Below are 1,153,433 nucleotides of genomic sequence, written 5' to 3' on the forward strand. Positions count from 1 at the left end.
CCACATCCCCGCTCATGCCCCGTGTCTCCCTTCTTTCCCCCCACTCATGCCCCATGTCTCCCTTCTTCCCCCACCCCCTGCTCATGCCCCGTGTCTCCCTTCTTCCCCCCCACCCCCCGCTCATGCCCCATGTCTCCCTTCTTACCCCCCACCCCCTGCTCATGCCCCGTGTCTCCCTTCTTTCCACCCCCACCCCCTGCCCCGTGTCTTCCTTCTTCCCCCCCACCCCCCACTCATGCCCCGTGTCTCCCTTCTTCCCCCACCACCTGCTCATGCCCCGTGTCTCCCTTCTTACCCCCCAACCCCCTGCTCATGCCCCGTGTCTTCCTTCTTCCCCCCACCCCCGCTCATGCCCCATGGCTCCCTTCTTCCCCCCACACCCGCTCATGCCCCGTGTCTCCCTTCTTCCCCTCCCACCCCCCGCGCATGCCCTGTGTCTCCTTTCTCCCCCCCACCCCCTGCTCATGCCCCGTGTCTCCCTTCTTCCCCCCCACCGCCGCTCATGCCCCGTGTCTTCCTTCTTTCCCCCCACCCCCGCTCATACCCATGTCTCCCTTCTTCCCCCCCACCTCCCCGCTCATGCCCCGTGTCTCCCTTCTTTCCCCCCCGCTCATGCCCCGTGTCTCCCTTCTTCCCCCCACCCCCCGCTCATGCCCCGTGTCTCCCTTCTTCCCCTCCCCCTGCTCATGCCCCGTGTCTCCCTTCTTCCCCCACACCCCCCGCTCATGCCCTGTGTCTCCCTTCTTGCCCCCCACCCCCTGCTCATGCCCCATGTCTCCCTTCTTTCCACCCCCACCCCCTGCCCCGTGTCTTCCTTCTTCCCCCCACCCCCCACTCATGCCCCATGTCTCCCTTCTTCCCCCCCACCCCTGCTCATGCCCCGTATCTCCCTTCTTCCCCCACCCCGCTCATGCCCCATGTCTTCCTTCTTCCCCCCACCCCCCGCTCATGTCCCGTGTCTCCCTTCTTCCCCCCACCCCCCGCTCATGCCCCGTGTCGCCCTTCTTCCCCCCACACCCCGCTCATGCCCCTTGTCTTCCTTCTTTCCCCCCACCCCCCGCTCATGCACGTGTCTCCCTTGTTCCCCCCCACCCCCCGCTCATGCCCTGTGTCTCCCTTCTTTCCCCCCGCTCATGGCCCGTGTCTCACTTCTTTCCCCCCACCCCCCACTCATGCCCCGTGTCTCCCTTCTTCCCCCCACCACCTGCTCATGCCCCGTGTCTCCCTTCTTACCCCCCGACCCCCTGCTCATGCCCCGTGTCTCCTTTCTTACCCCCCGACCCCCTGCTCATGCCCCGTGTCTCCCTTCTTTCCACCCCACCGCCCGCTCATGCCCCATGTCTCCCTTCTTCCCCCCCACCCCCGCTCATGCCCTGTGTCTCCCTTCTTCCCCTCCCACCCCCCGCTCATGCCCCTTGTCTTCCTTCTTTCCCCCCACCCCCCGCTCATGCACGTGTCTCCCTTGTTCCCCCCCACCCCCCGCTCATGCCCTGTGTCTCCCTTCTTTCCCCCCCGCTCATGGCCCGTGTCTCACTTCTTTCCCCCCACCCCCCACTCATGCCCCGTGTCTCACTTCTTTCCCCCCACCCCCCACTCATGCCCCGTGTCTCCCTTCTTCCCCCACCACCTGCTCATGCCCCGTGTCTCCCTTCTTACCCCCCGACCCCCTGCTCATGCCCCGTGTCTCCCTTCTTTCCACCCCACCGCCCGCTCATGCCCCATGTCTCCCTTCTTCCCCCCCACCCCCGCTCATGCCCCGTGTCTCCCTTCTTCCCCTCCCACCCCCCGCTCATGACCCGTGTCTCCCTTCTTCCCCCCACCCCCTGCTCATGCCCCGTGTCTCCCTCCTTCCCCCCCACCCCCGCTCATGCTCCGTGTCTTACTTCTTTCCCCCACCCCCGATCATGCCCATGTCTCCCTTCTTCCCCCCCACCCCCCGCTCATGCCCCGTGTCTCCCTTCTTTCCCCTGATCATGCCCCGTGTCTCCCTTCTTCCCCCCCACCCCCCGCTCATGCCCCGTGTCCCCCTTCTTTCCCCCAACCCCCCGCTCATGCCCGTGTCTTCCCCCCCACCCCCCGCTGATGCCCCGTGTCTCCCTTCTTCCCCCCCACCCCCGCTCATGCCCCGTGTCTCCCTTCTTTCCACCCCCTGCTCATGCCCCGTGTCTCACTTCTTCCCCTCCAACCCCCTGCTCATGCCCCGTGTCTCCCTTCTTCCCCCCACCACCTGCTCATGCCCCGTGTCTCCCTTCTTACCCCCAACCCCCTGCTCATGCCCCGTGTCTCCCTTCTTTCCAACCCACCCCCTGCTCATGCCCCGTGTCTTCCTTCTTCCCCTCCACCCCCCGCTCATGCCCCATGTCTCCCTTCTTCCCCCCCACCCCCGCTCATGCCCTGTGTCTCCCTTCTTCCCCCCCACCCCCCGCTCATGCCCCATGTCTCCCTTCTTCCCCCGCACCCCCGCTCATGCCCCGTGTCTCCCTTCTTCCCCCCCACCCCCTGCTCATGCCCCGTGTCTCCCTTCTTCCCCCCCACCCCCGCTCATGCCCCGTGTCTTCCTTCTTTCCCCCCACCCCCGATCATGCCCATGTCTCCCTTCTTCCCCCCCACCTCCCCGCTCATGCCCCGTGTCTCCCTTATTTCCCCCCTGATCATGCCCCGTGTCTCCCTTCTACCCCCCCACCCTCCGCTCATGCCCCGTGTCTCCCTTCTTTCCCCCCACCCCCCGCTCATGCCCGTGTCTTCCCCCCCACCCCCCGCTGATGCCCCGTGTCTCCCTTCTTCCCCCCACCCCCCGCTCATGCCCCGTGTCTCCCTTCTTTCCACCCCCTGCTCATGCCCCGTGTCTCACTTCTTCCCCCCCACCCCCCGCTCATGCCCCGTGTCTCCCTTCTTTCCCCCCACCCTCCGCTCAAGCCTTGTGTCTTTCTTTTCACCACACTCGCTCATGCCTCGTGTCTTCCTTCTTTCCCTCCCACCCCCGCTCATGCCCCGTGTATCCCTTCTTACCCCACCCGCGCTCATGCCCCGTGTCTCCCTTTTTTCACCCTTACCCCCGCTCATGACCCGTGTCTCCCTTCTTCCCCCCCACCCCCCGCTCATGCCCCGTGTCTCCCTCCTGTACCCCCCAACCCCCGCTCATGCCCTGTGTTTCCCTGTCTCCCTTCTTTCCCCCCCACCCCCCGCTCATCCCCAGTGTCTTCCTTCTTTCACCCCCACCCCTCGCTCATGCCCCGTGTCTCCCTTGTTCCCCCCCACCCCTGTTCATGCCTCGTGTCTCCCTTCTTCCTCCCCCACCCCCAGCTCATGCCCCGTGTCTGCCCTGTTCCCCCATCCCCAGCTCATGCCCCGTGTCTCCCTCCTGTACCCCCCGACCCCCGCTCATGCCCTGTGTCTCCCTTTTTCCCCCACCCCCCGCTCATGCCCCGTGTCTCCCTTCTTCCCTCCCCCACCCCCCGCTCATGCCCCGTGTCTTCCTTCTTTCCCTGCTCATGCCCTGTGTCTCCCTTCTTCCCCCCACCCCTGCTCATTCCCTGTGTCTCCCTTCTTCCCCCCACCCCCGCTCATGCCCCGTGTCTCCCTTCTTCTCCCCCACCCCCCGCTCATGCCCCGTGTCTCCCTTCTTCCCCCCCGCCCCCCGCTCATGCCCCGTGTCTCCCTTCTTCCCCCCACACCCCGCTCATGCCCCGTGTCTCCCTTCTTCCCCCACCCCCCGCTCATGCCCCGTGTCTCCCTTCTTCCCCCCACCCCCTGCTCATGCCCCGTGTCTCCCTTCCCCCCCCACCCCCCTCTCATGCCCCGTGTCTCCCTTCTTACCCCCCACCCCCTGCTCATGCCCCGTGTCTCCCTTCTTTCCACCCCCACCCCCTGCCCCATGTCTTCCTTCTTCCCCCCACCCCCCACTCATGCCCCATGTCTCCCTTCTTCCCCCCACCCCCGCTCATGCCCTGTATCTCCCTTCTTCCCCCCCACCCCGCTCATGCCCCATATCTTCCTTCTTCCCCCCACCCCCCGCTCATGTCCCATGTCTCCCTTCTTCCCCCCACCCCCGCTCATGCCCCGTGTCTCACTTCTTCCCCCCACACCCCGCTCATGCCCCTTGTCTTCCTTCTTTCCCACCACCCCCCGCTCATGCACGTGTCTCCCTTGTTCCCCCCCACCCCCTGCTCATGCGCTGTGTCTCCCTTCTTTCCCCCCCGCTCATGCCCCGTGTCTCCCTTCTTACCCCCCGACCCCCTGCTCATGCCCCGTGTCTCCCTTCTTTCCACACCACCCCCTGCTCATGCCCCGTGTCTTCCTTCTTCCCCCCCACCCCCCGCTCATGCCCCATGTCTCCCTTCGTCCCCCCCACCCCCGCTCATGCCCTGTGTCTCCCTTCTTCCCCTCCCACCCCCCGCTCATGCCCCGTGTCTCCCTTCTTCCCCCCACCCCCTGCTCATGCCCCGTGTCTCCCTTCTTCCCCTCCCACCCCCCGCTCATGCCCCGTGTCTCCCTTCTTCCCCCCACCCCCTGCTCATGCCCCGTGTCTCCCTTCTTCCCCCCCACCTCCGCTCATGCCCCGTGTCTTTCTTCTTTCCCCCCACCCCCAATCATGCCCATGTCTCCCTTCTTCCCCCACCTCCCTGCTCATGCCCCGTGTCTCCCTTCTTTCCCCCTGATCATGCCCCGTGTCTCCCTTCTTCCCCCCCACCCCCCGCTCATGCCCCGTGTCTCCCTTCTTTCCCCCCCACCCCTCGCTCATGCCCGTGTCTTCCCCCCACCCCCCGCTGATGCCCCGTGTCTCCCTTCTTCCCCCCCAACCCCCGCTCATGCCCCGTGTCTCCCTTCTTTCCACCCCCTGCTCATGCCTCGTGTCTCACTTCTCCCCCCCACCCCCCGCTTATGCCCCGTGTCTCCCTTCTTTCCCCCCCACCCCCCGCTCAAGCCCTGTGTCTTTATTTTCGCCACCCCCGCTCATGCCCCGTGTCTTCCTTCTTTCCCCCCACCCCCCGCTCATGCCCCGTGTCTCCCTTCTTCCCCCCACCCCCCGCTCATGCCCCGTGTCTCCCTTCTTTCCCCCCCTACCCCCCGCTCATGACTCGTGTCTCCCTTCTTCCCCCCCACCCCCGCTCATGCCCCGTGTCTCCCTCCTGTACCCCCCACCCCCCGCTCATGCCCCGTGTCTCCCTTCTTTCCCCCCCACCCCCTCGCTCATCCCCAGTGTCTTCCTTCTTTCACCCCCACCCCTCGCTCATGCCCCATGTCTCCCTTGTTCCCCCCCACCCCCGCTCATGCCTCGTGTCTCCCTTCTTCCTCCCCCACCCCCCGCTCATGCCCCGTGTCTGCACTGTTCCCCCCACCCCCCACTCATGCCCCGTGTCTCTCTCCTGTACCCCCCACCCCCCGCTCATGCCCCGTGTCTCCCTCCTGTACCCCCCACCCCCGCTCATGCCCCATGTCTCCCTTCTTCCCCCCACCCCCCACTCATGCCCCGTGTCTCCCTTCTCCCGCTCATGCCCCATGTCTCCCTTCTCCCCCCGCTCATGCCCCGTGTCTTCCTTCTCCCCCCCCACCCCCCGCTCATGTCTCGTGTCTTCCTTCTTTCCCCCACCCCCCCTGCTCATGCCCCGTGTCTCCCTCGTGTTACCCCCCACCCCCGCTCATGCCCCGTGTCTCCCTCGTGTTACCCCAACTCATGCCCCGTGTCTCTCTCCTGGTCTTCCCGACCCCCACCGATGCCCTGTTGTGTTCTCTTTATACACCCCGCCTTCCCTTTCCCTGGTGTCCATCTTGGTAAAAGATTTTCCTTCCTACACCGGGACTCCTGCCTGTGACGTCCCGGTTTGGGAAGAACAATCTTTTTTTTACCACCCCGGGTTCCCACTTTGAGAACCTAGGATGCTACTGGTCTTCCTCCATTGAAAAGGACGTTATGGTTAAGTTGCACTAATAAAAACCTATGAAATTCAGTAAAAAAACTTTGTTAAAGGGACGTTATGGTTAAGTTGCGCTACTAAAAACCTATGAAATTCAGTAAAAAAACGTTGTTAAAGGGACGTTATGGTTAAGTTGCGCTATTAAAAACCTATGAAATTCAGTGAAAAAACATTGTTAAAGGGACGTTATGGTTAATTGCGCTACTAAAAACCTATGAAATTCAGTGAAAAAACTTTGTTAAAGGGACGTTATGGTTAAGTTGAGCTACTAAAAACCTATGAAATCCAGTAAAAAAAACTTTGTTAAACTGACGTTATGGTTAAGTTGCGCTACTAAAAACCTATGAAATTCAGTAAAAAACTTTGTTAAAGGGACGTTATGGTTAAGTTGCGCTATTAAAAACCTATTAAATTCAGTGAAAAAATTTTGTTAAAGGGACGTTATGGTTAAGTTGCGCTACTAAAAACCTATGAAATTCAGTGAAAAAACTTTGTTAAAGGGACGTTATGGTTAAGTTGCACTATTTGTGATGTCATCTTTGATGTCCTGGGTGTTAGGCTTAGCAGTGCACGGTGGTGGCGTGAGTTATGGTTGCTTAGCTTACCATAACTCACGAATTTCAAGGGTTTTTCGGTTTTACTTGGAACCATAACGTCCCTTTAAGAAAGTTTTTTCACTGAATTTCATAGGTTTTTAGTAACGCAACTTAACCATAACGTCCCTTTAACAAAGTTTTTTTACTGGATTTCATAGGTTTTTAGTAGCGCAACTTAACCATAACGTCCCTTTAACAAAGTTTTTTCACTGATATATATATATATATATATATTACATGGCCACGGTAGTGGCCATGTAGTTATGGTTAAATTGCTGTTTCCATAGGAAGAGCACTTTTTGGGTGGCTTATAACTTCGCTCTCCCTGAACGGATACTCACCAAACTTTGCAAAAATAAGTATTTGGGTCACTCTGAATTTTTTTGCAAAGTTTGGTGAGGATTCGTCCGGGGGGGCAAAGTTATAGGGGGGTCCCAAAACTTTTTTTTTTCCCATAGACTGAATGGGTAAAATGTTTTGCTCGCGTCTACAGCCCAAACCGCTGGACGGATTTTCACCAATTTGGACCAGGAGCAGCGGCTTGGTCCCGAAAGCGTGATTTTGCAAATTTGGTGAAAATCCGTCCAGTAGATTTTTTTAAAATGACCAAAAAGTAGGTAAAAAAAAAAGAGTGATATCTGTGTTCGGTCCGCGGACACACTTCCCTGTTCGCTCCGCGGACAGTGTCCTGATTGGCCAATCGGCTTGCGTGATGTTCGCGGACATGCAACGTGTTCGCTGATTGGACGGCGTGGAGCGTGAAGCGCGTCAGATTTTCATCTTGGATTCTCGGTCATCCGCGGACAGCGCGGTGAAACCTTGTTCAAAATTTGCATTTAGTAGAGTGTGTTGGTGTGTACGAGTGTTCGGGGAGGGTGGGAGTGTATGAGATCGGATGAAAGTTGTGTTTTTTTATGTTTTAGACGTTCTTTTTGTGTTTGATTTGTCTGCGGACATCACGGGTGTTCTGAAATGTTCTAAATAAACTGAATGAGGGGAGTTCTGAGGACTCAATATGTGTCCGTTTTGTTCGCAAGCAAACTGAAACTGTTCTAAGAACACTCGCAGTGTCCTGAAATGTTCGCAAATAAACAAAATGGGGGTGTCCTGAGGACGCTGTCCGTATTGTTCGTTGTCAAGTTGAATATGTTCTAAGAACACTCGCGGTGTCCTGAAATGTTCGCAAATACACAAAATGGGGGTGTTCTGAAGACATTGTTGAACACTCGCTGTGTCCTGAAATGTTCGCAAATATGAATGGGGGTTGTGGCTGACAAGTTGAATGTGTTCTAAGAACACTCGCGGTGTCCTGAAATGTTTGCAAATAAACAAAATGGGGTGTCCTGAGGACGCTGTCCGTATTGTTTGTTGTCAAGTTGAATATGTTCTAAGAACACTCGCGTTGTCCTGAAATGTTCGCAAATACACAAAATGGGGGTGTTCTGAAGACGTTGTCGAACATTCGGTGTGTCCTGAAATGTTCGCAAATATGAATGGGGGTTGTTGCTGACAAGTTGAATGTGTTCTAAGAACACTTGCGGTGTCCTGAAATGTTCGCAAATAAACAAAATGTGGGTGTCCTGAGGACGCTGTCCGTATTGTTCTCTGTCAAGTTGAATGTGTTCTAAGAACACTCGCGGTGTCCTGAAATGTTCGCAAATAAACAAGATGGTGGTGTTCTGAAGACGCTTCTAAGAACACTCGCGGTGTCTGGGGAATGTTTGTAGGGGGTGTCCTGAGGACGCTGTCCGTATTGTTCTCTGTCAAGTTGAATGTGTTCTAAGAACACTCGCAGTGTCCTGAAATGTTCGCAAATAAACAAAATGGGGGTGTTCTGAAGACATTTCTAAGAACACTTGCGGTGTCCTGGAATGTTTGTAGGGGGTGTCCTGAAGGCGTAGTCCGTATTGTTTGCTGGCAAGTTGAATGTGTTCTAAGAACACTCGCAGTGTCCTGAAATGTTCGCAAATAAACAAAATGGGGGTGTCCTGAGGACACTGTCCGTATTGTTCGTTGTCAAGTTGAAAGTGTTCTAAGAACACTCATAATGTCCGCGGACATTAAAAGTTTCCATAGACAATAGTTGAAATGTTTGACTCTATGGATGTGATATGCTGCGGTGGTTGTTGCCAGGGCATAGAGTCTTGGGTGCATGGCCTCTATGCCCTGGCAACAACCACCGCAGCATATCACATTCATATTTGCTTATAACTTTGGGTGAAAAACAAATGTATAAGGAACAAAGGTATTAGATACTATGGATGTGATATGCTGCTATGCTTCTCCTTATTATTGTATACTTACTGTTTGGTCTAGTAACCGGAGTACATGTATTTCTTGTTAATTTCTGTGATAAAAGAAAATAGCATGTTAGTATTAGTATTTTGTAATGACTTATTACATTGTATAATCAATATACTTTTTTTTTGGACCCTCATATTTAGTAGATTACAAATCAGACTACTGTGCAATTTGCTCAGTTTCTGTATTTGTTGCTAAAATCATTGGGTCTGTGGGAGAAAATAAAATCCATGTTGGATTAAAAAAAAACCTTTTTCTGTTATGCTACAGTTTATTTGTTTGTTTGTTTTCAGTGTTCACTTGTTGTTTCTGGCTAATGCTTTATACTTTGGCTTGTTGTATTTTTTTGGAGCAGTAACATATTATTTATTTGTTTTGATATTATAAAATCTTGGAGCAGTTAGATACCAATTGGCTTATTCTAACTGTCTATTTTTTAATATATTTTAGTGGTATTCATTTATCTATTTGTATATTGTTAAATTTTGGGACAGTTAGATACCAATTGGCGTATTCTTACTGTGTATTTTTTGGTCTAATTTAGTGGTATTCATTTATCTGATTAGTTGTTGTAGAATCTTTGAGCAGTTAGATAGCTTTTGGAGTATTCTAACAGTTTATATTTTTTTAACACAAGTTTACTTAGGGTTTAAATACAGTTTAGTAATCAAATTTTGGTTTTAAGAACATCAAATAAGCGTTTGTAAGATTTCCTGGTAATCTCTGCTTTAGAGTAATGGTACTATCATTACATTCAAACCATCCACATTTCTTTTTTATATATGCAGTGTAGTGCCCTGAATTGGTTGTGGCTCCTGCGTGGTAGATTATACCTATTGTTGTGAAGGTTTTCTTACCAAGTGATGTTTGACCATGTGTGAATCCAGTCAGCTTGCAGTTGTTTTTGGTATCATCTGCATTGTAACGTAGAAGCATTAGTATTATGTATTTACTATGTGTTTGTATTACTAACGTGGGGCGATTATCTTAATTGCAGGTAGAGCATAATCTACCATGGTTTGCATTTTGTACAAGTCGTTGAAATGGAATGGATTCACAATTTGGTATTGATATATATATGAAGCGTTCATTGGGGATTTCTTTTTGTGTCACATTGTTGCAGAGAGTACATGTATGTTTCCACATGTATGAAATTTGAAATATTTCATTTATAGGTATGTTTTTGTTTTATAGTACTTGTAGTAAGTACATAAGAAATTCTTGTGGATCTTCCTGTGAGTTTATGGTGAATTTCATCATTCCAGCACAGCAGTCCAATTGTTGTCTTATTCCATAAACACTATACATGTTGTCAGGATTGTTTGCTGCATTTCTGTGAAGTACTAAAATTTGCAAACACAATGGGTCTGTACTGTGTAAGTACATGTTGTCAACAATTGGTGGTAATTGAAATAGAATATTCATTGCTACATTTGCGTAGCAACTTACACCAACTATATTTGAGAATTTAAATGGTCCGGGTAGTTCTGTATCTAACTGCTTTTTTTGGAGTTTGTCTTCCTTCTTTAAAGAAGTACCTGATTTACTTTCCCTAATTGATTCTTTTTTGCTTGTGGTACTTGATGAAGTATTAGTTTCTTTTATTCTCTTTGGAGGATTTGCAGTGACATCCTGTTTCATTTCTGTTTGATTTATTTTTTCTTTTATAACGTTTTACTTTTTGTGGAACAGAATATGTGTTTAGGTGGGGGTGTATAGTGAGCGAAGTCTATTGTATTCTAAAATGCAAGGAATATCAGCGTTTATTTTACTTGCATCAAAGTTGATTAGAAATAGACTGTCAAGTGTACGTAAGCGTGATAGTGCTACATAGCTCATGCCTTCTTTAAAGACTGTGTTACCAATATCTATCATTGCTTTGTCTAGGGTAAGACCTTGTGATTTATGAATCGTGACTGCGTATGCAAGAGTTAGAGAAAATTGTTCTCTGCGTACATACATATCTTTGAAGAGAAGGAATCTAGCTGTTGAGCGTCCTATCCTTTTTACTTCTGAAAGTTTGTCAAAGAGTATATTGACAAACTGAATGCTGTTGTCGCGTGGGTATGTTTGAAAGCCAACAACTGTACCCAGTGCTCCATTAACTAGTCCTTGGTCCACATCAAGGTTACGTTTAAGCATTACTCTGCAATTTAAGGATAATTTTTATATCTTTTCTAAGCCTGCTGTGTTTGAGATTGATTTTTCTAAACTATTTAGTCTTGTTGTGGCTTGGTCACACATGGGTAGTGTCATACCATGTACATCTAGTTTGTCTGTGGCGCTAATTTCCATGATTGGTTGCATTTCATTACTTAGCATGATTTCATTGAATTTGAAACAGCTTGCAAGAGTTGGCATTAAGGCCATACAATTGACAATTTTGTGGGCTAATTGTTCCATAACATCTGTAGTACATGCATTATCACCATAAAGTGCATTAATGTGCCGGGTTTTCAATATTGCTTCTGCTTCTTTAGAAAGTATACCAACTCTGATACTTTTTAAAATGTTGGCATAAGTAAGATCTGCAGATTGCCGCATGTTTTCTGTTAATTCTTTGTATTGGAAATGTTGCCAAAGGTTGACATTTCCAATGCTGCCAACAGTTTTACGGCAGAGTTTGTGTCCTAATGTTTTAAAAATAGGCTCACCTTTTACTGGTGTTAATTGAAGCAGATCTCCAAAAACAATAATGTGTTTTCCTGCAAAGAGCTCTTCATAGTCTGTTTTGAGTACTTCTTGTAATCTGAGGTGAATCAAAGCTAACATCAGGTTGGAGACCATGCTCACTTCATCTATTAGTAGCATTTTCATTTGTTTCAATACTCTGCGTAATTCCATTGCAGCTTTTGCAGAAAGTTTGTAATAGTCTAATTTGTTCTGGTGTTCTACTGGTAATAGTAGTAATCAGTGTAATGTAACACCACCTATGCTGTAGGCAGCTAAACCTGTGGGGGCAGTGACAATAGCAGACAGTTTGTTGTTTGACAATTGTTGAAGGAACTTACTAATGATTTTGATTAGGAATGTTTTGCCAGAACCAGCTTCACCACTGACGTACAGTAGTATAGGTTTATAATTATGGCAGGAACATTCTTTAATTTCATGTTTTACACCAATTTGTTTTGTTACTTCTTGAAAAATGCTACTTTACTCATTGTTTAGTTTTGATTGTAGTATAGTTAAGTCTTCTTTATCTTCATCATAGTGACACATGGTGTTTTCTACTTCTATCATAGCTAATTCTGCCTCATTTATTATTAGTGGTTCTCCCAGTGGTTCTTGGCTTCCTGTTACAGAAGGTTGACTACTGTCAGGAGTATCCTTATCTAGTTGGGCTTGGAGTTCTTCTTCGTGTTGCTGTTCATTGTGCAACATTGTTTTGTACTGTGTAAAGTTTACATCAGTTATAGTGCTTTCATTTGCTTTGAAAGCATCCTCATATGAGTCATAGTTATCTAGTAATTGTTCTTCTTTTCTCCATGGTTTGAAGAGTTGTAGCAGGGACATGTAATATACTTCTTTATGTTGAGGAGTCTTTAATGACAATTTGATATGATTAATTAAATTTGGTTTAGTGAGTTTAACTAAGCTGCCTTCATAGTTTGTCACTCTATATTTACCTTTTTTTTCATCAGGTTTCATATTATTTTTGTATGTGTAGTTTTGGGCTATGTGGTATAGACACATGTTTTCCAAAGTGTTACTTCTGTTTGGGTAGTATGTGTCCAATAAATTGTTTTTTAAAATGTCTTGGCTGTTGGGATCATGTTTGGCTATTGTTTCTATATCTTCATATGATTTTAGAACTCTTTTTCTAGATTTAGCTGGACCAAGACTTAGCCATACTATATTTTCATATTTACCATACAATGCAGTACCAGTTAAATGATCAGCTGCTTCATTTGATCCACATTCTCTATGGGTGAGCATTTTTATGCCCAAGCTGTCTAATTTCTGAGATACTGTTTTATCTGATGACAGGTCATTCCAGAGGTCTTGGAGCTCTGTCTTTTCTGCTTTAGTTAAGTATGCTGAGACATATCGTGCAACTGCAGTAGAATTGTCTGCAATGTATTGCACATCTATGTTTGCATTCCATAAGTGGGCAATGATTGCATTATAATCATTGATATATTTTTCTGCTTCTTTTCTTTTTATGTAATATGTATTTTTAGGTGACTTACCTTTAACACTATGTCTAACTGAAGACATGAGGTTGTTCACTTGTCCTGTATTTGTAACTGGTCTAGGGAAACCAAATCGGCATTTGGTGTAGTATTTCCCTTTGTTTTTGTATTTGTGACGACAATATTCTCCACATTTGTGTCTTTGAAATTGTAAAATTTGTGCATGAAGATCACTATTTGTGGCTTCTGATGGAATTTCACAATTATTATTATTCATTATTCTCTTTAAGATATTGGAAGGCTTGTCTAACTTTATATAAATCTACCAGCTAATGCCATATTTTTTTGTCTTTTGTAGGTACTCCATTTACTAAGATAATTAAAGATTGCTGCATTGGACGTTGCACTCCTAGAGTATGCACATTTTCTTTTAGATCTAATGGTAAATAAACTACTTTTCCACAAATGCCTTTTACCAATTCAGAGGGAGGTAATTTTGCTGTTTTTGGTTGAAGGCGTATTATTCCTTGAAATTGGTGTACTGTTTGAATTATGATGCTCTCATATAAATTAAGTTGTTGTAGGGGTTTTGGTACTGGGTATAATTCCAAATTATTTGTGATAGCACGTGAAGGAGTTTGGTTGTTGTCAAGTTTTGTAGTGCAGTAACTGCAAAGTATTAAGGGCTCAGTTATTTCGTATTTGTTTTCTGCTACAAGGTAGAGAGCTAATTCAAACCATTTAGAATCTTCATTGTCTTCTATTTTGTATGATAGGTCTACAGTTTTTGTGTTACTTTTATAAAAAGTTCTATGGCAACATACACATACATGGTTTGGTACTTCAGCTGATGTACTTTTAAATGTTAGTATTTCTTTTTTGTATGTGTTTAGCAAAAGGTTTCCATGTGTAGAATTGTTGCTTAATTGGTTTAAAGCTATTTCATTCTGTAAATGGGTTTCACTTCCAAAATATTTTTTCTGGATATAGTGAATTTCTTCAAGTAGGTCTTTTGCTGTACCATGAAGAAGGATGTTATTTAACTTTGGTAGTGCTAAAGCAGGACTTTTAGCATAGTACAGTTTATAGACTAGATTTCTTATAGTTGAATGATGTGTTGATATCCTTTTGATATCATGGAAAGTGCTTTTACAAGTAGGTCCTGTAATGCAGGCCAATGAATGTCCTTGTAGTCCTGTGTACTTGCGCACTGGACAGGTATCCATGTTTTGCAGTAATTTAATTTTGATTTTGTCTTTGCTTTTAACATATTTATTGAGGAATTGGCTTAAAGATTTGAAACATTGTTTGGGAATGTTACACATTGACGTGCATGGCCATTTGTACACTAGACGTTCTGATTCAGTTGAATGGAGGGGTAATTCTAAGTTTTCAGGGCATATTTTTGTAAGGAGTACTTCTTGTTCCATTATGGTATTATTCACTTTTCACAACCTCGACCACTGCTATGTATGGCAATTGTATTTGTTTGCTTTTGTTTGTACGCTTCTTCATTAAAATATGGTTCTGTGCTCGTAGTGTGATTCCATTTACCTCCGCAGATACTGAAGAAGTTCTTTCTGTTGACATTTCGCTTATTGAGAAGTCTTTTTTGTAATTTAGTTATTAGTTTTGTTAGTGGTTTCATTTTGTTTAACAGAAAAATAAATAACTTTCTTTTGAGAAGAATTGCACTGTCCATCAACGCTTCTAAGATTAATTTCCTACCATAGGTTTTAAGCATTGAACCTGATTTCTCTCCTGTTTTTATAAGATTTTGAAGGACTTTGTGACGGTACATTTTGGCTAAAATACTTTTCTTGGTATGCTTACTTTGCACTATATTACAATTTGAAGAAGTAGTTTTATCTGTAGTGATAGCTGATTTTCTGTTAATTGTTTTTTGGTTTGTTTTACATTTTGATAGAGGAGGCAAAGTTTTTGTACTTGAAACTTCTTGTGTTTCACTAAATGACTGTATTAGCTGTTTTGTTTCAACTTTTTTTACAAATTCTGCTAGAGATGGATGCTTATGTTGGACACTTTTATTTTCATTTGCTCTACTTTTGCGTTGCTTTCTACGGACTTGACTTTTGGTAGGCATTATTTAGGGTCTGTTGAAATAAATAAAGAAGATCTGGGTTGGAGTGTTCTGGAATGTATGTGTGCTGTGTGCATGAGTGTTTGAGTAAGATGATAAAGATGTATGTAATGGTGTGTGATTGTGCATTGGGTACTACAACTAGTAGGGATAGGTATTCTTGAATTTATGTGTTACTAAACTTGGGTTCAGATGACAAAAAAAAAGTAAGCTAGTGGTGTGGAAAATTACAAATAGTAAATCTAATGTATACAATTAAAACAGTTGTTTGTTCTATAATATGAAAATTGTAGCGGTTCAGTTGGGTAATTTGTGTGTCCAAAAATAGGAATTTGTGGGCCATTCTGGCTGTAAATCGCTGTTTAAAACATGGATATTTTTCAACAAAATGGTACACAATCTCTATTTTTAGGCACAGAAATAGCTTGTATTAACGTTATAGTATGTTTGATTAATAATACAAATATTATGGTAATATTCTACTTACTTTTTTTCTTAAATTAACAGGTAACTTCTTAGTTCTTCTTTGTTCTTTGAATTCGGCTGCTTCTTTTCAGGAGACTGGTCTTCACTGCAATTGTAAAAGCTTCAAATTAGTAACTTTGTCTATAGCGCTGTTTTTAATTTAGATATTGATTTTCTTAATTGAAATCCTCAGTCCCTTCTTTAAAACCATTAAACTAATTTATTTACATAAGATACATTGCATCAGTTCAGTACATATGATATGTTCTTAATGAACAAATAGTATTGAATGACTAACTGTAGCAAAAAAAATATCTTTACTATGTCTTGTGAAATTTATAATATACCAGTGAATACCACTATTTCTGTAACTAAGCTGTTCTAGTGAATAGCGCCTCAATGTCATGTCTAAATTAAAGTAATTAAGTAAATAAATAAACAAAAACAAAAAAATCTGAAATTGTATAAGTATTTTTTTTAAAGATTTAAACATAGATTGTGCTTGCATGCAGTTTTGTTTGAATATATGTAGTCTATATATTTCATTTAAAAAATGTTAGTTTAACATGATTTGAGTGTGTGTGTATAAAGAAAGTAAATAGTATAAAGGTTAATAAGTGATAGTTGATTTTAGGAAATTGAAAAAAAATACAGTAAATTAATTTTACAGATTACACAAGCTAAAAGTCTGTTTGAAAATGTGTTCATCTACTGTACAGAAAATATGCATACCTGAAGTTTGTGTTCATGCATATGAATTTGCATGGAGATGCAAGTAGAAATCCTGGAGACTTGTACAGTATTTCTGGTAGATGGTGCTTGCCAATGATATGACACTTGTACTCAGAGAGATTCACAGTACATTTGCAGTGCTGATCTATGATGATGCAGTTAGATGTAGAGGTCTTGAATGTGATTGGTGCATGGTCATGTGATTTCTTAGCTACATCCAATGAGGGAATGGCAGAGAGAGTGAAGTGGAAATGGTAGAAGGGCTGTTCATGTTACGATATGTCTGCTGACATGGCGGTAGTTCGCGGACTTCGGGAGTTACATCCGGGGATTTTTGGGTTCAGAAGTCATGCAAATGAGAGTGAGTACTAAAAGGGATTGGTCAGGAAAGTTTAGTGGGTGTGTTGTGCCAGAAGAGAGTTTCTCATATACTGTTTTTACTGAGTGAACAACACATAGCTATGTCTGTGTATTTTAGGAAAAAGATTGTATGGATTTTGGGAGATTCATGGATATATTGGTTGAAGGTGCATGCAGAAAGCTGTGGAGTAGCTGTAGATCTTGGATTCCCATATGTGGAAGTACACTGGCAAGGAGTAGGTGGAATGAAGTGGTTGGACTTGCTACCTCTCTGTGCTACTTTGGAGAAAGTGCAACATCCAGACATAATTGTAATTCATTGTGGAGGGAACAGTTTAGGACATGTGACTGGAATGTTTTTGCAATTTGCTATGAAAGAAGGACTTGGGAAGGGTATGGACATGTTTCCTAATTCTCAAGTGATATTTTCACGGATTGCGCAGAGACAAATGTGGCTTCGTTCTTCTTCATTTGGTCCACAAATGGAAAAAGCAAGGCGCAATGTTAATAAAGCTGTTTGTGCCTTTCTAAAAGATTTTGGCATGTCTTCTTTTCACAATGAAAATATTCTGTTTCGTAGTACAAACATTTTTCGCAAAGATGGAGTCCACCTTACTTATGGTGGCAATCAGATTTTTCTGAGAAATGTACAAAATGCATTACGATCTTTTTTGGAATTACAACATCCATTTTGAAGTAGGTGTTAAGCATTTATAATTTTTGACTTACAAACACCTCCCAAAGGCTCTTTTCAGAGCCACCACTTCCTCCCAGAGAAAATTGCAATGTCTGTGATGGGGTAGCAACCCAATTTTTTTAAATGTTTGCGAACTGTCCGCAGACTTCTAAAAAATACAAAGGGCCATGCTTCATTTATTTTCACTTCTATTTTTTATCTGTGAAAGGCGGCTCTGAAAAGAGCCTTATTTTTTTTTTGATTTTTGATATTTTGTATTTTTTTTGTTTTGATTTTTTATACACAACACACTAGGAGAGAGAGGAAAGGAAGGTAAAGGGGGGACACCAACCACAGAGATAACAAAGGGCGAGCTGAGAGAGGAAGATGTAGAGTGGGTTTTATTTGGGTAGTGAGCAGATCTTCTCGTGCTCTGAGACGATAGTCTCAAAAGCACTACGAAGTCGCTCTCCCCTGCAGAGTACTGTGTCACAGTACATACATACAACTGTGACCCTCGAAAGGTAAGGGTCATCAGCATTCTGTATGGCCTGTGAGGCAGCTTGAGGAAGATGCTGTCCCACAGAGGTGGTCCTTGTGGTAACAGGATCAGGAACAGAGGATGAAGTAGAGGAAATCAACCTGCTACGTTCTTCGCAAGGTACAACCCTGCGAATAGCCCCAGAGTGAAATGACCTCAGGTGTCGCTTCATAATAGTGGTCCCAAAGCTGTACTTACCGTGCTTCCCGTGACTGAGTATCATTTTGCACTCATTGCAGGTAACACGGTTCGCACGAGCCTTAGGAACATTCCCATGAATGGTAAATAACCGCTACACCCAAGACTCACACCTAGTGAGGGTAGTAGGGTTTTTTTCTACCTCATTCTCATCATCCTCTTCTTCCTCCTCTGCATCCTCACTCCTGTACCCCTCTTCAGGCCCTTGGGGAGGTGGTGGAGGGGGTGGGGGTGGTGCTGAAGCAGGTGCAGCACCAGGTGGCAGTTCAGCAGCCAGGGTTGCCATCAAAGATGCAATGGAAATCTGCAGTTGGCAGCAAAATTCGCTGTGCTCTGTAGAAAAGCCAGAAACACAATAAGAATAAGCTCTAGGGCGGTCTTTTATAGGGGTGCATGTGCGTGGTCCATGGACATGCGCGCTGTCCGCGGACAGATCGAACACAAAAAAAAATTGAAAAGTTTCAAAAGGTATGTAGAAACTCAGGATTACTCTGTGGGACTTGTGCCATGGTGAGATTTTATTAAAAAATATTATGGATTCATTGAAAATGTAGTTTTAATTTGTTCGGGGACCCGAACAGTGTCCGCATTCAGAACACGCGATCAACGTGGGCGCGGTCATATGATCCGTTCGCAAACAAGTCCGCAAAGGAAGCGCATGTCCGCAGGACACCAAATGCACGGAGATTGGCTAGCGCATGCGCGTTGATGTTCTACGGACACTGTTCGGGTCCTGAACTAATTAAAATTGCGTCACACGTGAAACGAACATTTCAGGACACTGCGTGTGTTCTTAGAACAGTTTAAACTTGCTAGCGAACAGTAAGGACAGATATAGTATTCTTCAGGACACGTTCAATTTTGTTTATGTACGAACATTTCAGGACACCAATTGTGTTCTTAGAACATTTTCAACTTGCTAACGAACAGTACGGACAGGTATAGTGTTCTTTAAGACACCTCCATTTTCGTTTAATTACGAACAATTCAGGACACCGCGTGTGTTCTTAGAACAGTTTGAACTTGCTAGAGAACACTACGAACAGGTATAGTGTTCTTCAGGACACCTCCATTTTCGTTCTTTGATGTCGTGGGTGTTAGTCTTCGCAGTGCACGGTGGTGGCGCGAGTTATGGTTGCTTAGCTTACCATAACTGGCGAATTTCAAGGGTTTTTCGGTTTTACTTGGAACCATAACGTCCCTTTAACAACGTTTTTGTGTATTTGCGAACATTTCAGGACACCGCGAGTGTTCTTAGAACATATTCAACTTGACAACGAACAATACGGACAGCGTCCTCAGGACACCCCCATTTTGTTTATTTGCGAACATTTCAGGACACTGCGAGTGTTCTTAGAACAGTTTCAGTTTGCTTGAGAACAAAACGGACACATATTGAGTCCTCAGAACTCCCCTCATTCAGTTTATTTAGAACATTTCAGAACACCCGTGATGTCCGCAGACAAATCAAACACAAAAAGAACGTCTAAAACATAAAAAAACACAACTTTCATCCGATCTCATACACTCCCACCCTCCCCGAACACTCGTACACACCAACACACTCTACTAAATGCAAATTTTGAACAAGGTTTCACCGCGCTGTCCGCGGATGACCGAGAATCCAAGATGAAAATCTGACGCGCTTCACGCTCCACGCCGTCCAATCAGCGAACACGTTGCATGTCCGCGAACATCACGCAAGCCGATTGGCCAATCAGGACACTGTCCGGGGAGCGAACAGGGAAGTGTGTCCGCGGACCGAACACAGATATCACTCTTTTTTTTTTACCTACTTTTTGGTCATTTTAAAAAAATCTACTGGACGGATTTTCACCAAATTTGCAAAATCACGCTTTCGGGACCAAGCCGCTGCTCCTGGTCCAAATTGGTGAAAATCCGTCCAGCGGTTTGGGCTGTAGACGCGAGCAAAACATTTTTCCCATTCAGTCTATGGGAAAAAAAAAAGTTTTGGGACCCCCCTATAACTTTGCCCCCCCGGACGAATCCTCACCAAACTTTGCAAAAAAATTCAGAGTGACCCAAATACTTATTTTTGCAAAGTTTGGTGAGTATCCGTTCAGGGAGAGCGAAGTTATAAGCCACCCAAAAAGTGCTCTTCCTATGGAAACAGCAATTTAACCATAACTACATGGCCACTACCGTGGCCATGTAATATATATATATATATATATATATCAGTGAAAAAACTTTGTTAAAGGGACGTTATGGTTAAGTTGCGCTACTAAAAACCTATGAAATCCAGTAAAAAAACTTTGTTAAAGGGACGTTATGGTTAAGTTGCGTTACTAAAAACCTATGAAATTCAGTGAAAAAACTTTCTTAAAGGGACGTTATGGTTCCAAGTAAAACCGAAAAACCCTTGAAATTCGTGAGTTATGGTAAGCTAAGCAACCATAACTCACGCCACCACCGTGCACTGCTAAGCCTAACACCCAGGACATCAAAGATGACATCACAAATAGTGCAACTTAACCATAACGTCCCTTTAACAAAGTTTTTTCACTGAATTTCATAGGTTTTTAGTAGCGCAACTTAACCATAACGTCCCTTTAACAAAGTTTTGTTCACTGCATTTCATAATATATATATATATATATATATATATATATATATATATATATATATTCAGTGAAAAAACTTTGTTAAAGGGATTTTATGATTAAGTTGCACTAATAAAAACCTATTAAGTAAAATTGAAAACCCCCAGACATTTGCCAGCAACACCCAGGACATCAAAGATGACATAACAAATATAATTGATGACATGATGACATCACACATCTGGGCCAATTCTTTTTGTTCACTGATGATGTAAGCCAGGTGGTTTTGTTCACTGACAGTCAGAAACCTAACATTCAAAAGGGACTATATATCTAGACATTACCCTTCTCATATTTTCTTACAGGACTTTCCTTAAGGTCTGACCTTAGCTCATGGCGCACATACATGGGCCAATAAGCAGGCCTCAGACACAACAATCGTGTATATACATGAAGATGAACGTTCATGTTATTAGCAGTTTCTGATGATCCTGCTTTCTTTTTGCTTACTTTAATTTCCCTGGATGTACCTCTGATTTGTATGCATTTTGTATCTGGTTAGTACATGTTTAACAGAACTCAAAACTCTGATCCGGTACCATTTATTATTTTACTATCCAACATTGCAAGAATACACATTTTGTACCTCTATGGTGCATGCTGCAGCCATTGCCTATATTTATTTCTGATTACGTTCCTGTACTAAGAACCACACTGCAATAGAATGTTGTTTAGAGCAGTGCATTCTTTACTAGATTAATTAGTTCATGATAGTTCTCCCGAACACCCCTGACATCTTTTTGCCAACATTATAATCACAATCCCTTGTAGGGACTTTTTATCAAAATTAATTTCACAATTGATGTCATCAGTGATGTTATCAATGACATTTGTGATGTCATCTTTGATGTCCTGGGTGTTAGTCTTAGTAGTGCACGGTGGTGGCGCATGTTATGGTTGCTTAGCTTTTACCTGTAAACATAATATCCCTTTAGCATAGTTTTTGCACCCAACTTGATAGGCTTTTATTAGTGCAACTTAACCATAACGTCCCTTTAACAACTTTTTGTTCACTGAATTTGATAGGTTTTTATTAGTACAACTTAACCTTAACGTCCGTTTAACAATGTGTTTTCACTGAATTGCACAGGTTTTTACCAGGATAGCCTTAATCTGTCTACATATCCCTTACATCATACTGACCACCATCCCCTGCCCCAACATGAGACCCACAGAGTCCGCGGACAGCGTGACTGTCCGACGACAGCGCGACTTTCCACGGACTCCGGACTGCATTTGCACTGCCCAAAAGCACCGGGGTTACCTTACATTGTTATAGCATGCAGCAAACAAACAGAAGATGTTTAAAGAGCAACGCAAATATGTAGGACAATCAAAAATCATACATGCCTACAAACTCTGTACTTATGAAATCAGCAGTACAATTACATAGGTGACACAACATAATGGAATTCACCAAGCACAAAAGTGAGCTGTGCATATTACAATATTACCTCAGTACAGCTTGCTCACACAGTCAGAAACAAATCTCACATGCAAGTCCAACCTACTAAGAAGAAACCCATACAAAAAGTGGTAAATGCACTATATTTCTGCCTGTAATATTGGAGTTTGTTGTTTGTACATGAGTTGTAAAAAGTAGTGTTTTCTTTACACAGAAATGGCAAGCACCCTTTGGCTAGAGGAACATTTCCCCCACGATGAAACGGTACACAATACAATTTTTAAAGTAAGAAAAGTAATGTAAATTGCTTCACTGAATGTCACTGAAACATGTTGGTTTTTTTTAACAGTACATAGTGCAAATGGAGAAAGTGGCCCGAATTACCACCAAACCTGCAAGAAGATGGGCACAGACAGACCCAAAATGCAAAGGTTGCAAATTAACTAACAAGTCTCTCTGCAAAAATGGATTAGCTCAACACCAATCTTGCACAGATGATATTTGTGGAAAGTCAAATTACAGACAATATTGAATACCACTGCACCACTTGTACTTGTACCACTTGCCCCTGTCCCAGCCAGTCATCCCCACCAAATCCCTTTAATCAACGACGCTATGATGAGACCCCAATCCCTTCCTCCCCTGATGAACAGCGTGTGGAAACCCCAATTCCCCCATAGCCCCAATATGTTTCCCATTCTGCTACCACTTCCCTTTCCTAATTAAGTGTATTTGTGTGTGTTAATACATTTCTATATGTTTACTGTTGCTGTGTGTGTGTGCTCTAAAAAGCCCTGTTAGGTGTCCGCATACAGCAGCAATTTTGGGCCTGTCTGTAATCAAAATGGAGGTACCCCCGAACAGCGTGCCTTATCGGACTTGTCTGCAAGATCATGACGCACCTTTATATGATTCGGGGACCAAGACCCTGTCCTGCGGACACCTGGGCGCATGCGCATCTGATTCCCTGTGCCCTCGGAACATTGTTCTTATCCACAGATGTCTGTAGTTGTAGCATACATTTAATTATTTCAGGAGACCCTGTAACGCTCACCTGATTCTCGCAGAGGCGCCGGTCTTGACTGGGTGACTACCGTGTCTTCAAAGGTGATGTGTAGCACCCGGTTGGCTCTTTGGGCTGGACCTCTGTGCACTGTATGCCTGACGTGTAGAGTAAGATGTCTTAGGTAAGTGAATGCCAAGCTCTCCATCTGCCTCGGGGCAGGGTGCTGTAGCCAGTTTCTTCACTGGATAGGTAGCACAGGCCTCTTGACTTCAGAGGACTGCTGTCCGTCGTTTACTGCACGAACGGTAAGTTTCGAGTCATTCAAATGTCTTTTTAAAGTCTTTAGTAATGATGTCTCTTGTTTTGCAGGGTTGCGGCGATGGCGGATGACGGGCTGAAGTGAGTTGAAGATGGAGCCCGTGTGATGAATAGAAGCGCCTGGAAGCACGTGAGTAAGCGCTTGTTGCCTGTTTCACGATTCTAACTGTCTTTTTATTTTGCAGGTACGAGTTCGGAGCGGCTGCAGGGTGCCAGAATACCCACTGGATTAGATGTGGAAAGGAGTAGAGGCACGTGAGTATTAAAGTTCCCCAATGTCTTTAAACGCACCTTGTTTTGTCTTTCAGATGCGGATGCAGCGCCAAAGGCCTCCGGAGCGTGCGAAGAGTTGGTAAGCTTTTGTCTTTCAGATGCCGGAATGCAGTATGAAGACCTCCGGAGCGCACGAAGAGTAGGTAAGCCTTTGCCTTTCAGATGCCCGAATGCTAACCTGTTCTTTCTTGTCTTTATAGGTGTTGCTGAAGACTGGATTCAGGATGGTAAGCCTTTTTCCTTAGGCCCAGGACTGGATGCAGAAGACACGATGAGCGTCCTGCTGCAGAGGGTGCAGAATAACGCAAAGCAAGATTCATCCACCGGGTGTGGTTTAAATAGCCTCCTGTAGTGCTTAGGTGTCTCCTTCCACAGCCACGCCTAAGTAAGAAAAGAGTTCCTGGTAAGAAAAGAGTTCCTGCCTTCCAGAAGAGTTCCAGTGTTCTAAATCTAGGGAGTGGCTCCAGCCCCACCCAACAGGAAAAGTAGTTCCAAACAGAAGAGGATCAGAGGCTCAACTGGCAGGCAAGTAAGCAGCATGGTCTGCTGCAGGTAAGTCCACCCAAGCATTATGAGCCCGGCGCTTCCAGCCCTGGGACTGGGCATATTTATGAGCCTGGTGCCACTGGCGCCAGGACTGGGTCCAAAAGGTCCCAATTGGGACTGGTTGGCACTCGGAACCTGGGTTATGGATCTGCTTCCAAGGGAGTTGGGAAAACCCTGACCTTTTGGAAGCAGAGATCATGACAGTACCCCCCTCAAGGCCCCTCCCAAACCGGGCTTCTCCGGGGGTTTTGGCTTGTCAGGAAATGTTCGGTGAAATCTTTTGATTAGGCGAGGAGCGTGGACATATTCAGCAGGTTCCCAGGATCTCTCTTGGGGGCCGTAGCCTTTCCAGTCAATTAGGTAGAATAGTTTAGATTTGGAGATCTTGGAGTCCAGAATGCTTTTGACTTGAAACTCGAGTTCTCCATCCACTAGGATAGGTTTTGGAGATTTGGTTAGTCGGGTTTGAGGTTGCACAGGTTTTAATAGAGAGACGTGGAAGACCGGATGTATCTTCATGTGCGGGGGCAAGTCCAACTTGACCGCTACTGGGTTTACTATGGTAGTGATGGAATAGGGACCAAGGTATCTTGGGTTAAATGTGCGTGGCCCTTTTAGAGATAGATATTTGGTGGATAACCAGACTTGATCCCCTACTTGATAGTGAGGGGCTTCCTTCCGATGTTGATCTGCTCCTTTCTTGTATTGTTCTTTAGCCCTTTGAAGGTGAGAAACAGCTTCCTTAAAGGCTTGGGTGATTGTAGAATGCAGGTAGTCTACTGCTGGTGTTTCAAGATCTTGGAGGGGATCCAACTCCGAGGTTCGAGGGTGACTGCCGTACAAAAGAAAAAACGGGGTTTTCCCAGTTCCCGAATGGACAGAGTTATTGTAGGCATACTCGGCTATCCAAAGGATATCTTTCCAAGTTTTTTCAGTTTGTTGCAGCATGCAGCGTAAATACTGTTCCAGAGTTTGATTGGTCCTCTCGGTTTGTCCGTCGGTCTGAGGGTGGTAACTGGTCGATAGTCTCACATCAATTTGAGCCGACCGACAGCAACTTCGCCAAAAATGAGAAATAAATTGACTACCTCGATCCGAAATTAGAACCGAAGGAAAACCGTGCAGTCGGACGATGTTTTCGAGAAATTCTCGGGCCAGAGTTGCTGCTGTTGGCAAGCCTTTGAGCGGAATGAAATGCGCCATCTTGGAGAATAAGTCCACGATTACTAGAATCGTATTGTATCCGGAGCATGGAGGTAGATCGGTGATGAAGTCCATAGAAAGCGTATGCCAAGGGCGAGGTGGGATGTCAATAGGGCGTAAGAGGCCTGCTGGTCTTTCCTTTTGACTCTTGTTTTGGGCGCATACTCCACAGGACATTATAAAGTCTCTGATATCTTTTTTCCAAGACGGCCACCAGAAGTAGCGCTTGATCTTTTCTGAGGTCTTGGCTATACCGGGATGACCTTCCATTAAAGAGTCGTGATAACAAGAGATTACTTTTTTCTGTAAATCTGTGCTGGGTAGGTATAATCGTTCTTGGAAATACAATAAGTTGTCCTTTACTGCAAAGTCCTTTCCCTGCAGATGCCAATTCTGTATATCTGCTGGAGTTACAAGTTGCCTGGCTTTATCCTTAACTTCCTCTATGGATTCTGTGGCGATTACACCCAGAATTCTTTGTTCGGGAATGATTGGTACAGGTTTAGGGTTGATCAAGTGTTCTTCCACTCCCATCCGAGAAAGGGCATCGGCTTTACCGTTCTTTGTACCAGGTCGATAGGTAATTATGAAGTCAAACTCGGCAAAGAATAATGCCCAACGGCGTTGTCTAGAGGATTGGGCTTTTGCGGTTTTCAAATATTGCAGGTTTCGGTGATCCGTAATCACAGTAACGGTGTGTCGGGCCCCCAGCAGATAATGCCGCCAAGCCTTAAAGGCAGACTTGATAGCCAGAAGTTCCTTGTCAGTAATCGTGTAATTGACTTCAGGAGGCGAGAATTTGCGGGACCAAAATGCCACGGGATGCAACTGATTGGTTACCGGGTCCTTTTGTGATAGAACTGCCCCCATGGCAAGGCTTGAAGCATCAGTTTCCACGATGTAGGGGAGTTTGGGGCGAGGGTGTTTTAAGATTGGTGCAGAGATAAATTTAGTCTTCAAATCCTGGAAAGCTAGTTCCGCCTCGGTAGACCATTCAAAATGTTTGTTTTTCTTTAACAAGGCAGTGATGGGCTGGACTATTCGAGAGAACTCAGGGATAAACCTGCGGTAAAAGTTAGCGAAGCCTAACATGCTTTGCACACCTTTTACGGAGGATGGTGATGGCCATTTGAGAACTGCATCGACCTTCTTTGAATCCATACGCACTCCGCCAGGTGATAATATGAATCCCAAGAATTCAACTTCAGTCACGTTGAAAACACATTTTTCCAATTTAGCGAAAAGTTTGTGTTGACGCAATCTTTCGAGGACCATTTTCACGTGTTTCCGATGTTCAGATTCCCATGAAGAATAAACGAGGATGTCGTCAATGTAAACAACAACACATACATCTATGAGCTCTCTGAGGACATTGTTCATAAAATATTGAAAGGCGGCGGGGCATTGCAAAGTCCGAAGGGCATGACCTGATATTCAAATAGCCCATACTTGGTGTGGAAGGCCGTCTTCCATTCATCGCCCTCTTTTACTTGTACCAAGTGGTAAGCTCCTCTAAGATCCAGCTTTGTATATATGCATGCTTTTCTGACTTGGTCCAGGAGTTCAGGGATCAAAGGTAACGGATATCTATTCTTAACGGTGATCTGGTTCAGGGAGCGATAATCGATACAAGTTCTAAGGTCTCCTTCCTTTTTTGGAACGAAGAACAAAGCTGAAGAAGCAGGGGACTTGGAAGGACGAATAAACCCATTTGCCAGGTATTGATCCAGGTATTGTCGAAGGTGAAGGTTCTCAGGCTCGGTGAGGGCATAAATTCTACTACAAGGAGGAGTAGATCCAGGTATCAGGTCTATCTGGCAGTCATAAGACCTATGAGGAGGTAGAGAGTTAGCCTGATCCTTCCGGAAAACATCTTGGTATTCTAGGTATTCGGGAGGTAACTGGGGAGTCTCTGAAGAAATTGCGGCCAGTGCAACACCAGGTGGAGGGTGACAAGTAGAGACACATTCTGGAAACTGGACCGTTCTTGCTCGCCAATCGATCAGAGGATTGTGTTTCTCTAACCAAGGTATTCCTAGAATAATCTGAAACTGAGGGGCCTTGATCATATCGAACACGATCTTCTCATGGTGTCCATCTTGACTTACTAGCGTCACTTCTTGAGTGGTATGCGTTACTGACCCGGAGGCTATCTCCGTACCATCCACCGTAGTAATGACGTCCTTTACAGCCTTGGGACAAAGAGTTAGATTCATCCTCAAAACCATTTCATGATCCACATAATTGCCGATGGCACCGCTGTCGACGTAAGCTTCAATTGCATGTAATCGATCTGGATTATCAGGGCTAATGAGGACCATAGGTATCACGAAATGCGAGGTCACGGAACTGGTTTTTACGCTCGGCAAGAGGACCTCTATTCTTGTCGGGCGAGGTCGTTTCCCTGCTCAGAGTTTGTAACTTTGGTAACTGCAGCTCCTACTGCCTTCTTGGCAGGTTTCTCCGGACAGTCTCGAAGAAAGTGCCCTGAGTTTCCGCAATATAGGCATAATTGCAACTGTTTCCTCCTTTCCCGCTCCCGTTGTGTTAGAGGACCTTTCAGACCCCCTATTTGCATGGGTTCCCCGGAGTCTACTCCTTTGGAAGGAGTTGTCGGTTTGGAAAATACTCGAGCATCAAACTTGGAACGATCGGCCTTCCTGTTCTGCAGCCTGTGATCTATTTGAACGACCAAGTCTATGTAATCCGAACAGTCTTGTGGGGGATTCACTACTTGGGCTAAAACGTCTTTGAGCTCTCCACGTAGACCTCTATAAAACAGCGTAATCTTTTTGTCCTCAGGCCATTGAGTTTCCACTATTAGTCTATTGAAAGATGCAATATAAGCCAAAAGGTCTTGATTACCCTGTCGCAACGAAAGAAGCTCATTGTCCAAGGCCTGCCCCTGTGAATGTCTTGCGAACAGTTTTTCCATACTAAGCTGAAAGGCTTGAAAATCATGGAGAACTGGATCATCTTGATGAACTAGAGGGATCGACCAGTCTGCCGCATTGCCACTAAGGTACGAAAGTACAAAAGCTACTTTAGCTTGATCAGTTGGAAAGGCTGCTGGCCGGCATAAGAAGTGCAACCGGCACTGATTGATAAATACTGCAAACCTCTTTGGGTCACCAGAAAATCGCTCAGGCGGGGCCAGAGGTACATTCCCAGGTAGGTTGATCTGCACTGGATTCATAGAGGATGTTGAAGGAAGATTTGCCCCTGATGCGGGTAACGGGGTCTGTCCAGCTTGTGACTGTAGCACTTGTCTAGCAAGATTGTCTGTTCTCTCCTTGGAAATAATTAGTTCCCTTCTTAGAGCATTTGTTTCCTGACGAGTTGCATGCACTTCTGCCCTTAGTTCCCCAAGTAACCGGGCTAGGGGGTCAGTATCCGAGGTTTCCATAGCGCCTGGGCAAGAGTTTTGCGGTAGGCTTTGCGTTCTGTAACGCTCACCTGATTCTCGCAGAGGCGCCGGTCTTGACTGGGCGACTACCGTATCTTCAAAGGTGATGTGTAGCACCCGGTTGGCTCTTTGGGCTGGACCTCTGTGCACTGTATGCCTGACGTGTAGAGTAAGATGTCTTAGGTAAGTGAATGCCAAGCTCTCCATCTGCCTTGGGGCAGGGTGCTGTAGCCAGTTTCTTCACTGGATAGGTAGCACAGGCCTCTTGACTTCAAAGGACTGCTGTCCGTCGTTTACTGCACGAACGGTAAGTTTCGAGTCATTCAAATGTCTTTTTAAAGTCTTTAGTAATGATGTCTCTTGTTTTGCAGGGTTCCGGCGATGGCGGATGACGGGCTGAAGTGAGTTGAAGATGGAGCCTGTGTGATGAATAGAAGCGCCTGGAAGCACGTGAGTAAGCGCTTGTTGCCTGTTTCACGATGCGCTCTAACTGTCTTTTTATTTTGCAGGTACGAGTTCGGAGCGGCTGCAGGGTGCCAGAATACCCACTGGATTAGATGTGGAAAGGAGTAATGGCACGTGAGTATTAAAGTTCCCCAATGTCTTTAAACGCACCTTGTTTTGTCTTTCAGATGCGGATGCAGCGCCGAAGTCCTCCGGAGCGTGCGAAGAGTTGGTAAGTTTTTGTCTTTCAGATGCCGGAATGCAGTATGAAGACCTCCGGAGCGCACGAAGAGTAGGTAAGCCTTTGCCTTTCAGATGCCGGAATGCTAACCTGTTCTTTCTTGTCTTTATAGGTGTTGCTGAAGACTGGATTCAGGATGGTAAGCCTTTTTCCTTAGGCCCAGGACTGGATGCAGAAGACACGATGAGCGTCCTGCTGCAGAGGGTGCAGAATAACGCAAAGCAAGATTCATCCATCGGGTGTGGTTTAAATAGCCTCCTGTAGTGCTTAGGTGTCTCCTTCCACAGCCACGCCTAAGTAAGAAAAGAGTTCCTGGTAAGAAAAGAGTTCCTGCCTTCCAGAAGAGTTCCAGTGTTCTAAATCTAGGGAGTGGCTCCAGCCCCACCCAACAGGAAAAGTAGTTCCAAACAGAAGAGGATCAGAGGCTCAACTGGCAGGCAAGTAAGCAGCATGGTCTGCTGCAGGTAAGTCCACCCAAGCATTATGAGCCCGGCGCTTCCAGCGCTGGGACTGGGCATATTTATGAGCCTGGTGCCACTGGTGCCAGGACTGGGTCCAAAAGGTCCCAATTGGGACTGGTTGGCACTCGGAACCTGGGTTATGGATCTGCTTCCAAGGGAGTTGGGAAAACCCTGACCTTTTGGAAGCAGAGATCATGACAGTCCCGCCCTTGTCCTACGGACACCTGGGCACATGCATATCTGATCCCTTGTGCCCTCCGAACACCACGCCTTTCCAAAGATGTCTGTAAAATTGTGAATACTTTTAATTTGTTTGGGGGTCCCGCCCCTGTTGTAAGGACACCTGGGCACATGCACATCTGATTCCCTGTGCCCTGCAAACCCTACACCTGTCTGGAACTGTCCACTGCATGTGTTGCACTTTTATTTACTTTGGGGATCCCGCCCTTGCCCTATAGACACATAGGCGCATGCGCACATCGCATCCAGCACAATAGGTGCTCCACGGACAGCTGTCCTATCCATGGATGTCTGGGGACGTCACCATGTGACCACACCTGCGCTGAGCGTCAGGCCTATCCGCAGACACTGTGCTTACCACTGGTCACTTAAAAAGTGCATTTTTGGTCAATGCATGGTGTTTTAAGATAAACCTTCACCCTTGCAGAGGTCCTAGACCATGCCCTGATCAATCTAGAGACTTTTTGCAACTGTTGGAGCCCAACCTGAGATAAGAAGTGTCCTCAGAGCATACAACTGTCAGCACAGCGCAACACTATCAAAGGCCACACCACACTGCTGCTCCACATTGTGTTTTTGGCTGATCAGGACAGAGCACTTGCTTAGATTGGTGTTGCTGGATTCCTGCTATTCCATACAATGGCATCCGTGGCTGCTGCAGCTGCCTCCTCACCACCACCCCCATCACCACCACCACCACCTGCTGGAGGGCCTGAAGAAGTGAACAGGTGTGCTGATGCAGAGGGGGATCAAGAAGATGAAGAGGATGAGGTACTGGAAGTCCCTACTACCAGCTGCCTGCATAGGTCTTGGGTGTGGAGGCTGTTTACCACCATTGGGGGTACCCAATGAAGTCAAGGTTTGCTGCTCTGGTACTCAGTCGCAGAAAGCCTCTACTATATAGCTATGCAGTGACACTTGAGGTCTAACTACAAGGCAGCAGTTCAGAGGGTTGTCCCTTTCAAAGGTAGCAGGTTGACTTCCTCTATCGCATCCTCTACATCTGCTCCTGTCACCACAAAAGACACTCCTGTGGGCCAGTGGATCCTTGAACATGCCTCACAGGTGTACATAATGGAGTGAACCCTTGCTTTTCGAGGGTCACTGTACTTTGTATGTACTGTTATATGGTACTCTGCGGGGGAATGGTTTCAAAGTGCTTTTTAGGCTACGGTCTGGGAGCATGAGAAACAGTGCCCTCTACCTAAATGAGATCCACCCAACAGCTTCCTCTCTCCCCCAGCCCCTTCGTCCCTGTGGTGGTACCCCTTCCCTACCCTCCCTTCAGTTCCCTTCCTTGTGTGTCCTGTATAAAAAAATCATAAAACAACAAAAATAAAAAAATAAACAGTACTTTTCAGAGCCACCATTCACAGTTCAAAAATAAAAGTACCAAAAAAATGGTGCAGGCCCCTATGCTGCCTGCGAAGTCTGCGGATAGCACTATAGTCCGCAGATATCTAAAAAATGTGAGTGGTGGCAGAATCTAAACCATTGCACTCTTTCGCTGGAGAAAATGGTGACTCTAAAAAGAGCATTTTATGTTGTTTTTTTCAGGTTTAGAGTAAAGTAGGAAAGATCTGCTATACAATGCTTGCTACATTTGCAAAAAGAGCTGCAAAGCATTTAGGGTATTTTGCAAAAAAAAGCCAATTACAGCATCAGTAAGATGTACTCATTCTCTGTGAAAAATATTGGTGCTGTGAAATGTAATGTTTTCATTATGGGAAGATGTCATGCCAACATCTCTCAAAAATGCATAAACAGCATTTCTGACATTGCGCCTCGCTTTCTACATTTGCGGACCAAATTAACTGGAGTGCAGCCACATCTGTCTCTGGGCAATACGAGAACAAATTACTCAGGAGTTTGGAAACATGTCCATCATTTTCCCAAATGTATCCTTCATTGCAAACTGCAGTGAAATTCCCATTACATGGCCTAAACTGTTCCCGGCAGAATGAACAATAAGAATGGCCGGATGATGGCACATCACCAAAGTGGCACAAAGTGGGAACAAGTACATCCACTTCAAGCCACACACTCCATGCCACTGCGCATGAACATGCTCAAATCCAAGATGTGCAGCCACTCCATACTTCTATGCATACACCTGCAACCAATGGATCCATGAGTCCCCCAGAATCCACACACTCTGCCTCCTGAAAGACATAGCCATAGCCATAGCCATCTGCTCTCCTCTCAACAAACATACCTTCTGCTACACTCTCTTCTTGCATACCACACCCAGGAAAAATTATTGGTCAATCCCCTGGGCGCCGCAGTCCCATTTCCATGCCTGCCATTCTCAACTGCCCTGGATGTGGCATGTGCTGTCCGCTGACTACTGCGGTGTCCGCGGACAGATTGTCTAATTCGAGGCGGTGGGTTGAGAAATGTAACTCACATCACACTGATTTACAGTATATACTATGGAACATTGACCCACCCACATGGTTGGTCACTTTGAGATCTGCAGAATATGCATGGGAGGACTTGCACAACTTCCGACTCATAGCAAACCAAAACAAAGAAGGGATGGACATAAAAACTCCAGGAGAACTCTGGTCTCTTCACACCGTAAATGTATCAAGAAACAATCACCACTGCTTTATTTCTATTCTGCAATTCATCTGTAGTAAAACAATTGCTCCCTTCGGAGAAGTACAACACTACTTTTGGAGAAAAGAATATCAATTCAAAGGAGCACCACACATCCACATGCTAAATAATGCTCCTAAATTTGGTCAGGACAGTGATGCCACTGTTTTGTAGTTCATTCACAAATATGTAAACTGCAACATCCCTTCAGAAAGCACACATAGTGAGCTACGCACAGAAATGTTACGCTTCCAAAGACATAAATGCAGCAAATATTGTCAACGCAGATATAAAAACGAATACAAATACTACACCAAATGCTGCTGTCATTTACCTACACCTGTTTCAGCAAAAGGGCAAGTACACACCTTCATGTCTTCTGTTAGACACAGTGTGAAGAACACATTGCCTAAAAATGCATACTGATTTACAGGAAACAAAATTTTGAACTACATCAATGATTAAAATGCATTAATTGCCCTCTTGTGGAATTCAAACATAGATATACAGTACATTGCAGATAATTCCACTGCTGTTACATGATGGGTCACAGCCTACCTCGGTAATGCTGAGAAAACAGAGCTAAAAGACCTCTGGGATGACATTTCATCTGATATAACACTGTTGCAAATATTGTACAGCTTTGGCATCAACATGCTCTCCCATAGTGAATGTGGATGCTACGTAGCCGCAGACCGTTTAACAGGCTCAGCTTTATATGGCAAATCGGAAAACATAGCGTGGCTAAGCCTTTGTCCAGATGCATCCAGAAAAAGAGTGCTGAAATTGTACCAGGACATAGAAACAATAGCCAAAAATGATCCCAATGGCCAGGACATTTTGAAAAACAATGTATTCGACACATACTACCGAAACAGAATTAGTGCTTTGAAAAACATGTGCCTATTCCACATAGCCCAACATTTCTTGTACAAGAATAATATTAAACCAGATGAAAAAAAAACGCAAACACATAATCGAAACTTGTGAAGGTAGCCTTGTTAAACTTGCCAAACCCAGCCTAATTAATCATATAAAGCCATCATTTAATACTCCTCTACATAGAGAATTTTACAACATGTCCCTACTCCAACTTTTTAAACCATGGCAAAAAGTAGAAGATTTATTAGGCACCCATGACTCCTTTGAAGATGTTTTCACTGCAATTGCAAGCAGTATTACAAATATCAATTTCAAGCTGTACAAGAACATGTTGGACAATGAACACCAATAAGAGGAAACTCCTGAGGGCAGTCAACCTTCTCTTACAGTAAACCAAGAACCACTTGGAGAGCCACTCAAAGTAAATGATGCAGGAATCAGAAGAAACCTTTTCTCTGCTGAAATCACAACTCATTGATGAACATAGCATTTTCCTAGAAGTAACTAAAAAAAAATTAACATGGTTTGCAGCATGAAAGTAACACTTCTAGCTGTCAAAATGATAAACCTATACTCCTCTGTGTAAGTGGTGAAGCTGGTTCAGGCAGAAATTCTTACTAAAGATCATCAGAAAAATCCTCTAAAAATTTACAAACAACAAGCTTTTAGCTGTTGTAACAGCTCCCACATGTTTAGCTGCCTACAACACCCGGGTTGTTATTTAACACTGACTGCTGCTTGTTCCAGTTGAACACCAAGACACGTTAGAGTACTACAAACTGTCAAAAGAAGATGCTATGGAGCTATGCAGAATTCTGAAACAAAATCAAAATAAAAAAATTCCTCTAATAGATGAGATGAGCATGGTGTCCAAGCTAATGTTGGCTTTGATCTACCTTAGATTCCAAGAGGTCCTTAAAATGAACTACAAAGAACTTGTTATTCTTTTTATTCTGGGTTTTCAAAGTGAAAGGTGAACCTATTTTTAAAATCTTAGGACATAAACGGTGCTGTAACTCACTTGGCAGCATAGGAAATGTAAATCTATGGCAACATTTTCAATACAGAGAATTAACACAAAACATGTGTCTGTCTGCAGACCTCACCTATGCTAACATTTCAAAAAGCATTCAGATGGGTCTTCTTTCTAAAGATGCACACTCTATCTTATCGAAAAATGGATGATGCTAAACAACTTGGCACTTAAACGTACTAAAACTGAACTTATGATGGTGGGATCAGAGGGCATCCTAGCTAAAGTTGACCTAGCCTATAAGTTCTTCCAGCTGGGGGAAACTCAAATCGCTACCCTCTCTAAAGTAAAGATCTTGGGAGTGGTCCTGGATCAGTCACTTAGTATGAAGTCCTACATAGCCAGTACAGTCACATCTGCTACTCATTATATTAAACTACTGGCCATCTGAGACCACTCATCTCCAAACAGAATGCTGAGTCTATTGCCAGAGCCATTATAGGAGCTAAGCTTGATTATTGTTGCAGTCTGCTGGCTGGCTCTAGCGAAGCTACTATTAATCGTTTTCAGGTAGTTCAGAATGAGACGGTTAGAGTCGTAGTTGGCCTCTCTTATAGGGCCCGTGTTTCGGAAGCACGTCGAGCCCTGCATTGGCTCCCAGTGGAGGCTTGGATTACCTTCAGACTTTCGGTCATCATCTTCAAATGCCTCATGGGCACTATGCCACCTTACTTACAAAGGTACATAGAAAAAAAAAACATGCCTTAGAAATTTGAGCTCTAATAACCAAAGCCAAGATTCAAAACAGAAAAAGCGCAACTGGGTGCCTTTGTGTTCATGGCACCGGCACTCTGGAATGCCCTACCCAGCCACTTGAGAAGCTCCTCAGTTTTGAGTATCTTCAAAAAGGGTCTTAAAACCTTCCTCATTAGGTAGCTCTCCATCTGATCGCCCCCCTTAGGCAACCTTTTTGCCCCAGGACAGCTTCTGCTCATTTTGTCATGTTTGTCCTTTTGTCCACGCCCTCACACCCATAGTTCTATGGATGCGCACTATACATGTAATAAAGTAAAGTAAAGCAAAGAAACAACAACTGTGCAAAACATGCACACACATTGTTTCACCCACAGTACTTACATTGCAATGATTATGAGGAGGATCTACAAACTGTAGTCACTAACCTGTGAAACTATGAACTCTTATGCCAACTGCTGTCTAACTGGGCCCATACCACTGCAATGAATATACCAACTGGTATCTACCTGCACCCATAATGCAGCAATATCACTTTCCAATAGTGAAAGACTTGAAATCCACCAACAGGAATGAAAGTACTTCAAAATATACCCGGCAAAACTGTGAACAGTTAGAATACGCCAACTGGTATCTAACTGCAGCCTTAGCACTGCAATACTACTTTCCAATGCTGGGACCCTTAAAATCCACCAGCAAGAAGGAAAATGCTTCAGTACATACCCTTCAAGACTCTTAAACTATCAACAGTCAGAATACGCCAACTGGTATTTGGCTACACCCATAGTACTGCAATTTTACTTCCCATAGGGAAACTGCTAAAATCCACCTTCAGGAATGAAAGTGCTTCAAGCATACCCTTGAAAATGATATAACTGGCAACAGTTAGAATATGCCAACTGGTACCTAACTGGACCCACAGTATACTACAATATTAGTGTTCAATAGTAAAGTACTTATAATGCACCAACAGTAATCAAAGTGCATCAAAGGATATTCCTAAACATTGCAAAACGATAAACAGAATATGCCAACTGGTATCTTATTACAACCATACCACCACCATGTGTAATAAGCAAAACACAAACACCATTTCAATTCCTCCTACTGAAACAGTGCTTGTAAAAGCAAAAGCATCTATGTGTGCACCTTAAACATTCCTGTAACTACTGCACACTTCAAACAAACAAATCAAATAAATGTCCTTGTTTTTTTTTAATCCTACATGGATTTTTTTCCCACAGACCCAATGATTATGCAACCAAACACAGCAACTGTGCAAAATGCATAGTAATGTTGTTTGAAGCATAGTACTTGCAATGTACTAATTATGAGGGTCTAGAAAGTACATGAATTTATTTCCAATGGCCAACTTGCATTTCTGTACATATATTAGTGCAATGCTTGTGGCCAGTGGCCAGATTATTGGGTGCATGGCCATATTATGCTATAGTGTTTGTGTCCAGCCACTAGACTCTTGGGTACATGGCTTACCCCCTACAGCCTCTGTCCATGCACCCAAGAGTCTAGGGCAACAACCCACACACAACAATTTGCCCTTAACTTCCCAATTTAAACACCATCTGCAGATATTAAAGTAGACCTCCAACCCTATTTATCACCAATGGCAATATCACCATATCATCCATACTGCACTCCCCTATTGTAAGAAACCCTATTGCAGTCACAAATAAGCCTAAACAACTACCAACAAAACACTACCTACTGCAACAGTTGTGGGTAAGTTATTGGTTCCATGGCTGTTTGATACTGCAGTAGTTGTGCCAGTGCCTATATTCTTGAGTGTGTGTCCTATTTATAACCTATGCAACCATCCTCCTATCATCTACATTTCATTTCCCTACCCTAATAAAGCCTGCCTGCAGTCACCACATAAGCCGGCCTCCCAGAGCCCTGTCTGCAGACAACTATACACAAATTATTGTAATTGTTCTTTACAATGGGCAAATTCCATTACAGTACACTACACACATTATTACAATGCTTGCAGTCAGTGGCCCGATTGTTGGGAGCATGACCGCATGACTCCGGCCATGCACCCAAGAGTTTAGGGTCTGGCCACAATCAATACAACATAATATGGCCATGCACCCAACAGAGTGGCCACTGTACACAACCAAAACACATCAATGTTCGCTTATCGTCCCAATTTAAACACCATCTGCAGATATCAAAATAGACTGCCAACCCTATTTTTCACAAATGGCAATATTACCATTTCACCTAGATTGCACTCCCCTACTCTAACAAGCTGTCATGCAGTCACCAAATAATCCCAAACATGTTTCTCCAACTACCCACCAAACACTACCCACTGTAATAGTTGTGGAAACATTCTTGGTTGCATGACCGTATGATACAGCAATAGTTGTGCCAGTGCCTACATTTGTGGATGTGTGGCCTATGTTTAACCTATGCAAACATCCTCATATCATTTACATTCCACTCCCCAACCCTAAAGAAGTCTACCTTCATTAACCAAATAAGCCGTTCGCCGATGGCCTTGTCCGCGGACTACTGCAGTGTGTGGAGACTTCTGCGCACCGCACGCTCCTCTTCCACCTAAACAAATACAGCATGTCAACTGTCTTTCACTCCCCCACCCTTCCCAGCCCCTCTTCCAAACACCAGATGCCCCAAAGCATGTTTCCCAGCCCTGTTCCCCAACGCAATATCCCCGGACAACAGCAGCTATCAGTGGATAGAACATAGCGGGTGTTTCAGGAAAATATGATGCACATCACGCTTTTCGCCAGTCAATCAGTGGGCACCTCATTTGTCCACGGACATCACGCGGCCCTTCGGACCAATCAGATTCCTGTCCGCGGAGTGAACAGGGAAGTAGGTCCACAGAGCGGACCTAAATATCATTCATTGTTTGGGACCTACATTTTGCCTGTTTTAAAGAAAACTACTGGAAGGATTTACACCAAATTTACAAATGTACACTTTTGGGACCAAGCTGTTGCTCCTGCCGCAAATTTGGTGAACATCCGACCAGCGGTTTGGGCTGTAGGCATGAGCAAACATTTGTTTCCATTGCAGCTATGGAAAAAAAACAATTGGGAACTGCTATAACTTTGACCCCCCCTTGACAAAACCTCACCAAACTTGTCAAAAATATTCAGAGCGGGCCATCTACCTATTCTGCAAAGGTTGGTAAGGATTCTTCCAGGGGGAGCAAAGTTATAAGCCACCCAAAAAGTGCTCTTCCTATGAGTTGAGCAACTTAAACATAACTACACGGCCGCTACCGCAGCGCCCGTGTGGTATAAATATATATATATATATATATATATATATATATATATATATATATATATATATATATATATATATATATATATATATCTGCCTATATTATAATACTATTACAGTACACCCATCATGCACTGGATTGGATGGCAGGGACTATAATGAAAATGGCATAGACACTAACCTTTTGCCCAACACAATATCTTATTCTTAACAGCATATTACATCCAGGAGTGTACACTATCAATTGGCCAAGAAAACAGTAAAAGAACAAGAACGCACTGGAGGTAAGCAAATGAATTCCAAGTACGATTCACTGGGGTTCATCAGATAAGAAAGGCCACTTATACTGAGGCATTTTACAATCTATTTGACCCACAGCCTTCTTTATATGTATAATAAGAAAACACAATGAAAAGGAGAATTCAAGCGTATATTGGCCCCTAGTGCACCAGCAAAATAAATGCATGAGTAAGTGACCCTACACTCATACTCCCAGTCAACTCCTACAATAAATTAAGGAATATATTGTTATTTCTAACCATGAACATTCTATCATACTCTTAGGTCCCGCAATCAAGACCAATTGGTAAGACTCACTATACATAATCTATGTGACACAAGCACCAGGTTGCAGCAAATGGGTGGCATTCCACAAGTGCATGCCACTTAACTTGAATTATCCGTGAAATTATTAGTGATCAGGTTACCACACTCACTCCTGATTTTGGTTTGTAATCTGCGCTTCCACTTACCTGGCACGGGCGATAGGGTGCCACACACAGCCATAATAAAAGCAGAGTAACAGAAAACACCAACTAGATTGATGATGATGATGATATTAGGGCTGAGCAACAAGATCAACCCATTCTGGTCAATGTTAATGATAGAATGAACACCAGTATTTACTGTGGTTTTTAAATGGTATCATGTTTGTTTATTTACTTCTATGTGTCAACCACCTGCCCCTATTGGTATGTAACATTACCTATATTATTTTTGATTTGACGTTTTCTGATAATTACTTTTTTGAAATCACATGCTATAATATCTTTTGAATACTGATAAAAATGTACAGCTTTGAGAACGGCCTGGTGTTCAATCACTTGTCGGCTGAAAATTAAAAAATAAAAATGTGCAAGCACAACCAAATGAATATTGGAGATCATTGTAAGATAATAGAGCGAACATGTATATATTTATGTACATTTCTGGCCAAAGCGTAAATCACCAACACTATATCTTTAGCTTAATTCTTTCTGTGAGAGGTTAGGGTTATACCTCTCAATGCAAGGAATGTAGATAGCCAACAGAATAAACAGAACAGCCATATCGCATCAATAAACGGTTATATTTGATGCAACTTAAACCTATGTAAAGAACTAGACAGACCTGAGATGGCTAGACACATTTTGACCCAGTGCAGAACGATGAGCACAAGATACATGTGCTTATTGGGCAACTTCGTTAGCCGATACAACACCATAAAAACAGAGGCATCTTGGTGCTACTGCTAGAATACTGAGTCAGAGTTGGTACAGATTGCATTATATTACCTTTGGTGTGAAATAAAATGTAAATGGGGAATATGAAGGGACCAAATAAGTACGCCCCAACCCACTGGTAATAATGATGCCAGTTGTAGCATTGAATAGTGACAGAGCCTCGGAAGGTATTAGAGCGCTACTAAGGGCTAACAGAAAAGATAACTGAAAGTGGACACAAGTACAATACCGAGGGCAACACATACATTTGTATAATTATGACAATACCTTTTAAGACTCCTTTTTAAAAAATGATACTTTTTCAAAAGTGTTTTTTTTAAATGTAATGCAAACTATTTTTTGTAAAAGTTCATTATGAGAACTAAATACAAATAAACTATAGTATATTCTGTTTGTTTGTGGGTTTTTATGTGGTGTTCTTTGGGACGTTACTCCTCATGAACGGTGAGGTCTGGCGTCATGAATATTGCATGGAATATTCTATACTTCATTGCCAAATGAATGCAATTATTTCTGGCTCGATAGGTCATCCTGTTCCTAAGATAATTCATCTTTTTGTAGTTTTTTTGGCTTTGTTTTTCTGCATTACGTTTTGGGGTGTTACACCGCCTTCTACAGCTCATTTGTAGAAAGTGCTCGTCATCACACATCACAATTGAAACATGATCAACATTCTGAAGAAGGAAGATCTCAAGACCATAAAGCTGATTCAACATGCCTTTAGACAGATTAATGAAAGTGCTGAAGAACCTGAAGCAAGACTAAGTAATCAGAGAATGTGTGCTGCTAAAAAAAAACAAAGCAACTTAACTGCTGAAGAAACTGAAACACAAATTGCTGTGAAGAAAATTAGTGCCTCTGAACAACGAAGGAATTAAACTGCTGAAGAAACTCAAGCAACACTTACTGATCTGAGAAAGCGTGCTGCTAAAAAATGCAGCAACGAAACTGCTGAAGACACTGAAGTGAGACTTAACGATCAGAGATTTAAAAATCTGAGAATTGAAATCCTGGGCGAAGCTATGTAATTAAGCTAGTTAAATTATAAATATTTGTAAATTATCCTTTACTGGGCATTCCTGGGCATTCTTTTATTATTGGGTCTTTGTACAATCACTGTTGGGCTGCTATTGTTCTCACATTGAAATTCCTCTTAAAAGTATAGCCTTCCCTTGGCCCACATTACCACACATGGTGAAGCATGTACATTTCAACAACAACAAAAGACTCTGCCTTACTGTTGAAAAGGGGAACCTTGCTCAACATGCAGCATCCTCCATTCAACATTTGATGTCACAACGTCTTCTCTTAAACAGGCATCCATAGATAATCATGAAAGCAGAGGGCAAGGGACATTATGCTACATGGATTCTATATTCTGCACTGCTACATTTAGCCATTATTTCAAGAAAATAGTTTCCTGGCTTTCAGACAAGTAGCCATTGAATGTGCTCACCCTTTAAAAGTTAATTTACTTGAAGACATTCATATTTAAGGCTCCATCTCTACCAAATTCTCTATCTAGTAAAACCCCTCAATGAACACTATTTGGCCCACCTTTTCTTTATAAGAATAGTATTCTTGTCTCATCAGTTAGTGCATCTTTTGGTTTGCTTAATCACTTCCGTGCTAACGATACTATACCTAAATCTAATTCTCTTCAGCATTTAATTTTTTTAATATTACAAATAAACCTAAGCATCCCTCACCAACTCGGTCGGTAATCTCCTGTCACATACGTTAGTGCTATCCTACCGCATTCACTTTGCTACTGTTTATGTTGGCTTGAAAACAAATACATGTCTCCATTACAATCTCTTGTGTACTCAGGGCTTATTTTAAATGGTCTTTCCTACTCAGTTTATATGTCTCTTCATTTGGCTCTTTTTGATTGACTTCCATCCATTATCAATTTCAATTTCACTTCATGTGCACTGCCTTCTGTAGAGGAAAAACCTCCATTCTCTGGACACTCTAAAACTAGACTATTCCATTGCCTGATCCTTTGTAGATCATTATTTTTCTTTATTGTGTAAGGCTGATGGTGGCTCAACTCAGTATGTTAGTTTGCTTGAACCACACAGAAGATATGGAAAACCTTAGTAAATAAAACAACAACAGATATGCACATTTCCTTTTATAAAAGTGTCTTAATTCTCGCACCAATATTGTGAGTCACTGTTGTCTGTTGCAACCATAAGTTGCAATACAGGAAAAGGCTGAAACAGGACACAGTACTATGTGTTGTATCCCTTAGATTACAAATCTAAAGAGTTAGATTTTCCCCCCAAATGGCAGGCAAGTAAGTTAATCACAAACTTAGGGAACCAACATGAATGGTGAATAACGTTATGACCCAACACAGAGAAACAGAGAAATAGATTGTCCAACATGAGCTTCACACTTACACAGGCATCCAATACAGTATATTTAGTTTGTGTTCTTAAGGGCCTGACACTAAGTTCCAATAATACATGACTTACAATGACAACTAAGTCTGTCTGCTCTAATTGAAGAACAACACACAAAATCAAGTTGTTGACAAAAGAGTAAGTGTTTAAGAGAAGAGAAAAAATAAAAGAGAAAAAAAGATAACATCAAGAAAATCGTAAAAGTCCAATTCACATTCAATAAACTAAATAAATAACTGTAACAAACTAAATAGCTGTTTTCATAACAGCCTATTGCTAGACAGTCCAAATAAATAACTCCATCAAGCTAATGTAACACTCTAAAATAAATATAAAAAAATAAAAAAAGAAGAAATGGAATAGGGGAAAATGAATTCATAAATGGCTATACACTTGAAACACTTGTGTATAGGCACGCTAGACATGCGAAATCATCTCATACACTGGTGAGACACTATTTAAAGCAACCCATCTCAGTCTTTACAGCAAACCTCCCATTAATAAACTTCCAAAGTCCCTAAAGGCTATGACAGTCAGGAGCCTGCTGGTGTGTAGGAGAAGGCTGCTATGTTTTTAAGGTACTGTTCCTACATCTAAGCAAACATCTTTTAGTGCAGTAACGTACTTGCACCACCACCACCACAACAAGAGGGCTGGGCTGTGGTGTGTTATTTCCATCTAAGAATGGACAACAGATGTATTTAGTATTTAAGATATAGAGTAGTATAGTTTAGAGTTCAGAGTGCTGAAAATTAGTTCATATTTTCAGTTAGATTAGAGTGTTTAGAGTTTTGAGTGGTTAAGGGTTAGAGCGCTGAGAATTTAGTTAGAGATTGGAGTTTACAGTTCATGTTTTAGACTTTAGAGTCAGAGTTTTTTGTTGTCAGCGCAATCAGGCTCATGAGCAGCTCTGGATCACATAATGCCTTTCCTAAAGGAAAGGGATACGCCGTCCCATCCCACTGAGTAGAATAAGTTTTGCATGCCACCTCAACCTACCATTTGCCAACCACAGTGACTCAGTGACAGACAAAAAGCAAAAGCAGTTTCCAGGCTGATCCTAAAGTTCCATATGCTGTATGAAGTACATGGATTTCCACCTATGTCATCATCACTATGCATGAATAAATGTCTGAAAATATAACAATGAATCTTTTGTTGAACACTAATTGAAAAATAGTCCAATACAACTGTGGTTATTTTTGTTTACTATACTATGCTATGCTGAATGTGAATCTTTTCAACATCAGTAGCCATTTTAGCAGGTATCGTAAAGTAGTCAAGGCCACCTGCCATCCATCTCTTCCTTTGACAGGTCCCTTTCTCAACTGCTCCCATGGAACACTCATCCAGTCAGCACATAGATGTTTGAAATGTCATCAACGGGCTTACTCATGCAAGGAACTGTAGGATACAGCATATCCTTCCCCTTTATATCATTTAGGGAAGCACAAGACACAATGATACCCCAATACTACACATCCTTCACCCTCATAGCACTGTGACCTGACTTGGACTCCTATGACATAGTGGAAATGTCATCCTAGATGGTAAAACAGCAGTCCTTCCTGCCTTTCCCAGATAGAGCAGGAGGAATGGCTGTAAGGGAGCTGGACAGACTGCATGTAAGTTCTGCACTCACCTACACATTGGAAATCTTAGCTGCCCTGTTCCTGCTGCTCACTTTGATTATTAATCATGATATATAGGTATATGTTGGTAAACATCCTTTATTTTTATTTTTGATCAGTGTGTTATACAGCCTGGTAATCAATATCATTACTTCCTATCTGCTATTATCCTACCACCTTTCCTTAACCACTCGACAGAGCATAAGACACCATGGAAATAGCCGCAAAGGAAGGCTGCAGAGACTGACCACATACCTAGACCCACACGAAAGCCCAATTGACACTTCCGCTCTTACATACCGGACAAACACATCCAGACCGGCAGAGAAATCTAGATAGACGCTGGCCTGCGTCGCCTCTCGATAGGATCGATTGAAGGATAACATGCCCGCACCTAGAAAAACGTGAATGCTAACATGTGCCACACCTAGAGTTGTGAACACCAGCCTGCGTGGCGCTCAGATGGAGTTGTGAATGTTAGCATGCCCACACCTGGACGGGTCTCTACACACTGGCCTGCGCCGCATCTGGGTGGGAGTGTGAGTGTTGGCGTGGCCACACCTGGATGGAGTCCTTGGAGTTGGCCTGCGCTGCGTCTAGATGGGAATGTGAGGGCCAACAAGTGCCACACTCAGACAGAACTGTGAATGTTAGCATGTTAAAGGTCAGGTAACCCACTAACCAATATAAGCTCAAACTCTGCATACTGATCTCACTCAAAAAACTCACACAACCATCTCTCGCACAACAAGCTGCACGCACTTCACAACACTGCAACAACACATAAGCCGGAACAACAGCACATGCGGACTGACTCCGATCCGATACCCGCACCAAAGCTCAGCACCCGGTGTATACTGAGTTGAAGCTGCCAACCGAACACCACTCCTCTCACTATCCTACTCCCTCTTCACCTTACTAACCCATCCCACCTTTATCGTTTACAGATCCGCCTGAGCGCCTAGGGACCAATTCCATTGGTGACGGTGCGCGGTACAAATACCTTTAACATTTAACATTTAACATGGATGTGCAGGTAAGCTTGGGATGAATCTATTTGATTCAAATCACAGTGAATTTATCTGCATGGTTGTGCCCCATGTACCACCCTTTTTTACTGTATCCGTGGTGCATACTCCTGGGATGCATGTTAGTTCTCCCAAGTAGTGCATCTAACTGTACTTAAATGCTACCCCACACGTCTTGCATCTTACTGTATGTAGACCCTACTGTAGGTGTCTTACATCTTAACATATGCAGACATTACCTATTGTGCCTTAAATATGGGTATGTTCCTAGTGCAACGATGTGCACCAGGCACCTGGTTTATTAACATAATATATGTGCTCGGCAGTCATCTTAAAATCCTCATTGGAGTGTGCACTTAATCTCTCCACATACTTGAACACACATTGACACTTGCATGACACTTAATTCAAGATTATATTTTTTTTCTGAGCACTCCAATAACCATGTCCCTATTTGGCACCTTACTGTGATTCATTATATTGTGATTAGAACTCTTCCACATTGTTCCAGGCCTTAACATTACATCCATATATTTCAACAATTTTACAGAATAACCAACAAATAACTAACACAAGCATTCATGTAATATCAGAGTTACAATTCCTTTCTGACCAATCAATGAATAAACTAACACAGTGGGATTAAAGATCCTATGATACAGACCTGTACTATAATAACTGTAATATGGCACAATCCCCACTAACATGCATTGTTCTTGGACATAATATCCACAGAACACATTGAACCGCGACACAACATCGAAAAAAAGAAAGCGAAAAGAAAAATAATATAAAATAAACGAAAAGAAAGACATGTACACATACCCTTCCCCCAACCAGAATTCCTCCACTGAACTACTTCACACACAAGTGCTTAATTCCCTACCCAACATAGAGGCTGTTGATCTTCTCAATGTCAGATAACACTTGCACATCACTCACCATCAACTCTTCATTCACATTTTTTTTCTTGTTTTCCACAATTTTAATATTTGGTTTGCAGCCACTACTAGCACTTTGTCAATCTACTGACTATACTGCCAAGCAAGCTTACACCGTACTCTATTGGCTAGTAAAAGTGCTTGCAAAGGCACCCATATTTTTTATAAATATATATAATACATTTTGCCCTGGGCATATCCTTCAGCTGTCCATCACTATGCTTCATTGTCTCATCTTGAAGTTATGTTTGTGTGCCGTTCGCGCTCCCTTCCCCTTTCATTCTTCCGGGTATGCCATTACATGAAGGTGCTTTTGTTTAAAGCAGGTGAGCCGTGGCTTTTTTAAATCGTGGGGTGGTGCTTTATTTGCATGTCGAAAAATTCAGCTTGGTAGCCCTGTGATTCAGCACATATACCAAGACTCTGCTCGTAACTCTGCATGAGTATGCACTTTTCTGTTAAACACAGTCCAGTGCTGGTGTTAGTGTTTGTGCTGATTCAAGAACCATTTTTGAAAGTAAATACCAGTTACTGTCTCGCCTAATGCTCGCTCTCTTTTATTTCATTTTTTTTGTTTTTTTAAGCTAGTCATCACAATTCATCACAGTAGAAAGGGACCCTTACATTAGTCTCCTCCCAGCATGTGATTGCACCTTTAAAGTCCCAGCTAATTAGTTGGACCTTCTGTTGTCATTCATTTATGAACCTTTTAAATACAGTACATTTATAATGAGGACTTGATCCCCCTTGCATTTATCACTTCTTGGAAACGTTAACACTGGATGCATCCTTATTTGGTATCTGCTTTGCAGCACTTTACTTTCAGAACATTACTTTTGACTTAAGATTGCTAATTTGGATGACTGTTCTAGTTCCTGCAATACACTGTGGTGCAGCACTCCTTGCACTGTGATGCAGCCTGGCAGGGAAAGCTTTCCTATATTAGTTGTTTTGTTCGATGTATGCTTTCTTTGGCACATATTTCCAGCTTGCTGCTACCCTTGGCAATTGTATTCAATGAACCTCGTCTTTTGTTGGTTTTGTGTTTTCATTGACCCGCTTCTACTCTCTAGATATGCTCTCTGTGCTCTCTGGCACTTCTGCTATCTGGTATATGTGTACTGTGTTCACTGGCACTACAGTTGTCTCTGGGCCACTCTGGTGGCTTGGGTTCTTCACCTTTTAGGTTGACCTGCGCACCCCGGCAGTTGTTGGGATCCTTTTTTAGCCATACATTTCCCACTCCAGGGGCAATGTATGATCTTCTGAGGGCAGTGGTTTTAGGTTTGGCTGCCACTCGCCTCCGCAAGAGCTCAAGTTTACCCTTGCGCCATAACATTTTGTCTTCAATGATACATACAGTGATGACTCTCAGTCAGCATCTTCGTTGTAGTGCTCTTTATTGGTCACAGCAAACATCAGTAGCCATTTTAGCAGATATAATATGTAGTCACGGCCAGCATTCATCCATGTCTTCCCTTGTCAGCACCCTCTCTCAATTGATCCTGTGAGACACACACTCAGTCAGCACATGGAAATTCTGTGATGTAATCAGCCTGCTAACTTAGACATGGAAGTGTAGGATACAACATTACTACTTCATTCACACATACATGTATGGTTGTATTGATTTTTTGATACAAACAGAATTTGCAGGGCATGTAATATGCTAAGTGACTGCTCTGGGCAAAACAATCAAACACTTTGTGACAAGCGTAGGCAGAACAAAGCCAGCATACTTTTAAACTTTGTGTAGTGTCAAATACAGGAACCTTGCACAGTGGTGCACTAGTTCACTGACTTTTTCCTAAAAGAAGAGGTGTCTAAAATGCGTTCGTACATGAAAGATACCACAGCAATCCTGGTATATTTGAACAATCTTGTTCTGGAGAGTCAAGACGTGTATATTGTGACCATGGACATAGAGTCATTATACTCTAAGATCCCCCAGGGAGAAACCTTGAGAGTCATTGAGAGTGTGTTACAAACAAAAACATTAGATATGCCCATCTCACTGATAATGCAACTAGCAGAAATAGCCCTGACCAAGAATTATTTCTTGAATGGAGAATGCTACTATGAACAGATAGCCGGAACAGCTTTGACCGCAACGTTTGCACCCATCCTAGCGAACCTTTACATCGCACATTTTGAGGAAACCCACATATACCCTGAGACCAACCCTTTTGCCATCAACATTGTGAGTTGGCGCCGCTACATCGACGACATATTTTTGCTGTTCGATGGAGACAACGCCACCCTGAATAACTTTATGAGATGGATCAATGGATTAAATCCCTTTTTGAAATGTACTCATGAGGCAAGTAAAACAGCAGCCACATTTCTCGATTTGAAAATAATGAGGACAGGCCAGACATTTGAAACCACAGTCTTTCAAAAACCTACGGACAGAAACTCCTTATTGGACTACACCAGCTATCATCAAAGGTCACTAAAAGAAAATCTACCCTTTGGCCAGTTTCTCCATTTTAGGAGGAACTGTACAACAAGAAACAAATACGATCAACAAGCGGAAAGACTTTCAGACAATCTAAAGGAGCGAAATTATCTACATCGAATAATCAAACAAGCCAAAAAGAGGGCGAGAAATATACCTAGAGAAATAACCCTCAACCAACATGGCAAAAGAAAGAGAGATGACAATACAATCACAGCAGTATTCAGCCACTCTCCAGTAATTAACCGCTTGAGAAAGAAATTCGGAAAGCCTGGCACATATTGAACATTGAAGAAAATCAATTACCTGAACCACTGTTTGCTTTGAAAAGGAGAACAAATCTGAGGGATTCATTGGTACATACTTACAAAGAAACAACCTCTACCACTAATCTAACAACACTTTGGAATACACCCTGGCCCCAGGGCCACACACCATGTGGGAATTGTACTGTGTGCAAATTCACCCAACGCACTACATCTATAGACACTACAGCTATAGCTGGAAATATCCCTGGGAACAGAGGAATTTGACTAATTGTAACACTACTAACGTAGTGTACTTAATCCAGTGTCCGTTTAACAAGAAGTATATGGGCATGACGACAAGAGCCATAAAGATACGTATTGGGGAGCATAGATCGAACATTAGGAATCAAAAAAGAACTGCCCCATTGGTAGAACATTTAATTTAAATGCAACATACTGAAAATGATCTAACATGGACTATTTTGGAAAAAGTCAGAATACCAAAGAGAAGTGGCAACATAGCAGCCCTACTACTGAGAAGAGAACAACACTGGATATACAGGACTCGCAGCCACCTGACAGGCCTTAATAAAGAGATTTGCTGGCAAGCTTTGGCAGTCCTATAACTAGACTGCTAGCTATTAGTGAACGTACAGTGTAGAAAAATACCGTTACCTATATTCAGAAGAATATAGCTCTGGTCCCCTCTCTTCCCTTCCCCCTCCTTCCCTTCTCTCTCAATGAGAATATTGGACAAGAAAGGAATCGCTGATATATGCTACGGCAAAATGAATATCCCCCTCTTTGGACAATAACCACGTTCTCTTTCCCTGTTTGGAGAATAACCAGTATTCAATTTCTTAGATACAGCCACTAGATATCGATTATGATATTGCCAAGGTTTACTTGCTAGACATGGGCTAAATCGCGAGACAAAACAGGAAACAAGTGGGCTATTTGCACTATAAATCCCGGCACTACTGGTGATTGAAGTAAAGTTGACATGGGACCACAAAATGGACACGTGGGCACTGGTATCTCAACAAGAGAATGGCCAACTAAAAGGAGCTAGGAGGATAGCTTCCAAAAGAGACTGGAATTGAAGTACACATACCGTGATAAGCGAATAGATCTAACAATATAGTCACCAACTACATTTCCCAGGTCAGCCTGGGTGAAATTTGTAGTCCACTCGCGGCGTCACGATCACGTGAGTACGACGTGATTATAAAAATAGACACTAACTAAGATGGCGCCGCACCGGATCGCGTTACGAGAGGCGGCTATAATAGTAAAAAAGAGGTAAGCGTTATTTATTGCGGTTCCATTGACACAGTTACGATTTCAGACTGTGACCCGTATGAGATGATTTGACCATAGTTGGGAAAATTGCCGGAATAACAATAGGAATATAGAATTAGCATCTGGCGAAAACAGGAGGGGTTCTGAAGCGAACCTAGTCACGAAAAATGCCGAGACACTGACTAAGGTTGATTTCTGACCGTAATGATTGTATAATATGATTTTGGAAGGCATGACACAAAAGCAAGGCAAATGCACAACAATTGAGCCTTCAGCACAACAATGTACCGATAAGAACCTACATCATAGCCTTAATACTCCTGTTTCTATTACAGGAAGAACACTCCAGGAGAGAAGAAGGGACAGTGCACCTTCCTCCCTCTTACAGGACTGAATGTCAAAGACAGGTAAATTAATAAATTGAGCACTGTGTGAATACAGTTGTTATTTGGATCATTTTAGTAAGCGAGTGGGATCCTAGCATTGATTTCCCATCTCTTACAGAATCCTGCAAACAACACATGCAGCTTAGGTCAAGACACTTGCAGCACATAGCAGGCATGAGCAAGACATTTGATATATAGAGGTAAGAAGCACTCTACCTCAAAGGAGATGGAAGGACCATTTATAACACAATTGGAATTAGGTTTTAGTAGCACTTTGAGACTTATGACAGCTCCACTTGTCTCTTGTGTCTTTTTATCCCTTAGGATCAGGGACTGTTCCATTAAGCCCATTTGGACCCCGAAAGATATCCTCAAAAACCTCATAGAATTGAAGATACTCATAGAATACTAAATCCAAAAGTATTCGTCCTGAAGAAAGCGGCTACCCAAGAATCCCGGTGAAACCGGTTGACTGTTTCTATAGTAGTACTGGCTGATAACCAAGACTCTGATACCCTTCACCTACAGAGAAAAGGGCTTGTAAAAAGAAATGTGACCAGTTATCACCACTCATTTTCTCCCCAAAACATTACAGTGGTGAGAGAATTAGGTTTTTTTAAACTGCTCTACTGACCATTGGTCATAGAGTTTCTTTCTTTTTGTTTTTAATGATAAGACAGACGCTTTGGGGGCGGAAACATTAAACATAGACACCGACCTCCACTTTATGTGCACCTACTTGTAGACACTAGGAAAGTGGTTTAGAGAGGATAGGGTCAGGATCTCGACATTCCCTTGTAGTCGGCTCAGCAGCGCTAACTAGGGCCGTAAACATATGGATATGAGATTTTTTACAGATAGGGTCATTTAACTTGTGCTAGGGACTCAGCTTTAGGAATAACTTTGTAAATAAATTAGCCTTCTGTTACTAATGTGTTACAACATGCAATCATGACGGGCAGCATTTAACTGTAATTGTACATGCTACCAGCCATGCAAGCATGGGAGGCTGCTTGTACAATTGATCCCTATGGAGTTCACCTTCTGTATGCTGATAAGAATGCTGTGCAAAAGAGATACAAATGACATGTTTCTGTAAAGCTAGGGATGTCAGTAAAGAGTTTGAAATGGGAAAATGGGATTTTAGCATACATATATAGTTTGCTGTGTGTCTTTAATCAAACTATTAATATTTCAAAATGTTATGATAATTCAATAAAAAACAATGATACCAGTTCACAAAAAAACATAATAATTTAAGAAGCATCACCTTGTTCTACAGCTAGGCTTTTGAAAGAGTTTTTCCCGCCTCAGCGGGGAAGCCTTTACTGCTGACATTTTGCCACTGCTGTCTCAGTCTTCTATTGATGTCATCTGCACTCTTCACACGTCTGATGCATTTTCTATGAAAGTCACACTGCCTGCATGGTGGGGAGACCATTTCAAAGTGGGCACTTCAGCTGTACATGTTGCTTATAAAAGAATCAAAGCAGAACAGAATGTCTCTCGAGATCGCGCCCACCTCTGCTCGAGCAGACATCTGGAAATACTGAAGATTATCTTCGCATCCTTGATGACATTACGTAGCTCGGAGACTATGTTTTCAGATCCACTGGCTTTTGCAACCTTTTCATGGAAAGAGTTTCTCAGTCCTGCACACTGATTTGCATGTTTCTCATTGAATGTCAATTGAAGTGATTTAACCATTTAAATGCATACATTCATAGAATAAATGAACAACAGATTTAAATTGGGATGAACAGATTTATCCATTTATATAAACTAGACGACAAAAACATTGTTGTACAGATGAATTGGAATGAATAGCCCTGAGTATGCTAGGTTGTTGCTTTCATGAAATGCCTTTCTCAGTTCCTCAGTAGAAGCTGACACCATGAATGCTTCCATGAAATCTCTACTCCTTTATTATGCCACAATGTTCTGCTGATCAGGTTTTTGGTTCTCTGAGGCAGGCAACATTTGGTTCCTGGGAGTGGGGTTGTTGCCTGAGACCTGAAAATGTGTGAGCCATGTGGGCAAGCTTTCAAGAAGGTTTTTGAGGAGCAGAAGCTGGTGGATGGATGTTAGGCAGAATTATATGCAGTACCCTTTGGGAACACCACACACAATTAACACTACAAATGACAGTACAAATTCACCTTTGGTAGAAGCTCGTACTACACAGTAAAGTGGTAGCGATGGCTGAGCAGCCAGACTTATCTCAAGAGTAAAGTGAGCAGTATCAATAGTTACACAAAGCACAGCAATTGCTATAATTCAAACATACCCTGACTCAAGGTTTCGGAGTAAAAGAAAATACATTTATTTACACATCAGTTATTAAACATTTCACTATTATAAAGTAGTTGAAAAATCACATTTCTAATACATTACACCACACTCAATAGATTCTGGACAAGTTAGGCTCAAAATGAAGTGTGAGCAAAATGGCACTCCAGTAATAAAAAGGGAGGGAAAGACAAAGTTAGACAGAAGTTAAGTAAGCAGGGCAATCTAGAAACAGTAACTACATTGAGGAAATCAAATCAAGAGGCCAGGGCCAAAGTCAATGGACCAAAGTCTTTGCAAAGGATCATACTGTTCAGGGTAGTTTGTGGCTAAGTCTTTGCCAAGAGTTCAGAACGAAGTTGATCGGACGAAAAGTTACTTTAAAGAATAGAGAAGGACAAGCCATTGGATTGGTGAAAGATTTCCCACATTTTCACCGCGGCTGGACGAAACCAAGAACCGGGTTAGCACAGTACCTTTAGAGCAGAAGAATGCTGTAGCTGAGGCAGACATTCCTGGAAGGTCCTGCAGGCTAACGGTTCCTGAAGTGACTGTCGGATTGAGAAGAAGGAGGAAGACTGGAGGGTCCTGCACTGCCCAGGGAAGAAACCAGCAGCGGAGCAAAGCGACAAATAAAAGGTGCATTCCTTAAAACACAAGCAGGATCCGTTCCTCCTGGCTCTCCGGTTCACTGTAGCTGTGCACAGCAAATTCGAACAGAGGAGGGATGCCTGGCTAGCAGTTTGGTGAACTGGTTGTTCCCACCAGCTCAAGGGGAGAATATTTCTTGCAGATCTTCACTGTCGTAGAAGTTTGGAGATTCGGTCCCACAGCAGGGCTTCACCGGGAAGTTCAGTCGTGGTAGAGGTCCTCTACTGTTAGCTTATCTTCAGTTTTCTCGATCCAGTGCCGACTCTGCCTTCTCAGTCCCAGAGACCTGAATTTTATGCAGTTTTCCCCATTCACACAGCCTGGCTGTGTTAGGAAAGATTTCGTATTGTATGTAATTTTCCTTCCATGTGGCAACCCCCAAACTTTTTGCTGCTCTTTTACACCCTGATCTAGACTCCGCCGCACTCCTCTGGGCTTTCGCTCAATTCTTATGGGGAAACTGACATGCCCTTTAGACAGTCAGTACTGGGAGACTTTGTTTCCCTTAGTCCTTTCCTCATGTTGCAGCTTTTGTGCAACATGAAACGAGTGCACTGTAACTTACTTTACCACAGTCTTGGGTCTCTAGTCATTCCAAAGTCCCTAGCAACCTCTCGCTGGACTAATTATGAACTGTGCCAGGGTGTCATGGACAGGACTGGTGGAAGCTATTGTTTCTCTTGTGTTTTGAACCCTTTTTTGCCATGTTATCCGCGCTTCCCGCGTTTGGCACGAATAGGTGGCCTGGCTCCCAAAATGCCACGAGGTTCTTTGTCCTGTCCGCTGACCGTCTTGCCCCTTCACCTTCCCCCAGGTCGAGCCGACCCGGGTGAGTCCTTATTTGGTCATGCACTTTCCCGCAAAACCGCAAAGCTTTCACAGGCTTTCGCCTGCATTGTGTGTGCCTCCAGGATGTGGGCTGGGATGTCTGTTCCCAAAACACATTCTGGCTGCCAGAGAGTCTAGAATGTCTGGAATGCCTGGGATCACCGTGGTCTGTGATAGGTCCACGTATGGTGTGAGTGTTTGTGAGCAGATCTCCCATTGGGTCCTCTCCCTTTTGGCGCAAAGGGAACTTTGGATAAGAGGAGGCTGAAAACACCACTACCATGTCGATCTCCTGAGTTCACACCGAACAAGGGATAAGGAGCCAAGTATCCTGCAACAAGAAGCTGAGTCGAGGAACCGCTGTTGGCCCGCTAGAAGGTCTGCGAAGGCGCTTCATACCATTGGAATAGTGGGATCAACTATTCCCGGCACCTTCATCAAAGCCTGCAAGTAAGCCTCCCTCTTCGGAAGTATCCCTGGGCCAACCAGTGGGCTGACCAGCTTACGCAGGACGCTTTACTCTGTCACCGCCGTCGTTTGGGAGAAGCCCTCGAAACTTGGTCTACTGCTTGCTCTGCGTCCAGGGCACCCTCACACTGAATTTCGTACACTTGGCATTCCCAGGTCTGAAGTGAGACGAGTGCACCCGGAATAGAGTAAACATGGTTGCCGTGTTGCCCTGCTGTGGTAACAACCTGTGCACGTCTGCTGCATTTGGGACACCCTCGACCCTGCATCCTACTAACACAGAATCTACACGGTGTCGAGACGTCCTGATCATCGCAGCTGAACCTGCCAGCAACGTGAACTGAACTGGAGAAGTCTGGGTCTGCCTGCGTCGGGGACCGGTGAGTAGTCCATACCCCAACCGGTGGCCCCTCGCACAGGAGCCCGTTTCTATTCTACTGCTTTTGCAAAATAGCAACTCTATCCCGCACTCTCAACCTGCCTCTGCCCACAAGTGGATGCCTTGCTTGAGTAGTGGGGACTTGTTCTGCATCGCTTCATTCACCTTCCTGAACTGCCTGAGACCCTTGAAGAGACCCTACTTTATCCATTGGCATCAGCGTGTGCAGGTACTTTTGAGGATAAGGCTCCTCTCTTCGTAGGGCTCGGACTTCCTCCTAGTTAGGTGTATTTCTGATGTCGAACTGGGTCTAATGATTACTTGCACTGCCGGTTTTCCATCCCATCTAGGTGGTCTACATATTACGTGCTCCTATCTCCTTAGACCCCTCGGTCTTGTATATATATTGTATTTATTGTGATGTGTTGGTTTACTTTAGTATTATTGTGATTCTTTGCTATGGTCAATGTTACAAAGGCCTTGTAATAAATGTGTCTATATTTTTAATATAACACCTGTCTGGAGTAATTTGTAAGTGTCCTTGCTTTGTGTGCTCATTGAGGTCTTTCAGTCACCCTCACCCCTCTTGAGACTTAGTCTTGATCGCCGCCATCGCTACCCTGATTGGTCTGGCTTCTCCAAAGGTTACCCTGTTCCAAGAAACTAGGATGCCCCTCCAGGTCAGAGTTAAAAAAAATCATCTTAACAGGCTGTCAATCACACAGCAGGGTGGCTGTCCTGGCGGGATGGTCTCCTAGCCAATCAAACAGGAGTGCGACTTGGGTTACCAAGCGAACCCATAGCAGGCGTCCTAAAACCCCTCCCTTAAATCCTGCCTAAGGAGGGTTTCTGTGTAGAAGCCTGCCAAAGAGCGACGAACAAAGGAACCAAACCTGGTTTGGCACGCAGAGTAAAACACAAGAAAGACCTTTGCAAAAAGAAATGGCGAATAAACCCAGACGGAACCATATAAAAACAAATATGGTCTAACGGGTTTAAGTTCGAGGCTACCAAGATAGCCTTATACAATACCAAGGCTATATAAAATAACTCCGGTAGACAAAATATGGTAGATACCACTGCCACCAGCCAAGTCCTAATGAAAAGGGAACGAAACAATGTTCCATGAGAGAAAGACAAAAAGGGATAACTATTAACCCTTTCTAGTACTCTATGTAAGATAGTGTGCACTGGGTCTGTGGTTTTAAAAATACTAATACAGTCAATGGCAACTTTACATGTTCAGGGAGACAGTAGTCAGTCCCAGAAAATTGAGTATTAGTTAGGAAGTCTAAAAAGACAACCCTGTGTCACTGCACTGAAGGTGCTGTGTAACACATAGTAAAAAGATGATGCCTAGGGAGTAGGTGAGGCTCCACAGTCTATGCACACAAACATGTTAAACACAGAAAGCAAAACACATGTAAGAGTGGGAAAAAAGGCTCACACTCTTACCAGGTGAAAAAGATAAATCCTAGAAATCCAGCAAAGCTGCTGAGGGACTCAGTGGGTAAAGGAAATTAGCCATTCTGGAGAATTCTCCCTAACAATGGAGAACATTGATGCTTTCTGTAGCTATTCATGTTCATCCTGACTTTACAAGATATTGTTCTCTGATGCCCTCTGTCCTTCTGAAGTATTGCCATCTGTCAAGGGAGTAGACGTCCTGGTGTTTTTGATTTATACTAATGAAAACATTTTTTGGTATTTTTGACTCAGAAAGAAAGGCCTACTAACCAGGCCCCCTTTTCAGCAAACTTCATGGCAAAAACATAGTGTGCATGTGTACCCTGCAAAACAGTATCCTGATCAGGAGTGCCTGCTCTCCAGTGGCACTGAGATGGTACAGAGGACACAGGGGGCCACTTGACAGCTGCAATGACATCCAATTCACCACAGTCAAGGGGCTACATTTAAGATATGCACAGCAGTTCCCAAATCACATAACTATGAGAGTTCATATCCTGGCAGCAATCGTCAACTTTAAATATAGGCCGTACCTTAGTTCAAGGTATGGTGGCTAGTATCTCTCATAGTTATTAAAGCCACATCAAATTGGTATCATATATGTGTCAGTTGTGGAATTGATTTGTGTATTCTCCTCAAACAGCCTGGCTCTGCCAGCTTGCAGGTCAAGAGACTCAATGGCTGGACCTCTCCTTTGAATCTTTGTGAGGTCTGGTATAAAATCTCTCCAGCAGGAATGCCTCTCAAGAGGAGCTGTTATGGGAAACAGACATCATAGGGCATCCCATCCCAAAAGGGATAGCCACACACCAGGGTGCTGCATATCAAAAAGTTCCTTTGATGCTACTGACTAAGGAATGGGGCAGAGCTAGTGTAGACAGAGGGAGATCAGCATAGATGAAGGAAGATTCCACCATCTTATTCCTCTCTATAGCTCTCTTACTCTATTTCCCCACCACTTTCTTTAACACAAAACACTATGGGTGTTATGTCAAAGCTCTCATCTATTGAGGTAAACAATGTGCCTTCCAGAGCAAAGGCAGGCTCTGCTCCCTAAACACTCCCAGGGCACATTGGGGGTGACTCTTGCTGAGGTCCAGGACCTGTCACGCTTCACCAAACCTCCCTGGCTGGTAGAACACACACTGAACAGGCTCATCCTGCCCAAGAGCCCCTGAATTGGATATCACAGTACCTGGATGACCAGGTCAGCCCAAGCTCCCTGTTCTGCTGCCTCAAACTGGTCAACCTGCAGTTGAACTGTGCTAAATGCACTCAAACCAGAGGGAATCGCCAGTACTGCTTTTGGATCTCGATCAAAATTGAACTGCAACTGCATTGCACTTGTCGCACCTGCTCGCTGCTGCATTGTAACAAGTGGAGAACTTCATCTGTTCGGTCAAACAACCTGCTTGCCACTGTGATCCAAACTCGAACTGCATCGTCTTCAAACCCTACAATGGAGTATCGAGATCACTGCATCAAAGCAATGTATCTCAAATAACAGAGAATAACAGAGAAGTGGCTGTTGGCGGTATTTCCATGGCAGAACTCTACACATAAACATTGTGGTGCACTACCTTTTCCACATCAAGCCCCTACACACTAGAGAAGTGAGGCAGAAGCGCGGGCACACCATCTCTCTCCGCCCTTGTGCAATCTCACAATATGATGTTGCCACATGCCCTTGCTGCTTACACTCTCACATTGGAGTACTGTAAGGTGTGGTGTTCTAACCATGTATGCTTTGTTTTGAAATGGCCCAGAACTGTGACTCATAGTCCACTGATTATGTTCCAAGTTAATGGTGTCCCTAAAAATGAGGTCTGAGGATGCAAAGCACAGCAGAGTGGACAACATGATGACACTTGGAGCACTCTCTCACAATATGAGGTTGGTACATGAACTTGATATTGTAAGTGTTATAGATTGTTTGTCTTGTTCTCCCGCTGTCTTGCCTCCCTTGTCTTTTCACGCCTAGAAATATTTGTGTATAGGCACGTTATAAATGATTTATCATATCATAATACCTGAACGATCAATTTATAAGTGTTCCATGTTATATCAATTACATAGTGGTACTACTTAATAAACAGTAACATATAAATTCATTGGCCCTCATTACGACCCTGGCGGAGATCCATGGTGCAATTTGCACCATGGTCCATGGCGCTAAGCTGCCAACTCGGCCATGGAGGTTGGCGGACTTACCGCCCCATTCCGACCTTGGCAGGGCGGTAAGTCCCCAATCCCCATTTACCCTTCCCCATTCCCATTTTTGCCCCATAGGGTATAATGGGAGTGGGGAAGGCGTTAATTACGCCACCGTAAATTACGGTGGCGTAATTAACAAGTCCCGTAGCGCCATGGATTTTTCCGCTTGCAAAAAGCAGGCGTAAAAATCACCATGGCGCTACGGGAACTCGTAGTCGGGCGGAAAGGTACGCCATGCATTACGCCGGCGTAAACCCCTTTCCGCCAGGGTCCTAATGAGGGCCATTGTGATTAGTCAGTCATAAACTATATTCACAAATGTCATAGCAGCAATAAAAAGTCTTTGTCCTATGTTGAGAGCAGAGAATACCACAACCATTGCCAAAGGGGCAACACATTTTAGCCATGTCATTCCCAAATAAATGTGCATGGATCACACACACCACACATAAGTGCTGTAGTGTCTGTGTTTCCGTTTCCTGGTTGCAAAAGTAACCTTGCATTTCCTGCTTTGGGAGTTTTTCTCTAGCACCAAGAACATCCTTCATTGGGAGCAAATTAAACTTTATTCTGAATATTGCATCCTACATTTTCTAGAAGAATGCCCACGTAAATAAAATGGCATTGTTTTAAATGCATGACCATCTAATCTGACATGATCACTCATCTTAAAGGTACACAGCTTCTCCCAATTCTGGATCCAATCAATTTCCTTATATCTTTACTTTATGTAGGGAGAAAATCAGTTCATCCTTTGAGGAAGATATCAGTGTTAACATCGTAATACATAATTCTCCCAACAAATGTAGTATCTTACAAGAGCCAGGCTTCCAAACACCTCTCAATTTTTGAAATCTGGTGCCACTAGGGGGTAAAAGCAGGCCTTTAGACAATTGAAGGTGTCTCCAATCTATATGTGTCTGCAACAATATCAGACCCAACTCATGTCTGATTGCAGGCAATGGAGTACCCTGAGATAATAACAGTACTTTCTTCCAAAAATTGTCATCAAACCTTTCCCAATCAACCACAGCTTCCAAAGGATCTGTTAGTGGTTTTATAAACATCCTTAACAATATGTTTCATACCCTTGCCCCAGCTTACCAGCCCAAAGCTCCCAAATATGTAAAACTATATACAATCTCCAATATTTAATTCTTGAATACCAATTAAAAAACTGTCTTCATTATAATCGTCTTGGGATGGTTCATGATTAAAATGTTTAATTTCAAGATGTTCAATTTCAAATCCAAGTTGTTTAACTATTCGTGAACTTCTGTCAGTGTCCTCTGTAGCCAAATTTGCATACAATCAAACAATACTATGTCATCAGCATATAATAAGTAATAGATTGACACAGAACACCAATTCACTTAATATACATGCTCAGATCGGATACATACATGTTAAGCGGGAAGTGGGCCAACACGCAACCCTAATGAATGCCCCTATTACTGTTAATCCAATCTGAGCATGTGCTGTGCTAGTCGAGCCTAATCCCCTTTCTAGTATCCGTATAGAATAAGTCTTATTATATATTATTATTATATAAGGCTTCTGAGCATCCCTGCTTCCTCATTTTACCCCAAAGTCTGCTTTAATTATGCAGTCAAATGCCATACTGATATGGAGAAACGTCAAGTAAAGTTGCCTTTTTGCTATCACAAATTGTTTCCCTACTAAACTAATTACCAGACAAATGAGTGAGGTGCTTGTACCACTCTTAAGCCCTGATTGATATGTATCCATGCAATAAGTGGCCATAAGTGAAGTTTCCTTAAAACAAAGGATGGGTATATTTGATATGCAGCATTCAATAATGAAATTGTGGGATATTTAGTAGGATTTAACCCGTCACCACTTTTAGAAATCAATATTACTATAGCATCTCTCCATGAAGGTGGTATTGCACGTTGATCAATTATATTTAAAAATAATTACAAAAAGACTGTTGACCAAATCTGCGAGACAGATTTTAATGTAAGATTAGACAGCCAATGAGAGCCGACAGCATTCAAAATGTTTTCCTTGTTAATTGCACATTCAATGTTTTCCAATTCAGTACTCAAAATATCCCAACGGAAGAAACACTGAGTTTGTCAATTTTCAACTTTGGCCTAACTAATTTTCCAGTGGCTTCAGAATATAAATTCCCTATATATGATTCCCAAGTTTCACCTGAGATGGGTTGCACTTTCATATAGTTCTGCTGGGCCATTGCCTTCATCAAAGACCAGAACTGGGAGCCATCTCTATTATATAAGCAGCTCAACATGGCTTCTGCATTTTTCTGAAACTTTAAATATCTGAACACCTTTGACCAATTTACATAATACTTATTTTTTTTATCAGCAAAGCACCAGTGGCACTGGCCTTCCAAGCACATCTTATTTGCCTCCTAAGGGCCTTTTTTTGGCAATTCACCTCATCAGACTTTTGGTTAAGAGGTTGTCTATTTATCGACCCATTTAAACAATTATTCGATTGCAGGCCTTTCAAAAGCCATTGCATTAGGTGTCCAAATTCTGCAGGGGTTACCTGTGAGAACCATCCTTCCTGGCAGCAGCTATGTACGCCATATTACAGCATGACCTCTCTGCCTTGTCTCAACTTCTAGTGGCTGGGTAATCCATAATATGGTGAGATTCACTTGGCCATGGCATTCGTGTTTTATTATTTCCAAGCTTCTGCAGGCACTGGTCATATCACTGGAAACAAAAATGTAATCTAAGGTGGAGTGTACATCCGTATTAGACCATGCATGTTGTGTAGGAATGTCACCTGAAAGATTACCATTTTGTATACACAGTTCCCAATCATCACATTCTGATCTAATTATTTGACCTCTAAGTCTAGAACTCTCCTGAGATTTTCATACACCTTCACTCTTGTAATATCTCTCACCAAGCCATTTACTATTTAGGTCACCAACCACTACACAGCTCATCCCTTCCTCTGGGGCATAGCTTTCCAAAAGAAGTGAAATAGCATGTACAAAGTCAATGATGTTCATTGCGCTGGGATTGTAGTACCCATTAAGTAATACACATAGGGCCTCATTACAGGTCGGACGGTCCGGAATTAACAGTGGCGGTAAACCGGCCGCCACTGTTAATTCCGGACCGCCCGATCCCGACTCCTGCAGGCGGGAGGTGATGTTTCCACCAGGTGTGACCTGGCGGGTTTAACACCGCCCGCCTGCGGGCGGACGTGGAAACACCGGCACCATCACGAGATGGTGCCGGTGTTTCCACTTCCCCATTCCCATTGAGTCCTATTGGACTCAATGGGAATGACGATTTACCGAATTCCGCCTTCGGAAGTCCCAGTACACCAGGGTCGTAATGCCCTGGTATTTCCGGAGTCACAGAGGCGGAATGGTAATAGGAGTCTGGCGGTAACCAGGCGGTTTTACCACCTCGGTTACCACCGGACTCGTAATGAGGCCCATGCTCTTTGCACCAATTGCACGACATCCTACCGGTCAATTTAACCCCTACTATATCATTTCTACCAATTTGTAACTTTTACATTATGAGTCCTGAATCACAGTTCCAAACGGCTGCCCTCTATCACCCCTTCTAGCTGTCGCAAAACAGAGACCAAAGCCATCAAGCAACAGCATATCAAGAAACCATGTTTCTTGCATGCACATTACATCCCCCATTAATCATAAGTCATAGTCTACATCTAAATGTTTAATACCTTGCGTATTCCACATCACCAGCTTATGTTTGGCTTCAAGACTCATGATTTTTGTTGGAACCTGCATCATGCAAAGAATTTAAAATGTGGGCCCAATCAGATACAACTGATCTTTCCACACCTGTTTTATTACCAGCGTTGAGGTCCCTGTTCGCTGTTTTCTTAATATTAATCACTAATGAACCTCGAGGTATCGGGACACGTTTACTTACTAATGTGTCCGGAGGAACCACTTGCCTACCCAGATTAGTAGAGTCCACAATTTCATAACGTAGATGGTTCATGGATGATGTCTCAGCCAAGATTTTTTTTTCCAACATTGGGAGATTATCTATGAATTTCACTTGTGCAAAGTCTTTTGCTGTTTTTAGTTGTAAACTTGGAATTTCTCCAAAGAATGTCAGGAGATATTGTCTGTTTAAGAGAAAATAGTTCAAGTCTCCTCCTTTTTGAAAACCTTCAGCTTGATGATTAGGTGCCCCTGCATCAAGCTCAGCAGTTGCTCTTTTTGGATACATAAAAGGCTCCTAAGCTCTTGCATATGACAGGCGTTCCACTGCAGAATGAGCAGGCTTAGATAATTGGCCTTTATCCAGGGACTTGTTCTATTTTTCTTCAAGAGATAAGACTACCGGATAGACATTATCGACTGAAGTTGGCTTTTGCTGAATCGGAATGAATGGAGGTGCAGTAGGTGTCATTCTTGAGTGCAGAGCAGCTATATGACTGAGCACTTCTACAATCGTAGTTGGGGGGGCTAAATCTACTTCTGCATCTATGTTTAAATGCTGCATAAGAAAGTTCAGTTCTTCATCCAATTCCGCAGAAAGGATAGTTGATAGAAATAGTTCCCTCAAACTATTTGATGCAAAACTTTTCTTGACTTTTAAGAAGTTTGTGATTGCTCATTTGCCTTTAATTGGAAAATTGGTATTTTTGAATTTCTTTTCTGCTTTGATTTTAAGCCATTAGATGGTAAACCAGCCTCTGCTGCAAAGACCAGCTCTTTGTCCTTGCCTATGTTATTAGATATCACATCCTTGTCTTCATCCAAAGGTGCAAATACGATCACTTCTCCCTTCTCCATAGTCACTGAATTAGTTGGCGAATTCAGGGTGTGCAAAAACATTATTGAAATCTTATTACATTGTCGAGGTAGGTTTTTGAGTTTTTTCACCTTGTTTTTTCTTGTGGTTTTATGGTTCAATGCCTCTTTCGGATTGACTTCGTCTGAACAGCTGTATCATCTCCTAATGTCAACACACCCAGTGATAGATCCTCGTCCTACCCTCCAGTTTTCTAACCTATGCATAGTTCTTGAGTAGATTATTTGGTGGAACTCTCAAACATACTCACATCAGTAAAAGCAATCTGGAGGCATGGTCTGAGAGAAATTATCCTGACAAGAGACCCCTTTCAGATAATTGGATTCAGCTGGTACAGCTCCTGGACAATGTGATTTTCCTCCTCAGAAATAATGAATGGTCTACCGCAGGCCATGAAAATAATTCCACAAAGTGTATTTTGGTGCATCATTCTTTTAGCATTGTGAGCACATGCCGTTATTCATATTGCATTACATCATGCCCTTTTTCCATAGAATTTAAGATCTGAGATAGGACTGGAATTGAGAAAGCATCAATCAGGCGATCCCCCTGATTCATATCCATAAATAAACGTGACCCGTTCCTATTCCCCATCTCTATATGGGGTGTGTTGTCAAATTTACCAGATATGTGTATAGAATCCTCATGATCCTTAATAGATTCCAAACCGGCCTCGTGTCGCTATTGGTCCTCCGTTTGCAGGGCATGATTATACAGAATGAGAGAGGATTCCACTTTAGGTGTCATCCTATGCAGAGCAAACTCCTCCCTAACATCCCATGAAGGAGAACAGGATGGCTGTCAATCCATCGAAAGCCGCACTTGCCTAGAAATTTCATGTGAAATAACCGGGCTAATACTGAGACATCCGAAAGTAAGTCTCTGTTCTGACAATTAATCAGATCTTCAGGATTTATGCACTCAAGGGAGCCCATTGCTCTGTATTGCAGGTCGCGTCACCTCGGTGTCAGGCACAGAAGTATTGAACACATTTAAGGGGGTGTTCAGTCTTGTTGCATGTGTCCTTTCCCCCCCACCACTACATGGGCCATTGGTATTGAACACATTTAAGGGGGTGTTCAGTCTTGTTGCATGTGTCCTTTCCCCCCCACCACTACATGGGCCATTGTTAGGACCGTTGATTGAATTTTAGTTGTAATGCTCTTTGAGATCTTAGCACTACGAGATATAATCCCATCCTTGTGGGACATTAAGTTCAGTTGGACAGTAGCCCCCTTGCTGGCGGAAAGGAGGTCATGATCCTTGTGTTTCATTTAGCTCTATAGTCCGTATGCCATTTGTGTACACTAAACAAGGCTTGTACTGGTAGAGACAAACTTATACATAAATGCCCAGTCACACCTTCACTGAGCACAATACCTTGTTGCACTTGAAACAATCCTAAATAATAGTAGTCGGACCACCAGTCACCTACAGCCTGCCAGACTGCACAACTGCAAACGTGAGCTCACTTCTGCTCACTGCCTGCACGCGCTCAATTCTGCAGACTGTTCTTTGTAGAATTCAGGTGCAATGAGTTGAATACCAAACTCCAGACACTACTAGTGAAACCATGAACAGCAAGCCAAGTACCACTGCCCCCACTTCAGCTCACATCAGCGTTCCTCCCTGTGTGCATTCTGCACTGCAGATTGAGCATTGTAGTATTCAGGTGTGATGAATTGAATACCAAACGCCAGTCACTGCTAGTGGAAAAGCGAACAGCATACCAGGCACAACTGCACAATTGAGCTCACTTCTGCTCACTGCCCAACCCAAGAGACCCCTTCTTTGAAAGGCACAGTTCTACAGGTGATTAGACTAAAGTAGCCTTGCTTTGGTGATAAAATCCTTATGTGCTTTTCCTTCAGACATAATACCAAAAGTGCTTTGTGTTAAAAGAAGTGTAGAGGACAGAAAAGAAGAGCGATTTAGAGAAAAAGCAATATGATTTAATCTTCCTCCAGCTGGTCTGAGGTCCCCTGTCTGCATGTCATGACCACAGTCCCAACAGTTGTCCCAGGTCCTCCATCAACCGATACTTGTGTGACCTTGATGCACATTTGGCTTACAGTACTTACAGGCTTACAGTACTCTCTTCCATGATGGCTGCTGGCCCTAAGGCAAGATAATGTAAGCCTAAATTGTAGTGAGAAGTCCCACATCAAGGCAGCCATATTTCCCCACAAGCTTATAAAACCCCACCCGAACTAGCACATGTGCTGAGCATTCCTTAGCTTAATGCTAGCATTCTTCATCAAGGAATTCTTCACTAAGAACGTACCTGCTTCCCTACTGCCAAATCAGATCTGTTCTCCTGTTCCCTGCAGTTGCTGCATTCCCCTCAAAACCTATGTAGAGGAGCAGCTGAATGCCTCTGCAGGAAGTCCCGCCCCTATTCTGCCTATATGGAAAATCAGAAATTGCGACATGCGCAACGCCAGTGATGATGCCTATTCCACAAAGAGCCTTTGAGACAAGGTATCCACAGAGAAAAGGTATACACAGAGAAAACCCTACATGACATATCCCTGACTAGATGATGGTCTCCTGAGGGAGATCCCTGAAGAGGTGTGAAGATGTGAAAAGGAGAGGCTGGTGACATCACAAGAAATGAGCGTGACGCACTGAGAAGGCTGACTGAAGAAGAAAATGCATAGACCTTATATAATCTGATGATGAAGTAAAGAATGAAGAAGACTTTCATGTGCGGAATGAAGATCCTCCATCCCATCCATTGCACAATGTATTGCCTCAATTAAAAGGACCATAAGGGTTCACCTTGAAGACACAAGACACCGGTGAGACCGCAGCCTTGTTTGTAACAGAGTCATGAGCATAAGCCTTGCTTACCTGCCGCAGATAAAAACTCCAATGCATGCCACCCAGAAACCTACGGAGGAAGAGGAGATCATCATAACTGCCAAAAGACATTAACTACAAGAGACATCTTAAGTGCATCGAAAACTACATTAGCAAAACAGGCGGCTAAGCAATGCTTACTGCACAGCAGAAGACTACAACAGTTGCGCAAGACTAAGAGAGATTTAACTGCACAGAAAGCCACACTGGTGGCTCAGAGACATTTTGACAACACAGAAGGCCACTAAAAATGTACAAGGGCGCTTTGAAACACAATTTACTTTTATTTATAACTGCCAAACAAATGCACAATAAATAAATAAACAAATAATCCAGAAGAGGACTGCAAGAATTATCCTTAACCTGAAGCCCAGGGACTGCATCTCTCCCACCCTGGTATCTCTCCATTGGCTCCTGGTTTCAGCAAGTATCAAGTTCAAGACCCTCTGCATCATCCACAATGCCTTCTGGGGCCAGGGTCCTCACTATATGCAACTGGTTCTGCGTAAATATCCTCCTTTAGAGCCCTTAATTCATCTACGTCTAACTTTCTGAGGGCCAGATGCTTCTCCAAGCAGAGAATTGGGGGTGGTACTCTCTCCTCTGCATGTGCCTCCCTCTGGAACAGGCTCCCTGCCCCTCTCAGACTTGAGCCGGAGCATCTGAAGTTCCGGATGTTGCTCAAGATCTTCCTTTTTCTCCACTGATTTCTCACTCTCGCTTCCTTGCTAAACTACCAGTCTGCTGCCCAGAGTGGTTGCATGGTATCCTCAGAACCTCACAGGGTACCAGGCTTACACTGCCTCCTGGCCTACTGTGCACTTAGGGGCTGTAACAGTCGCTCGTACAACCCTCTTGTCTCCATGCGCTTCGCTGGCTGCACTTACTCAGAACCATGTTTCCCTGATAGCATTTCCCCTACCCAGTCCCCTGCAATTCCCCCCTTTCCCTTCCCCATGCACTTCTCGTTGTCGCACTTGCATTATCCGAATAACTTAGGGCCTAGTAGGATTGTTTGTATTGTTTTCCCACTGTGTACCCTCACTTGCTTTGTGGCGTCCAGAAACAGTTGTATTCAGGTGCATTATAAATAACATATCATAGAATATAATAACTAGCCCACACAAGCACGTGTTACACCAAGAAGATGAGTCTTACACCTTCAGCATGCCATTCGGGATCAGGGTAGGAAATGGTGGGAGACTATTCAAAAGGTGTTCCAGGGTGTCCATACAGGACTGACAGGGGAGCATTACACAAAGTCTCAGTCTTTCCTGGGTGTCATGGAAACCTCTGAAGTTGAACTGTTGTCCAAACTGTTAGGGGAGCTCAGAGCAGAGGTCCATGCAGCTATGTCGGAAACCGATGCCAGTGGGAGCTAGTTTTCAATGGGAAACATACTGATGATCTAGCTATAGGCCCACGTTTTCCTGAAAAACATATCCAACTCCCTTCTTTTTTTATTTTTATTAATCATATGGTTTTGATTACTCAAACCTTTGCTACATCAAGGAATTCCCATTTTACAAAATGTTCAGTTTACACTCCCAATATTAAAAAAGAAGAAACAGAAGACAAGATTATTTTTTTTAACAAAATACTAGGGAGCTCCCTTATAACTTTAAATACATTCTCTGCACATCCTTCTCAAATCAAGATAAATAGACCAGTTCAGGTATACGTAGTAGCTCAAAGTCAATGTTAGGGTGCTCCTATAACATTAACCCCCAAAGACACTGTTGATTTTACTTGCATCGCCAGCAGTTCAAAAAGGGCCTTCACAAAGGCTAGTAGGGCCAGGGACAACGATGTTCATTCACTCGACATCAGGTATCCCCACATCTCTTTCAGTGTTGAAGTCGAAGCTTCAACTAGATATTTACCCAACCATTTACTGCCTAGATCAGCACAAACCGGGCATATCAAAGTAAGTTGCATCAATGTCTCTCGTCAGAAGCACAGAGACGACATTGATAAACACATAGATTTAGTGGTTTCCTTTTGTTGATGACCTCTTTTGTTGGGTAGATGTTCATTCTCACTCTAAGGAAGTTACCTCGCTTACATTTACACAGGAATTTAGTTATATAGGTTGGGGCTGAACCTCTTATTCCTACTCCCATAAAGTTATCACCATATAATTTATAGATTACTCTACCCTCTAAGGAGTATAGTTTTCTTTTAATCCTCGCTGGATTTACTTAGAGCAATTCTGTTGATTCACCCAGATACAGTAATATGTCCAGACATAGTGACTGTCAAGATTCCAAGAGGTGGTCAGTTGAGCTTGTTAAAGCCAAACCTATAGCCGCCAAGCCCCCCTCTCTTATTTCTGCTGTACATTTCTTGAAAAGTGACAGACTTTTCCAAAGTGTGAGCGAGTACAGGGATGTGAGTCCAAGTTCCACCCTAATCATCTGAATTGGGACAGAATTCGGGAGCTGATAGGGAGAACAAGGTTTCTGCGCCATAAGTCAGGATTGCAGCCACCTTGAGGCAGAAAAGGGGTAGTTTGCAGCACACTATGGCTGAATTGCAGACAGACAGTCAGATATAAGAAAGGTATAAGAGGTTGCTCAGGGTAGCCTGAAGGAGAGTTGCATGTCATCAGCGTAACACTGGAAGTTAGAGATGAAAGTGACAATCACACATACCAGCGCAGCCATGTAGACCTTGAAGAACCAGGTGGCTAAGTTAGAACCCTGGGAAACACTGCAGGTTGAAAGAGTGAGAGTAGAAAGAAAAGACCCAAGTTCCACCTGGGATGGACGGCCGGAAAAGAATGAGGTTACCCACGCCAGAGCCTGACCTGTGATTCCCAGGGTGTCACGGTGACGTGCAATCAGGATGGTGTGGTTTACCGTGTCAAAGGCAGAGAAGAGGTCAAGAGGAATGAGGACAGAGGGGTGTTAGTGTCGAGATTTAAGAGCAGGTCTTCACAGGTATTCAGAAGAGCATTTTCCGTTCCTCTGGATGCTCTCTAGCCAGACTGATGGTTGTGGAGGCAACCAGCAGATTCAGTGTTGAGGGTGAGCTGAGAGATAGCCAGCTTCTCTAAGAGTTTGTCCAGGAAGGGGGTGATAGAGATAGGGCGGTAGTTTTCTGGAATGGAGGGGTCGGCAGAGGGTTTCTTAAGCAGAGGGTGCACAATGGAGTGCTTAAGAGAAGATGGGAAAACTCTAGTTGCAAAAGAGAGATTGCAGTGATCAGCCAAGGCTGGAGAAAGAGAGTCAATGTTGTACTTAATGGTTTTGGAGGGGCAGGGGTCCACCTGTTTGGATGAGGCCTTCATAGATCAGACTTTTCTGGCGATCTCATCAGGTGTAATGGGATTGAGAGAAGAGAGGAGAAGTGGTAGAGTGGCAAAGGGAGGCTCCAGAAGTGTTGGTGTATGATGTGGTGTGGAAGTGAGAGAGAAAAGGATGTCTTGCGTTTTTTCAGTGAAGTGTGCAGCCAGGGCCGAGCAAAGGTCCTGGGTGGGTTTGACAGAGGAGCAGGAGGGGGAATATTCAAGATTACCAGTAAGTAATCTGAGTATTACCTCCACGTCCCTCTTTCTCGTCCAGGTACTTACCTTTGAGTTGTACCAAAGCAGAAACAGGAAGGACGCCCATGCCCACCACAAAAGACACAGACACCAAAGGTAATGCGAAACCCACCCAACACCAATTTATTCAAGATACAGCAAAAAGCCAAAGGCATGCTGACCATGACTCCTATCACCGCCTCAACCAGACACAGCCTCCAGACACCCACACCAAAGGACCTAGACTGGTGCCCCTCCGTTTTGAGTTGGTAATGCAGAATGAATGTATTAGGTGTAGCTCATGTGGCAGCTCGGCAAATATCCAACAAAGGTAGCCCCCGCAGGCCTGCCCATGAGACGGTCACCCCTCTTGTAGACCGACCCTGGACCCAAGCTGCAGTACAGGGGCCCAGGGACTCATAGAATCAAAGATTAGTCCACCGGCTAATCGTTGGAATGGAAGCCTGGCAACCACAGTCCCCTGCCCCCTGATCAGTGAGACAAAAGGACTCTCTCTGGGACAGATAATGTAAAACCGCCAGCTTGGCATCCAGACAATGCCAAGCCTCCCCCCTAGGAGAGGATGGAGCAAGAAAGAAAGCTGAGATAACCACTTCCTGAGACCGATGGAACCAAACGGCGACCTTGGGCACAAACGAGGGGTCACAGCCCAGCACCAAAGGCTCCTCCTCGACCACTAGAAACAGTGGCCTACGCAAGAGGGCCCTGATTTCCCCCAAATGCTGAGCCAAAGTAATGGCAATCAGGATGTTAGTCTTCAGCAACAACTATTTCATCTCCACCTCCTCCTGTGGCTAAAATGGAGGCTTCTGCAATATGGACATGACCAAAGGAACGTCCCACGGGGAACCCCAACTGGGCCCAAAGGATGAGTACCTGCTACCCCTTTCAAGAGCGTTGAGACCTGAGCCTCACCCCCTACCAGAGAGGACCAGGAAATCTGGAAAGCCCGAATGGCAGACCACTGAGAACAGAAAGTAGAGACCACCAACCCCTTCTCCGCCCCTTCATTAAGAAATTGCAAAATGTCTGGGATGCCACACTCCAGTGCCAGGACACACTTCAGGTGACACCAAGCCAGGAAATCATCCCAATGACGGTCAGAACTTAAGTGTAGAGGACTGACGCACCCTCTGAACCATCCCAGCCACCGCAGCTGAAAGGCCTAATGCCAGGAGATCCCTCCTCTCCGTTTCCAGAACCCACAACGGATGAGAGAGGAGAAGGGGGACATTGACCACCTGCAATGCAGACGGCCACCTGAGCAACACCCAAGGAGAAGCTAACTGCATCTCCAGAAGGCCCGGGAACCACCCCCTCTGAGGCCAGTAAGGTACCACCAGGATAAACACAAGTGGAGATGATCTGATTGTGCTGATGACCTGCAGAATCAGGGGATTTGGAGGAAAGGCATAAAGAAGCTCTGAGGGGCCAAGTCAAGGGAACAGCGTCCACCCTCCCCACAACCCCTAGGGGGGCAGAGTCCTCAAGCAAAACCAGGAAAGTTGAGAGTTGCAGGGGGAGGCAAAGAGGTCCATCCAGGGATGCCAAACCACCGACACACATCCTGAAAAACCTTGGGACAAAGAGACATCTCTTCTGAGACCGGAAACACCCTGCTGAGCCGGTCCACAGTCACATTGTCCACCCCCCGGATATGGACCGCTCTCAAGGAGACCAGGTGTGCCGTGCCCCAGGTCCAAATGGACAAAGCCAGATCCTCCAGGGAGCGGGACCCCGTAGTCTCCTGATGGTTGATGGAAGCAAGAGCCAAGGTGTTGTCTTTCCGAACCATAACATCATTCCACTAGATCGAAGACCTGAAGACCACCAAAGCCCTAGAACACCTGATAACTCCTTCCAATTGGAGGAGGGCAGCTTGAAAAGAAAAGAGTTCCAGTGAGCACGGAACGTACTCAAAGGTAAGTGCTGGGAAGAGGAATGGGGACATGGAGGTAATGACTTATTCATTCAAATGGATGTTAAATTAATTTTAATACATATTACATTCACTTCAATGTGTGCAATATTAATTTCAATGGGTTTCATATTCATTCCATTCTATGTCCTATTCACTTCAACATGTGTCATATTCATTTCAATGGGTGTCATATTTATTTCAATGCATGTCCTATTCACTTCAAAGTGTCTCATATTCATTTCAATAGATGTCATAATTATCTCAATGCATGTGCTATTAATTTCAATGTGTGTTTTATTGATGCCAATACATGTTATATTCACTTCAATGTGTGTCATATTCATTTCAATGGGTGTCATATTCATTTCAATGAATGTTATATTCACTTCAACCTGTTTCATATTCATTTCAATGGGTGTCATATGCATTCCAATTAATGTTATATTCACTTCAACGTGTGTCATATTCATTGCAATGGGTGTCATATTCATTCCATTGCATGTTCTATTCACTTCAAAGTGTCTCATATTCATTTCAATAGATGTCATAATTATCTCAATGCATGTGCTATTAATTTCAATGTGTGTTTTATTGATGCCAATACATGTTATATTCACTTCAATGTGTGTCATATTCATTTCAATGGGTGTCATATTCATTTCAATGAATGTTATATTCACTTCAACCTGTTTCATATTCATTTCAATGGGTGCCATATTCATTCCAATTAATGTTATATTCACTTCAACCTGTTTCATATTCATTTCAATGGGTGTTATGTTCATTCCATTACATGTCCTATTCACTTCAACGTGTGTTATATTCATTTCAATGGGTGTCATATTCATTCCATTACATGTCCTATTCAATTCAACATGCGTCATATTCATTTCAATGGGTGTCATATTTATTTCAATGCATGTTCTATTCATTTTAACGCATGTCTTATTCATTCCAATGCATGGTATATTCATTCAAATGCATGTTATGTTCACTTCAACGTGTGTCATATTAATTTCAATGGGTGTCATATTCATTCCAATGAATGTTATATTCACTTCAACCTGTTTCATATTCATTTCAATGGGTGTTATGTTTATTTCAACGTGTGTCATATTTATTTCAACGTGAGTCATATTTATTTCAATGGGTGTCATATTCATTCCATTGCATGTCATATTCACTTTAACATGTGTCATATTCACTTGAATAGGTGTCATATTCATTCCATTGCATGTCATATTCACTTCAACGTGTGTCATATTCACTTGAATAGGTGTCATATTCATTTCAATGTGTGTCCTATTCATTTCAATGCATGTCTTATTCATTGAATTTCAGTGTATGTCATACTCATTTCAATACATGTCATACTCATTTCAATAAATGTTATACTCATTTCGATACGTATTATAGTCATCTCAGTGTATGCCTTACTCATTTCACTGCATGTTGTATTCACTTCAATATGTCACATTCACAAAGGTGTAATTTTGACTTGAACGGCCCCCCATAGAGGTGGAGCTCCCTGTTACTCACACAGTGTCCCCAGGCACGCCTCAGCCAGGCCACTGCCTCTTCCTCTGCTTTTTTCTTAAAGGAACAATTACAATGTCTTTGCTGAGTCTCATGAGCACAACCGGACTTGCTCAATACCGGCAACAATATAAAAGCAAACCAGCTTCTTGCCAACAGATTGACACTTGGCGACACTTTCGGCCCTATTAGTATGCATTCAAGTTCCGTACCCACCGGTCTAGTCGCTGGCCGTAGGGTTCGGAGCATGGGGTGGGGGCAGGAGTTTTTGTAGAATGATAATAAGCAGCGCTCGGCTTTTCATGGATTCCCATCTGAATTAATCTCCGACGGTGGGAGCCAATTTTCATCTCAGTTCTGGGATCGTTGTGCCCAAGTTGATGTATATCTGTCTACCAGCCATCACCCACAAAAAGACGGGCACACCAAGAGAATGGCAGAATATGTTCATAACAGCATCATACATAGCTCAGCGGGCATTTCTCTTTCTATATGGAACACACCCACAAACATCATCTACCAGACACCCTTGAAATGCCTGCTGTCAAAGATCAGCACACAACAATACAACACACTTTGTACCAAACCAGGCAGAAACTCCAACATACTTACGAGACTTATGAATGGCTTACAGACCAGAAAAGAAGACCAACTCCGAACTATCAGGTGGGCATTCAGATATGGCTGGCTATCACACATATCCACATAAAGGGGCCTCGGAAATGTCGCCCTCTGTATATCGGCCTCTATCCTATTAAGGTTATAGTGGGCCAAACACTTGCAGCTCTGTACGTGTGTCAACTCCCATACCAGTAGACAGTGACCTTGAATATGAGGTACATAGTATCTTATATTCAAAGAAACCAAAACAAATTCTATACTACCTAGTGGATTGGGAAGGATATAACACACTGGATAGGTACTGGGAGCCTGCCTCACATGTTCACGCTCCACACCTGGTAACCTGCTTCCACCATGACAACCCTGACACACCAGGGCCGGGAACAGGAGCTTTGAAGGGGCCTGGGAGGGGGTGCTGTCATGACTACAGCCCTGACATTTTTCCAGGGCCTCCGTCAACCCATAAATGGGCAACCTTGAAGCACACTTGGCTTTGTAAGAGGATTCAATTCAACACTACAGCTAAGTCAATGCCTAGTCTGGGATACTGAATGGAAACCCTTATTGATAGATCTTTATGTCCAGTTCATGCGTTCTGGATGACTACCCCTATATAACACCCCTCTCTTGGAATACCCCTGACCCCACTGAGCCAAGAAGTAGTTCTGTTTTGCAAGTTAAAAGGTTTATTTGAGAATTTAAACAATATATATATATATCACACTTTATAATTAATTAATAATTGAATATCACACTTAATCTGAGCAGTAATCAATAATGGATAGTCTGGCACTGGCACACTTGTGAATAGGAACAGAAGAATAAGGTGTTAGAGAATGCTTTATATAAGTTCAGATGGATGTAATGTTGAATGAAAGGCAGTACAGAAAATACTCAAAATGATTTCACCAAAACAATGTAATCACTTTTCTCTGGCAATCCACTCCCCCCCTTTATGCAATGCAAGGAAATGGAAGGAAAGCACACAGTTCTCAGAAATGCAATCAAATGTAATTCAGTTCACCCCAGCAAGCTTAGACCACAGAAGTTGGAAACACAGGCCCAAAATGCTTTAAAATGTGATAGCAATATATTGGAAAATGTGCTAAAATGATTTTAATTCCCTCTGGAGGTAAAGGTTGAGGATTAGTTGGTTTAAATTAGTTCAGGCTTACTTTAGCAATGTTCTAGGAATGATTGGCAGGTTAAACGAATTTTTGGCAAATGAAAGCAAGGAAGCTGCTGTTTTCACACGTGGAGAAATTTGCAAATCGCGAGTGCGTTTTTCGCGATTGCGGCAAAAGTATAGGGAGTAGGAATGCGATTCTAGGTTCGTTGAAAAGCCAAGATTCCCAGCTTTCAGAGGAAAGTTACTGCAAGTCTCTAAGAAAGACGGTCACGGAGATATGAGCAATATGGTAAAGGTCGTTTTTCAGATTTGAAATTTTAAAAGTTCAAAGTGACAAGTTACAGCTAGCAACTAGAAATGACAGGTGACAGCTTTGCAAATGACAGGTGACAGTTAGGAGACAGTTCTGGTTAGATTAAAATAGATTGAATTATATTATTTTAACTAAGAGATTGGTTCTGCACAGTTCTGCTAGGTACTCACAATATATTTAGAAATAGAATGGGCCTCGCCACGGATCTGGTCAGGTTTTCTTCACTCGCCACGGACGGTCTCTGCGCACAGCGTCTGGGTCAGCTCTGCTCTGCCTCTTGTTCTGGATATTGCTCTGCTTTCTCTGGGTACAACACTGCTTCTGGATCTTTCTGCACAGCTTTCTCTGGACCCAGCGCTGATCTGCACGGCTCCTGGATGCTGCTATCACTGTTAGGTTTGCTAGATGCTGAGGCCCACTGAGAAGAGTTCTCAGTTTGTGGGTTTAGGCCCTTGCTTTGAGTTCTGAATCAAGTTCTTTGGAGTTTTAAAGTCTAAGTGTTGAATCTGGTATCTTCTGGATGTTGTGAGGTCTGGCAGAGCGCGTTGCAGCAAATGGAATTGAATGTCCCTATCTGTCCTGGCTGTCTGCTTTTATGTGTTTTGAAAGTGGGTGTGTGTGCAGCATCACTAGCCAGCCCCTCTCTCAACTGACCATTGGCCCAATTCTCCCCTCTCCCATGATTGGGGAAGGAACTGTGAGTCAGAGTGATGCTGTAGGTTTTATGGCTCAGAGGATCCTCCCCTGGTCAGTTTGCCCACAAAATCTATATTTGATCAAAATGCACACTTCATAGATACACAGTGGTTTGAAATTACATGCACCCATCATGCATTTACTGATGGTAGCCCCTGTTCAAACTCTGCTCTTCCTGGGGGCTTGCATTCAGAAATGGCAATATTTTGTGCTTTTTAGTGGTTTTGCAACATCAGATTTTTCTCCAGATTTGTACACATGTACACGGCCTGTCCATACATACTCCAGTAAATTAACATGTCTCTAGCTTAAACACAGAGTCTGTAGTATACATAAATAGCAGGGTTTTGCCCCAGAACATCACACAAATTGGAGTTTGGGCTTGAATTGAAGGTACATTTTTTAAATTAAGGCTCTCAAAGTTATACATTTCTGTCATTTGATTACAAAGAGTTATCAGTGTTTCTGTAACATATATATTTTGCTTTCAATTCAGTTCTCAGAGTGTTGGAGTCCGCCTCCAAGACTTGGGTGGGTCAGTCACCTGTGTCTTCTGGCAGGCAGGCCTTTGTTGACAGGAAACAGTCAAAATCAACATATCCTATTCAATTGCAAGAGCCTATTGTGTGGTCTCCAGGAGGCTCCCAGCCAGTCTGCCTTCTATCAATCAAGAGGTCATGTGAGATTCTAACTCCTGGTGTGAATCTCTGGAGGTGAGAGTGTTTCCCAGGCTTCAGGCCTCTGGAAACAGCAGGTGGCTAATTTTTAATTAAAATGCAGCCTTTGAAGTCAGCTGAGTCAAATCCCTTTGTCAGCAACTGCACTCAGTTCTCCTGTCAGAGTTTAGACCGCTAGCGCCGCCTTGAGGATTTTGTTGGTACTGCATGCAATTTTGGGATCTTTCTTGGATTAATGCATTCCAAACAGGAATGGTTCTTACATGGTAGTAAATAATCCTTGCTTAACATTGTTTTGATGGGGCTCCTTACAGTAAGATGGTTATGTGGAACCCCACAAAAGGGTTGAATCTTTAAAGTGGTCCAATGAGTCACGATTTCAGCAACTTTTTGACATCAGTAACAGTAGATTTTGTTAACAAAGATCTTTCTTTACACTGGTGGGTGGCAAGTTAGGTAACCATTTTGGTGTGCGCACAAACTGTGTGGTTCTCCTGGATTCTGGCGCACTTGTGGGCTTTTTGGCCATCTTGGATTTTCTAAGCCCACAGCACCAAATGTTGCAGCATGATAGCTCAAACGTGGGTCAGGACACCCAACAGCTTAGAGTACTCCCTTCCAAGATGGCCACTGTTCATGCAGCAAGATACTGTAAATCTGAATTCTCTATAGAAATCCCCACATCACGTGAGCCATCTTGCCCCAGAATCCTATAAATACCCCGCCCTACCTAGGATGTGTGCTCAGCGTTCCTTAGCTTAATACTAGCATGCTGCATCAAGGAAATCTTTGCTGAGAAATTCCCTGCTTCCCTGACACCATATCGGATCTGTTGTCCTATGCACTGCAGTTGCTGCATTCATTCCAAAATGTGAAAGACACAAGACACCAGTGAGACTTTAGACTTGTTTGTAACAAAGTCGCACAGCATAAGACTTGCTTACCTGCCGCGGTCCAATGCTCCCGAGTACGCCACCCAGAAACCTGCGGAGGAAGAGGAAATCAGGATTACACGCAAGAGACATTAACTGCAAGAAACATCCTAACTGCATAAAAGACTACAAAAGCCACGCAGGCACCTAATCAATATTTACTGCACAGCAGAAGGCTAAAACAGTTGCGCAAGACTAAGAGACTTTTTACTGCACAGCAAGCGCACTGGTGGTGGCTAAGAGATATTTTACCCACACAGAAGGCCAGCAAAACTGTACAAGGGATAACTGGCCCACAGAAGTACAGCAAGTGTTACGCCAAGAAAGAGCTATGCCAACCATAGCAGGGATGAGCTGTTTAATCAATGAAGTAACTGCTTAATGGAGCATCACTACAGCATTTGTGCATCACGTTGATTTTACGGCCCAGAGGAAGAAAGCTTTACACGAAGGGAGGTGAGGAACGTTTTGCCTAAGGTCCATTCCAGGTTGAGATAGGAAATGGTGAGGGACTATTCATGAGGCTTTCCAGGGCATCCCTGCAAGACCCATTGGTGGGTGTCACACTGCGCTAAATCCACCCCTTCCCTTGTCAATAGCATCAAAGGCGATTTCTTTAGGCAGCACCCTAGTTTGAGAGTTGCCCTTTTGAGATCAACGTGCCCTATAATTCGTGTTTTCCAGCCCAGCTCTGGCTGGAACGCTGGAGAGGGGTGTTACCCAACTTCAGAAAGGATCGGAGGGGAGGCATAGCTATCCATCATCCTGCCCTGTAACTCGGCATGCCCATCCTGTCAGACCAGAATACTCATAACCCGACCACAGCGGAGCTGACCTCACAGTGCCACCATACCCCAACTCAGTGGCTTAGATGTCATGTTTACAACTGCCACCATGATAGAAATTCACATATTTATGTGGTTTTTGGAATAGGGATACATCTCTTAAATGCAGCACCTGCCCTACAAATACCTGGCTGCCAGTGCTGTTGTCAGAGGGTGCCTACGCTCACCGAACCTGCTCTGTGCCATAGAAGAGTGGGTGCTGCAGAGCAGGATACTGATCCAGCAGGGCACAGGTGTACATTATGCTCTTGGCATGGAGTTTGTGGAGAGGGTTTTCTAGTCAGCACACCACACTCTCTGAGATAGAATTAACATTTGTTTATTTTATTTAATTTTACAACAATAATTAGCACAAGGCAAACACATATAATGCATCGTGATTATGCCTCTGCTTACATTTTCTTTTTAAAAAGAAAAAAAAGGATTGTTACTATTTTATTTGAGCAATAAATAAGGTATATGTATCGCAACCAGCCAATACCCTAACAGTTACACATCTTAATTAACTTCAGTTCTTGATAACCCAGTCAAAAAAAGCCATGTCTTCTGCACCCTAGCATGATGGCATTCCTTCATAGCATACCCCAGGACAATAGTTTGCAGGTGCAAACAAGAGTTGTTCAGTGATAAAGATGGAACAAAATACAGAAATGAGATAAAACAATTCTCCTCTGTTTTACATTCATTACCAGTGAACCAACATTAGAGCCTGCCCTGTGGTGTGGATGATGTGGACTGTATATGAAGCACGAATATGGGCAGATATTGCATGGTGTGCAACAATAGTGTTATATAGCACGTATGTGAAGACGTGAAGGATGTGGTGCTGGCGGTCAGTAGTGCAGGTGGTGATCAGGAGCATGAGGGAAACAGTCAGTGAGTGGAGCTGATTAGGAAAGGCAGACGAGTTGTGATGAGAATTGTGTCAGGTTCTATACACACACTTCCTAGAGGCCATGTATACAACTGTAGATTTACAAGATATAGATACTAACTCACTGGACAACCTGTGTGGTGTTCAAGGTACCATGCTGACAAAATGGTAATGGCATATCAGTAAGGGAAAGAAAATAAGGGAGGGGAGGGATGTCTTCAGGAGAGGCATAGTACACATTCACGAGTACAGCCACAGGATTTGTCTAAAAGATGAGGCAGTGACCCAACGTAGAAGGCCCAATGACAACAAGGTATGAAGTCAACAAAGTTGAGTGTCATGGAATGAAATCATTCAAAAGAAAGAATGGAATTTTGCGCAATGTGCCCCCTCACTGGACGTTATACATCTGTAATCAGGCAAACCAACACTGTGTGCTGGATTAAGGGCACTTAATAGGTATGTAGTACCTGGTAGGCTCCTATTACTTAAAACTGAAGAGATGATATGATTGGTTATTTATAACGCGCTTAATACCCAGAGGTTTCTAAGCGCAGACCTGGGGATCGAACCTGTGGTGCTCCATGTCGTCTTGCTTCCGAGGCGAGCACGTTGCCTCTGAGCTATCCTCCCGGGACGCTGCATTTGCTAGAGACCGCTAAGGTGTTCTCAAATCTCGATTTAGCAGCCGCCTATAATCAAACTGGCATCACTGTCTGGCATTGATCCTGACTGGCATTGACAGGGTTTATGACGCGTAATGCTGTGCCAAACATAAGCGTATTTTGGATGTGTCAAAGTGCCAGTGTTCTAGAGGGTAATATAACATATCTATAAAGGGGAAGTTGGCATACTTTTCATACCAGCAAAGGGTTTATTAATTGCAAGGGATTTTGCAGAGCATGATACCTAGGTAAACAGGGGCCTGATGGTTTTTCAGCAACCACTATCAAGCAAAAGTAGGAATCAGATTGAGTACATTGGTATGGGATATCAGAATGGGGAGTGCAACCCATCAATGACTTTGTAGGAATATTTAGTGTCACACCTAGGTCAAAGAATAAGGAGGACATGTTGTCATTCACATAGGTTTGGCTGTGTATTATGCCAGATTTTTGCAATTGTACCATGAATATGTGTCTTCTCATTGAGAAAGAGAGTCAATTCAATAGAAATGAACAATGTGAAAAATAATATAGCTATAGGAAAACGTGTTCTCAAATTCTTGCCGTTCCAGACCTAAAATTGTCATGGGAGAAAGCCATTATCTCCACTGACACAAATACTATGCATCAAGGAGCCATATTTAATTAGGACGAAAGAGGTATTAAGCTATTGTGAGGATGTCGTGAAGGCCCATACAGAAACTGGAGGTCAGTGTTTTGACACACCCCTTCAAGTGGGCATCATCACTGTGTCCATATCCTTCTCACCTCCCACTTTATCCATGTATCCATATGTCAACCCTCAATACCCAACATCTCCCACTTTTACACATAAAACGGATCCTGCATGGTTCAGATCATACTAAATGTTGGCCACAGAAAAAAAAAATCATAACCACTGTCAGTCTTCAGGGATTAATTCCACAGCACCACGGATTAGTCTGTCTGAGTCATTACAAAAAATGTACCAGCCACATGCAAATCAGTCAGACACTTCCACAAATACGAGCATTCAAGCTCAAATTGCTAAGCCATTTCCAATTTGCATAGAAACACATGCTATCCCAGTATTGATTCAGGATTGTTATGCCTTATCTCTGAGGTTCAGCTTGGTTCCCTATGGCACAGCAAGCAAAGTAACTACTTTTGGGAAACCACTCCACCACACAATGTGGAAATCCTGGGAACATTGCGTACAATTGTGTTTAGTCAATATGGGGCCTTTTGGAAAGTGTTCCTCCCAAATGCAAGTCAACCAGGGCCAGTGCTACCACTAGGCAAGGGTAGGTGCTTGCCTATAGTGTGAAAATGTTAGAGCATCAAATGCTGCCAAAGGCAATAACCAATTATACATGTTTTCTATAATTATATTTATTGTCTCTCTCTCTCGTCGTGATGTGGGTGGCACTCTCAGCACTGTCTGCAGCACCAGGCAGAGCAGCAGGCAGGTCGGGACGTGGGTGTGGGGCGCTGTGCCACACCTAAGCAGTAGCACAACCCATGCCCTCATGACTGAAGCACCTGCAAATGTTCTTCTTCTCTTCTGTACAGTCATTTGGTCCCGACCATCTGTGGCCTGCCCTGCACACTAGCTGAAGCCTGCTGGGTGGCAGCCATACCTTCTGAGAGAGACTCAGACACACACACAGTACAGGCAGGTGAGGAGTGGCCCATTGTTGTAATTGTTCTTCCTCTCAGTATCGGGGGTGGCAATAGCCGAACAGGGTGGGATAGAGAGTAGATGAATGGAAGCAGAAGGGAGAATGAGTGTATACATGTATGTGTGTGGTATTGTGAATTAGCTGGGGTCCACTGGACCCTTTCCCAGGTCTCTGGCCAGGGCTCAGGGCAAGGGCCAATGCTGGTGTTAAAATTGCCTGCATTGCATAAAGCTGCCAATACTGCTTTCCTATTTAAAAACAGCCTAGCAAAGCAGAAACTGACTGACACAGACACTATGACTGTAACAATTCCATCTCTTTCCTTTCTATGCTCATTGCCCATGGGCTCCTTATCTTTCATTTTTACAATGCTTTTGAAACCTCTAGTCTGTGGCTCTGGATGATATACAAACATAAGTAGAGTCTTGCCTGCGTTTTCTGGCACCAAGGGGGTTGTGCGTGTGTGTGTGCATGCGCTTGCTTTTGCGTGTATGTCCCCTTCAGAAAACTGTGCATTTCAAAGCTAGGCGTGGAAAATAGACACATAACTCAAGTTAACTCTGGTCTGTTATGCGCAGCCCATACATCTGTCACTCTTATATGCTTTCCTTTAGTTTATTGTAGTTTACCAAATATTTTAGATCACACTCCAGTTGTAACCATACATCAAAAACCAGGCCTGTACTGTACACAAATGTTATTTAATCTTTTACTGTACATGGGGGGGTGGAATATGAGGCATTCTGTGTTTTCTTGCGCCACCCACGTCTTCCGTAATGTTGTGGTCTCATCTTGTTTGTCCTCTGCAAGGGCCTTTCTGTCTTTCATCACGTAGACGTTATACATTAAATAACACTCCCATTTAGATAAAGATTTTCACAAGGAGTTCACTCCTCTGCCCCAAACTAGGATTTAAAGGCACAGCAAGTGGGCTTTGGTGGGAATACAGTGGAAACGAAAAAACTACGAGACAGGTCTTGCCATGAAGTATTCAACTAAGGGGGAGTGGGCTTGAAAGGAGGCAGAGGTGCAGAGGAGCATCCTGCCTTAAATCTCCAAGTTATCATGTCTGCAGAAGCAATTCCTTTCTATGCTTCTACTCAAGTGCTTGAAGATGTGTATTTTATTACGTAATATAAAGCCCTTTTTCAAGATTTGTGGCAGGAATTATGATCAAATGAGCAAAAGTAACTTTTCCCTTCTAATGAGCGTGTCACTGTTCCGAATTGCTGTATTTGCAGACCGTTCTTCCATTTGTCACTAGCTATAACGGAACCTAAAACTCACATTTTCTGTGTGTTTCTTCAGAACAACCCAATAACTGGGGCCAGGCACTGCCGGCATGTTGCAAGGCATTTGAAAAACACAGGCGGCATGTTGCAAGGCACATCACAAGCATTGTTTGAATGTGTGATTTTTGAAATGAGATGAGACGTAGGCAGATGGAATGTATTTTTGCGCAACACAGTTTATAATATGCCAGTTTTATGCATTAGAGTCCTGGAGCTGCACCACATTGAGCGATTTAAGAATATATTTGTAGGATGAGAAGTTCTCTCTGTATCACGTATGGTCCCTTATTGGACATTGATTCTGAGCCAATGAGACATGTGACTCTGTCTGAGTAGTGTGCACAGTCATCCTCACTGATCTGCAGCATGGTCTGTCAATGGGGGGCGCAGTAATAAGGTGTCAAGCCTCTTGCTATGTGGCATTATATTGAGTGAATTTCCTTATCATTGCTGTGATAAGTGGTAAGTGTGGGAGTGACTTTATCTTTAGGTTTGTTTGTTTTATTATTTGTAATGCGCACCTAACCTAGGGGTAGCAGGGTGCAAGAACAGCAAGAGGATTGTATAGCTTAGGTTACATATGGCGAAATGCATGGATTCCAGCTATGGTTGCAGTACTGGACACATCCGCATCATTGAGAACAGATACAATAAAACATTTACAGAAAGTATAATATTCAGAATGTACAAGTTCTAGCTAAGCATATAGGGTAGGTGATAAGAGCAAGTACGTTAGTTGTCGTGTTCCTTGATCCAGTGGATAAGATTGGATCTAAATTGTATGTAAAGAATGTCTTCCCTTAGGGGTGGTGGTAGAGAGTTCCAATGTTGTGCTGCTTTGACGGGAAAGCTACTCCCCACGGTCGTAGTGCGTTTGAATCTCAGCACCAATAGAAGGTTAGAGTTGACCTTTCTGGAGAGGCGGCAGGATACTTGTCTGGTAAATCTCTTTGTCAGGTAAAGAGGGGCAGAATGGTGAGACATTTGTGGATCAAAGAGACAGATTTAAGGAAGATCTTGTCTGTCGTGGAGAGCCAGTTGACAGATCTTCTAATATCTGAAATGTGGGCTTTCTTCGGAAGACTGAAGGCTGCTCTTGAGGCATTATTTTGCAAGATTTGAATCTTGTTTGTGATGTATCTTTTACTGCCTACGTATAGGGCATTACAATAGTCCAACTTGGACAGGAACGAAGTTCTGGCTAGGGTAATGCAATTATTGGAGGAGAGGAAAGGTTTGGCAGCTCTGATGAGTTTGCAAGTATAGGATGTGGCAGAAGTGTGGAGTCTAGATGGAAGACAAGGGCTTTAACTCCTTAGCCACGGCAATGGTATTATTGTCAATTTCAAATGAAGAGTAGTTTTGGCCAGGTTTGTTAAGGTTAACTGTTATGCCCAAGATGAGGAGTTCCATGCCTGGAAGATGAGGTACACTCTATTGACAAAGGCCAAATCCTTGTCATAATCTCCCGTCAACGGGATGAGGATCTGGGTATCATCGGCATCGTTCGTGTAGGTGATACCCAGACCATCAAGATCATCGAAAAGGGGCTTTGTAAAGAAATTGTACAAAGTGGGCGAGACGCAGGAGTCCTGTGGAACACCGCCGGTTCTAAATATTGGGTCCGCAGCTGCTAATGGGTAGAAGACTTGCATTGTTCTGTTGTTGAGAGAGGACTGAATCCAGTCGATTGTCTCTTGGGAGAAATGGGCTGCCGTCTCTAAGTGCTTGCAGAGGATCTCATGGTCGACCAAATCGAATGCTGCTGAGAGATCAAGGAGCAGGAGTAGTACCTTCTTGCCCTCGTCTCTCAACCTGTCAATTTGTGCTCTAAGGTCTACAAGCACGGTCTCAGTTCCATGTTGGGGTCTGAAACCTGACTGTCGGACTCCTAGGAGGTTGTTGTGTTCAAGGTAGTGTTGGATTTGTAGGTATGCTATTTTATCAAGGATTTTAAGTAGGAATGGCACAGTGGTAATGTGACGGCAGTTGGTGGGGATGGAGGGATCTAAACTTTTTGGGAGGACCCAAGATTGTTTCAGGTTATTGGGTATGATACCTGAGGTGAAGGATGCATTTATAAGTTTGGTAATGAAAGGGGAGAGTTCACGAGCTGCATCTTTTATGAGTTGCGCTGGACATAAGTCAACATGGCAGTTTGAAGGTTTTAGAGTAAGGATGACTTTTTCAACCTCTATGGTGGATACTTTGCGAAAGTTAAAGTGGGGGATGGCTGCATAGGGTGGAGTCAAGATTGGTAACGGTACTGTTGTATTAGTGTTGCTGGATTTCGAGGTGGTAAGAAGAATGTCTTTTTTGTTATTGATCTTAGTTTGTAAGGTTGTAATTTTATTGGCCAGAGCATTTTGTATGCCCGTGCACCAGTTTTTGTCCTTGAGGCAGGAGTTTGGAGTTTGGATAGGGGATTCTACCTCTTTCAGAATAGCAAAAAGCTCTTTGTTATTGGACTTGGCTTGGGAGATGCGGAGGTTGTAGGAAGTTTGTTTAGCAAGGATGATTTATTTTTGTAGAGGGAAGCTTGTTTGCTCAAGTTATTCTTATTGGTCTCAGATGGATTTAGTCTCCATATTTTTCCGCAACAATGTTTCTCTTGTCTAATTCCTTTTAGGTGTGGAGTGAACCAGGTATTCACGTGTTTGCAAGGTTTGCTCTTTCTCATTTTTAATGGTGCTATGACATCAAGGGATGATAACATCACTTTGTTGTACATATCTACCATAGTGAAGGGATCAGTGTGTTCTGAGATAGAGTTGAGAGTGGGTAATATCAAAGGGAAGAGGTTTTCTGGAGTAATATTTCTTTTGTTTCTGTGGGGACCGCTGGTGCTACACTGTCGATAAGCAATGGGGCTGATGCCTCTAGTGAGAACATAATCAGATGATGGTCAGACCAGGACTGGGGCATTATGGATGGGACCGTAATCCGGCAGTTGTACTCGGCAATCCAGTCAAGGGTTCTGCCTTGATGCTTTGAGAGGAGTTTTTAAGGTTGTTGGAAAGGATGTTAGTTAGGTCCTCTTCGAAGGACCTGGAGGGCCTGGAGGTCGGTATATAAGGTGGATGGATACTGACTGCGTGTTGGATATGGCTAACTTGGCTGCTAGAAATTCACAAGAGTCAGTGTTGTGGGGTGGACAGAGTCTCAGTGAAAGGTTAGTTTTAGCTATTATGGCGAGGCCGCCAGCTCGCGAGGTGGTACGATCTAGTCTTAGCAAGGTGTAGTCAGCTGGGATGGCTAACATAATTGCTGGACCAGCTGCGGGGTGGAGCCAGGATTCAGATTTCGCTAGGAAGTCCATATTTTCTTTTTGTAATAGATCGGCTATATCTGTTGCATGGTCAACCATAGAGCGGGCATTTATAAGAGCACTCTTAATCCCAGACTGTGCTGGTTGGGGCAATGAAGGCTGTACTTTGAGATTGCATTTTGGGGCAGAAATGGGCTCTCAGAAAAGTCTGTTGTTCAGTTGGAAGGGGTGCTGTGAATGGGTAGTTTTGCACAGGCTAGTAGTAGCATTACTTGACGCTTTTTTAGGTAGAGGGTCGTACAGTCTTGGGAGTCTTGCGCGCAGTTTGAGGTTCCTCTGTAATAGGGTACAAGGTCTAGATATCATGTCAATCTGCTTAGGGGAGTTGTGCGCGGCCGCCAGTGGAGGTTGTAGTGTAACATAGTGAAGTCTTGCAGGGTGATTATGTGGAAGAGTGTCCTTAGTAGGACTGTGTAGAATGGTGGGAGGTACATATTGTGTGCGTAGGGCTGGTTGCGGGGTGGACCCGGGATAGATGTGCTGTGTGGGTAGCTATGAAGGCAAGGTTCATAAATGGGACCACAGGTCTATAATTTAGCAGCTGAGCATGTGACACAAATAATCGGTTGAACAATGTAAAGCTACTGTCTATTTGCAAGTAAGGCAGAGTAGGTCTAACAGGACTAGCATAGTGCATTTGCATAGGACATAAGGCTGAGCAATGGGTTGGATGCGCATGTGGCGTAATTAAGCTGGTATGAGGCTAGTATGCTAGGGAACACAATGGGAGGCATACGATCTTAGGCATTATTACTTGAATAGAGCTGGGTTAAATACAGTATGGCATGCTGGTGACTAAAGAACTATTGGCAGTCATGGGTGAAATAATAGATTGAACAGAGTAGGGCTGCTGTCTAATAGCAAGAGGGCAGCGTAGGTCTAGCAGGACTAGCAAAGTACATATGCAAAGGACCTCTGGCTGAATAGTAGGTTAGAGGGGCATATGGCGTAAATAAACTGCTATGATGCTAGTATGCTAGTTAACCAATGGGAGGCATACAATCATAGGCATTGTTACTTGAATAGTGCTGGGTTAAATACAGCATAGCCTGCTACTAGCTGTAGAATTATTGGCAAACACAGTGCACAGTGCATTGGTTGTTCACCTAGAATTGATGGCAGTTCAGATGGCAATGCACTAACAGGCTGAATACAGCTATCAAATTACGATGTAGTGACAGGCTAAATGCAGCTATCAGGTGGCAATTCAGCTATCAAATAACAGCGTAGTAACAGGCTAAATGCAGCTAACAACTGGCAGCATTATGCATGTGCAACTGTAAGGCAATACAATAGGTATAACTGACAGAAGGTGATGCAGCAGGTGGCTGGGTATAGATAACACGTGGCATAACTCGGGAGCAATTAACAAATGGTACTACAGGTGGGGGACAAGTGGTAGCGCAGTTACAGGCAGACAGTGTTCACATATGCAGGATTGTTTAGCTGGGTAGGCCTGGGCAGAATAAGTATGTGTAAGCAGAGTGCCTTATGAGTTGGTTTGGGACTAGAAACAATTGCACAAGTGGGCTGAGGCAGTGTGTAACTGACCCCTGGCAGCTGCGACACTTGGGATAGATTTAATGTAGCCGATCCAGCGCTAAATAGTGCTTATGGGGCTAAAGCAACATTCAGGTGGAGAGGTGGATAATGCTAAACAATCACAACTAGCAGTAAATCAGATCTAGGTAAAGCTGAGTTCACAGTCATATGTAAAGATGTATGCTACATATAGGGCTCAATGTTGGTGTAATGGCAATAATGACAATCACGTAATAACAAATATATAGGTAAGTCACGAGTAGGGGCTTACGGGCCGCCAGGTCATGAGATGACTTCACACTTTAGACAAGGTTGCAGCTGGCCATCCATAGGCTCAACAATAGCAATAAGGGCTGTAATAACAAGAAGGGCGTGGGGCCAACACGGCAATTTAGAGTCTGGCGCGTAGATGAAAGTTGTGTAAGCCGGGAGGCGCATGGGTTTGGGTCACAGCACCTTATGAAAGCGACATCAAGATTTGAGGGTGCAAAGTTTCTGGCAGGAGGCAGGGTCAGGCATGGACAGGCTGGGACAGGGTTTAGCCTTTGCTCATGGCCTTTGAGAAATGGCCGGCTTGCACCTCTCGGCGGACGATGGCCTGCCTTCTAGGCAGTATGGGCCAATAGCAGTGCTTGGTGGACCAGGGTAGGGGAGAGGCATGGAATGGAGCCTATTCCGACTGGGCATCCATCTTGGAGGGGTACACACGTGCAACCCAGTATGGGAGCACAATCGTGGAACAGCGAGCGGAGCGCGCAGGGTGCCTGGGGGTTAGATCAGCAGCAGGCAGTAGATAAGGTGAACGTCGGTGCGCAATTGCAACGCACTTTTTGCAGACTGGTCGGCGGGGCCGCGATTTAATCAGCTGGGCCGTAGGCTTACCTTGATGGGAGGGAAGCTCCTGATTCTCCTCCTCCAGGGAGTCACTGCTCCAGCAGTGGTGATGGGAGCTCCTGCTCCTTTGTTGTAGTCAAGTGGAATTCACTTATTTATTAGGCACACGTTTCAATAGGCACTGTGGCTAAGAAGCAAAACTTCTATGTGCCCTTTGTGTCGCAAGGCCATGTTAATTATGCCATAACACCAACACTGAGATTTCTTTTTCCAGGGCATCCTAGTCTAGCAACTGTCACCTGTTTCTCAATACCTTCCATTAGTGAGAGGAGAGCATACATTTCACAATGACTGGTTAGCTTGTTGCAGGTACTCATTGAGCCTGTGTCAGGGTGGTGCTGGTAGTCACATGTCTGGGCAGGATGCTTCAAGAAGTCACAGCATTATTAGGGCAAGTTGGTAGACTGGCTTGGTGCAGCCAGCCTATACATGCTTTCTTACAGTGACATGGCCAAAGCCTGCAAGAGTACATTGTTATATGCCAATACTGGCATCTGCCTGCAAATAGCCGTAATGTAATGTATGGGCGCAGCCTGCATGAACATGTTTTTTTATTCTGGCATATATGTTTTCCCCACTTGAAATTTAGGAACACTACCCGTTCCAGAATTCCAAGCAACATCAGGACTGGATGGCTTTCGCAAATGGCCCTGGGAAACTTTAGAGCTCTGCTCTGTAAGGCAGTATTATATAGGTCTTAGGTACATTTCAATATTTTTACCAAGGGCAGCATGGAAGGCATGTGTTCAAGTGCCTCAGTGGGGGCACCAATCTGACACTTTGCCTAGGGTGGCAAAATTCCTGCCTTTGGCACCAGGCTCATGATAAAATGAGCTCTGCACACATTTGTTCTGGTGCACGTGTTACTTCCTCCCTTGCAGGGCCCCCACGTGCATCCTGGTCGGGAGTGGCCATAGGAATACATTGGGCTGCACGTGCAGCATCTTCTAGGAGTGTCAGGGTGGGGCCACACGGCAGAGCAAAGGGGCGTGGCTGGGACCAGGCTATTTAAGCCCACCCCACCCACCTGCAAGCGATTCGCGTTATTCTGCTCATTGCAGCGTAACTCTCACTGCCGCCTGAAGCCCTTCTTACCTGATTCCAGTGATACCATCGCCTGAAGCGCATCCTGCCTGATTCCAGCAATACCATCGCCTGAAGTGCATCTTACCTGATTTCAGCAATACCATCGCCTGAAGCACACCTTACCTGATTCCAGCAATACCATCGCCTGAAGTGAGTCTAACCTGATTCCAGCAATAATCGTCGCCTGCAGCGCATCTTACCTGATCCTAGCAGCCACCGCGGTCGGAAAGCATTATTACCTGTTCCGGGCTTCCACCAATTACTCTGGAGCTCATCTCGGACAGCATCCTTGCGGATCTAGCCATCCATCACCCGCCGGCAGGTCTTTGGATAGCTGTTCCCCGTCTTACTTCGCCAGGCCATCCCTGCAGGAGAAAAGGACAAATAAGGTTAGAAACAACATAAAGACATTACGCTAAGGTTGCGCGCAATGCAGGCCTCACGCTGGACATGAGAACCAAATTTACCATCTATTTGGGACATCGTACACTCCTCAGGCCTCCATTGGGGCTTGCTTCCAGCACTGCGACTCCTTTAGGCCTCACATCACCTATTGGAGAGAAGGAAAGACATTGCAAGGGATACGGACAATAATAACGGAAAAAAGGACAGTGCAAAAGAATACGAACAATGATGATGTTGAAGAACACTTACCTTTGAAGTGGTTCAGTCACAGCCAGTATGGGCTGCCACACACATGGACAAGTGAAGAAACTAGGTCTATCTAAGATGCCCCTGCACTTGAGAAGCAGGATGGAGAGCTTGCCATTATAAATAAACAGGTGAGACTTTATGCTCACAACATTCTGGGAAGAAGAGTTTGAGGGAAACCAGAGCCATATGACAGCATTCTCACGGCCTCTCGTATTCTCACAGGAGCAGTATCAACAACCAGCACAGTCAACAACACAGGAGCAGGGGAAGAAGCCTGACCCGGGGGAGCCAGTTCCAGGGAGGGCTGCAACCGTGCCCCAACGTCCCCACAGAGACCTGCTGAGCGTAACAGCCAATGATATTTGGTGAACTTGTTAACTCACATCTAGACTACACTAACTCTCTCTATGTAGGTCTCATCAACTGCCAAAATGGTTGCTACAAAAGTGTCATAAAGCTATGGATCACCTAATGTTCCAGTTAATAAACTCGTGTGTCAGTGTCATTCAGAATCAAAATCAGGATACATGTCTTGCATTCAAGAAGGTCCATGGTTTGGCACCCTGCCCTCATCACGACAAAATCCAACACTAAAAACAAAATTCAACACTACCAACCACCATGCATATATGTTTGTTTATTCTTCACTGGCAGTTTGTGAATTGTCTTATACAACCAGGTATTCACGTGTTTGCAAGGTTTGCTCTTTCTCATTTTTAATGGTGCTATGACATCAAGGGATGATAACATCACTTTGTTGTACATATCTACCATAGTGAAGGGATCAGTGTGTTCTGAGATAGAGTTGAGAGTGGGTAATATCAAAGGGAAGAGGTTTTCTGGAGTAATATTTCTTTTGTTTCTGTGGGGACCGCTGGTGCTACACTGTCGATAAGCAATGGGGCTGATGCCTCTAGTGAGAACATAATCAGATGATGGTCAGACCAGGACTGGGGCACTATGGATGGGACCGTAATCTGGCAGTTGTGCTCGGCAATCCAGTCAAGGGTTCTGCCTTGATGCTTTGAGAGGAGTTTTTAAGGTTGTTGGAAAGGATGTTAGTTAGGTCCTCTTCGAAGGACCTGGAGGGCTGGAGGTCGGTATATAAGGTGGATGGATACTGACTGCGTGTTGGATATGGCTAACTTGGCTGTTAGAAATTCACAAGAGTCAGTGCTGTGGGGTGGCCAGAGTCTCAGTGTAAGGTTAGTTTTAGCTATTATGGCGAGGCCGCCACCTCGCGAGGTGGGACGATCTAGTCTTAGCAAGGTGTAGTCAGCTGGGATGGCTAACATAATTGCTGGACCAGCTGCAGGGTGGAGCCAGGATTCAGATTTCGCTAGCAAGTCCATATTTTCTTTTTGTAATAGATCGGCTATATCTGTTGCATGGGCAACCATAGAGCGGGCATTTATAAGAGCACCCCTAATCCCAGACTGTGCTGGTTGGGGCAGTGAAGGCTGTACTTTGAGATTGCATTTTGGGGCAGACATGGGCCCTCAGAAAAGTCTGTTGTTCAGTTGGAAGGGGTGCTGTGAATGGCTGTTTTCCACAGGCTAGTAGTAGCATTACTTGACGCTTTTTTAGGTAGAGGGTCGTACAGTCTTGGGAGTCTTGCGCGCAGTTTGAGGTTCCTCTGTAATAGGGTACAAGGTCTAGATATCATGTCAATCTGCTTAGGGGAGTTGTGCGCGGCCGCCAGTGGAGGTTGTAGTGTAACATAGTGAAGTCTTGCAGGGTGATTATGTGGAAGAGTGTCCTTAGTAGGACTGTGTAGAATGGTGGGAGGTACATATTGTGTGCGTAGGGCTGGTTGCGGGGTGGACCCGGGATAGATGTGCTGTGTGGGTAGCTATGAAGGCAAGGTTCATAAATGGGACCACAGGTCTATAATTTAGCAGCTGAGCATGTGACACAAATAATCGGTTGAACAATGTAAAGCTACTGTCTATTTGCAAGTAAGGCAGAGTAGGTCTAACAGGACTAGCATAGTGCATTTGCATAGGACATAAGGCTGAGCAATGGGTTGGATGCGCATGTGGCGTAATTAAGCTGGTATGAGGCTAGTATGCTAGGGAACACAATGGGAGGCATACGATCGTAGGCATTATTACTTGAATAGAGCTGGGTTAAATACAGTATGGCATGCTGGTGACTAAAGAACTATTGGCAGTCATGGGTGAAATAATAGATTGAACAGAGTAGGGCTGCTGTCTAATAGCAAGAGGGCAGCGTAGGTCTAGCAGGACTAGCAAAGTACATATGCAAAGGACCTCTGGCTAAATAGTAGGTTAGAGGGGCATATGGCGTAAATAAACTGCTATGATGCTAGTATGCTAGTTAACACAATGGGAGGCATACAATCATAGGCATTGGTACTTGAATAGTGCTGGGTTAAATACAGCATAGCGTGCTACTAGCTGTAGAATTATTGGCAAACACAGTGCACAGTGCATTGGTTGTTCACCTAGAATTGATGGCAGTTCAGATGGCAATGCACTAACAGGCTGAATACAGCTATCAAATTACGATGTAGTGACAGGCTAAATGCAGCTATCAGGTGGCAATTCAGCTATCAAATAACAGCGTAGTAACAGGCTAAATGCAGCTAACAACTGGCAGCATTATGCATGTGCAACTGTAAGGCAATACAATAGGTATAACTGACAGAAGGTGATGCAGCAGGTGGCTGGGTATAGATAACACGTGGCATAACTCGGGAGCAATTAACAAATGGTACTACAGGTGGGGGACAAGTGGTAGCGCAGTTACAGGCAGACAGTGTTCACATATACAGGATTGTTTAGCTGGGTAGGCCTGGGCAGAATAAGTATGTGTAAGCAGAGTGCCTTATGAGTTGGTTTGGGACTAGAAACAATTGCACAAGTGGGCTGAGGCAGTGTGTAACTGACCCCTGGCAGCTGCGACACTTGGGATAGATTTAATGTAGCCGATGCAGCGCTAAATAGTGCTTATGGGGCTAAAGCAACATTCAGGTGGAGAGGTGGATAATGCTAAACAATCACAACTAGCAGTAAATCAGATCTAGGTAAAGCTGAGTTCACAGTCATATGTAAAGATGTATGCTACATATAGGGCTCAATGTTGGTGTAATGGCAATAATGACAATCACGTAATAACAAATATATAGGTAAGTCACGAGTAGGGGCTTACGGGCCGCCAGGTCATGAGATGACTTCACACTTTAGACAAGGTTGCAGCTGGCCATCCATAGGCTCAACAATAGCAATAAGGGCTGTAATAACAAGAAGGGCGTGGGGCCAACACGGCAATTTAGAGTCTGGCGCGTAGATGAAAGTTGTGTAAGCCGGGAGGCGCATGGGTTTGGGTCACAGCACCTTATGAAAGCGACATCAAGATTTGAGGGTGCAAAGTTTCTGGCAGGAGGCAGGGTCAGGCATGGACAGGCTGGGACAGGGTTTAGCCTTTGCTCATGGCCTTTGATAAATGGCCGGCTTGCACCTCTCGGCGGACGATGGGCTGCCTTCTAGGCAGTATGGGCCAATAGCAGTGCTTGGTGGACCAGGGTAGGGGAGAGGCATGGAATGGAGCCTATTCTGACTGGGCATCCATCTTGGAGGGGTACACACGTGCAACCCAGTATGGGAGCACAATCGTGGAACAGCGAGCGGAGCGCGCAGGCTGCCTGGGGGTTAATCAGCAGCAGGCAGTAGATAAGGTGAACGTCGGTGCGCAATTGCAACGCACTTTTTGCAGACTGGTCGGCGGGGCCGCGATTTAATCAGCTGGGCCGTAGGCTTACCTTGATGGGAGGGAAGCTCCTGATTCTCCTCCTCCAGGGAGTCACTGCTCCAGCAGTGGTGATGGGAGCTCCTGCTCCTTTGTTGTAGTCAAGTGGAATTCACTTATTTATTAGGCACACGTTTCAATAGGCACTGTGGCTAAAAAGCAAAACTTCTATGTGCCCTTTGTGTCGCAAGGCCATGTTAATTATGCCATAACACCAACACTGAGATTTCTTTTTCCAGGGCATCCTAGTCTAGCAACTGTCACCTGTTTCTCAATACCTTCCATTAGTGAGAGGAGAGCATACATTTCACAATGACTGGTTAGCTTGTTGCAGGTACTCATTGAGCCTGCGTCAGGGTGGTGCTGGTAGTCACATGTCTGGGCAGGATGCTTCAAGAAGTCACAGCATTATTAGGGCAAGTTGGTAAGCCAGCCTATACATGCTTTCTTACAGTGACATGGCCAAAGCCTGCAAGAGTACATTGTTATATGCCAATACTGGCATCTGCCTGCAAATAGCCGTAATGTAATGTATGGGCGCAGCCTGCATGAACATGTTTTTTTATTCTGGCATATATGTTTTCCCCACTTGAAATTTAGGAACACTACCCGTTCCAGAATTCCAAGCAACATCAGGACTGGATGGCTTTCGCAAATGGCCCTGGGAAACTTTAGAGCTCTGCTCTGTAAGGCAGTATTATATAGGTCTTAAGTACATTTCAATATTTTTACCAAGGGCAGCATGGAAGGCATGTGTTCAAGTGCCTAAGTGGGGGCACCAATCTGACACTTTGCCTAGGGTGGCAAAATTCCTGCCTTTGGCACCAGGCTCATGATAAAATGAGCTCTGCACACATTTGTTCTGGTGCACGTGTTACTTCCTCCCTTGCAGGGCCCCCACGTGCATCCTGGTCGGGAGTGGCCATAGGAATACATTGGGCTGCACGTGCAGCATCTTCTAGGAGTGTCAGGGTGGGGCCAAACGGCAGAGCAAAGGGGCGTGGCTGGGACCAGGCTATTTAAGCCCACCCCACCCACCTGCAAGGAATTTGCGTTATTCTGCTCATTGCAGCGTAACTCTCACTGCCGCCTGAAGTCCTTCTTACCTGATTCCTGTGATACCATCGCCTGAAGCGCATCTTGCCTGATTCCAGCAATACCATCGCCTGAAGTGCATCTTACCTGATTTCAGCAATACCATCGCCTGAAGCACACCTTACCTGATTCCAGCAATACCATCGCCTGAAGTGAGTCTAACCTGATTCCAGCAATAATCGTCGCCTGCAGCGCATCTTACCTGATCCTAGCAGCCACCGCGGTCGGAAAGCATTCTTACCTGTTCCCGGCTTCCACCAATTACTCTGGAGCTCATCTCAGACAGCATCCTTGCGGATCTAGCCATCCATCACCCGCCGGCAGGTCTTCGAATAGCTGTTCCCCGTCTTACTTCGCCAGGCCATCCCTGCAGGAGAAAAGGACAAATAAGGTTAGAAACAACATAAAGACATTACGCTAAGGTTGCGCGCAATGCAGGCCTCACGCTGGACCTGAGAACCAAACTTACCATCTATTTGGGACATCGTACACTCCTCAGGCCTCCATTGGGGCTTGCTTCCAGCACTGCGACTCCTTTAGGCCTCTCATCACCTATTGGGGAGAAGGAAAGACATTGCAAGGGATACGGACAATAATAACGGAAAAAAGGACAGTGCAAAAGAATACGAACAATACTCATGTTGAAGAACACTTACCTTTGAAGTGTTTCAGTCACAGCCAGTATGGGCTGCCACACACATGGACAAATGAAGAAACTAGGTCTATCTAAGGTGCCCCTGCACTTGAGAAGCAGGATGGAGATCTTGCCATTATAAATAAACAGGTGAGACTTTATGCTCACAACATTCTGGGAAGAAGAGTTTGAGGGAAACCAGAGCCATATGACAGCATTCCCACAGCCTCTCGTATTCTCACAGGAGCAGTATCAACAACCAGCACCGTCAACAACACAGGAGCAGGGGAAGAAGCCTGACCCGGGGGAGCCAGTTCCAGGGAGGGCTGCAACCGTGCCCCAACGTCCCCACAGAGACCTGCTGAGCGTAACAGCCAATGATATTTGGTGAACTTGTTAACTCACATCTAGACTACACTAACTCTCTCTATGTAGGTCTCCTCAACTGCCAAAATGGTTGCTACAAAAGTGTCATAAAGCTATGGATCACCTAATGTTCCAGTTAATAAACTCGTGTGTCAGTGTCATTCAGAATCAAAATCAGGATACATGTCTTGCATTCAAGAAGGTCCATGGTTTGGCACCCTGCCCTCATCACGACAAAATCCAACACTAACAACAAAATTCAACACTACCAACCACCATGCATATATGTTTGTTTATTCTTCACTGGCAGTTTGTGAATTGTCTTATACATATAGAACTATTGATTGATTGTTTTCTGACTTAAATTGAATGTAATTTTGCAAAATAAAGTTCTTATTCAATGATCTCTGTCATTAGTTTCATTTTGTTTCATTTATCTTCATCACATCGAAATTACATCAACGATAAAAACACAAGAATAAAATCACATAATTCATACATACTGCAATTGTTCATAAATAACACGTCAATCCTGGTAAAACCATACAAACTGCACCTTGCTAATCCTTGTCATAGGCATAACTTCAAAAATGTGAAACTTCTTCTCCATGCTCTAAAAAAAATGCAGCTACTAGGTAGACAAATCATTTGTCTGAGCACAACAAAGCATAGCTTGCTCAGTCGCTCTAATGCCATATATAAGAAACTTTTTTCAAATATAGTCTACTGAGATCAAGGTAGAGAGCACAAATTAGAAAAAATGGTGTTTCAATTTTCCTTTGCGTATTGCAATAAAAACATCTATCGGAATTGCTATATTGGTGTAAGCCTGCTGCTATGGGAAGGGTTTAAAATCTACATTTCATAGAAAGGAGTCTGAAAAATGAGCAGTTCAAAATGTCCAGATATTTCTCATATCCCAGAGTAGATTTTGAATCCAATAGAGCCTTAACGTTTATGAACTTTGAATTTTAGCAAGCAGCATCTCACCCTCATAATGTTGGTATTTAACTTTTATTAAAGCTCTGGTTGTTGTATTGATATACTCTGGGTTTGACCACAATTCTAGATAACCCAAATTGGCCGTAGGTTTCCTGATATGGAAGAATCACTGGGAGGTTGTCCCTCCCTCTTGTGAAAGGACATCTTTAATTGCATTCCTATATTTGTTTAATGTAGGTGTGCTCCAAAACCTAGCCCAATAGAGCAGCCGTTTGATTACTACTAAGCAGTTTATACTGTGTGGAGTAAGCTCATTTAACAGTGGAATTGTAGGGGTGGGAGTAAATAGGGTTGGTTTCAAAGCACAATCATCATCCAATACTATTGTTGCATGAAGGCCAGATGAACCATTGGTGCTGATGATACATCTACAATCCTGTATAATAATAATTTATTCATGCAGTCGATTAATCAAACACCCTATCAGCCCCCTTTCCTCATCCGTTGGCATACTAGGGGGGTACTTCCCTGGTTACTTTAATTTGACGACTTTGCATAGAATGAAACTTAAAAGTATTTGCATGTTTGGATAATAGAATAGGGTTGTCAAAATTGGGCTTGCACAATGCATGTGTTGTGTAAGAGTCCACGGTGCAAAATTAAATCAGCCGTAATTGTAAAAGTACATATTGTGAGAAATTAATTAGTGGCAACACCAGTTTGACAATACACCCTACATGTATTTCTTCTCTGACATTTTTGCTAATTAAAATTGTGTCATTTATTTTTCAATTACAAAAATAAGCACCTGTAAATTTATGAAACGAAGCTTAGCAGAAATAAACACTCAGATGTTGTTTTTATAATTATTAATAATCACCATATGTTCTGTTTTAATTACATTTGCAGTGATATGGTATAACCTTTTTTCATTCTGTATTAATCACTAGCGAAGGATATAATTGTAGCTTGTTGCATGTACTTAAAATAACTTTGTAAATAAATAAAATTAAGAAAATAAAAAAGCCAACAGAAATCAACCTCATATTCCTATGTCCCATAGTCAAGTTAGATCAAGGTTTCAATGAAAATCCTGTAAATGTTGAACACTTTGAGAATTTGTGGACTTCAAAGGGGACCTGTGACCATAGCGACTACACTCGAGGGTGCATTTTTGTAATGGCCTCTTGAAAAGGCTTTGCTCAGTCCTTCAATATAGTGTCTTTTCCTGCGGTATAAAGGTATACATTTGCCGTGAACGTATCGTGATGACACTGCTCGTGTGTGGGGAGCAGGGGGGATTTGGCAGCTGATTAAAGCTCTTAATTTATTCGGTATGGCCCATGATGCGCTGAAGGTGCAGAGATGGACTAACATTAGATGCAGTGGAAGTTTGTCTGAGGCAGATCTTTAAGGGAAATGTACAATTCTCAAAATACTTCTATCTTCTCTAAAGAAGACAGTGTTCGTGTTATCATATTTATATAAACTTAATGTGGAGAGCGTAACATTAAAGAGCTTTAAGAACGTATGTATACCATGAATAACTGATGAGGCATGCCGTTTGTTGTATTCAGTAATGTAAATTAATTACTGTGTTGTCTGTTTTGGGTGACTGATAATGTGTGAGGTAACGACACAGATAAAACGTTGGTTTTAACGATAGTATTACAAATATGTATTTGAAAGGCTGGAAAGGACAGTCTATGATTAGGCCAAGCTCTTTGGATGAGATAAGAGTCCCAAATGAACATCACCCTTTTTGTCAATTTATTGACACTGCTGTAAATATGAGTTCACGCTCGAGTTGTGGTCCATGCTAAATCATGAATTTGATGTTTATTACATAGCATAGGAACATGTACAGCTCCCGATATAGGGCATTTGATCTGATTAGCTGTAAACATCTTGGTTTTTGGCATGATATAAATTACATGATATGATAGTTAAATACAATTGGAAGGGATCAAACGATGTGCCAGCAGTGATTTTACACACAACGATCACGTAATAACAATGAATTATGATACCCCAATAGGAAGGTCCGCGATATTAGGTTGTTGGTACAGTAACAGTAAAAAAACAAAAAAAACAACTTGCAGTGATTCCATTATCACTACCTTTATTTTTAGCAGTGATGGAATCATCACTGCATTTACCATACCACCAAATTACGAGTTTTGGCTTGAAGAGGTGAGTTAACTTCCATCATGGTTTTGGAGGTAAATCCCCAACTTCATGCCATGCCTCGGAATCCCATGGTAAGTCCACGGCACCAACGGGTGGTATCAGTAACTGATTTTGGCAGCAACTCAGCAGATTTACGCCCAAATTACTGCCATACTCAGATTGGGATCCAGAATATTTATTGCCCATGGGCCTAGAGGATCTTTCATTCAACAAACTTGAATCAACTGAATTGTGAATGATTTGTCTAGGAAAGACCTCATATGGAATTTTTGAAGCATGTGTCTGATGTTTGTCTTCATGAGGGGGACACATGGCTGCAACTAAACTATTATACAGTATCATCAGTTTTCATTTCACGAAGGGTTAGGAGATGAGGTGAGTGGCTTGGACCCAGTCAGAAAGTGACATTAAGAGTTGGGTGTGCTTACGCTGTACTGTGTGATACCTTCACTCAATTGAAGTGGGTGAACAAGACAAATGCCATCTCGAGAGAAGTGGGCGTTGGGTGACACTCAATTCAGTTTACATCTCATTATGTAATTTTAAAAGATGAGTGTCATTTGTTGAACTGTGGGAGGAGGAGTACATGTTGGCAGGTATCGCTGAGGGCAGCTGGTGTGAGTGTCATGAGCATTTGATGATGCTGGGAGGAGGAGTATAGATTCAGGGAGGTGGGTATTATAGCAGTCAGTGTCCATAACTTGAATTGAATGGATCAGGAACATGCTATTGGGAGATACAAGGAAGGAGGATTGAAAGGATCTTGGAAACCCTGGGAGCCATTTGAGGGAGAGACACAATCACAATGGTTTTGTTGGAAGGTATCAGAAGACAGGTCAAATACCATTCAGTATACGTCTCTTGAAATGGGTGAATGAGACTATTGCCATAATGAGACACCTGGGAGGAGGAGCAGGAGGAGCCAGGAATCCATGAGGGCAGAACTGTGAAAAGGCTTGTTCATCATTGGATTACACTGGGAAGGTGCATCAGACATTCGAGAGACTGAGAAGAGGAGTGGGGGTAGATGGATATCCCTGATGGCAACTTGATTGAGTGTTACACCAACCAACTTGTTCTGTGAGTGTGCAGAGTGTGCAGCAGAGAATCAGGGATGTGGGAGGCAGTGTCCATCTATTAAAGTGAATCAACAAGACACATGCAATCAGGAGAAACTTGGGAGGAGGATTTAGGAAAACTGGGAATGATCCTGAAGACAAGTAATGGTACAGTTGCAAGCACTGAATTTTGATGGGAGAGAAGAGCAGAGCTTTACAGTGGTGAGACAAACACCAGTCAATATCTGTTTCGTGATGCAATTAGATGAGAAACTTGCCATTGGGTGGCACAAGTGAGAAGGGGAAAGGAAAACCCGAGGACAGATTGTGGTACAATCACCTCATCTGATTTTGCTGGGAAGGTTTGTCAGACATTCAAGGAGGTGTGTGGCACATCTGTAGGTAAGCATCACTCGATGCAGGTCAACTGGACACCTGCCCTTCGAAGACATATGGGAAGAAGAGTGGAAGGAGATGGGAATGTCTGAGATCAGCTCATGGGTATGCCATTCTCACTAGATTTTTCTGAGAGTGAGCAGCAGAGATTCTGGCAGATGGATGACAGGCATGCCAGTGTCTTTTCTGAAACACGTCTATGAGACAAATGAAATTAGTGAAGACGGAGGGGAGGGAGGTGCAAGCCATTCCTCAGTGCAGCTTGTGGAAGCATCATGCGCTTGGAGAAAGGAGGAAACATGTAAGAGGTGGATGACACACAGTTGGACACTCATGAAACAAAATGTGAGAATCCAAACAAGTGAGAGGATGGAGAAGATGTTCTGATTATGGCCATTTCACTCCTTCAGCAGCCTGTGCTGTGTGCACAAAGGGGACCAGAATTTCCTGTGCTCATCTGATGGTATAAGCCAAAATAACGTTCTTACCCCTTGTCACAAGTCACTCATGGGTACATGTGGCAGCACAAGAAAATGTTGCAAGCCTGGTGGCACAGGTTGCAATTCCAGTTCCTCCCAAAAGCTCACGAGAAGGAACCTGCGTGAGCCGTGGTGCAGAAAATAATTGGACGCTCTGCGTATTCATGGATTCAAAGACGCATTACAAGCTGTCGCGCAAGTAAAAAGAAGCTGAATGAGGAGGGCCCACAACACACCACCACGCACACCAAAAAGCAAGCTAAAGGCCAAACCAGGCACAAGCTTCTGCGTCCAACCCTGAAACCCAGCAAGTACCCTTGTGATAAGGCGCGCCCTCTCCCGTAAGCCCAGGCTGCACCCCAGCAAAATTGCACACCTCAACTCGCAAGCCCCGGCTGCACCGAAGCAAAAATGCAGGCCCACCCTCGCAACTCCAGACTGCATGCCTGCAAAAACGTGGGCCGTCCCTCACAGAGCCAGACTGTACCCCATTGAAATCACGTGCCTCCCCGTGTAAGCTCAGGCTGCACCCCAGAAAACTGAGGGCCCTCCCACACAAAGCCAGACTGCACCCCAGCCAAAATGCGGACACTCCCTCGAATGCCCAGGCTGGACCCCAGCGAAATTGCGTGCCTCACCTCACAAGCCCAGGCATCACCCCAGCGAAAATGCGGGCCCTCCCTCGCAAGCCCAGGCTGCACCCCTGTGAAAATGCAGGCTGTCCCTTGCAAGCCCAGGCTGCACCCTCCAGACCGGACACCACCCCCTGGCCCCCTCCAGTCTGGACACCACCCCCAGCCCCATCACCTGTGACACCCCCAAACAGCCCCCTCCAGACTGGACACCACCCCTCAGTCCCATTCAGTCTGGACACCACCCCCAAGCCCCCTTCACCTGTGACACTCCCAGGTAGCCCCCTCTAGACTGGACACCACCCTCAGCTCCCTTCAGTCTGGACACCACCCCCAGTCCCCTTCACCTTGACACCCCCCCAAGAATCCCCCTCCAGACTGGACATCACCCCCATCCCCCTACACCTGTGTAACCCGCCAGGCACCCTCCTTCAGTCTGAACACCACCCCCAGCCCTCTCACCTGTGACACCATCTAGGCAGCCCCTTCCAGACTGGACACCACCCCCTAGCCCCCCACAACTGTGACACCCCCCATGCAGCCCCCTCCAGACTGTATACCACCCCCAGGCTCCTCACATGCGACACCCCCCAGACAGCCCCCTCCAGACTGGACACCACCTCCCAACCCCCTCCAGTCTGAAAACACACCTCTAACCCCCCCCACCTGTGACCCCCCCAGGCAGCACCCTAAAGTGAAGCAGCTGCCCCAGTCCAAAAGGGTACTGGACAAACTGTGGAAGCAGCTGTCCCATCCCCAGGGGGTAATGCCATGCCCCAGGCCACTTGTCGTCCAGCAGCTTGACCCCAAAGTGGTCTCAGCCACACAGGGGTGGCATCAACACCTCATGGCAAGAAGGCAAAGCCTGCACAGCAGGAACATGCTCAACCCCATGACACGGCACAGGAAACTGCCACGTTGAGGAATAAGAACTACCATGATGACAAACTCAAGATCCTCATGGACTACGTGAACATTCATCACCGTGACATGTGCCAGCATCTGGGGAGCACACATACAACTGCTCAGCGTATGGTGCATTGGCATCATGTCACGGATGAGATCAATTTCTTAGGGTTTGAGAAGCGCACTGCTGCACAGGTAGTGAAGCGCTAGAATAATATCACCCGCCACACCAAGTCCAAGCTGGGTGCCAACCTGGCCTCTGCTCTGACAACTGGAGGGGGGCTCACCAGAGGAGGAGGAGCTGACCGAGCATGAAGAGGCTATGAGCCAATGAATTCTACTGGAGCAGTTGCAAGGTGTGGGAGGCCTGGTAAATTGGGAGGACATGTCTGGTGAGCAACCAACATTGTGCATCCTGAGTACTTGAAGCAATGCATTACCGAGATGTATAACTGTACCTTAGCTCACCTCCCTATTACTTGTCACAATATCCCATTAGTAACTCTTTACATTACCCGTGCCTGCCTATTAGGGACAATTCTCCAGAATGGCTAATTTCCCTTACCTACTGAGTCCTCAGCAGCTTTGCTGGATTTCTAGGATTTATTTATTTCACCTGGTAGTATGAGCCTTTTTTCCGACTCTTACACGTGTTTTGCTGTGTGGGTTTTAACATTCTTGTGTTCATAGATTGTGGAGCCTCAACTACTCCATAGGCATCATCTTTTTACTGTGTGTTATCCAGCACCTTCAGTGCAGTGACACAGGGATGTCTTTTAGACTTCCCAATTCAGACTGCATTTTCTGGGACTGACTACTGTCTCCCAGAACATGTAAAGTTGCCATTGACTTTATTAGCTCTTTAAAAAAAAAAACACAGACCCAGTGCCAACTATCTTACATAGAGTACTGGAAAGGGTTAATACTTTTTCCCTTTTTCATTGTTTTGCTGCCTTTCCATCAAGACTTGGCTGGTGGCAGTGGTAAATACCATATTTTTCCTACCGCGGTTATCTTAAATAACGTTGGTATTGTTTTAGGCTATCTTGGTAGCCTCAAACTTAAACCCGCTCGACCATATACATTTTTAGATGGTTTTGGATGGGTTTATTCGCCATTCCTTATTGAAAATGTCTTTCTCGTGTTTTACTCATCACGCCAAACCAGGTTTGGTTCCTTTGTTCACTGTCTTTTTGCAGGCTTCTCTGCAGAAGCCCTTCTTAGGCACCTGAAAGTCTGGGTAGGCAGGATGAGAGGGAGGGGTTTTAGGACCCCTGCCATGTGTTACCTTGGTAACCCAAGTCACACTCCAGTTTGATTGGCTAGGTGACTATCCCGTCAGGACAGACAGCCTGCTGTGTGATTGACAGCCAGGCTGTGTGAATGGGGGAAAACTGCATAAAAAGCAGGTCTCTGGGATTGGAAAGGCAGAGTCGCCACTGGAACGAAAGAACCAACGAGGAGTTGGCAGAAGAGGACATCTACAACGACTAAACCGCCCGGTGAAGCCCTGCTGCAGGTCCAAATCTTCAGACTCCAATGACAGAGAAGATCTACCAGGAATTTTCTTTCCCTGAGCTGGTGGGACCAACCAGTTTGCCCAAACTGCAAGCCAGGACTCCCTCCTATGGTCAAATTTGCTGTACAGAGCTACAGTGAACCGGATAGCCAAGAAGGTCAGACCCTGCTTGGGTTTTAAGGAGCGCAACTTTTATTTGTTGCTTTGCTCTGCTGCTGGTTTCTTCCCTTGGCAGTGCAGGACCCTCCAGTCTTCCTACTTCATGTCAGTCCAAGAGTCGCCTCAGGAACTTTGAGCCTGCAGGTCCTGCCAGGAACGTCCGTTTCAGCTACAGCTTCTTCTCCATTTAAAGGTACTGTGCAAATCCAGTTGTTCGTTTTGTCCTGCCGCAGTGAAGTTGTGTGAAACCTTTTGCCAATCTGAGGGCTTGTCTTACTCTACTCTTTAAAGTAACGTTTCTGGCGACCAACTTTGTCCGGATCTCTTGGCAAAGACTTAACTGCGAACTACCCTGAACTGTGTGATCTTGAGCAAAATACTTTTGTCCTAAGCCTTTTTGATTTGATTCCATCATTCTAGTTCCTCTTTCTAGATTGCCATGCTTACTTAATTGTTGGTACTGCTCAATTTGTATCTAACTTTGTCTTTCCCTCCCTTTTTCAAATTGTTGGAGTGCCATTTTGCTCACACTTCATTTTTTAGCTTAACTTGCCCAGAATCTATTGGGAGTGGTGTGGTGTATTAAGAGTGTGATTTTTCAACTGCTTTACTTTAGTGAGATGTTATACAACTGATGTGTAAATAAATGTATATTCTTTTACTAAGAAACCTAGAGTCAGTATTTGTTTGAATCATAGTAATTGCTGTCATTTGTGTAACTATTGATACTGCTCACTTGCTCTTGAGATAAGTCTAGCTGCTCAGCCATCGCTACCACTTTACTGTGTAGTACAGGCTGGTACCAAAGGTGAATTTGTACTGTCACTTGTAGTGTTAATTGTGTGTGGTGTTCCCAAAGGGTACGCATGTAATTCTGCCTAACTCTGCCTTTTCCTTGTCCCACTACTCTATTATTAATTAATAACACTACCCATACCTCCCTCTTCCTTGTTCTTTTTCAACATTAGTAATCCATTACATTATATCTATCTCTCCAGTATTCTGCAACATTTACCCTGCCTCCCTCTTGGCCGCCACTTTATGCCATTAGCAATTCTTTAGTTGACCTCCTCTCCCCTCATACTAGTCCTGGTACCCCATTAGTATTCATTTTCATTACCCCTGCTGGCCTCTTCTTTGTCCCTGTACCCCATTAATAATCCAGTAAATTAATCCCAGCTATCTGTTCCTCGTCATGGTTCCACATTAGTAATCCATCACATTACTTCCGCCTTCTGCATCCGCATTCCATCAACCAAGTATTACTCCATTTCCCTGCCTCAAAAACATTTCGTCACAGTCTTGAGAACACATACTCACCACAGTCATGCATGTGCATCCTCCTCACATTCCCTCGTGCACATTTTCATCACTATACCTCACATGCATCATCTTCATGGTCCATCACATACATCCTCATCATAGTTCCTTGCAAGAATCCTGGTCGCAGTTTCTTTAGCACATCCTCATTACAGAACCTCATGTACTTCCTCATCACAGTTCCAAACATGCATCCCTATTTCAGTCCCTTTTGTGCATTCCTCATCTATCCCAATCCATGCATCCTTTGGCATGTTACAAACTGGCCATTAGCCAAAGTATATATGTTAAAGTTCACAGACTGGGACACAGCCATGATGTAACACCCTTATGACTTTGTTTATGACATCCGTTAAGATGCCAAAATGAATAGCTTTAATACTGTAAGTAATATTGTAAGTGGTGTATAATATAGCATATAAACATTGAAAAACCATTGAAATTCAGTGGCAAAAAGATGACACTCGTTAATGCTACAATACACTTGACATTCAGAATGTGTAGGAAGCTATGCCTCCAACAAGCAGCCAGGTATGTTGCACAAGGACATCAAATCACATATTAATCACTTCTATCATCAGTGGCTTCATTGGAAACTACAGGACACTGATGACATCATAATGTACATCATTTATGATATAACTGTAAAGTAAATGACAGAATAACATTTGTAATTTCCTTATTTTTTTTTAGATATTTTTGAAAAATTCTATAACTAGATGACATTTAATGTATGTTACCAAACGGGAAATATTCACTTTCAATAAATCAAGCCTTGCAAAATGTATGTGAGGATCCAGAAAACCCCAGTTTCCTACACAAGTAGAAAGACTGCATGTTTTAGTGCACAACTGCATTATCTTCATCTTTCCTAATAAACTGATATACACCCAACATATAACTATAATTCCTCCAATTGACCTTTACCTGTCACCTTACAGGAGCATTAACATTTTGCTGGGTGCATGGCTGTATTTTCCTTGGAATGTAGTCAATTGTGTTATAAAATGGGCACGTATAACAAGGCGATTGAGATGCATTCATATTTACAGGGAAGAAGGAAGAGAAGAACCAACAGCATTCATATTTTTTCTGACTATTAACCATATACCATCAGATTTGCCAGTTCCATTAAATAAATACCTTTAAAATTAAGTTTACTCAATTCAGACACAAAAGTGCAGTCTTTTCATTATTGAATGTGTATGATTTGATGAACAACAAATACTAAAATGTGATCATATTGAAAGGGAGGAAGGGTTGTTTCGACCCTCCTATACATTCTGTATGGAATAAATCTTATGCTCATCCAATCGCGGGAGACATCCCGATGTTCTGTCCCCTGAAGACAGAGGGCAGGAGCCATGGAATGACACATAAAGACTCTATTTTATACTTCCCCAAACTCCATCTTTTTACTAGGCCGCACAATGATTTCCAAAAGCCATCTCTCCCACTGTCCAGCGCCGCGCACAGCCAGCCCAGCCGCCCCACCACCTCCTCCTATGTCTGCATCACACAATCTCCTTTCTCACGGAAGTCCAGGCGCGGATAGCTGCAAATGGATACCATATTCTTTCTCTTCCTCTGAGCGCATTGCCCTGTGTGTGATCGAAGCAGAAACACCGCCTGTGTGCCCATACATTTCTACAAACCTGTCTATGGCCCCTCAACCTCTACCTCGAGAAGCCACAGTCCCTCATCCTCTCTTGATGCAGATACACATCTTGTATGTGTACCATTTTATGAACAGGCCAACCACTCCCCCAGGTCTATTCCCCCACTGTTGTATTTCACTAGTAAACCTAATACATGTCGGCTTATATCATGAGGCACCAAGCAGAGCAAAACGTCCAAGGTGGGCACCTGAGCCCGGGCATCAGAGTTTAACAGTACTTAAGGTTCAAAAAGCAAAATCAATCAGATATCAAACAAAATGAACTCTACAGCATCCCCATGATGGTCCACTTTTTCCAATTGTTATTTGTTACATGCCTTCAGTTCCTGTTTTTGAACAGATAGATTAGTTAGCTATGTTTCATTGTATGTGTCTGACCTACACCCCACGGAGATGAGCCCAGCTGAACAACATGCTGCTCGATGATCACCCAATCCTCCACCAGGCCCCCACCCATGTCTCCCACCACCCCCTAACCCCCAGCAGTCAGGGGCAGCCTCCACCAGGCCCCCACTCATGTCTCCCACCACCCCCACCCCCCAGCCACCAGGGGCAGCCTCCACCAAGCCCCCACTCATGTCCCCTATTACCCCCACCCCCCGGCTGTGCAGGGGCACCCTCCACCAGGCCCCCACTCATGTCTCCCACCACCCCCTACCCCCCAGCAGCCAGGGGCACCCTCCACCAGGCCCCCACCCATGTCTCCCACCACCCCCACCCCCCAGCAGTCAGGGGCAGCCTCCACCAGGCCCCCACTCATGTCCCCCTGCACCCCCACCCCCCAGCAGTGCAGGGGCAGCCTCCACCAGGCCCCCACTCATGTCTCCCACCACCCCCATCCCACAGCCACCAGGGGCACCCTCCACCAGGCCCCCACTCATGTCTCCCACCACCCCCTACCCCCCAGCAGTCAGGGGCAGCCTCCACCAGGCCCCCACTCATGTCCCCTATTACCCCCACCCCCCGCAGTGCAGGGGCAGCCTCCACCAGGCCCCCACCATGTCTCCCACCACCCCCCAGACACCAGGGGCACCCTCCACCAGGCCCCCACACATGTCCCCCTACACCCCCACCCCCCCCAGCCACCAGGGGCAGCCTCCACCAAGCCTCCACTCATGTCTCCCACCACCCCCTACCCCCCAGCAGTCAGAGGCTCCCTCCACCAGGCCCCCACCAATGTCTCCCACCACCCCCACCCCCCAGCAGTCAGGGGCAGCCTCCACCAGGCCCCCACTCATGTCCCCCTGCACCCCCACCCCCCAGCAGTGCAGGGGCACCCTCCACCAGGCCCCCACTCATGTCTCCCACCACCCCCTACCCCCCAGCAGTCAGGGGCAGCCTCCACCAGGCCCCCACCGTGTCTCCCACCACCCCCAGACACCAGGGGCACCCTCCACCAGGCCCCCACCCATGTCCCCCTTCACCCATACCCCTCCAGCCACCAGGGGAGGCCTTCACCAAGCCCCCACTCATGTCCCCTATTACCCCCACCCCCCGCAGTGCAGGGGCAGCCTCCACCAGGCCCCCACCGTGTCTCCCACCACCCCCAGACACCAGGGGCACCCTCCACCAGGCCCCCACCCATGTCCCCCTTCACCCATACCCCTCCAGCCACCAGGGGAGGCCTCCACCAAGCCCCCACTCATGTCTCCTATCACCCCCATCCCCCGCAGTGCAGGGGCAGCCTCCAACAGGCCCCCACCATGTCTCCCACCACCCCCAGCCACCAGGGGCACCCTCCACCAGGCCCCCACCCATGTCTCCCACCACCCCCTACCCCCCAGCAGTCAGGGGCAGCCTCCACCAGGCCCCCACTCATGTCTCCCACCACCCCCACCCCCCAGCCACAAGGGGCAGCCTCCACCAAGCCCCCACTCATGTCCCCTATTACCCCCACCCGCCCGTAGTGCAGGGGCACCCTCCACCAGGCCCCCACTCATGTCTCCCACCACCCCTACCCCCCAGCAGTCAGGGGCACCCTCCACCAGACCCCCACCCATGTCTCCCACCACCCCCACCCCCCAGCAGTCAGGGGCAGCCTCCACCATGCCCCCACTCATGTCCCTTGCACCCCCACCCCCCAGCCACCAGGGGCACCCTCCACCAGGCCCCCACCCATGTCTCCCACCACCCCCTACCCCCCAGCAGTCAGGGGCGGCCTCCACCAGGCCCCCACCTATGTCTCCCACCACCCCCTACCCCCCAGCAGTCAGGGGCAGCCTCCACCAGGCCCCCACTCATGTCCCCCTGCACCCCCACCCCCCAGCAGTGCAGGGGCAGCCTCCACCAGGCCCCCAATCATGTCTCCCACCACCCCCATCCCACAGCCACCAGAGGCACCCTCCACCAGGCCCCCACCCATGTCTCCCCCCACCCCCTACCACCCAGCAGTCAGGGGCGCCCTCCACCAGTCCCCCACCCATGTCTCCCACCACCCCCACCCCCAGCAGTCAGGGGCAGCCTCCACCAGGCCCCACTCATGTCCCCCTGCACCCCCACTCCACAGCAGTGCAGGGGCAGCCTCCACCAGGCCCCCACTCATGTCTCCCACCACCCTCATCCCACAGCCACCAGGGGCACCCTCCACCAGGCCCCCACTCATGTCTCCCACCACAACCTACCCCCCAGCAGTCAGGGGCAGACTCCACCAGGCCCCCACTCATGTCCCCTATTACCCCCACCCCCCAGCCACCAGGGGCAGCCTCCACCAAGCCCCCACTCATGTCCCCTATCACCCCCACCCCCCGCAGTGCAGGAGCAGCCTCCACCAGGCCCCCACCATGTCTCCCACCACCCCCACCCCCCAGCCACCAGGGGCACCCTCCACCAGGCCCACACCCATGTCTCCCACCACCCCCTACCCCGCAGCAGTCAGGGGCAGCCTCCACCAGGCCCACACTCATGTCTCCCACCACTCCCAGCCACCAGGGGAAGCCTCCACCAAGCCCCCACTCATGTTCCCTATTACCCCCACCCCGTCCGCAGTGCAGGGGGAGCCTCCACCAGGCCCCCACTCATGTCTCCCACCACCCCCTACCCGCCAGCAGTCAGGGGCTCCCTCCACCAGGCCCCCACCCATGTCTCCCACCACCCCCACCCCCCAGCAGTCATGGGCTGCCTCCACCAGGCCCCCACTCATGTCCCCCTGCACCCCCACCCCCCAGCAGTGCAGGGGCCGCCTCCACCAGGCCTCCACTCATGTCTCCCATCACCCCCATCCCACAGCCACCAGGGGCACCCTCCACCAGGCCCCCACTCATGTCTCCCACCACCCCCTACCCCCCAGCAGTCAGGGGCAGCCTCCGCCAGGCCCCACTCATGTCCCCTATTAACCCCACCCCCTCAGTGCAGGGGCACCCTCCACCAGGCCCCCACCATGTCTCCCACCACCCCCCAGACACCAGGGGCACCCTCCACCATGCCCCCACCCATGTCCCCCTGCACCCATACCCCATCAGCCACCAGGGGCAGCCTCCACCAAGCCCCCACTCATGTCCCCTATCACCCCCACCCCCCGCAGTGCAGGGGCAGCCTCCACCAGGCCCCCACCATGTCTCCCACCACCCCCATCCCCCAGCAGTCAGGGGCAGCCTCCACCAGGCGCCCACTCATGTCTCCCACCACCCCCACCCCCCAGCCACCACGGGCAGCCTCCACTGCCCAGAATCTATTGGGAGTGGTGTGGTGTATTAAGAGTGTGATTTTTCAACTGCTTTACTTTAGTGAGATGTTATACAACTGATGTGTAAATAAATTTATATTCTTTTACTAAGAAAACTAGAGTCAGTATTTGTTTGAATCATAGTAATTGCTGTCATTTGTGTAACTATTGATACTGCTCACTTGCTCTTGAGATAAGTCTAGCTGCTCAGCCATCGCTACCACTTTACTGTGTAGTACAGGCTGGTACCAAAGGTGAATTTGTACTGTCACTTGTAGTGTTAATTGTGTGTGGTGTTCCCAAAGGGTACTGCATGTAATTCTGCCTAACTCTGCCTTTTCCTTGTCCCACTACTCTATTATTAATTAATAACACTACCCATACCTCCCTCTTCCTTGTTCTTTTTCAACATTAGTAATCCATTACATTATATCTATCTCTCCAGTATTCTGCAACATTTACCCTGCCTCCCTCTTGGCCGCCACTTTACGCCATTAGCAATTCTTTAGTTGACCTCCTCTCCCCTCATACTAGTCCTGGTACCCCATTAGTATTCATTTTCATTACCCCTGCTGGCCTCTTCTTTGTCCCTGTACCCCATTAATAATCCAGTAAATTAATCCCAGCTATCTGTTCCTCGTCCTGGTTCCACATTAATAATCCATCACATTACTTCCGCCTTCTGCATCAGCATTCCATCAACCAAGTATTACTCCATTTCCCTGCCTCAAAAACATTTCGTCACAGTCTTGAGAACACATACTCACCACAGTCATGCATGTGCATCCTCCTCACATTCCCTCGTGCACATTTTCATCACTATACCTCACATGCATCATCTTCATGGTCCATCACATACATCCTCATCATAGTTCCTTGCAAGAATCCTGATCGCAGTTTCTTTAGCACATCCTCATTACAGAACCTCATGTACTTCCTCATCACAGTTCCAAACATGCATCCCTATTTCAGTCCCTTTTGTGCATTCCTCATCTATCCCAATCCATGCATCCTTTGGCATGTTACAAACTGGCCATTAGCCAAAGTATATATGTTAAAGTTCACAGACTGGGACACAGCCATGATGTAACACCCTTATGACTTTGTTTATGACATCCGTTAAGATGCAAAAATGAATAGCTTTAATACTGTAAGTAATATTGTAAGTGGTGTATGATATAGCATATAAACATTGAAAAACCATTGAAATTCAGTGGCAAAAAGATGACACTCGTTAATGCTACAATACACTTGACATTCAGAATGTGTAGGAAGCTATGCCTCCAACAAGCAGCCAGGTATGTTGCACAAGGTCATCAAATCACATATTAATCACTTCTATCATCAGTGGCTTCATTGGAAACTACAGGACACTGATGACATCACAATGTACATCATTTACGATATAACTGTAAAGTAAATGACAGAATAACATTTGTAATTTCCTTATTTTTTTTTAGATATTTTTGAAAAATTCTATAACTAGATGACATTTAATGTATGTTACCAAACGGGAAATATTCACTTTCAATAAATCAAGCCTTGCAAAATGTATGTGAGGATCCAGAAAACCCCAGTTTCGTACACAAGTAGAAAGACTGCATGTTTTAGTGCACAACTGCATTATCTTCATCTTTCCTAATAAACTGATATACACCCAACATATAACTATAATTCCCCCAATTGACCTTTACCTGTCACCTTACAGGAGCATTAACATTTTGCTGGGTGCATGGCTGTATTTTCCTTGGAATGTAGTCAATTGTGTTATAAAATGGACACGTATAACAAGGTGATTGAGATGCATTCATATTTACAGGGAAGAAGGAAGAGAAGAACCAACAGCATTCAAATTTTTTCTGACTATTAACCATATACCATCAGATTTGCCAGTTCCATTAAATAAATACCTTTAAAATTAAGTTTACTCAATTCAGACACAAAAGTGCAGTCTTTTCATTATTGAATGTGTATGATTTGATGAACAACAAATACTAAAATGTGATCATATTGAAAGGGAGGAAGGGTTGTTTCGACCCTACTATACATTCTGTATGGAATAAATCTTATGCTCATCCAATCGCGGGAGACATCCCGATGTTCTGTCCCCTGAAGACAGAGGGCAGGAGCCATGGAATGACACATAAAGACTCTATTTTATACTTCCCCAAACTCCATCTTTTTACTAGGCCGCACAATGATTTCCAAAAGCCATCTCTCCCACTGTCCAGCGCCGCGCGTCAGCCAGCCCAGCCGCCCCACCACCTCCTCCTATGTCTGCATCACACAATCTCCTTTCTCACGGAAGTCCAGGCGCGGATAGCTGCAAATGGATACCATATTCTTTCTGTTCCTCTGAGCGCATTGCCCTGTGTGTGATCGGAGCAGAAACACCGCCTGTGTGCCCATACATTTCTACAAACCTGTCTATGGCCCCTCAACCTCTACCTCGAGAAGCCACAGTCCCTCATCCTCTCTTGATGCAGATACACATCTTGTATGTGTAGCATTTTATGAACAGGCCAACCACTCCCCCCAGGTCTATTCCCCCACTGTTGTATTTCACTAGTAAACCTAATACATGTCGGCTTATATCATGAGGCACCAAGCAGAGCAAAACCTCCAAGGTGGGCACCTGAGCCCGGGCATCAGAGTTTAACAGTACTTAAGGTTCAAAAAGCAAAATCAATCAGATATCAAACAAAATGAACTCTACAGCATCCCCATGATGGTCCACTTTTTCCAACTGTTATTTGTTACATGCCTTCAGTTCCTGTTTTTAGATAGATAGATTAGTTAGCTTTGTTTCATTGTATGTGTCTGACCTACACCCCACGGAGATGAGCCCAGCTGAACAACGTGCTGCTCGATGATCACCCAATCCTCGAGCCAATCTGATGCAACTGTCCCCTATGTTTCTGTAATGTATCTATATGCACAGCCTATGACATTCAAGTATTGTGTACCTATAACGAAGCATCAGCAGTCATGCATTTCAATCTCATAATGTGCTGCTCGTGTAATGTTTGGCAGAGCACTCTCAGAGCAGCAGAGTTCTCTGCGTGCATCTTTTATCTGTTATAAATCTTTGCTCAACTTACAATCTATCTCCTGGTCTCAGTCCCTTCTGGGGTGTGTCCATTTATTCCAATTTTGGGACCTATGTTGGGGGATGAGGCCATTCAATATACAAAATATCCATGTGTGTCCATTGTACTCAAGTGCAGATACAGTATCTTAGTAGAAATCATACAATTTTGTATAGGGCTCTCGTTACATTGAAGCCACCCAATTGATAACAGTCTATCATGGATGCTCATATACTATTTTTTTTTTTTTTTTTTTCTTTGATTTAATTGTATAGAACAATTTTTACAAAATTGAAGAGGTGTAAAACGAAGAAAAGAGAAGTTTCCACGTTAACTGTTCCAGGTTCCCCACCGTCATTCTTTGTCCTGCGCCCCAAACATCACGCCCGCGAGGCTCCGTCAGATCAATTCTTTTTCAATTCGGGTTCAGGTTCGGAGTCAGGGTCAAATTTAACTTTCCCCCTAGGAGGAGATGAAATAGGGACGCCCGGCTGGCAAACCAGCCCCCTCTTAACTGCCATCAGGTGAGCAGTTTTAACTCTCGGAAGAAGCCCACCACCGCAATCACCCAAGTAGTCTTTTCCCCACTTAGAAGCCGACACCACCATTCCTCTTCATCATAGATATATAGATTTTTGAACAAGTGTCCCAAATGTCTCTGGCGGGGGCCCGTGACTCCTAAGCAGTTTAGCAGTAGGTGTTTTATGGTTTCTGCCATCTCTAACTTTCTACAGAATCTGCAGGTTTTGTCCGAAGCCAGTTTTCTTCGGAATAGAACTTCTCTTGTGTGAAGAATGTTCAGGCGGATTCTTAAGAAGTTCGCCCTAAGATTCGAATCTGGCACTTTCACCAAGTAAGACTTAAGTTCGTTCACTTAAGTCAGTTGTAGAGGCAGATCAGTGAACAAATTCGAAGCGGCTGCTTTTTCCAGTGTATCAATCCAATCTTGGTGTAGTAGACGCAATTTGACCTTAGAAGGGTTGTAAATTAATTCGTCTTTAGAACTTCCAACACCCTTCAGAATTGCGTCGATCTTTGCCGCCCATTTTGTTAGCATTTTGCATGATCCCGACTGAATTTCTTGATGGATTTCTTGCATAATCAAAGGGGCGCTTGGGAGTAAAGACTTTTGGAATAGCATGGCTTCGTTACGGGTCACAATGGAGGTCAGCGATTGTAGAGAAAGTTCCCTTCTTATTAACACCATTGGAAGCGAGTCAGGGAGATTAAGGACCTTTCTCCAACAGAATCCTTCCAGTTTTAACCAAAAGGATGTTGGGAGGTTTGGTAGAGCTTCTGCCCCGTAGGTGAGTGTTGGGATCACTTTAGACTTATAGAACGTCACCACTGGCGCCATCGTGAATTTTCCATATTTTTTCAGTACTGCTCGGGATTGTGAAATGAGTAGTCTCGCTTTGGACATGATGCTCTCCTGCATCATTGTTTCCTTACTGTTCTTGTTGATAATAACGCCCAGGTATTTGAAGCAATCCACCAGTTCAAGTTTGGTGTTATTTACCGCCCATGTGAATTTCTCCAACTTCCTTTCGTTTCCGCCCAGAGTCATGATCTTAGTCTTTTCCAAGTTCATCAAGAGGTTGTTTTCCTTCAGATAGGAGTCAAGGTTGTTTATCTGCCTCTGGAGGCCGATCGGAGTAACATCGAAGAGGATTATATCGTCCGCATATAATAGGCGTGAGATTTTGCTGGATCCCAGTGTTGGGGGGAACATCCGGACTCTTGTTTCGTGCTCTTTAAAATCGGCCGTGTATGCGTTGTACAGGGCGGGAGCTAAGGGACATCCCTGCTTTACCCCTCTTTCCGTCTTCATCCAGGAAGATAGCAGGCCTTGATTGTTTAACCGAACACATATTGTAGTTTCCGTGTACAAGGCCTTTATGGGCTCCAGGATCCTTGGGGGACAGGCATGAAGTTGTAATTTTTCCCAAAGACGTTGCCTGTCTACCCGATCGAAGCCTGTACCAGATCAATGAATGCCATGTAGATCTTCGGGCTGCCCTCGAACACTTTAGCTTTAAGTGTGCTCACCGCCAAGATGTTAACCGTTGTTCCGACATTTTTCACGAAACCCGCTTGGAAAGGGTCCGACAGGCCAGTCACGGAGATCCAATTACTGAAATTATCCAGGATTAGGGCACCAAAGAGCTTTCCTATGGAATCAAGTAGAGCGATAGGGCGGTAATGTGAAGGGTTATCTTTAGCTCCCTTTTTGAAAATGGGGACCAGGATCGCTTTTTTCCATGACGAAGGAATGGTCGAGAATCTGACGCAATTTGAGAAGACCTCCTTGATGAAAAGTGCCCAGAATTCCAATTTGTTTTTTATATCAAAATTGGTTATTCCGTCGGGGCCTGCCGCTCTGGATCCATTGAGATGTATTATTTTCCCTTTGATTGTGTTCAGGTCCAGAGGGATTTCCCACCGGTCCCCAGAGCTGGAGGCCTTGCTCTCTTTTTTTGTCTCTTTGACTCCGAACAGTTTTTCAAAGTGGGATAGCCATGTTTTTTCACCAATTGAATTTTGCAGTGCCTGGTTCACTACTTTAGAATTACCCTTAATCAGTGACCAGAAGTCACGTGCCTTATGGCCACTGATAGCTCGCAGCATATTCTCCGCGTCAGCTTGGAACCTGTTTGCTTTTGTTAACTTCAACCAGGTTTTATAGGTTTTTGCTGCCTTAATAGCTTCAACCTTCTTACTTAAGGATGTTGTTTTTGCGGCCTCCCGTTGCAATTTTCTGACCCCCTTTCTTCGTGCAACTAGCTGTTCATTGTAAGTATGGAGTGGGACCTTGTTTTCTTGCTTCAACGCTCCTTTTTTCCGATGGTACACTGTCAGAAGGGGCGAGTATTCGATCCGTCTTTCCGGGCATAAATTGGCAACCAGCGATCGTGCCTTGTATTGGGTGGTTATGTTGGCAATGGCTACTTCTGGCAGTCTCAGCCTTATCCCGCTCTGATTTACTTCCAGGTTCTGAGCGTCGTAAACCGCCTCTCTTTTCCGTGAATACCACGAGAAGGTGAGCAAGTTATGGTCGCTATGTTGCGTCCTGGTAATTGTAAAGGTTATGAGCAATGGCAATAGGCTTCTCGAAACCTGTATGTAGTCTATAGTTGCCGCTTGATCCTCTCTCTCCCAAGTTGGGATGGCTTTGAGCTTCTTCACGTCCTTTTGCTTGAGGATGTACATCTCTCTTGCATTTAGAAGGTTATGCCACATGTTATTTCTACTTTGGAGCACTTTGGAGTGGAAGGTTAGATCAGTATTCAGGTCTCCGGTGATGATCACGTCGCTGGAAGTAGATGTTATCAGAAAGTCGTCTATTAGAGTCTCGATTTGAGCGAGGAAATAGTCGTTGGTCACTCGCTTTGGGTTCCAGTAGACGTTGATCAATAGAATCTCTGCATTTTGATTCAGCTCCGAAGAACCTTCCTTCTTTTCCCACTCCAAGAGCGTCGCCAGAATGAATTCTGAGGCCAGAAGTATCTTTGACATTGATAAGCCAGAGCCCACTCTTATGGCAGTAATAAGGCCAGATCTCGGTCTGCCCCTCTCGCTTCTTTGAGCCGGCAAATGTGCCATTTGGAAACCGTCTAAAGTGGGTGGCTCAATTAGCCAAGTTTCCTGCAGACATACGGCGTCGAAACTCCCAAAGTTAACGTCTGATGTGACAGTTAAGTGAGCAAAGCCTCTAGTATTCCACGATCCTAGTTTCAACGATGCTTCCGGGGGTTCCATAGGAGCCCGTGCCTTCCTGAGGGAATCGCCGGAAGGCCCCTCTGGTGGCTACTGCCTTCTGATTTGGGATTTCTGGGAGTGCCTGCTATAAATTGTTCCCTCTGCAACTGGGTCAATTTTTCCCGATAAACTTCTGCCGTGCTTCATTGTCTCATCTGTTTTATCAATGCGTTGGAAGATTCTATGAGTTACATTACAAGTCGGGTGTGATGCCGGTGAGAGATCCCTCTCCGAACTCACTCTCCTATTCGCATCCCGTCGAGTGTTCAGAATATTAGATTTGCGCCGGATCCGGTTTTCGACATATTTACTGGGAGCTTGTTCCCCGGTAGGAATCTTGTACAGCAGAGAGCCTCGATCAGGTTCCTGCTGTCTAGATCGGTGATAAGACCACTCCTGCGGGGGCACAGACGGTGTTTTGCCCTCCCTCGCATTTGACAGATCGAAGCCAAGATTGTACAATTTGTCTCTTGCTTTCCAGATTTGTTCTTGAATATGATTCGATCCTATGTGTAGGAACGAACTATCTTTTCTTCCGTTAGGATTCGGTTCCAGGATTTTTATGTCTTTTGTGACATCGATATGAGACAACCGGCTCTCCTGAAACAGTTTGAATAGAGCTTTGCGGTTCAGTGTCCAACTATCCTGTCTATCATGTATTCTTTGCAAATTAAAAGTTCTTGTCGTCGTATTCCTTTGTCTAGGCGGAGGAGAGTGGTTAGAACGGGTGGCTACGTCAACCCGCCGGCCTGGTGATCCCGACGGAGCATGAGCCCTGGTTCTATACTGGCGTTTGAGTTTGTCCATTGATGGGCTCCTATCCTTTTTTCTGTCATGTTGGACCCAAGGGTTCTTCTCCCCTGGAGAGCGCGATCTTTGCTGAGGGTCTCGGGGGTGGACTTCGCCTTGATTTCTCCCCTGAAGCCCCTTACCCCGCAATTGTCCCAAGTTCCTACTTGCTCTTTTTTGTGGCAAAGTATTTTTTTCCAACACTCGCGGCGAGGTCGAGGGAGAATCAAGAAGCAGAGCCTTTGATTTTGGTTCCTCTGCTTCTCTGTTTTCGCGACTTTCCGGTTTTTTTCTTTTTTGATTCAGCGCTTGCGGAATTTCTGATTCTGAGTCCTCGACCGTGTAGGTACTCATGTTCATTAGGTCAAGTGAGTTCCAAGAATCATCTTGCGACCTCTCTGGACTCCGTAAGGCCTTCTGCGTCTTATCCGAGGGTTTTAGTTTGAAGACTGGCGATTTTGTATTGGTGGGGTAGGTTTCTCTTGGTTACTTTGACCTCTGCTCTCTGTTTTGTCTTTTTGTGCGGGCTGTTGAGGGGGCTTATGTTTCGAAGCCTTCTTGCCCTTACAGACCGGTTCACTTTGGCCTTTGTGTTGGAATATTTCAAAGGTAGACGGGACTTTCATTTTGGAGAAGTCTATTGGTTTCGCGACTGATTGGATCGCTGCACTTTCTGGGAGGGCAAATGCAACTGATCCATTTTTCCTTCCTGGTTTACCAGTCGATTCATTCAAAGACTGGCCCCCCTTTGAGCGGAGTTCCGTCTGTGTTGCACTTTTCGCCAAAGGTAATGGTCTGTCAGTGGGCCAAGTGCCCACCTCTATCTCCCGGCCGGGCTCGAGACCTTGATTCGTCTCGGGGGATTCTCTCGAGCAAGGCCGATCGATCAGTTGTGTCCCCTGCGCGTTTTCTGTCCTGTTTCCAGAGCACGAGTGGTCGGTTGGTAGCTGGTCCACTACCAGGGATTTGCTCCCCCCACTCGAACTTTCCATGTCGTCGCCTTTGTGCTGTCGAGAGGCTGTAATGAACCCCTCTAGGAAATTCAGTTTGGTGTGCATATGTGCGATCAGAGTGGTTTGGTCTTTTAAAGTATCGCTGATGGCTTCATATAATTTCCCAAATGGTGCCAGCGCGATAGTGACTGTAGCTAGAATAGACATAAGATCCTCTTTTTGCGAGGGAGTTTCAGACACTTGGCTAGGAGGAGGTTCGCCTTGATAACTGAGGGGCGTCGGAGAGCCCCGTTCTTTGGGGTGGCTCGGGTTTACCTCGTACGGAGGGCCCACCCCTCTAATGTGCGGTTCCAAGCTGCACTCCAAAGATCGGGGAAAAAAGGGGACGGACCTTTTGGGCAGCGCAGGGGGGCCATTAACCGGAGCCAGGGGCGGGTGTGGCTCTCCCACTAGGGTTCCTGACAGCCCCAATCCCTCTGCTTGTTTGTTAATGGAGCGCGGGGTGCCAGTAACCAAAGTGGCACTTCCCAAGGTCCCCCTTCCAGCGTCTAACTCGGTATGCGGCTGAGTTGACACAGTCGTCTTGTCCAACAGATCACAAGTTCCAGCACCATTAACCGGTTGTGGTATGTCCCTCCCCGTTACAGCTTCTGATCCCGTGTGTATTAAATTTGGACTCTGACTCGCTTGAGCGGTTAAGTGTGAAGCACTATTAGCCGCTTTCTCTAAGGATGCGGTCATCTTAACAGGGAAGTTCAGGGTTGAGGGGAGTATGGCTCTATCTTCAACTATGGCCAAAAGCTCTGCATCTGATACATCTTGGTATCCTTCACCCTCCGTTTGTGTCTTTTTCCCAAAAAACTCTTTCAGCGTTGACATGCAATGAGGGATAAGATGTTTTTTACCCCTTCCCTGTCCTCTTTTATACGGGGGTTTGGCCCTCACCGTTCTACGAGAGGACATCTTTTGTGAGCCTCCCGAAAGTTTGGGCAGGTTGCCCGGAATCTCATTGGCATTTGCTGTTGCCTCGACCACACCGAGTAGGGGTGGGGGGGATGTACTGGGTAGAAATTGATGTTTTTTCGCTGGGCTGGAGCTGGGCTTCGGAATTCCCGACTGAGAGCGGGGAGCAGGGGGTTGGGTACCCCCCTCTTCCAGGGCAGTCCCCACAATCTCCGACCCCCGATGTTCGTCCCTTCCCTCCTCGCCAGCAAGTTCAAACAGCAATTGGGGGGAGGAAGATGGGGCGACTAGTCCCGGAGGTGTTCTTAAATCCTCCACTGCCGCCGCTCCCTCTGTGTTGTGTATCATGATCACTACTGACTCCCCCGGGAGTGAGGGCGGGATTGAGTCTGACCGGGATATTTTCCTGCCGCCCTTGTGCGTTGCTTGCTCCGTGAGGGAGTCCAAAAAGCAGGACGGAGACTGGCTCCCCCCCCCCCTCCACGTTCCGTATAGGGGTCGTGGGCTGCTCGGACGTGGCCTCTTGCGCTTCCTCCCCAAACAATGGGAACAGCTCCGGGTTTGACGGGCTTCCCCTCCCTGTTTCTGGACCTTGGGCCTCCGTATTGGGTAGAGGGGAGGGGAGTGTGTAGGTAGACGCGGGGCTCGTCGTTATTAAGATGGTTTCTTGAGGGATAGTTTGATCGTGTTCTGTAGTCGGCACTATCAGAGATGGTGTGCCCTCCAAGCCCAAGGATTCAATCGGGGGAAACATGAAGTCACTTACTTCGTTAAGCTCCGCTGGGCGATTTGTATTTGCCTGAATCATTTTGCTCGCGTGTTTAATGCGGGAAATCCGTTGAAGCCTCTGAGTAGCCAACTGCTCCACGCTTTCCGGCGAGGTTACATGGTCCTTGTTATGGGACGGCGGCTGGCGAGGTTTGCCGTTTCTTAGCAAGCGCTTGTCCAGGTCTTCCAAGCCAGGTTTCCGCTTTACGGAATCGTCCAGGGCCGCCATCCGCTTTATGAAAAAAGTCTCAGAGTTGGATCAGCACGCGGTCACGCGGGCCCGCGGACTGCTGACTGCCCTTGTCAGTCCCTTCGCGGTCCGCTTCGCGGAGGACTGAGGGTATGTAGAATGGAGGGCTCGGGACACGCCTCTGAGCACACGCCTCCACTGATGAAGCTGAAAAAAATACTCGAACTCCAGCACAGCGTGCTGGTACTGCTGACTGCCCTTGTCAGTCCCTTCGCGGTCCGCTTCGCGGAGGACTGAGGGTATGTAGAATGGAGGGCTCGGGACACGCCTCTGAGCACACGCCTCCACTGATGAAGCTGAAAAAAATACTCGAACTCCAGCACAGCGTGCTGGTACTGCTGACTGCCCTTGTCAGTCCCTTCGCGGTCCGCTTCGCGAAGGACTGAGGGTATGTAGAATGGAGGGCTCGGGACACGCCTCTGAGCACACGCCTCCACTGATGAAGCTGAAAAAAATACTCGAACTCCAGCACAGCGTGCTGGTACTGCTGACTGCCCTTGTCAGTCCCTTTGTTTATTTAAGAAATAATAGCTTTGGGCTACTAAATGACATATGACTTAAACTGATATAATCTATGAATTTACATTTGAGTAAAGAATACATGTGTCCATTCTCCATAATTCAGTTGCTGAAACCTCATAAATTAAATAGTTCACTTTAATGAAGTGTTGCTATGCTCATAGACCTGGATAATATGGGGATTTAGCATAACTTGTCATTACAAAGTGCACACCTATTGTATGATCACTCTTAATTAACATTATTTGTTGATCTTCCAAATTCATATATCCATGATTTTCTCATTCAGCAATATGTTCACAGAATAAAATGCAATATTTTGGAGGGCCCGAAACATGTTCCAAGATGGACAATAAATATGCTACACTAGAAGTCTTTTTTTGTTGAAATCGCATACTGTAGATGGTCTGTTTGAATTAAGTGTTGTTAAGTTCTGTGCTGGATGAATTTGGGGTCATCAGTATAGCCTTATAGACCAAGGGAGGGTCATTATTGTGGGGTAATGATCCATCAACAAATTATTTCCTGAGGCGAAGCATAAGTTGGGTAGGGTCACTGTCCTAAGTGATAATGACCCCTCCTGAGGTGTATAATAATATTACCACATAGTGGTAGTAGCAATACATGTTTTGGAGTTTTGATGGTGAAGTGAAAACGTTACTTTAATAGTGAGTAAAGGAAATAGATAAATTCACAGGGTAATTCATAGAAAATCGCACAAAAGTGGCGCACGCGACTGGCACACAGAATGCCCGTGCGAATGTCTGCGCCAGCCGCGTGCGCTAAAATCGATTTCCGCGCACAGCGTATTCATGGATTTTCGCATCCAAAACCAGCCGTGGCGCAGCGTGGCGCAGCGACCCTGCAGCAGCGCCAGTTACGCCCCCAAGAACGCCCTCGTGCAAGGAAAAGCCCTCAAAATCCCCAAATAATCGCAAAGGGCTGCGCTAACCCTGGACCAGTTCACAGGGTTGGCAAACAGCAAACGCCAAGCGGGGACTGTGTATTTCAGTGGTTCGTGGGAATTTCCACACGCGATTGTCCTGTGTACGTGTGCATCAGGGGTGCGCGGGAAGTATCACACGCAAATTCAGCTGGGCACTTGTATTTCAGGGGTGCGCAGGAAGTTCCACACGCGATTGCCCCCGTGCGAGCAGGGTACGTGTATTCCAGGGGTGCGCGGGAAGTTCCACACGCGATTCCATCAGGGTACATGTATTTCAGGGGTGCGCGGGAAGTTCCACACGCGATTGGCCCAGTGCGAGCAGGGTACGTGTATTCCAGGGGTGTGCGGGAAGTTCCACACGCGATTTCAGCAGGGTACGTGTATTGCAGGGGTGCGCGGGAAGTTTCACAAGCGATTTCAGCAAGGTACGTGTATTGCAGGGGTGCGCGGGAAGTTCCACACGCGATTTCAGCAGGGTACGTGTATTTCAGGGGTTCTGGGGAGTACTACACGTGAATTGGCCGTGTGGGTCCTCCCAGGTGTACGCTCTACAACCTCCACGGCCCCTGCAGGCAGCCCACACCACGGGGGACTACCCTGCACCCCTGCCCATGTCCCGCAGGCAGCCAATCCACCATGGGCATGCCCCCCAGCCAACCCACATGTCACCTTGCACCACTGATCAACAATGCATGTCTCCCACCACCCCCACCCCCCAGCAGTGCAGGGGCAGCCTCCACCAGGCCCCCACTCATGTCTCCCACCACCCCCACCCCCCAGCCACCAGGGGCAGCTTCCACCGAGCCCCACTCATGTCCCCTATCACCCCCACCCCCCGCAGTGCAAGGGCAGCCTCCACCAAGCCCCCACCATGTCTCCCACCACCCCCACCCCCCAGCCATCAGGGGCACCCTCCACCAGGCCCCCACTCATGTCTCCCACCACCCCCACCCCCCAGCCAGCAGGGGCAGCCTCCACCAAGCCCCAACGCATGTCCCCTATTACCCCCACCCCCCCGCAGTGCAGGGGCACCCTCCACCAGGCCCCCACTCATGTCTCCCACCACCCCCTACCCCCCAGCAGCCAGGAGCACCCTCCACCAGGCCCCCACCCATGTCTCCCACCACCCCCACCCCCCAGCAGTCAGGGGCAGCCTCCACGAGGCCCCCACTCATGTCCCCCTGCACCCCCACCCCCCAGCAGTGCAGGGGCAGCCTCCACCAGGCCCCCACTCATGTCTCCCACCACCCCCATCCCACAGCCACCAGGGGCACCCTCCACCAGGCCCCCACTCATGTCTCCAATCACCCCCTACCCCCCAGCAGTCAGGGACAACCTCCACAAGGCCCCCCCTCATGTCCCCTATTACCCCCACCCCCCCGCAGTGCAGGGGCAGCCTCCACCAGGCCCCCACCATGTCTCCCACCACCCCCCAGACACCAGGGGCACCCTCCACCAGGCCCCCACCCATGTCCCCCTGCACCCATACCCCCCCAGCCACCAGGAGCAGCCTCCACCAAGCCCCCACTCATGTCCCCTATCACCCCCACCCCCCGCAGTGCAGGGGCAGCCTCCACCAGGCCCCCACCATGTCTCCCACCACCCCCACCCCCCAGCCACCAGGGGCACCCTCCACCAGGCCCCCACCCATTACTCCCACCCCCCCCACCCCCCAGCCACCAGGGGCAGCCTCCACCAAGCCCCCACTCATGTCCCCTATTACCCCCACCCTCCCGCAGCGCAGGGGCACCCTCCACCAGGCCCCCACTCATGTCTCCCACCACCCCCTACCCCCCAGCAGTCAGGGGCACCCTCCACCAGACCCCCACCCATGTCTCCCACCACCCCCGCCCCCCAGCAGTCAGGGGCAGCCTCCACCAGGCCCCCACTCATGTCCCTTGCACCCCCACCCCCCAGCCACCAGGGGCACCCTCCACCAGGCCCCCACCCATGTCTCCCACCACCCCCTACCCCCCAGCAGTCAGGGGCAGCCTCCACCAGGCCCCCACTCATGTCTCCCACCACCCCCAGCCACCAGGGGCAGCCTCCACCAGGCTCCCACCCATGTCTCCCACCACCCCCTACCCCCCAGCAGTCAGGGGCAGCCTCCACCAGGCCCCCACTCATGTCCCCCTGCACCCCCATCCCACAGCCACCAGGGGCACCCTCCACCAGGCCCCCACTCATGTCTCCCCCCACCCCCTACCCCCCAGCAGTCAGGGGCAGCCTCCACCAGGCCCCCACTCATGTCCCCCTGCACCCCCATCCCACAGCCACCAGGGGCACCCTCCACCAGGCCCCCACTCATGTCTCCCCCCACCCTCTACCACCCAGCAGTCAGGGGCAGCCTCCACCAGTCCCCCACCCATGTCTCCCACCACCCCCACCCCCCAGCAGTCAGGGGCAGCCTCCACCAGGCCCCCACTCATGTCCCCCTGCACCCCCACCCCCCAGCAGTGCAGGGGCAGCCTCCACCAGGCCCCCACTCATGTCTCCCACCACCCTCATCCCACAGCCAACAGGGGCACCCTCCACCAGGCCCCCACTCATGTCTCCCACCACAACCTACCCCCCAGCAGTCAGGGGCAGCCTCCACCAGGCCCCCACTCATGTCCCCTATTACACCCACCCCCCAGCCACCAGGGGCAGCCTCCACCAGGCCCCCACCCATGTCTCCCACCACCCCCTACCCCCCAGCAGTCAGGGGCAGCCTCCACCAGGCCCCCACTCAGGTCCCCCTGCACCCCCATCCCACAGCCACCAGAGGCACCCTCCACCAGGCCCCCACTCATGTCTCCCCCCACCCCCTACCCCCCAGCAGTCAGGGGCAGCCTCCACCAGGCCCCCACTCATGGCCCCCTGCACCCCAATCCCACAGCCACCAGGGGCACCCTCCACCAGGCCCCCACTCATGTCTCCCCCCACCCTCTACCACCCAGCAGTCAGGGGCAGCCTCCACCAGTCCCCCACCCATGTCTCCCACCACCCCCACCCCCCAGCAGTCAGGGGCAGCCTCCACCAGGCCCCCACTCATGTCCCCCTGCACCCCCACCCCCCAGCAGTGCAGGGGCAGCCTCCACCAGGCCCCCAATCATGTCTCCCACCACCCTCATCCCACAGCCAACAGGGGCACCCTCCACCAGGCCCCCACTCATGTCTCCCACCACAACCTACCCCCCAGCAGTCAGGGGCAGCCTCCACCAGGCCCCCACTCATGTCCCCTATTACCCCCACCCCCCAGCCACCAGGGGCAGCCTCCACCAAGCCCCCACTCATGTCCCCTATTACCCTCACCCCCCCGCAGTGCAGGGGCACCCTCCACCAGGCCCCCACTCATGTCTCCCACCACCCCCTACCCCCCAGCAGTCAGGGGCACCCTCCAACAGGCCCCCACCCATGTCTCCCACCACCCCCACCCCCCAGCAGTCAGGGGCAGCCTCCACCAGGCCCCCACTCATGTCCCCTTGCACCCCCACCCGCCAGCCACCAGGGGCACCCTCCACCAGGCCCCCACCCATGTCTCCCATCACCCCCAACCCCCCAGCAGTCAGGGGTAGCCTCCACCAGGCCCCCACTCATGTCTCCCACCACCCCCACCCCCCAGCCACCAGGGGCAGCCTCCACCAAGCCCCCACTCATGTCCCCTATTACCCCCCCCGCAGTGCAGGGGCACCCTCCACCAGGCCCCCACTCATGTCTCCCACCACCCCCTACCCCCCAGCAGTCAGGGGCACCCTCCACCAGGCCCCCACTCATGTCTCCCACCACCCCCTACCCCCCAGCAGTCAGGGGCAGCCTCCACCAGGCCCCCACTCATGTACCCCTGCACCCCCACCCCCCAGCAGTGCAGGGGCAGCCTCCACCAGGCCCCCACTCATGTCTCCCACCACCCCCATCCCAGAGCCACCAGGGGCACCCTCCACCAGGCCCCCACTCATGTCTCCCACAACCCCCTACCCCCCAGCAGTCAGGGGCAGCCTCCACCAGGGCCCCCACTCATGTCCCCTATTACCCCCACCCCCCAGCCACCAGGGGCAGCCTCCACCAAGCCCCCACTCATGTCCCCTCTTACCCCCACCCCCCCGCAGTGCAGGGGCATCCTCCACCAGGCCCCCATTCATGTCTCCCACCACGCCCTAACCCCAAGCAGTCAGGGGCACCCTCCACCAGGCCCCCACCCATGTCTCCCACCACCCCCAGCAGTCAGGGGCAGCCTCCACCAGGCCCCCACTCATGTCCCCTATTACCCCCACCCCCCAGCCACCAGGGGCAGCCTCCACCAAGCCCCCACTCATGTCCCCTATTACCCCCACCCCCCAGCAGTTCAGGGGCACCCTCCACCAGGCCCCCACTCATGTCTCCCACCACCCCCGACCCCCCAGCAGTCAGGGGCACCCTCCACCAGGCCCCCACCCATGTCTCCCACCACCCCCACCCCCCAGCCACCAGGGGCACCCTCCACCAGGCCCCCACCCATGTCTCCCACCACCCCCTACCCTCCAGCAGTCAGGGGCAGCCTCCACCAGGCCCCCACTCATGTCTCCCACCACCCCCACCCCCCAGCCAAAAGGGGCAGCCTCCACCAAGCCCCCACTCATGTCCCCTATTACCCCCACTCCCCCGCAGTGCAGGGGCACCCTCCACCAGGCCCCCACTCATGTCTCCCACCACCCCTACCCCCCTGCAGTCAGGGGCACCCTCCACCAGGCCCCCACCCATGTCTCCCACCACCCCCACCCCCCAGCAGTCAGGGGCAGCCTCCACCAGGCCCTCACTCATGTCCCCTATCACCCCCACCCCCCGCAGTGCAGGGGCAGCCTCCACCAGGCCCCCACCCATGTCCCCCTGCACCCCCACCCCCCCAGCCACCAGGGACAGCCTCCACCAAGCCCCCACTCATGTCCCCTATCACCCCACTCCCCTGCAGTGCAGGGGCACCCTCCACCAGGCCCCCACTCATGTCTCCCACCACCCCCATCCCACAGCCACCAGGGGCACCCTCCGCCAGGACCCCACTCATGTCCCCTATCACCCCCACCCCCTGCAGTGCAGGGGCAGCCTCCACCAGGCCCCCACCCATGTCCCCCTGCACCCCCACCCCCCCAGCCACCAGGGACAGCCTCCACCAAGCCCCCACTCATGTCCCCTATCACCCCCACCCCCCGCAGTGCAGGGGCAGCCGCCACTAGGCCCCCACCATGTCTCCCACCACCCCCACCCCCCAGCCACCAGGGGCACCCTCCACCAGGCCCCCACCCATGTCTCCCACCACCCCCTACCCCCCAGCAGTCAGGGGCAGCCTCCACCAGGCCCCCACTCATGTCTCCCACCACCCCCACCCCCCAGCCACCAGGGGCAGCCTCCACCAAGCCCCCACTCATGTCCCCTATCACCCCCACCCCCCGCAGTGCAGGGGCACCCTCCACCAGGCCCCCACTCAGGTCTCCCACCACCCCCTACCCCCCAGCAGTCAGGGGCACCCTCCACCAGGCCCCCACCCATGTCTCCCACCACCCCCACCCCCCAGCAGTCAGGGGCAGCCTCCACCAGGCCCCCACTCATGTACCCCTGCACCCCCACCCCCCAGCACTGTGGGGCACCTGCCAGCAGGCCCCCACTCATGTCCAACTCATGTACCCCTGCACCCCCACCCCCCAGCACTGTGGGGCACCTGCCAGCAGGCCCCCACTCATGTCCAACTCATGTCCCCCTGCACCCCCACCCCCCAGCACTGTGGGGCACCTGCCAGCAGGCCCCCACCATGTCCAACTCATGTACCCCTGCACCCCCACCCCACAGCACTGTGGGGCACCTGCCAGCAGGCCCCCACTCATGTCCAACTCATGTACCCCTGCACCCCCACCCCCCAGCACTGTGGGGCACCTGCCAGCAGGCCCCCACTCATGTCCAACTCATGTTCCCCAGCCAACATGTCATCACAATCTAGATCCCTGGTCCCTATGGTCAGCCTCCAAATGCAAAACACCCACCCGAGTATTGTATCCACCCACTCATAATTGGCAATTACATGACAGAACACCAATTGCAAGTTCCGAAACAAACACATTTCCCTCACATACACCCAATGGGTGTCAGTGAATCTCAAAAGCCATATCATGATATGCATTAAACCAATGAGATGATACTACACATTGAAGTGTGATAAAAAAAATATGTATTGAAGGAAACATAAATAGAATCAAAAATAAAGAAACAGAAATGTGAATGTACAAAAATGAAAAGAAGCATGTCCGTGAAAAAAAGCAAAACCAAAAATAAAAATCCAAAGTAATGGTGTCCAAAGTCACTGTCCAGAAAACAAAATCCAATGGGAAAAAAAATAGAAAGCCATTGCTCCATGGTGAAAATGCGAAAGAAAAATACAATCCAACAGTGAACTATGTGCATACGAACAAGCCAGGGTCCATTATCCCAACAAAAGAAAGGAAAGTTATCTAACTACACTGACTAATAAAATAAACTATATACAAAAATGTGGCCAATGTCCGAAAGGTCCAAAATAAATCCAAAAAAAATGAAACCTAACACTACCTACATAACTATGTACAAGGGCAGCGGGCTAGTTCGACGGCTCACTTGTGGATGTCCCGGGCCAGGGCATCATCGAACTCCTGCTCAATGTCCCAGAGGCGGTCCTCCTCCATGGCCCCGAGGGTCCGCAGCGCCGTCGACGTGTCCACCTCCAAACCCCTGCGGATTGCCTCGAGGCACTCGGCCCGCCTCAGGGCCCTCTGCATGGAGTTCTCCGCCCTGACCATTGTGAGCCGTGCCTCTTCCGCCCGCTGCCGCTCCGCATCTATGGCGTGGCCCAACCGCTGCCACACGGAAGACACTCTCTGTCCTGGGTCCTCCTGCCCTCCGGCCGATGCCTGCCCCTCCGATGTTGAAGGCCCCGAGCATTCATGGCTCCCACCACGTTGCTGCTGCTGCTGTGCCTCTGCCCGTGCACTGCCTCCTGCTGCCTGCACATCCTCCGCCGGCTGGGGTGCAGTCGTTGACGTGGCCACCCCTGCTGGACGTCCGACTCCCGACTGTGGCAGGGATGCCTCCTCCACCAGCCTGGTCGCACCGTCAGAGGCAGCTCCACAGGGCACCCAGGTGACTGATGGGTGGGAAGATGGCACGGAGGACGACTGGCGCGTAGGGGGTTCAGTTGAGGAGGTGGTCGTAGCAAGCCCCATCATACGGAGGAATCCGGCCTGGGTGACCTGTCCCAGCAGGCTGACGTGGTCAACGAGCCATTCGAGATGACGTGCAGTCTCCTCATGAAAAGACTGCAGGTCACCTCGCATGGCCCGTTGACGCAACGCCACACCACTCAGAACAGGCTCAACCCGGATCCGGATAGCCACGTCCGCAGGCAGAGGAAGGCCAGTTGTCGTGAGCTCATCCCCTGCCTGAAAACGGGTCTGAACGTAGGCATCCCTGCTGGTGCAAGATGATGCATGGACAGGATCAGGGACAGGATTGCACACAGGCACCTCCGCGGCGGCCTGTGCTGCCTCCTGTCCCTGGTCCTGCACTGCACCACTAGCACCAGTGGGATCCCCACCTCCAGACCCCGTCTCTGTTGCTTGCACGGCCTCCTCCTCCACCAAACCCCCCATCAACCTGGATGACTCCGTGCCATCTTCCCCCGTTGGGCCCTGTGGGGTCCCAGCTGCCCCTTCTGCTGCCGAGGAGTCCAACTCCAACCTCCGCCTCTTGGACCTCCCCCCGGCAGCTGCGGCCTGGGACGCGGCACCGGACTCCTCACTCCCCGACGAGATGACAACATGGGAGGGGAGCCGGGCCTTGCGTCTCCGGCTGGCGGTGGGATCCCCGCCGCTGTGCTCCACAGCACCTTCTCCGCCCTCTTCATCAGTTGACGCTGCAGACAGAGAGAAATAAAACACAGGCATCAGGGCACTGTACAATGGACACATACACACATGACAGTTGTACATGAGTGGCATTGTCAAACCTCAGACATGTCATCACAATCCCCAACACACATGTCATTTCAACTCGCACACATGAGCCATACCACAGCCATATCGCAACTGCCAGCACCATCCATACACATACAACAGCATGAGCAGGCAAAGGTGAGCAGACATCACATGCAACACAGGAAGTGCACCACACATGTACACACACCACCACACTTGCATGCATGTGTACACCTCTGCCAAGTGTCGCAGTGTTCAGATGGGCATCCATGTCACATCTGCCCATCAGGCTTCCACATACCGCTGTCACATGCATCCATGTTGCATCACTCTTGCACCCTTGTCAAATACACACACATGCACATGTACACAGTGCTGATACATGCAGCTGAAAACAACATACATGCGTGACATCACGGACATGTCTACTTACATACACATTCATCCAAACATGTGTGCCCACACAACTGCATTTGGCATGCAAGCCTACACACACAAGCACCATCCATGTCTCACACATTCCAGCCCTCGCATGTGTTAGCCCCACGGCCCTGTACACCCCCACCCATACTCGACCCCATACAAACAGATGTGCAACCTGCACACTACTGAATAATCACCACACGCACAGCTCACAATCAGGATGCATGTACACTTACCGCTCGACTCCAGACGGGTCAGCCTCTCAAGGACCTGGACATGGAGCGCTGGGGATATGCGTTCCAGGACCCTCATCTGTTCTTCCGACAAGTGGCCCCGGCGCCCCTTGGCATCCGCTGCCTTCAAGAGGCGCTGGGCCTTGTTCAGGGTCCTGGACCTGAAGTCCTCCCAGCGCTTCTTGACATGTTGGAAGTCGCGGACTGCCACCCCCTCCGCGTTGATGGCAGTCACGATGTCAGTCCAGATCCGAGTCCGTCCTTCCTTGTCGGCGCGGGAACTTCCAAAGAGGGCATCATACTGCCCCAGGACTTGCTCCACCAGGACACCAACTTCGGTGGCACTGAAGCTGGTGCCCCTCTGCCTCTCTGGATGGGGGTTGTCAGTGGTCTCAGATGGTGTTTGCCCCGACATGACAACCCCATAGGCAGGAGTGGGTGGGCAACTGGGTCCTGGGGCTGGGCTGTGGAGTGATGTAATCCAAGTCGGGAGTCTTCGGTTCCAGCAGGGGTGGTCACAGCAACAGCACCCCTGGCTGATGTGCAGGCAGTAAATGGCAGGGCACGTGGGCAGCAGGCAGTCAGGCAGCAGCAGATGGCAGGTGGGAGCGTGCTTGGGGCTCTGGGGGGCAGTAGTTCGGCCTTCTGGGCAGGAGCGTGGTCTTCCGTGTGCTTACGCGTGGCCAGCTTGATACGGAGTGATTTGGCACGTGAAAATCCTGTACGTCTGCGTGTAAATCGAGGAAAGGCCCTAAGCGCGTATGCACGTCAGCACGCATATGCGATTTCATTGGACCAAAGGCCCTTAGCGCGTGAGTGCGTCTGTGACGTGAGGCGCGCAGGTGTTTCCCTCATTACACGTGATGAGAGAGCAAACGTGGATTTCCACCAATCGCGTGTGGAACTTCCTGCGCACCCCCAGTAATACACGTACCGAGGCCAATCGCGTGTACGCTCACTTCCCTCCGATTACACGCGATGACACTCGGACATGCAGTTTTACCACGTGTGCTCACATTTGCGATTTCATTGGCCCAAAGGCCACCATGCGCAGCTGTGACGTCACACGCATGGCCGTAGAGAATGGCGCGTGTAAAAATGAAGAGATACACGTCCGAGTGTCAAAGCGCGTAATTGGTGGAAATGGCCTCATTGCGTATGCGCGTCTGTGACGTGTGTTTAAAAGGTACGTGTAGGACGCCATTTCCTTGTACGTGCTTTTCGTGGAGAGCGAGTGGGTGAAATCTGTACTTCTTGTCGGTTCACACGCGATTTACTTCACAGCGTTTCCAGTTCGTACTCCCTGTTACCTCTGACAGTTTTTTTTCTTTTCCTCTTTTTCCTGGGCCTGTTTCCTCAAACAGCTTCCCTACTACTGTTGTCCTGTCTCCTCAGACAGCGTAAATTCTTCTTTTGGCGGGGTGTTGCCAACGCGCACACGCGCATATTTTTCACGCTTTTGTTCCTGGCAGACGGTGAGTCGCGCACGTATCTAACATCTGTGCTTGCCCCGTGTGTCGCGTACCCCTTCAGAGGTCATTCGAGGCTGCGTGTGACACGCATACGTTCATTCTTGTGTTCCTGGGTGCCACAGCGTAGTGCAGGTTTTTTTTCCACGCACGTGGTCTAGGAGGGGTTGCGTGCACCTTACTTCCCTTTTTTGGGGTGCCTGTGCGTTGCGTGACCCGTCATCTTTCCCCAGGGGTGACATACAGCCTTGCTAGAGCACTAGGGTACGATTACCATCTGGTACCCAAGCCCTTTAACCCCCATTTGCCCAGGACAATAGTTCACATCAACTCCCATACGCACAATAACATCAGTGCCATGGCTGGGAGGCGAACAAGCCGTAAGGGTGGCAAAGGTGGCCGAGCCCCAAGTGGTGGCCGTGGTGGATCCGGTAGGGGACGTGGCCGTGACTTGCAGGGTGCCCCTCGCCCCCCATGTGTGGAGGAGCAGTCAGGGACACCCATGCCCCCCCCGGTTGAGGTTACTGTGGCAGACACCATCCATGCTCAGCCCTTGTTGGACCAGCCCACTGTGGAACCAGACCTGGCACAGGGTGACTCCATGGCTGACTTCCAGGTCAGCAGGTCTAGGCCACGTGCGCCGGTGAACGTTGGTGTCATCAGGCCACGTGGATCAGGGGCAGCTAGGTCATCTGCTGCCCCGCGTAGGCAGGCTGGGGAGGCTGCAGGGGCAGCTGTGGCTCCATCCACCCCACCTCTCACACACCCAGCCAGGACAGTGTCGGTCCAAGTCCATCATGCTGACATTCCCCCTGACACCATCACACTTGAGATAATGCCTGCACCAACTCCCATGCTGAGTGTGCAATCCCACGCTCCTGCCCCTAGTGTCCAGAGCGGCGCAGGACACTCCGGATCCCCACCACCTTCCAAGCGGAAGAGGAAGAGTGCTCGTCCAGTAGAGGCTGATGCCCAGACACGGCTACACAGTCAGGCCCGTCAAGGAAGCCCAGCTTCAATGAGGCCGAACTGAATGCACTTGTAGAGTATGTGTCCGCACATGACCGCGAAATGGTGATTGTTGCAGGATCCAAGACCACACCTGCACAACATCAGGCACACTGGCAGACCATTGCGGACATCATAAGTGCCCTTGGAATCGTGACGCGCACAGCTAATGATTGCTACAAGCGCCGGAATTACCTGAAGCGCAGGGCAAAGAATAAGCTGGCCTCAAGTCATGCCGCAACTCTAGTGACTGGAGGTGGGTCTCCATCAGACGACATAGAACTCACTCCACATGAGCAGGTTGCTGGGACCTACGTCACGGAGGAACAGATCCAAGGCGTGGGAGTAGTGGCAGATTACGAGGCATTGTCCGGTGAGTGCACATGCATGTGTGTGTCATCCATGTGCATGTTGTGTGTGGGAGGGCTTCTGTTTGTGTGCCAGGGGAGGGTGTGTGCCTGAGTGGTTCGGCTCACCCATGTGCCTCTTCCTAAACATTCTTGGCACCAGCATTTGGGTATAGCAGCATCCCTTCGGCCAACATTAGACATCCAGCCCAACACCACGCCACTTGCCCTTGGAGTGTCATCTTGCCACTACACTGTTGCTTATTTACCTCTGTTTATTCAGGCAGATTGTTTGCATACCACCACTTTTACTCGGGATTTCTCAGTCCTATTGTCACATGTCTGACATGGCTATGGTACAGTGGACTGGCTCAGTTTCGTGGACATGATTAGTTCGGACATGTCCCTGTGCTATAGGACCATTTTTGACTGGCAGCTGCATGTTAAACATTAGAACCATTACAATGAAAATAATCAATCATATGAACAAACTGGACTGAATGAACAATTGGTGACCTCCTCTCCCTCTTCACTTCATGGCTAGGGTACATGCCATCTGTGTGATGGCATGTGTATTTGACCTGCCAATCACTGGCCAATGTGTGATGGCACTGCTAGGCAGCATGCAGCAAATGTGTTCATCTTCCATCTTGGTGTCATCAATGTGTGGCATCTGCCTCCCCATCACACGCAGTGACGGTGCATGCATGGGAGTGTTTTAGTCATGTGGGACATGTGTCAATCAAGTACTGTTTCTGTAGCCTCTCGGCCCTCATTGTGTGCCATAGTGCTAATGCCTGTTTCCATTTGTTTTCTTTTATGTCTTTGCAGGGGAAGACGCACCTGATACTGCTGGGGTTGTGGAGATGGTGCAGACCCAGGAGGGTTCTGAGGGCCGACCGACCACCAGTGAGGGACGTGGTGTGGTGGTGGGTGAGAACCCACAACTGCTGCAGGTCGTGCTCTCAAGGGGTGTCTCTGGCTGTTCCTCCTCCGAGCTGTACTCAGCTGATGATTCGGATGATGAGACCTACGTGCCGTCGCAGGTGAGTTTTCCTGGGAGGGATTCTGTTCTGTCCGACCCACCTGCACCAGGGTTAGAACCCTAAATGGGGATGTCAGTGTTGGCAGGTACGCCTTTGGTGGTTACGGATGCAGGGTCACACTCCGCGACATCTGATCCTGTTCCTGGGCCAGCAGATCAGAGGGGGAATGCAGTCCTGCAGCCTCAGGCAGTGCCGGCACAGCAAGGCACAGTTCGCCTTGCCCCAGACAGGTGTGGTGCCCGCCGACGTGGTGGCCGTACGCCACCTGGCAATACCGCATGGGAGCAATCCATTTACGGTATGGCAACCCAACAGGCAGCATCATCAGAGATGATGGCTCAGGCCATGTATAGGGTGGCCACTTCCATTGTCTCCCCCGAAAGGCTGATGGAGCGACTACAGCAGGCAACCGACTCCATCTGCCAGTCACACAGGGAGGACATGTTGGCGTCTGACAGGGACAGGTGGGCGGCACTGGCGACTCTGCAGGAAGCCATCTCCATAGAGTCCCAGGGCCACAGGGAAGCCCTGAGGCTGGAACTCCTTCACCTCAGGACGACTCTTGTTGAGCTTGAGGCTTCAACAAACCGAAGGACAGACAGCAGCTGGAGCGTCTGACCCGTACGCTCTCAGCTGAGATGCAGGCAACTAGGGCGGAGGTCCGGGCATCCCGTGAGTTGTTGCATGGGGACCTCCGCACACTCATCCTCCAGAACGAGACCTACCACACCCGCATGCTTGCAGCCATGGAGGAACAGACTAGGGCCTTGCGTGGGCTGCCTCCCATAGTGCCACCACCTCCGGATGCAGCTGCACAGGGTGAGAATAGCGACAGCAGTGATACTCCCACAATAGGGTAGCCGTGTGGGCCATGAGCCCATGGAGGTGTTTTTTTTTCGCAAGATCCACACAGGTGGGTTTTGGTGTGCACCCTGTCCTCGGACCTCCTGGGTGGCCTCCCCAACACCCCCGGACCCATTAATGGCCATTTTTGATTTTTTTTTTTTTTTTTTTTTTGGGACAGTGTGTTGCCTTGTGTGGCTCCCGTGGGCATACGCTGCATTGTGGCTGGGCACATGCAGGCTTGTCATGGATTTGGTTCAGATGCTTGGGTTTTTGTCACACACACCCCTCCTGCTTCCCGTTTCCATGGGCTTGCAAAGGGTGTGCCCAAGTGACATTGACGTACATGGTGACATTGGACTCCCATGAGCTGTGGGGCAGTCTGTAGTCAATACTGTGTATACATTCATGGTGCATATTGTTGTTGGTGGTGTATTGATATGTGCCTCTGCGTGGTGTATTGATATGTGCCTCTGCATCCATCTCATCCTCCATATTTGCAGGTCCATTCCTCATGTCTTCACAATGCGGTCCACCTTGGAACTGGAGTCCATGTTGTAAGCAGTGCACCTACACTCTTGCGTGGCACTAACACTGTATACTTGCAAGTGTTCGGAGGGCTGTCATCATCAGGTGGTGAGGCAAGCAAATTTTTAAGTCTGTAATGTCATGTTTAAGGTAGGTTGGAGGTTGTGTAGGTGATTGGTATTCTTGGTAAGTATTTGGTAATGTGGGCTGTAGGTCCTGCATTACTGTGAGCATTTCATGTGTGGACAGGTTTCCATTAGGGACACTGTAGCTGCTGATACTTGGGGCATGTTGTGAGGATTCATTTCTTTCCTCTCACATTGCATGACATGCCATGGTGTGTTGTGTGGCCGTGCCGGGGAGGGGGTGGGTGACATGGCACTGTTTTCATGTAGTATTTTGCAAGTGGGTATTCATTTCTGCAGCATGGAAGTGTCTTTCATGACACTGCATTGGTGGTGTTTGTGTAGGTAGGGATGCACACATTGTGACACTTCCACATGAACAATCTCAGGCTGCTATGGTTCTGACAGTTGACAGTCCCTTTGTTCGTCTTAATTGTCAGGTTGAGTCATCATTGCTTATCAGATGATATGTGCCAGGCCTGTGTGCACTCCACTGGGGTGTGATTTCTATGTGAAGTAATTAGCCACCAGCTGCGTACGGGCTGCCTCACCCCGCGCCCTCTCCCCTCCCATGCGCAGCGGGCGTGCATGTGGTTGGGGATGTGGGGGCACCCCCATGTCCACGGCCAGGCCCCGGCGTGTTGCAACATTGTGCAGGACACATGCTGCCACTATGATCCTGCACACTACTGGGGGCACATATAACATCTGCCCGCCAGACCGGTCAAGGGAGCGAAAGCGTGACTTGAGCACTCCGAATGTGCGCTCCACTATGCCCCGGGTTGCAATATGGGCTGTGTTGTATCTTACCTCTGGAGGCGTGATGGGGTTCCGAATTGGCGTCATCATGTGGGTGTTCAGAGGGTAGGCACTGTCCCCTGGTGAGGAGGTGATGGGTATCATTAGTGGGGTAGTGACATAACTCTGCATCTGGCATGCATGCATGTGCAGTGGCATTCATACTCACCAAGCAGCCATGTATCACCATGCCGGCCAGCTTCTAGGTTCTGGCTTAGGGTAGACATTCGGTAAATGAAGCTGTCGTGGGTGGACCCTGGATAGTTGGCATATACTGAGATGATGATTCCCTTAGCATTACATACTACCTGCACGTTGATGGAATGCCAGTGCTTGCGGTTCCTATAGATGTGCTCAGATGCCCTGGGGGGACGTAGTGCCACATGGGTGCAGTCAATGGCACCTAGCACTTTTGGAAATTGTGCCACACCGTAGAAGTCGAGGGTGGCAGCCTGCCTTTCTGCTGGTGTCCTGGGCAGGTATATGTGCCTACGGACTGATGGGCGTGCAGTGATGATGTTCAAGACCTGGTGTAGGCAGCGTGACTGCGTGGCCTGTGACACCCCACCCACTATGGCACTTGTCCGCTGAAATGAACCAGTGGCCAAGAAGTGCAGTACATTGAGGACCTTCTCCAGGGGGCTGAGTGCTTGGGAGCACAGGGTGGGTGATGTGAGGTCATCCTCCCACTCACTGACCAGGTCCAGTATTATGTGTGGGGGAAACCTGTACCTCCCATACACCTGGTCATCAGGCATCCCAAAAAGGCTGGTTCTGGGAGTGAAAATTCGGGCCCTCACTATCCTCCTCCTCCTCCTTTGGTAACCCACGGCCACTGCTGCTAGGAATGGTATATTCATCCTGGCGTATGAGCCTGTTTGTGGTTTGCGCGCACTTTTATGCTGCGCGGGTCGACATACGCCTGCTTCATGCTGGCGTACGTGTGTCAGGATTGGACCCTTTTTCGGCACGTCGTAGGCGAACGTGTGAATCTTCCCGCCGACACCAGGAATACACGTAGCACGCTCTCACAGGCATAGTCGCGGGTAAATATTCCCGCCCACCCCTGGAATACATGTGACCCACTCTCACAGGCCTAATCGCGTATGGAAGTTCACGCGCACCCCGAAGTACACGTACCTAGGCAAATCGCGTGTGGAAGTTCACCGAAGTACACGTACCCAGGCAAATGGCGTGTGGAAGTTCACACGTACCCTGAAGTACACGTACAATCGCGTGTGGAACTTCACGCGCACCCCGAAGTACACGTACCCAGGCAAATTGCACGGCTATGGGGTGGGGGTGGTGGTAGACATGGGTGGGGGCCTGGTGGAGGGTGTCCCTGCACTGCTGGGGGCTAGGGGGTGGTGGGAGATATGGGTGGGGGCCTGGTGGAGGGTGCCCCGGCACTGCTGGGGGGTGGGGGTAATAGGGGACATGAGTGGGGGCCTGGTGGAGGCTGCCCCTGGCTGCTGGGGGGTGGGGGTGGTGGGAGACATGGGTGGGGGCCTGGTGGAGGCTGCCCCTGGTGGCGGGGGGTGGGGGTGAAGGGGTACATGAGTTGGACATGAGTGGGGGCCTGCTGGCAGGTGCCCCACAGTGCTGGGGGGTGGGGGTGGTGGGAGACATGAGTGGGGGCCTGGTGGAGGCTGCCCCTGACTGCTGGGGGGTGGGAGACATGGGTGGGGGCCTGGTGGAGGCTGTCCCTGGTGGCGGGGGGGTGGGGGTGCAGGGGTACATGAGTTGGACATGAGTGGGGGCCTGCTGGCAGGTGCCCCACAGTGCTGGGGGGTGGGGGTGGTGGGAGACCTGAGTGGGGGCCTGGTGTAGGCTGCCCCTGGTATCTGGGGGGTGGGGGTGGTGGGAGACATGGGTGGGGGCCTGGTGGAGGCTGCCCCTGGTGGCTGGGGGGGGTGGGAGACATGAGTGGGGGCCTGGTGGAGGCTGCAACTGACTGCTGGGGGGTAGGGGGTGGTGGGAGACATGGGTGGGGGCCTGGTGGAGGGTGCCCCTGCACAGCTGGGGGGTGGGGGTAATAGGGGACATAAGTGGGGGCCTGGTGGAGGCTGCCCCTGACTGCTGGGGGGTAGGGGGTGGTGGGTGACATGGGTGGGGGGCTGGTGGAGGGTGCCCCTGCACTGCTGGGGGGTGGGGCTAATAGGGGACATGAGTGGTGGCCTGGTGGAGGCTGCCCCTGGTGGCTGGGGGGTGGGGGTGGTGTGAGACATGAGTGGGGGCCTGGTGGAGGCTGCCCCTGACTGCTGGGGGGTAGGGGGTGGTGGGAGAAATGGGTGGGGGCCTGGTGGAGGGTGCCCCTGCACTGCTGGGGGGTGGGGGTAATAGGGGACATGAGTGGGGGCCTGGTGGAGGCTGCCCCTGACTGCTGCGGGGTAGGGGGTGGTGGGAGACATGGGTGGGGGCCTGGTGGAGGGTGCCCCTGCACTGCTGGGGGGTGGGGGTAATAGGGGACATGAGTGGGGGCCTGGTGGAGGCTGCCCCTGGTGGCTGGGGGGTGGGGGTGGTGGGAGACATGAGTGGGGGCCTGGTGGAGGCTGCCCCTGACTGCTGGGGGGTAGGGGGTGGTGGGATACATGGGTGGGGGCCTGGTGGAGGCTGCCCCTGGTGGCTGGGGGGTGGGGGTGGTGGGAGACATGAGTGGGGGCCTGGTGGAGGCTGCCCCTGGTGGCTGGGGGGTGGGGGTGGTGGGAGACATGAGTGGGGGCCTGGTGGAGGGTGCCCCTGCACTGCTGAGGGATGGGGGTAATAGGGGACATGAGTGGGGGCCTGGTGGAGGCTGCCCCTGGTGGCTGGGGGGTGGGGGTGGTGGGAGACATGAGTGGGGGCCTGGTGGAGGCTGCCACTGACTGCTGGGGGGTAGGGGGTGGTGGGAGACATGGGTGGGGGCCTGGGGGAGGGTGCCCCTGGTGACTGGGGGGTGGGGGTGGTGGGAGACATGAGTGGGGGCCTGGTGGAGGCTGCCCCTGACTGCTGGGGGGTAGGGGGTGGTGGGAGACATGGGTGGGGGCCTGGTGGAGGCTGCCCCTGGTGGCTGGGGGGTAGGGGGTGGTGGGAGACATGAGTGGGGGCCTGGTGGAGGCTGCCTCTGGTGGCTGGGGGGAGGGGGTGATGGGAAACATGAGTGGGGGCCTGGTGGAGGCTGCCCCTGACTACTGGGGGCTAGGGGGTGGTGGGAGACATGGGTGGGGGCCTGGTGGAGGCTGCCCCTGGTGGCTGGGGGGTGGGGGTGGTGGGAGACATGAGTGGGGGCCTGGTGGAGGCTGCCCCTGACTGCTAGGGGGTAGGGGGTGGTGGGAGACATGGGTGGGGGGCTGGTGGAGGGTGCCCCTGGTGTTTGGGGGTGCAGGGGGACATGAGTGGGGGCCTGGTGGAGGCTGCCCCTGACTGCTGGGGGGTGGGGGTGGTGGGAGACATGGGTGGGGGCCTGGTGGAGGCTGCCCCTGGTGGCTGGGGGGTGGGGGTGCAGGGGTACATGAGTTGGACATGAGTGGGGGCCTGCTGGCAGGTGCCCCACAGTGCTGGGGGGTGGGGGTGGTGGGAGACATGAGTGGGGGCCTGGTGGAGGATGCCCCTGACTGCTGGGGGATAGGGGGTTGTGGGAGACATGGGTGGGGGCCTGGTGGAGGGTGCCCCTGCACTGCTGGGGGGTGGGGGTAATAGGGGACATGAGTGGGGGCCTGGTGGAGGCTGCCCCTGACTGCTGGGGGTTAGGGGGTGGTGGGAGACATGGGTGGGGGCCTGGTGGAGGGTGCCCCTGCACTGCTGGGGGGTGGGGGTAATAGGGGACATGAGCAGGGGCCTGGTGGAGGCTGCCCCTGGTGGCTGGGTGGTGGGGGTGGTGGGAGACATGAGTGGGGGCCTGGTGGAAGCTGCCCCTGACTGCTGGGGGGTAGGGGGTGGTGGGAGACATGGGTGGGGGCCTGGTGGAGGCTGCCCCTGGTGGCTGGGGGGTGGTGGGAGACATGAGTGGGGGCCTGGTGGAGGCTGCCCCTGGTGGCTGGGGGGTGGGGGTGGTGGGAGACATGAGTGGGGGCCTGGTGGAGGGTGTCCCTGCACTGCTGGGGGGTGGGGGTGGTGGGAGACATGAGTGGGGGCCTGGTGGAGGGTGCCCCTGCACTGCGGGGGGGTGGGGGTAATAGGGGACATGAGTGGGGGCCTGGTGGAGGCTGCCCCTGGTGGCTGGGGGGTGGGGGTGGTGGGAGACATGAGTGGGGGCCTGGTGGAGGGTGTCCCTGCACTGCTGGGGGGTGGGGGTGGTGGGAGACATGAGTGGGGGCCTGGTGGAGGGTGCCCCTGCACTGCGGGGGGGTGGGGGTAATAGGGGACATGAGTGGGGGCCTGGTGGAGGCTGCCCCTGGTGGCTGGGGGGTGGGGGTGGTGGGAGATATGAGTGGGGGCCTGGTGGAGGCTGCCCCTGGTGGCTGGGGGGTAGGGGGTGGTGGGAGACATGAGTGGGGGCCTGGTGGAGGCTGCCCCTGGTGGCTGGGGGGTGGGGGTGGTGGGAGACATGAGTGGGGGCCTGGTGGAGGCTGCCCCTGGTGGCTGGGGGGTGGGGGTGTTGGGAGACATGAGTGGGGGCCTGGTGGAGGCTGCCCCTGACTGCTGGGGGGTAGGGGGTGGTGGGAGACATGGGTGGGGGCCTGGGGAAGGTGCCCCTGGTGGCTGGGGGGTGGGGGTGGTGGGAGACATGAGTGGGGCCTGGTGGAGGCTGCCCCTGACTGCTGGGGGGTAGGGGGTGGTGGGAGACATGGGTGGGGGCCTGGTGGAGGCTGCCCCTGGTGGCTGGGGGATAGGGGGTGGTGGGAGACATGAGTGGGGGCCTGGTGAAGGCTGCCCCTGGTGGCTGGGGGGTGTTGGGAGACATGAGTGGGGGCCTGGTGGAGGCTGCCCCTGACTGCTGGGGGGTAGGGGGTGGTAGGAGACATGGGTGGGGGCCTGGTGGAGGCTGCCCCTGGTGGCTGGGGGCTGGGGGTGGTGGGAGACATGAGTGGGGGCCTGGTGGAGGCTGCCCCTGACTGCTGGGGGTAGGGGGTGGTGGGAGACATGGGTGGGGGCCTGGTGGAGGGTGCCCCTGGTGGCTGGGGGGTGGGGGTGCAAGGGGACATGAGTGGGGGCCCGGTGTAGGCTGCCCCTGACTGCTGGGGGGTGGCGGTGGTGGGAGACATGGGTGGGGGCCTGGTGGAGGCTGCCCCTGGTGGCTGGGGGTGGGGGTGCAAGGATACATGAGTTGGACATGAGTGGGGGCCTGCTGGCAGGTGCCCCACAGTGCTGGGGGGTGGGGTGGTGGGAGACATGAGTGGGGGCCTGGTGGAGGCTACCCCTGGTGCCTGGGGGGTGGGAGTGGTGGGAGACATGGGTGGGGGCCTGGTGGAGGCTGCCCCTGGTGTCTGGGGGGTGGGGGTGGTGGTTTGACATGGGTGGGGGCCTGGTGGAGGCTGCCCCTGGTGGCTGGGGGGTGGGGGTGGTGGGAGACATGAGTGGGGTCCTGGTGGAGGCTGCCCCTGACTGCTGGGGGGTAGGGGGTGGTGGGAGACATGGGTGGGGGCCTGGTGGAGGGTGCCCCTGCACTGCTGGGGGGTGGGGGTAATAGGGGACATGAGTGGGGGCCTGGTGGAGGCTGCCCTTGACTGCTGGGGGGTAGGGGGTGGTGGGAGACATGGGTGGGGGCCTGGTGGAGGGTGCCCCTGCACTGTTGGGGGGTGGGGGTAATAGGGGACATGAGTGGGGGCCTGGTGGAGGCTGCCCCTGGTGGCTGGGGGGTGGGGGTGGTGGGAGACATGAGTGGGGGCCTGGTGGAGGCTGCCCCTGACTGCTGGGGGGTAGGGGAGGTGGGGGCCTGGTGGAGGCTGCCCCTGGTGGCTGGGGGGTGGGGGTGGTGGGAGACATGAGTGGGGGCCTGGTGGAGGCTGCCCCTGACTGCTGGGGGGTAGGGGGTGGTGGGAGACATGAGTGGGGGCCTGGTGGAGGCTGCCTCTGACTGCTTGGGGGTAGGGGTTGGTGGGAGACGTGGGTGGGGGCCTGGTGGAGGCTGCCCCTGGTGACTGGGGGGTGGGGGTGGTGGGAGACATGAGTGGGGGCCTGATGGAGGCTGCCCCTGACTGCTGGGGGTAGGGGGTGGTGGGAGACATGGGTGGGGGCCTGGTGGAGGGTGCCCCTGGTGGCTGGGGGGTGGGGGTGCAAGGGTACATGAGTGGGGGCCTGGTGGAGGCTGCCCCTGACTGCTGGGGGGTGGGGGTGGTGGGAGACATGGGTGGGGGCCTGGTGGAGGCAGCCCCTGGTGGCTGGGGGGTGGGGGTGCAGGGATACATGAGTTGGACATGAGTGGGGGCCTGCTGGCAGGTGGCCCACAGTGCTGGGTGGTGGGGTGGTGGGAGACATGAGTGGGGGCCTGGTGGAGGCTGCCCCTGGTGTCTGGGGGGTGGGGGTGGTGGGAGACATGGGTGGGGGCCTGGTGGAGGCTGCCCCTGGTGGCTGGGGGTGGGGGTGGTGGGAGACATGAGTGGGGGCCTGGTGGAGGCTGCCCCTGACTGCTGGGGGGTAGGGGGTGGTGGGAGACATGGGTGGGGGCCTGGTGGAGGGTGCCCCTGCACTGCTGGGGGGTGGGGTAATAGGGGACATGATTGGGGGCCTGGTGGAGGCTGCCCTTGACTGCTGGGGGGTAGGGGGTGGTGGGAGACATGGGTGGGGGCCTGGTGGAGGGTGCCCCTGCACTGCTGGGGGGTGGGGGTAATAGGGGACATGAGTGGGGGCCTGGTGGAGGCTGCCCCTGGTGGCTGGGGGATGGGGGTGGTGGGAGACATGAGTGGGGGCCTGGTGGAGGCAGCCCCTGACTGCTGGGGGCTAGGGGGTGGTGGTAGACATGGGTGAAGGCCTGGTGGAGGGTGCCCCTGCACTGCTGTGGGGTAGGGGGTGGTGGTAGACATGGGTGAAGGCCTGGTGGAGGGTGCCCCTGCACTGCCGGGGGGTAGGGGTGGTGGGAGACATGGGTGGGGGCCTCGTGGAGGCTGCCCCTGGTGGCTGGGGGTTGGGGGTGGTGGGAGACATGAGTGGGGGCCTGGTGGAGGCTGCCCCTGACTTCTGGGGGGTAGGGGGTGGTGGGAGACATGGGTGGGGGCCTGGTGGAGGCTGCCCCTGGTGGCTGGGGGGTGGGGGTGTTGGGAGACATGAGTGGGGGCCTGGTGGAGGCTGCCCCTGACTGCTGGGGGGTAGGGGGTGGTGGGAGACATGGGTGGGGGCCTGGGGAAGGTGCCCCTGGTGGCTGGGGGGTGGGGGTGGTGGGAGACATGAGTGGGGCCTGGTGGAGGCTGCCCCTGACTGCTGGGGGGTAGGGGGTGGTGGGAGACATGGGTGGGGGCCTGGTGGAGGCTGCCCCTGGTGGCTGGGGGATAGGGGGTGGTGGGAGACATGAGTGGGGGCCTGGTGGAGGCTGCCCCTGGTGGCTGGGGGGTGTTGGGAGACATGAGTGGGGGCCTGGTGGAGGCTGCCCCTGACTGCTGGGGGGTAGGGGGTGGTAGGAGACATGGGTGGGGGCCTGGTGGAGGCTGCCCCTGGTGGCTGGGGGCTGGGGGTGGTGGGAGACATGAGTGGGGGCCTGGTGGAGGCTGCCCCTGACTGCTGGGGGTAGGGGGTGGTGGGAGACATGGGTGGGGGCCTGGTGGAGGGTGCCCCTGGTGGCTGGGGGGTGGGGGTGCAAGGGGACATGAGTGGGGGCCCGGTGTAGGCTGCCCCTGACTGCTGGGGGGTGGCGGTGGTGGGAGACATGGGTGGGGGCCTGGTGGAGGCTGCCCCTGGTGGCTGGGGGTGGGGGTGCAAGGATACATGAGTTGGACATGAGTGGGGGCCTGCTGGCAGGTGCCCCACAGTGCTGGGGGGTGGGGTGGTGGGAGACATGAGTGGGGGCCTGGTGGAGGCTACCCCTGGTGCCTGGGGGGTGGGAGTGGTGGGAGACATGGGTGGGGGCCTGGTGGAGGCTGCCCCTGGTGTCTGGGGGGTGGGGGTGGTGGGAGACATGGGTGGGGGCCTGGTGGAGGCTGCCCCTGGTGGCTGGGGGGTGGGGGTGGTGGGAGACATGAGTGGGGTCCTGGTGGAGGCTGCCCCTGACTGCTGGGGGGTAGGGGGTGGTGGGAGACATGGGTGGGGGCCTGGTGGAGGGTGCCCCTGCACTGCTGGGGGGTGGGGGTAATAGGGGACATGAGTGGGGGCCTGGTGGAGGCTGCCCTTGACTGCTGGGGGGTAGGGGGTGGTGGGAGACATGGGTGGGGGCCTGGTGGAGGGTGCCCCTGCACTGTTGGGGGGTGGGGGTAATAGGGGACATGAGTGGGGGCCTGGTGGAGGCTGCCCCTGGTGGCTGGGGGGTGGGGGTGGTGGGAGACATGAGTGGGGGCCTGGTGGAGGCTGCCCCTGACTGCTGGGGGGTAGGGGAGGTAGGGGCCTGGTGGAGGCTGCCCCTGGTGGCTGGGGGGTGGGGGTGGTGGGAGACATGAGTGGGGGCCTGGTGGAGGCTGCCCCTGACTGCTGGGGGGTAGGGGGTGGTGGGAGACATGAGTGGGGGCCTGGTGGAGGCTGCCTCTGACTGCTTGGGGGTAGGGGTTGGTGGGAGACGTGGGTGGGGGCCTGGTGGAGGCTGCCCCTGGTGACTGGGGGGTGGGGGTGGTGGGAGACATGAGTGGGGGCCTGATGGAGGCTGCCCCTGACTGCTGGGGGTAGGGGGTGGTGGGAGACATGGGTGGGGGCCTGGTGGAGGGTGCCCCTGGTGGCTGGGGGGTGGGGGTGCAAGGGTACATGAGTGGGGGCCTGGTGGAGGCTGCCCCTGACTGCTGGGGGGTGGGGGTGGTGGGAGACATGGGTGGGGGCCTGGTGGAGGCAGCCCCTGGTGGCTGGGGGGTGGGGGTGCAGGGATACATGAGTTGGACATGAGTGGGGGCCTGCTGGCAGGTGGCCCACAGTGCTGGGTGGTGGGGTGGTGGGAGACATGAGTGGGGGCCTGGTGGAGGCTGCCCCTGGTGTCTGGGGGGTGGGGGTGGTGGGAGACATGGGTGGGGGCCTGGTGGAGGCTGCCCCTGGTGGCTGGGGGTGGGGGTGGTGGGAGACATGAGTGGGGGCCTGGTGGAGGCTGCCCCTGACTGCTGGGGGGTAGGGGGTGGTGGGAGACATGGGTGGGGGCCTGGTGGAGGGTGCCCCTGCACTGCTGGGGGGTGGGGTAATAGGGGACATGAGTGGGGGCCTGGTGGAGGCTGCCCTTGACTGCTGGGGGGTAGGGGGTGGTGGGAGACATGGGTGGGGGCCTGGTGGAGGGTGCCCCTGCACTGCTGGGGGGTGGGGGTAATAGGGGACATGAGTGGGGGCCTGGTGGAGGCTGCCCCTGGTGGCTGGGGGATGGGGGTGGTGGGAGACATGAGTGGGGGCCTGGTGGAGGCAGCCCCTGACTGCTGGGGGCTAGGGGGTGGTGGTAGACATGGGTGAAGGCCTGGTGGAGGGTGCCCCTGCACTGCTGGGGGGTAGGGGGTGGTGGTAGACATGGGTGAAGGCCTGGTGGAGGGTGCCCCTGCACTGCCGGGGGGTAGGGGTGGTGGGAGACATGGGTGGGGGCCTCGTGGAGGCTGCCCCTGGTGGCTGGGGGTTGGGGGTGGTGGGAGACATGAGTGGGGGCCTGGTGGAGGCTGCCCCTGACTTCTGGGGGGTAGGGGGTGGTGGGAGACATGGTTGGGGGCCTGGTGGAGGGTGCCCCTGCACTGCTGGGGGGTGGGGGTGCAGGGGGACATGAGTGGGGGCCTGGTGGAGGCTGCTCCTGACTGCTGGGGGGTGGGGGTGGTGGGAGACATGGGTGGGTGCCTGGTGGAGGCTGCCCCTGGTGGCTGAGGGGGTGGGGGTGCAGAGGTACATGAGTTGGACATGAGTGGGGGCCTGCTGGCAGGTGCCCCACAGTGCTGGGGTGTGGGGGTGGTGGGAGACATGAGTGGGGGCCTGGTGGAGGCTGCCCCTGGTGTCTGGGGGGTGGGGGTGGTGGGAGACATGGGTGGGGGCCTGGTGGAGGCTGCCCCTGGTGGCTGGGGGGTGGGGGTGGTGGGAGACATGAGTGGGGGCCTGGTGGAGGGTGCCCCTGCACTGCTGGGGGGTGGGGGTAATAGGGGACATGAGTGGGGGCCTGGTGGAGGCTGCCCCTGACTGCTGGGGGGTAGGGGGTGGTGGGAGACAAGGGTGGGGGCCTGGTGGAGGGTGCCCCTGCACTGCTGGGGGTGGGGGTAATAGGGGACATGAGTGGGGGCCTGGTGGAGGCTGCCCCTGGTGGCTGGGGGGTGGGGGTGGTGGGAGACATGAGTGGGGGCCTGGTGGAGGCTGCCCCTGACTGCTGGGGGGTAGGGGGTGGTGGGATACATGGGGAGGGGCCTGGTGGAGGCTGCCCCTGGTGGCTGGGGGGTGGGGGTGGTGGGAGACATGAGTGGGGGCCTCGTGGAGGCTGCCCCTGACTGCTGGGGGGTAGGGGGTGGTGGGAGACATGGGTGGGGGCCGGATGGAGGGTGCCCCGGCACTGCTGGGGGGTGGGGGTAATAGGGGACATGAGTGGGGGCCTGGTGGAGGCTGCCCCTGGTGGCTGGGGGGTGGGGGTGGTGGGAGAAATGAGTGGGGGCCTGGTGGAGGCTGCCCCTGACTGCTGGGGGGTAGGGGGTGGTGGGAGACATAGGTGGGGGCCTGGTGGAGGCTGCCCCTGGTGGCTGGGGGGTGGGGGTGGTGGGAGACATGAGTAGGGGCCTGGTGGAGGCTGCCCCTGGTGGCTGGGGGGTGGGGGTGGTGGGAGACATGAGTGTGGGCCTGGTGGAGGGTGCCCCTGCACTGCGGGGGGGTGGGGGTAATAGGGGACATGAGTGGGGGCCTGGTGGAGGCTGCCCCTGGTGGCTGGGGGGTAGGGGTGGTGGGAGACATGAGCGGGGGCCTGGTGGAGACTGCCCCTGACTGCTGGGGGGTAGGGGGTGGTGGGAGACATGGGTGGGGGCCTGGTGGAGGGTGCCCCTGGTGGCTGGGGGGTGGGGGTGGTGGGAGACATGAGTGGTGGCCTGGTGGAGGCTGCCCCTGACTGCTGGGGGCTAGGGGGTGGTGGGAGACATGGGTGGGGGCCTGGTGGAGGCTGCCCCTGGTGGCTGGGGGGTAGGGGGTGGTGGGAGACATGAGTGGGGGCCTGGTGGAGGCTGCCCCTGGTGTCTGGGGGTTGGGGGTGGTGGGAGACATGAGTGGGGGCCTGGTGGAGGCTGCCCCTGACTGCTGGGGGGTAGGGGGTGGTGGGAGACATGGGTGGGGGCCTGGTGTTGGTTGCCCCTGGTGGCTGGGGGGTGGGGTGGTGGGAGACATGGGTGGGGGCCTGGTGGAGGCTGCCCCTGGTGGCTGGGGGGTGGGGTGGTGGGAGACATGAGTGGGGGCCTGGTGGAGGCTGAACCTGACTGCTGGGGAGTAGGGGGTGGTGGGAGACATGGGTGGGGGCCTGGTGGAGGGTGCCCCTGCACTGCTGGGGGGTGGGGTAATAGGGGACATGAGTGGGGGCCTGGTGGAGGCTGCCCCTGACTGCTGGGGGGTAGGAGGTGGTGGGAGACATGGGTGGGGGCCTGGTGGAGGGTGCCCCTGCACTGCTGGGGGGTGGGGGTAATAGGGGACATGAGTGGGGGCCTGGGGGAGGCTGCCCCTGGTGGCTGGGGGGTGGGGGTGGTGGGAGACATGAGTGGGGGCCTGGTGGAGGCTGCCCCTGACTGCTGGGGGGTAGGGGGTGGTGGGAGACATGGGTGGGGGCCTGGTGGAGGCTGCCCCTGGTGGCTGGGGGGTGGGGGTGGTGGGAGACATGAGTGGGGGCCTGGTGGAGGCTGCCCCTGGTGGCTGGGGGGTAGGGGGTGGTGGGAGACATGGGTGGGGGCCTGGTGGAGGCTGCCCCTGGTGGCTGGGGGGTAGGGGGTGGTGGGAGACATGAGTGGGGGCCTGGTGGAGGCTGCCCTTGGTGTCTGGGGGTTGGGGGTGGTGGGAGACATGAGTGGGGGCCTGGTGGAGGCTGCCCCTGACTGCTGGGGGGTAGGGGGTGGTGGGAGACATGGGTGGGGGCCTGGTGGTGGGTGCCCCTGGTGGCTGGGGGGTGGGGTGGTGGGAGACATGGGTGGGGGCCTGGTGGAGGCTGCCCCTGACTGCTGGGGGGTAGGGGGTGGTGGGAGACATGGGTGGGGGCCTGGTGGTGGGTGCCCCTGGTGGCTGGGGGGTGGGGTGGTGGGAGACATGGGTGGGGGCCTGGTGGAGGCTGCCCCTGGTGGCTGGGGGGTGGGGTGGTGGGAGACATGAGTGGGGGCCTGGTGGAGGCTGAACCTGACTGCTGGGGAGTAGGGGGTGGTGGGAGACATGGGTGGGGGCCTGGTGGAGGGTGCCCCTGCACTGCTGGGGGGTGGGGTAATAGGGGACATGAGTGGGGGCCTGGTGGAGGCTGCCCCTGACTGCTGGGGGGTAGGAGGTGGTGGGAGACATGGGTGGGGGCCTGGTGGAGGGTGCCCCTGCACTGCTGGGGGGTGGGGGTAATAGGGGACATGAGTGGGGGCCTGGGGGAGGCTGCCCCTGGTGGCTGGGGGGTGGGGGTGGTGGGAGACATGAGTGGGGGCCTGGTGGAGGCTGCCCCTGACTGCTGGGGGGTAGGGGGTGGTGGGAGACATGGGTGGGGGCCTGGTGGAGGCTGCCCCTGGTGGCTGGGGGGTGGGGGTGGTGGGAGACATGAGTGGGGGCCTGGTGGAAGCTGCCCCTGACTGCTGGGGGGTAGGGGGTGGTGGGAGACATGGGTGGGGGCCTGGTGGAGGGTGCCCCGGCACTGCTCTGGGGTGGCGGTAATAGGGGACATGAGTGGGGGCCTGGTGGAGGCTGCCCCTGGTGGCTGGGGGGTGAGGGTGGTGGGAGACATGAGTGGGGGCCTGGTGGAGGCTGCCCCTGGTGGCTGGGGGGTGGGGGTGGTGGGAGACATGAGTGGGGGCCTGGTGGAGGGTGCCCCTGCACTGCGGTGGGGTGGGGGTAATAGGGGACATGAGTGGGGGCCTGGTGGAGGCTGCCCCTGGTGGCTGGGGGGTGGGGGTGGTGGGAGACATGAGTGGGGGCCTGGTGGAGGCTGCCCCTGACTGCTGGGGGGTAGGGGGTTTTGGGAGACATGGGTGGGGGCCTGGTGAAGGGTGCCCCTGGTGGCTGGGTGTTGGGTGTGTTACGAGACATGAGTGGGGGCCTGGTGGAGGCTGCCCCTGACTGCTGGGGGGTAGGGGGTGGTGGGAGACATGGGTGGGGGCCTGGTGGAGGCTGCCCCTGGTGGCTGGGGGGTAGGGGGTGGTGGGAGACATGAGTGGGGGCCTGGTGGAGGCTGCCCCTGGTGGCTGGGGGGTGGGGGTGGTGGGAGACATGAGTGGGGGCCTGGTGGAGGCTGCCCCTGACTGCTGGGGGGTAGGGGGTGGTGGGAGACATGGGTGGGGGCCTGGTGGAGCCTGCCCCTGGTGGCTGGGGGGAGGGGGTGGTGGGAGACATGAGTGGAGGCCTGGTGGAGGCTGCCCCTGACTGCTGGGGGGTAGGGGGTGGTGGGAGACATGGGTGGGGTCCTGGTGGAGGGTGCCCCTGGTGGCTGGGGGTTGGGGGTGCAGGGGGACATGAGTGGGGGCCTGGTGGAGGCTGCCCCTGACTGCTGGGGGGTGGGGGTGGTGGGAGACATGGGTGGGGGCCTGGTGAAGGCTGCCCCTGGTGGCTGGGGGGTGGGGGTGCAGGGGTACATGAGTTGGACCTGAGTGGGGGCCTGCTGGCAGGTGCCCCATTGTGCTGGGGGGTGGGGGTGGTGGGAGACATGTGGGGGGGTCTGGTGGAGGCTGCCCCTGGTGTCTGGGGGGTGGGGGTGGTGGGAGACATGGGTGGGGGCCTGGTGGAGGCTGCCCCTGGTGGCTGGGGGGTGGGGGTGGTAGGAGACATGAGTGGTGGCCTGGTGGAGGCTGCCCCTGACTGCTGGGGGGTAGGGGGTGGTGGGAGACATGGGTGGGGGCCTGGTGGAGGCTGCCCCTGGTGGCTCGGGGATAGGGGGTGGTGGGAGACATGAGTGGGGGCCTGGTGGAGGCTGCCCCTGGTGGCTGGGGGTTAGGGGTGGTGGGAGACATGAGTGGGGGCCTGGTGGAGGCTGCCCCTGACTGCTGGGGGGTAGGGGGTGGTGGGAGACATGGGTGGGGGCCTGGTGGTGGGTGCCCCTGGTGGCTGGGGGGTGGGGGTGGTGGGAGACATGGGTGGGGGCCTGTTGGAGGCTGCCCCTGGTCGCTGGGGGGTGGGGGTGGTGGGAGACATGAGTGGGGGCCTGGTGGAGGCTGCCCCTGACTGCTGGGGGGGTAGGGGGTGGTGGAAGACATGGGTGTGGGCCTGGTGGAGGGTGCCCCTGCACTGCTGGGGGGTGGGGTAATAGGGGACATGAGTAGGGGCCTGGTGGAGGCTGCCCCTGACTGCTGTGGGGTAGGAGGTGGTGGGAGACATGGGTGGGTGCCTGGTGGAGGGTGCCCCTGCACTGCTGGGGGGTGGGGGTAATAGGGGACATGAGTGGGGGCCTGGGGGAGGCTGCCCCTGGTGGCTGGGGGGTGGGGGTGGTGGGAGACATGAGTGGGGGCCTGGTGGAGGCTGCCCCTGACTGCTGGGGGGTAGGGGGTGGTGGGAGACATGGGTGGGGGCCTGGTGGAGGCTGCCCCTGGTGGCTGGGGGGTGGGGGTGGTGGGAGACATGAGTGGGGGCCTGGTGGAGGCTGCCCCTGACTGCTGGGGGGTAGGGGGTGGTGGGAGACATGGGTGGGGGCCTGGTGGAGGGTTCCCCGGCACTGCTCGGGGGTGGGGGTAATAGGGGACATGAGTGGGGCCCTGGTAGAGGCTGCCCCTGGTGGCTGGGGGGTGGGGGTGGTCGGAGACATGAGTGGGGGCCGGGTGGAGGCTGCCCCTGACTGCTGGGGGGTAGGGGGTGGTGGGAGACATGGGTGGGGGCCTGGTGGAAGCTGATCCTGGTGGCTGGGGGGTGGGGGTGGTGGGAGACATGAGTGGGGGCCTGGTGGAGGCTGCCCCTGACTGCTGGGGGGTAGGGGGTGGTGGGAGACATGGGTGGGGTCCTGGTGGAGGGTGCCCCTGGTGGCTGGGGGGTGGGGGTGCAGGGGGACATGAGTGGGGGCCTGGTGGAGCCTGCCCCTGGTGGCTGGGGGGAGGGGGTGGTGGGAGACATGAGTGGGGGCCTGGTGGAGGCTGCCCCTGACTGCTGGGGGGTAGGGGGTGGTGGGAGACATGGGTGGGGTCCTGGTGGAGGGTGCCCCTGGTGGCTGGGGGGTGGGGGTGCAGGGGGACATGAGTGGGGGCCTGGTGGAGGCTGCCCCTGACTGCTGGGGGGTGGGGGTGGTGGGAGACATGGGTGGGGGCCTGGTGGAGGCTGCCCCTGGTGGCTGGGGGGTGGGGGTGCAGGGGTACATGAGTTGGACCTGAGTGGGGGCCTGCTGGCAGGTGCCCCATTGTGCTGGGGGGTGGGGGTGGTGGGAGACAGGTGTGGGGGCCTGGTGGAGGCTGCCCCTGGTGTCTGGGGGGTGGGGGTGGTAGGAGACATGGGTGGGGGCCTGGTGGAGCCTGCCCCTGGTGGCTGGGGGGTGGGGGTGGTGGGAGACATGAGTGGTGGCCTGGTGGAGGCTGCCCCTGACTGCTGGGGGGTAGGGGGTGGTGGGAGACATGGGTGGGGTCCTGGTGGAGGGTGCCCCTGGTGGCTGGGGGGTGGGGGTGCAGGGGGACATGAGTGGGGGCCTGGTGGAGGCTGCCCCTGACTGCTGGGGGGTGGGGGTGGTGGGAGACATGGGTGGGGGCCTGGTGGAGGCTGCCCCTGGTGGCTGGGGGGTGGGTGTGCAGGGGTACATGAGTTGGACCTGAGTGGGGGCCTGCTGGCAGGTGCCCCATTGTGCTGGGGGGTGGGGGTGATGGGAGACATGTGTGGGGGCCTGGTGGAGGCTGCCCCTGGTGTATGGGGGGTGGGGGTGGTGGGAGACATCGGTGGGGGCCTGGTGGAGGCTGCCCCTTGTGGCTGGGGGGTGGGGGTGGTGGGAGACATGAGTGGTGGCCTGGTGGAGGCTGCCCCTGACTGCTGGGGGGTAGGGGGTGGTGGGAGACATGGGTGGGGGCCTGGTGGAGGCTGCCCCTGGTGGCTCGGGGATAGGGGGTGGTGGGAGACATGAGTGGGGGCCTGGTGGAGGCTGCCCCTGGTGGCTGGGGGTTAGGGGTGGTGGGAGACATGAGTGGGGGCCTGGTGGAGGCTGCCCCTGACTGCTGGGGGTAGGGGGTGGTGGGAGACATGGGTGGGGGCCTGGTGGTGGGTGCCCCTGGTGGCTGGGGGGTGGGGGTGGTGGGAGACATGGATGGAGGCCTGTTGGAGGCTGCCCCTGGTCGCTGGGGGGTGGGGGTGGTGGGAGACATGAGTGGGGGCCTGGTGGAGGCTGCCCCTGACTGCTGGGGGGGTAGGGGGTGGTGGACGACATGGGTGTGGGCCTGGTGGAGGGTGCCCCTGCACTGCTGGGGGGTGGGGTAATAGGGGACATGAGTAGGGGCCTGGTGGAGGCTGCCCCTGACTGCTGTGGGGTAGGAGGTGGTGGGAGACATGGGTGGGTGCCTGGTGGAGGGTGCCCCTGCACTGCTGGGGGGTGGGGGTAATAGGGGACATGAGTGGGGGCCTGGGGGAGGCTGCCCCTGGTGGCTGGGGGTGGGGGTGGTGGGAGACATGAGTGGGGGCCTGGTGGAGGCTGCCCCTGACTGCTGGGGGGTAGGGGTGGTGGGAGACATGGGTGGGGGCCTGGTGGAGGCTGCCCCTGGTGGCTGGGGGGTGGGGGTGGTGGGAGACATGAGTGGGGGCCTGGTGGAGGCTGCCCCTGACTGCTGGGGGGTAGGGGGTGGTGGGAGACATGGGTGGGGGCCTGGTGGAGGGTGCCCCGGCACTGCTCGGGGGTGGGGGTAATAGGGGACTTGAGTGGGGGCCTGGTGGAGGCTGCCCCTGGTGGCTGGGGGGTGGGGGTGGTGGGAGACATGAGTGGGGGCCGGGTGGAGGCTGCCCCTGACTGCTGGGGGGTAGGGGGTGGTGGGAGACATGGGTGGGGGCCTGGTGGAAGCTGATACTGGTGGCTGGGGGGTGGGGGTGGTGGGAGACATGAGTGGGGGCCTGGTGGAGGCTGCCCCTGGTGGCTGGGGGGTGGGGGTGGTGGGAGACATGAGTGGGGGCCTGGTGGAGGGTGCCCCTGCACTGCGGGGGGGTGGGGGTAATAGGGGACATGAGTGGGGGCCTGGTGGAGGCTGCCCCTGACTGCTGGAGGGTAGGGGGTGGGGGAGACATGGGTGGGAGCCTGGTGGAGGGTGCCCCTGGTGGCTGGGGGTTGGGGGTGGTGGGAGACATGAGTGGGGGCCTGGTGGAGGCTGCCCCTGCACTGCTGGGGGGTGGGGTAATAGGGGACATGAGTGGGGGCCTGGTGGAGGCTGCCCCTGACTGCTGGGGGGTAGGAGGTGGTGGGAGACATGGGTTGGTGCCTGGTGGAGGGTGCCCCTGCACTGCTGGGGGGTGGGGGTAATAGGGGACATGAGTGGGGGCCTGGGGGAGGCTGCCCCTGGTGGCTGGGGGGTGGGGGTGGTGGGAGACATGAGTGGGGGCCTGGTCGAGGCTGCCCCTGACTGCTGGGGGTAGGGGGTGGTGGGAGACATGGGTGGGGGCCTGGTGGAGGCTGCCCCTGATGGCTGGGGGGTGGGGGTGGTGGGGAACATGAGTGGGGGCCTGGTGGAGGCTGCCCCTGACTGCTGGGGGGTAGGGGGTGGTGGGAGACATGGGTGGGGGCCTGGTGGAGGGTGCCCCTCCACTGCTCGGGGGTGGGGGTAATAGGGGACATGAGTGGGGGCCTGGTGGAGGCTGCCCCTGGTGGCTGGGGGGTGGGGGTGGTGGGAGACATGAGTGGGGGCCGGGTGGAGGCTGCCCCTGACTGCTGGGGGGTAGGGGGTGGTGGGAGACATGGGTGGGGGCCTGGTGGAAGCTGATCCTGGTGGTTGGGGGGTGGGGGTGGTGGGAGACATGAGTGGGGGCCTGGTGGAGGCTGCCCCTGGTGGCTGGGGGGTGGGGGTGGTGGGAGACATGAGGGGGGGCCTGGTGGAGGGTGCCCCTGCACTGCGGGGGGGTTGGGGTAATAGGGGACATGAGTGGGGGCCTGGTGGAGGCTGCCCCTGGTGGCTGGGGGGTGGGGGTGGTGGGAGACATGAGTGGGGGCCTGGTGGAGGCTGCCCCTGACTGCTGGGGGGTAGGGGGTGGTGGGAGACATGGGTGGGGGCCTGGTGGAGGGTGCCCCTGGTGGCTGGGGGTTGGGGGTGGTGGGAGACATGAGTGGGGGCCTGGTGGAGGCTGCCCCTGGTGGCTGGGGGGTAGGGGGTGGTGGGAGACATGAGTGGGGGCCTGGTGGAGGCTGCCCCTGGTGGCTGGGGGGTGGGGGTGGTGGGAGACATGAGTGGGGGCCTGGTGGAGGCTGCCTCTGACTGCTGGGGGGTAGGGGGTGGTGGGAGACATGGGTGGGGGCCTGGTGGAGGGTGCCCCTGGTGGCTGGGGGGTGGGGGTGCAGGGGGACATGAGTGGAGGCCTGTTGGAGGCTGCCCCTGACTGCTGGGGGGTGGGGGTGGTGGGAGACATGGGTGGGGGCCTGGTGGAGGCTGCCCCTGGTGGCTGGGGGGTGGGGGTGCAGGGGTACATGGGTTGGACCTGAGTGGGGGCCTGCTGGCAGGTGCCCCATTGTGCTGGGGGGTGGGGGTGGTGGGAGACATGTGTGGGGGCCTGGTGGAGGCTGCCCCTGGTGTCTGGGGGGTGGGGGTGGTGGGAGACATGGGTGGGGGCCTGGTGGAGGCTGCCCCTGGTGGCTGGGGGGTGGGGGTGGTGGGAGACATGAGTGGGGGCCTGGTGGAGGCTGCCCCTGACTGCTGGGGGGTAGGGGGTGGTGGGAGACATGGGTGGGGGCCTGGTGGAGGGTGCCCCTGCACTGCTGGGGGGTGGGGTTAATAGGGGACATGAGTGGGGGCCTGGTGGAGGCTACCCCTGACTGCTGGGGGGTAGGGGGTGGTGGGAGACATGGGTGGGGGCCTGGTGGAGGTTGCCCCTGCACTGCTGGGGGGTGGGGGTAATAGGGGACATGAGTGGGGGCCTTGTGGAGGCTGCCCCTGGTGGCTGGGGGGTGGGGGTGGTGGGAGACATGGGTGGGGGCCTGGTGGTGGGTGCCCCTGGTGGCTGGGGGGTGGGGGTGGTGGGAGACATGGGTGGGGGCCTGTTGGAGGCTGCCCCTGGTCGCTGGGGGGTGGGGGTGGTGTGAGACATGAGTGGGGGCCTGGTGGAGGCTGCCCCTGACTGCTGGGGGGTAGGGGGTGGTGGAAGACATGGGTGTGGGCCTGGTGGAGGGTGCCCCTGCACTGCTGGGGGGTGGGGTAATAGGGGACATGAGTAGGGGCCTGGTGGAGGCTGCCCCTGACTGCTGTGGGGTAGGAGGTGGTGGGAGACATGGGTGGGTGCTTGGTGGAGGGTGCCCCTGCACTGCTGGGGGGTGGGGGTAATAGGGGACATGAGTGGGGGCCTGGGGGAGGCTGCCCCTGGTGGCTGGGGGGTGGGGGTGGTGGGAGACATGAGTGGGGGCCTGGGGGAGGCTGCCCCTGACTGCTGGGGGGTAGGGGGTGGTGGGAGACATGGGTGGGGGCCTGGTGGAGGCTGCCCCTGGTGGCTGGGGGGTGGGGGTGGTGGGAGACATGAGTGGTGGCCTGGTGGAGGCTGCCCCTGACTGCTGGGGGGTAGGGGGTGGTGGGAGACATGGGTGGGGTCCTGGTGGAGGGTGCCCCTGGTGGCTGGGGGGTGGGGGTGCAGGGGGACATGAGTGGGGGCCTGGTGGAGGCTGCCCCTGACTGCTGGGGGGTGGGGGTGGTGGGAGACATGGGTGGGGGCCTGGTGGAGGCTGCCCCTGGTGGCTGGGGGGTGGGGGTGCAGGGGTACATGAGTTGGACCTGAGTGGGGGCCTGCTGGCAGGTGCCCCATTGTGCTGGGGGGTGGGGGTGGTGGGAGACATGTGTGGGGGCCTGGTGGAGGCTGCCCCTGGTGTCTGGGGGGTGGGGGTGGTGGGAGACATCGGTGGGGGCCTGGTGGAGGCTGCCCCTGGTGGCTGGGGGGTGGGGGTGGTGGGAGACATGAGTGGTGGCCTGGTGGAGGCTGCCCCTGACTGCTGGGGGGTAGGGGGTGGTGGGAGACATGGGTGGGGGCCTGGTGGAGGCTGCCCCTGGTGGCTCGGGGATAGGGGGTGGTGGGAGACATGAGTGGGGGCCTGGTGGAGGCTGCCCCTGGTGGCTGGGGGTTAGGGGTGGTGGGAGACATGAGTGGGGGCCTGGTGGAGGCTGCCCCTGACTGCTAGGGGGTAGGGGGTGGTGGGAGACATGGGTGGGGGCCTGGTGGTGGGTGCCCCTGGTGGCTGGGGGGTGGGGGTGGTGGGAGACATGGGTGGGGGCCTGTTGGAGGCTGCCCCTGGTCGCTGGGGGGTGGGGGTGGTGGGAGACATGAGTGGGGGCCTGGTGGAGGCTGCCCCTGACTGCTGGGGGGGTAGGGGGTGGTGGAAGACATGGGTGTGGGCCTGGTGGAGGGTGCCCCTGCACTGCTGGGGGGTGGGGTAATAGGGGACATGAGTAGGGGCCTGGTGGAGGCTGCCCCTGACTGCTGTGGGGTAGGAGGTGGTGGGAGACATGGGTGGGTGCCTGGTGGAGGGTGCCCCTGCACTGCTGGGGGGTGGGGGTAATAGGGGACATGAGTGGGGGCCTGGGGGAGGCTGCCCCTGGTGGCTGGGGGGTGGGGGTGGTGGGAGACATGAGTGGGGGCCTGGTGGAGGCTGCCCCTGACTGCTGGGGGGTAGGGGGTGGTGGGAGACATGGGTGGGGGCCTGGTGGAGGCTGCCCCTGGTGGCTGGGGGGTGGGGGTGGTGGGAGACATGAGTGGGGGCCTGGTGGAGGCTGCCCCTGACTGCTGGGGGGTAGGGGGTGGTGGGAGACATGGGTGGGGGCCTGGTGGAGGGTGCCCCGGCACTGCTCGGGGGTGGGGGTAATAGGGGACATGAGTGGGGGCCTGGTGGAGGCTGCCCCTGGTGGCTGGGGGGTGGGGGTGGTGGGAGACATGAGTGGGGGCCGGGTGGAGGCTGCCCCTGACTGCTGGGGGGTAGGGGGTGGTGGGAGACATGGGTGGGGGCCTGGTGGAAGCTGATCCTGGTGGCTGGGGGGTGGGGGTGGTGGGAGACATGAGTGGGGGCCTGGTGGAGGCTGCCCCTGGTGGCTGGGGGGTGGGGGTGGTGGGAGACATGAGTGGGGGCCTGGTGGAGGGTGCCCCTGCACTGCGGGGGGGTGGGGGTAATAGGGGACATGAGTGGGGGCCTGGTGGAGGCTGCCCCTGACTGCTGGAGGGTAGGGGGTGGTGGGAGACATGGGTGGGGGCCTGGTGGAGGCTGCCCCTGGTGGCTGGGGGTTGGGGGTGGTGGGAGACATGAGTGGGGGCCTGGTGGAGGCTGCCCCTGCACTGCTGGGGGGTGGGGTAATAGGGGACATGAGTGGGGGCCTGGTGGAGGCTGCCCCTGACTGCTGGGGTGTAGGAGGTGGTGGGAGACATGGGTGGGTACCTGGTGGAGGGTGCCCCTGCACTGCTGGGGGGTGGGGGTAATAGGGGACATGAGTGGGGGCCTGGGGGAGGCTGCCCCTGGTGGCTGGGGGGTGGGGGTGGTGGGAGACATGAGTGGGGGCCTGGTGGAGGCTGCCCCTGACTGCTGGGGGGTAGGGGGTGGTGGGAGACATGGGTGGGGGCCTGGTGGAGGCTGCCCCTGATGGCTGGGGGTTGGGGGTGGTGGGAGACATGAGTGGGGGCCTGGTGGAGGCTGCCCCTGACTGCTGGGGGGTAGGGGGTGGTGGGAGACATGGGTGGGGGCCTGGTGGAGGGTGCCCCGGCACTGCTCGGGGGTGGGGGTAATAGGGGACATGAGTGGGGGCCTGGTGGAGGCTGCCCCTGGTGGCTGGGGGGTGGGGGTGGTGGGAGACATGAGTGGGGGCCGGGTGGAGGCTGCCCCTGACTGCTGGGGGGTAGGGGGTGGTGGGAGACATGGGTGGGGGCCTGGTGGAAGCTGATCCTGGTGGTTGGGGGGTGGGGGTGGTGGGAGACATGAGTGGGGGCCTGGTGGAGGCTGCCACTGGTGGCTGGGGGGTGGGGGTGGTGGGAGACATGAGTGGGGGCCTGGTGGAGGCTGCCCCTGACTGCTGGGGGGTAGGGGGTGGTGGGAGACATGGGTGGGGGCCTGGTGGAGGGTGCCCCTGGTGGCTGGGGGTTGGGGGTGGTGGGAGACATGAGTGGGGTCTGGTGGAGGCTGCCCCTGGTGGCTGGGGGGTAGGGGGTGGTGGGAGACATGAGTGGGGGCCTGGTGGAGGGTGCCCCTGCACTGCGGGGGGGGGTGGGGGTAATAGGGGACATGAGTGGGGGCCTGGTGGAGGCTGCCCCTGGTGGCTGGGGGGTGGGGGTGGTGGGAGACATGAGTGGGGGCCTGGTGGAGGCTGCCCCTGACTGCTGGGGGGTAGGGGGTGGTGGGAGACATGGGTGGGGGCCTGGTGGAGGGTGCCCCTGGTGGCTGGGGGTTGGGGGTGGTGGGAGACATGAGTGGGGTCTGGTGGAGGCTGCCCCTGGTGGCTGGGGGGTAGGGGGTGGTGGGAGACATGAGTGGGGGCCTGGTGGAGGCTGCCCCTGGTGGCTGGGGGGTGGGGGTGGTGGGAGACATGAGTGGGGGCCTGGTGGAGGCTGCCCCTGACTGCTGGGGGGTAGGGGGTGGTGGGAGACATGGGTGGGGGCCTGGTGGAGGGTGCCCCTGGTGGCTGGGGGGTGGGGGTGCAGGGGGACATGAGTGGGGGCCTGGTGGAGGCTGCCCCTGACTGCTGGGGGGTGGGGGTGGTGGGAGACATGGGTGGGGGCCTGGTGGAGGCTGCCCCTGGTGGCTGGGGGGTGGGGGTGCAGGGGTACATGAGTTGGACCTGAGTGGGGGCCTGCTGGCAGGTGCCCCATTGTGCTGGGGGGTGGGGGTGGTGGGAGACATGTGTGGGGGCCTGGTGGAGGCTGCCCCTGGTGTCTGGGGGGTGGGGGTGGTGGGAGACATGGGTGGGGGCCTGGTGGAGGCTGCCCCTGGTGGCTGGGGGGTGGGGGTGGTGGGATACATGAGTGGGGGCCTGGTGGAGGCTGCCCCTGACTGCTGGGGGGTAGGGGGTGGTGGGAGACATGGGTGGGGGCCTGGTGGAGGGTGCCCCTGCACTGCTGGGGGGTGGGGTTAATAGGGGACATGAGTGCGGGCCTGGTGGAGGCTGCCCCTGACTGCTGGGGGGTAAGGGGTGGTGGGAGACATGGGTGGGGGCGTGGTGGAGGTTGCCCCTGCACTGCTGGGGGGTGGGGGTAATAGGGGATATGAGTGGGGGCCTTGTGGAGGCTGCCCCTGGTGGCTGGGGGGTGGGGGTGGTGGGAGACATGAGTGGGGGCCTGGTGGAGGCTGCCCCTGACTGCTGGGGGGTAGGGAGTGGTGGGAGACATGGGTGGGGGCCTGGTAGAGGCTGCCCCTGGTGGCTGGGGGTGGGGGTGGTGGGAGACATGAGTGGGGGCCTGGTGGAGGCTGCCCCTGACTGCTGGGGGGTAGGGGGTGGTGGGAGACATGGGTGGGGGCCTGGTGGAGGGTGCCCCTGCACTGCTGGGGGGTGGGGGTAATAGGGGACATGAGTGGGGGCCTGGTGGAGGCTGCCCCTGACTGCTGGGGGGTAGGGGGTGGTGGGAGACATGGGTGGGGGCCTGGTGGAGGGTGCCCCTGCACTGCTGGGGGGTGGGGTTAATAGGGGACATGAGTGGGGGTCTGGTGGAGGCTGCCCCTGGTGGCTGGGGGGTGGGGGAGGTGGGAGACATGAGTGGGGGCCTGGTGGAGGCTGCTCCTGACTGCTGGGGGGTAGGGGGTGGTGGGTGACATGGGTGGGGGCCTGGTGGAGGCTGCCCCTGGTGGCTGGGGGGTGGGGGTGGTGGGAGACATGAGTGGGGGCCTGGTGGAGGCTGCCCCTGCTGGCTGGGGGGTAGGGGGTGGTGGGAGACATGAGTGGGGGCCTGGTGGAGGTTGCCCCTGCACTGCGGGGGGTGGGGGTAATAGGGGACATGAGTGGGGGCCTGGTGGAGGCTGCCCCTGGTGGCTGGGGGGTGGGGCTGGTGGGAGACATGAGTGGGGGCCTGGTGGAGGCTGCCCCTGACTGCTGGGGGGTAGGGGGTGGTGGGAGACATGGGTGGGGGCCTGGTGGAGGGTGCCCCTGCACTGCTGGGGGGTGGGGTTTATAGGGGACATGAGTGGGGGCCTGGTGGAGGCTGCCCCTGACTGCTGGGGGGTAGGGGGTGGTGGGAGACATGGGTGGGGGCCTGGTGGAGGTTGCCCCTGCACTGCTGGGGGGTGGGGGTAATAGGGGACATGAGTGGGGGCCTTGTGGAGGCTGCCCCTGGTGGCTGGGGGGTGGGGGTGGTGGGAGACATGAGTGGGGGCCTGATGGAGGCTGCCCCTGGTGGCTGGGGGTGGGGGTGGTGGGAGACATGAGTGGGGGCCTGGTGGAGGCTGCCCCTGACTGCTGGGGGGTAGGGGGTGGTGGGAGACATGGGTGGGGGCCTGGTGGAGGGTGCCCCTGCACTGCTGGGGGGTGGGGGTAATAGGGGACATGAGTGGGGGCCTGGTGGAGGCTGCCCCTGACTGCTGGGGGGAAGGGGGTGGTGGGAGACATGGGTGGGGGCCTGGTGGAGGGTGCCCCTGCACTGCTGGGGGGTGGGGGTAATAGGGGACATGAGTGGGGGCCTGGTGGAGGCTGCCCCTGGTGGCTGGGGGGTGGGGGTGGTGGGAGACATGAGTGGGGGCCTGGTGGAGGCTGCTCCTGACTGCTGGGGGGTAGGGGGTGGTGGGTGACATGGGTGGGGGCCTGGTGGAGGCTGCCCCTGGTGGCTGGGGGGTGGGGGTGGTGGGAGACATGAGTGGGGGCCTGGTGGAGGCTGCCCCTGGTGGCTGGGGGGTGGGGGTGGTGGGAGACATGAGTGGGGGCCTGGTGGAGGGTGCCCCTGCACTGCGGGAGGGTGGGGGTAATAGGGGACATGAGTGGGGGCCTGGTGGAGGCTGCCCCTGACTGCTGGGGGGAAGGGGGTGGTGGGAGACATGGGTGGGGGCCTGGTGGAGGGTGCCCCTGCACTGCTGGGGGGTGGGGGTAATAGGGGACATGAGTGGGGGCCTGGTGGAGGCTGCCCCTGGTGGCTGGGGGGTGGGGGTGGTGGGAGACATGAGTGGGGGCCTGGTGGAGGCTGCTCCTGACTGCTGGGGGGTAGGGGGTGGTGGGTGACATGGGTGGGGGCCTGGTGGAGGCTGCCCCTGGTGGCTGGGGGGTGGGGGTGGTGGGACACATGAGTGGGGGCCTGGTGGAGGTTGCCCCTGCACTGCGGGGGGTGGGGGTAATAGGGGACATGAGTGGGGGCCTGGTGGAGGCTGCCCCTGGTGGCTGGGGGGTGGGGCTGGTGGGAGACATGAGTGGGGGCCTGGTGGAGGCTGCCCCTGGTGGCTGGGGGGTGGGGGTGGTGGGAGACATGAGTGGGGGCCTGGTGGAGGGTGCCCCTGCACTGCGGGAGGGTGGGGTAATAGGGGACATGAGTGGGGGCCTGGTGGAGGCTGCCCCTGGTGGCTGGGGGGTGGGGGTGGTGGGAGACATGAGTGGGGGCCTGGTGGAGGCTGCCCCTGCACTGCTGGGGGGTAGGGGGTGGTGGGAGACATGGGTGGGGGCCTGGTGGAGGGTGCCCCTGGTGGCTGGGGGTTGGGGGTGGTGGGAGACATGAGTGGGGGCCTGGTGGAGGCTGCCCCTGACGGCAGGGGGGTAGGGGGTGGTGGGAGATATGGGTGGGGGCCTGGTGGAGGCTGCCCCTGGTGGCTGGGGGGTAGGGGGTGGTGGGAGACATGAGTGGGGGCCTGGTGGAGGCTGCCCCTGGTGGCTGGGGGGTGGGGGTGGTGGGAGACATGAGTGGGGGCCTGGTGGAGGCTGCCCCTGACTGCTGGGGGGTAGGGGGTGGTGGGAGACATGGGTGTGGGCCTGGTGGAGCCTGCCCCTGGTGGCTGGGGGGTGGGGGTGGTGGGAGACATGAGTGGGGGCCTGGTGGAGGCTGCCCCTGACTGCTGGGGGGTATTGGGTGGTGGGAGACATGGGTGGGGGCCTGGTGGAGGGTGCCCCTGGTGGCTGGGGGGTGGGGGTGCAGGGGGACATGAGTGGGGGCCTGGTGGAGGCTGCCCCTGACTGCTGGGGGGTGGGGGTGGTGGGAGACATGGGTGGGGGCCTGGTGGAGGCTGCCCCTGGTGGCTGGGGGGTAGGGGTGCAGGGGTACATGAGTTGGACCTGAGTGGGGGCCTGCTGGCAGGTGCCCCATTGTGCTGGGGGGTGGGGGTGGTGGGAGACATGTGTGGGGGCCTGGTGGAGGCTGCCCCTGGTGTCTGGGGGGTGGGGGTGGTGGGAGACATGGGTGGGGGCCTGGTGGAGGCTGCCCCTGGTGGCTGGGGGGTGGGGGTGGTGGGAGACATGAGTGGGGGCCTGGTGGAGGCTGCCCCTGACTGCTGGGGGGTAGGGGGTGGTGGGAGACATGGGTGGGGGCCTGGTGGAGGGTGCCCCTGCACTGCTGGGGGTGGGGTTAATAGGGGACATGAGTGGGGGCCTGGTGGAGGCTGCCCCTGACTGCTGGGGGGTAGGGGGTGGTGGGAGACATAGGTGGGGGCCTGATGGAGGTTGCCCCTGCACTGCTGGGGGGTGGGGGTAATAGGGGACATGAGTGGGGGCCTTGTGGAGGCTGCCCCTGGTGGCTGGGGGGTGGGGGTGGTGGGAGACATGAGTGGGGGCCTGGTGGAGGCTGCCCCTGACTGCTGGGGGGTAGGGAGTGGTGGGAGACATGGGTGGGGGCCTGGTAGAGGCTGCCCCTGGTGGCTGGGGGTGGGGGTGGTGGGAGACATGAGTGGGGGCCTGGTGGAGGCTGCCCCTGACTGCTGGGGGGTAGGGGGTGGTGGGAGACATGGGTGGGGGCCTAGTGGAGGGTGCCCCTGCACTGCTGGGGGGTGGGGGTAATAGGGGACATGAGTGGGGGCCTGGTGGAGGCTGCCCCTGACTGCTGGGGGGTAGGGGGTGGTGGGAGACATGGGTGGGGGCCTGGTGGAGGGTGCCCCTGCACTGCTGGGGGGTGGGGGTAATAGGGGACATGAGTGGGGGCCTGGTGGAGGCTGCCCCTGGTGGCTGGGGGGTGTGGGTGGTGGGAGACATGAGTGGGGGCCTGGTGGAGGCTGCCCCTGACTGCTGGGGGTAGGGGGTGGTGGGTGACATGGGTGGGGGCCTGGTGGAGGCTGCCCCTGGTGGCTGGGGGGTGGGGGTGGTGGGCGACATGAGTGGGGGCCTGGTGGAGGCTGCCCCTGGTGGCTGGGGGGTAGGGGGTGGTGGGAGACATGAGTTTGGGCCTGGTGGAGGCTGCCCCTGCACTGCGGGGGGGTGGGGGTAATAGGGGACATGAGTGGGGGCCTGGTGGAGGCTGCCCCTGGTGGCTGGGGGGTGGGGCTGGTGGGAGACATGAGTGGGGGCCTGGTGGAGGCTGCCCCTGGTGGCTGGGGGGTGGGGGTGGTGGGAGACATGAGTGGGGGCCTGGTGGAGGCTGCCCCTGGTGGCTGGGTTGTGGGGGTGGTGGGAGACATGAGTGGGGGCCTGGTGGAGGGTGTCCCTGCACTGCGGGGGGGTGGGGGTAATAGGGGACATGAGTGGGGGCCTGGTGGAGGCTGCCCCTGGTGGCTGGGGGGTGGGGGTGGTGGGAGACATGAGTGGGGGCCTGGTGGAGGCTGCCCCTGACTGCTGGGGGGTGGGGGTAATAGGGGACATGAGTGGGGGCCTGGTGGAGGCTGCCCCTGGTGGCTGGGGGGTGGCGGTGGTGGGAGACATGGGTGGGGGCCTGGTGGAGGGTGCCCCTGCACTGCTGTGGGGTGGGGGTAATAGGGGACATGAGTGGGGGCCTGGTGGAGGCTGCCCCTGGTGGCTGGGGGGTGGGGTGGTGGGAGACATGAGTGGGGGCCTGGTGGAGGCTGCCCCTGACTGCTGGGGGGTAGGGGGTGGTTGGTGACATGGGTGGGGGCCTGGTGGAGGCTGCCCCTGGTGGCTGGGGGGTGGGGGTGGTGGGCGACATGAGTGGGGGCCTGGTGGAGGCTGCCCCTGGTGGCTGGGGGGTAGGGGGTGGTGGGAGACATGAGTGGGGGCCTGGTGGAGGCTGCCCCTGCACTGCGGGGGGGTGGGGGTAATAGGGGACATGAGTGGGGGCCTGGTGGAGGCTGCCCCTGGTGGCTGGGGGGTGGGGCTGGTGGGAGACATGAGTGGGGGCCTGGTGGAGGCTGCCCCTGGTGGCTGGGGGGTGGGGGTGGTGGGAGACATGAGTGGGGGCCTGGTGGAGGCTGCCCCTGGTGGCTGGGTTGTGGGGGTGGTGGGAGACATGAGTGGGGGCCTGGTGGAGGGTGCCCCTGCACTGCGGGGTGGTGGGGGTAATAGGGGACATGAGTGGGGGCCTGGTGGAGGCTGCCCCTGGTGGCTGGGGGGTGGGGGTGGTGGGAGACATGAGTGGGGGCCTGGTGGAGGCTGCCCCTGACTGCTGGGGGCTAGGGGGTGGTGGGAGACATGGGTGGGGGCCTGGTGGAGGGTGCCCCTGCACTGCTGGGGGGTGGGGGTAATAGGGGACATGAGTGGGGGCCTGGTGGAGGCTGCCCCTGGTGGCTGGGGGGTGGCGGTGGTGGGAGACATGAGTGGGGGCCTGGTGGAGGCTGCCCCTGACTGCTGGGGGGTAGGGGGTGGTGGGAGACATGGGTGGGGGCCTGGTGGAGGCTGCCCCTGGTGGCTGGGGGGTGGGGTGAGGGGAGACATGAGTGGGGGCCTGGTGGAGGCTGTCCCTGGTGGCTGGGGGGTAGGGGGTGGTGGGAGACATGAGTGGGGGCCTGGTGGAGGCTGCCCCTGCACTGCGGGGGGTGGGGGTAATAGGGGACATGAGTGGGGGCCTGGTGGAGGCTGCCCCTGGTGGCTGGGGGGTGGGGGTGGTGGGAGACATGAGTGGGGGCCTGGTGGAGGCTGCCCCTGGTGGCTGGGGGGTGGGGGTGGTGGGAGACATGTGTTGGTGATCAGTGGTGCAAGGTGACATGTGGGTTGGCTGGTGGGCATGGCCATGGTGGATGGGTTGCCTGTGGGACATGAGCAGGGGTGCAGGGTAGTACCCTGTGGTGTGGGCTGCCTGAAGGGGCCGTGGAGGGTGTAGAGGGAACACCTGGGGGGACCCACATGGCCAAATCACGTGTAGCATTCCCCCGCAACACCGAAATACACGTACCCAGCCAAATCACGTGTGAAACTTCCCGCGCACCCCTGGAATCCACGTAACCAGCCAAATCGCGTGTGAAACTTTGCGCGCACCCCTGAAATCCACGTACCCAGCCAAATCATGTGTTGAACTTCCCGCGCACCCCTGAAATCCACGTACCCGGCCAAATTGTGTGTGGAACTTCCCGCGCACCCCTGAAATCCACGTACCCAGCCAATTAGCGTGTTGAACTTCACGCGCACCCCTGAAATCCACGTACCCAGCCAAATCGCGTGTGGAACTTCCCGCGCACCCCTGAAATCCACGTACCCAGCCAAATCGCGTGGGAAACATCCCGCGCACCCCTGGAATCCACGTACCCAGCCAATTCGCGTGTGATACTTCCCGCGCACCCCGAAATACACGCACACATTATTTTCCAGTCAGCGGGTGTCCGTGTTTGTGGGTACCCCTTTGCACGTCATTTGTCCTGGAGGGCCACAGTATAGGACATTCATCATAGCTGTATATAGGAGCTATTTGTTGGCGCACCTTTTGGCGCACATTTTTTACAGGTGCAGGGACGCTACCACCTGCTTTCTTGTGGCGGTCGTGTTTGTTCCTGTGCGCTGGTTTGACCGAGCGCTGTTTTGCCCTATTCGATTCCATGAATACGTGTTGTAGGCGAGCGTGTGGGCGTTCCGCGCACTTGCACCCTGTACTTCCCCCGTGACACCCACATTTTGGCAAGTTGTTCCCCATTCCGAGTGTTACGCCCCGTGTTCCGCCTACCTTTGTTCCGTGCGCCGCGCTATGTGCGATTTTCGCTGTGGCCTGTGCGATTTTCGCGGTGACCTGGCGCACGCCGTTAGATGGCCTGTGCGCCAACATGCGCCGCGCACTTTTTTAGCGCACATCAGATGGTTTTTTCGCGCACGCCCTTCCATGAATCGATGTGTGCTGCTTTTCGTGCGATTTTCGCACTTGCACTGCTTTTTCGCAATTCCACTGCGATTTGCACGTTTTTGCCCACTTGGGCCGCGCTAATTATTCCATGAATCGGCCTGTTTGTTAACAAAATGTGTTTTTGTTCTGTATTGTTTAAATAGTGATGTTGTCTGATATGTTACGGACTCGATTAACAGAACATGTGAATAGACCTGGCAAAGTCCTCTGACCGTAACACTGTTTTGGGCATACCTGCACGCAAAAGCATATTATGCACAAACCACGTGTTTCTGTAATTTGAACCGCAAAGTAACCCTAGGTGCGAGTTGAGGCTGGAACGCCCATGACATACAACCATGCAAAGCAGATCGAGCCACATATAGAAACGTATGTGCCCTCCTCATCCACAAAGTCTTCCACCCTGGCAATACTATGTGCTGTATCCCAGCAACCAAGGCAGCATTCCAGCAGCACTGCAAAGGGTCCCCCGTAACTCATACCTGCACCGCAACAACATGTATTACATGTCTCGTACCTCAATTCGGCCCTCAGAAAATCTGCGTGCGAACCCCTGTGAACTATGGTTACACCCCACTAATCTGCATACGTGCACACCTAACTGAAATCAGCACCCTAGCTGAGTGCCCGAACCCATTAATTCCCGATCTGAGCTTACCTTTGTGCTTGATTCCTATGCGATTGGGACTTTACGTATCCCTTCATGTGGGGGTGAGATTGTGAAATGTGCATGCTAATTTCCCCGACATTTTGTTGTGTGGTCAGATCCATGAATACGTTTGGTTTTGTGCAGTGCTGGGCATGCAATTTCCTTGCACACGTCGGTCCTCGACATACCCACTGAATGCCTTGTTCTTTCTCATCCTGCATGTGGGATGGGAAATATGCATGTTCCACCCCCTGTTTACATCGTTGTGTAGGCTCCTCTCACACTTTGCGAGGGGTTTCACGCAAGTCTCTCAACTGCACACAGAGATGGGACGGACCTGCGTGAAGTATCCTCAAAGACCCAGAAATGCACACAGTTCATTCCCTGAATCGACAAGGGGAGTTTTACTGATTAGTGCGCTAAATCTCTATTCAGCGAGCAGAACATTCTATAAATCAGGCACTAAAGGCCTAAATAAGAGTCTGGTGGCAACCCTTGAATGCGGCGGTAGCGCTATTACCGCTGCATTTAAGGGTCCACCAGATCATGGCCTTGGCGGATTGCAGCAAATTTGCCGATTTTCGGTGCTATTACCGCCCGCGGGAAATCAGCTGGTGGTAATATCGCAAGTTTTCCCCATTGAGCCCAATGGGCAATGAGGAATTCCAGAACGGGCCCAATGGGGAATGGGCACTAACCGTTCCGCCAAAACCGTCATCTGGCGCAAATAGCGCCAAGGGGGTTTGGCGGTAGGGCTATTAGCACCGGCGGTAATAGCGCTGGCGTTACCACCCAACTCCTGATGAGGCCCTAAGTGTTTCATCTTCAAACCTGGTTAAATGGGACAGGGTTTGGCATGGCAAGCATTAGGCATGTTGTAAAAGTAAACGTTTTATCTATGAGAAAGTGAAAGCATAGTCCCATGTTTTAGTTTTCTCACTGGAGTTTTAAATAGGATTGTTACGCAAAATAAATGTATCCTGTTGGAAAACATGCTTGGAAATTGCACAGTGGTTTCCCTGTTTGCTTTTGAAGTCAGAATGTTCAGGATGCAGCAATACCCCTATTTATTGACATGCCCTGTGAACATCCTGATTAGTTGACAGGATGTCGATAACGATCCCCATATGCTAATATAAATTGCTCTTTTCAAGTGCACACATGCATTGCACAATCATTCTTCATTGACATATTTCTCTGATTCATAAATTCACATATCCATTATGCTCTTCCATTATGCTCTCCTAAAATTATACTTTTTTAATTCATACATCCAGTCATTCATCAGCGTTTTTGTTTATAAAAAAAGATATAAATCAATGGCTGTCCTAATGTAAACCTAAAAGTGCAAAAAGATCAGTAGGCTGCATCTAATTTTCAGTACACCCTATACAAAATGTAGCAAATATACTGTTATAAATGGGGTCAGCCGTTCATAGAAAATAAAGAGCAGGCTTACATTGGTTAAAATGTAGCAGTCTGAAAACAGGGACTAAGAAATATCTCCTCAAGGAAATATATACTGGGTAAAAGAAGCATATATGCAGTAGGTCCTACTTGGCACCTCCACTTAAGTACAACTATGAAAATGTGCAGGTGACTAATTTGCTGACCACACTAAGCTACAACATATCAGAATGTGCTCTTGTAATTACTGCACTAATGAGTTTATCTTTAGGCCAGTGCAAATACCAACGAATGTGACCAGTTGCACAAATATAGCATGTCCTATTTATGGGTTTACATAGTTCACCCTCTTCATGGTCCAACAGATTCTTTCATTTTAAAGGCGTTTTAAAACAGTTTCAATGTTATCTTTGTATGCACTATTGACTAAATAGGGTTGCTACAAAATGCACAGGTGTACCGATGCCCTTTGATATGCTTCAGACCATAGAATATAAGGTATCTCAGAGGCAATGATGTGGTTCAAATTTAATATTTTTTATTTTGTTCGTTGTCTGTAAGGCACCTTGGCCAATAGGTATCTGAGCACTATACAAATTCAGGAAGAACCATAGATTATCCGTAGAAAAAGAAAGTATTATTTTTTTTGCTGAACAATAGTAGGTCAGGGATGCCTCAAACTTCTGGAGGCAGAAGATGTATAATGCAATTTCTTCCCATGCTGTGGGCTAATTTAAAGTGTGGCAAATGGACGAGGAAAAAGGCATTCAATCTTAGGTTACAAGAAGGATTGTACTTCAACATTTGATTCCTAATGTAACACAGACATCTGCTATAGAAAGCTTTATGGGCTACGGTTTGTAATTTAAAATACATTTTAGCCTTGATCAATGTTCCCTCTAATAATTTTTCTCTATGTTAGAAACCGGTTGGCTGTTGTGCGCCCATTAGTTTCCATGTGGGCAACTGACTAATGACGTAAGCCACTTTGTGCGCTACCATCGCAGAAGAGAGTTTGCAAAGGAATTTCCTCTTCCCTGCCACTGGATTTCTTAAGAAAAATTTTACAGCACTTTTTCCAAACACATAGGCTACATTAAAATATGTCATATGTGATTATACAGAAAACTCAACAACCAGTCCAAGACTACAAAATCTGCCACAGTACCTTACAAACGTACTTCTGCGCAGAGAAAAATATTGGCCTCAGTTTGGCAGTAAATGGTAAAGTTACCAGTAACTCCATTACCACCAACCTTACCACTACGCCAAAATACGATTTTGGGCCTGGAGTGGAGGATTTGCCTCCAGGAAAAACCTGGAGGTAAATCCTCCAGCTCAACGCCGAAATTGTCAGAGTTTCCGCTGCAGTAATTCCGACAAAAAAGCCACATATAGACTCAATATGAAGGGGGAATTACAACTCGAGCACCAGTTGTAATCCGGCAGAAATTCCTCCGGACTAAGTGGCGGTAACAGTAATTTGTTTGGTCGGTATTCTGGCAAGTCGTAATGAGGCCCACATGTTTTATGCCACTGGAAAATCACTCATTTGTATTACAAAACAAAAATATCTCTTGCCACAACTGAGCTGGCTGTCAAGGAACTCAGATTGATTACGTTTGCTGATGAATTAATGGCAATTAAAAGCAATGTTTCAAAAAACTGCTGAAAGGAGTTCAAGTTCCACTCTAATGAAGTAATTCAAGGGTCAGGAGAACATGTTTCTAAGAATTTGTGCAAGGATGATAATTGCATCAGAATAACTGCACCTTAGAATATGATGATCCAAAATTCCTGTGCCTCTGCTTACTATCCACATTACGTTCTCTTCTGGGTAGGGATAACACCAGCCTTAGAGCTAAGAGACATATGCACCATGCTTTTTTACTCCCTAAAAAGGAAAATGTGCCTAACAAAAATGAGAAACAATGAACATATTGCTTCAATCCACAAAGCTCCACTGATATTTTTTTGAATTAGTGATCAGTAGAGATTTGGCATAGGAACAAAGGAACTCTAATAATATTAATGCCAGGTCTCAAAACAAATTTTATGGGGAAAAGAACATCTTTTAAAAAGCAGAAAGTATCCCTATTGACAAAGCTAATTACTTTTTCACTCCCTGAAAAAACATTTGACTCCAAGATGGGAGCAAAATCTGATTAGCCTTTTAAGTTAATTGCATCAATTCATCAGAGATACGACTGATGTGCCTTCTTCTGTAACTATGGATCCCTCTTCTTTAATTATTTGTGATCAGTCAAATAAGATGCAGGGAGATGCTAGAGACTGCACACAAAGAACACATGGCTGTTATGAAAATTCCTCAGCAATTGAGCATAGAAAGTAAAGAAGGTGCTGTTGTCTAGATGGGTACTAAAATTGCCTATCCTTTAGAAAACCCAAAACACATATCCTCAGTGTACTACCAAAATATCTGACTTGGTCTTTGAAATTTGCTGCTTTGTTCATCACCCGCATGGAGTGATGATTCCACCCATACCCTTCCCGGCCCCTGTGCTTGCCTCCAATACTAGTTGATAAAGCACTGTAAAAAGTTAGAGATTGTAGCAGTGAACACTCACTGGGATATTTGCAGACACACAATTCTTTGCAAGCAAGGCATATTTAAATGTCTCAACATATGATGTGCATTTTAAGAATGTCATGACTCTGCATGTACACAATTATGTTGCAGTGCATAGAAGATTGTTTGCAACATTCCCCACCTTATATCATTTTGTAGGATTACACAAGTGCTCAGTGAAACTGTTTTTGTATAGAAGCGAGTGACCATATAATGTGTGAAGGTCTATGCCCAAAGGAACTGTGAACACATGGAAACAATGCAGATTGTGTGAAAAGCTTTCTCCTGTCTGTATATCCGGTGCCCTGATACTATGGACGAGTAATCCCAGGCATAGTCCATACCCATTATCCCTTTTAGGCTAAGTAAATGATATTGCAATGTTGTTCTCTACTTATAGGGTAATGTTAGTAATGCTAAACTAGGAGACGCTCAGCATCACATTTGTCTTTTCAAAATCTTTACAGGGCAAATTAATATTTGAGTTTTATAATGCGTTAACTTACAAGGGAGCCGCTTCAAAGCACTTGTGTGACATATGTACAAAGAAGAGCAAGAATGGGATTTGGTTACATATCCAAGTAGCATGCTTACTTACAGTCAGTATCCAATATTTGAGCTGGTAGTTCGATTATATAGTATGGGTGACACTCTTGGTAAGGCATAATGAGTAACTGAAATTCTGGCGCATTAACGTTATTCATGTTACAACAAACATAAAACAAATGGATGTAGGTACACGTCTGCTAACCTTTCACAGAGCCAAGCGAGGAAGAGTCAAGGTTGTCTGGTAGTATCTTAATGTACTCTGGTGAAGAAGGTAGTCATATGGTAAAAGTGTGGTAGAGTCAGGTTTAGGAGTCATGAGTGGGAGGGCAAATGTTTGGTTAATGTGTGTGCCACCATGTTATTCTGTTGACCTTGTTGAAGGCAGTGCTGAGGTCCATGAAAGTTAAGTAGCTTTTCTATTGTTTAGTTAAATTGAATTTGATTTTACAAGGTCTGCAGTAGTAGCCCTGTAGTTATGGTTAAATTGCTCAACCCATAGAAAGAACACTTTTTAATTGGTTTATAACTTTGTCCCTCCTGAACGAATATTCACCAAACTTTAGAAATAAAGTATATGACCCTCTCTGAATGATTATGCAAAGTTCTGTGTGGTTTTGTCCAAGGGAGCAAAGTAATAGGGGGTCCCAACATTTATCTAAATCCTTGTAGATGCAATAAAAACATTATTTGTTTGCACCAACTGCCCAAACCGCTTGCCGGATTTGTAACAAATCTGCCCTAGGAGTGGCAGCTTGGTCCAAAAAGCATGCTTTAGTGTATTTGGTGTACATTTGTGCAGTAGTACTTTTAACATTGGCCAAAGAAAGGTCCCAAAAACCTTTGAAATGGGCATCATGTTGGATTTGCGAACAGTGACTGTAGTCCGCGGACATAGCGGTAAACACATGTTAAAAAACACAACATTGCACTTGTTAAACAAATGAACCAATCTCTGGATAGATGAGGGGTGATGAGGATGTGATGGGATGGGATATGGTCATAAAAATCCAAAACTCAGGTGTTTTTCTTCCTCAAAGTCCAGAAACATCTAACATCCTCAGGGGCATTCATGCATATTTGTGAATTACAGGGTTGGTGCAGAGCATTTTCTGGATGGCATATAGCTCCGGTGCCACGCAATGGAACTGCATGAAACGTTGTAATAGTATTTTAGACCTGACCTTGAATGAATGGTTCTGCAAAGTCTGGTGCTATTTTACCAACAGGGGGCAAAATATTTCGGGGGGTGTCTCAAAATATTTGAAAGGCTTATAAATTTGGTGCCGATTGACAAATCTTCACAACAGTTTGCAAATAGGTTTAGACACAGATCTGAATGTTCCTGCAAAGTTTAGTGGGATATTGTCAAGAGTGGGCAACATTAGGGGGGTATCAACATTTTCAGATGGCCTATAAATTTGTTGCTGTTTGACGAATCTAAATGGAAATGTGAAGAAACACTGTTTTCATTAACGTTCAATTTATTCCATTCATCCTGTTTAGATTTAAATAATGTTCCTTTATTAACCAGTTCCACAAAGTTCTTCAAATTGGTTTGGGATGCAGCAATGATCAATCCTTCCCAGGCTTCCTCTTCCAATTCCAGCTTCCATTCTGAAAGTGCTCGTTTGAACTCCACTATCTCTGTTCTTTCACTGGAAGCTGCTTCTAAAAACCCAGGTATTGCCACTTTTGCAGTCCTGCATCTATCGTTGAGTCAGCCAGGTCTTGTTACCAAATTACCATGGTTTATTACTTTTGAATAAACTGCTAGAAGATGGTAGATATTAGCAGAATATCTGATGTAGGGTGAACATTTCTATTTAAAATTGCTTCACAGAGATTAACTATGTTTTGGAATATGCCAGGGTGATCACTAAACAATACTTGAACCGCCCTAACATCTAAAACAAGATTACATTTCCCAACCAACCAAAACACAACAATAATCAATTGTTGATTTATCCTGGTGACTGATGAAAGTATGTTGGCCTTGGTTATCATTAGGATATCTGTCATTTATAGAGCAAAGCCCCATTTGATTAAACACATATATGTTTGAGGGCCATTTGAACAAGTTTTCAGGTCTAGCCTTTTGGTGCTTTTATAGCTAGAGTTGAATCTCTAGATGTAAAAATCGGGTTATAGCAGATCACGCATCAGACCATTGCCTAACTTAACATTAAAGTCCCCACTGATGATAAACTATAAATGATCATCTTCTTTTGGTTCTAAACATTTCTCTCTGCTTTTGCTATGAAATGTTATAACTTGCATCACTCAGTAAAAGTCTTAAAATGGCTGATTAAATACTTATCTAGTAATCCTTTTTTGTTGTTTACAGAACATATTGGTTTTTAAAAAACAAATATGCTGCTGCACATTCAGACAAACACTAAAAGCAGACGGCAAACATAATACATAATACTCATATAAAGAAATAGTTACCATTTGGAAGCATTTGATTTTATTGATAATTTTGATGAAGATACTCAGTAAAACAAAGATCTCAAGCATTTGCCTCTCCAGGTTACAGAAAAATGCATGGATAATATGTAAGAACGGCATAGCAGCCAAGTCCACCAAGACATTTCGAAACAAGGGAGACATCAAATAAGATATCCTTGCAGTCATTAGACCATGAATTAGACAGTTGAAGGGAATTCCGTTTTATCATACACTGAATTTTTGTACTACCAATAAGATTTGAATCTTGATTAATTCATAGCTTGTTTTTTTATAAACAAGGATTTCTTTTTTAAAGGAATTCATTGTGTTTGTCAGAAACTACCAGAAAACTACTGGCAAGCTGTGTCACTGGACATCAGCAAATGGGTGATCAATTTACATTTGATGATTACCTCCAGAGGCCGCATTACAGAAACTTTGCACTGGTGAAAGGGATATGTTGCAGTAGCAATAGGGATAGCTTTTCCCTAGTACATGAAACATGGGGGAATGTTAGAAACTTTTGCACCATGATAGGTGCACTTTGTCATGATATAAGCACTAGGGCAAACATTGCTCTAGTGCTAAACTATGTACTTTCAACGCATTCTTAAACGAGAGCAAAGTTCGCCCAGTGATTTTTGCCCTAGTAAATGTACGAGCTTTGACAGATCCTTAGATGCAATCACTTCTCCCCAAGGCGGAGCCCCTTCCCATGAGGCCAGAGTGGTGAGGCCACGACCCGATAGTCCCACTGGGGGTGGTACTTAGAAGGAGGATCTCATGGGAAGAGAATCTCCCTCTAGGGACAAGGATGACCATCTAGAGAGAATGTGGTACAATAACCCTCACCCAACACCCTTCACACCTTTCTACTATGTAGAGACCAATGCCCTGCCCAACACTTCATGTTTCTCTGCAAACCTGAATGTCTAACAACTATTGTTAGTAGCCACAGGTATAACTGCAGTGCCCGGAAAACTGACAAAACTAAAAGTACTGAGACAAGGTGAGACAAAAGAAACAAGAGAATTACCTAAGAGCTACTAAAAACAAGAACTGATGTTATGCAAGGGGGGGACAAGTCCTCTCATAAGGAAACTGAAGAAGGAAATGCTGTCTTCTACCGTGGAAGTCAGAAGTTCACAACAGCCGCCCAGGAGATTCAAACCCGGGAGAAAGGGGTGAAAGGGTGAGATGTTGCTGACGACAAAGCAGTACAGGAGCTGGCAGGAGGCCGACTCTTACAGGGATTGCTGACGTACTGGCAGTCCCACACCTGGTATGAAGTGGACCGTAGGGTCCAATCCAGTGCAATTCCTGAGAAGGGAACGACAGGTTGCGACGTCGCTGACATGGTAAGAGCAGGGCTGGGGGAGCTGCTTGAGAAAGCTGGTTGGAATTAGAGAGGACCGGAGAGGCTGGCTTGGAAGAACCATGAACCCTAAAAGAGCAAGTGACTTGTCAGTTTTAGAAAGTAGGTAACAGGGAATGTTGGAGACCCAGTAGGGTAGGGTGGAATGGAAAGCCAAGCATAGCCCAAGGATAAAATTCATTGCAACCGTTGAAACAGTTGAAACAGAAGTACCACTGACCACCAGAGAAGCGTCTGGGCCCAACACAGAAAGCTAGATAGAATCCAAGGTAGTTTCCCTGATGCTGGGGTTCAAGTGAAGCCACCCAAAAACAGCAACGTAATACAAGACATCTTTTCGAGGCAGTAGCACCTACCCACCGGCATCTTCTCCACCATCTAGCTCTGTACTAGCAACGCAGCCTCTGGGAGGATTTTCAGGATGCTCATCCCGTCAGAACTTAAACAGTGCATCAAGAGTGCACAATGACAGTGCTACAGGATGGATCATGTATAGCGAGAATGTAGTCCTGAAAGCCTTCCTTCCAGGTTCCCTGTTTAACAGGGTGCGTGCCTGCAGAGGGTGATAATGATGCTGGAACGCTACTCATATTTTCCCAGTTTGTGCTAGGCCTGAGTCTTGTTGTTTTATGCTCACACATGCATCTTGTTAGTACATGGGTATACTGGATCTCAGTTATCAGCAGGCCCAGCTATACAACCCCACAATGATAGGCATATGAATTGTAACTTGATTGTGAAGTATTGTTCCTCATTTCTTCTATAAATTCCCTATATTCTCTTGTTGTTTGAATAACGCAAGTTAATACACAAGTCTGTTCTTGGTGCCATGAGGATCACAGCTTTCCCATTTCCAGGAAATCACAACCGCTGATGCAGCACGCAGCTGGCACTGCTGGGTCTTGTCTTCTAGTGCACAGGCATGTGCAGGCTTGCAGCGGCAGCACTTGTGCTATGGGGATAACAAAATCAGATTCCTTTGTGCAGCGCAACAGCACCCCAGGAACGCTGAATTCAATTTGGGGGAGGTGCCAGATTCAAAAGTACCATGCAGCCACTTCCCTCTGATCCATCGGGGAACTGTCACTAATCCTGGTGAAGCAATTGGAGGGGCAGAGGTCGCTTCCTCCACCCTCACTGACACTACATTGAACACCACACATCAGCAAATGCAGAGGTGGCCCTCGTCGCCCTTATGGACACAGTGATGAACAGCAGACAGGCGGCCGGATGAAATTGATTACGGGAGCTGACTCTGGGGGCTTGACCAGCTTGTTGCAAATAAAATTAAATAAACTGCACATGCTTTATTGCTGTTCTTCTGCCTTTGGTTTGGGTTACATCAAGTTTCGGTTAATTAAGCACCCAGCTTCACTGCCCTGCTCCATCCTCCTCCTTTCACATACAACTTAACTCTTACAGCACTCTCCACTAACTACATTCCATATTTGAATCTAGAACAGCCTTTAACTATATATATATTCAATGAAAAAACTTTGCTAAAAGGACGTTATGGTTACAAGTAAAATCGGAAAACCCCTGAAATTTGCCAGTTATAGTAAGCTAAGCAACCATAACTCGTGTAACCACCGTGCACTGATAAGACTCACACCCAGGCCATCAAAGATGACATCACAAATATCATTGATAACTTCACTGATGACATGACATGCCTAGCCCCTTTTTGTTCACTGCCATATCTAGGTCAGTTGGTTTTATTTAATGACAGTCAGAAACTTAACTTTCAAAAGGTATTATATGTATAGATATTGCTATTCTCACATGTTCTTACACTACTTTCCTTAGGATTTAATCATATCTTATGATGTACATATATAGGGGACGAAGCAGGCCTGAAACACAGCAATCATTTTTGTGCGTGAATACAATCATGTAGATTATACACAGTTGCTAATGATACTGCCTCTTGTTTGCTTACTTTACTCGCCGTACATAAACCCATATTTGTATGCATTGTAGTCTATTTATGTTTTGTGTGTATTAGTAGAAATATGTATTAAGTGATGCATTATTAGATACAGAAGCATTCACCGTTGTATTATATAACTTTGGTAAATTACAAATATTGCACCTCTGTGGTGTATGCTGCAGCCAATACCTAGATTTCTGTATGAGTAGGTTCCGTACTAGAAAGAACACTGCAATAGCATGTTCTTTAGAACACTACATTGCATAATGAAGTATGTAATTTATTACACATCTCCCGATAATCCCTGATACTGTTTTGCCAATATTACATTCACAAACCCTTGTATCAAAATTAAGTGCACATGTGATGTCATCCTTGATGTCCTGGGTGTTAGTCTTAGCAGTGCACAGTGGTGGCGCGAGTTATGGTTGCTTAGCTTACCATAACTGGCGAATTTCAGGGTTTTTTCATTTTCACTTGTAACCATAATGTCCCTTTAACAAAGTTTTTTCATTGAATTTCATAGGCTTTTATTAGTGCAACTTAACCATAACGTCCCTTTAACAAAGTTTTTTCATTGAATATCATAGATTTGTATTAGTCCAACTTAACCATAACATCCCTTCAACAACATATTTTCAGTGAATTTCATGGGTTTTTACCAATGCATGCTATTTTCCTGCAATTTACTAATATCATTCTTACCAAATATAACACTATTTGTGTCCAATTTACACAGTGTGACCTTAAAACACTGCCATTTTTTAACACTTATATACCATTTTTGAAACTATTTCAACTAGTTTAGGATCCGTAGACATCTACGAACATCTGACTTCATTGTGGACCTTCCTGACAGTGCCACATGACAATTACGCTGGCGTGCGGCATGATGACGTGTCTGAGGACCCGCCCGCACTTCACAATAAGATCTGTGCTTCGCGGACAGTTAGGAACTGATTGATTTGATTTTTATTTTTTTCATTTGTAACGCGCACGTGACAAACTTAATCGTATTTTGGCGCAGATGACAACAACAGTGGTAGAATATATAGATTGAAACAGATCCCCCCAAAAAAAGCAGGGCTATCTACCTAAAAAGGAAGGGTTTCAGTGCTCGGTGGAATTGCAGAAGAGAGCTCATGGTCCTAAGTTGCAAAAGTAGAGAGTTGCACAGCCTAGGACCGAAGACAGAAAATCTTCTGTCACCTCTAGAGGTACAAATTGAATGGGGAATGACCAGAAGATGACTGTCACTGTAATGTACATAGACTTCATAAGATTTTCCAACATTTCCATTTGCATTTTATGTTATGCTAATGGTGAATATTGTGGCGTTCATCCCAGGGACTCGAACGGTGGATACCGGCTCAGCAGCCAAAGTTACCAGCCCAAGCGAAGCAAGGGTGGATAACGAGGTCTCCGGACCATTATCCCCTCATTCCAACCCCTGGAATGAGGGATGAAGGTCATTAGCACCCTAAGTTCCCAAAGAGGGAACTTGGGTGCCAAAAAAGGATTTTTATTCCTACACGGGACACCAGTGCAGGAAGGAACATCCTTTTCCAAGATGGCCACCAGGGAAAGGGAAGGTGGGGTTCCGTACACGGCCCCTCTTGCTTTTCCATGGAACCCTGCAGAAGGCGAAGAGAAAACCCTATGACTATATTACTACGAGCACATTTTTCTTCCCTTTCAAACCTATCCCAATTTCAAACAACTTTAACACAAAGCCGATCCCAGGTGGACATGCCACTTTAACCCCATGTGTTGTCCCTCGTGGTCATGGCCATTAGCCAGATTGTCCGGATCATGACCTTATTCCATGACGTAGACAATCTGGCCACTGCCCATGGCTACCAGCTATACCTCAGTCACCAAAAAGGTATATCACTATTTTTTGTACCTACATTATGACACTTGTTCAAAAATAAATTACGGCACATTTGAAAAACCATGCTTTCAGATCCTTGCCAATGCTCCTTCACAAGTTTACTGGAAACCCACACATGTTTTATTTTTTCAAAAGTGTCAAATGTATGCACATACAATAGTCATATAACCTAGCCCCAACTCAACAAAATCCATATAGACTTTATGAAAACCTTTATATCTAGATCTAAAATCGTCTTTCAAACTTTTGTGTAGATTTGTCAAATTGCACCACATTTATAAGCCTTTACTATATTTTGGGACCCCCCTCTAATTTTGCCCCTCCTGACAAAATCCCACCAAAATTTGCAAAAAAATGTATTTCTAGATCTATAATATTTTTGCAAACCGTTGTGTAGATTTGTTAAATGGCACCCCATTTATAAGTCTTTAAAATAATTTGTGACCCCCCCTCTAATTTTGCTCCCTCTTCACAAAATACCACCAAACTTTGCAAAAGCATTTATATCTAGATCTATTATCAGTTCCCCAATTTGTGATGTCATCTTTGATGTCCTGCGTGTTAGTCTTAGCAGTGCACTCTGGTGGCGCAAGTTATGGTTGCTTAGCTTCCCATAACAGGCAATTTTTTATTTTTATTTTACTTGGAACCATAACATCCCTTTAACAAAGTTTTTTTCAGTGAATTTCATAGGTTTTTAGTAGCGCAACTTAACAATAACGTCCCTTTATCAAAGTTTTTTCACTGAATTTCATAGGTTTTTAGTAGCAGAACTTAAGCATAATGTTCCTGTAACAGTGTTTTTTTCACTGAAAATAGATATATCGATAATGTAAACTTGATAAATGTTTACTAGGTTGCCCTTAGTTTATATACATATACCATACGACATACTGAACCCCCTAGCTGCGCTAGTGGTTCTGAGGTCCGGTGACCATGCGCCTGTTTGCGGAAAGACTTGGACAACATCAACACTATCCAAAAAGCGCATAAATAAATTACATTCAATAATATATAAGAACTGAAACTGTGTATATAAGACAGTAACAGTCCAATTACATAGCATATGCAACATGGTGGAATGTATCAAAACACAATAAATATGCCTCCAACAGAATGACCTCACAGAAATGTATTGTATATATTTATAAACATTCTGTATTAGGTACACTAAAACTAATATATATATATATATATTTTTACACAGAAATGTCTAGTACTTTGGAATGGCTGGAAGAAAATGTTCCTCGGGATGAAATGGGTGAAGACAGTGATACTAATGGTAGACACTACACTTCTCTATATAAGCCAATGAATAACCATTAGTTTATGCGTACGTAACATTTTTTTTTTCAACAGACCATACAGACATTAAAAAAAATATACGAAGAGAGACTTTAGAAAATCCTCTCCAGCGAATGGAGCTAAACATGGATCTGTTAATGAAAAATGTAATTCTTTTAAAACACATTGTGGAGGACCATATAAATGAAAACATTAAATATCACTGCCCCACATGTACTTGTGCCCCCTCTCCATGTCCCAGTCAACTTTCCCCAAAACCTCCACAGCAAGATAAACGTTACGATGAGACGTCAGTCCCTTTCTCCTCTACCATCCATGATGTCCAAACCCCTAATTCTCCTGTATTCGTTTCAGTTTCTGGTTCCCCCCCTCTTTCTTAATTGTTATACTTTTCTACAAAAATAAAATATTAAGTGTGTTGTTAGTATATTCCTCTGTGTTTTTGTTTTTAAAAGGCAGTTAAGGTGTCCGCGGACAGTGCAGCTGTCTGAGATCTCCTCAATTAACCAAAATGGAGGTGTCCTAAGGATACTATACATGTTCGCACAGTCCTCAATCAAGATGGAAGTGTCCTTAGAACACACAAGATGTCCGCCTGTCCCTAATTAACCAGAATGGGGGTGTCCTAAGGACACTACACCTGTTCAAATAGGCTGTAGTCAAAATGGGGGGTGTCCACAGAACACTAAAGATGTCTGTATGTTCGTAGCTATGCAAAATAACGTGTCCTAAAACCATTACCCTTGTTTGCATTGTCCGTAACCAGAATGAATATGTCCGTAGAACACATAGCCTGTCTGCCTGTCAGCAAAGTTGTGATGCATGTTTATTATGTTCGGGGACCTGAACACTGTCCGTAGAACACCCGCGCGCATGCGTAGCGCACCCTTGCCCCTACGAACAGTGTGCCTGTCCGCAACTGTTCTCTGCATGTGTGTCACACTTTTGATTACTTCGGGGTCTGGTACACTGTCCGTAGAACACCTGCACGCATGCATAGATCGGACCCCGCTCTTTTGGTGTCCTACGGTCAGCTGTCCTATTCGCCAATGTGTCCTCAACTTCATCATGTGACTGTACCCGTGCTAAGCATAATGAACACTGTCCGGGCCCCCAAACACCTTAAAAGTGTCTTTTTCATCAATCCAAGGTATTTTCCTGTGAAAGTTCACCCTTGCACATCTCCCACATTATGTCCCTGGCGATCTGCATACTTTTTTGTTTTTTTTTTAGCCCTTTCTTGGTGTTCGTAGTGGCCTGGGGCAGTGCAGGTGTCCGCAAAGCGTGCCCCAGTACCCCTGTAAAAGGCCACACCCAAGAGCTGCTCCTTATTCTGTTTTTGGGCTTCCAGGACAGAGACTGGTCCTCGTTGCCTTGGATTGCTCTTTGAAACAGCTGTCCTGATGGCATCCATGGCTGCTGCTGGTGCTACTGCTGTCTCAGCAGCACCCCCATCCCCTCCATCACCAACCCCTTCCCGAGGGCCTGCAGAGGAGAACAGGCGTGAGGATACGGAAGAGAGTGATGAAGAGGATGAAGAGGATGAGGTAGTGGAAGTCCCTACTACTAGTTCTCAATGTGAATCTTGGGTGTGGATGCTATTTACCACTGTTGATGGAGTACCAAAAGCATGTGCACACAAGGTGACCTGCAATCAGTGCAAGATGGTGCTGAGTCGTGTGGAACCGGGTTTGTACAGCTATGGTACTACCTCAATTAAGCGACACCTAAAATCGTTCCACGGTGGGGCTATTTGTAAGGTTGTACCTTGCGATAAACGTAGTAGGTTGAGTTCCCCTACAACATCCTCTGTTTCCGCTCCTGCCATCACAAGAGAAACTCCTGTGGGGAAGGGCTTCCCTCCAGCTGCCTCGCAGGCCATACATGATGCTGTTGATCCTTACCTTTTGAAGGTCAGAGTATTGTGCATGTTCTGGGATGCAGTACTCTGCAGGAGGGAGAACTTTCAAAGTGCATTGAAGACTGTGATCAACGAGCATCAGCAAAACTGCTACCTACCTGAATAAGGCCCACCCTACATCTTCCTCTCTCCACCTGCCCTTTCGTATCCCTGTGGTTGGTATCCTTTCCTTACCCTCCCTTCCCTTCCTTTCCTTGTGTATCGTGTTTAAGAAACCAAAAAAAAAGACTCTTTTCAGAGCCGCCTTTCACAGTACAAAAAGACAGGTGTCAATGAAATGCGCAAGGCCCTGTGCATTTTTCCAAGTCCGCGGACAGTCCATGGACATCTAAAATCTGTGCAGTGCTGCCCTGTCACAACCATTCACCTTTCTCTCGGAGGAAGTGGTGGCTCTGAAGATAGCCTTTTTGTGGTGTTTTTTTGTGTTTCGAAAACTTCAAATGGTCAACACCTACTGCAAAATGGATTGCTCTAATTACAAAAAAGTTGCAATGCATTTTGTATATTTAGCAGAAAAATCGGATTGCCGGCATAAGTAAGATGTACTGCATCTCTGCAAAAAATGTGTGCACTACAAAACATAATGTTTTCATTGTGAAAAGAGAACATACCAACATCTCGCAAAAAGGCACAGACGGCCTTGTTAACATTGTTCCTTGCTTTCTCCATTGTGGACCAAATGAAAAAGAATGCAGCCAGATTTGTCTCTGCACAATATGGGAAAAAATTACTCTGGAGTTTGAATACATGTCCATGACTTTCCCAAGTCCTTCTTTCATTGCAAATTGCAAAGAGATTTCAGACACATGTCCTAAACTGTTACCGCCACATTGAATAATAATAATGTCTGGATGACACTGTGTCACCAAAGTAGCACAAAGAGGTACCAAATCCAGCCACTTTATTCCACACACTCCATGTCAGTGTACTTCCACCTGAGGGAATCCAAGAAGTAAAGCCACTCTGCAGCGATCTGCATGCACCTCCAACCAATTTATCCACAAATCTCCCTAAATCCAGACAATCTGCTTTCTGACATACACAGCCATACCTCTCTTCGCAGGAAAAACACTTTCTGACAAACTCTCTGCTCACACACCACACCCAGTAAACCCTATTGACCAATCCCTTCTTCTGCTAAATGTCATTTGCATCCCTCTCAACCTCAAAATCCCTGTTTGTAATATGCGCTGCCCGCTGACAACCCCGCTGTCCACGGACACATCAAAAAATCTGAGGGTGGGGAATGAAAATTTAAATAGTGTGCCCCTCTTCCCTTTTGAGGTTGTGTCTGAAAATAACCTTTTTTTTCTTTTTTTACAGATTTGTTCAGGCTTCTTTTTAGGCTTTCTTCAGATTTTATCTGTTACATGACTTCACAGCAACTTCCTGATTGAGGTCCGCATATTACCAAGAAATATTGCATGACCAAAATCTGTGAAAGTCATTCCATTACAATAAGAAAATGCACCATCTTCCAAAAGATTCTCATTTTGGAATGATGACATGCCCACAGGATACATGAAACAAGATATGCCTTCATTAACAAGACAACTTGCTATGTCTTGTTGAGGATTAAATACATGACAAGGCATCCATGCAGTCCCAGGTGGTATTTGTGAAAAAATGATCTTAGCAGACAGAAACAGGTGCAGCAGTTCCTTTAGCAACTGCTTCAGTGCACCCAGCAAACTTGTTGCACTCAGATAGCCCAAATAAGCCATATTTCTACAAAGTGTATAAACACCTTGCATATTTTTCCCTGGTACATCACACCAGTTAGCCTCAACTCCCTGCATTCCAACATTATCTGAAATGCCACACATGTTTGCATACCACTACAGATTAGTAATATAATGATCTCCCACTATCCAAACTCTAACTCTGTCCATCTCAGCAACCACATCCATCTTCACAGCATACAGCAATGAATAAAATGAATACCCTCTCTCTCTATGAATGACACCCTCAGCACCTGATTGGCTAATTCCACTGGTTCCATTTCCATGTCAGATATGCATGTCAGATATGCAGAGAAGCCCCAGATGTGGCATGTCCTGTCTGCGAACAGCTGCACTGTCCGTGGAGCGCTTAACACTGGAGCAGCCCTTCTACCTTTTCCAATTCACTCTCTTCACCATTCCCTCATTGGCTACTGTTAAGCAGTCACATAACCATCCACCAATCACATCCACGAACTCTACATCTAACTCCATCATCCCAGTTCAGCACTTTAGATGTACTGTTGATCACTCTGAGTACAATTGTGCTGTGATTGCAAAGAACCTACAGCAAAAACTACTATAAAACTCTCCAATACGTCTGCTTGCAGATTCATACACATCCACATGCATTAACACAAACTACAGTTATGAATATTTTCTGCACAGTACATGTACAGCTCTGGCATAAATACATATAAATACATATAAACAGGGTAACTTCCACGTACCCAGTATAACCTATAAAAAAACATACTCATTTCTCCCATCTGCTATGATCAAGTGCCGCTTGCAAAACGGTCTGCTCTCCAACTTTTCGTTTACCCATATTAAACCATATTACTAACTGTCTGTTATTCTCTTCATTCATTGTGTCATTTGTGTAACCACTGCCACCTATTTATCCACATTTGAGCCATAATAGCATTTAATGTATTATAGTGCATTGGACGTACATACAATTTCCTTTCTATACATTCTGGATATTTTACATACAATCTATCATTTGAACTTCCTTTAAGAATAAATATAATAGTAATCAGACACAGCACACACAGCTATCTAACAACGTGTCATTGCATGTTAAAAGATGGGAGAAATAACAGTATAATTATGGGAAAAGGCTTTCTAGTGTATTATAAAATGACATGCAGTCAAGATGAGTACATGCATCTTTATTTATGCACAAAGATAGCCAATATCATTTGAAAGGCTCCCAGTTGAAACAACACCACTGCCTCTACAACTGTTCTTCCAATCTACACAACTCTCTCATTCCAGCTGGTTGCCCATTCCTTTCTAGATTTCACAACAGCATTCAACTATACACAGGTGCAGTCATATCTACGACATGATCTACAACTATGTACAGTGTTGTAAAGCAAGACATACAACATCTCTCCCCTTCCCTTCAGTCTGCATCAGAAGCACAAGGACCTTCTTTGCAACCCTTACTTTATTTCAGATTCTCCCATCTCCAAGCACCACAGAATCACCCAGTACTTAGTAATCACTTACTGAGTAATAAGCTGGTGACCCCACCAAATCCTTTGCATGTATTTCCCCTTAGCAGCCCACATACCACAATCAAAATGTTTGGTAGCATTGAAGAGTTATGCTGTGGTGGTTGTGGCTAGGCCCTGGCCACAACCACCATAGCATAAAACACCCATTTAAAGAAACACCTACCAGATGACCACAACTAAAAAAACATAATACATCCACCTCAAAACTATGAACTTCAATTAACATTCTAAGTAGTGTGCCCAATGTTGAGTATGTCCGCTGACAACCGCAGTGACCGCAGACAGCGCAAACACATCACAACCTTCTCCCACCTAAACAACTACAGCATTTAACCATCTCTTACTCCCCCACCCTCTCCAAGCACTCATACACACCAACACACTCCTCAAAATTGGATTTATGCTCACTTCTAGCCCATGTCCGCGCATCCGATATGGCAGGCACATTGAAACAATTTGACGCACATCACGCCTCATCCCAGCCAATCAGAGAACACGTTGAGTGTCCGCGGACATGACGCAAACCGATCATCCAATCAGTGTCCTGTTCGCAGAGCAAACAGGGAAGTGTGTCCGCGGAGCAGACACAGATATCACTAATTGTTTTGCCTTACATTTTTGTCATTTAAATAAAAACTACTGGACGGATTTCCACCAAATTGACAAAAGCACACTTTTGGGACCAAGCTACCGCTCCTGCCGCTGATTTGGTGAAAATACGTCCAGCGGTTTGGGCTGTAGGCGCGACAGACATTTTTTCCCATTATGTCTATGGGAAAAAAATACATTTTCGGTCCCCCCCTATAACAATGCCCCGCTATACCAAACCTCACCAACCTTTGCTAAAAAATTCAGAGTGGGCCATATACCTTTATTGCAATGTTTGTTGAGGATTCGTCCAGGGGGAGCGAAGGTATAAGCCAACCAAAAAGTGTTCTTCCTATGGGTTTAGCAACTTAACCATAACTACACGGCCACTACTGTGGGCCGTGTAATATGTTTATATACACAAGGAGCGAGGCACATTCATTAGTAAACATTGCATATTCATAAAACAACAGTGCATATATTATATTCCTTGAACTATGTATCCCTATCTGGGTACTGTTTGCAATTAATCCAAATGGAGGAGGGTGTTTTTCAAATCATGATGGGGGGGACTTTTCAGAATTGTTGGATAGCATTTAATCTAAGAGAGAATGAAACAAGTTGATCAAGCCCATTGTTTGATTGAGTGAGACCAAGTAACAGGAGGACACCGAAACATCAGAAATGTTTAGGACATGACCAAGGCAGAGGAAGGCATTTCAACACATGCTCAATCTATTCGATTTGAGGATCTCCATGGTACTTCCTCACCAGTTGCCAGGGATACCAGAGATGATTCCAACTTTTAATCTATCATCCGACAGATTATAAAGTGTAGAAACAACACTGGTTTCAAAAGGGCTATTTTATGTCACCACCCTTGTGGCCTTACATGAAGATTATGTATGGGAGATTAGAAACATCTGCAATAATGGACACTTAAAATTCTCTGCCAATAATGAATATTACCATATTCGAGGTACTGTGGAATTAAGACTTTCATCTACCTTTATCCCACTATGCTCCCAGAAGTCTTAGCTTGGGAAGATTAAATACGAGGTGGTGTCACTAAGATCTATAACAATGCACAATAAGTAACCTTAAGAATGATACATGGACTCAACCAAGGTGCATCCAGGAGAACTAAGATACCATCATAAAGCCAGTGGATTAGAAGGTAGGGATTGTGGACTTCTCTAATGAAGATCAGTGGCAGGACGTTCATAGACCTCTTAAGGAATCAACTTTATTACAAACTGTGTCATTCCAACCCCACACAAGAGATTCAGGCATTAATCTGAGAATGTACAGGTAGACAGACCCCTTCCTGTTACACCACAATGATAACAATGCTCCAACCAGTATCAAAATAAATTGATGTATTTCTCCAACCACTGGCACCAAACTACAACATATGTATGAGATAGAGCTGAGTCCATTAGATTGATAAATGATTTAGAGTGTACCCCCTAACATATGGATTGATAAAACTAGATGTTTCATTACATACCATCATTCCACAAATGTATATATATTAGACTGATGCCAACTCAGGTTCTGTATTGTTCCATCATTGTATGTATTAAACACATATTTCTTCCCTTCTAGTGTTCACAATTCATCACTGTCACTGATGAGTCACCCAGTCACTCCTCTCGAGGTGATAAACCGCTTCACAACTACTTTCTATTTTTAAACAAAAAAGACTTTGCTGGTCTGGTTTGGAACAGTATAAAAAAAACAACATGGGCCTATGAGCAGCAACTTCAACAACCTGATGCTCAACAATCTTATCACACAATGCAGGAAAAAGTTGGAGATTTTTTTCATAACTTCTATATCTAAAGTGGTCTACAGCTCACTAAATTACCCTATTCGAAGAAACTAACTGCCCCCAATTGATGTAAAATGTACCTAGTGAGTTCTGTTGTGCAGCCTACATAGGGTAGGGGATAGAGAGGAAACTGTCCCTTAACTCACTCACTACTTTCCTCAAAGTAAAAGACACTACTGGAAGTTATTTTTTCTTTTAATACTTCCTTCTAATGTTCCATAAACCATATTAATAAGGTTTCTTATTTTTATCTACCAAAAAACCTATACAGGTCTAATCTGCTATTCTCACAAAAAATATATATACTTAACCAAGCTCTTAATGCATCTGAGAGGCTTGAGGGTTCAGGTAATCACCCTGAACCTCCACTAGGTCAACTGGTATCAGCTGTATTAGCGTTAGTCTAACCACTTTCTTCAGGACTAAATCCCAACCAAATTGTTGGGATCGCTAATTACAAAAGAGGTAACATTGCTCTTTTTGTCAAGGGCTCCATCTTTTTTCCTTCAGGAGATATTTCTCTCCTTTAGTCTTCTTTCTGTCTTTATTTCTTTGTTGAACCCTAAATCAGGGAACATAAAAATCGGGACCATCACTGTATCTATTTTCTATTTATGTATGTACCATATATTACTGCATATATACTTTATAACCCTTTATTCAGTTCTTATAGCTTCACTGTTTTTGATCAGTGTACTGTGTTCTGCCTAGGGTCAAAAGAAAGAACACATGCATATAGTGTCCTCACCAATGATAACTATACTTGTCATTATGTTCACATTAGAGATTATTATTTACCACTACTTGGGTTTTACATAATATGCTTAAAAGTATGTCTTCTCAAATGTGTGAGAACTCTTCCGTGTCTCACTCTATTCTTTTAAAATGATTTGTCTCCACTTAGTTTTGGACCTGTAGAATTACACAGTCCAGATTTAGAGGATATAATGCTGGTAAGAATTGTAATTTGCTCGCACTGACAATGCATAATTATCCTCTTCCCGTAGATGTTTAACATAATTCTCTTACTCCCATAGAGTTTACATTGTTTAGATAAATGCGGGCTAGTTTAGATCTAACAGCTCTTTTTTAAGCTGTTTTAGTTCGCTCCCATTCTCAATCTTCATTGTCCCTCACTCACCGTAAAATGTTGAATATTCTTTTGTCTCTGGATATGTGGCTTGTGTCCTCCTGTTCCTGTTAGCTATTCCTTTAGATCGGATCAGGCCGCGAGTCATATGATAAGTCCACGTCAACGTGATGGTGTCACGTGACGTAGAGTTATCTTCTATTGCGGGCATACTTGAACTTTTTCTTTTTCCATTCTATTCAAACTGTGTTTGTAAGCTTATGGGTTTATCATGCTGTATTATTTCATTCCCAGAGCCAATCGTGCTACAATATATTATGTGAGAAAAGCGACACTGGCATAACACAGGATTATTGTTTTGTACATAGTTATTCACATCCAGTGTACATATGTCCACAGTAGTCGTGTTCTAATATACTGTATCAGAGATTCTCTTAGAGAGGTAAAAACATAAGACAACATCATTATTATTTTGTACATCAATGTTCACACCAATAATTCACAACTATTTATCTTACATAGAGCATATCTTCTATATAATAATTATAGGATCTAGCCTGGGTACGAGATTGAGTATTCTATTCTCACTATTCTCTATTCTCACTTAAATGATGGGTCATGGGTCATGGGAGTGTATTATAGAGTTATTTTCCTCAAAGTGCATTTGCCTGACCATGCTTCCATATGAATCTACATAAGTTGACCCACCTCCCTCCTCCCTATGAATCATTGCAGAATAGGTTGATGAGGCCTTTCAGTGTAGACTTCCTCATGAGTCTATTTTGCTCCTTATCTTGCGTGGAATATAACTCATGTTATGGCATTGTCAAAGGGTGGCCAGTGTTTGCCAACATATGTTCTCATCCTAAGACCCCCCTTATAGCTGTTAAGATGGAAAATCCATAATTGTTCTCTTTTAAGGAACATTGCTCCTATATTACCATATATCCATTTCTTGGTATCTTCATTTTCTCAAAAAAATGGCCAAGAGAAATTGTTTTCTGTATGTTTGGCATTGACAAAGTGTTCCACCAGTGGTGCTGTAATTTGTTTGGTTCTAATATTGGACAAATGTTTTCATATTCTCACCTTTATGGCTCTTGTAGTCATTCCTATATATCTCTTTTTACATGGACATATGATATGATAGATCACGTTTGTTGTATTGCAATTAGTCAAAGATCTTTGTTCCCATGAGAGTGACCAATGAAGGTGGGCACCCAAACACGCAATTCCACAATAGACCAAAATAATGATAACACACCCCGTCAGGGAATGAGACCAAGAGATGAATTGCAAAGATAACAAACTTTATGTAAATTAAAGTTAGCAAGCAAAGAACTCTGCTGCCCGAGAGCTCTCTGCCAAACAATACATGGGCAGCACATTTTAAGGGATATTGTTGTCATCAGTAAGGTCATACTATACAGTACAATGTAACAGCGTGAAATGGTGGGCCCGTATGGCACAGCCTGCTCTATAGGGAATGCCAGGCTGCAATTGGTGGCCTCTTCCCAGTCGATCTTGTGGCACGTGGGTCAGCTGGGCTCATCTCTATGGTGAAGGTTAGGTCAAAATGTAACACACTTCTAACTGTCTATGCTAAACAACAGGAACTGATAGTATGAGCATAATGGCAGACATAAAATCATTGCTTCAAAGGGCTATTTTGAAAAGGTAGGCTAATATAAGGGCATTCTGACCTCTACCGTCAGACTTTTATTGGTACCGGGGTCCGGCTCCCAGGTGTCTCCCCCTGGGGGTTTGATCTACTATTTATGTTCCCTGGTGCCTCATGATGCAGACAGACATGTATTGGGATTGGAACAAATATACTGCGGGAAGGTATTAAGTCTATGTTGAGTGTTCTGCAATGGTCAGTGCAAGGGGTCAGATGGGTATCACCATGATAGAGAGTGAGGGTTTGAGGACTGGTGGCCCCTGGCCTGGCAGGGTGGGGGTTGAGAGGGTATGGACAGTTTAGTGGAGATGGATGGGCACTTGTGCTGGGACCTGCTCTGGTCCCACGCTCGCCAGAGAGCACATTCTGTGGAACTGATACTAAACTATTGCTACAACAAATGGATGGACATCTGTGAGAACAAGGCTTGTGCAGAGCTGGCAGGGGGATGCAATGTCCGGGGCTCTCTGTGCGAGGTGCTGAGGAATGGAGAGCTGTGTTTGCAAATGAATGATTTTTGGGCCTAGTAAAAGATGGCGTATGCTCTAATACAGAGTGGCATCTATCGGAGGGGTTGTGGGCTGTGTAACGCATGCATAATCTCTATGTTATATCATAATACAACGTGCCGTGCGGTAGGAGTCTCTCCCCCTCCTGGCCTACATGGGATCTATTCCCTAGGTGAATGGTGAGGGAGGTGGTGAGGGGGCGAGGTGAGGGGGGTGGAATAGGACCACCTACTCCACCCTATATCTATCTCAGTTGTCTGCTTGGTAAATAGACACACAGAGCACTGGCCACATGCAGTATGTCCTACAGCTTTCGGCTGGCCCCATAGTTTAGTTTTGTTTTCAGTATCCTCATTGTTTTCTCTATAGGTATTGACCAATGAGTCTCTGTGATTTTTTTCTTCTTTTTATCACAAAAAGGTGGGACGGCCAATATTCCCTGTCCGACGTTGAGGATGTGCCAGAGTTTTTAACTTAATTTTTTAATTTGTTCCCCACAGGTTACTGGCTTAATACCGCTGTTATTCGGGCCTCTTCATGATGTCTCTTTTTTTCATTTTGGCTTAGTGTAATTTCCCTCGGAATATTACGGGCTCTTTTTCTTGCATGTGGTATGCTTCTTTCCGGGTAGATCCTTTCTCTGAGTCTGTGTTAGTTTTCTCGCCTGATTGTCATATTCCCTTATTGTTGTCCAATTTCGTCTGAACCTGAGAAACTGTCCAAACAGTAAATTCTCTTTCAGACTCCTCGGGTGGAAGCTGTTGAATTCTAAAAGTGTCTGGTTTGGAACAGTGTCAGCACATTGGATGGAAGGAAAATGGTTAGTTGATGCATTGGTCTTGCAAAGTTTTGATTTGCAGTAGATGGGACATGTGCGTTGAGAGGTATTTGACTGTGAGAGACTCTATGTGTATCCCTTGCAGCTCTCCAATTGGTGCTTATTCCGCCAGTCTAAGAATAGACAGGTTAGTGTTTTGATTAATAGTAACATTTGATCAGAAAGGTGTATTTACATAAAAGCTGATTAGTATCTCTTTCTATATGCTTCATTAGATTGTTGGAAAAGATAACAGTTACACCTGATGAAGGGTCTCTGGGTCCCAAAATGCATAGTGCAGTGTCAATGTGGGAGAATCTCATTGGGAAAACCATTTTTTGTTGATGTGGTATTGCTCAGACTGAACACAGAATTGTTATCCATGCTGATGTGCACACAATACTTTGTATGTAAAAAGTATGAATATTAAGTGGTTGAACATATTTTTTCTTTCGCTTCACTTCGAACAATTGATCATGATACTGTTTGTGTTTTAGGAACACATCTATAACATATATGCATTACATGTTGAGGAAATATTGATTCTGCATTATTTACTTGTGTGACATCATGCCATCAATGTCTTTTTTGTTTAAAAAATTAAAAAGTATTTGTGAGGGGGTTATCACCTCGAGAGGACTGTGTGATGACTTGAGTTGATTTCTTTGTAGCGAGAGACGTACCCCGGGCACCTGAAAATATTTCAAAATATTTCTAACTAGTAGGGTGTCAAGAAAATGTTTAATGTTAAGTGAACATTAGTAGTGCTCCCTAGTGGAATACCTTTCACTTCTAGTGTTGGCACTTTAATTATGCCTGATTTTGAGACAGACTTAATGTGGGCCAATAACACATATACTGACCATATAACATTCTGGCAAGGGGACATTGAAAGCATCCTTTGTATCTTGACTTGTAGTTGCAACACTCTCTTGCAAAGGTAAGACTGGTTTATCACCAGAATTATTAATATGATATTCACATTATGTGAAAGCGCACAGGGATTACCCGTTTTGGATTTCTTAAGTAATCATGAGCAAAAGCAAATTTAAACTAAACTATTGTGCAGCATTACATATCAAAACATCCTTCTCAAATACAATTGTTAGCACCTAAATAATCAGATGGGCAGCATCCCGTGTTGCCCATTCATGAGAATTAGAAAGAATTACTCATCCAGCATTGATTAATTAATGCAGAATGAAAGCTTAGGTTTTGATTGATTGACAGATCTAGGACACCCACATAAACTTAATAAACAAGCAAGGACATTTGCATTGTATGATAATAGAGTACATCTGATAGGCCCTACCTGAATCAATCTATTGGAGACAGCATCCTCTATGTTACCACATCCTATCACCATAGAACTGAAATTCAAGGGTTGGTGAAAAGACATCTGGTACCTCGTCAAAGAAATGCAAAATATTTTGGACTTTACATATTTTGCATTGAAAAGAGGGACAGATGTGAACAACAAGCTGGTACATTCTCTTAGATCAATGTGCAGATATCATAAAACCTCCATTATTGCAATCCTGAATTTGGAACTATATTATCAGGCATTACCCTTGTGGCAATTGCACAATTTGTAACTTCTCAAACAAAATAGAGATTATTGCATTATTTGTATTTCAATTGGATTATTCTGGTTCACACTATTGACAGATACCAACTGCATACATATGTTCAGCCGGTCTTGTGTAACATATACATAGGTAAGACAACTCGGATGAGAACTAAAAAGATTGGCGAGCATTACTCATATATGCATTTACAGCATATGTCATCCCCTTAAATTATCCCTTTGTGCAACAGGGTGACTCTGACTCTATGATGGGCGGGGAGAGTCTATTGATAGCAGACTCTCCGAATTGGAACAATGGAGGATCCTCAGAAGTGGGGACTTACTGTTGGACTCAAAGAATCAATTGAATGGTCATGGACATTACACAAATTATGGGTTGTCAGTCCCTTTCTTCACAACAATTGGCTATTATTGAAATGTTCAACAAAAACAGTTGTGTGGCAAATGTTTCTGATACTGTGCCCTTCTGTTCGATTTTCACTTTCATCCAGCTAATTACTTTGAAGAAGTCTTCCCTTTTTGGAAATTTGCCTTGAGAAATATGTGACTAGTATCCCAGTATGGCTATGATTGATATTTGCACCGAGCTGCATTGGAGACTTGTGGGCATTTAGTTTTGCACTCTGGTGCACCTTTACTTTTCAGTTATCATCCTCCTTGATCTATCCTCTGCCTTCGACACGGTCAATCATGCCACTATCGATAACCAACTCCGTGACACACTGGGTATCTGAGACTGGGTGCTTGCTTAACTGTCCTCTATTCATTCAAATTGGCCCTCCAGGTTCAAATGTACCCTTTTCTCTCCTTTACCTCTCTCTCTACATGCAGCATCCCTCAGGGTTATATCCTATTGCTGTAGCTTTTTAACATTTACCTTGTTCCCCTTGACCACCTTATCTCCGCCTTCTCTCCTCACTACCAGTGTTATGTGGATGACACTCAGTTCTCCTTTAATCGGCCCTCCTCTACTTCCTCTCCTTCTGCTCTCATTCTCAATTGTCTGACGCTATCCAGGCATGGTGTGCTGCTAATGATTTGTGGCTTAATGCATGCAAGACTGAGATTCTTCTCATTGGTACCCCCCTACTTCATTCCTCTCAAATCTATGGGCCCCCTCCTTGAGACCCCTCCCCTTACCTTACCTGTGAGGCAAAAAGCCTGGGGGTCATCTTAGACTCCTCTCTCTCCTTCTCACCTCATATTGTTGACCTTGCCAAGAAGACTCACTTTCAGCTTCACCACCTCAGAGGCATTCTTCCTTTCCTTGCCTTTCCGCAGAAATTCAATATCTCGAGAGCGCTGGTTCTCTCCAGACTGGACTACTGTGACAGCCTCTTCCGTAATCTGCCTCTTCCCTCTCTTTGCCCTCTTCATTTAATCCAGAATAGGACTGCAAGACTTATCCTTGGCCTCATGCCCAGGGACTGCATCTCTCCAGCCATAAAAGCTTTTTACATTGGTTTTGAGTGTTGATACAATCCTGACAGTACAGAGCTAACTTCGCTTTTACAGGATTTAGGATCAGATGTTCTAATGTTACATGCGCTTCCTCTAAGGAGGCTAAGACGCACTTATACCAAGTATTTAAATTTGTCTGACAAAGTTAGAAGATAGTGAGCTATAGAATTCAATATGTGTTTAGCTGACGCTCCAATCAAAAATGTTCTAAAGAAGCAACACAGCTTCCAGATTACTTGGCAATGGAGATAGCACCCACTTCATATCGTACTACATTACCTGCACACTATCCCCAGAGCACTTGCCCTACAGGCCACACCTAGCACTTGCCCTCTGCCCCCGTACGACTTACCCAGCATCTACCCCCCTCTCCACCTGCTTACCTCTGCCCCTGCACTTCCTGTTGCTGCAATTGCACAATCCGAATGTCACAAGGCGGTTTATTGTTTGTTATCCTCCTCTGTTCCCTTCCCCTTTAGTCTTATGGCACCTGGAAATACTGTCTGCTGTATAGGCGCCATACAAATCCTCAATAAATAAAATAAACATAAATAAATAATGTTTTGTAATGTACTGCACACATGGTGTTTTTGGTGAATATTTAATATGAGTCCTGCTATAATGGGGAATTCCCTCTTAATGAACATCCTTAGTTTATGAAAAAAGTCCCCGTTTTTAAATGTTAAACAAAATATGAACAATGTTGCTGTACTACAGCACACTAGAGCCTCGTTTTGATAGAATGTGAGAACCAGTCTAAAGCTTGCTGCCATGCTCTGTGGATTACGAGAATTTAGGTACCTGCCTCTACTCTCTGCCCTTTACAACTAATCCAGAACAGGACTTAGAGACTTGTCCTTGGCCTCAAGCCCTGGGATCGTATCTCTGATATCACTTCATTGGCTCCCAGCGGATGCAAGGATGAAATTCAAAACCCTCTGCATTGTTCAAGGCTTTTTGGGGCCTTTGTCCAAAATACCTTCAATTATCCCTCCGCAAATACCTCCCCTCTCGAGCTCTTCATTCCTCGACTTCTAACTCCCTCAGGGTGAGTCGGTTTTAAAAAAAATGAGCTGGGGGTAGATCTCTGTCTTTGGCCGGGGCCTCGCTTTGGAACAGCATCCCTGCCACTCTGTAACTTGAGGAAAACCATCTCTGGCACTTCAAGACTTTCCTCTTTGCTTCTGCCTTCGCCCCCTCTCCCCTGCTGATTTGTTTCCTTCTTGGCACCGTGCACCTGTCCAGCCTCTGTCCTCCGGGCCCAGGTACCTGCTCACCCTGCCACCCTCCTGCACTGCCCTCAGGCCACCCATTACACTGAGGTCTTTATCTGAACCCGTACAGTCCCCCACCCCCTTACACAGAACTTGCCGCTTGCTGGCTGCACTACCACTGTTTATTCTCTTTATTATTTAATTATTTGTATGTATTATTAATTATTTATCTGTTCTCCTCTGCTCCGCACTTTCCACTTCTACCCCCATCCATGCACTTTTCCTCTTTCCCGTTCCCATGCACTTGCATGTTCTCATTGTCGCTTGAGCTAGTAAGATTGTTGTTTTGTTCTACCCTGTTCCCCTCCATTGCCTTGTTGCGCTCTGAAACACGTGTACACGCGCGATATAAATAAATTATCATAACATATCACATGAGCATTGTGGGTTTTTGTCAGCGTTTCCGGTTCTCAGTATTTAAGGGGTGCTGGCACAAGCAGCCTGTGGCTTCTTGGTACGGTGACAGATGGGGTACCTATTGGATGTTTTCTAGTTTCTAGGTATAGACACATATAAGCGCATCGAATGGATCAGGCTGGAGCTTGAATTACTTCTGAATACTCATTTCAGCTGCTTCTACCAGGCATACTGAGACGTGGCCACTGTACACGTATTCTCCTTTTCTCTTTTTGGTACTCATTAAACATTAATTAAAATGCAAGTATGGATTGAACTCTCTCCAAGCCCTCTGAAAGTCTGGGGAGGGACATAATGGGCCTGATTTACAAAGCGTTTTGCAATGGGATGGCGCCATTGTAAAACGCTTTTGAAAGTCAGGCCCAATGTGTAGTGCCATTATTATCCCGGTCGCACAGAGTATTCGACTATAGTTGCAGCCGATTCAACTAATGGATCTTACATTGCTTGTATAAGGCACCCTGAAAGGGTTTGCGAGATGCCTGATTTGTCTCAAGTCTCAGAAGTAATCATTGATTTTTTGATGTTCCTCAATTATATTGGTAACGTTTCAGGTATGACAGAATTAATTGTCCTGAGACATTTTTGATTTCCCCTCTGTAGGAACTTTGAGAGGATACAATATAATGACCCATACTACAGGGAACGAGAATATCACTTTCCCACTAAGACCTGTTGACTTGTGCTGCTACAATTTGACTTTCAGCATTGGATTTAAGTGCAACTTTATTGTTCTTTGGTAGTGATGATCTTTAACTGACATTAGAAAGGTCGCTGCAAGAATCTAGTAGTTTCCTCTTTTTTTTTGTTAGATTATTTTTTTCAGGCGTGTCTTGTTTTCTTTAAAAATAATCATGTCTAATAGCAGTTACTATGCCTGCATCGGTATAGATGGACATTAGTGAAATGTGGTGTCCAGCTTAGGATATATCTGTCATGAGCTCCTGGTTACAAATAAACATGCATAATCAAATAGTATATTTGCTGTGCATATTTTTACTTATTGCCTTTGTTTTTCAGCTAGCAGATCACGTGTGCCCTAACTAATAGAGGCTCCATAAGCATGATTGTCACATGAATGCAATATTCGATTGAACAGAAATGAGCAACTTTTCCCTGATGTGATTTAAATAGTTGTTTGTTTACCTTGATATATGTCGTATTAACGGTTCATATTTTAACAATAATTAAAAGACATACTGCCTCATTTACAAAATGCTTAACGCGGCGCAAAGTGACTTTGTGCTGTAAAAGTACACTTTGCGCTGCGCTAAATAATGATTTCCCGATTCCCCAATCGGATTTTGTGCTAGTCCTTTCCAGTCTGCGCGGGAGGCACAAGGAAGGGCCAGCGTAATGAATAAAAAGGGGGCAGAACATGCAAAATCCTCATTAAACGACGAACATGAGTAAGAACATGGGTGTGGGGAGGGAGGTACGATGGAGACTACAAGCACAATCCATCAAGCGCTAAGTAAATCCTATTCACAGAAGCTATCAGGGAATCATCTTGACTCCAAAGGAGAACGGTCATCCTGCGGTCTTGCCACCACCAGTTACACATCGCAAAGCACAATGACAGCTCTTGCAAAAAAGAGCAATCCAACCACAATGAACATACGATTGCCACAATGCTGGTCCTGCATTGCTAGCACTGATATTACTACATCAAAGGAGGTGGAGGAGGAAGGCCAGACTATTCCATCCACAAAAACATTAATTGGGATGCCAGATGAGGAGGTTCATGGAATATACTGCTTCCCTCCCCATGTCATCCTTGACCTGATCAGGGAGTAGGAGAATAACCTGGCATCACCCACTATGTGCTCACAGGCTGTGCCACCTCTGGTCAAGGTACCATCAGCCTTACACATCCATGACAGAAGCTCATTCAAGGAAACAACAGCCATTGTTGGTGGTATATCACAGCCCATACAATCAAGGTGCCACCACCAGATCTTATGCTGCATCCTAGCACATGTGCATAGGCACCTGCCACATACATGTAGTTCATAAACCATGTCTGCACTCATGTCAAGTTGGAAGAAAATGGTCCATGTCACACAGCCAAAATGTCTGATATTGCAAAGCCAGCCCCTGGCATGATGGTTCCATCACATGTGTTCCCCTGGGTCTCATGTATCAAGTCCCAAATAAATGGCTCACGTGACTGCCATCTTCAAGCTGGGTCCCTCTGTACCATTGCAGCTGGTCCTACTCACCACCACTCACCACTGCCATTGACATGCTCCTGCAATAGGGAAAATCAACAGCTGTCCAACCACCCCCTCCCCGTGCATGTCGCTGATTCCCTCAGTATGTCCCATGTCCCTTCATGAAAATGCACAATACATTCTCCCAGAAAGCTAAATAGGCACTCACAGGATACACAAACATAATAAAAGTATGCAAGGTTACAAACGCCTCACTATCAGCAGTCCTTGATCATACCAATGGGAAGAAAGCACCAACATTACACATGACACATGAGAGAGACATTTAGGACTCCAACACCCGCACCTCACTAGCACTGCACTGCACACTTCACACATCGTCCATGTACATACTTGTCATCTGGATCATCCACTTACGTTGATTGTGAGATTCAGGTGTTTTGCATGCCCATGCATCATAGACGGGTGGATTCTCAAACTGGCACCATATCACACTTCGACAACAAGCCCAAACCATTTCACATGAGGAAATGTGGAAATACCAGACAAAGGAGTCCCAGGGTGCATTTGGTAATTTACCAGACTTCCCTATAGGCCAGTGTTGGGATGGAAATTAGTCTATCCCACCCCCTAGGCACTTTAGAGTGAGGCGATCCTATAAGTAGCTGTTCCAGTCTGCTAAAGGCGCTGGGATTGTGCTAAGAAACTTGGCATGGATATAATGTAGTGGGTGTGATAGATGCATAGATCCAGTGAACGCATACACAGAAACGTCATTTTGTAGTTATGGTAAGAGAATAGTCTCGACTAGTCCCAGAACATTAAGACGGTATGAGACTGCACGGCCAGTTCTCACCGGAGCGTTCCCTTGGCCCTTCACTGTTGCAATTACTTAGTATCACTGGGAGGGAGGCGCACTGCAAGGCCGTGAGACAACACCATGATCCGCGCAGTGCCTATTCATCACAGCCAAGCTATCAACAGACCCCTAGCCCCCACCCAGCCTACCCAGAGCACTGGCCTGATCTGCAAGCCCCTGCATTACATGATTTTGAGTGACCCCTTCCCCAACCATAAATCCAATGGCCAAAAAAAGAACTGAGCATGTGCGGCCATTTCACCTCCCCACATAAATACATCCTTTGTAACACAAGGTACAGTAGTCTTAGTGTATCGTAGCAGTTCTGTAGTTTACGAGGAACCTGTCCTTCACTCTTCAGAGAGATGAGCCCAACTGACCCACCTTGGAACTGACAGATGGCAGAAAATTGAACCAATCGTAGCCTGGTATCTGCTATGGAGCAGGCCCATGTGTAGGGTCTCACAATCAGTGACGCTAGTTTTTACTGTATATTGATGACGATGTACTGCCTTTTAAGCATCTGTTTGTACTAAGTTAGACCAGGACCTTTCTCGAGCACTAGAGTTCTTTGCTGATACCTTTGTATTCTGTACAATTAAACATTGTTATCCTTGCAAGCAATCTATTGCCCTTTTTCCCTACAGGGTTGCATTCTTTCTGGCGTGGGCATAAACATGGACTTGCCTTCACCAGTCCATCCCTGATCATGGAGTGGCAACATGACATGACACATGTCAGGAGACAGCATGCAAAGGTGACATGACAGGGGTGCAAATGTACTACACCAGCATTGTCCTCTTGGTATTAGGTAACCCGCCTATTGGTATAGGTCTGTAGTACTCAAGTTGGTAGTGTGAATGAGCACCCAGACTTATCTCAAGAGGGTAACTGTGAGCTGTAGAGCTACAACATCGACATTCACCAATACAAGTATCCAAATAACACTTACACTCAAGCTTTTCTAGTAAAATAATGATTTATTTATTTAATGGTCATTCTTTAAATAGGGCAATGTGCAACAATAAAAATACACTTCAAAATATGTTCTCAGAATCAAGGCAAAGCAAGTAGATACTCTTTAGAGATGCTTTATACACACTTCCTACACCCTGAGGTGACTTCATTAACTAAGACAGTAAGAGCATTTATATATCACTCTTGCACTTTGTAAATTCTGAGGTTGGTAAGAATGAAAGGTTAGAGGAAGGAAAATAGGTTAAACAGGTTCGCAGAGCATCTGAGCAATTTTAAATCTCCCAATGAAGTCTAGATACAACCTTTCCTATAATATTAGTTAAAAACCAATGTAGCACATATGAGGGATAGTTGGAATCAAAGTCAACTAGAAGAGTCTGCAGGGAGCTAGGACAGCCAAAGTCAGTTGGAGCAAAGTCTTTGGAGCTGAAACACTTCCTAGGTAGCAAAAAGTCTTGCACAAAGTTAGAGAGTTTGTTGTAGAAAATCACTGTTGGGCCACAAGCTCTTACACTTGTGAAAGTTAGAGCTGAAATCAACTATAGAAAAGCAGCTACTGAAAGTCTAAACTGAGAAAAGCAAAATACAGACAAAGAGGTCAGTACCCCTTAGTCAGAACAGTACCTTAGGTTAAAAGTAGAGGATCCAGCTGGCTTCTGTCTTGGTTGCAGTGTTTCAGATCCTGGGTTCCTGTCCCTCAGTGGTGGGGACAAGAGGGAGCACATCAGGAGGACTCCTGCACGTCAGTTCTGAGGTTGGCGGCAGCTACAGGCTCTGTTCAATTTAGCGGCACTTTGTGGTTTCAGTGCATGGTGAATAGCACCACTGCAAATCTTGGACACCGGTTGGGCTTCCTTCACTCCTTGAGTCCAGCAGTCTGGTGAGGTGACTCGAGTTTGGGTTGTCCTGCTTTGGGAGGGTCCTCAGGAGACTCCTAGAGCTTTTGGCCAGTTTACAGACATTGCACTAATATATGTATTTCTCTGCCCCTGGCACTCGGTTCATGCAGCAGCAAAGAAGTGCAGCCAGTTGGGGAAGGTCTTCCAGCAAAGTTTGTCTCTGGGTTAGTTGGTCCCACTAACCCAAGGGAAGAAGCCGTCCTTTTTGGAGCTTCTCTTGTCATGCAGAAAAAGGGGTTTCAGCACAGCAGCAGGGCTTAACAGGGCAATTCAAAGTTCCAGGAGAATGCAGTAGGTGTCTGGTTATGGTTTCTTCGTCAGGTTGTTCTTCACAATGGTCGACTCTGTCTTCAGAGTTTTCTCCCATTCATGCACATCCTAGCATTTACTCACACTGCAGGGTCAGCCATCCAGCTAATCAGGACTGAGTGCATTCAGGTAACCAAGGAGACAAAGAACAGGGGAGTTGCAGCACCTCCCTCACTTCCTGCCCTTCGGACACACTGGAGTCATAAGTGGGTCTCAGTACTGAAGCCCGCCAAAGGCAAAATGAACAAAGGGCTCATACCTGGTTTGGCGTGCAGAGTAAAACCAAAAGATCTCACAAACAAGAAATGGTGAAAAAAGAAGACCAGGGCCATTTTGACACAATGGTGACCCAGGGTGCTATACTGCAGCTGAGAATACAGCCTGCGGTTGAAACAGCCAATGGTAGGAAAATTAAACCAGCCATTTCAAGTCATGAGGTAACATAACAAATGTTACATGAGTAAGTAGGAAAAGGGGCTACTAAGTAAGCCACCCGCACTCTACATAAGATGGTGTGTACTGGACCTACAAAGAGAAAAGGTAAGTAAAGCCAATTTCACTTTACTATTCTTGGGAACAGTAGTTCTCACAAGAAAAGGTATTAAACCTTGTGAGAAATCTAAAGGATTTCTCTGTGATACTGCACTGAAGGTGCTGTGTGTCACCATACACAAAGTAGATGTCTATCGAGTTTGTCAGACTCCAAAAACAAAGGAAACACATAATCCCAATCAGATCAAAATACATGAGAGAGTGAGAAAAAGCGCCCACTCTCTCCAGGGTTACAATTATAAGGTCCAGCAAAAGAGCTGGGAGTCTCTGAGGCTGAAGGGAATTAGCACAGAAATGACAATTGTCCCTAACAACCCTCACCCAAAAAACACGCAAAGGAACATCCTGAGGAGACTGACTCCAGTGAGCAAGTCATGGAGGTGTGACCAGTAACATAAAGCACATTAATAACTGATCAAGGAGACACAAGAAAATAATAATGTAGGACAACTCACATCGTCAGTGGCAGTGACCATCACCCAACTGTCACCATTTAACATTATGTATGGAAACACTACGTATGCCACACCATGCCACTATTGGGGTGGATATGTCATCAAACACAAACATTTATGACAGTGCACAACCTCACCTGTGGTACAGCTGTTGTGCTGTGAATCCATCACCCACCTCCACCTAATATGGGCTTCCACATTGGTGCTAGGAGGGTCAGTGTCCAGCAGAGGGAATGAGGACTTTGGTGGAAATAGGGTGCTGGTGGGGTCTTCTCAGGGAGTGTGGGCCTTGGATGAGGTAAGATACCTGAAGTGACATTGGACATTTGCTTGGACCAGTCAAATAAGTATGTCTGACGGACTGCACGTATACATATCAATGTTGAATGGAATGTTCACTTGTATACGGGTTGATTCCATCAAGCAAAGGCGCATGCCCAGTCCCCCAGCTCCAAAATGTGCCCTAACCATGAGCAGTTAATTAACTGCCCTTCAGAGCACAATGGCCCTGACATGGGGACATAAAAAAATAATTTGGTCCACCCTGGACAAGGACAATGCATAAAATGCAGTCCTCCTTGTACGGGGGTTTACATAAATTACAGTCCACCTTAAATGGTGTTACAAAAAAGAAATTATGGAGAAAAAAAAAATCAATGGGCTCTTGTGCCATCAGGGTGGATGAAGGAGGGGTGGTGGTGGAAAGAGGGTAACTCTGTGGGTAAAAGACCAATGGCATCAACTGTGAGGTTCAGTTGGTACTCCCATCCTGTGGTGGATCCATGAATTGTGCACCCACAAAGCTGTGTCCTCATTGGCTACAGACACTGGTGAGCATGAAGCGTTCATGAGTGACCCAAATAGTCATCATGCATGCTGACCCTTGACGTCTCCAACGTTATGTTGAGAGATTGTCTGAAGGAATCAATCTATTGGCAGTGCATGTCCCTTGTGGCTAACATTTCATCATGCAGCGATTGCTTCATGTATTGATGATGGGATTCCCTTGAAGCCAACATCTCCAGATGCAGAGTTTGCCTCAATACTCCATCTTCAGCTGCTGGTAGTTCCTTGAGGACATTAACTCATGCAGGGATGGTCTCAAAGCTGACCCATCATTGCAAATCACCTGAATTAGTTGTTGCATGTCCTCTCTCTTCTCATGACACAATAGGCAGAATTCAGCAGTGTTGCAGTATTTGAGATTACATTTTGTGCCTGGCGATGGATGATGGTTTATAGTCATAATACCGAATTTATAAATCTCGAAAAAAAAAATCTCGAAAAAAAAGGAGGAAACAAAAAATATCGAATTTTTTTAATGACTTTTTTTTCAAAAGGGGGGTTCCTCCCAACCCCCCTTTTTTCTATTTTTTTTTATCTTAACCCTTTTTTTTTTACTTACCTGACCCCAAAAAATACATATATATAAAAAAAAAAATCGATATTTATTTTTCAGCCTTTTTTTTCGAGATTTTTGTTATTCGAGATTTTTTTTTCGCCCTTTTGACCGAACACCATGGATGATAATGGCTATCTACTGCATGACCTCGAACTGTTGGGCAACAGCAAGCAGCAACTCCTCCTCCCACTCTGAGTGTCCAGAAGACACACTTCAACCACATGTGCAGGCCTACCAAGATGGGATACTGATGCCCAGGCCCATCACAGTGGAGGTCTAGAACCCTCCAACAGACACCGGCCTTTGCTGCTGCCTCCATGATGGTTGCTGGATATCTTCCAGACACTGAAGCCACCATTGATGCAGGGCTTCCTATTGAGAGGCCCAGGGTCACCATGCTCTCCTCCTCTGACTCTGCCCCTCTAGCAACGCAAGGAGATTATAGCATCCAGACAACACAGTGGTACCCTCCACCATGTCCCTCATTATGCTGTCCACATCAGATTCAGCAGCATCATCAGAAGAGTCGGCACACCTGCTGATGATGGGCTGCAACATGAGGGAATTTTCACCAGGCCCAGCACCCTGGGATACACTTGTTGATGGTTGTGCCGCATCCCCCTCCTCCTTCTCTCCTTCCTCTTCCTGATGCATCCTCACCTGCACAAAGTCAGACAGCAATATTCAGAGGCCTACCTACATGGATCCAGATAGCCACGCATACATGGCACATTTCAACTGGGCTTGCTTTCTGAACTGTGAAAGGCAGTGGTGACTAACATTCAATGCTCTGTGCAATCGTTTTGCTACAGATCAGGGCCTGCATCAAGCCATGAATTGGAGGAGTAGGCGAACCATACATACACACAATCATACATACATACATACATACATACATACATACATACATACATACATGTATGAGAGTGGAAGGTTCAACAGTAGATGGATTTGAGGTCCATGCCTACTTGCAAAATGTGGAAGTATCACATTTTCTCCTGCTGATCAAACCTGCATGCAGACATTTGTGTTGCCAAAATCCCCATCACCCCCTTCGCCACTTTGGGCAACGCCAGATTTGGGGTTATCCATGCTAACATGCATCTCAACTTTTTTTGTAAGGAGAGTGCAACATGGATATGATCAACGCAGTGTGCACTTACATTACCACTGAATAATTGACACTCCAAATGTGGATTAACATTACTCAAACATTGTTTTGCCAACCACTGCAACTTCTGTATGGAACACATCCTCATGCGACATCTCACTGACATTCATGTCCACTGGCCACGAAAGCCACTGACTGGATTACTCTGACATCCTCCAGTGCTTGGTGGTTTTCCATATGAGTCAGAATATGTGTTCAAAATGTACTTTCCACAATCATGACGCTGTGAGTATGTCCAATGACATGTGCCTTGCAGATCATTGCTACATATAGGTGTATTGGCATCGCTAAATAATTATGTATACAGTAATATGTGCTGTAATATCGATGTCAACCAGAAACATGCAAATAGTGCAAGCATCCACCTTCTAGGATGCACAACAAGTAATAGACGTGACCATGGATGCAGTACAGTTGTACTCATGGATGGATAAGAAGGACCCCATCCAACTGTGCCACATAATATTATAGGATGTGTAGATGAAAGCATGTATAACATGCATACATGTAAATCACCTGATTAAGCTGCATAGGTGTCCATGCCTCCCACGCCAACCACCTGCACATTGCTGTTGATGCCACTTGCAACCTCTTCAAATAGAGTCAGCTCATCCACATGTGGTGATCCACCTCCAGTCGCCTGGGCAGAGGCCACATTGCTGCAGAGCTTCTCCTTGGTCCATCTCATGAGTCACCTCCATCCTCTTTTGGACTTCTTCCTCAGTGCACATCTCCACCGCACAGGCATTGATGTGATCCTTTACCTCCTGCCACATGACCACTGTGTCACAGGAAGGGTACTGCCAGCCCAACAGTATAGTAGGATCTGGTGTTCATCAACGTAATCAGTGAGGATTGTTAGCTCCTCCACACTTCTTTGGTGACCCCTTCTACTTGATGTGTGCCTGTTCATGGGGTGCTGCCTTTTACTGCCCTGCAGTTTGGGCGTTCAGGGGTACCTGTAGGCTCATCACCATGGTTTGCAACTGACAACTTCCTCTGCCCTCTTACCTGTTCTCATCCTCTCTCTCCCTGCGGAGCCCTCCCATTCATGGTGCAAGAAGTATTCATGGCAAGGTACACACAAATATCACTGCCTCCAAATCCACAGGGTACCCCCTAAATAACTCTGCCTCTGTGCACAGCAGGAGTTCCCTATGCTATGCTCTAACTCTTGATGTATCTGCACATGGAACTGAAGGCACATGCAGGTTAGAGGTGCAGGTGAGAACTTTTTTACAGAGTCACACAGGTATGTGGGCTGCATGTCTCATTTATGTGAATATAGCTCCTCCTCTGTCTTTGTCACTGCTGCCAAGTGTACACACCTGTGCCTTACTGTATTTCCTGCCTTATGCCATATCTTGAATCCTCCAGCCTTATGTTGCTTCATACCACAACCTCTCCTGCTGCCTGGTAGTGTGCCACTATCTGCTGACCACTAGCACTGCCTTGGAGTGCCTGCTATTAAATCACAGCCTGATCTTCTGTGACTCTCTTGTCAGGCTCTGTGACCACTTCATCTGCCATATAAGGACTTCCACCTCTCTATACCTCCATGACATCTCCACAGTACAAATAGTCAGGGCCTAGTTTTACCCCACCAGCGACAGGTGCAGCACATCCACAGCATAGACCAGCACCCCTAATCCGAGGCTGAGGGCTGTCAACCTCTCAGCTGGAGAACTGGGCATACAGTGTGATCAGGTCCTGGATAATTATGATACCCTCTTTGTTCTGCAGAAGCATCTTGCAATGTGTGGCCATCAACAGATCTGGTTGGGTTTCACGGCTGCCATCAACATGGAGGGGATGGCGGAGGGGATGGCAGTGCATACAGTGCACCATGCAAGGAAGCACTCAGATAATTTTAAGATCTGGTGCCAGGAGAAGGCAGCCCTTCATACAGGTGCCTTTGTGGAGGTGCCCTCTGCAGGCTGCCATCGGTGTCACCCCTTCACCTCTGGATCCTGGAGAGGATCAACCCAGTGGTCAATGTCAGGTTCTTGACTGGCAGACATTCATCCAGTTTACTGGTGAGTACTCAGTGGGTGTACACTTCCCCAGATTTAATATGTCCTGCATGGGTATGTATGACTTGATAAAGTTATTGCTTTCCATGGCATGTGTGTTGCACAATCCTTAAATGCCATGCAGCCTCATGCTAACACAGAAATTATGTAATGACAGACATCTGTGAAGTGGACAGCTGCAGTTATGAGCTCATGCTTGCCGGACTTAGTGAGAAGGGAGGGATAGTTGATAGTAAAGCAGTTTGAGTAGATAGGAGAAACAGCGCCAGGGGCAGGAAGAGAGAGGGTGTATTGGGGGAAATATGCAAATGCAACTGTAAGGAACAGTCACTGGGCAAGCAGGTTATAGCTGAGGGCGAAAGTGAAATGAGAAACACACCTAAATTTGCTTACAGAAACACACCCAAATTTGACTTTCTAAAACACACCAAAATTTGACTTTCTAAAATACACCCACATGTGCTCACAGAAACACACCCAAATTTGACTTCCTAAAACACACCCACCTTTGTTTACAGAAACACACCGAAATTTGACTTTCTAAAACACACCCAAATTTGCTTACAGAAACACACCCAAATTTGACTTTTTTAAAACACAACCAAATGTGCTTACAGAAACACACCCCCATTTGACTTTCTAAAACACACCCAAATTTGCTTACAGAAACACACCCAAATTTGACTTTCTAAAACACCCCCCAATTTGACTTTCTAAAAAACACCCTAATTTGCTTACAGAAACACACCCAAATTTGACTTTTTTAAAACACACCCAAATTTGACTTCCTAAAACACCCCCACATTTGCTTACAGAAACAACCCAAATTTGACTTCCTAAAACACACCCAAATTTGCTTACAGAAACACACCCAAATTTGACTTTCTAAAAACACACCAACATTTTACTTTCTAAAATACACCCATATGTGCTTATAGAAACACACCCAAATTTGACTTTTTTAAAAACACAACCAAATTTGCTTACAGAAACACACCCACATTTGACTTTCTAAAACACACCCAAATTTGCTTACAGAAACACACCAAAATTTGACTTTCTAAAAACACACCCAAATTTGACTTTCTAAAACACACCCAAATTTGACTTTTTTAAAACACAACCAAATTTGCTTACAGAAACACACCAAAATTTGACTTTCTAAAACACACCCCAATTTGACTTTCTAAAACACACCCACATTTGACTTTCTAAAAAACACCCTAATTTGCTTACAGAAACACACCCAAATGTGACTTTTTAAAACACATCCACATTTGCTTACAGAAACACACCAAAATTTGACTTTCTAAAACTGTCATGATCTCTGCTTCCAAAAGGTCAGGATTTTCCCAACTCCCTTGGAAGCAGATCCATAGCCCAGGTTCCGAGTGCCAACCAGTCCCAATTGGGACCTTTTGGACCCCGTCCTGGCGCCAGTGGCACCAGGCTCATAAATATGCCCAGTCCCAGCGCTGGAAGCGCCGGGCTCATAATGCTTGGGTGGATTTACCTGCAGCAGACCATTCTGCTTACTTGCCTGCCAGTTGAGCCTCTGATCCTCTTCTGTTTGGAACTACTTTTCCTGTTGGGTGGGGCAGGAGCCACTCCCTAGATTCAGAACACTGGAACTCTTCTGGAAAGCAGGAACTCTTTTCTTACCTGGGAGTGGCTGTGGAAGGAGACACCTAAGCACTACAGGAGGCTATTTAAACCACACCCGATGGATGAATCTTGCTTTGCGTTATTCTGCATCCTCTGCAGCAGAACGCTCATCGTGTCTTCTGCATCTGATCCTGGGCCTAAGGAAAAAGGCTTACCATCCTGAATCCAGTCTTCAGCAACACCTATAAAGACAAGAAAGAACAGGTTAGCATTACAGTCTTCAGTGACAGCTCTTCACTTACCTGGTCCATCGGCTGTCACCAACGCCTCGCGCTGCATTCCGGCATCTGAAAGACAAAGGCTTACCTACTCTTCGTGCGCTCCGGAGGTCTTCACCCTGCATTCCGGCATCTGAAAGACAAAAGCTTACCAACTCTTCGCACGCTCCGGAGGCCTTCGGCGCTGCATCCCGCATCTGAAATCCCATATTTTCTATCTGGGAAATCCCGCATCTGAAAGACAAAACAAGGTGCGTTTAAAGACATTGGGGAACTTTAATACTCACGTGCCATTACTCCTTTCCACATCTAACCCAGTGGGTATTCCGGCACCCTGCAGCCGCTCCGAACTTGTACCTGCAAAATAAAAAGACAGTTAGAGCGCATCGTGAAGCAGGCAACAAGCGCTTACTTACGTGCTTCCAGGCGTTTCTATTCATCACACGGGCTCCATCTTCAACTCACTTCAGCCCGTCATCCGCCATCGCCGGAACCCTGCAAAACAAGAGACATCATTACTAAAGACTTTAAAGACATTAGAATTACTCGAAACTTACCGTTCGTGCAGTAAACGACGGACAGCAGTCCTCTGAAGTCAAGAGGCCTGCTCCCCTTATCAAGTGAAGAAACTGGTTACAGCACCCTGCCCCGAGGTAGATGGAGAGCACGGTGTTCACTTACCTAAGGTGAGAGCGTTAACCTTTGGGGTTCTACAGGAGAAGAGAAAGGGAAGAAGAGAGAGACATTCAATAATCCAGTTCCTTAATCCCATATTTTCTATCTGCAGACATCTTACCCTTCGAGTCAGACATACAGTGCACAGAGGTCCAGCCCAAAGAGCCAGCCGTGTGTTACACATCACCTTTGAAGATACGGTATACGCCCAGTCAAGACCGGCACCTCTACGGGAATCAGGTGAGCGTTACAAAAACACACCCCAATTTGACTTTCTAAAAACACACCCAAATTTGACTTTCTAAAACACACCCAAATTTGCTTACAGAAACACACCCAAATTTGACTTCTTTTAAAACACAACCAAATTTGCTTATAGAAAAACACCCACATTTCACTTTCTAAAACACACCCAAATTTGCTTACAGAAACACACCCAAATTTGACTTTCTAAAACACACCCCAATTTGACTTTCTAAAAAACACCCTAATTTGCTTACAGAAACACACCCAAATTTGACTTTTTAAAACAAATCCACATTTGACTTCCTAAAACACGCCCAAATGTGCTTACAGAAACACACCCACGTTTGCTTACAGAAACACACCCGAATTTGACTTTCTAAAGCACACCCAAATTTGCTTACAGAAACACACTCAAATTTGACTTTCTAAAAACACACCTAAATTTGACTTTCAATGGCAAATGCTAAGGCACCATAGGTAAGCGAAATGGAGTAAGAGTAGAGGTGAGTGTAGGAGCGGGAGCATTGAATAGCATATCAGGGAGAATGGTTGGAACAGGCAGAAGGGAGAGTGAAGCTTCAGGAGGGGATGAGAAAGGATAAAAGGTGGAGAGGGCTAAACCCAATGAGAGGAAAGTAAGAGAGGCATTGGTAGTCCAGTTACATGGCTGAGTGGGCTGGCATCCAAATACATATATATCCCAGTTATGTACTGGTATGATGGGAGGCATCCAAGAGTAATACAGAACTCCCAACCTAAAACTGAGGGGTCTAGTCTAGAACACGGGATCAGCTGTGGAAGCAGGTCTCCAGACTGCAGGTTGAGAGCAGACACCTCCAGGAAGACGGCGTGGCAGACAGAGTGCTTGAGGTACCAGAAAAGATGCAGAGTATATGCAGGGGGAACCACGGTTAAATGAAGTTGGAGGCCATGACAGAGTAAAGCTAAGGAACTGATGGAAGCAGGAAAAGCTGTCAAGTGAGTTCTGAGATGCGGGAGATGCATCTCGCTACGGAGGTGGAGCGAGAAGCTTCATGAGAGAGGATTCATGACAGCCGGAAGCCTCTCTGGAATGCTACAAGCACCGACCAGTGAGTCCGCCTTGAAAAGAGGACACAAGGATGGCAGGCGAGCATGTAAAACTTATTTGAAAATTAATGAATGTCGAGTTAAATGGAACCATCACTTTGATGGAAATATGTATCTTGAATAGCGATTTAAAGTAAAGCAAGCGCTTTGATGAAAACAAGTATCTTGAATACCATTTAAATGCAAGCAAGCACTTTGATGGAACAAGTATTTTGAATACTGAAATATATGAAAGCAAGCACGGTTCTATAGAGTTATGAATGAAAGTTGTTTTGTGGAATCGCATGAGTCAAAGGAACTGTGTAAGCATTGGCAAGAGCCACACGGATATACTTGTGAACTGTGCAGATTAATTGAACACATGTTGGCAAGAACCATAAGGATATAATGGAATTGATCAGCTTGAGAGAACAATCATTGGCAAGAGCCCTACAATGAGCTGTGTAACTTGAAAGAACAAGCTTTGGCAATAGCCATGAGAGTATGTGAACGTGCAACATGCAAATGGTGACAAGATAAGCAATGGTAAAGCATTATTAGGATGTGGAATGATAATAAGCTACATACCACTGTAGAGATGAGAATGTGGTCAGGTGCATATGAAGAAGGAGCAAGTAAGGTGTGCCGGTTGTGTGACCTGTGGTGGGTGGACTGTGTGGTCCAACAACTGTACTTAGACCAAGTACACCCCTTTATGGAAAAGCCACTTAAAGCACAACAAATAAGCTTGAGATTGATTCTAAAAGGACATTTTGTGTGATTTGAAAGTAAGGAATTGAGCTGTATGAAATTGATGAAATACAACCAAGACATAAGAGCTCAGAAGGATCCCAAGGAATTGTGTTGTGTTGTAATTGTTGAAAAACGTGAAAGCTTGATGTAGGGAATCCCTTTTTTGTTGTGATCTATTTTATCTGTGGGGAACGGAAACATTTTGACTTAGAGCGAGACAAAGCACTTAACATGTGTTTGAACACGTATCCATGTGAGGCTTACACCTCTACACATTGTATATAAGTAGATGTGAGGGTAAGCATAGGGTTTAGACACAGACAGGCATTTGCCTTGGACTTCAAGACGCAGACAATCCATAGTTTTATTTAGGTAGTGATCCACCACCTTAGCATAGTGCAAGTTAGGACTTTGTTGAACCTTCTTTATTTTAATAAAAGTGTGCAGCCCAAAGTGTCATTGTATGTGTCTCATTCATGGTGCCTTCACGAATGGTGTGAGAAGTAGCATGCAGCTCAACCAATACAAGTTTGGGAACCCTGGAGTTTGAAAAGGTACCTCCAAAAGCATCAGACCCGATCAGTAGCCACAGAAGTATCTACTGTGTTTGATATCTGCAGCAGTAGGGAAGAAATAACCCCCCCCAGAGGTGAAAGAAGACGAATTCCCACTGATCTGGTTGTGATTGTTTTGTATCCTACTCTGTGTGCGTCCCTGCTTGCCTGTGTGTAGATTTGTCTCTGTCATTGCCCTAAGGAAAGAAGGTCTGTTGTATCCTGCTTTTCATTCCTGTTTGTCTGTATGTGTGAGTGGAACTGTGACATAATGGAATGTTCTGCAGAAGCCGAAGCAGGTGCTCAGAATGTTATGGTTTGTAAGTGGAGTTCTGCCCAGGAGTTGAAGACATGTAGACATGTAGCCTCTGTAGTGGGATTCGGCCTCCTCTCTCGGATACCTGTCATCCTATGTGTAACCTGTAAGCGTGCAACTAAAATAAAGACACCTCAAAACTCACAGTGCCGCCTCCCAAAACACTTCATTACAGATTCCACCCCCAAATATCTATATAAAATTGGCTCCCGAGTTGGGGTTAAAATGGAGATTTAGAATTGATGTGTTAACAGGGGTCATATATCCTAACTTTAGAGGAGATATAAAGGTGTCAATTAAATATCTGCCTTTGATGCCTACTTAATGCCTCGTATTGATGATCTCATTTATCGGCTTGGCAACGCTGTCTGTCTCTCTACCATAGGCCTTACAAAAGGCTATCTGTTCAAATTGGAAGTCCTCCCATTTTGTCTACATGGGGCCCTGCAACTATCCAAAGGTAGATGGGTAAGGTATTAAAACCTTACTTTGATTTCTGTGTGGCCTACATAGACAGCATTGTAATACAAATTGGACTTGGGAAAATCATGTCTATCACCTGTATACAGTCATGAGAGAGTTTAGAGCGGTGGGGTTAACAGCCAATTCTAATAAGTGTAAACTGGCTCATACCATAGTAAAATACTAGGGTTTTTCATGTGGAATGGCACGGTACAACACCAACAGGAACAGGTCAGAGCACTCTTGGACACCCCTACACCAAGAACAAAGCAAGATCTTAGAGCTTTCTTGGGATTCATTGGTTATTATCGCTGGTTCATCCCCAATTTACTGAGCAAAACACCTAGACTCAGTGACAAGTTGAGAAATGCAGAAACCCAGAAAATTAGGTGGAATGAAGAAGACCAGAAATGATATATGGCCTCATTACAACTCAGGCGTTAAGGGTTAACGCCATCGTTAACCCTTAACGCCTGATTCCGATTTTAACGGCTGCTTCTAGCAGCCGTTAAAATCCATGGCGCTAAACCGCCTTGGTGCTAATTACGCCACCGTAATTTACGGTGGCGTAATTAGCGCCTTCCCCACTCCCATTATGCCCTATGGGGAAAAAATGGGAATGGGGAAGGGTAAAATGGGAAATGGGGATTTACCGCCCCACTCACCTTGGAATGGGGCGGTAAATCCGCCATCCACCATGGTGTAAACATAGTTTACACCATGGTGGTAAAGTTGGCGTACTTACCGCCTGGGTCGTAATGACCCCCATACACTTTTGAAAGAAACCCTCTGCCAGAGCTCAGTCTTAAAAGTGGCTAATTTTTCAAAAGAGTTCATCCTTCAAACAGATGCTTCTCTAGCGGGACATGGGAGCTGTCCTTTCCCAAGACCATGAAGGCCTGGAACATCCAATACTCTACATACGTAGAAAGCTATTCACCTGAGAGAATAAAATATGCGCGTGCCATCAAATGGGCAATTATGCACCTAACATATTATCTATTGTAGCTGAGGTTCAGTCTAATCATGGACCATTCACCTCTAGTGTGGATTAGCCAACAGAAGGATACAAACCCAAGAGTTATGAAGTGTTTTTTGGATTTGCAACTGTATCGCTTCACTGTGGAACATCAGATGGGTAGAGATCAGGGAAATGTCAACTTCCCTTGTAGGTTTCCTGTGAAACATCCAAATCCAACCCACATAGGAGAAGGGTATGTGAGGAAGCGGAGGGAGTTGTCACTTCTTTCCCCCAATATATACTCCTCCCAGGTGGCCAGGGAAAGGCTTTTGTTATCGGATCCTGACCTTGGGGGTGGATATGCGTGAGAGAATCATCTGGGTGGAGGAGACTTGGGAGTGGGGATGAGGTACCCTTAGGTGAGACATCATTTCTATTTCACCATGAGACCAATGTCCCCCAAGCCTTTATATGCTCTTGTCAATCCCTTCCCTACTTTTTCTGTAAATCATTCCCTAATACACACCAGCCATATACCGGGACAAGGAAGAGACCCAATAGAGAAACACGGCATCTCTTTATTGATACACTCACATTCTAAAAGGAAACTTAGTGTGATTTGAAAGTAAGTAATTGAACTCTATAAAAATTGGTGAGTGATAACTAAGGCAGAAGAGTTGGGAAGGATCCCAAGGTATTCTTTTGCATTGGAACTGTTGAAAGACTCGAAAGCTTGGGAAAGCGAACCACTTTTTGTGCTGTGAACTATTTGAACCTTGGGGAAGGGAAACCTTTTTACCAAGAGCTGGCTGAAGCTCTGAACCTTTATTTGAACACTTATCATTTTGGGGCTGACATCCCTATACATTGTATAGAAGTAGTTGTGAGGACAAGTATAGGTTTTTTGACACAGACAGACATTTGCTCTGGACTTCCTGACACAGACTATCCTTAGCTATATTGAGGTAGGGAACTCCCACCTTAGCATAGGGCAAGATAGGCTTTCTTCCAACCTTCTTTATTTCAATACAAGTTTGTAGCCCAAACGTTCAGTGTGTTGTCTGTGTCTCATTCATTATGCATTCAAATTAAATGTGATAAATGTGTCCCAAGGGCCTAATCAAAGTTCAACCCTCTTTAAAAGGCAATGTGCATTTCCTGTATGGTGGGAAGATTAGACATCCAAGGATCTGCCCTTGAGAGGGTTTTCATTGCTTTGACCATATTATTGAGAGGTTTTGAAGAGTTTTAGGAGTCAGGTCCGGATTTGTGACTAGATGTCTCCAGTGTGCTTTTGTTCCCCAAAGTTGTGCTCCTTTGTTTTAGTGTGCTCAGTTTGTTGTAGTTCTCTCTTAGAACCTTTTACTAACAATAGGTACATACGTCATCAAACCAATGTTTACCATTTCCCAGTTGCCCCCTCTGTGGTCGTTGTTGTTTCGCCTCCCCAATTCCTTTCTGTTTATTAATTTGGTTGTTGTGTAGTGCTGCATTGACATATATGTCTAGTATAGTGTAGAGTCATCGAGATTCTTTGTTGTTTGAGCGCTCTTAGGTCTCTAAGTATTTTGTCAGCTTGCGGTTTTGTTGGGGAGTGCATCCAAGGTCCGCAATGTGCACAGAAGTACACGATCTGAAGGTCCCTTTTAAAGGAATAGCAGGAACATGAAGAAACCAACCCCTCCCATGTAGAACTCTGTTTGTAGGCCCAAAGCACACACCAGCAACCACGCTACAGTAAGCAATGTCACTGAGGAAAGGTAAAGCCATACGGTACAGGCCATATACCTGAGAATACTGCATATCTACTTTCAAGTATAGCAAAATGTAGCACTAATCAGGAAACCATTATGGGAACTAATAATGATATTAACTGAAAGGCAGGCCTTTACACTAATTGAATAAATAAATGGGTCTTGAAACAAACTAACCATCCCAGAAGAATAAGAATCATCATGAATAAGTAGAAAATATCAGCCTTTTATTTTTTAAAATAGCATACATATCCTAAACTACAAACAGCAGGGCTGAATGCTGCACAGCAATTGGTCACTACAAGTAGGGGAACACATTCCCAAGCCCTGAATCTTGGCAGCAAGGTCATGAATAGGCACCAAATAAAGTAGCTGACACTTGAGCTAAAAGACAACCACTGCATACTGATTAGTTGAAAAACATCAGGCCGGTCAAGTTCTCAAGCCTGCCTACAAAAGATATGTAAAAAATGATGCTCCTAGCCAGCACATCAAAACTTAACACTCTGAAGGTCACAATTTGGTGGGAATGAAACAATGAGCAGTGAAAAGCATGTACGATCAAGGAGAAACGGTGCCTCCAGCAGGAACAACCTCACTTGAAAAAACCCAACCACCAAGTCAGGAACCATATGAGACACCATTGCCAATAGAATAGAATCAATTAGGCATTGATGGCTTTTAAGACAACCCCAACAATGCAAAGTTCTGCCCAGAGATACATTCATATTATTCTAATTGGCACACACATAGACATCTTATTGCAAAATAGTGAAGTGCACTGGTATCTTGTTACCCAAATCAAAAAGGTTAAGACAGTGTTATTAAGGTCATACACACGCCATGAGAAAGGAAATGTTGAAGGGGAAGTGAGTATTGTTTCCAATGAAGTGTTGCAATGTTATCTGTCAGTTGAACAGTTCATAATGGTGGGAACGGTAAATTGGTGCCAACCGATGACGTCTAGTCTATAGGAAAGGATGTAGAGTTATCATTTTTGTTCTCATACTGTCACATCACAAGACAAACCATCTTACTAGGCCTTGTGTCATTCAGATTGTGCAGAAGTGCAAGAGAGAAGGGAGGGGAAAACAAGGCATCAATACTATGAGTAAGTGCAGCCAGGTCAGCGTGGCTCTGGGTAGTGCAAGGAGAACAAGGGACTGTATGGTTACAGGTAAAGCCCCTAAGTGTGTGGTAAGCCTGGCGGCAGTGCAAGGGTGTTTGATCAGGAAAGGGTGTGGCACTGTGAGAAACCAGAAGGTGTTTCACCTACTGGTTCCCAGGGATCTGTCATCCAGGTTGCCAAGCCACGGCCACCGCTTTTGGATCCAGTTCCTGGGGTTGGACCAGTGTGGGAGGATCACCTGGGTGAGGGCTTTTTGGGGAGTGGGAGTGAAAGGGGCCCCTAGGGGTCCCTCGCGATATGGAAACAAGGCAATAACCATACACGAAAGGATGCGCCAGACACGAGATTCAAATTCCCAATGCTAGGGTTTATTGCAAGCAAAATAGTCCCAATTGGCCAACTGTGGTCTCACGCCCCGCGACGTGTATTTTCTAGACCTCGAGGGATGCAAGAGAGCGAATTACGTACATCAGTTACATATATACAAAATGCATATCATACAATCAGTTATGTCATGTTTAACACCCCCGTTTTATTAAGTTTCTTTGAACTCGGGATGATGATGGACATTTCCGACGAGTATGACAATTATGACACTTTCGATGTCTATTCTAGTAACAATGTGCAATTTAGAAAGTGCGTAGGCATCTTCTAGTTGTTGAACAGAACATGAGGCTTCTGTTCTTGGAAGCAAGCTGCACACGGGGGAAGAGTCACATTTCAAGCTTTGCTATCTATGAGGTGCTTTTCGTGTCCTGGGAGCCGACACGCTCTAAGGGGTTTTGTGAAGGGGGGCCGTAAGAAGAGCATAATGCAAGCCTTTAGCTGCTTTGTTCTAACATATTCTACCACAGTACGAGACTGGCTGGCAGCTGTGAAAAGATTAAATGCCCTGTAGCTCTCCCTCAAGGCTACAGAGAGGGAGCGTGGTCATTCCTTTCTGGGCTGCTCATAAGAAGTTTCAACAAACTCCTCAGTCCCGCGACCTTGCCCTTTCATATTCAGATAACAATGTTAACAGTCGAGCAGAGTAAGCAGAATTCGCAAGAATTGCAAGCTGCAAAGCAGTTTAGACAGAAAGCAATGAACAATGGTTAACAAGCAAAATGGCGATTCTTGCTACGTTTAAAATGGCTGCTTGTTGGTCAAGCATAGCAGTCTGTATTTCTATAATTCTGTGCATAAGACGGTTGGCCTTCGGCCATCAAGATACGTTTATCATTCAAATGAAGGGTATTCACTTTTCCAGATTGAAAAACACTCCTTTTGGCCGTATGCCAAACGTCTTATTCATTCATTGTATTCTCCTCTGATGAGGATAAGTCTGGGGTATCTATGTCTGAACCTTTCATGCTATCACAAGCATCATCTTCATCATTAATGTTTATAGCCATTAATTGTTTTATTGTTTTTGTTTCATCAGTGTCTCTGTTATTTCAGCCATGCGTTTGTTTTCCTCTCAACACCATGTGCATACATCCCTTAGTACATCCCTCAGTTATCTCAGTGCAAACTATTGGTAGGCATTGTATGCAGCAGCAACATGTTATGAATATACCAAGTACCACCATTAGTATCGAAATTAACTTCCATCCCCAGGACCGCAATAGTCCCCAAAACCAGGATCCTATCCCCCAACCCCCTTCTTCAGTGGAGAGTGTGGAATTTATGACATGTAATTTCCGGATTGCGTTAAATATCGTAGGGGAGTAATCATCTATAAACACACAGCATGCAGTTTTTATGAGTTTGCAAACTCCCCCACGATCAACTAATATTATATCGAGAGCCATCCAGTTTTATAGTGCCATTAGTCTTATTCCTTTCTCTTCTAACGTCATATTGAATAAAATATCCGTTGTTGAATCTATTGTATTTTTTAATATTCTAGACAGTTTTCTTATATTATAGGATTTTTCTATTTGGGCCAAGAATGGTATAAACGATTTGGCTACTTCCATTGCTATCATTCCATCTTCACTACTCCTTTGAGTTCTACCTTTTGTTCGTCTGGCTACTTCTGCTGTTTCCAAGAGGAACACTCCTGGAAACAGTAGACCTAGGTAGCATGTACCTCCCCAGTTCCTAGGTAACCATGGATATGCTTTTTCCCCACATATAAAGTAAATAGGTTCCCCTACGTACACGGGTTCTATTTCATGCTTTAAAACCACTGTGTTCAGGCAGCTGCGAAATGTTCCTACTTTATAGGAACCTTTTTTCGTTAAACATAGGGGAGCAGTTTTGGGGCTGTGATCCACTGTATAGGCAGGGGGCACAGCATCTTTATTCCATTCATCCCTCATTCGAAATGTCATTAGTGATCTTTCTTCTGATGGCGGGGTCGGTCTATTCTGCCTATGTAATCTATCTAGTCTTGTTGTCTTTCGTGTATTCTTCCTCATGGGATCTGGTGAAAACACGCAAGCTTTGTGGAATATGGAACAACCCACAGGTCTCATGATCACTTCCTGAATTAATTCATATTGGTCTCATCTAGCTGACCCGTATTACTCTTGTTCCATTTCCCAAAGAACATTGCACTCAATGATACTTCACATGAATAAACCAATGGTAACGGTTGTACATACCAGCCTATCCCTTTCCCACTGTGCTGTGGTAAATGGGCACAAACCCAGCAATCCTTTTTCTTTAAAACCGCATGGGTCATGTTCATGATGAGCCACAATGTATTGTTGCCGTATCCTTCTCTATGTCTTTCTTCCATTGGGGACAAAGTACCAGTGATTACATGAACCGGGCTTTCAGTAGCTGCTTTTGTCAAAAGTGTTTCTAATGGGTGCGCGGTCTCCAGGAACCATAGTGTAATAGCTATTATTGTTGTTACTACCATACTTAGAATACACAGGACCAATGTCCAAATCAGTACCTTATTCCTTTTATCATGCTTTTTCCCTAAATTTACAGTCTCTAAAACTATCATCTTTTCAGAAGGGGGGCAGGAGGAGGATGAAACCGGTCTTGATTTGTTCTTCATCGCCCTTCTTCTTGCTGATGATGTTTCCCGTTCTTGATGCCAAAAGTTCAATAAAAAAAAAATGTCACAGTTCAATTCTGCCAACCCTTTCACAGCCTAAATCACTTATCCCCTCCGTGCAAGATTAGTTGTTTTTTCTCCCACTGCTCAGACGATTTCTGAATAGTTCTTTATTGACAGAGTACTATGTGCATCCAGCTTGTCCCGCTCTGGTTTAGGACACATGTACTCTATCAGCCTTAGTACTTATGAGCATCCAGCTTGTCCTGCTCTGGCTCCTGACACATGTACTTTATTAAAAGCGCACCGAGGAGCCGTGAGTCTTGAATTGTCCGACTTGCACAACTCTCACACTTCTCTCCTCTACGCCCCTGGCTCCTACTCCGTCCGTGAGTGGAACCAAAGGCAAAAGAAAAGCACCAAAGATTTGTGGATCGCTTTGCCTGTCGAGGCCGCAAATTATACCCTTTCACTCCTGGTATTGTATGATCCGTGAATAGTGCCGTTGCACTTCCAGTATCAGGCTCAGTGTCAGCCTGCGGCACAATGATGGGTAGCGATGAGCGCCGTAGCAATGATGTAGTTTCTTTCTTTGGCTCTGGTGCGTTTGCAGAGACTGGCGGGCACCAAAGGGGTACACGCGTTGTTTCTGCTGGTGTTTGTAGTGCAGAGTGTGTGTCGCTCGGCAGTGATGTTGTTTCTGCTGAGCAACGTTGGGGCACTTTTTGCCCTTTCCCGTTCCTGGCAGCCTCCTCAGGCTCTGTTTCGAGTTTCACTTCTTTGTTTCAACTTTCACTTCTCGCTCAGGCTGATGCTGTGGCAGTGGACTGGCAACAGTTTCTTTCGTTTCCGAGACCGTTTCCTTTCTCTGGTCGTCAGAAGTTGTCAGCAGTCCTGGGAATCTTTTGGCATGTGTCGCATGGATCCATGCTTTGCGACCGTCCACTCGAATGGCCGTCTGTGTCGCCAAAAGTACTTGGTAGGGGCCACGCCACCTGGGTGCTAATGCTGTCTTCCGCTCAAAGTTCTTAATCAGGACCCAGCTTCCAGGCACCAGCGCGTGCCCCGGTCCGGTGTATCGCACTGGTAACGCCTACTGCAACTGCTGATGAATCAAATGCAACTTCTGCATCAAAAGGCCACAGTACGTGCATAACACGGGATGCTCGACCTCACATAATTTTTTGGGCTGCAGTGCGCACCATATATTCGCCGGTCTCCCCATTATAATTTCATAGGGGGAGAGCCCAGTATTAGCCTCCACAGACGTGCGCATGCACAATAGCGCTAGGGGTAATGCATCCACCCAACTCAACTTGCTCCCAGCACAGATTTTAGCTATCTTTGACTTTAAGATACCGTTATGTCTCTCGACAAGCCCGGCAGAACTGGGATGCCTGGAACTGTGGAATCGTTTCTCTATCTGTAGACCTGCACAGATCTGTAGTACTACTGTGCCCACAAAATGTGGGCCGTTATCTGACCACAGGACACGGGGCAACCCGAACTGGGAGAAATACTCCTTCAACATTACTTTTGACGTTGACATGGCAGTACAGTCTTTTAAAGCATATGCCTCCACCCACTTGCTAAATGCACAAATCACCACTAACACATATTTGTAGTTCTGACACCTTTCCATTTCTATGAAATCAAAATGGATCACCTCGAATGGCATAGAGGGTGGGCCAAAACAACATAATGGAGTCACGGTTCCCTTCCCTACATTGTGTTGCAGGCACGTAATACAATTCTGCACTAGCCTATCTGCATTCTTTTTTATGTGCTCATTTTTCCATACTGTGGATAAATGCTGTACCATTTTCTTCGCGCAAATGTGGGTAGGGCTATGCGCCATTGTAACCATTGCAGTTACGTAACAATTTGGCAACATCCAGTTCTTGGTCTCTTTGTCCACCCAACATCCTTCCAAATCTAACTCAGCAGAGCCCTCAGCCCACCCCTGAATCTCTTCGGTCTTGGCCTCTGCCTGCATTTCTTTGACTGTGCCAACTCCATTCTCTATCATACAAGGTACTTCCTCTGTTTGTACTGTCATCATTCTAGTACTCAAATCAGTGGCTGTTTGTTTTGCAATCCTGTCTGAAAATGCGTTTCCCTCTCCAACTTTGCATGTTACTTTATTATGCGCCTCGCATTTTACTATAGCTAGGCACTTTGGAAACATGAGTGCAGACAACAATCGTACAATCAAAGGGCCATGCTGAATCCTGGCCCCATGTGATATCAAGAAGCACCCCTCAGCCCAGAGTCGGCCAAAGTTATGAACCACGCCAAAGGCGTATTGGCTGTCAGTATAAATATTCACGTTCAAATTCTCAGAGTTCACAGGCTCGGGTCAGTGCTATTATTTCTGCAGCTTGTGTCGAATTGTAGGGGATTCTTCTGCTTTCTACAACACTCTCTAGGGTAGTAATTGCATATGCGGCCGTTGATGTGCCATCAGGTAATTTAAAACAAGAGCCGTCACAAAACAGCTCCCCATCTGGCTCTTTCTGTGGGATGTCGCTCAAGTCAACTCTTCCCTTTGTTTCTTCTTCAGTGACCATTAAACAATCATGGGGTGGTGATTCGTTGTCACCAATTTCTGCTATGGGCAGTGGCATTAATTCTGCAGGATTCAATGCGCTACACCTCATAATTTGGATGTGGGGTGCAAACAAGATGAGCTCATATCTTGTTAGTCTTGCAGAGGTGAGGTGTTGCGTCTGTGTTCTGTTTAATAGAACGTCTATGGCATGTGGCACCATCAAAATGAAAGTATGCCCCAATACCATTCGTTTCGTTTGTTTCACTGACGCAGCAGCCGCTGCGACAGATCGCAAACATCGTGGTAGTGCACGCGCTACAGGGTCCAGCGCGGAAGAATAATAGCCGCACGGCCTATTTCTTCCACCTTGTTCCTGTGTCAAAACCGCCAATGCACATCCTTCACTCTCGCTCACAAATAGTCTAAAGATCTTTTTATAGTTAGGAGTGCCTAAAACTGGCACAGCACACAATGCAGCTTTCAATTGCTCAAACGCTTTCTGACATTCCTCATCCCACTGTAAAGGCATCACTGCATCCTTTTTAGTTAATTTTATCATCGGCTTCACAATCAACGCAAAATTACTGATCCACTGCCGACAATAAGAGGCCATGCCTATTACAGCTCTCACTCCTTTTTGAGTTTTTGGAATAGGCATACTAGAAATACTTTCTATGCGTTCTGGTGTTAATCTTCTCCCTTCTTTCGAAAGTAGGTAACCCAAATATGACACCTCCTTTTGATTATACTGGAATTTCTTCAAACTTGCCTAGTGACCATGGGTCGCTAGGTGTGTCAATAGTAATATAATACTTTCTTTGCAGATCTCTTTTGTGTCAGCAGCTAGCAACAAGTCATCTATGTACTGCAAGAGTATGCAACCTTCGGGTAATTCTAGCATGTCTAGCTGTTCCTTTAGTGCCCTGCTGTAAATGCTCGGGCTTTCTGTGTATCCTTGTGGAATGCCTGTGAATGTGAATGATCGACCTCCTAGAGTGAACGCGAACAGATATCTACTGCTTTTATCCACTGGAATGCTAAAGAACGCGTTCTTCAAATCAACTACACTAAAGTATTCTGCAGTGGTCGGTATCATTGTCAGTATTGTTGTGACATCTGGGACCAAAGGGAATTGTGGGTCTACCACTTTGTTCAATGAGCGCAGATCAATTATGAAACAATATGGTACTTCATTTCCTCCTTTCTTGTAAACTGGAAGAATCGGGCTGTTGCATGTGCTACCTGCAATTTCTTCAACCACCCCCAATCTCACCAGGTCAGTAACAATAATCTTTAATCCCTTCTCACCTTCAACAGAAATTTTATACTGGGGAATTCGTGGTAATGTAACACATTCTTTCAAAGTTATTTTTGTTGGCTCTATTTTCAAGCATCCTACACCGTTATCATGCATTGCCCACAGACAGGTTGGTACTCTACTTAGCTCTTCTGGTAACGCTTTTTACATAAATTCCGTCACCGGTGCATCGTGAGGCCAAATCGCGAGGAACACCCCATCTGCCGTACAATGTATAACTGCCCCCAATTTTCTCAACAAGTTTAATCCTAGCAAGTTCTCCCCACAATTTTATGTCAGAAGAAATGGACACTGTTCCATAAATGGTCCTATTGTAATTGGGACAGCTTCAGACATGGGGTTAATTAGTGGTGTACCTGTGAACCCTACAGAAACATTCTTTTGCCCCGACAGTGGGATCTCCAGAACCAAGTGGTGGTCTATCGAACACTTCTGTGCCCCTGTATCCACAAGGAAACGGTGCTCCTTATTCCCGACTCTCATTTCTACGTAGGGTCCTCTCTGATTCACGGGAATAGACACTGGTTACGACCCCTGCCGTGGGCTGTCCTATTGCGAAAATAACACATTGTCCGACGTGTAGTCACCGCTGCTGCTATAATACGTGTTTGGCTGTGTATCAAAAATATTCCCATTATCCCCTCGGTGTCCTCCACTCTGATCAATTCTCTGTTGGCCCTTTGGCTCGGAACACTTTGGTTCAATGCCTGGTTCTGTTGAGCTTGGTTTTGACCATAGGATTGGTTTTGAGTACCTCCATTGGTATATCCCTGCTGCTGCTGCATGCTATTTCTGCTTGGGCCATTTGACCCTTGATGTCCTCTATGATGCCTTCTCTGGCCAAACCCACCTCAATTCTGTAGGTGCGGGCATTGCACTCGCCAGTGTCCTTCCTCTTTACAGTACGCACATTGATTTAATCCCAGCTACCCCCAACCTTAGAGAGTTGGGGATAGCTGAGCAAAGGCGTCAAGAAGGAAGGTATTTTGGAAGAGAGTGTTGGATGTAGTGGGGGCTCTTGGCCCCAGAAAGCCTTGTGGCCAATGCAAACGCTCTTGAACTTGATCCTTGCAGCCACCAGCAGCCAGTGGAGAGATTTCAGGGCTCGAGAGATACGGTCCCTGGGCTAGAGGCCAAGGATAAGTCTCACAGTCCTGTTCTGGATTAGTTGCAGAGGGCAGAGAGTAGAGGAAGGCAGATTGAGAAAGAGGTTGTTGCAGTTGTCCAGTCTAGAGAGAAGCAGGGATCTGGGGACAGTGAGCTTCTGGGGGAAGTGAGAAAGGGAAGAATCCATTTGAGAAGATGCAGCTGGTAGTGGGACTTCTTGGCAACCTCTGAGATGTGAGGAAAAAAAGAGAGAGTGGCGTTGAAGATGACAGCAAGGTTTTTTGGCTCACAGCTAGGCAAAGGAAGGTGGCTCAAGTCGGATGGCCAGAGTTAGAGAGGGAAAGCAGGGTCAGCTATCCCAATTACAAGGATCTCCCTATTACTAGCATTAAGGCAGAGATCATTGAAGGTGCACCAATTCTGAATCATGGATAGATAGTCAGGAATGAGTGACAAAGGAGAGGAGGCTGAGGCGAGCCTGAAGGAAATCTGAGTGTCATCTGCAGAACACTGAAAAGTTAGAGTAGAAGGTACAGATCAGGTGGGCCAAAGGGGCCAAGTAGAGGTTGAAAAAAACAAGGTGAGAGGATCGAGACCTGTGGAATGCCACACGTTGAGAGAGGGGTGGTTGAGAGAAAGGGACCAAGTTGGACCTGGGAGGAGCAGAGAGGAACAATCAAGGATGATGAGCACAGAAATAATGCTGGAATAAAGGTTAGAGAGCAGATCTTCACAGGTGTTCAGGAGAGCAGTGTCCATGCCTCTGGAAGCTCTGATGTCATACTGATGGTCATGGTTACAACCAACACATTCAGTGTGGAGAGTAAGCTGGGAGATGACCAGCTTTTCCAAGAGTGTGCCCAGGATAGGGGTGATGGAGATTGGGCAATAGTTTGCCAGGCAGGTAGCATTGCAGACAGCTTCTTGAGGAGTGGGCTCAGAAGTGAGTGCTGAAGGGGAGAGAGGAAAGTTCCAGTGTTGTAAGAGTGATTACAGAAATCGGCCAAGGCTGGAGAGAGGGTGTCAATATGACCATTCATGGTTCCGGAGGAGCAGGGGAGCACCTGTTTGGATGAGACTTTCATAGATCAGACTTGTCTGGAAACCTTGTCAGGTGTTGTCAGATAGGAAGAGGAGAAAGGAGGAGGAGAGCGAGAGACAGCCAAAGCGAGGGCAAGAGAGGAAGAGGGAGAGGAAGCCAAGATGTCCTGAGTTTTAGCAGAGACATGAGAGTCCAGAGACCTACAGAGGGCCTGGGTGGAAACAGGAGAGGTAGAAATTGCAACAGGATTGGCCAGTTCCTTGCAGATTTTAAAGAGTTCAGAAATGTTTTTAGATGCCACAGAGATGCAGTCTTGAATGTGTTCTCTCTTCTTGGACAGGAAAGGGATTCTGTATTGTATTTGGAGCAGTTGGCAGGCCAGTTTGTCAGTGGCTGTACCGAAAGCCCTCCACTTCCTCTCAGACACCCTGCACTTGCGTTTCATGATGTCGGAAGCATACTAAGAGTTGCACTTGGAGGTAGGCTTCAGCCAGATTCTCTTGACAAGGAAAATGATGTTGGAAATAGAAAGATACAGACTAGAAAGGGCTGTGTCAGGGTGCGGGACAGCCGTAAGAGTAGGAGGAACAGAGAAAGGCATTCACTGACACACCATGCATGGACTGAATGACTGAGAAGGTAGGTGGCAGTGCTGGGCTATGGTGCTTTGAGGGATAGAGAGGTTCAGATGAGAGGGGAGTAGAAAGTGGTCAGTCCAGGAGAGAGGAGTGGTGAGAGGGTTTGAGAGGGAAATGTCTGAGGTGATGTGAACATCCAAAGTAAGTCTGCCTGTAGATGGTGGCCACAGTTAGACAGAGGCCAGGAGAGATAGAGAGCCTGCAGATCAGGCATTCAAAGGAGGAGTAGGCCTGCATAGAGTTGACGGAGACCGGGACCCACTGCAGAAATATCTGGGCTATTCCACCTCCAGGATGGTTGGTTCTGGGTTTGGAGAGGATCTTGAAGCCCACAGGGAGAAGAGCGTCAAAACCTGTGACAGAACTGGCTGTAAACCATGTCTCAGCGAGAGCAAGGACATATGGGTTAAGTTCTTTGAGGAGGTGACAGATATCAGAGGAGTTCTTGACAGCAGAAAGAGAGTTGCGTGTAGCAATGTGGAGCAGGTTGCCACATTTTAAAGACTTCCGTGGAGGGGTACAGGGTTGAGGTACACACTGCAGAGGTGGTTACAGGGGCCCAAGAGTGGGCCAAGGAGGAAGGGTAGGGTGCCAGAGAGTTGGCTGAAGGAGTATCAGGAGAAGGGAGGAAGTTGATAAGGCACTGGAAACCCCTATCAAAAAGGAGGAGATTGGACTAAGGGCCCTGAACCAAGACAGTGCCATTCAGATAGTCATTCATGATGGTCTTGGAGTAGTGGAAGTGGGCCAAGAGGACCTCCCACCTAGTGACACTGTTAATGAGAGAGGAGGAGAAAGGAGAGAGCACAGAGACCATATGAAGGGTCCATAAGTCTGGAGAGGGGACGACAAAGAGGATGTCAGTGAGAGTCTTGGTTCGAGACCAGGATGTCCCTCTTGAATGTCTTCCTTGTAGACGTAGAGAGAGGGATAGGGTAAGAGATAGAGTAGCAGTTATTGAAGATTTGAGAGACAGAGAGCACCATATGAGCACCATACAGGGTCCAAAGGAGGTAGGTGGAGGAGAAGTAGGTGAGAGAAGAGAGTCACATGCACAGCCCTGTGGCACACAACTCTTAATTGCAGGGGGATGATGAGGAGGGGGGCCGGGATCACAACAAAGGAAGACACAGGAGGGGAAAAAGTAACTCACAACAATGAATGGCTTGCCTTGTGAGGGCCTAAAGAGAACCAGCAACAATGCCACAGTTACCGGAAAGCAAAAAGACCCAGATTCGACTTTCCCACAAGGGGGACAAAAAACAAGTTTTTGAGCACAGCACAATGAAACACAGTCAGATTCGACTTTCCTATAAGGGGATAAAGACTAAGTTATTACAATTGATGCACCCCCTTGGACTGAAGGGCTTTGTTAGCCACCTGGTTGCTAGGGGCATCAGCCCTCTTAAGTCCTAGGCCGCCCTTGTCAGAATGACTTCCCTAGTGCAAATATCATCAACCCTCAGAATAACACCTGACTCACTCTTTGCCGGGTTTTCCTGCGATCTTGCCCAATTGAAAGCTTAAGTTGCTTTGTTCACTGCACTGCAGGTTGACTGCCACTCATACTGATACTACAATATACAGGGGTTTCCATTAGAGGATCTACCAGTGGACTATCCCCCCCCACCTCTTTTATGGGAGGCAAGTATACCAGATAACTGTATGGTCATGAGCCCAATTTGTCTAAGATTCCTAAACAAATTTCATGCAAGGCCATTTTGGTGGTTATCTTAGCCCTGAAATCTTCAAGCAGGTTTTTTCAGCCTTGCCAGCCTCCCCAGGATATGTTCCAAGGGTGCATGCTCAAGTTGTTGTGTATGCTCCAAGACCATCTAGAAGAATGCAATTTGATTGGAAAATTGACAACAGGACAGTGGATGCAGTGCCATCGTATCTCTATTTAGGGATCTTATTCAATGGCTTTCCTTCCATTGATTCGCACTTGGGGATATTAGACCATAAAATCCTAACTGCCATTTCTCAAACCAAAATTATTTTATATAAATTTGGTAAATTCACAATCAGACCTGCTATCTCCTACTGGAGACAAAAAGTATTGCCTACCCTATTGTATGGTCTTGAGACTAAGAATATTATCTCCTCTACTGCTCTACACCGATTAGAGGCTAAATACTGGAGATGTGTTTTACATCTCCCTCAATGTGTACCTGGTCCTTGGTTCAGACACGAACTGGGCCTTACTTCCTTGAGTGCGGAGTATCATTGGGGGCTATGCGCCTTATTTCGTAAATGTCTGACTTTTGTCCGAACTGACAATATACTTACCATTCTATCATCATATATGTTGACCTCTGGACATCTATTTGTTAAAACCTGGGTATCGTACATTTATAACATCATGGCTAAAGCTGATTTGACCTCCGAAGTTCTCATTGTCAATCCCACTCGAGCAAAAGAAAAAATGTTTAGACACAATTGGATTAATACGAGAACAGAGTGCCTTTCTTATAATGATTATCAAGCACTACTTTACGAACATAAAAAACTCAGGGGGTAATTCATAGAATTTAGCGCACAAGTGGCACACGCGGCTGGCGCACAATGTGCGCATGCGAATCCCTGCGCCAGCCGCGTGCAGCAAAACCCATTTCCGCGCACAGCGTATTCATGGATTCCAGCTACCAAAACCAGCCATGGCGCACAGTGGCGCAGCGACCCTGCAGCAGCGCCAGTTACGCCCCCAAGAACGCCTCTCGCGCAGGGAAAAGCCATCAAAATCCCCAATCCAGCGCAAAGGGCTGCGCTAACCCTGTGCCAGCACAGCAAGCGGGCTACGTGTATCACTGGGGTGTGCAAGAAGTACCTCACGCCATTTCAGCTGGGTACGTGTATTTCAGGGGTGCGCTTGAAGTTCCACACACGATTCCATCAGGGTACGTGTACATCAGGGGTGCGTGGGAATTTTCACATGTGAATTCAGCAGGGTACGTGTATAACAGGGGTGTGTGGGAAGTTCCACACGCCAATGTCCTGGCTACGTGTATTTCGGGGTGCGCGGGATGTTTCACTCACGATATCAGCAGGGTACGTGTATTCCAGGGGTGCGCGGGAAGTTCCACACGCGAATGTCCTGGCTATGTGTATTTCGGGGTGTGCAGGAAGTTCCACACGCGAATCTCCTGGCTACGTGTATTTCGGGGTGCGCGGGAAGTTACACACGCGAATGTCCTGGCTACATGTATCTTGGGGTGCGTGGGAAGTTTCACACGCGAAGTCAGCAGGGTACATGTATATCAGGGGTGTGCGGGAAGTTCCACACGCGAATGTCCTGGCTACGTGTATTTCAGGGTGCGCGGGAAGTTTCACATGCGATATCAGCAGGGTACATGTATTCCAGGGGTGCGCGGGAAGTTCCACACGTGAATGTCCTGGCTACGTGTATCTTGGGGTGCGCGGGAAGTATCACACGCGATTCCATCAGGGTACGTGTATTACAGGGGTGCGCGGGGAGCACCACACGTGAATTGCACGTGTGGGTCCTCCCAGGTGTTCCCTCTACACCCCCCACGGCCCCTGCAGGGGGCTCACACCACAGGGGCCTACCCTGCACATGTCCTGCAGGCACCCCATCCACCATGACCAGGCCCCCCAGACAACCCACATGTCAACTTGCACTACTGCCCACCAATGCATGTCCCCCTGCACTCCCAGCCACCAGGGGCAGCCTCCACCAGGCCCCCACCCATGTCCAACTCATGTTCCCCACCACCCCCACCCCCCAGCACTGTGGGGCACCTGCCAGCAGGCCCCCACCCATGTCCAACTGATGTTCCCCACCACCCCCACCCCCCAGCAGTGCAGGGGCAGCCTCCACCAGGCCCCCACCCATGTCTCCCACCACCCCCACCCCAGCAGTGCAGGAGCAGCCTCCACCAGGCCCCCACCCATGTCTCCCATCACCCCCACCCCCCAGCAGTGCAGGGGCAGCCTCCACCAGGCCCCCACCATGTCTCCCACCACCCCACCCTCCAGCAGTGCAGGGGCAACCTCCACCAGGCCCCCACCCATGTCTTCCAGCACCCCCACGCCCCAGCCACCAGAGGCAGCCTCCACCAGGCCCCCACCCATGTCTCCCATCACCCCCACCCCCCAGCAGTGCAGGGGCAGCCTCCACCAGGCCCCCACTCATGTCTCCCATCACCCCCACCCTCCAGCAGTGCAGCGGCAGCCTCTACCAGGCCCCCACCCATGTCTCCCATCACCCCCACTCCCCAGCACTGTGGGGCACCTGCCAGAAGGCCCCCACCCATGTCCAACTCATATTCCCCACCACCCCCACCCCCCAGCACTGTGGGGCACCTGCCAGCAGGCCCCCACCCATGTCCAACTCATGTTCCCCACCGCCACCACCCCCCGGCACTGTGGGGCACCTGCCAGCAGGCCCCCACCCATGTCCAACTGATGTTCCCCACCACCCCCAACCCCCAGCAGTGAAGGGGCAGCCTCCACCAGGCCCCCACCCATGTCTCCCATCACCCCCACCCTCCAGCAGTGCAGGGGCAGCCTCCACCAGGCCCCCACCCATGTCTCCCATCACCCCCACCCCCCAGCAGTGCAGGGGCAGCCTCCACCAGGCCCCCACCCATGTCTCCCATCACCCCCACCCCCCAGCAGTGCAGGGGCAGCCTCCACCAGGCCCCCACCCATGTCTCCCACCACTCCCACCCCCCAGCAGTGCAGGAGCAGCCTCCACCAGGCCCCCACCCATGTCTACCATCACCCCCACCCACCAGCAGTGCAGGCGCAGCCTCCACCAGGCCCCCACCCATGTCTCCCACCACCCCCACCCTCCAGCAGTGCAGGGGCAGCCTCCACCAGGCCCCCACCCATGTCTCCCAGCACCCCCACCCCCAGCCACCAGAGGCAGCCTCCACCAGGCCCCCACCCATGTCTCCCATCACCCCCACACCCCAGCAGTGCAAGGGCAGCCTCCACCAGGCCCCCACCCATGTCTAACACCACCCCCACCCTCCAGCAGTTCAGGGGCAGCCTCCACCAGGCCCCCACCCATGTCTCCCATCACCCCCACCCCCCAGCACTGTAGGGCACCTGCCAGCAGGCCCCCACCCATGTCCAACTCATATTCCCCACCACCCCCACCCCCAGCACTGTGGGGCACCTGCCAGCAGGCCCCCGCCCATGTCCAACTCATGTTCCCCACAACCCCCACCCCCCAGCACTGTGGGGCACCTGCCAGCAGGCCCCCACCCATGTCCAACTCATGTTCCCCACCACCCCCACCCCCCAGCAGTGCAGGGGCAGCCTCCACCAGGCCCCCACCCATGTCTCCCATCACCCCCACCCCGCAGACACCAGGGGCAGCCTCCACCAGGCCCCCACCCATGTCTCCCATCACCCCCACCCCCCAGCAGTGCAGGGGCAGCCTCCACCAGGCCCAGACCCATGTCTCCCACCACCCCCACCCTCCAGCAGTGCAGGGGCAGCCTCCACCAGGCCCCCACCCATGTCTCCCATCACCCCCACCCCCCAGCACTGTGGGGCACCTGCCAGCAGGCCCCCACCCATGTCCAACTCATGTTCCCCACCACCCCCACCCCCCAGCACTGTGGGGGTACCTGCCAGCAGACCGCCACCCATGTCCAACTCATGTTCCCCACCACCCCCACGCCCCAGCACTGTGGGGCACCTGCCATCAGGCCCCCACCCATGTCCAACTCATGTTCCCCACTCCCCCACTCCCCAGCACTGTGGGGCACCTGCCAGCAGGCCCCCACCCATGTCCAACTCATGTTCCCCTGCACCCCCACCCCCAAGCAGTGCAGGGGCAGCCTCCACCAAGCCCCCACCCATGTCTCCAATCACCCCCACCCCCCAGCACTGTGGGGCACCTTACCTGCAGGCCCCCACACATGTCCAACTCATGTTCCCCTGCACCCCCACCCCCCAGCACTGTGGGGCATCTGCCAGCAGGCCCCAACTCATGTTCCCCAGCCAACATGTCATCACAATCTAGATCCCTGGTCCCTATGGTCAGCCTCCAAATGCAAAACACCCACCCGAGTATTGCATCCACCCACTCAGAAATGGCAATTACATGACAGAACACCAATTGCAAGTTTGGAAACAAGCACATGTCCCTCACATACACCCAATGGGTGTCAGTGAATCTCAAAACCCATATCATGATATGCATGAAACCAATGAGATGATACTACACATTGAAGTTCGATCAAAACATATGTATTAAAGGAAACATAAATAGAATCAAAAATAAAGAAACAGAAATGGGAATGTACAAAAATGAAAAGAAGCATGTCCGTGAAAAAAAGCAAAACCAAAAATCATAATCCAAAGGAATGGAGTCCAAAGTCACAGTCCACAAAAGAAAATCCAAAGCCATTGCTCCATTGTAAATTGTGAAAGAAAAAGAAAATCCAACAGTGAACTATGTACAGACGATCAAGCCAGGGTCCATTATCCCAACAAAAGAAATGAAACCTATCTAACAACACTAACTAATAAAAAAAACTATATACAAAAATGTGGCCCATTGTCCAAAAAGTCCAAAATAAATTCAAAAACAAAGGAAACCTAACACTAACTACATAACTATGTACAAGGGCAGCGGGCTAGTCTGACGGCTCACTTTTGGATGTCCCGGGCCAGGGCATCATCGAACTCCTGCTCAATGTCCCGGAGGCGGTCCTCCTCCATGGCCCCGAGGGTCCGCAGGGCTGTCAACGTGTCCACCTCCAACCCCCTGCGGATGCCTTCAGGCACTCGGCCCGCCTCAGGGCCCTCCGCATGGAGTTCTCCGCCCTGACCATTGTGCGCCGTGCCTCTTCCGCCTGCTGCCGCTCCGCATCTATGGCGTGGCCCAACCGCTGCCACACAGAAGACACTCTCTGTCCTTGGTCCTCCTGCCCTCCGGCCGATGCCTGCCCCTCCGATGTTGAAGGCCCCCGAGCCTTCATGGCTCCGACCACATTGCTGCTGCTGCTGTGCCTCTGCCCGCGCACTGCCTCCTGCTGCCTGCACATCCTCTGCCGGCTGGGGTGCAGTCGTTGATGTGGCCACCCCTGCTGGACGTCCGACTCCCAACTGTGGCAGGGATGCCTCCTCCACCAGCCTGGCCGCACCGTCAGAGGCAGCTCCACAGGGCACCCAGGTGACTGATGGGTGGGAAGATGGCACGGAGGACGACTGGCACGTAGGTGTTCAGTTGAGGAGGGGGTCGTAGCAAGCCGCATCAAACGGAGGAATCCGGCCTGGGTGACCTGTCCCAGTAAGCCGACGCGGTCAACGAGCCATTCGAGATGATGTGCAGTCTTCTCATGAAAAGACAGCAGGTCACCTCGCATGGCCCGTTGACGCAACGCCACATCAGTCAGGACAGGCTCAACCCGGACCCGGATAGCCAGGTCCGCAGGCAGAGGAAGGCCAGTTGTCGTTAGCTCATCCCCTGCCTGAAAACGGGTCTGGACGTAGGCATCCCTGCTGGTACAAGATGATGCAGGGACAGGATCAGGGACAGGATTGCACACAGGCACCTCTGCGGCGGCCTGTGCTGCCTCCTGTCCCTGGTCCTGCACTGCACCACTGGGATCCCCACCTCCAGACCCCGTCTCTGTTGCTTGCACGGCCTCCTCCTCCACCAAACCCCCCACCAACCTGGATGACTCCGTGCCATCTTCCCCCGTTGGGCCCTGTGGGGTCCCAGCAGCCCCTTCTGCTGCCGAGGAGTCCAACTCAAACCTCTGCCTCTTGGACCTCCCCCCGGCAGCTGCGGCCTGGGACATGGCACCGGACGCCTCACTCGCCGACGAGATGACAACATGGGAGGGGAGCCAGGCCTTGCATCTCCGGCTGGCGGTGGGATCCCCGCCGCTGTGCTCCACAGCACCTTCTCCGCCCTCTTCATCAGTTGACGCTGCAGACAGGGAGAAATAAAACACAGGCATCAGGGCACTGTACAATGGACACATACACACATGACAGTTGTACATGAGTGGCATTGGCAAACCTCAGACATGCCATCACAATCCCCAACACACATGTCATTTCAACTCGCACACATGAGCCATACCACAGCCATATCGCAACTGTCAGCACCATCCATACACATACAACAGCATGAGCAGGCAAAGCTGAGCCAGACATCACATGCAACACAGGAAGTGCACTACACATGTACACACACCACCACACTTGCATGCATGTGTACACCTCTGCCAAGTGTCGCAGTGTTCAGATGGGCATCCATGTCACATCTGCCAATCAGACTTCCACATCCCGCTGTCACATGCATCCATGTTGCATCACTGTTGCACCCTTGTCAAATACACACAAATGCACATGTACACAGTGCTGATACATGCAGCTGAAAACAACATACATGCGTGACACCACGAACATGTCTACTTACATACACATCCAAACATGTGTGCCCACACAACTGCATTTAGCATGCAAGCCTACACACACAAGCACCATCCATGTCTCACACATTACAGCCCTCTCATGTGTTAGCCTCACGGCCCTGTACACCCCCACCCATACTCGACCCCATACAAACAGATGTGCAACCTGCACACTACTGAAACATCACCACACACATAGCTCACAATCATGATGCATGTACACTTACCCTCGACTCCAGACGGGTCTGCCTCTCAAGGACCTGGACGTGGAGCGCTGGGGATATGCATTCCAGGACCCTCATCTGATCTTCCGACAAGTGGCCCCGGCACACCTTAGCATCCGCTGCCTTCAAGAGGCGCCGGGCCTTGTTCAGGGTCCTGGACCTGAAGTCCTCCCAGCGCTTCTTGACATGTTGTAAGTTGCGGACTGCCACCCCCTCCGCGTTGATGCTAGTCACGATGTCAGTCCAGATCCAAGTCCGTCCTTCCTTGTCGGCGCGGGAACTTCTGAAGAGGGCATCATACTTCCCCAGGAATTGCTCCACCAGGACACCAACTTCCCTGGCACTGAAGCTGGTGCCCCTCTGCCTCTCTGGCCAGGGGTTGTCAGTGGTGCCAGATGTTGCAGTGCCCGACATGACAACCCCAGAGGCAGGAGTGGGTGGGTAACAGGGACCTGGGGCTGGGCTGTGGAGCGATGGAATCCCAGTCGGGAGTCTTCGGTTCCAGCAGGGGTGGTCACAGCAACAGCACCCCTGGCTGGTGTGCAGGCAGCAAATGGCAGGGCACATGGGCAGCAGGCAGTCAGGCAGCAGCAGATGGCAGGTGGGAGCGTGCTCGGGGCTCTGGGGGGCAGTAATTCAGCCTTCTGGGCAGGAGCGTGGTCTTCCGTGTTCTTACGCGTGGCCAGCTTGATACGGAGTGATTTGGCACGTGAAAATTCTGCATGTCAGCGTGTAATTCGAGGAAAGGCCCTTAGCGCATAAGCGCATCTGCACGCATACGCAATTTCATTGGACAGAAGGCCCCTCAAGCGCAAGCGCCCCTGTGACGTGACGCGCACAGGCGTGCATGGGCATTTCAGCGCGCGTGAAAAACTGCACGTCTGCGTGTAATGTGAGGAAAGGGCCCATGCGCGTAAGTGACGTGACGCGCGCGTGCTTTTTCCTCAGCAGGGGTTAAAGGTGACCGGGCCCAGCAGTTCGCTGTACGTGCCTTTCGTGGAGACCGACGTGTGTTGCTGCTTCCTGTTGTTTCGCGCGCCATCACAACTTCACAGTTATCAAGGACATATCTCTTCTTTTGGCGGGGGTATTGGCTACGCGTGTTTTTCTGCATCGTGCTAGTCAGACGGTGAGTCGCACACGCTCTTTTTCCCACTGCGGGTGCCCCTGTGTATCGCACCCATTTTCGATGTCATAGTAGCCTGCGTGTCCCATGCATATGCGTTATTCGTGTTACTGGTTGCCACCGCGTACTGCGGGAGGTTGAATCCACGCACATAGGCTGCAGGTTTGCGTGCACGGTTTTACTGCAGTTTTGGGGTGCCTGAGCATTGCGTGACCCGTCACTACATCACCGGGGCCACATACAGCCTTGCAGGTGCAGGGGGGCTGTTAACATCTTGCTTCCCACCCCCTTCACCCCAATTGCCCAGGTTAATTGGGGTGTACACCTCCCATTGGCACCACTCCATCTGTGCCGGCACTACTACATCTGTGCCATGGTTGGGAGGCCACCAAAGGTGAGGGGCGCCTCAGCTGGGCGTACTCCTCATGGCGGGCGTGGTCGGGGACGTGGCCATGGTGACCAGGGAGTAGGGGGACTCCAGGGTGTCCAGGACGGCCACAGAGGGGGAAGAGTAAGGGGTGCGCCACTTGAGCACAATGTTGTGCCATGTGTCGGTGCAGTCATGCCACCACCCCCTGTGGTTCCGGGGGATGCAGCTTCTGCTTCTGGCACTGGCGCCCGTGTGACCCGGCAGTCCGTTCCATCGACTGCCATGGGCCCAAGGGTAGTGGTAGCTGCAGGTGCAGCTGTGGACACCGCCACCCAGGCTCGGGGTCTGCCAGCGCAGGCTGCATTGGCGCTTGAGGAGCCCTTGGTAGATCTCCAACAGGCCAGGGGGGAAACCATAGGGGCAGGCCGGGCTGCCCAGACCAAGACATGTGTCCCTGGGGCAGTCATGTCATCTGCTGCTCCGAACAGCCGGGTATTGGCAAGTGCAGGGGCAGATGCACCCAACAGCACCCCGGTTGTGAGTCTGCCAACCAGGACCGTTGCGGTCAATGACCCTGCCACAGCTGATGTTGCTGCGCAGGGTCCATTAGAGGGCACCCAGCTTCCACTGACTCAAGTCAGGCCTTTGGTCATCCCTCCACCTGCCACTCCCTTGGCTCAATCCACCAAACCCACTGGCCATACTGGTCAGGGCGGCATTAGCCAGCCAGGGTCTGTGCCACAGTCCAAGAGGAGGAAGGTTGCACCTGCAGCACAGGCTGGGACCCCACACACAGCCACAACCTCCTGCACGTCGAGGAAGAAGCCTTTCTGTAAGCAGGAACTGGACTTCCTCGTGGACTACGTGCGGGGCCACAGCCGTGGCATGCTAGTGGGTGCCAATAGTCAGACTACGGCTGCCCAACGTGACACCCACTGGAAGCATGTTGCAGAACATGTCAGTTCATTCGGCCATGAGGTGCGCACGGCGCAAGAGTGCAAAAAGCGTTGGAATGACATCAAACGCAGCACTAAGGCTAAGCGTGCCTCTAATTACAACTTGACTCTGGCGACTGGCGGTGAGCCTGCACCAGAGGATGAAGAGCTCACTCCGCATGAGGCACTCGTTGCGGAGTTCATACCACCTGAATTGGTCGAAGGAGTGGGAGAGATGCTGGACTTTGATGCCCAGTCCAGTGAGTGTTGATGCGTGTTTGTTGAGGACGTGTGTGTTTCAGTTGTGGGATGTGTTGTGCATGATTGCCGCTACATGTGACGTGTACATGTTTCTGATGTGTAAGTAATGCAATGCTTCCGTCATGCATGTCTCCTCTGCCTGCATGCGGGGACTCCATGTAGGCATGCTCCCTTGCCCCTCTTCCGCCACTCTGCACCCCAGTTCCACCTTTACACTGGTGTTCTTCAATCTTGCCATTGTGTACTTTCTTGTTCATGCGTCCTGTGTAGATGCTCACTTCCAGCGTAGAATCTCCCAAACATATACCGTGTGGTACAGCCTGAGTACTTGATGCAGGGTATCTCACTTGTACTGTGCAGAGATCAGATGTCCCGCAGGGACATGAGTGCCAATTCATGCTCCATGTCCATTGCACGCATGCCCCTATGTGTCCTTGACTGGATGATCACTGTAATACAAGTCCTTGGTTACATACATTGCCTGCCATCTCATCTGCCTTCCTATGTCAACTGTGGCTCAGTCCTGCGTTGCACACATGTTTAGGGTCTGACAATCTGTGTGGCTCACAGGCCTCAGCCTGTTCAATGGCCAATGACCCTGTCCAACTGTTGTTGTGTCTTCTTCACACACGGGCGGAATCCAGAGTTTTCATCATGTGTCCTGCTTACTGTCCCAGCATCATTTGCAGTGTTGTCACTTGAATCACTTTAAGCTGTTGATGCCAGTCAACACTGCCTGTCAATACACAGGTGCATGGTCAGCCTTTTGATACCATGCTAGGCATCCCTGCTTTGGTACTGGGGTGGAGGGGTGCTTGGCTTCTAGATATGGTACACATTGAATGCACAATGCACGTGATGTCTGAATTTGACATTGCACTGCCTTCACATTTCCTGGCACACACCATGGAGTCCTTGCACATGTAGGTAGTGCGTGGCGTACACATTTTCTGCACTGCATAGACCCACTTCCATGGAAACTGACACCTTTCAACAGGTCTGATCACAGAAGCAATTCAAAGTTGACCCAGCATGCATGCCATGTTATATGTTGTGTGTCACATGACTGCCTGATGCGTTTGCTGTCGGTATGTGTGTGTGCTGTGGTCTTCTGACATGTGTAGTGACCTTTTTTCTCTCTATTTTTCAGGTGATGACGCAATGGAGGCGGAGGATGGTGTTGTCATGCCAGACACAGGGTTGTTACCACTACATCAACCCGGCACTAGTGGGGGTCGTGGGGTGGTAGGCCATGAAAACCCCCAAGTGCTACAGTCCATCTTGTCTCTGGCTGCCTATGAGTCCAGCCTTGATGACGACTCTGACGTCCATGTTGAGTTGGATGAGCATCAAGTCCATGTGTCAGGGGTGAGTGATTCTGATGTGGGCACTCCTATGTCTGCGACACCTGCACTGAGGGATCAGACAGTCTTGGTTCCTCCGCCCGTGGTGGATCGGGACGCAGGGTCACCCTCCACACCAGTCACTGATGTGCCTGGGACATCACGTCGACGGGGGCATGTAGTCGTGCAGCCGCAGGCGGTGCCAACACAGCGAGGACCCCCGGTCCTTGGGTCCCGCAGGGGTCAAGCCCGGCAACGCGGTCAACGCGCGCAACCGCAGTATACTGAGTGGGAGCAAGACATGACTGCCAATTCAGAACGGCAGGAGGCAGCGATGGAGAACATCGCTGAGAGCATGGAGCATGTGGCCCGATCTGTGCTCCCCCCTGCTAGGCAGGTGCTTCTCCAGCAGCAGACGGCACGTCCACGGCCCGCTCGCTCAGGCTGGGCATGGTGGCCTCAGACAGGGCACGCCAGGCTGAAATGTCGTCTCTGCGTCAAGCAATTGCTGCTCACACAGAGGCGCACATGGATGCCCTGAGGGAGGAGTATGCTTCCCACAGATCCACTCTGGGTGTACTTATGATGTCCCAGAGGCAGCAGGCAGAGGAGAGGTTTGCACAGCTTGAGCGTACCATCTCGGCTGAGCTACAGGCTTTCCGGGAGGGGCAGCGGTTGTCCAGCCAGGCCTTGCAGGAGGAACTCCGTGTTACACGTGCTACCTTGCAAGAGGAAGCACGTGTATCACGTGAGGTTCTGCATGCAGACCTACGTCACATCGCCACACAGACCAAGGCTCACCCGTCCGGCAGACTTGCTGCCAACGAGGGGCAAGCTGTGGCTAGGCGTGGCCAGGCTACTGTGCCACGTCCTCCTTTCCAGGATGAGCCAGACTCGGACGACCATCTATCTCCCACATAGGTCGGGCTGTGCAGGCGTTGAGCCCATGGAGGTTTTTTTTTTTGGCTCAGCATCATCGCATGTGGATGTTGAGCAGCACCCTGTACCTCCCTCCTCCTGGGTGCCTCCCCTCCCCCCCGGGTCGTATGTGGCCATTTTTGATTTTTCTTTTAGTTTAGTTAGTTAAGTTTCTGTTTGATAGTTAGTTTAATTAGGTAATGTAGGTTTTCCATAGTTAGTGTAATTAGTTAATATAGTTTAAAATTGCTTGTCTATTGTGCTTTCATGTGACGGTGCGGTGCTTTGTGGCTTTTGAAGGCATCCACTGTCTGTTCCAGCTGGGCCCTTCAGGCTTGTCTTGTGTATGTGTTTGCTGCTTGGGGTCCTTGACTCACATATGCCACTCCTGCCTCCCTTATCCATGGGCTCGCAAGGATGGTTCGGTGTCACAAACTTGTACACAAGGGCTTGTGGACTTTGGTGTTATTGTCCACTGTTAAGCTTTTGCTTAACAGTGGACAATTTCATGAGGTATTTCATGATTAATGTATACATTAATTTCTATGCATTGTGTAGTATGTTTCTTATCTTTACTGTACACGTGCTTGTTGCAATTCATGCTGTAGTGTCAGGAATCGAGGGTGGAAGCTGTGGGATCGATGGACGCTCTAGTCCTCACCCAACATGGCTGCCTCCACTATAAATCTAGGCCCTGCCTCCAGCTCGGCGCGTTGTATCTGTGTATTGCTTACACTTCTACCAGCGCTCAGAGTAGCTCGTAACTTTCTTCCAAGTATCCTCCTCGCTCTCGTTTTCGGCGTGAGCTTGTTATTTTCTCCTGTGTCCCTCTCCCCTTTCTGTCCGCTCTGTGTTCTAGTTCTATGTGGTTTTTCGTAACCGACTATCTGTGTTCTGCCTTTCTCCCTTGAGAACCCTTTTCGGGCTCCGCTTCTTGCTTACCTTCCTGTTTACTTTTTCTCCGCTTGCGAATCCCTTCGCACTCAGCTCCTCGCTCTGCCTTTCTGATTCCATTTTCTCCGCTCGCGATCCCTTTCGCGTTACGCTTCTTGCTTACCATCCTGTTTACTTTTTCTCTGCTTGCGAATCCCTTAGCACTCAGCTCCTCGCTCTGCCTTTCTGATTCCTTTTTCTCCGCTCGCGATCCTTTTCGCATTCCGCTTCTTGCTTACCTTCCTGTTTACTTTTTCTCCGCTTGCGAATCCCTTCGCACTCAGCTCCTCGCTCTGCCTTTCTGATTCCTTTTTCTCCGCTCGCGATCCCTTTCGCGTTCCGCTTCTTGCTTACCATCCTGTTTACTTTTTCTCCGCTTGCGAATCCCTTCGCACTCAGCTCCTCGCTCTGCCTTTCTGATTCCTTTTTCTCCGCTCGCTATCCCTTTCGCGTTCAGCTTCTTGCTTACCTTACTTTTTCTCCGCTTGCTAATCCCTCCGCACTCTGTTCTTCGCTCTGCCTTCCTGTACATTATACTGCTTGCGGCTCCTGTCTGCTTCGGTGTCCGAAGCATCTGACACTCCCGGCATTCTGCAGTGTTCTGACTTTGGAGAAAGCTCTAGCTTATCATTCCTGAATCTTCATAATCTCAGCCTGGGAGAACCTGCCTTATACCTGGCCTTAGGAACCACTCCTCACCTTGCCTGCAGATCTTCATTCAAGGGTTTTTTCTGCCGTTCCGGCTTTTTCCCTTGGGCACCGAGGCTGGCCCACTGGGAGCCCCCCACGGCAGGTTTCCACTTCTGCCACGGTGGCCTCCGGAGGGGCCAGACCTTACTTGCACGATAAGAAGGTTAGAACACCTAAGGATCTTATCTCTACCAAGAAGAAGGAACGTCCCCGAATCCGGACTACGGTAAAGGACTCAATATCAGAAGATTCAGATGAGGAGAAGGGGGAGGTGGAGCCGAAGTCTGACAGCATACAACGCCCAACTACAAACATGGCATCTTTGGAACAATACCAGGAACTAGTAGCAGCTATACAGAACATGACAGCTGAAGTACAATCCCTAAGGGCTGAAAACATAGTCCTTCGCCAACAAGTAGTGTTGCGTCGAGATGACCACGGAGACCTACCCACGATGCCTCTCTCATTCGGCAAGAATGATGGTCATCCAGGAGGTCTCAAGGATTTCCTGGACGCCTGTAAAGTATACTTCACATTCAGGCCTCATGCATATGAGTCTAGCCGTGCCAAGGTCGGATTCATAATTGCCAATCTCTCTGGGAATGCCTTATCATGGGCAACTCCACTGGTCTCCAATGATGATCCTTCCCTAAATGTCTACGATCAGTTTGTGACAGCCTTTAAGGATAGATTTGATAGACCTGAGATTCTATACTCCTCATTAGAAGCCATGCTTGATGTCCGTCAAGGAAATACAGACGTGCAAACATATATCTCACGCTTCCTCAGACTGGCTGCAAAGGCGGACTGGCCGGACTCGGCTCAACAGACGATCTTCAGAAGAGGACTTCAGGACGAGATCAATGATGAGCTTGCGAGGATAGCCAGCCCACAGTCATTTCGTGCCTTGATGACCTTGTCCCTCCAGATCGAGTTCAGGCTGCATGAACGCAGACAAGAAAGGAGACGTCCACGGTGAACCTCACAGACGATAGGCCTGCCCTCCCAGACTCCAATTCAGAGACCGATATCATCCACCGAAGAGTCAATGCAGATAGGAGCAGCTCGTGGACCTCTGACTCCTGAAGAAAGGAGACGGCGCCGAGAGGCGGGATTGTGCATGTATTGTGGATCCTCTAAACACCTGCTGAGAAACTGTCCAGAAGTTCCTCCTAGGAAGAAGGAAAACTTCCACCCCCGGACTGTTGCAAGGGAAGTCTCGGGGGACCTGCCAGTTACCCTTGCAACCACTCAAGAACCCTTGAAGAGGGCGAAGACAGTAGTTTAATGGTTTTCAAGGTCCACGTGAAGTTATCTGAAGCGACATCAGTTGAGGTATTGGCAATGTTGGATTGTGGTGCCGCGGGTAACTTCATGGACATTAATTGGGCTAAGGAGAACCTAGTCTCTACCAGACCCAAGCCCAGACCCATACCTGTTGAGGGTGTGGATGGTGTACCTCTTTCTTCGGGTCCTATCCTGTGGGAGTCGATTCCATTGCAGATTAGAGTAGGCAATCACCAAGAACTCCTAGTATTTGACCAGATACGTGCAGCTCATTTTCCTTTAGTTCTGGGAATACCTTGGTTGAGGAGACATAATCCTCTTATCGATTGGTCTGCCAACAAGGTGTGCTTCGACTCCCAATTCTGCAAATCAAACTGTCTGAATACTACTGCGGCTATGGTGGTGACTGGAGAAAGTTCCGAAGCTCCCGGCTCCTTAATTGTAGCAACAGTTCCGCCCCAATACCATGAATACACCGAAGTCTTTCTGGATACTCTACCTAAGCAGCTACCCCCACACTGGGCAGAGGACTGCTCCATCGACCTGGTGCCTGATTCTATCGTTCCTTTCGGAAGGATGTATCCCCTGTCCGTTCCGGAACGAAGGGCCCTCAGAAAATATCTGGACGCTAATCTACATAACGGGCTTATTCAGGAATCCAAGTCATCCTGCGGTGCATCATTGTTTTTTATCCCCAAGAAGGATTCGGATGAGTTGGCCCATGCATAGACTTCAGAGGACTTAATAAGATCACTATAAGGGATAGGCACCCCATGCCCCTTATACGAGACATCCTGGAGGCGGTTCAAGGGGCTAGGTATTTCACCAAGCTAGATCTAAGAGGGGCCTATCGCCTCCTTAGGATCAAGGAGGGGGACGAATGGAAGACCGCCTTTCGCACTCTGTTCGGCTTGTACGAGTATAGAGTCATGCCGTTCAGTCTTGTCAATGCTCCGGCAGTTTTCCAGAGGTATATGGACAAGGTGTTTGCTGACTTGTTATACCTATCCGTGGTGGTCTACCTAGACGATATCCTCGTCTACTCCAAATCTCTTGATGAACACAGAGCACAGGTGAAGAAGGTGTTGAGAAGACTCCTTATCCATCGGTTGTTGGTCAAGCCAGAAAAATGTCAGTTTGAAGCCACTTCTGTGTCCTACCTTGGGTTCATCCTTTCTCATGAAGGGATCGAAGTGGACCCAAGAAAGGTTAAGGCCATTCACAATTGGAAGGAACCCGGAAACATAAAGGAGCTACAGAGTTTTCTGGGTTTAGCTAATTTTTATCGGCGTTTCATCCCCAACTTCTCACAAACTGTGCTCCCCTTGACCTCTCTACTTAAGAAGGGAGTACGGTTTTCTTTTGAAGGAGAACCTCAGAAGGCTTTCCAACTCCTTAAAGAAAGATTCTCCACGGCTCCCATCCTGATCCAACCTGATCAGACAAGACGATTCATCATGGAGACTGACGCCTCCATTGGAGCAGTGGGAGCCATTCTCCTCCAAGAATCGGAGGACGATCTTGAGCATCCTGTAGCTTATTTTTCCAAGACCTTAACATGTAGCGAACGGAACTATTCCGTATTGGAAAGAGAGCTACTAGCCATCAAGCTAGCTTGTCAGGAATGGCGTCATCTCCTCCAGGGAGCTGCTCATAGCTTCTTGATTCGCACCGATCACAGAAATCTCAGGGTACTCCAGCAGATGGAATGCACCAATGCCTGTCATGCCCGATGGGCCTATTTCTTTCTACAGTATGACTTTGTGATAACTTACATTCCTGGGACGGAAAACAAGAAGGCTGATGCCTTATCCCGAAGTAAGGGGGAAGTATCAGGATTATATCAAGGACATGACTTTGTTCTCCCCAAGCTCAGGATTTTGGCTTCCACGACCACTTTTCTCAAGGAGCTTATACCCCTGTATCAGAGTTGCCCAGAGCTCGCGCATACTTCCACCAAAGGGAAGGATGGATTGTATTACCATGAGGAGGCGCTCTATGTTCCCACCAAGAAGCTTCAAAGAATGGTTCTTTCCTGGTGCCATGACTTGCCCTTGACAGGTCATCCTGGCATCAGAAAGACATATGACTTAATAAGTAGGGGTTTCTGGTGGCCAACGGTAAGAAAGGACGTGAGTCAATACGTCTCTACTTGCTCTGTTTGTGCTGCAAATAAGTATCAGACGGGTAGGCCAATAGGGTTGTTGCAACAGCCTCCTCTAGCTAATCGCCCCTGGGAACATATTTCCATGGATTACATTGTGGATCTTCCGGTGTCTTCTAGTATGACTGTAATTATGGTCACTTGTGACTCCTACAGCAAGTTGGCACACTTTTCAGCCTTTCAGCAACTGCCTTCGGTTTCTGAGACAGCTGCCGTCTTCTTCCGTGACGTAGTCCGCCTGCATGGTTTGCCTAGGACTATAGTCTCTGATCGTGGTTCCCAATTCACCTCAAGATTCTGGGCCACTCTCTGTCGGGTTCTGGGAATCCATAGGGCTCTCTCCTCGGGTTATCACCCCCAAAGCCAAACGGAAAGACTCAATGCCAGCTTGGAACAGTACCTTAGGTGCTTCTGTAGTCCACAGCAAGAAAGGTGGTTTGAATTTCTCTCCCAGGCAGAGTTTGCTTATAACAATGCAATTCACACCACCATACAGATGAGTCCGTTCTTTTGTACATACGGTTTCAACCCACACTATCTACCCTGGGTTAACACACAATCGACCAAGGTTCCGGCCTTAGATGAGGCTCTCAGAGATCTGCACGAGGTTCAGGAGACAGCCAAGAAAGCTCATCTAGCCAGCGAGGATGCCCAGAAGAAGTGGGCAGACATGAGCAGACGCTCAAACCCCGACTGGAAGGTGGGACAATTGGTATGGCTGTCAACCAGATTTCTTCCCAGATGGATTCACAAGGGGAAGTTTTCTTCTAGATTTCTAGGACCCTTTCCCATTGTTCAACAGATCAATCCGGTGGCTTTCAAACTTAAACTTCCAGATTCCCTCAAGAGGATTCACCCTGTCTTTCACACTTCTCTTCTCAAGGCCTACAAGGAAGATCCATTTCAGAGGCCTGTTCATAAGGGACGCCCTAAGGTTGATCCTGCCCCGGATGAGTACGAGGTGGCTCGTTTGATCGATTCCAGGTATCGTGAGGGCAGGTTACAGTACCTGGTACATTGGAGGGGCTATCCTAAGGAGGAGAGAACCTGGGAGCCTGACTACCACATACATGCTCCTCATCTTGTGAAAAGGTTCCATCGTTTTCAGCCAGGCAAACCGGGGGGAACCCAAGGAAGAGGGGGTATACTGTCAGGAATCGAGGGTGGAAGCTGTGGGATCAATGGACGCTCTAGTCCTCACCCAACATGGCTGCCTCCACTATAAATCTAGGCCCCGCCTCCAGCTCGGCGCGTTGTATCTGTATATTGCTTACACTTCTACCAGCGCTCAGAGTAGCTCGTAACTTTCTTCCAAGTATCCTCCTCGCTCTCGTTTTCGGCGTGAGCTTGTTATTTTCTCCTGTGTCCCTCTCCCCTTTCTGTCCGCTCTGTGTTCTAGTTCTATGTGGTTTTTCGTAACCGACTATCTGTGTTCTGCCTTTCTCGCTTGCGAACCCTTTTCGGGCTCCGCTTCTTGCTTACCTTCCTGTTTACTTTTTCTCTGCTTGCGAATCCCTTCGCACTCAGCTCCTCACTCTGCCTTTCTGATTCCATTTTCTCCGCTCGCGATCCCTTTCACGTTACGCTTCTTGCTTACCATCCTGTTTACTTTTTCTCCGCTTGCGAATCCCTTCGCACTCAGCTCCTCGCTCTGCCTTTCTGATTCCTTTTTCTCCGCTCGCGATCCTTTTCGCGTTCCGCTTCTTGCTTACCATCCTGTTTACTTTTTCTCCGCTTGCGAATCCCTTCGCACTCAGCTCCTCGCTCTGCCTTTCTGATTCCTTTTTCTCCGCTCGCTATCCCTTTCGCGTTCAGCTTCTTGCTTACCTTACTTTTTCTCCGCTTGCTAATCCCTCCGCACTCTGTTCTTCGCTCTGCCTTCCTGTACATTATACTGCTTGCGGCTCCTATCTGCTTCGGTGTCCGAAGCATCTGACACTCCCGGCATTCTGCAGTGTCCTGACTTTGGAGAAAGCTCTAGCTTATCATTCCTGAATCTTCATAATCTCAGCCTGGGAGAACCTGCCTTATACCTGGCCTTAGGAACCACTCCTCACCTTGCCTGCAGATCTTCATTCAAGGGTTTTTTCTGCCGTTCCGGCTTTTTCCCTTGGGCACCGAGGCTGGCCCACTGGGAGCCCCCCACGGCAGGTTTCCACTTCTGCCACGGTGGCCTCCGGAGGGGCCAGACCTTACTTGCACGATAAGAAGGTTAGAACACCTAAGGATCTTATCTCTACCAAGAAGAAGGAACGTCCCCAAATCTGGACTACGGTAAAGGACTCAATATCAGAAGATTCAGGTGAGGAGAAGGGGGAGGTGGAGCCGAAGTATGACATGTAGATAGTGTTCCACACTTTGGATGTGAAAGACAGACTGATGGTGTGATTTATGCTGTGACTCTCTGACATGGTCAAGTAATGAGATGCCTTAAAGAGACACACACAGATGTCTTTGAAGCATTAATCATGTGTTTCATGCCCTTTCTGCAGGGGGATGAGCCTCCAGAGCACCTTTGCCAGCAGACATGGCCCATTGGACGACGGAATTCTGGACACGTTTGTTGGTGCCCACATGCACATGTGTGCACAAGCAGAGGCACAGGGATTGCAGACCTACATCCTAGAACTGCTGACGTGTTCCAAGGAACTCCAGGCAAGGTGAGCAGCACAGGGGGGCCACAACACAGCAAAGCTTGCACCAGGCGAGTTGCACATGCAGGCTTAGTCACAGCACTGAGGGTGAGCTTGGACGGATATTGGTGTTGAAGCACACAATGCAGCTCAGATGTGTTGGTGGACTGATGGCTGTTGATTGTAAGGTTGTCTGGGACACCTGCAGGGGCAGTGGCACATACCCTTTGGTACACCAAGGTCCATCGAGGCACTTGTATCAACCATGTAGCCTTCCGAGACATGGAAAGGGGCAGCTCACAGGGACATACAGCAAGGGACATACTCGGGTGCAGTGCATTTCATTTCCATGTACTTTATGGTGAATGCATTGCCAACTTTGTTTCGGTCATGGTGGTACTCAACTTGCTCTGAAGTCATGGCTTGCTATATGGGTCTGTCTGCTTACCCAGGGAACATTGCATGTTGTGTGAATTGTGACACATTGGTGTTCCATTTGTCACACACCCACTGGCAGCTGACTTACTGCATTGACTGTGTATGACCCGTCACAGGGGTAATGTTATATATGGGTATGAAGCATCTGCACCAGATTGTCTGTTTGTAGAGTAGTTTGTTGCTATGGGGCATGTTTGGTGGTGTGTTTTTGTGTAATTGGCACCTACAGGTTGTTGACTGTGGCTCTCTTTGCAGCATTGCAGTGCTCCTGTAACCGGACCTGAGAGTGCGGAGGCAGGATGCCAGCACTCAAAACCAGAGCTAAGTGTCTTGTTGTTTTTCTTTCAAACTGCTCTGCATAGGCTTGCTGGGGGGTGCACTAATGCATGGATGTATGTGTGATTCAATTTGGTATGTTTTTCCCCCTAATCACCCAGGATCCTATGCAATTTTGAACCCTGTACCCTCTTCCCGGTGTTCCTGCTTCCCATACCTATCCAAGCAACGTTCCCTAACCCTCTTTCCCCGCTGGGGTTGTGGATGCCTGTGTAAGCCCCGAACTTGCACGCGCCAAAACCCTAGAGGGGGTGGTTGGTTCGTACCACTCCTAAGCCTGGACTACAGAAGGCCATGACAATGATGTCCAAGTTTGTTTGGATTGTGTATGTGTTCATGCAGGTAGTACATTTTCGTGCAGTCCCTACTTTCATATGTCATTCCTCCTCCCCTCTCCTGCCACTCATTCCAGTTATCCAGTATGCCAACACCTGTCCCGACTGCATATCCCTGACCCTCCTTCCCCACCAGGGTCTCAGGGGCCTGTGTGAGTTTGACCTTGCAGGCACCCGGGACACAGTGGGGGTGGTTGTTTCGTGACACTCCTGCGCCTGTACACGGGACCTGTGACAGTACACATCCGTTCATGGTGCATCATCCTATGTTATGTACCACACATGGTTCACATCCTGTTGTGACATTGTTTTACTGTGCTACCTTGGTTGTTGCATCATTGTGGTAGTACTTGGCCTTTGTGAGGTACTGCTACGTCAAGTCATCTACTGGAGGGTGTTCTGGTTTGTTTTTATGCCTTGGATTTTGTGATTTTGGAAATGAGTGTGGATTCTGAGGGTGCAGGCACCTTTTTACACACAAGGTGGGAGATGGTGACGAAGGGTAAAGGTGATCCTGTGGCCAGGTGGAATTGAGGGTTGAAGGCTCCATGACCCAGGTGCAGTTGTTCAGTGGGTCATGGTCATTTGTGAGGGGGGGGTTGTTGTTGATAGTTGCCTTGCCCTGCAGTGTGATGGGAACTCTGACATTGTAATGGTGGTATCCTATGTACATGTTGTGTCTGCTGATCAATGCCTGTTCATGTGTTGTGTTTACCTTTCAGGTGCGAGGAGATAGTTATGGTTTACATGCTGGGGTGTACACATGGTGAATGTTCACATGTGATGTGTAGAGAACACTGATGGTCACTTGATTGCACATCCATATGTTGAGTGCATGTCCTTGCAGACCCACACACTTGCACTCTGATGCACTACATGTACTCCCACCCTTGCATATCCATGTGCACACTGTTTGCCTTCTGGTGCCCGCTGTGTCCCTGCAGCACATGTTCTGTGACCAATTATGGATCCTGTACATGCCTAATTTGCTTTTTGATGTGGTCTGTCGCTTAGATGTAATGCTCAGGGTGTGCATCACACACAATGGCTGTTCACTGTGCTGTGCGCTGACCAGTGTGTTGCAGGAGTAGGGCACAGCACACAGAAGCTGCAGTGTTGATTTTGCAGTGCACAATGTGCATGTAGACAGGCATTCATTGTTATGTTACGTCTACAACTCTTGTAATGCATTTGGAAATGACTTATTTTGGGTGGGAGGTTGTTGGTCTGTCATTTCATCTGATTCCAGGTCAGGCATCATTGTCTGATGCCACTTTACATTTTGGACATGGCAATGTGTACCTTATTGTTACTGTGTTGGTGTATGGGTATTGCTTGCCATGTCATGTTGTGGTTTGGGAGGGTTTGAGTGACATAACAGTGATGGCCATGGCCTGTTTTGCAGGTGTGTGTGATGCACACCGTGCATGTCAGGGTCATCCGCTTCTCAGAGCAACTAGCTGGGGGTAGATCTTTCTCCGCGGCAGGGCCCTCCCTCTGGAACAGCCTTCCTGCCTCACTTGAACTTGAGGGGAACCATCTCCGGTTCGGGAAGCACCTCAAGACCTTCCTCTTTGCTTCTGCTTTCTCTCTGCCTCTCCCTTGCGAAATTCTTCACTGGAACTGCACTGGATCTGCAACTGGGCCACTCTCACTGACCTCGGTCCCTGGCCCAGCCACTCTCCACTTGCACTGCCTCCCTGGCAACCCCTGCACTGCGGTACTGTCTCTCTATCCCTACAGCCCCCCCTTCCCAGCACTTGTCTGCACTTACCTTTGCAGTTGCCACCAGCTGACCTATGTATTTGTTTTTTGGTCTACTTCCCCTGTACTGCACCCCCACCCCTCCTCTTCCCCTTGCACTTTTCCCTTCCCCCTACCCCTGCACTTGCACAATCTAAATGACACCTGGCCTAGTAGTACCGTTGTCTGTCTTCCCTTGTTCCCCCCTCCCTGCCTCATCTCACCTTGAAATACTTGTGTATAGGCCATATCATGTCATGTCATATGTGTGCCTTTTGGTCGCACAGGAGAGCTTGTGTTTAAGTAGCTAGGGATGCAGACAATGTGGCACTTCCATGGCAACTATCTCAGGGTGGTAGGGTTGTGACAGTTGACTGTCTCTTTATCATCATCGATTGTCACCTGGTATGTGCCAGGCCTGTGTGGACTCCGCAGGGGTGGGAGTTTAGGTGGAAAATGTGGCCACAAGCTGGGTCCGGGCTTCCTCGCCACGTGCCCTGTCCCCTCCCATGGGCAGCACCTGTGCCTGTGGTTGGTGATGTGGGGGCACCACCATGTCCACCGGGACACCCTGCCGTGTTGCAGCATTGTGCAGGGCACATGCTGCCACAATGATCCTGCACACTACTGGTGGTGCATAGAGTAGCTGCCCGCCAGAGCGGTCAAGGGAGCGGAAACGTGACTTGAGCACTCCGAATGTGCGCTCCACTATGGCCCTGGTTGCAATATGGGCGGCATTGTATCTGACCTGGGGTGGTGTGGTGGGGTTCCAGATTGGCGTCATCATGTGGTTGCTCAGAGGGTAGGCACTGTCCCCTGGGGAGGTGATAATAGTTGAGATTATTAGGGTTTGGGTATTTGTCTGTGTGTGACTTGCATGCATGTGCAAGGGCATTTGTACTCACCTAGGAGCCATGTGTCGCCATGCTGCCCAGCTTCCAGGGCCCGGCTCAGGGCGGACATTCTGTATATGAAACTGTCATGGGTGGAGCCAGGGTAGTTTGCCTAGACAGAGGTGATGATTCCCTTTGCATCGCATACCACCTGTACATTGATGGAATGCCAGTGCTTGCGGTTTCGGTAGATGTGCTCAGTGGCCCTAGGTGGACGTAGGGCCACATGGGTGCAATCTATGGCACCGAGCACTTTGGGGAAGTGTGCCACCCTGAAAAAATCCAGGACAACGGCCTGCCTTTCTGCGGTTGTTTCCGGGCATGTATATGTGCCTGCGGACTGAGGGGCGCGCTGTCATGATTGCCAAGACCTGGTGTAGGCTGCGTGACTGCGTGGCCTGTGAGACCCCCCCCCACTATGGCAGTAGTCCGCTGAAATGACCCAGTGGCCAAAAAATGCAGGACATTGAGCAGCTTCTCCAAGGGGCTCAATGCTTGGGTCAAAGGGTGGTGGATGTAAGGTCATCTTCCCACTCCCTGACCAGGTATAGGATGATGTGGGGTGGAAACCTATACCTGCCATAGACCTGGTCGTCAGGCATCCCAAAAAGGCTTGTCCGTGGTGCGAAAATGCGTGCCCTGGCTATTCTCCTCCTCCTGCGGTGTCCCACGATCAGTGCTGCGACAAATAGGGCATTCATCGTAGCTGTATATACGTGTTTGTTGTTTGCACGCACTTTTATACTATGCGCTGGGACGCTTCCGCCTGCCTTCGTGTGGCGGACGCGTTGACGCCTGTGTGCGTCTTTTGCCGTGCGTGGGTTTCCCGTATTCGGTTCCATAAATACAGGTTGTTCGCGTGCGTGTGGGCGTTCCGTGTAGTTCCCTGCAGTACTTCCCCAGTTACGCCTTCTTTTTCATGCGTTATTCCCCATTCCGCGTGTTACGCCCACTGTACCGCCCACTTTGGTTGTGTGCGCCGCGCTATGTGCGCTTTTGCTGTGCGCGTAGCGCACGCCGTGTATGCCTGCATGCGCCATGGCTGGATTGGGCGCACGGACAGCGGGAAACACGCGCAGCGTCTTCCTTGAAACGCACACGTGCGTGTGTGCTGCGTTTCTGCGCTTGCGCTACCTTGCGCCTGCTTGCGATGGATTTTCGGCGCACGTTTGTTCCATGAATCGGCCCCTCAATGTTCTGGCCTCTTACTTGCATTAGTCTCCTTCATCTCAAGTAAGAACAACTATTCTACGTCTTCGTTTCAATCTGTTCCCTACGCGTGACATTTTGGTCAGAAGAAGACGCTTGCCTTCGACTGAAAATTATTGCTCCTTCTTTCAAAATGTGGCTGTTAGGGAAACTCTTAAACATATCATAGTTGAATGCCCGGCAGTGGAGGTCCAGAGAAAGAAATATGTTGAGTCACATATGTCCTACATTAGTGCGATACCTGCTGACACTCGATGGTCAGTATTGCTTTCAACTAGCTCAATTAGCATTCAGATTTCCATTCATAATTTTCTGGCTGTGCTTAAATTGAATGTGAATTTTGTCTCTTGTTTGATGTTTGGGATCGGAATTATAAGACTTTCCTGGGTTTATTAACTACTGGATAATCCTTTTGGAATTTCAACCCTGAACTGAATTATCCTTTTGTTCATTTACCAATTGCGTGGTATTCTAATTGTTCTAATTGTTTTTTTGGTTTGAGTTCTTGTTCCTGGAGGAGGCGGACCAGTCCGCGCCACGTGACTGATCACTAATATTATATTTATATAATATTCATATAGCACGCCGGGCCCAAAGGCATCTGGGTGCATATCTTAATAAGCAAAGTTACAATTACATACATAGTAAAACAATAGATGCCTCTACCATCTTACAGTAAACATGAAGGTAGAGCTATGGTATGTCCAGAATATATACACTGTAAAATATAGAAAGCATATACAGGCAAGAGGGATATACAAAAACAGTATGCTTATGCTTAAACATCGGTTTCTGTGATGTGCTAGATGTCTCTTGAATAGGTACAAACTCGTGGTATAGTCCTTCTGTTTAGAGCACACAGGCGTAGCATTATTACTATGAACTTGTAAAGCTAGAAGCAAATTCTGTAGCTGTTTAGTGTTACAGATAAGTCAATTGTGACCATTGCTAACCAGCACTTCTCCCTTATATTTACACTGATTATTCGCAGGAACCAGAGTGGGCCACAACCATGTAACCAAAAGTTTTTCGTAGTCATTTTTGCTTTGAGTGTGAACTGAAAACCTCTTTATATATGAAAATAGTTTGCAATCGGGATAAATATAATGAATGATGGATTGTTGCTGATCATAATACCAAGTGGACTTAGCTGGAAGATCTCCCTCAATGGCTCCATTGAGCATAACCATTTGTCGGTTATGCATTAAACTGTTCCATTTTTGTGCTCGAAGTGAATGATTTTCTTTGCAGTCATGTAAGCTATGCAAGTTTAAATCACCTGCGAGAATGATGCAGTGACCTCTTTATCCATGGCAAAGAGATCAAATACAGTAACCATGTTGGTTAAAAAAAAGTCATCAGTAATGCTCATGTGATTCTAATACAAATCTATGACCACAATGCAATGATGCTGAAAGCTTATCCTCACCAATTGTATGTAACTGTTCAGCAGAATCCATTCATTCAAATACAAACCCATTGAATTTCTCGTGGCCACAAGCAGGCCGGCAAGAGGACAGCCTTTAGAATTAAAAATAGCTGGATTATTAAGAATAGTGTAATCATCCCAAACTAGACTCTTCTTCTATATACTACTCTGTTATTACTGGCAAGGATGCTACTAATCTCATTAAACAGATGTCAGTGGCCACGAGTATTCAATGAAAGTAACGTCAAAGATATATGAAAAGGTTCAAATATTGGTCAGAGATTCGATGAATATCATCTTTGTTTTTGGGCGTGAAAATGGGGTCACTATTTCGTGTTAGCTTTGTCTGTAAAGATACAGCAGAATATACTCTATTAAGCCTCTTTTTTTAACCGATATCTGAGTCCGAAAATTGACATATAGGTCTTTTCATATTTTGAACTGAATTATATTGTTGAAATGACTCATAAATGAGAGTAAATCCTAAATCAGAGATTGCTGAACGGGATTGCCATATCAAATTCAATATGGCTCCCAATCGTATCCATAACCTAACATAGGATAAGTCTGTATCATGTAAAAATTCCACTTGATCTATGCCGCTGGTCGATATATCTTCAAGTGTCGGTATGTCTGACATTTTTTTCAGAACTGATGATCAATTCAGGTCATATTTTTCTGGATTATCTACTCAGCAATTTAAGATCACTATATGGTAATGTAATTGGAAGAATGACATGATTTAACTTTTTTAGTAGAGGTTTAAAAGTTTGCATGTTGGACTTTAGATTGCTGACTTTGATGAGTTTTAAGAGGCACGGTCATACATTCTGCCTGTGCATGTAACATCCTCTCACCAGAACCTGTGATAAGAGAGCATTGTACAACCTTCTCTATATCTGTCAATCTTGCTTCCAGATATTTTACAATTGACTCTGATGTCTGATCAACATTAGCTAACAAGCGTACATTTTAATTTTTTTGTTCTGCATTTACCTGAACAGGTAACTTTTGTAATTCAATAGCTCCTATCAATTCATTGAGCGGCTCATACACCATCAATTGCCAATTGCAAGGGTGCTTTCACCTTGATATTCTGCTTAGCTATTTGTTTGTACATAGAGGTGATTGCTTCACTTGCGATTTGCTTTTGCTGTGATGGTCTCGTGAGATGTGTTATAAATTGCTTTGAACCAATTGTACAATTTACTTTTTCTTATCCACATGTTTTGTGGGAACTTTTGAAAATATTCAAATTCGGCCATTGATTGCGCCTAACATGACGGTGGTGCTGTAACTGGGCCATCACCCCCCATAGATTTAATGATAGTCTCATCTAATATCACAGAATCATCCACTGGTAATATTTTACCAGCCTCATCTATATGGGGATGTGACATTATGTAATTCGGCTGCAATAATTTTTTAAACATTGCATCATCATCAGGAAGCACCAACGCATCTGTTGGTACTTCCTTGACCACCAAGCTCACTTTGTTATTCTGGAATATATTTCCTTCCAACAGTAACTGTTTGGTATCTCTTTGCTCAGTGAAAATGTGTTCTAATTATACTGATTGTATGCACTGTTTTTGTTCTAACGATTCATAGAGTTTATGCATAGTTGTTAAAGCCAAATTCATTGAAGTCAATGTAGTATACAACAAAGCATTATTGACAAGAGAGCATGGCAAAGATTCATCCTTCTCCATCACTTTTTTAGGTGACCATTGTGAATATACAATAGAGAGAGGTGATGAGTTTGCCGAAGCCATTGCAAACAAAATTGGAGATTGGGAAAGGGGAATGGGCCTAGACCCTTCACTCATTCTCCCACCACTCCCAAGTTAGCCAATTTCAGTTATTAAGCCAGAAATGTTACGTATATTATGACATAATTCAGCATGATTAGAGTCTGCATTCGGTAAATTGGTGAATGTGAATATGTCTTGTTGCCTACAACTATGAACAAGTACATTTCCATTCGCCATATTAGTTAATTGGTAAGAATTATAGCTCGGAGGGAGCATTTGAATTAATGAATACGCTCTTTCCTTCACTTTAGCCGATGAGTCATTTGTAGGAAGCAAAGACTGCTCAATTAATTTCAGCGTCTCAAGCTTAGAAGGCATATTTGTTGTCAAAGTATAAAGTTTCACACATGCATTTTTACGCATAGAAAACAGCAGTAATAACTCTGACAATTCTGGGCAACACACTGGTTATAAGACTTGAGTTGCCTATAAGACCCAATCCCCACAATATTTGATAATAAGAAGAGCCGCCTGCCCATTCTGCCAAGCTCTGAACAACCTCAGAACAGCTCTTGCAACAGGGCTTTTACACACAGGCACGCGCGCACGGGTGTGAGCACCAATCCTTAAGAGGAATTGTGGGTAAGTGGGCGGGTGCTGATCAACTTGGAAAATTATTTTCGAAATCCACCCCATGTCCGTTGAAATACGGCAATTTAACCTGGGAAAAAAAACGTACTGCTCTTGTATCCAGGAGCAGAAGAAAACGCTTGTCAGCAGCAGAAGAAAACGCCAAAGCCCAGCCACAGACCAGCCTCAGAAAAGCCTTTGCTTTTGTTTGTTTGTTAATTTTATTATATAGCGCTCCAGACCCGGGAGTAAAAGGGCGCTTAAGGTTACAAGGCAAAGTAAATAAAAATTGCAATGATACATTTGTAGACTTATGTACAGTATATACAGTCAGAGGTAATTAGACGTACAGTTGTGGCATTTATGCATGTACAATATATACAGTGGGCTAAATCAAGCTAAGGTTGTTTTTTTTTCAGTAACCATCCAGTGGCAAGTTTCCTAAATAGTTGGAAGGATTTGGTCAGTTTGATATTCAGAGGCAGGGTGTTCCAGAGTTGAGAGGCGAGGACCGTGAAACTCGAGCCGCCGGCACATTTAGAAGTGAATTTGGGCACTGTGAGGCATAGCGTGTTAGAGGATCTGGTAATTCTGCTGGCTGGCTTCATGGTGAATTTGCTCGTGAGGTAGGGAGGGGCTAGGTGGTTTAAGGCTTTGTAGGTAAGGCACAGGATTTTTAAGTCAATTTTTTGTTGAATGGAGAGCCATTTGCATGAGATTCTAGTGGCAGAGATGTGTTTGCGCCTAGAAATGTTTAGTGCTGCTCGTAGCGCATTGTTTTGGAGAATCTATAGTTTATTGATGATACGTAGGTAAAGGCTGTTGCAATAGTCTAACTTGGATTGTATGAGAGCCCTAGCCAGCGTGAGGCAGCTACTGGTGGATTAAAACGTTCTGCAGGCTCTAATTAGGTTCCCAGTGTAGGCGGTGGCTGGAGCGGTCGTGTTTACTTGTTTAGTGAGGTTGATATTGGCGTCAAGATAAAAGCCAAGAGTTTTCACATTTTTAACGATGGGGATAGTGTTGCCATCGATGATGATGTTGGTGTAGTCCGGGCTAAGTTTCTGTTAGTTATTGGGTGATTCGACAAGGAGAGGTTCGGTCTTCTCATCATTCAAGCATAGGCCATGTGTGAGGCCATAAGAGAGGCCATAAGAGAGGCTTTGTAAAAATGTTGTAGAGGGTGGGGGAAACACAGGATCCTTGTGGGACGCCGCAGGTGATAGGGATAGGGTCTTCTGCTGCCGCGGATGAAGAAACCCTCATGGTTCTTTTGGCCAAGAAGGACTGTATCCACATGACAGCAGAGGGGGAGAAGTGGGCAGTGGAAGAGAGGTGGTTGCAGAGTATTTTGTGGTCGACCAAGTCGAAGGCTGCTGAGCGGTCTAGTAGGAGTAGGATGGCAGCCTTTGTCTTTAATGTCATCAATCTGACTTTTGAGGTCAACAAGGGCGGTTTCTGTTCCATGTTGAGGTCGAAAGCCAGATTGACGCAAACCTAACAGTTGGTTGGTCTCTAAGTAATCCTGAATTTGCAGGTAGGCAACTCTATCAAGGATTTTTAGCAAGAATGGACCGTAGTGATATGTCTGTAATTAGTGGGAATGGCTGGGTCGAGAGATTGTTTTTATAGAAGAGGGAGAACCCATGATGGTTTCAGGTTATTGGGTACTGAGTTGGTGGAGAAGGATAGATTGATTATGCTTGGAAATTAAGGGGGATAGGTCTCTTGCTGCATCTTTGATGATATGGGCGGGGCAGCTGTCTCCTTTGCAATTTGATGGTTTGAGGGATATTATGATTTTTGGACTTCTGGTATGGTTACCTTTTTGAATGTGAAACCAGTGGTGGTATTAGTGGTGGTAGGTATGCTCGGGATGGAGGGGTTACTGTTGGAGAGTTGAAGACGCTTGGCCTCAATTTTCATTTGGAGGCCAGTAATTTTATTAGCAAGGGCCTTTTGGATGTTTGTGCACCAAGGTTTGTCTTTCACAGACATATCGGCGTATCGGCGTGATGCATCACTCCACAGCCTGTGCTGCTCCGCCGTGCTTACTCGCAACAGCACTGCAGTATTTCTCCGTGTTCCAGAGACCTTTCCACGGTTTCTACAGCCTGCAAATTTGCAACCCACCAGGATCCCGTGCAATCTGCCCAGGCTGTGCATGCTGCCCTACTCCCGAGGATAGCGAGTGACTGCACCACCCTATGAAGAAATCCATTGTCCTGAAGAAGATGGTTTTAAATAGCAAATAACCATTGAAACCGGTCGACCCGACCTGTTGTGGCCCCTCCACAACATTGTATGATATCCCCGTAGGAAGGAGGGATATCTAGACACTAAAAGACCAGCATCCAAGAGGGTCTCTAGCACTCTTAGTGCGGACAAAGTGATTTTGTTATCTTTGAACAAATTATTTGTGTGTTTACTTCGACTACTCCGGTTTGATTGATTGTTTTTAACCGAGACAACCACCCACATGAAAAGGATTTCGAGACATTTGGGTTAATAAAGGAAGCAGATGTAAATCCCAATGCCCCCACGCCATTCATGTCAGCCATAAGGCGCTTGAGCCACTACAACGAGACAGAATTCTTTCCCCTCTCTAAGCAACTTATGTTTTGATGGGTGGTTGCCTTTTGGCAGAACTTTTTCCGATCTAGCGTCCCTCCTGGACTCCTGAAACTTGATTATTGACTTAGGGCAACCTTGCCCATTCAAACACTGGTTTCCCCATATAATCGTCTTTTGTGTACCACTATACCCCTACGGTTAGGGATGACAATAATATTTCTCTTTTCCCAAAGAGGTCTCAATTTGCCCTGTTGTTTATTCCCGAAGAGTTCTTTAGTGCAGGATGCTGCGTTATGTATTCTGACGTTGTAAGCTTCCTTCTTGGTGCAGATTATCTCCTTTAGGGAGGAAATGATCATGAGATTGGATTAATTTTCAGCTAATGGAGTTACCTTCAATAGGGTTTCCATCTTGGCTTTCTTTTTTCTCAGTGATTTGAGTTCAGGTGTGTACCAAGAGTTCAGATGAGCTCTAGGTTTGCCTTTGCGTACCTTTAGTGGGGCAACGGCGTCAATGGCTTTGGTCATGGTGTCATTGTAGGTGCTGACTAGTAGGTTGAGGTCAGTGGTGGCAGGGAGTGTATTTAGGATGGGGAGAACCAGTGGTGTAAGGGTTTCCGCGGTAATGTTGCGCTTGTTTCTGGTCAGACAGGCTGGTGCGGGGGGGGCATTGTTTGGGGTTCTGGTTGTTAATGCTAATGTCAAATGATATGAGAAGATGGTCAGTCCATAGGAGAGATTGGGGGGCTTTGCAGGTAATATTGCAATTGTGGGCAGTGAGCCAATCAATGGCTCTGCCTTTCTGATGGGTGGGTCGAGTAATGAGTTGAGTAAAGTCGTGTTCAGAAAGGGCATTAGCAAGGGAGGATGCAGGGGTGTCATTGGGGTTGTTGTACCCCAGGTTGAAGTCACCTAGGATGATGTTCTGTGAGTGAGGCTTGGAGTTCTCGGCTATGAGGGAGGTGATGTCTTCCTCGAAGGTACCGTTAGGGCCTGGGGGTCTATATATTAGTTCCAAAGTGATAGTACTCTTCGGGGTGGTTTGTATTTTAATGGTGAGGTGCTCGCATGATTTTAGCGGAAGGGAGGCAATAGATCTAATGTCAAGTGAGGATTTAAATATAATAACTACACCTCCTCCTCTGCGAGCATTGGGTTTGTCGGCCCTGAGGATATTGTATTTGTAGGGAACCGCAAGGGTTAGATAGGGACCTGCTGCATCATGTAGCCAGGTTTCTGTAGTGGCAAGGAAGTCGAGATCTGCTGAGAGGATAATGTCAGTGATTTCGGTGGGAAGAGCCACAAGGGATCTGACATTAAGTAGAGCACCTTTTAATGAGGCGATGTTGGTGACGTTGGTGGTGATCTTGTTGATGGCCTTAGTCCTAGATGTTGCAGGTGATTTACTAGGTGAGGAGTGAAGTCTAGAGCCTAGTCTATTGTTACGGGTTGCGAGGCTAGTATTCTGGAGGCTTGTGAGGCCAGTATTCTGGAGGCTTGAGGGGGTTCGGATTGGTATTGGTATGGACATATTTGGTGGTGTTAAGAGAATTGGATAGGGGGTTGTCTAGCGTGGTGCTGACTTTGGCAGTGTGGTATGAATGGGCACTGTGGGGGAAAGGTGGCAGGGCAGGCAGGAAAGGGTGGGACAGGGGATGGGGTGGTGTCTCAGGCAGCCAAGTTTGGCGAATCCATTGCTAATCCGTATATAACTGTTTCTGCTGCATGGCGTATTATTGTGCATGACAATAAAAGGGAACATGATGAGGATGAGCCATGCGTGCATAATTATGACTCCAATGTAGGTTGGGCAGTTGGGATGTGGGAGGTACGAGGTGCTGGGGCTAGGCACTAGCAGGTGAGCACAATGGTCAATTACAGGAGTAGGGCGTATGCAAGTACGACTTGGGTTGTGTTTTTGGCAGAGTGGGTAGATTCAGGTCTAAGTAGGCTGATTCAACTATATAAGTGACAAGCCAAGATAAGCAGATTCAATATTGCTAGGGCAGTGTAAAACAGGCTAAATCGACTTTGCTAGTAGAAAGCAGCAGTAAGTAAGTTCAATTTTGCAAGTAGGGTACACAAATGGTCAAAAGCAAATATGCTAGGGCAGTGCAAAAGTGTGCCTGTTAAGTTTTGCTGATGGAACACAGGAAGCATTGGGCATTCATATACATTCACACAATGGGTATCATGTGAGGCATAGAGTAAACGTTGACACTATGGGACAGATATGGCATGCAAATAGTAAGGAGCAGGGCGGGTGTACTCAAGAAGGGGCCGTGCAATCATGCCGCAGAGAAGGTTGCATGCATGGTGCTTTAACAGCTTGTGGGAGCAGTTGCTGATAGCAAGGATGAGGATGCACACAGTATTATTGTGTGCTTCATAACGGGCTGGTAGTCAATAAGGTTGTGTGTAAGGCGTTCTCACACAGGTGGTAAACAGAAGCTGATTAGAGTTTCTTAATATGGATATAGGAATGCCAGTGGCCGAGTCCAGCAAGGGTCCACTTCTGCCAGTAGGGAGACAGGGTTTCTGGCTGACGGCCGGAAAGGCAAGGACAGGCTGGGACAGGAAGTCAGCCTTAGTGGCGGCCTTGGTGCTAGACGCCGGCTGAAGCCTCCCGGTTGGCAATTGGCCCATATGATGGTGCTGGTAGCCAATGGGGAGCGCTGGCAGGGAAGGAGGGACCAGGCACCGAGGAGATGTGCCTAAATATGCTGGGCGGCCATATTTGAATGGTGGTGATCGAGATCCGGAAATATTGGATCTTGGCAGAAATCAGCAGTTAAGTGTGCTGCACGACATTTGCATCCGTATGCAGGATCAGTGGGTAAATGGGTGGCAGAGCGCAATTAGTAGCGCTTCTCGTGGGGACATGTGGCATCTCCTCCAAGAAAGGTAGATTGTGCCCTCTGGCCTACCTAGGAGTAGGAGGAAGCTCCAGCATCGCTCCTAGGCAGTGCACTGCTCCTGCAGTGTTGTCGGGTGCTTCTGATCCTCCGGTGTGGTGCTGCAAGGGGTACACAGGCTGGGACAGAAAGTCAGCCTTAGTGACAGCCTTGGTGCTAGAAGCCGTCTGAAGCCTCCCGGTTGGCTATTGGCCCATATGATGGTGCTGGTAGCCAATGGGGAGCGCTGGCAGGGAAAGAGGGTCCAGGCACCGAGGAGATGTGCCTAAATATGCTGGGCAGCCATCTTTGAATGGTGGCGATCGAGATCCAAAAATATTAGATCTTGGCAGAAATCAGCTTTTAAGTGTGCTGCACGATGTTTGCATCCGTATGCAGGATCAGTGGGTAAATGGGCGGCAGAGCGCAATTAGTAGCGCTTCTCATGGGGGTATGCGGCGGCTCCTCCAAGAAAGGTAGATTGTGCCCTCTAGCCTACCTAGGAGTAGGAGGAAGCTCCAGCTTCGCTCCTGGACAGTGCACTGCTCCTGCAGTGTTGTCGGGTGCTTCTGATCCTCCGGTGTGGTGCTGCAAGGGGTACACAGGCTGGGACAGGAAGTCAGCCTTAGTGACGGCCTTGGTGCTAGAGGCCGGCTGAAGACTCCCTGTTGGCAATTGGCCCATATGATGGTGCTTGTAGCCAATGAGGAGTGCAGGCAGGGAAGGAGGGTTCAGGCACCGAGGAGATGTGCCTAAATATGCTGGGCGGCCATCTTTGAATGGTGGCGATCGAGATCCGAAAATATTGGATCTTGGCAGAAATCAGCAGTTAAGTGTGCTGCACGACTTTTGAATCCGTATGTAGGATCAGTGGGTAAATGGGCGGCAGAGCACAATTAGTAGCGCTTCTCATGGGGGTATCCGGCGGCTCCTCCAAGAAAGGCAGATTGTGCCCTCTGGCCTACCTAGGAGTAGGAGGAAGCTCCAGCTTGCTCCTGGGCGGTGCACTGCTCCTGCAGTCTTATCGGGTGCTTCTTGCAACAGGGCTTACACACAGGTGCACACTGTTTGACTCCACCCAAGCCTCCTTAGTGCCTAGGATGTTCCCAGATCCACAAAGCCTTGATCTAACCGAAAGCAGATCAAGAATAACAACTGCAACCTCTAGGATTGTGCGAAAGGCTCCCGGTGGGAACAGGGTTAAAAGTACACCACTTTGGCTGGAATTATGAGTAGTTTGCAAATACTGACCAGTTTGGGCACCCTTAAATGAAATTTTCAAGCCAAGCTAAACAATGGTTGACAGGCAGGCCTGGTCTTCGGCCTCAGATAAATCAGTCTCCGGGGGCCCCCTGGCTCGTCCACTAGACCGACTTCTGAAATAACTTTACTCATGATGCCCAGACATCTTTTTTCATAGAGTTGATCAATGGAACATTTCAGGGCTTCTAACAGTGATTTGTCAGACGGGTCACAGTTTACATGATGACAATCGGACTGCGCTCTACCCTGGGGATACACTATTCATTTATCCCTGCACATGTCACTGATGGGTGCAACTTCTCTGAACCAATCCCTTGTGTACTTGCCAAAAGAAATGGAAGATGGGTTCAGGTTGCCCCCACATATCTCAGAGGGCATATTTGGAGCTGGGAGCATGTCCAGTAGCTGACAATTTGAAAATTCCCATCCCCATGCTAAATGGCTAAATATGGGGGGCCGTCAGAACCATCCCTGCCCCTTTCTTCATCTCCAATGCTCCTGAATGCATCAGCCAAAGGAGTCTTCTTTGGGACCAACTTGACTTAACTCTGTAAAGCCCTTTTTATTGAGGACAGCTGCAGCCCATTTGTTAACGAACCTGGGGCAACCACCTTCCCCTTGTTTTCCTCACTGTCCTGCATTTTCCGGGGGGCTTGTAATGCTCTTTGAATTCAGGGTAGTAGCCATCAAGCCAGAAATGTCAGGATGCCAAAATAATATCACTCACCAGTACCACACAGGTAAGGCAGACAAAAAATATAGCACATAGACATGGTCAGATACAACCACAATCATTAACACTTGTACAAGCCACTCGAGGTGACTAGCTAGTGTCCACCCTTAACTAGCAACCTAATAGAGAGGGCTGGGTTCTGGTGGGTTAAGCAATACATAATGCACACCAGGTTCAGTGTCAAAGTCGACCCTGGCACCACACTGGCGGTCTCTTAACTTTCAGGTCAACTTGCTGACCTTCCTGACCCTACTAACGACCAGGCAGCCAACAGGCAGCCAACAACAAAGCCACCAGTGGGGTGCAGATTACACTCACTATCGCCACCACCTGAATCAATGCTGCACCTCTCCTCAGGCCGTTATATAGATTTGGACCAGTTTGGTCAACAACTGCAGCCAGCTGCATCCCGCTTGGTCCACTTGCATCTCACCCCGCACCCAGCTAGCATACCAGTAAAGCCGGGCTTGCTCTCAAGCATTCCCCCACAACATTGGGCAAGCAGCCCAACTGGTTAGAGGAAAGGAACAAAAGGTGTCAAGGCGTGAAGCCGCACTGCTCACAGCATTCTATAGTGAGCAGTTACTTCCGACACACGGAAAATAGGAAGGAAACCTACCTTAAGAAGAATGTAATCCTAAAGTGCACACTTTAATATAAATGCCATCGTTTTTTAAATGTATATTATTTTTATCACAACCTTTGTTTACAATTGATTCAGCAATGAATTAACACCAACATTTCATTTAAACAATCAAACTAGTAAAACAAGTTATCAATCATCAGTCCTCTTTTCATATTTTATTTCTTGCCAAAACAACACTCTCATCTTGTACTAGAACAAAGTAGCCATACTGCAGATGTTATTCCCAGCATTGGCTTAACATTCATCCAGTTACAAGTAATCCCCTTTTCCCAAAATCGCTAAGCCCTTACCAATGGCCTCTGATAAATTGGTTTGAAGCACTTTACTATATTTTTAGAATCCCTAAAGTGGTCTTCTGACTCCCCATGCTCCAGACGTTGTCCAATGTCAGCATGGTGATGTCCCGGAGATGTTAAAGGATTCCAGAAGAAATCTATGATACAGTGATCTAAGACACATTGAGACACATTGTACAGCAAAATACAGTAACTCATGCGACCTTTGGCATCATTGATATCATATAGACATCATTAAGGTTGGGGGGGAAGGGGGTGGCGGAGAACGTTTGCAAACTTCGCATGGCAGGAGGTGAGTCGAGCAGTGCCAATATGTTCATGAAGTACAGTATGCAGCCTTACGTAGAAATATGAACGATGTGGCTCTAACAGCCGATAGAATCGGCAAGATTTTAAGAGCTCAAGGACACCAACTGCAGTTTCTTTTGCAGCAAGAAAGAGTCACATGTTTCCCTACCCATGACCAAAGCTGCCTTCTGTTTCAATGCATCACCCATCGAAGGGCACCATGTTTGCAGACGTTTTACTAGACAGAACCATGCTATTTATGTATTTTGTATTTCTTTAATTGTGGTGATAGATGAGGTGCCTTTAAAAACCATGTACAAGACTTACAGGCCAATTCATGGAATTAATGTGCGAATCACAGCTCAAGCTCGAAAATCGCAGCACAAGCATGCGAAAGCCGCGCACATCGATTCATGGAAGTCCGTGTACGTGTAAATCCTGGGATGTGCGCTAAAATCGTGCGTGGCGCACACGTCATCAAACGGCGGGAGCTACGCGCACAGCGAAAGTGCACATAGCGCACACAACAAAAGTGGGCGTAACACGGGGCGTAACACGCAGAATGGGGAACAACGCGTGAAAATGTGGGCGTTACGGGGGAAGTACAGGAGGTAAATGCACGGAACACCCACACGCGCGCCTACAACACGTATTCATGGAATCGAACAGGGGAAACGCATGCGCCAAAAAAGACGCGCTATTCTGGATACACGTACGCCAGCAGGAAGCAGGCATACGCGGCCCCGCGCAGCATAAAAGTGCGCGCAAACAACAAACAAGCTCAGACGCTACGATGAATATACCATTCCTTGCAGCAGTGGTCGTGGGACACCGCAGGAGGAGGATAGCCAGGCCCAGAATTTTTACACCCAGGACCAGCCTTTTTGGGATGCCTGATGACCAGGTGTATGGGAGGAACAGGTTCCCACACACATAATACTCGACCTGGGGGGATGACCTCACATCACCCACCCTGTGTTCCCAAACACTGAGCCCCTTGGAAAAGGTGCTCAATGTACTGCACTTCTTGGCCACTGGTTCATTTCAGCGGACAAGTGCCATAGTGGGGGGGTGTCACAGGCCACGCAGTCACGCTGCCTACACCAGGTGTTGGCCATCATGACTGCACGCTCTTCAGTCCGCAGGCACATATACATGCCCAGAACACCTGCAGAAAGGCAGGCTGCCATCCAGGACTTTTACGGGGTGGCACACTTCCCCAAAGTGCTGGGTGCCATTGATTGCACCCATGTGGCTCTATGTCCTCCCAGGACAACTGAGCACATCTATAGAAAACGCAAGCACTGGCATTCCATCAACATGCAGGTAGTATTTGATGCCAAGGGTATCATCACCTCAGTATATGCCAACTATCCAGGGTCCACCAATGACAGTTTCATTTTCAGTATGTCACCCCTAAACCTGGACCTAGAAGCTTGGCGGCATGGCGATACATGGCTGCTTGGTGAGTATAAATGCCTCTGCACATGCATGCATGTCAGATACTGAGTAATGTCACAACCCCACTAATGATATCCATCATCACCTCCCCAGGGGACAGTGCCTACCCTCTGAGCACCCACATGATGACGCCAATTCGGAACCCCACCACACCACCCGAGGTAAGATACAACACAGCCCATATTGCAACCCAGGGCATAGTGGAGCGCACATTCGGAGTGCTCAAGTCACGCTTTCACTCCCTTGACCGCTCTGGTGGGCAGCTGCTATACGCGCCCCCAGTAGTGTGCAGGATCATAGTGGCAGCATGTGTCCTGCACAACGTTGCAACCCGCCGGGGCCTGCCGGTGGACATGGTGGTGCCCCCACATCCCAAACCACATGCACGGCCGCTGCGCATGGGAGGGGAAAGGGCACATGGTGAGGCAACCCGTACGCAGCTGGTGGCTAATTACTTCACTTAAAATCGCACCCCTGTGGAGTGCACACAGCCCTGGCACATACCAGCTGACAATCAACAATGATGACATAAGGGACAGTCAACTGTCACAACCATACCAGCCTGAGATTGGTCACCTGAAAGTGTTACATTGTGTGCATCCATACCTACTGAAAGACAACCAATGCTGTGTCACAAAAAGATACACATTTATGCTGCATGAATGACTACCCCCTTGCAAAATACAACATGAAAATAGTGCCATGTCACCAAACCCCTGCCCATCTCAGCTACCCAACACACCATGGCATGTATTGCAATGTGAAAGCAACCAAATGAGTGCAAAACACATGACACAAGTGTCACAAAGTGCACTGTCCCAAATGGAAACAGGCCACAGACAATATGCTCCCAGCAATCAATAACAAACAGCACACATGAACAAATACTTACCAGCAACACAATACAGCAACACAGGATGAAACAGTGGCAAAATATGACAGTACAAAATCAAAGTAGTGCAAGTCTTACAACCTGAATAAGCCAGCACATCAACCCCTTCCAACTGCAGATTGTTGCTGTCAGGAAAATGTGTCAGTGTACTGCATACAACATGAACTGCATCTGCAAAGGAGACGGCCTGGTGAAGACATGAAGAAGGTACCTGTGAATAAGGAGGAAGACATGGATGCACAAGCACATATCAATACACCATGCAGTGTTCAATACAACAACATTCCCCACTAGGGATGTCCACACCGTTTTTACTACAGACTGCCCACACAGCTCATGGGAACCCAATGTCACTGTGTAAGTCACTGTCACTTGGTCACACCCTTTGCAAGCCCATGGAAAGGGGAAGCAGGAGGGGTGTGTGTGTCATGAACCCAAGCATCTAACCCAAAGACAGGACAAGCCTGCATGTGCCCAGCTGGAATACACAGTGGATGCCCATGGGAGCCACACAAGGCAACATACTGTAAAAAAAAATACAAAAAAAATACAAAAATCAAAAATGGCCATGTGTGGACCGGGGGGGGCACCCAGGAGGTTCGAGGACAGGATGCACACCAACACCCACCTGCTTGGATGTTGCAGAAACAAAAATACCTCCATGGGCTCATGGCCTGCACGGCTACGCCAATGTGGGAGAACTGCTGTCGCTCTCTTCACCCTCTGCTGCTACATCAGGAGGTGGCGGTGCTATGGGAGGCAGTCCACGCAAAGCCCTGGTATGGTCCTCCATGGCAGCAAGCATGCAGGTGTGGAAGGTCTGTTTCTGGAGGATGATAGTACGGAGATCCCCATGCAGCACCTCACGGGTTGCCTGCATTTCTGCACACATGGCCTCGCGTGATGCCCGGATCTCCTCACGAGTTGCCTGCAGCTCAGCTGAGAGCGAACGTGTGAGCTGCTCCAGCTGCTGTTCTGATCTAAAATTTTGGGAAGCCTCAAGTTCACCCAGAGTTTCCCTGAGGAAATGGAGTTCTAACCTCAGGGCTTCCCTGTGGCCCTGTGACTCTACAGATATGGCATCGCGCAGAGTCTCCAGTGCCGCCAGTCGGTCCCTGTTGGATGCCAACATGTCTTCCCTATGTGATTGGCAAATGGAGTCTGTTGCCTGCTGTTGTTGCTCCATCTGCCTTTCAGGGGGGAGAATGGAAGTGGCCACCCTCTCCATTGCCTGAGCTATCATTTAAACCGATGCTCCCTCTTGTACTGCTATACTGTAAATGGAGTTTTCCCATACAGTATTGTGTGGTGGCATATGGCCGTCGCGTTGGTGGGCACCACACCTGTTTGGGGCAAGGCGATCTTCACCTTGCTGTGCTGGCACTGCCTGAGGCTGCAGGACTGCATTCCCCCTCTGATCTGCTGGCCCAGGAACAGGATCAGATGTAGTGGAGTGTGACCCTACATCCATAACTGCCAAAGGCGGAGTTACCAACACTGACATCCCCATAGAGGGGCCTACCCCCGTTGCAGGTGGGTTGGACAGAACAGCATCCCTGCAATAAACACTCATCTGCAACAACAAATAAGTCCCACTGTCCGATTCAGCACCTGAATCATAGAAGTCTGGGGAGGTGCACCCCGAGACACCCGTGGACAGTATGGTCTGCAGGAGGATAGGGTTTTCACCCACCACCACACCAGGTCCTCCACTGGTGCCAGGTCGTGGCTGAGATTCCTCCTGGGTCTGCACCATCTCCTCCACCTCAACAGCATCAAGTGCGTCATCACCTGCAAAAACATGAAAGACAACAAATGGGAACAGGCATGAGTACCATAGCACACACATAGGGCTGACAAGGCAGAAATCCAGTACATGAACAACACATGTCCCACATGACTATAACCCTGGCATGTATGCACTGTCAATGAGTTGAAAGAAGAGGCAAATAGCAGACACTGAGGACTCCAAGATGGAAAATCAACACGTGCTAGCACTGGCATCACAGATTAGCCTGTGAGTGGCATGGACAATCCACATACATGACACATGCCACCACACAGATGGCATGTAGCATAGCCATGGTACATTTGACAAGTACAGCCACATGTCTGTGAATGTGTACTGTCACCCATCCATGTGAGATGGACATGATGAGATCAAAAGTGCAAAATAGTGTGACAAAATACGCATGTGCCACACAGTGCAACACATCCAGTGTGCAATAATACAGTGATGGCAGGCAGATTGATACATCAATGGTTGGTCACTTCAACATGACAGGAAACAACAATCATGTTCCACATTCAAACAGACCCCAAAAATTAACGTGAGCAGGCCCTTACTCAATCAGCCTGAATGGTCAAATCATTCCCATAACAAGGTAATACATGTGGGCCAGTGTGGGTTGTAATCTATGACAGAAGCATGTCACATATGTGGCATTAGGGCAGAAAAATGTGTTGCAAAAATGGGAGGATTGAAACAATCAGGCTGAATGAACACTGAAAAATCAGAACAATGTTGTTGCAAGATGACAGTTCAAGGGCAACTGCAGTAATGTGTCGCTAATTGGCTTCTGTGGTCAGAAGGGATACTGTCATACCCAAACCGAAGGCCGGTGAATGGTTTGGAGGAAGCACATGGGTGACCCATACTTCTCAGGAGTACACACCCTCACTCAATCATTACACATCATCCAAGAAACATACACATGGATTACACACACTTGCATGGGCAATCACCGGACAATGCCTCATAATCTGGTTGGTCTCCCAAGCTTGCATCTGTTCCTCTGTGACGAAGGTTCCAGCAACAGACACATGTTCAGTGTGTTGGTCGTCCTCTGGTGGAGACCCACTGCCAGTCACCAGAGTAGAGGCATTATTAGAAGCCAGCTTGTTCTTTGCTCTGCATTTAAGGTAATTCCACCGCTTGTAGCAATCATCAGCTGTGCGCCTCACAAATCCAAGGGCACTAATGTGGTCCGCGATGGTCTGCCAGTGGGCCCTACGTTGAGCGGTCATAGTCTTACAGCCTGCAGTCACCAACATTTTGCGGCTATGTGCCAACACATAGGCCACAAGTGCATCAAGTTCGGCGTCATTGAAGCCAGTCTTCCTTGACGTGCCGGAGTGTGTAGCTGTGTCTGGGGTCTCAGCCTGTAGTGCAAGAGCACCCTTCTTCTTCTTCTTGTAAGGTGGTATGGATCCTAAGTGGCTTACGCCACTCTGGTCAGTAGGGGTAGAAGCGCAGGTGGACTGGGTACTAGAAGCCTGTAAAGGCACAGTGACCATAGGTCTTGGTGCAGGCATTGGCTGCAGGGTGATGTCGCCAGGGCCAACGTCAGTGTGATGGACCTGGACCGACACTGTCCCGGCTGGAAGACTCAGAGCTGGGGTGGATTGAGCTGCAGCTGCCCCTGCAGCCTCCCCACCCTGCCTACTTGGGGCAGCAGATGACATTGCTGCCCCAGATCCACGTGGCCTGGTGACAGCATCTTTCACCGCCACACGTGGATTAGACTTGCTGACCTGGAAGTCAGCCTGGGAGTTATCCTGTGCCGGTTTAGGTGACAAAATGGGCCGGTCCAATAAGGGCTGAGCCGGGATGGTGTCAGCTACGTTTCCCACAACCATTGGGGGGGGCATAGGTGGCCCCGATTGGTCCTCTACACACGGGGCTCTAGGGGCACCCTGCAAATCCTGGCCATGTCCCCTACCGCACCCACCATGCCGCCCTTTTGGAGGTCGGCCTCCTTTGCCTCCCTTACTGCTTGGTCACCTCCCAACCATGGCACTGATGTTGTTGTGCGTATGGGAGTTGCAGTAAACAAGTGTTTAGATGGAATTTGTACCCTAGTGCTCTAGCAAGGCTGTATGTGACCCCTGGGGGCAGATGACGGGTCACGCAATGCACAGGCACCCCAAAAACAAAAGTACACGTGCACGCAACCCCTGGTAGACCACGTGCGTGGAAAAATGAAGCTGTACTACACTGTGGCACCTAGAAACACAAAAATAAGAGTACGCGTGTTACACACAGCCTACAATGACCTCTGAAGGGGTACGCGACACACGGGGGTAACCACAGTTGAAAAATACGTTCGCAATTCTCCGTCTGCCTTGAAAAAGAGTGTGAAAAAGACACACGTGTGCGCGTTGGCAACACCCCCGCCAAAAGAAGAAAAGAACACAGTCTGAGGAAACAGGGTGTACGAACTAGAAACTTTGTGAAGTAATCGCGTGTGAACCGAAAAGAAGTACAAGAAACACCCGCTTGCTCTCCACAAAAAGCACGTACAAGAAAATAGCATGATACTCGTACCTTTTAAGCCAGCCCACACGTGCAACGTCACTTACGCGCTTACGCGCTAAGGCCCTTTCCTCCAATAGCACGGTGATGTGCAGTTTTCTCACGTGCTTACGCGCTAAGGGCCTTTCCGCGGATTTCACGCTGATGTGCAGTTTTTTCCCGTGCCAAATCACTCCGTATCAAGCTGGCCACGCAAAAACACACGTAAGACCATGCTCCTGCCCAAAAGGCCCTTTTCTTGGCCCCAAGTGCCCCGAGCATGCTCCCACCAGCCATCTGCTGCTGCCTGCCTGCTGCCCACGTGCCCTGCCATTTGATGCCTGCACTTCAGCCATCTGCAGGGGTCCAGTTGCTGTGTCCACCCCTGCTGGAACAGAAGACTCCCGACTGGGATACCATCGCTCTACAGCCCAGCCTCAGGACCCAGTTGCCCACCCACGCCTGCCTCGGGGGTCGCCATGTCGGGGCAAACACCATCTGAGACCACTGGCGACCCGCAGCCAGAGAGACAGAGGGCCACCAGCTTCCTTGAGAAGGAAGTTGCTGTCCTGGTGGAGCATGTCCTGGGGCATTATGATGCCCTCTTCAGAACATCATGCGCCAACAAGGAAGGACGGGAGAGGATCTGGGAGGACGCAGTGGTTGCCATCAACGCGGAGGGGGTGGCAACCCGCGACTCTTGCACGTCCGGAAGCGCTGGGAGGACTTCAGGTCCAGGACCCTCTACAAGGCCCGGCGCCTCGCGAAGTCAGAGGACGCAGAGGGGTGTAGGGTCAGCATGAGCAACATCCAGATGAGGGTCCTGGAACGTGTAGGCCCAGCGCTACACGCACAGATCCTTCGGAGGCACTCCTGTCTGGAGTTGAGCGGTAAGTGGTCAAGCATTGCTGTGTGAGACAGGGCATGTCGCACTGTGCTGGTAGTCTGATACTTGCCTGTATACACACATGTATCGATGTGTGTGTGCAGGGACATCATGGTTTTGCATGTGAGACCAGTAATGTGTGAACCACATGGATGGTGCATGTGTTCCAATGCAACATGGGGAGCTGTATGTGGAAAGCACACATGAATGCATGCCAGTCTCTGTTCGTGGACATGGAGGGAGTGTGATGGATGAGTGCTGCTCTCATGTACATGTATGGTGCACATGTGTGTGTGTGTCTGAGAAGTGTGTGTGTGACTTTGAAACGCCATGGATGCATGACACATGTCCATGATGATGTGTAGATTCACTCATACAGTGCGGTCCCCGTTGTATCCACTGTGTCTATCCACTGTGTCTGTGGTGTACACGCCATGATGCATAACCCTCCGGTGATGTGTGTGCATGGGATCAGTGTGAGCCATGATGCATGTGAGTTTGAAGGCAACATTTTGGTTAAAAGAGGCCCTTGTACATGGATGCTGATGTTGATATCAGGCGCTGTGCCTGTTTCTGCATGTGTGTTGCATGCATTTACCCATGTATTGTGGAGGGAGAGGATGGAAGAGACATTTGACAGTACCATTCATGTGTTATTGCATCCTGTCTAGGGGAATATTGTAATGTACCCTGATGATTGTGTTCTATGTCTCCCTCTACGCAGCGTCAAGTGAAGAAGAGGGCGTAGACAGCGCTGTGGAACCAAGCGGTGGGGATGCCTCCACCGGGCAGCGACGCAAGGCCCAGCCACCCTCCCAGGAATTGCCATCATCCGGGAGCGAGGGGACTTGTCCCGCGTCTGCCACTATGGCTGTAGCGGAAGGGCCGGGTGAGCCCCCACAGGGGCTTGCATTGGCGGAAGACGGTGTGGAGACATCCAGGTTGGTGGTCTCCACAGAGGAGGAGGAGCCCGCTACTGAGCCGCACATGGGGCCTGGTGGGGGTAGTACCACTGGTGCAAGTGGTGCAGTCCAGGGCCAGGGTCAGGAGGCAGCACAGGTCACAACGGAGGGGCCTGTGCATGTCGCTGTCCTTGACCCTGTGACTGCACCACCATGCACCAGCAGGGATGCCCCGTCCCAGTCCTGTCCACAGGTAGGGGGGAGTGCCACATCATCTGCCTCTCCACTCCCTGCGGACGAGGGGTCCCATTAACGTATGGGCTCCGTCCTGATTGGTGTCGCGTTGTGCACGCGTGACATTCGTAATGACGGGCGTGCTTCCAGGGTAGAGCACGCATGCCATCACGAAGAGCAGCGTCATGACGTGGCACTGTTGGGAGGGGCCCTGGTCAATGGGTTCCTACATGTGTCGCGCACTCTGGCGGCCCTCTCCCCCTCTGTGGAGACTATGGCCAGTCATTCTCCCTGCCGTCTTCTGGGCCAGATTCCACCAGGGCCCCCTGTGTACCCTACCAGCTTGGTGGAGATCCCATCCCTGCCACAGTCGGGAGTCGGCGGTCCAGCAGGGGTCGACACCATAACAACTGGAGACCAGCTGATGGAGGATGTGCAGGCATCATCGGACAGGGCACATGGACAGCAGCAGCAGCAGGCTCTAGGTGGGAGCAATGATGGCTCGGGGCCATCGACATCAGAGGGGCAGGCATCGGCCAGAGGGCAGGAGGACCCTGGAATGGGTGTGTCTTCCATGTGGCTGCGGTTGGGCCGGCGTATAGATGCAGAGCAGCGGCGGACAGAAGAGGCACGGGTCACAATGGTCAGGGCGGGGAACTCCATGCAGAGGGCACTGAGGCAGGCGAGTGCCTCGAGGCTAGTCGCAGGGAGTTGGAGTCCCATATGGCATTGTCCCTGCGAACCCTCGGGGCCATGGAAGAGGACCACCTTCAGGACATTGAGCAGGATTTCGATGATGCCCTGGCCCGGGAAATCGGAAAGTGAGCCCTCGGACTAGCCCGCCGCCATTGTATATCGTTTTTAGTGTTAGGCTTCATTTTCATTTTCCTTTATTTTGGGGCATTTGGACTTTGCCCCACACATTTGTGTATAGTTTTTTTATTAGGTAGTTTTTTTCATAGGTTCCTGTTCTTTCGTTGGGCTCATGGACCCTTGACAATTGATTGTACATACTTGTACAATCAATTGTCAAGGGAACTTTTTCTTTGGATTTCACCATGGATTAATGGATTTTACTTTTTACGTTTCCTTTGGATTTGCTTTGGTGGAGGGAGAGTTTGGAGTATTTTTCGTTTGCATTTCTTTGGATTAGTTATACTTTTCATGTACTCATCTTTTGGACATGCTTTTCATTTCATGTTTGCAATTTTATGATGCTTTCATTTCATTGCTTTATTTTTGTCCATAATACATTTTGATATTTTACTTCCATGTGTGTAATTCGCTCTTTGAGTTCATGCATGTGAAAATGTGAGTTTACACAATCAATGCCAACCAGTGTGTGTGTGTGAGACGGACATGTGTTGATGTACATAGTTGACTTTTGGTTTGTATCTTGAGATTGGCATGTCAGTGTGGGGTGGATTGGGAAATCATTGCGTCTCAAGACTGGGGTGGCGTGATGTGGTATTTTGATGGAGATGTGGGCCATGATTGTGCATCTTTATGTCATGTAGGGGGGGACATGATTCAGGGCCTGCTGGCAGGTGCCCGTCAATGCTGGGTGGGTGGGGGTGCTGGGGGACATGAGTCGGGCCTGAGGCTCACTGCTGGATGGGTGGGGGTGCTGGGGGACATGAGTCAGGGCCTGAGGCTCACTGCTGGGGGGTGGGGGAGCTGGGGGACATGAGTCAGGGCCTGAGGCTCACTGCTGGGGGGTGGGGTTGCTGGGGGACATGATTTGGGGGCCTGCTGGCATGTGCCCGTCAATGCTGGGGGTTGGGGGTGGTGGGGGACATGAGTCAGGGCCTGAGGCTCACTGCTGGGTGGTGGGGGTGCTGAGGGACATGAGTCGGGTCCTGCTGGCAGGTGCCCGTCAATGCTGGGTAGATGGGGTGCTGGGGGACATGAGTCGGGGTCTGAGGCTCACTGCTGGGGGGTGGGGTGCTGGGGGACATGATTTGGGGGCCTGCTGGCATGTGCCCGTCAATGCTGAGGGTTGGGGGTGGTGGGGGACATGGGTCAGGGCCTGAGGCTCACTGCTGGGGGGCGGGGGTGCTGAGGGACATGAGCCGGGGCCTACTGGCAGGTGCCCGTCAATGCTGGGTGGATGGGGTGCTGGGGGACATGAGTCGGGGCCTGAGGCTCACTGCTGGGTGGGTGGGGGTGCTGGGGGACATGAGTCAGGGCCTGAGGCTCACTGCTGGGAGGTGGGGGTGCTGGGGGACATGATTCGGGGCCTGCTGGCAGGTGCCCATCAATGCTGGGTGGGTAGGGGTGCTGGGGGACATGAGTCGGGCCTGAGGCTCACTGCTGGGGGATGGGGGTGCTGGGGGACATGAGTCAGGGCCTGCTGGCAGGTGCCGGTCAATTCTATGGTGCTGGGGGACATGAGTCAGGGCCTGAGGCACACTGCTGGGGGGTGGGGTGCTGGGGGACATGAGTCGGGGCCTGCTGGCAGGTGCCCGTCAATGCTGGGTGGGTGGGGGTGCTGGAGGACATGAGTTGGGGCCTGAGGCTGACTGCTGGGGCTGGGGGTGCTGGGGGACATGAGTCAGGGCCTGCTGGCAGGTGCCTGCCAATGCTGGGTGGGTGGGGGTGCTGGTGGACATGAGTCAGGGCCTGATGCTCACTGCTGGGGGGTGGGGTTGCTGGGGGACATGAGTCAGGGCCTGAGGCTCACTGCTGGGTGGATGGGGGTGCTGGGGGACATGAGTCGGGGCCTGCTGGCAGGTGCCCCTCACTGCTGGGTGGGTGGGGGTGCTGGGGGACAGGAGTCAGGGCCTGAGGCACACTGCTGGGTGGGTGGGTGTGCTGGGGGACATGAGTCAGGGCCTGAGGCTCACTGCTAGGGGGTGGGGGTGCTGGAGGACATGAGTTAGTGATCACTAGTGCAAGGTGACATGTGGGCTGGCTGGGGGCATGGGCTGCGTGCAGGACATCACCAGGGGTGCTGGGTAGTCCCCTGTGGTGTGGGCTGCCTGCAGGGGCCGTGGAGGGGGTAGAGGGCACACCTGGGAGGACCCACACTGCCAATTCACGTGTGGGACTCCCTGCGCACCCCACTGGATACACATACCCCGCTCTGACAGCGAAATCACGTGTGAAACTGCCCGCGAACCCCAGTAATACACGTACCCCGCTCGCACAGGGCCAATCGCGTGTGAAACTCCCCGCGAACCCCAGTAATGCACGTACCCCACTCGCACAGGGCCAATCGCGTGTGTAACTTCCCGCGCACCCCCGAAATACACGAACCCCGCTCGCACAACGCCAATCGCATGTGAAACTTCCCGCACACCCCCGAAATACATGTACCCCACTCGCACAGGGCCCATCGCATGTGAAACTTCCCGCGCACCCCCGAAATACACATACTCCACTCGCACAGGGCCAATCGCATGTGAAACTTCCCGCGCACCCCCGAAATACATGTACCCCGCTCGCACAGGGCCAATCGTGTGTGAAACTTCCCGCGCACCCCCAAAATACACGTACCCCGCTCGCACAGAGCCAATCGCATGTGAAAATCCCCACGAACCCCAGTAATACACGTACCCCACTCGCACAGGGCCAATCGCGTGTGAAACTTCCTGCGCACCCCCAAAATACACGTACTCCGCTCGCACAGGGCCAATCCTGTGTGAAACATCCCACGCACCCCTGAAATACACATACCCCGCTCACACAGGGCCAATCACGTGTGAAATTTCCCACAAACCCCCGAAATACATGTACCCCGCTTGCGAAGGGCCAATCACATGTGAAACTCCCCGCGAACCCCAGTAATACACGTACCCCACTCGCACAGGGCCAATCGCGTGTGATTCTCCCCACGCAGCGGGGTACGTGTATTCGGAGGGGTGCACAGGGAGTTTTACAGGCATTTTCGTGGTTTGGGGCCTGTATGCTGGTCCACTGGCCTGTGCGCCATGTACGGGATTTGTGCGCTGTACATGGCGCATAGGGAGGGTTTGGGGGTGTAACTGGCGCTACTGCAGGGTCGCTGCACCACGGCTGGTGATGGATGTTAAAATCCATGAATACGCTGTGCGCGGAAATGGATTTTGGCGCACGCGGCTGGCGCAGACTGTCGCACGCACACACTGTGCGCCAGCCGCGTGCACCACTTGTGCGCTGAATTCTATGAATTACCCCCTGAGTATGAGAGAAGCAACCCCATTACTGGAGGCTTGCATGTGAATGCATGGTGAGAGTAAGGCACCCATTAATCGTTTGGCGATGTAGCACTTACTATGCATCTATACATGGGTGTTTGGAAGGGTGAGTAAAACCAGTTCAGGAGTTGTTGGGGAGGATGGAATTGACTGAGGTGGCCTCATAACCAGCCCAGGAGTGGGTGGGGAAGGGCTTGGGGGAAACATATCCCATGAGTCAAAGGGTAACAGAAGTACAATCCAACCCAGGTAGTATGAGGATAGTGAAGGGAGATTCAAGGGGAGCCCAAAACCAGCCCAGAAGTGAAGGAGCAGACGGGGCGTGGGAAACGTGAGCCCATAGTCAACCCGGGAGCGTTTGGGGAAGCATGGGCACAAGAAAAGGTCCATGACTAGATGGGGTAACATAGGTAAGAACCAGCCCGGGAGGAATGAGGAGGGCAAAGGAGTAAAAGGGGAGTCCAAAAATAGATCAGATGTAGCCAGAACCAGAATATGAGTGGACTGCATCAATAGGAGTGTGCACATGCTTTGTGAATATACCAAATTCACCACTTATTTCTGAGAAAAAAAAACACTGTGGTAAACTGTTTTTTGCATAACTCATCCTTGACACCATACGGTGGTATTAAACAAGTATTTCACCAGTACATATAGTATAGTTGCTATTAAGAGTCCAACCACAAGCCGCTTCAGGCAAAGTAGAGCAAACATGACATCACATGCAACACATAAAAAGATGAACCAGTAAAACACATATAATAAAGAGAAAATGAACAATAACAAGAGTATAATAAAAACAGAACAGAGAAATACATGAATAACTGATAGGCACTATAATATTAAACTTAAGTAGTTAGCAAATGCTGGTTCTATTTTTTTTTTAAGTGCAGTTATTTCTAAGGTGAAATTGCTTTAGAGCAAAATACAATATTGGTTGTTATTACAGAAACATTGTCAATGTGAAAGTGCAATTAGGACCTATTGGAAGAAAGAAAAGAAAACATGTTAATACATTTTTGCAGGTGAGCAGTGTTTGCTCTACTCCTATGCCCTAGCAGAAACGCTATGTTTTCTTTAATATGTAACATATCCTTTGCAAACCAGATCACATGTTGAACATGAGAGGAGATAGGAAGGTGCTCAATAAGCAGATTATGTATAATACACCTAATCATATACGAGTGTGGGAAATTCATGACTTTTTGACACAAAAAAAGAAAATGATATGTATTTGAATATTCCCCTAAAATGCATTTGAGGGCATTTCTGAGACCTGTTATGCACAAACGTAAACCTTCTCGACAAACAAAAAAATAAATAAATGCAAATAAAAAGATTGTGTGTCTGCACCCTGGCTTTGATTCAGTGTGATGGCATGTGGGTGATTGCATGAAAATGGAAAATAGTTTTCTGTGGCTTCATTGCATTCCCTTTAGTAAAATGTCTTACATTTCAGGCAGTGCAACATTTAAATACCATTTCAGATATCCCACTGCGACAGAGACCTTTCTCCCCCTGTCTGTGCAAGTCACATTTTGGGATATAAATGGCCTTTCCAGGCATAAAGAAAAAATAAATGTTTCAGTTGCTATTATTTTTCCATTAGTATGTCTGCTGTTCCCTAACAACAATCTTGAAAGGACATATCGTTCACTTACATTGAGGCCTTTTGTTTTCACATTGTATTGTGCATATAGTAGGGAGATAATATGTTATGTAGACCTAGCACATGAATGCTTTCAGTAATTGTGTTTGCAGGAGGCATAAACCCCTTAAGAGTGAACATGTTATATTGGAGGATTTTCTTTAGGTCAACTGAAAAAAAAAACACATTTACGTTTGTTTGCTGGATTACAAATGACCCTCCAAGAACTCCGGTATCTCTGTTTTGAGGACAGAGTAGAGAATGTGTACCTACATTTGCTTTAATTTCGTCAATGTGCTGAACATTAAAACATGGTATACAGACATAAACATGTAAGATACACACATGATTATGTGTGAATACTATGCCTATCGAGTAATCATATAAAGAGTCTAAACACTTGCTTGCAACTGAGATAGCCAACCACACACTGTATCACACCCACATTAATCACAACATAGCATGCAGACCCGTGCCAAGTCTACCATATTCTCCTGAGTTGTGTTTCAACATGCTCGCCTTGGAAGCAAGAGGACGTGGGGCACCACAGGTTCGATCCTCGGGTCCGTGCTTAGAAACCTCTGGGTATTAAGTGCGTTATAAATAACCTATCATAGCATTTCAATGGAAAACTGTATATAAGCCGCATTATTAGTGTGACTAATGCCATCTGCAAATGTTGACAACCCCAAGCTTACTTTAATTTGTGTTAATGAAAAATTATGGTGGTTTTTTTTCTCTCAGAAAATGAGCTTTGCTCACCAGGCATCACTTTCAAATGTTCCATGTTGAAAAAGCAAAGTATACATATGTTCTTCCTGTGCGCGGCCTACGGACGCGCCAGCAGTTGCCAGGTAAGTGACAGCATTGCAACCACTGAGTAACATGATTCAAGTTAACTGTGTATCCGAAAAGCTTCTAGCAGCCTAGTTAAATATCCATGTAAACCTATATATGATTTGCTGTATAGGCCAATATAGTCCTATGAGGAAATACAGTTATACATTGGCTAAAGCATCTGTTGTGATTTCATTATAATCTAGTTCCCTGAGGCGACTGCAGACATCAGGGCTTTTGTGTATTACTGCATTACCCTCAAGATAGGGAGAGCCACGCCCTGGATGTTTGTTATATGCTGGGAAGGCTTTCCACCTCGAAGATAAACAGGTTATGCCCCCAGAGGTAGGGTTTGAGCTGGTGCTTCAGTGGAAGCTCTGACCTTTTAAAGGGGATGTCACAACAGAGGGATACAGACAGGAGTCATTTTGATCGCAGTGTATTGTAGCTCCTGAATGGAGTTTCGCCTAGGAGACTGGCTCCACCATCCTGGAAATACATTGGCTATACTTCATACATTCCCGAATCCGATTGATTTGCCCGCGGCTGAAAGTACCGCGGACAAATCGTTTGCATGAGAAAAGTGTGAACTACCAAAAGTCTGCACCTTTCTCATGCGAACACCTATACATTCTCACACACACACACAACACACAACACACCCATAACACCCCCCCACCCACACCCTCAGCACACCCCCAACCACACCCCCCAACATAAACAAACCCCACTTACCTTCATATTCACGCTGGGTTCCCTGCAGCACCAGTTCCCTTTCACTTCCGTGATCGGGAACCTGCGCTGCAGGGTCCTTTTCTTTTCCTTTCTTTTTTTTTGTAATGGAAGGCCGCGCGGCTGTCCCCCGCACCCCCTGCTCAATATACCATAAAGTATAGTGAGCAGAGCGATATGGGGGACACCCCCGCAGCCCCTGTTTTTTTTTTTAAACAGAAGGATGCAGGGGTGTCCCCCACAACCTCCGCTCACTATACCATGTAGTATAGTGAGCGGGGCGATGCAGTGGACACTCCAGCAGCCCCCATTTGTTCAATGCTACCACCAAAGGTTCGAACTTTTGGTGTTCGAACCTTTGGTGGTAGCATTTTTAGAACCTTTAGTCAATGCAATCATTTTTTTTTAGGTAATTATGACCTAAACCTACATTCCCAGCTCTTAACTCAGTCAGTCAAACTGGCTCACCTCTAAAGTTTACAGTATCAAGACCCAGTCACGGCATCAAACCATAAGGCTATGCACAACCGCTCTTAACAAGCTTCTGCCAAGTTGCAAACCGATTGACGCACGATAAAGTAGACCATGTCTACCTCCGTTACCCCAGCTTGACCATCATGAATGTTACTATACACAGCAGAAAGCAAGCCGAACATTAGTTGTGTTATCTTAACTACCCATCCGTAACTATCAGAATCAATCAAACTTTTAACTATCGACTGGTGTGCCTGATAGATGTAAAGGACACTCAAATACACAGCGAACTACCACTACCAATCTGTCAGCTTACTCACAACTCTTTGCACCTCCTGTCTTGTGTGCCTCCAGCCACGCTCCTTACACTCCTTGGGCATCTCTTCTCTAGTGCTCTTTCTGTTAGCTTTCTCACAGCACACGGATATTGCCTCCTCCTTCTCTATGCCTCCCCAGAAAGGTTTTCCTCCACAACCCCACACCTCCTTGATGGTCGATCCTCTCCTTTTCCACAATAGCTGTGCTTTACTCACCCGCTCATTATCTGTGGATTCCTTAAACACAGACTGCCAAGAACATTTTTTGTAAAACAAAAGAATGCTGGTAATTCTATTTCAGAAAGTGAACTCTGCTAATCAGACATTTCCTTCACAAATGATGCATGCTGAAGGTATAGTGTACATATGTTTGCTTGTCGGTGCCATATCTGCTTACATGCCCGCCACTGGTCAACAGCAATGCCCAAGGTAATACCTTTGCAAAGTGTGAACAGTGAATTTCTAAAACTATGACACAATAAATAAATAAATAAATACCTTTGCATTTAACACATGATTTGGGGCTTCGTCTGAGTCCCCTGCCTGTTAACAACAATAGTTAAAGGCAACATTACGGGGGTTTCTTCTATCAATGCAGCACATGCTGCAGCTCTGAGACACACAACGTTAGATGAATATATTGCAGCTGTAAGTGAGACAGGTTTCCCTGAGAGAAAGTAGATGGGGGTGTCATTGAGAATATGGTCCTCCCTTTTTAGGGCATATTTTACTTCTGATCTATGAGCAGGCATGTAGGTCTCGAGAAAGGTTACATGAAAGTGTGATGTAAGTAACAGCAGCTCAGGGTGGGAAGCAGGCAATATGGATAGGCTTATTGTATCATGCAGTCTGATGGAATGAAAATATTCATATTAGCAAACTCTGTAATGATATTTTGATCTTTAGAACCTATCATATTAGTTTTAATAATGTGTTGTATGAACATGTTGTCACCTTGTCTAACACTCTCTATCGGAGCCATCCCACCCCGAAATGTAGGGTCCTACGTTTATGCTGGGGAAATCACACGCTATGTTCATATGAATATGAGTAGGCCACGTGCCGGCTGAAAAGGAAATAGCATGCCTATTTTTGCCTCTTTATTGTTGACATCTACAATGCACAAGAATCCACTCCTATAAAAATCAAACATGAATAGCTCTTTGGATCCAGCACAATGCAATTAACTTTCAAATTATCACAGCTAGTCGACTTCTATATTTTCGAATACTTCCATCAGCAATTGACAATACCTAATGCACGTTTTTTTTAATTTAACCCCATTAACAAGTATTGGCACTACATAACGTATTTTAATATACACTGCATTAACATTTAATGTGCTTATTCTCAACAATCGGACTCCGAATATACAGTACGGCTGGTTACTAGTTCGGGCATGCTTGTTACATATAGATTTGTAAAGCCAGACTAATGTTCTAAAGGCTTGGGACTACAAGAGAGGTGTTCACTTTTGGAGAGCCCGCCATCTTGGTTCATTTAGAGTGTCACACTAGCAGAAATATAATGTGCTGATGGAACAGAAATGTAGCCTAGAATCATACTTCTAATTAAAAAGTCTGCTTAATGCAGAGTCCCTTCTTTTCTGGCCGTTGTTATTCAGACACATGTTACAGGTTCTTGGTATTGACATTATTTTCTTGGGAATACAATAGACACAATAATCCACAAAACCACTTCAATTTAGGATATAGCTTTACTCGAGATATCACTTTTGTATATACTATGGATTCCACAGGTTACAAAATGGAAACATCTCCTTCAAATCTGTGAATATATTCTACAGAGACCCATGCTTAACATATGCCTATGACAACCCTGGTTGACCAGAAACAGAGCGGGAGGAACTAGCTTGACAGTTATTGCCACACCCCTTGGAACACACATCCACCCAACATCAAAGAAGACCCCTCATATCAGTCCTTTCGCAAAAACATCAAAACATTTCTGTTTAACAAATATGGCTAAGCGCCCTTGCCTATATTAATACGTGTCTGCATGACAACAGCCTTAGGGTTCCACATGGGTACTGTGTGTCTCTAATGCACTGAATGTAATGTAACGTCTAGCGCCAGTGATACCTCGGGTCGTGGGTGCTATCAATAAATGAAATACATAAATACAAAATAAATACAAATTTACAACGTTTCCACAAAATAAATACAAATTTACAACGTTTCCACAAATGGGTAATTGCATTTTTTTGGTGGGCTCCCATTGCCACCGGAATGCCAAGCGCTCTGTTAGCCATGCGAATATGGAGAGCAAGATGATATTGGATTTCATAACAGTAATAACAAAAAGAAAGTCTGGAAATCCAGACCAATGACAGAATGAGTTTGTAATCCTGATGTCATTGGTCTGCAGAAGGTATGTTTTGAAGTAAGTGTAACTGGAAGGTAACAGTTCTGTTATATACTCTCATCAGGAAGTGGTTTGTTACTTGCAGATGTCAAAGTTCAATAGGGTGGTGGACATTTCTGTTATATTTTTGAGTTGGAAAAATAAATAGCTTTTTAAAAAGTTTTTTAAATTGTGTATTGACCTCCGCACTATAAGATATATATGCAGAGGCTTCCATCACTTTTTAATGAGGCCCAGTGTTTGACAACCAAAATGAATACATCTCAAGAGGATAGCTCACCGACATATGGCACAACTAGAGAAACACCACTGATAAAAGAAGCAAACAAGTGGTGGGGGATCAAATCACTACAAAATGAAAACGACACAACATGGAATCCAAGAGGTCTGAGAATCCTGACAATTCCTGACAAATGAAGATCCAGACCCACTTATGATACACGAATGGGGTGAGGCAACCAATGAATACTCCTTTAGAATGTTAACTATCTTAGTGAAATTTGCTAAACGTGACAGACAAAAAGCCCATGCAGCTATACAAGAATTAGAGGACATTTTGTATACACTGGCACAGAAGCAACTTTAGCAAAGAAATTAATGATAAAAATGGAGAAAAAGGGCTCTAATTATGAACAAGAAATTAAAGAAAGAATAAAAAAAACATTTTTAAAAGACAAGTAAGATTATGTCAGGAAGGATTTTCACTTTTGCTAAAAGATTTGATAGCATGCAGAAGGAAATGCATACTTTACAGTTTGTGGAGAATCAAGATATTCTGGAAGTGGAATCGGATAAGGAAGAAAGAACCAGCACAAAAAGAGGACATAGAGGAAAGAGACAACTGGAGAGATCTATCATCAGGGCATCTGATGCGCCCTGAAAGGGGGAGAAAATTGAGAAAATGAATAGTGAATTACAAATTGTTAATCTCTCTAGCAGAAATGGAACCAACGTTTAGAGGGGTTAGCTTTTTGTCTGGTATCTAGCATGCGTGTATTGATTTGCACAGTTTCATTTGGAAAAATAAAATTGGCAAAAATACTATGAAAATGTGGATGCCTTCAATATAAGGGGTGAAGAAACCTCTACTAGGGATTCCTGCCTCACTATTAAGGAATTTCTAGGTAATTAAAGTAATGAATGAACACATACAGATGATAATTCGGATGAATGGAATGTGAATATAACAGGCAATTTGTGTTTAGACACCATGAAATCTGTAGACAGCAAATTTAAAAGAAAATCCAAATTTACTCCCATGATTTCCAACAGTCCAAATATAGATGTTTTTGAAGATCTGGTAATTGAGGACCTTAAAGTGCTTGCATCCAAATAAGGCCATAACAATGAATGCAAACTCACTTATCTTCAATGGAACGCTATAGATGACTTGAACAATGATCATGGTATAGTTATTAAATCCTCTGATAATGGGTGCTTGAAATAAACTGATTACATTGGTGAAGCCACCAGACAGCTCAGGGATAGTAAGTGCTATAGAAGATTACCTATTAACCCTTGTCCAGAACATAAGGTTGAGTTTGATTAAATGTTACAGAGATGGTTTAAAATTCCTTTATTAGAATGGGATGACACGTTATTTAATAACAGATTTTACCATCTCACTGATTATATACTTTGTGCCTAAAATTCACAAGAGAATTAAAAAATAAATAATCCCAGGAAGACCCATTGTTGCCACAGCCAACTCCTTTTTGGTAATTGATTACACATTTGTGTATATCTTTTTGTTTCCGATTGTCTATACTCTTTCCTCTTATATCAGGGATACAACAGAATTTCTCAATAACATTTATGGGATCCCCTGCAATGAGAATTATTTACTGGTCTCCCTAGATGTGGTTTCTCTATATGCCAGTATTGGGCACCATCATGGAATATTAGCAGTGACATAGGTTTTATCTACAGGACCTTTAAGTTACAGACAACATTCTAAAATGTTAATAGAGTTGCTCACCTTTTGTTTACATCATAATTATTTCTAGTTTTGATGGTCAGTATTACAATCAACTGTGTGGGATTGCAATGAGAACATCATGTGCCACTTTATATGCAAATGTATTTATGGGCAAATGGGAAGAAAACATATTTAGATCAGAACACGTACAACTATCCACTGAAAAAAGTATTCCATGCATTAGATTTATTGATGATCGTTTTATTGTCTGGAATAGTACTATCAAAGACTGGCTTGAGTTTTATGCATGTTAAATATAAATGGAAAAAAAAAATGTACGGTTTACAGAACAACACAGTACTCAAGAGATTGCAATTTGCATATGAAGGTTAAAATTGTGAATCAGCAAATTGATACTGAGTTGTATCGGAATGGGACAAGTACCAACTCAGTACTACATACATACAGTACACATCCAGGCAGCCTTAAGCATAGTAACCATTTTGGGGAATTCCTAAGGATCAAACATAATTGTATATGGGTGCCATATTTGCTGTAAATGATCAAGTTGATGCAGAAAGGTTTCAAAAGAGGGGTTACTCTAAAGGTGTCTTTAATCGAGCTTATGGTAACATGCAATGCTAAAAGCAGAGCAAGCACCTTGATCACAGGGAATCAGAACAAACTAAATGAATGTGGGACAACTAATGGTATTAGATTCATAACTCCCTTCAATGATGGTGCAAGTTAGTTGAGAAAAGAGCTTAAAAAGCACTGGCATCTCCTTACAAGAGATGGGGATGTTAAGCAACATATTGACAGTCATGCCTCTATGATATTCAGGAAAGCAACCTCTAGACGTTCTGGAAAGCAATCTCTTTATCGTACACATTATCACCCAGTCTTTTTCAATCTAAAGGCCCTGTATCAGGTAGTGGCTTGTTGATGAAAACATCTGGCGGATTTTATAATTGTTTGAAATGTAAGGCCTGATAGTTTGGTGTGAACATTCAAAATGATCTATACCCACATACAGGCAATAATGTTAAAAACAAAAACTGCTGAACATGCACCACCAGCTAGGTTATCTATGAACTTACCTGTGAGTGTAACCTCTGGTCATAGGAAGTATCAAATTAGAAGCTTAAGGAAGGATTTTTTAACATATATTAGCAATATAGAATAATAACTCTGCATACCCATAGCAAAGCATATTGAGGAAAAAGGCCATAACTACATGTTGTCTTTTAGATATTTTAACCACTCATATAAAGGAGAAGCAAAACCCCTTAAGTGCCAGGCTGTTATGCAATTCTATGTAAAAAGGATGAGCATTCTCGTCTTTGGCACTTAACTGAGGCAAGAAACATTGTGGATTATCACACACAATTTCCCAATGGTCATAATAAAGACATGGAGTTGCATGTCTTTATTGGTGAGTAAACTAGTAAGAGGAAGCTTGCAATGTAAATTTCATTTTTCTCCAAGAGGTTACATTGGTGAGATATTCTTGTAAAAAAGGGTTATCTAAATGTTTGCATTACTTTTTTCACACAAGGTAGCACTTTTGTATGGTATTCTTTGATGATGGGATCATGGCTCCTCTTTCTTAATATGGCACAGTATCTTTACATTGGGATATATGTGGTACAAAATGTACTGGAGTATATAATATTGTATTGGAAACCACATTAAGGTTTTTATTCATGTAATCATGAGAGTGGATTGATGTTGGTACAAGAATATAACTATCTATCTTGTGATATGAGGTTTTTATAAGAACACTCAATCTTTATCCTGCAAATGAGTGCTATCAGGGACTGTACATGTTTGAGTACTGCTAGTATGTTTAATATGTGCAATGATTTTCGAACAGAGTATTGGCACTTTGTTTAGCGTACATGCACAGTATGTTTTAGTGAAATTTAATAAAAAGGAACATTTCATTTTATAGGCACATACACCTCTTGAAACAGTGGTTCTAAGCATATGCACTTTATCTAAGGCACTTGCGCAATATGATATACTTATGATGTAATATTGCATTACATTATTTGAAATATAGCTGTATACAATTAGCACTTTAGGTGTATGTATTGATGTAGCAGGATGTTATGCTATGCTATGTTAGGCTATGTTATGGTATGCTATGTTATGCTATGCTATGGTATGCTATGTTATGCTATGTGATGTTATGCTATGCTATGGTATGCTATATTAGGCTCTCTCTCATATATTTAGGCCTCAGATCTTCCATTTTGCCTCTCGTTACTTCCCTCTGCACTCAGCTCCTCTGACATGCCCAAAACCCTGACTGGTCCAGATAAGACCAGGACATTGTAACAAGCCAGACCTTCTCTTCTGTTTGCTCCCTACAAGTTTAGCATTAGCACCATATATGGTATATAACAGTAGTATTTCTGTGAATACCGCTTATCCATTTTGACAGTCATTGCCAAATGTCTGCAAATGTCATGCTGAGTAATATATTAGTGATTGTATAGGTTATGCTATATAACCCGTTCTCTAAGGGCTGTCAAGGAGGAGCTCTGTGTGCTGACTGCCTGGACACTTGTCTTGCTCTATTTTCCTGCGTATCAGCTGATCAGTCTGTATGCTGCGTATTTGCTATCTGATACAAGAAGCTTTGTTTACCCTCAGTTAGTGTCTAATCTCCTTATTTGCTGCAAGCTGAGGCTGATGACAAGTGGGCCCTTGGGAAGGGGTCCGATCTTGGCTACCACAGAATGCCACCACTGTCTCTGCTGGCCTAACTGCGTGGGTGTTTTGCTATGGGCTTCCCTCGCCAACAATTGCATTGCCAAATAACACAACATCCTCAGCATCAGTGGTAACTTTTATAAGCATAACACCTCTGTTCATGGTGAAGTTGCCAAATATGCAGTGTGGTTTGAGAGGTCGCAGAGAACCTCCAGTGCAGCCCATGGCTGTAAACCTATTCTCCTCGGGCTGATCGGTAAAAAAACCTTGTGCTTGTGTTCTGTCACATTGTTTTTCTCGGTACTGCACTATATTTTGACTAATCAGTGATTCGCTGTGTCATGTATTCGCTGTCTCTTTCCGTGCACCTTCTGATGTTTTGCATTTGTCTGTTTCTATTTAGAAAGCTACGCTGCAGATTTTATTTTTTTCTGTCTTTCGCCTTCATCACATTTAGTATATTTGTCTTGCTCAAATTGAGTGCCCATTAGATTAGCATCACAGACTATCTCGTGCATAGTTATGTTGATGCTGTTTCTCTGAGACCACCAGGGTAACAAGTTTGTGTTGAGAGACCTTGGAAGAAAATAACAAAAAGTTACATTTCCCATATTTTATTCCAGCAGGTGCAGAAGCACAGACAGGATGCCACAGCCCATGACTCCACCCTCTTCCCTGTATCAGAGTGGCTCGCTACAGATGCAGACATGCACTCAGAGGCTGCCACAGCTCAAATCGAAGCCAATGTTTTCACAATGTTCTCGCCATACATGAAACAATGATAAAAATAAGCTTTGAACTACACAATGCTGTCCTGGTGTAGTTCTATTTTAAAGGGCCTTTCTTGTAAAAACCTTGTCTATCGTGGACATGTCATTACTATCTGTTTGTCATGTTCTGATTAAAATGGTCCCTGTTTCTACTACTGTTAAGTTTCGCATTGCATTGTTGCATTGGTTGTTTTTGTTCTTATTTTGTCAGGTTAGGTTTAACAGTTTGGGGGTTACTGCTCATTTTGCTTCTCACATTGGTCAAATATGAGGTTTTGATCCCCCATTGCGTTTTCTTTTGATTCAGTCCTAATACCCCTGTGTGTCACAGTCTTTTTCTGGTTTGCAATCTATTGGGACATTAAGCTTTCTCCAGATTGAGTGAGTTTCAGAGTTACTGTACCTGTGGTTAATGTGTGCTACCAGATAGTCACGACTTGGGACCTGGGTTGGTGTAGCGACTGTGGGTCCAGGGGTGTTGTCTCATGGCCCCATGGATAAAATGCATTTCGACCTGTTGTCTATTAAAAATTATTTTAGAGTGAGACGTTGCTGTAAGATTGTTGTGTATTCCTGGAACTGCCATTTCTATGGTGGCAGCTGATAGGGTCGCCTTGTGTGTGTCTTCTGCTGCTGTGTTATTTTGGCTGAGCTACCCCTGATGCAGTTCAACTTGTCCGTCTTTTTTCTTACGTTATCTTTATATTCAGCAACCTCTATCAAATCCTTGCCTGCTCCTTTCTCCCCTTCTGTAGCACCTCTCCAGTTTTTGCTGTCACCTCTGGTAAATAGATTAAAAAATAAAGGGGTGTACCTGTATTAAATCCCTGATCCTATAGGCAAAATATATAAGGTTTACAAAAAACAAAAGATGGACCAGCAGATGGAGATGACGCGGATTATTAAAAAAATATTACACATTTCAATCAATAAGCACATGGTACATTATTGTATGTAATGTTTTAAAAGCCATAAATAACAATTCATCAACATATACTTCATATACTCAACTTCATCCTCAATCCAAAACTCACTCATTCATCCAATCAATTCATAAAAAAACAAATTTGGCGAATTACACAAAATGTATTGTTCTCCTAATACAGATATATCAACCAGTAATTGTCACAAATATTCTTTGGCCCAGTTTTTACTTTCAGGTTTCGTATTTTTACTGGTCAATTATTTAACCAGAATGTGTTTCAGTCCACATATGACAGAGTTAACTGGATGGATGAATGAAGCCTAAGGGAGTGCATAGAGAATCCCTGTGGCAACAGTAATTAAGTGGGCAAATAGAACTATATAAAGGTTGCATGTAGACTGGTATGACCCCATGTAAGACTGTTAGTTTTAGCTTTCAATTTTACTTTTTTAATGTTGATGTTATATTGCAAGTATGATTCTATTAGTACATATGTGTATACGGTTCGAATTGAATATAATGTAATGTTTGTATTATATGTAATTGTAATATGTAAATTATATGTGTAAAGTTTGAATTTATTTCATACTGTATCACATTAAAGAATTTGATTTGATTAACTGTTTTTTTCGTTCTCGAGACCTTCTTCAGGACATAAGGCACAAACAATTAGGTCTGCCTTTATATTTGGAATGGTATAAGTCAATTTTAAATCTAAAAAAACATACATAAAACACCTACAGTATCCATCGTCATCCCATATTTCTTAACTTTGATGACTGTTATTGTCATGTGTGTATAGCATATATAAACACAACCAACTACCCCCATGTATCAATTCATGGGATGGCAAGTAGATGTCTGGAACAAATCCTTCACGGTGTCTATGGCTTTGTTAATACCCTGTGAAACAATCAAAGATACTACTAAGTTCTCTGTATCCATTTCTACTCCTTTCCAAAATAAATTCTCACAACTTCAACAACTCTTTAAACTTACACTTCTTTTCTATTGGTAACCACACCAGATGAGTTTCCAATTTTCTGAATTCCTGGGTGTATGCTAAAATTCTTCGAGCTCCGATACCTATAAGAGCCAGAACATTCTACTGTATCTTATGCCTCATCTATCTGGTTAGTATTATCTAGTAACCTTCCAGATAGAAAAATGTATTCACTCACCCAAGATCTAATAAGGCCTCTGTAAATCCAGTCATGGGGTTCTTCAGCCTAGTCCTCAGAATCCATCTTCAGTGGCTAGGTACAGGAATCTGCTGGGATACAGACATAATATCCACCATGATTTCACTTATTATATTACACCCATCTATAATATGTAGGTATACTTGGTTATTCATTTTATCTCACTTCTGCCCCCATAAGCGGATAAATAGGGAAAAAAAATCCTAAAATTGCAATGGGGATGCTCTTGTTGCATTAAAAATAAGCTAAACCCATATATACCCCTGTGGTCTGGAAAATGTGTCCAACACTACAGAGTAACAGAAAAATGCCGTCCGTACAGAATGCTATTTTTCTACCTTTGCTGCTGGTGAGCGTTACAGCAACCCGCACAGCTAAAGTTCAGCCGGCGCTCCACACTATACGCGCCATACTGCCAGTCATTGGAAGTCATTAGCGGGGCCATTGTTTATAAAAACACCCTTGCGTTCAACATGCGTACTCGTGCGAGTTCGTCTGCTGGGCTTGTAAGGGTATTCCCTTTAGGAAGTGCATGAAAAATGTTTTGGCACAATGCCACTATCAAACGGCATTGAATGCCAAAAAGCTTACCTAAAAGTGCTAAACTCTCACGCGTACCGCAACGGATCTCGCCGTAGCCCAAATGTTGTTTGGCGACACAAACAAGGGACTGCTGACTTTTGTAGTACATCCCAGTTTGATCATCACAAACAAAGGACTTAAACTTAGATTCGAATTGTATAACCCAGGCGTGTGTGTAAATACTGCCGGAATATACAATGTGGTACTGGATTATACTATCATCCGGCTGATTAATGCTGTATCATAATAACACAGGGCCCGTGTATGTATGTAGTTAAAATATGGATAAATGCAAATAAAATCAGTTCATGCCATGAAAAATATATATGGGCATGTTTTCACATTAAGGATATTGCGCAACCATAGTCCGTTTTACCCTAGTTTACAGGGAAATACATGTTCCATATCTTGTCGCTTTTCTTAGTGATGATGTACAAATTCGACCAACAACAATTTGTACCAAGAAAAACTGTCTATAAGAGAAAGTTCTCGCAGGGTAATATAGCTCAACCAAGGTCTCATTTCACCTGATATATGAAGATACAATTTCTGTTACTTATTCTTGCTAGTCTACATGATGACATGATCTTCCTCATCAGGTGTACCTCATGTCGCACAATGTGCATATATTGAGAACATCAAGTGGATTGCTAAAATAGTTAATGCAGTTCTTGGTGATGAGGTCATTCCACTCCACTGATTCATTTAGGCCATTGCATACAAAATACCTGGTCAAATCTGACTGGTCAAAGATCGCTGCTTGAAGCAAAACCAGTCTGAATCTCCCTCTGACTATCTAGATTGACTGAATATTTCACTAAATAATCCGGTATTGCAAACGCTGGGGAACAAGCTAAACCTGCATTAGTTTCTCATTTTGTGAATTGCCTCCTTCCAGAAATGTCCAAAAATGTCAAACAACATTCAAATTGTTCAGATTTGGTGGCAGGCTTAATCTATTGAAAAAGCACTGCAAGCTACTCAACATTTCATTTACAAGCTTAAACACCAGTAGCAATATGGTTCTACCTGCCTCATTGTTTTGCAGATACAGCATGCTCAACAATAGGACTCCATGGGTGTGGGGAGAAAGAAGCACCAGCACTGTTGCTAATAGGGGCCTTGCTTCCATGACAACTTTGCCTACGGTGCCGATGTATCCTTCAGGGTCAGACCTGCTTGGTGCAGTGGCCCGGGCAGGCAGACTCGTAGTGTGGCGGTCCGGAAACAAGGGTGCCGGTGAGCTTACTTTCACCCTTGTTTCAAGACCACCACACTTGTAATGAAGCCCATTGTTTCACATATTTTAATATGCTGCTTTTTGAAAGAGCGTCAGTGAGTTAGTTGGAGAGATAGAGAGAAAAAGAGAGACACACACACACACACACACACACACACACACGGAGAGACAGACAGGACAAGCGTAAGAAAGATATGAAAAATCGAATAGAAGCTGTCTGCAAAGTACAGTGGTAAATGTTCCGTATATACATGGTATAGTCAATGCAAGGTACATCAACAATATTATTCCAATTTTGATATCTGCTGAAAGTGTCATGTGCATGCAAGAGAACATGCTCATTACTATGTAATATCTTTTCTCATCAAGGCTATGCTCCATTTGTTATTGATGTTAAGACAATGACATCCCACATTTAAAAAATGTAATATCATCCAGATAAACTTGTAATGTGTCGGGTAAATCCTGATCCAAGAATTAAAAATCAATCCACAAGAGCCAGAAATGAATGCAGAAGATATGAGAAAATAAACATTTATTATAACTGCCTAGGCAGGGAAATATGTAAACAGAAAACATTTTAAAAACATGACCAGTTTTATAGTGAAAGGGAAAGAAAACAAATGTTACAAGTTGTGTAAATTTGCCAGGCTTCTGATTTTCTCACATAATTTGCACCATATGCGTGTCTATACATATCCCAGCCCTATTTTTTAAATTGTATCAATTGTGTAAAGCTTCTTAGCAATAGTTTGCCTCATTAGCATTTAGCTCAGCTCCATTTGCACGTGTGTGCATTGGTTAACCATCTTTTAAACATATTGTTTTGTTGGTCACAATTGCTGACTGATTTTAGTAGGAGTCCTTATTAGGGGCCCTCAGTAAACACGTGGCATGCCAAACACAGCAAGAGGGCCCCTAATAAAGACTCCTGCTACAATTGATTAAGGAAACAACAAGCACAACAGTCCAGCTAGGACACTACACCCTATATTTTAAGGGATGTCACTAAGGATAATAAGAAGTAGTAATCGGACCCATGCAAACCGTCCAGAATCTCATTAGAAAAAAGGAATGGGAATGCTAATACTGATATAACTAGGATTAACCTGGTCAGCATTAAATCGCACTGACACAACAAGATTATTTGTTTTGTGTAATTTGCAGTAAATTGAGGATTGTTTTTTGCCGGAATGCTTGATAACAACATAGGTCGAAACACATGTCAGCTTCAAAAGGCATATGTGGAATTTGTGACCACTAACGCAATTAGAATTTTGTCTGCATTGTTTAAAATAGAAATATGATTAATATGTGATTATTGGAACAATTTAATGTATGTTTGCATTGAAGAAATTAAATATTGTCTATGAACATAATAAGAGCACAATCCTTGGGATTATCGCTTATTTCATATTTATGTGTATGCATATCTATATAATTTGTGACTTCATGAAGATGTAGTGTCATTTTTTCTATTAAATACTTGTGGTGAGTGTTAGGGATGAGCTGCTTGTTATTGTATAGATGATACCTGCTTCATGTATTCTGGCTTCCTGCTCAGCATCTTACGTAATACATGGAGCCTTACTGGTGTTCCGTATCCTACCAAGGGCAGTGTTACATCTTGTTCATTTAGCCTAATTGGATATATCTTCCACTAATTATTGCTTTGCTTGTAACAGGTTTTTGACCTTGATTTTGTTACATTTCATCATACTGCTCAGGAGCTCAGTTTGTAATATATCCTTTAAATATTTCCATGGTAACTCAACTTGACCATCGTAGTTTGACCAATCCCCATGCAGTGTTCTGTCCTTTCAGTACTGGGGTCTGTTTTCCTGTTGTTTATCTTTTTATGACCTCACTACTGAATGTTAAGTTTGTGAACTAGTTGCCTCCCTGGGTTTTAGCCAATCATGGTACAGCATTTAACTGTGTCTCTAGAAAGTTACAGCTGAAATATGCATGCTTCCTTGCCAAGGCTTTGGCTAATATTTTCAGCTGTGGGGGGTGAGATGTTCCATCCTTATGTGGTGGCTGATGGGGTTCTACGTCCTAAATGTACTGTGTATTCAGCTTACTGTGAGAGGCTGCTGTCATTTATTTTAATTATTAATAAACCCGTATTCCCCTGATCAATGTTAAATGAACTTATATTCACTATGGTATGGGATAATGATTATCTACTAGGTCAATCCACTATGGTTCTCTAAAGCAAGGCTACTCATATTTTTAAGCCTTCATGGGAATATCCCTGTTGGGGGGGAGGGGTGTGTGTGTGTGTGTGTGTGTGTATATATATAACCTTTGGCTTCCATGCCGTTTTCTCAGTGTTAAAAGGACTTTCGCAGCTTGTATTTGCAAGCATGTTTATGGTGCTGAATGTTTTCTCCAAAGTTGTAGTATTCACCCATGCTTGCATATTCCCCAACACTCCCCGTTTCATCTCTTGACAGATGAATCTTTCTCTAACCTCCCTCTCATAATCTTCTTCCTCTTTTTGCCAGTCATGAACACTTTTGGGTACCAATATTTTATGTACATCTCTCAAATCCCCACCACCTATGGCATACTACCATGGGTCACATCTCAAGTAGCTAGTTGGCCAATCTGATTTGATATTTTTATAACATTCAAGATAATTCATTGGGTCAGGAGGTTGTGACCAAAGGGCATCTTCATGGCCACAATATCTGTTTACTGGACACCTATCTGTTTCATCTATCTGAGGTTGCTCATCTATATGGCAGCTTTCATCTTTTCAACAAGAAGTAGCCTTACCTGTCATAACTGCAAGAAGGGTATTTGTATTACCACGGGACACACAACATGTTACTATTATCTGGTATATACACCAAAGTAGAAAAAAAAACGAGGATCCAAAGATAGGAGCCCTCCCGTCCCCTGCACTCTGTCATAAGCCCATCAAAAGATGGTTCATCAAAGTTTGGTATGTTGGCTGTGATTATGCAAAAATATACATGCTAAATGAGTAATGAAGCTAATCATTCAATTGTTTCGTTAAAAAAAAAAACAAAGGGTCACAATTATTTTACCATTGAGATTTTAAAGTGAAAAAGCCAAACTAGCTGTCAACAAAATAAAGTGAAGTAAATAAGCAATGGTAATCCATGTATACAATTCAGTAATGGCTGTCGCGTTGCAGGATACACATCCCTTCTTCTTGAGCCAATTAGGTTAAACTGAAAAACATAAGTAAACATAAAGACTGTTTCAATAGACACAATGCCTCTGCATAGGTGTGTTAAACTTAACATGACAATCAAAAATGAATCTTCCATGCAATGATATACCATACTAAGTACAGTTCAGAAATGTTCTAAAATACTAATCCGGGTCACCCTGAGAATGGAGGCCTCTACTGTAGCCAGTGCGAGAAAATGCTTACTGCATGTACTAGGATAAAAAAATTCCAGCTGAGGCTGCCTTTAAATAATATCACACTCCATTTAATAATTACAAACAATTTTTTGGCGGCATACCTTAAATGTAGAGTAGGTGAAGTGTGTGTCTTCACTAAAAAATGGTGAGCTTCCAGATCTTGACACCAGCTGGTGCAAGAGAATGCTAAACTCCTGAGTGCTTAGCACCTAAAGAAGAAAGTAGGAAATGTGGCTCTGACATCCGAGTGCTGAATCCCTACATTCGTAATGAAATAGTGTTAAGACGGATTTCTGAACTCTGTCCTGGTGGCGCAGAAGTTCAGAAGGCCAACCTAATTACTTGGAACAGGGTAACCTCTGGACGAGCCACACCAATCAAGGTAGCGATCGCGGCGGTCAAGACTAGGTCTGAAGAGGGGTGAGGGTGACTGAAAGCCCGCAATGAGCACACAAAGCAAGGACACTTACAAACTACTCCAAACAGGTGTTATATTAAATATATATACACATTTATTCCAAGGCCTTTAAAACAATGACCGTAGCGAGAAAATCACAATATAACAATAGTAAACCAACACATACCATACCAATACAAGATATATATACAAATACAACAAGTCTCAAGCGTTAGATGCACGAAATGTGTAGTCCACCTAAAAGGGAAGGAAAACAGGCAGTGCGAAATAATGCTTAGACCCAGTCTGCCTTCAGAGGCACCTAACTAAAAGGAAGTCCGAGCCCTGCGAAGAGTGGAGCCTTGTGCTCAAAAGTACCTGCACACGCTGGTGCCAACGGGCAAAAGGGGAGTCTCTTCGAAGGAAGTCAGGCAGTTCAGTTTAGTGCACAAAAGAAGAAGAACAAGTTCCGCGACTCAAGCGCAGCCTCTACTGTGGGCAGAAGCAGAGCCCGAGTACGGAAAAGGGCGCTGTTTTGACACAGCGGGGAAAAGCTATGGGCTCCTGCAGGAGGGTGACCAGTTCCTAGCTATGCTACTCACCGGTCCCCGATGCAAGCAGACCCAGGCTTCTCCGCGTCAGTTTCAGTAGCTGGCAGGTTCAGAAGAGCAGGGAACGTCTCGTCGTCGTGTTGAGTAAAAGACGTCCCAATCGAAGAAACCCGCACAGTTTGTTACCACAGCAGGGCAACGGAGCAGCCGTGTGTATCTGAGCCAAATGTACACTACTCACTTCAGACCTGGGAACGCCAAGTGTACGAAGCGTGTGAGAGTGACAAGGACTCGAAATACTCCACAACCTGGCGGCGGTTACAGAGCAAGACTCCCGTGTAAGCTGGTCAGTCAGCTGGACGGCCCAGAGACGCTTCCAAAGGCTTACTGGCAGGAGATGGTGAAGATGCTGAGAATAGCTGTTCCCGCTATTCCAAGGGTCGAAGTACCAGTACAGGCCTTCTGGTTCGATCAAAGATAAAAAGGGTTTCACAAGGCGACAGCAGTGCAGAGGAGAAGTCCTTCAGCGGGTCACCAGCGATTCCTCGGTTCAGCCTCTTGGTTGCAGGATACTTGGCTCCTGTATTCCTTCGTTCGTGAGAACTCAGGAGATCGACATGGTAGTGGTGTTTCCAGCCCCCTCTTATCCACGGTTCCCTTCGCGCCAAAACAGAGGGGACCCAATGGGAGATCCGCTCATCAACACTCACACCATTCGTGGACCAATCACGGACCACGGTGGTCCCAGGCATTCACACCACCCTAGACTCTCTGGCACCCAGGATGTGTATTGGGACCAGACATCCCAGCCCACATCCTGGAGGCACACACAAGACATGTAGAAGCCCGCGAAAGCATCCGTGTTTCGCGGGAAAGTACATGCCCAAATAAGGAAGGCCCCGGGTCGGCTCGACCTGGGGAAGGTGAAGGGAGCAAGACGGTCAGCGGACAGGACAAAGGAGCCTCGTGGTCTGACCATTTTGGGAGCCAGGCCACCATTTTTTAGAATGCCAAAAGGAGCTCAAAACACAAGAAACGATCGCTGCCACCATTCCCGTCCCTGAATCACTTGCACCGATCAGTTACAATCCTAAACGAGTATCTAGGGCCTGTAGAAGGCTAGAGACCAAGAGAGCTGTAACTTAGCTTACAGTGCCCTCTTGTGTCATGTTGCACGAAAGCCGCAACATGATAAAAGAAACTACGGGAAACAGCGTTCCCCGGTATTGACTGTCTTAAGGTCATGTCAGTTTCCCCGTAAGAAAGCAGCGGAAGCCCAGAGGAGTGCGGCAGAAGGCTGCACTTCTCTGGCAAAGTCGAGAACAAGGTGAAAAACAACAGCAAAAAGTTTAGGGGTTGCCACATGGAAGGAAAATTACCTACAATTACGAAATCTTTCCTAACAAATAGCAAACACTCACTAAATTGCACAGTATTTGCAAACTGAAAGAGAATGGGTGTTCCCAGGTTTGTAGACACATATGGATGTGTACATCATATGTTAAATAGTGGAAGAGGGTAAGAAGCCATGTACCATGAAATGGCTTACCTCTTAAGATGAAGGAACAGGGGGAAGTGAAAGCAATAGTAACTCGACTAGCAGGAATATCCTGGCGTGCCCAACAGTGTAATTGCAGACCAATCTGTTGTTTTCTGTATGGAAATATAAATACACAAAGAAAGATAGCCAAGTGAGCTATAAAGAAAAGGCTATACAATGGGCTGTGCCTGTACTAAATGTGACCCTGTTGATGTAGGTTATGTTTACCTCAGAGATGTAAATTCAAAGAATACACGTCTGTGTGTAGAAAAATTGCTGCTTCTTCAATTGGACGCTTCCCAAGTCCGAGCGCCTGCCGCTCCGAGGGATGCGGTCCTCGTACGTGCTGTGGTGGGTTTGCTCGTCTCCCTGACAACCCTCTAACCAGACAGCAGACCATCTAAGCATGAGTGTGTGTTTAGTAAACATAAAAAGCAGACTATGGGGAATCCTATAGCACAACGGGCTAACTAGATGGTGCATGTAGGAGCGCCATTTTAGAATGTATAGTTTGTATACTAATGAGCCTACAATAGCCTCCAGGAATTATCTGGTTACCACAGAAGATGTGTCTAAAAGCAGTCAAGAAGGGGTAATGGACAAAGAAATGCACAATGTAATAACCGCCCATGTATGTTAATAAGAATGTCAGGAGTATTAGAGTTGTTTATAGTTGTGCATGTGTGAGCAATGCACTGTGGCCACAGCAGAGATCCTCTCAAAGGGATAACCTCAAAAATCTGTATTCACAGATATGCATAGACTGAACCTGTAACATACTCTTAAACATAAAGTTATACAATTATGAACAGTGGGCCGGTCAACATGCCCCAGATTTATTATACATTAACAATTGTTCCACTGTAAGAAGCAGTTTGCGGCATCTGTAATGTCTATTAAAGGGGATTTATTACATGTTTCACAGTTCAATCAGGCCCCAAAGAAAAAAGAACAAGCAGTTATCTCTGGGGTGTGAGTTGGTGGTGAAATTAAGAAACATGGCTTTATCCTTGTTTGCAAATAGTTGTTTGTCAGTGGTTTCTCTCAGTTTCAGTGTTGGGTCTATGCATAGTACTGTTCACCACTCCATCTCTTCCTCATCTATGCCTGATATGATGACTGCATCAATGTTTAATGTAAAAATGCTTGCTGGAGCTTCCTCGTGTGGTACTGCTGGCCTGAACTCAAATTCTGCAGGCAAGCGAAATATCATGTTTTGTACACCTGGTAATCAACCAATCAAAATGGTCACTGCATATGTAAATAGAGCCTTGTGAAATGGTGCTTGAGTGCCTGTATTACTGCGGCTATCCTGTTGAAATGCATGTCTGGTGAAGAACATACCATTAATTTGTCGGTGAATGATATGGTCATGTTAAGCTTCTAAAGGAGATCCTCGCTACAAGAGCCCTCTTAAATTTCTACTGTGAAAAGAGAACATAAAACAAAGCAAAGCAATATACTCCACAAAGCTCATACCATCACACACTCCACTTCTGCATTTATACTCATTCCTCTGCTGTTATTCTTGCATCAGGTGCATTGGCTCACTTTGGTCATCCGAAGTTTCCTGGGGATGCCTCTTTTCACAATGTCCTGCACTCGAGCAGGGGGCCAAAGGCCTGTAGCGACCACAAAGGCTTTCTGCCTGCTACCTCCACGTGGATTGACACTGTCTTCTGCTCTCCATTATCGATGTTATCACTTATATACAATGTAATGAGTGTTGTCACCAGTGATGGCATCAGTGATGTGATTTGTAATCTCATCAGTGTTTTCATACATGTAATTAGGGATGTCATCCGTGATGTGATCGGTGATGTCATCATTGTGGTCATAGGCTGCGCAACAGGGGGCACGTAGTTAAGGTGGCTTTAGCTGCATTTTAGGGGTTTTGTTGAATTAAGTTCTCACTTTAACGTCCCTGCATCTGAAGTGTTTTCCTTGAATTTCAAAGGTTTTGTTACAATGTATTGTGCAAAACTTAACGTCCCTGCAACTAAAGAGTTTTCTTTGAATTCCAAGGGTTTTGTTAACCCATATATAATTGACATTAATAATACAGAAAATTGGGCTAATGAACACGATGTATCATGTGTAAAAAATAAAAATAACATGAACAACCACATTCCCTGTCAAATAAGCCTATTGTAAAAAACTGTGTTTGCATATGTTCTTAACTTTTTCAAGTGTTTACATTTATATGTAATGCTGATGAATAGAAAGATATTAAAGTGTTATAGTAACTGTGTACAGAGACTGTGTAAATAGACTACACTCCATATATCTTAAAATAAATCTTCACAAGTCTACTTCCAATACATATTTGTAGATATGTATTTTTTTTAATTGGTTTATAGCTTCAGCTTTTAAAATGCATGCACCACTAAATGCAGCAACAACTGGGGGGTATAATCATGGCTCCCACATGGGATAACCACTTCTATAATTAGAAAAATAAGAATATTTAGTTTGTTTAACACACACTGTATTTAAATGATCAATTACAGGTATTTTATCAATATTCACAGTATGTGTTTCTATTGTGTATTTTTGTAACTGAAAAGGTGGGACAGAAAAATGCCATATTGGGGGATAAGGAAAAAAGAGGTTGGAACTGGGAAGGAAAAACACTAGGTTTCATACATATAACAAAGAATAAGGTTACAACAAATGGACACTTAAACATATACCTAGCAATAGCAATTGCCCTCCACAAAACCTTACCGCAGACATTACACATGACCACCTCTATATCCTTTTTCTGTGGTGGTCCTTTATGTGTAACTATTGCCAACTGTCAGCTATGTCATTTGTGCACATTGCTTATTCCGTGGTGGTAAAGCTGACACCACCCACACCACCTCATAATCACTGCTATTCGTAGTCATATTAAAATGCAGGACCGTGGAGGAAAAGCTAAAATAACAAAAATGGCAAACTATAAAGCACAAGACAAAGGACAAAGATATAGGAAGGTGAAAGGTAAAAAAGGAATCTATAAATGAAGTTACTGCTTTCAAATATTCCTGAAGGCTCAAAATAAAGTTGACCCACCAAGACGAAAAGCAATGAAAGAAAACATGAAAAAGGTGTCTGGGAGAGGGGTATAACCACGGTTATATGATATAGCCAACCGAAATGTGTTTTTCATATGCAACGTTATTCCAAAGAGCAATGACTTGTTTGCATCAAAATTATTGACCAATCACAACGCCCAATGAGGGAGGAGTCACGCCTGCACGTGGCTCTGGCCATGATAAATGGAAGGCGCAATCACTTCGAAAGTTACGTTGACATGGCTATGCACCTTTGTGCCAGTTTTTAACAGCCAATCGCATTATGCCCATGCTATGTGGTAGTCAACGCAGCTATGAATCTTCGCGTCTGTTGTACCAGCCAATTATTTCATGAGCTGTGGCTCCAGGTATCACATGACTTCTATCCGCATTAACGAACAGTGTAATCACACATTTTGAATTTTTTACGCAGCTACACCCATGCCGTTTGATGGAATCCGCAAGTTGAACATGCAACTATAGGATGTCGAACTCCACAGCGCGGCTACACATCAGCATGACGCATTTGCCAGTCAGTCATATCGCACGCTGCGACTCCGTGCCTACTCGTGATTCGTATCCATGTCAACGAATGGTCCAATCACACATTGCGATGTATTAACGAGACTACGCACACGCTGTATGAGGACATCAGCGTGAGCGAAATGTTCAATCACCATGTGCGGCAGTGTGTAGCCACGAATAATCACCCCAACCACAAAAGGTTTATATTGATTATTGCTATAAGTGCTTGTTAGTGAAAGGTTATGTAAGTAATTGCAAGAACGTTTAGCACTTTAACCCTTTATTTCTTTTTCCTTTTTGCCCACTTTTCATCTAAGTTTGTCGATTTAATTTTCTTTTTTATAAAATGTTTTCGTTTTTTGTGGCATTGTCTTTTTAGTGTTGTCATTTTTATTGTTTTACATTTTACTCACCTATTTTTAATTCCAACATGTCCAACCATGATAGCAGCAGCAGCAAGGACAATGTCACCTGAGTCCCCAATCCGTCACCACCCAGGAAGAAAGCAACTGTAATGAAGATCATCACAGACAATTGCTGATAATTCAAGGTGTAAGCACACTGTTCTAAAAAAAGATGTGGGGACGTACCATGCACATTGTGCAAGAAAACACTAAGACTGGCCCTTCAAATGTTAGTTCACAAAGCGTAGGAAAATCAATCATGATAAATCATTTGGTGCAAATCCACTGGTATGATGTGGATGATGCGTATCGGAAACCGCACCAGCACCACAAAATAAAAATGCACAGGGCTCATGCATCACGTGCACGGAAATCAGCACTATCTCCAGCACCTGCATCCACCAGAGGGACATCACTGACATTGAATTAAGTCTCAACTTCGGCACCACTGTCAACTGCACTTGCTAAAATTTCAATGGTTCCCAATCTCTCAGTGATGAGAATCCTCTTTGAACGATGCCACAAATGGGTGGTCACGGGAGGTGCTACAGTTAAGGATTGGGAGAAGTTAATATCTCAACACCATTTAACTGCCGTGCTTAGTTTTCTTTTTTTAAGTGGCAACACTTTTATGAAAGGTTTTTTTAAAAAAAACATAGAAAATACCCCAAATAAGTTTCTTTTTATTTGAATTCGCTTTGTAATATGTTTCATCCTCATGTTTTTTCCTCTCCTGTTCCCCTGCTCTTTCCCTTCCTCAAACAGTCTTTTTAAGGGCCATCTTTAAGTAACAAAAATAGATTGAATTGAACACAGACTGAATAAATATATTACAATATCTATTGTAATTTTTTTTGTTGTTGCAGTTTGAGTGTCAAAAATACCCCAAAATGTCTGTCTGTAACTGTGGTTACAATGTTAACACAGGGTGAATCATCTAGTCGTGGATAGAACCACTCTAGCTGCTGCTCGCCTTCGCCGTGCAAGCATACACCTCCGACTCATTGGCCGATTCTGTAGACGCGGCAAGAAATAATCATATTAAAAGAAAATATACAAATCTGTGTGTATACATATGTGTATTGTATGAATATTACAGGGCCTGCGGTAGAGGCACTGTAGTTATGGTTAAGTTGCTCAACCCATAGGAAGAGCACTTTTTGGGGGGCTTATAACTTCGCCCACCATGGACCAATTGTCACAAAACTTTGCAAGTATATGGCCCGTCAGAGCTATCATGCAACGTTTGATGAGGTTTCGTCAAGGGCGGGCAATGTTGGGTTAAACCGAAATCCTATAGTGCCTCCTTATTATGAATATTGGCCTAAGCCCATCCATGTTACGCAGAAAACCGCATTGCAAAGTTGAGATTTTTGGGTTAACTTTGCCGCCATTTTAAAACTCATCCGCTATTTTGATTTTAAACTTATGTCCCATGTTCTAAAATTGTGGACTGTGTTTTCATCTTGCAGTCGAGCTGAACAACCTTTGAGTTCTGTTAATGGTTGACTGAGAGCCGACTGTTTAAGCTATGGAAAGAAACCTTACACTTCATATGAACTGCCATTCAAGTGTTGTCTGTGCTCACAAACCTCATCCGTGTATAAACATCGAAACAATGAAGAGTAAACGTTGATCGTATGCCTTAGCTGAACTGCATTTGTAGTGACTCTTGAAACAAGACTTACCGCAGATCCCAGAACCTACAGAACCTACAGAACCATTGTCTTTTCAGGGAAATGTAAACCTGTATAATCCTTTGCATAGTATTGTAACATCTGTCATGTGAACTAGGCACAAACTCTAGCCCGTGAAACATTAACGTGAAGAGAGGCTGGACAATATTGTAGAAATTGTATAAATATATTGGTGCTTAGATGTCCAACACTCTCTCTGCTCACTGTGTCGGCTGGTACACACTGCGAGGTGTTGGGAGCCAGATAGCTATCAGTTTTGCTTTGTAAACTGTACAGTAATATAAGATACTTGTATCTTTTCAGCCTGTGATTGGTGTATTTCATTAGTGGTACTCGGCCTCGAAATGTCTTTATTCTTTCAGATGGCGCCCGAATAGGGACCCTCACGATTGATGCCACCTCGTTGAAGGGAAGACGTGGCTATCGGACCGGGATCAGACGGTGAGAAAACGGGGGCTCCTTAGTATGAGACGTGATACCTTGACAGTACTGCACGTTCCGATCCCTGGACGGTGAGCACGCCATCCGAGACAGCATCTTGATGAGGGTCCACAAACGGAGGAGGGCAGTTTTGCTGAAACCACTAACCACTACGGTCCTTTGTTCTTTGTAATCCAATCGGACATCCTCAGTCCTTTGTAATCAGGTGAGTCGTGCCCAGATTCCTAAGTATCCGGATATTTGGTTGCAGTTTTGTACTCATGAGCACAAACACCGCCAGGTAGCACCAGTGATCTGACATGCCTGGGAAATTGTCTGCCTGTTTCAGGGAATTATTCTGCATCATGCCTGGCAGATGAGTGTAGCGTGGAAGATACCCTCAGGGCCTTTCCCAAGTGTTTTCTGTCCTTTTGCGTGCCCCCCAGGGCCTGTTTGCAGCATTCACCTTCCCGAGCCTAGTGCTCCCTATTCCTGCCTTCTCAGCCCTCCCACCTCCCCTGATTGGTCCTCCCTCCCCAGTGCCCTGTCGTGCTTGCATCCGTGTTCTCACCCTGCCCGTTCTTTCCTTCGTACCTGGTAGGTGGGTGTAACGTGGTAGAGACCCTCTGGGCCTTTCCTGAGTATTTTCTGTCCTTTTGCGTGCCCCCCAGGGCCTGTTTGTAGAGTTCACCTTCCCTAGTCCATTGCTCCCTATTCCCACCTCCCAGCCCTCCCACCTCCCCTGATTGGTGCTCCATCCCCAGTGCCCCGTAGTACTTGCATCCGTGTTCTCACCCTGCCCGCACTTTCCATCAGGCCTGGCAGGTGAGTGTAGCGTGGTAGAGACCCTCTGGGCCTTTCCAGAGTGTTTTCTGTCCTTTTGCTCGCCCCCCAGGGCCTGTTTGCAGCGTTCACCTTCCCGAGCCCAGTGCTCCCTATTCCCGCCTCCCCAGCCCTCCCACCTCCCCAATTAGTCCTCCGTCCCCAGCGCCCAGTGCTTGCATCTGTGTTCTCATGTCCATCGAGGGAGCGGGTGCGGTGAGTTTGCCAATATTGTGCTTTTCTTTCCCAATTTGCCCACCAAAAATGGCCCACAGCCCCACAAAGCACCCCTTGTGTCCCCTTTCCTCCCCGTACCCTCTTCCTGGTCTCCCGCCTCCCCTGCTCTGATTGGGCCTTAAGCCGTGTTACCAGGCCTTTACAGACCGATCCAGGGCAGCCCTCTGCCCGACAGCCCCATCGACTAAGGACCCTGAGGCAAATGCCAGCTCCAAAGAGACGACTCCAGATCGTATCTGCATGTATCTGCAGGAGAAGCAAGAAGCCAGGAGCCTGCCGTCAACCAGCACCAATAAAAACGCAAGTGTGGCAAGGGTGGGGACTGAACCAATCACTTCACGCCTGAAAGCACTACCACTCTTAGCCAAAAATCCTCCTGTGTTACATCATACAGTCACATATTAAGGTCCAACGATTATCTGCACCCTAATAGTGTCACTGTATTAAAGTTGAACTTAGAAAGTGTGCCCTAATAGCGTAACTGTAGAAGGTATTCCAACATCTTTGAGTGTGCCCTAATAGCGTTACTGTGTTAAAGTTGAACTTAGAAAGTATGCCCTAATAGCGTAATTGTAGAAGGTATCCCAAAATCATTGAGTGTGCCCTAATAGCGTCACTGTGTTAAAGTTGAACTTAGAAAGTGTGCCCTAAAAGCGTCACTGTGTTAAAGTCGAACTTAGAAAGTGTGCCCTAATAGCGTAACTGTAGGAGGGATCCCAACATCATTGAGTGTGCCCTAATAGCGTCACTGTGTTAAAGTTGAACTTAGAAAGTGTGCCCTAATAGCATCGCTGTGTTAAAATCGAACTTAGAAAGTGTGCCCTAATAGCGTCACTGTGTTAAAGTTGAACTTAGAACGTGTGCCCTAATAGCGTCACTGCGTTAAAGTCGAACTTAGAAAGTGTGCCCTAATAGCGTAACTTTAGGAGGTATCCCAACATCATTGAGTGTGCCCTTATAGCGTCACTGTGTTAAAATCGAATTTAGAAAGTGTGCCCTAATAGCGTCACTGTGTTAAAGTTGAACTTAGAAAGTGTGCCCTAATAGAATCACTGTGTTATAGTCGAACTTAGAAAGTGTGCCCTAATAGCGTCACTGCGTTAAAGTTGAACTTAGAAAGTGTGCCCTAATAGTGTCACTGTGTTAAAGTTGAACTTAGAAAGTGTGCCCCAATAGCGTCACTGTGTTAAAGTTGAACTTAGAAAGTGTGCTCTAATAACATAACTGTAGAAGGTATTCCAACATCATTGAATGTGCCTTAATAGCGTCACTGTGTTAAAGTTGAACTTAGAAAGTGTGCCCTAATAGCGTAACTGTAGAAGGTATTCCAACATCATTGAATGTGCCCTAATATCGTCACTGTGTTAAAGTTGAACTTAGAAAGTGTGCCTTAATAGCGTAACTGTAAAAGATATTCCAACATCATTGAGTGTACCCTAAGAGCGTCACTGTGCTAAAGTTGAACTTAGAAAGTGTGCCTAATAGCGTCACTGTGTTAAAAGTTGAATGTAGAAGGTATTCCCAACATCATTGAGTGTGCCTGGTCGCATACACTTTACTGACTACCACAATATCACAGTAGTACGCTTACTCTCTCCTATACACCACCATTCAACTAGAAAACAGCAGTACTATGACACATTCGGTAAAGCTGTTCTCATACTAACATGACTCATCAAACTACCCATCATCCTAATAAAACACAGCTAGCTAGTAAATACCAGCTAGCTTAGGCGTCTCCTCAGGCCTAACACAGCCAGAACTCAGTCTGGATGTCCACTCTCCAGACGGAACACATTCAACAGATCTCCTCAGCACCACACCTACAGCTAAGAAGCAGCTATCATGCAACAACCACACCACCTGCACACATACCTGGGGCGCCCATGCACTTTACGACTCTCTCTCTCGCTCAACTGACTTGAACTGCGGATCCTGAGGGCGCTCAACCTACGAGCGCCTTGAGATCATATCAATGCTGCATAAGGCGCTAAACAAATGCAAAATAACATAACATAACAGAGACAGACAATCTTTGGAATTTGGCCGACCGGCGCCACAGGAGGGGTCACCGGCATGTACTATGTACTGTAAGTACATCATTGATAGTATAGTATTCAAAAATATTTGGCACAGCAAACTAGACATGCTTCCGAATTTCAGTGACCAGTCAATGGTAGTTTTGAAATTGCCTGAATAGAATATTTAGAGCCTATATTGTTAAAGACAAAAGCTAGACCTGCAGCATTTGATGTAATTCAGAATAGGAAAAAAGAAGCTATGCAGCAACTTAAGAGTAAAGAAAAGCATGCATGTCGTCATATGTCAAATTCAGAAAAGGCATTATTGTACGATCAACAAAAACAGTGAGAGTCTGTTAGAAACATGGATACGTCTGTTCAACTTGTTGTACAGAAAATAAATCTTCGTATGTAACTCTTCCTGCTATCTTACCTCTTCCTGCTATTGCACCTCCTCCGGTAGTAATCCATGTTCTTCCCATTGTTCCTCCACCGTCAGCTGTTGCTCCTCTTACTATTGTCAATTCTCCTTCTGTATTTCCACCTTTACTAATTATTATGGTTCCTGAGATTCCGTCTTTGTTGTCATCGGTAGTGTCTCCACTACCTGTTGTACAGGATTTGTCTACTCTCTCTTTTCCAAGCGGTTCTGCTCTGCTTGTAGCTGATGAAGGGGCGAGTGCTGAATCAAAAGTAGTGACTCGTAGTACAGTTTCTAAAGATAAGAAGAGAGATTTGTATGTATGGGCTAAGCAATGTGTAGCGAAAGGTGAGAAATCAGTTGTCTTAGCTACACTTCTTAATCTAGAAAGTATTCCCAACAGAACGTTTTCATTGAGGGAATGGGAACACATTTGTCTATAGTGTGGAATAATTTGACGGACATGGATGTCCCACAAGGGTTGAGAAATTTGAATGATTTAGCCTATTCAAGTTATACCGCGGAGAATGTAAATGAACATGCTGAGAGGGTTTTTGAGTTAAGAAGAGAGTTAGAACGATTACAGAAGTATGAAGTAGATGCTTATAGATTGGACGCTCTGCACGCGCAGAAACGGTTCCTACCTCCTTGTAAGTCAATGAGTGAAGAAACATGAATTTGCACAAGAGATGCACTTACATGGATTTCAGATGTGTCGATATCTCCCATAGAAGTATATGATACGTTTAGTCAGTATACTCCAGAAATGCAGCAGAAAGCGTTACAGGTAATGGTAGAATACCTGCAGGATGAGTGTATGAAGAAAAAGCTGTGTTTTCCCGCAGAATTGATGATTATTTATAAGAGAGCCTTTGCGCCCAATAGTGCTTCCACCACTTTAGTGTTTGATCTGGCTTTATTGCTTAACAAGCGTTCGGAGTTGCCTACTTCTCAGATGCCTATGAGAGAGGTCCCTCCGACATTTGTTCCTAAAGTCGAAATTCCAGCTAATGTTGCAGCAGGTACAGCAGCCACTACTATTGAAGCTCACCATGTATCACAATTTGTTCATGTCCCGTTCTCCAGACAGGAAGTGAACACTATTAGGCAGTCGATTCCAGACATTAGGAAAAATCCAACAGGGTTTTATAAAGAAATAGAATCTGTCTTGCATTTGTCAGTTTTCACTCTGGGTGATATAGACTTGATGTTTCCTGTGATCCTACCTGCTGATTTATGGAAACAGATTAGGACTGTAGATGATCAAGCAGGGCTGGGTCACATATTGGTCAACTTGGTGAGGTTGGACAGAGAAAGACAAGCTGGTGAGAGACCACTGTAAGTGATACTGACTTTGCCAGACAGGATAGTAACGAAATTAAAAACTCTGTTTCCCGAGAGAAGGATTGTTTGGGACAAACTCACTGCTTGTACCCAAGGAAAATCTGAAGCTGTTACCAAATTCTTTAATTGGTTTGAACAAGTATATTCAGACTTTAGCAGACATAATGTAAGCACTGAGTCAGGAAAAAGGTTGTTTGTGGATACATTTGTGCGTGGATTGTTGCCTGATATCCAATCACAAATCATGACGTCCGAAAGTGCTTGGCAAGCTGTATCGCAGTCCACAGTATTGCATATGGCTCAATATTACGAAAATCGGGTCAATAATGAAAAAGAGAGGATTGAAAGAAAAAGGGAGACCTGAAACCCAAAGTATTATTGCAACAGATAGTTAGAGGCACTAGAGGTGGGAATACATAGTTTCGAGGTCAGTTTGTTCCACAAAGTAATGCGCAGTCGGGTCCTGTACACGTGAATCAATGTGCTTATTACACACAGGAGGGTCATTGGCGAGCACAATGCCCGATCTTTCAGCAGTGATCGAATAACACATATGGTGTCATGGGCAGACGATCCAGAGGCCGACTTGGGGTAGGGGGTCCTGGTAGAAGTCAGTTCGCTCAAAATCCACAGCCATTCGTGCAAGATAATCAGCAACCTAGTATAGATAGCAGAAATATTTTCGATAATCCTTCAACTGCCTATCTTTCTGCAGATCTTGTTTTCGATGATATATTGTTTTGTTAGAACAGCCCGAAGCAGGGTCTGAAATCAATGGCTATTCCCATCAATCAGAAAGGGTCCTACGTTGAGATGAAGGTGGGGAATACGAAGCATCAATTTTTGATAGATACGGGAGCACAGAAGTGTTCCATTGATCATTCACCGGTTCCAGACATTTCACTGTCAGGGCAGAATAATGTTTCTGTAGGTTTTTCTGGCACGCCATTGGTTAGTCCGGTTAATTTGCCAGTACCGATTACATTGGGGCCATTCACGGATTATTGTCCATTTCTTCTAACAACAAATTGTGGTGAGAATTTGTTGGGGTTAAATCTGTAGAAGGAATTAAATGCAGTAATTCATTGTTCTTCGGACGGAGCATGTTTGATGATTTCACCCCAGCAATCTTCTGTCTCACAGTTTTTGACTAGAACTTTACCGCCTGAATTTAGTGAAGTTCAGGCGTATTTATGGGTGGTTGACGACAATGATGTCGGCCTTTTGCAAATTGAGCCTGTTAAAATTGTTTTGAAACCAGGAGCTAAGTTGCCAAATATTCCACGATATAAGATTTCATTTGATGGTGAGCAAGCTCTGAAGAGCATAGTTTCTGATTTTGTCCATCGTGGACTAATTGAGGAAATTGCAGGAAGTTTGTGCAATAGCCCGATTTTACTGGTGTACTGGTGTACTAGAAAGGATAATGCAATTCCTTTTCATTTCATTTCATTATCGATTTGTGCGCTATTAATAAGATTGTTGCTCCACAATTTCCAATTGTGCCTGATATAACCACGATATTAACAATGATCCCAGCTTCTGCTACTCATTTCAGTGTGGTGTATCTAAAGAAGGTCTTCTTTAGTATTCCTATATAATTGGATAGCAGATATTTGTTCGCGTTCACCTTGGGGGGATGCTCGTTTCCATTCACTCTTGCACCACAAAGGTACCCGGAGAGTCCAAGCATTTACAGTAGGGCTTTAAAAGAACAGCTCAATACACTTGAGTTGCCTTCTACTTGTATATTGTTACAATATGTTGATGATCTTCTCTTAGCTGCAGACTCAGAAATTGCTTGCAAGAAAGGTACTGTGTTGTTGCTTATTCATATAGCAGCGCATGGCCATAAAGCTTCATTAAAAATGTTTCAGTATTGTCGACAGGAGGTCACCTACCTAGGCTATTTCCTGTCAAAGGAGGGAAGAAGATTTACACCTGAACGGATAAAAAGCATCTCTAGCATGTCTGTCCCAAATACACCGTAAGAGGTCGGAGACTTGATAGGAATGGCTTCTTACTGTAGACAGTGGATCCCTAATTTTTCAGTAGTGATAAAACCAATGTTGTCATTGACAAAGAAGGGCATTTCTTTGCCATTAACGTGGAACCTGGAACACCAGAAAGCTTTTGATGTGCTCAAGACTGCACTGTGTTCAGCACCAGTTTTGGACACACCAAATTATGACAAGGCCTTTGTGTTGTATGTGCATGAATGTGATGGGTGTGCTTTGGCTATGTTAACGCACGAAAACATGGGGGAATAATAGAGAGTGCGGTTATTTTCCCTCCACACTTGATCCTGTTGCATGCGCTTTGCCGAGATGTTTGAGAGCTGTTGCTGCTGCCTTCATAAAACAATGTGAGGATATGGTTTTAGGTCACTCTTTAACCGTGATGGTACCCCTCTCTTTAGACGTTCTATTGAACAGAACGCAAAGGCAACACCTTACTTCCGCACAATTAACAAGATACAAATTGATCCTATTTGCACTGTATATTCAAGTTAAGAGGTGTTGCGTATTGAATCCGTCTGAATTATTGCCTCTTCTACAAGAAATTGCTTGCAGTGATGATATGTCACATGATTGCCTCTATACTACAGAGCAAGAAACAAAAGGCAGGATTGATTTAAATGACACACCATTAAATGATCCACAAATGGGAGCTGTTTTGTGATGGCTCCTGCTTCAAACTTCTGGATGGTACATCCACTGCTGCTTATGCCATCACTACATTAAGCACGATTGTGGAAACCAAGAGAATCTCGCATAACTGCGCGCAGGCCGCTGAGATTATCGCACGTACTCGAGCTTGTGAACTTTCCGAAGGGCTTAGAGTAAGTATATTTACAGATAGCCAGTATGCCTTTGGGGTGGTTCACAACGTCTGTAGATTATGGGCAGAACAAGGGTTCTTGACCTCACACGGAACAAAAATCCAACATGGCACCTTGATAGTTCAGCTACTCTCAGCACTTGTGCTTCCTACACAACTAGCAATCATGAAGGCTGCACACATCAGAAAGTAACAGATGATGTAGGGAAGTAAACGCTTTTGCTGACAGGATAGCTAAACAGACTGCTACTGATTTATGTTCAGAAATGTATGCAACAAAATAAACTACGATATTTGTACAATAGATGAAGGAATAGATTCCATAAAAAATATTCAGACTGATGCCACTCCAAAAGAACTTAAACACTGGACTGATGGTTTAGCAAGTTTGGATAAGGAAGGTCGTTGGGTGGACAACAATAAAAAAAAGATGGATGCTACAGAATGCATATGTCACCACTATGGTTATAATGGCTCATGGCCCTCCTCACATATATGCTAGAAAAATCTGTAAATTACTAGAATCTGTCTGGATAAACATGAACATTTCAAAGACTGCTGAGCGTTTTGTCCAAAACTGTATGGTATGCTTACAGCATAATGTGGGGAATGGTAAGACGACACAGAGGGGTCGTTTTGGTCCCCCCTCTGTGCCCTTTGAAGTGATTCATTTCGACGGTGAAAAGCATGCTTAAGGAATATTTTCCCAGGTTTGGTTTGCCGGGGGTCCTCTGGTCGGATAATGGTCCACATTTTATCGCTGCTGTTTTCCTGCAAGTATGCGCAGGATTGCAGATCGATAAATGGCTCCATTCGGCTAGACACGCTTAGAGTGCCAGACTTGTAGAACGCCATAATGGGATGGTAAAGAACAAGCTAGCAAAAGTCTGCGCTAGCAGTAACTTGAAATGGCCAGATGCCTTTCCGGTAGTTTTACTGTCCATGAGGATGACCCCACAGAGTAGAACTGGACTCTCCCCTTATGAAATTATAATGGGGAGACCAGCTAATATATGGAATTTACCAAAGCCCAAGAAACTGAAAGATGTGGAGCATTTTATTCTTACTGAATACTGTGACCAGTTAACTCAAAACTTGTATCGGATTTATCAACAGGTGCAAGAAGCCCTCCCAGTTAAATACGAGGGGCCAGGTCATCGACTTCGACCTGGGGACTGGATGCTTACCAAAAATTTTAAAACCGCATCCAGCCACGCACCAACCACGAAGAAGAAAAGAAGGAAACTGTTTGTTCTGCTTCGAAAGCTAAACTTGTCTTGAACAACACCAAGGGTGTTTCGTTGATTCTTCCTGAGCCTGTGGGACCTGGGGAGACTGCTGCTTTGTGTTTGAATTCTTCTTCAGATCTTTTTGCACTCTTCAGTAATCTTGCCTCTATTTCACCTCTTCCATCAGGAAGCAACGACACTCTGTTTGCGGATCACACCGTACCTGGAGTATTGAGGTACAATCTTCATCCACGGCACTAGACTTACAGCACGGCACAGCTGTGCCCACAGGCAATGACTGTTGAGCTAGTCCCTTGTAACATAAACACTGAAACATAAGTAAGTGGCCGGGACCGGCAAAGCTATCTTCAATCAAGATAAACCATGTGGTCAGGAGATAACCAATGAACAAACTCAAGGAGTACGTCGCAGGAACTTTTCAAAACAAACTTTGAGGAACAATGCCTGTCTCTAACTCTACTCATACGAAGCAACCGATTGATTGTGTGGTTGGACATTGGACATCAAAAATCATGGCCCTTGAGGACTTACTGTTTTCTTGTAGTTATGTTAACTGGTCTACCAATTGTGATCACTCTTGGGTTTTGGTATATTGAAGGGGTGTGTCCACTTGAAGTTTTGATACCCACTAAAAGTGTTCCTACTATGTCTTCTAATTTTGTGCATCTGCACACTCTACCTTTTAGGGATTCCCAACACAGACAGAGTTACCACAATAATACACTTTTGTTCTGAATAGAACAAATTGCTGGATATGTTCGCATTTGCCACAACACAGGGAAAAAGGGTTGGGCTGGTATATTCATCCTCTGCCTTTGACTACTGCATGCTACGGCTCTCTAAGGGCACTATTCTTTGGTTGTTGGAATGATAGCATTTCTGGGAACTTTGATGAGACTAACTTGAATGAGTTTTTAAGACTAGTCCTGACGCCTCTGGGATGTTCCCTTTTTGGGAATAGGAGCAAGCTCAATGTTGCTTCTATTAGGCCTGCCGATAGACTTTCTAGACCTTTCCAGCCGTGCCTCCTACTTGCACTATCAATCATAGCCCCAACTCTGTTTCCTTCTGCATGCAAAGGGATGGTTCTCTGACAATGGGTACTTTTGAGGGTTGTACCACTGTTGCAAATCTAACTAGTGAGGACAGACCTTTGTATCTAGGTGATCCCGTGTATTTCGTCTGTGGCAATGGAGCTTATCCTTGGCTACCTAGAGATTGGCAGGGTACTTGTTATTTGGGTAACTTGCTACCAGGGGTATTTGTAGCTAGCACCTCTAAGTTCTCTAGAGCTCATCCAAGGCAGGTTGAGGGCCGTGATACTCCTTTGCAGGTCATGGGTGATATAGCAAAATCCTTTGTGCTATTTTGGGGACAGATAAAGAATTCTGAGGATATTAGGAGACTGGCAAGATTATTGGAGAGAACCATCAACAGAACCACTGGTATACTATACAATATGGCATTAGAACAGAAAGCAATTAGATTAGTGGCTCTACAAAACCGGATGGTGTTAGACGTCATCCTGGCAGGGCGTGGTGGAGTATGTAAATTGGTGGGATCTGCTTGTTGTGTTTTGACTGAGAGCTGACTGTTTAAGCTATGCAAAGAAACCTTGTGCTTCATATGTACTGCCATTCAAGTGTTGTCTGCGCTCACAAGCCTCACAAGCCTCATCCTTGTATAAGCATCGAAACAATGAAGAGTAAATGTCGATCGTATGCCTTAGGCTTTGGACCGTTATCCCCTATTCCAGTCCCTAGAACGGGGGATGAATGCCACAATATTCCCATCAGCATAACACAAAATGCTAATAGAAATGTTAGAAAATCTTATTGAGTTGATGTACTTTACTGAGAAATGGAGTCTATAAAATATTTTTTTCTATTTTGTAACTGTGAAAGATGGTTCCTAAAGTAATCTTTTTTGTTGTATTTTTTTTTCTTTTTGCAGGAGAGGTTAGAACGTAAGGTGGGGTGGAAATGAGGGAAGAGGCAGCACACACTAAAATGGAGGGGCAGGTGGACAGGGGAAGATGTTATGCAAGTGTAACATCTAAGGAAGGGGGTAGTGTTTATCAAGGTCCTTGATTACAGCTTTAAAAGCACTTCAACATTGCTCCCCTGCAGAGTGGTGAGTTGCAGTATATACAGAGGACTGTTGTCTTCGAAATATATGGATAAACAGCCTCTTTTATTGCTTGCAAGGTAGCTTGTGTCCCTCAGAAGTAGACTGTGTGGTTACAGTATTGGTTGAGGAAGATAAGGTGGAGGAAGACAGCCTACTACTTGCTAAGAAAGGAACAGCCTTTCTGAGGGCATTGCAGTTGTTGGAGTGTGTGTGCCACATAGAGGTGGTCCCATAGGTGTACTACCCAAGTAGTCTGCGACTGAGTACAGCATTGCACTCAGTGGATTTCACTTTGGTAGATTTAGCCTTGGGTACAAATTCCCAACAGTGGTAATGTACTGCCACAACCATGATTCTCTATTGGTACGAGAGGTAGGCACTTCCTCTAACCTCATCTCCTTGGCCCTCTTCGTTGTCTTTGGAAGTACTGCGCTTTTTCAATTGTGTAGGTCCTCCAGCTGGTGGTGGTGGTGGCTCTTGGGGAAGAGGGATGGCAATACCTGATGTCATTTTTAGATAAATAGCAGTTTTGGTAATATTCTTCCAAGTATGTGCTCTGTACTAGATTGTTAATGGATAATGGGTAAGAAAAGGTATAGGAGCTGCACAAGGGGAGAATTTTGAGCTTGAAAGATCGTACATCAGTAGAAAGTGCAGTTCCAAACTATTCATGAAGCACAGACCCAATCGCAAAGTGCAAACACGTTTGCGAACATGTCATCTTGCCGCGCGCGTAGTAACGTGACACTATCTAACAAGTCTGCGATGACGTCAAATGTTCGCGGTTGTCGATGAACGCAAAACTGTGGAAAAAGTTGCAAAAAGTGTATAGAAGTGTTAACAATTATACTAGAAGGTGGGAAATGGCAGCGTTTTAAGATGGAACTTTGTAAATTGGACACTAATGTTGCTATATTGGAGTAACAATGACATTAGGAAGTTGTAGAAAATTAGCATGCACTGGTAAAAACCCATAAAATACACTGTAAAATCTTTGTTAAAGGGACGTTCTGGTTAAATTTCACTAATAAAAACCAATGAAATTCACTGAAAAAATTGTGTTAAAGGGACGTCATGGTTAAGTTGCACTAATAAAAACCAATGCAATTCATTGAAAAAACATTGTTAATGGGACGTTATGGTTAAGTTGCTCTAATAAAAACTTATGGAATTCAATGAAACAACTTTGTTAAAGGGACGTTGTGGTTACAAGTAAAACCAGAAAACCTCAGAAATTCGGCAGTTATGGTAAGCTAAGCAACCATAACTTGCACCACCAATGTGCACTGCTAAGACTAACACCCAGGGCATTGAATATGACATCACACATGTCATGATGACATCACTGATGGCATCACCTATGAAATACATATAGATAAAAAGTCCCTATAATGAGTTTTATTTATAAAGTCGGTAACACGCTATCAGGGGTGATTGGGAGACCTATCATGAACTACTTAATCTATTAAAGAATGTACCCATCTAAACAAAACATATTGAAGTGTTGTTTTTAACACGGGAAACTAATCATACATAAACAAAACAAAGGGGGTTCTGGGATTCCCTCTACTGGCGCAAACACTGCCCATTGACCTGTTCTTGGGTGTATGGCCCCGGGTAGAGTCTCAACCAAGTCTTTATCTTACTTTCCCTTTCCCAGAGGAAAAATGTCCCTGCATATCAGTCTTTGTCCTGCCAAGGGACAGTCCAGCACCAAAATTCTAGGCAATGCTTCTCTGAACAAGAGTACCAACAGCAACCCCAGACACATGTTTCGGCCTATTCGGGCCTCATCAATGAGCTGGAGCTGTGTCTCTCTAAGAACATTGAGCAAGGGGTCCACATCTGGTTTCCCCTGGTAACTTACAGAGAGACCCACAATTACTTAATATTCTAAACAAGGGGGGGCTCTGGGAGTCCCTCTACCAGCACAAACACGGCCCATTGACCAAGTCTTTAGCTGACTGTGCCTTTCGCATAGGAAAAATGTCCTTGCATATCAATCTTTGTCCTACCCAGGGACAGTCCAGCACCAAAATGATAGGCATTTTCCTCTAAACAAGAGTACCATTTTAAAGTATAGTCATACCAATATTTCAAATAATAGGTAGACAATAAAAACCTTTGTGTGGCCATGAACACACATGGGAAGTTAATAATGGCATTCAGAAAATTGCACTTCTATGACGAAGATGAATGGTGGTGTCGGTTGATGAGTGGGGAAAATACGTTGTGGGTCATTGCGGTGGTGGGATTTTTTTCGAGGGATTGGGTTACTTAGCTGATGGGGATGGGTTATCAAAACTCACTCACTTTTTACCTGATGGAGACATTTGAATGGTCTGGTATAAAGAGACTTCAATGCGGAACCTGAAACCTTTTTGTTTTTTGGCGCTTACATCATATTGACATTTTAAAACTGGGAATTGTTATTTAAACTTGTATATGCACCCATGGTTGTGTGCATTGTGGAAAACTTTTATTTATGAAATCAAACGTAATATGAAAATGATATCTACATTGCCATTGCAATACTTCTTTTTTAATTTGGCGCTCGTTATTTTTTTGCCACCTACACACTTAAGAAGCTTATGACAATTGTGTATAAACTCATATACAAAAAAAAGTCCACAGTGTAATTACCCAATACCTTCATCATCATCATTTCAGCTTTATTTTTCAGTTATTCAACCATAAAAGCACATGTAATTAGAAAAGAAAAGAAAAACATAAGACAGTGAAATAGACGAGGAATGAAGGAATACATTCAATACAATTAACATCCATACGTCCATTTAGGCAACAGTAAATTGTCAGCAAAAGTTCAATACAATAAAAACAGCAATACATGTTTTAATGACACAATTCTAAAGGTTCGGTAGTCAGTTTAAATAAAAAGAAGTAAAAACAAATATAGAGGAGATCCAACTACTTGCAGCCTCGCTTAAACCGCCATATTTCCATCTTGCTGACATTCAAAGGACTTAGCTCTTAAAATCCACACCCTATGTATGTAATGAGTGGTCAATCTGGCAACTGGCCCAAAACTCTCACCGCACTTGTGGCCTGATGGGTATTAGCAGCTCTCTATAATGGAATCAGGTACATGTTTCTAAGGATAATGTAGCCACTGGAGAATAGCAGGAAATGCATAAGAGTCTCCTCACCCTTTCTACATATTGGGCAGGTGCTCATGTTGCCAGGTAGTAATTTTTGCGTGACAACAGCCAATGGAAGGTTTCTCAATCGGAATCGTAGATATAGTGCCTTTTCAAATGCTGGGTACATCAGCTCCAAATATTGTTTATAGCATGCTGAGTGCCTTAGTTTAAGGTGGTCAGGCCTGCAGCATCTGCCAGCAGCGATTTGTAACCCCTTGTTTAGACCATTCTTTTATCAACACACCTGTAGTTGATCTTGGGTCAGTGGGGTGGCGTCATAGCTCTAGTAGATCCAGATCCTGGAGGGACCGCTTTACATGGATAACCCACTGTAGGTATTTACCCCCATCCATGGTCATAAGCTGATACACTGTGTTCTGATATGACCCAAGACTGCGTTGCCTCCATAGTCTAGTCCAGAAAAGGGCAGGCCTGGTACAGATCAGTGTTTCGACCGAGGTGCAGTCCAACTCCAGCAATGATAATTCTGATGGTGCATTGCAAGGTAAAAGTAATAGTCTCTTCAAGATCTTTTATTCAGAGGAGCATATCTTTCAAACATTACAGAACCCACACAGTTCGGAACCATATAGAGCTGAGAGGATAGCCTGTTTATAACATAAGACCAACGCTAGAGAGATTGAACCCCTGTCGTGCTTTGCATGGAATGTCACTATTGCTCCACCAATCTTTACTAGGGTGATGGAAGATTTCAAAACTTGGCTTGTCCTACCACCCTTTGCCTCGAATGTTAATCCCAGGTACTCATAAAATTCCACCTGTTCGAGCACAGAACCATCTACTTCAACCTTTAGCGTTTTTTACCTGTTGGTCGGAAGATCATCACTTTGGATTTATCGGTATTCAGGGTGAGGCCTAAAAAATATCCATGGTTTTCATCAGCCCTTGGGGAGAGGTTGCTATGAGGACTGCGTCATCAGCATAGAACAGTGTCAGAGATTTGTCTATGCCATTTTTTAGGCAATCCATGTACTCACTCAGTAGTCTGTCAATCACTTCCTGTATGTACAGATTGAATAGGAAAGGTGCAGCCATGTCTGTCCCCTCTGTCAACAGTGATGGATCTGGTCATTTCGCCAACCGCTCCAAGCAGACGGCAGCCGTGTTGTTCGAGTAAAGTTGGCATATGATGTTGATGTTGTGTCTAATCTGCCAAAGTGTAGGTCTGCATACAGAGTCAAAGGCTGTTTTTAGATCAAGAAAGGCCACATACAGGTGCATATTCTTTAGGACGCTATATTTTTGAAGCAGGAGGTAATGCATAACACATTTATCTATCGAACCCCTGTTTTCTCTGAAACCTGCCTGGATGGCATGGATTATGCATCCCCTATCAGCACAGTCTTGCAGGTGTTTCAGGATGACCTTGCCAAATAATTTACCAATGCCATCCAGTAGGGAGATTGGGTGGTAGTTCCCTGGAATATATTTACCAGCCTTTTGTAGATTGGGATGATCACAGCATTTCTCCAGGATGTTGGGACCACCCCGCTGGCCAGAATGGCATTGAATAATTCGGTGAGTACAGGGGCCCAGATAACCACTTCAACTTTTAATAGATCAATTGGGACAAGGTCTGGGCCCGCTGCTTTCCCAGTTCAGGTCTATAGCCACCTCTCCGATGGTCACCATCAGAACCCCTCCCCCGCCGAGATCTATTGGTGTTGGCAATGAAGCTGGTTTTTGGTAAATGCTCTCAAAATGTGACCACTACCCCTCTTCCTGAATGTGGCAGAGTAATGACTGTGCACCCTTCAGATCACTATTATAATCCAAAATAGTGGGTAGTCTTTTGCTAACAAGGCTGAATGTAGGGCTGCCCACTTTCCTCAAAAATTCTCCTTTTTTTGGAATTGAACACCAGGTTTTTATATTTCACACAGGCTTTGATCTGTACAGAGCCATCCTTGATTTTAGGCAGGCTAATATTTTGGCCTTTGCTTTATGGCATTTGCCATTATACCAGCCGGATTCGGCGGGTGGATGCCTTGAGGTCGGTTTCCTTTGGACTCATATGTGTGGAGTTAATGTAATGATCAGTCTCTCATTCTCTGACAGGATTTCTAGGTCGGCAGGTTTCCCAAAGCAAATTGCTCCTAGGTTTGCCAGTATAGATAAATAAATACCTGGTTTGAGGTACAGATGTTTGGACACTGACTCAGCCCATCTGATGGGTTTTTAGGACTAGCTGCTGACTGCAGCAGGATGAGAGTGGGCTTGTTTGCCGGTGCAGCCCGGTATTGATGCTGTTTCCCTTGCATTCAGCGTGAGTGGGAGGTGGTCATTTCAGACCTCTCAGTCACTTCAAAATAAATGATCTTTGGCCTGCCTGCTCTGGTAATGAAGATATAATTTATCAGTGAATTCCCATTGGGCCCCCTAAAAGTTGATTTGGCCGGTTGGTCTTTGCTAAACTACCCATTAAACACACGCAAATTGAAGTTAGTGAATAGGGAACAGGAGGCCAGTGCGTGTTTGTGGTGTCGTTTTGGGCTGGCAGCTACCAATTGTGGGATTCTCAGGCTTGGTCGACCCACAGGGTCGCCAGCTCTTTCACTGGTTCAAGTTGGTAGTTCATGTCTCCTGCAATGAGGATTCCACTCCTGTTGAGCATTGTTCGGGATCTGCTATTAATGTGGAACTCAAGTGCTTTTAATGTAGAAAGGTTAAAAGCTGGGGACAGACTGTTATACATATTGTATTAATAGAACAAGGCATTGTGTTCCTTCGTTAGCAGCAGCACTTGCACAGTGTCTGTTGGGCAAGGTGATGTCAATCAACACTGATAAGCCACCACTTGGGCAGCCCTTAGGACCCCTAGTTACTGGAATAGCGAACGTCTGATATCATTGTAGGTGAAGCAGCTCAACAGCCCATCAACCCAGGTTTCCTGCAGAATAATTATATGGTAGTTCCTCACAAACTTACACCAGTCGGGATTGTCCATCTGACTCTTGAGACCGGCTATATTTCAAGAGAGCAGCCTGATCTCGGACTGGACCCCCGCAGTTGAGGCTTCTTACTGGATACTTTGTATGACTTTTCTGAATACTTCCACACTGCAAATAGAACATCTTTAATCATTGAACAAAACAAAACAACACTTAAAGTAAGCTGTTTTCAGGTTTTAATTGAATTGGAAAATGTATTAAAACGTTGTGTGCGTCCTTATTTTAACCACATATACACATAACACAGTATATCTAAATCCTTCCCTGAAACTCTTCTTGGTAGTTGGTAATTATTTTACAAACATTGTGCTTTATTGTTTTTGTATCTACATCCTACTATGTACTTCTTTCATATGTAAACAGTTATGAACTTCTACACTCCCTAACACTCAAAATAGTGTACTTGGAACCAGTTATGTAACCTGGCACTTACAGGGAACACTTGCACATATTAAAATATACACTGTTTACACAATAAAACAGAAGTAGAGGATTGCAGAATGCTGTTTTCTCTTCTAATTTATATAGTTTTAAGACTATTATCTCTACACTTATTTCACACTGATTTTAAAAATACATCCTAGTAACAATCCATCTCATACTTTACATAAAACACGTATTACCCTGTTATTCCATTTCAAACTTTTATTTTACATGTTTTTATTCAGAAAGAATTTAAAACAAATATTTTAAAACTTTTGTTCTAACAACATTAAATAAGCATTTGTTAACCCCCTTGGCAATCTAGCTTGATTTGTGACTATAGAGTCATTACAAACAAGCCAATCTACTACTGTATGTGTCATGCGCCATCCATGGAAGTGCTGACGTCAATGGCGGTTACACTAATGACCATCACGTTTTCTCACGTTGCACTAGATGCGGTCTAGTGCTTCTCCTTAGATGGCCGCCACCTGTATTTACTGAGTCCAGGTGCATGGATTGGCACATTGCAAGCCTTGGGTTTTTGTTCACTCCACGGGTAAGACGCTAGTTCTTTGCTTTTCTGCCTGTTTACTTGCCCTCTTTTTGGCTTGCCTTTTCTTCCCATTTCAGCTGTCACAGTGCCTCTCACAGCCTTAGCAACCTCCCTGTTCTGCACTGACACCCTCCAATTCTCTTTCTCCTCTTACCTTCGGGTAGCCTGTGATTCCTCCTCTGGTTGATTCTCGCGCTCTCTGGCTTCTCTCTGAGCCGAGAGTCCGCGCTTCTTGATATTCAGCCTACAATCTGAAGTGAAGGGATCTCTTTGGAACACAGAGCCGTTCAATCCCCGCTCCTATATTCTTGATGGTATCCGACTTTCCATCTTTTCATTGCCTGATTATTGCACTTCAACTGGGCACACAAGCATAGCCTGGAGGGCTTTGCTGGAGCCAATATTATTACTACCAGGGAATCCTTCCTGTGCAATCACATACTACTTTCTTGATACAGATCAACATCTTCACTGGGATTGCCAGCAAGGTTTTTTCAGCTGCACGGTGTTTTTTTTCCTGTCAGTGACATACTCCCCTGGTTCCCTCAAGACTGGAGTTCTGGTCATGGTGGCCTCTGGGGGAGAACGTCCTTATCCCTTCGAGTGAAAGAAGGATCACAAGAGAGAGGTCCCAAAGAAGACCCGCAGAAAGGAAAGAAGAAGACAGAAGCCTCTGAAAGCTCTACAGAAGATCCAGGTTAGGAGAAGAAGCAGGGGGAAGACACACAGAAGCTTGAGAGCTTGCAACGCCCAACTACACCCATGGCAACGTTGGAACAGTATCAGCAACTCGTGGTTTGCCTACCAGGTTTTGACTGTGGAAGTTCAGTCACTTCGAGCAGAGAACCTAGCCTTACGGCAGCAGATTGCCATCTGTGATGACAGCAGAGGAGACCTGCCACCTTTGTCTTTCCCTTTTGGAAAATATGACAGAAACCATAGACACCTAAAGAAGTTCTTAGATGCCTGCCTGGTATACTTTACCTTTCGTTCAAAGGCCAATGAAATGGATGGGGTGGTTGGTGGCTTCCTCATATCTAATTTGGTAGGGAATGCCCTGGCTTTGGACACCCCATTGATCACCCGTTCTGATCCTGCATGAACGATTATGACTCATTCACACAGCTGTTCAAAGCAAGATTCCACAGACCTGAGGGACAATAGTCCTCCTATGAAGCCATGTTAGATCTCAAACAAGGAACACAAGACGTTCAGTCCTATGTATTCACCTTTCAATGTCTATCAGTTTATGCAGGACGGCCAGACTCAGCCAAACATCCTTTATTCAGGCAAGGTGTCTACAAAGACATTAAGGATGAGTTAGCCAGAGTTGCTAGAACTGGTACATTTCAGGAATTAGTGACGTTAGTCTTACAGATCGAGTTTTGTCTCACTGAACGCAGACAAGAGAGAAGAAGAGCCAAGTCCTTCCAACCGCTAACCACTAACTCATCTCCTCCACTGGATAGAGGATTAGCCCATGCAGATCAGTCTGGCTCGGGGACCTCTGATGCCATAAGAACGCAAAAGATGCAGAGAACAAGGCCTCTGTATGGACTGCAGTTCCTCAAAACATCTGCTAAGAAATTGCCCCGAGGTTGCTCCGCGCCGATCGGGAAATGCTTCACCCCAACCCTAAACAGGGATAGGATCAGGGGTGATCATTAAAAACCATGCAATAACAACCAACACATGGGGGATAACAGGCTCATGGTTGTTCAGGTCAAGTCAATTCATTGCCTCCTTGGACATATTTGCCATTTTTGACTGTGGAGCAGCAGGCAACTTCATCGACATTGAATGGGCCAAGGAACTCAACATCCCAATCCACGATAAGCCAAAACCCATTCCTGTCAAAGGGGCAGACGGTTCTCTTTAACCTCAGGACTAATCATTCTGGAAACCAGGTAACTTAATTTTCTCATCAGAAGGCATTGGTGTCATTTGCGCAACACTTTTTCCTGTTATACTGGGCATGCCATGGTGGCGTCAACATAATCCTGATATCAATTTGACAGCTAACACCATTCAGTTTAATTCTGTCTACTGCTATCAACATTGTTTCTGCCAACAGGTTCAAACACCACAAGAGGGTTTGAAGATATCTCTATCCACTTTGGTAGTACAGTCTATTCCATCACACTATCAGGAATTTTCAAAATGTCTTTGAAGATCGGCTGCCTTGCACTTTACCACCGCACAGACCAGAGGACTGTGCCATTGAATTGTTACCAGATGTATCTGTACCTTTTGGTCATATGTACCCTTTATCTTTACCCGATAGAAGAGCTTTTAAGGAGTATCTGGAAGCAAACCTTCAAAACGGTCTCATCTGTGAATCACGTTCTTCGGCTGGAGCTTCCCTCTTTTTTATTCCTTAGAAAGACACACATGAGCTCCGCCCTTGTATTGATTATTGCGGTCTCAACTGTTTCACTATAATTGACCGATACCCCATGCTCTTAATCAAGAATGTGTTGGAGGCAGTTCAAGGTTCCTCAGTATTCACCAACTGGACCTGCAGGGTGCCTATCACATTTTACGCATAAAGAAAGGGGATGAATGGAAGACAGCCTTCAGCACACCGTTGGGACACTATGAATACACTATGAATACACTATGAATACCAAGGTATGCCATTTGGTCCGATGAATGACCCAGCGGTGTTCCAGCATTTCATGAACAAAATTCTTTCTGACGTCCTGTACACTTCTGTAGTAGCCTATCTTGATGAAATACTGGTATTCACCACTACTCTGTCAGAACATAGGATACACGTCAGCAAAGTGTTGTGTCATCTACACCACCATCAGTTGCTGGTTAAACCTGAAAAGTGCTGCTTTGAGGTATATTCAGTCTCATATCTGGGGTTCATCCTTTCCGAAATGGGAGTCCAGATGGATCCAAAAAGGATTAAGGCAGTACTCCATTGGCTAGTTCCTCAATACTTTAAGGACATCCAATGTTTCCTTAGCTTGGCCAGACCCACAGAAAGAAGAAGACAGTAGCCTCTGAAAACTCGACAGAAGAAACAGGTGAGGAGGAGAAGCAGGGGGAAAACACACAGAATGTGATGCTTCACACAGTGATGCTTCTAAATCAAACCTTGTGATTCATGAATAGTATTTAGATATGCAGGGCACTATAGAAATGGTGCTCTTTTTACAAGGGTATCCTTAAAAAACCTGAAACATGCAGAGGTCTGAGAAATCAAATGAATTTCTTCTCCACAATCAAACTTTACTTCAACATGTTCAATATTTGTACTGTGAAGAAATGTGTGAGTATGAACCCATGGTGTGAAATGTCCACAGTGAATGGATGCCCCCTCGTGAAAAATAATTGCACATGTCTTAAACCATTTCTTACTAATAGAAAATGTACTATTTACAAAATTAATTCGTGGCATGTACACTTCTGTACCATTAACACTGTATATTTGAAACATAATCAATGCATATTAGATTTTGCAGTGCTGATTGCAAATTACAACTAAAGTCACTGCACTGCATGTCATGGAATACTGTAGTTAGAACATCAGAAAAAAGTACACTTTTCTGATCAGGGATAGGAACATCAACAACTCATTGAAAAATATCCTGAGTAGTGTCATTTTTATTACATTGTGGACAAATATAATTTCACTTGTAACTAATTCCTATATAGCTAAACTAACATTTCCCTGCACTAATACATCAAATACAGTCATTAAAAATGATTCTCTATCTTTCTGTGTATTTTGAGAACATTGTTGATTTCCACTTGCAACAGCTACTACATTTCAGATGTACTTTAGAATGTGTACTGTGTGGGTTTTCATCTACAGATATTTCAGGAAATGAAAATTCCACACATAGCTGCTTATCTGCTGTGAAAGCTGTTTCTTGCATCAATTGTGTCATTTAAAACAACATACACAAAGCTGCATTAGAATTGCATTCAACTCCTGTTTCATTACTAAATCTGCAATAGGAGTATGTCATAGTTGAACAACTCTCCAATTCCGGTAGATTCTGTTGATTGTATTAGAATGCAGTTTCACTGACTCCTTATGTTTCCTGGCTAAGTGCTTAGCAGGTACAGGTATATGGTTCAGGCAAGGAGCATACAGTACATACAACCTATTACATCCTTCAATACCAGAAATATCAGCTCTCAGTTTTCTTTCATCAAAGTTTGCTTGACATAGCTACATATGACATTCCTTCTTTAAACACTGTATGACGAATGTCAATAAGTGATGCTTCTAAATCAAACCTTGTGATTCATGAATAGTATTTAGATATGCAGGGCACTATAGAAATGGTGCTCTTTTTACAAGGGCATCCTTAAAAAACCTGAAACGTGCAGAGGTCTGAGAAATCAAATGAATTTCTTCTCCACAATCAAACTTTACTTCAACATGTTCAATTTTTGTACTGTGAAGAAATGTGTGTAATGCAATCACATTTTCCCATCCCTCCTTTGACTAATCCAATTCCTACATTCAAATTCCTCTTAAACATTATTTGTGCATTGATGCACAGTTACAAAACTGCTTGTAGGCCTGCTGTATTAGAAATTGAATTCTGTAGTTAAACTAATCAATATGTTGCTCTCTTATCCAATTCTAATGGGATAACATGACCATGTAAAACATCACACCATTTTATCTCCCCAATATTTTGCTTCTCTCACAGTAGTATTATAGAGTTGAACTTGTAAAACTCTGCAAGTGTGCACAGCTCTCATGATCTCTGCTTCCAAGAGATCAGGACTTGCCCGACTCCCTTGGAAGCAGACCCATAACCCCGGTTCCCAGTGCCAGCCAGTCCCAATTGGGACCTTTTGGACCCTGTCCTGGCGCCAGTGGCACCAGGCTCATAAAGATGCCCAGTCCCAGCGCTGGAAGCGCCGGGCTCATAATGCTTGGGTGGATTTACCTGCAGCAGACCATGCTGCTTACTTACCTGCCAGTTGAACCCCTGATCCTCTTCTGTTTGGCACTACTTTTCCTGTTGGGTGGGGCAGGAGCCACTCCCTAGGTTCAGAACACTGGAACTCTTCTGGAAAGCAGGAACTCTTTTCTTACCTAGGCGTGGCTGTGGAAGGAGACACCTAAGCACTACAGGAGGCTATTTAAACCACACCCGATGGATGAATCTTGCTTTGCGTTATTGTGCATTCTCTGCAGCAGAACGCTCATCGTGTCTTCTGCTTCTGATCCTGGGCCTAAGGGAACAAAGGCTTACCATCCTGGAATCCAGTCTTCAGCAGCACCTGTAAAGACAAAGAAAGAACAGGTTAGCACTACGGTCTTCAGTGGCAGCGCATCTCTTACCTGGTCCATCGGCTGTCATCAACGCCTCGCGCTGCATTTCGGCATCTGAAAGACAAAGGCTTACCTACTCTTCGCATGCTCCGGGGGTCTTCGCACTGCATTCTGGCATCTGAAAGACAAAAGCTTACCAGCTCTTCGCACGCTCCGGAGGCCTTCGGCGCTGCATCCCGCATCTGAAAGACAAAAGAAGGTGCGTTTAAAGACATTGGGCAACTTTATTACTCACGTGCCATTACTCCTTCCCACGCCGAATCCAGTGGGTATTCCAGCACCCTTCAGCTTCTCTAAAGCTCCGAACTTGTACCTGCAAGATAAAAGGGACAGTTAGTGCGCATCGTGAAGCAGGCTACAAGCGCTTACTTACGTGCTTCCAGGCGCTTCTATTCCTCACGCGGGTTCGATCCTCAACTCTCATCAGCCCGCCATCCGCCATCGCCGGAACCCTGCAAAACAAGAGATATCATTACAAAAGACTTTTAAGACATTTGAAGTGCCCAGAACTTACCGTTCGTGCAGTTAACGACGGACAGCAGTCCTCTGAGGTCAAGAGGCCTGCACCCTTATCCAGTGAAGAAACTGGTTACGGCACCCTGCCCCGAGGCAGATGGAGAGCTTGGCGTTCACTTACCTAAGGTGAGGGTGTTAACCTTTGGGGTTCTACAGGAGAAGAGAAAGGGAAGAGGAGAGAGGCACCCAATAACCCCAGTTCATTAATCCCATATTTTCTATCTGCAGACATCTTACTCTTCGAGTCAGACATACAGTGCACAGAGGTCTAGCCCAAAGAGCCAACCGTGTGTTACACATCACCTTTGAAGATACGGCATTCACCCAGTCAAGACCGGCGCCTCTGCGGGAATCAGGTGAGCGTTACAACATCAAAGCAACACAAGAAATCTTTCTTCACTGAAGAGTCAATATGAAAACAGAGGGATTGCAATCTGTTTGAAACATGTTACAAATCAGTCTTCCCTGCTTTCACATTCTCCTCAACAACACCTATACAAATCTTATTAAGCATTTCTGCATACTCTAAGTCTGAAGATTGACTCAAATTAATGGTAAATTCCTGGAATTAAAAACAATCCCAGGAGTTAAAATTACCAATGCTTCCTATCATTTGTTTTACTATCCTTAGATTTCAGCATTTCGAAAACTGGTTGACCTTTCACAGGTATAAATTGTAACAAGTCTCCAAAAACAAGTACATGTTCACCTCCTAACAAAACATTGTTGTCAGTCTTAAAAAACATTTCCTAATTCTTGATCTGCATTTGATACATGTGTTTGATACTCTAGTTTGTTCTGATGCCCCACTGGTTGTAGCAACAGTTGATGTAAAGTAATACCTCCTACATTGAATGCTACTAAACCAGTGTGCACAGTTAAAGTACATGACAAACAGCAATCACTTACATTTTGAAAATTAAAAAAGATGTACCTGTTCCTGCTTGTCCACTAAAATACACCAATACAGGTTTGTATTGGACACACATTCATGCTGTAAACCATGTAAAAAACTATCCTTAATTTTATAATAAACATCTTATCAATTGTGCTAACTATTTCCTTATAATTTGCATCTGCAACTGTAGTTTGTTGCATTGCACTTTCAACTTCTTCCATTGGAAGCTCAACATCAGTTTCAATAATTGACTCACCAAGAACATTTTGACTATCTGCTGCAGAATCTTGACTTCCCTCAGGAGACTCTTTTGCCATTCCAGGTGCCAAAATGTCTTCTTGACTTAGTTCATTCCCAGTAACTCCAAATACTGCTCAATTTTGGGATATGTAATTAAGCTTTTTTTTAGCAAAAAAGGATTCTTCAAAAGTTTGAAAAAGTCCAAGTGAATCACCCTCCGCTGCACGCCATGGGAAGAACAACTGCAAAGTACAAACATGAAATTATGCATTTTTCTCTGCAGTTTGCCAATATAGTTTCATGTAGTTAATGTGAGAAACCAGAATGTGTCTTACCCGATAGTCCCTAGAGATCTGTCATCCAGGTGGCCAGGCCATGGCCATCACTTTTAGATCCAGTTCCTGGGGGTGACCCAGTGCGGGTGGATAACCTAGGTCAGGGGTCTTTGGGGAGTAGGAGTGGGGCACCGGATGGCGAGAAACGGTATCCCCTTCTCTTTATCACCTTTACCCCATCCTATCATATAGGGTACTTAGGAACTCAACCCCACCCCCTTTTCCCAACAAAAATACTTTCTCAGGGACAGCTTGCTATAAGAGAAAACACCCAACCCGTACACCTGACATGTCCCAATACAATGGATAGGCAGGGTAAGGAAAATACTGACCATTACACACACCTGACTTCCTTACATTTCCCCACATAGATAACATGTGTAGCATGACAGCACACCCTGAACCAGGGAAAGCACACAAGGAAGAGATGGCAGTTTAATACAAGGCACAAGATGATAAAACAGAAGGGGCTTGCAAGGAAGGAAGTATCCTAGACCTTTTCCTCAATGAAATGTTACATTCATTAGCCTTTGAGATTAGAGCACGTAAAACCAGGAAACAAGGATGAAGAATCCTGATTTGTGTGTCAGAGGCACCCGGGGCTCTCCTGCTTTGATAATCCAGGTGAGAGATATTTTTTGCCGCCATGGTACTGTCCTTGGCTCCTACAACATAGCAGCACCAGTGAAGTCAGCACAGCTGGTGAGTTGGAGAGATTGATACCAGACCGGTCTCAGTTGAAGCCAAGGTGCAAAGCAGCAACATTGTTTAGTAAATGCTGAAACAAACAATGTATGAAGAGTATGTGATAATTAACACGAGTGAAATTCAACAGATGAGCTATTGAACTTTGAAGCCAAGATACAATACCTTAGACAGAGTGATCCGTGACCGTGTGCATGATCATTCAAAAGTCTCTGTACGGTATCCAACCGAAAGGTGTTAAAAGAATTGTGAACCAAAGTGGTCCTGCACTATGTTAATAGTGTAAACACAATTGATGACAAAGTAAAATTAATTTGATCCGAGCCCAGCGGAGGGGGACTAATTGAAAATTGTGTTAAGAGGATCTGAGCCCGGCTGAGGGGGATCCAGGGTTAACAGTGAATTGCCTGAGAAAGAATATCCTGTAAGAACTTGAATGCATGAATATCCTACAAGCATTGTGTTGAGAGGATCTGAGCCTGTCTGAAGGGGATCTGAGGTGAATAGTGAATCACCTGAGATATTTAGTACTTGTGAAAACCTAAGAGGAAAAAACATATTGTTTGTTGCATTAGGACCTCTGAAAGAAGAGACTTTCAAAAGGCAAGGAGACTTGGGCACAGAAGGCCCTGATGCTAATGATTAAACTATATCCTCGTGTTAGAGAAGCCAGAGGCTGTGCTAATTTTGAGTGTACCGCATTGTCCCATGCTGAAAACGTGGGGTGGGGATGCCAACGACCTGAACATCCTGACATATCATTTTGTGAACACTTCTTTCTATTTCATAACACTGTTTCCAACACTATTTGTGTTTAGATGAAGGATTGGGAATAGGTTTATTAGTGTAAGCCCGTTTATTTTGACAAGACACCACTAGGACTGCTTAATTATTATTTGATGCTTGTAGCTTGCTCCCATGTGTAGATTTAGGATTAAATAGGCGTTTTTCAAACCCTTTTGGAAGTTCAATAAACACCCTGTGGTCAACTGTGTCAGTCATATTGTTGATACCATGTCTTCCTTGCATTAATGAAACTTGCCTTCTCATGTCTCGCTAGACAACCACTACAACCATATTCTTTAAAGCATCCTTTGCCACTGGTTGCGTCAATATTTTGATATGAGTAGCATTGTGCTACTTCATATAACCAAAGATCCTCCAACTATACTGATCGATTTGGATAATATGTATCAATCAAGTTGGTTTTCAAAATCTCTGTACTACCAGGTAATGTTTCAGCAAACTGATGAATTTCACTCAAAGACTTCAGTACCTGATTTCTAATACTAGCTGGGCCAATACTTACCCACAGTACATTAATGCAACATCCCTACAGAGACAAACTAGTTAGCTGATCTGCATCTTCAAGGCTAGTATACTCTCTATGTAATAGCATCTTCAGATCAAAGCTTAGAAGTTTCTAAGACTTTTATCTGCTGATAAATCTGCCCATACCTCAGCTGCTTTGCTCTTTTCAGCCTTTGTTGTACATGCTGTAACATAACGAGCAACAGCTGTTATATCATCAGCAATATGCTGTACTTTAGTATTTGCATTCCAAAGCTGAGCAATGACAGGATTATAATCACTATTATATTGGCATTCCTCTTCTCTTTTTAAATGATAGGTGTTTCTTGGTGACTTAACAGTAACATGATGTTGAACAGATGACATCAAACTATTCACTCAGCCAACTGGAAAGCCAAATCTGAGTGTAGTACTTGTTTTTACTTTTGCATTTTCTCCAACAGTACTTTCCACATGAGTGCCTTTGACATCTTTCCATCTTTCTTCTGTAGATCAGCATTCACATGCTGAGCAGGAATGGAACAAGTAACATATTTTTATATGAACTGCACCACATTTTCTTTCCCAAACTGAGGAGCTTCTTTAATCCACAACAGCAAATGTATATGTGGAGCCCCACATGCCTGGAGCACTTTCCTCAGTGGACCATTTTCTTTATTAAATATAAAGTGTAACATGGCTAAAACATGGCTAAACATCTGTGATGAAAGATTCCACTCTTCAAGATCATCACAACAATACTCAATGCAATCACTTCAAACATGACTTTTAAGCACAACATGAATATCAGGTGCTACCATGTTGCTCATGACACTTCTTGGAGGAAAACGTATTTGATTATAAAACCCAAAACAGTGCCTACAAACATAAAGTGCCTCACTTGTTTCAAATCATTGTTCTACAAATACAGATACAGTTCTTACCAAACATTTTCTAGATTGTATGTATTTTTCTCCTCAATGTACACAAGTTGCCCTTGAGACTTAAAAAACAGTGTCAACAAGATATGCAAACAATATGAATTATTTCAGTAGAATACAAATCAAACATTGCAATACTTATTTTATACTTTTGAAAAATCAGATCCCTTAAAAGCATAGGATCATCATTCCCACTTTCGGTATGTGTTTCATCTTCATGCAAATACTGAAGACACTGATTGGCTAATCGGCTTGCGTTATGTCCGCAGACATGCGACGTGTCCGCTGATTGGCTGGAATGAAGCGTGAGGTGCATCATATTGTTTTGATGCGCCCGCCATCTTGGATCCACAGACATCCGCGGACAGCGTGGCGACAAACGGGGGAGAAATACAAGTTTGGAAAGTGTGTTGGTGTGTAAGAGTGCTTGAGGAGGGTGGGGGAGTAAGAGATGGGTCAAATGCTGTATTTGTTTAGGTGGAAAGCACCCCTCATGTGCTTGTTTTGTCCGCGGACAACCTCGCTGTCCGGGATGTCCGGGACATCCGTAATTAGTCACAATGAGGGGTGTCCTAAGGACACTATTCCTGTCCATACTGTCTGCAGGCAAGTTGAAACTGTTCTAAGAACACGCGCGATGTCCATGATGTCCGTAATTATCCAAAATGGGGTGTCCTAAGGACACTATACCTGTCCGTGCTGTACGCAAGCAAAATGAAACTGTTCTTAGAAAACATTCGGTGTCCGGGATGTCCGTAACTAACCAAAATGGTGGTATCCTAAGGATGGTATTCCCTTCCGTACAGTCCGCAGGCAAGTTGAAACTGTTCTAAGGACACGCGCGGTGTCCGCGGACATAAAAATGCCCATATGGCATAGTTAAAATGTTTGATTCTATGGGTGTGATCTATGGGTGTGATATGCTGCGGTGGTTGTGGCCAGGGCCTAGAGTCTTGGGTGCATGGCCGAAGGATATCACACCCATAGATCACACCCATAGAATCGAATATCTATCAAATATTTGCAAATGTACAGTTTGTGTACTGCTTGATTTGTATAGTTTGTATGTGAAGTTTTGGCTACGTCATGTCATTAAGATTGTAGAGTTTGGTAACAAGCACTGCAGTATAAGATATCCATGGAAGTAAACAATTTGTATTCCGTTGTATGGTTAGATGTTTGCTTCAATGGTCCTGTTATGCAGCAGTATTTATGTGTTCTATTAGAATATACTTACTGTTTGATTTTTTGTGATTGGAAATATTTTTTTCATGAGTTGGGTATCTAGAGCAGATATTCTTTTTCAATGTCTGTGATGATAGAAAAGATCATGTTAGTGTAGGTATTTTATAAAGACTTATTACATTGTATAATAGACATTTCAGCTTTTTTAGCTCATATTTAGTAGTTTATAAACCAGTGTACTGAGCAATTTGCTCAGTTTCTGTGTATGTTTTTTGAATATTGGGTCATTGGGTCTGTGGGAAAAAAAATCCATGTTGGATTAAACAAAAAACTGCTTTTGTTATGCTACAGTATATTTGTTTGTTTGTTTTCAGTGTTCACTTGTTGTTTCTGGCTAATGTTCTATGTTGGCTTGTTGCAGATTGTTAGATGCCTGTTGTTGAATTTTTACTGGTTATAGTTTTTTATTTATATTCTCAAGTTGCTGATCTATCTGTTGGGTTGTTGCAGACTTTTGGAGCAGTTAGATACATGTTGGCATATTGTAACTGTTTATTTCTTCTTATAATTTAGTGGTATTGATTTATCTGTTTGGTTGTTGCAGAATCTTGGGGCAGTTAGATACCTGTTGGTGTATTCTAACTAATTATTTCTTCTTATAATTTAGTGGTACTGATTTATCTGTTTGGTTGTTATAGAATCTTGGGGCAGTTTGATACCCGTAAGCATTTTCTAACTGTTTCTAGTTTTTTTTAATTGAAGTTTTATTAATGTGTATGCACAGATTGATTATTAGTGGTATTGATTTATTTGTTTGGTTGTTGAAAAATCTTGGAGCAGTTAGATACCTATTATCATATTCTGTCTATAGTTTTCTAATTGAAGTTTTATTAATGTTTAAGTACAGATTAGTTATTACATTTTGGTTTTAAGAAGATTAAATACGTTTTTGTAAGATTTGCTGGTAATCTCTGCTTTAGAGTAATGTACTATCATTACATTTGAACCATACACATTTCTTTTTATATATGCAGTGTAGTGACCTGCATTGGTTGTGGCTCCTGCGTGGTAGATTATACCTATTGTTGTGAAGGTTTTCTTACCAAGTGATACCTGACCATGTGTGAATCCAGTCAGCTTGCAGTTGTTTTTGGTACCATCTGCATTGTAACGCAGAAGCATTAGTATTACGTATTTACTATGTGTTTGTATTAGTAAGGTGGAGCGATTATCTGAATTGCAGGTAGTACATAATCTACCATGGTTTGCATTTTGTACAAGTTGCTGAAATGGAACGGATTCACAATTAGGTATGGATACATACACAAAGCACTCATTAGGGATTTGTTCCTGTGCCACATTGTTAAGAGAGTGCATGAATGTTTCCACATATATGAAATCTGGAAGATTTCATTTATAGGTATGATTTTGTTGTCCAGTACTTGTTGTAAGTACATTAGACATTCGTGTGGATCTTCTTGTGAGTTTATAGTGAATTTCACCACTCCAGCACAGTAGTCCAATTCTTGTCTTATTCCATGAACACTATGGGGGTAATTCATAGAATTCAGCGCACAAGTGGCGCACGCGGCTGGTGCACAGCGTGCGCGTGCGGCGATCTGCGCCAGCCGCGTCCGCCAAAAGCCATTTCGGTGCGCAGCGTATTCATGGATTTTAACATCCCTAAGCAGCCGTGGCGCAGAGTGGCACAGCGACCCTGCAGCAGCACCAGTTACGCCCCGAACCCTGCCCCGTGCGCCATGAACAATGCACAAATCCAGTACATGGCGCACAGGCCAGTGGACCAACATACAGCCCCCAACCACGAAAACGCGTGTAAAACTCCCAACGCACCCCTCGCAATACACGTACCCCGCTCGCGCTAGGCCATCGCGTGTAAAACTCCCCGCGCACCCCTCGCAATACACGTACCCCGCTCGCGCTAGGCCAATCGCATGTAAAACTCCCCGCGCACCCCTCGCAATACACGTACCCCACTCGCGCTAGGCCAATCGCGTGTAAACCTCCCTGCGCACCCCTCGGAATACACGTACCCCACTCATTCACAGGAAGTTTCACACGCGATAGGCCTAGTGTGAGCGGGGCACGTGTATTTCTGGGGTTTGCGGGGAGTTTCACACATAGTAGGCCCTGTGCGAGCGGGGTACGTGTATTACTGGGGTTCGCGGGGAGTTTCACACGCGGTAGGCCCTGTGCGAGTGGGGTACGTGTATTCATGGGGTTCGCAGGAAGTTTCACATGCGATAGGCCTTGGGCAAGCGGGGCACGTGTATTACTGGGGTTCGCGAAAGTTTCACACGCGGTAGGCCCTGTGCGAGTGGGACACCTGTATTTCTGGGGTTCGTGGGGAGTTTCACACGCGGTAGGACCTTTGCGAGCGGGGTACGTGTATTACTGGGGTTCGCGGGAAGCTACACATGCGATAGGCCTTGGGCGAGTGGGACACGTGTATTACTGGGGTTCGTGGGGAGTTTCCCACACAGTAGGCCTTGTGCGAGCGGGACACGTGTATTTCTGGGGTTCGCAGCGAGTTTCACACGCGGTAGGCCCTGTGCAAGTGGGGTATGTGTATTACTGGGGTTCGCGGGAATTTTCACACGCTCTAGGGCTTGGGCGAGCCAGGCACGTGTATTACTGGAGTTTGTGGGGAGTTTCACACATGGTAGGCCCTGTGCAAGCGGAGCACGTGTATTTCTGGGGTACCCAAACAAATTGGCAGTGTGTGTTCTCCCAGATGTGCCCTCACACCACTCCCCAGGACCTGCAGGCAGACCACAACACAGGTGAACACACTGTACCCCTGGCCATGCCCCACAGGCAGCCCATCCACCCTGGCAAAGCTCCCCAGCCAGCCCACATGTCACCACGCACAAGTGAACACTGACTCATGTCCCCCCACCCACCCACCCGTGAAGGGCACCTGCCAGCAGGCCCCCACTCATGTCCACCCACCCACCCAGTAGTGAAGGGCACCTGCCAGCAGGCCCCCACTCATGTCCTAAGCAGTGAAGGGCACCTGCCAGCAGGCCCCCACTCATGTACCCCCACCCAAGCAGTGAAGGGCGCCTGCCAGCAGGCCCCCACTCATGTCCCCCCACCCACCCAGCAGTGAAGGGCTCCTGCCAGCATACCCCCACTCATGTCCCCCCCAACCCAACACGTCAACATGACCCACAATCATGGCCCTCCTGGCCACCCAAATCCCACTGCACGCCACCCTTGCCCAAATAACCAACCAAGCATAACATAACCCCCACATTGAAATGGCCATTACATGAAACAACCCAAATGGCATGTATGTACATCAACACATGTCCGTCACACACACACAATGGGTGCCAGTGAATGTGAAAATCCACATCGTGAATGCATGAAACCAATGAGAGAATACCACACATTGAAGTACGGGAAAAAATGTATTGAACAAAAAATGTGGTGAAACAAATTTAAACACCAAACAATGGACATAAGGAAAAAAATGCAGAATGTCACATAATGATAAAAAAAGGAAATCAGAATCCAAAAAATATGAAATCAAAAATGTCTCCAAATTCTCCCTCCATCAAAGCAAATCCAAACAGAAATGAAAAAGTAAAATCCATTGCTCCATGGAAAAATCAAAAAATAAAATGCCGACAAATCCACACTCCAACTATTTACAAGGATGAAATCCTGGGTCCATGAGCCCAACTGTCCAAATGAAACCTACAAAAATGCACTAACTAATGAAGAACTATATACAAAAATGTGGGGTATTGTCCAAGCGCCCCAAAAAAATGAAAACAAAAAAGAAACCTAACACTAACTAACTATTTACAATGGAGGCAGGCTAGTCCGACGGGTCACTTTTTGATGTCCCGGGACAGGGCATCATCGAACTCCTGCTCAATGTCCGGGAGGCGGTCCTCTTCCATGGCCCCGAGGGTTTGCAGGAACGATGACATGTAGACCTCCAACTCCCTGCGAATTGCCTCAAGGCACTCGGCCCGCCTCAGTGCCCTCCGCATGGAGTTCTCTGCCCTGATCATTGTGACCCGTGCCTCTTCTGCCCGCTGCCTATCCACATCTATGGCGTGGCCCAACCACTGCCACACGGAAGACACTTGTATTCCTGGGTCCTCCTGCCCTCTGGCCGATGCCTGCCCCTCCAATGTTGAAGGCCCTGAGCCATCATTGCTCCCACCATGTTGCTGCTGCTTCTGTACCTGCGCCCTGGCTCTTGCTGCCTGCACGTCCTCCTCTGGCTGGGGTGCAGTTGTCGTGGTGGCCACCCCTGCTGGACGTCCGACTGCTGACTGTGGCAGGGATGTGTCCTCCACCAGCCAGGCCGCTGGGTCAGAGGCAGCTCCACAGGGTACCCAGGTGATACATGCGTAGATAGATGGCATGGAGGACGACTGGCGCGTAGGGGGTTCAGGTGAGGAGGGGTCGCAAGAAGGTCCAGCACACGGAGGAATCCACCACTGGTGACCCATCCCAGTAGGTCAACGCGGTCAAAGAGGCATCCGAGATGACGTGCAGTGTCTTCACGAAAACACCGCCGGTCACCTTGCATGCCCCGTTGATGCAATGCTATCCCAGCCAGGACAGGCTCAACCCGGTCCCGGATAGCCACGTCCGCAGGGAGAGGAAGGCCAGTTGTTGTGCGCCCATCCCCTCCCTGAAAACAGGTCTGGACGTAGGCATCCCTGCTGGTGCCGGATGATGCAGTCACAGGATCAGGGACAGGATTAAACACAGGAACCTCTGCGGCAGCCTGTGCTGCCTCCTGTCCCTGCCCCTGCACTGCACCACTAGCACTAGTGGAATCCCCACATCCAGACCCTGTGTATGTCCCTTCCACGGCCTCCTCCTCCACCAAACCCCCCACCAACCTGGATGACTCCATGCCATCTTCCTCCATTGGACCCTGTGGGGTCTCAGCTGCCCCTTCTGCTGCCGAGGAGTCCTTCTCCGACCTCAGCCTCTTGGACCTATGCTCGGCAGCTGCGGCCTGGGACGCGGCACCAGACTCCTCACTCCCCGAAGAGATGACAATCTGGGAGGGGAGCTGGGTCTTGCGTCTCCGGCTGATGGTGCAATCCCTGCCGCTTTGCTCCACAGCACCCTCTCCGCCCTCTTCATCAGTTGACGCTGCAGACAGGGAGAGTAGAACACAGGCTTCAGGGCACTGTACAATGGACTGATACACACATGATAGTTGTACATGAGAGGCAGTGTCAAACTTCAGACATGGCATCACACTCCCTAACACACATGTCATTTCTACTCACACACATGAGCAATTCCACAGCAATATTGCACCACGCAGCACCATCCATACACATACAACAGCATCAGCATCCGTAGGTGAGCCTGACGTCACATGAAACACATGGAGTGCACAACACTTGCACACACACCAACACACTTACATGCATGTGTACATGTCCACCAACTGTCACAGTGATGAGATCGCCATCAATGTAACATCTGGCATTAAGCCTTATACATGTCAGTGCCACATGCATCCATATTGCATCACAGTTGTACACTTGTTAAATACACACACATGCACACAGTGCAGATAAATGCAGCTGGAACCACCATCCATGTGTGACACCACAACCATGCAAACGTGCATACACAGCTATGCAAACTTGTGTGCTCCCACACCTGCATTTGGCTTGCATGCTTACCAACACATACACCATCCATGTGTCTCACACATGAGAGGAGTCACATGTGTCAGCCTCACACCCCTGTACATACACATCCATACATGGCCCTACAAAAACACATGTATAACCTGCACACTACCGGCACACCACAACACGCACAGCGTCCAATCAGTATGCATGTACACTTACCGCTTGACTCCAGACGGGTCTGCCTCTCAAGGACCTGGACATGGAGCACTGGGCGTATGTGTTCCAGGACCCTCATTTGGTGGTCTGACAGCTGGCCCCGGTGCCCCTTGACATCCGCTGCCTTCAAGAGGCGCTGGGCCTTGTTGAGGGTCCTGGACCTGAAGTCCTCCCAGTGCTTCCGGAAATGTTTGATGTCGCGGACTGCCACCCCCTCCTCGTTGATGGCAGTCACGATGTCCATCCAGATCCTGGTCCATCCTTCATTGTCGAACTTCCAAAGAGGGCATCATACTGCCCCATGACTTGCTCCACCAGGACACCGACTTCCCTGGCACTGAAGCTGGTGGCCCTCTGCCTCTCTGGCTGGGGGTTGCCAGTGGTGTCAGATGGTGTTGTGCCCGACATAGCAACCCCAGAGGCAGGTGTGAGTGGGCAGCTGGGTCCTGGGGCTGGCCTGTGGAGTGATGGTATCCCAGTCGGGAGTCTTCGGTTCCAGCAGGGGTGGTCACAGCAACTGCACCCCTGGCTGACATGCAGGCAGCAAATAGCAGGGCACTTGGGCAGCAGGCAGGCAGCAGCAGATGGCAGGTGGGAGCATGCTCGGGGCTCTTGGGGGCAGTAATTTGGCCTTCTGGGCAGGAGCGTGTGTTGTAGTGTGGCCAGCTTGATACAGAGTGATTTGGCACATGAAAAAATTGCACTTCAGCATGTAATTCGAAGAAAGGCCCTTAGCGCGTAAACGCGTCTGTGACGTGACGCGCAAGGGTGTTTCCCTCAACACAGATGTATGTTCATTGTACACGTGCAAAAACTGCACGTTCGAGTGTCAGCTCATGTAATTGGAGGAAAGGGCCTTAGCGCGTACCCACGTAAGTGACGTTGTACGTGTGGGCCGGTTGAAAAGGTACGTGTAGGATGCCATTTACTTGTACGTGCTTTTCGTGGAGAGTGAGTGGGTGAATTTTGTACTTCTGGTCGGTTCACACGCGATTACTTCACAACGGTTCAAGTTCGTACTCCCTGTTACCTCTGACAGCGTTCAGTTCTTATTTTGGCCTGTTTCCTCAAACAGCGTTCACTTCTTCTTTTGTCCTGTTTCCTCAGACAGCGTACAATTCTTCTTTTGGCGGGGGTGTTGCTCTTTTTCCAGGCATACGGTAAGTCGCGCACATATTTACCAACTGTGCTTGCCCCGTGTGTCACGTACCCCTTCAGAGGTCATTGTAGGCTGCGTGTATTACGCGTACGTTTATTTTTGTGTTTCTGGGTGCCACAGCGTAGTGCGGGTTCATTTTTCCATGCACGTGGTCTACGAGGGGTTGCATGCACGTTCATTTTTGTTTTAGGTGTGCCTGTGCATTGCGTGACCCGTCTTTTTCCCCAGGGGGGTCACAGACAGCCTTGCTAGAGCACTAGGGTACGAATTCCATCTAGTACCCTACCCCTTTCACCCCCAATTGCCCAGAACAATAGTTTACTGCTACTCCCATACTCAAAACATCAGTTTCATGGTTGGGAGGAGACCAAGCGGTAAGGGAGGCAAAGGTGGCAGACCTCCAAAAGGTGGGCGTGGTGGGCACAGCAGGGGATGTGGCCAGGATTTGCAGGGTGCCACTAGACCCTCGTGTGTGGAGGACCAATCAGGGACACCCATGCCCCCCCCTATGGTTGTGGGAAACATAGCTGACACCATCCCAGCTCAGCCCTTGTTGGACAAGCCCATTTTGGCACCTGAACCGGCACAGGATGACTCCCAGGCTGACTTCCAGGTCAGCAAGTCTAAGCCATTTGTGGCGGTGCAAGTTGCTGTCACCAGGCCACGTGGATCTGGGGCAGCAATGTCATCTGGTGCCCAAGTAGGCAGGGTGGGGAGGCTGCAGGGGCAGCTGCAGCTCTATCCACCCCAGCTCTGAGTCTCCCAGCCGGGACAGTGTCGGTCCAGGTCCATCAAACCAACGTTGGCCCTGCCAACATCACCCTGCAGCCAATGCCTGCACCAAGACCTATGGTCAATGTGCATTCGCACACTCCTAGTACCCAGTCCACCAGCGTTTCTGCCCCTACTGACAAGAGCGGCGTAAGCCACTCAGGATCCACACCACCTTTGAAAAAGAAGAAGAAGGGTGCTCTGGCACTACAGGCTGAGACCCCAGACACGGCTACACACTTCGGCACGTCAAGGAAGCCTAGCTTTAATGACGTTGAACTTGATGCACTTGTGGCCTATGTGTCGGCACATAGCCGCGAAATGGTGGTGACTGCAGGGTGCAAGACCACACTTGGTCAACGTAAGGCACACTGGCAGATCATCGCGGACATCATTAGTGCCCTTGGATTTGTGAGGCGCACAACTGATGATTGCTACAAGCGGTGGAATGGTCTGAAACGCAGAGCAAAGAACAAGCTTGCCTCAAATCATATCCTACTCTGGTGACTGGCGGTGGGTCTCCACCAGAGGACAACCAACTCACTGAACCTGAGTCTGTTGCTGGAACCTTCATCACAGAGGAACAGATCCAAGGCTACCAGATTACGACGCATTGTCCGGTGAGTGCCCATGCATGTGTGTGTAATCCATGTGTATGTTGTTTGGGTGACGGGTTCTGATTGAGTGCCAGGTGAGGGTGTGTACTCCTGAATGGTATGGGTCACCCATATGCTTTCTCCAAAACATTCACCAACCTTGAATTTGGGTATGACAGTATCCCTTCTGCCCACAGTAGCCAATTACCGCAACATTACTGCAGTTGCCCTTTGAACTGTCATCTTGCAACAACATTGTTCAGATTTTTTCAGGGTTCATTCAGGCTGATTGTTTCAATGCTCCCATTTTTGCATCACATTTATCAGCCCTAATGCCACATATGTGACATGCTTCTGTCATTGATTACACCCCACATTGGCCCACATTTGTTACCTTGTTATATGAATAATTAGACCATTCAGGCTGATTGAGTATTGGCCTGCTCGCATTCATTTTTGGAATTTTTGGTGTCCTCAGTGTCTGCTTTTTGCCTCCCCTTCCAACTCATTGACAGTGCACGCATGCCAGGGTTATAGTCATGTGGGACATGTGTAAATCATGTACTGGATCTCTGGCTTGTCAGGCTTTGCTATGGTGCTCATGCCTGTTTCCATTTTTTGTCTTTCACGTTTTTGCAGGTGATGACGCACTTGATGCTGTTGAGGTTGAGGAGATGGGGTAGACCCAGGAGGAATATCAGGCACAACCGGGCACCAGTGGGGGACGTGGTGTGGTGGTGGGTGAAAACCCAATTTTACTGCAGACCATACTGTCCAGGGGTGTCTCTGGGTGCACCTCCCCAGACCTCTATTCAGGTGCTGAATCGGATGATGAGACTTATGTGCAGTTGCAGGTGAGTGTTTCTGGCAGGGATTCTGTTCTGCTCAACCCAACTGCACCAGGGGAAGAACCTTCTATGGGGATGTCAGTGTTGGTAAGTCCGCCTTTGGAGGTTACGGATGCAGGGTCACACTCCACAACATCTGATCCTATTCCAGGGTCAGCAGATCAGAGGGGGAATGCAGTCCTGCAGCCTCAGGCAATGCCAGCACAGCAAGGTTCAGATCGCCTTGCCCCGAACAGGTGTGGTGCCTGCCAATGCGGTGGCCGTACGTCACCAGGGAATACTGTATGGGAAATCTCCATTTACAGTATAGCAGCCCAAAAGGGAGCATCGTTTGAAATGATGGCTCAGGCAATGGAGATGGTGGCCACTTCCATTCTCCCCCCTGAAAGGCAGATGGAGCAACAACAGCCAAGCAACAGACTCCATTTGCCAATCACACAGGAAAGACATGTTGGCATCCAACAGGGACCGACGGGCAGCACTGGAGACTCTGCGCAAAGCCATATCTATAGAGTCACAGGGCCACAGGGAAGCCCTAAGGGTAGAACTCTATAACCTCAGGGAGACTCTGGGTGAACTTGAGGCTTTCTCGAAATTTAAGGTCAGAACAGCAGCTGGAACAGCTCACACGTTCGCTCTCAGCTGAGCTGCAGGCAACTCAGGAGGAGATCCGGGCATCACGGGAGGCCATGCGTACAAAAAAGGAGGCAACCCGTCAGGTGCTGCATCGGGATCTCTGTACTATCATCCTCCAGAACGAGACCTTTCACACCCGTATGCTTGCTGCCATGGAGGACCATACCAGGGCTTTGCGTGGGCTGCCTCCCATAGCACCACCACCTCCTGATGCAGCAGCAGAGGGTGATGAAAGCGACAGCAGCACTACTCCCACACTAGCGTAGCCGTGCAGGCCATGAGCCCATGGAGGTATTTTCTTTTTTGCAACATCCACGCAGGTGGCTGTTGGTGTGCACCCTGTCCTCAAACCTCCTGGGTGGCCTCCCCCCCTGGCCTCACATGGCAATTTTTGATTTTTTTTACAGTGTGTTGCCATGTGTGGCTCCCATGGGCATCCACTGTGTATTCCAGCTGGGCACATGCAGACTTGTCCTGTGTTTTGGTTAGATGCTTGGGTTCCTGACACACACCCCTCCTGCTTCTGTTTCCATGGGCTTGCAAAGGGTGTGACCAAGTGACAGTGACTTACACTGTGACATTGGTCTCCCATGAGCTGTGTGGGCAGTCTGTAGTCATAACTGTGTGTACATCCCTAGTGGGGCTTGTTTTTGTATTGAACACTGCATGGTGTATTGATATGTGCTTGTGCATCCATGTTTTTCTCCTTATTCGCAGGTACCTTCTTCGTGTCTTCACAAGGTCGTCTCCTTTGCAGATGCAGTTCATGTTGAATGCAGTACACTGACACATTTGCCTGACAGCAACACCCTGCAGTTGGAAGGGGTGGATGTGCTGGATTATTCAGGTTGTAAGAGTTGCACTACTTCCCCCACAACCCCCCTTTTTTAATTTTTGTTTTGCTTTTACCTTTTTTTTACATGCAGGACCCAAAAAATAAATATAAATAAAAAAATAAATCATTCGGCTTTTTATTTTCAACATTATTTTTTTTTTAATTTTTGTATAATTCGACTTTTTTTTCGATGTTATGACTGCACACCGTATAAGGGATAGCAGAGAGAACAGTAACGGTGAACTATTATTTTCATTTGGTAAGTAATAAGTTAGATTTTATTATTTAAGATAGTCTTCCACATTTCTGCAGAATAGTTAGTGTATAATACACCTATTGTATTGTAGGTGTATAAATAATTGGTATTTCTTCCAATTTCCAAACACCAAACAAACCTTGAGGTTTTACACTTCCTATCTGCAAAAATGTATATAAAGCATTTTCTTTTTTTTTTAAATTTGTGTTTGGTTTATTCTAACCTTTACAAAACATCAAGGCACATAAAATGTTTTAGATTTCATGCCGTCAACCATTTTGTTTTTTCTCCAGCAATCAAGCGGCACCACCAGGTATCCTCCTCACGCAATGTTGAGTCATACATCAAAGGTGCCAAAAAAGCTTCCCTCAAATGAGCTGTTTTAACACAATTCGAATCAGGATCAGTACATAATCTGCATGTTTTAAAGGGGGATTTAGACTGAATAACTTGAATTTCTTGTGTTGGCATTACATTTAATCTCATTTTCATGAGGTTTTTTGTATTTTCTTATCAGGAAATTTTATGCAATAGTTCAATGGTAATCTCAACTTGTTGGTCGTTGGAGATGGCGTAATAGTTTGTTAATAGTAGCTGTTTCACACGTTTGAATCCAATCTTCGTGAGCTATTTTAGTTTTTATCTTTCCAGGATTTTGAAGTAAATCATCATAAGTGCAGGCCAAATCTCAAAGTTTTTTTGAGAGCTTTTGTTCCCACCTATTCAAAGCCTTGCAGCGCCCTTAATTGAGTTCCGCCTGGATCGTTTTGTAAATCGGCAGCGTTTCTGGCATTATGATTTTCCGGAGGAGTCTCAGTTGACTTTGTTCGACCGATGCAGCCAATGATAATAGACCGAGTTCTCGTCTAATAGCTGATATTGATGTCGATTTATGGAGTCCCAAAACCACTTTCCAAAGATAGCCCTCCAGTTTTGGCCAGATGTGTGTACTGTCATATTTTGGCAATGTTTCATGCTGTGTTGCTGTATTGTGTTACTGGTAAGTATTTGGTCATGTGTGCTGTTTGTTATTGATTACTGGGAGCATATTGTCTGTGGCCTCTTTCCATTTGGGACAGTGCACTTTGTGACACTTGTGTCATGTGTTGTGCATTCCTTTGTTTGCTTTCTCATTGCATGACATGCCATGGTGTGTTGGGTGGTGGACATGGGGAGGGGTTGGGTGACATGGCGCTATTTTCATGTTGTATTTTGCAAGGGGGTAGTCATTCATGCAGCATAAATGTGCGTCTTTTTGTGACACAGCATTGGTTGACTTTCAGTAGGTAGGGATGCACACAATGTAACGCTTCGAGGTGACCAATCTCAGGCTGGTATGGTTGTGACAGTTGACTGTTCCTTATGTCATCATCATTGATTGTCAGCTGGTATGTGCCAGGGCTGTGTGCACTGCACAGGGGGTGTGATTTTAGGTGAAGTAATTAGCCACAAACTGGGTATAGGCTGCCTTACCACGTGCCCTTTCCCCTCCCATGCGCAGCAGGCGTGCATCTGGTTGGGAATGTGGGGGCACCACTATGATCCTGCACACTACTGGGGGCGCGTATAGCAGCTGCCCACCAGAGCGTTCAAGGGAGCGAATGTGTGACTTGAGCACTCCGAATGTGCGCTTCACTATGCCCCGGGTTGCAATATGGGCTTTGTTGTATCTTAACTCGGGTGGTGTGGTGGGGTTCCGAATTGGTGTCATCATGTGGGTGCTCAGACGGTAGGCACTGTCCCCTGGGGAGGTGATGATGGGTATCATTAGTGGAGTTGTGACATTACTCAGTATCTGACATGCATGCATGTGCAGCGCCATTTATACTCACCAAGCAGCCATGTATCGCCATGCCACCCAGCTTCTAGGTCCCGGTTTAGGGTTGACATTCTGTACATGAAACTGTCATGGGTGGACCCTGGATAGTTGGCATATACTGAGGTGATGATTCCCTTGGCATCACATACTACCTGCACGTTGATGGAATGCCAGTGCTTGCGTTTTCTATAGATGTGCTCAGTTACCCAGGGAGGATGTATAGCCACATGGGTGCAATCAATGGCACCTAGCACTTTGGGGAAGTGTGCCACCCCGTAATAATCCTGGACGGCAGCCTGCCTTTCTGCAGGTGTTCTGGGGAGGTATATGTGCCTGCAGACTGATGGGCGTGCAGTCATGATGGCTAACACCTGGTGCAGGCAGCGTGACTCCCCCCCTACTATGGCACTTGTCTGCTGAAATGAACCAGTGGCCAAGAAGTGCAGTACATTGAGCACATTTTCCAAGGGGCTCAGTGCTTGGGAGCAAAGGGTGCGTGATGTGAGGTCATCCTCCCACTCACTCACCAGGTCAAGTATTATGTGAGGTGGAAACCTGTACCTCCCATACACCTGGTCATCAGGCATCCCAAAAAGGCTGGTCCTGGGTGTAAAAATGATGGCCCTGACTATCCTCCTCCTCCTGCAATGTCCCACGACCACTGCTGCATGGAACGGTATATTCATCGTAGCATCTGAGCTTGTTTGTTGTTTGTGCGCACTTTTATGCAGCGCGGGCCGTGTACGCCTGCTTCCTGCTGGCGTACGTGTTTCCGGATTAGCGCATCTTTTTTGGCACACGCGTTTGCCCTGTTCAATTCCATGAATACGTGTTGTAGGCGTGCGTATGGGCATTCCGCATATTTGCCTCCTGTACTTCCCCCGTAACGCCCACATTTTCTGTTGTTCTCACGTGGGTATGTTTGAAAGCCAACAGCTGTAGCCAGTGCTCCATCAACTAGTCCTTGCTCCAAGTCAAGGTTACGTTTAAGCATTACTCTACAGTTTAAGGATTATTTTAATATTTTCTCAAAACCAGCTGCTTTCTACAGACTTGCTTTTGGTAAGCATTCTTTGTGGTCTGTTGAAAAAAAAGAAGGTATGGGTTGGGCCAGTCTGCAATGTATGTGTGCTGTGTGCATGAGTGTCTGAGTATGATGGTAAAGATGTATGTGGTCGTGTGTGATTGTGCATTGGGCAGCTAAAATTAGTTGGGAAGGCTATTCTTCTATTTGTGTGTTACTATACTGTGGTTCAGATGACAGTAGAAAGTGATCTAGTGGTGAGGAGAAGCACTAATAGTAACTCTAATGGTATAAAATTAAAACAGTTCTTTGTTTTGTAATACTAACATTCTAGGGGTTGAGTTATGTTATTTGTGTTTCAAAAAAGGGGGATTTGAGTGCCATTCTGCCTGCTAATCCCTGTTTAATACATGGGGATTTGTGGACAGAATGGTTCAAAAATCTCTATTTTTTTGGTGCATAAATTACATGAATGAACCACACAGTGTGTTTGTGTGACAGTAAGAATATTAAGGTAGTATTGTGTGTTCATAGCACTGACGTCAATTTAGACGTTGATTTTTATTTTTTTGTAGTAGTATTCTTGTTTGTTATCTGAACATAGTGTATGCATGCATTTGATTTGACTATGTGCAGCCTTTATATTTTATTCACAATATGTTAGTTCAACATGGTTTGCAAATGAGTAGAATATTCTGTGTATGAAATGCACTTGGTTTTTTTAAAGCTGTGTTGTAGATAGCAGAGAGGTTTGGAAGTGACAGTTGATTATAGTAGATGGGAAAAATTGCAATAAGTTCATTTTATAGGTTATACAGGTTTAGTGGCAGTACTCTGTTTATATGCATTCATAAGAGTTGTACATGTACTGTGAATAAAATATGCATACCTGTAGTTTGTATTCATGCATGTGGATATGCATGCAGCTGTAAGTAGAAATCTTAGAGACTTGTACAGTAGTTTTTGTAGTAGGTGCTTTCCAATGATACCGATGAGACTTGTACTCAGACTGATCAACAGTACATTTGAAGTGCAGAACTCTGATGATGGGGTTAGATGTAGAGGTCTTGGATGTGATTGGTGGATGGTTGTGTGACTGCTTAGCTGTATCCAATGAGGGAATGGCACAGAGAGTGATGTGGAAAGGGTAGAAGGGTTGGTTAAGAGTTATGTGCTTTGCGGACTCTGCGGTTGTCCGTGGTCAGGGCGTGCCACATCTGGGGTTTTCCAGCAAAGGGGACTGTAGGGATCATCCAATCAGATGTTGAGGTGGATTTGTGTTGAAAGAGACTGTGTGTAGTGAAGATGTCAGAGGTGGAGAAAGTCAGGGTGTTGGCAAACAATGTTGATGTTAAAGAAGTGGAGGTGCTGTGGAGCACTGTGCCTGATTGCAATGTACAGGGAATTGTACAGGTTTGTGAAGATATGGGCAGGATGAACAGTCCCCATCTGGTAGTTTTGCAGTTTGGTGCTTTCCATTTAGGCTATGTCAGTGCCCCTACTTTGTTGGCAGATTTGAAACACTTGGTTCAAGCAGTAATGAACATCCTTCCAAATGCCAAAGTAATTTTCTTCTGGATTACTACCTAGGGCAATAAGGGACAATAGTTCTGTTTTGTGTCCTCAGCATAACATTGGTAGGTGTGCAATCAACCGAGGCATGTGTGCTTTCATGCTTAGAGCTGGTATGTTTTTCTGTAATAATGGGAATATTGATTCCAGTAATGCTGTTTATTCTAAAAAAGATGGCATTTCCTTATCTTTTTTGGGAAATGCTATGCTGTTTTGGAATATAAGGGTTGCTTTGGAGAAGGTTATGTGAAGATTTCAGTAGTTAAGTAAGAAGAAAAAAAAACAAAAAATACAAAATAACAGGTGTCTGTCAAGCACCTGGAAAAAAAAAATGGCTCTTTTCAGAGCCAACCTCAAAGGGGAAATGGGGCACATTATTTAAAATTTACATTCACCACGCTCAGATTTTCGATATGTCCGCAGACATGGCGGTAGTCCGCAGACAGCGCATTTTACATACAGGGATTTTGGGGTGGAGAGGCATGCAAATGAGAATGAGCAGAGCAAGGTATTGGTCATTAAAGTTTACTGGGTGTGTTGTGTAAGGAGAGAGTTTGTCAAAATGTCTTTTTCCTGAGAGAAGAACAGATAGCTATGGCTGTGTGTTTCCGAAAACAGATTATCTGGATTTTGGGAGACTCATGGATACAGTGGTTGGAGGTGCACGCAGAACACTGTGGAGTAGCTGCAGATCTTGGATTCCCTCATGTGGAAGTGCACTGGTATGGAGTGTGTAGAATGAAGTGGCTGGACTTGGTACCTCTCTGTGCTACTTTGGAGACATAGCATCATCCAGACATAATTATAATTCATTGTGGAGGGAACAGTTTAGGACATGTGTCTGGAATTTCTTTGCAATTTGCAATGAAAGAAGGACCCGGGAAGGTCATGGACATGTTTCCAAATGCCCAAGTAATTTTTTCTCGCATTACGCAAAGACAAATGTGGCTTTGTTCTTCTTCATTTGGTCCACAAATGGAGAAAGCGAGGTGCAATGTCAATAAGGCTGTTTGTGCCTTTCTGCGAGATGCTGGCATGTCCTCTTTTCACAATGAAAATATTATGTTTCGTAGCACATACATTTTTCGCAGAGATAGAGTCCATCTTACTTATGCTGGCAATTAGATTTTTTTGAGAAATGTACAAAATGCATTGCAACCTTTTTTGGAATTACAGTCATCTATTTTGCAGTAGATGTTGACGATTTCAAGTTTTTCAAACACACAAAAAGACCACCAAAAAGCTCTTTTCAGAGTGTCCTAGAACTGTCCGCAGACTTCTAATAAATACACAGGGCCCTGCACTGTTTATTTGCCACTTCTATTTTTAAACTGTGAAAGGCTGCTCTGAAAAGAGCCTTTTTTTTGGATGTCTGTTATTTTATATGTTTTTTGTTTTTTTTACACACGACACACTAGGAGATGAGGGGAAAGGATGGTAATGAAGGGACACGGGGATAAGAAAGGGCAGATTGAGAGAAGAAGATGTAGGGTGGGCCTTAGTTAGGTAGGTAGAAGGTCTTCTTGTACTCCGTGACAGCAGTCTCGAAAGCACTTCGAAGACTCTCCCCCCTGCAGAGTACTGTGTTGCAGTACATACACAATATTGTGACCCTCGAAAGGTAAGGGTCAACAGCATTGTGAATGGCCTGCGAGGCAGCTGGAGGGATGTGCTTCCACACAGGAGTGTCTATTGTGGTGAGAGGAGCAGAAACGGAGCTTGTGGTATAGGAACTCAACCTACTAGATTCATCACAAGGTACAACCTTGCAAACGGCCCCACCGTGGAACGACTTCAGGTGTTACTTCATGGATGTCGTACCAAAGTTGTAAGAAACACATCTTCCACGACTCAGCACCATTTTGCACTGGTCGCAGGTGACCTTGTTCGCACGTACTTTTGGTATGTTACCATGAATGGTAAACAACCGCCACAACCAAGAGTCCCGGCGAGTGCTGGTAGTAGAGACTTCCTCTACCTCATCCTCTTCATCCTCTTCATCCTCGTCCTCTACATCCTCACGCCTGTTCCCCTCTGCATTCCCTTGGGGAGGTGGTGGTAGTGGAGGGGTTGGGGATAGTGCTGAGGCAGATGCAGCAAGAGCAGCAAAGGCAGCAAAAGTCAATCTACAACAGCTAGAAGCACAATAAAGATCAGCTCTGGGATGCGGCCTTTTATAGGGGTAGAGGGGTGCGCTTTGCGGACAGATTGAAAACTTCATAAAGGTTCAAAAATTTAAAAATAGTATGTGGAAAGCCAGGGTTATTGTCTGGGATATGTGCAATGGTGAATTTCTACTGTAAAATAATTTGGAATATCTGAAAAAATTCTTTAAAAATGTTCGGGAACCGGACAGTGTCCTTAAATCAGGACACACGCTCTGTGTGATTGCAGTCACATGATGACATCGGCAACACGTCCGTTAAGGCAATGGGTGTCCGCAGGACACCAAATGCACGGGAACGGTCATGCACATTCGCGTGGGTGTTCTACGGACAGTGTTTGGGTCCTTAAACAAATCAAAAGTACTACACAAGTGAGATGGACAATTACGGACAGGCGCAATGTTTGCAGGACTTATGGGTGAGGTGCGCATGTGCGTAGAGGTTCTACAGACTGTACGGACAGGTATAGTGTCCTTAGGACACCTATATTTTGTTTAATTATGGACATCACGGATGCCGCCCATGTTCTAAGAACAGTTCAATTTTGCTTGCGTACAGTACAGACAGGTATAGTGTCCTTAGGACACCCCCATTTTGTCTAATTTGGGACATTCCGGACAGGCTCGCTGTCTGCGGGCATCCCAACTGACTTTAAAAAAAAATAAGACCCAAAGGATTGAATTAAAAGACAAATACTATTTTTTTTATTATATACAGATACAACATTTATGAAAGAGAGGGGGGATCAGAAACTGACACAAATACAGGGGAATTAGGAGTTTGGAGAGGATGGATGGGAGGAGATGAAGGGATAGAAGTCTCATCATAACGTTTTTCTTGATGGTGAGGGTTTGGGGATAGTTGACTGGGACATGGAGAGGGGGAACAGGTGCATGTGGGACAATGGTATTTAATTTTTTCTTTTATGTGGTCCTCCACAAAATGTTTCAAAAGATTGACATTTTCCATGAGCATGTCAACTTTTTGTTCCATGCCCTGCAGAGTATTTTCCAATGTGTCTATTGGTGTATTATTTTCAATGTTTGTATGGTCTGTTAAAAAATTATATATGTTAAGTGCACATAAATTAATGATTATTAATTTGCTTATAAAGAGAAGTGTCTACCATTAGTATTACTGTCTGCAGACATTTCCTCATGTGGGAAATTTTCTTCAAGCCATTCCAAAGTACTGGACATTTCTGTGTAAAAAAAAATATATATATATTACTTTTAGTGTACCTAATACAAAAAGTTTTGAAATATATAAGAAAAATGAAGTTTATTTACTAGTTTCTGGTAAATTGTGTTCTTACTGTTGTGTAGGTCTGCTGTTGCTCCTAGCTGTGCAGTTTCTGTGAGGTAATTATGTTGGAGGCATATCTTTTTTGTTTTGGTATATTCCATTTTAGTACATATGGTATTAAAATGGATGGTTGACGTGTTAGATACATAGGTTCCACGTCTTATTTATTATTACATATAATGTGTTTATGTGCTGCTTTTTGAACTTGTGCACTGTTTATATGGCATGATAGAACAATTTAAGAAACCCCCTTTAGCAGGAGGTTCAGTATATTCTATATTACATGTATATAAAGTAAGGGAATCCTAGTAAACATCTATCAAATTCACAGTATGAAAATGTATATTCAGTAAAAAAAAACTTTGATAAAGGGAGGTTATGGTTAAGTTGTGCTACTAAAAACCTATGAAATTCAGTAAAAAAACTTTGTTAAAGGGACGTTATGGTAAGTTGCACTACTAAAAACCCATGAAATTCAGTGAAAACACTTTGTTAAAGGGACGTTATGGTTCCAAGTAAAACCGGAAAACCCCTGAAATTCGCCAGTTATGGTAAGCTAAGCAACCATAACTCGCACCACCACCGTGCACTGCTAAGACTAACACCAAGTACATCAAAGATGACATCACAAATGTCATTGATGATATCACTTATAACATCACATGTGCATTTACTTTGTATGAAAACTCTGTACAAGGGATTCCCATTATAATGTTGACAGAAAACGTGTCAAGGATAATTGGAATAGATATCTTGAGCTATGTAGTGCATTAGGCACTGCATTGATATAAACAGCATTCTAGTATGAAGTTATTTGCAGTATACTAAGCTACTCAAGTATACATATAAGCAGTGTGTGCAGCATACATGATGGAGGTGCAATATTCATAATCTTACCCTGTTGAATAGTGAAATGATAAATGCTTTCTTATTAGAGTTTTGTGTACTGTGCAACATGTAATAAGTAGCTAATAAAACCACTTACTACATAATTTAATCATTACATACAAAACACAAACACACAACAACACATACAAATATGAGTATATATAGAGAAAGTGAAGTATGCAAAAAAGCAGCAGTAGAAGCAGAAAGTGTTCACAACCTAACTGATTATCTTTGTGCACATGAAAGGATTGCTCTGCTTCAAACCTATTACTTCCATATGTACCAATATCACATGATGTGACTGAACCTTAAATAAACTAATGCATATACAAATATGAGCACATCCAGAGAAAGTACAGTAATAAAAAAAAACAGCAAAACAATAAGAAAGTGTTGATAACCTTACTGATTGTGTATTTTTCCTATGTATATGTTTCATATGCTGTGAGTGGACCATAATTGAAATATTGTAAGAACATATTTAAAGTCTACAAATATAGTACTTTTTGATTTCTTTTGTTCCTAACTATTACTGTCTAAAATATATCACTAAAGGAAAAAACAGCGAGTCAGACATGTGATGTTATCAGTGATGTCATCAATGACATTTGTGATGTCATCTTTGATGTCCTGGGTGTTAGTCTTAGCAGTGCACGCTGGTGGCGCGAGTTATGGTTGCTTAGCTTTCCATAACTGGTGAATTTTAGGGGTTTTTCGGTTTTACTTGGAAACATAGCGTCCCTTTAACAAAGTTTTTTCACAGAATTTCATAGGATTTTAGTAGCACAACTTAACCATAACATTCCTTTAAACTTAACCATAACATTCCTTTAACAACGTTTTTTTACTGAATATTACACAGCCACACCAGTGGCTGTGTAGTTATAGTTAAGTTGCTAATCCCATTGGAAGAGCACTTTTTGGGTGGCTTATAACTTCGCTCCCCCTGGACGAAACCACACTTTGCAAAGCAAGTATATGGCCCACTCTGAATTTGTTTGCAAAGTTTGGTCTGGTTTGGTCCAGGGGGGGGGGGGAGTTATAGGGGGCGTCCCAAAATGTCTTTTTTTCCTATAGAATGAATGGGGAATACATTTTGCTCATGCCTGGAGCCCAAACCGCTCGACGGATTTTCACCAAATTTGCGTCAGGAGCAGCTGCTTGGTCCCGAAAGCGTGCTTTTCTAAATTTGGTGAAAATCCGTCCAGTTGTTTTTTTTAAAATGACTAAAAAGTAGGTCACAAAAAATGTGTGATATCTATGTCCGCTCTGCGGACAGGACTCCGATTGGGCAATCGGCTTGCATCATATCCGTGGACATATGACGTGTTCGCTGAATGGCTGTGATGAAGCGTGTGGTGCGTCGGATTGTTTCAATGCACCCGCCATCTTGGATCCGTGTTTGGTATCCAAATTAAAAAACACAACATAGCGCGGTAAAAACAAATTAAAAAACACAACATTGCACTTTATAAACATACCAAATAATCTTTGGGGAGGTGAGGGGTGATGAGGATGGGATGGGATATGGCTGCAAGAAGCACAAAATGTGTGTTTTTTTGTTGCGAAAGTCACACGGTAGTTTTGGCATTGTTCCACAATATGTGCCTAAAGTACAGGCCAAAGAGATTGCATTTTGGCATTCAAGGGATGGAGATGTATAATCATGGAATTGTGGATTTGTAAACATAGATTGTTGCTTCTATAGTCTGCAACCCCAACCTTACCTTGTGATATTACAGAGTAATACTACATTCTGAATGCCCGGTCCTCTATATTGTTTATATTGGTTGCCCGATATTTATTAATATTAAATAGAAGCAATTTCAGGTTATTGTACACTCTTTTTTTTTAACTTTGTTTATTTTTGAACAAGGCAGGATGACAATTACATAACCACTTGCAACATCATTAAAGCATTTTAAGCATGTTAACCCCCAGGCACTTTCCCGCACCCCTCCCCCCTCCTCCTCTGCCCAGGTCCGGGCTCCTCCCTCTGGGTCCGTCTGTCCCGCGCCCCGGCCACTATGTGTCCCTTTCGGGGTTTTCTTGGTCCTTCAGAGTCCAGCGAGCGTTAATGGGTTTATAGGTCAGGGCTGGGAATCGCCGGTCATATTCCAGAACTGGGGCCCCAATGTTCTGAAATCTGTGTAGGGCACCCGCCTTTGCCGCCGTTACCTTTTCCGGCACCAGTATGTCCCAGAGTTTCGTCCACCACTGGGCCATAAGGGGGCCTTCTGGGGACTTCCAGGCGCGGGCCATGGTTATTTTCCCGGCTAGTAGGCACTGGGTCAGCAATCTTGCTCTACTGCTGGCCCGTTGGTAGATCGTTGGGTTTGGTGCTCCCAGCAAGACGGGCTCCGGCTCTAGCGGGATCGCTGACCCAGTGATTTGCGCAATGGTCTCTAGGCATGTCTTCCAGAATTGCTGAATCCGTGGACATGTCCACCACATGTGGAAATTAAACGCTTGATGTTTATAAATTGATGTGCTGGTGCTACACCCAGAGCGTGGCAAATAAAGGGCTAATGATGTCTGTGTTAAAATGTAATTAAAATAATAATGGAGTCAGACTGGCGCCCCCTAGAATCTGGCATCTCAGGAAGCTGCAGTGCCTGATGGACGTGGATCAGAATAACGGTTATCATGGATGCGGTGAGGCAAGTTGTTGGAAAGTAAGAATGTATGTTGATTCTGAGTGAAGGTCACCAGCTTTGAATTTTTGCTTGCGAGCTAAGGAAGCCCACGCATCAGACACACAGTATAAGGTTCAATTGTTTTTTGACCTTGAGAGAAAGGGAGCATTCATAAAGGAATTGAATGAAAGGAGGTTTGTAATAATGCAAGATATGATAAGGTTATCCATTCCAAAACTGGGCTAAGGAACATGTACATTTAGTTTATTAAGAATCAGTGCAAACGCAGTGTGTGTTACGGTCTGAGTTACTCCAAGAGAATGGAAATGGTGAATATAATGTAAGTTTGATTATCGACGATTGTATACCGGAACGTGCATGAACTTATTATTATCTGACCATTATTTCTGGGTTACATTCTATTTGTTTGTTCTGTGTGGTATATTACAATGAAACGCAAGTACAACATTTGTGTGTATTGGTCTTTCTAACATGCATATGGGGAGTGCAGCATCGAGGTGTTTGTAGACCACCACTTGGTTCCCACAGGTTCAACGCTAATATTTCATTAAAATGTCATGTATAAGCATCTCGAATTGTGCACCACTGTCCACGTTGCTTTCTCTCTGTTGAGATTGTTTCATGTCTGTGCTAATCGTTAGTTTAAACTCTGTGCCAAATTAATAAGTCAATAGATCATTTGTAATAAAGATCGGCTAGTGAGACACATTTCTGTTATGTTTTTGAAACAGGTACATCCTGCCATTCTGTTATTATCATAGATTCCAGATGCAAACTGACGAGTTCTTTAACCGGCATCTGCACATAGTTGTGAACAACTGGATCACAGTGACTCTTTTTTGGGATGATCGCCAAGGGCCCATATGCCCTTACACTGTACTCGCGATTAGGAGCAACATAACATCCTTTAAGGTGGTTTAGCTCCAAGTTGATGCAGAAGCAATGGAATTCACTGTGCGACGCAAGCACTTCTTTTACCGAAAATGAACACCATGTGTACGCAAAAAGAACACCGCTTGCCTCACGATAAACATTTTGGATCGCGAGCGAAGAAACAAATTTGCAATTTGATTGAATATGGCAATAGTCAGAGGTTCTCGGAGCGTTTATTGTGAAATAAAAGTACTTTACAAATTGTACAGTGTTGTTGTTTTCTTTTAAAGTACGGTTTAATATTCCGAATTGTGACGTGCTGTGTTGTGAGTTGATGTGTGCTGATTTTCAGCTTCTGCGTCACGTCATGTAGGTGATTATGGGCGCGTTTGGCTACGCTGACGAGGAACGTCACCAAGAAAGGTGGAGAATATCACTAGGTTTGGTGATGTGAGGCTCAGGGGCGGGGCATATGATTTAGTGACATCAGGGCAGTTTACCTTAGGTTGAAGCAGCAATGGATAAGATTAGCACAAGATGACCACGCCCTTAAACTTAACTAAGGTGCATTGGAAACGTGTGCGTGATGAATCAACGTATGTATAAAAATAGATGCCTGAACCATCGGGACAATAATATTTTTTGCACTTGTGAAACTTATCAAATAATCTCTGGGGACGTGAGGGGTGATGCGGATGGGATGGGATATTTCTGACCTGATTACGAATGAGTTTACAAAGTTTGGCGGGATTCTGTCATGAGGGGGGGAAGATTAGAGGGGAGGTCCCAAAATAATGTAATGGCTTATAAATGAGGTGCCATTTGACAAATCTACAATTAATTTGGCAAACTGATAAGGGAGCTAAATATAAATGTTCTTGCAAAGCTTGGTGGGATTTTGTCAAGATGAGGTGCCATTTGACAAATCTACACAAATCTACACAAAGGTTTGCAAAAAGATTATAGATCTAGATATACATGTTTTCCCAAAGACTGAATGGATTTTGTGAAGTGGGGGCTAGGTTATATGACAATTGTATGTGCATTCATTTGACACTTTTGAAAAAATAAAACGTAGGTGGATTTCCAGCAAACTTTCATAAGGCGCTTTGGCAAGGATCTACGAGCATGGCTTTGTAAATGTGACAGTGTTTTATTATTTTACAAATGTCATAATGTAGTTACAAAAAATAGCGGTATACTTTTAGTGACTGAGGGGTAGCCTGTGGCCATGGGCAGTGGCCAGATTGTCCTGTTCATGGAATAAGTTAATGATCCGTACAATCTAGCTACTGGCCATGAGCACAAGGGACAAAATTTAGGATTAAAGTGGCCATGTCCACTTGGGACTGGCTTTGTGGTGAAGTTATTCGAAATTAGGGTAGATCTGAAAGGGAAGAAAAAGTTGTTTGTGGTAATATGGTCATAGGGTTCTCTTTTTGCCTTCTGCAGGCTGCCATTGAACGTGAAGAGGGCCCTGTATGGAACATTCGCCTTCTCCTTCTATGGTGGCCATGTTGGAAAAGGAGTCCATAGGGGTCCCTGTGTAGGAAGCAAAATCCTCTTTTTTAGCACCTCAGGTTTCCGTTTTGGGAACCTAGGTTTCTAATGGCCTTCATCCCCATTTCAGGGGCTGGAATGGGGGGATAATGGTCCAGAGACCTTGTTATCCACCCTCGTTTCGCTTGGGCTGATACCTTGGGCTGCTGGGCGGGGATCCACCGTTCCAGTGCCTGGAACGGAGGATGAACGCCACAATGTTCACAATATTCCCATTAGCGTAACACAATATTCCCATTAGCATAACACAATATTCTCATTAGCATAACACAAAATGCAATCTATGTGCAGTCTATGTAATTTACTGAGAAATATAAAGTAGATGGAGTCTATAAGTATTTTTTTTAGATCCATTTTTCAACTGCGAAAGGTGGTTCCTAAAGGAACATTTATTTTGTTTTTGGATGCAATTTATTTGGCAGGAGAGCTTGGAACGAAAGGTGGGGAGGGAAATGAGGGAAGAGGCACCAAACACTAATATGGAGGGGCAGGTGAACAGGGGAAAATGTTGCGTGTGTGTTATTTCTAAGGAAGGTGGCAGTGTTTCTCATGCTCCTTGATTACAGCATTGGTGATGTCTCTTGGGGAGGAGGGTTGGCATTAGCTGATTCTATTTTAAGATAAATAGCAGTTTTGCTAAAAGTATCTACTGTGTACTAGATTGTTATTGGATGAGTAGGAATAGGTGTTGGAGCTGTGCAAGGGAAGTTTTGAATTGAAAGTTCCTAGATCAGTAGAAAATGCAGTTCTGAACTGTCCGCGAAGCACAGATCTTATCGTGAAGTGTGTACGGGTTCTCGGACACGTCATCATGCCACACTCCAGCATATGGTCATGTGGCACCCTCCAGAAGGTCTGCAATGAAGTCAGATGTTTGTAGACATTATGGTTAAGTTACACTAATAAACATATATGAAATTCAATGAAAAAACGTTTTTAAGGGGATGTTATGGTTAAGTTGACTGATAAAAACCTATGAAATTCAGTAAAAAAAAACTTTGTTAGAGGTACGTTATGGTTTGTAGGGTATTTTGTGGAGATTTGGGGCCTGAGGGTATTTTCTTACCGCCAAAAAATAACTTAGCAACAATCACTCCTTGTATTCAGATTGGGCCATGTACGACAATAATACAGTGGACATGCATTATTTCAGCACACAGACATGCGTATTTGGTATGCGTGGTTGGTATGCGTGGTTGGTATGCGTGGTTGGTGGTATTTTGGTGAGCATAATTCCCTTGTTTTATTTGTGGCCCCAATATCCAGAACCCCTTATTTTTGTTTAGATTTTTCGTGTAATCACTAGAGAGACCCCAGGCTTGCATTTCAGGAACACCACATTTTCATTTTTAGTGTGCCACCATGGGCAATTTCTCTCTGTCTTATCTACGGCAGCGAGCTATCATGTGGTATTTTCACTATCTTATATACGGTAGTGAACTATGTCCCGGGCCTCCCTTTTTGCCGACTCATAGACCTCCGACAAACTACAACACACACAGTTAGTTATAATTGCTCATACTGAATTACATTGTGCACACGGCTGCAGCAAGTTTGATGTTTAGCTGCCTTGAAAATGACAATTGCACTGTCTAAACATCTCCCCACATCATCAGCACTGTATTGGTAAATATAAAACACACCACCCGTCTGCTTTCAAATATTTTTGTGTATTATAAAAGTTGCATTTAAACACGATATCACTCTTTACAGAAATAAATAAAATAGCACAGTAACAGCATTGTCTGTGATACACTGAAAAGAGAGTGGCGGAGACAAGAACTCAATTTGCAACATTAAACATGTGAGTAAAGCACAGGAATCTCCATTCCTACACTGACTGAATATTCTCGTACACACTCAGCCCCCACACTTCTGTAATTACCTTATCTGTTCAGCATGAGTTTTCTTCAGCTGTTCTCTTTCTGAATTTGGCTCCCTTGAAGATTAACCCCAGTGAAAACAAGCGTCTTTCGTCTCAAACCGGGGTTATTGCCTGGAATTCTCAGCTTTTGCAGCAGGAATGCTTCAGCCAGGAAACAGGTCCTTCTCCCAGCTCTGCCAAATCTCGATTGTCCTCCCCCTCTCCTCAAGCTCCCCCAGCAAAACTCTAATCACTGCCTCTAGCATGATACTTGCTATGACGCTGCTCCAATCAGAATCAATCATGCCATTTCCTCCCTCACTACACAATGGCTCATTTCTACAGTAACCATTTGTAACCAACTGATTTCCTGTTCCTTCGAGCCCTTTGCCTCCTGTAGTTATGTGGACAGAGCAGCAGAGAAAAAGAAAAAAATGAATGTGCGTTTAAAAGTTCACTTTCAGAGTAGGCCTAATTCTGCAGTGGAGACACATTTTTATTAGTGGGTTATGTTAAATGCAGTTTTATTAGTCAGGTTAGTTATTAATAATGTTAGTTATTAATTTTCAAATGTGTCTCTTGCACCATAGGCATTTCAGGTGAAAAATAGTGTGCATTTTTGAATGTGCACGTGTGCTTTTAACTGTAAAAATAGATTTGTATCTTATATGTTAAAATCGTTTTTGACTGAATAACCTGTCTTTACTTATATGTCCATGTTAATCTGGCAACACATATAGCAATGCACCACACCCATGTGGTGGTGCTGCATCAAAAAAAAAATTGCTACCTGTGCAGTAGTGCTGTACTCTGTGCTGTAACACGCCAAATATCCTTACAGGTTCCAAGTAAAACCGAAAAACCCATGAAATGTGCCAGTTATGGTAAGCTAAGCAACCATAACTTGCGCCACCACCGTGCACTGCTAAGACTAACACCCAGGACATCAAAGATGACATCACAAATGTCATTGATGACATCACTGATAACATCATATGCCTGACTCGCTGTTTTTTTCTTTAGTGATATATCTTAGACAGTAATAGTTAGGAACAAAAACATCAAAAAGTACTATATTTGTAGACTTATACTTTAAATATGTTCTTACAATAATTCACTTAAGGTCCATCCCAACATATAAAACATATATATTGGAAAAATACACAATCAGTAAGGTTATCAACACTTTCTTATTGTTTTGTTGTTTTTTTTATTACTGTACTTTCTCTGGATGTGCTCATATTTCTATTTGCATTAGTTTATTTAGGGTGCAGTCACATCATGTGATATTTGTTCATAGGGAAGTAGTAGGTATGAAGCGGAGCAACCCTTTCTGTGCATAAAGATAATCAGTTAGGTTGTGAACACTGTCTGCTTCTGCTGCTTTTTTGCATACTGAACTTTCTCTATATATACTCATATTTGTATGTGTTGTTGTGTCTGTGTTTTGTATGTAATAATGAAATTATGTAGTAAGTGGTTTTATTAGCTACTTATTACATGTTGCACAGTACACAAAACTCTATTAAGAAAGCATTTATCATTTCACTATTCAACATGGTAAGAGTATGAATATTGCACCTCGATGATGTATGCTGCAGACAATGCTTATATTTATACTTGAGTCGCTTATTATACTGTAAAGAATTTTATAATAGCATGCTATTTATATCAATGCATTACCTAATACACTACATAGCTCAAGATATCTATTCCAATTATCCTTCACACTTTTTCTGTCAACATTATAATAAAAATCCCTTGTACAGAGTTTTCATAAAAAGTAAATGCACATGTGATGTTATCAGTGATGTCATCAATGACATTTGTGATGTCATCTTTGATGTCCTGGGTGTTAGTCTTAGCAGTGCACGGTGGTGGCGCAAGTTGTGGTTGCTTAGCTTACCATAACTGGCAAATTTCAGAGGGTTTTCGGTTTTACTTGGAACCATAACGTCCCTTTAACAATGTTTTTTACTGAATTCCATAGGTTTTTAGTAGAGCAACTTAACCATAACGTCCCTTTAACAAAGTTTTTTTTACTGATTATATATATATACATATTTACGTAATAGATCATTCTTAAAAAAGGACTCTTTCAGGTACAAACAATATACTTTTTAGAACACTGAGGTTTATAGCTGCAGGTATGGTCCGCTGAACCCACGGCTCCGACCCTCAAGCTGCTGCTCCTGGTGCAAGTTTTGTGCAAATCCGTCCAGTGGTTTGGACTGTAGGCACAAGCAAAACATTTTTTTTATTGCTTCTATGAGGATTACCGTACATTTTGGGATCCCCCCTATAATTTCATTCTGAGGGGCCATATACTTTTGTTGCAAAGTTTGGTGAGGTTGTGTTCAGGGGGTGGGGGGGTTATAAGCTGCCCAAAAAGTGCTCTTTCTATGAGTTGAGAAATGTAACCATAACTGCAGGTTTGCTACCACCGGTCCTGTAATATATTCAGTGACACATATTTTGTTAAAGGGATGTTATGGTTAAGTTGCACTATAAGAATTGTCAAATTCAGTAAAAAAATATTTCTTAAAGGGATGTTATGGTTACAAAAAAAATTAAAAAACAAGAAATGTGCCAGTTATGGTAAGCTATGCAACCATAACCCGCACCACTGCCATGCACTTCTAGCACTGTAACTTTCCACATACCTTCAAGGCAGAAAACGTAAGACCAGGAAACTAGGCTGAAGAAACCTGCATTGTGTGAGAGATACAGAGAGTCCTCCCGCGTAACTGAACAATGCGGGGAGGAGCAGCAAATGTTGTGGTATCATCCTTGGCTCCAAGAATAAAGAAGCGACAGAGAACAACATAGCCGATGAGTTGGGGAGACGATGTCAGACCAGTCTGTGTTGAAGTCAAGGTTGCAAGCGACAACATTGTAAAAAGAGACCTGGAACGAACATTGTTAAACACGTGTGAGTGAAGCTAAACTGCTAGTGAACATTTGAACATTAGAATGAAAGATACAATACCATTGACAGAGTGGCCCAGCACTGTGAATGTGCTCAGTCGAAGGTCTCTGTACTTTATCCTGACAAAAGAAAGAAAAATAGAAGATTGATATGAAGTATAAATTGTGTGAAGTGAATCGAAGTGGTCCTGCGATGGTTTAAGCAAAACCCATTGTACATTCCAAAGTTTTCAATTTAGGTGTTGGTTCGAGACTAAAAGAGGGGGACCAAATTGTGAACATTGCAGAAAAGAGGATCTGAGCCCAAATGAGGGGGATCCATGGTCCGAGCCCAACGAAGGGAGTCCAGCCTTCTACTTATGAAAGTGAAAACCCTGACAAAGGAAAATAACTTTTGTGTTTTGTTTGTTACATCAGGCCCCCTGCAATAAGAGACTGTCATTGCAAGAGAGACTACGGCAAGCACTATGTGTTGAACTGTTACCTCGTGGCCAAGAAGCCAAGGTGTGTACGAAAACAGCACATGCTGCATTGCCCTGTGCTGAAAACATTGGAAGGAAAGCTAACTATGCTGAAATACCATTTCTTGAACACTTTAAATTTGCATACATTGTTATTCCACACCATTTTGCATTTATAAGTAAGGATTGGCAATATGTTTATCAGTATAGGCCTTTTTATTTGGACAGACTCCACTAGGACTGCCATATTATTATTTGATGGTCATATCCCGGGAGGATAGCACAGCGGCAATGTGCTCGCCTTGGAAGTAAGATGACACGAAGCAACACAGGTTCGATCCCTGGGTCCACACTTAGAAACCTCTGGGTATTTAAGTGCGTTATAAATACAAAACTAAGACAAAAAAACAATTACGTAACGAAAAAACAAACAATTCCAGTAACAGCGCCTCGATGCCCGTGGGCTGTGTGAGCACTTTAAAAATGCAAAATAAAAATAGCTTTCTCTCATCTTTATCTTTATGTTAAAATAGGTGTTCTACCAACCCATTGAAGTTTAATAAACACCCGTGAACTGTGATCACTTGTGTCTGTCTTCACTGTTAGATACCATGCCTCCTTTACAGTGGCGAGGTTCAATGCAGAGGCAATTGGGGAGTGATTTAATCAGTGCTTGCTAGATAAGTCGCTCTCTATTGAGAGTGACCTTTCCAACTCAGAGGAGTTTGAGCTAAATTGGTCTTTTTGCATGGGAGTTCCAAATGAAGTTTGCCTGTGTTTGTTTTTGTCAAAATGTGAAATTATGTCAAGCCTCACTTGTTGCAGGATTGGTTGTACATTAGACAACTCTCTTCCCTCTTTTTCTCCTTTGCCACAACTATGAGTTAAGCACTTCAATGTATTTTTTACTGCATTGCTCACTTTCTTTGTAGCACAGTCAATGTTTTAGGGTCAAGTGTATCATGGGTTAGTGTTGCTACCATTAATGAGCGCTGTGCAACTGAATTTAATGTATTCAATTGATTCTTTTCAGCTTGAACAGGAGTGTGGAAAAACTCTATTTATTGGTTATGTGAGTTACATCGTTGGTATCCAGGAATGCACAGTCTTGTGTATGTGAGGAAAGCATCTGTGAACAATTATGCTTTCCTTCATCCTGAATGGTTGCCTGATATTCAGTGTGAATAATGCATTCCAGATTTGGGTATTGATGCCTGATTGTGGGTTATTTTAATCTCTTTATTTGCATCAATCACCATCGTACGCGTATAAGAATTCATGATGCAACCTGGCTGGCGCTGCAGCTATTTGCGTCTCACCCAGAGCCAGGCAATTGTGAAGATGCAGGTGTCATTCTATGATCATTCCAATATTTAAGAAGGTCAACTGCCAAGATCCATCTAATTATAGGCCATTTGCCCTTTCGGATGCTGCTGGTAAGATTTTCACAGGATTGATATCGAAATAACTTAATGAATGGACCCTAAAAGCGGATGTTCGAGAACCATATCAAATGGAATTTGTAGCTTGTATGGGGACGGCTATAAACAATTCTGTTATTAATGCGATAAAAACCCACTGCATTACTCAAAACCAACCATTATTTCTCGCTATCGTAGATTTTAGAACAGTGTTTGATTCTATTGATCGCGCAATGCTAAAGATAAAACTAGAAGAATACTGCTGTCCTTTATCCTCACGCATTTTAATCCAACTTTTGCATTCTAATACTTCAACGCAAGTGAGAATGACCCTACATGGTCTTTTAACAACTACCTTTCCTATGCAGCGTGGTCTTAAGCAAGTAGCATTCTGGCAGGCATTCTTATTAATTTATTTATATTGTTTATGAAGGATATTTTCCTACCTATTGTATCAGATGCAACAAAAGTGGGAGTTTACAGAATTCCGTATTTATTATACACCAACAACCTTGTCCTATTATTTAAAACAGAACTCGTCCAGCAAAGATTGTTGGATGGACTGAAACAATTTACAACATCAAATCACATGAGCATCAATTTCGAAAAAACTCAAATCATAATATGCTCAAAATCAAGAATAAAAAAAGAAAACCATTTGTGTGGACTCTAGACTAGAGTCGAAAATGTCTACAGTAACTTCTTCTTCTTTGGAAAATGTACTTGTAGCCATATATTAACATACTACAATCAGAAAACAGGGCCAACTATCTTATATAGTGCCAAAACAAAAGAAATGAGTCTTCAAAGCTTTTGGGACAAGATCAAAGGCAAATTTTGGAAAAAAGTACTTAATTTACCAAAATGTACTTCAATAGCGATAATTTGTTTTGAACTTGGCGCCCTCTCACTTTTTGCTATATATATTTAGAAGTTATGCTCACTTTTTAGAAAATGCTTGTTGGATAACCCCTCTTCTAATATTTTATGTATTTTATCGACTTATCTTCTAAATTCTGAGCATGATTTCCCAAAAAAATGGAGGAATCTTATCTTGAATTCTCTAGCAGATGCTGATGTCACAATAAAAATGTTAATTCAATATCCTAGCCGAGCTCAAATTAAAATATATCAACATGATTGGATTTGCACTGTGAATAAGAGTAAAACATATATAGACATTGATGAAGAGCTATTTGGGCATACAAAATATTAAATAATGCAGAATATCTGGAAAAATATCCATCTCCAATCTTTAGAAATCTTTCATGAGGTTTAGGCTGAAATTATGACCAACAAAAGATATTTTAGCCAAACGAAATATAATTGAAAAGAAACAACATATATGTCAATGTTGTCTTGATGACTCACAAACAGAGACACTGAAGCATCTGCTGGTTAGTTGTACAACAGGATGAATAGATATACAATGTGATTATTTTAAGAGACTGTTTGATGATCAAGAAATATTGTCAACAAATCAATTATGGTTTTACCTTTTTACTACAAGAAAGATGGCAGTTAAAATTGCAATTATACAGTTTCTGAAATGTCTTAAACTGATTTCTAAATACTGATATTACAGGATCTAATTTAAAGTATTTTATATGGATAATATTTGTGTTTTAGAATCTTGAGTTTAGTGAATACGCTATTTAATAATACCGTTTATGAAGTTTTTGTAGTTTAAATTATATTAGGACTGTATTATGTTACAGGTTGGAAATCACGTTTTTGAACTGATTTTAAATATGAATCATGAAAATGCTCTTATATTGAATTGATTTTAGTATGTCATATGGTTGATTAATCGACCAAACAATAAAAAAATAGATGATTCAGGCACAACAAGTGCTCCAATTTGTGGCAGTGGTAAAGTCTTTAAGGGTCTTGTGAGGAACGCTACTGTAAGAAGGCTGGGACACTCTGTGATGTTGTTTCATTGTGATTCTCACCCAATGGCAACCCTTTGGGCTCATATGCCTCCTGTGGTTGATTAGAGGAAGAATTTCTTTTTTTATTTATTTGTTTTGGTTTGTTGTAAATCTTTACAAAATTTCAAAGCAAAGACAATATCACAATCTCAAAATAAGTACAAATACAAATTAAGCTAAAACAATTATTCAATTCAGCCTGCTAAAATCAGAGATTTCATAAACATCATATAAAATAAACAATCAGTGTTATTTCAGATTCATAAATTCAAAACAATATCTACGGTTATACTAATAAAATCATTGTTGATCTAACAAAGCATTCAACAATGCAGTACATTTCAATAACAGACAAAGAAGAGACACAGTATTACCACCAATCACAGACATTTCTCATAAAAGAAGGAACACGTATGCTTAAAATGGTAGAGTTCTCGTGTAACATTCCCTGCTGACTGTTTCAGTAGTTCTTATGAATTGGGCAAAATAGAGAATCCTTTGGCTTTTGAGTGCTGCACAGATAAGGAGAATATGCTGTAGTCATTCGACAACCCCCTCAAGTACGCAGAATCAACACTGATGTCAGCCTTCTGCACTATTTCTGATGCTCCTAATTTGATTTGTTTCAATCACGTTAAAATTGAAACGCATAAAGTCATTGCGTAACCTTTTGGAAGGATATTTCATTAGGTATCCTTCCATAACAGGGTACCATTTCCATGTAGAACAGGCCTGGTTATACGATTTGGTGTCTAGAATTCTGTTGTCAGTGTTCTGCCAAGCGAAGCCCATAAGGCGTTCTTTAATTTTTGTGGGTTTATTAAGCATAGAGATAACAGACATGCCCAGGTTTTCCAAACAGCTCATAGTTTCTGTGTGCAAAGAGTTTATGAAGGGATTGGTAAGTTCCTTACCAGCACATTCGTATAATGCACCCTCTATAGACATTTTACACTTTCTCCATAAGCACATTCTTTTCTGAGTTACACAGGTTGTAAGGGATTGTAACCCTAATTCATACTTTATAAGTTCTATTGGGATACATTTTGGTAAGAAGAATAGGACAGTCCTCCAAATGATTGCCTCTAGACTCTTCAGATAAGCCAATAGTTATTTTGAAAACAGTTCCATACCATACACGAGTCTCAGTATCACTTTCATGATGTAAAATTCTCTCAAAGGGACCATAGAAAACTTGCCAAATTTCCGTTCAATTGAACGCATTTGTCTAATTGCCACTTTGGCTTTTAGTTTAAGTTGACTTTTGACTAGAGCAATAGTACCCACCCACAAAAAGTGATTTTTAATAGTACGCTAGATATAAACCTTTCAAACGCTTTGATAAGATGTTGAAGACCCACCTTCGTATTGTCTATCAGTAGGACGTCATCTGCGTAGGCCATCCGTGAGAAGCTAACGTTGTTAAGTTTGGGAGACACTAGCCCTTTATTAGATAATGCAGCTTCAGCACCACTGACATACATATAGGTTGGAAATAGTGGGAGCCAACATGCATCCCTGGCATAAACTGTTCAGTATTTCAAATTCAGTTGATAGATGTCCCTCAGAGTTTAAACAGACCTTTAGCCTGGTGTCAGAGTAGAGAGAAATTACAATATCTAAAAGGTGTCTTGACATATCCAGATCTCTCATCAACTGCCATAACGTCTTTCTTTCAACAAGGTCAAAGGCCATACCTAAGTCCACTGATGCAATGAATGTGGGCCTTGCTCCTATTTTTATATACTGCACAGTTAAGCATTTGAGTATTAGTCCTTCACAGTCCGTACCAATGTACCTTTTGAAACCAATTTGTTTAGGTTCCAAAATATGATTATTTAGAATCCATTTCTGGATATCAAGGAGGACCAAAGAAGCAAACAGTTTGGACTCTGGGTCAACTATGGCAATCGACCTGTAGCTCGAGGCACATAAGCGAGAACCCTTTTTAAAAACTGGTATGACAATCAAGACTCTCCAAGACTGTGGGATCTGTTTATGGTACAGGATGTTGTCAAATAGCAAGTAGAGTATTTTAGCCCATAACACTGGATTGAATTTAAGTATTCTGTTAGATAGATTATTTGGGCCTGGGGCTCCTGAATTTTTTGATTTTTTAATTAGGCCCACAATGTTTTCCAAAGAATAGTCCAAAGACCACTTCAAGCTAGCATCAGTACCAGCACCCTCCTTCTGCTAGTTACTTTTGTAAAGTTTCACAAAGTGACATAACCATGTGTTTTCTGAAATAGGGTTAAAAATTGAATCCCTCTGTGGTCTTTCTAGATCATTCATCAGGTACCAAAAGCTAGAGGAATTTGCTCCCCGTAGAGACCTTAACATCGCTTCACCATCCAGTTGGGATCTGTGCCCTCTATGATTAATCACCCAGTTTTTATATCTGTTTTTGAAATTTTTTTATAGTAATAATGTCATTTTCTGGTAGCCAGATTTTAGTAATTGCCTTAATTCCTTCCTCATCAGACATTTGGGTCATGCACCTCGATGTCTGTCTGGTGATTGTGAATTTTATTTGACCTTGTCCTTACGGATGGCCTCTTGTCTAACAGTGATATTTTGGTTATAATATAATGAGTAAAATTGGATGCTGAGTAATAGTCAGCCCTCTGATAAAAGTTAAATCTTTCATAGGCCCTCATTACGACCCTGGCGGAAAGTAACTGACCTGACCGCCATAGCGTAAATAGCGTTTCCGCCATTGCACGATGGAGTAAAGTGCGGCTAATTCTGACCCATCGGGCACGAGCATTACGCCATGGCGGAAGTGCAAAGTCCGCGATGGCGGAAATGACCCCAAAATGCCCCTCACCGCCGTCGTACGGCGCCCTAGGTGCAATTACGCCACCCATCATAGCGGTCACCGTAATGAGCGGTAATCGCAAAATACGGTGACCGTAAATATACGGAAACGGAAGTAAAAACATGTTGCCGGAACGGGAAACAGCACGCCGTACACCTATAAAATCAGAATCCCAACACAACCATCAAAAATCCGACCCTGAGACACATCCCAACCCGTTAGCCACCCTAGTTAAAACAATCAAAATGGGAAAAGTTGCTAAAAAAGCGTGCGACCGCAAGCGGCAGGTCCACTTCTCCCATGAGGAACTCACCGTGCTCACAGAGACCCTCCAGGAGAATGCTGCCGTCGTCTTCTCGACGCAAATGACCAGGACGGCACTTGCGAACAAGAAGGCCATATGGGCCCTGGTGGCACAGCGTGTAAGTGCGGTGGGGACCGCACCCCGCAACCCACAGCAATGCAGAAAGCGATGGGACGACTTGCGGATACGCGTACGGAGCATACTATCAGCCAACCGTAACATTGCCACAGCTACCGGGGGAGGATCGGAATCACCCATCAAGTTGACCCCCTGGGAAGAAATCTGTGCCTCCACCATTGGAATGGAGAGTATAGAGTCGGAGGGATGGAGAAAGGAGTGCAGACATCCGAAGAATCAGGTAGGTGGGTCAAATAAAACAATGCTAAATCCACACCCTCTACATGTGCAGCATGCACACCCTAACTGCAGGCTGCAAAACAACTGCATCCTCAATCCACACAAAAATGAAACCACCTCCAAGGCCCTGACCCAAATCACCCTCAGGTACCACACCAATGCATGTGATACATTGCCATTCCAATTTCCATAGACCCATAAATAACGCTCGCCCTCCTTTACTCCACCACAGGGTCCGATTCAAACGACGAGCTCCAGGACACCCCTACCAGCACACCTGCAAAGAGGGCCAAGACCAACGGCCAAAGACCCTCCACCTCAGCTGCACGGATCAAGACACGGCAGCAGCACAAATCAAGTGGCAGCACACAGGAGGGGACTTCAACAGGCACCCCAGCAGCCAGCATGCCCACAACAGCAGCACCACAGGTCCCCCCAATGGATGCCACAGAAGGCACTGCTTCTGGTGGCAGCAGCACCATAGGTGACACTGCATACATGCCAGCATGCTCCGACACAGAAAACGGTGCTGCCGATGTAGGACCCATCCATGACCTGTCTCAATCCCCCTGTTTGTTTCATCCCGTACACCATGAGGATACCACGCAGGTGCACCCACAAGACGACGACTGGCCATCACCCACAAGCCCTGTGGCAAGGCAACATGAGGTGATCAGCCCCTCTGTGACACCACCGCAAATGGGCATGGCCCAGCAGAGGCAACAGTCCCTCGACCAGGTGATCGTGCAACAGCAGCAACTGGCCACGCTCCTCAAGGAGCATGCTGATGAATGTGGGGGTTCTAAGGCAGCCATAGAAACATCTACTGAGACACTTAAGGCACAAATGGAGCGAAGTACAGAGACACTAAGGGTACAAATGGAGAGAAGTACAGAGACACTAAGGGTACAAATGGAGAGAAGCACCGAGAGCCTGAGGGGGGAACTGCATGCGACGTCCAAAGACGTATGTGGTGAACTTGCCGCTGTGCGCCGTGTGCTCACTGAGCTCTCACAAACCCTTAGGGACATGCATGGACGTGAGCAGGCAGAGACATTACCCGTTGCAAGTTCCGTCCAGGGCAGCCCCCAACGTAGATCTGGGAGGAACCTGCGCTCCACAGGCAGGGGTGCCCCTGATACCCGGAGAGGGGGCTTGCAATAGCGTCTGCCCACTGACAATGAGCATCTTTGGACACTGGTGTTCGGGGGGGAGGTAGGAGGGTGGAGGGGGGGTGTTGGGCTTTCTTGGGTGGCGGGTCGATGGGGTGTGTAATATAATTTCACATATGCTATAAACATTTCATAATCATCCAATGAGATGTGTGGACATTGATCTTTGTGTACGAGGCCTTTATAGGCGTACAGTCCACATTGTGCATGTACCAGACACACACAGTGCCACAAGTCCTGTGTCCATGTATCAGCCACCAGGCGTGAGTGCTAGAAGCATGAATCTATGATATTCTGACGAATTTCACGGGCCTCCTGTGCCTCGCGGACTCCTTGAGGTGCTGCCACATCCCCACCCTCATCATGACCATCTTCAGGTGCTTGCAGTTCTGCGTCAGGGGGCATGGGCACATTTCTACGAACGCCCATGTTGTGTAGCATGACACATGCCATGACCATCTTTGCAACCTTCTCATGGCGGTACAGGAGTGCCCCGCCAGACCTGCTGAGGCAGCGGAAACGAGCCTTCAGTAGGCCGAATGCCTGTTCTATGACTACACGGGTACGTGAGTGGGCATGGTTATAGTCCTCCTCATGCTGGTTCTGTGGGTTCCGGAGTGGTGTAAGGAGCCATCTCTTCAGTGGATACCCGGCATCACCTGTATGTGGACAATAAAGGATGTTTGTGGAATGACATTGCTACGTACGCATCCCCCCCCCCTTCCTGCCAGGTCATTGCCGCATCACATACCCCACATTATCATGCATGAAATGAGACTCACCGAGTAGCCAGGATCTGTTCCCTGCGTGTCGCTCCATGTAGCGTGGTATTGTAGAGTTCCTCAAGACCATAGAATCATGGGTTGATCCAGGAAATCGGGCACAACAATGTGTAAAGATCCTGTTGGAGTCACACACCATTTGTACATTAAGAGAATGATATTGTTTCCGGTTGCGGTCCTGGACCTCCATGGCATGTGGGACAACCAATTCCACATGGGTGCAGTCGATGGCACCAATGCAACCCGGTATGCCGGCAAGTGCATGGAATCCCACTTTTGTGTTTGTAATCTCCTGCTCCGAGCGTGGTAAAGAGATGTAGTCGTCTGCGTGCTTCAGGAGGGCATCGAGCACTTGCAATAGTGTCCGTGACAACAGTGGCTGTGAAATGCCATGCAACTGTCTGACTGTGTGCTGGTAGGTGCCTGTGGCCAGGAAGTGGAGTACAGACACCACCTTCAGTAGGGGTGGGATGGCGGTTGGGCTATCTATCATGCTGACAAGGTCAGCGTGTGTCATGTTCACAATGGCGGTTATGGTGTCCCGGTCCAAACGGTAGAGGGTGTGGATCTGCTCAGCAGTGAGGTTGAACGGATGAGCTCGGAGGCGTGGGATTGCGGGCTGCCTGCGTGGTGGTAGTGGCTGTGCTGGTGGGCCTTGCTGGCCCAGCCTTGCCCTCCTCCTCCTCCTGCATCTCCTCTGTGCGGTCGGTTGTTGTAGTAGTTGATGTTCGTCTTCTTCTTGGAGTTGGAGTACTTGCAGTGCTATCAGGTCCCCCAGGGCCAACATCGCTAGTCCTGCCGGTAGCATTTTGGAGTGGGTGTGGTTGTGGGAGGGGGTTGGGTGTGCAATTTATGTGTTTTCAGGCTGTATAGCCTCCACCTGTGGTGATTCATTCCACCTGTGCCAGCTGCAATCCCCTTTGGGCGAGCACGTCCCGCACACAACGCTGCAATTTGACGCATGGCATCTTGCTATTACAATCATGTATTTAATCCCGATGGCAGTGAAATATTGGTTTATATGTTCATTCTGCTATGGTCCCATTGTTTCACATACTATCTTTGCAGTCGCGAACAAACTTATGAAGGGTCAGTGGAATGTAGTACTCGATTAACGGTGGACCCTCATGCAGCACTGTACCGAGGTTCACCGACGGGCGGGGCGTCCCATTTGTGAGTGAAGCCAGTTGCCATTTTCACACACTGCCGCACTACATGGATGAATTTGTGATTTCAAGCGGTCACAGATGCCTTTTCGACGTGATGTTGCAAATGAGGAAATCGAAGGACAGCGCTTTCGGTTTTCAGCTAGCGGCGAGGAGACGCCCACAGGTCTGACTGGAAATATAACGTTCTATTGTTTAATGTCCTTGGGACAGGGGCCATGGCGAGAATGCAATGATTGATATGAATAGTATGGGATGCGCAATAACGAATTAGTGGACGATAAGGCAGGACGTTCCCAAATACATGTTACTTCACAACACTAGAATTCCGGGCTGGAGCACAGTGGATTTTGCAGACTGCATTACGCACAGACTCAATGGAAATTTCAAATGTTATGTGAGTAAATAATCAGGCGTTTTTATACCGGGATGAGGGAATGATGTATGGATGCATGGACAGATGATTTAATTAAGAGTTTGCCATGTACATGGCTTTTTGGAATCTATCCCCTTCCCCTGCGCTATGTAATGCAGAGCTGCCATAGTGGGACCATCGTCTATCTGCCCTTGTTGAACCCTCCCTGTCTCGACGCGCCTTCAAACACTTGTGTCTATGCACGTTACTAATCCCTTCTAATGGATTCTGTTTTAACAGACGCATGCACACAAACACTCGTTTGTAATAGTGTTTTCACCTCGATTTATATAGTTATGATTCGCAAGTGATTTTTGGGTGGAAATAATCCTTTTGAGTGGGCTAGCATGCATATGGCTGTAGATTTAGTGTGATCATTGAAGTGAGTAATACAAATGAAGTTCTGATGCCCATACTATCCTTTTTCATTTCATTTGGGTGACAGGTATCTCCTCCCCTTTTGCCGCTGCCATCTGTATGCCACTCCTGCAGATGGCTTTTACTCCCGACACCTGCTGCTTCGAGTTAATCAGTGGAGCACCATTACGATCTTATGGGACGATCGCCAATGGGCCACATGCCCTTACGCAGTACTAGTGGCTAGGAGCAACATTTCAACCTTTCAGCTGGACTAGTGCCTACCTAATGGGACGGCCCTGCGGTTCTAGGCGCTTCCATGTTGCCTTTTTGAACGTGAATGTAGCCCCTGTGTACCATGAAGGAACAGGGCGTCACACAAGTAGAAGCTGGTCATTTATTGCGGATGCAGCCCACAGTAATGAAAAATATTTTGGACTTTATGACCTAATAGCTGTATGGGCTTGGTGAATTTGATGTGCATTAAATTTTTATTCTGATATTAACCGTGTAGCGTTATTCTTTGCAAGTAATGTAGCATATTCCTATTTGTGGAGCGATGTATTGTGAGAAGATCTGCATTGGGTTCCGGCTTCTGAGTATAGTTGCGTGGTACTGTACTGGCCGCGTTTGCCTACGAAGCACAGTAAGGTCAGGGATAGGGGCTGTCATTATGACTGTTTTAATGATGTCATGCTCAGGGGCGGGGGATTAGCTTTTGTGTAACAGATGCCGGTCAGCCAGGTGGATTGGTGGGATGATGTGATTATCAGAAAATGGCTGGTCACAGGTGCCTGTGTTTGTGTGCGTTTCTTGGAGGGAGACTGAGGTCATGTCCATTGGAATAGCTTCTGTATTCGTGCCATCTGTGCCCTGCAGCTCCCATTGGCCCCTCTTGAGATGAGCCTGGCTGCTCAGTCACTCTGCCAACTTGTGTGGTACATGCTTATGCTGATGGTTGGTTTGTTTACTGGCAAGAGTACAGGGCTGGTGCAGTCTCCCTCAGGATACTGCTTTGAATGTTGCCTTACACTGGTGTCAAGCGATGGGGGCCTGTTGTTGTTTTGTCTCATATTTCAGTTCATATTGCTGTACTTGAACCTTCACATGCCTGTGCTGCATCAGTACGGCAATGGTGACATGCCAAATATGGATGGCCACTCACAAGGCACTTGGAGCCCCTACATTCATTTGTTCGTTGGCATGCATGGGTGACTTGTACATTTCACTGGTTGCATTGTGTAACTTCATTGCACCTACGAGGAGTTGTGCAATGTGGGCAGGGAGTGGTGTACAGGCACTCAGTAGGGCCATTTACGGTTGGTTCACGATGCCGTAATTCTCACCATGGTGGAATGGTACTTTCCGCCATGCTTGATGGCGTTAAGTATATGTCCGCTAGGGTCAGAATTCGCGTACCGTTGCGCCATGGTGGTAATTACGGTTTTGCATGGCGCGCGTGCGCGTACTTGGTGCAGTTAGCGTTGGCGTTCACTACGGTGTCGCTAATGGCATCGTACTTTACGGTGACGGGTCATAATTGCACCGAGCGGTATTCGATGGCGGTATTACATTTCCGCCATCGTTTTTCGATTTCCGCCAGGGTCGTAATGAGGGCCATAGTCTTTACCATGGTAGCCGAACATTTTACAGTTTTTTTCTGGATCTATTTAATTCTATTACCCATATTATTTGTTGTTGCACCTTCATTATCAACCGTAGTACCTTGAGAAATGGATCGCATTTCCATGATAAACATACAGTGATCACTACAGGCTGACTCCTTTACATCAAATTTCAGCAAACGTTTCACAAGACCACCCGAAAGGAAGATATCATCTATTATTGTTTGACATCCCCTAGCTTTCCAATTGTAGTGGTCGTTATATAACAGATCCAGCCCCTGTAACTCAGCAAAGTGGGTCCATAGCCTCCCTCGGAGTTTGGAGTTCCCACCCATTTTGACCTGGGTGCCTAGGTTAGAATAAATCACATCCCCAGTCAGACGGTCAGCCAAACACTCTGCATTTGTGTCGCCAGCAATCACAAGCTGCACTCCCGGCTTCTCTTGAGGCCATAGTTCTATGTAGGACCCTAAATTGGTTAGCTTGTTCCCAAGTTGTTGATCAGACTGCTCACTCGGGTTCCAGTACACATTCACAATAAGTAGAGGGAGACCCACTTCTTTGTTGCCCACCATAAAAGATGCCATCAAAAATAAATGAGAGAAACAGTATTCACCTGTTTTATACAGTCGACTGGAGTCTTGGGACGTCCCTTGCAACCAATGTGTGCACTGAGGGTAGTCATGGTAAAACCTTCCCAACACATTTTCGCTCTAGAGCATGATTCCTGAATAAGAATAAGCTCATGCTGTGCCAAATCTAACATCAGTTTCTCATTGTTGATTAGATTGAAACAGCCTCTTGAATTCCAACTCAACACCTTTAAACTGTTTTGAGAGCTAAAGAGGTCTACCCAACTGTTTCAGTGAGTCAATTGACTTGTGCAGAGACAGCGCAAGCCACCATCATTCTTGTTTTTTAGAAGTGACTTCCTGTTTGCGGTTTGCCATCTCTTGATTTACTCCATAGTAACCCCCTTCATTCCTCATTGACCCATGTGCATTGTTCTGAACAGTAGAGATCTTAAAATTCTGTTCAAGAATATCAAAGCCTCTACATTGCAATGATTCAGCTTCTTTCAGGAGCAATGATCTTACCAGGGGAAGGAATTATCAGGCACACATAATCATATCTGACTTTATGAATAAAGTCGACTAAGTATATGTCTGCTGTAGTAATTAAACTCAACTCAGGAATAGATGCGAATAATGATAAAATGTATGGTCTATTCAAAGATATGTTACTAGTGTCATTGAATAAAGATCTTATAATCAGCCCAGGTAATTCAGGGTAAACAGGCTTTCGCAAATCAGTCTCATAGTTCGTTGATATCGGAACCGAACAGCCCCCCCAAATTTGTTTACATTTACTCAGTGACCCAGGTCACTATTCCCTTCAACCACGTGTCCCTTATTTTTACTTAAAGATGTTTCTGTTGTTTTGATTACCAGTTCCGAATCACTCAATTACTCCTGTTCACAGTGGAATAAGATTTTCTGTAAACATCTACATTATCAGACATTGCAGGTCTTCTTCCTTGTTAGATTGTTTATCCTTATCAATCATTTTAGGTGTGTTTTTTTTGACAATTGAAACTAGTGGGTCTGCTTTGTTACCTTGAGTGGCAACTAGATCAGGCTTGAGAATCAAGCCACTACAGGTCGTACCAAAAGAGCCTTTCCATTCAGCGTTGCCAAGACCTGTATTGACTGTAACTTTCACTGTCTTAGGAGAGCCAGTCACATGTGCTGCCAATAGGTTGAATTGGTTGGTTCTTCATGTCTGAGGCCAAGGAATAATTGTTAATACATTTTGGCCCCCATCGTATTTATTGTTTGGGGTCTCAGAGGTATTAATGGGTGTATTTGAGTTTTTAAAGATTTCAAAGACATCGTCCCTTTTCTTTTTCATTATATCAAAGAGCACACAATCACTATCTGGAAATACACTCTGAGAAGCTTGATCGAAGGTGGTTTTGGGCTGGATCTGGTGCCCTTGATCATTAATACTCTTCTTTGGCCTTACCGTAGATCTTTCTGGAACCAACACCACATCCGCTACCTCTTGTATGGTGTGTTTAAAATCTGAATCCCTCAAAAATGTCCTTGCTGATTTGTTATTAGTTTCACCTTTTCTTTTTATTTGGCTATTTTTTTTGCCCAGCCTTTTGGGCATTTTAGTTTGAAAGTCTTCAGTGTCCACCGCATTCAACTCCCCTCCCTCTCCAGTTAGCTGGTTACCTTCTGTTCCCAAAGCCTCATTTCTTGCTCCTGTTTCTCCAACAGAAAAAGTTTTTTTTATCCTTGACCCCACCCTGTGTTTCAGGAATTATTATTATTTCTTCTGTTTCTGGAGATTTACACCCACCAAGTGTTTTTGACAAAGTTCCATCCCTCTCCTCTAATGTCACAGGGACATCCTTTGGGGTAAGAGATAGTATGTTTTCACCCATTCTAGAGGGTAGCATCCCTACCTCAGCAGATAGGTTAATAATTGCAGCACTCTGCTTTCGAAGTTCTAACAGAATAAGTATGTTGAAGATACCTAGCATAGCAGAAATGTCAGAACCAGCTGCTTGTTGGTTTATATCAAGCACAAACCCTGTATTATTGCTTTCAAGTGCGTGTTCGTTAGGGGGGGAGAGTACTCGGGGAATCCTATAGGTAGTCGTAATTGGGTATAGTAGGTTTACACAGATCCTCCACGGAGGGTCTGGTATCATGATTGTCCTTGGATGACTCGGTTGGCTCCTCCTCCATAAACAATGGTTAGGATGAGTCAATCCAGTCCTCTACATTTTTCCCCATTAAGGAACAGTCTTGTGCACACTGTAGTAGTGCATTGTCTTCCTCGTTACACTCAGGTTGAGGTAGTATAACAGCTCTAGCAAGACCAGCTCGTCTCGTGGTTACGGCTGGAAAAAAATCAGCTCCCGGTTCTTTCATAATTTGGGGGATTTTATTCTTTCTCATTATGAATAAGAAGTCAAAGCTACCAGTGTTAAAATACACGAGCCACTACAAAAAGCCCAATTTCGGTCCACAAGCAAACGCTGATAATAATATGTGCAAGAATATAACCACCTCCTGCCTCCACCACCCAAACAGCCAAACAGCCACAGCACTTCCAAGCACGTCCGGTGCGCGTGACCGGTGCACTTAAGAAAGATGTGGCTTGTGGGCTAGTCCAGGTGGGTGGCGCTGGGGGGTGGTTCAAGGGGGCAGTGACATCTACACATGTAGCAGGAGGGCCGGATAATGAGTAAAGTCCAAAGATCTCAGGCCGCTTCACGTGGTTCACCTGCACTCGTGCTTCCTCTTGGCGACTCAGCCTCACAGGGCACAACACACGGGTTGAGCAGATGTCCAATTTAGATGCGAAAACAGCAAACACTAACACCCCGCTCCACAGAGCTCCACAGCCAAACAGCCACAGCACTTCCAAGAGGAAGAATTTATGGAGTGCACATTATTGGTATTACTGCGAAGAGCAAGCTCAGCTTACAATATTTCAATTGTTCATTGCAGGATGTTAAGAGTGGCATTGAATAGTTAAATATGTTAAATTGGTCACCATGTTGTGTGTTAGATATATTTTTAAAGCAGCTCACCTTAGTCGACAAGGCTGCAGGTATCATTGCATCAGCTGTTCTGCTCTGGACTTTAGATGTTGACGGCATATCATCTCAGCGTTTCTCTCGACACTCCGTACAGAGGCCGGTTGACATTTCTGGAATTTGAACAATTCTGATTAGCAAGAGTGAGTCTTCGCTAGGAGTTCTGGCTGAGTCTCTCTTGCCGAGACTGCCAATCCTGCCAAGACTGCAACTCTGCGCGACTCCACTCGCAACATGCTGCCAGGGTTATTAACTGTTTGTGGCACTCCCCCTTCAGAATAGACATGGAGGACAGCCTCCAAGTAGGTATGAGCTTCATAAACATAGCAGAGACACAGCCAATATTGCAACTCTGCACAACTCCACGCTTGCCAGGGCTTTTAACTATTTGTGGCACTCCCCCTTCAAAACAGACATGGAGGATTGACTACAAGAAGATACGAGCAGCAGCAAAAAATCAGAGACACTGCCAAGACTGCAACTCTGCACAACTGCCGTCAAGCAATACAAACACAAAAACACACACATCATGCCCTAAGCATAGAAATTTCAAGAAATTCGCAATAGGAAAACCTTTCCTGGAAATAGCGAAAGAATGCAGATATCATGGCTGGTTTGAAAACTGTGTGGCAGGTCAGAGACAGATGGCTGTTTAGGTTCCTGGCTTTTTGTGAGTAACTAAATATTAACATGGACCTTGGTTTGAGAAATTTTACAATTAAATGGTTTGGATTGCAGGAATGTGTTGGTTCCCAGATTTTCCAAAATTGTTTAGTCTGAAAAGTACAGGGCACACATATATCATACTAATTCATTATGGAAGTAATGATTTCCGGAATGTACGAGGTGCGTCCCTTACTTTAATAATGAAACAAGCCTTGGAAAAATGAATGGAACTTTTTCCACACACGCTCAGTATCTTTTCCAATCTGACTTGAGACAAAACTGGAGATGGACCATCAAATGTAATGGTAAAATTGAAAAATCACAGAGAAATGTTAATGAAGTATTGTCAGCATTCATGAGAGACCATAACCAATTATGGATTTCAAACAACAACATACATGTCTACATGGCGTATTTCTAAAGACATGATGGAGTACACCTAATCGATAAAGGGAATACGGTGTTCCTTCATAACATCAAAACAGTGCTCCAAATGTGCTAAAATACTACACTCAGTGTACCCCAAAACAATCCTCGGCCATGTGTTTTTAAGCCTAAGTCACTCGATTTTAGAAACATTTCCTATGGACCTTACCCGAGTTTTCATCCATTAAACGCACGTGAAAACAGGCATCAGGAAGCTGCCATTTTGTGATAATCCTATCACTTGCAGCATAGCCCTGGCTGACCTGCTTTTGTGGCACTAAATCATATCCCCCGCCCCTGAGCCTGACATTATAAAAACATTCATATTCCCCGCCTCTCTCAGTGACGTTTCTGTGCTGCGTAGGCAAACGCGCCCACTCTTCTTCTACACGACTTCACACAGAACCTGGAAACCAACACAGATGAACTCACAACACAGCGCGCCACAATTCGGAATATGAAACTGTACTTTAAAATCAAACCGCATAACGGTACATTTGGTAAAGTACATTTATTTGACATAAAGTTTATAGAATATTCAGCAATTGCCATATTAACTCCGAATGCCATTTATTTTCTTTTATCTCTATCCGCAAAAACGTTTTATCGTGAGTCACACGCTATTCCTTTATGGTACACAGGGTGTTGGTTTTCGTTAAAAGAAGCACTTTGGTCGCACGGTGAACAGCAAGGCTGTTCCATCAAGTAGGCACTAGGCCAGCGTAATGGTTGATATGTTGCTTCAGCCGCTAGTACCGCGTAAGGGCATATGGGCCCTTGGCGATCGTCCCATAATATCGTCAAAGTGGTGCAGTTGTTGACAAGAAGCTGCAGCTGGCGGTTGAAGAAGCCATCTGTCGGGGTCTGAAACTGGTGGCAGTAGCAGTAGGGAAGGATATACCTGTTTTGTGAACATAAAAATTATAATTTGCCTCGCCAGCCGATCTTTATTAATATTATTCATTTTATTTATTACGGCCGATCTGAAACTATTTGCTTTCAATGATAGTGCAATGGAGTATGTTCGGCTCTAAAATCAATGCGAAAAGTAACGAAATAAATCGAGGTTAGCACACAAATGAGAAACAACTGTTTGTCTACATGCGTTTGGAATGTGGACCTGCATGCCCATGTGCCAGCTACAAGGACTTCATTCTTTCATCCATTCATTAATTCTATATTCCGGTATGAAAGCGTCTAAAGAGTTACTTACATTATATTTGCAATTTCCATTTTGTCTCTGCGTAATGCAGTCCGCAAATCCCACTGTGCTCTTGACAACGTTTTTTCGTATACTGAACTAACATGAAACTCGGTCTAGTTTCAGAATGTTCTGCCTTATCGTCTCTTACATTATTACACCCCCCTTCAAATGAAGTTCTTGAGGCATGGTCCCTGTCTCTCAAGGTCAAAAAAACAATAGAACCTTATACTGCCAGTGCGAATTGTGGGCCTCTTCAGGTCGCGAGCTGAAAATCAAAGCCGCTGACCTTCACTAGAAATGAGCATACATTCTTTCTTCGCAACATCCCATAGTAAAGCCATCTGTGAGAACTTGAAGTTTCGAATCCATCTATGTACTGCGCCTCAATGTGCAAATGCGAACTGGCTTCTCTCCCATCTGCAACGGATCGCTTGGCGCGTTCTAAGGCCCCCAATTTTGTCCTTGTTGTCTGCGAGCTTTGCAGCCCCAAAGAACCATAACTATTGAAACTTTTAATTTTTTGGGGAAGGTCAGGGAAAGTATAAAGTATCCGAGGAGTTGAGTTGAAAGTGAGATTTATTGTTTGTTTGTTTTATTATTTGCAATACGCAAGCCTCCCCTCGGTTAACAGTGCGCAGCATTTACAAGAGATTGGGAAAATTAGTTACATCAACAAAAATATATACATACACATATAGACAAGGTCAGCAATATGAGCTGAATAGAGAGAGAATTCAAAGATGACACCCAGGTTGTTCGCCACCCAGGATGGTGAAGGTAGGGGTTAGGGTTAGCATACTTTGTTTATACACTGTGCAATGACAATTATTTAAACCGGGATTTGTTCTTCACAACCAGCTCTCCTTTGGGTGGACATGGCACATTTGCAATGTTTGGTGGCAATGGATCAGTGCTCTGCACAGAAACGTTCAAAATTCCATATCTGTGCTTCTCTAATACAGCAACAATAAGGCTTTTGACAAAGTTGAACTCCATTTCCTCATAGACTGGTTTGATCACCCATTGCTTACTTCTTTTTGAAAAGGCCTTAGTGTAGCGAGGCATCCTTACATTACCCATAGTCCTAGATTGTTCACGGCCGAGATTCTCTTTATGGGCCAAGACCGCTAGTAGAGTCCTATGTCTCATGCCCTGTATGCTGAAATGCAAGCGCTTTGGCCTGTACTTTAGGCACATATTGTGGAACACCTCCAAACCTCCTGTGTGACAGAATTCTGGCAGTCCCCTAAAATCTCTTCATAGAGTTTTATCGAAAACAATCTTCTCAATGGCTTTGTGTGTCGGTGAAGATGGAATCAACCACTTCTTCTTCCGTGCCTCCACTGGGGACAAAGGGCCATGTTCACATTGGTGGAAATGTAGGTTTTCTGACCAGCGGTGCACATTGGTACAGTGGTGCATCAGTGACCGCCATTTTTCAAGTAGTATTTCCACTGACCCTTCACAAGTTTTGGAGCTCCACCAAAGATGGTTGCTGATAGACTGGGACGACTCTGAAATACTTTCCAAACCTTTTTTTTTCCCTTCAGCCGAGATTTTCTTATTGATTGATTTAGCAAGATGCCATACGTCAAATTGATATTTAATATGTGGGAACTTCTCTCTCATTGTCTTGGCAATTGAAACATGTCTGTCCGTGGCTATGAGGTCAATGTGCATTCCCCTCGATTGTAGATATTCCACTGATTTTATAATTCCTAGTTTCTCCAAGGCCACTGAGGATGTACATTGTGTTACCTGCATGACCACCAAACTCACATTTTTCTCACTATCCATGTCCTGAAAGTGGTAGGTGCAGTACTAGGCAGAAAATCCAGGGCTGTCGCACTGTCCACTGCCGGCTAGCCTGAATCGTTTGCCTTCGAATATACTTGCTACAGACAATTGTTCAATTTTCCAAGCATCACTAATGGCCGGAAACAGATAATCATGTTGGTATTTGTAGTACTGCGTTTTTGAAATGAAATGGAGTCCCACAAACTGAAAGAAAGACTCTAACTTTCTAAAACTGGACCCACTAAAAAGTGATGCAGCTGCACACAGTAGATTGCCCGCTGGCAGTTTCCGCAGCATCGGTTGTGCAGACCATGAGAACGTATGATTTAATCTACAGGTGGCATTTATTTTGACGTTACTGCCTTTTTTTTGACGAGTGACATGAATCAATGGCTACCCACATACTTTCCCTCTAACGGAATGCCCACATTTCAGCATACTTATAATATTCATCAAACAACTGTCAAATACTATGTATTTGCCCTCTTTCATTAGACTGTCATCCGGCGTCAAAGTTGTTTCGGCCTGTGACGTTGAGGACATATCACCACATTTGAAAGAAATATTGCTGCTATCAAGTTCGTATGCGTCGGTGAATGGTGCTGCTAGTTCATTCTCTGTCATTTCAACATCTGTTACTTGAACATTGATGGGAGAACACAACAATGTTGACAGCTTTTTGGGTGGCATTTTTTTTGCTGGTGTAGATTGTGTGAATTGATCTGCGACTACTTCAGAGCTATCTTCAATACATCCAGTATCATCTTCTTGTGGTGGTGCAGTCGCACTGTAGCAATGGTCCAATAAACCTTTGCTGGATTCTCCAGACACATTCAATTCATGTTATGGCCATTGGACATGAGCATCCCGAGTCTCAACACGCCGCGCCTGAATGAATAGTTCCTCCATAGTGTAAATGGTCTGGCAAGCAACATCTCTCATTCGCTTCACTGTCTGTGTATGTATAGTTTGGACACCCACGGGTAACTAGAGGATAGATTGGAAAAGGGATGTTCAGTTTAAACACAAGATAAAGTATAGTACAATTGACTGGAAAAAAACATAAAATAGTCCCCAGCACAAAAAAATTTTAAAAGTTATGAACTGTTTGTAACTAACCTTATTTTTGTTTCTTTTCTTTGCAACTTTTTTGCCTCGACCTCCAACATTTGCACACTGTTGCTCCGATTCGTATCTGCATGTCTCCCCTTCCTCTTGCGCTGCAATGACTATATTTTCTGTATCCGCATAGACAGCACGGAATGAGGCTCCATCGACTCCCTGAAACATAGTATTTTCATTACTGTGTATCAAAATATTGTTAGCATAAAACACACGTGAGGACAAACACACAGGTACATCTCAATAGCCAAACACGATTTAAACATTGTGTGGAACAATCAAACGACAAGTATTCGAGTTCTGATGACCTAGTTCGATGGAGCTGTCAGTATCCATACCTCTGGCTCTGCATGGACTGCCATGAATGATTGTATTGAAGAGGAGGCATCAGCAACTCCCTGAAACACAGTACTTGCGTTAGTATGGTTTTCAATATTATAAAAATAACTCACACTTGGGGTTGACGGCACAGGTACATATAAAGAGATAACCACAAATGCTGTATTGTCTAAAAGAATCAAGGAATATTTAAATATGATCAGATTTAATCGACTTATTTCTCCGATTTCTTTACTTCTGCATCTGCATCTGCATCATCTAAATGGGATCTTGTGATTGCGTTAATAGGGAAGAAAGTATAGCAAATGGAATCACGTTCCATGGATCATGCTCGATGGAGCTGTCAGTATTCATACCTTGTGCTGTTGAAGAACATCTAGGGCTGTTGTCAATGTGGTGGACGCTTCAGCATCTCCCTGAAAGACAGTACTTGCATTAGTATGGATAACACTAATTATAACTGAAAACAAACACCAGGGGACGAAAACTAAGGTGTATATCAATTGGAAAGCAATAACCAAACAATTGGTAAAATAATCACACGATACATAAAAACTATTACTTGACATGCATAAAACAAGTCTGTAGTGGAATAGCCAAGTATGATTACATGATACGCGCTAGAAGTGGTTGATAACTGCGGGCACGTCACGGATGTAGAATGTTCTTGCTCCAGATTCAGTGGATAGTCAAGCAGTTGTAAAGGTAAATTATTGTTTGATAATGAAATGCAAATATAAAAAAATTGCCATGTAAACCGACAGAATACTTGAAAATAATGCTATTGAAAATGTGCAATATGGCACAGTTCCATGTGCCCATAAATAGATTTCCTTTGGGGGTTATAAAATCGAAAAAGAATTTATTGATGAATGTCATTATTCAAAAAGCTATACACTCAAATCAATATCGAAAGTATTACAAGGGAGTATTACAAGGGACACAACACCTAAAATATCAATTAATCCATTTGGCTACCTACACACTACCGCCGCAAGGCCTAAAGCTAAATCCGGACACTTGACTCACCAGTGGCGGAATGTGGACGAATAGAGTTGGAATAGCGTTTGCGAGCAATTTTCGTGTCGTTCGGCGTTTATTCTTCTTTGTTACCCAAGATGTGACGTACATGTTCGCGGAAAAGTGCCTGCTGCAGATGTGGTATCGATCACCCCTCTTGTCCTCTAAGACTTGTTGGACTCTACTTTCCAGCTCATCCAGTGGATATCCGCATAGTCTGACCCATTCTCTTATTCGATAAACCGTTTTCGGGAATACATGCATTGTAGTGCCTTCAGATTTAGCATGGGTCTTCGAAGGGCAACCGCTAATCGAACAGGCAGGCATTGCTGAAAATTCTGAAAAGTAAATATCAAGATTATTATAAAACCTTGATGAATAAAAATGTCATAAAAAAGTAAATGAACCATACCATGCTCAATCCAAGGTTTCTTTTGGTCGCCGGAACTATACCAGTTCATCATGTGCGGCTTAGTATTTGCATAAGTTACAGACATTTTTTAAATGATGTGACTAAACTCTGAACATGTGACTCGTCCCTTGGATGTTCTGTCTTGCACGAAAAGGAAACACGCTTACATTATAGACTGGACCCCCGAAGGATGCAATTCGATGACAATTGACACAGATGAAAATAAATAGATCTATTGATAGCATAACAATTGAAACTCAAGTCAATAGCAATGAGACCAATGATCATAGCTCTATTGGGTACTGTAATCGCAAATAGATAGAAATGGAAAAATGACCGAAATATGACTAGGATACATGGCCTTACCTTGACCAACAAACAGTTGTATTCAGCAGGCGGAGCAGTATGTTGCAGGAGAACAGGTAGATGCCACAGGTAGCACACTGACGAGTTTGCTCGAAGCGGTCACAGATAGCACAACGACGAGCATATTAGCATAGATCTCAGTGCTTCTCAGGTAGAAGGTTCAGGAGTTGACTTGCAAAGCACAAAGATGTTCTCATGAGAAATATCAAGTGGTTTATAAAGTATTAGAAACGGGATGTGTTTGTGAATGAATGAAGTGTCTATGTTGTGGTATTATGTGGTTTGCAGGGGTGCGGCCTGCCTCATGGGAGGCCTGCCTGGAGACACGGGGTCTGAGGAGGCCATGTGAGCGATGGCCCTTGGGCGTGGGATACCTTTTGAAGTGTACATGCTGTTTGGCACCTTGGCCGTTTGCGCCCGTGACAGCCCCACATGCCAGCGTCCATCCCAGGGTGCGAACCGCCTTTGATAGAGGGGGGTGGGATGGATGGGCCTGGGGCGTGCAGATAAGGCACAGGAAGACTGCTGAATGGAGAGACACTTATGTGGATTGCAGGGGGGCGGCCTGCCTCAGGGGAGGCCTGCCTGGAGACACAGGGTCTGAGGAGGCCATGTGAGAGATGGCTCCTGGGCGTGGGGTACCTTTTGAAGTGTACATGCTGTTTGGCACCTTGGCCGTTTGCGTGTGTGACAGCCCCCCATGCCAGCGCTCATCCCCGGGTGCGAACCGCCTTTGATAGAGGGGATCGGATGGATGGGCCTGGGGTGTGCTGATAAGGCACAGGAAGACTGCTGAATGGAGACACACTTATGTGGATTGCAGGGGTGCGGCCAGCATCGGGGGAGGCCTGCCTGGACACAGGGTCTGAGGAGGGCATGTGAGCGATGGCCCCTGGGCGTGGGATACCTTTTGAAGTGTACATGCTGTTTGGCACCTTGGCCGTTTGCGCCCGTGACAGCCCCCATGCCAGCGCTCATCCCCGGGTGCGAATCGCCTTTGATAGAGGGAGTGGGATGGATGGGCCTGGGGCATGCAGATAAGGCACAGGAAGACTGCTGAATGGAGACACACTTATGTGGATTGCAGGGGTGCGGCCTGCCTCGGGGGAGGCCTGCCTGGAGACACGGGGTCTGAGGAGACCATGTGAGCGATGGCCCCTGGGTGTGGGATACCTTTTGAAGTGTACATGCTGTTTTGCACCTTTAGCCCTTTCGCGCCCGTGACAGCCCCCCATGCCAGTGCTCATCCCCGGGTGTGAATCGCCTTTGATAGAGGGGGTGGGATGGATGGGCCTGAGGCGTGCATGCAAGTGTGTGGGAGTGAGGGGCCATCAGGCCCCTCTCATCCTTTACTTCTCAGTAGAAACTTGTACCAAGTCCCTCCAGTAGTGGGTTCGCCCCTTGCCCTTATGTGATGTTAACTTTGGATGACATTCGCGTAGATGAGAATACTGAGCAGGACACGGGGCATCCATTTTTGTACCCCCTTTCCACTCCATCTTGGTGACCAGGCCTCACTGCGATAGTACAGTGCGCAGAGCACATGGCCCACACCCTTGTTCCCACTCTGACTGGAAAACTCCAGAGGTATTTGCAACAGCTAAAAAATGTAACACATCACTCTCTGAGATCACGGTCCTGCATGTGAACCAGCCTGAACCAAGCACATAGCTCGTTCATCTCTACGAACGTGTCCTTGCCCACGCACCCTCGCCAGTGGAAACTTACTGCCATTCTGACCCTGTGTCCCTGCAAGGTAGCCTTTTCATGTGCCAGACCACTGAGCACACCATGATGCCCACCTAGCAGATCTCCAACTAACATTAGACCCCTACTGCAGTATATCGTTGCCTATCAATAACAAATGCCACATACCGGAGATTCTTGTGAGCACAGACCCACACTTCAAACAGTGAATTATAGTGGTCAAGAACCTTGACCTAAGGCCTGTATAATCCAATGTTAATTGATAGTATAGATATATGTGTGACTTTTATAGAGACATAACCGACTGAAAGACTTTGAACAAGTGTTATTTAGTGAATGCATTATTGATAATATATTATGTTAGCTTAGATAGTGACCACCCCGCTTCACAGCGACCTGAACTTCACCCATTCCGAGCACAGATGTCTGACGTCCATCCTTGAATGGAGACACACTTGATTCATTTAAAAAATCGAAACAACCTTTGTTAAACTATATGTGGTGTTTTATTTTGTATCTTATTTTGATGACACAAAAATACAAAACTTTACACATTGTACAGTTCAGGTTGCAGCACAGCGAGAGAAAATCCCCTGTACTGACCGCTGTCACTCGGGAACGTTTCTCTTATGGCACAAACGGCACAGGCGGGTATCACTCTTCGAACGCGATGTCCAAGCCTCCCGTGAAGCCACCATGTAAAGGAACAATAGGCCACCAGCCTGTACCACCTGTGAAAAGGAATGAAACAAACTGTTTTTAAATGACCAAGATAAGTTTAATAAACGTTTGTTGTCAATGACAATTCTTGTAACTAATGGCATTCTGCTCGGACAAATGCTATCTAGACACTGCACACTATTGAACGACTTTCGTGCGTTACAATGATATGTATATGTAATTTTGGATATAGTAGAAGACCATGAAATAGGAGTGGCATGACAAGCAGAGTATACTTACTCGTTACTCGTATTACAAGGACGAATAATTGCGCGAAGTTCGTGCATAAGCACCATCATTATCTTCAACACGGACCGTGTGAGGCAGGCTGCCCTGAAGTCTGGCAGCTCGGTGATGCATTGTGGTCGTGGCTCGCCTTCCAAAATGTAGGCCACGCATCCCTAGTTTTCACAGCAGCAGCAGTTCTCGTCCTCGGTTTGCATTAGCTCGCACCGATTGCATGTGCACCAGGTGGAAAACACTGTCCATGCGACTAGGTCCAGGCTCTTCAGCTGTTGAATCATCCTCCCAACTGCTGTCTGAAGACCCATATTGTTTTCGTGTTTCCCTTTCCAGTAGTTCCTCCTCGGTATACTCGGGCTCGTACATGTAGGGCATTATTGTAGCCATTGTGTGTTAAACAAACTAAAATAATTTATAGCGGTGGTACTGGTATCTGTTCACACGGGCTTCAAGCAACGAAGGTAGCTGACCAGAGCACAGAAACGAGTCACAGAATACTCAAAGTAACACAGAGAGAGGAATGGAATCGAAAATCTGCTGCTGTGTGTTGTGAAACGGTCTGTTTATACTTATTGAGGAAAGAGGCGTGCTGCCATTTCCATGGCGACACGTCATTAGCTGAAGCGCAGTGAATGTTGACACGAGACGTGCTTTGGCGTTGTGAAATGGGCGGTACGCATCTGCTGATGACAGGCTCAGGGGCGGGGGATATGATTTAGTGCCGCAAAAGCAGGTCAGCCAGGGTGATGGGGGAAATGATAGGATTATCACAAAATGGCAGCTCCCCGATGCCTGTTTTCGCGTGCGTTTAATGGACGAAAACTCGGGTAAGGTCCATAGGAAATTTTTCTAAAATCGAGCGACTTAGGCTTAAAAACACATGGCCGACCTGTGGGGGCAATACAAATTTTTGACCGAACCATTCCTTTAACTGTTTGCTCTGAAAAGTGACAACTGAAATATACATATTGACTTGCCAAGGCTCTGGCTAATATTTTCTGCTGTGGGTGCTGAAGTTTGTCATCCTTATGTGCTGTCTAATGTGATTTTAAGGCCTAAACAAACTGTGGATTCAGCTTCCTGTGAGAGGCTGCTGTCATTTATTATAACTATTAATAAACTGATAGTCCCCTAATGCATGTTAAAAGCATTCCTATTCACTATGGTATGGGATTATGTTTATGTACCAGGTGAATCCACTACGGTTCACTAAAGCATGGCTATTTGTGTTTTTAAGCCTTCATGAGAAGAACTCTGTTGGGTTTGTGTGTGTGTTTGTGACTATTGGCTTCCATGGTGTTTTCTCAGTGTTAAAGCGACTTTTACAGCTTGTATTTCCATCCATGTTTAGAGCGCTGAATGTATTCTTCACTGCTGTTGTAATCACCCATGTTTGCGTACTCCCCAACAAATGTACATGTAATATTTTCCAGTTCTTTGTACATGCAATGTGCACATGCAATACTGCAGAGCCCGCAACTACAATCTGAGAGATAGTCACATTTATTCATGTTGCTCAATCAACGGTTAAGTGCAGCACTGCAGTATTAGCTATATGGGTTCAACAATACATTTAATCCATATCAGAAATCACATGTTAACTGGAATAGAACATTACACAGCACTCCACACCCATTTACTACATCTGATAATTATAACATTATAGTCATTGTTATCTGTGCTTAGAAATGTCATTTCCGTGACATAGCAAATGTATCTTCCAATGATCATCTCATATAAAGCAATGTACTGATTATTATGTATGATCTAACTATGGTCGGACAAACTCCCAATCAGACTAAAGTACTTCAAGGCCATGACAATAGCTTTTAAATAATATAAAAATATTACATATCATATATTACTATTGTGATGAGAAGCATATTTTAAAAAAAACAGTTGATCATATATAATGAGTCTGAGCAAATATAACTATGTAAAATAACCATGTACTGTCTAAATGGCTTTGGTCCTTTACTATCCAATGGGAATACTGATAAGAATGGATACCTTAAAAGTATGATTCAGGGAAATATGAAATATGCTTAAAAGTTAAATAACATAATGTGGCAAACCCCTATATAAAATGAGCTTCTAGAGTTCCAAACACAGTTGGCCCTTTACTAACAGTACACTAATGAGGAATGACACCTTAAATATGTAATTGCTGGTAAGGTGGACATTTTCATTAAAGCTGATTAACAAAAAAGTGACATTCATAGCCATACAACTCTCTTAGATGACACTGTAGAGGTTCAAAAAGTGGTTGCTCACTATATGAAAAGTATACTGATGAAAAATGAAACCCGAAAAGTGTGGCTTGTTTAAGTTTTACATTTGCATATAAAACAAGGTGACAAGTTGTAAAGAAAATTTCAGCTTCCTTCAAACCGACCAAGGAAACTATGGGCCTCATTCCGAGTATGGCGGTAAGGGATAGCGGCCACCGCTAACGAGAGCGGTGGCGGTAATCCCTTACCGCCATACTCCGAGTTCCCTTAGCGCCATGGTGGTTTTAACACCTGCTTTTAGCAGGCGTTAAAAACCATGGCGCTAAGGGACCTTGATGTTAATTACGCCACCGTAATTTACGGTGGCGTAATTTACGCCTTCCCCACTCCCATTATGCCCTATGGGGCAAGAATGGGAATGGGGAAGGGTAAATGGGGATTGGGGAATTACCGCCCCGCCAACCTTGGAATGGGGCGGTAATTCCGCCAACCACCAAGGCGCTGCCGGTCCGGGTACGGCGTCAACCAAGGCGTTAATAGCGCCATTGGTTAGCGCCGTACTCGGAATGAGGCCCTATGTTCTTAAAGCAATTTGAGTCTGAGTCCAAACATACAACTCATACTTACTTCTCAAGACATTCGTAGCATCTGAACATTGCATGCATCCCACAATTGCTTTTGCCTAAGTTGAGGAAATTCATGGTAGCTTCAGTCCACTAGAATAATGCTGAATCAACAATTTTAGCTTCATTTAGAGGAGAACAATGTGGGGATATGATGGATCTATTAGACACACTTGGCACAGAGTATCGAAAGTTGTTCACGAAAAGGGAAGGTGATTATTGGGATCCTGCTTTGCTCCAAGACCGCTAGGATTCTTTCATCTTTTTCACACCCCTGTTGCTGTAAAGTCTGTATTTGTGGAAGCTGATCGGATAAAGGTGGGCCTTCAAAACATCCAGTGCTACGCAAAGCAGGTGTGAAGTGCACGGAAAGTGCAATTGTTGGTGAAAAGGGAAGGCGATTTTTAGGATCCTGGTCTGCTCACAGACAACAAGGATTCTTTCTTCTTTGCCCCTCCCCTATTTCTGTGAAGTCTGTCTTCATGGAGGATGAATGGCTGGAATAGGCTCTCAAAATATCCTACGGAGAGCGAACCACACCCGTATTGCAAGGAAAGTGCAGTTATTGTCAGTTTGTGGGAGTTTTTTGGCTGATCAGTTATTTTCACAAATATTTCTCTTTGGACCTTCAAGATGCATAAGCTCAGGAGCAAAAATAAGACTGCAAAAGAATTTTGGCCACCTCCTGCCGAAAACACTACACCCCTATCTTATGTTGTTGCTGAAATAACTCTGTTTCTTCGATTACCTCTGTTTTGGCACATTCCTCCCAGCTTCGAATATACTCTCATGAGATATCTCTTTCTACCAGTACGTGTAAGAATGTTTCCAGAATTTCAGATGTTAAATCAAAAAAAACGTTTGCGGTCCCACACAGTCATTCCCTTCTCCCATTGCACCCGACTCCACCTCATCTAGTACAGTATGTGGACTGTAAGGATATTTGGCGTGTTACAGTACACAGTACAGCAATACTGCACAAGTAGCACAAAATTTTTGCAGCACCACCACCACAAGGGTGCGGTGCATTGCTATATGGGTTAGCAGATTAACAAGGAAAGACAGGCTATTCAGTCAAAAACGATTTTAACATATAAGATGCAAAGCTATTTTTACAGTTAAAAGCACACGTGTTCATTTAAAAATGCACACTATTTTTCACCTGAAATGCCTATATTGCTAGAGACACATTTGAAAATTAACAGCTAACCTATTAACCATTAACCTGACTAATAAAACCTTATTTTAATATAACCCACTAATAAAATGTGTTCTCTACTGCAGAATTAGGCATACTCTGAAAACCATTTAAATGAGTGTGCAGATTTTTTTTTCTTCTCTTCTCTGCCTGATTATCCGTGTTGTTGTTGAAGTGGGAGAATGGAAAACCAGACTCCCGTCCTTCACCTCTCGCGCTTGGCCTAGAGGGTCGCGGCCCAGACACCCGCCACGAGAAGAGTTTGCCCATTTACCAGATGACCAAATACCCTGGTACAGAAACATACGGATGTGTCCATCTGCCTGCCCAACAGCCCGCACTGGCCATGCCGACACCTGCGGCACGGACCAACTAGACTGAAATCTACACATCGTTAGAGATGCCATGACGACCTAGATAACGGGAAGCACCGCTGAACTATTATACACACTGAACATTTCCACACCAATCTACACGAAGAACATACTCAGTGCTCTGACGTAGGCGACAGGCTTATTCACGGACGTGCATCTTTATTATTTTTACATAGGCTTTCAGAATGCAGAAACGCAAGACGCACCATGAGCTCATTTATAACGCTTGCTCACGCTTCTCTTGAAACCCGTTACCATCATGAGAGATATAATGGAAACACGATACTGGCCATGAAACTGTATGCCACTATAACCTAAAGCATCCATGCACTAAATGGATTACTCGTGCACCAGGCCCAAGTAGGCCCCAAGCAAGAGTTCCCGTGGACATTAACAAAGCAAAAGTCAGGTTGCTGAGCCTGCAGAAAGAACCCAGTGGAGCAACCAGCCAAGGTCGTAATGTTGCAAACCCACAGTCAAGAAACAAATCTTCAAAGGCACGATGTTGCAACCTCGCACTCCACGTACCAATGTTAAAATCATATCTGCAAATTAAACCAGACATACAGTGGAAAAACAATATTAATTGTGCAGAATTATGCCTCAAACACGGTCCCTCCCCACGTGACCAAGCCGAACCTGACGAGATGCCAAAACCCAGGAGAGAAAAGGCGTCTGGGTACCTCGCTACGAGACGCAGGCCGACACACTTGAAAGGCTCAATGGACACCTGCTACAGTGGGAACGGTCAGTCTCCCACCTATGAATAAATCCTCACATTGCCTGCACGTACCCATACTGAAACACTGTTGCAACCACAGGTGCACCGTGTGCTGGGAACAACGGTGGTCCCAGGCTGGGGAGCTCACGGATGCACCAATCAGAACATGAGGTTCTTATCTCAGACGTCAGTAACGTTAGCCAATCCTCAGGGGTCTTCATGTAACAATTCTTATGTATCTAATTGTAGGGACAACCCAGATATACCACCTGACTACATCTTAACCACTAATATCATTCTCTATATGCGTACTATACTAACCCCACCACTCGAGCAACCAATCAAGAGTGGCGATAGGTTCTTTTGGTAACTTTTTGGAATGACGCAAGTAGCGCGTCATAATGTAGTAAAAAGGGCCTGCGAGCCCCACTATTGTGTGTGTGTCAGGACGAACGCGTACGCTCCTTGACCCATCCCTGCCGTTTGCATAATAAACGACAGAAGTTGCCTTGCTCCTTGTGTGTGCCTCATACTCTGTCTCGATCCGAGATATACACGGGAGGAGTTGGGGCCTCCCTGCCCGGAGGTCTGCGGACGGCCCGGCCGACCCCGGCAGAATCCCCCCCGACAAGTTGGAGGCACTGCTGAGATCTGTTTAAGATCGACTTTTATTTTTTATTTTTCCAGGCACTCCCGTTGCGGGGAGGCCCGGCGGCGCGGCCCCCTCTGCCGTTGCCCCCTTCTGAGGACTACAGGACCATCGCGGAGCTGCGAGAGGACCGGACAGCGCAATCCGGATATTGGCCCTCGGGAGCCGGTTGAGAAGTATCCCGCCCGCGGTCGGCGAGTGTCCAGACGTGGTCCAGACGAGGGGAGGTGGCGAGCCGCTTGGAGGGGTGCACGCAGTCGAGCGGCCCTGCATCGAGGGAACTTGGTGAGCATGACACGCACAACAAGCAATGCGAAATTGTGAGGGAGGGGGCGGAAGTAAATAAGGGAGGAGGGAGGTATTGTAAAAAGGTGGGGTGAAGGTTTAATTGAGTGATGATAATGGAATGAATGGTAGTGAATTGAGTGCGAGAGAAGGCGGCTAACGTTACGCGAAAGAGGGGGGCAGGGCACGAGAACAACACGTGCAGACGCTCGCAACAAAAAGCTAACGTTACGCGAAAGAGGGGGGCGGGGCACGAAAACATCACGTGCAGCCGCTCGAAAGACACTGATTGGCCTAAATCGCGACTACGTGTGAGGGTGGGTGTGTGTGGTTTCCTACGATTTGACATTTATCATTCAATGAGTAGATGAGGTTCCCTATTGTTCGAGCAAGAAACTCGATAGGTAGATGAGGTTCCCTATTGTTCGAGCAAGAAACTCGATAGGTAGATGACGTTTCCCTGTGGGCGGTGGCTAGTTACGTAGTTGCCCAAAACGGAAGATAATTGGCTGGTTAAGCCCTCCTGTTGAGGGGCGTATCACACGCGAGGCGACGCAGCGTGCGCAGTCCGGTTATAGTATTGATGAGATTACCTTGTTCCAGGAGAGACAGGAAGACAGCTGTAGGGTTAGCGGGGTAGATTGCAAGTGTATTTTGAATTTAAAGAACATAACACGAATATACCAGTAGTTCGAAGAAATAGGTGACGTCACCAGTAGGGATTTAGTAAGATATCGTGAACACAAGAAGCTTTGGGTTTGACATTGGTGGGGAAGAGAAACATGATAAAGGAGCGGACACGGAGATAAACGATAAACGAGTGGATCAAAGAGGAGAAGGGGAAGGGGGCGTGGCTGCGCACGGAGAACGCCGGCCACGGCAAGTGTAAAGGTGGGAGGAGAACGGGGAAAAAGGACGACTGTGTAAGATCGTCGTAAGGGGTACGCAGCTGCAGGGGGCTGCGTGCGCTTCGGCCGCAGGGGGCCGTAGGGGAAGGAATATAATATAACATCATAAATATATTTGTTTTATAATTTTTTTTTTTTTGTGATTATTATCATTGCATAATTTGTCAAAGGATTGTCGTAAGTCCCCACACTTGCGGGGCAAGGTAAGCAATAAAAGGTTGTATGTTGCAAACTGGTAGCAAGGGGAAGGGTAAGAAAGGGTGCGCTAGTATGTCATACGGGAGAGGGTTGGGAGGGTGGGGGAATACCCTCACTACCCCACTACAACATATATGCACCACACTGCCACCACATAGGGAGAAGTTAATTAAGTACAGCATAGAGTGGACCCAGGGGACGGACAACAAAATGTTGACACCATGGCCGCCTAATGGTAGCTTTGACCCATATGCCCAACATTCACTATTAAACCATCTGCACAATACATACAAGGGGAAGAAGTTGGCAAACCATGTGGAGGTGTTTAACTTATGGAGGATGTTCCAGGGGTCTAGACCAGGACCAAATGGAATGTTCACTATGGGGGAAACACCGGAAGAAAAGGAGATTAAGAAAGAAGGAACGGATGGGGAAAAGGAGAGTGAAGGAACAAAGAATATGGGGAATGAAAAACTGGGTGGAGGAAAGGTTGATAAATTAGCTGACATAAAACAGGAACCGAGCAATGAGATACCCTTAACACCGGGAGTGAAAACAGAGGGAGGAGGGTTGTACCCTTTAAGAGAATTAGGAGAAATAAAAGGACAGTTAAGGGCGGCTGAAGGATACTCAAACCCGGCATACAGCCCTCCACCATATGTGGCTCATGGAAAGATACCAATGGGGGACGGGAGGAGAGAAGAGCAGACTGTAGAGATAGGAAACGATGAGTGGGTAGCTGCACAGATATTGTTGAAATTACGAGGATCACTAACTGGAGAGGAAAGGGAGGCGGTAAAGAGAACAAACGAGGATAGTGAAAGAGAGAGTGAAATGAGGGGAGAGGAGCTGTTACGGCAGAAGGAAGAGATTTTGGAGGAAAGATTAGCTAAACTAAGGGATGAGCAGAATGAACTGATAAAACAACTTGAGGGGGAGGAAAGAGAGAGAGTGAGGAAAAGGAAAGAAGGTAAGGACGAATTGGAAAAATTAAGGGAGCAAAGTGAGGAGAGAAAGAGGGAAGCTGTAAGGGTAAAAGCAGCAGCAGAAAGGGTATCAAGAGTAGTGATGAGGGAGAAGAAGAAGGAAGAAGAAGAAAATGAAAAAGAAATGGAAATATGGAGGAGGAGGATAATATCAGAGACAGCTAAAAAATATGAAGAGGGGAAGGTAATAGAGAGTATAGTAGAAAGAGAAAGGGTGAAATGGGAAAGGAGGAGAGAGGATGAAAGGATATTGGAAGAGATGAGCAACGAAGTAATGGAGGAATTAAAAAGGAAAAGAGAGGAAAATAGTAGGGAGATGGAGGAGAGGAGTGAAGGGGAGAGAGAGGAGAGTAAGAGGGAGAGTGAAAGATGGGGAGAAGTATATAAAAATAGAGAGGTAGCAACAACGTCAGCACTAAGGGGAACAGGTGGTAACAACGGAAAGGAAGAGGGAGACCTAATAGACTTAAAAACTGTAACAATAAAAGGAAAAAAGGCAGAGTGGGGGGCGCAATTTATGAATGATTTTTGTAGTGAGGATGGAAGGAAGAGTGAAAGGGAAAGCTTAGATAAGCTATACCTCACTAGAACAAACATAGATTCGCCATGGGTGAGTAGAAGATGGGAGGAGCTGGAGAGAAGTAAGGAGGAAGTGAAAAGAATGGGAGAAACACAAACTAACGAACACACGCCACCGACGCTCACCAACCAACACACGCCGCCCACATCACCATCACGCTCTCTAACGCCACACCCCACATGTTCAACAACTGCACGCTCTCTGCACAGAATAAAGCTCGCACCCTTCATGGACGAAGTTACACCTTATGCATGTCGGCTTAGGGACCTCCCTAGTCGCAGGCAAGACAGGCAAACAGACGTGACAATATTGAACACAGGAAAGGATGAAAAAAGGGGAAAGGAAGAAGAGGGAGGTAGGAGAAGAGGTAGTAAGGAAGGATTTGAAGTAGTAAAAGGAATGGGGGAAGAGGAGGGGTGTGAAGAGTTAACATCATGGAGCATAAAGGATGACACAAGACAGAATGTAATGCCACTGCTGGAGAGAGGAGGGGTTAGACCACAATATGTACCTTGGAAACATACGGATAAGGAAAACATAAAATGTAGGCTCCCATCATTAAGTGGAGGTGCGGGTAAATGGATATATGAAATGGAAAAACACACCGCAGGACAGAAACTAGCAGTGGGAGATGTTAAGGGCCTGTTAATATCAATATTAGGGGATAGAGCGGATGACATTTGGAAAAGAGCGGGATTCCATGGGGTAACAATAACAAACACATCGCATGATGGGGCACCATTTGCAAACTGCAGACATGCGCTATGGCAGGCACTAAGAGTGCAGTACCCAGACACATCAGACATAGGAGCCATTACTTCCCGTAAGATGGGTGAGAACGAGGATCCTGTTGATTATATCCAGGATATTCAAGAGAAGTGGCGCATGGAAACTAGAGAACAATGGGACAAAACACCAGCCATATTTTATCATATACTAGTACAAGGGCTCCCAGAAGGAGTTCAGAGACAATTAAAGAAAGTAGTGGGGATGGAAGCAAAACCATGGCCGGAAATACAACTGACTATAGTACATCACTGTAGAACATGGCAAGGAAAAATGAAACAAAAGGAAGAGGACAGGAAAACAGAAGAGGCCAAATTAGTACAGAAAAAACTTACTAAATATACCATGGAAGGGGCACTAATAACTGCGCCAACACCAATGGCCCAAAGCCCAACGCAAGTAGTGGCTGCACAAAATCCAGCTCAAATAGCGCCTCCACAAGAGGTAATAGAGCAAGTGCTGCCTCTGCAATCACACGCACAGAACATGGGAGGAGGGTACCCAATGCAAGGAGCTGGGTATTATAATTATAATAGAGGGAGAGGAGGGTTTATGAGGGGAAGAGGATACGGATATAATACCCAACAACAGGCTGGGGGACTCAGAAATAACTACCAGACAGGGCAACCAGTATACCAGGACAACACAGGGAACTTCCCATGGCAAAACAGGGAACCACCCGTGTGTTGGAGCTGCGGACTATTAGGACACATGTCACGTACATGCAGGGTCAGGCCAGGAACACCAGCATGGAACGAACAAGCACAACATAGGACATCACAAGAACAGCAGGGCATACAACCACAGCAGATGTCACCACAAGGGAGTGACCAACACTATTCCCTACCACAACAACAAATAAAACAATACCTGCCACAAGTAACTGGTGCAGCGTTAATACAACCACCACCACAACCTGAACGAACGCAATTGGGTGGGGTGACGGTGTTGGGGCACAACCCTTACACAGGGAATGGCCAGTCATTGTACCCCCAATAGGACAGCCCACAGACGGCCTTGGTGTGTCCCATCCTGTCAGTAACACCTAATAGTGCGGAGGAGCCACGCATAGAGGTAACGATAGGTGACAAAAAATTATCATTCCTTGTTGACACCGGGGCAACCCGGTCTTGCATAAGGGAAGGTAAGTTTAAGATGTCAGGCGAAGCCATGAACACACAAGGGTTTTCTGGGGCTAAAGGGTTGGTTCCATTTACTGATAACGTTCCGCTATCTATTGGAGATTACGATCTGTCAGTACCACTTTTGTATTATAGTGCCTCACCAGTAAACATACTGGGGAGGGACATAATGAACAGATTAAATATGACGATCTCCTTTACAGAGGATGGCATAATTTGCTCTACTCCAGGGATTAACATGCTTGCAGCACGACAGATTTTGCAAGCATACTGTGGACAGATAGCGATCAGGGCGGAGCCGGTAGACGGCGAGCTATTCCAGTACGGAACAGACATGGCATTTGCATGGATGCCAGGGATAGGAGGGAAAATATGGAGGAGACCAGCAGCCTATCTATTCCGACCAGAAACACCAGCTAATGAACTGGAAGGGAAGGTCATTGCAGTGGACATTGAGAGCATTATTGCAACAGCTGATTATGTTGCTGTGCACGCCCAAGATAAAGAAGGGAGAGCATGGAGGGCGGTGATAGCACTAGCAGAAGGATGTAGGCTGACCCAGGTGTCAGATGAAGAGTTGTTTTCAGAAGAAAAGGAGGAAAATGAAATGGTGTTCATGATGAGTGTAGAAATGTGGCTAACAGTGGCTCACAAACAAGTGGCACAGAAAATTGCAATGGCACTTGAGGCACCCGCTGGCACACCAGTCCCATTTTTTAAAGAAGATATGTCAAAGGTGCCAAAATCATTATGGACTATTAGCCCTTATGATGTAGGATGCATTAAAAGCATAGGGGGTGTAAAGATAAAATTAAAAAAGGGTGCCATACTACCAAGAGTGAAACAATACCCATTGTCAAGAGAGGCAGATGAGGGCATATACGAAACCATAACAGCCCTTATAAACAATGGCATATTGGTCCCCTCAGAATCCCCATGCAACACAGCTGTGTACCCGGTGCGCAAGGCTAAAGGAGGGTCTTGGCGGTTCATACAGGACCTCAGACCGTTGAACAACATAGTAGAAGCAGAGTATCCAGTAACAGCAAACCCGGCCACAATTTTGTGTGGCATTCCAGCAGAAGCATCACGGTTTACAGTGATTGACCTTAAAAATGCTTTTTTCTCAATACCATTACACCCAGACTCACAAGACTTGACAAGCTTCACTTACCGAAATAGGAAGTGGAAACATACCAGATTACCACAGGGATATTGTGAATCACCTTCAATTTTCAATAGGGTAATACAGATGGATTTGGGTAACGTTGAGTTGGAAAGCACAGTGTTACAGTATGTGGATGACATAATAATTTGCAGTACAAATGAAGATAAATGTAGAGAGGACTCATTAAAAATGTTGACGATATTGGCTGAAAAGGGGTACAAGGTAGACATGGAAAAGATACAATACTGTCAGGAACAGGTACTTTACATTGGCCAACTGATATCACAATATGGAAGAAGGATTGCACCACAAAGAGCACAGGCAATATCAGGCACTCCCGTGCCACAGACTGTAAGAGAACTGCAGCAATTTCTGGGACTGTGCAACTACTGTAGAGCATGGGTATTTGATTACAGCTCTTACATAGGACCCCTGCTTGAGGGTTTGAAGGAAGCAAATAAAGGGGAGAAAAAGTTGGGATGGACTATGGAAATGAAGGAGGCATTTGATGAATTAAAAGAAGCAATATCAACTGCTCCAGTACTAGCATCCCCAGACTATGAGCGACGATTTTTTATATTTTCACATTGCGACTCAGCAGTAATGAAAGCAGTATTGGCCCAAAAGACTAGCATGGGCTATAAACCAGTAGCATTTTACAGCGGTCACTTAGATCCAATAATGTTAGGACAATTCTCTTGCGAACAAGGTCTTGCTGCAGCTGCATTTGCAGTAGAAAAAGCATCATCAATAACTATGGGGTGTCCAACTACACTATTTGTAGAACATGCACTATTTGCGATATTGAATAAACCTAAGTCCACACTGACGACACAGAGGGCAACAGGTTATGAGATTATTTTGTCCAAAGCTGAACTGGCAATTGTTAGATGTAGCACGGTTAACCCTGCAAGGTTCCTAGCAGAAGTAATTGAAGAGGGAGATTACGCCCACGACTGCACCCAAGTAACTGAGATGTACTCATGTACTAGGAAAGTTGAAGAAAACGCACTAGAGGGAGGTGAGCTTTTGTTTATTGATGGGTCATCAACTATTTATCAAGAAGACGGGATAAGGAGGACTGGGGCAGCAGTAGTACAAATGATGGAAGCGCCAGTGTGTGTGGCTATTAAGTGTGTACAATTACCACAGCATTACTCTGCTCAAGCGGCGGAACTGGTTGCACTCATATTGGCACTAAAGGAAAGTTTTGATAAAAAAGTTACTATATATTCCGACAGTGCATATGTTACATCCACTGTCCACTCAGGGCTATCAAAGTGGAGAAGAAGAGGGTTTAGGAGAGCTGACGGCACTCCAGTACAACATGCCCTCTTGTTGGCTGAACTAATTGAAGTAATAAACGATCCCCAAGAACTAGCCCTAGTAAAATGCACAGCACACACCAATGGAGAAGACTATATATCAAAAGGAAATGCAGCAGCAGACGCACATGCAAAATATGCTGCATATTTTGGTGAGATATGGAACCCCACAGACTCACAGAGAGGGAGAGGGAGGGGAATAGCGAGGGAGATGTTAATAAAAGAAGGGTACACCCATCTCCCAGCCACCCAGATTATGGAGTTACAAGCGGCTGCACCAATGGCCGAAAAAGAAGTATGGGTGAAAAGAGGATGCACAATGTCACCAACCGACGCACTATGGCGCCAGGGTGGCACTGGGAAAGTTGTAATACCATTGGCATTGTTAAATACCGCCTTGAACCAATTACATCACCCTGCCCATACAGGCAAAGAAATAATAGCAGCACGAATTAGAGAAGATTGGTTCTGTCCCGAGTTAACATCCCATGTGTCAAATTTTATCAGCAATTGCCTTACATGTCAACAGTTCACGGCCGGTCATACTTTAAAGGTGATAAGAGGTACCATACCCCGACCAGAAGGACCTTTTCGGCACCTCCACATTGACTATGTTGATATGATCAACATTTGTCAAGGCAATAGATACATGATAGTAGTAGTATGCCCATTTTCTAGGTGGATCGAAGCAGGGCCCTGTTCACACCCTGATGCGTTTAGAGCAGCCAAATTTATAGTAAGGGAGGTATTCCCCAGGTGGGGAGTGTGCGAGGTGTTAAGATCAGACAACGGACCCCATTTCGCAAATGAAATGTTCCAGCATATCACATCCCTACTGAACATTAAACACAAATTTGCATGTGCGTACCACCCACAGGCCAATGGTGTATGTGAACGCCTGAATGGCCTATTGAAGGAGGCAATTGCTAAAATACAGCAAACAACAAAGAAAAGTTGGTTGTATTGCCTTCCGTTAGCACTGTTCGAACTTAGAAACAGGCCAGGGTCCGACCACCACCTCACCCCACACGAAGTGGTTACTGGACGCCAAATGCGCCTTCCCCTAACACCAACGTCAAGGGCATTCACCGACCAAGAAAGTTCTGCGAATGTGTTAGGTGATGAAATGTATCAATATGTGTCTTCTTTGATTACTAGCGTTGTGTTTGTGTCTCAACAGCTCGAGCGCACACGGGGCGGGTCCACCAGCAACCAAGAAATAGACGAAAATACAGAATTGGAAAAGGAGAACTTGTGCCAACTTGCCAAAGGTGACCACGTACTACTTCGAAATTTTAATAGAAGGTGGAACCAGCAGAGGTTCACTGGCCCCCATTTAGTAGAGGACGTATCAACAAGAGCAGTAAAACTAAAGGATAAGCGTGCGTGGAACCACCTGCATGATGTAAAAATCTACAAACTGCAGACCCGCCCCAGCGCCAACGACAGGTCCATTGGAAAAACGCCAACAACATCCCCGGCAGCGGAAGAAAACACAACCACAGACAACGACCCAATTGTTCCCTCGGAGAGAATAACGGACGAAGAAGGGGGCGATCCCCACACTGCCCACCCCATGGTCACACGTTCAAAGAGTAAAACTGCTCCCGCCATCTGAGCAAACCCCCCCCCCATTGACTACTAAATACAATTGTAATAAAAACTAAGGACTTCGCTTGCACCAATACACATGTAAACACGTGAATGTTCTCTTTTTCTCTCGCACATACAGGAGCTGCGTAATATTGTATTGTTAAGAAAAGTTATCTAACAAATTCAGTGTGCAGGCGTAGATGGTGCTGCCAGACGATAGTTACCCAGAAGAATTGTCACACCAATTTGTATACGAAATAAAAAGGCCAACATACTTAAAAAAGAAAAGGGTACGTGTATACTACACGGCCTTCCTCCTGGCCATAGAAAATTACATGCCCCACCTCCGCCCATACTTGCCGGTCTTGAGAGACCGATCACTTAGAGTAGCGTGGGAGCAACTCTTCACCTGGGCACTGAATGACTATTTGATAGGGAGAGCTTAATGAAACAAAACTAACATTTAATAACAAGCACTTTTTGAGAATTTTTAGGCGGGCAACTTTAACGTCGCAAGAATACGCTGCCAGGACTGCAGCAAGGTAAGAGCAAAAATGTCGGTGAGGTTAGCATATGTAATAAAAATAATAGGGATTTTTATGATCACCGGAGTTTTGGCTGCCTCTGTATGGCAGTACAGCTATGCTATGAGTTTTTTTGCTGCACCCAAACCTAATGTACCCCACCTCCCTGCTGCAACAGGTGTTACGTCAGGTGGTAACAGTAACAATGAACAAAAGCGAAATAAAGTTAAACGCAGCACATACTCAGACAATAAAGGTATTGATAATTATGTACAAGATTCAGCACACGTCACAAACAACATATGGTACCAGCACATGACCCGCATTGGTAAGCAGACAACTGAGGATAGCTGTTACGTTTGCTCATTAATACCATACGCCATGAGCGCTTCACGAACATTTGTTGCCACAGAAATAGATGAAAAAACAGCACAGTGCATAATATATTTGGCCCTGTTCCAAACGAAAGGAAGATTCCAAGGAACAGTAGTGCACATGACATGGAAAACACGAGACTCATACCCATATGAAAACAACTTCCTCAAGACCTATCTGAGTTATCACAAGACCAGTTTACATGCTGAAGCATTCAGATACATAACAAGTGGCCCTGAAAAAGGAGAAACAAAGAAGGTAACACTGCAGTATCTACCATGTGATTGGTACGCCACGGAAGTTCCGGGTAAACAAGGATGCTGGGAGAGGCCATTACTGACGATAACAGGAAAGGTGTTCCTGGGTACCAGCTGGGAGATAGGAGTGGTTGGCAGCAACATGGTAACAAAAGAAACTATCTCAACCATCGAGACACACAATCATCGATGTTGGACGACATGGATCAAGTACGTACCAATGCTCACGTGGGTAGAAGAAGATGAAGACCCGATAACTATATTACCATTGACTGCGCCCAAAGTATGTTACCAGCATAAAGGAGAGGTGGACGTGGGATATAACACCAATTGTGCAAGTGTGATGGAGTTACCTGAGGGGGGAGCGGGAACAGCAGTAATAATGGACCATTATTGGGCCTGCGGAGAAAAGGCATATCATACACTGCCTCCCCTGTGGAGTGGTGTGTGCACAATGGTACACGTCAATGTACCATCACTAGTGGTACCTAAGAAGCATGTCGATGTGGCGAAATTTCCGAAAATGGATGAAGGAGACAGGAGAAGAAAGAGATCTGCACCACTCCAGAAGGAGCAAGAAAACAGGACCAACAGCAATGATACTGTCCTAAACAGGAGAAAAAGACAAGGAGAGCCATTAACAGGAAATTATCTGTGGGGAAGGTCGGAAACGGAACTAACCTCAATACCGCCAGAACACAGACTATTCAGCAGAGCAGCAATGTTCTTCTCCTCAATAATACATCCGGGACTGCAGGCATACGCAAACGCAAAATGGCTGCAAATAACCAGATGGGAACTAATGATGACCATAAATTCGACAGTAAATGGGTTTAACGCAATTAAAGAGGAGCTGCGAGCTGTAAGGATGGTAGCACTACAGAACAAATATGTATTGGACCTTCTCACAGCAATGGAAGGAGGAGTTTGTGCAAAGATAGGACAATCATGCTGCACGTTCATACCTGCCAACGATGCCGACAATGGTACACTAACAGAAGCAGTTTCACAATTGGCCCAGATGCACTCCAAAATGATGGACGAAAGTAACGGCGTAAACAAGGATAAAAGCTGGTTTTCACTATTATGGTCATGGATGCCATCTTGGCTGTCAGATGGACTGAAAATAATAGTGGGATGTGCTATTTTGGCTGGAGCTGCACTGATAATAATTAGATTTTGGAAAGCCCGGAAGGCGCGCTCAACTGATGAGTTGCTGGAAATGGTGGGAATGCACCCCTTGATGCCAGCGGATGACGGCCAGCACACAGGTGTGATAATACACGAAAGGGAGAAGTTGCGCACCCAAATCATCGCCAATCATCTAGACCCACCATCAGTGAAGATCGAGAACCCAAGGAACCCTAGGAGCTACATAGGAAGATGGGTGTACTGTACTCCTGGAGGAACATGCGAATACATGTATTGGTCATTTAAAAATCACGTAAACCATTATGGACATCTCGGAGGGATAACCAAGATATGGAGAGTAAGAGGAGATAACGAGAAGGATATGTTTGTGGTCGACAAGTCGACCAGAGGGGGGACTGAAGTGGGAGAATGGAAAACCAGACTCCCGTCCTTCACCTCTCGCGCTTGGCCTAGAGGGTCGCGGCCCAGACATCCGCCACGAGAAGAGTTTGCCCATTTACCAGATGACCAAATACCCTGGTACAGAAACATACGGATGTGTCCATCTGCCTGCCCAACAGCCCGCACTGGCCATGCCGACACCTGCGGCACGGACCAACTAGACTGAAATCTACACATCGTTAGAGATGCCATGACGACCTAGATAACGGGAAGCACCGCTGAACTATTATACACACTGAACATTTCCACACCAATCTACACGAAGAACATACTCAGTGCTCTGACGTAGGCGACAGGCTTATTCACGGACGTGCATCTTTATTATTTTTACATAGGCTTTCAGAATGCAGAAACGCAAGACGCACCATGAGCTCATTTATAACGCTTGCTCACGCTTCTCTTGAAACCCGTTACCATCATGAGAGATATAATGGAAACACGATACTGGCCATGAAACTGTATGCCACTATAACCTAAAGCATCCATGCACTAAATGGATTACTCGTGCACCAGGCCCAAGTAGGCCCCAAGCAAGAGTTCCCGTGGACATTAACAAAGCAAAAGTCAGGTTGCTGAGCCTGCAGAAAGAACCCAGTGGAGCAACCAGCCAAGGTCGTAATGTTGCAAACCCACAGTCAAGAAACAAATCTTCAAAGGCACGATGTTGCAACCTCGCACTCCACGTACCAATGTTAAAATCATATCTGCAAATTAAACCAGACATACAGTGGAAAAACAATATTAATTGTGCAGAATTATGCCTCAAACACGGTCCCTCCCCACGTGACCAAGCCGAACCTGACGAGATGCCAAAACCCAGGAGAGAAAAGGCGTCTGGGTACCTCGCTACGAGACGCAGGCCGACACACTTGAAAGGCTCAATGGACACCTGCTACAGTGGGAACGGTCAGTCTCCCACCTATGAATAAATCCTCACATTGCCTGCACGTACCCATACTGAAACACTGTTGCAACCACAGGTGCACCGTGTGCTGGGAACAACGGTGGTCCCAGGCTGGGGAGCTCACGGATGCACCAATCAGAACATGAGGTTCTTATCTCAGACGTCAGTAACGTTAGCCAATCCTCAGGGGTCTTCATGTAACAATTCTTATGTATCTAATTGTAGGGACAACCCAGATATACCACCTGACTACATCTTAACCACTAATATCATTCTCTATATGCGTACTATACTAACCCCACCACTCGAGCAACCAATCAAGAGTGGCGATAGGTTCTTTTGGTAACTTTTTGGAATGACGCAAGTAGCGCGTCATAATGTAGTAAAAAGGGCCTGCGAGCCCCACTATTGTGTGTGTGTCAGGACGAACGCGTACGCTCCTTGACCCATCCCTGCCGTTTGCATAATAAACGACAGAAGTTGCCTTGCTCCTTGTGTGTGCCTCATACTCTGTCTCGATCCGAGATATACACGGGAGGAGTTGGGGCCTCCCTGCCCGGAGGTCTGCGGACGGCCCGGCCGACCCCGGCAGAATCCCCCCCGACATTGTGCACAGTAACGGCAGGAAGGAGGAAGTCAGATTTGCAACAATTGCAAATGTATAAGCGAAGCTATTGTTGAAGAGTAGGAGGATGAGAGATGATGGATTTCATTGGGACACGTCATAAAGAGGGCTGAGAGGAAAGTTTTAGTGGGCAGTAGCAGGGAAAAAGACAGGCAGACATCTTTCTGCACTACTGGGGAGAAGACCTGGCTGTGGGGTCCTGACTGAATGCAGATTCCTGTGTCCTGCTGCAGTCGACATTGGGGAGAGCTGAAAGAAAAACCTGTCCACTGGCTGAGGCAGTCCTATCTGAAAAAGCTGAGAATTCCAGGCAATGACCCCGGCTTGAGAAGGCAAGCGTTCCTTTTTGCTGGAGTTAATCCAAGAGAGCCACATTCACAGAGAGAAGCCTCTGAACAGATAAGGTAATTACCTAACTGGGGGAGCTGTGTGTGTGCACGGAAATATGCAGTCAGTGTAGAAAAATGAAAGTCCCGTGCGTGTCTTAATCAAGTGCTAATGTTGCAATTTAAGTTCTGTTCTCCGCCACTATAATTGCAGTGTGTCATAGAAAATGCTTTGATTGTTCCATTTTATTGCTGTAATGAATGAGATCGTGTTAAATACAACTTTTATAATACAGAAAAATATTTGAAAACAGACGGATGGTGTACTTACTATTTATCATTACAATGCTGATGATGTGGGGAGATTTTTAAACAGTGCAATGGTCATTTTAAGACAGATGTGTGCATGTCAGAATCAGTATGAATAATTGTGAGTGACTGTAGTATAGCTTGTTGGAGGTATATGAGCCAACGGGAAGAGAGACTCTCTGAACATAGCTCCCTACCGTATATAAGGTAGTGGAAATTACCACAAGACTACCACACATAGCTCTCTGTCGTAAATAAGTCAGTGAGTTTGCCCATGGTGGCGCACCAACACTATCACTGGAAAATGTGGTATCCCTAGAATGCAGGTCTGAGGTCTCTCTAGTGATCACACGAAAAATCTAAGCGAAGATAAGGGATTCTGGACATTGGGGCCACAAATAAAACAAGGGAATTATGCTCACCAAAATACCACCAACCGCGTATACCAAATATGCAGGTCTGGGTGCTGAAATAATGCATGCCCATTGTATTATTGTTGCACATGGCCAAATCTGAATACAAAGAGTGATTATTGCTAAGTTATTTTCCGGCGGTAATAAAATACCGTCAGGCCCCAAATCTCCACAAAATACCCAACATATTTATGGTGCGTTGCAGGCCGGGAAAGTGATCACAGAATACCTACTGGGCGTGGCAAGCGTGTCTCACACTGCCATTTGCACATTAAAGGGAACCCATTTTATAATAGCAGTGTGCCACTAAAAACGAATTTCAGAATGTCACAAAGGGAAACCACAATCTCAGATCTAGTGCAATATTTAGAGGCAAAGTTATTTGCACATGGGAATTGGTCTTCGAACAGTACCTTAGAATGGAGTAACCGCATTCAGGGTGAGGTGCAGAAAGAAAAACTAGACAATATTTTTGCAGAAGGCAGCATAATTCAGGTCTGCCTTACAAGATTATTGAATGCAGCCGATAAAAGTGCAGAGAAAGACTGTTTAATACGGCTATGCGGCAAAATATGGTTTATTTTAAACAAGTCACTGCGAATGCAAGAGAATGATACTCAGCTAATTAACAGGTTAAAGACTGAATTAGATGGGGCAAGTAAAAATCAGGAAATGTTGAGAGCAGAATTGGATGTATGCCAAAAAGACATGCAATTAAAATGCAGAGACTTTGATACTCAGTTATCCAAAAGCAAGAAACAATTTGAAGATAGTGAGCAAGAATTGACACACTTAAAAGCCTTAGTGGATCACATTAGGCAGGATAAAGATGAGATTGTTTCAGAAATGCAGATTTTACAAAAAGAACATTGCGAAAAAGAAGGTGATCTCCAGGGTGTAGAACAAGAAATGATTAAAATGATTCAAGAAAGAGACAAAAGAAATAAAGAGTTCAATGAATGCCAAATGCAAATGTGTGACATGCAGGAGGCGATTAATAAAATGAGCGATGAAAATAATTATTTACAGAATGAAGCAACCAGACTCCTTAAAAAGTGTAAGGACTTAGAACAGCAAATGTGCATTCCCAGGTCCCAGGAGAGGCGGCAGGGTACCACATTCAATGGAGTGGAGGTGAATTCTAGCTCTGCCCAAAGAGCTAGTGCCCCAGTGACAGGGCCGGTGACTGAACTTGGTTGCAGCGCCCTTGGGGGATTTGATACTCCCATTGGGGGCAGTCACCAATCTCATACACCTGAAAACAGGATTGACTCACAAAATAGTGCAATTCCATGCATTGCAACAAGTAGCCCCATAAAAATAATGAAATCCATTAAAGCCCTGATCAAACCATTTAAAAAGGGAGGTGAATGCTGCATTGAGGATCACTTAGAAGCGGTGCATGACATTTTTAAAGCACTCCAGATACCTAAGGAACAGTACAGACAATATTTTCATTTAACTTTAGATGCCCCGACGGCCAGCATCATAAGGGGATTAAATGAACAGCAGAATATGACATGGCTGGAGTTTGAAAAAGAAATTAGGCGTCATTTTTCTCCTTTTCAGTCATTGCAGGAGGCAAAGAAAGTCGCGTACACTATTACTGCTGGACCTAATACATCACCTCGCCAATTTTTACAAGACTTAAAAAGAGCATTCTCTCGCTTTGATGTATCTTTTGACTCAAATTCCAATGAGTTTAAAACCGCATACTTCTATGGGCTACAGAAAGACATCATATCCCAATTGGTCCGTGAATTTGACCGTGACAAGTCCCTTGAATGGATTGTACATCAAAGCACCAAGCTATATGAGGTACTCTATTGTCAGGGTAGAGAAAGTGATAAAATGAAAGATACTAGGCCTAAATCTAAAGAACCCTCAGCCACAGTAATGGAAATCAGGTCAGCCAAAATGTCCCTTGAGTCTGCTCAAAGCCAAGGTAAAAATAATGTGACACCTGAACAAAGGGGTAATCAACAAAGATCGCCATTTCCTGTACCAATGTTCCAATCACATGATCCTAGTAATAGAGAGAGCTACATCAGCCCTAGATATTTAGGAGATAGACCCCGGGTAAGATACCGGTCTGATATGGCAGGTATGAACAATAACCAGAGACAAAATCAAGATCAAAGAAATGATGGTCCCTACCAGTCATTGGGGACACAGAGCAGATTTGATCCCAGCACCATGATATATGGTAATCAGGATAGGCCCCGATATGTGGATCGATTTACTGATAATGGAAATCAATATAGGGGCCAGTACCCACAATCTGAGAGACAGGACATGAGGCAAAACGTGAACTACAGTCCACGCCAGTACAATGATTCCCCACCAGGGGACTATAATCAAAGGATGGGTGCAACCCGCTCCCCTCCACAAATGAATCAAGAGTTCAGAAACCATCCCAACCGGTATCAATCACCTGAGAGGTATCAGAATAGATCCAATCAGGGGGAAAACAACCAATATCGACCTAGGCCACAGAAAGAGGATCCTAGAGAGGTGGAAAGGTTCCAATGCCTTGAGGCCCAAGTGAAAATGTTAGCTGAGCAAATAGGAAAGCTCTATACAGCGCAAAAACAACCTTCCAAAGAGGGGGCTGATGGCCATAGCAATGACCGGGGGGCTTCCGAAAAGTGACTAAGTACTCATGATAACTGCAGTGCCAAAATGACAGATTGCTCTGATATAACTTTGCATAACGACTCTGAGATGACTAATGGATTAAAAATGAAAGTACCAGTAAATGAAATTGTGATGGAAAGTGTAAATACTTCTAAAAAAGAGGTACGGTTTAACTTAGAGCTAAATAAAACAGTAAAGATTTGCACAAATGAAAAAGAAACATTAGGAATTCCAAAAGAACAAAGGGACAGATTTAAGAAAAATGACTCATGCATGGGGAATACCAGTGAACAGGGAGTAAGTGGGGATGCCATAGCTCCTTCCCTGGGCAAGCAAAACAATGACCAAACACAGACAGAAAAAGGAAATACTCACAAGGAGGGTACAAGTCAATCACCTGAAAAATTCTTTGAGCCACATATTTTTGAAGAGGCTGAAAGGGCTGGTATTACACTAAATGATCACAAATGCACAGAATTAAAAAATGACAAATTGCTGAATGATGTTGTTACACATGTTCAGTTGGAAGGTTGTAATGTGGTCTCTGATGTTACCCAGATGGATGGGCGAACGGTGGCCACACTCCAAAAAACCTCTGAACATGGAGAAATGAATAAAATACCTCGCACAGAAATGGGTAAAAAGGAGGGAAAAATGTCTTTTCATTTACCAATGTGCTTAGCCAAAAGTGAAAAAGACCTGAGAAAGGTGAGCCCTGAAATCAGTAAGAATTCACATTTCTTATGTGTATTAGAGGAAGTTGAGGACAGATATTATGCACCCATCACTGTAGAAGAAAAATGCCACACCTTTGCTATGATTGACACTGGCGCACAGGCCACAATTATGTCCAAGGAGCTGGTAAAGAGTATCAATGAAGGGAGGCCTCCACAGAGTCAGATCACAGTGAAGGCAAATCAAGGCCCAGTGCATAACTTTAATGGGGAGGAGGTGCCCATCATAGGTGTAACTGAGGTTGACATAAAAATAGGAAAGCACAGAATGAAACAAGAGGTATTGATCACATCTATTTGTGAAATTCCATTTCTGATGGGGACAGATTGCCTGAAAAGATTGTCTCCTCTCATAGATGGGGTGAATGGAGTGCTGTGGTCCTTAACAAAAAAACCATTGAGGCCTAAGAAACTAAAATCACAAAACAGCAATATAAAAGAATGTCACACCGTTGCCAAAACAAATGATGCTGTGGAGGTATATCTCCAGAATAGCTGCATACCTAGTGTCACTGTTATATTAATGTGTCAAGACAAAGATCAGAGCGACAATGAAAAACTACCTGTACAAATATACTTGGACCCAAGGAAAGATTGGCAGACTGCTATAGATGAGCACACATTACGTTTTTACTTAAAAGAGAATACATGCAAACAGAATATTGTTCCTAAAACAGATTCAGAAAAACACATTACCACTCTGGCAGAGATACACATGGAAGATGAGCAACCATGGGTTCACGTTGGTATAAATGATTATCTTAAAACAATAAAAGCCACTTTAGCGCTTGAACATGAAAGGAGTTTCATTAATGAGAAATTGTTGCAAAAAATTATGGAGAGGGAAGAAATCCCGAAATTTAGGATTAAAAACCAATATGTTTCTGGGTTGGACAGTCCAGACTTTGAAAACCGAATTACAGGCAGATGCATGCTTAAAATTAGCATTGGGCAGAAAACAATTTACCATAATGTATGGATAGTGAGTGGAGCACAAAATGAATTTTACATGGGCAATGACATCATGCACAGAATGTGTATGGTGTTAGATTTCCTTAATCAAAAAATATGGTCACGCCTAGGTGGGCCGGCGCCTGAATTTGAAGACAAAAGAAGGGCTTATCATTGTGCACAACTAGTTCCTTATGCAGTCGAATTACAGATGAGGAAAAATACTATTGTTCCTGCATTTACAAAACAGTTTGCAATAACACTGAAATGCAAAAATGGACAGCAGATGAAAGGCTCTGATGCATTTGTATGCCTGAATGAATCCATAAAACAGCAAGGCCTGGATTATGAATACATTCCATTGGTAGACATTGGTGAAGGATCTGTAAAAATCATGGTAAATAATAAAGGTTGTCAGGACATTCATTTAGAGGAAAACTCCCCATTAGGAATGGCCATACAAAAATCACATTATACGGCAGATTTAAATAACATGGTGATTGGGAATATTCCTGAAAAATATGTAGATGCCAAGGGCGAGTTGCCAGAACACCTGGACTCTCAGCCCAAAGGAATATTTAAAATTCATTCTGTGTATCCTTATGATTCAAATGAGACAGTGTGCTGCCATCAAGAGGATTGCATAATATTTAATTTAAATGAAAATGAAACAGGAAATCAGCCCATTGAAGTGGAAGCTGATCTGCCAAAATATTTGAAAGTGGCAGCTCTACAAAAAGACACAGCCACACAGTTAGAGGAAAGCGCTGAGATTCCTTTACCAGAAGAGTTTCCAGAATTTTCCAGAATGGTAGAAGAGCAGATCTCCTTAGCGGATGCATGTGACAGCGATGAGGATCGACGCAATCTGAGGGAAATATTTATGGAGTTTAAGGATGTATTTGCAAAAGATGCTTATGATTGTGGTTTAACTGATTTACATGTGGCCACACTACCAGAAGGTTGTAGCAGAAATCCAGTGTTTGTACGCCAGTATAGACTACCGCTGGCATGTTTAGAATCATTGGCAGAGATTATTAAAAATTTGGAATCACGGGGAATAATTAGGCCCATTCATAGCACATCCAATACGCCTATTTTAGGTGTGTTAAAGCCAAATGGTCAATGGCGGCTGTGTGCAGACTTAAGAGAGTTAAATAAAAGAGTACCAGTATCTAGATGGCCACTACCATTCATTGATCAGGGCCTAGCTCAGATACATAGTTCAAATGTATTTACCACGTTAGATCTCACATCTGGATATTGGTGTGTGCCATTGGCAGAGGAGATACAACACCTATTTTCCTTTACATTTGACAGGACTCAATATGCCTGGCTTAGAGCTCCGTTCGGGTACATCAATAGTGGGAGTGAATTTGGCATATTTTTGAGAAAGGCCATGCCAGATGCAGCGGAAAGAGGAACAATAGTTTATGTGGATGATGTCTTGATAAAAAATGAAAACCTTAAAAGCCATTTTGATGAAATAAGACATGTGCTTGGCCAATTGCAGAAAGCAGGCGCCAAAGTATCTTTGCAAAAAGCACAATGGTGCAAGAAAAAAGTGAACTTTCTAGGGCATGAAGTGACTGAACATGGGCTAAATCCACAAAGGAAGAAAATAGAGGCCATACAAAGATTAAAAGATCCTAAAAATGTGAAAGGAGTAAAAAGTTTATTAGGGATGACAGGCTATAACAGAAAGTTCATTGAGAATTATGCAGAAATCACTCAACCATTGACTAAACTGCTTAAACTAAATACTCCCTGGAGATGGGAAAGAGAGCAGTCTGATGCAGTGGCTAGATTGAAGGAATGTCTTGTAAAGGCACCATGTTTAGCATACCCCATAAAGGACAGGGATTTCTTTATAGAAATAGGCTTTTCTGAACATTGTATGTCAGCAGTGTTATCACAAAAACACGATTTGAATCACAAAACCATTGCATATGCAAGTAAGGCATTTTCCCAAGTTGAAATGAAATTTAATGAATGCGAAAAGGCCCTATTAACCACTGTGTGGGCGCTACAACATTTCCGCCCCATTGTTCAGGGAGAAAAGGTGATTATTAAAACAAATCATCAACCTTTGCAATTTTTAGAGAGTAAAAGAATTAGATCAGGCAATCTAGCGCAATCCAGAATCACTTCATGGACACTGGCATTACAAGGTTTTCCCGTAGAAGTAAGATATGGACAAAATAAAAAGAGCCCAATTGCTCAAGGGTTAGCTGACTTACATGACTGTGCAGCTGAACAAATAACAAATGAAATGGATGTGGAAGCTAGTTTACAGGAATTTGAACAATCACCACACAAAGCTTTTGATGAAAAAACATGCAAGGATTTGCCAACTGTATATGTGGATGGTTGTGCTTTTCACATTGAAAATGACAGTAATAAACAATTAGTGGCAGGAATAGGAAATGTCTGGTTGAAATGTGAAGGCGTTCCTAGTATAGGGATGAGGATTGGAGATAGGAGCAGTCAGGTGGCGGAATTGGCAGCCATCTATAAAGCAATTGCTACTGCAGTTGATAAAAAGTTCAGTGAAATTGTCCTGGTGACTGATTCTGACTATGCACGGAATAGCTTTGTGGAGTATTTGCCTGGTTGGAAAGCAAGAGGCATGGTTACATACAACAAAAAGCCACTTAAACATGGAAAAATGATACAAGCCATAGACAAATTGGTGTCAGAAAATAATTTAACAATATACTGGAGAAAAATTCGTGGGCATTTAAAAACACCAGGAGAGGATAAGGAGGGAAATGATAAGGCAGACCATCTGGCTAAGATTGGGGCTGTGATGGGAGAATTGCTACCTATAGATTATTTAATGGGTGAAATACAAATTGATGCAGTCACACGTTCTAAAGCACCAAAGGAGGTAGATCAACCGGTGGTGCAGTGGAGTCATGACACGCCAGACCAAGATTTGATTGAGGCACAAAAGAATGATCAAATTTTGGGAATCTATTATAATCATTTGATAGATCCTGAACAAAATCCTTTAACAGAAAATGATTGTATGGGAAAAGAAGAGTTGAGGGTGTTATTAAAGAACAAAACACGAATTAGATTACAGGATGGGCTCATGATTAGAGAGTCCATAACAGGGCAAATACAGTGGGTAGTACCCCTTTCATTCAGAGGACTAATGCTACACCATGCACATGATGCCATAACTGCAGGCCATAGAGGTTCACAAAAGACATTAGAAATACTAAAAGATTATGCTTACTGGCCACATATGTCCCAAGATGTGGAATTATATACTAGAGGATGTCTAGTATGCGCCCAATTTAAACCTGCTTCACCAATGCATAGAGCACCATTGATGAAAAGAGGCCTAACTCTCCCATGGTCAGATTTGCAAATAGACTATGTAGGTCCTTTAAAAAGGTCGAGCAGGGGACACCGCTATATTTTAAGTGTGGTATGTTTGATGTCAAAGTGGATTGAGTGCATTCCCGCACCAGATTGTAGTGCGCAAACAGCAGCCACATTGCTGGTGAACCATGTGTTCTCAAGGTTTGGGTTGCCACAAAGAATTGAGTCAGACAGAGGAAGTCATTTCACAAGTACTCTAATGAGTAAGGTATGGCAAATACTAGGTGTGAAAAGGAAACTACATATCGCATATCGGGCGGCGTCTTCAGTTGAAAGAAGCAATAGGTCTGTTGTGGACATTTTAAAGAAATTTGTGGCAGAAGCAGGTTCCAGCTGGGATTTGCGTTTACCATTGGTTTTGATGGCAATCAGGTCGACTCCTGCCAAAGCAACAGGTGTTAGCCCCCATGAGGTCTTAACAGGTAGGAAAATGGTGTTACCACAACACCTACTATACAGAACACATGAGCAAACTCTAGTGAGTGCATCCACAGTTCATGAATATATTGATGAACTGAGGAGGCATTTGCAACATGCATTTGCTTTTGTGCAGAGAAATCTGGAAAGAGCTGCTGACAGTGCTAAGTCATATTATGACAAAAAGACATCAGTAAAGGAATACAATGTAGGGGATCAGGTGTACAAGTTTCATTTTGGAAAAAGTAAACAGAAAAATTCTAAATTTCTGGCAGCCTGGCAGGGGCCATTTCGAATTATAGATAAAGTCTCTCCTGTAGTGTATAAAATTTTGAAAAATGAAGGTGAAACAGCAATAGAGCAGTTTGTCCATGTAAATCAAATCAAACCATGCCATCCCAGACATGAGATCAGGCAGCTTGAGCATGTGGAAACGGATAGAGTCCCTTGAGAAAATAAATGGGTGTAATCAGGAGGCAGTGACAAAGAAGTTAAAAAAAGTTGATTGTTATGATGGCACATAAACACTGTAATATATGTAAAAATATATAATATAAATAAATAAATAAATAAATAAATAAATGCACATATAACGGAAGCTCGTGGTTGGTGTGCAGAGAGAAAGTGTGTTAAATATTGAATGCTGTTTTATATGTGTTTGTTTTCTTTTAACTTGTGTTTAATTTCAGAAAAAAGAAAAAAAAAACGAAGTATTTTTACCAAGCATGTTTTATTTTTGGCAAAAGGATGAAGTTAGTATTGTGCTATGTACTTAATCTGTTTATTTTCTATTTTGATTTAGACAATTAACATTATTTGGTCGGAGGTTCCGGGATCAGAGGCCACGGGAGACGATGGAGTTCTGGAGTCCCCTGGATGAAGACCAAAAGATGCCTGCCTCCAGGTGGAGGTGAAGACAAAATAACCGGAATGCCAAAAGAGATGAATACTGTGGATTCAAGATTGCCAAGATGAAAGAGTACTCGAATGAACCGAATAACATCGCTGGTCGGGACATACCAAAAGAGACAAAGCAAAAGTTCCGGCATATGAAGTTCCACGTATTTATTATTTTAATTATTTATTTTAACTTGTTATATTACTTATTTGTTTTAGTTAGTTGTTTTATTTCATTGTTTTTAATTGACTTGGAAAATTTAAACTTAAAGTAATGCCACTTCCACTGAGAAGGCAAATGTGGAAAATTTTATGAACTGATGGACTCAGGTGAAATGTTGATTGCAAATTTTCATTGATGCACATGAATATTCATTTTGTTGGATTGCTATATTGTAAAAAAAAAAAATAGAACAAGTTGTTTTTAGGAATTGGCTTGGATTATAGCCAAGTTCTAAAAACAAAAGGAGGGTATATGTAAGGATATTTGGCGTGTTACAGTACACAGTACAGCAATACTGCACAAGTAGCACAAAATTTTTGCAGCACCACCACCACAAGGGTGCGGTGCATTGCTATATGGGTTAGCAGATTAACAAGGAAAGACAGGCTATTCAGTCAAAAACGATTTTAACATATAAGATGCAAAGCTATTTTTACAGTTAAAAGCACACGTGTTCATTTAAAAATGCACACTATTTTTCACCTGAAATGCCTATATTGCTAGAGACACATTTGAAAATTAACAGCTAACCTATTAACCATTAACCTGACTAATAAAACCTTATTTTAATATAACCCACTAATAAAATGTGTTCTCTACTGCAGAATTAGGCATACTCTGAAAACCATTTAAATGAGTGTGCAGATTTTTTTTTCTTCTCTTCTCTGCCTGATTATCCGTGTTGTTGTGCACAGTAACGGCAGGAAGGAGGAAGTCAGATTTGCAACAATTGCAAATGTATAAGCGAAGCTATTGTTGAAGAGTAGGAGGATGAGAGATGATGGATTTCATTGGGACACGTCATAAAGAGGGCTGAGAGGAAAGTTTTAGTGGGCAGTAGCAGGGAAAAAGACAGGCAGACATCTTTCTGCACTACTGGGGAGAAGACCTGGCTGTGGGGTCCTGACTGAATGCAGATTCCTGTGTCCTGCTGCAGTCGACATTGGGGAGAGCTGAAAGAAAAACCTGTCCACTGGCTGAGGCAGTCCTATCTGAAAAAGCTGAGAATTCCAGGCAATGACCCCGGCTTGAGAAGGCAAGCGTTCCTTTTTGCTGGAGTTAATCCAAGAGAGCCACATTCACAGAGAGAAGCCTCTGAACAGATAAGGTAATTACCTAACTGGGGGAGCTGTGTGTGTGCACGGAAATATGCAGTCAGTGTAGAAAAATGAAAGTCCCGTGCGTGTCTTAATCAAGTGCTAATGTTGCAATTTAAGTTCTGTTCTCCGCCACTATAATTGCAGTGTGTCATAGAAAATGCTTTGATTGTTCCATTTTATTGCTGTAAAGAATGAGATCGTGTTAAATACAACTTTTATAATACAGAAAAATATTTGAAAACAGACGGATGGTGTACTTACTATTTATCATTACAATGCTGATGATGTGGGGAGATTTTTAAACAGTGCAATGGTCATTTTAAGACAGATGTGTGCATGTCAGAATCAGTATGAATAATTGTGAGTGACTGTAGTATAGCTTGTTGGAGGTATATGAGCCAACGGGAAGAGAGACTCTCTGAACATAGCTCCCTACCGTATATAAGGTAGTGGAAATTACCACAAGACTACCACATATAGCTCTCTGTCGTAAATAAGTCAGTGAGTTTGCCCATGGTGGCGCACCAACACTATCACTGGAAAATGTGGTATCCCTAGAATGCAGGTCTGAGGTCTCTCTAGTGATCACACGAAAAATCTAAGCGAAGATAAGGGATTCTGGACATTGGGGCCACAAATAAAACAAGGGAATTATGCTCACCAAAATACCACCAACCGCGTATACCAAATATGCAGGTCTGGGTGCTGAAATAATGCATGCCCATTGTATTATTGTTGCACATGGCCAAATCTGAATACAAAGAGTGATTATTGCTAAGTTATTTTCCGGCGGTAATAAAATACCGTCAGGCCCCAAATCTCCACAAAATACCCAACAGGACATGTTAAAACCACTGTCTGTTCAGAACATTTCAGGGAATGTCTGCCTGCTCGGGATTTACCTGAGCGTATAGAGCCTTTGCCTCTTTGAAATTCAAATTGCACTTATAGTTATTTAACATCTACACTGGCTCTTTTTGTAACAATTGCTTGAAGAATGCACTCCAGCAATATTCAAGAAGATAACCAATCTGCTATTGATGTTTCAACATCTTTGTTTGGTGAGCAGCTCCCAGAGTCTTTGGGGCCGATTCACGGAACAAACGTGCGCCGAAAATCCCAGCGCAAGCTGGCGCAAGCGTGAGAAAGCAAGCGCACAAGGCGTAAGGCACGGAATGGGGAAAACGCGTGAAAAAGAAGGAGTAACTGGGGAAGTACTGTAGGCAAATACACGGAACGCCCACATGCACGCGAACAACTCGTATTCATGGATTTGAATACGGGAAACAAGCGCCCGCTAAAAGACACGCACAGGCGTCAACAAGTCCTCCACAGGAAGGCAGGCGTAAGCCTCTCCGCGCATAGAATAAAAGCACGCACAAACAACAAACACGTACATATCGATACGATGAATGCCCCATTTGTCGCAGCACTGATCGTGGGACACTGCAGGAGGAGGAGAATAGCCAGGGCCTGAATTTTCTCCCCCCGGACTAGCCTTTTTGGGATGCCTGACGACCAGGTCTACGGCAGATATGGGTTTCCACCTCGTATCATCCTAGACCTGGTCAGGGAGTGGGAAGATGACCTTACATCCCCCAACCTCGGCTCCGAAGCATTGAGCCCCTTGGAGAAGGTGCTCATTGTCCTGCATTCTTTGGCCACTGGGTCATTTCAGCGGACTACTGCCATAGTGGGGGGTCTCACAGGCCACGCAGTCACGCTGCCTACACCAGGTGTTGGCAATGACTGCGCGCCCCTCAGTCCGCAGGCACATAGTCATTCCCAGAACACCCTCAGAAAAGCAGGCCGTGGTCCATGACTTTTACAGGGGGGAACACCTCCCCAAAGTGCTTGGTGCCATAGATTGCACCCATGTGGCCCTACGTCCACCTAGGGCCACTCAGCACATATACCGAAACCGCAAGCACTGGCATTCCATCAATGTGCAGGTGGTATGCGATGCCAAGGGAATCATCACCTCTGTCTATGCAAACTACCCTGGCTCCACCCATGACAGTTTCATATACAGAATGTCTGCTCTGAGCCGGGCCCTGGAAGCTGGGCAGCATGGCGACACATGGCTCCTAGGGGAGTACAAATGCACGTGCACATGCATGCATGTCTCACACAGACAAATACAGAAATCCCAATAATCACAACCATTATCACCTCTCCAGGGGACAGTGCCTACCCTCTGAGCAACCACATGATGACGCCAATCCGGAAACCCCACCACACCACCCCAGGTAAGATACAACGCTGCCCATGTTGCAACCAGGGCCATAGTGGAGTGCACATTCGGAGTGCTCAAGTCATGCTTCCGCTCCCTTGACCGCTCTGGTGGGCAGCTACTATATGCACCCCCAGTAGTGTGCAGGATCATTGTGGCAGCATGTGTCCTGCACAATGTTGCAACACGGCAGGGCGTACCGGTGGACATGGGGGTGTCCCCACATCCCCAACCACAGGCACAGGCGCTGCCCATGGGAGGGGATAGGCACGTGGCGAGGCAGCCCGGTCCCAGCTTGTGGCCACATTTTTCACCTAAACTCCCACCCTGCGGTGTGCACACAGGCCTGGCACATACCAGATGACAATTGATGATGACAAAGAGATAGTCAACTGTCACAACCTTACCACCCTGAAAATGTTGCCATTGAAGTGCCACATTGTGTGCATCCCTAGCTACTCAAACCTAACCAATCCTGTGTGACCGAAAGGTACACATGCAAGGTGTGTATCACACAGATCTGCAAAACAGGCCATGACAATCACTGGTATGTCACACAAAGCCACCAAAACCACAACATGACATGGCAAGCAATAGCAAAACACCAAACAGTAACAATAATGTACACATTGACATGTGAAAAATGCAAAGTGGCGTCAGACAATCATGCCTGACATAGAATCAGATGAAATGACTGACCAACAACCACCCACACAAAGCAAGTCATACCCAAATGCATAACAACAGTTGTAGCTTGAACATAACGCCACAAAGCCCAAGTACTAGCACAATGATGGAACAACCAAGGTAGCACAATAAAACAATGTCACAACAGGATATGTACCATGTGTGGTACATAATATAGAATGATGCACCAGAACTGATGTGTAATGTCACAGCTCCCGTGTACAGGCGCATGAGTGGCATGAACCAACCACCCCCACCATGGTCTGGGTGCCTGCAAGGTCAAACTCACACAGGCCTCTGAGACCCTGGTGGGGAAGGAGGGTCAGGGATATGCAGTCGGGACAGGCATTGGCATACTGGATAACCGGAATGAGGGGCAGGAGAAGGGAATAGGATTGACAAGGGAAAGTAGGGAATGTACAAAAACATAAGAATCACATTAACACATACACAATCAGACCAAACGTGTACATCATGTACATAGTACCAAATTACACAAATTGAAGTCAAAGAGAAACTAATCTCTGGGGTGAGTGCTGGCCTCCTGCCTGCGCACTCGCAGGTCCGGTAACATGAGCAGTTCAGTGCTGCAAAGAGGCCAGATTCACTAATCTGTGCGTGCCCATAACACACACACACATCACCATGCATGCCCCAAAGTAACTAAATACTGTACAAACAAACTATCTGGTCTGGTGCTTCGTACCCATACATAAGATTCCCCCTGTGATGGTTCATGCACAGTCAATGCAGTAAGTCATGCGCCGGTCGGTGCGTGGCAAATGGAAGACCAATGTGTCAAGATTCACACAACATCCAATGTTCCCTGGGTAAAGTAGGTAGTGCATGTGGCAATTTCAACCTGAAAATGAAATGCACTGCACACAAGTCTGTCCCTCACTGTCTGTCCCTGTGAGCTGCTTCTTTCCATGTCTTGGAACGCTACATGGCTAATACAACTGCCTCAATGGACCATGGTGGACCGGAGGATATGTGCCACTGCCCCTGCATGTGCCCCTGACAACTTTCCCATCAACTAGCCATTAGTCCACCAACGCATTTTAGCTGTACTGTGTGCTTCAACACCAATATCTGTCCAAGCTCACCATCAGTGGTGCTACTTAGCATGCATATGCAACTGGCCTGGTGGACGGTTGGCTGCGGTTTGGCCACCTTGTGCTGCTCACCTTGCCTGGAGTTCCTTGAAACACGTCAGCTTCTGTAGGATGTATGAGCGCAATCCCTGGGGCTCTACCTGCGCACACATGCGCATGTCTGCACCACCAAACGTGACAGCTTCCAGACGTCCAATGGGCCATGTCTGTTGGGAAAGGTGGCCTGGAGCTCATCCCCCTGCAGAAAGGGTAGCAAACACATGATTAATGCATGAAATGTCCCTGTGTGTGTCTCCTCAGGCATGTCATGACTGGCCAATGTCAGAGACGTACATCAGAAATCACTCCATCAGTGCGACTTTCACAGGCAAAGTGTGCTGGCCACTGTCTACAGCATGAATTGCATCAAGCACATGTACAGCAAAGATAAGAAACATACTACACAATGTATAGCAATTGATGCACACATGAATCCTGAAACCACCCATCAAGGGGAAAAACTGTGGTCAATATCACCCCTATCATCCCCACTAGGGGTGTCAACACAAGTAGTACAGCAGCAGACATGCCACAGATATGACAGTCCAAAGCTTTTGTGTAATAGGCTGTAACACCGAACCATCCTTGCAAGCCCATGGATAAGGGAAGCAGGAGTGGCATATGTGAGCCAGGACCCCAGGCTGCAAACACATACACAAGACAAGCTTGAAGGGACCAGCTGGAACAGACAGTGGATGCTTTCAAAAGCCACAAAGCACCACACGGTCACATGAAAGCACAATAGACAAGCAATTTTAAACTATATTAACTAATTAGACTAACTATGAAAAACCTACATTACCTACTTAAACTATCAAATTGAAAGTTAACTAACTAAACTAAAAGAAAAATCAAAAATGGCCACATACAACCCGGGGGGGGTGCACCCAGGAGGGGGGTGGTACAGGGTGCTGCTCAACACCCACATGCGATGATATTGAGGAAAACAAAAACCTCCATGGGCTCAACGTCTGCACAGCACGACTTATGTGGGAGATACCTCGTCGTCCAAGTCTGGCTCTTCCTGGAAAGGAGGACGTGGCCTGACCACGCCTAGCCGCAGCTTGCCCCTCGTCGGCAGCAAGTCTGCTGGACTGGTGAACCTGGTTCTGTGTGGAGATGACATGTCGGTCTGCATGCAGAACCTCTTGTGATACGCGTGCTTCCTCTTGCAAGGTAACACGTGTAACATGGAGTTCTTCCTGCAAGGCCTGGCTGGACAACTGATGCACCTCTGGGAAAGCACGTAGCTCAGCCAAGATGGTACGCTCAAGCAGCTCAAACCTCTCCTCTGACGGTGCCCTCTAGGACATCAAGAGGACACCCAGATTGGATCTGGGGGACTCATACTCAGCCCTCAGGGCCTCCATGTGTGCCTCTGTGTGAGCAGCAATTGCTTCACGCAGACACAACATTTCAGCCTGACGCGCCCTGTCTGAGGCCGCCATTCCCAGCTTGAGTGAGCGGGCTGTGGAACGTGCCTCCCGCTGCTGGAGAAGCACTTGACTAGCAGCGGGAGCATGGATTGGGCCACACGCTCCATGCTCACAGCGATATTCTCCATTGCTGCCCCCTGGCGTTCAGAATTGGCAGTCATGTCTTGCTCCCACTTGACCCAAGACCGGGGTGTCCTCGTTGTGTTGGCACCACCCGCAGCTGCACGACTACATGCCTCCGTCGACGTGATGGCCCAGGCACATCAGTGACTGGTGTGGAGGGTGACCCTGCGTCCCGATCCACCACAGGCAGAGGTTCCAACACTGTCTGACCCCTCAGTGCAGGTGTCGCGGACAGAAGAGTGCCCACAACAAAATCACTCAACCCTGACATATGGACCTGATGCACATCCAGCTCGACATGGACGTCAGAGTGGTCATCAGGGTTGGACTCATTGTCAGCCAAAGACAAGATGGACTGTAGCACATGTAGATTTTCTTGGCCTACCACCCCACGACCCCCACTTGTGCCGGGTTGCTGTAGTGATAACAACCCTGTGCCTGGCATGACAACACCATCCTCTGTCTCCATTGCATCATCATCTGAAACGTAGAGAGAAAAAAGGTCACTACACATGTTAGAAGCACACAACACACACACATATACATCACACAGACACCAAACACATCAAGCAGACATGTCACACACAAAAGAGAACCTGCCATGCACGCTGGATCAACTTGACATTGCTTCTGTGATTAGGCATGTAGAAGGGTGTTATATCGCTCTGAAGTGGGTCGATGCAGTGCAGCAAATTTGTACGTTACTCACTATCTACATGTACAAGTACTTGATGATGTGTATCAGGAAATATGAAGGCAGTGCAAGGTCAACTTCAGGCATCACGTGCAATGTGCATGCAATGGGTAGCATGGCTACAAGCAAACCACCCCTCCCCCTAAGTGCAAATGCAGGGATGCCTTGCATGGTATCAAAAGGATGACCATAGACCTGTGTATTGACAGACAGTGTTGACTAGCATCAATTGCATCATGTGAGTCAAGTGACAACACAGCAGATGATGATGGGACAGTAAGCAGGACACATGATGAAACCTCCGGAGAACACCCACGTGTGAAGAAGACACTACACCAGTTGGACCGAGTCATTGGGCGTGAAACAGGCTGAGGTATGTGACCCACACAGACTGTCACACCCTAAACATGTGTGCGATGCTGGACTGAGCCACAGTGGCCATGGGAAGGCTGATGAAATGCCATGTAATGTAGGTCACCCTGGACACATACTACAATGATCATCCAGTCAAGGACACATAGGGGCATGCATGGAATGCACATTGAGCATGCATGGCCACTCATGTCCCTGCGGAGAATCTGACATCTGCACAGTCCAAGTGAAACACCCTGCATCAAGTACAAAGGGTGTACTACACAGCATATGTCTGGCAGGTTGGCTGGTGGAAGTTAGCATGTAGACAGAACGCATGAACAGGCAAGTACTTAACGGCATAATTTATGCAGACCAGTGCAAAGGTGAAATTTGGGTGCAGAGGGGGGGTGGAGGGGAAGGGAGCATGCCTACATGGAGTACCCGCATGCATGCAGAGGACACATGTACGTCAGTCATGCTATGACATAGTTCCAGGGCTGAGAGGAAGGTCATCCCAGGCTACATGCAGAAGGGCCAGTGAGCTGGAACATGGACCGGAGGGGCATCCTGGTAACCAGCATGTGAGTAGGGTGCAATAGTGGTGATGCGGACAGTCCCCGTCTACTCCACATGTCCACCATCCTGCAGAGCAGCCATGCATCAGTGAAGCATTGCATTACTTGCACATCAGAACCATGTACACATGACATGTAGTGGCAGTCATGCACAACACATCACACAAGTAAAACACACATGTCCTCAACAAACACGCAGCAACACTCACTGGACTGGGCATCAAAGTCCGGCATCGCTCCCCCTCCTTCGACCGATTCAGGTGGTATAAACTCCGCAACGAGTGACTCGTGCAGAGTGAGGTCTTCCTCCTCAGGTGCAGGCCCACTGCCAGTCACCAGAGTCAAGTTGTAATTTGAGGCACGCTTAGCCTTAGCGCAGCGTTTGAGGTCATTCCAACGCTTTTTGCACTCTTGCGCCGTGCGCACCTCATAGCCGAATGCACTCACATGTTCTGCAACTTGCTTCCAGTGGGTATCAGGATGGGCAGCCGTAGTCTGACAATTAGGCCCAACTAGCATGTCATGGCTGTGGTCCCACACATAGTCCACGAGGAAGTCCAGTTCCTAGTTGCAGAAAGGCTTCTTCCTAGACATGCAGGAGGTCGTGGCTGTGTGTGGGGTCCCAGCCTGTGCTGCAGGTGCAACCTTCCTACTCTTGGATTGTGGCGCAGACGCTGGCTGGCAAATGCCGCCCTGATCAGTATGGCCAGTGGCACTGGTGGATTGAGCCAAGGGAGTGGCAGGTGGAGGGACGACCAAAGGCCTGACTTGCGTCAGTGGCAGCTGGGTGCCCTCTAATGGACCCTGTGCAGCAACATCCACTGTGGCAGGGCCATTGACCGCGACTTTCCTGGTTGGTAGACTCACAACCGGGGTGTTGTTGGCTGCATCTACCCCTGCACTTGCAAACACCCGGCTGGTCGGGGCAGCAGATGACATTACTGCCCCAGAGACACATGTCTCGGTCAGGGCATCCCTGCGTGCACCTATGGTTTGCCTCCTGCCCTGTTGGAAATCTTCCAAGGACTCTTCAAGTGCCAACGCAGCCTGCACTGGCAGACTCTGAGCCTGGGTGGTGGTGTCCACAGCTGCACCTGCAGCTACCACTACCCTTGGGCCCGTGGCAGTCGATGAAACGGACTGCCGGGTCACATGGGCGCCAGTGCCAGATGCAGAAGCTGCATCTCCTGGAACCACAGGGGGTGGTGGCATGACTGCACTGACACATGGCACCACATTGTGCACAAGTGGTGCACCCCTGCCTCTTCCTCCTCTGTGGCCACCCTGGACACCCTGGAGTCCCCCTACTCCCTGGTCACCCCGGCCAAGTCCCTGACCACGCCCGCCATGAGGAGTACGCCCAGCTGAGGCGCCCCTCACCTTTGGTGGCCTCCCAACCATGCCACAGATGGAGTAGTGCCGGCACAGATGGAGGAGTGCCAATGGGAGGTGTACACCACAATTGTCCTGGACAATTGGGGTGAAGGTGGTGGGATACAAGATGTTAAAATCACCCCTGCACCTGCAAGGCTGTATGTGACCTCGGTGATGTAGTGATGGGTCACGCAACGCTCAGGCACCCCAAAACTGCAGTAAAACCGTGCACGCAACCCCTGCAGCCTACGTGCGTGGAATTAACCTCCCGCTGTACGCGGTGGCACCCAGGAACACGAAAAATGCGGACACGTGGGACACGCAGGCTACTATGACCTCGGAAATGGGTACGCGATACACAGGGGCACCCGCAGTGGGAAAAATAGCGTGCGCGACATACCGTCAGACTAGCGCGATGATGAAAAACACGCGTAGCCAATACCCCCGCCAAAAGAAGAGATACGTCCTTGATCCGTTGTGAAGTTGTGATGGCGCATGAAACAACACGAAGTAGCAACACACACGTCGGTCTCCATGAAAGGCACTTTAAACTGTGCTGAGGGAAATGCCTGCGTGAGTCATGTCACTTACGCGCATAGGCCCTTTCCTTGAATTACACGCATTCACACACGGACGTGTGGTTTTTTCTCGTGCTGATCCACTGTGCACCCGTGTTGAGAGAAACGCCTGTGCGTGCTACATTACAGACGCGCTTACGTGCTAAGGGCCTTACCTCGAATTACACGCTGACGTGCACTTTTTTCACGTGTCAAATCACTCCGTATCAAAAACACGCAAAAACACATGGAAGACCACGCTCTTGCGTAAAAGGCCATTTTCCTGCCCCCATGATCCCCGAGCACGCTCCCACCTGCCATTTGCTGCTGCCTGCCTGCTGCCCATGTGCCCTGCTATTTGGTGCCTGCATGTCAGCCATCTGCAGGGGTCCAGTTGCTGTGTCCACCCCTGCTTGAACAGAAGACTCCCGACTCGGATACCATCACTCCACAGCCCAGCCCCAGGACCCAGTTGCCCACCCACGCCTGCCTCGAGGGTCGCCATGCCGGGGCATACACCATCTGGGACCACTGTCGACCCCCAGCCGGAGAGGCAGAGGGCCACCTGCTTCAGTGAGAAGGAAGTTGGGGTCCAGGTGGAGCATGTACTGGAGCATTATGATGCCCTCTTCGAACCATCGCGCGCAGACAAGGAAGGATGGAGGAGGATCTGGACGGACATCGTGGGTGCCATCAACGCAGAGGGGGTAGCACCCCGAGACCTGAGACACCTCCAGAAGTGCTGGGAGGACTACAAGTCCAGGACCCTCAGTAAGGCCCGACGCCTCTTAGAGGCAGAGGATGCAGTGGGGCGCCGGGGCCAGCTTACCAACCAGATGAGGGTCCTGGAGCGCATTCGCCCAGTGCTTCGCCACCAGATCCTCAGGATGCAGGCCCGTCTGGAGTCGAGCGGTAAGTGGCCATGCATTGCTGTGTGAAACAGGGCATGTTGCAGTGGGCTGGTACTCAGCTTCTTGCATGTATGTGTAACATAGGCCATGTATGTATGTGTGTGCGCTGAAACATCATGGTAATGCATGTGAGACCAGTAATGCGTGAACCACATAGATGGTGCATGTGTTCCATTGAGACATGGGGAGCTGCATGCGGAATGCACACATGAATGCATGCCAGACCTGTTCTTGAACATGGGTGGGGGGTGAGAGATGGGTGCTGCTCTCATGTACATGTATGGTGTGCATGTCTGTGTGTCTGAGAAGCCTGTGTGTGACTTTGAAACGCCATGGATGTATGACTCATGTCTGTGACGATGTGTAGATTCACTCATGCAGTCTGGTCACCGTTGTATCCACTGTGTCTGTGGTGTACGAACCATGATGCATGACCCCCCGGTGATGTGTGTGAATGGCATCAGTATGAGCCATGATGCATATGAGTTTGAAGGCAACATTTATGTCCATGGAGGGCCTTGTACATGGATGCTGATGTTGATTGCATGAGCTGTGCCTGTTTCTGCACGTGTGTTGCGTGCATGACCCATGTGTTCTGGAGGGACAGGATGGAAGTGACGTTTGAAAGTGCCACTCATGTGTTATTGCTTCCTGTCTAGGGGACTATTGTATAGTGCCCTGATGCTTGTGTTCTATGTCTCCCTCTACGCAGTGTCGAGTGAAGAAGAGGGCGGAGACAGCACTGTGGAGCCAAGCGGCGGGGATGCCTCCACTGGGCGGTGATGCACGGCCCAGCCACCCTCCCAGGAATTGCCATCATCCGGGAGCGAGGGGACTGGTGCCGCGTCTGCCACTACGGCTGTAGCGGTAGGTGCCGGGTTGAGCCCCCACAGGGGCTTGCAATGGCGGAAGATGGTGCAGAGACATCCAGGTTGTTGGTCTCCACAGAGGAGGAGGAGCCCGCTACATGGGGCCTGGTGTAGGTAGTACCACTGGTGCAAGTGGTGCAGTCCAGAGCCAGGGTCAGGAGGCTGCACAGGTCATCGCTGAGGGGCCTGTGCATGTCGCTGTCCCTGACCCGGTGACTGAACCACCATGCACCAGCAGGGTTGCCCTGTCCCAGGCCCGTCTGCAGGTAGGGGGGAGTCCCATGTCGTCTGGCTCTCCACTACCTGCGGACGAGGGGTCCCATGACCATATGGGCTCCGTCCTGATTGGTGTCGCGTTGCGCACGCGTGACATTCGTGATGACGTGCGTGCTTCCTGGGGGACCACGCACGCCATCATGAATAGCTGCGTGGCAACGTGGCACTGTTGGGAGGGACCCTGGTAGGTGGGTTCCTACATGTGTCGCGCACTCTGGTGGACCTTTCCTCCTCTCTGGAGACTATGCGCCAGTTTTTCTCCCTGCCGTCTTCTGACCAGATTCCACCAGGGCCCCCTGTGGACCTGGCCTGACCAACACAGCCAGCTTGATGGAAATCCCATCCCTGCCACAGTCGGGAGTCGGCGATCCAGCAGGGGTGGACACGCCAACAACTGGAGACCAGCATATGGAGGATGTGCAGGCATCATCGGACAGGGCACATGGACAGCAGCAGCAGGCTCTAGGTGGAAGCCATGATGGCTCAAGGCCATCAACATCAGAGGGGCAGGCATCGGCCAGAGGGCAGGAGAACCCTGGAATGGGAGTGTCTTCCGTATGGCTTCTGTTGGGCCAGCGTATAGATGCGGAGCGGCGGCGGGCGGAAGAGGCGCGGCTCACCATGGTCAGGGCGGAGTTCTCCATGTGTCGGGCATTGAAGCGGGCTGAGTGCCTCGAGGCAACTTGCAGGGAGTTGGAAAAGGCCATGAGTGCATCCCTGCGAGACCCACCTCCAGGAGATAGACATGGAGTTCGATGATGCCCTGGCCCACAACATCACAGAGTGAGTCGCAGGACTTGCCCGCCGCCATTTTATATAGTTAGTTAGTGATAGGTTTCCTTTCTTTTAATTTTTATTTTGGGACGCTTGGACAATGCCCCACGTTTTTGTGTATAGTTGTAAATTAGGTAGGGTTTTGTATATAGGTTTCATTTCACTTGTTGGGCTCATGGACCCTTGTTCCAATATTTGTACAGAGTTGGACACTGGATTTTTTTTATTACACCATTTACCCTCACCATGGATCAATGGATTTTTTGGGATTTTGGTTTCCTTTGTATTTACTTTGGTGGACAAGGATTTCTGACACACTTTATTTTGGATTCATTTGGATTGTGACATCATTATTTTTTTGTTTGTTTTGGACATGCCTTTTTTTCTGGTTTATGATTATTTACATGCTTTGAATCATTTTTATTATTTTTGTGCACAATACATTTTGATTTCTTACTTCCATGTGTGGTATTTGCTCTTTGGTTTACTGCATGTCACAATGTGGGTTTACACAATCACTCGCACCCAGTGTGTGTGTGTGACGGACAAGTGTTGATGTGCATATTTAACTTTTGGTTAGTGACAAGTAATAGGCTTTGCAGTGTGGGGTGGATGGGAAACTTGATTGTGTCTAAAGAATGGGGTGGCATGCAGCTGGATTTTGGTGGACATGAGGCCCATGAATGTGGATCTTCATGACATGTTGGGTGGGGACCTGAGTCGGGGCCTGACCCTCAATGCTGGGTGGATGGGGGGCTGGGGGACATGAGTAGGGGCCTGCTGGCCGGTGCCCGTCAATGCTGGGTGGATGGGAGTGCTGGGGGACATAAGTCGGGGCCTGACCCTCAATGCTGGGTGGATGGGGGTGCTGGGGGACATGAGTCGGGGCCTGACCCTCAATGCTGGGTGGATGGGGGTGCTGGGGGACATGAGTCGGCATCTCCTGGAACCACAGGGGGTGGTGGCATGACTGCACTGACACATGGCACCACATTGTGCACAAGTGGTGCACCCCTGCCTCTTCCTCCTCTGTGGCCACCCTGGACACCCTGGAGTCCCCCTACTCCCTGGTCACCCCGGCCAAGTCCCTGACCACGCCCGCCATGAGGAGTACGCCCAGCTGAGGCGCCCCTCACCTTTGGTGGCCTCCCAACCATGCCACAGATGGAGTAGTGCCGGCACAGATGGAGGAGTGCCAATGGGAGGTGTACACCACAATTGTCCTGGACAATTGGGGTGAAGGTGGTGGGATACAAGATGTTAAAATCACCCCTGCACCTGCAAGGCTGTATGTGACCTCGGTGATGTAGTGATGGGTCACGCAACGCTCAGGCACCCCAAAACTGCAGTAAAACCGTGCACGCAACCCCTGCAGCCTACGTGCGTGGAATTAACCTCCCGCAGTACGCGGTGGCACCCAGGAACACGAAAAATGCGGACACGTGGGACACGCAGGCTACTATGACCTCGGAAATGGGTACGCGATACACAGGGGCACCCGCAGTGGGAAAAATAGTGGGAAAAATAGCGTGCGCGACATACCGTCAGACTAGCGCGATGATGAAAAACACGCGTAGCCAATACCCCCGCCAAAAGAAGAGATACGTCCTTGATCCGTTGTGAAGTTGTGATGGCGCATGAAACAACACGAAGTAGCAACACACACGTCGGTCTCCATGAAAGGCACTTTAAACTGTGCTGAGGGAAATGCCTGCGTGAGTCATGTCACTTATGCGCATAGGCCCTTTCCTTGAATTACACGCATTCACACACGGACGTGTGGTTTTTTCTCGTGCTGATCCACTGTGCACCCGTGTTGAGAGAAACGCCTGTGCGTGCTACATTACAGACGCGCTTACGTGCTAAGGGCCTTACCTCGAATTACACGCTGACGTGCACTTTTTTCACGTGTCAAATCACTCCGTATCAAAAACACGCAAAAACACATGGAAGACCACGCTCCTGCGTAAAAGGCCATTTTCCTGCCCCCATGATCCCCGAGCACGCTCCCACCTGCCATTTGCTGCTGCCTGCCTGCTGCCCATGTGCCCTGCTATTTGGTGCCTGCATGTCAGCCATCTGCAGGGGTCCAGTTGCTGTGTCCACCCTTGCTTGAACAGAAGACTCCCGACTCGGATACCATCACTCCACAGCCCAGCCCCAGGACCCAGTTGCCCACCCACGCCTGCCTCGAGGGTCGCCATGCCGGGGCAAACACCATCTGGGACCACTGTCGACCCCCAGCCGGAGAGGCAGAGGGCCACCTGCTTCAGTGAGAAGGAAGTTGGGGTCCAGGTGGAGCATGTACTGGAGCATTATGATGCCCTCTTCGAACCATCGCGCGCAGACAAGGAAGGATGGAGGAGGATCTGGACGGACATCGTGGGTGCCATCAACGCAGAGGGGGTAGCACCCCGAGACCTGAGACACCTCCAGAAGCGCTGGGAGGACTACAAGTCCAGGACCCTCAGTAAGGCCCGACGCCTCTTAGAGGCAGAGGATGCAGTGGGGCGCCGGGGCCAGCTTACCAACCAGATGAGGGTCCTGGAGCGCATTCGCCCAGTGCTTCGCCACCAGATCCTCAGGATGCAGGCCCGTCTGGAGTCGAGCGGTAAGTGGCCATGCATTGCTGTGTGAAACAGGGCATGTTGCAGTGGGCTGGTACTCAGCTTCTTGCATGTATGTGTAACATAGGCCATGTATGTATGTGTGTGCGCTGAAACATCATGGTAATGCATGTGAGACCAGTAATGCGTGAACCACATAGATGGTGCATGTGTTCCATTGAGACATGGGGAGCTGCATGCGGAATGCACACATGAATGCATGCCAGACCTGTTCTTGAACATGGGTGGGGGTGAGAGATGGGTGCTGCTCTCATGTACATGTATGGTGTGCATGTCTGTGTGTCTGAGAAGCCTGTGTGTGACTTTGAAACGCCATGGATGTATGACTCATGTCTGTGACGATGTGTAGATTCACTCATGCAGTCTGGTCACCGTTGTATCCACTGTGTCTGTGGTGTACGAACCATGATGCATGACCCCCCGGTGATGTGTGTGAATGGCATCAGTATGAGCCATGATGCATATGAGTTTGAAGGCAACATTTATGTCCATGGAGGGCCTTGTACATGGATGCTGATGTTGATTGCATGAGCTGTGCCTGTTTCTGCACGTGTGTTGCGTGCATGACCCATGTGTTCTGGAGGGACAGGATGGAAGTGACGTTTGAAAGTGCCACTCATGTGTTATTGCTTCCTGTCTAGGGGACTATTGTATAGTGCCCTGATGCTTGTGTTCTATGTCTCCCTCTACGCAGTGTCGAGTGAAGAAGAGGGCGGAGACAGCACTGTGGAGCCAAGCGGCGGGGATGCCTCCACTGGGAGGTGATGCACGGCCCAGCCACCCTCCCAGGAATTGCCATCATCCGGGAGCGAGGGGACTGGTGCCGCGTCTGCCACTACGGCTGTAGCGGTAGGTGCCGGGTTGAGCCCCCACAGGGGCTTGCAATGGCGGAAGATGGTGCAGAGACATCCAGGTTGTTGGTCTCCACAGAGGAGGAGGAGCCCGCTACATGGGGCCTGGTGTAGGTAGTACCACTGGTGCAAGTGGTGCAGTCCAGAGCCAGGGTCAGGAGGCAGCACAGGTCATCGCTGAGGGGCCTGTGCATGTCGCTGTCCCTGACCCGGTGACTGAACCACCATGCACCAGCAGGGTTGCCCTGTCCCAGGCCCGTCTGCAGGTAGGGGGGAGTCCCATGTCGTCTGGCTCTCCACTACCTGCGGACGAGGGGTCCCATGACCATATGGGCTCCGTCCTGATTGGTGACGCGTTGCGCACGCGTGACATTCGTGATGACGTGCGTGCTTCCTGGGGGACCACGCACGCCATCATGAATAGCTGCGTGGCAACGTGGCACTGTTGGGAGGGACCCTGGTAGGTGGGTTCCTACATGTGTCGCGCACTCTGGTGGACCTTTCCTCCTCTCTGGAGACTATGCGCCAGTTTTTCTCCCTGCCGTCTTCTGAACAGATTCCACCAGGGCCCCCTGTGGACCTGGCCCGACCAACACAGCCAGCTTGATGGAGATCCCATCCCTGCCACAGTCGGGAGTCGGCGATCCAGCAGGGGTGGACACGCCAACAACTGGAGACCAGCATATGGAGGATGTGCAGGCATCATCGGACAGGGCACATGGACAGCAGCAGCAGGCTCTAGGTGGAAGCCATGATGGCTCAAGGCCATCAACATCAGAGCGGCAGGCATCGGCCAGAGGGCAGGAGAACCCTGGAATGGGAGTGTCTTCCGTATGGCTTCTGTTGGGCCAGCGTATAGATGCGGAGCGGCGGCGGGCGGAAGAGGCGCGGCTCACCATGGTCAGGGCGGAGTTCTCCATGTGTCGGGCATTGAAGCGGGCTGAGTGCCTCGAGGCAACTTGCAGGGAGTTGGAAAAGGCCATGAGTGCATCCCTGCGAGACCCACCTCCAGGAGATAGACATGGAGTTCGATGATGCCCTGGCCCACAACATCACAGAGTGAGTCGCAGGACTTGCCCGCCGCCATTGTATATAGTTAGTTAGTGATAGGTTTCCTTTCTTTTAATTTTTATTTTGGGACGCTTGGACAATGCCCCACGTTTTTGTGTATAGTTGTAAATTAGGTAGGGTTTTGTATATAGGTTTCATTTCACTTGTTGGGCTCATGGACCCTTGTTCCAATATTTGTACAGAGTTGGACACTGGATTTTTTTTATTACACCATTTACCCTCACCATGGATCAATGGATTTTTTGGATTTTGGTTTCCTTTGTATTTACTTTGGTGGACAAGGATTTCTGACACACTTTATTTTGGATTCATTTGGATTGTGACATCATTATTTTTTTGTTTGTTTTGGACATGCCTTTTTTTCTGGTTTATGATTATTTACATGCTTTGAATCATTTTTATTATTTTTGTGCACAATACATTTTGATTTCTTACTTCCATGTGTGGTATTTGCTCTTTGGTTTACTGCATGTCACAATGTGGGTTTACACAATCACTCGCACCCAGTGTGTGTGTGTGACGGACAAGTGTTGATGTGCATATTTAACTTTTGGTTAGTGACAAGTAATAGGCTTTGCAGTGTGGGGTGGATGGGAAACTTGATTGTGTCTAAAGAATGGGGTGGCATGCAGTTGGATTTTGGTGGACATGAGGCCCATGAATGTGGATCTTCATGACATGTTGGGTGGGGACCTGAGTCGGGGCCTGACCCTCAATGCTGGGTGGATGGGGGGCTGGGGGACATGAGTAGGGGCCTGCTGGCAGGTGCCCGTCAATGCTGGGTGGATGGGAGTGCTGGGGGACATGAGTCGGGGCCTGACCCTCAATGCTGGGTGGATGGGGGTGCTGGGGGACATGAGTCGGGGCCTGACCCTCAATGCTGGGTGGATGGGGGTGCTGGGGGACATGAGTCGGGGCCTGCTGGCAGGTGCCCATCAATGCTGGGTGGATGGGGGTGCTGGGGGAAATGAGTCGGGGCCTGCTGGCAGGTGCCCGTCAATGCTGGGTGGACAGGGGTGCTGGGGGACATGAGTCGGGGCCTGACCCTCAATGCTGGGTGGATGGGGCTGCTGGGGGACATGGGTCAGTGCTCACTTGTGCGTGGTGACATGTGGGCTGGCTGGGGGGCTTCGCCAGGGTGGATGGGCTGCCTGTGGGGTATGGCCAGGGGTGCAGTGTGTTCCCCTGTGTTGTGGTCTGCCTGCAGGCCCTGGGGAGGGGGGAGAGGGCACACCTGGGAGGACACACACTGCCAATTTGTTGGAGCACACCCGAAATACACGTAACCCGCTCGCACAGGGCCAATCGCGGGTAAAACTTCCCATGCACCCCCGAAATACACGTACCCCACTCGCACAGGGCCAATCGCATGTGATTCTTCCTGTGGACCCCCATAATACACGTACCCCAATCGCACAGGGCCAATCGCGTTTGATTTTCCCTGCGCACCCCTGTAATACACGTACCTTGCTTGCACAGGCCCAATCGCGGGTAAAACTTCCCACGCAACCCCGTAATACACATACCCCGCTAGCACAGGGCCAACCGCGTGTAAAACTTCCTGCGCACTCCCGAAATATGTGTACCCCGCTCGCACACGGCCAATCGCGTGTAAAACTTCCCGGCCACCCCCAAAATACACATACCACACTCGCACAGGCCCAATCGCATGTGATTCATCCCGCGCAGTCCCATAATACACGTACCCCGCTCGCACAGGGCCAATCGCGTGTAAAACTGCCCGCGCACCCCCGTAATACACATACCCTGCTCGCACAGGGCCATGCACGGCTAAAGCTTCCCGTGCACCTCCGAAATACACATACCCAGCTCGCACAGGGCCAATCGAGTGTAATACTTCCCACGCAACCCCGAAATACACGTACCCCGCTCGCACACGGGCAATCGCGTGTAAAACTTCCTGCGCACCCCCGAAATACATGTACCCCGCTCATACAGGGCCTATCACGTGTGATTCTCCCCATGCACCACCGTAATACACGTACCGCGCATGCACAGGGCCAATCACGGGTAAAACTTAACATGCACCCCTGAAATTCACGTACCCCGCTTGCACAGTCCAATCGCATGTAAAACTTCCTGCGCAACCCCGAAATACACGTACCCTGCTCGCACATGGCCAATCGCGTGTAAAACTTCCCGCGCACCCCCGAAATACACATACCCCGCTCGCACAGGGCCAATCGCGTGTGATTCTCCCTGCGCACCCCCGTAATACACGTACCCTGCTCGCACAGGGCCAATCACGGGTAAAACTTCCAGCGCACCCCCAAATACACGTACCCCACTCGCACAGGGCCAATCATGTGTAAAACTTCCCGAGCACCCCCGTAATACACGTAGTCTGCTTGCACAGGGCCAATTGCGTGTAAAACTTCCCGCGCACCTCCGAAATACATGTACCCTGCTCGCACAGGGCATATCGCATGTGTTTCTCCCTGCGCACCCCCATAATACACGTACCCCACTCACACAGTGCCAATCGCGGGTAAAACTTCCTGTGCACCCCCGAAATACACGTACCCCGCTCTCACAGGGCCAATCGCATGTAAAACTTCCCGCACACCCCCAAAATACACGTACCCCGTTCGCGCAGGGCCAATCGCATGTGATTCTCCCCGCGCACACCCGTAATACACGTACCCCACTCGCACAGGGCCAATCACGTGTGATTCTCCCAGCGCACCCCTGTAATACATGTACCCTGCTCGCACAGGGCCAATCGCGGGTAAAACTTCCCGTGCACCCCCGAAATACACGTACCCCGCTCGCACACGGGCAATCGCGTGTAAAACTTCCTGCGCACCCCCGAAATACATGTACCCCGCTCATACAGGGCCTATCACGTGTGATTCTCCCCATGCACCACCGTAATACACGTACCGCGCATGCACAGGGCCAATCACGGGTAAAACTTAACATGCACCCCTGAAATTCACGTACCCCGCTTGCACAGTCCAATCGCATGTAAAACTTCCTGCGCAACCCCGAAATACACGTACCCTGCTCGCACATGGCCAATCGCGTGTAAAACTTCCCGCGCACCCCCGAAATACACATACCCCGCTCGCACAGGGCCAATCGCGTGTGATTCTCCCTGCGCACCCCCGTAATACACGTACCCTGCTCGCACAGGGCCAATCACGGGTAAAACTTCCAGCGCACCCCCAAATACACGTACCCCACTCGCACAGGGCCAATCATGTGTAAAACTTCCCGAGCACCCCCGTAATACACGTAGTCTGCTTGCACAGGGCCAATTGCGTGTAAAACTTCCCGCGCACCTCCGAAATACATGTACCCTGCTCGCACAGGGCATATCGCATGTGTTTCTCCCTGCGCACCCCCATAATACACGTACCCCACTCACACAGTGCCAATCGCGGGTAAAACTTCCTGTGCACCCCCGAAATACACGTACCCCGCTCTCACAGGGCCAATCGCATGTAAAACTTCCCGCACACCCCCAAAATACACGTACCCCGTTCGCGCAGGGCCAATCGCATGTGATTCTCCCCGCGCACACCCGTAATACACGTACCCCACTCGCACAGGGCCAATCACGTGTGATTCTCCCCGCGCACCCCTGTAATACATGTACCCTGCTCGCACAGGGCCAATCGCGGGTAAAACTTCCCGTGCACCCCCGAAATACACGTACCACGCTCGCACAGGGCCAATCACGTGTAAAACTTCTCACACACACCCGAAATACACGTACCACGCTCGCACACGGCCAATCGCGTGTAAAACTTCCCGCGCACCCCCATAATAATGTAGTTTTACAGGCGTATTCGTGGTTGGGGAGCTGTATGCTGGTCCACTGGCCTGTGCGCCATGTATTTATTTATTTATTTATTTATTTATTTGCATTTGTTGAGTGCACAGGCAGCCCAGAGGGCATTGTGGCGCTTGTTACAGATATGAAAATGACTTGTTGTGCATACAGTGTAGTCATTACTTAGTTGCAAGAGAAGAGTAGTAGCTACAGTAGAGGAGGAGAAAAGAGTAAACGACAGAGAGGAAGAGGAATTAGTTAAACAAGGTGGTTTTCAGTTTTTTTCGGAAGGCAGTGAGAGAGGTTTCTGCTCTGAGCATGCTAGGTAGTGCGTTCCATAGCTTAGGGGCAATGTAGGGGAAACGTAATCCACCTGCTCTAGCTTGTTTGATGCGTGGGACCCTAAGTTGGTTAGTGTGGCATTGCCTAGTTGGTCTGGTGGAGTGAGATCTGGCTAGCGTATCAGACAGGTATGAAGGTGCAGACAGGTTAATACATTTGTGTGCGGTGGTAAGTATTTTGAATGTAATGCGCTCTTTGACGGGTAGCCAGTGTGCTGCCTTTCTGGCTTGCACAATGTGGTCCCTTTTTGGTATATTGAGAGCTGCTCTTAGTGCATTATTCTGTGTTGTTTGGAGTTTATTGAGATTGGAGTTGGAGGTGCCAGCCAATAGCGCATTACAATAATCTAGTTTGTCTCCAATGGTGGCTCTGGCAATAGAAAGGCAGTTATCTTTGGTTAGGAAAGTTTTGATGGCATTAATGAGCTTAGTGCTAAGGGCGGAGGCAGAAACAATGGAGTTGACTTGCTTGTCCATGGAGAGTGAGGTGTCAATGTGGACTCCTAGTGTTTTAACAGATGGTAGAACTGGGATGACACAATTGTCTATGCAGAAGTTGGTGTAGAGTGGGTCGAGGTTTGTGAGAGTGGATTTTTGACCAAGGATGAGAATTTCTCTGTTAAGACATAGGCCGTTCATGGCCATCCATGCTTGGATGGTGGCGTATATATTCTGGAGGGTGGCTGCCTCCTGATGGTAGAGTCCTGTGAGCGGGAGGAGCACTTGGGTATCGTCAGCGTAGTTGGTGTATGTGATCCCAATTAATCGAAGAGAGGTTTGGTAAAAAGATTATAGAGGGTAGGAGCCGTACATGAGCCCTGAGGGACTCCATACCTGATGGTGGTAGTGTCTGCGTTAGCTATATTGGAAAACACTTTCATTATTCTTCCTTCGAGGAAGGAGGTGATCCAGTTAGTGGCTTGTTCGGAAAAATGTGCGGCCTGAGTGAGATGGTTCGTGAGGATGGCATGATCGACTAAGTCAAATGGCGCCGAGAGGTCTAGGAGGAGCAGAAGGGCCGGCTTGCCTTTATCTAGAATTAGGGTAATTTGGTTCTGCAGATCTAGTAAAGCGGTTTCAGTGCCATGACCTTTGCAGAATCTGGACTGCCTTTTGCCTAAGACAGAGTTGTTTTCCAGGTGGGACTGTATCTGCATGTGTGCAGCTTTATCTAAGATTTTTATAAGAAAAGGAACCGTTGTAATGGGCCGGTAGTTTCTAGGTTGGGCAGGGTCCAGGGTTGGTTTCTTTAAGAGCGGGCGTATCCACACCTCTTTAAGGCTGTCAGGGACTTTGCCCGTTTTGAATGAGGCGTTAATGAATGCTGTGATGATCGGTGTGAGGGTTGCCGCACACTCTTTAATGATGTTAGGGGGGCATATATCGCCTTTGCATTGAGATGGTTTGAGCTGTTTGAGGATGTGGAGAGCATCTGATTCGGTGATTGGAGAGAAATTAAATTTGGAGGAGTGCTTATCTTTAGAGGTATTGACGGAGAGGGTCTGTTGGGGGTGCAGAGGCTTGAAGTGTTCTGCTATTCTGTTTTGAAGAAGGTCTATTTTATTTAAGATTGCTGTTTGGATGCTATTGCACCAGGCTTCATCCTTAACAATCTCATCTGTACAGATTGGGGGGACGGTGAGCTCTTTAAAGATGGTGAAAAGCTCTTTTGAGTGGGAGTTGGCTTCCATGATGCGTTTATTGCAGGTTTCTGACTTCGCCTTAAATATGGCACTTTCGTATTTTTTAGAAATACAAAGAAAGTCTACTTTGGTGGCATCACAGGGATTGGCCTGCCATGTTTTGAGAGCTTGGCGCTTGCATTGGCGTAGATTTAATAAGTCGTCCGTGAACCATGAGTTAGAGTGAAACGACTTTTTTTCTTTTTTGTTTTCAAGAGGAGCTGCGGCGTTGATGGCATTGGTGAGGGTGTCTTTGAAGATCACTGCTAGAATGTTGGGGTCAGAGGAGAAAGGAGGTGCTAGGCAGGGGTTGTTGAGAAAGGGACGTATATTGTCTGCTGTAAGTTTTTTGGCACTTTTGGCTAGCTTAGCCGGTGCGTGTATTAGTGGTTTGGAGTATAAGGATATGGGGATGCAGAATTGAAGGCAGTTGTGATCAGACCATGGAAGGGCTGTGTTAGAGTTGAGGGTGGAGCCACAATTGTGATCTGCCACCCAGTCTAAGATACGGCCTTTATTATGGGTCGGGGCAGTAACTATCTGTGTGAATCCTAGATCTGTGAGGTTTCTGGCGAGAGTGGTAGCTGCTTTGTCAAGTTTGTCATTGTATCCAAGGTTTAGGTCTCCTAGAAGCAGTGTTTGGGAAGTTTGTTTGTTGTTTTTTCCAATGAAATGGTTAACTATGCCTGTGAAGTTATTGACAGGGCCTGGGGGTCTATATATGACATGAATGTTTACTGTGCCTTTAGGGGAAAGGTTAAGTTTGGCTGAGAGGATGTCAGTGGTGTCTTCCCCAGTGGTGGGAGTCTGTTTTAAGGCTAGGGTGTCTTTAGAAATGAATGCGACCCCACCTCCCGTTTTAGCTAATCTGTCCTGTCGTAAAACCAAGTAACCTGTCCGTACAGCTAGGCTAATAGTAGGGCCAGAGGCAGAATGCAACCATGTTTCTGTTATGGCTAACACATCTAAGTCTTGGCTGGTAATAATATCATTGGGCCTCATTACGACCCAGGCGGTCCGGAAATAACGGTGGCGGTAAACCCGCCACCACCGTTGTTTCCGGACCGCCTGAGTCCGACCCCTGCAGGCGGGAGGTGATGTTCCCGCCAGGTCTGACCTGGCGGGTTTAACACCTCCCGCATGCAGGCGGACGAGGAAACACCGGCAGCATTACGAGATGCTGCCGGTGTTTCCATGATCCCCATTTCCATTGAGTCCCACAGGACTCAATGGGAATGGGGATTTACACCATTCCGCCTCTGTGATTCCCGGAAAACCGGGGTTGTAATGCCCCGGTAATTCCGGGAATCACGGAGGCGGAATGGTAATACGAGTCCGGCGTTAAACCGACGGTTTTACCGCCTCGGTTAACGTGGGACTCGTAATGAGGCCCATTGACTTCTAAAGCGTGGGCGTTGAGTGAGCGAACATTTAATAGAGCACATTTGAGGTGTTGGAGCTTTTTTGATTGAGGTGGCTTGAGTTCGGTAGTTGGAATGAGCTTTTTGGTATTGTGAATAGGCTTATTGGTCATGTGATGTCTGGGAGGAGCGAGCGTCAGAACCCTTTTTTTGCGCTTGTGGGTAATAGTGTGTGGCGGGCGGCAGGTCTTAGCGTGAGTGCGTGAACCTAGGCGTAAGTTCCTAAGTGTTACCTGCAAGGGTGTGGAGATGAATGCTAAAGCGAGTGTGCGTGTTCTGAGTCTGTGCTGCCTCAGTATGATCTCGGGAGTTTTGGGGGGAGTAGCGTGTGTGGTGGTGTGCTTTAGTTCCATGATAAGGCTGTTGGGTTGTCCTTTGGGCGCGAGGTAGGCAATACTACTGGGATTTGTGCGCTGTTCATGGCGCACAGGGAGGGGGCGTAACTGGCGCTGCTGCAGGGTTGCTGCGCCACTCTGCGCCACGGCTGATTATGGATGTTTAAATCCATGAATACACTGTGCTCGGAAATGGATTTTGGTGCACGCGGCTGGCGCAGACTGCCACACGCGAACACTGTGCGCCAGCCGCGTGCACCACTTTTTCACTGTGCGCTGAATTCTATGAACTACCCCCTTTATCTTTATTTGAGGAATTTTGTCTGGGTACCAGTGTTCTGGATCATTTATTGTCACCACAACTTTTACAACCTCCAACAACGGAAGCTAACATGGGCTCTTCATCTATTCTGGCATTTAATTTCACCCATAACTCTTGTAAAGATGGTATGAAAAACCCCAGTTGAAGCAGAATAGATAGGCCGCAAAATGTTGTACTCAATAACGGAAATAGTCAAATTATATGGCAAAGCCTGCTTTATTAAAAATCCACATAAAGCTTGGACAGTAACAAGCATTGGATCTCGAATCACTCTCAAAATTTCTCATGTATAACAATGGGTTAGAAGTCAAAAATATGTCATAACTGATGTCATACTACACTCTTGGTTACAAAAACCTACAGGATATGGGGACTGGTTAAGGGAATTGTATACATATAGAAGATATAGGTATTTGCTTTCATGTTGGTTATAACATACCTGATCACTCCACTTGCGATCACCTCTAAATGAATAATGATTGTCACAGTCCTCCCTGCACTGATGTTCCGTAGTGCTACACACCAAGAGATCATCCACATATTGGATAATGGTACTGGGAACGAAAATATTCCCTAGAAATGAATGTAAGATCCTGTTGAAAATACTTGTGGACTCACAGTACCCTTGAGGAGGTATAGTATGTTGGGACCGGCTCCCAGGCAAATGTCAACACTGTGAGGTATTGAGAGTCTGGATGTATAGGAACTGAGAAAAAAGGCATTCTTCAGTTCCACTACAGTAATAGGGGTAGTCTCAGTGGATACTTTGCACAATATTTTAGTAGGAGTAGGAACCACAGGAAACTCTGCCTGCACTACATCATTGAGGGGGTGCAAATCCTGGATCATCCTCCAGCTAGCCCCTTTCAATTTCTTCACTGGGTAATTAGCTGTATTGTGATAAGCATTGGATGGTACTATAATTCTGAGAGTGTCTGGTTTTAATGTTATGCTTATTGGTGCAACATTCCGTGAGAGCCCTACTTTATCCGGGTTATCCTTCCACAACTTGTCAGACACTTGGGGCAGATTGTCTGAAGCAAAGAAGGAGACATTCCCTTCTTCTAAGGTGGAACATGCATGTACTGTCTAATTATTTCACATGGGACACATACCTACAATATTATCTCCCTCTCATTCTCTCTATTAAAAAAAGGTCCTCATCTGAAATATCTTTTAATGGTTGGATAGGATCAATAAGCACCATGGTGTGCCACTCCCCATCATAAGGGTCAAAAGCAATCAACAGAATGGGCCTCATTCCGAGTACGGCGCTAACCAATGGCGATATTAACGCCTTGGTTGACGCCGTACCCGGACCGGCAGCGCCTTGGTTGATGGCGGAATTACCGCCCCATTCCAAGGGTGGCGGGGCGGTAATTCCCCAATCCCCATTTACCCTTCCCCATTCCCATTTTTGCCCCATAGGGCATAATGGGAGTGGGTAAGGCGTTAATTACGCCACCGTAAATTACGGTGGCGTAATTAACATCAAGGTCCCTTAGCGCCATGGTTTTTAACACCTGCTAAAAGGGAACTCGGAGTATGGCGGTAAGGGATTACCGCCACCGCTCTCGTTAGCGGTGGCCGCTATCCCTTACCGCCATACTCGGAATGAGGCCCAATGTGTTCTTTAAACACCAAAATTCCTTCTATGTCAAGCATGATGATGTTTCCTGCAACTACGTCTTGAGTTTGGGTATGCCTAAACAACATTTTGGAGAGGAACCTGCCAGTACCTACTGGCTTGTTGTGGTACTGCAATCAGGGGCCACTGGTATTCCTCTTGACACTGAATCACTTCCCAATGCATGTATGGTCAACACTACCCTCACGGTACACATACCACGCGTCGAGCACACTACACCTGTTTCGGTGAACGAAATGGTCACGTTGAGCTTGCTTAAGATATCCCTACCCAACAGATTGATTGGAGTTGAGGTAGAATACAACAATGGAGCCCGTACCTCTCTGCCCCCTTTTGATGGGTAATTGTCACCAATTTTACTGCCCCAGAGAAGTGTGTCCATTACCTCATGTAACAAAGGGAACACTCCCTCACTGATACACAATTTAGTTGCACCTGAACGCACCTTTAAAATGAATGTCTTATTACTTATCTCCAAACCCATCAAGAGTTACTTTTCTGGTTTTCTGTGTCGGCAGTGACTGACAGGACTGGGCACCCTGAGGCTCACTATGGGCTGTCCTAATCGGGATAAGTGTTTGTTCCTGGAAAAGCAAATGGATTTCCTCCAACCACTGTGGACCCCTTATAGTGTGTCTCTGTACCATTGGGTAAAGTGTTACTGTTTGTTATTTGAGGGCTGGGCTGTATCATGGATGTGCTGCAGATGTTGGCATGTTACTGGACCTGGGGCTGATAAGTGCAGAAATTATGGCGTTGGAGCTGTTGGGGCAGTGGGCAATGGTGTACCATAGGGAACTGCCGGGGGTGGCTGCCCGTAAGGATGTGGGTATGGGGCTGGGAATGGTTACATCTGCTGTTGGGGGTATGCAAACGTTTATCTACTTCTGTATTCTCTTGAAAAATGGCCCATTCGCCCACACGTCCAACACTGATCTGCACCACCTCTTTGAGGACCCATTCCTCCAAAACCTCCTTGGCCTCCCTGCACCCTTGAGAACCCCTGCTACCTCACTAACCCCTCCTCCCCCTGTAACTCCCCTTGTTACTGAGGCTGACACCCACCTTCCCAGTCATTTTCTCCGCCCACACAGGTGCTGTTTGCACATCATCCTGAACTGCCCTAAACTCTAACAGTCCTTCTGTCTCTAAAGTCTCTACAGCCCATTCCAATTCAACCTTTTTTAACTTCTTCTGTGCCAGTTTCGCTTCCTCCACTTGCAGTGCCTCCTTCTCCTTTTCTTTGAACCATGTATAATTATGTACAACAATAGAATGAATTTCTGCCCAGCCCTTTCCTTAAATCCCCACTATCTTGTCAAGGGCTTTCTGTACGTCCTACAGAAGTGCTCTTTTCACAATGAAATAAAAGAATGGAATTTCTTATTCCCAAGAATGTCAGGTTTTTGCCCTACACATTTCCTGTATGTGTACTATGTACTGAGCACGGTCCTCATCGTCTCATATCTTCCTCTGCATGATCAAATGAAGATCAGGCATATCTGGGTACGTGTGCCAAAGTGTTACCCACACTTGGGCATAATGTCATTAAAGTGTGCTCCGTCTAGACTGTTGTCACCCAAATTCACACCCGGATGACCAGCTTTGACCCATATGTCAACAGCCTGATCCCCCAGTATCAGAACAAATTAACTTTTCCGGTCCCATATAGCTAATGTTGTGCCGGCTGTTTGCTTCTCAAAAGCATATATCTACGTACCTGCTCCAGCAGTGAGAGCCTGGAGACCCTTTATGAGATACGTTTTGTCCATATGGGCCCATGGTATATACTGTGTCCTCCCTGGTCCTTTGTGTAGTAATGGCAATTGTGCCCTACTGACTTCATTGTTCTCCTCTTCCCTTTCACCTATTTCTTAGCCACTGCCATGCACCCATATCTGTTCCATAACCTAGCTCCCCACAAATGTTCTACTCATGGGGAAATAGCAGGTGGCTGCTCCTCTTCTTCGAAGTCGTCTACAGTATCCCACTCCCCTGGGGATCCCTTATTAAGCAAAGCATTAGGAGCGTATTATATGATTTACATTGTCCCTTGAAAGCTGTTTAGACCGCCAGTGTTGAATACATTGTCCATGTACTGTAACGGGGTTGCCAGATCCATCATAACCGCCCGTTTTATCACTGTTATACAATATTACCAACACCCACATACCAAATCAGCATAGCCATACCACCCCATCAGCACCCATCCCTCCCCTCAATACTTGAAACCTTTCATACTCTCCTCACACACACATGCTCTCATTGCCCACAAACCTCCTTTCACACAATGAATCAGGCCCTCCCTCGGCCTCTTCATGTTGCAGTAAAATAAATAACAACAACAAAATCAAAATGAGACCTTTTCATTCCACCAGCCCCTCTATATCGGGTGATGAGATCCCATGCCCACAAAGGCTTCTACCACAACTACTTCTCATTCTCACACCCCCATTATACTGGGCAGAGAGGTCCTAGGCCCACTTCCTATTAGTCCCTCTATCTGTATCCTTTTTTTCCTTGTTACACACTACTGTCTTCTTACATAATAACATAGGAAAAGGTCCAGTTACACCACAGTCCTCTCTAAAAAAGTCAATTTAACACATGTTCTTCCAAACTATCCATCAATTCCACCTTCACTAAATGCTGTGAAGGAATCATTAAGTACGACACAAGCAACAGATTCAAAATTTATTATAAGGTAATTTATTAACTCAAAGGTCAGGATAGTAGAAGGCCAAACTTCCCCTATACTAAGGTGGGTTGTCCCTACCTAAACAAAACTAAGGAATGTCTGAGTCAAAGGGACTGCCTGAGTCCAGAACCTATGCTTGTCTTCACAACCAAAGCTAAACAATGTTTAGGGATGTCAATAATCAAAGAAATCGTGATCAACATAAAGTTCTAAGTTTTTTCCATCTCTCGGCTTCTTCTTCAGCTCACCTCTTTCCTTTTTTGATTAGTTCCACAATTAGTTTTAATTCTTATAGTACAGGGCTTACTAGTCCAGGTGCAGTTGTCAGACATCACGGCCCACCCATAGCAGGTCACACAACCAGGATCCCTCTCTGTGTTGGCCTCTTGGCTTTGTGGACAATATTTACTCTTCTCTGGCTTCTCCTCAGTAGCCTCCTGGGTGTACCTGAGTACAGGGCCTCATTAGAGTTATGGCGGTCTGGGAAAAAGGGGTCTGGTAGCAATGTACCAGCAAACGTTCGGAATGCCATACTACAAGAATGCCAGTAGGGGAACGGATCCCCTGACAGACTTGACCTGCCGGGAAATCAGACCCATACCAGCATGTATCTCAATGAGTTCATCTTTCACTGCATGGTATGCCCTTTCTGGGAAATGTAAAGCCTGTCGGGTGTTTTTGACATCGATGCAGCCAATTCTGTTTTGCATTTTGTGTCCTTTTTTAAAAATTCAAAGCCTGGTGTGTAATTTTGTCATCTTTACACCCCATTGTGCATTGCATTTTGTGTCCTTTGTGTCCTTTTGCAACTACTAGGCCTCCCGTTGAGTTTGTGCTATGACTGTGCTGTGTACCCCTCCTTTTCCTGCAACTATCCTCTGCACACCTATGGCACTCAACATATTCCCTATCTTCTCTAACTGCTACACTATCATATATCCTCCCTCTCTCTCGAAGTCTGGAAGAAAAAAGCTTAACAAAGACAGCCTGACCATTAACACTGACCTACCCATCGCAGAAACCAATTTTAACTTGCAGTGAAGTCTTAATTGACATCCTCTTTTCTGTTCTCTCTCCAGATCTACAGACTCCTTACCTCATCGCCTCTCTTTTTATTTATTTATTTTTTATTTTATTTGTATTTATATAGCACACAACAGCACGAGGACATTGTGGCACTTGTTACAGTACAAAGCTTAGTTACATGGTCATTAGCAATATATATACAGGTTGCAATATAGTTACACAGTCATTAGCAGTATATATACAGGTTACAATATAGTTGTATTACATTGTGTTATATTACAATATACATGGCAGAAGTGGAGGAGGCAGTCCTCCACTTGCTAGTTTATGAGAGTGGCCTTGAGGTTGTTGCGGAAGACAGAGATGGAAGTTTCAGCTCTATGGGTGGCAGGGAGTGAGTTCCAGAGTTTCGGTGCAATATAGGAGAAGCCTACACCTCCCGCTGTGGCTCTCTTTATGTGTGGTATGTGTAGCTGGTTGGTGTACTGAGCTCTGGTGGGGCGAGTGGATGTGGTTCTTGATATTGCTTCAGATAGGTATGCTGGAGCGGTTTTGTTGATGCGCCTGTGAGTGATGGTGAGGATTTTCAGAGTAATACAGTCTTTGACCTGGAGCCACTGGGCTTCTCGTCTAGCGTGGGATATATGGTCTCTTCTAGGGATGCTCATGGTAGATCTGAGGGCATTGTTTTGTGTGGTTTGCAGTCTGTGAATGTTTTTGGCAGAGGTGCCAGCTAGAAGGGTGTTGCAATAATCTAGTGTGGCTCCTATAGTTTCTCTTGCTATGGCCAAGCGGTTGGGGGTAGATAATTAGGGTTTAATGGCATTCATGAGTTTGGTGCTGAACGCTGATGCAGAGGCTATGGCGCTGACTTGTTTGTTCATCGATAGATTTGCATCAATGTGAACACCTAGAGTCTTGATAGAGGATGATATGGAGATGGTTGAGTTGTCTATGTTGAAGTTTTTGTATTGGGGGCTTAGTTTCGATAATGTATTTGTCTGGCCCAGTATGAGAATTTCAGTCTTCTCCCCGTTAAGACAGAAGCCATTGATTGCCATCCAAGCTTGGATAGTGGCATAGATGTTGTGAAGAGCCGTGGCGTCTTGGTGATAGAGTCCAGATAGGTGTAAAAGTACTTGAGTGTCGTCTGCATAGTTTGTATATGCAACACACATGGAGTCAAGTGGGTCGAAGAGGGGTTTTGTGAAGAGGTTATAGAGGGTGGGTTATAGAGGCTGTACAAGACCCTTAGGGGACACTGCAGTTTATAGTGGTAGGATCTGCGTTAGCTGTGTCAGAGTAGACCTTCATGGCTCTTCCTTCAAAGAAGGAAGTGATCCAGGATGCTGCTTGATTAGAGAAGTGGGCTGCATGGGTGAGGTGGGTGGTGAGTGTTTGGTGATCTACCAGGTCAAAAGCAGCTGATAGATCGAGGAGGAGGAGCAAGGCAAGTTTGCCTTTGTCCATGATCTGTGAGATTTGATTTTTTAGGTCTAATAAGGTGGATTCTGTTCCATGCCCGACACGGAAGCCAGATTGTCTTTTGCCTAGTATGGAGTTATCTTCTATGTATAATTGGATCTGGATGTGAGCTGCTTTGTCCAGGATTTTTAGGAGGAACGGGACTGACGTTATCAGTCTGTAGTTGTTGGGTTGCGCTTGGTCAATTGTGGCCTTTTTTAGAAGTGGCTGCTCCCAGGCTTCCTTGAGATTGTTTGGGACAGTTCCTGATTCGAAGGACGCGTTAATGAAGGCAGTAATCAGGGGTGCTAGGTCATTGGCGCATTCCTTGATGATTTTGGGAGGGCAAATGTCTGCTTTGCAGAGGGATAGTTTGAGGTTTTTGATGAGATTAAAGACCTCAGGTTCAGTGACGTTTCTGAAGGAGAATTGAGCGTGATTGAGATTACTATGCTTGTCTTGTGTAGGGCGGTTGGTTTTTTGGTTTGGGAGGGCTTTGCAGTGGTTTTGGTTTTTTTTTTTTGGAGTTTTATTTTATTGAGCATGGCGGACTGAATGCTGGCACACCAGGCTTTGTCTTTAGTTATCTCGTCAGCGGTAGCCAGAGGAGTGACTCATTCATTAAAGATTGCGAACAGTTCTTTAGCTTGGGAGTTGGCCTTTGAGATCCTATCATTGAAGGAGTTGGATTTTGCTGCTAAAATGGCTTTTGTATTTTGGAGGGCTATTTGTTTGAAGAGGCTCTTATTTAGATCACTCGGATCTGTTTGCCAGTTTTTAAACGATTGGCGCTTTTGAGCTCGGAGGGTTTGGAGTTTTTCCGAGAACCAAGAGTTGCAGTGAAATTATTTTTTTTCCTTATTGCTTTCAAGTGGGGCTATAGAGTTTATGGCATTGGTGAGAGTATCATTGAAGATAGCTGATAGTATATTTGGGTCCTGAGAGAAAGGTGGTGCTAGGCAGGGGCTTTTAAGGTGGGGATGCAAGTTGTCTGCGTTGAGTTTTTTAGAACTTCTTATTGTGGCAGGTGGTGCATGGGTGAGAGTCTTAGGTTCAGGGTTGGTGGGGATGAGGAATTCGATGCATGTGTGGTCTGTCCAAGGAAGGGCAGTGTTTTTGGTAATGCTGGATGCACAGTTGTGATCCATGACCCAGTCAAGGGTGCGGCCATTGGAGTGAGTAGGGGTGAGGACTCTTTGGGAGAAACCTAAGTCTGCGAGTTCTTTAGCTAGGGTTGCGGCGGATTTATCCTTAGCATCATTGTATCCTAAATTTAAGATTTTGGAGGACTTTGTAATGTTGTTGCTGAGTCAATGGGAGAGGTGCTCTTGGAAGTCAGCTGGGAGTCTGGGAGGTCTGTATAGGATGTGGATGTTGATTAGATTATTGGGGGAGAGCGTAAGCTTGGCAGATAGGATATCAGCATTACCACCGCATGTACTATGGCCTGCTAATCTGATGGATAGTGAGTCTTTGTGGATAAGGGTGACTCCCCCTCCAATCTTCATCTATCTTGCCTAAGGATGGTGTAGCCTGTGGGTAGGGCTAGTTCGATGGCTGGGCAGGAGGCATCATTGAGCCAGGACTCGGTGATGCAAAGTAAGTCCAGATTAAGTGTGGATAGTAGATAATTTATCTCGAGGGCATGTGCAGGTAGGGAGCGTACGTTCAGTAGTGCACATTTAAGAGGTGGGTGTTGTGTGCCTTTGATGTTTTTGTTTGTACTAGTATGGGGTGAAGTGTGCTTGTTGTGGTTTGTGGTAGTGAGGAGTTTAGTGCGAAGTAGTGTAGAGGCATGTTGGGGTGGTGGGGGGTGAGGGGTAGTGCCTATGCTCATCTTAGTATGGGGTAGTGGTGCAGTGTGGGTGCCTAATCTGGTGTTTCTAGTCGTGATGGGTGTGGGCGAGCAGAGTAAATACCTAGGAAGTGATCGATTTCTGAGATTGCGGAGTCTGGTGGCTAGGCTAGGTGGCCGACACTGTGTGATGTTGTAGTCTGGTGCTGCGGCATGTGAATTTAGTGCCTGGCGCTGGGTGAGGTGTGCTCGTAATATGTGGGGAGGCTTAGAGGCCATTATAGTGAGGGCTATAAGGGTGGCTGTTAGGGTGGCTGAGCGGAGTGTGGCAGGGAGAGTGCGGGAGAGTGAAACTATGCTATGATTGGGAGGTGCATTCTTGGGCCATCATGATCGTGGAGAGTGGCTGTGTGTGTGTGTGTGTGTGTGTGTGTGTGTGCAGCTGGTGTGTGCCGCTGGTATGTGACAGAAATGACAGGGGGATTGTGCAACTAGTGCTAGGAAGTTCAGAGGCAGGGCATAATAGGTAGCAGTTCATCAAAATACAATGCCTAAATTCTATTTTCTAAGTGGGACAGGCAGAGCCTAACTGGTGGCAGGGCATAATAGGTAGTAGTTCAACAAAATACAATGCCTACATTCGATTTGATTTTCTAAGTGGGGCAGGCAGAGGCTAAATGGTGGCAGGGCATAATAGGTAGCAGTTGGCTGCACAAGAGGATTCAGTACAAGCAGATAAGCAATACTGGTAAATGCGCTAAATAGTATAGTGAGATATTATATATCAACAATAGACCAGGTGATAGCAAGCAATTGTCCAAAGTCAGTGAAAAGCAGAGGCACCCATGAGGAGTACTGCATGAAGGGATTAGGTGGAAAGGTTAGGTTCTGGGAAGGTGTGGGCAAGCTGCAGGGTCAGGGCAGGCTTAGCAGAAAATGGGCAGAGCAGAACTCGTAATGTGGCGGTACAGGCATAACAGCACCGGAATCACTACCGGTGCCTTTATCACTGTACCACCACTGTTGTAATGAGGCTCAATGTCTCTAGAGCTCTGGTTCTCTCTAGGCTAGACTACTATAATGGCCTTTTCCCAAATCTACCCTCTTCTTCTCTATGACCGCTCCAGCTAATCCAGAAAAGGGCAGCAAGACATATCCTTGGCCTAAAGCCCAGAGACTGGATCTCTCCAGCCCTAAAAATGCTCCACTGGCTCCCGGTTTCTGGAATTATCAAATTCAAATTTCTCTGCATCATTCATAAGGCTGTCTGGGGCCAGTGACCAGGCTATCTACAACTTGCTCTCACTAAATACTCTCCCTCCAGATCTTAACGCTCAGCCAGCACCAACTCTCAGTGTGCCATGTACTTCATTAAACAGAGAGCTGGTGGCCGATCCCTTTCTTCAGCAGGCTTTGGAACAGCCTTCCCCTTCCTCTTCGTCTTGAGCTGTATCTCTTCAAATTTTGGAAGCTCCTCAAGAGTTTCCTTTTCACCTCTTCCTTCCCTTCTTCCCTCCTAAATTGGTGGCCAGGGATCTAGGTGTCCTTCTGGGCCCAGGCCTCCCACACCCAATCGATTTCAGTCTCTGCCCGCTATCACCACTTGTCTTGGCACCCATTCACCTTTAACACCTCAGGCCAGCACATACTCATTATTGGCGGTTGACCACTCGCTAGAACTTCCTGCACTTGGCAATTTCAGCTGCTCACTCCCTTGCACTTCCCTCGTGGCACACCTTGCACCCCCCCTTCCCCTCATCCCTTCTCCCCTGTCTGCGCTTGCATGAGCTGAATGCTCACAAGGCCTAGTAGGTCTGCCTCTATCCTTCAATGTGTTTTATTGGTTTTCATTCCCATGCTCCCTCCCTGTTGCCCTGTGGGTGCCTTGAAACACAATTTACTCAATGTATAATTGCCTTAAAAATGTGCAATAAATAAATAAGCATCTGCAACAGAGCAACTGTGCCAGTTGTAAGGAAAGGCTTGGTATCATCAATGAAGACCACAAATGAGACACAATTCAAGGGTGTTGATTGAACTTCAATGGGTTGGTTGAAATCCTATCTAACCCTATTTCAATGGATCGAGCAAGCTTCGACCATCAAATAATATTAACACAGTCCTAGTGGAGTCTCTGTCAAAATAAAAAGGCCTATACTAAAAAACCTATTGCCAATCCTTACTTCTAAATACAAATGGTGTAGGACAAAATTGTATGCAAAAAGAAAAGTGTGACATGGTGGCACATTCGAGCTTCGCACACACTCTGGCTTCTCTGCCAGGAGGATACGGTTCAAAGCATAGGTATCAGGGCCTTCTGCCAAAGCCTCTTTCTCAATAACAATGGGGGTCATTACGAGGTAGGTGGTAAGGGATTACCGGCACCGGTAAGGACACTGGTGCCGGTAATCCCTTACCACCCTATTCCGAGGTCCCTTAGCGGGTCCCTCCCTTAACACCTGGTATTACCAGGTGTTATGGAAGGGACCCGTTAAGGGACTTAAGAGCTAATAAGGGTACCGCAAATTGCGGTACCGTTATTAGCTCCATCCCCATTCCCATTGAGCCCTATGGGGGCTCGAATGGGAATGGGGAATGGTTCGCAGAATGGGGACTTACCGGGTCCCCCAAGGTTGGAATGACCCGGTAAGTCCCTATTTCGGGAACCCGGACCCGGAATGTGGGAAGGGGGTAGTCATGGTGCTAATAGCACCATGGCTACCTCCAACCTCGTAATGACCCCCAATGTCTTATTTCAGGGGGCCTGTCATAACAACCAAGCACCAAAGTTCCTTTCTTATCAGGATATTCACATTCACAAGCTCTCATTTCCAGTGTTGATCATGGGTCTCCCTCCTTCAGGCGTGGACCCCCTTTTATCACAAGGTTCACAATTGTTCTCCCTTGAGCTGGCTGGGACCATGGATCTCCCTTGGTCGGGCTTGGACCCCTTTAGCACAATGTTCACAATGGTCTCCTTCGTTCGGGCTCGGACCATGAATCTCCCTTGTTCGGGTTCGGACCCCTTTAGCACAGTACTCACAATTGGTCTCCCTTGTGTGGGCTCGGACCACTTAAGCACCAGTAAAGTTCATCAAGCCCTTTGAAATATTCCAGGTTCCTTCCACTTGATTTGCAAGTTTCACCAACTTATTTGTTCAAGGATTCCCTCTTTTCCTTTGGTCAATGAAACAATCCCATACAACCCACACTTGCTGGCTGGGGGGGGGGGTTGGTCTGAGACTTGCCAGAATGCAAGGTGTTTGACTTCATCCTGCTGCACGGCCACTCAGACAGACTACCCCGTCACTTAATTCCCCTTTGTTCTGCTTTCTTCCTGTTCTGGTTCCTCTTGCACCCTCTTTTCACTTTTTTCGGGCCATGTGCCCTCTCTTTGCTTCTTTCAACTTTTTCTTGCCCACTTTACTTTCTCATTGTAGTTTTCCTCCTGGTTTCACAGACTCTTTTAGCTGTCTTCCTTTGCTGCTGGTGATTCACTTGTGCTTAAATAGGTTTCTCATAACACTTCTTGATAGCTTGCATTCAATGTGTTTCTACTTTCACTGCATTTGCATTTCAAAAAGAACTTCAATTCCCATAATGCCTTCCTTGGGCTTTCTATTTCCTGAGTTCTTTCTCAAACGTAATGATCAGGTTCCTGATCCAGAGAAACAAATGCTCACCAGGATTTCCTCTCTCTTGCCAGAAGACTCACCAGGTTAGTATGGCTCTGGTGAGCAACTTCTATGGAGCTCTCTGCGTCGAGGTCAGGGTATTCCCACCTGCCCATCAGATACCTGGGCTTCCCTTCATATTCCCAGGGAAATCTAGTACTTCTGTGGTACTGTGAGTCAGCAGGATATGATTTGCCCTCGCTCGCTCTTGGAAGGCACAGCTCCTCAGCCCAGCGGCATCCCTTCAAACTTCAACTCCCTTCCAGACTCTCGAGGTTTCTTTCAGCACTCTCCTCTGCTCTTCAGCTCCTCTGGTACACACTGCATCACCAGCCCACTCAGAGTGTGATCCTGTGTTGTGCTTTTTATACTGGTAAAGGGAGGTTTAACCAGTTTCAGGTCTGGGTGGTTGAAAAGGGAGGCATGACTCTGCCTGTCCTCGTTAATGGGACACGATGGAGCCTGTCCTTAGGAATCCATGGTACATTGGTTCCTATGGGCAATCTTCATAGATCTGTTCCTCTTCTTCTTCATCCCAGTGTTTGTGAAAAAAGGCAATGTGGAGGAAGTATGGGAGTTGCAGTTTTGTCTAATGATGAGGGAAACCTCTGTAAGTGTTTGTCAGTGGGAAAAGGGGAAGATGTATGGTCGTAGGTGAATGGGTTTTAGATGATTATGTCCCAGGGTGACTGAGGCGATGTTAGATAGGTAAATATTCCTTGTACTACGCTTCCCCTTAATGTTGGTACCTTTTTTCAAATGGAAAAGGGGGCAACGGCATGGGATTCATAATAACCTCTAAATGAGTAGCAAGTGTCGGCTGTGGGAAATATCGCATCCCTCCCCTGGATGTTTCATCTTCATTCCCTAAGGATCTGGGCAGTGAAATACCCTCAGGTTTTTCACATGGTGCTTCAGTGCCCCCATTCCCATGGAGTGCTATGGGACTCCATGGGAATGAAGATTTACCATTCTGCCACCACTTGTGATATCAGGGTTGCACCGGGATATCAGGTGGTGTTACGGGGTTGTAGGCAACCCACCGGCAGCACCAGCAGGTTATCACAAACCTCGTAATGAGGACCTATGTCACATACCTCCCACCAGAATTTGACCTTGCCACACTGTATGTATCCATAAAGTTCACTTTGTGGTGGTCATGCTCTTGTCCCACCCTTAAATGGCTCTCTTTCACACTGGTGCCCCTTTTCTTGGCTGTTGTTGTCATATGTGCACTTTCCTTTTAGCTGTCTTCAGTTACATGTTTTTCCCATGAAGCTGCACGTAGTTTTGTTTTCAACAAGCTTAATTGCGAGATTTAATCTGTTGGTATTCACCAGATATTCAAAATTGCTCAACTTCACGTTTCATTCAGTTTGGTGTTTAACAAATGCTCAAAGATTTATCTTTCTGCCACCCGCTAGGAACTCCCCCAGCTGCCACGTGACTCTCTGGACACTCATCTGTCTACAGTGTGGTTCCACGGGGGCCTCCACTGCTTCGTCTAGCCTCGCCGGGTGGAGGGCCGGCTGCTGCATGCCCCTCTCACACTTCTGGGCTGGTCTTGGTCTTTCTGGTTGCTCCGCTACTTCCTTGTTGACGCAGACAGCGAACCGCTCTCTCCCACATCCTGCAGCGCACCCTTCTGGTTTCTTCAACACAGAGGCTCCAGTCCCTGCAACAGCCTAACGGCTCAACTTGCCTTAGGCTGGGCAGGAGTTCTGGGCTTCGTGCTGGCGTCCTGGCTCCTCCATGGCTTCCATTCCAAACACGAGTCTCCTGCTGGTCTCTTTCCCAGGGGTCTCCCTGCCCCTCTTAGCTGCACATTCTGTCTCATTTAATACACCTGTTAACAGGTCGAAGGTGTGTACTTCCAATTGGGTTTTCCTGACCATGATTAAGAAGACCTGCCTGACCTACACTACACATAGCAGGCATCTTCCTCACCCTAGTACTAAAGTGCTGACATGGCCTAGTGTGCATTACTCTCAGTCTCCTCTTCCACATCAAAGTACTTTCAAGTGACATATGTTGGGAAATGAGGGGAGCAGGCTTATAACAAGCCCATAAAGGTCAGGTGAGTTTTAGGATTGGTCTTCAATGAGAATAGGGTGATACCACATCTCACCCATTTTGCCTCTTAATCCTTTTCACCCTCTTTCTTGTGCATCTGGAATGGTTATATCTCACATCATTTTCTTGGTCAATGGGACATGGGTAACAATATCCCATAATTATCTCTGGAATAGAGGGTATTTCCTGAAAGGGTCATGATGAAATCCATGTCTCGTCTGTCATGATGCCTACCTCCAAGGAGCCAGACCAGGCCCAGCTACCCCAGAGGCAGACATCATGTCCCCGAGGGAAGTCTCAGCAGCCCCAAATAGGGGCCCTTTGGACTCAGTCCTAGTGCCTTTGGCGCCAGGCTCATATTGGACAACAGTCCTGGCGCCATAGGCGCCAGGCTCATAAAAGATGACTTTGTGTAGAAAGGTGCTTGGTGTAAACTTACCTGATGCAGACCATGCTGCAACATCCAGGCCATCTAGAGGCCTGAATGGGACTACTTTATCTTTGGGGACTACTTAACCACACAGGTGTGGCCGGAGGAAGAATACATACCTGAGAGGGAGGATACATACCTGGAACTACTTTGAAGGCTATTTAAACCACACCCAAGCAGCAGCTCACGCTTCGCGTTGTTCTGCATCTAGAGGCTGGACGCTCACCGTGTCTGCTCCTGCATCCTGACTTCTGCCACGCCCGCCAGCATCCTGGAACACCTGCAAAGGGAGAAGAGAAGAGAATAGAAGAAAGAAGAGTCCTTACCTGCTAAATCCGCATCCCGGAGACATTTCGCCGACGATCCTGAAAAGGAAGACATTCATTTTAAAAGCACATTGCATCGATCGCTGCAGCGCCGCATTCCACTCACCTTTACTGGGCGCCTCCATGTTCATCAGCGACCATCTGGATCCGCAGCCACATTTCAGCGCTTAGGGAGAAAAAGACAAGAACAAAGGTGAGCTTGGGAAGAGAATAAGAAAACCTTAATTTTCCATCATAAGACTTACCTGTTGGGTCATTCCCACTTCATTTCGGGTCAGTGCCGCATCCTGGCATTTCCGGACCCCGGCCCCTAAGTAAAAAAAGAGACATCAGCGTTAGTGAGCGAATGCTAAGACATTACCTGAATGCTCATTAAAGACTTACCTGATATCTACTGGAACTGCACCTCTCACTTCGGGTCGGTGCCATATCTCCGGCATTTCCGGACCCCGGCCCCTATGGGGAAAAAAGACACAAGGATTAGTGCATTAATGCAAGGACACTAAAGGAACCTCTCATCAAACAACTCACCTGAGTTTCCTTCGTCGGTTCCATTGCTCATCTCGGAATCTTTGTTCTGCACCTGAAATAGAGACAATGGACAATTATTATTTTGGGCTCATACTTATAAACTGAATTCTCACAGTATTTTACCGGGAAGGTCAAGCAAACTTGAACTCTCTACAATCCAAGATCCAGTAAAGTAACTGGATTACAACGCGCCCCTGCATCAGAAGCAGGATGGAGAGTTCGTACTTTCAGACCCTAAGGTGAGACTTCACAGGGAATCGCAGAAGGGTTTTGTGGAGGGTGAAAAGGGAGTGGGAGGCTTACACATAATCCCGCAGATTGTTAATACTCCCTTTTCACACACAGAAGGATAAGTCTGCGAGCCAGACAAGCCAGATTTGAGGGTCCGGTCCTGTCCATCTTCCGAGTCCTGCGCTTCACCATAGAAGAGGCAACAGCACTCCAAACCAGGCCTGCACCTCCGTGGGAGTCAGGTGAGCGTAACAGAACGCAAAGCCTACATACAATTTCCCACCCGGGCGCTATGGAAACTTCTGAGACAGACCAGCTGGCCCAGCTTTTGGGGGAATTACGGGCAGAAGTATACTCCGCCCGCCAGGAGACTAACGCTCTCAAAAGAGAACTGATCCTATCTAAGGAAAAAACTGATGACCTGGCCAAATGGTTGTTGCAGGGTCAGGCAGGACAAACTCCTTTACCTAGTTGCGGGGGTAAACCCACTTCTATGATTTCGAATAACCTGGTACAAATCAATCTACCTGGAAACATGCCTTTGGCACCGCCTGAACGTTTTGCTGGGGACCCCAAGAAATATGCCGTTTTTATGAACCAATGTCGCTTACTCTTCCTATGCAGACCCGGGGCCTTCCCTAATGACCAGACCAAGGTAGCTTTTGTATTATCTTAGCTCAGCGGCAGTGCTGCCGATTGGTCAGTTCCTTTGGTAAATCAAGATGACCCAATTCTCCAGGATTTTCAAGGCTTCCAGGCAAGCATGGAAAGATTATTCGCTCGACACTCTCAGGGACAGGCCCTAGACAACGAACTGCTTTCCTTACGACAAGGTAACCAGGATCTCTTATCTTACATCGCCACCTTTAATAGTTTGGTTGTGGAAACTGGGTGGCTAGAGAATAAAAGGATCACATTATTTCATCGAGGTCTGCGCGGAGAACTTAAAGACGTGCTAGCCCAAATAGTAAATCCACCCCAAGTCTGCGCGGAGTACATAGACCTTGTGGTCCAACTTGATCACAGACTTCAGAATAGAAAAGCAGATCGATCCAAGTTTGAAACCAGAGTGTTGATCAAAACTCACGCTAACCCCAAGAGTGCCGACGTTTCAGAACCTATGCAAATCGGTGGATTTAAAGGACCATTAACGCAGAAGGAACAGGAGAGAAGGCAGCAAAAGCAAGTATGTCTCTATTGCGGGGCTTCTGGTCACTTTCTACGAGACTGTCCGGTAAAACCACCTAAGAAGGTGGTTCGAGCCACTGACAACAATTTAACAGAACCTGATTCGGGAAATGACCAAGCCCGACAAGCGTAGAGGTCCGCTTGCCGAGCTTGAAAACAAACTCTTTGACCTCGCATTTCATCATGCCAATGGTCCTCGTGGATCCGAAACAGCCTCGACGGTTGCATGCTATAAAGGCATACATCGACAGTGGAGCTATTGGAAACTATGTAGATCGTGAATTGGCCTCCAGGATTAATCTCCCTCTCCTTCCGAAAACTAACAAGGATGTCATTACTACAGTTGATGGAACCGAAATAGCCTCAGGGCCGGTAACTCATTCCACTACAGAAGTGACATTTGTGGGTCAGGATGGACATCGGGAAGCCATTGTGTTTGACGTAATCAAGGCCCCGCAGTTTCAAGTAATTCTAGGAATTCCTTGGTTAGAAACACATAATCCTCGAATAGACTGGCGAGCAAACAGAATAACCTTTCCTGATTGTGAACAAACTTGTTATCCAAGAAATCCAAATATGGGCCTGGCCTCAGTAACTTCTGCCACTATACAACAACCGGCTGAATACCAAGAATTCCAAGACGTTTTCCAAAAAGAACAGGCCAACACGTTACCTCCCCACCGGTCGTACGATTGTCAAATCGATCTGGTACCCAATGCTCAACCGCCTTGTAGTAGGATTTATGCTCTTACTGAACCTGAGAACCTTCACTTGCATCAGTATTTAGATCAGTACCTTGCCAATGGTTTTATTCGCCCGTCAAAGTCTCCTGTTTCCTCAGCTCTGTTCTTCGTGCCGAAAAAAGAAGGCGACCTTAGAACATGCATTGACTACCGTGCCCTAAATCAAATAACGATTTAGAATCGTTATCCTCTGCCTCTGATCCCTGAACTTCTCGACCAGGTAAAAGATGCTTGTATTTACACCAAGTTAGATCTCTGGGGAGCTTATCGCCTGGTGCGTATAAAAGCAGGCGACGAATGGAAGACTTCATTCGGCACTCCATATGGGCTCTTTGAATATCAGGTGATGCCCTTCGGATTGTGCAACGCACCTGCCGCCTTTCAATACTTTATGAATGATGTTCTTCAGGAACTTATCGATGTTTGTGTCATCGTATATATCGACGACATTCGGGTGTACTCCTCTTCGCAATCCGATCACAGAAAACATGTCAGGGCAGTTCTTGAAAAATTGCGCCAGCACAAACTGTTTGCAAAACTCGAAAAATGCGTTTTTCATACCACAGAAGTCGAGTTTCTCGGATTTATCCTGACACGCGAAAGGTGGACGCCATCCTCAAATGGCCATCCCCTAGCTCTGTGAAGGGGGTAGAGAGCATGCTTGGTTTTGCCAATTTTTATCGAAGATTCATCCCGGAATTTTCTCGAGTGGTCCAACCCATCACAGCTCTCTTACGGAAGAATAAACACTTCGAATGGACTCATGAGGCAGAACAGGCCTTTCAAGACCTAAAGACTAAATTCACCTCCGCACCTGGTTTGAGGCATCCACGCCCAGATCTCCCTTACATTGTTGAAACCGACGCATCCAGCTTTGCCATGGGAGCTGTCCTGTCTTAAAGGGATCCAATAACTAACCAACTACACCCTGTAGCCTTTTGGTCCAGAAAACTCTTGGCTCCTGAAATTAATTACGCAATCACCGACAAGGAGTTACTAGCTATTAAGTCCGCCTTCAAAGCTTGGCGTCATTACCTACTCGGTGCAAGACACACCATCACAGTGATTACAGATCACAGAAATTTGCAATATTTAAAGACGGCCAAAGCCCAATCATCACGTCAACTCCGGTGGGCCTTATTCTTTGCGGAATTTGATTTTGTAATCACATATCGCCCTGGTTGCAAGAATGGCAAAGCGGACGCTTTATCTCGGATTAGGATGGAAGAAACAAATTCGAGCTTAGAACCAGTACCAATTATACCTGAACAGAGAATTTTGGGTTTGACCTCTTTGCAAACTATTGAGGACGTTCAAACTCGAGTTAAACAACTATTAGACTCCACAGCCTTACAAGAATGGAGCCAAAAGGGGTCACACTTTTCCGTTAATATAGATTTACCGTACTTCCAGGGGCGATTATTTCTGCCAAACAAAGAACTGCAAGAACTCGTTATTGCCCATCATCATGATACATTAATGGAAGGACATCCTGGTATCGCTAAAACTGAGGAAAAGATCAAACGACAATTCTGGTGGCCATCCTGGAGAAAAGACATAAAATCTTTTGTGATGTCTTGCGGAATTTGCGCCCAAAATAAAGGTCAAAAGAAAAGACCAGCAGGTCTTCTACAACCTTTGGATATTCCACCGGCACCTTGGCACACCTTGTCGATGGACTTTATTACCGACCTGCCTCCTTGCTATGGATACAACACTATTCTTGGTGATTGTGGATCTCTTCTCCAAAATGGCCCATTTTATCCCTTTAAAAGGGCTACCCTCAGCTTCCATCTTGGCCAAGGAATTTCTGGAGAACATAGTTCGTATGCATGGTTTTCCATCCATATTAGTCTCAGATCGAGGAAGCCAGTTTATTTCCCATTTTTGGAGGAAATGTTGTCAACTGGCACAAGTTCATGTATGACTATCCACCAGTCACCATCCCCAGACCGATGGCCCAACCGAGAGAACTACCAAACCCTTGAACAATATCTTCGGTGTATGTTGCACCAATCTGGATACAATTGGAAAGACATTCTTTGGATCGCAGAATATGCATATAACAATTCTGTACATTCTGGAACAGGACAAACCCCTTTTTACACCTTGTATTGTCATCATCCTCGAACCTCAGACCTGGACCCTCCTCAAAACCTGGAAATGCCTGCGGTAGATCATTTGCATTCTACGATAACCCAAGCTTTCAAAGAAGCTACGACTCATCTTCAGCAAGCCAAGAGGAAGTACAAAGAAAATGCTGATTTACATCGAAGTGAAGCACCTCCGTACCAAATAGGGGACCAGGTGTGGCTAGCAACTAGACATTTACCTCTCAAAGGACCACGGACTTTCAACCCCAGATACATAGGACCCTATCCCAACAAAGCTATAATCAACCCGGTGGCCTTTAAACTCGATCTACTAGTGAACATGTGAATTCATCCCGTTTTTCACGCCTCACTGTTGAAACCAGTGCAACCAGGAACCAGACTGATCAAACCACCAGAACGAATTCAGATTGATGGGGAATTAGAATTTGAAGTTAAAGACATATTGGACTCCAAGGTGTTAAAGTCAAAACTCTTCTATCTAGTTGTTTGGAAGGGGTATGGACCTCAGGAGAGATCTTGGGAACCAAGCAACCATGTACACACGCTGCAATTAATACAAAAATTCCACCGAAAATTCCCAAACAAGCCAAAACCCCCGGAGAGAACAGCCTTGGGAGGGGCCTTGGTAGGGGGTACTGTCATGATGCCTACCTCCAAGGAGCCAGACCAGGCCCAGCTACCCCAGAGGCAGACATCATGTCCCCGAGGGAAGTCTCAGCAGCCCCAAATATGGGTCCTTTGGACTCAGTCCTGGCGCCTTTGGCACCAGGCTCATATTGGACAACAGTCCTGGCGCCATAGGCACCAGGCTCATAAAAGATGACTTTGTGTAGAAAGGTGCTTGGTGTAAACTTACCTGATGCAGACCATGCTGCAACATCCAGGCCATCTAGAGGCTTGATTGAGACTACTTTATCTTTGGGGACTACTTAACCACACGGGTGTGGCCGGAGGAAGAATACATACCTGAGAGGAAGGATACATACCTGGAACTACTTTGAAGGCTATTTAAGCCACACCCAAGCAGCAACTCACGCTTCGCGTTGTTCTGCATCTAGCAGCTGGACGCTCACTGTGTCTGCTCCTGCATCCTGACTTCTGCCACGCCCGCCAGCATCCTGGAACACCTGCAAAGGGAGAAGAGAAGAGAATAGAAGAAAGAAGAGTCCTTACCTGCTAAATCCGCATCCCGGAGACATTTCGCCGACGATCCTGAAAATTAAGACATTCATTTTAAAAGCACATTGCATCGATCGCTGCAGCGCCGCATTCCACTCACCTTTACTGGGCGCCTCCATGTTCATCAGCGACCATCTGGATCCGCAGCCACATTTCAGCGCCTAGGGAGAAAAAGACAAGAACAAAGGTGATCTAGGGAAGAGAATAAGAAAACCTTAATTTTCCATCATAAGACTTACCTGTTGGGTCATTCCCACTTCATTTCGGGTCAGTGCCGCATCCTGGCATTTCCGGACCCCGGCCCCTAAGGGAAAAAAGAGACATCAGCGTTAGTGAGCGAATGCTAAGACATTACCTGAACGGTCATTAAAGACTTACCTGATATCTACTGGAACTGCACCTCTCACTTCGGGTCGGGGCCATATCTCTGGCATTTCCGAACCCCGGCCCCTATGGGGAAAAAAGACACAAGGATTAGTGCATTAATGCAAGGACACTAAAGGAACCTCTCATCAAACAACTCACCTGAGTTTCCTTCGTCGGTTCCATTGCTCATCTCGGAATCTTTGTTCTGCACCTGAAATAGAGACAATGGACAATTATTATTTTGGGCTCATACTTATAAACTGAATTGTCACAGTATTTTACTGGGAAGGTCAAGCAAACTTGAACTCTCTACAATCCAAGATCCAGTGAAGTAACAGGATTACAACGCGCCCCTGCATCAGAAGCAGGATGGAGAGTTCGTCCTTTCAGACTCTAAGGTGAGACTTCACAGGGAATTGCAGAAGGGTTTCGTGGAGGGTGAGAAGGGAGTGGGAGGCTTACACATAATCCCGCAGATTGTTAATACTCCCTTTTCACACACAGAAGGATAAGTCTGCGAGCCAGACAAGCCAGATTTGAGGGTCCAGTCCTGTCCATCTTCCGAGTCCTGCGCTTCACCATAGAAGAGGCAACAGCACTCCAAACCAGGCCTGAGCCTCCGTGGGAGTCAGGTGAGCGGAACATCGTCAGAGAACATCTCATTCCAAATCCTCAAGTACCCTAAACCCAGGTGATCCTCCCTCACTTTTCCACCCACAGGGTCAGGATCCAAATGTTATGGTTTTTCACTGCCCACCTGTGCAGATGATCCAAGGAAATTAAATATAAGAAATACTCAAACACTCATACTCCCTTACCGCACTCAACTAGTTGTTCTCCGAAAAAGGTGCACTTACATCTACGTGTTAACTCAAAGTCCTCCGTCACTGGGTCCCATCAATGGCCTGCACAATCCAGCGACATCGTCCCACCCAAAGCACAGACAGGAATTCTGATAAAACGGCATCTGTAAACCTCTCGAATGTGCGCACAGGAGAACTAGTCACAGCAGGTGTGAGCGGCCCCAATGGATGTGCCAGCCAGGAATCCTCCAACGTCACGGGGGAGTCTGGGATCAAGTTGGCACCACCAATAGTGTACTGGCCTCCCACACTCAATCAATTTCAGTCTCTGCCCGCTACCAGCACTTGTCTTGGCACCCATTCACCTTTAACACCTCAGGCCAGCACATACTAATTATTGGCAGTTGACCACTCTCTAGAACTTCCTGCACTTGGCAATTTCAGCTGCTCGCTCCCTAGCACTTCCCTCCTGGAGCACCTTGCACCCACCATTCCTTCATCCCTTCTCCCCTCTCTGCACTTGCATGAGCTGAATGCTCACAAGGCCGAGTAGGTCTGCCTCTATTCTTGATTATTTTTTTTATTGGTTTCATTCCCATGCTCCCTCCCTGTTGTCCTGTGGGCACTTTGAAACACAACCACTCATTGTATAATTGCCTTACAAATGCACAATAATTAAATAAGCACCTGCAACATAGCAACTGTGCCAGTTGTAAGAAAAGGCTTGGTATCATCAATGAAGACCAAAAATTAGACACTGTTCAAGGGTATTTATGGAACTTCAATGGGTTGGTTGAATGCCTATCTAACCCTATTTTAATGGATCGGAGCAAACTTCGACCATCAAATAATATTAACGTAATCCTAGTGGAGTCTCTATCAAAATAAAAGGGCCTATACTAAAAAACCTATTGCCATTCCTTACTTCTAAATACAAATGGTGTAGAACAAAATTGTATGCAAAAAGAAAAGTGGGACATGGCGGCACGTTCGAGCTTCACACACACTCTGGCTTCTCTGCCAGGAGGATACAGTTCAAAGCAAAGGTGTCAAGGCCTTCTGCCAAAGCCTCATTCTCAATAACAATGTCTTATTGCAGAGGGCCTGTTATAACAACCAAGCACCAAAGTTCCTTTCTTATCGGGATATTCACATTCACAAGCTCTCATTTCCAGTGTTGATCATGGGTCTCCCGCCTTCAGGCACGGAACCCCTGTTATCACAATATTCACAATTGGTCTCCCTTGAGCTGGCTAGGACCATGGATCTCCCTTGGTCGGGCTTGGACCCCTTCAGGACCATGTTCACAATTGGTTTCCTTCGTTCGGGCTCGGACCGTGAATCAGACTTGTTCGGGAATGCTGACATGGCCTAGTGTGCATTACTCTCAGTCTCCTCTCCCACATCAAAGTACGTTCAAGTGACATATGTTGGGAAATGAGGGGAGCAGGCTTATAACAAGCCCATAAAGGCCAGGTGAGTTTTAGGATTGGTCTCAATGAGAATAGGGTGATACCATATCTCACCCATCTGCCTCTTAATCCTTTTCACCCTCTCTCTGGTGCGTCTGGAATGGTCATATTTCACATCATTTTCTTGGTCAATGGGACATGGGTAACAATATCCCATAATTATCTCTGGAATAGAGGGAATTTCCTGAAAGGGTAATGCTGAAATCCATATCTCGTCAAAGAACATCTCATTCCAAATCCTCAAGTACCCTAAACCCAGGTGATCCTCCCTCACTTTTCCACCACCAGGGTCAGGATCCAAATGTTATGGTTTTTCACTGCCCACCTGTGCAGAGGATCCAAGGAAATTAAATATAAGAAATACTCAAACACTCATATTCCTTTACAGCACTAAACTTGTTTTCCTCTGAAAAAAAATGCACTTACATCTACATGTTAACTCAAAGTCCTCTCTCACTGGGACCCATGAATGGCCTGCACAATCCAGCCACAGCGTCCGCCTCCAAAGCACAGACAGGAATTCTGATAAAACGGCATCTGTAAACCTCTCGAATGTGCGCACAAGAGGACTAGTCACAGCAGGTGTGAACGGAACCAACGGATGTATCAGCCAGGAATCCTCCAATGTCACGGGGAAGTCTGGGATCATGTTGGCACCACCAATAGTGTATGGTTACCTCACAGCAAACAGACACAGAAAGAACAACCTACTAGGGAAAAAGGCACAGTGCACCCATTTTCATGAAGAACAAGAGCTTTGATTTTGTATAAAAAAAGGAAAATGGTGACAGGGTAATATAAGACCTCTGTCACAGAGCGCTCTTCATCAAAGTGTACATCACATTATAAATGTAAAAATCATCATTTGTGGGGCATTCGATATACAGTGTTCATCCTACCTGCTCCTTGGCTACCACCTATTTACATGCTAATATTCAAAGATAGACCCCACTCCCATTGGCCATGTCCTCTTCTCCTCATTCTTCCTCACACGTGGGCAACTTCGTCTTCCCCTAGTGTTACTGTGAAATAATTGGTTACAATTTGAAACAAACGATCCTGTTATAAGACCTAATCACGTGATGTGCACTTGGTCGTCAACATGACCTCGGGAGATAACTTTGAGGTCAGGCTGGTCCTTGCAAACAAAGAAACTTTTTTCTCAGTTGCCCCCATCATACCTTCCTGTTGCAATCTTATAAGCATTGGCATCACCCTTTGCTCACCCTGGTACAAATCCCGGACCTCATTGTGCTCTGCTCCCCCCTTTAACAGCTACTCCTCTCAAGGGCAATGCGTAACATCCCTACATGGAATGACCATTATTCTTTGGGGCCATGCTGTCCTAAATCTCAGCTCATGTTTTGGCTGCTCAGGCCCTTCATACTGGGCCGCAACCCTTCTCCCTCTTCCCTTCTCTCTTACACTTTCTGCCATCCCTACCACACCTCTTTCACTACAGGAGTTGTCTCGATCACCGTCACTGACCTGTTGCCAACGCTTGGATTTGACTTTATGGACACATTTACTTGGTATTTCACCTTCTCAACTCTCGTGCTGGACCTCCCTGGGATCTCGCACTGAGGGTGGCTCTGGATCATGCTGTGCCCTTCTTGATTACTTGCCTACATTCTCTGTTCCCTGCAACATTATGTGTTTTACTGACCTCTGCAACTGTATTCACTCACCCCTCTTCTTCTCTGCTCTTTTTCACTGTTCATTCTATGTTCTCTCCTACTCTCACTTCTCACTGCCCCCTCCCTTCCTCCCTTTCTATTCTATGCACTTATTCTATCAGAATTGTCCCTTGACCTAGTATGATAGGAACAACGTTTGTCTCCTCACCCACTTCAATACTTGTTCTCCTTCCCCCCTTCAAGCACTATCTGAAATGTCGTCAGACCTAGTACGCTATTCACTTGTTTTGTTCCTCTGCCTACTTCTCATCCCTTCTCCATCTCCTCTTGTAAAATTCTGACTCCACTAAAAATGTCAGCATGCCTAGTATGGTAGCCGCCTGTCTGAAATGTCGTCAGGTTGAATATTATAATATGAAAGTTAATTTCACATTGGTGTTGTTCATGTCTTGTAAGAATGTCATTGTATTTTTCCCTTGTTCCCTTCCTTTCCGTGAAGTGCTTTGAAACACATTGTGTATAGGCGCTATATAAATAAACTATCATATCAGATCATATAATTTGGCTGCTTGCATTCCTATCTAATTGTACAAAGTTCTAGATAGATACATTTGTATGCGGGTATACGTGCTTGTTCACTTTTGAGCCTGGGAATTGGAATGTAATAATCAATTAATAAATGAATAAGCAGGCCCATGAACTTGTGCATATTTCCTGCTTGATGCAGTTGGAACTGAACACGGCTGGCAACAATTGTCACCTGAATGTTTATCTGTTGCTTTTCTTTTATGGAATACCTGCTCCATTGCATCCCAGACAGTTGTAAGCCCACTGTGACATTAGGAAATGCTAAAATGTCATTATTGGAAATGTTTCTGGTATTGATTTATCCTTGCTGTTAGGGAAGGCCACACATCGGTCCAAATTAGTCAGGGTGGCAGAGAAGGAGAGCTGTGACATCTGACAGACAGACCCTTTGAGTGGTTTGCTGGCAGCTAGCATTGGTACAGGAATGAAAGACTGCCAGCAATTTGTGCTGAATGAGTATGATAATGTACAAGTGGATGGTATGATCAGCCTTTATGTGCTACAAGGTGTAGGTGATGGTAGGTGCCATTCAGCCGGAAGATGTCCAGGCTACAAATGGTGGATAGTTGTTCACTGTCGACAGCCAGAGAGATTTAATATTTTCCTCTTGAGCACCCGCAGCTTCTCCTCATGCTCCTGTCCCACCTTTAATCCTCATATTCAATCCACAGCTCATTAATGTGGAGGTTGAAAGATCAGACACGAGCACACTGGTCCACTGGTCCACTTTCTATTTTTGTTTCTCTAACCCCTTCTTAGCGTTTTTTTGCTATACTCTGTTCACCTGCAAGTGATTACCTGCATGTCCTGACTGTAGAACAACTCTGGGATTATGTTTAGATTTTTCTCCCTGCTGTTTAATAACTCCTATTTAGTGATGTATTTTTATCTGGAGTACTCCATGCAGTATTTCATGTATGTGTGCAGAAATATTTTGCATCTCTGCGTGCAGTACCTTTTGCATATCACAGCAAATTCATAAGCAGCTAGTCAGTACAACCAGGTTATAGTTGCAAAATAACTTATTTGTAGTAAGTTGATTTGACGTGCATATTGCATAGAGAGCCTGTAAATGAACCTGGATCTGGGCACATATTATAAAAGAACTGGCAGGAAGAAGAACCATAAAGCTGGTACACTATTATTAAAAGAGGTACATCTTTATTTTTTTGCTGAAGATAGATAGACTCCAACTGACGCAATTTCATGGAATTGGGCGCACGATGAATAACCCTCTGTCATAGCTCATGATCCATCATGAGCCGGCATGGCCAGGAGAGGCTTATTGGCTGATCAGAATAATCTTGGACAATAATAAAGCTGATGCTTTGCATAAAGTTAAGCCAGCAACAAGCCATGCACAGATGTAAAAGATAAACATTAGATGTGTAGTATAATTTATTGTGTTTTGGAGTACTGCTCCAATGAATGTGATAACATTATTGCCAGCAATAATGTGGCACATATAACCAGCCCTATGTTGTTAGCATAACATATGGGTATGCAAATGGAGACAGGCTGCAGATTTAAAAGTACAACCGAATATTTTTCTTTTCTCTCTTTTTCTCTTACTTGAAATGCCTCATTCACATGAGACTACATTAGCTGTCTAATTGACTGACTTAATTAACAAATACTAATACTAATACTAACTCAATAACATTATAATGTAATATCTATGTGGAAAAGAGGCAGAAAGACATGCTCTGAGATTCATTTTAAATGTGTATTATTTTTTCTCTCTCTGTTCACTGTGTTTGCAGGAAGCAAAATCCGCATGCCAGGAAATGTGTTTAGCTACAGTTTCTTACTGTAAAAATTGAGCTATTGTGGAAGGAAGGAGGATACGGTCTTTTGAATTTGATTGGTGCAGAGTGTCTGCAGTGATTCCACGTAAGCATAGGGGGATGAGACAGAGGTTTGCTGGTTAAGTCTGACAGAAAAAAAGTTCAGTTTGTTTTTGCTGAGCTGCTGACACGAACCATCAGAGACTGGGCATTCCAAGTCTCACTTAACACTGGCGTGAGAACTGCAGATGGACTGCATGTTCTCGTTGTGCACTTCGAACTTCAAGATTACGAGGACAACCCTGGGCCCATTCCTCGGAGGCGGCGAGTGAAGGGAGGTCGCGTGTGGGAGAGCTACAGATAGCTGGTAATTATCCAAGTGAATTGAGGTTGTGTGCTGTAGGGATAACCTTCTATAAATATCAGGCAGGGAGAGTAGCAATAGGGAATCCCCTGTGTTTAATTGCCACGCCATAATGTTGCCAAGTGAATATTGTTATATGCACATGGGACATTGTCATCGAACAATGCCACAGAATGGCACAACCGCATTAATGGTGAAGTGCAGAAAGAACCACTAGACAGCATTTTTGCAGAAGGCAGCATAATTCAGGTCTGCCTTCTGAGATTATTAAATGCAACTAATAAACATGCAGAGAAAGATTGTCTGATACGGCTATGCGCCAAGACATAGTTTATTTTGAATAGGTCCCTGCGAATGCAAGAAAGTGATACTAAGCTGGTTAACAGGTTAAAAGTGGACCTAGAATGGGCAAGAAAAAAGGAAGAAATGTTAAGAGCAGAATTAGAAGGGTGTAAAAAAGACATGCAGTTAAAATGCAGAGATTTTGATATTCAATTGTCCAAAAGCAAGAAACAGTTTGAGGACAGTGAACAAGAATTGACACATTTAACGGCATTGGTGGACCACATTAGACAAGATAAACATGAGATTGTTTCAGAAATGCAGATTTTACAACATTATGAAAAAGAAAGTGATCTCCACAATGCAGAACATGAAATGGTTACAATGTTTCAAGAAAGAGAAAAGAAAAACAAAGAATTCAATGAATGCCAAATGCAAATGTGCGACATGCAGGAGGTTATTAATAAAAATGAGTGATGAAAACAACTATTTACAAAATGAGAAAGGCAGGCTCCTTAAGAAGTGTAAGGATTTGGAATGGCAGATATGCATTTCCAGGTCCCAGGATAGACGGCAGGGCACCACATTCAATGGAGTTGAGGTGAATTTTTTTTCTACCCAAAGAGCTAGTGCCCCACTGATTGGCCCGGTGACTGAACTTGGTTGCAGCGCCCTTGGGGGATTTGATACACCCATTGGGAGCCGCCACCAATCCCATACACCTGAAACCAAGGTTGAATCACCAAGTAGTGCAATTCCATGCATTGCAACAAGTAGCCCCATAAAGATAATGAAACTCAACAAAGCCCTTATCAAACCATATAAAAAGGGAGAGGAATGCTGCATAGAGGATCACCTAGAGGCAGTGCATGACATATTTAAAGCCCTCCAGATATCTAAGGAACAATACAGACAGTATTTTCATTTAACTCTAGATGCTCCCACAGCCAGTATCATAAGGGGATTGAATGAACAGCAGAATAAGCATGGGCAGAGTTTGAAAAAGAGATTAGGCATCATTTTTCTCCTTTCCAGTCATTTCAGGAGGCAATGAAAGTTGCTTACACAATCACTGCTGGGCCTAATACATCCCCTCGACAGTTTTTACAAGACTTAAAAAAGAGCATTTTCTCACTTTGATGTATCCTTTGACCCCAATTCTAATGAATTTAAAACTGCCTACTTCTATGGGCTACAGAAAGACATCATATCATAGTAAGTCCGTGAATTCGATCATGACAAGCCCCTGGAGTGGATTGTACACCAAAGCACAAAACTATGTGAAGTACTTGTCAGGATAGAGAAAGTGATAAAATGAAAGACACTAGACCAAAAGCTAAAGAACCTTCAGCAACAGTGATGGAAATCAGGTCAGCCAAAATGTCCCTTGAGTCTGCTCAAAGTAAAAAATAATTGACATCTGATTAAAGGGGTAATCAACAAAGGTCGTCACTTCCTGTACCAATGTTTCAATCACATGATCCTAGTAATAGGGAGAGCTACATCAGCCCTAGGTACTTAGGAGATAGGCCCTGGGCAGGTTATCGGCCTGATATGTCAGGTATGAACAATAACCAGAGACAAAATCAGGATCAAAGAAATAATGGTCCCTACCAGACATTGGGGACACAGAGCAGATTTGATCCCAACACCATGATATATGGTAATCAGGATAGACCCCGATATGTGGATAGATTTACTGATAATGGGAATCAACATAGGGGTCAGTACGCACAACATTAGAGACAGGACATGAGGCAGAATGTGAATTACGTTCCACGTCAGTACAATGATTCCCCACCAGGGGACTACAACCAAAGGATGGGTGCACCCCGCTCCCCTCCACATATGAATCAAGAGTCTAGGAACAATCCCAATAGAAATCATTCCCTTGAGAGGTATCAGAATAGATCCATTCAGGGGGAAAACAACCAATATCAATCTAGGCCATAGAGAGAGAATTCTGGATAGATGGAAAGATTCCAGTGTCTCAAGGCCCAAGTGAAAATGTTTGCTGAGCAAATAGGAAAGCTCTGTACAGCACAAAAACAGTCAGTACTTATGATACCTGCAGTGCCAAGAAAACAGATTGCTCTGATGTGATTTTCCATAATGTCTCTGAGATGTATAAGGATTCAAAAATAAAGATACTGGTAAATGAACATGTGACAGAAAGTGCAAATACCCTTATGAAAGAAGTTCGGTTTAACCTAGAGCTAAATCAAACATTGGAGATTTGTACAAATAAAAAAGGAAAACCTGAAATTCCAAAGGAACAAAGAGACAGATTTAAGAAAAATGACTCATGCATGGGGTAGACCAGTAAACAGGGAGTAAGTGGGGATGCTATAACTCCTTCCCTGGGCAATCAGAACAATAACCAAACACAGGCAGAACAAATAAATACTCAAATGGAGGGTACAGGTCAATCACCTGAAGATTTCTTTGAGCCACATATTTTTGAAGAAGTTAAAAGGACTGGTACCATACTAAATAATCACAAATGCAAAGATTTAGACAATGACAAATTGCCAAGTGATGTTGTTACACATGTTCAGTTGGAGGGTTGTAATGTGACCTCTGAAGATACCTGGATGGATGGGCGGACAGTGGCCACACTCCAAAAAACCTCTGAACATGGAGAAATGAATAAAGTCTCTCACACAGAAATGGGCAAAAAGGAGGGAAAAAAGTATTTCCATTTACCAATGTGCTTAGCCAAAAGTGAAAAAGGCCTGAGAAAGGTGAGCCCTGAAATCAGTAAGAATTTGCACTTCTTATGTATGTTAGAGGAAGTTGAAGACAGGTATTATGCTCCCATCACTGTAGAAGAAAAATGCAATACATTTGCAATGATTGACACTGGCGCACAGGCCACAATTATGTCTAAAGAATTGGTAAAGAGTATCAATGAAGGGAGATCCCCACAGAATCAGATCACAGTGAAGGAAAATCAAGATCCAGTGCAAAATCTTAACGAGGAGGAGGTGCCTATTTTAGGTGTCACCGAGGTTGACATAAAGATAGGAAAACACAGAATGAAACAAGAGGTATTGATCACATCTATTTGTGAAATTCCATTTCTGATGGGAACAGATTGCCTGAAAAGATTGTCTCCGCTCGTAGTTGAGGTGAATGGAGTACTGTGGTCCTTAACCAAAAAACCATTGAGACCTAAGAAACTAAAATCACAAAACAGCAATATAAATGAATGTCACACCGTTGCCGAAAAAAATGATGCAGTGGAGGTACATCTCCAGAATAGCTGTATACCTAGCGTCACTGTTATCTTGATGTGTCAAGATAAAATGCAGAGTGAAGATGAGAAACAATCTGTACAAATATATTTAGACCCAAGCAAAAATGGCAAACTGCCATAGATGAGCACATATTACATTTTTATTTAAAAGAGAAGACATGCAAACAGAATACTGCTCCTAAAACAGATACAGAAATACACATGGAAGATGAGCAACCATGGGTTCACATTGATATAAATGACTATTCTAAAACAATAAAAGCCACTTTAGTGCTTGAACAGGAAAGGAGCTTCATTAATGAGAAATTGTTGCAAAAAATAATGGAGAGGGAGGAGATCCCAAAATTTAGAATTAAAAACCAATATGTCTCTGGTTTAGACAGTCCAGACTTTGAAACTGAATTGCAGGCAGATGCATGCTGAAGATTAGTATTGGACAAAAAACAATTCACCATAATGTTTAGATAGTGAGTGGGACACAAAATGACTTTTACATGGGCAATTATATCATGCACAGAATGTGTATGGTGTTAGATCTCCTTAATCAAAAAATATGGTCACGCCTAGGTGGGCCGGCACCTGAATTTGAAGATAAAAGAAGGGCTTATCATTGCGCACAGCTGGTCCCATATGCAATTGAATTACAGCTGAGGAAGGATACTATTATCCCTGCATTCACCAAGAAGTTTGCAATAACCCTAAAGTGCAAAAATGGACAACAGATGAAGGATCCTGATGCGTTTGTGTGTTTGAATGAACCCATAAAACGGCAAGGCCTGGATTATGAATACATTCCATTGATAGATGTTGGTGAAGGGTCTGTAAAAATTATGATGAATAATGAAGGGTGTCAAGATATTCCTCATTAGGAATGGCCATGCAAAAATCACATTATACTGCAGATCTAAATAACATGGTTTTTGGAAATATCCCTAAAAGTATGTGGATGCCAGGGGTGAGTTGCCAGAATACCTGGATTCTCAGCCCAAAGGAATATTTAAAATTCATTCTGTGTACCCTTATGATTCATATGGGACAGTGTGCTGTCATCAAGAGGATTGTATTTCATTTAACTTAAATGAAAATGAAACAGAAAATCAGCCCATTGAAGTGGAAGCTGATATACCAAAATATTTAAAAGTGGAAGCATTACAGAGAAACACAGCCACACAGTTAGAAAAAAGCACAGAGATTCCTCCACTGGAAGATTTCCCAGAATTTTCAAAAAATGCTAGAGGAGCAGATTTTATCAGCGGATGCATGCGACAGAGATGAGGATAGAAATGAATTGAGGAGAATATTTATGGAGTTTAAAGATGTCTTTGCTAAAGATGCTTATAATTGCGGTCTAACTAATGTACATGTGGCCACGCTACCGGAAGGGTGTAGTAGAAGCCCAGTATTTGTGCGCCAGTATAGATTAACACTTGCATGTTTAGAGTCATTGGCAGAGATAATTAAACATTTGGAGTCTCTGGGAATTATCAGACCTATTCATAGCACATCCAACACACCTATTTTAAGTGTGTTAAAGACAAATGGTAAATGGCTGCTATGTGCAGATTTGAGGGAATTCAAGAAAAGAGTACCAGTATCCAGATGGCCACTGCCATTCATTGATCAAGGCCTGGCTAAGGTACATGGCTCAAAAGTGTTTACCAAGTTGGATCTGACTTCTGGATATTGGTGCGTGCCGTTGGCAGAGGAGATTCAGAATTTATTTTCATTTTCATTTGATAAAACCCAATACGCATGGGTTAGAGTTCCATTCGGGTATGTCAATAGTGGGAGTGAATTTGGAATATTTTTGAGAAAGGACATGCCTGATGCAGCGGAAAGAGGTACCATAGTTCATGTGGATGATGTACTGATAAAAAACGAAAGCTTGAAAAACCATTTTGATGGATAAGACATGTTCTTGGCCAATTGCAGAAAGCAGGCGCCAAAGTATCTTTACAAAAAGCACAATGGTGCAAGAAAAAAGTGAATTTCCTAGGCCATGAAGTGACTGAACATGGACTAAACCCACAAAAGAAGAAAGTAGAGGCCATACAAAAATTAAAAGACCCTAAAAGTGTGAAAGGAGTAAAAGGTTTATTAGGAATGACAGGCTATAACAGGAAGTTCACTGAAAATTATGCTGAAATTACTCAACCATTGACTAAACTGTTAAAGCTGAATACACCCTGGAAAGGGGAAAAAGAGCAGTCTGAGGCAGTAGTTAAAGTAAAGGAATGTCTTGTAAAGACACCATGTTTAGCATACACCATAAAGGATAGGGATTTCTTTATAGAAATAGGTTTCTCTGAAAATTGTATGTCAGCAGTGTTATCACAAAAACATGATTTGAATCACAAAACCATTGCCTATGCAAGTAAGGCATTTTCCCAAGTTGAAATTAAATTCAATGAATGTGAAAAGGCCCTTTTGACCACTGTGTGGGCGCTACAGCATTTCCGCCCCATTGTTCAGGGAAAAAAGGTGATTATTGAGACAAATCATCAACCTTTGCAGTTTTTAGATAGTAAAAGAATTAGGACAGGTAACCTAGCACAGTCCAGAATCACTTCATGGAAACTGGCATTACAAGGTTTTCCTGTAGAAGTGAGATATGGCCAAAATAAAAAAGAGCCCAGTTGCTCAAGGTTTGGCAGATCTACATGACTGTGCAGCTGAACATGTATCAAACGAAGTAGAAGTGGAATCTAGTCTACAGGAATTTGGGCAATCACCACACAAAGCTTTTGATGTTGATGGTTGTGCTTTTCACATTGAAAATGACAGTAATAAACAATTAGTGTTAGGAATAAGAAATGTCTAGTTGTTATGTGAAGACATCCCCAGTATAGGGATGAGAATTGGAGCTAGGAGCAGTCAAGTAGCGAAATTGGCAGCCATTTATAAAGCAATTACTACTGCAGTTGATAATAAATTTAGTGAAATTGTCCTGGTGACGGATTCTGATTATGCACGGAATAGCTTTGTTGAATATTTGCCTGGCTGGAAAGCGAGAGGCATGATTACATACAATAAAAAGCCACTTAAACATGGAAAAATGATACAAGCCATAAACAAATTGGTGTCAGAGAGTGATTTGACAATATACTGAAGGAAAATTTGTGTACATTCAAAAACTCCAGGAGAGGATAAGGAGGGGAATGATAAGGCAGATCACTTAGCTAAAGTTGGGCCTGTGATGGGAGAGTTACTACCTATTGAACATTTACTTGATGAAATACAAATTGTTGCAATAACATGCTCTAAAGCACCAAATGAGGTGGATCAAGCAGTAGTACAATGGAGTTACGATACACCAGATCAAGATCTGATTAAGGCAGAGGATGATCCAATTTTGGGAATATATTATAATCATTTGATAGACCCTGAACAAAACCCTTTAACAGAAAATGATTGTTTGGGAAAAGAAGAGTTGAGGGTGATATTAAATAAGAAACTAATTAGACTACAAGATAGGTTCATGATTAGAGAGTCCATAATAGGACGAATACAGTGGGTGGTGCCCCTTTCATTCAGAGGGCTAATGCTACACCATGCACATGATGCAATAACTGCAGGCCAGAGAGGTTCACAAAAAACATTGGAGATACTGAAAGATTATGCTTACTGACCACATATTTCCCAAGATGTGGAATTATATACTAGAGGATGTCTAGTATGTGCCCAATTTAAACCTGCTTCACCAATGCATAGAGCCCCATTAATGAAAAGAGGTTTAACTCTTCCATGATCAGATTTACAAATAGACTATGTAGGGCCTGTAAAGAGGTCGAGCAGGGGGAACTGGTATATATTTTGAGTGTGGTCTGTTTGATGTCAAAATGGATAGAGTGTATTCCTGCACCAGATTGTAGTGCGCAAACAACAGCTACATTACTGGTGAATCATATATTTTCATGATTTGGGTTACCACAGAGAATAGAATCAGACAGAGGAAGTCATTTCACAAGCACTCTAATGAGTAAGGTATGGCAAATACTGGGAGTGAAAAGAAAATTACACATTGCATATAGGCCCGCTTCTTCTGGGGAAGTTGACGCTGTAACAGGTCCGTTGTAGATATATTAAAGAAGTTTGTAGGAGAGGCAGGTACCATCTGGGATTTATGTTTACCTTTGGTTTTGATGGCAATCAGATCAACTCCTGCCAAAGCAACAGGTATTAGCCCCCATGAAGTATTGACAGGTAGGAAAATGGTATTGCCGCAGTACCTGCTATACTGAACACATGAGCAGACACTTGTAAGTGCATCTACAGTTCAGGAATACATGGATGAGCTGAGGAAACATTTACAACATGCATTTGCTTTTGTGTAGCGGAATCTAGAAAGGGCTGCTGAACAGTTTGTTCATGCAAATCAAATTTAACCCTGGCACCCCAAACATGAGGTAAAGAGGCTTGAGCATGCAGAAACAGATAAAGCCCCTTACATGAAAGAAGATACATGAGTCTATTCATAGGGCAGTGACAGAGAAATAAAAATGGAAGTGATTGTTGTAATAGAATAGATGTGAACAAAAAGACTATGGGCCTCATTACGGCCCAGGCGGTAAGTTACCGCCTGGGTCGTACCCTTACCACCATCGTGTAAACTATGTTTACACCATGGTGGATGGCGGATTTACCGCCCCATTCCAAGGTGAGTGGGGCGGTAAATCCCCATTTCCCATTTTACCCTTCCCCATTCCCATTTTTGCCCCATAGGGCATAATGGGAGTGGGGAAGGCGCTAATTACGCCACCGTAAATTACGGTGGCGTAATTAGCACCATGGTCCCTTAGCGCCAAGGATTTTAACGCCTGCAAAAAGCAGGCGTTAATATCACCATGGCGCTAACGGACCTTGTAATCAGGCGTTAAGGGTCAGCGCCATTTACGGTGCCGTTAACCCCTTAACGCCCGATTCGTAATGAGGCCCAATGGGCCTCATTACACGGTAGGCGGTAAACCATGGTGCTATTAGCACCATGGTTGCCGCCGGTACCATACCGGTACCACCATGGAGAAAAGGGGAATTACCACCCTATTCCAAGGTTGGTGGGGCGGTAATTCCCCCTTTCTCCATGGCCCTTCCCCATTCCCATTTTTGCCCCATAGGGCTCAATGGGAATGGGGAAGGGGCTAATTACGGTACCGCAAATTGCGGTACCGTAATTAGCACCAAGGTCCCTTTGCGGGTCCCAACTTTAACGGCTGGTTTACACCAGCCGTTAAGGTCGGGTCCCGCAAAGGGACATCATAGTAAGGCGGTAAGGGTTTACCGGTACCAGTGCCCTTACAGGTAACGGTAAACCCTTACCAACTACCATGTAATGAGGCCCTATATGTGATGATCATTAAAAGAGGGTTGAAACTGGTTTTATTTTTACAAAGTTGAAATATGTTGAATGATCAATGATGCTTTATGTATATTTGTTTTCTCTCTAACATGTGCTTAATTTCAGAAGGTGAAAAGAAAAGGGCGGAAGGTCCTGCAAAAGTGAATGGATATTTTTTTTGGTAGTAAAAGGGTAACATTAGTATTGTGCTATATACTTAATTTGTTTCTTTTCTATTTGATTTAGAATACTAACAAATCTTTGGTCGGAGGTCGCAGGATCGGAGGACACGGGAGACGATGGAGTACTGGAGTACCCTGGATGAAGATCAAGTGATACCTACCTCCGGGTGGAGGTGAAGACAAAGTAACCGCGATGCCAAAAGAGATGACTCCTATGGACAAAAAATCCAAGGGTGCTAGGATGAAAGAGTGCCCCAAATAAACCAGATGATGGGATGTGGCTGATCGCGACGACTCAGAGGCAGACACCAGTAGAAGAACAATGAATTTGTAGCATTGTTGATGCAGGAATTCCGATATGTCCTGGAGTATGGAGTTTATTGTTTTAATTCATTATTTTAATTTGTTATGTTAATTCTTTGTTTTCATTATTTATTTTATTTTATTGTTTTATGATCGACTTCAAGTATAAGAACAGGACTCTGGACTATAAGCACCTCGATTGGGAAGATATATATAAAATATTTTATGAGGACTGATGGACTCAGAGATGAATTTCGATATTACGGTGGTTGAACAGTGATTTATTGTGAAATGTGTGAATATTCATTTTGTTGAATTGCTATGATTTAAAAGAAGAAAAGGAGCGTGTTTTGAGTTTCTTCCAATTGTGGCTTGGACCACTGCCAAATTCTCAGAAAAGTAGGGATAATGTAGTATAATTTATTGTGTTTTGGAGTACAGCTCCAATGAATGTGATAACATTATTGCCAGCAATATTGTGGCACATGTAGCCAGCCCTATGTTGTTAGCATAACATATGGTTATGCAAATGGAGACAGGCTGCAGATTTAAAAGTACACCAGAATATTTTGTTTCTCTCTTTTTCTCTTACTTGAAATGTCTCATTCACAGGAGACTACATTAGCTGTCTAATTGACTGACTTAATTAACACATACTAATACTAATACTAACTCAATAACAATATAATGGGCCTCATTAGGACCCTGGCGGAGAGGGTATTACGCCAGCGTAGTGCATGGCGTACCTCTCCGCCATACTACGAGTTCCCGTAGCGCCATGGAGGTTTTCTCCGCCTGGTTTTACCAGCCGGAGAAAACCATGGCGCTACGGGACCTCGTTGTTAATTACGCCACCGTATTTTACGGTGGCGTAATTAACTCCTTCCCCACTCCCATTATACCCTATGGGGCAAAAATGGGAATGGGGAAGGGCAGAATGGGGATTGGGGATTTACCGCTCCGCCGAGGTCGGAATGGGGCGGTAAATCCGCCAACCCCCATGGCGCTATCGGCGGCTTTCCGCCATGCTTCGCGGTGCATTTAGCACCGCGAAGTCCGCCTGGGTCGTAATGAGGCCCAATGTAATCTCTATGTGGAAAAGAGGCAGAAAGACATGCTTTGAGATTCATTTTAAACATGCATTTTTCTTTCTCTCTCTGTTCACTGTGTTTGCAGGAAGCAAAATCTGCATGCCAGGAAATGTGTTTAGCTACAGTTTCTTACTGTAAAAAATTAGCTATTGTGGAAGGAAGGAGGATATGGTCTTTTGAATTTGATTGGTGCAGAGTGTCTGCAGTGATTCCACGTAAGCATAGGGGGATGAGACAGAGGTTTGCTGGTTAAGTCTGACAGAAAAAAAGTTCAGTTTGTTTTTGCTGAGCTGCTGACATGAACCATCAGAGACTGGGCATTCCAAGTCTCACTTAACACCGGCGCGAGAACTGCAGATGAACTGCATGTTCTCGTTGTGCACTTCCAACTTCAAGATTACGAGGACAACCCTGGGCCCATTCCTCAGAGGCGGCGAGTGAAGGGAGGTCGCTTGTGGGAGAGCTACAGATAGCTGGTAATTATCCAAGTGAATTGAGGTTGTGTGCTGTATGGATAACCTTCTATAAATATCAGGCTTGGAGAGTAGCAATAGGGAATCCACTGTGTTTAATTGCCACGCCCTAATGTTGCAAAGTGAATATTGTTCTATCGCTGTAATTTTTCCTTCTTATTGTTACAAATAATGTGGAGTGAATTTCGTTGTATTGCTCCATTTGTTTTCTCTTCTGTTTATTAGATAAGGTGGCAGCAAGAAGGGTAAGGTGTTATTTTGAAATGCAACTGTTTGTAATACAAATGCTATGGACACGCACCGTGTAGAGTGTTTTTGCTTTTGTCTTTTCTTGGTGCATTTAGGATAACATTTCAGGAGAGGGGGAAGATTTTTAGGTAATAGATGTGTCATGTTTCCCATGAAGATGGAATAATAGCACTAGCAATTTTAAATAGCTGTGTGTGTGTTTCCACTCAGTGTGTGGTGTCTGAGTGGAATTTAATACAATAGACATTGCTGGGTATACATGAACCAGCAAAGATATGTGATAATACCACAGGTTATTGAGAATGCTATATGTGAAGCTTTCGTGTTTCTGAATGTAAGTCCAAGGCCTCTATGGATCACAAGAACAGTCTAATAAAAAGAAGAGTTTTGTGTATATTGGGGCCACAAATAAAACAGAAAAATTATGTTCACCAAAATACCACCAACAATAATGTATACCACTAACTGATCCAATATAATGTAATGAGGAATGGTCACTGAAAGGAAATAAGGCCAAACCCAATATAAATTAGTAGTCATCGTCAAATTACCATTATTTTTGGTGGTAAGAAAATACCGCCAGACCCCAAATGTACACAAAATATCCAACATATTTATCCAACAGATGTTAAAGATAACATGTTGGCATGCTGGCAACCGGTACAGTGTGAGACATAATCTAGAGATAGGAGAGCCACCTGGGAAGTCTAAAAATAAGATGCACCACAACATGTTTGCTCCCCTGGAGGAAATAAAGCAATTTTCAAGGGAGGAATGAATGAATACAGAGTTAGGATAATCCAACTGAGAATTGATGAGAATGCCCACTATCATGTGCAGGCTTTCTTTCTGAATGAAGAGGAGATATTTCCCCAACAACAGGAGCCTAAATGAAGATCTTATCACTTCCATGATCTGGGAGTTAAGTGAAATATCAGGCTCCCAAAACCTAGCTAGATTCTTGACCTACATAGCATAGGATGTTGTGCATACAAAAAGGATGGGAAGAGGTGGGAGTGTTGGGGATAATTGATCAGGTTTTTCATTTGCACTACTCTTATTTCCTTTTTTGTGGGATTAAGTTCGAGATCATTAGAGGGACATCATTTCTCCAAAATGCCCGGGATAGTGGAAGTGACATCACACCGCACACAACCTTCAGATGCATCTAACACCTGTGTTTCCACCCACATCATTCAAACACACACTCTATCACATTTCTTCTCATTCAACCATCACTCACTGACTCATAGCACATACATACATCTGACACACACTTCACGCATGTAAAAAACACATCACATAAAAACAAACTTCACTCCAGGCCACCTTCTGCTCCTCACAAACAGGGGGCAGGAAGATGGGAGAGCTTCCTGGTTCCTGTATATGAACCACAATGAAGCCGGAGGAGAAGGGGTTGGAGCTGAATGTGGCATATGATACATGCTGTCTCCGCTGATCACTTCCATCACATGCTGCAATCCCCAGACCTGGTGTGGTGAGGCCCCCATTACTCTAGTGCCCAGGATCTTTCATTTTAAAAAAAAAAATGTTTTGTCTTTTAATCTTGTGGTAGCAAGGGAGACCACAGGGGTTGCAAGGGTGGCCACAGGGGGCGTGGCTGTGACCCCTGGTGACCCCTGGTGACCCTCAAATGGCATCCCTGGATCATTATTGATTATCCAATAGTTCCCTTTTGTAAAACACTCCAACCTATTGCAATTACTACCAGGTACTGAGTCTTTTACATAGAGTTGAGTTTCATCGGCATAGGGGTGATCCTGAAGCTCTGACTAGGAAAACATTTAATTAAACAACAAAGGGGAGAGAGGTGAGCATTGGGCCACTCCTTGTCATCAGGTTAGGTGAAGAAAATAATTTAACAAAATTATACTGAAATGCCCTGCCCAAGCCTAAACTCCAAAACAAGATAAAGGGGCCTCATTACGACCCAGGCGTTAACGATGGCGCTATTACATGTGGAATTTTCATCATGCTTCTGTTATTATGCTAGGTAGTGGAATATCACCATGAAATTATTATAGCATTAAGCAATTGCTACAAATACTGAATCGAACGTGCATACATTACACAGACAGATACATTGTTAACACTTTTGCTAAAACATTAAATAATTGGCAGAAGAACATGTCTCCTGTCAAAGAAAGTACAATTCATATGGATTTAATGACATCAGCTCCAGGACAGAAATATTAGGATTTAAAGATAAAGAGCAACAATTAGCAGATGACTGCTCACTTCTCTCTGTATTGTGTGAATCCTCCATTGACAGCTGCAAGGGAACATCAATTCTTGAAGGTGCTGAAAATAAACTGGCAACTAAAACTAAGATCTCTTTTTCAATTGTTAACAGCCTTATTTCACTGAATAAGGGATTATATCCGAATCAGGAATGTTCTGAAAGTGTCCTCGACGGGGCAGAGGGAGGGAGGAAGTAAACGCTCATCAATATTAAAGCAACGTGTCTGCAGAGGAAACAATTGGCAGCTGTCCTGAGGTGGCTGTGCTTGTCCATTGTCCACGTGATAGGATTCTTGCAGAGATGATACATCTGTATAACTCTAGTTTACAACTATGTGCGTTGGCCCGATGCACACAGCATGATGAACAGTGGTGTGCTTAATGACACTTTGATCCTTGGATGTACAGCCAACTCCAATTTATATAGTGCACCTGGACAAGAAGCCCAGTCACTGATAGCATGATAATGTTGAAGGCATAAGTGCACCCTTTCTTAATAAAACAGTGACATGCACTGTGTTGTATTGTACATAATTGAATATAATTTAATGTAATTGAGAATATTATTTAGAAACCATTAACATGGCATAAACTTCCTTTTTGAGCTTGGTCATGTTTTTTTACGACTGCATAAATATGCTGCCCAAACAACCAGCTCAACTTATTAAAATCTGCAACAGATAATTGTGTTAAGACATACTTTAATAAAAACTGCATTGGTGTTTGTTTATCCCAATATGTCCACCATATGAACCAGGTATATTTATCAGAGTGATGTATAGTAGCGGGGAAGATGGAAGATTTTTCCCTGAATGAGGTGAATACTTCATGTTGCTTATTTTTATATTTCATATATTATTTTTTTTACTTTGTTAGAGGGGGCTAGGTGGGTTCACGGACAAAACCATATAGAGGGAAGATTTTTAGCTGTAAAAGAAACGTTTATTTATTTTAATGTATTTATGTATTTCATTGTTTTTATAACGCACCTAATACCGTACCTGAGTTCGGTTTCTAAACACGGATCCAAACCTCTCTTGCATGGTCTTGCTTTCAAGACGAGTGCGTTGGCCCTGTGTAATCCTCTGTTCACCTTGTTATAGACATTAATGTGCTACCCTATTTTATAGACCTTCCAGTTACCCTTATCAAGAGTTTGGGCCTAATCTACTGTAACAATACAATAAAATGCCAGATGCATGCTTGCACTTGTATGTTTGTCCTATGCAGTAACTTCACCTGTTGTCACCACTGGAGGGAGCTGTTGCATTAGCATATATATAGAGATAATGCCAATTTTAATAGCTTTGCGTGTTGTCATTGGTAGAGGGAGCTGTTGTCTGAGGATATACAGTGTTCCTACTGTATTAATGTAATCCTGCACTTTGGGCCGAGTACAGAGGCTTCTACACTTGTTCACCAAAAAAACAAAAATGACAAAACAATGAAAAGTGTTACTGACTCAGGAAAAGCTATTCTGTGCAAATCTCTTGTGCAGGGAGTTATTCACAAAATTAGTCAACGCTAAACCCAACAGTGCAATGTAAAAAGCAGAGGGGTATACACCTCCACAACTCTCCCTCAGTGCATCCCAAGAATGCTCCATGTATCCGCATTTTGCTGCAACGGATGAACTGAAACGGCAAAGGATGAGACTGAGTGGCACAATCAAAGGCAATACCTCAGCAAACAAGCTTCCCCAAGAGGCCAACACAGAAACCAAAGGACCCTCTCATCTGTATGTGCCCTAAAGGTTGAAACAGGAAGAATTGGGAGGGTGTGAAGGAGATGAACGTTCCAGGTGTGGCAGCAATAGACATCTAGCAACAAATCAATTTTGTCCAGCAAAGAGTGCAGCCTATTACAAGTGCAAAAGAAGGGGGGATTTTGAACGCATGTGCAAGTAGACTATTCTAAGCAGTGCAGAACATATTACTACTAATGAGAGGCAAGATCAGGAAGTACAAAACAAAGTTCAGAACCATAGAAGGTACATATTTGAAATAATGGCTATAACCGGAGAAAGGAGAGATACTGTGCACAGTTTCACAGTGGATAAGGTAATGGTCAAGGTGGGCAGTGGATCACCATGGATGATAACATTATCTAAAACAGATGTTGAAACACTAGAAAAGAGCCTTAGTGAGCATAAGACGCATGACGTCATGCCACATGCCTCTGGAGCAGGGGACATAGTTTCGGGAACATGTGAGGTGGAAATAGAGTAAAAGGAAGGACGTGTTGGTCATGGATATGTGTGGCTTATAAAGGATCCTCCTTGCTGGGATGAAATGAGCAGACCAAGGGCATTCCTATACAGGCAGGATCGAAGGAACCGGTCATGGTGGCAGGGTGGAGGTCAAATGGGCTAGATCATTTCCAGGAGTATTTTCAGAAGTGTTAAGTGTTAAGAGAACTATCTATCGTATCATATTTGCCTCAAAGATGATGCAAACACCAGTAGTACCCAAAGTGAGGTCTGTACCGCATTGCATGAGGGAATGCCTAAAGGAAGAGCTGTACGCCATTTGTATCTCCTCACCACTGTCTCTTTCAAACTGCTCTCCTGTTACTCCACCCTGTCAGCAAAATCACTCAAACAGCTTCTTCCTGCCCTAATTCCCTTCCAGGCACAGCTACTCTTTCATTATAGACTTTGTGTACTTGGTCCCAACAATGCTTCTCATTCATACCAATTACATTTTCGTCAGTGACAAGGGCCACAATGAAGTTCTTCACTACCTTATCAAGACATGAAAACATAGCAAATTGCAATAGACACAATACCCTGAGACAATCATATCCCGTTCAACATCATCAACAACATTCTCAGTCTTAATTCTAGAGCTGCAATTACACTCAGCTGGTGTAACCATTTGACAAATGACTTTGAAAGTTGTCACACCACCCCAGTGATGCACATCCATCAGGAAACCAAGCCAAGATTTGTTTTGAACAATGTAAGAACTCACGTTTTACCTCAGAAACTTCCAACTCACATCCTGATATCAGCAAAACACACCATGTTTGTGACTTGCTTTTGCAAAAAGTAAAGTAAACTCTTGTGAAGAAAATAAACAACCATCCCACTATGGAACAACACACCCGAATGTCTTATAGTGCCACCAAAATGGTACAATGAAGTACTCGCCCTCTACAAATTAACATCATAAAGATTTATGAAATATCCTGCACTGCATCCAGGCTCAACTGGTTCAGGGGACTTTGCTCTACCCACAGATGACTGCTAAGCATTTATTACATGTGGTGCTTTGAGTGCAAACCAAAAACCAAGGAATCGCTCATCTGCTAATTGGTAATCTGGATCCAGTAGCAAATGGTCAACAACAACTTGATCCCAATCGATCTAAGAAATGCTTTAGTTTTCCGGTTTCGAAAAAAAAACCTCTCTCGATCCAAACAATCCAACAAACTATCGCCCTATCAAAACAGTGTAATTCCTATAGAAAATACTAGATAGAGTAGCATAAATACAAATACAAAACTACCTGGAGGCTAATAACCTCCTTGGCCTACGACAGTCTGCTTTCCGCCCAAGACACAGGACAGAAACAGCCTCCCTGGATTCAAAGAAACCAAATGGTTGAACTGAAAGACAATGGCAAATTAGCCTTATACTCCTACTCGACCTCTCTGCTGCATTTGATCTTGTCGACCACAAATTCCTTTACAAACACATAGCATATGTGGCACACTTCTGCCTCAATGCCACTCAATGGATACAATCTTTCCTGAAGGACAGAACAACAAGAGTCTTCTCCCGAGTGCAGAAGAACAACTTACTCCGGTCATATGTGGAGTACCCCAAGGTTCCTGCATCTCTCCAATGCTGTACAACATTTTCACCAAACCTCTTTTCGACTGCATCGATGACTTGGGTGTCACCTACATTAACTATCCTGACGAAACCCAAATCCGTATCCCTATCACAGGCGAACATGTCATCTAATCTGCTACTCTCAATACCATCTGTCGAACTATCCAAGCCTGGATGGCTCACCATGGTCTGTGCCTGAACGATGAAAAGACAGAGCTCCTAATCCTATGGTCACAACTTCATCTGATTAAACCGAATGAGGCCTTTAAAACATTCAACATTCAACATTGACGGTACCTTCATAAAAGTGTCCAAAGAAGTAAAAACCCTTGGATTATAAATGCTTGCAGACCATATCTGTCACCCGACAGTTGCATCACTTTGGCCAGAGCCCTCATTCTGACGAGAGTAGACTACTGCAATGCCCTCTATGCCAGCACTAAGATCCAAAACTTCAAAAAACTCCAGGTACTACAAAATAACACCCTCAGATAGGCACTCAACATTGCCAAAACCACCCATATCTCTGCTACAAGACAGAATGCCCACTGGCTACCGGTTCAGGAACACATTATATTCAAATCTGTCATCCTGACAAACAAATGCATCCACAAGTCAGCACCCACATATCTGTCAGACAAAGTGTCCAGATCCCAATCCAACAGGCCTACACGATCAGCTAACATGCACCTACTAGCCACTCCTAGATTCAAACTACAGAAAGCAGGAGGTAGTAGCTTCCCCACAATAGCCTCCAATAATTGGAATGCCCTACCAGCCAGACTGAGGGCAGAAGACCCTTTCTGGTCCTTCCAGAAACAACTGAAAACATACCTCTTTAAACAGGGATTAGGTGACAAAGTCATGCCTCCAAGCCAGTAAGTCCATCTAGATCCAAAACCACCTAGAAACTACACATTTTCTATTCACTAGACCGCCTGATCGACATGTCACACAGAACTATGTATGTTAATAATCTTATTGTTCTTAGAGACCCTCTACCATGGTCTTATGCAACAATGTAAATAACTGAAATACCATATAAGTATGTATATTTGTAACTAAGAAAATAACTGTATTTCATAATCATATCTCATGTAATATAAGTGCCCAGATGCCCCCGGGTTAGGCACACTATACACCTTGCAAAATAAAAAAAATACATCAATAAAATAAGCACCCTAAATACTGACCAGACAACTTTCACAGCACTCAGCATGGGAGACATGAACGCAAACATCTATTTTTCCTAGGTTACATTGGACATGGTGTCATTCTTCTTGCCTCAATACTGAAGACCCTTCCAACTTATTTAGTCCTCTCCTTGCCGGAAATCATGATCATCTACCTCTCTCAAGACACCATCCACTGACACTGAAGACCCAGCAAATGTGTGTGATTCTCAAGTAACCAAGAGTGCACTATATCCTCCTTAGCAAATACAGCTCCATCGGTCATGTTCCCTGCCAGGCTAAGGTCCTTGAGAGAGTAGTAGTCATGTATTAAGGTGAGGCACACATAGCTGGAAGGTAAGTTTTTATTCACTTGCCGGGTGCTGGACAAACACAACACCATCACCTCCAAATCCTCCAACCCTAAATGTCAAAAGTTCCAAAGTAGTGTGGTCTACATTCATCTTGGAACTGGTGACATCACAACATATCTCTCTCTTCACAACAACAATTACATTTGATTTGTTTTCAATTTCAATGCATTTAACATGAAAAGTAAAATTGAGAAAGCGTAAAACTAAAGCAGATTATCTTAACTTTAAATAATGTTGCAAGATGTGCATATTCTAATACTAAGAAGAACTCATTTCCCTTCAACCCCGCATTCACCCTCCGGAAACTACATTTCATTCAGCAAACTACTGAAAACATGGTTTTTCCCTTAAACAGAAACCCAAGGCTGTGGAACAAAAAAAACAAAAAAAAAAGCAAAGAGTGTTGATCGAACAGATTGAAAGACTAAAACGAATAGTTGTAACTAAAACAAATAGACTGAGTGGAACGAATGAAATGGGTGGAAAGAATTAAATGGATGGAACGGATGAAGTGGATGGAACGGATGAAGTGTATGGAATGGGTGAAATGGATAGGATGGTACGGAACGGAGTGGATGGAACGGATGGAGTGGATGGAACAGATGGAGTGGATGGAAAGGATGGAGTGGATGGGACCAGATAGAATGAATAGAAAGGATGGAGTGGGTGGACAGAGAGAATCGAGAGAATTGAATGGACGGACTAGATGAGGGGATGAGTGTCGATCGAAAAGATTGAAAGACTAAAACGAATAATTGTAACTAAAACAAATAGACTGAGTGGAACAAATGAAATGGATGGAACGGATGAAGTGGATGTAACGGATGAAGTGGATGGAACGGATGAAGTGGATGGGACGGATGGAATGCATGGGACGGATGGAATGGATGGGACGGATAGAATGAACAGAAAGGATGGAGTGGGTGTATAGATTGAATCGAGAGAATTGAATGGACGGACTAGATGAGGGGATGAGTGGATGAAAAGAATTGAGGCGATGAGTGGATAGAGTGGATGGAGAGGACGAATGGATGAAATGGATGGAGGGGATGAATTGATAGAATGGATGAATATATACAAGGGATGGAATGGATTGAGTGGATAGAATCGATGCAGTATGTGGCATGGATGGAATGTATGGAGAGGATGGAGTATACGGAATGTATGTATTGGATGGAGAGTATACAATGGATGGAGTGTATGGATCGGATGAAGTGTATGGAGTGGATGGTGTATGGCGTGGATGGAACAGATGGAGTGGATGGAACAGATAGAATGTATAGAATGGAAGGAATGGATAGAATGCATGGAGTGGATCGAACGGATGGAACAGACAGAACGGATGGAACGGATTGAACGGATAGAACAGATGAAATGGATAGAACGGATGAAATGGATAGAATGGATGAAATGGATGGAACGGATGGAGTGGATGGAACGGATGGAACAGATGGAAAGGATGGAACAGAAGGAACGGATGGAACGGATGAAGTTGATGGACCGCAAGAAGTGGATGGAACGGAAGAAGCAGATGGAACGGATGAAGTGGATGGAATGGATGAAGCAGATGGAACAGAAGAAGCGGATGGACCTGACGAGGCAGATGGAACGGATGAAATAAATGGAACAGACAAAGTGGATAGAACGGATGTAGTGGATGAAATGGATGGAGTGGATGGAATGAATGGAATTAATGGATATATGGACTGGCTGAAACGGACAGAACTGATAGAGTCAACGGAATGGATGGAGCAGATGGAGTGGACAGAGTGAATGAAGTGGATGGAACGGATGGAGTGAATGCAACCAATGTAATGAATTGAAAGAATGAATTGGATGAAAGGGATAGAGTGGATAGAATGGATGGAGTGGATGGAACGGATGGAGTGGATGGAGTGGATTGAGTGGATGCAACCAATGGAACTGATCGAACGGATGGAGTTGATGAAACCGGATAGGATGGAATGGATGAAGTGTTTAAAATTGATGAAGTAGATGGAACGGATGAAGTGGATGAGAAGGATGGAGCGGGTGGCGGAATGGATGTTATGAATCGTGTAGACCATGTAGATGGATGAGATTAGTGGATAGAATGGATGACTGGACAAAGCGGATGATGGAACGGACAAAGTAGATTGAAAGGATGAAGTGGAAGGAACAGACAAAGTGGATAGATCTGATGTAATGGATAGAACCGATGAAGTGGATGGAACAAATTAACTGGATGGTACAGATAGAGTGGATGGTACTGATAGAGTGGATTGTTTGGGTAGAGTGGATGGTTTGGGTAGAATGGATGGCACGGGTAGAGTGGATGGTACGGGTAGAGTGAATAGTACACATAGAGTCGATGGAACGCACAAATCTTAAATGATGAAGCAGATGGAAGTGATGAAGTGGATGGAAGTGATGAAGTGGATAGAAGTGATGAAATGGGTGGAAGTGATGAAATGGATGGAACGGATGAAGCAGATAGAACGGATGAAGTGGATAAGTGGATGGAACAGATGGATAAATGCATGGATGAATTGGATAGATGGATGGATGGAGTGGACAGTTGGATGAATGGAATGGTTGGATGGAGTGGATGGAGCTGATCGAATGGACAGTGGACAGAATGGATGATATGGATGGAACGGATGAAATGGATGAAGTGGATGGAACGGATGGAAAGGATGAAGTGGATAGAATGGATGGAACGGATGAAGTGAACGGATCGGACGAATTGTATGAAACGGATGAATTGGATGGACGGACAAATTGGATGGAACGGATGAAGTGGATGGAACGGACAAAGTGGGTGGAACAGACGAAGTGGATGGTACGGGCTAAGTGGATGGAATGAACGGAGTGGATGGAACGAACGGAGTGGATGAAACAAACAAAGTGGATGAAACGGACGAACTGGATGAAACAGACAAAGTGGATGAAACAGACAAACTGGATGGAACGGATGGATAATGATGGAGTAAATGAGATAGTGGACAGAAGTGGGTGGAACGGATGATGGAGTGAATAGAATGGACGACGGAGTGCATATAGTCGATGGAACGGATGAAGTAGATAGAACGGTTGAAGTGAATGGAACAGATGGAGTGGTTGAAACGGATGCAATAGATAACAGGAATTCAGGAATTAATTGGATAAAATGGATGAAGTGGATGGAACGGATGTAAGTGGACGAACAGATGAACTGGATAAACTGATGAAGCAGATAGAACCGATGAAGCGGATATAACAAATGAAGCCGACTGAAAGACTGCCATGTACCTGTATCCCCATGTTACCCTATCCATCATGTCGCTTTATATACGTATCCCTCTATGTACACCCTGTCCTGCTCTCGTGCCTGACTGCTAGCGCTTCACTCATAAACCACCATATCACATGGATACGCTTACTCTCTCCTATACACCATCATTCAACTAGAACACAGCTAGGCTATGACACATTTGGCCTAGCTGTTCTCATACTAACATGACCCCACAAACACCTCACCACCCTAATAAAACACAACTACCTGTGCACATTCCGGCTACCTTTTAGGCATCTCCTCAGGCCCAAGGCAGCCAGAACTCAGTCTGAGTGTCCACCCTCCAGACTGAACACATCCAACTGATTTTCTCAGTACCACGCTTACCGCTATGAAGCTGTTATCATGCAACAACCTGTAAGCGATATTCAATCAACACTACAGCTAAGTCAATGCCTAGTCTGGGATGCTGAGGAAAACCCTTATTGATGTATTTTTATGTCCAGTTCAGTACTCTAGATGACAACCCTTGTATAACACCCCCTCTTAGAATCCCCCTGATCCCACTGAGCCAAGAAGTAGGTTTGCTTTGCAAATTTAAAAGGTTTATTTGGACAATTCAACAATATATATCTATCACACTTTATAAATAAATTGATAACTGATACACACTTCAGAATATGACCGTGATCAACAATGGATAATGTTACAGGGGTACACTGATTTGGTTACTTAGGAGTAGTGTAGAGGATGAGGTAGCTGAAAATGCTTGCTGGTTTCAAGGAAATGCAAGGTGAAATAAAATGCAGTACAGAAATAACTTGTTATGATGTTAGCAAAAGGTAATATGATCACTTTTTCTTGACAATTCACTCCCCCCCTATGCAATGTAAGAAATGGAAGGAGAGCACACAGTCTTCAAGAATCCCAACAAATCACACTTTATAATGCAATACACAGTTCCAGTTCCCCCAGCAAGCTTAGAGAAAACAGGGATGATTTTTAAACACAGGCAAATTACTTTAATGTGGTTTGCAAGGAAGTGAAAAGGTGCTAAAAATGCTTTTAATTCCCTCTAGAGGTTCAGGGTGAGTGAGAGATGCTTGTTGGTATTAGTTCAGGCTCACTTTAGCAATGCTCTATGAGTTATTACCAGGTTGCAAACGGATTTTAACAAAGGAAAGAATGGAGCTTCTATTTTGACAAGTGGAGAAATTGAGCCAAATTGCAAATTGCGGTAAATTTTGCCAGTGTGTAAATCGCGATTGCGGAAAAAGTATAGGGAGTAGCAAGTCGGTTCTGGAAAGCCTGAATCACAGCTTTAAAATGAAAGTTAAATTTTGTTCCTAGCCCAAACGGTTCAAGAGATACGGACGATTTAATAAAGGTAGATTTTCGGATTTAAAGTAAAACTCAAAATGACAGGTGACAGCTTGCAGCTGCAGAATTGACAGGTGACAGTTGTGCAGCTTTAAAAATGACAGATGACACGATTTCTAGGAGGCTGTTCTAATTAGGTTAAAATAGTTTGGATTAGATTATTTTAACTAAGAGATTGGGTTCTGCAGAGTTCTGCTAGGTACTCACAATGTAAATTTGAACTAGGCCTCGTCACGGATCTGGTCAACACGTCCAGCGGTGGTTCTCTCTGCTTAGCGGGTCAATCAGGCACCGGTTCTGCCCACAGCGATCCGGATCTCTGGTTCTGAAAACAGCGGTCTGGGTCAGCTCTCTGGATACAGCGGCCTGTGGTTCTCTGGATCTCTGGTCTGGTCTCTGTCAATTGTTCTTGGCAAAGAATTCAAACAGGTCGCCCGGCTGTGGAATAGTTTGCAAATGATTTTAAGGATGCTGAGGCCTGCTGAGAAGAGTTCTCAGTTTGTGGGTTTAGGCCCTTGCTTTAAGTTCTGAAGTAAAGTTCTGGTCTTTGGAGATTGATGGATGTGAAGTCTGGAGTCTCCCAGCAGAGCGTCCCGCAGAAAATGGAATTGAATCTCTCTACCTGTCCCAGCAGTCTCTTTTTATGTGTTTTGGAAGTGGGTGTGTGCGTGGCATAACTGAGCCTGCCCCTCTCTACTTGTCATTGGCCCAATTATCCCCTCTCCCATGATTGGGGGAATTGGGTTGTGAGTCAGAGTGATGAGGTCTATTTATGGGTCAGAGGATCCTCCCCTGGTCAATTTGCCCACAAATCTATATTTGATTCAAATACATATTTCCCAGGTACACAAGTGGTTGACATTACATGTACATATTACACCTTGCTTAAGGTAGTCTCTGTTCCACCTCTGGCGTTTCTAGGAGCTTGAATTCAAAAATGACAACTTATTTTCGATTTTAGTGGGTTGTGCAATATGGGATTTTCATCAAAAATTATACAAAGGTACATTTCCCTTCCACATATATCCCAGTAACTTCCCATGTCTCTAGCTTAACTACATTGTCTACAATATTCATAATTAGTGGGGTTTTGCTCCAGAACATGGTACAAATTGGAGTTTGGACTCAAATCGTGAGGGCATTTTTCAAACTAAGTCTCTCAAAGTTGTACATTCCTGTCATTTGGTTACAATAAGTTATCACTGTTTCTATAAAATATATATTTGTTGCAATTCAACTCCCCAAAGTGTTTGGGTCCGCCTCCAGAAGTCTGGGTGGGTCAGTGATCAGAAGTCTCTCCTTGCTGGCAGAGGGCTGTTGACAGGAAACACTCAAAATGAACATACCCCATTCAACAGAAAGGGGCTATTGTCTCTCTCCTCCAGGCTGAAGGGGAAACCCCCTCCCTCTCACTCAGAAGGGCCATGTGATATCCTGCCTCCTGTGGTGAGTCTCTGGGGTGTTAAGAGTTCTCAGCCTCTTGGCATCTGGGAACAGCAGGTGGCTAAGATTTTCAATTAACCAACAAGCTTTGAAGTCCCTGCCCCTCTTGCAACTCCTAAATACAGTTTCCCTGTCAGAGTTTATACCCCTAGCGCCGCCTTGGGGAATTTGTCGGTAATGCATCCATTTTTGAGTTGTCTTTAATTACTGCATTTCAATAGAGTGGTCTTTTGCTTGATAGTATAGGACCCTTGCTTAACATTGTTTTGATGGCATCCTTACAGTAGAGTGGTGATGTGGAACCCCCACAAGAAGGTTGTATCTTTGGAGCGGTCTCGTGCCAACTGAGCAGTTCTCCTATTCTGGCGTGAATGTGGGCGGCGATAGCTCATCCCCACATCCACCCAGTCTATTGATTTAGTTTGTTCTGGGATATAATAATGGGCGGCGACAGCTCATCCCCACATCTACCCAGTCTATTGATTCAACATGGGTCAAAACCCTTTACAAAACACACCAGCTGCACACATATCCGGTGTGCCCACGCACCATACCGCATTCTCTCTCTCTCTACTGACTTGAACTATGGTTCCCGAGGGCATTCAACCTACCAGCACTTTGAGGTCATACCAATGATACCTAAGGCGCTATATAAATGCCAAGTAGCATAACATAACATAACATTTACAACTCCATATAAGAAAAAAGGCACCACTTAAGAGTGACCATAATCTTGATGCTTTTTCGAACTGTGCTCCTTTCCTTGTTCTCAAACCACCTCCTGGGATTTACTTAGACATTCCTCATCTAATACCCGCTTCCAAGGTGCCATTTTTCCCATAGATCATGCTTCACCACCTTCCACAATCACTACACCATTAATTATCATAGTAATATAATTTTGTCGAATATATTTGCTACCTTGGCATGTATGTCCCACCCTGGGATTCAAAATTAACATTGATCCGCCCATTGCCCATTCTCATCGTTTAGACTTTTTATCACTATAAAACACTGTCTTAGATGACTCCTGACCCTTATTTATGGTCTTTATGGTCTTAATAATCTTTTGCCTCTCCACTGACACTGTGACTGCTAACCACAACCAGCCTGGATACAGCCTAGTTCCCGGTTCACGACCCTTGGGCGAAACAAAAGTTGACACTTTGGTCATTGAATGAAGGGTGGTACAATAACCCCACATCATATGTAGCTCATGGTATCCTGGCATTGATAGCCAGCAGAATCCCCACCTTTGGTTAAACCGGTGCACAGTGTAACGGTTCCTTAGTACATTGGTCCTTCCCTTCAGATGTATACAAAGAAATGCTCAGGGATATAGCAGTTTAGAAAGGAAAGCAAGGGCCAGAGCCAAGCAGGTTGGTATTGTATACAGCATGTGACCAACAGACTCATGCACCTGATGACCAACTATGAAAAGCCCCTTTGGTTCTATAAAGACATCTACCTCTCCTTCTTGGAGCATAGAGCATGGATTTGAAAACAAAACATTGTACCAACTTTCACTGTTAAGCACAATGAAGTTCTTCATCCAAGGAATATATTTCCGATCTGCAGATCAAGCATTTGTCCTCTCCTACCTGCATGCTGGCAATGTTCACCTGGAATGCCTCCTGCCAACCACACATGATGTGGCATTCGACTTTGCAAAAACTTGTAATTCACAAGTGGCATCTACAAGGCTGTCTCCATGAACTACACAAGATACCTCACATATAACATCTGCATTGAGGCCTACAATGCAACAGAAACAAGGATATGAAGGAATGAATTAAATCACAACAAGAATGTCCTTCTCTGTGAATGGCCCGAGACTATGGAACTTCCTCCCCATCAAAATATATATTGCCATGACCACAATACCCTTTACAACACTCTTGGATCCCCAACACCTGCTTGCACACACCTACTCCAGTCCTAAGCCAACATGAATGTGGGGCATGTCATCACCACAGTTCCACCCAGTGTTATATCCAGGTTGCTTACACAGCTCTTGCTGACCAATTGCCTGCACACTCCTGTTGGTAGCTACCCACTCTCTTGTTTTGATCCTTCTGGCTCCTTCAATGATTGTGAACATGCTTCAAAACCTTAAATAGTTGTTTCCTGAAGCAAGGTCTGCCATTAATAAACTCACAAATAAGTAAATTTCCAACAAAAAATGCTCATTGTGCCAATGGCCACATTACCTCATCAACCACACACCAACACATTAACAGGAATACAATTCTGTAATGGACAGACAACACTGCTCCCCTAGGTGTTACCAATCAATATATACCAGGACAACAAGACACTCAAATGTGCTGCATGCACCTTGCTGGAACACATACACACATGACAGAGAGCAGTGGAGTAGTCCCCACTGAACACAAAGAGCACCCCCGGCAGAGATCTCCAGGAAACATACAAGGAAGGTGTACAGCAAAAATATATGCCAATGAGGCTGGACATACCAAACACACTAACAACCAAATACACAAATCAACTCAGAACAAGATTTTCATACATCACAAAAAATGCATTGTTACCTACCTATACGGGTGCCCTTTGAGAGATGACACAAGAGGACACATTGGAAGACAATCCCATCAAACATGTGATATGCTGTGTTATTGTGAATCAATATAATCACATACATACATATGACTACCACAGGATGCATCTTGCGCACCATAGCATTTGACCTCCACAACAGGCATCTAGCCACTGACATTGCTATGATACAGAGCAGCCCTGACCAGGAACCCCACTCAACATTAGTTCTAAGACATGCAAAAAACATACTTTGTGCCTTGAAACTCTTGTGTATAGGTGTGTTAAAAATGCCATATCATATCATATTATGGAGATGCAAATACACACCTGCAGACAAGCACCTATAGCTGCAAGGACACATACTTGAGTGCACCACAGACACATTGGGAGACAAACACAAGTCCACACAAGAGGATGTCATGGAAATTGCATGAGAGAGGCCACCGCCATTGACTCTCTTCTAGGCTATGTGTGTACCAAGGTTACATATGAACATCAATAGCCACCATGACAACAGATAAATAATGACAACAAAGCAAAAGGTCCTTGTTGTGAGAAACTGTTTATCAAATCTATGAAGTTCATTTGACTTTAACTGGTCGAATTACATTTTCACCGATATTTGTTACTGATTCTTTTACTATACACAATTGGGGGAAACCTCCCACAAATATCCCCCTTCACCTGTTCTTTCTAAATGCCTAATGTATTAAGACACGATTGACAAACTCGTGCTGAGACATAGGGAAGTCAAACAACATTTGGATGGAATTTAGGAACTGCTACATGCTAATGTGGAGGATATCAAGATATCACTGAGAACATGTCAGCTGCCAACACTGCTCATTCTCCTTTGATATAAAGTGCCCATACTACCCTGAAACATGACTACACAATAATAGCCTGAGGAGTCCACACACAAGAACAACTTAAGCAAAATAAATAATTCAACCACTAATGAGGTTGTGCCACACATTATCTAATACACAATATTACAATAAACTTTATTCAAATCTAATTGTTGATTGCTAAATACATGGAGTGCTATTAAATCTGTACTCTCAGAACAGATATGTTCAGGCAATGCTATTGTCTAAGAAACGAAATAGGAACCCCTTAGATTCTGAGTATGATCAGCATGAGTGCATGCCTCCTTATCCTCCGACCATGACCTGTTTTACCTTAATAAGCTTGAACAGGTGCTGCAGCTGGTATTGATCTACACCACATTTTTAAGAGATTTGTTTTTTGGCCTCAGATAATACCTTATCACTCTGTCACATGGTACCCAACGTGGGTTCACCATCACAATTCCGATTAATGGCATAAGAGCGTGTTGTCGACTTATATGCTATTTGCCATTTTCCCTAAATAGCCAGCTAATGAAAATGTTGTTGACTTACTTGGGCCCAATTGTAATCTGATTGTGTTGCCCATGTTCTAAATATATGCTGTCAAACTGTATTCGTCCTCAGAGGATAAAGGTAGGAAAATGTGCTGCACTGCTAATAGTACTATGAGGTAAATGAGAAGGATATAGACGTGTTTCCTGAACTAGGTCAAATGTGGCCGTTATAATGTCCACATTCCAAAGAGATGTGCTTCTTTTTATTCTCCACTTCCTTTGTGGATATAAAAGCGAGATGTATAAACAACAGGTTATTTTGGCTGTTATGCTATGGGTTCCCTCACAAGCTGTATCATGCAAACGACAATCTGAATTGTATCCCTCACAATTCTGACTGACTGCAGTCTATGTGTGCTAGTTCTCATACATCAATCATCGTAGGCTGATGGGCGGATGCATGAATGTACGAATTAATTATCTGATATATTTCGACTCCACGAACTGAACGCTTCCTGGCGCTTCTTGGTAGAAGGAGCATGTGTGTGGAGGAGTGTAACAGTTTTTAGGGACTGTAATGGCTTAAATTGCACATTCTGCAAAGTCAATGAATGACCTGTCTGCGCTTGAACTTCTCTGCAACCAATTAAAGAGCTGGGGGTATTTTGGACAAGAAGTGACATTTTCATACTACAAGGGCAGCTCTTAAATTAGAAAGTATATAATTCTCGCGCGTGTTGCTGTATCTCGCTTGGGGCGTGGGGAGAGTTTCTAGTCATAGCGATAATATTTTACTATCGTTTGGAGAAGGCGATGAGAATGGCTGTCGAGCCCCAGTGGCCCGAGGCTGCTCTGATGCTTTACACCTCTTACAAGTGCCTAGAGGCAATCGACTCTACATTCAAGGTCTACATTGGAACACAAAGCCATTGGGTTGTACTTCTCACTCTCCCATGGCTGTGATCCTCAGCAAATCACATTACTTTCCAGTGCCTGTCCCACAATCCGCAAACATTTGTAGCGCTTACAAATGAGCTCACACCTCACACAATAAGCGCTGTACAAGAAAGTGAAACATGTGGTCTTCTGGAAGAGTCTAGAGTCCATAGTTCGAGAGAGGCGCTATACAAAGTCCCCCACGCAAGTAACACAACAGGCAACCTGCAGACTCTGGATAGAATGCTTGCCTGCCTGTGTGGTTGTGTGTTTGGCTGCCCCCCTGTTAGTTTGGGGTACAGTCCTTGTGGCCGCAAGACTGACAGGTCGCTGTGACCCTGACTGACTGGACTCCTGAGCAACACGTGATGCCTGCACTCTTAATATCGCGTGTGCCTGTGTGGGCGCGTGTGTGTGTTTAGAGTGGGTTGAAAGAACTTCAATCACTTGCCAATTACATCACATGGCGTGATTCAAGAGATGACGGGTATAGTTTAAACCTTACCTGCACCAGTCCTGCCGCACTATCCTCCATTGACTGCGCAAACTGCACGGTCCTCAGTGTGGCTGCCTGGCCTGCTGCTGCACTCATCGCTCTGCTCTTCTGCTCTGCTTCCCTGCCTCGGGCCTGGACGAGGTTTGGTTGCTAAGCAACCATAGCACGAGTAATAGACCTGAAGGCACTTGTGCGACGTGCTGGTGCCTTCAGGTCTACTACTCGAGCTGGTTGCTTAGCAACCAAACCTCATCCGAGCTTGCCGCGTGGCTCTCTGCTTCCTCTGGCCAGGCCTGGGTTCGGTGGCCTCAGGAGCTTGCTCGTTTTTTTTATAAATAGATTTAAGCAAACTATTTATAAAAAAATGCAAGCCCCAGGCCAGGCCAGAGGTTGCAGAATTATGCCAGAGGTCAACCCCCAATTGACGTCCCTGCTCTGACCTCTTGGAGACTGGCGCTGTGGAGTGGGTCTGTGGTGGGCACTGATGCCTGCATAGTCATTTTTATTGGTTATCCCTCCCTTCCCCGGCGGACCCCGATCCCACCCAGCGCCAGGGGCCGGACCAGTCAACAAGTTGCTTTCAACTTTGCATGCAAGTGCAACAAATTTGTTGTACTTCCTGCAAAGTTGAAAGCAAAAACTACCTTTCTCTCACCTCTCCCTCTGTTTCCTCCTACCCCTCCCTCCTCCTCCTTCTACGAACCTTCTTTCCGACTCGAGTGATGAGTCTTTGATGAATTGTTAAGTGATACGGCCCAACCAGTCCCCCGCCCCACACGGCCCGGCGCCACCCAGCAGCAGCCCACCCCGGGCCAGCCCGGCGGTGTCTGTGTTACATTTATCAACACAACATTAGCATTTAGCAGCAAGCTGCAATGCAGGCAGCATAAGCATAGATAGCAAAGGCAGCACTTTTTGTCAATTGTCTCAAGACAATTGACAAAAGTGCTACCTAACTGCCCGCTCGCACGCACTGCCACCTGGCCCAGGCAGACTGGCGCCACGTCGGCCCAGGCCCCCAAATGCCCTGCAATTATTTCCGAGGGGGCAGAGCCTGCGCTGCGGCAGGTAGCTGCCCCCCCCCCAGACAGTGGCCGCGGCCCGAATGAATGAAGCTGAAGAAGCATGATGTTGACATTTGAAAAATAATTCAATCAAAGCAAGGTAACAACGTGTAAACACACGCTGTTACCTTGCTTTTATGCTGCCTGCAGGCTGCACATTTATTATATTTTCAAGTACAACAGCAAAACCAAACGGCCTAGGATGGCTTGAATAAAAACCGGCCCCCTTGCCAGCAGCCAATGCAAATGTGAACTCACCAATTGGCAGAGCGGCCTGCCTGGGCTGTGCCAGCGGCGTGGGCTTTGTTGTTTGGTTGTCATCTCCAGTTTTGAAATGGCAGTAGCTGATTCCGAGAGAGAACCAGCAATGACGCACACAACACGTGCTGCTCGCCTGCTGCTGTGCGAGGCGAGCCGAAAAATATAGGAACCCACATGCAGCAATGTTCTTTGCCCACGCCCCCTCAGGGGTCGCAAGAGATTAGCAGAGGTCGCTAGCCAATCGGCAGAGGTCGCTCCTGCGAACTCTGGTGACCCCCAAATGACGTACCTGCTTGGACTGAGTGTTATGCGTTATGCCCACCTCCTGCCAGCATTAACCCAGGCTATCCTAGCCCTGACAACACAGTTCTCTGCATGTGGGCCCCTGCTGCTCCCATCCAGCAGGGCCACCACTGGCATATTCAGAATGGGGTGCAAAGACTCATTGCACTATCACAGCCATGGGTTATCAGCTAAAAGAACAGCAGTGACAGGGCAGGAGTTAGAACTGGCCACACAGGCACATCCTTCTCCTTTCCTACCCTAAAAGCACATTGTGTATCTGTGTGCACATACATATTTAGAAATAAATGTTTTCCCATGACATCCACGTGTAGTATAGAATTTAGCTGATGTGAGAAATATCATATCAGCTTTAGAGGAGTTGAATTGAGTAGCTCATTGGTGATGTGCGAGAGCAGCACAGTGGGGAAATTTAGTAGAAGAGGATTTGTATATCATCAAATCGATGGCAGGTCAAGCCATTGGAGTAGGTAGGGATTTTGAAAGCAGTGGTTTACAGTGTGCACAGAGGTGACCACGGACAGAATCTGTTTGGACTCACACTGCAATTCAGTGCGGTCACAGTGCTCTAGGAAATACCCAGGTAGGAGGGTATCCGAGTGAGAGCAGAACCCAGAAAGTGATGATGTCCAAAGGTCTGATGTTTCAAGTCAGTCATATATGTGACTGTGGGCGAGATAGGTTTTTGAGATATGGATATAGATTTATTTAATGGTTTGCTGACCTAGACTTGTTATTTCTTAATGTTTCTTTTTGGGAATAACTTCTATAAATCTCATACATGTTGCACTGTTCCATGAATCAGGGTTTGTGTCGGCAGTGCAACGTCCCTTTTCAGCAGTGCAAATTCACTTTGAACCAGGCAAATATTCCATGAATCGGGCCCTTGGTGGTGGGGCATTATCGCACGATAACGACCCCTACATCAGTCTACAAGGCAATAACACAGCTGTTGAGTTCATGAATCTTCTCGTCGATAAACATTGCATTGCATTCATCACAATTTTTGTATTTGCAAAATTAGACATCCTTCTATCCTGGAGGAGTTATGGATCAATCATTACCTTTTCTTCCTGCATGGCTAGAAAATGTTGTTCCGTCCACCAATCTCATGAAATTAGTTGTCATCCAATTGCAAATTGTAATGTGTACCCTCTTCTGACACTTATGCCAGCCCTTGTCCACAAACATATTATACATCTGAAGAAATACAATTCAAGGAAACCATTTTCTTTTCGTGTCGTAAATAGTAAACAGAGACTCTGAAAACATGCGGTCTGAGTGCAATAGCTTAATATTACTTAATTAGTTTTACAAATATACAGTCATAGAGTATACAATGTAAAAGGTTAACTAATTAGTTCGTAATTAAGAAATCATTAAGACCAAGGAACACCATTTAAAAGTTCATACTAAATACTTCCTTGTTGAATGGTATCTAATCAACCCCCAGCTCACATCACTTGCAATTTGATTTACATGGGAAACAGACAGAAAACCACAACGTGTTCCAATTCATCACGCATTTACCAGCATTTGGAAAATATCACACTTTGCACTGCCTTTATAAAGCAATCGGAAAATCATGTTTGATATACATATGCATTTACTCTAGTCCTCTTTTATCATATTCGTACATCAGGAATAACATTTGAAAAACAACATGTATCAAGCAAAACAAATATTGCTCCTACTGATCACATGGGAACAGCATCTTTTCTTTAATAGCTGGAGATGATTCGCTCTGGTTGCAAGTATTTATAGTGCAAGGGGACGAGTCTCTGTATACGCAGAACTCCATGTTGTTTTCCATCATGTCACATGGAAACCCGAGGTGGAATACATGACATTCTTGACAGATATCCACTCATAATTGTATTTTGTGTTTGCCTATTCTCCTTCATGTGTTTCCTTCCCAACACAGAGCTAAACCCATGTAAAGTTACTTGTGTTCGGGGGGCGGGGGGGGGGGTAGAGAGGGAATAATGATGGACGCATAAACAACATACATAATATCTGGTGTCCTATGAAAATCAGTTGCCTCGATTGATTGTGCCTCACAACTTTGCACACTCAGAAAAGGCATACAATTCATTGAATCATGATACCTTCACCCTGCTCCCTTAATGCAGCTTCTCGCATCCCCGCCGTGTGTCTGGCAGCACAGTAACCACTTCAGGGTTTAAATGTGCAATACCATTATTTATAGGCAGCCAACCCCTACAACTGTCTCCCAGTAATTGGCTGCCAGCCACTTTGTTTGTGATGGGAGTCCAATTCTTCATACAGGACATTAAAAGCACTTTCATGCTAAACTATAAAAAGTAGAACAATGCATGCCAGTAACTGATAGAGGGATAACAATTACTGTGGGGCAGTAGGGGTTCCAAATAGGGACATGTGTACTGGAGGGTCCGATGCACCCCTTATGTTTTGTGCATATTCCAATGTGCACATTGAAAACCACTTGTGTATAGGCACGTTATGATTGCCATATCATATTAAACAGTTGCCATTCAAAGCGTGACTTTCCAGTGTGGGGTACAGTGAATTCTGTTGCGAGCACGGGTTTGTGTGATATCATCGCCTTTTCTATTTGCACCTATGTGTTGGTGATGTGAGGTTAAGTGGTCTTGGATAGCAGCATTGCACCAATTATGTCAGCCTCACTGCAATTAAAAAGGGGGGGGTATTAGTAAAATAGTGGGGCAGGCAGAAGCAGAAGACTGGGGTGATGTTGAGGTCTGCATGTAAACATCCAATAGCTGTGTGCATATGTAGGTTTGACTGTGTGTGGGCGGGGGAAATTGAGGCCCCCTGTGCATGTTAGCTGTAATGGCAGTGCCAAGGTTAGGAAGGGCGCGGTGGATGCACGCGGGTATCATTGAGTGGACTGTCCATAAGGCAGTGGTAGAATGGGAGTCTGCCTTCAGATTGGTGGACTTTGTAGGTCAGCTGATGGGATGTGTGTGTTTGTGTGCGGTGCAGAGTTTTAAAGCTTTCGCAGTGAAACATTAGTAGGGAATGAAAAGGTGAGGCTGGCATTGGGAAGTGTTCAAGACTTCAAAAGCTGCTCTCAAGGAAAGTTAGTAGAGTTAGTGATCAGATTCAGAATGTGAGAGACGGTTTATAGTGATAATTTCGAAAACAATAATGTTGAGTCATTTTTTTGAGAAAAAAAATGTAGAAAAAAAATTGTCGAATTTTTTTTCAATACGTTTTTTTTTCGAAATGGGGGGGTTCCCCCCAACCCCCTTTTTTAATTTTTTTTTTTGTTTTACCCATTTTTTTTACTCCCGGACCCCAAAATAAATATTTTTTTTCTCGACATTTTTGTCATTCGACATTATTTTTTCGAAATTATGACTGACCACTGTGAGAGACACCTTGATCACGTGTTTGATAATATATCAAACTTCTCACCTTACTATGGAGTAATCATGGGTCAAATTACTGCTCTGAATCACGATTCACCTGAATGTATACTGTATTCGGGATCTGCTGAACTTCCAGGACTTCAGTAGATTTGGATAAATGAGATAAGGCAGGTACATTCACTAGGCTATAGGAGTGGCCAGAACCCTTCATCAGTTGCTGGGACACTTTCAGAGAAGGAGGGTGGCATGGACTGGTGTCTGTTTGAGAGCATTTAACTATAATTTGTAAGGAGGGCGTTTTGCAATTTGAAACAACACCTCGTTGATTTGTGTGTATTTATAATATAGGGGAGCACTTGGGTAGTGTGGTTTTAAGCAATGCTCAACAGAATATGATGTTACTTTTTGACATTTGCAAACTACACTTAAAAGGAATATGCATTGCACAGAAAGGCAGAACATATAACACGTTTTCCTTGAACATGCACTCACAAACAATTCAGTTGAATTTATTTACAACTTTAGGGAACAGGAACACATTTGGGAGGGGGCAGGAACATTGTTGGAGGTAGTGGTGGGCAGTTAGGGGCCAGGTGATTCACTGTGTGACACAATATACCCTGCCTAGTGGAGGAATGTGAGCTGGGTCAGCTTGTTTGAACAAACACACTCACAGCCAAAACAAGTAGTTGGACTGTGTTGGGGAAGCAACTTATGTATGGTGTTGAAAGAAAGCCTGGATGTGGTGGTGAGCGCTCAGGGGCAGGTTGATTGTCTGGGTGATGCAGCAGATCACATGTTTGGGCTCAATGTGAGCAGAGAGCCAGATATGGAATATTTTGCTGGGTCAGCTTGTTTGAACTGGATCACTCATGCACATAACAAGCAGGTGAAATGTTTTTGGAAAGATAACGAATTGGGGGTATGGGAAATGGTTGGAGGTGATGGTGAGATATTGGTGGCTTTTTGATTGGCTACGTAATGTGACAAACCACTTTTTTGTCAAACACTGTGAGCAGTAGACCAGAGGAGGAAATGATCCCGAGTCAGCTTGCTTGAACTGGCAACAGCACACACAAAATAAGCAGTTGAATTATTTTGGGGGTAAAGAACAATATGGAGATGCCAGAATAATTCTAGAAGCTTGTTGTTAACAATTAGTGGCATGGTACTTGGCTACGTGATGCAAAATACAGATGCTTGAGCACAATGCGAACACTAGGCCAGAGTAGGTATTTTGGCTGGCACATGTTTGGATGGGATTACTCACACACAAAACAAACAGTTGGATTATTTTGGGGTCGGAGAACAAATTGGGTGCTAAAATAATTGTCGGGTAGGATGGTGGTGGTTATGCTGATGATGACCTGGATGTTAACTACAACCCCTCTACACGTAAGAGAAGTTTAGAAGTGTTTTTAAAGCTACTTGTACTGATCATTTGTTCAACCCCCCAGCAGTGGCCCAGAGTGAGTGTTTCAGGAATAAACACAGCTTGAGAGTGTAATAATATGACCACAAATTACTTGTTCTGTGTAAACGCTCTTTCCAAAACCTCTGAGGTAACAGCTGGGTGTGTCGATCAATGAAAGCACCGGCCAGTCCAGCACATCAACCACTAACACCTCTTGCACCTGTGTATCTTGTGGTTCACCATATATTCTGTTCTTCTGCCTCTGCTCAACGGGACATTGAACCTACTGTTAATCCACAGTGCCTATCTGAGATTTGGAATCTCTTTGTTCTGGATCAAGAACAGCATATTGTCATCTGCACTCTTTGCTGAAATGTTGTGTCTTTGCTGGGGGCAGATGAAGCCTTATCATGCACACACGTGAGACCAACAAGTAACACAGCATAACCTAAGGACCAATGAACACATAGGACATGCAACAGCAACAACATCAATTGAGCAACCTCAGAAGTCAGTAACAACTGTGTCTTCATCAAGTGATGGCCGCTCTACTGAAACTGTGTCAGGTGCAGGATCACCCCATTTTGGCTATTCAATTATCACACATACATGCATAAGGGACTCAAATCCAGATTCTGCACTAGTGGATGTATCTGGTAATGGTGGTGGCCATACATCTACACTGATGGTGAAATCTGTATTTGAGATACCCATGCCAGCGTGGTAAGGGAGAGGATCCACTGCACTATTGCTTCATCAAGCTGGGATGGGGCTGGGTTGGTGTCATTTGACATGCACCTCCCGTTGCCAGTACCACAGGTGATTCAGGTGGGCCATGGCACTCAGTGAATGGGAAACAGTGATATTCCCCCTTTTAACAGTCTTTTACCTTCAGGCTCAAAGTGTACTGGTCAGATTCGGCCTCAGGCACCTAAAAGAAATGCAAAAGCCAAGTGGATGGTGGAAAATGTGGAGCTTTCTACCTGCCATCCTTGAACTTTCAGGGGAACACCTGTCCTTCTTTCAACCCTCAATGGGATTTGTGCCTCCTCCTGACCCATACAGTACTGCCTCTTCTCCCGACCCCTGCAGTACAATCTCTCTTCTTCCTGGCCTCTGCAAAACTGGCTTAGCCATCAGTTTTGGCTCCTCCCCACCTGCATCAGTGTCACCACCATTCCCACCATTTGAGCATAACTGCATCATCCCCAGTAGCATCCCTATGCAGCACCATCTGCCAGAGGAGGCAGATTTATTGTGCACCTCATCCCAAGAATACTCATAAAGTGTGTCTCGCCATAGGCAGAGAAGAGATACACATCCACTGGACCCAAATCGATATACTCCCCTTGCAGAGACAGGACCACATCTGCATCCCGGACATGTTTCCTAACATAAGAAATGTTCTCCAAAACAAAATATAAATACCCTATTTTTCCTAAGGAAAAAAAAAAAAGCTTATGCATCAAAAATATCAAAGGATCTATAAACTTGCTCCTACAATAACGTTTATGAATTCACATGACACATTGCCAAACAAACAGCCTGATTGTCTGCAAAACAGATCAGGAAAACAAAAAAAGGTTATCCTGCTAAATATTTTTTTTTAAATAATCACAATTAACACTCACAGTCCCCAAAGAAAAATGAAATCCTGCATAATCCATAAAATATGTCTCTCTTTCTCCATCTCCTGGAAACCATCCACCCTGACTCACCTTCCTGCAGCAAAGCATACCCCTCAAATAAAAAGGAATTTGCTGGTTCTTTATACTGGATCCAACAATGATTTAATTTCTATGAACTCTCTGAATCTATGAAAGATTATCTGAACTTGACATCACTGTAGCGATGCATACTATGTCCTTGCGAGATGCCAGATACAGGCTTCCCAGACTTATCCCATCTCCACAGAAGAACGTTTTTTTTAAAAAAGGAAATGTGCATAAAATTGTTGGAAAGGACTGTTTTATTTGGCATTTTCATTGTGCTGCCATTTTTGAGCTTTTGCATACCTGGAGCTGCCTTGCTATTTTGAAAGCACAAGTTTTCCCACTATTGCCTGCTTATTTTACTGTTTTTTAGCCCTTTCAAGATGGCTGCCATGGCTTTCATTGTTTTGTAGGCAGGCTGTGCTGAGCCACCTCTCCCTGTGCAGAACTCCCATTTGTTGCTGAGTGTTTTCTTCCATCCAATCAGGGACTGGCAGGCTTTAGACTGCCCTCTCAGCAAGACCCACTTCTAAGCTGCCTGTCTGCTCCCTGTCCTCTTCCGGAATGCTATTTTGGGTCCTCCCTGCACCTTAACCACAATGATGCTGCCAACCCACTCCTCTAAGAAATCCAGACTGCCTTGACTTTGCCTCCTCCAGAACTATGAGTTAGTTCCCTCCTTATGGACTCACTCCTTCCACGTTTGACTTTCACTGTTCTTTCTGCTTGTTACTCCCATATTGTTATCCTGATGCACAGTGCTTCCTAAAACCCTTCGCTAACATCTGAATCCAAGATTGAAAGGTCAAATCTTGCTGTTTTTGCTTTGTGCTAAAAAGTCAAATCTTGCTGCTCATTGCGAAATTCTCTGTACTTTGCTTGTATACTGATGCTTCTCTGTAAACTTTCCAGCCCAGTGACCTCAACACTCTCTTTTGTCCCACACCTACTACCAGTCTTAGCCCCCCCCCCCCAGTTTCTCCATCCTCTCTTCACTTCCACCCCCATGGCTTCTCCATTGACTATCCTTCCCTTCTTACTAAGTCTGGTAGGAAGAAGTTCAAAAAGGATATCTTGGCATCTAACCCTGGTCTTCCTATCACCGACACCTACTCCAATGCTTCCTCCAGACAGACGCTCACCGACATCCTCTTTGTCGTTCCTTCGCCTGCTCTGTCCTATCTCCTCCTCGCCCATTAATGGTGGCACTCGTTGGGAAGTTCTCATGGCTTCCTTCGACTTCTCTAAAGTCATCATTAATGTCTACCTAAATGACACTGTCATGGTCCAAGGCCCTCAGGCCAATCTCCTCCTCTTTGAGAGGCCCTTACCTCACCTCATCAATTTCCTCTCATCTCCTGCTGTCCCCTCCTCCTCCCCCTTGGCTACCTTGCCCTCTCTCTCCTCCTCCTCCTCTGCCCCTCCCAGGGCTCTTTCTCCTCTGCAGGGCATACCTCTGACCTGTACCCCTCCCCGTAAGGTCTTTAAGGCTGGCAACTTTCTTCATATTGCCACTCTGAAGTCTCGCTCTGCTGTCAAACACTCCTCTGACATCTGCCATTCCTTGAAGACCTAGACCTTGATGTCCTTGGTCTTATTGAGGCATGGTTCACAGCCAGCCCTGTCAAAAGCTTCAGATCCTCCGGTTTGGGGTAGCCCTGATTTTCCTGAGTGGATTCCTGCCTCTATCATTCCCACTCACACCTACTCCTCTTTTGAATAGCTTGCTGTAGGCTTTCTCTCTCGCCTACCCATTCTCTTACTGTGGCTACCATCAACCGGCCTCCTGGTCAAATCACCTCATTTCTCTCTGAGTGGGCGGACCTCTCCTCCTACTTCTTGGCCTCTACCACTCAACTCCTCCCTGGTGACCTCAATATCCATTTAGACTCTCCTTGTTCCTCCTCTGTACTCTTCCGTTACCTCTGTGACTCCCTCTCCCTGTCCATCCTCCCCTCTGGCCCGACTCACTCTGCAGGGCACACACTCAATGTCTTGATCTCCTCTGACCTGCCTTTCTCCATCCCTCTGACCACTTCTCTCTCCTGGAGCGATCCCTCCCTCCTCTCCTCTCATCTCTCCCTCTATTCCCCCCAAGCCAGCCCTACCCCAACACTGCCACCTACCTTCTCGGACATCCAGCCCTTGAAGCGTGTGTCAGTTGAGGCTTTTGCCACCACTTTCTTCCCCCCCCTTCACCTCTGGCTGTCTCACATCCTTACACAGCCCTGTCTCTGCTCTACCCTTCAATCTCTGATACTCTTGATGCTCTTGCCATTGTCATGAGGATACGTTTGAAGTATCAAGCCAAGTGCAATTGCTGGTTTGACTCTGACATAGCTACAATTAAACATAAGTGTAGGGCAGCTGAGAGGAAATGGAGGGCTTCCTGTTCATCCTCTGACAAACTGGCCTGTCGCCTGCTACAAAGTCAATACCGACTCTCTGTCCTCACAAAGAAGAGAGTCCACATTTAAGCTTGTGTCTCTGCAGGATCTAACAACTCGGCCAAACTCTTTAAAATCTGCAAGGAGCTGGCCAACCCTGCTGCAGTCTCTACCCCACCTGTTGCCTCACAGGCTCTTTTCAATGCCCATGCCTCTCACTACATTTAAAAATCCCAGGTAATCCTGTCCACCCTCTCCACCACCACCCGTCCACTCCCCTCTCCATCTGTGCTTGCTGAACCTCCTTTAGCCACCCCCCACCATCCTTCTCGTCCTTTCCTCTTTTCTCCCCTGATGAGGTCGCTAGACAAGTGCGATCTATGAAAGCCTCGTCAAAACAGGTTCATCCCTGTTCCTCTACAACCATCAAGGACCATATTGACACCCTCGCTCCGACCCTTGCTGATTTTTGCAACCACTCCTTTGCCTCAGGATCCTTCCCCTCCCCTCTGAAGCACTCCCTTGTGCACCCTCTTCTCAAGAAAGCCGCAGCTGGCCCTTCTTGTCCAGCTAACTATTGACCAATTGCCATTACTCCCTATCTGGGCACACTCCTAGAAAAGTTCACCATCTCTCAGCTTAACTGTCAGAAACCCACGGCCTGCGTCACGCCCACATGTTAAGAATAAAGGTAGGGTGGTTACTGGGATTGTGGGTGGAACGTTTCTGAGTCGCTGCCACCTTTGTCCCCATTGCAGATGTACTTGGTGTAGGGGTACAGGGTGTGCAGGACACAGAAAACCAGGAAGACTACGCTTCCCAGCAGCCCCGGGCCTGAAATTACAGCTCCAGCAGCCCAGGAACGCCCAGGACAACGCCCGACACAACGCGCATGCGCAAAGAAACTACTGCGCATGCGCGATCCCAGAAAGCTCGTCCGTGCTCGACTCTGCTGCCGAGAGGACGCATCTCACGGAGCTCCGGTGAAACTTCTCGCGGGGCCGCCCTCGCCACTGGACACACCTTCAGGCCCCGCGATGTCAAAGATAAGTACATTGCCTGCTTATTTAAGTTAACCAGAGGGAAGTGTGCACTGGAAAGAGACTCCGCTTACCAGTGACTTTTGAGAAAACTTACACACTGCGGGGGAGATACGCGAAAGCTCGCGAACTAACTAACCCACTAACTTTGCATGTGACATGCATTCGCCAGTTGCGGGTGCAAACGTAGCAGTATGCTCGCCTGTTGCGGGCCATTCTATGCAGTATTCGCAGTAGCGAGCATTAGTGAAAGGCCACAAGGCGTGAAAGGGCAAAGCTAATTTTCTCCCTTTTTGTCAGGAGTGAGCCGCTATCGACAACGACCAGATCGTTTCGCAACGCACAGTCTGCGGAGCCGGCGGGCGGAAGAAGCGCGCTGGAGGACTCAGAACACTAGAGCTAAGTGTATTATGTGACCAAAGCATTGTATCTGAACATATGTTTACTTGTGTGTATTTAACAAGGGGCAGACGTGTTTGTAGATAGAAGCCCGATAGAATATTGTGTTTTTACAGAAAAAGCCAAGACTGGGCAAACTTGTGAATGTGGAGAACAAGTGCTGGGTTCCAGTCTGAGGGTAAAGCATGCATGTGGTAAGAATACATGACTGAATGAATGCCCAAGGAGTTACAAAGGCAACTACCAAGGAGAAGGTAGTCCAGACTCAGAAGGTCAGAGCCTGGGAACAACTTGACCCTAAAACCCTCTCCCTATCCATAACATCTCCCTAAACCTCAATCCGGTTATCCTACCATCCCGAAACCTATCCAATCCGTGGACCCTAACCCTCTTTCCCCGTGGGGGTTGCGGTGACCTGTGTTTTAACTAATCCAGGTGCCAAGACCGTCAAGGGGAGGTAGGAGTTCTTGCTACTTCCGCGTTGGGACGGACTTCGCCTTGACAGAAGCACGGACCCACGTATTTTCACACGCCCAAGTAGCACGAACTCCGGCACCATGGAAGACATAGCTCGCGTCCTACATGAACTAAAAGATGCTTTAGAAGCGACAAGGCAGGATTATGCTACACTAGCTCACCGTGTGCAGGAAATCACGGCACAAGGTAGACCCCTGCCAGATGGGCCTCCCCCTACTCCAGTACAGGTTCAAGTGACCACAGAGCCACCCATGCCATTAGCCACCCCAGAAAGGTACGGGGGAGACCCACAAAAATTCTCCATATTTATGACCCAATGCCAGTTGCATTTCTTGACTAAATCAACAATCTTTCGTTCGGCCCAGTCCCGCACAGCCTTCGTGATTTCCTACCTCACGGGGGATGCTGCGGCATGGGCTACCCCCCTAGTACAAAAAGACGATGCTTTACTGTATGATTGGGGGGAATTTCAGGAGGAATTCGGTAAAATGTTTAATAGGAAGGCGGCCTCCTTGATCCGGGACCGAGAGTTACTCGCCTTACGGCAGGGAAGTAGGGAACTCATTTGGTATGTGACAACATTCAATAGATTAGTGGTTGAAGCAGAGTGGCCCCATGAAAAAAGACTGGCCCTTTTTTATCAAGGCCTTAGGGAGGAGTTGAAAGACCTAATAGTGCAGGTGGACCCGCAACCAACCACCTGCACGGGAATGATAGAGTTAGCCCTACGTTTAGATCACAGGCAAGGAGAAAGGAAGCAAGACAGACGTAAATGGGAGACCAAACAGTATTCGACAAGATCGGATTATCCAAGAGCTGCACCTGGTTCAAAAGCAACAGAGAAGACTTCGGAAGTTGAACCCATGCAAATCGGAATGATCCGTGGACCACTCTCCAAGGAAGAAAAAGAGAAACGCAGAAGAGAAAAGCTGTGTATGTACTGTGGCAAGTCAGGACACTTTGTGAAGGAATGTGGGGCTAAGCCAAAGAACACCACTTCGTCGGGAAATGCCAATGCTCGCCAGTAAGGGGGGGGGGATCTGCCGAGCCAAAATCATCACAGTACCCCCAAGCATTTATTGGGTAATGTGACACAGGTACACAAAGCCCATGTTACCGTTACTGGAATTCTTCAGACACGCCAAAGGGATCAAGCCATCACGTTAATGGTGGATTCAGGAGCAACCGGTAACTTTGTGGACTCTGATTATGCTGTTAAATTGGGTTTACCAGTTGCCACTAAGAACATACATGAGGAGGTTCGATCAGTCGATGGATCCCTGTTGACATCAGGACCAGTGACACAGCAAACGGGGGAGATGATTTTGAACATCCAAGGGCATAAAGAGCGCATTCGATTCGATGTCATTGCTGCCCCCCAGTTCGGTCTCATCCTGGGGCTAACTTGGCTGGCGTTACATAACCCGGCGATTGACTGGGCACGTGGAACAGTGTGTTTCTCTTCTAGTCTCTGCCGTACACAGTGCACGAAACAATTGGGACATATGGTGCAGATTCTAGGGGCCACACAGGAAAACAAGGGAGAGCCGCTAGTGGGCTTACCACAAGAATACCAAGAGTTTCAAGATGTTTTTAGTAAAAAGGCGGCAGAAACTCTACCACCGCACAGGTCGTTTGACTGTAGGATAGATCTGGAACCAGGAGCCGCCCTGCCGTGCAGCCGGATTTACACCTTGACGGAATCCGAGAACCAACATCTCAAAGAGTATATAGACACCAACCTCCAGAATGGGTTTTTCCGTCATTCCACCTCTCCCGTTTCTTCACCATTATTCTTCGTTCCGAAGAAAACTGGGGATCTCAGGACGTGTATCGACTACCGTGCGATAAACCGCATAACAATCAAGAATCGGTACCCCCTACCATTGATACCGGTCCTGTTGGATCAAGTACGAGGAGCCACAATGTACACTAAGTTGGACTTACGAGGTGCTTACCACCTGGTGCGGGTGCGTGAAGGGGACGAATGGAAGACCGCCTTCAGAACGAAATTTGGACTGTATGAGTACCAGGTCATGCCATTCGGTCTCTGTAACGCACCCGCCGCCTTCCAACACTTCTTGGATGAAGTCCTACGTGGTTTCCTAGACATTTTTGTCGTTGTTTATATCGACGACATACTGATCTACTCCCGGAATAGGGAAGAACATGTGCAACATGTCAGATCCGTTCTACAACGTTTACGAGAGCACCATCTGTTCGCTAAATTGGAAAAATGTACGTTTCATTGCACCACAGTGGAATTCTTGGGCTTTATACTCTCTCCCGGAGGCGTAAAAATGGATACGCATAAGGTACAAGCAATTCTGGATTGGCCAGCCCCGCAGAATGTTAAGGAACTACAGTCAGTACTAGGATTTGCCAACTTCTACCGAAGGTTTATCCAGGGGTTTGCGGAGAAAAGCTTAGCCATGACCCGTCTGCTCAAGAAAGGGAAAATATTTGTGTGGGATACGGAGGCAGAACACAGTTTCAAGGTACTAAAGGAGGCGTTCACTACAGCCCCCGTTCTGTTACATCCGGATCCAACGTTACCATTTCTGGTGGAAACGGACGCTTCGAGCTATGCGTTGGGAGCGATATTATCGCAACGAGACCAATCAGGACGTTTACACCCAGTCGCTTATTACTCAAAAAAACTTAACCCTGCAGAGCAAAACTACACCATTGCAGATCGCGAGCTACTAGCCATAAAGGCGGCTTTCGTAGAATGGAGGCACTATTTGCTGGGAGCAAGGCACACCATAACGGTGCTGACGGATCACCGCAATCTTCAGTTCCTGAAGTCAGCAAGAGCTCTCACTCCACGGCAGTTACGATGGGCAATGTATTTTGCAGACTTTGATTTCATGGTAACATAGCGACCCGGACAGGAGAACAAGAAGGCAGACATACTTTCCAGATATCCGGAACCATCAGTTTCTCCTAGACCTGAGGAAGCGGCAAAACCCATTGTGCCCTTAACCAAGATCGTAGGAAGCGTAATCAATACCTTGCTGGAACAGGTGGGGAATGCCATGACAGCGAAAGAGTTACTTCAATGGGAAAACCCACAGTTAAAACGTTCTTTACAAGAAGGCATACCGTTCCAAGGCAAAGAAGTATATTTACCGACTAAGAGTCTACAGGCTCAAGCCCTCAAATGGTGCCATGACTCCCCACTGGCTGGCCACCCGGGGGTGCACAAAACACAAGAATTACTTCAACGACACTATTGGTGGCCCAACTTACACAAAGACATGCGAGAATATGTGGCAAATTGCGAAATATGTGCTCGAAATAAAACAGATCATAAGAAACCAGCAGGACTATTGAGACCTTTACCCACTCCCTCACAGCCGTGGCATACCATATCATTAGACTTCATTGTTGAATTGCCCCCGGATCAGGGTCAAACCACGATATTAGTAGTGATAGATTCATTTACTAAACTCGCTCACTTCATACCCAGTAGCGGCCAGCCGACGGCGGAGGAATTTGCAAATCTTTTTCTACAACATGTCGTTCGCCTGCACGGAATACCACAACACATAGTCTCGGACCGGAGAACGCAATTTACGTCAAGGTTTTGGAGGCATTTCTGTAAGAAAAAAGGAATACAGTTGCAGATGTCTAGTAGTTACCACCCAGAGACCGACGGACAGACTGAGCGACTGAATCAGACGCTATAACAGTACCTTCGCTGTTTTACACATGGCACTGAAGGGAGTTGGGTTGAACTCTTGTGGTTAGCAGAACTAGCCTATAACAATTCTCAACATGCCTCCACAGGATATTCTCCTTTTTTCATGACTTACGGATACAACCCATTCGTGCAACCAAGTGGAGAACAAATTCCGGATACATTGCCCTCAGTACAAACCAAAGTAGCCCAGTTAAAGCAGGTCTGGAAAAAGGCCCGACAAAACCTGATCACAGCCAAGAACACAACCAAGAAGTATGCTGACAAAAAGCGCCGTGCTAACCCGGATTATCAAGTGGGTGATAAGGTTTGGCTCTCAACATGACATTTGCACCTCTCAGGTTCCCGAAAATTGAAGCCCCGCTTCATAGGCCCGTTTCGCATTACACAAGTGGTTAACCCAGTAGCGATGCGCCTTCGCCTTCCAGACCACATGAGGGTTCACTCTGTGTTTCACGTAGCGCTCCTAAAACCAGCAAAACCCCATATGCGCATGGAAAGACCACCACCTGTCCTCATAGAAGGGTACCCCGAGTACGAAGTAAAGGCCATACTGAACTCACGAGTGAGGCGAGGTAGATTGCATTACCTGGTTGATTGGGTGGGGTTTGGCCCTGAGGATAGGTCCTGGGAACCTGCCACCAATGTGCATGCCCCAAGATTGGTACGTTTATTTCATCACAATCATCCCACAAAACCTGGCCCTTCTGCGGGGAGGGGATGTACTGTCAGAAACCCACGGCCTGCGTCACGCCCACATGTTAAGAATAAAGGTAGGGTGGTTACTGGGATTGTGGGTGGAACGTTTCTGAGTCGCTGCCACCTTTGTCCCCATTGCAGATGTACTTGGTGTAGGGGTACAGGGTGTGCAGGACACAGAAAACCAGGAAGACTCCGCTTACCAGTGACTTTTGAGAAAACGTACACACTGCGGGGGAGATACGCGAAAGCTCGCGAACTAACTAACCCACTAACTTTGCATGTGACATGCATTCGCCAGTTGCGGGTGCAAACGTAGCAGTATGCTCGCCTGTTGCGGGCCATTCTATGCAGTATTCGCAGTAGCGAGCATTAGTGAAAGGCCACAAGGCGTGAAAGGGCAAAGCTAATTTTCTCCCTTTTTGTCAGGAGTGAGCCGCTATCGACAACGACCAGATCGTTTCGCAACGCACAGTCTGCGGAGCCGGCGGGCGGAAGAAGCGCGCTGGAGGACTCAGAACACTAGAGCTAAGTGTATTATGTGACCAAAGCATTGTATCTGAACATATGTTTACTTGTGTGTATTTAACAAGGGGCAGACGTGTTTGTAGATAGAAGCCTGATAGAATATTGTGTTTTTACAGAAAAAGCCAAGACTGGGCAAACTTGTGAATGTGGAGAACAAGTGCTGGGTTCCAGTCTGAGGGTAAAGAATGCATGTGGTAAGAATACATGACTGAATGAATGCCCAAGGAGTTACAAAGGCAACTACCAAGGAGAAGGTAGTCCAGACTCAGAAGGTCAGAGCCTGGGAACAACTTGACCCTAAAACCCTCTCCCTATCCATAACATCTCCCTAAACCTCAATCCGGTTATCCTACCATCCCGAAACCTATCCAATCCATGGACCCTAACCCTCTTTCCCCGTGGGGGTTGCAGTAACCTGTGTTTTAACTAATCCAGGCACCAAGACCGTCAAGGGGAGGTAGGGGTTCTTGCTACTTCCGCGTTGGGACGGACTTAGCCTTGACATTAACCTTCATTCCAATTCTGTTGGCTGTTTCCATGACCACCAGAAGCACAGACACTGGTATCCTGAACATCCATGAAGATCTGCTCTTCAACCTTGACTCTAACATTCCCTCTGTCCTCATCCTGCGCGATCTCTCTTCTGCCTTCAACACGGTCAACCATACCATCCTGCTCAACCACCTCCATGAAACCCTGGGTTTCACTGATCAGGCTCTGGCCTGGCTAACCTCTTTCCACTCTGATCGACCCTCCCAGGTCCAACGTGGGTCCTTCCTATCATCTATCTTCCTCTCTATCTGTGGTGTTCCCCAGTGGTCTAACCTCTCACCCTGGCTTTTCAACCAATACCTGGCAACTCTTGACCACTGCATTGCCATGTTCTGCTCAAATTTACAGTGCTACACTGATGACACTTAACTCATTTTCAGGCTGCCCTCGGCCTCCTCCTCTCCCTCGCTCATCTCTGATTTCCTAACTGCCATTCAAGATTGGTGTTCCACCAATGATCTTTGTCTGAATGCCAGCAAGACGGAGATCCGCCTCATCAGCACACCATCACCATCATTTCCCCTCACTCTCTGGCTGGCTTCCGTTGGCCCTCCTCCTATGCCCACATGCGAGGCTAAGAACCTCGGGGTCATCTTTGACTCCACCCTTTCTTTCTCCGCCCACATCTCTGAGGTCTCTATAAAGACAAACTTCCTACTGCACTTCCTCAGAAGTACTCTACCTTTCCTCTTCTTCCCCCAGAATCTCATGGTATCCCAGGCTCTGGTTCTCTCTAGATTGGACTATTTTGACAGCTTCTTTCTAAATCTACCTGTCTCTACCCTCCGCTCTCTGCAACTAATCAAGAACAGGACTGCAAGACTTGTCCTTGGCCTCAAGCCCTGGGATCGTATCTCTCCAGCTCTGAAATCTCTCCATTGGCTCCCAGTGGATGCAAGGACTAAATTCAAAATCCTCTGCATTGTGCACAAGGTTTTCTGGGGCCTGGGTCCAAAATACCTTAAGCCATCCCTCTGCAAATACCTCCCCTCTCAAGCTCTTCGCTCCTCTACCTCTATCTCCCACAGTGTCAGTTGTTTTTCAAAGAAACAAGTTGGGGGTAGATCTCTGTCTTCGGCTGGGGCCTCCTTCTGGAACAGCCTCCCTGCCACTCTAAAACTTGAGGAGAACTATCTCTGGTTCTGGAAGCACCTCAAAACCTTACTCTTTTATTCTGTCTTTGCTTCCCCTCTCCCCTGCTGATCTGTTCTCTCTTGGCACCGTGCACCTGGCCACCCTCTGTCCTCCGGGCCAGGTACCTGCTCACCCGGCCACCCTTCTGCACTGCCTCCCGGCCACCCATTGCACTGGGGTCTGTATCTGTACCAATACAGCCCCTCCTTTTTCTTCCTGCACTTATCAGACCTACCCTGTCTGCTGCCTTACAATTAGCACTTGCAAATTGCTGGCTGCACTACCACTGTTTGTTGCCTTTATTATTTTTTTATTTATTATTATTTATCTGTTTCTCCTCTGCTTTGCACTTTCCACTTATCCCCCTCTCCCATGCACTTCTCCCCTCCCCCTCTCCCATGCACTGGGCCTAGTAAGATCGCTGTTTTGTTCTCCCCTGTTCCTCTTCCTTGCCTTGTCGCGCTCTGAAACACTTGTGTACGAGCGTGATAGAAATAAAATATCAATATCAATCTCATGAGAGAAATACAGGCATCACAATTCTTCAGCAGGTTCTGACAGATTCACCCCCGCTCCCCATATCTAGAGATAGAGGCCACATGACTACACAGGGGAGGGTTTGGGGATATTCACTTAGGCTTCACAGAATGTTTGCTTGTTTAGTAATCTGGGAAAAGATATGCTTTATTAGTTATTTATATATGGATCCCCGCTATTCCAGTTTGAATGCTCTAAGTTCATTGTAGTTTTTCTAATGTTTTGTCATTGTTTCCTGAATGTCTGGTGGTTCACTTACAGCCACATATATTATGTAGAGTGTTCCAGAGTTTGTTTTTCAGTGTGGGGAAAGAGGATTCTCCTTCTATTTTTCATCTGAATTCGGCAAGAAGTATTATGGCAGGGGCACTACACTTAAATGTTCTGGAAGATGTGTGGTGCTGAGACATCTGTGTGTAGCATGCTGGACTATTTACATAGTACACAAAGTGGGCAATACAGAGGTTTTTGAAGTGTTTGGATCCAGTGCAGCATATGAAGTTTAGGTGTGAGGTCTTCGAAAACATTTCATCCTGGCTGTCATGTTTTGAGCTCTTTGTAGCTTACCAAAGAGGTATTCTGGGAGTCTGAGTTAAAGACAGCTTGTATAATCTAGGCTAGTAAGCACTAGTGATATTATGCATATGGTCATGTGAGTGAACAGAAGGTATGATATTATGCATTGTCTCATGAACTTATGATTACAGCATGAGGCTATTGTCCATTGTAGCTCTCAGCTGCCCTTATTGTGGATGATGGTATTGGGCCTGGTCCAAGCTCATTGTGCCAGGGAACTGGGGAAGTGCTTGGTGGGACTGAACAGCAAATGAATGTGTTGAAAGAGAGAGGTTTTGTTGTTTTGTCATCATCTGGGCACGCACTGTTTATTCACATTTTTATTTATTTTCTTTTATTGTGCATTTAGTCAAAATATTACTTTTTACCCAATTACATACAAATCACTACAAACCTATCTAATGCAAAGAATTTCATGTTACAATACATTTTTTGTAAAATGTAATGCTTCAAAGACAACAAGACTTCCTTTCCTGCAGATAGTCTTAGCCAAAAATCTTCAGTGCCAAGCCAGTTTGTGTGATGAACAAAGCGATCAAAATATTGGAACCTTAGATCTTCTGTACATTTGCAGGTACTCAGAGGATGTTGAGTATCATGGGGACAACTTTCTCCACAAAGGTCGCAATTGACCAAATTCTCAGATTTTTTAGTTTTAATAAAATTTAGCCTGAAGCGCACAAGTTCAGCATGCCATCTGGGTTAGGAAATCTTATGTAAGGCAGCACATCTTTTCTTGGTTTCTCACAAACAGTAAAGTTCAAATAAAATGTCATATCACTAAACGAGTCTCTAGTTGAAATCAAGTCCATTCTCATCAATGAACATATAACTTTCTCTGGATTTTCAACCAACATTTCCTCTGATGCCAAACAATCTCTTAAAATTATTTCTACACCCTGTTTTAAGTTAGACTCACTCTCTTCAGAGTCCATCAAGTCTTGTATGTCTTTGTACAAGGAATTCCCATGGGGTACTACTATTGCCCTATGTAATAGTGTTTTCCAATGGAGATGTGCTTTAAGAGATTGCAACCCAAGTTCGTATCTCAAGCAGGCTATAGGCATGGACATAGGCAGAGATAAGACTGTTTTCCACAAATATCCTTCTATGTGAGCCCAGTCAAACCTATGTTCGCTACAATTGTTTTCCACACCATAGAGCATAGCCGGTGCTACTTTTCCCTTGTAAAATGTAATCAAGGGAGGAAGAGAAAATCTGTAGTATGTTTTCAGCAGTTTTTTCATCTGGCTTTACATATTGACTCGTTTTATTCTCGATCTCAAGAGCCTGATCTTTTAATGATTGCGATAGTCTCAATTGAAAGGCCAGATATTTGTCTTTTTTTATTACAGGCAATACATGTTTGCCCATTTTCCAGCTAAATCTGGGCATATTGTTTAATTGGTTACAAAATATAACTACATTCAATTCAGATGGATTTATTACCAATTCGCTCTCACACGAGTATGCCTCCATAGCTTTAATAAGTATAGTCAAGCAAGACTATGTTGTCCGCATAGGCCATCATATTAATTTTGCATTTGCCTATTTTTGGACAGGCCAGGATGTAATTAGAGAAATATTCAGTGAGGTCTGCCAGGTAGAGATTAAAGAGACAGGGAGCTAAACTGCAACCCTGCCTCTCACCTCTTTCCGTTGCTTTGTCAGATGATAACTGCCCTTGCGTGTTTAATCTCACTTGCATTGCTCTCTCCTTCTGCAGTGCTATTATAATAGCTAGCAGCCCCTCAGGAATTCCCTAGCTTTTTGAGTTTTTCCACAATGTATTCCTATTGACCAAGTTGTATGCTTTGGATAGATCAATTAGGGGCAAATAAATAGGTTTTGCTTTAGTCTTCATGTTTCCCGTTGGTAATACTCAAAACAAGTCATTTAATGTGGTTGACAATCCTTTACGGAACCCGATCTGCAACTTACAGAAAATGCCCTTAGACTCGACCCACTTCTCTAGTTCTTTCAAGACAATACCAGAGGATATTTTGCTGTTGGAGTCAAGAAGGGCAATTGTTAATTGGATTATCCCTATCACCTTTCTTATAAATGGGGACGATGATGGCACCTATCCATGACTCGGGAAGACTACAGGTTTGTATAATATTCTTAAAGAGACCATACCGAATTTTAGACCACCCTATTAGATTAGTCTTCATGATCATGTGTGTGAGTACATTGGGACCCGCCATTCTCCATCTAGAAGCCTTGTTAATTAATCTTACTATTGTATCCCATCCGATGTGAAGGTCCCATATTACCTCCATAGATTCCGAGATACGACCCCTTGCTCAGGCATTTTTGGCTGGTACATTGTTAAACTACTTACAGCAGACCTTCTCAGATATTGTTTTAGATTGATGGGCTGCGTGTGAGATTGTCTGGTTGTTAAACATAGTCCAAACATCCCTTGCATGCATTGGTAACACAGCCTCTAGCATCTGCTTACTATTGTTAGTGCTGCACAACAATCTGTGTTCACGTGACCAATTACAATAACAATTGCAAATGTCCATTTTTTGCAAAAAGCTTTGCTTCAAGAGGCATAATGATGTAAAGGCTCTTGTTATGCAGCATCTTTTTTAATTAAGTGTCCTCGTCAAAGTTATGTGGATGATCATTACATCTAGGGATGCATTTGATCCTTGGAGGTTCTATATCCCGTAAGAATTCTACAAAGCCACCCAGGGATGGTAGGCTCTGCAACATTGATTCAGAGACCATGCTGGATGATTTCTTCCGTTTTATGTTTAATTTAGAGATGTTTTTATTAACAAGGAGAACCCTATTTCCTTTCATATTCACTTGTATATTAGAAGGACATTGGTTGCTCACATTGTGCTTTCTACCAAAACAAACACTGTAGAGGTTGATGGTCACTAGAACTCATTGTTTCAACTTTAAAATTTGTGCAACAGGTAAAAGGTTCTGGAGAGACAGCCAGGTAATGGATAATTGATGTGGCCTTCCCATTAGACCATTGTGCGGCAGGTACTAAATCTGCCAATATATTTCCATTAACAATTTCCAGATTCCAATCACCAAAAAATGTCTTCCAGATCTCCCCATTAGTTCCACTAACAGAAGTCCTGAGGGTCGTCTTAGAAGAAATTATACAGTGGCCATTAAGATTCCCTGCTATCAAAACATGATCATTAGAAAAAATAGATATTTATCTCATTATGTATATCAGATAAGTCTTCCAGAAATGACAGCTGGTTTGTGACCAAAGGTTTCCAGTATATGTTCATAAATACCAGGCCTCTCATTGTGTTGTCTAACCGAAAGACACTTCTAACTGCTAGAATACCTAGTACGTTTGAACTAAACCTTTCAATATTGTACCCTTTTGTATTCTGAATAATCACACGCAGACCCCAGAAGTTCTACCACCATTTAGGCAGGTTGTGAGCTATTCAACTGTTGTAAAACCGTCTATTTTAATGTTTTTCCTAAGCCATGTCTCATGAAAAATAATCAAACTATGGTTATGGAAAATTAGTCTGCTTGTGGCGGTATCCCGAAAGGAAGACAATCTGCACATGTTCCAAATAATATGTTTTACCTCTTCCTCTCCTAAAGTAAATCTTCATGTACATTCAATTTCTGAAAAACTTTGGATAAGCTCTCTGGCACAATGACCATATCATGCATTTATCTTTAGCAGCTAATTCTCCACTGTCAGCTTCACGATTAAACTCTTTTCACTTGTGAGATTTGGTGCATATATTGACTGCCCTCAGTTCATAAGTGTACGCCTTATGACTTCAATAACTTTTCCCCTATATCTCCAATTCAGGCAGGTGATCTAAGACCTCTATTCCAGTACTCTTAAGTTCGCTAGCAGACATTAATAATGCATAATGTCTTATATTTGTTTTCAGAATGATTTCCACAATATGCATCATGTTTTTCATGAGGGAAGGATCTACGCTCCAAGTCTTGACTGAAGAAGAGGTATAAATCTGGCAGCCTTTCAGTGATGGATAAAATATTGCCGCAATTTAAAGTTTTCTGACCGCCTTCCAGTTGTTTTGTCTTAGCCAGACTCTTGGTGATGCAAATGTTTTTTTTTTCCACCAATCCAATAGGTACAGGTGCACTTATTGTTTTTTTTTATATCCATCTCCATTCTTAACTTTTCATCCACTGGAGACATTGCTTGGCCAGTATTTTGCTCCAATTTCAATTGGCCTCTAGTCTTGGCCCTTCATTTATTGTTTGTGTTTTTCTTTTTTTACAAGAATTTGCTGCCAATCGTAGAGGTTTGGCTGGTACATATGCAGTGTCCATTGTCTGTGACCCAATGCTTATTTTGGATTTGTGATTAGTTCCCAAATAAGCATTATACTTTTTGCCTTTGTTGGCTGGTTCTTATAGAAAGGGTTTCTTATTACTCATACCAGCTTGTTGGCTATGATATGATACTTCTGTTTTATTTTTAGTTTTGGTTGTCGATTTATTCCCTGATCTTGATCAACGGCTTGACACTTCTTCTGTTTTGCAGGTTTGATTTTTTTCCCTTTGAAATCCATGCTCCAATTTTCATCTTCTATTACCAAATTCTCTATTGCATCTCTCTTTGTCTTGTTTTTCTTTCTTTTCCTTTTTATTTCTTGAACTTTATCCTTGATTTCTTCTATATTCCAGTCTATTTGTTCTGTATTGACAGCCGTAGAGACTATTGATGATGATGCAGATGGTTTATGTGCGCTACTAGGTGCTAGCTCTTGGTCTTTTCCGTTGTTTTTTCTGGGTTCAGGCTCCACTGCCAATTGAGCCAATCTTATACATTTTTCTATCACTGACATAAAAAGAGGAGTGTCGTCAGGAAGAAATGTCGAGCAATCATCGTCTGTTTGGGTGGGCAGAGTTTCGGATTCCACCATCTTGAGTTTTGTGTTGTCTTGTTCAGTCTTTAGAACTTTCCACCTTTGTTCATTTATTCCTTTAAGGAGCTGACATCTGCTTTGAGTTCTCTTAGTTGAGTTCTATGATCCAAGTTATTCATGGCCCTACTTAGACTGACAAAAGAGGATTCAGAGCCCCCAAATGCCTTTGTTATCTCCATCAGAATGCCTGAGTAGATCTGAACTTTGCCTTTCAATGACTCAAATACATTAACCAGTGAGTTAAGGGTGAAGCTCGGTGCTGATAGAGTAGAGTCAGAAGTTCTAGATACATCTGAGGTTTCATGGCATTGGGGAGGGAGGAAATCAGTCTCTCTCTTATGTTTGTGCTTCCGCTGTTTGGTTCAAACTGAAAACTCCTTTGAGTGTTAGTAATGGAATAACTGTGTGTGCCTTTGTTATTCCTTACTAATACCTTGCAGGGATCTTGCTCCATGACCAGATCATGGTCTGGATTATCCACTTGAACATGAGTGTTGTCTTTAGTTAATTCTTCAATCTGACAGTGATGCTATAAAGTTGAGGCAAAAGACAAATTATGTATTTATCGCGCTTAAACTCTGCAATCGCTTTTTTATTTTGCATCAAGTTTGTTATTGTGCTTTTCATTGAGGATGTGAATAGAGTGTACTCCATTTAGTGATGTCTCTCATTAATTGTATCAGAGCAAGGGAGTTCCCTATAAATATCTGATCTTCAGTATCTGGGTTTCTTTGAACCTTATTGGAAATTATGTTATGATTAGCCACTGGCATCAACAGGGAAGAGTACAATGCTTGAGTGTTCGTACCACAGAGGGGATCTGCCACCTATGGCGCCCTTAGATTGTCTTTATAGCTAGCGCTTCTTTAATTATACATGTTGAAAGGGGCCCCAACTCGGTAGTGAAATGGTGAATGTTAGGTTTGGGTCACTGGTTTAAATCACAGTTAGCACTGCTAGCATGACTGACAGGGTTGCAATAAACACCTATAAAGGAAAAGCCCCATCCTTACACTTTTTTTTCCGCTGCTCCCTCCAATTGATCGAATTCACGGAGCACCAGGGGTTCATTCATTCAATAGTATCAGCCGTTCTGACAAACGCTTTGTCCAGGGCTGAATCAGACAACTTGTCCAACACAGCCAACTCGGTCAACACGGTCAACACACTTGCAGCACTCTGCTCTGCTTCGCTGCAATAGCAGGTTTTAGAGTCTGGGACCGCGTATTCCCAGAATGAACACTGCAGATAGACTTGCAGAGAGCAGAAAAGCAGTGTTTCAACACAACCAACACACTTGCAGCACTCCATTGCGCTTCGCGGCTACAGCAGGGTTTAGGGTCAGGGACCGCCTCTTCTCAGAAAGGGCACTGCAGAAAGACTTGCTGAGAACATAAAGGCAGAGTGTCAACACGGTCAAGTCACTCGCAGCATTGTGCATTCAACTGTGCAAGGCATTTTTTCTTAGTCTTGGTGAGTTAGTTGAAGCGCTATTAACATGATAGATAACATTTGTTGACTAGGATGTGAATAGAGGCAGCAGGGGAGGCTGGCAACGTACGTGCATTCCAGTAGAGGTGTCATACATGTAAAGTTTGAATAGGAAGGGATACATTATTGACCCTTGGGGAACTCTAAAGTCCACATACCATGGCTAGGCATTGGGTCGCTTCTTTTATTCCAATGACTTCCAGTCAATTGAAACACATCTTTTGGCTGATGGTATCAAAAGCTGCTGAGTCCAGATGGATGCTTGCCTTCTCAGAGCAGTCATCCACAGTGTAGGTCCCATATGGAGATGCCTGTGTACGGTTGGTGACGCTTGTTGATTATTTTGTAGAAGGGGAGAAATTAGGGTGAGGTTTGGTCAGCAGGGGTGTGGTACTTTGTAAATCTGTGTGCCCGCTTTAAAAATTTAATGAATTGACATACCTTGAACATTAAACCATAAGAGAGAGAACTACAAAGTTTGAATTAAACTGATGTTTGGTCTCACAAACTCTGTATTCAACTGGCCACTCAATGAGATTGTATAAAGAATTCCAGGACACAAAAGGCAGCCAGTGCAATAACTAGACAGTACTGTCTGTTCCATTTGTGTTACAATGGAACTGATGTTGAGGAGCTAATGGGCTATTATTGGTTGGGTGGGTGATGCAGTTGATCTGAGAAAACTGTGGACATCTGATATGGGATAGGCCGGTATCACAGAGAATTTAAGCTGGTGATGTTAGGGATTTGACTGGCAGACCAGTTTGTATTGGAGTACCTTTTGTATGGACTTGAAATGGGTCTGACAGAATTGATTGGTGTGTTGGTGGTGTGGGTTTCACTGGTGGCACATCGTAATCAAAGCAGCTGTGCTTAAATCAAATAGGTTTCACCAAAGCAACTGAGGTAAACAGATGTGATTTAGAAGTTAGTACACTGCATCCGATCGAAATAATCATACGCATTTGGCAGGCAACACCCACACCATAGCAGTAGATATAAGCATAGTATGGCTTCAATAGGAGTACACAATAATTGATATAGCTGTGTTATGGATTAAACATGTATAACAATTCTATTGGTGTAGCTGTGCCAAGTAATATAACTTTTATCCACAAGCAATTTATGTAGCGATGCTACAGATTCAAAAACAGGTTGAAAACAGGTTGAACACAAGTAGTTGAAAGTGTATATTCAATTAACAGGTTTCAGTGCAACATGTTTCCATGCCAATGAAGTAGTTATGCTATGGTTTGAATAGGTAACACCATAATAAGCTGTGCAGCTATGCTACGGTCTGAGACATAAACACAAAACAAATATATAGCTATACTATGGGTTCAACAGGTGAGCACAGTGCAATGATGTAGCTATGATATCGATTGAATAGGTACACAGACGAATGATGACGTGCCCATGCTACTGAATAACGCACACACATGTAGATATGCTTTAGATTCAATAGGGAAATACACAAATCATGAAACGTCTAATCTATAGACTTCACAGGTAAACATAATCCAAAGGTGTGGCTAAGCCATGGTTTCAAAAGGCAATAGAAAGAAAGCAATGGTGTGGCTAATCTATGATGTGTGTCATACATATCAAATGAACACAGTGCAATTATGTAGCTGTGATATAGATCTAACAAAGAAAATGCAGTTCAAAGATGTAGCTCATCTATTAGATGTAACAGGTAGTGATGTAGTGTGTGGATTCAACAGGTGCACACAGTGCAGATATTCAAATATGTAGATAAGCTTTGATCAAACAGGACTTAATGACAGCAATGAGTGACATTAGATCAGATAAGTGGGTAGCAACAGGTATAATATGTTCAAGATGGTTAAACCTGGTGCCAGCCCATATAGCCGCTCATTATAGATAAACATGATAATAGGGGTGCTGCAGAATTGCAAAAACAAGGGGGCATATATGTCGGTTGGAATTGGTAGTATGTTACTAGCAGATGTGATCAGGAAGACAGACATACATATGGGTCTATATAAGATAACGTGACACGAGCAAGTCATATGTCCGTTGTGCCTGTTATAATGCAGTAGAGTTAGGTGAACCAGGTACGTGCCTATACTGAGCCGCAACATGCTACAGTTGCAAGATGGCGCCCTGCATGGCATTCCTTCTTTTTTTTTTACCCTAATACTAATTGCACTTGCAAAGATTCAAATCTTCTCTAATGATGGTCTCTTTTGAATAAGCTAGGTTCTCCAGGGGTGTTTTTTCTGTGCCCCTCTCACATTATAGTAAATGTGATAGATGCTCTAGCATCCAGATTGAAACTTTAGTTTTGGTGCAAAATTAACACAGGACATGCGTACACTTTAAAGCACAAAAAATACTATTAGAAATAGATAAACAACATAAATAAGCATTTACATAATAGACATAATCAGGTCAATTCCAATATATGTCTGTATCCACAAAACAAAATATATCTGCACAAAAATAAAAAAAATAAAAAAATGTTTGTTTATGCTTAAATGTGTAAACTTGTGTTCGAACTGAACGTCTTGTTGCTATGCAGCAAGTGTATGTTGCAAATAGGGGTGGCTACAGCCACCCCAATTCAGGTTGGCTATATGTTGCACATATAATCACCCTGAATCTTGGATCATATGACTTCAATTAATAAGTAAAGCTTATTAATCAGATTTCAATAATATTCTCATGGACCCTAATTACCTGTATTCTGTTCTGGTTATAATTGAGTGCGATGTTACTATGAATATATATGATGGTTTGGTAACTTGTATGTAAAATGCCATTTTAAAAAAATAACTATGACGTAAGAAGCCGGTTTAATATGTGTATTACCCATTAACAGTGCATGACAGCCATTCATGTAAACTGAAAGGAGCTTATTTCCAATGTTTGCGTGACAGGCACAGCAGAGTGGACTCCTCGTCTTTCGCCTGCGCTACAAACAAGTCCCTTGTGTGGAATGTTAAGTATTTGCACGACAGAGTGCAAATCGTAAAATGAAAAAGTACGTTAATTGACATTAGACCTTCTTTTCTTACTTTGCATTTCCAATTGAGTAAAGGTCACCTGCCATTTTCAAATGACAGGTTGCATTTACAATGGATTCTTATGGGATCGGCCTGCTTTTTGATTGTGTAAAAAGCCGTCTGATTCCATATTAATCCACAGTTGGTACGCCAGAATCTAAGTACAATGCTGGTGTAAGATGTGGCGGTTTCTTGCAGGGGGGGGAGTGAAAAGGGATTGGAAATGCGATATCCCGTTCTGTGCCCTTCGCATCTCCAATAATGTGCAGGGCGTGAAAAACAATGTTCAGACAGGCAAACCAGTGTGCTTTCAGCACCTATGTATGCTCTGGGTACTTCGAAAGTGATCCCCAGAAAACTCTACAATATGAGTCTTTCTTTATAGAAATGTTGTTGGTCTGTCACCTTACATGCTTATTTGGGCATGGTATGTAAACTGCATGATCCGTCTACGCCATTCCCTCAGTGCCATATTGAATGTTTTGCCTATATTATCATAGTCTATTGGGGGTTACCCAGAGTAGGGAGTGGGAGAAATATTTTATGTTTACCAGCCTGTATGATGGTTACATGATTCCTTCCACTTTTGGATACATTGAGGTACCTAATATCAGAAGGATGATATTCAGTACCCAAAACCTGTCACACCATTTTTCAGCAACCCCAGGACGTGCCCCACTAATACTGCAATGGGTGCCTAATGCACCTGGGTGACCGCAGGGTAGTGAATGGGTTCGATGGTCTGTTAAATGTCCCAAAGCACGACTCTGATGTGCCTTCTGACAGAGGAGTCAATGAGCCTTGACCTCCATATTGAATGTTGCCTCACATGCATGTATCCTGGTTTCCTTCCCTAACATTCTATTACTCTGATATCATTTCTCTAGTGTGAACCATTTAATATGCTCCTTAAAGGGTCTCAGTGATCCACACATACAGAGTATACAGTGTTGCATCTATGGTGTTCAAATCATGCTGATGTAGTTCTCATGCAATTCCTTGCCTGCTCCTCTCATTGCTGAATTCCAGGGGCCCACCTGCACCGGAGAGTCACTGCTGAATTTGTAATCATCCATTTCGTTTAGCTGCTAGCAATGCAGAGTTTTTGTCGATTTAGCCTTTAATCATTGCACCATGTGATAATTAACTTACTGATTCCCAGTTCAGGTGCTAAACAGAGAAGTGAAATTTGCGGATCAGGTTTCTGCAGTGAAAAGGTGACGCTCATGATTTCAGTAGGGTCTAGGAGTAGACAAATATCATCGTCAGTGTTAAGTAGAGGATCATTCACTGTGCATCTTGGTTGCATGAGATAAACCGGTGTTGTACAGCGACATACCTCAAGGCAATTCACTCGAGGCAGCGCATATTACGCTTGACTCCAGAAAGTCATCTCATCAGGTTCCTATCATATCATAACATACAGTTAGCCCTATTCAAGAACATTTTCACATTTGTACATTCCCGTTTTCTGCAGGTGAAAGACACTGCTATGGGAGCGTTTTTGTCCCCATTATAGCAAATCTATCCATGGCATGTTTCAAACAAAAAAAAATACACGTTTTCCAATAAACCCTACATCTTCAAAATCACCTTGTTGAAATGATTCATAGGTGGCATTTTGGTCATCTGGAAATGTTCCTCTATGAATTTGAGGCATTTCTGTTTGGGTTTAACTTTAACAGTTTCAATTTCAATCTTCAATTCACAATAATAATAATAATTCTTTAATGTGGTATAAATTGAAAATAAATTCAAACTTTACACATATTGCAATTTACAGTTTACGAAACATTATACTCAAATCATCAATATACAGAAATATACAAAAACATGAGTCAATACCAAATATAAAAACAACTAAAAAGGAACAGTTAAACAGCTGTGCTTATACTATTTACACAGGATCATGCATGAGTATATTACACATGCCAATTTGTGTCTAAGTTGGAATTGAAATTAGTATATTGAAAACATAGCCAATTGCTGTCTAAAATAAAGTGCTCTATGAGTTCCTTGATCTCCTCACTATTAAAGTAGTTCCAGTCCACGGTCCAGGCCAAGTTCGACCTGTTTCCAGATATTATAAAGTGCAATGAATAAGTGCATATTGCAGGTGTTAGTGCAAAAGAGCCAGAATGACATTTTGCATATGGTTGCATGATCATGCACGAATTCACCCAAATAACGTAAAATTGTGTCCTTCAGTATCTGGCATTCAGTGAGAAGATGTCTGGCTGTCTCTAGGCATTCTGAGGATTTACAAAGACGGCATATACGCTCGTAAGCCGGGATGTTCTCCCATGCTCCTCTAGTATGCAAAGTAGGCAATTGCTCCAATCGAAACAGGATGATGAAGCGTCTAAGTCTTCTAGAGGGGCAGAGGTATAGGTAGGCTTGAGGTTTCATGAAATTATACAGTCTATATTTCACAAAATGAGAGGTCTTAAGGCTACTTATATGTGCAAAATTCTCAAACCAATCCCAGAGGTCCACTTTTTTTCCTAATGCATTTAAGATTTCCTTGGTGACAGTTGCCCCTCTAGGTGTCCATCCAATATCTATGAAAAATGTAGTCATATCTTTATGTAGGGCCGAAGTGGTATATTTTTTGGTCACCTCCTGATGAATCACAGTTAATAAGGGGTTAGTGGAGCCCCATATCATCTTGAGATAGAACCCTGCTCTTGTCCTCAATACCATTGCTTTCAGAAAGGGGAGGCCCAATTCAAGGCTAATCAGGGCCATCGGTACCCCCGGGGGTAACCGCAATATCCGTCGCCAGAACTTGCTCTCCAGCACTTGCAGCTACGCAAGGTCTATTGTGTGCAGTGACTCAAGGCCATAGATGATCATGGGGGCAAACACTTGAATGTAAAGGTGGCGCGTCCCCCACAGGGTAAAACCACCCTGCTTATTTGTGAAAGTGGAAATTAATGAGGTGACTTGCATAGCCCTAGTAATTCGACCCTGTCTACAAAGTGAATAATCGCCAAGGGGCTCAATTTCGACTCCTAAATAACGATATGATGGAGCATAGGATATAAGATTTTTATGCACTGTCAAATTCACTCGCGATACTCTTCTTCTATTGAATCTAAGCACCTTTGTCTTGTCCAAATTAATGGTCAAGCCATTTATCCTGGCATAGTCCCATAGGGTAGAATCGGAACGCCCAGACCACCTATGGTATTGTCAAAGACAACCAGATCGTCCGCGTATGCTAATACAGCGCACAAAACTTCACCTATTGTAGGAGGGAAATTATCAACCTCGGCTAACACTGCAGGAATGTCGTACACATAGAGATTATAAATGAGGGGTGCTGTGACACAGCCCTGCTTTACCCCCCTTTCTTGGATCACATTTCGGGTCATATTTCCTTCCTGATTTAATCTAAGGCGCGCCCTAGTGTTTTGATGGAGTAATCTAAGATAGTATAATAGACCTGACGAACATCCCAATTTCTCTAGCTTGGTCCATAGCCTCGCTCGAGGGATGGCGTCAAATGCGGCCTTAAAATCGATGTAAAGGGCGTACAACGGGGGATGCCCCCTATTAAGCGCCCGTGTACGCAGTGTGTCCATGACCAAAAGGTTATGTGAGGTGGAAAAGTCCCTCCTGAAACCGCATAGAAATCTGCTGAGTATTTTGGAATTTTCTACCCATTTCTGCATCTCACTAAGCAATAGTGAGGCAAAAAGTTTACCTGAAATATCAAGCATGGATAGAAGCCTATAATTATTATGGTCAGTATGGCTTCCTTTTTTAAATACAGGAATGAGAATGGATGTTTGCCAGGACCGTGGAATTATCCCCTGCGCTAGAACCTTATTGAAGAGTAGGGAGAACAGATCAGCCCAAAATAGAGGATGGCTCTTGATCACAACGTTAGCTAGCCCGTTAGGGCCAGGGGCTCTATAGGACTTGAGGGCAAATATTTTATTCAGTATTGCCTCTGCTGAGACATCGAAAGGCAGATGGGTAAGGGCCTTCTCAGAAAATCTGCTCATGGTTTCCACTCCTCCTGAGTTTCGGCTGAGTAAAAAAAATTTCCCATGTCTCCTCACTTATTGGATTAATTAAGGGGCCTTTGATCTTCTCTCTGTTCTCATTTAGGAGTGACCATACGCCACGGGAATTTCTAGAGCAAATAGTTTGCACCAGCCGCTGATATCTGATGTTTTTCTCTGTGATGTTAATGTTCTTAATATCAGCTCTATATCGGTTTTTGATTTTTCTAGATTTCTCGGGGTACAGGGCTCCAGGTAAGTTCATAAATTTCAGACCTTGGATCTCCATTCTTAACCCTCTCTTGGCATCCCTAATTTCCCTGTTAAATGGAAGTATAACACCCCCAGTTTTTAGCATATGTCCCTTGTTGGCCGTGGCATGCTGACCTGAAAATCCGGATATCCAATCTTCAATTTCATTTACCGTCATAAGTTTGAAGTCACAGAAGCCTTGAACTAAAATAGGTTCAAGAGCTTCAGTAGCCAATCTTATGTTCTTCTCAGACCACACTATTCTAGATCTTGCACAGTGGGCTTGGATGCTACCCATGTTCAGAGGTGGGGAGGTTGAAATAGGAATGCGGAGTGTGCACTGCAGCGACGCATGGTCGCTCCATTCGTTAGGCTTAACGGACATGTCGACTACTCTAGTCTGCATCTCGGGGCACATGAATATGTAATCTAATGTGCTAGATGATGATCCATTAGACCAAGTGTGTTTCCCCGGCCGTTCTCCAAAGGTACGGCCATTAATCATAGCCATATCCCAAGCTCCAAACAATTGCAGCCATCCTAATCCTTCAACCTCCCTCTTTCCATGGGTCATCAAACACCTTGCACTGAGAGCAGGATTGGAGGGTATGAGTATCTCGTCTATCATGTGGCAATTAAAATCCCCCATGACCACCACAGCGACATTGCCTGTTCTTAGCAGCCAAGAGGACAGTAAGTCCAGTATTGCCTCTTGTAATGAGTCACGAACCAGCTCTCCTGGGGGGTTATAAAGATTGATTAGAAGAAACCTTCCCGAGCCATTTTCGTCATGGTATTCAGCTTCTACTGCCAAAAGCTGCTCCTCAGCTTTACACTGAATCTTTCGGGACATAATCGTATTCACTACCCCAGTAAGTAAGCCACCATATGGACGACCCTTACTGCCCCGTTTAGCAACTGATTGATGTATAACAAAACCATCTAGTAATAATGGGTCGAGATACCATGTCTCTTGTAGGTAGATGCAGCTATGTTGAGACAGTAAATCTACAGAACCCTCCCACCTCAAGAGATGGGAAAAGCCTCTGCAGTTCCAAGAAAGTAAAGACAAACATCAATGGTTCTGTAGCAGTTGCGGAATGGATTCTAGGAGAGATTTCAGAACTTGCGCTTGTGGGATTTTACTACCCATGCATCCAAGCCCTACCATAAAACTGTGCATTTCTGGCATTGAAAACATCATGATGGTCAGAACTCCCCAGAGAGTGCACAGGGAAAACATGAAGAATAGGCTGCCACCCATTTTTCAGGGAGAAACTGGGAGGGGCAGTGCCTGTGAGGGCAAGCTGAGCTTGGGGGAAGTGGATAAACCAGAAATTCCACCATGTGCTTTGGAAAACCACACCCCTTTGGGGCCAGATCATGATTTTTAAAAAAAGATGCATAAATCACAGTGCGGACTTGTCAAAATTATATAAATAACATCATCATTTTTGTGATTTTTCTGTGCACATTTTAAGAGGTGTTAGGACCCTGTGGTATGTTCTTGGGGATAGTAGCGGAAAAAAAGGTTATTACTCCAAATGTATGCATGTTAAAAATCTGACAGTTTATCATCTGAAACCCATATCCTTGGGGCACATTTGTGTAAAATCTGGAAAGGTTTAGAGGCCGTTTTCTGGATGAAAAGGGGACAATTCTGTCATAATTGGACACGACATCGTACAAAGGCAGGGATCGGATGGTTTGGTGCTACAGAAAATATGTTAACTGGACCTATAATATTAGAAAAATGGTACATAGATAAATAAGTATTTGGATCAGAAATAGATTTGTGTGCAATTTGACAAGGGGAGGTTCCTCTGACCATAAAACCTACAGCATCACTCTGACACTCCATTTCTTTCCCCCAATCAAGGGAGAGAGGAAAGCTTGGCCAATGATAAGTGAGAGGGGCAGGCTTAGCTAGGCCCAGGCACACACCCACTTTCTAAACACATAAAAGGAACATTGAAACCCAGGTAGAGACATTCACTTTCCACTTTCTTGCGGGACGCTTTGCCGGGAGACTTCAGACTTCACATCCAGAGATCCAGACTTCAAATCCATCAATCTCCAGAGACCAGAAATTAACTCCAGAATGTGTAGCAGAGAGGCCTGAATCCACAAGCTGAATCCTCTTCAGCAGGCCTCAAAACCAACCAAACTATTCTACAGCTGTTTGAATTCTTTGCCAAGAACTTTTGCAAGAACCTGTAGCAGTATCCAGTAAGCGGTGCTGTATCCGGAACCAGAGAGAACCAGAGACCAGATCGCTGTGAAGAACTGCTAGCAGAAGTCCAGCCAATCCTGACCCGATCGGTGACGAAGTCGTATTCCTGTCCAAAATCTATTGTGAGTACCCAGTTAGCACTGTGCCAAAACCAATCTCTTAGTTCAGAATAATCTAATCCAAACTATTTTAGCCTATTAGAACTGCCTCCTAGAATCGTGTCATTCTGTCATCTTTAAAACTGAAAACTGTCATCTGTCATTCTGAGCTTTAAAATTTCAAATCCGAAAAACAACCTTTACTAAATCGGCCGTATCTCTGGAACCGTTTGTGCTAGGAGTTTTAACTGTCATCCCATAGCTACGATTCTAAGCTTTTCAACGTGCCTAGAACCAACTTAATACTCCTTATAGTGCCTCCGTAATTGCACTCGATGCACGTGACTAAATTTGCTGCGATTTGACATTTTGCTTAATTTCAGCCACGTGTAAAAATATTTGTCCTTGCTTTCCTTGCTGAAATTCGTGTGCAACCTGACAACCATTCATAGAGCATGGCTAAAGTGATCCTGAATTCATTAAAGTATCTCTCACTCACCCTGAACCCCCTAGAGGGAATTAAAATCATTTAAGCATATTTTTCACTTCTTTTCATACCACATCAAAGTATATTGCCTGTGTTTAAAACTCCTACCTGTTTTCCTCTAAGCTTGCTAGGGGGGAACTCAATTATATTGTTTGCATTCCTGAGAACTGTATGCTCTCCTTTTCCTCTCCTTACATTGCATAGGGGGGGAGTGAATTGTTCAAGAAAAAGTGATCATATTATCTGTTGGTTGAAATCATATCAAGGTTATTTCTGTGCTGCATTCTGTCTCACCTTGCCTTTCCTTGAACCATATAAAGCATTCTCTGCCACCTTATTCTTCTGTTCCTATTTATAAGTAATCAAGAACTGTGCTACTGTAGGATTGCCTATTGCTGATTACTGCTCATATTCACAAGTGTGCTATCAACTATCAATTCATTCATAAAAGTGTGATATATAGATATATTGTTTAATTTTCAAATAAACCTTTTACATTTGCAAAACAAACCTACTTCTTGGCTCAGCGGGGTCAGGGGGATTCTGAGAGAGGGGTGTTATATAAGGGTTGTCATCCAGAGTAAACAAACTGGACATAAAAATACATCAATAAGGGCTTCTATCAGCATCCCAGGCTAGGCATTGACTTAGCTGTAGTGTTGAATTGAATACGCTTACAAAGTGGGGGCTCGTAGTCGGAGATTCTGGATTAGATTTACCACTTGTGCAGCTTAATACAGTGTGCCAACTGACCGGATACACATATCCGGTTAGAACACCACGCTGTTTTACACTGTGAAAGCACTCCTCAAAAGAACGCTCTAAGGAAACGGTATGTTTTGCAAAATAAAATACAAACTTCTGTAAGTCAGGAAGGAACTCAAATTCCAGAATGACGACACTGGTAGACATCAAAATAGCCAGAGAGCACTTCTTACATAAGCTATTTGTGAGAGGTGAATGGACTGAGCAGGGCCAGGATGTGTGGTTGCAGGCAATCACACAACAGGTCACGGCAACTGGGTTAGATATCTGGAGAGATCAGGGTCCCTTACATGTGGCCCTGAGCAAACTATACATGGCTCCTAAAGCTAAAGATGAACACGACAAGATGGTTAGGATAGCGGCATATTTGTATCTATATATGGGAGCTATGCAGGACAAATGTGCTGAAGGCCAAGACCTGGCAAGTAGGCAACTGTTGGCATTAGAGAAGGCTCAATCTGACCTGGTCTCTTCTGAGCAGAGGCTGCAGAGGAGCCAGGAGTCAGAAAATGATAGTAGGCAGTATATCATTAAAATAAAAGAGGACATGGATATACTGCAACAGGAAAAGACAGACCAGGATACCAGAAATATGGCTTTGCAGAAGGAGCACCTAGACAGTTTGGACTCCTTACTGCAGAGCCAGAAAAATATGGAGCAACAGATTAATTTTAACAGGGCATGCACAGAGCAGGTAGCCACTCTGCAAATCCAACTAGACAGAGCGAAAGAGGAAAGCAATAAATTGATTTTGAAAGACCTGGATACCCAGGCAGAGTTTGATGAAGAACGCTAGAAAGCTGCTGCCTTTCAAAGGCAGAGGGACGACCTGGCGTCACAAATGCAGACTCTTGGTCAGGAAAGGGATTCCTTAGGGCAGGAAGTCTGCCATTTAAAAAGAAAAATTGAAGAAAATCACTTGGCCCTCCAGGGGCTGGGTGACCTCCAAAAAGAGCATCAGGGCTTGCTAGATCACACCAGGAGGGTGGAGGAGGCTCTGGCAAGAAAGGAGCAGGCCAGTAGGGATGGGACTCAGGAGGTAACCCTCCTGCAGCAGAGACTGGCTCAGTACTCCAGGACCAATCAGTAGGCACAGAGAGAAAATGAGGCTCTCTGTCAGCACAATGATAGGCTCCAGCAACAGGTAGCCATGCAGGAGAGACTGATAGAGTCTAATAAGGCCTTAACTGAGGAACTGAAAGTGCAAGCTCTTGCATTGCAACAGGGAGCAGGGGCTGACAGAGATGAAGTTCTCTAGGAAAAGGGAAACACCTGAGCAAAACCTCAGGAGCCCTAGTACCAGAGGCCTTTATCTCTCTCAGTCCCTGGACACTGCCACCCGCATGTCCCCTGGCGCGCATGAGCACAGGGCCACAGGAATGGCAAATTACTATCCAGCCAAAAGTAGGGGGCTCATAGGCCAGTACCACCCAGGAACGGATGGGGGGGCACCCGTGTATGGGCACCTAAGTACAGTGCAATTTAGTGGGGAACCCCAGGAAATTAGGCCCCCTAAGAGCATCCTAAAAACCTCTGCCCAGTTAGGTTACTGGGAGGGGGGTACCCATCAAATCCTGGTAGCAAGGAGGGATCTGAAGACTCCTCTGAGCGTCACAGGACACAGGAGACCAGGTCCCCACATTCTGCCAGTTATTCCCAGGCTCGCATAATCCGGGAAAACCTGGAAGATCAGACGGGCACCTCTGGGAGTGGGAGCAGTACTTCTGAATCAGAGGATGAATGGACCAGGGTTACCCGAACCAAAAAGGCCAATAAGGTGAAAAGGGCCTTGCTTAAGGACCCCTTAAAACAGATTAAGGCAATCAGGAGTGTCATTACGCCTTATCATAAGAACGCCAAGTATTCTGTTTGGGAACACTTGCAGCTCTATGAGCAAATGATGGAGACTTTCCATTTGAAGGACAGCAGTAGCTGCATCCAGTACGTCAAATTCTCCCCTGAATACTCTAGTTTCTTTGCGGGGCTGGAGGACCAAAACCATTCAAGATGGTCCACATATAGGGCGGCCATCTTGAAACATTTTTCTGTACATTGAAATCCCCAAGAGGCTTGCAAGGCAGTCTACAATTTGCAATGTGGGGAGGATCAGGCCCCACAAGAATTCATGCAAGAATTGAAGCGTGCCTTTGCGCAGACCACCAGAAGGGTGCGCACGGACAGCAGAGAATTCATCAACACATTTTTCCATGCTCTTCCCAAGTACATAATGACCCAGCTCGTGAGAGATTTTCATGAAAAAAGATCTTTAGACTGGGTCATTGAGCAAGCCACCGGGATCTATGAGGTGCAGAAGCCCATAGAAAATAAAAGTAATGCGCAGAAAACCCCCAAAAACAACAGCACCCCTGCTGCTGCCAAGGTGGCAGAGGTAAAGGTTGCCCCCGTTTTAGATTTGGAGATGGGGGGGCCTAAAAACCTGCCTGCACCAAATAATTCACAGCCCAGAAGGCCCTCAGGCCAGTCACAAACAGGGAGTCAAGTAGGTAGTCCCACAAATGGGGTCCCTCGCTCCCCTGATTATGTAAGTCCCCGCTACAAGGGAAACCGACCCATCCTGGGTTATGTGTGGACTCCTCCAGCCCAAGGGGGGGATCCAGTCAAGCACCTAACCCAGAGAACTTTCCTCCAAACTTCCCCCAGGAGGGCAGAAATTCACCAAATCCTGGGCAGAACTTTTTCCCCAGGTATCCACCCAATTTCCAACCCCAAAACCATCCATCCTTCTTTCCCCAATTCCCTGAGCCCAGACAACCTAATCCGGGAGAGGGGAGGCCAAGGGTAGAGGGGTACCCAAATCTTCCCAACCCGGGGTATTACCAGAGAAGGTATAGCTACCCTTCCCGGGATCAGCCCAGGGGAGAAAATAGAGCCCTGTATCAGCCTGAGCGGGTTTCACAACTTGAGCGCCAGGTCCAAAATATGGCACGGGATCTGGGTCACATACTGAGGGCTCAACAGAACCCTCAGATGAGCATGCCACCGCAGAATGCCCCAAGCTCTGGGCCTGGTGCTCCAGAACAATGACGGGGGCAGCACCCCGATAACCCACCGGTTCCCAGGGAGGAGGCACAAGGGGAAGGGGGGTGTAAAGCCTTGGTGGAAGCTTCCTTCCCAACTTGTAAACAGCCCCTGGAAAACCAGTAACCGGAAACAAAATCTCCTACCCCTGATAGTCTGCCACCCAAGGAGCAGAGAGGAGGTAGGAGAAACAAAGGACCCAAACAGACCCACTTTGTGGAGGAGGTACAGGTCTTCCAATTTGAGGGAGAGGGATCCTCAGAGGATCCTGGGAAAAGGACCTTCTCCTTCCGAGATGGGGGAACTCCTCCTAAGGAAAAATGGGTCCCAAGAGATTCCAATCCAGACTGGGTGGATGTGGGGATTGAGCTGTCGCCGCCCATCATTCTATCCCAGAACCAACAAAACCAAAAACCTCTGGTTCAAACCCATCCTGGTGACTGCCTCCCAAAAGGGGGGGGCGGCCCAGAACCCGAAACCATTTCGAGTTGCCAACTTTTTCTTTCAGATTCCCCAGGCTCTCCACAGAATTCTGCCCAAATCTCTTCGCTAGCAATGTCCAAAACCAGAAAATTAGCCCACCAGTTGTCCAAAAATGTGCATTATCTGTGCCCCCTTGACGAGAAGGAGGGAAGATACTATGCCCCGGTACAAGTACAGGGGAAGGGTACAATCTTGGCGCTGGTGGACACTGGATCCCAAGCTACCCTTCTGTCCAAAAGGGCCTTTGATGAACTAAATGCAGGAAGGAGGGTGAATTACCGAATTCCTCTCACCCCTCTTCCTGGACAACTGCAGAACTTTGACGGGAAGGAAATTCCCGTCGAGGGGACTGCAGACTTGGATATTAAAATTGGGCGACACAAGGTGAAACAACCGGTCATAGTAGTAACTCCAGATGGCACCCCTTGTTTACTAGGGAATGACCTCCTGAGAAGGTTGTCACCCCTAGTAGATTGTGTAAACAAGGTCCTCTGGACCCAGGCTAGCTGACCAATAAAATTAAAACAGAGTGTCAACCATGTTAGTTTAAACGGCACCTGCCACATGGTTGAACAAAAATCTGACCAAGTAGAATTTCACTTCCAGAACAACCAAATTCCAGACGTGACAGTAATAGCAGTAGGACAACAGAATGGTGATGGGGGGTCCTCTCCATTTCTGAAAATCAACCTTCCTTCCAGTTTAAGGTGGTATTCCACACTGGAAGGAAATTATTTACCAATCAACAATCAGAAAACCCCACTCCTATAGTCCAGAAAGATGTGAAATCAGCACAGAGCCTGGCTGATATTCAGCAAATTGGAGATCAGTTGTTCATCCCTGTTCAGTTAAATGATGGGAAGGACTCTGTTCTCGCTCGAGTGTGTGTGAACAACGGTAAGAGCTTCATCAGCGAAGCCATGTTCCGCCAACTCCCAAAAGATCCAGCCATTCCCACATTCAAACTGATAGACACATGGGAAATGGATCTGGAAACACCCAATTCCAAACATCTCCTGCCAAGCAGGTGTATGCTCAAAATCTCCATTGGCAACAAGAGCATAGTCCATAATTGTTGGGTCGTGCGAGACGTCACTGCCGCCTTTTACTTAGGCAGTGACATTCTCAATCGCTTTGCCATTAGTTTGGACCTAATAAACTTCAAAGCTTGGTCCCGATTAGCGGATAATCCCATGGGTTTTGATGATCAAGAAAAAGCATTTAGGTCAGCTCAATTGCTACCTTATGCAGTTGAAATTCAGCTTAAAGAGGAAGTCACCATCCCAGAAAGGACCCGACAATTCTCCCTGGAAGTGAAAGTTAAAAGAGGACACAAATTGAAAAACCCTGATGCTTATATTCATCTAAATGCTTCTCTCCAACAGCAAGGGTTAGGTGTAAACCCAACACCATTAGTCAACATAGAACATGACACCATTCCAATAGAGGTGGATAACAGCGACTTAAAGAGTATTACTCTAGCCGCAGGCACCGTTATTGGAATGGCGGTTGATGACCGACATTTCTACATTGATTTAGGAAATGAACTGTTAGGACCAATCCCAAAGGACTGTTTTGACAGTGACAGTGATGACAATACAACACCAGACAGGATTTTCACCCGGCATGGGGGGAACTTCCTGGTGTACACTTCTTGCCCTTATGTTAAGGAAGATGTGACTTGTGACTTCAGGAGGGATGAGGTGATTTTCCAGGTCCATGAGGGCTGCCTTTCCCACCTGAAGCATCCAGTCCAAATCAGCACTCTGACCAGGGACTTCTCCACCCAGCTGAAGGAGGCCACTGAGATAGCCAAACCAGAAGTCTTTCCAGGATTCAGGCAGATGGTGGAAGAGAGAGTCAACCTGGCTGATGCCTGCGTGACTCTGGAACAGAAGCAAAAGTTGAAACAAGTTTTCTTGGATTTCCAAGATCTCTTTGCGGTAGACTCATATGACTGTGGTTGTACCGACATCCACACAACAACAATTCCCACGGACCCTGGCATGACTCCAGTGTTTGTGAAGCAATATCGCTTTCCTCTCGAATCCATGGAGTCCCTTACTGAAATAATTAAGAACCTTGAGTCCCGGGGAATAATCCGTCCAGTCCACAGCACTTTCAATAATCCGGTGCTGGGAATATTGAAGCCATACGGCCAGTGGAGTCTCTGCGCCGACCTTAGCGAGCTCAACAAACGGGTCCATACTTCCCGATGGCCTCTGCCCTACATTGACTAAGGGATGGCCCAGATTCAGGGGTCACAGGTATTCACTGCAATAGACCTGACCAATGGATACGGGACCGTGCCTGTCAGTAGGGAGGACCAATACAAACTGGCTTTTACCTTTGGGGGCCAGCAGTACACATGGACCCGGACTCCCTTCGGATACCTCAACTCCGGCAATGAATTCAACATTTTCCTACATAAGGCCATGCCCGACCTGGGTGCGAGGGGTAACCTGGCTTATGTAGTTGATGTCCTCATCAAAAGTTCATCTATGGAAGAACACATAGCGGAGATCCGTTATGTTCTGACACAGTTGAGGGCTGCCGGAGCAAAACTTTCCTTTCAAAAAGCACAGTGGTGTAGAACCCGTGTTAATTTCTTTGGGCATGAGATTACTCCTCAGGGTCTCTGTCCCCAAGAAAAGAAAGTGGAAGCACTTCAGAAACTGAAAGACCCCACAACTCTGCGGGAACTAAGGATCCTCCTGGGACTGACTAATTACAGCAGAAAGTTCATAGAGTGCTACGCAGAGATCACCAGACCCCTGATTCATCTCTTGAAGGGGGGGTCAAGTGGGAATGGGGTCCAGAACAATCCGAGGCAGTAAGACAACTCAAGAGAAGCCTCTCACAAGCGCATTGCCTAGCTTACCCTGTCAGAAACAAGGAGTTCTTCCTGGTGATAGAGTTCTCTAATACATGCTTGACGGCAGTATTATACCAAAAGCATGACAAGGTCAATAAAGTAATCTCCTATGTGAGCAAAACTTTATCCTCTGTGGAGGAAAAATTCAACGATTGTGAAAAGTCACTCCTGGCAACGGTGTGGGCATTGAAGAATTACTGCCCGTTCATCCAGGGGGAACACATCATAGTGGAGACTCCACACCAGCCTCTGCAATATCTCCAAAGTGACAGAATCCGGGCCGGAAATGTGAGTAATTCCCAAATTACTTCCTGGATTCTGTCAATGCAAGGCTTTCCTGTGGAGGTCAGATATGGCCAAAACAAGAAGAGTCCCCTCGCGCAAGGTCTGGCTGACTTGCATGATTGTGCCAGAGAAAACCGTCTCGAGGACGAAAGTCTAAAAATCAAGGACAACATGGAAGCATACCTTAATTCCCCACACAAAGTCTTTGAAGAAGACAAGTGTGAGGGAATGCCCACTGTCTATGTGGATGGATGCTCTTACCATGTCGACAAGAACGGAGAGAAAGAACTGGTGGCCGTCGTAGGGAATGCATGGGTGAAGGAGTTTCCAGAACCCTACGCTGGGTACAAAATTGGTCCCCGAAGTAGTTAGGTAGCCGAGTTGATGGTTGTGCATCAAGCCATCTTCACTGCTGTCCAACATCAACTCCACGAACTGGTCATAATCACAGATTCAGATTATGTACGGAACGGGTTCGTGGAGCACCTGGTTAATTGGAAAACCAGAGGCATGTTATGTGCTAATAACAAACCCCTGAAACATGGGAAGTTAATCCAAAATATTGATGATCTGGTCACATCGAACGGGATGACCATCTACTGGAAAAAGATCAAGGGTCATTGTAAAGTAGAGGGACCAGACAAAACTGGAAATGACTTAGCTGATCAGCTGGCCAAAACCGGGGCCATCCAAGGGGATCTAATAGAAATAGAGTCCCTGTTGGGGGAAATCCAGGTCACCGCTATCACTAGGTCTCAGACAAATGCTCACAATGATCTTTCAACTGCACAATGGAGTAAGGAGACCCCTGATGCTGATTTGATTACAGCTCAGAAAGGGGATCCAATAATTGGTAAGTTTTACCAACAAATTGAGGACCCTGACAACTTTCCCCTGACGGATACCGATTACATTGGGAAAGAGGACCTAAGAGTTTTGATGAAATGTCCAAAAAGGTTCCGAATCCAAGACGGTTTGTTGGTAAGGAAATCCCAAGGTGGCCATGATCAGTGGGTGGTTCCTACCTCATTCCGAAACCTGATGTTAAGTCACGCCCATGATGCGGCCACTGCCGGTCATAGGGGGTTTCATACAACACTTGAAATCTTAAGAGAGATTGCATACTGGCCACATATAGGGCAGGACCTCAACCAATACTTGAAGGGGTGTCTTGTGTGTGCACAATTTCAGCCAACATCCCTCACACACCGGGCGCCTCCCCAAATGAGGGGGATGACACTGCCATGGTCAGATTTGCAAATCGACTTTGTAGGCCCTGTAATTCGCTCGTCTAGAGGAAACAAGTACATGTTGACCGTCACATGCTTGTTTACCAAGTGGGTTGAATGTCTCCCGGCCCCAAATTGCAAGGCAGAAACAGCAGCTGCCCTGATGATTAACCACATCTTTTCCCGTTTTGGTCTACCTCAAAGGATTGAGTCAGACAGAGGTAGCCATTTCACAAGCAAGGTAATGACAAAGATGTGGGAGATACTGGGGGTTAAAAGGAAGCTACACATTGCTTACAGGCCAGCTTCTTCTGGAGCAGTAGAGAGATACAACCGAACCATTGTGAGCCTCTTAAAAAAGGTTGTGGAAGATTCTGGGCCAAGTTGGGATATCCGATTACCTCTGGTCCTAATGGCCATCAGATCTATCCCTTCATCTGCTACTAAAATGTCACCATTTGAGTTGATGACCGTACGCAAGATGGTGCTTCCCCAGCATTTGCTCTACAGGACCCAAGAGCAGACACTGATAAATGCCTCCACAACTCATGAGTATGTGGAGAATTTAAGGAAACACCTTCAGCATGCTTTTGCCTATGCTCAGCGGAATCTAGAAAGATCAGCTGATAGCATGAAAACCCACTACAACCTGAAGACCACCAGTAAGGAATATACTGTGGGAGACCGGGTCTATCTATACAATTTCCAAAGAAACCAGGCCAAACAGCGAACATTTTTGCCTACGTGGAAGGGACCGTTTGAAATTATAGACAAAATCTACCCTGTAGCCTATAAGATCCACATCCCCAAAGGTAGTCTGGCGGAAGGGGAAGACACGTGGGTACATATAAATCAGCTAAAGTGTTGCCATCCCAGGCACACTCTGCAGCAACTGGAGAATCCTCTGGAATCCCAGAGGGGGCCGCTCCAGAGTAATTCAGTTCCAACTCTAAATTATCCCATGTAGTCTCTGAAATATTATTATTCTTGTAAAAATATTTCCTGTTATATCTTGTTTTTAAAACAAGACTGAAAAATGTAACTGGATGTATAAAATGTATGTGTTCGCCACACCATTAATAGTGGTGGAGAAATGTCTACAAATAGGTATTGCCGCTTTTGCTTTATCATCCTAGAAGAGATGAAACCATGGAGACTGACCACGGAAGGCGACCTGGGGACCGGGAGCGAAGATCCGAGGGGCCTGGGGTACCGCTCAATCCTCCCATCAGGACCAGCAAGGAGAACTGATTGATCGACTGGAGGGGGGAAAAGATGCTGAACTGTACCATCTACGGAATTGGAAGAAGATGAGGCGAACATCCCAGATCTTGCGAGTTCCATCAGTGAAAGATCACAATGGCCATCGCAAGAGGGGGGGCTTGTGGGATGTTTTTACCCATGCATCCAAGCCCTACCATAAAACTGTGCATTACTGGCATTGAAAACATCATGATGGCCAGAACTCCCCAGAGAGTGCACAGGGAAAACATGAAGAATAGGCTGCCACCCATTTTTGCCTATGTTGTGAGCACAGGAGGGCACTTCCTAAAACCACCATTGGGCTACACACACAGTAGCCTGAAACCATTGGGAATGGCAATGCTGATTGCCAAAAGCAACCCAGAACTGTGGGGAATTCATTTTCTTAATCCCAAAAATGGTTGCATTACCAGTACTCACCACTATCAGAAAGCCGGCGTTTTAAAACCACCAGACTTTTGTGCTAAACTGAACAAATGAACCCAAACCAGGCCAAGGAAAGACTTGCTAAGAGGTGGATACAATGTAAAACTATATTCTGAAATGACTTGAAGGAAGTAATTATTTAATGTATATCTAAAAAAATAGCTGGGGATGTCAGCAGCTTAAGTGAATTTGGGTTTAAAGCCACTAAAATCGAAATGTTTAGAATAAATGAGTGACCTACTTGTGAGTGTCACATAGGTTGCAATTGTTTAAATGTCATAGTTTTGAACTTAGAATCAGCTTTCTAGCTGCATGTGCAAAAATTGTAAGTTGGATTTGAATGTAGAAAACTGGGAACTAAAGTGACATTTAGCTGAATTCTGCCTGACAACTACCCCCGACAGGAGTTGAACTGGCTCAACAACTCTTCCCAGGCCTAGCTGCATCCTGCTGCCCCTGACAAAAGGAGATGACACCTCTCTGATTGGATTAGGGGAGGAGCACCTGGGGACTGCAGGAAGTGAACAAAGCCCTGTCCTGGACTCAGGCAAATGTTATATTGGGGGGGTCGTAAAATGGCTTCCTCTTGGGAGAAACTGGGAGGGGCAGTGCCTGTGAGGGCAAGCTGAGCTTGGGGGAAGTGGATAAACCAGAAATTCCACCATGTGCTTTGGAAAACCACACCCCTTTGGGGCCAGAAAATGATTTTAAAAAGATGGATAATTCACAGTGCGAACTTGTCAAAATTATATAAATAACATCATCATTTTTGTGATTTTTCTGTGCACATTTTAAGAGGTGTTAGGACCCTGTGGTATGTTCTTGGGGATAATAGCGGAAAAAAAGATTGTTACTCCAAATGTATGCATGTTAAAAATCTGACACTTTATCATCTGAAACCCATATCCTTGGGGCACATTTGTGTAAAATCTGGAAAGGTTTAGAGGCCGTTATCTGGATGAAAAGGGGACAATTCTGTCATAAGTGGACATGACATCGTACAAAGACATGGATCGGATGGTTTGGTGCTACAGAAAATATGTTAACTGGACCTATAATATTAGAAAAATGGTACATAGATAAATATGTATTTGGATCAGAAATAGATTTGTGTGCAATTTGACAAGGGGAGGTTCCTCTAACCATAAAACCTACAGCATCACTCTCACACTCCATTTCTTTCCCCCAATCAAGGGAGAGAGGAAAGCTTGGCCAATGATAAGTGAGAGGGGCAGGCTTAGCTAGGCCCAGGCACACACCCACTTTCTAAACACAAAAAAGGAACATTGAAACCCAGGTAGAGACATTCACTTTCCACTATCTTGCGGGACGCTTTGACGGGAGACTTCAGACTTCACATCCAGAGATCCAGACTTCAAATCCATCAATCTCCAGAGGCCAGAAATTAACTCCAGAATTTGTAGCAGAGAGGCCTGAATCCACAAGCTGAATCCTCTTCAGCAGGCCTCAAAACCAACCAAACTATTTAACAGCCGGGCAAGCTGTTTGAATTCATTGCCAAGAACTTTTGCAAGAACCTGTAGCAGTATCCAGAAAGCAGTGCTCTAATCCAGAACCAGAGAGGACCAGAGACCAGATCGCTGTGAAGAACTGCTAGCAGAAGTCCAGCCAATCCTGACCCGATCGGTGATGAAGTCACATTCCTGTCCAAAATCTAGTGTGAGTACCCAACTAGCACTGTGCCAAAAAGAATCTCTTAGTTTAGAATAATATAATCCAAACTATTTTAGCCTATTAGAACTGCCTCCTAGAATTGTGTCATTCTGTCATCTTTAAAACTGAAAACTGTCATCTGTCATTCTGAGCTTTAAAATTTCATATCCGAAAAACTACCTTTACTAAATCGCCGTATCTCCGGAATCGTTTGTGCTAGGAGCGAGTTTTAACTGTCATCCTAAAGCTACAATTCTAAGCTTTCCAACGAGCCTAGGACTTCCTACTCCTTATAGTGCCTTCGTAATTGCGCTCGACGCACGTGAATAAATTTGCCGCGATTTGACATTTTGCTTAATTTCAGCCACGAGTAAAAATATTTGTCCTTGCTTTCCTTGCTGAAATTCGTGTACAACCTGACAACCATTCATAGAGCATTGCTAAAGTGATCCTGAATTAATTAAAGTATCTCTCACTCACCCTGAACCCCCTAGAGAGAATTAAAATCATTTTAGCATATTTTTCACTTCTTTGCATACCACATCAAAGTATATTGCCTGTGTTTAAAACTCCTATTGTTTGCATTCCTGAGAACTGTATGCTCTCCTTTTCCTCTCCTTACATTGCATAGGGGGGGAGTGAATTGTTCAAGAAAAAGTGATCATATTATCTGTTGGTTGAAATCATATCAAGGTTATTTCTGTGCTGCATTCTGTCTCACCTTGCCTTTCCTTGAACCATATAAAGCATTCTCTGCCACCTTTTTCTTCTGTTCCTATTTATAAGTAATCAAGAACTGTGCTACTGTAGGATTACCTATTGCTGATTACTGCTCATATTCACAAGTGTGCTATCAATTATCAATTCATTCATAAAAGTGTGATATATAGATATATTGTTTAATTTTCAAATAAACCTTTTACATTTGCAAAACAAACCTACTTCTTGGCTCAGCGGGGTCAGGGGGATTCTGAGAGAGGGGTGTTATATAAGGGTTGTCATCCATAGTAAACAAACTTTACATAAAAATACATCAATAAGGGCTTCCATCAGCATCCCAGACTAGGCATTAACTTAGCTGTAGTGTTGAATTGAATCCGCTTACAAAGTGGGGGCTCGTAGCCGGAGATTATGGATTAGATTTACCACTTGTGCAGCTTAATACAGTGTGCCAACTGACCGGATACACATATCCGGTTAGATCACCACGCTGTTTTACACTGTGAAAGCACTCCTCAAAGGAACGCTCTAAGGAAACGGTCTGTTTTGCAAAATAAAATACAAACTTCTGTCAGGAAGGAACTCAAATTCCAGAATGACGACACTGGTAGACATCAAAATAGCCAGAGAGCACTTCTTACATAAGCTATTTGTGAGAGGTGAATGGACTGAGCAGGGCCAGGATGCGTGGTTGCAGGCAATCACACAACAGGTCACAGCAACTGGGTTAGATATCTGGAGAGATGAGGGTCCCTTACATGTGGCCCTGAGCGAACTATACATGGCTCCTAAAGCTAAAGATGAACACGACAAAATGGTTAGGATAGCGGCATATTTGTATCTATATATGGGAGCAATGCAGGACAAATGTGCTGAAGGCCAAGACCTGGCAAGTAGGCAACTGTTGGCATTAGAGAAGGCTCAATCTGACCTGGTCTCTTCTGTTCTGAGCAGAGGCTGCAGAGGAGCCAGGAGTCAGAAAATGTTAGTAGGTAGTATATCATTAAAATAAAAGAGGACATGGATATACTGCAACAGGAAAAGACAGACCAGGATACCAGAATTCTGGCTTTGCAGAAGGAGCACCAAGACAGTTTGGACTCCTTACTGCAGAGCCAGAAAAAGCTGGAGAAACAGATCAATTTCAACAGGGCATGCACAGAGCAGGTAGCCACCCTGCAAATCCAACTAGACAGAGAGAAAGAGGAAAGCAATAAATTGATTTTGAAAGACCTGGATACCCAGGCAGAGTTTGATGAGGAACGCCAGAAAGCTTGTGCCTTTCAAAGGCAGAGGGATGACCTGGCATCACAAATGCAGGCTCTTGGTCAGGAAAGGGATACCTTAGGGCAGGAAGGCTGCCATTTAAAAAGAAAAATTGAAGAAAATCACTTGGCCCTCCAGGGGCTGGGTGACCTCCAAAAAGAGCATCAGGGCTTGCTAGATCACACCAGGAGGGTGGAGGAGGCTCTGGCAAGAAAGGAGCAGGCCAGTAGGGATGGGACTCAGGAGGTAACCCTCCTGCAGCAGAGACTGGCCCAGTACTCCAGGACCAATCAGGAGGCACAGAGAGAAAATGAGGCTCTCTGTCAGCACAATGATAGGCTCCAGCAACAGGTAGCCATGCAGGAGAGACTGATAGAGTCTAGTAAGGCCTTAACTGTGGAACTGAAAGCGCAGGCTCTTGCATTGCAACAGGGAGCAGGGGCTGACAGAGATGAAGTTCGCTGGGAAAGGGAAACACCTGAGCATAACCTCAGGAGCCCTAGTACCAGAGGCCTTCATCTCTCTCAGTCCCAGTCCTATACTGAGGCTCCCTCATTAGCACCCACCCTAAACCCATGTGCGGGATTACCTTACCTGACCCTACCAATAACGTTACTAATTTTAGTTCCCTTAACTCCTCACAGACCAGGCCACTCAGCCCACTGGCACCCGGACTTGGGAGAACCAGATACCAACTCTAATTAGAGTCTATCACCCTACTCACATCTGGTAAGATTTAACACCCCTTTCTTGACACCTTATTGCCTAATAACCAAGCATGGCCTAAATAATTGTCCTTATCTTCCTCTCTATCCCCCTTGGTACTCTGTTCGTGTTTCATCTGAATTAATGGTTCAATCTGTCAATGATGTCAATACGCATTAATCTAAACATGAATGCCTTGCTGTATGGAATCTTAATCACCACCGCTCACTGTCACCACTTATAATTACAACCAATGTACTACTGTTCGTATATTATGACAATGATTACATTAACTTTATGCAAAACCTGGAAACAATATGTGATCATACTTGTGAAACAATAATCCGTGTTTGACTATGTCGCACCAACTTTTTCTCAAACAATGTCACTGCGCCGTGCACTTCACTTATCCACTCACTCACTTCACAAATCACAGCCTTGAAAAAGACGTAGGTCGAAACACGCGTCGGCTGTTTGCACTCACCAATGTTGACCAACTGGTCTTAATTGCCACACTGATGATTTTTGGTTATGGTATACCGACATAAATAAAAAACCACATGCACCAATAATTCTTTGACTGGACTATGACTTAAAACAAAAGGCAAAACTGCCAGATTTTGGACAATCGAATCCAGCCAGCGCCCAGTTATTCAAAGGTTTGTCATCCCAACAAGCATTCAACTAATTGGGAACCCTGGAGTTGGTCCCCAGACGAATCATGATCCAGGCTGCAGGCTGAACCTGAAACCACTAATAGGAGGTGCACAGCGGACAGAGAGTCCCGACCCTGACAACTCCAACCAATTGAAACCTACATTACAAAATACACATTGGTCTAAATTTTGCCTTAAGCACTTTGGTGCTTTTACCATTAAACAACTTTTAGGTTACAGTGTCTTTCTATGTTTTAGGGTAGTTTTTCTTAAATATGTAGCATAGAAGGTTTGTTCCTTTGCAGTGTGGTTTAAGTTCTTGTTACCATTAGCGCAACAGCACCTTTGAGGCCACAGATTCCTTTGCTTGTCATGACATATTAAGACCACCACACTATTAACTGCCTCCAATTTCTGCTCTCCAATAACTGAAACACATATCTTTTCTTTTGATTACATTTTTTCTGGTCAAAGAACTTAAAACTATACATTCCCTCTAAAGATGGCTATTGGTTACTATTTTGTATTCTATATCCTACATGTTGTGAGTAAGGTCTCCTGACTTTCCCCACTCTTCACCTTTAATGCTCTAATTTACCCGGTTTACTTTTCACCCCACAGAGCATGCTCTGACTGCACCTTGGGCATGGACACAATGTGCCTCTAAACATATAAGGATCAGTTTTTCAGACCGCTACAGGGCCGATGGTTTAAAAGATAAGTAATATAACACAGATAAACTTCATATATGAACATTTTGATTTTCAGAACTTTGAAGATGTTTTCAGAATTCATGACACCATTCTGGTGTTGATGCTAAAATAAGATGGGGCTCTCTTGTCAGAGAAAATCTGAAGTAAGCACATTCTGCTCACTACATCTGCAAGTACACTCACAGTCACATTACTGCCATGCATTATGTATCCATTGGTATGAAAGCCTTGCTTAGACACTTTTAGAAGGATTCTCTCTGGGTCTTTGTTGAGTTTTTAAGGTTGACTCCTCAAAAATCTATGTCGGCGTTGGTAACCGTGGGTGTCCTCATCACATGGACTGTACCAGAGGCCAAGCTGCCCCATCACAACTTGCACATGTTCCTTTGTGGTGTCAGAAAACAGCTTTGCAGAATGTGACCATCCACATGTTGTGTGAACCCTATGTGCTGAAAATACAATTGGCAGCCCCTAAACAAATGGTTTGTGTGTTCTGCATTCCAGCCACTTTATGCTGCTGTTTTTCAGTGGTTGAAAAGGTAACTTAAAAAAAAATGAAAGATCTGCTGAAATTACCAAAAATATACCGTTTGGAATTCGATCCCAGTATCTGCTCGGAATTCTCCCACGATTCTCCAGTTTTGCAAATATCAGACAGTAACTCATGGTACTGTTAAAAGCTGCTCTGGAGCTAGGTTCACACTTTAAACAATAACATATATTTAAAAAAAAACTATTCTTTATAAGGGCATTTGGCAAGCTGAAATGCAGCTTTTGAGTCTAAAAAAGGCACAATGAAGTCTTTCAAAGTCACAATAAGAGAGGCCAGCCATCAGTGTTGGATTTCTTCCTGCTGAGTCTGAATGCAGTTGATGCCACAGTCTTACCACTGCACTCTGTGAAGCTGCAAGGTGTTTACAGCTGTGCTAACCACAGGTATAGGCCCCACAATTCACACAATGTCGATTTCATGTTGAACAATCTTACCTGATAGCAGTCTTTATTGACAGAGATCCTTCAGTGCAAGTGTTTTTCTCTTTTTTTTTTTGGTTTACTTTATTTGTTTGTAACGCACAGCGAACCCTGGGGTAACTGAGCGCCAGAACTTAAGTGAGCATCACAGGTATACAAAGGATTTACAACAAAAAATAAGTGCAAGTCCTGTTCTGGATTAGTTGCAGGGTGCAAAGAGTAGAGGTAGGCAGATTGATAACGAGGTAGTTGCAGTAGTCCTGCCTGGTGAGAACCAGGTCTCTGGAGACAGTGAGCTTCTCGGGGAAAGTGAAAAAAGGTACAATACCTCTGAGGAGGTGCAGCTAGAAGTGGGCCTTTTTGGCAAGGAGAAGGAGAGTGTGGAGTCGAAGATGACACCAAGGTTTTTTACCTCACAGGAAGACAAGAGTAGATGGCCCAAGGAGGGCATTGAGAGTGCGAGAGGGAAAGCAGGAGCAGTGGTCCCAATGAGAATGATCTCAGTTTTACTGGCATTAAGGCAAAGATTGTTGGAGGCGCAACAATACTGAATCACGGATAAACAGTCAGAAATGAGTGAGGGAGAACAGAAGAGTAAGTGACGTCTGAAATAGAGCTGAATTTCATCTGCATAGCACTGATATTTAGAAGAGAAGGTGGAGATCAGGTGGGCTAAAGGGGCCAGATAGACATTAGAGAGCCAAGGTGAGAGGATAGCGCCCTGGGGAACACAACATGTGGTCCAGGAGGAAGGAGGACAGCCACGCCAGGTCCTAATCCATGATGACCACGTTCTCATGGAGTCGGTTGATCATGGTGGTGTGACTGACCGTGTCAAAAGCAGAGGAAAGGTCAAGGAGAATGAGGAAAAAAGGGAGAGTTGGAGTCGAAGCTGGAGACCAGATCTTCAGGGTTTGCAGGAGAGCAATCTCCGTACCTCTTGCTGCTCTGAAGCCAGATTGTTGGTCATGGAGGCAGCCAACAGATTCAGAGTAGAGGGTAAGCTGGACGATGGCCAGCTGTTCCAGGAGTTTGCCCAGGAAGGGAGTGATAGAAAATGGGTGATAGTTTGTCAAACATGTACGATCGGCAGTAGGCATTTTTAGGAGGGAGTGCACAAGGCAGTGCTTGAGGATAGAGGGGAAGGATCCAGTGGCAAAAGAGTGATTGCAAAAATTGGCCATGACTGGATCAAGGGTGGCAATGTGTTCTTTGATGGTCCTGGAGGAGCAGGGGAGCACTTGTTTGGACAACCCTTTCATAGATCGAACTTGGCTAGAGTCATCATCATCGAAGAAGGAAAAAGGAAGAGGAGAGGCAGAGGCGGCCAAAAGGGACGTGAGCAAGGTATGGGGAGATGAAGAGGAGCATGAGGACAGGATGTCCTTAGTTTTAGCGGTGAAATGAGAGGCTAGAGTCATGCATAGGGCCTGATAGGAAACAGGAGAGGTGGAGACTGCAGTAGGATTGGCCAGCTCCTTTCAGATTTCAAAGAGTGTGGCTGTGTTGTTAGAGGTCACAGGGACGTGGGCTTGGATATGGACCCTCTTCTTGGAGAAGACAGCGAGTCTGTATTGCCTTTGGAGCAGGCAGCAAGCCAGTTTGTCAGAGGATGTGTCCAAAGCACTCCATTTCCTCTCAGCCGCCCTGCACTTGTGTTTCCGGGTGGCAATGTCAGAGTCGTCCAAGAGTTGCACTTGGAGGTAGGCTTCAGACGGATTCTCATGACAGGGGCAAGGATGTCCAGAGTGTTGGAGGTAGAAAGATGTAGGTTAGAGAAGGCTCTGTCAGAGTGTGAGTCAGCCACAGGACTAGAAGGAGCAGAGGAAGTGGAGGCAAAGGCATCCACAGACACTCACTTCATTGGCCAAATGACCGAGAAGAAAGGTTGCAGTTCAGGGGTAGGCTTTGCTTGAGGGGCAAGACGTTTCAGGTGAGAGGACAGCAGAAAGTGGTCAGTCCAAGATAGAGAGGGTGGTGAGAGGGTTAGAAGGGGGATGTCAGAGGAGATGAGAACAACCAAGATGTGCCTGGCAGAGTGTGTTGGACCAGAGGGTAGAATGGAAAGGGAGAGAGAGTCACAGAGATTACGGAAGAGCCCAGAGGAGGGATTAGTAGCCTCCAGGTGGATGTTGAGGTCTCAGAGGAGGAGAAGTTGAGAGGTTGATCCAAGAAGAGAAAAACAGTGGTCAGTCCCTTCTGAGAGTAAGTGAGTGACCTGGCCAGGTGGCCTATAGATGGTGGCCACAGTCAGAGAGAGGCCAGGAGAGATAGAGAGCCTGCAGACTAGGCATTCAAAGGAGGAGTGAGGCTTGTAATGTAAGAACTGTGCAGTGGACTAGACTATAGCTTAAAAAGAGTGCCTTGAGCTAAAAGATCTTAGTATGGTTCCATACATTTCAAATGTCCCTGGTCTACATACACCTTTTGTTATTATCTGGCAAAATCCACAACTTTATGGAATAAATTTGTCGGTTAGATGTCTGCCACACAGTAAAACTGTGAAGATCACAAAACAAAGCAATTTTATTACAGTATGCAGCCTGCAGTAAGGGCTCTATATGTTTTAAAATGGTCAATCATAAATAAGTTTGCAGAGACAATATCACTTCTGTATTTCAATGCCAATATCATCTTTCCCTTAATCACTTCAGCGTTGATCTGTATTTTCATTTTTTGGCATCTAGATGACACCAATTTTCTCCTGGAAATATTAAGGTCTTGATTTATCTCTGCATTCAGGATTATGAGGTATTTGCTGAATGCAGGATGTTGGGTAAATAAAATCTTACCAATGTTGAACACATCCAAGATGGAGGTCTATGTTATGATGGATTGAACTGGGCTCTGGGCCAAGGCATTTTGAACTACGGTCGTTGTTCACTCCTGAAACCACTTGCCCATGCCAAGAACCTACCTCGGAAGCAATCATCAATAGTAAATGTGTACGATTGTTTTTTCTGTGTGTGTATTCTATTTGAATATTGTATAGAGAAAATGCAGTAGATCACACAGAATATGTTATTTCCAGATATATGTTCCCCCGTTTTCAATAGCTAGTGTGTTGACTATGGATAGATGTTGTTCCACAGTCTTTCACAATTAAGTCACTTCCGTTTCCTTAAATGGCAATTTTTCCAGTGCATCTGCCTGTTGGATTTCAGCAGCTACATATGATTTAAACCTGATCTCTGTTTCAGTGTGGCCTTTTTCTTAGAGACGTCACTGCATCTCAATGAGACTGTATAGCAACTGCTTCACCATGGATGGTAAGGAATCTACAATCTGAAGCTTTCCTCTCTGTGTCCATACTTTTGCTTTGTAGGAAGTGGTGAAGATATCATGTGCAGATTCAGATACTCACTGAGTTAGCTCTATAGGCTTCCCTTATGGCATAATGACAGGACTCTACCTTCAAGTGTGTCAAGTGTTCTGGGTTGCAGGGCTACTGTTCCCTCATACTCGAGGAATCAATAGGAGGCTACACGGATCCACCATCCTGGGAATATCCAGTACTGCACATGATAGGCAGAAAAGCAGGCAGACTTAATGGCAATGACACAGATGTTCAAAGCTCCACATATAATAGTTGATGAAACTGATGTTTATTGTTTATAAATGGCATCCTTTGCAAATGTGGATCTGCAAATCTTCTACTGTGGTAAGAGACATACGCCCAGGTCCCCCTAACAACTCCCTCAGATTGCACACTGGAACTGCTTGCTGTACTAATATGTTAATGGATCATCACCCCTACCCACAGGTGAACGGCACAATAAACAGGCATCAGTCATCTGTGGCCTGATTCATTGTGTTGAGTGTCACTCCATTTCTCCTCCCTGTGAGCTGTGCCTGTACTGCTAAATTAACTTTTGACAGGTGTGATTGTTCTTTCCCTTTAATGCTATCAAGCTTGAGCTTGACATTAACACTAAAATATGGGGTGTTTAGTGGTCTTCCTGTTGCATGGATTTTTTCAACAATTGATGCTTTAAGTGCTTCAGAAAATAATCATTGTATAATGGTAGTTTCTCCTCCTTGCCATGCTTGCTTCTAGGACGCCTCTCCCGAGACATGCAGATGAAAATTCGACAGTTTTACTTTGAAACTAGGGTCTACAAAGGTTTACAGCAGGAACTCAATTCTACCTTTAAATCTCACTGCCTATAGATTGTACACAAGGCTGAAAGTGGGTCTCTTACAAACTGTACCTTATCTGCAACACCTTCCAAGGAACGAACCAGCACGATTTCACACAGGTCGAGCACAAGCAGTTTGACCAGGGAGGGAACCTCATTCAAGGATGCTCTGTGATGACTTTCCAATTGGTGGCCACCTTGAATGGACATACTGTGGAGCACATTAGACAGGTGCTCATACAGACATGTTGTTCAAAATGCCTAATCTAGAGCTCTGCTGTCAGTGTTTCAGTAATCAGTGATGGCATTGCATGGATCTTGTAGCCTGACCAATATGTACCATATGTTTAGAGTTCCTGCAGGTAGCCTTTGGAAACTGTGTGTTGTGCAGTGGCAACTAATGGTTCAACTATAATTGGCAAAGTGCATTTTAGGTATAATAAGACTGGCTGATCTTGAAGTGTCCAATGTCAGGTGCTGGCGGAAGCAACAGTGACATAGTTCTCCCGTGGTGTGGCTTCCCACATTGTCCTCCCCTTACTTGTGCTTACATTACCTGTCTGTTGCTATCAATGCAGACGTTAAGTCCTCTTTGGCCCCATCTCCATGGTGGGGGTTCTGCAGTTTCACTGTCACTCTCTCTCTCCAGGAGGCCAGTGGAGGCCAGTGGAGACAGTCACTCATCAGTGCCTGTGTCTCCTTCAGCAGCTGAATACGGCTGTCTGGGCATTGCAGGGCCTGCGGTGGAGGCAAGGTAGTTGGGTGGAAGCAAGGGGCTTGGGAACAAGACTGAGGTTGCATCTCTCCTGCCTTTTCTTCAAGTTCAGTTGTGCTTCTCATTACATATTACTCACTAGGTTGTCTGCTACTTGACTATCATAGAAATTTCCCTGGCTAAGGGCAATGCTGTTCGCCTGCTTGAGCTGTGTTTCACCCCATCACCATTTCTGCCCTGAGGACTCCCCCTCTCCTGATGCTGGAGTGCCAGAAAGAAAAAGAAAGGTGGGTCACTATTTTGAGGAAGCACACTGGCTAAGGCAGACACTGTTTGGGTTGCTGAGGGAAGGGGAACAGAGGCCCTTGAATTCAATCAACCTTCTTTAACAGTAAACGGATTATCTTTGACAACCTGCCATTCCAGACTTGGAACCCAGCCCTTGGGAACTTGATACCTTGAGACCTTAAGAGTCTTAACATAAAACATATTTCATTATGGCCACATGAGTCGGGTGAGTCGAACTATGCCCGCCCTATAAATCAGATATTCCTTTGAAAGTTAACCTCTTTACCAATAGCAACAAACTTTGTTGAAAGCACTCAGCTAGTAGCCTTACATTAATAATCTGACTTTGCACCAACTTATGGCGACAAAAATGAAATTACTTCCTAGGTCTGCATCCCCTTTGTCCCACCTATGATCCAGGAGACAAACAAACTCCTACAATATATTGAAATTATTATGAAAGATCTTGACGCAAAAGGTGCATGTATTTCCAGGACAGAGCAGGAAAGTATTACCAATCTATTGTGTACTATTCCAACACTGTCTCCTGCTCCACTGATTTTCTGGAATTACTTTGCATTGTCTGCATTCTTCTTCTAGGTTCCTGTTGTGTTCTGTGCCTTGTTGACTGTATTTTCGACTGTATTGACTTGGTGTCTGCTCTCTACGCTCCTTGACATTGTGTTGTGTCTACTTAAATGGCACTGTCTTGATCCACGGTTTGTGGCATCACATTGCAATTGCCTGCATTCTTTACTTCTAGGTTCCCTGCTGACCTCTTGTTTTTGCTTTTGTTTTTGCTTTTGGTCCTGTATTGCATCTGCTTTCTTTACTTGCAGGTTCCCTGTTGTAATGTGTGTTTTTCCTTGGTTCTGTACTACATCTGCATTCTCTACATCTAGGTTCCCTGTTGTGCTCTTTTCTTTCTGATGGTTCTGTACTGCATGTGATGTGTAGGTCTGTTCTTGTTCTTTGTTGTGACCCTCTCCCTGCCACCCCCCATTGACTCCCTCCTGTCTGCCCCCCATATATTTCCAACCCTACACCCTCCACTGCCTGGGCTCCCTTCTCCCTAACACCTCTTCCATCACCACACTCCCTATGGTGCTCTCTGTCTCACCTATCTTTTCTAATTGCTTTTCTATCGACTATCCTATAACTCTCACTAAGTCTGGCAGGAAGAAGTTCAAAAGGGACATCCTGGTCTCCAGACCAGGCCTCCCTATCGCTGATACCTATACCAGTGCTTCCTCCAGACAGACCCTTACCAACATATTCTTTGTTGTTCCCTCTCCAAGTCTATGGACTCCTCATATGGTGTCTGTCCTCTCTCCTATTTCCTCTTCTCCCATTAATGGTGGCACCAGGTTGGAGGCCCTCCTGGCCCCCTTTGGTTCCTCTAAGACCATCATTAATGTCTACTTAAATGGCACTGTCTTGGTCCAGAGCCCTCAGACCAATCTCATCCTCATTGATAGAGGCTTCTTGCACCTTATCAACTTCCTTTTTTCTCCTGATATCCCTTCTTACCCCTCTCTGGCTCTTCCGCCGATTATTGCTCTGCCACCTCATCAGCATCTCCTGATGCTTCTCTGGCCACCCTGTTGACTCCCTCCTCTGCCACCCATTTGGCACTCTCTTCTCCCTCTCTGCCTACCCTGCCTTCTCTTCCTTCCTCCTCTGCCCATCCTCGGGCTCCTCCAACACTTCTGCAGAGTGTACCTCTGGCCTGTACCCCTGCCAGGAAGTTCTTCAAATGTGCAACATGCTCCAAATCACTACTCTCAATTCTCAGTCAGCTGTCAAACACTCTTCTGGTGTCTGCCATCTCCTGGAAGAGCTTGTTCTGGATGTACTCGGTTTCACCAAGACTTGGTTCATGGCCAGCTCTGTCACGACTTTCGACACTCTCGTCCTGATGGCTGCCAGATCCTTTCCGAACGCAGAACCAACCATCTCAGAGGGGGTGTAGCCTTGATTTTCCATGTGTGGATCCCTGCTTCTATCATTCCAATGCAGCACTACTCCCCCTTTCAATGCTTGGTCTGCAGGCTCTCCTTCTCTCCTGTCCTCTCACTCACTTTGGACACAATTTACAGGCTGCCTGGCCAGGTTGGTCTCTTCCTCTCTGAGTCGGCTGACCTCTCCTCCTCATTCCTTGCCTCTACCTCCCAACTTCTCCTTCTCAAAGACTAGATCATCCACCTGGATGCTACCAGCCCTTCTTCATGACTCTTTTGCAACAACTGCAATTCTCTCTCTCTCTCTCTCTCTCTCTTCTTCCCTCTGGCTAGACTCTCTCTGCAGGGCACACCCCGGATGTTCTGTTCTCCTCAGATCTCCCCTTCTCTAACCCTCTCATGACTCCTCTCTCTTGGAGTGATCACTTTCTCCTCTTTTCTTCCCACCTCTCTCACTATTCCCCGCAGGTCAAGCCGACTCCAGCACTGCCACCTACCTTCACAGTCATCCGACCCATGAAGCATGTGTCAGTTGAGGCTTTTGCCACTACTTGCTCTCCTCCTCCTGCACCTTTGGCTGACTCTCACCCAGACACAACCCTCTCTACCATTCATCTCTCTATCTCCAACACTCTGGATGTCCTTGCTTCTGTCACAAGGATCCGCTGGAAGACCAAATCCAAGTGCAACTCTTGGTATGATTCCGACCTCGCCTCCCTTAAACGTAAGTGTATGACAGTGGAGAGGAAGTGGAGGCCCTCGGGCACACCCCCTGACAAACTGGCCTGCCACCTGCTCCAAAGGCAGTATAAACTCTTGGACCGCTCTAAGAAGACAGCCTACATCCACGCCTGCATCTCTGTGGCATCTAACAACTCGGCTGAACTTTTCAAAATCTGCAAGTAGCTGGCCAATCCTCCTGCAGTGTCTACCTCTCCTGCTCGCTCCCAGGCACTGTGCACGGCCTTGTCTCTCATTTCACTACTAAAACTCAGGACATCCTGTCCTCCCACTCTTCCTCTATCTCTTCCTCCTCCTCCTGTACCACTCCTGTCCCATCTGAAGCTGTCTCTTCTTTCTCCTCCTTTCCCCTGTTCTCTCCTAATTATTTATTTATTTTCATTTATTATATTGTTTCTAGACAAGCCCAATCTATGAAAGTCTCATTAAAGCAGGTTCTCCCCTGCTCATCTAAAAGAATCAAGGACCACATTGACACCTTTGCTCCAACCTTGACTGATTTCTGCATTCACTCATTTGCCACTGGTTCTTTCCCCTTAAGCAATCTTTTGTGGACCCCTTTCTAAAGAAGTCCTCAGCCGATCCTTCTTCTCCAGCTTACTATTGCCCGATCTCCAACGCTCATTTCCTGGTCAAACTCTTGGAAAAGCTAGCCATTTCCTGGTCAAACTCTTGGAAAAGCTAGCCATCTCCCAGCATGATCTAAATACTGAATCTGTTGGTTGCCTCCATGACCACCAGTCTGGCTTCAGAGCTGCAAGAAGCACAGAAACTGCTCTCCTGAACACCCATGAAGACTTGCTCTCCAATATTGACTCTAATATCCCTTCAGTCTTCATTCTCCTTGATCTATCCTCTGCTTTTGACACGGTCAACCATGCCATCTTGCTCAATCATCTCCGGAACAACCTTTGTATTACTGATCAGGCCCTGGCCTGATTTACCTCCTTTCCCAAAGACAGACCCTCTCATATCCAACTGGGGTTTTTCCTCTCTTCTATCTCTCTATCTACTTGTGGAGTTCTGTGGTGTTCTTCAGGGGTCTACCCTCTCTCCCTGGCTCTTCAACCACTCCCTGGCACCTCACTGCATCACTACTTTCTGCTCCAATGTTCAATGTCATGCAGATGACACTCAGCTCTTTTTCGGGCCCCCCTCAGCCACCTCTTCTTCTTCTCTCATACCAGACTGCCTGGCTGCAATTCAAGAATGGTGTGCCACCAATGATCCCTGCCTTAATGCCCGTAAGTCTGAGATCCTCCTCATTGAGACACCTGTTCCCTACTTTCCTTTCTCTTTCTGGCCGTCCACTGTGGGCACTCTTCCTGCTCCTTTCTCTGAGGCTAAGAACCTTGGGGTCATCTCTGACTCCACCCACTCCTTCTCTCCTGACATCGCTGACATCTCTACATAGTCAAACTATTAGATACACCTCCTCAGAGGTATTCTTCCTTTTCTCACTTTCCCCCAGAAGCTCACTGTCTTCAGATTTCTGGTCCTCTCTAGGCTGGACTATTGCAGCAGCCTCTTTCTGAATCTTCCTGCCTCTACTCTTCGACCTTTAAAACATATCTAGAATAGAACTGCAAGACTTGTCCTTGGCCTCAAGCCCAGGGATCATATCTCTCCAGCTCTGAAATCTCTTCACTGACTACCCGTGGCTGCAAGGATCAAATTCACAACCCTCCGCATTGTCCACAAGGCTTCCTGGGGCCTGAGCCTGCTCTACTTATAACTTTCTCTTCCAAATCATCTCTTTCCTGAGCTCTCTGCTCATCCACTCTCCAAGCAGTGAGTTGGGGGCAGATGTATTTCCTTGGCTGGGGCCTCCCTCTGGAACAGCCTCCCTGCCTCTCTCAAACTTGATCAGAACTACCTCTAGTTCTGGAAGCAACTCAAGACCATACTTTTTTCTCTTTCGCTTTCTCTCTTCCTCTCCCGTGCTGATGCACCTAACGGCTCCATGCACTGGTCACCTGGTAACCCTCCAACCTCCGGCCCAGGCTCTTGCATGTCCAGTTGCCCTCACACTGCCCTTGACTCCCCAGCATTTAAGGGTCTGTATCTGCAACCCTGCAGTCCCTTCTCTCTGAATGTAAGACCCAACGCTGGCTCCACTTGTGAGTTAACTGAACGTCACCCTTCGCCTCCCCCTGGTACTTCTCTTCTCTTTTCCCCGCACTTGCACAATCTGAATGACACAAGGCCTAGTAAGATCGTTATTTTGAACTTCCTTTGTTTCCCCCTCTTTGTCTTGTCCTGCCTAGAAACACTTCTGTACAGGCGCATTATACATGACACATCATATCATATCATGCCTCTCTTTTCGATCCTTGCTAGGTAGGAAAATGTTTGCAAGGGTCGTTTTGATTTGCGTAACGTCACAAGAAACTTTGTGCTGGCTTATTTTCGATCCGTACTAGTTTTGCATTGCTGCACTAGAAACTGTTAGGGAGAATTCTCAAAATGTGCTAAATCCCCTTACCTTTTAAGACCCGCAGTAACTTTGCTGGATTTCTAGGATTTGATTTTTTTACCTGGAAAGGGTGTGAGCCTTTATTTCCCACACTTCCATGTATTTTGATGTGTGTTTTACTTTTGTGTTCTTTGGATATGGAGTTTTAAACCAACTCCATAGGCATCATCTCTTTCTGTGTGTCACACAGCACCTTCAGTGCAGTGGCACAGGGATGTCTTTCAGACTTCTCAAGGTTTAAATACCTTCTCTGGGACTGACTACTGTCTCCCAGAGCATGTAAAGTTGAATTCCCTTTACTAGTCTTTTTAAATGTACTGACCCAGCACACCTTATCTTCCTATAGAGTGTTGGAGGGGTTGCCTAGCATCCCCTGGGTCAAAACACTCATATAACAGTCTAATGTTACCCTTTCCTACTTTAAGTGGCTGGTGGCAGTGGTTTGCATCAAACTAACATGATTTTTCCAGACAGTCAACAATGGTAGCTAAAAATTGGGTCTACCATGTTTTTCAATATGGCACCACTGACCTATCTGTAAAAACAGACTCCGGTCAACTTTTCTCACCAATTCTTTTAGGAAAGGTCCTTCTTGTGTTTGTCTCTGCACGCCAAACCAGGTTTGGTCCCTTTGTTCATTGGCCTTTGGCGGGCTTCACTGCTGAAGCCCTCCTCTGGCACCAGGGTGTCTGGGGTGGACAGGATGTGAGGAAGGTGCCCGAAACTCCCTGTGCTTAGTCTCCTAGGGGACCGGAATACACTCTGGTGTGATTGGCCAGATGGCTATCCGGCAAGGACAGCCACGCTGCTGTGTGAGTGACAGCCAGGCTAGAATGAATGGGAGGAAACTGTTTAAAAGCAGGTCTCTGGGATTTGGCAAGTAGAGTCGACCACTGGAATCGAACCGAAGATGAGCTGAAGGAAAAGGACTACTGCAACTCCTGGATGACCGGTGAAGCCCTGCTGCTGGTCCAAATTGCCTGAAACTCCATCGATAGTGAAGCCCTTCAAGGTTAACTTTTTCCCTTGAGTTTAGTGGGAACAACCAACTCGTAAGCCGCCTGGACACCATCCCCTCCTGGTCGTATTTTCTGCAGAGTGCTGTGGAAAACCAGATAGCCAGTGGGAAGGATACCAGTTTAAGCTTGAGGCCTCATCCCTGGACTGCGCAGGAACCTTCCGACATCCTCCTTCATGTCCCCACGACTGAAGCTCAGGAACAGCGAAATCTGCTCGAACTGCAAGGAACAACTGCCTCAGCTACAGCTCTTCTTCAATTGAAAGGTACTGTGCAAACTCAGTCCGCAAATCTTTTCGACCATTGCGAAAGTTCGTGGAACTTTCCCAACTTCGAAGGCTTGTCCTTCCCTAAACATTCATCTAACGTTTCGCCTGGCCAAATTCTTCTAAACTCTGTGGCACAGACTTAACCGTTTACTACCAGAACTGTGCTATCCTATACAAAGACTCTGAACCATTGACTTTGGCCCAGGCCTATGCACTGAGTTGCTGGTTGTAGTTTACTGAAACCCTTTGCTCTGCCTATGAAAGTATTTGTGCTGTTGATTCTTATAACCTTGTCTTTTTATCCCTTTTTAGAGTATCTGAACTGCCAATTTGCTCCCACTTCGGGGGAGCTGAACTTGTTCAGTAACTTATTGGTTCTGTATTTGTAGTATATTAGTAAATGATATTGAGCTGCTCTTGCTAGTGTAATGTTTTCAAACTGACTGTGTAAATAAATGTATATTCTTTTACCAAGAAACCTTGAGTAAGTGTTTGTTTGAACCACTGTATTTGTAGTTGGGGTGTCACGGTATTCATTTTATGACGGTACGATAACCTTCTTGCCAAATGACGATATATCATGGTTATCACGGTATAGCAGGTGGAGTTAACTGATTTTAACAAATATTTTCTAAAAGGTCATAAATTGACAGATGTATCATCACAAACAAAACCATGCACCCAGGGCCAGAATTGGGCTTTTCAACATACTTTCCACTGAAACGCCTTGCTTCCACCGAACACAAACACACGGGTGGAGAGGAGGGATTGGGGTGGAGGCCTGCTGCAAATGGCAAAGCAAACTGAATAGCTTTTCTTAAGTGGTCATTTAGGCTTTTTGCTTCCCCACTGACTACTGGTGAAGATGAACATGTTGCCATCTTGATAACCTGCATGCCACATATCAATGGAGGCTGATGGTAGTATACACTTGTGGGCACACACACACACACACACACACACTTTCTCTTTACGTTACAGCCTTTAGTTTACTTGCGGGCCAAAAGGTGTTCAGTAATCACTGACATGTTACCCTTTGGTATGGCAGCAGGGAATACCCACAGAGATGAGTGAATTTCGCAGTGTGACTTATTATATGTAAATTCAATGATAGAACCAGGGAAATCCCCCATTGCCATATGTTTAGAGAACATTATCAATTATAAATATATAAACCCCAAAGCCGCCACCCCAAAGTAAACCCTTTTCCTTCTTGGCACTGTATCTATTCTTCCTATTGCTAACATATTGATTTTGTGTAAGGCACGTGTGGTTTATGGAATGGCATTAAAAACTGCTCCAACTGAAACTACTTGGCAGACGGCACATCCAACAGTGCAAAACCAAGACTGCGCAGCAATTGCTTACTGCAGCCTTTCCCAAATCAGATTGAAAAGCACACTTAACGGTATGAATGGTATAGCGGTATAAACAATGTGACGGTTATTATTGTTCAATTAAATGGTTCACGGTATCTTTAACGGTATACCGTTATACCGTTACATCCCTAATTTGTAGGTCCTTTGTGTAACTCGTTCTACTGCTCACTCAACTCTTGAGATACGTCTGGCTGCTCAGCCACTGCTACCACATAACTGTGTAGTGCAGGCTTGTATTGTTCCCAAAGGGTACTGCATGTCATTCTGCCTAACAGAAACTATGCATATTTGTTTTTCAAACTATGCTTTAAAACCTAGCCACACAGCGGCAGGAGGTACTTTGAACAGCTTGTTTTTTGCGATTTGTGCTTCGTTCACTCAGCAGCATGACAAACTTTGTACCGCTATCTCTTTGATTCATGCTAGATTCAGGCAAAGGCATGAGAAACTGCATGCCTTTCTTTTCGTACCATGCTAGGTGTGACCAGAGGCAGGAGAAACTTTGCCCGGCTCGTTTTGGTTCACGCAACAGCATGAGAAACGTTGTGCCACTCTGTTCACAACGTAATGGCAGTTTGGGGCAAAACGGATTTTGCTTCTGTGGTTGATGGAAACGAATTTAACAATTGTACACAGCGAGATTGTTTCAGTTTTACACATGTTTGGAGAAAGGTCACGCCCTTTGTGCCATCTTATTGGCCACAATATCAACTTGTCATTGCCTCAATACGTTTGATATGGGTGTTATGTGAGTAGCAAGGTGCCTAGTACTGGAATGGTCTCTTTTTAGTACCCTGAGAGTATGGCAGCACATGTTATACAGCAGGTACACAGAAGTTAGGCTTGAGTGGCCCTAGGTATTTCCCATGAATGCGCTGTTGCTAGCCTGAATGATGAATGACAGCGCGCATGATCGGGATTCCACCTGTGGTCACTGCCCATGGGTAGTAACACTGTGTGGTAACGGTGTTCAGTATACAACAGCATATCAGAACTATTGACAAACATCAGATTACCTGTAGAAACATTTCATAAACAACTCTAGGCTAACATTCAACATGAGGAAATTACGAGGAAGTTGGGTTATTTGCCTTTCCCCCTTCAACCTATTGCATTAATTATGTAAGAGGATTCAATTCAGCACTACAGCTAAGTCAACGCCTAGTCTAGAATACTGAATGAAAACCCTTATTGATATATCTTTATGTCCAGTTCATGCGTTCTGGATGACTACCCCTATATAACACCCCTCTCTCAGAATCCCCCTGACCCCACTGAGCCAAGAAGTAGTTCTGTTTTGCAAGTTAAAAGGTTTATTTGAGAAGTAAAGCAATATATATCTATCACACTTTATAATAAATTAATAATTGGATATCACACTTAATCTGGTATGATAAAGATTAACAACGGAGAATCTGGCACTAGCACACTTCTTGATAATCACTAAGGAGTTGACATGAAATGGATAAGATAGCAACAATACTTTTATGGTTTCCAATGGATGCAATGTGGAATGAAATGCAGTACAGAAAATAACTTGATAGGATTTCAGCAAAAGACAATGTAATCACTTTCTTGGACAATTCACCCCCCCCTTTTATGCAATGCAAGGAAGTGGAAGGAAGGCACACAATTCTCAGAAATGCAATTCAAATGTAATTCAGTTCACCCCAGCAACTTAGACTACGGAAGTTGAAAACACAGGCCCAAATGCTTTTAAATGTGCTGGAAATGAAGAAAAAAAATATGCTAAAATGCTTTTAATTCCCTCTAGAGGTTCAGGGTGAGTGAAATCAAGTTAATATTAGTCCAGGCTGACTTTAGCAAGGATCTAGGAATAATTGGTAGGTTAAACGAATTTTTGGCAAATGAAAGCAAAAACAAACTGCTGTTTTCACACGTGGAGAAATTTGCAAATCGCGGTAAAATGTCAAATCGCGGCTAAATTTGCGAATGCGCCGAGCGCGATTACAGAGGAATATCACTATCGTTTTGGGGTCCTATGAAAGCCTAGGATCTCAGCTTCCAGATGACAGTTACTGCAAGTCTCTAGCACAAACGGTCACGGAGATATGAGCGATTAAATAAAGGTCGTTTTTCAGATTTGAAATTTTAAAGTTCAAAAAGACAAGTGCAGCTTGCAACTAGAAAATGACAAGTGACAGCTTTACAAATGACAGGTGACAGTTAAGAGACAGTTCTACTTAGATTAAAATAGGATTGAATTATATTATTTTAACTAAGAGATTGGTTCTGCACAGTTTTCTAGGTACTCACACTATATTCTTGAATGAAATGGGCCACGCCACGGATCTGGTCAGGTTTTAGACTCGCCTCTGGTCTCTGCACTTCACAGTGATCTGGGTCAGCTCTCTCTGGTTCTGCTAACAGGTCAGCTCTACTCTGCTGGTCTGGTCTGGGTCTCTGAAGGTTGATGGAGGTAAAGTATGGATTTTCCCGGCAGAGCTTCCAGCTGCAAATGGATTTGAAGGTCCCTATCTGTCCTGTCTGTCTGCTTTTATGTGTTTTCAAAATGGGTGTGTGTGAGCAGCATCACTAGCCAGCCCCTCTCCACTTGTCATTGGCCAAGCTTTCATTTCTCCCCTGATTGGGGGAGCTAAATTATGTCAGAGTGATGTCATTTTACAGCCTGCAGAGAGTCCACTCCTCCTGTCAACTTGCACACAAATCTAGATTTGAACCAAATACATATTTGCAGAGGTACATGTTGTTTTAAAATCATCTGCACCCCTCACATATCACAGGAGGTATCTCCTGTTCAAACTCTGCTCTTCCTGGGAGCTTGCATTCAGAAATGGCAATATTTTGCACTTTTTAACTGATTTGCAATACCGGACATTACCCCAAATGTACACACATGTGCGCAAGGAGTATGGACATTAGTTGATGAAGTGTCAGATTTTTCACATGCACACATTTTGAGTAATATCCTCTTTTCCGCCAAAACCCCCCTGAACATACCACCGGGTCCTAGCACGTCTTAAAATGTGGGCAGAAAAATCACAAGAATTATGGTATCATTTAAATAATTTTCACAAGTCCGTACTATGAGTTATTCATCTTTTTAGGGGTTATGTTCTGGCCCCAAAGGGGTGTGGTTTTCCTCCAGCACAAGGTTGAATTTCTGGTTTTTCCAGTTCTGCCAAGCCAGCTTGCTCTCACAGGCAGTGCCCCTCCCCTTTGCTTCAGGAGGAAGCTACTTTTACGACTGCCGCCAATAAAACATTTGCCTGAGTCAGGACAGGGCTTTGTTCAGAGCTCCTGTATTCTGTGGGGCTCCCCTTAATTCAATTATCAGGGAGATGGCATATCCTTAGTGTGGCCAGCAAAAGGCAGATAGGCCTGGGAACACAGCTGTGACTCAAGTTTCACTCCTGATGGGGGTAGTTGCCAGGCAGAATTCAGTTCCTTAAGCCAAGTTTCAGATAAAATGTCACTTTTTGTTCCCCATTTTCTGCATTCAAATAAAACTAAACATTTTCACATATGCAGCTAGAATGCTGATTCTAAGTTTAAAACTATGACATTTAAACAATTGCAACCTATGTGACACTCAAAAGTAGGTCACTCATTTCTCTTAAACATTGAGATTTTTAATGTCTTTCAGTCCAAATTTACTTAAACTGCTGAAATCCACAGCTCCGCCAGTCTTGTTATAAACCTTCAAGTCACTTCAGAATATAACTTTACATTGGATCCACCTCTCAGTAAGTCTTTCTTTGGCATGTTTTGGGTTCATTTATTCAGTTTTCTACAAAATCTGGTGGTTTTAAAACGCCGGCTTTTGGATAGTGGTGAGTACTGGTACTGCACCCCTTTTTGGGATTTAAGAAAATGAATTCTCCACAGTTATGGGTTTGCTTTTGGCAATCAGCATTGCCATTCCCAATGGTTTCAGACTACTGTGTGGGTAGTCCAATGGTGGTTTTAGGCAGTGTCCTTCTGTGCCCATAACATCGGCAAAAATGAGTGGCAGCCTATTCTTCATGCATTTCCCTGTGCATTTTCTGGGAAGCTCTGGCCATCATGATGTCAGTACTGCACAGTTTTGAGGTAGGGCTCGGATGCATGGGTAAATACATCCCACAAGCCCCCCTTCTTGCGGTGGCCATCTGATCCTTCACTGGTGGGAACCGCAAGATCTGGGATGTAGTTCTCATCTTCTTCCGGTGGATGGCCAGTTCAGCATCTCTTCCTCCATCCGGTACTGGTCGATCGGTTCTCCTCGCCGGTCCTGATGGGAATATTGGGCGGTACCCTGGGCCCGTTGCGTCTCTGCTCCCGGTCTCCGGATCGTCCTCCTTGGTCATTCTCCATGGTTTCATCTCTCCTAGGACGACAAAGGAAGAGCGGCAATACCTATTCATAGACGTTTTTTCCACCACTGTTGAGATAGTGGGGCAGCATATGCATTTCATCATAACGAAACATTACATTCTTATTTTGAAAAAAAAACAGTATAACTAAGAGACAGTTTCATGCAAATCACAATATTTTAGAGACTAGATGTGGTATGTTTTATGGTTGGAACTGAATTAATCTGAGACAGTACCCGCTAGGATTCCAGAGGATTCCTCCAGTTGTTGCAGAGTGTGCCTGGGATGGCAACATTTCAACTGGTTTATGTGGACCCACTTGTCTTCCCCCGCTGCCAAAGGACCTTTGGGGATGTGGATTTTGTAGGCCACAGGGGAGATCTTGTCGATGATCTCATAGGGTCCCTTCCATGTAGGCAAAAATTTGCGCTGCGTGGCCTGGTTCCTTTGGAAGTTGTATAGATAGACCCGGTCCCCCACCTGATATTCCTTCCTGGAAGTCTTCAGGTCATAGTGGGTCTTCATGCTATCAGCCGATCTTTCTAGATTCCGCCAAGCGTAAGCAAAAGCATGTTGGAGGTGTTTCCTTAAATTCTCCACATACTCATGAGTAGTGGAGGCATTTATCAGTGTCTGCTCTTGGGTCCTATAGAGCAAATGCTGCGGAAGCACCATCTTGCGCCCAGTCATCAACTCAAATGGTGACATTTTGGTTGCAGATGAAGGGGTAGATCTGATGGCCATTAGGACCAGAGGTAATCGGATATCCCAACTTGGCCCAGAATCTGCCACAAACTTCTTTAATATGCTCACAATGGTTCGTTATATCTCTCTACTGCCCCAGAAGAAGCTGACCTGTAAGCAATATGCAGCTTCCTTTTGACCCCCAGTATCTCCCACATCTTTGTCATTACTTCACTGGTGAAGTGGCTACCCCTGTCTGACTCAATCCTTTGAGGTAGACCAAAACGAGAAAAGATGTGGTTAATCATCAAGGCAGCTGCCGTTTCTGCCTTGCAATTTGGGGCTGGGAGACATTCCACCCACTTGGTAAACAAGCATGTCACAGTCAACATGTACTTATTCCCCCTAGCAGAGCGAATCACAGGGCCTACAAAGTCGATTTGTAAATCTGACCATGGCAGTGTCATCCCCCTCTTTTGGAGAGGCGCACGGTGCGTGAGGGATGATGGCTGAAATTGTGCACACACAAGACACCCCTTCAAGTATTGGTCGAGGTCCTGCCCCATGTGTGGCCAGTATGCAACCTCTCTTAAGATTTCCAATGTTGTGTGAAACCCCCTATGACCGGCAGTAGCCGCATCATGGGCGTGACTTAACATCAGGCTTCGGAATGAGGTAGGAACCACCCACTGATCGTGCCCAGCTTTGGATTTCTTTACCAACAAACCGTCTTGGATCCGGAACATTTTTGGACACTTCATCAACACTCTTAGGTCCTCTTTCCCAATGTAATCGGTATCCGTCAGGGGAAAGTTCTCAGGGTCCTCAAGGTGCTGGTAAAATTTACCAATTATTGGATCCCCCTTCTGAGCGGTAATCAAATCAGCATCAGGGGTCTCCTTACTCCATTGTGCAATTGAAAGGTCGTTGTGAGCATTTGTCTGGGACCTAGTTATAGCAGTGACCTGGATTTCCCCCAACATGGACTCAATCTCAATTAGATCCCCTTGGATGGCCCCGGTTTTGGCCAGCTGATCAGTTAAGTCATTTCCAGTTTTGTCTGGTCCCTCTACTTTGGAATGACCCTTCATCTTTTTCCAATAGATGGTCATCTCATTCGAGGTGACCAGATCATCAATGTTTTGGATCAACTTCCCATGTTTCAAGGGTTTGTTATTAGCACATAACATGCCTCTGGTTTTCCAATTAACCAGGTGCTCCACGAACCCGTTCCGTACATAATCCGAATCTGTGATTATGACCAGTTCGCGGAGTTGATGCTGGACAGCAGTGAGGATGGCCTGATGCACAGCCATCAATTCTGCCACCTGACTACTTCGGGGACCAATTTTGTATCCAGCGGAGGGTTCTGGGGACTCATTCACCCATGCATTCCCTACGCCGGCCACCAGTTCTTTCTCCCCGTTGTTGTCAACATGGTAAGAGCATCCATCCACATACACAGTGGGCATTCCCTCACACTTGTCTTCTTCAAAGACTTTGTGTGGGGAATTAAGGTATGCCTCCATGTTGTCCTTTATTTTTAGAGTTTCGTCCTCGAGACAGTTTTCTCTGGCACAATCATGCAAGTCAGCCAGACCTTGCGCGAGGTGACTCTTCTTGTTTTGGCCATATCTGACCTCCACAGGAAAGCCTTGCATTGACAGAATCCAGGAAGTAATTCGGGAATTACTCACATTTCCGGCCCGGATTCTGTCACTTTGGAGATATTGCAGAGGCTGGTGTGGAGTCTCCACTATGATGTGTTCCCCCTGGATAAACGGCCGGTAATTCTTCAATGCCCACACCGTTGCCAGGAGTGCCTTCTCACAATCGTTGAATTTTTCCTCCACAGAGGATAAAGTTTTGCTCGCATAGGAGATTACTTTATTGACCTTGTCATGCTTTTGGTATAATACTGCCGTCAAGCACGTATTAGAGAACCCCGTCTCCAGGAAGAACTCCTTGTTTCTGACAGGGTAAGCTAGGCAAGGCGCTTGTGAGAGGCTTCTTTTGAGTTGTCTTACTGCCTCGGATTGTTCTGGACCCCATTCCCACTTGACCCCCCCCTTCAGGAGATGAATCAGGGGTCTGGTGATCTCTGCGTAGCCCTCAATGAACTTTATGCTGTAATTAGTCAGTCCAAGGAGGCTCCTTAGTTCCCGCAGAGTTGTGGGGTCTTTCAGTTTCTGAAGTGCTTCCACTTTCTTTTCCTGGGGACAGAGACCCTAGGAGTAATCTCATGCCCCAAGAAATTAACAAGGGTTCTACACCACTGTGCTTTCTGAAAGGAAAGTTTTGCTCCGGCGGCCCTCAACTGCGTCAGAACATAACAGATCTCCGCTATGTGTTCCTCCACAGATGAACTTTTGATGAGGACATCATCTACATAAGCCAGGTTACCCCTCGCACCCAGGTCGGGCATGGCCTTATGTAGGAAAATATTGAACTCATTACCGGAGTTGAGGTATCCGAAAGGAGTCCGGGTCCATGTGTACTGCTGGCCCCCAAAGGTAAAAGCCAGTTTGTATTGGTCCTCCCTGCTGACAGGCACAGTCCAGTATCCATTGGTCAGGTCTATTGCAGTGAATACCTGTGACCCCTGGATCTGGGCCAGCCCTTGGTCAATGTAGGGCAGTGGCCATCGGGAAGTATGGACCCGTTTGAGCTCCCTAAGGTCAGCACAGAGTCTCCACTGGCCGTTCGGCTTCAATATTCCCAGCACCGGATTATTGAAAGTGCTGTGGACTGGACGGATTATTCCCCGGGACTCAAGGTTCTTAATTATTTCAGTAAGGGACTCCATTGATGCGAGAGGCAAGCGATATTGCTTCACAAACACAGGAGTCATGCCAGGGTCCGTGGGGATTGTTGTTGTGTGGATGTCGGTGCGGCCACAGTCATATGAGTCTACCGCAAAGAGATCTTGGAAATCCAAGAAAACTTGTTTCAACTTTTGCTTTTGTTCCAGAGTCACACAGGCATCAGCTAGGTTGACTCTCTCTTCCACCATCTGCCTGAAGCCTGGAAAGACTTCTGGTTTGGCTATTTCAGCGGCCTCCTCCAGCTGGGTGGAGAGGTCCCTGGTCAGAGTGCTGATTTGAACTGGAGGCCCCAGGTGGGAAAGGCAGCCTTCATGAACCTGGAAAATCACCTCATCCCTCCTGAAGTCACACGTCACATCTTCCTTACCATAAGGGCAAGAAGTGTACACCAGGAAGTTCCCCCCATGCCGGGTAGAAATCCTGTCTGGGGTTGTATTGTCATCACTGTCACTGTCAAAACAGTCCTTGGGGATTGGTCCTAACAGTTCATTTCCAAGATCAATGGAGAAATGTCGGTCATCAACCGCCATTCCAATAATGGTGCCTGAGGCTAGAGTAATACTCTTTAAGTCGCTGTTATCCACCTCTATTGGAATGGTGACATGTTCTATGTTGACTAATGGAGTTGGGTTTACCCCTAACCCTTGCTGTTGGAGAGAAGCATTTAGATGTATGTAAGCATCAGGGTTTTTCAACTCTTGTCCCCTTTTAACTTTCACTTCCAGGGAGAATTGTCGGGTCCTTTCTGGGATGGTGACTTCCTCTTTAATCTGAATTTCAACTGCATAAGGTAGCAATTGAGCTGACCTAAATGCTTTTTCTGGATCATCAAAGCCCATGGGATTATCCGCTAATCGGGACCAAGTTTTGAAGTTTATTAGGTCCAAACTAATGGCAAAGCGATTGAGAATGTCACTGCCTAAGTAAAAGGCGGCAGTGACGTCTCGCACGACCCAACAATTATGGACTATGCTCTTGTTGCCAATGGAGATTTTGAGCATACACCTGCTTGGCAGGAGATGTTTGGAATTAGGTGCTTCCAGGTCCATTTCCCATTTGTCTATCAGTTTGAAGGTGGAAATGGCTGGATCTTTTGGGAGTTGGCGAAACATGGCTTCGCTGATGAAGCTCTTACCGTTGTTCACACACACTCGAGCGAGAACAGAGTCCTTTCCATCATTTAACTGAACAGGGATGAACAACTGCTCTCCAATTTGCTGAATATCAGCCAGGCTCTGAGCTGATTTCACATCTTTCTGGACTATAGGAGTGGGAGTTTCTGATTGTGGATTAGTATAGAATCTCAGAGTGTTTCCTTCCAGCGTGGAGTACCACTTTAGACTGGAAGGAAGGTTGATTTTCAGAAATAGAGAGGACCCTCCATCACCAGTCTGTTGTCCTACTGCTATTACTGTCACGTCAGGAATTTGGCTATTCTGGAAGTGAAATTCTACTTGGTCAGATTTTTGTTCAACCATGTGGCAGGTGCCGTTTAATCTAACATGGTTGACACTCTGTTTTAATTTTATTGGTCGGCTAGTCTGGGTCCAGAGGACCTTGTTTACACAATCTATTAGGGGTGACAACCTTCTCAGGAGGTCATTCCCTAGTAAACAAGGGGTGCCCTCTGGAGTCACAACTATGACCGGGTGTTTCAACTTGTGTCGCCCAATTTTAATTTCCAAATCTGCCGTCCCCTCGACGGGAATTTCCTTCCCGTCAAAGTTCTGGAGTTGTCCAGGAAGTGAGGTGAGAGGAATTTGGTAATTCCCTCCCCTTCCTGCATTCAATTCATCAAAGGCCCTTCTGGACAGAAGGGTAGCTTGAGATCCAGTGTCCACCAGTGCCAAAATTGTACCCTGCCCCTGTACTTGTACCGGGGCATAATATCTTCCCTCCTTCTCCTCAAGGGGGCACAGATAATGTACATTTTTGGACAACTGGTGGGCTAATTTTCTGGTTTTGGACATCGCTAGCGAAGAGATTTGGGCAGAATTCTGTGGAGAGCCTTGGGAATCTGAAAGAAAAATTTGGCAACTGGAGATCAGAGCCATTGTGGGTTCCCCTGGCTCCGGTTCTGGGCCGCCCCCCCCTTTTTGGAGGCAGTCACCAGGATGGGTTTGAACCAGGGGATTTTCTTGCTGTTGGTTCTGGGATGAGATGGTGGGCGGCGGTAGCTCAGTCTCCCCATCTCCCCAGTCTGGATTTGCATCCCTAGGGACCCATTTTTCTTTGGGAGGAGTTCCCCCCTCTCTGAAGGAGAAGATCCTTTTCCCAGGATCCTCTGAGGATCCCTCTCCCTCAAATTGGAAGACCTGTACCTCCTCCTCAAACTGAGTCTGTTTGGGTCTTTTGTTTCTCCTACCCCCCCTCTGCTCCTTAGGAGGCAGACTTTCAGGGGCAATAGACTTTGTTTCCGGTTCCTGGGTTTCCACGGGCTGTTTACAAGTGAGGAAGGAAGCTTCCTCCAAGGCTTTACACCCCCCTTCCCTTTGTGCCTCCTCCCTGGGAACCGGTGAGTTATCGGGGTGCTGCCCCCGTCATTGTTCTGGAGCACCAGGTCCAGAGTTGGGTGCGTTCTGCGCCGGCATGCCAATCTGAGGGTTCTGCTGAGCCCTCAGTATGTGACCCAGATCCCGCGCCATATTTTGGACCTGGCGCTCTAACTGGGAAACCCGCTCAGGCTGATACAGGGCCCTGTTTTCTCCCCTGGGCTGATCCCGGGAAGGGTAGCTGTCCCTTCTCTGGTAATACCCCGGATTGGGAAGATTTGGGTACCCCTCCGCCCTTGGCCTCCACTCTCCCGGATTAGGTTGTCTGGGCTCAGGGAATTGGGGAAAGAAGGATGGAAGATTTTGGGGCTGGAAGTTGGGTGGATACCTGGGGAAGAAGTTCTGCCCAGGGTTTGGTGAGTTTCTGCCCTCCTGTGAGAAGTTGGGGGGGAAGTTCCCTGGGTTAGGTGCTTGGCTGGATCCCCCCCCTTGGGCTGGAGGAGTCCACACATAACCCAGGATGGGTCGATTTCCCTTGTAACGGGGACTTACATAATCAGGAGAGCGAGGGACCCCATTTGTGGGGCTGCCTCCTTGGCTCCCTGTCTGTGACTGACCCGAGGACCTTCTGGGCCTAGCATTATTAGGTGCAGGTAGGTTTTTATGCCCCCCCATCTCCAAATCCAAAACGGGGGTGACCTTTACCTCTGCCACCTTGGCAGCAGCAGGGGTGCTGTTGGCTTTGGGGTTTTTCTGGGCATTACTTTTGCTATCTACCGGTTTCTGCACCTCATAGATCCGGGTAGCCTGTTCAATGACCCAGTCTAAAGATCTTTTCTCGTGAAAATCCCTCACGAGCTGGGTCATTATGTATTTGGGCAAGGCATGGAAAAACGTATTAATAAATTCTCTGCTATCCGTGCGCACCCTTCTTGTGGTCTGTGCAAAAGCACGCTTTAACTCCTGCACAAATTCTTGTGGGGCCTGATCCTCCCCACATTGTAAATTGTAGGCTGCCTTGCGAGCCTCTTGAGGATTTCTGTGAACAGAAAAGTGTTTCAAGATGGCCGCCTTATAGGTGGACAATCTTAAATGATTTTGGTCCTCCAGCCCCGCAAAGAAACTGGAGTATTCCGGGGAGAAGGTCCACTTTACATATTGAATACAGCTTTGGCTGTCCTTCAAATGGAAAAACTCCATCATTTGCTCAAACAACTCTAAGTGCTCCCAAACAGAATACTTAGCGTTCTTATGGTAAGGCGTGATGACGCTCCTGATCGCCTTAATCTGCTTTAAGGGGTCCTTAAGCAAGGCCCTTTTTGCCTTATTGGCCTTTTTGGTTCGGGTAACCCTTGTCCATTCATCCTCTGACTCAGAGGCACTGCTCCCAGAGGTTCCTGTCTGCTCTTCCACGTTTTCCCGGATTCTGCGAGCCTGGGAATGGCTGGCAGAATGTGGGGACCTGGTCTCCTGTGTCCTGCGCAGTTCAGAGGAGTCTTCAGATTCCTCCTTGCTGCCAGGATTTGATGGGTACCCCCTCCACTGACCTAACTGGGCAGAGGTTTTCAGGATGCCCTTAATGGGCCTACTCTCCTGGGGTTCCCCACTGAACTGTACTGTACTTGGGTGCCCATACCCGGATGCCCACCCCTCCATTCCTGAGTGGTACTGGCCTATGAGCCCCATACTTTTAGCTGGATAGTAATCTGCCATCCCTGTGGCCCTGTGCTCATGTGCGCCAGGGGACATGGGGGTGGTAGAGTCCAGGGACTGGGAGAGATGAAGGCCCCTGGTGTTAGGGCTCCTGAGGTTATGGTCAGGAGTCTCTCTTTCCCAGAGGACCTCATCTCTATCCGCCCCTGCTCCCTGTTGCAATGCAAGAGCCTGCATTTGTGCTTTCAGTTCCTCAGTCAAGGCCTTACTAGACTCTATCAGTCTCTCCTGCATCGCTACCTGTTGTTGGAGCCTATCATTGTGTTGACAGAGGGCCTCATTTTCCCTCTGTGCTTCCTGGTTGGTCCTGGAGCACTGGGCCAGTCTTTGCTGCAGGAGGTTTACCTCCTGAGTCCCATCCCTACTGGCCTGCTCCTTTCTTGCCAGAGCATCTTCCACCCTTCTGGTGTGCTCTACCAAGTTCTGGTTTTCTTTTTGGAGGTCACCCAGCCCCTGGAGGGCCAGGTGATTTTCTTCAATTTCCTTTTTTAAGTGGCAGACTTCCTGGCCTAAAGTGTCTCTTTCCTGACTGAGAGCCTGCATCTGTGCTGCCAGGTCATCCCTCTGCCTTTGAAGGGCACCAGCTTTCCGGCGCTCTTCATCAAACTCTGCCTGGGTATCCAGGTCTTTCAGAATCAGTTTATTGCTTTCTGCCTTTTCCCTATCTAGGTGGCCTTGCAGGGTGACTACCTGCTCAGCACGTACCCTGTTGAAGTCCAGTTGTTGCTCCAGCTTTTTCTGGCTTTGCAGTAGGGAGTCCAAACCTTCTTGGTGTTCCTTCTGCAAGGCCAGAAATCTGGTATCCTGTTCTGACTTTTCCTTTTGCAGCACATCCATATCCTCCTTTATTTTAGTGATGTACTGTCTGGTCTCATTTTCTGACTCCTGGCTTCTGTGCAGCCTTTGCTCAGAAGAGTCCAGATCAGATTGGGCCTTCTCTAACGCCATCTGTTGCCTTTTTGCCAGATCATGGCCTTCAGCACATTTATTCTGTATGGCTCCCATATATAAATATAAATATGCCGCTATCCTAACAATCTTGTCGTGTTCGTCTTTGGCCTTAGGAGCCATATATAGTTCACTCAGGGCCACATGTAATGGACCCTGATCTCTCCATAAGTCTGACCCTGTTTCAGTGGCCTGTCGCGTGATGGCCTGCAACCAGGCCTCCTGGCCCTGTTCAGCCCATTCACCTCTCACAAATAGTTTATGTAAGAAGTGCTCTCTGGCTATTTTCATATCTACCAAGGTCGTCATTCTAGAGATTGGTCTCTGTCCTGACTTACAGAAGTTAGTATTTTATTTTTGCAGAACAGAACTTTTCTTGGAGTTTCCCTTTTGAGGAATGCTTCACAGCGTAATGCAGCGTGGTGATCCGACTGGATGTATGTATCCCGTCAGTTAGCACACTGTATTAAGCTGCACAAGTGGTATTCTAACCCAGAATCCCGGCTACGAGCCCCCAATTTGTAAGAGGATTCAATTCAGCACTACAGCTAAGTCAACGCCTATTCTAGAATACTGAATGAAAACCCTTATTGATATATCTTTATGTCCAGTTCATGCGTTCTGGATGACTACCCCTATATAACACCCCTCTCTCAGAATCCCCCTGACCCCACTGAGCCAAGAAGTAGTTCTGTTTTGCAAGTTAAAAGGTTTATTTGAGAAGTAAAGCAATATATATCTATCACACTTTATAATAAATTAATAATTGGATATCACACTTAATCTGGTATGATAAATATTAACAACGGAGAGTCTGGCACTAGCACACTTCTTGATAATCACTAAGGAGTTGACATGAAATGGATAAGATAGCAACAATACTTTTATGGTTTCCAATGGATGCAATGTGGAATGAAATGCAGTACAGAAAATAACTTGATAGGATTTCAGCAAAAGACAATGTAATCACTTTCTTGGACAATTCACCCCCCCCCCCTTTATGCAATGCAAGGAAGTGGAAGGAAGGCACACAATTCTCAGAAATGCAATTCAAATGTAATTCAGTTCACCCCAGCAACTTAGACTACGGAAGTTGAAAACACAGGCCCAAATGCTTTTAAATGTGCTGGAAATGAAGAAAAAAAATATGCTAAAATGCTTTTAATTCCCTCTAGAGGTTCAGGGTGAGTGAAATCAAGTTAATATTAGTCCAGGCTGACTTTAGCAAGGATCTAGGAATAATTGGTAGGTTAAACAAATTTTTGGCAAATGAAAGCAAAAACAAACTGCTGTTTTCACACGTGGAGAAATTTGCAAATCGCGGTAAAATGTCAAATCGCGGCTAAATTTGCGAATGCGCCGAGCGCGATTACAGAGGAACTACAAACTATCGTTTTGGGGTCCTAAGAAAGCCTAGGATCTCAGCTTCCAGATGAAAGTTACTGTAAGTCTCTAGCACAAACGGTCACGGAGATATGAGCGATTAAATAAAGGACGTTTTTCAGATTTGAAATTTTAAAGTTCAAAAAGACAAGTGCAGCTTGCAACTAGAAAATGACAAGTGACAGCTTTACAAATGACAGGTGACAGTTAAGAGACAGTTCTACTTAGATTAAAATAGGATTGAATTATATTATTTTAACTAAGAGATTGGTTCTGCACAGTTTTCTAGGTACTCACACTATATTCTTGAATGAAATGGGCCACGCCACGGATCTGGTCAGGTTTTAGACTCGCCTCTGGTCTCTGCACTTCACAGTGATCTGGGTCAGCTCTCTCTGGTTCTGCTAACAGGTCAGCTCTACTCTGCTGGTCTGGTCTGGGTCTCTGAAGGTTGATGGAGGTAAAGTATGGATTTTCCCGGCAGAGCTTCCAGCTGCAAATGGATTTGAAGGTCCCTATCTGTCCTGTCTGTCTGCTTTTATGTGTTTTCAAAATGGGTGTGTGTGAGCAGCATCACTAGCCAGCCCCTCTCCACTTGTCATTGGCCAAGCTTTCGTTTCTCCCCTGATTGGGGGAGCTAAGTTGTGTCAGAGTGATGTCATTTTACAGCCTGCAGAGAGTCCACTCCTCCTGTCAACTTGCACACAAATCTAGATTTGAACCAAATACATATTTGCAGAGGTACATGTTGTTTTAAAATCATCTGCACCCCTCACATATCACAGGAGGTACCTCCTGTTCAAACTCTGCTCTTCCTGGGAGCTTGCATTCAGAAATGGCAATATTTTGCACTTTTTAACTGATTTGCAATACCGGACATTACCCCAAATTTACACACATGTGCGCAAGGAGTATGGACATTAGTTGATGAAGTGTCAGATTTTTCACATGCACACATTTTGAGTAATATCCTCTTTTCCGCCAAAACCCCCCTGAACATACCACCGGGTCCTAGCACGTCTTAAAATGTGGGCAGAAAAATCACAAGAATTATGGTATCATTTAAATAATTTTCACAAGTCCGTACTATGAGTTATTCATCTTTTTAGGGGTTATGTTCTGGCCCCAAAGGGGTGTGGTTTTCCTCCAGCACAAGGTTGAATTTCTGGTTTTTCCAGTTCTGCCAAGCCAGCTTGCTCTCACAGGCAGTGCCCCTCCCCTTTGCTTCAGGAGGAAGCTACTTTTACGACTGCCGCCAATAAAACATTTGCCTGAGTCAGGACAGGGCTTTGTTCAGAGCTCCTGTATTCTGTGGGGCTCCCCTTAATTCAATTATCAGGGAGATGGCATATCCTTAGTGTGGCCAGCAAAAGGCAGATAGGCCTGGGAACACAGCTGTGACTCAAGTTTCACTCCTGATGGGGGTAGTTGCCAGGCAGAATTCAGTTCCTTAAGCCAAGTTTCAGATAAAATGTCACTTTTTGTTCCCCATTTTCTGCATTCAAATAAAACTAAACATTTTCACATATGCAGCTAGAATGCTGATTCTAAGTTTAAAACTATGACATTTAAACAATTGCAACCTATGTGACACTCAAAAGTAGGTCACTCATTTCTCTTAAACATTGAGATTTTTAATGTCTTTCAGTCCAAATTTACTTAAACTGCTGAAATCCACAGCTCCGCCAGTCTTGTTATAAACCTTCAAGTCACTTCAGAATATAACTTTACATTGGATCCACCTCTCAGTAAGTCTTTCTTTGGCATGTTTTGGGTTCATTTATTCAGTTTTCTACAAAATCTGGTGGTTTTAAAACGCCGGCTTTTGGATAGTGGTGAGTACTGGTACTGCACCCCTTTTTGGGATTTAAGAAAATGAATTCTCCACAGTTATGGGTTTGCTTTTGGCAATCAGCATTGCCATTCCCAATGGTTTCAGACTACTGTGTGGGTAGTCCAATGGTGGTTTTAGGCAGTGTCCTTCTGTGCCCATAACATCGGCAAAAATGAGTGGCAGCCTATTCTTCATGCATTTCCCTGTGCATTTTCTGGGAAGCTCTGGCCATCATGATGTCAGTACTGCACAGTTTTGAGGTAGGGCTCGGATGCATGGGTAAATACATCCCACAAGCCCCCCTTCTTGCGGTGGCCATCTGATCCTTCACTGGTGGGAACCGCAAGATCTGGGATGTAGTTCTCATCTTCTTCCGGTGGATGGCCAGTTCAGCATCTCTTCCTCCATCCGGTACTGGTCGATCGGTTCTCCTCGCCGGTCCTGATGGGAATATTGGGCGGTACCCTGGGCCCGTTGCGTCTCTGCTCCCGGTCTCCGGATCGTCCTCCTTGGTCATTCTCCATGGTTTCATCTCTCCTAGGACGACAAAGGAAGAGCGGCAATACCTATTCATAGACGTTTTTTCCACCACTGTTGAGATAGTGGGGCAGCATATGCATTTCATCATAACGAAACATTACATTCTTATTTTGAAAAAAAAACAGTATAACTAAGAGACAGTTTCATGCAAATCACAATATTTTAGAGACTAGATGTGGTATGTTTTATGGTTGGAACTGAATTAATCTGAGACAGTACCCGCTAGGATTCCAGAGGATTCCTCCAGTTGTTGCAGAGTGTGCCTGGGATGGCAACATTTCAACTGGTTTATGTGGACCCACTTGTCTTCCCCCGCTGCCAAAGGACCTTTGGGGATGTGGATTTTGTAGGCCACAGGGGAGATCTTGTCGATGATCTCATAGGGTCCCTTCCATGTAGGCAAAAATTTGCGCTGCGTGGCCTGGTTCCTTTGGAAGTTGTATAGATAGACCCGGTCCCCCACCTGATATTCCTTCCTGGAAGTCTTCAGGTCATAGTGGGTCTTCATGCTATCAGCCGATCTTTCTAGATTCCGCCAAGCGTAAGCAAAAGCATGTTGGAGGTGTTTCCTTAAATTCTCCACATACTCATGAGTAGTGGAGGCATTTATCAGTGTCTGCTCTTGGGTCCTATAGAGCAAATGCTGCGGAAGCACCATCTTGCGCCCAGTCATCAACTCAAATGGTGACATTTTGGTTGCAGATGAAGGGGTAGATCTGATGGCCATTAGGACCAGAGGTAATCGGATATCCCAACTTGGCCCAGAATCTGCCACAAACTTCTTTAATATGCTCACAATGGTTCGTTATATCTCTCTACTGCCCCAGAAGAAGCTGACCTGTAAGCAATATGCAGCTTCCTTTTGACCCCCAGTATCTCCCACATCTTTGTCATTACTTCACTGGTGAAGTGGCTACCCCTGTCTGACTCAATCCTTTGAGGTAGACCAAAACGAGAAAAGATGTGGTTAATCATCAAGGCAGCTGCCGTTTCTGCCTTGCAATTTGGGGCTGGGAGACATTCCACCCACTTGGTAAACAAGCATGTCACAGTCAACATGTACTTATTCCCCCTAGCAGAGCGAATCACAGGGCCTACAAAGTCGATTTGTAAATCTGACCATGGCAGTGTCATCCCCCTCTTTTGGAGAGGCGCACGGTGCGTGAGGGATGATGGCTGAAATTGTGCACACACAAGACACCCCTTCAAGTATTGGTCGAGGTCCTGCCCCATGTGTGGTCAGTATGCAACCTCTCTTAAGATTTCCAATGTTGTGTGAAACCCCCTATGACCGGCAGTAGCCGCATCATGGGCGTGACTTAACATCAGGCTTCGGAATGAGGTAGGAACCACCCACTGATCGTGCCCAGCTTTGGATTTCCTTACCAACAAACCGTCTTGGATCCGGAACATTTTTGGACACTTCATCAACACTCTTAGGTCCTCTTTCCCAATGTAATCGGTATCCGTCAGGGGAAAGTTCTCAGGGTCCTCAAGGTGCTGGTAAAATTTACCAATTATTGGATCCCCCTTCTGAGCGGTAATCAAATCAGCATCAGGGGTCTCCTTACTCCATTGTGCAATTGAAAGGTCGTTGTGAGCATTTGTCTGGGACCTAGTTATAGCAGTGACCTGGATTTCCCCCAACATGGACTCAATCTCAATTAGATCCCCTTGGATGGCCCCGGTTTTGGCCAGCTGATCAGTTAAGTCATTTCCAGTTTTGTCTGGTCCCTCTACTTTGGAATGACCCTTCATCTTTTTCCAATAGATGGTCATCTCATTCGAGGTGACCAGATCATCAATGTTTTGGATCAACTTCCCATGTTTCAAGGGTTTGTTATTAGCACATAACATGCCTCTGGTTTTCCAATTAACCAGGAGCTCCACGAACCCGTTCCGTACATAATCCGAATCTGTGATTATGACCAGTTCGCGGAGTTGATGCTGGACAGCAGTGAGGATGGCCTGATGCACAGCCATCAATTCTGCCACCTGACTACTTCGGGGACCAATTTTGTATCCAGCGGAGGGTTCTGGGGACTCATTCACCCATGCATTCCCTACGCCGGCCACCAGTTCTTTCTCCCCGTTGTTGTCAACATGGTAAGAGCATCCATCCACATACACAGTGGGCATTCCCTCACACTTGTCTTCTTCAAAGACTTTGTGTGGGGAATTAAGGTATGCCTCCATGTTGTCCTTTATTTTTAGAGTTTCGTCCTCGAGACAGTTTTCTCTGGCACAATCATGCAAGTCAGCCAGACCTTGCGCGAGGTGACTCTTCTTGTTTTGGCCATATCTGACCTCCACAGGAAAGCCTTGCATTGACAGAATCCAGGAAGTAATTCGGGAATTACTCACATTTCCGGCCCGGATTCTGTCACTTTGGAGATATTGCAGAGGCTGGTGTGGAGTCTCCACTATGATGTGTTCCCCCTGGATAAACGGCCGGTAATTCTTCAATGCCCACACCGTTGCCAGGAGTGCCTTCTCACAATCGTTGAATTTTTCCTCCACAGAGGATAAAGTTTTGCTCGCATAGGAGATTACTTTATTGACCTTGTCATGCTTTTGGTATAATACTGCCGTCAAGCACGTATTAGAGAACCCCGTCTCCAGGAAGAACTCCTTGTTTCTGACAGGGTAAGCTAGGCAAGGCGCTTGTGAGAGGCTTCTTTTGAGTTGTCTTACTGCCTCGGATTGTTCTGGACCCCATTCCCACTTGACCCCCCCCTTCAGGAGATGAATCAGGGGTCTGGTGATCTCTGCGTAGCCCTCAATGAACTTTCTGCTGTAATTAGTCAGTCCAAGGAGGCTCCTTAGTTCCCGCAGAGTTGTGGGGTCTTTCAGTTTCTGAAGTGCTTCCACTTTCTTTTCCTGGGGACAGAGACCCTAGGAGTAATCTCATGCCCCAAGAAATTAACAAGGGTTCTACACCACTGTGCTTTCTGAAAGGAAAGTTTTGCTCCGGCGGCCCTCAACTGCGTCAGAACATAACAGATCTCCGCTATGTGTTCCTCCACAGATGAACTTTTGATGAGGACATCATCTACATAAGCCAGGTTACCCCTCGCACCCAGGTCGGGCATGGCCTTATGTAGGAAAATATTGAACTCATTACCGGAGTTGAGGTATCCGAAAGGAGTCCGGGTCCATGTGTACTGCTGGCCCCCAAAGGTAAAAGCCAGTTTGTATTGGTCCTCCCTGCTGACAGGCACAGTCCAGTATCCATTGGTCAGGTCTATTGCAGTGAATACCTGTGACCCCTGGATCTGGGCCAGCCCTTGGTCAATGTAGGGCAGTGGCCATCGGGAAGTATGGACCCGTTTGAGCTCCCTAAGGTCAGCACAGAGTCTCCACTGGCCGTTCGGCTTCAATATTCCCAGCACCGGATTATTGAAAGTGCTGTGGACTGGACGGATTATTCCCCGGGACTCAAGGTTCTTAATTATTTCAGTAAGGGACTCCATTGATGCGAGAGGCAAGCGATATTGCTTCACAAACACAGGAGTCATGCCAGGGTCCGTGGGGATTGTTGTTGTGTGGATGTCGGTGCGGCCACAGTCATATGAGTCTACCGCAAAGAGATCTTGGAAATCCAAGAAAACTTGTTTCAACTTTTGCTTTTGTTCCAGAGTCACACAGGCATCAGCTAGGTTGACTCTCTCTTCCACCATCTGCCTGAAGCCTGGAAAGACTTCTGGTTTGGCTATTTCAGCGGCCTCCTCCAGCTGGGTGGAGAGGTCCCTGGTCAGAGTGCTGATTTGAACTGGAGGCCCCAGGTGGGAAAGGCAGCCTTCATGAACCTGGAAAATCACCTCATCCCTCCTGAAGTCACACGTCACATCTTCCTTACCATAAGGGCAAGAAGTGTACACCAGGAAGTTCCCCCCATGCCGGGTAGAAATCCTGTCTGGGGTTGTATTGTCATCACTGTCACTGTCAAAACAGTCCTTGGGGATTGGTCCTAACAGTTCATTTCCAAGATCAATGGAGAAATGTCGGTCATCAACCGCCATTCCAATAATGGTGCCTGAGGCTAGAGTAATACTCTTTAAGTCGCTGTTATCCACCTCTATTGGAATGGTGACATGTTCTATGTTGACTAATGGAGTTGGGTTTACCCCTAACCCTTGCTGTTGGAGAGAAGCATTTAGATGTATGTAAGCATCAGGGTTTTTCAACTCTTGTCCCCTTTTAACTTTCACTTCCAGGGAGAATTGTCGGGTCCTTTCTGGGATGGTGACTTCCTCTTTAATCTGAATTTCAACTGCATAAGGTAGCAATTGAGCTGACCTAAATGCTTTTTCTGGATCATCAAAGCCCATGGGATTATCCGCTAATCGGGACCAAGTTTTGAAGTTTATTAGGTCCAAACTAATGGCAAAGCGATTGAGAATGTCACTGCCTAAGTAAAAGGCGGCAGTGACGTCTCGCACGACCCAACAATTATGGACTATGCTCTTGTTGCCAATGGAGATTTTGAGCATACACCTGCTTGGCAGGAGATGTTTGGAATTAGGTGCTTCCAGGTCCATTTCCCATTTGTCTATCAGTTTGAAGGTGGAAATGGCTGGATCTTTTGGGAGTTGGCGAAACATGGCTTCGCTGATGAAGCTCTTACCGTTGTTCACACACACTCGAGCGAGAACAGAGTCCTTTCCATCATTTAACTGAACAGGGATGAACAACTGCTCTCCAATTTGCTGAATATCAGCCAGGCTCTGAGCTGATTTCACATCTTTCTGGACTATAGGAGTGGGAGTTTCTGATTGTGGATTAGTATAGAATCTCAGAGTGTTTCCTTCCAGCGTGGAGTACCACTTTAGACTGGAAGGAAGGTTGATTTTCAGAAATAGAGAGGACCCTCCATCACCAGTCTGTTGTCCTACTGCTATTACTGTCACGTCAGGAATTTGGCTATTCTGGAAGTGAAATTCTACTTGGTCAGATTTTTGTTCAACCATGTGGCAGGTGCCGTTTAATCTAACATGGTTGACACTCTGTTTTAATTTTATTGGTCGGCTAGTCTGGGTCCAGAGGACCTTGTTTACACAATCTATTAGGGGTGACAACCTTCTCAGGAGGTCATTCCCTAGTAAACAAGGGGTGCCCTCTGGAGTCACAACTATGACCGGGTGTTTCAACTTGTGTCGCCCAATTTTAATTTCCAAATCTGCCGTCCCCTCGACGGGAATTTCCTTCCCGTCAAAGTTCTGGAGTTGTCCAGGAAGTGAGGTGAGAGGAATTTGGTAATTCCCTCCCCTTCCTGCATTCAATTCATCAAAGGCCCTTCTGGACAGAAGGGTAGCTTGAGATCCAGTGTCCACCAGTGCCAAAATTGTACCCTGCCCCTGTACTTGTACCGGGGCATAATATCTTCCCTCCTTCTCCTCAAGGGGGCACAGATAATGTACATTTTTGGACAACTGGTGGGCTAATTTTCTGGTTTTGGACATCGCTAGCGAAGAGATTTGGGCAGAATTCTGTGGAGAGCCTTGGGAATCTGAAAGAAAAATTTGGCAACTGGAGATCAGAGCCATTGTGGGTTCCCCTGGCTCCGGTTCTGGGCCGCCCCCCCCTTTTTGGAGGCAGTCACCAGGATGGGTTTGAACCAGGGGATTTTCTTGCTGTTGGTTCTGGGATGAGATGGTGGGCGGCGGTAGCTCAGTCTCCCCATCTCCCCAGTCTGGATTTGCATCCCTAGGGACCCATTTTTCTTTGGGAGGAGTTCCCCCCTCTCTGAAGGAGAAGATCCTTTTCCCAGGATCCTCTGAGGATCCCTCTCCCTCAAATTGGAAGACCTGTACCTCCTCCTCAAACTGAGTCTGTTTGGGTCTTTTGTTTCTCCTACCCCCCCTCTGCTCCTTAGGAGGCAGACTTTCAGGGGCAATAGACTTTGTTTCCGGTTCCTGGGTTTCCACGGGCTGTTTACAAGTGAGGAAGGAAGCTTCCTCCAAGGCTTTACACCCCCCTTCCCTTTGTGCCTCCTCCCTGGGAACCGGTGAGTTATCGGGGTGCTGCCCCCGTCATTGTTCTGGAGCACCAGGTCCAGAGTTGGGTGCGTTCTGCGCCGGCATGCCAATCTGAGGGTTCTGCTGAGCCCTCAGTATGTGACCCAGATCCCGCGCCATATTTTGGACCTGGCGCTCTAACTGGGAAACCCGCTCAGGCTGATACAGGGCCCTGTTTTCTCCCCTGGGCTGATCCCGGGAAGGGTAGCTGTCCCTTCTCTGGTAATACCCCGGATTGGGAAGATTTGGGTACCCCTCCGCCCTTGGCCTCCACTCTCCCGGATTAGGTTGTCTGGGCTCAGGGAATTGGGGAAAGAAGGATGGAAGATTTTGGGGCTGGAAGTTGGGTAGATACCTGGGGAAGAAGTTCTGCCCAGGGTTTGGTGAGTTTCTGCCCTCCTGTGAGAAGTTGGGGGGGAAGTTCCCTGGGTTAGGTGCTTGGCTGGATCCCCCCCCTTGGGCTGGAGGAGTCCACACATAACCCAGGATGGGTCGATTTCCCTTGTAACGGGGACTTACATAATCAGGAGAGCGAGGGACCCCATTTGTGGGGCTGCCTCCTTGGCTCCCTGTCTGTGACTGACCCGAGGACCTTCTGGGCCTAGCATTATTAGGTGCAGGTAGGTTTTTATGCCCCCCCATCTCCAAATCCAAAACGGGGGTGACCTTTACCTCTGCCACCTTGGCAGCAGCAGGGGTGCTGTTGGCTTTGGGGTTTTTCTGGGCATTACTTTTGCTATCTACCGGTTTCTGCACCTCATAGATCCGGGTAGCCTGTTCAATGACCCAGTCTAAAGATCTTTTCTCGTGAAAATCCCTCACGAGCTGGGTCATTATGTATTTGGGCAAGGCATGGAAAAACGTATTAATAAATTCTCTGCTATCCGTGCGCACCCTTCTTGTGGTCTGTGCAAAAGCACGCTTTAACTCCTGCACAAATTCTTGTGGGGCCTGATCCTCCCCACATTGTAAATTGTAGGCTGCCTTGCGAGCCTCTTGAGGATTTCTGTGAACAGAAAAGTGTTTCAAGATGGCCGCCTTATAGGTGGACCATCTTAAATGATTTTGGTCCTCCAGCCCCGCAAAGAAACTGGAGTATTCCGGGGAGAAGGTCCACTTTACATATTGAATACAGCTTTGGCTGTCCTTCAAATGGAAAAACTCCATCATTTGCTCAAACAACTCTAAGTGCTCCCAAACAGAATACTTAGCGTTCTTATGGTAAGGCGTGATGACGCTCCTGATCGCCTTAATCTGCTTTAAGGGGTCCTTAAGCAAGGCCCTTTTTGCCTTATTGGCCTTTTTGGTTCGGGTAACCCTTGTCCATTCATCCTCTGACTCAGAGGCACTGCTCCCAGAGGTTCCTGTCTGCTCTTCCACGTTTTCCCGGATTCTGCGAGCCTGGGAATGGCTGGCAGAATGTGGGGACCTGGTCTCCTGTGTCCTGCGCAGTTCAGAGGAGTCTTCAGATTCCTCCTTGCTGCCAGGATTTGATGGGTACCCCCTCCACTGACCTAACTGGGCAGAGGTTTTCAGGATGCCCTTAATGGGCCTACTCTCCTGGGGTTCCCCACTGAACTGTACTGTACTTGGGTGCCCATACCCGGATGCCCACCCCTCCATTCCTGAGTGGTACTGGCCTATGAGCCCCATACTTTTAGCTGGATAGTAATCTGCCATCCCTGTGGCCCTGTGCTCATGTGCGCCAGGGGACATGGGGGTGGTAGAGTCCAGGGACTGGGAGAGATGAAGGCCCCTGGTGTTAGGGCTCCTGAGGTTATGGTCAGGAGTCTCTCTTTCCCAGAGGACCTCATCTCTATCCGCCCCTGCTCCCTGTTGCAATGCAAGAGCCTGCATTTGTGCTTTCAGTTCCTCAGTCAAGGCCTTACTAGACTCTATCAGTCTCTCCTGCATCGCTACCTGTTGTTGGAGCCTATCATTGTGTTGACAGAGGGCCTCATTTTCCCTCTGTGCTTCCTGGTTGGTCCTGGAGCACTGGGCCAGTCTTTGCTGCAGGAGGTTTACCTCCTGAGTCCCATCCCTACTGGCCTGCTCCTTTCTTGCCAGAGCATCTTCCACCCTTCTGGTGTGCTCTACCAAGTTCTGGTTTTCTTTTTGGAGGTCACCCAGCCCCTGGAGGGCCAGGTGATTTTCTTCAATTTCCTTTTTTAAGTGGCAGACTTCCTGGCCTAAAGTGTCTCTTTCCTGACTGAGAGCCTGCATCTGTGCTGCCAGGTCATCCCTCTGCCTTTGAAGGGCACCAGCTTTCCGGCGCTCTTCATCAAACTCTGCCTGGGTATCCAGGTCTTTCAGAATCAGTTTATTGCTTTCTGCCTTTTCCCTATCTAGGTGGCCTTGCAGGGTGACTACCTGCTCAGCACGTACCCTGTTGAAGTCCAGTTGTTGCTCCAGCTTTTTCTGGCTTTGCAGTAGGGAGTCCAAACCTTCTTGGTGTTCCTTCTGCAAGGCCAGAAATCTGGTATCCTGTTCTGACTTTTCCTTTTGCAGCACATCCATATCCTCCTTTATTTTAGTGATGTACTGTCTGGTCTCATTTTCTGACTCCTGGCTTCTGTGCAGCCTTTGCTCAGAAGAGTCCAGATCAGATTGGGCCTTCTCTAACGCCATCTGTTGCCTTTTTGCCAGATCATGGCCTTCAGCACATTTATTCTGTATGGCTCCCATATATAAATATAAATATGCCGCTATCCTAACAATCTAGTCGTGTTCGTCTTTGGCCTTAGGAGCCATATATAGTTCACTCAGGGCCACATGTAATGGACCCTGATCTCTCCATAAGTCTGACCCTGTTTCAGTGGCCTGTCGCGTGATGGCCTGCAACCAGGCCTCCTGGCCCTGTTCAGCCCATTCACCTCTCACAAATAGTTTATGTAAGAAGTGCTCTCTGGCTATTTTCATATCTACCAAGGTCGTCATTCTAGAGATTGGTCTCTGTCCTGACTTACAGAAGTTAGTATTTTATTTTTGCAGAACAGAACTTTTCTTGGAGTTTCCCTTTTGAGGAATGCTTCACAGCGTAATGCAGCGTGGTGATCCGACTGGATGTATGTATCCCGTCAGTTAGCACACTGTATTAAGCTGCACAAGTGGTATTCTAACCCAGAATCCCGGCTACGAGCCCCCAATTTGTAAGAGGATTCAATTCAGCACTACAGCTAAGTCAACGCCTATTCTAGAATACTGAATGAAAACCCTTATTGATATATCTTTATGTCCAGTTCATGCGTTCTGGATGACTACCCCTATATAACACCCCTCTCTCAGAATCCCCCTGACCCCACTGAGCCAAGAAGTAGTTCTGTTTTGCAAGTTAAAAGGTTTATTTGAGAAGTAAAGCAATATATATCTATCACACTTTATAATAAATTAATAATTGGATATCACACTTAATCTGGTATGATAAATATTAACAACGGAGAGTCTGGCACTAGCACACTTCTTGATAATCACTAAGGAGTTGACATGAAATGGATAAGATAGCAACAATACTTTTATGGTTTCCAATGGATGCAATGTGGAATGAAATGCAGTACAGAAAATAACTTGATAGGATTTCAGCAAAAGACAATGTAATCACTTTCTTGGACAATTCACCCCCCCCCCCTTTATGCAATGCAAGGAAGTGGAAGGAAGGCACACAATTCTCAGAAATGCAATTCAAATGTAATTCAGTTCACCCCAGCAACTTAGACTACGGAAGTTGAAAACACAGGCCCAAATGCTTTTAAATGTGCTGGAAATGAAGAAAAAAAATATGCTAAAATGCTTTTAATTCCCTCTAGAGGTTCAGGGTGAGTGAAATCAAGTTAATATTAGTCCAGGCTGACTTTAGCAAGGATCTAGGAATAATTGGTAGGTTAAACAAATTTTTGGCAAATGAAAGCAAAAACAAACTGCTGTTTTCACACGTGGAGAAATTTGCAAATCGCGGTAAAATGTCAAATCGCGGCTAAATTTGCGAATGCGCCGAGCGCGATTACAGAGGAACTACAAACTATCGTTTTGGGGTCCTAAGAAAGCCTAGGATCTCAGCTTCCAGATGAAAGTTACTGTAAGTCTCTAGCACAAACGGTCACGGAGATATGAGCGATTAAATAAAGGAAGTTTTTCAGATTTGAAATTTTAAAGTTCAAAAAGACAAGTGCAGCTTGCAACTAGAAAATGACAAGTGACGGCTTTACAAATGACAGGTGACAGTTAAGAGACAGTTCTACTTAGATTAAAATAGGATTGAATTATATTATTTTAACTAAGAGATTGGTTCTGCACAGTTTTCTAGGTACTCACACTATATTCTTGAATGAAATGGGCCACGCCACGGATCTGGTCAGGTTTTAGACTCGCCTCTGGTCTCTGCACTTCACAGTGATCTGGGTCAGCTCTCTCTGGTTCTGCTAACAGGTCAGCTCTACTCTGCTGGTCTGGTCTGGGTCTCTGAAGGTTGATGGAGGTAAAGTATGGATTTTCCCGGCAGAGCTTCCAGCTGCAAATGGATTTGAAGGTCCCTATCTGTCCTGTCTGTCTGCTTTTATGTGTTTTCAAAATGGGTGTGTGTGAGCAGCATCACTAGCCAGCCCCTCTCCACTTGTCATTGGCCAAGCTTTCGTTTCTCCCCTGATTGGGGGAGCTAAGTTGTGTCAGAGTGATGTCATTTTACAGCCTGCAGAGAGTCCACTCCTCCTGTCAACTTGCACACAAATCTAGATTTGAACCAAATACATATTTGCAGAGGTACATGTTGTTTTAAAATCATCTGCACCCCTCACATATCACAGGAGGTACCTCCTGTTCAAACTCTGCTCTTCCTGGGAGCTTGCATTCAGAAATGGCAATATTTTGCACTTTTTAACTGATTTGCAATACCGGACATTACCCCAAATTTACACACATGTGCGCAAGGAGTATGGACATTAGTTGATGAAGTGTCAGATTTTTCACATGCACACATTTTGAGTAATATCCTCTTTTCCGCCAAAACCCCCCTGAACATACCACCGGGTCCTAGCACGTCTTAAAATGTGGGCAGAAAAATCACAAGAATTATGGTATCATTTAAATAATTTTCACAAGTCCGTACTATGAGTTATTCATCTTTTTAGGGGTTATGTTCTGGCCCCAAAGGGGTGTGGTTTTCCTCCAGCACAAGGTTGAATTTCTGGTTTTTCCAGTTCTGCCAAGCCAGCTTGCTCTCACAGGCAGTGCCCCTCCCCTTTGCTTCAGGAGGAAGCTACTTTTACGACTGCCGCCAATAAAACATTTGCCTGAGTCAGGACAGGGCTTTGTTCAGAGCTCCTGTATTCTGTGGGGCTCCCCTTAATTCAATTATCAGGGAGATGGCATATCCTTAGTGTGGCCAGCAAAAGGCAGATAGGCCTGGGAACACAGCTGTGACTCAAGTTTCACTCCTGATGGGGGTAGTTGCCAGGCAGAATTCAGTTCCTTAAGCCAAGTTTCAGATAAAATGTCACTTTTTGTTCCCCATTTTCTGCATTCAAATAAAACTAAACATTTTCACATATGCAGCTAGAATGCTGATTCTAAGTTTAAAACTATGACATTTAAACAATTGCAACCTATGTGACACTCAAAAGTAGGTCACTCATTTCTCTTAAACATTGAGATTTTTAATGTCTTTCAGTCCAAATTTACTTAAACTGCTGAAATCCACAGCTCAGCCAGTCTTGTTATAAACCTTCAAGTCACTTCAGAATATAACTTTACATTGGATCCACCTCTCAGTAAGTCTTTCTTTGGCATGTTTTGGGTTCATTTATTCAGTTTTCTACAAAATCTGGTGGTTTTAAAACGCCGGCTTTTGGATAGTGGTGAGTACTGGTACTGCACCCCTTTTTGGGATTTAAGAAAATGAATTCTCCACAGTTATGGGTTTGCTTTTGGCAATCAGCATTGCCATTCCCAATGGTTTCAGACTACTGTGTGGGTAGTCCAATGGTGGTTTTAGGCAGTGTCCTTCTGTGCCCATAACATCAGCAAAAATGAGTGGCAGCCTATTCTTCATGCATTTCCCTGTGCATTTTCTGGGAAGCTCTGGCCATCATGATGTTTTCCATGTCAGTACTGCACAGTTTTGAGGTAGGGCTCGGATGCATGGGTAAATACATCCCACAATTACGTGCTAAACCTTTTTAGGGGGGAACACACACTCACTTGCTCCACCACATGGTGGTTCTTTACAGACTCCTAAGATTAATTAAAAGTGAAAATAAATACTTTTTTCTTCCTCATTTTTAATACTTCAATAATGGATCCACTGAATGCTAAAGAGTCTGAGTCAATATGTAAAATAAATAGCCCTCGCATTTGTAGTCTACAAGAGGTCTAAAATAAAACGCACGTACCAAAGAACGCTTGTGATGCTCGCAAACGTGCTCTTCGTAATTTGAGTTTTCGCAATGAAGCAAATCAGCATGCCTACTCACTGCACGCCGGCGACTGATTTTCTGAGAGCACCAAACTACGGGGTCTGGGCTGAGGGATGTCTCTGAATTATGTTGGTTTATGTGTGTGGGGGAGGGCATAAGTTCACTTGCGTTGGGCCCCAGCCGACTGTTCCTGTCAGCTCCAGTCCACCCCTCCCAATGGCGCCATTTTGGTTGATGAGATAAGTTTCTTTAAAATGGCTTTGATTGTGGTGGCTGATGTGAAATGTGTGAATACATTTGTCTACAACCCACATGGAACTCTCCGGACTTGTCTCTCACCTTCAGATTGAGCCTCTAAAGGTACACAGTTGCTGTGCCTGTCTATACAGCCTACTTCAAGTCTCCAAGCAGCCATTGTGCACCACGTGATATCACTTGACGGAGAGCGAAATACCTCCTAAGTACATAGAATGCCTATGCTGAGGTTTAGAGCTTGTAAGTTGTAGGACAGGCATGGCACTCCTTCAAGGAAAGACCAGGTCTCCGAAACAATAGAAACTGATCCTCTCAGGTGCTACCAATGCAGAGTAGGTTGGTAGCACAACACTTACTTAACAACAACGCCACCATTTTCCTTGCTAGTGCCCATTGTTCTTAGGTGATCATCAGGGCACCAGTAACATGTCTCTCTCTCTCTCTCGCTTTTCCTTGTACCCCTCTTTATCACACTTTCTTTGCCCCATGCTCTCTCTGGGTTCATCTTTCTCTTTACATTAGAATATTGATGTTTATATAAATGTGCACATTTTCCTTCCTAAACTTTCAGCTACGGACCATGAAGCCAAAACTACAATTTGTGTTGGTCATGCCAGATGTTGAATTCAGTTCAGAAAGTCGTTTTCAACATTCATTTCACTGATAACATGTTGTTGTTATTATCCCGTTTCATGGACTATATCTATCAGCGGAAGTTAAAGGACAGTTGCTGAATATATTCAGTCTGACAAAACCCTTGAAATTCAGAGAAACCAACTTTAGTCAAATTAAGTTAAAGTGTCGACTTAATGCTACAAAACCCCTGAACGCCTATACCACCTTAAATAGGAGGTCCCCATTGCACATCACATCACTGATGACATCACATATGACCTCAATCATGGCAACATCAATGACACCCTGTTACTGTAGATCACGAGTGGAAGTGAGATACAACTTTTAAAAGCACCTTTCTGCATGTAGGTGTCTATTCAAGTGCAAAGCTTGATTGGAATCTGCATTCAATACGTTTAGTATTACTACACACTCGAGTCACTTGGTATTGAATGTGCATTTACCTTGATGAGATACTCGAGTACCTTTATCACTTTGTTCCAAAACACTGTCCACTTTGCAAATTAGATAACTGGGACGTAAAATTACATATTTGCTCAGCCCAGTGAAATGAACAACTTACATGAGAAGGAACCGTTTCTGAAATTTACATATTTGCATATGCCCTCACTATAAGCATTACAGCTGTATTAGCAACTAAAAACAGTATGCATATGATTTCGTTTATGTAGCCCTGTCACAGAACAGGGCCATTATAACCAAATTAAAAACAAAAGTATTCTAATAATTCTGTAAAAGTTGCTATCCACATCAGTCAGACTGCAAAGTATACTGATTAGTATTCTTAGATTTGGATAATGCAGGTTATGCCTGAGTCAGGTCTCGTGCCCCCCTAATTCCATGTGAAGTGGTTGCCCAGGAAATCAGTGTAAACTATGTTTGCACACATGTATTTAGTGTGTTCATACTGATTCCCAGCAGGATGTAGATTCACTGTGTCGGAACATGTCAAGAGAACAATTCTCTTGAGTTCCTGCAATAGGGTATAAGGATAATCACAGGGTACCAGAATTCTGATTACTATGTTGTCTAAACTGTCTGTAACTCTTGTATAAGCTTTAAGCGCCCAGTTACCTGAGGGTTTGGTGAGAGGTACAACTAAAGAAACTGAACTAAATTATGGAACATGTTGATTTTGTCAGGATATGGCTAGGTTTCATGTGCCAACAACCAAAGGAGTAATGACAATCATCAGTGACGGACTCCAACATTCATGGGGATCACAACGGTACTATTGCTTGTGGGTGGTGAATTGTACACAAATCGCAGGCAGATGCTGGTTTTCTGTTGCCATCACTTCACACACACATTACAATACGAAAGCACCATGCGTCCTGGGTAACAGCTCAAATATGCTTGGTGATCCAAAAAAGCCATTCTGTTCCCTCAGCCACACATAAATAGCAGCGCAGAGAATGGCTGGGAAGTAGCTTACAACCAGCTCCACGCATGCAGTGGATGCAGCCACCTGATAGAACACTGTGGTGAGCACCAACTAAAATGAAGGTGTATTTTTTCATGTTAATGACAGAGAAGAGGACATATTCTTGAGAGAAGACAGAAGGGAAGAGATTAGGGTACTCAAGTTGCCCCAACTTTTAAATTGACAGCTGGTGGTGGTATTGCCAAAAGTGGATGAATGCTTCCTTCCGCTAGCCTCTGCTTTTGGACACTGTCTTATCATCAGATTCTGCTTATTTGACTCTGGAATCCTGCTTCAAGGCAGTAATAAGCATGATCTGTAGCCACCACAGATACGTTACAGGTAAGTCTGTTATTCCAGTCACTCTTACATCCTTAGGTTACAGGAGAGGAACCCATTGGCTCCCAGGACACAGGCTACATATCTCCAACTCACAGGTTTGGAACACCAGAAACCAGCATTCCAACACTCATACATCAACACTTTCACACCCACAACGTTTTATCTGACCTCAGGCATCCTAGACCAGCGTTTAGCAATACAATAAACAACACACATCCCTTCCTTACCAGACACACCCACGACAAAGCCTTTCAGAACACTCCCATCACAACACACCACACTTCCCATCATGCAAACCCAGAACATTCGAATACAGCACACACCTAATCGCACGCTCACAGTTTTTAAAGAGCATTAGAGCTCGCTCTGAACATCTCTCGCTCTGTGAATCCCAGGCATACTGAGGTTCCTCTGAACCCACCCATATGTGTAGCCAACCTTCCCTCTCTGAGAGCACTTCCACTACTCTGTGCTAATGGGTAAACACCACTCACCCATACATCTAGTACCACTTTGGTGAATCAACAACTTTACACTCCCCATTCAAACATACAGTACTACCCGAATAGTACTACTTCAATTCCCAGAACTATGCATGAATCACACACTCATTCAGTAATACACTCACAAAGTACAAATGCACTCAGCACTTTTCATCCAGTGCTTCTATTCACATAGTACCTATTTCCAGTACCACTCGCGTGGCACATATATTTCTGGTACCACTCACGTGGTTCATTCCTGGTGCCATTCACATGGCACGTACTTTGCCAGTACCACTCACATGGTACATACATTTCTGTTGCCCCTTACATGGCACACATTTTCCAGTGCCATTCACATGGCACATACATTTCCGGTACCACTCACATGGCACAACATTTATGGGAAAAACCAAACAGTGATGGGTAGAAAAGGTTTTGATATAAATCTGAACCATAGGCACTTCGCTGGGCAACCTGCCACATCACTGTTTTTTAGCTTGTCTGCGCCATTGCAAAAGTTGTCCAGCTATATGCAAATTAGTCAGGAACTGCCACCAATGGGAGTAGCCCTGCCTGAACTGCTAGGCATGGTTCCCTCTGCACGGAAGTCCAAGCGACCCCAAACATGTTTTGGCCTTGTTGGGACTCATCAGTGAGGTGCAGCTTGGATCCCTATGGCATAGCGAGAAAAGGTCCCACATGTGGACATACCCTTTCTCACATAGTGAGACAAACTAAAACCAATAACGTGATGGGTGGAAGGTTTTGAATTAAGCTGAACCACAGGCACTATTCTGGGCAACCCTCCACACCACCGATTTTAGCTTGTTTGCACCATTGCAAACCAGCATTCCCTCATTTATACATCAACATTCTCACCTGTCAGCATTCACTCTAACCATATTCATTCCAGAACAGCTTGCATCAATCCACCCATCCATCCACCCAGCAAAGGACTTCACAATACACCTCCCTTTTTCCCAGACACACCCATTACAAAGCACTTCAGAACAATGACTACAAAGGTCTAAACAGAGCAAACCTAACTTAACCTAATGGACAACTTAGAACATAAGAAGTTCAGCCACTGGAAGATAAAGCAGCAGTGTACAAACTGCTTCAATTACATTTGCAATGCTTTAAAGACAGGTTTATGCATACCATATCTCAGACAGACTATGGGTAAAGGGACAACACATAAAGAGTGTTTCAGACAAGGAAGACATTATTTGCTGTGCAAGTAGTTAGCAGGCTAAATTGAGCCAGACAGAATAGGATTACACACAATGAACATTGTAATGTATGGCCTCCTACCATTTCATGCACTTCCATTTAATTTAAAAGTTCAACCGGAATGGACTTTCCATTATTACTTTCTTGCAATGCAATCTTGATTGACCAATTCAGGTCTTAGCAGAAAGCTACGTTCTACATACACCACACTGGTCTGCCAGGGCTGATCAGCTACTTACAGCATATTTTCTTTTAAGTGCTGGCATCCACAGTCCAGTATAAATGTGTTTTAAAAAGAGCCGCAACTATATTTCTTACACTTCAGTAGGTGCTTTGCAGAGAATTGAAAGGATTTTGCACAGAATTAGTAGCTATAATAAACAGCACTAATGAAAAGACAGATTTTTATATCGCTGATATAGTGTGGTTTCGTTCTAGTAAATGCCACTGGCAGACATTTCACACCCTAAAGAATGCCTGCTGACTGCAGTGCTTTGTAAGACATATTTGCCGATTTGATTCGGAGGAGCTGAAGCCTGCAGTGGTTTGGCACATAGCAGAGGGCCGTTCAGTTCTATGTCATGAATGTATCTATTCTTCAGCAAACGACAATTAAACATCTGTGCTTCTTGACAGCAATCTAATGAATAATCTTTGACATGGGCTGGTGATCTGTCTGGCCACAGGTTTGATTCCTGAATGGATTCTATACCTCAGATGGTAGATCTGAAAGGTTATCTATAACGCGCTTAATACCCAGTGGTTTCTAAGCGCAGACCCGGGGATGGAACTTGTGTGGTTCCATGTCGTCTTGCTGCCAAGGCGAGAACGTTGCTGCTGAGCTATCCTCCCGAGACAAAGATCTCTTAATAGGTTAAGCACTCCCTGATGATCTGTGTTTGCAGCTGCTGATGATACTGATGTTCTCTGTGTTCATCCGTCGGATCCGAGACATACCAACACCTGCCACTTACTGCAACTGGTTTTGCAAGGCATACATGTATTTGTATTTATTCATTAGCATTTTTAAAGCGTGCAACACCCTTAGGCATCTTGGCGCTGTTACAGGGAATCTTGCTGGTTACAGAGGATCAGGAAAGTTTGGTGGTTGCATAGCAGTCAGTGGTTACATTACAAGCTTAGAGGTTACATAGGATGCAGTCAACTTAGTTACCAGATATGGTGTGTAGGGCAGAGGAGGAGCTATTTGAACAGAGTGGTTTTGAGGGATTTGCGAAGGGTGATAGTGAGGGTTCAGCTCTGAGCGCGTTGGGTAGGACTTTCCTGAGTTTGCGTGCTATGTGAGTAAAACTAATGCCTGCAGCATTTGCTCTTTTGATAGCGGGAACGTGGAGTTGGTTGTTGTGGTGACTTCTTTTTGGGCGTGTCAAAGTGTCTCTGTATATGGTTTCTGATAGATAGGAAGGGGCTGCGAGATTGATGCATTAGTGCAGGAAAACAACATTGTACAAATGACAGTGTGTTTGCGAACTGCATAAAATCAGTTTACACATATGCCGCTGCTCTAACAGCAGTGCTTATACAGTGCTAATGTGTTTCCTCAGGTGCTAATGGGATCGTGCAGACACACATTTATTTACGTATTTTCTTTATTAGTATTTTTAAAGCACACTTGCAGCTCAGGGGAATCGTGGTGCTGTTACAAATGACCTTTGTGCATGAGCAAACTGTATTTGCATGTATGTTAAAGTAGTTTCATTCTGCCCGCAATGCTCTCAATGGGGACAGTGGAAAAAATATGCATCCTTGAAATAATGTAATAACAGAGAAGCAAAAAAGTCACAAAATACTGTGATATATGGTCCTTCTACCCCTTGAAAAATAACTTCTAATAAAAACTCATGTGCTCATGCATAATTTTAGAAGGAAATGATTGGGCAAACCTCTTAATTGTGTACTATACAACAGGCAACCACTTTCCATGTACATGTACCCCTAAACATAGCCTGCTCTAAAAAACAGAGACGCGTCCCGCGTGGATGCCTTTGGCCATAAGCAATATGACTACAGCTGTCACTAAGAACAGTTCCATGTAATAATGTCCCCTCAAAAATATTGCCATGCAAAACAATTGCTGAAAAATTGCTGTTTTTTGTGGGGACATTATTACACGGAAAATGTGGGGGACACCCTCGCAATTCCCAAACACTTTTTCATTTTTCATGGGGAGCGGAGGACACCCCCGCAAACCCCGCTGCCCATGTCCCTATATATATGGTCACCGATATAATGTTGCCACATCCTTTTTCTGGCGACATTATATACGGCGACCATATATATAGGGATATTATTACCAGATACCCTTAGAACAAGAGTTCTCAGAAACAGCCCAAGCTGTCCTGACAACTCTTTCGTCAATGTCTGTGGTTGATTTGCTCAGGTATGTAGTTACAACCCACACCACTGCCACGTCACCTTCTTCTGTATCCCTGTAATTTCCATCGTTGTGGGGAGCCCACGTTCCTAAACAGATCACCTTTTGACAAACACTATTTGTTTTGAAGCCTCTTCCACTTGCTTGAATGAGACGTACATGCCCCTTTCATCAGCAGATGTCCTGCCTTTTTGCTTCCCTGCCTAGAGCCAGTGATCTGGTTCCCTGATTCAGGGTGGGTTTGGATTTCCCATAGCTCTCTGTCTATTGTTCCGGATTAGCGAGTTCTGGAAGAGTTCATAAGAATACAGCTGCTGGACAAATCAGGTTGGAGCAGGTGGAGAAGGCCAGCGTAAGTGGACCCTGTGCTATTATGGGGGCTTCAAGACATTAAAAACGGCAGCACATTCTGTGGCTAGCATGTATATAATGTCACATGATGAATTGTCTTGCAGCGGCAAGCCTGGTACTTCCTTAGAAGTCTAGTGTTGCATTACTGGAAAACAGGTGGCGTGCAAATGCATCCTACGCATGTGCAAACCACGTACAACTGTATGTGTGAACTGCAACTGTATTAACGCTAGGGCACATGGCATTTGTAGTAGCCTTAATACAATGACACATGCAGAAATGCTGTTTGCACAGGCACACGATGCTTTTGTACACACCACTCTCCGTTTTGGGTTATGCAACATGTCATAGTCATTTGGAGCTCAGAAATCAGAGACTCAATGAAGCCGGGAGAGACGGCGCTCCTTTCAGTCAAAGAAGCATTGGATAAATGTGCCCCCGCGCGAGACGCGCCCGCGCAAGGGTTTGGCGTGGAGTTCAGTCAAACAGCCCAAAGCAGCAGAGAGCAGCGTGTCACGAACTGTGAAATCAGACACCCAGAAAAGCCGGGAGAGACTGGGACTGTCTAGTCTGATCTGACTGTGGCTCCTTTAGGTCAAAGAAGCATTGGATGAATATGCCCCTGGGCGCAAAGAGCCGCCATGAGAGTTCAGCGAGGAGTTCAGTCGAGCAGTGGAGAGCAGCGTGTTTCGAGATGAGAAATAGGAGACCCCGTGAAGCCTGGAGAGACTGGGACTGTCTACTGTAATTTGACTGTGGCTCCTTTAATTCTAAGAAGCATTGCATAAACACGCCCAGGGGGGCAAAGCGCCAGTGCAAGAGACTGACATGGAGTTCAGCTAAGCAGCAGTCAGGCCCAGGAATAGGGGCAGAGGGTCAGCCTGTTGATTTCTGATTCCCTGGCATGACTACTGAACACCAGTGAACTAAAGATGGATTCTGGGTACCCCTTGTGCTCCAGACTCTAGACGCGACTAAGGGCAATCAGGTCCCTGCAATCAATCAACATCGGAGGCAAGCTCAGTCTCCTCGCAGCTTGTGGTTCCGACTATCTATAAAGAGTGTTCAGCGCCACAGTCCATGCGGCTTCTGCAGACTCAGACTGAAGTGGAATTATATTCAGGAAAGCAACCAGAAAGTATGTGGGGGGGATGGGCTTGGTCATTGTCACCTACCCACTTACCTTCACAGCTGGATGGCTCTGCAGTGACAACGGTGGGCCCCCATGTTCTGGTTCTTAATTTACCGAAACATCTTAGGATGACTTACCTGAAAACAGGAATTAATCGAGGACTAGTAAAATCATGGCACACTTCCCTCGTGCAACTTGTCTAGCCTATAACGGGCATGACCTTGAGTTTGGGTTTGAAGATGGAAATGTTCTTGGTTGTGACAGATGCAGAAATGCTGCAAAGTGAGGGGTTGATGGACTAAGTATTTGTCTAACAGCCTGTGCTGGCATCCACTTCCCTTCCCTCCTTCCCGCAGTGCCCGCTGTTACCCTGAGGTCAGCTGGCTGCGTCAAAACCTCTCTTTGAGTCCAAAGAACATGAGTCAAATCTAACCTTTCTGTTGACACGAGACATAGCATTACCAGTATCACTGAAGTAATGGAGCAGGAAAAAAGAGGGGGATGTCAAGTGTGTCAGCCAGGAATGCAGCAACGTCTGTGCATGCTCCTGTGACCGTAGAATTCATTGGATCACTGAAGGGTTACCTCTGGTTAGAGGCGTAATAAGGGGTCCTCCCGACCCAGAATTAACCACTGTGAGACCTCTGCTGTGAGAGGGTATGGTGAGTTTAATTAGTTCCTCTACATCTTCAGATCATTCTACCCCAAGAGACCCTGCTTCCTCAGATGGGAACCTGAGAACTGGGGGAATCCATAATCCAGGTAACCAGGCTTTCTTTTAAGGACCATTTCAACAACATGACAACATCAACAATTTCACTAGCCCCATTTTTAAAGTTGTATGAAGCAATCAATGACAACTTCAAGGACCATGCCACGCTACTGGCAATGGTGTATTATACATTGATTTATATGGAGGGTTTCTTGACGGCCTTGCAAATTAGATTGGACGGTGAATCTGATTCGACCAACTTGATCTAATAGCGAGTCTTAGAATGTATAGATAAAGAATTGACTGATTGAAGGTCCATGGTGGAATTCACTAAATGGAAAGAGAAAATCTTGGAGGCTAACCTATTACGATACCCCAATTCTAGGATGGTACCAAGTGTTTCTTGTGATCTGAGATCCAGAAACATGGATGATGTGGAGGATGCGGAGGGTGTTTGGGTTGAGTGATCTCCTTTGGAGTGTGGTGGTGCATCTTTGGAGGATCAGGACGGGCATCCGCATGAGAAGGTGGCATCTCCTGCTCATAATCCATCCATTATCAATGAGTGTTTTTGAGTCTTTGGATAGATTGATCATGGAGAAAGAGTTAGTGGTGATGGAAGAGAGAACTCACTCTCTACCTCAGCCATCAGAAGGGGGGGGGGCGACCGATAATCCACCCAGATAATTCTCTATTTTCAACTGGAAAAGGAAGAAGAAGCAAGGTAATAAAGAGCAATACAACAAAATCAAAGAAAATGTGCCAAGGGAAGAAAAACAAAAGTCTACTGACTTATGGAATTATTTGTGTGATTTGTCCATCGCAATACCTTTGCTTCAACAGTTTAGTAAGAAGGATGTGGGAAAAAATATTCAACTTAACTTTCATATTGCCTGAAGTTAACAGTCAACATTTTTGGGAGGAGAGCATTTATTGGGCAATTCGACCACAAGACGTCCTGGGATGCGAGGAAAAGAAGGTAAACTGGTTGTGCCCACCAATTAGGGGAAGAAGACTCTCCAGCCGGGAGATCTTCTCTGTCGTCGGGAAGTGGTGAGTTGGTTCCACAGGGCTCCACCGGAGGTGTTGTCGTAGCAGGTCGGCTCAGCTTCTCCCTCGTCGGATTCTCAGGTCCTGTGGCGACTTCTGAAGTTCCAGTCCCAAAAGCCCTGCTTTTATGCAGCACACCCCCATTCACCCAGACTAGCTGTCAATCAAACATGCTAAGTGGTGAGCCTGCCGGCTCACCACTTGGGCCAATCACACAAGAGTGCGACTTGAGTTACCAAGGTAACTCAGTCCAGGGTGCCTAAACCCCTTCCCACACCCCCTGTGGTACCCAGACAGAGTGGCACCACTTTTGGAGGTTTCTGTGGAGAAGCCCGCCGAAAAGTGGAACAAAGTGCTCGGGTTGGAGTCACAGAAGAGAACACAAATGCCATTTTAGAATCGAGTCGTGGCAAAAAATACCTACCGGCGAATTAATATTAAATAAATAAACCAGCGGTATGTTCGAGGCTATGAGAATTAAATAATTAAAGTTGGTAGCCTCGAACAATGGGAAAATCCCATAGAGATATATTCGCGGTGCAATATAAAAAGTAGTATCCACTGCCACCAGCCAAAACTCGATCAGGGGGGACAGAGACATGCCCCCTCGACTAACAGACCCCGGGGCAATTGAATTGCCCCGACCAGTACGTCCACAATATGATGGTCTGTACTGGTTTCTGTTCATAATTTGGGACTAGTAAAGCCAATGGTGACTTTACATGCCCTGGGAGACAGTAGTCAGTCCCAGGGTATGGAGTCTATGGTGGGGTGTCACTATGACACCCTTGTGTCACTGCATGAGGGTGCTGTGTAACACACATAGTAAAAACACATGAGACCCTATAGAGTAAAGGACACCATAGCCCATAAAACACATTAACAGTCAAAGGAACACCACAAATCATGTCTAAGAGTGGGAGAAAAAGAGTCTCAATCTAGGCAGGAGAAAAAAACAAACTCCAGAAATCCAGCAAAGCTGCTGGGGGACTCACTAGGTTAGGAAATTCAGCCTAAACAGAGAATTCTCCCTAACAACCACCGCACGCACAATGCGCGATTGCAAAAAGTACTGGGATGACCTGAGGCTGAGAGTGAGGAACATCATGTTGGCCAATCGGGGCCAGGAGCTGGCAACAGGTGGCAGTCCTCACTCACCTATCAAATTGGATAGATGGGAGGAAACTTGCAGCACATTGATAGATGTGGAGTCCATTGAAGGATTCGGTGGAGCAGAGTTTGGAGTGCCAACATCGGCAGATGAAGCTGAGAGTCCCTACAAACACCCGACAACCAATCATCACAGTTGACCACCAAATGGGACAGCGATGAAAGCCAAGACATGGCCCATCATACACAAATATACATGTCCGCATGGCCCCACCACTATCACATCCAAATGCATGCTGCATGCCGCTCCCATATACAAATACACCCCGACACACAGATTACCTGCACGTGTCACACAGCACGCAAGACACAACACACCTGTATGCCCCACTGCAGACACCATGGTGAACATGTGAACACCTGAGGGATTGTAATACTCACCCCCCAACCTTGCACATACCCAAACCGCCGCAAAACCAGGCCTGCAACTGATCACATGGCGCCAACTGCGCAAAGACCAATGCATGCATGATGCAAGCACCACCATCACTGATGCCCTGCCCCTCTTTGTCCCCCACAGGTATGGATGCAGACAACAAAGAACCTGATGGAAGCGCACAAAGCACAACACCGGCCAAAAGGCCCAGGGGCCAAGATGATGGCACCAGCCCATCTACATCAAGGGGAGCAAGGATGGTCCAATCGGCACGCAAGACAGCAACCAGTGTCCAAGCAGCCACGCAGCCATCTACACAGGACCAGCAGACACCTACCCCTGCACCCCTGGAGACACAACCCACACACGGTGAGGCCACATATGCTGATATGGAGAATGAGGGCACACACGCTCAATAGGGGAGAGGGCTGCATCGGCACAGCATAGTGGTGACGAGGAAGGGGTCTGTGACGAAAACACCAATGCAGGAGTCCTCCACTCAGTGGTTGTAGACCGAAGCTCAAGCCCGCAGTTCACCCCACAGGGAACCCCTCATCAGGATTCAGTAGGACAGGGCAGCCATGGAGAGTGGTCTCCTACATTGCACAGCCCTGTATTGGCTGCAGACACACCACCAAACCCACCATCCACCATCACCACTGCAATACGGGACCTTGAAGGACATCTGTCCAGGATGAAGGGCCAGCAGGAGGAGATGCATGACTATGTAAAACAGTACCTTGCGGAAGGCGAGATAAAAGGCTGTCTAATACGTGACAGCACTGCGGCCGTTATCAAGGCCATCAACTGTAAAGCTAAGCAAGTCCACGATGGATTCACTGCTGTGGGCCAGATCCTCACCAGGACTGCAGACAGTATAGAGCAGTGGCAAACAGTGGCTTCAGGGACACAACCATCTACCTCATCTGCAAATGCCACGCCAGATATTCCACGCAAACCAGCCCCGTGCACAGGTCCTTGAGAAACATGCAGCGCTCAGAGATGCAACCCCCACCTCTGAGGGGGGGTCCACAGTAGCAGGGCCACCCTGCACATTTTGATTTGCACTGCATCCGGACACATGTTGTGCCATTGAAGTCTAGGGGTGTTAGGGGGAGGGTGGAGGGTGGGTGTAGTACTGGTAGTGTGTGGGGGGTGGTGGGTGTGTGTGGGTGTGTTGGGGGGCCTTAGGGGTAGGGTGGAGGGTGGAGGGGGGTGTAATACTGAGGGGGTGTAGGGGTGGTGGTGGGTGTGTGGGGGGTGTGTTGGGGGAGGGGAGGGGTATTTTGGGGCATCGAGTGTTAAATCATATTGTAGAAACCATCACTTGAATACACCTGTTGTGTGAAAAACCTCACATGAGTGGACATTGCTTCTTTGGTGTGTGTCAATGTATTGCTTTATAGTGCACTGTGCCCATATACCCCCACACCCAGTGCCCAGAGTCCCACATACATGGCACCCTCTGCATCCCAGTACATCAGAATGATTGGTCTATGACCGATTGGTGCACTGCGTCTCCCTCAGGTGTATCACGTCCTGGCCGATGTCCAACATCTACTCCTTCCTCTCCTTGTACTTCACCAGGTGGTGGCAGCTCCATGTCAGGTGGCAGTGGTACGTTCCGCCGGATGCACATGTTATGCAGCAAAGCACATACCATGATACTCAATGACCACACGCGTGCGTGTATGTGCATGATTGAAGTCCTCTTGGGGCATGTTCTGCGGATTCCTGACAGGGGTGAGGGGCCACACCTTCAGGGGATAAGCAGCATGACCTGCATGGGAGCAGAAGGAGGTATGTGTAAGGATACTGCTCAGTTACCATAGGTGCTCAGCCTGTACATCGTTTATGTTCACATGCACTATCCCGTCAATAACAGCCACATCTACACAACTATCTGCCCTGTACAGTACTTGCCAATCCATGGTGCTAGCCTTGGGTGATGTACATGACTTAGGGGCCTTGACATTGGAACCACCAGCCACCCCGAAGCATTGACAAGGTCCATTATGTACGCACATATGAGGGCTGTGTGGCAGGGGATTACTCCAGATGCATGTAGTCCCCCCCAACCCTCTCCTCCCATGGCCCAGAGGGCATTCCCCTTGCGTATGCACGTAGCTCCCCAACCCTCTCCTCCCATGGCCCAGAAGGCATTACCCTTGCATATGCATGTAGGCCCACCAACCCTCTCCTCCTATGGACTAGAGGGCATTCCCCGTGTGTATGCATATAGCCCACCCCAACCCTCTCCTTCCATGGCCCAGAGGGAATTCCCCTTGCGTATGCATGTAGGCCCCCCAACCCTCTCCTCCCATGGCCCAGAGGGCATTCCCCTTGCATATGCATGTAGCCCCCCCAGCCCTCTGCTCCCATGGCCCAGAGGGCAGACTCTCCCAACAGCCAGCCACGTCGTACAACATCTCCTTCCATGTAGCGGGGTAGTGAGGAGTTCCGCAGCTCCATGGCATCATGGGTGGATCCTGGGTATCTGGCACAGCAATGTGTTATAATCTGGATGGCATCACACACCATCTGCCCATTGATGGAGTGGTATTGCTTCTGCTTGTGGTACACCGCCTCCATGGCATGTAGGACTACCAACTCGATGTGGGTGCTGTCGAGGACACCAATTACATTGGACATGCCTGCCAGTGCATGAAATGATATTTTGGTGGCATTCGCCTCCTGTGGTGTCTGTGGTAGGGATATGTAAGCCCTTGCATGCTTGAGTAGTGCATCCAGCACTTGTTTTAGCACAACAGACAAGCATGGTTGCGACATGCCATGCATTTGGCCCACTGTGTGCTGGTAGCAGCCTGTGGCCAGGAAGTGGAGCACAGATGCCACCTTCAGCAGAGGGGGGATGGCTGTGTGGATGTTGATCAGGCTGACCAAGTTTTCCTGTATTAATTCCACTATGGTTTGTTTGTTTTATTTGTATTTATATAGCACACAACAGCCCAAGGACATTGTGGCACTTGTTACAGTACAAAGCTTAGTTACTTAGTTATGGTCATTAGCAATATATATACAGGTTACAATATAGTTATATTATATTTTTGTTACATTACAATATACATGGCAGAAGTGGAGGAGGCAGTCCTCCACTTGCTAGTTGAGGAGAGTGGCCTTGAGGTTGTTGTGGAAGACAGAGATGAAAGTTTCAGATCTAAGGGTGGTAGGGAGTGAGTTCCAGAGTTTCGGTGCAATATAGGAGAAGCCTGGACCTCCCGCTGTGGCTCTCTTTATGCGTGGTATTTGTAGCTGGTTGGTGTACTGAGCTCTGGTGGGGCGAGTGGATGTGGTCCTTGATATTGCTGCAGATAGGTATGCTGGAGCGATTTTGTTGATGCATCTGTGAGTGATGGTGAGGATTTTCAGAGTAATACGGTCTTTGACCTGGAGCCACCGGGCTTCACGTCTGGCGTGGGATATATGGTCTCTTCTAGGGCTGCTCATGGCGGCTCTGAGGGCATTGTTTTGTGTGGTTTGCAGTCTTTGAATGTTTTTGGCAGAGGTGCCAGCTAGGAGGGCGGTGCAATAATCGAGTTTGGCTCCTATAATTGCTCTAGCTATGGCCAAGTGGTTGGGGGTGGATAAGTAGGGTTTAATGGCATTGATGAGTTTGGTGCTGAATGCTGATGCAGAGGCTATGACACTGACTTGTTTGTTCATCAATAGATTTGCATCAATGTGAACACCTAGAGTCTTGACAGAGGATAATACAGAGATAGTTGAGGTGTCTATGTTGAAGTTGTTGTATTGGGGGCTTAGTTTCAATAATGTGTTTGCCTGGCCCAGGATGAGAATTTCAGTCTTCTCCCCATTAAGACAGCGGCCATTGATTGCCATCCAAGCTTGGATAGTGGCATAGATGTTGTGAAGGGCCGTGGCGTCTTGGTGATAGAGTCCAGATAGGGGTAAAAGTACTTGAGTGTTGTCTGCATAGTTTGTATATGCAACACCTATGGAATCAAGTAGGTCGAAGAGGGGTTTTGTGAAGAGGTTATAGAGGGTGGGGGCTGTACAAGATCCGTGGGGGACACCAGAGTTTAGAGTGGTAGGATCTGCGTTAGCTGTGTCGGAGTAGACCTTCATGGCTCTTCCTTCAAGGAAGGAAGTGATCCAGAATGCTGCTTGATTAGAGAAATGGGCTGCATGGGTGAGATGGGTGGTGAGTGTTTGGTGATCTACCAGGTCCAAAGCAGCTGATAGATCATGAAGGAGGAGCAAGGCAGGTTTGCCTTTGTCCATGATCTGTGAGATTTGATTTTTTAGGTCTAATAAGGCGGATTCTGTTCCATGCCCGACACGGAAGCCAGATTGTCTTTTGCCTTGTATGGAGTTAGCTTCTATGTAGGATTGGATCTGGATGTGAGCTGCTTTGTCCAGGATTTTTAGGAGGAATGGGACTGTCGTTATCGGTCTGTAGTTGTTGGGTTGCGCTTGGTCAAGTGTGGCCTTTTTAGAAGTGGCCGCACCCAGGCTTCCTTGAGATTGTTTGGGACAGTTCCTGTTTGGAAAGACGCGTTAATGTAGGCTGTAATCAGGGGTGCTAGGTCATAGGTGCATTCCTTGATGATTTTGGGAGGGCAAATGTCTGCTTTGCAGAGGGATGGTTTGAGGTTTTTGATGAGATAAAGGACCTCAGGTTCAGTGACGTCTCTGAAGGAGAATTGAGCGTGATTGAGATTACTATGCTTGTCTTGTGTAGGGTCGTTGTTTTTTGTGGTTTGGGAGGGCTTTGCAGTGGTTTTGGATTTTGTTCTGGAGGAGTTTTATTTTGTTGAGCATGGCAGACTGAATGCTTGCACACCAGGCTTTATCTTTAGTTATCTCGTGAGCGGTAGCCGGAGGAGTGACTAATTCTTTAAAGATTGCGAATAGTTCTTTAGCTTGGGAGTTGGCCTTTGAGATCCTATCATTGAAGGAGTTGGATTTTGCTGCTAAAATGGCTTTTTTATATTGGAGGGCTATTTGTTTGAAGAGGCTCTTATTTAGATCACTGGGATCCGTTTGCCAGTTTTTAAGTGACTGACGCTTTTGAGCTCGGAGGGTTTGGAGTTCTTCCGAGAACCAAGAGTTGCAGTGAAATTATTTTTTTTCCTTCTTGCTTTTAAGTTTGGCTATATAGTTTATGGCATTGGTGAGAGTATCATTGAAGATTGCTGATAGTATATTTGGGTCCTGAGAGAAAGGTGCTGCTAAGCAGGTGCTTTTAAGGTGGGGACGCAAGTTGTCTGCATTGAGTTTTTTAGAACTTCTCATTGTGGCAGGTGGTGCGTGGGTGAGAGTCTTAGGTTTAGGGTTGGTGGGGATGAGGAATTTGATGCATGTGTGGTCCGTTCATGGAAGGGCGGTGTTTGAGGTAATGTTGTATGCACAGTTGTGATCCATGACCCAGTCAAGGATGCAGCCTTTGGAGTGAGTGGGGGTGAGGACTCCTTGGGAGAAACCTAAGTTTGTTTATTTATTTATTTGGTAGGTAAGTCTGCAAGTTCTTTAGCTAGGGTTGCAGCGGATTTATCCTTAGGATCATTGTATCCTAAATCTAAGTCTCCTAATAGAAGGATTTTGGAGGACGTTTTAATGTTGTTGCTGAGTCGATGGGAGAGGTGCTCTTGGAAGTCAGCTGGGAGTCCGAAGGTCTGTATAGGATGTGGATGTTGATTAGATTATTGGGGGAGAGCGTAAGCTTGGCTGATAGGATATCAGAATTACCACCACATGTACTATGGTCTGCTAATCTAATGGATAGTGAGTCTTTGTGGATAAGGGCGACTCCCCCTCCAATCTTATCACACCTATCTTGCCTAAGGATGGTGTAGCCTGTGGGTAGGTCTAGTGCGATGGCTGGGCAGGAGGCATCATTGAGCCAGGATTCGGTGATGCAAAGTAAGTCCAGATAAAGTGTGGATAGTAGATCATCTACATCAAGGGTATTTTCAGATAAGAGCATACGTTCAGTAGTGCACATTTAAGAGGTGGGTGTTGTGTGCCTTTGATGTTTCTGTTTGTACTAGTATGGGGTGAAGTGTGCTTGTTGTGGTGTATGGTAGTGAGGGGCTTAGTGCAAAGAAGTGTAGAGGCATGTTGGGGTGATGGGGTAGAGGGGCAGTGCCTATGCTCATCTTAGTATGCGGTAGTGGTGCAGTGCGGGTACCCAATCTGGTGTTTCTAGTCGTGATGGGTGTGGGTGAGCAGAGGAAATACCTAGGAAGTGATTGATTTCTGAGATTGCGGAGTCTGGTGGCTAGGCTAGGTGGCCGAGACTGTGTGATTTTGTAGTCTGGTGCTGCGGCATGTGAATTTAGTGCCGGGCGCTGTGTGAGGTGTGCTGGGAATATGTGGGGAGGCGTAGAGGCCATTATAGTGAGGGCTATAAGGATGGCTCTTAGGCTGGCTGAGCGGAGTGTGGCAGGGAGAGTGCGGGAGATTGAAACTATGCTATGATTGGGAGGTGCACTATTGGGCATCATGATAGTGGAGAGTGGCTGTGTGTGTGTGCGCTGCTGGTGTGTACTGCTGGTATGTGACAGAAATGATAAGAGGATCATGCGACTAGTGCTAGGTAGTTCAGAGGCAGGTCACAAGTGGGTCAAAATTCAACAAAATACAATGCCTAAATTTGATGTTCTAAGTGAGGCAGGCAAAGGCTAAATGGTGGCAGGGCATAATAGGTAGCAGTTTATCAAAATACAATGCCTAAATTCGATATTCTAAGTGGGGCAGGCAAAGGCTAAATGGTGGCAGGGCATAATAGATAGCAGTTAAACAAAATACAATGCCTAAATTACATTTTCTAAGTGGGGCCGGCAGAGGCTAAATGGTGACAGGGCATAATAGGTAGCAGTTTAACAATATACAATGCCTACATTCGATTTTCTAAGTGGGGCAGGCAGAGGCTAAATAGTGGCAGGGCATAATAGGTAGCAGTTCAACAAAATACAATGCCTAAATTCTATTTTCTAAGTGGGGCAGGCAGATGGTGACAGGGCATAATAGGTAGCAGTTGGCTGAACAAGAGGATACAGTACAAGCGGATAAGCAATACTGGTAAAAGCGCTAAATAGTATAGTGGGATATTATATATGAACAATAGACCAGGTGATAGCAAGCAATTATCCAAAGTCAGTGAAAAGCAGAGGCACCCACGAGGTGTACCGTATGGAGGGATTAGGTGGAAAGGTTTGGTTCTGGGGAAGTTTGGGCAAGCAGCAGGGTCAGGGCAGACTTACCAGAAAATGGGAAGAGTCCTTGGGCCAGGCCTCAGGTGCCTCCGGACAGGCTCCAGACAGGAAAAGTTCCTTGTGATGAGGATCCTTTGGATGAGGGGGCCGGCGTTTGCCTGCCGGCACCTAATTAGCCTTCTGTAGTTGCAGATGGCCAATGGGGGCTCTCCTGGATGTCATGTGGCCACCTTCTTGGCAAGGAGGAGGTTGGCGGCCATGTTGAAGCAGGAACACCTCGTGTGATGGTGTCCCTGTCCAGGCGGTACAGGGTGTGGATCTGTGCTGGGGTTAAGTCAAATGGATTGGCCCTTATATGTGGAATTGATGGCTGTCTGCGGCAAACAACTGCCTGCACTGGTGGGATTTGCTGGCCAGGTCTCACCCTCCTTCTCCTCCTTCTCCTCCTGCGTCTCCTCTGTGTTGCCTGTTGTACTCGAGGAGTAGCAGTGCAGGCATGTCCTCCAGCTCCAGTATGGCAGGTTCAAGAGGTATCATTTTGGTCTTGGAAGGGGTGTGGTGTGTGGGTGTGCTCCTTTTGTGAAGGACCTAGCTCCATTTCTCCACCAGTGTTGATTGTGTGCACCTGTGGCAGTTTCCTATTAACGGGTGAACCGCAATGCCGGTATTGATGGCATCATGGTGGCCCTTCTTACCGGCATCTGGACCGGTATGTGCATGTCCGTGAGACTCGTGATGTCCTCTTCCTTGCGGCATGCCATTATTACGGGCACAGCGCCCACGCGCACATGCCGGTACGGTGGTGCATGGCCACAGCGGGTCCTTGTTGATGCCGGTAGGACCGGCATCTAAGGTCATAAAACTATGACCGGGTAATGGATGCCGGTATTGCCTTACCGGCTCGTTACTACCAGACCACCAACCTCGTAATGAGGCCCATTACTTTAAATGCATATTAAATGGAGATAGACAACTATGGTCAAATACAGTTCTAAACAAGCATTTGGAAAACTTGAGACACATATTCTCTTGGACTATGCAAGAGGAACCTATATCACATTGTGTGTATATTTGATTGAAACCCGAAAAATCAATTCAAATAGCATCAGTTTACTCTTTAGGAATTTAAGTGATTACTATTCATAGCACAAAAGTCTTTGGGCTTTGGGCTTTTCAAGTGTGTATAAGTAAAAAGAAAAGATTCAAATGGTTTTGATTTCTTTTTTAAAGGAAGAGTTTGCTTTTGGGAAAATAACCACTTCTATATTTTAATTCATTGGGAAATGGGCTCACTTGCATTTTTAGAAGAATAAAATGTACCTCAAATATGTAATCTACATGCATATTTTTAAAGTGGGTATCTGCTGCACATTATAATGTATGGAATCTAAGTTTAGTTATCTGAGACAGATCGCATATAAGTTGCCAACTAACTGTTTGTAAAAAGTTTAAGCATGATGTGCACAATATATTTTTGGAACATTATGGTTTATTGTCGAAGGTTAATGTATCATTCTGGAAATCAGTTTCTTGAGAAACTGATTTTCTTGACATCGAACCTCAATTTGTCAAATTAATGGTTCTCTGTAATTAGTGTTTTATAATGGAGCCCAACATTTTAGTCAACATAATACATGTATTTTAGATTGTTTTCTACTTTGGAATCAACACACATTGTCTCAAAAGATAAAGCTGTTCAAATTATCTTTTAGTCATTGTTGTAAATGGCAGGATGCCTGTAAATTTAGCAAGAACCTAACAATGGTTGGCATGTACGTATCAATTCAAATGGAGTACTACAGCTTTTACTCTACTTGTGAACTCAACTTTTGTATATGTAAATAAAACATTTCAGATTCTAATGAATAATCACGTTATATTAAATTTGATATACATGAACATTCTACTACGTTCCCAGACATAGCTCCTATCAGGTTATTTTTTCAGTAATGCCATTAAAAAGCACCCCACAATTTATGGCAATTTCGGCAGGTTAAATGGTAAGGAGAATATGAGTTCTGCTTTTTGAAATTTGGATTTAAAGTTTGTCTTAGCGTTCACATCATCCATATGTCAGGAGATGAATGTTTATATGTTGTGATGAATCTGACAATGTCATCAATCCTGTCTCTGGGATAGCCTCTTCCCATGTGGCCAGGGAACAGCAGTAACTACTGAAGGAAGGCATGGTATCAAACATTAAGACAGACAAAAGTGATCACAGTTCAGGGGTGTTTATTGAACTTCAATTGGTTTTGAAAAAGCACCTATTTAATCCTAAATCTAAAGATGGAGCAAGCTATGTTCATCAAATAATAATAACACAGTCCTAGTCAAGTCTGTCAAAATAAAAGGGCCTCTGCTAATGCACCTATTGCCCATCCTTAATTGTAAATACAACGAGACACTATGTTATGCAAAGAAAAGTGTTAAAAAATGATATGTCAGAATATTCAGCCATTGGCTTCCCTTGCCCACATTCTGAGCACAGGACAAGGCAGCACACTCAAGCTTAGCACATTCTCTGGCTTCTCTAGCATGAGGATGCAGTTCAAAAACTTCAACATCTGGGACCAAGTCTCTTGGCCATTCAAAGTCTCTTATTTCAGAGGGCCTGATGCAACACGACAAAACATTTCTTCTCAGGAATTTCCCTTATACAACTTTTGGGGTGATTTACTGTTCGCCCCGGGCCCTCTTCTGCCAGGCTCAGACCCACATTAACACAAAACCTTCAATTGGTTTCCCCAAGCCAAACTTTCTCTACTTCATAAAAATTGAAGACTTTCGACTGTGCGTGGGATTTTGCTTGACCCGTCGCAGGACCACTTTGATTCACATGTATTTGTTCTCTTTCCATTGGTCTCTTCCACTGGGCTTCGACCAAATTGATCAATGTTTGTCACTTCTCAGCTGGATGCCCTACAGAGAACTTTGATTGAGCATCCCAGCAGTGCCAGACCATTCTGTCAAAGGTATTGTAGCTTGCTTTAAAGTTTTAGTTTAAATCATTCATCAGTAGTTCAACTTCACTTCACTTGCGTCTCTTATCACATACATTTTAACAATGTTCATTCCAACGTTCGTCATACAATGTTGCTGCTTGCAACCTTGACTTCAACACAGACCTGAATTTCCCTCCTTGTGATCCCCTTTCATTTTGCTGTCTTTCCTCTCTTGCACAGTTGACATCTCGAAACTGCTGTTTCATCATGTACTTTGCCTCGCTCAAAGTGTGCTCTTGTACTTCGGCTTTTGTCTGTGTGGGGAAGTGTCATGAAGGTCAGGTGTGTGTGATGGTCAGTAATTGGCTGACCTTGACTGACCATTATTGAGACACGTCAGGTATACTGCTCGGGTGTTAGTCTGCTTTCTCTCATAATGGGCTGTCCGTGAGAAAGTGTCCATGTTGTAAAAGTGGTGGGGGTATTGTTCCTAAATATCCTGCCTGTTAGGGTGGAATAAAGGTGTTACAAGGAAGGGGATACCGTGTCTCACCATCTGGTGTGCCACTCCCATTCCCTGAAGACCCCTCATCCAGATGATCAACCCGCACGGGTCCACCCCCAGGAACTGAATCGAGAAGCGATGACTGTGTCCTGGCCACCTGGATGACAGATCGCCAGGGACTAGTGGGTTAGACATCTTATGGTTTCTCATGTGCCCTTACCCTATGTGATGTAGCCACATCTGGTTCACAGGGAAACCGAGAAAGGAAATTGATGTTCCCCTGGTCTTTACCTTTTTGTTGCTCCACAGTGAAACCGTACGGTTGCAGGTCTAGAAACCATTGCATGACTCGAGGGTCTGAGTCCTTTCACTGGCTTATCCACGATAATGGTGAATGATCTGTGAAGAGTGTGAACTTCCTCCCTAGGAGTACCTGAGATGGGTGATGGCCGATTTGATGGCAAGGGCCTCTGATTCTAACACAAAGCCATTATTTTTTTCATGTGGAAATATTGAATAGGATAGGGTGTTATAATCCATCACAAACTTGTGACAAACATGCTCCTAAGCCTGTAAGAGAGGTGTCAGTGTGTAACACAAACTCTTTTGAAATGTCTATTACCTTTAGGATAGGTTCTGGCACAGAGTTTGTGTTAAGCTGTTGTAACATACATCTTCCTTGTCAGTCCAATGAATCATCTGGGGTTCAGCGTTCTTTAATTTGTTTGTCAACCTAGCTGTTCTGTTTGAGAAATTAGGGATAGACCTACGGTAATAACCAATTAACCCTAAGAATGCTCTGAGGTCTCTCTTGGTTTTTGTGATGGTGTTATCTAGGATGGCTTTAACTTTTTCTCATTGAGGCTGGACACTGTCATTCCCTACAAAGAAGCTGAGGTGTTTCACGGCTGATTGAGCCAGGTTACATTTGGATGGATTAGCAGTTAACCTGGCTTCTCTAAGGGCTATCATAATAGTAAAGAGGTGGAAAAGATGGTCTTCCCAAGTCTCACTATAAATGACTATTTCGTCAATATAAGCCCCACAGAAATCGGAATAGGGCTGTAATATCCTGTCAATAAGCCATTGGAAAGTGGTGGGGGCCCTTTGTAAGCCAAAATGGAGGACTTTGAGCTGGAATAGTCCCAGAGGCGTCAAGAAAGCTGTCTTTTCCTTAACAGGTTCATGTACTGGGACCTGCCAGTACCCCCTGATTAAGTCTAGGGTTGATAGGAAGGTGGCATTTCCGAGTTTACAATCAATTCATCAATGTGCGGCATGGGATAGGCCTCAAAGTCAGATACGGCATTGTCTCGTTCAAAGTCTATGCAAAACATCTTGGAATGATCAGGTTTTGTGACCAATATACTAGGGGAGGACCATGGGCTAGAAGATGGTTTGATAATACTTGTGCTTAGCATTTTGTTCACTTCCTCAACCACTACCTGTATAGGGCTTCCGTGAGTCTATATGGTTTCAAATGGACCACTTTCCTCTTTGGAGTTCTTATATAATGATACATGCCTTGCACTCTCCCTGGTTTCAAACAGAATACATTGGGGAATGCCATGACTAAATATTTTAAGTTTTATTGTTGTTACCTAGATAGCTCTTGGGAAATTAATTCAAAATGATCTTTTTCCTCTGGTACCAAACAAGACAGTATCGTGGCAGTGGCTGCAGAAGGATTTCCTTTCTACTCTTTTAAGGGAATTATGCGGTAGAGGTGGGTCTTTTGTTTCCTGTCAGGTTGGGCTATTCTATAGGTACAGGTCTCTGTTCGCTCTAATACTTCATATGGCCCATGCCCCTTTGAGACAATTTTATTTTCTGGGATAGGTAAGAGGACTAATACCTTTTATGATATTGAAAAGTATAGATATTTGCCGTAGGTGGACTTTTGTTGTGCTTGGGCTTTTTCCATGTGAATATAGGCTAGATTTTTAACAAGTTTCATATGCTCTCACAATCAGGTAGCTGTTTGTGAGAGGGGAATAGGTGCCTCTTCTCTTTCTTCGCAGGTCTCCTGGAGCATGTCTAGGAAGTCTCTTGGTTCTCTACCATAAACTAGTTCCAAAGGAGAGAATCCAGTAGATGCCTGAGGATTCTTTCTTACTGCAAATAGGTGTCATGATCTCTGCTTCCAAAAGATCAGGACTTGCCCGACTCCCTTGGAAGCAGACCCATAACCCCGGTTCCGAGTGCCAGCCAGTCACAATTGGGACCTTTTGGACCCTGTCCTGGCGCCAGTGGCACCAGGCTCATAAAGATGCCCAGTCCCAGCGCTGGAAGCGCCGGGCTCATAATGCTTGGGTGGACTTACCTGCAGCAGACCATGCTGCTTACTTACCTGCCAGTTGAACCCCTGATCCTCTTCTGTTTGGGACTACTTTTCCTGTTGGGTGGGGCAGGAGCCACTCCCTAGGTTCAGAGCACTGGAACTCTTCTGGAAAGCAGGAACTCTTTTCTTACCTAGGCGTGGCTGTGGAAGGAGACACCTAAGCACTACAGGAGGCTATTTGAACCACACCCGATGGATGAATCTTGCTTTGCGTTATTCTGCATTCTCTGCAGCAGAACGCTCATCGTGTCTTCTGCTTCTGATCCTGGGCCTAAGGGAACAAAGGCTTACCATCCTGGAATCCAGTCTTCAGCAGCACCTGTAAAGACAAAGAAAGAACAGGTTAGCACTACGGTCTTCAGTGGCAGCGCATCTCTTACCTGGCCCATCGGCTGTCACCAACGCCTCGCGCTGCATTCCGGCATCTGAAAGACAAAGGCTTACCTACTCTTCGCATGCTCCGGAGGTCTTCGCACTGCATTCCGGCATCTGAAAGACAAAAGCTTACCAGCTCTTTGCACGCTCCGGAGGCCTTCGGCGCTGCATCCCACATCTGAAAGACAAAAGAAGGTGCGTTTAAAGACATTGGGAAACTTTATTACTCACGTGCCATTACTCCTTCCCACGCCGAATCCAGTGGGTATTCCAGCACCCTTCAGCTTCTCTAAAGCTCCGAACTTGTACCTGCAAGATAAAAGGGACAGTTAGTGCGCATCGTGAAGCAGGCTACAAGCGCTTACTTACGTGCTTCCAGGCGCTTCTATTCCTCACGCGGGGTCGATCCTCAACTCTCATCAGCCCGCCATCCGCCATCGCCGGAACCCTGCAAAACAAGAGATATCATTACAAAAGACTTTTAAGACATTTGAAGTGCCCAGAACTTACCGTTCGTGCAGTTAACGACGGACAGCAGTCCTCTGAGGTCAAGAGGCCTGCACCCTTATCCAGTGAAGAAACTGGTTACGGCACCCTGCCCCGAGGCAGATGGAGAGCTCAGCGTTCACTTACCTAAGGTGAGGGCGTTAACCTTTGGGGTTCTACAGGAGAAGAGAAAGGGAAGAGGAGAGAGGCACCCAATAACCCCAGTTCATTAATCCCATATTTTCTATCTGCAGACATCTTACTCTTCGAGTCAGACATACAGTGCACAGAGGTCCAGCCCAAAGAGCCAACCGTGTGTTATACATCACCTTTGAAGATACGGCATTCACCCAGTCAAGACCGGCGCCTCTGCGGGAATCAGGTCAGCGTTACAATAGGGCTCTAGGAATCATGTGATCCCAGTCCTTCCCGTTCTTGTCTACCAACTTTCTTAGGATCATTTTAAGAGTTTTGTTAAATCTTTCTACCAATCCATCTGTTTGGGGGTGGTAAACTGAGGTTCTTAAGGTGGAAATATGGAGAAATTCCTTGACTTCACCAATCAGTTTGCTCATAAAATTGGATCCCTGACCAATAAAAAATTCCTTCGGGAAATCAGCCATGCAAAAATTTAGTAATAGATGTTTTAAAATCGGTTTGTGTTGTTCCACATGGGGAATGCCTCTTAGTATCGGATAGCGTAATTAACGATTAGGAAGACAAATTTGTTACCCAGTCTAGAGGTTTCCAATGGTCCAAGGATATCTATTATTGTTTAAAAAAATGTATTTGTTTTTGGTTTACAAAAACTTTACAAATATATCAAAATACTTTAAATCAATCACATTACATAAACACTGCATACTTTGTTACTGTATGCAAAGTCCTTCAAATATATCAAATTACAGAACAATGTAGATACATAAACAAAACATCATAATTATTCCATACTTAATCACAAGAATGTTTAAATATTTCATTTTTACATTTAAAACTAACAATTAGTGAGCAATTTGTAAGTGTTCTAGGATCACCACAAAGTCATCACAGCAAAGTCATCTTTTCATTCTTCTCACTGAGCTTTTTGGAAATAGACAACTTGAATTTAGAGCCAACAGTTTTTAGACAATATGCAAGTGTTCTAGAAAGGAACAAAGTTATATTTTCATACTTAACAAGAAGCTTTTGCAACGTAAGCAATTCTACATAAATCCATGATCATCACATTAGCTCAATTCTTCAAAGTTAATAAATTCATTGCATAATATTTAACAGAGACAATCAAGTTGCCCCGTAACTGGAGGCTAAATACTCCAAAAGAAGTGAGGATATATTAATTACACCCTGTAAGTCAACCAAACAGCTTTTAGTTAAGCACTTAAGCACACCAGCAACAGGAAAAAGAAAAAGAAGAAACTGGAGAGTATTATAGATTTTGTACAAGATCTGATTCCATACTAGTAATGTAATATGCTACAGTAGCATTTTCCAACCAGAAGTATTATTTAAGCTGTAGATGACGTAAGTCATAGATTAGAGATAAAAAAAAATTCACTAATAGGATAAAGGGCTTGTTTAAACATAGGTATCAGACTAAGTCGAATTACTAACATACACACTTGGGGTGTTCACCATATCTCATAATCCTAATATGGGTATTGTTTTCCAAAAAACAAAGCCCTTATGTGCCACCGTGAATATTTTGGTCATGACAGAATCTATATTCACCTGCTACAACACTGCTACGATACCTCTTCGCAACACATGATCTACCGGCACCACCATGATATTTGCTTTCTGTGACAAAATCAGCTCCATGTTAAAGCAATATAAGAGTGCCTCAATGAACCCCAAGGAGGGATTCCAAGTACACACAGATTAATTTGCCCTTCCAAAAAGTGGCCTCCACATATGTTTAAGGTGCAGGTATTTGTTACAACTTCAGTCAGACCTCCAGAAGTCCTATATTTTTTTCATTAAGGGCTTCTTCGATCCTACATATAAGACGTGCAGTGGCTATAATTGTCCAGTCCATAGTGCCCTACATACACCTTAAGCAGACTTGGTGTCCTTCATGGTTTGATTCCGACTCATATATGCTCCAAGACAAGTTTTCCTATCACAATGAAAATACTGACAGAATAGAAGTAGGTGCTGTAAAGTCTCCATTTTGTTTTTGTCAGTACAAAAGTGACATTTGAGGCCAAGATCAATATGATCGTAATTATACCATTTACAAATTAGTGATCCAGAGTGGATTAGATCTAAACGAAATCTCATGTATGCTGAGCGCATTTTGTTGTTGGGAGACCGCAACAAATATGTGCATCGTGGTTTCTGAGCATGTCTGAAATTCGAATAGTTGGCAATGGAGGAATATCTTTCAATCTTGTCTGAATTCAATGCCCTTGAATTAAAGTGAAATGTTTTTTCACCAATCCTGGACGATTGATAATAGCCTGTTTGTTCAAATTCAGAGATGCCAGAATTTCATTCATACAATCATGAAACTTGGAGATTGATTGAGGCGGATCCTCAGTGAGCATAAATTGGAGGTCTACATAAAGAGAATTAGGAGGAGGTAGGACCATTTTCATGAAATTGTTAAACAAGCGCCATTCAAATCTATCACTCAGGGGAAGTAAGCCTAGTTTGTGAGTGAGGATCAGATTTGGTAAGTACGCTGGAAGCCCCAAGACTGATTTCCACAATTTGCCTTGAATTACATTTAAGATGGTACCAATATTCAGCAAACATAGATCAATGCCATACAGAAGGATAGGGACAGCCTTAAGTTGGTAGTAATCTATCAAAGGTAAATAAAGAGAATTTACAATGACGCTGAAGTATCAATTTCATCTGAACTGTTAGCTGCACAGCTTTGAGGTTCAGTCAAATTTGCCAGTTTTTACATGAGAGAGTATTTGACAGTTGCTATCCCAAATATCTCATCTCAGATTTAGTTGTTATCTCTTTTGCATCGGCATACCATCTCTATCTTAGCAATTTCTCCTTAGTTGTAAAAATAATAATATTTGATTTTTCGAGTTGATAGTAAGATTATTGATTGAAGAATACTGATGAACGTAATTCAGTTTGTTTTGTAGACCAAATGGGGTTATGTTGTCGGCAAAAGCTGACCTACTGAGGCGCAGATGACCCAATCTTATAGGAAAAATATCTAACGCTTCCCAGCTGTTACCTATGTCCACAAGATACAGAATAAATACTACTGCTGCAAGATAGCATCCCTGTTTTACACCAATATGCATGATGATGTGATCGGACAGCAAACCTGCAGCATTAATGCACACCCTGTAGGAGGTCTTCAAGTGTAACTGAGCCATCAATGCTACAATATGTGATGAAATTCCATAAGCAAGCATTTTTGTCCATAGTCTGTTGTGCAGTACACTATCAAAAGACGACAAAAGGTCCAGTGAAGCCATGTATATTGGCCCACCGGTTGCATTTCATGATGATGCCAATACATGGGCAAGTATAGTCGCATTCAGGGGAGTTCCCACTTGTTTGCGAAAACCCACTTGTGCCTTGGATAGAAGCGGTGGCTTGATTATGTATGTTTCCAGATCATACAATAGTAGGCGTGAAAAGACCTTTGCCGCAACATCGATAAGGGCAATAGGCCGAAAGTTGCCAGGTCAACAGGAGGGCCCTTTTTATGAATTGGAATGATTATGGCAGTAAGCCACGAAATTGGAATTGCTCTCTGCACAAATACTAGATGAAAGCGAGTGAACAGGTGTTTCGCCCAAAAGTGAGGGTCATCTTTAATGATGCAGGACGGAAGCCCATCAGGGCCCGCTGCCCTGGACAACAAAAGTTTAGAGATGGCCCATATCACGTCTTCCAATGTCCAGCTGCATGCAAGGGCCATCTTCATGTTAGGAGCTGCAAGATCCTGTTTGGCATGCTTAAGGGGCATAGCATATTTTAGCTTAAAATGTGCTAGACAGGTGGATCCATCTATACATGTGACCATGCAGTTTTGCTGTTTGTTCAAAGGGTTTCTCAGAATTGCCCATATTTCCCTGGCATTCCGTTTACACAAATGATCAATCATGTTTTGGTTATCCAACATGTAACGCATATAGCGCATTTCTTTTATTTGATTTTTTTATTTAACTATAATGCCCCTTTTACATGATGTATATAGAGCATTAGTCGTGGACGTGCGTCAAGCTATTCTTAGGTCATGATTTTTCTGACGTTTCAATGCGATTATCTCGGTTGAGGATTTTGCAGAGACATCGATGGATTGTGGTTTAAGAGGCAATTTAGATAACATAACAAGATGTTCCTGGATAATCTTTAAGTTCCTATTTATAAGACTTACTGCATAGGCGAAAGGATCCAATTTATCATCACTGACAAGCATATCCCTGTTCACTAAATATACTAATTTTCTACATATACTGGCATTCCTGCGAACAGATATTGCAAAATGATCACTTTCCACTAGGGATGTGTTTATCAAAGTGTCAAAAGTTTGGCAAGTAAAATGGAATACTGTGATCGCCCAGACCCACGTTAGAGATCTGAGTGAGAGCAAGATGACCAGATAGTTACCTTGAGGCCAAGAAAAAATCAATTAATGAAGATGTGGAACATCGCTGCAATGAGGATAAAGTATTTTAAAGGGGCAAAGGTCAGAGTCTGGATGTTCAAAGAATTGCAGCCAAAGCCTGCCCCTAATTCGGGGCTGTTGAACATGAGGCATCACTGAGATTTACTTATGCTGTGAAGGTTTGCTTTCTGCACAGTAAGCCTTGCCATAGGAAGAAAAGAAGCTATTCCCTGACACTACCTGATGCTGTGTGCGGCTATATGTGGGAGGATCACAAGGGGGTAGGTAACGCTGAGGAGAACAATATGGCATCATTGGGGAAAATCACATACCGTCCACTCCCCTGTAGGGATGTCCCTTTGCCAGGCCTTGATGGACGATTGCAATGTTCTCCCTCATCACCTTGCCAAATACACTTCCAATATTCCCCCACATGACATGTGCAACAATATATCCACAACTGGGATGAGGAAGAGAAAGGGAGCAGCAATGAATACTCCCAAAAAAGTCTAACATCAACTTCCTCAGTATTGTTTTAAAACAAATCTGACAATAACTGGGACGAGGAACAGGGCCGGAGAGGTAAAGATGACTAGCACCAGCAAACCAAGGCAACGTGGATGCTGACCGCAATGCATGCCACCGTTCACAACATCAAGCATGAGCTTGCCACAGGAAGCCTCGAGCAGGTGACACCCGAGACCACGGAAGGAAGCTGGAGTACAGAGAAGCCACAACCGCTGAGTGAGAATCAGCAGGAGCCGCACACAGGTGGAAGAGGCACAGAGAAAGCACAGCGACTGATAGGCCACATGCCAAGCCAGCGGAGTGAAGGAAACTGAGACACGCAAAGCGCATTTCCAGTACCTGGTAAGCCCAGGGAATCAAACGGGTTACTGGGGTGATATGATATGATAGTTTATGTATATAGTGCCTATAAACAATGGGCCTCATTATGAGTCCGGAGGTAACCATGCCGGAAATTCTGGCAGGTTACCGCCGGACTCGTATTACCATTCCGCCTCAGTGATTGCCGGAATCACCGGGGCATTACAACCCTGGTGACCCGGTAATTCCAGAGGCCGAATTCTGTTAATCCCCATTCCCATGGAGTCCCATATTACTCCATAGAAATGGGGAAGGGGCAACACTGTCACCATGCTGTAATGGTGCCTGTGTTTCCATGTCCACCTGCAGGCGGGTGGTGTTAAACCCACCAGGTCAGACCTGGCAGGAGTGACACCTCCCGCCTGCAGGACTCTTAATCAGCCGGTCCGGAAAGAACGGTGGTGGCAGATTTACCACCACCGTTCTTTCCGGTCTGGCAGGGTCGTAATGAGGCCCAATGTGTTTCAAAGCACTTCAAGGCAAGGGAGGGAACAAGGGAAAATACAATGGCATTCTTACATGACCATGAACAATCAACAATGTGAAATTCTTTATCATACTCAGCCTGGCAACATTTCAGGTGCGAGAGCTAAGACACAGGTGATGAAGGGAGGGTGTGGGAGGGAAACAAACAGGCAACTACCATACTAGGCCTGATGACATTTCTGGTAGAGCGGGAGAGTTACAGGAGGTGAGGGAGAAGGGGAGGAGCAAGGAAGGAGAGGAACAAAACAAGCAAATATCATACTAGGCCTGAAGACATTTCAGATAGTGCTAGATGAGGGGGGTGTGATTGAAAGTATATGCTGCATTGAAGAAGAAACACAGGAGTCTCAAAACAAAGTGCATAAAGAACCTGAAGTATTTTTGAATAGTACCACAAACGGGTTACCAAACCCATTAATTACAGGGGGAAAGCAAGGGAAGGCAACAAAGAATTTTAAAGGGAACTCGGTTGAACAAAGTCTAACAAGCCAACTTTGGGCAAACACTGTTTCATAGACAAAAGGGAAAATAACCACATATACATCCTGGCAGAAGAGTATACCAGGCAAAGCCAAGTGTATGAGAAAGACTATAAGCTAAATGATTTTCAAGAGTCCTGGCAGGAGAGCATACTAGGCAGAGCTATGTATTTGAGAAGAACTGCAAGTTTAAATATTGAAAGTCAGTACAAAAGACTTGCCAAGGAAGTATATCAGGCAAAATCAAGTGTGAACTTTACATTATTTAAATAAGACAACCTCAAGGAAGACCCATGTCCTGGAGGTTGTGAGTTGTTGGGAAAAGTGAAAAAGAACATGGCATGGGAGTATACCAGGTGACCTGTGAGTCTGAGGCTCATGCCTAAGTTGTGATTTAAAAAGAGAACTCCAAGGAAGGCCCATGTCCTTGAGGTTCTGAAATGTTGTGTGTGTGAAGGGGAGCTTGGAGAAAGAAACCATTGCCCTGAGAATTGTGAACCATTCAAAAGGAAGGAACTGTCCTACCACAAACTTGGAGATTCTTTTGTTTGTGCACTTTCATATTGTTTAAGTGGAACCTGGGGAAGGAAGTCATCCCCTGGAACTTTGAAAATGTTTCTCTTTGGAACTCTTTGGTTGAACCTATATTTTAGTATTGGATTGAAAGAATGTTGCACCTTCAAGATCCATAGAAAATACCCATTGCACCTTAGATTTAGTTTTAGAATGTGGGGGCAAAATAGGATTATGGACGAAGGACATATAATTTTGGACATCTTGAGAAAGGACAGACCCATTAGTATTGGTTGAGGTAGGGAAATACCTCATACTAGGAAGAGTGAGGCATTTCCCCAACCCCTTTTTGATTGAATAAAAGTCTTTATCCCAAAACATTTGATGTGTCCCTGTCTCATGGCTCCTCACAATGTCTTCTTGTTTTTGTCCTAATATTCCTCAAAGTGTTCATTGAAGTGTTCTATGAATCACATGTCCTGTTTTGCATTGTGTCTCTTGGCAACTCTGCCTTTATTTTGTGGAGATGTGTAATTCTCTCACACTCTCTCAGTTTGTGTTAACAGGCTGGAAGAAGTATTGAAATAAATGTACTCTGGTAAAAGCAAATCAATGTTGATGTACTATAGGGCAGTGATACAGAGGAAATATTGACTTCTTACAATACATTTAACATACAATTGTATACATGTTTAACAATCTAAGTATAATAAATCAATCCATGCATGAATCCTTTCACAATACCATCCCTACCTATCCTTGTAATGCAGATTCCAGTTTGCAGTTTCTTCCGGTTTCACTTAATGCATTATGCAGAATCCACCTCTACCATTGGTTCAGTTGATTCCTCTATCTGTCTAGAAGTTGCTTAATATGTACCCATTGTTCTTCTGTCTTCTTCCCTTTCAGAATACTCACTTTGAAGGTGACCACAGATACCTTGTCTTTAACTTCATTGTCTCTTTCCAAAGAAGGTAACTGTCATGACCTTATCCCCACCAAGGGCTCACGGGACCCTAAGGACTTTATTCGGATCCCCTCGGATGCCTTGGAGCCAGTCCTGGCGTTGTTGGCATAGGAGACTCTTGCTGGGACGGGTTTCCTATGACCAGAGGACAAGCATGGCGCCCCCAGGCGGAATACTGGAGAACTGCATTCTGCGGGCTAGCCTTCAGGGTGGGACCCCCAAAGACACCTGGGATACTGCCTTGCTATTTAAACCACGCCCGACCAAGAGCACGCGCTTCGCATTATTCTGCGTCACAGCATGACACTCATCTGATCCTGCCCTTACCTGCTCAGCAGCATCCATCGGCTCTGAACTTATCCAAGGCAAGAACCATCACCATCCTTACCTGCTTTGCAGCATCCATCAACTCTGAACTTATCCAAGGCAAGAACCATCGCCATCCTTAGCTGATTTGCAGCATCCATCAGCTCTGAATGTATCCAACGCAAGAACCATCGCTATCCTTACCTGCTTTGCAGCATCCATCGGCTCTGAATTTATCCAAGGCAAGAACCATCACTATCCTTTCCTGCTCACCAGCATCCATTGGCTCAGAACTTATCCTAGGCAAGAGCCATCACCATCCTTAACAGCTCCACAGGTCGCCCGGAAGGCTAACATCTTCAAGACATCTTCATCTCGTCGGACTCTTGGAAACATTCTCCTTCAGGTCCTCGCGACCTATAGAACAAAACCGAAATCACAGGTTAGCCACTTGCTAGGACGCTCCCAGCGCCGCTTGGCGTTCTTCTTACCTGTCTTAACCGGGCTTCGACTCCTACCGCAGCGCTCGCCACCTGCAACAAGCAGCGAGAAAGACAATATTGCAAAGTCAACTAAGGACTCGCTTGCATCTAAAAGACATTGCTTTCGCCAGAAAGACTTACCTGAAAGAAGGATTTGCAGCCGGTTTGAACTCCGGCCCTCGCCAGTGAAGAAACTCAGTGGAACGGTGCCACCTTTCGACGCGCCCCTGCCCAGCACGGCAGGATGGAGAGTGCACCTTAATAGAGAAGCAGGTGAAAGACATTCCCTGGGGAACTGCGTGGGGAGCCCGGGAGGTGGGTTGCAAGGTAAGGACCAAAGCTTATCTCCCCCTCCTGTCTTCCAGAGTCGCCCCTCGATTATCCAGGTCCCAGGACAGGCGAAGGGTTCCCGAGAGCATCCCAGCTATTCAAGAGGCGCCCCCGTGTACCAACAAGGTGAGCGTTACAGTAACCTTTGAAGGTTAGCTGTGTCTCCATCGTCATGCTCCCTTTTCATGATTTTGTGGTCACTGAGCACAGACTTCTCTGGGTGTTGTTGAGCATCCAACGTATTTATAAGTATAACAGTCAATAATCAACCTCTGCTTCATTGGTCAGTATAGTTGATGTTGGAGTATGATCATGTTCTACCAGTCATGTGCTCAAAAAATGGCATTCACTTGCATGAAGTATGGACAGATCACAATCATTGGTAAATGTACTTCACATATGGGTCAAGAATCCACCACAAACTTATTTTTAATTCATGTAATTGTCTTGGCATAACACGCTTAACATCCCCACTAGATGCTGAATTGTAAACAATGTGTAATTATCTTTCTACGCCTATAATTTCCTAAATATTAGTACATTTTTCAGTGTCAAATAATCATACTCAACCCTTTGAGGAAGACTGCCATGATTAGAAAAGTGGTTAATCCATAAATTGGCATCATTCTATGACCTCAAATCTGGGTGTCTGAGAGATTCAACCCACTTCGCAAATATACAAGTAAGAGTTAACATATTTTTCCATGTGTAGAATGAATCAGAAGTATGTAGGGACACTGGGAGCAATGAAGTACAGGGGTCACTGTAGGGACACTGGGAGTATTGAAATGCAGGGGTCACAAATAGGTAGTGGTAGGGGGTTCATGCATAAAATACAAACATCATGAATGGCTGGTGCACATCATAAATAAAATGCACACAGTGTGGCAGTGGGCACTTGTTCGAAAATGATCTAGTTCAGGGTAACATGTCATCTGTCTGTGTTTTGCCCTATATATATAAATACAAATATGTTCTTATCAACTAGCAACACCTTCCCAATAAATTGTAACCTGTCATTAACAAATGAGTACAAAAGGGGTTCCGATCAAAAAAAATATAATTTATTTTGAGCTGATCTTCTGCAATGGAATTAAACGTGCAGGCAGATCAGCAGTGTATCTTCATTCAGAATGACAGCAGTTTGTGTGGCGAGCTGTGGAATTTGAAATATGCACTATTAAAATGGTCATTGTGTTTCTGCAGGAAGAAAAGAGAGAGATGATACATTTGTAGTTTAGCAGGCGTTTGGAAAAGTACTGAGCAGAACGGATGGGATGACATGATCTTGTCAAAGGGTAAGGATTCTGTTTGAGTGGCAGTAGGAGGATGTAAACATAGCAGAGAGAGAAAGTATGGGGTCAGATGTTCAGAGATGTGCAGTGCAGAGGTTCAGCAACTGGCAGAATGTTTGCTGGGCCGAGTTAGTGCTGGGAGATTGTGACCTTATCAGTGACGAGCCAAGAGAGAAAGGGGCTTTCCACAACCAGCAGTGCAGTAATCTTGCCAATTTCTAGGTGAATATGGGTTTTTAAGTGAGGAGTTCTGAATGAATACATGGCAGATAGGGTTAGCAAACTTTGCATGTAGCGTGTAATGTTTAAAAAAGCTCTCTTCAATTGTTCATGAAAAAAGAAAGTGTTTAGCTTTTGTGATGTTTTCTCTTTATCTCTCTCAAACTGTGTTTCTGCCAATTTCTCCACATGCAAGGGTGTTGGTAAAATATTGTGCAGGGATCTTTTGGTGGGGGTAACTTTATAGTAAACAAAACATAACTGTCTATGTTTATTTGTACACTAGGTTTATACTGCATGAAATGTTTTTTTCTGAATAACTCTTCTGAAGTGAACTTCTGGTTTTCATAGTAAGTGAGTTTAGAGGTGTGTGATGTATGTGTTCAATGACTTGCATATTGTAAGATGTTTTGTGATTTGGCTGCTAGAGCATAGCTCAGCATCATAGATAAGTTGCTGAGGAAAAAGTGACACTGTCATTATAAGTGGAATATGTCCAGTGGCTATTATTGTGAAGAGGACCCAGGAAAATGACAGATGTTAGGGTATACTAAGAAGGGAACATTACCACCATAAATAAGGAAACCACCAATGCATTACTCCCAATAAAATATACCACAATAACCAAATGTCACAAGATTAGGTGTATCCCCTTTAGAAAATGTATCCAACATATTTGATAAAATCAGTCTGTAAACCAGACCATGGTGATATCATTCCTCACCTCTGTAGGAAAGCCCCGTTTCTGGGAAAACTCAGATGAAATCGAGCAAACATGTCAGGCAATAATCTCCTCATGCATGATCTCCATTATCTATAGAAAGTCCCTATGACCGACGGTAGCCTTGATATAAAACTTAAGAATGAGTGAGGTAGTATCCACTGGCCGTAACCAAATTGGAGTCTTCAACCAACAATCCATCTTGACTCTGAAACATCTTTTCAAATGTCCTTAATACTTTAAAATCTTAATTTCCCTGACAGACTTGTTCAGAGAGGGATGCTTTTCTCGTCTTGTAATTAAACATGCCATTTTTCGATGGTGAAATATTCCTTTTGGGCTATAATCGTATCAACATGTTGAGCATCTCTAGTCCATTGAACAGTGGAAAGTGAATGCTGTTTTTTGCATTTCTCTGAGGAGGTGCTCCAAATCAATTGGTTCCCTTGCAGGACTCTGGTTTTCGCGAATTGGTCTGCTAGATCTTTCCCTGGTTTGAGAGGAGCCTCTATTTTATTGAGACCTTTCATCTTTTTTTCAAAATATTGCCATGTTATTTGACGTTACCAATCAGGTGCCTATGGTGACCATGCCACATGTATGAGGCATTAACTTACATTGTGTGGAATTACTGGACATTTGAAGATTCACTTGCCATATGATAGAAGAACATGGATGTATAAAGTTGTAAGTGATAGATTTTTTGTACAGAGATTGTAAGGCTATAACAGACATACTGATGTGACTGAAGTTCAGGGCCTTATGTGTTCGCAAGTCTTGGCCACCCACATCTGTCATCCCAGCCACTGTTTTTCTGCTGCACATACGTGGGGTCAACCTACCCATGGGTGATTGCACTTACGTTCTTCTCCTCTCATCACTTACCCTGAGCACATCTCCATGAGCATTAAAGCACCTATCCCTCACCCACCTACACTTGGACATTCTGAACACTCACAAGGCGTAGTAGGTTCGTATTCCCTTCCCCTATTCTAATTATTTGTTTGTATTAATTTAATTATTTATCATTGCGGTAATGCATTGTCTACCTTCCCCTGTCCCCATCCTGTTTGCCCTGTGGGCGCTTTGAAACAGTTTTGAAACAGTTTTGCTAATTGTATAAGCGCCTAACAAATGACCAATAAATAAATAAATAAATAAATAAATAAGATGGCAGTGTCCTCATATAGAGTCTGCATTTGGCATACAGTATTTTGACAGCACCTGTGAATGTGGGGCACATGCTTACTTGTCCTGTCGTGCTAGCTGTACTTGGTATAAGCTGGCAGTAAACGGCCATAAAAGGCTGTTGTAGCATAAGCATGGAAGTGCTCCTGGCAAATGTATACAATTAGAGTCAAATATTGTATGACATCAAATCCTCTGTGTCAATGGGTGAGTGATGTCATTCCGCTACCCCAGGCATTTTGCTGAATTGACGTCCCTGATTAGTTCCTGATATTTAGTTACTTTGGATGATCAACCATAGAAAAAAGAAAGCATCCAGGTAAGAGGCAGGTGGGAAGCACTAGGCTAACATCTCGGGTGCCAAATGTGTGTAACGCATCACAAACTACGTTTCGAGTGGTGGTTCCATTGCTGCAGCCTGTCTTGAATAATCAATGATTCGTATAGTTTGGTAGCTTAATAGATCCTAAGAAAAATTGTTTTAAAAGAGATAATTGCTTATAGGAAATGATAAGCATATTTCAATGGATTTGCTTATAACATAAAGGCCTGCTATGATTTGCTAGTATGTGAAATGTATTGGGTCTGGTGTTTATTTTTTCCAAAATCAGGGTTACGTGACAAAGTGTAAAGTGTTTGTGACATGCATGTTATAATCTGGCATCTTGATTAGTTTAAACACTGACAAAGGTCTGTCAATCCACGAGATCAGCAGTTATAGGTTCTCTTGCGAAGTATGAGGTTTTACAGATTGTGACTGTTTTCTCAAAGTGTTCTACGGAGATGAATGTGCATTTGGTATCATAGATTTTGACCATGTTGTTGGAGGAGGCCTTGGTGATCTCTATTGTGCGAAATGTCACATGTGAGACGCTCATCTATGACTCAAAGAATATTTTTAATGTGTTTGTGTGTGTGTGGGTGGGTGGGTGGGTGGGTGTGTGTGTGTGTGTGTCTTCATGCAGGAGGTATTTACTTTGTTGAAAGTGTATTGCAAGAAGATTGCATAAATCCCCTCAAAGCGCCCAATAATGGCCTTGTACGCATGGGTATTCAAAGGTATTTCTTGGTACTCTTGGGGAATTTAGTCCGTGCTTGCAGGGAGATTTAGTCCATGTTCTACTGTTTCTGTTCTTCATTCATTTCTGCAGGGTATAACAATGCCACATTCTTTACATGTATTTTTTTTTTTCAAGGAGGTTTGTGCAAGGTTGTTGTTGATGCAGGGCAACCTGTTCACCTATTTGGTACGGCCTCACGAACTGACTGTACAAACCCAAAGCCTCAACTCCCCTTACACCACAGTTCGCACCTGATCGGATGCAGCAGGCGAGTGCCATCTTTGCTCCAGACAAAAGCAGGGACTTTTAGAAAAACCAATAAAAATATAACCAGTAAGTCAATGTACCACCCTAGCCCCAGAGCTCCAAACTCACTACATGTACCAAATCTTCCACTCACGCAAGTGCCCAAAGCCCCATGCACCAAGAAACAGATTTTGCCACTCGTATGTCCCACCCCCATAACTACCTCTCTCAGGAACAATAGACTGGGCTCGAGATTTCCAGTAACCAGACCATCCCTCCCTGCCACCTTAAACATGAGATACCTACACCTAGGAGCCAAAACTCAGCACGTAGGTCCTCAAGCTGATGCCCGCTCCACCCTACCAAATAACAACACCTCTACACCAACCACCCATCTGGGGAACACAGCAATCCTGACACCCAAATCCTGTCAGCATACCAAGCCCACAGAGCGACACACCACCTTCGCAGCAAAGAGGCCTGACCACTTCATGCCACCAACCAGCATCAAACCACCAACAACCAGGAGGTTGCTCGGGCTTGGCCAGCAGAATTCCAGACCATCCACAAACAAGCCAGCTGCCAATAACCTAACCGCTACCACACAGGATCCCCTTGTCCTACGTGGTGCCCTCATTAACACCAGATCCCTCCCCGCACCTGCACTCAAGATGAATTACCTCATTGTATCCAATCATCTAGACCTTCAAGCAATCTCCAAACCATTGCTGCACCAAGCCTCTGGCCCAGCTCTATTCCTAGCCCTACCAGAAGGATTCACACTACTCAGAGGAGTGGGTGTCTCCCTCATACACAGATATTCACTTCAAATCAGGTCAATAAATAGCTCTATCAAAGCCAACTGAGAGATTTGCTCTGTAAACTTACAGCATCCGCTACAGACATGATCACACTGCACATCTTGTAGAGGCATCCGGGTCCCCCTGCATCTTTCAAATAAGATTTGATGCACCTGATCACAGACAACATCAAACCCTCTTCAAGAGTTATATTCCTAGGAGACCTCAATTTGGGTCTATAAGACCCCATGGACACTACTGCAGCGACAGTAGCAAATATCCTCACAGATCTGGGCTTTACTCACTGACGAACCCAAAACACATCGAAGGAAGATCAAAGAAGATCGAAGAAGATCAAAGAAAGATCACTGGATTGGGTAGCTGACCTGAACAGCCACATCACCATCAGCTCCAATAACCCCCCCGCCTCAGGACGGACCACGACATCATCAGCTTCACCTTCTCGTCAGGGTCGGACTGGGACAAGAAATAGGCCAGGTCACCCAAACAAAGTGGCCGACCCCTCGCCTCAGAAAAGTGGCCCACCCCTCGCCTCACGACCCTTGACCTCTGACATCACCAGAAGTGATGTAATTTGACCCCACTCCAAAGTGACATCTCGGGAAGCGATGAAACACGACCTTTCACCCCTTCACAAACCAGGAAGTGGCATCAAATAGCATTGTTCCTAAGTACACTAAATCACTGTGAATCCAAGCAGATGTCCAAGGCCAAATGATAATGTTATTGTATAGCACATACGCTTAAGCTCTTTTTTAAAGAACAAATATGCATACAATATCATCCAACCTGTGTTGGTACTGATTTATCAACCTAAGAATGATGAAAGTCTTTTTTTCAAATTTTTCTTTTCCAAACTGGCCCAGGCATGGCCAGAAACCGGCCCCACTCTCCAGGCACGATTTTGTCCCGGCCACAAGCCGAAAGGCCGAGGGGCCAATCCGACCCTACTTCTCGTCACTTAACTCACAACCACCCAACAGCATGAACCTACCTCCAGCGCTCACCTGCAGCAACAAAAGCATTGGCGAAGACTCTACATCCCGACTGTTATTGGACTTGATCACAACGTCTCAGAGGACCCTACTGTCCTGGCAGACCTGTACTCCAGTATTCTTACCAAAGCTGTCAACTTAGTAGCTCCACTCCACCACAGAAATGCTAATTTCGAAACTCACATTAACTCATGGTTCTACCCAGACCTACTAACCCTGCATTCACAAAAATGGAAGATTCCAACCACAATATCAAAACCACTTCATGTCCATAGCTAGGGTTTGTAAACAGGCCATCATAAACGCTAAAGATGCAACCTACAATTGCAGGATAGCCAAAGCCAGCTCCAACTCGCATGAGTTCTTCAAAATCCTTAGAGAACTAGAAAGCCGCTCCCAACCTCCTAATACCATAACCAAGGATGAGGACTGATGCATCAGCAATCAAAATGCCAGGTGCGAAAAAATCATCACCTTTCAGCAGAAGGTGCCCAAGGTAAATCGAGCCTCCATTTAAGCCCCAAAATCTGGCCAAAGTAATTTTGAAATCCCTCCTGCCTGCCTGCGCGCCTCCCATTGCTCCCACTTCCTGGTTTGTATCAAAACCCGCCTCCCGAGCATGCCCGGCGACCTGATTGGCTCTTCAAAGAGGACATTACTGATCACTACAGGACAGCCCTCTGCCAGGCAGGCCCAATTGGCTAAGGACCCCCAGGCAAACAGTGGCTCCTACAGAGGTGCTCCAGATCACACCTGCAGGTATCTGCAGGAGAAGCAAGAAGCCAGCAGCCTGCCGTCAACCAGCACCAACCAAGAAAAGTAAGTGTGGGGACTGAAGCAATTAGTTCAGGCAAGAAAGCCCTACCACTCTTACTTAAACATCTTAAATGTTAAGTGTTACATCGTACAGTCACATATTAAAGTCAAACGATTACTCAAATCCTAATAGCATCACTATACTGAACCTTGCATCTAGACTGTGCTCCCAACAAAATTGAGTGTGCCTAATAGCATCCCTGTGTTAACGTTTGAACTTAGAAAGTGCGTCCAAGATCATTCAGTGTGCCTAATAGCGTCACTCTGTTAAAGTTTGAACTTAGAAAGTGCGTCCAAGATCATTGAGTGTGCATAATAGCATCACTTTGTTAAAGTTTGAACTTAGAAAGTATGCCTAATAGCATCACTGTGTAAAAAATGTGAACTTAGAAAGTGCGCCCAAGATCATTAAGTGTGCCTAAAAGCATCCGGGTGTTACAGTTTGAACTTAGAAAGTATGCCTAATAGCATCATTGTGTTAAAGTTTGAACTTAGCAAGTGTGCCCAAGATCATTGACTGTGCCTAATAGCGTCACTGTGTTAAAGTTTGAACTTAGAAAGTGCGCCCAAGATCATTGAGTGTGCCTAATAGCATCACTGTGTTAAAGTTTGAACTTAGAAAGTGCACCCAAGATCATTGAGTGTGCCTAATACCGTCACTGTGCAAAGATTTGAACTTAGAAAGTGTGCCTAATAGCATCACTGTGTTAAAGTTTGAACTTAGAAAGTGCACCCAAGATCATTGAGGGTGCCTAATAGCATCACTGTGTTAAAGTTTGAACTTAGAAAGTATGCCTAATAGCGTCACTGTGTTAAAGTTTGAACTTAGAAAGTGCGCCCAAGATCTTTGAGTGTGCCTAATAGCATCACTGTGTTAAAGTTTGAACTTAGAAAGTGTGCCCAAGATCATTGAGAGTGCGTGATAGCGTCACTGTGTTAAAGTTTGAACTTAGCAAGTGTTCCCAAGATCATTGAGTATGCCTAAAAGTGTCACTGTGTTAAAGTTTGAACTTATAAAGTGTGCCCAAGATCATTGAGTGGCATAATATTGTCTCTGTCTTAAAGTTTGAACTTAGAAAGTATGTTTAATAGCATCACTGTGTTAAAGCTTGAACTTAGAAAGTGCGCCCAAGATCATTTAGTGTGACTAATAGCATCACTGTGAACAAACGTGAACCTAGAAAGTGTGCCTAATAGCGTCCCTGCGTTAATGTTTGAACTTAGAATGTATGCCTAATAGCATCAATGTGTTAAAGTTTGAATTTAGAGAGTGTGCCTAATACGTCACTGAGTTAAAGTTTGAACTTAGAAAGTGCATCCACGATCATTGAGTGTGCCTAATAGCATCAATGTGTTAAAGTTTGAACTTAGAAAGTGTGCCCAGGATCATTGAGTACGCCTAATATGCGTCACTGTGTTAAAGTTTGAACTTAGAAAGTGTGCGCAAGATAATTTAGTGTGACTAACAGCGTCAATGTGAAAACATGTGAACCTAGAAAGGATGCCTAATAGTATCACTGAGTTAAAATTCAAACTTAGAAAGTGCGCCCAAGATCATTGAGGGTGCCTAATAGCGTCAATGTGCAAAAATTTGAACTTAGAAAGTGCGCCCAAGATCATTGAGTGTGTCTAATAGCGTCACTGTGTTAAAATTCGAACTTAGAAAGTGCGCCCAACATCATTGAATGTGCCTCATAGCGTCACTGTGCAAAAATGTGAACTTGGAAAGTCTGCCTAACATAGTCCTTGTGTTAAAGTTGAATTTAGAAAGTGTGCCTAATAGCAACACTGTGTTAATGTTGAACTTAGAAATTGCGCCCAAGATCATTGAGTGTGCCCAAATGTTTCACTATGGTGAGCTTCACATCTAGATAGTGTGCCCAAACTGTTTCACTGTGTTGAGTTTCTCATCTATATAGTGTGCCCAAGTATCATTGAGTGTGCCTAATAGTGTCACTGTGTTAAAGTTTGAACTTAGAAAGTGCACCCAAGATCACTGAGTGTGCCTAATAGCGTCCCTGTGTTAAAGTTTGAACTTAGAGAGTGCGCCCAAGATCATTGAGTGTGCCTAATAGCATCACTGTGTTAAAGATTGAATTTAGAAAGTGTGCCCAAGATCATTGAGTGTGCCTAATAGCATCACTGTGTTAAAGTTTGAAATTAGAAAGTGCGCCCAAGATCATTGAGTGTGCCTTATAGCGTCCCTGTGTTAAAGTTTGAACTTAGAAAGTATGCGTAATAGCGTCACTGTGTTAAAGTTTGAACTTAGAAAGTGCACCCAAGATCATTGAGTGTGCCTAATAGCATCACTGTGTTAAAGTTTGAAATTAGAAAGTGCGCCCAAGATCATTGAGTGTGCCTTATAGCGTCCCTGTGTTAAAGTTTGAAATTAGAAAGTGCGCCCAAGATCATTGAGTGTGCCTTATAGCGTCCCTGTGTTAAAGTTTGAACTTAGAAAGTATGCGTAATAGCATCAATGTGTTAAAATTTGAACTTAGAAAGTGCGCCCAAGATCATTGAGTATGCCCAAAAGCATAATTGTGTTAAAGTTTAGACTTAGAAAGTGCGCCCAAGATCATTGAGTATGCCTAATAGAATCACTGTGTTAAAGTTTGAACTTAGAAAGTGCGCCCAAGATCATTGAGTGTGCCTTATAGCGTCCCTGTGTTAAAGTTTGAACTTAGAAAGTATGCGTAATAGCATCAATGTGTTAAAATTTGAACTTAGAAAGTGCGCCCAAGATCATTGAGTATGCCCAAAAGCATAATTGTGTTAAAGTTTAGACTTAGAAAGTGCGCCCAAGATCATTGAGTATGCCTAATAGCATCACTGTGTTAAAGTTTGAACTTAGAAAGTGCGCCCAACATCATTTAGTGTGACTAATAGCATCACTGTGAACAAATGTGAACCTAGAAATTGTGCCTAATAGCGTCCCTGTGTTAATGGTTGAACTTAGAATGCATGCCTAATAGCATCACTGTGTTAAAGTTTGAACTTAGAGAGTATGCCTAATACGTCACTGTATTAAAGTTGAACTTAGAAAGAGCTTTCGAGATCATTGAGTGTGCCTAATAGTGTCTCTGTGTTAAAGTTTGAACTTAGAAAGTGCGCCCAAGATCATTTAGTGTGACTAATAGCATCACTGTGAACAAATGTAAACATAGAAATTGTGCCTAATAGCGTACCTGTGTTAATGTTTGATAGAATTTAGAAAGGGCGCCCAAGATCATTGAGTTTGCCTAATAGCATCACTGTGTTAACGTTTGATCTTAGAAAGTTTGCCCAAGATCATTGAGCTTACCTAAAAGCATCCTGGTGTAAAAGTTTGAACTTAGAAAGTATACCTAATAGCATCATTGTGTTAAAGTTTGACCTTAGCAAGTGTGTCCAAGATTATTGAGTGTGCCTAATAGCGTCACTGTGTTAAAGTTAGAACTTAGATAGTGCGCCCAAGATCACTGAGTGTGCCTAATAGCATCACTGTGCAAAGATTTGAACTTAGAAAGTATGCCTAATGTCATCATTGTGTTAAAGTTTAGACTTAGAAAGTGCGCCCAAAATCATTGAGTATGCCTAATAGCATCACTGTGTTAAAGCTTGAACTTAGAAAGTGCGCCCAAGATCATTTAGTGTGACTAATAGCATCACTGTGAACAAATGTGAACATATAATTTGTGCCTAATAGCGTACCTGTGTTAATGTTTGAACTTAGAATGTATGCCTAATAGCATCACTGTGTTAAAGTTTGAATTTAGAGAGTGTGCCTAATACGTCACTGAGTTAAAGTTTGAACTTAGAAAGTGCATCCACGATCATTGAGTGTGCCTAATAGCATCAATGTGTTAAAGTTTGAACTTGGAAAGTGTGCCCAGGATCATTGAGTGTGCCTAATAGCGTCCCTGTGTTAAAGTTTGAACTTAGAAAGTGTGTCCAAGATCATTGAGTACGCCTAATATGCGTCACTGTGTTAAAGTTTGAACTTAGAAAGTGTGCGCAAGATAATTTAGTGTGACTAACAGCGTCAATGTAAAAACTTGTGAACCTAGAAAGGATGCCTAATAGAATCACTGAGTTAAAATTCAAACTTAGAAAGTGAGCCCAAGATCATTGAGTGTGCCTAATAGCGTCAATGTGCAAAAATTTGAACTTAGAAAGTGCGCCCAAGATCATTGAGTGTGCCTAATAGCGTTACTGTGCAAAAATGTGAACCTAGAAAGTGTGTCTAATAGCGTCACTGTGTTAAAATTCGAACTTTGAAAGTGCGCCCTACATCATTGAATGTGCCTCATAGTGTCACTGTGCAAAAATGTCAACTTGGAAAGTCTGCCTAACATAGCCCTTGTGTTAAAGTTGAATTTAGCAAGTGGGCCTAATAGCAACACTGTGTTAATGTTGAACTTAATAATTGCGCCCAAGATCATTGAGTGTGCTCAAATGTTTCACTATGGTGAGCTTCACATCTAGATAGTGTGCCCAAACTGTTTCACTGTGTTGAGTTTCTCATCTATATAGTGTGCCCAAGTATCATTGAGTGTGCCTAATAGCGTCACTCTGTTAAAGTTTGAACTTAGGAAGTGCGTCCAACATCATTGAGTGTGCCACATAGCATCCCTTTGTTAAAGTTTGAACTTAGAAAGTATGCCTAATAGCATCACTGTGTAAAAAATGGAAACTTAGAAAGTGCGCCGTAGATCATTAAGTGTGCCTAAAAGCATCTGGGTGTTACAGTTTGAACTTAGAAAGTGTGCCTAATAGCATCACTGTGTTAAAGTTTGAATTTAGCAAGTGTGCCCAAGATCATTGAGTGTGCCTAATAGCATCACTGTGTTAGAGTTTGAACTTAGAAAGTGCACCCAAGATCATTGAGTGTGCCTAATAGCATCACTGTGTTAAAATTTGAACTTAGAAAGTGTGCCTAATAGCATCACTGTGTTAAAGTTTGAACTTAGAAGGTGCGCCCAAGATCATTGAGTGTGCCTAATAGCATCACTGTGTTGAAGTTTGAACTTAGAAAGAGCGCCAAAGATCATTTAGTGTGACTAATAGTGTCACTGTGAAAAAATGTGAACCTAGAAAGTGTGCCTAATGGTATCACTGTGTTAAAGTTCAAACTTAGAAAGTGTGCCCAAGATCATTGAGAGTGCGTGATAGCGTCACTGTGTTAAAGTTTGAACTTAGCAAGTGTTCCCAAGATCATTGAGTATGCCTAATAGCATCACTGTGTTAATGTTTGAACTTATAAAGTGCGCCCAAGATCATTGAGTGTGCCTAATAGCATCACTGTGTTAAAGTTTGAACTTAGAAAGTGCGCCCAAGATCATTTAGTGTGACTAATAGTGCCACTGTGAAAAAATGTGAACCTAGAAAGTGTGCCTAATAGTATCACTGTGTTAAATTTCAAACTTAGAAAGTGCGCCCAAGATCATTGAGTGTGCCTGATAGCGTCACTGTGTTAAAGTTTGAACTTAGAAAGTGCACCCAAGATCATTGAGTGTGCCTAATAGCGTCACTGTGTTAAAGTTTGAACTTAGAGAATTCACCTAATACGTCACTGTGTTAAAGTTTGAACTTAGAAAGTGCATCCAAGATCATTGAGTGTGCCTAATAGCATCACTGTGTTAAAGTTTGAACTTAGAAAGTGTGCCCAAGATCACTGAGTGTGCCTAATAGCGTCCCTGTGTTAAAGTTTGAACTTAGAAAGTATGCCTAATAGCGTCACTGTGTTAAAGTTTGAACTTAGAAAGTGTGCCCAAGATCATTGAGTGTGCCTAATAGCATCACTGTGTTAAATTTTGAACTTAGAAAGTGTGCCCAAGATCATTGAGTACGCCTCATAGTGTCACTGTGTTAAAGTTTGAACTTAGAAAGTGCGTCCAAGATCATTCAGCATGCCTAATAGCATCACTGTGTTAAAGTTTGAACTTAGAAGGTGCGCCCAAGATCATTGAGTGTGCCTAATAGCATCACTGTGTTGAAGTTTGAACTTAGAAAGAGCGCCAAAGATCATTTAGTGTGACTAATAGTGTCACTGTGAAAAAATGTGAACCTAGAAAGTGTGCCTAATGGTATCACTGTGTTAAAGTTCAAACTTAGAAAGTGTGCCCAAGATCATTGAGAGTGCGTGATAGCGTCACTGTGTTAAAGTTTGAACTTAGCAAGTGTTCCCAAGATCATTGAGTATGCCTAATAGTGTCACTGTGTTAAATTTGAACTTATAAAGTGTGCCCAAGATCATTGAGTGTGCATAATATTGTCTCTGTGTTGAAGTTTGAACTTAGAAAGTATGCCTAATAGCGTCACTGTGTTAATGTTTGAACTTATAAAGTGCGCCCAAGATCATTGAGTGTGCCTAATAGCATCACTGTGTTAAAGTTTGAACTTAGAAAGTGCGCCCAAGATCATTTAGTGTGACTAATAGTGCCACTGTGAAAATATGTGAACCGAGAAAGTGTGCCTAATAGTATCACTGTGTTAAATTTCAAACTTAGAAAGTGCGCCCAAGATCATTGAGTGTGCCTGATAGCGTCACTGTGTTAAAGTTTGAACTTAGAAAGTGCACCCAAGATCATTGAGTGTGCCTAATAGCGTCACTGTGTTAAAGTTTGAACTTAGAGAATTCACCTAATACGTCACTGTGTTAAAGTTTGAACTTAGAAAGTGCATCCAAGATCATTGAGTGTGCCTAATAGCATCACTGTGTTAAAGTTTGAACTTAGAAAGTGTGCCCAAGATCACTGAGTGTGCCTAATAGCGTCCCTGTGTTAAAGTTTGAACTTAGAAAGTATGCCTAATAGCGTCACTGTGTTAAAGTTTGAACTTAGAAAGTGTACCCAAGATCATTGAGTGTGCCTAATAGCATCACTGTGTTAAAGTTTGAACTTAGAAAGTGTGCCCAAGATCATTGAGTACGCCTCATAGTGTCACTGTGTTAAAGTTTGAACTTAGAAAGTGCGTCCAAGATCATTCAGTGTGCCTAATAGCATCACTGTGGTAAAGTTTGAACTTAGAAAGTGTGCCCAAGATCACTGAGTGTGCCTAATAGCGTCCCTGCGTTAAAGTTTGAACTTAGAAAGTATGCCTAATAGCGTCACTGTGTTAAAGTTTGAACTTAGAAAGTGTGCCCAAGATCATTGAGTGTGCCTAATAGCATCACTGTGTTAAAGTGTGAACTTAGAAAGTGTGGCCAAGATCATTGAGTACGCCTCATAGTGTCACTGTGTTAAAGTTTGAACTTAGAAAGTGCGTCCAAGATCATTCAGTGTGCCTAATAGCATCACTGTGGTAAAGGTTGAACTTAGAAAGTGCACCCAAGATCATTGAGTGTGCCTAATAGCATCCCTTTGTTAAAGTTTGAACTTCGAAAGTATGCCTAATAGTGTCACTGTGTTAAAGTTTGAACTTAGAAAGTGCACCCAAGATCATTAAGTGTGCCTAAAAGCATCCTGGTTTAAAAGTTTGAACTTAGAAAGTGTGCTTATAGCATCACTGTGTTAAAGTTTGAATTTAGCAAGTGTGCCCAAGATCATTGAGTGTGCCTAATAGCATCACTGTGTTAGAGTTTGAACTTAGAAAGTGCACCCAAGATCATTGAGTGTGCCTAATAGCATCACTGTGTTAAAGTTTGAACTTAGAAAGTATGCCTAATAGCATCACTGTGTTAAAGTTTGAACTTAGAAGGTGCGCCCAAGATCATTGAGTGTGCCTAATAGCATCACTGTGTTAAAGTTTGAACTTAGAAAGTGCACCAAAGATCATTTAGTGTGACTAATAGTGTCACTGTGAAAAAATGTGAACCTAGAAAGTGTGCCTAATGGTATCACTGTGTTAAAGTTCAAACTTAGAAAGTGTGCCCAAGATCATTGAGAGTGCGTGATAGCGTCACTGTGTTAAAGTTTGAATTTAGCAAGTGCTCCCAAGATCATTGAGTATGCGTAATAGTGTCACTGTGTTAAAGTTTGAACTTATAAAGTGTGCCCAAGATCATTGAGTGTGCATAATATTGTCTCTGTGTTGAAGTTTGAACTTAGAAAGTATGCCTAATAGCGTCACTGTGTTAATGTTTGAACTTATAAAGTGCGCCCAAGATCATTGAGTGTGCCTAATAGCATCACTGTGTTAAAGTTTGAACTTAGAAAGTGCGCCCAAGATCATTTAGTTTGACTAATAGTGCTACTGTGAAAAAATGTGAACCTAGAAAGTGTGCCTAATAGTATCACTGTGTTAAATTTCAAATTTAGAAAGTGCGCCCAAGATCATTGAGTGTGCCTGATAGCGTCACTGTGTTAAAGTTTGAACTTAGAAAGTGCACCCAAGATCATTGAGTGCGCCTAATAGCGTCACTGTGTTAAAGTTTGAACTTAGAGAATTCACCTAATACATCACTGTGTTAAAGTTTGAACTTAGAAAGTGCATCCAAGATCATTGAGTGTGCCTAATAGCATCACTGTGTAAAAAATGGAAACTTAGAAAGTGCGCCGTAGATCATTAAGTGTGCCTAAAAGCATCTGGGTGTTACAGTTTGAACTTAGAAAGTGTGCCTAATAGCATCACTGTGTTAAAGTTTGAATTTAGCAAGTGTGCCCAAGATCATTGAGTGTGCCTAATAGCATCACTGTGTTAGAGTTTGAACTTAGAAAGTGCACCCAAGATCATTGAGTGTGCCTAATAGCATCACTGTGTTAAAATTTGAACTTAGAAAGTATGCCTAATAGCATCACTGTGTTAAAGTTTGAACTTAGAAGGTGCGCCCAAGATCATTGAGTGTGCCTAATAGCATCACTGTGTTGAAGTTTGAACTTAGAAAGAGCGCCAAAGATCATTTAGTGTGACTAATAGTGTCACTGTGAAAAAATGTGAACCTAGAAAGTGTGCCTAATGGTATCACTGTGTTAAAGTTCAAACTTAGAAAGTGTGCCCAAGATCATTGAGAGTGCGTGATAGCGTCACTGTGTTAAAGTTTGAACTTAGCAAGTGTTCCCAAGATCATTGAGTATGCCTAATAGCATCACTGTGTTAATGTTTGAACTTATAAAGTGCGCCCAAGATCATTGAGTGTGCCTAATAGCATCACTGTGTTAAAGTTTGAACTTAGAAAGTGCGCCCAAGATCATTTAGTGTGACTAATAGTGCCACTGTGAAAAAATGTGAACCTAGAAAGTGTGCCTAATAGTATCACTGTGTTAAATTTCAAACTTAGAAAGTGCGCCCAAGATCATTGAGTGTGCCTGATAGCGTCACTGTGTTAAAGTTTGAACTTAGAAAGTGCACCCAAGATCATTGAGTGTGCCTAATAGCGTCACTGTGTTAAAGTTTGAACTTAGAGAATTCACCTAATACGTCACTGTGTTAAAGTTTGAACTTAGAAAGTGCATCCAAGATCATTGAGTGTGCCTAATAGCATCACTGTGTTAAAGTTTGAACTTAGAAAGTGTGCCCAAGATCACTGAGTGTGCCTAATAGCGTCCCTGTGTTAAAGTTTGAACTTAGAAAGTATGCCTAATAGCGTCACTGTGTTAAAGTTTGAACTTAGAAAGTGTGCCCAAGATCATTGAGTGTGCCTAATAGCATCACTGTGTTAAATTTTGAACTTAGAAAGTGTGCCCAAGATCATTGAGTACGCCTCATAGTGTCACTGTGTTAAAGTTTGAACTTAGAAAGTGCGTCCAAGATCATTCAGCATGCCTAATAGCATCACTGTGTTAAAGTTTGAACTTAGAAGGTGCGCCCAAGATCATTGAGTGTGCCTAATAGCATCACTGTGTTGAAGTTTGAACTTAGAAAGAGCGCCAAAGATCATTTAGTGTGACTAATAGTGTCACTGTGAAAAAATGTGAACCTAGAAAGTGTGCCTAATGGTATCACTGTGTTAAAGTTCAAACTTAGAAAGTGTGCCCAAGATCATTGAGAGTGCGTGATAGCGTCACTGTGTTAAAGTTTGAACTTAGCAAGTGTTCCCAAGATCATTGAGTATGCCTAATAGTGTCACTGTGTTAAATTTGAACTTATAAAGTGTGCCCAAGATCATTGAGTGTGCATAATATTGTCTCTGTGTTGAAGTTTGAACTTAGAAAGTATGCCTAATAGCGTCACTGTGTTAATGTTTGAACTTATAAAGTGCGCCCAAGATCATTGAGTGTGCCTAATAGCATCACTGTGTTAAAGTTTGAACTTAGAAAGTGCGCCCAAGATCATTTAGTGTGACTAATAGTGCCACTGTGAAAATATGTGAACCGAGAAAGTGTGCCTAATAGTATCACTGTGTTAAATTTCAAACTTAGAAAGTGCGCCCAAGATCATTGAGTGTGCCTGATAGCGTCACTGTGTTAAAGTTTGAACTTAGAAAGTGCACCCAAGATCATTGAGTGTGCCTAATAGCGTCACTGTGTTAAAGTTTGAACTTAGAGAATTCACCTAATACGTCACTGTGTTAAAGTTTGAACTTAGAAAGTGCATCCAAGATCATTGAGTGTGCCTAATAGCATCACTGTGTTAAAGTTTGAACTTAGAAAGTGTGCCCAAGATCACTGAGTGTGCCTAATAGCGTCCCTGTGTTAAAGTTTGAACTTAGAAAGTATGCCTAATAGCGTCACTGTGTTAAAGTTTGAACTTAGAAAGTGTACCCAAGATCATTGAGTGTGCCTAATAGCATCACTGTGTTAAAGTTTGAACTTAGAAAGTGTGCCCAAGATCATTGAGTACGCCTCATAGTGTCACTGTGTTAAAGTTTGAACTTAGAAAGTGCGTCCAAGATCATTCAGTGTGCCTAATAGCATCACTGTGGTAAAGTTTGAACTTAGAAAGTGTGCCCAAGATCACTGAGTGTGCCTAATAGCGTCCCTGCGTTAAAGTTTGAACTTAGAAAGTATGCCTAATAGCGTCACTGTGTTAAAGTTTGAACTTAGAAAGTGTGCCCAAGATCATTGAGTGTGCCTAATAGCATCACTGTGTTAAAGTTTGAACTTAGAAAGTGTGGCCAAGATCATTGAGTACGCCTCATAGTGTCACTGTGTTAAAGTTTGAACTTAGAAAGTGCGTCCAAGATCATTCAGTGTGCCTAATAGCATCACTGTGGTAAAGGTTGAACTTAGAAAGTGCACCCAAGATCATTGAGTGTGCCTAATAGCATCCCTTTGTTAAAGTTTGAACTTCGAAAGTATGCCTAATAGTGTCACTGTGTTAAAGTTTGAACTTAGAAAGTGCACCCAAGATCATTAAGTGTGCCTAAAAGCATCCTGGTTTAAAAGTTTGAACTTAGAAAGTGTGCTTATAGCATCACTGTGTTAAAGTTTGAATTTAGCAAGTGTGCCCAAGATCATTGAGTGTGCCTAATAGCATCACTGTGTTAGAGTTTGAACTTAGAAAGTGCACCCAAGATCATTGAGTGTGCCTAATAGCATCACTGTGTTAAAGTTTGAACTTAGAAAGTATGCCTAATAGCATCACTGTGTTAAAGTTTGAACTTAGAAGGTGCGCCCAAGATCATTGAGTGTGCCTAATAGCATCACTGTGTTAAAGTTTGAACTTAGAAAGTGCACCAAAGATCATTTAGTGTGACTAATAGTGTCACTGTGAAAAAATGTGAACCTAGAAAGTGTGCCTAATGGTATCACTGTGTTAAAGTTCAAACTTAGAAAGTGTGCCCAAGATCATTGAGAGTGCGTGATAGCGTCACTGTGTTAAAGTTTGAATTTAGCAAGTGCTCCCAAGATCATTGAGTATGCGTAATAGTGTCACTGTGTTAAAGTTTGAACTTATAAAGTGTGCCCAAGATCATTGAGTGTGCATAATATTGTCTCTGTGTTGAAGTTTGAACTTAGAAAGTATGCCTAATAGCGTCACTGTGTTAATGTTTGAACTTATAAAGTGCGCCCAAGATCATTGAGTGTGCCTAATAGCATCACTGTGTTAAAGTTTGAACTTAGAAAGTGCGCCCAAGATCATTTAGTTTGACTAATAGTGCTACTGTGAAAAAATGTGAACCTAGAAAGTGTGCCTAATAGTATCACTGTGTTAAATTTCAAATTTAGAAAGTGCGCCCAAGATCATTGAGTGTGCCTGATAGCGTCACTGTGTTAAAGTTTGAACTTAGAAAGTGCACCCAAGATCATTGAGTGCGCCTAATAGCGTCACTGTGTTAAAGTTTGAACTTAGAGAATTCACCTAATACATCACTGTGTTAAAGTTTGAACTTAGAAAGTGCATCCAAGATCATTGAGTGTGCCTAATAGCATCACTGTGTTAATGTTTGAACTTAGAAAGTGTGCCCAAGATCACTGAGTGTGCCTAATAGCGTCCCTGTGTTAATGTTTGAACTTAGAAAGTGTGCCCAAGATCATTGAGTAAGCCTAATAGCATCACTGTGTTAAAGTTTGAACTTAGAAAGTGTGCCCAAGATCATTGAGTACGCCTCATAGTGTCACTGTGTTAAAGTTTGAACTTAGAAAGTGCGTCCAAGATCATTCAGTGTGCCTAATAGCATCACTGTGGTAAAGTTTGAACTTAGAAAGTGTGCCCAAGATCACTGAGTGTGCCTAAAAGCATCCTGGTTTAAAAGTTTGAACTTAGAAAGTGTGCCTAATAGCATCACTGTGTTAAAGTTTGAACTTAGAAAGTTTGCCCAAGATCATTGTGTGTGCCTAATAGCATCGCTGTGCAAAGATTTGAACTTAGAAAGTGTGCCTAATAGCATCACTGTGTTAAAGTTTGAACTTAGAAAGTGCACCCAAGATCATTGAGTGTGCCTAATAGCGTCCCTGTGTTGAAGTTTGAACTTAGAAAGTATGCCTAATAGCGTCACTGTGTTAATGTTTGAACTTATAAAGTGCCCCCAAGATCATTGAGTGTGCCTAATAGCATCGCTGTGTTAAAGTTTGAACTTAGAAAGTGCGCCCAAGATCATTTAGTGTGACTAATAGTGCCACTGTGAAACAATGTGAACCTAGAAAGTGTGCCTAATAGTATCACTGTGTTAAATTTCAAACTTAGAAAGTGCGCCCAAGATCATTGAGTGCGCCTGATAGCGTCACTGTGTTAAAGTTTGAACTTAGAAAGTGCACCCAAGATCATTGAGTGTGCCTAATAGCGTCACTGTGTTAAAGTTTGAACTTAGAGAATTCACCTAATACGTCACTGTGTTAAAGTTTGAACTTAGAAAGTGCATCCAAGATCATTGAGTGTGCATAATAGCATCACTGTGTTAAAGTTTGAACTTAGAAAGTGTGCCCAAGATCACTGAGTGTGCCTAATAGAGTCCCTGTGTTAAAGTTTGAACTTAGAAAGTATGCCTAATAGCGTCACTGTGTTAAAGTTTGAACTTAGAAAGTGTGCCCAAGATCATTGAGTGTGCCTAATAGCATCACTGTGTTAAAGTTTGAACTTAGAAAGTGTGCCCAAGATCATTGAGTACGCCTCTTAGTGTCACTGTGTTAAAGTTTGAACTTAGAAAGTGCGTCCAAGATCATTCAGTGTGCCTAATAGCATCACTGTGGTAAAGTTTGAACTTAGAAAGTGCACCCAAGATCATTGAGTGTGCCTAATAGCATCCCTTTGTTAAAGTTTGAACTTCGAAAGTATGCCTAATAGTGTCACTGTTTTAAAGTTTGAACTTAGAAAGTGTGCCCAAGATCATTGAGTGTGCCTAATAGCGTCACTGTGTTAAAGTTTGAACTTAGAAAGTTTGCCCAAGATCATTGAGTGTGCCTAATAGCATCACTGTGTTAAAGTTTGAACTTAGAAAGTGTGCCCAAGATCATTGAGTACACCTCATAGTGTCACTGTGTTAAAGTTTGCACTTAGAAAGTGTGCCCAAGATCATTGAGTACGCCTCATAGTGTCACTGTGTTAAAGTTTGAACTTAGAAAGTGCGTCCAAGATCATTCAGTGTGCCTAATAGCATCACTGTGGTAAAGTTTGAACTTAGAAAGTGTGCCCAAGATCACTGAGTGTGCCTAAAAGCATCCTGGTTTAAAAGTTTGAACTTAGAAAGTGTGCCTAATAGCATCACTGTGTTAAAGTTTGAACTTAGAAAGTGCACCCAAGATCATTGAGTGTGCCTTATAGCGTCCCTGTGTTGAAGTTTGAACTTAGAAAGTATGCCTAATAGCGTCACTGTGTTAATGTTTGAACTTATAAAGTGCGCCCAAGATCATTGAGTGTGCCTAATAGCATCACTGTGTTAAAGTTTGAACTTAGAAAGTGCGCCCAAGATCATTTAGTGTGACTAATAGTGCCACTGTGAAAAAATGTGAACCTAGAAAGTGTGCCTAATAGTATCACTGTGTTAAATTTCAAACTTAGAAAGTGCGCCCAAGATCATTGAGTGCGCCTGATAGCGTCACTGTGTTAAAGTTTGAACTTAGAAAGTGCACCCAAGATCATTGAGTGTGCCTAATAGCTTCACTGTGTTAAAGTTTGAACTTAGAGAATTCACCTAATACGTCACTGTGTTAAAGTTTGAACTTAGAAAGTGCATCCAAGATCATTGAGTGTGCCTAATAGCATCACTGTGTTAGTTTGAACTTAGAAAGTGTGCCCAAGATCACTGAGTGTGCCTAATAGAGTCCCTGTGTTAAAGTTTGAACTTAGAAAGTATGCCTAATAGCTTCACTGTGTTAAAGTTTGAACTTAGAAAGTGTGCCCAAGATCATTGAGTGTGCCTAATAGCATCACTGTGTTAAAGTTTGAACTTAGAAAGTGTGCCCAAGATCATTGAGTACGCCTCTTAGTGTCACTGTGTTAAAGTTTGAACTTAGAAAGTGCGTCCAAGATCATTCAGTGTGCCTAATAGCATCACTGTGGTAAAGTTTGAACTTAGAAAGTGCACCCAAGATCATTGAGTGTGCCTAATAGCATCCCTTTGTTAAAGTTTGAACTTCGAAAGTATGCCTAATAGTGTCACTGTGTTAAAGTTTGAACTTAGAAAGTGTGCCCAAGATCATTGATTGTGCCTAATAGCGTCACTGTGTTAAAGTTTGAACTTAGAAAGTTTGCCCAAGATCATTGAGTGTGCCTAACAGCATCACTGTGTTAAAGTTTGAACTTAGAAAGTGTGCCCAAGATCATTGAGTACGCCTCATAGTGTCACTGTGTTAAAGTTTGAACTTAGAAAGTGCATCCAAGATCATTCAGTGTGCCTAATAGCATCACTGTGGTAAAGTTTGAACTTAGAAAGTCTGCCCAAGATCACTGAGTGTGCCTAATAGCGTCCCTGTGTTAAAGTTTGAACTTAGAAAGTATGCCTAATAGCGTCACTGTGTTAAAGTTTGAACTTAGAAAGTGTGCCCAAGATCATTGAGTGTGCCTAATAGCATCACTGTGTTAAAGTTTGAACTTAGAAAGTGTGCCCAAGATCATTGAGTACGCCTCATAGTGTCACTGTGTTAAAGTTTGAACTTAGAAAATGCATCCAAGATCATTCAGTGTGCCTAATAGCATCACTGTGGTAAAGTTTGAACTTAGAAAGTGCACCCAAGATCATTGAGTGTGCTTAATAGCATCCCTTTGTTAAAGTTTGAACTTCGGAAGTATGCCTAATAGTGTCACTGTGTTAAAGTTTGAACTTAGAAAGTGCACCCAAGATCATTTAGCGTGCCTAAAAGCATCCTGGTTTAAAAGTTTGAACTTAGAAAGTATGCCTAATAGCATCATTGTGTTAAAGTTTGAATTTAGCAAGTGTGCCCAAGATCATTGAGTTTGCCTAATAGCATCACTGTGTTAAAGTTTGAACTTCGAAAGTGTGCCCAAGATCATTGTGTGTGCCTAATAGCATCACTGTGCAAAGATTTGAACTTAGAAAGTGTGCCTAATAGCATCACTGTGTTAAAGTTTGAACTTAGAAAGTGCACCCAAGATCATTGAGTGTGCCTAATAGCGTCCCTGTTTTGAAGTTTGAACTTAGAAAGTATGCCTAATAGCGTCACTGTGTTAATATTTGAACTTATAAAGTGCGCCCAAGATCATTGAGTGTGCCTAATAGCATCACTGTGTTAAAATTTGAACTTAGAAAGTGCACCCAAGATCATTTAGTGTGACTAATAGTGCCACTGTGAAAAAATGTGAACCTATAAAGTGTGCCTAATTGTATCACTGTGTTAAATTTCAAACTTAGAAAGTGCGCCCAAGATCATTGAGTGCGCCTGATAGCATCACTGTGTTAAAGTTTGAACTTAGAAAGTGCACCCAAGATCATTGAGTGTGCCTAATAGCGTCACTGTGTTAAAGTTTGAACTTAGAAAGTGCACCCAAGATCATTGAGTGTGCCTAATAGCGTCACTGTGTTAAAGTTTGAACTTAGAGAATTCACCTAATACGTCACTGTGTTAAAGTTTGAACTTAGAAAGTGCATCCAAGATCATTGAGTGTGCCTAATAGCATCACTGTGTTAAAGTTTGAACTTAGAAAGTGTGCCCAAGATCACTGAGTGTGCCTAATAGCGTCCCTGTGTTAAAGTTTGAACTTAGAAAGTATGCCTAATAGCGTCACTGTGTTAAAGTTTGAACTTAGAAAGTGTGCCCAAGATCATTGAGTGTGCCTAATAGCATCACTGTGTTAAATTTTGAACTTAGAAAGTGTGCCCAAGATCATTGAGTACGCCTCATAGTGTCACTGTGTTAAAGTTTGAACTTAGAAAGTGCGTCCAAGATCATTCAGCATGCCTAATAGCATCACTGTGTTAAAGTTTGAACTTAGAAGGTGCGCCCAAGATCATTGAGTGTGCCTAATAGCATCACTGTGTTGAAGTTTGAACTTAGAAAGAGCGCCAAAGATCATTTAGTGTGACTAATAGTGTCACTGTGAAAAAATGTGAACCTAGAAAGTGTGCCTAATGGTATCACTGTGTTAAAGTTCAAACTTAGAAAGTGTGCCCAAGATCATTGAGAGTGCGTGATAGCGTCACTGTGTTAAAGTTTGAACTTAGCAAGTGTTCCCAAGATCATTGAGTATGCCTAATAGTGTCACTGTGTTAAATTTGAACTTATAAAGTGTGCCCAAGATCATTGAGTGTGCATAATATTGTCTCTGTGTTGAAGTTTGAACTTAGAAAGTATGCCTAATAGCGTCACTGTGTTAATGTTTGAACTTATAAAGTGCGCCCAAGATCATTGAGTGTGCCTAATAGCATCACTGTGTTAAAGTTTGAACTTAGAAAGTGCGCCCAAGATCATTTAGTGTGACTAATAGTGCCACTGTGAAAATATGTGAACCGAGAAAGTGTGCCTAATAGTATCACTGTGTTAAATTTCAAACTTAGAAAGTGCGCCCAAGATCATTGAGTGTGCCTGATAGCGTCACTGTGTTAAAGTTTGAACTTAGAAAGTGCACCCAAGATCATTGAGTGTGCCTAATAGCGTCACTGTGTTAAAGTTTGAACTTAGAGAATTCACCTAATACGTCACTGTGTTAAAGTTTGAACTTAGAAAGTGCATCCAAGATCATTGAGTGTGCCTAATAGCATCACTGTGTTAAAGTTTGAACTTAGAAAGTGTGCCCAAGATCACTGAGTGTGCCTAATAGCGTCCCTGTGTTAAAGTTTGAACTTAGAAAGTATGCCTAATAGCGTCACTGTGTTAAAGTTTGAACTTAGAAAGTGTACCCAAGATCATTGAGTGTGCCTAATAGCATCACTGTGTTAAAGTTTGAACTTAGAAAGTGTGCCCAAGATCATTGAGTACGCCTCATAGTGTCACTGTGTTAAAGTTTGAACTTAGAAAGTGCGTCCAAGATCATTCAGTGTGCCTAATAGCATCACTGTGGTAAAGTTTGAACTTAGAAAGTGTGCCCAAGATCACTGAGTGTGCCTAATAGCGTCCCTGCGTTAAAGTTTGAACTTAGAAAGTATGCCTAATAGCGTCACTGTGTTAAAGTTTGAACTTAGAAAGTGTGCCCAAGATCATTGAGTGTGCCTAATAGCATCACTGTGTTAAAGTTTGAACTTAGAAAGTGTGGCCAAGATCATTGAGTACGCCTCATAGTGTCACTGTGTTAAAGTTTGAACTTAGAAAGTGCGTCCAAGATCATTCAGTGTGCCTAATAGCATCACTGTGGTAAAGGTTGAACTTAGAAAGTATGCCTAATAGCATCACTGTGTTAAAGTTTGAACTTAGAAGGTGCGCCCAAGATCATTGAGTGTGCCTAAAAGCATCCTGGTTTAAAAGTTTGAACTTAGAAAGTGTGCTTATAGCATCACTGTGTTAAAGTTTGAATTTAGCAAGTGTGCCCAAGATCATTGAGTGTGCCTAATAGCATCACTGTGTTAGAGTTTGAACTTAGAAAGTGCACCCAAGATCATTGAGTGTGCCTAATAGCATCACTGTGTTAAAGTTTGAACTTAGAAAGTATGCCTAATAGCATCACTGTGTTAAAGTTTGAACTTAGAAGGTGCGCCCAAGATCATTGAGTGTGCCTAATAGCATCACTGTGTTAAAGTTTGAACTTAGAAAGTGCACCAAAGATCATTTAGTGTGACTAATAGTGTCACTGTGAAAAAATGTGAACCTAGAAAGTGTGCCTAATGGTATCACTGTGTTAAAGTTCAAACTTAGAAAGTGTGCCCAAGATCATTGAGAGTGCGTGATAGCGTCACTGTGTTAAAGTTTGAATTTAGCAAGTGCTCCCAAGATCATTGAGTATGCGTAATAGTGTCACTGTGTTAAAGTTTGAACTTATAAAGTGTGCCCAAGATCATTGAGTGTGCATAATATTGTCTCTGTGTTGAAGTTTGAACTTAGAAAGTATGCCTAATAGCGTCACTGTGTTAATGTTTGAACTTATAAAGTGCGCCCAAGATCATTGAGTGTGCCTAATAGCATCACTGTGTTAAAGTTTGAACTTAGAAAGTGCGCCCAAGATCATTTAGTTTGACTAATAGTGCTACTGTGAAAAAATGTGAACCTAGAAAGTGTGCCTAATAGTATCACTGTGTTAAATTTCAAATTTAGAAAGTGCGCCCAAGATCATTGAGTGTGCCTGATAGCGTCACTGTGTTAAAGTTTGAACTTAGAAAGTGCACCCAAGATCATTGAGTGCGCCTAATAGCGTCACTGTGTTAAAGTTTGAACTTAGAGAATTCACCTAATACATCACTGTGTTAAAGTTTGAACTTAGAAAGTGCATCCAAGATCATTGAGTGTGCCTAATAGCATCACTGTGTTAATGTTTGAACTTAGAAAGTGTGCCCAAGATCACTGAGTGTGCCTAATAGCGTCCCTGTGTTAATGTTTGAACTTAGAAAGTGTGCCCAAGATCATTGAGTAAGCCTAATAGCATCACTGTGTTAAAGTTTGAACTTAGAAAGTGTGCCCAAGATCATTGAGTACGCCTCATAGTGTCACTGTGTTAAAGTTTGAACTTAGAAAGTGCGTCCAAGATCATTCAGTGTGCCTAATAGCATCACTGTGGTAAAGTTTGAACTTAGAAAGTGTGCCCAAGATCACTGAGTGTGCCTAAAAGCATCCTGGTTTAAAAGTTTGAACTTAGAAAGTGTGCCTAATAGCATCACTGTGTTAAAGTTTGAACTTAGAAAGTTTGCCCAAGATCATTGTGTGTGCCTAATAGCATCGCTGTGCAAAGATTTGAACTTAGAAAGTGTGCCTAATAGCATCACTGTGTTAAAGTTTGAACTTAGAAAGTGCACCCAAGATCATTGAGTGTGCCTAATAGCGTCCCTGTGTTGAAGTTTGAACTTAGAAAGTATGCCTAATAGCGTCACTGTGTTAATGTTTGAACTTATAAAGTGCCCCCAAGATCATTGAGTGTGCCTAATAGCATCGCTGTGTTAAAGTTTGAACTTAGAAAGTGCGCCCAAGATCATTTAGTGTGACTAATAGTGCCACTGTGAAACAATGTGAACCTAGAAAGTGTGCCTAATAGTATCACTGTGTTAAATTTCAAACTTAGAAAGTGCGCCCAAGATCATTGAGTGCGCCTGATAGCGTCACTGTGTTAAAGTTTGAACTTAGAAAGTGCACCCAAGATCATTGAGTGTGCCTAATAGCGTCACTGTGTTAAAGTTTGAACTTAGAGAATTCACCTAATACGTCACTGTGTTAAAGTTTGAACTTAGAAAGTGCATCCAAGATCATTGAGTGTGCATAATAGCATCACTGTGTTAAAGTTTGAACTTAGAAAGTGTGCCCAAGATCACTGAGTGTGCCTAATAGAGTCCCTGTGTTAAAGTTTGAACTTAGAAAGTATGCCTAATAGCGTCACTGTGTTAAAGTTTGAACTTAGAAAGTGTGCCCAAGATCATTGAGTGTGCCTAATAGCATCACTGTGTTAAAGTTTGAACTTAGAAAGTGTGCCCAAGATCATTGAGTACGCCTCTTAGTGTCACTGTGTTAAAGTTTGAACTTAGAAAGTGCGTCCAAGATCATTCAGTGTGCCTAATAGCATCACTGTGGTAAAGTTTGAACTTAGAAAGTGCACCCAAGATCATTGAGTGTGCCTAATAGCATCCCTTTGTTAAAGTTTGAACTTCGAAAGTATGCCTAATAGTGTCACTGTTTTAAAGTTTGAACTTAGAAAGTGTGCCCAAGATCATTGAGTGTGCCTAATAGCGTCACTGTGTTAAAGTTTGAACTTAGAAAGTTTGCCCAAGATCATTGAGTGTGCCTAATAGCATCACTGTGTTAAAGTTTGAACTTAGAAAGTGTGCCCAAGATCATTGAGTACACCTCATAGTGTCACTGTGTTAAAGTTTGCACTTAGAAAGTGTGCCCAAGATCATTGAGTACGCCTCATAGTGTCACTGTGTTAAAGTTTGAACTTAGAAAGTGCGTCCAAGATCATTCAGTGTGCCTAATAGCATCACTGTGGTAAAGTTTGAACTTAGAAAGTGTGCCCAAGATCACTGAGTGTGCCTAAAAGCATCCTGGTTTAAAAGTTTGAACTTAGAAAGTGTGCCTAATAGCATCACTGTGTTAAAGTTTGAACTTAGAAAGTGCACCCAAGATCATTGAGTGTGCCTTATAGCGTCCCTGTGTTGAAGTTTGAACTTAGAAAGTATGCCTAATAGCGTCACTGTGTTAATGTTTGAACTTATAAAGTGCGCCCAAGATCATTGAGTGTGCCTAATAGCATCACTGTGTTAAAGTTTGAACTTAGAAAGTGCGCCCAAGATCATTTAGTGTGACTAATAGTGCCACTGTGAAAAAATGTGAACCTAGAAAGTGTGCCTAATAGTATCACTGTGTTAAATTTCAAACTTAGAAAGTGCGCCCAAGATCATTGAGTGCGCCTGATAGCGTCACTGTGTTAAAGTTTGAACTTAGAAAGTGCACCCAAGATCATTGAGTGTGCCTAATAGCTTCACTGTGTTAAAGTTTGAACTTAGAGAATTCACCTAATACGTCACTGTGTTAAAGTTTGAACTTAGAAAGTGCATCCAAGATCATTGAGTGTGCCTAATAGCATCACTGTGTTAGTTTGAACTTAGAAAGTGTGCCCAAGATCACTGAGTGTGCCTAATAGAGTCCCTGTGTTAAAGTTTGAACTTAGAAAGTATGCCTAATAGCTTCACTGTGTTAAAGTTTGAACTTAGAAAGTGTGCCCAAGATCATTGAGTGTGCCTAATAGCATCACTGTGTTAAAGTTTGAACTTAGAAAGTGTGCCCAAGATCATTGAGTACGCCTCTTAGTGTCACTGTGTTAAAGTTTGAACTTAGAAAGTGCGTCCAAGATCATTCAGTGTGCCTAATAGCATCACTGTGGTAAAGTTTGAACTTAGAAAGTGCACCCAAGATCATTGAGTGTGCCTAATAGCATCCCTTTGTTAAAGTTTGAACTTCGAAAGTATGCCTAATAGTGTCACTGTGTTAAAGTTTGAACTTAGAAAGTGTGCCCAAGATCATTGATTGTGCCTAATAGCGTCACTGTGTTAAAGTTTGAACTTAGAAAGTTTGCCCAAGATCATTGAGTGTGCCTAACAGCATCACTGTGTTAAAGTTTGAACTTAGAAAGTGTGCCCAAGATCATTGAGTACGCCTCATAGTGTCACTGTGTTAAAGTTTGAACTTAGAAAGTGCATCCAAGATCATTCAGTGTGCCTAATAGCATCACTGTGGTAAAGTTTGAACTTAGAAAGTCTGCCCAAGATCACTGAGTGTGCCTAATAGCGTCCCTGTGTTAAAGTTTGAACTTAGAAAGTATGCCTAATAGCGTCACTGTGTTAAAGTTTGAACTTAGAAAGTGTGCCCAAGATCATTGAGTGTGCCTAATAGCATCACTGTGTTAAAGTTTGAACTTAGAAAGTGTGCCCAAGATCATTGAGTACGCCTCATAGTGTCACTGTGTTAAAGTTTGAACTTAGAAAATGCATCCAAGATCATTCAGTGTGCCTAATAGCATCACTGTGGTAAAGTTTGAACTTAGAAAGTGCACCCAAGATCATTGAGTGTGCTTAATAGCATCCCTTTGTTAAAGTTTGAACTTCGGAAGTATGCCTAATAGTGTCACTGTGTTAAAGTTTGAACTTAGAAAGTGCACCCAAGATCATTTAGCGTGCCTAAAAGCATCCTGGTTTAAAAGTTTGAACTTAGAAAGTATGCCTAATAGCATCATTGTGTTAAAGTTTGAATTTAGCAAGTGTGCCCAAGATCATTGAGTTTGCCTAATAGCATCACTGTGTTAAAGTTTGAACTTCGAAAGTGTGCCCAAGATCATTGTGTGTGCCTAATAGCATCACTGTGCAAAGATTTGAACTTAGAAAGTGTGCCTAATAGCATCACTGTGTTAAAGTTTGAACTTAGAAAGTGCACCCAAGATCATTGAGTGTGCCTAATAGCGTCCCTGTTTTGAAGTTTGAACTTAGAAAGTATGCCTAATAGCGTCACTGTGTTAATATTTGAACTTATAAAGTGCGCCCAAGATCATTGAGTGTGCCTAATAGCATCACTGTGTTAAAATTTGAACTTAGAAAGTGCACCCAAGATCATTTAGTGTGACTAATAGTGCCACTGTGAAAAAATGTGAACCTATAAAGTGTGCCTAATTGTATCACTGTGTTAAATTTCAAACTTAGAAAGTGCGCCCAAGATCATTGAGTGCGCCTGATAGCATCACTGTGTTAAAGTTTGAACTTAGAAAGTGCACCCAAGATCATTGAGTGTGCCTAATAGCGTCACTGTGTTAAAGTTTGAACTTAGAAAGTGCACCCAAGATCATTAAGTGTGCCTAATAGCATCAATGTGCAAAAATGTGAATTTAGAAAGTGTGCCCAAGATCACTGAGTGTGTCTAATAGCGTCCCTGTGTTAAAGTTTGAACTTAGAAAGTATGCCTAATAGCGTTACTGTGTTAAAGTTTGAACTTAGAAAGTGTCCCCAAGATCATTGAGTGTGCCTAATAGCGTTACTGTGCAAAAATGTGAGTCTAAAAAGTGTCTCTAATAGTGTCACTGTGTTAAAATGTGAACTTAGAAAGAGTGCCTAACATAGTCCTTGTTTTAAAGTTGAATTTTGAAAGTGTGCCTAATAGCAACACTGTGGTAATGTTGAAATTAGAAAGTGCGCCCAAGATCATTGAGTGTGCCTAATAGCGTCACTGTGCAAAAATGTGAACTTAGAAAGTGTGCCTAACATAGTCCTTGTGTTAAAGTTGAATTTAGAAAGTGTGCCAAAGAGCAACACTGTGTTAATGTTGAACTTAGAAAGTGCACCCAAGATCATTGAGTGTGCCCAAATGTTTCACTATGGTGAGCTTCACATCTTGATAGTGTGCCCAAACTGTTTCACTGTGTTGAGTTTCTTATCTATATAGTGTGCCCAAGTATCATTGAGTGTGCCCTAATAGCCTCACTGTGTTGAATCTTACATCTAGACTGTGTTACAACTGAATTTAGAAAGTGTGCCCAACTTCATTGAGTGTGCCTTAATAGTGTCACTGTATTGAATCCTGCATTTAGACTGTGTTACAATCTGAATTTAGGAAGTGCGGCCAACATCATTGAGGGTGCCTAATAGCGTCACTGTGTTAAAGTTTGAAATTAGACAGTGTGCCTAACAGCGTTGCTGTGCTAAAGTTTTATATATGCTATGTTCCTGTATCCCATGGCATCTGTATCACATGTTTACCCCTATCCATCCTGTCGCTTTATATACAAATGCCTCTATGTACGCCCCTCTGTCCTGCTCTCGTGCCTGGTTGCTGGCACTTTACTGATAACCACTGTTTTACACTACTATGCTTACTCTCTTCTATACACCATCATTCAACTAGAACACATCTATACCATGATAAATTCGGTCTAGCTGTTCTCATACTAACATGACCCCACAAACACCTCATAATCCTATTAAAACACAGCTAGCTGAGCACATTCCGGCTATCTTAGGCGTCTCCTCAGGCCTAACGCAACCAGAACTTAGTCTGGGTGTCCACCCTCCAGAATGAACACATCCAACTGATTTCCCCAGCACCACACCTACCGCTAAGAAGCAGCTTTCATGCAACAACCACACCAGCTGCACACATATCTGGTGCACCCACGCACCATACAACACTCTCTCTCTCTCTACTGACTTGAACTGCGGTTCCCGAGGGTGTTCAACTTACCAGCGCTTCGAGGTCATACCAACGATACATGAGGCGCTATATAAATGCCAAGTAACATAACAAAACATGTGCAGACTTGAATGCATTGGCGCAGGAAGGATAGGACCAGAAGATAGGCCTTTTCTGTCTACGCCCCCATAATCTGGAACCTCATCCCCACCAAAACGAGTCTCGCCCCTTTAATTCTACATTTTAGCAAGGAGCGCAATACCCTCCTTTTACAGTAACAACTCCTTCCCAACACCTAGGTCCATACACACTCCTGATACAACTTGAAACTAAATGATTTGCTCCCCACTTTTTCTCATCTTGTTGCTTAATTATCTGCTACTGCAAAATTTCCCACCCACTCCCTACCCCACTTCACTCGCTGTGTACTTCCACCTGTGACTGGTAGTGTTCTGTTGCTTCACAAAGCTAAGTGTACGGTCACCGAAATCCCTAAAAGTAAAAATAGGAGAAATGTAAGTTATATTCTGCCCTTGGAAAACACCACTTTCACTCCATTGGTGCAATTGCATCCATGATATTTTACAGAGCCGCTGGAGCAGTTGGGATGGAGTTGTGTCACTTTTGTCAAAGGAGCATATGACAGTTCTCATCAGTATATTGTGCTGGACTTGCCTTTCTAAAGCAGAGCAAACTGGCATAATTATAACTATTTCAGAAAAATATCAAAGTTAATGTGTACATGTTGCTTTTCTCAAATGCCCCACCTACTCAACACTCTCCACTGAACCATATGTAATCCACCCTCTGTGAAAATATGACTTGATTTTAAAGGTAGAAAGGAGCTGTGTCTAATCCAACCAACAGGATATCACGGGCGTGCAAAGGAGGCCTTGTTGACTTCTGGAACATTCATTATATTTGCTTGGCAGAGTAATTGAAACCCAAACAATACTGCTGAGCACAGAGGTATGCCAGCAGCATAGCAGACATCATGGTGGTCGGTCAAAAGGCCGAAAAAAAAATCCTGAATAACAAAAATGTCGAAATAAAAGGCCGAAAAAAAAAATATCGAATTTATTATTTTTTTATATATATGTATTTTTTGGGTCAGGTAAGTAAAAAAAAGGGTTAAAATAAAAAAAATAGAAAAAAAGGGAGGTTGGGGGGATGCCCCCATTTCGAAAAAAAAACCGTCATAAAAAAAATGTGATATTTTTTTTTTCGGCCTTTTTTTCGTGATTTTTTTTTCTAATTTCGGTTTTATGAGTTGGGACGTCGTCATGATAAAATATGATTATAGTTTCGAAATCTTATGGGTATTAACTTGTTTGGTATTATAAGATGTGTTTCGTTGGTGTGGCGAGTACAAAGAAGTGTACTGCAGGATTCATGAAAGTACTTTGTGCAAACTTGATGAAATACACTACTTCAACACACATGCCACGGCGACTGTTTTCAAAAACATTCTGATATTAGGGAAATGCGAGCATTTGATTATTATTCACAAAGAAAAGGCATGCCTGAGCTCAAGTTCTTTGAAAAAATACGGTTGTTGTTGTGGTGGCAAACTTGTTGAAAGACTGCAGCTGCTTTGCCCTGTCTTAAGCAAGAAAACAAACCTCCTAACCAGCCACCATGGAGCACCTTTCACTCCGTTCCCATGGCAACGCCTTTATCCTCTGGTGCCCACTGCGTCTCTAATGCTCTGGACTAGTTGGATTCCTTGGCACCTGCCTCCGGTGCCAGGTCCTGTCAAGCCTTATTAGGACGGGAATCTATTTCTGCAGCACTGGTGAGGTAAGAAAAGCAGACAGATTTATTTCACCTGAGATCGTTTCCCAACCCTTAAAAGTCAATTTCGGAAGCATCCAACAGCATAAAAAAGTGGTCCCTAAACAGCATGCAGCTTTAACAGTGTACCCATGTTATCGTACAGAATCAAAAGAATCACTTTCTAAGTTAAGTATGCCAATCCCTGGGTTTTGTAAAGGTTCTCGAAGCATAGGCATTTTTTATTGAAACATGTATATAATGCTTGAGTGGGTCACCAAACTATAGGGCATTTTATTTTAGATACTTGAGGTAGTTAATGCATAGCTATAGCTACATCTAGACAAATACTGATATGCAGCGATATTTCTCCTCTGTGAAAGGGACAGTGAGCTAAATAACTGCTGAACCCATATGCATGCATTAGTAATGGCCGAACCCCAAACCCTCACCCATAATTATAGGCTCACAACTTGTTTCAAGTGTTGGCAATAAAAAGGCCGTAGGATTTTATTGTTCAGATATGGGTTATGACAATAACAATATCACATATCATGATGGTATCATACTTTTGGGCACCGGGTCCTGAGGTAACCCCCTCGGACCAGTGCCGCCTTCTTGTGTCCCACGACTTGTTGTGGGCACTGTACAGTGCCTTCTACTTCTTTTTGTTCTTCTCCCCTTTTTGTAGGGTGGGTGGGTTATGTGGTAAAGAAGCAAGAAGATTTGGAAGACACTGAGTAAACAGTGAACCTCCTGTTTGCTTGGGTCCCCGTTCAGGGTCCACAAACAGATTGTGTTTACTCTGAGCATGTTGCTCTCATTTGTAGGACCCAGGGAGGCCCTGGGTCTTTGTTGTGTATGTGGTGGGGGCCGCTGTTGTCGCAGCCCCCGGCCGGAAAGCCGACTGTCTGACCCCCTGGTGGTGGCAGATTTTTGAACCTGGGCCCTGCCTGATGGTTGTTTCCTTATGGCGCTTAGCACCTTGATGTTTGGAGGAAGGGTGCGTAGACTGTTCGCACTGTGCCCTTTCCGTGGCTTTTGTGCTGCCGAGACTGCGTGTCTCCGTAGCTGGGGGGAAGGAGAGGAGCAGGCGCGGGGGGTTGGGGCTGCCCCTCTCCCAGCTGCAGATGGTAACAGCAGTTACCCTGCCTCGCTTGTGGGATGCCCATGCAGTATTGCCCATAACTGCTGAACCCATATGCATGCATTAGTAATGGCCGAACCCCAAACCCTCACCCATAATGATAGGCTCACAACTTGTTTCAAGTGTTGGCAATAAAAAGGCTGTAGGATTTTATTGTACAGGTATGGGTTATGACAATAACAATATCACATATCATGATTGTATCATTCCGGGTCCTGAGGTTACCCCCTCGGACCCGTGCCGCCACACACAGGCAGGTTCCCGGCTGGCCGTGTTCCCCCAAGAGTATGCCCTAGAGACAGCCCCTGTGAGCAAGAGTTGTATTGATTTCCCAAAAGAAATGCTCTAGGCCCTCGCTAGACAGATGGGTGCCATCGTCGAGAAAAAGGTCTGGGTTGCCTAGTGTAATGGCTGGGTGTTTTATGAGACCCAGTCGTCTAGTCATACAGAATCTCTCTATAGTCCTGTTCAGTTTTCTTCTGGATATGTCTATAGATTTGTAGCAGTTGGCCCCTACCCATTTCATTCTTGGTAAGATGGCTGAGAAATATATTTTGGTACCCCTCCAGTTGTGCGAAATGCCTGCTAGGGAGAAGCACATTTCTTCGCATAGAGTGTGTCTAGCTGTGTTGACTAGGTCACTGCCCCCTAGATGTATGATCAGGAATTCAGGTGGGTCCCTGTATGCCACTAGTTCCGCTAATGTTTTGTGTACGTCCGCCCAATGTAGGCCTCTGTATCCCCACCATGAAGTAATGGTGTTTCTGAAAGGTGGCCCTTCTTTAGTCTCTTCTGCCCATCTGCCTGTCCTGAAAACGAATGAGTGGCCAACTATCCATGCTGATCGGAGTGTGGTCCTCAATTCGCCTGTTGTTTCTGTGGTGGTGGGAGGGAGGGAAAAGCAAGACAAATTACTAGGGCGGATGGCTATATCGGTTGTGGTCTGATATATCTTTTATAACAGTCTGACTTCCATCCCCCTATGTTTTTTAGTAGTTGCGGTGCTAAACCTCCTTGCCATGCTGCGGTGGTGGCACCTATCCTGAAGGAATGAGTGCCGAAATGTTTGGGATCCCACCCTGCTCTGCTGATTGCTTTCATCAGCACTCCTTTAAATTGGTTGCGGCTTAGGGCCGATGCATCCTTGTGGATTAAAAAACTCCCCCCCACTTTGGGTCGTTGTGCATAATAGAGGTTGGTGATGCACACCGGGCAGTTTGTTCCCTCATCGATGCAACAAATATTGATGGTTCTTTTTGCACCCGTTTTCGACTGTTGCATTTCTATATTAACACTCTCCTGTCTCACCCTGATTTCCATGACGCCCAAGCCGTTTGTGGCCTTGGTGCTGGAAGCAATGAGTTCTCCTACCCGGAAAGCCCCAAAGTAGGCTAGGAAAAAGGCTGTTTTAAATAACATTATCTCGTAAGGGTGCCAACATATGGCTTTAAAATGGCTTGCTATCTGTGCCAGTTTGGTGAAATCAAGGGGTCGGCGGGTGTCCACTTGCGGCCCCTCTAATGTGCCCCATCCCTTAATTGCATAAGAGATGAGGGTGTTCTGGGTGGGGTCTGAATCGCCCCGTATTTGCGTAAAAAGTATGAGATTGCCACCAGGTGTCTTTTAGCCCAATCCCTATGAAACCTTGTTCCCGGGCCCATTTTAAAAATACTTCTATATCTTTAATTGTTATTAGTTCTACGTGGTTTAAACCTGTGGCTTTGAATACTGTTTGCAAACACTTACTGTACTGTGTTGCTGTGGTGCTTGCCACCGCCCTCTCTGCCATCTCTGTTAGGAAGCCTGTGAGGTTGTTGGCACCCGTTGTTGTTGTGCCTGATTCTTGTTGGGCATCCCGGCCTGGGCTCTCTGGCGCTGGTGTTGATGCCAATGTGTTGCTGGCACCCCTTTTAGAGGTGCCTATTTTGTATTGGTCATCCCGGCCTGCACTCTCTGGTGCTGGCGTTGATGACAATGTGTTGTTGGCACCCTTTTTAGAGGTGCCTGCTTTGTATTGGTCATCCAGGCCTGCACTCTCTGGTGCTGGCGTTGATGCCGATGTGTTGTTGGCACCCGTTTTAGAGGTGCCTGGTTTTCGTTGGGCATCCCGGCCTGTGCTCTCTGGTGTTGGCATTGATGCCGTTATTCTTGTCTTCCCATTATTGCCCCGCATTCTGCTGGTATTGGCGTCATCTGTTCTTGGGCGTGCAGCGCTAGCTCTCGGAATCTTGTCCACTGGAAGCGAGATAAGGCATCAGCAATGTTATTATCTGCCCCTGAAATGTGCTTCGTTTTGAGTACAATGTTTACTTGTAGTGTGACTGTTGTAATGGCTTATAATACTTTTAGTACTAATGGGCATTTCGTAGACCTTCTGTTTATGGAGCCCACTACAGCCATGTTGTCGCACCAAATCAAAAGTTCCGTATTCGCTAGTCGCCTGCCCCAGATGTGTAATGTTAGCCAGATGGGGAATATTTCTAGTACGGTGATGTTTCTTGTCCACCCTGCTGTTTGCCATGAATTGGGCCAGTGTCCTGCCACCCATTCGAGTATAGTATGGCTCCAAACCCCTTGCTCCCAGCTGCATCGGTGTATAGGACCCTGTTTGGCCGGGTATTTAAAGGCGTTCGCCAAAGTAAAGACCCATTGAAATCTCTGAGGAATTTTCCCCATGTTTCCAGGTCCTGTTTCACCTCTCTGCCTAGCCGGATATGCAAGTGTGGTTTGGTGAGTGATTTGATTTTGAACTCCAGGCTTCTGGAAAATATCCTCCCTTGAGGTATTATTTTGGATGTGAAATTGAGGCTGCCTGCTAAGGATTGTATTTCCTTTACAGTCCCCTTTTCTCTCATTATCAGGGTTTGTATTTTAGCCACGAGTTCTGATATTTTTGTTTGTGTCTGGTTTGGTGGTTTTTTCCCCCGCTAGGGGAATTCCCCATTGAGCGGCCATGTGCTCCAGTTTTGTTAAAGTCTGGACGCATTCCTCTGAGTTTGGTGGCCCTATGACCATGAAATCGTCTAGGTAATGCACTATTTTTGTCCATGGTCGCTGCTTTAGGAAAGCCCATTGAAAAAAGGAACTGAATTGCTCAAATAGTGCACAGGATACTGCACACCCCATGGGAAGGCATCTATATACGTAGAATTTGTTGTTAAAAGTGAAACCTAGCTACTGCTGTGACTCTGGGTGGACTGGCAAGAGTCTGAAAGCAGGTTCGATGTCCAGCTTAGCCATCAAGGCGTTTCTGCCGCACTCTTGTATGAGCCTTACCGCTTCTTGGAAATGCGTGTAAGTTACAGCGGATTCTGTGTGTGGGATGCCATCGTTTAAAGACTGGCCTTTAGGGTAGGAAAGGTGATGGATTAGTCTCATTTTTCCGGGTTCTTTTTTGGGGACCAGGCCTAGTGGAGATATTAAATAGTCCTTTAGAGGAATGGTGTCCCAAAGACCTGCTACCCTGCCCAGTTGCAGTTCTTTCTTGATTTTGGTTTCTACTCTCTGGGGGTTGTCCCTGGCTGACTTTAGGTTCATCGGGATGTATTGTGACCCAGTGCCCTTAAATGGGATGAAAAACCCTTTGGTGAAACCCTGCGATATTATCCTGCTGGTTTCTGTGTCTGTGTAGCTGATTAGAGCATCCCTGAAATTGCCCGGGTTGATGGGCATTCGTCCTGGTTCTAAAATTGGGATATCATTCTTTCTTGGCTGGTAGTCTGGTGCAATTGCTTGTTGCATGGTCGCCGTTGCAGTTTGTGCATGCGTGTTTGTACCAGCATTCTTTTCCCCTGTACACTGGTTTTTCCCAAAATTTCTGCATGGGATATGGGATGTTGGATTTGACAGCCTGCTGTTTGTTCTGTCTGTGAGCATTATTTTTAGCCACCCCAGGCTGGTTCCTTCGAAAGGGCTGCTCCCCTTTTTTTGGATTTATCAATCATGGGATTTGCTTACTTGCACATTTTTTGCTATTTTTGGAAGAAGAATGCATGGTATCTTCTTCCTGGGAGGTTGGGTGTTGAGGGTGTATAAATCGTTCTGGACCTCATCCTGGGCCTTTCTGACATGCTGCTCCAAAATCTGATGTCGTATGCAAGCCATGTCTTCCCCCTCTGTGTTACTTTTACTTCCCTTATTTTATCAACGTATGCCCAGATCTTTCTACCATCCATGGGGAATTTTTCTTCATATATTGTTGCTAGCATGGCAAAGGCCTCTAACCATTTGTCCCAGTTTTGTTCGACCTGGGCGTTCCTGGCAATAGCTTTTTCTTCTATTTTTTTGGGATCTCTAAAAGTGTCTTTCCCTTTGCGCTGTGCTTCTATTAGGAAAATATTTCTATACATTCTTTGGCCCATGTGGCTTCTTTGATTGTGGTATCAATGTTCCATGCCAGGCATCTTTTGTATCTATTTAATATCTCTCTTTGGAAAGATTTCATTTTTTGTTCTAATTGCGCATTACAGATTGATATAATGTCAGTTGTATTGCTGCCGGAGTCCCTGTCGCGCCCGTGTTGTCTGCGCCTAGCATTATCCATGCTTTTAGGGCACCTGTTGGATCAGTTGCTGGAGTTGTGGAGGCTGTTGTATTTATAGATGTGGGCGATATTGGCAACTGCTGTACTTGTTGTGGCGGAATTGCTATAGGTAGTGTTACGGGTGGGTTGACAACCGTTATATTAGGTTCTATTGTGATGGAGGGGTTTGAGGCCCCAGGTTCCCTTGTGGGCTGCATCTGTTTCCCCCTTATTTCTACCATTAGTTGCTGTAATTCCGCTATATTCTCGCATAATTTTGACAATTTTGTGGTACCTTTTCTGGCGTCTTTGGATATTTTTCTCCTTTTTAATGGTGCAGGAACCTCCTCTTGGCTGGGTGGGCTGGTAATTCCTTCCCTGGGTAGGCCGTACATGTTTTCTCTAAACCATGCCCATCCATAGTGCTCTGCTGCTTCAATGGCTGCTAGAAATTGTGGTGATTTGGGCTTCTGCGCCGGTGTTGGGGGTGCCCGTGTTTTCCATTTGGGCCCCATGTTTTTGTATGCCTGCTGTAAAGTGTTGAATCGGAAACCGTCCGCACCGTGCTGTTCGAGTGCCGCTTCTCCTTCGTTCTCACTGGTTTTGTGGATGATTCCGCAGCACGCGTCTTTGTTTGCTGTGGATTGGACACGCTCGCCGCTCACTTTTCGGTCTATGCCAAAAATGTTGAAGCTGACAGCGTCCGTGCTGGCCGTTCGGTTGCCATATCTTCCTTCGTTAAAACTGCATTGCAATTGGTTTGAACAGTACAATGTTCAGGAAGGAAAAAGACACTGTGATGTACAGCGAACTTCAAGAATTGCTAAAGAAGCAAGAAGATTTGGAAGACACTGAGTAAACAGTAAACCTCCTGTATGCTTGGGTCCCCGTTCAGGGTCCACAAACAGATTGTGTTTACTCTGAGCATGCGGCTCTCATTTATAGGACCCAGGGAGGCCCACGGTCTTTGTTGTGTATGTGGTGGGGACCGCTGTTGTCGCAGTCCCCGGCCGGATAGCCGACTGTCTGATGGGGGCAGATCTTTGAACCTGGGCCCTACCTAATGGTTGTTTCCTTATAGCGCTTAGCACCTTGCTGTTTGGAGGAAGGGTGCGATGACTGTTCGCACCTTGCCCTTCCGTGGTTTTTGTGCTGTTGAGACTGCTCCGTAGCTGGGGGGAAGGAGAGGAGCAGGGGCAGAGGGTTGGGGCTGCCCCTCTCCCAGCTGCCGATGGTAACAGCAGTTACCCTGCCTCGCTTGTGGGATGCCCATGCAGCATTGCCCAGTCTTGGTTGAGACTCTTCCGGGGGACATCTAGAACAGGTCAATGGACTGTGTTCGTGCTGGTAGAGATACTCCCAGAACCCCCTTTTTTTATATATGTATATCTATGTTTGCACTTTGAGAAAGCTGTGTGGGAAGTTGTAATCTTTGTATTATTAATAATAATAACGTGCGTATTACTGAGCTAGTGATAATACTACAGAACGTATGATTAAGATTGATTTTGAATGTATAGCATTTTTTGAAATGCTAATAAATGTATGGCAAATCTGCAAAAAACGTCCAAAATATCAAAATGTCAGTGTTTTCTATAGCAAATGATGCTGTATGGCTTTACAATAAACATGGATGGTTCCAGATTCAAATTCGTTTGTGGATTGATGAACATCTTGCTAGGATAATGTTTTAAATCTTGAAAATAAAGACATTATATTTAATTTAGGGATTTTTATAACGTATGGATTCAAACGTCATTGCAAGCAGCTGGTTTGTATTCGTTATGACCCAGACAGTATTCACAAACATGGTTTGGAACTACTAAAAAGAATTACAAAAATTGACTGCTCCTTAGGGCATATACTGTACCTCAAGAGACCAATATGACTCAGGCAAGTTGCACAAATCTCCATTTTGGAAAATTAGGAGAACATTTGGTGGTGGTATTTGTGGATTTGACCTATGCAAGCATCAGGAACATGGACAGGGAAAGGATGGGGACTTCTAGCCTATAGCATCTGAAGAGCTGCAGGTTGCAGACACCTGAGCTTTACTCGTCATGTGACCCTGTCTCCAGCCTCTCAGCGTACAAACGGAATATGCCACCCACAAGATGGCAACCATTACATACTGTGCTCTATTTCTAAGACGGTCCTGTTCTGCTCCTCTGTTTCCCCCAGTCACACCAGCATGACAATGCTTTTTGGAAGACTGCTTTGGTCAGTGAGTAAGTTTGTCTCAGGTTATTTTTTTTAATTTAAGCAATAGAACCCGAGCGTCGGGGGCATTACCGATTCATGTAATGCCCTGGGGCCCATAGGTAAGGACCCGAGAGAAGGGAATACCCACACCAGAGGACAGTTCACCCCAAACATGGAAATTGTGAATGTGAACCAGTGTGCCTATTGTAAACAAGGCCATTCGAGGGCACAGTGTCCGATCCTCCAGCAGAACGTGAATTGAATGTCCAGTAGAAGTCAGTTCTCCTAGAACCAGCAATACGACAATAATACAGGGAATGAAGAGGGGAAACAGAATACTTGGGCACCAAACATTTTCAACAACACTACCAACACTTATTTTTCCTGAGGATTACACATCCAACGATATACTGTTCAACTAGGACAGCCTGAAGCAGGATCTGGAACAGACCACTATCCCCGTAGACCAGGAAGGACCTTACATAAAAAGGAAAGTTGGGGATAGGGCGCACACTTTCTATTGGACACACAAGCTCACAAGGTTCTGGTACTCTGGTGGTAAACCCAGTCTACCGATCAATGTCCATTTCTCAGGGGCCTTTCACTGAATCATGTCCCTTTTTGTTAACAACAACTGGGGCTGAAGAAAGTTACATGCATTAATTTACTGCTCTCCGAATGGAGTTCACTTGACAATTTTCCACCAGCAGAATTCCACCTCTCAATTCATGGCTATGCCTTTACCCAGTGAGTTGCACAAAGTACCTACACATCTGTGGGCAATCAATGACAATTGATGTTGGAATCTTAGATGTTGAACCAGTGCGTATAGTTTTAAAAACCGGTGCCACATTGCCTCACATTCCACAATATAAAGTTTTGGTTGATGGAGATCAAGCACTAAAATGTATTGGCTCTGACTTCTTACATCATGGTGTGATACAGGACATTTCTGGTAGCACATCTAATAGCCCAATTTTACCTGTTAACAAAAAAGGTGACAATGCATTACCTTACCATTTTGTTATTGACTTGAGAAATATTAATGAGGTTGTTTCACCCCAGTTTCCCATTGTTCCTGACACCATTAACATTCTAATAATGATCCCTGTGCAGGCTTCTCATTTTACAGTAATAATTTGAAAAATGTTTTTTTTTTAGCATACACATACACACGTTTAGCATATATATGTTTGCCTTTACTCTTGGGGGACATTCATTTACTTTCACCAGAATCCTGCAGGGGTAAAGATAAAGCCCTAGCATTTACAGTAGGGCTCTCAAGGAAAAACTAGATGCATTGGAATTATTTTCCTCTTGCATGCTTATGCAATACATAGATGGCCTGCTTATCGCTGCAGATTCAGAGAGCACTTGTAAGGAGGCTACTATATTGTTGTTAAAACATTTAGCTGACAACGGACATACGGCATCTTTGAAAAATTTCCAGTATTGTCAACAGCAGGTTCCCTATTAAGATTGCCTCCTTTCAAAGGAGGGTAGGCACCTTGCACCTGTCAGGGTACAAACGATCTCTGACATGGCAGTACCAAACACTCATAAAGAGGTTAGGGCTTTCATCAGGATGGCTTCTTGTTGCAGGCAAAGGATTCCTAATGTCTCCCTTTTTATCAAGTCTATGTTGGCACTAACACAGAAAGATGTAGCTCCACCTTTACCGTGCGATACAGTTTGTCAAGAGGCTTTTGATATGCTCAAAACTAAGTTATGTTCTGCACCAGTACTGGGCACACCAAATTGAGCTAAGGAATTTGTGTTATTTGTGCATGAAGGAGATGGTTGTGCTTTGACTGTTTTGGCACAGAAACATGGGAGAAAGAACAGGCCATGCAGCTATGTTTCCTTCATGTTGGGCCCTTTTACATGTTCATTCCTGAAACTCCTCAAGGCTACAGCAGCTGCCACCAGCTCAGTAAAACAATTTAAAGGCATGGTTTTGGGTCACTCCTTAACTGTGATGGTGCCTCACTCGGTAGATGTACTACTGAATAGAACACAAACTCAGCATCTCACATTTGCCCGACGGCTCAAGAGATACAAGCTCATTCTTTTTGCACCCCACATAAAAATTAAGAGATGCAATTCTTTGGATCCGGCATAACATTTACATCCTCTAGATGAGGACAGAAGTAATGACAGCAATTATGATTGTATCTATGTCACTCAGGAAGACACAAAGGGAAACATGAGTTCAGTTACACAAGCCAGATGGGGAAATATTTTGTGATGGTTCTTGTTTGAAACTTCCAAACAGCACCTCTACTGCTTCCTGTGCAATCACCTCTGTAGACACTATTTTTGAAAGCAGGAACATTTCCCATAATTCTGCCCAGGCTGCAGAAATATTTGCTTTAACTCGAGCTTGTGAAATATCCCAGGGGCTAAAAGTGAATATGTATACTGACAGTCAGTACGCCTTTGGAGTAGCTCACAATTTTGGGAGACTGTGGGCCGAGGGGGGATTGTTAACATCCAATGGCACTAAGATTCAACATGGTCCCTTGATAGTGCAGCTATTGTCAGCATTGGCTTTTCCTGAACAACTGGCCATAATGAATTGCGCAGTACACCAGAGGATTACTGACGATATTGGGAAAGGGAATGCATTTGCAGATAGAATAGCCAAACAAACTACCACCGATCCACAATCAGGAATGTACGTATTAGATCATGCCAGGTGGGTCGCTCAAAGTGGGATTATAGAAGAGAGCATTAGCAGTGTAAAAAAAATTCAGGCCAAAGCCACAGCAGAGGAATGGATGATGAAGGATGTTGGGTTGATCATGACAAACAAAGATGTAATTTGCCCAACGTTTTGTACCAGCTGTAGATACTATGGCCCATGGCCCGGCTCACATTAGTATGAAAGGCATTTGTAATCATTTAGACCCAGTATGGGGAAATGACAACGTTCCCAAAATAGCAGAACGACTAGTTCAACATTGCATGATCTGACTACAACATAATATTGGGAAGGAAACGCCAGTACTGAAGGGTGCTTTTGGACCACCTTCCATGCCATTTGAAGTAATACATTTTGGTTTCATTGAAATGGACCATTGCCACAATTACAAATGTGTATTAGTAGAATATGTGAATTTAGCAAACAGGTCTAGGCCTTCTCCCTGAAAGATAATACTGCTATGTCTACCACCAAAGCTATAACCAAAGAGTACTTCCCTCGATTTGGGTTACCCAGAGTCATTTGGTCCAACAACGGACATCATTTAATTGCTACCAAAATACAACAGGTGTGTGATGGGTTACAGTTCAAAAATAAATTCCACTCAGCTCCTCACCCACAATCGACTGGTTTAGTTGAATGTAATAACCAAAGATTTGTCTGATAGTGAATACCCATTATTGGTTGATTATTGTAACCAGTTGACTCAAAATTTCTATTTGATTCACCAACACGTTTGTGTAGCACTGCCACATAAATACGTGGGCCCTGGTCACCGCATTCAAACTGGTGATTATGTGTTAGCGAAAGACTTCAAGTGAAAATCCAGTCTTGCAGCTCGCTGGAAGGGACCCTATCTGTGTTTACTGGACACGCAAACGGCTGTTTGAGTGGATGGGAAAAATCACTGGATTTATGCTGCACACCTAAAATAAGTGCCATTGCATTTGCCCTACGATATATGGGTAAAGGAGAGGGTAGGAGATTCTGAACACGAATACGTCCCCCAGTACGTGCCCTTCAGTCACAGCAAATACACTGATCCTGAATTTGATCAGCCATACTTTTCTCCTCCTCCAGATACTGACACACGGTTCACGGATCACTTAGTGCCCAGAGTGTCCGGATACAACTTTCGACCATGGAAATAGCTAGGGAAGAGCTTTTTGTGAGTAGGAAAGTGTGGTAAAATACTGCACCCACAGGAAACCAACCATGTTCCCTCCATACCCCTCAAAGAATCCTAGCGCTAGAGGGGTGCAGGGAAAGGAAGACTACAATCAAAATTGGCCACGTGGTCAGGTGTCAACCATGGATGAATGTATAACACCTATATCAGTGAGGCTTCTTAACGGACAATGAAAGACTATGCCTCTGTTTAGGGCACGAAGAGCATGGACATCAAAAGTCTTGCCACTGGAATGACCAGATCCAAATCAAGGATTATGGTCAACTGGGGACAATAGTGTGATTATAACTTTTGTGGCGTGTATTGTACTTATATTGGTAGCTGTGTTATGGTTTCTGGAGAGCTCCCATGACATTAGCTCACTAGTGCCTATGACCAGCTCTACTACCATGTATTTTTTTCATGTGCACTACAACAGACCTCGCCCCCTTTATCTTGAGTACAGAGAAGGGTATCTCAATAACACCCTCATAAGAAAAATGAATGATACTCATGCAATACTAAACAAGACCAATTGTTGGGTATGTTCCCACCTTCCACAACACAGTGGGAACAGGTTAGGTTGGTATATATACCCTCTCCCATTATTAAATGCTTGATATGCTTCCTTTAGGGCCATGTTTTTTGGTAAGTTTTCAAAACTGAAAAGAGAGTATGAGTTGAAACATTAAAGGGTATCAAAGAAAACATGATGAAATTCACAATATTCACCAAATCAACAGATAGAAAAAGTTTTTTACATGCCACAAGTTTTCACCCGAAGAAGACCATCAAAAGTATTCCACTCAGCCAGTTTCTTAGATATAGGCATATTATCTCTGATAATCAAAACTATATTAACAGAGCTGAGCACCCCAGTGAGAAATTCATCAAATACGGATATAACCTTAATTCAGTCCATAGTTGTGCAGAGAAAGTTGAGAACATCACCAGCACTCATGCATTACAACCGAAACAACGCACCACTGTACACAGTTTGGCATACATAACAACTGACTCTCAAAAGAAATGCTCCAGAGAAACTGGAACACCTTATCAATGGACGCAACACTGGCAAGATTGCTTCCGAACCCTCTGTTATTTGCCTAAAGCAAGAGAAAATCAATAAGAGATCATCTTATCAAGGCTGATTTTGCAACCAGGAAGGTGAAATACTCTAATTAAAAAGGCACACTAGGTGCAACAATTGTGATAATTGTCATAACTTTATCAGAGGAAATGTAATTACTCACCCCCAAAAAAGGTTACAAAATCAATCTTCATCACACCTCCACTTGTGACACCAAAACATAATCTATGGCATCAAATTCCCCTGCGGACTCTATTATGTTGGTATGACAATAAGCTAAAATGTGTTTGTCTGAACATAAATAGGACACAAGACTGGCATCAGAAAGATCACCCATTGCACAAAAGTCCATTCAACAACGACATTCAATTGGACAAACCAAATTCATCATTCTGGAACATGTATGCCCAACAAGAAGGAGTGGTAACCTAACCAGACTGCTGTTACAAAGAGAGATGTATTGGATAGTCCACCTGGATTCTATGTCCCCCTCTGGGATGAATGTGGACTAGGACATTAGCTGTCACCTTTAACCCTCATCATCTTCAACATTTTAATATAACTCGTGCCCTGTATGTCACTTTCCACATCTGCACAAATCTGATCACTGCCTGCCATATAATTGGAGGCACCACACCAGTCACCCATGTGTGATTCACCAATGATCTGTATTCAGCACAAGTTTACCATTTAGCTCATTTGATGAGAAGTTACTTGAGACTGACCAAAATTTGTATTGAAATTAAAACTCTCCAGATAGAGACAATCTGTGTATGCACAGATCAGTGACCACAGATTATTGGTCATGTAGGTTATCTAATTTACTTTTAAAGAACTGCATCCTTGACACAGTATTATCTACATAAATTGCAGAGACCAATCAGTATCTCATACCTGATGAAGGGCATGAATGCTTGTAAAGACTGGAGGGGGGTGTCTGTACTTCTGCTCTCTATATGGTAGAGGAGAGGCACAGAGGATTTATTGGTAACGTAGTCAAGCAATCAAGGCATAGCTTCTCAGGTGGTGATGCAGGCTGGTTCTTAAGTACAGTGTAGTGCCTGAACCCAACCAAAGGAATGTCCGCACACTGTTTTACTGAAAACACAGCCTTTATATAATTAATATTCAAAGGTATGTACATGATCATAATAACGCACTTTGTACTCGGAAATCAACAATGATAAATATATACAATTCTATTCTACAATAGGCAGAATACTGGCCCCTACCAATCGACACAGTTCTGTGTGGAGATCCCCCCACCTGGGCGAACTGTAAATTAAAGATATATAGCACAAGCCCAGTCCATATATTGTTCAATAGCCTTATTTCCTTCTATTAAGGTTTTACCCCCCCAATGTACCTGGTGGAGTTGAGGTCTTCGAAGACATATCAAAGGATCCTGCTTGAGTGACTCCCTTTAAATCAGGAGCCACGGATCGTCGAGAGGTGTTGAAGATGGTGAACTTGGCGTCGACGGCGGTGATGAGAAGTTCAAGGGTGCCGAGACCCTGATGTCGATCCAGGCGGTGCTCGTCAGCGAAGTCCTGCGAGGATGAGGTGTGTGGGGCATCTCGGCAATGGATTGTTCAGGACCGCAAATAGTTTCAGAAGAACTGTGGCCCAGCAAGGTCGTCGAGTCATCGAAGTCTTTGTGGCCTACAGGTGGCGGGAAACCCATCGGCGGATTCTCCTCGGTGCGTTGGTCGTCCTCGACTTTCTCCGCGGGACAAAGCGGTCGACGTTGCGGGCAAGGGAGTCCTTGGATTCAAATGTTCATAGGCAAAGGAGCAGGCCGCTCCGGTCGTCTGTGGCATGGTGTCAAGTGGTCCCCGTGGCTGGGCAACACAACTTCGACGGGCCTCCAGTGGTTACACAAACCTGCGAACCCTGGTCGACGGCAATAGACTTCGACAGTGGCGAAGTCCGGGTGCTTTGCTTCGTTCTCCTCAGCGGTCCCGTCTCGGGTCGGCAGCCTTTCGAGGGTCTGACTTCCAGGGAGCTTCACGAAGGTTAGCGGTGCTCAATGGTCCCTCGGAGGACGGGAAGAGGGCGCCTTACCAGGTCCTCTCTCAGGTCAGTCCTTGACGAGTTCGGCAGCTTTCAGATCAGGTCGAAGCGAATGCAACAGCAAGTCTTCGTCTTCCAGCTGGGCATCGAGGATCAGCAGTTACAGTTACTCTTAAAGTGTAGACACAGCTTCTGAACAATTTCCAGTGGTGAGAGGTCCCCAGATATACTATCTTGTCTCTCATCCACACTGCTGGGTCACTCTCAGCAGCCAATCATACAGAAGGGAATTCATGCAGTCAGTCAGCCAATCAGGCACACAGTGCATTCAGGCCATCCTCCTCCCTCTCAGACACTCACAACAAGGAATGTGGATTGGGACAAGTACCCAGCCATTCAACACTACACACTGTATTCAAGCCATTTTCGGGCAGGGCTGTCTCAGTCTTTGTCTCTCATACCAGAAGCCAGACAGCCACAACAAGAAGTGCATATTGGTCACACACTCCATTCACCCAGGTCCCACCTACAGGGCGTACCCACAACATACAGTCACTGGGAAGGCTCCAGTCAGTCTGGACTGGACTTCACAACAACATATATGGAACTTCCACCCAACAGTCAGTCAGGGGGAAGGGACAGAGTCAGGGCTTCCCATGACTTTGGGAAATCAAGGTAATAGGTAATAGAAAGCAAGAGACCACAGGGGCCATCTTGTTTTCCATCAGGAATCAACTGATTCCAATGGCAGGGCCGGGGTATCCCAAAATGGAGGATACTCGGCGCACCTGTCAAATTTAGCATGGAGCTGCCACCAGCCCATACCCTGCTCTGTGGGCTGCCCACAGGTGCCCAAAAACATACACTAGGGGCACAGGGTTGTAGCCCCACCCATGGGAGCCGTAAGGGTATCCCACGGGTCTGTTCACCAAACCAAAAGAGAGAGAGCTGCACCGCCAGGAGTCCCACATGAACTCCTGCGTGGAAAACACGACAGAACACATGATAAAAAGGCAGTAAAGGAAAAGGATACGGAGGCCATGTCCCTCCGATGCATTTCCAGCATCACAATGCTCGAAATGTGTTGTATCGATACAAGAAGACGCACTGAGCACACATCGTCTTTCTCAGTCCCATGTTCTTCTCGAAGAGAGATATTTGTTTTTCAATATCATCTAATCCTTTGAAAAAGTTATTTTTGTTGTATGAATGAATCATACTTTATTTTTTTCTCTCATTAAACTAAAAAGCACATGATTGTATATAAAATGTGTACATTGTCATGTTTATGCTCTTCCATGCAATGAATTGTCTCCCTATGTTATAATTCACACTTTTCATTATATATGTTTTACTATTAAACAAGTTTACCTTGGGAAATATTCTGTTTACATCATTGTTTATTTAGGTATTGTCATCCCAAAGTGTGCCCTGATTTTGTCCCCATATCCTCCCGGGACCTCTTTTTCCTTATTGTTTACAATGAGACCTGCTTAACTTTCTTCTGTTTCATTTGTAGAACAGTCTGTTGTTTCAAAAGCTTCTTCGATATCACTATTCCTACATTCAAGAGTGTGCCCGTTAACTTTCTTGCTGCTGTGACTTTTCAATGGTGTGATTGGTGCTGGGCAAACCACTGCATGACTAAATTCACAGTTCATGTTGAATCAATCATTTGGGAGACTTGCAATATATTGTTAGATTGGCAGGAATACCAATGTCGTGCTAAAACTTGCGAATGTGTTTGGTGTGTGATTTTGAGTTTGGCATGTCAATCAGACTACCTCCAATGACTCACAGAGACTTAGCAGGCCTATCAGAGCTCTAGAATGTCTACGGACAGTTAGTGCCAATATTACAGGCTATGCTTGCTTCCTGCTTCTCTTTGAGTTCTCCTTGAAAGTTTGACGGAGGAACAGGGGTGTTCTGAACTTGGTAAGTGCAGGTGAGCTTCTGTTGTAGTCGTCAAAAGTTTTTTTGCGTTTATGTGTCATATTTAATCCCCATTTTAGACATTGTATTTTAAATTGTGCTTGTTTTGTGAAGCTCCTCAAAGTCTTATTCGCCTGGAAAGATAGCATTTGTAAAAACCATTGAGCATGTTCTTTTCTGAATCCCAACCCCTTCCCTTTCCACTTTCCTTCACAAAATGCAAAATAAAGAAGAAAGAAATCCTATTTGCTAAAATATGTGTTAAACATATTGAGCATTTTGAAAACATTGTTAACTTAACTTGCCTCCTTACATCCAAAAAAGGAAAAATGAGAAAAAAAAGAAACTCTTGATGAATCACTTTGTGAAATACAAATATTGTGAAATCATGTGTGACACCCTTTGTGACTATGCTGGAATCCCATTATTAAATGTCTTCCTTCCACTGAGCGAAACATATACAATTGTGACATCCCCATATAGATGTCTCACCATTAGCCTTCCTCATTCCTCTGGAAAAAACCCTGTGAAATCTTTCATGGAAACAATTCTCCCACAACTGCTACTATGATGATATGAAAAAAGAAAAGGAACAATGGATCTCATGATGAACAAATCATCCTTAGATGTGGTGAACATTGGGTGCATGTTGTCTTCTGCACTGCTATTGAGAGTAAGGCTGACACCACTTCCTGGGACAAAGATTTGGAAGGCTTGACGATAATATAATAACAACAGGGACTTAGGCTACCCCACCTGTCTGACTCTGGCCTGGAATGGTTTCAGCACACTTTTTACAAATCCCTATCAGTGATTTGTGCATAAGAGAACACCCAGATTACTTTTCGTACAGTAACAATTTTATCCATGTGACTAATAAAAATTAATGTGGCTAAAAAATAGCGTTACAAAGCTATTATCTAAAACCTTTTGTTTGCCCTTAATTACTGGGTAGTAATACACTGTTGAAGGCTTCTCACATCAAACTCATACATTGTAAATTTGCATACATTTTTTGCGGTGTGAGTTAGTACATCTGGTGACTTTTAAATGTGGTATTATTTTCTTCACGTTTCTGTAGTCGACACTCAGTGGTTTTTCTGGCACCCTGTAGGTAGCTGGTATTCAGGTGCCGTCTTCAGGACAAATGTGGGGGACTTGGAAGTGTCTGCGGTGTGTCACAGTGGTGGGACATCAAAAGGTAAGGAGGTACAAATTAGGAACTGGGTGAATCTCTTCAGGGACCAAGGTGCCTGGGAATGTGCTGAGCTGTATCCTACCTGAGGCATCTCTTTACAGTGTCACAGGTGGTGAAGAAAATAGTACGAGTTTTTCATTCCAAGCGACTTCAATACGCTTTTGTTGAATTTGATCCTGTGTGTCTAGGATCGGGTCTGCAGCTGGGTAACTGTAGGACAAGATAGTGAATATCTAGTGAGGTGGTAAATTAAAAACAATTGAGAGCACTAGCATTTAAAGTGCAGGTGCCGCAATTTCTGGCTGTGTTATGTACTAATTCGCGGTACATGGGAAAGGCTATGGTGCCGTGCTGGGGACCAGCTATTGACCAGGTGCCCTGTGCATTGGTCGTACATTATGTGCAGGGGCGGGTGGGGCGGATGTGAAATAGCGTGGTCGGCATGCATTCAGAGGTGTATTTACACGGGTGCCTCTGTGCTTCTAGATCGAATCGTGTGGGTACCTAGAATCGTGTAAGTACCTATCGAGGTACTAACAGTGGTAGGCAGAGTCTTAATTATTATGCTAAAACGGTGTGGTTGCTGGTAGTCAGTCACAAATTGCCTGTATGAGGAGGTGTTGGTTAGCGTTGCAAGCTGACAGTCTAGTACAAGATGCTCTGGGGTCAGAGACATCTTGCTCTTAATATTACAAGGGGAAACAATTGACCTCAGCTCCGAGGAACAACATACAGCACCTGGCATATATTTGAGACAGCATGTGAAATGTGTGGGGTTCTTGCTTAACATGGTACCTTGAAAGATGATCATGTGGGTGGCTCTCGTTGAGTGTGGAGATCCTGAAGTATTTTCAATGTTGCTCTTTTCCCTGTTGACATATGTCTCTCTGCTTCTCTTCTGTAGTTCAGTAGTATAAGGACAACAGGTGTGCATTATTAGAACATGTGTGCTTAGTGTGGTTAGTTTCTTGCTATATCATCCGCAATAACTTGCAGGTTCATTTGAATTCATGTAAGATTGGCATGTGTTTGGATTTAAGTTAGCTTTCATGTATTTTTATGTATATTGTGAATGATATGAAATAATGTAAAAGTTGCATTGATTGAAGAATTGTATTTATATGTCTAAAGTTATATTTTAAAATAAAACATATTCATAATAGATAAATAAGAATTCATGATGATTGAGAGCCATTCTGTACTAAAAGTCTTCACATATGTTCAGAAACCATAGCCCAAATAGATCTAAATACTCACCCAAACTATACACTTACAAGTTTGGGGATTCTATATCTAACCCCACAAATGTTTCTGGCCAGATGAACGTTTACTCTACTTGATTATCTTCCATACCCATGAGAGATGGCCCAACTATATATACTTTTGTTAGGGCAGTTTTCTGAAGTCCAACTAAGGGCTTAGTAAAAACATTGAACTGAGGCAGTACAAGACCCCACTTTAAGTATTAGGCTGTACGACCTGAGTGCATGGTAGCATAGCTAGAGCAGCCAGGCTTATTTTAGGAAGGAGAGAAGGCTGCAGAATCAGTACAAACGACATTGTAATACAAATGGTCCAAAGAAACATTGAAACACTGTGTGTTGGAAAAATGAATGGTTTATTTAAATACAAGTAGGCCCAGATAAATAAATCTAGGGGGGAATAAGTACTATCACACATTATATGTAATCACAATTATAAATACACAACACTATGCTTGAAGGTACACAGACCAAAGCATAACCTTATTTGGAATACCTAACAATACTTCTAGGGAAGTCAATCCTTTTCATACAAATTCAGTATAGCTCACATCTATTCTTGGAGATTACATTTGAGTTATTCAAGGGTAGTAGACCCTACCAGTTGTACCGTGACACTCACGAGCAAATCACATAATCAGGCAACAGGACAGTATATGTTTTGTCCGTACTGGGGCTGATGAGCCAGACCATTGACATACAGGGGGAACAGGCTGTGGTGGAATACCAGGCACCTGATGGCAGTACAGGTACTGTACTCCCCAGATCCAGACTGCCATCCAGTTGGAGGGAGTGCCTGTGCCACTGGTACATTTCTAGGCAGCAGGAGATGATGATGTTGAGGAGGCAAGTGATGGAGGGCATTTCCACAAGGAGGAAGCAAGCAGGTGCACCCATGATGCAAGCGAGGCAGTAGGCACAATGGTGTCATTTGTGAGACAGCAGGAGTAGGAAAGACAGCTTGAAAATAGGGCATCAATTGCCAGGGCTACGGCCGAGATGGAAGATAGCTTGGTGAGGAATGCCACCCTCGAGGATTCTTACTGGGCAGGAGAAGAGATTTAACCTCCTGCAACCACTCCAGGAAACAACAGAGCCCAGCCTGCAAGAGGAAGATGAGGTGGGTCATTCGGCCTTGGTGAGGCATTATCAAAGATTTCCATGGACTAGCCCACTGACTCACGTATATAGTTAACTAGTTCTAGGTTAGCTTTAGTCATTTATTTTTTTCATGGACAGTTATTCAATCCATGTTTGTACATAGTTTGCCTTTAATACATGTTTTATTCATGATTCAAGCACACCATCTCGTTGTCCATGTGCACCTTTTGTTTCACCATGATCTCCAAGTAAGTATATCCTGTGACTGTATTGTGGGTTTAAGGCACTCTGTGTGGATCATGTTGATACTGGGCTATTTTCTGTGGTACATATGTGCATGCTTCATGTGTGTGTGGTGTGTATTATGATGCATTCATGGTCAATGTACATATGTGGATTATTGTAGATGTGGGGAGCTGACATGTTTGGGGACTCATGTTTCGCATCTTTGTCATGCACATATGTTGCTTGCGTAACTTGTTGCTTTGCAGTACATGTGTGTTGATCAATGATGTACATGGTGTATGTTTGTGTGTGATACATGTATGCTGTGCTTGACATGGAACTTAATTTGGAAATATGCTCTTGTTTATTGAGTAATGTTGTGGGCTGTTTGAGGTAGGTGTGATAGTATTGCTTTGATTGACTTGACAAATGGCCATGTGGACATGTGTTTCACATTTAGGGGAGTGTCCATTGCAAGGCTGGGGGTTGCAAAGGATGTGTGTCTGATTCTTTAACTTTTGCAGGAGAACTGAATGTTTGGTGTCGGTGCCTCAGTGTTGGTTGAGTGCACATTGGAGTGTGTGTCCAATGTTGTCAATGTGGGGATGAATTTGGTGATGAGTGAGATAGATACTCATTTCTTCATGTGTCTTGCTAGATGTTACCCTGAGTCGAGATGTTTGAGGTATCTGACAGCTCATTCACATGTGCCCTTTCAATTCAAGAGGATCAGTTTATTGCTGTGTCGCGCCTTGAAACATTTGTGCATAGGTGCGTTATGAATGCCATATCATATCATATCATTGTACGTTGTGTTCCTTTCCAGAGCCGCTGATGTTTAGGTGTCCCGTTGGCCCTTGCTTGTCCATCTGGATGTGCTTACACTTCATTAACATGTATGGTGTAAGAAGATTCAATTCAACACTACAGCTAAGTCAATGCCTAGTCTGGGATACTGAATGGAAACCCTTATTAATATATCTTTATGTCCAGTTCATGAGTTCTGGATGACTACCCCTATATAACACCCCTCTCTTAGAATCCCCCTGACCCCACTGAGCCAAGAAGTAGTTCTGTTTTGCAAGTTTAAAAGGTTTATTTGAAAAATAATTAACAGTATATATATATATACATATATATATATATATATATATATATATATATATATATATATATATATATATATATATATATATATCACATTTTTATAATGAATTAATAATTGAATATCACACTTAATCTGAGCAGTAATCAATAATGGATAGTCTGGCACTAGCACACTTCTTTATAATCAATGATGAGTGGGTATAGGATGGATAAGATAGCAACAATACTTTTATGGTTTCAAATAGATGCAATGTGGGATGAAAATGCGGTACAGAAAATAACTTGATAGGATTTCAGCAAAAGACAATGTAATCACTTTCTTGGACAATTCACCCCACCCTTTTATGCAATGTAAGGAGATGAAGATGAGAGCACACAGTTCTTAGGAATTCAATCAAGTAGAATTCAGTTCAATTCCCCCCCAGCAACTTATACAACAGATAGGAGTTTTGAAACACAGGCAAAAATGCTTTGAATATGGTGACAATGCAGTGAGAAATATGCTGAAAATGCTTTTAATTCCCTTCAGGAGGTTCAGGGTGAGTGGTATCTAGTTAATAATAGTTCAGGCTCACTCTAGCAATGATTCAGGGATGGTTCTTAAGAGGCAAACGAAATTTAGCAGTTCAGGCAAAAGCAGCTATCTTTTTACAAGTAAAGAAATCGGGCCAAATCGCGAATCGCGGCAAAATTCGCGAATGTGTGAATCGTGATTGCGGAGAAGGTATAAGGAGTAGGAGGTTGGTTCTAGACTTGTTGGAAAGGTTAGATTCTAAGCTTTCAGAGGAAAGTTGGACCAAGTTCGTAACCCAAACGGTTCCAGAGATACAGACGATTAAATAAAGGTGGTTTTTCAGATTTTAAGTAAACTCAAAATGACAAGTGACAGCGATGCAGCTGCAGAATTGACAAGTGACAACTTCTAGGAGGCAGTTCTGGTTAGATTAAAATAGTTTGGATTAGATTATTTTAACTAAGAGATTGGTTCTGCACAGTTCTGCTAGGTACTCACAATATATTTTTGAAATAGGCCTCGCCACGGATCTGGTCAGGTTTTGGACTGGACTCCGGTTCTGGTCTCGGCACTTCACAGTGATCTGGGTCAGCTCTCTGGTTCTGCTAACAGCGGTCTGGGTCACTCTGGATCTCTGGCCTCTGGTTCTGGATACTGCTCTGCCTTCTCTGGGTACAGCACTGCTTCTGGATCTTTCTGCACAGCTTTCTCTGGACACAGCGCTGATCTGCACGGCTCCTGGATGCTGCTACCGCTGTTAGGTTTGCTGGATGCTGAGGCCTGCTGAGAAGAGTTCTCAGTTTGTGGGTTTGGGCCCTTGCTTTGAGTTCTGAATCAAGTTCTTTGGAGTTTTAAAGTCTAAGTGTTGGATCTGGTATCTTCTGGATGTTGTGTGGTCCGGCAGAGCGCGTTGCAGCAACTGGATTTGAATGCCCTCTCTAGCTTCCAGTGGCTCTTTTTATGTCTTTTGAAAGTGGGTGTGTGTGCAGCATCACTAGCCAGCCCCTCTCTCAACTGCCCATTGGTCAAGCTTTCCGCACTGCTTTGATTGGGGGAAGGAAATGTGTGTCATGGTGATGCTGTTTTATGGTCTGCAGAAAGGATACTCCCCTGTCAAATTGCACACAAATCTATATTTGACCCAAATGCATATTTGCACAGGTACACATTTGTTTAAAATTACATGCACCCATCACATATCACATGAGGTATACTCTATTCAAACTCTGCTCTTCCTGGGGGCTTGCATTCAGAAATGGCAACATTTTGTGCTTTTTAGTGGGTTTTGCAACATCGGATTTTTCTCCAGATTTATACACATGTACACCCCCCTCCCACACATATCTCAGTAACTTTCCAGGTCGCTAGCTTCAGCACAGAGTATGTGGTGTCATTAAATAGCGAGGTTTTGCCCCAGAACATCACACAAATTCCCAACGCGTCTTAAAACGTGCACAGAAAAATCACAAGAATTATGGTATCATTTAAATAATTTTGACAAGTCCGCACTGTGAGTTATACACCTTTCTTAGAATCATATTCTGGCCAACAGGGGTGTGTCTTTTCAGGTCACATGGTGTAGAAACCAGTTTATCCAGTTTCTGCCAAGCTCAGAGACCCTGCCCCTCCCAGCTTCTGCCAAGAGGAAGCTATTTTACGGTCCCCCCAATAAACCATCTGCCTGAGTCAAGGCAGGGCTTTCTTCAAAAGGAAGCCATTTACGACCACCCCAATAAACCATCTGCCTGGGCCCTTTCTTTAGTTTCTTGCAATCCCCTGGTATTTCAATCAGAGAGTGTGTGACCTCCTTTTGGCAGGAGCAACAGAATGCAGCCAGGCCTGGGAATGCATTTGTTGGGCAAGCCCGGGGGTAGCTATCTGGCAGAATTCCAGTTTCCTTAAGCCAGGTTTCAGCTAAATGTCACTTTTTGTCCCCCAGTTTAAGTCTATTACAATATTTACATACACATTAAATAATTACTTCCTTCAAGTCATTTCAGAGTATAGTTTTACATTGTATCCACCTCTTAGCAAGTCTTTCCTTGGTCTGGTTTTGTTTCATTTGTTCAGTTTTACACAAAAGTCTGGTGGTTTTAAAACGCCGGCTTTCTGATAGTGGTGAGTACTGGTAATGCAACCATTTTTGGGATTTAAGAAAATGAATTCCCCACAGTTCTAGGTTGCTTTTGGCAATCAGCATTGCCATTCCCAATGGTTTCAGGCTACTGTGTGGGTAGCCCCATGGTGGTTTTAGGCAGTGCCCTCCTGTGCTCACAACCTAGGCAAAAATGGGTGGCAGCCTATTCTTCATGCATTTCCCTGTGCATTTTCTGGGAAGTTCTGGCCATCATGATGTTTTCCATGCCAGTACTGCACAGTTTTCCTATTCTGGCGTACATGTGGGCTTCTTGGCCATCTTGGATTTTCTAAGCCCACAGCACCAAATGTTGCAGCATGATAGCTCAAACGTGGGTCAGGACACCCAACAAAGCCTTATTGGCATTGGGGATGGAGAGAAGGGTTGTAGCCTCACTATGGATTACTGGGCTACATACATCACATGTGGGCTATGTCACCTGTACATCAAGGGACCGAAGTGTAGCTGCTGTAACAGTGGTTGTTGCTGTTCAGCTGAGTGTAATCCAGTGGGGAGCCATGGAAGAGGTGACTGTTCTGGATTAAACAACACTGCTTCCAAGTGACCATGTTGGAAGAGAATGTCTGGTAGATGTACTTTATGGTAGACACAGGCAACAAGAGTTGCCTGTTGTGGATGCTGTTGATGCTGCCTTATGTTATGGATTTTGGGTGCAGATTTGTAGGGGTACTGGGTTGAGGGCCGACTTGTGGGTGCTGCCTTCAGTTAGGGGTTAGGGCTGCAGATTTGTGGAGATACTGGGACATGGGGGGACTTGTGGGTGCTCCCTTACGTTAGGGGATTGGGGCTCAGATTAGTGGGGGTATTGGAATTAGGAACGATTTATGGGGGCATCATTCAGTTAGGAGAATGGGGTGCAGATTAGGGGGTACTGCAACTAGGGCAGACTTTTGGCTGATCTCTTCAGTTAGGGGGTTGGGCTGCAGCTTAATGGGGGTAATAGGATGAGGGCTGATTTGTGGGTGCTGCCTTCAGCTAGGGGGATTGGAGCACAGATTATTGGGGGTACTGGGATGTGGGAGGACTTGTGGGTGCTGCCCTCAGCTAGGGGATTGGGACCCAGATCAGTGGGGGTACAGGAACAGGAGAAGAGTGGAAGTAATGGTGACTGCTGGTAAGTAATCCTTGATTTCTTTTTTCCCCGAGTCAAGTGCACAAGTTGTTCAACAGCACCATGTTCTGTTTGCACTGGTGGTGTGTTGTCGACATTCTGGTTGATATTAGTTTTTCTTTGCACTGCAGGTTTCTGCATGCATTTAATTCCATGAATCAGCTCCTGGTACTGTACATTCCGTTTGCGTAATGTTCTCTCGCTTGTGCTAACTACTTAGCGGAGAATTATCACCTTTTTTGCAAATTAGGCCCATGGTGTCTTGAAACAGGCCGATGCCTTGAGGTACAATTTATCAACATTGACCTGCATTCTGTAGCAAAATTACATTACTCATTACTATTTATACAGTGCTAGTTTGTAGAGTTCTTTTTATTATTTTCTGTTGCCCGCTTTTAATTTACATTTTACAAAGTGACATGCTGTACAAACAGATTCCATTGCAGATACCTTTTTGTTTTTTTAGCCCACCTCCATCTTTTAGCACAGATCTGTTTAACCACATGGAAAGGGCAAGAAAGGACAACGTAATTAAAGGTGAGTTTACACCATTTTGGGAGATGATCTTTTAGTTTATAACAACCAGGCTGGGGCTTTTATGAAAGGGCTATCTTAGCTAAAGTGGGTGGCAGGATTGAATAGAAAAATAAACGATCTTCATGGGAGTTCTTCTGGCCAAGCCTGACCATCATGCAGAGGAAGGAAGGACTGTGTTTTTTGCAGCCTTTTAAGACATGTTTATTTATTAATGTATTTGTTTGGATTTATAAAGCAGTTACAACTAAGTGGTATACAACCAGAATTGCATTTAATGAAACTGACAACATGCAATCATTAGAAATTGAGGCATAGTAAATATAGGTTTTAAAGCAGGACATACAGAAAACAGACTATGGGCACAGGAAAGAGGGAGTGTTCCAGGTTTAGGAGTAAGAAGAGAAAGAGAAAATACAGGAGACTTTGCAGGGGAGGCAGAGAAACAATTAATAGGTAAATGAGAGGGGAAAATAAAGTAGGATCAGGAGAAGATTTGGAAATGAGGGAAGAAAGATACATAGAAAATAAAACTAAAGATGGGCTGAAAGGGAAAACTGACCAAGAGTGCCCCGGAAAGGAGAGAAAGAGAAATAAAAGAGCAGGAGGGAGAAGCTAGACAAGAAGATGATCAGCAGATTTGAACACAGATTTTGATAGGGTAAGAAAATATGCTGTGAGACCCAAAAAAAGGAAACAATAATACAACTGACAAATGTTTATAGAAGGGCTAAGAACATGAGTATAAATTCCGAGAATGTGAGAAAAAAACACATCTTGGGAATTTTGGCAGATATTGATAAAGACCCAAATGAGCCAAAGACCATGTGGAGAGGGGAGGAAAGAGAAGAATATAGTGATAATCCCCAAAATTGGGGTTCACATGGCTGGTAATGGCTCGCAAGCCTGAGCAAGGTAGACCCAAGTTTGGTGATGGCCTTGTGAAGCCTCACACCCATTGGTCATGTGGGTTTATCCTTATTAGCATCCCGGGAATACCCTTCAGGGTGCTCAAAGTTACTGTTATTTTGCTTTGTATTGGAGATGGGTGCTATGAGTATTGTGCGTTTTTTCAGTCAAAACCAAAGATGGCAATCCTTTTTCTATTTCCAGGGTGGGAGGCAGAGATGTTGCAGGAAATCAAAAACAAAGAGGTGATGGTGTAAAGGTTTAGAATGAATCCTAACCTATGTCATTGCTTTGGACAACTGCCCAGGCCATTGTTGTTTGCCTGCCAAGCCATTACAGAAGGGACCTAAACTGCTTCTCACTGATGAGGTCCAACAAGGCTGAAGCATGTTTGTGGATGCTTGTGATCTCGTGCAGGCTGGTTTTGACCAAGCAGCTCTGGATGGACTGCCCCTTATGAGGTGGGACCAAACCCTATTTGCATATGGTCTTTCCTCTTGGCTTGCATGGCGCAGACAGTGGTCTGTAGGGTTGCCCAGAGCGATGCCAGAGGTCAAGAAGTATTCTAAACCTTCCAGCCATCACCTGCTTTGATTTGCTGTAGGGCCAGGACGGGGGGTGAGGCACAATACGTGGGGTTCACATTGTGAATGGTATAGTGGAAGTTTCTGCAAGTACCCTGAGTTTGAAGCATTTTTCTATTCATTTTGGTTCTGTATAACATCTATTTTGTTTTATCCAGGAATAACACTGAAAGAAACTAGAAGTCCAAAGTCAGAAATTCAAAATGAATCTTACTATAAAATATTCAATGTGACTAATTCTTGTGCAGAAATGTTTATTGTTCCCTTGAAGTACACAGTGGCAACTGCAGCATAGCCTACCCTGTGAGACTCTGCACTTTGTAATATCAAGTGATGTGATGAAACCAGGGAATTTGTCCCAAGTTACCATGGGCGAGCCAGCCTTATTCTGGACTATGAAGGGGAAGCCGCTCAGCTTAACACCCCTAGGTGATAGGGCAAGCAGGATCCCACTGAGTGTGACCCAAATTAGGGGACGAAGAATATCCAATTAAAGTTGTTACCACATCTCCCTTTAACTCAGACTCCGAAGTATCTGTTGGATATATGGGAAGTGAGCAGTACCATAATGCAGGGCCCTTTAAAGGTGATTGGCGTGTTTTCTGACCCGTATACGTTAACGCCCATCTCTGAAGAATGGTGTCGCCTCTCTCGTTAAAGGAAGTCATTTAAAAGACCCCAGACCAATGTGGAAGCATAGAGATCCAGCCTGAGGGTGAAACACAGAAGCCTGTACAGGAGCACAGAGGAGGGCAAATCTCCCTTACAGGAGAAACCTGGGGGCAGGACCATACACAGAGCGTAGTGGGCAGAGGAACCCTAGATCCTGCGGAACGCTGCAGAGTCCAGGAAGGTGGAGAGCCTGAGGAGTGCTGAGCCACTCAATCGAGGGAGAAGAAAATGTCCACCGGAACAGCAGATTGGTGTCCAACCGTCCCAACTCCAAAGTGCTGTCAGTCACAGGCAGGAGAATCTAAAAAGGAGACCTGAACAAAGGGGTGTTTTTACTGCTGCAGTAAAAGCTCCTAATTTACGGATAGTATTTAAAGAGATAAATCAGTGCAGATTGTGTTCATATTACAAACAAAACACTTTCCATTTCTGTTTCTGTGGAACTAACATCCCGACTGCACTATTGCATTTCAATACACATCCCACTACAATGAAGATGTATTGCTCCACTTAGCTGTCTATCAATCTTACATTGTCCACCATGTTTAGCCATAGTTGGCATGAAAAGCATTAAAAAATACTTTCTATATAATAGAGCATTTCAAATGAAGATACTGCATAGACCTTGAGAAGAGAGTCTTCCTATAGAAATGTACTTGCACATGCAGATTCTTCCCTCCCACATATTCTTTGCCATAGTGGTGACCATAGAAGTAGCAGCCGTGTCCCAGAGCTCGATCACTGCCAACAAATAGATGTGCAGCCACAGGTGCTAACCCAATGCACTTGGTACTTGTCTCCGTTATTGCAGGTGAGGGGCTTGGTGTGTAGTCATGTGACAGTCCAATGGCAACGTTAAGCCGCCTCACGCTCAATAATAAAAGGAGCGTTCCCGTGCATGGAGTTAGTGCGCGCAGGGAGCCCGACGGTGATAGACCTGTGTCCAAGTGGTTCTTTACCAGGGGGGAAAGGCCTGGAGTACAGGAATGTGTTTGTTCTCCCTTCAGCAGTGAGTTTCACATGACTTTGCTCATTTTTGTTCTATATATAATGCTACCAAACTGGGTAGAGCAAGGCATCAACCAGGTGCCCTTTTGATTATTTTTTTCTACATTCCGGGGCTCCACACGTGGGCGCAATACCCTTAACATTGGCAACAAGGATGTCGTCTTGGCAGTGGAAAGGGTTTTCAGTCTGCACCGTGTCAGCGGGCTGCAACAATTATTTCTCTCAACTCCTGTCAGTTGCAATTTGCGGTAAGACTTTAACCGCCATTTTCTTTTTATCCCGGTGGCAGCAGTTCCCACGCGGAGTGCTTGTGTGCCCGAGGGGTAATTTCTTGACCCACCCTACCATGCCCCACGGGGCACGCAATACCTTTTCTTCCCTACAGACCCAATGATTATGCAAACAAATACAGCAACTGTGCAAAATGCACAGTAATGTTGTTTGAAGCAATTTACTTGGAATGTACTCATTATGATGGTACATTAATTTGTGATATTGTGTGCAATGTGACATTGTGTAGTACCTTACCTAACATACTATGCTATGTTGTTTTCACAGAGAAAGAAGGAAAGATTTCTCCTGCATTACCATGTGCAACAAAGTCAACCTGTTCCCCCAATGGTACATCAATGAAAAGTACAATGTTCACTTCAATGGTATTGTGTCACGATGTTCCAAAAACTATACACTGCTTATACAGTATATATAATGTCTATACAGATACTATTGTAATGGTTCTTTCCATTGGCCGTATACCATTTCTGTACACACATTATTACAATGCTTCTGGCCACCGGCTGAATACAATTTCTGTACACACATTACAATGCTTCTGGCCACTGGCCACAACCAACACACCACAACTTGTCCTAACTTCCCAATTCAAACACCATCTGGAGACATCAAAATAGAGCGCCAAACCTATTTTTCACCAATGGCAATATCACCAAATCCTGGAGATTCCACTCCCCTACTCTGACAAGCCCTCTTGTAGTCACCAATTAACCCCAAACGTGTTTCTGAAACTGCCCACCAAACACTTACTACTACAATGGTTTTGGCCAGATTCTTCTTTTCATGGACTTATCATACTGAGTGGCTGTGCCACTGCCTAGATTTCCAGGTACATTGCCTACTTTTTAATCTATGCAAACATCCTCATATCATCTACATTCCTCTCCTCTACCCTAATAAAGTCACCAGATAAGATGCCTGCAGACGGCTCTGTTCGCTGAATACTGCGTATCCACGGACTGCTGCGCCCTGCATGATCTTCTTTCACCTAAACAAATAGCCCCATATCATCTTTCTTTCACTCCCTGACCCTTTCCCAGACCCTCAACACCAAATGACCCAAACATGTTTCCAAGCCCTGTTCACCACCACACTAACCCCGGATAGAACATGGCAGGCGTTTCGGAAAAATATGACACACATCACAATTTTCAACATCCAATCAGCGAACAAACACAATGTCTGCAGACATCACACCACCCTCCAGACCAATCAGAGTCCTATCCACAGAGCGAACACGGAAGTAACTATGAGAACCGGACCCAGATAGCACTCATTTTTGTTGACCTATATTTTGCCTGTTTTAAAGAAAACTACTAGATGGATTTACACCACATTTACAAAAGCACGCTTTTGGGATCAAGCTGCCGCTCCAGCCACAAATTTGGTGAAAATCCGTCCAGCGGTTTGGGCTGTAGGCATGAGCACATTTTTTTTTCCCGTTGAGTCTATGGAAAAAAAAAAATTGAGATCCCACCTATAACTTTGCCGCCCTTTAACAAAACCTCACCAAACTTGCCAAAAGAAACTCAGAGTGGGCAATATACATTTGCAAAGTTTGGTAATAGACTAGAAAAATCTATAGAAAGAATTCAACAACTGGGCCACACTCTACACAGGGAGACAGGGAGACATGCAAATTCTTGCAACGGCACATAGAGTTCTTTGGGTTTATTTTTCACAAAAAGCACCACATCGCACGACCCACGGAAGGTTCAGGACATTCAAGTAGCAAGTCCACCAGGAAGTGTGTCAGAAATCAGAAGCTTTCTGAGAATAGTCACATATTGTTGGCGTTTCAACCCAAATCTTGCAACCATATCTGAACGCCTATGACTACTCACCAGGAAGGACAAGACGTGGCAGTGGACCCAGAGAGAGGAAGAGGCGTCGAAACCATCAAGCAGGCACTCAGCGGAAACAAAACCATAGTCTTCCTTGACCGTCCAAAGGAGTCTGACATTGTGGTAGATGACAGTCCGGTAGGATTTGCGGCAGTCCTATCGCAACTATACTCGTAAGCACACATGAGACCAGTGGCATATGCAAGCAAGTCCCTATCCAACACAGAACAAGGGTATTCCCAAATTGAAAGGGAAGCGCTGGCGGTCCTCTGGGGGTGCCGTCATTTCCGAATCTACCTCCTGGTCAAACCAGTGACAGTAGTCACAGAGAACAAGCAGCTTTTGCAAATCATGGAGGGAACATCATTGAAGCCACCCCTGAGAATTGAGCGGTGGATGCTCGCACAGCTGGAATACGGAGTATAGTTTGTGTCCAGGCCTGGGTCACATAACCCCACAGACTACCTCTCACTACATCCCAGGGAGAATGAGGACATGTAGAGCACTGAGCAAATTGCAGCGGAAGAGCATGTCCAGGTGATGGTTGCAGTGGTCAAAGCAGTGGCACTTTCAATCCAGGAAGTAGCAGAGGCTTCAAACCATAATTAGTGTTTTGACCTGGTGAAGGCTGCCATGACAAGTGGTGACTGGAAAACTGTGCTGACAAACCCACATCGGAGGATCCAGGGAGCCCAGCTAAAACTGGAATAGCTATGGAGGGTACACCATGAACTCTCACCAACTGAGGAAGGGCTCCTGCTACAAGGAAGGACGCTGTGATTCCGTTGGCACTGGTAACAAGGGCGAACGAGCTGGCGCATTGTGCTCAATAGGGGGTGCTAAAAACAAAATAAAGGCTACGCCTGAAGGTATGGTTCTCAACCTGGAAGGAAGTGTTGATGAATTCATCAACAGGTGTGGTGCCAGGCTGCAGCACCAGCCAAGAGACAACCACGATCCGAATTCATGCTTTGCAGCACCCAGCCATGGGAAGTAGTACACATGGACTTTGGCTCCACAGGGAGCAGTATACATTTTCTTGTAATGATTGATCAGTGGTCCGGGTATCCGGAAGTGGAGCTGGTGGAGTCCACAGCATTTGAGCAGTTGGCGCAGGTGATGGAAAAGATTTTTGCAATGCAAGGTTTTCCAATGATCATCTTTTCGGGCAAAGGTCCCCTGTTCGAAGGGGAGTGTTTTTCCAAATTCTTGAAAGAGTGTGGGATCACACATCATAAGATAACACCGGTCTGACCACGTGCCAATGGGGAGGCTGGATGCTTCATGTGCACTGTAAATAAAGTGTTCGACATAGATCAAGTTCAAGGGAACTCTCTCAAGGGGACATTGTGCCAGTTTTTGCAAGAATATCGATCCACGCCGCACAGTACCACGGGAGTAGAACCAGCTTAAGCTCTGTTTCAAAGATGCCCTGGAGGTCTCATCCTCTAGATGGAAGGATGGGTCCCTGGGGCCATCGATGATGAAAGCATGCTCGAAGATAGGAGAATACTCAGCTTGAGAGAGAACCTGCAGAGACATCTGAGACCACCTGACCTAGTGGTAGGATAAACTGTACTGGTCAAGAACAGATATCATGCAGAGAAATGTTCCCTCACATATGAACCCTGCCCATGGATGTCATCCAAGTAAAGGGATCCATGGTTACTGCAGCTGATGAGAGAGGGACAGTGACACGCAATTCCAGCTTCTTTAGAAGGGTGGTGGAAAATTATGAAATACTGGAAGAGGTAAGTTAAAGACCAGTGATCCAGAGCCCTGCAAGACATGAAGAACTTGGGGACACCCAGGAGTGTGAGGCCCCAACCCTGTTAAGTGACCCGGCAGTGGGAGAGGGCACAGGAGGCTGATATGTTCCCAGCCCCCCACTCAAATGGGTGCAGGGGGAAAATTCACATGTGAGCATTTGGCAGTTGGAAATGCATGGAGATGCACCAGTAGCCAGTCCCGCTTCCTTTCAAACAAGGGGCATGTATGCAGGAAGGTGACCATCTTAATATGCAGAGCTATCCTCCAGCGATTTCTCTGTACTGTGAAGAATTAAAGCCTAGTCATCCTATTCCAAGCAGTGGACAATACTTAGCAATCAGGATAAATGTTTCAGTCATTGACAGAACAGGATATACCCTAAAAATAAATAATAATAATAATAATAATAATAATAATAATAATAATAATAATAATAATAATAATAATAATAATAATAATGCCTTGATTATGCAGCAAGTTCCAATGCATGTTTTACAGTTTTAATTCATTATATCTATCAGCTGTTCTTATGGCTAAATTGAACCCTGCTCAAAATGGGTACTCCAGAATCATGAGAGATGTGCGCACCCTTCGGAGATAAAACCTGCATCCTCTAGGAGAAACACTCTGGGCCTGATTTACTAAGCGTTTTTCAATATGATGTCCCCATTGTTAAACAATTTTCGAAACCAGGTACTGTGATCACTTTACTCACAGAGATATTGCGCTGGTTTTGATATTATTAAGTTTGCTCATCTCTACTTTACTTTGTTCAGTCACTCTGAAGTGCAATCATGTATTTCAATTCTCCCTTCCATCTGTTCTACATATCAAATTATGGGACTTAAAAAAAAAAACTTGAAAAACACAATCTTTGAAATGTATTCAATAACATAATGTCATCACAAGAATTCCACGAAAGGACACTTTTTTTTTTTCTTATAAAAAGAAATGCCATTCACTCAAAGGGAATGTAAGCATGCCATATGCCCTTAAGGTATCATTTTATTATAGAAAATATTAAAATGTAGATACCTGATGGAGACAAAGAAAACAAATTAAATTTATATTCAAATGTTACTCAAAGCAATAAGAGGGCTGCACGGCTCAATGAGTCTTACATTTGAAATGAGACAGGATAAGAAATGTTAGCCGTGGGGAGGCTTGGAGGTTGGCTTCTCGGTTGGCCTGATGTGTTTTGTTGGTAAACAGAACATGTTTAAAGACACAACAGCATACATTAACTATGCAAACAGCAAAACAGCGTATGAATGTTACAGGGTTTAAAGTCCCTGATGATAAATTGTAGATCTTCAGTGAGAGATTGAATTAGATTCATAAAGAATTACATTAGTCGGATCAGTCAAATGCATTTCAGTGTACCCTATATTAATGATATTTCTATGAGTGGAAAGCTCTGGATGTGCATTAAAAACATACTATGTTTTCTAATAATGTTGGTGCAAAACGTTAGGGCGAATGGAGCATGGCGACAATCTGTCAGTGGTGCATCAGAAAATCCGTGAAACTGTAGGTCAATAAAGTGTAATACATGTTTGCAATTACGCAGACCGGTGCTACGACAAACATCACAAGAATTCACGTGGAATATAATGTTTAGACAAAGAGAGGTCAAAGGGAAAAGCACACACGCAAACGCATGCATACAACAAAATGGGTATGCCCGTCCACACACAATCCGTGCATGTGCATCTGCGCATGGTCAACACTAGGCACACACACGGGGTTACTATGAACCATATAGCGCTAGAAAGTAATCCACATGTGCATGACACTATAATACACTAAGGTGGGCAAAAAAGTACGCGCTAGGAAATAGCACATGACAGTGCTAGACTATGTCTCCACTGAAATGGTGGACAAGAGCAACACACTAGTCACATGTATAAGTAACTGGAAATCCCAAAAGCACAGCTTCTGACATAATTCAACAAACATTTGGGCTTTGAAGGTCTTAAGGGATTTGAATTATCCCACATTATACACAGGGCTAAATTACCTTATGATGTGTCATGAAATACGCACGTAAAAGGCATGTGTGGAACTTGAACGCATGGTTGTTATATGCCCCTCTACAATCCAAATCTTTGTTCTGTTCATTTAAGTATATGTTCAGACTATGGTATTTTAAACTCCCAGAAAATCAGTGCTTTGAGGCATTGTCAATGGCAGTTAGGTGTTATGCAGATGCCGAATAACAAATCAAAGATGTTTCATGTGCTTGAAAGCAGGACCTATGAACATAGAGACACTATCACTTTTCTACAGTGGAGAAGAGGATGGTACATTGTGTAAGTGGTGTGCGTGTGTGAGAAAATGAGCCTGACTATTGCAAGGGGGTTTGGTGAGGATCTCCCTGTGAGTAACTGTTTAAAATAATGTGTTGACATGGTAGATTTAAGAGCCCAAATTTCAGGATTCCTTTTTTTTAAATGGCATGAAAGTTACAATCGATTTGGTTGGGTAACAAATAAAAAGTCAATGCTGTCGATGAAGGCTCCAAACAGCACACAGTAGCTGTGTAGAACATTTTGTTTGGATGTCTCTGCCCAGAACATATATCAGCATTCTCAGCATATACCAGATTGCATCTATTAATCACATGTTGATGTGTCACAATCTATGAGAGCATTATAAAGCACATTTCACAATGTATGCCAGCATTCTCGGTGTAAATTAAGTGTATGATGCCAGTGTCCACAAGCCTTGCCTGCATTGCCACCATAAAGCACATTTTAATGTTGTGTGTGCCCACAATACATGGCAGCATTGTCACTGTAATATAATCCCATGATGCCTATGCCCACAATATATATCAGCAGTTCCCTGCAAAACATGTAATTGCGATGTTTGTTCTCACAATGGGGCTCATTTATTTTCGTATTCCCCATATTTCAGCAACAGGGACCCATTACGTGTAGACATACATGTAGAAGTGTGGGATGTCTTAACCCACTTATGCTCTGCCATGCTGCATCACTGTGTTCTTATGGTGGCAAAAATAGTAAAATGGCTGCAAAACACTTGTGCACGCCAAGACCTCTGAAAGTCGTGCTTTGCAAAACACAAAAAGATGGCTGCCCAATCTTCCACGCATGTTGTCAGTGGTGGAACAGAGATCTCACTCCTGAAATATGTCACTGGGCTCCACAACATGTGAAAATGGAGTACAGAAGGGAAAAGCGGTGCTCCGCTAAAGTAAATCCAAAAATCTTGCTTTAAATCTTTTTTCTTTGTTGCTGAAACTGCAGAATGTCGGTACAAAACACCCATAAAAATCCAAAATGCTTACTGAGTGCTACAATTCACTTAGTTCAAGAAATCATTGTGAATTTACAATGTTCTGACAAGCTGAAAGTATCAAAGAAACACCCACAGCAAAGGTTGCCTGCCTGTGGAATCGGTCAAAATTTAGGTGCAGTACCCTCGGCCGCCTGAATGACAGCTGTCAGAAGCCTGCATGATAAACTTTAAAAATTGTATAAACTGAAAACAAATGTGTGCAATCTAAGTGGCCTGTTACAGAGAGTAACCTATGTCGTAATTGTTTGAACCCATGATTTTAAATCTGGAATAAGTGTTCTAGCTACTAGTTTGGAATCACAAGTTTGTTTTAAGCTAAGGAAAAATGCAACAGAATTAACGATTTAATATAAGCCTGGCTAAAAGCCACCCAAACTGGAATAACAGTTTTCCTCACAGATACAAGGCCTCTCCCTACAGTCCACTCCAGCAGGACACCTAAGTGATTATTATAGGGTGGGGGAAGAATTTGGTCTGCAGCGGGGAAGAAGACAATGGACATCCTCCAGCTAAAGGAAATACGAGGTGTGAAGGGTTGTAAATGGCCTCTGCCAAGGAACAAACAGGGAGGAGATGCTCCTGGGTCCCAGAGAGAAAGCAAAGGGGTGGAGCTAAAAAAACATTTGTTGCTTAACAAGGATGAAAGACATATTTTAAAAAGACTGATAACTTACTATGTAAAATTGTGCAAAATTGTCAGGAATGGCACTCTGTCAAGAGTGGCAAAGGGTACCCAGGTCGATTTTGAGTGGCTGTGCCGAAGTAAGGTAGCAGATAAGCACACACAGCAGGGAGTTAAACAAGAAAGAAGAGTAGGAAACTGTAGCTGTGAGCCAAAAGGGGCAAAAGATATAAAGGTACAAACAAACTGGATTCCCTCTTGGGGTGTATGCTGAAATGGGAAAGAGTGTTCCATGAACCTTAGGAAACTCCAGCCTTCTGCACAGATTGCTATAACAGAGGCCCACGCTGTATGCTCATGGCTGGGAACAACAGCAGTGGGTGTCTGTAAGACTGAAAACGCGACAAGGGAAGGGGCAGAGGTTGCCTGCCGGAAACCAACAGGCAAGCTCTGTACAAAGGGATTACATAAGACATGAGAAGACAAGAACAGATATATCCAGCGAAAAGGAAGTCAATGAGCAATCTAGCAGAAGGAAATGAAGGAAAGGCCGTTAGACTGAAGTAGATAGTAGAGTACAGAGGACTCAAGGAAGAGAACAAGGAAGCAGCAGTCAGGAAAACAGAAGGGCTGCAAAGTAGGAAGCAGGTCTGCAGTCAAGAGTGGGACAAGGAGCAGGCAAACTGTAGTGGACTGCGGAGGACTGTAGTAGACTGCAAGGCAGGGAGTCCAGAAGAACAGGACAGAGAGAGATTAGTAGGAGGCGACAGACAGAGAGCGCAAAAGAATAGGGCCGCGAGGTAGGGAGCCCAGAGGAGCAGGGCTGTAGGCAGCTAAGTGTAAAACAGGCTGTACGGCAGAGGAGTGTAGCAAGCCGCAAGGCAGGGAGTCCAGAGGACATGGGCTGTAGGCAGCGGAGGGAGCAGGCTGCAAGGAAGGAGCCCAGAGGGCAAGGGCTGTAGGCAGCGAAGAGGTGCAGGCTGCAAGGTAGGGAGCCCAGAGGACAAGGGCTTGGAGACATCAGAGGGTTGCAGGCTGTAGGGCAGGGAGCCCAGAGGACAAGGACAGTAGGCAGCCGGAGTGAGGCAGGCTGCAGGGCAGGAAGCCCAGAGGACAAGGGCTTGGAAACAGCAGAGGGTTGCAGGCTGTAGGGCAGGGAGCCCAGAGGACTAGGACTGTAGGCAGCCGGAGTGAGGCAGGCTGCAGGGCAGGAAGCCCAGAGAACAAGGACTGTAGGCAGCCGGAGTGAGGCAGGCTGCAAGGCAAGGAGCCCAGAAGAGCAGGGCAGCAAGGAGTGAGCCCAGAGGAGCAGGGCCGCTGGCTGTAGAGGGCTGCAGAGGACTGTAGTAGGCTGCAAGGCAGGAAGCCCAGAGGACAAGGGCTGTAGGTAAAAGGCATCGCAGCGTGATCGGCTGCAAGGCAGGGAGCCCGGAAAGGGCACTGGATCAAAACAGGATAATGCAGCAACAGGAATAGCATACAAAGTAGCGGGTCAAGGCAAACAGGAGCGGGGAGATCTCAAGATGCAAGACACTGTGCTCCTGCAGGCAGCTGCTTATATACAGCCTGCCCTGTTCTGAGGCAGGCTAATTGACAGCACCTGGGGCAGCACACCTGATGACAATCTGCCTCCTCCCTCTCTGGTCCTGAGCAGGTGGAAGCAGCAGTGGCCTCTAGGGCTTCTGGGGATTGTAGTCCCAACAACGATGAATGAGAATAGCCAGGAATTGAGGACTGTAGCCAGGTGCATTATGGTAAATGTAGTTAATTGAATAAAATAAGAAAGAACCAAAGTTGAGCAAATGGAAATAAAAGACCAAGGCGTGAAAAGGAGTTGTTCAAGGAGTATTAGGAGGATAAATGAGTACCAAGTAGTCCATGATGGTTGCCAATGCGTGTGCCAGCAGCGTGGGCTTAACAAAAATATAGAAATAACGGCATTGTTAATGTAATTTCTGTATGCACAAGTGAAAAGGCGCCAGAACTCTGTGACATGTTCTGGGAAGAAACGGCGGAAAATGTGATATTACTCAAAATGTATTTCTGATAGAAGTATGAAACGTTATACACGTATGCTCATGTTCAACGTGCACATTTGTAGAAATGTGCTCATAAATTGGACATTGTGTTCCGGATGAAAAGGGCAACATTCTGTGAAAAGCAGACTCAAGGCCCCACAGCGACGGGGCTTGGAGCAGTATCTGCTACCCAAAATATGTAATCTGTATATATGATTGTTATAGAGGTTGCACATGTGGAAATATGTATTGTACCAAAAGTAGATTTTGTGTTCAGGATGCTAGGGGTGTACTCTAAGACTCATAATCTCACACCCTAAAGGTGACACCCTGTTTTGACCAATCCCTGTCAAAGGGGTGAGCTTAGGATAAACCAGCACACACACACACCCTTTATCATAAGCATAAACCAAGACAGCTCAGCACTCAGAAAGACAGACCGATTCACCCACTACCCGAATGCTGGCAGAGCACCCTGCTGCAGAACTATCCATATTACTTGCTCAAGACTCCAGAAACTTGACAAAGCAGAAAGGCCCATTGAAATGCTGAAACATGCTCAGCTAGAACCAACCCCAGAAACCTAAAGGGAAGCCAAAAGACAGCCGGGCTGTGCTGTACTGCTTGCCTGCTGAAATAATTATCATCAGAACCAAAAGATACAATCCAGTCCTGTGCCATGCTGTGACCAGAGCCATTGCAGATCTGATCCAGTCCGGTGCCGTGAACAGACCCAGTCCAAACCGATGTACCCAGCTGTCTATCCCAGAACCAGATTCCCTTCCCTGACGAGAAATCTTGACGGACCAGAATCCTGACAGTTCCGTGTAAAAACATATCAAGTGAGAATCTATAGATAGAACTGTGTCACTAGCATATGTACTGTTCATAGTGAATCCCTATCTTAAACCCACCCTATCTTGTCTTCAGAACCTGATATTGTTAGGAGTATTTTTGAATTGTCCGAGCTTTTCTTGCGCTGAGTTTCTCTTATTTGTATTCTAAAATCATAAATCATTCGCGTTGTGAGTAACTAAAGTGAATCCAGAAAGAAATTGAGTATCCGCCACATGAAGGGTTCCCTGGCCAGGAACTGTGGAGATTCATGTGTGGCATTCTCTTTTTCTATAGTCATAATCTAGTGTAAGAAATCCCATTTGTCCTTTAATTCCTGTTTCCCATTTTTGCGCCAGTCTCAAAAAACAACCTCCACTAAAAAGTCCATAACTCAATTTTTGTGCTAGAAACATAATTTCAATGGGCCTCATTACACGGTAGGCGGTAAAACATGGTGCTATTAGCACCATGGTTGCCGCCGGTACCATACCGGTACCACCATGGAGGAAAGGGGAATTACCACCCCATTCCAAGGTTGGTGGGCGGTAATTCCCCCTTTCTCCATGACCCTTCCCCATTCCCATTTTTGCCCCATACGGCATAATGGGAATGGCGAAGGAGCTAATTACTGTACTGCAAGTTGTGGTACCGTAATTAGCACCAAGGTCCCTTTGCCGGTAATAACTTTAACGGCTGATCTACACCAGCCGTTAAGGTTGGTTCCTGCAAAGGGACCTCGTAGTAAGGGGTTAAGGGTTAACGGTCACCGGTACCCTTACCGGTGACCGTTAACCCTTACCGCCTTCCGTGTAATGAGGCCCCATGTCTGCTTGTAGCTAACATCCACAGCTTTAATTCACATATAAAACCACATCCCAAATCCATATGTTTCTCCCGTGATCACGATTATTGCGCACTGAAAAGTTTGCCGCAAATTTTGTTTTAGGGAAATTCTGACACGTGTAAAACCCCTTTTGATTGCTTCCGACCTTAATTTGAAGATTTCACATAGTATCAAATCATTACTAGTGTTTGTATGCAACTATCCAAAGCGTCTCCCATAAGAATTATAACCATTTCAGCAATTTAAACCATATTTAGTGTTTTTACCCAATCCATTTTCAAGATAACTTTAAAACCATTCTGACCGCTTGCCAATCAAATCTATTTTTCTCCTGTGTTGCAGGGGGGAAATTGGGATTGATATTTGGTTTGAATTCTGCCATTCCTGAATACCTGCTCTCTCTCCTCCTATCTCTTTACATTGCCTATTGGGGGGTTGAGGGGTCAGCAGGGGGAACTAGTAACCACACTGCTATTTGATCTGAACACACACACAAAAGTGTTATTTCTGTGCTGAATTGTTTTGCTCACTATTACTCCTTGTGTATTACAGAGATTATTTAGTGTTACATCACCCCATTGGTGATCATTGTGTACCCATTAAAACATAGGGCCTCATTACACAGTAGGCAGTAACCATGGCGCTATTAGCGCCATGGTTGCCGCCAGTATTTTACCATGTCCGCCTTGGTGGATGGCGGAATTACCTCCCTAATCCAAGGTGAGCGGGGGCGGTAATTCCCCATTCACCAAGGCACTTCCCCATTCCCATTTTTGCCCCCATAGGGCATAATGGGAATGGGGAAGGCGCTAATTATGGTACCGCAAATTGCGGTATCGTATTTAGCACCAGGGTCCCTTTGCGGCACCCTACTTTAACGGCTGGTAAAACCAGCCGTTAAGGTCGGGTCCCGCAAAGGGAACTCGTAGTAAGGCGGTAAGGGTTTACCGGTACCGGTGCCCTTACCAGTACCGGTAAACCCTTACAGCCTACCGTGTAATGAGGCCCATAGTGTGATTAATTTGTAAATACATAAATAAATATTTTAACTTTGCAAACCAGCCTGATTCCTGGTTCAGTGTGACTGGGGGAGTTCCAGGAGAAGAGTGTGATATGAGTGGTATATCGTTCAGAATAAAAGAACTTTTAGACACAAATAAATAAGGATTTCAGCAGTGCATGACACGCTAGGTGTTGACTTAGGTGTGTGCCGGATTGAAATCACTTACAGAAGGGTACCTGCTGCCGAATTTCTGTCATTTATACAGCGCATGTGCCTCCTTCTCTGCCCCGATGTGTGCATGAACTAGAGGATCAAGCAAGAGTGACAAGTGGCCCTTGGGTTCTTGTGTCCAAAAATCAGATGTTCATTCTTCCATTTTGGAGGCAGTTGATTGACTGGGCAGATGTGGGGCCGGGGCAATCTCGATGATCCCAGCTGACAGGGGTTTAGTCTCCTCACTTGGAACATTGCAGGGGTGAACAGGCTGTTAGATAATCCGATATGCAGTAACCTCATGCAAGAATATAATGTAATTCTCCTTCAGGAGACTTGGGCCCTGGAGCCAGTCATGCTACAATGTTACCAGTCCTTTTGCATCCCTGCAATGAAAGGCATGAAGGGCAGGCCATCGGGAGGGCTACTTGTCTTGATTGAAGCCTCTTTAGATTGGGAGGTGAAGGAAATTATAACTCATTCTATAGATCTGAAAATGTTAACTATTAATATTAACAAAGTTGAGTTGCTACTTTTAGTTAACATCTATAATAGGCCTTCAAGCCCAAATGGTTTGGCATGTTTAGTGTCACTCCAAACTGTGTTATCAAATAATAACTCAATATTGCCACGTAAACATGTTATATTATTGTTGGGAGACATTAATCTTCAACTGGAACCACTTAATAACTTGGAAGGGCTATAGGATGACTAAGACCTGGCTTGGGATATTCCAGGCCTGGTCACGACCTGCCCACACACAACACATCATCTAACTGCCCAATCGGCTAACATCATGTACAATTTAAATCTAAGGGTCTGTAATGGTAGATTTGCCAATGGCCAGACACTCAAAAATACTTTTACTGGGCATAATGGCAGCTCACTAATTGATTATATTTTAATCTCTGCGACTGACTGGGCACGGGTGAACGACTTCAGAATACATATAGGATAGAAGGTGACCATTTCCCTCTATCCATCAGCCTTTCATGGGATCTGGTGTTGCCTATCTGTGGAGTTATTGCCTCCAGACCGCTACAGCTTGAGCCTGAGGATACCATTTTGTAAGTCTTTGAATTGGCCAAAAATCTATCACCTGAGTGTAAACATAAAATTTATGCTTTGATCCTAGAGAATATAGAATGTATTTGTAATCCGGGGGAACAAGGATGCTACAATCCTGATACAGTTTGAAAAACATAAGGGTAACATCTTACTGTATGTATCAGTCCCTGCAATAGCAAATAAATGAAGGTGGGGCTGGATGGTACGATGAGGCCTGTCAAGCTTCAAAAAAGCCATTGTAAAATGTACCAGAGACCCATTGGGGGTTGACAAACTTAAGCTGAGGCTCCTAAGTCTCAAATATAAAAAACTTAATTATGACAAAAAAGAAAATCTTCTGTCGGGGAAATGGGAGGGGCTATTTAATTCCCATTATGCCAGCGACAATGTCCTATTTTGGAAATTGGTGTCTTATAGGGAACCAAAAGGGGACCAGCAATTGGATTTGTACTGTAATATATAGCCCTTGAATGTCAGAAATAAAGAGGGCAGGCCAGTATTTAAGAGTAAAGCTGGCTGGTGCTATCCATTTAAAATAAAGGCCAGTCCAAACACTTCTTTTTCTGACTTAAGTCCTTGTGACATGGAAAGAAATGGGCCTAGTTGAAATCTACTAAAATGAACAAGTGTGCAGGTGGAGAAAGACACTTACTTTTGACAAATGAACTGACATTTTAATCGGAAGGCCTACTTGGAGCATTAATGGGGACATCGCTTTCTCATGGTAAATAATGGCCCATGCGTGGACAATACTGAAGGGATACTCATGTCGTTTCAACTGTAATATTAAAGAAATACATTACACAAGGACAGATTTAAAAACTACATCAGTGTACATGAGATGAAAATAATTAGTTCCGCATTTAGAAGCTAAACAGGAGGAATAATGCCTTTGAAATTCAGAAATAAAGTCGAATGGCAGACTGCTTTCATCCAGTGATAAGAAATTTGATTGCAGTCCAGAAAAATGACATTTGTAAAAGAGAGGTCTACTTCGTTTGGTTTAGAGTTGAATACTGCTTCCTTATGTAACTATGACCTTTCTGTGTGGATAGAGTAAACTTATGCCTGTTTATACAGTATATAAAGAAGGATTGTATTTATGAACAAAAGACCTAAATGTATTCCGAAATTCATCATGATAAACATACAATGCCAAATGAAAATTGTATTCCTTTAGGACCATGAAGGTAACTGGCTGTGTTGTTTTTCTCCACTGAGCTGCTGGGTATCTGAAATTGTGACCCCAACCTTTGGTGGATGGCTTCACCCAGGGTACCGGCCTGTAAATTCAGTAAAAATATAAAGAAATACAAAGTCAGAGATTGAATCATTGGGAAATGTAGATACAGCAAACCAGCAGAAGCTACCTTAAGGTTAAATCTTCACATTAAAAGTGCATTGGCTCTAAACAAATACGTATGAAAATCACAACTCAAGAACATTGGTTAAGGACCCCAGGGGAAGAATGTCTGGTTCTCAAGTTAAATGCTAGGATATACAAAGAAGTAGAGTGATAGTATTGGATGCACAGATAACATGACCAACAGAAATTACCTTTAAGGTAAGGCTCCACATAAAAAGTGCATTAAGCTCCAAGCAAAGTCCCCTTGGAGCCAAGGGGAACATGTTAACATAAACATGGCAAAACCCAATGGCTGACCACATGTTTTAAGGGAAATTAAAACTGATTGGGTCTGATCTGAATGTGAAACTTGGGGCCATGTTATGCCCTGCCATTGATTAAACATTCAACACAAGTTTTCTTAAATACCAAGTGCAGTGGATGCACCACAAAGCACAATTCAGGCTTATATTAAAAAGAACAAAGGGCCTATTGGGACCCTGTAAAAATGAAATTAGTGTGATTTACACAAACTCAGTTATGGGAAAAATGATGATTCTGTCATTTTCATACACCTTTCAGAACCCCCCTTGTTTTTGCATATTAAGGAGCTTTGGGTTTTCACCCTAAGCTAGCAGGGTAATCCAGACGTGGAACCCTTGCTTAATGTTTTTAGAGAGACACAGCTCTACCTCACTGATGAGGCCCAGCCAGGCCCAAGCACATGTCTGGGGATGCTGTTGGTACTCTTATTCAGAAGCGAATTGCCAGGCATTTCGGCGATGGACTGCCCTTGGGCAGGACAAAGACTGATATGTAGTGGACATTTCTCTTCTGTGGAAGGATGGTGAGCTAAAGACTCTGGTTGAGACTCTAACCCGGGATATAGGATGGTAGTAAATAAACACCCAGAACCCCACTTGTTTTTCTTTTAAATACGACATTTGGATTACCATCAGGAACAGTTGCACTTGACGATTTAGATTGTACAATCAGTTTTACTAAATTGTCTTCCCGAATGTCAACCTGAAAGAGGCGCTTGTGCTCAACACTAGCACACTCTGTATAGTCCCAACACAATGGGTTGGATTCGAATGAATGCTTAGAGGAAATAAGAAACAGATCCTGAACAGATTTTGCCCATCGATCTTGTGATATGGGTTGAGCTGTTGGGGGGGAAAACAATTTTCTAAAATCATTATAAAACTGCCAGAAATGACTGCCAGAAAAAACATGTTCTGCCAGTTAGCACTTCTTAGGGTTGATTTGTGCTGTTTTAGCCAGTTTTTGTGCTTGTTTCTCCTCAAGGGTGAGTTTGTTATTATTTCTGGATAAAGCGTGATCCTTACCTTACAAAGTAATTTTTTTTGCTCAGTTATGATATGGTCAAAAGGGGATAATTTATTAATCATATTGTTTTGTCTTGCTCTCAATCTATTTGATAGAGATGACACTATGGTGGAGACAATTAGACCAAGGTCCCAATCTGACCTTTCAAGTACGGTAATCAATTTAGGTCGTTACAGGGAAAGCTTCTTATTAGCGAACATAATAAGTTTATCCGATCAGCGGAGACGATTGCCCTTAAAATTTGAGGTGGAGTTAGCAGAATGCATAATCTTTGATGGTTGGCTTTTAGTATTCATATAATATGATATGATATGATATAATATATGGCATTTATAACACGACTATACACTATATACTTGATTGATGGAATTATTTGTGTGTAAAACACAGATTTGTGTGCCATTCTGCCCGGAAATCCCCATACCTCAAACAGGAATTTTCGGGCAGAATGGGGCGCAAATCTGCATTTTACGCGCAAATAATTCCATGAATCAGGCTGTATGTTTCAAGGCATGACGAGGATACCATACCCCAAAAGAGTACTTCATGGTCACTTAATCTATCATGAATAATGGTAACGTTATTAAAGTGCACATGCAAAGTCGAGCAACATAGAACATAATCAATGTATTATTTAAAAATACCATTTCACCAGGTATAAGAAGAGGTTAAAAATTTCATATCAAAAGAATCAATTATTTGAAGCCAACAAGAGTGACTGTAATGAACAATGTCTGTTTCCAAGTGCAAATCTCTTTTGTTAAATTCACCTGCCAGCAGAACGCAACCTGGTGGTGATTGCTCACACCATTGGATAATTTTTTATTTTGATTGCGTTTTAAAGCATGCCACCCGGAGGGTCGTAGATGTTGATGATTAGGATAGACATTCAGCTGCAGAATCTGAGCTAAGACATAATACTCCAATTAGCACATAGGCAGATTTTTGCAGTTCAGTGAAAGGTGCAAAACTAAGTGGCCCCGATGGCCAACGCGCCACTGGCATGCCCTCTCTTAGAGGGAGTAGCATCTAAACATAGAGTGTGAAATTAAGAATACATCTACAATTTCAAACAGCGTTGGACTCTCACAGAGGTCTAAAAAAGAGCGTTAACCCAGCGATAACCCAGCTGTTCCAAGATAAGAATTTCAAACCAGCCGGGGAAAGCTCTGGTCATTTGGCCCCACTGTATGAGGATACCGCATCCACAAACTCTTTTGTTGCATACTGGCCGTCAAATTGAGTCTTTCTGTTTGTAAAGCACGGAGAGCATTATCTAAGTTACAGACGAAGTTGGCTGAAATGATGTCACCGGCACTGCTTGCCATTCTAAAGTGTCAGGTAATACACACAGGTTCACCAATCCTCAACTGAATGCCTGTCTCCTATATGCTCATTTTACAGGTATCTGTCAGGCATTCACATTTGCTAAATACTAACACCATGTGCCATTGGACTGATATCATATGGCAGTGCTGTATATATCATTACGTAAAGTCACAACCCCAGGTGCTCACACCATTAGATAGTGTATACAATAAAGCTCAACACTGTCAGTTTTTGAAAGAAGGAGTTTAAATTGAACCTTATCTTCACACTTCACTTTAAGGTAACACCTCCTCACTTGAGGCCTGCACAATATTCTAAACCACAGCACCCCCCTGTTGTTTATTTCACCTTGTGAACATGAGTTGGCCACTGATCAATCATAAATAAGGTGAAGCTTCAGAAATCTAACTCAAGGAAGGAAGGGCTGTTCATAGAGTTCTTAAAGGAAACGCAATTGCTTAATAACAGTACGTTGCAAAGCGCAATATTGAGTCCTTCATGTCACTTACTCCGCTGTGTATGCACAAATCACGTCTTCAGCAATGGGTTAGTTACCGCAGCTCATCTGGCCGCATTGACTGATGTGTTCATGCCGCACCGAAAGCGAGGACGGGGTTCCAATTTCAGCGATGAACCGTTTCCTTGTTTACAAGTAGACTTTTCATTTATTTTTGTGCGTTCATTTTATGAACGTTTAACTTAAGTCATGAATGGGTCATAACCAATCGTGTTTATATACTTCAAAGACGTTAAAAACGAAGGCCCCTATTTAGAAAAGAGTTGTTTCTAGTACTAGCCGCAGACATCAATGGGTTTAAAGGAGACGAAGCAGAGAAACACCAAAGCACTGAACATGGAAACATGACTCTGCCTTTACTCTGCAATGTATTACTGCAGCAGGCGTCACTTCAAACGTATGGTCAGTGTGCTGAATCATCCCAATAATCAGTCTTCTCCCAGGTACCCAAAATCACCAGGTTTTCACAGGCAACTAGCAATGACACCTTTAAATGATTGTTTGTATACCCTGTATGTTGTAATTTACTCACCTGCTGTGCTATGCTTCAAGTAACACACGTAACATGTGCAAGGAATTATTGCGCCAGAAGATCTGTAAATAATGTGGCGATAAGCCATGAGACGGCGGGCCAATACCGCCCCAGGTAATGTCCCAGGTAAGGCCGTAGCCTTAACGAAGCCCCAGGGGCATTACCGCGGGCAGCATTGGCCCGCCGTCGAGGGGCTTATTGCCATTAGTACCCTGGCCACGTTTCGGAACAGGAAAAAAAAAAATTAAAAAAAAATGCCCACCGGGAAAGGGAAAAAGAAGTCCGTTTTCCCTTTCCATGGCGGCCATCGGGAGCGGGCGCGCTGGGAACACTCTGTTCCCAGCGTGTCCGCTCCCGAGAAAAGAAGAGAGAAGAAGGTAAGTGGGGTGGGGAAGGAAGACATTATTTTTTTTAAACGTACCGTAGTCTCTGGCGGGGGACGATGGAAGCCTCCAGCCGTGTGGAGGCTTGGAGCGGGGATGGCCCCGCTCCGAGTCTCCACACGGCTGGAGGTTTCCATCGTCCCCTGCCAGAGACTGTGGGATAGAAGGTAAGTGGGGTGGGGTGGGAGGAGGGAGGAAAGGGGAAAAAATAATTCTTACCTGAGTCCCCGGCGGGGGACGAAGGAAGCCTCCAGCCAATGTGGAGGCTCGGAGCGGGGATGGCACCGTTTCGAACCTCCTCATTGGCTGAGGGGCTGTCACGCCCCTCGCCGGGAACAGAGACCCCGGCATGCACGGTGTACAAGGGAATACTGTGTTGTATGGCTCGCAAATGAGCCAATCACCACGCTGTATTCCCGTTGCGCTGCGTGTGCCAGATACTAATGTAAAATAATGTTGGAACCTGTAATCTGCTACCACTGTGCTGGACCTTTACATGTCTGTAACTTCCTACTACAAGCTCCCAATGTAGTTGGCAGTTAATTATATGGCAAGACAACCATATGACCTAAGTTGATTAAATGACTTTACTTTGTCAAAAACAGGGTCATTTTTTACACACCCTGGTTTTATTTAGCCCACAGGTACAATTGTTTTCCTGTCGGGCTCTCGTCCTTTCATTAATTGGTTTTCTGCATAATATCCTATTTCATCTCTCTGATGAAATTACTATGTACATATGATGAATGTTATGTTTTGTACAATGTACACATGATGCTTTTTATGTTTTGTGTTTCTGTTTTATCTTGTGCTATGTCTTTTAAACCTGTGTAAAAAGCATTCTGAAACTCCTTAAAAAAATGTTTTTTTGTATAATACATTTATTGTATGTACTCTTAGGACTTCTCTTTGGGTTTGTTGTTACTGTGACTTTCTTTGAAAGCACATACCTTATAATAATATGGAGATTTAACCTAAATCATTGACAGAATTTAGGACTGTCATAGGCGTGGGTACCTTCTTTTAGGTTCCTTGTTTTGAACAAGCTCCCAATGTAACTAATCTGTTAAGCAAAAAGCGCCTAGATGTCTTGGGGCTATGTGTGCTATATACATTCTGAATAAATAAATAAATACATACATAAATAAATTGAATTCAAGGTGTAGGATAGCATAATGAGAAAGTGTGCTCAGTCACAGCTTGCACGTATGGAAATGGCAGTAGCTCATCTAATTTGTTTATGTTGGTCTTAATAGACATGTGCATGAGCAGACTGGGATTGTGTTCGTGCACACTGGTCTTGAGCATACGGAATACTGTGCCTAAAGATGTACAGCTAAACAACAATTAATCACGTGCATTTTTAGCTATGCTGAGCTCTTTCAAAAATGCATGGTATGCTCGAATCTTCATCTTCTTAATTCCCTGCGTGACCTTCAGCATCCTGGACAACAGCACAATATATCAGATTTTGAAAGTGCACCATGTCAGCAAGACACAATCACTTGCGACAGGAGAGCACGCTTCACCAAGATCTCTACCCACATTTTCTTCACATATGTGTACCCTGCGTAGACACAACCAGACCAATATAGGCATTATAAAAGTGGCAGAACATGTGATGTAAATTGGCAAGCATCACACTTGTAAGCAGGGCAGCCTGCCTTGCCTCATGGTGCACTGTCTAGAAGGTGCACACGTTGAGTGGCATGAGGCTTTACTAAGGACCACTCAGACCTTGCCTACCTTTAGGAGAGACTGTCCATGCTCTACTCCACACACCTCTATTACTTTTGTAGTTATGTGCATTGGTTCTAGGAACATGTTGCTAGCTACAATTTGAGCAACATCTATTACATAAAATGAAGACAGTTCGTTTATAAATCTTGACAATTTCAAAGCCACAATTGAATGTGTTGCTTAATGTGTTTCAGCCCTGATACCTTCTTCAGAGGCATCAAAGGATACAGAAAAAAAGGGGATACATGATTGATGATTCAATAGTAGGCTTCAATTTAAAAAATAATATCAAACGTTGATTAAGTGAACTATCTTCTTTGATTTGTTTCATATTAAACGTTCATAGAGCCTTTAAACACCTGCCCATCTCCACCCTATCACCCTCTACAGCTGTACCCCGCCTCTGCGTGTCCCTATGTATCCTACCCCCGCTCTATATCAGTTATGTTGTTTCCTCTGAACAGCGCTCTGTTGCTTCTCGAAGCTAGGTCTGCTCTCAATAAATACAATAATAATAATAATAATAATAATAATAATAATAACAACTACACATGTCATATACATTTGTGGAGTTGAGCATGGGTGGTCTCTGCTAAAGTTAAGAGAGCTCTGAGTGGTAATTGGTTAATGCACACGAAGCCAGGGTGTGTGCACCATTAGCTCCTCATTACTCAATGATAAACGTTTCATCATTATAAAACAAATATGCTTAATTTCTTTTTATTATTAAAGTTTTTGTTTTGCAAATTTGATGTGAATTTCACCGAGCATTAGATGGCTTATGGCTTTACTAACACATGTGTAGCATCATTCTCAAAATGATGTAATGGGACATGCAGCATGTTTGCATGTACAGTATATCTCAGTGGCAATGTAGTTGTCTTGGAAGCAAAACAATGCAAAGCAACGCAGGTTCGAATCCCAGGTCCGTGCTTAAAAACCTCTTTGGTATAAAGTGCCTTATGAATACCCAATTATACAATTTTATATCAATCACATACATTTTGATGACATCACTGTGAAACAGAGTTTACAGTTTCCTGTTTTTCATGTTACAGTTGATGCTGTTGTACCTATTGCAACCATGGACTCTTACTCAATTATGTAATGTAATGTAATATGGCATTTGTATAGTGCCTTTCCCATCTGTATGGTCTCAAAGCACGTAGGTGAACGCCCTTCGAGGACCAAAGTCCGAGGTATGAGAGATTAGTCTGGGGAATTAATAATTTCTGTGTGCATTTAGTTAGCATGCAGGTAGGCAGGGGTGGCTAGGTCCCTGCTAGTCACCCACATAGAACTGGCGTGTGGTTGGATATCCTGTAAATGCTGACGTGACAGTGTGCAAGTCAAGCAGACTGATTATGTGTCCAGCTAAACCAAACTTATATGGTGGGAGTTATCAGCATTCTAGTGGCAGAGGTTATGTGTGATATGATATCGAGTAGCAGATGATTGCAGATATTTACGGGTGAGTAGCCATGCCAGTGGGAGAGAAACTGCCATCTTCCATGGAGATGGACTGCGATACGTACCTGAGAGTCAAGGCTGATTTCATGTTTCATGATGGATTGACGGTTCGGTCATGTATAGTGGGTGACACACCTAGGGTGGAAGGTGGACTGCTGTGGCACCAGGAGCCAGTGCAGGACACAGGGAGTGAGTGCGGTGCGCTCTATAGGGCCAGGAGGTGTCTGGCTGCAGTGTTTTTCACTTGTTGAGTTTTCTTAGTTAAGATGCATGGATGCCCATTTATAGGCAGATGGTACAGTCTAGGCGGGAGAGAATGATGGGTATGATTGCGGCAACTCTGTAAGGGAATGTGAGGTATGGGAACATGCGTCAGAGGATGTATGGGTGTATTTTTATTTATTTATTTCATCTGTAAAGCGCACAAACAACCCAAAGTCATTGAGGCACTAGTTACAGGAGGACGTTCATCGCCGACAAAATTGGGAAAAATGTTAGGCATAGCGGGTATGAGAACAGAGAAGGCAGAGGCCTACAGAAAGAGAACACAGGGCCATGTATTCAAACAGCTGGGTCTTTCGAGCTATGGAGAATGCCCAATATGATTGTTCTGCTCTAAGTAAAGATGGGAGGGCATTCCAGTGTTTGACTGAAATGTAAGGGAAACTTGAGCCTCCAGCTTTTACTCTTCTGATTTTGGGTAAGAGTAGACGGTGAGCATATGGTGTCCTGTGTGGGTCTGGTTTTGGTAGATTGGTCATTGGTATTTGTAGGTGTTAGGTGGGGGCAGTGTTGGAAAGGGACATAGGGTGATAGACATTTGAACATGATGTATTTGCGAAGTGGCAGCCAGTGAGCAGCTTTTCTCGTGGCAGAGATGTGTTTTTTTTAGGAATATTAAGTTCTGCTCGCAGGGCATTGTTTTGTATCACAATTTCTGCAGGTTTCTGGAATATCAGGATTTTGACATAGAGTTGATGTGATGTGATAGTGTCAGATATGCGTCAATGGTGCATCCATTGTTCTTTACTGTGTTGTAGGTAGGAGGGGGAAGGCTTAGGGAGGAAGTCTAGCGGGTGGGTTGTGTTAAGAGGGCAGTCCTATAGCAAATATAAGGTCATTTAGATAGAGCTGTGTATTTGGGCTCATGACTGAGCAACCAATTTAGGAGATCTCCTTTTACTCTTCATGCACATTGCATAAGGACCTAGAATGATTGTTCTGCTGTGCTGCATGCTGCATACGATTGGGTTACATCAACGTGTACCAACATTGCTATTAGTGTATGTAAGGGTGGAGATCATAATGCAGATTGGCCCAAGAACATTAAGGGTAGGCTAATACTCTGGAGAGAACACTGACATGATGTTATTTTATCATCACCTGCATTGAATGATGAAATTGTGAAAACGGCAACATCAAAAAACAGCTTTATCCCCCTCACCCCAGCCCTGAAAACATTAAATGACACCACTAGGTAGAAATGGTGTCACTGGTTTTAACTCTGTTTTGGAACCTCTCTGAAACAGGGACGTCATTTGGGGTTCAATCGGGGTTCTCCCTTGCTATGCCTAAAAGAAAACAAAAAAGACACTTTTTTTTTACATTGAAGCTCCTCGTATGTGGCCAGTGCCATGTGGCTCTTTGGGGTGGCTGGAAATTTTATTGAGGCATTTTAAACAAAACAGGTGGTTCCACAAGTGAAACACTTTGAGCAGTGACCTTAAATAAGAAAGAATAAGAATAATAAAGTATTTGTCTTTCTGGAATGCTATACAATAATTGCTAAATTCATTAAAGGGGCGAAGGTCATGTTCTATCGCTTCCAATGATGTCACTTCAGGGTGGGGTCTATAGCTTCCTGCGATGACATGAGAGGTCAAGGGTCATGTGATGTCACCTCCTCTACCCCTGGCATTTTGGTTAAATGACGTCCCTGCTCTGAAAGTTGGTAGCTTTAAACTACTAGTAAAATAGATACCTTTTCTTAATGCTTTAACTGTTGTCATTAGTCATTAACCAGTGTACGGCCACTCCATTGACAGCATTATGGAGCTCGTAATGTCTTTCGATATTTAATCCTTACACGTAGTATTTCCCCTAATTAGATGCTGTGTCGCCAAATAATGACTGCATTCAATAAACATAGTTGAAGTGTAAAAATACCTACAGACAGCTTGCTTGCAATGTAACTCTTTCAAAAGTTAGTTTTTGCATATGTTCAAATGTACAACCATGGGGGATACATTTATGCTGACGAGTAGTCAGACGTCCAGATAAAAAGGCCGATTCATGGAATAATTAGCGTGGCGCAAGTGGCCAAAAACGTGCGATTCGCAGTGGAATAGCGAAAATCGCAGTGCAAGTGTGAAATTCGCACGAAAAGCAGCGCACATCGATTCATGGAAGGCCGTGCGCGAGAAAACCATCGGATGTGCGCTAAAAAAGTGTGTGGTGCACGTTGGCGCACAGGCCATCTAACGGCGTGCGCCAGGTCACAGCGAAAATCGCACAGGCCACAGCGAAAATTGCACATAGCGCGGCGCACACAACAAAAGTAGGCGGAACACGGGGCGTAACACTCGGCATGGGGAACAACTTGACAAAATGTGGGCGTCACGGGGGAAGTACAGGCTGCAAGTGCGCGGAACGCCCACATGCTCGCCTACAACACGTATTCATGGAATCGAATAGGGCAAAACAGCGCACGGTCAAACCAGCGCACAGGCACAAACATGACTGCCACAAGAAAGCAGGCGGTAGCGTCCCTGCGCCTGTAATAAATGTGCGCCAAAAGGTGCACCAACAAATAGCACCTATATACAGCTATGATGAATGTCCTATACTGTGGCCGTCCAGGACAAATGACGTGCAAAGGGGTACCCACAAACACGGACACCCATTGACTGAAAAATAACGTGTGCGTGTATTTCGGGGTGTGCGGGAAGTTTCACACACGATTTGGCTGGGTATGTGGATTCCAGAGGTGCGCAGGAAGTTTCACACGCGATTTCGCTGGGTACGTGGATTTCAGGGGTGCGCGGGAAGTCCCACACGTGATTTGGCCGGGTACGTGGATTTCAGGGGTGCGCAGGAATTTTCACACGCGATTTGGCTAGGTACGTGGATATCAGGGGTGCACGGGAAATTTCACATGAGATTTGGCAGGGTACGTGGATTTCAGGGGTGCGCGGGAAGTTCCACACGCGACTTGGCCGGGTACGTGCGTGGGAATTTCCACGCGCGATTTGGCTGGGTACGTGGATTTCAGGGGTGCGCGGGAAGTTTCACACGCGATTTGGCAGGGTACATGGATTTCAGGGGTGCGCGGGAAGTTCCACACAAGATTTGGCCGGGTACGTGCGCGGGAATTTCCACACGTGATTTGGCTGGGTACGTGGATTTCAGGGGTGCGCGGGAAGTTTCACACGCGATTTGGCAGGGTACGTGCGCGGGAATTTCCACACGCGATTTGGCTGGGTACGTGGATTTCAGGGGTGCGCGGGAAGTACCACACGCGATTTGGCCGGGTACGTGCGTGGGATGTTCCACACGTGATTTGGCTGGGTACGTGGATTTCAGGGGTGCGAGGGAAGTTCCACACGTGATTTGGCTGGGTATGTGGATTTCAGGGGTGCGCGGGAAGTTCCACACGCGATTTGGCCGGGTACGTGCGCGGGAATTTCCACACGCGATTTGACTGGGTACGTGTATTTCAGGGGTACGCGGGAAATTCTACACGTGATTTGGCTGGGTGCTCTCAGGTATTCCCTGTACACCCTCCATGGCCCCTGCAGGCAGCCGACACCACAGGGCACTACCCTGCACACCTGCTCATGTCACCCAGCACCCCTTCCCCCAGCACTGTGGGGCACCCTCCACCAGGCCCCCACTCATGTCCCCAGCACCCCCAGCCCCCAGCACCGTGGGGCACCCTCCACCAGGCCCCCACTCATGTCCCCCTGCACCCCCACCCCCCAGCACTGAGGGGCACCCTCCACCAGGCCACCACTCATGTCCCCCAGCACCCCCACCCCACAGCACTGAGGGGCACCCTCCACCAGGCCCCCACTCATGTCTCCCAGTACCCCCACCCCCCAGCACTGAGGGGCACCCTCCACCAGGCCCCCACTCATGTCTCCCACCCCCCACCCCCCCTAGCACTGAGGGGCACCCTCCACCAGGCCCCCACTCATGTCTCCCACCCCCCACCCCACCCCCAGCACTGTGGGGCACCTGCCAGCAGGGCCCCACTCATGTCCCCCAGCACCCCAGCCCCCAGCACTGTGGGGCACCTACCGCCAAGGCCCCCACTCATGTCCCCAAGCACCATCACCCCCCAGCACTGAGGGGCACCCTCCACCAGGCCCCCACTCATGTCCCCCAGCACCCCCACCCCCCAGCACTGAGGGGTACCCTCCACCAGGCCCCCACTCATGTCTCCCACCCCCCACCCCCCCAGCACTGAGGGGCACCCTCCACCAGGCCCCCACTCATGTCTCCCACCCACCCCACCCCCAGCACTGTGGGGCACCTGCCAGCAGGCCCCCACTCATGTCTCCCTGCAGCCCCACCCCCCAGCACTGAGGGGCACCCTCCACCAGGCCCCCACTCATGTCTCCCACCCCCCACCCCCCCAGCACTGAGGGGCACCCTCCACCAAGCCCCCACTCATGTCTCCCACCCACCCCACCCCCCAGCACTGTGGGGCACCTGCCAGCAGGCCCCCACTCATGTCCCCCTGCACCCCCAACCCCAGCACTGAGGGGCACCCTCCACCAGGCCCCCACTCATGTCTCCCACCCCCCACCCCCCCAGCACTGAGGGGCACCCTCCACCAGGCCCCCACTCATGTCTCCCACCCACCCCACCCCCCAGCACTGTGGGGCACCTGCCAGCAGGCCCCCACTCATGTCCCCCTGCACCCCCACCCCCCAGCACTGAGGGGCACCTTCCACCAGGCCCCCACTCATGTCTGCCACCCACTCCATCCCCCGCACTGTGGGGCACCTGCCAACAGGCCCCCACTCATGTCCCCCAGCACCCCCACCCCCCAGCACTGTGGGGCACCTGCCACCAGGCCCCCACTCATGTCCCCCAGCACCCCCACCCCCCAGCACTGAGGGGCACCCTCCACCAGGCCCCCACTCATGTCCCCCAGCACCCCCAACCCCCAGCACTGAGGGGCACCCTCCACCAAGCCCCCACTCATGTCTCCCACCCCCCACCCCCCAGCACTGAGGGGCACCCTCCACCAGGCCCCCACTCATGTCTCCCACCCACCCCACCCCCCAGCACTGTGGGGCACCTGCCAGCAGGCCCCCACTCATGTCCCTCTGCACCCCCTCCCCCCAGCACTGAGGGGCACCCTCCACCAGGCCCCCACTCATGTCTCCCACCCCCCACCCCCCCAGCACTGAGGGACAACCTCCACCAGGCCCCCACTCATGTCTCCCACCCACCCCACCCCCAGCACTGTGGGGCACCTGCCAGCAGGCCCCCACTCATGTCCCCCTGCACCCCCACCCCCCAGCACTGAGGGGCACCCTCCACCAGGCCCCCACTCATGTCTCCCACCCCCCACTGCCCCCAGCACTGAGGGGCACCCTCCACCAGGCCCCCACTCATGTCTCCCAGTACCCCCACCCCCCAGAACTGAGGGGCACCCTCCACCAGGCCCCCACTCATGTCTCCCAAACCCCAACCCCCCCAGCACGGAGGGGCACCCTCCACCAGGCCCCCACTCATGTCTCCCACCCACCCCACCCCCCAGCACTGTGGGGCACCTGCCAGCAGGCCCCCACTCATGTCCCCCAGCACCCCCACCCCCCAGCACTGTGGGGCACCTGCCAGCAGGCCCCCACTCATGTCCCCCTGCACCCAGGTCCTCACAATCCCCAATCATGTGCGTTATGGTCAGCCTCTACAGCCAAAAGGCCCTACCAAGTAACCCATTCACCCACATGGAAAAAGAAATTACATGTTACACCCCCAATGTTCATAAAGCAAATGAACCCATGTCCGTCACACACAATGGTTGCAATTGAATGGGAAAACACCAAACATGACATGCATGAAACCATTGAGATGATACCACACAGTGAAGTATGAAAACAAAATTGTATTAAAAAAAATTGAATGCAAATGAAATGAAACAAACTACAATGGCAATAAAAAAAAGATAAACTGAATGTCCGTCAAAAAAAATTAAAACTACAAATCACAATTAAAAAAAATGTTGTCCAAAGTCACATTAAAAATAAAATCAATCCAAGAGAGAAAAATAAATGCAAAAACCATTGCTCCATGGTGAATAAATAAAAACTAAAAAAATAAAACAATCCAATGAAGAACTATGTACAAAACATCCAAGGGTCCATGAGCCCAACTGAACAAAGGAAACCTACAAAAAACCCTAACTAAAATGCAACTATATACAAAAAGTGGAGCAGTGTCCGTCGACTCCAAATCAAAAGAAGAAACAAAGGAAACCTAAAACTAAAGAACTATATACAAAGGCGGCGGGCAAGTCCAGCGGCTCACTCCGTGGTGTTCCGGGCTAGGGCATCATCAAACTCCTCTTCGATGTCCCGGAAGCGGTCCTGCTCCGTGGCCCCGAGGGTCCGCTGGTACGACGCCATCTCCTCCTCCAACCCCCTGCGGATTGCCTCGAGGCACTCGGCCCGCCTCAGGGCCCTCCGCATGGAGTTCTCCGCCCTGACCATCGTGAGCCGCGCCTCTTCCGCCCGCCGCCGCTCCGCACCTATCTGCTGGCCCAACCGCAGCCACACGGAAGACACTTCCCGTCCTGGGTCCTCCTGCCCTCCGGCCGATGCCTGCCCCTCCGATGTTGATGGCCCCGAGCCATGATGCCTTCCATGTTGACTCTGCTGCTGCCTCTGACGCAACCGCCTCTGCCAGCACGACGGCATCCAGGCTGATGGAATCCACTGACGCCGTTGTGCACGTGCCCTGCCTGATGATGCCGGCACATCCTCCATCTGCTGGGGTACAGTTGCTGTGGTGTCCACCCCTGCTGGACCTCCAACTCCCGACTGTGGCAGGGATGGGATCCCCACCGAGCTGGCTGCATTGGTCAGGGCAGGTCCACAGGGGGCCCTGGTGGCATCTGGGCCGGAAGATGGCAAGGAGAACGACCGGCGTATAGCCTCCACAGAGGAGGGGAGGGCCGCCAGATTGGCCGACACATGCAGGAAACCCCCGAACATGGAAGATCCCAATTGGGCCACGTCGGCACGGTGCTCTTCGTGATGACGTGCGTGCTCCTCCTGGGAAGCACGCACGTCATCACGAATCGCACCCGCGTGCATTGCGACCCCAATCAGGACCTTCTCCATACGGCCACGGGTCAACTTGTCCGCAGGTGGAGGGGAGTCAGGTGACATGGACATCCCCTCTACCTGCGGACGGGCCTGGGACGTGGCATCCCTGCTGGTGCATGGTGGTGCACTCACAGGGTCAGGGACAGCGACATGCACAGGCCCCTCCACGGTGACCTGTGCTGCCTCCTGCCCCTGCCCCTGGACTGCACCACTTGCACCAGCAGGGATGCCCCCACCAGTCCCCATGTGCGCCTCAGTGGCGGCCTCCTCCTCCTCTGTGGAAACCACCAACCTGGATGGCTCCTCACCGTCTTCCGCCGTAGCAGGCCCCTGTGGGGGCTCACCCACCCCTTCCACTGCAGCAGTGGGGGCATCCCCGCCGCCTTGCTCCACAGCGCCGTCTCCGCCCTCTTCTTCACTAGCCGCTGCGTAGAGGGAGACATAGAACACAAGCATCAGGGTACTGTACAATGGTCCCCTAGACAGGAAGCAATAGCAGATGAGTACCACTGTCAAAGTACACTTCCATCATGTCCCTCCACAACACATGGGTCAGTCCAGGCAAAACACACACAGTAACAGGCATGGTGCATGCCATGGGCATTTCCATACATGTCCAATGGACTCTTGAAACATACAATGATATGGAACTCACATGCATCATGGGTCATTCCTATCACATGCACACACTTCACCTCAGTCACATCCATCTGGCCTCATACACCCAAACACAGCGGATACAAGGATAACTAGGCTGCATCAGTGAATCTGTACATTGTCACAGACATGTGTCATGCATCCATGGCATTCACAAGTCACAGACACGCAGGTCAGGCACACAGACATGGCTACCATATATGTACCTGGCATCAGCACCCATCCCTCACCCCCACCCATGTCCAGGAACAGAGACTGGCATGCTCTCATGTGTACAATCTGCATAGGGCTCCCCATGTCGCATTTAAACACATGCAACAACCATGTGGTTCACACATCACTGGTCGCACATGCATTACCATGATGTCCCCGCACACATACATGCGTACATGGCCTATGTCACACATACAGGCAAGTATCAGACAACCAGCACACCGCAACATGCTCTGTCTCACACAGCAATGCTTGGCCACTTACCGCTCAACTCCAGACGGGTCTCCCTCTCAAGGATCTGGGCATGGAGCGCTGGGCGTACGCGTTCCAGGACCCTCATCTGGATGGAACTCATGCAACCCCGGCCCCCCTCCACGAGGCGCCGGGCCTTCACAAGGGTCCTGGACCTCAAGTCCTCCCAGCGCTTCTTGATCTTCTGGACGTTGCGGGTTGCCACCCCCTCCGCGTTGATGGCAACCACACAGTCGGCCCAGATCCTCTCCTGTCCTTCCTTGCTGGCGCGGGACGATCCGAAGAGGGCATCATACTGCCCCAGGACATGCTCCACCAGGACACCAACTTCGGTGGCAGTGAAGCTGGTGCCCCTCTGGCCTGGGGTTGCCACTGGTGCCAGATGTCAAAGTGCCCGACATGACAACCCCAGAGGCAGGAGTGGGTGGACAACTGGGTCCTGGGGCTGGGCTGTGGAGCGATGTTATCCCAGTCGGGAGTCTTCTGTTCCGGCAGGGGTGGACACAGCAACTGGACCCCTGCAGATGGCTGATGTGCAGGCACCAAATGGCAGGGCACGGTGGCAGCAGGCAGGCAGGCAGGCAGCAGCAGATGGCACGTGGGAGGCTGCTCGGGGCACTGGGGGGCAGTAATTCGGCCTTCTGGGCAGGAGCGTGGTCTTCCGTGTGTTTTCACGTGGCCAGCTTGATACGGTGTGATTTGGCACGTGAAAATCCTGCACGTCAGCGTGAAATTCGAGGAAAGGCCCTTAGCGCGTAAGCGCGTCAGCACGCATACGCGATTCCATTGGACCAAAGGCCCTCAGCGCGTAAGCGCGTCTGTGACGTGACCCGCACAGGTGTTTCCCTCATTGCACGTGATGACAGAGCACACGTGGAAAGACTGCACGTCAGAGTGTCATCGCGTGTAATTGGACAAAAGTGCGCGTACACGCGATTGGCCTATGTACGTGTATTTCAGGGGTGCGCGGGCACTTACACACGCGAGTACATCAGCACACGTGTATTCCGGGGTGCGCGGGAATTTCCACACACTATTGGCCTGGGTACGTGGATTTCAGGGGTGCGCGGGAAGTTTCACACGCTCGCCTACAACACGCGCAAAAAATGACGTCCTAATCCGGAATCACGTACGCCAGCAGGAAGCAGGCAAACGTCGACCCGCGAAGCATACAATTGCGCGCAAAAAACTAACAAGCTCAGACGCCAGGATGAATATACCGTTCCTAGCAGCAGTGGCCATGGGCTACCAAAGGAGGAGGAGGAGGATAGTCAGGGCCAGAATTTTCACACCCAGAACCAGCCTTTTTGGGATGCCTGATGACCAGGTGTATGGGAGGTACAGGTTTCCACCACACATAATACTGGACCTGGTGAGTGAGTGGGAGGATGACCTCACATCACCCACCCTGTGCTCCCAAGCACTCAGTCCCCTGGAGAAGGTCCTCAATGTACTGCACTTCTTAGCCACTGGATCATTTCAGCGGACAAGTGCCATAGTGGGTGGGGTGTCACAGGCCACGCAGTCACGCTGCCTACACCAGGTCTTGAATATCATCACTGCACGCCCATCAGACAGCAGGCACATAGACCTGCCCAGAACACCTGCAGAAAGGCAGGCTGCCGCCCTGTATTTTTACGGTGTGGCACGATTCCCCAAAGTGCTAGGTGCCATCGACTGCACCCATGTGGCTCTACGTCCCCCCAGGGCATCTGAGCTCATCTATAGGAACCGCAAGCACTGGCATTCCATCAACGTCCAGGTAGTATGTAATGCCAAGGGAATCATCACCTCAGTATATGCCAACTATCCCGGGTCCACCCACGACAGCTTCATTTACCGAATGTCCACCCTAAGCCGGGACCTAGAGCTGGGCGGCATGGCGATACATGGCTGCTTGGTGAGTATGAATGCCACTGCACATGCATGCATGTCAGATACTGAGCAAGGTCACAACCCCACTAATGATACCCATCACCACCTCCACAGGGGACAGTGCCTACCCTCTCAGCCCCCACATGATGACGCCAATTCGGAACCCCACCACGCGACCCGAGGTAAGATATAACACAGCCCACATTGCAACCCGGGGCATAGTGGAGCGCACATTCGGAGTGCTTAAGTCACGCTTTCGCTCCCTTGACCGTGCTGGCGGGCAGCTGTTATACGCTCCCCCAGTAGTGTGCAGGATCATAGTGGCAGCATGTGTCCTGCACAACGTTGCAACACGCCGGGGCCTGGCCGTGGACATGGTGGTGCCCCCACATCCCCAACCACATGCACGCTCGCTGCGCATGGGAGTGGAAAGGGCACGGGGGGAGGCAGCCCGTACACAGCTAGTGGCTAATTACTTCACATAGAAATCACATCCCTGTGGAGTACACACTGCTCTGGCACATACCACCTGACAATCAATGATGACTCAACCTGACAATGATCCTGAATGTCTGGAGAATCAACCGTCAAAACCATATCAGCCTGAGATTGTTCACCTGGAAGTGATACAATGTGTGCATCCCTACCTACACAGACACCACCAATGCAGTTTCGTGAAAAGACACATTCATGCAGCTAAAATGAATACCCACTTGCAAAATGCAACATGAGGACAGTGCCATGTCACCCAACCCATCCCCAGCACCGCCACACGACATACCATGCCATGTCATGCTATGTGAGGGCAAACAAAGTAATCCCCACAACATGACACAAGTGTCGCAAAGTACAGTGTCCCTAATTGAAACTCGCGACACCTGAAATGCTCACAGTAATGCAGGACCAACAACACACTTGAGCAGGTATTTAGCAATAACACTTATCAGCTACTGACCCTCAAAACTACCATTAACATGACATTACGAATGTAAGAAATTAGTAGTCTCACCACCTGGAAATGCCTGCACTCCCACCACTTCCAACTGTACAGTATTGCCGCCATGTAGAGTTGTAGGTGCACTGCTGCCAACATGGACTCCATCTCCAAAGTAGAGGGCCTTGAGTAGACATGAGGAAAGGACCTGCAAATTAGGAGGTAGACATGGATGCTGAGTTACACATCTATGCAACATGCAGTGTACAACACAACAGCAATATGCACTAGGAATGTATACACAGTATTGACTAGACTACCCACACATGTAGTGGGACTCCAACGTCACCGTGTAAGTCAATGTCACTTGGGGACACCCTTTGCAAGCCCATGGAAACGGGAAGTAGGAGGGGTGTGTGTCTCACAAACCCAAGCATCTAACCCAAAATCAGGACAAGCCTGCATGTGCCCAGCCACAATACAGCGGATGCCCACGGGAGCCACACAAGGCAACACACTGTAAAGAAAAATATGAAAAAAATAAAAAATGGCCATGAATGGGCCAGGGGGGTGTGGGGGAGGCCACCCAGGAGGTCCGAGGTCAGGATGCACACCAGAACCCACCTGTGTGGATTCTGGGGAAAAAAAATACCTCCAGGGGCTTGTGGCCGACACGGCAACCCTATTGTGAGAGAATCACTGTGGTCGCTCTCCTCAGACTCTGCAGCTGCATCAGGAGGTGGTGGCACTATGAGAGGCAGCCCACGCAAAGCCCTAGTCTGCTCCTCCTGGCAGCAAGCATGCAAGTGTGGAAGGTCTGGTTCTGGAGGATAATCGTGCGGAGGTCCCCATGCAACAACTCACGGGATGACCGGACCTCCGCCCTAGTTGCCTGCATCTCAGCTGAGAGCGTACGTGTGAGACGCTCAGCTGCTCTTCTGTCCTCTGTGTGTTGAAGCCTCAAGCTCAACAAGGGTCGTCCTGATCTGGGCTTCCCTGTGGCCCTGGGATTCTATGGAAAGGGCATCCTGCAGAGTCGCCAGTGCCGCCCGCCTGTCCCTGTTGGACGCCAACATGTCCTCCCTGTGTTGCTGCAGTCGCTCCATCAGCCTTTCTGGGGGGACAATGGAAGTGGCTGATGATGCTGCCTGTTGGGTAGCCATACCGTATATGGATTGCTCCCATGCGGTATTGCGGTATTGCGGTATTGCCAGGTGGCGTATGGCCACCACGTCGGCGGGCACCACACCTGTCTGGGGCAAGGCGAACTGCGCCTTGCTGTGCCGGCACTGCCTGAGGCTGCAGGACTGCAGGACTGCATTCCCCCTCTGATCTGCCGGGCCAGGAACAGGATCAGATGTTGCGGAGTGTGACCCTGCATCCGTAACCACCAAAGGCGGACCTGCCAACACTGACATCCCCATTGAGGGTACTACCCCTGGTGCAGGTGGGTCAGACAGAAGAGAATCCTTCCCAGGAACACTCACCTGCGATGCCACATAGGTCTCATCATCCGAATCGACACCTGAATACAGCTCGGGGGAGGTGCACCCAGAGACACCCCTTGAGAGCACGACCTGCAGCAGTTGTGGGTTTTCACCCACCACCACACCACGTCCCTCACTGGTGGTCGGTCGGGCCTGAGACCCCTCCTGGGTCTGCACCATCTTCACAACCCCAGCTGTATCAAGTGTGTCATCCCCTGCAAAGACATGAAAGAAAAGAAATGGAAACAGGCATTAGCACTATGGCACACAATTAGGGCTGAGAAGCAACAGAACCAGTACTTGATTGACACATGTCCCACATGACTAAAACCCTCCCATGCATGCACCCTCACTGCATATGAAGGGGAGGCAAATGGCACACATTGATGACAACAAGATGGAAGATCAACACATTTGCTGCATGCTGCCTAGCAGTGGCATCACACATTGGCCTGTGATTGCCAGGTGAAATACACATGCCATCACACAGATGGCATGTACCATTGCTATTGAGTGAAGATGGAGAGGAGGGCAGCACTTATTCATTCAGTCCAGTTCCCTCATGTAATAGCTTTTCTAATTCAAACAGGTCTGATTTTTCACCTGGAGCTGCCAGTCCAAAATGGTCCTATTGCACAGGGACATGTCTAAACAAATGATATCCAGGTAACAAAGTCACTCCACTTTGCCATAGCCATGTCAGACATGTGACTAGAGGACTGAGAAATGCCTAGTAAAAGTGGTGGAATGCAAACAATCTGCCTGAATGAACAGAGAAAAATAATCAACAATGTTGTGGCAAGATGACACTTCAAGGGCAACTGGCGTGGTGTTGGGCTAGATGTCTACTGTTGGCAGAAGGGATACTGCTATGGCCAAATGCTGCTGCGCATAATGTATTGGATGAAGCACATGGGTGACCCAAACAACTCAGGCACACACACCCTCACCTGGCACACAAACAGAAGCCCTCACACACCATGCACATGGATGACACACACATGAATGTGCACTCACCGGACAATGCCTCGTAATCTGGCAGATCTCCCACGCCTTGGATCTGTTCCTCCATGACGTAGGTCCCAGTGACTGACTCATGTGGAGTGAGTTCCATGTCTTCTACTGGAGACCCACCTCCAGTCACTAGAGTTGCGGCATGACTTGAGGCCAGCTTATTCTTTGCCCTGCGCTTTAGGTCATTCCAGCGATTATAGCAATCATTGGCTGTGCGCCTCATGATTCCAAGGGCACTTACGATGTCCGCAACGGTCTGCCAGTGTGCCTGGCGTTGTGCAAGTGTGGTCTTGGATCCTGCAACAATGACCATTTCGTTATCATGTGCGGACACATACTCGACAAGTGCATTCAGTTCGGCATCCGTGAAGCTGGGCTTCCTCGACGGGCCGGACTGTGTAGCCCTGTCTGGGGCATCAGCCTGTGCCGGACGAGCACTCTTCCTCTTCCGCTTGGAAGGTGGTGGGGATCCTGAGTGTCCTACGTCGCTCTGGACACTAGGGGCAGGAGCCCTGGTGGACTCTGTATCAGGAGTGTGGGATTGCACACTCAGCATGAGAGTTGGTGCAGGCATTGGCTCAAGTGTAATGGTGTCAGGGGGAATGTCAGCAGGATGGACTAGGACAAACACTGTCCTGGCTGGGTGTGTGAGAGCTGGGGTGGATGGAGCCGCAGTTGCCCCTGCAGCCTCTCCACCCTGCCTACTTGGGGCAGCAGATGACCTTGCTGCCCCTGATCCACGTGGCCTGATGACATCAACGTGCACCAGCGCACGTGTCATAGGCCTGCTGACCTGGAAGTCAGCCATGGAGTCAGCCAGGTCTGGTGCCACAATGGGCTGGTCCAACAAGGGCTGAGCATGGATGGTGTCAGCCACATCACCCTCAACCAGGGGGGGGATTATGGATGCCCTTGACTGGTCCTCCACACATGGGGGGACAGGGTCACCCTGCAAGTAACGACCACATCCCCTATCGGATGCACCATGGCCACCACTTGTGGCACGTCCACCTTTGCCACCCTTACGGATTCCTCGCCTCCCAACCATGGCACTGATGTTAATGTGCGTATGGGAGTGGCTGTAAACTATTGTCCCGGGCAATTGGGGGCCAAAGGGGTTGGGTACCAGATGGTAATCGTACCCTAGTGCTCTAGCAAGGCTGCATGTGACCCCTGGGGAAAGATGACGGGTCACGCAACGCACAGGAAGCCCAAAAAAGGGAGATAACGTGCACGCAACCCCTCCTAGACCACGTGTGCGGAAAAAAAACCCTGCAATACGCTGTGGCACCCAGTAACACAAGAATGAATGTATGCGTGTCACACGCAGCCTAGAATGACCTCTGAAGGGGTAGGTTACACACGGGGCAAGCACAGATGTTAGATACCTGCGTGACTCACCGTCTGCCAGGAAAAAGAGCGTGAAAAAGAAGCGCGTGTGCGCATTGGCAACACCCCCGCCAAAAGAAGAATTGTACACTCTCTGAGGAGACAGGACAACAGTAGAAGGGAATGCTGTTTGAGGGAACAGGCCCAGGAAAACCAGAAAAAGAGAAAAAAGAGAAAAAGCTGTCAGAGGTAACAGGGAGTACGAACTTGAAACACTGTGAAGTAAATCGCGTATGAAACGACAAGAAGTACAGATTTCACCCACTCGCTCTCCACGAAAAGCACGTACAAGGAAATGGTGTTCTACATGTACCTTTTATGCAGGCCCACACGTCCAGCGTCACTTCCGCGTGTACGCGCTAGGGCCATTTCCACCAATTACACGCTTTGTCACTTCCGCGTGTACGCGCTAAGGCCATTTCCACCAATTACACGCTTTGACACTCGGACGTGTCTTTCATTTTTTTAACAAGCAACATTTCAAATGTGCGCCATATTCAACGTGCACGTGACTTCATAGACACGCATACGCTGGTGGCCTTTGGGCCAATGAATGCACAGACGTGTGCTGACACGCTTACGCACTAAGGGCCTTTCCTCGAATTACACGCAGACGTGCAGGATTTTCACGTGCAAAATCACTCCGTATCAAGCTGGCCACGAGTTCACACACGGAAGACCATGCTCCTGCCCAGAAGGCCGAATTACTGCCCCCCAGAACCCTGAGCACGCTCCCACCTGCCATCTGCTGCTGCCTGACTGCTTGCTGCCCACGTGCCCTGCCATTTGCTGCCTGCACATCAGCCAGGGGTGCTGTTGCTGTGACCACCCCTGCTGGAACCGAAGACTCCTGACTGCTTTTCCATCGCTCCACAGCCCAGCCCCAGAACCCAGTTGCCCACCCACTCCTGCCTCTTGGGTTGCCATGTCGGGCACTGCAACATCTGGCACCAGTGGCAACCCCCGGCCAAGGAAGACAAGGAAGGACGGACTGGGATCTGGATGGACATCGTGAATGCCATCAACGTGGAGGAGGTGGCAGTCCGCGACTACGAACGTGTCAGGAAGCGCTGGGAGGACTTCAGGTCCAGGACCCTCAACAAGGCCCGGCGCCTCCTGAAGGCAGCGGATGCTAAGGGGCGCCGGGGCCACTTGTCGGAAGATCAGATGAGGGTCCTGGAACGCATATCCCCAGCGCTCCACGTCCAGGTCCTTGAGAGGCAGGCCCGTCTGGAGTCGAGCGGTAAGTGTACATGCATACATGCATAAGCTGTGCGTGTGGTGGTGTGCAAGGAGTGTGCAGGTTGAACATGTATTTTTATGTGGGCAAGTAGGGGGGGGTGTACAGGGCCGTGAGGGTGACACATGCGAGGGGTCTCATGTGTGACACATGGATGGTGCTTGTGTGTGTGGGCTTGCATGGCACAGGATGTGGAGGAATGATTGTCAGGTGTGACATGGATGCCGATCTGAACACTGCGACAGTTTGCGGAGGTGTACACATGCATGCAAGTTTGGTGGTGTGTGTGCATGTGTAGTGCACTCCCTGTGTTGCATGTGATGTGTGGATGACCTTTGGCTGCTCATGCTGTTGTATGTGAATGGATGGTGCTGGCTGTTGCAATATGGCTGTGGTATGGCTCATGTGTGCAAGTTGAAATGACATGTGTGTTGGGGATTGTGATGCCATGTCTGAGGTTTACCAATGCCACTCATGTATAAGTGTCATGTGTGTATGAGTCCATTGTACAGTGCCCTGATGCCTGTGTTTTCTTTCTCCCTGTCTGCAGTGTCAACTGATGAAGAGGGCGGAGAAGGTGCTGTGGAGCACAGCGGCAGGGGTCGCACCACCAGCCTGAGACGCAAGGCCCGACTCCCCTCCCAGGTTCTGATCTCGTCGGGGAGTGAGGAGTCTGGTGCCGTGTCCCAGGCCACAGCTGCTGAGGGGAGGTCCAAGAGGCGGAGGTTGGAGTTGGACTCCTAGCAGCAGAAGGGGCAGCTGGGACCCCACAGGGCCCAACAGAGGAAGATGGCACGGAGTTATCCCGGTTGGTGGGGGGTTTGGTGGAGGAGGAGGCCGTGCAAGCGACAGAGGTGGGGTCTGGAGGTGGGGATTCCACTGGTGCTAGTGGTGCAGTGCAGGATCAGGGACAGGAGGCAGCACAGGCCGCCGCAGAGGTGCCTGTGTGCAATCCTCTCCCTGCTCCTGTCACTGCATCATCTTGCACCAGCGGGGATGCCTACCTCCAGACCCGTTCTCAGGGAGGGGATTGGCTTACAACACCTGGCCTTCCTCTCCCTGCTGATGTGGCTATCCTGCACCAGGTTGAGCCTGTCCAGGGTGGGGTGGCGTTGCGTCAACGGGCCATGCAAGCTTACCTGCAGTCTTTTCATGATGAGTCTGCACGTCTTCTCGCAAGGCTCGTTGACCGCGTTGACCCACTGGGACAGCTCACCAGGGCTGGATTCCTCCGTTTCCTGGACCTTGTTACGACCCCCTCCTCCACAGAACCCCCTATGCCCCAGTCGTCCTCCATGACATCTTCCCACCCATGTGTCACCTGGGTGCCCTGTGGAGCTGCCTCTGACCGTGCGGCCAGGCTGGTGGACAACAGATCCCTGCCACAGTCGGGAGTCGGACGTCCAGCAGGGGTGGCCACATCAACGACTGCACCCCAGCTGGTGGAGGATGTGCAGGCACCATGGACAGGGCACATGGACAGCAGCAGTTGCAGCAGCAGGAGGCTGTAGGTGGGAGCCACGATAGCTCAGGGCCTTCAACATCGGAGGGGCAGGCATTGGCCGGAGGGCAGGAGGACCCTGGACGGGAAGTGTCTTCCGTGTGGCAGCGGTTGGGCCACGCCATAGATGCAGAGCGGCGGCGGGCGGAAGAGGCGCGGCTCACGATGGTAAGGCCGGAGAACTCCATGTGGAGGGCCTGAGGCGGGCCGAGTGCCTCGAGGCAATCCGCAGGGAGTTGGAGGTGAACATGTCGGCGTCCCTGCGGACCCTCTGGGCCATGGAACAGGACCGTCTCCGGGACATAGACGAGGAGTTCGATGATGCCCTGGCCCGGAACACCACTGAGTGAGCCGCTGGACTGGCCTGCCGCCATTGTATATAGTTATTTAGTGATAGGTTTCCTTTATTGTTTATTTTTATTTGGAGTCGACGGACACTGCTCCACCTTTTGTATATAGTTCCATTTAGATTTTTTTGTAGGTTTCATTTCATCTGTTGGGATGATGGACCCTGAATACTTTGTACATAGTTGGACTTTGCATTTGGATTGTTTTTTTACTATGAATATTTGTTTCCATGGAGCAATGGTTTTCTATTTCTTTTTTCCCTTCATTTACTTTTTATGGACTGGAACTTTGGAAGACATTTTTTGGGATTATCATTTATTGATTTTAATTTGAAAAGGGCCAGCCAGCTTAATTTTCTTTTTTTTTTACTTGTGTTTTTTGTTTAATTTTGATTGCCATTACTGTTGTTTTTAATACATTATTTAGATTTTTTCATTCTTCAATGTGTGGTTTCATCTCATTGTTTTCATGCATGTCATGATATGGGTTTTCAGGTTCACTTGCAACCATTGTGTGTGTGTGAGACACATGTGTTCATTTACATTGTTTACATTGGAGTAGTATCATGGGCGCATGTAATACTTGGTTGTGTCTTTGGGCTGTGGTTGCTGGCCATGAGGCCCATGCTTGAGGATTGTCAGGGCCTGTGGGCAGGGGGACATGAGTGGGGGCCTGGTGGAAGGTGCCCCATAGTGCGGGGGGGTGGGGGTGCTGGGGGACATGAGTGGGGGCCTGGTGGAGGGTGCCCATGACTGCTGGGGTGTGGGGGGATGGGAGACATGAGTGGGGGCCTGGTGGAGGGTGTCCCTGCACTGCTGGGGGTTGGGGGTGGTGGGAGAAATGTGTGGGGGCCTGCTGGCAGGTGCCCCACAGTGCTGGGGGGTGGGGGTGCAGGGAGAAATGAGTGGGGGCCTGCTGGCAGGTAACCCACAGTGCTGGGGGGTGGGGTGGGTGGGAGACATGAGTGGGGGCCTGCTGGCAGGTGCCCCACAGTGCTGTGGAATGGGGTGGGTGGGAGACATGAGTGGGGGCCTGGTGGAGGGTGCCCCATGACTGCTGGGGGGTGTGGGTGCAAGGGGACATGAGTGGGGGCCTGGTGGAGGGTGGCCCACAGTGCTGGGGGGTGGGGGTGCTGGGGGACATGAGCAGGTGTGCAGGGTAGTCCCCTGTTTTGTGGGCTGCCTGCAGGGGCCGTGGAGGGTGTACAGGGAACACCTGTGAGGACCCACCCAGCCTAATCCCGTGTGTAACTTCCCGCGCACCCCTGTAATACAAGTACCCAGCCAAATCGCGTGTGATAATTCCTGCGCACCCCTGTAATACACGTACCCAGCCAAATCGCGTGTGATAATTCCCGCGCACCCCTGTAATACACGTACCCAGCCAAATCGCGTGTGATAATTCCCGCGTACCCCTGTAATACACGTACCCTGGCTAATCGTGTGTAAAACTTCCTGTGTACCCCGGCAATACACGTACCCTGGCTAATTGCGTGTAAAACTTCCCACATACCCCTGATATAAACGTTACCCGCTTTGCGTTCCTTGTTTGGCAGCCCTGTAAACTGGTCCAGGGTTAGCGCAGCCCTTTGCGATGATTTAGCGATTTTGATGGCTTTTCCTTGCGCGAGGGCATTCTTGGGGGCGTTACTGGCGCTGCTGCAGGGTCGCTGCAATACTCTGCACCACGGCTGGTTTGGGAGCCTAAAATCCATGAAAAAGCTGTGCGCAGAAATCGGTTTTAGCGCACGCGCCACGCGCAGACAATCGCACGCGGACACTCTGCGCCAGCCGCTTGTGACACTTTTCTGCGAAATTCTATGAATTACCCTGAAAATGTTTACTGTAATGAAAGAATCTAGTGTGCTGCCAACATCAAGGTTGAAACTGTTATTTAGTCTATATTCTTTTGTTCTAGTCTTTTATGGGTCAACACAAGGAGAAGTGACATTACATTTGCAATGACATCTGATGGAGATCTAATTACACTTTTGAACGTTATTAAAATACGCAGTCGGGAAACCCTCACTCTCTCCTTTGTTCATTGACCCATCCATTGAAACATCAATTTCTTCTACTCTAGTTTCCACCCCAGAGCCATATGAGTTAACCTATTCCATTGCTAGTCCCTATGTATGTGTGGGAAGTTCAGTACCATTGAAGTAAATAAGTCACATGCATGGTCCCAAGTACCCTTCCGCCCCCCTACCCGGAGCTTTACATGCTTTCCATGGCACCTGCACTTCGCCCCTTCACCCTTCCCACCTTAGCACTTTTTTTTTGCTTACCTGCACGTCCCTCCTCCCTCTCCCTCATACTTCTTGTTCTGCACTTGCACAATCCAAATGTCACAAGGCCTAGTAGGACCATTATTGTATCTTTTCTCCTTGTCCCCCTCCTTTTGTTGTCTTGTGGCACCTTGAAACACCACTTTTTTATAGGTGCCTTACAAATACCTCCCTGTTTAACTTTCTGATCGGCATCTTCTTTTATTTTCTATGTTCCTAACCTCTTCTGTTTTTGTGGTTCCTTCTCTTGATTCTTCAGCTTATTTTTGTCACGATCTGTGCAAGTTTAATACTACACTTTTTGTGTCTTCATGCATTTCTGCATTTATCCTTCACTATTGGGACTGTAGATGATGCTGCATCTACTCTTTCTTCTTCTCTTTCTGTCTCACTTGATTGTCTCTATCCTGCTTCTACCTTTTATCCCTCCCCGTAAACATCTGCAACCTTGGTTCTCTTCGCACCTCCACGCCATGCGTCATGCTCTTCGTCGCCTTGAGCGACACTGGCTCAAGTCAAGGACTGCAGAGAATTATAACTTGTGTTACTCTTTTCATGTTCTTTATGATGAGTCTCTTCTCTCTGCTAAATGTTCCTATTTTTCTGATCTTCTCCACACTCAATCAACTCATCCTAGGTGTCTCTTTCAAACTCTCTCTTTTCTTCTTTCTATTCCTACTCCTGAGCACTCTATTTATTTGACCTTATCAGTCACTGATTTTGCACAATTATTTTCTTCTAAAGTAGCTTCTATCTGCTCTGTTCTTGAGTCTTCTACTTCCTGGTCTTCTTTGAAGTGTCCCACCATAATTGCCAAGAGTACAATTTCCTGTTTTTTTTCCCGATCACCAACAAGGAAACTTCACTTCTTTTGGCTTGCGTCTACCCTACTTCTTCTTCAGATGTTCATCTACTTTCTGCTCTTATTTATTCCTAAAGATCATCTTTCTCTTGTTTCTTATCTCACTTCTTTCTTTAACATCTGTCTGCTATCTTCTAATTTCCCAACTTCTTTTAAACATTCAACCATCATCCCTATCTTGAGGAAACCCTCTGCTGACCCTTCTTTGATATCTAATTTCTGTCACATATATTTTCTCCCTCACTGTCTAAAATACTTGAGTGTATTGTTTATTCACACGTTTCCATTTTCATCTCTGATAACGCTATTCCCCCTTGATTTTAATCTGGCTTTCACTCTTTTCCTTCTACTGAAACTGCTCTTCTCTCTTATCGGCTCATTACTCTCAACACTCGTCTCTTCTTATTATTCTTGACTTATCTGCCGCTTTTGACATCTTTGATCATTCTCTTCTTCTATCTTCCCTTTCTTCCTTTGGCTTTACTGGATCTTTGTTGGTTTACATCTTATTTGTCCCAAAGGACATTCTCAGTCTCTTCGTTGGGTACATCTTCTGACTCACTCCAACTCATTCACAGTGTCCCTAAAGGCTCAGTCCTTCATCCATTTTCTTTTTTCTCTTTATACCTCTCCCATGGCTAAAGTTATTTCATCTTCTCGGCTCGCCCATCAATTTTATGATGATGATAATCAGCGCTTTCTTTCTTTTTCTTAATGTTCTACTGATATTAATGCCCAACTTTCTGCTGGTCTCCGAGCCATCCAAACGTTTCTTTCCAGCAAGTACTCTCCTGTCCATCCTTCCTTTGTTTCCTTTCCTCCTTCTCAGCTAGCTATTTATCTCACGGCCAGTAATCTATGTATGTACTTTGACTCAACGCTTTCCTTTAAACACCACATATCATTAGCTGCCCATGCTTGTCGTTTCCATATTTGCATTATCTGGAAAGCTTGCCAATTTCTAACTTTCAATGCTACTAAGCTCTTGGTATCATCTTTGATTTTTTTCTCATATGTCTTTTATTCTTCTGCCCTTTTTGGTCTCCCTCTTACTTGTCTGGCTCCACTCAAATCTATTTTTAATGCCTCTATTTGTTTACTTTTTCTTCTGCCCCCTTGTGACTCTATCTCTTCATCACTCTCCTTCCTTGGCTGGTTTCCTTTCCAATCTTGCTTAAATTAAACTTCTTATGTCTAGTTTTTAAATATCTTCATGGTCTTGTTCCTGACTACTTTTCCTCTTGGTCTCATTCGATATCCCCACTCCCACTCGTGTCTCCTGCTCTCAATTTTGCCTTGTCACTTCTTATCGCCCTTGTGTGCAGACACATTTTGGTTCACTTTGTCTTCTTGATCCACTTCACTGAAACACAGTTCCTCTTTCTCTTCATTCAATCACAGTGCTTTCTTTGTTCCAGGACTCACTTAAGTCCAACCTACTTCACTTTGGTTAAATGGTTGTTGCAGTATTATCATATCTCATTTTATGTACTGCCTGATGCTATGTACAGCGCTTTGGGGTAAAGTCATCTATAACATTCAAATAAAATTAAAAAATACAAATCCAAATTTCCAATAAATAAATAAATAACATGACAGCTTATCAACAATCTGGATCAATTTAAAAATGATGTCTTGTATTAATGACCCTATTTAAAAAACTAAATTGGCAATCTATTGCAAACAATCCTCTTGCTGCAAACTGGGTGTTGGAAAACAACTAGAATAGTACATGCTATAATAGATGAACACACAGTCCAAAATCCAGAGATGACAGATTACTGTTCACTTGCTTTATCATTACCTAGATGCAACACAAAAAAAATAGACTCTGACCTACTCTGCCCGAGCCAGAACTTCACCAAGCTCATCCTTCACCAGATTTCTGCTTCCATGCATAGGGATCATTTCACCCATTGACTATCCACTTGCTGTGGAGCTTGTGTTGGTTGCCTCACAGGACAAAGGGACATTTCTTTTTCGGGTGTGTTAAATGCCATGTGGTTACCTCTAGCCCCATTGTAGCCTTCCAACCCTTCCTTTTCTGCTTACCAACATACCCCCCTCTCTTTGACTGCAACTTGTATTCCTTGTCTTCACTTAACTATTTTTTCTACCCTCCATCAGACATCTTTATTTTGCTCTATTCCACCTTCTAATCACTTGTTTTCTTCCCTTCTCCCATAGCCATCAACCGCAACTTGGTGTAACATCTGCATGAGTATGTGGTCTCCATATCTTCCTTCTCCCGCTGCACCCACAAAACACAATCCTGTGCTCCCAAGATCTCAAACATCATCTATCCCCCTTTCCTACCGCACAACACCTGCACTTCTTCGCCACCTCCTGTCTATTGTTCATTTGGGCTCTGACATGCACAATCCCTCTGCAACAAGTCTACCTACATCACTCACCAGATCAACTCTCACCACTCACATCTTTCCCTTCTTGCTATCACAGACAACTGCATCTCCTCTCATGACTCTTCTAAATGGGCAACTCTCCACACTGACTCTGCTTCCTTCACCCGCTCCCCTAGTCCTGTTGGGAAGGGTGGCAATATGCGGTTCCTTAGTAATAAGGCCCTCAACAATTCCCCCCTCTGACATCAACCCTTTCTTGTATGAATATGCCACAAATTATCTCGTCCTTCCTATTCCTCTCATGGTTCTGGTGCTCTATCCACCTTCTGGCCTTCCCAACTCTTTCTCCCCTATTCTGACCCTTCTTCTTGATTCACTTCCTACAGACATCTCCATTGTCACGTTTTGGCTACAACCTTCCCAAGCCACATGAAGCCCCCTTCCTTTAACTTTGATCACTCCTATGTGACGTCTCCCTCTATTCACTCCACTACCAGCCTACCCATGGCAGGAATTCTCATGACCTTAAATGTTTCTCTAATTCACTCTCATAATCCACCTCCTCTGACATCTCCATTGACCGCTTACCATCTGATCACTCCATTGTTCACTTTAACATATCGGACCCCCACGTCTATTCCTCATCTCCTCGATTCAATGACTAAAAGGAAATTCAGGTAGGACTCTCTTACCCCTAACTTTGATGATGTGAGGACATTTCTCCTCTCTCTTTCCCCTATTCATGCCTCTTCCATTAATAATAATAATTTTGCATTTATATAGCACTACGAACCCTCAGGTATCTGAGCGCTGCTTATTATTATCCACGGTGTGTGGTGTTCATTTATCGACCTCGGAAGGATGAAAGGCTGAGTTTGGACCTGCCGGGACTTGAACCTGTGTCGGCAGGCTCTGCACTGATGTTAAAGCGAGCGCTCTACTCGCTGTGCCACTTGACCGTGCATGATTTCTCTCACTTGCACTTATAACTCCATTTGACCAACACTGTCCTGCTTGCACATTCATACCTTCTCATCCATGTCCTCAGACTTGGCTCACCTCTGAAATTGAGAACCTCAAACCAAACATGTGCTGTCACCTATCGAGCTTGTGCAAATAATTGCATCTTCCTGTACCTGAACTTACCGCACAGTGTTGCGGCAATCGTTGCTATCGTCCTCTCCCGCTTAGACTATGCTGACACCCTATACCTGGGGGCTACTGGCAGACATTTATGAAGTCGCCAATGTTTAGCAAACTTCCTGAAGCTGGAGAATGACGGTTCTGTTCTTAATGCTACAGGGAGAGAGTTCCATAGTTTTGATCCTAAAACAGGGAAGCTACTGCTCCCTGATTTCTGTAGATTAAATCTAGGGACTGTAAGACAGTGTAACAGTGAGGATCCGGAAGGTCAGTTTGATTGACTTTTAGTAAATTTACATGTCAGGTATGTAGGTGCTAGGTTGGAAATACATTTATTGTCTGAGAGTTACAGTTTTGAACGTGATTCTATTCTTAACTGATAACCATTGGGAGTTGCGTCTGGCATCTGATATGCGATGAGATCTCTGTATATTAAGGGCAGATCTGAATGCATTATTTTGGAGTATTTGTAGTTTTGTCTTAGTTCCTAGGTATAGTGTGTTGCAATAATCCACTTTGGATAAAATGAGCTCTCTTGCTAATGTAAAGCAACTTGCTGTCGATAGGAAAGGTCTGCAGGTGTTTATTAATTTGCAGGTATAAGCTGTGGCAGAAGCTGTCACATTCACTTGTCGGGTCATGGTCAAGGAAGAGTCCAGGTAGAATCCAAGTCTTTTGACTTCCTTGGACATCAGTGTGTTGAGGCCATCTATATCAAACAATTTAAACTTGTTGTCTTATTTGTTTCGTTTGGATTGGGAAAAAAAAGAAGTAGTTTGGTCTTCTCATTGTTAAGGCAAAGGCCATGTGTGGCCATCCATGCCTGAATGATGAGGTAGCTTTTATTCAGAAGTTTTGTATCAAGGTTGTTAACCCCATTGATAGGGATGAGGACTTAGGTGTCATCTGCATAGTTAGTGTAGGTGACAACCAAGTGGTCAAGGACATCGAACAAGGGCTTGGTGAAAATGTTATACAACGTCTGTGACACGCAAGACCCTTGTGGTACTCCACAGGTCACCGGTGCTGGATCAGCCGATACAGTTGATGTGAAAACCCTCATCGTTCTATTGTCTAGGAAGGATTGTTTCCAGGCCGCTGCTTTATCTGAGAAATGAGCTGACGAAGTAAGGTGATTGCACAAGGCTTCATGATTGACAAGGTCGAAGACGGCTGATAAATCTAACAATAGAAGGAGAGCTAGGTTTCCTTTGTCTTTTTGGTCATCCATTTGTGTTTTCAAGTCTATTAAGGCAGTTTTGGTACCATGTCTGGGTCTAAACCCAGGTTGGTGCAGGCCCAGAAAGTTGTTGGTTTCTAAGTTTGCCTGTATCTGTAAATAGGCAGCCCTGTCTAAAATGTTCAGCAGGAATGATACTGTGGTGACGGGTCTGTAATTTGTGGGAATATCCAGGTCAATATTGGCTCTTCTTAACAGTGGAAGAAGCATCCTTCAGGTAAGTTGGGACTGTGCTGGTTTCAAATGATGTATTTATAAAAGTGGGGATGAAAGGTGCGTGATCTCTCGCTGTTTCTTTTTTGATGTTTGCGGGGCAAATGTCTTCCTGACATCTTGATGGTTTGAGGCTGATTATTATGTTTTCAACTTCATTATTGGAAAGTGGGGTGAATTGAAATAGGTTACATGGTTTTGCAGCTGAAGGCTGGGCCTTATGTGGGAGTGATTCAGTGGAGATGCTGAGTTTTGTATTTTCAATTTTAGCTTGGAGCAGCAATATTTTGTCAAGCAGAGCTTTTTGTATTTTGGTGCACCAAGTTTGGTCTTTGGTGGTATGGCTGACTCAAACTCTCTGAGGATAGTGAATATTTATCTTGTGCCTGATTTAGCATTGATGATTTTGTTGTTGTATGCATCACTTTTAGCTTTGAGGATGGCCGACTTGTAGTAGTTAGAGGCTTTTTAAAGAAATGTTGTTGGAAGCTGAGGGGTGGTTGTTCCATGAGGTTTTGGTTCTTCTTTTGTTGTTACATAGGGTTTTGAGGCTGGAGGTGAGTTTAGTTGAGCGCGAGGTTTAACTTTGCACATTTTCAGTGGAGCTATCGTATCGATGGCTTCGCAGAGTGTTAGGTTGTATAATTCTACTAATGTAGAGGGGTCAGTATTAATGGTTGAGTGGTTAAGGAAAGGTTGTAAGAGGGGCAGTAGATTATCTACTGCAATATTCTTGTTGTTTCTAGTGAGTGCCGGCGGTGCAGGGCATTGGGAAGGTTTAGTTCAGTACTGGACTGTAAGGTAAAAGAGACAATAGGGCTCATTCCAAGGTTGGCGGTAAGGGGTTAACAGCGCCGATTAGGTGCCGGGACCATTAACCCCTTAGCGCCCTATTACAAGTCTGATTGTGGGTCCCGCAAACGGCGCTTGGTAAAACCAGGCGCCCTTAGCGGTTCCCGCTAGCAGACTAGGGTGCTTACAACGGGCCCATTATTAACGGGCCTGTTGTTAGCACCCTCCCCATTCCCATTGAGCCCTAAGGGGGCTCAAATAGGAATGGACCGGGTCCGGGTTCCCTGAATGGGGAAATACCGGGCCCTCCATGATTGGAATGGCCCGGTACTTCCCCATTCATGAAACCCGGACCCGGTAGCCAGAATGGAGGTAGCCATGCCGCAAATTGCGGCATCGTATCGTCCAAGGTCGTAATGACCCCCAATGTGGTGATTCGTCCATGCGCATGGAACATTAGAGAGCATGTTGGTCTTGCAATTAAGATCTACAATCCAAACTAGAATCCTCCCTTTATTGTGCGTAGGCTTAGTGATACGATGAGAGAATCCTAGTTCTGTGATCGAGTTGGCTACAGTGGTGGCATTGTCATCATATGCGTCTTGGAAGCCTAAATTAAAGTCATCAAGCAGCAAGGTTTGTGATCCTGGTTTAGTATTGGCAGAGAGGAGTTGTGAGATATCTTCCTCAAAGGCAGATGCTAGGCCCGGACGTCTGTACACAAGGTGGATTTTTAGTGTATGTGAATCTGAGAGCGGGAGCTTCATGGATAGGATTTCAGCTGATGGGAAAGGAACATTAGGCAGAGCTCTTAAGCCAAGGTGGGTCTAGGCAATGACGGCGACTCCGCCCCCTGTAGATGATTTTCTGTCTAGTCTGATGATCGTGTAGTTATCTGGAATGGCTAGGTATAGTGCCGGGTCTATTGCAGCATGTAGCTCATTAGAAGTAATAAGGTCAGCAATGTCTAAGGCATGTGCTGTCAAAGACCATTATGAAGTGCTCCCTTGATGGGTGTAGCGATGTTATTAGGGCTACTTAGAGGTACTGTAGCGTTAGTTAAAAGGATAGAGTCATTTCTGGCAGTGTTAACGATGTATGGTTTCATAATTTATTTCCTCATGGGCATGGAATTAGTGTTGATTATAACTTTGCAGTTAGATGTTGGTAAGTAAGGCTGTCTGAGTCTAAATCCTAGTCTAAGGTTTCAGATTTTCGTGGCACATGGTTGGTTAGGAGCAGGTTGGGAGGCGTAACGCTGGATCCATCTCGATCCTAATCTGAGGTTCTGGGTTTTCATGGTACATGGTTGGTTAGGTACAGGTTGGGCGGCGTAATGCTGGATCCATCTAGAACCTAGTCTGAGTTTCCGGATTTTCATGATAAATGGTTGGTTAGGTTGCGAGGCATAGCACTGCATCCATTGGATGGGTTTGGGAAGGTTAGTGTTATTTGCTTTTGTCACGGCTTTGGAGTAAGTATTAGTAGGCTGTAATAGCCAAGGTGTCAAGAATGTTGCGGGTGCTATGGTATCATAGTAGGGTAATGATGTGAACATAGTACGGGAGATGCTACTCTTACTTAGTATAGTGTCATGGACATGGGTAAGTGGAAAGGTACTATGCTTCTCGGTACTGCCGGTGGTGACTGAGGCGAGGCGGATCATTGTGATCAATAAGGCAGCACTAGATGCAAATATAAATGGAAGGTAAAAAAACAGACTTTATCAACAGTTGTCCTTTCAAAAAGTACCTGCAGGTCAATTATAAAAAACGTTTTATTTATTAACAGGATTTGGAGTTAAAAAATCTCATAAATTGAGAAAGCAATTACATATGTATTCATAAAAAAACAACAACAAAAACTCTAAGAGCATATACAAATACAACAATGACATAACACAATTCTAAAAATAGAGAAGAAAAATGTAAAAATACATCAATTGTTAGTGAAAACGCAAGGTTTTGTCCTTTAGTGTGAGGTTCAGATCTCTCAGGATATCTAAATAATTTTGTACAATCTAGTACAACCATTGTTGGCTCGATTGGTATATTGTTGTTGGTAGAAATCTGGTACTAGAAACAGGTAGGATTGTTCCTCCTTACAGTTCTCAACAACCCCAGGGTAACATTATTCCTGTATATCCCTTAATAGGTTGTCTACTCCACCAACACCAGAGGAATTGTGGTTCCTTATGCATTGAAAGTTGACAATTACACTGCACCTTTAAAAATACCAAGTTCCAAAAAATGGAAGGAGTTATCCTTCATTAAAAGGGTAATTATCAAGCAATAGTTATGGCATATAAATTGGCCCACCAGATAATGCTGAGATGGGTACAAAATGGCTGCTCCCTTTTTATTTTTTGTAACCATCCACACAACACTCAGCGGTGCACCGAAGTGTTGACAAATACGGAGCCCAATACACACAGAAGAGATGTTAGGTGGGTAACAAGCTTTGTCTGTAAGGTCAACAAACATGACACCTTTTAGTGGTCAGATTTTAAATCTTTATTTTTCATATTTTTCTGTAATATTCGTCAGGAGATGATTTGCCCAACAAGCAACTTATTTCAACATGCCACATTGAGCCAGTGTGTCCTGATGAAGGCTTGAAGGGTTTCAATTACTAATGAACTAATGCTGGATACAGTTCTCCCTGCCCATCTAGAAACACATGATGTGTTCACACAGCGAATCGCCATTCAATATTTAGAATGAATAGCCATTCACAGTGTTACTAACACTACTATCAATTTGCCATTAGTTGTCACTGTATATATTGTTCAGCTTTGTTATCCACTATGACTGTTGGTTTTTATGTACCTCAGTCTTTCTAGTCTTGTTGGCATCATATGTATTATTTGTGACATGTTTATTTTTAATAACATGTTTTTAACCTGTTCTGAACACATTTTCTGTTGCGTTATGCCCTTCAGTTTTTTTCCCTAAATACTTGTGGGGTAGCCTGTGCTCATCCTTTCCTACTTGGAAATACAGAAGACATGTCGCATTGCAAAAGCCACTTTTTACGACTCTTTACATGTGAAAAAAAAGTGGAAAACAAAGAATGGTCTATTACAGAATAGTTGTAGTCTCTGCCATTGATTCCCGACTAACTAAAGCAATCAGCAAACCTCAACTTGCAACATCTCATGAACAACAACTCCTATCATGCCTAAGCAGCACAGTCAGTGGTGAGGGATCATGGGAGCTGTATTCTGACAAATCAGGTAAGGCAAGTGTTACAGACTTCAGCCCTTTGATGTGCAGTAACTATAACTCATAGTTATGCTACAGTGATTGACAAGGCCATGTGTACATCTATGCCTTCCAGGAACTCTCAGCCGATACCATGGTGCCCACAGATGCTGCCATTAGTACAACAAAACTACCAAAACCTCAAAAAGGGTGACTTCTTGTGGGCGGATATATGAAGTGCTTACAAGCAACAAAATAAGTTATGTTATACAATGGACCCAGTTTGCTATTTGAGGATTCCCCCTGCTCTCTCTGAGAATACCAAATAGATGATAATAAAGGCAAAAGAGCTGCAGATCGCCTATTGAACTCCATGTTTTCTACCCGTCTCAAACATTTATAGACACTAGCCACACTAGCCAGCTAGACATTGGCTTACATTGTTCTGTCTACCCGTAGGTTGTGGTCGATGTGCCTTGTGGTGCTGACCTGAACTTTGGTGAGCCAACCCAATGGTGATGATTCAAATAACCATGGAGTGAATTTCATAATGCAAGAACTGCCATTCACAGGATTTAGAAAAACAGAATCTTCGGGCTCGGAGTCCATAGAGAAAGATGTCTGCCCCCAACTCACCAATCCTAACCAATGCCTGCCAATGTTGAATACTTCATGATGCATGTTGTTGTCAGGTGCCTTCATTTCAATTCTCACCACCCCAGTGTGTGGACTGCTCCATGTACACAAAAGGTATGGCACAGACAAGAGAATTCCGCAAGGTGTCTCGCTCTCGTGACACACTGTGCAATATACAAATAAAAAAAAAAACGTTTTGTCTATCAAATTTCCCAGAGGAAACAGGTTACACAACACATGAAAGATGCTTGATGAAGTTGACAGAAATGTACATCAGCAGAAAAGTTGTGTTAAAGCACAGAGCAAGAAGATGTGGTTTTTGCATTGGCTGACCACATTTATTAAGCAGGACCACTTAGAGCAAACCTCTTAAAAACCCTCAAAGATACAATGGGCCTCATTACGGGTGTGCCAGCCTGTTAACAATGGTGCCGTTAAGCATACCGGCACTGTTGTTACTGGACTGGCACACTGTAAAGTTCTGTTGGCGGCTGCCGTCCCACAAGCAGACTTTGACAGAAGCACCGGCACTTTTGCACATGGTGCTGGTGCTTCCATCCTCCCCATTCCCATTGAGTCCTATGGGACTCAAATGGGAAATGGGAAGTAACATTTTCTGGCACCTGACTTCACAGACCGCCAGGGCTGCAATGCTCTGTTTTTTCCGTGAAGCCAAGCACCGGACAAAATGACAACACCTGCAGCAGCCTGCAAGTTTTTTTACATCACGGCTACCGCCGGGGTTGTAATGAGACCCAATGATTACCACCAAGGGTTAACATTAATAGAAAGAGATGCTAGCCTACTGAATAGGATACAACTTGTAACAAAAGTACTGATGTAGATGATCAAAACTCGTTTTAAAGGATGGCTGCTAAGTATTGGATTTGTTTTGAATTGTTAAGCTAAATAGATATATAGCAACTTGAAAAGGTAACTCCTACGCAAAGTCATTTTGCAGATCTGGCACTTTAAGAGGTGGTGGACATATTTTAGCCTTATTGAATATTAGTATAATTAATTAAAATGCTCTGATTTAAACATTCAAATTTTATTTCAATTAAAAATGTTTAATGCACTCTTTAATTGGGAACTTATTTAGGGTTGCTTAGCCTGTACATAACTATTGATGTATGTATACAAGTTGTGATGTTATTGAGTGTCTGTTGCTTTATTAAGTATTATCAAAATAAAGCAGAAATCATGATGATAATGATGAAGTTGACAGAAATGCACTCAACCATTTTCCTTGCATGTCTGTTTAGAAAATGCACTATCCTCTTTGGAAAGGGTCTGTTTCACAGAGTGTGTCTGTAAATGTCTTGTCAAGTGTTATCTCGGCCTCTGGGGCAAAAACAAAAGTTGATGACTGGAACGTTTTGAATAAATCATAACACAGACACAGGTCTAGGCAACCCTCCAGACCATCTTATTTTAGCCTGACAAGATTTTACAGAAGGGGAAAGACCATATGCAAAGCAGACTTGGTCACACCCCAGAAGGGGTAGTCCAGTCTAAATTGCTAGGTCACATCCTATCTGTACGAGACCATAAGCATCTCCAGACATGTTTCGGCCTTGTGTGAGGGGTATGCCCAGACCTGGGACCGTGTCCTGTTGGGCCTAGATGTGGGGTGAAAATACAGCCCTAGAGTGACAGAGATGGAGATGCCATGCTAGTCCCCTAATGCGAGAGTGAAGCTGGCTAATGTGAAGTCCCATTGATATATAAAAGCCAGTACAAAACAGTGATTTCCAACACAAGGCCTAGTGCAATTTTTCTAAAAGGCGCAAGTGAAAGCATATCTACCTGAAAAGCTGCTGGATATGCCCATTGAATGGGAAATTACTTGTGCTGCTGCAGATGCTGACTTTGTGTAAACTGGGAAAAGACACTTTTTGACAGATTCAAACCATCAGCACTACACATGGGAAAAGATACATTGAAATGCCAGGCAAGTGAAAAATACCAAGGAATAATTGTGCCTTACATTTAAAAAGTGAAGCCAAGTGATGATATTTCAGAGAAAGACACTCATTTTTCACAAACAAACTGAGATTTAAATGGAAAGGCTTACTTGTTCGAGAAGTGAACAAGAATGCTCTATGTAACTGTGGCCTATGTGTGAATAATACCAGTAGCTAACTTATATCTGTCCAAACCTTCTGTAAAGAAAGACTGTATTATGAACAACATGCACAGATATAAAGACATAACAGAGAATTAGATCAAGATTCTCGGAGTTGCAGATAACACAGCCAGCAGAATTTACCTTTAAGGTCAGGTCTCCCCATTAACTGTGAATTTGTGGCCTTGTCCTATCAGCAGGCAGTGGGTGTATTGGGTGAGAGGTGAGTGGGAGGGAGAAAGCTGGCCAATCGGTCGTGTGGGAATTATTATAATAATGGAGTGTCACCAGCCCTATGAGAGATCCATTTTCAATCTGAGAGGGACTTTATTGAACTTTTTGACTTTTTAGCCTTTCTTTGGACTTTTGACTTCTCCCTTGATTGTTCCACTCTATTTCTGGAAGTCATCTACATCTGGACTCTTGCTAGGAACAACTTTCTTAGAGACAGGGAGAGCTACCAATGCCTTAAACATTGCATGGGAGATAATAATAATACTACCAATAATAATAATAATAATAATAATAATAATAATAATAATAATAATAATAATAATAATAATTTGGCACTAATATAGCGCTACGAACCCTCAGGTATCTGAGCGCTGCTTATTATTACCCACGGTGTGTGGTGCTCATTTATCGACCTCGGAAGGATGAAAGGCTGAGTTTGGTCCCGCCTGGATTCCGCTCTACTCGCTGTGCCACTTGACCGGCTAGAGACTGGGACATCTAGAATCTAGCTGGGCCTGCCATTTGGGGAGCCAAGGGAAGTCTGGGCATTGGGGACTACTCTTGACCAAAGCTTTTGACCAGATGTGTGCTTTCCTCAATGGAGCCCTAGATGCACTGGAACCAAGACCTCCCATGTATATTCATCCAAATGCCAACATAAGTTAGGGGGGTGAATCTGCCAGCCTTAATATCCATCTCACATAGTGGGTAGGGGGAGGAATTGAGAAAGCAATTACATATGTATTCATAAAAAACAACAACAAAAACTCTAAGAGCATATACAAATACAACAATGACATAACACAATTCTAAAAATAGAGAAGAAAAATGTAAAAATAAATCAATTGTTAGTGAAAACGCAAGGTTTTGTCCTTTAGTGTGAGGTTCAGATCTCTCAGGATATCTAAATAATTTTGTACAATCTAGTACAACCATTGTTGGCTCGATTGGTATATTGTTGTTGGTAGAAATCTGGTACTAGAAACAGGTAGGATTGTTCCTCCTTATAGTTCTCAACAACCCCAGGGTAACATTATTCCTGTATATCCCTTAATAGGTTGTCTACTCCACCAACACCAGAGGAATTGTGGTTCCTTATGCATTGAAAGTTGACAATTACACTGCACCTTTAAAAATACCAAGTTCCAATAAATGGAAGGAGTTATCCTTCATTAAAAGGGTAATTATCAAGCAATAGTTATGGCATATAAATTGGCAAACAAGATAATGCTGAGATGGGTACAAAATGGCTGCTCCCTTTTTGTTTTTTGTAACCATCCACACAACACTCAGCGGTGCACCGAAGTGTTGACAAATACAGAGCCCAATACACACAGAAGAGATGTTAGGTGGGTAACAAGCTTTGTCTCTAAGGTCAACAAACATGACACCTTTTAGTGGTCAGATTTTAAATCTTTATTTTTCATATTTTTCTGTAATATTCGTCAGGAGATGATTTGCCCAACAAGCAACTTATTTCAAGATGCCACATTGAGCCAGTGTGTCCTGATGAAGGCTTGAAGGGTTTCAATTACTAATGAACTAATGCTGGATACAGTTCTCCCTGCCCATCTAGAAACACATGATGTGTTCACACAGCGAATCGCCATTCAATATTTAGAATGAATAGTCATTCACAGTGTTACTAACACCACTATCAATTTGCCATTAGTTGTCACTGTATATATTGTTCAGCTTTGTTATCCACTATGACTGTTGGTTTTTATGTACCTCAGTCTTTCTAGTCTTGTTGGCATCATATGTATTATTTGTGACATGTTTATTTTTAATAAAATGTTTTTAACCTGTTCTGAACACATTTTCTGTTGCATTATGCCCTTCAGTTTTTTTCCCTAAATACTTGTGGGGTAGCCTGTGCTCATCCTTTCCTACTTGGAAATACAGAAGACATGTCGCATTGCAAAAGCCACTTTTTACGACTCTTTACATGTGAAAAAAAAGTGGAAAACAAAGAGTGGTCTATTACAGAATAGTTGTAGTCTCTGCCATTGATTCCCGACTAACTAAAGCAATCAGCAAACCTCAACTTGCAACATCTCATGAACAACAACTCCTATCATGCCTAAGCAGCACAGTCAGTGGTGAGGGATCATGGGAGCTGTATTCTGACAAATCAGGTAAGGCAAGTGTTACAGACTTCAGCCCTTTGATGTGCAGTAACTATAACTCATAGTTATGCTACAGTGATTGACAAGGCCATGTGTACATCTATGCCTTCCAGGAACTCTCAGCCGATACCATGGTGCCCACAGATGCTGCCATTAGTACAACAAAACTACCAAAACCTCAAAAAGGGTGACTTCTTGTGGGCGGATATATGAAGTGCTTCAAAGCAACAAAATAAGTTATGTTATACAATGGACCCAGTTTGCTATTTGAGGATTCCCCCTGCTCTCTCTGAGAATACCAAATAGATGATAATAAAGGCAAAAGAGCTGCAGATCGCCTATTAAACTCCATGTTCTCTACCCGTCTCAAACATTTATAGACACTAGCCACACTAGCCAGCTAGACATTGGCTCACATTGTTCTGTCTACCCGTAGGTTGTGGTCGATGTGCCTTGTGGTGCTGACCTGAACTTTGGTGAGCCAACCCAATGGTGATGATTCAAATAACCATGGAGTGAATTTCATAATGCAAGAACTGCCATTCACAGGATTTAGAAAAACAGAATCTTCGGGCTCGCAGTCCGTAGAGAAAGATGTCTGCCCCCAACTCACCAATCCTAACCAATGCCTGCCAATGTTGAATACTTCATGATGCATGTTGTTGTCAGGTGCCTTCATTTCAATTCTCACCACCACAGTGTGTGGACTGCTCCATGTACACAAAAGGTATGGCACAGACAAGAGAATTCCGCAAGTTGTCTCCACTCTCGTGACACACTGTGCAATATACAAATAAAAAAAAAAAAACGTTTTGTCTATCAAATTGCCCAGAGGAAACAGGTTACACAACACATGAAAGATGCTTGATGAAGTTGACAGAAATGTACATCAGCAGAAAAGTTGTGTTAAAGCACAGAGCAAGAAGATGTGGTTTTTGCATTGGCTGACCACATTTATTAAGCAGGACCACTTAGAGCAAAACTCTTAAAAACCCTCAAAGATACAATGGGCCTCATTACGGGTGTGCCAGCCTGTTAACAGTGGTGCCGTTAAGCATACCGGCACTGTTGTTACTGGACTGGCACACTGTTAAGTTCTGTTGGCGTCTGCCGTCCCACCAGCAGACTTTGACAGAAGCACCAGCACTTTTGCACATGGTGCTGGTGCTTCCATCCTCCCCATTCCCATTGAGTCCTATGGGACTCAAATGGGAAATGGGAAGTAACATTTTCTGGCACCTGACTTCACAGACCGCCGGGGCTGCAATGCTCTGTTTTTTCCGTGAAGCCAAGCACCGGACAAAATGACAACACCTGCAGCAGCCTGCAAGTTTTTTTACATCACGGCTACCGCCGGGGTTGTAATGAGACCCAATGATTACCACCAAGGGTTAACATTAATAGAAAGAGATGCTAGCCTACTGAATAGGATACAACTTGTAACAAAAGTACTGATGTAGATGATCAAAACTCGTTTTAAAGGATGGCTGCTAAGTATTGGATTTGTTTTGAATTGTTAAGCTAAATAGATATATAGCAACTTGAAAAGGTAACTCCTACGCAAAGTCATTTTGCAGATCTGGCACTTTAAGAGGTGGTGGACATATTTTAGCCTTATTGAATATTAGTATAATTAATTAAAATGCTCTGATTTAAACATTCAAATTTTATTTCAATTAAAAATGTTTAATGCACTCTTTAATTGGGAACTTATTTAGGGTTGCTTAGCCTGTACATAACTATTGATGTATGTATACAAGTTGTGATGTTATTGAGTGTCTGTTGCTTTATTAAGTATTATCAAAATAAAGCAGAAATCATGATGATGATGATGAAGTTGACAGAAATGCACTCAACCATTTTCCTTGCATGTCTGTTTAGAAAATGCACTATCCTCTTTGGAAAGGGTCTGTTTCACAGAGTGTGTCTGTAAATGTCTTGTCAAGTGTTATCTCGGCCTCTGGGGCAAAAACAAAAGTTGATGACTGGAACGTTTTGAATAAATCATAACACAGACACAGGTCTAGGCAGCCCTCCAGACCATCTTATTTTAGCCTGACAAGATTTTACAGAAGGGGAAAGACCATATGCAAAGCAGACTTGGTCACACCCCAGAAGGGGTAGTCCAGTCTAAATTGTAGGTCACATCCTTTCTGTACGAGACCATAAGCATCTCCAGACATGTTTCGGCCTTGTGCGAAGGGTATGCACAGACCTGGGACCGTGTCCTGTTGGGCCTAGATGTGGGGTGAAAATACAGCCCTAGAGTGACAGAGATGGAGATGCCATGCTAGTCCCCTAATGCGAGAGTGAAGCTGGCTAATGTGGAGTCCCATTGATATATAAAAGCCAGTACAAAACAGTGATTTCCAACACAAGGCCTAGTGCAATTTTTCTAAAAGGCGCAAGTGAAAGCATATCTACCTGAAAAGCTGCTGGATATGCCCATTGAATGGGAAATTACTTGTGGTGCTGCAGATGCTGACTTTGTGTAAACTGGGAAAAGACACTTTTTGACAGATTCAAACCAGCAGCACTACACATGGGAAAAGATACATTGAAATGCCAGGCAAGTGAAAAATACCAAGGAATAATTGTGCCTTACATTTAAAAAGTGAAGCCAAGTGATGATATTTCAGAGAAAGACAATCATTTTTCACAAACAAACTGAGATTTAAATGGAAAGGTTTACTTGTTCGAGAAGTGAACAAGAATGCTCTATGTAACTGTGGCCTATGTGTGAATAATACCAGTAGCTAACTTATATCTGTCCAAACCTTCTGTAAAGAAAGACTGTATTATGAACAACATGCACAGATATAAAGACATAACAGAGAATTAGATCAAGATTCTCGGAGTTGCAGATAACACAGCCAGCAGAATTTACCTTTAAGGTCAGGTCTCCCCATTAACTGTGCATTTGTGGCCTTGTCCTATCAGCAGGCAGTGGGTGTATTGGGTGAGAGGTGAGTGGGAGGGAGAAAGCTGGCCAATCGGTCGTGTGGGAATTATTATAATAATGGAGTGTCACCAGCCCTATGAGAGATCCATTTTCAATCTGAGAGGGACTTTATTGAACTTTTTGACTTTTTAGCCTTTCTTTGGACTTTTGACTTCTCCCTTGATTGTTCCACTCTATTTCTGGAAGTCGTCTACATCTGGACTCTTGCTAGAAACAACTTTCTTAGAGACAGGGAGAGCTACCAATGCCTTAAACATTGCATGGGAGATAATAATAATACTACCAATAATAATAATAATAATAATAATAATAATAATAATAATAATAATAATAATAATAATAATAATAATAATTTGGCACTAATATAGCGCTACGAACCCTCAGGTATCTAAGCGCTGCTTATTATTACCCACGGTGTGTGGTGCTCATTTATCGACCTCGGAAGGATGAAAGGATGAGTTTGGTCCCGCCTGGATTCCGCTCTACTCGCTGTGCCACTTGACCGGCTAGAGACTGGGACATCTAGAATCTAGCTGGGCCTGCCATTTGGGGAGCCAAGGGAAGTCTGGGCATTGGGGACTACTCTTGACCGAAGCTTTTGACCAGATGTGTGCTTTCCTCAATGGAGCCCTAAATGCACTGGAACCAAGACCTCCCATGTATATTCATCCAAATGCCAACATAAGTTAGGGGGGTGAATCTGCCAGCCTTAATATCCATCTCACATAGCGGGTAGGGGGAGGAACCGGGGAGACCTGTGGCACATTTTATTGAATCGAATTCAAATTAAGTCCACTATAAGAAAATCACCTTATTCATTTGAATTGAATTGTGTTGGGAACTGCCTGACTTAATCCTTTCCATTAAATTGTGAGGGTGAAACTGTAGATCCTTAGCAGCACATTGTATCAACATTAAATCAATGAAATCCCATATAGAAAATCACAGGATGAGGCTTGGTAGAGTTCAAAACTAACAAAGATAATGTGTGTCAGAACTGCTACAGACAATAAGTACTTGGGTGGCTATTTTTCTGAAACCCCTGCCTTCTGTACTGAAGGGGGTGTCCATAATCCCAAAATACGTAACACTAAAATTCTACCATTCATGTGAATGTAGAGTGTGAAAAACAAAATTTCCCATTTATTCTCTTACATCCCAAATCATAATCACAAGTCCCTGCATTTCATGAAAATAAAAAGTCCAAATCGAAGTTCCCATTGAGTTCCAAGCCCAAAACATGTTTTTCTATTGTGTCTATGTCCCAAACCCTGCCTTTATAATACAAATAAAATTATTTTGTATGGTAGTCACACTGCCTGTACCTTGCCTTCAAATTAAGGGGTCATATGTAACTGATGTATGGGGTTATGGGTTGCTGGGAGAGAAGAGCATTTTAATATCACAAGCAATCACTGGGAGTTGTTTTACATATCTTAATTGTAAATGTGCAAGAAATACTAATAGTAATTTGAAATTGTGATATTTTGTAGTGCCACAGTGTTGGTGGCTGATGTTTTGGTTGTTCTGTTATTCTTTTTCAAACCTTAAATAAATATATATTCTTACTATACACCAACCTGGTTCCGAGCTAATTGGAGGTAAGGATGGTATTGGTTGGAGGGTGCAAGATAGGTTGGAGGCTTCACTAAAGCTGAATCTGCAAAGCACTTTGTTACGCGCCACCTTACTTGGGGTGGGGGGAACTCCCTGATTTGAGAGTGAATAGTGACATAGATACCCAAGCTACTCCTCACTGATGATGCCCAATGAGGCCGGAACATGTCTGGTGATGCTTGTGGACTCCTGCAGAAGGGATGTGACCTAGCAGTTCAGGCTGGACTGCCCGTTATGGGGTTGGACCGAGCCTGATTTGCTTTTGATCGTGTCCCTTTATGTAATGGCTTTGGAGGCTGAAATATGATGATATGGAGGGCTGCCTGGAACTTGCTAGTGGTTAAGGTTGAGTAAAAATCTTCCAGCCATCACATTTCGGTTTTGTTTTAATCAGCCCATGTGGGTCTGGTACACGCAGATGTGGGTCCTGAGACTGCTGGTCCTAGCACCTAAGCTACTATTCACTGATGACACCTTAAAAGGCTGAAACATGTTTGGGGTGCTTGTGGTCTCGAGCAGAAGGTATGTGACTTAGCAGTTTGGGGAGGACTGTCCCTTTTGGGGTGGGACCAATCCTGATTTGCATATGGTCCTTCACTTTCTGTAATGGCTTGCTAGGATGAAGAACAATGGTCTGGAGGATTGCCTAGAGCTGTGCCAGTGGTCTAGATCGATTACAAACCTTTAATTCAGCCACTGGGAACACCATCATCTATTAGTTTACAGATTTGCAACATACATGCTTTAACTTCTGTCTGTGCAAAATATCTCATTTTACAGAGGACACCCCACATTTTACACAGACCCTAGCACACCAAAATGGGGGCCGCTGACCCTTGACATTGCAATGAGAAGCAATGGGACATAGCAACTTAAGGGGTCGATTCATGGAATTAATGTGCGCCGAAAATTCCTGCGCAGAGGTGCGAAAACGTGCGAATCGCAGTAAAAGTGCGAAAATCTCAGGAAAACCAGCGCACAGCGATTCATGGAAGTCAGTGTGCGAGAAAAACATTGGATGTGCGCTAAAAATGTGCACCGCGCACACCAGGCCCCCACTCATGTCTCCCACCACCCCCACCCCCCAGCAGTGCAGGGGCAGTCTCCACCAGGCCCCCACTCATGTCTACCACCACCCCCAGCCCCCAGCCACCAGGGGCAGCCTCCACCAGGCCCCCACTCATGTCCGCTATTACCCCCACCAGCCAGCAGTGCAGGGGCAGCCTCCACCAGCCACCCACTCATGTCTCCCACCACCCCGACCCTCCAGTAGTGCAGGGGCAGGCTCCACCAGGCCCCCACTCATGTCCCCTATTACCCCCACCGCCCAGCAGTGCAGGGGCAGCCTCCACCAGGCCCCCACTCATGTCTCCCACCACCCCCATCCCCCATCCCCCAGTCACCAGGGGCTTCCTCCACCAGGCCCCCACTCATGTCCCCTATTACCCCCACCCCCCAGCCACCAGGGGCAGCCTCCATCAGGCCCCCACTCATGTCTACTACCACCCCCACCCCCCAGCCACCAGGGGCACCCTCCACCAGCCCCCCACTCATGTCCCCTATTACCCCCACCCCCCAGCAGTGCAGGGGCAGCCTCCACCAGGCCCCCACTCATGTCCCCTATTACCCCCACCCTCCAGCAGTGCAGAGGCAGCCTCCACCAGGCCCCCACCCATGTCCCCTATTACCCCCACCGCCCAGCAGTGCAGGGGTAGCCTCCACCAGGCCCCCACTCATGTCTCCCACCACCCCCATCCCCCATCCCCCAGTCACCAGGGGCTTCCTCCACCAGGCCCGCACTCATGTCCCCTATTACCCCCACCCCCCAGCCACCAGGGGCAGCCTCCATCAGGCCCCCACTCATGTCTACCACCACCCCCACCCCCCGGCCACCAGGGGCACCCTCCACCACGCCCCCACTCATGTCCCCTATTACCCCCACCCCCCAGCAGTGCAGGGGCAGCCTCCACCAGATTCCCACTCATGTCCCCTATTACCCCCACCCTCCAGCAGTGCAGAGGCAGCCTCCACCAGGCCCCCACTCATGTCTCCCACCACCCCCATCCCCCAGCCACCAGGGGCACCCTCCACCAGGCCCCCACTCATGTCTACCACCATCCCCACCCCCCAGCCACCAGGGGCAGCCTCCATTAGGCCCCCACTCATGTCCAACTCATGTCTCCCACCACCCTCACCCCCCAGCCACCAGGGGCAGACTCCACCAGGCCCCCACTCATGTCTCCCACCACCCCCCAGCCACCCGGGGCACCTTCCACAAGGCTCCCACTCATGTCTCCCAACACCCCCACCCCCAGCCACCAGGGGCATCCTCCACCAGGTCCCCACTCATGTCTACCACCACCCGCACCCCCAGCAGTGCAGCGGCAGATTCCACCAGGCCCCCACTCATGTCCCCCTGCACCGCCACCCCCCAGCAGTGCCGGGGCAGCCTCCACCAGGCCCCCACTCATGTCCCCCTGCACCCCCACCCCCCAGCCACCAGGGGCAGCCTCCACCAGGCCCCCACTCATGTCTCCCACCACCCCCACCCCCCAGCCACCAGGTGCACCCTCCACCAGGCCCCCACTCATGTCTCCCACCACCCCCACCCCCCAGCCACCAGGGGCAGCCTCCACCAGGCCCCCACTCATGTCCCCTATTACCCCCACCCCCCAGCCACCAGGGACAGCCTCCACCAGGCCCCCACTCATGTCCCCTATTACCCCCACCCCCAGCAGTGCAGGGGCAGCCTCCACCAGGCCCCCACTCATGTCCCCTATTACCCCCACCCCCCCAGCAGTGCAGGGGCAGCTTCCACCAGGCCTCCACTCATGTCCCCTATTACCCCCACCCCCCAGCAGTGCAGGGGCAGCCTCCAGGCAGCCTCCACCAGGCCCCCACTCATGTTCCCTATTACCCCCACCCCCAGCCACCAGGGGCACCCTCCAACAGGCCCCCATTCATGTCCAACTCATGTCTCCCACCACCCTCACCCCCCAGCCACCAGGGGCAGCCTCCACTAGGCCCCCACTCATGTCCAACTCATGTCTCCCACCACCCTCAACCCTCTAGCCACCAGGGGCAGTCTCCACCAGGCCCCCACTCATGTCTCCCACTACCCCCACCCCCCAGCCACCAGGAGCACCCTCCACCAGGCCCCCGCTCATGTCTCCCACCACCCCCACCCCCCAGCCACCAGGGGCAGCCTCCACCAGGCCCCCACTCATGTCTCCCACCACTCCCACCCCCCAGCCACCAGGGGCACCCTCCACCAGGCCCCCACTCATGTCTCCCACCACCCCCACCCCCAGCCACCAGGGGCAGCCTCCACCAGGCCCCCACTCATGTCTACCACCACCCCCACCCCCGAGCAGTGCAGGGGCAGATTCCACCAGGCCCCCACTCATGTCCCCCTGCACCCCCACCCCACAGCAGTACAGGGGCAGCCTCCACCAGGTCCCCACTCATGTCCCCCTGCACCCCCACCCCCCAGCAGTGCAGGGGCAGCCTCCACCAGGCCCCCACTCATGTCCCCCTGCACCCCACCCCCCCGCCACCAGGGGCACCCTACACCAGGCCTCCACTCATGTCTCCCACCACCCCCACCCCCCAGGGGCACCCTCCACCAGACCCCCACTCATGTCTCCCACCACCCCCACCCCCCAGCCACCAGGGTCAGCCTCCACCAGGCCCCCACTCATGTCCTCAATTAACCCCAACCCCCAGCCACCAGGGGCAGCCTCCACCAGGCCCCCACTCATGTCCCCTATTACCCCCACCCCCCAGCAGTGCAGGGGCAGCCTCCACCAGGCCCCCACCCATGTCCCCTATTACCCCCACCCCCCAGCAGTGCAGGGGCAGCCTCCACCAGGCCCCCACTCATGTCCCCTATTATTCCCACCTCCCAGCCACCAGGGGCAGCCTCCACCAGCCCCCCACTCATGTTCCCTATTACCCCCACCCCCCAGCCACCAGGGGCACCCTCCACCAGGCCCCCACTCATGTCCAACTCATGTCTCCCACCACCCTCAGCCCCCAGCCACCAGGCCCCCACTCATGTCCAACTCATGTCTCCCACCACCCTCACCCCCCAGCCACCAGGGGCAGCCTCCACCAGGCACCCACTCATGTCTCCCACCACCCCCACCCCCCAGCCACCAGGGGCACCCTCCACCAGGCCCCCACTCATGTCTCCCACCACCCCCAGCCACCAGGGGCAGCCTCCACCAGGCCCCCACTCATGTCCCCTATTACCCCCACCCCCCAGCCACCAGGGGCAGCCACCACCAGGCCCTCACTCATGTCCCCTATAACCCCCACCCCCAGCAGTTCAGGGGCAGCCTCCACCAGGCCCCCACTCATGTCCCCTATTACCCCCACCCTCCAGCAGTGCAGAGGCAGCCTCCACCAGGCCCCCACTCATGTCTCCCACCACACCCAACCCCCAGCAGTGCAGGGGCAGCCTCCACCAGGCCCCCACTCATGTCTCCCACCACCCCCACCCCCCAGCCACCAGGGGCACCCTCCACCAGGCCCCCACTCATGTCTACCACCACCCCCACCCCCCAGCCACCAGGGGCAGCCTCCACCAGGCCCCCACTCATGTCCAACTCATGTCTCCCACCACCCTCACCCTCCAGCCACCAGGGGCAGACTCCACCAGGCCCCCACTCATGTCTCCCACCACCCCCACCCCCCAGCCACCAGGGGCATCCTCCACAAGGCTGCCACACATGTCTCCCACCACCCCCACCCCCAGCCACCAGGGGCAGCCTCCACCAGGCCCCCACTCATGTCTACCACCACCCGCACCCCCCAGCAGTGCAGGGGCAGATTCCACCAGGCCCCCACTCATGTCCCCCTGCACCCCCACCCCCCAGCAGTGCAGGGGCAGCCTCCACCAGTCCCCCACTCATGTCCCCCTGCAGCCCCACCCCCCAGCAGTGCAGGGGCAGCCTCCACCAGGCCCCCACTCATGTCTCCCACCATCCCCACCCCCCAGCCACCAGGGGCACTCTCCACCAGGCACCCACTCATGTCTCCCACCACCCCCACCCCCCAGTTACCAGGGGCAGCCTCCACCAGGCCCCCACTCACGTCCCCTATTACCCCCACCCCCCAGCCACCAGGGGCAGCCTCCACCAGGCCCCCACTCATGTCCCCTATTACCCCCACCCCCAGCAGTGCAGGGGCAGCCTCCACTAGGCCCCCACTCATGTCCCCTATTACCCCCACCGCCCAGCAGTGCAGGGGCAGCCTCCACCTGGCCCCCACTCATGTCCCCTATTACCCCCACCCCCCAGCAGTGCAGGGGCAGCCTCCACCAGGCCCCCACTCATGTCCCCTATTACCCTCACCCCCAGCCACCAGGGGCAGCCTCCACCAGGCCCCCACTCATGTCCCCTATTACCCCCACCACCCAGCCACCAGGGGCACCCTCCACCAGGCCCCCACTCATGTCCAACTCATGTCTCCCACCACCCTCACCCACCAGCCACCAGGGGCACCCTCCAACAGGCCCCCACTCATGTCCAACTCATGTCTCCCACCACCCTCACCCCCCAGCCACCAGGGGCACCCTCCACCAGGCCCCCACTCATGTCCAACTCATGTCTCCCACCACCCTCAACCCCCTAGCCACCAGGGGCAGTCTCCACCAGGCCCCCACTCATGTCTCCCACCACCCCCACCCCACAGCCACCAGGGGCACCCTCCACCAGGCCCCCACTCATGTCTCCCACCACCCCCCAGCCACCAGGGGCAGCCTCCACCAGGCCCCCACTCATGTCTCCCACCACCCCCACCCCCCAGCCACCAGGGGCACCCTCCACCAGGCCCCCACTCATGTCTCCCACCACTCCCACCCCCCAGCCACCAGGGGCACCCTCCACCAGGCCCCCACTCATGTCTCCCACCACCCCCACACCCCAGCCACCAGGGGCAGCCTCCACCAGGCCCCCACTCATGTCTACCACCAACCCCACCCCCCAGCAGTGCAGGGGCAGATTCCACCAGGCCCCCACTCATGTCCCCCTGCACCCCCCAGCAGTACAGGGGCACCCTCCACCAGGTCCCCACTCATGTCCCCCTGCACCCTCACCCCCCAGCAGTGCAGGGGCAGCCTCCACCAGGCCCCCACTCATGTCCCTGTGCACCCCCACCCCCCCGCCACCAGGGGCAGCCTACACCAGGCCCCCACTCATGTCTCCCACCACCCCCACCCCCCAGCCACCAGGGGCACCCTCCACCAGGCCCCCACTCATGTCTCCCACCACCCCCACCCCCAGCCACCAGGGGCAGCCTCCACCAGGCCCCCACTCATGTCCTCTATTAACCCCACCCCCCAGCCACCAGGGGCACCCTCCACCAGGCCCCCACTCATGTCCCCTATTACCCCCACCCCCCAGCAGTGCAGGAGCAGCCTCCACCAGGCCCCCACTCATGCCCCCTATTACTCCCACCCCCCAGCAGTGCAGGGGCAGCCTCCACTAGGCCCCCACTCATGTCCCCTATTACCCCCACCCCCCAGCAGTGCAGGGGCAGCCTCCACCAGATCCCCACCCATGTCCCCTATTATCCCCACCCCCAAGCTACCAGGGGCAGCCTCCACCAGGCCCCCACTCATGTCCCCTATTACCCCCAGCCACCAGGGGCACCCTCCACCAGGCCTCCACTCATGTCCGACTCATGTCTCCCACCACTCTCAGCCCCCAGCCACCAGGGGCACCCTCCACCAGGCCCCCACTCATGTCCAACTCATGTCTCCCACCACCCTCACCCCCCAGCCACCAGGGGCAGCCTCCACCAGGCCCCCACTCATGTCTCCCACCACCCACAATCCCCAGCCACCAGGGGCACCCTCCACCAGGCCCCCACTCATGTCTCCCACCACCCCCAGCCACCAGGGGCAGCCTCCACCAGGCCCCCACTCATGTCCCCTATTACCCCCACCCCCCAGCCACCAGGGGCAGCCACCACCAGGCCCCCACTCATGTCCCCTATAACCCCCACCCCCAGCAGTGCAGGGGCAGCTTCCAACAGGCCCCCACTCATGTCCCCTATTACCCCCACCCCCAGCAGTGCAGGGGCAGCCTCCACCAGGCCCCCAACCATGTCCCCTATTACCCCCACCCCCCAGCCACCTGGGGCAGCCACCACCAGGCCCCCACTCATGTCCCCTATAACCCCCACCCCCAGCAGTGCAGGGGCAGCCTCCACCAGGCCCCTACTCATGTCTCCCACCACCCCCACCCCCCAGCCACCAGGGGCAGCCTCCACCAGGCCCCCACTCATGTCCAACTCATGTCTCCCACCACCCTCACCCCCCAGCCACCAGGGGCAGCCTCCAACAGGCCCCCACTCATGTCCAACTCATGTCTCCCACCACCCCCACCCCCAGCAGTGCAGGGGCAGCCTCCACCAGGCCCCCACTCATGGCCCCTATTACCCCCACCCCCAGCCACCAGGGGCAGCCTCCACCAGGCCCCCACTCATGTCTCCCACCACCCCCACCCCCCAGCCACCAGGGGCAGCCTCCACCAGGCCCCCACTCATTTCTACCACCACCCCCAATCCCCAGCCACCAGGGGCACCCTCCACCAGGCCCCCACTCATGTCTCCCACCACCCCCACCCGCCAGCCACCAGGGGCAGCCTCCACCAGGCCCCCACTCATGTCCCCTATTACCCCCACCCCCCAGCAGTGCAGGGGCAGCCTCGACCAGGCCCCCACACATGTCTCCCACCACCCCCACCCCCCAGCCACCAGGGGCAGCCTCCACCAGGCCCCCACTCATGTCTACCACCACCCCCACCCCCCAGCCGTGCGATTTGCCTGGGTACGTGTACTTCGGGGTGCGCGGGAAGCTCCACACGCCATTAGCCCGGGTATGTGCACCTCGGGGTGCGTGGGAAGTTCCACACGCGATTAGCCTGGGTACGTGTACTTCGGGGTGCGCGTGAACTTCCACACGCGATTTGCCTGGGTACGTGTACTACGGGGTGCGTGGGAAGTTCCATACGCGATTAGCCTGGGTACGTGTACTATGGGGTGCGCGGGAAGTTCCACACGCGATTAGCCTGGGTACGTTCACTTCGGGGTGCGCGTGAACTTCCACACGCGATTAGCCTGGGTACGCGTACTACGGGGTGCGCGGGAAGTTCCACACGCAATTAGCCTGGGTACGTTCACTTCATGATGCGCGTGAACTTCCAAACGCTATTTGCCTGGGTACGTGTACTACGGGGTGCCCGGGAAGTTCCACACGCAATTGGGCCTGTGAGAGTGGGTTACATGTATTCCATGGGTGGTCAGGAATATTTACCCACGACTGTGCCCGTGAGAGCGTGCTACGTGCATTCCTGGGGTGGGCGGGAATATTCACACATTCGCCTATGACGTGACGAAAAATGGTCCAAACCTGAGACACGTACGCCAGCATGAAGCAGGTGTACGTCGACCCGCGCAGCATAAAAGTGCACGCAAACAACAAATAAGCTCATACGCCAGGATGAATATACCATTCCTAGCAGCAGTGGCCGTGGGTTACCAAAGGAGGAGGAGTAGGATAGTGAGGGCCCGAATTTTCACTCCCAGAACCAGCCTTTTTGGGATGCCTGATGACCAGGTGTATGGGAGGTACAGGTTTCCCCCACACATAATACTGGACCTGGTCAGTGAGTGGGAGGATGACCTCACATCACCCACCCTGTGCTCCCAAGCACTCAGCTCCCTGGAGAAGGTCCTCAATGTACTGCACTTCTTGGCCACAGGATCATTTCAGCAGGCAAGTGCCATAGTGGGTGGGGTGTCACAGGCCACGCAGTCACGCTGCCTACACCAGGTCTTGAACATCATCACTGCACGCCTATCAGTCCGTAGGCACATATACCTGCCCAGGACACCTGCAGAACGGCAGGCTGCCACCCTCGATTTCTACGGTGTGGCACAATTCCCAAAAGTGCTAGGTGTCATTGACTACACCCATGTGGCACTATGTCCCCCCAGGGCATCTGAGCACATCTATAGGAACCGCAAGCACTGGCATTCCATCAACGTGCAGGTAGTATGTAATGCTAAGGGAATCATCACCTCAGTATATGCCAACTATCCAGGGTCCACCCACGACAGCTTCATTTACCGAATGTCTACCCTAAGCCGGACCTAGAAGCTGGGCGGCATGGCGATACATGGCTGCTTGGTGAGTATGAATGCCACTGCACATGCATGCATGTCAGATGCAGAGTTATGTCACTACCCCACTAATGATACCCATCACCTCCTCACCAGGGGACAGTGCCTACCCTTGAGCACCCACATCATGACGCCAATTCGGAACCCCATCACGCCTCCAGAGGTAAGATACAACACAGCCCATATTGCAACCCAGGGCATAGTGGAGCGAACATTCGGAGTGCTCAAGTCACGCTTTCGCTCCCTTGACCGTTCTGGCGGGCAGCTGTTATATGCGCCCCCAGTAGTGTGCAGGATCATAGTGGCAGCATGTGTCCTGCACAATGTTGCAACATGCCGGGGCCTGGCTGTGGACATGGTGGTGCCCCCACATCCCCAACCACATGCACGGCCGCTGCGCATGGGAGGCGAGAGGGCACGGGGTCAGGCAGCCAGTACACAGCTGGTGGCTAATTACTTCACATAGAAATCACACCCCAGTGGAGTGCACACAGGCCTGGCACATACCATCTGATAAGCAATGATGACTCGAACTGACAATTAAGACGAACAAAGGGACTGTCAACTGTCAGAAGCATAGCAGCCTGAGAATGTTCATATGGAAGTGTCACAATGTGTGCATCCCTACCTACACAAACACCACCAATGCAGTGTCACGAAAAGACACTTCCATGCTGCATAAATGAATACCCACTTGCAAAATACTACATGAAAATAGTGCCATGTCACCCACCCCCTCCCCGGCACGGCCACACAACACACCATGGCATGTCATGCAATGTGAGAGGAAATAAATTAATCCCCACAACATGCCCCAAATGTCACCAGCTACAGTGTCCCTAATGGAAACATGTCCACACATGAAATGCTCACAGTAATGCAGGACCTACAACCCACATTACCAAATACTTACCAAGAATACCAATCACCTACACAACCTCCAACCTACCTTAAACATGACATTACAGACTTAAAAATTAGCTAGCCTCACCACCTGATGATGACAGCCCTCCGAACACTTGCAAGTATACAGTGTTAGCGCCACGCAAGAGTGTAGGTGCACTGTTTACAAGATGGACTCCAGTTCCAAGGTGGACCGCATTGTGAAGACATGTGGAATGGACCTGCAAATATGGAGGATGAGATGGATGCAGAGGCACATATCAATACACCACGCATTGTACAATACAACAACAATATGCACTATGAATGTAAACACAGTATTGACTACAGACTGCCCACACAGCTCATGGGAGTCCAATGTCACCATGTACGTCAATGTCACTTGGGCACACCCTTTGCAAGCCCATGGAAACGGGAAGCAGGAGGGGTGTGTGTGACAAAAACCCAAGCATCTGAACCAAATCCATGACAAGCCTGCATGTGCCCAGCCACAATGCAGCGTATGCCCGCGGGAGCCACACAAGGCAACACACTGTCCCAAAAAAAAAAAAAAAATCAGAAATGGCCATTAATGGGCTCGGGGGGGTTGGGGAGGCCACCCAGGAGGTCCGAGGACAGGGTGCACTCCAAAACCCACCTCTGTGGATCTTGCGAAAAAAAACACCTCCATGGGCTCATGGCCTACACGGCTACCCTATTGTGGGAGTATCACTGCTGTCGCTGTCCTCACCCTCTGCAGCTGCATCCGGAGGTGGTGGCACTATGGGAGGCAGCCCACGCAAAGCCCTAGTCTGATCCTCCATGGCTGCAAGCATGCGGGTGTGGTAGGTCTCGTTCTGGAGGATAAGTGTGCGGAGGTCCCCATGCAACAACTCACGGCATGCCCGGACCTCTGCCCTAGTTGCCTGCATCTCAGGTGAGAGCGTACGGGTGAGACGCTCCAGCTGCTGTTCTGTCCTTCGGTTTGTTGAAGCCTCAAGCTCAACAAGAGTCGTCCTGAGGTGAAGGAGTTCCTGCCTCAGGGCTTCCCTGTGGCCCTGGGACTCTATGGAGATGGCTTCCTGCAGAGTCGCCAGTGCCACCCGCCTGTCCCTGTCGGACGCCAACATGTCCTCCCTGTGTGACTGGCAGATGGAGTCGGTTGCCTGCTGTAGTCGCTCCATCAGCCTTTCGGGGGGGACAATGGAAGTGGCCACCCTATCCATGGCCTGAGCCATCATCTCTGATGATGCTGCCTGTTGGGTTGCCATACCGTAAATGGATTGCTCCCATGCGGTATTGCCAGGTGGCGTACGGCCACCACGTCGGCGGGCGCCACACCTGTCTGGGGCAAGGAGAACTGCGCCTTGCTGTGCCGGCACTGCCTGAGGCTGCAGGACTGCATTCCCCCTCTGATCTGCTGGCCCATGAACAGGATCAGATGTCGCGGAGTGTGACCCTGCATCCGTAACCACCAAAGGCGTACCTGCCAACACTGACATCCCCATTGAGGGTTCTAACCCTGGTGCAGGTGGGTCGGACAGAACAGAATCCCTCCCAGGAACACTCACCTGCGACGGCACGTAGGTCTCATCATCCGAATCGACACCTGAGTACAGCTCGGGGGAGGTGCAGCCAGAGACACCCCTTGAGAGCACGACCTGCAGCAGTTGTGGGTTCTCACCCACCACCACATCACGTCCCTCACTGGTGGTCGGTCGGCCCTCAGACCCCTCCTGGGTCTGCACCATCTCCACAACCCCAGCAGTATCAGGTGCATCTTCCCCTGCAAAGACATAAAAGAAAACAAATGGAAACAGGCATTAGCACTATGGCACACAATGAGGGCTGAGAGGCTACAGAAACAGTACTTGATTGACACATGTCCCACATGACTAAAACACTCCCATTCATGCACCGTCACTGCGTGTGATGGTGAGGCAGATGGCACACATTGATGACACCAAGATGGAAGATGAACACATTTGCTGCATGCTGCCTAGCAGTGGCATCACACATTGGCCAGTGATTGCCAGGTCAAATACACATGCCATCACACAGATGGCATGTACCCTAGCCATGAAGTGAAGAGGGAGAGGAGGTCACCAATTGTTCATTCAGTCCAGTTTGTTCATATGATTGATTATTTCCATTGTAATGGTTCAAATGTTTAACCTGCATCTGGCAGTCAAAAATGGTCCTATAGCACAGGGACATGTCCAAACTAATCATGTCCACGAAACTGAGCCAGTCCACTGTACCATGGCCATGTCAGACATGTGACAATAGGACTGAGAAATCCCGAGTAAAAGTCGTGGTATGCAAACAGTCTGCCTGAATGAACAGAGGTAAATAAGCAACAGTGTAGTGGCAAGATGACACTCCAAGGGCAACTGGCGTGCTGTTGGGCTGGATGTCTAATGTTGGCCGAAGGGATGCTGCTATACCCAAATGCTGTTGCCAAGAATATTTAGGAAGAGGCACATGGGTGAGCCAAACCACTCAGGCACACACACCCTCCCCTGGCACCCAAACAGAAGCCCTCACACACACACCATGCATATGGATGACACAAACATGCATGTGCACTCACCGGACAATGCCTCGTAATCTGCCACTTATCCCACGCCTTGGATCTGTTCCTCCGTGACGTAGGTCCCAGCAACCTGCTCATGTGGAGTGAGTTCTATGTCGTCTGCTGGAGACCCACCTCCAGTCACTAGAGTTGCGGCATGACTTGAGGCCAGCTTATTCTTTTCCCTGCGCTTCAGGTAATTCCAGCGCTTATAGCATTAATTAGCTGTGCGCCTCACGATTCCAAGGGCACTTATGATGTCTGCAATGGTCAGCCAGTGTGCCTGACGTTGTGCAGGTGTGGTCTTGGATCCTGTAACAATCACCATTTCGCGGTCATGTGCGGACACATTCTCTACAAGTGCATTCAGTTTGGCCTCATTGAAGCTGGGCTTCCTTGACGGGCCGGACTGTGTAGCCGTGTCTGGGGCATCAGCTTCTACTGGACGAGGACTCTTCCTCTTCCGCTTGGAAGGTGGTGGGGATCCGGAGTGTCCTGCGCCGCTCTGGACACTAGGGGCAGGAGCGTGGGATTGCACACTCAGCATGGGAGTTGGTGCAGGCATTATCTCAAGTGTAATGGTGTCAGGGGGAATGTCAGCATGATGGACTTGGACCGACACTGTCCTGGATGGGTGTGTGAGAGGTGAGGTGGATTGAGCCACAGCTGCCCCTGCAGCCTCCCCAACCTGCCTATGCGGGGCAGCAGATGACCTTGCTGCCCCTGATCCACGTGGCCTGATGACACCAACGTTCACCGGCGCACGTGGGCTAGACCTGCTGACCTGGAAGTCAGCCATGGAGTCACCCTGTGCCAGGTCTGGTTCCACAGTGGGCTGGTCCAACAAGGGCTGAGCATGGATGGTGTCAGCCACGGTAACCTCAACCAGGGGGGGGTGGGCATGGGTGTCCCTGACTGCTCCTCCACACATGGGGGGCTAGGGGCACCCTGCAAGTCACGGCCACGTCCCCTACCGGATCCACCACGGCCACCACTTGGGGCTCAGCCACCTTTGCCACCCTTACGGCTTGCTCGCCTCCCAGCCATGGCACTGATGTTATTGTGTGTATGGGAGTCGATGTGAACTATTGTCCTGGGCAATTGGGGGTCAAAGGGGTTGGGTACCAGATGGTAATCACACCCTAGTGCTCTAGCAAGGCTGTATGTCACACCTGGGGAAAGATGACGGGTCACGCAACGCACAGGCACCCCAAAATAGCAAAGTAAGGTGCACTCAACCCCTCCTAGACCACGTGCGTGGAAAAATAAACCTGCACTACGCTGTGGCACCCAGGAACACAAGAATGAACGTATGCGTGTCACACGCAGCCTAGAATGACCTCTGAAGGGGTACGCGACACACAGGGCAAGCACAGATGTTAAATACGTGCGCGACTCACTGTCTGCCAGGAACAAAAGCGTGAACAATATGCACGTGTGCGCGTTGGCAACACCCCCGCCAAAAGAAGAATTGTACGCTGTCTGAGGAGACAGGACAACAGTAGTAGGGAACGCTGTTTGAGGAAACAGGCCCAGGAAAAAGAGGAAAAGAGGAAAAGCTGTCAGAGGTAACAGGGAGTACGAACTGGAAACGCCGTGAAGTAAATCGCGTGTGAACCAACAAAGATTCACCCACTCGCTCTCCACGAAAAGCAAGTACAAGGAAATGGCGTTCTACACGTACCTTTTATACACACGTCACAGACGCGCATACGCAATGAGGCCATTTCCACCAATTACGCGCTTTGACACTCGGACGTGTATCTCTTCTTTTTTGCACGCGCCATTCACTACGGCCATGCGCGTGACGTCACAGCTGCGCATGGTGGCCTTTGGGCCAATGAAATAAAACTGCACGTCCGAGTGTCATCGCGTGTAATCGGAGGGAAGTGAGCGTACACGCGATTGGCCTGGGTACGTGTATTTCTGGGGTGCGCAGGGAGTTCCACACGCGATTGGTGGAAATCCACGTGTGCTCTGTCATCACGTGTAATGAGGGAAACATCCACGCGCCTCACGTCACAGACGCGCTCACGCGCTAAGGGCATTTGGTCCAATGAAATCGCATATGCGTGCTGACGTGCATACGCGCTAAGGGCCTTTCCTCGATTTACACGCAGACGTGCAGGATTTTCACATGCCAAATCACTCTGTATCAAGCTGGCCACACGTAAGCACACAGAAGACCACGCTCCTGCCCAAAAGGCCGAATTACTGCCCCCCAGAGCCCCGAGCAGCCTCCCACGAGCCATCTGCTGCTGCCTGCCTGCCTGCCTGCTGCCACCGTGCCCTGCCATTTGGTGCCTGCACATCAGCCATCTGCAGGGGTCCATTTGCTGTGTCCACCCCTGCTGGAACAGAAGAATCCCGACTGGGATACCATCGCTCCACAGCCCAGACCCAGGACCCAGTTGCCCACCCACTCCTGCCTCTGGGGTTGCCATGTCGGGTACTGCAACATCTGGCACCACTGGCAACCCCCGGCCAGAGAGGCAGAGGGGCACCAGCTTCACTGCCACCGAAGTTGGTGTCCTGGTGGAGCAAGTCCTGGGGCAGTATGATGCCCTCTTCGGAAGTAAGCGCGCCAACAAGGAAGGGCGGACTCGGATCTGGACGGACATCGTGACTGCCATCAACGCGGAGGGGGTGGCAGTCCGCGACTACCAACATGTCAAGAAGCGCTGGGATGACTGCAGGTCCAGGACCCTCTTGAAGGCCCGGCGCCTCGTGGAGGGGGGCCGGGGCCGCATGAGTACCATCCAGATGAGGGTCCTGGAACGCGTAGGCCCAGCGCTCCACGCCCAGATCCTTGAGAGGCAGACCCGTCTGGAGTTGAGCGGTAAGTGGCCAAACATTGCTGTGTGAGACAGGGCATGTCGCAGTGTGCTGGTTGTCTGATACTTGCCTGTATGTGTGACATAGGCCATGTATGCATGTGTGTGTGCAGGGACGTCATGCATGTGAGACCAGTAATGTGTGAACCACATGGTTGGTGCATGTGTTCAAATGCAACATGGGTTGCCCTATACGGAATGGCCACATGAAAGCATGCCAGTCTCTGTTCCTGGACATGGGTGAGGGATGGGTGCTGATGCAATGTACATGTATGCTGTCCATGTCTGTGTGTCTGACCTGCGTGTCTGTGACTTGTGAATGCCAGGGATGCATGACACATGTCTGTCGCAATGTTCAGGTTCACTGATGCAGCCTAGTCATCCTTGTATCCACTGTGTCTGTGGTGTACAAGGCCAGATGGATGAAACTAGGGTGAAGTGTGTGCATGTGATAGGCATGGCACATGATGCATGTGAGTTCCAAAACAACAGTGTATGTTTCAAGTATCACTAATGTCCATAGCATGCGCCATGCCTGTTACTGCATGTGTTTTACCTGCAGTGAGCCATGTGTTGTGGAGGGACATGATGGAAGTGATCTTTGACAGTGCCACTCATCTGCTATTGCTTCCTGTCTAGGGGACCATTGTACAGTACCCTGATGCTTGTGTTCTATGTCTCCCTCTACACAGCGGCTCCCGTCTGTTGCCAGATTGCATTGTGCTAGTAACCAGCCTGGTAGCCATTTCGCATTAGCTCTGGTTAACAACTGGCCAGACAGTGTTTTTAATCTGGTAGTCCCATATCGCCTATCCAGCTCCCCATTGCCTCCATTTTTACAATGTATAGGTTTCCTTCATTGATGAATATATTTTACTACCATCCCTGACTACATATTAATATGGGTTCCACTTTCTAATTCACAGAATTTGGCACTAAACCCTGTATGCCTGCATCAACGAGATTTAAAAAGGCGCTCCAATCCTTCAACGACTTTTCAAACACACGAGTGTTACTTAAAGTACGTTTTTTTAACAATATCTTTTTTTATATATAGCCCTAATCTTTTGGGTCTGACAGGAAGGTATGTGTTTTTGTATCTGTATATCTATAGGGATCCTATTGGAGACTGCAATACTGTGATTCCAGACAGTACTCACGGGCAGCTTACTAACACTAATAGATGGTAAGCGCCTTCTCTAAGTGCATCTTCCAATTAAAATTGATTATTGATATAATTTATCGAGCAACCACACTAATTAAAATGTGGTTTTTCTTGTGTTTTGCTTGAATAGGTGTGGCCGGGATCGTTTTTCTTGTACTACTAACAAGACTACACGGACACTATCTCTCAGAATTGCCCGTCAAGAATAATTGAAAGAGACTTCTCACTTTTATGACAGTCAGACAGTTAATATTTGAACCTGGGCTGGGAGTGCTCCCTGCCCCAACCCCCACACACAAAAAATTCCTTTTCCCCTGAAGAAGTTCCTCCCAATAATCTATAGGACTATAGGAACGAAACATGTTGGGCTTTAGACAGATACTAATGCGAAGTATTTGCTTCATAGATGCACTTTAGGTATCCTTTGACCAAGGCATCTAAATTAGAGACATCCAACAAAGAAGGTCTCTATCTATATACTTTGTGTGGTTTCTTTGTTTGTTGTATTTTGATTGAAAATGTAAATCAGACCTATTTCAAAAAAGATAGAACAGCCTACAATTTTGTGTGTACAATTGGAGCCATGTATGATGCTTGTACCTTGCCCTTTTGTAGCCAGATGGCCAATAACACTTAGCACTTTGTGTTGTTAGCACTAGTCACTTTGTCAGCACGTATACTAGATTTTACATGTTGGTTTTACAAAGTTGATTTTAATACTTGCATGTTTTTTATTAAAATTTCAATGTGAATCGTATTCCCTAATGAGGTCAGGTTGTATTTTCCTTAGACTTCGATTTTGTACTGTCTTTTAATTATCCCTTAGTGTGATTTCTTTAGTGATCCAGTAAAAACGCATGCTCACAACCACACTAGGCGTGGGAGCCCCAATTTTGCTTTTTGTTATAATATGTCAGGTTTGCTCCCTTGAAACCTGCAGTGATACCTGATTTCCCTCTATATTTTTGGAGATATCCCTCTACACAGCGCCACATGAAGAAGAGGGCGGAGACGGCTCTATGGAGCAAAGCGGCGGGGGTGGCCCCACGGCTGCAGCGGAAGGGGTGGGTGAGCCCCCACAGGGGCTTGCAACGGCGGAAGACGGGGTGGAGCCATCCAGGTTGGTGGTTTCCACAGAGGAGGAGGAGGCCGCTACTGAGGCGCACATGGGGCCTGGTGGGGGCATCCCTGCTGGTGCAAGTGTTGCAGTCCAGGGGCAGGGGCAGGAGGCAGCACAGGTCGCCATGGAGGGGCCTGTGCATGTCACTGGCCCTGACACTGTGACTGCACCACCATGCACCAGCAGGGATGCCCCATCCCAGGCCCCTCCGCAGGTAGGGGGGATGTCCATGTCATCTGACTCCCCTCCACCTAGGTACGAGGGGACCCCTGGCCGTATGGAGAAGGTCCTGATTGGTGTTGCGTTGCGCACAGGTGCAATTCGTGATGAGGTGCGTGCTTCCCGGGAGGAGCATGCACGTCATCACGGAGAACATCGTGCCGATGTGGCCCAGTTGGGAACGGCCATGGTCGGGGGTTTCCTACATGTGTCGGCCAATCTGGCGACCCTCTCCTCCTCTGTGGACTCTATTCACCAGTCGTTCTCCATGCCTTCTTCCAGCCCAGATGCCACCAGGGCCCCCTGTGGACCTGCCCCGACAAATGCAGCCGGCTCGGTGGGGATCCCATCCCTGCCACAGTCGGGAGTCGGAGGTCCAGCAGGGGTGGTCACACCAGCAACTGGACCCCAGCAGATGAAGGATGTGACGGCATCATCGGGCAGGGCACGTGCACGACGGCGTCGGTGGATACCATCAGCCTGGATGCCGTCGTGCTGGCACAGGCAGTTGCGTCGGAGGCAGCGGCAGGCTCGACGTGGGAGGCATCATGGCTCGGGGCCATCAACATCAGGGGTGCAGGCATCGGCCGGAGGGCAGGAGAACCCTGGAATGGGAGTGGCTTCCGTGTGGGAGCGGTTGGGCCAGTGGATAGGTGCGGAGCGGCAGCGCGCAGAGCAGGAACGGCTCACAATGGTCAGGGCGGAGAACTCCATGCGGAGGGCGCTGAGGCGGGCTGAGTGCCTCGAGGGTCTTTGCAGGGAGTTGGAGCTGGACACTGCTTTATCCCTGCAAGACCTCGGGGCCAGGGAACATGCCCGCCTCCAAGCCATTGAACAGGAGTTCGATGATGTCCTGGCCCATGACAACATCCAGTGAGCCGTTGGACTAGCCCGCTGCCCATGTAAATAGTTATGTAGTTAGTGTTAGGTTTCCTTTGTTTTTGCATTTTCTTTGGACCTTTTATTAGGTAGTGTTGTTAGATAGGTTCCATTTCTTTTGTTGGGATCATGGACCCTGGCTTGTTCACCTGTACATAGTTCACTGTTGGATTTTCTTTTCTTTTTACTATTTACCCATGGAGCAATGGCTTTCAATTATAATTTCCCATTGGATTTTCTTTTCTGGACTGTGACTTTGGACACCATTCCTTTGGATTCTGATTTTTGGTTTTGCATTTTTTCATGGACATGCTTCTTTTTACTTTTTTTACATTCCCATTTCTGTTAGTTTATTTTGATTCAATTCATGTTTTCTTTAATACATATTTTTTGATCAAACTTCAATGTGTAGTATCATCTCATTGGTTTCATGCATATCATGATATGGGTTCTGAGATTCACTGACACCCATTGGGTGTATGTGAGGGACATGTGTTCGTTTCCAAACTTGCAATTGCAGTTCTATCATGTTATTGCCATTTCTGAGTGGGTGGATGCAATACTCGGGTGGGTGTTTTGCATTTGGAGGCTGACCATAGGGACCGGGGATCTAGATTGTGATGACATGTTGGCTGGGGAACATGAGTTGGACATGAGTGGGGGCCTGCTGGCAGGTGCCCCACAGTGCTGGGGGTTGGGGGTGCAGGGGAACATGAGTTGGACATGAGTGGGGGCCTGCTGGCAGGTGCCCCATAGTGCTGGGGGGTGGGGGTGCAGGGGAACATGAGTTGGACATGAGTGGGGGCCTGCTGGCAGGTGCCCCACAGTGATGGGGGGTGGGGGTGCAGGGGAACATGAGTTGGACATGAGTGGGGGCCTGCTGGCAGGTGCCCCACAGTGCTGGGGGGTGGGGGTGCAGGGGAACATGAGTGGGGGCCTGATGGAGGCTGCCCCTGCACTGCTGGGGGGTGGGGGCGGTGGGAGACATGAGTGGGGACCTGGTGGAGGCTGCCCCTGCACTGCTAGGGGGTGGGGGTGGTGGGAGACATGAATGGGGGCCTGGTGGAGGCTGCCCCTGCACTGCTGGCGGAGGGGGTGCAGGGGGACATGAGTGGGGGCCTGGTGGAGGCTGCCCCTGCACTGCTGGGGGGTGGGGGTGGTGGGAGACATGAGTGGGGTGGGTGGAATCTGCCCCTGGTGGCTGGGGGGTGGGGGTGGTAGTAGACATGAGTGGGGGCCTGGTGGAGGGTGCCCCTGACTGCTGGGGGGTAGGCGGTGGTGGGAGACATGGGTGGGGGCCTGGTGGAGGCTGCCCCTGCACTGCTGGGGGGTGGGGTAGTGGGAGACATGAGTGGGGGCCTGGTGGAGACTGCCCCTGCACTGCTGGGGGGGTGGGGGTGGTGGGAGACATGAGTGGGGGCCTGGTGGAGGCTGCCCCTGGTGGCTGGTGGTGAGCGTGGTGGGAGACATGAGTTGGACATGAGTGGGGGCCTGGTAGATGCTGCCCCTGGTGGCTGGGGGGTGGGGGTGGTGGTAGACATGGGTGGGGGCCTGGTGGAGGCTGCCCCTGCACTGCTGGGGGGTGGGGGTGGTGGGAGACATGAGTGGGGGCCTGGTGGAGGCTGCCCCTGCACTGCTAGGGGGTGGGGGTGGTGGGAGACATGAATGGGGGCCTGGTGGAGGCTGCCCCTGCACTGCTGGGGGGTGGGGGTGGTGGGAGACATGAGTGGGGGCCTGGTGGAGGCTGCCCCTGCTGGCTGGGGGGTGGGGTGGTGGTAGACATGGGTGGGGGCCTGGTGGAGGCTGCCCCTGCACTGCTGGGGGGTGGGTGTGCAGGGGGACATGAGTGGGGGCCTGGTGGAGGCTGCCCCTGCACTGCTGGGGGGTGGCGGTGGTGGGAGACATGAGTGGGGGCCTGGTGGAATCTGCCCCTGCTGGTTGGGGGGTGGGGTGGTGGTAGACATGAGTGGGGGCCTGGTGGAGGGTGCCTCTGACTGCCGGGGGTAGGGGGTGGTGGGAGACATGAGTGGGGGCCTGGTGGAATCTGCCCCTGGTGGCTGGGGGGTGGGGGTGGTGGTAGACATGGGTGGGGGCCTGGTGGAGGCTGCCCCTGCACTGCTGGGGGGTGGGGGTTGTGGGAGACATGCATTGTTGATCAGTAGTGCAAGGTGACATGTGGGTTGGATGGGGGGCATGCCCATGGTGGATGGGCTACCTGCGGGACATGAGCAGGGGTGCAGGGTAGTCCCCCGTGGTGTGGGCTGCCTGCAGGGGCCGTGGAGGTTGTAGAGCAAACACCTGGGAGGACCCACACGGCCAATTCACGTGTAGTTCCCCAGAACCTCTGAAATACACGTACCCTGCTGAAATCGCATGTGGAACTTCCCGCGCACCCCTGAAATACACGTACCCTGCTCGCACGGGGCCAATCGCGTGTGGAACTTCCCGCGCACCCCTGAAATACACGTACCCTGCTGAAATGGCATGTGGAACTTCCTGCGCACCCCTGAAATACACGTACCCTGCTGAAATCGCGTGTGGAACTTCCCGCACACCCCTGCAATACACGTACCCTGCTGAAATCGCGCGTGGAACTTCCCGCGCACCCCTGCAATACACGTACCCTGCTGAAATCGCGTGTGGAACTTCCCGCGCACCCCTGGAATACACGTACCCTGTACGCACGGGGCCAATCGTGTGTGGAACTTCCCACGCACCCCTGAAATACACGTACCCTGATGGAATCGCGTGTGGAACTTCCCGCGTACCCGTGAAATACACGTACCCTGCTGAAATCGCGTGTGGAACTTCCCGCGCACCCCTGAAATACACGTACCCTGCTGAAATCGCGTGTGGAATTTCCCGCGCACCCCTGAAATACACGTACCCTGCTTGCACGGGGCCAATCGCGTGTGGAAGTTCCCGCGCACCCCTGAAATACACGTACCCTGCTGAAATCGCGTGTGGAACTTCCCACGCACCCCTGCAATACACGTACCCTGCTGAAATCGCGTGTGGAACTTCCCGCGCAACCCTGCAATACACGTACCCTGCTGAAATCGCGTGTGGTACTTCCCGCGCACCCCTGGCATACACGTACCCTGCTCGCACGAGGCCAATCGCGTGTGGAACTTCCCGCGCACCCCTGAAATACACGTACCCTGCTGAAATCGCGTGTAGAACTTATTGCGCACCCCTGCAATACACGTACCCTGCTGAAATCGCGTGTGGAACTTCCCGCGCACCCCTGCAATATACGTACCCTGCTGAAATCGCGTGTGGAACTTCCCGCGCACCCCTGGAATACACGTACCATGCTCGCACAGGGCCAATCGCGTGTGGAACTTCCGGCGCACCCCTGAAATACACGTACCCTGCTGAAATCGCGTGTGGAACTTCCCGCGCACCCCTGAAATACACATACCCTGCTGAAATCGTGTGTGGAACTTCCCGCGCACCCCTGAAATACACGTACCCTGCTCGCACGGGGCCAATCACGTGTGGAACTTCCTGCACACCCCTGAAATACATGTACCCTGCTGAAATCGCGTGTGGAACTTCCCGTGCACCCCTGAAATACACGTACCCTGCTCGCACGGGGCCAATCGCGTGTGGAACTTCCCACGCACCCCTGAAATACACATACCCTACTTGCACGGGGCCAATCGCGTGTGGAACTTCCCGCGCACCCCTGAAATACACGTACCCTGCTGAAATCGCGTGTGGAACTTCCCGCGCACCCCTGTAATACACATACCCTGATGGAATCGCGTGTGATACTTCCTGCGCACCCCTGAAATATACGTACCCTGATGAAATCGCGTGTGGAACTTCACGCGCACCGCTGTAATACACGTACCCTGCTGGAATCGCGTGTGATACTTCCCACGCACCCCTGAAATACACGTACCCCACTGGAATCGCGTGTGATACTTCCCGCGCACCCCTGAAATACACATACCCTGCTGATTTTGCATGTGATACTTCCCGCGCACCCCTGATGCACACGTACACAGGACAATCGCGTGTGGAACTTCCCGCAAACCACTGAAATACACGTTCCCCGCTTGGCGTTTGCTGTTTGCCAGCCCTGTGAACTGGTCCAGGGTTAGTGCAGCCCTTTGCGATTATTTGGGGATTTTGAAGGCTTTTCCTTGCACGAGGGCGTTCTTTGGGGCGTAAGTGGCGCTGCTGCAGGGTCGCTGCGCCACGCTGCGCCACGGCTGGTTTTGGATGCGAAAATCCATGAATACTCTGTGCGCGGAAATCGATTTTAGCGCACGCGGCTGGCGCAGACATTCGCACGGGCATGCTGTGCACCAGTCGCCTGCACCACTTTTGTGCGAATTTCTATGAATTACCCTGTAAATTTATAGACTTAATTGTCAAATATTTGAAGCATAATGCTGACCAATTTAACACTTTGACAGGAACTTCAGCAACATATAATTTGTCAGTACTCAAACACTCTTTCACTTTCACTGCTCATCAAACTCGAACACAATCTCTCACAACAGCGGCTGCAACCCTGTAGCTGCATTTAGGATACCCGTTTCATTCGTGCTACGAAAATACTTGACCATATGAAAGGGGGACTATCTACCAGAAGGACAGCAAACATGTACTTGGCAAGTTGGCACTTTTTTGATTAGCCCAGGGAGAGCAGGATGGCATCCATCGGAGAGTATATTCCTGCCACGTGTCACATTTTTCTTTTCTTTTGGGGATGCCATGCCATGAGTTTTATTGGAGGCGTTGCTTCTGTCCCCATGTGATTTCGACATGCACCATGAATGGGTGTGGATCTCGATCCTACCACTGATGATTGCATGCCATCAGGACACATGAAGAATTGTTTTGCTACAAGGCCATTGCAGCAATTGTCTAGAAATACTGATGCCACTTAGCCCAGAAAATCTTACCATGGACGCCAACTTGTGCAATGTGTCACCTCAAGCACTCTTGCGTACATTGCCATGCCACCATCTGTGGTGAAAGCCAACATGTGGCACAGAAGCTATGTGCACATGCAAATGTCCCCAGACTCTAGGTAAGGTGGTAGGCACATACATATCCATCTCACCACCACAGAAGATCAAGCATGTGTACCACTACCATCACTGCTGGAATTCCATCAATGTGATGCAAGGGACCTGATTATAGATATGAATGCCATTTCCCCAAGTCTGACACTTGGCAGTCACATCTTCATGCATTCACCAGTGTGTGCACAGACCCATACATGGACACATATATAAGGCCTATAATCTAGGATGTTCATAATAGTTGCACATATTCTGTCACTCTGAGACCCAAGGAAATTGATATAGGGTTGAATCACTAATGGAGTTTAACATTATTCCATAACAGAGCTATGTGAGGTGTGTGTACATTTATGGTTCAGTAAATGTACTTTGCAGACACAGGATACACATCTTTGACTCTGCAATTGAAAGTACCTCTATTTTTGGAAATGCATATACAATTGTACTGTACATACTAAATCTGTAAATTGCACACCTTCCCAGATTCGGACATGGACCACCTTACTGTAAGTACCACTGCTTTACTTGGGCCATTAACACAATTATGCTAATGTAGCAGCATTGCATTATAGGAGGGGAATTCACAGCTACAGTGGGTAACAGTGAAATATATATGGGCAGTTATGTATATGGGACCTGGATGTTAATGGTTAGATACAATTTATGGTATTAATGTATTGGATGAGTTGCATTTGTCCCATCATTATGGGAGGTTCTGTAATTGATGTCATACCACTGTGCATCTATGTGTATTGTGCAGGGCCTTTCACTACTGTGATTTTTGCAGATCAGCAGTGCTATGTGGATCTATGTGCTGCTCTCCCAATTCACTGCATATGGTTCTTAACATGTTATGTTGTGGTTAATGAATGAATGAGGTAGAGGAAATTTGAGGCTCATGACCATGACGATTGCACAGTGTGTTTTGTACTCTGCATGGTAGAACACTTGGGCCTAAAGTGCTTAGAGGCCCATGAGTGCACTCTAAGATTGGATGTACTGTGTTCTGGCCAAAATATGTGCAGCCACTCAAGGTATACATTTGAGATACATTTCCATTCTGTGTAAATGTGTCATCCTGCCATACCGCCACACCAGGGAGAATTGATTGTGAACATCCCTGTGATGAGGCATTGAGGTACAAGTAGGTTTACACGTGATGGGAGAGGTGTGCTGTGTCACAGTGAGATAGTGTGGTGTTCTAACCCAGCGAAAGGTCTAGGGGTGTGGAGAATTCATATTAATGTGACATAGTGACAGGGAGATTTGCAGTGGCCATTGGCGCATGCAGACATAGACATAAGATTTGTGGGCTCTGACCTCAGACGTGACCCACAATGTTGTTCAAACTTAGTTATACATAATTGTGCTTTATGTGTATATGTCCTTGCAGAATTGCTGTAGTGATATGTTTTTAGTTTGTAGCAGTACTTCAGCCAGCATCAGTCTGTGTGGAATCAACTTCTGGCGCACCAGTGGTCCATGGATGAATATCAGTTTCTAAAGCATCAATCAACCCCACACCTCTAGTATACCAGTAGGGATCTGAACAGATTGGAATACAAGTGAATTATAAGACCTCCTTGTCCAATGTTGGTAATGTGGATGGAATGGTAAGCTTATCTCCACGAGGTCATTAATCGTTGGTTAGTTGCAAGACAGCAAACATACAATTATTTCCCAATGATAAAAGGGACTGCCCAGTCAAGGTTGTATACACATATCTGCTTTATTATTACTACAACAGACAGTTCTAGAACACTACCATTACAACCCACACTGTAAAGGAACACAGAGGAAAGACAGTTTCACAAGGGAAAGGGATGCACTCTGGATACTGACAGCAGGGTAGTTGGTAAAGTAATCAGTTTTATAGTTCAATATTATTTGGTTTCAACACCAAAGGGACAAAGGGGGGCAGAACCAAAATGTACCTGGTGCTGAAGAAGTTCTTGGTGCTCAACAGCATCAAGACAGTTCCAGGGTGCTTCACAGCCTGTGAGACAGAGTTAGGCAGTTGGGCAAGCAAGCTGGATGGATGTCTGCAGGCTGTCCGGCATGGTGGCTTGGGGCCAAGAATCATTGTATCTGTGCTGGTTGGCGGATCTGGAATGCTGGTCGGCTCCAGTCACTGTGACAGTAGTGACAGTAGTAACTGCAATAACGTTTTGTTAAATGACACCATCCTGTTAATACAGGCTTCTGTTTTGTTCCGATCATGTAATTTATGTTTGCTCTTGTGTTTTATCTTTAATATGATGTTCAATATGTGAAAATAGAAATTCAAAAACTTTTCCAAATACAAAAACATTTTGGGAACCTCTTGAGTGTGATTTCATACTCTTAGATGTGCTGTTTTGGGAAAGAAAAATAGAAGGGAGGATGATACAAAGTAAGATTGTTCTCTCAACCCATTCACTTTTGTTCTAGTAACAGGTGTATGGGAGGTACAGGTTTCCACCACACATAATCCTAGGCCTGGTGAGTGAGTGGGAGGATGACCTCACATAACCCACCCTGTGCTCGCAAGCACTGAGCCCCTTGGAAAGGGAGCTCAATGTACTGCACTTCTTGGCTACTGGTTCATTTCAGCGGACAAGTGCCATAGTGGGCGGTGTGTCACAGGCCACGCAGTCACGCTGCCTACACCAGGTGTTGACCATCATGACTGCATGCCCCTCAGTCCGCAGGCACATGTACATGCCGAGAACACCTGCAGAAAGGCAGGCCGTGGTCCAGGACCTTTACGGGTGGCACACTTCCCCAAAGTGCTAGGTGCCATTGCTTGCACCCATGTGGCTCTACGTCCTCCCAGGGCCACTGAGCACATATATTGAAACCGCAAGCACTGGCATTCAATCAACGTGCAGGTAGTATGTGATGCCAAGGGAATCATCACTTCAGTATATGCCAACTATCCATGGTCAAGCCATGATAGCTTAATTTTCAGAATGTCACCCCTAAACCGGGACCTGGAAGCTGGCCGGCACAGCGACACATGGCTGATTGGTGAGTATAAAAGCCTCTGCACATGCATGCATGTCATATACTGAGTAATGTGAAAACCCCACTAATGATAGCCATCATCACCTCCCCAGGGGACAGTGCCTACCCTCTGAGCACCTACATGATGACTCCAATTCGGAACCCCACTACACCACCCGAGGTAAGAAACAACACAGCCCATATTGCAACCCAGGGAATAGTTGAGCGCACATTCGGAGTGCTCAAGTCACGCTTTCGCTCCCTTGACCGCTCTGGTGGGCAGCTGCTATATGCGCCCCCAGTAGTGTGCAGGATCATAGTGGCAGCATGTGTCCTGCACAATGTTACTACCAGCCGGGGTGTGCCGGTGGACATGGTGGTGCCCCCACATCCTCAACCACATGCACAGCCGATGCGCATGGGAGGTGAAAGGGCACATGGTGAGGCAGCCCGTACCCAGCTGGTGGCACATTACTTCACCCAAAATCCCACCCCTGCGGAGTGCACACAGCCCTGGCACACAGCCCTGACAATCAATGATGATGACAAAAGGGACAGTCAACTGTCACAACCATACCAGCCTGAGATTGTTCACCTGGAAGTGTTACATTGTGTGCATCCCTAGCTACTTAAAGACACCCAATGCTGTGTCACAAAAAGACACATATTCATGCAGCATGAATGACTACCCCTTGCAAAATACCATGTCAAAATAGTGCCATGTCACCCAACCCCTCCCCATCTCAGCTACCCAACACACCATGGCATGGCATGCAATGTGAAAGCAACCAAATGAATGCACAGCACATGACACAAGTGACACAGAGTGCACTGTCCCTAATGTAAACAGGCCACAGACAATATGCTCTCAGTAATCAATTAGAAACAGCACACATGAACAAATACCAGCAACACAAAACATCAGTACAGGATGAAACAGTGGCAATATATGACAGTAAAAAATTGCAAGTTTCACAACCTGACAAAGGCAGCACATCGACCCCTTTCAACTGCAGAGTGTTGCTGTCAGGCAAATGTGTCAGTGTACTGCATACAACATGAACTGCATCTGCAAAGGAGATGGGCTTGTTAAGACATGAAAAAGCTACATGTATATAAGGATAAAGACATGGTGGCACAAGCAAATATCAATCCACCATGCAGTGGAGAATCGAAAAACAAGCCCCACTAGGGATGTACACACAGTTATGACTACAGACTGGCCACACAACTCATGGGAGCCCAATGTCACTGTGTAACTTACTGTCACTTGGTCACACCCTTTGCAAGCCCATGGAAATGGGAAGCAGGAGGGGTGTGTGTGTCAGGAACCCAAGCATCTAACCCACAGACAGGACAAGCCTGCATGTGCCCTGCTGGAATACACAGTGGATGCCTACGGGAGCCACACAAAGCAACACACTGTAAAACAAAAAAACAAAAAATGCCCATGTGTGGACCGGGGGAGGAGGCCAACCAGGAGGGATGGGGTACAGGGTGCAACCCAACACCCACATGCGTGGATGTTGAGAGAAACAAAAAAAGACCTACATGGGCTCATGGCCTGCACGGCTATGCTACAGTGGGAGAATTGTCGTTGCTGACATCACCCTCTGCTGCTACATAAGGAGATTGCCGTGATATGGGAGGCAGACCACGCAAAGCCCTGGTATGGTCCTCCATGGCAGCAAGCATGCGGGTGTGGAAGGTTTGGTTCTGGAGGATAATGGTACGGAGATCCACATGCAGCACCTCACGGGTAGCACACATGTCTGCCTGGATGGCCTTTCGTGATGCCCGGATCTCCTGACGGGTTGCCTGGAGCTCAGCTGACAGTGTACGTGTCAGCTGCTCCAGCTGCTGTTCTGTTCTGCCCTTGTATTCCGGGACACCTCAAGTTCACCCAGAGTATCTCTGAGGGATCTATGTTCTAACCTGAGGGCTGCCTTGTGGGCCTGTGACTCTACAGATATAGCTGTGCGCAGAGTCTGCAGTCCAGCCCGTCGGTCCCTGTTGGACGCCAACATGTCCTCCCTGTATGAGTGGCAAATGGAGTCTGTTGCCTGCTACTGGAGCACCATCTACCTTTCAGGGGAAAGAATGGAAGTGGCCACCCTATCCATTGCCTGAGCCATCATTTCACACAATGCCCCCTGTTGTGCTGCTATTATGTACATGGAGTTCTCCCACACAGTATTGCCTGGTGGCGCATGGCCACTGCGTTGGCGTGCACCACACCTGTTTGGGGCAAGGCGATGTGTACCTTGCTGTGCTGGCACTGCCTGAGGCTGCAGGACTGCATTCATCCTTTGATCTGCTGGCCTAGGAACAGGAGCAAATATTGTGGAGTGTGACCCTGCATCGTAACCGCCACAGGCGGACTTTCCAACACTGAAATCCCCATGGAGGGGTCTACCTCCGGTGCAGGTGGGTTGGACAGAACAGCATCCCTGCCAGAAACACTCACCTGCGACCGCACATATGTCTCAATGTACGATACAGCACCTGATTCATAGAGGTCTCCAGAGGTGTACCAAGAGACACCCATGAACAGCATGGTCTGTAGGACAAATGGGTTTTCACCCACCACCACCCTACATCCTCCAGTGGTGTCTGGTTCTGGCTGTGATTCCTCCTGGGTCTGCACCATCTCCTCCTCCTCAACAGCATCAAGTGCCTCATCACCTGCAAAAACATGAAAGATAACAAATGGAAACAGGCATTAGCACCATAGCACACACACATAGGCCTGACGAGGCAGAGATCCAGTACATAAATTACACATGTCCCACATGACAATAACCCTGGCATGCATGCACTGTCAATGAGTTGGACGGGGAGGCAAAAGGCAGACACTGAGGACTTCAAGATGGAAAAGCAACACATGTGCTGCATGCTGGATAGCACTGGTATCACACATTAGCCTGTGAGTGGCATGCTCAATACACATATATGACACATGCCAGCACACCAATGGCACGTAGCATAGCCATGGTACATTTGACAAGTACAGCCATATGGTAGGAAATAAGTACTGTCACCCATCCATGTGAGATGGACATCATGAGATAAAACATGCAAAATAGTGTGACAAAACACACATGTGCCACACGCTGCAACAAATCCAGTGTTCACTGATGCAGTGATGGCAGACAGATGGATACAATGGTTGGTCACTTCAACATGACAGAAGACAAAAGTCATGTTCAACATTCAAACAGGGCCCAAAAATGATTGTGTGCAGGCCATTACTCAATCAGCCTGAATGGTTAAATCATTCCCATAGCAAGGTAATAAATGTGGGCCATTGTGGGTGTAATCTATGACAGAAGTATATTACATTTGTGGTAGCATGGCAAAGAAATGTGTGGTAAAAATGGCAAGGAGTAAAACAATCAGGCTGAATGAACATGAAAACATTTTGAACAATGTTGAAGCAAAATTACAGTTGAAGGGCAACTGCAGTAATCTGGTGCAAATTGGCAACTGTGGTCAGAAGGGATACTCTCATACCCAAACCCAAGGCCGGGGAATGGTTTGGAGGGACCTCATGGGTGACCCATACCAGTCATGACTACACAGCCTCACCTGGCACTGCTTCAAGATCTGGTAGGTCTCCCACGCCTCGGATCTGATCCTCTGTGATGAAGCCTCCAGGGAAAAACTCATGTTCAGTGAGTTGGTTGTCCTCTGGTGGAGACCCACTGCCAGTCACCAGAGTAGAGGCATTATTGGAAGCCAGCTTGTTCTTTGCTCTGCATTTCAGGTCATTCCACCACTTAGAGCAATCATCAGCTGTGCGCTTCACGAATCCAAGGGAACTAATTCGGTCCGCGATGGACTGCCAGTGGGCCCTACATTGAGCAGGCGTAGTCTTGCACCCTGCAGTCACCACCATTTTGCGGCTATGTGCCAACACATAGGCCACAAGTGCATCCAGTTTGGCGTCATTGAAACTAGGCTTCTTTGACATGCCAGAGTGTGTAGCCGTGTCTGGGGTCCCAGCCTGTACTGCAAGAGCACCCTTCCTCTTGTTGGAAGGTGGTGCGGACCCTGAGTGGGTTACTCCGCTCTGGTTGGTAGGGGCAGAAGCACAGGTGGACTGGGCACTGGAAGTTTCCAAAGGCACAATTACCAAAGGTCTCAATGCAGGCATTCGCTGCAGGGTGATGTTGGCAGGACCAACCTCGCTGTGATGGAGTTGGACCGACACTTTCCCGGCTGGGAGACTCGGAGCTGGGGTGGATTGAGCTGCAGCTCCCCCTGCAGCGTCCTCACCCTGGCTACTTGGGGCAGCAGATGACATTGCTGCCCCAGATCCACGTGGCCTGGTGACAGCAACTTTCATTGCCACACGTGGCTTAGACTTGGTGACACGAAAGTCAGCCTGGGAGTCATCCTGTGCCGGTTCAGTTTACAATATGGCCGGTTTAACAAGGGCTGAGCTAGGATGGTGTCAGCTACATTTCCCCCAACCATTGCGGGGGGCATAGGTGTCCATGATTGGTCCTCCACACACTGGCCTCTTGGGCGACCCTGCACATCCTGGCCACGTCCCCTACCGCGCCCACCTCTTTGAGCATGGCCACCTTTGCCTCCCTTACTGCTTGGTCGCTTCCCAACCATGGCAATGATGTTGTTGTGTGTATGGGAGTTGCAGTTAACAATTGTACTGGGCAATTGGGGTGAAAAGGGTACGGTACTAGATGGAATTCGTACCCTAGTGCTCTAGCATGGCTGTCAGTGATCCCTGGGTGAAGATGATGGGTCACACAATGCACAGGCACCCCGAAAACAATATTAAATGTGCACACATCCCCTGATAGACCACGTGGATGGAAAATTGAACCCGCCCTATGCTGTGGCACCCAGAAACACAAAAATAATCTTACATGTGATACACACAGCCTACAATGACCTCTAAAGGGGTACGCGGCACAAGGGGGCAACCACAGTTGTAAAATATGTGCATGACTCACCGTCTGCCTGGAAAAAGAGCATGAAAAAGACATGCTTGTGCACGTTGGCAACACCCTCGCCAAAAGAAGAATGGAATGCTGTCTGAGTAAACAGGGAGTACAAACTGGAACCATTGTGAACCGACAAGAAGTTCAAGAATCACCCGCTCGCTCTCCACAAAAAGCATGTATGAGAAAATGGCATCATACGCGTGGCTTTTGAGCCAGCCCACACGTGCAACATTACTCAGGCGCGTACGCGTTAAGGCGCTTTCCTCCCATTGCACGCAGTGGCACACGGACATGCAGTTATTGCACATGTACAATGAACATGCACCTGTGTTGAGGGCAATGCCCTTGCGCGTCACGTCACAGACACGCATACGCACTAAGGGCCTTTCCTCGAATCACACGCTGACGTGGTTTTTTTCACATGCTGATTCACTATGCACCCGTGTTGAGGGATACGCCCGTGCGCATTACTTCACAGACGCGCTTACGTGCTAAGGGCCTTTCCTCATATTACACGCTGACGTGCAGTTTTTTCACATGCCAAATCACTCCGTATCAAGCTAGCCACGCGACAACACACGGAAGACCACGCTCCTGCCCAAAATGCCATTTTCCTGCCCCCCAGAGCCCTGAGCATGCTCCCACCTGCCATCTGCTCCTGCCTGCCTGCTGCCCACGTGCCCTGTTATTTGGTGCCTGCACGTCAGCCATCTACAGGGGTCCAGTTGCTGTGTCCACCCCTGCTGGAACAGAAGACTCCCGACTGGGATACCATCACTCCACAGCCCAGCCCGAGGACCCAGTTGCCAACCCACACCTGCCTCGGGAGTCACCATGTCGGGGCAAACACCATCCGAGACCACTGCGACCCCCAGCCAGAGAGGTAGAGGGCTTCCAGCTTCACCGATAAGGAAGTTGGTACCATGGTGGAGCAAGTTCTGGGGCATTATGATGCCCTCTTCACACCATTGCGCGCCAACAAGGAAGGACGGAAGAGAATCTGGGAGGACATAGTGGTTGTCATCAACACGGAGGGGGTGGCAACCCGCAACATCAAACACGCCCGGAAGTGCTGGGAGGACTTCAGGTCCAGAACCCTCAACAAGGCCTGGTGCCTCTTGAAGGCAGAGGATGCAGAGGGGTGCCGGGTCAGCCTGACCAACATCCAGATGAGGGTCCTGGAACGCATTAAGCCCAGCGCTCCACGTCCAGATCCTTCAGAGGTAGACCGAGCGGTAAGTGGCCATGCATTGCTGTGTGAAACAGGGCATGTTGCAGTGCGCTGGTAGTCAGCTAATTGCCTGTATGTGTGACATAGGCCATGTATGGATGTGTGTGTGCAGGGACATCATGGTAATGCGTGTGAGACCAGTCATGTGTGAACCACATGGATGGTGCATGTGTTCCAATGCGACATGGGGAGCAGCATGCGGAATGCACACATGTATGCATGCCTGTCTCTGTTCTTGGACATGGATGGGGTGTGAGACTGGTTGCTGCTCTAATGTACATGTATGGTGTACATGTCTCTGTGTCTGAGTAGCATGCGTGTGACTTTGAAATGCTATGGATGCATGACACATGTCCGTGGTGATGTGGTGATTCACTTTTGCAGTCTAGTCATCCTTGTATCCACTGTGTCTGTGGTATACAAGCCCTGATGCATGACTCTCTGGTGATGTGTATGCATGGGATCAGTATGAGCCATGATGCATGTGAGTTTGCAGCCAACATTTCTGTTAATAGAGGCCTTTGTACATGGATGCTGATGTTGATTGCATGTGCCGTGCCTGTTTATGCATGTGTGTTGCCTGCATTGACCCATGTGTTGTGGAGGGACAGGATGGAAGTGACGTTTGACAGTGCCACTAATGTGTTATTGCTTCTTGTCTAGGGGACTATTGTACAGTACCCTGATGCTTGTTTTCTATGTCTCCCTCTACGCAGCGTCGAGAGAAGAAGAGGGCGGATACAGCACTGTGGAGCAAAGCGGCGGGGATTCCTCCACCGGGCGGCGATGCAAGGCCCAGCCACACTCCCAGGAATTGCCATCATCTGGGAGCGAGGGGACTGGTGCCATGTCTGCCACTACAGCTGTAGCGGAAGGGCCGGGTGAGCCCCCACAGGGGCTTTCGATGTTGGAAGACAATGCAGAGAAATCCAGGTTGGTGGTCTCCACAGAGGAGGAGGAGGCCGCTACTGAGACGCACATGGGGCCTGGTGGGGGTAGTATCACTGGTGCAAGTGGTGCAGTCCAGGGCCAGGGGCAGGAGGCACCACAGGTCGCCACAGAGGGGCCTGTGCATGTCACTGTCCCTGACCCTTTGACGGCACCACCATGCACCAGCAGGGATGCCCCGTCCCAGGCCTGTCCGCAGGTAGGGGGGAGGCCCACGTCATCTGGCACTCCACTACCTGCAGACGAGGGGACCCCTGACCATATGGGTTCCATCCTGATTGGTGTTGCATTGCGCACCTGTGTCATTCGTGATGACGTGCGTGCTTCCTGGGGGGACCATGCACGCCATCACGAAGAGCTGCGTTGCAACATGGCACAGTTGGTAGGGGCCCTGGTCGGAGGGTTCCTACATGTGTCAAGCACTCTGGCGGCCCTCTCCTCCTTTGTGTAGACTATGCGCCAGTCGGTCTCCCTACCATCTTCCGGCCCAGATACCAGGGGCCCCTGTGGACCTGGCCCGAACAATGCAGCCAGCTTAGTGGAGCTCCCATCCCTGCCACAGTCGGGAGTCGGAGGTCCAGCAGGGGTGGACACCCCACCAACTGGAGACAAGCAGATTGAGGATGTGCCGGCATCATCGGGCAGGGCACATGGACAGCAGCAGCAGGCTCAAGGTGGGAGCGATGAAGGCTCGGGGCCATCAACATCACAGGGGTAGGCATCGGCCGGAGGGCAGGAGGACCCTGGAATGGGAGTGTCTTCTGTATGGCAGCGGTTGGACCAGTGGATAGATGCGGAGCGGCGGCAGGCGGAAGAGGTGCGGTTCACCATGGTCAGGGCTGAGTTCTCCAAGTGACGGGTGTTGAGGTGCGCTGAGTGCCTCGAGGCAACTCGCAGGGAGTTGGAACAGGCCATGACTGCATCCCTGCCAGACCTCAGCGCCAGGGCAGAGGCCCACCTCTGGGACATCGACATGGAGTTTGATGATGCCCTGGCCCGGGACATCACAGAGTGAGCCATAGGACTTGCCAGCTGCCATTGTATATAGTTAGTTAGTGTAAGGTTTTCTTTCTGTTTTTATTTATTTTGGGGCGCTTGGACAATGCCCCAAGTTTTTGTATATAGTTGTTCATTAGGTAGGGTTTTTTTTATAGGTTTCATTTCAATGATTGGGCACATGGACCCTGGATTTGTACTTAGATAAATAGTTTGACAATGGATTTGGCTTCTTATTATTTTTTTTTCCATGGATCAATGTTTTTGTATTCTTTTTGCACTTTGGATTTGTTTTGCCGGACTGACAATTTGGAAACGTGCTTTTGGATTCATTTGGATTTTGCTATCATGCATTTTTGGTTTATATTTTGGATATGCAGCTTTTCATTATTTATTTCCATTTGTGTGTGTGTCATTTCATTTCCTTGCTTTTGTGTTTAATACATTTTTATTTCCTACTTTAATGTGTGGTATTCTCTCTTTTTTTTCATTCATGTCACAATGTGTGTTTTCTCAATCACATGCACCCATTGTGGGGGTGTGACGGAAATATGTTGATGTGCATACTTGCCATTTGGGATGTATCATGTGATGGGGATTTCATTGTGGGGTGGATGTAATACCTGGTTGTGTGTTTGGACTGGGGTGGCGTGGGGTGTGATTTGGGTGGCCATAGGGCCCATGATTGTGGATCGTCATGAGGTGTTGGGGGGGACATGAGTTGGGGCCTGCTGGCAGGTGCCTGTCACTGCTGGGTGGGTGGGTGCGTGGGGGGACATGAGCCGGGGCCTGCTGGCAAGTGCCTGTCACTGTTGGATGGGTGAGTGGGTGGGGGGACATGAGTCGGGTGGGGCCTGCTGGCAGGTGCCTGTCACTGCTGGGTGGGTGGGGGTGCAGGGGGACATGAGTCGGGGCCTGCTGGCAGATGCCTGCCCCTGCTGGGTGGGTGAGTGGATGGGGGGACATGAGTCGGGGCCTGCTGGCAGGTGCCTGTCACTGCTGGGTCTTGGGGGTGCAGGGGGATATGAGTCGGGGTCTGCTGGCAGGTGCCTGTAACTGCTGGGTGGGTGGGGGTGCAGGAGGACATTTGTCAGGGCCTGCTGGCAGGTGCCTGTCACTGCTGGGTGGGTGGGGGTGCAGGGGGACATGAGTCGGGGCCTGCTGGCAGGTGCCTGTCACTGCTGGGTGGGTGAGGGTGCAGGGGGACATGAGTCAGGGCCTGCTGGCAGGTGCCTGTCACTGCTGGGTGGGTGGAGGTGCAGGGGGACATGTGTCGGGGCTCACTTGTGCATGGTGACATGTGGGGTGGCTGAGGGGCATGGCCATGGTGGATGGGCTGCCTGTGGGGCATGGGCAGGGGTGCAGGATAGTCCCCTGTGTTGTGGGCTGCCTGCAGGACCTGGGGAGGGGTGAGAGGTCACACCTCGGAGGACACACACTGCCAATTTGCGTTGGGGCACACCAGGAGTACACGTACCCCTCCCGTGGCAGCAAAAATGCATGTAAAACTCCCTGCGAACCCCCGAAATACACGTACACTACTCCCCAAGACCTATCGTGTGTGATTCTCCCCATGCACCCTTCGGAATACACGTACCCCACTTCCCAAGGCCCATCGCGTGTGATTCTCCCTGCGCACCCCTCAGAATACATGTACCCCGCTAGCCCAAGCCCTATCACGTGTGATACTTCATGCACACCCCCTAAATACACGTACCCCGCTCCCCAAGGCCTATCGCGTGTGATTCTCCCCACGCACCCCTTTGAATACACATACCCCGCTAGCCCAAGGCCTATCGCATGTGATTCTCCCCACACACCCCTCGGAATACACGTACCCCGCTAGCCCAAGCCCTGTTGTGTGTGTTACTTCACGCTCACCCCAGAAATACACGTACCCCACTAGCACAAGGCCTACTGTGTGTTATTCTCCCCGTGCACCACTTGGAATACAAGTACCACGCTTGCAGAAGGCCTTTCGCGTGTGATTCTCCCCGCTCACCCCATGGAATACATGTACTCCGCTAGCCCAAGACCTATTGCGTGTGATTCTCCCCGCGCACCCCTCGGAATACATGTACCCCGCTCGCACAAGGCCTATCATGTATGATATTTCACACGCACCCCTGAAATACACGTACCCAGTTCGCCCAACGCCTATTGTGTGTGAAACTTCCTGCGCACCCCCCAAATGCACTGTCCCGGCCCTGTGAACTGGTGCAGGGTTAGCGCGGCTCTTTGCGCTGCATTGGGGATTTCAATGCCTTATCCTTGCGCAAAGGGCGTTCTTGGGGCATAACTGGCGCTGCGGGATGTACTCTGTGCCAGCGCTCATAATGGCTTTGATATTCCATGAATATGGTGCGCCAGAAAGCTGTTTAGCGCACACGGCAGGCGCATGCTGGCTCATGCTAGCTCTCTGTGCTGCTCGCGTGCGCTGCCTCTGCGCTGAAATCTATGAATTACCCTGTTAATATGTAGGTTTAGTTGAGATGGTAGATCTTTCAAACACTACATACAGTAAATGTCAAATCCGTTCAAATATTTAGAATGTGAAAAAAATTGTTTACATGAATGCATTGTATTTAAAATGGTCGCACGATGAGTTTCCAAATGAATGTATATAACAATTCATAAGGGCAGGATAGCTCAGGGGCAATCTGTTTGTCTTGGAAGCAAGCCAAGGCAATGCAATGGAACCAGTGCTTAGAAACCACTCCTGGTATTAAGCGCGTTATAAATGAAAAACTATAATGAATGGAGTCAAACATCGTTGTGGTCTAACGCTATGCTGTGGATTAGCTTGTGTTAACATTTGCTGTCTGAGTTTACGGGTTTGCAAGAAACAAAACAAGAAGGTTGTGTAGTTGCGTTCTCTTTGAACTGTGCTATGAAATGTATGGCACACTATATTTCGCATTTGAATATTAAACCGTGCAATCGAAGCGAAAATGTACCTCTAGCATTTATTCAAAGTTGGAAAAGTAATCTCAAACAGTAAAACAAAAAAAAGGCAAAAAAACCTCATAGGGAAAATGTGGAGCTGGTGCTCACAGAAGATTGAAGGACAGCATAAAAAGATGAATGCCCTGCTCTGAAAGGTTACGCTGCTGTCCATCAATGTGACACCGGATCGATGCACTCTATATACTGTGGAGAGAGGTCTTCACGCAAGATACAGTAGAAAAGCAGTGAATCCCTTCATGGACTTTATTTCAATGAGTTTGGTCAAGCTTGACCCCTAAACATGGTATTTTGATGCCGCTTGGAGGTCGTTCTATGAACCAAAATAACTTATTTCCCGCAGTAGTAGAGGGAAGTTTGTATATTTGAAAATAACATGATGTCATTGGGCTGTAGCACTGTATCAATCAATCATCGGTACTGTGTCCACCTTCAAAAGTCAATTCTAGTTGTTGTCCTGCCAGGATTTTTTGTGTTACAAAAGTAACCAAATAAAAATACAAAATAAAACATGTTCACAAACTGCAAAGAGATTTCCTACAAAGTAATGCACCCATTCTTTTAACAGACCAGGCATGGTTTTAGGAATGGTATTTATTGTTAGTGTCATAGAATGGGCAGGTGGCAGGGTCACACCGCCTCTGTGCTGAATAAACCACTGTGCTGGGTTACTTCCGAACGTCTGCCAAATTAACAGTGTTCTTAAACTAGTAGAGATGGTAAAGCACCGCCACCCGAAATCCCCATGAAACAATTACCTTAACCAGTAGGTATTCGGATCTTGGACTGTTTATAATTGGCAAACGAGGTTCTCTTGTTATGGTTTATGGAGTTAAGTTGGACACCCCATCGGAAGAGTACTTTTCTGAAGGTTTGTAACGTTGATTGCCTTCAACAAATCTTCACACACATTCCCCCAAATAGTATACCCTCAACATTGATTTATTTTGTAAGGTTCCATGGCCAAAACATATGCGCTCCCCTGTAATCATTGGCAAACGTTTGCTCCTACCTTACGCCCACACCACTGGTGATACTCAATCAAGGTCAAGCAGGTCAGCACTGGTACCAAAAGCAAATCCTTACAGCATTATTTTCTGTGTCCAAAAGAAACACAATATGTGTGATATCATGGCCATTGTGGTACAATCTGTGATCCCATGTATAAACTTTTGGACCCCAGATGGGGTCTTTTGGATCCATTTCACTGGTCCCACTTCTGGGGCAGTCTGAGCATGCATCAGGAGACCCATTAAAGGGAAACCACATTGGATCATGGGAAGTAGGCGTTCTATTTGGTTGCCAGCGTGGCAACATTATTTTTGAGGCGGCTACCAGGTAGCCTGCAGGAATATGTGTGGGCTGCCCAGACCCAGGCTGCATAAATATTTTAAAGGGCTTATTGTAGCCCTTTTGGTCCTGCTGACAATTAAATGTGGGCAGGGCGAGCTCAGAACTTGCCAATATGACTCCAGTACCAATGTCATCTTAGCTATGTTCATTGGATCACTGGGTAGGTTCACAGAACATTTGTAGCCATGGGGCTACTACGAGGTCTGCAGGCAACATTCAGATAGTGGCCGGGCCACATAACCCGCATCAAAGGTGGGGAGGGGTGGTGGCTTTTAACACACCATGTGATTGATTGGGATTCTTATTATACCATTATCCAATGTAAAAGGTGCTGTTTACAAAACCTAAACAAATGACCTTAAATGTGAGCATTATATTGTTAGTCCAAGTTAGAACAATTCTGTTTACTTTTTTATTTAATCTAAAAAAAGATTCGGTCCAATGGACGTGAAGCAGATAAGTATTCGAACTGGATGTAGCTGATGGGGAAATCTACTTAACATTGATATACTCAAACTGGACTGAATGAAGGGGCCATTCTCAAAGAAGGACCACATTATCTGTGAGGGATTTTAGAACAGGTGCACACATTGAAGGTATCACCTGCTTGAGGACAGGCACTGTTTGTATCTGTCCTGGGCGTTTAATTACAGGGAGAAAGTCAGTATCCAAATTCCAAATTGTTTGGACAATTTTTCAGAGAATTAATACAATCCCACATAGTGTTTAAAACATTATGGGGAGTCTGTTTAAAAAACTATCACTGAATCATTGAAAGATGGAATATAGTGCAATGTGTATGTGCCTTGTGATTAAAAATAAAAACAATTAAACTCCCTGCAGTTTGATATGTGATATGGCTTGAAACCTTGAAGCACCTTGTAATGACCTGCTCAGCAATCAATGATCAGAGAGTAAACTTAATGATGGAGGTGATTGGCAAATTTGGACATAGATCAGTTGACACGAATGGTTGAAGATCCTGCAGGACGGTGAAAAAGTACCCATAACATTAGCATTGGTGAGACTGTTAATAGCGATCGTTGAGTGAATTGCGGCTATCACCGCAGATATTTCGGATATAATGGACGGATAACATAACAGATTACTTTTTCTTCCTTCTTTTTTAATTCCTCATTCTTGCCCTTTTCTTTCTCCTTTCTTGGTTTCCTATCAGCTGCAGGTTGCCTTTTTTTGTATAACATTGTATAAGCCAATAATATATATATATATATATATGTGGCTTTTCTTGTTTTCTTGTGCATATTGAGATCTTTGCTCCAACAACACTACCTTTCAATTGTCAGTTAATGCAAAAGTGGCCATATAATGTTATGTTACTTTTTGAAATACTACCTTTCAATTGTCAGTTAATGCAAAAGTGGCCATATAATGTTATGTTACTTTTTGTTATTTCAAATTGAACACATAATTGTATTTGCATGAAATACATTTCTGTGTACAATTTGCAATAACAAAAATTAACATAACATAATATGCCCACGTTTGCATTAACTGGCAATTGAAAGGTGGGGGGGTAAGAGGAAAACATAGAGAGATAGCGAGAGACATATTGTATAGTAAAAGAGAATCACAGGCAGAACAAATCACAGTGCCATGTCTATTGTAATAGTGCAAAATGAAAACAGCATTTCCTGAACCATATTAATTGCCTACAACTCAAGTGGTAAGCTTGAGGGTTCTATTTGTAGGCAGGTGAGAGATGTCTGTTTAGGACCTTCTGTTAAGGAAAGTATTATAATAGACTATTGTTGGGGCACATCACCAGATACTATAATCACAGCACAGGCGTTGCAGAAGAACAAGAGAGAGAGAGAGAGAGAGAGAGAGAAGAGAGAGAAAGAGAGAGTGAGAGGGAGAGAGAGACAGAGAAAGAGAAAGAGTGAGAGAGAGAGAGAGAGAGAGAGAGAGAGAGAGAGAGAGAGAGAGAGAGAGAGAGAGAGAGAGAGAGAGAGAGAGAGAGAGAGAGAGAGAGAGAGAGAGAGAGAGAGAGAGAGAGAGAGATACTAAGATTGTCCTTGGCAGAAATTGACATTGGCAATGCCGGGTGCTATACAGTAGAGTATAGTTGCACAACATAATGAACTCAGGTTGCGCTTACATTACTGTGAGTGACAGGAGAAAGAGAGAATGAGCAAGATTGTGCGAGAGACAGAAGCATACTGTGGAATGTGTCAAAGAGAGATACAGCAAGAGACAGTCTTTGACAATGATTGGCATCCTCATCAGTGTGTGATATGCAACAGGTACATGATACAGTACTTGGTATGTTGACTACTGGTCAATGTGATGCTGTATACCTCCAAAACTGGTTTAGAGATTGGCCTTTCAGGATGCTTGTTACCAGTGCCCACTTGTGGCATGGGGGCAGGAGTGGTCTATGAAGATCTGGCTGATGAAAGCAGAGTTTGCATGGCCGGGTATGGGCTTTTCACAATTCTTTCCTTCAATGGTAAGGTAGTATTCAAAGTAGTCCATTACATAGAAGACCTATACTACATTCAATTGTTGCCTGCGCTTTTAATCACATTCTGGCATTTGCGTGGGGCACAGGGACATCAATGTGTAGATTGCACCACCTCCCACAGCTGACAAAGCTAAACGTGGAGTGCAAACACGTGGTGGGTTCAAAGTGAGGTATTGCTATGCAGTAACCCTTGTCTAATGTGTGCGAGTGGAGTAATTGAATTGCTTTGCACAATGACCACCTGAGTGCCGCACACAGTACATGTCTGCAGATGGGGATGGACTTGTGAACTTCTGTAATGTTCTTACATACAGGTACCGGGAAATGCTTCTTTTTAAGATTCAGAGGAACAGTGCTAGATTTGATTTCAAGACATGTGTTTGTGTAATGTGGTAGGTCATAAACTAATTTTTTAGCTTTATATACTGGAAATTAAAAAGGTATATGCTGCTACGCCACCTCCCACGATCAGTATAGGAAGGATGTATACAAAACTTTGTATTTTTCAGATCCGAGCTCAGGAATACAAAAATGAATGCCCAGGACTGAGAGCATAGATGCAAGGGGTACAGCATTTTGCAGTAACCATACATCATATCGGTAAAAGTTGAGATTGGTAGTCTTTGACTCTCCAGGTGTTTTGTACAACAAAGCCCCCGGAACCCTAACCATCTACGATGTTAGCAGGCTTGATGGGGCCAGCAGTCATAAACCTCTGTAGAGCAAAACATCATAGTTCCATGATTAATGCAGCACCAAGAATAGTTTGCCAGATGGAAGGGCGATACATTTGCCCCTGGGAATGGCCAACTCTTTTCCTATGAGATCAGCTCACCACAATCAAAGACTGTGTATGTCCAATGTTCAGTGTGGCATTGCTCAAGGTAATAAATACCAAATAAGAAAAAAAATAAAAAAAAATAAAACCTGCAGTCTATACATGTTCAATGATACATTTTGCATTGAATGTACATAGGAATTTTTTCCCGGCACCCCATGCTTCTAACTCCATTAGTGATCAAAGGGCTGTCTTGGAGCTTTCCACACTTCTTATTTGGCGCTTGATTGTCATCATCTACGCTGCCATTTTTGCAGTTAGGAACACCATGGTAAGGATCGTTTTCATGGGACCAAAGTTAAGGCAGCTGATTAGAGGGGCAACGTATATAGTGCCTGGCACCCAACCACCCACTAACAAGGAGCCCCATAGAGTTGCAGGCAAAAGAAAAGATTGAGGTCATGTGTGAAGGTGCTGTAAGAGGGATGGAGGCAAGGTCATTGAAGTATGGCTGCTGGGGTAAGGGGCTGAAGTTGGGGTAACAAGAGACAAGGCGCACACTGTTTGGGCTGCATCCTCAGCCATGCTACAGTTTAAGCACAAAGCTCAAACACCATGCGGAATGTGCTTCTGGCGGGGGGCCGTAGGGAATGTAAACTATACTATTCCATAACTGGAAACGGATTGTCCGTATGTAGTTGAATGCATTGCCAATCAGTAAATGAGTGCACCGTGATGGTTTAGGGCAGGATGAAGCACTCTTATATATCTGAAGGCATCATCACAGACTAAAAAGCTGAAAACCGCACTTTTTACACAAATTCTCTCTCCTGTAGGCCTGACCTGATCCGTGCATGATTATCGAATATGAGCCTGTCTTGGATTTGGTTCCATCTTTTCTGTTTTCTGTATTGTTTGTGTGTTGTCGTTGTTAAGCGCCCTTAAGCCCTAGGGTACCTGGTGTGCTATATAAATGCTAAAAATAAACCTAAACATCAAGATGGTGCTAGTTGTGAAACAGTAAGAACATTCAATTACGATTCCCACCAGCAGCGATGGCTGTTGGAAATGCCATTTTCAAAATGTATTTTTGTGTGTATGTTTCAATGTCCTCAATTACAATTCAATTGTATATATTGTCCTATTGTATTCTCATTCCTCTGTCCATCTGCCTGTTTGCACCTGCTATGCTTATGCCCTTTTTGCAATCTGCATTTTTAATCTGCATTTTTATGTTTAGAACTGTACAGCACTGTAACCAAAGCTGAAAACCTTCTTGCTGCCTCCTGCGCCCTGATACCCTCCGGTCTGGTGCGCGTTATATATAATAAAACAAACAACCAAACAAACAAAAAGCGATATGCACATAATAACATTCATAGTAATGCTGCAAGGTGTCAATGGATGAGGAGTAGGAGTGAACGAAGGCAGGGCAGCTTAAATTAACTATTTTGAGTAAATCATAATCAAATCATCAAATATGTTTATTCAGATAAAATCCATTAAACGTTTGTACAAGAAAATGGCAGCAATGTGTCAACGATAAAATGCATTTCATGCAATAGATGTTCCAATTCAGACAAAAAACATGTTTAAATGTATTAATTGGATGCGTAAAATGTACCTATACACAATATGTTTTGATGTGCAACAAGACAAGAGGGTGGGGAAACAAGGAGGGAAATGACAAAAACGATCCTACTAGGCTTGTGACATTTGGATCATGCAAGTGTAGTAACGAGAAGTGCAGGGGACAGGGGGGTCCAGGTCAGGGTGGAAGGGCACATGAGAAAGGAGAGTGCCAGGGGAGGCCAGGTGGACAGGGCCAGGGAAAAAGCAAAGAGTGCAAGGGAAGGAAGGTCCACAAGCTAAGTGTGAGGTTAGAGGCTATAAAGGCTACAGGGATGCAGGCCCAGCCAGGCTACTGCTGGGGGAGGGTCCCAGAAGGGCAAGTGCAGGTTAAGGTGGCGGGGGGATCAGAGGAGACCAAGTGCAGAGGTATACTGGACTAGGGGGGCCTGGTGCCCTGTAAGACTCTAAAGGAACCAGGCAGCCAGACAAGAGGCAGAAGGGACACGAGAAGGTGAGGGGGCGAGGCACAGAAGAGAAATGGAAGGCCTTGTGAAGCTTACGGAACTTAAGGAGATCCGGCTCAAGTCTGAGAGGGGCTGTGAGGCCATTCCAGAGAGAGGCACCTGCAGAGGAGAGAGCTCTACCCCTTACTTTTAGCTTGGAAAAGTGTCTGATCTGCAGAGAGTTAGAGATAGATGACCGAAGGGCTCTAGCAGGAAGGTATTTAGGGAGAGAGAGTTGGATTCAAGTAGCGTTGTCCAAGCAATGTTTCCTTGCAATCCATGCCTTCCTCAAATAAGATAGAAATGCCCTGGTAACATAAAGTGGCTCTCCTTGTGAAAGGAGGATCAATGCAGGAGAACATTGGATATATTTTTCTTGTTTCAATACCAGGATGATTGTTAGCTTTCTATACCTTTTAATATGGCCATAGCAAAACAAAATGCAGAAGATTTTCGACTGCTAAATTACAACGAGGGCATGCAGAGTCCTGCACACGACCTTGGCAGTTTGCTGTGTTGGCTCTCAGCAGTAGAACATCAAATTGGGCTTTTGTTACAATCCATCGATATGCTGGATTATTACTATGGGTCAGGTAGGGTTGCAAAGATTTTGTCTTGGTCAAAATGATGTGTCTCCTTGCGTGGAGTACAAACATTTTTGTAAGCATTGCTCTACCGCTGATGCAGCAGATTGGCCGGTCGAAATAGACTAGGAGCCTTTAACTGGATTGTTCAACCAGGAGTGAACTTCAACCAGGGTATCGTACTCCAGGCATCACTGCACATGAGATCCTGGATAATTTCTTGTGTTACTAGTGCTCTGTGGTTTGACCAAATGCTCAGCCAATGTAATAATGGGGCCTACAACCATTCATCTGTCAAATATTTGGCTCTGAGCTCGCCATGCATCGCAAAGCTCAGGTTTGAGCACGGCAAGCCCACCATTTTCTCAGAAAATGTATTCTCTATGATCTGAATCAAAGAGACATTTTCATACCCTCAACGGGAGGCCTTATAGTTGGTTGCTGCCCTTGTATGGGCATTATAGATGTACATTATCAGGTCAAACAGTTACCATAGCACAACTGCGTGCAACAGATACTCCCCAGTGCCTGACTCAGTTTAATGTGTGTTTGTTCAATACCCTTCCAATTTTCTGAAAACCGAATTCCCAGGTAATCAAACTCTTTCACCCTCAAAATCGTATGCATTTCAATTCTCTTTTTTTGCCCAGCAGCGCTTCCCATGACAGCCAACTTTGTTGTATACATTTTCAAGTCCAAATTGGCCATTAAGTCTGAGTACACATTAATCAGTCTCTGCAGGGTGCTGGGGGTGAAACCAATGATTACTGTTAATCAAACATATCCAATACATGCTGCAGGTGTAAAAATGGATGCATGCCATTGAAATAACAATAGTCAGTAGATGGAATCATAGGATCCAGTTGGTAGGTGGTCACCCAATTGATGAATATTTTGCTCAGTTGATGTTGTCTGCATCAGATTCAAACACTGGTCCCCAGTCTACCAAAAGTACACCTGGTAGGCTTTCTACCCTGGATTCACTGCTGTTACAGATATTGACGGGGCATAAAAGCACCTATGTACATGAAAGGATGCCTATGTAAGACTCTTCTCCCACATGCAACAAGCTTGTTGCCTGGACCACAGTTTGCAATTATATTGCAGTGTAACGTGTATTAAAGTACACCAGTAGTGCTAGTAGAAAACAATGTAAATGTGTTGAAAAAGATGTTAAAGTATGTGCAGATGATCTTACCCCTTTTTAATTGCTAGTATCAACCAGTGGTGAAATTATATACACCTCAATAGAGTATGCATGATCAACATTGAAGATTGAAGATGGATTGTTGTGCAAGGAAGTACATTGTGGTTGATCAGTGATTTGCTGTAGGACGGGTCATTGTTGGGTCTTAATAACTTTGTTTCTTCCCCCTTGTGCTTCTGAGCAGAACAGCCTGGAAGCAAGTTAAATCCAGGATCATCATGATCCTGATCGTGAATAGGAAAAATAACCATTATGTGCAAAGGCGTCACATTTATTTCTTTGTTTCCTTTCACAAAGTTGCAGACACATTCTCTTAAGGCTTCCAAGAATGACCTTTCAATGTTGTTACACTTTGTACCACAGATCCATCTGTAAACTTGCATTTCTTGATATTGCACAGGAGCATTTGGTACAATGCCTTATATACATAGTAGAGAAACGAATGTTCTTTATCAGCGAGAGTACTGTTTAGTATCTCATGCTATCTTCCAGCAACATCCATGTCAAAACTAGGGTCTTGATGTTGATGATAGGACTGATATTCTGATCTCCCAAGTACAACTCCTGTTTAAAGTTCTGTTTCTTTTTGGTTTCTTAATCCTAATGAGATAACTCATTTTCCTTTCAAGGTTTTTAATGTACCCTGCCGCTAACACATTGTGTAGAAATGGGTTTATATTACTATGTGTATAATTACTTTACAAACTTTGCCGGCATATCTTCTTTATGCAGCAGCCTCTTGAAACAAAAGTGTGTTGGAATGGTCTAACATCTTTTTCAACACATTTACATTGTTTTCTACTAGCACTACTGGTGTACTTTAATGCACGTTACACTGCAGTATAATTGCAAACTGTGCTTCCTGTTCTTCCTGTTAATAGGTCACTCTACTACCAAACCTAATTACTAGATAGGTATATTGCCACGGTGATCTTACAGAAAAATTGCTTACATTGATTTAACAGTTTAAGTTGATAGATGGTACTGATTCGAAATCGTGATCACAGTTTGAGTGTGAGTAGTGTCATTTCATGAGGTAGCCCATGGTTTGAGTCAGCAAATTGATACCCATTGTCTTGAGAGTTAGATTATATTCTAGCAGGTGATGGTCTCAGCAAATACACAATGCAGTATTGACTGGGCCCGAGATGCAGGCATTGTAGTTCGAAGGTTCAGAGGAGTTCGGAAAAGCAGGACCGTCTGGTTCCGTTGGCGTCGAAAGCAGCACAAGGTCATCAGGTTTTGAGGCAGAAAAATAGGGAGCCTTATCTGAGCTGGTCCTCCAGATGCTGTGAAACACACTTCACCAGTTAGGAGGTAATGATTTTGTCTGCTTGTGACCGCTACTTTTTCAACAAAGTGGTTGATGGCTTTGGAAAGTGCAACCCTCTCAGAAAAGGTGCAATGAAACCTTCTCAGGTGTTTGTTCCAGAGTGATTGAATTAGTGGGGCAAGATCCCCTCTTTTAAAGTTAGATGTCCACAAGTTATTGGAGTAAAGGTAGTCTGCTTTAGGTGTCCAATCCCTGTTACTGGCTGGACTCATTGACTTTGCTTTCTGATATCACAACCAAACTGCTTTATGCTACAGGAAGTGGAGGGGACAGGAAGGTAAGGTAGAGACAGGGAGAACCAAGATGGGGGAACCTCTTCTAGATGTCAACAGCTCCCTCTTCCTACCCTAACCACTCCCCTTTTCTTATCAATACAAAGGCCTTTGTATATGCTGCAACCTGGTGTGAGGCTTATCCTGTGTACATTGGTGTGCTCCTTTGATTCCTGTTCTCAGGCCAGCTACCTGTGGACTGACTGTCTCAGTAGGGAGGGGCTACCAGCCCTCCCAAAGGACTCAAAAAGTTGTACTCACCAGGTATACCTGGGTGCTTCCAGTGTAGTGAGAGAACTGTCTTTTGGGTGAAGCCACATAGAAACCTTTACTGCTGAGCTAGGTTCACTAGGCTGACACATGTATGATATATGACTGCTGTGGCTGTAATAATTATGAGAATACCATCCACCATATCCTAACTCAGGTATGGCTTATATTTAGAGATTATTCTGCCATCAGTACAGGAGACTCGTAGTTATGAGTTTTGGAACAGGGGTGCATATCTGGGCAGTCACTTTAGCTGTCTAGTGGGCACCTGTGACCACTGAAATTGATCTATGCACTTGTAGAGAAGGCACTGCAAATCAGGATAATCTTGCAGCAGGGCACAAGTACACAATATCTTTTTGGCATGGAGCTTATGAAATGGGAATGTGATCAGCAGATTCCCCTTTCAGAGATGGACTGGCCTGTATCATTTCATTATTTAATACAAATCAAAGAAGGCAGTGTGTCTACACCCTTGCCAGATGGCAATTTCTCACAGGGACCCAGCTTGTATAGTCTAAACATCTATGGCAGATCTTAATATTTAGGCATGTGAGAGCTGTGGGATGTTTTAACCCATGCATCCAAGCCCTACCATAAAACTGTGCAGTACTGGCATTGAAAACATCATGATGGCCAGAACTCCCCAGAGAGTGCACAGGGAAAACATGACAAATAGGCTGCCACCCATTTTTGCCTATGTTGTGAGCACAGGAGGGCACTGCCTAAAACCACCATTGGGCTACACACACAGTAGCCTGAAACCATTGGGAATGGCAATGCTGATTGCCAAAAGCAACCCAGAACTGTGGGGAATTCATTTGCTTAATGTCAAAAATGGATGCAATACTGGTGCTCACCACTATCAGAAAGCCGGCGTTTTAAAACCACCAGACCTTTGTGTAAAACTGAACAAATTAACCCAAACCAGGCCAAGGAAAGACTTGCTAAGAGGTGGATACAATGTAAAACTATATTCTGAAATGACTTGAAGGAAGTAATTATTTAATTATTTAATGTATATATAAAAAAATAGCTGGGGATGTCAGCAGCTTAAGTGAATTTGGGTTTAAAGCCACTAAAATCGAAATGTTTAGAATAAATGAGTGACCTACTTGTGAGTGTCACATAGGTTGCAATTGTTTAAATGTCATAGTTTTGAACTTAGAATCAGCATTCTAGCTGCATGTGCAAAAATTGTAAATTGGATTTGAATCTAGAAAACTGGGAACTAAAGTGACATTTAGCTGAATTCTGCCTGACAACTACCCACGACAGGAGTTGTACTGGCTCAACAACTCTTCCCAGGCCTGGCTGCATCCTGCTGCCACCACCAAAAGGAGCTGACACCTCTCTGATTGAATTAAGGAAGTGGTACCTGCAGACTGCAGGAAGTTGAACAAAGCCCTGTCCTGGACTCAGGCAAATGTTATATTGGGGGGGTCGTAAAATGGCTTCCTCTTGGGAGAAACTGGGAGGGGCAGTGCCTGTGAGAGCCAGCTGAGCTTGGGGGAAGTGGATAAACCAGAAATTCTACCATGTGCTTTGGAAAACCACACCCCTTTGGGGCCAGAGTATGATTTTAAAAAGATGGATAATTCACAGCGCGGACTTGTCAAAATTATATAAATAACGTCATCATTCTTGCGATTTTTCTGTGCACAGTTTAAGAGGTGTTAGGACCCTGTGGTATGTTCTTGGGGATAGTAGCGGAAAAAAGGTTGTTACTCCAAATGTATGCATGTTAAAAATCTGACACTTTATCATCTGAAACCTATATCCCTGGTGCACATTTGTGTAAAATCTGGACAGGTTTAGAGGTTGTTATCTGGATGAAAAGGTGAGAATTCTGTCATAAGTGGACACGACATCGTACAAAGACAGGGATCGGATGGTTTGGTGCTACAGAAAATATGTTAACTGGACCTATAATATTAGAAAAATGGTACATAAATAAATATGTGTTTGGGTCAGAATTAGATTTGTGTGCAATTTGACAAGGGGAGGTTCCTCTGACCATAAAACCTACAGCATCATTCTGACACTCCATTTCTTTCCCCCAATCAAGGGAGAGAGGAAAGCTTGGCCAATGATAAGTGAGAGGGACAGGCTTAGCTAGGCCCAGGCACACACCCATTTTCAAAACACATAAAAGGAACATTGAAACCCAGGTAGAGACATTCACTTTCCACTTTCTTGCGGGACGCTTTGCCGGGAGACTTCAGACTTCACATCCAGAGATCCAGACTTCAAATCCATCAATCTCCAGACACCAGAAATTAACTCCAGAATTTGTAGTAGAGAGGCCTGAATCCACAAGATGAATCCTCTTCAGCAGGCCTCAAAACCAACCAAACTATTCAACAGCCGGGCGAGCTGTTTGAATCCTTTGACAAGAACTTTTGCAAGAACCTGTAGCAGTATCCAGAAAGCAGTGCTGTATCCGGAACCAGAGAGAACCACAGACCAGATCGCTGTGAAGAACTGCTAGCAGAAGTCCAGCCAATCCTGACCCGATCGGTGACGAAGTTGCATTCCTGTCTAAATTATAGTGTGAGTACCCAGTCAGGACTGTGCCAAAACCAATCTCCTAGTTTAAAATAATCTAATCCAAACTATTTTAGCCTATTAGAACTGCCTCCTAAAATCGTGTCATTCTGTCATTTTTAAAACTGAAAACTGTCATCTGTCATTCTGAGCTTTAAAATTTCAAATCCGAAAAACTACCTTTACTAAATCGGCCATATCTCCGGAACCGTTTGTGCTAGGAGCAAGTTTTAACTGTCATCTTAAAGCTAAGATTCTAAGCTGACTTCTACTACTTATAGTGCCTCCGTAATTGCGCTCGACGCATGCGACTAAATTTGCTGCGATTTGACATTTTGCTTAATTTCAGCCACGTGTAAAAAGATTTGTCCTTGCTTTCCTTGCTGAAATTTGTGTGCAACCTGACAATCATTCATAGAGCATTGCTAAAGTGATCCTGAATTAATTTAAGTATCTCTCACTCACCCTGAACCTTCTATAGGGAATTAAAAGCAATTTTAGCATATTTTTCACTTAATTGCAACCACATCAAAGTATCTTCCCTGTGTTTAAAACTTCTACCTGTTTTCCTCTAAGCTTGCTAGGGGGGAACTGAATTATATTTGATTGCATTCCTGAGAACTGTGTGCTTTACTTCCATCTCTTTACCTTGCATAAAGGGGACGGGGGTGACTTGTCAAAGAAAAGTGATTACATTGGGCCTCATTACGACCCTGGCGGAGTGGGTTTACGCCAGCGGTATTCGCGGCGGACCCGTCCGCCCTACTACGAGTTCCCGTAGCGCCATGGAGCGTTTTCCGCCTGGTTTTTCCGGGCGGAGAAATCCATGGCGCTACGGGACCTTGTTGTTAATTACGCCACCGTATTTTACGGTGGCGTAATTAACGCCTTCCCCACTCCCATTATACCCTATGGGGCAAAAATGGGAATGGGGAAGGGTAAAATGGGGAATGGGGATTTACCGCCCCGCCAAGGTCGGAATGGGGCGGTAAATCCGCCAACCCCCATGGCGCTATCGGCAGCTTTCCGCCGTGCTCCATGGTGCATATTGCACCACGATTTCCGCCAGGGTCGTAATGAGGGCCATTGTCTTTTGTTGAAGTCATATCAAGTTTACTTTCTGTACTGCATTTTCTATTCATCATTGCATTGTCCTTGAAGCCAGAAAGGCATTCTCAGCTACTTCATCCTCTCTATATCACTTCTAAGCCATCAAATAGAGTGTACCACTGTAACATTATCCATTGTTGATCACTATCATCCTCACAAGTGTGCTATCAATTATCAATTTATTTATAAAAGTGTGATATATAGAGTTATTGTTTAATTTTCAAATAAACCTTTTAATTTGCAAAACAAACCTACTTCTTGGCTCAGTGGAGTCAGGGGGATTCTAAGAGAGGGGTGTTATATAAGAGTTGTCATCCAGAGTAAACGAACTGGACATAAAAATATATCAATAAGGGTTTCCATCAGCATCCCAGACTAGACATTGACTTAGCTGTAGTGTTGAATTGAAGTCGCTTACAGAGCCCTAAAAGGGAGAGGACCCAAAAATGTATCCTGGATGGAAGATGAAGGAAGATCAATCATCCTTTCCAGAGTCTGATTGAAACCATGGGATGCCAAATAACTGTTGATGCTTCTTCTTGATAGATTGCAACTTCTGTACTGGAATGCTTATGAACAACTACTCTGTACTGGATTGCTCATGGAATACTCCCTGCAGTGGACCGTAAACCCCAGGATCTGCATGCTCGGAGAGAGTGTCAGATCCAGTTTCTGCCAATGTATAACAAAACACAAGGATTTTTGGCACCCAATGATCATTTGTCCCTGGGTCTGAACCACTGTTCCAAAAACTACATAACTTTGTGGATCCTCTCCTGGTGGCACTTTAAGCTGTAAATATAAGCCATACCCGAGTTAGGGTAAGCTGGCCATCATGCCTCATAATTATCCAAGCCACATTAAATTGATATCACACATGTGCCAACCCTGTGGGCCCAATTCAGCTGTGGGAAGGTTAAGCTCATTGGCAGGACTGTAGCCTTAGGGCACAGCCTCTCTGTGTTCCTTTGCAAGGACCGGTAATGACCTTTTATCAGAGACAGCCAATCCACAGGAAGCTGGCCTGAGATCAAGAATCAAAGGGCACACACATTCACAAAAGGGCTAGTCCTCCCACCAGGGTGCTGCATTTCTAAAGTCCTTTGATTCTATTGAGAAGGGAAGGGGCAGCATTAGTGTAGCCCGGAAGACATCTGTACAGTTTGGGGAAGAACCTTCAATTTATTTTTATCTGCCTCTCTCTCTCTCTCTCTCTCTCTCTCTCTCTTCCTGTCCCCTCCAATTCCTCTGGAGAAAAGCACTTTGGGTGTGATGTCAGAAGGGCAAGGTCCACTCATTTCAAGAGCAGGATTCGACTCCTAAAGCAGGATAGCTTTAGTCTATTCACCTGTGGGCTTTCACAAATAAGGTGTCTCACACCACTTCTTTGAATCATCCTTTTGACTCCAATCCTGAATGAAGCTTTTGTTGGACCCTGCTGGGAGAGAAATCCTTTCCAGGGGCCTACAGTTGTGAGTCAAAAGCAGATGTTCCAATGCCAGGGGTGAGCTCTGTCCCCTAACCATGCCTAGTAGCCATTAGGGGTGATCTATGCTGCTAGACCAAGACCGCATATTTGCCAGCCACTCTGTTGCCTGGGACCTCACCATGATGCACGTTTTTGGAGCCTGAGAAAGGAGAAACTATGACCCCTGAGACCCTGGAGTTGTACTCACCACACCTGGAAGCCAGAGCAGTCAAGATCCCTGTTTTAATTCTGAACCGCTGTAAGCCGTAACTGGAGCATTTTTGACACTGAGCAAAATACCAAGATCCTTCGATGCCGCCTTTGGCGTACATTGTTCTTCAAACCGCCAATGCCTGTCCGACTACATTCGCTGCTGCACTGTGCCCGTTGAAGAGCGTTGTTGCCTTGGCTCGAACTAATGAAGGGCTGCTGCCTTGCATTGCTCGATTCCCATTCCGGACCACCAGCCTTGTCATCGCCGCTCCTGTAAGTCGATCGACCCACCTTTGGTGTCTCCCAAACAATGACCTCTGAGCACGTGCAGAGAATTGACATGCCTGCAAATCCCAGTACCAACTGGACCACACTGACCCTAAAACACTGACCAACCATGGTGACCACTTCGCAAAGCTCGAGTCGATGATTTGAGAGCACAGCTACCTCCCGTTTGAGCCTAACTCGATGCCAGCTCACCGCTGGACCACTGTGACTGCTGCATCTTTGAACTGAAGAGAACATGCGATCAATGCCAAGAAGCATAATTTAATGCTGTAGAAACACAACCACCTTTGCAAATGCATTATTGAGCAATATCTGCTTCTCAGGTGCATCTTGTGTCCTTAGTTACTGCATAGGTCATTTTAATCCCTTTTACAACCTCAAAAACATATCCTTTGAACATTGTGGGCTTTATTGCTTTTTCCTCATTATTACTGCATTGTTTCTATCTTTGCATATACTGGGTTCTTTCTACATGAGTAGATATTTACGGTTCCATGTAATAATGTCGCCACAAAAATCTTGCCATGCAAAAATATCGCCGAAAAATGGCCATTTTTTGTGGCGACATTATTGCATGGAATTGCATTGCATTGTAATTTTTTTTTGCCCCTGTTCCCATATATATGGTCACCCAAATAATATCGCCACAACATTTTCCTGGCGATATTATTTACGGCGACCATATGTATGGGGATATTATTACCTGATACCATATTTACAGTGTTTTCTATTTAGTTATTATTGTACATGTTGTTTTTGATTAAAGTATATATATATATATATGTATAGAACTTTTATTAAAAAGGTAAAGCACATCATCAAGGAGGACGTCTCTACGGTGGTGGATTTGGGGTGATTGAGCCTCCCCATATCCCCTGGGCTAGCCCAGTGGTACTGGTCTTAAGAAGTCCAGTAGTGAGAAAACTGAAGTATGCTTTTGTGTGTACTAAAGAGGGCTCAATTATGCCATGAAGACAGAAGCAGACCCCGTTCCTTCAGGCAGATTAACTGATTGACCAGTTAGGCACTGCCAAATTTCTGAGTACCTTTGACCTGAAGACAGGGTACTTGCAGTTTGGTCTAATGGACAAAGCAAAACATAAGTCAACATTCAACACATCAGAAGGGTACGAGCAGTTTATTGTGATGCCCATTGGCATAAAGAATGCCTCAGCCACCTTTCAGAGGATGGTGAATCAGGTCCTGGGTTTTAGAGGACTTCAGAGTTGCCTATCTTGATGACGAAGTTGAGTTTATCCATCCCTGTCAAGACCCTCTATCCCACCTGAAAGAGCTGATCTAAGCCAGGCAGAAGGCTGTTTTGACTATCAGGGCATTCAAGTTATCAGGGCATAAGTCAACATTCAACACATCAGAAGGGTACTAGCAGTTTATTGTGATGCCCGTTGGCATAAAGAATGCCTCAGCCACCTTTCAGAGGATGGTGAATCAGGTCCTGGGTGTTGGAGGACTTCAGAGTTGACTATCTTGATGACGAAGTTGAGTTTATCCATCCCTGTCAAGACCCTCTATCCCACCTGAAAGAGCTGATCTAAGCCAGGCAGAAGGCTGTTTTGACTATCGGGGCATCAAGTGGGTGGCATTAAGAAAAAGCCACTCCATGGCAAAGTCCAGGCAAATGTGGATTGGGATATCCCCACTGCCCAGACTAAGATAATGGCCTTCTTGGCCTCATCGGTTACTACAGGTCTTTCATCAAGGGTTATGGGACACTTGCCCTTCCCCTTAATGATGTAATGTCCAAAAAGATGCCAAAAAGGTCACTTGGATGTCTGTCTGTCAAACTTACTTCCAGCGCTTGAAGGATGGTTTGTGCAAGGCCCCCGTTCTGAAGATCCCAGAATATGAACTAGAGTTCATCATACAGAAAGATGTTTGTGAGTTCAGAATTGGTGCATTGGTAGTGCAGCTAACCTCTGAAAGGGTATAGCAACCTTGTGTGTATCGTAGTAGACGCCTAATCAAGCGGCAATGCAACTCAGCCAAAATTGAAAAAGAGGCCTTTGCGGTCATGTTGGTGCTTCGTAACTTGAAATCCTAAATATCTGGTTCTCATTTTTCCATCCAAATAGTCCACAAACCTCTGGGCTACCTCATGGCTAAGCAGGGTGAGAATCTCAAGTTTTTGCCCTGGGCCATATCCCCACAGGGTCTGGATATGGACATACAATACAAACCTTGGTCACAGCTCTCTAATGCAGATGGCCTAGGTAGAGAATGTCATCTTGAGGATTAGCCAGGCCCTTAGAAGGGCGAATCTCAACCTTGTTGGTTGGGGGCATGTGATGAATTTTCTCCAAAAAGAAAAAAGCTGGATACGCAACCCAGCTAAGACTGATGCTCTCACTCTTGCTCAAAAACCTGAGCTCTCATTCCTTCCAATGTCTTCTTCTGTTCCAATAATAATTCTACAGACCGTCTATAAATTGTTACTTCACAATTTATTATATTTTTGCATACATTTGGTATTCTTTCTTCAGTGCGTTTATCCGTGTGCAATGCGAATAAACCTATACATTCTTAGATCCATCTACTGTGACTGCGTAGGATAGCGGTTGTTGTGCCTATGCATTTCAGAGTCTGGCTCCTTCCTCAGGGCCTAAACCACTCCTTAGTTTGTAACATATTAAAATCAAACAACATTAGTAATATATGTTTATAATTGATAGTTCATTCATATGTAATATTCAATCAAATAGAAGTCAACAATACATACCATATGTGTCATTTGGGATAATGCAAGTAAAACTAAAAAACAGAGAAAGGGAACAAAGAGACAAACATATTGTCAAATGTTCTGCCTATATTCACCTGAACATTACCGTATTTGCTCAGTGCATTGCGTGAATTTCTTAGGGTAAAATGAGTACCTTATTGTCCACAGTCTATTGTCTGAGGGAAAAGAAAAAAAGAGTTTGCAAGAAAAACTCGTTGCATGAAAATGTAGATGTAAAGTTTGACATCTATATCAAATTGTTTGGCAACATTTTACCTTAAGCGCAGATGTTCCATTAAGATCCTACCACTACTCCCGGAATTTATGTATGGTAAATGGTGGTGAACATGAGTGTGGGTTTTTTACTGTTCTTCCCATATGATGGAAAAAAATAAGGGTTGGTGTGTTATGGCTTATTGTTACACACGGCGTGCTCTGTGTAAACTAATGGAACCTTACGGTTCACAAATATACCGTGATGAATTGCCATCTGGCAAGGGTGTAGGAGCCGTGGCTTATTTGATTATTACTAACTAATAGTCTGATGAAGGTAGTTATATCTCTGAAGGAGAAGACTACTGATCGGATTCCCCTTTCATACAAACAGCATAGTGTGCACTTTTGCCCTGCTGCAGCAATATCCTTATTGTGCAGCACATGCTCTACCAGTGGTAGAGAACAGGTTCAGAGGTCACAGGTGCTACCTTGCCAACTGTAGTGATAGCCACAACTCTGCAGAATGAGGGCTGCATTTAATATATGCACCCATGTTCTTAAAACTGCATAACTCTGAGGATCCTATCCTGGTGGCATGGTAAACTGTGGAAGGTTTATGTGTATTAATTCGAGACAAGCCTTCCCTGTCCAATAGCTTTACTGTAGCCTTGGGGGATTGTCTCTCTGTGTTCCATTGTAAGGGCAAGTAGCACCCTTCCCCAAGAGGCAGCCATACCACAGGAAGCCTACTAACAGGAGTCAAGGGGCACACTCATTCATGAAAGGGCTAGGCCTTACACCAGGGTGATGCTTTTCTGTGGGTCGTGATTATATTGAGAAAGGGAGGGGGCGGGCTGCTGTAGCCAGTGTTGCATGTCACTCCTGTTGGGAGACATGGTACCTCCCAGTTTGTTGTCTTGGTCACATGGGGGAACCATGTGACCAAGTAAATAAATAGAACAAGCCGTTTCCGGCTCGTCAGTCAATCCAATCCTGACTCCGGTGTGGTCTTTGTCAGGCACCATGCTGGTGCCACACCGTGTGCTCTGGGCCCAAGGACGCTGTCCATTGTGGATACTTTCGCCATGTGACAATGGCTGCCGGTGCGACCCCGGCCTGGGTGCCCCCAGAGCCGGGGCTGCCGTGTGCTGGGTGATCCCAGCCACGTGGGTTGCTCTGGTGATCCGGAGCGAGTGGGGTGATCCCCACTCCTTTGTCAGCGGCGTGAGCACCGCACTGAGGGTCTGTGTCGGGTGCTCCCGAAACACGCAGGGGCCTGCCCAATGATCCGAGGCGGGCCCCCAACAGCCAGGTAGACATCTTTACAGTTAAGGGAAGATTCTGCCATTTTTCTTTCTCTCTGCCTCTCTCTCTCCTTCCTATCTCCTTTACTTGCTCTGGAGAAAATCACTTCTTTGAATCAATCATCCTTTGGTCTGCAATCCTAAGAGAAGATTTGTTGGACCCTGCTGGGCGAGCAGTCCTTTCTAGAGTCCGCCACTTGTGAGGTGAAAACAGGTGTTCCAGGGCAGAGGCAAGCTCTGTACCCTAATCATCCTAAGGGACCATTGGGGGTGAAATCTGCTGCTCAACCAAGACCATACCCATGCCAGCCACCCTATTGTCTGTCACCTCATTGTGTTGCAAGATCCCTGATGATGTGTGCCAGCCTTCCTGTGTTTGGGAGCCCGGGAATGGTTAAACCTTGACCTTTGAGCCCCTGGAGTAGGATTCACAACACCTGAAAGCCAAAACAGCCAAAATACCTGTTCCAAAGTTTAACTGCTGCAAGCCGTGACTCTAGCGTGTTCGACACCAAGCAAACTATCCAGGCCCTTTGACACTGCCATTGATGTTTACTGTTCTTGAAACTGCTGTTGCCTGTTCACTACCGCACAGCTATTTCTTTGTGTTCTTTATAGTGTATGGTTACATTGTACAATCTATCACTATGGGTGTTTTTTTCTTCTCTTTTTATGTGATTAATTTAAAGTGTGATATAGTCACCCCAAGATTTCAGATGTCCAATGAACCACAGGGTTTGCGCATCAAAGTTTCGATGGCAGTAACGTTCTTGAAATCCACTTAAGTCTCAAGGCAGGCAAGACAGAGGATAGTATGTATCAGTGGCGGAATGTTACTTTTCACATCCATCACTGAATCCATACTCAAACCATGCGCTTAGTGCTCGGCCTATGCTGACCCACGTACTCTGTTGTCTTCTGTCTCGCCATTTTCTCTAATTCCTTAACGTGCTGTGATGGATTGACAAAGCGTCTTTTGTCCTGATCCTGCAGCCGGCCAGTGCCGTTTGACCATAATCTTCAGGGTTAACACTGGGAGCAATATAAAATTAAATCAAACAGTTCTGAAATTCAATTCAGTGGTCAAGGTTCATATCTGGCTGAATAAACCCGCGATAGCTCCAAGGTTTACTAAACAAGGATTTATGATGAGGCTGCAAGAGAATTCTTTAAATGGGTCTTAAAGGTGTGTTCTGTTGCTGTCCTTGTGTTTTACGAAGTGACACTTGCTACTGGAGAATCGGCTTGAAAGGATGAATTGTATCACCAGATTCGATGAAATAAACGATAATGTTGACTGGACTTCATACTGTTATTATTATTATTATTTGCAGTTTTAAAGCACTCACACAGCCCACGGGCATAGAGGCGCTGTTACAGGAATTGTTTTGGTTTGTTTTTTAGTTGCATAATTGTTTTTTTTTTGTTGTCTTAGTTGCGTATTTATGACGTGCTTAAATACCCAGAAGTTTCTAAGCACGGACCCGGGGATCGAACCTGTGTTGCTTTGCACCGTCTTCCTTCCAAGGCGAGCACGTTGCCGCTGAGCTACCCTCCCGGGGGTATACTGTCAGAGTGGTATCTGCCTCCTCCAGTTTATCATTTGTCTGTATGCCTTTTTTCTTTAATTTAAGGACGTCTTTTGAACACTTAAACTGATCATGCTGTTAGGAAAAAGCAAGCATGGTTTGGTCAATCTGCATACTAGCTTGCCCTCTGAGCCCATTACCCTCAAGATGGCAAGCCCTGCCCATCCCCTGCCTGACCCATCACCAGGGTCAACTGGGCCATAAAAACCTATCAGGCACCAATGGAAAAGTGGCCCACAGTTGCAATTGGCTATTCATTCCTTTTGTGACACTTTTTGAATAGTAACCAATGGGGAGTTGTTTGATAAAATGTGATGCAAAATTGTGCATTTTAAAGAATATTCATACTGCAACACTGGTCAAAACTACTAGCTGCAGAGTAAATGAACTCATTCATGGGAAAAAAACTGGCCCGTCTTGGCCAAAAAAACTGGCCCAGACCAAGATTTTGTGTTTTTGGTTCAGTCATGGGCGTTTGCCCTATAGACCAGTCCGAGCCTGCCCATCACTCACTACTCAACCCATGTCACATATTGATTGAATGTCATTCTGCGACACAAAGGGCACTGGGGACATTGAGTAGGATATGCTATGTATTTTGTTTTTAGATAGTCCTTACACCAACAGTAAGTTCCTAGTGCTATTGTATGGTGTTATGTATTACGTGCATGAATGTGGCTATTATTGTGGCCCTATACACAGAGAGAAGGGTCATTATCAAGGCATAATGACCGCAAGAAGTTGGAGAAAGGTAATTAGCTGGGGTGATAATGACCCCTACGCAGGTCTACAGGGCTATTAGAACATAGTGACAATAGGAAATACATGTTTTAGGTTTTCGGTGGTTATGTAAACATTTTGTTTTAATAGTGAGTAAAGTAGATCGTAGAAAACTTTCCTATGGACCTTACCCGACTTTTCGTCAATTAACGCACTCGAAAACATCCGCCATTTTATGATAATCCTATCATTTCCCCCCATCGCCCTGGCTCACCTGCTTTTGCGGCACTAAATCAAATCCCCCGCCCCTGAGCCTGACATCAGCAGACGCGTACCGCCCATTTCCCGTTTCGTGTCAACAATCGCTGCGCCTCAGCTAATGAAGTGTCGCCATGGAAATGGCAGGACGCCTCTTTCCTCAATAAGTATAAACAGACCGTTTCACAACACACAGCAGCAGATTTTCGAATCCATTCCTCTTTCTGTGTTACTTTGAGTATTCTGTGACTCGTTTCTGTGCTCTGGTCAGCTACCTTCGTTGATTGTAGCCCGTGTGAACAGATACCAGTACCACCGCTATAAATTATTTTACTTTCTTTACCACACAATGGCTACAATAATGCCGTATATGTACGAGCCCGAGTACACCGAGGAAGAACTACTGGAAAGGCAAGCACGCGAAAACGATGGGGATTCGGACGGCAGTTGGGAGGACCAGTCAACGGATGAAGAGCCTGGACCATGTCGCATGGACAACCCTATCTCTGGTTGTGATGTCAGTGATGCCACTACTATGTCATGGTCGTCTCCCACATATAAAATTACATCTACATATCATTCGAATGCATGTAAATTGGTTCCATATTGTGCATTTTCTAGATAGAATTTTTTTCAAAGCAGAATGACATTTTTTACCTGAATCGACAGTGATAAGAAAGTTTTGTCATTTTAATACAGTTTGCATCTTTCATTTTCACATGTGGTACAGGCTGGTGGCCTATCGTTGCTTCACTTGGTGGCTTCACGGGAGGCTCGGACACCGCGTTCGGAGAGTAATACCTGCCTGTGCGGTACTTGCCATTAGACAACATTTCCCCAGCGACAGTGGACAATACCGCGGATTTTCCCTGGATGTGCTGCAACCGCAAATTTACAATGTGTAATGTTTATTATTTATGTTCAATTGAAATTAAGATCCAAAATAAAACCCAATATATATTTTAACAATGGTTGTTTTGATTTGTTCAAGCGTTGGCAATAAAAGGAAGGCCGTTGTATTTTATTGATACAAAACATGGTTATAGGTCTGCATGACCACCGCCCCAATCCACCCCCCGCCCTATCAAAGGCAGTTCGCACCGGGGTACTTGTGCTGGCAACTGGAGCAGTCAGGGAGCGATAAAGGCCAAGAGGTGCCAAAGACCATGTACACTTCAAAGTGGTCTATAGAGCATGGGTTGTTGTTCCCATGTCTACCTCCAGACCCCGTGTCGCCTGCCAAGCATCCCCCCTCACGCTGGACGGCCCCCTGCAATCCACATAAGTGTGTCTCCATTCACGAGTCTTCCTGTGTCTTGTCTGCACGACCACCGCCCCAATCCACCCCCCGCCCTATCAAAGGCAGTTCGCACCGGGGTACTTGTGCTGGCAACTGGAGCAGTCAGGGAGCGATAAAGGCCAAGAGGTGCCAAAGACCATGTACACTTCAAAGTGGTCTATAGAGCATGGGTTGTTGTTCCCATGTCTACCTCCAGACCCCGTGTCTCCTGCCAAGCATCCCCCCTCACGCTGGACGGCCCCCTGCAATCCACATAATGCCACGACATATACACGTCATTCATTCACAAACACACCCCTGTTTCGAATTCTTTATAACCCACTTCATATTTCTAATGAGCACTTCTTTGCGCTTTGCTAGTCAACCCGTGAAGGTGCTGGTTATCTGCTCTTCGTCTCTGTGAACTTCCGTGACCACTTCGAGGAAACTCGTCAGTTTGCAACCTGTGAACTGCTCCCTGTTCTACGACAAGAAACTACTCTGATCCCTGCATCTAACTGTTTGTTCGTCAAGGTAAGGCCATGTACCATAATCATTTTGCGTCCAATTTCTTTTCGTTCAAGACAGTACATGCAAGGAACTAGTCACATGTTCTGAGTTTACATTGGTATTCATAGAGAATTGTTGATCTTTACTTTTCAGAACTTTCCACAATGCCTGCCTGTTCCATTGGTGGTTGCCCTTCGAAGACCCATAATAAATCTGAAGGTACTATAATGCATGTTTTCCCTAAGACAATAGATCAGATAAGAGAATGGGTCCGATATTGCGGATATCCACCGTCTGAGCTTGAAAGTAGAGTCCTAGAGGTCTTTGCGGACAAGAGGGGTGATCGATACCGCATCTGCAGCAGGCACTTTAGCCCAGACATGTACTCCACATCAATGCTAATAAAGAAGAACACACCGCGAGCGAAGCGAAAATTGCTCTCAACCGCTATTCCCACTCTATTCGTCCACATCCCTACACTGGTGAGTCAAGTTTACGTATTTATCTTTCGGCCTTGCGGTAGTGTGTAGCATTAGCTAACAATAATTTCCCCATTTATGTATCCACTCAATATGAAGGCGGAAGATTCTCCATCCGTGTCGTTATTGCAGTCATCAGCCACTTCAAGCGCCTATCGGGTAATCTTACTTAGCTATTCTGCCACTGACTTGTTTTAGGCATGTAAATCAATAGTTTTAATTTATCGTGTGATTATTTTACCTAATGGTATACCCTTGTACTCGTCCTCTAGTCTTTGTTTTCAGTTAAAATTATTGTTATCCAAAATAATGCAAGTACTGTCTTTCAGGGAGATGCTGAGGAGTCCAACGTATTGACGACTACCGTTGATGTCACTCAGATGCTCGAGGTACGTTTCCGGACAGTTCCATCAATGGAGATCACCAGATCTTGCATTCTTGTAGCGTGATTGTTACACACAATGTTTCTTTCGTTTTTAGCCATTGATATGTCCGTCTGTCGTCGCCCTCCTATGTGTCTTCTTTTTTCAATATTGTGTTCATTACTAATGAAAGTCCTATGTTTCAGGGAGTCGATGGAGCATTAGTCCAAGAAGAAGGGGGAGCATGCAGTTACGGGTCGGCGCAACAGCTTGCAGAAGTGTGCACCGCAGTTACATCGTCCCTTGATGTTCTTATGCATTTCGAGGTATGGATACTGACAGTTCGATCAAGCGAAATCATATGACGTGATTACATCCGCTATACCTCCTTCTTTATTAACGCAAGTACTATGTTTCAGGGAGATGACGGAGCTTCTTCTACAAGAACATCACCCCTAGTAGTTGATGCAGATCTCTGGGTGGTGACACTTCCAACGATCGAGCACATCGAATCATATTTACATATCCATTATTTATTTTAGACAACTGATCATTTGTGCAGGTCTATTTAGATGAGCCGTTCATGCCTGCACAAAGTTTCTGTTCTTTTTATCAAAATAGAAAACCATACTAATGCAATTACTGTGTTTCAGGGAGTCACTGAAGCATCATCTTCAATAATATCATCAATGGAAGTCTATGAGGAGCCCGAGGTATGGATCTTGACAGTTCCATCCAACTAGATCAACTATGCGTGAATAATTGTCGTTTGAATGTTCTACACAAAGCGTTCATTCGTGTTTTGCTATTGAGGTGTACGTGGGTATTGGTCCCCAAGTACATTTTGTGTTTTCGATATTATTATACATACTAATGAAAGTTCTATGTTTCAGGGAGTCGATGGAGCGTTAGTGCGTGATGGATGTGCTTATCATGAAAATGTAGTCGTTGCAGCGCAAGAGGAAGTGGAGACATGCACACACGAGTCGGAGAAACAGCGTCCTGATGTTGAAGTTCGAGGCAAGAAAGTTTCAAAGAAAAGAAAGCAAAAGAAGGTTAGTGTCCTGGTCACTATATTATGTTGTTTTTCACTGTTAATAGTTCAATACTGTAAGTTGTGTTTAAACTGAACATCCCTTTTCCAACCTGTCCTCTAGTTGCGAGTGGGTGTACGAACTAGATCTACACAGACAGTGAAGCGAACGAGAGATGTTGCTTGTCAAACCTTTTGGCAGGGACTTGAGACTGGAGATGCATCGTGCCAATGGGAAGAATATGAAGTGATTGACAACGGAGCTATACCACCATCAGCCATAGATAGTGAATGTCCTCCTGGTAGTTCGGATGCAGTTGGAGATAAATTCACAGAATCCACACCCGCAAAAACTAAGACCGCGAGAAAGTTGAAGAAATTGTCCTATTCACCCATTGCCGGAGAAGGAACAGATGTTGCAATGGAAGAGAATGAAGTGGACTACAATGAAACACCTTCAATATCTCTGAACATAGCGGAAGACGATATCAGAGATTCTACCTTTCATGTGAGTGACATGTCCTCAACGTTACAGGCCGAACCAGCTGGGATGCAGAGTGACAGTATAAGGAAAGAGGCCAAATTCATTGTATTCGATAGTTGTTTGATTGATATTATTATTCGGTTGAAATGTGGGCATTCGGTAGGTGGGGAAGTATGTGGGGAGCCATTGATTAATGTGACTCGTGCAATTCGAGGCACTAACCTTAAAATACATGCCACCTGTACAAAATATCATCCTTTCTCATGGTCTGCACAACCCACGCTGGGACAACTGCCAGCAGGCAATCTACTTTGTGCAGCGGCTGCACTTTTTAGTGGTTCAAGTTTTAAAAAATTAGAGTCTTTCTTTCAGTTTGTGGGAATCCGTTTCATTGCGAAAACTCAGTTCTACAAATACCAAACCGATTATCTATTTCCAGCCATTAGCAAAGCTTGGAGAATGGAAAAAATGTCTATTGATAGTACATTCGCGGGCAAACGGTTCAGGCTAGCCGGTGATGGACAGTGCGACAGCCCAGGATTTTCAGCCAAGTACTGCACCTACCACTTTCAGGACATGGAAAGTAAGAAAATTGTGAGTTCGGAGGTTGTGCAGGTGTCACAAAGTACATCCTCAGTGGCCATGGAGAAAGTTGGCTTTGTAACATCATTGCAAGAACTACAATCGCGGGGAATGGTGATCGACCTGATAGCCACGGACAGACATGTTTCAATTGCCAAGACAATGCGAGAAGAGTACAAAAATATAAATCACCAATTTGACGTTTGGCATCTTGCAAAAACAATCAATAAAAAATTGTCGGCTGCAGGTAAAAAAAAAGATATGCAAGGTATTTCACAGTGGTCCAAGTCAATCAGCAACCATCTTTGGTGGAGCTCAAAAACATGTGGAGGGTCGTTGGAAATTCTACTGGAAAAATGGCGGTCAGTAATGCTACACTGTACAAACGTGCACAGCTGGAACACGAACCAACATTTCCACAATTGTGAACATGGCCATTTGTCCACAGAGGAGGCACGGAAGAAGAAGTGGTTGATTCCTTCATCACCCACTCACAAAGCCATTGAAAAGATTGTATTTGATAAAACTATAACAAAAGCTTTGAGGGGACTCACGGAATTCTGCCACACAGGAGATTTGGAGGTGTTCCACAATATGTGCCTAAAGTACAGGCCAAAACGATTGCATTTTGGCATGGAGGGCATGATAAATCGGACTCTTTTAGCGGTCTTGGCACATAACCATAATGTCGGCCGTCAACAAAGTAGGACGACCGGAACTTTAGGGACGCTTCGCTACAATAAGGCCTTCACTAAAAGAAGTAAACAATGGGTGATCAAACCAGTGTTTGAGGATATGCAATATGAGTTTATTGAGAGACTTATTGTTGACGTCCTAGATAGGCACATAAATGGAGTTGTGAACGAACCTGTGCAGGTGACAACTGCATTGCCACCCAACATTGCCTCTGTTCCATGTCCACCTAAATAAGAGCTTCTTGAGAAATACACATCACGATTTAAATGATTGTAATTTGATTGTCTGTTCTCTCGAGTCTCCTCATGTCGCAGGCCCATTGAATATGTTTATATATCCAACCTTGTTCATTTGCGCATTAAATTAAACCAAACAGTAATATAAATGATTTTTCCAAAAATATAGAATGTCTCCGTATTTATGGTTCTGTGGGGCAGCAAAGCACGCAGACAAAATGCAAAGATGGAGTGTAAATTTCAAGTCCTGTAAGACGGCCTTACACTGAATGTAGCTAACTAGGAATGTGTGTTCGTTCAAAGTGAAGGTCAGCTGCTTTGATTTTTTCTCGGGTGCCAGAATGGCCCATGACTCAGTATAAGGTTCTATTGTTATTTGACCTTGACAGGCCGGGACCACGTAAGAAACGATAATGAATATAATTTCAGAAACGAAAGCCATTTCATGTTCGTTCATTAGAAGAAATAAAACGTCGGCATAGAAGGAGTGGTATTTCGGGGCTGCCCTACGCACAGACACAATGGAAAATGTAAATATAATGTAAGTAACTCTTTAGATGAGTTTATACCGCAATTTAATTACTATACAGTAGCTTTAAAGACGGGTTAAGTTGTACTTGTTCATTCTATGTGGCATATTGTTTTGTACCGCGCACTATCTTGGGGAGAACCGTCTCCTTTTACAGAAGCACCTCCAAACCTTCCTCTTTGCTTCTGCTTTCTCTCTCCCTCTCCCCTGCTACAACTTGTCCACTGTCTGCGACCTCGGTCCTGGGCCCTTGCACTCTCCACCTGCACTCCCTGTCAACCCCTGCACTGGGGGACTGTCTCAGTATCCTACAGCCCCCCTTGGCGTATAAAACCCAGTTGCACTGTCCTAGCTATGAAATAATTTCCAGACCTAATATATAAAATGAATAATTTTAATAAAGATCTGATGGTGAGACTAATTTCCTTTTTTTATGTTTTTCAAATAGATACATCGTCCATTATTGTCTGTGTCACGAGTACCAGACACCGGCGGATGGCTTCTATAATCGCCAGTTGCTTCTCCGCGTGAACAACGTTAGCACCCTGACCATTTTGTGGGACGATCGCCAAGTACAAGTATGCCCTTACGCGGTACTAACGGCTAGATGCAACATACAGACCGTTGTGGTGCCCTAGTGCCTCGTTGTTGGAATAGCCATGCGATTATCAGTGCGACCGAAGAGCTTATTTTATCATAAACCAACACCCTGTCTACTGCACACGAACATCGCTTGCCTCAAGACGAAATATTTTGGATCGAGAGCAAATAAAAATGAATTTATCTAAGACCCTGTGTACAGCAAAGGAACATCGTGTGCCTCGAAACAAACTTTTCGGAACGTGAACAAATAAAAATGCAAATCGCTGAATATTCTCAAAACATTTGATGTCAAATAAATGTACTTTGCCAAATGTACAATCTTGCCGTTTGCTTTTAAACCACTGTTTCATATTCCGAATTGTGGCGCTGTATTGTGAGATGATCTAAGACCCTGTGTACAGCAAAGGAACATTGTGTGCCTCGAAACGAACTTTTTGGAACGTGAGCAAATAAAAATGCTAATCGCTGAATATTCTCAAAACATTTGATGTCAAATAAATGTACTTTACCAAATTTACAATCTTGCGGTTTAATTTAAAAGTACAGTTTCATATTCCCAATTGTGGCGCGCTGTGTTGTTTGAGCTCATCTGTGTTGATTTCCTGGTTCTGTGTGGAGTCGCTTAGAAGACGCCTGGGCGCGTTTGCCTACGCAGCTCAGGCACGTCACGGATAGAGGCGGGGAATATGAATGTTTTGATCAAGTCTGTTTCAGCGGCGGGGGATTTGATTTAGTGCCGCAAAAGCAGGTGAGCCAGGGCGATGGGGGGAAATGATAGGATTATCATAAAATGGCGGCTGATTTCAAGTGCGTTAATGGACGAAAAGTCGGGTAAGGTCCATAGGAAAGTTTTCTACGATCTACCGATTTATGCTTAAAAACACATGGCCGAACCGTAGGGACAATAAAAAAAAAGTCACGGAACTATCCTTTAAACATTTTATTTGCAACTTGGTTAAACTAGAGCAGGCTTAACATGAGCTTGCATTAGGTGCCATGTAAAAGTGTACAGTTTCTCTATGAGAAAGTGAAACCATTTCCCCATATTTTCTCTTTCCCTTTGGCCTGTGAAAAAATGATATTTCAGCGAAAAGAAATAACATCTTCCCAAAGCTGAAGTGTCTTGTTGAATAAGATTTTTCATGTAAATTGCATGGTTGTTTTCCTGCTTGCTTTTGAAGACAGAATGTTCAGAATGCAGTCAAATCCAATAGTTATTGACTGCAATTTGAACATTCGGATTGGCTGAGAGAAGGTCAGTGATGATTGCCATGTGCTAATAAATATTATAAAGCCATCACTAGCAGCCTAGAGAAGTTTATCTTTTAAAAACATACAGAAGACATGTTAAATAATAACAATCACATGTTTTATATAATGTGTAATGACGGATTCGTCCCATTTCTACGTGTCGTAACAAAGTGTTACTATTTTTCCTTTTTTTCTATTGTATTTGTTTATTCAGATTAAAGCCAAATTCATAAAGCAACAATAAAAATGCACAGGTGGAAAATAACATAGGAAATACAAATACAAATAACTGGAAAAATAAAATACATTAGCTGCCATAGTTATCACTAAGATTCATGCAAGGGTTAGAAAAGGTTATTTAACCAAATGCATTTGATTCTAGCAGTCTGGAAGTGGTGACTTTGCATAACCAGAATTCTGATCATATTCCTGCCAACTAAGCACTAATGTTGCAACCTTTCAATCTATCTAGTCATCTGGGATGACCGCAATGTGCCAGACTGTTTCCATTGTTGTTCGTCTAAAGTTGCTCCTAGTACTCCAGGGATTGAATCCCTATGGCCACATCATGGCAGGGATTCTTCATGAATATGTATATACACATGTGAGGTATATCGGCCCCTGTCAATGTACATGTTCAAGTTACCAGTTGCAAGGCGCTGTTTATTCATGTATTTGTTTTAATTTTTTATAAAAAGCGCTGCACGCCCATAGGTCTCAGAGAGCACACAAAGGATAGACAGCTAGATTCAGTCAGGGGGAAGAGGCACATGGCAAGAGGAAGATCCAATCCAAAGAATTAAAAGAAACGTCTTAATAGATTTCTTAAATACAGTCAAAAAGGGAGATATTTTGATGGAGAGGGCTCAGGGGGGTTCCATTCCATCGGTGCCCTAACTTCAAAGCAAGTGCCTCCAAACTTGTCCAGGCGATAGCGCGGTTGGGTTAGGAGATGTGAGTTGCTTGAGTGTAGAGTTCTCAAAGGCATTGTGCGGGATATTCTTCTTTCCGGGCTCAAGTTACCAGTTGCAAGGCGCTGTTATTTATATGGTCTTGAAAGTGACTGGCAGGACTGGATGCTTGCCCATCAGCATTTACCATGGCAGGCCCGAAGGAGATGGTCACTGTAGAAATGTCTTTCCCCTTCCAAGATTAGGATCTAGTACACCGCAAAAGAAGCAAATATGTTCATGTTGAGCCTGAGCTTTACCATTCAGTGAAAGGAGATACAGTAAGCGCCTAGCACAGAGACATGTGCTCACCTGTGCCTGTGATATAGAAATCAATCAGAGGCACATGGGTAAGACCCACATGGCAGGGGCCCTTGCACTTTGGGATTCACTTTTAAGGGGACATGCCAAGTCCCCTTGCAATTGGCAGTGCCATCGTCTGAAAGCTGCCTTTGTGACATGCACATGTATTTGAGTGTCTTAGATGGAGTCGAAGAAGGAAAGACTGGTCTTGAGCAAAATGTACCAACAGCCAGCCCTTCCACAACATCACTGCTGGTTTCAGGTGGGTGCTGATCTGAAGGCCTACAGGACCTGGCATTGTTAGTGACGTTTTCCCATTTCGACCCCATTTTCAGAGTTTACATTATGAAACCAAAATACATACGCTCTCACTATTTGCTTTAATTTATTTTAGGTGCAAAACAAAGACGAGGGAGGTCACACTAGGCCCATGACTTCATTGGAAAATGCCCTTTACTGGGAGATTGGTTGCAAGGCAATATGCAACAGAAACAGGCAATTTGCAAAATAATACGAATTGTTTTTTTTGTTTTTTATATAGCGTTTTTATCCAAAGCTCTTTACATAGGGCATATGTACATACCTTATTATTAACCAATAAAATTGGCGCATTACCTGCATGAATTGTGGATGTGATCTGGGACTTTTTGCCACTCACATAACATTCCACCAGAGTGAATGTTTGGCTGGTGTGCTAGAAATAACTTCCTGTGCAAATTAATATATGCATTCAGTTCCAGTGCTCGGAATCATCATAGTACAACAATATGTGTGTTTTTCTCATTTGGCTTTAGATTTGTCATACACAAGTTAAGGTAATATGCTTGTTTACTTTTTCCCATTAATACTGTACTGGTGGTTCAGCACCCAAGCTTGCCCAGACAGTAGTGCATCTTGCCACTGCCAGGCCATGGCTTTGAGTGAAAAGAAAAGTGGAGAGGATAGGAGAAGCAGGACTAAAATAGAGATTATCATACACACGTATTATAAGACACAACTTGGGGAGTGCGTATGTCTCTGATAGTATGGGTGCTTGTGCAATCATTCCTAGGGCATCACACACATGGTGATTGAGAAAAGAGGGAATACAACCCCACTCTGGATGCTGAGAATGTTGCTTTGATGGCAGTTTCTGATCCAAGGAATGTGTGCTATTGGAATTAGTCCACACGTTGTTGTGTCTTGGTATCAGTTTGCCATCGAGCGTATCTTTAGAGTGTGAGCGCTACATTGCTGAATATTATTTTTATAACCCTTCTCCCATTAAACCAGGGGGATATTCTCTGGATGGAAAGTCGACTGATAGAATTACCAGAGCCAAGAAGTGGCTCTGTAGTGGTGCATGCATGTGTGTGCTGGGTTTTATATAACACAAAAATGCCTGTCAGGCAATATGGCTTTCTCCAATGGGATATACAGTGCTTGGGTAAAATAACATATGGATAATTAGGATAGACCTTTGTGGGTGCACCTGCATGGTCATTTATTTATTTATTTATTTATGTATTTTGCCTTTTATATAGTGCATATAGCCCAAAGGCATCTAGGCGCTGTACTTGACAGTAGACATAAGTGATGTCACAGTTCCATGCCAGCGTATAGGTTACGAGGATACGCTGGATGCAAAGTAAATGTTTCCCCGGTTACACAAAAGACATAGGATACAGTGGTAGGTTGCACCCGTGACATGATATTGTAGTTACTTAGAGTTACTCAGATACAAGTTGCAGGGGAGATAAGAAGGGTAGCGTAATTCCTTAATTACCTCGGCAGTACTTGGTAGGCTGAAACTTAGTGGAGAGGTCTGTGCAATGATTTTGTAACTGCTCTGTGAATAGACAGGTTTTGAGGTGTTTTCGTAATGTCCAGTAGGGGTTTTCTGACCTTAGAACTATTGGTAAGTTATTCCATAGTTTGGCTGCTGGTGTTGGAAAGCTGCTACCCCGGCATGCTGCAGTATGTATCGTGGAATGATGGGGCAGTGCTCATAGGCTGAGCACATAGGTCTGATGGAATGTCTGGGTGTGAGTTTGTCTATGAGAAATTTGGGTGCTTGAAGAGAGGAGATACAGATGACCACAGGTAGGGGGTGCAGATTGAAGAGGGAAAGGCTGTCCGGCCCATGATAGATGTGTTGGGTGGATTAAGTTATGCTTATGCTGGAATCATATTCATGCGACTTTCATGTAGTTTGAACCTCAAACTACCCTGTTTAGTCTCTGAATTTTCCTCAGCAATGTGTCCCTTTGTCTTCCTCTGCAATGAGAACCATGTACTGTACAGAGGGGGTGTGATTTACTGTACTGGGGTATGAAATGCATAAACAAATAGGTGCCCTGCTGTTATGCTAAATGGAAGCCAGTGGCCAGACTGAGCTGGATGGGCGGGTCTAACAAGGAAGCAAGACTGCGTATGCAAGGTTGGACAAGATGATTGGAGGAGTATTTTTGAAGATTCGAGGGTGACTTGGTGAAGAACTTTTGGAGTTCCCTGATGGGCCAGGAAAGTGATCAGGGCTGTTAAATTCACATCAGTACATGACATATCAGTTGGGATTTTTTTTTTTTCTAAATACAGCTTCAAATAATTTTAAAGACAGACAAAATTGCTACTTTATCCGTACAGCATGATGACGGACCCACTAGATAAAGACAGCCAACAACAGTACTAGTACAGGTATGACCACTGTTTTTAATGCAGTGAACACAGCAGAACAACATTAAGGCAGATATAGTCTTGATCTCTTCGGTCCTTCTAGTCCAGTCACAGAATAAAGATGTAGCAAGAATGCACACGCATCATAAAACGTCACACACTGAATACAGTTGCAAATATAGCATGCCATAACACAGTACACAGACCGTGAGTGCGATCTCCTGGTCTTTCCCAATCAGTAAAAAGAAAAGTGTATCAGGTAATATTTTCACCAGCAAAAATATCACCGTACATATGGCCGTCGGGAAATATTAGGTGCGGGGGTTGCGGGGGTGTCCCCGCACATAAGAAAATGATGCGGGAGATGCGGGGGTGTCCCCCGCAGGGTCCATGTGTTATTTTCGCTGCAAAAATATGGCGATATTTTTGCATCGCAATATTTTTGCTGCGAAAATATCACATGGAACCGTAAAAAGTACACTATTTGTCAGGCAAGGTAATTGTGTTACGGCTTAATCAATGTGTAGGATTCTGCAATCTTGCTGTGCAGCGTACCAGGGAATATTCAGGGGACAGGCAAATTACTCATGAAAACACAGCAGATAAGCATAAGGACATTGACAATTCAACGAATACCAGCGTGTTAATATCCCCAGATCCACACACATGAGTAAAGACATTCTTATGATCAAATTAGATGGGGGGGAGCAACATAGGCACAGGAATATATAGCAAAGCTGTAGTGCTTGGAAAAGAAAGTGATTTGCTACGTACCCCGGAACAGACCAACAGCGCACTAAACACTCTGGGCGACGACCCAGTGGCAAACAACTCACTATATCCTCTACGTTAAAATTACATGTTCTTGATTGTTTACTTATGTCACTGGTAAATGAAAGTAAAAGATTGTTTGATATTCTAAAATAACATTCCTCATTGTTGCAGGCAATTTGTAGTCAATTGGGACTAAAACCTATAACATTAAATTTTGTCTGCAATACAATGGAGGTTATCAAAATTGAAGAGGAGGAACAAGCGTTAAACAAAAATGAAAAGTGATAAATGAACCACAGAAGCTAAACAACTCTGTGATCACCTCGCCAATCCCGATTATAGAAAATACAACTAGTAAAGCTGACACTCCAGGAGTCTGCAAGCCTGCTGGCTAACTGAATCCGATAATTGGATGAAAACGAAGAAGCGTACATGGAAGAATGCAAACAGGGAACACAATCAAAAAGCAAAGAAGAATTAATAATTCAAACAACAAGGCATCAAGAAATACTCAACCATAGTTATTGATACTGACCAAGGCTTCCCGTTTCCAAATAATACCATCTGAGAACAACAAGGGATCCAAAAGGAAACTATACAATGTGCCTAAGTTAGATGTGGACAGACAACTATTTACATTGCAGAACTATCTATTGGTCCCATGCGGAGGAATATGTTGACTGTGCATAACCCAAAGAGGCAAAGAAAGGCGGAGTGGGACTTCTCCATGATGCAGTGCAAAAGAGGACCAACGACCAGCTATTAGAGACATCTTGGCTAAAGTGGAGAGCCAGGGCTGTGACACAATTTATTGATCTTGGTGAAGATACAGGTGACCTTGAAACAACTGATCTGCTATTTTCAGACCCTTACAGTACGCTGCAGGCAGCAGTCTCTGATAAAATTAGGCATGTGGACAGAGGGACTTGTAGACTGTAAGAATGTAGAGGAGCAGGTGGATGCAATTTCCCCAGTGCCCGTCACCCCACCGACATTTTACTGGAACAGCAGGAGAAGGGCTATATGTGGGACCCCTTGCATTATGCCTATACCACATCGAGTGTATGAGAAAAGATATGCACTTAGACAGCCGTACTGAATATACCCTTGCACTGAAAGGGTGAAAGGATGCCGTATGGAAGGATGTCAGCATGCACCATTGGACATTATGGATTGCTGAGTGATCTGGCAAGGGCTGAGTGATGTCATGGAGAAGATGTATGAAGCCATGCTGAAATTATATGACAATAATTAAGAATGCAAAACAGGACAAAGTAACTTTCTGGCCAATAAGTGTAACTAATCAGTAACACAAGGTAGAAAAGATACGTAGAAGCTTGCTATAGAAGAATATATAACGTGGCTATGACGGCCATTATTGGAAAATGGACGTCGGCTCATGTAAATATTCAAATCAACTACCTCAGGAGCTGATCTGAGTTGCAGAGTCAGGAGATGCTGGAAGAACAGCTTTGTGTGTGAAACAAAGAGAAGTCAATGTTGGCTTGGGATCAGGGATGCTATTAATAAGGAATAGCTGCAAAGCACGAAAAGAGGCAAGCGGATGAGTCATGGATGTAAGATATATTCCTCTAAGATTAAAAGAGAAGAAAACATTTGCAAGAGCCAAGTATTGGAAAATTAAAAGTGTATAAAGTCTATACAATGGAGAGTGAGGCCAAGAGGAGCTTCTAAGTCAAATGATCTAAGTCGGGAATTGAGCGATACTCCATATTTGTGGGAGATCGATGGAACATACGTCCACTCCAATTCTACCACCAAGAGACCTGACGAAGAAGCAAGACATACATTTTAAAAAGACTACTCCCCAAAAAAACAAGGAGGTGAATGTTTAAAGGATGTTAAGCTGCTGGTGAAAAACATGAATAAAAAAAACAGATCAACGTGGCTATGCTGTTCTTCATTTTCCGCAGTTGGGAGTTTTGATCTCGGATGATTTTGATTTCTTCAAACCTCTGGATTGCATCAATCCTAACGTGACAGCAATTCACTGTAAAAGTGCAGCCACAGTAACCTTATTGTGCAGCTTTGGAGATCCCCTGTCTAATTGTTGGGTTGAGCTGGATGTTGGAAAGGATTTGGAGGGTTATTCTCTTCCATCGATTTGTCTTTTACTCTGAGTTCTGGAGGATGCATTGCACCTCAACTGTCTGTAAATACTGACAACATTCAACTATCTGACATTCAATCTACACTAAACTGTTGTGCTGAATCTCTGCCCATTCTGCTTTCTCATCAGAATTGAGGGACCTCAATTCTGTCTTGGAACACATGTGGTTTACCAATCCTTTCTTGCCCAAGGGATCTGCATAATTATTACAAAACCATATTTTTCTATTGCAGGAGACATGGCTCATGTCTAACATTGATGTTGATAGTTATTCTACTTACCAGGTACTGGCGAAAAAAGGAGAAAAGGGACGTTCATATGGGGGCTCGTAATCGGTTTCACCCATAACCTTAAATCACGTAGAATTACTTGTTCTGGTTCAGATTATGTTCTGGCTGTTGAAGTAGAACTTCTGAATCCCATATCTAGCCAGCCAGCATTGTTCATTAATATATATGACCCTCCTAGTGTGCCTTATAGTAAATATATACAAACTACACTGTAAGACTTGTTTGTCACATGGGCAGATGGAGATAGTGAGGATATCATCATTTTGGGTGGCGATTTTAACTCCCATTGCGTGTGTAAGGAGAAATTGTTTGGTTGGAGGGGATTGAGTAGTCGAAGTTAGATAAACCAATCTATACCTAATAGTTATGGGATAAATAAAAAGACATTTACAGAGAATTGGGACATACACATGATCAATGGGAGAGCTGTGCGAGGTAAGCCAGGGTGTACACCTCGAGATTGTGACATAGGAAAGCCTTATTAGATGTGTCTTTGTTAATACCGGTGCGCTTTCAAGGATGGTTAACATGTGTGTCCATCGGAACAATTGGAGTGATCATGCACCCCTGGTTTTGTGTTTGGAAAGCAACCCGTATTAAAGGTAATAAGGGTATTGGGATAATTGAAGCTAATCACTCGGATCAGATGATCTATAAATAATATTCAGTGGGCTACAGACACTACCAACGCCTATGATCCTACTTGCTTAACAGAATGTTTGGCCATATATGCATTTGAAGCTTGGTTTTTTGTCTTCTCCAAGCATCTCCCCTGCCCGTTCCCACCTGGCACTTCTTCCCCTCCCTCCCTCTCCCTCCCCACCGCACTTGCACGATCTGAATGACACAAGGCCTAGTAAGCGTATTGTTTTGTCCTCCATCTGTCTTCCCTTCCTTGTCTTGTCAAGCCTAGAAACACGTCTGTACAGCGGCTTTATAAATGGTATGTATCATATCATATCATGTAACCTTAAATCAGTCTGTTAATTAATGTTCATTCATGTTTGTAAAAAAATTACTGATGCCCGATATGATAAGGCATTTAGAAATATAAAAGTCATCTGCGTCATGAATTGTGCTTAATTAAAGACAAATATGCTCGCCTTACTGACGGTCTCAGGGAGATGAAATTAGCAAAAAAATGCCTATAGGAATTGGTTGCATTGGTGGTGCTCGTCTTCGGATTGCATTCAGTGGCCGACAATGATCAAGACCCTCGGCTATGGCAATTTGAGAAGCATTTGGGCATTGCTTGGCGAGGCAAAGAGTTGTAGAGTTTGTAACATTTTGAATCATATTAGAGTACTTCGACCACGGGTCTAACTATGGGTGAGGGTGTAAGCATCCACTATAGTGGTCCCATGTTTGAGATAAAAAGAGGAAGATATAAAACTGCAAATAGGAAGATTAAAGTCATCCAGGGCCCCTGGTACAGATGGATTGCCAACATAGTGCTCAAGCAGGATCCTGAATTCTGGGCCTCAATGTTGAAGATCCTATTTGATAAAATCCTCTCTGAGTGCAGAATACCTTCTTCTTGGTGAACTTCCATTTTGAATCCTGTACTGAAGAAGGGGTCTCCATTATCCCCAGGTAATTCTCATCTATTATCTATACTTGATTGTACAGACAATCATTTTTCATATTTTCTGTTGTTGTCGTTACAGAGATGGATGGCAAATACTGGACTCTTATACAGGTTCCAAGGTGTTTTTCGGTCAGGCTATTCAACGACACATCATTTAATGCTCATTGTCCATTAGACGGAGAGAGCATGGCAGAAGGTTTCTAAGGGCCTTTATGCTCTCTTTGTGGATTTTGTATATGCCTTTGATTCAGTTGATAGAAAACGCATATGGAAGAAACTTGAGTTATGCGCGTGTCCATCTACTGTCTTAAATTTGATGAAGCTCCTAAATAGAATCAATACTATTAGTGTTAAGCTGGATGCGAGGGAGCCTTAACAGCACCCATCCCCATTTACAGTGGGGCTAAACAGGGGTGCATTTTGGCTCACCTTCTATGCAACTTATATCTGGCAGATGTCCCATCCTACTTAGCTAAATCGGGTAGTTGCCCACCAAGGATTCATTCAGTTAATTGCCATGCGCTAGTACATGCTGATGACCTACTGCTTTTAGACCACACATTTATGAGTTTATGCCACCAAAGTTCAATGGGATTATGCTGCGGAAAATTCTCCGAAAATGAATGAAAGTAAAACACAAATATTGTTGTTTGTGGTAATGAATATAAATACTTGGAAATAGAAATTTTATCTCAGCAAGGGTTCGAGTCAATCAAACAGGGGGTTTCACCCTTGAAGGTGCTTGATGATTTAACCTACTGTTAAGGATTTCAGTCAGGCAATACAGCCGGGTCTCGCCTAGCTTGTAAAGCACATATGAAATACTTATCTATTATGCCTATACGTTCAATATTCTGAGTGATATACCACTCATATCACACCCAGCTCAAAATACCCCCCCCGGTCACAGTGGACCAGGAATCAGGCTGGTTGGTAAAGGTAAATATATATTTATTTATTTAAAATTCAAATCAAACACACATTTTAATATATATATATATATATATGAGGCAGCAATCACCAATGTGGTGACAAAAGAATTCAGAAAGTAGGTAAAGCAATTGAATTCACTTATATCAATACAGAATAGAAAACACAGGAAAAAGAACCATTTTGGATTGTGAAAAGATAGCGCTTAGTTCCCCTGCAAAGTTCTTAATGCACAAATGAGCAATTCTATACAGATGTAAGTAAGCAGCAGGTATTCATGAATGTAAACAGAGTACAGTGTTTGAATATAATCGACCCTCCCCAAACAAGAGAGAAAAGCGTTTTTGGGAAATTTACACTTTTTAAAATGACAGTTGAAAATGGCTTGGTGAAACAAGGAAAAGTGTGCAAAATTGCTTAAATTGATGCAATTTCCTATGGGAGCAATACTAAACAGGTTCTAACCAACATGAGCTACAATATGAGAAACAATACACACTTTAAACCAGAATGGAAGTTAAGAAACACTTTGAATGGGAAAAGACACGTGTAAAACATTTGCAAAAATGCGATTTCGTGCCTAAATTTCACTATGCGATTTTTAATAAAAACGGGTCGAATGCATTCTCTAGCTATACAATTGAAGAAGCTATGTAAGTTTTAATGAGAGGCGTTTTTGAGAAAAATACAACAGAGAAAAGCAGAAGTTTTGTTTTAAAAATGACAGATTGGTTTTATATGAACTTTATTAATGACTAAGAAAAAGAAGAATACCACCTGTGAATCTCCACAGTTACGCACGGCCGCTTGTAACTCTTTACGTGGCGGATACTACGTTTTCTTTATGGGATTTACTTTGGGATTGTAAACAGGGTTGCAAGAATGGTTCTGACAAGGTTTAAGGTTCTTAAATTAAAGAGAGGATGCGTTATAGATTGGGATAGGACAAGGCAAATATATTATGGGTCACTAGGATTCATATTGATATTTACAGTCCACTGTAAATTAAGATTAGACTGTCAGGTTCTGGTCATCACAGGTCAGGTCTACAGGCAGCAGAGCACCTCTAAAGGAATTGGATCAGCAGGCGACTCTGGTCAATTGGACTGCACCTCAGATTGGATTGGACTGGATCGGCCCACTGGACACTGTAGGTTAGCAGTATGGCGAATTTCAGCAGGCAATCATGATGGTAGCATGCCAAGCTGGATCAGAATGATTTCCCTGAAGTTTGGGATGGTTGGATTTGGGCCTAGCTGAAAAGAGTTCAGAAAATGCTGAGGCCTTGGCTTGGTAAAGACATCTGGAACAGGAACAACATGAAGATTTCTGAAACAGGATCAATAAGTCAGGAACAAAGCACTGCATGGAAATCAGGATGTAGTCAGTAATCAGTGAGAGTCTGTGTGTTCTCAAGTTTCTATATTTATCATGCCAAGTGACATCACCAAGTTTATTGTAGGGGCAGAATTACAAACCACACCCCCAAGGCTGTGATAGGTCATCAGAGGCACTTGCCTCTTTCTAGTTGGAAGTCAGAAAGAGCTGTCATATTTTATGATGTGATTTGGGAACTTCCACAATGATTTGGACCACAATTTAACTTTTGCACAAATACACATTTCTATAATTATGCCCTCTAATAAAATCAGACACATACATTACATATTTTGTGAGTTATCCTGACATCTAACTCCCATCTCAGTGAGAGCTATCTTTGATATTCTGTGGAATTTTCTCAATTTGGTAATCATAACAGTTTGGCCTAACAATTCCTAATTCAACACATATCTTGGCAATTACTCATAGGACATGGGTATACAATATTATATTTGCAGCAATAGCTTTGCCACAATTATTCTTTTTGGGTAACTTTGGTTTCTTATGTAGTACAGGGTTCAGTCACATCTTTACAGAAATAGCATACCATTAGACGTACAACTAACAATGTGTCGATGTGTCCTTTTTCATGGGGCAAAGTTAAAGGTTTTCACAACTTAATCACAAATAGGCTTTTTAAAAAACACATATCTATTAGCAGTTTTTTGTTTCTCTCCTTTCAACAGGCAACAGCTGTCACATTCCGTTGATCAGGGTGGGTGTCCAGAGGAAAGTTTCCTGCCCCTCCCCTAAAGGAATCAGTGCTCAGCCTGCCATTGTCCTTGGCTGGGGCCAGAGATGAAAGTCTGATGAGTTCATTGTTGTCAATATGCGAGAACCCCCTGCATCAATTAAGACTTCCTGTTAGCAGTGGAGTGTCAACATGAAGTGCCATCTTTCCAAGGCTGGGCACTGTCCAGTCAGAATTCATTATTTAATTAACTCCAGACTGGGTTTTGACTTTAAGATTCACCTGAATCTTACATTAAAAACATATAAAAATTAACACAATTAACACTAATCTCTGTCACGCCATGCCAGATTTAGCGCTGACATATGTCTTGTCTTTTTTCTCTGCTCACAGGAATGGGTGAAATAGGGAAATGTTTTGACTTCATCAAATGGAACCTCTGTGCAAGAGCCCAGTGGTGGGAGTGCAGGGTTTCAGGTTGTGTTGCCTTGTAAGACCTAGTCTCCCTGACTAAATAACTCCCCTCTAGGGTCTCACCTACAACCTTGCACTACAAACACAAACCCCCCACAGATAGCCACCACAGGCCTAGCCATTAGCACACACACACCGACTGAGCCATTTTTAAGGGGGTAGTTCGATTAACACATGAGAAAATGATGAGTCGGGTACCACCATCTTGTGATAATCCTATCCGTTGATCCCTCATCCTAAATTCAAGTGCCCTTGCAGTGCTAATTCAGATCACCCGCCCCTCAAGATGTCATCGCTAGAAACTCACCATGAGCTCCAACCATTTTAATGACATTAGTGGGCATCATAGCCAAACGTACCCTGCTATCACCAATGTCATAACATTATCTAATGCAGAACCAGGAACAGAAACACGCATATCCATAAACAGATGCAAAATATGTGTTTCTTTTCACAAAAATGATACAGACTATTTATTTTGAAGAAAACAGCAATAGTCAGGAGCATAAACAGTATTTTGATTTTGACATAGTGCATGAAAATACGTAATTAAGTCCACAAAAACATGGGTCAAAATTTGCAATAGAGGTTATAGCTAGAAAACATTGCATGGTTTTCATTTACAGTGATCTTATAATGCTGATTCCCTTCATCGATTGATTAATCCCAGTCTTTGCATTCTTCACATACATTTTTTATCCTCCATTGCCGATTTCTGGACAACACACATAGCGTTGTATTACAGAGAAGAAATTTGTGGCTTAAATTTCAAATGCAAAACTTTCACATCCTCACGTTTTCAGAACCTATAGGCTGTCATATTGTTCCTTATAACAGCAACCGCAAAAGGACAGATTGGTGGTTGGCAATCATCCCAGATAATGGTTATCACAGATGTGTTGTTGATGATTATTGTCCAGTTGTCCAATTGCAGTTAAATAAGCCATTGACAGGTAAACTGTACCCATGACAGGCACACATCGGTATAACGCAAAAACAAAGAGGTGATGGCTGGAAGGTTTAGACTGAATCTTAACCACTGGCATTGCTCGGGGCAACCCTCCAGACCATCATTCTTCGCCTGCCAAGCCATTACAGAAGGGGAAAGACCATATGCAAATCAGGCTTGGCCCCACCCCAAAAGGGGAAGTCCAGCCCGAACTGCTAGGTCACATCCCTTCTGCACGAGACCACAAGCATCCCCAAACATGTTTCACCCTTGTTGGGGCTCATCAGTGAGGAGTAGCTTGGGTCTCTAGGCCCAGCAGGCACGGGACCCACATCTGGGCATACCCGTCCCACTCGGGGTGACAAAGCAAAAACAAAGAGGTGATGGCTGGAAGGTTTAGACTGAATCTTAACCACTGGCATTGCTCGGGGCAACCCTCCAGACCATCGTTCTTCGCCTGCCAAGCCATTACAGAAGGGGAAAGACCATATGCAAATCAGGCTTGGCCCCACCCCAAAAGGGGTGGTAATCAGGCAAGGATGTTTGCTGCAGGAGGAGTTCATTTAGGAAAAGCCTAAGGGGGTGGTGCTTACCAAAGGTGAAGTGGCAGCAGGCTCATGGTGGAGCTGGTGGGAAAATGACCCTGATTAAGTTGCAAGGTGGAGGCTCGTTGGCCTCATCTGTAAGAAAAACAGAGGAGCTGTGTTAGGCCAGGGTGTCCAAAGCGCTAGTGTGGGTGGGTGGTCTGTGGGATGATGCATACGGTGGAGAAAAATAGTGCAGCGGGCCATTGGAATAACCGCACTGGCAACGAGCCTCCCCCTTGCGCCCTAATCAGGGTCATTTGTCCACCAGCTCCACCACAAGCCTGCTGCCACTTCACCTTTGGTCAGCACCACACCCTTAGGCTTTTTCTAAATCAACTCCTCCAGCAGAAAACACCCCTGCCTGATTAACTGGCTCTAACTTTTTCCTCACTTTTCTCTCTCTTCTTCCTCCTTTGGTTCTATGTCTGTTACATCATATTCATATTTCTTGATGAATATGTCTGTACTTTTTGACATTAACGAAAAATGCAATTCTGAATGTCCTCTAAAACTACCACAAATTCACATCTCACCAAGTTTGCTGTTTTACCTGCTATGGGAATAACTTGCTTTCACCTATACAAATCTGTGATAAACTATGATGGATTTAATTGTATATGTTATGAACAACATTTTGTGAATCCTTCACGATGCCACTGAGCCGTATCCTTTCTCTCACATATATCACATCACTCCTCTCACCCCTCACAGCTTTAATAAAGACTAAGGTCGAAACGCACGTCAGCTTTTTTGTTTCACCACTCCTGGCACAAGATGTCACATTGGTCATGCTAGATCTGAACACTAATAAAACACCATGCAAACAAATTCAAGACTGGACTATCACTAGTTTGTAACAATCAGCAAAACTTGCAAATATTGGACCCTCAATCCTGCCAGCGCCCACACAAAAACAAGGTTTTGTTACCCCACCAAGTACCTAAAGACGGACATGGTAATTTAAAATGACCTATTTGATTTGGAAGCAATATGAGTGTGTGTTTGCAAAGGCTCACACTGCACTGACATATTAGAGTATCTCTAAAGTAGGGACACAAAAAGTAATCTAAAGCTCAAAATGTACAGACCACAGTACATTGTGTCATAGAGCAAACTTGTGTAATAAAATATCAGTGGAAATATTCCTCAAAAACTGAAAAACGTTCATTATGTTACCTATTCACAGATTATTTCAATATATTGAGTGGTGATTTATAAGACATATTATAGAGGCACATTTTGAAAATGGTAAAATATATATTAAAGGTTCACTGTCCACTACTCACCTGGGTCAGCGGGTGCTGAAATTCGGTTGGAACTGCATTGGGAAGTAATTTGCGCAAGAATTCTGTGGCAACGCTTTTTAGTGTACTGCGATTGTTCATACATCATCTGAGAAGTGCATGCTGCAGACACGGAATCGATTGACCCTGACATCATCCAAGACATCCTTGGCTCTACTTTCAATTTCAGACACTTAAAACCCGCAGCTCAAGAACCATTTTCTCATTAAATTTAAAACTTTGGAAATACATGCAGGACTGTACTCTGACTTTTAGCATAGTTGTTATTACTGCAACCCAAAATGATACAAGAAGGCATAGTTAGATTGACCTATGATCTGTTAAAGAAAGATACATAAATATTACAATTAATACAGTATCAGTGAGTAAATCAGACATCATATTGCTTCGCTAATAAAAAAATATGTACTTTATAAAAAATGGCACCTGGAGCAAAAATGCATTGAAATCATGCACTACGAAAAATTCCATTTAGAAACAATACTCTGTTATGTTGTGTGCTAATTACAGAGATACAAATGCATAGGACCTTTCCTAATAGTGGAGACTTTTTGAATAAAACAAAATGAGAATGGGATGTACCTTGAGTATAAAGCAATAGAAAGTTGCCTAGAAGAGAACATTGACACTACAGGAAGCAATAGTAAAAGTTAACTAATCATTACGTGGAAGTAAAGGGGAGCCGACTCAGCAAGCAAGGTTAAAAGTGGAGAGATGGCGATATCCGTTGTTGATCTCACAGGTGTTTTGTTGTTGACCCCCACAATGATTAAAAAGGATCACAGAAGTGGGTGTTTATGTGAATGGCTGACCTATTTCTTCAAACCCACCAAGCCTCTATGACAATATTTGACTTCCTCAATCCCGCCAGTGCAGCCCCCTGCGAGCGCACGCCCAGAGGTGCAAACTGTCATTGATAGTGGAGGGGGATGGATGTGGAAAAGGTGAGTGTAATAGACCCAGAAGACAGTCACAGGACACAGACATATGTTGATTGCAGGGATGGGGTCTTCAAAGGGGAGTCTGGAGACACCAGGTCTTGGTGGCATTGGGATAGGGTGGCTGAATAATAATAATAAAAATAAGAATGATAATTCTCCACCTAGAACCTAGGCTCCTGAGGATGCATCTATATCTGCCTATCGTATTGCATTCAGAAAGCGATGTGGGCACAAAAACTAAGTTTTGCATTTGTCTCTTCCATGAGTTACTACTCCCTTTTCCCATCGAGGGAATTCTGCTCTAGTAAAACAACCTATAAATATGTGTATCTATTTGGCCCAAAAAGTACTTAATATTTTGCATGTTTACTTGTCGGATGTTCACAGTTCTGCTGACATAATTTCTACTTGTTTAGTGGCCATTTCAACATCCATGTTTGTACTGAAACACATATTTGGAACATTGCACAGTGACTCTTGCTACAACATTCAGATATTCAAAATTTGTTTTCGGTATGTGAGTATGTTACATTTTGTAAGGATACTTTTCATGAATATATTAATATGACGTTTGTTATAACAAGAGACATTGCTCCTGCTGACGTTTGTTATAGCATGTCATGCGATGCTGCATATATCAATAAATGTCAACAATTGAAATTGGATAAACAAGTGAAATGTACTGATTTTTAAAAACAATTGTGTACAAGATCTATTGATGCATGTATTGATGTTTCCAATGATATGATATGCAACTTTACTATTGTCACTGCTAGCCACTTGAAACACGTTAAACCTCTGCCTGGTTGGTTATTTTCTTGTGGTAATTTTTCTTTCTTATTCTTATATTCCTGCTAATACTTCTGGTGGCCCCTGTGCTTTGAAGCGGCTTGGTTTGATGATGTGCCTATTAACACCTGCGGTTACATGTTCTGTACGTGCTGCTTCTTATCATACCTTAACTCCTGATTGTAATTCTGATGTCTATTTACTCTCAGGCTGAAGAGATTCTTCTAACTGTTTCTTTAATTGGTGTTTGGGGTTTAGCTGCAGGTCATTATAAAACCATGATTAAACTTGATTGTTTAGTTGTTAAAGGACTAAATGAAACTTCACAAGTGTTTTCTGAATTATCATTAGATAATCGACATTTTAGAAAAGCTATTCTTCAGAATAGGGCAGCTATTGATTATTTGTTTTTGAAACATAACTTAGGTTGTGAGGCAATAGAAGGCATGTGTTGTTTTGATTTAGGTGATCATTTCTGCTCTATCGAAAAGCATATTAAAAATATTAAGGGTCAAATTGCAAAAAAACACCATATCAATATGAAAACTGGTGGGAATATTTATTATCCTAGATTCCTGAATCAGTGTGTGCTGCTTTATTTTGGCTTTTTCTATTATTATAGTTTTAATTGGTCTTTGTTGTTGTATTTCATGTATTCCTAATATATAGAGAATAATTTATAGATTTTGGTATTTTCCTGAACAACATACCAGTTATGGTAGTTGAGTATTCAAGGGGTGGAATGTAATGCTAGTGTGTAAAATGCGAACCAGAATAACATGGCGTCGATGCACAGCCATTTTGAACACTCATCTACCATTGCAGTAATAAAGGATGCGCTACCGCAACTGAACAAGTAGCAGGGAAAACAGAGCAAGGTCACATAGATATTTTGGAAGCGGATTGACTATAGAGAATAGTTATTGTATTGTCCATTGAAGGACAAATACAGAAGGGGAGCTGGAGTGCGCTGCAGCTGCACAATCAGGGGTTTGGGAATGCATTCAAGTAGAGAAGCGCTGGGTTTTTCCACTTTCAACTGGATTTTTCCACCCTTTGTCTCTTCGACTTGTGAGGCAGCGGGGGGTGCCCCATAAATGAGAGGGCATCACGGAAAGGTGGTTGTTGGATGTTGAACACTGGGTGTTGCAGTCTTGCTGATAGCGAGGATTAGTTATTTGATATTAATAAACGGCCTATAATGAGCCATTTTGTATAACCTTATATGGTGTGTATGTGTGTCTCTTCTGCTAGTCTGAGTCAAATTATCTGTTATTGCGAGAAGGATCTGAGGAAACTTAAGTGTTTGTGTTCTTCCCTTAAAGCCAAATAGACACAATACACTTTCACAGATTTTATTTCTGCAAATTGTTAGTGCATTGGATGTATTCTCCAACATTGCTTTAATCCCCAACATTTTTGTACTCCCCAACAATTCAACCAAATCATTCATTCTAACCTCTTTGTCAGATAGGGAGGAGGAGCTTGTTCCACAATCTGATGAAGAACACATTGATTTTGACAGGATTCTAGGTGGTTCATGTGGCCTCAACTTCCCTTTTCCCCGCTACCCTTTCCGCAATATATATTTTGTAGGAAAATCAGATCAATCAATATATTAGATTTACCTACCTACAATCATCATACAAATCCACATGAATCATTGATCTCAAACAATTCTTTCCAGGGTGCAAGGAACTTATAAAGATACATTTTTTCTCTCTCACTTACCTCCTGTTCCTTTCAGATCAATCAATATATTAGATTTACCTACCTACAATCATCATACAAATCCACATGAATCATTGATCTCAAACAATTCTTTCCAGGGTGCAAGGAACTTATAAAGATACATTTTTTCTCTCTCACTTACCTCCTGTTCCTTTCTTACCGCACTTTTTTACAGGTTCCTCTGCGCATAAGGAAAAGCATCTTGGAGATGCTTCCACACATTTTCCCCATATTCATGGGTAGAGGCATTGATCAACATCTCTTTGGGTTGATGAATAATACTAGTCTGTGCGCTCTACCCCTTTGTTTTTATCTTTCTCTACTTCTATACTTTATTGATTTTCATTGGTTGTCTGACTCAAACTTTCCATGGGGCGGTCAGTGGCTCCATGGCTACATAGAGATCAACATCCACCTGTTGGTTGGGTTTTGAACGTTCTGTTGGGGTTTTTCTATGTAAGCCTATGTATGCTGTTCTAGATAATGAAAAGTATACATTCTGTATCAAAGTGAATGTGCTTTAAACAATGTATTAAGTGGCTTGACAAATCCCGAGATTGGGTGAAACAGATACACGTGCCTTCTAGCGGAGTAATGGTGGCACAAGCTCAATATGCACACATGAAATGTCATTGATTGATAAATAAAAAACAGTCTATATACTATTTATCAATCAATGTGCAATAATTATTTATTGTAAGAATTGAAACCCACAATTATGTAGAGGTTTTTTTGCACAAAGCATAGGCGTAGCCAGGATTGTCTAACAAGTGGTGCCTGATGCTACTGTAGTTGTTCCCAAAGCAAGTGACATTAACCTCTGTCAATGCCCACACAGTGCTGCTGAGTGGGCATCTACAGATTTTGGGTGGGCCTTGCCAGCTCAGGTCCTACCTTGTTTATGCCTCTGGCGCAAAGGCTTACATAGAAAACCCCCAATTGATCAACATCTGTTCTTGTGTTCGGCATAACAGATGTTGAGTCAAGACTATTTTCCTACCTGTCAGTAGTTCAAAAGTGGACATGTAAGTCAGTGCAGTAGATTGAAACTTCAGACCCATCAGGACTAGTGTTAACTGTAAATCCCTGCTGGGTCCAGAATCTATCACAAACTTCTTTTAAATTCCCATGATGTTGTGTTTCATTGCTCTACCCCACCACTGAATGGCGCGTCATCACTTTGCAATCAGGAGCAGTAAGACATTCGATCTTGGTGCAGAGACACGTAATGTTCAACATATATGTGTTGTCACATGTCCATTTTCTTTAGGTCTTGTCCAATGTGTTCTTCTCTATTTTCATCAAAGCTCAAATGATCTTCCTTTACCTGCCAATTGGGTTTGAATTAGAGAATGTTTTTTTCTATATATTTGTGGGCTCTTCTTTCTGTGTACTAAATACATCTTGATATGTTGTATCTCTACACTATTACAGAATAGAAAGCTTGATTTTAGCTTAAGTGTCTGATTGAGTCAATGCTGTTACCTTTATTTCTTTGATCAATTTCAATGTATTCATCTAGGATTGTCCTGTTTTGGCGAGTTGATCAGCCAAGGTGTTTCTAGTTGTATAGGGACTTTCAACTTTTGCATGACACTTTATTTTCTTCAAAAACAGGGTCACTAAATCATCTATTGTTTGGACTAATTTCCCATGTTCGAGGGGATTGTTGTTTGCACAAAGCATTCCCCTGGATTTCCAGTTCACTAAATGTTCAACAAATCCATTTTAGACATAGGGCTTCATTACGACCCTTGCACTCCCGTAATGACGGGCCTGGCCCCCTTCATTACGGGAGCACCGATTATGAGTAAAACCAGGTGTCCTTTCCGGGTCCCGCGAGGGGAAGATAGAGGTAATAACGTGCCAGTTGTTATGTGCCCATTATTACCTCCCCCCCAATTCCCATTGAGCCCTATATGGGCTCAAATGGGAATGGAGAATGGTTCCTGCAAGGAGGAATTACCAGGTCCACCTATGTCGGAATGACCCTGTAAGTCCTCATTGCAAGAACCTGGTAATGGAGCCCGGTTTGGAGGCAGCCATGGTGCTAATACCAAACTCGTATTGATGCGCATAGTCTGTAATAGCTATGATTGATTTGACATGGAGTTGGTGATTTACAACAGTAAGGACAGCTGTATATATGGCCAACAGTTCTGCCACCTGATTTCTCCAGGTACCAAGTTTTTACCAGATGCAGCATGGGTGTCATTCACCCAAACATACCCAAAGCCAATGGGAATGTATGAGTTGGGGAACCCTGAAAACTTTAGTGCCAGTTTGTCAGAGGGTGACTCTTCATCAATGTAATTTTGGCTACTAATTTTGAATATAAATGTGACCCAATTTTGTTCCCTATCCAGGGAGAGCATGCCCTTCTTTAGTAGCTTTGTATGTTTCAATTAGGTAATTCCCCGGGGATCAACTTTTGATCTTTGATGCCAAATTTCCCCATTAGTTAAAATGGTATTGCCTGTTGTCCTGCTCACCATATTCTCCATTTTAATAGTTTCTGTTTGGAGCAAACCCAACAGGTGCAACCCCTCTGCGTTTATTAACTTTTCAATGATACATAGCTTGCAGGTATTGAACTTGTATGATAACTGAGCAAATATTTAATTAGCTTTTCAGAAACTCTACGGGCAATCTAACAGGGATATTCAACATTGGCTTTATGCAGTGATATTCCAGATGTTGGATTACCCTTTCTTTCTTAGCTCCCCAAACCTCTGGTCTGTATGTTATTTTGGGTATTATTTTTGCCTTATATGTCACTATTAAAGAGGTCGATGGTATAGGCTACATGTTGTTTTGCGTTGGCCGCCTCCTATTTGTTGTTTGATCATGACTTCAAGTTTTTCTAAATGTGCTTTCCAATTTAGACTATGTCAATGATGACCCCCAGAAATTTAAATTCCCTGACCTATTCAACCTTCTCCCCATTTAGCGACCATCTGTCGGATTTGTCTGTTTTTTTCTTTCTCTCAGAAACATCTTGACCTTTATTTAGCAGTGTTTATATTAGGGTCATGGATTTTAGTGAATTCTGTCAGTTGATCCAATAAGGATTGTAGGCCTCTAGGTGTTAATCTGCTAATTAAAAGATGATCCGCATTCCCCAGCTAATATATCAGCAAAGTTCCTAATTTTTGTGGGTATGACTGGGCCCTGCTTAGGTATTCAGATAATTCAGCCAAGTATACATTAAATAAGGGGACACCATACATCCCTGTTATAAACCTACATATGTCACTATGGGCACCGTTAATGTTCCATTGATATCCAGACTTACTCTGCCAGCAGTACTTTGGTAAAGGGTACTATTAATATTTAAGAGACCCTTAGATATTCCCCATGCATTAAGCGTTTTCCAGAGACTATTCCTATCCAGACTATCAAACGCTTTGCTAAACTTTATATGCACTACATAGATAGTGTGGTTTTGCATTTCACATGCGCTTTCAGTGAAGGTCATTATGTTATCAATCGTAGAGAAGGTCTTAGGGAAGCCAGTCTGGTTACCAGGCAGAATTTGTTTTTTATTGACCCATTCAGATCATTCTGCGAGTAGTAGTCTTGTGAACATCTTGGCTGGGTCATTGCTAAGATGTGCTAACTCTGAGGGTCTGCAAAGGGTGCACGTTTGTACACAGGGACCAGAACACCCTTCCTCCATGATTATGGTAATTTATTGGTCCAGCTATTAAGATTAAAGACTGGACAGAAGATATTTCTGAAAATAACTGGGTTCAGTTTCATCAAGGTGTTGAAAACACCATCGGGAACAGGGCCTCTCGAATCTGTACTGTGTATTATCTTGATACAGTTCCTCTGGTTGTTTCCAATCTCCTGCGTGATTTTGACCTAGAGGGTTTTGAATGAATGAATGTAACCTGTGGCTTCGCTGGGGTGCTCCTTGTCAAAAGGCATAAAAATCATTATTAATACATATCTTATACATATGTTATTATAAAATAGCTTGGACACAGATTGATAGGGATCACAGTTAGAAAATAATTTTTAACAATATTTCTGGATACAAATGGAAGGAGATGGCTGGCTGAGAACAGAACTGAGACCCCTTGAAGACAAGTAGCCCAATCAGAGAGAAACTAATAGACTAAATATTAAAAACTGGTTTCCAAACAGCCAGCTGAGCGGGATCTTACTGATGCAGCAACTCCTGACTGAGAGGATGTCAGCTGATTCTCCAATATGAGAAAGCATATTTATATGTAAGAACACCAATGGAGACAATTAAGACTGTATTTTGAAAATCAACAGTATGACTCATGTTGAAATGATTTGGGTAAAGTAGGAATTTTGTGAAACATTTATTTACAAGACATAAAAGCATATTTAGAAGGCCTTGTAACTTTAGAGTATAAACTATACATATAATTAATTATAGACATGAATGAATGCTTGTGCATTGATAATAATTAGGTTCATGTAGGCATGTAGCATGTTGTTTTACTGACTAATTGTGAGTATACAGCATTGTGGTGTCTCTTATAAAGCTGCAGACCACATTTGTTTGAAATGACTTTCATTCTTTAAATAGAATTTGAGTTTTTCTTAAAGACTGCCTGTTTCTTTCCCAGAATTGCGGTGAGGGACTGTATGAGTAGGGGCATGAGATAAAGCCATGTCACCCTAATGAGAGCATACAATTTAAATGTCAAACATAGACACAAATGAGATTATACATTGGGGTTCATAGCGCATACGTTATGTGTGCATGCACTGATGCAGTGACTGACCCAAAATATGCAGTAGTTCATTGATATAGTTGGTCCTCTTATATGGTCTCATCTAGTATATAGGAAGTGTTTGAAAATGGTTTCTTTATCGGAATTGGAAGTTGACAAATGTTTTTTTTTTGCAATAGAACAACATTTAAGGGGATTTTCATGTTGATTGAAGGCTTGTAGATTTGATCGTATTTGTTTTTGAGATAAAATACAGCTATGATGTACAGGACAAATTTGGACATAGCTCTTAACCATGCACATGTTCAATGGCAAGCACAAGATATAGAAGGATGATTTTATGGCCTCAAGGCCTGTAAGATTAAACCCATAAAAAAATAACTCTGACATCCCCCAAAGTTAATGAGAATATCACTTGTGTGAATTTTTTATCACACCTCTTCTTTCACCTTGAAATGACGGAGAATAATTTATTTGAAACTCACATAAATTGCATCGTTTAACAGACCGTATACCAGAGATCTCAACACATTTAGTACTTATGCAAGGGGCTAGACAGTGCCTAGAGTCTTTACTCTCATATATTAATGACATGTATAGTTAGTGTCTACAGAAACATGATGAGTTGAAGAACAAAATAATTAACCACACCATTTAAACAGATACCTTATTAGATTGCATTGTGGATATAAAAACCCAGCATAACAATGTTAAGATGAGATCACAAAACTGTCAATGAAGGAAATTCACTCACAGACTGAACTATAAAATCATTATGAAGCAAAGGGCTCAGTTAGATCAGGGGGAATATGCTACAATACAGAACATAGACCAGTTTACCTCACTAAATACATCGGGTAGTAAGTTGGCCTCCCAAGAATTAATGCAGCAAATAGAGGAAAATGTATAATTCAGTTTGAAAATTGATGTATTAGGGAAATAACTGTGATGATGAAAAGTCAGTGACTTTCATCTTTCTTCAAGTGATTGAACACTTGAAGAAAGAGTTAACTATTTGGAAGACCAGCAATCAAGAGTGAACAGAAGAAACAGATATTTATCAGAAAGTAAAATGCTCCTTACAGAAGGAGCTACAAATCATAAAAGAAACACTGGCTTTCAATACTGTGGGATTTAACACTAGCCAGACGTTAGGGAGCAGTTAGTGCAAAGTAATGAGACTATGGAGCAGTTACTGCAAAGTAAACAGCAAATAATAATTGAATGGACTATAACAGTAATTAGAGACAAGAAATTAAAGATGTGTTTTGTGGAAGAAGTGAGATTATACCCAATCCATGGCACTACCTCTTCATTCTCCAAAACTACCCAGAGTCATGATGGTGGTTTAGGTGCACGTTTTCATAGTCGGGATATAGGGTGCACTAGACATACAATCCCCACTTCCCAAACTCACCAAGATGTACAGGAGGAGCTGATTTCCTTGAGGGATAAATAGAAAAGAGTAGAAAGGAGGGAGAGTGAGAGCACATCCAAACAGGGAATTAGTCAAGAGATGCATATTAGTTAAGGGAACAAGAATGACAGTGTATGATTCAACAGAGAGACTAATTAGCATGTTGGGATAACATCAAGAGACAGAAAATGCAACCTAAAATTGATTTTAGAAAATCCTCATCTATGTCACAGACTATAGTGTTGTTTGAGAAACATTGAGTTTGAGCCACAATATGATGAGATGTAATGCTATCCAGTCCGCCAACATAGGGTTGAGCGCAATTGCTGTGCTCTGCCCTAACTTGCAGTGCTATGCAGATGACACTCAGCTCATTTTAGGCTTCCATCAGCCACCTCTTCTCCCTCTCTCATCTCTGACTGTCTGTCCGCCATCCAGGAGTGGTGTGCCGCCAATGATCTCTGTCTTAATGCCAGTAAGACTGAGATTCTCCTCATCGGCGCACCCACTCCATCCTTTCCTGTCACTCTCTGGCCACCCTTTCTTTGCCCTCTCCCTGCTCCCACCTGTGAGGCCAAAAACCTCGGGGTCATCTTTGACTCCACACACTCCTTCTCTCCTCACATCTCTGATGTCTCTAAGAAGTCTCAGTACCAGCTGTACCTCCACAGAGGTATTCTTCCTTTCCTCTCCTTTCCCCAGAAGCTCACTGTCTCCAGAGCTCTGGTTCTCTCTATGCTGGACTATTGTAACAGCCTCTTTCTAAATCTGCCTGCTTCTACTCTCCGCCCTCTGCAACTCATCCAGAACAGGACTGCAAGATTTGACCTTGGCCTCAAGCACATCTCTCCAGGACTGAAATCTCTGCATTGGCTCCCAGTAGCTTCGAGGATTAAGTTCAAAACCCTTTGCATTGTCCTTAAGGCCTTCTGGGGCTTGGGGCCTCAATACCTTCAATTCTCCCTTCCTAAATATCTTCCTTCGCGAGCTGTTCACTCATCCACCTCCAACTCCCTCTGGGACAGACGCTTTGTCAAGCAACGAGTTTGTGGTAGATCTCTTTCTTCAGCTGGGGCCTCCCTCTGGAACACCTACCTCCCTGAAACTTGTGAATCATCTCTGGTTCCAGAAGCACCTCAAAACCTTTCTCATTGCTTTTACTTTTTCTCCTCCTCTCCCCTGCTGACTTCCTGGCTGATACTGAAACTGCACTGGTTACCTGGACAACCTCTGATCTCGGACCCAGGCCCCCTCCCAGGCCAGTCACACTCCTTCACTGCCCTCCTTGCAACCCCCACACTTGGGGACTGTTTTATGTATCCCTACAGTCCCAGTACCAGCACTTGACATCTGTTGTCTGCACTTACCCTTGGACTTGCCCCTGCTGTCTGTACTTTTACTTTGTTATTTATCTTATTATCCCATGTACTGCACTGCTCTCTCTCCCTTCACCCTCCGTACTTCCTCCTTCCCCTTCCCATGCACTTGCACAATCTGAATGATACCTGGCCTAGTAGGATCATTGTCTGTCTTCCCTCTGGTCCCCCTCCCTTGCCTCGTCATGCCTTGAAACACTTGTGCATAAGCGTGTTATAAATGCCATATCATATCATAGCATATCATAACGCAGAGGTTCAATTGGAAAAAGAAATGAGAGGGTCATCATTATCATGCAAGCAGAAAAAGCCCTTTCCAGGTATAGTGACAAAGGGGGAATATGTACGAATGGAAATGGATTTTAGTAGTGATTTTGATGAGGGAAGCCAGTAACTAGATGTAGAAAAAGAAAGCCAAAATTGATGAAAGACTGATTCAAACAGATTAACGCCATAAAAAGTTTAAAGACCGCTTACCATAAAAATACAAACTACTCTGTTCAGGAAAACCTGTAATTGTAAGAACAGATGATGGATTCATTTGGATTGAAGAATGATTAGAACAACATAGATTTTGTAAAATGGACATTCTCTCTAAGGACTGCACCTATACTTGTATTGGATGTATCTGTCTGCACAATAAAGGGTTGGTGATAATCAGGAGCTCTTAGGACTGGAGCTTGATAAAGGGCTTTCTTTAGGTGTTCAAAGGCTTGAGTGCACTCCTCATTCCATCTAAACTTTTTAGGGAATCTTGGAGAGGAGATCACATTCAAGGGAGAAGATATGGTCCCATAATTCTCTATGAAATTCCTACCCAGTGAGACCTAGGAAAGCGCGCACTTGGGTTTCAGTAGTAGGGGTGGTCCAGTTTTGCACAGCTTGTACTTTGCTGGGCAATTACCTTATTTCAACTCCTCCTACCTCATGACCAAGGTAGACCACTTTGCTCTGACCAATGTGACATTTGCTTGCCTTTATGGTCAGATGGGTCTGCTCAAGAGCCTGCAAAACATATCCCAAGTGATCAATATGTTCTTTCCATGTAGGGCTGAACACTGCAATGTCATCCAAGTATGCCATGCAGAAGTCCTCCATCCAATTCAGAACTTGATTGACTGTAGCAGGTGCATTCATTAATCTAAAAGGCATAACCATGAACTGGTAGAGGCCTGCTGGGGTTGAGAATGCAGTTTTCTTCTTGGCATGATCTGTCAGGGCTATTTGCTAATAGCCTGACTTCAGATCAAATGTACTGAGCTACTTGGCTGAACCAAGTCTATCCACCAGTTCATCTGTCCTTGGCAAAGGGTGGGCATCAGTCTTAGTGACTGCATTACAAGCTATATAGTCCAAAAAGGTTGATTACAGGTGCACACCTCAAATTCAATGAAAATTGTAATCTAATTAAAAAAATATTTAAAGTTGTTTTTCGGTGCGGGGGCGGAACTGGGGCCATGGCACAAAACCCCAAAAAGACAAATAAGAAGAGGGTTCAGCCTAGGAATCCTCCCGTACCTTGCAGACTTTCAAATGTTTGGACTAAGTCCACTACTGAGTTTATGCATTAATATGAAAAGAATATAAACCAGAGGACCCAGTTCTGTAAGTTAGAGTGAGAATTTATATCGTAAATATCTAATACATATTCATTCACAAAGAAACATTATAGATTAAAGAAGCAAACAGTGCATCAATAGGTCACAGCAAATTCGAAGAAATAGTGGAATCCAATTCAATTGGCTACGCGTTTCCAGGATGCTTTCCTCTTCTTCATATGGCCAAAATTGAATTCTTAAAATAGAAAAAAGAAAGAAAGAAACATTTGTACAAATTGGCAGTGTTACCTTAACATAGGTTATAATAAATGTACTGTGCATTCTAATGTGATCAGTTAACATATCCGTGCCTTTCTTTAAATTTAGTCAATTCAGTTAACCTTGTACTGAGAGGGCACATTAATTCATGATTCATATTTAAGTAATGGGGAGAGGCTCAAGCCGATAGTTTGACAACAATGATGGTCACACAGTGACTAAAGGAGTTTCAAAAGAAGTATGTCTGTCCTAAGAGTCCATATAAGACACAATAAGAGCAGTAAGAGATAAATATAAACTAATATAATTACCAAAAAGGCAGTGTGTTCCAAAAGTCAAGGTGCAAAAAGGATCGAGAATAGTGATTCAAGTAATGTGATTAACCCCTGCGGGTAAGATACTCCAACCGGACAGCGTTTAATCACTGCAGCGATAGGAGACATACAAGGAGATAGGAGGCATGTAAATAGGAAAAAACTGATGATTAGTAGGAGTGTAACAGCTAGTGCAGATCCAAATAATATACCTGAAGTATGTGAAAGAGAAATGTAGCTAGTGGATTGACCCAATATATGGGAATAGTAAGAGACAGATGGTCTCGGATTCAGACACTCGCAAGGCAGTGATGTTCAGAAGTGCAGTCTGTGTAAGTAGTCTGGTCTGAAAGTACAAGAGATATCAGAGGTGTACATAAAAGACATATTTATGGAGTGCAACAATGATCTAAGATAATTACTACTAAAAGCCAGTAAGTGAAATACCTTGTAAATATGGCCTCAAAGGTATGATGAGCGGACTGTCACGCTCAACAAGATGGATATAAGGATGCTCGGTCAGGCGGCTGTGGGTACGCCGATCAGAGTGTGTAGAGGCTCGGACGTAGAGAAACTAAGTGAAATAACTCACGATATGCCCATGCGCACGTATTAAACCCTGTCAGAGTGAAATAATAGGTTAACCCGGCTCACGGGTAAGATCTGTGATGAATGTACTATCCCGGAAAGATGATAGTGTAGTACTGCTAGCGCTTACCTGCAGTGAGGGGGACCGATCTGAACAGTTACTGCTGTGAGGCTTCGCATCCTTCCATTGCAACTATGGAAGCTGCGTGAGTTCTAAGAGGTCTGATTACAGACATGATAATAGAAAAGGGACTGTAAAAGTCTCTTCGGGGTTCGGCCATCTTTGAATGGTCTATGATGGTATAAGGAACAGCCATCTTTGAATGATCTTTAGTGATATAAAGCGAGATATTGCAAAGGAAATTGTGATGGAATAGAGTAGCAGAAATCGGAAGAGGAATTAAGGAATGGTACATAGTGTGGGTACCGGAATAGGGATCAAATTAAGGTATATGTAATCCTACAAAAATAGAATAAAACATTAATTAAAAATAAAAATAAGAAATAAAAAATAAAAGTAAGAGCAGGTCAGTATGTGTCACTGTTGTCAAATCGTCGGAGCGAGGGATTCTCCAGCCTCCGAACAGCCAAAAAATGGCAATTCAAAGGCTCATCTACATAGTACAAAAATGCAGAAATTAACAAGAATGAACATAGATCTAGTACATATAATATCAGACAAAGTGTTAAAATAATTTTACACAAATCAACCTTTAGTAGAACATGTGCTGAAAGGATGTCAGGAGAATCATTAAAGATTTCAGTTCAGAATTACTTATTGACACATAAAGTTCACAGTGAAATGGTCTGAACATTATTTGATCATCACAAAAACCATGAGTCTAGTACTGGTGATCTGGTATTTCCTGTTTATAGGAAACAATTTAAAGTAAAGTTTTCATTGAGGCCCCATGGCTGTAGAGAGCCCATTTTGTCGATCCAATAAGCCTCTCTTCGTAGTAGAAGGGACTGATAATCCCCACCCCTTGTTGGTCGTTTAACAACTTCAAGTATCTGAAATTTGATTTGTGCAATCAAATGTTTCTCGGAATTGAGGTGGCGGGCCACTGGCGAGTATTGGTTATTATATCGTATATTTGACTTATGTTCAGTCAATCTTAATTTTATGGGTCTTTTCGTCTGGCCAATATAGACTTTCCCACACGGACATTTCAGCAAATATATCAACCTGATGACAAGCAGGTGGAGTAGTCTCTAAATTTAATCCTTTGACCATTTCTCGGGTGAGTTACCACATCACCTTTGATAAGAATCCTCTTCTTATTCGAGCTCTATAGTCCACACAGAATCTCAACTCCTTGGATCCTGCCTTTGGTACTAGAACAACAAGACTGGACCGTGGACTGGTAAAGGGCTCTATAACCCTGAGATCAATCATCTTGTTGACCTCTCCTTTGATGTTGGATCTCACATGTTCCGACATTCTGTAATATCTGCCTTTCACAGATAAAGTCACCAGTGAGTATATCATGCTGGCCCCAAGGGGTCAAGCCTGGTGATATGAAAACAGAATGGAAAACTGTTTTGACAGAACTTTGCATTGCTCCTGTTGTTCAGAAGTCATTTGAGAAGAGATATTCTATTTTCTCGTCCAAAGGTTGCCCTCTGAGGAGGTCAGGTAGAGGTTCACTCTCCTCCTCTTGAGCTGAATGTAGAAGCAGAGCTTCCACTTCTGGTCTCGAGGCATATGCCATCAAACAGTTGGTGTGAAAGACTCTGGGAGCCTCCTTAGGTCTACCTAAGTCCACCAAATAGTTCACCTCTCCAAGTTTGCCCACAACCTTGAAGTGTCCTATCCAGTTGTCCTGCAAGGCCCTCTGCCTTGTTGGCACCATAACTAACACAATCTGGTCTTGAGTAAACTAAACCCTGCTGGCCTTCTGGTCATGCCAATGTTTGACCAGAGCCTGACCTGCTTTCAAGTTATCACTAGCTTCTGTCATCATGTGTGACATTCTTCTCCGGTGACCTATCACATAGTCAGTCACTCGGACTGGCTTGGGGGAAAGAACACTCTCCAACCCCTAATTGATCAGGGCCAATGGACCTCTGACTGGATGGCCATAGAGAAGTTCAAAAGGACTGTATCCAACTCCCTCCTGAGGGACTTCTCTATAAGCAAAGAGAAGGCATGGCAGTAGAAGGTCCCACTTTCTTTTAAGGGGTTCTTCTAAAGCACCTATCATGCTCTTTATAGTACAATTAAACCTTTCTACCAGTCCATTTGTCTGTGGATGGTAGGCTGTAGAGAACTTGTAAATGACACCACAGTTTTTCCACATGGCTTGCATGTAGTGGGACATATAATTGGATCCCCTGTCGGATATCACTTCCTTAGGAAACCCTACTCTGGTAAAAATACCAAGTAGAGCCTTAGCCACAGCCTGAGCCATAACAGTTCTCATAGGTATGGCTTATGGGTATCTTGTAGAATGGTCTACTACAACCAGGATAAACCTGTTCCCTGAAGATGTGGGAGGGTCAGGGTGACCAATAATGTTGATGCCCACCCTCTCAAAAGGAACTCCCACCACTGGGAGATGCACCAGGGGTATCAAATTCTTGGCTCCACTCTTGCCAGAGGTTTAGCAAGTGTGACAGCTCCTCCAGAATTGGTCAACTTCTGAACCCATCTTAGGCCAGTAGAAGTATAAGGAGAGCCTTTCCTTGGTCTTTTTGAAACTCAAATGACCAGCCAAAGGTATCTCATGGGCCAACTGTAGGAAATGGAGTCTGTTGGCAAGGGACACTACAATTCTTTGCCAGTCCCCAGGGATAGACTCAGTCGGTTCTCTGTAGAAGAGGCCATCTTCCCAGCTTAACCTATGCTTTCCAACTTCTTGCCAATCAAATTGTTTAGCAGCCTGTTAACCCTCGAGAGTAGGACACTCTCTTTATCCTCTGCTGAAGTCTGTCCTGTTGGGTCCACCTTCTGCCAGTAAAGATTACAGGTCAGGATGGTCAACAGGGTCAAGATCTTCAACCAAAACAGTGTCTGCTTCCAGATCTGACTCTTCGGAAACTGTGTTGGGTGTCCTGACCCACGTTTGAGCTATCATGCTGCAACATTTGGTGCTGTGGGCTTAGAAAATCCAAGATGGCCAAAAAGCCCACATGTGCACCAGAATCCAGGAGGACCACGCAGTTTGTGCGCACACCAAAATGGCTGCCTAACTTGCCACCCACCAGTGCAAGCATGATGGGGCAGGGTGCCATGAGTGGAATGGGTGCCAAAGGTAAAACAGCAGCGCCTGTTAGCTCAAAAACACTTTAAAATTACCTTTGGTTTCTCTGAATGCCAGCTCAAAATGCCTATTTTCAAACATTGCAACACATCCAAAAATCTCACTGAACACCAGCGGACATCTGGCAGAATGAAGTATGTGTGCATACAAAATCTGGGAAGATGAAGAGCCCAAAACAATGTTCATAACAAAACTGGCTGAGCTATGCATGTCAGCAGCCTAACTGAAACTGGATTAAAACCACCAAAATCGAAATGTTTAAATTAACTGAGTGACCTACTTTTGAGTGTCAAATAGTTTGGAACTGTTAAAATGTCATAGTTTTGAACTTAGAATCAGCATTCTAGCTGCATATGTAAAAATTGTATTGACTTAAACTGGGGAACAAAAAGTGACATTTTACCTGAAACCTGGCTTAAGGAAACTGGAATTCTGCCAGACAGCTACCCCCGAAAGGAGTGGGGGCTTGCCCAACAAATGCATTCCCAGGCCTGGCTGCATTCTGTTGCTCCTGCCAAAAGGAGGTCACACACTCTCTGATTGAATTACCAGGGGATTGCAAGAAACTAAACAAAGGGCCCAGGCAGATGGTTTATTAGGGGGGTCGTAAATGGCTTCCTTTTGAACAAAGCCCTTCCTTGACTCAGGCAAATGTTATATTGGGGGCGTCGTAAAAGTGGCTTCCTCTTGGCAGAAACGGGGAGGGGCAGCCCCCTCTCAGGACAGGCTGAGCTTAAAGAAAGTGGGCAAACTGGTTTCTCAACCATGTGACCTGGGAAGACACACCCCTGTTGGCCAGAATATGATTTTAAGAAAGATGTATAACTCATGGTGCGGACTTGTCAAAATTATCTAAATTATACCATAATTCTTGTGATTTTTCTGCCCACATTTTAAGAGGTTTTAGGACCCGGTGGTATGATCTGGGGGTTTACGGCGGAAAAGATGTTATTACTCTAAATGTATGCAGGTTAAAAATCTGACACTTCCTTATCTAAATGCCCACATGCCTTGCACACAATTGTATAAATTTGGAGAAAAATCCGATATGGGGAAAGCTATTAAAAAGCGCAAAATGTTGCCATTTCTGAATGGAAGCCCCCAGGAAGAGCAGAGTTTGAACAGAGTATACCTCATGTGATATGTGATGGGTGCATGTAATTTTAAACAACTGCGTATCTGTGTAATATGTATTTGGGTCAAATATAGATTTGTGTGGAAACTGACCAGGGGAGGATCCTCTGACCCATAAAACCTACAGCATCACTCTGACTCACATTTCCTTCCCCCAATCATGGGAGAGGGTAGAATTGGGCCAATGACAAGTAGAGAGGGGCAGGCTTAGCTAGGCCCAGGCACACACCCATTTTCAAAACACATAAAAAGAGACTGCTGGGTCAGTAAGGGGCATTCAAATCCAGTTGCTGCAAAGCGTTTTGCCGGACCACACAACATCCAGAAGATACCAGTTCCAGACTGACTCCAGCTACATACTCCAGAACCTAGAACTTATACTTTAGAACCTAAATCAGAGGCCTAAAACCACAAGCTGAGTTCTCTGCAGCAGGCCTCAAATCATTGCAAGCTACTCACAGCCGGGCGAGCTGCTTGAATCCCTTGCCAAGAACTTTTGCCAGGACCAGTGCAGAGATCCAGGAGCCGTGCAGAGACTGCTGTATCCGACCAGACCAGTGCCAGACCAGACCGTGCAGAACCGCAGACCCAGAGACCAGATCGCTATGAAGTGCCGCTAGCCTGATTGATCAGATCCGTGACGAGGTCCAGTCCTTCCAAAATATATTGTGAGTACTTAGGTCAGATTGTGACAGAAATAAGCTCTTAGTTTAAAATAATCTAATCCAAACTATTTTAATCTAACCAGAACTGCCTCCTAGAAGTTGTCACTTGTCATTTTGTAAAGCTGCACCACTGTCACTTGTCAATTCTGAAGCTGCAAGCTGTCACCTGTCATTTTGAGTTTACTTTAAATCCGAAAAACAACCTTTACAAATTCGTTCATATCTCTGGAACCGTTTGGGCTACGAACTTGGTTTAACTTTCCTCTGAAAGCTTAGAATCTCAGCTTTTCGACTAACCTAGAATCGACTTGCTACTCCTTATACTTTTGCCGTAATCACGATTCACGCACTCGCGAATTTTACCGCGATTTGCAATTTGGTTAAAAACCCAGCCACGTGTAACCATCAGCAGTCATTTCTTTCCTTGCTAAAAATTTGTTTGCCTCTTAATCACCATCTCTGAATCACTGCTAAAGTGAGCCTGAACTCATCCCAAGTATCTCTCACTCACCCTGAACTTCCTAAAGGGAATTAAAAGCATTTTCAGCATATTTCTCACTTCATTGCCACCACATTCAAAGCACTTGGGCCTGTGTTTTAAAACTCATACCGGTTTTCTCTAAGCTTGCTGGGGGGGGGAACTGAATATCGTATTGTATTTGATTGCATTTCTAAGAACTGTGTGCTCTCCTCTTCATCTCCTTACATTGCATAAAGGGGGGTGAATTGTCAAAGAAAAGTGATTGCTTGTTTTGTTGAAATCATAAAAGTATTTTTGCTACTTTATCCATCCTGTACTAACTCCTCATTGATTATAAAGAAGTGTGCTAGTGTCAGATTACCCATTGTTGATTAACATTATATTTATAAGGGCGATATCGATTATTAATTTATTATAAAAGCTTGGTATCTATATTTTGTTTTATTTCTCAAATAAACCTTTTAAACTTGCAAAACAGAACTACTTCTTGGCTCAGTGGGGTCAGGGGATTCTAAGAGAGGGGTGTTATATAGGGGTAGTCATCCAGAACTCATGAACTGGACATAAAGATATATCAATAAGGCTTTCCATTCAGTATCCCAGACTAGGCATTGACTAGTCTGGGACTGTAGTGTTGAATTGAATCTTCTTACAACTGGCTCAACCACACAGGGCCGTACCTCACACTCTGCCTCAGCAGGTGGAGGAGTCACAGGTGTGACCTTGGACAATCTTGGGGATGCCCTTGTTGGTAGCACAGGGGTGCTGTCTGACTTTTTCTTTGAGGTCTTGGGTTTCCCCTTTGCTTCTGTCTTTCTAGAAATAGCAGTGAGCAACTCCTGTGGAGTGGGAGTTATAGTTTCCTCTATCAGCCCCTCTGGAGAGCCTTTCAAGGTCCTCTCCCTTACAGGCCTAGTGAGCTCCTGTCTCCTTTTACTGGGAGGCCTGGGGGTTCTTGACACAACTCGAAGAGTTTTCAGGTCATTACCCAGTAGAACTCTCCCAGGCACTTCACTCTGCACATTAACAGGTATCTTGACAGTCATATCATTACACTGGATGAATGCTGGTAACTGGGGAAGCATTTCCACAGGGCCTCCAGCTAACTTATTGAGGCGTTTGGGTGCCTTAGCAACATCCTCCACCTTGAAAAATGATTCATCCACCACAGTTTTGCTGGCTCCAGTGTCTCTGATGGCAGGGGTCTCCTGTCCATTCACAAGAACACTATCTTTATAATACTCTTTAGGATTATCTGGGATGGAATTATAGACATCTAAATTCTGTTGTTCCCACAAGCCCAGGGACACTAAAGAAATACTAGCTGAGACTCTCATGGGTTCATCAGCAAGTAGGGGAAAGTTTCCACTTGCTATAGGTACTTCTTCCTCTGGGGAGAAGGCTAAGGAGACAGTGTGGACCCCTGAAGGTTTACCCTTACATCTGTGATCCCCTGTCACATGGTCAGTTGACCCAAGGACATAACATTTCCCAAATGTTTTGATGAATGGGGGTTTGTTCTGACCTCCATCTGGTCTGGGTCCAGATGGTGCACTAGCCTGATTCTATTTCCCTTGTGGTTCACCCATATGTTTCTGTTTGTGGCCCTCTTTTGGATTGGAGGTATTAGAATTCTCTGTGTTATCTTTCTTTGGCTGCTTTCCCTCATCCTTCTTTTGAGAATCCTTGTGAGTAGCCCTATTGGCAAACCACAAGTCAACAGACTTAGCTTACTTCTGTGGATCTATCTCCTTAGAATCAGCAGAGTGCTGTCTTAGCTCAGGAGAGCAGGCATCATAAATTGACACCAACAGTGTTAGGCAGAATTATATGCAGTACCCTTTGGGAACACCACACACAATTAAGACTACAAGTGAGAGTACAAATTCACCTTTGGTACAAGCCTGTACTGCACAGTAAAGTGGTAGCAATGTCTGAGCAACCAGACTTATCTCAAGAGCAAGTGAGCAGTATCAATAGTTACACAGAGGGCAGCAATTACTATGATTCAAACAAACACAGACTCAAGATTTCTGAGTAAAAGAATATACATTTATTTACACATCAGTTGTATAACATCTCACTAAAGTAAAGCAGTTGAAAAATCACTCTTAATACACCACACCACTCCCAATAGATTCTGGACAAGTTAAACTCAAAATGAAGTATGAGCAAAATGGCACTCCAGTAATTTAAAAAGGGAGGGAAAGACAAAGGTAGAACTTGAGCAGCACCAACAGGTAAGTAAGCAGGGCAATCTAGAAAGAGGAATTACAGTGATAGAATCAAATCAAAAAGGATTAGGGCCAAAGTCAATAGGACAAAAGTCTTTTGCTCAAGATCACACAGTTCAGAAAAGTGTGTGGTTAAGTCTTTGCCAAGAGTTCCGGACAAAGTTGGTCAGCAGAAAAGTTAGTTTAAAGAGTAGAGAAGGACAAGCCTCGGATTGGTGAAAGGTTTCACACACCTTCAGCGCATCTGGACGAAACGAACAACCGGATTTGCACAGTACCTTTAAATGGAGAAGAAGGTGTAGCTGAGGCGAATGTTCCTGGCAGTTCCCGCAGGCTCGCGGTGCCTGAAGCAACTGTTGGACTGAGATGAAGTAGGAAGACTGGAGGGTCCCGCACTGCCCAGGGAAGAAACCAGCAGCAGAGCAAAGCAACGGATAAAAGGTGCGCTCCTTAAAACCCAAGCATGGTCTGACCTTCCTGGCTATCCGGTTCACTGTAGCTCTGTACAGCAAATTCGACCAGAGGAGGGAGTCCTGGCTTGCAGTTTAGGCGAACTGGTTCGTCCCACCAGCTCAGGGAAAGAAGATTCCTGGTAGATCTTCTCTGTCGTTGGAGCTTGAAGATTCGGACCTGCAGCAGGGCTTCACCGGGCGGTTCAGTTGTTGTAATGGTCTTCTTCTGTCAGATCCTCATAGGTTCTTTCGTTACAGCGAGGACTCTGCCCTTCCAGGCCCAGAGACCTGCTTTTTATGCAGTTTTCCTCCATTGACACAGCCTAGCTGTCAATCACACAGCAGGGTGGCTGTCCCGCCTTGACAGTCACCTAGCCAATCAAACAGGAGTGCGATGTGGGCTACCAAGGGAACCCATGGCAGGGGCCCTAAAACCCTTCCCTCACATCCTGCCTACCCAGAGTTTCAGGCGCCTAAGGAGGGCTTCTGTGTAGAAGCCCGCAAAAGGACGGTGAACAAAGGAACCAGACCTGGTTGGGCGCACGGAGTAAAACGCGAGAAAGACATTTTCAAAAAGAAATGGCGAACAAACCCAGCCGGAACCGTATAAAAACATATATGGTCTTGCGGGTTTCAGTTCGAGGCTACCAAGATAGCCTAAAACAATACCAAGGTCATTTAAGATATCCGTGGTAGGAAAAATAGGGTAGTTACCACTTCCACCAGCCAGGTTTTGCTGAAAAGGGATCAAAACAAGGCTCCAAGAAAAAACAGACAAAAAGGGATAAGTATCAACCCTTTCCAGTACTCTATGTAAGATAGTTTGTACTGGGTCTGTGGATTTAAAAGACTAATAACGTTGATGGCAACTTTACATGTTCTGGGAGACAGTAGTCAGCCCCAGAAAATGGAGTCTGAGTTGGGAAGTCTAAAAGACAACCCTGTGTCGCTGCACTGAAGGTGCTGTGTAACACACAGTAAAAAGATGATGCCTATGGAGTAGGTGAGGCTCCACGGTCTATGAACACAAAGAATGTTAAACACACACAGCAAAACACATGTACGAGTGGGAAAAAAGGCTCACACTCTTACCAGGTGAAAAGAATAAATCCTAGAAATACCAGCAAAGCTGCTGAGGGACTTGGTAGGTAAGGGAAATTAGCCACTCTGGTGAATTCTCCCTAACACCCAACAAGGCTGAAACATGTCTGGGGTTGCTAGTATTTCCATCCAGAGGGGACTTGGCATAAGCATGTCGGGCCGGGCTGCTAACATTGGTGGCAGTACCTGACTGATTTGCATATGGCTGATCCCGTTTTGCAATGATGCAGATGGGCTAAAAAGGGTGGTGTGGAAGTATGCCCAGGTCCGTGCCTGTGGTTCAGAGTCATTCAATAACTTCCACCCATCACTTTTTTGGTTGCTTGCTGCACCATAGTGAACCAAGCTGCACCACACTGAGGAGGCCCAACAAGGCTAAAACATGTCTGGGGATGCTTGGTTTTCCGTACAGTTGGGGACTTGGCTCAGCAGTTCTGGCTTTGCTGCTACCATTGGTGTTAGTATCTGACTGATTTGCATATGGCTGGTCCCCTTGTGAAAGGGCGCAGATGGGCTAAACAATTGTGGTGTGGTAGGTTGCCCAGAGCAGTGCCAGTGGTTCAGAGTCATTCAATACCTTCCACCCATAATTTTTTTTTTCATTGGTTTAATTTGTCTAATGTGTGATAAAGGGTATGCCCAGACGTGGGTCCCATGCTCGCAGCACCATTGGGAACCAAGCTGCACCTCACTGAAGAGGCCCAACAAGGCTGAAACATGTCTGAGGTTAATTGTATTTCCGTGTAGATGGTACCTTGCCGGGCAGTTCAGGATGGGCTGCTAATATTATGCCAGTACCTAACTGATTTGCATATGGCTGGTCCTATTTCGCAATGACACAGATGGGCTAAAAAAACGGTGGTGTGGAAGGATGCCCAGGTCAGTGCCTGTGGTTCAGAGTCATTCAATACCTTCCACCCATCGCTTTTCTGGTTTAATTTGTCTCACAGTGTGAGAGAAGGTTTGCCCAGACGTGGATTTCTTTCTCACTGCGCCATAGTGAACCAAGCTGCACTGCACTGAGGCCCAACAAGGCTGAAACATATCTGGGGATGCTTGGTTTTCCGTACAGTGGGGCACTTGGCCCAGCAGTTCCAGCTGTGCTGCTACCATTGGGGTTAGTATATGACTGATTTGAATATGGCTGGTCCCCTTTTGCAATGGCGCAGATGGGCTAATAAATGGTGCGGTGGTAGGTTGTCCAGGGCAGTGCAAGTGGTTCAGAGTCATTCAGTAACTTCCACCCATCACTTTTTTGGTTTAGTTTGTCTCATGTGTGAGAGAGGGTATGCCCAGACGTGGGTTCCATGCTTACCACCATTGGGAACCAAGCTGCATCTCACTGAGGAGGCCCAACAAGGCCATGTCTGGGGTTGCTTGTATTTCGGTGCAGAGGGGACCCGGCAGGGCAGTTCAGGTTGGGCTGCTAATATTATGCCAATGCCTGACTGATTTGCATATGTCTGCTCCCCTTTTGCAATGGCGCTGATGGGTTAAAAAACAGTGGTGTGGAAGGTTGCCCAGAGCAGTGCCAGTGGTTCATATTCATTCAACACTTTCCACCCATCACTTTTTTGTTTGTAGTTTGACTCAGTATGTGAGAGTGGGTATGCCCAGACGTGGGTCCTTTGCTCACTGTGCCATAGGGAATTAAGCTGCAACTCACTCTGGAGGCCCAACAAAACTGAAACATGTCTTGGGTTGTGTGTGTTTCCATGCAGAGGGGACCTGGCCTGGCAGGTCGGGTTGGGCTGCTACCATTTGTGGCAGTACCTGACTGATTTGCATATGGTTAGTCCCCTTTTGCAGTCATGCAGACAGGCTAAAATATGATGGTGTGAAAGGTTGCCCAGAGCAGTGCCAGTGGTTCAGATTCCTTCAAAACCTTCCAGCCATCACTTTTGTGATTGTATTTTGTCTCACTTTGTGAGAGAGGGTATGCCTAGACATTGGTCCCTTGCTTGCTTTGCTATAGGAACCAAGCTGCACCTCACTGAAGAGACCCAACAAGGCTGAACCATGTCTGGGGATGCATGTATTTCGGTGCAGAGGGGATCTGGCCTAGCAGTCCGGACTGGGCCGCTACCATTTGTGGCAGTAGCTGACTGATTTGCATATGGCTGGACCCCTTTTGCAATGGTGCAGATGGGCTAAAAATAAACCAGTGGTGTGGAAGATTGGCCAGAGCAGTGAAAGTGGTTCAGATTCATTCATAACTTTACACCTATCACTTTTTTCGTTGTAGATGGTCTCACTATGTGAGAGTGGGCCTGAAATTGATTAATGTGGCAAGTTCCTTATTATTTATACATTAGCTACACCTGCAATGCGTATGATGCAAATCTAGTTTGAACACAATGAATCTAGTGGTTCTTACTGGGGCCTCTCTCTGTCTTGTGACAGGCATTTCTCAGATTTGGCTAGTTGCCCCAAACAGACTACAGGGATTTGCACAGGCAGGTCTCATTTCAAGTTAAATGAACATGCAATGTGATTCATAGTTAAGTAAAATGCATCGCAATATACAGTGGATCTTCAGATAATGCTTTCTAACTTCATTAAATCTAGCATTATTTCAGTCAAATGAAATATAGTGTAAAAAGAAATGATTGAAAACCACTTAACTGTTATTATAATACCGAAGTGGATGAAACTTTCATGAAATCCTTGCTGGAATTGTTCTTCTATGCTATGAAGCTCCCTTGATTGTTCTAGGACCTGCACAATTCTTTAGCTGATAAAACACGCTGCAGCTTTCTGGGCTTTATCCTTTTGGATGTTTCAAAAGCTCCAACGTCTATGCGCATTTATATGCATGTCCTTAGCATTCGCCTACTCTCTATCATTATATTTAAAGTGCCCAAGAAATTTATGCAGTTTATGGAATGTGTGTGCCAGGGAATTGCCCATATCCAAACTGACATTATCACATATGTCATGCAGAATAGAACTTTCTTGGATGCTTTGCTTACACCAGCACATCAGCACATCCAAATCCAAACCACGAGTACATTTCAAAGTTTCTACAGATGCTGCATGCTTGTGAACATGTGCAAAGCTCAGGGCTCAAGTCGAGGGTACAAGCAGGGGGATGGAATCCACCCACTTTTTTCAGAGGGTGGATTCAGTCCTCAGAGCTATTTTGAGAAAAATTGATTTTCCTCTTTGATTTTATGCATTAAAGCCGACCGCGGGGATCGAACCAAAGTCATCAGGTTAGTAGGGCAGACACTTCACCAGTGCACTATATAACCTGATGAAAAATGACCAATAACTGAAGGTAAAATGGGCCTCATTACAACAGTGGCGGTATGGGAACAATGGCGCCGGTAGTGCTACCAGCGCCGTTGTTGCCATGCTGCCACATTACGAGTTCTGCTCGCGGGGGCCGCTATGCACGCCTGGTCAGACCAGGTGTGCAGAGCGGCACCCGTGAGTAGGACAGGATGGTAGCAACGGTACCGTTATGAACGCTACCGCTGCTACCATCCTCCCCATTCCCATTGAGCCCTATGGGGGTCAAATGGGAATGGTGACGTACCGGCTCTGGGTCCCGCGAAAGGGAAATTACTGTGCCCTCCGAGGTCGAAATGGCCCGGTAATTCCCCTTTCGTATGACCCGGAGCCGGACCCGAGTTTGGGGTTAGCCATGCCCTTATTAAGGACATAGCTACCTCCAACCTCGTAATGAGGCCCAGTGTCTCATTTCAGTACCCAGGAAAACATTTGTTTTGGTTCTTGGAGTTTAAAACATGCACATTTTTTAACGTTTTCAAAACACTATTAGAAGAAAAAAATCCTCTCTGGCTTTTGTGTGTGAGTTGTCTTTATGATAGGCAAATACCATTCGTCCTGTGCAAGTTTGCTGGTGCACATTTCACATTGATATGCTAATATCTGGCGACGTCACATCCCATTGCATTTGTTGATGAGTCTCTCTACTTTAATTTTAGGACTTGACCCCTGCCAAAGCTGTTAACATAGGCACTTGCAGCTGTGGCAGTTTTGGAATGAATGAGTGTGATAGAGCTTTTTATATTAAGCGCCGAAGGGACCAAAGAGCATTTCACTTATTGACCAGGTATTTATGCCCAGCACCCAAACGCACACTGCAACACTGACCTCATGCTCATTGTGTGCTGCACGCATTTTTCGCAGAAAGAAAAGTCTCTGCTCACCGCTGCCGATGCCAGCAAAAAGGGTGACTCCGGATCATCCACACCATCTGTGAACCTCCTTGCTCCTCTTATTCCTCCTAAGATAATTGACATTGAGCCTCGTCTTTCTGACTGGCAGTTCTTGTTAGAGCTTTATTGTTCTGAGAAAGCTAGCTAGCTAGCTCTCTGCTGAACATGTCAGTATCCGTCCTCCATCATTGCTGTACTCTGCCAGAACCCTTACTTTGGCTAGTCTTCATTGCATATCCACTAGAAGGGCATGGGGCATGGACAGCAACATCCAGATTTCTAGATTGTTTAGAAACCTTGCTGCGTCCCATATGTGGCTTCCATTCCTTGTTATCTGCCCATTTTAGCAAGAAGTAGCGTAAAGGTAGAACCCACCCAACACCCTTAGTGGCCCTTGTCACTTTTGCCATGAAAGCAGGGACATCATTTGGTGGTTGCCAGCTGCGGTCTCCCTTGCTAACCCTGTGGTCTCCTTTGATCTTTTTTCTGAAGTTTCTGGAATTTTTATTGAGGCCTCTTACAAAAACAGGGGGTTCCACAAATGTAACACTTTGAGCAGTGACCATAAATAAGAAAGCATAGGAATAAACAATAATGTATCTTTCTGGAATTATATGCAATAATTGCTAAATTCACTAAAGGGGTAAAAGGTCATGTTCTATCGCTTCCCCTGATTGCACTTCAGGTTGGGGTCAAATGACATCACTTCCTGTGATTTCATGGGCTATGTGATGTCCCTTCCGCTACCCCTGGCATTTTGGTGAAATAGCGTCCCTTCATGAAAGTGGTTGCAATGATCTGTTACCCAAGGCTGTTCGAGCTGGAAACTTGCACATTTCGCCTTAGCAGATTTAGGTTTTGGCTTAGACTCAGCAACTGTTTTATGTGTTTTCAGAAATACCTAGACATCCCTGATAAACCTTGACCTTTATTATTGTTGGACAGACTGTAATACCACCCTCATGTGCCAAGTGCTATAAGGCTTCATCTAAAGTCTGAGAAGTCGAACGCACAATAATTCCACCCGGCTATTTTACAAAGCCCTAGTCAGTAGATGCCCCCAAGACGGTCTCACGTATGCTTTCTTGAGGCAGTTAAGAGGGGAGTCATGTAGGCAGAGAGACTTGGAGGATCTAGAGGAGAAGCTATGGCAAACAGTGACAGAGGGACCTGTCCCCCGAAATAAAGAGTTGGGTTGGAGTGACAGCCTCCCTGTTTCCCAAGTTATTTAACTCCCTGTATTTTTTGTGTTGGGGTAGGAGCATACTTGCCAACATGACCCATTCCAATCTGTAGGTACTTGTCAAGTCCTGTCTTTTTTTCTTTGCATTCCGGGATATGTAGTTGCACTTTTCCAAACTCTGACTACAAGTCCCAGAATGCAAAAATAAAACTAGGACTGGATAAGCACCTATAGATTGGAATAGGTTATGTTGGCAAGTATGTAGGAGCAGAAGGCACCAAGGCTGACTCAGGTGTCAAGCAGAAGGAGCTCCTGATTCAGTATATCTGATTTGATAGTTAAAATGACTGATCAAGTATCAAAAGGTCGTATTTAAGACTTGGAATTTTCCTAGGTGGAAAGCATTAAACAACAATGATAATACAGAAGCAAAACACACATATAAACTCGGAAGTGGTCGCGTGTCCCCTTCGTGTGCTTTGCGTATGTTTACCAGTATTTCCATTGAACTCTTCATTGTTATGGTCATGACTGTTGATTCGGCTTTCAGTATTACAAGGCTGTATGCCTCTGGGGTTAGGCCAAAATGACCGAGGTTAAAAGGTCCGAGCACCAAAAGTCTGACCCCCATTTGTTTGCATATGTATATTTGGGGGGTGGTAAAGATAATATGAAATGTATAGGCGTAAGTTGGGGGGGTTGAGAGGGCATATATGCGAACAAATGGGGAAAAAAGGAAAAGAAATCGGTCTTTTGGTGGTTGGACTTAAAACTCAGTCATTTCACGCAGATCCATGCTACGTTGTATTTGGCTGACAGAAGTGGTCCGATCCCTGCACAATGTATATGACATGTTCTCCTGACTACCTCAAGGCACATGCTACATTTTAAGAGTGCACGTGCAAGTCACAATCTGTGTAGTTTATCTTTTTTTTTTAAAAAAAAGCATGTGCATGTTTACCTACATTTTGTGCCAGCATGAATTGGTAATGACGCCCGGGGACAAACATGTGTCCTTTTCATTGCGTACTGCAGGTAAATATGCTGCTTGTTGCTACATAGTTTTGCAACTCATTTGATGTTTAGAAAAATCCGTTTGTATCACCGTAACAATGCAAATACTGCTGTACTAAAATGCTTTGCTCCATATTTTACTAATAAAGACAACTTTGTGTTACTCTTTCAAAACCACCTGGTACATGTTTTAGGACCAAAAGATGAGTAACATGCAAAATAAATAAAAACACAAATAAATAAATGCATGCAAACATGTTTTCATTCTTATAAATAATCTATTGTTATGTATTGTTAATGCTGAATCTTTCCATTTTCGAGCACAGTATTAATAAGTGGAGACTTGTCAGGATTTTAAAGGTAGGCTTTAACAACATGTTGCACACAGATGTCTAAGGTAAGTGCTTAAAGAGTTATTCATAGAAAAAGTGCAAAGTAATTAGGGCTAGAACAACTTTGCGCCTACATGCGTGTAAATAATGTTTTCCTGTTCTGTGTATTCATGGATTCAAAAGCGCAAAATAAAGCGAGCCACAAAGAAAGTCGAATTACCCCTGGAACGCCCCCAACACACCCCCACGCAAACAAAAACCAGCACCAACCAACAATATTTGAGCCTACCTTTGCCCGACCATCCAGCACCCAGGCAAAACTGCCGACCTTCACCCTGTTACTCAAGGCAGCACCCTTGCAAAATTGCAAGCCGTGCCCCCGCAACTCAAGGCAGCAGCCCGGCAATACCGCAGACTGTCAATCCGTAACTCAAAGCAGCACCCCATGGGAACTCTGTGCCGTCCCCTCACAACTCAAGGCAACACCTCAGTAAAACTTTGGATTGTCACATGTAACTCAAAGCAGCACCCCAGTGAAATGGAGTGCTGCCCGCCCGAAACTCAAGGCAGCACCCCTGCAAAATTGTGGAATGTCAACAGTAACTCTAAACAGCACCACAGAGAAACTGTTTGTGGTCACACCTAATTTCAAGGCACCCAAACTGCTGGCCTACACCACTAATTCATAGCAGCCCCTGCAAGTCCTGACACTAGCCACTAGCCCCCATGACCTCTGCCACAACCCGCAGTCAGCCCCTTCAAGTCCTGACACTACCCAGCACCCCTCTGATCGCTGCAACAGCACCCAGACATCCCCTCTGCTAGTACAACCTCTCCTCTCACCACACAGATATCTGCCAAAACCTCCAGACATCCCCCTCAAGTTCTGACACCACCCACCACTCCCCCTGATTTCTGCTACAATCCCAAGGCAACCGCCTGCGAGTACAGCCCCCTGCCATCAACCCCTTGACCTCTGCCACAAACCCCATGCGGCCCACTACAGTCCTGACATCACCCACCCCTGACCTCTGCCACAACCCTCAGGGAGCCATCTGAAATCTTGAAACCACCCAACCACCCCCTACCCTCCAACACAAACCCCAGGAAACCTCCTACTAGTACACCTCCCTCCCCACATCCCACTGATCTCTGCCACAACCCCCAGGCAGTCCCTACAAGTCCTGACACCACCCACTATCCCCCTAACCTCTGCCACAACCCCCAGGCCACCCCCCAAGTCCTGAAACCACCCACCACCCCTCTGACACAACACCCAGACAGGCCCCTGCTATTACATCCCCTCCCCTTCACCCCACTGACCGCTGCCACAACCCCCAGGCAACCCCATCAAATCCTGACACCACCCACCACTCCCCTGACCACCTCCACAACCCTTGGAAACCCCCTGCATATTAAACACTGCCCTTCCCTCCCCCCAATGTCCCTCATCACAACCCCCAGGCAGCCCCCTTAAGTCCTGACACCACCCACCACCACCCCTGAACTCCGCCACAAACCCCAGGCAGCCCCCTGCTATTTTCCCCATCTCCCGCACCCAACTAACCTCCTCCACAACTCCCAGGCAGCCCCCAGCTAGTACACCCCATTCCCTCACCCCCTAACCTCTGCCACAACCCCCAGGCAGACATCTCAAGTCCTCACACCACCCACCACACACCCTGACTTCTGCCACAATCCCCAGGCAGCCCCCTCAAGTACTGACACAACCCACCCTGAATTCTGCCACAACCCTCAGGCAGACCCCCACAAGTCCTGACACCACCCACCCTGACCTGAGCCACAGCCCCCCATGCAGCACCTCAAGCCCTGACACTGGCTACCCCACCACTGACCTCCACCTCAAACACCAGACAGCCCCCTGCTAGAACACTCCCATCCCCTCACCCAACTGACTTCTGCCACAACCACCAGGAAGCCCCCTCAAGTCATGACACCAGCCACCAGCATCCTGAACTCTGCCAACATCCCAAGTCAAACCCCTGCTAGTACATCCCTCTCCCCTCACCACACTGACCACTGCCACAAACCCCCAGAAAGTCCCCTGATAGTCAGCCCCTTACCACTCCAATGTGGATCTTTTGCTTACTTCAACTCATCTGGCCAGGTTCCACCATGAAGTATACCTACCACATATCATCCTCCATCACAATCAGCTGGGAGCACTGCTTTTAAATCCAGGCCTGGAGCATATTCTATTACTCCCTGGAATCGCACACTCATCTGCACATCAACAGGACAGCACACCTTTGCACCACCTAAACTGTGAAAACAAAATCAAAATATCGAGGCTGAGTACCCCAAAAGGAAATACACTGAACACGGGTTACAAAGGAACATACAAAGATCTTTAATTTATACTGAATCAGTTACAAGGAACAAAACAAAATCAGATAGCTATCGGCCTTCAGTGCAACACAGCAAACTCCAGCATGGTTCTGTGTATTCAGTGAGAGACGCTGTACATTAGAATTTGTTACTCTTTTATACCATTTGCGAACACGATGTTCAACCCTACTTCAGGTTAATATTCCTCTAATACATTACTGATCTAGGGTTCATGCTGAGTTCGCATATCCACATGTAACTAGTTTACCTTTAATACATACGTCAACAAGCCTACACGGCAACTGGGTATTTTGGGATTTCTCATACAGGTCTTCTCAAACATTAATACAATATAGTTAAACAAGTGTTCTTAGTTCAGTATTTGAATACATTGTTCTTAACATATGCTCGCGGATTAGTTTCATTGACGCGAGTGATAGTTTACACACAGGTCAACGAAGGACAGGTCTCAGTTCACGACCCCAACAAGTGGCCTGCAGGCAAGTTAGATATTAATTACACACAGAGGTCAAGACGGCCATGTTATATTTCGGAATGACATTGTCCACCATTTTAACTCACAGGGTGACTTTACAAAGCGAACCTAAAATGGCGGATTGACCTAAAATGGCAGCTTACATTGATTTTAAGGTCAGGACCTCGCAACACGGATTTCTTCACTAGTAGCTTACAAGCAGCTTGGCATAGGCCAATATACACATATTTGTTGCAATAGGAGGCACGATATAATTTCCCATTTGACAACACTGTGACCACCAAATGTCCATACGACATGGTAATGCAATGCAATGTGGCATATGTATAGTGTTTTGTGCCATTGCAATGGCCTATACTTGCTGCAAGAGAATGCTTTTGGAGGACAGATGTCCAATGAATCACAGAATGGTCCTAATCATAAAGAATGACTGGGTGGATTCCAGCCTGTGCAAACATAGGCAGGTAGGGGTTGCAAAGTCCATGCTAGTGACTAAAGCAAAACAGTCCTCTGTCGGGGGGATGTGAAGCCTGTCAGAGAGTGTGCGACTCAGGGAGGATTCAGTTGGTTGCAGCTAGACTGAACCATCAATCATGGGACTCATCTGCATTCCAGTGGCAGTGGTGATGCATGATATTTATGTATTTATTTATTTATTTATTTATTTATTTATTTATTTATTTATTTATCTATTTATAACATTTATATAATGCCCAAAACTATTACAGCGTTTGTACCAAATATAGTTAGACGAGCAAAGAGAGCCAGATGGAGTAGGCAGGAAGGGGAAATATGTAGAAAATGAGTAGATCAAATAGTACAGTAATTTTTCATATTTTTTAAAAAGCCACATTTTTGAATTTCTTGAAGATGGTGTAGGATGATTCGTCTCTGATGTGTGAGGGTAGTGAGTTCCAAAGTGCGGTGGCAGTGACAGCAAAACGTACGACTTCCGCTCTGGCCTTTTTATATCTTGGTGTGACCGGTGTAATGCTGTCAGCAGAGAGGAGTACATATGAGTGGTGTTTCAGAGAGAGGTTCTTGTTGAGGTAGGAGGGAACAACGTTATTGATGCAGCAAAGTGCTAGATAAAGAGTCTTAAACTCAATGCTCTCCAGGGGTGTGAGGGCATGGAAGCAGATGGTAGGTGATGTAAGGTTTTCCTCCCACTCCCTGACCAGGTCTAGGATGACATGGGCAGGGAACATGTACATTGCATACACCTGCTCATATGACATCCCAAAGAGCGTAGTCCGTGGTAGGAAAATTATGTTTCTCACCATCCTCCACCTCCTTCGATGGACATGTCGGATTGCTCCCAGGATAACTGCATTCATCCTGGCTGACTGACATTTGAATGGTGTGCATTCCGTCTCCTATCATGTGCCAGTAAGATCATGAGGCTTGCGTGTGACTTTTCCTGACATGAACTTGCGCTTGACTGGGCGTGAGATTTATTTGCGTGGCGCGTCCCTCACCACACCCATGTTATTTCTTGTTTTTTCCTAATTTCGCAGATAGAATGGGGAATATGCATGTTCCACTGCCTATTTGTTTCTTTTTTTGCGCAGGCCTGTCCCACACTTTGCTTGGTGTATCACGTAAAGTGATTGACAGCACCCAAAGGTCGTGACGGACACCCACAAAGTCAAACAAAGTCTGATCCATGAATCGGTAAAAGGAGTTGTGTGCGTGGAAAAGTTTGCAAAGTCACTTATCAGCATGCAAAATATTCTATGAATCAGATCCTTAACCTCTAAAGTTTTCTAAAAAAAAAATCCTGATTCACATAGCGTTTTTTAGTGGCATGCACATGCATCCATTGAAAAACGTGTTGTGAATCAGGGCCTGTTTGTGCAGACGAATTCGGAATTTTCCCAAACCTGGCCCTATTTGATGACAGTTTGACCATGTTACAAATGCTTATTCAAGAGAAACATAGCAGTATTTAAGGCTGAAAACGTCGAACTACGTATAATTAGGAAGCCAGTGGGTTACTCTGCATTTGTATTTATTTTACATTTCATGAATAATGAAAATGATGGTTGATAAGCAAAGCAAAAACCATCCCCTGGTACACAGTGTTGTGTCTATCTTAAATAAAACATAGACACATTATTATTTATGACATCTTTATGATCCATAATGAAGTGTTAGAGCTTCGTACAATATGTTCTGAACACTGTCTACCTGAAGGTGCTTTAAAAATGACTTTTAAAAAGTTGCTAGCAGAATTTTAACTCGGTTGGGGATTTTGCTGTTATGCGGAGTGGAAGGCAGCTGTAAAGAACTACATCCAGACATCATGGGCATCATATCATTTATAGAGGTTATTGGAATGCAGAGAGTCCAATTCACAGTTTACACAGGTCCACATGTCCCTACTACCTCACTTTGCGCTTGCAACGGTGCACCACAAACATCCCATGTTTGTGGTGCACCGTTGCAACAAACATCCCAGAGAAACATTTTTGACAAATTCAAATGAAGTGTTCAATGGCATCCTAATTCACAAGGAACCTGGGATGTTAATGGGGGCATTATGTATGTGTATGTGCAAGATCCATACCTCTAGTCTAGATATTTCAGAGACATCTGTAATGCACATTAGTACCCGGCGAGAGACAATCTGAATGCAACAAGCATTCTGATTGGCTCTCGCCAGGTCCCTATCCCGCCGGGAATCCCTCCATCGGGATTCCATGGCCTTTGTCCCCGGCGGGGGGTGTGGCAACCCCTCAGCCAATGAGGAGACTCGAAGCGGGGCAATCCCCGCTCCGAGCCTCCCCGCGGCTGAGAGGCTGTCTTCGCCCCCCGCCAGGGACTCGGGTAAGTCTTTTTTTTTTTTTAATTCCTTCCCTCCCTCCCACCTGCCCCCCCCAATTTACCTTGTTGGTCCTGCGTCCCCGGCGGGGGACGAGGGAAGCCTCCAGCCGTGTAGAGACTCGGAGCGGGGCCATCCCCCGATGCTCGGGTTCTATTGCTTAATTGGTGCTGGGTTGGAATGAGAAATGGCCCTGGTAATAGCAGGTTAGCAGAGATGGACACTGTATGGCCCATGACTGAAATGTATATGTATTTTACAATAACTCCTGTTTCATGGATCCAAAGATGAAAAAGGAGGGAGGGGATGTTTTGAGAGTAGCCTTCAGTATACAACTCACCCCTGAGAGGTGTACCCCTAGGGCTTTAATTGTGCCAGGGCTCAGCCATGCCAGTCTCCAAATATTGCCCTTGAGCAAGGGCTCTGCTGGGATCTCCAAAGTGACCTCCCTCACCACATTTCTTCAAAAATGTGAGTGGCAATACTACTATTTGCCAGTAGATGTCACCTTCAGTAATGTTTAGAATCACATCAGTTCAGTTAAAGAAAGTGAAATTAATTACTTTTCAAACAGGAAAGGGGAATTATTATAAAATGCATTGTCTAATTTTTGCCACACATTGTATTACCATTAGCATGCCATTAATTAGTATGCGAGAACATTGATTTTGTTAAAAAAAACAAAAAACGGTGGGATTGCCTGGAATACTGCTCTCTTCTGATTTGATGCTCTGTTTCATATTTGAATATGTTTATGTTGGTCAACATTTTTACATACATGTACCATATTTAAATAAATATTTTAAACCAGATTGCTTGCCCATTCATTGCACATATGTAAAATCGACTGGCTCTGTTAGGTCACTCCTTTAATTACACAGGCCACTCCTCTTGTAAAGCTTTATTAGCTACTTGGGATTTGAGACTGTGCGAGACCCTTTAGGTCCTCATGGGTACACCTCCCTTATATCAGTCCCCGAAATAATATACTTTCCTGGTAACTAAAAAATTCTCTAGCAAAGAAATTAGAGCAATATTGAATACCTCATTACTCTTACTCTTGGATTCCTTCCTTTCACATGGTTTCATCATTCTCTCCTATCCCAGCTGTTCAGTCCTGATGTTGACTACTAGCTTGAATGCAGGCTACTAGATTCCATTGCGTTTCTCTTGTCTGTAAGAATGCTTGCCTGGTATAAGTTTTTGTTGCTACATGTATGTAACTTCATGCGATTGGTGCATTCCATGTAGCTATCTGTGCTAAGGCCACAGGTATGACTCTGGATGGTCTCAGCGCCCCTTCCCCTTCCAATATCTGTCTGCACATACTGACATCAAATATTGCAACGCTGAGGAACCGGAAGAATCCTCTACACATTGCTATATAAATCACCAGGTTATAATTATTCCCCTATGCACTGCACCCTCATAGGGTCTCTGCCTGTGTGTAGTAAGCAGATTTGACTTTACCCAGCTGTCTGCCAGGAGAAACTGATACTTCACTTTTATTGAGCCTGTTAATAACTGGACATCAGAACCCGCTCCCACTGTATGCATTTAATTTTACTGGGCCTGCACTTTGTTCTGTCATGATTTATCATGACAGTTATGATCATGAGTAACTCTTCTGCATACATATAATTGGCCTTGATTTCCATTTCCCCCCTTAACTCAACTTGATGTATTCAAAACAGTAGATCAATCTTCCAATTTCCAATTGAGGCTGCCCATGAATATTCAGATGGTCACGCAGTGGCGGCTAATTAAGGGGGTCAACATAGCTGTACAGTAGATTGTAATTAGAAGCCCTCCTGTCAAGTCATACCCAGTCCCATTTTTCTTGAGAGAACTGCTTGCGCATATTTTTATTTCAATGAACTTTATCATATAACCATTATAGGGGCCGATTCATGGAACAAACGTGCGCCGAAAATCGTTGCGCAAGCAGGCGCAAGCAGGCGCAAGCGCAAAGAAACAGGCGCACGCGCACGCGTGCGATTCATGGAAGTCCCTGCGCATGTTCACCTCGGGATGTGCGCCAAACCCGTGCATGGCGCACAAGTCACTGCAACATCCCGAAAGGCGTGCGCAACGTGCACAGTGAAAGTGCACAACCTCGGCGCATGCACCAGAAAGTGGGCGGGACACGGGGCGTAACGCGCGGAATGGGGAACAACGCGCGAAAATAAGGGCGTAACTGGGGATGTACTGCAGGGAAGCAGACGGAACGCCCACACGGACTCGAACCAAACGTATTCATGGAATCGAATAGGGCAAAGCCACGCACAGCCAAAGACACGCACAAGCTGAAACACGTCCGCCACACGAAGGCAGGTGGTAGAGTCCCAGCGCATCACAAAAGTGGCAACATACAGCAATTGGGCCTGTGCGAGCGGGGAACGTTTATTGCGGAGGTGCGCGGGAAGCAACACACGCGATCGAGCGGGGTACGTGTATTTCGGGGGCGCGCGGGAAGTGACACACGCGATTGAGCGGGCTATGTGTATTTCGGGGGTGCGCGGGAAGTTATACACACGATTGAGTGGTGTACGTGTATATTGGGGGTGCGCGGGTAGTTACACACGCGATTGAGCGGGGTACGTGTATTTCGGGGATGCGCGGGAAGTTACACACGCAATTGAGTGGGGTACGTGTATTTCTGGGGTGCGCGGGAAGTCACACACGCGATCTCATCAGGGTACGTGTATTTCAGGGTGCGGGGGAAGTATCCCACGCAACATCAGCAGGGTACGTGTATTCCAGGGGTGCGCGGGAAGTTCCACACGCAATTCCATCAGGGTACGTGTATTACAGGGGTGCGCGGGAAGTTCGACACACAATATCATCAGGGTACGTGTATTACAGGGGTGCGCGGGGAGCAGCACACGTGAATTGCACGTGTGGGTCCTCCCAGGTGTTCCCTCTACACCCTCCACGGCCCCTGCAGGTGGCTCACACCACAGGGGCCTACCCAGCACATGTCATGGAGGCACCCCATCCACCATGGCCATGCCCACCAGCCAACCCACATGTCAACTTGCACTACTGCCCACCAACGCATGTCCCCCTGCACCCCCAGCCACCAGGGACACCCTCCACCAGGCCCCCACCCATGTCTCCCACCACCCCCACCCCCCAGTCACCAGGGACAGCCTCCACCAGGCCCCCACCCATGTCTCCCACCACCCCCACCCCCCCAGTCACCAGGGACAGCCTCCACCAGGCCCCCACCCATGTCTCCCACCACCCCCACCCCCCAGCAGTGCAGGGGCACCCACCACCAGGCCCCCACCCATGTCTCCCACCACCCCCACCCCCCAGCACTGTGGGGCACCTGCCAGCCGGCCCCACCCATGTCTCCCACCACCCCCACCCCCCAGTCACCAGGGGCAGCCTCCACCAGGCCCCCACCCATGTCTCCCACCCCCCCACCCCCCAGTCACCAGGGGCAGCCTCCACCAGGCCCTCACCCATGTCTCCCACCACCCCCATCCCCCAGTCACCAGGGGCAGCCTCCACCAGGCCCCCACCCATGTCTCCCACCACCCCCACCCCCCAGCCACCAGGGGCAGCCTCCACCAGGCCCCCACCCATGTCTCCCACCACCCCCACCCCCCAGCAGTGCAGGGGCAACCTCCACCAGGCCCCCACCCTTGTCTCCCAGCACCCCCACCCCCCAGCAGTGCAGGGGCACCCACCACCAGGCCCCCACCCATGTCTCCCACCACCCCCACCCCCCAGTCACCAGGGGCACCTGCCAGCAGGCCCCCACCCATGTCCAACTCATGTTCCCCACCACCCCCACCCCCCAGCACTGTGGGGCACCTGCCAGCAGGCCCCCACCCATGTCCAACTCATGTTCCCCACCACCCCCACACCCCAGCCACCAGGGGCAGCCTCCACCAGGCCCCCACCCATGTCTTCCACCACCCCCACCCCCCCAGTCACCAGGGGCAGCCTCCACCAGGCCCCCACCCATGTCTCCCACCACCCCCATCCCCCAGCAGTGCAGGGGCAGCCTCCACCAGGCCCCCACCCATGCCTCACACCACCCCCACCCCCCAGCACTGTGGGGCACCTGCCAGCAGGCCCCCACCCATGTCCAACTCATGTTCCCCACCACCCCCACCCCCCAGCACTGCAGGGGCAGCCTCCACCAGGCCCCTACCCATGTCTCCCACCACCCCCACCCCCCAGCAGCGTGGGCCACCTGCCAGCAGGCCCCCACCCATGTGCAACTCATGTTCCCCAGCCAACATGTCATCACAATCTAGATCCCTGGTCCCTATGGTCAGCCTCCAAATGCAAAACACCCACCCGAGTATTGCATCCACCCACTCATAATTTGCAATTACATCACAGAACACCAATTGCAAGTTCCAAAACAAACACATTTCCCTCACATACACCCAATGGGTGTCAGTGAATCTCAAAACAAATATCATGAAATGCATGAAACCAATGAGATACCACACATTGAAGTTCACCAAAAATAATATGTATTAAAGGAAACATCAATAGAATAAAAAATGAAGAAACAGAAACGTGAATGTACAAAAATGAAAAGAAGCATGTCCGTCAAAAAAAGCAAAACCAAAAATAAAAATCCAAAGTAATGTCCAAAGTCAATGTCCACAAAACAAAATCCAATGGGAAATAAAAAAGAAAGCCATTGCTCCATGGTTAAAAATAGAAAAAAAAATACAATCCAACTGTCAACTATGTACATGGGAACAATGCAGGGTCCATTATCCCAACAAAATAAAGGAAACTTATCTAACTACAATAACTAATAAAATAAACTATATACAAAAATGTGGCCAGTGTCCGAAAGGTCCAAATAAAATAAAAACAAAAATGAAACCTAACACTACCTAGAAACTATGTACAAGGGCAGCGGGCTAGTTTCACGGCTCACTTGTGGATGTTCCGGGCCAGGGCATCATCGAACTCCTCCTCAATGTCCCGGAGGCGGTCCTCCTCCATGGCCCTGAGGGTCCGCAGGGCCGTCGAGGTCTCCACCTCCAAACCCCTGCGGATTGCCTCGAGGCACTCGGCCCGCCACAGGGCCCTCCGCATGGAGTTCTCCGCCCTGACCATTGTGAGCCGTGCCTCTTCTGCCCGCTGCCGCTCCGCATCTATGGCGTGGCCCAACCGCTGCCACACGGAAGACACTCTCTGTCCTGGGTCCTCCTGCCCTCCGGCCGATGCCTGCCCCTCCGATGTCGAAGGCCCCGAGCCTTCATGGCTCCCACCACGTTGCTGCTGCTGCTGTGCCTCTGCCCGTGCACTGCCTCCTGCCGCCGGCTGGGGTGCAGTCGTAGATGTGGCTACCCCTGCTGGACGTCCGACTCCCGACTGTGGCAGGGATGCCTCCTCCACCAGCCTGGCCACACCGTCAGAGGCAGCTCCACAGGGCACCCAGGTGACTGATGGGTGGGAAGATGGCACAGAGGATGACTGGCGCGTAGGGGGTCCAGTTGAGGAGGGGGTCGGAGCAAGCCCCATCAGACAGAGGAATCCGGCCTGGGTGACCTGTCCCAGCAGGCTGACGTGGTCAATGAGCCATTCGAGATGACGTGCAGTCTCTCCATGAAAAGACTGCAGGTCACCTCGCATGGCCCGTTGACGCAACGCCACACCAGCCAGGACAGGCTCAACCCGGACCTGGATAGCCACGTCCGCAGGCAGAGGAAGGCCAGTTGACGTGAGCTCATCCCCTGCCTGAAAACGGGTCTGGACGTAGGCATCCCTGCTGGTGCAAGATGATGCAGGGACAGGATCGGGGACATGATTGCACACAGGCACCTCCGCGGCGGCCTGTGCTGCCTCCTGTCCCTGGTCCTGCACTGCACCACTAGCACCAGTGGGATCCCCACCTCCAGACCCCGTCTCTGGTGCTTGCACGGCCTCCTCCTCCACCAAACCGCCCACCAACCTGGATGACTCCGTGCCATCTTCCCCTGTTGGGCCCTGTTGGGTCCCAGCTGCCCCTTCTGCTGCTGAGGAGTCCAACTCCAAACTCCGCCTCTTGAACCTCCCCCCGGCAGCTGCGGCCTGGGACGCGGCACCGGACTCCTCACTCCCCGACGAGATCACAACATGGGAGGGGAGCCCGGCCTTGCGTCTCCGGCTGGCGGTCGGATCCCCGCCGCTGTGCTCCACAGCACCTTCTCCGCCCTCTTCATCAGTTGACGCTGCAGACAGGGAGAAACAAAACACAGGCATCAGGGCACTGTACAATGGACACATACACACATGACAGTTGTACATGAGTGGCATTGGCAAACCTCAGACATGTCATCACAATCCCCAACACACATGTCATTACAACTCGCACACATGAGCCATACCACAGCCATATTGCAACTGCCACCACCATCCATACACATACAACAGCATGAGCAGCCAAAGGTGAGCCAGACATCACATGCAACACAGGAAGTGCACCACACATGTACACACACCACCACACTTGCATGCATGTGTACACCTCTGCCAAGTGTCACACTGTTCAGACGGGCATCCATGTCACATCTGCCAATCAGGCTTCCACAAACCGCTGTCACATGCATCCATGTTGCATCACTGTTGCACCCTTGTCAAATACACACACATGCACATGTACACAGTGCTGATACATGCAGCCAAAAACAACATACATGCGTGACATCATGGACATGTCTACTTACATACACATTCATCCAAACATGTGTGGCCACACAACTGCATTTGGCATGCAAGCCTACACACACAAGCACCATCCATGTCTCACACATTACAGCCCTCGCATGTGTCAGCCCCACGGCCCTGTACACCCCCACCCATACTCGACCCCATACAAACAGATGTGCAACCTGCACACTACTGAATAATCACCACATGCACTGCTCACAATCAGGATGCATGTACACTCACCGCTCGACTCCAGACGGGTCTGCTTCTCAAGGACCTGGACGTGGAGCGCTGGGGATATGCATTCCAGGACCCTCATCTGTTCTTCCGACAAGTGGCCCCGGCGCCCCTTGGCATCCGCTGCCTTCAAGAGGCACTGGGCCTTGTTCAGGGTCCTGGACCTGAAGTCCTCCCAGCGCTTCCTGACATGTTGTAAGTCACGGACTGCCACCCCCTCCGCGTTGATGGCAGTCACGATGTCAGTCCAGATCCGAGTCCGTCCTTCCTAGTCGGCATTGGAACTTCCGAAGAGGGCATTATACTGCCCCAGGACTTGCTCCACCAGGACACCAACTTCGGTGGCACTGAAGCTGGTGCCCCTCTGCCTCTCTGGCCGGGGGTTGTCAGTGGTCACAGATGGTGTTTGCCCCGACATGACATACCCAGAGGCAGGAGTGGGTGGGCAACTGGGTCCTGGGGCTGGGCTGTGGAGCGATGGAATCCCAGTCGGGAGTCTTCGGTTCCAGCAGGGGTGGTCACAGCAACAGCACCCCTGGCTGATGTGCAGGCAGCAAATGGCAGTACACGTGGGCAGCAGGCAGTCAGGCAGCAGCAGATGGCAGGTGGGAGCGTGCTCGGGGCTCTGGGGGGCAGTAGTTCGGCCTTCTGGGCAGGAGCGTGGTCTTCTGTGTGCTTACGCGTGGCCAGCTTGATACGGAGTGATTTGGCACGTGAAAAATCTGCACGTCAGCGTGTAATTCGAGGAAAGGCCCTTAGCGCGTAAGCGCGTCTGCACGCATACGCATTTTCATTGGACAGAAGGCCCCTCAAGCGCAAGCGCCCCTGTGACGTGACGCGTACAGACGTGCATGGGCATTTCAGCGCGCGTGAAAAACTGCACGTCCGCGTGTAATACGAGGAAAGGGCCCATGCACGCAAGCGCGCGTGGAAAACTGCACGTCTGCGTGTAATACGAGGAAAGGCCCTTACAGCGTATGCACGGCAGCACGCATATGCGATTTCATTGGACCAAAGGCCCTTAGCGCGTGAGCGCGTCTGTGACGTGACGCGCGCAGGTGTTTCCCTCATTGCACGTGATGACAGAACACACATGGATTTCCCGGCACCCGGCACCCCGGAACACACGTACCCAGGCTAATCGCGTGTGAAACTTCCCCCGCACCCTGAAATACACGTACCCTGATGGAATCGCGTGTGGAACTTCCCGCGCACCCCTGAGATACGCGTACCCTGCTCGCACGGGCCCAATCGCGTGTGGAAATTCCTGCGCACCCCTGAAATACACGTACCCTGCAGAAATCGCGTGTGTAACTTCCCCTGCACCCTGAAATACACGTACCCTGCTGATATCACGTGTGGAACTTCATGCGCACCCCGACATACACGTACCCTGATGGAATCGGTGTGGAACTTCCCGCGCACCCCTGAGATACACGTACCCTGCTCGCACGGGCCCATTCGCGTGTGGTAATTCCCGCGCACCCCTGAAATACACGTACCATGATGAAATCGTGTGTGGAACTTCCCGCGCACCCCTGAAATACGCGTACCCTGCTCGCACGGGGCCAATCGCGTGAGGTACTTCCCGAGCACCCCAGTGATACACGTAGCCCGCTTGCTGTGCTGGTACAGGGTTAGCGCAGCCCTTTGCGCTGGATTGGGTATATTGATGGCTTTTCCCTGCGCGAGAGGCGTTCTTGGGGGCGTATCTGGCGCTGCTGCAGGGTCGCTCCGCCACTGTGCGCCACGGCTGGTTTTGGTGGCTGGTGTGAATTGTGCGCTGAATTCTATGAATTACCCTCTTAGTCTCATGCACATTTTTATGTTTAGGCGTAAAATGATGAACTCTATAAAAGGCTGAACTGCATTTGCATTTACTTGTTGCATGGTTAAGGTCCAAAAAGTCCCAGCACTCCTGCCTACATTCTCAGGTGGCATGTGGCCATTGAGTCTTTATGCCCGATGTGCAGTGAGGTTTAAAAAAAGAGGAACCCATTATTTTTTTAAAAAATTTTTTTTTAGACCTGTACAAATGTGTGCTTTCATATAAAAGTAATGCACCCATGCATAGTATACACACAAAATGCACATGCAGATGGAACTCATAATGGGGTAGAATCAAGTCACATTAGTATGGTCTGACTGGGTCAGACTATTAGCCAGAAGACTAATAAAGCAAAAAAGTCCCACATGTGTACATTACTTTGCATCACTTCTGCCATAAACAATTTTATCAGTGCACACATTTTGTTAAATGGTGAATTGTAATGCATATTGGTTTAACAACATCAACCAACGGTGGTGTGCAGTAAATCATCAAAAATCATCAAACTGACCCACCTCGTCCTGCAAATATAGCCCACGCTAACAAGAGAGAACATCCCTTCAGGCAATACCAAGCCTGTGTGTTATAAATAGGGTAGGAGGGTGTTGGTCATGCTAGGTTTGACATATGCGTGTGCTGTGTGTGGGTTATCCCTTTTGGGAGAGCTGTGAGTACTTCCATGAATTTCCATCAATCTAGTTGTTTCAGTTCTTGGGATTTAAGATTGCAGGTATCATTCCATAGTGTGCATTTGCATCACGTGATATAATGTCAATCCTGACCCAACTAAGGACATCAGATTATTTGGTGCTCTTGTGATTTGGGAAAGGGAGCAGGCATGAATAATACAAGTCATGGGTGATGGTCATCGAGCACACATGTCACCGGTTTTGAGACAGTTGCATTGGCTTCCGATTGAAAAACATTTTTTTGTTTAAGTCTATGTGTTTGGTACATCAAGCCTTCTAAGGTTTAGGAGATGCGTACTTCCAGGAAAAATGTGTCCACTATGTTCCCTCTTGTCCCATCTGTTGTCAGACTGCTCTTTTATTATCAATACCTCTTGTTCGACGGTCACAAATTGGTGGCTGTGCCTTCTCTGTGGTAACCACTAGGACATGGAATCAGCAGCCCTGGGATCTGCGAGCTACTTCCAAACATTTGGCCATACGGCGCTCTTTGAAGATCCTTCTTTTCTATGCTGTCTCCTGGCAATTACCTTCCTCATCTTGACTGTTTAGTGCCAAGATGCCCTCGGGCATATGTGCGCTCTATAAATACATATAATATAACATAACGTAAGGTAAAATGACATCATGTTTACTTCCTGGTTGACCAAATCAGTGTGCTTACATGATACACCACTATCTGTCAATCCATCATAGACTATTGGATGTCTCTGCCATGCATGCCTCATTAAGGATCGTTATATGTTGTCATTCACATGTAGCTCATATTCAAAATTACTTGACTGAGGGACTTTGATATTAGGATAAAGGCTGTATCCTTGGGGACCATACATTCTGCCATGAATGTGGTTTGATGCCCTCTATCTCCCATTCCGAAATTTGACAACGAGTGGCCATGAACAAGACTTCTCATAAAAGTGCAAAATCTATAAGTATAGAAGTCGAGTGGTGGTGCAGAACTGATAGTCCTAGAGAAACCTTTCTGCTGGAAACTCCCAATCATTGATTTTTGGGTGTGTCTTACCGGTCCATCAACTTCAGACAAGGTTTTTAAGAAGTTAAATTTCAAGGCCTATAATGGGACACATATGGTTCAATTCATTGGCAGCTTTAAAAGAGGCATGCCCTTACTTCTCTGTCACTGTTTGGGAATGTAGTGCATGAAAACTGGAATAGAGTTTAGATTGGTAAACAGTCCCATTTCCTCAGCTTGGACCATATTCCTTCTCTGTTGACACTGTCAAATGCTTGCTCCAGCTCTACGAATGCTATTTATAGTTTTGTTTTTTGTTAATGGCTTGGAGTTTGAGCAGATTCAACAGGAAAATATTTAGGGAGGTGTCTATTCACTTTACAAAGCCCATCTTGTGGGGATCTTGATGGCCAGGCTCAATAGCCCAATTTGATAAATGTTTCAGAATAGTTGAGGCAAAGACTTTCCCCAGGGTATCCAATATGGAAATCATCCCGTAGTTCGTTGCATCTGTTCTTAGTCCCTTCTTGAAAATTGGAATAATTAGGGCCTTTTTCCATGAGGGAGGGACTTCCTTCACTATTTTGGCAAAGAGCGTATAATTGAATTCAGCCCATTCTTTAGGAACCTACTTTAAGGTGCTATTCCACAAACCATCTGAACTCGATGCTCTTGAGGTACTTAATTTAAGGATCCAGTCCAAGATGTCTTATTTGTCTAGCTGCCAGGACCACGGGTTAATAACTTGTTGTTCTATAACTTTGCTCCGATGGGATGCGAAGAGGGATCCAAAATGCTCAAACAACTGTTGCTCATCTACCATAGTAGCTTTTGAAGTTTCTTGAGGTGTACCAACTTTATTGATCCATTCCCATGTCAACCTGGAGTTTTTCTTACAAAGGACTTTGAGCATGCCCTATTCCAGGGGTGCGCGGGAAGTTCCACACGCAATTCCATCAGGGTACGTGTATTACAGGGGTGCGCGGGAAGTTCGACACACAATATCATCAGGGTACGTGTATTACAGGGGTGCGCGGGGAGCAGCACACGTGAATTGCACGTGTGGGTCCTCCCAGGTGTTCCCTCTACACCCTCCACGGCCCCTGCAGGTGGCTCACACCACAGGGGCCTACCCAGCACATGTCATGGAGGCACCCCATCCACCATGGCCATGCCCACCAGCCAACCCACATGTCAACTTGCACTACTGCCCACCAACGCATGTCCCCCTGCACCCCCAGCCACCAGGGACACCCTCCACCAGGCCCCCACCCATGTCTCCCACCACCCCCACCCCCCAGTCACCAGGGACAGCCTCCACCAGGCCCCCACCCATGTCTCCCACCACCCCCACCCCCCCAGTCACCAGGGACAGCCTCCACCAGGCCCCCACCCATGTCTCCCACCACCCCCACCCCCCAGCAGTGCAGGGGCACCCACCACCAGGCCCCCACCCATGTCTCCCACCACCCCCACCCCCCAGCACTGTGGGGCACCTGCCAGCCGGCCCCACCCATGTCTCCCACCACCCCCACCCCCCAGTCACCAGGGGCAGCCTCCACCAGGCCCCCACCCATGTCTCCCACCCCCCCACCCCCCAGTCACCAGGGGCAGCCTCCACCAGGCCCTCACCCATGTCTCCCACCACCCCCATCCCCCAGTCACCAGGGGCAGCCTCCACCAGGCCCCCACCCATGTCTCCCACCACCCCCACCCCCCAGCCACCAGGGGCAGCCTCCACCAGGCCCCCACCCATGTCTCCCACCACCCCCACCCCCCAGCAGTGCAGGGGCAACCTCCACCAGGCCCCCACCCTTGTCTCCCAGCACCCCCACCCCCCAGCAGTGCAGGGGCACCCACCACCAGGCCCCCACCCATGTCTCCCACCACCCCCACCCCCCAGTCACCAGGGGCACCTGCCAGCAGGCCCCCACCCATGTCCAACTCATGTTCCCCACCACCCCCACCCCCCAGCACTGTGGGGCACCTGCCAGCAGGCCCCCACCCATGTCCAACTCATGTTCCCCACCACCCCCACACCCCAGCCACCAGGGGCAGCCTCCACCAGGCCCCCACCCATGACTTCCACCACCCCCACCCCCCCAGTCACCAGGGGCAGCCTCCACCAGGCCCCCACCCATGTCTCCCACCACCCCCATCCCCCAGCAGTGCAGGGGCAGCCTCCACCAGGCCCCCACCCATGCCTCACACCACCCCCACCCCCCAGCACTGTGGGGCACCTGCCAGCAGGCCCCCACCCATGTCCAACTCATGTTCCCCACCACCCCCACCCCCCAGCACTGCAGGGGCAGCCTCCACCAGGCCCCTACCCATGTCTCCCACCACCCCCACCCCCCAGCAGCGTGGGCCACCTGCCAGCAGGCCCCCACCCATGTGCAACTCATGTTCCCCAGCCAACATGTCATCACAATCTAGATCCCTGGTCCCTATGGTCAGCCTCCAAATGCAAAACACCCACCCGAGTATTGCATCCACCCACTCATAATTTGCAATTACATCACAGAACACCAATTGCAAGTTCCAAAACAAACACATTTCCCTCACATACACCCAATGGGTGTCAGTGAATCTCAAAACAAATATCATGAAATGCATGAAACCAATGAGATACCACACATTGAAGTTCACCAAAAATAATATGTATTAAAGGAAACATCAATAGAATAAAAAATGAAGAAACAGAAACGTGAATGTACAAAAATGAAAAGAAGCATGTCCGTCAAAAAAAGCAAAACCAAAAATAAAAATCCAAAGTAATGTCCAAAGTCAATGTCCACAAAACAAAATCCAATGGGAAATAAAAAAGAAAGCCATTGCTCCATGGTTAAAAATAGAAAAAAAAATACAATCCAACTGTCAACTATGTACATGGGAACAATGCAGGGTCCATTATCCCAACAAAATAAAGGAAACTTATCTAACTACAATAACTAATAAAATAAACTATATACAAAAATGTGGCCAGTGTCCGAAAGGTCCAAATAAAATAAAAACAAAAATGAAACCTAACACTACCTAGAAACTATGTACAAGGGCAGCGGGCTAGTTTCACGGCTCACTTGTGGATGTTCCGGGCCAGGGCATCATCGAACTCCTCCTCAATGTCCCGGAGGCGGTCCTCCTCCATGGCCCTGAGGGTCCGCAGGGCCGTCGAGGTCTCCACCTCCAAACCCCTGCGGATTGCCTCGAGGCACTCGGCCCGCCACAGGGCCCTCCGCATGGAGTTCTCCGCCCTGACCATTGTGAGCCGTGCCTCTTCTGCCCGCTGCCGCTCCGCATCTATGGCGTGGCCCAACCGCTGCCACACGGAAGACACTCTCTGTCCTGGGTCCTCCTGCCCTCCGGCCGATGCCTGCCCCTCCGATGTCGAAGGCCCCGAGCCTTCATGGCTCCCACCACGTTGCTGCTGCTGCTGTGCCTCTGCCCGTGCACTGCCTCCTGCCGCCGGCTGGGGTGCAGTCGTAGATGTGGCTACCCCTGCTGGACGTCCGACTCCCGACTGTGGCAGGGATGCCTCCTCCACCAGCCTGGCCACACCGTCAGAGGCAGCTCCACAGGGCACCCAGGTGACTGATGGGTGGGAAGATGGCACAGAGGATGACTGGCGCGTAGGGGGTCCAGTTGAGGAGGGGGTCGGAGCAAGCCCCATCAGACAGAGGAATCCGGCCTGGGTGACCTGTCCCAGCAGGCTGACGTGGTCAATGAGCCATTCGAGATGACGTGCAGTCTCTCCATGAAAAGACTGCAGGTCACCTCGCATGGCCCGTTGACGCAACGCCACACCAGCCAGGACAGGCTCAACCCGGACCTGGATAGCCACGTCCGCAGGCAGAGGAAGGCCAGTTGACGTGAGCTCATCCCCTGCCTGAAAACGGGTCTGGACGTAGGCATCCCTGCTGGTGCAAGATGATGCAGGGACAGGATCGGGGACATGATTGCACACAGGCACCTCCGCGGCGGCCTGTGCTGCCTCCTGTCCCTGGTCCTGCACTGCACCACTAGCACCAGTGGGATCCCCACCTCCAGACCCCGTCTCTGGTGCTTGCACGGCCTCCTCCTCCACCAAACCGCCCACCAACCTGGATGACTCCGTGCCATCTTCCCCTGTTGGGCCCTGTTGGGTCCCAGCTGCCCCTTCTGCTGCTGAGGAGTCCAACTCCAAACTCCGCCTCTTGAACCTCCCCCCGGCAGCTGCGGCCTGGGACGCGGCACCGGACTCCTCACTCCCCGACGAGATCACAACATGGGAGGGGAGCCCGGCCTTGCGTCTCCGGCTGGCGGTCGGATCCCCGCCGCTGTGCTCCACAGCACCTTCTCCGCCCTCTTCATCAGTTGACGCTGCAGACAGGGAGAAACAAAACACAGGCATCAGGGCACTGTACAATGGACACATACACACATGACAGTTGTACATGAGTGGCATTGGCAAACCTCAGACATGTCATCACAATCCCCAACACACATGTCATTACAACTCGCACACATGAGCCATACCACAGCCATATTGCAACTGCCACCACCATCCATACACATACAACAGCATGAGCAGCCAAAGGTGAGCCAGACATCACATGCAACACAGGAAGTGCACCACACATGTACACACACCACCACACTTGCATGCATGTGTACACCTCTGCCAAGTGTCACACTGTTCAGACGGGCATCCATGTCACATCTGCCAATCAGGCTTCCACAAACCGCTGTCACATGCATCCATGTTGCATCACTGTTGCACCCTTGTCAAATACACACACATGCACATGTACACAGTGCTGATACATGCAGCCAAAAACAACATACATGCGTGACATCATGGACATGTCTACTTACATACACATTCATCCAAACATGTGTGGCCACACAACTGCATTTGGCATGCAAGCCTACACACACAAGCACCATCCATGTCTCACACATTACAGCCCTCGCATGTGTCAGCCCCACGGCCCTGTACACCCCCACCCATACTCGACCCCATACAAACAGATGTGCAACCTGCACACTACTGAATAATCACCACATGCACTGCTCACAATCAGGATGCATGTACACTCACCGCTCGACTCCAGACGGGTCTGCTTCTCAAGGACCTGGACGTGGAGCGCTGGGGATATGCATTCCAGGACCCTCATCTGTTCTTCCGACAAGTGGCCCCGGCGCCCCTTGGCATCCGCTGCCTTCAAGAGGCACTGGGCCTTGTTAAGGGTCCTGGACCTGAAGTCCTCCCAGCGCTTCCTGACATGTTGTAAGTCACGGACTGCCACCCCCTCCGCGTTGATGGCAGTCACGATGTCAGTCCAGATCCGAGTCCGTCCTTCCTAGTCGGCATTGGAACTTCCGAAGAGGGCATTATACTGCCCCAGGACTTGCTCCACCAGGACACCAACTTCGGTGGCACTGAAGCTGGTGCCCCTCTGCCTCTCTGGCCGGGGGTTGTCAGTGGTCACAGATGGTGTTTGCCCCGACATGACATACCCAGAGGCAGGAGTGGGTGGGCAACTGGGTCCTGGGGCTGGGCTGTGGAGCGATGGAATCCCAGTCGGGAGTCTTCGGTTCCAGCAGGGGTGGTCACAGCAACAGCACCCCTGGCTGATGTGCAGGCAGCAAATGGCAGTACACGTGGGCAGCAGGCAGTCAGGCAGCAGCAGATGGCAGGTGGGAGCGTGCTCGGGGCTCTGGGGGGCAGTAGTTCGGCCTTCTGGGCAGGAGCGTGGTCTTCTGTGTGCTTACGCGTGGCCAGCTTGATACGGAGTGATTTGGCACGTGAAAAATCTGCACGTCAGCGTGTAATTCGAGGAAAGGCCCTTAGCGCGTAAGCGCGTCTGCACGCATACGCATTTTCATTGGACAGAAGGCCCCTCAAGCGCAAGCGCCCCTGTGACGTGACGCGTACAGACGTGCATGGGCATTTCAGCGCGCGTGAAAAACTGCACGTCCGCGTGTAATACGAGGAAAGGGCCCATGCACGCAAGCGCGCGTGGAAAACTGCACGTCTGCGTGTAATACGAGGAAAGGCCCTTACAGCGTATGCACGGCAGCACGCATATGCGATTTCATTGGACCAAAGGCCCTTAGCGCGTGAGCGCGTCTGTGACGTGACGCGCGCAGGTGTTTCCCTCATTGCACGTGATGACAGAACACACATGGATTTCCCGGCACCCGGCACCCCGGAACACACGTACCCAGGCTAATCGCGTGTGAAACTTCCCCCGCACCCTGAAATACACGTACCCTGATGGAATCGCGTGTGGAACTTCCCGCGCACCCCTGAGATACGCGTACCCTGCTCGCACGGGCCCAATCGCGTGTGGAAATTCCTGCGCACCCCTGAAATACACGTACCCTGCAGAAATCGCGTGTGTAACTTCCCCTGCACCCTGAAATACACGTACCCTGCTGATATCACGTGTGGAACTTCATGCGCACCCCGACATACACGTACCCTGATGGAATCGGTGTGGAACTTCCCGCGCACCCCTGAGATACACGTACCCTGCTCGCACGGGCCCATTCGCGTGTGGTAATTCCCGCGCACCCCTGAAATACACGTACCATGATGAAATCGTGTGTGGAACTTCCCGCGCACCCCTGAAATACGCGTACCCTGCTCGCACGGGGCCAATCGCGTGAGGTACTTCCCGAGCACCCCAGTGATACACGTAGCCCGCTTGCTGTGCTGGTACAGGGTTAGCGCAGCCCTTTGCGCTGGATTGGGTATATTGATGGCTTTTCCCTGCGCGAGAGGCGTTCTTGGGGGCGTATCTGGCGCTGCTGCAGGGTCGCTCCGCCACTGTGCGCCACGGCTGGTTTTGGTGGCTGGTGTGAATTGTGCGCTGAATTCTATGAATTACCCTCTTAGTCTCATGCACATTTTTATGTTTAGGCGTAAAATGATGAACTCTATAAAAGGCTGAACTGCATTTGCATTTACTTGTTGCATGGTTAAGGTCCAAAAAGTCCCAGCACTCCTGCCTACATTCTCAGGTGGCATGTGGCCATTGAGTCTTTATGCCCGATGTGCAGTGAGGTTTAAAAAAAGAGGAACCCATTATTTTTTTAAAAAATTTTTTTTTAGACCTGTACAAATGTGTGCTTTCATATAAAAGTAATGCACCCATGCATAGTATACACACAAAATGCACATGCAGATGGAACTCATAATGGGGTAGAATCAAGTCACATTAGTATGGTCTGACTGGGTCAGACTATTAGCCAGAAGACTAATAAAGCAAAAAAGTCCCACATGTGTACATTACTTTGCATCACTTCTGCCATAAACAATTTTATCAGTGCACACATTTTGTTAAATGGTGAATTGTAATGCATATTGGTTTAACAACATCAACCAACGGTGGTGTGCAGTAAATCATCAAAAATCATCAAACTGACCCACCTCGTCCTGCAAATATAGCCCACGCTAACAAGAGAGAACATCCCTTCAGGCAATACCAAGCCTGTGTGTTATAAATAGGGTAGGAGGGTGTTGGTCATGCTAGGTTTGACATATGCGTGTGCTGTGTGTGGGTTATCCCTTTTGGGAGAGCTGTGAGTACTTCCATGAATTTCCATCAATCTAGTTGTTTCAGTTCTTGGGATTTAAGATTGCAGGTATCATTCCATAGTGTGCATTTGCATCACGTGATATAATGTCAATCCTGACCCAACTAAGGACATCAGATTATTTGGTGCTCTTGTGATTTGGGAAAGGGAGCAGGCATGAATAATACAAGTCATGGGTGATGGTCATCGAGCACACATGTCACCGGTTTTGAGACAGTTGCATTGGCTTCCGATTGAAAAACATTTTTTTGTTTAAGTCTATGTGTTTGGTACATCAAGCCTTCTAAGGTTTAGGAGATGCGTACTTCCAGGAAAAATGTGTCCACTATGTTCCCTCTTGTCCCATCTGTTGTCAGACTGCTCTTTTATTATCAATACCTCTTGTTCGACGGTCACAAATTGGTGGCTGTGCCTTCTCTGTGGTAACCACTAGGACATGGAATCAGCAGCCCTGGGATCTGCGAGCTACTTCCAAACATTTGGCCATACGGCGCTCTTTGAAGATCCTTCTTTTCTATGCTGTCTCCTGGCAATTACCTTCCTCATCTTGACTGTTTAGTGCCAAGATGCCCTCGGGCATATGTGCGCTCTATAAATACATATAATATAACATAACGTAAGGTAAAATGACATCATGTTTACTTCCTGGTTGACCAAATCAGTGTGCTTACATGATACACCACTATCTGTCAATCCATCATAGACTATTGGATGTCTCTGCCATGCATGCCTCATTAAGGATCGTTATATGTTGTCATTCACATGTAGCTCATATTCAAAATTACTTGACTGAGGGACTTTGATATTAGGATAAAGGCTGTATCCTTGGGGACCATACATTCTGCCATGAATGTGGTTTGATGCCCTCTATCTCCCATTCCGAAATTTGACAACGAGTGGCCATGAACAAGACTTCTCATAAAAGTGCAAAATCTATAAGTATAGAAGTCGAGTGGTGGTGCAGAACTGATAGTCCTAGAGAAACCTTTCTGCTGGAAACTCCCAATCATTGATTTTTGGGTGTGTCTTACCGGTCCATCAACTTCAGACAAGGTTTTTAAGAAGTTAAATTTCAAGGCCTATAATGGGACACATATGGTTCAATTCATTGGCAGCTTTAAAAGAGGCATGCCCTTACTTCTCTGTCACTGTTTGGGAATGTAGTGCATGAAAACTGGAATAGAGTTTAGATTGGTAAACAGTCCCATTTCCTCAGCTTGGACCATATTCCTTCTCTGTTGACACTGTCAAATGCTTGCTCCAGCTCTACGAATGCTATTTATAGTTTTGTTTTTTGTTAATGGCTTGGAGTTTGAGCAGATTCAACAGGAAAATATTTAGGGAGGTGTCTATTCACTTTACAAAGCCCATCTTGTGGGGATCTTGATGGCCAGGCTCAATAGCCCAATTTGATAAATGTTTCAGAATAGTTGAGGCAAAGACTTTCCCCAGGGTATCCAATATGGAAATCATCCCGTAGTTCGTTGCATCTGTTCTTAGTCCCTTCTTGAAAATTGGAATAATTAGGGCCTTTTTCCATGAGGGAGGGACTTCCTTCACTATTTTGGCAAAGAGCGTATAATTGAATTCAGCCCATTCTTTAGGAACCTACTTTAAGGTGCTATTCCACAAACCATCTGAACTCGATGCTCTTGAGGTACTTAATTTAAGGATCCAGTCCAAGATGTCTTATTTGTCTAGCTGCCAGGACCACGGGTTAATAACTTGTTGTTCTATAACTTTGCTCCGATGGGATGCGAAGAGGGATCCAAAATGCTCAAACAACTGTTGCTCATCTACCATAGTAGCTTTTGAAGTTTCTTGAGGTGTACCAACTTTATTGATCCATTCCCATGTCAACCTGGAGTTTTTCTTACAAAGGACTTTGAGCATGCCCTTCCCCTCTTCTTGCATAGATGCAGCGCTAAAACTCTTCAACCAGTTTTGATAGTGTTTTTTGCCTTTTTTTTTTAAATTCCGAGCCTGAGAAATCTGGGGAGTGTTAGTTTGAACTTTAATCTCTGCCCTGAACTTTTTCCATTCTTCTACTAGTTTTTTATTATACCTGTGTTTTTGAAGGAAATTAGGTTTGCCCCCATTCCTATCCACTTGCTGGAATTTAGATAGAAGGTGCACATCATTCAAGACTAAATTGTTGTGTTCCACTAGTGCCTTCAAATTCATCACCACCTCAAACACATAGTCTATTTCTACCTTCGGAGACCTGAACATCTATGTGCTTGTTTTACCCATTTAGCATTTATGGAGCCAGACCATCGGAGCTTGACTATCCTATGATGAATGGCTTCTGTATCGACTACATCCAGGAAATTCAATCCCCACTGACATTGACAGAGACAACAAAGTAGTCTAAGGTGGCCTTAGAATGGCCACCTGTACAAGTAAACTTGGCAGGGATATCACCTCTAGTGTTATTATTGAGCATACAGAGTCTCCTCGCTTCCATCTACTGCATCCATCTCTCAGCCCGTGGAACTCTAGAAGGGGCAGACTCACCGAGAGGTTTGCCGGGGAAACCTTCTGGCTCAGTGCATCTGATGTTAAGGTCTCCACAAAGTATAATGAAGGGATTCACAAAGTCTACTCGGGCCTGATCTATCAAGGCTGACACACAGGTCATGAAATCTTCTGACTGACTTTCGCTGGACTCCAATATAAGTTAAGGAGAATCAGAATTGCATCCGAATTTGTCCGAGTTTGTCAGGCACTATCACCAACATTTGAATCTATGGGTCCTGAGAGTAATGTTTTAGGATTTGTATTCCCTCTTCCATTTTTTATTAGTGTTAGAAGTCCTGAAAATGGTCTGCCCATTGGGCCCTTTACTGCCGGATTTAAGAACGGTAAACAACCCATACAGGTTGGCACTTCTCTTAACCAGGTTTCCTGGAGACACAGGATGTCAAATGCTGACAAGTACAGATCCTCGTTGTTAAAGAGTTGAGTAAATCTCCTCATGTGCCATGAGCCAATCTGAAGGAGGCACTTCTCATCTGGGGTGTGGGCTAAGGCTTTCTGGATCCATGACCAATTGCCTCCTCTTTGTTCATTAGAGAAATGTCTTTTGGCATATTCTACCGCCCTATAATCCGTTTTGAGTCTTGAGAAGGTGATTTGCAGAGGAATATCATTCTTATGATAATTGCTTGACCCTTGAGTCTCAGAAGAGTTGTCTTGATTAGGACAATCTGAGTCAAAAGGCCTCTGCCTCTTCTCCGGCACCCCAAAGGCTGCCTGGCCATTCAACTTCTGTGCCCATTCAAATCCTAGTGCAGGAACATAGTAGCTGCCTCTAACATTGTTTTTTTTAATGAAACTTGTTTTTAAGTGCAACAGCACCCAGTCCATCCTTTATTCTTTAACAATTTCAACCACTGAGCTATCCTCTGTAGTTATTGAGTGCAGGATTGGGATGTGATGTAGTAGAGTAATTACATTCCTTCTGTTGAGTATCAAGCTGTCATTTACATGTGATCAGCACTCCAAAGAAATGGTTATTGGCTCCATTTTTATGATCTTTGCTTTCGTGGCTTGACTTTTCCTTTTGATGTACATTTTTTTCTGCTGCTGGTCTTTTTGGGCCAGGGTTTGGAAAGACACCTCCAGATTTATAGGGGTGTAAATAGCCCTGGCTGGTTTGTTAGTCGGGGGCAGTGCGGGCTGCTCTATGCTCCTACGTGGACTTCCCAGGTGCAGCCCTTGCTTCCTTTCCAGCTTCCCAATTGTGGATTCAACAGAATAAACTGAGAATTCCAAAGAGCGGGCCGCTTACTTTGCATCAGTCTGGGTACTAGATAACCTTTCATCTCTCATGAAGGGCTCATCGGCCAACTTATTTGCTCCTGTTTCATAAAGGCAATTGTGCACCAGCACCAACCGGCTTTCTGAGGACAGCTGGCTAGCCAGCCTTGTTGGTGGGTGGAGGGGTTTTCAAATCCCGCACAAAAAATCTAGAAGATTAGATGTAGGCCTTCTCCAGAACGGCATGATTTTAGATTTTTTGTGTTGCGCTGATGAATATGGTCGAGGAGAATTCGCTTTTTTCCCCAAAAATGGCAAAAGTTGCCTCTGAGTCATTTGTATTTGTTCCCTCTTGACTCCTGGGATCGTTGGTTGAGGTGCCTCATCTATTGCCTGATGTAAACCTTCAGTGGGCAATATTTCAACAGCATGAAGGTGGGAAGGTGGGTGGAATTCATAATGCTGGGTTTTAGGACAGAATTTAAATGGACCTTTCTCGATTTCTGCTGAGTTGAATAGTTCTTATTTTTTTCCGGCATTATTCCGTTTTTTTTCTTTTTTAAACATTTGCTAATTCTTCATTTTGTGATCCCTGCCTTTATGGATGGAATTCTGCCTTTATGTCCAGGTGCCCTGTTATTCTGGCACCTGGGTCACAAATATCATTGCTTCATGATCCAGTTTCCTTTTCAGAGTTGTTCATTACACAAACCATGAATAGCCTCCATCATGGTTGTTGTGTCCGTATGCTCTGCTCGGGCCATATCACACAGGCAAATTTGACATAGGCTTGACTGATCAGCTTCGTGATTGAGTCTAGTTTGGACTGTCGCAGTGAATGCTCCCAGATAGATTAGCGTTTAATGAAGGCAGGCAATAAGATTGTCAGCGCTGACATTATCATACTTTGAATTTGCGTTGACCAAAATCCCAATTCCTAAGCAGGACTGCCTGGAGAGAAAACCAAGTCGTTCAGGCTCGTTGAAGATGTAGTTGGTTCTGAAGTTGGTGAGATTACAGGAGGCAGAAAAGGCTGCCTGTGGAAATTCAACCCTCCTTCTCGATCTGCCAAGGTGTTATGATGGCTAAAGAGGAGTTTGCCACTCGGAGTCCCTCGTAAGTCATACCTTCTTTCCCCAATCTTTCTATCCAGCCCATTGCTGGAGTTGGAGAAGTCAGATTAGATTTTTCCATCCGCCCTGCATCATGTTCAGAGCCTGACAGTGCACTCAAATCCGATAAAGCCTGTTTTTCTTTTATTACCATTTGGTTTTGTTATTTAGAGAGGCTTGGATACAAGCAATGTCATGTGACAACCTAGATGCTAACATTGAGTTTGACATTAAGCTTTCTTCCCGGGTTCTCTCCTTAGGTATTTCCCTTGGGAAATTCAGGCATGGGGGAGATGGTTCTGGGGCATCAAAGCACCATAGTTGGTCCTCGCAACCACCTTCTCTAGGATCTAAGACTGAACAGGCTGAGCAAAATTCCCCCTTGCCGCTTCATTGGTGATTGAATCTGTAGTGAGAGACATAGTCAGGAAGAGCAGCAGGGTTTTTGCACCTGTGCCTTTCATTACCAGTCCCATTTCTTCAACTGTGAGAGGCGAGTTGAGTTACCAAAAAAGTCTGATTTGGGTCCTCTATGCTTGCCCCCGCCCTGAGGCACGAAGTCAGATGCCGATACAAGCCTCCCACCTCCAACATTTCATCATCCGTTACATCCAGCAAGACAGTAGTTGCTCGCCTAGCTGATACGCAGGGCAGAAATGTATTAAGAGACATCAAGGAGATGGGGGCTGTTGGGTATTTTGTGGATATTTGGGGCTTTGTGGTATTTTCTTACCGCCAAAATACCTTTACCAATAATCACTCTCTGTATTCATATTGGGTCACACATGACAATAATACATTGCATTATTTCAGAATTCAGACCTATTTAGATGGTATGCGCGGTAGTTTGCGTGGTTGGTTGGTATAGTGGTTGGTTTATTTGTGGCCCCAATATCCAACATCCCTTGTTTTTTATCTAGATTGTTCTTCATCACTACAGAGATCGCAGGCCTACATTTTAGGGATACCACATTTTCAGTGTTAGTGTTGTGTGCCACCATGGGCTATTGTGGTATTTTTGTGGTAATTTCCACTACCTTATATACGGTAGGGAACTATGTCCAGAGAGTCTCTCTTCCCGTTGACTCATGTACCTCCAACAGGCTATGCTACAAACAGTCACTCACAACTGTCCATACTGAATAGAATCATGCACACATCTGCTTTAAAATGACAATTACACTGTTTAAAAATCTCCCCACATTTAAACCTTTCCCCATGCAAAATGAAAGAGAGAAATAATACACACTAGCTATCTGTTTTCAAATGTTTTTGTATTATAGACATTTCTTTTAAACACAGTTTAACTTTTTTTACAGAAATAAATGAAATGGTACAACATTATTTGTGATAAAATGAACAGAGAGCTGCGAGAATATATTCAATTGGTAACATTAAATATGCTGATAAGAGACTGAGACTCCCTTTAATACACTGACTGAACAGTTTCGCACACTTTCGCACAGCTCCCACTCGCTTCTATAATTACCTTATCTGTTCAGCGTGAGTTTTCTTCGGCTATTCTCTTTCTGAATTTGTCTCCCTTGAAAATCAACCCCAGTGAGAACAAGCGTCTGCCGTTCTCAAACCGGGGTTATTGCCTGGAACTCTCAGCTTTTGCAGCAGGAATGCCTCAGCCAGGAAACAGATCCTTCTCCCAGCTCTGCAAGATCTCGATTGTTCTCACCCTGACCTCAAGCTTCTCCAGCAAAGTTCTAATCACAGCCTCTAGCATGATACTTGCTATGACGCTGCTCCAATCAGAATCAATCATGTCATCTCCTCCCTCACTACACAATGGCTCACTTCTACAGTGACAATTGTAACAAACTGATTTCCTGTTCCTTCGAGCTCTTTGCTTCCTGTAGTTATGTGGACAGAGCAGCAAGAGAAAAAAAAATGAATGTGCGTTTAAAAGTTCACTTTCAGAGTAGGCCTAATTCTGCAGTGGAGACACATTTTTATTAGTGGGTTATGTTAAATGAAGTTTTATTAGTCAGGTTACTTATTAATAAGGTTAGTTATTAATTTTCAAATGTGTCTCTTGCAACATAGGCATTTCAGGTGAAAGATAGTGTGCATTTTGAATGTGCACATGTGTGCTTTTAACTGTTAAAATATATTTGCATCTTATATGTAAAAATCGTTTTTGACTGAATAGCCTGTCTTTACTTATATGTCCATGTTACTCTGGCAACACATATAGCCATGCACCACACCCATGTGGTGGTGCTGCATCAAAAAAAAATGCTACCTGTGCAGTAGTGCTGTACTCTGTGCTGTAACACGCCAAATATCCTTACATACCCTCCTTTTGTTTTTAGAACTTGGCTATGATCCAAGCCAATTCCTCAAAACAACTTGTTCTTTTTTTTTCTTTTAAAATGCATGTGCATTGGGATATCTTTCTCTTCCTGACGTAGCTACTAAAATCAGTAACATTTAAATTTTTACTGATAGCACAATCAACCATCCAGCCATGATTAGCACCAGGACAGCCAAACCCACTATTGAGTGTTCCCCCCAAGTTCCCCAATTAAATCTTTCCACTTCTGTTATCCCCAGATTACTAATTGTAATATTGTTTTTTCTCAAATTCATTTTTATAACATGTCTTTCTTTGTGATTCAATAAATATTCCACATCCGGATCTATTGGAAAAGTATCCCTTTGAAAAAAATCGATATTTTCCACTTGGCTTTCCCAAACATCATTTGTTACATGAATTAATGTTAACCCCCCAATTGACACAATTGTATCCTTTGGAACCTGTAAATAAAAAACATTATATTTCACCTGTTTAACCATGTATGTTCCATGGTTTAAATGTACTACCGTCATGTTCTTTAAACAGGTGCTGACCAACCATTTACCTCTGACCATCTTAGCCTGTGCCAGTTCTTCACTCCCCATATTGCTAATAATCACTTCACATCCTTCTGATATACTTGGGTCAGATTTCAAACCACAAATAGCATCTGTGGCATCAGGAACAAACGGTTCACCTGGACACATATAATTTTGTTCTTTAAATTTGACACATGTTTCCAGGTTTGGTATTAAATAAACTTCAGTTTCCCATGACTGAAATGCCACCACTTCTGGAGTCTTAAACATAATAAATCTGTCCTCTTGCCAAAATCCCACGTTGTGTACCCACTTCGTTTGATAAATAAGTTCAGGAGCTACATATGGGATGCATAGCAAAAATCTGATCTCTAGTCTTCCCAAGTCCACGTATAACGGCATTGCATTACCCATTTCAAATGCAATTTTTACCTGTATTATATCAATTTCCCTCCTGGTCAATCTTTCTATCATTTGACGAATAATATCCTGCGAAACAAAATACAAGGGGATATGTCCTTGAATCAATTGTGAAACTGCAGTTTGAACTTCTCTCATATAAATCGTTAATAGTCTATCAACACGACTCATTATGTTCAATATTTCATTTAAAGTTCTGTCATGCTTAAGTATTATTTTAGTCGCCCGTTGCATCACATCTGCCTGTTCATTTAGAATGATTGCAGTTTCATTTATGAATCTTACTTGTTCATCCAGTCCCCCTCTAATCCCATCTAATGTATTTTGTATTATTTCTTGGTCAATACTTAGTTGTTGCGCTTTAGTACTCAGTGTTCCTACCGAAATAGAATTGGCTGTTGATATTGTGGTACCTATTATGGCTCCAACTATAGACATTACCAATGATATCGCAAGCATCACCGCACCTCTCTTTCCTCTCCTCTTCTTAATGTCTGCTGAATTCACAAATGTTTTCTCCAACTGCATTAATATATCTCTTATTGACTGCTTAGTGTCCTCTTTTCTTATTTCCAGCCACTCTTTAGTCTGTTCAATCTTAATTCCGGTATTGTTCAAATGTTTTTCAATCAAAATCTCAGGATTCAATGGTATGTAGATATTTTGGAAAATCATCCTTCTATCACTCATGATGAATCCTGGTGCCTCTTCCACCACGATACCAGATGCTGGTCCAGGTTCAATGACAACCTGTGCTTCTGAATTCTTGAAGATCCCTCCAAATATCATCATCATTAACCATATCATCGGTATCATCTTCAATGCTGATCGCTTTGCAGCCTTGGTCTTCACCCCTCATTGGGGCTTTCCCGGAATCCGTCCACGTGGGCTCCAGGACTCCATTGTCTCCCGTGACCTCCGGTATAAATAGTTAATGTTCTAAACCAAAATAGAAAAGAAACAGATTAAGTATATTGCACAATACTAACTTCACCCTTTTTCCAAAAATAAAACATATATTACAGTGTTTGTGTGCCATTATAACAATCAACTTTTTAACTTCTCTGTCACTGCCTCCTGATTGTACCCATTTATTTTCTCTTTTTGTGTTCAAAGGACTTTATCTGTTTCTACATGCTCAAGCTGCCTGATCTCATGTCTGGGATGGCATGGTTTGATTTGATTTACATGGACGAACTGCTCTATTGCCGTTTCACCTTCATTTTTCAAAATTTTATAAACTACAGGAGCGACCTTATCTATAATTCGAAATGCCCCCTGCCAGGCTGCTGGAAATTTAGAATCTTTCTGTTTACTTTTTCCAAAATGAAACTTGTACCCCTGATCCCCAACACTGTATTCTCTCACTGATGTTCTTTTATCATAGTATGTTTTAGCACTGTCAGCAGCCCTTTCCAGATTTCTCTGCACAAAAGCAAATGCATGTTGCAAATGCTTCCTCAGTTCATCAATGTACTCATGAACTGTGGATGCACTCACAAGTGTCTGCTCATGTGTTCTGTATAGTAGGTGTTGTGGTAACACCATTTTCCTACCTGTCAAGACCTCATGGGGGCTAACACCTGTTGCTTTGTGAGGAGTTCATCTGATTGCCATCAAAACCAACGGTAAACGTAAATCCCAGCTGGAACCTGCTTCTGCCACGAATTTCTTTAAAATATCCACAACAGACCTATTGCTTCATTCAACTCCAGCTTAAGAGGCCGCCCGATATGCAATATGTAGTTTTCTTTTCACACCCAGTATTTGCCATACCTTACTCATTAGAGTACTTGTGAAATGACTTCCTCTGTCTGACTCAATTCTTTGTGGCAACCCAAACCTTGAGAACACATGGTTCACCAGCAATGTGGCTGCTGTTTGCGCACTACAATCTGGTGCAGGAATGCATTCAATCCACTTTGACATCAAACATACCACACTTAAAATATAACGGTTTCCTCTGCTCGACCTTTTTAAAGGCCCTACATAGTCTATTTGCAAATCTGACCATGGAAGAGTTAGGCCTCTTTTCATTAATGAGGCTCTATGCATTGGTGAAGCAGGTTTAAATTGGGCACATACTGGACATCCTCTAGTATATAATTCCACATCTTGGGACATATTTGGCCAGTAAGCATAATCTTTTAGTATTTCTAATGTTTTTTGTGAACCTCTATGGCCTGCAGTTATGGCATCATGTGCATGGTGTAGCATTAGACCTCTGAATGAAAGGGGTACCACCGACTGTATTTGTCCTGTTATGGACTCTCTAATCACAAGTCCATCCTGTAATCTAATTCGTGTTTTGTTCTTTAATAGCACCCTCAACTCATACAATCATTTTCTGTTAAAGGATTTTGTTCAGGATCTATCAAATGATTATAATAGATTCCCAAAATTCGATCATTCTTTTGTGCCTCAATCAAATCTTGATCTGGCGTGTCATGACTCCACTGTACCACTGGTTGATCTACCTCCTTTGGTGCTTTAGAACGTGTTACTGCATCAATTTGTATTTCACCCATTAAATAATCAATAGGTAGCAATTCTCCCATCACTGCCCCAATCTTAGCCAGGTGGTCTGCCTTATCATTTCCCTCCTTATCCTCTCCTGGTCTTTTTAAATGCCCACAAATTTTTCTCCAGTATATTGTTAAATTATTCTCTGACACCAATTTGTCTATGGCTTGTATCATTTTTCCATGTTTAAGTGGCTTTTTGTTGTGTGTAACCATGCCTCTTGCTTTCCAACCAGGCAAATACTCCACAAAGCTATTCCGTGCATAGTCAGAATCAGTCACCAGGACAATTTCACTGAACTTTTTATAAACTGCAGTAGCAATTGCTTTATAAATGGCTGCCAATTCTGCCACCTGAGTGCTCCTAGCTCCAATCCTCATCCCTATACTGGGGACGCCTTCACATTTCAACCAGACATTTCCTATTCCTGCCACTAATTGTTTATTACTGTCATTTTCAATGTGGAAAGCACAACCATCCACATATACAATTGGCAAATCCTTGCATGTTTTTTCATCAAAAGCTTTGTGTGATAATTGTTCAAATTCCTGCAAACTAGTTTCCACTTCCATTTCATTTGGTATTTGTTCAGCTGCGCAGTCATGTAAGTCAGCTAACCCTTGAGCAATTGGGTTCTTTTTATTTTGTCCATATCTCACTTCTACAGGAAAACTTTGTAATGCCAGCGTCCATGAAGTGATTCTGGACTGCGCTAGATTACCTGATCTAATTCTTTTACTCTCTAAAAATTGCAAAGGTTGATGATGTGTTTCAATAATCACCTTTTCTCCCTGAACAATGGGGCGGAAATGTTGTAGCGCCCACACAGTGGTTAATAGGGCCTTTTCACATTCATTAAATTTCATTTCAACTTGGGAAAATGCCTTAAATGCAGAGGCAATGGTTTTGTGATTCAAATTGTGTTTTTGTGATAACACTGCTGACATACAATGTTCAGAAAAAAACATTTCTATAAAGAAATCCCTGTCCTTTATGGGATATGCTAAACATGGTGCCTTTACAAGACATTCCTTTAATTTAGCCACTGCATCAGACTGCTCTTTTTCCCATTTCCAGGGAGTATTCAGTTTAAGTAGTTTAGTCAATGGTTGAGTGATTTCTGCATAATTTTCAATGAACTTTCTGTTGTAGCCTGTCATCCCTAATAAACTTTTTACTCCTTTCACATTTTTAGGATCTTTTAATCTTTGTATGGTCTCTATTTTCTTCTTTTGTGGATTTAGCCCATGTTCAGTCACTTCATGCCCTAGAAAGTTCTCTTTTTTCTTGCACTATTGTGCTTTTTGCAAAGATACTTTGGCGCCTGCTTTCTGCAATTGGCCAAGCACATGTCTTATTTCATCAAAATGGCTTTTCAGGCTTTCATTTTTTATCAGGACATCGTCCACGTAAACTATTGTTCCTCTTTCCGCTGCATCCAGCATGGCCTTTCTCAAACATATGCTAAATTCACTCCCACTATTGATGTACCCGAACGGACCTCTAAGCCAGGCGTATTGAGTCCTGTCAAATGTAAAGGAAAATAAATGTTGTATCTCCTCTGCCAATGGCACACACCAATATCCAGAGGTGAGATCTAATGTGGTAAATACTTTTGAACCATGTACTTGAGCTAGGCCCTGATCAATAAATGGCAGTGGCCATCTAGATACTGGTACTCTTTTATTTAACTCTCTCAAGTCTGCACATAGCCACCATTGACCATTTGGCTTTAACACACCTAAAATAGGTGTATTGGATGTGCTATGAATGGGCCTGATGATTCCCCGCGATTCCAAATTTTTAATAATCTCGGCCAATGATTCTAAACATGCCTTTGGTTGGACTTCTGCTACACCCTTCTGGTAGTGTGGCCACATGTAAATCAGTTAAACCACAATCATAAGCATCTTTTGCAAATACATCCTTAAACTCCATAAATATCTCCCTCAGATTGTCCCTATCCTCATTGCTGTCACACGCATCCGCTAAGGAGATCTGCTCTTCTACCATTTTGGAAAATTCTGGAAAATCTTCTGGTAAGGGAATCTCGGCGCTTTCCTCTAACTGTGTGGCTGTGTCTTTTTGTAAAGCTGCCACTTTTAAATATTTTGGCATATCAGCTTCCACTTCAATGGGCTGATTTTCTGTTTCATTTTCATTTAAATTAAATATTATGCAATCCTCTTGATGGCAGCACACTGTCTCATTTGAATCATAAGGATACACATAATGAATTTTAAATATTCCTTTGGGCTGAGAGTCCAGGTGTTCTGGCAACTCACCCTTGGCATCTACATACTTTTCAGGGATATTTCCAATCACCATGTTATTTAAATCTGCCGTATAATGTTATTTTTGTATGGCCATTCCTAATGGGGAGTTTTCCTCTAAATGAATATCCTGACAACCTTTATTATTTACCATAATTTTTGCAGATCCTTCACCAATATCTACCAATGGAATGTATTCATAATCCAGGCCTTGCTGTTTTATGGATTCATTCAGGCATACAAATGCATCAGAGTCTTTCATCTGCTGTCCATTTTTGCATTTCAGTGTTATTGCAAACTGTTTTGTAAATGCAGGAATAATAGTATCTTTCCTCATTTGTAATTCGATTGCATAAGGAACCAGTTGTGCACAATGATAAGCCCTTCTTTTGTCTTCAAATTCAGGTGCCAGACACCTAGGCGTGACCATATTTTTTGATTAAGGAAACCTAACACCATACACATTCTGTGCATGATGTCATTGCCCATGTAAAATTAATTTTGTGCTCCACTCACTATCCATACATTATGGTAAATTGTTTTCTGCCCAATGCTAATTTTAAGCATGCATCGGCCTGCAATTCGGTTTTCAAAGTCTGGACTGTCCAACCCAGAAACATATTGGTTTTTAATCCTAAATTCCGGGATTTCTTCCCTCTCCATTATTTTTTGCAACAATTTCTCATTAATGAAACTCCTTTCATGTCCAAGCGCTAAAGTGCCTTTTATTGTTTTAAAGTAGTCATTTATACCAACATGAACCCATGGTTGTTCATCTTCCATGTGTATTTCTGCCAGAGTGGTAATGTGTTTTTCTGAATCTGTTTTAGGAGCAATATTCTGTTTGTATGTTTTCTCTTTTAAATAAAAACGTAATGTGTGCTCATCTATGGCAGTCTGCCAATTTTTCCTTGGGTCCAAGTATATTTGTACAGGTAGTTTTTCAGTGTCGCTCTGCATTTTGTCTTGACACACTAATATAACAGTGACACTAGGTATGCAACTATTCTGGAGATATACCTACACAGCATCATTTGTTTTGGCAACGGTGTGACATTCATTTATGTTGCTGTTTTGTGATTTTAGTTTCTTAGGCCTCAATGGTTTTTTGGTTAAGGACCACAGCACTCCATTCACCCCATCTATGAGAGGAGACAATCTTTTCAGGCAATCTGTCCCCATCAGAAATGGAATTTCACAAATAGATGTGATCAATACCTCTTGTTTCATTCTGTGCTTTCCTATTTTTATGTCAACCTCAGTTACACCTATGATGGGCACCTCCTCCCCATTAAAGTTATGCACTGGACCTTGATTTTCCTTCACTGTGATCTGACTCTGTGGGGGTCTCCCTTCATTGATACTCTTTACCAGCTCCTTGGACATAATTGTGGCCTGTGCGCCAGTGTCAATCATAGCAAAGGTGTGGCATTTTTCTTCTACAGTGATGGGTGCATAATATCTGTCCTCAACTTCCTCTAATACACATAAGAAGTGTGAATTCTTACTGATTTCAGGGCTCACCTTTCTCAGGCCTTTTTAACTTTTGGCTAAGCACATTGGTAAATGGAAAGACATTTTTCCCTCCTTTTTACCCATTTCTGCGCGAGATATTTTATTCATTTCTCCATGTTCAGAGGTTTTTTGGAGTGTGGCCACTGTTCGCCCATCCATCTGGGTAACATCAGAGGCCACATTACAACCTTCCAACTGAACATGTGTAACAACATCATTCAGCAATTTGTCATTTTTTAATTCTGTGCATTTGTGATCATTTAGTGTGATACCAGCCCTTTCAGCCTCTTCAAAAATATGTGGCTCAAAGAATTCTTCAGGTGATTGACTTGTACCCTCCTTTTGAGTATTTCCTTTTTCTGCCTGTGTTTGGTCATTGTTTTGCTTGCCCAGGGAAGGAGCTATAGCATCCCCACTTACTCCCTGTTCACTGGTATTCCCCATGCATGAATCATTTTTCTTAAATCTGTCCCTTTGTTCTTTTGGAATTCCTAATGTTTCTTTTTCATTTATGCAAATCTTTACTGTTTTATTTAGCTCTAGGTTAAACTGTACCTCTTTTTTAGAAGTATTTGCACTTTCTGTCACAAGTTCATTTACTGGCACTTTCATTTTTAATTCATTAGGCATCTAAGAGTCGTTATGCAAAATTATATCAGAGCAATCTGTCATTTTGGCACTGCAGTTATCATGAGTACTTAGTCACTTTTCGGAAGCCCCCCGGTCATTGCTATGGCCATCAGCCCCCTCTTTGGAAGGTTGTTTTTGCGCTGTATAGAGCTTTCTTATTTGCTCAGCTAACATTTTCACTTGGGCCTCAAGGCACTGGAACCTTTCCATCTCTCTAGAATCCTCTTTCTGTGGCCTAGGTCGATATTGGTTGTTTTCCCCCTGATTGGATCTATTCTGATACCTCTCAGGTGATTGATATCGGTTGGGATGGTTTCTGAACTCTTGATTCATTTGTGGAGGGGAGCGGGGTGCACCCATCCTTTGATTATAGTCCCCTGGTGGGGAATCATTGTACTGACGTGGATTATAGTTCATGTTTTGCCTCATATCCTGTCTCTCAGATTGTGGGTACTGGCCCTTATGTTGATTTCCATTATCAGTAAATCGATCCACATATCGGGGTCTATCCTGATTACCATATATCATGGTGTTGGGATCAAATCTGCTCTGTGTCCCCAATGACTGGTAGGGACCATCATTTCTTTGATCTTGATTTTGTCTCTGGTTATTGTTCATACCTGCCATATCAGGCCGATATCCTACCCGGGGTCTGTCCCCTAAAAACCTAGGGCTGATGTAGCTCTCCCTATTACTAGGATCATGTGATTGGAACATTGGTACAGGAATTGGCGATCTTTGTTGATTACCCCTTTGTTCAGGTGTACATTATTTTTACCTTGGCTTTGAGCAGACTCAAGGGACATTTTGGCTGACTTGATTTCCATTACTGTGGCTGAGGGTCCTTTAGATTTAGGTCTAGTATCTTTCATTTTATCACTTTCTCTACCCTGACAATAGAGTACCTCATATAGTTTTGTGCTTTGATGTACAATCCATTCAAGGGACTTGTCACGGTCAAATTCACAGACCAATTGGGATATGATGTCTTTCTGTAGCCCATAGAAGTATGCAGTTTTAAACTCATTGGAATTTGGGTCAAAAGATACATCAAAGCGAGAAAATGCTCTTTTTAAGTCTTGTAAAAATTGGCAAGGGGATGTATTAGGTCCAGCAGTGATTGTGTAAGCGACTTTCTTTGCCTCCTGCAATGACTGAAAAGGAGAAAAATGACGCCTAATTTCTTTTTCAAAATCCACCCAGGTCATATTCTGCTGTTCATTTAATCCCCTTATGATGCTGGCTGTCGGGGCATCTAAAGTTAAATTAAAATATTGTCTGTACTGTTCCTTAGGTATCTGGAGTGCTTTAAAAATGTCATGCACCGCTTCTAAGTGATCCTCAATGCAGCATTCACCTCCCTTTTTAAATGGTTTGATCAGGGCTTTAATGGATTTCATTATTTTTATGGGGCTACTTGTTGCAATGCATGGAATTGCACTATTTTGTGATTCAATCCTGTTTTCAGGTGTATGAGATTGGTGGCTGCCTCCAATGGGAGTATCAAATCCCCCAAGGGTGCTGCAACCAAGTTCAGTCACCGGCCCAGTCACTAGAGCACTATCTCTTTGGACAGAACTAGAATTCACCTCCACTCCATTGAATGTGGTACCCTGCCGCCTCTCCTGGGACCTGGGAATGCACATTTGCTGTTCTAAGTCCTTACACTTTTTAAGGAGTCTGTTTGTTTCATTTTGCAAATAGTTGTTTTCATCACTCATCTTATTAATCACCTCCTGCATGTCGCACATTTGCATTTGGCATTCATTGAACTCTTTATTTCTCTTGTCTCTTTCTTGAGTCATTTTAATCATTTCTTGTTCTGCACTCTGGAGATCACATTCTTTTTCACAATGTTCTTTTTGTAAAATCTGCATTTCTAAAACAACCTCATCTTTATCCTGTCTATTGTGGTCCACTAAGGCTTTTAAGTGTACCAATTCTTGCTCACTATCCTCAAATTGTTTCTTGCTTTTGGATAACTGAGCATCAAAGTCTCTGCATTTTAATTGCATGTCTTTTTGGCATACATCCAATTCTGCTCTTAACATTTCCTGATTTTTACTTGCCCCATCTAATTCAGTCTTTAACCTGTTAATTAGCTGGGTATCATTTTCCTGTATTCGCAGGGACTTATTCAAAATAAACCATATTTTGCCACATAGCCGTATTAAACAGTCTTTCTCTGCACTTTTATCGGCTGCATTCAATAATCTTGTAAGGCAGACCTGAATTATGCTGCCTTCTGCAAAAATATTGTCTAGTTTTTCTTTCTGCACCTCACCCTGAATGCGGTCACGCCATTCTAAGGTGCTGTTCGACGACCACGTCCCATGTGCAAACAACTTTGCCTCTATATATTGCACTAGGTCTGAAAATGTGGTTTCCCTTTGTGCCATTTTGAAATTCGTTTTTAGTGGCACACTGCTATTATAAAATGGGTTCCCTTTAATGTGCAAATGGCAGTGTGAGACACGCTTGCCATGCCCAGTAGGTACTCTATGATCACTTTCCCGGCCAACGCACCATAAATATGTTGGGTATTTTGTGGATATTTGGGGCTTTGCAGTATTTTCTTACCACCAAAATACCTTTAGCAATAATCACTCTCTGTATTCATATTGGGTCACACATGACAATAATACATTGCATTATTTCAGAATTCAGACCTATTTAGATGGTATGCGTGGTAGTTTGCGTGGTTGGTTAGTATATTGGTTGGTTTATTTGTGGCCCCAACATCCAACATCCCTTGTTTTTTATCTAGATTGTTCTTGATCACTAGAGAGACCTCAGGCCTACATTTTAGGGATATCACATTTTCAGTGTTAGTGTTGTGTGCCACCATGGGCTGTTGTGGTATTTTTGTGGTAATTTCCACTACCTTATATACGGTAGGGAACTATGCCCAGAGAGTCTCTCTTCCCGTTGACTCATGTACCTCCAACAGGCAATACTACAAACAGTCACTCACAACTGTCCATACTGAATAGAATCATGCACACATCTGCTTTAAAATGACAATTACACTGTTTAAAAATCTCCCCACCTTTAAACCTTTCCCCATGCAAAATGAAAGAGAGAAATAATACACACTAGCTATCTGTTTTCAAATGTTTTTGTATTATAGACATTTCTTTTAAACACAGTTTAACTTTTTTTACAGAAATAAATGAAATGGTACAACATTATTTGTGATAAAATGAACAGAGAGCTGCGAGAATATATTCAATTGGTAACATTAAATATGCTGATAAGAGACTGAGACTCCCTTTAATACACTGACTGAACAGTTTCGCACACTTTCGCACAGCTCCCACTCGCTTCTATAATTACCTTATCTGTTCAGCATGAGTTTTCTTCGGCTATTCTCTTTCTGAATTTGGCTCCCTTGAAAATCAACCCCAGTGAGAACAAGCGTCTGCCGTTCTCAAACCGGGGTTATTGCCTGGAACTCTCAGCTTTTGCAGCAGGAATGCCTCAGCCAGGAAACAGATCCTTCTCCCAGCTCTGCAAGATCTCGATTGTTCTCTCCCTCCCCTCAAGCTTCTCCAGCAAAGTTCTAATCACAGCCTCTAGCATGATACTTGCTATGACGCTGCTCCAATCAGAATCAATCATGTCATCTCCTCCCTCACTACACAATGGCTCACTTCTACAGTGGCAACTGTAACAAACTGATTTCCTGTTCCTTCGAGCTTTTTGCTTCCTGTAGTTATGTGGACAGAGCAGCAGAGAAAAAAAAAATGAATGTGCGTTTAAAAGTTCACTTTCAGAGTAGGCCTAATCCTGCAGTGGAGACACATTTGTATTAGTGGGTTATGTTAAATGAAGTTTTATTAGTCAGGTTACTTATTAATAAGGTTAGTTATTCATTTTCAAATGTGTCTCTTGCAACATAGGCATTTCAGGTGAAAAATAGTGTGCATTTTGAATGTGCACATGTGTGCTTTTAACTGTAAAAATAGATATGCATCTTATATGTAAAAATCGTTTTTGACTCAATAGCCTGTCTTTACTTATATGTCCATGTTACTCTGGCAACACATATAGCAATGCACCACACCCATGTGGTGGTGCTGCATCAAAAAAAAGATGCTACCTGTGCAGTAGTGCTGTACTCTGTGCTGTAACACGCCAAATATCCTTACAGAGCTAGGCTCACCTTCATGGCTAGAGCAGGGACAATCACAGGTTCTGGTATTCGAGATGTGAAGGTATTGGCCGCAGCTGAGCCTTGGATCCTCAGTTGTCACCGGGTACGGCCTCCTATTGGCTTTGCCTCTGCATATGCCTGCATTCTTTCTGTTCTTCTGTTCCCAAACTGGGTTCCCTGCACGGATATCAGATAAGAGAGAATGAAACGCCGGACGAGCCTCTGCCACACCCTGCCACTAACTGCCAACAACTGCAGAAGACTCTGCAGCAAACTCTGTGGCGCTCCACATGGAGAATGGATTTTTAAGCCTCCTCCTCCCTTTCCAAACAACAGCAAGGAAAGACTGGTTGCTCTTCTTGCTTTGTTGACCATGCCAACAACTGCAGAAGACTCTGCAGCATACTCTGGAAGTCCAGTAGTAATGCTCTATCTCCTTTTTATACATTGGGGCAATTATAGCTTCATACCATGATTGTAGACAGGTAACTGTTCCTAATATTTGTTGAAATAACTTCATAAGAATATCACCCCATAGACTTCAATACCCCATAAAAACTGCATTTGATAATCTACCTTAGAGCTTCGGCAGGACATATCCTAATCTACCTTAGAGCTTTTTAAAGAACCCAGAATTAAGTCAGGATCTTCATGATTACAATTACATGATCATAATTGCATATCTTTTGAAGGTGCAAAATCATCCCAATCGTTGGCCTTTGAATACAATTAATGGAATTAAGTAACCCAAACTATTTCTGAAATATATTTTGATTGTCTGCGAGTTTGCTTCTCATGGTCATTATTCAATAGTGACCATATTCTTCTACAATTTGTTTTAGTTATAAAATACATCATTGTTTAACACATATCATAAAATGAAGGTGATACAGAAACATAGCCAAGAGTGGAATATGTGCACAATCTTGATCAAGTTTGCTGGCCTTGGATGTCTCCTCTTAGAACACTTTTACGTTTCATAAGTTTCAATTAGCCAAACATCAGCCCACTTCAACACCCTAGATTTAGAACTAACACTGGATGATCTTGTCTGAATAATAGCCATTTCTCTAAGTGTAAAATTTGCCTTCCTATCTTTGATCAAATCAGGGCAGACACAATTGAATTCAACAGTGCAAACTAAATTCTACCAATTAAAAATATTCTCCCCAGAGAATGTAATTAATGATCAGCTTATTGCTTGATGAACTAATTTCAGCATCCTGTGCTACCTCTTGCTCCAAAGATGTGCCAAAATATAAACAAGGGTTTGCAATAACAGTTCAAAGTATATTTTTGCCATTTAATAGATTTAAACATTTTCTAATCTCAATAAATTGGCTAGTGTGAGACCTAACCTTACGTCTTATGTTCCCATATAGGATAACAATTCATTACAGAACCACATTTCAGGCTGCCATTCAGGTAAAACCCAAGGACAGACCCTTGGTTGCAGATGGAATCCCTCTTTGTCTAAGAGGAGTTACAAATATTACTTAGTTTTTGGTACAGAGCCTCAATTTTCACCCCTTAAAGGACTACTTTGATTTCAGCGTTCAGGCTCAATTGGGAGGATGATTAGAAATGGAGATGCTTTCAGGTTTGTGGAAATATCACCTTCTAAATTAGATATTCGTTTTTCTAAACAGAGGCACATTCCAAATACGGAAGAATGTTATGAGGGAGAGGTATTGTTCAAGCACTGTACACAGATGTTGAAATGGGAAGGAATAGAATAATCGGTTTTAGCTCAGGACCATCGCCTTGCAAAACTTGACGCTAACTTCTTGTTCCTTGATGAGTAAATAATCTGTTATGTTTGCAGGAGGAACAGGCAAATACCTAGAAGAAGTATTGTTACGATGGCATCAAGGAGCACATCTAATATGTGCAACTGTCCTAACATTAGGGGTCGATTGAATTTTGAGACTGAATTTACTAACCTTGCGTTCTTTAACACTTTTGCTCCTTATGCATGCTTTTTATAAGAACCGCTCATTTTGTCAGTAAATAGGCTGTAGATTAAAGCATACATTTAGGAGGACATGAATACAACTCTATGCTTCGTGGCTGATGTCCCAAACTCCAACAGACACCTGTGTGTTCAATTAATCTCCATCCTTAGTGTATCCAGGGGCTTAACCAGGTGAATTATGAATTTACCACATACCTCCCGCCGGATTTACATCAATATCTGGTAGAATTAAAAGATTAGAATTGACTGCAGGAACTGCCCACTAACAATGCTGATAACGATGAAGCTGGCCACATGCCTCCCTGTAAAGTATCAAGGCGTGAAGCTCAGACTGTCGTCTCCATCTCCTCCTCTGCACCACAATGTTTCTCTGAAACAAAGGATCTTTCTCTCAGTGTGGCAGCTGCCCGCTAATGCTAACTATAATGTGTTCATTCAAGTATACAGCAAGAAATGCCTACCTGTCAACTTATAGTGATTGATTTTAATGATAATGACTAGTCATGTCATTCTGGAAAACTATGGTGGAATGTCTAAATTAGCCAACACCCCAGATGAGATGATGATGATCGCTTGTTTCCTGGTACAGGTCGGGTACTAAAAAGTTGAGTGGGGTTGTTTTGTGGTTTGTGGTTGGGAAAAATAGATGTAGTTCTGATGGAGCGGCTGTGACCACTTGCTGATGATAAAATGACATTGCCTTTTGTTCCAGACCTCATTTTGAGCCCTCCTATGATCATGATCACATCCACCACTTGTCAGTGGTTCTAAGTCTCTCCTACAGGGCTCAGGCACACCCTATAACTTACAGGCTCTCCCACAGAGCACAGGCTCGACCTAAAGTGCTTTCAATAGTGCAAAGAGAGCTGACACCCATTAATATCACCCTCCCTTCCACACAATACTACCACCCTCTAAAATTAACAAGCTCTCCCACACAGTGTGTCCACTCCCATATTAAGGCACTCTGCATGAAATTAAAATGTCCACCCCCAGGACTGCTTTATTATTTCCCACTGCACAACCATGTACAACAGTGCAGTATGGTGCTGCAGAAAGTGCCTCGCCATTGCAAAGTTAACTGTCATGCATTCCAGCTATCCCCGAATGTGAAGCACCAAGCAATGCAGACAGGAGATACATGTATGCCTCATTAACAGGTCCAAAGCATTCTGCACACATGCAGGCACTATCAGAGGTTTTCTATCTCCAACTCGGTGTTGGAATGACTCAGGGATTGGTGCCTTTTGATTGCTTCAGTCACTAGTCCTACTGGCACTGACTGCGCAAGCTTGCTGGGCAAATTCACTGTTTGAGGGGTTTCTTTTGCCAACAATGTCACTGTTTGGAACATTAATGGTGCAGACCCATTTGACCAGTACATGTTTGTGTGCCAGTGGCAGATATGTTTATCATGGTCCTCTTTCCCGAGATGCAGCCCTGGCCTCTCTGCCTCACCTCACTTTATTCCCATAGTCCTCATTTTGTAGAAGAAATATGCTCTCCACTCTGCACTGCTATCCCTAGTGACATATAGAATGCACCAATGTTCACTTTTGTGCATCATTTCAATTTACATTGCCCCCAGGACCTGCATCAACTAGGGCCTTTGTTAGAGACCCTTCTTCCACAGCCTCAACGGTATATTCCATCAGAGACTTTGTCTCCTCCACCTGTGTGCAGAAGGGCGGGGGGGCTGCTTCAATGGCCCTGCAACCTCATCCACACTACCTCCTTCTCCTTAGGCCAAAATGCTTCGGAATTCTGCATGGTGCAGGTCTGTGAACAAACCCCTATACCAAAAAAATGATTGGTGGAAAGCTTTGAATCAATCTGTACCACAGGCATTGCTCTGGGCAATCTTCCACGCCACCGTTTTTTTGCACGTCTGGCCATTGCAAAAGGCGTTCGGCCATATGCAAATCAGGTACTGCCACCAATGGGAACAGCCCTGCCCAAACTGCTAGGCCAGGTCCCCTCTGCACAGAAACACAAGCAACCTAATGGCACTCTCATTGACCTTGCTTGCCCTCCTCAGTAAGATGCAGCTTGTTTTCCTATGGTGCAGCGAGCAAGGGACACACGTCTGGGCGTACCCTCTCCTTCTCGACCTATCCACAGCTTTTGATTTGGTCGATCACTATGTCCTATGCTCACACCTCCACACTTCAGCTCACTTTTCCACTGAAGCCATCACCTGGATCACATCCTTCCTTAACGGTAGAACCATGAGGGTCTTTTCTACCACAGCGGCAGCTGACCCTATACCATCACCTGAGGTGTTCCTCAGGGCTCCTGTGTCTCCCCCACACTATACAACATATTTACCAAGCCCCTTTTCGATGATTTGGATCATCTTGGTATCACCTACACTAACTATGCAAATGATACCCAGATCCTCCTTCCGCTTTCAGGAGATTATGAAAAGGATTTGACCTTGCTAAATAGGGTGTACATCATCATCCAGGCATGGCTGGCCACCCATGGACTATGCCTGAATGATGATAAAACAGAGCTCATCATCTTAGGCACTACATTCAGCATAAAGAAACTTGACCCGGCCTATATGTCCTTCATGATTGACGGGAACAATATCAAAGTCAGACAGGAGGTCAAAACACTGGGTTTCTACCTAGATTCCACTTTTTCCTTTAAAAGAAAAGTGAGCTCTCTTGCATCCTCCATGGCTTACACGTATAAATTAATCCACGCAGCCAGACCCTTCCTATCGGATTCTAGCTGCCTGACACTTGCCAGAACCCTCACATTGTCTCGACTTGACTATTGCAATGCCATGTACTTGGGGTCCACCAAGGCCACCACCAGCAAATTGCAAACCCTCCAGAACAACGCTCTCAGAGCAGCCCTGGCCATTTCCAGAAGAGAGCACATTACAGGAGTCAGCCAACAGAACTGGCTCCCCACCAGAGACAAAATTCTCTTAAAAACGGTATCACTCACGCACAAGTCCCTTAATAACTCTGCCCCCATCTACTTGATTAACAGATTCCACAGACAACCCTCCTTAAGACCATTAGAACTACATACAAAGACTGTTTATGTGTTCCCCACTACAAAAGGGCAACTATAGGGGGCAACAGTTTCCTGGTAAAAGCTGCCAAGCTCTGGAACTCGTTGCCTCCTAACCTTAGAGCAGACCTACCCTACCAGAACCTCCGATTGAAGGTGGTTTCTTGGCTGAGACTGGTCCCACTAAGACAATAAAATGCCTTGCATTGTAACCACGTGCGCCCTCTTGCTTACTTGTACATTATGGTCCTATAATATGACTGCTGATTTGTATATAACTCTTTGTACCTATTTTGTATTTTGTAATCATGTATATTTTCTGTGTATTGTAACCAAGCTTTGAAATTTCTTGTAAATGCTGCGCCCTGATACCCCCGGGGTACTCTCGCGCATTATAAATAATAAAACAAACAAACAAACAAACAAACATAGGGAGACGAACTGAAACCAAAAAAGTGATGGGTGGAAGGTTTTGAATCAATCTGTACCACTGTCATTGCTCTGGGCAACCTTCCAGCTACCGAATTACAAGATGAGATTTGACGTCTGGATTGTCAAGCTGGATGACATCCCCATGGGGCCGAATACAGAACTGCAGGAACTGCCCGCTAACAATTCTGATAACGATGAAACTGGACACCAGCATCCCTGTAAAGTATCAACGCATGAAGCTTAGACTCTTACCTCCACCTCCTCTGCACCACAATGTTTCTCTCACTAGATCACTCATAGTGTCAACTGTGGGATGTTTTTACCCATGCATCCAAGCCCTACCATAAAACTGTGCAGTACTGGCATGGAAAACATCATGATGGCCAGAACTCCCCAGAGAGTGCACAGGGAAAACATGAAGAATAGGCTGCCACCCATTTTTGCCTATGTTGTGAGCACAGGAGGGCACTGCCTAAAACTACCATTGGGCTACACACACAGTAGCCTGAAACCATTAGAAATGGCAATGCTGATTGCCAAAAAGCAACTCAGAACTGTAGGGAATTCATTTCCTTAATCCCAAAAATGGTTGCAATACCGGTACTCACCACTATCAGAAAGCCGGTGTTTTAAAACCACCAGACTTTTGTGTAAAACTGAACAGAGGAACCCAAACCAGACCAAGGAAAGACTTGCTAAGAGGTGGATAGAATGTAAAACTATATTCTGAAATGACTTGAAGGAAGTAATTATTTAATGTATATGTAAATATTGTAAGTTTGATTTAAACTAGGAACTAAAGTGACATTTAGCTGAATTCTGCCTGACAACTACCCCTGACAGGAGAAACTTGCTCAGCCACTCTTCCCAGGCCTAGCTGCATCCTGCTTCCCCACCAAAAGGAGTTAACACCTCTCTGATTAGATTAAGGGAGGGGCAACTGCAGGAAACTGAACAATGGACTCAGGCAAATGTTATATTGGGGGGCCGTAAAGTGGCTTCCTCTTGGGAGAAGTGGGAGGAGAAGTGCCTGTGAGAGCCAGCTGAGCTTGGGGGAAGTGGATAAACCAGTTCTTCCACCATGTGATGTGGGAAGCCACACCCCTTTTTGACCAGGGCATAAGTTAAAAATATAGATAACTCATAGTGCGGACTGGTCAAAATTATATAAGTAATATCATTATTCTTGTGATTTTCTGTGCACGTTTTAAGAGGCGTTAGGACCCTGTGGTGTATTCTGGGGGGTTGCTAGCGGAAAATAGGGTCTCACTCCAAATGTCTGCATGTTAAAAATCTGACACTTCATCAATTAATGTCCATACTCCTTGCGCACATGTGTGTAATTTTTGGTAAATGTCCGATATTGGTAAACCAGTCAAAAAGCGCAAAATGTTGTCATTTTTGAATGCAAGCCCCCAGGAAGATCAGAGGCGGACAAGCATGGACCATAAGTAATATATAATGTGTACATGTAATGTCGACCCCTTGGGTATCTGGGAAATATGTTTTTGAATCAAATATAGATTTGTGGGCAAATTGACTAGAGGAGGATCCTCTGACCCATAAACAGACCTCATCATGATGACAATCCATTTCCTGCCCCCAATCATGGGAGAGGGGAGAATTGGGCCAATGACAAGTAGAGAGGGACAGGCTCAGTTATGCCACTCACACACCCACTTCCAAAACACATAAAAAGAGACTGCTGGGACAGGTAGGGACATTCAATTCCATTTTCTGCGAGACGCTCTGCCGGGAGACTCCAGACTTCACATCCATCAATCTCGAAAGACCAGAACTTTACTTCAGAACTTAAAGCAAGGGCCTAACCCACAAACTGAGAACTCTTCTCAGCGGGCCTCAGCATCCTTAAAATCATCTGCAAACTATTCCACAGCCCGGCGAGCTGTTTGAATTCTGTGCCAAGAACTTTTGCCGGAACCGCAGACCAGACCCAGACCGCTGTGAGCAGAACCAGAGATCCGGATCGCTGTGAGCAGAACCGGTGCCTGATTGACCCGCCGAGCAGACAGAACCGCCGCTGGACATGTTGACCAGATCCGTGACAAGGCCTAGTTCAAATATATACTGTGAGTACCTAGCGGAACTGTGCAGAACCAATCTCTTAGTTAAAATAATCTAATTCAAGCTATTTTAACCTAAGTAGAACTGCCTCCTAGAAATCGTGTCATCTGTCATTTTTAAAGCTGCACAACTGTCACCTGTCAATTCTGCAGCTGCAAGCTGTCACCTGTCATTTTGAGTTTTACTTTAAATCCGAAAATCTACCTTTATTAAATCGTCTGTATCACCGGAACCGTTTGTCCTAGGAACGTGGTTTAACTTTCATTTTAATGCTGTGATTCTAGGCTTTCCAACGAACGATTTACGCACTCGCGAAAATTACCGCGATTTGCGATTTTGGCTCAATTTCTCCACTTGTCAAAATAGCAGCTCCATTCTTTCCTTTGTTAAAAATCCGTTTGCAACCTGGTAATAACTCATAGAGCATTGCTAAAGTGAGCCTGAACTAATACCAACAAGCATCTCTCACTCACCCTGAATCTCTACAGGGAATTAAAATCAGTTAGCACATTTTCCCATCCATTGCTATCACATTTAAAACATTTTGGGCCTGTGTTTCAAACTTCTGCCTGTTTCCTCTAAGCTTGCTGGGGGGGAAATGCATTTCGTATTGCATTTTGTTGGGATTCTTGAAGACTGTGTGCTCACCTTCCATTTCTTACATTGCGTAGGGGGGGGTGAATTGTCAAGGAAAAGTGATTACATTGTCTTTTGTTGAAGCCATATCAAGTTATTTTCTGTACTGCATTTCATTCATCATTGCGTTTCCTTGAACCATATAAAGCATTCTTTCCCACCTTATTCTTCTGTTCCTATTCATAAGTTACCTCTTGCTGATTACTGCTCATATTCACAAGTGTAATATCCATTATCAATTTATTTATAGAAGTGTGATATATATAGATATTGTTATATTTCTCAAATAAACCTTTTAAATTTGCAAAACAGACCTACTTCTTGGCTCAGTGGGGTCAGGGGGATTCTAAGAGAGGGGTGTTATATAAGGGTTGTCATCCAGAGTACATGAACTGGACCTAAAAATATATCAATAAGGGTTTCCCTCAGCATCCCAGACTAGGCATTGACTTAGCTGTAGTGTTGATTGAATATCGCTTACAAAAGTGGGGGCTCGGAGCCGGGATATTCTGGGTTAGATCTATCACTTGTGCAGATTAATACAGTGTGCTAACTGACAGGAGAAATACATCTGGTCGGATCACCACGCTGTGTTACGCTGTAAAGCACTCCTCAAAGGAACGCTCTAAGGAAACGGTCTGTTTTGCAAAAATAAAATACTTCTGTAAGTCAGGAAGGAACTCAAATTCCAGAATGACGACACTGGTAGACATCAAAATAGCCAGAGAGCGCTCCTTACATAAGCTATTTGTGAGAGGTGAGTAGACTCATCAGGACCAAACGGTCTAGTTGCAGGCAATCGGGCAACAGGTCACTGAAACAGGGTCATATATATGGAGAGATCAGGGTCCCCTACATGTGGCCCTGAGTGAACTATATATGGCCCCTAAAGCCAAAGATGAACATAATAAGATTGCCAGGATAGCGGCATATTTGTACCTATATATGGGAGCCATGCAGGACAAATGTGCTGAAGGCCAAGATCTGGCAAATAGGCAACAGATGGCGTTAGAGAAGGCCCAATCTAATCTGGACTCTTCTGAGCAGAGGCTGCTCAGGAGCCAGGAGTCAGAAAAGGACAGCAGACAGCACATCACTAAAATAAAGGAGGACATGGATGTGCTGAAACAGGAAAAGGCGGACCAGGATACCAGATTTCTGGCCTTGCAGAAGGAGTACAAAGAAGGTTTGGACTCCCTACTGCAGAGCCAGACAAAGCTGGAGCAACAGTTAGACTTCAATAGGGCATGTGCTGAGCAGGTAGTCACCCTGCAAAGCCACCTAGATAGGGAGAAGGCAGAGAGCAATAAACTGATTTTGAAAGACCTGGATACCCAGGCAGAGTTTGACAAGGAGCGCCTGAAAGCTGGTGCCTTCCAAAGGCAAAGGGATGACCTGGCGGCACAGATGCAGGCTCTTAGTCAGGAAAGGGATACCTTAGGCCAGGAAGTCTGCCACTTAAAAAGTAAAATGGAAGAAAATCACCTGGCCCCCAGAGACTGGGTGACCTCCACACAGAACACCAGAACTTGTTAGAGCACACCAGGAGGGTGGAGGATGCTCTGGCAAGAAAGGAGCAGGCCAATAGGGACACAGCTCAGGAGGTAACCCTCCTGCAGCAAAGACTGGCCCAGTACTCCAGGACCAATCAGGAGGCACAGAGAGAGAATGAGGCTCTCTGCCTGTACAATGATAGACTCCAGCAACAGGTAGCGATGCAGGAGAGACTGATAGAGTCTAGTAAGGCCTTAACTGAGGAACTGAAAGCGCAGGGTCTTGCATTGCAACAGGAAGCAGGGGCGGATAGAGATGAGGTTCGCTGGGAAAGAGAAACTCCTGAGCATAACCTCAGGAGCCCTAGTACCAGAGGCCTTCATCTCTCCCAGTCCCTGGACTCTGCCACCCCCATGTCCCCTCGCGCACATGAGCACAGGGCCACGGGGATGGCAGATTACTATACAGCTAGAAGTATGGGGCTCATAGGCCAGTACCTCCCAGGAATGGATGGGCAGGTATCCGGGTATGGGCACCCAAGCACAGTGCAATTTAGTGGGGAACCCCAGGAGAGTAGGCCCATTAAGGGCATCCTGAACACCTCTGCCCAGTTAGGTCAGTGGGGGGGTACCCATCATATCCTGGCAGCAAGGAGGGATCTGAAGACTCCTCTGAGCATTACAGGACACAGGAGACCAGGTCCCCACATTCTGCCAGCCATTCCCAGGCTCGCAGAATCCAGTACGTCAAATGGACCTTCTCACCAGAATACTCCAGTTTCTTTGCAGGGCTGGAGGATCAAAACCATTCAAGGTGGTCCACATACAGGGCGGCCATCTTGAAACATTTTCTGTGCACAGAAATCCACAAGAGGCTCGCAAGGCAGCCTACAATTTGCAATGTGGGGAGGATCAGGCCCCACAAGAGTTTGTGCAAGAATAAAAGCGTGCTTTTGCGCAGACCACCAGAAGGGTGCGCACGGATAGCGGAGAATTTATCAACACGTTTTCCATGCCTTACCCAAATACATAATGACCCAGCTCGTGAGAGATTTTCATGAGAAAAGATCTTTAGACTGGGTCATTGAACAGGCTACCCGGATCTATGAGGTGCAGAAGCCCATCGAAAATAAAAATAATGCGCAGAAAAACCCCAAAACCAACAGCACTCCTGCTGCTGCCAAGGTGGCGGAGGTAAAGGTTGCCCCCATTTTAGATTTGGAGATGGGGGGCCTAAAAGCCTGCCTGCACCAAATAATTCACAGCCCAGAAGGCCCTCGGCCAGTCACAGACAGGGAGTCGAGGAGGTAGTCCCACAAATGGGGTCCCCCGCTCCCCTGACTATGTAAGTCCCCGCTACAAGGGAAACCGACCAATCCTGGGTTATGTGTGGACTCCTTCAGCCCAACGGGGGGGGATCCAGCCAAGCACCTGACCCGGGGAACTTCCCTCCTAACTTCCCCCAGGAGGGCAGAAATTCTCCAAATCCTGGGCAGAACTTTTTCCCCAGGTATCCGCCCAATTTCCAGCCCCAAATCATCCATCCTTCTTTCCCCAATTCCCTGAGCCCAGACAACCTAATCCGGGAGAGGGGAGGCCAAGGGTGGAGGGGTACCCAAATCTTCCCAATCCGGGGTATTACCAGAGAAGGGATAGCTACCCTTCCCGGGATCAGCTCAGGGGAGAAAATAGAGCCCCGTATCAGCCTGAGCGGGTTTCACAACTTGAGCGCCAAGTCCAAAATATGGCACGGGATCTGGGTCACATACTGAGGGCTCAACAGAACCCTCAGGTGAGCATGCCACCGCAGAATGCCCAAAACTCTGGACCTGGTGCTCCAGAACAATGACGGGGCCAGCACCCCGATAACCCACCGGTTCCCTGGGAGGACGCACAAGGGGAAGGGGGGTGTAAAGCCTTGTAGGAAGCTTCCTTCCCAACTTGTAAACAGCCCCTGGAAAACCAGGAACCGGAAACGAAATCTCCTGCCCCTGAAAGCCTTCCTCTCAAGGAGCAGAGGGGGGGTAGGAGAAACAAAGGACCCAAACAGACCAACTTTGTGGAGGAGGTACAGGTCTTTCAATTTGAGGGAGAGGGATCCTCAGAAGATCCTGGGAAAAGGATCTTCTCCTTCAGAGATGGGGGAACTCCTCCCAAGGAAAAATGGGTCCCAAGGGATGCCAATTCAGACTGGGGAGATGTGGAGACAGAGCTACCGCCGCCCATCATCTCATCCCAGAACCGACAATACCAAAATCCCATGGGTCAAGCCCATCCTGATGACTGCCTCCAAAAAGGGGAGGCGGCCCAGAACCCGAAACCATTTCCAGTTGCCAACTTTTTCTTTCAGATTCCCCAGGCTCTCCACAGAATTCTGCCCAAATCTCTTCGCTAGCAATGTCCAAAACCAGAAAGTTAGCCCACCAGTTGTCCAAAAATGCGAATTATCTGTGCCCCCTTGAGGAGAAGGAGGGAAGATATTATGCCCCAGTACAAGTACAGGGGCAGGGTATAATTTTGGCACTGGTGGACACTGGATCCCAAGCTACCCTTCTGTCCAAAAGGGCCTTTGATGAACTAAAGGCAGGAAAGGGGAGAATTACTGTATTCATCTCACCTCTCTTCCTGGAAAACTGCAGAACTTTGACGGGAAGGAAATTCCTGTTGAGGGGACTGCAGATTTGGACATCAAAATTGGGCGACACAAGGTGAAGCACCCGGTCATAGTAGTGACTCCAGAGGGCACCCCTTGTTTACTAGGGAACGACCTCCTGAGAAGGTTGTCACCCCTAATAGATTGTGTAAACAAGGTCCTCTGGACCCAGACTAGCCGACCAATAAAATTAAAACAGAGTGTCAACCATGTTAGTTTAAATGGTACCTGCCACATGGTTGAACAAAAATCTGACCAAGTAGAATTTCACTTCCAGAACAACCAAATTCCAGACGTGACAGTAATAGCAGTAGGACAACAGACTGGTGATGGGGGGTCCTCTCTATTTCTGAAAATCAACCTTCCTTCCAGTTTGAGGTGGTATTCCACACTGGAAGGAAACACCCTGAAATTATTTACTAATCCACAATCAGAAACTCCCACTCCTATAGTCCAGAAAGATGTGAAATCAGTTCAGTGCCTGGCTGATATTCAGCAAATTGGAGAGCAGTTGTTCATCCCTGTTCAGTTAAATGATGGGAAGGACTCTGTTCTCGCTCTAGTGCGTGTGAACAACAGTAAGAGCTTCATCAGCAAAGCCATGTTCCGCCAACTCCCAAAAGATCCAGCCATTCCCACATTCAAACTGATAGACAAATGGGAAATGGACCTGGAAGCACCTAATTCCAAACATCTCCAGCCAAGCAGGTGTATGCTCAAAATCTCCATTGGCAACAAGAGCATAGTCCATAATTGTTGGGTCGTGCGAGACGTCACTGCCGCCTTTTACTTAGGCAGTGACATTCTCAATCGCTTTGCCATTAGTTTGGACCTAATAAACTTCAAAGCTTGGTCCCGATTAGCGGATAATCCCATGGGCTTTGATGATCCAGAAAAAGCATTTAGGTCAGCTCAATTGCTACCTTATGCAGTTGAAATTCAGATCAAAGAGGAAGCCACCATCCCAGAAAGGACTCGACAATTCTCCCTGGAAGTGAAAGTTAAAAGAGGACAAAAATTGAAAAACCCTGATGCTTATATACATCTAAATGCTTCTCTCCAACAGCAAGGGTTAGGGGTAAACCCAACACCATTAGTCAACATAGAACATGACACCATTCCAATAGAGGTGGATAACAGTGACTTAAAGAGTATTACTCTAGCCGCAGGCACCATTATCGGAATGGCGGTTGATGACCGACATTTTTCCATTGATTTAGGGAATGAACTGTTGGGACCGATCCCCAAGGACTGTTTTGACAGTGACAGTGATGACAACACAACACCAGACAGGATTTTCACCCGGCATGGGGGGAACCTCCTGGTGTACACGTCTTGCCCTTATGGTAAGGAAGATGTGACTTGTGACTTCAGGAGGGATGAGGTGATTTTCCAGGTCCATGAGGGCTGCCTTTCCCATCTGAAGCCTCCAGTCCAAATCAGCACTCTGACCAGGGACTTCTCCACCCAGCTGTAGGAGGCCGCTGAGATAGCCAAACCAGAAGTCTTTCCCGGTTTCAGGCAGATGGTGGAAGAGAGGGTGAACCTAGCTGATGCCTGCATGACTCTGGAACAGAAGCAAAAGTTGAAACAAGTTTTCTTGGATTTCCAAGATCTCTTTGCGGTAGACTCATATGACTGTGGTCGCACCGACATCCACACCACAACAATTGCCACGGACCCTGGAATGACTCCAGTGTTTGTGAAGCAATATCGTTTGCCTCTCGCATCCATGGAGTCCCTTACTGAAATAAGAACCTTGAGTCCCGGGGAATAATCCGTCCAGTACACAGCACCTTCAATAATCCGGTGCTGGGAATATTGAAGCCAAACGGCCAGTGGAGACTCTGCGCCGACCTTAGGGAGCTCAACAAACGGGTCCATACTTCCCGATGGCCTCTGCCCTACATTGATCAAGGGCTGGCCCAGATTCAGGGGTCACAGGTATTCACAGCAATAGACCTGACCAATGGATACTGGACCGTGCCTGTCAGTAGGGAGGACCAATACAAACTTGCTTTTACCTTTGGGGGCCAGCAGTACACATGGACCCGGACTCCCTTCGGATACCTCAACTCCGGCAATGAATTCAACATTTTCCTACATAAGGCCATGCCCGACCTGGGTGCGAGGGGTAACCTGGCTTATGTAGATGATGTCCTCATCAAAAGTTCATCTGTGGAAGAACACATAGCGGAGATCCGTTATGTTCTGACACAGCTGAGGGCCGCCGGAGCAAAACTTTCCTTCCAGAAAGCACAGTGGTGTAGAACCCATGTTAATTTCTTGGGGCATGAGATTACTCCTCAGGGTCTCTGTCCCCAGGAAAAGAAAGTGGAAGCACTTCAGAAACTGAAAGACCCCACGACTCTGCGGGAACTAAGGAGCCTCCTTGGACTGACTAATTACAGCAGAAAGTTCATTGAAGGCTACGCAGAGATCACCAGACCCCTGATTCATCTCTTGAAGGGGGGGTCAAGTGAGAATGGGGTCCAGAACAATCCGAGGCAGTAAGACAACTCAAAAGAAGCCTCTCACAAGTGCCTTGCCTGGATTACCATGTCAGAAACAAGGAGTTCTTCCTGGAGACAGTGTTCTCTAATACATGCTTGACGGCAGTATTATACCAAAAGCATGACAAGGTCAATAAAGTAATCTCCTATGCGAGCAAAACTTTATCCTCTGTGGAGGAAAAATTCAACGATTGTGAGAAGGCTCTCCTGGCAATGGTGTGGGCATTGAAGAATTACCGCCAATTTATCCAGGGGGAACACATCATAGTGGAGACTCCACACCAGCCTCTGCAATATCTCCAAAGTGACAGAATCCGGGCCGGAAATGTGAGTAATTCCTGAATTACTTCCTGGATTCTGTCAATGCAAGGCTTTCCTGTAGAGGTCAGATATGGCCAAAACAAGCAGAGTCCCATCGTGCAAGGTCTGGCTGACTTGCATGATTGTGCCAGAGAAAACTGTCTCGAGGGCAAAAGTCTAAATATCAAGGACAACATGGAGGCATACCTTAATTCCTCACACAAAGGGCCTCATTACGACCCAGGCGGATTTCGCGGTGCTAAATGCACCGCGAAGCATGGCGGAAAGCCGCCGATAGCGCCATGGGGGTTGGCGGATTTACCGCCCCATTCCGACCTCGGCGGAGCGGTAAATCCCCAATCCCCATTCTGCCCTTCCCCATTCCCATTTTTGCCCCATAGGGTATAATGGGAGTGGGGAAGGAGTTAATTACGCCACCGTAAAATACGGTGGCGTAATTAACAACGAGGTCCCGTAGCGCCATGGTTTTCTCCGGCTGGTAAAACCAGGCGGAGAAAACCTCCATGGCGCTACGGGAACTCGTAGTATGGCGGAGAGGTACGCCATGCACTACGCTGGCGTAATACCCTCTCCGCCAGGGTCCTAATGAGGCCCAAAGTCTTTGAAGAAGACAAGTGTGAGGGAATGCCCACTGTCTATGTGGATGGATGCTCTTACCATGTTGACAACAACAGGGAGAAAGAACTGGTGGCCGGCGTAGGGAACGCATGGGTGAATGAGTCCCCAGAACCCTCTGCTGGATAAAAAAGTGGTCCCTGAAGTAGTCAGGTGGCAGAGTTGATGGCTGTGCATCAGGCCATCCTCACTGCTGTCCAACATCAACTCCACTGGTCACAGATTCGGATTATGTACGGAGCGGGTTCGTGGAGCACCTGGTTAATTGGAAAACCAGAGGCATGTTATGTGCTAATAACAAACCCCTGAAACATGGGAAGTTAATCCAAAATATTGATGATCTGGTCACATCGAATGGGATGACCATCTACTGGAAAAAGATCAAGGGTCATTCCAAAGTAGAGGGACCAGACACAACTGGAAATGACTTAGCTGATCAGCTGGCCAAACCCGGGGCCATCCAAGGGGATCTAATAGAAATAGAGTCCCTGTTGGGGGAAATCCAGGTCACTGCTATCACTAGGTCCGAGACAAATGCTCACAATGATCTTTCAACTTCACAATGGAGTAAGGAGACCCCTGATGCTGATTTGATTACAGCTCAGAGTGGGGATCCAATAATTGGTAAGTTTTACCAACACATTGAGGACCCTGAGAACTTTCCCCTGACGGATACCGATTACATTGGGAAAGAGGACCTAAGAGTGTTGATGAAATGTCCAAAAAGGTTCCAAATCCAAGACGGTTTGTTGGTGAGGAAATCCCAAGCTGGCCATGATCAGTGGGTGGTCCCTACCCCATTCCGAAGCCTGATGTTAAGTCACGCTCATGATGCGGCCACCGCCGGTCATAGGGGGTTTCACACAACACTGGAAATCTTAAGAGAGGTTGCATACTGGCCACACATGGGGCAGGACCTCGACCAATACTTGAAGGGGTGTCTTGTGTGTGCACAGTTTCAGCCATCATCACTCACACACCGTGCGCCTCTCCAAAAGAGGGGGATGACACTGCCATGGTCAGATTTGCAAATCGACTTTGTAGGCCCTGTAATTCGCTCGTCTAGAGAAAATGTTGACCTTTACATGCTTGTTTACCAAGTGGGTGGAATGTCTCCCGGCCCCAAACTGCAAGGCAGAAACAGCAGCTGCCCTGATGATTAACCACATCTTTTCCCGTTTTGGTCTACCTCAAAGGATTGAGTCAGACAGAGGTAGCCACTTCACCAGTGAAGTAATGACAAGGATGTGGGAGATACTGGGGGTCAAAAGGAAGCTACACATTGCTTACCGGCCAGCTTCTTCTGGGGCAGTAGAACGCTACAACCGGACAATTGTGAGCATATTAAATAAGTTTGTGGCAGAGGCTGGGCCAAGTTGGGATATCCGATTACCTCTGGTCCTAATGGACATCAGATCTACCCCTTCATCTGCAACTAAAATGTCACCATTTGAGTTGATGACCGGACGCATGATGGTGCTTCCCCAGCATCTGCTCTACAGGACCCAAGAGCAGACACTGATAAATGCCTCCACAACTCATGAGTATGTGGAGAATTTAAGGAAACACCTTCAGCATGCTTTTGCCTATGCTCAGCGGAATCTAGAAAGATCAGCTGATAGCATGAACACCCACTACGACCTGAAGACCACCAGGAAGGAAAATACTGTGGGGGACCGGGTCTATCTATAGAATTTCCAAAGGAACCAGGCCAAACAGCGAAAATGTTTGCCTACATTAAAGGGACCCTTTGAAATTATAGACAAGATCTCCCCTGTAGAGCACAAGATCCGCATCCCCAAAGGCAGTTCGGCAGAGGGGAAAGACAAGTGGGTCCATATAAATCAGCTAAAGTGTTGCCATCCCAGGCACACGCTGCAACAACTGGTGGAGTCCTCTGCAATACCAGAGGGGACCGCCCCAGAGTAATTCAATTCCAACCCTAAAATATCCCACATATAGTCTCTAAAATATTATGATGCTTGTAAGCCACTGTCTCTGAATTATATCTTGTTTTTTAAAAATTGGAATGCTGCAAAAACTAAAAAATCATCTGCAAACTATTCCACAGCCGGGCGTGCTGTTTGAATTCTGTGCCAAGAACTTTTGCCGGAACCGCAGACCAGACCCAGACCGCTGTGAGCAGAACCAGAGATCCGGATCGCTGTGAGCAGAACCGGTGCCTGGTTGACCCGCCGAGCAGACAGAACTGCCGCTGATCCGTGACAAGGCCTAGTTCAAATTTATATTGTGAGTACCTAGCGGAACTGTGCAGAACCAATCTCTTAGGTAAAATAATCTAATTCAAGCTATTTTAACCTAAGTGGAACTGCCTCCTAGAAATCGTGTCATCTGTCATTTTTAAAGCTGCACAACTGTCACCTGTCAATTCTGCAGCTGCAAGCTGTCACCTGTCATTTTGAGTTTTACTTTAAATCCGAAAATCTACCTTTTTTAAATCGTCTGTATCTCCGGAACCGTTTGTCCTGGAATGCTATGTCTATTAAAGTATAAAATGTATATGTTGCCCCACTATATCAGTAGTGGGGGAGAAATGTCTATGAATAGGTATTGCTGCTTTCCTTTGTCATCCTAGGAGAAAGAAAACATGGAGACTGACCACGGAAGGCGACCTGGGGACCGGGAGCGAAGATCCGAGGGGCCCGGGGTACCGCCCAATACTCCCATCAGGACCAGCAAGGAGAACTGATTGATCGACTGGAGGGAGGAAAAGATGCTGAACTGTGCCACCTATGGAATTGGAAGAAGAGGAGGTGAACATCCCAGATCTTGCGAGTTCCATCAGTGAAAGGACAGAATGGCCATCGCAAGAGGGGGGGCTTGTGGGATGTTTTTACCCATGCATCCAAGCCCTACCATAAAACTGTGCAGTTCTGGCATGGAAAACATCATGATGGCCAGAACTCCCCAGAGAGTGCACAGGGAAAACATGAAGAATAGGCTGCCACCCATTTTTGCCTATGTTGTGAGCACAGGAGGCCACTGCCTAAAACCACCATTGGGCTACACACACAGTAGCCTGAAACCATTGGGAATGGCAATGCTGATTGCCAAAAAGCAACTCAGAACTGTGGGGAATTCATTTTCTTAATCCCAAAAATGGTTGCAATACCGGTACTCACCACTATCAGAAAGTCGGCGTTTTAAAACCACCAGACTTCTTTGTAAAACTGAACAGAGAAATCCAAACCAGAGCAAGGAAAGACTTGCTAAGAGGTGGATAGAATGTAAAACTATATTTTGAAATGACTTGAAGGAAGTAATTATTTAATGTATATGTAAATATTGTAAGTTTGATTTAAACTGGGAACTAAAGTGACATTTAGCTGAATTCTGCCTGACAACTACCCCCGACAGGAGAAACCTGCTCAGTCACTCTTCCCAGGCCTAGCTGCATCCTGCTTCCCCACCAAAAGGAGTTGACACCTCTCTGATTAGATTAGGGGAGGGGCAACTGCAGGAAACTGAACAATGGACTCAGGCAAATGTTATATTGGGGGGGCCGTAAAGTGGCTTCCTCTTGGGAGAAGTGGGAGGAGAAGTGCCTGTGAGAGCCAGCTGAGCCAGCTGAGCTTGGGGGAAGTGGATAAACCAGTTCTTCCACCATGTGATGTGGGAAGCCACACCCCTTTTTGACCAGGGCATAAGTTAAAAAGATAGATAACTCATAGTGCGGACTGGTCAAAATTATATAAGTAATATCATTATTCTTGTGATTTTTCTGTGCACGTTTTAAGACGCGTTAGGACCCTGTGGTGTATTCTGGGGGGTTGCTAGCGGAAAATAGGGTCTCACTCCAAATGTCTGCATGTTAAAAATCTGACACTTCATCAATTAATGTCCATACTCCTTGCGCACATGTGTGTAATTTTTGGTAAATGTCCGATATTGGTAAACCAGTCAAAAAGCGCAAAATGTTGTCATTTTTGAATGCAAGCCCCCAGGAAGATCAGAGGCGGACAAGCATGGACCATAAGGAATATATAATGTGTACATGTAATGTCGACCACTTGTGTATCTGGGAAATATGTTTTTGAATCAAATATAGATTTGTGGGCAAATTGACTAGGGGAGGATCCTCTGACCCATAAACAGACCTCATCATGATGATAATCCATTTCCTTCCCCCAATCATGGGAGAGGGGAGAATTGGGCCAATGACAAGTAGACAGGGGCAGGCTCAGTTATGCCACACACACACCCACTTCCAAAACACATAAAAAGAGACTGCTGGGACAGGTAGGGACATTCAATTCCATTGTCTGCGGGACGCTCTGCCGGGAGACTCCAGACTTCACATCCATCAATCTCGAAAGACCAGAACTTTACTTCAGAACTTAAAGCAAGGGCCTAACCCACAAACTGAGAACTCTTCTCAGCGGGCCTCAGCATCCTTAAAATCATCTGCAAACTATTCCACAGCCGGGCGAGCTGTTTGAATTCTGTGCCAAGAACTTTTGCCGGAACCGCAGACCAGACCCAGACCGCTGTGAGCAGAACCAGAGATCCGGATCGCTGTGAGCAGAACCGGTGCATGATTGACCCGCCGAGCAGACAGAACCGCCGCCGGACGTGTTGACCAGATACGTGACAAGGCCTAGTTCAAATTTATATTGTGAGTACCTAGCGGAACTGTGCAGAACCAATCTCTTAGTTAAAATAATCTAATTCAAGGTATTTTAACCTAAGTAGAACTGCCTCCTAGAAATCGTGTCATCTGTCATTTTTAAAGCTGCACAACTGTCACCTCTCAATTCTGCAGCTGCAAGCTGTCACCTGTCATTTTGAGTTTTACTTTAAATCCGAAAATCTACCTTTATTAAATCGTCTGTATCTCCGGAACCGTTTGTCCTAGGAACGTGGTTTAACTTTCATTTTAAAGCTGTGATTCTAGGCTTTCCAACAAACCTAGATACTTTTCCGAAATTTACCACGATTTGCGATTTTGGCTCAATTTCTCCACTTGTCAAAATAGCAGCTCCATTCTTTCCTTTGTTAAAAATCCGTTTGCAACCTGGTAATAACTCATAGAGCATTGCTAAAGTGAGCCTGAACTAATACCAACAAGCATCTCTCACTCACCCTGAATCTCTAGAGGGAATTAAAATCAGTTAGCACATTTTCCCATCCATTGCCATCACATTTAAAAGCATTTTGGGCCTGTGTTTCAAACTTCTGCCTGTTTCCTCTAAGCTTGCTGGGGGGGAACTGCATTTCGTATTGCATTTTGTTGGGATTCTTGAAGACTGTGTGCTCTCCTTCCATTTCTTACATTGCATAGGGGGGGAGTGAATTGTCAAGGAAAAGTGATTACATTGTCTTTTGTTGAAGCCATATCAAGTTATTTTCTGTACTGCATTTCATTCATCATTGCGTTTCCTTGAACCATATAAAGCATTCTTTCCCACCTTATTCTTCTGTTCCTATTCATAAGTTACCTCTTGCTGATTACTGCTCATATTCACAAGTGTAATATCCATTTTCAATTTATTTATAGAAGTGTGATATATATAGATATTGTTATATTTCTCAAATAAACCTTTTAAATTTGCAAAAACAGACCTACTTCTTGGCTCAGTGGGGTCAGGGGGATTCTAAGAGATGGGTGTTATATAAGGGTTGTCATCCAGAGTACATGAACTGGACCTAAAAATATATCAATAAGGGTTTCCCTCAGCATCCCAGACTAGGCATTGACTTAGCTGTAGTGTTGATTGAATATCACTTACACAACAAAGAATCTTTCTCTCAGTGTGGGAGCTGCCTGCTAATGCTAAATCTAATCTCTTCGTTCAAGGATACAGCAGGATACAGCAGGAAATGCATTCCTGTCAATTTGTAGTAATTGATTTTAATGACTAGTCTTTTCATTCGGAATATCTAAAATAGCCAACACTCCAGATGAGATGATGATGATGCTCGCTTGTTTCCTGGTACAGGTTGGGTATTAAAATGTGGAGTGGAGTTTTTCTGTGGTTTGTGGTTGGGAAAAATACCCTTAGTTCTGACTGAGGGGTTGTGACCACTTGCTGATGATAAAATGACATTGACTTTTGTTCCAGACCTCTTTTTGAGCCATCCTATACAATCATGATCACAACCACCACTTGTCAGTGGTTCTCAGTCTGTCCTACAGGGCTCAGGCACACCCTATAACTCACAGGCTCTCACACAGAGCACAGGCACCACCTAAAGTACTTCCAATAATGCAAAGAGAGCTGGGACCGATTAAGATCACCCTCTCTTCCACACAGTACTACCGCCCTCTAAAGTTAACAGGCTCTCCCACACAGTGTGTCCACTCTCACATTAAGGGACTCTGCTTGAAATGAACATGTCCTCCCCAGGACTGATTCATTCTTTCCCAGTGCACAGCCATCTACAAGAGTGCAATATGGTGCTGCAGAACGTGGCTTGCCATTGCAAAATTAACAGTCATGCATTCCAGCTATCCCCGAATGAGAAGCACCAAGCAATGTAAACAGGAGATACATGTATGCCTCATTAACAGGTCCAAAGCATTCTGCACAAACGCAGGCACTATCAGAGGTGTTCTGTCTCCAACTCCGTGTTGGAGTGGCTCATGTAACTGGTGCCTTTTGATTGCTTCAGTCAATAGTCCTACTGGCACTGATTGTGCAAGCTTGCTTGGCACATCCACTGACTGAGGGGTTTGTTTTGGCAGCAAGGTCACTGTTTGGAAAATTGATGGTGCAGACCCATTTGACCAGTAGATGTCATTGTGCCCGTGGAAGGTGTGTTTTATCATGGTCCTCTTTCCTGAGATGTAGCCCTTGCCTCTCTGCCCCACCTCACTTTATAGCCATAGCCCACAAATATACTCTCCACTCTGCACTGTTATCCCTACTGAAATATAGAAATACTGACACATTGGGACTATGAGACCTCTGTGAATGGAGCAGAGGTCTTTGCTACCTGGTCAATTATGACTGCTTGCCTCCTCAGCAATGACAGGTGCAGGCCAAGACACCTCCAAAAACTCTTTTCTCTCAGGAAAGTCCACCACCTGCTGTGTCCCCAAAACAAGCTGATGACTCGCTTGAGGCAACCTCCTCCCCGCCCGGTCCACATTAAACACCTCCTCAAGGCAGTGGTCCTCTTATGCTCACTTATCTTGCTGGATGATGATCACTTGCTCCTCTGCTATAACATCCGGCCAGAGAGGAAGTGGCTTACTGTACTGCCCCCTTCTGCTGCATGAAGAATGCACCCATGTTCACTTTTATGCTTCATGTGAATGTGCATTTCCCCCAGGCTCTGCATCAGCTGGGGCCTTTATTAGAGACCCTTCTTCCACAGCCATATGAATAACATACATTTTATAGCATTTGGTGCCTAAAGAAAGTATGTTTTCTGGACGTAGAAAACATGTACGAACAATGCCAATGTGCAAGAAAAATCATAACTAAAGGAATCCTAATTTTTACTGTGCAATAAAGGAACAGTGGCAAGATTGTGCATGCCATGCAATGTCAACAGAGATTTAATTAAAATAGGGCGCATATTTAGAATAGTAAATTATAAAATGTGCAATGATCTCAATTGCTTTCAGGTACAATGGCCATCAACATTCAATAAAGGTTCAACCCTACTTTTGGTATTAAAATGTGCTGCTGTAATTTGTCCGCACAGTTTAAGTTCTCTGCGCGGCCCCTCCAAGGTGCCAAGACGGAATCAGCTCTGACACGCATGTGTTCGTAATGTACCTGCTCCTGCTTCATATTTAGCTGCTCAGACATCTAGGTGATACATTAGGAACATTGAGCCTGTATCCTTGGTGAATGTATATTAAACAAGTGTTTATATAGTTAAACCACAGAATCTGCTAAGAAATATCATATTTAAGCAGGGTAGGCACTATACTTTGTTTTAAAAGTGAGTATTGTTTACCGAGATTATGCACTATTGCAGTCAGTGGCTCGGTAGTTATGTGGTCCACATCAACAACCTCATGCATGTAGAATGGTTGAGCCAGCTCACAGGAGACCAATAGTCATTGGGCCTCATTAGGACCCTGGCGGAGAGGGTGTTACGCCAGCGTAGTGCATGGCGTACCTCTCCGCCATACTACGAGTTCCCGTAGCGCCATGGCGGCCTTTTCCGCCTGGTTTTACCAGGCGGAGAAAACCATGGCGCTACGGGACCTCGTTGTTAATTACGCCACCGTATTTTACGGTGGCGTAATTAACTCCTTCCCCACTCCCATTATACCCTATGGGGCAAAAATGGGAATGGGGAAGGGCAGAATGGGGATTGGGGATTTACCGCTCCGCCGAGGTCGGAATGGGGCGGTAAATCCGCCAACCCCCATGGCGCTATCGGCGGCTTTCCGCCATGCTTCGCGGTGCATTTAGCACCGCGAAGTCCGCCTGGGTCGTAATGAGGCCCATTGTGTGAACTCTTTTTTTCTCATATTGGTAGAGAGGGGGTCATTACGAGTTTGGAGATAGCCATGGTGCTAATAGCACCATGGCTGCCTCCAAACCCGTGTCCGGGTCTGTGGTGTAAGAATGGGTACTTACTGGGAAATTCTGACCTTTGCGGACCCGGTAAATCCCCATTCCGAAAACCATTCCCCATTCCCATTTGAGCCCCCATAGGGCTCAATGGGAATGGGGAAGGAGCTAATATTAGCTCCTTGGTCCTTTAGCAGCTCCCGCTAAGGGACCTCGGAATGTGGCGGGGGGGTAAACGGCACTGGCATCCTTACTGGTGCCATGAACCCCTTACTGCTGCACTCAGAATGAGTCTCTATGTCTGGGTATATTGGGCCTCATTACGAGTAGGACGGTAAAGGATACCGTGCACTGGTAAGGAGACCGTGCCGGTAATCCCTTACCGCCCTACTACGAGTTCCCTTAGCGGGTCCCTCCTTTAATGCCTGGTCTGACCAGGTGTTATGGACGGGACCCGTTAAAGGAAATCAGAGCCAATAACAGTACCACAATTTGCGGTAACATTATTAGCGCCTTCCCCATTCCCATTGAGCCCTATGAGGTCTCAAATCGGAATGGGGAATGGCTTTTTCAATGGGGACTTACCGGTCCCGCAAAGGTCGGACTACACCCGTAAGTTCCCATTGAATGAGACCGGCACCGGACACATTATTGGTGGCAGTCATGGCGCAAATAGTGCCATGACTACCACCAATCTCGTAATGAGGCCCATTGTATTGTTTTTTTGTTCTTTTCACTTATATAGTAATGGAGGTCAAAGAGTATGATTAGGATGTATGTGTGTATTCGACCAAATAAGGCATAGCAGTGCTGGCTAGGCTCTGGGAGAGCATCTGTGCTTCTGTGCATCTCTACATAGCTAAAGACCAAACTTTAGCTATAGGTGCAGTTATCAGTGGATCCAATGGCTAAGACCCAACATTATTTGTTCATTTAAAAGTTGATATAATGACTACCTCTATGCGGGAGTGGAGGGATGGGTGGTGTCTAAACCACCTGATCAACTTCCCACTAGTACAAACCAACAGTGATCTTAATCATAAAGGCAATACAACCACAGTTGAGATATATCTCCTTCACCTTTTGTGGTCATAAGAGGGGTCTGCGTGTTATAACAGTAACAGCACAATCAGCAATAGTACAAAGACTTCAAAATGAAAGAATGTAAAATAAAGACAGTACCTAGTTCTTGGGTACTTCAACAGTGTGTAAACAGGCACTGCCTTTTGATTACTTTGGCCCTCATTAGGACCCTGGCGGTAAGGGGTTTACGCTAGCGTTAGCTGCGCCGACCCCTTACCGCCAATTCCGAGTTCCCAGAGCGCCATGGTCATTTTTCCGCCCGCTTTTTGCGGGCGTAAAAATCCATGGCGCTATGGGACCTTGGTGTTAATTACGCCACCGTAATTTACGGTGGCGTAATTAACTCCTTCCCCACTCCCATTATACCCTATGGGGCCGAAATGGGAATGGGGAAGGGTAAATGGGTCAATGGGGACTTACCGCCCCGCCGACCTCGGAATGGGGTGGTAAGTCCACCATCCGCCATGGCGTAAACGGACTTTACGCCATGGCGGAAAAGTCCGTCGATGGCGGAAAAAATCCGCCAGGGTCCTAATGAGGGCCTTTGTGGCAATTCACACTGGTACAGGCTGTGAGTCTGCATTGTGTCCGTTTTAAAGCATAGTACTCTGTGATTCGATGCTGTGCATGATCATTGCAGTTTGCTTAATTTAACCAGTTTGACGCTCAACTGGTTAGAGTCAAAGGGTACCTCTTGTTCAAGCTGATGCATGACACAATGTTTCCACTGGTGTGAGTTGAGGCCCAAGCTCGGTCGATGCAAATGTCGTGGCAGTTTGATGCATTGCTCGAAGATACAGTGTTGTGAAGGCTTTAATGGCTGTGAGCTGTTCTTCGGGCTCCAACGGCAATGAGCGCTGCTGAAGTGATTAGGCATTGTTATGGTTTGAAGTGAGCAAGTGGCATTTCAATGTTCAATGAGAGTGCCAAAGCCAGCACCACGGACCCTGGGCTTTGAAGGCTCCAAACATGGTCGAGTAAGATCGAGGTTTGTTCAAAAGTACAGAAACAATCTGCTTTAGGTTTCTCAGTGTGCTATGAGTCCAACTGCAGCAGCTGTAGGGCATGGTGAGTAATTTATACTCTTCTATCCCAGTCGAGTGACCTTGGGTATCACTGAAGGGGGTTTCCCAGCCTCGAGTAAGAAGCTTAGTACTTTTGCAACCGGCAGAGTGTCAGGCCATTGTCCCACCAGCCCTCATCCCCAATATTCCCTGTAAATGATTAGGGAACTGTGCTCACCTTTGCCTTGGATGCACCTGTCTTCACCTCAATAGCCGAGCACCTTAAAGTGTACTGCACTCCAAACTGGGTTCCAGAGAAATCTACTTCTTGGTGTCCTGTAGTGAAAAGAAAAAAGGAGTGTCTCTCGCACATAAAGTTAAAAGGTCACAGAGAATTGAACAAAAGCAAGCCTGCTGTATGGCGTCCAATCCCTAGCACAGTAAAACATCACCTCCGCCTTCTATCATCATAGCAAGAGAGCCTAATGCCACAGGAAGTGGAGGAGGCAGGAAGTAAGAAAGCCCCACACAACAGTAAGATGTTGAAACTCTTCTCAGCTTCTCTTTGGTACTTTCCAGCTATTTAAAACAAGCCCCTCCTCATGTCTCCTCATGTCTCATGTCTTTAGGTTCAAAGGCTCTAAGGTGTGCGGCTGGCCTTTGTTAAGTATGTGACTCTTTGAACAAAGGTTCCAATGCTTTCTACTGGTGAGAAATCCAGGGGTTGATGGGACGTGTTGCCAGTCCTACCAGAGAATCAAAGCAGGCAGATGTCTTCCAATTGTCTCACTTGCTGAAGTGAAGACAAGAAGGTTAGCCATGAATCCAATTAGCCTTCACATAGCTGGCCTGGCCAAAGGGTTGACACTTCTATAATATCAAATTCGTGTGTATTTAGTAATTGTGGGCTCTTAACAGTGACTATAACAAAATCAGGTAGGGCTTATTCTTAGAGTTAACCCTGCTACAGGAATGAGAAGGCAGAATTATGAGGTACTTGGATCAGAGGTGAAGAAATGAAATTCAGCCTCTTTCTGCAGGGACATGGTGTCCCAACAGCTGTCAAAAAGGCACATATGAATTGTGAACATGCCTAATGCCACTGAAGGGCAGGTGCTGCAGATAACAGGAGACTGATGCACCAGGTCACATGGGATGCCCTATTGTTCTGGCATAGGGCTTTGTAAAAAATAGGGCATGGGTTCTGATCGGAATTCCACCCTGCATAATTGTATTGATTAAAATTCAAACAAGCTCAAGCTATCTGACACCCTCACCAGATGGAATCCGTCTCACTGCCAGCATGACTCATTCTAACAGGTTGCCTGGTGGTGACTCCTCTACAATTCAGAGTTTCAGAAATCTGGACAACCAGATATGTACATGATTTAACCTGCTATTTGGCTAGCACAGTTAATGTATGCTGCCTCGTCAATGCACCCTAAATCATAATGTTCAATTTTATTACATCCATATCCTTCACACATGTCGTATAACTATATAAAAGAGGTTGTACATCATTCCGCATTTGTGCTATAAGAACATAGCTACTACAGTAAGACGGTTGAGAGCCTAAACCCTACAAAAAAAAAAACTGCCTGTGTGGAAGGCAACTTGTGGAAGGCAACCACGAAGGCCACATCTTGCAAGAATGTTATTTTGCAGACCTCCTACTGCACCTGTCAATTTGGGCCCTAGTCTACACCCCACTCTGGCTGCATGGCCTGCCACCAATCTCCCCCTGCCCTTCACCCACTTATCTCAACAGGCTCTGCGTCCCCTTCTGGCTTCCCCCAAGCTACATCTCAAAAGAACAGACATACACCAAGTTGCATAAAATGACGCAGCCTTCCGTACACATGTTTTTAGGGGGTGCAGTATAGAGTCTGCAATCAAATTAGACTGGATCTGTAAGGTGAATGACCCAAAACCTGGGCACTCAAAAAACAATTTATGCACCATTTGCAAAGATAACACAGTTTAAATACATACAAAATTGTCAGGCGGTCCGGTGGAACCGAACTAACTCGGAACTCACCCCCTCCCAAAGAAGTTACATCTTTTATAAAGAAAAAAACACAAATTAATAGAACTATGCATAAGAAAGATTAAAACGTGGTCCCGCACTCCCCAACATCTGTACACAATTCTAATTATCCCCTATAGTCTGTTACCCAATTGGATGCACATTATCTAAACACATTACTATAAACACATGACCTACTACACCTTCACTATAAAACTAAGGAGTTGAATAACTACTAGGTGCATTGATGATATCATACATTTCTTAAATGGGTACAACATTCTTGACCATCACATTATGTGCACCCCTCTGTCGGATCCTGATAAAAGTGTGAATAGCAAAGTCAACTCTGCTTTGATAATGCAATGGTCCTCCTCATTATACCAGACACTGTGGAATGCACACACAGCTCCCCACACTTGTAGATACATGTATTGGCATCACATCTGATCCTCCCATACCAAATCATGATACAGCCCAAGCATGTCTTCCCCTTATCTGTCTGGGAACCCAGGTTCCCACGAATGGCATGATCGGGGCACCACTCTTATGTCTGAATTTCGTTTATTTATTCAACCCTAGAGAGCAGTGCCTGATAGATAGTTGTTTGATCCTGGAAATCGAAAAACACTCCCTCCTAGTACACTTTCTCCAGTGTAGTGGCTTACCGCACCACATGGCACAGGGCCCTTTGTCCTAGGGATGAGATGGGGAATGTGGGGCTTGCTGCTGCATATACGCCATTACAGAATTTAGACCTGGGTTCTTCATTTGTTGGTGTGGAGGATGTTGGATACTGATACTGAGGTGATTGTTCAGGGTTAGGTGTTTGTGAGGGATCTGGGGCAATTAGGGGCATCAGATGGTACGTAAGCGCAAATGCAGATAGACCAGGATCAATGCGAGCATTTTAAGCATACGCTGGTCTTCTCCTACACTCTCACGCAAAGTGTCCTGTCCTGCCACAAATGCAACACAGTCCCGGACACCTGAATCACTATCTCATTCCACAAATCTACATCATCATCCTCCCGGGAAACCTCTTCTTCCCATCTGAGCTTTTGAAACATACCACATCCCTTCTATTGTCTGGGTACCCTTGCTAACCCTCCATCCATTCCGGTGCTTGCATTGTGTCATACTGCCCCTCAGGGGAGCTGGTAATTAGCACTCCTTCTACACTTAGATTTGCCAGCTTCTTCTCTTCTAACTTCACTTCAGCCTTCTGCACCTGTTCCACTGTTTTCTTTTCTGGCTCCTGCCTTTTCATACAATGATGTACTACAATTGCCTGAATCTTTGCAAATTTCATCTCTTCAACCCCTACTACCATATCTAAATCCTTTTTCACATACTAGCTGAGTCCCTTCCATAGCATATGATACAATATTGCTATATTCTTGTCCCAGGAAACCCCTTTAAACACACTCCACATGTATTTAAACTGGTTTATATACAATTCAGGGTCTTTATCTAACTTCATTGGAATGCACCATAATCAAATGTATTTCTGGTTTGACTGGATATGTGTCGTAAATCTCCCCCGTCTCACCTGTGATCGGGTCTCCCTTGTTCGGCCGCAGGACTCTTCACGTGGATGGTTCGGGTCTTGAATAGGCTCGCCCGAGCCTCGTCAGGTTGCAGGACGCGTTCAGAGTTCTGGGAAGTTCGTGGTTCCAGGGTATCCAGGATAGCGATGAACGAGTAAGTAGGGGGGGAAATCCAGGAACAGGAGAAAAGGCAAGGAAGGAAGTAAGAGGATCAAAGGAAACCAATGTAGAGAGTAAACACACGTCGGGTCACTACCGAAGATAGCGTTGAGACACGCGGACCCGCAGGGGCGTGACCAATTTATAGTGCGTAGCACGGAGCTTGGTACGGCCATGTTGGGAGGAACAAGGAGTACAAGCCCTTCGTGACAATAACCATGAGGTCCAGAAAGGGCAATTTTGCAGGGTCATGACAGCATGCCCCCTCCGAAGACTGGTTCCTCCAGGCTTGCCTGGGTGAATAAGATGGAATCTTCTGAGCAAACGAGGGGTCTTTAAATTAGAAACTGGTTCCCATGTTCTCTCGCTAGGGGGGTAGCCTTTCCACTCGACCAGATATTGTAGTCGACCCTTCCTATATCTGGAATCACATATCCTGGACACCTCATATTCCAACTGGTCGTCCACAAGAACAGGTGTGGGTTTGAAGGGTTTTCGAGTAGAACTAACGTAGGGTTTCAACAGGGAAGTATGGAAGACTGGATGTATCTTCTTCCAGGAATCCGAGAGCTTAAGTCGGAAGGAGACAGGATTGATAATCTCCTTTATAGAAAATGGACCATAATAGCGAGGAGCTAATTTGTTTGCTCGTAGATGTCGAGGTAACAGTTTCAAGGCTAGCCAGACTTGATCGCCAACTGAATAGGAAGGTGATGGTCTTCTCTTAGAGTCCGCAAATCTTTTGGTTCGAGTCTGGGCCTGTTCTAACTGATCCTTGGCCTCTCTTTGTATGTCGATCAGCGTCTGAATCCAAGAGTCAAGGGTAGGTACCGGAGTAGATTCTGGAAGAACTGATGGTAAAACAGACGGGTGATAACCTTGACTGCAATAGAAAGGGCTGATCTTGAGAGCTGAATGATCTGAGTTATTGTAGGAGAATTCGGCTAAAGGTATAAGGAGAGACCAATCGTCTTGAGCCTTGGTGGCAAAACAACAAAGATATTGTTCCAGGGTTTGATTTACTCGTTCCATTGCCCCATTGGCTTGTGGATAATAGCCTGAAGAAAGGGCACGTTGGATTCCTAGAACACGACAGAGATGTTTCCAGAATTGTGAAATATACTGAGGTCCCCGATCCGAAATAATCTTGGAAGGAAGACCATGAAGACGAAAATATGTTCCAGGAAAATTCCAGCAAGTTCTGAGGAAGATGGTAGTTTATACAATGGTGTAAAATGAGCTAGATGTGTGAACAAGTCAATGGTTACCATGATGGTTGTAAATCCTTGGGAAGGTGGTAATTCAACAATGAACTCAGTGGCAATAACTTCCCAGGGTCTGGTTGGCAACGTAGGTTTTAGAAGCAGACCCGCCGGCCTCTGGTTATCGTATTTGTTCTGACTACAAATAGCACAGGTCTTGATGTATTGAACTACACTGGACTTCATCCCTGGCCACCAGAACTGTCTTTGTATAAGACAGAAGGTGTTGGTTACTCCTCGATGGCCTGAGTGAAGAGTATCATGGCATAGATTAATTACCTTCTGTTGAAGTCCTTTTGTCGGAATGACCACTGAATTGTTCTTGAATAAATATCCTTCCTTGATTGTTAGACGCCAGGGATTTTTCTTCGATATGTCCTTCCAGAGTTCAGATAATTAAGTCTGTACTCTGATTTCTTCCAGGAGATTGATCGCTTGAGCTACAAAGATTGTGGGTGGAAACATTTTAGGATAGATCGTATCCTCCAAGGGAACGTAGTTGGGATGCTGAGAAAGGGCATCGGCAATCAAGTTTTGCGATCCAGGAACATGTGAAATTTGAAATTGATATTGAGCAAAGAAGTAGGCCCATCGAGCTTGTCTACTGTTCCTGCACTCCATGGATTGTAGGACCTGAAGATTTCGATGATCAGTACGGACTTGAACTGGATATTTAGCACCCAGGAGTAGATGTCTCCATTCAGTGAAGGCATGACGGATAGCCAATAACTCCTTCTCCAGAACTGAGTAGTGAGTCTCGCTGGTGGTCAGGGTCCGTGAGAGATAAGCAATGGGATGTTCCAATTTATCATCGGATTCTTGTTTTAAAACTGCTCCTAAGGCGTAATTGGAGGCATCAGTTTCCACTAGAAAAGGACGATTTATGTCAGGTTGGGCCAGGATGGGGGCCTGAGTGAATTCTTCTTTCAAGCGTTGGAATGCCTTGTCTTGTGGTATAGACCAGTTAAATGGAACGTCTTTCTTCAGGAGATTAACAATGGGTTGAACAATCTCGGAAAAGGTGGGAATGAATTTCCGGTAGAAGTTGGCAAGCCCCAGGAAGGATTGTATTTGCTTAACAGATGTTGGGGCAGGCCAAGCCAGTATGGCCTTCACCTTTGAAGGGTCCATACTAATTCCTTCTGAACTAAGGTCAAATCCCAGATAGTGAACTGATGTAACATGAAACAAACATTTTTCTGGTTTGGCTAAGAGTTGATTTTCACGGAGACGTTGAAGTACTGCTTTTACATGTTCTTCATGTTTCAAGGAGTCCTTGGAGAAGATCAATATGTCATCCAAGTAGAAGATAACATTGAGAAATGACATGTCAGAGAACACCCTATCCATAAAACGCTGGAAGACTGCGGGAGCATTAGTCAGACCAAAGGGCATGACTAGGTATTCAAAGTGACCAGAGGGTGTTCTAAAGGCTGTTTTCCATTCGTCTCCTTCCCGGATACGGATCAAATGGTAAGCACCTCAGAGATCCAGTTTCGTGAATATCACTGCACCTCTCACAGCTTCAAGGATATCCGAGATCAGGGGTAGTGGGTATCTGTCTTTCAGGGTGTATTGATTTAGGCCCCAATAGTCCAGGCAAGGTCTAAGCTCTTTGGTATCCTTTGTTGGAATGAAGAACAATGAAGCACCAGCTGGTGATTTTGAAGGTTTTATGGTGCCGTTCTCAAGATTAGTGTCTAGGTATTCCCGGAGGGCTCTCTTTTCGGGTTCTGAAAGGATAAACATCCTGCCAAAAGGAATCACTGCTGAGGGTTCAGTATCTATGGCACAGTCTTCGGGTCTATGTGGAGGTAAGGCTTGAACAATGGCAGTAGAGAATACATCAGCATACCCTTGATAGATCTCTGGAACTTGTACAATATTTGAAACCAGGAGTGGTGTCTCTGGACACCTTGGTAGACTTATAGGAGCTGTGACTGAGATATCCAGGTTAAAACAATGGTTCATACAGAACTCCGAGCCCAGGAATAAGGATCCGGCTGTCCAGTTGATATATGGATTGTGCCTTTGTAACCAGGGCATGCCCAGAACAAAGGGGTAATGGGCTGATTTTATAATGTCAAACACAATTCTTTCTTGATGATGATTTATGGAAAGATGGATCTCCCTTGTTTGCAGACTTATGGGTCCTGAGGAAAGAGGTCTTCCGTCAATTGCTTCCACTGGCTGTGAAAAACTTCTTGCTTCATATGGAATGTTATGACTTCTGACCCAATCTTGATCAATGAAGACTCCCATTGCTCCGCAATCCACCAAGGCCAGTATGGGGTAGATCTTGTCCTTGGATGGCGATAAAAGGGCCTGTAATAGCACCAATTTGTTTTGTCCAGGAGAGTTCAAGGATGGAATTGATGTGGAGCAAACATTGCTCTCCCGAAACCTTGCTCCATTTAGGATCGGGAGCTGGCGTTTCCCGAGCGTCAGGGAGGAGCCAGAGGACACTCTTTAACTAGATGTTTATCTGAGGCACAATTCATGCATAAGCCTGTGTGTATCCTTCTTAACCTTTCCTGCAGGGAAATTGGTCCACGAAAGGCTCCAAGTTGCATGGGTTCAGAATCAGTACTTGGATTCTTGGCAGATTCTGTCCTTGTAGTATTCTCTGGGGAGTTTCTTTGAATTGAGACTTTATTGTTTTTCTTTTCGGCCTTTCTTTCTTGGATTCTGAAGTCTATTTGCATAGACAAGTCCAGGAGGGCCTGGAATTAACTAGGACGTGCCACCCTGGCTAACTCGCCCTTGATCTCTTCATTTAGACCTCTGCAAAACAAGGTAAAACTGGCTTCCAGGTGCCAGTCCGCCTCTTTGGCTAGCTGTTTGAATCTGGTAACATAGGTCAACATGTCTTGGGATCCTTGTTGGAAGTCAAGTAACTTCTCTTGAGCACCGTGAACCAGCTCTGGTCATTCGAACATGGTCTTGAGTTCTGCGATGAACCCTTCATAATCATCCAGGAGAGCATCCCCTGAATTGAGTAAAGGAGTGGCCCATGTAAGGGCATTACCGGAAAGATGCGATATTATGAAGCCCACCTTAGCCCTAGGTGTTGAGAAATAGTAGGGCTTGAAGGTAAAATGTACCAAACAAGAATCCAGGAATCCAAGTAAGGTCTTTGTTGAACCATCGTATTTATCAACCACTCCTCCCAATAATACGCTGTCCTTGTTCGCAGAGTCACGTGACAAGACAAGCTGTCTTAGCGCCGCATTCTCGGCTTTTAAATTCTGCATCTCTGTGGAAAGTTCTTGCATTCCGCGCATCAGGTCCTGAATAGAATTCTCCATGGTAGAATCCGTATTGATCGAGTGGCGTCTCAAACTGTCGTAAATCTCCCCCCATCTCACCTGTAATCGGGATCTCCCTTGTTCGGCCGCAGGACTCTTCCTGTGAATGGTTCGCGTCTTGAATAGGCTCGCCCGAGCCTCGTCAGGTTGCAGGACGCGTTCAGAGTTCCGGGAAGTTCGTGGTTCCAGGGTATCCAGGATAGCGATGAACGAGTAAGTAGCGGGGGAAATCCAGGAACAGGATAAAAGGCAAGGAAGGAAGTAAGAGGATCAAAGGAAACCAATGTAGAGAGTAAACACACGTCGGGTCACTACCGAAGATAGCGTTGAGACGCGCGGACCCGCAGGGGCGTGACCAATTTATAGTACGTGCCACGACATGAAAGCTTGTGCACAGCACGGAGCTCGGTACGGCCATGTTGGGAGGAACAAGGAGTACAAGCCCTTCGTGACAATGACCATGAGGTCCAGAAAGGGCAATTTCGCCGGGTCATGACAATATGCTGACCTCAACACGTTCCATAATCTCGCTCGACAGTCATTAAACTGTTCTCCATCATGATTGTGATAATTCATTTGAACCCCTGGGTAGCCTACTTTTCTCCATATGTCATCCGCCTGTTCTCCTTGCAGCGCACCTGTAGGTGATTTCAATCCGGCACTTCACCTAAGTCAAAGCCTAGCGTGGAATGCACAACTGAAATCCTTATTTATTTGTGTCTAAAAGTTATTTTATTCTGAACGATGTACCACTCATACCATGCCCCCTTCCTGGAACCCCCCGTTCACGCTGGACCAGGAATCAGGCTGGTTTGCAAAGTAAAAATATTTATTTATGTAGTTACAAATTAATCACACTATTTTTAATGGGCATACAATAATCACCAATGGGGTGATGTAACACTAAGCAATCTCTTTAATGCACAAGGAGCAATAGTGAGCAAAACAATTCAGCACAGAAAGAATACGTTTGTGTGTGTGTTCAGAAAAGATAGCAGTGTGGTTACTATTTCCCCCTGTACACCCATCAACCCCCAATAGACAATGTAAAGAGATAGGAGGAGAGAACAGGTTTCAGGAATGGCAAAATTCAAACAAAATATCAATCCCACTTTCCTCCCAGCAACACAAGAGAAAAACGGAAATGATTGGCAAGCTGTCAAAATGGTTTTTAAAGTTATCTGAGAATGGAATGTGCAAAAACACTACATATGGTTTAAATTGCTGAAATTGCTTTAATTCTTATGGGAGCCGCTTTGAATAGTTGTACACAAACACTAGCAATGATTTGATACTAAGGAATAATGTGAAATCTTAAAATTGAGGTCAAAGCAATCAAGAGTTGGTTTACACGTGTCCGACATTCCCTAAATGAAAATTTGCGGCAAACATTTCTGTGCGCGATAATCGCGATTACGGGAGAACTATATGGATTTGGAATTCGGTTTGGGATGTGAATTAAAGCTGTGGATGTTAGCTACAATCAGACGTTTGTTTCTAGCACAAACATTGAGAAAGTTATGGACGTTTTAGCGGAGGTCATCTTTCTGAGACCTGCGCAAGAATGGGAAAACAGGAATGCACTTTTAAAATGACAAAAAAGATTTCTTACACTAGAGGATGACTATGAAGAAACAAATACCACACGGAAGCACAGCCACTGGATCAGGGTGACTGCCTGCCGAGGAGCTCACCTTCTTCAGATGAAATATATCAGCACAAAGATAGTTTTACCAATATGAGTACAGGAGGAAGATCGGAGGGATAAGAAAGAGAGTTTAGACAATTCAAAAATACTCCTAACAATGCAGGTTCTGAAGACTAGATAGGATGGATTAAAGATAGGGATTGACTATGGACAGTACATATGCTATTGACACAGTTCTATCTATAGATACTCACTAGATAAGTTTTTACACGGGACCGTTAGGGATTCTGGTCAGGGATTCTGGTCAGGGATTCTGGTCAGGATTCTGGTTTGAACAGACTGCTGGGCACACCGGATTGGACTGGGTCTGTTCACAGCACGGCACTGGACTGGGTCAGGTCTGAAATGGGTCTGGTCACAACACAGCACAACTGGATTGGATCTTTTGGTTCTGATGATCATTCTTTTAGCAGGCAAGCAGTACAGCACATCCTGGCTGTTTCTTTTGTTCCACTGAGATTTCTGGGGTTGGTTCTGGTTCTGGAAATTTAAGGCCTGGCTGAAAATGGTTCAGCTAATGGAATGGCCTTTCTGCTTTCCAAGTTTCTGGAGTCTGGAGCAAGGAAGATGGATGGTTCTGCTACAGGGTTCTCCGCCAGCAATCGGTTAGTGGGTGAATCTGTCTGTCTTTCTAAGTCCTGAGCTGTCTCTATTTATGCTTATCATAAAGGGGTGTGTGTGCTGGTTCAGCCTAAGTGTGCCCCTTGGACAGGGATTGGTCAGGGTATCCTCTCTTTCTTGATAGGAGGAGAAGAACAGGGTGTCACCATGATGATGTGGGTTTATGAGGCCTAGAGTCCACCCCTAGCCTCTTGAACACAAAATCTACTTTTGGTACAATACATATTTCCATGTGTGCAACCTCTATAACAATCATATATACAGATCACATATTTTGTGTAGCAGATACTCCTCCAAACCCTGTCGCTGTAAAATCTTGGGCCTCATTAAACGTAGTGCGGTAAAGGTTTACCGGTACCGGTAAGGACACCGGTACCGGTAAATCCTTACCGCCTTACTACGAGGTCCCTTTGCGGGTTGGTACTTTAACACTTGCTTTTTAGCAGGCGTTAAAAACCAACCCACAAAGGGACCAGGGTGCTAATTACGGTACCATAATTAACGCCTTCCCATTCCCATAGAGCCCTATGTGGCAAAAATGGGAATGGGGAAGGGCAATGGAGGAAGGCGGAATTACCGCCTTCCCAACCTTGGAATAGGGCGGTAATTCCCCTTTCCTCCAAGGCGGTACCGGTAAATAACCGGCATGAACCATGGTGCTAATAGCACCATGGTTTACCGCACTAAGTGTAATGAGTCCCCTTGTGTCTGCTTTTAACAGTATTTTGCCCTTTTCATCCAGAACACAATGTCCAATTTAGGAGCACATTTCTACAAATGTGCGCATTGAACATGGGCATAAGTGTGTGAAGTTTCATGTTTCTATCAAAAATACATTTTGTGTAATATCAAAATTTCCCCCGTTTCTTCCTAGAACATGTCACAGAGTTATGGCGCCTTTTAAAGTGTGCAGTCAATATTTACATTAACAATGCTGTTATTTTTGTGTTTTTAACAATTTTACAGAGTAATTTATCAGTCTTTTTAAAATGTGTCTTGTTAAGCAACAAATGGTTGTTTGTCTCTGCCTCCTTCTGTCTCCCTGCAGCTCAGAAGCAGTCTCCTCCCAGTTCCTCCTGGGCTCAGGCCATTTTTACGACCCTTCACACCTGACTGTTCCTGTAGCTGGGAATGTCCATTGTCTCCTTGCCCCTGCAGCCCAAACTCTCCTCCCACCTTGTAATCATCACTTAGGTGTGATTTCCTGGTGGAGGGAAGCAGAAGGGAGAGGCCTGGCCTCTGTGGGGGAAGCTGTTATACTGGTTTGGTTGCTTTTAGTCAGGCTTAAATTAAAAAGTTATTCTGTTGCATTTTTCCTTTGCTTAAAACAACTTGTAAGTTCAAAACAATCAGCTAGAACACTTATTCCAGATTCTAAACCATGGGATTAAACAGTTACAATATAGATTATTCTCAGTAATAGGCCACGTAGTTTTCAACCATTTGATTTCAGATTGTACAAGTTTATTTTTTATCATGCAGGCTTCTGACAGCTGTCATTCAGGTGGATGAGGGTACCCCGCTCAGATTTTGACAGATTCCACAGGCAGGCATCTTTTGCTGTAGATGTTTTTATGACAAATTCAGCTTTTCAGGACATTGTAATATCACAATGATTTCTTGGACTAAATGAATTGTAGCACCCAGCAAGAATATTGGATGTTTGAGGGTGTTTTGTATCGGCATTCTGCAGTTTCAGCAAACATGAAAAAAGCATTTAAAAGCAAGATTTTGGATTTCTTTCAGCAAAGCACTGCTTTTCCCTCTGTGCTCCATGTTTACTTGTTGTGAAGCCCAGTGACATGTTTCTTGAGTGAGATCTCTGTTCCACCACTGACAACATGCATGGCAGATTTGGCAGCCGTCTTTTTGTGTTGCAAAGCACGATTTCCATAGGTTTTGATGCGCACAAGGGTTTTGCGGCCATTTTGATGTTTCTGGCACCATCAGAACACAGGGATGCCACATGGCAGAGCAAAAGTGTGTCAATACATCCCACACTCCAAATACACTGTCCTTGTCCCCCACTGCCAATGTAATCCCTGCAGTGTATTTTTCTAAAGCATATATCCATGTGCCTGCCCCCGCTGTAAGTGAGTGTAAGGCCTTCTTTAAATTGTTTCTGTCCATATGTGTCACTTGTATAGTAACGGAAACCATGTTCACTACTATTTAACCTGTACAGTTCTCCCTCCTCTCTTGCCATTCACTACAGACATATAATCTGGTTGTGTCGTAGGCTCTCTAACCTCAGTGTTGGTAATGGTGGTATCTCAGCCTCCTGACTCTCCCCCAGCTCCCCATCTGACACCCACTCATCTGCCTCCTATGCGCCATCTGCATCTCTAGCCATTCGAGTCGTGTCATAATCTGCACTGACTGCATGGAATGGACCCTCTGGATGCCCACCAGAATCGGGGTTATCTTTGCTTGCAGCTACCTGTATGTCGCTAATTACTCTACTATCAATTTGAAATAGCATGTCATATGTTCTCCATTTGTCTGAAATGATCATCACTCTCCATCCCTCCCCCTGCTCCCTCTGCTCCAGCTCTGCTCACGCCAGCTCTGCCTCTCGCTCTGTGTCGCACTGTTTATAAACACCTGCTCTTGTCTGATTTATGAATGCTTTCTTTTGCTCTAATCACATCCCAGATACTATCAAATAAGTCATCATCACCTCAATAGTAAATAAAGTGTATATGGACCCTAACAACACCAAGAAAATAAGGCTCATTACCAAATCTTACTACTTGTTAAACATAGTTGACAAAATATCCACCTTGCAACCCCAGTCATACCTGGACACCACAATTAAACTACACTTTAGGCCGTCAGGCTTTTGTTCAGGACATAGCATGGAGAGTGCTCTGCTTGACCTCCAGACCCAGATTTTAGAGATCTTAGACAAGGGTTAGGTCTGGCTCCTAGTCTTATTGGCTCTGTTGGTAATTGCTCACACTAAACTGTTGACTGGATTCAGTCCTTCCTATCCTACCAGATGTCGACTGTGCTCTGGGGTGATGCCACTTCAGGGCCTGCCCACATTCCTTGTGACATGCCTCACGGGGCCTGTCTATCACCCACACTATGTAATGTCTATATCAGTCCACTTTGGGATCTCCTCACCGAGAAAGAGTTTTTCTTTACAAACCAAGCTAATGATACAGAGCTAATACTCAAACTCAATTGGGAAATATGATACTGACACCATCAATCTGTCCTTCGTTTATGATATGATTGGACACCGGAAGAACACCAATTGGAGGTGTTTCTCGATGGTGGTAAGAAAGAGATTCTGATCTTTGGCTCACCTCAGGACCGAGCTAAACTAGAACCTAGATACTAGCTTCAGTAATGAGCACAGTAACATCCCTACACTTGGACAAGCAAAAACCCTGGGTGTTTCTTTGGAATCCTCCCTCAGTGCAGAGGCACATGTTCAGCAGATGGCACAAAACTGCCAATATTACCTTATATCTCAGGCTGCTCAGGAACATAAAACCCTCCATGTCAGAAGATAACTGCATCACCATAGCCTGAGCCATCATTTTGTCAAGACTTGACTACTGTAAAGTGTGTCTAAAAAAACCTCAACATCTTGCTAAATAATGCCATAAGAATTATAAAAGGGGTCTCTTGGAGAGCCCACATCTCTACTATCGGGAAATACATACATTGGCTCCCAACAACAGCGTAGATCCAATTAGTCCATAAGTGCCTACATAACAAGGTCCCAACATATCTGAAGGAAAGAGTAGTCATCTAAGAACTGAGGAGGACTTTATGCTCAGATTCAAGAGGACTGATGGTCTATACAAGTCTTTTCCAGTCAAGGCAGCTCATGTCTGGAATGCTCTACCTCGGGAATTACATCAGGAAGCCAATCTGCCAATTTTGTGCAAATCACTGAAGACTTTCCTGTTCTGCTTATCAAGACCCGCTGAGATGTCTTACTCTGTCCTGTCTTTTATGTTCAGACTGCTGTGTCTTTGTGCGCCCTGATGTCTGCCGGTATTTTGGCGTGATATAAATAAATCAATAATTTATTCTCTCTTGCTCTATGCTCTACTTCGATAACAAATGGGTTGTGTGCAGCATTAGCCACTCAATCACATGTAGCATTCACACTGCAGTGGGTGCTTCCTGCCTTGGTGTGTGTCGGTTATATACGGGGGGTTGGTATAACATGCTGCAGGTTGCAAGGAGAAATACCCATATGGAGGCGGGCCATAGGAAAACCCTAGGTGTAAGTTTTAATTCTGTTTGTTCTTTTTTTTCATCTGGGACATCTTCTAAATGTTGAGTTCTAGGGTGAATGACCCAAAAATCCAACTGATACGATAAAAAGCAATCCAAAATAGGCCAAATAATCGATGCACCCTTTACAAAGGTTAACAAAGTTATATTTCATGACATCGTGTCTGACGTTCCCATAGAACCGAATGAACACGGAGCTTGCCCCACCCAAAGAGGTTAACTATTTTATAGCAAAAAAGTACACTAACGGAATTATTAATACACAAGATTCTAACGTTGTTCGACGCTCCCCATTTGCTAATACCTAAAAACAATTCCAAGTATACCCTGTAGTCCATTACCCTATTGGTCACACATTATCTCAACACATTCCCCTAAACATGTGACCTACTACACCATCACTTTGTAACTTAGGAGTCGATCGATTACCAGGTACATTGTTACGTTACTACATTTCTTAAGCAAATAAAACATTCTTGACCATCACATGTAGTGCACCCTTCCGTCAGATCCTGGTCAAAGTATGAATAGTGAGGACAACTCTGCTTTGATGATATAGTGGTCTTCCCGATTTTACAGACACTGTGGCATGCACAAACATCAACCCTCCTTGTAGATACTTTTATTGGCATCACTTTTGCTCGTCCCATTCCAAATCATGGTATAGCCCTAGCACATCTCCCCTTATCTCTCTGGGAACCCAGCCAGGTGCCCATGAATTTTGTGATCAGAGCACCACTCGGATGTCTGTATTTCATTTATCTTTCCATGCCCAGAGAGCAGCGCCTGCAGTTTGAATAGGATGACCGCTCTTTGAGTGAGGGCAGTAGTGCTCTAAATCTTCACCAAGCATCTTGGCATCACAGAGCCCCATTGCCCTGCTCTCATGAATTTAACCATCAAAGGGTGCATCCCAACCCTTCCTCCCTTGGACCCAACATTCCTTTCCCAGCTCCTGCGAGCTCTGCAGTTTGACTCAATTAACTGTTATCGACACAGTGCAGCTGCCTGTGACCTTGACGACATAATAACTTCTCTGTGAGGGGGAAGGAAATGTTACTTATCTTGATTTTAACTGGACAGAGCTACAGTTCCACTTTGAGCCTGTTTCTCGTACTTTCAAAAACACAGCCTGTAACATATTCTGAAATCCAAAATGGCAGAACTCTTGCTATCTTACCCCCCGGACCTCACCTATACCTCAGAACTTATCTGACTCCATCTCATATGCTTAACTATGTCAGCTACATACTCACACATCCCTTCAAACATAACACCGTACACTACTGCTAAATGCAAGCTACATTGCCCTATCTTTAACCTCTGCAAATGCAACGTGACTACCTTGTCGCTATTGAATGGCCATATGGTGTTTCTAATATGTTGAAAAGCTAACTACAAATGGGTACATGTGCATTCTACTGCAACCAATGAGAACTGCTGGCACTAGGACACCTGCTAATATATTTTTTGCAGTCTAGTTTTCTTCACCTGACTAGGCATTTGCACTTGCATCTTGCATCCCATCATACCTACTGCTCTTTGTACCCTTGTTTTCTTACTAACCACCCTTCAACAACTCTATTCTACACTCTTGTGCTCAGCAAATGGGAGAACTGTTCAAGCTGACTCCTTGACTTTCCTCTCTTCTCCTTCTCCTTTCAAGACAAAGTCCTCAACTATGCTACACACACTTTCTCCAACCTATCCATATCCTGCACCACTTCTACATACCAACAATATGTTAGTTGTCTCTCCATAGTGTTTCTCCCCAGAATCTGCCTGATGTTATCTCAGTTTACTCACCATCTCATTCCCCCCAATCTTCCCCTACACTCAACCTCACTATCCCATAGCCTCCCTGGACCTCCTTTCAATTCCACTGTTTCTCCCTACTCACCCCATTCCAATGGACCCCATTTCCCATCAAATTCAAAGCCAACCCAAGTGCAGATCTCTTCAAATCTCTGCTTAAACTTCACTTACTTACTAAAATGACCTAAATCCAATCTTCCCAACCTGACTCCATCGCTGCAACCAGTGAAGGTTAATAATATATTGGTGTATATTTAATTAGTACTGCTGTTTAGTTTGAAGCACTAGCCTGCATAGGTTAATGTTACCTTTGTAAGTCACCTGTTTCCTTGTATATATTTTGTTTCTGTTTGTTTTCTTTTTTCCCGCTGGTATATATGATCTAATATTTGCACATCTTCATAATCTGTCCCACTACTTGCTCTCATCGTTATGCTATTGTGCAGGAACCCTTTGTGGGAATGCTTCCTGCATCTGTGAATGTGTTATTGTAAATCATTGCTGTTTGAAATTGACAACTCTGTTTTTCAAATAAATATTTAAAAAAAAACAACTGATTTTATTGCTAGAGTTCTCTACAGAAAAACAAAACAAGAATGACATAATAGCCCAGAAAATTTCAGGGAGACATTGAAGACAGCAAACACTGTGAAATGATAAACACATTTTGGGATGTTTGTGGGATAGGAATTGTGACAGTAATGTTTGTCTTTTACAGTTTTAAAAAGGGCAAGCAAAACAAGGAAATGTCAGAAGACAGTTAGGATCTGATTGACTGAAAAGAGTCATTAACACAAAACACCCATTGTACACTAAAGCCAAAAAGATTTGAGGGTACAGTGGTTTGCATTTTATACCGCTGGGACTGCTGCTCTCTTTCTAAAATCCTGTGCTTAGAGTAGGAGCCAGCACAAAAGACATGATTGGACTACTGCACATTACCTCACTAAAGTCTGCCATGGATCATGTAAGAATCAGTTTTGGACTTGAAATGTGACCATTTCTCCCAGTACAGTGGTGTAGTGTACTTGTAAAAGACCATAAGCCACATAGGTGTATCTCTGGATGTGTAAATTGCTGTCAGACGTGTGGTGTCAGCATGAATAGAGTGTATTAAGAATCCAGCTTTCCCCATCTTTCCAGCCTTGCAGTAGCTTTCTCACATTTTTGTGTGTTAAGTCTCAAACATACATAGAATAATTCTTCTGATAATTGAATTCAACATGTATTTGGTTTTACCGGTTCACTTGATGAGCTGGAATCAGGGTTGTCCAACACCGGGCCTCAAGTGCCGGAGTCCTGCAGTGTTTTCCGGATATCCCTCATTAATATTCATGAGGAAAAAGGCGCACACATTTAGACTCATTGTATGCACATTTATCTCATGAATATGTATGAGGGGTATCCTGAAAACCCTGCATGGATCCAGCACTCGAGGCCTGGAGTCGGACAACCCTGAGCGAGATGAATAAAACTGATATGCCACAGCAAGGAGTGCCCTATCGCATTCAATGACATTATTTAACCTTTTCCCTGATCATAGTCTTCTGTTGAACAACTTTATTGCATCTTCTTCGTTTCTTAACGGAGTGCATCACTTCTTTATCTTACGTCCATGTATATTACAGAATGTGATGCTGATTTGGGATAGAATGGCATCTTCATCTGCAATATCCTATATTTTCAAAAGAAATCTAAACTTCACAAAATATAACTGGAATATGATTTGCTATTTTAAATCTGATTTCTTTGAAATCTACATTTTCTCTTCAAACTTAGCCACCTGTATAGGAAGCACTTCCATAAACTGACTGGTATTAAGTGTTGATGCAAATACCCACACTTGTTACCTGAACCATGCTTTTACTCACAGCCTCATTCCTTCTCTCTCACATGCACATTGTTATGACACACTCTCTGCCCTGCATTCTAGCGATGCGATCCACTGACCCACAGCGAGACTCTGGGCTATCTGAAGCTCTCCCTTGGTCACATGACGATAGTGACAGCTGATCAATCAGGGAGGAGAGTGGTAGCGTGATGCAGTGTGCAACTCATAACATTACATTAAATATTGTTGGCAGAGTGGTGTTAATACAACAAAATGTTATGTTAAGTGAAGTTAAGTAAATGGGGTGGTGGGTACTGGTTAGGTACTGGTTAGAAGGCTTTGATAAGAAAATGTTCTGTTGCAACTATATTCATTAGGGTCACATTTAATGTCCAACTTTAGGCAAGCCCATCGGGCACCAAATTAGATGAGAAAACTAGGGGACCTTTATCCACTCGCAGGTGGCCTGCCACTCTGGGGGCGATGGGGAGCAGCCCCTGCCAGAATGGCAGGCCAACGCCTTGCCTAAAAAGCAGGCAGCACAGGCCCCATTTGCTTTATTTCCAAGGGTGCAGTGCTGCCTCCCTCTTAGCAGGAGAACGTCCCTCGATGTGCATGTTTTGTAACATTTGTATGGAGATCCCTTTGTAATCTTCAACACATGTAGTGCAGAATAATGGGAGTCGCTGTGGCATCGAAAGACTGGCCCCACTGGCCAGGGGAGTTGCTAGGTCTGGAAAAGACCAGGGGCTAAGCTGATGTCAGAACTGTCGGGACTGGGGGCTAGCTAGTCTTTTGGCTGTAGCTCCTGAGATTCTATCCGGGGCTACAACCAAAAGATCAGGGGCTATAGCCCCCTTAGCCACCCCCTAGCAACGCCCCTGCCACTGGCTTTCATTATCCTGTGCTTGCACCATACACATGCTGCCTGACAGGAGAGGAGTCCTCACCTGTCAGTCGGCATGTTCATGTTACGGAGACCTGCTTGCTTCGTGAATACATTGACTGACAGGAGAGGACTCATCTCCTGTCAGGCACTGTGTCTATGTCCCAGAGTGGAGGGGATGGCATCCCGTTCTCCCCATGGATGCACGGATCCACATGGATGGTGCATGCAGGTACGTGTGTTTTTTATATATTGTGCATGTACATGTGTATCTGTGTTGGTGTGTTTGTTTTTAGGAATGTATGTATGCAAGGATTTGTGTGAATGACTTGTTAAAGTGCAGACGAAAGTTTTTTTGGTGTGCATATGTGTGTCAGACCCCACCTCTAAATTTACCAGCCCCGCTCAGCGGGGCCCTTACTTTTCTTTAATATCATTTGCTTTTCCCTTGATGCACTGTATTGTGTAGGCCAGTATAGGTAGGTAGTAAGTAACATGTATGTTTCTTTTAACCTTGATGCACTGTTACTGTGCATCAAAGGTAGAGCAAGCATAAGTGTTGTCACAGGCCCACATTCAATGTACGCCAGTCCAACCAGGTAGTAACACTTACGTTTACAAAAGGTGCGCATCAAAAGTAGAACAAAAAAACATAAGTGCCATGTTTGCTTTACCATTGATAAATTGAATGGCCACCAGTTTAGCCAGGTAATAACAGATATGCCTGCTTTACTTTTGATGTCAAGTAAAACATGACATGCCACATTAAGAATATATATGCTGACTGGCACTACTACTGTAAAGCAAATGTGATGAGTGTTATTACATGGCTAGACTAGCCTTACATTGGCGCCTTTAGTCTAGCCATATATTGTTTGTGCATCATGGCATTGTTGTACTTTGCATCAAAGCTGAACGTGAATATAAGTGTGATAAGTGTGACTGCGTGATACACAAGACTATCATCGTATAGCTATACTTTCCTTCTGTGACATGGCATTTTCTACTGTCTGGAAGACCTTATATGGTAATATTGCCATAAATATTGTGCAGCATACATGGACATGTATGTGCACAGCTTGCACGGCAATGTGCTAGATACTAACATATTTTGTGGGCAAAGCCATCATGTACATCTGTTGCAAAATAATTGCCCAGTGAACTGTTGATGACTTGCATCTATTGGGTTTGGTCATGTGCTACCTTACAACACTGATTACAAATGGTGTGGCTGTTTACCCAATTTTTCACAGAAGGTGCTGTAAAATGCACCCATTAACCCATTATTTAACGATTTTCACAGGGGTATGTGTCTTTGAATCCCCCTTGCTTAGTTCAGGCTCCCTCACTGTGCTCCATTGCTCCCTCATCCTCCTCCATTTAAATAATTCACCAGCCACCACTGGAACCACTCATACGGGAGGCTAGTCTCTCATAGGAATCAATGGGAGGGATGGATCCGCTTATGGTTGGCTGAGCCGGATATTAGGACAGTTATTGCAGTGCACAATGTTATGGGAAAGTCCAATGTTTAAAATAGTTGCAGTTCTGAATCATCCAGATCTCTCAGTAGAGATAAGATAATGGAAGAACCTAACGATAATCAGGTTTTTCTGGCTGCTTACCATCAACTGACTAGCTTTACAGGATTGGAGAAGAACTGTTGTGGTTGGTGTTAAATGTATAATTCTGGTGATGAAACATATTTGCAGCCATGCTGGTTTGCGATGGAACTAATGGCGAAGGTCTGATTTAGATTGAAGGTCATTTGTTGATGCTAGGGAGTGATGCAGCCTGTTTGGAATGTGCATGAAGAATGCAGTAGTTAGAGTTTGGGGGGACCTGGGATTTGACGCTGGTATAATATAACAGTTGTTTGCTTGTTGATTGATTTCCATACCCATATGCCTCAGGTCCAGTCCAATAACAATGGTCCTGTGATACAATGCTCTAGTCTACCAGCATCAGGTCCACAAATAAACAAAAACAATGCCTTTGTTGAGAGAAGATGGTTCTTGAGGCGTGTGACCCACAGTTGCACACCAGTCCAAGTGGATGGTGCAATGATTCCTCACCTCCATCTAATAGCCTGGGAATTCTGGTGTCTGCAGACACAGGCAGTTCTTTTCTGTCAAATAATTATTGGCAGGATGCAGCCAGGAAGAGCTTTCACATGGTACCCTTTAGTCAAGTGTCTTCTTCTTAGAGATAACTTTTTGAAATCTGATTTTCATTGTTTGTAAAAGTAGGTGAGCCAATAGACTGCTCACCATTCAGAATGTTGCTTTCAAATAAGTTGTTGGTGTTAATCCAATCACTGGTGGCAGCCACATTCAAACATTCCCAGGCATCTTCCTCTGCTTCCAGATGTGGATGCTGGCCATCTGCCACTACTATCTAAATACCATATATATAACGTTTAGGTATGTTTCCACACTCAGCTGATGCAAATTGTCAGTGTTAAGTTGCCATCTGCTGTCCACATGGCAAAGTGCACCTCTGTGTGCCCTTTCAATTCAAAAATAGCTATCATTTTAACAAACAGAATGATAACTTTTCTACGTGGCGACCTTCACCTTCCACTATCGCAAACATTCAAAATAATTTCAAGTTACTTCTTTGCACCCCCACTTCTCTGTACACAGGGCAGGGCAGTTCTAGTGTCAATGAACAGTGGATAAACTGGCTTAAAGTTGCAGTCGCTAAAGTGCAAAACTCTCCAGGATGAATTTGTCCTCACAAGCTAAAACTGAAAGTAGGTGTTGTAATTATGCTACTACGCAATCTCATACCATCACAGGGACTCTGCAATAGACCAAGGTTACGCATCTTCAAAGAAAGATCACAGAGGCCCATGGAATCAATGGAACGTAGGTACTGTTATCTTCAAAGAAAGATCACAGAGGCCCATGGAATCAATGGAACGTAGGTACTGTTCTTAGACTGTGCATATCTCTCATTCCTTTGATACAAATATGCCTTTCAAATTTACAGTTACCTATATGTTTAGACTGTTCAATGACCATTAATAATTCACAGGGACCTATGTCCCCTTCGTGGAGGTGATTGGTGGTCACCATAAATCACATGCAGTGTTCAAAGTGGGCGGGAGCAGTCGGGAGCGGTGCTCCTCTACTTCTTTTAATTCAGTTTTACAGTTCCTTAACTTTTATTTTAAAAAGAAACCGTTCCAAAAGGGTTTTGTTTTAAAATAAAGGTGTAGGAAGAAGTTGAAACGTTCACTTTCAGTGCACTGCACTGAGCGTTCCCCTAAACAGTATGGCATGTGTTTTGGGGTTTGTATTGTGCGTGGGAGGGTGTGTGGTGATGGAGTTTGTGGCAAGCTGTGCACGCCAGTAGGGAACATAGTTCCACTACTTCTTTTCGTACACTTCAACCACTGATCACATGGACCTATGCCTCTTTCCTGAAAGCGATCAGTGGTAATTCTGATATTTAAGAAGGGGTGACCCTATGAATTACCGACCGATATTGACCTTTAAGATACGCTAGAACGGCGCATGTTTTGGCGGGAACGGCTGGGATATGGAATTGTTTGTGTCCTATTGACTTTTGTAGGAACAATTCTAGCTGGAAGAAGCAGCATAGGATGTCACACAGATATTGTCAGGATGACACACATACCTGTAAATGGCAAACATATAATAAAGGCCACGGAAATCACTTTTATAAGTCGTGTGCATGGCGAGAAGAGTGCCTTTGCCCTCTCAGAGTCAGACTAATGTAGCAAATGCAGTCTGGGGAATATCTTACATTTACCCACGCAGTCATTCACTAATGCATTTATCTTGTGATCCATACAGCCGTTAGAAATTACCAATCAAATAAAGACATGACTTCATATATGAAATGTATTATTAATAATAAGAGGTCTGTCTTTCAACTCACCTTTTTGCACATCATTTCTTTACTACCCCACTAAACGCTCAACGCCACTCTCTTTCAGAGCCCAAATCACCAACAGGCCATGATATGATATGATAGGTTATTTATAACGCGCTGGTTTCTAAGCCTGTGATCTAGCCTGTGGTGCTCCTTGTCATCTTGCTTTCAAAGCAAGCACATTGCCCCTGAGCAATCCTGCCTAGACATGCAAATAGCACAATATTTACAATATAAGGCCTAATAATAGTACAAAAGACAGCAGAGATAAAAGCAACCAAACAACAGAAGCTTTCACCTGATTAAATCATTTTTACTCAAATGTGAAGCTATCAACACATTAAAAAAGAAACTCAAAATGTAATATTCATCGAGTACTACACATGCATGCTATAACGGAGACACTAATACAATATCATTAGCTCATCTATAATTGTTTAACAATGCTTAGAAAGTCAATACATAGCAAAGAATACTGAGAGGGGGATGGGCACGGCATAGCTGCCCATTAAAGCAGAATGGTTTTGGTTGTTAAGCTGAGTTAGGGTTTACCATTAAATAAGGTTTTGCCATCAGCCTCAGTAATGATTACATTTGTCCCGGTATCATTATAAAGTGAATTACTCGCAATTCATTTGATGGCAGTTTTCAGAGGTGCTTTGAATGGCGAAAAAGCTTTGACAGGAGACTGTTGGAATGACAGGTTATTATGACCATCAAAGCGTCGATTGATACATACTGCAGAATAACAGTCTCACTGTTTGTTCATGTATTTGTATTTTTATCACATGCCATCTGCAGCAAGGAGCCGAAACCCAGGCCCTGTTGTTTTCGCCCTTTGTGAGAGCTATTAGCTGGGAGCAGCGAACCATCATTCAGATCCGTTTCACATCACTGCTAAAGCTCAGATGTTCACTGACTTCAGAAAGCCCCACGCTGCAGTGGAATCTGCTCGTCTGTGAGTGATGCTCTGAATCCTGTCTGATCCTCTGCATTGAACATTCTCAGCAGATACTCAGGGTGCTGCTGCCTATCCCATAATCTTGGGTAAAACCGGGGATGTGGGTTTTGGGCGTGAGCGCGCGTGTGTGTGTGCATGTGTGCATGTGGTGTGTGTGCGTGTATGTGTGTGTACCCGAGTAAGTGTGAGTGTGTGTGCATGTGTGCATGTGGTGTGTGTGCGTGTATGTGTGTGTACCCGAGTAAGTGTGAGTGTGTGTGCGTGCACGCACGCAAGTGTGATTCTGTATCTGTGGAGCGTGGTTTCTGTGAGTGTGTGTCCGGAAATGGAGTATATGTTTAAACATGTTACTGCCAAATATTATCGAACATCATTATTGATTCCAAAAATAAACCTGTCGTTTGAAAATCGGACACGAATGCTGCCCTCCTTAAACTTGCGACTCTGCAATGGCAGTGCATGTTGTTTGCTGTTTTTCCCCATATCTCTAATTGTGTAGAGCTCAGTGTCTGATAAATCCACCATAGCGCATTGAGGAATGTAGAAAGAGTGTCTAAACGCTAGTTAGCTCATGCTTTCTTGTGTGTTGCAAACTTTGATACTAATGTTAAGGTAACAGGACACCACTCATCGTTAGGAAACACGAATTTGACCGCATTGGAATGCTGTCAACATTGAACAATGTTCACTACAAATATCATATTGATATTAACATATTGTTTGTCCATGTATCCATCACAAATTGACATGTCATTCGAGAGTTAATTATGAGTGGTGAAATGACTAAACATGAATATGCATATCATATTTACTACCAGGAAATGAAGGGCAGCATCTTGATTAATTTGGGGTGAGAAATACAATGAGAATCTGATCCTTAACACATCAGAGTCCCTGCTTCCAAAACTGAACTACCAAATGCCTCTGGGTGTTGGCATTCCACTCCGAGCTGAACACGCAGCTTCCAACAGGCTGTGCCTATTGGTCTGCTAGAGAGAAATCTCTGCTCAGTGTAATTAAACACATGCTCTGATCACCTCACATTCACTGCATGCATGCAATAAAGGTCGATGAAGAACCCTGTTTGTATATATGCAGAGTTAACTCTCCAAGGGGGAATCATATGTTTGCACATCCATCTGGAGAGGCATAGGAAGGGTGGTGACTTTACTAGATTCATGATATCACTAAATGCTAGCGCATGGACACTTGAGGCCAGATTCATGGAATTTATTGCACGGTTCAAAGTGACATTGCACTGCTGAAACGTGACTTTAACCTGCTAACACAAACCCTGATTCATGGAACTGTGCAAAGTGAATGTTTGCTGTGCAAAGTCATTGGGCCTCATTACGACCCTGGCGGTATGGGTTTAACGGCACCGGTAAACTCACAACGCCCTATTACGAGGTCCCCTTGCGGGACCCACTCTGGACGTCTGGTCAGACCAGACGTCCTTTGCCGGTCCCGCAAGGGGACTAGCATGTTAACAACGGGCCCGTCATTAATGGGCCTGTTGTTAACATGCTCCCCATTCCCATTGAGCCCTGTAGGGGCTCAAATGGGAATGGGGATGGTCCGGGTCCTGGTTCCCTGAATGGGGAAATACCAGGCCCTCCAAAGTCGGAATGGCCCGGCATTTCCCCATTCAGGGACGACAGACCCGTACCCGAGTTTGGAGGCAGCCATGCCCTTGTTAAGGGCATGGCTGCCTCCAAACTCGTAATGAGGCCCATTGTGTACTGCAGAAATGACTTTGTACTGACTTTGCACTGCAAAAATACAATTTGCACAGCTCTATGATTCAGGGTTTGTGTCGGCAGTCCAAAGTCACTTTTCAGTAGGGGCAAAGTCACTTTGAACCATGCAAAAAAACCATGATTCAGTCCCTAGCTCCTGAGTCTCAAAAAAAGCACTATATATATACGGTATTGAATGTGACAGAGAGGTTGCAATGAACCGGGAGGCAATGAACATCATTGAGGAAATTAAAGGTATTGCCCTTAAGCTTCATGGATGCAATTTCCCTGCAAAATTTGTGTCTGAAGCAAGATCTCTAGGGCAGAAGGATGTAGTTGGTCTTGGTGTGTTGGAGGTGGTGTGTTTAGAAAGGGAAACTGGGTAATGGGCTGCATTGAAGAAGTAGCTGGGGTGCAGTCTTGGTTACTTGAGACGTGCAAATATTTGTCCATTCTTGAGTGTCTATGGGAAGGTGCTTGGAGTGAGGGAGCTTCAGATGACTGCCAATTAAGAGGGGAGTGCATCTGTTAGGAGGGTCTTTAGTACGGAGGTGGGAAGGATGTTGACTGTGTATCATGTGACCTTTAGTAGATATATGCTTGCTGTATTGTCTTATATGGTGAGCCTTTTGAGTTTTCAAGACAGTAGTTTGATGCTGGAAATGCATTGGATGAACAGGGCCTCCATATCCTTGTCTTTAATTGCTTTATCATGTCTGTTCTGTCTTGTTTTCCGTGCAGGAGTTCATGTCGGACTACTGGTGGTGCGGCTCTTCCTCTTTTTGGTTTGGTGGCCAGACCCTTGGGATACCCTTATGGCACCCATAGGTAGGGGTACAACCCTGTACCCCTACTGTATGCTTTTGGGCACCTATGTGTGTCCCACAGAGCAGGGTATGGGCTGGTGGCAGCTCCATGCTGTATTTGACAGGTGCTCTGAGTATCCTCCATTTTGGTATACCCAGGCCCTGCCATTGGAATCAGTTGATTCCTGATAGAAGACAAGATGGCCCCTGTGGCCTCTTGCTTTTATTGCCTGTTGCTGTGTTTTTCCCAAAGTCCTGAGAAGCCCTGACTCTGTCCCTTCCCCCTGATTGGCTGTTGGGTGGAAGTTCCCTATATGGTATTGTTGGGAAGTCCAGGCCAGACTGGCTGGAGCCTTCCCAGTGACTGTATGTTGTGGGTAAGTCCTTGGGATGGGACCTGGGTGAATGGAGTGTGTGACCAATATGCACCTCTTGTTATGGGTGCCTGGCTTCTAGTATGTGACACAAAGACTGACACAGCCCTGCCCGAAACGGGTATGAATGCAGTGTAGAGTGCTGAATGGCTGGGTACTTGTCCCAATACACATTCCTTGTTGTGAGTGCCTGGATGGAGGAGACTGGTATAAATGCACTGTGAGCCTGATTGGCTGCCTGCCTGCACAAATACCCCTCTGAATGATTGATTGCCTGAGTGTGACCCAACAGAGTGAATGAGAGACCAAACAGTATATCTGGAAACCTCTCACTGATCAAAATCGTTCAGAAGCTGAAGTTGATACTTAATGCTTAACCTTGAATCCCACTGGAAGAACAAGAATTGCTGCTGCTGTCCTTCACCAACCTGAAAGATGCTGTGCCTTCAAGGAACTGATCCAAGAGAGGACCTGGCTAGAAGACCTCTTCCCGAGCTACGAGGGACCATCGTGCACCAGCTAACCTTCGCCGAAGTGCCCTGGAAGTCAGTTCTCGAAAGGCTGCCGACTGGAGACGGGGACTGCTGCGGAAACATGAAGCAAAGCGCCCGTACAATGAAGTCAATCACCGTCTACGACTGCTGTCTCCAACCGGAGCCGCAGTGCTCTTTTTCCTAAGAACACTTTGAAAGAAGGAATCCCTCACTCATCACCGACAACCACTTTGTCCCACCGGAGAATGTCAAAGCTGTCGAAACACAAGGAGAATCCGCCGGTGGGTTTTCCGCCACCTGAAGACCGCAGAGACGACAACTCAACGCCTTTGCTGGGCCAAAGTTCTTCCTAGACTCTTTGCGGCAACAAACTATTGTCGTTGAGGTGCACTGCACACCTCACATTCGCAGGACGTCTTCGACTGATAGGCGATGAGCACCACCAGGACTGAAGCTGCTGCCTCGATGCCTTTTGTTCACCATTTCCTCATGGGATCGCAGTGATCCATGGCACCTGCCTTACAGGAAGCCACTCAGGAAGGATTTGTTGATGACCCGGAGCCGAACTCTGCTTAACCAGGTACATCAGGGTGGTAGACACATTTAGAGGGAAATAAGACTCATTGAATAATATATGGACTGGGCTTGTATTATATCTTTATTTACAGGTTGCCCAGGTGAGGGATCCTGTTAGGGGCCAGTATTTTGCCTATTTTTTTAACCAACCTGCTTTCCTCCTATGTCTATTGTTGGTTCACATTATTTACTGATTTATATGCCATTCAAACTGATTACAGTTAATGCATTTTTATGGAATCAAAGAGTAATTGCGGTACCACATAGAAACTGTATATGTTTACCATTTGAGATAGACTTGAGCACAAAGTGTTTTATTGTGATTGTGTACATAACTTGAGCCAATTTATATAAAGAACTGCGTTCTCACTAACATAGTGTGTGGACATTCCTGTGTGGGTGTTTGGGGACTACACTGTACTTAAGAACCATCCTGCATCACCTTCTGAGAGCTAAGCTTTGATTGCTCGTCCATTCCTACCAACCATAGAGCATCTTGGCTGGGGTGCCCTGTGCTTCAACACTGCCATATAGAGAACAAGAGTACGGACACCCCCTCCAGACCTTACAAGTAGTTTCAGTGAAAAATGGGATGTGTGTTGTGCTGTCAGTCATTATGCAGGTGGCTATGTGCCTGTGGAACCTGATCCTGATCTTGCTGAGGATGATATATGTGATGATGTTGGATTTTTCATTGAAGCACAGAAAAGGTGGGTCAGGAAGAGTCTTGTTGCAATGCCTGAAGGTCTTCCTTTGTTTTTGCTCTTTGCTAATATGTTCAGGCAGTATATGGACTTGGCAGTGACAAAGTGTTGTCTGTAAGTAGCACAGAGTTCCTTGGACTGGTTGAGCTCAGACAAAGTGTGGGATAGTGCTCAAGTCACTACTTGTCTTCTGTGACTTCTTTTGTAGAGTTTGAGATCTTCAGTGTACAATGGTGTAAAAGGTTAAGACTTGAGGGTGTGTTGTTAAACAGCAGGATGGTGGCTGATGTTGGTTGCAAGACTGATTTTGATTTGCCGCAGAAGTGAGATGCATTCCTGGTTTGTTTCACTGCATGTGAAAGTGGAGGTTGCTGTTGGCTCACGTGGGTTCTGACAGTAGGGATTCATTGAATTATCAAAAGGCCTGTTGGTTGGATGTGTTTGACTATGTTGCTTTGACTAATGTCAAAGAGATTTGTAAGATGGTCAAACCAGTTGCATGTGATTGGAGAGCTTTGATATAGAATGTATACAGTGTTAATGAGGACCTGGAGAATTAACTTTTGTATGTATAGTGTCTATTGTGCACTATATTAAGTTCTGTTTGTTGAGATGGGAGTGTGGTCCTTCTGTCATGTGCTTGTTTTCTGGTTTAGGAGGAATGTTGCATTAATTGAGGAAGATGTGGTTGGAGTGAGTGAGTTACATTCTGATGACCAAGTCTGTGTAGTGATCAATGAAAGAGTATCTGGGCATGTGTGGTTGTTGTTGTTGAACCTGACTGTGGGCCTCATCACGAGTTGGGCGGTAACGCCGGCGCTAATAGCGCTGGCTGCCCTACCGCCTAACCCACCTGCGCTATTAGCGCCGGATCACAGGTTTGGCGGATTTGGAAATCCCCATTGAGCCCATACGGGAATACCCCATTTCCGGATTTCCCGCCAGCGGTATGAGCACGAATTTTCGGTGGATTTCCCCCCAGCTCAGAGCTGGGGAGAAATCTGCCAAAGCCCTGATTTGGCGGACCCTTAAATCCGGCGGTAACAGCGCTACCGCCGGATTTAAGGGTTACCGCCAAACTCGTGATGAGGCCCTGTGTCTGTTAGTGAGAGCGTCAAGTGGCAGCAACAATTTTGAAAGAGCCAATGGAGGCAATGTACATTTGGGTGCATGTCCATGAAACATTGCATGTGATGGGGAGGGTTTCAGTTATCTAGTTTGAATGGTCTCTAAGTAGAATGTTTTAGCCATTGGGGATGAGGACATCTTGGGCATGTGTGAAGGTGGATGTCATGCAGGTCTCAGTCATGAAGATGGTGTTCAAGTCATGTGTGGCATTCATGACAATGTATGCTGCACGGTAGGTTGCTTAATGAACATGTTGAAACATCACTCATCATGTAGTGGTGGAAGTAATAGTGCTGAATGGGTCTGTGGTGATGAGTTTGAGGTAGTAGCGATGCAATGGCAATGATGTTGCTTCTGAGTGGCCTCATTACCAATGAGTGAAGATTGTTTATCTGGGAGATTGTTTATCTGGGCCATATGGAAACATAGGCAGGGGAATACATACAGGGAAATCACCAGATATTTAAAGAGTATGGGATCTGGTTGTGGGTCTTCCTAGTACAAAAAACTCCTTGCAGGAATTTGCCTTTACTACATTCACCCATCCCTTTGAGACCTGAGTAAGAGATGCCCTGCTATCTAACAGTTAATAAAGTGGAGCAAGGGTGGTCTAGGCAAGAGGAAGGGCAAAGGTCACATGACCTACATCCACTTGCACCTTCTGACCACCTGAGCAAAGCCACTTGGTTTCTACAATAGCAAAACCCTCTACTTCAAAGAGCACATGAAAAGGAATAAAAAAATTGCATAGTTTTATGGAATAGGTTTAGGGAATTAGAGTCTCTTTTGACTCAGACACTGAGTATGATGTCCGCGCCTATGGAGAAAGAACCGGCAGGCTGGACTCTCTTGCGCCTATTGACACACATGTTCCTCACATATTTAAAACTCATGCCTATGAGTGACTTAGCACTTGAGTTGTGGAAGAATTTAATAAGAAAATGGGAAGAAGAATTGGGATGTACTATTGCTGAAGGAGATTGGAGTCACATGTGGAAGCTGGGATACAAAAGTAAGGAGGACCTCAAGCTAAGACTAATACATCAAAAAATTGTAGGGTGATTATATTGGACACTGGTGCACATGTGCAAACTGGGATTATTGGATAGTGATATATGTTGGGGTTGTGGAAAAGAGAAAGGAACACTAGTTCATATGTTATGGCATTGTTCTCGAGTGCGGAGCTTCTGGTATGAGGTGTTAGGTAGATTGGATGTGATCTTAGCTATCAATTTTCCAAGCATGCCATTACAGGTGCTATTGTCGTCAAATGGTGGACACTGTAAAACTGCTCGATTATATGGGATTTGGATTGACAAGTGATAGCAGCTAAGCAGATTTTGAAAGTATGGAAAACCAGGAAAAAGCTGCAAGTTGAGGATTGGATTAATGATCTGTCGATATTATCTGATTTTGAGCAGGTAATCCTTCAGAGACAGGGTAGAGAAGGGAAATATCAGGATTTCTTTACACTCTTGAATGGTTTATATGGTAGTGGAGGGTAGAGCTGAGTAATAGAGTTGTTTAGGCAGTCAGGAGGTGAAGAAAAATCGTTGTTGTTTGTGTGAGTGTTTGTTTTGTAGTCTTGTCTAAATGTATAAAGATATATTTTTATGATCGTTGTTGTTTAGGAAAAATGATTATTGCCCCAATGAGAATGGGGACTACTCAATATGTAACTAACTTTGTGGGGGAAGTGCAGTATTTAGTTTCTACCAATGCTAAGATGTATCATATCTCAATTGTATTGTTCAAAGTGTTCCTTGTTAATTTTTTCCATGCATTTGTTTAAAACTATTAAATATAGATATGAGAAAATAAATGGCATAGTACAATATTTAACATTTAAGGAAAATCAAGTCTTTCATACCAACAAAACACCTTAGAACTGCAATTTAAGCATTGGTCCTTTCACACGTGGATGATTGGATTTCCCTCCTGGAAGGTCTTCCGACGACCACCCTGGAACCCCTGCAGTGTGTCCTACATGCTGCAGCATTATTCATCAAATGTCTCTACAAATTATACCACATCAACACTGTCTACATTGAACAGCTTCTGCTCTTGCTTCAAGAATCTATCACCTTCAGAACGGCCTGTAGTATTTACAAGGATGTCTCCTTTAAGTCCTCGTGGATAACCTCTGCCTCTTTTGGGTACAAACATCCACCAAAATTATGGAATGAAATGGAGACCCTCATCTTCAAGGCATGCAACCTCCACAACACCTAGTTCCACTCACCATCCTGTCCCCACATGACCTGAGATTGAAACATCCCCTTTGTTACCTAATGGTCCCCACATCTTTCACATTGTTCATTCCCCACTCCCTTTTATTGATTCATTGCCATCTGATTCCATCTAAGGGGACATCCTTCTAGGACTTATAAAGTGTTCTCTTGCTCCCTGAAGCAAGGTCTTCCGTCAACAAAAACTGCAAGTCCATGTCAAATTCCTGATTGACCACCTAATTTTTGCATTCAAACTTGTGACGCTCATTCAACAAACCATAGTACTTTAATATGATGGGACAAATTCATTACGACATGGTCAGTAACCCACTCAGACACCCAATCCACATCATGCAACCACATTCACCACATATTCCAATAATAAGAAACAAATGTATAAAGACAATGCACACAATTTGTATAAATCTGTTAAACATATGTCAGATGCAAAAATTAACCTGCACAACCCAACATGGCCCACACACATAATATCTAATCCTTTTATTCAGTTTCCTGAATTGTCTGGGTTAATACCAATTCACCTTTGAGATCAACCTCCCTGAATCAGGCTTTTCCCTTCATGTGGAGGTGCTCTAGATCCAGCCTCCTTTTTACCTCAATGTTATTGGCAGCCTATAGTGGGTCCTCCATGATGGAAGCCCTAGCACTGTCAATAGCTGTGGAACATACCACTGACCTGGCTGCAGACTTCTCCTTCTTCTGTTGTCTCATATGTGTGCTTATAGTTAACACCTGTGTGCAAACCCTGTTCCTCACCTCCTGCCTTACTCTGTTGATGGTGCAAAGCTATTCTGCCCTCCTATCTATGTTTTGCAGGATTTCAGACCTTCTCTATTGTGGCAACTCCTGCTTCCTAGCAATCCTTCTTAGGTGATGGTTATCCATCTTCAAAGATGACCATCTGCGGAGATAGAAAACCATCATGGCACAGTCATGGATTATCTGCTGGTCCACCAAAGCCTACCATCTAGAGAGAACCATGGCAGGGCCAGATCCCTGCACCTCCCGATTCATTACATCCGAAAACATCACCTCTTCTGCCTCTCTATGGATGGTTAAAAGCATTTCTCAAGTGTCCAATGGTGGGACAGCAGTAGAGGAGCTAGTGCTGATGGAAGGCATGGATGTCCCACTTGAGGGAAATGTGGAGAACCAGTGGAAAGGTGGTGGAGTGGACCATGAATGTTGCCTGTGCAAATAATCCATGGGTGATATATGCTAGCGCCAGGTGGGTACATAACCCATCTGTGATGGTGTGTAGCCTGCTGTTTGCTGTTGACTGGCAAGTATACTATAACAGAGATATTGGTAGTATGTAATCCACCCAGTCGCAGCATGTGGACTGGATGTTACGCTCACCTGGACCCCACAGGGGTGTCGATCGGACCCAGACAGATGCGATCTCCGTCAACGTGATGCAGAGATGACTGTCTGGACTGGCCCACCTAGTCTTGTATGCTGGACCCGAAGAAGTATTTTCCTTATGTTTGTAAAAGATGAGCTCTCCATCCTGCGTGTCTTGCAGGGGCGCGTAGATACCAGTTACTTCACTGGTTTGAAGGCATTGGGAGAGTTCCGGTAAGCATTGACTCTGAAGTCCCAGGCGGGACTGTTAAGTATCAAGTTCAAAGTGCCCGTTGTTCACTCTTGTCCCTTTCCTTCCTTAAATTGCAACTGAGTTTGTGAGAAGAAGGCCTCGAAGCTGCTGCTGGCGTTCAGGTAAGGGTCTGTGTTACCCAACGCTGTCTGGCAACTATTGCATGCGTTAACGTGTTGTTTTTCTCCCTCTATACAGATGCGGCATATGAAGATATGGAGATTAATACCACCGGTGGTAAATCAGGTAAGCTATGGTGGTAAGAGGTATTTGTTGATTCCCTTGGCTCACCTTGTTATTCTTGTGCCCCTAGGTGCCGGAGTATGGCGAAGAAATGATGGAGACAGTGCTGGATCGAAATATGCTGTGAGAACTGGTGAGTATAGCGCCGTGCTGGAGCTGGCGAAGCGATGCGTGCAGGACTGATGTACTTTCCAGGTCGGGAGATGAAATGGATGCGGAATCAGGTGAGGAATTTGAAATAAGTTTGTTTTCTAACCTTGTCCTTTTCTTCCTCTTTATTCTAGGAGCTCCGGAATCGAGGCGGGCGTGGCAGAAGACTGGATGCTGGCTGCAGGCACGTGGGGGTGGCAGAAGACTGGATGCTGGCTGCAGGCACGGTGAGAGTCACGCTGCTGGATGCAGAATAACACGAAGCATGTGCTGCTGTTCGGGCGTGGTTTAAATAGCCTCCAAAGTAGTCCCAGGAAAGAAGTTCCCCAGGACCACACCCGAGTAAAAAATAATCCTTGTAGTAAAATAGTCCCATCCAGGCCTCACGTTGGCTTGGATTTATTTGCATCATGGTCTGCATGAGGTAAGCAATGTCTATGAGCCTGGCGCCTATGGCGCCAGGACTGATTTTTATTATGAACCTGGTGCCTACGGCGCCAGGACTGAACCCAGACAGCCCCTAGCTGGGGCTGCTGTTTTTTTTGTAAATGTCTGGATGCCTGCTCCCGGGGCTGATGGGCTTGATCCGGATGCCCGGGGGTAGGCATCATGACACTTGATGATCTCTTGTACCAATGAAGTGAGCTTTGTCTGGGAAGACACATCAGAGAAGGTTAGTACCCTGCAGCTGATGATCTCCCCATGTCTGCAACATGCAAAACCCCCTTGGATCCTTCATCAGACACAGAGTGCAGACAATGTATGCCACACATTCATGTCTGCATAGGCAGTGTAATGGGGGGAGTACATGTCCACAAGCCAACTTGGTTTCCATTTAATATACTCATGTCTGTCCATCTTGCAATCAGCATCCCAGACGGTCTTGAGAGTCACTGGCAGATGGTGGAGTTTTGAACGCTCAATCACGCATCCACAAAATGTTGTCATGTTCCCTGACACCCTTCAAATGTAGCATGCTTCTTCAGATATATGACACATGCATGGTAACAGAAAGGGACAATAACATGTCTAGCTGTCGTGTACAGTTCAAGTAACATATTGGGAGCCCTGCAGTGTATTTATTTGTAGGTTAACCAACTCTCCAGTCACATGCACCTTCTGCACACCGTCATGACATACATCTCTCAAAGGTGGCCATAATGCAGCAGAAGAGGGATGGGACCGCTGCACAAGACCTTACCTTGCACCCTTAACTTGTTAAAGCATCCAAACACCTCATGAGAAAATATATGATGAACAAGAAATGTACACAGATGGTGTTAATATTGACATGCTGGTAGAGGTTGCATCCAATAATTGGTCCGATGGATTTGAGGCCTGAGTGGATCACAAGTCCTATGTTACCCATTGTCCTTGCCTTGTTGGTGAGTCTATCCACCTGACATGCTTGTTGGACACATCCCCATGAGTGGAAGGCACACTCATCCCTTCTAAGACATTCATGTCATCTCATTCATGCCATTTGACCATTCAATGGCCTGGCTGCCTTTGTGTACCTACTAGCACCTTGGATCCAGTATTGCAGGGCAATGACCTGGGCATGAAGTGCTAGGTTCACCTTTTCGAGGACCCAGACCTGTCACAAGGACACCTAATGGCAGCCACAAGAATGGTCCTCAAGGCTGTATCATGACTCCAAGGCCGTCCATGCCTTTTTATGTCTCTGGATTCTCATATCATCGAAGTGCTTCAAGCTCTTAGTGCTACTGATTGCCGCCAACTCTGCCTTTAGATAATCTCTAATGTACTCAAAATTCTTACATTGACACCAAGCCTCTGAACTGTGCTTAAAGGGCCCTCATATTTCTTCATTACTTCATCACCAAGGATATCAACTTCAGTGTCTGCGAAGTTGACAACCCTCAGGCTCATCACCTTGACAGTGTCTGGAGATGATTCAGTAGATGGTAGGATGGTAGGCATGACAGTGGTCCCTGGAAGTTCATGGACAGAAAGATGTGATAGACAGATGCTGGGGACCAGATCAGAAAGACAAGTTGGGCTGCGAGAGTTGAAGTAACACTGATGCTGAGTTTTTTTAGCAGGTGCAGATAGGCTATGGTGGGCAAACAGTTACTCCAGACAGTGCTAGTGGTCAGCCACAAAAGACTGACAACAAGGCAGCAGGAGTTGTCATGCAGAAGGAGGTCTCTTGCAGAACGTTTTAAGGGAAATGGCTATGTTAAGGGAGGAGGAACTTTCCAAATACATGTGCCTTAATGGACGAAGCTCCAAGGCAGCAGGTAGAAGAAAGGCCCGCATGTTCTTTGCATGAGCCATTGGTTAATCCATCTGTGATGGATCATAGCATCACATGCTCTTGTTACGCATACTCGCAGGATGTTGAAAAGGGATTCACTTTTGGCATGGCTTATTGGCAGTGGACGTGGATGCTCCTTTTCACCATGCAATCCCCAGTAGTGAAGCACTATGAGTGAGAGGGGAACCTCTTAGAAAATGAAAGGACCCCACCTAGGAAGAAGTGGGTAATGGGCGATGAGCCGGTCAGCCTTAAAACTTTGTTGGGGGCACATCCTGTGACTGCTATACTTCGGCTGGCAGTACCCTCTATATAACAGAGCATCAACATCTTCCGCAGGTGAATGATAAGTCAAAATGCCTGTGGAGTGGAACATCGTACCACCAAGTTGGTACTTACATGCATATGAGATCTCAGTATAAGAAACAATGAGAAGTTGTGGATGAATGTGTGTTGGCCCCAGGCATCTGGTGGAGGAACCACCACATAGAGGTGCTAACTCCAATCACAGAGCTAGTCAGTGACCTCATTTAGAGTAAGCAGGTCAACAGCTTGGGAGGCAGGGACACATATGCGTCCAAATCTGGTAATTGACATGTCTGCATGATGAGCTTGTTGTTATCCATTTCTACAAATCTTGAGTGACCTGCTGGATATGTCACAGGTGTATGTAAAGTGCTTTTCATCTATGCGTGCCATAGGATTTTTACTCACTTCAACTGTAAAAGGGTGAAGTGTACAATGTAATGTAAGTATGTAAGTGGTCTTGTAGAGTGCCTGCCTGCCACTAGTGGTGACCTGAATGTATGTAGTACTCTAAGAGAAAATAGGGGTTGGGCATATTAGAGAGACAGTAGGAATGGCAGATGTGAAATCTGTGGTGTTGTTGGGTGCAGGTCAGAAGAACCTTTTTACTGAGTGTCAATCTGCTTTCTGTGGGATTGGCAGCAGAGACTTGGGAGTATGTTACCCAATGGAAACATCCCATGATCTGATAGACTGCAGAGCTTTGGGTCTGGTTAGCCACTGATATGCGAGTGTTCGATAGGGCAAAAGAGAAGAGCTTAGTTGTGGCTAGGTTAGTGTTGATATGCTAAAGGTTATGCCTGAGTTGGCCTTCTGTTGGGGGTTTGCGTGTGTTCAGTGGAAGGTGGGAGGAGATGCTAAAGGGGAGTTAGTTAGTTGTAAGAAGGCAGGAATAATCACCCTACAACCCTACACTACTCCCCCAGCCGTATTCAGACAAGTCTCTTTTCTATAGCTATCAATGCCATATCTGCCCAGTCTCTCTCTCCCTCTCTCTCTCGCTAACTCTATCTCTCTCTTTCTCTCTCTCTTTCTCTGTATCTCAAATAGATACATTGTACCCCATAAGAAACAAAACAATCATCTGCAAGTTGTCAGAAGAGGGAAAGAGTTGGGAAACGTCAGACATTACCATAGAACTACTTAACGTTCAATGGAAGGGCAGCTTAAAATTTGAGGACCGCAGTCCAGCATTTCACCTTCTTTAGTATGTTAGTTAGTAGGTTGAGCGGTGCCTCAAACATTACTTTAACATACTCAAATACTATGCTTAGTGGGCTGCTGGGACCTTTTCCCATTGAGGGGAGGGCCTGTCGAGGCAGGGCAACCATTTGTCAGGTGTTTCATCACGGGATGGAACGGGCAGGAGCAAGAATGCCTCCTCATTTCACCCAGAGGTCTACCCAGCTGTCTCCCACAAGCCGCAAGCTCTTCTCACACATTTCAAAATCAACCCTCTCTTACACTGCCAACAGCCACACCTCACCAGGTTTTGACACCAAACCATGTCTTCAATATCAGAGTGATGCTGCAACCTCGAAGGCAATTCTTTACGATGAAACGAGGAACAGAACGTATTGAAGGTGGAGAAAAAAATATTCAGCACCTTGTCTTTAAAAAGGGCACAGGGAAATAAGACAGCTGCAGGACGGGACGGTGAAGAGCAATGTGTTTTCATTGACAGACAGGGGTTTTGGGGGTGAGGAATATGATGGCCTTTTCAATAAGGATGCAATATCGAATTTGCAGTCTCTCACTCAAGGCCCTTGTTAGTTAAGGATCCCAGGGGAAAATGTTTCTTGTGCCATAACTAAAAGATGCAACCAGGGTAAAAGAGACAGTCTTTATTCATCCATAATTGAAGGGATGTTCTTCCAAGCGTAGGGAGAGCTTGTCTTGGGCTAGCATATTCACAAGCTGTGGGCTGTTCCCCATAAGAGGTCTCCAGGAGTCAGGAATACTACCCTCCACCCATTCACAGCTGTGTACACTACAGAAGAGAGAGGAGGCAAGAGATTTTCCAGCTATCTCTCTGAAGTAAGTGAGGGTGTTGAATGAAAATGCGCTCTTAAATTTACAACTATACAAAAGCTTGTAAGATATCTTAGCAAATTGTTCGAGAAGACAACAAAGAGTACCCCACATTCACTCTTAAACTGGGCAGCTGTTATGTGTGCCCTACGTAACTGGAAAGGCAATAGTGCATTGCCATTCCTCCGTCTCATGCTAGGCCAGCTGAGAAATCTAATGTGTAACACAAACAAGAAGCTTGTAGCTCCCTGAATAGTAAGCATACAGCAATGTGTAAGGATACCACTGGGCACTTTGTAAATGTCTGTGCTACTCTGTAACCTGGGTCTAGGGCTGTAGAATGCTGCATGTAATTTCTCTTTGTGTCTTTCATAGCCAGCATAGAGATGTATAGACACTTACAGATATGCACAGCAAAGAAAAAGCCTGACAACCGATTGTTGTATGTGACTTATGAGACAGTGCAAAGTACTGTGGCATCCTCCTATCTCTCACAGTGCATCGATATCCCCACTTGCAGCATGTAATAAAATACAGATAATGAGGCACCGTTAAGGCTCTCACAATACACTTCTGTCATATTTATATCATGTACTAGTATGTCCATACAGTATTGAGACACACTCAGAGGAATTGCACTACAACTCTAGCTAAAGCAACATCTGTTTGTACACGCACACAGTACAAGTCGGTGACCGAGCCCTCACAATGCACCTCTCTCTACACCTACCGCACTCTACAATTGCACGCCCATACTAAGTCACCCTCAGATTTCTCACAATGTGCCTCCATTAATTAGAATCCTGTATTGCTATGCCCATGCAGTAATGAGATACTCTCAGAGTGAATGCCTATTTAATACGGACAGACATGTCTCTAACTTGTTCTAAAGTGCACACTGGTCTGGCTCAAGTGTCACGCCGTGTATGGGGCACGGCTCCTATTCAAAGAGCCTCTAGAGTGTTAGCGTTTCCGAAGATGGGGTTCCGGGACATATACGATTGCATTAGGCCTTTTCTTGTAGATCTGTAAAGTGTCTGATTGGATAATAGTTTGGTCATTACTCTGAGCCCTTCTCTTCTTCTGCACATTCCTCGTGCCCTGTGAACACGCCCTGTTGTATCTCATAAGATCCAGCACACATGATAAAGGTATCATCCCAGAGACAGTGCTACAAAGCAGTCCTTTGATTGCGATTGGTTCAAGAGAAATGTGACATCCAACCAAATTGCTCTTAAAATGCAAAACAACACACCCATTGCAGTGTCTGAGGAGGCAAAGTGGCAGCACCACTGATGACTCTATATGGGATACACTTTAATGAAAACATATCTCAAGAGTCTGTGGCAGCCACTGTCTGTGAATGGGGGTACCGTTGATGATTCATATGCCATCTAGCATTTTGTGCTTACCCACCAGCCAGAGAATGCAGCGACGTAATGTAATTTCGCTATGCCCTGGCCAGACTGTGAGTGACAACCACAAATACGGTCTAGTGTCATCCAGTCTGACCATGTGCATCTTTGGCTCACAATAAACATGTAGTGGGTGCAGTGAAGCATGGGCAGGATGTCCGCTTAACACATGTACATAATGAGGAACACGGTGCCAATGAGGATGTAGATCCCGAATAGGCATTAATCCAATTGGGAGTGGTACGACATGACAGTTGGCCTTCTGGGAAAGTACCTGGGTATGCCTGATATGCATTTATGAAACCCAGTTTTGCACAAGCATGACTTGAATCCTCCTCTGGGGGGTCGGGGGGTGGGGGGTGTATTGCCTTAGCTCTATTTAGTTGGAAGAGTGTACATGATGCTCAGTACATGTACTCACAGGCCCAACTTCTTACCTGCCATTTCATTTGTTTTCCCTGCAACACTGGGATAAAGGGACCAATTCATCCTCTTCAAACAGCCTCGGCCATTCATTCTGGTTGCCTATGGGCCTAAGGCACAATATAAATAAATAAACATAAACATATACATCCTTCCTGATGTTCATGCGCCCATTGAAGAGGGGACAGTAAGGCACACTACACAATGGGTCCAAGCAAGCAGTGTTGCTGACAAGGGCGTGCAGGGATCATGTTACCTGTCATCTGATCAAGCCAAGGCTGATTGGAGAGAGAGGGCCCTACAGACAAATCAGAAATCCCTGCATTTCCAACTATTGTCATTAAAAGGGGCACACAGGCAGCATTGGGCAAAATGCATAGATTGTGTAAAGTGACCATTTGGGTTATAAGCACAGTTTGGACTTTGTACAGGGTAATGACATATTGGGGTGCGTAATGGGGTGCTGTGTGTCTTGTGAGACAGGTGGAGGTCATGGATCAGGACTAAGACAACGAAGAGTGACAATGTGGAAAAAGGGGCCATGCATGTTGTGACCAAAGTAGCATAGGTTGTGTTTTTGCCATGTGAGATTTAGATGTGTCAGAGCATAAACGCAGCCCACATAGCACATGTGCACTGGCACCCACGTTTAGTTTTAGTTTCGTTTTTTAGTTTATTATTTTTATATAGCGCGCCGCTTGGCCCTGGGGCATCCAGGCGCTTGACATGGTTACACAATAATGAAAGTGTTACAGGCAAGTGTTACAGGCATGGTAGGCAAGTGTTACAGGTATGGTACAGGCAAGTGTTACAGGCATGGTAGGAGTAGGTAAGCATTGCATGAGTAGGTAAACATTGCATGAGGTGAAGGCATTGTGATACAGTTGCTGATAAAATACACAGTGTGCGCAGTTACTGACAATATACAGATTATGACGTATTTGCACGGTTTGAGCTTGTGCAGGTTATAAAGTATATACAATGGTGTTGTAATAAGTCGGTGATTTAAACTTCTTTGGCCAGAAGCCAGGTTTTGGTGCTATGTCTGAAGCGGTGGAAGGATGGTTCGGCTCTCAAGTCGGTTGGTAGTGAGTTCCAAAATTTTGCGGCAAGCACTGGGAAGCTTGCGCCGCCTGCTTTTTGGAGCTTAAATCTAGGGATATTTAAGCAGTGGGTTTGGGCTGATCTGGGTAGGCGGGATGGTGTATGGTATGTGAGGTTGTCCGAGAGGTATCTAGGTGCTTGGTTGGATAAGCATTTGTGTGTGAGAGTGTTTTATTCTCTGAGGTATAGATAGCCAATGACAGTCACGTCTGGTAACAGAGATGTGCTCGTGTTTGGGTATGTTCATGGCTGCTCTTAGTGCGTTATTTTGTATAACTTGAAGCTTGTTGATGTTCTTTTGGTTGGTGCCCAGGTAGAGAGCTTTACATAGTCGACTTTGGAAAGTACTAATGCTCTGGCTATGGTGGTGCAGTTGGAGGTTGAGAGTTAGGGTCTACTGGCATTGATGAGCTTACATGTGTAAGCAGTGGCGGATGAGATAGAGTTGATTGTCTTGTCAGTGTGAGGGAGGAGTATAGGTAAATACCAAGAGTTTTGACGCTGTTGCCGTCAATGATGAATGTCTGATAAAGTTTGTCGAGTTTGTTAAGTCTGGATTGGGATCCTAGGAGAAGAAGCTCAGTCTCGTCGTCGTTGAGGCAGAGTCCGTGTTTGGCCATTCATTCTTGGATAATAGAATAAATGTTGTTAAGTTGCCCTAGCATGGGGCTTACATTGTATTCACAGTCGAAAATTGGTTAGAGCGTTCATTGTGATTGCATGCTTTTTGTTTGTCATTCCCAAAGCTACAATCTACATGACATTGTATGTTTTCACTTTGCATTGAGAAAGCATTATATGTGGCATGTTGTTTGTTTGTGTGGAAAGTGATATGTGATCTGTGTAGACATCATACTGGATGGGTATAGGACACCAATTGGCACGTTATGATACATGATCTGCTGGGTTCTTGAGGTACATTCAAGATGCATTGTACCTTATGTGCTTAAATGGAGTGTTTGTTGATTGGGTTGTGTGATCTTTTTCAGGTCAGGATACTCCAAAGGAGGAGGAGCCTCTACCATCTTGTAACACAGGCTGGGATACAGTATGAAGTGAACATCCCCAATGCTTGCAGGCAAATGTGAGCAGGCCTGACGAGGAAGTCACTACTGATATGGGTAACATATTTGAGTATATCCTGTATAGTCCCAAGCTCACAACCCGAGGAGGAGGTGCATTTCAACGAGTTCATGTATGAGCTTGAGTCAGAGGGCACACGTAGGCCAGCTTGCCTTCAGTTGATGGTACCATGCCAGATACGCAGAACACCAGGGGACACGTGAGGCAAGGCACACATGTGTATTGCTGAAGTGTGTCAACAGCTGCAGGGGCTGGATCAAGATCAGCACCATTGCAACCAATATCACTGGAATGTTTAGTTTTGGGTGACCCCACTAGATCAGGTACAGGGCAACATGTACAGTCTGTTGGCTCATTACAAAATTGAAGGCCATTTTCATCATGCCTGCATAGGCTATGCACACATGGGGGTGTCATTCCTTTCAGTCAATCTGTCTGTGAGAAGGTGTTGTGCATTAGTGTCAAACAACAACAGATGCTGGATGATATGTCTGTAAATAACTCTCAGATGAGTCATGAGTTGGTAGACGGCTTTGGGGAGCTTTCGCAGGAAATGATTGCATTGAGGGAAGATATGCACCAGGGAATTAACATCTTTGGTGATATTGTGCATGCCTCTCTCTTGCACATTGCTGTGAAAGGAAAGATCAGACTTTAGCACAGCACGTTTTAAGTAGGCTCCCAGACCAGCATTCTGCACAGGAGAGTGAAGCCCAGTGACTGGAGAAATGATACCTCTCCTTGATCCCATTAATTAAATAACTTATGCTTTTTGTTGGGCCCTGACCTGTTGGTGTATTAACCTGTATGGAGGTGGTTGGGCTGGTGGTGTTTGGACCGATGTTATATTTTCTTTTGAGCGGCAAGTCTCACTGTGGGTGTGCACGGCTACTGTAAGGATATTTGGCGTGTTATAGCACAGAGTACAGCACTACTGCACAGGTAGCAATTTTTTTTTTTTGATGCAGCACCACCACATGGGTGTGGTGCATTGCTATATGTGTTGCCAGATTAACATGGACATATAAGTAAAGACAGGCTATTCAGTCAAAAACGATTTTAACATATAAGATGCAAATCTATTTTTACAGTTAAAAGCACACGTGCACATTCAAAAATGCACACTATTTTTCACCTGAAATGCCTATGGTGCAAGAGACACATTTGAAAATTAATAACTAACCTTATTAATAACTAACCTGACTAATAAAACTGCATTTAACATAACCCACTAATAAAAATGTGTCTCAGCTGCAGAATTAGCCCTACTCTGAAAGTGAACTTTTAAACGCACATTCATTTTTTTTCTTTTTCTCTGCTGCTCTGTCCACATAACTACAGGAAGCAAAGGGCTCGAAGGAACAGGAAATCAGTTGGTTACAAATGGTTACTGTAGAAATGAGCCATTGTGTAGTGAGGGAGGAGATGGCATGATTGATTCTGATTGGAGCAGCGTCATAGCAAGTAACATGCTAGAGGCAGTGATTAGAGTTTTGTTGGGGGAGCTTGAGGAGAGGGGGAGGACAATCGAGATTTGGCAGAGCTGGGAGAAGGACCTGTTTCGTGGCTGAAGCATTCCTGCTGCAAAAGCTGAGAATTCCAGGCAATAACCCCGGTTTGAGAACGAAAGACGCTTGTTTTCACTGGGGTTAATCTTCAAGGGAGCCAAATTCAGAAAGAGAACAGCTGGAGAAAACTCATGCTGAACAGATAAGGTAATTACAGAAGTGTGGGGGCTGAGTGTGTACGAGAATATTCAGTCAGTGTAGGAAAAGGGATTCCTGTGCTTTACTCACATGTTTAATGTTGCAAATTGAGTTCTTGTCTCCGCCACTCTCGTTTCAGTGTATCACAGACAATGCTGTTACTGTGCTATTATTTATTTCTGTAAAGAGTGAAATCGTGTTTAAATGCAACTTTTATAATACACAAAAATATTTGAAAGCAGACGGGTGGTGTGTATTATATTTACCAATACAGTGCTGATGATGTGGGGAGATCTTTAGACAGTGCAATTGTCATTTTCAAGGTAGCTAAACATCAAATTTGGCTGCAGCCGTGTGCACAATGTAATTCAGTATGAGCAATTATAACTAACTGTGTGTGTTGTAGTTTGTCGGAGGTCTATGAGTCGGCAAAAAGGGAGGCCCGGGACATAGTTCACTACCGTATATAAGATAGTGAAAATACCACATGATAGCTCGCTGCCGTAGATAAGACAGAGAGAAATTGCCCATAGTGGCACACTAAAAAAGAAAATGTGGTGTTCTTGAAATGCAAGCCTGAGGTCTCTCTAGTGATTACACGAAAAATCTAAACAAAAATAAGGGGTTCTCGATATTGGGGCCACGAATAAAACAAGGGAATTATGCTCACCAAAATACCACCAACCACGCATACCAACCACACATACCAACCACACATACCAAATACGCATGTCTGTGTGCTGAAATAATGCATGTCCACTGTATTATTGTTGTACATGGCCCAATCTGAATACAAGGAGTGATTGTTGCTAAGTTATTTTTCGGCGGTAAGAAAATACCGTCAGGCCCCAAATCTCCACAAAATACCCTACATATTTATGGTGCGTTGCAGGCCGGGAAAGTGATCATAGAGTACCTACTGGGCGTGGCAAGCGTGTCTCACACTGCCATTTGCACATTAAAGGGAACCCATTTTATAATAGCAGTGTGCCACTAAAAACGAATTTCAGAATGTCACAAAGGGAAACCACATTCTCAGACCTAGTGCAATATTTAGAGGCAAAGTTGTTTGCACATGGGACTTGGTCGTCGAATAGCACATTAGAATGGCGTGAATGCATTCAGGGTGAGGTGCAGAAAGAAAAACTAGACAATATTTTTGCAGAAGGCAGCATAATTCAGGTCTGCCTTACAAGATTATTGAATGCAGCCGATAAAAGTGCAGAGAAAGACTGTTTAATACGGCTATGCGGCAAAACATGGTTTATTTTGAATAAGTCCCTGCAAATGCAGGAGAATGATACTCAGCTAATTAACAGGTTAAAGACTGAATTAGATGGGGCAAGTAAAAATCAGGAAATGTTAAGAGCAGAATTGGATGTATGCCAAAAAGACATGCAATTAAAATGCAGAGACTTTGATGCTCAGTTATCCAAAAGCAAGAAACAATTTGAGGATAGTGAGCAAGAATTGGTACACTTAAAAGCCTTAGTGAACCACATTACACAGGATAAAGATGAGGTTGTTTCAGAAATGCAGATTTTACAAAAAGAACATTGTGAAAAAGAATGTGATCTCCAGAGTGCAGAACAAGAAATGATTAAAATGATTCAAGAAAGAGACAAGAGAAATAAAGAGTTCAATGAATGCCAAATGCAAATGTGCGACATGCAGGAGGTGATTAATAAGATGAGTGATGAAAACAACTATTTGCAAAATGAAGCAAACAGACTCCTTAAAAAGTGTAAGGACTTAGAACAGCAAATGTGCATTCCCAGGTCCCAGGAGAGGCGGCAGGGTACCACATTCAATGGAGTGGAGGTGAATTCTAGCTCTGCCCAAAGAGCTAGTGCTCCAGTGACTGGGCCAGTGACAGAACTTGGTTGCAGTGCCCTTGGGGGATTTGATACTCCCATTGGGGGCAGCCACCAATCTCATACACCTGAAAACAGGATTGAATCACAAAATAGTGCAATTCTATGCATTGCAACAAGTAGCTCCATAAAAATAATGAAATCCATTAAAGCCCTGATCAAACCATTTAAAAAGGGAGGTGAATGCTGCATTGAGGATCACTTAGAAGCGGTGCATGACATTTTTAAAGCACTCCAGATACCTAAGGAACAGTACAGACAATATTTTCATTTAACTTTAGATGCCCCGACGGCCAGCATCATAAGGGGATTAAATGAACAGCAGAATATGACCTGGTTGGAGTTTGAAAAAGAAATTAGGCGTCATTTTTCTCCTTTTCAGTCATTGCAGGAGACAAAGAAAGTCGCTTACACAATTACTGCTGGACCTAATACATCCCCTCGCCAATTTTTACAAGACTTAAAAAGAGCATTTTCTCGCTTTGATGTATCTTTTGACTCAAATTCCAATGAGTTTAAAACTGCATACTTCTATGGGCTACAGAAAGACATCATATCCCAATAGGTCTGTGAATTTGACCGTGACAAGTCCCTTGAATGGATTGTACATCAAAGCACAAAACTATATGAGGTACTCTATTGTCAGGGTAGAGAAAGTGATAAAATGAAAGATACTAGACCTAAATCTAAAGAACCCTCAGCCACAATAATGGAAATCAGGTCAGCCAAAATGTCCCTTGAGTCTGCTCAATGCCAAGGTAAAAATAATGTGACACCTGAAAAAAGGGGTAATCAACAAAGATCGCCATTTCCTGTACCAATGTTCCAATCACATGATCCTAGTAATAGAGAGAGCTACATCAGCCCTAGGTATTTAGGGGACAGACCCCGGGTAGGATATCGGCCTGATATGGCAGGTATGAACAATAACCAGAGACAAAATCAAGATCAAAGAAATGATGGTCCCTACCAGTCATTGGGGACACAGAGCATATTTGATCCCAACACCATGATATATGGTAATCAGGATAGGCCCCGATATGTGGATCGATTTACTGATAATGGAAATCAACCTAGGGGCCAGTACCCACAATCTGAGAGACAGGACATGAGGCAAAACGTGAACTACAATCCACGTCAATACAATGAGTCCAGGGGACTATAATCAAAGGATGGGTGCAACCCGCTCCCCTCCACAAATGAATCAAGAGTTCAGAAACCATCCCAACCGACATCAATCACCTGAGAGGTATCAGAATAGATCCAATCAGGGGGAAAACAACCAATATCGACCTAGGCCACAGAAAGAGGATCCTAGAGAGATGGAAAGGTTCCAGTGCCTTGAGGCCCAAGTGAAAATGTTAGCTGAGCAAATAGGAAAGCCCTGTACAGCGCAAAAACAACCTTCCAAAGAGGGGGCTGATGGCCATAGCAATGACCGGGGGGCTTCCGAAAAGTGACTAAGTACTCATGATAACTGCAGTGCCAAAATGACAGATTGCTCTGATATAATTTTGCATAACGACTCTGAGCTGCCTAATGGATTAAATGTGATAGTGCCAGTAAATGAACTTGTGACAGAAAGTGCAAATACTTCTAAAAAAGAGGTACGGTTTAACCTAGAGCTAAATAAAACAGTAAAGATTTGTACAAATGAAAAAGAAACATTAGGAATTCCAAAAGAACAAAGGGACAGACTTAAGAAAAATGACTCATGCATGGGGAATACCAGTGAACAGGGAGTAAGTGGGGATGCTATAGCTCCTTCCCTGGGCAAGCAAAACAATGACCAAACACAGACAGAAAAAGGAAATACTCCAAAGGAGGGTACAAGTCAATCACCTGAAGAATTCTTTGAGCCACATATTTTTGAAGAGGCTGAAAGGGCTGGTATCACACTAAATGATCACAAATGCACAGAATTAAAAAATGACAAATTGCTGAATGATGTTGTTACACATGTTCAGTTGGAAGGTTGTAATGTGGTCTCTGATGTTACCAAGATGGATGGGCGAACAGTGGCCACACTCCAAAAAACCTCTGATCATGGAGAAATAAATAAAGTCTCTCGCGCAGAAATGGGTAAAAAGGAGGGAAAAATGTCTTTCCATTTACCAATGTGTTTAGCCAAAAGTGAAAAAGACCTGAGAAAGGTGAGCCCTGAAATCAGTAAGAATTCACATTTCTTATGTGTATTAGAGGAAGTTGAGGACAGATATTATGCACCCATCACTGTAGAAGAAAAATGCCACACCTTTGCTATGATTGACACTGGCGCACAGGCCACAATTATGTCCAAGGAGCTGGTAAAGAGTATCAATGAAGGGAGACCCCCACAGAGTCAGATCACAGTGAAGGAAAATCAAGGCCCAGTGCATAACTTTAATGGGGAGGAGGTGCCCATCATAGGTGTAACTGAGGTTGACATAAAAATAGGAAAGCACAGAATGAAACAAGAGGTATTGATCACATCTATTTGTGAAATTCCATTTCTGATGGGGACAGATTGCCTGAAAAGAGTGTCTCCCCTCATAGATGGGGTGAATGGAGTGCTGTGGACCTTAACCAAAAAACCATTGAGGCCTAAGAAACTAAAATCACAAAACAGCAATATAAATGAATGTCACACCGTTGCCAAAACAAATGATGCTGTGGAGGTATATCTCCAGAATAGCTGCATACCTAGTGTCACTGTTATATTAATGTGTCAAGACAAAATGCAGAGCGACAATGAAAAACTACCTGTACAAATATACTTGGACCCAAGGAAAAATTGGCAGACTGCCAAGAGAAAACATGCAAACAGAATATTGCTCCTAAAACAGATTCAGAAAAACACATTACCACTCTGGCAGAAATACACATGGAAGATGAGCAACCATGGGTTCATGTTGGTATAGATGACTATTTTAAAACAATAAAAGCCATTTTAGCGCTTGGACATGAAAGGAGTTTCATTAATGAGAAATTGTTGCAAAAAATAATGGAGAGGGAAGAAATCCCGAGATTTAGGATTAAAAACCAATATGTTTCTGGGTTGGACAACCCAGACTTTGAAAACCGAATTGCAGGCAGATGCATGCTTAAAATTAGCATTGGGCAGAAAACAATTTACCATAATGTATGGATAGTGAGTGGAGCACAAAATGAATTTTACATGGGCAATGACATCATGCACAGAATGTGTATGGTGTTAGATTTCCTTAATCAAAAAATATGGTCACGCCTAGGTGGTCCGGCACCTGAATTTGAAGACAAAAGAAGGGCTTATCATTGTGCACAACTGGTTCCTTATGCAATCGAATTACAAATGAGGAAAGATACTATTATTCCTGCATTTACAAAACAGTTTGCAATAACACTGAAATGCAAAAATGGACAGCAGATGAAAGGCTCTGATGCATTTGTATGCCTGAATGAATCCATAAAACAGCAAGGCCTGGATTATGAATACATTCCATTGGTAGATATTGGTGAAGGATCTGTAAAATTTATGGTAAATAATAAAGGTTGTCAGGATATTCATTTAGAGGAAAACTCCCCATTAGGAATGGCCATACAAAAATCACCTTATACGGCAGATTTAAATAACATGGTGATTGGAAATATTCCTGAAAAGTATGTAGATGCCAAGGGTGAGTTGCCAGAACACCTGGACTCTCAGCCCAAAGGAATATTTAAAATTCATTCTGTGTATCCTTATGATTCAAATGAGACAGTGTGCTGCCATCAAGAGGATTGCATGATATTTAATTTAAATGAAAATGAAACAGAAAATCAGCCCATTGAAGTGGAAGCTGATATGCCAAAATATTTAAAAGTGGCAGCTTTACAAAAAGACACAACCACACAGTTAGAGGAAAGCGCCGAGATTCCCTTACCAGAAGATTTTCCAGAATTTTCCAAAATGGTAGAAGAGCAGATCTCCTTAGCGGATGCGTGTGACAGCAATGAGGATAGGGACAATCTAAGGGAAATATTTATGGAGTTTAAGGATGTATTTGCAAAAGATGCTTATGATTGTGGTTTAACTGATTTACATGTGGCCACACTACCAGAAGGGTGTAGCAGAAATCCAGTGTTTCTACGCCAGTATAGACTACCGCTGGCGTGTTTAGAATCATTGGCAGAGATTATTAAAAATTTGGAATCGCGGGGAATCATCAGGCCCATTCATAGCACATCCAATACACCTATTTTAGGTGTGTTAAAGCCAAATGGTCCATGGCGGCTATGTGCAGACTTGAGAGAGTTAAATAAAAGAGTACCAGTATCTAGATGGCCACTGCCATTCATTGATCAGGGCCTAGCTCAGGTACATGGTTCAAATGTATTTACCACATTAGATCTCACCTCTGGATATTGGTGCGTGCCATTGGCAGAGGAGATACAACATTTATTTTCCTTTACATTTGACAGGACTCAATATGCCTGGCTTAGAGCTCCGTTCGGGTACATCAGTAGTGGGAGTGAATTTGGCATATTTTTGAGAAAGGCCATGCCGGATGCAGCGGAAAGAGGAACAATAGTTTATGTGGACGATGTCCTGATAAAAAATGAAAGCCTGAAAAGCCATTTTGATGAAATAAGACATGTACTTGGCCAATTGCAGAAAGCAGGCGCCAAAGTATCTTTGCAAAAAGCACAATGGTGCAAGAAAAAAGTGAACTTTCTAGGGCATGAAGTGACTGAACATGGGCTAAATCCACAAAAGAAGAAAATAGAGGCCATACAAAGATTAAAAGATCCTAAAAATGTGAAAGGAGTAAAAAGTTTATTAGGGATGACAGGCTATAATAGAGAGTTCATTGAAAATTATGCAGAAATCACTCAACCATTGACTAAACTGCTTAAACTGAATACTCCCTGGAAATGGGAAAAAGAGCAGTCTGATGCAGTGGCTAAATTAAAGGAATGTCTTGTAAAGGCACCATGTTTAGCATACCCCATAAAGGACAGGGATTTCTTTATAGAAATAGGTTTTTCTGAACATTGTATGTCAGCAGTGTTATCACAAAAACACGATTTGAATCACAAAACCATTGCCTATGCAAGTAAGGCATTTTCCAAAGTTGAAATGAAATTTAATGAATGTGAAAAGGCCCTATTAACCACTGTGTGGGCGCTACAACATTTCCGCCCCATTGTTCAGGGAGAAAAGGTAATTATTGAAACAAATCATCAACCTTTGCAATTTTTAGAGAGTAAAAGAATTAGATCAGGTAATCTAGCGCAATCCAGAATCACTTCATGGACGCTGGCATTACAAGGTTTTCCCGTAGAAGTGAGATATGGACAAAATAAAAATAACCCAATTGCTCAAGGGTTAGCTGACTTACATGACTGTGCAGCTGAACAAATACCAAATGAAATGGAAGTGGAAACTAGTTTGCAGGAATTTGAACAATCACCACACAAAGCTTTTGATGAAAAAACATGCAAGGATTTGCCAACTGTATATGTGGATGGTTGTGCTTTTCACATTGAAAATGACAGTAATAAACAATTAGTGGCAGGAATAGGAAATGTCTGGTTGAAATGTGAAGGCGTCCCCAGTATAGGGATGAGGATTGGAGATAGGAGCAGTCAGGTTGCGGAATTGGCAGCCATTTATAAAGCAATTGCTACTGCAGTTGATAAAAAGTTCAGTGAAATTGTCCTGGTGACTGATTCTGACTATGCACGGAATAGCTTTGTGGATTATTTGCCTGGTTGGAAAGCAAGAGGCATCGTTACATACAACAAAAAGCCACTTAAACATGGAAAAATGATACAAGCCATAGACAAATTGGTGTCAGAGAATAATTTAACAATATACTGGAGAAAAATTCGTGGGCATTTAAAAACACCAGGAGAGGATAAGGAGGGAAATGATAAGGCAGACCACCTGGCTAAGATTGGGGCTGTGATGGGAGAATTGCTACCTATTGATTATTTAATGGGTGAAATACAAATTGATGCAGTGACACGTTCTAAAGCACCAAAGGAGGTAGATCAACCGGTGGTGCAGTGGAGTCATGACACGCCAGACCAAGATTTGATTGAGGCACAAAAGAATGATTGAATTTTGGGAATCTATTATAATCATTTGATAGATCCTGAACAAAATTCTTTAACAGAAAATGATTGTATGGGAAAAGAAGAGTTGAGGGTGCTATTAAAGAACAAAACACGAATTAGATTACAGGATGGACTCATGATTAGAGAGTCCATAACAGGACAAATACAGTGGGTAGTACCCCTTTCATTCAGAGGACTAATGCTACACCATGCACATGATGCCATAACTGCAGGCCATAGAGGTTCACAAAAAACATTAGAACTACTAAAAGATTATGCTTACTGGCCACATATGTCCCAAGATGTGGAATTATATACTAGAGGATGTCTAGTATGCGCCCAATTTAAACCTGCTTCACCAATGCATAGAGCACCATTGATGAAAAGAGGCCTAACTCTCCCATGGTCAGATTTTCAAATAGACTATGTAGGTCCTTTAAAAAGGTCGAGCAGGGGAAACCGTTATATTTTGAGTGTGGTATGTTTGATGTCGAAGTGGATTGAATGCGTTCCTGCACCAGATTGTAGTGCGTAAACAGCAGCCACATTGCTGGTGAACCATGTGTTCTCAAGGTTTGGGTTGCCACAAAGAATTGAGTCAGACAGAGGAAGTCATTTCACAAGTACTCTAATGAGTAAGGTATGGCAAATACTAGGTGTGAAAAGGAAACTACATATCGCATATCGGGCAGCGTCTTCAGGTACAGTTGAAAGAAGCAATAGGTTTGTTGTGGATATTTTAAAGAAATTTGTGGCAGAAGCAGGTTCCAGCTGGGATTTACGTTTACCATTGGTTTTGATGGCAATCAGATCAACTCCTGCCAAAGCAACAGGTGTTAGCCCCGATGAGGTCTTGACAGGTAGGAAAATGGTGTTACCACAACACCTACTATACAGAACACACGAGCAGACACTTGTGAGTGCACCCACAGTTCATGAATATATTGATGAACTGAGGAGGCATTTGCAACATGCATTTGCTTTTGTGCAGAGAAATCTGGAAAGAGCTGCTGACAGTGCAAAGTCTTATTATGACAAAAAGACATCAGTAAAGGAATACAGTGTAGGGGATCAGGTGTACAAGTTTCATTTTGGAAAAAGTAAACAGAAAAATTCTAAATTTCTAGCAGCCTGGCAGGGGCCATTTCGAATTATAGATAAGGTCTCTCCTGTAGTTTATAAAATTTTGAAAAATGAAGGTGAAACGGCAATAGAGCAGTTTGTCCATGTAAATCAAATCAAACCATGCCATCCCAGACATGAGATCAGGCAGCTTGAGCATGTAGAAACAGATAAAGTCCCTTGAACACAAAAAGAGAAAATAAATGGGTACAATCAGGAGGCAGTGACAAAGAAGTTAAAATGTTGATTGTTATAATGGCACATAAACACTGTAATATATATAAAAATATATAATATAAAATACATAAATAAATAAATATATATAATGGAAGCTCATGGTTGGTGTGCAGAGAGAAAATGTATTAAATATTGAATGCTGTTTTATATTTAACTTGTGTTTAATTTCAGAAAAAAAAAAAAAACGAAATATTTTTACCAAGCATGTTTTATTTTTGGCAAAAGGGTGAAGTTAGTATTGTGCTATGTACTTAATTTGTTTATTTTCTATTTGATTTAGAAAATTAACATTATTTGGTCGGAGGTTCCGGGATCAGAGCCCACGGGAGACGATGGAGTCCTGGAGCCCACGTGGACGGATTCCGGGAAAGCCCCAAAGAGGGGTGAAGACCAAGGCTGCAAAGCGATCAGCATTGAAGATGATACCGATGATATGGATAATGATGATGATATTTGGAGGGATCTTCAAGAATTCAGAAGCACAGGTTGTCATTGAACCTGGACCAGCATCTGGTATCGCGGTGGAAGAGGCACCAGGATTCATCATGAGTGATAGAAGGATGATTTTCCAAAATATATACATACCATTGAATCCTGAGATTTTGGTTGAAAAACACTTGAACAATACCGGAATTAACATTGAACAGACTAAAGAGTGGCTGGAAATAAGAAAAGAGGACACTAAGCAGTCAATAAGAGATATATTAATGCAATTGGAAAAAACATTTGTGAATTCAGCAGACATTAAGAAGAGGAGAGGAAAGAGAGGTGCGGTGATGCTCGCGATATCATTGGTAATGTCTATAGTTGGAGCCATAATAGGTACCACAATATCAACAGCCAATTCTATTTCGGTTGGAACACTGAGTACTAAAGCGCAACAACTGAGTATTGACCTAGAAATAATACAAAAAACATTAGATGGAATTAGAGGGGGACTGGATGAACAAGTAAGATTCATAAATGAAACTGCAATCATTCTAAATGAACGAGCGAATGTAATGCAACGGGCGACTAAAATAATACTTAAGCATGACAGAACTTTAAATGAAATATTGAACATAATGAGTCCTGTCTATTAACGAATTATATGAGAGAAGTTCAAACTGCAGTTTCACAATTGATTCAAGGACATATCCCCTTGTATTTTGTTTCTCAGGATATTATTCGTCAAATGATAGAAAGATTGACCAGGAGGGAAATTGATATAATAAAGGTAAAAATTGCATTTGAAATGGGTAATGCAATGCCGTTATATGTGGACTTGGAAAGACTAGAGATCGGATTTTCGCTATGCATCCCATATGTAGCCCCTGAACTTATTTATCAAACGAAGTGGGTACACAACGTGGGATTTTGGCAAGAGGACAAATTTATTAAGATTAAGACTCCAGAAGTAGTGGCATTTCAGTCATGGGAACCTGAAGTTTATTTAATACCAAACCTGGAAACATGTGTAAAATTTAAAGAACAAAATTATATGTGTCCAGGTAAACCGTTTGTTCCTGATGCCACAGATGCTATTTGTGGTTTGAAATCTGACCCAAGTATATCAGAGGGATGTGAAGTGATTATTAGCAATATGGGGAGTGAAGAAATGGCACAGGCTAAGATGGTCAGAGGTAAATGGTTGGTCAGCACCTGTTTAAAGAACATGACGGTAGTACATTTAAACCATGGAACATACGTGGTTAAACAGATGAAATATAATGTTTTTTATTTACAGGTTCCAAAGGATACAATTGTGTCAATTGGGGGGTTAACATTGTTTCATGTAACAAATGATGTTTGGGAAAGCCAAGTGGAAAATATCGATTTTTTTCAAAGGGATACTTTTCCAATAGATCCGGATGTGGAATATTTATTGAATCACAAAGAAAGACATGTTATAAAAATGAATTTGAGAAAAAACAATATTACAATTAGTAATCTGGGGATAATAGAAGTGGAAAGATTTAATTGGGGAACCTGGGGGGAACGCTCAATAGTGGGTTTGGCTGTCCTGGTGCTAATCATGGGTGGATGGTTGATTGTGCTATCAGTAAAAATGAAAATGTTACTGATTTTACTAGCTACGTCAGGAAGAGAAAGATATCCCAATACACATGCATTTTGAAAGAAAAAAAAGAACAAGTTGTTTTTAGGAATTGGCTTGGATCGTAGCCAAGTTCTAAAAACAAAAGGAGGGTATGTAAGGATATTTGGCGTGTTACAGCACAGAGTACAGCACTACTGCACAGGTAGCAATTTTTTTTTTTGATGCAGCACCACCACATGGGTGTGGTGCATTGCTATATGTGTTGCCAGATTAACATGGACATATAAGTAAAGACAGGCTATTCAGTCAAAAACGATTTAAAATATAAGATGCAAATCTATTTTTACAGTTAAAAGCACACGTGCACATTCAAAAATGCACACTATTTTTCACCTGAAATGCCTATGGTGCAAGAGACACATTTGAAAATTAATAACTAACCTTATTAATAACTAACCTGACTAATAAAACTGCATTTAACATAACCCACTAATAAAAATGTGTCTCCACTGCAGAATTAGGCCTACTCTGAAAGTGAACTTTTAAACGCACATTCATTTTTTTTTCTTTTTCTCTGCTGCTCTGTCCACATAACTACAGGAAGCAAAGGGCTCGAAGGAACAGGAAATCAGTTGGTTACAAATGGTTACTGTAGAAATGAGCCATTGTGTAGTGAGGGAGGAGATGGCATGATTGATTCTGATTGGAGCAGCGTCATAGCAAGTATCATGCTAGAGGCAGTGATTAGAGTTTTGCTGGGGGAGCTTGAGGAGAGGGGGAGGACAATCGAGATTTGGCAGAGCTGGGAGAAGGACCTGTTTCCTGGCTGAAGCATTCCTGCTGCAAAAGCTGAGAATTCCAGGCAATAACCATGGTTTGAGAACGAAAGACGCTTGTTTTCACTGGGGTTAATCTTCAAGGGAGCCAAATTCAGAAAGAGAACAGCTGGAGAAAACTCATGTTGAACAGATAAGGTAATTACAGAAGTGTGGGGGCTGAGTGTGTACGAGAATATTCAGTCAGTGTAGGAAAAGAGATTCCTGTGCTTTACTCACATGTTTAATGTTGCAAATTGAGTTCTTGTCTCCACCACTCTCTTTTCAGTGTATCACAGACAATGCTGTTACTGTGCTATTTTATTTATTTCTGTAAAGAGTGAGATCGTGTTTAAATGCAACTTTTATAATACACAAAAATATTTGAAAGCAGACGGGTGGTGTGTTTTATATTTACCAATACAGTGCTGATGATGTGGGGAGATGTTTAGACAGTGCAATTGTCATTTTCAAGGTAGCTAAACATCACATTTGGCTGCAGCCGTGTGCACAATGTAATTCAGTATGAGCAATTATAACTAACTGTGTGTGTTGTAGTTTGTCGGAGGTCTATGAGTCGGCAAAAAGGGAGGCCCAGGACATAGTTCACTAACGTATATAAGATAGTGAAAATACCACATGATAGCTCGCTGCCGTAGATAAGACAGAGAGAAATTGCCCATGGTGGCACACTAAAAATGAAAATGTGGTGTTCTTGAAATGCAAGCCTGAGGTCTCTCTAGTGATTACACGAAAAATCTAAACAAAAATAAGGGAGGGGTTCTGGATATTGGGGCCACAAATAAAACAAGGGAATTATGCTCACCAAAATACCACCAACCACGCATACCAACCACGCATACCAACCACGCATACCAAATACGCATGTCTGTGTGCTGAAATAATGCATGTCCACTGTATTATTGTTGTACATGGCCCAATCTGAATACAAGGAGTGATTGTTGGTAAGTTATTTTTCGGCTGTAAGAAAATACCGTCAGGCCCCAAATCTCCACAAAATACCCTACACTACGTATGGAGGTGCATATAATATCCAACATGCATTGTTTCTTTTTACAGATATTGGTCATACACGTATGGTCCTCCTTAGAAGTGATATGTCGCATGCCACAGGCACAAATCTGTGTAGTCATCTACTCTCATAGGTATTCACAATCTGCTACAGAGAGAGTCAGGGTTATCTGCTCCTCACATTCACAAATGTCATGTTATATCACTCTGATTTGTAATTATGTGAAATCCTTTTCTATTCACAGTCTGCAGTTGGCTCATGTGGTGATGGAACTACATGTGGTACATATGTTGCGAATAATGGATGATGGACCCAGTGTATTTAGGGTTATGTTTGTGGCATGTCGAGGGAGATGAGCTTGCAGTGTGTTGCTTCTGTCATTGTGCACACACTCATTATCCCACCTGGACAGGCTTTCTCATGATGTTATGTTAGGCAGACAGGCACTGCCCTCTCTCATTATTGAAACACGTTATTAATGGGGGTGTGAGTGTGTTCACAATTGTAAACATGCAGTTGGAACGTCACTAACGTAGAGGGAGATGTACAACATGAACAAGACTGAAATGAGTGGGCATCTCTGCCATTTGGTTGCACCAGGTTTAGGCTTTGCCATTGGTGTTTTTGCCATGTTTTATTGCATTTCATGCTCATCAAAAAGAATTGAGGCCTAGCTGAGGCCTTGTGCATACTACTATCTTGTGATTGCTGAATTTATTTTATCGCTGCAGCTATCCAAGAGAACCTCTACTGCTTGCCATGTCCGCGTCTGGATGCGAGCAGAGCAAAGCATGAGTCATATTTCAAAGAATTAGGTAATGGTTGTATTTTTCCAGGTAAGGCCTGCCAACAGAAACTCAAACATATCATGGGAAAATAGTAGTGCTCATTTAGCTGTTGCGTTTGTGTCCTTGTCATGGGCAGACGAAGGTATGATAGCAACAAAGGCACGGTCCCACGGAGTGGAGTGTAGCTGAACAATTGGGTATTAAAACTAAGATAGCAAGATGTCTGGTCACACAGGATGGAGTTTTCACTGTATCCTTCTCTGGATTCTTCTCATTGGAACCTCTGCCGCTACTTTCCCACTCTCACTCTGGCCACCCGCCTTGGGCCCTCTTCCTTCACCGACATGCGAGGAAAAAACCTTGGTGTCATCTTCGACTCACTCTCTCTTTCTCTTCTCACATCTCGGATGTCACCAAGAAGTCCCACTACCAGCTATACCTCCTCAAAAGGACTCTTCCCTTTCTCACTTTCTCCCAGAGGCTCACTGTCTCCAAATACCTGCTTCTCTCTAGGCTGGACTACTGAAACAATATTTTTCACAATCTGCCTTCCTCTACTCCCAACCCTCTGCAGCTAATCCAGAACAGGATGGCAAGACTTATCCTTGGCCTCAAGCCCAGGGTCCGTATCTCTCCAGCCCTGAAATCTCTCCACTGGCTCCAAGTGACTGCAAGGATCACATTCAAGACCCTTTGCATTGTCTAACACTCTCTTCCAAAATACCTTCCTTCTCGTTCCCTTTGCTCAGCTACTTCCAACTCTCTAAGGGTTAGACGCTTCTCCAATCAGAGAGTGGGGGGCGGGGGGTAGAACTCTCTCTTCTGCAGGTACCTAACCTGAGCCTGACCACTTGAAGTTCCGGAAGCAGCTCAATACGTTCTTCTTCTCCTCTGCGTTCTCTCTCTCCCTCCCCTGCTCACTGCTGACCTACCTGACCTACCTGTCTGCTGTACCGTCTGGTTGCTTGGCTACCCTGAGAGTCTCACTGGGTTCCAAGCTCTTTCTTAATCAGTCACCCTTGCAGTGATTCTGTGCCTACCATGCACTTAGGGGCTGTAACTGTAACCCTATAGTCCCTTGCTCTCCTTGCACTACCCAGAGCCGTGCTGCCCTCGCTGCACTTACTCAGCATTGCTGCCCTGTTTTCCCTCCTCTCTCCCTTGCACTCCCCCCTCACTTTCCCCTTGCACCTCTCGTTCTCGCACTTGCACGATCAGAATGACACAAGGCCTAGTAAGATCTTTTGTCTTGTCCTCCCTCTGTCTTTCCTCCCTTGTCTTGCCACACCTAGAAACACATGTGTACAGGTGCATTATAAATGACTTATCATATCCTATTTGGTATGCTATGGTACGGTACGGTATGGTATTGTTTATTTATAAAGTACCTATACACAGGCAAGTTTTTCAAAGTGCTCAAGGAGGGTGGGAACATGGGGAAAAAACAACCGTCGCTCAGAGCCCTTGAATTTATGAGACAATAATAGTCTGCACAGCCAGAGTAAGTGCGTACAATACGTTTAACAGTGGAAGGCAGAGCTAATAGGCCAGATGTTGATTCTGCAGTTTTAACTAGTGCATTTGTGAGGTGAAGACAGGGGGAACAGACAGAGAATCTTCAGGCACGGTACATTATGATTGTGTAAGTGCACTGAATGGTCAAAGGGAGGGGGAGGTCCAAGTGCACCCGGTCTGTGGAGACTGGGGTAAGTGCAGAGAGAGCCACTCTCTTGGGTTATTTCTCAAGAGCAGTGAAGGTGTGTGGGGTGTAGGGCCCTGAGGCAAGTGCAAGAGAGGACTGGCGGGGGTGCCTTGGACCTGTGAGACTGTGGGGTGCACCAGGTGGCCAGTCAGCAAGCTGTGAGGAAGAGAAGGAAACCGCATAGAGCTAATCTATAAGCTAATCTAGAAGGTTAGAGGGAGAGAGAAGGAAGAGGAGAAGAGAAAGGTCTCCAGAACTTAAGAAGATCAGGCTGAAGACGGAGGGTGGCACGAAGGTTATTCCAGAGGTAAACACTTGCTGAGGATAAGGATCTCCCTCCAAATCTCTGCTTGGAGAACTGGCTCACTCACAGAAGGTTGGAGGTAGATGAACGGATGGCTCGTGACGGACAGTATTTAGGTAAGCAACATTGCAGGTAGGTAGGTCCCAGGCCCCAGAAAGCAGTGTGGACTTTGTTCTCATGGGGGCTAGGTTTCGCTCTCTCCACTGTTCACTTAATTGGATACCTGGTGGGATTCACATCTGATGTCATGGGTTATTGTACTAACCAATTACAGTTGGACAATGTATGCTGACTTAGGTTTTTTATAGGCAGGAGCCAATAGTTATGATGGAATGTTGTGTACGCCTAACTTCTAGAACATATTATAATGTATTATAATTTTGTGGTTTCTGTCTCATGTAACATTTTTCTCATGTAACATTTTTTATGTAACCATTTCCTCACTGAATGGCTGGTGGCAGTGGTTTCATTTGAACTACCATGGTTTGCCTTCATCACGACTGCGTTCGGAGCTCCAGAAAAGCAACCACAGGAGCCGTCTTTTTCAAAATGGCGCAGGAGCCATCTTTGACAAAATGTCCCCCGGTCTTCTTTTTTTGCCATTTCTTTGTGGAAAATTCCTTCTAGAGATTTTATCTGCGCGTCAAACCAGGTTTGGTCTCTTTGTTCATTTTGCCTTTGGCAGGATTCAGGAGTGAAGCCTGCCTCTGGCTCCAGAGTTTCTGGAGTAGGCAGGAAGTGAGGGAGGTGCCCACAACTCCCTGTGCTTAGTCTCCTAGGAGACCCAAATGCACTCTGTGGTGATTGGCTGGCTGATTGTCCGGCAAGCCACCATACTGGGTGAGTGACAGCTAGTCTGGAATGAATGGGAGAGAACTGAATAAAAAGGCAAGTCTTTTGGCTTGGAAGGCAGAGTCGACCACTGGACGAAGGAACCAAAGAAGAACTTAAAGAGGACGCCTGCTGCAACTCCTGGACCGTTGGTGTGCCCAGTGAAGCCTTGCTGCAGTGCAGAAATGCCAAATTTGCATCGATAGAGAAGCCCCTGCAAGGACGACTTCTCCCTTTGAGTTGGTGGGACCAATCAACTTCAAATTAAGCCACCTGGACATCCATCTTGGAGCTGGTTGAATTTCCACAGAGTTGCTGCTGGAAACCGTATAGCCAGGAAGAGGAACACCAGATTTTGTGTGTCACTTTTAAGCTGGCCTAGAGCTTTTGGAAGATCCCCTGGACTCCCAGGAAGCAGGACTGACCAAGCCCGAGCCCCTCAACAGAGTGGGGGACCCCAGAAGCAAGGAAAGTCCACCTCAACAGCCAGGAACCACAGTGTTGCTATTTGCGGTAGACGCAAGGAGCTGAAACACAAAACAGCCACTGAAAGTGAAGTTTTCCGTTTGCAAGTTTCAACCATCCTAGTGCATAGCAGGAGTCCCCTGAGGTCCCCTGAGGTCCTCCCACTTGTCCCCATGACTGAGGCCCTGGAACAGTGAGAACTGCAGAGCTGCACAGGAACAGAAGTCATCAGCTACACATTTTCTTCATTGCTAAGGTACTGTAAAAGAAGTCTAAGAGAATTTACCTCTTGCTGTAGAAGTGCTTGTAACTGATCAAAGACTCCTAAGAACTTGCGCAAATACTTTTCCACTTACTTTCCAGGAGTGCTTCATCCTATACAAGGCTATTGACTTTAGCCTGGCCTATTTAATTGTATGACCCTTCTACAAGGATCTAAAAGTATTTGCCCTGCTTAAAAATATTTGTGATCTCTTGTGTTCTAATAACCTTTGCATGCCAATTGCTCAGCGGTCATCACTGCCACCACACCACTACCCTGGACCGACCACTCGCTGGTCTCCTTCAACCTACTGACCTCTAGATCAACTACCACAACCGTGTCTCTGGCACCACCCTGCCTCACAAGAAACAAGAAAAATATCTCAATAGAAAAAATCATCCCAGCTATCCTTCCAACCTTAAACGCATTACCAGACAATCTAGATCCCACTACACTAGTCCACGAATACAATAAAATCATGCTATCTACCATGGACAAAATTGCCCCACTCAAACTCCGCACCAGCAAGCCAAAAACCCATTTAAACAAATGGTATACACCCGAACTCAAAGCCCTCCGCCTAAAAAAGCGAAAATGTGAAGCTTATTGGAAACTATGCCCCTCCAGCGAAAGGAAAGCCATCCTTGACACGATTTCTCGTCATTACAAAGCTGAAATCTGTTTAGCCAAACGGAACTCCTATAACATCCGCATTGCCAATTCCAATTCAAGTATGAAGGAGCTCTTTTCCATACTGAAGGAACTTGAGTCACCCATTGCTACACCCGACACCTGCACTAAGAACCAGACCTGGTGCACAGACATACAACAAGCACTAGCAAATAAAATAAACACCCTACAAAACAAAATTCAACTAAAAAAAGACTCACTAAACCTCACTAACCCTCCCACAACTCCGCCCACTGCCACACAAAGTACACATATCAACTCATTCACCTTTTCTAAAACCACTACCCTTGCGGTTGAGAAAATCATCCTTTCCCTTGAACCATCAAACTGTAAAGGCGATATCTGCCCCGCGCACATAATAAAGGACGCAGCCAGAGACCTGTCGCCCTTTATCTCCAAACTCATAAACGCCTCTTTCTCCTCAGGCAGCATCCCCGCCAACTTAAAACAATCTTGGGTGCTCCCCCTCCTCAAAAAACAGACGCTCGATCCCCTCATCCCCACTAACTACCGACCCATCACCACCGTACCCTTCCTACTGAAAATCTTGGACAAAGTTGCCTACGTCCAGATTCAAAAATACTTAGAAATACACAAACTACTAGGCTCCAGACAATCAGGTTTCCGCCCACTTCACGGCACGGAAACAGCCCTTATCGATCTGAAAACCCAAATTGATGATCTTAGGGACAAGGGTAAGACAGCACTCCTCCTCTTACTCGACCTCTCCGCGGCCTTCGACCTCGTCGACCACAAGGTCCTCTGCAAACACCTTGACTCAGCCGCTCACTTCTCCCCAGAAGCTATCAAATGGATTGAGTCCTTTCTGAGCGAGAGAACCATGAGAGTCTTCTCCCCTTCAGCAGCAGCAGACCCCTCTCCTACTACTTGTGGAGTCCCGCAGGGCTCATGCGTCTCCCCCACACTATATAACATCTTCACCAAACCCCTGTTCGACGATCTGGACCATCTGGGTGTCACCTACACTAACTATGCTGATGACACTCAGATTCTCCTCCCACTTTCAGGTGATCACAGTAAGGACAGGGAGTTGGTGAATAAGGTATATCTCATCATTCAGGCATGGATGGCATCGCATGGTCTATGCCTGAATGATGACAAGACAGAGCTCATCATCCTAGGTTCCCCCGCCAACATCAACAAATTAGGCCTTGAATATGCTGAATTCAACATAGATGGCAATCTCATTAGAGTATCCAGGGAAGTAAAAACCCTCGGCTTTTATCTAGATGCCACTATGTCATTCAATAAACAGGTCAACTCACTAACATCTACCACGGCGTACACCTGCAAATTAATAAGCGCAGGCAGACCATTCCTTTCCAATGACAGTTGCTTGATCCTGGCAAGAGCACTCATACTATCTAGGCTCGATTATTGTAATGCCCTCTATAGTGGCGCTAACAAAGCCATTATCCACAGGCTTCAAATCCTGCAAAATAACGCCTTGAGAGCTGCCCTCGGCATTAATAAGAGAGATCATATCTCTACCACTAGACGCCAACAGAAATGGCTCTCCACAGACAACAAAATCAAATTAAAGTTGGCCTCCCTAACCCATAAAGCCCTCAACAATGCCGCCCCCAGCTACCTGATGGACAAGGTAAAGAGAAAGTCCTCCATCAGACAAACAAGAACTATCAATTCCAACCGCCTGATAATTCCCAGATTCAAACTCTCCACCATTGGTGGGAACAGCTTTCCGGTGAAAGCTGCCATGCTCTGGAATTCGTTGCCACATAACCTAAGAGCTGACCAACCATACTTACACTTTAGAAAACACCTCATCAGTCACCTTAACTCCAACAACCCTTGTTTGTAGCTGCACTTTCTATACCTAGGTATAGATAGTGATACCCTGCCCATGACCTCGCCCTCGCCTCTAACAGCCCTTACAGCACACATCTGCACACCTTCCTCCTGTATAGATATTGACCTATTTGTATGAAGATTTGCATACACTTCCATACCTCCTATTCCTGTAATCCTGTAAGCCGGATTACTTTTCTCAGGAGTACCCGCCTCTAACAGCCCTGTACATATTTGTATATTTGTTTATTTACCCCTGCATAGATATTGACTTTGTATGTTTGAAGATTTGTACATCTCTTATCTTGTAATTTTGGTTATCTCTATCATTACCTCATTGTTTATATTGCCGCAACATTGTAAGCTTCGAACTATCTTCTGCCTGCGCCCTGGTGCCCCTGGGTAAGGTGCGCCATATAAATAAATAAACAAACAAACAAACAAACAAACAAACATTTTACCAACTTTTAAGAGTATTCTAAATGCCAACAGTACGATATTAACTTCCCTAGCACCCTTGTTATTGAAGTCACCTGTGGGTGCAGGTTGTGTCTCTGGGCCATCCCAAAAGGGTCTTTACTGATTCAGAAACTCAGAGTGTACAGAATTGAAGTGTATTTGTGTGTTACTATTATATTGCTCCCTTCTGAAGAAGGCATTATAACTGACTAATTAATAAATTCATAATTGTTTATGCAAGAAACCTGGAGTTTAAGAGTTTATTTGAATACTTGTAACTGTGAAGCTTTGTGTAACTCCACTACAGCTCACATTTCCCCTCTTGAGATACGCCTGGCTGCTCAAAATGCTACCAAAACTGTATAGTACAGGCTTATACCAAAGGTTGGGTTGCCTATTCTTGTGGTCAGAGTTATTTGTAGTGTTCCCAGAAGGTACTGCATTCAAACTTTGCCTAACCGTGTGCTAGCACAAGCAGCTCACGATCTGCTTCTGTGGGGAGGTTTGACTGTACTGGCAAAGTGCACTTGTACTTTGCCCCTGCTCCTGATAGATTTTGAGGTTGAGGACATTTGAAGTTTGCACGAAAGTGCTATTTTTGTGTGAATTAGGTAGGTTTTGCAATTTGCTGGGTGTGTTTGACAGTTTGCACGCTGCCTTTCTACCAATGCCAATTACACTCACCTTTATCGCAATATGATGAGGCTTCATCAGTGGTCGAAGTGTACGAAAAAAAATAGTGGAATGTATTCCCTGGTGGCCTGCCCCCGCTCCCCTCAAACCCCATTCCCACACCCCCTCCCAGGCGCAATCCAAACCCCCAAACAAACACACTTGCTGTTTAAGGGAATGTTCAGTGCAGTGCACTGAAGTGTAAGTTTCAACTTCTTCCTACACTTTTATTTTAAAACAAAACCATTTCGGAATGGTTTATTTTTACAAATAAAAGTATGGGAATGGTAAAAGTTAATTAAAAAAAGTAGAGGAGCACCGCTCCCAACCGCTCCTGCCCACTTCGACCGCTGGGCTTCATGTGAACTCCACCCTATTCTTCTCCCTTGCGTTAGTGTTTCTTTGCACCAATGTTGTGCAAATGTGTTAGGGAACATGGCGCAAGGGACACTGTGTTATCAATCTCTTTGCACCACATGAAAAGTACATGATTTTGGCACAAAGTCATTTCATACGGCACAAAACCCTTTGTGTTTTGCTCTACGCCATGCCATCCTCAGTAGATATTGCATTAGACTCATATAGGGTCATTACACGTTTGACAATATCCCGCCGGTAATTCCACAGGCATACCAGCGAGCGGTATTACTATTCACGCCACCTGATATCCCGGAATTACAAGAATTTACATATGGCAGAAATACCATTAGTATCTGGCTAGGGCAAACTAAAATATAACACACATTCTGATTGGTCCTCGCCTGGTCCATACCTCGCAGAGAATCCCTCAAAGCTTTAGCTTTGTTTACGTCCCTGTGGGGGTGTTTTGGCAGCCTCTTAGCCAAGGAGGCAGCTCAGAACAGGGTAATCCCCGCTCCGAGCCACCGCAGGGCTAGAGGCTGCCATCCTCCAACACCGGGGATTCAGGTGAGTGTTTTGGCAACCTCCATATCCGCAACAAACCCCTCCCCGCCCTCCCAACCCAACTTACCTTGTTTTTGCGAGAGCGGACGGGCTGAGGAATGTCCACTGTGCATCCGCTCCCGATGATCACCATGGAAAAGGAAAGCAGACTCCATTTTTCTCTCCCGGCTGCCATTTTTTTTGTCATGTTTTTATTTTATTTTTTCCTATTCCGAAACGCTGCAGCGTTTCGGAACAGAAAAATATTACTATTAGTACCTCAGTCATGCAGGCCAGGCTACTAATAGCAATATTCCTCTCCCCGTGGGACAATTACTGAGTCAGGTAATGCCCCAGCGCCTTTGTTAACTATGTCTCCGGGTCATTACCTGACTCGGTAATGGCCCCGCGGCTCAGGGCAGATTGCTTAAATAACTCCTCATTCCATGGATTCCCATAGGACTCCACAAGGGCATTTGCTGGTAATTCAGGCATTGGTAATACCGGTGCCAGAAATATGAGCTGCTTTATGTTGGTGGGGGCCTGATTTACCTCCAGCCGATTGACATTTCTCTGCTTAACATGTTTCTTGGAAACCTCATGTTGGAAAATCTCTTCAGTCCCCTGTGGGACAGTATGCCAGAGGGAGCATAGAGAGATTGGTGTGAGGACTCTGTGAGACATATATAAGAAGCTATAATTTATTTTTGAAAAAGCTGAAGACTTCCAAACATGTGGGCTACCTCTTCTATATAAATAAAGGCTGGGGATGAATCAGTTACATGGCAGGCAGAGCACAAAGCAGTGAACAACATTCCCCATCCCATATTGTCCTCCTTGGAGAACATGCTTATTGGTTAATCTCTCAAATAGCACCACAAACTAGTCTAGTAAACGGAAACATGGGATGAGGACAGAGTGACAGAGAGTTCTGTATCTGCTAATGTTGCAGAATGCAACTTTGTATCCTCTGGTCAGAGGTAAGCGGACTAAGTGGATGTTGATTGAGAATTGATGGAATTGGTAACTGCCCAACAAGCAAGGACCTGTTGGTCTTGGGTAGATTCATATAAATGTTACATTTTCTAACATGTGATTACCCCTGCTCCAAACCTATTTCCTTTTCTATTAAGCCCTCTCCGATGTTTGAGGAATGGGAGAGAAACTCCCCCATTTAAAAATAATGAGGAAATGGAATTCATTCACATTACATATACCCGACTGAAACCATACATGTTGTGTGAGGTGGAAACGTTCTAAATTCACTTTACACTTGCATTGCGTTATCCATTTTGTTTATATCAACCGCCCACTGTGCATTTGTGAAGACTGCCACTTTGAGCACCACTAGTTTTTCAGCCATTATTCTATCACGGCTTGATTATGGTAACGCTCTGTTGTTGGGGGCCTCTTCTAAGGACTTATCTAGCTGCCAAGTGATCCAGAATAATGCGGTCAGGCTTGTCAAGAACTTAAAGAAGAAAGACCACACCACAGCAGATAGACTATCATTGCACTGGCTCAGGGTTGAAGAGCGTATCAAGTTCAAGGCCCTCTGCTTGGTGCACAAGTGCTTCTACGGCTCAGCGCCGGTATATTTGAAAAAGAGCCTAGTGCCCTACATACCGAGGAGAAGTTTACGCTCGGAGGGAAAATGTTAGCTGTCAGTCCCTAACTTCAAGCTGAAATCTGGCTTGGGCAGATCATTCGTGGTGATGGCCCCCAAATTATGGAACAGCCTGCCCGAAGTGCTGAGGTCAGAGGTGAACCACCTTACTTTCAGGAAGCACCTGAAGACATACCTCTTCAGATGAAGAGCCTGGGGAAAGCAATGTTTCGGGGTCCTTAATAGGCCGCAGTGTTTGTTACTTTATGTCTGTCTTGTTGTTGCTGTATTGTAAGTGCAAGCGCCCTGATGCCCACGGGCTACCGGCGCTATATAAAATAAAATACAATACAATACAATGCAATACAATACATATGCAATGTGCGCTCGCGTGTGTGTGTGTGTGTGTGTGTATATATTTATATATAAAGGTTCAATGTTGATGAAAATAAACAAGTATTCGGACGAATACTTGAAGAATTTACCGGAATTCGGCTGAACAGAAAAAAAAAATGATATTCATTACACCCTCATGCAGATACGTGTGCAAACCAGCAGACATACTTACATTTTGAGAATACAGCTAAATATATGCAAATCTGCAACTACAAAAACGTGTTCTATTAAGTCTGTATTCGTTCTGTAGCAAATGTGAAAAGCATGGTATTTTAATAGAAAGTAAATAGTGAAGAATTTGGCAGCAGCCATTTGACCTACAATTCAAGTTTCTGAGACGTTGTTGTCACTTTCAGTTGCTCTATACAAATTATGATAATACTAATAATAATACTATTACTACTAATAATAATAGTAGTAATAATAATAATACTAATAATAATACTATTACTACTAATAATAATAGTAGTAATAATAATAATAATACGTTCGATTTCTCCAGCCCTTTAATTACTATAATGATGTGAGTTATTAATATCCTATTGCTCTCAAATGATCACTCTTGGTATAATTATATTGTTAGCCGTTTCTCCTAAATGTTTAAATATAGGACAGCACGCTGCACAGACACTGAGTACAGTACTTGCAGACGTGTCTTACTAGCTTTTGTAAAGAAGAACACACATACTATTTTGTGCATTCCAGTTTCATGTGCAGCTTATTCTAATAGTACAATGCCACTTATCATTATTGATTTTACATTGATCCAAATACCACAGTTGCAATCTCTGCTGGAAGCATGATCTTTCTCATTACTCTAGACCATTGGCCATTCAGATAATAAAAGAGTATCCACTGGCATTACTGCAAAAAACGAAGTTAGCTGTCATGTTGAACAGGTCCAGTTCTTGCTATTAATTTTGATGTGTTACAACTGGCACGTTTTACTCATCCTATTCTTCTTCTAGGTCTTAACAATGAAAAGTAGTGGCACACATTGCTGCTGGTATTTATGACAAAATATAAGTATGCCTCAGCCAGTGTCATCAAAGATTCTGGTATGACCATCACAGTGACATTGGCGCAACATAACGTTGCAAGTATTTCTTCTGATATGGCAGAATACATATTTTAAGGGTGTAGTACAAAGTGAACTTTAGAATACCAAATTTTAACTTCAAATAGTATATAAACTCCCAATTGAACCGTCATAAAGTGTCTTAAGTTTTGTTTGAGTTTAGGCACAGTGTGATGAGGAAAGTCATTGCCATTCTTTTACTTAAAAAACATATTTCAAAGCTTTAAATGTATTTAAAGTGTCTTGCTTTTGTAGCAGTCACATTTCCTAACTAAGCTTTGGTTAGTTCCTATAAGAATTTTGTGAAAAAATTGCCATCTCGCAGATGTGTAAAATCGCTGATTTTGTGTTCGTATTAATAATAAAATGGTGTAGTTCGATTTCAGAAAGGGAGCTCTGCTATCCAGACCGCCCTTTCCATATCTACAATCCACTGGGCCCGTTCTCCAGTAGCACAGAGCAGGGTTAGAGGTCGCAGTTGTCGTCTTGACAGCTGGGGTGACAGAAACATTTCTTCAGGACAGAGGCAGCATTTAATATATGAACCTCTGTTCCAAAATTACATAATGATGAAGATGTATCATCTTGTTGCCAGTTTCATCTTTACACATTAGCTATGCCTGAGTTTATGGTGGGGGTGGGGGGGGGCTTCATTTAATTATTAAATGAACATCTAATCTGGAGTGTATGTGTGAATTTTCCCTAGACTGGGAGTCTCTGCTGCAACCCGCAGGACCATAGCCAGTGGGGGTTGAATCTATTTGATCCTTTCTGAGGTCAGGTAAGACCTCTTTTCAGCAAACCGGCACCTCAGCAGGAGTTGTCCTGGTAAACAGGAATCAAAGGGTAAACGCTACAAAAGTGAACTAGCCTCTCCCCCGGTGTTGCATACCAAAGCACGTTTGATGGTATGGGTCTGTGAAGGAAGTTGAGTTAGTGTAGTGGAGGGAGCTCAGCAGAGTTAGGGATTGATTCCATCATCTTGTTTCTCTCTGTATGTCTCTTTCCTTCCTTTCTCCTTCACTTGTGTTAGCACAAATGATGCAAGAAGGCAAGAACCACTTGTCAAAAGAAATTGCGTGGAGTACTTAAAAAAGGTCTACATTTGACCAATCCGCTGTCAATGTTTGCCTATAGAGTAATGGGTCTCCCACTCCTTCTTTGAACCACTTTTGGACCATCCAAGAGATAAGGGAGATTTCATTAGAGAGTTTGATCTTTCAAAAGCCAGCACTCATTGAGGCGAAGAAGGAGAGTTCCATGACAGAGACAAGCTGTGCACCATACCCACTACCCTGCACACTGGGGCTGGTCTTATGGACCAAGAACTGTCATTTTGTACCAAACATCCTAGGCTGGGAGGGAATAACCTGAAAGGACTCAACATGTCATCAAGCCTCTGCAGTGGGTCTTACAGCATCTAGAGAGCCAGATCAGCCATGATCCCTGTTCGACCACATCAAACTGGTTGAATCGCATTCCAACCATGTTCAACTCATTGGACACTAGTGAACGGCTGTGCTGCATTTGCCACTCAATCAACCTTTGAACCACTGCCATTTTGCATCCATTGAACATGCTAGCTGTTGCATCATGTAAAGCAGAGGACATCAACTGTTTGGCTCGAACAACCAGATCATTACTGTGGACTGTGTTTCACAGGTGTATATTATGCTCAATGATTTAAACAATTATATGTATCTGTCATTATGAATTGAATTATTATTTATTATTAGGCTTTTATGAATCACTTTACATGTATTCTATTGTTGTGTTCTATTATGCTGTGACACACTTGTATGCATATGTTGTGCTCAACACAAAAAAAATATTAAAATAAACAAATAACATTTTGGTGTCAAATTATTTCTGGATCAGGAGGCGCCGGCATGAGACCAGGTAGCATAAACATAACCCAAAAGCACAAGGGACAGTACAATATTGTGTATCTTTCTAATGACAAAAAAACATATATGTAAACCAACATCATGAATATTTAGTACACCCCAAATATACATCTATGTACAATTAAACATTTACAAATGTAAACATTAATTTGTGATTCAGCACACAATATCATGGAGTATACACAAAGCATAACTGTACACCTTATATCACCAGCTCACTGCAACACTTCACACACACTGGGACACAGTGCAAAACAATACCTCACAAAATAGTAAGTAAAATGTATTTGTTTTGTATTATAACCATTCATTTTATGTTATGTTATGTTATGTTGTTTTATACAGCACATCGCTACCACTAAGGGGCAGTCAACAGGCACTTGCATGGCTATTGAAGAAAAGGGGGGAGCAGGTTAGTGAGGATAGGATGAGGCTCTAGGTACAGAACCAGGAGGAGCCTCCATCTGTGAGTGTTGTTTTGTGTGTGGGAGTTGGTGTGGAAAGACTTTTGCTTTGTAACCATATGGGCAAGACTCAGTGCCTCCAGTGTGTGCTAGTGTTTGTGTTGGTGTTAGTGAGTTGTGTGGTTTTGGTGTGAGTTGTGATTGTGCGCCCTTTATGAGATAGTGAAACACTATTCATAAGCAAATCAGACCATTCTATATTTTGACAGAAATGGCAAGCACACTCGAATGGCTGGAGGAGTACTTCCCCAAAGATAACATGAGTGATGACCAAGTCACTAATTGTGAACAATATATGTTATAAAGCCAGAAAATAATACAACTTATACATAATAAATGTATATATGAATTACACATTTTTTATAATGCAAAATGGAGAAGAAACCACACCCAAAACTAATCATGAAGAAGCTGTACTGCTACAAAGAGAACTCGAATTACCAAATCTACAAAATCAAATCACCAACTTGTTGTTAGATATATAACTTAGCAATCAATTTAAAGCACCTGTGACATGTGTTGAAAATCATGTAATTAGAAATGTTGATTTCCATTTCCATACTTGAACATGTCCCCTTGCCCCCAGCAACCACCTGAATCAATTAAAAAATATATAAATTACAGACGTTTTGATGAGCTTTTTCTCTCCCTGCTTCACCTGATCATGATAGTCTACAACACCAAAATATCCCTATATATCGTTTCCACTCTGATTCCACATCCCTTTCTAAAATTATATTATTGTTCATATTATGTATATAAATGTAAAAACAAATATACTTTTTAAAACACCAATTAGTCATTGGACATGTCCATCGTTCACACATGATGCACTTTTAATTATTCCATTGTTAGGCGGAAACCTGTGCAGTTCCCTCTGGGACCACTGCAAAAGATTTAGGACTACAGGTGTTTGGCAGTAAACCCACTTGGTAGCAGTCTGTACCACACAGATTCACTTGGTAGCTGTGGCTGAGCAGTCAGACTTCTCTCAAGAAGAGTTAGGCAGTATGTGGAGTATACAAGATAGGGCAATCTACACAGTAGAACAAGCAAACACGGAACAAGGCTTCGGTGTAAAGATATAAAGTTATTTATTTATAACAGCACATCTATGGAAAACACTCTGGCACTAATATGGCAAACAACTTCAATCACAATTACTATACGAAGAAAAAGATCAATCCCCCTAACAATAGTTCGACTAGTCTAGGTTCAACGGCACCACTTATTTGCAGACAGAGGTGAATGCTTTAGTCTAGATGGCACTCTAGTATTCGTTAGGGCGGGAAAGAAAAATAAGGCAGGTTATGAAATCAACTCGGTACCAATACTTTACGGACAAATGCAAGGCAAGTAAGGCAGATCTACTGCAAATCACAAAGTTCAGAGGCCAGGCCCACTCGGAGAGAGGCAAGGCGATATGTCCCAAAAAGTGTCTCAGTGGAAATGCGCTTCAAGTCTTTATCGCAAATTGTTATGGAAAGTTTGGACCAGTTCAGAACAGAAAGTTAAAGAAAGCTTGGAGGCGACCCAATGGAAAGGCGAGGATTAAGATACCTCACTCTATCTGGCAGAAAGGGAAGCCAGGCGGACACGGTACCTTGTTTGTGGAGAGACAGCTCCGGCGGGGGCAGTTGTTCCTGGTGGTGGATGCACGTTGGGTCTTTGCCAAGAGAAGAGATGATCTCGTCGTCGAAGAAAAGTGGAATATCGTTGCACCACCAGGGAAGAGACCAGCCGCGAAGTGCTCCGTCACAAGGCACCACCTTTTGGTCGCGGTACAGGGGTAGTGGCTATCCGGTTACCGGGGTGCTCGGCACGGGCAATTTGACCACTGCGTCCTGGAGCGAAGAAAAAGCAAAGGGGACTGGTTGTTCCCACCAGTCAGGGGAAGAGACTCTCCGGTAGGGAGATCTCCTCTTTTGTCGGGAAGTGGTGAGTCGGTTCAGCAGGGCTCCACTGGAGGTGTCTTCGTTGCAGGTCAGCTCAGCTTTACCCTCGTCGGATTCTTAGGTCCTGTGGTGACTTCTGAAGATCCAGTCCCAAAAGCCCTGCTTTTATGCTAAAAACCCCCATTCATTCAGCCTAGCTGTCAATCCAAACACGCTAAGTGGTGAGCGGGGTGGCTCACCACTTGGGCCAATCACACCAGAGTGCGACTGGAGTTGGCAAGGCAACTCAGTCCAGGGTGCCTAAACCCCCTCCCACACCCCTGTGGTAACCCAGACAGAATGGCACCACTTTGGAGGGTCTCTGTACAGAAGCCCGCCAAAAGTGGAACAAAGGGCTCCTGCTTTGGTTTAGGAGTCAAAGAGACGAACACAGACGCCATTTTAAAAACCGAGTTCTGGCAGAAAATACCACCCGATAGACTTATTTAAGATAAGTAAACCAGTGGTATGTTAGAGATTAACGAGAAAAAGTATTAATCTCCAACAATGGGAAGAATCCCATAGGGTTATACTCGGGGTCGAATATAACAAGTAGTTTCCACTGCCACCAGCCAAAACTCAACGAGGGGGGACGGGACAGTGCCCCCTCGAATAACAGACCCAGGAGTAATCGAATTACCCCTACTAGTATGTCCACAATAGGATGGTTTGTACTAGCTCTGTTAGTAAATTTAGGTCTAGTAAAGCCAATGGTGACTTTACATGCCCGGGGAGACAGTAGTCAGTCCCCGGGTATGGAGTCTATGATGGAGGTCCGCTAGGACGCCCCAGTGTTACGGCACGGAGGGTGCAGTGTAACACACATAGAAAAACATATGAGACCCTATGGAGTAAAAGACCCCATAGCCCATAGAACACATTGACATTCAAAGGAATTACACACATTCACATCCAAGAGTGGGAGAAAAAGAGTCTCACTCTTGGCAGGATGGAAAAAACAAACTCCAGAAATCCAGCAAAGCTGCTGGGGGACTCACTAGGTTAGGAAATTCAGCCTAAACAGATAATTCTCCCTAACATCCATGAACATCATTCCCCATTGGTGGACGCCGCCACATATGCACGTCATGTTTGTGAGCCATGGTCTAAGGATGTCATATCATTGCAGTGCATGCTCGTAAACTTCATCATGTTACCATGCCTGTGCAGCATAATGATGTGTCCACGACCAGTGTCCGTGCTCCGGTGACATTTTCAAACCGCTTTTTTGACCAATCTGGGAAGTTTAAGTTGAAACTTTACCATTCCCCACCTCTAGGAACATTAGTACTACTTCTATACATTTTTACATTTTTTACAGTTTTTTTATCTGATGTTCGTGGATGTGTGACGACGTGCAACATAATGATGTGTCCACAACTGCAGTTTGTGCTCTGCAGACATTTTGAAACTGCAATTTCAGCCAATCTAGAAGTTTGAAGTTGCAAGTTTACCATTCTACACCTCCTAGAACCATTCTTATTTGATCTATTAACTTTGCAAGCCCCTCCCGAGTCCATGCAGTACAATCGCCACCGGTTCCTATAAAGGGACCCACCCATTACTTTTAGTCATTCCCAATCTGGCAATGATCCTGAGATGTTCTGACATTTGGGAGCTGCAGGAAAACCTTTTCCCTGAACAAATGGCATCTGTCATGACCATCCCTAATCCCCAGAGGGCCAATACTATCACCACCACCAGGAGGACATTGACAAAAATAGAACAACATAAAATTATCTTAATAACTCCATCTACTTTACATTTTATAATGCGCATGGTATGTGTTTCAGCCATACTCAAGGCTGTTAAACTTACTATACACATTAAGCCACCCAACACCATAACTTGCCTTTCTTTTCTGTCTCTAATTAGGCCTTGATTCACAGAGAATTTTCCAGTGGGGTTTTGCCATTATAAAACACATCTGTGAATTAGGCCTTTAGTCTGCAGATGATAAAATAGCCTCAGACTACACTGTGTAAACAAAGGAGGTGTTTCAACTTCACTTTAATACTTTTTTCCTAATATAGTGGTTGCTCCTAAAAGAAACTTTTTTAACCTTTTTTTATGCTTTGTTTTTATTCTGTTTGCTACTACAACATATTTTTCTACATAGTCTTCTTTCATTTTGGTTTCTTTCACAAAAACAGGTACGAAGCATTCATGATATTATAAAGACAAATCTAATTTCCAGCAAATTTAGTTAGATCTACTCCATCTCTTCGAAAAATCTTTACTCCATCATGTCGTATATTTTCTTTGTGAGAAAACGCTTTTCCTATAGCTTGTAAAAAATGCATATACAGTTTTATTAACATTCTGCCTGGCTTTTACAATGTGTGGACAAAACAAGTTTGATCTTTTCCACATTTCTCTTTGAGTAATCTGTGAAAAAAAAAACTGTGTAGAGGGAAACCGTTCTATTAGCTTTCCAATCTTTCAGAGCAAACTGCAAGGATATTCAAGTAACATATTCTAAACTGTTGCCTCCATGATGCAATATAATTATTTCTGGGTCTTTTAAATGCACCAGATTTCTGGACAGGAGTAATAATGCACTCCAATTCATTCCACAAACTCCATACCATAACACCTCCACTCCTTAAAATCCAATATTGTCAGAGATGCCAAGATGCTCTGCATATATTGTTGGCGACAAACTCCCAGGTAGGTTTGAGGGCTACTAGGAGTTCACAAACTCTTGGAAGGTCCCAATACCTTCCCCCAAAAGGAACATAGACCCAGACCAACAGGCGCCAGTACAAGGATAGAAGAAATACACAAACATCTCAAAGTCTCCTGGCTCGCAGGTCAGTAGTGTCCTGAAGTGGCATCATAGGGATGTCATAACTTGGGCACCTCTGGAGAAAACCTACTGGATTGGTCTTCACAAGCCTAATAACCTATATAATCCCCTATAATAGTTATTCTACTGGCTCTCACATGTCATATGGCTGGCCTGGTCCATCCCCAAATTACTATCTCTAAACAATATTGCAGTGTGAGGGTCTTATCATTGCTTCTTGCCCGTTGCTACCCACCCCCCTGTACTGTGATTGGCTAGAGCTGACCTCGCCAGGCCTGGGATCCACAATGGTTCTCAGCTTTTGGTGTACCTTTTCAAGGTAATAAGAATTACTATGTGTCTGCATGTAACTTTTGTGTGCACCACCTTAGACTATGAGAGTGCTTGTTCATGTCGTACAACTCTTGTCTCAGATTGTAACATCTTTGTTGCAAGCTTCTTCCTGGCGGTGTGAGATCAACTCTATCCCAGCTCTGGTTTCTATTCCTTGTCTGTGTCGGCCATGTCACATGTTCAAAGACCATGATTTGGAGCTTCTGCAGCTTTGAACAATGAGGAATTATTTGTTTTTATTGCAGCTGGTGTTACCGTCATTGAGGGAATGGAATGTCGTTCGTGTCAGGTAGTCTTGGCATGGGATCCTGTCTCACGTTTGCTCTTGTCCAGCCTGAATTCAACTCAGCTGCGCTCTTGCTGAGAGGCTTGTGGCCTGTTGTAATCTTTCTAAATCATTATGCAATTCCTACAGTGTCCATACTACTCTATATTCTCCATATGTTAGTCACACTTCACTCTGGCAGGTTACGCTAATGACAAAATAATAAAAGCAATGACAGTGTGCATATGTATTTGTCCTCTAACTATAGAACTGTACGCTTGTGTTCTTCATGTATTTGAGTGTGTTTTTGTGTCCCGATGTGCGGATGGCACGTGTGCTTCATGTCTAACGCTGCAACGTTATGGAGTCTCTAACAACGTCAATGGCTTTGTCTTCTCAGGGCTTTAGTCAATACTGTCAATTGAGCCCTCTTTAGTTGCAGTCTGAGGCTCCTCATCCACTCTGGGGAAGATTTGCACCGCACCTGGTCTGTAGGGTTGGCTGAATGGGTACCTCTCAACATACCTTCTTCCGTTTCATGTACCTCATATGATGGGAAGGAGGGGCGAATGTGCCCATCCCTCTTCAGCCCACATACTGCTCTACTTGTCGACCACATCCTTATTTGATAGGCATTTTGCTCTGGGCTGCCATATCTTCATTATTCCTCTGAGGTGTCCATAATAGTTTGTGTGGTCATCAAATGACCGGTGCATGTAACAGCATACTCCTTCAGGGTTGCACCAAACCGACTTCCCTTCATAGAACTTTGGATCATGTGGATTGTCTAGTTATATTGATCCTGCTGGAAAGAGTTTACACTGTGCAATCGTTGCTCTCAACTTGTCTCGTTCTGCAACAATCTCATCTATTGTTCCTCCTATGTTCACATCCATCAGGACCTTCATTCCAATAGCCTCTTCTGCTGTTTTCTTGCACCTTGCCATGCAGATGTTGATCCCATACACTGATGCTGCTCTCAGCACAAGAGCTCCAGCTATCACCTTCAGTCCATCTGACACCACGATGACATCCATAACCAAATGTCTGCCAAACAGCTCTTGTCCTTCCCTGTTCCTCATGCTTCATCCTCCATTTTCACATGCATCTGTGCCAACTGTGCTACTGCATTTGAGAGAGTTCTGTTATTTTTGTCGATAGCTGATATGAATGTATAACATGTACTTCCTATCTTTGTGCAAACTCCTCCTTCCTTGGGCGTGAGGAGATCCAGAACATATCTGTTCTGGAGTGCCACCAACCTTACTGCTCTGAGCTCTTCTTTGATGGCATTGAATCCATTCACTGTAGAGTGAATTGCTACCATCAGCTCCAAACGAGTGATCTGTAACCACTTAGCATTTGTTTATGTGTGTATTCTTGCTATTATGGATGCAAATAACATCTGTGTTCTGCTAAACAGCCTGTGTTCTGTTTCTGATGCCTCTGAAATTCCCCCCAGTGTGTGTGTAAAAAGAAAAATAACAAACAGACAGTGTTCCATTCATTAATCTGCACAAGTTTTCCAGTGGCCACTTCTGATGCTTGGGCTCACCTAATCATGGGGTGGCCTTGTCTCCCTAACTCGGTACGGTCTGCATGTACTTGTAGTTCATCAAGGTCCTGGACGCGTGCTCTGTCGGTTATTGCTACTCTGTTGCCAGGTGAGGCCACTGCTTTGTAGGACTTGACTTCTTGAAGGTGATTGTAAACTGTCTTCCCTACTAACATAACAGCTCTGTTTGCGACCTCTTCTACGACATGAGGTCCTGTAAATCTAGGCACATTCCAGGACAATGTCTCCCACTTTCACTAAATGCTTTAATTCATTGTCGTGTGATGTGTCATCGCAGTTAATCTCTTTGTTATCTTCTGTGCCCCGCTGGATCCGCTGTATCTGGCAAGAGATAAAAGAAGCACTAGAAACCAGAGAAGTGATGTAATCATACATTTTCTGTCTTAACACATCTGCAATGTTCTCACAATTGTTCAATGCCCTTGCGGGAGGATCCAGTGGAAGATACAATTGCCGTCCTGTCACCACCTTGTGGGGTGTTAAATGGTCGTCGGACCATGCCTTATTGTGCAATTCAAACAAGGCCAATGGTAAAAAATGAAGCCAGTTTATCTTGGTGCTCTGCTGAGTTTTGACTATGCACTTCCTTAGGAGTCCATCCAGGCATTCACATACCCCATTTGTTTGCAGGTGGTACACACAGGAAAATGTATGCTTGATGCCTAGCAGGGTCGTGATGTGTTGAAACAGCTCGTTGGTGAAGTGAGGGACACTGTCAGACTGCAGGACCTCACACATGCCCCATCTCGGGAAAAACCTCCCTGGCCAGAATCTTAGCCGCTCTAAGGGCATCGGTGTGGGAACAGGGCCAAGCCTCTATCCATCTATAGAATGGGCAGACAACCACTATCATGTAGCGGTAACCTTGGCAAGCTTGATCTATGTCCATATAGTCCACGTGGATATGCAGAAATGTGCCTATGGGTCTTGGTATGGCTCCTCTCACAACTCTCAAAGTATATCTTGCTGTAAACTGCTGGCAGGTCAAGCAATTGCTTATAGAATCAGCAACATGTTAATTCAAATTTGGCAAAACCATGTTTCTCCAAGGCGTGTAGCTATGGTCTCCTTCCCTGTGCGTGTTGGATAATCAAATTGCGCTAATGCTGTCTGTGCTGTTCTGTCTCCACAAGGCATCTGTTGGAGACATGGAGAATCCTCTCTTTATCTATAGCTCCTTCTCCTCCTGGCGTGTAGCTCACTGCAGTTCTCTAATCTGTGTCTCTAGTGGTGCATTGTAACCTTCTCTCATCACCATGTTCCTCACTCCCCCTGAGCGGTTTGTTTCTGTTGCAGCTCCCACAGTTTCCCAAAATACACTACACACTTTGCCTCATAATCTGCTGCTTCATTCCCTCTTGAGATAGGGTCGTCCCCTTTCTTGTGGGCACGGCACTTCACTAGTACTACCTGTTTTGGATATGCAATCACCTCGATCAATTTGTCCAATAAAAGCGCATGCTGCTCCGGGGTCTCATCTGTTCTCCTGAACCATCTCCTGGGCCATCACATGAGTCCTGAGTGTACTGTTGATGTTACGTATGCTGAGTCAGAATATATGGTCACATACTTCTCTGTGCTGCGTTCCAGTGCTAATATGGGGCACACTAGTTCTGCTGCCTGTGTTGAGTAATGGGAAGGTAGTCGCACACTTGCAACTACTTACAACCACCTCGATTGTCCCTTCCTACTTCAGTCTTACCACTGGAGGCCCAGTACATCTGGTCCCATAAGTTTGATCAATTGTTGATAAACCGTCAATGTACAGCACGCCTTCCCATTCAAGTGCGTCTTCCTCCACTTTGCATGTTCTTTGTGCAGTCATGTGCATAATCCCCAGCCTTGAGAACATGTGCCAAAAATACTGCTGGGTTTGTAATCTTGTATCTAACTATCTTCAGTCATACATTTGATAGTATCACCTCATACCCTAATGCTATCTGTGTGGTCAGTGTGCTCTTTGGCTTATTCTGTATCACAAAGTGGGCGTGCTCCATGTAAAGAGTGGTCATGCATCCCATTATCACTGCTGATGACTTTATCCACTTTGAAGGCTGCAGCTGACAATGATTGTTTGCATGGATAATGTCCTCTCATCACTGGGTTAAGTTGTCCACTGTAATAAGCAATTGGCTTATGGCCATGCTTGTCGTCTGTGTCATTACCACCTTCATCACTACACCGTCAGTGTGGGAAAATAAGAAAAAATCCTTTTTGTAGTCTTGGGTCCATAACACTGAAGCTGTACTTATGGCTTCCTTCAGTTCCTCAAAGGCCTCGGTCATCTCTGTGGTCCATGCCAGGGCCCTTGTTCTCCTTCGTGCCTCTTTCAGTGCACCCAATAGTGACCTTGTGTATGTGCTGTAGTCAAAGACTCATGCTCTGCAATCATTGCACAACCCCAAGAACTACCGAATTTCCCTTACAGTTGTGGGCTGTGTTATGTTACATATCGTCTCTGCCCTCTTTGGGGCAATGTGGCAGCCATCCTTAGATATAATCTGTCCAATGTATAGCACCTCCTTCTGACAGTACTGTAGTTTGGCCTTGTCCACCTGGTACCCCTTTTCAGCTAATACTTTCAGCATGTGCCCAGAGTCCTCTCTGCACTGATCTTCCATGTCACTGCAAATCAATGTGTCTTCTACATACTGCAACACTGTGCTTTCTGTCTCTACATTGCTTAGATCCATCTGTATCACTCTGTTAAAGATGGATGGTGAGTGACTTGCAGTACACTTGTGGCAAATGAGTGTGTTTCCATTTCTAGTTTTGGTAAATAAAACTGGTTAGAGCTTGTAAATCTGGGTGTAGTGGCACTGAAAAGATTGTATTGTTTAAAAGGCTATGTTCAGGATCTCTTAGTTCTTGCGGTTTCTGCGTCACTGTATTAAACTAATGACACAATAATAAAAGCAATGACAGTATGTATATGTATTTGTCCTCTAACTATTGAACTGTACTCTTGTGTTCTTTGTGTATTTGGTTGTGTGTTTGGGTACTGATGTGCGGATGGCACATGTGCTTCCTTTATAATGCTGCTACGTTGTGGTGTCTCTATCGATGTCAGTGGCGTTGGATTCTCAGCGCTTTAGTCAATACTGTCAATTGAGCTCTCTATAGTTGCAGCCTGAGGCTCCTCCTCCACTCTGGGGTAGATCTGTACAGCAGCTGCCTGTAGGGTTGGCTGAGTGGGTTCCTCTCAACATACTTATCGATTATTGGAGCACTAGGAATTGGTGCGAAATAGTATGGGCGTTCAGGATATCTTCTGTCCTTATTCTGCAAATTTGCCGATCCCTCTTCAATATCTCCACCTAATGAATCCAAAAATCTCTTAAATTCCAAACAGTCTTCTTGTTCAGAGCCATGCTTGCAGCAGTTCAAACAATACATGAAACACTTCCTACCATGTACTCTTGTAAACTTCATAGCTTCCTCCACCAGGAAACTAATCCCTCCACAATCCATGGACAGTCACGAACATCTGTGGTCTCCTCAGTCCTCTTTTCATGCAGGATATCATTACAGGACTCAGAAGGCACGTGTACATCCACAAACTATCACTGACATCCACAGACGTCGTTGCACAGGGAAGACCTACGATGGTTCTTCTATCCTTTTTACCTGTATCTGTGTAACACTCTCTCAATGGCTACTTTCAAACACTCACTCATCCATCCACCAATCACATCCAAAAACTCTACATGTAACCCTATCACCACAGTTCAACACTTCAGATGTACCTTTCAACTCTGAGAGTACATGCATCCTGTCATTCGGAGCCTCCTCTATAAGAAACAACTGTGAAAAACTTTCCAGATTTGTATTTGCAGATTCAACAACATTAACATCTAAGAAGACATAGTACAGGTATACTTGTATTTTCAAAAGTATTTTTTCCCACATTTTTATATATGCATCAGCACCTCCATAAGGTATGCTGCTTTTCAACCACTGCTATCAGATACCATATATTGGCAACATTTCCACCTACTCACCTAAAGTGGCAGTTAATTCTATAATAAAAGTGTACAAAAATGTGAATGCTACATATACACCTATGCATTGTCAGTGTTTTACTCAAATGGTATTAAAGATAGCCATCCCTAAAATGCATCAAATGTGCATACATATAATGATATCCTATTTTGCATGCACTGCTACCAGATTACATATAGTGCCAACATGTATCTTTTTTATGTTTTTTATTTTGCATTTGGTTAATACAAACCTTAAGCATTGCTTATACAAATTCATACATTAATGACATATACATATAAAATGTAATATTTCCCTTGCGGACAATCGAGGTGATTAGCAGGTAAAATATCAAAAGAAAAGAAAGGAACAAAACAGTTAGTATATTTGAAATATTTAAAATCCAGTATGATAAAATCATCAGTACAATCTTCCATAAAATGAGTATCAAATTGAACTAATATAGACAAAGTAATGTCAAGATGCCTAATTTGTTAGACTTGTTAATGCCCTCTTCCATATAAAGTTTGCCATAGCAGTGATTACAGTAGAATACTCTCTATAGATACAATTCCAAAACGGATCTGTCTCTATCCTTTATACGGTTGTAACTAGCTTCCAATAACTTGCTGGATACAATGGTTTTAATATTTTACATTTGGTAAAGATGTGGCAGGCAGTTTCCACCTCTAGCTGGCAAAGCCGGCATAGTGGCAAATCATATGCTAAGCCTGCCATGCACCACAGTACCCCCAGGTAGGCAGAATATTGAAGCATACCTATAATATGACTCTCTTCAATGATTGGCCGCAATACCTGGTAAAATATGTAGGCAGAGAGTTAGGGGGGTGAGCTCTGCATTGAATAGACCTTACATCTTTTGTTTGTAGCAAGCTTGTCTATATTTTGTGTTCTGCCCCTTTCTCTCAGTCTCTTCTTTAATATCTGCTCAACAGTTCGGAGTGTCAAGTACCTGTATCATGGTTATATCCAGGTGATACAGCAATACAAAAGCAGTTTCCTCCATATCAAGCATAAATCTGTTGTCTTTTCTATTCTGCCATTGTTTGCCCAAAATCTGTGCCAATTTAACATTGTTTTCGGGAGAGGGTGGTTAGGGATCAAGTGTCAAACTCCATTTGAAGCGCCTCATCAGGCCATGAGCTAGGTAGGTTCATGGTCAGCCGCAATATTTCGCCCTCAATTGTATCCAACCAAGTGATGTGATTGTTCAACAGTGCCTGAAGACCATAGAGCATTCTTGCAATTCTGCTAGTTTTATAGATGTGTATCGGCCCTTCTAGATTGTTGCCCCAAGTGCTGCTGACATATTTAATAGTAAGCAATTTTCTCCTAATCTTTCTAGACATAATATCCCCCTAGAATTGGGTAATCAGATTAAGTTTCTATGGAAAGACAAGGTATAAATTGCGGTCAACATCCTCGAGGACATCTCTGCCTAATTTACAAATAAAGGATGGTTTTGTATGCAACAAACCCTGCAGGCCCATGATTTTGGTCTTTTTTATATTTATCCTCATACAGTTCTTATGGGCAAGGTGGCCAGGGCATCCATAGTGCACTGGAGCCGCAGAGGAGTCTGGTCGAATAACACCATATCGTCTGCATAGCCTAGCCATGTTATTGCCACGCCATAGATTTTTGTTGGAAAGTTTCTAAATCTTTTGAGTGAGAGGGCCATGTCAGAAATGTATAGTTTGAAGAGCAGTGGGGCCAAAGGATACCCTGCTTCAACCCAGTGTTTGTATTGATGGATCTACTCAGCTCTCCCTCCTGATTCATCCTGACAGTGATAGACGTGTCTGAGTAAAGGCATCTGATAAAGTATAAATGATGCAGGTGTATGCCTAATTGCTTGAGTTTGACCCACAGTAAATCTCGTGACACTAGGCCGAAGGCTTTGCTGTGATCCACCAGATAGCAAAAAAGATTAGGGCAATGTCCTTGCTTGGTTTGTGCCATTAAACTTTGTATGCACATATGTTGCCCATTGTGCAGTGGGCCTTGCAAAAGCCTGTTTGGTACAGTTTTAATAAGCCCTGGTCATCAACCCAATAGCTTAATCTCTTAAGCAACAGATTTGAAAGGAGTGTTTGGCTTGAGTCCATCATTGCCAGGAGTAGGTAGTTGAGCGGGTAATTCGAAGGCCCCTTTTGTGCACCGGCACTAATATAGATCTCTTCCAGCTACCTGGCAAAACTCCTGTATACTCTATGTCTGAAGAATTTCATTAATACGCCTTCCCAGAATTTTTGTTTTTTTTAAAGGGATATTGGCTATGCCATTGGGGGCAGGGGCACAGGAAATCTTCAATTTGCTAGTTAACCTCCGCATATCTTACACTTCAGAGTCAGGTCTACAAAAATGTGTTTTCCAGAACATAATTGCCTGCAATAGTGGTGGTGTTTTATTTTCTCCATCAGGAACCACGTACTGCTGTGTGACATGGTCTATCCGTTGATGCTCAGTGACAGCGTTCAATACTGTGGAAGTCTGGCCTGCTTGGTGCTCTCTGAATAGGGACCAGAAATGTTTACTGTCATTGGTGTTTTAAATAGAATAAGCCAATTTGCGCTATTCAGTTAGTGCCTGTGTTGGATAACCAATTATTATAACGCGTAGTTAGTTGAATAAGCTTAGCACTTTCCATCAGTGTTAAATACACATACTTCCTTACCTTCGCCCTATCCACCCGAAGTAATTTCTTCCTGAGCATAATAGCCACATCAAATCTGGTCTGGGTAATCTTCTTATGAGTTAACTTTCATCTCTGAACATCAATAGATTTTGCAAGGTTATTTGTCATCATCTCAATATTGAAATCATGTGAAACCAGCCAGGATTCAAGAGTGCCTTTGTGTTTCACAAACATATTACTGGCCTCTATCATCTTTTTGGATGACCACATGAGTTGATTCTTCTTGTTATTAGGATTTGACATAGTGGGTATATAACAAATCATATGCCTGCGAGTCATTGTGGTAGACCATGAAAGAATAGCGTGGTTGTTAAGGTCATGTGTTATACCTAATGGGCCACTACTAGAGGCCAATTTGTGATTTCCAATCACATAATCCAAATATGATTTAGAATGACCGTTTGTACAGGTGTAATTAGTCTCACAGGGAGAGAAGTTCTCCTTGTTTAGGCAAACTAAATCTATTTCATATATAAGTTTCGGCCAATTATGATCAATGACCCCCTTTGTGCACAATTCCGAAGACTGCTTACATGTCATTATCTGAACATAAATTGAGGTGCAAATTGTGCACATTCAAGTCGCCGGCAATTAGGACATTGCCGATCGGATATTAGCTATACTACCTTGTTATGGTGCTAAACATGGCAAGTAAGATTTTACATGTGAACTTGCCATCTAGTGGATCGTAAACATTGATCAGCAATATTCCTTCCCGAGTCTCTGGGCAAAGCAATGTAGCCATCATAAGGTAGGGAGAAACAAGATCAGAATGCATTGAATCTAGACTGATGTTTGCACTGGCTCCTATTGCCAAGCCGTCACTGGGATGGCCTCTCATAGGGTCAGTTGCTGAGCTGCATAATATGGCGAAACCTTCAAAGCTAAAGCTGCCTGTGAGCCAAGTCTCTTATAATAGAAAGATATCAGATGAAGACTAGCGTTGAAAAACTTTTGTTTTCCCAAAAAATGAGTTGTGCCCTCTAGTGTTCCATGATAACCAAGTTATGGTGAACTTTGTGGCCTTGTGTCAGATTATATTAGGCCAAACTGATGTTGAGACCCATTTCACAGGCAATGGGCCAGGGGATTGGCGATGGAGGCAAGTAAAGAGTCACGTTCTGAGCCAGGGTTCCTTATGTTAGAAATTAGCATGGTCAATGCTTGCTGGAAACTTTGTAATTCTACATTTATGTGCCATGCATGTGACTGTTTCTTGGATACCATCAGTCTAAGGCCAAAGGATTCCAGATCAGGGGCTCTTTGCTGCAATAAGGCTACCATCAAAGGGGAATACAAATTTGATAATCACCCAGTTAACAGAGCTATCATATTTTGGCAGGTCAATTTGCATGATCTCTGACAAATTGATCAGGTTGATTTGCGTAATCTGGGAAACAATCTCCATGACTATCTTCCTATTTAGGAAAAGACTACGCTTTGTCAGTAAGATTTCCTCAATTTTTGCCCATTTCCCTAGTGGGCATATATTTTTGTCAGAGAACAAAGCCTTTCTAGGGAGTGCAGTAGGAACTTGATTTTCTTCTCTGTTTTACCTAGTGCAAATTGCTGCTTATTTATTGGGGCCTTTCATGCAAGTGGCTCCCATTGTGCTGGTCCAATCTGGATCTGTACTGGAATGAACCCATCCAATAACCCATCAATGACACTAAGTGCACCATACCTAATGCCCAACTCTTTCTACCCACACAAGACACTACTCACAACAAGACTCACCACTATCTAGACCAAACACACACACTTACTCCCACAAGCAATCGTCTACTTACAGACACACCTAACTCGGATGCCTCATTAACGCAAGAATGCTCCCGGCAAATGTGTTAGATATTGCAGACCTTATCGTGACTAGCAACGTGGACTTTTTTAGCAATTTCTGAAACCTGGCTCCATTCAGCAGCTAATTCAGCTCTCTCTCTGGTCACTTCCGAAAATGTACACTATTTTCAGAATGGACAGAGAAGCCTTGAAGGGCGGAAGAGAAGCCTTCATTGCAAAAAATCAACTTGGCTTAAGAGAACTGCCTAATCAACAGTTCCCCTGAGGGTAACTCCTTTGCATCAATTTACCTCTCACTGCCTGCCGTACCTTGACTTTCCGCCTTATCTATACACCTCCAGGTCCAACATCCTCATTTAAGGAAGATATTACACAAGTCCTCACTTGGAACACTAAACCAGGATCCCAAATTATGTTGCTTGGGGATTTAAATCTAGGCCTCAATGACACCAATGATGACAATGCCTTAGCCCTAACTAATACTGTCACTAAACTAGTTTTTTTTCACTGCATTACCAACCCTACTCACAGTAAAGGTAGAACCTTGGACTGGCTAGCAGACCTAAAGTGTGACACAAAGATCATTTTTTTATCACACCGTGCACCTGTTCTGACCATCATGTTATCTCCTTCACCATCCAGGAAAGCCCTCTCCTAGACTCTTGCTCTATCCAAGCACCATCAGCACTCACTAGAAATACATGTAACATTACAGCTAAGAGATGACAGCCCTTATTGCACCCTATCACTAATCACTCCAAATATGCTAGCGTGGACCCATCGTCATTGGTAGGGTTGTACAATAAAACCCTACTTCAGGCTGTAGATAAAGCAGCACCTATAAAAATGTGCAAAGCCAAGCCACTTGCACACCTAAACACGTGGTACTCCACCTACCTTAAAACTATTCGTAGTACCATAAGAACAGCAGAATCGAACTGGGAAAACAGACAACGGCCCTGAACAAAGTTCACTACTGCCTCTAAAAACTACAAAGCTGCTATCCTCCAAACTAAAAGTGCCACTTACAATGAAAGAATTACAGACATCAATTCTGGCACCAAAGAATTGTTTACCATCCTTTGAAATCTAGAATCTCCTGTGCCATCACAAGAATCTTGCACCAAAGACTCAACCTGGTGCACAAATATTCAAAAAGCTTTGCTGGACAAAATGTCACTTTTACAAGTGAAAATTGAAGCAAAAGAACCTTAGCTTGCCACTTGATACTCAATTCGAAGAGCTAATGGATTGCCCTTTGAAACCTCTTACTCCATTTGAGTTTGCCCCTGTCTCTGTAACTGAAGTAAATAAAGAAATATGACTAGTCTCAAACCGTCCAGATCTCGAGGTGACATCTGCCCAGTTATAGTCATCAAAGATGCAATGGAGGAGCTAACTCTGTTCATCAAGTCCATGATAAATACTTCCTCCATAACAAGCAATGTCCCGACCAACCTTAAAGATGCCTGGATCCTCTCACTACTCAAGAAACCCACGCTAGACCCTAAAATCCCTACTAAATATCTGCCTATAACGACCGTACCATTCTTACTTTCCTATCACAGGCTCCTACGACATTGACTCTAAACTACTCGATGAAATATACCAAACTTTACAGGCTTGGATGGCTATCCACAGCCTTGTCTTAACAATGACAAAACTGAGTTACTCCATATCGGATCGCAGAACCGACTAAACAAACTAGACAACCAATTCATATACTTTAATATCGACAGCATCAGTATTAAAGTCTCCAAAAAAGTGAAAACTTTTAGCATCTACCTTGACTCAGCCCTTACGCTAACAAGACATTAATTCACTGCCTCAGCTGCGTCCTACACATCAAAACCTATTAATACCTTTAGACCTTTCCTTTCATCAGACATCTGCATTACCATGGCCAGAGCCCTCATACTATCTAGACTAGACTATTGTAATTCCTTGTATGCCAGAATGAACAGCCGTAACGTGAACAAATGACAGGTGCTACAAAATAACACTTTAAGAGTGACGCTCAATATCCCAAGAGCCAACCGCATTACTTCAGCAAGACGAAATGTCCACTGGCTCCAAGTCCAGGATAGAATTGACTTCAAAACCCAATCACTAACATTGAAGTGCCTCTCGAATTCAGCCCCAAAATATCTAGTGAACAAATTCACAAAAAAACAATCTAACAGACCTCCTCGGTTTACACATGCACACTTTCTAAAGATTCCTAGATTTAAACTTCAAAAAGCAGGGTGTAACAGCTTCTCTGTCCTAGCTGTGAAACTCCATGGTCACAGCTCTAAGAGAAAAATGTGAATACCTGGCTTTTTGCACATGAGCGATAATGTTGCTCCTTTGCTAACAATTGTATTCTGTCATGAAATGTATCTTTCGCAATGTTTTCATTTGTATCACTACTGTACTGAAATGTCTTTCCCTATTGCAACAGTACTGTAATCATCAAGGAATGCGCCCAGATACCTTTGGGATAGGTGCGCTTTACAAATGAACACATAAATAAATAAATAACTATATAATATTAACCACTTTCTTTTCTCCAACTGTTTCTTTATAATGTGCAGCGTTGCTAGGTTTAATCGGGTGTGCAGCTTCATTGCCATGTAGTTCCGGCGGCACCTCCAGCCAGCAGTCCAAATAGCCTTGTAATGGGCCTTGCAGTTGGACTTGCCTAATTATGCCATCCCATGTGGTATGAGTAACAATGTTCTTAGGTTCAGTGGTTCATTTTCGGGGCTTACAGAAAGAATCTGATCCTGATGGCCCATGTCCTGCTGTCGTTATGCAATCTTTGAACTTTTCCTTATTTTCCTGCAATTTATGTTTCCCTTTTTGCCCCCTGGCGAGATAGTACCCAAGAACAGATTTCTTCTCCTTTTAGTAGTGATTGGGGTAGCTGGAAGTATAATCTCCTCATAGTCCCATTCTCTGTTTTCAGGTGCATGGACATCAACGCAGTCCAATTCTAATATTGCCGACAGACTTGGAAGTTTCCCATTTTGGTGTGTTTGAGTTATGCATTCTTCTGTTTCAGGTCGTAGAGTAATGACATTTTCCCTTCCGGTGTCAGGGTGCTGGCCCGTTTGCATATATGTCGGGGTTACCTAGAGCGCCTCTCCTACCTTCACAATTTTTTGTTTGAAATCATTTTGCTTCTGGGCGGTGCTAGAGCATAGGCTCATTAACGCCTCAATGCTTGAAGCAATAGCATTGAGTCTGGATACCGCCATTGCATTGGTTTCAGCATCGCAGGTGCTCCGATCATTGGAGCATTCCAGCTCGCTTCCATCTTCACTATCACTGGTGGTTGTTTCTAGGGAGTGGATGTTGAGGCGTACCATGGCAAGTCCAGAGAGGTGGGAGGTTTATACCTGTTTGGTTGGCTCTGTAGAGGCTTCAGGTATTTCCCTAATCCCAATGAGTCCCTACGGAGACCCAGGCATAATTTTATAAGTGACTGGTTATTACCAAAGTTATGCAATGGGCATACAGTTTGGGGAGGATTGGGGGGTTATTTAAGTTCAACTTGTGCAGGCGTTAGCCATGCATTGAGGAAGGCTGTTATTGGGGGCTGAGTTTCATTGGTTTGGTCAGGTTTACCCATTTTCTCCGGCCTTCTTGGTCTTTTCAGGAGGCCCGTACTGGTGCTGCATAGGCCACTTTTCTGGAAGCCACATGCTTCGTAGCTTAAGGAGGCTTATAGGGGGTGTTGTATTAGCTGATCTTCCATCCCACAAATGCAGTACTTAGGTGGGGCAAGAAAGGGGCTCAGAGCTTTCCTTAAGGGCAGAGTAAGGTTTCCAACCGAGACTGTGTTCAGCTTCAGGTCCTGTGAGACAATCTCTATGTGCGACACTGTGGCCCACATTCATGGAATTATTTGCGTGTAAAATCGGAGTTTGTGTACCATTCTGCCTGCAAGTCGCCATTCGTCAAAAAGGGATTTGCTGGCAGAATGGCACACAAGTCCATGTTTTACATGCAAATAATTCCATGAATCAAGGCCTGTGTGCTTAGTTCATTCAATATCCCCCATTCAATGTCGATGTCCCAGATAAGTGATACTTAAGTCTTATGGAAACTGTATTCACTCACTAAAGGTCACGTGAAAAAGATCACAGTATTTAGAATTTACACCGCTTGGGACATGTAACTCTGATGGCTTGCCGCCACAACCGCCTCCACCTCCTGCCAAAAATCAAACACACTGGCAAACACTGCACGCCCTCCGCGTGGGTGTCTGGATTTTAGTTTCTGTGCTGCTGCTGCCAATGGATGGCTCCTGCCTTGAACACTGCAATGAAGGAAAGACTACTAGATTCCAGTTAGGTGCCGCAACAGTAACACCAAACTCACTGGCACACACCAGGCATGCTCAGCACGTGTATCTGGTTTTTAGTGTCTGTGCTCTAACTGGCAATGTATTGCTCCTCCCCTAAGCAGGACAAGGAAGGAAAGACCACTAGACCCCAGTAACGTGTTGTGCCAGTAACACCATGCAAACAAAGAGGAACTCCAGATACTCCAGGAACAGGAGAGTAGAAGACTGGAATAGAACAGAGGCGTGTTCCCGTGTAAAAAATATTAGACAATTGTTTGAAGGGCCTCCAGCAATTACTCAATTGGAAGCTGTCACGAGTAAATCAAATAATTTGGTAGACAAATGTTTATATATCACCTGACCTCATTTGTTTGTACAGTATATATTGTTATTGACACAAATCAACAGAGATATAGTGGTTCAAACAAAAATGTTATTGTTTATAAGCAAGAAAAAAACAAATATTAGAGCCTGTGTAAACTGTTTTTGATTACATCATTACTTCATAAAGAAAATATTGTCACAGGTAAATATCACAAACACTGTGACTTATATTTAAAGAACTTGTAATATCTTGATAATACACAAATACCTATAGCTTTAAAAAGGAAATAAACAGAGAAGCTGAGTTGAGCGGATGACACTCAATCTGACAGCAGCCTAGGTCTGTCTATAAGGCTAGATGTGCAGAATGGGCCATGAAACAGACTCTAGCTAACTGTCCCTAGCCTAGTAAGGGCTAGTATCTTTGGCCTTTTTGTGTGGCAAAGTCACACCAACGTGTAGAAAAAGGCTGGGTAAATTTGAATTACAGCACAGATAACAATAAAGTTGTAGACTTATTCAAAACAAGAAGCTGAAAAAGTGTACATAAGGCTGAAATAATGTACAAATTCACCATGACCCATCATAAGCATTGGGTCAAAAAGCAAGGAGGTTTTTAATTGTAGGTCCTCTAAACCCAGCCTGGGCTGTAAATGTTATGCAAACAAAGAGGAACTCCAGATACTCCGGGAACAAAAATGGAGTAGAAGACTGGAATAGAACAGAGGCGTGTTCCTGTATAAAAAATATTAGACAATTGTTTGTAGGGCCTCCAGCAACTACTCAACTGTCCCGTTTGATAGAGGCTAGTGGACTATCTACAATATCTGATATATCAATGTCCTCCTCCCCTTCCTCCTCACCTGTCTCTTCAGAGGAGGGTTCTCGTCTGGAAGTCTTGTTCTTGGGTCTTTTCTTCTTTGTGAAAAGATACGGCCTTCCGTGGGAAGAAGCCACCTGATTCCCTGATAAACAGGGAAGCAGCCGGCCCCCGTCCCGCAGGAACCAATACGAGAGGAAAAAAGCAGCCGCTTAAAAAAAAACCTCTCTACGGATGTTGCTGTAGCCGATTCCGTTCAGGACGCGATGGCAAATGACGTCCGGACTTGCAGGTAAGAAGAGCAGGAGCAGCAGGTAACCTTGGAGATGGAGGTACAAGTTCCACAAGGCAGCTGAGGACCGGAGACGTCCGGACTTGGAGCAAAACTGGTAATGAGCAGGAGGCAGTGCAAAGGACCAGAGAAAACAGGCACCCCAAAGGGGGAACACCTTCCGGCCCGGGAAACGGGCTGTAAGGGAAGCACCGACAGGGACCAGGAAAGTGGTCCGGAAAAAGGCAGCAGGAAGGGAAAAAACTACTATGGTGCGGGAACCGTAAGGAAGGGAAAACAGAGAAGAGGAAGAGAGGGGGAGTAGGAAAAACAGAACAACAGGTACGGGGCAAAGGTATGGAGTAGCACGCCAAAAGAGCGAAAGGAAACAAAGTTGCAATGCACAGAGCCCAGAGAAGGGCGTGGATAAATACGGAAAGGAGAAAGCAAAGGAAAAAGACTAGACCGCCAAACCAGGAAGTGAAAGAGAAACACGGGACATCCTAACAGCGCCGCCAACGCCAAACCTTCCATAGCTGCCAGCGGCCACCAAAATACGGCGGCATGAAAGTATGCCCCCCCTAAGGGACACTCCCCCCGGCTTACCCGGGAACAGGCGGTGAAATCGTTGAACCAATGCCGGGGCGTGTACATGAGACACCGGTTCCCAGGAGTCCTCCGAGTGAGGATACCCCTTCCAATGGATCAAATATTCCAAACGACCCCGCCGATAGCGGGAGTCATGAACGGAGGCCACCTCATATTCATCGGGAGGAACCACAGCGGGCACCGGATCCCATGGCAAAGGGCGATGGTAGGGATCTCCCTTGCATTCAATCAGGAGAGAGGAATGAAAAACAGGATGGAGACGGTGCATGTGCTTGGGCAACAGAAGGCGGAAGGTCACCAGGTTGATCCGGCGAAGTATAGGAAAAGGACCCAGGAAACGGGGAGACAGCTTAGAGGGGTGAAGCCAGCGAGGCAGATACTTAGTAGACAACCAGACCTTGGTGCCCTTCCGCCACGCCGGTACGGGCAAGCGCTTAAGATTGCAGTAAGATCGATACCGAAGACTGCTTGCTCGCAAACTTCCGGCAGCCAACTTGTGGGCCTCCGAGATACTGGTAAGTAGTGCATCCACAGATGGGGTGACAGAAGGAGGAAAGGAGAGAGGAGTAAAGCTGGGATGGAAACCATAAGAACAAAAAAAGGACTGAGACCAGTAGCACTGTGCTCGGCATTGTTATAGGAAAATTCTGCGGTGGCTAGCAGGCTGACCCAATTACCCTGTTGGGCATTAGTGAAGCACCTAAGATACTGCTCCAGCGTGGCATTGGTCCTTTCCGTCTGCCCATTAGTCTGCGGGTGGAAGCCTGATGACAAGGCACGTTCGATTCCCAGTCTATCACAAAGCTCCTTCCAGAATCTTGAAGTATACTGAGGACCTCTGTCGGAGATAATCTTGTCCGAAGTTCCATGCAAACGAAATACTTCTCTGACGAATACAGCCGCCATTTCGGCGGCAGTGGGATGACCGGCCAAGGGAGTGAAATGAGCCATCTTGGTGAAGCAGTCGACGGTAACCATGATGCACGAACAACCTTCTGAGGGCGGCAGATCCACAATAAAATCCGTCGAAATAAGGCTCCAAGGTCTCTTTGGAAGATCCTGTTGTTGGAGAAATCCAATCGACTTCTGAGTGCAATGTTTGGACCGACAGCATACTGGACAGGACTTGACATAGGATGAAACATCCTTGGCCATGCTGGGCCACCAGAACCCGCGATGGAGTAATTCCAGTGTGTTCTTAACACCTCTGTGACCAGCCGTTGGGTTATCATGACACCACTTTAAAGCCGAATGATGGGTGGAAATGTCTGGCAGGAATAACCGCTGTTGTTTAAAACACAAGCCATCTTAAATGGATATGTTCTTTGTGAGAGGAGAACTAGAAAACATGCTGGTAGACTGTGTGGCCTTGCGAACCTCTTCCAAAAAAGACTCCACCGTACAGATTACCTTGACCTCAGGAAGCATGAGAATAGGGAATTCCTTCTGGGACACGCCTGGATAAGGCCTTCTTGAAAGGGCATCAGCCAGGATGTTCTTGGACCCTGGCAAGTAAATCAATGTGAAATCAAATTGGGAGAAGAAGTGTGCCCAACGGGCCTGACGGGAGTTGACACATTCCATCTTCTGCAGAATCTTAAGATTCTTATGGTCAGTTCTGATTTCAAAGGGGTGATTAGACCCTTGTAGGAGATGTCTCCACTCTTCGCAGGCGGATTTCATGGCCAGGAGTTCCTTTTCTACTACCAAATAGTGTGTCTGGCTGTTGTTCAACGTCTTGGATATGTAGGCAACAGGATATTCCAGACCCTCATGCTCCTGTAGAAGAGCTGCACCCAGAGCAGCAGCAGAGACATCTGTTTCTACAATGAATTTTAAACCTTGATCTGGTTGATGAAGAACCGGGGCAGAGCAAAAATCCTCCTTCAGTTGTTGAAAAGCCAAGTTTGCCTCAGAAGACCAGACAAAGGGCATTGAAGACTTTTTTAACAGTTTTGTAATGGGAAGGACGCGGTCCGAGAAACCATGGATGAATTTGCGGTAAAAATTAGCAAGCCCTAGAAACCTTTGGACGTCCTTGATGGAATGGGGTGTGGGCCAATGCAGTATGGCGTCTATCTTAGCGGGATCCATCCGAATTCCCTCCGAGGACAGGATGAACCCAAGATAGTTTACTTCAGATGCTTGAAAAACGCACTTCTCCGCATTGACCTAAAGTAGGTTGTCTTGCAGTCTTTGGAGGACTTGGTGAAGGTGATTAGAGCGGAGTTGGGCGTCCTTAGAATAAACCAGGATATCATCAAGGTAGACAATAGCACAATGAAAAAGCAGATCAGAAAAAGTGCGGTCCATGAATCTTTGAAAAACAGATGGAGCGTTGACCAGACCAAAAGGCATGACGCAATACTCGTAGTGTCCGAAAGGAGTGCGAAAAGCAGTCTTCCATTCGTCGCCTGAACGAATCCTCAAAAGGTGGTAGGCCCTTCTTAGATCGATTTTAGGAAAGATCTTAGCTCCTTTTACTGCTTCCAGAATGTCTCCGATCAGCGGCATGGGATACCTATCCCTTAGAGTGACTTGGTTGAGGCCCCTGTAGTCGATACAAGGTCGAAGTTCGCTCGAACCCTTCTTCGGAACAAAAAAATGTGAATCTCCAGCGGGAGAGAATGATGCTTGGATCAGGCCATGATGTAAATTAGAATCCAGATATTCCTTGAGAGCTTCCTTTTCCTTGAGGGAAAGAGAAAACATTCACCCAAAAGGAATAACAGCATTGGGCTGGAGAATGATTTGACAATCTTCTGGTCGATGAGGAGGTAGCTCTTGAGGGACATCGTCCTTGAACACCTCCTGATAGCGGAGATAATCTTTGGGGATGCTATTAATCTTCAAAACATCCGGTCTGGAGGCTAGATCGGGAAGAGTGTGGACAGTGGTATGCAGGGTCTGCGTAGAACAGGACTGACGACAAAAAGTTGAAGTAAATGACAGCTGATTTTTTGTCCAATCAATGGTCGGGTTATGCTTCCGAAGCCAAGAGACCCCCAAGATCACTGGAAAATGTGCTGCTCGGATCAGGTCGAATTGAATGGTTTTGCTGTGATGGAGGATCTTCATCTGCATAGGAGTAGTGGTATGGGTAATGAGGCCCGAGCTCAGGGGTTTTCCATCAACTCCTTCCACCTTTTGGTCCTCATCTTTCTGCAAACGGCGAATGCCGACCTTGTCAGCCCAAACCAAATCCATAAAGCAACCTGCAGCGCCGCAGTCCAGTAACGCCAGGACCTCATAGGTCTGCTGAGAGATGAACAACTCGACTCCTACTACCATTAGACGGTTGTCTTCTGTGGTATTCACAGGTGTGACTGATAAAGAAACAAAGGGACCAGTAAATCCCCCTCGGTAACTTGTCCCTACTAGTTCCGAGGAATGGAGTTTCCCGATCCTCGTGGTGGTACATCAGGGCAGTCCCTCAGAATGTGCTGGTTGGATCCACAATACATACACAGGTTGTTCTCCCTGCGTCTTCTTCTTTCTTCCGAGGTAAGTGGCCCTTGAGTAGTCCCAATCTGCATTGGTTCTTCTTTTGACAGACAGGTAGGAGAGGGGGAGGTAATCCCAGGATCGGCCATAACAGGAAAACCACGCTGCTTCCGATGTTCAGACCGCCGCTCTGATAGGCGGAAAATCCAGCTGTACCACCGTAGACCACAAGTCGGTTAACGTAGCGGGTCTGGTTATCCTTGCTAATTCGTCCTTAAGGTCTTCCTTCAGTCCTCGACGAAAAATGGAATACTGGGCGTTCTCTTGCCAGCCTGCGTCTGCAGCCACCCATTTAAAGCGGGAGATGTAGGACAGAAGATCAGAATCTCCCTGTCGAATATCAAGTAACCGTTCGCTGGCAACTACAGCAGTTTCTTGCCTTTCAAAGGCCAATTTGAGCTGGGCGGTAAAACCGGCGTAATCGTGTAGTAACGGGCTGGCACCGGTCACTAGTCGAGTAGCCCAGGAAAGAGCATTGCCCGTAAGATTAGAAACCAGAAAACCTATGCGGGCTGGATCTGAGGCATAGGTTTGGGGTCTGAAGATGAAATAGATTATACAAGCCTCCATGAATTCTTTAAATTTATTAGGTGAACTATCATATTTGCCGCAGGCTAAGGGCATGGGAGGTAGATCACTCCGGGACTGTTCGAAGCGGTCGACTCGCTGTCTCAGCGTAGTGTTTTCGGCCTTCACAGCCTGTAATTCTAATGTCAAATTCTGCTTTGCTGTAAGCAGCTCTTGGGCCTGTTCCGGGGTAGTCATTGATATCTCCTTTTGGCGTTGCAAACTGTCACGTTTGATAGAGGCAAGTGGACTATCTACAATATCTGATATATCAATGTCCTCCTCCCCTTCCTCCTCACCTGTCCCTTCAGAGGAGGGTTCTCGTCTGGAAGTCTTGTTCTTCGGTCTTTTCTTCTTTGTGAAGAGATACGGCCTTCCGCGGGAAGAAGCCACCCTGATTCCCTGATAAACAGGGATTGACGGCCCCTGTCCCGCAGGAACCAATACGAGAGGAAAAAAGCAGCCGCTTAAAAAAAACCTCTCTACGGATGTTGCTGTAGCCGATTCCGTTCAGGACGCGATGGCAAATGACATCCGGACTTGCAGGTAAGACGAGCAGGAGCAGCAGGTAACCTCGGAAATGGAGGTACAAGTTCCACAAGGCAGCTGAGGACCGGAGACGTACGGACTTGGAGCAAAACTGGTAATGAGCAGGAGGCAGTGAAAAGGGCCAGAGAAAACAGGCACTGCAAAGGGGGAACACCTTCCGGCCTGGGAAACGGGCTGTAAGGGAAGCACCGACAGGGACCAGGAAAGCGGTCGGAAAAAAGGCAGCAGGAAGGAAAAAAACACTACGGTGCGGGAACCGTAAGGAAGGGAAAACAGAGAAGAGGAAGAGAGGGGGAGCTTGCACGGGGGGAAGTATCCGCACGAGGAAAAACAGAACAACAGGTACGGAGCAAAGGTATGGAGTAGCACGGCAACAGAGAAAAAGGAAACAAAGTTGCAACGCACAGAGCCCAGAGAAGGACGTGGCTAAATACGAAAAGGAACCAGGAAGTGAAAGAGAAACACGGGACATCCTAACGGCGCCGCCAACGCCAAGCCTTCCATAGCCGCCAGCGGCCACCAAAAGACGGCGGCATGACATCAACTGGAAGCTGTCACGAGTAAATCAAATCATTTGGTAGACAAATGTTTATATATCACCTAACCTAATATGCTTTTACAGTGTGTGTTTGGCGCCAGTAACACCAAACACACTCAAACACAGTGCAAACATATTCCACCTGCATCCACCAGGTGCCACTTAGCAATATTTTACAGATCTTTTGTAAATGCATGTTCCTTATGTGTACAAAAAGCACAAATGATAGTGCTCTTAATGCGCCTATGCATTTTTATACTTTAAATAAAAAGCCACTAAAATCATACATTTATAAAAGAACTGCACTGTGCTTACATGCAGATGCCTTATGTTTTCCAAGCATTTCTATCAGACCCCTTATAGTGCCAACATACTCCAACTCCTTACATCAACTTCCACCTAATACTACCATACATGTGTATAGCAAGTTCATTACCTTTCCTTTCCAAAAATGTAAGTACTGCTCCTGCACCCATACACTGTGAGCCTCATCATGAATTGGGTGGTAACCTTAAATGTGGCGGTAACGATATTACCGCTGCATTTAAGGGGCTGCCAACAGCTCCAAGCTGGGTGTAAATGCACCGACTTAACTCCCATTTTTGGGTGCAATTGGCACAGCGCTATTATTGGCACGGGCACTAATTGCGCCGAAAAATCTCCATTGGGTTCAATGGACCCAATGGGGAATGGGGATTTACAGTTATTCCCCAACCTGCGATCCAGCGGTACTACCGCTGGACAGTTGTGTGGTAATGCAAATACAGTTGGCCGGTATCCCGTTCGGATACAGCCTAACTCGTGATGAGGCCCATGTTGTTTAACTTAAATACAGAAAAAAATAAGCATTACTACAACACATCAACGTTCCCTACTTATAAACCTATACTATTTTAAAGCCAGTGCTACCACATTCCATATAGTGGCACAGTGTTACATATCATTAAAACAAGTACAAAATTAAAACAGTTCCCAAAATGTGCATGCATATTTCTTACTTCAAAAACACACAGAGATAGTTGAAATCCTAATTCACCTATGTATTATTTGTCTTTCAATAAATTGCTACTAAAAAGAGCAATGCTAAATGCAACACTTTTCCATACATATGAAGGGCAAGTCCTTTACAACCAGTGCTATAAGATCCTATATAGTAGCATCATAGCGAACATACATTGGTACACCGCACATAACACAACTCGATTCACTCCTTTTTCCAATAACTGATCCTACCATGATACAAAGAAACTATTTCAACTGTACCACTAACTAACTTTCTTATATTACTACAGAAAAAAAACAGATACACAAACACCTCTACCAAACAAAGAAAACTCTTCACATGCTACAAAGTAAATATATTGATGTAGCATGTATGTTTCTGTCATTGAAATAACATAATTTCCCTATGTATTAGCCTAAATCATTATTTTTCATGCAACAGTATTGTATTACAATGTAACTGATTCCATTGCAGCAGTATTTCCAATCCCATCTTAACATTCCTCCTTATTAAATTAACCACTGGTTACCTATTAATTAACACCACAACTTTCTCTCATAAACCTTCTGTAGCACAATTGCATTTCTTTAGTCTTGCATAGCCATATCTTCATCCATTGCTGAAATCACATACAACAACGTTCACACTCATATAATTCCAAACCACTAACACGCATTACCACACATACACAAACTTCCTCACCCCTTTACAATTACAACCACACAATCCTCATACTTGTACAGTAAATCACACCATTGTAGCAACCACTATCTTTTTGACCACAGCACAATGTTCTTCAGTATTCAATAACACCACCACTCCCTTATTCACTAATACCACTATTATGCAACACATAGTAGTACAAACACTTTATCACCCATTCCCCATCACATACACATACATATTCCACACAACACTTCTCTACTGAATATCAACTCTGTGTACAACAAAGAAACGATAGGGTATATAATAAGAAAGACAAGCCAAATAGTCACCCAACAGTAAAACAATGTATACAAAACAAAGCTAGTAAAACTACTGAAGCAAATTAAACCAGTCAGCACTAAAAAAGTAAGCCCCCTCCTTCAACTAAAACCAAAAGAAATGCAAAGTCAACTACCACAGACGGATCCTTCAAGCTCTGATTGACAGTACATTTAAATGAAAGAGAACAATGACCACAACTGACCCTGGTCAGCTTTAAAGTGAGGAAGCGGCTGCCACCTCAGGCCTTGTAACCTAATCAATAAGCACAAGTTACAAGACCACTTGGAGCAATATGGCCTGAGGGGGCCGGCACCTCGCTTGCGTTGATGCTGAGCAGGGTCTGTCTAATACCTCATAAATAAATATCTCATACAACACTAAGAAAACACATGGCATCCACATTATTGTTTGAATCTGTGCTACTGTCAGACCCTGCAAGTATTGCATTCTTAAGGTCAACCTGCCATGAGGTCCATATGAAAACAGCAGGTATCTCTGAGTATGGAGCTGCGAATACATGGGGAATTGCAAATCCTGCTGGCAAGTGTGAGACACACAAGGATAACTTGCTTGTGTATATATAAAATATACGCCTGTATGGTTTAAAGATCCTCTAAGTTCCCGGTGCTGAGAGACCAATTGTTTGACTTTTGCTGACTTGCATTATGGTATTTGTATTCTCCTAGTCACAATGGGGGGAATAATGCCACAATTCCACACTTTTTGCTTAATATAGTTATTTGAGGATTTATATATTTGAATGATACTTTGTTATGTATACTTTCAAGTTATCTTTGTAAAGCAGAGTGTTGTTGAAAGCCAGACATGGGCATGATGAGGGAAACTTATGAGAGGGCAAGTAAGTCATGAGTACATGCCCGAGATGTGGCAAGAGAGGTGCAATTGTGAAAATGGTGCCTCTTTTGATGAAGATAGTTCTTCTATTTTATCGGATAATCTAAAAAATATGTCACAAGTCCTACTGCTCAGGGACCTTAATCTAGGTTTCAATGACCCCAAAGACAAGCAATCCTCTTCTGTGGCTTTTACCCTAGCAGACCTTGGTTTCACACGGAGAGGGAACTCACCTACCCATAACAAAGGGAGAATACTCGACTGGGTGGCTGGCCATAACTGTAACACGACGATCTCTGCCAACAACCCACAAATCCGAACATACCACCACCTCCTTGCATTTACGCTAGCAACTAAAATACCCATTCCTATTACAGCCTCATTTGCACCACCCTCCCTAACTAGGATAAAAAAAGAACATCACTGATGATAAACTCCTACCCCTCATCCTACCTACTCTCAATTCACCCCAGGACAACTTGGAGCTCAATCTGCTCGTAGATGAGTATATTAAAACCATGACCACTAGTCTTGATACCATTGCACCAATAAAATTGAGACAGAGTGAGCCCAAAAGGCACCTCAAATCTTGGTTTACCCCACACCTGAAAAACCTCAGAAATGAAAAGAGGAAATGCGAAGCCTCATGGAGATTACTACCCTCCTCTGAAAATATGAAAAATCTAACTACCATATCATTCCAATATGAAAAAGATATACTTCTAGTGAAACAAGAAACTTATTGGGCCTCATTACGAGTTTGGCGGTAGCCATGGAGCTGCTTACACAAATGCCTAAATAATGCGGTGCCTCACTACCTAACCAGGAGAATCAATAGAAAATCCTTGTGTTGGCCAATTAGAACAACCAATACTAATTGCCTATCCGTGCCCAGATTTAAACTCTCCAAAGTCGGGGGTAGCAGCTTCTCAGTTACGGTAGTGCTGCTTTGGAACTTCCTACCCTATCCTCTACAAGCTGACCAAACCTACCTCAACTTTAGACAAAACCTTACTAAATGGCTCAAAGACACCGACCAGTAATTGTATCCATACCAGTGGGAACAGTAACCTTACCCAGTACACCCCCCTGACCACCTGCCCTGTGTGCTTGGCACCAACCACTTTGTGTATATAGTGTACATCTCTGTACAAATGTGTATTGTATTATATATTACTATAACCCTGCCTGTACATTTCTGGCTCGTATATTCAATGCAACTTTATCTTTTTATGAATCTATGATTTGACCTTTACTATACTTGTATATGTATATATTGTCATGTACCTTTTGCCTTGCCTATAACTAAGCTTAAGGTCTTCATGGACCGCCGCACCCTGATACCCCCGGGTCTGGCACGCATGATAAATGAATAAACAAACAAACAAACAAACAAACAAACAAACAAACAAACAAACAAACATACTGTGTATGTATCTCAAAATATAAAGTAGAAGTACTACTGAATACACACATATATACATATGTAAACATATTCTATTTATTAAATAGCTCTTGCTACGTATGCAATGTGATTGGGACCATCACACACACAGTTAATAGCAGAAAAGATTGTAAGGCATAATCATGGCTACAACAGCACTGATTACTGCGTGGCATACATAGTCACGGCTATCCGCAGGGAGAGGAGTAATTTTGACTATATTTATGCCAATTGTATGCCGTGTATCTTTTTGGACTACTGTTGGATTGCGTAGCTGTGGCTACCCGATAGCTCAACCAAGACTGTGTCACAGAAACAACACGTATTATAGGGTGAATAGGAGAGGACAGGGGAGGTGTGGAGGTAGTCAGGGGAGTGGGTGGGTGCTGGTAGAGATGTAGGGGCACTGGGTGAGAGCCCGCACAAGCAGAAAAACATTTGTGTTGCTCTTTTTCCTAACAGCCACAACTATAACAAACAGAAACAGACACATTTATTGGGTCTTCTCATACGCACAGGTAGAGAGCAATGTGCCGGCCTTAGATTTGCGTAACCCGCAGCTAGGCAACATTTTGTTTGAAATTCCATCACAGAAACGACAAGTGTTATATGGGGAATGGGAGAAGGGAGGTGAGGAGACCATCAGGGGAGTTGCGGGAGCTCAAATAGATGTTGGGGGGACCTGATGAGGGTTTGGGAGTGCAGGAAATCATTATTCCCACCATTATTCCCGATAGCTGCAGCTACAAAGCAATCAATTTCATTGGGTGTTGCTGTACACGCGGGTATATAGCAATCACCCAGGTGATATGATAAGATATGGCATTCATAACGTGCCTATACTGTTGCAAGGCGCGATGAGGCAAGGGTGAGGAACAGAGGGAAGACAGAGACAGCTTTCTTACTAGGCCAGGTGACATTGAGATTGTGCAAGTGCAAGGGGGTGGAGAAGGGGAAAGTGTGAGGGGGAATGAGGAGGGGAAATGCTGTACATAGGATAACAGTAAATCAATGGAAACAAATATAGGAACAATAAATAAGAAGTGGGACCAGCTGGTGGCAAGTGCAAGGGTACGTGCAGACATCAAGTGTCAAGTGCTTGCAAGGGGCTGTAGGGATACAGAACAGCCCCAGAGTGCAGGGGGGCAGTGCAGGTGTGCAACTGGTGGGGAGGGGAACTGGACTCGAGAACAGAGGGTAGCCAGGTGACCAGTGCAGTTTCGGTTTCAGCCAAGTAGTTCAACATGGGAGAGGAGAAGAGAAAACAGAAGCAAGATGAAGGTCTTGAGATGCTTCCGGAACTGGATGTGGTTCTCCTCAAGTTTCAGAGAGGAAGGGAGGCTGTTGCAGAGGGAGGCCCCAGCCAAAGAAAGAGATCTACCACCAAGTCGTTGCTTGGATAAGCAACTGACCCTGAGGGAGTTGGAGGTGGATTAGCGAAGAGCTCGAGAAGGAAGATATTTAGGAAGAGAGAGTTGAAGGTATTGAGGCCCCATGCCCCAGAAGGCCTTGTTGACAATGCAGAGGATTTTTAACTTAATCCTCACAGCCACTGGGAGCCAGTGCAGAGATTTCAGCCGTGAAGAGATACAATCCCTGGGCTTGAGGCCAGGGACAATTCTTGCAGGCCTGTTCAGGATGAGTTGCAGAGGGCGGAGAGTAGAGGCAGAAAGAGGCTGTTGTAGTAGTCCAGCTTAGAAAGAACCAGAGATCTGAAGACAGTGAGATCTTGGGGGAAGAAGAGGAAAGGAAGAATACCTCTCAGGAGGTACAGCTGGTAGTGTGACTTCTTAGAGACGTCAGAGATGTGAGGAGGGAAGGAGAGTGTGGAGTCGAAGATGACCCCAAGCTTTTTAGACTCACAGGTGGGAGCAGGAAGAGGGCCAAGTGTCGACGGCCAGACTGAGACAGGAAAGGAGAGGCGGGTGTGCCTTGTTAATGTTAATGTATCCCGTCAGCCACACCTTTCTGTGCAATAATCATATTATTATATAGATGCTAGAGCACATCATTTTAAATATATTTCTGATGCAATGTCCTCACCTCTATCCTTGTCTCCTTTGAACTTTTAAAGATTGATAAGGTATGTTTTTGAGTCATTAAAACAATTACCTGGATCCATGGTTACAGTAAGGTATTTATAGCTGTGTATTGAATACCCGTGGCTATAACAAGATGGTTGGAAAACAAAATGGTTTGTAGGTGCTTCAGTGTTTGCAATTGTTTGCAATTGTTTGGTGTTAATGTTGTAATTGTGTAATTACCTGTGACGTGTTGGCCATTTTATTACTTTGCTTACTATAGTCTCTTTTTGTGCTTTTTTTGAAAGTATAAAAGCCACCATTTTGTACACTTTTCTCATTCTGATTGTAGCACTCACACTGTGCAAATGCTGAGTGTGTGGGTGATGTGAACATAAGTGTCAGTAAATATGCACAAATGTAAAGGTCTATTTTCGACTTGCTCACATCAAGTGGCATTTAATTGTACCGACCAGATGCATAGAGTAGGTTGCCCTGCCCTACTATTGCTCAAGTGGACACCACAGTCTAATGATGTCTGCAATACTAGACACTCAATTTAGTGGCACACTGTTCCTTTCAGATATTATTGTAAACTTGTTCTGTTTATATTTTATTTTCACAAATGTCCAACACAAAACATTTGGTCACTGAACATAGCAACAACTATACAACCATACCCCCAATAATCTACGCACTTGCCATGGTCACAACTGATATGATAGGTTATTTATAACAAGCTTAATACCCAGAGGTTTCTAAGCGCAGACCCAGGGAATCGAACCTGTGGTGCTCTGTGTCGTCTTGCTTCCATGGCGAGCATGTTGCCGCTGAGCTATCCTCCCGAGACAGGGGACTATACTCTTTAGGCAAGGTATAACCTCGACATGGCGACACCCAGCCAGACATCTGACTCTGGCCATTGCCAAAACTATACAACCATGCCCCCATCATCTACACTCTAAAATGAACTATATTGTATTTTACTTATAGACAAAAAAGCACAAAATATACTCTTCTCACCATATCCAACTAAGTGTATGTACCTACAGCTAACCACATTATTCAATGTACAAAGTTCATATTCATTACATAATCACTATGCACATATTACTGTGTCAATGGCCAGTGTCCAGATGGCATATGCAACAACTGACATGTGTATTTTTGTTCCACACACATACATATTACTCACACTCACTGCTTTCATAAAATATGTATAAATATACCAAGGCACAGAACACCTCCTCGTCCAAATGATGTCTGTGGACAGATGTCTGTGTTTGCAGGTCAAAATACGACCACAGACAGTAAAATTGTTCACAGCACCCACACTTTTTCCACTTATAAAAATGGCTCCATCTTAACTTTTTTCACTGCGCCACCATTTCTAGACACTCTTTCGTCCACAAAATAACTCCACATCTATTTTACAGAGTTTGATTTTGCCACGCTGTCCGCGAACAAAGGGAAAAGTCTGAGGATCCAATAAGGTGATTTTTTTTCAAAAGGTTTGACACAGCTCATGTTTTTAAATAACCAATCAGCGTGCGTGTTTATTTTCCGTGAACACTACACTGCCCCCTGATTGGTTCATAGGTGTCCGTGGACTCCGAACAGGGAAATGAGTCTGCTGACCAGACGCAATTATCAAATAATGTTTGTATTTAGTATATGGCCATTTAAAAAAATGAAATACTGAACAGATTTACACCAAATTTGTAAAAGCATGCTTTCAGACAAGGCCGCCACACCTTGCACAAATTTGGTGCACATCCTTTCACCAGTTTGGGCTGTAGACGTGTGTTAGGCAAAATTGCATGCAGTACCCTCTGGGACCACCATATACAATTAGGACTACAGGTGTAAGCAAAACCAACCTTTGGTATAAGTCTGTACTACACAGTTTTTGGTAGCGAGCTGAGCAGCCAGGCTTATCTCAAGTGGGAATGTGAGCAGTACAAGGACGTTACACAGAGGTTTTACAATCACAGTGGTTCAAGTAGACACTTATACTCAGGGTTTCTTGGTAAAAAACTTATTATTTTATTACACAGTCATTTAGAAAACATTAACTAGAAGGGGGCAACTTAATATTATACACAAACACACTTCAATGCCAAACCAATAGGTTTCTGAGTAAATTAGGCTCCCCTGAAATAGGAGCAACATGGCATTTCAGTTAATTTGAATGGGCGTCAAAAGACACAAGTTAAAAGAATAGATCATAAATACTTTCTTAGGCAGTGGAAATAGTTCCAGTCCACTAGAGGACTTGATTCAGTTCAATATGCCTAGGCCAAGTCGATGGGCTAGTGTCTTGGATAGGAAACAGCTGTTCTTGTAGTAAACGGTAACGTCTTTGCCAATGTTCTCAGAAGTAGCTTGTACGAAAAATAATCATATGTTGAGTCACAAGCGATTAGGCCTGTAAGTTGGGGAAGTTTCATGAACTTTCACCGCGAAAGGTAAGTTCTCTCAATCGGGTTGGCACAGTACCTTAATATGAAGAAAAATATGTAGTTGTAGACGATGGTTCCTGGCAGATCCTGCAGATCTCATTTTTCCTGAGCCTCAGTCATGGGGACAAGAGAGTGGTCATCAATGGGACTCCTGCACTGCACGGGGATGGGTCAAACAAGCTGGCAAAATGGAAGATTTTCGGTTCAAGTAGCTGTTGTCAAGCACACAAGCTGGTGTCCTTCCCCCCAGTTAAACCTAACCAGCTCCGAGAATGGTATCCAGGTGGCTCACCAACTCAAAGGAAGAAGTCGTCCTTGAAGGTGCTTTTCTGTCAAGATGAACTTGGCGAGTCGGAACTGCAGCAGGGCTTCACCGGGCAAACCAACGGTCCAGGAGTTGCAACAGCCGTCCTCTTCCAGCTCGTCTTCAGTTCTTTCATTCCAGTGGGCTGCCATTAACCCAGCAGGGTGGCTTACCTTGCCAGACAGTCAGCCAGCCAATCATGCCAGAGTGCATTTGGGTCTCATAGGAGACTAAGCACAGGGAGTTTCGGACACCTCCCTCACTTTCTGCCCACCCCAGACACTCAGACTCCAGAGGCGGTCTTCAGTCCTGAAGCCCGCCAAAAGCGTACGAACAAAGGGACCAAACCTGTTTTGTCATGCAGAGACAAACTCTAGAAGGACCTTTCTAAAAAGAAACGGCAAAAAAAGAAGACTGGGACCTGTTTAAAAAAAGAGGCTTAAGCCGCCATCTTGAAAAACATGGCTCCCGCGATTTTTAGCTACCGATGTTCACAGTCTGGAAAAATCATGGTAGTTCGTTGTAAAACCACTGCCACCAGCCATTTCAATAGGAAAGTGTAGCATTTGACTGCTACATGAGTTTCTAGACACAGGGATACTAGCTAACCCCTCCATCACTCTATAGGAAGATAGTGTGCGCTGGGTCTAGGAATTTAAAAAGACTAGTAAAGTCATTTTAAACACTTACATTCTGTAGTTTATTCCTGAGAAGCTATTTAAATCCTGTGGAAATCTAAAAAGACATCCCTGTGTTACTGCACTGAGGGTGCTGTGTAACACACATGAAAAGCTACCTATGGAGTTATCTCAAAACTCCATAATCAGAACACAAGACTAAAACACACATCAAAATACATGAAAGAGTGGGAAAAAAGGTTCACACTCTTTCCACGTAAAAAAAAAAAGTCAAGTTCTCAAAAGCCAGCAAAGTTGCTGGGGGTCTCTAAGGTGAAGGGAATTAGCACATTTATGAGAATTCTCCCTAACAATATGAGCGAATATTTTTTCAATGTACGCCTATATGGATTTCTACAGTTGTGAGACCTGCCCAATAACTATGTCCCACCTGGACAAAACCACATCAAACTTCAAAAAATCATTCGGAAGAGGCCACATTCATTTGTTTGCAAAATTTAGTGAGGAGTCGTCGAACAGCACCAAAGTTATAAGCCACCCAAAACTGCTCTTCCTATGGGTTGAGCAACTAAACCATAACTACATGGCCGCTACATCATTCCCTGAAATATATATATGAAAATCACTGTGCATTGCTTAACAATATAAACAAGAAACGATGGTGGTGTAATAAGCTTCCCTCCAAACACAGCTCCTATGACCTCTAAGACTCACTCAACACAGAGGGCCTCATTACACGGAAGGCGGTAATGGTTAACGGCCACCGTTAATGGTAACGGTGACCGTTAACCATTACCGCCTTACTACGAGGTCCCTTAGCGGGTTGGTGCTTTAACGCCTGCTTTTTGCAGCCGTTAAAAACCAACCCGCTAAGGGACCTTGGTGCTAATTATGGCACCGCAAAATTGCGGTGCCGTAATTAGCTCCTTCCCATTCCCATATTGCCCTATGGGGCAAAAATGGGAATGGGGAAGGGCAATGGTGGAAGGGGGAATTACCGCCCCGCCAACCTTGGAATAGGGCGGTAATTCCCCTTTCCACCAATGCGGTGCCGGTAATTTACCGGCATGGTCCAGGGTGCTAATAGCACCCTGGATTACCGCCTTCCGTGTAATGAGGCCCACAGAGTAGTCTCTTGATATCCCTTCAAGCATGTGTATGAGGACCTTGCCAGTCAGTCTGGAGTAGGGATTACTATTTGCACTACTCCACACAACACTACACCCTTGATGTGTTGGTCTATTATATGCTTGAACGCTTAGTGTAAGATACTTTTTAGTTTAGTTATTCTTAAACTGTGTGCAGCCTTATCTGCTTCTACACTGTGTTTCATGATCACTTGGTCTTGTTTTCTTGCCACATGTATTGCTACCACATGCCTTTCTCACAGACCTCTGTTTCCTAACCCATATTCTTGTTCTTTTACCACAGAGGTTTCCTGAATGATTAGTCTAATTGTCTTGCCTACCATCTTCAACTTGTTTTTTTGCCTGCTGACAGCTGCCTCTTGCTATTTAATTGACTGCTAACAACCTCCTACTCCTATTGTTTTTTACCCGCACCTTACTTTTTCTGCCTCCATTATTGACTGCTTGTGCTTGCCTTCCCTCTCTTGCCCGGCGCCAATAGAGTTGGACATTTTATGTTCATTGTTCCCTATTCTACTCTGCCATACTGTGAACTCTTTCATCCATGTTCTTGTGCCTGTGCCATTGTTTTCTATTATCACGTAGCAATTATTTTCATACTATCGGTACCACACCGTGACGCACGGGTCTGAAGCTGCCATGCATGTGAGGGTCTGCTATAGACTTGTGCATGTTTTATTGTGTCATAAGTTTCTATTTTTGGACAATCGCAAAATCGGCAATCTCCTGGAAGTGTCTATATTGATAGCACATGGCCAGATCCAGCTACACCCCTGTGCAGGACAAATGGGTTGGGTCGGTCAAATGTCACTATCGCCCAAGACACCCCCAGACTGGTATGCCGGCCTTATGTCCAAACTTCCTATTATTGGAAAAGTCGCAAAATCGACAAACTTCCAAAATCGCCTACACTGATAGCACAGGTAGATGGGTGGGGTTGGTCAGATTTCACTATTTCCAGTACACCCAGACTGGTATGCCCACCTCAGGCCAAAATTTCAGCCCACCAACTGTTGTGGGGCTGGAGACAACAATCACAAAATCGGCAACCTACCAGAATCACCTATACTGATAGCAGAGGGCCCAACCCCACCCTGTGCAGGGTGAAAGGGTGGGGTTGGTCAAATGAACCTATCGCCAGTACAACCCAGACTGGCATGCCGACCTTGGGCAAAGATTTCAGTCCACTAACTGTTATGGGGCTGGAGCCAACCCCGAACATACAAACAAACTTTCACAAATATATATATATATATAGATTCCCGAAATTGTCCCCGCCCTTGTGGATCTAATCATCCCTGCGGAGTTGCTCATCGATTCAAAAACTGACAGCACTCTGCATACCCTCAGTGTGTCCATGTGCTGTCATGTGTAGTGCACTGAGACATTGTACAACTTTCCGATGACCGCCTTCGAGCCACCCTGCAATCCAGCTATTAAGGCTGAATATTTGGTTTCTCTCAAACTATTGTTTTGAAAAAATATCATAACATAATTATTATTAAAAAGATGAGCACCCTGCTATTACGTGATGTTGCTGGCAGTGTGGTGCTACGCAAGCCAACATCTCCAGCTAATAGTGATTTTCGGTTCACAACACAAATTGCTGAATTTGGACATTTTAAATTATGTTGCACAATGTTTTAAAGCATGATAACAGTGCACACCATGTTGCACTACATCTGTGTGAACATTGTTACTTAGTCTGCAGGAGTGGGTGAATGTTATGGCCACCACATAGTGTCCCCCCTGATGTGGGGGCATTTGTTTTTATGTCACAAGAGTTAACGAGGAAAAGGAATGGACGTCCTTTGTTTCTTTATTGTTATTACGTATATGTTCATATTTTATTTGAACATATTTGTTTCAAATTCTTCAGTTCTTTGACACAATGTTCTTTACGCTGCGGGAAAAGATTCTGATTTTTACTCACATATGATGTGTTGTATTATCAAAATGCATTTTGATTAATTAGAGCCAATTTTCAGGAACAATAGAGAATTGCAGTTGCAAAGTAATCTCGTAAGATGTGCTGAGGGAAATCGAGAGAAATGTGCTAAAATTAATGCATCTTTTGATATGTTCCTAAAGGTCGTACTCCTATTACTTCATTGACATAAAAAATGGAATAAATAACAAAATCAACCCGCGTTCTGGCCCAATTTATTTCAAACAACAAACATTAGTTAATACAGATAAAATGTAAAATCAACACTTTATCACGGTCATCAGAACAGTCGTCCACTTAAAACAAATAGTCTAGCATATTTTTAGTCAGTTTAGCGAGAGCCGCCCTCCAATACTTTGGGCCCGATTCATGGAATAGTGCGCAGAGACGCGCAAAGCCTGGGCGCCGAGAACGACTCTGCGCAAGCCTGCACGCAGAAGATTTTTTGCGTGCTCTTTGTATTCATGGAATTGTTTTAACAAAGTAACCGTATACGCAAGTGGCAGACGGAACGCCCCAGGCACACCCCCACACAAAGCAAAAACATCCAGAAACAACTAGATTTGCTTGCTCCCCGGGCGTGAATACATGCACCCTTTAAACAGTGCGTGGTCTCCCCCGCATGCAGGCCTGCATCTCATATGCACCCTGCGCGGGAACCTCCGTAACTGTTACCGACACCCAACAACATGCGTATGATTCATTTAAACTCTGGTAAAACTGCATGTGAACCTTCCCTGAGACTGTTCCTACAACTGCTACACTGCGTACGCACATCCCTGAGTTAGATCGAAAACCAAGTCTGCGGTGAAATTCAGGCGCAAGTGTCTGTACGCCTGCCTACGGGTGGTGGATAAACTGAGGGATTTGCGTGGCCATTCCCCCACTGAGAGGTTGCGCCGTCGGATGCCTGAATACGGATGCCACATTTTCCCTTGTTCTTCCTCATTTTCGAATTCCGGCCCCTTCCCTGCTATCTGTTCAAGCCACATCCATACTCTGCGTGAAGTCCCTTCAAAGTACAGATAAGTGAAGCGTAACTCTGCGTGAAGTCCCTTCAAAGTACAGATAAGTGAAGCGTAATCGATTCCTTGAATCGACAAACAGGGTTTTGTGCACAGAATGGCATGCAAAGTCCAGATTTTGCACGCAATTAATTCCATGAATCAGGGCCTTTGGCATTTGGCTGGCGTTTGTGTTTAAGAGGTTCTTTTATTTAGGGCCCTATCTATACACCTCACCATGTCATGCAAAAACAGAGACTCGGCGCAATGTATAGCTACGGCCATAGCTTGATTATAGGATCTGATGATGTACTCCAAAAATGATAAATGCTGGAGGAGAAGATTCGATATTTCCTTGCACAGAGGGCCAAAATAAGAAATACTGGCCCTCACCTCAATTACACAAGGGTTTCCTGATGATGCCATCACTTGTGGATGTGCGGACTTGCTGGATCTGCTTGTTGATGTGGTTGATGCAAAACCAGACTGTCCACCACTAACTTCAAATATGAAATTGGTATCATTAAAGCAGTGATTAGTTGATGATAATAATAATTTAGCATTTATACAGCACTACAAACAAAGGTATCTGAGCGCTACTATTGACCCACGGTGTGCGGTGCTCATTTCTCGACCTCGGAAGGATGAAAGGCTGAGTTTGGCCCCGCCAGGACTCGTACCTGTATCAGCAGGCTCCGCACAGACGTCAAAGAATGCGCTCTACTGGCTGTGCTATTGCACTGGCTGATATGTCCCAAGGCACTGCTCGTGCCCCTGGTTTTACAGAAATGCCCTAACATGGGGAAGAGAGGACATCAGAAAGCCCCCATACTCCGAGAACATATTCCAGCGGCAAGTGTGCAATTGCTGTCTGCTCTCAGTGCTACTGTTTGACAATGACGCATTGATGTCCTACATAAATAAGAAGGCGCTTTAATGCATTCCTCTTCCTTTAGGGTGTTATAAAAAATATGCTGGTATATTTGGGGAATGTGAGGTAGTTCTTTCTCTCCTCGTATGATTGATTGCATTAACAAAATGCATTCCGGATTTATACGACTTTCTGGTTAAATTCAATTATACCTAGATAGAAGTTCTGGGTCCAGCAAATTATCTTGTAATCGAAAGAGCTCTGTGCCTTTTTTTGCAGGTGCCACTTTTAAACGAGAGGAAGGTTTGTTTCCCCTTTTTCATTAATGTCTCTGCTATAGTGATTATGGAGAAACCTCTCTATGCCTTTAGGTTTAAAAGATATAAAGCTGTCCCTACATCATTTTGTCTTCCTAATTTGACATTTTAAATTACTAATTTTCTATTGCACCCAGCAGCAGACTTGGGATAATTGTTTAGGAGGAAATAAGTCATTTGTGGTGTTTAATCAAGTGCATTCATTTCCATCCAATTTGTCAAGTGGGTCAACTCGATAAAATGGTGGAGCTGCTTTTAATCGGCTCTGTCTGCATTATGTGCATCGCTCTGGCCTGGGTGGTTTCATGTTCACAATTAGCATGACCCAAGACAATCCCAGCTCATAGAAACAATTGAATTGTCGTGGTGTTTATGTGATGTGAAAGTGTGACCTCTTTTAGGAAAACAGTTAAAGAAATACTGAAATGCTTCAAGTTTAAAATTAATAGCAGGTTGTGTAAAAACGAAATCTTGCCGACCAAATAGTGCCCACACCAATGTCATTTGGTTAGTTTGGCTACATCCGTCTGTGATACATGGGGCAGTCATGCGTTCCTCCTTCGAGCAGTCCCAGATGAATGAGGTGTGCCACTACCATGACAGACAGGCTTCACATCACCGTTTACTAAAATAACCTTTCCATTCACACCACTGCTGCAGAAGAATCCGTATTCTTTTATTTATAATGTTTGCTAAGTTAATTGCTGTTATACATTGGGCAAGCATCTGTCGAGAAGGATGTGAGAGTTTGGTGGAATGTGGAGTATTAGTACATCACCTGTTAGGTTGTTGGGTTCCAGGAAAAGTAATTGGTTAGCGAGCTGATAGTTACTGGTCGGCTGGGGGCTGCCACTTACTAGTTTTGTTTTAATGAAGATGATTGCAATTACGCCATGTGTCTTAAGGGTCTTCATATCATTGGCGACGTGCTTCAACCCCATAGCAGCCCCTGACAGCCGCCTTCTAGCAGTGAAGCTTGTGCAGCGGTGAAACCTGTGCTTATGCCCATGGACGGGAGGAACTGACCACACAGAGAAGGTGTTGCTGGTGTGGGTTTGGTGGCATGAGTGTTGATTCGTTGGCTGCTGCTAAGCAACGTGGGACCCATCGACGTTGCCGAGGCATATGACACACACACCCAGAAGGGACACATTTTTTTGAAGGTCTTGGTTCCCTAGCAATGGTAAACTGCCTGTCACCAAGCGAAGAACAGAAAGGAAGGTTGCTAAAAGTGACAGCTGAAATTAAGAGAGGGTATTCATAAAGCAAAGGAGAGCAAAGAAAAAAGTGCAAGAAATCATGAGGAAGCACATGCAGCAATTAAGTGGAATGTCTCCATGACACAAAGACCTAACCTTAGACCACCACAGATCTCCACAGGAAGGCTCTTACTAGTGTGAACCCAATACAACTTACCACCCAAATTTAGTGCCAGGCCGCCAAAGTTAGTCACCAAACAGCCAGGAATATTCCCCAATATTGCGGGTTTGCCCAAGTCATAGAGATCATCCCGTGACAGCCAGGGTTAGTTACTGCAAGCAAGTGACAAATCTGGGAAAAGCAAAACCACATGATAGTCCCCCCCTGGGATAGACCCATCCTCAGAACAGACCACATCTCAAAATTCCTTTCACCAGGAACAACCAAAGCAGAACACATGAAAAGGAAGAAGCTCAAAACTCCAAACCCAGGAACAGACGCATAACAATGATAACACACTCTCTCAATGGAAACAGGTCCACTCACCAGCACAAGACCAAAAGCGCTCTAACACCCTACTGGTCAAATTCCCACCCAATCAAACAACCTTCTATCCTTAAGAACCATAAACACATTAGCAGAATAAGCACCTAAGGAAAAGAGGGGTAACATACAGAATCAAGACAAAAAGAAACACCACCAACACACCATTTATCACAAAAAATTGGCATGACAAAAGCCACCATCAATTTTGGCAGATAGATGACCATGAAGAAGACACATATCCAGTAAGAAGTATGGCCGAACTACTCAATGAAGAAACAGCCTCAACAAACCCAGAAAAGCAATCCGGTGGAAAAAATGGTCAACACCAACACAGCCTTCAAAATACACTGCCAAAGACCAAACATACCAAAAGAAACAGACTGCTACACTGCCACCTATTCAACACCAGATCAATATCCAAGCACACAGTGGAAATATACAACCAGCTATGCGATGAAGGGGTAGACATGCTAGTCCTTACTGAACTATGGCTAGCTAAAAACCACAGGATAAGAGTGCACGACTGCCTACCAAACAACTACAAACTTAAGAAAGCCAACAGAGAAGATAAAAGAGGAGTACTCACAGTTGCAAACAAGAACTAGCTCAAAATAAAACCAGCACCACTGTTAAACATTCCAAACTGTGAATCACTCATCCTACACATAACTTTAGACCTGAAAACCAACCCAACGTTTCTACTCATCTACAGGCCACAAACCTATGACTTGACCTTCGTAGACATCTTCATAGATGCCATTAAAATAATGGCCATTAAACATGATCACCTGTTCATACTTTCATTTAATTGTGTTTTTAGAATGTGCCTAATACCATACCTGAGATTGGTTAGTAAGCACCGTTCTGGAATTCAAACCTCTGTTGCTCTGCATGGTCTTACTTCCAAGACCAGTGCATTGCCCCTGTGCTATCCTCTGTTCACTCCATGCTATACTTGCAGACTGCAACATATGGCTCAAAGAAGAGAACATCAAACCATCCAAAACACTAACTAACTAATTATAGACAATGCAGCTCCAACAACTGGTGAAAGGAGGGACACACCCACTGCATATCACTCAATAGAAGCTATCTTCTGCAACACAAATCTGGTCTCAACTTCACCTCTGATGCAAATCCTCCAGAGCAATCACCTCATTATACCGTTCGTGATACAACCTCCAAAAAGGGATACCTGACATCCTCTCTAAAATCCCTCCAATTCTGAAAACAAGAGAGCCATTAAATGTGCAGACCTAAACACAAGACCGGAAACCATAAAACCAGCAATAATCACTATAGACTCAGCCGGCATAGATGAAAACAGACACAGTACAAAAATGGATCACAAAATCACTAGATGGAAAACATTCACCCTCTCACTAAAGAAAAGTATGGCTAGGTGGTTCACACTACACCTCAACGCACTGAAAAACCCCAACAGGAAACTAGAAAAAGAATGGAGGAAAAGCCATGACCAGCACAAAAAAACACATACCTGTGGGGTACAAGTTCAGCCTCAGAGTGGCAGAGACTGAGAGGCCATGCAACGCCCTATTTTGAGAATGAAACTGGTTGATGTAGAGACCCATTGGAATATGCAGGCCAGTTAAAAACATACAGGGTCATTCATAGAAATTCGCACAAAAGTGGCGCACACGGCTGCCGCACAGCATGCCCGTGCGAATGTCTGTGCCAGCCGTGTGCGCTAAAATCGATTTCCGCGCACAGTATATTCATGGATTTTCGCATCCAAAACCAGCCGTGGCGCAGCGACCCTGCAGCAGCGCCAGTTACGCCCCCAAGAACGCCCTCGCGCAAGCAAAAGCCTTTAAAATCCCCAAATAATCGCAAAGGGCTGCGCCAACCATGGACCAGTTCACAGGGCTGGCAAACAGCAAACGCCAAGCGGGGAACGTGTATTTCAGTGGTTCGCGGAAGTTCCACACGCGATTGTCCTGTGTAGTGTGCATCAGGGGTGCGTGGGAAGTAACACACGCAAAAGCAGCAGGGTACGTGTATTTCAGGGGTGCGCAGGAAGTATCACACGCAAAAGCAGCAGGGTACGTGTATTTCAGGGGTGCGCGGGAAGTATCAAACGCAAAAGCAGCAGGGTACGTGTATCTCAGGGGTGCCCGGGAAGTATCACACGCGATTCCATCAGGGTACGTGTATTCCAGGGGTGCGCGGGAAGTATCACACGCAAAAACAGCAGGGTACGTGTATTCCAGGGGTGCACGGGAAGTATCACACGCAAAAGCAGCAGGGTACGTGTATCTTAGGGGTGCGCGGGAAGTATCACACGCGATTCCATCAGGGTACGTGTATTCCAGGGGTGCGCGGGAAGCATCACACACAAAAACAGCAGGGTACGTGTATTCCAGGGGTGCACGGGAAGTATCACACGCAATTCCATCAGGGTACGTGTATTACAGGGGTGCGCGGGGAGCACCACACATGAATTGCACGTGTGGGTCCTCCCAGGTGTTCCCTCTACACCCTCCACAGCCCCTGCAGGTGGCCCACACCACAGGGGCCTACCCTGCACATGTCCTGCAGGCACCCCATCCATCATGGCCATGCCCCCCAGCCAACCCACATGTCACCTTGCACTACTGCCCACCAACGCAGGTCCCCCTGCACCCCCAGCCACCAGGGGCAGCCTCCACCAGGCCCCCACCAATGTCTCCCATCACCCCCACCCCCCAGCAGTGCAGGGGCAGCCTCCACCAGGCCCCCACTCATGTCCAACTCATGTCTCCCTGCACCTCCACCCCCCAGCCACCAGGGGATGCCTCCACCAGGCCCCCACTCATGTCCCCTATCACCCCCACCCCCCAGCCACCAGGGGCAGCCTCCACCAGGCCCCCACTCATGTCCCCTATCACCGCCACCCCCCAGCAGTGCAGGGGCAGCCTCCACCAGGCCCCCACTCATGTCTCCCATCACCCCCAGCCACCAGGGGCAGCCTCCACCAGGCCCCCACTCATGTCCCCTATCACCCCCACCCCCCAGCCACCAGGGGCAGCCTCCACCAGGCCCCCACCGATGTCTACCACCACCGCCACCCCCCAGCAGTGCAGGGGCAGCCTCCACCAGGCGCCCACTCATGTCCAACTCATGTCTCCCTGCACCTCCACCCCCCAGCCACCAGGGGCAGCCTCCACCAGGCCTCCACACATGTCTCCCATCACCCCCACCCCCCAGCCACCAGGGGCAGCCTCCACCAGGCCCCCACTCATGTCCCCTATCACCGCCACCCCCCAGCAGTGCAGGGGCAGCCTCCACCAGGCCCCCACCCATGTCTACCACCACCGCCATCCCCTAGCAGTGCAGGGGCAGCCTCCACCAGGCCCCCACTCATGTCCAACTCATGTCTCCCTGCACCTCCACCCCCAGCCACCAGGGGCAGCCTCCACCAGGCCCCCACTCATGTCTCCCATCACCCCCACCCCCCAGCCACCAGGGGCAGCCTCCACCAGGCCCCCACTCATGTCCCCTATCACCGCCACCCCCCAGCAGTGCAGGTGCAGCCTCCACCAGGCCCCCACTAATGTCTCCCATCACCTCCACCCACCAGCAGTGCAGGGGAAGCCTCCACCAGGCCCCCACCCATGTCTACCACCACCGCCACCCCCCAGCAGTGCAGGGGCAGCCTCCACCAGGCCCCCACTCATGTCCAACTCATGTCTCCCTGCACCTCCATCCCCCAGCCACCAGGGGCAGCCTCCACCAGGCCCCTGCCCATGTCTCCCATCACCCCCACCCCCAGCAGTGCAGGGGCAGCCTCCACCAGGCCCCCACTCATGTCCCCTATCACACCCACCCCCAGCAGTGCAGGGGCAACCTCCACCAGGCCCCCACTCATGTCTCCCATAACCCCCACCCCCCAGCAGTGCAGGGGCAGCCTCCACCAAGACCCCACCCATGTCTACCACCACCGCCACCCCCCAGCAGTGCAGGGGCAGCCTCCACCAGGCCCCCACTCATGTCCAACTCATGTCTCCCTGCACCTCCACCCCCAGCCACCAGGGGCAGCCTCCACCAGGCTCCCACACATGTCCCCCTGCACCCCCACCCCCCAGCCACCAGGGGCAGCCTCCACCAGGCCCCCACTCATGTCCCCTATCACACCCACCCCCCAGCAGTGCAGGGGCAGCCTCCACCAGGCCCCCACTCATGTCCCCTATCACACCCACCCCCCAGCCACCAGGGGCAGCCTCCACCAGGCCCCCACCCATGTCTACCACCACCCCCACCCCCCAGCCACCAGGGGCAGCCTCCACCAGGCTCCCACACATGTCCCCCTGCACCCCCACCCCCAGCCACCAGGGGCAGCCGCCACCAGGCCCCCACTCATGTCCCCCATTACCCCCACCCCCCAGCAGTGCAGGGGCAGCCTCCACCAGGCCCCCACCCATGTCTACCACCACCCCCACCCCCAGCCACCAGGGGCAGCCTCCACCAGGCCCCCACTCATGTCCCCTATCACACCCACCCCCCAGCAGTGCAGGGGCAGCCTCCACCAGTCCCCCACTCATGTCTCCCATCACCCCCACCCCCCAGCAGTGCAGGGGCAGCCTCCACCAGGCCCCCACCCATGTCTACCACCACCCCCACCCCCCAGCCACCAGGGGCAGCCTCCACCAGGCCCCCACTCATGTCTACCACCACCCCCACCCCCCAGCAGTGCAGGGGCAGCCTCCACCAGGCCCCCATCCATGTCTACCACCACCCCCACCCCCCAGCCACCAGGGGCAGACTCCACCAGGCTCCCACACATGTCCCCCTGCACCTCCACCTCCCAGCCACCAGGGGCAGCCTCCACCAGGCCCCCACTCATGTCCCCTATCACCCCCACCCCCCAGCAGTGCAGGGGCAGCCTCCACCAGGCCCCCACTCATGTCCCCTATCACACCCACCCCCCAGCCACCAGGGGCAGCCTCCAGCAGGCCCCCACCCATGTCTACCACCATCCCGACCCCCCAGCATCCAGGGGCAGCCTCCACCAGGCTCCCACACATGTCCCCCTTCACCCCCACCCCCCAGCCACCAGGGGGAGCCTCCACCAGGCCCCCACTCATGTCCCCCATCACCCTCACCCCCCAGCAGTGCTGGGGCAGCCTCCACCAGGCCCCCACTCATGTCTCCCATCACCCCCACTCCCCAGCAGTGCAGGGGCAGCCTCCACCAGGCCCCCACCCATGTCTACCACCACCCCCACCCCCCGGCAGTGCAGGGGCAGCCTCCACCAGGCCCCCACTCATGTCTCCCATCACCCCCACCCCCAAGCAGTGCAGGGGCAGCCTCCACCAGGCCCCCACCCATGTCTACCACCACCCCCACCCCCCAGCCACCCGGCCAGCCTCCACCAGGCCCCCACACATGTCCCCCTGCACCCCCACCCCCCAGCCACCAGGGGCAGCCTCCACCAGGCCCCCACTTATGTCTCCCATCACCCCCACCCCCCAGCAGTGCAGGGGCAGCCTACACCAGGCCCCCACTCATGTCCCCCATCACCCGCACCCCCCAGCAGTGCAGGGGCAGCCTCCACCATGCCCCCACCCATGTCTACCACCACCACCATCCCCCAGCAGTGCAGGGGCAGCCTCCACCAGGCCCCCACTCATGTCTCCCAGCCAACATGACACCACAATGTAGATCCCTGGCCCTTATGGTCAGCCTCCAAATGGCAAACACCCACCCGAGTATTGTATCCACCCACTTAGAAATTGCAAAAACATGGCAGAAGCCCAATTGCAAGTTTTGAAATGAACACATGTCCCTCACATACACCCAATGGGTGTCAGTGAATGTCAAAACCCATATCATGATATGCATGAAACCAATGAGATGATACTACACATTGAACTTTGAAGAAAAAATATGTATTAAAAGCAACATAAATTGAATCAAAAATAAACAAACAATAATAGAAATTTAACAACAAAAAAAACAGCAGGCCAGGTAAAAAATGCTAAACCACAAATCATAATGCAAAGGAAAGGTGTCCAAAGTCACAAATTAAAATCGAAAACCATTGCTCCATGGCAAAATCATAATAAAAATTGAAAATCCAAAAGTCAACTATGTACAGATAACTATCCAGGGTCCATGATCCCAACCGAAGAAATGAAACCTCTAATAACACTACCTAAAAAAAATAACTATATACAAAAATGTGGCCCATTGTCCAAAAGGTCCAAAAATAAAGCCAAACCAAAGGAAACCTAACACTAACTATATAACTATTTACAAGGGCAGCGGGCTAGTCCGACGGCTCACTTCGGGATGTTCCGGGCCAGGGCATCATCGAACTCCTGCTCAATGTCCCGGAGGCGCTCCTCCTCCATGGCCCCGAGGGTCCGCAGGGCCATCCACATGTTCCCCCCAAACTCCCTGCGGATTACCTCGAGGCACTCGGCATGCCTCAGGGCCCTCTGCATGGAGTTCTTCGCCCTGACCATCGTGAGCCGTGCCTCTTCCACCCGCTGCCGCTCCGCATCTATGGCGTGGCCAAACCGCTGCCACATGGAAGACACTTGCCGTCCTGGGTCCTCCTGCCCTCCGGCCGATGCCTGCCCCTCCGATGTGGAAGGCCCCGAGCCATCATGGCTCCCACCACGTTGCTGATGCTGCTGCTGCTGTTGCGCCTCTGCCCGTGCACTGCCTCCTGCTGCCTGCACATCCTCCGCTGGCTGGGGTGCAGTCGTTGATGTGGCCACCCCTGCTGGACATCCGACTCCCGACTGTGGCAGGGATGCCTCCTCCACCAGCCTGGCCACACCGTCAGAGGCAGCTCCACAGGGCACCCAGGTGACTGATGGGTGGGAAGATGGCACGGAGGACGACTGGCGCATAGGGTTTCAGTTGAGGAGGGGGTCTGAGCAAGCCCCATCAAACGGAGGAATAAGGCCTGGGTGACCTGTCCCAGTAGGTCGAAGCGGTCAACGAGCCATTCGAGATGACGTGCAGTCTCCTCATGAAAAGACTGCAGGTCACCTCGCATGGCCCGTTGACGCAACGCCACACCAGTCACGACAGGCTCAACCCGGACCCGGATAGCCACGTCCGCAGGCAGAGGAAGACCAGTTGTCGTGAGCTCATCCCCTGCCTGAAAACGGGTCTGGATGTAGGCATCCCTGCTGGTGCAAGATGATGCAGTGACAGGATCAGGGACAGGATTGCACACAGGCACCTCCGCGGTGACCTGTGCTGCCTCCTGTCCCTGGTCCTGCACTGCACCACTAGCACCAGTGGAATCCCCACCTCCAGACCCCGTCTCTGTTGCTTGCACGGCCTCCTCCTCCACCAAACCCCCCACCAACCTGGATGACTCCGTGCCATCTTCCCCCGTTGGGCCCTGTGGGGTCCCAGCTGCCCCTTCTGCTGCTGAGGAGTCCAACTCCGACCTCCGCCTCTTGGACCTCCCCCCGGCAGCTGCAGCCTGGGACACGGCATCAGACTCCTCACTCCCCGACGAGATCACAACCTGGGAGGGGAGCCGGGCCTTGCGTCTCCAGCTGGCGGTGCGATCCCCGCCGCTGTGCTCCACAGCACCTTCTCTGCCCTCTTTTTCAGTTGACGCTGCAGACAGGGAGAAATTAAACACAGGCATCAGGGCACTGTACAATGGACACATACACACATGACAGTTGCACATGAGTGGCATTGGCAAACCTCAGACATGGCATCACAATCGGCAACACACATGTCATTTCAACTTGCACACATGAGCCATACCACAGCCACATCCCAACTGCCAGCACCATCCATACACATACAACAGCATGAGCAGGCAAAGGTGAGCCAGACATCACATGCAACACAGGGAGTGCACTACACATGCACGCACACCACCACACTTGCATGCATGTGTACACCTCAGCCAACTGTCACAGTGTTCCGATGGGCATCCATGTCACATCTGCCAATCAGGCTTCCACATCCCGCTGTCACATGCATCCATGTTGCACCACAATTGCACCCTTTTCAAATACACACACATGCACATGTACACAGTGCTGATACATGCAGCTGAAAACAACATACATGCGTGACATCACGAACATGCCCACTTACATACACATTCATCCAAACATGTGTGCCCACACAACTGCATTTGGCATGCAAGCCTACACACACAAGCACCATCCATGTCTCACACATGACAGCCCTCGCATGTGTTAGCCTCACAGCTCTGTACACGCCCCCCATACTCGGCCCCATACAAACAGATGTGCAACCGGCACACTACTGGCACATCACCACATGCACAGCTTACAATCATGATGCATGTACACTTACCGCTCGACTCCAGGCGGGTCTGCCTCTCAAGGACCTGGACGTGGAGCGCTGGGGATATGCATTCCAGGACCCTCATCTGATCCTCCGACAAGTGGCCCCCGGCGCCCCTTAGCATCCGCTGCCTTCAAGAGGCGCCGGGCCTTGTTCAGGGTCCTGGACCTGAAGTCCTCCCAGCGCTTCTTGACATGTTGGAAGTCGCGGACTGCCACCCCCTCTGCGTTGATGGCAGTCACAATGTCCATCCAGATCCGAGTCCGTCCTTCCTTGTCGGCGCGCACACTTCCGTAGAGGGCATCATACTGCCCCAGGACTTGCTCCACCAGGACACCAACTTCGGTGGCAGTGAAACTGGTGCCCCTCTGCCTCTCTGGCTGGGGGTTGTCAGTGGTGCCAGATGTTGCAGTGCCTGACATGACAACCCCAGAGGCAGGAGTGGGTGGGCAACTGGGTCCTGGGGCTGGGCTGTGGAGCGATGGAATCCCAGTCGGGAGTCTTCGGTTCCAGCAGGGGTGGTCACAGCAACAGCACCCCTGGCTGATGTGCAGGCAGCAAATGTCAGGGCACGTGGGCAGCAGGCAGTCAGGCAGCAGCAGATGGCAGGTGGGAGCGTGCTCGGGGCTCTGGGAGGCAGTAATTCAGCCTTCTGGGCAGGAGCTTGGTCTTCCGTGTGCTTACGCGTGGCCAGCTTGATACGGAGTGATTTGGCACGTGAAAATCCTACACGTCTGCGTGTGAATCGAGGAAAGGCCCTTAGCGTGTATGCACGTCAGCACGCATATGCGATTTCATTGGACCAAAGGCCCTTAGCGCGTAAGCGCATCTGTGACGTGACGCGCGCGGTTGTTTCCCTCATTACACGTGATGACAGAGCACACGTGGATTTCCACCAATCGCATGTAGAACTTCCTGCGCACCCCAGAAATACACGTACCCAGGCCAATCGCGTGTACGTTCACTTCCCTCCGATTACACGCGATGACACTCGGACGTGCAGTTTTACCACGTGTGCTCGCATATGCGATTTCATTGGCCAAAAGGCCACCATGCGCAGCTGTGACGTCACGCGCATGGCCGTAGAGAATGGCGCGTGTAAAAACGAAGAGATACACGTCCGAGTGTCAAAGCGCGTAATTGGTGGAAATGTCCTCATTGCGTATGTGCGTCTGTGACGTGGGTATAAAAGGTACGTGTAGAACGCCATTTCCTTGTACGTGCTTTTCGTGGAGAGCGAGTGGGTGAATTCTGTACTTCTTGTCGGTTCACACACGATTTACTTCACGGCGTTTCCAGTTCGTACTCCCTGTTACCTCTAACAGCTTTTTCTCTTTTCCTCTTTTTCCTGGGCCTGTTACCTCAAACAACGTTCCTGTTAGGCGGAAACTTGTGCAGTTCCCTCTGGGACCACTGTAAAAGATTTAGGACTACAGGTGGTTGGCGGTGAACCCACTTGATAGCAGTCTGTACCACACAGATTCACTTGGTAGCTGTGGCTGAGCAGTCAGATTTCCCTCAAGAAGAGTTGAGCAGTATGTGGAGTATACAAAATAGGGCCATTCTTCCCAGCAAGACAAGCAAACACGCAACAAGGCTTAGTGTAAAGATATTAAGGTATTCATTTATAACGAAACATCTATGAAAAACACTATGGCGAATTCACGGCAAACAAATCAAACACAATTACTCTACGAAGAAGAAAACGATCAATCCCTCTAGCAATATTTCGACAAGTCTAGGTTCTACCGGTAACACTTATTTTCAGACAGAGATGTATACCTCAACCTAGATGACACTCTAATATTAGTTAGGACGGGAAAGAAAAAGATAGGCAGGTTATGAAATCAACACAGTTCAATCCTTTGCGGATAAAATGCAAGGCAGGAAGGCAAGAATCACAATAGATCGTAAAGTTCAGAGGCCAGGCCAACTCGGAGAGAGGCAAGGCGCGATGTCCCAAAAAGTCTCTAGTGGAGATGCATTCAAGTCTTTGTAGCAAATTGTTATCAGCAGATTGAACCAGTTCAGAACAATAAATGAGAAAAGCTTGGAGGCGACCCAACAGAACGGAGAGCATTAAGTCACCTCACTCGAACCGATCGAAAGGGAAGCCAGGCGGACACGGTACCTTGTTGTGGAGGGCAGCTCCGGCGGGGGCAGTTGTTCCTGGTGGTGGATGCACATTGGGTCTTTGCCAAGAGTAGAGATGATCTCGTCGTCGAAGAAAAGTGAAGTCCGGTGCACCACCAGGGAAGAGACCAGCCACGGAGTGCTCCGTCACAAGGCACCACATTATGGTCGCGGTACAGGGGTAGTGGCTATCCGGTTGCGGAGGTGCTCTGCACGGGCTATTCGACCACTGCGTCCTGAGGTGAATAAAAAGCAAAGGGGACTGGTTGTTCCCACCAGTCAGGGGAAGAGACTCTCCGGCAGGGAGATCTCCTCTGTCGTCGGGAAGTGGTGAGTCGGTTCCGCAGGGCTCCACCGGAGGTGTCGTCATGCAGGCGGCTCAGCGTTACCCTCGTCGGATTCTTAGGTCCTGTGACGACTTCTGAAGATCTAGTCCCAAAAGCCCTGTTTTTATGCAGAAAACCCCCATTCATTCAGCCTAGCTGTCAATCAACACATGCTAAGTGGTGAGCGGGAAGGCTCACCACTTGGGCCAATCACTCCAGAGTGCGACCGGTGTTGGCAAGGCAACTCGGTCCAGGGTGCCTAAACCCCCTCCCACACCCCTGTGGTAACCCAGACAGAATGGCACCACTTTGGAGGGTCTCTGTACAGAGCCCGCCAAAAGTGGAACAAAGGGCTCGACCTTTGGTTTAGGAGTCACAGAGACGAACACAGACGCCATTTTACAAACCGAGTTCTGGCAGAAAATACCATCCGATAAACTTATTTAAGATAAGTAGATCGGTGGTACGTTAGAGATTAACGAGAAAAAGTATCAATCTCCAACAATGGGACGAATCCCATAGGGTTATGTTCGGGGGTCGAACATAACAAGTAGTTTCCACTGCCACCAGCCAAAACTCGACGAGGGGGGACGGGACAGTGCCCCCTCGAGTAACAGATCCAGGAGTAATCGAATTACCCCTACTAGTACGTCCACAATAAGATGGTTTGTACTAGTTCTGTTAGTAATTTTAGGTCTAGTAAAGCCAATGGTGACTTTACATGCACGGGGAGACAGTAGTCAGTCCCCGGGTATGGAGTCTATGGTGGAGGTCCGCTAGGACGCCCCAGTGTTACGGCACGGAGGGTGCGGTGTAACACACATAGAAAAACATATGAGACCCTATGGAGTAAAAGACCCCATAGCCCATAGAACACATTGACATTCAAAGGAATTACACACATTCATGTCCAAGAGTGGGAGAAAAAGAGTCTCACTCTTGGCAGGATGGAAAAAAACAAACTCCCGAAATCCAGCAAAGCTGCTGGGGGACTCACTAGGTTAGGAAATTCAGCCTAAACAGAGAATTCTCCCTAACACTCGCCCCCCCCAGACTAAGGGACAGGAGGATTTAATCCACTCCTGGATGAATCTCATACCTCTAGTCGATGACATACATCCTAGAAAGACCATCAGCATTTTGGTGGTGACATCCTGACCTGTGCTCAATGGTGAAATCAAACCCTTGCAGGCAGATCGACCATCTCAATAGTTTTGGGTTTTCCCCTTTCATTTGCATTAACCATCTCAAGGGTTGGTGGTCAGTCTGAATGACAAAAGTAGAACCATACAAGTACGGCCTAAATTTCTTCAGAGCCCACACGATAGCAAAGCACTCTCTTTTGATTGTTGCCCACCTTGTTTCAGGATCCTTCAGCTTGCGGCTGATGAAGCAAACGGGGTGCTCCCTACCTTTCCCATCCAGTTGACTGAGTACGGCACCTATTCCTACATTTGAAGCATCTGTCTGCACAATGAAGTGTTGGCGGTAATCAGGAGCTCTGAGTACTGGGGCTTGGCAAAGAGCCTTTTTCAGGGTTTCAAAAGCCTGGTTGCACTCCTCGTTCCATTTAACCTTTTTAGGAAATTTGGGCGAGGAGATGACATTCAGTGGAGAAGCTATGGTCCCATAGTTCTCTATGAAATTCCTGTAATACCCAGTGAGGCCTAGGAAGGCTCTCACCTGGGTTTGAGTAGTCGGTGTTGTCCAATTTTGCACAGCTTCAATTTTACTGAGCAAAGGCCTTATTTCTCCACCGCCTACCTCATGCCCAAGATAGACTACCTTACTCTGTCCAATTTGGCATTTGCTCGCCTTTATGGTCAGATTGGCTCGTCCAAGAGCCTGCAAAACATCTCTCAGGTGGGTTACATGTTCTTCCCAGGAATTGCTGAACACTGTGATGTCATCCAAGTATGCCATGCAGAAGTCCTCCATCCCATTCAGAACCTGGTTTACCATCCGTTGAAACGTAGCAGGTGCATTCTTCAATCCGAAAGGCATTACCTTAAACTGGTATAGGCCAACGGGGGTAGAAAATGCAGTTTTCTCCTTGGAATGGTCTGTCAGGGCTATTTGCCAATAGCCTGACGTCAAGTCAAATGTGATGAGGAACTTTGCGGCACCAAGTTTATCCACCAACTCATCTGTTCTTGGCAAAAGGTGGGCATCAGTCTTGGTGACTGCATTAAGAGCTCTATAATCCACGCAGAATCTAAGTTCTTTAGATCCGGCCTTTGGTACTGACACAACTGGGCTAGACCATGGACTAGTAGAGGGCTCTATTACCCCGAGATCGAGCATCTTGCTGACCTCACCTTTGATGTGGGTTCGTACGTTTTCTGACATGCGGTATCCTCTGCTTTTCACTGGCAGACAGTCACCAGTCAGTATGTCGTGCTGGCCCCAAGGGGTCAAGCCTGGTGAAAGTGAGAACAGAGAGGCAAACTGATTCAACATAGATTTGCACTCTTCTTGTTGCTCGGGTGTCAGATTGGAGGAGAGATTTACTCCTTCAATTTTTTCATCTAAAGGTAAGCCTCTGAGGAGATCCGAAAGAGCTTCACTCTCTTCTTCTTCCTCGGATGACGCGAGAAGCAATGCTCCTACATCAAGTCGTGAGACATACGCTTTAAGTCGGTTGGTGTGAAAGACTGTCAGAGCCTCCTTGGGATTGCCAAAGTCCACCAGATAGTTAACCTCTCCGAGATTACCCACGACTCGGAAGGGTCCCATCCACTTATCTTGCAAGGCCCTCTGCCTTGTTGGGATCATAACGAGAACAAGCTGGTCTTGAGCGAACTCAACCATGTTAGCCTTTTGATCGTGCCAGTGCTTGACCAATGCTTGTCCAGCTTTCAAGTTATCGCTTGCTTCCGTCATCATGTGTGACATCCTCCTCCAGAGACCTATCACATAGTCAGTCACTCTGACTGGATTGGGGGAAGGAGCACTCTCCAACCCCTCCTTAATCAGGGCCAATGGACCTCTGACGGGATGACCATAGAGTAGTTCGAAGGGCGAGTAACCTACGCCCTCCTGAGGGACTTCTCTATAAGCAAAGAGAAGGCATGGCAGTAGAAGGTCCCACTTACGCTTAAGGGGTTCCTCTAAAGCACCTATCATGCTCTTCATGGTTCGGTTGAACCGTTCTACCAACCCATTGGTTTGTGGGTGGTAAGCTGTTGAGAACTTGTAAGTAACTCCACAGGTTTTCCACATGGCTTTCATGTAGTGGGACATAAAGTTTGACCCCCTGTCAGAGATTACTTCCTTAGGAAACCCGACCCTAGTAAAAATACCAAGGAGGGCCTTAGCCACAGCCGGGGCTGTAACAATCCTCATAGGAGTTGGCTCAGGATACCTAGTAGCATGGTCTACTACAACAAGTATAAACCTGTTGCCTGAGGAGGTTGGAGGATCAAGGGGACCAACGATGTCAATCCCTACTCTCTCAAATGGGACTCCCACGACTGGGAGAGGCACTAAAGGTGCCACATTCTTGGAGCCAACCTTACCAGAGATCTGGCAGGTGTGGCAGCTCCTGCAATGTTTTTCTACTTCGGCCCCCATCTTCGGCCAATAGAAGTAGAGAGAGAGCCTTTCCTTAGTCTTCTTGAAACTCAAGTGACCAGCCAAAGGAATCTCGTGGGTTAACTGCAAGAACTGTGGTCTGTTCTCTTGGGGTACTACAAGTCGTTTGTAGTCTCCAGGTGCAGACTCGGTTGGTTCACTGTAGAAGAGGCCATCTTCCCAGTGCAACCTGTATTTCCCAGGCTCTTGCCCTTCAGCCTGAGCTTCTGCCTGGTGGCGAAGACCTTCCAGAGTTGGACATTCTCTCTGTCCCTGTCATGATGCCTACCTCCAAGGAGCCAGGTCCGACCCAGCAACCCCAGAGGCAGGCATTATTTCCCCCAGGGGAGTGCCAGCGGGCCCAAGCTGGGGCCCTTTGGATGCAGTCCTGGTGCCCTAGGTGCCAGGCTCATGTTGAACCCCTGTCCTGGCGCCTTAGGCGCCAGGCTCATAAAGCTAGACATGTGTTAAAGTGTTTTAATGTGCACTTACCTGATGCAGACTATGCTGCTACATCCAGGCCCTCTTGAGGCCTGAATGGAACTACTTTACCTGTGGGACTACTTTCCACCCGGGTGTGGTCGGGGAAGGATACATACCTGATCGGTGGAAGGATACACACTTGGAACTTCTTCCAAAGCTATTTAAACCACACCCGATCAGCAACTCACGCTTCGCGTTGTTCTGCTCCTCGCAGCTGGACGCTCACCGTGTCAGCTCCTGCATCTGCACCTCAGCCACGCCTGTCAGTATCCTCGGTCACCTGCAAAGGGAGACAAAAGACCTTACCTGCTAAATCAGCACCACGGAGACATCACACCGACAATCCTGAAAAGGAAGACATCATTTTTAAAAGCATTTCGCTACGATCGCTGCAGCGCTGCATTTCACTCACCTATCCTGAATGCCTCCATCTTCAGCAGCGATCATCTGGATCCACAGCCACTTCCCAGAGCCTAGAGAGAAAAAGACAAGAACAAGGTGAGAGAAGGAAAGGAATAGGAAAAGCTCAGTTTCCTTCTAAGACTTACCTGTTGGGTCATTCCCATTTCATTTCGGGTCCTGCCGCTTCCAGGCATTTTCCGGACCCCGGCCCCTATGGGGAAAAAAGACAAAGACATTGAATGAGCAAATGCAAAGACATTACCCGAGCGCTCATCCAGAACTTACCTGTCATTTACTGGAACTGCACGTTTCACTTCGGGTCAGCGCCATATCTCTGGCATTCCGAACCCCGGCCCCTAAGGGGAAAAAGACATAAGCATTAGCGCTTGTTGCAACAAGACAATGAACATTATCATTAAGCTTGGACTTTTGAACTTGCAGCAGAACTTTTGCAGCGCCTTACCTGAATAGTCAAGCTTACCTGAACTCCCATCAATCCTCAATCCAGTGAAGTAACTGGGTTTCAACGCGCCCCTGCATCAGAAGCAGGATGGAGAGCTCATCCTTCCTGACCCTAAGGTGAGACTTCACAGGGAATCGTGGCAGGGTATCGTGGAGGGTTGGAAGAGAGTGGGAGGCTTGAGCATAACTCAGTCAGTAGGTAATACTCCCTTTTCACGCACAGGGGAATATTCCTGCGAGCCAGAGAATCCAGAGTAGAGGGGCCCTTCCTGTTCATCTTCAGAGTCCTGCGCTTCACCATTGAAGAAGCATCAGCACTCGAAGCCAGACCTGCGCCTCCGTGGGAATCAGGTGAGCATTACAGTCCCTTACTGAAGTCTGCCCTGCTGGGTCCACCTTCTGCCAGTAAAGACTGCAGCTCAGGATGGTCAACAGGATCCAGATCTCCAATGAGTTCCTGGCCTTCCATTAGCTCTTCCTCAGAGTCTAATTCTACCACACAGGGTTGTACCTCCCTCTCAGCCTCGGCTGGAGGTGGAGTTACGGGTGTAACTTTGGACAACCGCGGGGAAGTCTGTGTTGGCTGCACTGGAATGCTGGCTGCTGGTTGCGGGATAGAAGTCTTAGGTTTCCCTTTCGCTTCTGATTTCTTGGAGACAGCGGCCGACAATTCCAGTGGAGCAGGAGTGATTTCTTTCTTCATCATCTCCTGGAGAGTACCGCGCATTGGTCCTCTCTCTTGCAGGTCTGGTTAGCTCCTGTAACCGTTTACTAGGAGGTCTGGGAGTATGCGATACAACTCCGAGAGTTTTCAAATCGTTACCCAACAGTACGCGTCCTGGTACCTCACTCTGTATGCTGACAGGTATCTTCACAGTCATGTTGTTACACTGGATGAGAACTGGTAATTGGGGAAGCATCTGCACAGGCCCTCCAGCTAACTTGGTGAGGCGTTTGGGTGCCTTAGCAACATCCTCAGCCTGAAAAAATGATTTATCCACCACAGTTTTGCTGGCCCCAGTGTCCCTAATGGCAGGAGTCTCCTGACCATTCACCTGGACACTGTCCTTATAATACTCTTTAGTATTATCGGGGATAGAATTATAGACATCTAAATTCTGTTGTTCCCAAAACCCCAGAGATACTAAAGAAACGCTGGCTGAGTCTCCAATGGGTTCGTCAGATAGCAGTAGAAAGTTTCCACTTGCCATTTGGACTTTCTCCTCTGGAGCGAAGGCTAAGGAGACAAGCTGGACCCCTGAAGGTTTACCCTTACATCTGGGATCTCCTTTCACGTGGTCAGTCGAGCCACAAACAAAGCATTTACCGAATGCTTTCTGGAATGGTGGCTTGTTCTGACCTCCTTCCGGTTTGGCACCAGAAGACACATTATTCTGCTGTGGTTTTCCCTGTGGCTTACCCTTCTGGTTTTGTTTGGGGCCCTCTTTGGAATGTGAGTTATTAGAATTCTCTTTTGAGTCTTTTTTAGGCTGTTTTCCCTCATCCTTTTTCTGAGTTGCCCCAGAATCCTTATGAGTAGCCCTGTTGGCAACCCACAAGTCAGCAGCCTTAGCTAGCTCCCTGGAATCCAATTCCTTCGAATCAGCCAAGTGCTGTCTGAGCTCAGAACAAGTATCATAAATAGACTCCAACATAAAAAGATTCCTCATACCCTCATAAGTGTTCACTTTGTAACCCTTAATCCATCCCTCTAAGTTTTTCAACCCTTCACTCACCCAGGTAGCCCAAGGGGTACCATCATGCTTTTTGAGGGTTCTAAACCTCTTAAGATACTGGGAAGGGGTCTTCCCGAATCTAGCTATTAAAGCTAGTTTCACATTTTCGTAATCCGTCTTATCCGCCTCCCCCAACTCCATTACCACATCAGTCGCAACAGGAGGGAGCCTAGAGAACAACCAGGGAAGCCAAGCATTCCCGGTGATGTCCTGGAGCCCATGATTGTATTCAAACAGTTTCAACCAATCCAACACATCCAATCTCGGTTCATACATACCCACTAATTCCTTCGGCATCCAGGGTCTTTTGGGACTGGAGCTCCTAGAGGAACCAGAGGAGAGAGAAGCATTTTCCATAGACAATTTTTTCATCTCTAACTCGTGATTAAGTTCTATTTCCCTGAGTCTTAACTCAGCTTGCTTCTGCTCAGCCTGGGCATTCATCCGTATGAACTCGTGCTCTTGGTTTCGTTCAGATTGAGCCAAGAACTGTTTGTATTCTAGTTCGAGCTTCATTTTTTCAAGTTCAAAATAAGCAGGGTTACTTGTGGGACCTGGTATGGGCCCCGTAGGCACAGCTGGTAAGGCAGGTAGAGGAGCAGGGGAGACAGTTTCGTTAGCCTCGCCGTCCTCATCAGCCTCTTCATCGCTATCATCAGAATTACGATTCAGATCAATACCATTATTGTTATCTACATTTCCTGGAGATATTGGTTCCTCTGAACCAGTACCCAGACTTTGGTTCGCCAGCAATCTCTCGATTAGTTCGAACTTCTTGCCTCTTACAGGAAGATTCTCTTGCCTACAGAGAGCTCGCAGACTCTCAGTATTTTCACCTGACAAGGACTCTTGACTGTAAGTTTCCATCGTAGACATGTTTTTTGAAAGTTGCTTTTTGTGCAAAGTTTTGTGGTTAGTTATCCTACAGTGTCGAAAAGCACTCTAAACTGTATACTCGATACAAATCCCACCGCTGTACACCAGTGTTAGGCGGAAACCTGTGCAGTTCCCTCTGGGACCACTGCAAAAGATTTAGGACTACAGGTGGTTGGCGGTGAACCCACTTGGTAGCAGTCTGTACCACACAGATTCACTTGGTAGCTATGGCTGAGCAGTCAGACTTCCCTCAAGAAGAGTTGAGCAGTATGTGGAGTATACAAAATAGGGTAATTCTTCCCAGCAAGACATGCAAACACGCAACGAGGTTTAGTGTAAAGATATTAAGGTATTTATTTATAATGAAACATCTATGAAAAACACTATGGCGAATTCACGGCAAACAAATCAAACACAATTACTCTACGAAGAAGAAAACGATCAATCCCTCTAGCAATATTTCGACAAGTCTAGGTTCTACCGGTACCACTTATTTTCAGACAGAGGTGTATACCTCAACCTAGATGACACTCTAATATTAGTTAGGACGGGAGAGAAAAAGATAGGCAGGTTATGAAATCAACACAGTTCAATCCTTCGCGGATAAAATGCAAGGCAGGAAGGCAAGAATCACAATAGATCGTAAAGTTCAGAGGCCAGGCCAACTCGGAGAGAGGCAAGGCGCGATGTCCCAAAAAGTCTGTAGTGGAGATGCATTCAAGTCTTTGTAGCAAATTGTTATCGGCAGATTGAACCAGTTCAGAACAATAAATGAGAAAAGCTTGGAGGCGACCCAACGGAACGGAGAGGATTAAGACACCTCACTCGAACCGATCGAAAGGGAAGCCAGGCGGACACGGTACCTTGTTGTGGAGGGCAGCTCCGGCGGGGGCAGTTGTTCCTGGTGGTGGATGCACGTTGGGTCTTTGCCAAGAGTAGAGATTATCTCGTCGTCGAAGAAAAGTGAAGTCCGGTGCACCACCAGGGAAGAGACCAGCCGCGGAGTGCTCCGTCACAAGGCACCACCTTTTGGTCGCGGTACAGGGGTAGTGGCTATCCGGTTGCCGAGGTGCTCTGCACGGGCAATTCGACCACTGTGTCCTGAGGCGAATAAAAAGCAAAGGGGACTGGTTGTTCCCACCAGTCAGGGGAAGAGACTCTCCGGCAGGGAGATCTCCTCTGTCATCGGGAAGTGGTGAGTCGGTTTCGCAGGGCTCCACCGGAGGTGTCGTCATGCAGGCGGCTCAGCCGATCCAGTCCCAAAAGCCCTGCTTTTATGCAGAAAACCCCCATTCATTCAGCCTAGCTGTCAATCAACACATGCTAGGTGGTGAGCGGGAATGCTCACCACTTGGGCTAATCACTCCAGAGTGCGACTGGAGTTGGCAAGGCAACTCGGTCCAGGGTGCCTAAACCCCCTCCCACACAACTCTGTGGTAACCCAGACAGAATGGCACCACTTTGGAGGGACTCTGTACAGAGCCCGCCAAAAGTGGAACAAAGGGCTCGACCTTTGGTTTAGGAATCACAGAGACGAACACAGACGCCATTTTACAAACCGAGTCTGGCAGAAAATACCATCCGATAAACTTATTTAAGATAAGTAGATTTGTGGTACGTTAGAGATTAACGAGAAAAAGTATCAATCTCCAACAATGGGACGAATCCCATAGGGTTATGTTCGGGGGTCGAACATAACAAGTAGTTTCCACTGCCACCAGCCAAAACTCGACGAGGGGGGACAGGACCATGCCCCCTCGAGTAACAGATCCAGGAGTAATCGAATTACCCCTACTAGTACGTCCACAATAAGATGGTTTGTACTAGTTCTGTTAGTAATTTTAGGTCTAGTAAAGCCAATGGTGACTTTACATGCCCGGGGAGACAGTAGTCAGTCCCCGGGTATGTAGTCTATGGTGGAGGTCAGCTAGGACTCCCCAGTGTTACGGCACGGAGGGTGCGGTGTAACACACATAGAAAAACATATGAGACCCTATGGAGTAAAAGACCCCATAGCCCATAGAACACATTGACATTCAAAGGAATTACACACATTCATGTCCAAGAGTGGGAGGAAAAGAGTCTCACTCTTGGCAGGATGGAAAAAAACAAACTCCCGAAATCCAGCAAAGCTGCTGGGGGACTCACTAGGTTAGGAAATTCAGCCTAAACAGAGAATTCTCCCTAACAGTTCCTTCTACTGTTGTCCTGTCTCCTCAGACAGCGTACAATTCTTCTTTTGGCGGGGGTGGTGCCAACGCGCACACGCGCATATTTTTCATGCTTTTGTTCCTGCCAGACGGTGAGTCGCGCACGTATTTAACATCTGTGCTTGCCCCGTGTGTCGCGTACCCCTTCAGAGGTCATTCTAGGCTGCGTGTGACACGCATACGTTCATTCTTGTGTTTCTGGGTGCCACAGCGTAGTGCAGGTTTATTTTTCCACGCACGTGGTCTAGGAGGGGTTGCGTGCACCTTACTTCGCTTTTTTGGGGTGCCTGTGCGTTGCGTGACCCGTCATCTTTCCCCAGGGGTGACATACAGCCTTGCTAGAGAACTAGGGTACGATTATCATCTGGTACCAACCCCTTTGACCCCCAATTGCCCAGGACAATAGTTCACATCGACTCCCATATGCACAATAACATCAGTGCCAAGTCCATCATGCTGACATTCCCCCTGACACCATCACACTTGAGCTAATGCCTGCACCAACTCCCATGCTGAGTGTGCAATCCCACGCTCCTGCCCCTAGTGTCCAGAGCAGCGTAGGACCCCACCACCTTCCAAGCGGAAGAGGAAGAGTGCTCGTCCAGTAGAGGCTGATGCCCCAGACACGGCTACACAGTCCGGCCCGTCAAGGAAGCCCAGCTTCAATGAGGCCGAACTGAATGCACTTGTAGAGTATGTGTCCACACATGACCGCAAAATGGTGATTGTTGCAAGATCCAAGACCACACCTGCACAACGTCAGGCACACTGGCAGACCATTGCGGACATCATAAGTGCCCTTGGAATCGTGAGGCGAACAGCTAATGAATGCTACAAGCGCTGGAATGACCTGAAGCGCAGGGCAAAAAATAAGCTGGCCTCAAGTCATGCCGCAACTCTAGTGACTGGAGGCGGGTCTCCAGCAGACGACATAGAACTCACTCCACATGAGCAGGTTGCTGGGACCTACGTGACGGAGGAGCAGATCCAAGGCGTGGGAGAACTGGCAGATTACGAGGCATTGTCCGGTGAGTGCACATGCATGTGTGTGTCATCCATGTGCATGGTGTGTGTGGGAGGGCTTCTTTTTGGGTGCCAGGGGAGGGTGTGTGTGCCTGAGTGGTTCGGCTCACCCATGTGCCTCTTCCTCTACATTCTTGGCACCAGCATTTGGGTATAGCAGCATCCCTTCTGCCAACATTAGACATCCAGCCCAACACCACGCCAGTTGCCCTTGGAGTGTCATATTGCCACAACACTGTTGCTTATTTACCTCTGTTTATTCAGGCAGATTGTTTGCATACCACCACTTTTACTCGGGATTTCTCAGTCCTATTGTCACATGTCTGACATGGCTATGGTACAGTGGACTGGCTCAATTTCCTGGACATGATTAGTTTAGACATGTCCCTGTGCTATAGGACCATTTTTGACTGGCAGCTTCAGGTTAAACATTTGAACCATTACAATGAAAATAATCAATTATATGAGCAAACTGGACTGAATGAACAATTGGTGACCTCCTCTCCCTCTTCACTTCATGGCTAGGGTACATGCCATCTGTGTGATGGCATGTGTATTTGACATGCCAATCACTGGCCAATGTGTGATGCCACTGCTAGGCAGCATTCAGCAAATGTGTTCATCTTCCATCTTGGTGTCATCAATGTGTGCCATCTGCCTCCCCATAACACGCAGTGACGGTGCATGCATGGGAGTGTTTTAGTCATGTGGGACATGTGTCAATCAAGTACTGTTTCTGTAGCCTCTAAGCCCTAATTGTGTGCCATAGTGCTAATGCCTGTTACCATTTGTTTTCTTTTATGTCTTTGCATGGGAAGACGCACTTGATACTGCTGGGGTTGTGGAGATGGTGCAGACCCAGGAGGGTGTGGTGGTGGTTGAGAACCCACAACTGCTGCAGGTCGTGCTCTCACTGGGTGTCTCTGGCTGCACCTCCCCCGAGCTGAATTCAGGTGTCGATTCGGATGATGAGACCTACGTGCCGTCGCAGGTGAGTGTTCCTGGGAGGGATTCTGTTCTGTCCGACAACACCTGCACCAGGGTTAGAACCCTCAATGGGGATGTCAGTGTTGGCAGGTACGCCTTTGGTGGTTACGGATGCAGGGTCACACTCCGCGACATCTGATCCTGTTCCTGGGCCAGCAGATCAGAGGGGGAATGCAGTCCTGCAGCCTCAGGCAGTGCCGGCACAGCAAGGCGCAGTTTGCCTTGCCCCAGACAGGTGTGGTGCTCGCCGACGTGGTGGCCGAATGCCACCTGGCAATATCGCATGGGAGCAATCCATTTACGGTATGGCAACCCAACAGGCAGCATCATCAGAGATGATGGCTCAGGCCATGGATAGGGTGGCCACTTCCATTGTCCCCCCAAAAGGCTGATGGAGTGACTACAGCAGGCAACCGACTCCATCTGCCAGTCACACAGGGAGGACATGTTGGCAGGAAGCCATCTCCATAGAGTCCCAGGGCCACAGGGCCACAGGGAAGCCCTGAGGCTGGAAATCCTTCACCTCAGGACGACTCTTGTTGAGCTTGAGGCTTCAACAAACTGAAGGACAGAACAGCAGCTGGAGCGTCTCACCGTACGCTCTCAGTTGAGATGCAGGCAACTAGGGCAGAGGTCCGGGCATCCCGTGAGTTGTTGCATGGGGACCTCCGCACACTTATCCTCCAAAACGAGACCTGCCACACCCGCATGCTTGCAGCCATGGAGGAACAGACTAGGGCTTTCGTGGGCTGCCTCCCATAGTGCCACCACCTCCTGATGCAGCTGCAGAGGGTGAGGATAGCGACAGCAGTGATACTCCCACAATAGGGTAGCCGTGTAGGCCATGAGCCCATGGAGGTGTTTTTTTTTTGCAAGATCCACACAGGTGGGTTTTGGTGTGACCCTGTCCTCAGACCTCCTGGGTGGCCTCCCCCAGCCCCCTCCCCCCCGGGCCCATTAAGGCCATTTTTGATTTTTTTTTTTTTTTGGGACAGTGTGTTGCCTTGTGTGGCTCCCGTGGTCATACGCTGCATTGTGGCTGGGCACATGCAGGCTTGTCATGGATTTGGTTAAGATGCTTGGGTTTTTGTCACACACACCCCTCCTGCTTCCCGTTTCCATGGGCTTGCAAAGGGTGTGCCCAAGTGACATTGACGTACAATGTGACATTGGACTCCCATGAGCTGTGTGGGCAGTCTATAGTCAATACTGTGTATACATTCATAGTGCATATTGTTGTTGTATTGTACACTGCATTGTGTATTGATATGTGCCTCTGCATCCATCTCATCCTCCATATTTGCAGGTCCATTCCTCATGTCTTCACAATGCGGTCCACCTTGGAACTGGAGTCCATGTTGTGAGCAGTGCACCTACACTCTTGCGTGGCGCTAACACTGTATACTTGGAAGTGTTCGGAGGGCTGTCATCATCAGGTGGTGAGGCTAGCTAATTTTTAAGTCTGTAATGTCATGTTTAAGGTAGGTTGGAGGTTGTGTAGGTGATTGGTATTCTTGGTAAGTATTTGGTAATGTGGGTTGTAAGTCCTGCATTACTGTGAGCATTTCATGTGTGGACATGTTTCCATTAGGGACACTGTAGCTGGTGACACTTGGGGCATGTTGTGGGGATTAATTTCTTTCCTCTCACATTGCATGACATGCCATGGTGTGTTGTGTGGCCGTGCCGGGGAGGGGGTGGGTGACATGGCACTGTTTTCATGTAGTATTTTGCGAGTGGGTATTCATTTCTGCAGCATGGAAGTGTCTTTTCATGACACTGCATTGGTGGTGTTTGTATACGTAGGGATGCACACATTGTGACACTTCCACATGAACAATCTCAGGCTGCTATGGTTCTGACAGTTGACAGTCCCTTTGTTCGTCTTAATTGCCAGGTCGAGTCATCATTGCTGATCAGATGATATGTGCCAGGCCTGTGTGCACTCCACTGTGGTGTGATTTCTATGTGAAGTAATTAGCCACCAGCTGCGTACGGGCTGTCTCACCCTGTGCCCTCTCCCCTCCCATGCGCAGCGGCCGTGCATGTGGTTGGGGATGTGGGGGCACCTCCATGTCCACAGCCAGGCCACAGCGTGTTGCAACATTGTGCAGGACACATGCTGCCACTATGATCCTGCACACTACTGGGGGCGCATATAACAGCTGCCCGCCAGAACGGTCAAGGGAGCGAAAGCGTGACTTGAGCACTCCGAATGTGCGCTCCACTATGCCCCAGGTTGCAATATGGGCTGTGTTGTATCTTACCTCTGGAGGCGTGATGGGGTTCCGAATTGGCGTCATCATGTGGGTGCTCAGAGGGTAGGCACTGTCCCCTGGTGAGGAGGTGATGGGTATCATTAGTGGGGTAGTGACATAACTCTGCATCTGACATGCATGCATGTGCAGTGGCATTCATACTCACCAAGCAGCCATGTATCGCCATGCTGCCCAGCTTCTAGGTCCCAGTTTAGGGTAGACATTCGGTAAATGAAGCTGTCGTGGGTGGACCCTGGATAGTTGGCATATACTGAGGTGATGATTCCCTTAGCATTACATACTACCTGCACGTTGATGGAATGCCAGTGCTTGCGGTTCCTATAGATGTGCTCAGATGCCCTGGGGGGACGTAGTGCCACATGGGTGCAGTCAATGGCACCTAGCACTTTTGGGAATTGTGCCACACCGTAGAAATCGAAGGTGGCAGCCTGCCTTTCTGCAGGTGTCCTGGGCAGGTATATGTGCCTACGGACTGATGGGCGTGCAGTGATGATGTTCAAGACCTGGTGTAGGCAGCGTGACTGTGTTAGGGAGAATTCTCTGTTTAGGCTGAATTTCCTAACCTAGTGAGTGCCCCAGCAGCATTGCTGGATTTCGGGAGTTTGTTTTTTTCCATCCTGCCAAGAGTGAGACTCTTTTCCTCCCACTCTTGGACATGAATGCGTGTAATTCCTTTGAATGTCAAGGTGTTCTATGGGCTATGGGGTCTTTTACTCCATAGGGTCCCATATGTTTTTCTATGTGTGTTACACCGCACCCTCCGTGCCGTAACACTGGGGCGTCCTAGCGGACCTCCACCATAGACTCCATACCCGGGGACTGACTACTGTCTCCCCGTGCATGTAAAGTCACCATTGGCTTTACTAGACCTAAAATTACTAACAGAACTAGTACAAACCATCTTATTGTGGACGTACTAGTAGGGGTAATTCGATTACTCCTGGATCTGTTACTCGAGGGGGCACTGTCCCGTCCCCCCTCGTCGAGTTTTGGCTGGTGGCAGTGGAAACTACTTGTTATGTTCGACCCCCGAACATAACCCTATGGGATTCGTCCCATTGTTGGAGATTGATACTTTTTCTCGTTAATCTCTAACGTACCACCGATCTACTTATCTTAACCCTTTAAGTGCCAAGGACGAGGTATCTCGTCCTTGGAAGTGCACACGCAGTGCCAAGGACGAGATAGCTCGTCCTTTTTGGCACCTTGTTTTGAGCGATCCCTGCAAAGCAGGGATCGCTCAAAACTGTAATCCAACCCCCGGGCTATGCGAGGAGGAGGTCCCCCCTCACTGCCCGGGGGTTGGATTTCCTTCAGTTTCACGCCGACGTGCGTTACGCACGTCGGCGTGAAACGGAAAGTATTTCCAACGCAGCAGCCATTTTCGGCTGCTGCGTTGGAGAGAGAAGGTGAGTGCCCTTCTTGTTCCGCCTCGATCTCCGGCTGTATTTCAAGCCGGAGATCGAGGCGGGTACCGTTGGAAAGGGGAGATTCTCCCCTTTCCAACGGTACCCATTGTGTGACTTTGCTGCCCGCGGATCGGGCGCAGGGCGCCTCGATCCGCGGGCAGCAACGTCACGGATCAAACGAAGATCCTTTTGTGACGCGTGGGGGAGGGGGGGCTGCTTACTAGGTAAGCGGCCCCCTTCCCCCGTGGCCCCAAAGCATGGGGCCACAGCGCCAGGGACCCCTGGGGGCAGATGATCACTGCCCCCGGGGGTGGGGGAAAAAAAAAAAAAAAAAAAAAAAAATCGAGGGAAGGAGGGAGGTGGGAGGGGGTTTTGGGCCCTGGGGCCCACTGGGCCACCAGCGATTGACCTAAAAGTGGTGTCCCTGGAAAGGGGACTTTCTCCCCTTTCCAGGGACACCACTCATATGCCGCATTGCTGGTCACGGATCAGCGCAGAGCGCTGATCCGTGACCAGCAACCCACTGAACCACCATGGATCTGTTTGCGAGTTGGGGGGGAGGGGGGCTGCTTCAGGTAAGCAGCCCTCTCCCCCCCCCCCGGCCCCCAAAGCATGGGGACACATGAAAATGTACCCTGGGGGCAGATGGCTGGCCATCTGCCCCCAGGGAAATATATATAAAAAAAATAATAATAATCTGAGGGATGGGGGGAGGTGGGAGGGGGTTTGGGGTCCTGGGGCCCACTAGGCCACCAGGGATTGAACAGAAAGTGGTGTCCCTGGAAAGGGGACTTTCTCCCCTTTCCAAGGACACCACATATGAGGCATTGCTGGTCACGGATCGGCGCAGAGCGCTCGATCCGTGACCAGCAACCCACTAGACCACCATGGATCTCTTTGTGAGGTGGGGGGTGGGAAGGGGGCTGCTTCAAGTAAGCAGCCCTCTCCCCCCTCCCGACCCCAAAGCATGGGGGCACGTGTATGTGAACCCTGGGGCAGATGGCTGACCATCTGCCCCAAGGGAATGTAAAATAAAAAACAAAAATGAAATGATGGGAAACAGGGTTGGGGGAAGGGGTGGGGGCCACTAGCCACCATGGATTATTTACTGAATGAAAGGGAGGGGGTGTCCCCCCATAGGGGCGGGTGCCCCCCCAACCAAAGTAGAAAGGGGGCACCCCTTGTAACCCTCCCTGGGGGCAGATATCTGTTCCTAGGGAGGGCCATCTGACCCCAGGGAGGGATGCATGAGGTGGGGCCCCCCCTATCTGCCCCCAGGGAGGGTTGCATGAGGTGGGGCCCTCCATTTGGGGTGGGGGGGGGTTGAGGGCCACCCCCCGTTGCGGTACATCATGCGCTGCCAATTTAGGGTGGCCCTCAGCCCCCCCTAAAAAGCAGCCTGTGGTTTTGTAATTTTTTTTTTGTTTACCCAACTTTGCTTGGTGCAGATGGCCACATTAGTGTGGCTATCTGCCCCCAGGGTGCCCAAACCCTACTGCCCCATCTATTGGGGGTCCAGCCCCACCTTTTGGGGTGGCCCTCTCCCCCCTCACCCCAAATGGAGGTGGGGTGTACCTCACGCAGCCGTTTGGAGGAGGCCCAGGGAGGCCTGCATGAGGTGTGTCCCCCAGCCATTGGGGGTGGGGTGGGGGGGGGGCACCCCAAAAGCTGGGGCAGGACCCCCAATAGATGAGACAGTAAGGTTTGGGCACCCTGGGGGCAGATAGCCACACTAATGGGCCCATCTGCACCAAGCCAAGTTGGGTAAACAAAAAAAAATATACAAAAAAACAGGCTGCTTTTTAGGGGGGGCTGAGGGCCACCCTAAATTGGCAGCGCATGATGTACCGCAACGGGGGGTGGCCCTCAACCCCCCCCCACCCCAAATGGAGGGCCCCACCTCATGCAACCCTCCCTGGGCGCAGATAGGGGGGGCCTCACCTCATGCATCCCTCCCTGGGGTCAGATGCCCCTTCCTAGGAGCAGATATCTGCCCCCAGGGAGGGTTGCATGAGGTGGGGCCCTCCATTTGGGGTGGGGGGGGGTTGAGGGCCACCCCCCGTTGCGGTACATCATGCGCTGCCAATTTAGGGTGGCCCTCAGCCCCCCCTAAAAAGCAGCCTGTGGTTTTGTAATTTTTTTTTTGTTTACCCAACTTTGCTTGGTGCAGATGGCCACATTAGTGTGGCTATCTGCCCCCAGGGTGCCCAAACCCTACTGCCCCATCTATTGGGGGTCCAGCCCCACCTTTTGGGGTGGCCCTCTCCCCCCTCACCCCAAATGGAGGTGGGGTGTACCTCACGCAGCCGTTTGGAGGAGGCCCAGGGAGGCCTGCATGAGGTGTGTCCCCCAGCCATTGGGGGTGGGGTGGGGGGGGGGCACCCCAAAAGGTGGGGCAGGACCCCCAATAGATGGGGCAGTAGGGTTTGGGCACCCTGGGGGCAGATAGCCACACTAATGGGCCCATCTGCACCAAGCCAAGTTGGGTAAACAAAAAAAAATATACAAAATCACAGGCTGCTTTTTAGGGGGGGCTGAGGGCCACCCTGAATTGGCAGCGCATGATGTACCGCAACGGGGGGTGGCCCTCAACCCCCCCCACCCCAAATGGAGGGCCCCACCTCATGCAACCCTCCCTGGGCGCAGATAGGGGGGGCCTCACCTCATGCATCCCTCCCTGGGGTCAGATGCCCCTTCCTAGGAGCAGATATCTGCCCCCAGGGAGGGTTGCATGAGGTGGGGCCCTCCATTTGGGGTGGGGGGGGGTTGAGGGCCACCCCCCGTTGCGGTACATCATGCGCTGCCAATTTAGGGTGGCCCTCAGCCCCCCCTAAAAAGCAGCCTGTGGTTTTGTATATTTTTTTTTGTTTACCCAACTTTGCTTGGTGCAGATGGCCACATTAGTGTGGCTATCTGCCCCCAGGGTGCCCAAACCCTACTGCCCCATCTATTGGGGGTCCTGCCCCACCTTTTGGGGTGGCCCTCTCCCCCCTCACCCCAAATGGAGGTGGGGTGTACCTCACGCAGCCGTTTGGAGGAGGCCCAGGGAGGCCTGCATGAGGTGTGTCCCCCAGCCATTGGGGGTGGGGTGGGGGGGGCACCCCAAAAGGTGGGGCAGGACCCCCAATAGATGGGGCAGTAGGGTTTGGGCACCCTGGGGGCAGATAGCCACACTAATGGGCCCATCTGCACCAAGCCAAGTTGGGTAAACAAAAAAAAATATACAAAATCACAGGCTGCTTTTTAGGGGGGGCTGAGGGCCACCCTGAATTGGCAGCGCATGATGTACCGCAACGGGGGGTGGCCCTCAACCCCCCCCCACCCCAAATGGAGGGCCCCACCTCATGCAACCCTCCCTGGGCGCAGATAGGGGGGGCCTCACCTCATGCATCCCTCCCTGGGGTCAGATGCCCCTTCCTAGGAGCAGATATCTGCCCCCAGGGAGGGTTGCATGAGGTGGGGCCCTCCATTTGGGGTGGGGGGGGGGTTGAGGGCCACCCCCCGTTGCGGTACATCATGCGCTGCCAATTTAGGGTGGCCCTCAGCCCCCCCTAAAAAGCAGCCTGTGGTTTTGTATATTTTTTTTTGTTTACCCAACTTTGCTTGGTGCAGATGGCCACATTAGTGTGGCTATCTGCCCCCAGGGTGCCCAAACCCTACTGCCCCATCTATTGGGGGTCCTGCCCCACCTTTTGGGGTGGCCCTCTCCCCCCTCACCCCAAATGGAGGTGGGGTGTACCTCACGCAGCCGTTTGGAGGAGGCCCAGGGAGGCCTGCATGAGGTGTGTCCCCCAGCCATTGGGGGTGGGGTGGGGGGGGGGCACCCCAAAAGGTGGGGCAGGACCCCCAATAGATGGGGCAGTAGGGTTTGGGCACCCTGGGGGCAGATAGCCACACTAATGGGCCCATCTGCACCAAGCCAAGTTGGGTAAACAAAAAAAAATATACAAAATCACAGGCTGCTTTTTAGGGGGGGCTGAGGGCCACCCTGAATTGGCAGCGCATGATGTACCGCAACGGGGGGTGGCCCTCAACCCCCCCCCACCCCAAATGGAGGGCCCCACCTCATGCAACCCTCCCTGGGCGCAGATAGGGGGGGCCTCACCTCATGCATCCCTCCCTGGGGTCAGATGCCCCTTCCTAGGAGCAGATATCTGCCCCCAGGGAGGGTTGCATGAGGTGGGGCCCTCCATTTGGGGTGCGGGGGGGTTGAGGGCCACCCCCCGTTGCGGTACATCATGCGCTGCCAATTTAGGGTGGCCCTCAGCCCCCCCTAAAAAGCAGCCTGTGGTTTTGTATATTTTTTTTTGTTTACCCAACTTTGCTTGGTGCAGATGGCCACATTAGTGTGGCTATCTGCCCCCAGGGTGCCCAAACCCTACTGCCCCATCTATTGGGGGTCCTGCCCCACCTTTTGGGGTGGCCCTCTCCCCCCTCACTCCAAATGGAGGTGGGGTGTACCTCACGCAGCCGTTTGGAGGAGGCCCAGGGAGGCCTGCATGAGGTGTGTCCCCCAGCCATTGGGGGTGGGGTGGGGGGGGGCGCCCCAAAAGGTGGGGCAGGACCCCCAATAGATGGGGCAGTAGGGTTTGGGCACCCTGGGGGCAGATAGCCACACTAATGGGCCCATCTGCACCAAGCCAAGTTGGGTAAACAAAAAAAAATATACAAAATCACAGGCTGCTTTTTAGGGGGGGCTGAGGGCCACCCTGAATTGGCAGCGCATGATGTACCGCAACGGGGGGTGGCCCTCAACCCCCCCCCACCCCAAATGGAGGGCCCCACCTCATGCAACCCTCCCTGGGCGCAGATAGGGGGGGCCTCACCTCATGCATCCCTCCCTGGGGTCAGATGCCCCTTCCTAGGAGCAGATATCTGCCCCCAGGGAGGGTTGCATGAGGTGGGGCCCTCCATTTGGGGTGGGGGGGGTTGAGGGCCACCCCCCGTTGCGGTACATCATGCGCTGCCAATTTAGGGTGGCCCTCAGCCCCCCCTAAAAAGCAGCCTGTGGTTTTGTATATTTTTTTTTGTTTACCCAACTTTGCTTGGTGCAGATGGCCACATTAGTGTGGCTATCTGCCCCCAGGGTGCCCAAACCCTACTGCCCCATCTATTGGGGGTCCTGCCCCACCTTTTGGGGTGGCCCTCTCCCCCCTCACCCCAAATGGAGGTGGGGTGTACCTCACGCAGCCGTTTGGAGGAGGCCCAGGGAGGCCTGCATGAGGTGTGTCCCCCAGCCATTGGGGGTGGGGTGGGGGGGGCACCCCAAAAGGTCGGGCAGGACCCCCAATAGATGGGGCAGTAGGGTTTGGGCACCCTGGGGGCAGATAGCCACACTAATGGGCCCATCTGCACCAAGCCAAGTTGGGTAAACAAAAAAAAATATACAAAATCACAGGCTGCTTTTTAGGGGGGGCTGAGGGCCACCCTGAATTGGCAGCGCATGATGTACCGCAACGGGGGGTGGCCCTCAACCCCCCCCCACCCCAAATGGAGGGCCCCACCTCATGCAACCCTCCCTGGGCGCAGATAGGGGGGCCTCACCTCATGCATCCCTCCCTGGGGTCAGATGCCCCTTCCTAGGAGCAGATATCTGCCCCCAGGGAGGGTTGCATGAGGTGGGGCCCTCCATTTGGGGTGGGGGGGGGGTTGAGGGCCACCCCCCGTTGCGGTACATCATGCGCTGCCAATTTAGGGTGGCCCTCAGCCCCCCCTAAAAAGCAGCCTGTGGTTTTGTATATTTTGTTTTTGTTTACCCAACTTTGCTTGGTGCAGATGGCCACATTAGTGTGGCTATCTGCCCCCAGGGTGCCCAAACCCTACTGCCCCATCTATTGGGGGTCCTGCCCCACCTTTTGGCGTGGCCCTCTCCCCCCTCACCCCAAATGGAGGTGGGGTGTACCTCACGCAGCCGTTTGGAGGAGGCCCAGGGAGGCCTGCATGAGGTGTGTCCCCCAGCCATTTGGGGTGAGGGGGGAGAGGGCCCCCAAAAATGGTGGGTCAGGCCCCCCCAGTGGGTGGGGCAGTAAGGTTTGGGCACCCCGGCGCCAGATTGGCACACCAATGTGACCCTCTGCACCAAGGGGAGTTGGGTTACCAAAGGAAAAAAATGAAAATGGTGGTACGCTTTTTAGGGGGGGCGGTGGGGCACCCCAATGGGTCAGGGAATTTTCTAATGGGATGGGGCGTTGACCCCCCCCCCACCCGCAATGGAGTGGGTGCCAAGTCATGCAGCCCTTCCTGGGACCAGATATCTGCTCCTAGGAACGGACGCCTCAGCCCAGGGAGGAGTGCAGGACAACCCCCCCCCCCCTATCTGCCCCCGGGGAGGGCTACATTTTGCTGGTGTGACCATAGGTAACACATGTTCTTTGTTTTGTTTACAGCTTTTTCTACCCGAGCAGCTGCAACGTTATGTGAGTACTGTTTTTTATTATTCTATGGTTAGGGCCCACTGTCAGTGGGGTGGGTGAGACTGGGGCTGGATTGTTGGTGGTGTGGGTGGGAATGGCCCGTCTGGGCAGATCACCTCCAACTGTCCTGGAGTTGCGGCTTGGCTGCATTACAGCTTTTCCCTTCGGGGAGGTATTGGCACACTGCCGAGACTCCTTGGTGGGGAGAAGCTGTAACGCAGGGCAGCCAGGGCTCCAGCAAAGTCGGCGGTAATATCCCTGGCCTTGGGCACCCTTCTCCCATGTGGGTCTTTGCTGGTGGTTCTGGGTATTACATTCTGGGCCGATTTGCGTAAGTCAGACCTCTGTGGATTCCCACGGGTGTCCTCTTTTGGGAAATGCATGGGGTTCCCTGTTTCCCTTGCTGGCTGCGACACCCTAGGCCCAAATCTGTAGGTTGCCCACATGAACAAAATGGGCAGTGGCGAATGGCTTGGGGTTCCCAGTTGGTTACCCTTTTCCTTTTGCGCCCCCGGTAGGTGCACCCACACATGTGAGGTACCGTTTTCATCGGGACACATGTGGGAACGCGGGACGGTAGGCCATGTGTTGTGGGGGGCGCGTTTCGATGGGTGCGGCGAGCGAAATGTGCGGAAAAAGCGTTTTTTTCCCCACATTTCCGAATTTGCAGGGCTGTCTGGGTAAAAAAATCTGGGGCGATGGGCGCAAATCACACCTCTGCGGATTCCCACGGGTGTCCTCTTTTCGAAAATGCATGGGGTTCCCTGTTTTCCTCGGTGGCTTGGACACCCGAGGCCCATATCTGTAAGTTGCGCCGGTCGGCAGAATGGACAACAGACTTGGGGTTACTTGTGTTTTAGGCTTTCCCCTTGGCGGCCAGGTAGGTGCACCCACACATGTGAGGTACCGTTTTCATCGGGACACCTGTGGGAACGCGGGACGGTAGGCCATGTGTTGTGGGGGGCGTGTTTCGATGGGTGCGGCGAGTGAAATGTGCGGAAAAAGCGTTTTTTCCCCCACATTTCCGACTTTGCAGGGCTGTCTGGGTAAAAAAATTTGGGGCGATGGGCGCAAATCACACCTCTGCGGATTCCCACGGGTGTCCTCTTTTCGAAAATGCATGGGGTTCCCTGTTTTCCTCGGTGGCTTGGACACCCGAGGCCCATATCTGTAAGTTGCGCCGGTCGGCAGAATGTCGGAGATTTCCCTCTGACAACAGACTTGGGGTTACTTGTGTTTTAGGCTTTACCCTTGGCGGCCAGGTAGGTGCACCCACACATGTGAGGTACCGTTTTCATCGGGACACCTGTGGGAACGCGGGACGGTAGGCCATGTGTTGTGGGGGGCGCGTTTCGATGGGTGCGGCGAGCGAAATGTGCGGAAAAAGCGTTTTTTTCCCCACATTTCCGACTTTGCAGGGCTGTCTGGGTAAAAAAATCTGGGGCGATGGGCGCAAATCACACCTCTGCGGATTCCCACGGGTGTCCTCTTTTCGAAAATGCATGGGGTTCCCTGTTTTCCTCGGTGGCTTGGACACCCGAGGCCCATATCTGTAAGTTGCGCCGGTCGGCAGAATGGACAACAGACTTGGGGTTACTTGTGTTTTAGGCTTTCCCCTTGGCGGCCAGGTAGGTGCACCCACACATGTGAGGTACCGTTTTCATCGGGACACCTGTGGGAACGCGGGACGGTAGGCCATGTGTTGTGGGGGGCGTGTTTCGATGGGTGCGGCGAGTGAAATGTGCGGAAAAAGCGTTTTTTCCCCCACATTTCCGACTTTGCAGGGCTGTCTGGGTAAAAAAATCTGGGGCGATGGGCGCAAATCACACCTCTGCGGATTCCCACGGGTGTCCTCTTTTCGAAAATGCATGGGGTTCCCTGTTTTCCTCGGTGGCTTGGACACCCGAGGCCCATATCTGTAAGTTGCGCCGGTCGGCAGAATGTCGGAGATTTCCCTCTGACAACAGACTTGGGGTTACTTGTGTTTTAGGCTTTCCCCTTGGCGGCCAGGTAGGTGCACCCACACATGTGAGGTACCGTTTTCATCGGGACACCTGTGGGAACGCGGGACGGTAGGCCATGTGTTGTGGGGGGCGCGTTTCGATGGGTGCGGCGAGCGAAATGTGCGGAAAAAGCGTTTTTTCCCCCACATTTCCGACTTTGCAGGGCTGTCTGGGTAAAAAAATCTGGGGCGATGGGCGCAAATCACACCTCTGCGGATTCCCACGGGTGTCCTCTTTTCGAAAATGCATGGGGTTCCATGTTTTCCTCGCTGGCTTGGACACCCGAGGCCCATATCTGTAAGTTGCGCCGGTCGGCAGAATGGACAACAGACTTGGGGTTACTTGTGTTTTAGGCTTTCCCCTTGGCGGCCAGGTAGGTGCACCCACACATGTGAGGTACCGTTTTCATCGGGACACCTGTGGGAACGCGGGACGGTAGGCCATGTGTTGTGGGGGGCGTGTTTCGATGGGTGCGGCGAGCGAAATGTGCGGAAAAAGCGTTTTTTTCCCCACATTTCCGACTTTGCAGGGCTGTCTGGGTAAAAAAATCTGGGGCGATGGGCGCAAATCACACCTCTGCGGATTCCCACGGGTGTCCTCTTTTCGAAAATGCATGGGGTTCCCTGTTTTCCTCGCTGGCTTGGACACCCGAGGCCCATATCTGTAAGTTGCGCCGGTCGGCAGAATGTCGGAGATTTCCCTCTGACAACAGACTTGGGGTTACTTGTGTTTTAGGCTTTCCCCTTGGCGGCCAGGTAGGTGCACCCACACATGTGAGGTACCGTTTTCATCGGGACACCTGTGGGAACGCGGGACGGTAGGCCATGTGTTGTGGGGGGCGTGTTTCGATGGGTGCGGCGAGCGAAATGTGCGGAAAAAGCGTCTTTTTCCCCACATTTCCGACTTTGCAGGGCTGTCTGGGTAAAAAAATCTGGGGCGATGGGCGCAAATCACACCTCTGCGGATTCCCACGGGTGTCCTCTTTTCGAAAATGCATGGGGTTCCCTGTTTTCCTCGGTGGCTTGGACACCCGAGGCCCATATCTGTAAGTTGCGCCGGTCGGCAGAATGGACAACAGACTTGGGGTTACTTGTGTTTTAGGCTTTCCCCTTGGCGGCCAGGTAGGTGCACCCACACATGTGAGGTACCGTTTTCATCGGGACACCTGTGGGAACGCGGGACGGTAGGCCATGTGTTGTGGGGGGCGTGGTTCGATGGGTGCGGCGAGTGAAATGTGCGGAAAAAGCGTTTTTTCCCCCACATTTCCGACTTTGCAGGGCTGTCTGGGTAAAAAAATCTGGGGCGATGGGCGCAAATCACACCTCTGCGGATTCCCACGGGTGTCCTCTTTTCGAAAATGCATGGGGTTCCCTGTTTTCCTCGGTGGCTTGGACACCCGAGGCCCATATCTGTAAGTTGCGCCGGTCGGCAGAATGTCGGAGATTTCCCTCTGACAACAGACTTGGGGTTACTTGTGTTTTAGGCTTTCCCCTTGGCGGCCAGGTAGGTGCACCCACACATGTGAGGTACCGTTTTCATCGGGACACCTGTGGGAACGCGGGACGGTAGGCCATGTGTTGTGGGGGGCGCGTTTAGATGGGTGCGGCGAGCGAAATGTGCGGAAAAAGCGTTTTTTTCCCCACATTTCCGACTTTGCAGGGCTGTCTGGGTAAAAAAATCTGGGGCGATGGGCGCAAATCACACCTCTGCGGATTCCCACGGGTGTCCTCTTTTCGAAAATGCATGGGGTTCCCTGTTTCCCTCGGTGGCTTGGACACCCGAGGCCCATATCTGTAAGTTGCGCCGGTCGGCAGAATGTCGGAGATTTCCCTCTGACAACAGACTTGGGGTTACTTGTGTTTTAGGCTTTCCCCTTGGCGGCCAGGTAGGTGCACCCACACATGTGAGGTACCGTTTTCATCGGGACACCTGTGGGAACGCGGGACGGTAGGCCATGTGTTGTGGGGGGCGCGTTTCGATGGGTGCGGCGAGCGAAATGTGCGGAAAAAGCGTTTTTTTCCCCACATTTCCGACTTTGCAGGGCTGTCTGGGTAAAAAAATCTGGGGCGATGGGCGCAAATCACACCTCTGCGGATTCCCACGGGTGTCCTCTTTTCGAAAATGCATGGGGTTCCCTGTTTTCCTCGCTGGCTTGGACACCCGAGGCCCATATCTGTAAGTTGCGCCGGTCGGCAGAATGTCGGAGATTTCCCTCTGACAACAGACTTGGGGTTACTTGTGTTTTAGGCTTTCCCCTTGGCGGCCAGGTAGGTGCACCCACACATGTGAGGTACCGTTTTCATCGGGACACCTGTGGGAACGCGGGACGGTAGGCCATGTGTTGTGGGGGGCGTGTTTCGATGGGTGCGGCGAGCGAAATGTGCGGAAAAAGCGTCTTTTTCCCCACATTTCCGACTTTGCAGGGCTGTCTGGGTAAAAAAATCTGGGGCGATGGGCGCAAATCACACCTCTGCGGATTCCCACGGGTGTCCTCTTTTCGAAAATGCATGGGGTTCCCTGTTTTCCTCGGTGGCTTGGACACCCGAGGCCCATATCTGTAAGTTGCGCCGGTCGGCAGAATGGACAACAGACTTGGGGTTACTTGTGTTTTAGGCTTTCCCCTTGGCGGCCAGGTAGGTGCACCCACACATGTGAGGTACCGTTTTCATCGGGACACCTGTGGGAACGCGGGACGGTAGGCCATGTGTTGTGGGGGGCGTGTTTCGATGGGTGCGGCGAGTGAAATGTGCGGAAAAAGCGTTTTTTCCCCCACATTTCCGACTTTGCAGGGCTGTCTGGGTAAAAAAATCTGGGGCGATGGGCGCAAATCACACCTCTGCGGATTCCCACGGGTGTCCTCTTTTCGAAAATGCATGGGGTTCCCTGTTTTCCTCGGTGGCTTGGACACCCGAGGCCCATATCTGTAAGTTGCGCCGGTCGGCAGAATGTCGGAGATTTCCCTCTGACAACAGACTTGGGGTTACTTGTGTTTTAGGCTTTCCCCTTGGCGGCCAGGTAGGTGCACCCACACATGTGAGGTACCGTTTTCATCGGGACACCTGTGGGAACGCGGGACGGTAGGCCATGTGTTGTGGGGGGCGCGTTTAGATGGGTGCGGCGAGCGAAATGTGCGGAAAAAGCGTTTTTTTCCCCACATTTCCGACTTTGCAGGGCTGTCTGGGTAAAAAAATCTGGGGCGATGGGCGCAAATCACACCTCTGCGGATTCCCACGGGTGTCCTCTTTTCGAAAATGCATGGGGTTCCCAGTTTCCCTCGGTGGCTTGGACACCCGAGGCCCATATCTGTAAGTTGCGCCGGTCGGCAGAATGTCGGAGATTTCCCTCTGACAACAGACTTGGGGTTACTTGTGTTTTAGGCTTTCCCCTTGGCGGCCAGGTAGGTGCACCCACACATGTGAGGTACCGTTTTCATCGGGACACCTGTGGGAACGCGGGACGGTAGGCCATGTGTTGTGGGGGGCGCGTTTCGATGGGTGCGGCGAGCGAAATGTGTGGAAAAAGCGTTTTTTTCCCCACATTTCCGACTTTGCAGGGCTGTCTGGGTAAAAAAATCTGGGGCGATGGGCGCAAATCACACCTCTGCGGATTCCCACGGGTGTCCTCTTTTCGAAAATGCATGGGGTTCCCTGTTTTCCTCGGTGGCTTGGACACCCGAGGCCCATATCTGTAAGTTGCGCCGGTCGGCAGAATGGACAACAGACTTGGGGTTACTTGTGTTTTAGGCTTTCCCCTTGGCGGCCAGGTAGGTGCACCCACACATGTGAGGTACCGTTTTCATCGGGACACCTGTGGGAACGCGGGACGGTAGGCCATGTGTTGTGGGGGGCGTGTTTCGATGGGTGCGGCGAGTGAAATGTGCGGAAAAAGCATTTTTTCCCCCACATTTCCGACTTTGCAGGGCTGTCTGGGTAAAAAAATCTGGGGCGATGGGCGCAAATCACACCTCTGCGGATTCCCACGGGTGTCCTCTTTTCGAAAATGCATGGGGTTCCCTGTTTTCCTCGGTGGCTTGGACACCCGAGGCCCATATCTGTAAGTTGCGCCGGTCGGCAGAATGTCGGAGATTTCCCTCTGACAACAGACTTGGGGTTACTTGTGTTTTAGGCTTTCCCCTTGGCGGCCAGGTAGGTGCACCCACACATGTGAGGTACCGTTTTCATCGGGACACCTGTGGGAACGCGGGACGGTAGGCCATGTGTTGTGGGGGGCGCGTTTAGATGGGTGCGGCGAGCGAAATGTGCGGAAAAAGCGTTTTTTTCCCCACATTTCCGACTTTGCAGGGCTGTCTGGGTAAAAAAATCTGGGGCGATGGGCGCAAATCACACCTCTGCGGATTCCCACGGGTGTCCTCTTTTCGAAAATGCATGGGGTTCCCTGTTTTCCTCGGTGGCTTGGACACCCGAGGCCCATATCTGTAAGTTGCGCCGGTCGGCAGAATGGACAACAGACTTGGGGTTACTTGTGTTTTAGGCTTTCCCCTTGGCGGCCAGGTAGGTGCACCCACACATGTGAGGTACCGTTTTCATCGGGACACCTGTGGGAACGCGGGACGGTAGGCCATGTGTTGTGGGGGGCGTGTTTCGATGGGTGCGGCGAGCGAAATGTGCGGAAAAAGCGTTTTTTTCCCCACATTTCCGACTTTGCAGGGCTGTCTGGGTAAAAAAATCTGGGGCGATGGGCGCAAATCACACCTCTACGGATTCCCACGGGTGTCCTCTTTTCGAAAATGCATGGGGTTCCCTGTTTTCCTCGGTGGCTTGGACACCCGAGGCCCATATCTGTAAGTTGCGCCGGTCGGCAGAATGTCGGAGATTTCCTTCTGACAACAGACTTGGGGTTACTTGTGTTTTAGGCTTTCCCCTTGGCGGCCAGGTAGGTGCACCCACACATGTGAGGTACCGTTTTCATCGGGACACCTGTGGGAACGCGGGACGGTAGGCCATGTGTTGTGGGGGGCGTGTTTCGATGGGTGCGGCGAGCGAAATGTGCGGAAAAAGCGGTTTTTTCCCCACATTTCCGACTTTGCAGGGCTGTCTGGGTAAAAGAATCTGGGGCGATGGGCGCAAATCACACCTCTGCGGATTCCCACGGGTGTCCTCTTTTCGAAAATGCATGGGGTTCCCTGTTTTCCTCGCTGGCTTGGACACCCGAGGCCCATATCTGTAAGTTGCGCCGGTCGGCAAAATGTCGGAGATTTCCCTCTGACAACAGACTTGGGGTTACTTGTGTTTTAGGCTTTCCCCTTGGCGGCCAGGTAGGTGCACCCACACATGTGAGGTACCGTTTTCATCGGGACACCTGTGGGAACGCGGGACAGTAGGCCATGTGTTGTGGGGGGCGTGTTTCGATGGGTGCGGCGAGCGAAATGTGCGGAAAAAGCGTTTTTTTCCCCACATTTCCGACTTTGCAGGGCTGTCTGGGTAAAAAAATCTGGGGCGATGGGCGCAAATCACACCTCTGCGGATTCCCACGGGTGTCCTCTTTTCGAAAATGCATGGGGTTCCCTGTTTTCCTCGGTGGCTTGGACACCCGAGGCCCATATCTGTAAGTTGCGCCGGTCGGCAGAATGGACAACAGACTTGGGGTTACTTGTGTTTTAGGCTTTCCCCTTGGCGGCCAGGTAGGTGCACCCACACATGTGAGGTACCGTTTTCATCGGTACACCTGTGGGAACGCGGGACGGTAGGCCATGTGTTGTGGGGGGCGTGTTTCGATGGGTGCGGCGAGTGAAATGTGCGGAAAAAGCGTTTTTTCCCCCACATTTCCGACTTTGCAGGGCTGTCTGGGTAAAAAAATCTGGGGCGATGGGCGCAAATCACACCTCTGCGGATTCCCACGGGTGTCCTCTTTTCGAAAATGCATGGGGTTCCCTGTTTTCCTCGGTGGCTTGGACACCCGAGGCCCATATCTGTAAGTTGCGCCGGTCGGCAGAATGTCGGAGATTTCCCTCTGACAACAGACTTGGGGTTACTTGTGTTTTAGGCTTTCCCCTTGGCGGCCAGGTAGGTGCACCCACACATGTGAGGTACCGTTTTCATCGGGACACCTGTGGGAACGCGGGACGGTAGGCCATGTGTTGTGGGGGGCGCGTTTCGATGGGTGCGGCGAGCGAAATGTGCGGGAAAAGCGTTTTTTCCCCCACATTTCCGACTTTGCAGGGCTGTCTGGGTAAAAAAATCTGGGGCGATGGGCGCAAATCACACCTCTGCGGATTCCCACGGGTGTCCTCTTTTCGAAAATGCATGGGGTTCCCTGTTTTCCTCGGTGGCTTGGACACCCGAGGCCCATATCTGTAAGTTGCGCCGGTCGGCAGAATGTCGGAGATTTCCCTCTGACAACAGACTTGGGGTTACTTGTGTTTTAGGCTTTCCCCTTGGCGGCCAGGTAGGTGCACCCACACATGTGAGGTACCGTTTTCATCGGGACACCTGTGGGAACGCGGGACGGTAGGCCATGTGTTGTGGGGGGCGCGTTTCGATGGGTGCGGCGAGCGAAATGTGCGGAAAAAGCGTTTTTTTCCCCACATTTCCGACTTTGCAGGGCTGTCTGGGTAAAAAAATCTGGGGCGATGGGCGCAAATCACACCTCTGCGGATTCCCACGGGTGTCCTCTTTTCGAAAATGCATGGGGTTCCCTGTTTTCCTCGGTGGCTTGGACACCCGAGGCCCATATCTGTAAGTTGCGCCGGTCGGCAGAATGGACAACAGACTTGGGGTTACTTGTGTTTTAGGCTTTCCCCTTGGCGGCCAGGTAGGTGCACCCACACATGTGAGGTACCGTTTTCATCGGGACACCTGTGGGAACGCGGGACGGGAGGCCATGTGTTGTGGGGGGCGTGTTTCGATGGGTGCGGCGAGCGAAATGTGCGGAAAAAGCATTTTTTTCCCCACATTTCCGACTTTGCAGGGCTGTCTGGGTAAAAAAATCTGGGGCGATGGGCGCAAATCACACCTCTGCGGATTCCCACGGGTGTCCTCTTTTCGGAAATGCATGGGGTTCCCTGTTTTCCTCGGTGGCTTGGACACCCGAGGCCCATATCTGTAAGTTGCGCCGGTCGGCAGAATGTCGGAGATTTCCCTCTGACAACAGACTTGGGGTTACTTGTGTTTTAGGCTTTCCCCTTGGCGGCCAGGTAGGTGCACCCACACATGTGAGGTACCGTTTTCATCGGGACACCTGTGGGAACGCGGGACGGTAGGCCATGTGTTGTGGGGGGCGTGTTTCGATGGGTGCGGCGAGCGAAATGTGCGGAAAAAGCGTTTTTTTCCCCACATTTCCGACTTTGCAGGGCTGTCTGGGTAAAAAAATCTGGGGCGATGGGCGCAAATCACACCTCTGCGGATTCCCACGGGTGTCCTCTTTTCGAAAATGCATGGGGTTCCCTGTTTTCCTCGGTGGCTTGGACACCCGAGGCCCATATCTGTAAGTTGCGCCGGTCGGCAGAATGTCGGAGAGTTCCCTCTGACAACAGACTTGGGGTTACTTGTGTTTTAGGCTTTCCCCTTGGCGGCCAGGTAGGTGCACCCACACATGTGAGGTACCGTTTTCATCGGGACACCTGTGGGAACACGGGACGGTAGGCCATGTGTTGTGGGGGGCGCGTTTCGATGGGTGCGGCGAGCGAAATGTGCGGAAAAAGCGTTTTTTTCCCCACATTTCCGACTTTGCAGGGCTGTCTGGGTAAAAAAATCTGGGGCGATGGGCGCAAATCACACCTCTGCGGATTCCCACGGGTGTCCTCTTTTCGAAAATGCATGGGGTTCCCTGTTTTCCTCGGTGGCTTGGACACCCGAGGCCCATATCTGTAAGTTGCGCCGGTCGGCAGAATGGACAACAGACTTGGGGTTACTTGTGTTTTAGGCTTTCCCCTTGGCGGCCAGGTAGGTGCACCCACACATGTGAGGTACCGTTTTCATCGGGACACCTGTGGGAACGCGGGACGGTAGGCCATGTGTTGTGGGGGGCGTGTTTCGATGGGTGCGGCGAGCGAAATGTGCGGAAAAAGCGTTTTTTTCCCCACATTTCCGACTTTGCAGGGCTGTCTGGGTAAAAAATTCTGGGGCGATGGGCGCAAATCACACCTCTGCGGATTCCCACGGGTGTCCTCTTTTCGAAAATGCATGGGGTTCCCTGTTTTCCTCGGTGGCTTGGACACCCGAGGCCCATATCTGTAAGTTGCGCCGGTCGGCAGAATGTCGGAGATTTCCCTCTGACAACAGACTTGGGGTTACTTGTGTTTTAGGCTTTCCCCTTGGCGGCCAGGTAGGTGCACCCACACATGTGAGGTACCGTTTTCATCGGGACACCTGTGGGAACGCGGGACGGTAGGCCATGTGTTGTGGGGGGCGTGTTTCGATGGGTGCGGCGAGCGAAATGTGCGGAAAAAGCGTTTTTTTCCCCACATTTCCGACTTTGCAGGGCTGTCTGGGTAAAAAAATCTGGGGCGATGGGCGCAAATCACACCTCTGCGGATTCCCACGGGTGTCCTCTTTTCGAAAATGCATGGGGTTCCCTGTTTTCCTCGGTGGCTTGGACACCCGAGGCCCATATCTGTAAGTTGCGCCGGTCGGCAGAATGGACAACAGACTTGGGGTTACTTGTGTTTTAGGCTTTCCCCTTGGCGGCCAGGTAGGTGCACCCACACATGTGAGGTACCGTTTTCATCGGGACACCTGTGGGAACGCGGGACGGTAGGCCATGTGTTGTGGGGGGCGCGTTTCGATGGGTGCGGCGAGCGAAATGTGCGGAAAAAGCGTTTTTTTCCCCACATTTCCGACTTTGCAGGGCTGTCTGGGTAAAAAAATCTGGGGCGATGGGCGCAAATCACACCTCTGCGGATTCCCACGGGTGTCCTCTTTTCGAAAATGCATGGGGTTCCCTGTTTTCCTCGGTGGCTTGGACACCCGAGGCCCATATCTGTAAGTTGCGCCGGTCGGCAGAATGTCGGAGATTTCCCTCTGACAACAGACTTGGGGTTACTTGTGTTTTAGGCTTTCCCCTTGGCGGCCAGGTAGGTGCACCCACACATGTGAGGTACCGTTTTCATCGGGACACCTGTGGGAACGCGGGACGGTAGGCCATGTGTTGTGGGGGGCGTGTTTCGATGGGTGCGGCGAGCGAAATGTGCGGAAAAAGCGTTTTTTTCCCCACATTTCCGACTTTGCAGGGCTGTCTGGGTAAAAAAATCTGGGGCGATGGGCGCAAATCACACCTCTGCGGATTCCCACGGGTGTCCTCTTTTCGAAAATGCATGGGGTTCCCTGTTTTCCTCGGTGGCTTGGACACCCGAGGCCCATATCTGTAAGTTGCGCCGGTCGGCAGAATGGACAACAGACTTGGGGTTACTTGTGTTTTAGGCTTTCCCCTTGGCGGCCAGGTAGGTGCACCCACACATGTGAGGTACCGTTTTCATCGGGACACCTGTGGGAACGCGGGACGGTAGGCCATGTGTTGTGGGGGGCGTGTTTCGATGGGTGCGGCGAGCGAAATGTGCGGAAAAAGCGTTTTTTTCCCCACATTTCCGACTTTGCAGGGCTGTCTGGGTAAAAAAATCTGGGGCGATGGGCGCAAATCACACCTCTGCGGATTCCCACGGGTGTCCTCTTTTCAAAAATGCATGGGGTTCCCTGTTTTCCTCGGTGGCTTGGACACCCGAGGCCCATATCTGTAAGTTGCGCCGGTCGGCAGAATGTCGGAGATTTCCCTCTGACAACAGACTTGGGGTTACTTGTGTTTTAGGCTTTCCCCTTGGCGGCCAGGTAGGTGCACCCACACATGTGAGGTACCGTTTTCATCGGGACACCTGTGGGAACGCGGGACGGTAGGCCATGTGTTGTGGGGGGCGCGTTTCGATGAGTGCGGCGAGCGAAATGTGCGGAAAAAGCGTTTTTTTCCCCACATTTCCGACTTTGCAGGGCTGTCTGGGTAAAAAAATCTGGGGCGATGGGCGCAAATCACACCTCTGCGGATTCCCACGGGTGTCCTCTTTTCGAAAATGCATGGGGTTCCCTGTTTTCCTCGGTGGCTTGGACACCCGAGGCCCATATCTGTAAGTTGCGCCGGTCGGCAGAATGGACAACAGACTTGGGGTTACTTGTGTTTTAGGCTTTCCCCTTGGCGGCCAGGTAGGTGCACCCACACATGTGAGGTACCGTTTTCATCGGGACACCTGTGGGAACGCGGGACGGTAGGCCATGTGTTGTGGGGGGCGTGTTTCGATGGGTGCGGCGAGCGAAATGTGCGGAAAAAGCGTTTTTTTCCCCACATTTCCGACTTTGCAGGGCTGTCTGGGTAAAAAAATCTGGGGCGATGGGCGCAAATCACACCTGCGGATTCCCACGGGTGTCCTCTTTTCGAAAATGCATGGGGTTCCCTGTTTTCCTCGGTGGCTTGGACACCCGAGGCCCATATCTGTAAGTTGCGCCGGTCGGCAGAATGTCGGAGATTTCCCTCTGACAACAGACTTGGGGTTACTTGTGTTTTAGGCTTTCCCCTTGGCGGCCAGGTAGGTGCACCCACACATGTGAGGTACCGTTTTCATCGGGACACCTGTGGGAACGCGGGACGGTAGGCCATGTGATGTGGGGGGCGCGTTTCGATGGGTGCGGCGAGCGAAATGTGCGGAAAAAGCATTTTTTTCCCCACATTTCCGACTTTGCAGGGCTGTCTGGGTAAAAAAATCTGGGGCGATGGGCGCAAATCACACCTCTGCGGATTCCCACGGGTGTCCTCTTTTCGAAAATGCATGGGGTTCCCTGTTTTCCTCGGTGGCTTGGACACCCGAGGCCCATATCTGTAAGTTGCGCCGGTCGGCAGAATGTCGGAGTTTTCCCTCTGACAACAGACTTGGGGTTACTTGTGTTTTAGGCTTTCCCCTTGGCGGCCAGGTAGGTGCACCCACACATGTGAGGTACCGTTTTCATCGGGACACCTGTGGGAACGCGGGACGGTAGGCCATGTGTTGTGGGGGGCGCGTTTCGATGGGTGCGGCGAGCGAAATGTGCGGAAAAAGCGTTTTTTTCCCCACATTTCCGACTTTGCAGGGCTGTCTGGGTAAAAAAATCTGGGGCGATGGGCGCAAATCACACCTCTGCGGATTCCCACGGGTGTCCTCTTTTCGAAAATGCATGGGGTTCCCTGTTTTCCTCGGTGGCTTGGACACCCGAGGCCCATATCTGTAAGTTGCGCCGGTCGGCAGAATGGACAACAGACTTGGGGTTACTTGTGTTTTAGGCTTTCCCCTTGGCGGCCAGGTAGGTGCACCCACACATGTGAGGTACCGTTTTCATCGGGACACCTGTGGGAACGCGGGACGGTAGGCCATGTGTTGTGGGGGGCGTGTTTCGATGGGTGCGGCGAGTGAAATGTGCGGAAAAAGCGTTTTTTTCCCCACATTTCCGACTTTGCAGGGCTGTCTGGGTAAAAAAATCTGGGGCGATGGGCGCAAATCACACCTCTGCGGATTCCCACGGGTGTCCTCTTTTCGAAAATGCATGGGGTTCCCTGTTTTCCTCGGTGGCTTGGACACCCGAGGCCCATATCTGTAAGTTGCGCCGGTCGGCAGAATGTCTGAGATTTCCCTCTGACAACAGACTTGGGGTTACTTGTGTTTTAGGCTTTCCCCTTGGCGGCCAGGTAGGTGCACCCACACATGTGAGGTACCGTTTTCATCGGGACACCTGTGGGAACGCGGGACGGTAGGCCATGTGTTGTGGGGGGCGTGTTTCGATGGGTGCGGCGAGCGAAATGTGCGGAAAAAGCGTTTTTTTCCCCACATTTCCGACTTTGCAGGGCTGTCTGGGTAAAAAAATCTGGGGCGATGGGCGCAAATCACACCTCTGCGGATTCCCACGGGTGTCCTCTTTTCAAAAATGCATGGGGTTCCCTGTTTTCCTCGGTGGCTTGGACACCCGAGGCCCATATCTGTAAGTTGCGCCGGTCGGCAGAATGTCGGAGATTTCCCTCTGACAACAGACTTGGGGTTACTTGTGTTTTAGGCTTTCCCCTTGGCGGCCAGGTAGGTGCACCCACACATGTGAGGTACCGTTTTCATCGGGACACCTGTGGGAACGCGGGACGGTTAGCCATGTGTTGTGGGGGGCGCGTTTCGATGGGTGCGGCGAGCGAAATGTGCGGAAAAAGCGTTTTTTCCCCCACATTTCCGACTTTGCAGGGCTGTCTGGGTAAAAAAATCTGGGGCGATGGGCGCAAATCACAACTCTGCGGATTCCCACGGGTGTCCTCTTTTCGAAAATGCATGGGGTTCCCTGTTTTCCTCGGTGGCTTGGACACCCGAGGCCCATATCTGTAAGTTACGCCGGTCGGCAGAATGGACAACAGACTTGGGGTTACTTGTGTTTTAGGCTTTCCCCTTGGCGGCCAGGTAGGTGCACCCACACATGTGAGGTACCGTTTTCATCGAGACACCTGTGGGAACGCGGGACGGTAGGCCATGTGTTGTGGGGGGCGTGTTTCGATGGGTGCGGCGAGCGAAATGTGCGGGAAAAGCGTTTTTTTCCCCACATTTCCGACTTTGCAGGGCTGTCTGGGTAAAAAAATCTGGGGCGATGGGCGCAAATCACACCTCTGCGGATTCCCACGGGTGTCCTCTTTTCGAAAATGCATGGGGTTCCCTGTTTTCCTCGGTGGCTTGGACACCCGAGGCCCATATCTGTAAGTTGCGCCGGTCGGCAGAATGTCGGAGATTTCCCTCTGACAACAGACTTGGGGTTACTTGTGTTTTAGGCTTTCCCCTTGGCGGCCAGGTAGGTGCACCCACACATGTGAGGTACCGTTTTCATCGGGACACCTGTGGGAACGCGGGACGGTAGGCCATGTGTTGTGGGGGGCGCGTTTCGATGGGTGCGGCGAGCGAAATGTGCGGAAAAAGCGTTTTTTCCCCCACATTTCCGACTTTGCAGGGCTGTCTGGGTAAAAAAATCTGGGGCGATGGGCGCAAATCACACCTCTGCGGATTCCCACGGGTGTCCTCTTTTCGAAAATGCATGGGGTTCCCTGTTTTCCTCGGTGGCTTGGACACCCGAGGCCCATATCTGTAAGTTGCGCCGGTCGGCAGAATGGACAACAGACTTGGGGTTACTTGTGTTTTAGGCTTTCCCCTTGGCGGCCAGGTAGGTGCACCCACACATGTGAGGTACCGTTTTCATCGGGACACCTGTGGGAACGCGGGACGGTAGGCCATGTGTTGTGGGGGGCGTGTTTCGATGGGTGCGGCGAGCGAAATGTGCGGGAAAAGCGTTTTTTTCCCCACATTTCCGACTTTGCAGGGCTGTCTGGGTAAAAAAATCTGGGGCGATGGGCGCAAATCACACCTCTGCGGATTCCCACGGGTGTCCTCTTTTCGAAAATGCATGGGGTTCCCTGTTTTCCTCGGTGGCTTGGACACCCGAGGCCCATATCTGTAAGTTGCGCCGGTCGGCAGAATGTCGGAGATTTCCCTCTGACAACAGACTTGGGGTTACTTGTGTTTTAGGCTTTCCCCTTGGCGGCCAGGTAGGTGCACCCACACATGTGAGGTACCGTTTTCATCGGGACACCTGTGGGAACGCGGGACGGTAGGCCATGTGTTGTGGGGGCGCGTTTCGATGGGTGCGGCGAGCGAAATGTGCGGAAAAAGCGTTTTTTTCCCCACATTTCCGACTTTGCAGGGCTGTCTGGGTAAAAAAATCTGGGGCGATGGGCGCAAATCACACCTCTGCGGATTCCCACGGGTGTCCTCTTTTCGAAAATGCATGGGGTTCCCTGTTTTCCTCGGTGGCTTGGACACCCGAGGCCCATATCTGTAAGTTGCGCCGGTCGGCAGAATGTCTGAGTTTTCCCTCTGAAAACAGACTTGGGGTTACTTGTGTTTTAGGCTTTCCCCTTGGCGGCCAGGTAGGTGCACCCACACATGTGAGGTACCGTTTTCATCGGGACACCTGTGGGAACGCGGGACGGTAGGCCATGTGTTGTTGGGGGCGTGTTTTGATGGGTGAGTCGAGCGAAATGTGAGGAAAATGCGTATTTTTTCCCACATTTCGGACTTTGCGGGGGTGTCTGGGTAATAAATTCTGGGGCGATTTGGGCATATTATACCTCTGCGGATTCCCACGGGTGTCCTCTTTCCGGAAATGCATGGGGTTCCCTGTTTTCCTTGGTGGCTTGGACACCCGAGGCCCATATCTGTATGATGTGAGAGTGTGACATTTCCGGTGTGAAAACAGACTTGGGGTTACTTGTGTTTTAGGCTTTCCCCTTGGCGGCCAGGTAGGTGCACCCACACATGTGAGGTACCGTTTTCATCGGGACACCTGTGGGAACGCGTGACGGTAGGCCATGTGTTGTTGGGGGCGTGTTTCGATGGGTGCGTCGAGCGAAATGTGCGGAAAAAGCGTTTTTTTTCCCCACATTTCAGACTTTGCAGGGGTGTCTGGGTAATAAATTCTGGGGCAATTTGGGCATATCATACCTCTGCGGATTCCCACGGGTGTCCTCTTTTCGGAAATGCATGGGGTTCCCTGTTTTCCTCGGTGGCTTGGACACCCGAGGCCCATATCTGTACATTGTGCCGGTCGGCAGAATGTCTGAGTTTTCCCTCTGAAAACAGACTTGGGGTTACTTGTGTTTTAGGCTTTCCCCTTGGCGGCCAGGTAGGTGCACCCACTCATGTGAGGTACCGTTTTCATCGGGACACCTGTGGGAACGCGGGACGGTAGGCCATGTGTTGTTGGGGGCGTGTTTCGATGGGTGAGTCGAGCGAAATGTGAGGAAAATGCGTATTTTTTCCCACATTTCGGACTTTGCGGGGGTGTCTGGGTAATAAATTCTGGGGCGATTTGGGCATATCATACCTCTGCGGATTCCCACGGGTGTCCTCTTTTCGGAAATGCATGGGTTTCCCTGTTTTCCTCGGTGGCTTGGACACCCGAGGCCCATATCTGTACATTGTGCCGGTCGGCAGAATGTCTGAGTTTTCCCTCTGAAAACAGACTTGGGGTTACTTGTGTTTTAGGCTTTCCCCTTGGCGGCCAGGTAGGTGCACCCACACATGTGAGGTACCGTTTTCATCGGGACACCTGTGGGAACGCGGGACGGTAGGCCATGTGTTGTGGGGGGCGTGTTTCGATGGGTGAGTCGAGCGAAATGTGAGGAAAATGCGTATTTTTTCCCACATTTCGGACTTTGCGGGGGTGTCTGGGTAATAAATTCTGGGGCGATTTGGGCATATCATACCTCTGCGGATTCCCACGGGTGTCCTCTTTCCGGAAATGCATGGGGTTCCCTGTTTTCCTTGGTGGCTTGGACACCCGAGGCCCATATCTGTATGATGTGAGAGTGTGACATTTCCGGTGTGAAAACAGACTTGGGGTTACTTGTGTTTTAGGCTTTCCCCTTGGCGGCCAGGTAGGTGCACCCACACATGTGAGGTACCGTTTTCATCGGGACACCTGTGGGAACGCGTGACGGTAGGCCATGTGTTGTTGGGGGCATGTTTCGATGGGTGCGTCGAGCGAAATGTGCGGAAAAAGCGTTTTTTTCCCCACATTTCGGACTTTGCAGGGGTGTCTGGGTAATAAATTCTGGGGCAATTTGGGCATATCATACCTCTGCGGATTCCCACGGGTGTCCTCTTTTCGGAAATGCATGGGGTTCCCTGTTTTCCTCGGTGGCTTGGACACCCGAGGCCCATATCTGTACATTGTGCCGGTCGGCAGAATGTCTGAGTTTTCCCTCTGAAAACAGACTTGGGGTTACTTGTGTTTTAGGCTTTCCCCTTGGCGGCCAGGTAGGTGCACCCAGACATGTGAGGTACCGTTTTCATCGGGACACCTGTGGGAACGCGGGACGGTAGGCCATGTGTTGTTGGAGGCGTGTTTCGATGGGTGAGTCGAGCGAAATGTGAGGAAAATGCGTATTTTTTCCCACATTTCGGACTTTGCGGGGGTGTCTGGGTAATAAATTCTGGGGCGATTTGGGCATATCATACCTCTGCGGATTCCCACGGGTGTCCTCTTTCCGGAAATGCATGGGGTTCCCTGTTTTCCTTGGTGGCTTGGACACCCGAGGCCCATATCTGTATGATGTGAGAGTGTGACATTTCCGGTGTGAAAACAGACTTGGGATTACTTGTGTTTTAGGCTTTCCCCTTGGCGGCCAGGTAGGTGCACCCACACATGTGAGGTACCGTTTTCATCGGGACACCTGTGGGAACGCGTGACGGTAGGCCATGTGTTGTTGGGGGCGTGTTTCGATGGGTGCGTCGAGCGAAATGTGCGGAAAAAGCGTTTTTTTCCCCACATTTCGGACTTTGCAGGGGTGTCTGGGTAATAAATTCTGGGGCAATTTGGGCATATCATACCTCTGCGGATTCCCACGGGTGTCCTCTTTTCGGAAATGCATGGGGTTCCCTGTTTTCCTCGGTGGCTTGGACACCCGAGGCCCATATCTGTACATTGTGCCGGTCGGCAGAATGTCTGAGTTTTCCCTCTGAAAACAGACTTGGGGTTACTTGTGTTTTAGGCTTTCCCCTTGGCGGCCAGGTAGGTGCACCCACACATGTGAGGTACCGTTTTCATCGGGACACCTGTGGGAACGCGGGACGGTAGGCCATGTGTTGTTGGGGGCGTGTTTCGATGGGTGAGTCGAGCGAAATGTGAGGAAAATGCGTATTTTTTCCCACATTTCGGACTTTGCGGGGGTGTCTGGGTAATAAATTCTGGGGCGATTTGGGCATATCATACCTCTGCGGATTCCCACGGGTGTCCTCTTTCCGGAAATGCATGGGGTTCCCTGTTTTCCTTGGTGGCTTGGACACCCGAGGCCCATATCTGTATGATGTGAGAGTGTGACATTTCCGGTGTGAAAACAGACTTGGGGTTACTTGTGTTTTAGGCTTTCCCCTTGGCGGCCAGGTAGGTGCACCCACACATGTGAGGTACCGTTTTCATCGGGACACCTGTGGGAACGCGTGACGGTAGGCCATGTGTTGTGGGGGGCGTGTTTCGATGGGTGCGTCGAGCGAAATGTGCGGAAAAAGCGTTTTTTTCCCCACATTTCGGACTTTGCAGGGGTGTCTGGGTAATAAATTCTGGGGCAATTTGGGCATATCATACCTCTGCGGATTCCCACGGGTGTCCTCTTTTCGGAAATGCATGGGGTTCCCTGTTTTCCTCGGTGGCTTGGACACCCGAGGCCCATATCTGTACCTTGTGCCGGTCGGCAGAATGTCTGAGTTTTCCCTCTGAAAACAGACTTGGGGTTACTTGTGTTTTAGGCTTTCCCCTTGGCGGCCAGGTAGGTGCACCCACACATGTGAGGTACCGTTTTCATCGGGACACCTGTGGGAACGCGGGACGGTAGGCCATGTGTTGTTGGGGGCGTGTTTCGATGGGTGAGTCGAGCGAAATGTGAGGAAAATGCGTATTTTTTCCCACATTTCGGACTTTGCGGGGGTGTCTGGGTAATAAATTCTGGGGCGATTTGGGCATATCATACCTCTGCGGATTCCCACGGGTGTCCTCTTTCCGGAAATGCATGGGGTTCCCTGTTTTCCTTGGTGGCTTGGACACCCGAGGCCCATATCTGTATGATGTGAGAGTGTGACATTTCCGGTGTGAAAACAGACTTGGGGTTACTTGTGTTTTAGGCTTTCCCCTTGGCGGCCAGGTAGGTGCACCCACACATGTGAGGTACCGTTTTCATCGGGACACCTGTGGGAACGCGTGACGGTAGGCCATGTGTTGTGGGGGGCGTGTTTCGATGGGTGCGTCGAGCGAATTGTGCGGAAAAAGCGTTTTTTTTCCCCACATTTCGGACTTTGCAGGGGTGTCTGGGTAATAAATTCTGGGGCAATTTGGGCATATCATACCTCTGCGGATTCCCACGGGTGTCCTCTTTTCGGAAATGCATGGGGTTCCCTGTTTTCCTCGGTGGCTTGGACACCCGAGGCCCATATCTGTACCTTGTGCCGGTCGGCAGAATGTCTGAGTTTTCCCTCTGAAAACAGACTTGGGGTTACTTGTGTTTTAGGCTTTCCCCTTGGCGGCCAGGTAGGTGCACTCACACATGTGAGGTACCGTTTTCATCGGGACACCTGTGGGAACGCGGGACGGTAGGCCATGTGTTGTTGGGGGCGTGTTTCGATGGGTGAGTCGAGCGAAATGTGAGGAAAATGCGTATTTTTTCCCACATTTCGGACTTTGCGGGGGTGTCTGGGTAATAAATTCTGGGGCGATTTGGGCATATCATACCTCTGCGGATTCCCACGGGTGTCCTCTTTCCGGAAATGCATGGGGTTCCCTGTTTTCCTTGGTGGCTTGGACACCCGAGGCCCATATCTGTATGATGTGAGAGTGTGACATTTCCGGTGTGAAAACAGACTTGGGGTTACTTGTGTTTTAGGCTTTCCCCTTGGCGGCCAGGTAGGTGCACCCACACATGTGAGGTACCGTTTTCATCGGGACACCTGTGGGAACGCGTGACGGTAGGCCATGTGTTGTGGGGGGCGTGTTTCGATGGGTGCGTCGAGCGAAATGTGCGGAAAAAGCGTTTTTTTCCCCACATTTCGGACTTTGCAGGGGTGTCTGGGTAATAAATTCTGGGGCAATTTGGGCATATCATACCTCTGCGGATTCCCACGGGTGTCCTCTTTTCGGAAATGCATGGGGTTCCCTGTTTTCCTCGGTGGCTTGGACACCCGAGGCCCATATCTGTACCTTGTGCCGGTCGGCAGAATGTCTGAGTTTTCCCTCTGAAAACAGACTTGGGGTTACTTGTGTTTTAGGCTTTCCCCTTGGCGGCCAGGTAGGTGCACCCACACATGTGAGGTACCGTTTTCATCGGGACACCTGTGGGAACGCGGGACGGTAGGCCATGTGTTGTTGGGGGCGTGTTTCGATGGGTGAGTCGAGCGAAATGTGAGGAAAATGCGTATTTTTTCCCACATTTCGGACTTTGCGGGGGTGTCTGGGTAATAAATTCTGGGGCGATTTGGGCATATCATACCTCTGCGGATTCCCACGGGTGTCCTCTTTCCGGAAATGCATGGGGTTCCCTGTTTTCCTTGGTGGCTTGGACACCCGAGGCCCATATCTGTATGATGTGAGAGTGTGACATTTCCGGTGTGAAAACAGACTTGGGGTTACTTGTGTTTTAGGCTTTCCCCTTGGCGGCCAGGTAGGTGCACCCACACATGTGAGGTACCGTTTTCATCGGGACACCTGTGGGAACGCGGGACGGTAGGCCATGTGTTGTTGGGGGCGTGTTTCGATGGGTGCGTCGAGCGAAATGTACGGAAAAAGCGTTTTTTTCCCCACATTTCCGACTTTGCAGGGGTGTCTGGGTAATAAATTCTGGGGCAATTTGGGCATATCATACCTCTGCGGATTCCCACGGGTGTCCTCTTTTCGGAAATGCATGGGGTTCCCTGTTTTCCTCGGTGGCTTGGACACCCGAGGCCCATATCTGTATGATGGGAGAGTGTGACATTTCCGGTGTGAAAACAGACTTGGGGTTACTTGTGTTTTGGGCTTTCCCCTTGGCGGCCAGGTAGGTGCACCCACACATGTGAGGTACCGTTTTCATCGGGACACCTGTGGGAACGCGGGACGGTAGGCCATGTGTTGTGTTTGTGTGGTTTTCATAACGTTTTGACCCATTTGCTGGAGCCCTTTGTCTCACAACCCTTTCTTTTCCCAAATGTGACCTACATTTAGTCGCTGCTTTAGCCACCATACACTTTTGTAACCTGCACAAGTCACCTACCCTTGAAAAGGTCTGCCTGTGCTCTTTCAAAAAATGTATGGCTGCCGTTCCTCACCACATTGGTTTTCCCAATTTACACATGCTAAGTGCGTCTGGTCAGACCGTGAGCGTAAAACTCCTGTGTACCATGGCTCAGTGTTTGGCTTGTGGTATTGCTTGTTTTGTACAAACACTACAAAAATGGTATGCTCTCCTAACTGCAAGAGTCGGGGGAATGTAGCGGAGCATTGCTTTTCTCAAAATTCATAGAAGCCATTGCCGTACCAAGCCAACCATGTCCAACACATACCTTTTTTTTCAGTCATTTTCCCGCTTTTCCCCCATTCGATGGCAGTTTCCCCTACCTAGTTGTTGCCTGACCTATACAAATCACCCCTTCCTAAACTTGGAATTTTGTCTACTTTTCAGAAATATATGCCTTTCTGTCCTCCAATTTGGCTTTCCTGCCCTTTTCTTCCATTCCGTCCATGCATGTCCAATTGGCAAAAATGGCAAAAATCGCCTACCTCTCACAAAACGGTTGATATCCCCATCAAAATATTTTTTTTCCATTTCCACTCAACCTGTTCCTGAAAGCCAACACATTGGGGAACTCAGCACAGCAAACCATTTGTTCCTAGCTCTTACAAGGAAAAAACCACTGGCTTCTTTGTGCATCATTTTATTGGCATTTTTTGAAAAAACCCAAAATTTTCGCACATTTTCCTTATTTTCTCTCACCCCCCTACAGCAACCTGGGATTCCTGGGTGGCGTTACGACCGCCTACATGTGGGAAGAAAAGGAGCCAAATTTGGCCGAGATATCTCATGTAACAAAAAAGTTACAAGCCATTGAATGGCCACATACCAAAATCACCAAAAAAGGCTCTGGCACTGGGGAGAAATACCCATGGCACTTAAAGGGTTAAATAAGTTTATCGGATGGTATTTTCTGCCAGAACTCGGTTTGTAAAATGGCGTCTGTGTTCGTCTCTGTGACTCCTAAGCCAAAGGTCGAGCCCTTTGTTCCACTTTTGGCGGGATCTGTACAGAGACCCTCCAAAGTGGTGCCATTCTGTCTGGGTTACCACAGGGGTGTGGGAGGGGGTTTAGGCACCCTGGACCGAGTTGCCTTGCCAACTCTGGTCGCACTCTGGAGTGATTGGCCCAAGTGGTGAGCCTTCCCACTCACCACTTAGCATGTGTTGATGACAGCTAGGCTGAATGAATGGGGGTTTTCTGCATAAAAGCAGGGCTTTTGGGACTGGATCTTCAGAAGTCGCCACAGGACCTAAGAATCCGACGAGGGTAACGCTGAGCCGACCTGCACGACGACACCTCCGGTGGAGCCCTGCGGAACCGACTCACCACTTCCCAACGACAGAGGAGATCTCCCTGCCGGAGAGTCTCTTCCCCTGACTGGTGGGAACAACCAGTCCCCTTTGCTTTTTATTCGCTTCAGGACGCAGTGGTCGAATTGCCCGTGCAGAGCACCTCAGCAACCGGATAGCCAATACCCCTGTACCGCGACCAAAAGGTGGTGCCTTGTGACGGAGCACTCCGCGGCTGGTCTCTTCCCTGGTGGTGCGCCGGACTTCACTTTTCTTCGACGACGAGATCATCTCTACTCTTGGCAAAGACCCGACGTGCATCCACCACCAGGAACAACTGCCCCCGCCGGAGCTGCCCTCCACAACAAGGTACCGTGTCCGCCTGGCTTCCCTTTCGATTGGTTCGAGTGAGGTGTCTTAATCCTCTCCGTTCCGTTGGGTCGCCTCCAAGCTTTTCTCATTTATTGTTCTGAACTGGTTCAATCTGCCGATAACAATTTGCTACAAAGACTTGAATGCATCTGCACTAGAGACTTTTTGGGACATCGCGCCTTGCCTCTCTCCGAGTGGGCCTGGCCTCTGAACTTTACGATCTATTGTGATTCTTGCCTTCCTGCCTTGCATTTTATCCGCGAAGGATTGAACTGTGTTGATTTCATAACCTGCCTATCTTTTTCTCTCCCGTCCTAACTAATATTAGAATGTCATCTAGGTTGAGGTATACACCTCTGTCTGAGAATAAGTGGAACCGGCAGAACCTAGACTTTTCGAAATATTGCTAGGGGGATTGATCGTTTCTTCTTTGTAGCGTAATTGTGTTTGATTTGTTTGCCGTGAATTTGCCATAGTGTTTTTCATGGATGTTTCGTTATAAATAAATACCTTAATATCTTTACACTAAGCCTCGTTGCGTGTTTGCTTGTCTTGCTGGGACGAATTGCCCTATTTTGTATACTCCACATACTGCTCAACTCTTCTTGAGGGAAGTCTGACTGCTCAGCCACAGCTACCAAGTGAATCTGTGTGGTACAGACTGCTACCAAGTGGGTTCACCGCCAAACACCTGTAGTCCTAAATCTTTTGCAGTGGTCCCAGAGGGAGCTGCACAGGTTTCCGCCTAACAGACTGCGTGGCCTGTGACACCCCACCCACTATGGCACTTGTCCGCTGAAATGATCCTGTGGCCAAGAAGTGCTGTACATTGAGGACCTTCTCCATTGGGCTGGGTGCTTGGGAGCACAGGGTGGGTGATGTGAGGTCATCCTCCCACTCACTGACCAGGTCCAGTATTATGTGTGGGGGAAACCTGTACCTCCCATACACCTGGTCATCAGGCATCCCAAAAAGGCTGGTTCTTGGAGTGAAAATTCGGGCCCTCACTATCCTCCTCCTCCTTTGGTAACCCACGGCCACTGCTGCTAGGAATGGTATATTCATCCTGGCGTATGAGCTTGTTTGTTGTTTGCGAACACTTTTAAGCTGCGCAGGTCGACGTACGCCTGCTTCAGGCTGGCGTACGTGTCTCAGGAATGGACCATTCATTTTTCGAAACGTCATAGGCGAATGTGTGAATCTTCCCGCCCACCCCAGGAATAAACGTAGCACGCTCTCCCAGGCCCAGTCGCGAGTAAATATTCCCGCCCACCCCTGGAATACATGTACCCCACTCTCACAGGCCCAGTCGCGTGTGGAAGTTCACGCGCACCCCGAAGTACACGTACCCAGGCCAATCGCGTGTGGGACTTCCCGCGCACCCCGAAGTACACGTACCCAGGCCAATCGCGTGTGGAAGTTCACGCGCACCCCGAAGTACACGTACCCAGGCCAATCGCGTGTGGAAGTTCACGCGCACCCCGAAGTACACGTACCCAGGCCAATCGCGTGTGGAACTTCCCGCACACCCCGAAGTACACGTACCCAGGCAAATCGCATGGCTGGGGGGTGGGGGTGCAGGGGGACATGTGTGGGAGCCTGGTGGAGGCTGACCCTGGTGGCTGGGGGTGGAGGTACAGGGGGACATGTGTGGGAGCCTGGTGGAGGCTGCCCCTGGTGGCTGGGGGGTGGGGGTGATGGGAGACATGAGTGGGGGCCTGGTGGAGGCTGCCCCTGCACTGCTGGGGGGTGGGGGTGGTGGTAGACATGAGTGGGGGCCTGGTGGAGGCTGCCCCTGCACTGCTGGGGGGTGGGGGTGATAGGGGACATGAGTGGGGGCCTGGTGGAGGCTGCCCCTGGTGGCTGGGGGGTGGGGGTAGTGGTAGACATGGGTGGGGGCCTGGTGGAGGCTGCCCCTGCACTGCTGGGGTGTGGGGGTGGTGGTAGACATGGGTGGGGGCCTGGTGGAGGCTGCCCCTGCACTGCTGGGGGGTGGGGGTGATGGGAGACATGAGTGGGGGCCTGGTGGAGGCTGCCCCTGCACTGCTGGCGGGTGGGGGTGATAGGGGACATGAGTGGGTGCCTGGTGGAGGCTGCCCCTGGTGGCTGGGGGGTGGGGGTGATGGGAGACATGAGTGGGGGCCTGGTGGAGGCTGCCCCTGGTGGCTGAGGGGTGGGGGTGATAGGGGACATGTGTGGGGGCCTGGTGGAGGCTGCTCCTGGTGGCTGGGGGTGGAGGTGCAGGGAGACATGAGTTGGACATGAGTGGGGGCCTGGTGGAGGCTGCCCCTGCACTGCTGGGGGTTGGCGGTGGTGGTAGACATGGGTGGGGGCCTGATGAAGGCTGCCCCTGCACTGCTGGGGGGTGGCGGTGATAGGGGACATGAGTGGGGGCCTGGTGGAGGCTGCCCCTGGTGGCTGGGGGGTGGGGGTGCGGGGGGACATGTGTGGGAGCCTGGTGGAGTCTGCCCCTGGTGGCTGGGGGGTGGGGGTGGTGGTAGACATGGATGGGGGCCTGGTGGAGGCTGCCCCTGCACTGCTGGGTGGTGGGGGTGGTGGTAGACATGAGTGGGGGCCTGGTGGAGGCTGCCCCTGGTGGCTGGGGGGTGGGGGTGGTGGTAGACATGGGAGGTGGCCTGGTGGAGGCTGCCCCTGCACTGCTGGGGTGTGGGGGTGATGGGAGACGTGAGTGGGAGCCTGGTGGAAGCTGCCCCTGCACTGCTGGGGGGTCGGTGTGATAGGGGACATGAGTGGGGGCCTGGTGGAGGCTGCCCCTGCACTGCTGGGGGGTGGGGGTGATAGGGGACATGAGTGGGGGCCTGGTGGAGGCTGCCCCTGGTGGCTGGGGGGTGGGGGTGCAGGGGGACATGTGTGGGAGCCTGGTGGAGGCTGCCCCTGGTGGCTGGGGGGTTGGGGTGGTGGTAGAAATGGATGGGGGCCTCGTGCAGGCTGCCCCTGCACTGCTGGGGGGTGGGGGTGGTGGTAGACATGAGTGGGGGCCTGGTGGAGGCTGCCCCTGCACTGCTGGGGGGTGGTGGTGATGGGAGACATGAGTGGGGGCCTGGTGGAGGCTGCCCCTGGTGGCTGGGGGGTGGGGGTGCAGGGGGACATGTGTGGGGGCCTGGTGGATGCTGCCCCTGGTGGCTGGGGGGTGGGGGTGGTGGTAGACATGGGTGGGGGTGGTGGTAGACATGAGTGGGGGCCTGGTGGAGGCTGCCCCTGGTAGCTGGGGGGTGGGGGTGCAGGGGGACATGTGTGGGAGCCTAGTGGAGGCTGCCCCTGGTGGCTGGGGTGTGGGGGTGCAGGGGGACATGTGTGGGAGCCTGGTGGAGGCTGCCCCTGGTGGCTGGGGGGTGGGGGCGCAGGGGGACATGTGTGGGGCCTAGAGGAGGCTGCCCCTGGTGGCTGGGGGGTGGGGGTGATGGGAAACATGAGTGAGGGCCTGGTGGAGGCTGCCCTGCACTGCTGGGGGGTGGGGGTGGTGGTAGACATGAGTGGGGGCCTGGTGGAGGCTGCCCCTGGACTGCTGGGGGTGGTGGTGATAGGGGACATGAGTGGGGGCCTGGTGGAGGCTGCCCCTGGTGGCTGGGGGTTAGGGGTGGTGGTAGACATGGGTGGGGGCCTGGTGGAGGCTGCCCCTGCACTGCTGGGGGGGTGGGGGTGGTGGTAGACATGGGTGGGGGCCTGGTGGAGGCTGCCCCTGCACTGCTGGGGGGTGGGGGTGGTGGTAGACATGGGTGGGGGCCTGGTGGGGGGGTGCCCCTGCACTGCTGGGTGGTGGGGGTGATGGGAGACATGAGTGGGGGCCTGGTGGAGGCTGCCCCTGCACTGCTGGGGGGTGGGGGTGGTGGTAGACATGGGTGGGGGCCTGGTGGAGGGTGCCCCTGCACTGCTGGGGGGTGGGGGTGATGGGAGACATGAGTGGGGGCCTGGTGGAGGCTGCCCCTGCACTGCTGGGGGGTGGGGGCAGTGGTAGACATGGATGGGGGCCTGGTGGAGGCTGCCCCTGCACTGCTGGGGGGTGGGGGTGCAGGGGGACATGTGTGGGAGCCTGGTGGAGGCTGCCCTGGTGGCTGGGGGGTGGGGGTGGTGGTAGACATGGGTGGGGGCCTGGTGGAGGCTGCCCCTGCACTACTGGGGGGTGGGTGTGATAGGGGACATGAGTGGGGGCCTGGTGGAGGCTGCCCCTGCACTGCTGGGGGGTGGGGGTGATAATGGACATGAGTGGGGGCCTGGTGGAGGCTGCCCCTGGTGGCTGGGGGTTGGGGGTGCAGGGGGACATGTGTGGGAGCCTGGTGGAGGCTGCCCCTGGTGGCTGGGGGTGGGGGTGGGGGTGGTGGTAGACATGGATGGGGGCCTGGTGGAGGCTGCCCCTGCACTGCTGGGTGGTGGGGGTGGTAGTAGACATGAGTGGGGGCCTGGTGGAGGCTGCCCCTGGTGGCTGGGGGTGGGGGTGGTGGTAGACATGGGTTGGGGCCTGGTGGAGGCTGCCCCTGTACTGCTGGGGGGTGGGGGTGCAGGGGGACATGTGTGGGAGCCTGGTGGAGGCTGCCCCTGGTGGCTGGGGGTGAGGGTGCAGGGGGACATGTGTGGGAGCCTGGTGGAGGCTGCCCCTGGTGGCTGGGGGATGGGGGTGGTGGTAGACATGGATGGGGGCCTGGTGGAGGCTGCCCCTGCACTGCTGGGGGGTGGGGGTGGTGGTAGACATGAGTGGGGGCCTGGTGGAGGCTGCCCCTGGTGGCTGGGGGGTGGGGGTGGTGGTAGACATGGGTGGGGGCCTGGTGGAGGCTGCCACTGCACTGCCGGGGGTGGGGTGATGGGAGACATGAGTGGGGGCCTGGTGGAGGCTGCCCCTGCACTGCTGGGGGGTGGGTGTGATAGGGGACATGAGTGGGGGCCTGGTGGAGGCTGCCCCTGCACTGCTGGGAGGTGGGGGTGATAGGGGACATGAGTGGGGGCCTGGTGGAGGCTGCCCCAGGTGGCTGGGGGGTGGGGGTGCAGGAGGACATGTGTGGGAGCCTGATGGAGGCTGTCCCTGGATGCTGGGGGGTGGGGGTGGTGGTAGAAATGGATGGGGGCCTGGTGGAGGCTGCCCCTGCACTGCTGGGGGGTGGGGGTGATGGGAGACATGAGTGGGTGTTAGGCGGAAACCTGTGCAGTTCCCTCTGGGACCACTGCAAAAGATTTAGGACTACAGGTGTTTGGCAGTAAACCCACTTGGTAGCAGTCTGCACCACACAGATTCACTGTTGGTAGCTGTGGCTGAGCAGTCAGACCTCTCTCAAGAAGAGTTAAGCAGTATGTGGAGTATACAAGGCAATTCTTCACAGTAGGACAAGCAAACACGCAACGAGACTCAGTGTAAAGATATTAAGGTATTTATTTATAACGAAACATCTATCAAAAACACTATGGCACTATCACGGCAAACAAATCAATCACAATTACTCTATGAAGAAGAAACGATCAATCCCCCTAGTAATATGTCGAAAAGTCCAGGTTTTTCCGGCACCACTTATTTACAGACAGAGGTGTATGCCTCAACCTAGATGGTACTCTAATATTAGTTAGGACGGGAGAGAAAAAAATAGGCAGGTTACGAAATCAACACAGTTCAATACTTTGCGGGAAAAATGCAAGGCAAGAAGGCAAGAACCACAATAGATCATAAAGTTCAGAGGCCATCCCACTCGGAGAGAGGCAAGGCGATATGTCGCAAAAGTCTCTTAGTGGAAATGCGTTCGAGTCTTTGTAGCAAATTGTTATCGGCAGATTGAACTAGTTCAGAAAAATACGTGAGAAAGCTTGGAGGCGACCCAACGGAAAGGAGAGGATTAAGACACCTCACTCGAACCGATCAAAAGGGAAGCCAGGCGGACACTGTACCTTGTTTGTGGAGAGCAGCTCCGGCGGGGGCAGTTGTTCCTGGTGGTGGATGCACATCGGGTCTTTGCCAAGAGTAGAGATGATCTCGTAGTCGAAGAAAAGTGAAGTCCGGTGCACCACCAGGGAAGAGACCAGCCGCAGAGTGCTCCGTCACAAGGCACCACCTTTTGGTCGTGGTACAGGGGTAGTGGCTATCCGGTTGCTGAGGTGCTCTGCACGGGCAATTCGACCACTGCGTCCTGAGGCGAATAAAAAGCAAAGGGGACTGGTTGTTCCCACCAGTCAGGGGAAGAAACGCTCCTGCAGGGAGATATCCTCTGTCGTCGGGAAGTGGTGAGTCGGTTCTGCAGGGCTCCACCGGAGGTGTCGTCGTGCAGGTAGGCTCAGCGTTACCCTCATCGGATTCTTAGGTCCTGTGGCGACTTCTGAAGATCTAGTCCCAAAAGCCCTGCTTTTATGCAGAAAACCCCCATTCATTCAGCCTAGCTGTCAATCAACCCATGCTAAGTGGTGAGCGGGAAGGCTCACCACTTGGGCCAATCACTCCAGAGTGCGACCGGAGTTGGCAAGGCAACTCGGTCCAGGGTGCCTAAACCCCTTCCCACACCCCTGTGGTAACCCAGACAGAATGGCACCACTTTGGAGGGTCTCTGTACAGAGCCCGCCAAAAGTGGAACAAAGGGCTCGACCTTTGGTTAAGGAGTCACAGAGACGAACACAGACGCCATTTTACAAACCGAGTTCTGGCAGAAAATACCATCCGATAAACTTATTTAAGATAAGTAGATCGGTGGTACGTTAGAGATTAACGAGAAAAAGTATCAATCTCCAACAATGGGACGAATCCCATAGGGTTATGTTCGGGGTCGAACATAACAAATAGTTTCCACTGCCACCAGCCAAAACTCGATGAGGGGGGACGGGACAGTGCCCCCTCGAGTAACAGATCCAGGAGTAATCGAATTACCCCTACTAGTACGTCCACAATAAAATGGTTTGTACTAGTTCTGTTAGTAAATTTAGGTCTAGTAAAGTCAATGGTGACTTTACATGCCCGGGGAGACAGTAGTCAGTCCCTGGGTATGGAGCCTATGGTGGAGGTCCGCTAGGACGCCCCAGTGTTACGGCACGTAGGGTGCGGTGTAACACACATAGAAAAACATATGAGACCCTATGGAGTAAAAGACCCCATAGCCCATAGAACACATAGACATTCAAAGGAATTACACACATTCATGTCCAAGAGTGGGAGGAAAAGAGTCTCACTCTTGGCAGGATGGAAAAAAACAAACTCCCGAAATCCAGCAAAGATGCTGGGGGACTCACTAGGTTAGGAAATTCAGCCTAAACAGAGAATTCTCCCTAACAGGGTGGTGGTAGACATGGGTGGGGGCCTGGTGCAGGGTGCCCCTGCACTGCTGGGGGGTGGGTTTGATGGGAGACATGAGTGGGGGCCTGGTGGAGGCTGCCCCTGCACTGCTGGGGGGTTGGTGGTAGACATGGGTGGGGGCCTGGTGGAGGGTGCCCCTGCACTGCTGGGTGGTGGGGGTGATGGGAGACATGAGTGGGGGCCTGGTGGAGGCTGCCCCTGCACTGCTGGGGGGTGGGGGTGGTGGTAGACATGGGTGGGGGCCTGGTGGAGGCTGCCCCTGCACTGCTGGGGGGTGGGGGTGATGGGAGACATGAGGGGGGGCCTGGTGGAGGCTGCCCCTGCACTGCTGGGGGGTGGGGGTGATGGGGGACATGAGTGGGGGCCTGGTGGAGGCTGTCCCTGGTGGCTGGGGGGTGGGGGTGCAGGGGGACATTTGTGGGAGCCTGGTGGAGGCTGCCCCTGGTGGCTGGGGGGTGGGGTGGTGATAGACATGGGTGGGGGCCTGGTGGAGGCTGCCCCTGCACTGCTGGGGGGTGGGTGTGATAGGGGACATGAGTGGGGGCCTGGTGGAGGCTGCCCCTGTACTGCTGGGGGGTGGGGGTGATGGGGGACATGAGTGGGGGCCTGGTGAAGGCTGCTCCTGGTGGCTGGGGGGTGGGGGTGCAGGGGGACATGTGTGGGGGCCTGGTGGAGGCTGCCCCTTGTGGCTGGGGGGTGGGGGTGGTGGTAGACATGGGTGGGGGCCTGGTGGAGGCTACCCCTGCACTGCTGGGGGTGGGGGTGGTGGTAGACATGCGTGGGGGCCTGGTGGAGGCTGCCCCTGGTGGCTGGGGGTGCAGGGGGACATGTGTGGGAGCCTGGTGGAGGCTGCCCCTGGTGGCTGGGGGGTGGGGGTGCAGGGGGACATGTGCGGGAGCCTGGTGGAGGCTGCCCCTGGTTGCTGGGGGGTGGGGGTGCAGGGGGACATATGTGGGGGCCTGGTGGAGGCTGCCCCTTGTGGCTGGGGTGTGGGGGTGATGGGAGACATGAGTGGGGGCCTGGTGGAGGCTGCTCCTGCACTGCTGGGGGGTGGGGGTGGTGGTAGACATGAGTGGGGGCCTGGTGGAGGCTGCCCCTGCACTGCTGGGGGGTGGGGGTGATAGGGGACATGAGTGGGGGCCTGGTGGAGGCTGCCCCTGGTGGCTGGGGGGTGGGGGTGGTGGTAGACATGGGTGGGGGCCTGGTGGAGGCTGCCCCTGCACTGCTGGGGGGTGGGGGTGGTGGTAGACATGGGTGGGGGCCTGGTGGAGGGTGCCCCTGCACTGCTGGGGGGTGGGGGTGATGGGAGACATGAGTGGGGGCCTGGTGGAGTCTGCCCCTGCCTTGCTGGGGGGTGGGGGTGGTGGTAGACATGGGTGGGGGCCTGGTGGAGGGTGCCGCTGCACTGCTGGGTGGTGCGGGTGATGGGAGACATGAGTGGGGGCCTGGTGGAGGCTGCCCCTGCACTGCTGGGGGGTGGGATTGGTGGTAGACATGGGAGGGGGCCTGGTGGAGGCTGCCCTGCAATGCTGGGGGTGGGGGTGATGGGAGACATGAGTGGGGGCCTGGTGAGGCTGCCCCTGCATGGCTGGGGGTTGGGGGTGATGGGGGACATGAGTGGGGGCCTGGTGGAAGCTGCCCCTGTTGGCTGGGGGGGTGGGGGTGCAGGGGGACATGTGTGGGAGCCTGGTGGAGGCTGCCCCTGGTGGCTGGGGGGTGGGGGTGGTGGTAGACATGGGTGGGGGCCTGGTGGAGGCTGCCCCTGCACTGCTGGGGGGTGGGTGTGATAGGGGACATGAGTGGGGGCCTGGTGGAGGCTGCCCCTGCACTGCTGGGGGGTGGGGTGATAGGGGACATGAGTGGGGGCCTGGTGGAGGCTGCCCCTGGTGGCTGGGGGGTGGGGGTGCAGGGGGACATGTGTGGGAGCCTGGTGGAGGCTGCCCCTGGTGGCTGGGGGGTGGGGGTGGTGGTAGACATGGATGGGGGCCTGGTGGAGGCTGCCCCTGCACTGCTGGGGGGTGGGGGTGGTGGTAGACATGAGTGGGGGCCTGGTGGAGGCTGCCCCTGGTGGCTGGGTGGTGGGGGTGGTGGTAGACATGGGTGGGGGCCTGGTGGAGGCTGCCCCTGCACTGCTGCGGGGTGGGTGTGATAGGGGACATGAGTGGGGGCTTGGTGGAGGCTGCCCCTGCACTGCTGGGGGGTGGGGGTGATAGAGGAAATGAGTGGGGGCCTGGTGGAGGCTGCCCCTGGTGGCTGGGGGATGGGGGTGCAGGGGTACATGTGTGATAGCCTGGTGGAGGCTGCCCCTGGTGGCTGGGGGGTGGGGGTGGTGGTAGACATGGATGGGGGCCTGGTGGAGGCTGCCCCTGGTGGCTGGCGGGTGGGGGTGATGGGAGACATGAGTGGGGGCCTGGTGGAGGCTGCCCCTGCACTGCTGGGGGGTGGGAGTGATAGGGGACATGAGTGGGGGCCTGGTGGAGGCTGCCCCTGGTGGCTGGGGGGTGGGGGTGGTGGTAGACATGGGTGGGGGCCTGGTGGAGGCTGCCCCTGCACTGCTGGGGGGTGGGGGTGGTGGTAGACATGGGTGGGGACCAGGTGGAGGGAGCCCCTGCACTGCTGGGGGGTGGGGGTGATGGGAGACATGAGTGGGGGCCTGGTGGAGGCTGCCCCTGCCCTGCTGGGGGGTGGGGGTGGTGGTAGACATGGGTGGGGGCCTGGTGGAGGGTGCCCCTGCACTGCTGGGGGGTGCGGGTGATGGGAGACATGAGTGGGGGCCTGGTGGAGGCTGCCCCTGCACTGCTGGGGGGTGGGGGTGGTGGTAGACATGGGAGGGGGCCTGGTGGAGGCTGCTCTGCACTGCTGGGGGGTGGGGGTGATGGGAGACATGAGTGGGGGCCTGGTGGAGGCTGCCCCTGCACTTCTGGGGGGTGGGGGTGATGGGGGACATGAGTGGGGGCCTGGTGGAGGCTGCCCCTGGTGGCTGGGGGGTGGGGGTGCAGGGGGACATGTGTGGGAGCCTAGTGGAGGCTGCCCCTGGTGGCTGGGGTGGTGGTAGACATGGGTGGCGGCCTGGTGGAGGCTGCCCCTGCACTGCTGGGGGGTGGGTGTGATAGGGGACATGAGTGGGGGCCTGGTGGAGGCTGCCCCTGGCGGCTGGGGGGTGGGGGTGCAGGGGGACATGTGTGGGAGCCTGGTGGAGGCTGCCCCTGGTGGCTGGGGGGTGGGGGTGGTGGTAGACATGGATGGGGGCCTGGTGGAGGCTGCCCCTGCACTGCTGGGGTGTGGGGGTGGTGGTAGACATGAGTGGGGGCCTGGTGGAGGCTGCCCCTGGTGGCTGGGTGGTGGGGGTGGGGGTAGACATGGGTGGGGGCCTGGTGGAGGCTGCCCCTGCACTGCTGTGGGGTGGGTGTGATAGGGGACATGAGTGGGGGCCTGGTGGAGGCTGCCCCTGCACTGCTGGGGGGTGGGGGTGATAGAGGACATGAGTGGGGGCCTGGTGGAGGCTGTCCCTGGTGGCTGGGGGGTGGGGGTGGTGGTAGACATGGATGGGGGCCTGGTGGAGGCTGCCCCTGCACTGCTGGGGGGTGGGGGTGGTGGTAGACATGAGTGGGGGCCTGGTGGAGGCTGCCCCTGCACTGCTGGGGGGTGGGGGTGATGGGAGACATGAGTGGGGGCCTGGTGGAGGCTGCCCTTGCACTGCTGGGGGGTGGGGGTGATGGGAGACATGAGTGGGGGCCTGGTGGAGGCTGCCCCTGCACTGCTGGGGGGTGGGGGTGATGGGAGACATGAGTGGGGGCCTGGTGGAGGCTGCCCCTGGTGGCTGGGGGGTGGGGGTTCAGGGGGACATGTGTGGGAGCCTGGTGGAGGCTGCCCCTGGTGGCTGGGGGGTGGGGGTGATATTCGACATGAGTGGGGGCCTGGTTGAGGCTGCCCCTGGTGGCTGGGGGATGGGGTGATGGGAGACATGTGTTGGTGATCAGTAGTGCAAGGTGACGTGTGGGTTGGCTGGTGGGCATGGCCATGGTTGATGGGTTGCCTGTGGGACATGAGCAGGGTTGCAGGGTAGTACCCTGTGTTGTGGGCTGCCTGCAGGGGCCGTGGAGGGCGTAGAGGGAACACCTGGGAGGACCCACATGGCCAAATCACGTGTAGCATTCCCCGGCACTACCGAAATACACGTACCCTGCTGAAATCGCGTGTGAATCTTCCCGCGCACCTCGGAATACACGTACCCAGGCCAATCGCGTGTGGAACTTCCGGCGCACCCCGAAGTACACGTACCCAGGCCAATCGCGTGTGGAACTTCCCGCGCACCCCCACCTACCCAGGCCAATCGCGTGTGGAACTTCCCGCGCACCCCTTAGTACACGTACCCAGGCCAATCGCGTGTGGAACTTCCCGTGCACCCCGAAGTACACGTACCCAGTCCAATCGCGTGTGGAACTTCCCGTGCACCCCATCTACCCAGGCCAATCGCGTGTGGAACTTCCCGCGCACCCCGAAGTACACGTACCCAGGCCAATCGCGTGTGGGACTTCCCGCGCACCCCCACCTACCCAGGCCAATCGCGTGTGGAACTTCCCGTGCACCCCGTAGTACACGTACCCAGGCTAATCGCATGTGGAACTTCCCGTGCACCCCGAAGTACACGTACCCAGGCCAATCGCGTGTGGAACTTCCCGCGCACCCAGGAACACGTGCACATTGTATTTTTCACACAGCGGGTGTCCGTGTTTGTCGGTGCCCCTTTGCACCTCATTTGTACTAGAGGGCCACTTTATGGCCCATTCATCATGGCTGTATATGGGTGCTTTTTGTTAGCGCACATTTTGGCGCACATTTTTTTAAGTCGCAGGGGCGCTACCGCCTGCTTTCTTGTGGCGTTATTTGTTTGGCCCTGTGCGCGTCTTTGACCGTGCACTGGTTTGCCCTATTCGATTCCATGAATATGGGTTGTAGGCGGGCGTGTGGGCGTTCCGCTCACTTGCCTCCTGTACTTCCCCTGTGACGCCCATATTTTCACGCGTTGTTCCCCATTCCGAGTGTTACGCCCCGTGTTACGCCTACTTTTGTGATGTGCACCGCGCTATGTGCGATTTCGCAGTGGCCGTGGACAATGTACCTGAGAACTTAAAACTGCTGGATGTGCCTAATGCATGGCAAAATACATGTGTGGCTGAAAATTCTGTATTCCTAAAATGTGAAAAGCTACAATTTCACTTAAAGAGACAGATAGCAGCATTTTACATTGACTTCAAACATTGTGATCCAGAAATCTAAAGTGAAGCCAAATACTTCGCATTTGTCATAAATAAAAAAAATAACTTTACAACATTCAAAATGACATAATTTAAAAGGAGAGGCCTACTTTTTTAAAAGTTAACACTGTGTTCCCTTGGTAAACTTTAGCCTATGTGTGAACAATTCAGAAAGGGTCACTCCTGCCTTTTCAACCAGTATATCAAAGGAAGACTTTGCTCATGGACAGCAGGCCAAGATGCAATGCAAAATGTTACATGTTAAGCACATCGGGTGGATTTAAAATGCTAACCTTTCAGAATTCTGGACGCAGCTTATTTACCCACACTGAAGTGAAAGATCTGTGCCTCTGAAATTTTGACCTCAAGACCTTTGGGCTTGTCTCACCATGAAAAGAGGTCTGGTTTTTAGGTTAAAATGCAATGAAATGCAAAGAGTTAGATCAAAATTGTGGAAGGGTAAGGTAAGCCAGCCAACAGAAATGACCTGTCTTGACACCAATAATTGACATCTCTGAGCCACTAATGGATCTTCAAAAGCGTTGATAAGCAGATATTCAGGTTACATGTTTCTGAGGAAAACAGAACAGTGAGGATTTGCTTGTAATATGAAATTACAACTCTTCATATTATGTCCTGCCATTTGATTAACATTGGACTCCTTTTTCCTTAATAACAGGAGAACTGTTTGTCGCAATGAGCTCATCCAGGAATCAATCACAAAAAAAAAATGTGGTTTCATGTAAATATTAACCATATGCCATATGTGTAATTTAATTTAGAGATGAAAATGGGTTTGTGATACTCCTAATAATCAGAAAAAATCTTAAACTTGGGGAGCTGATAGAAAGTAAAATGTATGTGTGTTTTGTGAAGATTTAATAAATATTTCAGCTAATGAGCAAACCATGAAAAATGATAGCTCCTCCCAGGAAGGACGTGTAGCGATAAAATTAGGTTTTCCCGGTTTGTCATAAATTGTAGAATTCTAAAATGTATATGTTTATGCAGTTATCTGAAAAAAGAAGATAGTTGCCATGTAGTGAGATTCTAAGAAAAACAAATTAGGTTTCCCGGTTAGTCATAAATTGTAGAATTCTAAAATATATATATATGTTTATACAGTTATCGGAAAGAAGAAGATAGTTGCTGTGTAATGAGATTCTAAGAAAAACAAACTATGTTTGCCGGTTAGTCATAAATTGTAGAAGAGACTTACAAGAGAGCTGATGAAAAGAAAGGCTAACACCAGGAGAGCAGATAGACAGGAGACCCTGGGGCACTTGCTGGGGATTCCTGCCTGGAAGCTATGAGCCCTATCTGGGAGAGATCTGTGATTGGGGGGACCTTGCTGTGAATAGAGGCCAGAGCTGTGAGCTGTCTACCTATTACCACAAGAGGGTCGGAAATCTGGCTGACTTCCTGAGCTGAGAGTAGAGATCTTCTATGTCAGTAGATATATCCCCATAATGATCCATTATGCTGCCAAATACCTGCCTTAATCCTTTCCATTTGATTGTGGGTGAGGGGGTGAAACTGTGTAGACCCTTAGCACATTTAATTAAAGTTAATTCAATTAATTCACATACAGAAAATATCACAGGATGATTGTTGATACATTTTAAAATGTCATGCCCAGTGTGTTATAGCCATTATAGTCGATAAAGTAATTGGATGACGCTATTTTCCTTGTAACCCCTGACTTCCTTACTAAAGAGGGGTGTCCTTAATCCCAAAATAAAAATCCCTAAATCTCTGCCTTTCAAGTGAATGTAGTGTGTGAAACATAAATGTTCCCTTTCGTTCCAAACAACAATCCCAAAGACCTGAATGTCAGTTGAATGTGTGTTGCAAAACAACATTTCCCATTTATTCCCAAATCAGAATCCCAAAGCCCTACATTTCATTTGAATGTGCATTCCCCAAATGATGTTCCCATTAAGTTAATTTCCCAAACCTTGCCTTTCAAATAAAAAGCCCAAACAAAATTCCCATTATATTCCCACTCCCTGTACCTAGCCTTCAAACCAAAGGGGTCATATATAACTGATGCCTGGGGGTTGGGGGTTGCTGGGAGAAAAGAGCATTGTGATAAACCCAGCAATCACTGTGCGTTTTTTAAAGTTTCCTATCTGTTGATGTGCAAAGAAATCCTATTTGTGCTTTGACTTACAATTCAACCTGTGCTTGTTGTGGTAACTGAATGTCTATTAAGAAATTCATGTCAGTCAATTGATGCAGGTAATTTTCCTTTGTGATTATTGTGGTGTGCCACAGAGTTGGTGGCTGGTATTATTGAGATTTGTTTATTATTCATTGTAGAAATGTAAATAAATATACACTATTATTTCTATTCACAGGCCTTGTTCCTAGCTTATTGGTGATACAGAGGGTATCTGCTGAATGGTGTTATACAGGTTGGAGGACTAATCAAATTTGAATCTGCTAAGTGCTTTATTGTGGGACACCTTGATTGGGGAGGAAACAAACTCCCTGGGTTGAGAGCAACCACCAAATAAACCGTGAAATACCAAAAATAGATTCGATTATACAAAGCTGAAATACTCAAAGCAACAACAAAAACATACTACAATGAACAGATCACAACATCAAACAACACCCAGAAGGAAATTCTCAACATCATAAATGAAATATGAAACCCAGCCACGTGCAACAATGCAGTGACCCCTGCGCAGAAACTACCTTGCAGAACACATCAAAAATAAAATCACTAGCATCCAGCAAATCATAAAAAGCAAGCCATAAAACTGCAATAACCACTTCAAACAGCCAACACTGAAACCACTGACTAGACTAAACTATCTCTCGCCGATCACTTCAGATAAATTCAACAGCCCGGTGAGCAAAAGCAACAGAACAGGCTCTCCAGTGGACCCTTGCCAAAACGACATCTACAAGATCCTCCTCACCCAGAGAACATCAGAATATGACCACAACCTCTTCAACCACTCACTAGAAACAAGAGCCATCCCACAATTTTTCAAATGACCCTACAAGAAACCACTCCTCAAATATACTTCTGTAAACACGGAAGATTAAACCTACTACAGACTAATTTAAAATATCCCCTACCTGTCGAAACTAGAAAGCTACATCTATAAACAAATCTTGCAATATGTAGAAAACAACCAGCTGTTAGATCAGGCACAAGTAGGCTTCAGATCCATTAGAGAAATGGAAAGTGCACTACAATCTATATGGGATGATCAAAAGACCAACACAGACTACAACGTCTACTCTCTGGGCAGTATGTGACAGTCAACGATGATTCACTCATCAAAAGGACAGAAGATATGAGATAGGCAAAACAGCTCTCCTCTGGCTATACAGAAAGAACAGAAACAACCTGGAGAGCCACATTCAAGTCAACACTTCGGAAAACAACATGCATAGTCCCACAGGGATCATCGCTATCCCTGTTATGATATGATATGGCATTTGTAACGCGCCTATACACAAGTGTTTCAAGGCGCGACGAGGCAGGGAGGGGGGAACAAGGGGAAGACAGACAACGATCCTACCAGGCCAGGTGTCATTCAGATCGCGCAAGTGCAGGGGTAGGGGGGAAGGGAAAAAGTGCAAGGGGAAGGGGAGGGGGGAAGTGCTGAACAGGGTAAGTAGAATAAAAAATAAATAAATAAATAAATAGGGCCAGCTGGTGGCAAGTGCAAGGTAAGTGCAGACAAGTGCTGGGAGGAGGGTGCTGTAGGGATACAGAGACAGTCCCCCAGTGCAGGGGTTGCCAGGGAGGCAGTGCAAGTGGAGAGTGGCTGGGCCAAGGACGAGGTCGGTGAGAGTGGCCCAGGTGCAGGTTCAGTGCAGTTTCAGTGAAGAATTTAGCAGGGGAGAGGAAGAGAGAAAGCAGAAGAAAAGAGGAAGGTTTTGAGGTGCTTCCGGAACCGAAGATGGTTCTCAAGTTTCAGGGAGGCAGGAAGGCTGTTCCAGAGGGAGGCCCCTGCCGCAGAGAGAGATCTACCCCCATCTTGTTGCTTCGAGAAACGGCTGACCCTGAGGGAGTTGGAGACAGATGAGCAAAGGGCTCGGGAAGGAAGACATTTAGGAAGAGAGAGTTGAAGGTATTTAGGCCCCAAGCCCCAGAAGGCCTTGTGGACAATGCAGAGGGTTTTGAACTTAATCCTCGCAGCCACTGGGAGCCAGTGTAGAGATTTCAGTCCTGGAGAGATATGGTCCCTGGGCTTTAGGCCAAGGACAAGTCTCGCAGTCCTGTTCTGGATGAGTTGCAGAGGGCGGAGAGTGGAGGCAGGCAGATTAAGTTACAGTAGTCCAGCTTCGAGAGAACCAGGGCTCTGGAGACCGTGAGCTTCTGGGGGAAGGAGAGGAAGGGAAGAATATCTCTGAGGAGGTGCAGCTGGTAGTGTGACTTCTTGGAGACATCAGATATATGAGGAGAGAAGGAGAGTGTTGAGTCGAAGATGACCCCGAGGTTTTTCGCCTTGCAAGTAGGAGCAGGAGGAGGGCCAAGAGAGGCTGGCCAGAGCGCCGCAGGGAAGGAGGGAGTGGGTGTGCCGATGAGTAGAATCTCAGTCTTACTGGCATTAAGGTAGAGGTCATTGGCGGCACATCATTCCTGGATAGCAGACAGACAGTCGGAGAAGAGGGAAGGAGAGGAGGAGGCCAAGTGTAGCCTGAAAATGAGCTGGGTATCGTCCGCATAGCACTGAAAGTTGGGGCAGAGAGTGGCGATGCGGTGGGCAAGGAGTGCCAGATACTGGTTGAACAGCCAGGGAGAGAGATTAGATCCCTGGGGGACACCACAGGTAGAGAAAAAGATGTCAGCATTTACCTCACTCCCCTCATCATTCTCATAAAAAAACATAGCCTTACCTGGTACGACTACACAGATGCCACTTAAATCATCTAAAATCAATGACAGCTAAGAACAGAATTCAACACTGACTGCCTCACTGAATTAAACCAGTGGATTAGCACCAACAGCCTTAAACTCAACCTCGACAAAACCAAAGTTTTGATTGCACTGAACGACCCCCTGAACAACAATCACAATCCAAGGACCACCGAGCTAGGAAAACCACCAGAAACTTGCAAAGTGGTCAAAAAACTTGGAATCCTAATGGATAACGAACTAACACTAGAACCACAAGCCAGCATGCTAATACAGCACCCCGATTCCCCTGTGCTGTTTGTGTGCTCTATACATTTAAAAAATAAAAATAAATAATAAATACATGTTTTTTCCACCTACACAAGATCAAGAAGATGTTCCATTACCTCTCTTTCACAGACAAGGCACTTGCTGTCATCTCTCTTGTCACATCAAGAACACGCCAAGAGCCTCTACCTTGTAATGCCAGAATACCTCATGAAGAAGTGACATTGAATTAGGAACGTAGCAGCGAGGCTATTCCTTAGACTCACTAGGAGAGAACACATAACCCCGGCACTAAAACACTGTATTGGCTACGATTCAAAAAATATATCTTCTTCAAAACTCTCTGCATAACACACAGAGTGATCCACACCATGAAGCAGAATTCATACAGGAAAGAATCACCATCTACAAACCAACGTGAACACTAAGATACAGAAAAAAACATCCACCTCGAGCCAAAATAATACACAAAACAAAAATTAAGGGAAGCAGTGTTCTCTTGCATTGCAGTAAAACTATGGAACTCTCTTGCAAAGGAAATACAAACAGCAGACAACCACCTACAATTCAGGAAGCTATTAAAACATGGCTATTTAAGTCACCAAGCTGAAGAAATCACCAGAGAGAGAAACCCCACCACTGCAATGCAAGAAAACACTGCAAAACTTGACCACCCAAAGAAATATCGAACCCTAAACCGAAAAGCAACAAAATAAACTGAAGCTTTAACCCAATCCAAAAACATACCAGACAACTCAGACTAACCCTGCTAATAACTCTGCATTTCCACCACCCAAACCAGACCATCACCACAAAACATCTCAACTACTAGATCCACTCTACGATGTCTCCACAACGCCCAACACTCAAATGAAACACCTGCATACAATCACCAGCAAAAGGACACTGAATGGCAATCAACTAAAACCATACGAGCACACAGTGACCGTTTTATTTCGAACTGAAGCTAACAACAGGACAACAAAGCTCTCTTGTGCTTGTCCCTCTCAATCCTACTAACTATCCATCCCAACCCCCCCCCGCCTTTTCAGATCTGCCAGAGTCCCTATAGACCATGAAAAATGCACTGGTGCACGGTACAAGTCACAAACAGATAACATAACATTCACTTTACAGTGATGAAAAGACATACACAACGCACCTGGTGAATTGCACTATCCTTGTATTCAATAAACGTACAGGTCTACAATTTGTATTAAAGATGGATGTTTGATTTGATCGCTCGAATTTGCCCTCTCCTTATCAAATTCTAATTTATTAGGGCTATCTAAAGCCATTACATCTATGCTTCTCTTTGATGGCCAGGTGGTTTGGATGTATCCCCTCTCTTCTGTGTGTTCAGGGGCTGCTGCAACCTCCAACATCTCCATTTTATATTGAGGTATATGAGCAGAGGTCCTAAGGATATTTTACATCCTCCTTTTGCAATGTTCAGATCAAATGACAGAATTTGTGCCGATGGGGACCAGTTTGCATGTAAGTGCAAATCTAGGCTGCCCTCTCCTTGCAAATCACCAGGATTTGGAAAATGTGTCCCAATATGTGACAATGTGTTGACAAATAATATACACTATCTGTACATTGATAGCGATGATTATAAGAAAATGGCATGTTATATGCCCTTTATTCATGCATAATAAACAAACAGAAAGAATAAACACATAATCAGTTATATATAAACAAAGGTTAGAAAAGACTTCACTGTTATGATCGCCACGCGAGACACCTTCATATCGGTATCAACAACACTGTTTAGTCCCACAACAGGCAGGCAAAGAGATTGATCGTTTTAACGGGATCTGGAGCGGAGCATCCTCCCTTCCAGCAAGACTCCAACGCCCGGGTTCCGACTTCTAACTCTAAACTCCAGGAGGAAAATCCTTTATCTCTTATGGGGGCTACTTTCGATCCCCGCCCCTCATGGTTACCAAGCTGCCATCGGCCGAAGAGAAGAAAATAAGCATGAGGCATAAAGAGAATGGAATATTCCAATTAGAAGTGGAAGAAACCCATCTTCCCTCCTTACTGTCATTCCCACTGCCCCTTATCACTGCACCTGCAGAGTGCCCCCCTGAATCCTTTACTAGCATGTCCTTCAGTGGACAATACAATAACTATTCTCCCCAGCCCGGTCATCTGACATAAATATGTGACTTTGTCTCTGCAGCAGAAATACATGTTCGCTAGCTAAACCCAGGAAAATGCAGACTTTCATTCCTGTTTTCTTGCAGTAAAGGGAAGTGAATATCCAAGATGGCCACGCATCGGTCCCATGTTTTCTGGCTCATTTTGCTCACGCACTACAGTGGGACAGGAAGGGGTAAACCAAATGTTATTGATGTCATGTACACTGGCTGTCACACTTATTAAGTGATAAATGCATGCAGAGAACAGACAACTATACCACACAAATGTGCTGTTGTGCACACTGCCTGCAACTTGTGCAAGGTGATAGGCAAACGGAAAGCATAAAACCAGGTGAAATTGCCATTATTATTTCCTTTTACACTCCATCTGATAACATGTAAATGTTGTCTCCAAATGAAGCTTTGCCGACAGCATTTACAATGGATTCCTGTGGAAACCACCCGGTTAGCAGGTGCTTAATGGAGGTGGATTCCATAAGAATCCATTTCTTTTGTTCCTGCACGGAAATCAAATGCAGGACTAAATGTATTGCACTTAAAAGAAGGTGGAAAAAGAAAGCGCTTCATGGCTTGAAAGTGATTGATCATGGGCCAGAAGGATATAAATGGCCTAGAAGCATGTTGCCTTGTTTTTATGCCTTGATTGACTGCTCCACCTCATGTTAAATGACCCCATTGACAGCGCATGCACATGATGCCATGAAAGTATTGCTACACATTCTGTATGTCTGAATGTACAACACATAAAACAGTTCAGTGAAATAAATCATTTTGCAGGCCAGCTATTATAAAGCACCACGCACCCTTTGATCTTGTGTCCGTGGGGTCATCTGCACACTTGCTGCTGTTGATGCACCCATCATATCATTCTCATAAACATAGCTTGCGAATTGTTTAGTTCGACATTCATTCAGGTTTTACCATTGCTCACGGTGTAGGCGTGGATGCTCTGCAGGTTTACCATTGCTCACGGTGTAGGCGTGGATGCTCTGCAGGTTTACCATTGCTCACGGTGTAGGCGTGGATGCTCTGCAGGTTTGCAATATCATGTGATGCATCAACGAAATCCTCTTTCAAGACAATGGGCCTCATTACGAGGAGGGCGGTAAGGGTTTACCGGCACCGGTAAGGGCACCGGTGCCGGTAATCCCTTACCGCCCTACTAGGAGTTCCCTTTGCGGGTCCTTCCCTAATGCCTGTTTTTTTCAGGCGTTAAGGACGGGACCCGCAAAGGGACTATAGCGCTAATAACGGTACCAGAATTTGCCCTGGTGAATGGGGAATTACTGCTCCCTCTGACCCCGGAATGGACAGGTAATTGCTCCATTCACCAGACGGAGTTGGAAGGGTTTTGGAGGCAGCCATGGTGGCTGCCTCCAAACTCGTAATGAGGCCCCAGCCAGTCTGTAGCAACAATTCCATAATGGTGGTGGCAATCACACCGTTTAGACACTATTCCTGAGGGCGTCTCTTTAAGAAACCTCTCTGGCTAGACCTGCGTTGCTCCGTGTTGTTTTGGTTCCGAGGTGAGCACGTTGCCCGGAGCTATCCTCCAGATACAGTTGTGATTGTGTTCTATTTTAATTCAAGAAGGCGTTTGTTTTATTCAATGCATGCTATGCACATACATTACTGGGCGCAGATACACAGCGAGAGCTGCCAAAGCCGAATGTGCAAACAGGTGTAATAAGAAAATCAATCCACATCCCAAAGTGCCAAATAAATCAGTCTGGATAAAAGAGGACAATGAGTGAATGGAAGTGAATATAAAGTAAGTGGATACAGGCCAGATAAAGTGATGCCATCAGTTACAGAAATTGCTTCGCAGGCACGCGGAGGGCAAATCGAGTTGCTTATAAAAGTTCCCGGCGCATGGATATTGACATCATATCAGAACCATGTCCATGTTGACAGGCATACTCAGTGGCGAACCTCCGCGTGCTTCTGCTCAGATTAATACAGATTATATTTGTTTAATGCTTGTTGAACTCCGCCACCCTCATCCCCCACCACCACTATTAAAATCAAAGAAATTGAATTGAGAAGCAGGAATGTGGAACCAAGTCTATACAGCAAGCCCATATTGCCGCCTGTAAGTAGAGGTTGGTTTAATTTATCAACGTCGCTCCGCCGCGTGCGCTCATGAATTAATGCACGCATGCATATGGAAATCAACTTTTTTGCGCACACATAAACACACTACAGTTTCAAATTCATCCGTCACAAGCTGAAGAGGGTTAAATATTTAAACACGCTAGGTATTGAAATGCATTGTTAATGCATCTGCGTCATCCTGATGAACGATTGCTGAAGAGGCGTCCTTATTGAGTTTCAAGAGTAATATGGGATTGCGGATGCAGATGGCACAGCTATCTGAGTGCCCTGGCTCAACACTCCCACGGGGGAAATCCAAGTGTTCTACTGCAAAGTCCTCCCCCACTAGCCAACGCATGAGCGGAGCAAGCTTCCTTTCATATTGATACATGTATGACCCCGTAAGGTTAATATATACCATTTAAAAGTTCATAGAGATTGCACTCGACCAAAACAAAACAGAGGCAGTTTATAGTGCAACTATATTTACCATATTAAAAAGTGCACCATGATAATTGATGGATAAATTCATGTTTAGTTGACAAAACTAGAACATGCATTAATTACATATGAATTCGAAAAACAATTAGAAACACGGAACACAACAATGTGGTCTATTACAATAGGCACTACTGGTACCATTCACATATGTTTTTGTGACTATGAATGCATTTGCGTTCACACATCTGTTCATGTGTGGCCTTGTTTAAATAATTCCAATGGGGGCCCACTTCTCGAACCCAATTGGAGAATTGTGATTCAGCGAAAAAGAGCTCCTCTTCTGCCAGGTCACAACGTTTCCATTTTTTAATGTGATACAAAAAATGAGCAGGGACCACTGCATTTCCAATTTCTAAAAAAGCATTTACCCCAGAACTTTCTTCATCGACTGTTTTTGATTGATTGATAGGTTATTTATAACACGCTTAATACCCAGAGGTTTCTAAGCGCGACCCGGCGACCGATCCTGTGTTGCTCCGTGTCGTCTTGCTTCCAAGGCGAGCACCTTGCCGCTGAGCTATCCGCCTGAGAAATCTCTTTCAGCTACATGTATTGCAGTTCTCATTGTTTTGCTGATTCATCAGTGCGAATATCCTGGCAGTGTCTAGGCCTTTGAGATGCCCTTCTTTATGAATCAAGGTGCTATTTCTGATTTGACAGGTGAACATTGCTGACTGTTTTCAAAGCATTTTCGGGGAAAAAAACATAACACCCTCATTTCGTTCTAATAGCTGGTTCGGCATCGAGCCCCATAGCTTAACATATATCTTATTCAATTTCTCAGCATTAAAAAGCATGGAGGCTAACAGTTGCATATTGGAGGACGCTAGATATCCTGGAGTTTTATTTTAGGAGACTGACTATAGATAAATGTCCTGTCATTTCTGACCTCCCTTGTCAATGCCCTGGTCATCTCCCAAATTGTCGATGATGATGCTCTACAGACAGCAGACCCAGAAGCCACCTTGGCCCCTCTGAAAGCCACATCATGCCTTATAATCGGAAAATTCACCGCTATGCCTTCAGGCATGCATCAATGATATGGCTTGACATTCTTTTGAAGAATCATATCTCGACCAATTTCAGAATGAATGTATCATGTACCATAGGATTATAAGAATCATTTTTCGTAGGTATTTTCATCTGGAGGAGTCAGTAGGAGAGAATTCCCATTCAAGAGAAGTAATAACTGAGGCATGATCAAAAATAGTTAAGGGACCAATGTCAAAGTGAATCGGAGACCCACAAATGTCTGCTGGTGGTAATCCTTCATGGCAGTGTGGGGGGAATGTGTTCACCCAACCCTCCTCCTCCTGTGCCTCTTGGGTGGGTACACTCCAGACAGCCAAGTCTTATCCTCCCTCCTCACTGCTGTCGGAGCATTCCCTTGGGTCCCCTTCCTCCATTGTTATGGCAGGGAAGTAGACAGGAAAGGCGACATGTCAGTCTGTGACATATGAATGATGTATGCAAATAGGTGGCATTGCTGTTGCAATATGTTGCAATATAGTGGCATGCATGTAACCCTCATGCATCTTTGCATTGCACCGTAGGCCCACTGTTGTGATGAGTGTGCATATCTGGGCAAGCTGATGATGTGTCAGGTTGTTGTGTTTGTTTCGATATGATGGCACATTATTATTGCATGGCTATGTGTGTGGGTGATTGTGCATTGTATGTGGTAGTTGTGTCCCCTGTGTACATGTGGCTTGATGTCTATCTGTTTTTGGGAGCAAATAAGCAAATTCATTGAATGGAAAGGGAGAGGGGGAGGACAAAACATATTCAAAACACAACCAATAAATTATGCAAACAATGAAAATATATAGAATAGGAACATTACCCACATGGGGAGAACAACTCGAGATGAAGAGAGAAAAGATAGGGAAGAAAAAACAAAGTAGAGCTAAATTAGTATTATTGGTAAACATCTCTGGTATCATGCCTGTTCTACTAAGGAAGCATGTTCAAAATAGCTAACTTCATTTCCAAGTCAACCTATATAGCAAGCCATAGTGCATTGTTAGTGAGATCAAATCCAAAAATACTTGATATAAAAGGGTATGTGGTTGTCATGCCATAGTCATACATGACTTGAGTAACATATTAAGAAATGTCAAATTGTCGTTAACATAAGCTCGTTTGAGGCCTGGGGTGGGTGATCGTCTCCAATGTAGAGAACACCTTATGCGTTATGACTCTCTGTTATCAAGCATTTGCGTTTGAAACTCCTCTATTTAATGTGACTATGTTAGGTGCAATTGTAGATTGCAAACTGGTGCGAGCCGTGAAGTCCCAACGGAATCCGTTATTGTTGTGCTCCCAAATGGGATGTGACACCAACTGGCATGCATTGAGCGTGTAAAGGGACCTCCCTGAAGGTGTGGATCAAGAGAAAGCCAAAAACAGACAAGACAACCGAAAAATGCAGGAAATATAGTCAGAATGGTGGCATTAGTCATCTTTCCACACCAAAGTGCTGGGTCGTAAGCCTGTGATCAACAGGGGATAAACATGTTGTGCGGTCTGTGCCTGGATAAAGAAATATGCAAGTTGCAAAGTCTTTGAGCTATGCTGTGAGAGATGAACGTTAAATGATTGTGATTGGTTATCATGAAGACTATACCTCAAAGGATTAGAACAAGGTCCTGCATAATGTCCATAGGCGTGAGAAGCTAGTATTATGTCTGGTTATCAAAGTTGCATCCCAGAAAAATATCACTTTTCAGAGTTAATGTATGTAAATAATAAAGGTGATCAGTTTGTTTGGAATTGGGTCACAACAGACTTTCCTAAATACCAAATAAGAAGCATCACAGATGATTGTGTTACCGTGTATGCATTCGGATTCCACTGTTGACCGAAATAACACGCCGCCTCTGCTCGTAACTTTAGATGTGTGTAGCAGCAATATCTGCGTATTCCCCATTAGTCAACTACTTAGAACACAATATCATTCCTAGGAGTCTTAGAATTCTGATATTTCCTGATTTCACTAACTGAGAGGACCAGGACCTTGCCCGGCAATGGGAAGACAATCTCACCCTGAGCTTGGAGAAAATGTGAACATTTCTAATTGAGCATGCAGAACATGAGCAACAGCGAGCCATTGCACAAATAGAGGCCACCAAAATAGAAATTTAGAAAATGAGTAATTCAGCCAGCACAAATTACATAAACTATGCTAATATGTATACACTTTTGAAGTAGTACCAAGATGAGATAAAATTACGAAAATGTCTTAAATTCTATTGAGATGAGAGAGATTATAACAACAACAGGGTATATAGCTTCCACACAAAATGTGATTATGAAAACATATCCCCTAATGTGAAAACACTGACTGTCTCTCCAGTGTCTTCTGAAATAGAATCAGAGGAGGAAAATCATGCCTCAACTGAAATTGGAGAAGGCAGTGCAGCCAGAGGCCTACAGCACCGTGGAAGAGGATTTCTAGCCGAAATTAAGCGATACAAGAAAGGCAATCAATTTAAATACAATTCTACATCTACAAAACAGTTTTGATTTCAGGTCCCTTTAGGGTGAATTATGCCAATAGCGACCACCTCGTCCGAGAAGGAAGAGGGTCAAGCAGCAGAAACAGGCAAAAATACAACCGCCAGATTAACCATGTCAAACACCAGGAATCTGATGAGCAAGCCCATCCTGAAATTATAGTGTACAATCTGTCTAATAGAACACTAACAAATTGTGAATTGTCTCTTCTCAATAAAGGCCTCTATTTTGCTCCCAGTACACAATCCGATCTCTTGAATTTCAAATAGACCTCTACAAATATGCGAGAAAACTCAAATTAAAAAAAATGTTTTCACAACCAAGTCACAACATATCATTCAAATGGAAGAGAAGAACCTGCAAGTGCCCTTTCCGTTGCAGACATAGAGAACACTCAGTTACCTCTGTCCCTTACTACAGATGAGACACCTTATCTTGTATCAATGCAACCAGTTTTAGGAGTACATCAACGCAATCTGGATGTTCCAGAACACAAAAAGATAAAAAATGTGTTCCCCATCCACCTCTGAGAACGCTATTGACCCATTCTACCAAGAGGTTACCAAGGAGATTCATCAAACAAGGCTTTAGTAGCCACACATCTAATCTCTCTCATGCTGAGATAACACTACTTCAAGACCTAGCCAGTGAGTCAACTATTGTCATTAAATAAGCCTAGAAAGGGTGGGAATATTGTTCTTCTTAACTTGGTAGACTATTTAAAAATGGCAAATGACCACTTGGCAGCACCAGGCTGCTATAAAAGACTTACTGGCAATCCAACCACACAGGCAGTTTCAGAGCCTATTGTCCTTATTCAGGACTGGCACTCCCAGGGATTGCTCACTGATGATGAAAGAGCCTTTCTGATCAGACAACACCCGGTTATTCCAAACATGTATTTTCTGCCAAAGATCCACAAGAATTACCAACTATTACCTGATGTTCGACCAATTATGAGTGGACATGGTTGGGGAACAGAAGGTCTTTCACAGTACATAGATACTGCAATCAAAGACTTGGTTCTATTACTGCCTACATATCTTAAGGACTCTACTCAGACATTGCCAATTCTTAACTCGCTTGAGTGGCAACCACAATATCAATTAGCAAGTCTAGACATTTAAGCATTGTACACATACATCCAACATAGTCTATTGCTGGACACCATAGACTTTGTATTTCGTGAACAATCTGCTTCATTCTCCAAACACATTGACATGATCAAAGCATTTCTACTACTATAAATTGAGAGCGCACGCGCACAGTGCGCGCGCGCTCGCAGAAGTACTCAAGTAAGTACCGCTTTTCCGCTTATCCGCGTTTACGCGGAAAGCGGACATTGTAGTAAGATACTGGTTTATGTGTTTGATTTTTCAAGCCAAAACAGCTACTTTGAGTATATTGGGTAGGGTAGTATTGATACTTTGTGAACACGTCTGCTGGTTTAGTGGCTGCTATGTTTGCCTTTCACTCCTTGAAAACTGGTATGCCTGCACAAATGGCGCACTTTTTGTCTTTAAAAAGTAAAACTAATCATTTGCATTCCTCTCACACGTCGATCATGTTGACCCCAATTCATGCTCAGAATTCTAATCATAAGAGACAAATTGAAAATACGGTTGGAACGCAAATTCCAAACCAGCTAAGCGTTTCCCATACTATCAATAAAGACATTCAGAGTACCTGTGGCCCGAGTGAGAGTTCAACATTTTTACTAATCTCCAACGGTGCACAGGTTGTTTCTGACTGAACGCTTTTGGAATCCACAAAAAGGAATGTTATAAATAATAAAGAAAACACTTCACTTGCACTATCACCTATCCCTTATGCACATTATGACTCTAATTCATCTGGCATATCCATTTATGCCAGTCAATGCGAATCCCCAATAACCATTGTTGAGGAAGGTAAGAACGCATCATGTGTGATTGACGAATCTGATATCTCTTTGTCTAGTGTTCACTCTTATATTCCATCATTTGCTTTACCTACCCCTCGTCCAGCTGCCTGTACTCATAGTAATGACTCCCTGCAAAACATGATTGAACTTACCTCTCGCCCAGCTGCCCGTACTCATGGTAATGATCCCTCGCACAACATGTTTGAACTTACCCTGTCTGCAATGAATACAACAATATTGAGCATGTATAAACTATTTGAAAGCCTGGATCTCAAAATTGAAAAACAATCCTTTCAACTAGAAGCTCTTTCTAATTGGTTGAATAGTAATGGCAAGACCATAATGGGAGGAAATAGATATACAAAACGGAGTGAAACTCTAGACACTTTACCAAGAATAGTAAATGAGGATTCTCATATACAAAATGAATGTCATTCTTCACCAATGAAAATTCAAACAGGTCCCGTAAAAACACAAATGTTACCGGAATTTGTTGAGGTGATTAGGCCGATTGAAACATCTACCATTGTTGATGTAAATGATGTTGGCTCACCTAGTCAGGCGGAGGTATGCCCGAACAGCATCCAAGACGAGAAGCTATCTCCACTTGATATTGTAATCATATCACCAGAGAAGGCAACACTGGTCTGCCCTAAGCCAAAAGGACCCCGCCTTACACTTAAAAAATCGAAAAACATGCTGGGCGGAAGACCCATAAAAACTTTGCTTAATGCATTTTTCAAAGCTATTGGGAGAACTGTTCCAAATTTGGATGATAGATTACCACAAAAAGTGCAAAAACCTCCGCCTGTACTGCAACCTCAAACACAGACAGAGACGGTATCAGAACCACTGAATGCTGTATCAGTAAGACCAAATGAAATACCCAGCACTTCTATAATACAGTCAGCTTCTGAAGACACTCAAACTTCTGTAGATTGTCCGTTAGTACAATCACCGCTGAGTGAGCTTGTTCATACCATTGAAAGTTCAAACAAGTTACCTCAACCAATTGGTAAAGGGGAAAAACCACATCTTCCTTCTGCACTAACTAAAACCCAAAGTGAAGAGAGTATGGAAAAATTAACACAGGCGATTGATGATTACATTTTAAAACGGCTGCTACCACTATCTCAAGATAAACCGACAATCTCAGAAATTAGTAATATATCACGAACAATTTCACACAGACCAGAAATATCTGAGAAAGTGTATAGACAAGAGGATGACTTTGATGAGAATGTTGGTCGCAATAATGTTAATGTTGCAGCAAAAAGAAAACCTTCTGTGTCACAACCTCCAACAAAACAGTCTCAGCAGTCGAAAAGTAGGGTTAAATCCCTTATCCTGAAAAGTAGAGGTGGTGATTTTGAAATATATGATCTCAACAGACGAAGTGTCCTAAATATATTTAGTGATATAGCAGCATTACATGATGTAACCTCTAATGATATATCACAAATTGAGTTTGTCTCTGAGGTATCAAAAACAGTAGTGAGACTATGGATTGCTTCAAATGTTGTGTTTTGTAACGCTCACCTGATTCCCGTAGAGGCACCGGTCTTGACTGGGCGTATACCGTATCTTCAAAGGTGATGTGTAACACACGGCTGGCTCTTTGGGCTGGACCTCTGTACACTGTATGTCTGACTCGAAGGGTAAGATGTCTGCAGATAGAAAATATGGGATTAAGGAACTGGGTTATTGAATGTCTCTCTCTTCTTCCCTTTCTCTTCTCCTGTAGAACCCCAAAGGTTAACGCTCTCACCTTAGGTAAGTGAACGCCGTGCTCTCCATCTGCCTCGGGGCAGGGTGCTGTAACCAGTTTCTTCACTGGATAAGGGGAGCAGGCCTCTTGACTTCAGAGGACTGCTGTCCGTCGTTTACTGCACGAACGGTAAGTTTCGAGTAATTCTAATGTCTTTAAAGTCTTTAGTAATGATGTTTCTTGTTTTGCAGGGTTCCGGCGATGGCGGATGACGGGCTGAAGTGAGTTGAAGATGGAGCCCGTGTGATGAATAGAAGCGCCTGGAAGCACGTAAGTAAGCGCTTGTTGCCTGCTTCACGATGCGCTCTAACTGTCTTTTTATTTTGCAGGTACAAGTTCGGAGCGGCTGCAGGGTGCCGGAATACCCACTGGGTTAGATGTGGAAAGGAGTAATGGCACGTGAGTATTAAAGTTCCCCAATGTCTTTAAACGCACCTTGTTTTGTCTTTCAGATGCGGGATGCAGCGCCGAAGGCCTCCGGAGCGTGCAAAGAGTTGGTAAGCTTTTGTCTTTCAGATGCCGGAATGCAGTGTGAAGACCTCCGGAGCGCACGAAGAGTAGGTAAGCCTTTGTCTTTCAGATGCCGGAATGCAGCGCAAGGCGTTGGTGACAGCCGATGGACCAGGTAAGTGAAGAGCTGTCACTGAAGACCGTAATGCTAACCTGTTCTTTCTTGTCTTTATAGGTGTTGCTGAAGACTGGATTCAGGATGGTAAGCCTTTTTCCTTAGGCCCAGGATCAGATGCAGAAGACACGATGAGCGTTCTGCTGCAGAGGATGCAGAATAACGCAAAGCAAGATTCATCCATCGGGTGTGGTTTAAATAGCCTCCTGTAGTGCTTAGGTATCTCCTTCCACAGCCACGCCTAGGTAAGAAAAGAGTTCCTGCTTTCCAGAAGAGTTCCAGTGTTCTGAAACTAGGGAGTGGCTCCTGCCCCACCCAACAGGAAAAGTAGTTCCAAACAGAAGAGGATCAAAGGCTCAACTGGCAGGCAAGTAAGCAGCATGGTCTGCTGCAGGTAAGTCCACCCAAGCATTATGAGCCCGGCGCTTCCAGCGCTGGGACTGGGCATATTTATGAGCCTGGTGCCACTGGCGCCAGGACTGGGTCCAAAAGGTCCCAATTGGGACTGGTTGGCACTCGGAACCTGGGTTATGGATCTGCTTCCAAGGGAGTTGGGAAAACCCTGACCTTTTGGAAGCAGAGATCATGACAGTATCCCCCCTCAAGGCCCCTCCCAAACCGGGCTTCTCCGGGGGTTTTGGCTTGTCAGGAAATGTTCGGTGAAATCTTTTGATTAGGCGAGGAGCGTGGACATATTCAGCAGGTTCCCAGGATCTCTCTTGGGGGCCGTAGCCTTTCCAGTCAATTAGGTAAAATAGTTTAGATTTGGAGATCTTGGAGTCCAGAATGCTTTTGACTTCAAACTCGATTTCTCCATCAACTAGGATAGGTTTTGGAGATTTAGTTAGTCAGGTTTGAGGTTGCACGGGTTTTAATAGAGAGACGTGGAAGACCGGATGTATCTTCATGTGCGGGGGCAAGTCCAACTTGACCGCTACTGGGTTTACTATGGTAGTGATGGAATAGGGACCAAGGTATCTTGGGTTGAATGTGCGTGGCCCTTTTAGAGGTAGATATTTGGTGGATAACCAGACTTGATCCCCTACTTGATATTGAGGGGCTTCCTTCCGATGTTGATCTGCTCCTTTCTTGTATTGTTCTTTAGCCCTTTGAAGGTGAGAAACAGCTTCCTTAAAGGCTTGGGTGATTGTAGAATGCAGGTAGTCTACTGCTGGTGTTTCAAGATCTTGGAGGGGATCCAACTCCGAGGTTCGAGGGTGACTGCCGTACAAAAGAAAAAACGGGGTTTTCCCAGTTCCCGAATGGACAGAGTTATTGTAGGCATATTCGGCTATCCAAAGGATGTCTTTCCAAGTTTTTTCAGTTTGTTGCAGCATGCAGCGTAAATACTGTTCCAGAGTTTGATTGGTCCTCTCGGTTTGTCCGTCGGTCTGAGGGTGGTGACTGGTCGATAGTCTCACATCAATTTGAGCCGACCGACAGCAACTTCGCCCAAAATGAGAAATAAATTGACTACCTCGATCCGAAATTAGAACCGAAGGAAAACCGTGCAGTCGGACGATGTTTTCGAGAAATTCTCGGGCCAGAGTTGCTGCTGTTGGCAAGCCTTTGAGCGGAATGAAATGCGCCATCTTGGAGAATAAGTCCACGATTACTAGAATCGTATTGTATCCGGAGCATGGAGGTAGATCGGTGATGAAGTCCATAGAAAGCGTATGCCAAGGGCGAGGTGGGCTGTCAATAGGGCGTAAGAGGCCTGCTGGTCTTTCCTTTTGACTCTTGTTTTGGGCGCATACTCCACAGGACATTATAAAGTCTCTGATATCTTTTTTCCAAGACGGCCACCAGAAGTAGCGCTTGATCTTTTCTGAGGTCTTGGCCATACCGGGATGTCCTTCCATTAAAGAATCGTGATAACAAGAGATTACTTTTTTCTGTAAATCTGTGCTGGGTAGGTATAATCGTTCTTGGAAATACAATAAGTTGTCCTTTACTGCAAAGTCCTTTCCCTGCAGATGCCAATTCTGTATGTCTGCTGGAGTTACAAGTTGCCTGGCTTTATCCTTAACTTCCTCTATGGATTCTGTGGCGATTACACCCAGAATTCTTTGTCCGGGAATGATTGGTACAGGTTTAGGGTTGATCAAGTGTTCTTCCACTCCCATCCGAGAAAGGGCATCAGCTTTACCGTTCTTTGTACCAGGTCGATAGGTAATTATGAAGTCAAACTCGGCAAAGAATAATGCCCAACGGAGTTGTCTAGAGGATTGGGCTTTTGCGGTTTTCAAATATTGCAGGTTTCGGTGATCCGTAATCACAGTAACGGTGTGTCGGGCCCCCAGCAGATAATGCCGCCAAGCCTTAAAGGCAGACTTGATAGCCAGAAGTTCCTTGTCAGTAATCGTGTAATTGATTTCAGGAGGCGAGAATTTGCGGGACCAAAATGCCACGGGATGCAACTGATTGGTTACCGGGTCCTTTTGTGATAGAACTGCCCCCATGGCAAGGCTTGAAGCATCAGTTTCCACGATGTAGGGGAGTTCGGGGCGAGGGTGTTTTAAGATTGGTGCAGAGATAAATTTAGTCTTCAAATCCTGGAAAGCTTGTTCCGCCTCGGTAGACCATTCAAAACGTTTGTTTTTCTTTAACAAGGCAGTGATGGGCTGGACTATTCGAGAGAATTCGGGGATAGACCTGCGGTAAAAGTTAGTGAAGCCTAACATGCTTTGCACACCTTTTACGGAGGATGGTGATGGCCATTTGAGAACTGCATCGACCTTCTTTGAATCCATACGCACTCCGCCAGGTGATAATATGAATCCCAAGAATTCAACTTCAGTCACGTTGAAAACACATTTTTCCAACTTAGCGAAAAGTTTGTGTTGACGCAATCTTTCGAGGACCATTTTCACGTGTTTCCGATGTTCAGATTCCGATGAAGAATAAACGAGGATGTCGTCAATGTAAACAACAACACACACATCTATGAGCTCTCTGAGGACATCGTTCATAAAATATTGAAAGGCGGCCGGGGCATTGCAAAGTCCGAAGGGCATGACCTGATATTCAAATAGCCCATACTTGGTGCGGAAGGCCGTCTTCCATTCATCGCCCTCTTTTACTCGTACCAAGTTGTAAGCTCCTCTAAGATCCAGCTTTGTATATATGCATGCTTTTCTGACTTGGTCCAGGAGTTCAGGGATCAAAGGTAACGGATATCTATTCTTAACGGTGATCTGGTTCAGGGAGCGATAATCTATACAAGTTCTAAGGTCTCCTTCCTTTTTTGGAACGAAGAACAAAGCTGAAGAAGCAGGGGACTTGGAAGGACGAATAAACCCATTTGCCAGGTATTGATCCAGGTATTGTCGAAGGTGAAGGTTCTCAGGCTCGGTGAGGGCATACATTCTACTACAAGGAGGAGTAGATCCAGGTATCAGGTCTATCTGGCAGTCATAAGACCTATGAGGAGGTAGAGAGTTAGCCTGATCCTTCCGGAAAACATCTTGGTATTCTAGGTATTCGGGAGGTAACTGGGGAGTCTCTGAAGAAATTGCTGCCAGTGCAACACCAGGTGGAGGGTGACAAGTAGAGACACATTCTGGAAACTGGACCGTTCTTGCTCGCCAATCGATCAGAGGATTGTGTTTCTCTAACCAAGGTATTCCTAGAATAATCTGAAACTGAGGGGCCTTGATCACATCGAACACGATCTTCTCATGGTGTCCATCTTGACTTACTAGCGTCACCTCTTGAGTGGTATGCGTTACTGGCCCGGAGGCTATCTCCGTACCATCCACCGTAGTAATGACGTCCTTTACAGCCTTGGGACAAAGAGTTAGATTCATCCTCAAAACCATTTCATGATCCACATAATTGCCGATGGCACCGCTGTCGACGTAAGCTTCAATTGCATGTAATCGATCCGGATTATCAGGGCTAATGAGGACCATAGGTATCACGAAATGCGAGGTCACGGAACTGGTTTTCACGCTCGGCAAGAGGACCTCTATTCTTGTCGGGCGAGGTCGTTTCCCTGCTCAGAGTTTGTAACTTTGGTAACTGCAGCTCCTACTGCCTTCTTGGCAGGTTTCACCGGACAGTCTCGAAGAAAGTGCCCTGAGTTTCCGCAATAGAGGCATAATTGCAACTGTTTTCTCCTTTCCCACTCCTTTTGTGTTAGAGGACCTTTCAGACCCCCTATTTGCATGGGTTCCCCGGAGTCTACTCCTTTGGAAGGAGTTGGCGGTTTGGAAAATACTCGAGCATCAAACTTGGAACGATCGGCCTTCCTGTTCTGCAGTCTGTGATCTATTTGAACGAGTAAGTCTATATAGTCCGAACAATCTTGTGGGGGATTCACTACTTGGGCTAACACATCTTTGAGCTCTCCACGTAGACCTCTATAAAACAGTGTAATCCTTTTGTCCTCAGGCCATTGAGTTTCCACTATCAGTCTGTTGAAAGACGCAATATAAGCCAAAAGGTCTTGATTACCTTGTCGCAACGAAAGAAGCTCATTGTCCAAGGCCTGCCCCTGTGAATGTCTTGCGAACAGTTTTTCCATACTGAGCTGAAAAGCTTGAAAATCATGGAGGACCGGATCATCTTGATTTACTAGAGGGATCGACCAGTCTGCCGCATTGCCACTAAGGTACGAAAGCACGAAAGCTACTTTAGCTTGATCAGTTGGAAAGGCTGCTGGCCGGCATAAGAA

This window comes from Ambystoma mexicanum, chromosome 6p (genome assembly GCF_040938575.1).
Source record: "Ambystoma mexicanum isolate Mex_15411 chromosome 6p, UKY_AmexF1_1, whole genome shotgun sequence".
Classification (NCBI taxonomy): Eukaryota; Metazoa; Chordata; class Amphibia; order Caudata; family Ambystomatidae; genus Ambystoma; species Ambystoma mexicanum.